Genomic DNA, 1080941 nt, shown 5'->3' on the forward strand with positions numbered 1-1080941 from the left:
TGGTCAGTTTGGCAAATCAATGGCAGTTGGAATTTAACATGATAAATATGATGTGATGTAGTTGAGAAGAAATAACCAGACAGAGGAGTACTGAATGAATTGTAGCACAGTAAGTAACTTAGAGGTGTTTCTGAACAAATCCCTGAATGCAATGGGATTGGAAGTAGACAAGTTATGAAGGTTTAGGGGATGTTAGATACAGCATTTATTCTTCGAGGCTTTGTCAATAAGAGCTATATAGGACTTTGGTTAAGCCAAGATGGAATACTGTTCACGGTTTTGTGTGCTACGTGACAGGAAGGATGTGATTGCTCTGGAGGGGGTGCAGAGGAGATTCACCAGGATGTTTCCTTGGATGGAGCATACTAGCTATTAGGGGAGCTGGACAAACTCGGGTTGCTTGCTGATGGGGACATGATTCTAACTGTAATGTTACGATGGGGGCAAGGACAGAGTGGATAGAAAGCAGCTGTTTATTGTAGTCCAGAACAAGGTTACAGGCTTTTAAAGTGAATAATTTGAACTTCAGAGTGGATTAAAGAATTGGTTTTCAGTCAGAGGTTATTGGGATGTGGATTGCACTTCCCGAAAGGGTAGCTGTGTCACGTAACCGCACAACTGTTAAAAAGGACATGTGTGAGCCATTGAAGTGCAATAACATTCTTGTCTCTGGGCCCTCGTGTTGGAAAGTTGGACTAATGTGGACCATGCCGTATTTCTGACAGTGCAGAATCTAGACTTCTGTGATTGTATAGTTTTGGAAATATAATCAGTGAGAAGCTTAAGATATGAATTGAAAGCTTTTTGAAGGGTACATTAAAAACGGATATAAGAGTAAACTGTAACAGCTTCTAAAGGTATTTCAGTGAGAAAAGTAAACGAAAACAAGTACAGCTTCCTTACATCTGAAAGCAGAGAATGGAAAACAAGGAAAGGCAAACGTATGAAGCAAGTCCTTCAGTTTTATCTTCAGAGAGGAAAACACAACGAACCAAAAATCGTTCTAGCAATATGAGGAGTCCTAAATCTGGTGAGGAAAAGGGAATAGAATGAAATTAGTAAATAAGCAGATTGGGAAAAAAGTATTGTTTGGGGCTGCAAGCAATGGGCTTCGACAAAATGAACATGGATTCATGAAATGGGAAACATACTTGAGAAAACGGTTGGTTGATAAATTATGGACTAGCATTAGATACAAATCATTTGGATTTTCAGAAAGACTTTTGACGAAGTCCCAGCCCTATTATGCGATGTCAAATTTTATGGGATTAGGGGACATATATGGATATGGTTTAAGGATGGCATAACTGAAACGAAACTGTGAGTAAGAGTAAAACAGTGATTTTTTTTCTTGGCAATGGAGATTCATCGGGTACTGCCGGGAACGTTACTTGTGCTCCAGTTGTCACAATACATGTCAAACATTCTGTTGAAGAATTCAAATGCAATATTCCCAAATCTGCTGATGGAACTAAACGATGTACGCATGTGATTGGTGCGGAGGATGTAAAAAAAGCTCCAAGGTGATTCAGACAAATGGAGTGAATGGGTAAATAATTAGCAGATGAAGAGCAGTGTGGATAGATGCGACGTTGTGCACTTTGCTAAGAAAAATAGAATGGCAGGCGACCATTTGAAAAGACGTTTGTTCACAAAAGTTGATCTATAATATGACCAAATTTCCTTTTCGTTTTCTTCTCCTGTGCAGAGCTCCGTGGTCCCTGCAGGGCCGCGGGTTCTGAAACCAGATGTCAATACTGGCGATGGGATTGATACACTGATCAATGTACATAGACGTACCAAGTGGGTAGCTTTAACATTGAGAAGGATCTGGATCTCCGTATACACCAGTCACTGAAAGCAATATTGCAGGAGCAGAAAATAGTTAGGAAGATTAATGTTGTGTTGACTTTCACTTCAGGGGGATTTGAGTACTGCTATAATGACGTCTTACTGTAGTTGTACAAGGCTTTGGTAAGACCTCATTTCCAACATTGTCCAGTATTGAGTGAAGTTTTGGTCTCCTTCCAAAATAAAGGACAAACCTGACATTGAGCGAGTGTAATTACGGATGACCAGACAGATGTCTGGCATGACAGGCTTTTTTTTCTTGGACTACAGTTTGATTCAACTGGACCTGTATTCCACGAGGTTCAGGAAAAGCAGTAGATATCTCAGTGATTTTTATAAAACTCTGAAAAGGCAAGACAGATTGAAAGGACGGATGGTAATTTCACTGGATGGGACGTCTATAACAAAGAGCCACAATATTAGGTAAAGTCAGGTCACAGCATATTGAGATGGGAATAAATGTCTGCACTCTGAAATGGTGAAACATGGGGAATTCTCTACCACATATTGTTGTGGAAGCCAAGGCATTGAATATATATAAATATTTACGGGCATTAAAAGTTAAGGTTGAGGGTAGCAGTCAGGTGTGGAGATAAAAGGTTTGCCATAATTATATTGAATGGGGGAACAAAATCGATGGATCAAAAGTACAAGTGCAGTTAATATTTTAACATTTTACCAATTGTTAATCACATTAAGGGATGCATGCATTTTGGGTGCAATGCATTGAGGAGATTTTCGACGATGAACCAGAAAGGGTGGATGTTTTTTCCGTTGAATGGCTGTGTCTTTTCCTGATGCTCCTGTGCAGCCTGTTGGAATGCTAAGTAAATGTTGCCAGAATGTCTCAATTGTTAAGAAGGGTGCCTCTGCGTGGTTGACAGTGCTATGTTTCCCTTTTCCATTTCTGGTTTCCGAGGCTGGTGCCAGAGGTTCTGTCCGGTTGTATCCTTTACAATTGTGTGTCTTGTTTGGCCGCTTTGGAGATCATTGAAAGGTTTGTCACATGTCTGTTTGCCTGGACTCACTTTTAGGTCAGAATAAGAAAGCGCAGGATATTTGCTTCTTGGAAGGACATTGAAGAAGGAAATTGGTGTCTACAATTGATAAGGCCACTACTACTGACACCAGATTTTGGATCTTGATGTTTTGTTAACTATTGTTAACTTCCTCCAGCTACCAGAACATTAGCTTGGTCTAAATGAGTAATTCAGTGATATTTCCACAGTATTTCCACATAGTAACCTATCGGAAACTACAGTGAGCAGATTATTTCTGTGCTGGTTGGGAGCTCTTTCAAAAAGAACTTACAAAAATTTGACATTCATATTGAGACTGAGGATGTGGCAAGCGGTCAGATTGCAATTATACTCATTGCATTGGAATGAAGAGTGTTGACCTATTTTCCACAATGGCACGTAGGTAACAAAGCTCGAGCTGAAGTGAAATACTATCCCCGGGGCACAGCTTGTTGTTCAGCATAAGTCTGCAGTCCAATTCCAGAAATAGTGTTAGGGCCCATTGTCTTTGTCGTATCTACTGCGTTCAGCTGTTTCTTGATTTCACGCACAGCGAATCGAATTGGTTGAAAACTGGCATCTATGATTCTGGGAACATCATGACGATGCTGAGGCGGATCAACTCAATACTTCTGCTGAGGATGGTGCAGTTATTGCATCCTTGTGTTTTACACTGATTTGCAGGGCTGTTCCATTATATAGGATAGGGATATTTTTGGAATCCTGTGAGGTTTTAATAGTCCAACATTATTTGTGACTGGATGTGACAGGACTGCCGAGCTTGGATCTGATCAGTTGCCCTTGGGAACATTTTGCTCTCAGGGTCAGATGTTACTTCGGCTGTTTGGAATGGAAGCAATAATGTGCTTTAGCTTTAACGGGTTGTCATCAGTTTTAGTTTTACATGGTTTGTTCACTCTCACTGGTCACTGAATCATAGGTAGGTTGAAAGGTTATAGTTGAATGTAAAGTGAAAGGTTATAGTTGAATGTAATCTTGCCTCCACTACTGTCGTGGTCGACAGCACGAAATCAATGTCACGAATTTTCATTTCAAGAGTGTTTGGACTGCTACATCACAGACAGTATTTAAAGAAGAATTTTGATCTGAAAATGATTTGAGAGCTAAAATAATTGGTCACGGAAGGGGATTGACAGTTATAGAGTCTTAGAGTCACACAGTTTTGCAACAAACCTTTTGAGCCATGCCAAACAGGTTTGTTGAACTGATCTATTCCCATGTGGTCAAGTTTGATCCATTTCCTACTTAATGTTTCCTCGTCCTGTACCTGTCCAAATGTCTTTTAACTATTGTAATTGTGCTCGCTTCCTCCGACAGCTTGTTCCATATACACACCAGCTTCTGTTTGAAAGAGTTGCTGCTCAGATCTGTTTGAAGTATTTCCCTTTTCATCTTTATCCTATGAACTCTAGTGTTAGACTCTTCTACCCTACGGAAAAGACCTTGGCTCTTCACCATGTCCAAGCCCCTCATGATTTTATTAATCTCTATAAAGTCACACCTCGACCTCCAATTCAAGCGGGAAAGAAGTCTCAGCCTAGCCTTATAACGCAAAGTCTTCTGTTTTGGTAGTATCAGTTTCAATATATTTTGCACCATTTCCAGTGTAATAATCTAATCCTTCTCATAGCAGGGAGATAGAATCGCACACAATACTTCAAAATGTCACATTATCATTGTACAGCAGTAACACAGATGTTTTTGCTAATGCTGCTGGGGAGAGTTTACATTAACGTGGTGGAGAAATGGGAATCAAATGAGAAGGTTACTGGACAGTAATGAGCTAGTAACTGAAGCTTATAAGGAACTAGATGATAATGTCAGCCTGACTAAGTTGAATAGATAGTATGCAGGGAGCAGATGATGAACACAAAGGAACTGATGGTCTGAGGTGCATTTGTTTAAATGTAAGAAGTGTAATAGGTAAGGCAGATGAATTTAGGGCTTGGATTAGTACCTGGGAATATGATGTTATTGCTTTTACTGAGACTTGGTTGAGGGAAGGGCATGATTCGCAAATAAGTATCCGAGGGAATCGATGCTTAAGGCGGGATAGAGAGGAAAGTAAAGGGGGCGGAGGAGTTGCACTCCTGGTCAAAGAAGAATGACACAGCTGTGCTGAAGGAGGGTATTATGGAGGACTTGAGCAGTGAGGCAATACGGGCAGATCTCAGAAATAACTGGAAAAACGCAGCAGGTCAGGCAGCATCCAAGGAGCAGGAGAATCGACGTTTCGGGCATAAGCCCTTCTTCAGGAATGAGGACTCTTTCCTCATTCGTGAAGAAGGGCTCATGCCCGAAACGTCAATTCTCCTGCTCCTTGGATGCTGCCTGAACTTCTGCGCTTTTCCAGCAACACATTTTCAGCTCGGATCTCCAGCATCTGCAGTCCTCACTTTCTCCTAGATCTCAGAAATAGGAAAGGTGTGGTAAAAATATTGGGGCTGTACTACAAGCCTCCAAACAGTGAGTGAGAGGCGGAGGTGCAAATATGTCAACAGATTTTCGAAAGATGTAGGAGCAACATGTTCGTGGTGATATCAGATTTCAATTTTGCGAACATTGAATTGGATTCACGTAGTATTAGGGGTCTAGATGGAGGAGAATTTGTAAGGGACATTCAGAAGTGTTCTAGAGCAGTATGTGAATAGTCCAACTCGGGAAGGGGCCATACTTGATCTGGTGTTAGGGAATGAGCTCGGCCAGGTAGTTGAAGATTCAGTGATCATAATTCCGTAAGTTTTAGAATACTCATGGATAAAGATGAGAATGGTCTTAAAGGAAGAGTTTTAAATTGGGGAAAGGCCAACTATACCAAAATTCGGCAGGAGCTGAGGAATGTAGATTTGGAGCAGCCGTTTGAAGGGAAATCCACATTTGATGTTTGGGAGGCTTTCAAAGAAGACTGATTAGAGTGCAAGGCTGTAATATTCCTCTGAAAATGACAGATAGAAATGGCAAGATTAGGGAACCATGGATGATTGCTGAATTTGTGAGACTAGCTAAGAGGAAAAAGGATGAGGCTACTGAAGAAAGATGAAGCTTTGGACGAATATTGGGAATGCTGGTCAAGCTGAAATGAGGAATTACGAGGGCAAAAAGGATTCATGATGTATTTTTAGCAAGCAGGGCCAAGGGAAGTCCTAAAGCCTTTTACACTATGTAAGAACATTCATATCAGGCATTCTAAAAGGCATTAAAATGGACAAGTACCCCCAGTCCGATAGGGTAATTTCAGGTAACTGACTGAAGGGAGAGAGGAAACACCCGTTGCTTAACAGATATTTTTTGCAGCATTCTTGAACACAGATGAGGTCCCGCAGGACTGGAGAATTGTTAATGTGTCCCGTTGTTTAAGGAGATTAGTAGGCATAGTCCAGATAATTGTGGACTGGACAGCGTGACAGCGGTGGTAGGGAAGCTGCTGGAAAAGATGCTGTGGGATAGGAGCTATTCCTATTTGGACGAAAATCGGCTTATCAGTAATAGGTAACATAGTTTTCTGCTGGGAAGATCATGCCTTATCAACTTAATAGAATTCTTTGAAGAAGTGACAAAGTTGATTGATGAGGGAAAGGCTGTAAATGTCATATACATGGACTTCAGTAAGGCATTTGATAAGGTTCCCGATGGTAGACTGATGGGGAAGGCGATGTCGAATGGGGTCCAGCGTGTGCTAGCTACATGATAAATAACTGGCTGGGAGACACGAGATAGAGAGTAGTAGTGGAGGACAGTTTTTCAAAATGGAGACCTGTGACCAATGGTTTTTCACAGGAATGAGTGCGAGGACCACTGTTGTTTGTGACACACATAAATGATTTAGAGGAAGGTATAGTTGATCTGATTAGCAACTTTGCATATGGCATCAAAATTGGTGGAGCAGCAGATAGAAAAGTCGACAGTCTGATAATGCAGAAAAATATAGAGCAATTGAAGAGTTGGACAGAGAAATGGCAAAATAAGTTCAATCCTGGCAAATGTGAGGTGATGCGTTTTGTAAGATCCAGTTCAAGAGCAAAGGATACAGTGAAAAGAAAACGTTCTGAGGAACATTGATGTCCAGAGAACTCTGTGTGTTCAGGTCGCTTGTTCCCTCAAGATGGCAACAAAGATCAATAGATTCATCAAAAAGGCATATGGCATGCTTTCCGGCATTGGACGGGGTATTGAGTACAACATTTGGCAGGTCATGTTATGGTTGTAAAAGACTTTGTTTAGGCCACATTTGGAATACTGCATGCGGTTATGATGGCCGCATTGTCTAAAGAATATGGATGCTTTGGAAAGGGTGCAGAGAAGGTTCCTCAGATGTTGCTTGGTATACAGAGGGCGAGCTGTGAAGAGAGGTTAAGTAGAGTAGGATTATTCTCATTAGAAAAACGGAGGTTGATGGGGGACTTGATTGAGGTCTGCAAAATTATAATGTATAGGCAGGGTGGACAGTGCCGGACTCATTTATTAGGCGTCATGAGTTCATAGTGAGAGGGGAAAATTTAGGGGAGATATGCGTGGAAAATAATTTACACAGAAGTAGGTGGGTGCTTGGAACGCATTGTCAGCGGAGGTGGTAGAGGTGGGCACGATAGTGTCATTTAAGCTGTATCTAGACAGGTATTTGAATGGACAGGGAGCAAAAGGGTACGGATTCTTAGAAAATAGGCGATAAGTTTAGATAGAAGATCTGTATCATCTCTGACTTGGAAGGCCGAAGGGCCTGTTCCAGTGATGTAATTCTCGTTGCTTTTTTTTATTCTCAATGCACGTACTAATTGCTCTGACCGATAAAGGCAACCATGAGAAACAACTTCTTCACCGGTCTGTTCACCTGTGACTCCATTTTCAAGGAACTATCAATCTGCACTCCCGGGTCACTCTGTTCAGCAACACATCCCAGTTCTCTATCATTAATGATGCCCTAATTTGCCTAACAAAATGAATCTCTTCACATTTATCTGCATTAAACTCATTATTCTATTCCTCTGCCCACTTGCCAAGTTTGACAATATTTGGTTGTACTCTTAGATAACCTTCCTCACTGTCAAAAATTCAACAAATGTTGGTATTATCTAGCTTTCAATTCTTCCTATATTTTCGTCCAAATCATTTCTATCAATAACAAACAACAGTGGATCGAACACCATACCTTGTGGCATACTGTTGGCCACAGATCTCCAGTTGGAACAACAAACCTCTAACATCAGCTACTTTTTGGACCATCAAGCCAAGTATGTATCCAATTGATTAGTTATTCCTGATCCCATGTGGCCTACTCTTACTAACTAGTCTACCATGCAGAACATTGTCGAATGCCTTGCTAAAGTACATGCATACAACATCTACCAGTCTGCCTTCATCTATCTCTGGGTCTCGTCCTCAAAAACTCATATCCGGATTGTGAAAAATGATTTCCCGTGCACAAAGCATGCTGACTATTCAAATTTAGTCTTTGCCATTACAAACGCATTGAAATATTATCTCTCAGAATTAAATGTTTACCAACTGCTGACATCAGGCTCATTGGTCTTTAGTTCTCTGACCTTCCCTTGCATTCTTTCTTTAATACGTCTTCCAGCACATCACCATGCCTGTCGACGATGCAGATATTTCTGTCAAAGGGCACACACAACCCCCTGAAATACACTTGATCAGGTCCACGGGACTTATCTAACTTTATGTATTTTAAGACCTCCAGCACCTACTCTCCTGTAATGTGGAAACTTTTCAGAGCACCACTATGTATTTTCCCGAGGTTCCCGAGTTTCCATGTCGTTCTTCACAGTAAATACCGACGTAAGATATTAAGTTATGGTCTTATCATCGCCTCTGATTGGAGACCATAACTGGAAACGGTGCTTATTCTCTCCCTAGTTACTCTTTTGCCCGTGATATCCTTGTGGAATCTCTTTGAATTCTCCTTTAAACATCTGCCAATTTATCCCGTGTTCTATCTTTGCCTCCCTCATTTCCCTCTTAAGTGTATCACCATACCCACTGACCTCGTCAAGGAATTTATCGAGCCCGCTCTATAATATGCCTTCTTATCTTTTCGTGACCTTACCCTCAATGTCTCTTGTCATCCAGTGTTCCCTACTCCTTCGCGCCTTGCCTTTCAAACTAACGGGAACATGCCAGCCCTCAACTCTCAATATCTCGTTGTTGAAAAGCTTCCCATTTGCCAGATCTGCCTTCCCTTGCAAACCACCTGTCCTAACCAACTTTTGAAAGTTTCAGCTTAATACTATCAAAATTGTCCTTTCCATAATTTCGAACTTTAGTTTGTGTTTTCCAATACAATATTTAAAGTCGCAACATTACCATAACTGGACCCAAAGTACTCTTACGCAGGAAGGAGGATTGTACACTAACTACCCTTGTCTCTAACCCATAGTAGACTCTCTATATCTGCTTGGCACCTTATTGAATGACTATCTGGCTGGATGGTCTAAAGGAACTCCAATCGATTCTATGCCCTCTTCCAAAGCATTAACATAGATTTTAATCATTGATGATCTCATACTGATCCCTCAGGGTACAGTGTTACAATCTGAAAATAAACAGTTGACATATTGTTAGGTTCAGCAAAACGAGTCGAAGACTCTGCTGACCCCACACTCAGTGAGAAAGCTGCAGAGCAAATGCTCATCCAAAACTCTCCATCAAACGAATAGTCACCAAAGTCCCATTCAGCCACCATTCCTGCAAATATTGGTTCATGTTGCCGAATGCAAATGGAAAGTCGTCATTTCAGCATTCTGAAACCGGGGAACACATCCTTGCATGACATTGTCTCTTAATCTCCCCCTCTCTGACTCTATCACAAACCATTCCACTTTTTCGTGCTTAGTCATTCCCCACCATTTCTCCATTGCCATGGCACAGTGGAGATGTGGAGCTGTGGAAGAATGGAGCTGCATATCCTATCACTTGCAGTATGGTCTGCAGGTTTCTCCACGGATGGCAGCGAGCTAAAACAGGGTGACTGAGTAAAGCACTGGTATAGTGTACACAGCTTCCAGTGCTTGACAGGTATCTCGCTCGGTTTGATGTGGTCTGCACAATGTTCCATTCTGGACAGATTGTCAGGTTGCATTAAGGAGTACAGTGGACTAGCCTGTAGAGTGTTCCATACTAAACAGATACCTCATCTGGGTTTTTGGTGTTCAGACTGGGTCGGTGAGGTGGATTGAGCATGTGATATAACTAACCAGTTCCGCTGATCTTGCAATGTCTTTATTTATTGTTCTCATTCTTGTGATAAAATCTTCTGAATCTCACTCCATTAATGATGTTGTGTACCATGCACTGCACATCATAGAACACAGAACAGAACATCAGAGGACATGCATTCTGGCTCACGGTGTTGTGCCGAGTATTTATCTTAATCTAAGATCAACTTAACCTACATGCCCCTCCATTAACTACCGTTCCTATGCTTGCCCAGAAGTTGCTTAAATGTCCCTAATATTTCAGACTCTACTATCATCGCTGGCAGAGCATTCCACGCACTTACCACTCTCTGCATAAATAACCTGCTGCCGAATTCTTTCTTATACTTTCCTCCAACCACCTTAAAATTATATTCCCTCGCAACAGCCATTTCTACCCTGGGGAAAAGTCTCTATCTATTCTATCTATGCCTCTCATGGCCTTGTCCAACTCTCTCAAACTGATCAGATGTACCCTAGAACTCTGGGCCTCTTGTTGAGATGTCGGTGCAGACTGGTTGGGTCAAAGGGCCTGTTTTCACACTGTAGGGAATCTAATCTAATCTAATCTAATTTAGATAAATGCGAGGTGTTGCACTTTTGGAAAGCAAATCTTAGCAGCACTTATACACTTAATGGTAAGGTCCCAGACAGTGTTGCTGAACAAAGACAGCTTGAATTGCAGGTTTGTAGCTCCTTGAAAATGGAATCGCAGGTAGAGAGGACAGTTAAGAAGGCGTTCAGAATGCTTTATTGGTCAGAGTATTGAGTACAGGAGTTGGGAGGTCATGTTGCGTCTGGACAGGACATTGGTTAGGCCACTCTTGGAATATTGTGTGCAATTTTGGTTTCCTTCCCATTGGAGGGTTGTTGTGAAACTTGAAAGGGTTCAGAGGAGATTTGCAAGGTAGTTGTCAGGTTGCAGGATTTGGGCTATAGGGAGAGGTTGAATAGGCTGGGACAATTTTCTCTGGAGCATCGGAGTCTGATGGGTGACCTCATAGAGGTTTATAAAGTCATGAAGTGCATGCATAGGACAAATAGACAAAGTATTTTCCCTTGGTTGTGGGAGTTGCGAACTAGAAGGCATAGTTTTATGGTGAGAGGTGAAATATATAAAACAGACATAAGGGGCAACGTTTTCATGCAGATTGTGGTACACGCATGGAATGAGCTGCCCGAGGAAGTAGTGGAGGCTGGTACAATTGAATTATTTAAAAGGCGTCACGATGGACATTTGCATAGGAAGGGTTTTAAAGGATATGTGCCAGGTGTATATCTGGTCGGAATGGGCGAGTTTGACAGAATTGTCTGTTTCTGTGCTGTATATCTCAGTGACTGTATAACGTTAAGTCAACATTCTCCCTTCTTCTCACAAGCGTGAAAATCCCTTGCTCACTCAACCTATCTTCGTAGGACAAGCCCTACAATCGAGGAAGCATTCTGGTAAGTCTCTTCTGCACACTCTTTAAAACATCTACATCCTTCCTATAATGAGGCAATCAGAACTGAACGCAATATTCCAAGTTTCGTCTGAACTGCGTTCTATAGAACTGCAGCAAAATCTCGCGACTCTTCAACTGAACCCCACTTGTTAAATAGAGCCAAAGCACCATATGCCTTCTTAACAACTCTCCCAACTTAGGTGGCAACTTTGAGGGATCTATGTACATGGACCACAAGATCTCAGTTTTCCTCTATTCCTCCAATTTCCTGTCTGTAGCACTGTATGCAACATTCAAATTCGAACTTCCAAAATTAAAAACTTCCAATTTAAAAAGATTGATTTCCATCTGCCACTTCTCGGCCCAGCTCTGCATCCTGTCAATGTATTGTTGTAATTTGCAACACCCCTCAACACTATTTAAAACATCACTGACTTCTGTGTCATCGGAAAACTTATTAACCCAAATTTCCACTTCTTAATCCAAGTCATTTTTAGAAAATAAAAAGAGAGAGGCCCAAACATAGATCACTGCAGGACATCACTGGTCACTGACCTCCAGGAAGAATACTTTCCACCAACTACCAACACGCTGTCTTCTTTCGGTAAGCCAATTCTGTATCCGATTGGACAAATTTCTTTGTATCCCATACCTCCTAATTTTCTGAATGGGACTACCGTGGGGAAGCTAATCAAATGCCTTACTGAAATCCATATACGCCACAACCACTACTGGACATTCATCATCTTGTCTCCTGGCATCTTGAAAGAACTCAATAAGGTTTGTGAGGCATGACCTGATGCTCACAAAGACGTGTTGGCAATCTTCAATCAAACTATGTCTTTCCAAATAGTCATAATGCTGTCTGTCAGAATACTTTCCAGTACCTTGCTTACCATTGCCGTAAGACTGACTAGTAATTCCCAGGGATTTCCTTTCCATGCTAGCCTGTAATCTTTTAAAACTGTGCAGAGTCTTATTTCCTCAACTTTCAGTAAGCTTCCTTCATCCTCTTGACGAGAAGCTCCTCTTCTCTTGTCATCCAATGCTCTTTCAACTTGCCATTCCTTGTCTGTCTCAGTGGGATAAAGTTATCCAACACTCATAACAAGTGCTTCTTGTACAGGTCTCCACATTTCTGCGATGCATTTCCCGTGAACCATTTTTTCCCCAATTTATACTCCACAGCTCCTGTCTAACAGCAGTATAATTTACCCTACTTCAATCATATACCCTTCCCAGTCTTTCAAATCTGGGGACTCTTCATCAGAGCAGTTTGGTTTTAGGTCTCCAACATTTGTAGCTCTCTGTTTCATTTACACAAATACGTATTTTGCATGTGACAGTATTAATGGATGATGATCTGTGAAGAAGAGGAAGGGATGAGAGCTAAAGTGCAGACGTTGCTTCAGTTACAACTGAAAGCCCTGTCTGTCGGATATGTGGGGTGGATTGGGTGGGTGGGTAGAAGATTTGAATCTGTGGACGAGGGAAAATGAGTTCATGTCAGACGTAACCCATTGGAATTCAACTTCTTCTGAACATATGTTAATGTTCCTGAGAAAGTAGAAGAATGTAATTTCTCGAATGGGAGATGTAGAATGTAGGGAAACATTTGGTTACATCTTGAAAAGTACCCATATTGCAGAGGAGGAAGTGCTGGATGTCTTGAAATGCATAAAAGAGGATAAATCCCCAGGATCTGATCAGGTCTACCCGAGAACTCTGTGGGCGGCTAGGAAAATTATTGTTGGACCTCTTACTGAGATATGCATTTGTACAGGACATTGGTTATGTCACTGTTGGAATATTGCGTGCAATTCTGGTCTCCTTCCTATCGGAAAGATGTTGTGAAACTTGAAAGGGTTCAGAAAAGATTTACAAGAGGTTGCCAGTATTGGAGGATCTGAGCTACAGGGAGAGGCTGAACAGGCCTGTTTTCCCTGGAGCGTCGGAGGCTGAGGGGTAACGTTATAGAGGTTTACAAAATTATGAGGGGCATGGATAGGATAAATAGACAAAGTCTTTTCACTGGGGTCGGGGAGTCCAGAACCAGAGGGCAGAGGTTTAGGGTGAGAGGGGAAAGATATGTAAGGTTTATAAAGGTTTGTAGCTCAGTTGAGGTTTAGGGTGTAGGTTTGCTCGCTGAGCTGTAAGTTTGATCTCCAGACGTTTCATTACCTGGCGAGGTAAAATCATCAGTGGCGACCTCCAAGTGAAGCATTATATTTATATCTTTCTCCTGGATGGGGTTTCCTGGGGTTTGTGGTGATGTCATTTCCTGTTCGTTTTTTGAGGTGTTAATAGATGGCATCTCGATCTATGTGTCTGTTTATGGCGTTGTGGTTGGAGTGCCAGGCCTCTAGGAATTCTCTGGCATGTCTTTGCTTAGCCTGTGCCAGGATAGATGTGTTGTCCCAGTCGAAATGATGGTTTTTCTCATCCGTGTGTAGGGCTAAGCGGGAGAGAGGGTCGTGTCTTTTTGTGGCTAGCTGGTGTTCGTGTATCCTGGTGTCTCACTTTCTTCCTGTTTGTCCTACGTAGTGTTTGTGGCAGTCCTTGCGTGGAATTTTGTAGATTACGTTGGTTTTGTCCATGGGTTGTACTGGGTCTTTTAAGTTTGTTAGTTTTTGTTTGAGAATGTTGGTGGGTTTGTGTGCTACTAGGATTCCGAGGGGTCTTAGTAGTCTGGCTGTCATTTCTGAAACTTCTTTGATGTATGGTAAGGTGGTTAGGGTTTCTGGCTGTGATTGGTCTGCTTGTCGTGGTTTGTTCTTGAGGAATCTGTGCACTGTATTTTTTTTGAGTATCTGTTCTTCTTGTATAGGTGGTTCTCCTCTGTTTTCCGAAGTTCGTCGGTGCTGCAGTGGGTGGTGGCTCGTTGGAATAGTGTTCTGATACAGCTTTGTTTGTGTGTGTTGGGATGGTTGCTGGTGTAGTTAAGTATTTAGTCAGTGTTTGTTGGTTTTCTGTATACGCGGGTTTATAGGTCTCCGTTGTCCATTCTTTCGACTGTGATGTCCAGGAATGCGAGTTTGTTCCTCCTTGGTGAATTTTACGCCTGTGAGGGTGTTATTGATGATGTTAAATGTCTCTTCTATCTTGTTTCATTTTGTGATGACAAAGGTGTCATCTACGTAGCGGACCCAATTTTTTGGTTTGATGGTTGGTAGGGCTGTTTGTTCTAGTCTTTGCATTGCTGCTTCTGCTACGAATCCTGATAGCGAGATCCCATGGGTGTGCCGTTGGTTTGTTTGTAGATTATGTTGTTGAAAGTGAAATGGGTGGTGAGGCACAGCTTCATGATGTTTTCATTGGTAATGTGATTGATGGTGGTTGGTGTGTGTGTGATGGTCTCTTCTAAAAGTGTGGTAAGTGTTTCGTTTGACAGGTCGATGTTGATGGAGGTGAACAGTGCTGTTACATCGAATGAGATCATTGCTTCGTCTTCCTCTGTTTTGGTGTTTTTGATGATTTCTAGGAATTCCTGGGTGGAGTGGATGGAGTGCTGTGACTCTTCTACTAGGTATTTCAGTCTTGCGTATAGTTCTTTGGCCAGTCTGTAAGTTGGTGTTCCGGGTAGTGAGACTATAGGTCTGAGGAGGGGCTCCTGGTTTATGGATTTTTGGTAGTCCATAGAATCGTGGGGTGTTGCTCTCATCGGTTTTCAGTTTCTGGAATTCTGTCTTGTTTAATTGCCCGGAATTGTGTAATTTTCTTAGGAGATATGTAATTTTGTTTCCGAGTTGTGGGGTCGGGTCTAGCGCCACCTGTTGGTAGGTGTTAGTGTCTGCGAGTAGTGCATTGGCTTTCTCTCTGTAGTCCCTTCTGTTCAGGATGACTGTGAGACGACCTTTTTTGTCTTTTTTGACGATGTTTTTGTCTTTTTGAGGTTTTCTAGGACTTTCTTTTCTTGCTTGTTCAGTTTGTTTCCTTCCCTCTTTCGGCTCAGAGTAGGTGCAACTGTCTGTATGATCGTTTGTTGTGTTTCTTCCTTGAGATTGTTGTCCTTCAATGTGGTTTCTAATGCCGCTAGGAAATCCTTCTTGTCAGCGTCTCGTAATTGAAATTTAATCCTTTTACTAGTACCGAATTTTCTGTGTCTGATAGGGTCCGGTTGATAAGTTCTTTATCCATGCCCCTGTGTTATCGGTTTTGTCTTGTTTTTGTGAGTTTGTCAAGTTTTTTTTCAGGTCCCGATTTTTCTTTATCTGTGTTTGTCGTTATTTGATGTTTATGGCTCGTCTACCACGTCTGTCCATTCTTGATTTGTTGCTTGTTTGAATAACGGTCTTTGGCGCGCAATTTCCCCGTTGTATCATCAACAACGCCCTCACAGGTATAAGGTTCACCAAGGAGGAAGAAACCGACAACAAACTCGCATTCCTGGACGTCACAGTCAAACGAAAGGACAACGGAGAACTACAAACCTGCGTATCCAGAAAACCAACAAACACTGACTAAATATTTAACTACACCAGCAACTATCCCAACACACACAAACGAAGGCTGTATCAGAACACTATTCCAACGAGACACCACATACTGCAGCACCGACGAACTTCGGAAAACAGAGGAGAACCACCTATACAATGAATTCAAGAAGAACGGATACTCAAAAAAAATATAGAGCGCAGATTCCTCAAGAACAAACCACGTCAAGCAAACCAAACACAGCCAGAAACCCTAACCACCTTACCATACATCAAAGAAGTTTCAGAAATGACAGCCAGATTACTAAGACCTCTCGGAATCCTAGTAGCACACAAACCCACCAACACTCTCAAACAAAAACTAACAAACTTAAAAGACCCAATACAACCCATGGATAAAACCAACGTAATCTACAAAATTCCACGCAAGGACTGCCATAAACACTACGTAGGACAAACAGGAAGAAAGGTAGCCACCAGGATAGACGAACACCAGCTAGCCACAAAAAGACACGACCCTCTCTCCTTTGTAGACCTACACACGAAAAAACACCATTTCGACTGGGACAACACATCTATCCTGGCACAGGCTAAGCAAAGACATGCCAGAGAATACCTAGATGCCTGGCACTCCAACCACAACGCCATAAACAAACACATAGATCGAGATGCCATCTATCAATCCCTCAAAAAACGAACAGGAAATGACATCACCACAAACCCCAGGAAACCCCATCCAGGAGAAAGATATAAATAGAAAGCAGGAGGCAGCAGCTTCGCTTCACTTGGAGGTCGCCACTGATGATTTTACCTCGCCAGGTAATGAAACGTCTGGATATCAAACCTACAACTCAGCGAGCAAACCTACACCCTAAAAGGGGAAAGATATAAAAGAGACCAAAGCGGCAACTTTTTCCTGCAGAGGGTGGTACGTGTATGGAATGAACTGCCAAAGGATGTGATGGAGGCTGGTACAATTGCAACATTTAGGAGGCATTTGGATGGGTGTATGAATAGGAAGAGTTTGGAGGTTGGGTGCTGGCAGGTGGGACTAGATTGGGTTGGGATATCTGGTCGGCTTGGATGGATTAGACCGAAGGGTCTGTTTCCATGCTGAACATCTCTATGACTCTATGACTCTAACTGAGGTGCCAGAAGACTGGAGGTTGGCTAACGTGGCGCCACTGTTTAAAACCGGTGGTAAGGACAAGCCAGTTAATTATAGAACAGTGAAGCTGACGTTGGTGGTGGGCAAGTTGTTGGAGGGAATTCTGAGGTAAAGAATGTACATTTATTTGGAAAGGCAAAGGGTTTAGGGATAGTCAATATGGCTTTGCGAAATCATGTCTCACCAACTTGATTGAGTTTTTTTTTAATAGTAACAAAGAGGAATGATGAGGGCAGAGTGGTAGGTGTGATCTATATGGACTTCAGTAAGGCATTCGACAAGGTTGCCCATGGGAGACTGATTAGCAAGGTTAGATCTCACGGAATACAGGGAAAACTAGCCATTTGGGAACAGAACAGGCTCAAAGGTAGAAGAAAGAGGGTAGTGGTGCTGGGCTGTTTTTCAGAGTGGAGGCCTACGACCAGTGGAGCGCCAGAAGGTTTGGGGCTGGGTCCACTATGTTTCGTCATTTATATAAATGATTTGGATGTGAGCACAAACGGTATAGTAAGTAAGTTTGCAGATGACAACAAAATTAGAAGTGTCGTGGACAGCGAAGAGGGTTACCTCAGATAACACTGGGATCTTGATCAGATGGCCCAATGGGCTGAGCATTGCCAGGTGGAGTTTAATTTAGATAAATGTGAGGTGTTGCATTTTGGGAAAGCAAATCCTAGCAGGACTTATACACTTAATGGTAAGGTCCTAAGGAGTGTTGTTGAACAAACAGACCTTGGAGTTCAGGCCATAGCTCCTTGAAAGTGAAGTCGCAGGTTAAAAGGATAGTGAAGAAGGCGATTGATATGCTTTCCTTTATTGGTCAGAGTATTGAGTATAAGAGTTGGGAGATCATGTTGCCGTTGTACAGGACATGGGTTAGACCGCTGTTGGAATATTGTGTGCAATTCTGATCTCCTTCCTATCGGAAACATGTGAAACTTGAAAGTGTTCAGAAAAGATTAACGAGGATGTTGCCTGAGTTCGAGGATTTGAGATATAGGGAGAGGTCGAATTTGCTCGGGTTGTTTTCCCTGAAGCGTCGGAGACTGAGGGGTGACCTTATAGAGATTTATAAAATCATGAAGGGCACGGAGAGGATAAATAGACAAAGTATTTTCCCTCGGCTGGGGAGTCCAGAACTAGAGGTCATTGGTTTATGGTGAGAGGGAAAAGATAAAAAAGTGATCTAAGCGGCAATGTTTTCACACAGACGGTGGTACGTTTATGGAATGTACTGCCAGAGTAAGTGGCGGAGGCTAGTGTAATCGCAATATTTAAAAGGCATCTGATGAGTATATGAATAGGAAGGGTTTGCAGGGATATGTGTCGGCTGCTGGCAGGTGGAACTCGATTGAGTTGGCATGTCCGGTCGACATGGACAAGTTGGACTGAAGAGTCTGTTTCCGTGCTGTACATCTTTATGACTCTATGACTCTACAGTCACTGATGCAACACGTCACTGGTTTCGATTGAACCGGGTTCAATTTCACCCTTGGGCTGTTGACTATCTGGAGTTTGCACATGCACCCCCTTTGTGCGTGTGCTTAATCCTGATGCTTTGGTTTTCTCCTGCAGTCCCAAGGTATGAAACTTAGTTGGATTGACTATGCTAAATTATCCATAGTGTGCAGAGATGTGCAGACTAGGTGGATTAGCCAAGGGAAATGCTGTGTTACAGGGATAAGGTAGGATTATGTCTGGTGGGACTGGCTTCGGAGAGTCAGTGTGGAATCATAGAGTCATAGAAACATAGATTTGTATAGCCTGGCAATAGGTTCTATGGCCCAAACTTTTCCATGACGACTAAACTCCATTTCCCATACTCAGCCCATATCCTTCTAAACCTTTCCTATCCGTTATTTGACCAAGTGCCTTTTAATGTTTGTTAATATACTCGCCTCAATCACTTCTTCGCCCACTGTCGATGGAACAATTGGCCTGTTTCCATACTGCTGGGGTTCCATATTTTCTATGAGGTTCTCTGTGTTTGGTAACACTTCTTAGGACCATACCGATATTTCTTGCCTTGATTTGCCCTATCAAAATGGAACATTGCACATTTTTTCTGAATAAACTCCTTTTGCTATTCCTTGTTTCATCCGATCAAAGTCCTCTGAGATACCATTATTCATTGTCAACTGCATAACCAATGTTGATGTTATCTGCAAACTGACGAAACATTCCCTCTATATTCAAATCCAATCGTTTGCATAAATGACAAAAGTCACTGAGACAAGTATTATCCTTGTGGCATACTGCTGTTCATAAGCCTCCAGTTGAAAAACCACAAGCCTCTTTCTCCTACCTTCAAGCCAATTTTTGTATGCAAATGGCTTGCTCTGTCTGGATTCCATGTAACCTGACCTCGACCAGTCCACTGCGTGGAAACTTATTGAACGCCTTAGTTAAGTTATAAAGATCTGCCCTCATCAATCCACTTCGTACCCTCATCAATACCTCGTAGAAACCCTCAATCAAGTTAGTGAGGCATGATAATTTAATTACACAGCCATGCTGACAGTCCCTATTCAGTGCTTACCTTTTCAAATACATATAAATCCTAGCCCTCAGAATACCCTCCAGAAACTCCGTCACCAGTGTCATCAGGTTGTGGCATGTCCTCATTCCTGACTTTTCCTTAGCACTTTCTCAAATAATGGCACCAGATGAGCTAACCTCTAGTCTTCTGTCACTTCATCTGTGGCTGTTGATGATACAAATATCTTAGTAACGAGTCCAGCAATCACTTCCCTAGCTTCCAACAGAGTTCGAGTGAAAATTTGACCAGAACGCAGAAGTTTATCTATCTTCAAGCGTCTTAAAAATTCCACCATCTCGTCCCCTGCAATATGGACATTTTTTTTAGGATATCGTTATTTGTTGTGGTTCTTTTCGCCGAGCTGGGAATTTGTGTTGCAGACGTTTCGTCCCCTGTCTAGGTGACATCCTCAGTGCTTGGGATCCTCCTGTGAAGCGCTTCTGTGATGTTTCCTCCGGCATTTATAGTGATTTGTATCTGCCGCTTCCGGTTGTCAGTTCCAGCTGTCCACTGCAGTGGTCGGTATTTTGGGTCCAGATCGATGTGCTTATTGATTGAATCAGTAGATGAGTGCCATGCCTCTAGGAATTCCCCGGATGTTCTCTGTTTGGCTTGTCCTATAATAGTAGTGTTGTCCCAGTCGAACTCATGTTGCTTGTCATCTGAGTGTGCAGCTACTAAGGATAGCTGGTCGTGTCGTTTTGTGGCGAGTTGGTGTTCATGGATGCGGACCGTTAGCTGTCTTCCTGTTTGTCCTATGTAGTGTTTTGTGCAGTCCTTGCATGGGATTTTGTACACTACTTGGTTTTGCTCATGATGGGTATCGGGTCCTTCGTCCTGGAGAGTTGTTGTCTGAGAGTGACTGTTGGTTTGTGTGCTGTTATGAGTCCTAGTGGTCGCCGTAGTCTGGCAGTCAGTTCAGAAATGTTTTTGATGTATGGTAGTCTGGCTCGTCCTTTGGGTTGTGGCATGTCCTCATTCCGTTGTCTTTCCCGGATCATCAACGCCACACTCACAGGAATCCGATTCAATAGAGAGGAAGAAAAGGACAACAACTCCCATTCCTAGACGTGATGGTACAGAGAACACCGAACGAGAATTCACCACAAAGGTATACAGGAAAGCCACGCACACAGACCAAGTCTTAAACTACGAAAGCAACCACCCCAACACACACAAAAGAAGTTGCATCAAGACACTGTTCAAAAGGGCCACAACACACTGCAGTACACCAGAACTGCAAAAATAGGAAGAAGAACACCTCTACAATGTATTCGCCAAAAACGGATACCCCCGCAATTTCATTAACAGATGCCTAAGGGAAAAACAACGGAAGGAGGACACGCCACAACCCAAAGGACTAGCCACACTACCATATATCAAAAACATTTCTGAACTGACAGCCAGACTACTGAGACCATTAGGACTCATAACAGCACACAAACCAACAGCCACTCTCAGACAACAACTCACCAAGATGAAGGACATGATACCCAGCATGAGCAAACCAATGTAGTGTACAAAATACCATGCAAGGACTGCACAAAACACTACATAGGATAAACAGGAAGACAGCTAACGTTTCGCATCCATGAACACCAACTCGCCACAAAACAACATGACCAGCTATCCTTAGTAGCTGCACACTCAGATGACAAGCAACATGAGTTCAACTGGGACAACACTACTATTATAGGACAAGCCAAAGAGAGTACAGCCAGGGAATTCCTAGAGGCATGGCACTCATCACTGATTCAATCAATGAGCACATCGACCTGGACTCAAAATACCGACCACTTCAGCGGACAGCTGGAACTGACAACCGGAAGCGGCAGGTACAAATCACTATAAATACCGAAGGAAACATCACAGAAGGGCTTCACAGGAGTCTCCCAAGCACTGAGGATGTCACCTAGACAGGGGACGAAACGTCTGCAACACAAATTCCCAGCTCGGCGAACAGAACCACAACAACGAGCACCCGAGCTGCAAATCCTCTCCCAAACTTTGAATATCATTATTTGTTTCTCTGCGTTTTCTTGCTTCCATATCGTTCTGCACGATAAATACTGACCTGAAATACTCATTTAGTATCTCATTAGTCTCCTATGTTTCCACACCTGGACGGCTTTCTTAATCTTTAATGGGCCTTATTTTCTTCCTTGTTATGCTGTGTTCTTAATGTACAGTAGAGACTCTTGGGTTTCTCATTAACCCTATTTGCTAAAGCTGTCTTATGTCATTATTTTTTCCTCCTAATTTCCCTGTTAAGTTTACTTTTTTCGACGGGTATACTATGTTGGCGATTCCCTGACATATGCTTCCTTCCTTTTCTTGACGAGTGCATCAATTTCGAAAGTCAATCAGCATTCTCTATAAATGTCAGCCTTGGTCTTGACCCGAACAGGAATATAATTTTCTGGACTCTTGTTATCTCTTTTTTTGAAAGCTTCTCATTTTCTAACATTTCCTTTACGTACGAATAATCTCTCCCAGTCATCTTCTCAAAGTGTCTGCCAACTGTATTTAAAATTGATCTTACTGAAATTTAGTAAGTTAACATTTGCATCAGGTCTATCCTTCTTTCATAACTATTTACAAGAAACAAGTCTGATATTGTCAAACAGACTTGAGAGCCTCAATGACCTCCTCACCTTTACCTCTAATAGACCTGAGTGGCTGAATGGCCTGCCCCGCTCCAGTTTCACATGCTCGAGAGATTGAATGGCTTCCTCCTATCCCTCTGTAAGACTCAAAAGGTTGGTTGACCTCCTTCTTTCCTAATTTAACCGTCTCCAGAGGCTGGATAACCTCTACATATTCCTTCAGAACAGGCTCGAGCGACTGAATGGCTTACTTTTGTCCCCCTGTAACAGGCTGAAGAGGTTGAATGACCTCCTTCAGTTTTACACTCAGAGAGATGTACAGCAGAGAAACAGTCACTTCGATCCAACTCGCTCATTCTGAACAGGTAGCTTATAAATATAAACCAATTTGCCAGCATTTGGCCCATAATCCCTCTAAACTATTCACATTTGTTCAAACACCCAGATGCCTTTTTAAATGTTGTAATTGTACCAGCTTCTACCACTTCCTCTGGCAGCTCAATCCATACATGTATCACCCTTTGTGTCAAATCATTGCTCATTATGTCCTTTTAAATCTTCCACAACACCTCCCCCACCACGCCCCATCTTCAAGCTATGCCCTCTAATTTTAGACTCGCCTACCCGAAGGAAAGCAGCTTGACTATTACCATTACCCTCACGACTCTATAAACTTCAGAAAGATCACCCCCAGCTGCCGATACCCTTTTAAAAATAGACACAGCATATTCAGTCTCTCCCTATGGCTAAAAGCCCTCCAAAGTTTGTGATAGGCTTGAGAGGCTAAATGATCTCCACCTGTTCCCTGTAAGAGGCACAAGAGTCTGAATAGACTCCTCATTTTCCCCTGCAACAGATAGAGAGGCTGAATTGCCTACTTCTGCCCTGGTGTAATAGGCTTGAGAGGATGAATGGCTCCTCCTGTTCCGGTTTTACAGAATCAAGCAGCTGAATGGCCTCCTCGCTCCCTCTGTAACAGTTTCAATAGCCTGAATGGCCTCCTTCTGTCCTTTTGTAATTGGCTCCGGAGGTTGGATAGTTCATCATGTCTCTGTAACAGACACAAGAGGCCTATTGGCCTTCTCCTCCCCCCAGTTAAAGGCCCGAGAGGTTGAATAGCCTCCTCCTATTCCTGTGTAACAGGGTCGGGAGCTTGAATAGCCTCCTCCAGTCCCTCTGTAACAGGCTCAATAGCCTGAATGGCCTCCTGTTTCCCTTTGTAATAGGCTCGAGATATGACATGACTCAGCAACCCGTGGATTATGAGCAGCTGTTAAGCTGTATCTTTTGGAGGTCTCCCCCCCCCCCCTCCCCTTCTCAATTACAGAAATGCAAACAGCACAACGTACTCCAGGTGTCCTCTCAATAACACATAGTACAACTGCAATATCAAATTTCTATGATTCAAATAATGCCTTTTGCAAAATGTCTCAATATTTCGCTTTCCACTTCTTTTAGTGGTAATAGGCTAGCCGAATGGCCAACTGCTATTTCTCTGTAACAGGCACAGGAGAACAGAATTGTTTCCCTCTTGTCTTTAGCAACAGTGTCAACGCTCTGAATGATGCCTCTAGTTAACAATTTGATAACAGGACACTTAGCAATTTTAACAACATTAACTAAAGTTAATGAGCAAAAAATCTTATTACCCTGGCGTATGGCCTCTGGGAATATTCCACCAGGCATTTTATGCAGCTGGTCTGTTCATATATTCCAGTGTCCTTTTTTAACCAGGGTCAAACATACACAAACATGCGATGTTCTGGCACTACTCCCATATTTAAGGAAGAAACACTAAAGAGATTTTACGATCCATTCCATCTAGACGGAAGAGCTGTTCTCTTTTATTGTGATATGAAATGCGATGCAACGAAATGGTTAGCTGAATCTATTTTTCAGTCATGGAGATTAATGTCAGTCTCTGTAGATTCTAGATATTAGTGGAGGCTTTCTACTTTTTAATGATAAATGGGCTCCATCAAGGTGTCATTCCATAGTATGAACACTAACAGAGGTCAGCAGCAGCTCCGAGGCGGATCTGGAGGGGGGGGGGGGGTGTGGGGTGGGGGGGAGGGGGAAGGTGGGGGAGGGCAAGAGCTCAGAATCTCAGATGATTACACTGCAATGTTTCAACAATGGATCGGAGGTTACAATGGGATTTTTGGTCTGTTTCAATGTATTACCCTCAATTATCATTATCATTGCAGATCAAATATGCATGTTACGTTATTCAATATTTTTATTATCCTAACCTGGTTGTCGTTGGTGTTCCTGGTAAGTCTCTCTGTCCAGTTATCATTTCTATAAACCATGTATAACTAACATATTGTTCTTTTCATTTATGCTGAACTCTTTGCTGCACGTATTGTTCCTGTTGAGACTCTGACTCCAGATAATGACTCTCCAAATCACTACTAATTGAATCAGTGAATTTGTTCATTCACGCTTTCCCTCTTTGCTTCTGGCAGTGTTTTGTGGAGGACGTGCAGTTATCCATCTTCACGGCTTTCGGTCTTTGGGTCAGGAACATGAGGATCAATTTGCAGAGGGTGGAGCTGAAACGTAGGTCATGGAGTTTTGAAAGCGTTAATGGTGTTAAGGGAGGAATTGTATTCGATGAGCAGGAGCCTCTTTCAGCGTCCTTATTGTCTAGGTATTCCATGGATGATAGAACATAGAATATAGAACATAAAACATTTCAGCGCAGTACATAAGATGGTCCCTTCATAACAGGCAACATTCTGGTTAATCATCTCAGCACCTTTTCCAATGCTTATGTAATCTGCCTATAATGCTTTCGAATAGCCAGTGTTGGACTGGGGCGGAGAAAGTTAAAAAACACACAACACCGTGTTATAATCCAACAATTTTATTTGGAGGCACCAGCTTTCGAAGCGCTGCTTCTCTGTCAGGTGATTGTGGAGCAGAATCATACGACACAAAATTTATAACAACAGGATTGCAGTGTGAAGGAATGAAATACTAAACACATTTTGCTTGAGCCTTTCATCTGTTAGAATTACCATGTTCGTTTCGGTTCCTTGATATGCAAATCCCAAAACTTTTTTAAAGTAACATTCTTGAGATATATTTAACAGTAAGTGCCATCTCAGTTTAGATAATGCATTGAAGATGTGAGGATAAAGTCTGTCTGCATCCCAATTTTAGGTCAGAATTATTCTATATCGAAAGTGCGATTTAAAGAATTTTAAACGGCTTTATGCATTTTTGAGCAAGATAAAATGTAATTCTGCAAGTACATATTGACAAACATATATGTGTCTGTGTGCAGGGGAGACCGAATGAGTGTGTGCATTTGAGAGAGCGTGTAGGGGAGTGAGCGTCTGTGAAAGAGTGTTTGTAAGTGTGGTAGATCCCATTACATTGAAGCACATTGCACACACTTTCTCAAAGACAGCCCCCCACCCCCCACGCACACACACACACACACACTCCAAAACTCATTCAGTCTCCCCTGCACAGAAACATACGTTTGTGGGGTGAACTTGGAGTTGCAGAATATTTTGCTCAAAAGCTGCATAAATCCATGTAAAATTCTGTGACTCCCACTTTCGAAATGGAATCAGTCTGACTTTAACTCCACACCTTTGCATAATCTGAGATGAGATGGCACCTATTGTTAAGGGTATCTTGCGAATGTAACTTGTAAAAAAAGTGTTCTGAGATTTACATATGAAGGAACCAAAATTAACGTGATCATTCTAAAAGATGAAAGACTCATTCTAAATTTGTATAATATTACGTACCATGACTCTGATAATCCTGTTGCTATAAATTCTGTGTCTTATGAGTCTGCTCCACAACCACTTGCTGAAGACACAGCGCTTCGTAATCAGTGCCTCCGAATCAACCTGTTGGACGATAAAATGGTGTTATGTGATTTTTAACCTTCAATAATGCGGCGACCAGAACTGCATGTAATACTCCACATGCAGCCACAGTAGAGTTTTGTACAGCTGCAACATTACCTCAAAGCTGCGAAACTCAATCTCTCTAAAATTATAAGATAACACACCGTAAGCCTTCTGAGCAACCCTATCATTGGTAACATTGAGGGATCTACGTACATGGACACCGAGATCTCTCTGCTCATCCACACTATCAAAAAGCGTACTGTTCAGCCAGTACTCTGTATTCTTGTTACTCCTTCCAAAGTGAATCACTTAACATTTAACGCATTAAACTCCAATTGCCACGTCTCCGCCCAGCCATAGAATCTATGTATGTCACTCTGTCACTTGCGACATCCAACCTCACTGTCCACAAATCCATTGACATTAGTGTCATCTGCAAATTTACTAACCCATCCTTCTACGCCCTCATCCAGCTCATTTTTAAAAATGGCAAATAGCAGGCCCCAAAACAGATCATTGCGGTATACCACTCATAACTGAACTCCAGAATAAGCCGTTTCCATCAATCACCACCCTCTGTCTTCTTTCAGCTAGCCAATGTCTGATCCAAACCGCTAAAATCACCCTTAATACCATGTCTCCGTATTGTTTGCAATAGCCTACCATGGGAAACCTTATCAAAGGCTTTACTGAAATCTATATACACCACATTAACCACTTTCCCCTCATCCAGCTGTTTGGCCACCCTCTCAAAACTTCAATGAGGTTTGTAAGGCACGACAGAACCATCACAAAATCGCGTTGACTATTCCTAAACAAATTATTCTTTTTTGATTAATATAAATCCTTTCATTTACAGTTATATCCAACACTTTACTCATAACTGAAGTAAGGCTCACTGATGTAAAATTACCAAGGTTATGTCTAATCCCCTTCTTGAACAAGGGAAACAACATTTGGTAACTTCCTGTCTTCTGGTATTATTGCTGAAGATAATGATGACGTAAACATCAAAGCCAAAGGCTCTGCAATCTCTTCCCCAGCTTCCCAGAGAAACCAGGATAAATCCCATCTGTCCCAGGGGACTTACCTATTTTCACACTTGCCAGAATTCCTAACACCTCGCTTTTATGAACCTCAATTCCAACTAATCTAACAATCTGTATCCACCTGATGAAGAAGCAGCAATCCGAAACCTAGTGCGTCCAAATAAACCTGTTGAGTTATTTTTAATTTTGGAGAAAGTTTAACTTTGAATGAAGGGCTCCAGACCGAAACGTCGGTTCTCCTGCTCCTCGGATGCTGCCTGACCTGCTGTACATTTCCAGCAACATACTCTCGACTCTGATTTTTAACTTTGTATACCCTAGTCCAACACCTGCACTTCCAAATCAGTCTGTGTCTCAGTATTCTCCTCGACAACATTGTCTTCTTCCTGTGTGGAGACAAATGAAAAATATTCATTTGGCACCTTTCCTATCTCTTTTGACTCCATTCACAACTTTCCCCTAATGTCCTTGTCTAGCCCTAAAATCACACTCTTCATTCTTTTATTCCTGATGTCCCTTTCAAAAGCTTTAAGGTTTTCCTTGATCCTACCTGCCAAAGACTTATCATGTCGCATCCTGACTATTCTTGGGTCTCACTTTAGCGCCTTCCTCTAATTGTTAATTACACGAAGTGAGCCTGCACATCTCATCTATTCATATGCCTCCTTCTTCCTCTTTACAAGAGACTCAATATCTTTCGTAACCGAAGGTTCCTGCGTTCGACTACTTCTTCCCTGCCTGACAGGTACGTACTTATCAAGGACATCAAGGATTGTTCCTTGAACAATCTCCACATTTCAATTGTGCCCGTCCCCTGCAGTTTCCTTCCCCATTATCTGAATCCTAAATCTTGCCCAATCGCATCAGAATTGCCTTTCACACAGTTATAACACTTTCCCTGCAATATATACCTATCCCTTTCCATTGTTTATGTAAATATAAACAAATTGTGGTCACTATCACCAAAGTGCTCACCTACATCGAAATCTAATATCATTGTCCAATACCAAATGCAATGTGGCCTTGCCTCTTGGCCGATCTACATATTGTGTGAGGAAAGTCTCCTGCCTACATTGTACAAAAACTGGCCCTTCTAAAGTACTCGAACTATAGAGTTCCCAGTCAATATTTGGCAAGTTTAAGTCTTCCATAACAAATTCGCTGTTGCTTTCGATCCAATACAGAATCACCTTTGGAATCCTTTCTTCTACATCTCGGGAACTGTTCGGAGGCCTAGAGGAAACTCCAAACAGGGTTACTCCTACTTTCCTGTTACTAACCCCTGTCCATACTACCTCAGTAGACTAGTCTTCATAAAATGCCCTTTCTGCCACCGTAATTCTGTCCTTCACCAAATATGCCAAACCTCCCATTCATTTATCAATTTCCCTGTTCTTACTGAAAAATCTAAACTTCGGAACTTGCAACATCCATTCCTGCCCCTGCTCTATCCATGTCTCTGGAATGGACACAACATCAAAGTCCCATGTACCAACCCGTGCTGCAACTTCATGCACCTTAATGCAGATGCTCCTGGCGTTGAAATAGTCGCACTTCAAACCACCTTCCTACCAGCCCTAACACTCCCTTGACTTTGAAATCTTATTCATAACCTCACTACTCTCAACCTCCTGTAAACAGGAGCTAAAATTCAAGTTCCCATCGCCCTGTGGAATTAATTCAAAAACTCCCAAAGAGCATTTGCACATTTCCCTCCGATGATATTAGCACACCTCTGGTTCAGGTGTAGACCATTCTCTCTGTACAGGTCCCACCTACCCCAGAATGAGCCCCAAATATGCAGGTATCTGAATCCCTTCCTCCTGCACCATCTCTTTAACCAAATGTTCAACTGCTCTGTCGCCCTATTCCTCACCTCGCTAGCTCATAGAAATAAGAACTCCGTTTATTTCAGCTCTGCGATTCCACCCTAGCTGCCTGAATTTCTGCCTTACCTCTCCATCCCTTTTCCTACCTATGTCGTTGGCATCTATGTAGAACACAACTTGGGGCTGCTCACCCTCTCTCTTAAGGATCCAAAAAAACATGATCAGAAGCATCACAGTTCCTGGCAGCTGTTGGGCAACACACCAATAGCAAGTCTATCTCGTTCCCACAGAATCTCCTACCTGTTACCCTAACTATGGAGTCCCTAGTGACTAATGCTCCATTCCTCCCCCTCTTCCCTTCTGAGCAACAGGGCCAGACTCTGTGCTAGAGACATGTACACCATGGCTTAACCTGGTAAGTCATTCTCCCTCTAACAGTATCCAAAACTGTATACTTGTTATTAAGTGGAACTGCCACATGGGATCCCTTCACTCTCTGCTTGTTCCCTTCCTTCCCCCGACTGTAACCCATCCAGCTTCTTTTTCCTGTACCTGTGGTGTGGCGACATCCCTGTAACTCTTCTTAATTATCCCCTCAGCCTCCAGAATGATGATGTGATCTGTAACAAAGGGAAGCCTCTCGAATATTATTGTAAAGTTTAGGGCATCTAACTTGTAGCTGTGGGGCTTTTGATTGACTTCTCTTATTTAAAAGTTAGTGCAGGTGCTGGTGGTAGTTGAATAACAGTTTAATCTTTTACTATGATTTGGACATGCCAGTGTTGGACTGGCGTCGACAAAGTTAAAAATCACGAAACACCAGGTTATAGACCAATAACTTTGTTTGGAAGCACTAGCTTTAGAAGCACCTCTCGAAGCACAATGAATGCAGCGTCATATGATATTGCCCAACTAACTACCTGATGATGGAACAGCGCTCCGCAGGCTTATACCTCCAAATAACCCTGTTGGACTATAACCTGGTTTGTGTGATTTTTAACAATATAGGTATATCCCTCCAAGGTGCAAACACAAAACTGGACATGGGACTCCAGGATGATTAACAAAAGAAGTTAAATAATACATTAAATAAAAGCAAGTAGCTCAGAGAAATTCCATATATTGTGTTAAGCCATTGACTCAGAGACTTTTAGGATTCTTCAAATGAGGAACAAGAAACTGACCAACAAAAAAATACAAAAAAGGCAAACTCACAAGAAGCACGTAGACTGCCAGAAGTCTTCTATCAATACTTGAAAGAAAACATGAAAGCAAGGCAAAATGAGGAGCACTGAAAATGCGAACAGGATAATTCATCGTCAAAAACAACTGAAAACTGAGATCATCCATATCAATAAATAAACCCCAGTATTTGAAAACATAGCTGGATTGGGCATTGATATGTCTGACGGAGCTCATAAAGTTCATAGTAAAAATTCAGTGAAAGCAGCGGTAGGTATATTGACTGCGTTGGGGATGACTGTGTTACTTTCCTATGCATTCTGCAAAGGCAGGAAGCCATTCTGGATAACTAGAAAGTTATAAATGAAATCCAAGTGTTTAAGAAGGGAATAAGAGAGAGAACAGTTTGGCAATTAATTGTCATCCACATTAGGGAATCTGTTGAAATCCATTATATAGGATGTGAGATTGGATATTTAAGAATAGCAAAACTGGAGAGCATAATAACGAATACATCAAAGGAAAATCATAAATAAAAACGATAGTTTTCAATCTGTTTGAAGCTGTTTCTTGTAAATATAAACAATGGTGAAACAACGGATGTGTTATAGTTGGATATTCAGATGGATTCTTTCAAGAACTCATACAGCACTTTAGTAAATCAAATTAAAGTGAAGGACGTTGGGAGGAACATATGCAAATGCTGAGTTATAGTCAGGTTTACCTTCATTTAAAGGAAATCGGAATATTGAAGTAAAAACGTAATGCAGCAGTTGCATATATTGTCAATGAGAAAGTCCTCCCAGTATTGTGTGCAGTTTTGGATTCCCAATCTAAAAAACAAAATACTGGCCGCACAGGAAGTGCAACAGACATTCTCGAAATGAATCCCTCAGATGGCAAGATTACCTAATGAGGAAATCGGACCGTGGTCTCTTCAGGTTCAAATAATGAGAAGCGATCGCAGTGAAATTTGGAAAATTTACACAAAGGGGCTGACTAACACAGAGGCATGGAGAAGTGCTGGCAGGTAAGGTTGGGCAGAATCACAAGTAATTATACAGGTACAGCAAGCGGAACAGAAAAACCAGGGAACTACTGGGGCTCAAATGAAACCAAGGGGTCAATCTGTACGTGAAGCTGGAGAACACAGACAGATGGTTACCTCGCATCTGTTTTATTTGGGCAGAGGAAGATTCAAGTACAGAACTGGAGAAGACGGAATGCGAAGTTCTTGGTCAGATTGATATAAGATGCGAGCAGGAATTTATGGTTTTGGTTGGAATAAATTTGGACTGATCACCAGGTCTGGATAAGTTGTATCTCCAACTGCTGTGGGATGCATATGATTAAGTAGAATCTGACCATAGGAGTGATGCCAATGGATTGGAGAACAGTTAATGTGGTTACACTTTACAGGAAGAGTTGTGGAGATAGAACAGGGAACTATAGACCAGCGGGAATGATATATGTGTTAGAGAAAGTATTGGAGTAAATAAGGAAGGAGAAACTTGATCTCTATTTGGAGACGTAAAGTTTCATCAGGGATAACCATCATGACGTTATCAGAGGGAAGTCATGCCTAACGAAATTTATTGATTTATTCTCGAAAAGTTCGTTTATACACTTTTTCTTTGACGCTTTTGACAAAGTCCCACGTGATAAACTGATAAAGGTAGTAAAATGTCATGGTATCAAGGATAACTTGGCAAGCTCTATCCAAAATGTTTTCAGTGGCATGAGACAAAGGATGGTAGTTAAAGGCAGTTTATTTATTGAGAGAACAGTTTACCGCTGGCATGTCACATGCATTGGTGTTCTATAAGCTATTATTTATAGTATTCATAAATAATGTAGACATGAATATGGAGCGGGGGAGGTGGTCAGGGGGAAGTGTTAAGTACGTTTGTGATTGACACAGGGATTGGCCGGGTGGTTGGCAGTGAGAAGGATGGCATTCTGTCACAGAAAATATAAGTGGAATGTTCAGATAGGCACATCTGTGGCAGATGGAAAGTGGAAGCACACAGGGGAGCACTCAATGAATGGCAGACACTAGGAAGCTCGGAGGGGGCTTCTCCATGGATACCTGCAGTGACTAGACATCAAAGGAATAATGTGATTACACTGGAGGGATGCAGTGGAGATTCATCAGGATGTTCCCTGCGATGAAGCATATGAACTATGGAGGTAAATTCAGGGTTTTGATTGCTTCGGGGAAGATAAGCCTGAGGCGGATATATGTCAGAAATGTAAGATTAAAAAGGACACGTAGATAGATAGAGGCTGTTCTTTTCAGTGAAAGGGAAAACGTTTTTCAATGAACGGTTTGAGCTTAAGAGAGAATTTAAGGACTGTTTTTCATCCAGATGGTGTTGAGATCTAGATTGCAGTTTGTGAGAGTGGGAGTTGTCACGGAAAACCTCATAGCTATTAAACGGTACTTGGACGAACACTTGACGAATCATAACATTCATAGAACAGGGCCTTGTGCAGGAATGTGGGACTAATGTCGAGCGTGCTGGATTTCTGCCGGTACAGAGTCAATGTTTCCGTGATTGAATGGTTGTGGAAGGGTAATCATTATGTCAGGAATTGACGTTTTCTGATGAGTATATTAACAAGGTAATAAGAGTGAACTGCAACCACTTCAAAGCAATGCCAATGGGAAGGGTTAGAGAACACAAGGCAGCTCTCTTACAGTCTGAAACCAAAGAATGGATAACAGGAAAATAGAAAGTTATAAAGCAATTATTTCCGTTCTGTTTATACCGAAGAAATAAAAACAATCCAAAAAAAGTCTTCTCAACAACTCTTGGAAATATTAGTCTTGTGATAAAAATGGAATAGAATGAAACTAGTAAAGAAACGGTTTTGGAGAATTTTTTTTGGAATAAATAATGGACATAGACAACGTAAATATAGATTTATGAAACGGGAATCGTATTTGGGAAAACGACTGGTAAATGCATTATGGAGAAGCAAGGATACAATGTATTTGGATTTCTGGAAAGATAATTGTTAATGTCCCAAGCCTCGTGTGCAAAATCAAATTACATAGATTTGGGGTTAATATATGCACACGGTTTTAGAATGGGATACCTGATAAGAAACACAGTGAGTACAAATGAAACAATGTTTTTTTTTGGAGACAAAGGGGCGTATAGTATCCTATGGATCGGTGCTTGGGGTCCAGCTATTCAAAATACATGTCAAACATTTCGTTGAGGGAATCAAATGTAACGTTTCGAAGTCAGCTGACAGCACAAAACTATGTCGATTGCGAGATGGGAGGAGCATGTTAAAAAGCTCTTATTTGATTGAGGGAACTGGAGTGAATGGACAAAGTCATGGTGGCAGATGAAGAATAATGTGGATCGATTATGACACAGTGCATTTTAATGGGAACATTGGAATAGCAACCTACCAGTTGAAAAGGGATTGGTTGAAAATGCTGCTCATTAAAGGGATTTATGCTTCATTTCATTCTCTTCTTCTGCATAGGCCTCGAAAGATGAACATACTAATCTCTGGGATGACAGGCTAGTTGTGGGAGCAGCGTTTGGGTCGACCGGGCCTGTATTCCATGAGGTTTAGGCAAATGAGTGGAGATCGCAGTGAAATATTTAAAATTCTGACAGGGCGAGATAAATTAGAAGCAGGGATGATAATTCATCAGATTGGGATGTCCAAAACAAAGTGACACACTATTAGGTACAGACAGGTCACTCTGCACTGAGGTGATTACAAACGTCTGCACTCAGAGACTGGGAAATCCTCTACCACGTAATCCTGTGGAAGCCAAGTCACTTAATACAAATAAGGATTAAAGTGAGGGAGAGGGAGTATGATGTTGAATTTGAAAATTAACTACTATTATGTTAAGCGGGGGAGCAAAATCGATTGGCTGAACGGACTACTGCAGTTCGTATTTCATTTTTTTCGATAGTAATTACATTAAGGGATTTGTACTTTGTTTGGGAAAGGTACATTGAGGAGATGTTTGGCCATGTACTAGAAAATTCAGAGGCTCAATATATTGAATGGTCTATTCCTTTCCCGATATTTCTGTGTAATCTGTCGAAAAGCTTTGAAAATGATGTGACAAGCTTTCAGATATTAGGAAGTAGATTAGATTAGATTACATTATATTACATTACAGTGTGGAAACAGGCCCTTCGGCCCAAAAAGTCCACACCGACCCGCCGAAGCGAAACCCACCCATACCCCTACATTTACTTCTTACCTAACACTACGGGCAATTTAGCATGGCCAATTCACCTGACCCTGCACATCTTTTGGATTGTGGGAGGAAACCGGAGCACCCGGAGGAAACCCACGCAGACACGGGGAGAACGTGCAAACTCCACACAGTCAGTCGCCTGAGGCGGGAAATGAACCCGGGTCTCAGGCGCTGTGAGGCAGCAGTGCTAACCACTGTGCCACCGTGCCGCCCACTAAGTAGTCCTCTTCAGGGTCGACAGGACTGCATCTATAGTTCATTTTTCCGATATGAGAGTGGATTCAGGTGTTCTGTCCAGTTTTATCCTTTTGGACCTCAGAGCAGATTCATAGAACTAAGTGTCTTCCTTGGCCATTTCGGAGACCATTGAAGAATTTACATTATGTCTGTGTGTCTGGAGTCACTTTTAGGCCAGACCAGGAAAGCACGATAGATTTGCTTCCTGAAAATACACGAGGAGAAAGTGAGGACTGCAGATGCTGGAGATCAGAGCTTAAAAATGTGTTGCTGGAAAAGCGCAGCAGGTCAGGCAGCATCCAAGGAGAAGGAGAATCGACGTTTCGGGCATAAGCCCTTCTTCAGGAATGAGCCTGCTTGGCACACCCTCCTCATTCCTGAAGAAGGGCTTATGCCTGAAACGTCGATTCTCCTTCTCCTTGGATGCTGCCTGACCTGCTGCGCTTTTCCTGAAAATACACGAGATGCTAGATGCTTGTAGAATTACAAAATTTATAAGGCATATGGATAGGTATGTGAATACGAAGGCTTTAGAGGGGTATAGTGCAAGTGCTGGCAAATGAGACGAAATGAATTTAGGATAGCTGGTCAGCATGGACGAGTTGGACCGAAGGGTTTGTTTCCATACTGTACATCTCTGCATTGGTGAAATAAATTGGTGTTCACAATCGACATGAGCTTCAAGGTCACTATTATTAACATCAGATGTTAGATCTAGATATTTTATTGATTATTTTTAACTTTCCCCAGCTGCCACAACATTAGAATGACCTAGAGGAGTAATAAATGACAGTTGCACAACAGCACCTTCTCACATGTGGACCTATCGGAAACCACATTAAGCAGATTATTCCTTTGCTGCTTGATAGTTCTGTCAAAACGGACTTCCAGCAAGTTGACTATCATGATGAGACTGAGGGCGTGGCAAGTTCCCACCTTGTAAATTGTCTCCTCTAAAGTAACTGGACATAGTTGAGCTCTTTGGTTGTAAGTTTGCTCGCTGAAATGGTGCATTTGTTCTTAGATGTTTCGCAAACATGCTAGTTAACATCATCCGTGAGCCTCCATTGAAGCAATGGTGTTCTGTCCCACTTTCTCGTTATGGGTTTTGGTCCGTTAAGGTTGGTTATGCCATTTTCGGTTGTTTCTTTCTCAGGGCTTGATAAATCAGGTACAAATCGATGAGTTTATTGTTCGAGCTTCAGCTTGAATACCAGGCCTGTAGGAGTTCCTGTATGTGTCATTGTTTTGTCTGTCCTGGGATGGAATGTAGGTCTGGTCGAAGTGGTGTCCTTCTTCGTCTGTGTATAAGGATACAAATGATAGTTGGTCATGTATTTTGGTGGCTAGCTGGTATTCGTGTTTGCTCGTGGCTAGTTTCTTGACTGTCTGTCCGATATAGTGTTTGCTGCAGTCCTGACCGGATATTTTGTATATGAGATTGGTTTTGCTGATTGTTGGTACAGGGTACTTCAGCTTCATGAACATCTTTTTCAGTGTGTTGGTAGGTTTGTGGGCTACCATGATACGAAAAGGTCGGGGTAGTCTGGTCTTTATCTCGTTGACGTCATTGAGGTATGGTAGTGTGGCGAGAGTCTCTGGGCATGTTGGGTCTTAATGTTTCGGTTTGTGGTTTAAGAATTGGCGAACTGTGCAGTTCTATTTGTGAGTGTTTGGATCATTGCTCCTGCAGTTGATTATCTGAACTCTGTGTATTGCATTGCTGTAGACGTTGGTCTGCAGTTCGCCATTGAATGTTCTTACGACTGTAACAAGTAGGAGTGTGTGCGTGCGTCTGTGGGAGTGTCTGCCGGCGTTGGGGGTGGGAGGGGGGGGGGAGCGGGGATAGTCGCTGGCTTGTGTACCTGTTGTTGTTCTCTTCCTCTTTGTTGAGAAATGAACTACAGCTACAGAGACACATACAAAAAGGACTTCCGAGCAACACGAGAACCAACCCTGAAAGACAACGGATTTATGGAAGTAACCTAACTGGCCATCGGTTAGAGAGTAGCACCAATACTCGGCAGCAAGAAAGAAGGGAACACCCTCAACACACAGGAAAGGCAAGCCCTATAAAGACTTAGAAAAGACAGAAATACTTCAATCCTACCGTCAGACAAAGGGCATATGAACGTCATCCTAAACAAAACACAGTACATTGAAAAGGCGAATTCATTAATCACAGAAACTGACACCTACCAACAGGTGACGTAGGACTCGACTGGACAGCTGGTAACTGTATCATAGCATTCGGAAGAAGATCCACAAGACAGACGGAATTAACAAGAGTAAAATCTCCAAAGAATGAAACCTGATTGATCCAACATACTCCTTTTCCACAGATTACCAAAGGTACACAAGTCAACGAATACCCCTGCCACCCACCCCCAACCGCCGGCAGATACTCCCACAGACGCGCGCACACACTGCTACAGACACACACACTCCCACACTCTCTCATGCACCTTCTCACAAACCGAGACCTCTTGACACTGACATACTCACGTACTCTCTCTCACAGACACTCGCACACACACCCCCAACACACACACCCACATGCAAACATGCACATATAAGTTTGTGGAATGAATTTATACTTGCAGAGTTACATTGTACTTTGTTCAAAAACTGCATGAATCCATGTAAAATTCTGTTAATTCATTTTTTAGATTAGAATCAGTCTAAACATTATGGCTCAGAAAGCAGCACATAGGGGGCTAACACCTTCAATACATTATCTGGGCTGTAATCAATTGTTAAGATTCACTTGAGAATGTATTTTTTAAAAAAAGTTTTGCAATTTACATATGAAAGAAGTGAAACTAACGCGATCATTCTAACAGATGAGAGACTTAACAAACAATCAAGAGATTTTACAATATATAATTTCAGCTGCATCACACTGTAAACATTTGCTGTAAATTCTGTGTCTTACAATCGTGTGCTCCACAACCACTGGATGAAGAAGCAGCACTCCGAAAACTAGTGATTTCAACTAAACCTGTTATACTATAGCCTAGTGTTGTGTGATTTTTAACATTGTACATCCCAATCCAACATTTGGGATTTGGCATCTCCAAATCATCCTTTCTTCAATAATTGCACAACATGAGCCACTCACCAGCCTTCCAGTACATCACTTGTGGCTGTGGACGATGCAAATACCTCTGTTAGGGGTCTTCCCTAGCTGTCCACAATGTCCTAAGATACACTTAATCAGGTTCCTGGCATTAATCCTCCTGTATGCATTTTAAAACATCCAGCACCTCCTCTTCTGTAATGTAGATTCTTTTCAAAACATGGAGTTGGATGAACTTCGGATCATTCGGGAGGCAGAGGGGGTCATAGATCAGAGTTATAGGGAAGTAGTAACTCCAAAGATGGCAGATAGATGGGTGACAGTGAGGGGGACTGGGAGGAAGCAGCCAGTGCAGGGACCCCCTGCGGCCGTTCCCCTCAAGAACAAGTATACCGTTTTGGATACTTGTGGGGGGATGACTTACCAGGGGTAAGTAACGGGGCTCAGGTCTCTGGCACGGAGCCTGTCCCCGTTACTCAGAAGGGAAGGGTGAAGAAGAGCAGAGCAGTAGTAATTGGGGACTCGATAGTTCGGGGCACAGATAGGCGGTTTTGTGGGAACGAGAGAGACTCACGTTTGGTATGTTGCCTCTCAGGTGCAAGGGTACGTGATGTCTCTGATCGTGTTTTCCGGGTCCTGGAGGGGGAGGGGGAGCAGCCCGAAGTCGTGGTCCATATTGGCACCAACGACATAGGTAGGAGGAGTGCCGAGGATGTTAGACAGGCTTTCAGGGAGCTAGGTTGGAAGCTCAGAGTTAGAACGAACAGAGTTGTTGTCTCTGGTTTGTTACCCCTGCCACGCGATAGAGATTCGAGGAATAGGGAAAGAGAACAGTTAAATGCGTGGCTACAGGGATGATGCAGGAGGGAGGGATTCCGGTTTTTGGATAACTGGGGTTCTTTCTGGGGACGGTGGGACCTCTATAAACAGGATGGTCTACACCTGAAGCTGAGGGGCACCAGTATCCTTGGGGGGAGGTTTGCAAGTGCTCTTGAGGGGGGTTTAATCTAACTCTGCAGGGGCATGGGAACCCAGATTGTAGCTTCAGGGTGCAGGGCCTGGAGTGTAGGTAGGTTAGGAACATGGCATCAATTTCAAAGGAGGGTGCCTGTAAACAGGAAAGTGGCTTGAAGTGTGTATACTTCAATGCAAGAAGTATACGAAATAAGGTAGGTGAACTTGCAGCGTGGGTTGGTACCTGGGACTTCGATGTTGTGGCTATTACGGAGACATGGCTAGAACAGGGACAGGATTGGCTGTTGCAGGTTCCAGGATTTAAATGTTTTAGTAGGGTCAGAGGTGGGGGTAAAAGAGGGGGAGGTGTGGCATTGCTTGTCAAAGATAGTATTACAGTGGTGGAAAGGACGATGGATGAGGACTTGCCATCTGAGGTAGTTTGGGCTGAGGTTAGGAATAGGAAAGGTGAGGTCACCCTGTTAGGAGTCTTTTACAGGCCTCCTAATAGTCCTAGAATCATTGAAGAAAGGATAGGGAAGGTGATTCAGGAGATGAGTGACAGTAATAGGGTGGTTGTTATGGGGGACTTTAACTATCCTGATATTGATTGGGAAAGCTATAGCTCAAGTTCGTTAGATGGGTCAGTGTTTGTTCAATGTGTGCAGGAGAGTTTCCTGACACAATATGTAGACAGGCCAACAAGAGGTGAGGCCATACTGGATTTGGTTCTGGGTAACGAACCAGGCCAGGTGTTAGAATTAGAGGTAGGTGAGCACTTTGGGGATAGTGACCATAATTCGGTGATTTTTACTCTCGTGATGGAGAGGGATAAGTGTGTACTACAGGGCAAGAGTTATAGCTGGGGTCAGGGAAATTATGATGCGGTGAGGCATGACTAAGGATGTGTGGCTTGGAAAAGTAGACTCCAAGGCAAGAGTGTAAATGATATGTGGAGCTTGTTCAAGGAGCAACTATTGAGTGTCCTTGATAATTATGTACCTGTCAGGCAGGGAGGAAAGGGTCGTGCGAGGGAGCCGTGGTTTAATAAGGAATTGGAATCCCTTGTTAAATGGAAGAGGGCGGCCTATCTCAAGATGAGACGTGAAGGTTCAATTGGGGCGATTGAGAGTTATAGGGTAGCCAGGAAGGACCTGAAGAGAGAGCTAAGAGCAGCAAGGAGGGGACATGAAAGGTCCTTAGTCGGTAGGATTAGGGAAAACCCTAAGGCTTTCTATAGGTATGTTTGGAATAAAAGAATGACTAGGGTAGGAATAGGTCCAGTCAAGGATCGTAGTGGGAAGTTGTGTGTGGAGGCGGAAGAGATTGGGGAGACACTGAATGAATACTTTTCTTCAGTATTTACTCAGGAACAGGGCATTGTCATCGATGTGAATACTGAGTCACAAATAAGTAGAATGGATGGCTTTGAGGTATGTAGAGAAGAGGTGTTGGAAATCCTGGAAAAGGTGAAAATAGATAAGTCCCCTGGGCCTGATGGCATTTATCCTAGGATTCTCTGGGAAGCAAGGGAGGAGATTGCAGAGCCATTGGCCTTGATTTTTATGTCCTCTTTGTCTACAGGAGTAGTGCCAGAAGACTGGAGGATAGCAAATGTGGTTCCCTTTTTCAAAAAGGGGAGTAGGGATAACCCTAGTAACTATAGGCCGGTGAGTCTCACTTCTGTTGTGGGCAAAGTCTTAGAGAGAATTGTAAGGGATAGGATTTATGCACATCTGGATCGGAATAATGTGACAAAGGATAGTCAGCATGGTTTTGTGAAGGGCAGGTCGTGCCTCACAAACCTTATTGAATTCTTTGAAAAGGTGACGAAGGAGGTTGATGAGGGGAAAGCGGTAGATGTGGTATATATGGATTTTAGTAAGGCGTTTGATAAGGTTCCCCATGGTAGGCTACTTCAGAAAATACGGAGGTATGCCATTGAGGGTGAGTTGGAGGTTTGGATTAGGAATTGGCTGGATGGAAGAAGACAGAGGGTAGTAGTTGATGGCAACGTTTCTTCATGGAGTGCCGTCACTAGCGGTGTTCCGCAAGGATCTGTTTTGGGACCATTGCTGTTTGTCATTTTTATAAATGACCTGGAAGAGGGGTTAGAAGGTTGGGTGAGCAAGTTTGCGGATGATACGAAAGTCGGAGGAGTTGTTGACAGTGAGGAAGGATGTGGCAGGTTTCAGCAGGATATAGAGAAGCTGCAGAGCTGGGCAGAAAGGTGGCAAATGGAATTCAATGTAGCTAAGTGTGAGGTGATTCACTTTGGGAAGAATAACAAAAAGATGGGGTACTGGGCTAATGGTCGGATACTTGGTAGTGTGGATGAGCAGAGGGATCTTGGTGTCCATGTACACAGATCTCTGAAAGTTGCCACCCAGGTAAATAGTGCGGTGAGGAAAGCATATGGCGTACTGGCTTTTATTGGTAGAGGAATTGAGTTCCGGAGTCCTGAGGTCATGAGGCAGTTGTATAAGACTCTGGTGCGGCCGCATCTGGAATATTGTGTGCAGTTTTGGTCGCCATACTATAGGAAGGATGTGGAGGCACTGGAACGGGTGCAGAGGAGGTTTACCAGGATGTTGCCTGGTATGGAAGGAAGATCGTATGAGGAAAGACTGAGACACTTGGGGCTGTTTTCATTAGAGAAAAGAAGGTTTGGGGTAACTTGATTGAGGTGTACAAGATGATTAGGGGGTTAGATAGGGTTGACAGTGTGAACCTTTTCCCGCGTATGGAGTCAGGTATTACAAGGGGGCATAGCTTTAAATTAAGGTGGGGGGGTAGATATAGGACTGAAGTTAGGGTAGGTTCTTCACTCAGCGAGTCGTAAGTTCATGGAATGCCCTGCCAGTAGCAGTGGTGGACTCTCCCTCTTTATGGGCATTTAAGCGGGCATTGGATAGGTATATGGAGGATAGTGGGTAAGTATAGGTTAGGTGGGCTTGGATCGGCGCAACATCGAGGGCCAAAGGGCCTGTACTGCGCTGTATTCTTCTATGTTCTATGTTCTATGTTCTATCTTTACCTATATTCATGATATTCCAGAGCTTCCATGTCTTTCTTCACTGTAAATAATCTCTTGAAACATTCGTTTCTAGAAACATATAAAATTCTGAAGATATAAGTAAAGAAGATGTTTCCACTTCTGGGTGAAACTAAGACAAGAAGGCACAGCCTCAAAATTTTAGGGAGCAGACTTAAGATTGAATTTAGAAGGAACTTCACCAGCCGGATGGTTGTGAACCTATGGAACTCCCTGTCTTTGAAGTAAATACGTGATTGACTCTCGCTCAATAAATGCTTTTAAAGCTGAGATAGATTGCATTAAGGGTTATGGTAAGAGGACGGGTAAATGGAGCTGCAGTCTGCAAAATATCAGTCATGACCTGACTGAATACTGGAGCAGTCTCGAATCTTATGTTCTTCTGTATTTAATATCTCACCATCGCCTCTATTTCCACACAAAGCGGCTCTATTATCTTCCTAGTCACAGATTAGAACCTGGGTAGGCAATGGCCTAGTAGTATTGTGGTTGGACTGCTCATGTTCTTGGTATCTGTGTTTGAATCCCGTGACAGCATTTAGTGGAACTTCAATTCAAAAAACAAATTTGTATTCTAATGACGACCATATAATTGTTTCCGATTGTGAAAACACCGATCTGGTTCAGTTATGTCCGTTAAGGAAGGAAACTGCCATCTTTCATGGTCTGGTTTTCATGTGACTTCAGATACACAGCAATGTGGTTGAATCCTAACTGCCTTCTGGGAAATTAGAGTTGAGCAATAAATGTTGGTCCAGCCAGTGATGTCCTTGTCCATGAGTGACTTCATTGTTAAAAAAATTACTTGTTGACGCTCTTTGGATTCTACTTTAACTCATCTGCAAAGCTAACTCACGTGCCCTTTTTGACATCCTCATTTTCCTCTTAAGTATATTGCTACAGCCCCTATACTCCTTAAGCCTCACATCTCTGGTCATCCAGTGTTCTCTATTCCTGCCAGTCTTGCCCTTTACCTTAACAGTATGATGACAGTACTGAGCTCTCATTATCTCGCTTTTGAAAATCTCCCACTTGCCAGATCTCCATTCTCCTGCAAACCACCTCCCCCAATCAACTTTTTGAAGGTTCCTGTCTAATAAGATCGAAATTGGCTTTGTCGCAATTTCGAAATTTAATTTGTGGAAAGGGCGTAACCTTTCCCATAACTATTGTAAAACTAACAGCATTATGATAACTAATCCCAAAGTACTTCCCTGCTCACACGTAAACAAATTGCAGTGCCTTATTTCCAAAGAGGAATTAGTGTTAAGGCTTAGATCAGCACAGCCATTATCTTATGCAAGGACAAGGTCGGCTCCAGGGGCCGAATGACCTACTCCTACATCTCATGTTCTCATTTATTTTTTGGATATTTAGTGGATGTTATTTTCCGGAAAGTTACGTTATTAAATGTTGCATTCCGAAAGGCCAAAGGGATTTTGTAAGCCGTCACTCTGTGAGTTACAGGTGTTTAATTCATAGAGTATCTAGGCCTGTAACATGATGAACAAATGAATTACAAGTTGCATAGAGGGGAAATTATGTAAAGAGAAAAGCGATGGCTTTTTCATATCCCCCGGCAGTTCTAATCACACTTTCCAAATAAGCATCACATTATTCTTTATTTTGTCTGTTTAAGGAAAAATCTGACATCGTCAGACATCTTATTATTAGAACTTATTTCGAACATTTCTCGTCCAGTACAAGAGGAAGCGTTCATCAGCTATGCTCCTGAAAGATTCTCCCGAAGATCACATATGGATCAACAAGAACATTTCTCATTCGCAGGTCAAATGTGTTAATCCTTCATAATCCTTTATGTTAGGAACAAGTAAAATGATCGAAAGTCTTCAAAAACAATGGGATCCATCATTTTTCAGTTTAGGGGAACAAAACTGCAGACAATAGATCAGGGGTGGTCTCAGTAATGCCCTGTATAGATGCAATAAAATGTTCCTATGATTAAATCTGATAAGCTTTTCCAAAAATATACCCTTTCTGTATACCCTCTCAGACATTTGCTGCAAATGCAGATTAACTTTATGTGAACCGTGTGCCCAGACATTCAAATCCCTTCTATATCGAGTTCTGAACGCTCTCTCCATTCTACTTTTGTCATTCCATCTAAGCGTAAACTTCCCAGAACCCATATTATACTGTTTCTGAAGAAGGCTTGCTTACTAACCTCCCCTGTCTATATCCCATTGCAGAATCTCTAAATCTGCTTGACAACGTATTGAATGACTATTTTGGTGGATGGGCTAAATGGGCTCCAATCACTTCAGAACCTCTTCCACAGTGTTAAAATAAGTTTAAATTATTGATGACCTCACACTGATACCAGAGACAATCCACTAGTTCCATCTTTACGACCTGAAAATAAACATTAATCTCTTCTCCTTATTTCCCGTTAGCTAACCAGAGCTCCCCGTTCCTGTGTAGAAGCCAAAAAGGTAAATGGGCACATCCTGTTTTTCACAAAGGACTGAATGACTTCATTCTCTTCCTGCGTAACTTTGTGGAGGGGCAGGATGGCCTCCTCCTATCTCACTGTAGCGATCTAAAGTGACTGAATGGGAGCTTCCTTTGTAACCATCTTGAGGGGTTGACTGAGGGAACACATGTGTCGGGAGCATGAGTTTGGCTATTTGGCCTCTCGAGTCCGCTGCACCACTGAGATTGCTCATGGCTGGTCTGATCTCCGGGTGAATGTCGTTTTCATGTTTATTCCCAATAACGATTGACTCGGTTGCCCAACAAAGGTCAGTCGATGTCAGCCTTGAATATCTTTAATGATGCAATCTTCACAACGCTGTAAAGCAGCACTTGCTCAGCAACAACCTGCTCAGGGACGCCCAGTTTGGATTTCGCCAAGGTCACTCAGCTTCTGATCTCAAAACAGCCGTCGTTCAAACATGGACAAATTCCAGAGTTGATGTCAGTGTAACAGCTCTCATATCAAGGCCGCACTTGATGTAATATGGCTTCAAGGACCTCTGGCAAAACTGGAATCAATGGGTATTCGGTGCAAACAGTCCGCTGGTGAGACTGAGACGTGGCAGAAGGAAAGATGGTTGTGGTTTTGAGGGTCAGTCATTTCAGCTCCAGGACATCTTTGCAGCAGTCCCTCAGGGTAGTGTCCTGGCCCAACAACCTTCAGCTGCTTCTTAAATGACCTTCCCACTGTCATAAGATCAGAAAAGTGAATTTTCGCCATTGATCTCACTGGATTAGACACCATTTGCGACTCTTCGGCTACTGCAGCAGTCCGTGCTCAAATGCAACAGGGTTTGGACAATATCCAGCCTGGGCTGACAAGTGACAAGTAACATTCGCGCCACACAAGTGCCAGGCAATAACCATCATCAATAAGATACACATCACGCCTTGACATTCAACTGTATTACCATCACTGAATCCCCCACCATCAACATCATTGGCTTACCATTGACCAGAAACTCAACTGAACTTACCACATAAACACAGTAACAAAAGAGCAGGTCAGAGACTAGGCATACTGCGGCGAGTATCTCACCACCTGGCACGCCAAACTCTATCCAGCATCTACATGGCACAAGCCAGGAGTTTGATGGAATACTCCCCACTTGCCATGATGAGTGCAGCTCCAACAACTCTCAAGGAGTTTTACATTATCAAGGACTAAGCAATCCTCTTGATTGTTACCACATCTACATTCAATCCCTCCACCACTGGCGCTCAGCAGTAGCAGCAGCAGTGTGTACTATCTACAAGATGCATTGCAGAAATTCACCAAAACTCCTCACACAGCACCTTCCAAGTCCACGAACATGTCCTTTCAGAAGGACAAGGGCAACACATACTTGGGAACACCACCACCTGCAAGTTCTCTTCCAAGCCACTCACCACCCTGACATGGAAATATACCACCGTTCTTTCACAGTCTCTGGTTAAAAATCTTAAAATTCCCTCCCTACCGGCATTGTGGGTCAACCCACAGCAAATGGACTGCAGCTATTCAAGAAGGTACCTTCTCAAGGGAAAATAGTGATAGGCTATCAATTCTGGGAGCCAGCGACGCCCAAGTCCCACAAATGAATAAAAAAAGTACACCACAGTTAACACAGTCTGAAGAAGGAGAGGATATCCTTATCGCAATTGGTGAGCCCTTATTTTTACAGGGTGTTTACGTCACACCAAATTACCACTTCGACTGAGACACAAAGACAACAAATAGGAGTAGGTAGAGACCACTCAGGCACTCAAACTTGTTCCATTGACACTTCACTCAAATATTTAGCAACCTTACCCTGCACGGGATTCTCAGGCCACATTTCAGAGCACCTTAACATCATAACTGTGTTAGAAAATTTGATCAGAATCCAGTCATTTGGCCCTCCAAAACTGTTTGGCTGTTCGATTATGGCTGATATATTTCCCAAGACCGTTCTCCTGTCTTCTCACCATAACACCTGATCCCGATGTAAATCAACAACTTATGAATCTCTGTCCTAAAGACAATACTGTCTCTGTGTTACTGCAAGTGTGTGTGTACACGTGTCCATGTGTGTTATGATTGTGTGTACGTGTATCGTTATCTCTCTGTATTCTTCTGCCTCTGTGTGCCTGCATATGTCTACGTCTCTGTGTGCCTCTATGTGTATGTGTGTCTATCTGTCTGTATCTTTTCTGTTTTAGTGTATCAACGTATGTAACTCTACGCCTGCATCTCTGCGTAATTGCGTCTCTCTTGTTTTGGATCAAATGTATTGAAACGGGGATCAATTGGTCTGTCCCCTTTTGTATTTGAAGCAATGCAATGCCACCATCTACTGGCCATCGCACGCTATTGCAATAGCAGCAGTACGTATTCATAAAATTTCGAAATGAAATGACAACTTCTTCGCTTGACGAAGGAGCAGCGCTCAGAAAGCTTGTGATTTCGATTTCATCTGTTGGACTAGGACTGGGGTGGACAATTTCAAAAGGCACACGACATCAGTTCAAACACTGGCAATTCGAAATCATTATTTTCTTTTAAGGAGAAGTCATTAAAGACTGTGAATCTCTCACATTCCATGTTTTTTATTTCCTTCTTCAAAGAATCTCTTTGGAGATTCCGAGCCGTTTTTTAACGATTCCCTGCAATGCTGTATTGGCAGGAGAATATTAACATGCCCATTGCTGGCCCGCATGCCACCATCAGGTTTGTTTCAGGACGTTTGAATCTTTTCTCACTATAATTTTGTAGACCATATTAAAACCTTTTCTAAGTTAGAGAAAGTTCAATAAAATTCATCCCAGCGTCTTCTAAAATATTTCACTGGATAAGCCGTGTCTCGTGCAGATGATCCAACTGTCACACTCAAAGAAAATAATGCTGAGACAACTGATTTGAAGACACTGCTGACCCCACTCCTCGTTACAAAGCTTCAGAATACATACTCATTCGAAACTCCCTATCATCTGAATTTACACCAGTATCCCGTTCACCCATCGATATCTGGAAATATTGGCCCGTGTTGCAAGACACTATCGAAATGTCTTCATTTTAGCATTTTGAAACCTGTGAACACATCCTTCCACGACACTGTCGCTGAACCTCTCCCTCACAGTCTATTCCCAAACACGTCCGATTGTTTGATATTCATGCTGAGTTTCACACACACACAGCCCCACTTCTCATGTCACAATGGGGATATGGAGCTTTAAATGAATGGGAGCTGCACATCCAGTCACTCCCAGCACGGCTGCAAGTTTTCCCACGTGGTCAGCGATCGAACAGTATTACTGAGTAATGCCTGAAATGATGCACACAGATCTACATGCAAGATAGACAGCAGGTCCATGTTTCTAGATGGATGCAATGGTGTGGTTTGCACAATGTTCCACTCTGGTGTGATGGCCGATATGTATTGAGCAGTGCACTATCCTGGTTTGCGGTGCTCCAGTGCTGAACAGATATGTCATTCGGGTTTATTGTGTCAGGGCTGGTTCTGTGGGTTAGGTTCAAAATGTGATACAATAATCATTTCAGCTGATCTCGCAAAGCCTTTACTTCATATTCTCATTCTTATGATTGGAACTTCCCCAAACTCTATCTCCATCTGTCGCAGTGGAACCAGGCACCGCACATCATGTTGGTGAATACCTACTGTCCTGGCTGGAGCCACAGCCTCTTCATTCAGCAGCAGTCAGTCATTGTCATTGTGGTCAGGCCTGAACGTTGAAAGAAAGGATGGCCACTTGGATAAAGGCCATCCCATTGCTATACGTCTCAAAACACCCTCTCCCTCATCATTCCACACCGCTAAACAAACACAATGCGTGCTGAGAGCAATTGAGCTACGGAAGCCTCAGGGAGCGTTCAATCATGGAGATGGAGAAACACCTCCGATGTCTGAACTAGTCAGAGTGAACCGTCCAGTGCAAAATGTACCACGAATGCCTGTAGTCTCCCTCAATTTCAGTAATTTGCTGCTACCCATTCTTTCTGAAAAGAAAACTATGACACATTCACAGTTACCTTCGTTAATATGCAGCTGCCAAATTGCTGACAATTGCTTATCCTTTTATGGACTCTTGACCGTCCCTTGAAAACTTCCTTCACCACCTATGTTACTGTTAACTGCAAATTTCGTTAAAATGCATTTGTTCCATTTATTGAAACCGTTGATATAGTTTGAAATAAGTTGAAGATCCAGCTATGGTTACTGTCACTTCAAGTTCAGACTGGAGGGCCTGTGACGAGTGGAATTTCACAAGGATGGGTGCTGGGTCCACTACCTTTCGTCATTTATATAAATGATTTGGATACGAACATAGGAGGTATAGTTAGTAAGTTTGCAGATGACACAAAAAGTTCGACATTTGATAAGGTTCCCTCTGGTAGGCTCATTCAGAAGGTCAGGAGGAATGGGATTCAGGGGACCATAGCTGTCTGGATACAGAATTGGCTGGCCAACAGAAGACAGCGAGTAGAAGTAGAAGGAAAATATTCTGCCTGGAAGTCTGTGCTGAGTGGTGTTCCACAGGGCTCTGTCCTTGGGCCTCTATTGTTTGTAATATTTATTAATGACTTGGATGAGGCAATTGAAGGATTGGTCAGCAAGTTTGCAGATGACACAAAGGTTGGAGGTGTCGTTGACCGTACAGAGGGCTGTTGTAGGCTGCAGCGGGACATTGACAGGATGCAGAGAGGGGCTGAGAGGTGGCAGATAGAGTTCAACCTGGATAAATGCGAGGTGATGCAGTTTGGAAGGTCGAATTTGAAAGCTGAGTACAGGATTAAGATAGGATTCTTGGCAGTGTGGAGGAACAGAGGGATCTTGGGGTGCAGGTATATAGATCCCTTCATTGGCCACCCAAGTGGACAGGGTTGTTAAGAAAGCATATGGTGTTTTGGCTTTCATTAACAGGCGTATTGAGTTTAAGAGTCATGAGATCTTGTTGCAGCTCTATAAAACTTTGGTTAGACCGCACTTGGAATACTGCGTCCAGTTCTGGTCGCCCTATTATAAGAAAGATGTGGATGCTTTGGAGAGGGTTCAGAGGAGGTTTACCAGGATGCTGCCTGGACTGGACGGCTTATCTTATGAGGAGAGGTTGACTGAGCTCGGACTTTTTTCATTGGAGAAAAGGAGGAGAAGAGGGGACCGAATTGCGGTATACAAGATAATGAGAGGCATAGATAGAGTCGATAGCCAGAGACTATTTCCCAGGGCAGAAATGACTAACACGAGGGGTCATAGTTTTAAGCTGGTTGGAGGAAAGTATAGAGGGGATGTCAGAGGCGGGTTCTTTACACAGAGAGTTGTGAGAGCATGGAATGCGTTGCCAGCAGCAGTTGTGGAGGCAGGGTCATTGGGGACATTTAAGAGACACCGGGGCATGCGTATGGTCACAGAAATTTAAGGGTGCAGACGTGAGGATCAGTGGTCGGCACAACATCGTGGGCTGAAGGACCTGTTCTGTGCTGTACTGTTCTATGTTCTATGTTCTATTTAATGGACAGTGAAGAAGGGCTTTTGCCCGAAACGTCGATTTTGCTGCTCCTCGGATGCTGCCTGAACTGCTGTGCTCTTCCAGCACCACTAATCCAAAATCTGGTTTCCAGCATCTGCAGTCATTGTTTTTACCGAGCGAAGAAAGTTACCTCAGATTACTACGGGATCTTGATCAGATGGACCAATGGGCTGAGGAGTGGCAGATGGAGTTTAATTTAGGTAAACGTGAGGTGTTACATTTTGGGAAAGCAAATCTTATCAGGACTAATACAGTTAATGGTACGTTCCTATGGAGTGCCATTAAACAAAAAGAACTTGGAATGCAGAATCATCGCTACTTGAGTCGCATGTAGATAGGATAGTGAAGAAGGTGTTTGGTATGCTTTCCTTTATTGATTCCTTTATTAATCAGAGCAATCAGTATAGGAGTTGGGATGTCATATTACGGCTGAATAGAACGTTGGTAGGCCACATTTGGAATATTGAATGAATTCTGGTCTCCTTTTTATTCGAAGTATATTGTGATACAGGAAAGCGTTCAGAAAGGATTCACAAGGATGTTTCCAGGGTTAGAAGATTTGAGCTATAGGGAGAGGCTGAATAGACTGGGGCTCTATTGTGTGGAGCATCAAAGGCTGCTGGGTGACCTCATAGAGGTATATAAAAGCATGGATAGGATACACAGACAAAGTCTTTTCCCCTGGGGTGGAGGAATCCAGAACTAGGGTGCATAGGTTTACGGTGAAAGGGGAAGATATAAAAGGGGCCTCTGAAAGGCAACTTCTTTCACACAGAGGGTGCGGTGTGCATGGAATGAGCTGCCAGAGGAAGTCGTGGAGGCAGGTACAATTGCAACATTTAAGAGGCATCTGGATGGGTATTTGAATAGCAACGGTTTAGCGGGATATGGGCCAAGTACTGACAAATGGGACTAGATTAGATTGGGATAGCTGTTTGGCATGAACAAGTTGGACTGAAGGGTCTGTTTCCGTGCTGAACATCTCTATAACTCTATGACTCTAATCATTGTTTTCTGTTAAAAATATAAATAATAATTTATTCCTAATTCAGGATCATTAACCAATCCTCTCCGTATTTCTATGTAACAGGTTTGAAATGGTGAATATTCCTTTGCATTTCCTGATTAAAAAGCATAAGAGCCGAAAAGATCTGCCCCAATTGCAAGTAACAGGCTAGAATAGCTAAAAGGCCTCATTTATCTTTGAAAGTTGCCACCCAGGTAAATAGTGCGGTGAAGAAGGCATATGGCGTACTGGCTTTTATTGGTAGAGGAATTGAGTTCCGGAGTACTGAGGTCATGTTGCAGTTGTATAAGACTCTGGTGCGGCTGCATCTGGAGTATTGTGTGCAGTTTTGGTCGCCATATTATAGGAAGGATGTGGAGGCACTGGAACGGATGCAGAGGAGGTTTGCCAGGATGTTGCCTGGTATGGTAGAAAGATCGTATGAGGAAAGGCTGAGGCACTTGGAGTTGTTTTCATTGGAGAAAAGAAGGTTTAGGGGTGACTTGATAGAGGTGTGCAAGATGATTGGGGTTTTAGATAGGGTCGACAGTGAGAATCTTTTTCCACGTATGGAGTCAGCTATTACAAGGGGGCATAGCTTTAAATTAATGGGGGGTAGGTATAGGACAGATGTTAGGGGTAGGTTCTTTACTCAGCGAGTCGTGAGTTCATGGAATGCCCTGCCAGTAGCAGTGGTGGACTCTCCCTCATTATGGGCATTTAAGCGGGCATTGGATAGGCATATGGAGGATAGTGGGCTAGTGTAGGTTAGGTGGGCTTGGATCGGCGCAACATCGAGGGCCGAAGGGCCCGTACTGCGCTGTATTCTTCTATGTTCTATGTTCTTCCTGTTGAAAACTCTCAATGGGCTGAATAGACTGTTTCAATACAGGTATAATTGTGAATGTTGATGAACATTTTGGAATCATCAGTGGACAACCTATTTCTGAGCTTTGATGAAGAAATGCCCATTGATGTGACAGCTGCTGACGGCCTACGGCGTCTCATGGATGCTTAGTTTCCATTTGCTTGGTCCTTTAGAAGTATGAGAAAGTGAGGACTGCAGATGCTGGAGTACCAGAGTTGAAAAATGTGGTGCTGGAAAAACACAGCGGGCCAGGCAACATCCGAGGAGCAGGAGAATCGATGTTTCGGGCATAAGCCCTTCTCTACAAGTATGGCCTACTTTGCAGGAGGTGAGCCGCATAACACAGTGGGTTGTATCTTCAATATGAGGCTGAGACTATTCCTCCACAAGAACTGTGTGATGGGTGCTCCTTTCGATACTGTTAGGAACTGGTACATCTGTGACAAGTATGTTGGTGAGAATGTTCTCCTCTTGTCTTTTCATCCATCACTTCCTACAGTCTCACTGCTGTGTATTTGAGGTCTCGCCCTGCTCAGTCAGGGGTGGTTGTGCAGAGACACTCTTGGGGCAACATAAGCAATTTTCCAAACCTCCAGGACCACACCGTGTTCAAGGATGCTGCAAAGATATCCTTTATGACTCCAGCTATTTCCTCTCTTGCTTCCCTCAGAAATCTCCTAGGATAGATTCCATCCGGACCTGGGGACTTGTCCAGCTTAATGCATTTTAGAATATCCAGCACTTCCTCCCTCTTTATGCCAACTTGACCTAGAGATGATCTGTAATCTCAACATCCCTGATGTCCTTGATTGAGTCAACCTTTTCTCTATTTACCTTCTTGCTCCTTATATATAAATAAAAGCATTTGGGATTATCCTTAATCCTGTATGCTGAAGATATTTCATGAACAATTTTAGTCATCTTAATTCCTCATTTCCAATTGGTCCTCTTTTCCCAATACTCTTCCAAACTTTTGTCTGTTTTCAGTCACCTCGACCTGATGTATGCCTCCTTTTTCCTCTTAGCTAATTGCAATTTCACAAGTTATCCATCATTCCCAAATCTTGCCATTTCTATCCCACATTTTCACAGGGATATGTCTGTTCTTTACACCCATCAACCTATCTTTACAGACTCCCAAATAACAAATGTGAATTTACCTCCAAAAAGCTGTTCCTAATTCAATTTCAGTAATTCAGAATTTCTCACTCCTTATTTCACCTCCAATTATTTCATTAAATCTTTGAATACAGTGACACATATGACAATCTCACTTGGTGCTCAATGATACTGGTAGTTTTGCCTCCAGGCTGATGTATAATTTGTTTGTTTTTCTTCCTCGCAGTTAATGTAGCGACAATTTATGTGCTGCTTTATAGAGACTGTGGATTGTCTCCATGTGTCAGACGTTACCTGGCGGCCATGGCAGTGGCGGATCTCCTGGTCATTATTTTCGACCTGATATTGAGACACATTCCCATTGTTTTTCAGGAACAGTTTTATTTCGTGTTCTCCATCCAAGTGTGTAATATCCACGCTGCCCTGCTTTATGCAGCCACTGACTGCTCTGTCTGGTTCACCGTCACTTTCACCTTTGATCGATTTGTGGCCATTTGTTGCCAGAAGCTAAAACGTAAATATTGCAGTGACAAAATGGCGGCTGTGGTTCTAGGAACAGTGACTGTGCTGAGCTGTTCAAAGAACATTTTCTGGTATTTTATGTTCCAAGGTCAGTATGGACTGTCGAACTCCCCTTGGTTTTGTGATGACGCAGGCGGTGGTTATTACTTTCTTGAATGGCTCATAATCGAATTCTTCTATCACATTCTAACACCAGGTCTCCCATTTCTGTTGATTCTTCTGCTCAATGTTTTCACCGTTAGGCACATTTTAGTGACCAGCAGAGCCCGCAGAAGACTCCGGGCTCAGACAAATGGAGAAGGTCAATGTGACACAGAAATACAAAATCGTAAAAAATCCATCATTTTACTGTTTGTGATCTCGGCCAATTTCATCCTGCTATGGTCAACGTTGATGCTGTATTCTATATGGGACCGGATGTATATGTTTGGGTATACCTCTGGGAATCTAGGTGCCTTTGTCCGGGAATTGGGCTTCATGCTGCAACTCCTCAGTTGCTCAAGTAACACAGCAATTTATGCCGTGACTCAGACTAAGTTCAGACAGCAGCTGAAGAATGCACTGAAATGTCCTTTCACCCATATTCATCATTTAATCAAATTCACTCATTAATCAATCCATCTGGAGTTTTCTAATTCTAGTTCCGTGTTTCAGCAATGAAGCCCACCCTGTCGCTTTGGTAACAAATTAAGGGTAATGCTGGTTTGTCCTACCTTATACCTGAGGAGGTTGTAGGGAAACATTTCAATATTTCTCGCAACTCAGGGGCCTTGAGAAAGGCAGCATTTCACTAACTGTATCTAAAATGTCAATTTGTTTAAAAATAAATACGATTATTATACAGTGCCAGACAGCAGAGTGAACTATATTGTTGTTTGTCTTTGTGTTGAAGAAGCTGAGCTGGACATAGACAGACTCAGCCCTATGCTCTGGCTTTCGGGGAAGGGGAGAGGACTGGACCTGAGCTCAGGAGTTGCGTTTAAGTCACTCTGTCCTTGCTTTCACCTCCAGGTCACCCACTCCGACCTGGTCTCCTCAGAATTCATCTCTCTCTGTTCGTCTCTCTCCCCCGATATCTCCCTCCCACTCTCACAAATTCCAACTGTCTCTCCTCTTCCCATTTACATATTTTATTTCACTGTCCCTGAATTCCCCATTTCCCTTCACTCTCTACCTCCAAATCTCCCTCTCTCCGATCTTCGATTTCCATTACTAGGGGAACAAAGGAGGTTATGGAGCTTCAAGCCATTGCTAGGGTAAAGGCATGGGGTTGGGCCAAATACCATTGCTCGAGATGCAGCCCGTTACTACGGAGTAAATGTGGGAGCATCACCAGAGATTGTGGTTAGAGCAAAAGTGTGGAAGGTGGGACAAAAATGGGCTATTACACAGAGAATGTATTATGTGCAACAACTGTCTGTTGCTCGGGGAAATGAGTAGCGATTGGTTAAAAGTCAATTTCGAGGGAATTAACTGGGGATGGGTTCACAGGTCAGTGCTCAGGGTAGAAATTAGCGTGGGGGGAGAGCATGCCAGCGGGGAGGTGCACGGGTGTGTGCCTGACATTGGAAAGTTTGTTGGGGAGTGAGCATATGACATGTAAAGATTGATGATGTGACAGTGAAGGAGTGACAATGAGGGTTTGTGAGAGACAGTGAAGGAGTGAGGCAGACTGAGGGAGTCAGTTTTTGGGAGTGAGAGAAAGACAGCGGGTCAGGGTGAGTGACAGTGAGGGAGTGAGTGTGAGGGACTGACTGTGATTGTGAAGTAGGCAGCATAAGACGGGGGACTGAGATTGAGGGAGTGAGTGTGGCAGTGAGTGAGTGAGTGAGAGGGAATCAACATAACTTTGGGGATAAGATTTTCAGGGAGTGAGGAGAGGGAGAGGGAGTGGGCAAGACCGAGGGTGTGATGAACACAGTGAGTGAGACAATGCGTGGTAGGGAGGGAGTGAGCAAGGCCACAAGAGGGAGTGAGGGAGTGAGCGACTCCGAGATAGGTATGGAGGGAGTGAGCAACACTAAGAAGGAGGCAGAGAGTGAGAGAAATGGACAGGGAGAGAGGGAGTGGCGAGACCAAGAGAGAATCAGTGAGGAAGCGAGATTGAGAGGAAGGGAGGGAGTGAAGGAGATCGCGAGATGGAGGGAGCAAGAGGATGATAGAAGGAGCGTGACAACAAGGCAGGGAGTGTTATCATGAAGGAGGGAGCATGACGATGAGGGAGTGATAATGAGTGAGTGTGTCAGTGAGGGAAGGCATCAGACTGAAAGCGAGGGTATGAGGGCGATGGTAGGAGAGGGAAAGTGACCCTTGGAGAGGGAGGATGAAAAACGGGGAGAGAAAGAATACAATGGGGGAGAGAGTGTAACAGTGTGGTGAGTGAGAGAGACGTTGAGGGGAAGGCGAAAATCGGAGGGGAAGCAAGGCAGACATAGAGGGGAGTGGAAGAAATGCTGGGGAAGGAATGGAGACGGTGGGAGAGTCAGGGTAACTGTGGTGTCACGAAATTGGTCTGTGCAAATTGGGGGAAAACATTGTGACATCTAAGTTAAAAAGTAAAGTCCTTTTCAGGCTCAGAGTTAAACAGAGAAGGGAATTGTGAGCAGATGGGAATGGTATAGAGAGTTCTCAAGTTGAAACATGTAACAATTCGCATTGTTAATGGATACCTTCAGTTGGTTTTGATGATAAGTTTGAATTTGGCGAATTAACTTAAAGCAAACATTCAGGAATTTAAAACATATTTAATTTAGAAACTGATGTTCTGTACTAGGTGACATTCATCATAATAGGACAATGTGTTGCTTCTTCAGAAGTGTTTGAAGAAGTGATATTGGTAACTCGGGAGGAAGCCCATCCTGCCATCTGAACCCGAGGCTCTTGGATCTGAACACAGTGCCCCCTGCCGTCGGAACAGAGAGCGCACCCAGCCATTTGAACATCAATGTTAATGCCATCTGAATCGGGAACCAAACATAAGTTGCAGCGAAACCAAGTCTACCATCTCAGAGACAGGCTTGGTTTTCACGCAAAATTGGGAGAAGGAGAGGACTGCAGTTGCTAGAGATCAGAATCAAAACCTGAGGCACCAGAAAAGCACAGCAGGTCAGGCAGCATCCGAACAGCAGGAGAGTCGATGTTTCGAGCATAAGCCCTGTCACACAAAATTGTAACATTCTTCAACAAGACCCATCAAAGATCCGATCAAAGCAGTATTTCTGGCTCAAAATACTCACACTACATTCGTTGGAAGTATGGTGTTTGTCACGTGAGATCAACTGAATAAAGACTGAAGGAAAAGTAGAGAAGACATAGTCTGTGTAAATTTGAGAGTTTTTAAAATTGATGCTTTCTTATTAATTGGATGTACAGTATATAAGTGGAACTTGTGTTACTGGAACTGCATACATCTTAGAATTAATTCAGTAAGAGAAATAATCAGAAATTGAAAGAAATTTATTATGTTTGTTAGGTATTCTGTTGGAGTTAGATAAATAAATTGTCACTTATTATTATGGTGTGGAGAGAGGATTCCATTTCACCTAACTACTCCATTATTCAAGCTTGACAATTAAAGGTCGGTTATACCCCTTGTCAGGAGAAAGTGAGGACTGCAGATGATGGAAATCACAGTCGAAAATTTAGGTGCTGAAAAAGCACAGCCGGTCAGGCGGTATCCAATGAGCAAATGAATCGACGTTTCAAGGAAAGGGTCATCATCAGGAATGAGGCTTGTGGCCCAAGGGGGCAGAGAGATAAATGGTAGGGGGCAGGGCTGGCGTGAAGGAAACTGGGAGTGGCATAGCTAGATGAAGGTGGGGGTGATGTTTGGAGAGGAGGGTGGAGTGAATATGTGGAAAGGAATAAGGGCAGGTGGGACAGTTCAAGAGGGCGATGCCAATTTAGAAGATTGGATCTGAAATTACGTGCGGGGAGGGGAATGAGGAAAGTGGTGAAATCCACATTGATCCCATGTGGTTTGAACGTCCCATGGTGCAAGTTGAGGCATTCCTCTTCCATGCATTGGGTGGTTAGACTTTGGTGGTGGGAGGATGTCGAGGACTTAGAGTCATAGAGTCATAGAGATGTACAGCATGGAATCAAACCCTTCGGTCCAACCCGTCCATGCCGACCAGATATCCCAACCCAATCTAGTCCCACCTGTCAGCAGCCGAACAATATCGCTCCAAACCCTTCCTATTCATATACCCATCCAAATGCCTTTTAAATGTTGCAATTGTACTAGCCTCCACCACTTCTTCTGGCAGCTCATTCCATACATGTACCACACTCTGTGTGAAAAAGTTGGCCCATGGTCTCTTTTATATCTTTCCCCTCTCATCCTAAACCTATGCCCTCTAGTTCAGAACTCCTCGACCCCAGGGAAAATACTTTGTCTATTTATTCTATCCATGTCCCTCATAATTTTGTAAACCTCTATAAGGTCACCTCTCAGCCTCCAATACTGCAGGGAATATAGCCCCATCCTGTTCAGCCTTTCCCTATAGCTCAAATCCTCCAGCCCTGGCAACATCCTTGTAAATCTTTTCTGAACCCTTTCAAGTTTCACAACATCTTTCCGAAAGGAAGGAGACCAGAATTGCACGCAATACTCCAGCAGTGGCCTAAACAATGTCCTGTATAGCCGCAACATGACTTCCCAAATCCTGTATTCAATACTCTGACCAATGAAGGAAAGCATACCAAACGCCTTCTTCACTATCCTATCTATCTGCCACTCTACTTTCAAGCAGCTAGGAACCTGCACTCGAAGGTCTCTTTGTTCAGCAACACTCCCTACGACCTTTTCGCAGCAGAGCGCGGCGGGAGCTGGGCGGAAGTTCAGGCGGAGGGCAAAGCCGGTCGGGAAGGTAAGTGATTGTTATGTAAAGAACTTACCTTGACGCCAACGGTCTTTTCGCAGCAGAGAGCGGCGGGAGCTGGGCGGAAGTTCAGGCGGAACGCAAAGCCGGTCGGGAAGGTAAGTGATTGCTATTAGAGTGGGTGTGTTCTAAACCCCACGTCCTACAAAGTAGGGTCTCCCTCCCTCCCTCCTCCTCTAACCTAAATTAAGAGTCCACAGACTTGCCACAAAAAGAGGGTCTAAGGAAGTTTGGATCGAAGAGTGAGGCTTCAGCTCAGGAGTCTTTGACAAGGAGGTTGAGTGAAGTGATTACGCCACAGTTGAAGAGGGTGAAGACATGATTACCCAGCTGGTTCAGTGTGGGAGGTCAACGACTCTGGTGTGTCTGGCTCGTATATGTGTGGAAAGTGTGTGCACATTCAGCTATTGACTGAGCATATTGCAGTGCTGATGAAAGAACTCGAGGACCATAGGCTCATCCGAGAGAACGAGATCTTTCTGGACAAGACCTTCAGCGAGGTTATTACACCAATCATGCCAGAAGAGAGCAGACGATGAGGAAGGCAGAGAGGAGACACGTGCAAGAGACCCCGGGAGAAGTACCTGTCAGGAACAAGTTGAAGCTTTTGGAAACAGTAGAGACTGATGACACTGCCATTTCGCAAGGCGGCCAGGTCTGTCAATCAAAAGTTGGCGCAGAGGCAGAGCGGAAGAGTCGGACATCGCACAGAGCCGTGGTAATAGGGGCCTCCATCGTGAGAGGAACTGACCGGGGTTTTTGTGGCAGCAGACGGGATATAAGGATGGTGTGTTGCCTTCCTGGTGCCAGGGTGAAAGACATCGCAGACAGAGTGCAGGAAATCCTCAAGGACGAGGGTGAAGAGCCAGAGGTGGTGATACATGTCGGCACAAATGATGTCGGGAAGAAGAGGAGGAACATACTACAGCGGGACTTCGAAGAACTAGGGAGAAGGCTGAAAAGCAGAACGCCCAAGGTGGTTATCTCCGGTTTGCTTCCAGTTCCTCAGGCTGGTGTGGCCAGAAACAGGGAGATAATGGACTTGAACGTGTGGCTGGGGAACTTTTGCAGGAAGCAAGGATTTCAATTCTTGGATCACTGTGGTAAGCATAAATTCTACAAGAGAGATGGTTTACACCTTAATAGGTTAGGGACCAGCATTCTGGCAGGTAACATCGCTACATTTAAACTAAGTAGTGGGGGGGGGGGGGGGGGGGGGGGGGGAGGGGACAAACTGGATGTTTAAAAAGGAAATTGAAGGGAAAGTTAGAACAAGAGAAGTCAAGAAAGATAACTGTCTCAATGACGCAGAAAACTCGGAAAGGGAGCATGCTGTAAGGTTGAGTGAAATAGGGATTGATGGGAAGAGTGAGAGCAGTAACAAATTAAAAATACTATACATGAATGCACGAAGCATTAGACATAAGATGGATGAGTTTGAGGCTCTTTTGGAAAGTGGCAGATACGATATTGTGGGGATAACTCAGACGTGTCTTCAAGTGGATAGGACCTGGGAAATGAATATTCAAGGCTACATGTGCTATCGTAAGGACAGACAGACGGCAGAGGGGGTGGGGTGGCCTTGTTGTTACTGGAGGATATTCAGTCCCTTGCGCAGGGGGACCTAGAGTCAGGGGATGTAGAGTCAGTGTGGATAGAGCTCGAAATACTAACGGTAAAAAGACCCTCTTGGGAGTCATCTAGAGGCCCCCAAACAGTAGTCTGGATGTCGGATGTAAGTTGAATCAGGAGCTGAAATTGGCCTGTCGCAAAGATGTTACTACAGTTGTTATGGGGGATTTTAACATGAAGGTAGACTGGGAGAATCAGGATGGTATTGGACCTCAAGAAAGAGACTTTGTGGAGTGCCTCAGAGATGGATTCCTAGAGCAGCTGGTGCTGCAGCCGACCAGGGAAATGCAATTCTGGATCTGGTATTGTGCAACGAACCAGAATTGGTCAGAGACCTCGAAGTTGAGGAGCCATTGGGAAGTAGTGACCATAATACAATAAGCTTCAATCTGCAATTTGAGAGGGAGAGGGTACAGTCGGAAGTGACAGTACTTCTGTTGAATAAAGGGAACTATGGAGCTATGAGGGAGGAGCTGGCCAAAGTTCAATGGTGCAATACCTTAGCAGGGATGACTGTGGAGGAACAATGACGGATATTTCTGTGTATAATGCAGAAGTTGCAGGATCAGTTCATTCCTAAAAGGAAGAAAGATCCCAGGAGGAGGCATGGGCAGCCGTGGCTGACGAGGGAAGTTAAGAAACATATAAAGTTAAAAGAGAAAAGATATAACAAAGCAAAGATAAGTGGGAAAACTGAGGACTGGGAAGCTTTTAAAGAGCAACAGAGGATTACTAAGAAGGAAATACGCAGAGGAAAAATAAGGTATGAAGGTAAACTGGTCAATAATATAAAGGAGGATAGTAAAAGCATTTTTAGGTATGTGCAGGGCAAAAAAATGGTTAGGAATAAAATTGGGCCCTTGAAGACAGAAACAGGGGAATATATTACGGTGAACAAAGAAATGGCAGAAGAATTAAATGGGTACTTCAGATCTGTGTTCACTGGGGAAGACACAAGCAATCTCCCTGAGGTAACAGTGGCTGAAGGACCTGAACTTAAGGGAATTTATATTTGCCAGGATTTGGTGTTGGAGAGACTGTTAGGTCTGAAGGTTGATAAGTCTCCGGGGCCTGATGGTCTACATCCCAGGGTACTGAAGGAGGTGGCTCGAGAAATCGTGGATGTGTTGGTGATTATTTTCCAGAGTTCGATAGATATGATGAGGATGTTAGGAGATTACAGGGTGACCTGGACAAGTTAGGTGAGTGGGCAGATGCATGGCAGATGCAGTTTAACGTGGATAAATGTATGGTTATCCACTTTGGTGGCAAGAACAGGAAGGCAGATTACTACCTCAATGGAATCAATTTAGGTAAAGGGGCAGTACAGAGAGATCTTGGTGTTCTTGTACACCAGTCAATGAAGGCAAGCATGCAGGTACAGCAGGTAGTGAAGAAGGCTAATAGCATGCTGGCCTTCAGAACAAGAGGAATTGAGTATAGAAGCAAAGAGGTGCTTCTGCAGCTGTACAGGTCCCTGGTAAGACCACACCTGGAGTACTGTGTGCAGTTCTGGTCTCCAAATTTGAGGAAAGACATTCTGGCTATTGAGGGAATGCAGTGTAGGTTCACGAGGTCAATTCCTGGAATGGCGGGATTACCTTTAGATTAGATTAGATTACTTACAGTGTGGAAACAGGCCCTTCGGCCCAACAAGTCCACACCGACCCGCCGAAGCGTATACCACCCAGACCCATACTCCTACATTTACCTCTTCACCTAACACTACGGACAATTTAGCATGGTCAATTCACCTAAACTGCACATTTTTGGATTGTGGGAGGAAACCGGAGCACCCGGAGGAAACCCACGCAGACACGGGGAGAATGTGCAAACTCCACACAGAGAGTCGCCTGAGGCGGGAATTGATCCCGGGTCTCTGGCGCTGTGAGGCAGCAGTGCTAACCACTGAGCCACCGTGCCGCCCACCTTACACTGAAAGACTGAAGCAACTGGGCTTGTATACCCTTGAGTTTAGAAGACTGAAAGGGGATCTGATTGAGACATGTAAGATTATGAAAGGATTGGATACTCTGGCAGCAGGAAACATGTTTCAGCTGATGGGTGAGTGCCGAACCAGAGGACACAGCTTAAAAATATGGGGTAGACCATTTATGACAGAGATGAGGAGAAACTTCTTCACCCAGAGAGTGGTGGGTGTGTGGAATGCTCTGCCCCAGAGGGCAGTGGAGGCCCAGTCTCTGGATTCATTTAAGAAAGAGTTGGATAGAGCTCTCAAAGATAGTGGAATCAAGGGTTATGGAGATAAGGCAGGAAGAGGATACTGATTAGGAATGATCAGCCATGATCATATTGAATTGCGGTGCAGACTCAAAGGGCTGAATGGCCTCCTCCTGCACCTATTGTCTATTATTTATTGTCCATTGTCTATTGTCTATTAAGTGAATACGTCCTGCAAAAATTTGATTTCCCAAAATGCAGCACCTCGCATTTATCTGAATTAAACTCCATCTGCCACTTCTCTGCCCACTGGCCCATCTGTTCAGGATCTTGTTGTAGTCTGAGGTAACCCTCTTCGCTGTCCACTACACCTCCAATTTTGGTGCCATCTGCAAACTTACTAACTGTACCTCTTATACTCACATCCAAATCATTTATGTAAATGACAAAACGTAGAGGGCCCAGCACCGATCTTTGTGGCACTCCACTGGTCACACGCCTCCAGTCTGAAAAGCAACCTTCCACCACCACCCTCTGTCTTCTACCTTTGAGCCAGTTCTGTATCAAAATGGCTAGTCCTCCCTGTATTCCGTGAGATCTAACCTTGCTAATCAGTCTCCCAGGGGAACGTTGCCAAACCCCTTACTGAAGTCCATATAGATAACATCTACGGCTCTTTCCTCATCAATCCTCTTTGTTACTTGCTCAAGAAATTTAATAAAGATTGTGAGGCATGATTTCCCAAGCACAAAGCCATGTTTACTATCCCTAATCAGTCCTTGGATGGCCTTCGCAGAGTGGGAGGGGAGTTAAAGTGTTCGGCCACAGAGCAATGGGGTTGTTTAGTGTGTGTGTCCCAGAAATGTTCTCTGAAACGTTCTGCAAGTTGGTGCCCTGTCTCTCCCAATGTAACGGAGACCACTTGGAGAGCAAAGGACTCTCTCGGTGACGTGTGTGGAAGTACAGGTAAATATCTGTTGAATGTGGAAGGATCATTAGTGACCTTCGATGGAGGTGAGAGGAAAGGTTTTGCACTTCTTATGGTAGCAGGGGAAGGTGCCAGGAGTGGAGGTTGGGTTGGTACAAGGTGTACACATTGGTCTTCCTGGGAGCAGATGTGGCAGAGGTGGAGAAACTGGAAATAAGCAATAGCGTTTTTACAGGAGGCAAGGTGGGAGGAGGCGTAATCCAGGTAGCTGTGGAAGTCTGTGGATTTGTAGTAAATGCTTATACTGCGTCGATCAAGATAAATTGAGATGGAGAGGTCCAAGAGGGGGAATAAGGTGCCTGAGATGATCCAAGTGAACTTGAAGTCTGGTGGAAAGCGTTTGTGAAATTCATAAACTGTTCAACTACATTGAGGGAGCACGATGTAGCGCCAATGCTGTAGCGGAGGGATTGGTGGGGAATGGTGCTGAAGTATCTGCTGAAGATGGGCTGCTTCACATAGACGATGAAGAGACAGGTATAGCTCGGTCCCATGTGGGTGCCCATGGCGATTTGTTTGGACTGGAGTAAGCGGGAGGATTCAAAGAAGAATTTTTTGAGGAAGAGGACCAATTCAGACAACTGAATGAGAGTGTCAGTGCAAGTGTAGTTTTTGGGTCGGCAGGAGAGTAAGAATTGGAGGGCATGGAAGCCGTCGTCGTGGCGGATAGATGTGTACAGATACTGGATGTCCAGGATGAAAATGAGGCATTAGAGACTGTGGAAATGAAAGTCGTGGAGGACTGGGTGGTGTTTCGAACATGGGTGGGGAATCCCTGGTCTAAGGGGGATAGGATGGTGTCAAAGAGTGCAGATATGAGTTCAGTGGAGCAGGAGCAGGCTGAGATGATGGGTCATTGAGGGCAGTAAGGTTTGTGAATTATGGGTAGAAGGTACAACTGGGAAGTGCGGGGTTCCCAGTCTATGATGTTGGAGGTTGTGAGTGGAGATCTCCTGCGGTGATAAGGTAGAGGATGGTCTGGGAGGTGATGCTTTGCTAATGGGAGGTGAGATCGTGGTCGAGGGGGCAGTTGAAGGAGGTGTCCACAAATTGGCGCCAAGCTTCAGCGGTGCTGATGTTCCTACACCAAAGAACCACAGTGCCCCCCGCTCCCCCCCACCCTCCCCGCGATCCCCCAATCTGCTGATTTAAAGGTGATGTTCGGGTTAGAACATAGGAAGTGGAGGGCTACGTGTTGCGAGGGTGAGCGTGTAGAGTGTGTTGAGGGGTTGGACAGGTTAAGGTGGTCAGCATCCTGGCGGCATTTGGAGGTGAAGACATTGAGGGTGGATAACAGACAAGGACGTGGTTTCCAGGAGGATGTGGTGCGTTGCAGATGGGAAAATGGTCCTTGGAGGGTGGGCAGGATTCGTGGTGGAAAACGTAAGCCTGGATGTGGAGGTGGGAGAAGAAATGTTCAATGTCACAATGTATGTCGATCTCGTGGATCTTTGGAGGGTTGTGGCATGAGGGTGAGGCCTTTGTTGAGGACTGATCGTTAATCCTCAGTGAGGAGACTGTTAAAAACATCTCAGGACTGGAAACCAGAACTTGATTTAGGGCTGGAGCGGGAGTGCGGCAGAGACAATCACGGGAAAGGATGTGATTATATGACCGAGAGTGACGTCACCAACGATAGTGACGCTGGCCAACAAGGTGACAATTTCCACAGCTACCTGGACTACTTCTCCTGCCACCTGTCTCTTGTAAAAGCACTGTCCCCTATTCCCAATTTCTCTACCTTGACTGCATATGCTTCCAGGAGGATAAATTCCACCATAGAACATCCGAGATGGCATTCTTCTTCAAAGACCACAATTTTACCCCCCAACATGGTTGATGATGCCCTCCTGTGCATCCCCTCGACTTCCCACACCTCCGCCTTTGAACCTCACCCCTCCAATCACAATAAGTATAGAATCCCCCGAGTCTCACCTACCAGGCACAGTCAGACCACATCACCAGGGATGAATTTCCCACCACTACCCTATCTACCTTCCAGAAAGACCATTCCATCTGCAGCTCCGAGATCAAGTCCACACCCCTCACCTCCCAGCTCCTTACCTTGCCATTGCGAGAAGAGCAAAACCTGCACCCACAAATACCCCCTCAACTCTATCCAAGTCTGTAAAGGAGCCTTCCAAATCCTGCTGATAATTACTTGCAGTTGCAAACATGTTTTCCACTATATGTGTTTCACCCGATGTAGTCTCCTGGACATTGCACAGACAGGACACCAACTTGCGGGTCATTTCAGAGAACATCTCTGGGACACATGCACAAAACAATGCCACCCTGTGGTCGAACACTTTAACTCCTGCCCTCCAACCTCACCATCGCCACCTCCACCAAAGACATGCATGTCCTGGGCCTCCTCCATCGCCAAACTCTTACCACCCGACGCCTGGAGGAAGAACACCTCATCTTTAGCCCTGGGACGCTGCAACCACTTGGGATCAATGTGGATTTCACCAGTCACTTCATTTCCCTCACCTTAGCCCAGTCCCAAACCTCCAATTTGGCACTGCAATCTTGAACAGTCCTAACTGTCCATCTTCCTTCCAACCTATCCCCTCCACAGCCCCCTCCGACCTATCAACATCAATCACCTGCTGTATCTACCTATGACATTCTCAGCTATCTTCCCCTCAGCCCCACCACAGTTCCATTGATGTCCCAGACCCACTGACCCACAGGCCTCATTCATGATATAAGCCTTATGCCCGAAACCACGATTCTCCTGCTCCTAGGATACTGCCTGACTGACTGTGCTTTTCCAGTACCACACTCTTCGACTGTGTACAAATGAGGCCAAACTCACTGTGAGAATGTTTACAGTGATGTTATATTGACTGGGAGGTGAGTAAAAGAGGCCAGGCTCACTGTGAGACTGTTTGCTGTGACATAATACTGACTGGGCATGTGTAAATTACACTTTGCTCACTGTGAGACTGTTTGCTGTAATATTATACTGACTGGGCGTGTGTAAATGACACTTGGCTCACTGTGAGACTGTTTGCTGTGACGTTATACTGAATGGGATGTATGCAATTGATGCCAGGGTCACAGTGAGACTGTTTCCATTGACGTTACACTGACTGGCAGATGTGTGAATGAGGTTCCCCTCACTGTGATACTGGTTGCAGTGATGTTATGCTGACTCGGGTGTGTGAGAAGGATGGCACGTTCGCTGTGAGACTGTTTATGGTAACATTATAATGAATGGGAAGTCTGTAATTGAGCCCAGGCTCAGCGTGAGACTGTTTTCAGTCACCGTGTACTGACCAGTGTGTGTGAGTAAATACATGCTCAGTGTGATTCTGTTTACAGTGACATTATACTGACTTAGAGGTGTGTAAATGAGGCCAGGCTCAGTGTGAGACTGTCCATAATGGCATTACCCTAATTGGGAGGTGTGTGAGATAGCTGAGAATGTGAGAACGTTTGCAGTGACAATATACTGACTGGAGGATGTGTAAATGAGGCCAGGCTCAGTGTGAGACTGGGCAAAAGGGATAACTGCAGAGATAAGAGTCGAATGTATGGTGCTGGGAAAGCACAGCATGTCAAGCAGCATCCAAGGTGCAGGAGAATCGGCAGTTCGGGCAAAAATCTTTCATCAGTGTAAGACTGTCTGTAATGTGATTATACTGACTGGGAGGTGCATAAGTGGGGCTAGGTTCAGTGTGAAACTGTTCACAGTAATACTATACTGACTGGGAGGGGTGTAATCGAGGCTGGGGTCACTGTGAGAGTGTTTTTATTGACATTATACTGACTTGGAGGTCTGTAAATGAGGCCACGTTTATTGTGAGACTGATTGCTGTGACATTATACTGACTGGGAGATGTGCAAATGAGGCCTTGGCCATTTGTAAGACTTATTACAGTGACGTAATACTGACTGGAAGTTGTGCAACTGAGGCCTGGGTCATCTGTGAAACTGATTACGGTGACGTTATACTGACTGGGAGGTTTGAGTAAATGAGACCATGATCACTGTGAGATTGTTAAAATTGACAGTGTAATGACTGAGAGGTAGGTAATTGAGGCCAGGTTCACTGTGGGACTGATTACTGTCACATACTGACTAGGGTGTGTGTAAATGAGGCCACGACAGTCTGAGACTGTTTAAAGTGACATTACACTGACTGGGAGTTGTATAAACGAGGCCACTTTCTCTGTAAGACTGTTGAGTATTACCTTGTGTGGATAGTTTCCAGAACAATCCGACTGTATTTCCATTGTAGATTCAAGGAATACGAGGTGCCCATATTGAACGTCCCAGGATTCAATAGGGGTGAGAATGGGCCAATGCTGAGAGACTGTTACCCTAGTGGGAGAATCCAAAACCAGGGGACACACTTTCCGAGTCAGGAGTCTCCTCGAACGTTAGGAAGAGGGAAATTCTTTCCCTTACAGGGTCATTAGGCTGTGTAAATCACTTCCTAAGGGATCGGGAGAGATTAGGTCATTGAAGGGTTTGCTGCTTGATTTTGACAATTTCTGATAGACCATGGAGTCAGTGGTTATGCAGCTTTCGGGAAGTGACGTTAGGGCTACAATGAAGTGTCCCAAATGTGTTTTTGAAAAATATAGATGATAAAAATGTGACCTGTATTGGGCTGAACATTGCCCTAAAGGAGTGTATCTTTAACTGAAGACCACAATCGGGGCGGAACCTTGCCTGGCGGGAATCCATGTGATTTTGTTCCCAGGCTCGGTCTCCTGCAGCAAGGAGACCGAGTTTCTGTGTAAACCCGTAATCCGAGGAAGGACAGATGGTTTATCTTTTGCAGCCTTTGGTCTGAGACAATACTGTATGTTTCCGGGGAAACTGAACATTCTCCCTTCGAAGAGAGAATCCCAGCAGCTCACCTACAGCATGCAGATTGGGATTTATGGAAGTGAATAATTCAGTAGAAAAGAATGTTCAGATCTGCTCACTTTCGAGGTGGGAGTTTAAGTATTTGTCTTTTTTTAAAGAAAGTGTTTTATCTTGTCCTTTCTTGATCTTCCTACACAATTACATGCACTGTACATTCGAGGCACATTTGCTGCACCTATGCTGCTGATTTTTTTAAAAAAAGAATGTCTATAGTATTGGAACGTGGTGGTTGAACACCTCTGATAATGAAACCAATAATCCAGGAATGCTTGCCACACCTCATAATCTCTGAAATATGAGTGACCAAGAACACCCAAATTCCACTATTTAAGGAAAAATTACAGTTTATTTTCTTAGCTCGAACAGTGAGCACTAAGATTATGAAGTTGAAGGCATGTAATGTACCTTTACAAGAGAGTGAATGCTGATCTGAACTGAGAGATTACAAGCACCTGTGTATATGACGAGATGGCTGTCCCAGTGTGTCATTGAAAATTGAAAATACATAATATTTCACTGTGAAATCGATACCTGAGTTGGTTGCTGGATTGACAACAATTCGTATTTAACCAATCAATTTAAATTATGCCCCAGGTTACTAAAACCCAATCGATTTGAATGTATTGCTTTGCCAAGCTCAAACCAATGAGATAATCCAATTTTGGGGGTATAATCATGTTGACATTTTGAAAATTGGAAAGATCAACTGCCATCGAGGAAGACCCGAGAAATTAGGAAACACTGTCTGTCAAAGGTGCCTTTTCAAATGAAGCATGTTCGCAGCATAAAGAAGGAAGTCGACCCAGGGAGATCTTCAGTTGGAAGAAGACAGACACTGAAGAAGGCAGATGCTGTGTGGTTTTGAAATTTAGTTGATGTAATTTTAATAAGTTCCTTAATAGAACAGTATATTATTACAGTGTTGAATGCAGGAAGTAAGCAGTTAAGAGAAAAGGGGGCTTAGATTTGAGAATATTTGTTATTTAATGTTCACTTTTAGAATTAAAAAATAAATTGATATTAGTTTCTCTGAATAGTGGAATTTAGGAGTTCACTTTCACTCATATTTTAAGATTATGGAGCGAGGTGAGCTTTTCTGGGTGTTTATATTAATTAGCAAAAGAGTTCACTGCCATGTCATAACACTAAACAGCAAATTCACAAATGAAAATTGTGAATTCACAAATCGACGTCACCCTTTTTCTTAACCACTTACTACCTGACCAGAACTTCTTAAAAAAATGTTCCAAAATAATTATAAAACATTGCATTAACCTAATCTCAAAACCAGACAGCCATTGTATTCTCTGTCGTCTTCAATCTTCTGCCTGCTGATCTCACTGTGTCGTCTTTTACTGATTATGTTTTACATGAAAATGTACATTTGATAGAGTCTGTTTTCTAATTTCTTTAAGGGCAAGACGTTAGATGGCCAGTTCGCTCTCCAGCTCTTATAATAGTTGCTTGCTGTTTGGTAGCAGTTTTTCTTCCTCTAATTTTCCAAACACTGTGTTTGTAAACCTCCCATGGCACCTAAATTCTTAAAATTTGAATGGATTCCAGGTATAAAAAGAAATAAACTTCAAAGTCCATTCGCTTCTGGCAGCGTGGTCATAATTTAAACTACTTAGTTAAATTTGAGTTGTTGTCAAAACACCAACCAAAACTCAGGTATCCATTTATCAGCCAATTGTTACGTTTGGAACAGCCCAACATTGAGATGACAGTTGTGGCTGCACTTTAAATTCAGAAAACCCCTTTCTGACTTAAAGTGACCATCAATGTTTTTGATTTTGTAAAACCTTCCCCCTGAAGAAAGAATAAGAACCAATTTAATGAAAAGATGGCTTCACTTTATTTTCCTCTAATCCTTACTACCATTGCTATGAAATACTTATGTCATCAACTTAAGTTATATTTTTCATACTAATACTGCGCACAAGTAACACTTGAATCAGTCAAATGTTATCTACACTTTTTCCTTCAAATCTACGATAAGACATCTGTGATCACATTCTTATTACCTGCAACATGTACAATTTGCAAATTAAATGATTGTAATGTAAGATTCCAATCAAATTGTCTCAAATTTTTGTCTTTAAATATTTCCAAAAATTTGAAAGGATTCTAGCATGTGTACATAACTGTCTCTGAGGTAATGTTCATCACATAAGCATTAAAATGTTGTAAGGCCAGTTCGAAACTCAATAATTCTTTTCCAGTGTTGGAATGCTTTCTTTCAAAACCAACCATTGGCCATTCAATTCTATCCTCATCTTTGTGCATCAATCCAGCTCCAGTTCATCATCGATTGCAACTTCGAAGGATTTCGGAATATTTGTTGCAGCTAAAGCTGTTGCTATGGTTATTACGGTTTTTAAGTTCTTGAATGCTTCGTGGCATTGTCCTATCCACTGAAATGTAAATTTCTTCTTTAGTAAATCTTTTAGCAATGCCACCATGCTGCTAACGTTTGGAATGAATTGATGGTAGAATCCGCTCAGTCCCAAAAATTTCCTGTATTGCTCTTAAGACAAAGCTTTTCACTGTGCCTCGGTACATGTGGCAATAAATTCAGTTCAATTTCCTTCAATTCAGTTCCTGGCAGTGATCATTCCATGCCTGATGTTAAGTCCTAAGAACGCTCTCTCTGCCTTTGTGAATTCTGTTTTCTTTAAGTTTATTATCAATTTTGCTTTTTGTAATTGACAAGTCTATTCTGTGATTGTTGTCAACTCTCTATTTTGTGCTCAGCAGCAGAAAGAGCGGGATAGTCGACCAGGGGGCTGCTGGGAAAGTGAATCACTGATTTGAAATCTTACCTCATGAATCGGTGGAGCGCACACTGACCAGGAGCAGGCACGGGACTGCTGAGTAAGTGAAGTAATATGTTTGGGTGGTTGTGTTAACTAAAACAATATATAGGTCGTGTCTCCCCCCCATTCTCCACCAACAAAACAAAGAGTTCTGTCCATCGGTTTGGTAAGGTAATGCTTTATTTTTCAATTGGATTGTTGGGAATTTAGAATAGTGGGAACGGAGGTTGGGCAGTTGAATGTTCCTCCTGCTGAATGTGGGAGATAAGGGTAACCACTAGTGTCCCTGCTGACTGCATCTGTGGGAAGTGTTCCATGCTCCATGAAAAATGCGTTAAGGAACTGGAGCTGTAGCTGGATTGACTTCGGATCATTTGGGAGTGGGCTATTGAGATGAGTTACTGGGAGGTAGTCACCTCCTGTAGAAGGAAAAGGCAGATGGTTACAGACAAGGGGCGGAAAGGAAGCTTTCAGACAGTGCAGGGGTCCCCTGTGGCCGTTCCCCTCAATAACAAGGAAACAACAATGTGGTTCAAAATTGAAGACTGAGATGAGGAGGAATTTCTTCTCGCAGAGGGTTGAGAGTCTTTGGAACTCCTTGACACAGACAGCTGTGTTGGGGGTGGGGTGCGCAGGGATCAGGTTTAATGCAGGGGTAGATAGATTCTTGATCAGTCAGGGAATTGACGTTTACGTGTTAAGTGCAGGAAAGTGAAGGTGAGGAATGCTATTGAATGTCTGAGCAGGCTCGATGGGCCAAATGGCCTTCTCCTGTTCCTGTCTGTGATGGTCCTTAATGGAACAAAATCTGCCCTCCTTACCCAGTCTGCTCTGCACGTGACATCCTAAATCTTTGCAAATTCGTCACTGCCTACTGGCTGTGCAAGTCGTTCGGTTCAAGGACATTTCGGAATTCCATCCACTTCCCATCTTGGCAGAGATGGCCACATCCTGTTCAGAGTACAGAGAAATACCATTTTCATGGTCAATTTTAAGCTTCTTTCAATCAAGTGTTTTGCCAAGATAAGTTGGTCTGTACAATGACCCCAGATATTCACTGCTCCTCCTGTACACTCTGATTGTGTTACAGGCAAAGTTTGTTGTTCTCATCCGTTTTCATGGAGTCATACAGCACGAAAGCAGGCCCTTCGGCTCACCTCGCCCATGCCAACCAGGTTTCCCAAACTCAACCAGCCCATTTGTCTGCATTTGGCCCATATCGCTCTAAACCTTTCTTATCCATGTACCTTTCCGAATGTTTCTTAAATGTTGCAATTGCACCTGCCTCTACCATTTCCTCTAGCTTTGGACTCCCCCCCCCCCCCCGCCCCCAAACACACGCACACCCCTGGAAAAAGACCATAGCTATTTAACTTATCTATGTCCCTCGTGATTTCATAAACCTCTATAAGGTTACCCCTCAGCCTCCGACGTTCCAGGGGAGAAAAACTCACAGCTTATGCAGCTTCTCCTTATAACTCCAACCTTCCAGTCTTGGTAACACCTTTGTAAATCTTTGCTGTACCCTTTCTAGCTTAAGAACATCCTTTCTACAGCAGGCTCAATTCACTCAGCAAGACGTCAGTTCCAAAGGTGGACTTGTCTTAAGAAACCATCTGAACAATTGTCCATCCCACAATACTCACTTGGTCTATTTATCCCGCTGTAGCGCGATCTAACTGTTGATGGCAGATATTTGAGATTTTGCACTTTCCATTGTTAACCTGCATATCCATCCAATCTCCTCGTTGATGGTCAAGGCAGATGAGCCAGTGAATTGAATGTACTCTAGTGTTTTAAGTTATGGTGATCTGGAAATAATTCAAGACAGGATCATTGTCCAGCTCTATCTTCATCGCCTTCATACTTCATTACTTTCCATAAATATCCACCTCTCTTTTTATCCCTCATATTGTCGTCCCGTTCCCGCCTCAGTAGAAGCAAATGCTCAGAGGCACATTATGGTTCTATCTCCGTTTATTCCGGGCCCTAGAGAGAGAGAGAGAACGATCCCCCATTTGCACAGCAACATGAGTTCTCGGTCTTCTCTTGAACACCAGATTCTTAATGAACTAAAGAGTTGCTTACAGGTAGCAGCGTCCAAATAAGGCAACATCTACATTGATTGCGTGACCGTTACAATCAGCGAGTATCAACAGTAAAGACTGAGCCATCTGGTATTATACACTGAATATTCTTAAACTTATTAACTGGCTTCATATAATGAATGTTTCTCACCTTGTTAACTGGCTTTACACAATAAATGTTTTATCACCCTCGTTAACCCACTACCGTTGCCTCCAGCACCTCATCATTTACTGGAAGTGCTTCCCTAATCCAAGTCATGCTAGCTGAGCCTTTGTCTCACACAACCCAAACCTTGACTCTTTCACTCATACCTCATACACATTTTCAATCCCTCCTTTTATCATTTCATGATAATCGATGGCATAGCGGCAGACCTCAAAGTTGTTGTCACTTGAATCCTCAACAGCCAGGTATCAGGTCGCCAAATCCTGTCCCTTTGGAAATATTCCCTGCTTAGAGTCTATCATTTGATGTAAGATGTATTTCAGAACTGCTATTTCCAGGAAGATTCCTATTATAATCACGGTAAATAGCCATGTTGACCAGTCAGTCCTTCCATCCTCTGAGCCCACAGTCTCTCCATCCGGCGCATCCCTTGTCCTCCTTTATAGACCTAATCATACATCTCTCTTGTGGGCATAATGCGTGACATTAGCTGTGATGTTGTCTAGACCCATTATACATTTGTCCAGTACTATAGGGCAAAAGCCACCCTGACAGACGAGGAAGTAATCCAATATGTAGCAATTTTGAATGGAGAAAAGTTTGAGTTGGGTCAGGTTCTGTGTGATGACCTTGAGCACTCCATGGGTAGCATTGCCCAGCATAGTAAGTCTGCATGCAAGATAGTCATGATTATGGGTGGCTACGTTGGCCCCAGAATCCCCAAGGGAGAAAAGGCCTGCTGCACTGTAACCAGCTGCCTGTCCGCCAGTAAGTTTGGGCAGGTCTTTATAGGCAGCGCAAAACTCCTAGGAGACATCATGCTTCTGACAGCCACGAAGTTTTCCCCAGTGGCCTGGGCAGGGTACTGTCCTGGGAAGTAGGGTTCCAAGGGCCACCGAGTGAGGGTAAGAGATCAGTAGAAAGTTTGTGGCCATACTGTTAAAGAAGAAAACTTCGACCGAGTCTGTAAAAAGGGTTTCTGAACAGCCTTTATCGTGAGAGTAAGCATGATTAATCTAGGCAAATGTGGCACCAGTGGGACACAATGCTTCCTTAACTCCTTCTCTATTTTGAGGAAGGACAAATACATAGTCATCCACTATGAGGTGGGTACGGTTGACTTTACCACATAGGAGCAGTTCCCCTCTTTTGAAGGGAACACAATCGCATCTCTCACAATGGCAATTAACACCTCGCATGTCCTCAGTATATCTGCACTTGTGACGGTGGCAGGTAAGGACAAGTGGTTTTTTCATCACAAATGAACACTTCCAAACATCTTCACCCATGACTTATGAAGCGTCTTTCATATCCCAGGTGATTACTGGGGAGTTTCCCGCTTTTGCCCTCCTTCAGCCAATGGTCTGTCCATGTGATCAGAGACTGGGGAAGATACAGGCAGTCTGCCAAGGGGGGTTATGCAGTTTCATACTGAAGAATTATTCTAGGCCCCGTGGCAAACTATTACTGGCCAGAGCACACTGGTAATGTAGGCTGTGGTCCGGCTGAGAGAAATCAGGGAGAAAGAATGTCTCCCCTGCACAAATGATGCAACTGGCTATATCTGCACAATCCTGACCCTCCCTTTGGTAGTCTGGTCGGAGAGAAGTATCCCTGCTAAGCCTATAACAATGCTAATCTCCCTTGACAACCACATCGTGTCACCTTATCAGAGGCAAGTGTCGAGATACGCAGTGTGTCAATAGCAAAGCCAGCAATACAGACATACAGATTAAAGGTTTTTTTAAAACAATCAGCCCTTCTTAGTACTTTTCTACCTCCTTCTCTTGATCCATCATCCACCGTTTACAGTCGCTCAGGTGAATCCAGCGATCCTTTCCTTTAACTTCCACTGTGGTGGGTGTTTGGAGCAACATCTGGAATGGCCCTTCCCAGCAGGGTCCCAGCGTCGGCCTTTCTCAGTCTCTGAATAGGACACACACGTCAGTTCCAACTCTTTCCTGTCACATTCACGAGCGGGGTGGGTGGTTTGGTGATTTCCCTTACCTGTGAATGGAGATACTTTACAGACATCGTAGGTTGTTTGAAATAACGCTGCATTTCATCTCCCATGACTTGCAGATCAACCTGGGATGGTGAAGCCTGGTTGCCGTCTGTTGGCGTTCATCCAGGGCGACCATATATTATTTCAGCTGCTGTGAGAATGGTACTGGTTGGGGCGGGGGGGGGTTAATGCGCATGTGGTAGAAGGCGAGGGGCAGGACCGTTAACCAATTCAGTCCTGTTTCTCGACTGAGTTGAACAAGTTTGACCTTCAGAATTCCATTCACATGTTCCAGTGTTCCCGTTGCCTTAGCATGATATGCAGAATGGAACAGTTGGTCAATGTTGAGGATAATACACAGTTCTTCGTTAATCTTTCCAATAAAATGTTGTCCATTATCTGATGATAGTCTTTGAGGTATGTCAAAGCAGGGTATTGTTGCTTTCAGCAGAATTTGGGTCACTGTAGATGCTTTGTTATTGGTTTATCGGCATGCCTCTATCCATTTGCTGAAGGTTTCTATGAAAACAAGACAATATTTATAGTATTGTACTCGTAATTCTATGAAGGCCAGTTGTAAAGCGTTGAAGGAATCACTTGGAATTGGAGTTCATCCTTGAATTGATTTCCTTGGGTTAACCTTCTGGCATATAAGACAATGCCTGACCCTTTGTTTAGCTGCCTTATTTAGGTGTACGCTACACCTTGTTCGTAATAAGAATGCACACAATCCCTCCTTTTCCAAGTGAATGTCTGTGTGAGATTGTCAGCAACTAAAGGTAGAAGGGTCTCTGAGATGCATGTTTGTCTGCCAGAGAACTCTGACATACAATAATGCTTCTGCCACATATCCACTTCTGAAGCAGGGGCAGCCTCCCGCCGTGGTGGATATGTCTGGTCATTCGTTTGCATGGACAACTGGCATAGCATATGCACCCGTGTCTACTACCCAGGATTGCGAGGCTGTGGTCTGCTTGGCTGCCAAGTCTGCCCTTGGGTTCCCATTGGTACCGGTACTACCGTTGTGAAGGTGAACAACACATTTGATGATGGCTAGCTTTTTGGGGAGAAGGTTTGCTCATAAAAGGTTTTCAATACGTTGAGGGTGGGAGTGCCTGCAGAAGTGCAGCCCACAGCGTCCCTTTGGCAACCAAATGCATGACAAGAGTCAGTGTAGCGATTGGCAGCTTTGTCCATAGCCAAAATGCAGGCGTGCATAAGGGCAACAAGTTCCACTTTCAGTGCAGAGAAAATAGGACACAATGCCGCTGACTTTATAATGTCAGCATCAGAGGCAACAGCATAACCAGAGAGGCATCTGCCATCAGTAGAAACTGAAGCAGAGCCATCAACATAAAGCATAAGATCGAGGGTTGTCAGGGGCACATCAGTTAAGTCTTGACGAGGGCTGGTCAAGAATGATTTCGTTTTGGACATGAATGAAGAGTTTCAGAGAGTTCTTTGGGAGGATGAGTAATGAAAGTAGCAGGATTAATGGTCGTAAAGTAGGCAAAGGTCAAAAGAGGGTTGTGGAGTAAGGCTACCTCATATTTGCTAAGATAAGCCTGTGTCAGATGCTCTGTCTGGTGAGTTGTCAGAATGGCTGTGATCATATGTGAAGAATTCTGGAGGTTCAGGTTTGCTGCAGCGGTGACCATAAGGTTAATGATGGGCAGAATCTGGTTACGAGTGGGGAGTGGGGGGGGGGGGGGGGGGGGGGGGGGGCGGGGGCGAGGGTTCCCGATAGCGATTGGATGGAATTTGGCCGAAAAATAAGCCATGGATCGCTTGCTGCCGCCATGGTTCTATGCAGGACAACGGATGTGTAGCCATCAACAATGGACACAGAAATAAAAGGGTTGTTCATATAAAGGCTGTCCTAGCGCTGGTTTGGAAGAAAGGACGGTCTTTCAGGACTCAAATGCATTAGCTATTCAGAATTCAACCTGAAATGTGAGAACTGTTGTGGGAGGCCAGTGGGCTCAGGAATTTTGTAAGGCAAGCGGCATTTGGGATCCATTGTCTGTAGAAATTAATTAAACCAAGAAATTTCCACATCTGTTTGGGTGTACCCGGGGTAGGGGTAAGGGTGACAGGACGCACTCTATTCAGGGTGAGAAATCTGTTCTGGGCACTCAGCGGAATACCGAAAAACTTGTCTTCTGATTGACTGTGTTTCAACAGACTGGATAACTTGACATACCCTTGGGAATGAAACACGTTCAGAAGGAAGTTTGTGTCAACGTTATTGGCTTCATCGGAATTACTTGTTAAAAGCAAGTTATCGATGTATTGGACCATGGCAGAACCCAGAGGGATTTCCAAGTCTCGGAGTTGACCACAGAGAGTATGAGAGAAAATGATAGAGGAGTGGATGAAACCTTGTGGTAAACGGGTCCACATATACTGTCTGTCTTCAAATGCAAAGACAAAGAGATGCTTTGACTTTTCATGTAGAGGGATAGAACAAAAGGCATGCTGTAAATCAATGATTTGAAACAACTGGTCGTAGCTGGAACCTGCCCCAAGGTGGTGGCAGGGTTGGGGAGTGTGACATGGAGGTGTGCAATAATGTCATTCATGGGCCAAAGGTCCTGAACTAGATGCCAATCAGATCTCCCCAGCTTGGTAATGCCGAGGATCAGGCTGTTACAATGTAAAAGGCAAGGGACAAGCACACCCTGTTGCAAGAGGGACTTAATCAGGGAGTGGAGACAGTCTTTTTAAGGGACACTGCGAGACTCATGGTGGCGTGACATTTTCCTCTACATGGATAATGACAGGATCGATGTAGGTTAACCCAACGTCTGTCATGGATATAGCTCAGACCTCAGATGGTACGGTGGAGGTGGGGTCAGTGAAAGGCTGACGGTGATGGATATTTCCATGGCATGAGCTTAACGAGGAGAAGTAGAAAATAATACTCCCGCCTTCCAAATCGTTGTGGACTACCGCAGAGAGCAGGGTCAGTATTAACCAGGGCATTAAAAATCATGGGCCCCATTTCACTGGCCAGCACAAGCAGTGTAATGTGAGGGTTGACGCCTGGTGACTGATGCCAAAGGAAACAAAGCACTTTAACAGTAAATGCAGACCAAACATTGCCACTAACAACGTTGTAGATTGTAATGGGGAAATTCCGTCCCAAGTAGGGGGCAAACAAGGCCTTTAGAACATCCAGAAGGATCATATGCAGCAGTAACAGGAGGTTTGAATTTTCCACTGGGTGGAGGATCATCAGGATGCAGGGAAAAGTTGTAGATGTCCAATGACTACCATTGGGATGGTCTGTGTCCAAACGGTGTGATAGCCAACAACACAGGAAATATTAATTCCTGATCCGCACAAGTAACTGATAGATTCAAATGGCAGAGAATGTATCGACCAGCAAGTTTGAGGCGCAGAGTATGGGCGACCACAAATTGAAAAAGTGAACTCTGTTTCCCGTAACAGAGTGAGTTTAGAGCTCAGTTGGGATTTCTGGATCTGGGAGTGAAGGCCCGAGAGCAGCAGTTTTTCATCAGACAATAGGTGCCGGAGTAGGCCATTCTGCCCTTCCAGCCAGTACCACCATTCATAATAATCATGGCTGATCATCCTCAATCAGCATCCTGTTCCTGCCTTATCCCCATAACCCTTGATTCCACTATCCTTAAGAGCTCTGTCCAACACTTTCTTGAAATTATCCAGAGACTTGGCCTCCACAGCCTTCTGGGGCAGAGCATTCCATACACCTACCACTCTCTGGGTGAAGAAGTTTCTCTTCAACTCTGTTCTATGTGGCCGACCCCTTATTTTTAAACTGTGTCCTCTGGTTCGGCACTCACTCATCAGCAGAAACATGCTTTCTGCCTCCAGAGTGTCCAATCCTTTAATAATCATATACATCTCGATCAGATCCCCTCTCAGCCTTCTAAACTCAAGTGTATGCAAGCCCAGTCACTCCAATCTTTCAGCGTAAGGTAGTCCCGCCATTCAGTTAAGGGGAATTCATACATTGAGTGGACATCAGCTTCGAGTATAGTGAATATAGCGCCAGTGTCTTAGAGAAAGAGTTAGTGGGCAGACTCAAACCAAAGTTAAAGTATGTGAAAACTTTTGCATTCTGGAAGGGCCCCTTGTCTGCCGAGTGCCAGTCAGTGAGAGAACGGGTGGTGGGCAGAGAAAACGGCACTGCGGTCAGGGTTCTGCCTGGGCCTGTCATTGTGGGGGAGTGGACAATATCTGATAGGCCTTTCAAAGGACTGTCTATGAGGTCAATCGCACCTCCAGTGGCCAGAGGAACCATGCGTGGAACAACTTGTCTGGGGCTGGGGGCGGTCGTTGAAGTGCCTGACCCCGGTCTCGAAAGTCCTGTGTGTTCTGGCCAGGGCGAGGAGAGACACCCAGAGTATAGGGACAAGCCATAGGACCATTAGGGTATGTGGCATACCTGTTACTGTATGTGCCTCCCCGCCCTGGAATACAGGATAGTGGTTCCACTTGATAACAGACAGTATCACATGGGGCCATATCGTTGACAGGTCTCTGAACCATTTCATACTTAACAGACACCGGCAGGCTGGATTTATTAAAACTCCAGAAGTGGGTGATCAGTAGTTTCATCTGAAACCTTTTTTCTGGTCAATTTAGGGCATGATTACGGATGGATTTACTTTACCATGTTAAACCACTACCCTTGCCTCCAACACCTTATTGATTACTACAAGTTCTTATCTGATTCAAGTCACCCTAGTTGAGCCGTTGTCTCACATAACCCAAAACTTACATATTTCCCTACTTGCTCATACCTTATACATACTCTCAACCCACTTTCTGTTAACTGCTCATTAACTGTTCCAACTGTATAACAATATGCTGTTCCAATAAGATCCATATTGAAATTACATTAACTTAATTTCAAAACCAGACAGCTGCTGTTGTCTTCAGTGTTTGTCTTCTTCTGGCTGAAGATATTCCTGGGCCATCTTCTTTCTTCTAACTGCGAATATATTTCAAATGAAAAGATACCTTTGACAGAGAGTGTTTCCGAATTTCTTGAGTCTCTGTCAACAGCAGTGGCTCTGACTCCAATGTTCAAAATGCCTGCATTTTTATATCCCCAACATCGATCTTCTCATTGGCTTAATGTTGACAAAACAATAAATTCAAACTCGATTGGAATTTAGCATCCTGGGACAAAATATAAACTGATTGGTTGAATTTGAATTGTTGTCAAAACAGCAACCAACTTAGGTATCCAGTTCACAGACAAATGTTACATATTTTCAACTTTCCAGTACACGCTGGCACTGCCATCTAGGAATATCACAGGTGCTTGTGAGCTCAGTTCAGAACAGCATTCATTCTCTATTAAAGGTACAGTATGCACCTTCAACTTTATAACAAAGGAAAACTTTTCCTTATGGTGTTCTGCTTGGTTCATTGTTGGGACATCTGCTGTTTGTTTTTTTACGATAATGATTTGGACTTAAATGTGGGAGACACATTGGGAAATTTGCAGATGACACAAAAGTTCGCTGTGTAGTAGATAGTGTAGAGGATGGCTATAAACTCCAAAACTGTATAGATGGTTTAGTGGAGGGGCAGAAACGTGGCAACTCTGCTTAGTGAGAGGAAATGCATTTTTGGATCTCATACAGTAAATGAGAATAGACAATAATGAATGGGAATATACTGAGTGGGGCAGATGAATTGAGAGATCTTTGTGTGCAAGTGCACAGGTCCCTAAAAGTAGTTGGGGTTGTAAAGAAAACACATGGAATGATTTCCTTCATTGGCAGAGGGATGGAATACAAAGGTAGAGATATAAGAATGAAACTGTTTAAGGCACTGATGAGGCTACAACAGGAGTATTGTGTGCAGGCTGGTCACCATATTACAGGAAGGACGTCATTTTTCTGGAGAGAGCAGAGGACGTTTACGAGAGTGTTGCAAGGGCTGCAGAATTGTACCCATCAGGAGAGATTGGAGAAGTTGGAATTGTATTCCTTGGAACAGAGAAGGCTGAGGGGTGTCATCATTAACCAATACTGAATAGTGAGATGCGGAGATGCCAGCATTGGATTGTGTGGGGAAAATTAAAAATCACACAACAACAACAGCTAAAAATGCAAAAGGTTTATTTCGAAGTCTCAGCTTTCGGAGCACTGCTGTTTCATCTGGTGTAGAGTGATTTTTAACTAAATAGTGAGAGAGTGAGATTAGACTAAACAGGAGGAACCTGTTTTCTTTAGCAGATATTTCAAACGTCAGGGATCATAATTTCAAGCTAAGTGGCTGAAGGATTAGATGACATTGCTGATTGGGGTGGTTCAATGGTTAGCACTCTACCTCACAGTGCCAGGGTCCCGTGTATGATTCCTGCCTCAGGTAACTGTGTGAAGTTTGTACGTTCTCCCAGTATCTGCTTGGGTGTTCTCCCACAATCGAGCAATGTGCATGTTTGGTGAATTGGCCAAGCTAAATTGCCTATATTCAGGTATAACTGTAGGGGAATGGATCTGGGTGGGTTACTCTTCTGAGGGTCAGTGTGGACTCGTTGGACAAAAGGCCTGTTCTCATACTATAGGTAATCTAATGAAATATGCGAGGATTTTTTTCTTTTTATGTAGCAAGTGGTGGGTATCAGAAATTGCTGCCTGATTTGGTGGTGCAGGCAGAGACCAGAAATTCTTTTCAAGAAACGTTCACTGGAACTGTGCCTCAAGTGCTGTAAATTGCAAGGCGAATGGCTGTGGCAGGAAAATGGGATGAGAAAGGGCATCTAGGTGTCTTTGGGTTGGCATGTACAAGGTGGGCTGAATGATCCCCTCTGTCCTGTAGTATTTTTATGATTCTCTAGTTATCAATCAGACACTACCATATACCGAACGGTACAGTTTGATAACTAGGCTCACACATTCACCAAGCAGGAACTGACAGGTATAGATCAATAACTAAATTCACGTATCCACATACCCACTTGCATCAGGTAGTCCCATTCATGGAGCTGAATGGGTGTTGTTTAGTTCCTGGATCTCACTCCACAGGTATTAGAATTTTAAGAAAAAAAACAGACAAGGAATAGCTTAAGGCAGGAGTGGAATCAGACCCGTGGTTTGGTTTAAGTTGCAGGCTTTAAATAAAAAATCCTAATAATGATTAACTGAATGTTACATTGATGTTGCCAATCACAACTTATGTTGATTTACAGAATGTTTCTCTTCTATTTTCCTGCATAAAAAATACCTAAAGGACCAAGACAATGTAATATTCCCTCAGTACAAAGCTCAAGTGTGATCCTGCTTCTAAAAAAAAATCAGCAGGTATGTTACTGCTATAAGAGCAGAGAACATCCTTTCCACAGTCACAGAGTGGATTGAGTCAGACACACATCGAGCTCCATTTCCCGACAGATACGTTCAAACCAAGAGTCTGGCATCACCTGAGAAAACACAAATTTATTTTTTTAACTCTATTCTCAACGCATGCCATCCAGTCCAAAACAAATGAATGAATCGTCATCCAAAATATGCACTGAATTAAATCTGAACATAGAACATACAACTGCATAGCACAGGAACGGGCCCGACAGTCCATGATGTTGTGCCAAACATGACTCCAAATTAAATGAATCCCTTCTGATTGTCCTTGGTCCATATCCCTCTATTTCTAGCAGAGTCATAAGCTTATTTTAAAAGTCCTTTCAATACCTTTATCGTATGTGTCTCCATCACCACCCCAAAAAGTACATTGAAGACTCTGACCACTCTTTGTAAAATAAAACTTGCCATGCATCTCCTTTGAATTTTCCCTCCTCTCACCTTAAATGCATATCTCTTAGTCTTAGACATTTCAACTCTGGGAAATAGATTTCTTTGGTCGATCCTATCCACACATCTCATAATTTTATTGACTTCTATCAAATATCCCCTCAGCCTATGCTGCTCAGGAGAAAACAACCCAAGTTCTTCCAGCCTCTCTTTATAGCCCATACTCTCTAATCCAGGCAGCATTCTGGTAAATATCTTCTGCACCCTCTCCAAAGCTTCCACATCCTTCCTGAAATGTGCCGACTAGAATTGAATGCAATACTCTAGTATGGGCTAACCAAAGTCTTAAAAAGCTGCAATATGACATCCTGACTCTTGTACTCAGTTCCCTGATCAATCAAGGCGAGCATGCCATACGTCTTCTTTTAGTTGCGTGCCCATTTTCTGCGAGCTATGCACTTGAACCCCAAGGTCCTTCTGAGCATCAATGATCACAGTTCTGCCCTTAACTGTGTATTTTCTTCGCATTTAATCTCTCAAAGTCCAGCACCATACCATTTACAGGATTAAACTCCACCTGCCATTTCTTCATCTGTATCTGTAACTGATCTATATGCCGCCATATCCTTTGACAACCTTCTACACTACCCACAACTCCACCAAACATTTCATTGTAACATTACAAGTGTCTTTACTAAATGCAGACAATCAAGGTGAACAAATACATGATGAAGTTAGTTTGTACAACCACATGTAAAGCAGATAGTGAGTACAGATATTGAACGAAACATTTCAGTTATCAGTAACTGAGAAGGACAGAACGAATCTTTTATATAGAACATAGAACAATGCAGCGCACAAGAGGCCCTTCAGCTATAGATGTTGGGCCGAGCTGTGAACTAATCTAAGCCCATCACCCTGCACTGTCTCATCATTATCCATATGTTTATCCAAGGACTGTTTAAATGCTCCTAATATGGCGGAGTTAACTATATTGACAGGCAGGGCATTCCACGCCCTTACCACTCTCTGAGTAAAGATCATGCCTCTGACATCTGTCTTAAATCTATGAAACCCTCAAGTTGCAGCTGTGTCCTCTCATACAAGCAGATGTCCTCGTGTACGAAGAAGACTTTCACTGTCCACCCTATCTAATCCTCTGATCATCTTACATATCTCTATTAAATCCCCTCTTTGCCTTCCTTTCCCAGAACAGACCCAAGTGCCTCAGCCTTTCCTCATAAGACCTTTGCTCCAGACCCAGGAATATCCTGGTAAATCTCCTCTTTACCTTTTCCAATGCTTCCACATCCTTCCTGTAATGGGGCGACCAGAACTGCACACAATACTCCAAGTGAGGCCACACACTAATGTCATGTACAGCTGCAGCATGACATCACGGCTCCGGAACTCAATCCCTCTACCAATGAAGCCTAGCACACCGTATGCCTTCTAAATAGCACTATCCACCTGGGCGGCAACTTTCAGAGATCTATGTACATGGACACCAAGATCCTTCTGCACATCCACACTTCCAAGTATCATTCCATTGACGCAGTATTCTGCCTTCCTGTTATCCTTCCCAAAGTGTGCCACATCACATGTATCTGCATTGAACTCCATTTGTCACCTTTCAGCCCAATTCTGCAGTTTAAACAAGTCTCCCTGCAAAATTCTTCCACATTGTCCACCACTCCACCAACTTTCATGTCATCTACAAACTTACTAATCCATCCACCTATGCCTGCGTCCAAGCCGTTTATAAAAATGACAAATAGCAATGGTCTTAGAACAGATGCCTGTGGTACATCACGAGTAACCGGACTCCAGGCTGAATATTTTCCATCAATCAACACTCGTTGCCTTCTTAAATGATGCCAGTTTCTAATCCAAACAGCTAAATCAAATTCAATCACATGTCTCCGCATTTTCTCCAATAGCCTACCATGTGGAACCTTATCAAAAGTTTTACTGAAGTCCATGTACACCACATCAACTGCCCTTCATCCACGTGCTTGGTCACCTTCTCAAAAAACTCAATGAGATTTGTGAGACAAAACCTGCCCTTGACGAATCCATGTTGACTACCTCTAATCCAATTGTTGCTTGCTAGACGATTAAAGATTCTATCTCTTATAATCCTTTCCAAACCTTTTTCTACAACAGACGTAAGGTTCATGGATCTATAATTACTTCGATCATCGTTACTGCCCTTCTTGAGCAAGAACACAACATGTGCAATCCTCCAGCCTTCTGGTAATAAACCTGCAGACAATGATGACTCAGAGATCAAGGCCAAAGGCTCGGCCATCACCTCCCAAACTCCACAGACAATTCTCGGAAAAAATCTCATACGGCCGACGGAATTTATCTACTTTCACACTTCGTTATACCAACTCCTCCTTACTAACCTCAATCCTTTCGAGTCTAATAGCCTGTATCTCAGTCTTCTCTTCTGCAATATTCTCCTTTTCCTGAGTGAAAAAAGATAAGAAATATTTGTTTAGCGCCTCTCCAATCTCCAAAGGGTCTGGACGCAATTTCACATTCCTGTCTTTGACTGGCCCTATTCCTACCGTAGTCATCCTTTTTTTCCTCATATATCTATACAAAGCTTTAGGGTTCTCCTTCATTCTATTTGGTTAAAAACTGCTTTTGGCCCGTCCTAGCTCTTCTTTACTCCCTCTTTAAATCCTTCCTCACTACTCTGTAACTCTATCGCTTCATCTGAACCATCTTGCCTCAACATCATATGAGCTTCCCTCTTCCACTTAGCAAGAGATACAATCTCTTTCATAAACCACGTTCCCTTACCATCTCACTTCCTCCCTGCCTGACAGGGACATACCTATCAAAGACACGCAATACCTGTTCCTTAAACCTGCTCCACATTTTGATTGTCTCCATTCCCTGCATTTTTTGCCCCTTTATATGCCTCCTAAGTTTTGCCTAAAAGCATTATAATTGCCTTCCCCCATCAATAACTCTTGTTCTGTGTCATGTACTTCGCCCTTTCCATTGGTGCACTAAATGTAACTGAATTATGGTCACTCTCTCCAAAGTGCTCACCAACTACTAAATCGAACATCTGGCCTGGGTGATTAACAAGTACCAGATCTAATGTGGCCTCCCCTCTTGTCGGCCCTTTGACATACTGTATCAGGAAACCCTCCTACACACATATTACAAAAACGGATCCATCTGATGTACGAGAGCAAGTTAAATTCCCCCATAATGACCACCCTGTTCCATTCACTCCTACCCAAAATCAATTGTCAATCCTTTCCTCCAGATCCCTGGAACTTTACGAAGGCCGATAAAAAAGCTCCCAGCAGTGTGAAATCTCCTCTCCTGTTTCTAACCACAGCTCCTACCATCTCAGTAGAGGAGTCCTCGTCAAATGTTCTTTCACCTGCCGTTATACCATCAGTGACTAACAAAGCCACACCTCCCTCTCTTTTACCAACTTCCCTGATCTTAATGAAAAATCTAAACTCTGGAACCTGCAAGGTCCATTCCTGATTTGCTCTACCCATGTCTCAGAAATAACCATAACACTTCAAACCAGATTGCTGTCTGCCAGCACACTCCTGTGACTGTGAAATCTTGTCCACGTCCTCCCTACTCTCATCCTCCTGTGCACTGGCACTAAACCTGTTTCCCATCCCCCTGCTGAGCTAGTTTAAACCCACCCAAAAAGCACAAGAAAATTTCCGACCCAGGATATTGGTGCCCCTGTGATTCAAGTGAAGTCCGTCCTGATTGTAGAGGCCCCACCTTCTCAAGAATGAGCCCCAGTTATCCATAAACCTGAAATCCTTCCGCCTGCACCATCCCTGCAGCCATATTTCTGTTTGCTCATATCTCTCCCTATTTAGCCTCACTACCACGTGGCACGAGTAATACTCCAGAGAAAACAACTCTGTTTGTTCTTGCTGTCAGCTTCCACTCTAGCTCCCTGAAATCCTGCCTTATATCCCTATTCCTCTTTCTACCTATATCGTTGGTACCTATGTGGACCATGACTTGGGGCTGGTCACCCTCTCCCTTCAGGACCCCTAAGACATGATCCTGGGAGGCAAGACACCAACCGTGAGCCACTTTCATTCCCAACAAACCTTCTGTCTGACCCTCTAACTATAGAGTCCCCCATTACTAACACTCTCCTCCTTTCCCCCTTCCCATCTATGCAACAGGGACAGACTCTGTACCAGAGACCTGCACCCCAGTGCTTGCCCCTGGTAAGTCGGCCCCACACCCCAATGGTATGCAAAATGGTATACTTGTTTTTCAGGAGAACGACCACAGCAGATTCCTGCCCTAACTATTTTTCCCCCTTCTAAAAGTTACTCAGCTGTCTACGTGCCTAGAAGTAACAAATTTCCTGTAACTCTTCCCTATCACAGACTCTGCCTTCCAAATGATCCGAAGTTCATTCAGCTCCCGCTCCAGTTCCCTAACACGGTCTTGGAGAAGCAAGAGTTGGTGCACTTCCTGAGATGTACTTAAATAGGAAACTACTATTGTTTTTTTTTCTCTTCACAGAAAGAGCGGGAGCAGCAGGGGGAAGTGACGAAGACGAGAGGGGCAGCCGGGAAGGAAAGCAGTGAGTACAAATACTCACCCTTTGACGCCAACGTTCATTTTGAGTGCGAGCAGCAACAGAGTGTAAAGGAACCCAGAAGGCTACAGCTAAGGTGAGACAGTTTGTTTTAAAATTACTTACCGGTAGTGGGCAGCGGTGTTTTTTTTTCTCTTCACAGAAAGAGCGGGAGCAGCAGGGGGAAGTGACGAAGACCAGAGGGGCAGGCGGGTAGGTTATTTCCCTATAAAAAAAGCGTGCAGTAGAAGAACCTGAGGCACTACAGAGGTCGTGCCTCCCACCCGCCCTCCTCCTCTAACCTAATAATAAGACCCATTGTGGTAAGTAGGTAAGTGCTGCATTTTGCTTGTTCTATTCTTTAGACCCAGTTTTTTTTTTAAAAAAGGTTACTTTTAGAGGGATGGCAGTGAAGGCAGTGCAATGTTCCTCTTGCAACATGTTTGAGGTGAGGGATGCCATGGACGTCCCTGCTGATTACACTTGCAGGAAGTGCACCCATCTCCAGCTCCTCCAAGACCGTGTTAGGGAACTGGAGCTGGAGTTGGATGAACTTAGGATCATTCGGGAGGCAGAGGGGGTCATAGATCGGAGCTTTAGGGAAGTAGTTACTCCAAAGATTGCAGACAGATGGGTGACAGTGAGGGGGACTGGGAGGAAGCAGCCAGTGCAGGGACCCCCTGCGGCCGTTCCCCTCAAGAACAAGTATACCGTTTTAGATACTTGTTGGGGGGGGGACTTACCAGGGGTAAGTAATGGGGCTCAGGCCTCTGGCACGGAGCCTGTCCCCATTGCTCAGAAGGGAAGGGTGGAGAAGAGCAGAGCAATAGTAATTGGGGATTCGATAGTTCGGGGCACAGATAGGGGGTTTTGTGGGGGCGAGAGAGACTCACGTTTGGTATGTTGCCTCCCAGGTGCAAGGGTACGTGATGTCTCTGATCGTGTTTTCCGGGTCCTTAAGGGGGAGGGGGAGCAGCCCGAAGTCGTGGTCCACATTGGCACCAATGACATTGGTAGGAGGAGGGCTGAGGATGCTGAGGATGTTAGGCAGGCTTTTAGGGAGCTAGGTTGGAAGCTCAGAGTTAGAACGAACAGAGTTGTTGTCTCTGGTTTGTTACCCCTGCCACGTGATAGAGAGTCGAGGAATAGGGAGAGAGAACAGTTAAATGCGTGGCTACAGGGATGGTGCAGGAGGGAGGGATTCCGGTATTTGGATAACTGGGGTTCTTTCTGGGGAAGGTGGGACCTCTATGAACAGGATGGTCTACACCTGAACCTGAGGGACACCAGTATCCTTGGCAGGAGGTTTGCTAGTGCTCTTGGTGGGGGGTTTAAACTAACTCTGCAGGGGCATGGGAACCTCGACTGTAGCTTTAGGGTGCAGGACCTGGAGTGTAGGGAGGTTAGGAACATGGCATCAATCTCAAAGGAGGGTGCCTGTAAACAGGAAAGTGGCTTGAAGTGTGTATACTTCAATGCAAGAAGTATACGAAATAAGGTAGGTGAACTTGCAGTGTGGGTTGGTACCTGGGACTTCGATGTTGTGGCTATTACGGAGACATGGGTAGAGCAGGGACAGGATTGGCTGTTGCAGGTTCCAGAGTTTAAATGTTTTAGTAGGGTCAGAGGTGGGGGTAAAAGAGGGGGAGGTGTGGCATTGCTTGTCAAAGATCGTATTACAGCGGTGGAAAGGACGATTAGATTACTTACAGTGTGGAAACAGGCCCTTCGGCCCAACAAGTCCACGCCGACCCGCCGAAGCACAACCCACCCATACCCCTACATTTACCCCTTTGACCTACCACTACGGGCAATTTAGCATGGCCAATTCACCTGCCCCGCACATCTTTGGACTGCGGGAGGAAACCGGAGCACCCGGAGGAAACCCACGCAGACACGGGGAGAATGTGCAAACTCCACACAATCAGTCGCCTGAGTCGGGAATTGAACCCGGGTCTCTGGCGTTGTGAGGCAGCAGTGCTAACCACTGTGCCACCGTGCCACCCACGATGGATGAAGACTCGCCCTCTGATGTAGTTTGGGCTGAGATTAGGAATAGGAAAGGTGAGGTCATCCTGTTAGGAGTTTTTTACAGGCCTCATAATAGTCCTAGAAACGTAGAAGAAAGGATTGCGAGGATGATTCAGGAGAAGAGTGAAAGTAATAGGGTGGTTGTTATGGGGGACTTTAACTTTCCTGATATTGATTGGGAAAGCTATAGCTCTAGTTCGTTAGATGGGTCGGTGTTTGTCCAATGTGTGCAGGAGGGTTTCCTGACACAATATGTAGATAGGCCAACAAGAGGTGAGACCATACTGGATTTGGTTCTGGGTAACGAACCAGGCCAGTTGTTAGAATTAGAGGTAGGTGAACACTTTGGGGACAGTGACCACAATTCGGTGACTTTTACTCTAGTGATGGAGAGGGATAAGTGTGCACTGCAGAGCAAGAGTTATAGCTGAGGGCAGGGAAATTATGATGCGGTGAGGCATGACTTAGGATGCGTGGCTTGGAAAAGTAGGCTTCAAGGCAAGGGCATAATTGATATGTGAAGCTTGTTCAAGGAGCAACTATTGAGTGTCCTTGATAAGTATGTACCTGTCAAGCAGGGAGGAAAGGGTTGTGTGAGGGAGCCGTGGTTTAATAAGGAATTGGAATCCCTTGTTAAATGGAAGAGGGCGGCCTATGTAAAGATGAGGCGTGAAGGTTCAATTGGGGCGATTGAGAGTTATAAGGTAGCCAGGAAGGACCTGGAGAGAGAGCTAAGAGCACAAGGAGGGGACATGAAAGGTCCTTAGTTGGTAGGATTAGGGAAAACCCTAAGGCTTTCTATAGGTATGTCAGGAATAAAAGAATGACTAGGGTAGGAATAGGTCCAGTCAAGGATAGTAGTGGGAAGTTGCGTGTGGAGGCTGAAGAGATTGGGGAGACACTGAATGAATACTTTTCGTCAGTATTCACTCAGGAACAGGACATTGATGCCGATGTGAATACTGAGTCACAATTAAGTAGAATGAATGGCTTTGAGGTATGTAGGGAAGAGGTGTTGGAAATTCTGGAAAGGGTGAAAATAGATAAGTCCCCTGGGCCTGATGGCATTTATCCTAGGATTCTCTGGGAAGCAAGGGAGGAGATTGCAGAGCCATTGGCTTTGATTTTTATGTTCTTGTTGTCTACAGGAGTAGTGCCAGAAGACTGGAGGCTAGCAAATGTGGTGCCCTTGTTCAAAAAGGGGAGTAGGGATTACCCTAGTAACTATAGGCCAGTGAGTCTCACTTCTGTTGTGGGCAAAGTCTTAGAGAGAATTGTAAAGGATAGGATTTATGAACATCTGGATAGGAATAATGTGATCAAGGATAGTCAGCATGGTTTTGTGAAGGGCAGGTCGTGCCTCACAAACCTTATTGAATTCTTTGAGAAGGTGACTAAGGAGGTGGACGAGGGGAAAGCGGTAGATGTGGTGTATATGGATTTTAGTAAGGCATTTGATAAGGTTCCCCATGGTAGGCTACTTCAAAAAATACGGAGGTATGGCATTGAGGGTGAGTTGGAGGTTTGGATTAGGAATTGGCTGGCTGGAAGAAGACAGAGGGTAGTAATTGATGGTAAAGGTTCATCTTGGAGTGCAGTTACTAGCGGTGTACCGCAAGGATCTGTTTTGGGACCATTGCTGTTTGTCATTTTTATAAATGACCTGGAGGAGTGGCTAGAAGGTTGGGTGAGCAAGTTTGCGGATGATATGAAAGTCGGAGGAGTTGTTGACAGTGAGGAAGGATGTGGCAGGTTACAGCAGGATATAGATAAGCTGCAGAACTGGGCAGAAAGGTGGCAAATGGAGTTCAATGTAGCTAAGTGTGAGGTGATTCACTTTGGTAAGAGTAACAAAAAGATGGGGTACTGGGCTAATGGTCGGATACTTGGTAGTGTCGATGAGCAGAGGGATCTTGGTGTCCATGTAAACAGATCTTTGAAAGTTGCCACCCAGGTAAATAGTGCAGTGAAGAAGGCAGATGGCGTACTGGCTTTTATTGGTAGAGGAATTGAGTTCTGGAGTCCTGAGATCATGTTGCAGTTGTATAAGACTCTGGTGCGGCCGCACCTGGAGTATTGTGTGCAGTTTTGGTCGCCATACTATAGGAAGGATGTGGAGGCACTGGAACGGGTGCAGAGGAGGTTTACCAGGATGTTGCCTGGTATGGTAGGAAGATCGTATGAGGAAAGGCTGAGGCACTTGGGGTTGTTTTCATTGTAGAAAAGAAGGTTTAGGGGTGACTTGATAGAGGTGTACAAGATGATTAGGGGTTTAGATAGGGTTGACCGTGAGAACCTTTTTCCACATATGGAGTCAGCTATTACGAGGGGGCATAGCTTTAAATTAAGGCGGGGTAGGTATAGGACAGATGTTAAGGGTAGGTTCTTTACTCAGCGAGTCGTGAGTTCATGGAATGCCCTGCCAGTAGCAGTGGTGGACTCTCCCTCTTTATGGGCATTTAAGCGGGCATTGGATAGGCATATGGAGGATAGTGGGCTAGTGTAGGTTAGGTGGGCTTGGATCGGCGCAACATCGAGGGCCAAAGGGCCTGTACTGCGCTGTATTCTTCTATGTTCTATGTTCTATGTTCTATGTACTGGCATCCCTCACCTTAAATATCATGCAGGAGGAACATTGCTCTCTCTGCACTGTCATCCCTGCTAGTCCCAGCATCAGAAATTATAAAAAAGCAGAGAAGCTTACCTGCTGTGTCCCCAGCGTATAAGGTCGGAGGAGGTAGATGGGTGGGATGTCCTACAAGAGTAGGGTCTTGGGTTAAAAAGCACTCTCTTATATAACTGAGGAGGAGCAATGTCCCTCCTGTCCCAGAAACCTCTGCTCTCCAAGGTGTTGCTGCTGCCAACGCTCGAGGTAAGCTTTTAAAGTTTTAAATCAGTGACTCTCCTTTCCCAACAAGCCGTTAGTCCAAGACCCCGCTCTTCCTTCTGCTGGCAACAGATATGGCAGCACATTTTGTCACATATTGACACAGCCATTAAATAATGTGAATCCCAAAGGTATGTTCTCTGTCAAAACCTGACATAGATAGAATGATTAATATATGTATATGTACACACACCCCAACTCTCTTTCTCTCTCTCTCTGTCTTTCAATGATTTTCAACAACACACACCATCCTGACACACATTACAATTTCTAACAGTCAAGCAGTTCCATTGACGTTGCAAGTAACACAGAATATTACAGTCAGAATGATTTCGACTCACAGATCCCTTGTCAGAGATGTCTACAGCACAAAATAAAGCCCTTCAAAATGTCTGTGTCTGCACCGATCAGAAACAAATATTTAACCATTTTCATGCCGATCAGCCACCATCCATTTGCATAAATGTATCTTGGAGCAGAGGAGTTGCCATCCCATCTTTATCACAACATCTTTATCACAGTTGCCATAGACTTAGTTTTGTCTGTTGCAGTCCAACAAGAAACTTTTTAAAAATATAATTAGCTGCTACTTTCAAAATTAGTTTCTATTTTCTACAAAAAAGCCCTGCATTCCTCCTCCCCCTCCCTAAGATGTATTACTGAAAAAGCGTGAAATCTGGCTGCAAAGTTCACAATGCATGAATGGAATCTATTAACCACCCTTCAAAGCAGTGGAAAAAGGGGAAACAAAAGCCAGAATTGGTCGATTTGTAAAACTGCTCATTTGGTTTTCAAGCAGAGTTGAACAGTTGATTGTTCAATAAATTGAATTTGACAGTTTAAATATTCTGCACTGCGTGACAGAAAGTAAGTGTCCTTGTTGCTTTCCTCCCCCCTAATATAGAACAACACAAGAGTGCTGCTAATGGTGTATCATTATATCACAGAGCAGGGTAATGATCTGTCTACATCAGAAAATAGAAGCCAATTAGCAAATTGTTTTTTTTTCTATACAAGGAACATTATGATCAGTCAGCTCCAATGCAGTTGAATTGTTCATCACCCTTTCACATGGTTGCTAATGGATTCAGTTTAGACTGATTGTTACTTCAGCAGTGTTCAGAAAAACACATCACTATGCACTGAAACAAAAACTGATGGCACAGACAGGGACTATTGCTAGCGAACACTTTAATACACAAGAGTAGAAACTGTACAGGCTGATAACTGCACACTCATTCATGTTGCAGAAACAGACAAACAAATGATGATGACACAGTTACTGCGATGCAAATGTCTGTCTCCATCAGTAGGTTTATATGTCACATATTCACATTGCAGTATCTCTCTGGGACCGATTAATAACTACAGTCTCATTCACAAAGCTAAAACTGACAGGAACAGAACGATAACTACACTCCGAGTTTTACACAGCATAAACTGACAAATACACTCTGACAACGACACTCTCATATTCACATAGCAAAATCTCACAGGTACATATTGGTACCTGCACTGTTCACATTCACCAAACAGGAACTGACAGGTAGAAATCCATAAGCAAATTCGCATATTGACAAGGCTGGGATTGAGAGGCATAGATTGGTAACTGCATTCACATACTGACACGAGAAACTGACAAATACAGATTAATATTACAGTCTCAATTCACAGAGCAGGAACAGGCTGGTAAATACACTCACACATTCACATAGAAGAAAATGACAGGCGCATATAGATAACTATATTTGCACATTCACACAGCCGAAACTGACAGGTAGGGATTGATAAGGTAAAAACAATGACTGCAGATGCTGGAAACCAGATTCTGGATCAGTGGTGCTGGAAGAGCACAGCAATTCAGGCAGCATCCGAGGACAGGCAAAATCGACGTTTCGGGCAAAAGCCCTTCATCAGGAATAAAGGCAGAGAGCCTGAAGCGTGGAGAGATAAGCTAGAGGAGGGTGGGGGTGGGGAGAGAGTGGCATAGAGTACAATAGGTCAGTGGGGAAGGAGATGAAGGTGATAGGTCAGGGAGGAGAGGGTGGATTGGATAGGTGGAAAAGGAGCTGGGCAGGTCGGACAAGTCCGGACAGGTCAAGGGGACAGTGCGGAGCTGCAAGTTTGAAACTAGGATGAGGTGGGGGAAGGGGAAATGAGGAAACTGTTGAAATCCACATTGATGCCCTGGGGTTGAAGTGTTCCGAGGCGGAAGATGAGGCGTTCTTCCTCCAGGCGTCTGGTGGTGAGGGAGCGGCGGTGGAGGAGGCCCAGCACCTCCATATCCTCGGCAGAGTGGGAGGGGGAGTTGACATGTTGAGCCACTGGGCGATTTGGTTGATTGGTGCGGGTGTCTCGGAGATGTTCCCTAAAGCGCTCTGCTAGGAGGCTCCCAGTCTCCCCAATGTAGAGGAGACCGCATCGGGAGCAACGGATACAATAGATGATATTAGTGGATGTGCAGGTAAAACTTTTATGGATGTGGAAAGCTCCTTTGGGGCCTTGGATAGAGGTGAGGGAGGAGGTGTGGGCGCAGGTTTTACAGTTCCTGCGGTGGCAGGGGAAAGTGCCAGGATGGGAGGGTGGGTCGTAGGGGGGCGTGGACCTGACCAGGTAGTCACGGAGGGAACGGTCTTTGCGGAAGGTGGAGAGGGGTGGGGAGGGAAATATATCCCTGGTGGTGGGGTCTGTTTGGAGTTGGCGGAAATGTCGGCGGATGATTTGGTTTATGCGAAGGTTGGAAGGATGGAAGGTGAGCACCAGGGGCGTTCTGTCCTTGTTGCGGTTGGAGGGGTTGGGTCTGAGAGCGGAGGTGCGGGATGTGGATGAGATGCGTTGGAGGGCATCTTTAACCACGTGGGAAGGGAAATTGCGGTCTCTAAAGAAGGAGGCCATCTGGTGTGTTCTATGGTGGAACCGCTCCTCCTGGGAGCAGATACGGCGGAGGCAGAGGAATTGGGAATACGGGATGGCATTTTTGCAAGAGGTAGGGTGGGAAGAGGTGTAATCCAGGTAGCTGTGGGAGTCGGTGGGTTTGTAGAAGATGTCAGTGTCAAGTCGGTCGTCACTGATGGAGATGGAGAGGTCCAGGAAGGGGAGGGAGGTGTCAGAGATGGTCCAGGTAAATTTAAGGTCAGGGTGGAATGTGTTGGTGAAGTTGATGAATTGCTCAACCTCCTCGCGGGAGCACGAGGTGGCGCCAATGCAGTCATCAATGTAGCGGAGGAAGAGGTGGGGAGTGGTGCCGGTGTAATTACGGAAGATCAACTGCTCTACGTAGCCAACAAAGAGACAGGCATAGCTGGGGCCCATACGTGTGCCCATGGCTACCCCTTTGGTCTGGAGGAAGTGGGAGGTTTCAAAGGAGAAATTGTTAAGGGTGAGGACCAGTTCGGCCAAACGAATGAGAGTGTCGGTGGAGGGGTACTGTTGGGAACGTCTGGAGAGGAAAAAACGGAGGGCTTGGAGGCCCTGGTCATGGCGGATGGAGGTGTAGAGGGATTGGATATCCATGGTGAAGATGAGGCGTTGGGGGCCGGGGAAACGGAAGTCTTGGAGGAGGTGGAGGGCGTGGGTGGTGTCTCGAACGTATGTGGGGAATTCCTGGACTAGGGGGGATAGGACAGTGTCGAGGTAGTTGGAGATGAGTTCAGTGGGGCAGGAGCATGCTGAGACAATGGGTCGGCCATGGTGGTCAGGTTTGTGGATCTTGGGAAGGAGGTAGAACCGGGCAGTGCGGGGTTCCCGTACTATGAGGTTGGAAGCTGTGGGTGGGAGATCTCCTGAGGTGATGAGGTTCTGTATGGTCTGGGAGATGATGGTTTGGTGATGGGGGGTGGGGTCATGGTCAAGGGGGCGGTAGGAAGAGGTGTCCTCGAGTTGGCGTTTGGCTTCAGCGATGTAGAGGTCAGTGCGCCAGACTACCACTGCACCCCCTTTATCTGCTAGCTTGATGGTGAGGTCAGGATTGGAGCAGAGGGATTGGAGGGCTGCGCATTGTGAGGGTGAGAGGTTGGAGTGGGGTCGACAGGTTGAGGCAGTTAATGTCCCGGCGGCAGTTGGAAATGAAGAGGTCAAGGGCAGGTAATAGGCCAGCGCGGGGTGTCCAGGTGGATGCAGTGTGTTGGAGGTGGGCGAAGGGGTCCTCGGAAGGTGGGCGGGAGTCCTGATTGTGAAAGTAAGCTCGGAGGCGGAGGCGATGGAAGAAGTGTTCGATGTCACGGCGTGTATTAAATTCATTGATGCATGGACGGAGGGGGATGAAGGTGAGTCCTTTGCTGAGGACTGATCGTTCGTCCTCAGTGAGAGGGAGGTCTGGGGGGATGGTGAAAACTTGGCAGGGCTGGGAGCTGGGAGCTGGTGTGGCTGTAGAGCTGGGAGTGGGGTCGGAGCCAGTACCTGGAGTGGGTGTGATGGTGGGGGGAATGGGGGTAGAGTCATGAGCAGGGGTAGTGTTCCCCTCGGGGTTCTGGGGGGTGGGGATAGTGACAGTGGGGTCTGTGGGGGGCGTGTCAGCAGAATGCAGGTGAGTGGCGCTGGTGGGGTCGGAAGTGGTGGCAGACACGGCAGTAGGGGTGGCGGAAGTCACTGAGCGTGTGGCATCGGCAATGATGTGAGGGCCGGAAGTGGCTGTGGGAGTGGCCATGGTGGGGGCGGAAGTGACATCATCAATCAGTGTGGGGGTGGTAGCTGCATCAGCCGCATGGCTAATGGCGTTTCCGAGGCCAGGGGAATCTTCTGGAATGTTCAAGGAGCGCTGGTTATGGAGCTGGGTAGATAAAAGTTTGTTGTACTTACAGTTTTTGATGTTTGAGATGGAATTGAAATACTGTTTGTTGAGAGTATGAATTCTCCTGAGGATGTAGTACAGAGTGGGTCCTTTGCAATTCTGAGAGAGTGTGGCCCTCAGCTGAGGTAGGGATTGATAATTGCATCCACATGGAAGAAACTGACAAGTACACATTGATAACTACATTGGTTATATAAATGATTAGGAATTGGGTATAGAGGATGTAATCTGTAAATTTGTCGTTGATACTAACCCAGGGAGAGGAGTGAATTGTGAGGTTGATGCTGAGTGACTTTACAGGGAGATTGACAAGTTGGCCAAATGAGCAGAAAACCGGCAGATGAATTCCAAAGCAGAAAAATGTGAGGTAATGCATTTTTCTATGACAGAAACATAAAGCAACACTGTACATTTTTGAGCGGAGCACTGGGGCAGAGGGACCTAGGGGTTCACGTGTATCATTCTCTGAATGTGGGCAGGCAAGCTGAAGCCATTGTGAAGGCGGCTTATGGGATCCGTGCGGTTATAAATAGAGGCATTGAGTGTAAAACAGAGGAAGTGATGCTACACCTCCACAAATCATTGGTCAGATCACATTTGTGTTCAATTCTGGGCACTCTATTTTAGGAATGATGTTCAAGTTTTGGAGAGGGTTCATTAGAGATTTACGAGAAGGATAGCACAAATGAATGATTTTACATACAAGGAAGGATTAGTGACATCAGGCTTCTTCTCCTTGGAGCAGAAAAGACTAAAAGGCGAACGTTATTGAGGTGTTCAAAATTATTAAGAATTTTGCCAGTGGAAAGAAGAATATTTTGTCACCACTAGTTGGTATGTCAGTAACTAGGAGTCACAATTTCAAGATTGCCAGCAAGAGAGCTAAGTGTGAACTGAGGCAAATGTATTTACTCAGAGTTGTTAGGATTTGGATTGTGAAACCTGGGATAGTCGTGGAGGTAGATTGCATATGAGCTAAGAAAAGAGAGCTGAATATGTTTTGAAAGTGATTAAGTTTGAGGGCAATGAAGATAGGGATAGAATGATCCTGTCTTGAATTATTTCCAGCTCACCATAATTTTTTAAAAAGTGATCTACAGTACATTCAATTCACTAGCTCATCTGCCTTGATCCATTGACCAGGAGATTAAATGGATATGCAAGTTAGAAATGGAGTGCAAAATCTCAAATCTCTACCATCAAAAGTTAGATCGTGCTGCAGCGGGATAAATTGACCCACTGTGGGAGAGACAATTACTCAGGTGGTTCTTCAAGTCCATCTTTGGAACAAAGACAAGGCCTACCCTAGTCACTGAAGCGTGACATTGGCATGCCTTCACTTCAATGTCCTCCTCATTTGTTGGAAGGTAGGATTTTGATCGATCTGAAGCTTCACAAGCTTTCTTCTGTGCTGTCTCACGATGTCGGTGGAAGGCTGGCATAAACTTTTCACTCTGTGTCTTGACCTGGTTGCTCATCCCCTCCTGTATCTGTGTGCCTCAGGGTGGTGTGTGTGATGCAGTGTGGTTGCTGCTCCGCTTGGTCAGCCTGAAAACAGGTCAACACAGAAACGCAGTGGACAGGAGCAGGTCCAAAATTGGTGGCGTTGTGGACAGAGAAGGTGATCTAAGAGCACAATGTAAACTTGATCAACTGGGCCATTGAGTCAATGACTGGCAAAAGAAATTTAATTTAGACAAATGTGCATTTTGTTAAGGCAAACCAGGGCAGGATTTATACAATTAGTAGTAAAAGTCTGGGGATTTTTGCCAAAGAGATCTTGGGGTGCAGATAGACAGTTTATTGAATATGGTGTCAGAGCCAGACACGGTGGTGAAGATGGCTTTTGGCATGATTGCCTTCATGCTGTAAATGCTGCGGAGTGCCACCACTCTCCTAAGACTTCATGTGGAATCTCATCAAAAATCACTGTACAATGCAGCTCAGCCAAGAGTGGCTCAGCCAAAGGCAGTAAAGCTAAATCATTTTTCCTGATTTTTCCCAAGTTTCCCAAATATAACCATCTATGTTGCCTTTCCAATATACATTGGCTTTCCCAGCTTCCTGCAACAGCAACTGAGAATTCACTCTACCTACAATAAATCCCTTCTGTGTCCATTCCAATTTTGATTCTAATTTCAATAAAGCGTCCCTACCCAGCACATTAATTGGTGTCCCCTTAGAGACTAGTAAAGGCAAAATGACTATTTTACTATCCATTTGTAAACTTACTGGAGTTGTAAACCTAGTCAACTGCGGTTAACCTGAGAACCCGACAGTCTTAGTAAATATACTTAGGAAGGGAAGGTGAGAGGCATACTGTGGTTGGATGCAAGTATACATAGCTCTAGTATCTATCATCATAGGCATCGACTGCCCTGCAACACTAACCTGTAAAATAGGTTCTTGTTCAGCCTCCTGCATCATAGGGTAGATCCCCTTCCCAGTTGGGTTCTCTGGGCACATCTACCACATGGTGTACAGATTTACGGACCTGGAGGGATTTGTGGTGGATGGCCGGATATTCCTGATGCATAGGTCTACCCTGGGTCTGGGAGGGATAGGGCCAGTATGGGCAATATACCTCTCTTCAAATGGCCCGGTTAATAACACCCCAACACACTATTCCTGATCCTCTCTGAATCTGACTTCTCACCATGCCCTGTGGTCCCCCACATATTTGTCCCAATCATTGAAGACTCCAGTTCTGTCTAGGCTGTTAGATGGTATCTGTGGAAAAGTTCTTTCAAAAATAGTTCTCATCAGCAAGGGGTTGTCTGGCCCTTGCCAGGTGGCAGTAGAGGGTTTTCCCTGGACTGGTATGTCATGCATTTCAATAGTGCCAATCAATCCAGTAGTCAGTGCCAATAGCATCTTAGTTTTCGCTTTCTCTGTCTTTTTTGGTTCCCAGAGCTGCATTTGTGGCATCTGTCTTTGTACCTCCTCCTACAGTTCACCAGCTTCTTTTTGTCTTTCCAGTATCTTTCAATTGCATGGACTACATGACCTCTGAATTCCTGGATAGCTTTGGATGTTAGATCCACTACCTCTCGTGCTTAGATTTGACTTGAAGGGCATTGTTTCAACAGTCGCCGTCCGGCATATTGCGGTTAACAGTTGACTACCTTCCATAACTTGTTTTGTTTCAAGCCTCCACCTTTTCAACTGATTTTCCCAATAGGCTGCTGGGTTTTCGGTATCTGTCAATGCATCCCCTCTCAAGGCTTTGGGATCAACCTTAAGTGGGTAACAGTCTAAGGGCCTGTCATACGCTTTGTCTTACTCGACCAAACCCAGCACCATCAATCATCAGATTATCCACAACATTCATCAGGCAGGCTCAGTCCATTATCACTCTTAATTTCCGAAGGCCCACCACCTGTATTAGCACCATGGCATTCAAATCCCCCATAGCCAACAACTGTCCTGTGGTTTCGTCTTCAAAGGCTCTAATCCACTTTCCTACTCCATCATGTAAACTGGGCAACACATTTCTCAGCCTTTCCAGATCCTGGGTTCCCCAAGGAATGTATTGTGGCTGTCTCCCCCTTTCTATAAACAATGGCAGGATCTTCCCCTGTGTGAGCTTCTTTCCCTTATTAAAATTGCTAGATGTGAGGTGATGCATTTTGGGAAAAATAACAGTATGGCAGAGTACTTGGTCAATGGAAAGATTCTTGGTAGTGTGGATGTGCAGAGGGATCTTGGAGTCCACGTGCATAGATCCCTGAAAGTTGCCACCCAGGTGGATAGTGCTGTTAAGAAGGCATACAGTGTGTTAGGTTTCATTGGTAGAGGGATTGAGTTCTAGAACTGCAATATTATGCTGCAACTATATAAAATGCTGGTGTGGCCACACTTGGAATATTGTGGAGGGAAGGTCTTACGAGGAAAGGCTCAGAGACTTGGGTCTGTTCTCATTGGAAAGAAGAAGACTAAGGGAGGATTTGATAGAGACATACAAGATGATCAGAGGATTAGATAGGGTAGACAGAGAGAGAATTTTTCCTCGGATGATTATGTCAGCTTGTATGAGAGGGCATAACTACAAATTGAGGGGTGATAGATTTAAGACAGGTGTCAGAAGCAAGTTCTTTATGCAGAGAATGGTAAGGTAGTCAACTCTGCCGCATTAAGGAGATTTAAACAATCCTTAGATAAGCACATGGATGATTTTGGGATAATGTAGGGGGGCGAGCTGAGAATAGTTCACAGGCCAGCGCAACATCAAGGGCCCAAGGGCCTGTTCGGTGCTGTATTGTTCTATGTTATATGTGATTCCTCATCGGATTCCAATTCCAACCTAACTTGTATTTCCTCCCATCTTCCTGTCTGTGCTACTGCCTCCTCTGCTCTCCTCCCCCCATCACTTTCTGCCTGTCTCTACACAATATTCTTGGAATAACTTAGATGTGCCTCAAAGTCTCTTTATTCTCTTAACATGTATAGCATCTGAATTTCACCTCATAACCTCTCTTTTTCCAATTGTAAAGCTTCTAATTCTGTCTGCCTCATCGCCTATCCTGCCACTCATTTTATTTTTAACACATTCTGCTCTAGGTCAGATACTTTCCAATCAATTCTCCTCTATCACGACTGTCCCCCTTATTACAGGGCAGTGTGTGATATTCTCTTCACCCGAATTGGGAGAGGGGGAGGCTTTTGCAATATCGAAATCTGAGTTTCATAAGTGTTTTACCTTGCTGAGCCTTCATACCCAAAGACTGTTTGTTCTGCTCTAAACATGTGGAGATTTTCTCTTCCAAAATCTTCGTTTCCAAAAGCTGCTCGTTCTGTTCTCTGACACCCCCGGTCCTAACTGGTGCCTGAAAAGTTTTTCTCAATCTTCCCCTACAATTCCAAACAGCTGTACAATTTCTACCACCTGTTCCCTCTTCACTATTGTCTTTTATGATTTATCCTTAGGTCTGTAATTCTTAATTAACTCTTCCATTTCATCGCATGTATTAAATCAAAAGTACCCTCTTTCGGCCATTTCTTTAATAAATCCTTAGTTCTTCTTTCCTATTTTTTTCTGAAATTATTACAAAATCGTGTCTTACTACTGAAAATGCCTTAACCAAAATTCCAACTGCAGTCCCTTTATTCATCGTGGCATGTATTTCAGTCCAGCTAATTTATTACCTCTGGTCTCATAAATAAGTCTGGTAGTGCCTATTATAAATATTCCCTAACTCCACAACATGCAATCATCCCTTACCAATCTAATAGTCCCTTAGCGTCCTTTGTTTTTGTTAATTAGTAGAAACTATCTATTCTCATTCCTTCTGCTTAAACCATTCTAAGGCTGCATCTGCAGAATGCACTAATCACTGATGCTTCCTTGAAAAACCTGTTGTTATTAAAAAAAACTATCTTAAATTCTTACAGAGCAAAATAAAATCGAAACAACCCAGAACTCCAGCACAGGGGAACAAAACACAAACATTTAACCACCAACAAATAATTATGCATACAAACCAGATTGCAATGTTTAAACCATAGAGTCTCTCCCTCTCACACACACAAACACAGACACACACAGAAACATTTTGCAAGCCAGAGCTTCTCTCTTTCTCTCACAGTCTTGCCTAAATAGAGCCTTTGTTTATTTCTGAAAGTACAGTTTAATTATCATACAGGCCTTGTATCATCCAAAATCACTAACACTACACAGCCGTGCCCTAGCAGACCATCACACAATTGGCAAAACCCCCACGCAACTTGTGACATGGTAACCACAGGGACTTACTAACACCACGCGGAACTTTGTCTCAATCTCTTCATTCTATACTACTCACCACTCCCCATTCCCCGCACAGTTTTCCTGAACAGTGCTTTGCGTCTCTTTAGTTTGTCAGCCAACTTCTGGTTCTTTGGATCGGAGAAACCAACCAGCAGCTTTCTTTGCACTTCTGCATTCCCGAGACTCTCCCTTATTTGACAGAATATAGTCCAAATTAGCAGCAAATTGCTTACCCTTACGTTTGTGGTTGGCTAACCCTTTTATTCTGTCTGCCTCAGGCGAGCTCTCGGTTCAACTGGAAAGTGCCCTGCAGCTGAAACCTCTTTTCAAATGAAAAAGGTCTCTTCCCAGTCCCAGCTGGGCCGCTAAGTTTGCTGTGGAAGAATCACTCAATGTTCTGTAAAAAAAATACTAGGAGACACAGAAAATCCTTCATGAAATTAAACTTTAATCTTGCAAAATCAATGCTGGGGAAGCCAGCAAAATGGTTTCCCTGACTCCCTACAAGCTCTTTGTTCTTCTCCAGCTTTGGGCTCATGCCCGAAACGTCGATTCTCCTGCTCCTTGGATGCTGCCTGACCTGCTGCGCTTTTCCAGCAACACATTTTCAGCTCTGATCTCCAGCATCTGCAGTCCTCACTTTCTCCTTCTCCAGCTTATACAATTTGTTGGTCCCGCGCTTATTGTTTTTAGTGCTCTAACTGAGGCTCCTGGTTATATTTCGTTTTTTTTTCTGACCGCCTAACTGCAGTATCATTTCTATTTTCTCCAGCACCCATGTTGTGTGTGCAGGTGTGAGACTCAGTGAAAGACAACAAATGTACAACTCTTGATGCATTTTCTACCACCAGCAAGAAAGGAGACACCCAATTGGCCAGTGACAAGCAGTGCCCTTCTCAGAGGGCAATGCTGCGTGATCAAACAGTGAGGGGGAGGGCAGGGATTAAATCAAAATAGTGTTGGACGGATGCGCACTTTTCCCTGAGGGTGTTGGTGAACACTGTGTACTCTTTCTCCAGGGACACCCGGGCTCCAACATACCCACAGAAGAGGGGCAGATAATCGGCCATAATAACCACCTCCACAGCCCGCTGCCTGAACCTGCTTATGGCCCGTTTGGCAAAGCTCAGTAGCAGAGGAGGTCCTCTGACCTACCCTCCCCTCTACCCACCCTCCGCACCAGGTGCCAAAATTCAGGTGCATGGGACTGAAGTGCGACCAAAAACAGAGGAGAAGGTTTTTAAGTAAATCAAAAAGGCCCACACCCCAAATATGTGGTCCACGGACTCCACAGCATCACAGAACAAGCAGTTAGGTTGGGAGTCCTTGAACCACCGCAATCTGTGGTTGCAGGGGACCGATATTGCAGAACTCTCCACCCAGATCCCTGAGAGAAAGGGGGAGGACTCCCGCGCAAAAAACCCTCCACTGGGGGGAGGGGGGGGGGGGGGGGGGGGGTGGCGCTTATTGATAACATTAGCATACACAATCATGCTGACTTGTTTTGTCTTTCTAAACTAATCATCATCTGTCATACTGGTTTCCTCCATCACACTTAACCTATCACATTACAACACCATCATGTTCAGCATAAGCTCATCTCCCAGTTATTTAACTAACCTATCACAATGCACTACCATTATCTGTTATTGGAGCCCTGTAACATGACCCTGGGCAATCATTGCAACCCTAAGATAAATACATAACTGCCAGAATAACTTCCAGAATAACCACCTAATGTTACAGTGTTTACGACAGCACAGGAACTGCATAACGGTGTAATAGAAAGGAAACTGACTAGGAAGTAGCTGCCACAAATCCTGTTTAATATCACGCAGGAAAAATGACAAGACAATCCGATACTGCGTGACATATCTAGGGAGATCGCATCTTTAGGACAGAACCGCAGTGGCCACTATGTTAGCTGTAACATACACACAGAGTGAAAAGAGTGAGCATACAGAAAGAAAGGGAAAATGTACCCGTGGACTTTGTTGGGGATTGGTGTGATGGGGAGGGGAGGTCAGGAGATCTGTTGGTTGGGACAACAAATAAAAACCTACCTATCCAAAAAGACAGTTGAAGATTTACAAATTTCACATAGTTTTCTTAAGATCAATCTCCAACACTCATTTGAAAACTATCACTTTTCTAGCCTGTGCAGTTTCTTTGTTGACAATATGCATGCTCATTAATCATTGACATGGCAATGACATGGAACTTAATAAGAATGATGAATATACCGTATTTTTTTGTTGAAATGAACCTAAGAAAAGACTTGAATTCCTTTTCCTTGCAACCTGCAAAGGAGCTGGAACACCTTGCTTCCAGTCCAGAAGACAAAATTACGAACTTACTAATATATGGCAATGAATGTGTTTTTAAGATGTCTTCTGAGGTTAAAATAAACTGCAGATGTTGGGATGCAAAGTAGACAAGCAGGAGGCGGGAAGAACACTGCAGGCCATACAGCATCAGGTGGTGGAGAAGTCGACGTTCGGTTGAAACCCTTCCTCTGAACCATCCTGAAGAAGGATTACATCCGACACGTTGACTTCTCCATCCGCAAATGTGTTCAAACAAAGGAGAACGGGTGTTAACTTTATCTGAATTTTCGCTGTCACGATTGTTAAATTTCCATGATTATTCGTGGAGGATAATTGGGAAGTCACGTACTCGGTGCAGAGCTGAACCACAGGAGCTGGCCGAATTTGAGGTCTGAATTGTAGAAGGCAATTTCCTCATCTACTGACTAGCAGCTACTAAGCATGATAATGTCGCTTTAAAAATATTATACTTTAAGTTTCATGGAGCAACATATGAATTCAACCATTTCAAATAGGGAGATACTTTCAAAACAGACGTTGACATAAATAATAGTGGATCTTCACTTTCATGTTAATACCGTGTGACAAATCCCTCATTCTAAATGGACAATAAACAATAAAACAATATAAAAGATATGCTGGCAATTCATAAGCAAAAATGCAATTTGTGGAATTCAATGCGACTAGACAAGAGCAGATGATACCATTAATGTGAATAACTTAGTTATGCGAAGAAACCGTGTACAGAAAAGTTGACATCATTCTGTAAAGGGGAGAACATATAACGCAAACAATAAAAAAAACCTGGAAACCTATACATTTAAAGCAGTAAAAAACTGATACATTTGGATGGGTATATGAATAGGAAGTGTTTGTAGGGATATGGGCCGGGTGCTGGCAGGTGGGACTAGATTGGGTTGGGATATCTGGTCGGCATGGACGGGATGGACCGAAGGGTCTGTTTCCATGCTGTATATCTCTACGATTCTATGACTCTATGTCAACTCAAAGACGGGTACGTGACTGTTTTTCTTTTAAAAGATAAGCTGTCGCTTCAAAATGGAACAAACATATGCGGCAGCGAGTCAGCAAAATTGTGATTGCCTCAGTGACCAACTGCTTTGATTTACGTGGAACTTCAATCGCTGCAAGGATAGGATAGTAAATAGCAGACACAAAGTCATTTAGCATTCCATGCATTTCTTTAGAAATGTGAACTCTGCAGTCCATGGAAATATTGCAACATATATAGTTAATGTCAAACACAAGGGAGATTTTTTAAACATGAATAATTCTAATTGAAACAAACATATTTATGAAGTTGCTGCCAATACCTTGTTTTTTTTGTTTTGAAAAATTGCATTTGGCTTTTAATTGGTCGCACATGCTTTTACGACGGAGGCCTATAGACCATCCCATGACATTGGATATGCTTCATTAATGTTTATAATATAAGGACAACAACTTAAGTAGCTCCATTGGTTCGACTGGCATTTGTTCAGGAGAAAACGATTGACATAAGGACCTTCCTGCTGAGTTAAGTGGTTTGAGCATAATCCATAACTGACCAGCGATGTCTGCTTCCTCAATGAAAGGCAGTCTTTGTTGACATCCGAAACACTGCATGCGCATTCATTCAGGGATGTCCATGAACAGAGCTCCATTCTCCCTACGTCACGTGAAACTTCGATGGAGGCAAACAGAAGTGGCACTACACAGCTGCTGAGAAGATGTGATGTAATTGAGCAAGTAATCCAAAATCTTCACTTGATGATACTGTACTGGCATGTGTCGATACGCCATCATGAGAAGTAGTGAATTCAGTAAAAATCCAAAGTCGAAAGCCAACAGAATGCTGACTTTTATTGTAAAAAAAACTGATTCACTCATGTATTTCCAGGACCGAATATTTTTTTTGTTCTGACCATTGATTTTTACATGCAATAAATGAAATAGAGGTTTGCATGCATAACTCCCAGTGGTTTGTCGACCATCCAAATGAAATGTTAATTCACGACCTATGCTTCTTGTTCGCCTCCAAGGAAAAGTCCGTCAGGTACAATATTGATACTGATCCCTCAATTAACAGCGGAAAATCAGATTATCCAATCAACAACATGGTATTTGTCTTCTTTGTATGCAAACTGATTGTCACGGTTTCCAGCATTATAACATGCATATAATTTCAAAATTGGCTTATTCATAGCAAAGGTCTATGCAACAACGACAGCTGTGAAAGGTACAGTATCTTCGCGGATACTTCTCGTTCTTTCTTCCTCGATTATCATTGCTTACAAAATAATAGTGTAATACCAGTTTATCAGCGAGTGGTACACTCTTCCCTGCCACAATCTCCCCCAATATTCAAATCATTCATTCCACAAATTCTGATCGAATAACTACGCAATTCTTTCTAAAAAATATTTGGAGAGCAGATACTTGCATAACATTGCACTGCGTTAATTTCAAGTACTTTAGACAAAGCGTGTCGTTGACTTGGCAGGAAATAATGATGGGCTTTGAGTTTCATTGCATCCAAGGAAACACCTTTTGGGAGGCAATAAAAAATCCAGAATCCGCACGCTGCCGTCAGTACGTTTTGGCACTGACAGTAAGAATGAATTCAGATTATTAAACCAGTTATTCTATTCATTCAGTTATTGTTTGTATTCCCCCCTCCCCCATTGTTTAAATAAGTTGTGGGTTCTCGGTTTAATTACTGATCAAGACGTCACAAGGCCCAATTGTAAATTGTTGCAGAAATACTCAGTTGGAATAGAAGCCTGTTCAATAAATGGCATGAGCCATATCACTCACCCAACTTATCGATCAGGCCAGAACCCGTCAAAACATTTCAAGAAAGGAGTCTGGACCCTAACTTCGCTAGTTTATTTAAGCAGGTGTAGAGTGGATAATCCAGGAGTGATGCAGCTGACCCGACTACTTAGTTTTAAACAAATCGGAATTTATTTGCATATTTACTGAACGAAACACAGACACAAGAGAACAGAATATAGAATAACTCAACTACATAAAGACCAAACATCAGGTTATAGTCCAACAGGTTTAATTGGAAGCACACTAGCTTTCGGAGCGATGCTCCTTCATCAGGTGATTGCCTGATGAAGGAACATCGCTCCGAAAGCTAGTGTGCTTCCAATTAAACCTGTTGGATTATAACCTGGTGTCGTGTGATTTTTAACTTTGTACACCCCAGTCCAACACCGGCATCTCCAAATCATGACTTAAAGACCCAACCGACTCTCTAAATTTAATGATGTTGTTCCAAATTCCTGCAACAATCCCCATAAGAATCCCTTGGCAAGAAAGGTTAAACCAAACACAGGTTATTACAGGAGAATGAGATGTCAGAGCGATTCAGTATGTAACACTGTCACAGTTTCTTTTGGATTCAAAGCTAACAATTGACCAGCAGTTCTGAACAGTCAGATTGCTGAAAAAAAATCAAAATAATCCCAACCAGAGAGAAGCCGAGCTGGGAGAACTGGCGACTTACCTTCCATTATCCAAGTGTTTATTTAAAAACTTAAAAGCTTCTTCAAGTAGACAAACCCAAATATTTCAGAATTATGCATTTACGACTCCGCTGGAAAAAAAACAACCTAGAATTGTTAACAAAGCAGCACAGTCAGCCTTTGAACACACAACACAGAACATGTACGAGATAAATGAGTGATTCTTTTTTCCAACTAGTCTTCAATGCAGAGCAACAAAAAAAAACACCTTCCCAGAAAAAGACTTCATTCTAAAGAATTCACAAAACGAAGTGTAAGGAAGAATGGAACAAAAGTTTAAAATAATGGATTTTATGGCTAATGCCTGTTCCAATTAATGAATTGTTCTATGTGACAAAAGAATGGCTATGTGTGCTCCTCGTAGAATAGGGCGGCACAGACGATTCGGTGTTATCAAACGGTTTCCAGGGAAAATAAAAGTTCATTTGGGACGAGGAAGTGCACATGACCGATCAAGAAAGAGGGAAAAACAACTGTGTACATTAGGATAACTTTTAGATGTGGAGTCTGTAAGAAAGACAAAAAAAAGGATCAGTTGCCATTTCATTTCACGCGATGAGGTGGCCTGTTGTCATCTCACTGTAACTCGTTATAAGGATTTCCCTGCTACCAATGTACAAATAATCAAATTGTACTATAGTAGACATGAGGAATTACACTCAAGTAATAAAATTTGTTGTTCCCCTCTGAAATACGAAAAAAAGCTATCACCGATTACTGTAAACCATAAATCAGGCTCATGAGTGCTCTAAAATCAAGTCAACCTGCCATTCTTATGTCTTCTGTGTAGAAGTGATTGCTGACCAAAGTCAATTTAATTGAAGGTAAATATCCACATGAAAAAGCTTAGGAAGGCATGAGTCAATGGGCAATTAGACATGGGAAATAAGCCTAACTTTAACAGCGACACCGACATACCAGGAAGAAATGAGGAAAAGAAATCAGAGGGAAAGTTAAGAAAATGTCAATTGTCACAGAAATAAGCACAGCAGTTTTGTGCTTTATTTTAATCAGAAACAACCAATTCAGAGATAGTGAGCATAAATTATTTAACAGCAGGTTGAATGCTTGATTAGTTGTGGATTCGAAACAATAAATGTAAAATATCCGACTAATATCTGCTAAGGATACTAAGTTTGTTGAGTTTTCAGAAGCAATTAGTCCTTTCCATGATGACATTCCTGCGAATCCAATTAACATCATTTTACGTCCCACGCCAATGAGGTTACATAACGCGCAATTACCTTGTCCACGTTTTTTCCATATCCATTTAAGGAGTTCGTTTGTTGGAAATGGGTAACAGAAACCGCCTTTAACACTTCCTAATAAAGACCGTGCGGTCGTTACGCTTTCTAACCTAAGGACAAGATTGTATATTGTGTTGAAAATCTGGAGTGAGAATAAAGGAATATGTCCTCGTGTGTTTTTTCTCTCTGAAAGAGAATGATAGGATCGGAGACAGTGACTTTGTCTTGGATTGCATCGGTGTGATGGAACATTGGTTTTAATTATGGCGGGAGAGAGAGTGTGTTGATCAGCAGTGGACTGCTTTTGTCTCCAACAGACCATTATAAAACAAACTGTTAATTTGTGGGATTTGGGCATAGCTGGTCTGCAGTCCTCACTTTCAAGTCAACGTCTAATAGTTATTGGATGTCAATCCATCGGGACTGCAACGATTTTCGGCAATGATTCTGTAAGAAGGAGCAAAGCACTCAGAACGTTTTCAGCCTTCGTAGGACTGGGTGAGAAAATCTACTGTTGCAGCGCCCTGAGTGTGGAGGCTGGAACAGTCATACGGCCTGGAAAGAGGAGTTCGGGGCGGGGCGAGCATGTATACGCGTCTGTGTGCAGCTGAAGTTTCAGCCATGGAGAAACCTGAGAAATCCCGTCCTGTGGAGAAATCATGGCAGTGTGGTAACTGCAAGAAAGGCTTCCGTGTCCCGACTGCCCTGGAGTTGTTATTGGAGCATTTACACGAGGGAGAGGCAGTTCTGCTGCATCAGTGCTGGAAGGGTTTTACCCAAGCCTCCCATCTGCTGTCCGACCAGTAGGCCCATTCCAGAGACTGGCCGTCGACCTGTCCCGTGAGCGAGAAAGACTTCACTTGCTCCTCCTACCTGCTGTCCCACAGGCAGGTCCATACTGAGACTGGCGGTCCATGTGCCCCATGTGCAGAAAGGACTTTACCTAAGCACTCCCAACAATCAGATTCCACCGGTGTTGCTGTTGTGGTCACTCCCAGGCCTGAACCTCCTGCCCATTCTGACAGTGCGGTGCAGTGCGAGAGTTGGTGGGCATTTTTTGTTTGGTTTTCTGTGGGACCCCACGGTGCTAGGGATGGCACAGTGACTCAGTGGTTGGCGCCGCTGTTTCACAGCGCCAGGGACGTGGGCTCGATTCCACCATCGGGCCAAATGTCTTTGTAGAATTTGTATGTGCCACCTCTGTGCCGATATGCAGGTCTCGGGCCTCCTCCATCGCTACTCCTTGACCACCCGATGTCTGGAGGAAGAACGCATTATCTTCTGCCTCGGAACCCTTCAACCCCAGGGCAGTAGTGTGGACTTCACCAGTTTCCTCATTTCCCCTCCCCCCACCTTATCCCAGTTCCAACTTCCAGCTCAGCACCGCACTCATGACATGCCCCACCTGTCAATTTTCCTTCCCACCTATCCGCTCCACCCCCCTCTCCGACCTATCATCTTTACCTCTCACCTCCATCTACCTATTGCGCTCTCAGCTACCTTCTCCCCAGGTCCACAATGGGACTGGTGGTCCACCTGCCCCGTGTACAGGAAAGGCTTTACCCATGCCTCCCACCTGCTAGCCCATTGGCAGGTCCACAATGGTGAGCAGCCGTTCACCCACTCCATATGCGGCAATAGCCTCAACCACTCCTTCCACCTCACTAGCAGGTCCACACGGTGAGCAGCCATTCTTCTGCTCTCTGTCCAGGAAGAGGTTCACTCGGACCTCGCACCTCCAGATGCACTGGTAGGTCCACAAGGGGGAGAGGCCATTCTCCTGCTCCAGATGCAGGAAGGGCTTCACCCAGGACTCCCACCTCCAGAAGCACAGGTGGATCCTCAAGGGGGAGAGGCTATTCTTGTACCCAGAGTGCGGGAGGGGCTCCACTCTCTCTTCCCACTTACTGATCCACCGGTGGTTCCACATCGGGGAGAGGTCCTTCAGCTGACCCGAGTATAGGAAGGGCTTCACTCACTCCTAACAACTGCTGGCCCACTGGCGGGTCCATGCTGGAAAGAGGCTGTTCGCCTCCCCAGGGTACGGACACAAATTAACATTGCCCTGCAACTTGCAGAGGCCTCAACAGGGGCACCAGCACTCCCAACAATCAGATTCCACCGGTGTTGCTGTTGTGGTCACTCCCAGGCCTGAACCTCCTGCCCATTCTGACAGTGCGGTGCAGTGTGAGAGTTGGTGGGCATTTTTTGTTTGGTTTTCTGTGGGACCCCACGGTGCTCAGGGATGGCACAGTGACTCAGTGGTTGGCGCCGCTGTTTCACAGCGCCAGGGACGTGGGCTCGATTCCACCATCGGGCCAAATGTCTGTGTAGAATTTGTATGTGCCCCCTCTATGCCGATATGCAGGTCTCGGGCCTCCTCCATCGCCACTCCTTGACCACCCGATGTCTGGAGGAAGAACGCATTATCTTCTGCCTCGGAACCCTTCAACCCCAGGGCAGTAGTGTGGACTTCACCAATTTCCTCATTTCCCCTCCCCCCACCTTATCCCAGTTCCAACTTCCAGCTCAGCACCGCACTCATGACATGCCCCACCTGTCAATTTTCCTTCCCATCTATCCGCTCCACCCCCCTCTCCGACCTATCACCTTTACCTCCCACCTCCATCTACCTATTGCGCTCTCAGCTACCTTCTCCCCAGCTCCACCCCCTCCCATTTATCTCGACACCCCCGAGGCTCCCAGTCTCATTCCGGATGAAAGGCACTGGCCCGAAATGTCGAATTTCCTGCTCCTCGGATGCTGCCTGACCTGCTGTCCTTTCGAGCAGCATACTCTCAACTCTGATCTCCAGCATCTACAGACGTCATTGTCTCCCAATGCATTAAAGGTGTTAGGTTTGAGTCTGTCTGTATCCCAATCTTGAGTCACGAGAGGAATTTATAAAATGTTACATAGATTGGCTACTTGCAGATTTTGTGCCTTTTGAGCAAAATAGAATGTATGTGCAAATACAACTCAGTAAATACAAATTCACTCCATCGACTTATATGTGCGTGTGTCTGCGCATGCTTGGTAAAGTGTGTGTGTGTGTGTGATGGAGTATAAGCCTGTGTGAGGGTGCAGGTCTGAGTGAGAGCATGTGTATGAACGAGGTCTGGGAAGTAAAGTGTATTGAGGTCACCTGTGATTCTCTACCACATGGAAATAGGTCCTTCAGCCCAACAAGTCCACACCGACCCTCCGAATAGTAACCACCCAGACTAATTTCCCAGCATCTAGTGCTGTGGGCAATTTAGCATGGCCAATTCACTTGACCTGCACATCTTTTGGGATGTGGGGGGAAACCGGGCCATCAGGTGGAAACCCATGCAGACACGGGGAGCACATGCAAACTCCACACAGATGGTCACCCGAGGCTGGAATCGAACCCAGATCCCTAGCTCTGTAAGACAACGGTGCTAACCACTGAGCCACCGTGCCACCCCATGATGTGACACTAGCCCAAAGTCATGGTTGAAGCCATCCTCATGGTTCTGAATTTGACTATCAGCCTCTGCTTGGCCATTAAAAATGACTAAGCAGTGAGACAACACGTATTGGAGAGGGCAGGGTGGGACGTTTCTTTCAATTTGCAGATGGTGGGAGGCTCTGGATGCTGTGATCCAGGGCAAACACATGCTGGAGGACCTTCGGCTCAGAGAGATGGAGCTGGAAGCCAGGCTGCAGACAGGTTGGGGGAAAATGGGTAAAGTTAACTGGATGCTTTATTCCGGGAGATGGTCATTCCCCTCCAGACAGAGCCTTTTGATTGTGTCAGTGGACAGTATCAGGAGGGTGTGAGTGTGAGTCAGGCAGGTAAAAGGGATCTGAGAGAGAATTGCAGGGTGGAAGAGCTAACTGGCTGGATGATGGGAGTAAAAAGAATGTTGGGCAGGCGGAGATGGTGGTAAGGGACAGAATACTGACAGGGTTTGCCTCCATTCTCTGCAGTTGGAATCAGGAGGCTAGAACGCATCAGTATCTGGCGCAAAATTTGGGAACCAACGTGCTCAGGGCTTCAAAAGTGGAAAAGAGATGTTGCTGTGGTGTGGTCCAACAATGTCAGGAGGAGGGAGCCTCTGCTGAGGGTGCATGAAAAGATAGCAGCTACAAAGACAAAGCAGAGCCTCAAAGCTCTGAGCGGCACGATGGCTCACCAGTTAGCATCGCTGCCAGACAGGGCCAGGGACCCGAGTATTATTCCACCCTGAGGCGCCAGTCTGTGTGGACTTTGGCACTTTGTGTCTGCATGGGTTACCTTTGTGTGCTCCCACAGTTTCTTCCCACAGTTCAAAGATTTGCAGTTCAGTATGTTTTGGCTGTGCTAAAGTGCCCAGGCATGATCAGGTTAGGGTGGATTAGTCATTGGCAACTGCAGGGCTATTGGGTAAGCGGTGGGTCTGCGGAAGGTCGGTGTGAATTTGATGGGCCAAAAGGCCTGCATGGACTATATGATTCTATATTGAGAAATGATTACCCCAAATCTGCTGTGACAGGAGTGGATTCCAGTTCATGGGACACTGACACCAGTCCTGGAGAAGGTGGGATTTGTGCTGTCTCTCCCCCCACTCTCTGCCCACCCCATCTTTTCTGTCTCTCCTCACACTCTGCACACCCCATTCTCTCAAATCCCCAACCTTCTGCCCCCATTCTCTCTCTCTGCTTCACCATTCTCTTCCCCCTACCATCTGTCCCCCCAGTATTTCTCTTTGCCCCCATCCTCTGTTCTCCTGTCCATTCTCTCTCTTTCCCCCCAGCCTCTGCACTACCCCATTCTGTCTCCTCACACTCTGCATTCCATTCTCTCCTTCCCAAAGGCCTCTGCCTGCCATTCTCCCTCCCCCTCATTCTCTGCCCCCATTCTCTTATCCACCACCATCTGTCCCCCAAGCCTTTCTCTACCCCCATCCTCTGTCCACATGGCCACTTTTCTCTCTCTCCCACCAGCCTCTGACTCTGTCCATCCTCTCTCCCTTCTCCCGCACACGCTACCCCGCTGTCCTTTTTCATGCCTCAAGCCCTCATTGATCACCGTATCAAGCCCTTCTAAGAAGAGAAAGAAAATGGAATGGTGATGACACTACCTGGGAGACAGGGATGCATGAGAAATGGCTAATATTTAAAATTGAGAATACCAAAAATGTATTCAGAAGCATCATTAAAGTCTGAAAGCATGTTCAATTCCTTTATAAAGCTGCAGACATCTTTCTGAAACTTGCATTAAAATATGCACAGTTAGGCCACAATTGAGGGGTGAATGGTCTACCCCTAGTCTTGTGAAATTGGTTCTGACTATGTAGGAATAGTGTCATAGGGTTGAGAAGAATGAAAACAAACATTTCAGTCCGTGCCAATCAGATATCCTAAATTAATCTAGTCCCATTTGCCGAAATTTGGTCCATTTCCTTCTAAACCCTCTTATTCAGATATGCATCCTGACACCTTATAAATGTTGGAATTGTACCAGCGTCTACCACTTCCTCTGGCAGCTCATTCCAAACACCCACCACCCTCTGTGTGAAAAAGTTACCCCTTAGGTTCCTTTTAAAATTTTCCCCTTTCTTTCTCAACCTATGACCCTCCAGTTTTAGACTTTCTCTACATTGGGGAAAAGACCTAGAAAAGGTGAGCAGGAGACAAAGTGCAAAAGGAATAAAACGCTGACCCACGAGGAAACTAATTCTGGGTCCAACCATTCTTCTTCTGCTATTGGCATTTGGACACTTAAGATCTGTCAATAACACCAGCATCGTCACATCACATATTGCGCATGCTCCTCGGTGTCAGGAAACCTGCGCATGTTCACCGATGTCAGCAAAATAGTACGCATTCTCCTCGCTCTCCGCTGAAACGTCCCGATACCTTTTTTCCATGGACCAATGGGAAGACTTGGACGACCGGAAGGCGTCTGGTCCTCCTGCCAATCAGAGACACCCCGTAGTGCATGAATGCGGAAGTTCGCCATGAGCTTGGGAAGTTGCTGCCCCTCAGAATGAAGATTGAGTTTCACCCCAGATTGCAGCTTCCTTCCTCTGTCTAAACATCTGTGAGTACAGCACTCTCTTTTCGATTTATTTCTTTTCATTCTGGGGTTCAGTTGTTAACTTGCAGCAACTGAAAGGAAAGGGAGTGAATCCAGGGAGGGAACAGATTGGAAACGTTGGTCTAGGTCTGTGTCTCAACTGGCAAACACATGGCAATTGAAGTACCACAATATGCACTTATTGCCTTTGCTGTGCAAAATAAAGGCAGAAAGGAGGTGTATTGTTTAAATGGTGATACATTGGGATGTAGAGAAAGTGAAGACGGCAAATCAGAGTCAAAAAGTGCGCTTCCGGAAAAGTGCAGCATGTCAGGTAGCATCTGTGGAGTAGGCGAGTCGACGATTCAGGCATGAGCATTTCATCAGGAATGATGTGTGGGCGTACAAATGCACCTCAGCGTCCTGCTACTCCGGTCAATGTCAGTTCTCAGACAGATGGAGCAAGCAACGAGCGAGGCAAGTCGTATATTACTAAGAGGAATTGAGTTCAGAAGTGGGGATGTCTTCCTGCAGTTAGGGGGTCATCGGATGTATTCAAGGCTGAGTTCATCAGATTTTTGAACAATAACGAAGTGGATGATTCGAGGGGAAGGCAAGAAAATGGTTTTAAGACCCGTAGAGAACAGTTATAGTCATACAGTTACAGAAACAGATCATTTGGTCCAACTAGTCCGTGCTGACTATGTTCTCAGGCTAATCTAGTCCAATTTACCAGTGTTTCACCCATATTCCTCTGAGCTGTTCCTATTCATGTACTTATCTAATGTATTTTAAATGTTGTAATTGTATCTGCATCCACCACTTCCTCTGGACATTCATTCCACACACAAACCACTTTCTCTGTAAAAGGAAAGAATGGTGCTTAAAATCTTTCTCCTCTCGCCTTCAAAATTTGCTCCCTAATCTTGAAATCCCCACCTTAGGGAAAGGACAACCACTGTTCAACTCACCTATAACCCTCATAATTTTATAGACCTCTGCAAGGTCAATCTCTACCTCGTATGCTCCAGTGAAAAGAGTCCCAGTGTATTCACCTAAATGTAGGTATATTCATATCCAATTATGATGTGTTCAATGCTGGTGAAGGCTCGGAAGACCAAATGGCCTGTTCCTATTTCCCATTTCTCATACTGTGACCAGGACAGCAAGAGACCATAAGACATAGGAGCAGAAATTAGGCCATTCAGCCCATTACATCTGCTCCACCATTCAATCATAGCTGATAAGTTTCTCAACCCCATTCTCCCGCTTTCTCCCCATAACCCTCGATCCCCTTGACACTCAAGAACCTTGAGTCTCAGTCTTAAATATACTCAGTGACTGCCCTCCATAGCCTTTTGTGGGAAAGAATTCCATAGATTCACCACTCTCTGGCTGAAGAAGATTCTCCTTGTCTCTGTTCTAAAAGGTCTTCACTTTACTCTAAGACTGTGCTTTTGGATCCTAGTCTCTCCTACCAAAGGAAACATTTTCCCAATGTCCAAACTGTTGAGGCTATTCAGTATTCAGTAACTTTCAATTAGATCCCTTCTGAGAGTGGGCCTGTTAATCAGCATGAAGCAGAAGCTTCAGGATGAGATACAGCAGGGATTAGGTTCAGCAAAGTGAGAATGGAGGCAGTGTGTGGAGGATGGAGATTTTCAGCTTTTAGGGAATGATAGAGGAAAGAAAGTTCAATTATAAATTACAATTGATAAGATGGGCTGAGGAATGGTAGATTAGTTTAGTTTAGATAAATATGAGGTGTTGTATTTTGGTAAGGCAAATCAGAGCAGGACTTACACAGTTAATGGGGAATGTTGCAGAACAAAGACACCTTGCAGTGCAGCTTCATAGTTCCTTGAAAGTGGAGTTGCAGCTAGACCGGATAGTGAAGAAGGTGTTTGGTATCCTTGCCGTTATTGGTCAGTGCATTCAGTACAGGGGTTGGGAGGTCATATTGTGGCTGTACAGGACATTGAGTACATAGAACATAGAACATAGAAGAATACAGCGCAGTACAGGCCCTAGGGCCCTCGATGTTGCGCCGATCCAAGCCCACCTAAACTACACTAACCCACTATCCTCCATATACCTATCCAATGCCCTCTTAAATGCCCATAAAGAGGGAGAGTCCACCACTGTTACTGGCAGGGCATTCCATGAACTAACGACTCGCTGAGTGAAGAACCTACCCCTAACATCAGTCCTATATCTACCCCCCCTTAATTTAAAGCTATGCCCCCTTGTAATACCCGACTCAATACGCGGGAAAAGGTTCATACTGTCGACCCTATCTAACCCCCTAATCATCTTGTACACCTCAATCAAGTCACCCCTAAACCTTCTTTTCTCTAGTGAAAACAGCCCCAAGTGCCTCAGTCTTTCCTCATACGATTTTCCTTTCATACCAGGCAACATCCTGGTAAACCTCCTCTGCACCCGTTCCAATGCCTCCACATCCTTCCTATAGTATGGCGACCAAAACTGCACACAATACTCCAGATGCGGCCGTACCAGAGTCCTATACAACTGCATCATGACCTCAGGACTCCGGAACTCAATTCCTCTACCAATAAAAGCCAGTACGCCATATGCCTTCCTCACCGCACTATTTACCTGGGTGGCAACTTTCAGAGATCTGTGTACATGGACACCAAGATCCCTCTGCTCATCCACACTACCAAGTATCCGACCATTAGCCCAGTACCCCATCTTTTTGTTATTCTTCCCAAAGTGAATCACCTCGCACTTAGCTACATTGAATTCCATCTGCCACCTTTCTGCCCAGCTCTGCAGCTTCTCTATATCCTGCTGTAACCTGCCACATGCTTCCTCACTGTCAACAACTCCTCCGACTTTCGTGTCATCCGCAAACTTGCTCACCCAACCTTCTAACCCCTCTTCCAGGTCATTTATAAAAATGACAAACAGCAATGGTCCCAAAACAGATCCTTGCGGAACACCGCTAGTGACGGCACTCCATGAAGAAACTTTGCCATCAACTACTACCCTCTGTCTTCTTCCATCCAGCCAATTCCTAATCCAAACCTCCAACTCACCCTCAATGCCATATCTCCGTATTTTCTGCAGTAGCCTACCATGGGGAACCTTATCAAACGCCTTACTAAAATCCATATATACCACATCTACCGCTTTCCCCTCATCAACCTCCTTCGTCACCTTTTCAAAGAATTCAATAAGGTTTGTGAGGCACGACTTGCCCTTCACAAAACCATGCTGACTATCCTTGATCACATTATTCCTATCTAGATGTGCATAAATCCTATCCCTTACAATTCTCTCTAAGACTTTGCCCACAACAGAAGTGAGACTCACCGGCCTATAGTTACTAGGGCTATCCCTACTCCCCTTTTTGAACAAGGGAACCACATTTGCTATCCTCCAGTCTTCTGGCACTACTCCTGTAGACAAAGAGGACATAAAAATCAAGGCCAATGGCTCTGCAATCTCCTCCCTTGCTTCCCAGAGAATCCTAGGATAAATGCCATCAGGCCCAGGGGACTTATCTATTTTCACCTTTTCCAGGATTTCCAACACCTCTTCTCTACATACCTCAAAGCCATCCATTCTACTTATTTGTGCCTCAGTATTCTCATCGACAACAATGCCCTGTTTGGCCATGTAGGCCATGTTTGGAATACTGCATTCAGTTCGAGTCTCCCTGATGCAGGAAGGATGTTGCAAAACTTTGAAAGGATTCAGAAAAGATGAACAAGGCTGTTGCCAGCATTGGAAGCTTTAAGGAGAGGCTGAGTAGGTTGGTACTGCTCTCCCTGGAGTATCAGAGACTGAGGGGTGAGCTTATTGAAGTTCATAAGGGGCCACCTTATTGAAGTCATTAGTGGCAGGGATAGGGTGAGTAGCCATGATCTTTTCCCCAGGGTAGGGGAGTCCAAAACTAGAGGGCATAGGTTTGAGGTGAGAGGGGAAAGATTTAAAAGGAATCTGAGGGGCAACTCTTTCACGCAGAGGTGGTGCATGTATGGAACGAGTGCCAGAGGAAGTGGTGGAGGCTGGTACAATTACAACATTGTAAAGGACATCTGGATGAGTACATGAACAGGAAGGGTTTAGAGGGATATGGGCCAAATGCTGGCAAATGGGACTGGACTAATTTCGGACATCTAGTTGTCACTGACAAGTTGGACCAAAAGGTCTGTTTCTGTGTTGTCTGACTCAAATTGTCTTCGGTGATAGAAGTGTCATTGTGAAGACTGGACTTTCAGAGCAGTTTTCAAAAATGTTTTGTCCTTCCTGGGAGCAGAAAAGGTTACAGTAAAATCTTTCGTTTGCGAGACAGCAACTGAGTGAGTGAGTAGATCTGGGATTTTCGTGAAAAGTAGGAATTCATTGCACTGTAGGGATGAAGTGCTTTCAGGTTTAGTGGCAGTAAGTGAAGTGTTTGGTGGGCTTTTGTTTCAAACTGCTAATTTCTTTCAGCCTCCAACATTGTATTTCCAATATCGTGCATCAGAAGAAGCGGTGAATCAGTAACTGGTATTGTTCGAAGCGTTATGATTTTCAATGCTGCAGGTATTGCATTGTTTCATCAGTATTTTAACGTTTACTGGCAGTAGTAAGATTTGTGGGCTGTATTCACTAGAAACGATTAAGCAGTTAGGTAACACAAAAATGAGAGGGCAGGCTGGGATTGTCTTTTGATTTGCAGATGGTGCGAGGTTCTGGGTGTTGTGATCAGAGCAAACACAACTGCGGTAAATCATAGAAGCCCAACAGTGTGGAATCAGGCCATTCGGCCCATCTAGTCCACACTGATCCCTACAAAGATAATGCCAACCCCACCGTCTCCTACCCTATCCAGTTGTTTCTGCTGGTGGGTGAGACTGAACCAGGGGACATGGCCTCAAGGTTAGGTGGAACAGATTTAGGATAGAGATGGGGAGGAGCTGCTTTTCGCAGACAGCAGTGCCCAAGGAAGCAGTAGAGGCAGCTTTATTAAGTATATTCAAGACACAGTTGGATGGGTTTTTGCATGGTAGAGGAATCAAGGGTAGTCAGGATAATGCCGGTAGGAGGAGTTGAGACTATGGATAGATCAGCCATGATCTTAATGAATGGCCGAGCAGGCTCGACAGGCCAAACGGCCTACTCCTGATTCGATTCCTATGAAACCATAACCCTGCATTTCCCATGGCTAACCCACCTAACCTGCACATCCCTGGACAGTATGGGCAATTTAGCATGGCCAATCCAAATCAAGGCAGGTGAGTAAGTAGTGATGTGGAAAATAAACGTCAGAGAAAGATAGACAGGGACAAGGAGAATAAATGTACCAGGAATCAAAACTGGATTCAAAAGACTACAAAAATTGAAATTAAAAGCTGTGGTGTCTGAGCGTGTGCTGCATTGTAACGAAAGTGAGTGAACTGACTGTACACGTTAAAGAAAATAGTTATGATCTGAGACTCCTTATAGAGACATGGCTTCAGGATGACAAGGATTGGATCCTGAATATCGAGTGGGTATGTGGCATTCAGGTCAACTGAGAAGCTCAGTTAGGGTAGAGGATTGCCACTGCGAATCAAAACACTGATAACATGGTAGTCGCAGGTCGGCTCAGATTTCAGGTCCTGTTTTCTCTTCTTCTGATCTGCCTGTTCCCACAAAGTTATTTGGTGTCTGTTCTCAGCTCTACTGGATTTCTGCTGAAGCTTTGACCCCCTTTTATACCTTCTGATTCAATAAAACAGTAAATCAGTCGATCAAGGACCAACCCACAATCTCCCAGACTGTCAACCATCCAGACATAGAAAGTCATAGCAGGGAATAAAACAAGAAAAGTGAGAAAACATAAATGCACAGTTGGTGCTTGTAGTTAATGTTTGTTCATTAGAAAGTAAACCAGAAATAGGGGTCACCCAAGATTCTTATAGTGCCCTTGTTGAGGAATTCTCTCTCCCTTTCATCTAAATATTAGTACCTTGCTCTAATTTATAATAATACTTAGGTCAACTAAAATAAAGCATCTGTTATCAAATAGACATAGAGATGTACAGCACAGAGAAAAAAAAAACTTCTCGATCCAACACAGCCATGCTGACAAGATATCCAATGCAAATCTAGTTCCATTTGCCAGCATTTGGCCCATAAAGCTCCAACCCCTTCCTGTTCATATAACCATCCAGATACCTTTTAAATGTTGTAATTGTATCAGCCTCCATCACTTTCTCTGGGAGCTCACTCCATACATGCACCACCCACTGCGTGACCCTTAGGTCCCTTTTAAATCTTCCCTTTTCACCCTAAACCTTTTGCACCCCCACCGTGGGGAAAATGACTTTCCCATTTTCCCTACCGTGCCCCTCATGATTTTAAAAGCCTCTATGAGGTCACCCCTCAGCCTCTACTCCAGGGAAAACAGCACCAGCGTATTCAGCCTCTCCCTGTAGCTCAAATCCTCTAACCATGGCAACATCCTTGTAAATCTTTTCTGAACACTTTCAAGTTTTACAACATCTTTCCTATCCTCTAGCAGAGAAACAAGAATTGAATGCATTGATCAATAGGGGCAAGCATACCAATACCACCTTCACTACCCTGTCTACCTCTGACTCTATTTTCATGGAACTATGAACCTGTCATAGAGTTAAGGGGCATAGAAATAGACCTTTAGTGCAACCAGTCCATGCTGACCATAATCCCAAATTTGGGACCATAATCCCAAATAGTCTGTCCTGTCTGCTCCTGGCCTGTATCCCTCCAAACCTTTCCTATTCATGTAATTATCCAAATGTTTTAATTGTACTTGCATCCAAAACTTCCTCAGGAAGTTCATTTCACACATGAACCACCCTCCGTGGAAAATTAGTATTTCAATGGCAAGGATGTGGTTGAATTGAAATGATTCATAAAATAAACTGTTTCTCCCAAACCCCCTACAGCAGGTATGGTAGCAACTCCAACTCTAGAGTCTCTTAGATCATTATTTCCATGGAGTGGAAGGGGAAGGGGGCGGGGGGAATAAAATGTTGGATTCACAGAGAAGGAGGTTTTCTGTGAGTGTGAAACTAAAATTAAACCCCATGCTTTACTTGAACTCAAACCACATTGATTTGGAGGAGAGCGGAGGGAGTTTGCAAGATGTCCTCCCCTCCCCACATGCCTCAGCTGCAAGGTCGCGTAGGCGCAGTTCGGCCCCACTCTGTGTCCTGCCCCCCCCCCCCCCCCCCAGTTGAGGACGTCACGACGCAGAAGTAGCCTTGTCAGTTTCAAAGTGTAACTCCCTCCCTTTGGACAACATCTGGGAGCAAAACAATGCCTTCCCCTTTCCATTCCTCATCCTGGGAGGGACAGACAGAGGGGGAGACACTGTTCACTTGTAGCAACTGGAGTGAATCCAGGGAGGAAGCAGGCTCTGTAAAGGTACTCAGTGCCCTCTGTCCCACTTAAAGGTATTTTCATTGTGTATCTTCTTGATTTGGCACTAGAAAAGGATTGCTTCTTTCCTCATGTTTGCAAGTAAAAAGATAGTATCTCATCAAACTGAGCAGCATTTAAGGATTTAGCACATTGGTACGAAATTTAGATGTATAATGCTTCATATGGTATAAAGCTGATATTATTGGCTGTTGTCAAAGCTATTTTGCAATTATTCTTCACCCTCGAATGGAGTTACGTCCTGTATTTCTTGTTGTCTTTTTAATGTAATAGGACAGCAGGAAGTCATTCAGCAAATTTACTGGCTTTCTTTTCTCAAGCAGCCTTGACCTTTCATTTTCATATCCTTGATTCAGCTCCATCTCCAGCAACTTTGTAGGCAGGTTGCTCCAGGTCCTAGTCACCTAAATGAAGTTTTCCTCTACGCACACTTAAGGCTTTCTGACTACGTAAGAGTTTTCAGGTTTTTGTGTCCTGGATAATATGTGATCAGCAGGCACCTAGCAATCTACCAGAATTGCCACCTATGTTATGTTTATTTAACTGTACTAACTGGTCAATCATTTTGTGAATTTATTTTTGCAGGAAGACATGCGGAAAGAAGTCTGAAAGCATATGATACATCAACTTCTGACAGACCCACTTGATTCATTGGGACTTGAATATCAGCAGCTATTCAAATTGAGAAGAAATGTTTCCTTTTGTCTGCTTGAGAGGTTTTGGACACTGGTATGGCAGGAAGAATATGGAGACATCCGAGTGAGGGAGATTCAGTGCGCTGTCTGTGAAATGTGCTTCAAACCATTTACTCAGCTTGGAGGATCAAACTGACACCATCACGGTGGGGAGAAACTGCGTACACATTCTGTTTGTAATTTCAAACTCAGAGCGACACAAGGAAAGCTCCCCCAATGGGGAAACCGTGGAAATGTGAGGACTGTGGGAAAGGATTTCCTTCCCCATCAGTGTTGGAAACCCACAGACGCATTCACACTGGGGAGAGACCGTTCACTTGCTCAGTATGTAGGCAGGCATTCAGTCAGATGGGTCATCTGCAGAAGCACCAGCGGATCCACACGGGAGAGAAGCTGTTCACTTGCCCCATGTGCGGGAAGGGATTTGCTCACTCATCTGCACTGCTGATCCACAACAGTGTCCACACCAGGGAGAAGCCGTTCACTTGCTCTCAGTGTGGGAAGGGGTTTGTGAATTCTTCCAACCTGCGGACTCACCAGCGGGTCCACACCGGAGAGAGGCCATTCACGTGCTTGGTGTGTGGGAAGGGGTTCGCTTATTCATCTACGCTGCTGATCCACAAGCGGATCCACACAGGGGAGAGGCCTTTCATCTGCTCTCAGTGCGGGAAGGGGTTCATTGATTCTTCTGGCCTGCTGACCCACCAGCGGGTCCACACCGGGGAGAAGCCGTTCATCTGCTCAGTGTGTGGGAAGGGATTCATTGATTCTTCCAGCCTACGGACCCACCAGCGGATCCACACCGGGGAGAGGCCATTCACCTGCTCAGAGTGTGGGAAGGGATTCAGTCATGTGGGCCATCTGCAGACACACCAGCGGGTCCACACGGGAGAGAAGCCGTTCATATGCCCAGTGTGTGGGAGGGGGTTCACTGAGTCATCTAAACTCCTGATCCACCAGCGGGTCCACACCGGAGAGAAGCCTTTCATCTGCTCAGTGTGCGGGAAGAGATTCAGTCAGATGGGACATCTGCAGAGGCACCAGCGGGTTCACACAGGAGAAAAGCCGTTCACCTGCCCCGTGTGCAGGAGGGGGTTCACTGAGTCATCTACACTCCTGACCCACCAGCGGGTCCACACACGAGAAAAGCCTTTCACCTGCTCAGAGTGCAGGAAGGGATTCAGTCGGTTGGGTAACCTGCAGACGCACCAGCGGGTCCACACCGGGGAGCGGCCATTCACCTGTCCTGAATGCAGGAAGGCATTCCGTCACGTGAGCAACTTGCGGACACACCAGCGGGTCCACACGGGAGAGAAGCCATTCACCTGCCAGAGTGCGGGAAGGGATTAATCGATTCCTCCGGCCTGCAACTGAATGAGCGGCTCCACACTGGGGACAGCCCGCTCACCATCTGAGACGGTGGGTGGGTAGTGTGTACGCTTTGACCTTGAGCCGTTTGAAAAAACAGCTTACATTTTGTACACCTTTTTGCTGGGGAAATCTGAAGAAGTAACAAAGCTGGGTCACAATAAAGCTTACTTGAACTTCCCATCGTACTCTGACCTTGATATCTATGCAATCTAACAGGCATTTGTTTCAAAGCTGCTCATTTTTTTCAGTCTCCAGCACTAAGTTACCACTGTCAAGTATCAGAAGAAGCAGTGAATGAGTAGTTAGTATCATCAGAAATTGTAATTTTTTCAGGAGTGCAGGTAATCCATTGCTTCATTGGCATTGTAAAATTTACTGGCAGCACCAGGGGAGGTGTGAGCTGTGTTCACTGGAAATTATGTGGAAGAGCCCGTGTTGGACTGAGGTGGACAATGTTAAAAATCACACAACACCAGGTTATATTCCAACAGGTTTATTTGGAAGTACTAGGTCTCGGATCACTGCTCCTTCATCGGTTAGCTATGGAGCAGGATCACAAGAAACAGAATTTATAGCAAAAGATTACTGTCATGCAACTGATAGCATATACTGAACAAACCTAGAATGCTGTTAAGTCTTTCATCTTTTAGAATGAGTTGCAGGTTTTGGTTCATTTAGTATGTTAATCCCAGAGCTTCTTTCAAGTAATATTCTTAACATACCTCGTTTTTTAAAACCTGAATCTTAGCTCAGAAAATGTATGAGGTTAGAGTCTGTCTGTATCCAAATCTTGAGTGAGACTGGTTCTATTTCCAAAGTAGAAATTTATTAAATATTATATGGATTGACTGCCTGCAGATTTTGCTCAAAAAGTGCACAATAGAATGTATCTGCAAATGTAATTTCGCAAATGAAAATTCACCTCAAAAACTTGTATGTATTTGTGCGTCCATCAGAGACAGTTTGCGCGTGCACAAGTGTGTGTTTATGTGTGTGCATGCTTGGTAAAATGTGTGATGCAGTATAAGCCTTTGCGAGGGTGGGTGTGTGTGGGAGAGTATGTCTGTGTATCTGGGAGAGAACAAGTGTATGAGAGTGAGCGTCTGCATGAGTATGTGTATATGTGCTTATGTGAGAGTGTACAGAATAATGGATGTAAACCCAAGATCCCGCTTGAGGTTATCTTCATGGGTACTGAACTTGGCTGTCAGCCTCTAATCGGCCACTAGAAACAATTAAGCAGTTACACAACACACATTGGAGAAGGTCGGGTGGGACTTGTCTTTCACTTTGCTGAAATTTGCTGGGAGGATCTGGATGCTGTGTTCCAGGGCAAACACATGTTGGAGGACCTTTGGCTCAGAGAGACGGAACTGTTGGGAGGAAATGGGTAAAGTTAACCAGACAGTTTATTCTGGGAGATGGTCTTCCCCTCCAGCTGGCCTTCTAATTGGGTCAGTGTACAGGGTCAGGAGGGTGTGAGTGCGAGTCAGGCACTGAGATCTGAGATAGGGCTGCAGGCCGGGGGAGCAAACTGGATGGGTGGTGCGTGGTGAGAGTAATGACAACATTGGGGAGTGGGAAGTGGTGGTAAGGGACAGAATAGTGACAGGCATTGTCTCTATTCGCTACAACGAGCAGGAGGCCAGATGGCATCGGTATCTGGCAGGAGGATTCAGGAACAGATGTGATCAGGGCTGAAGAGATGGGAAAGGGAGGTTGCAGCAGGTATGATTCAACAATGTCAGGAGGAGAGATCCTCTGCTGCAGGCTCATGAGAAGTTAGAAGCTACAAAGAAAAAGCAGAACCTCAAAGCTCTGGGTGGCATGGCTCAGTGGTTAACACCACTGGCTCATGACCCTAGGAACCCGGGTTCGATTCCACCCTCAGGTGAATGTCTGTGTGGACTTTGGCATGTTTTCCACCTTGTGTCTGTAAGTTACCTCTGGGTGCTCAGGATTCCTCCCACAATTCAAAAAATTGCAGTTTAGGGTGGATTGACTATGCTAAAGTGTCTAGAGATGTGCAGGTTAGGGTGTATTAGCAATGGAGAGCTGTAGGGTACGTGGGTGGGTCTAGGTTGGATGCTGTTCAGAAACTCGTCTGCTGTGGGAGGAATGGGTTCCAGTTCGTAGGACACTTGACAGCGGTCCTGGTGAAGATGGGATTTGTGCTGTCTCTCCCTCCACCCTCTGCCCCCCTGTCCATTCTCTCTGCTCTCATTTCCCCCCCCCCCACCCATTCTCTCTCTCTCCCCACACTCTGCATCACCCCTCCATTCTGTCTCACTCCAACCCTCTGCTCCCGTTCTCTCTTTCCCTCACCCCCAATTCTCTTACGCACCCCCCTCCATCCCCCCAGTCTCTTTTCCCCCCACACTGTTGCCCCCAATTTCTCTTCAGCACCACCCTCCCCCCCCTCTCCATTTTATCTGTCTCCCCACACCCTCTGCACCTCCATCTATTCTCACTCCATTCCCACCCTAATCCTTTCTCATGCGTCAAGCCCTTTTTGATTGCTGTATCAAGTCCTTCAAGAACACAGGGAGAATGGATGGTGATGCTCTACCTGGGAGATGGGAGTGCATGAGAAATGGCTGGCCTTTAAAACTAATAGCTAAAATGATATCTTTAGAAACATCATAAAAGTCTGAAAGCATGTTCAATTTTTTTTAAAAAAAAGCTTCAGAATTCTTTGACAAAATTGCTTTAAATATGCGCAGTTAGGCCACAGCTGAGGACAGGCTGTAAGGGGCGAATGGTCTATTCCAAGTCTTGTGCAATTGGTTCCAACAATGTAGAAATCGAGCCATAAAGTTGTGGAGTATGGAAATAAACCTTTTGATCGACACTGATAAGATATCTTAAATTAATATAGTGACCTATTTGCCAACATTTGGCCCATATCCCACTAAACCCTTCCTATTCATATACCCATCCAGATGCATGTTAAATGTTATCATTGTAGCAGCCTCTACCAGTTCCTCTGGCAGCTCATTCAATTCATGCACCACCATTTGCATGAAAAAGTTACTCCTCAGGTCCCTTTTAAATCTTCACCCTCTCACCCAAAAGCTGTGCCCCTCTAGATTTGGACAGCATTCTACCCTAGGGGAAACACATACAAAAGTTGAGCAGCCAGACAAAATGTAAACAGAATAAAATATTGAAAATGGGGAAAGAAAATTGTGACTGCAGCCTTTTTTTAAATGATTGGCAGTTAGATACTTTTAAATTTAGTCAGTAACACCAGCATCTTCACATTGCATACTGCGCATGCTCCTCTGTGGCAGCAAGGACTGCGAATGTTCACCGGTGTCAGCAAAATAATGTGCATGCTCCTCGCTCACCACAGAAATGGCCTGCGACATTTTTTTGGACCAACGAGGAGTCCTGGACAACCGGAAGGAGTGTGGTCCTCCTGCCAGTCACAACCCTCCTTTTGCCTGAATGTGGACATTGGACCATGAACTTTGGAAGTTGCTGCTCCTCTCTCTGAATGAAGATTGGGTTTCACCCCAGAGTGCAACTTCCTTCCTCTGTCCAACATCTGTGTTTACAGCACTCTCCTTTCTCACCCCGTTTTCCATTTCTTTGTTTCATCCTGGGATTCAATTTGTTGACTTACAGGACCTGAAAGGAAAGGGAGTGAATCTAGGGAGGGGACAGACTCTGGAAAAGTCGTCCAGGTCTGGGTATCAATTGGCAAACACATGGCAAATGCGGGACCACAATATGAAGTTATAGCCTTTGCTGCAGAAAAAAGCAGCAAAGAGATGTATGGTTTAAATGGTGATTCATTGGGATGTGGAGAAAGTGAGGACTGCAGATGCTGGAGATCAGTCAGAAAGTTTGGCGCTGGAAAAGCACAGTAGGTCAAGCAACATCTAAGGAGCAGGAGAAAGGATGTATCAGGCTTGAGCCTTCATCAGGAATGATGTGTGGACGTACAAAGGTGCCTCTGTGTCCTTCTACACCAGTCAATGTCAGTTGTCAAGCAGGTGCAGCAAGCAATGAGATTGGCAAGTGATATATTAGCAAGAGGAATGGAGTTCAGAAGTGGGGATGTCTTCCTGCAGTTAGGTGGTCATTGAATATATTCAAGGTTGAGTATTTCTGATTTTTGAACAACAAAATGGATGGTTCTGGGGAAAGGCAAGAAAATAGTTCTATGACCAGTACAGAACAGTTAGAGTCATACAGCCCAGAAACAGTTCCAGCAATCCATCTCGTCCATGCTGACTATGTTCTCAAATTAAACTAGTCCCACTTGCGAGTATTTGGCCTATATCCCACTGAACCTTTCTGATTCATGAACTTATGCAAATGTATTTTAAACGTTGTCACTGTACCTGTATCCACCACTTCCTCTAGACATTCATTCCACATAGAAACTCCTTTCTTAAAAGTGATACTCGTTTTTTGAAAAAATCTTTCTCCTCTCACCTTCAACATTTGCTCCCTAATCATGAAACCCCACCCGAGGGAAAAGACACTTGCTGTTTACCCCATCTATACCCCTCATGATTTTATAGTCCTCTACAAGGTCACCACTCAACCTCCAGTGAAAAACGTCCCAGCCCATCTGCCGAGATATTTGTATACTTCTATCCAAATGAGAGAGGAAAGAAAATATGATATAAACTAGAATTGATTGAATGTACTGATGGTCTGAGGCTTGGCAGATGGATAATTTAAATAAACGCGAGCTGTTGCAAAGAGATCTTGGAGTGCAGATTTATAGTTTCTTGCAAGTGCAGAGACCGATAGATAGGATAGTGAAGGTGTTTGATATGCTTTCCTTTATTGGTCAGAGCACAGAGTATAGGAGTTGGGAAGTCATGTTGCAACTGTGCAGGACATTGGTAAGGCCACTTTTGGAATACTGTATTCAGTTCTGGACTCCCTGCTATAGGAAAGACGTTATGAAATGTTTGAAAGGGATTGGAAAAGATGGATGAGGCTATTCCCAGATCTGGAGGGTTTGAGCTTTAGGGATAGACTGAATAGGCTGGGGCTGTTTTCCCTGGAGCATTGGAGGCTGAGGGGTGACCTTACAGAAGTGTATAAGGGGCAGGGATAGGGTGAATAGCCAAGATCTTTATCCCAGGGTATAGGAGCCCAAAACAAGGGAGAGAGAAAGAAACCTACACTGCTAACTGATACAGCAGTGAATCTGCAGTTACTGGACATCAGAGTGAGTCTAGAAAAAAATAACAAACAGCAAAATTCATAGCTATCTTTGGAGGAACCTATGTGGGAGAGATTGCTGCACAGGAACAGATAAGTGCATAGTTTTTAATGTGTAACCTTGCTGTATGTCTGCAGTAGTGTATAGAGTGGGTTCTTTCTTGATTATGTTTTATTGAAATCTGTCTCTTGATTAAATGTAAAAAATGTAAATCATAAGTACTAAGTTAGCCTGGAGCACTAGTTTTTACAGCAAAATAATGGTGCTATTGTCTGGTTCTGTAGATTGTGAAGGAGGAAATATGGCCTTTCATAGAGTAATATGCTCTTTCTGTCGGATATGGAGTTTAGGGAGAGTTTCATTGTTACTGTTGATTACGACTGCAGTAAATGTGTTTGGTTGTGAATCCTTTTGGATCACTTGGATCAGCTGGAGGAATGAAGAATTTACAAGAGGAATATTACAATGAGGAATGCATCCAGGGAAGTTATTTGAGTGCAACTGAGAAATAAGAAAGAGATAATCATCTTATTGTGATTGTATTATAGATCACTGAATAGTCAATTGGAAATAGAGAAACAAATTTGTAAGGAGATTTCAGTTATTTGTAAGAATAATAGGTGGTTATGGTTAGGGATTTTAACTTTCCAAACACAGAGTAGGGGGTGTGACGGATGACAGTTATTAGAAGGGAGAAAAAATGCAAATACCAGTCAGGTAGATGGGTTAACTCCAGTAAAAGGTAGGAGGGATAGAAAGGTAGTGCAGGAATCCTCTGTGGTTATCCCCATTTCAAACAAGTATGCTGTTTGGAAAATGTAGGGGGTGATGGACTGTCAGTGCAATGTAGCACAAACAGCCACATTACTGGTATCTAGGCAGGTTCTAATGCAATGAGAGTTTATGTTGGGATCCAAACGATCGATTGTGATGGGGACTCTCCAGTCAGAGGCACAAACAAGTTTCCGTGGTCAGCAGCAAAACATAACAATGGTGTGTTAACTCCCTGGTACCAGGATCAAGGATGTCTCAGAGATGGTGCAGAATGTTCTAAAAGGGGAGAGGGACCATCAGGACGTCATTGTATACATTGGAACCAATGGCAGAGGAAGGGAAAAGGATGAGATTCTGAAGGGAAAATATGGCAAGTTAGGCAGGAATTTAAAAAGGTGGACCTTGAAGGTAGGTCATATCTGGATTACTCCCAGTGCTATGAGCCAGTGAGGATAGGAATAGGAGATAGAGCAGATGAATATGGGCTGAGGAACTGGTGCATGGGAGAAGGGATCTTTGGAAATCTTCTGGGGTGGAAGTAACTTGTACCGGAAGGATGGGTTGCACCTGAATTGAAAGGGGACTAATATTCTGGCAGGGAGATTTGCTAGAGCTGCTCAGGAGGGTTTAAACTAAATAATGTGGGAAATAGTGAAGAGAGAGATCAATCTGAGACTGGTACAGTTGGGAAATGGTACAAGTGAAACAATCAGGACAGGAAGGAACAAAGCAGAGAACAAGGTCAGACTGATAAATTAAACTGCATTTACCTCAACGCAAGAGGCCTAACAAGGAAGGCAGATGTCCTCAGGTCATGGTTACAGACATGGTACTGGGATATCATAGCAATTACAGAAATGTGGCTCAGGGATGGACAGGACTGGCATCTTATCCACCAGGATATAAATGCGATAGCAAGAATAGAAAAGAGGGCGAGAGGGGATTGGGAGTCATGTTTTTGATATGGGATGGTATTACTGCTGCACTTAGGGAGGATATTCCTGGGAATACAACCAGGGAAGTTATTTGGGTGGAACTGGGAAATAAAAAAGGGATAATCACCTTATTGGGATTGTATTATAGACCACCAAATAGTCAGCCAGAAATTGAGTAACAAATTTGTAAGGAGCTTTCAGTTATCTGTGAGAATAATAGGGTGGTTTTGGTAGGGAATTGTAACTTTCCAAACATAGACTGGGACTGCCATAGTGTTAAGGATTTGAGTACTGCAGATGCTGGAGATTAGAGCAGAGAGCTTGGTGCTGGAAAAGCACAGCTTATCAGGCAGCATCCGAGGAGCAGGAAAATCGATGAAGGGCTTTTGCCGGAAATGTTGATTTTCCTGGTTCTCGGATGCCGCCTGACCTGCCATGCTTTTCCAGCACCAAACTCTTGGATCTAAAAGTTGAAGTTCAAATTGGAGGAAGGCTAATTTTGACGATATTAGGCTAGAACTTTTAAAAGCTGACGTTCACAGGTAAAGCAATGGCTGGAAAATGTGAAGCCTTCAAAAATTAGATAATGAGAATCCAGAGACAGTACATTCTGTTCGGGTGAAAGTAAAGGCTGGTAGGTAAAAGGAATGCAGGGTGACTAGAAAAATTGAGGTTTTGGTTTAAAAAAAAAGACAGAAGCATACGATAGGGATAGACAGAAGAGATTGAGTGAATCTCTCTAGTATAAAGGTAGTAGGAGTCTATACTTAAGAGGGAAATCAGGAAGGCAAAAAGGGAACAGGACATTTCTTTGGTAAATAGGGTTAAGGAGGATCTGAAGGGTTTTTATAAATACATTAAAGGACAAAAGGGTAACTGGGGAGAGAATAGAGCCCTTCAAAAGAATAGCAAGGCAGTCTACGTATGGAACTGCAGGAGATGGGGGAGATACTAAACGAGTATTTTGCATCAGTGCTTACTTTGGAGAAGGGCATGGAAGTTCTAAAATGTAGGGAAATAGATGGTGAAATCTTGAAAAATGTCCATATTAGAGAGGTGGTGCTGCTGGATGTCTTCAAACGCACAGAAGTAGATAAATCACCAGGACCTGATCAGTGTACCTCAGAACTCTGTGGGAAGCAAGCGAAGTGATTGCTGGGCCCCTTGCTGAGATATTTCTATCATTGATAGGCACAGGCGAGGTGTTGAAAGACTGGAGGTTAGCTACCGTGGCACCACTAAGAAATGTGGTAAGGAAAAGCCAAGGGAACTATAGATCAGTGAGCCTGACTATGATAGGTAGGTTAGAGGGAATCCCAAGGGATAGGATTTGTATGTATTTGGAAAGGCAATGACTGATTCCAGATAGTCAGCATCTCTTTATGCATGGGAAATCATGTCTCACGAATTTGATTGAGTTTTTTTGAAGAATTAACAAGGAGGATTGATGAGGGAAGAGCGGTGGACGTGATTTATATGGACTTCAGTAAGGGGTTCAATAAGGTTCCTCACGGTAGACTGGCTAGCCAGGTCAGCAAATTGCAGATCATTTCAGAGAATATCTCTGGGATACCCCCACCCAGCAACCCCATTGTCATGTGGCTGAACACTAACTCCCCAGCAAGGACATGTTGGTCCTGGGCCTCGTCCCTCACCGAACCTTAACTGAGAAAATCTATAGCCTTCAACTGGTTTTTAAACATTTCAACTACAATGTAATGTTGAATTATAGAACACGTTCACTGCACTAGAAAATAGACAGGCAGGAAGGCTCAGAAAAGGTGGAGGGGGGTGGGGGAAAGAATCTCAAGGAATGCAGCAGATAGGGACCTCTGGTCTTACCAAGTGATAACAGGATGCTGTAAGGCAATTAAAAACATTTGCCGTAGCATCGGTGAATCCGTGTGAACAGGACACCAAGTGATCACATTCACAGCCATTCCCTTAAGAAATTAATGACAGTGTTTTGATTCTGACCCTGAAACGAAACTCGGTACTATCAAAAGCTTTGTAATTAATGATTAGATACTGCCAATTATAATGGATTCTTACTAACCCTTCCAAACGGGGCAGACAGAGAAAAAAAATCTTTGCTGACATCAGGTTTCAAAAGGACACTAGGGGGAAGAGACCATTTTAGCGCTGAGGGTATTGGAGCCTGTAGAAAATTAACTCAGTGCTTATCTGCTATGCAATGAATTTAACTGAATTTTGGGATTTTATGATGATATTGAGTACCATTACCAGGTAATAATGAAGCTTTAACTTATTTGCTGTTCTTGCAGATCACTCTACAGACCTTACAGACTGTCAGTTCTAATTAGTCAGATCTTATAACTCATTTGAATTTGAATCACAAACTTGAAAAGAAGGCATGTTTAATTTGAGACTAATTAATCATTTTAAATACAACCATGCAGTAAAATTTCAGCCTCAGGTACAGAATGATTCTGTGCTTATGATAAAAAGCAGGAATCTGCTCCCAGCTTAAAATTATTCTAAACCTAACATTGAAGTGATTCTGATACAATCTGTCCGGAAGCCATGTTATGGTCAAAAGTTTCCCCTCCTTGCTAAGAAACCATTTCATAAAACTACACCTCAGCAGTTACAGGAGATGGTAGAGCTTGTGGGCCCACGGGCTGTCAGTTTGGTTGGGGGGCAACGATAACCGCTCCTCAGGCCTGGGTATTCTGTTGCGAGGAGGTAACTTCACCATCTCAGAGGTTATGTTGGTGGTGGGCGGGCATCTCCTCATCGTGGATGTTACATACCGAAACGCTCCCATGAGACTAATCAATGTGTACGCCCCAGCCGATAAGAGTGAACGGTTGGCAGTCCTGCAATAGCTTCCACGGTTGCTGGCTCCGTCCAGGCTGGTCATTCTGGCCGGAGACTTCAACTGTAACATTGATGCATTTGGACGATCCGGCAGGGGGGACAGTAAACTGGACGCCATGTCCAGAGCCCTGACGGAAACGGTCAAAGATGCCAAGCTGCACGACGTCTTCTGCACCCCTGCAGACGGAGCGCAGCGTAGATACACCTGGTCACGCGCAGATGGGTCTATCCGCTCAGATTACTTGTTTGTGTCCCGAACGTTCTCGGTCAGAACCACCGACGTCAAACTGGTGTTCTTCTCTGACCACTGCCTCTTGCTGGCCGACTGTCACCTACAGGATGAGCAGTGGGATGTAAGGGAATGTGGAAACTGAACACTAAGCTGTTGACCCCAGGAAACATCGAGGAGCTCAAGCGTGATTACGCAGATTGGAGAACCACGAAGCCCCCGAGACTCCAGCGGACTGGTGGGAAACAGTAAAAAGGGAACATCAAGAGGTTCTTCATCCTCAAAGGTGTTCAGGAGGCGAGAGAGAGGCGGGGAAAACTGTCCCAGCTCCAGGAAAGTATGCAGAACCTGCTCCTGCTGCAGATGTTGGGGGTCGATGTCACGGAGGACCTCCAGGAGGTGAAGGGCCAGCAAGCCTCGCTCTTTGCCTCGGAGGCTTCCAAGATAATCTTCCGGTCCAGAGTCCGCTCCCTGGAGCAGGACGAGACATGCTCACGTTTCTTCTTCCAGAAGGTGCACAAAGAGCTCTGTGCTCAGCAGCCTGAAGGAAGATGATGGCTCGGTAACATCATCTCAGGCTGACATAATGAGGATCAGCAAATCCTTCTATGCCAGTCTGTATGACTCGAAGCCAACCAACAGCATAGCCTCCCAGTCGTTCCTGTCCTCTATGACGGAGGTCCTAGACGATGGAACACGAGAGAGGCTGGACCAGCCGCTATCTCTGGATGAGTTGACCAAGGCCCTCGAGTCCTTCGAAAAGAACAAAACTCCCGGAAGCGACGGCTTACCGGTCGAGATCTATTCCGCTCTTTGGGACTTGATTGGCCAGGACCTGCTGGAGATGTATATCAGTATGCTTCAGGCAGGTACCATGAGTGAATCCATGAGGAAAGGCATCATCACCCTCATCTACAAGCAGAAGGGGGAGAGGGAGTAAATTAGAAATTGGAGACCAATCTCACTGTTAAACACAGCCTACAAAATCTTGTCAAAGGTCATAGCCAACCGGGTCAGGTCTGCTCTCGGATCGGTGATCCACCCTGACCAAACCTGTGCTGTACCGGGTAGGAAGATCGCCGAGAGTCTCATACTCCTCAGAGATACGATTGCCTACGTGCAGGACAGGGGGGTGGACACCTGCCTCATCAGCCTGGACCAGGAGAAAGCTTTTGACAGGATATATGAAGGATGTCGTCTCCAAAATGGGCTTTGGGGAGGGAATCGGTAATTGGATCAGACTGCTCTACACCAACATTGTCAGTGCAGTCTCAATCAATGGGTAGGAATCAGATAGCTTTCCTGTAAGATCTGGAGTCAGGCAGGGCTGCCCTCTCTCTCCTGCCTTGTTTGTGTGTTGCATCGAGCCATTTGCCGAATCCATCAGGAAGGATGAGAGACTGAGAGGGGTGACTATTCCTGGCAGTGGGGGCCTGCAGGTTAAGGCCTCCCTATACATGGATGACATCGCTGTTTTCTGCTTGGATCCGCTGTCCATGTACAGACTCACGTGCATCTGTGACCAGTTCGAGCAGGCCTCGGGGGCCAAGATAAACCGAGGCAAGAGCGAGGCCATGCTCTTCTGGAACTGGGCCGACCAATCCTCTATCCCCTTCACGGTCAGGACCGACCACCTGAACGTGTTGGGTATTTGGTTCGGGGGGGCTGGGGCGTGCGCCAAGACCTGGGAGGAACGGATCAGGAAGATGAGACAGAAACTAGGCAGATGGGAGCAACAGTCGCTCTCCATCGCCAGAAAAAACTTGGTCATCAGGTGTGAGGTACTCTCAGTGTTGGTATACGTGGCACAGGTCTGGCCTATCCCCAGAACCTGTGCCGCCGCAGTCACCCGGGCCATCTTCCACTTCATGTGGAGAGCAAAGATGGACCGGGTCCGAAGAGACACAATGTACAAAGACCTGTGCAATGAGGGAAAAAACACGCCCAATGCTACCCTCACCCTGATGGCCACCTTTGTGTGTGGCTGCATCAAGCTGTGCGTGGATCCCCGGTACGCAAACATCAAGTGTCACTACGTACTGAGGTTCTACCTGTCCCTGGTGTTGCGAAGGATGGGCCTGGCCTTGCTGCTGCGGAATGCTCCGAGTAGCTGGACCATTCCATACCACCTGTCTTCATGGAGAAATTTATGTAGAAAAACACCTTTGACCACAAGTCCATCAGGAAGTGGTCAGCACATAGTGTCTTTGAGAGCCTTCGGGAAAAGGAAAGGGTGGATCCTGTCGAGCAGTTCCCTGAGCAGACTGTCAAAGCCATTTGGCAGAATTCCTCATCACCAGAACTTTCCACAAGCACCAAAACATGGCTTGGCTGGTGGTGAGAAGGGCTCTGCCTGTGAGATCCTTCATGCACGCCCAGACTCTCTGCCGCACCGCACGCTGCCCTCGAAGCGGCTGCCGTGGGAACAAGACTGTCACACACCTTCTTCTGTAATGTGCCTATGCAGAGGAAGTCTGGAGAGGAATGCAGTGGCGTTTGTCGAGGTTCATCCCGAGCAGCGCTATGACGTGGGACTCCGTGCCCTATGGCCTGTTCCCCAGGGCGCACACTGAGACGAACATCAACTGCGCCTGGAGGATCATCAACTCGGTGAAGGACGCTCTCTGGGTGGTCCGAAACCTGTTGATCTTCCAGCTGAAGGAGTTGACCCCAAGTGAGTGTTGCAGACTGGCACATTCCAAGGTCCAGGACTACGTGTTGAGGGACGCGCTGGAGCTTGGGGCAGCTGCTGCCAAGGCGCGGTGGGGAAAGACCACCGTGTAACATGTGCCTGCCTAAAGAAGAACAGGGGGCCCACGCAGTCATTTGGGCTCTGCTGACGCCTCAGCTAAAAATGTAATCGCATAGACCTGTAAATAGGAATGATTACTCTGTTTCGGTATGCAAACAAATGGAATGTTTACATATGTATGGCATGTCCAGTTGTACAGATCAAAGTGTTTTATGAATGAAGTACATTTTTGAAATAAAAAAATCATATCAGACATGTGAGCTGTGCAAGGTTACCTTATGACATCTCCCACTTAATTTAGACTGGTACTTCTTTATGGGAACTTATCTCGTGAGCAGATGCTTCACTCAGCTGGGTATGTTTTTCCTACTTGATGGATAGCTCAAGTCCTATAGGAGCGATCAGTCAAGTGCACACAGATCCGTCAGTTAACTTTTTTTCCTTACGAATTATTGTCTTTCACTGGAAAGATGTTGTGAAACTTGAAAGGGTTCAGAAAAGATTTACAAGGATGTTGCCAGGGTTGAAGGATCTGAGCTACAGGGAGAGGCTGAACAGGTTGAGGCTGTGTTCCCTGGAGTGTCGGAGGCTGAGGGGTGACCTTATAGAGGTTTAAAAAATTGAGGGGCATGGATAGGATAAATAGGCAAAGTCTTTTCCCTGGGGTCGGAGAGTCCAGAACTAGAGGGCATAGGTTTAGGGTGAGAGGGGAAAGATATAAAAGAGACCTAAGGGCAACTTTTTCACGCAGAGGGTGGTACGTGTATGAATGAGCTGCCAGAGGATGTGGTGGAGGCTGGTACAATTGCAACATTTAAGAGGCGTTTGGATGGGTATATGACTAGGAAGGGTTTGGAGGGATATGGGCCGGGTGCTGGCAGATGGGACTAGATTGGGTTGGGATATCTGGTCGGCACGGACAGGTTGGACTGAAGGGTCTGTTTCTATGCTGTACATCTCTATGACTCTACGACTATGACTTATCTATCTAATTAAGAACATGCAATGCTTTTGTAAATTTTTGTATCAAGGAAGCCACTTTGCAACAGTACATCGGAGTAGCCAGCTGGTACTCGACTCTCCTAGTTAAACCTAGTTAGTTTAGTTTAGTTCATAGGTATCAGTGTTATGTTGTAAGTGATGCTATTAGTGAAAAAAGGGGCTGATTAAAATTAAACTAAACTGTCTAAGAGGTTTTTATTCCAGACTTCCAAAGAGGACAATCTCCGGGATGAGCCAAGGGAGAGGCTTTACAGGTCTGAGTCCACAAGGGATTCCCTGGGCTGTCTCAAATCTGTATGTTAACAATTTGACGCTGCGAGCAGGGTTCCAACAAGGGCTACATTTGAGTGAAACTGGAAAAGACGAGCTTCACCTAAGGGTTAGATCAGAGACCAAGGGGCCCACAAGGTAAGATTATACCTCGGTTGCTCTAGGTCTGTATCATCATGTGTGAATTCCCCCGTTTCACTCTCATAGTACCCTGATGGAACTCTAAATAAGTACTAAAAACAGAAACTGTCAAGTTTTAGAATGTCGAGAATGCTTTGCAGAAATAATTAGACTTCATTGTTCGTTGTTGGGTTGTATCTTCTAAAATATTTGTGTGCGCTTGTATGCGCACGCGAGAGAGAAAGCAAGAAAGGCACACAGAGACTTAGTGCTAACTCTCTGCAGCTTGCAGAAAGTTTAACCCTTTGAGATTCAGTTTAGATACACATTTATTTGTTGGTGAGTGAACGTTTGTGTTTTGTATCTGTGCTCTGTCGTGATTGGGGTTGGTGTCCCTGTACATCAGTAGTTTTGCAAAGATTTAAAGTAGGTAGGATAAATATGGGTGTAACTCTAGATAAGATGAAAGACAAACATCCCCTAACGGAAATAATAAGTCTATATCCTAATTATGAGAAACAATTTACCTCTAAACGTACTGCATTCAGAATCCACTTCTCTCCTTAAATACTGCTCTCACATTAACCCCGTTACATTCCTACAGGAAGAACGTCTTGAACTGCCTGATCCTCCCCATGGTTGTGTTCTCATAAATTAACTTGTTAGTAAACCACGTCCTGATCTTACCGATCAGGCTCTAGTTAACCCAGACCTTACACTTTATGTCGATGGTTCTTCTTCTATCTCTCCAGATGGCAAATGTATGTCAGGATACGCGACTGTCACTTTTTCCCAGACACTAGAAGCTTATTCTGTCGACCCACCCTGTTCCATCCAGCAAGTTGAACTCCTTGCTCTCACCCATGCCTGTATACTTGCTAAAGGAAAGTCAGCTAATATCTATACTGATTCCCATTACGCCTTTAGATGAGCCCATAATTTTGTTCAACTTTGGCAGCAGCGCGGCTTCCTTAGCTCATCAGGAATCCCTACCCTCAATGCTGCCTGTGATGCTAATCTCCTCATTGCTATTCAATTTCCCTCTCAATTGGCAATTATTAAACATTCTGCTCACTCCTCTGATACTTCCGATGTCATTGAAAACAACAATTCTGCTGACGCAGCTGCTAAGAAAGCAGCTCTTGAGCAAAACGACATGGTCACTCAAATGACAAACAGGAAACCAAAGAGAGACTCTCCTATTTCCTCTTCTGATACCACGACCATGCCTGACCGAGAGCAAATACGGTCCCATTGGGGGATGCCTCTGATGAGGAAAGACAAAGATAGATGAACCATGGTTGTTATGTATGTAGTTATAATAAGCTTTGGGTTACGCCGGTAAGACAGACACGTCTACCTGACTTGCTTTTGCCTATTCTAGTTGATTATGTTCATACGTATATGCATGTAGGTATGGAGGGAATGGTGGACAGAATTCTCCAAACTTGGTGGAATTCCCACCTGCAAGAAAAAGCAAAACAAGTAGCTGCAAATTGCCTAATTCGTCAAAAGTATAATTCCGGGAAAGGAATAAAGTGCCCACCAGGTGAAACTCCCTTGCCAAGTGCACCTTTTGATACTATCCAGTTAGATTTTATAGTTACCTAGAAGACGTGGTTATAAGTATAGCTTAGTGATAATCGATGTATTCAGTAATGGATTGAAGCTTATCCTTGTACTGACTGCACAGCAACAACTACTTGTAAAATTCTGTTAAGGGAAATCATACCCAGATTTGGAATACCAGTAACGGTCTCTTCTGATAATGGCCCCCACTTCTGTGTGGAGCTAAACAAGGAAATATGTAAGAGCTTGAATATGAATCAAAAATTCCATTGTGCCAACCATCCCCAAGCAGCAGCAATTGTAGAAAGAGCCAATGGTACCCTAAAAGGTCAGCTAAGCAAATTGGTAGAAGAAGCAGGCCTTAATTGGCTGCAAGTACTTCCAATCGCCCTTTTTAATATGAGGCCCATGACACAGACAAAGACAGGATTCTCGGCGGCTGAACTAATATATGGAAGCCCCTGAGGACTCTCTGGTCTGCAACATTAACTGCCCAACACATCGTTGATGTGCATTTCGTGGCAGAGGTGCACAGGTACCTGATTAAGCTAACCAAAGCACTGCAGTCTTATCATCAACAGGTCAAATAAGCTTATCGAATACCAGGGAAGGAAGAAGAAAGAGTTCCAATATTTAAAGACATTAACCCTGGTGACTACATACTGTTGAAAGACTTTAATTGTGGAAAATTGGGACCCCCTGGAAAAGTCCTTATCAAGTTCTTCTGACAACTGAAACTGCAGTAAAGCTAGAAGGATGCTCAACATGGGTCTACAAAGGACATTGCAAGCTTGTAGCCCCCTCACAGTTCTAGTGTTAGTACTGATACAGGCATCTGATGAAAGCCCAATCCAAGTACATGTGCACAAATATAACCAAGGTTGAAACTTTATTGCTGGAACAGCACAGCAGGTCAGGCAGCATCCAGGGAACAGGAGATTCGACGTTTCGGGCACAGGCCCTTCTTCAGGAATGAGCAGAGAGTGTTCAGCAGGAGAAGATAAAAGGTAGGGAGGAGGGACTTGGAGGAGGGGCGTTGGAAATGTGATAGGTGGAAAGAGGTCATGGTGAGGGTGATAGGTCGGAGTAGGATGGAGGCGGAGAGGTCAAGAAGAAGACTGCAGGTCAGGAAGGCGGTGCCGGGCTGGAGGGATTCGGCTGAGACAAGGTGGGGGAAGGGGGGATGAAGTCACTGGTGAAGTCCAAGTTCATCCCCTGCGGTTGGAGGGTTCCCAGTCGGAAGATAAGACGCTCCTCCTCCGACCGTCGCGTTGTTGTGGTTTGGCGGTGGATGAGTCCAATGACCTGCATATCCTCGGTGGAGTGGGAGGGGGAGTTGAAATGCTGTGCTACAGGGTGGTTGGGTTGGTTCATCCGGGTGGCCCAGAGGTGCTCTCTGGGCCACCCGGACGAACCAACCCAACCACCCTGTAGCACAGCATTTCAACTCCCCCTCCCACTCCACCGAGGATATGCAGGTCATTGGACTCATCCACCGCCAAACCACAACAACGCGACGGTCGGAGGAGGAGCGTCTTATCTTCCGACTGGGAACCCTCCAACCGCAGGGGATGAACTTGGACTTCACCAGTTTCTTCATCCCCCCTCCCCCCACTTTGTCTCAGCCGAATCCCTCCAGCCCGGCACCGCCTTCCTGACCTGCAGTCTTCTTCTTGACCTCTCCGCCTCCATCCTACTCCGACCTATCACCCTCACCTTGACCTCTTTCCACCTATCACATTTCCAACGCCCCTCCTCCAAGTCCCTCCTCCCTACCTTTTATCTTCTCCTGCTGAACACTCTCTGCTCATTCCTGAAGAAGGGCCTGTGCCCGAAACGTCGAATCTCCTGTTCCCTGGATGCTGCCTGACCTGCTGTGCTGTTCCAGCAATAAAGTTTCAACTTTGATCTCCAGCATCTGCAGACCTCACTTTCTCCACAAATATAACCAACCCTTCTGTGATAACCTAGACCAGCTAAAACTCCAATGTGACTGTATGTATGATACCTGTACTAATACCATTGGAAGTTATGAATGCAGCTGCCCAGCTGAAGCTCATTTAAACTACTCGCATTGCATATCCAAACATCACTCTCGACCTTATTGTCATCCTTACAACACTTCTATGCCAGTCATCGTGAGATAGCACAATTCCATAACCTTGTCCATTCCATCACCTGAAAATTGCTACCTTGAGATGCTTGTCTGTTCCCTTTTCAAAATGAACCATGCAGATTGCAGTATTGAGCACATCGTACAGAAATCACCAAACCTTAAGGCACCTATTGCCATGAGACTGACCACTTATACCTTCTTGACGAATCCTATTCTATCCAATCTACTGCCACTGACAGAAATATCTTTACACGTTTCCTGTATTCAGTAGCTACAGTAATTAACAAGACAAGCTGGAAAAGATGATGAACGACCAAAAATACTATGCACTCCCAATCCTCTTCCTGTTATTAATGGTTTCTTTGTTCAAGCTAAGCCCCCTGACCCATGTATTATCTGCTCACTCTTCCACCATTCTAATACTCTTTCCACTTTCCACTCCCTCACCATGAGATGCCTGAAGTAGATGATGAATGGAACACCCACCAGCAGGTGAATCAGTATGAAGCAACAAGTAGAGGAAAAACAAAATGGGACTTGCACAACTTCTTCCACCAACAAACCTGGTGGTCCAGGTTGCTGGCTGGGGTATTGATAATTGACCTTGCGTATGAGATCAAAACATCTGCCAACTTGACTTCCCATGCTTTGAAACTGGTGAACAAAGAGTTACAGGATACTCAGATGATGATGCTTCAGAGTCGACGAGTGCTAGATTTCCTCCTAAAGAAGGAGACGCCTGTTCAGTCATTGGCCCGCAATGTTGCACCAACATCAATGATTTCTTGAAAGACATTTTGGACGATACAGATGTTATCAACAAAACAGGTCAAGACGCAGGGAAGGTACCTGCCCCACAGTCATCTGACTCACATGGATGGAGTTTTACTTGCTGGCTACGGTCGCTGTACGGATGGAGCCTGTGTGGGACGTACTGATAATCCTTGGTCTCATCCTAGGAATATACATTGCCGTCTGCTTATGCATGAAATGGACCGTACATCGCTTTTCATCTAAGCCAAAGAGGAATCTGATTAATCGACCCATGTCTCCCCCTCTATCTCCATGCCCGAACTTCCATGCTGAAATCCAGTATTTTTCAGATTCTGCTCCTCCGGACGATGACTCGTCAGAGGAGGCACGTGACTTATTAAGAATACAAATTGACTGAATAGACTAAGTATACTTGTATAAGCCAAATAGTTGTCATGAAATGACAAAACAAGGGAATGAGAAAGTCTATAGCCTTAAAACCTGTCTTTAAACATTTAGACTAAAATATAATGCAGAATTATAGAACACATTTACTGGACTAGAAAATAGACAGGCAGGAAGGCTCAGAAAAAGGGGAGATCTCAGGGAATGCAGAAGATAGGGACATCTGGGCTCACCAAATGATAACAGGATGCTGTAAGGCAATTAAGAACATTTGCCTTAGCATCGGTGAATCTGTGTGAACAGGACACCAAGTGATAACATTCACAGCCGTTCCCTTGTGAAATTAAGAGTGTTTGATTCTGACTCTGAAACGAAACTCGGTACTATCAAAAGATTTGTAATTAACAGCAGGATGCTGCCAATTATAATGGATTCTTATTAACCCTTGCAAGCGGGGCAGACAGAGAGAGAGAAAAAAATCTTTGCTGACTTGAGAGTTCAAAATGACACTAGAGGGAGAGACCACTTTAGTGGTGAGGCTATTGGAGCCTGTAGAAAATTAACACTTAGTGCTTATCTGCTATGGATTGGAATTTAACTGCATTTTGGGTCTCTATTATGCTATTGAGTAGCCATTACCAGTTATTAAATACATACTCTGCAACAGGTAATATTAATGAAGCTTTAACTTACTTGCTGTTCTTGCAGACCACTTTACCGACCTTACAGACTGCCCCACAGTCAACTCTAACTAGTCAGATCTTATGTCTTATTTGAATTTGAATCACAATGTTGAAAACAGTGTTTAATTCGAGACTAATTAATCATTTTAGATACAACCTTGCAGTAACATTTCAGCATCAAGTACAGAATGATTCTGTGCTTAAGATAAAAAGCAGGAATCTGCTCCCAGCTTAAAATTATTCTAAACCTAGCATTGAAGAGATTCTAACACAATCTGTCAGGAAGCCATTTTATGGTCACAGATTTGACGCCTTTGCTAAGAAGCCATTTTGTAAAACAATGATATCAGACATGCGAGCTGTTCAAGGTTACCTTATGACATCTCCCACTTAATTTAGACTGGTACTCCTTTATAGGAACTTATCTCACGAGCAGATGCTTAACTCAGCTAGGTATGTTTTTCCTACCTGATGGATAGCTCAAGGCCTGTGGGAGTGATCAGTCAAGCACACACACACACATATCTGTCAATTAACTTTTCTTCCTTAGAATTATTCTCTTTCACTTATCTGTCTAATTAAGAACATGCAATGTTTTTGTAAACTTTTGTATAAAAGAAGCCACTTTGTAGCAGTACATCGGAGTAGCCTGCTGGGGCACTTGAAGAGATGGTACCTCACTGTCTTACGTTATTAGAACTCGTTAGTTTAGCTTATAGGTATCAGTGTTATGGTGTAAGAGTGATACTATTAGTGAATAAAAGGGATGACTAAAATTAAACTAAACTGTCTGCAAGAGGGTTTTATTGCAGACTTCCAAAGAGTCCGATCTCCAGGATGAACCAAGAGACAGGCTTTACAGGTCTGAGTCCACAAGGGATTCCCTGGGTTGTCTCAAATTTGTACATTAACATAACCACCCGAAGCCTTGAAGAAGAACACTTGATGCTACAGAGATATCTGTCAGGGCCCCAGCTATTTCCTCTCTCGCCTCCCATAGCAATTTGGGATAAATCCCATCTGGTCCTGGGGATGCGTCTACCTTAATAACCTCTAGCCTACCCAACACATCTTCCTACTTGTTTCAACATGATCCAGAGTAATCAAGCTTCTACCTCTAATCTCAATAGTCATCATGTTCCTCTCCTCCATGACCACTGATGCAAAGTTGAGATTCAGAATCTCCCCCATTTTCTCAGGTTTGATACACTGCCTTCCTTCCTTATCCTTTAGTGGACCAATCCTTTCTCTAGTTACCCACTTGCTTCTTATGTAAGAATAAAAGGCTTTGGGATTCTCCATAATTGTGCTAGCTGAAGCAATGTCATGACCCTTTTTAGCCCGCTTGATTCCTCGCTTAAGACTGGTCCTACTCTCCCAATATTCTTCCAGGGCCCATTCTGTTCTTACCTGCCTGGACCTTATGTATGCTTCCCTTTTCCTCTTGGCTAGTCGTACAATTTCTCCTGACATCGATGGTTCACGGTTCTTGTCTTCCCTATCCCTTGCTTTCAACAGGACATGCCTATCCTTCCCTATCTTTGACCTACCTTTGAAAGCCTCCCACATATCAAATGTGGGCTTCCCTTCAAATAGCTGTGTCCAATCCCCATTTCACAGCTCCTGCTTATTTTTGATACAATTGGCCTTGGCCCAGTTTAGTACACTTCTCGTAGGACCACTCTCATCTTTGTCTAACAGTATATTAAAACTTACAAAATTGTGGTCACTGTTCCCAAAGGAATCTCCACCACAACTTTACCACCTAGCCTGGCTCATTCTCCAACACCAGGTTCAATATGGCCCCTTTCCTCGTCAGACTATTGACATACTGCTCTAGAAAACTGTCCTGGACGCTTCTTACAAATTCTGCCCCATCCAGATTTCTGGCAGTAAGTGTCAATGTTGGGAAAGTTAAACACAGGTGAGGTGCAAGAGGACTACAGGGTTTCTCATGTTGTCCCTCTGTACAAGAAGGGTAGTAGGGATATTCTGGATAACTACATACCAGTGAGCCTGATGTCAGTGGTGGGAAAGTTGCTGAAGAAGGTACTGAAGGATAAAATCTATTTATATTTGGAAAAGAATGGACTGATCGGTGGTAAGCAACATGGTTTTGTGCAGGGGAGATTGTGCCATACCAACTTAATAGACTTCTTTGAGGAAGTGACCAAGTTGTTAGATGAAGGAAAAGCTGCACAGGTCATACACATGGACTTTAGTAAGGTGTTTGATAAGGTTCCCCATAGTAAACTAATGGAGAAAGTGAAGTCACGTGATGTGCAGGGTGTTCTAGCCAGGTCATAGAGTCATAGAGATGTATAACATGGAAACAGACCCTTCGGTCCAACACATCCACGTCGACCAGATATCCCAACCAACAAATCTAGTCCCACCTGCTAGCACCTGGCCCATATCCCTCCAAACCCTTCCTATTCATATACCCATCCAAATGCCTCTTAAATGTTGCAATTGTACCAGCCTCTGCCACAACCTCTGGCAGCTCATTCCATACATGTATCACCTTCTGAGTGAAAACGTTGCCCCTTAGGTCTCTTTTATATCTTTCCCCTCTCACTCTAAACCTATGCCTCTAGTTCTGGACTCCCTCATCCAAGGAAAAAGACTTTGCCTATTTATCCTATCCATGCCCCTCATAATATTGTAAACCTCTATAAGGTCACCCCTCAGCCTCCGACGCTCCAGGGAAAACAGCCCCAGTCTGTTCAGCCTCTCCCTGTAGCTCAGATCCTCCAACCTGGCAACATCCTTGTAAATCTTTTCTGAACCCTTTCAAGTTGCACAACATATTTCCGATAGGAAGGAGACCAGAATTGCACACAATATTCCAACAGTGGCCTAACCAATGTCCTGTACAGCCGCAACACGACCTCCCAATTCCTGTACTCAATACTCTGACCAATAAAGGAAAGCATACCAAACGCCTTCTTCACTATCCACTTTCAAGGAGATATGAACCTGCACTCCAAGGTCTCTTTGTTCAGCAACACTCCCTAGGACCTTACCATTAAGTGTATAAGTCCTGCTAAGATTTGATTTCCCAAAATGTAGCACCTCGCATTTATCTGAATTCAACTCCATCTGCCACTTCTCAGCCCATTGGCCCATCTGGTCCAGATCCTGTTTTAATCTGAGGTAACCCTCTTCGCTGTCCACTACACCTCCAATTTTGGTGTCATCTGCAAACTTACTAACTGTACCTCTTATGCTCACATCCAAATCATTTATGTAAATGACAAAAAGTAGAGGGCCCAGCACCAATCCTTTTGTGGCACTCCACTGGTCACAGGCCTCCAGTCTGAAAAACAACATTCCACCACCACCCTCTGTCTTCTACCTTTGAGCCAGTTCTGTATCCAAATGGCTAGTTCTCCCTGTATTCCATGAGATCTAAGCTTGCTAATCAGTCTCCCATGGGGAACCTTGTCGAACGCCTTACTGAAGTCCATATAGATCACATCCACTGCTCTGCCCTCATCAATCTTCTTTGTTAATTCTTCAAAATACTTAATCAAGTTTGTGAAACATGATTTCCCACGCACAAAGCCATGTTGACTATCCCAAATCAGTCCCTGCCTTTACAAATGCATGTACATCCTGTCCCTCAGGATTCCCTCCAACAACTTGCCCACCACAGAGGTCAGGCTCACTGGTCTATAGTTCCCTGGCTTGTCTTTACCGCCCTTCTTGAACAGAGCCACCACGTTTGCCAACCTCCTGTCTTCCAGCACGTCTGGATAAAGAACTGGTTGAGCAACAGGAGACAGAGTAGTAGTTGAAGGGAGTTTCTTGAAAAGGAGAAAAGGTGACCAGTGGTGTTCCACAGGGATCAGTGCCAGAGCCAATGTTCGTATGATCAGCAAGTTTGCAGATGACACGAAGATTGGTGGAGTAGCAGAAAGCATAGGGGACTGTCAAAGAATACAGGAGAATCTCAATAGACTGTAGAGTTGGGTGGAAAAGTGGCAGATGGAGTTCAATCCAGGCAAATGTGAGGTGATGCATTTTGGGAAGTCTAATTCTAGAGCGAATTATACAGTAAATGGAAGAGCCTTGGGAAAAGTTGATGAGCAGAGAGATCTGGGAGTTCAGGTTCATTGTACCCTGAAGGTTGCTGCACAGGTGGGTAGAGTGGTCAAGAAGGCATACGGTATGTTTGCCTTCATCGGATTGGATATTGAGTATAAGAGCTGGCAGGTCATGTTAAAATTCTACAAGACATTGGTTCGGCGCATTTAGAATACGGTGTCCAGTTCTGGTCGCTACATTACCAAAAGGATGTGGTCGCTTTGGATAGGGTGCAGAGAAAGTTTACGAGGATTTTGCCTGGTATAGAAGGTATAGCTATGAAGAGAAGCTGAGTCGGTTAGGATTGTTTTCATTAGAAAGTAGGAGATTGAGGGGGGACCTGATTGAGGTCTACAAAATCATGAAGGGTATAGACAGGGTAGATAGAGAGAAGCTTTTTCCCAGGGTGACATGTTCAAGGTGAGAGGTGAAAAGTTTAAGGGCGATGTACGCAACAATTACTCCAAACAGAGGGTGGTAGGTGCCTAAAATGCATTACCAGCAGAGGTAGTAGAGGCAGGCAGGTAGATTCATTTAAGATGGCTCTGGACAGATGCATGAATAGGTGGGGAGCAGAGTGTGGGATATAGGTAAAACAGTGTTACTTCTGCAAGTATAATTGTGGATAATTGGGTACTAACTTTAGTGCATAATTATTCTAGCAAATAATTTCTTTCATCATGATAGTTTAAATAATTTACAGTCTCAGCAAAATAGCTGAGATAGCTGAAACGCATAAACTAGGCAAGAAAAGTCACATTGTTAAAATGTATATTCAGGAATGGAATGTACCTATGAACAATGGAAGATGTTACAAGCAAACAGATAAAGTGAAAAGAACATAAAGATCTAAGGGTAGCAAATTCTCCCTTATGTCAGTACTTACAGAGGGGAGGGTCACCAACTTGAAGAGGAGGGGGAAGTAATAAGGGCAGACCGCAGCTGGGTAGTGATAGAACACAATATGGGAGATTGATAGGTATGAAGACCTATGAGGTAAATGGGGAGAACCAAAACTTAATACTGTATAAGTTGTAAAGCAATCCCTGAATGTGCGTGCCCACTGGTCACCCCTTCTTGTAAGAAGGTTTCAATAAAATTTGCTGCTTCAGATTTTGACTCAGACTGAAATTTATTATACTGTGAGTTTTATTTCTCACAATTTGGGGGCTTTGTCTGGGATGTCCTTCATGACTGGCAGGGTAAAGCACCGTCGACGACTGGGAAGACGCGTCCCATTCCTTTTAGAACAGTCCCGTGTTCCTCGGCGGTGGGTTCCCCCTTCTGGTTGACTGATCGAGATCCGATGAGAGTCTATCTGAATCAGGCGACAGGGAGCCAGGCAACTCTGTGCACAGACCAAGGTAAGAAAATTGACTTTTAAGTACTGCCTTGGTGGTTGGGATTGAGTTCTAGTAGTTAACAAGGGATTAATGAAGGAACTCAATATGGGCTGTGCCAAGGGAAAGGAAAAAGCCTCCAGGAAAAAGAAAATGGAATTGGAGGTGGGGTCCCTGACAATATACCTCCAGAAAGTCCGTTGGGCAGGATGTTGTGGAATTGGAAAAATAATACTTGTACAAGGGGAAAAGATAGGAAAATGATGATTAAATATTGTTGCTTTGTATGTACTGAGGAATCCATTCTTCGTCCCGCCGTCTTCTGGCCAAAGTACAGGTCGGACGAAGACTGCGTTTGTAAATATTTGAATTTATGTCAATGAAAAACAGCCTTACAGTCAGGAGGAATCAGATTATACTTCATGTTAGAAGGGCTAGTAGCTGAAGGGCTACTGAGGGTACACTTCATAACTAAATCATGGACAGACATCCAGAAAAAGATTCAAAAGATAGAGGAGTCGTTGCGGGAAGCTCAAAGCGTCTGTGAGATTGTGCGTATGTGTGAGAGTGTGAGAGAGAGAGAAAAAAGAGCTGTACAGCTAACAGAAAGTTTAACCCTTTGTGATTCGGTTTGAATGCACATTTGTTTGTTGATGATTGAATGTTTGTGCTTTGTTCCCTGGAGCTTGAGATCCGGGACTGTTTTGAATCTGATTTCTATTATGGAAATTTTAACATGATTTCTTTTGAGGTTAAGGATTTTACAGATTATGAAATAAAATGTTAACTCCTGTTCTTTTTACAGGTCATGACTGCCTTACTATCAGTTTCTAACTAATCTCTTTTATCCTAACATAAAAGCGATTTATGGAGGACAGTTGAAGTCTCAGTTCAACATTAGATTGTAATAAATCAAAACAAAATCCTATGGTTAATATCGGTGACCTTGGATTCGGCCATTATTCATGCATTAGAAGTTTTTTTTAAACTTGAATAGACAAATCCTTTTAAGGCAGCTCTGGTTATTTCACGACCTATAGCATTGTAATTGAGCAATCACTGGTCAGCACAACTTAAAAGCTAATTTTGGATTTAAATCAAGGGACTAAAACGGGGTAATTATAGTGGATTTCAAAGTTGGGAACTGTATGCATTTTACATTTTAAATATTAAATACTGAACAAGTAAGATTCCAAAAGTTATAGTTAGGAACAGGCTTTAAAGTTAGACAAGCATAAATTGTATTTGAAGTTACAGGGTAAAGTTACAGGGAGCAGAGGCTCCTGGTACTTGAGGTTACAGGGAGCAAGAAATATTGCAATATTTCTTAAAATAAAATCAAGGTCTAAACAAAACATTGGGTGATGAGGAATGGCCATTAGGTGGCCCTAAAGCTGTTCAATTGGTTAAATTGGCTCAGCAATTGATCTGGCAACGTAACATGAGAAGCAGAAACAGAAGGCAAAAATAATGATAGCCACGGTTGAAGAGGTAATAAAGAAAAGGACAAACCTAAAAGGAGAAGGAAACTGGAATGGTGGCGGGCAGCATGTTGAAAATAAAGGGAGGAGAAGAGATTGGGGAGGAAATGTTAAGGGGTCTGGTAAACAGGACCAACAGGGATGTTATTACTGTGGAAAGACAGGTCACTTTAAGAGAGAGTGTCCAGATCTGAAAAAGGAAGCAAAGGCAGTGCCGTTTATGAACCTTGATGACGAATAGGGGTGTCAGGGGTTCCTGCCCCTGGGGACCCACCAGGAACATTTGATAAATTTAAAAGGTGAGACTTTATAAAGAGGACGTAGTTTTCCTAGTCGATACGGGGGCGGTAAGATCAACCATAAATTTAAAGCCCAAGGCAGCAGGAAAGAAAGAGTTAATTGGATTATGGCGACAGTTTTGTGATGAGGGGTACGAAGAATCAGTTTTGCGCTCATGACAAGATACTGCCACCAAATTGGGGATTGAATTAACTGCAAATGGTGCTATGAAATCTGTTGAGGTTCTTAAAAATGAATGTGCTCGAGCAAAACAATTACAGAAACAGAATGAGAAGTCACAAGTGACTGGTAAACAATCAGAACTGCGCGATTACAGTTTTTAAAATGTTTGTCACTTTTTGTGTTTTCACCCTGAATTACATAATATATAATTAATATTTATAATAAATCAATTGTGTTAGCCTGGATTAATATTAATTGGGAGGACTCCTTCATGCATTCACAGTGACCTGTCATATTGATTCATGGTTAATTTAAAACATAACTGCATTAATTCATTTTAAATTAAAGAACGGAAAGCTACATTACTGGCCAGAGTGTGTGCAGGCAGTGGCAGCAACAGCCTTATTGGTAGAGGAGAGTCAGAAACTTACTTTTGGAGGAGCCTTAATAGTCAGCACCCCACATCAGGTACGGACCATATTAAATCAAAAAGCAGGACGATGGCTCACAGACTCTAGGATCTTGAAATATGAGACAATCTTAATACAGCAGAATGACCTTGTGTTAGTCGCAGACAGTTGCTTGAATCCAGCTGCGTTTCTGTGGCAAGGGAGAGGGAGTGGCCCTTGGCAATCCAGAACACGACTGCCTTGATATTATTGAATATCAGACTAAAGATGGACTTAAGGGACATCCCGCTGCATGCGGGAGCTCGGTTGTCTATCGATGGGTCCTCCCGGGTGATTGAGGGTAAAAGGCACAATGGATATGCTATAGTAGATGGGATAGAGGGAAGCATTATCGAGGCTGAAAGACTGCCTAACGGCTGGTCAGCCCAAACTTGTGAACTCTATGCCCTAGAAAGAGCCCTCAGAGCCTTAGAAAACAAAGAAGGAATGATATATACAGACTCCAAATATGCATTTGGAGTGGTACATACCTTCGGAAAAATTTGGCGAGAAAGAGGACTGATAAATAGCAGAGGAAAAGACCAAGCACATGAGGAATTGATAAAAGAAGTGCTGGAATCTCTGTTACTCCTGAGAGAAATAGTGGTGGTTCATATAAATGGACATCAGAAGGGGAATGACCTGGAAGTAAGGGGAAATAAACTGGCCGACGAGGGAGCTAAAGAAGCAAACCTGAATCCACAGGGAGCAGTGATATACTCCCTAATACCTGCAATTCCAGGTCTTCAGGGTGCCCCGTTGTTTACTGCAAAGGAGGAAAAGGAACTAAAAGATTTAGGAGCTGCAAAGACAGTGGATGGGCGCTGGATGTTACCCAATGGGAGGGAAATGTTGAATAAAATGATGATGCAAGAGATTATGGCTGTCCTACATCAGGGGAGAATGAGGACCTCACCACCAGGGATATATTTCCCTCCCCACCCCTATCAGCGTTCCAGAGAGACCACTCCCTCCTCGACTCTCTTGTCAGGTCCACACCCCCCACCAACCCAACCTCCACTCCTGGCACCTTCCCCTGCAACCGCAAGAAGTGCAAAACTTGCGCCCACATCTTCCCCCCCCAAAGGCCCCAATGGATCCTTCCATATCTGTCACAAATTCACCTGCACCTCCACACACATCATTTACTGTATCCGCTGCACCCGATGTGGTCTCCTCTACATTGGGGAGACAGGCCACCTACTTGCGGAACGTTTCAGGGAACACCTCTGGGACACCCGCACCAACCAATCCAACCACCCCGTGGTTGAACACTTTAGCTCCCCCTCCCACTCCGCCAAGGACATGCAGGTCCTTGGCCTCCTCCATCGCCAGACCCTGGCCACATGACGCCTGGAGGAAGAGCGCCTCATCTTCCGTCTAGGAACCCTCCAACCACATGGCTTGAATGTAGATTTCTCCAGCTTCCTCATTTCCCCTCTCCCCACCTTATCTCAGTCCCAACCCCTGGATTCAGCACCACCCTCTTGACCTGCAATCTTCTTCCTGACCTCTCCGCCCCCATCCCCTCTCCAGCCTATCACCCTCACCCTCACCTCCTTCCACCTATCGTATTCCCAGCGCCCCTCCCCCAAATTCCCTCCCCCCTATCTTTTATCTTAGCCCGCTTGGCACACCAGCCTCATTCCTGAAGAAGGGCTTATGCCCAAAATGTCGATTCTCCTGGTCCTCGGATGCTGCCTGGCCTGCTGTGTTTTTCCAGCACCACACTTTTCAACTACATCAGGGGAGTCACTGGGGAGTGTAAGCAATGTGTGATTTAGTTTAAAGAAAATGTGGATGCAAAGGGATATATAAGATAGCCAAACAGATATGCGAGGGATGTATAACATGTAAAAAAAATCAAGAAGCTAAGACCATTTCAGAGCATTTCAGTAGATTATACCGAATTACCCCGAGTGGGAAGACTGAGGTATATGCTGGTAATGGCTGATCACCTATCTAGATGGGTGGAAGCATGCCCTTTAGCCACTGCCACAGCAAGTGGGGTGTCCAAGATAATACTCGAACAATTAATCCCTAGATACGGTATAGTGGAATGCATAGATTCAGATCAGGGAACTCATTACCTCTAGGGTACTCCAGGTGGTAATGGAGGTATTAGGAATCTCCTGAGAGTTCCACACTCCTTGGCACTTCGTCAGGAAAGGTTGACAGAATGAACCAGACACTCAAGAAGCAGTTATCTAAATTAGTAGTAGAAACCAGACTCCCTTGGACTAAGCGTTTACCTATAGCCCTTTTGTGAGTGTGAACGGCCCCAAGGAAAGATATGAGGCTGTCCCCTTATAAGATATTGTTTGGCCTGCCCTATCTGGGAACAAAAGGGGAACTGCTGACCCTGGAGACGAAAGATCTGTTCTTGTAGTAGTATATACTGGGCTTGTCCTCCTCTTTGTCTTTCCTCAGAAAACAGAGTTCGCTGGCACAGACTCAACCCCCTGAATTTGCTGTCCATCCCATCCAACTGGGGGATTGGGTCCTAGTCAAATCGTGGACAGACCAAATCGCAACCAGACTGGGAGGGGCCATACCAAGCACTCTTGACCACTGAAACAGCAATAAGAACAGCAGAGAAAGGCTGGACTCACTACACTCGGATCGAAGGGCCAGTGGAATCTCCAGTTGAGACAGAAATCTGGACAACTGAATCGACAAAAGAGCCACTTAAACTTAAGTTGAAAAGACTTTAAATAACTGATTATACAGTAGCAGCGCGAGCATGGGATAGTTTCTGTAGTATTGTATGCTAAGTATCTCGGTGCTTTAATACCACTGTAAAATGGGAAGAATGTTTAGGTGCACTATATTAGCTTTACTAGTCTTAGGATTCTGTCAGGCCATGGTGTGGTCGTCTTACTTAGTGATAACAGTTCCACAAAGTACAAATCCACGAGTCATAGAAACAGATGCCTGCAGCCTGGTGGATTGTGGAGATGTAAAAAAAAAACTCAAAGGCAATACAGTAACTCAGAGATACATCTTAGGTTCTATGAAAAAGGTCCCAAAAGGGGGTGGGGCATGGGATAAGACTAACGGGATGAAAGTATCCCAGAGAGAGAAGTGTAAGGGATATCTTTGGGATAAAGAATGGCGGAGGCAGGAAGACCTCAGAGGTGATCTCTTGATTAATCCACTCGTTACAGTACACTGAGGCCTCTTCCAGCCAGCTCTTGACTGTCCCAATAAAAAGTGTAACCCAATATATTTAACAATAAACAAAACCTCATGGTATGAAGCAGTTTTAGAGGTGAAATCTATCAAGTCCAATTAGACCAAATATTTGGGATAGAGATGAAAGCAGACGGGAAGAATTTCCTGGGATGTTGTTTTAAAATACAGGTGAAAGATAGAACCCTAGTAGGAGAAAGGACTAGTAAAGTCCCTTACTCTGACCCTAAGGTGATAAAAACTGTAGAGGTAAAGGACTTAAAGCAGACCACTGAAGTAGAAACAGGATATGGGGATACAAATGTCTGGGCTGAATGGGTAAAGTACACTGTGAAAAGTTTGAATAAAAGCAATTGTTATGCATGTGCCTCTGGGAGACCAATGGCCCAAGTAGTCCCCTTTCCGCTCGGATGGAAGCGAAACAGGAGGGGCATGACATGCATGATAGCCCTGTATCAGGATGAGACTACATGGAGTAATAAAGATTGTATGCCCCTTCTATTAATGTTCCCTCTCTTAAAGAACGAAGGTTTAAAGACACCCCCCCCCCCCACCCCATGTTTTCTGATGTTGTCAGAAATCACACATCATGTGTAAACAGGTGAGGAACAGATCGGTCCAGATATTTGGGGGAAGCTGAAATCATGTACTGAGATTGAGTACGTGATGGAAAAGGGAGGGAACTACTCAGCATTAAGGATTCCCGAGCGGATCTGTGGTGATACTACAGAGGGAAAATATTGAGAACCACCCTACCTCCAGATTGGAAGGGCATGTGTGCAATTGTACAATTGGCAGTTCTGTTCACCTTGGCATTTGAAAAGAAAGAGATAGTAAAGAAAGGGGGACGAAGTAAGAGGACACTATTGGGTACTTTGTTTGATGATCAGATATATCTGGACTCTATAGGAATCCCAAGAGGGTTACCTGATGAATTTAAGGCTCATAACCAGATCACAGCAGGCTTTGAATCAGCTCTGTTTTGGTGGGTAGCAGTTAACAAAAATGTGGATTGGATAAATTATATTTTCTATAATAAGCAAAGGTTTATCAATCACACTTGAGACGCAATTAAAGGAATAGCCGAACAACTTGATGCAACCAGCCGAAGGGCATGGGAGAATAGAATGGCCCTTGATACGATCCTAGCAGAAAAAGAGGGAGTATGTGTGATGTTCAGAGGGAGCAGTTGTACCTTTATTCCAAATAACACTGCTCCAGATGGGTCTATTACTTAAGCCCTACAAGGTCCAACAACACTAGCCAAAGAATTAGCTGAAAATTCAGGAGTCAGCACATCATTCACCGGGTGGCTAGAATTATGGTTTGGGAAGTGGAAGGGTGTGGTGGTTTCAATCCTTACCTCCTTGATCGTAGTGGTGGGAGTATAATCGCAATACGATGCTGTATCTTGCCTTGCGCACGGGCGTTAATCCAAAGGTTGATTGAAACAGCTTTGGCCGCACAAATGCCTCTAAAGAACAATCCCGGGGGGGGGGGGAGAAGGGTTCTATCTGTTAAACAATGAGGGAATAAGTGACCTCGGGAAGATTCCAAAAAAAAGAAAGTTTGGAAAAGATGTTGGTCAATTTGGAAGCGACATATATTTAAAAAATGCAGAAGATAACAAATGATAATTCAAGAAAAAGGGGGAAATTGTGGGATATAGGTAAAACAGTGTTACTTCTGCAAGTATAATTGTGTACTAACTTTAGTGCATAATTATTTTCCATCGTGATAGTTTAAATAATTTACAGTCTCAGCAAAATAGCTGAGATAGCTGAAACGCATTAAACTAGGCAAGAAAAGGCACATTGTTGAAATGTATATTCAGGAATGGAATGTACCGATGAACAATGGAAGATGTTACAAGCAAACAGATAAAAGTGAAAAGAGCATAAAGATCCAAGTTTAGCAAATCCCTTATGTCAGCACTTACAGAGGGGAGGGTCGCCAATTTGGAAAGGAGAGGAGAGAGGAGAAGGGCAGGGGAAGTAATAAGGGCAGAGTGCAGCTGGGTAGTGGTAGAACACAATAAGGGAGATTGATAGGTATGAAGGCCAAGGAGGTAAACAGGGAGTACCAAAAATTAATACTGTATAAGTTGTAAAGCAATCCCTGAATGTGTGTGCCCACTAGTCACCCCTTCTTGTAAGAAGGTTTCAATAAAATTCGCTGCTTCAGATTTTGACTCAGATTTTATACTGTGAGTTTTATTTCTCACAAGAGGGATACAGATGCTTAGGAATTGGGCGGCAGGTTTAGACAGTGGATTTGGATCCTCTCAGGCCTGGAGGGCTAAAGGGCCTGTTCCTGGGCTATAAATTTTCTTTGTTCTTTATTACATTTGCCTTCCTAACTGCCAACTGAACCTGCCTGTTAACCTGAAGAGAATCCTGAACTCGGACTCACCCCCGAGGACCTTGTTTGTGCTTCAGGCCTGGCAGCATCTGTCCAGAGACAGAGAGAGAGAAAACGGAGTCAACGTTTCGAGTCCGGGGCAGCCGTCCTTCGGGAGAGTGGCCTTTGGTCTTGATGTGCCGCCGCACGATTTCTTGTTCACTCCCACCTCTCTGTCTGTGTGTGTATTTGTCATTATTATTGAGTTTGGCGAGTCCCGGAGCCGGCCCTGTTGTTTCTCTCTCCTGAAAGGGTTGTCCCTTTAAAGAGTCTTTCCCCTGAAGCAGCTGCTAACGGTCACTTGGGGCACGAGGCGGCCGTTAACCGCCATCTCGCGCGGGGCCTGAAGCTAAAATGGCGCCGGGGCCACGCGGGAAGGAAAAGCGCCGAGGGAGAGCGGACTGTGTCAACATGTCCCGTTCCCGAGGGTCAGGATGGTGGTTATTGGGGGGTGGAGGGGGACAGGAGAGATTCCCCCTCCCAGTGAGGCATCTTGTACAAACCGCGAGGTCTCTCTCCGTCTCCCTGTCTCTGTACATCTATCTCTGTAACTGACTGTCCATGATTTGCTTTAACTCTCTGATTATGTCGATTGATCTTGAACAAACCGCGAGGTCTCTATCTCTCTATGTTTGACTTGCTTTAACTCTTGTCGATTAATCTCGATGACGCTGTGATTTTGTGCCTCTTTCTGACTCTGTTTGACTGTGTTTCTTTCAAACTCTGTGTCCCTGTGTGTGTCTATGTCTCTCTCTGTTTCTCCCTGCCTCTCTGTGACCCTCCGTCTCTCTCTGACTCTCAGTGACTCTGTAACTCTGACTTTATGGTGGGAGTACTGTCTGTTGCTGAACACAACAACAACTCCTGCCTTAAAAAAGTGCCTAACAGTTTGCTTTAATCACAGGCATCCCTGTGTCAGTCCTAGAGCTGACTGCCCGCTCTGGAAATGAGGTAATGGAGGGAGACAGCACTTCGTTAAACTACTCTGTTTGACCCCAGTTGAATATATTTTCTGTAAGGATGGTGAGAGGTTTAGTGAGAATACTCCAACGACTACAGAACCCTACACACAATCAACATCAGCAAAAGTCAAGAGGGCAATTAGCATTGTGCTGTTTCTAACCAGCAGGCAGAGTCTCTCCTGAACTGCAAATGTATTGCCATTTCAATGAATTTTTAAGCATCTCTATACAAATCGACATTACCAGAGCAATGTGATAGCACTGGGGAAGCACACAGAGGGAGATTTACCAGGATGTTGCCTTGGGGGCTGGAGAGTTTCAGTGATGGAGAGAGATTGGACAGACTGGCGTTGTTTTCCTTAGAGCAGAACAGATTGAGAGTATGGGGACATGATTGAGATGTATAAAATGATGAGGGGTGTAGACAGGAAGAAACCTCCACCACCCCCTTGAAGGATGGGATCAATGACTGGGGGAGGGGCATAGATTGAAGGTAAGGAACAGGAGGTTCAGAGGGGGATGTGAGGGAAAACATTTTCACTCAAAGGGTGGTAGGGAATTTGGAACTCACTGCCTGTAAGAGTGGGAGAGGCAGAAATCCTCATCACATCGAAGAACGATTTATATGTGCACTTCCAATCCAAGGCTAGAGTCAGATTAAGTGGTTCTTGATGTTTCATATGTATATTGTTGCAGAAATAGGGGCTTGGATAAGGTGAGTAGCCAAGGTCTTTTTTCCCCAGGGCAGGGAGTCCAAAACTAGAGGGCAGTGGTTTAGGTGAGAGGGGAAAGATTTTTAAAAAGTGACCTGAGAGTTAACTTTTTCACACAGAGGGTGGTGCATATTTGGAATGAGCTGCAAGAGGAAGTGGTAGAAGTGGGTACAGTAATAACCTTTCAGAGACATTTGGAAAGATACATGGATAGGAAAGGTTTTGACAGATATGGGCCAAACACAAGCAAATGGACTAGTTCCATTTGGGGACCTGGTCAGCATAGATGTGTTGGGCTGAAGGGCCTATTTCTGTTCTGTGACCTTACGACTGGGAGTATGGTATTAGAAAACAAAGATGTGGTTGCTTTTGACTGGCATGGATGATGATCAAAGTGGGGTGTGGGATGGGGACAGTGATGGCAACCCCCAGGATGTTGACAGTGTGGTGGGGTGGACTGTGATAGTAACCCGCAGGATGTTGACAGTGGGGTTGGGGTGGGGACAGTGACGGTAACCCCCAGGATGTTGTTACTGTGGGGTGTGGGGACAGTGACAGTAACAGTAACTCCCAGGATTTTGAATGTGGTTTGGGGGTGGGGACAGTGACAGTAACCCCCAGGCTGTTGAATGTGGGGTGGGGGAGCGGACAGTGACAGTAACCCGCAGATGTCGATACTGCGGGGAGTGGGAACAGTGTCAGTAACCACCAAGATTTGACATTGCAGGGGTTGGGGACTGCATTGGTAATACCATTGAACATCAGGAGGCAATGGTTGGATGATGTTCCATTTGACCATCCATAGTTAACACAAATCTTTCAAAGTGTAGATTTTACAACAGATGGAGACTTTGCAACGATGTGAAATCTCAATTGTTTTATTTCTCCTGTCAGTTATTATTCTGTCATAGAAGATAACATCTGTGAAAAAAAGACAATTTCAACATCCAATCTTTTATTTCCTCTTTGTCTTGTTTTGTTCCAGTTCCTGTTGCTGGGGTTTTCCTCACCCTCAGAGTCAATAAAATGGAGGATCCACTTGGGAATCGTCTTGTTCCAGAGTGTGTGTTTTGTGTCGACGTACAGGACTGTACTTTCAATGGTATTTACAAAGATAAGCCTTAAACAATGCCAGCGGGAATTACAACTTTAGCTCAGACAGGAGAGAGCTGGCCATTGAGTCCTTCCAGTCCCAGCACCAAGGCAGATACCAGTGCGTCGCAATCAACAGGGGTTGGAACGATATTTAATGTGACCAGGAATTCCATCAACCTCACAGAGCCAGGTTCATCTTTGATCTGTGCATGTTCTTCACTGGAGTCGAGCTGAAGTCTTGACATGAACACTAAAAAATTGCTTCAGAAACTCAGCAGGTCAGCAGCATCTGTGGGGGGGTGGGGAGAGGAGGGAGGGAGAAAGAGAGAGTGAGAAAGAGAGAGTAATATCCTTTCTCAGATAAGGGAGGCCTTCATAGCAAGAGGATTCAAGTCCAAGTGAAGCAATGTCTCGCTACAATTGGACACGGTGAGACCACACCCTGGGGAACTGAGAGCAGTTTGAAGTTTCCTTATTTGAGGAAGGATATTGTGCCTATGGAGGGGGTGCAGCGAAGGTTTCCCAGAATGATTCCTGGGATGATAGGACTGACAGATGGAGAGAGACTGAATGATTAGGGTGACACTCACTGGAGTTTAGAAGAATTAAGGGGGAATCTCCCAGAAACCTATAAGCTTGAACAAGGATGAAACAGAATAAACATGGGGAGGGTGTTCCCAGTGACCGGGCGGAGAGTCCAGAACCAGGGGGGCACAGTCAAAAGGAAATGGAGTGGGACTGAGATGGGGAGAAATGTCTTTACCCAGAGAGTGGGGAGCCTGTGGAATTCTCTGTCTCAGAAAGCAGTCAGGGCCAGAATACTGAATGTTGTTCAGGAAGGAGTTGGATTGAGTTATTTGGGGCTAAAGGGAGAATGCGGGGAGACAAGGGACTGTGTTGGGTGAAAGTGAGGTCTGCAGATGCAGACTGTGTTGGGTGATCAGCCATGATCCCTTTGAATGGGTGGAGCAGACTAGAGGGGGGCGAATGGCGAATGTTTCTCTGTGAATGGCCCAGTTGCCGCCGACTGGTGGAGGACAAGTTTTGCCTCGATATATGCAGGCCGTGAAAATGAGAGACAGTAATTTCTAGTTGACAATTTAGAGAGAGTTGGTACAGAGCGATCTTTTGAATTTAGCATCGAATAGTTTAGGTTGAATTGGTGGGATATTGTTAATGAGACAGGCTGCACAGAAACAATGATGCTACTGCAACGGTGAGGGTTTGGAGGAAATTTTCAGACACGAGGGTTTCCCTCCAAACGAACTAGTGTTCGCAGGGGGTCAGTGCGACAGGGAACACTGGGCTTGGTGTTTGCTGAAGGGATGATGTTATTGACAGGAAATCCCTCTCTGAATCCAGCACAGGCACGCAGCACTGAGATGGCAGTACTCATTGTCCCACTGTTTCTGATCCTTTCTCTCCTCACATTGCTTCCTATTAAACTCGGGGATTGGAAACAAGGTGAGTGAGACACTCCAGCAGGTAATCCCGGTGATCGTTCTCCAGTTGGCACTCGATGTACGTTTCAAACTGATGTTGCTCACATAGTGTGCGTATGAGAGAGTATGTGTGTGAGTACGTTTGAGTGAGAGTATGAAAGTGTACATGTCTGTGTGTGAGAGAGAGAGAGAGACACATTTTCATTGACACTTACGCATAGTTTCACGTGCGCAAACACACACTGCTCAGTCATGTCTGCAGTGCACATTGTAGACCACACTTGAGAATCCGAACACCATCCAGAGACAAAGCAGCCCCTGCTTGGTTGGCACCACATCCACCACCCGTGTTCAGTAGCAGCTACGAGATGCCCTGCAGAAATTCACCAAAGCTCCTCAGGCAGCATCTTCCAAACCCACAACCAGGTCCGTGGCCAAGATCTGGCGATGGAGGAGACCAAGGACCTACATGTCATTGGTGGAGTGGGAGGGGGAGCTAAAGTGGCCACCAGGACCAGCGCCTTTTCTGCAATAGAAACAGCCTGACTCAGGACTAGGATACAGACAGTCTCTAACCTCACACCTTTAAAACATTGTCTGAGTTGAGATGTCACCCTTTTTTAAATGAAGTCTGAAGTCATCTTTGGAATGTGACTTAAAAGGAGTTCTGGGATGTATTTATTAATGAACTGAAACTTGCAACCCATTCTAAAAGATGAAACACTGAACAGCAATCTAGGTTTCTTTAAAATATCATTTCAGTTGCATGTCACTATAATCTTTTGCGATAAATTCTGTGTCTCATGATCCTGTTTCATGGCTACCTGATGAAGGAGCAGCGCTCTGAAAAATAGTACGTCCAAATGTACCTGCTGGACTATAATCTGGTGTTGCGTGATTTTTCAATTGTGGTCAGCACATTACCGGAAGGACATGGAGGATTTAGAGAGGGTGCAGGGAGGTTTGCCAGAATGTTGTCAAGAGGGAATGAGCTATAAAGAGAAGCTAGAAAAACACAAATAGTTTTCTTCTGAGCAGCAGAGACTGAGGGCAGACTTAACAGAAGTCTGTAAAATTTGAAGAGTTATAGCTCAGGTTGAGGTTCTTGATCTAGGTTTTCTCACTGACCTGGATGTTTTGTCACCATACTAGGTACCATTATCAGTGAGCCCCTGGATGAAGCACTGGCGGTATGGCCCGCTTTTTATTTATGTGTCCACTACATTGGACAAACAGGCAGAAACCTAGCCACCAGGAGACATGAACATCAACTCGCCACAAAAAAAGACATGATCCACTCTCACTAGTATCCTTACATACAGATGAGAAAGGACAGCACTTCGACTGGGCCAACACATCCCTCTTAGGACAAGTCAAACCAAGACATACACAAGAATTCCAAGAAGCATGGTGTTCCAACCGGAACTCCATCAACAAACAGATTGACTTGGATCCCATTTACCACCCCCGAGAAAATGACCACTAAATGACATCACCACAGGAAACAACACTACACAGGAAATGACATCACCAACCCAAGGAAACCTAAACCTATAAACAGAAAGTGGGCTTCATCTGGAGGCTCACTGATGTTACCTACAAAACATCTAAAGCAAAACTTCCATCTCAGTGAGCAAACCAACATCCAGAAAGCTATAAAATTATGAGATGCATGTTTAAGGTTGATGGTCAGAATCTTTTTCCAAGAGTTGAAATGTCTAAAACTAAGAGGCATGCAGATAAGGTGAGACGGGGAAAGTTCAAAGGAGACCTAAGGACCTCTTTTAATGTAGAGAGTGGTAGGAGTGGAACACATTGCCAAGGGTGGTGATGGAGGCAGATACGATAAAAGATATTGAAAGGACTTTAAAATAAGCAAATTAACATGCAAGAAATGGAGGGATATGGACCATGGGCAGGCAGAAGGGTTTAAATTTCATTCGGCACAACATCGTGGGCTGAAGGACCCTGTGCTGTACCGTTCCATGTTCAGATTTAATGCAGTGTATATTTCGGATGAGGATTCATTCAAATTGATTGGAACTGGGTAGCATGCATTGCGAATGTAGATAAAAAATATAAACTTCCATTTCCTCGGAGGTGTTTGACTCTTGGTTTGAATATATCTCTCTGGAATGGAGCTCAATGTGAGTCTGACTCAATTCACGCTGTGACTGTGGAAAGGATGTTCTTCGATCTGACAGGGCCATTTTGATTATAGCTAACGGGTAATGCCTCAGGCAAAAGGCTTCCACATTTTTAAAAAGAACACTTGTACAACGAAAGGGGAGTGTCCCAGTTTTCCCAGCTCAGCTTTTCTCTGGTTACAAGTGTGTTTTTTGGCTGTCTGGCTATTGCCTGAAAGCAGTCAGGCAGTTGAAAAAGCTGCGGAACCCAAAGAAGAAGGTCCATGATTGTACTCTCTGTCTGATATCTCTCCTGTGAGACCCTGTGTTTGATTTTTCCTTTTGTGCCAGGGGCTATTTATGGGCATTGTTGCAAATGTTGGGAACACCATCATTAAGTTGGTGTAACCGGTTGGGCTTTCAGATTTTTAAGTTATTTAGTAAACTGTTCTCTTTTGTTTGTGTATCTTTCGATAAATTTGTAAATCAAACTGTTTGGTTTAAAACTACATGGTTTGACCAGCTGCATTTCTCCTGGAATATTTTCGTTACACCCGCTTAAAACAACTAGCAAAGTTACAACTAACAGAGTTACAGCAAAAAGATGAAAATTTAAAGCAAGTGTATCAAAAGGCATACACAAAATGAATCCAAATATATCCCTGATTGTTATTATCTTAAAAATTATGTCTTAATGAGGAAATGGAGAACATCACATTCAGGCAAATGAGAAATGGGCAGAAGTTTATCAAGTTGTATTGTTAGTGGGTTATAGAAAGGACATGTTGCAAGTATAGCACATGAGCTACCTGTATAAATTGTCTATTTGAAATTCACATTATTTAATTGTCATCTCGGTAAGTGACAACTATTCAGTCAAGGATTAAAATTCTGTCCTTCTCAGTCACACATAAACTTCATGTAAATATGCTTCATCCCGGTTAGAGAATTTGAGCTGTAGGCAGAGGCTGAACAGGCTGGAACTGTTTTCCCTGGAGAGTGACCTTATAGAAGTTTATAAAATCATAAGGCGCATAGAGAAGTGGTGGAGTCCGGTACAATTATAACATTTAAAAGGCATCTGAGTGAGTATAATTAGTAAGCCTTAAAACTGGTCCTTAAATACTTAGACTAAATGTAATGTTGAATTATAGAACACAAGAAAATAAACAGGGCAGGCAGGGAGGCATCAGGCCACAAAAAGGGGAACCTAGGATGTGCAGAAGATAAAAAAACATCTGTTCTCACCAAGTGATAACAGGATGCTCTAAAGCAATTAAGAACATTTGCCTCAACATCAATGAATCTGTGTAAAAAAGACACAGTGGTAACATTCACAGTTGTTAACGTATTAATTTAATGACAGTGTTTGATTGTGATCTCGGAAACTTTGTATCATCTCAGAAGCATGTCAAAAGCCTTGTAATAAACGGTCAGGTGCTAACAATTATAATGGATTCTTATTACCCGTGTGTGTGCGCGCGTGTAAGAGAGAAAGATGCATATTTTGAATTTATTTGCATTTTGGGTCTTTATGATGATTTTGAGTAGCCATCGCTGATTATGAAATGCCAACTCTAAAATGTAATATTGATGAAGCTTTAACTTACTTGGTGTTCCTACACACCACGAATGCCCCACTGTCAGTTCTAACTTGTCAGATCTTCTGTCTTCTTTGAATCACAACCCTAGAAAGAATGTTTAATTTGAGACTAATAAACCATTTAAAATTTAACATTTCTGCCTCAGATACAGAATGATTTTGTGTTTAAGGTAAAAAACAGGAGTCTGCTCCTAGTTTAAAAATTATTCTAAACCTAACATTGAAGAGATTCTGACACAATCTGTCAGGAAACCATTTTATGGTCAAAGTTTGCCCTCCTCACTAAGATGCCATTTTGTAAAACAATGATATCCGAGATGCAAGCTGTGCAAGGTTACCTTATGACTTCTTACACTTAGTTTAGACTGATACCTCTTTATGACAGGGACCTACCTCACCAACAGGCACTGACTGGGCTGGATGTGTTTTTCCCACCTGATGGATGGCTAAGGGCCTACAGGAGTGACCAGTTAAGCGCACACAGACCTATTTATTAACTTATCTTCCTTACGAATTGTTGCCTTTCCACTGGAGGACACAATTGTAAGGCACACAATTTATAGCAACATTTTACAGTGTGTTGTAAATTGGCATATACAGAGAATACAGGGGGCTAACACCTTCAACATACTGTCCAGTTATCACCCATTGTTACAGCAAACCTGAGAATGCAAATTTTAAAAACGGTTGTGTGATTTACACATGAAAGAAGTGAAACTGTCATGGTATTCGAACAAATAAAAGACTCAGACAATCAAGGTATTTTTCAATGTATAATTTCAGTTTCATCACACTAAATTTTTGCTATAAATTCTGTGCTTTACAATTGTGTCCTCCACAACCACCTGATGAAGGAGCAGCGCTCTGAAAGCTTGTGTGCTTCCAATTAAACCTGTTCGACTATAACCTGATGTTGAGATTTTTAATTTGAGAAAAAAGGTTCAGTCCCAGATACAGTTGGGGCTGGAGTGAGCTGGAGGCGGAGCTAGATGATCAAATCCATTTCCCTGCTCTGTCTGTCACTCAGTTTCCTCTCCGGACCCGCCTCTCACTCAGCTCTCTCAGTCAGGTCGGGCCGGGCTGTATAAAAAAAGGGGAGGCTGGTTATTTCACATTTATCGCGACTTTAAAATTATTTGAATTGCAAAAAATGTACTAATGCCGTGTTCTGCAGAGAGTATTCACAGTGGATCCGCTTTGTTGCTGTTTACGTTAGCATGTATTCCTAGAGTGTCGATTCCTGAAGAAGGGCCTGTGCCCGAAACGTCGAATCTCCTGTTCCCTGGATGCTGCCTGACCTGCTGTGCTGTTCCAGCAATAAAGTTTCAACTTTGATCTCCAGCATCTGCAGACCTCACTTTCTCCTAGAGTGTCGATTTGGTCAACCGAGACTGTACTGTAATCTGGTTATTCCATGTAAAGAATCGCTTCGTCACTTTTGAGATGCAGAAACATTTGGCCATTCTGCCCATCCAGTTTATTCTGCCATTCGATCCTGGTCGATGTTTCTCAAACTTATTCTTGTGCCTGCAGCAAGTTTTACAGAGGAGAATAAATGAGCACGTACACGTTGATTGCTTTTTCGATTACGAAATTAAAGTTCAGACAATTTCACTTCACCCCATTCACGCCTTTACAGCTGAAAATGCCTCACTGGTGTTCAATCTGTTTTCTCTCTCTCTCCCCAGAGGCAGGGGATAAAAGACTGAATATGAACCGAGAGAGAATAAAGCGCAGAGTCAGGGATTGTTTCTTACTGTATCCTGCAGCGACTGACCCGTTACTGCACTGGGTCAACCCAGCTCTTCCTACTGCACTTAAAAGAAATGTGAATCTAATGTGAGGTCAAACCCGATCGCGGACGTTCGTGCCGCCAGTCTATAACTGAATGGTCACTCAGGCAGTGACCATTCAATAAGAAATCCTGTAGTTCAGGACACTCAAAATGCAATTGTATGATAAATTCTTCCTGATAACCGACAGCAACAGTATCCAGTTAAATGGAGCGTGGAATTCATTGATGTCCGGTACAAAGGTTCTCCACATTAAAAGGGAAATAATCAATCCGACAGAGTTTAGCTCCTTTCACAGATGTTGTGAGTGGCCCTTAAAAGAGCCTTTGGGTTGTCAGATTCAAGAACACTATCTTCACTTTTTAGCAGATCCCGCAGCAGCGGATTTCTTGGGCAGCAGCACGGCCTGGATATTAGGCAGCACCCCGCCCTGAGCGATGGTCACCCCTCCCAGCAGCTTGTTGAGCTCCTCGTCGTTGCGCACGGCCAGCTGCAGGTGCCTGGGGATGATGCGGGTCTTCTTGTTGTCCCGGGCCGCGTTGCCGGCCAGCTCCAGGATTTCAGCCGTCAGATACTCCAGCACCGCAGCCAGATAGACCGGCGCTCCGGCACCCACACGCTCAGCATAGTTACCCTTTCTCAGGAGCCTGTGAACACGGCCCACCGGGAACTGCAGGCCAGCCCGGGACGACCGAGACTTCGCCTTGGTGCGAGCTTTTCCACCGCCCTTTCCTCTTCCAGACATTGTCACAATCTCTCAAACACTTTGACAGAGAATGCTGCACTCCGCCCACATCGCGGTCTCTTATACCTTCGGGAGGAATGGTGGGGCGGCCGTTTCTGATTGGTCCCATTGTCCAGCCTCTCCTAATGTTCCAATTCCCAATCAGATATCTGCCTCATTCCCCAATCCGGAGAGGGCCCGGGGAGGAGGGCGGAAAGTCCCGGCGCCAAATCATCAACCGCCTTCTTTCCAATTTGAAAAGCCCGCCAGTTTCCAAACAAAGCAGTATGTTTTACACTGAAAAAAAGTAAAAAAACTGAAATTAAAAAAATACTCGTTAATTTACTTTTAGTGTACAAACGTACACGTCACACGATCTTACTTTCCCTCATTTCTCCCCCCCCCCCCCCTGTATCTGTCCCTTTTTGATCGAGTGTAGGTTATTTTCTAACCCTTAAGAGGCTGAAACAAAACTGGCCAAACACTGCAGTTTGATAAAGCAGCACACAACATTCTTCCGGCTCAGTATCAATGGCGAACACAGTGTTTAGACGATATTTTAAAGTTGGTCTCCCTTATCGGTCTCGATCAGATTCAGCAAAAATCACATTTCAGCCCGGCAGCTGTTTTGGTTTTCTCTCGGTTCACTTTCTGCTGTCGGTGAGAGGCTGTCAAAGTGCATTCTGAAAAGTCGGATTAAAAACCGCGCATTGTCAATGTAAAAAAAGACGAAAACACATCAATCCGTGGGACTGAAGGCGGTGGGCATTTCCATTTGGTCTGCCAGGATGAAAATAAGTTTTCACATTCCACCAAGACTTTTAACAACTTGAACAAGTACGATGAAAAGACTCATTTTTTTTCATCTGCTCTCTCTCTACAGACAGGGAAGGGCTTGGTCATGTAGTCGTTCCCCTCGCCTCGTCAATTTGCAACGCATTTATAAAATTAAATATAGTATGTGACTAAAAATACCTGGCCAACAATCACATGCAGACCAGAACAAATCAATCTTTAAAATGACTTACCGGTGCTTAATCTGCTGTCTCTCCACTGACATAGAAAGGGGCAGTTTGTGATGTATTCTTACCTCACCCCTTCATTCCGTTATCTCTCAAAATTGCAAACCAATTATAAAAGCGAATGTAGTACGAAAAGCTAAAATACCTTATCAACAGGCAAACTAAAACAAAATTCTTAAAATGGTTCAGCTGTCTCAAGGTGGTTGTGGGTGGCTCTTATAAGAGCCTTTGGGTTGTGGATGTGTGTTTCAGTGTAATGCAGTCCTTCACTTGGAGCTGGTGTACTTGGTCACCGCCTTTGTACCCTCCGACACGGCGTGCTTGGCCAGCTCCCCGGGCAGCAGCAGCCGCACGGCGGTCTGGATCTCCCGGGAGCTGATGGTGCTGCGCTTGTTGTAATGGGCCAGGCGGGAAGCCTCCCCCGCGATGCGCTCGAAAATATCGCTGACGAACGAGTTCATGATGCTCATGGCCTTGGAGGAGATGCCGGTGTCGGGGTGAACCTGCTTCATCACTTTGTAGATGTAGATGTAGAAACTTTCTTTCCTGGTCCGCTTCCTCTTCTTACCGCCCTTCGCTGGTGCCTTCTTGATGATTTTCTTCGCGCCCTTCTTGGAAGTTTGCTGGGCTTTCTTCTCATCAGCCATAGCGCCGCTCACTCTCAGACACAGAATAAGGGAAAACGGGCTCGGAGCTCCCATTTTATAGACCGACGGCGTCATCAATGCTAATAAAGGATGGGGTAAAGCCTGGTTCCTGATTGGGTAGTTTACACGGAACCATTCCCAAACACTCCGTCTCTGTGCTTGGTTAGAGTGGAACGCAATGTGATTGTCAGAATCTGCAATGAAATGTGAAGTGGATGGTGATTCTGTTCCTGTCAGTCTGACTGAGGGAGATTTATTTTGTGCCTGTCACACAAAGTGACTGTGGTATTGGCTCTGTTTCCTTTTGCTCGTTGTTGTGATGATGTGAGAGTGGAAGGGTGTGTTTCTAGCTCCGCATGTCTGTTTCTGGTCCTCCCTCTGGGCTGGAATTAACACTGAGCTTGCCACTTTTCTCAGTGGTTCGCACTGCTGCCTCACAGCGCCAGGGACCCTGCTTCGATTCCAGTTTCGGGCGACTGTCTGTGGGGACTTTGCACATTCTCCCCTTGTCTGAGCGGGTTTCCTCCGGGTGCTCAGTTTCCCTCTCTCAATTCAAAGACATACAGGAAGGTGAATTGGCCATGCTGACTGCCCATAATGTTCTGGGATGTGTAGGTTAGCTGCATTAATCAGGGGTAAATGCAGAATAATGGGGAATGGGTCTGGGTGGATTACTCTTCGGAGGGTCGGTGCTTTGGGCCAAAGTGCCTAATTCTACACTGTAGGGATTCTAAGACTGTGAGTGTTTTCTAGGTTTGGGGTTGATGGAACTCGTTTTCAACTGCACGGAGTTGGAGAGAGATGAAAAAAAGTCCCTGTATAAAACGTTTTTTTTTGAGTCACGGGTTGAAAATCTCTGTCTTGACATGGGATTGATATATTTCTGAGAACTTGATTGCTAACTGTGGGCCCGGAGACCGTTCTTTAACTATGTGCTTTGCAAGTAACTGCAGTGCATCAGAACCACGTTGCTGCAGTTTTTATTTAGGAGCATTGAACTTTCACGCAGGGATTTAGAGCATTTCTCAGTCTCATACGAATGGCTGTTATCCAGCAACCGTTAGCATGTTATATATGTGTCACTTTAACTTTGTAGCTATCGAGTCCTTATTTAGACATTTGGCATGAATTCAACACCTGTCCATTGAGACTCTGGTCCTCTGTGTAATCGTCAATTAGTGTTACTTCAAAACAGGTTTTATTCTGTATCCACCAAACACTGATGGAAGCTGTAAAACTTTACACCATTTGCCTGCCACTTGGAAATGTTCCTCCAATCTGTGTCTATCCATTTCTGGGAGGTAAAGCATTTTTGTTTACTCTATTTCACAGTCTTTACAGGTCAAACCTTCTGAAGTGTAACTTGTTTTTACGCTGGAGGTGTCAGTCATTAACATAAGAATGTTCCTCATTTAGTACCTACAATTCTGAGTATGACCAAACTCCACTTTGGACAGTCTCAGGCAGGACTCCCTCCCCTCCAAATCATATCCTTTGAATATCAGCTTCTGCGCATTGACAGTAAGTTTGTATTTATAACTGCAGCATTTGGTAAGGAACAATATGTTGTACAATGCAGAAATTGGCAATAACAATGTTACTGCTGATGTTACACTGTTCATGTCAGTTTCTCACCAGTGAATAGTTGCATTGTATCCTAACAATTCATTGTTTTGCAGCTGACTCCATATTTCATTCTGTAACTGCCAGTTTGTTGTTTCTAATCTTGTTTTTACTCAGTTTCTGTCAATCACTGGCATGTGAGAGAGCAACTATTTCAACATTTCTAACTTTCAGATGAAATGAATTTTTTTAGTCCATCCCTGTTATGTTACGGTGACTTGTAATTGAATCTGTCAGTATGTGATCTGTGAGCACACACAGTAAGTTAGAGATAAAGTGAAAGGTGAATGATGCCTCTCATTTCTATCATGCAATTGCAGGGTATATACACTACAGTTATTAATTTCTTTCAGACTTGTGTCAGTTTAAATGTCTCAAAATAAGGCAATAAGAAAAATGAGAAGCCAGTGACACTTTTATCTGCCTGTGTGTACTCAGCTCTGAGAATGTGTGTTATCAAAATGTACCTGTCAGTTTTTTTAAATGCATGAGAACTTTGTCTTAAATCTATACCTGTCAGTTTCTCCAATATGAATATTTGAGTGCAGTTTTCAATCCATACCTGACAGTTTCAACTACATGAATGGATGAGTGCATTTGTAAGTATCTGTACCTTTCAGTGTGTGCTCTGTGAATAAGTGAGTGTACTTATAATATTTGGCTCTGTTTAAGATGACACTTTCCAGAAACTGCAGGAGCTCTTTTTACTTCAAGTCTCTGTTGCTCAACATGAATAAGATTTTATCTATTGCCATCCATGTCAGGGTAGCATCATGGCACACTGGTGCCAGGGACCCAATTTCAATTCCAGCCTTGGCTCATTGTGTGCAAATTGCACACAGACATGTTCCCCATGTCTGCATTGGTTTTGTTACGACATGGGGTAAACCTCTTTATTAATTTAAAACCAGCAACACACAAAATATTTATCTCATGCAGTAATCTGTGAAAATTTGATAGGCCTAGAACTAGTTGAAGAAATAAAGCTGTTAATCTTTACTTTAAGTATAACAGAGAGTGATTAACTAACAACTGGGTGGGATGTGCTTTGGCGAGTTGTTGGAGGCTGATGGGCCGAATTACCTCTATGTGCACTGGAGAAATTCTATGTACTCGAAATGAAAGTGAGACTTTTTAGACCATTGTCAGTCTCTGACACTCTAAAGCAGTTTGGATAATTTCCACAACGTTTATTCGATGGTAAGTTTATGTTTGTAAGGTATTTTCTGGATTGGTCAGTCTCTGGTCTGAATGTGTACTTTGAATTTATTGTTCACACTTATAACAAGACCAGTAATGAGAGTTATTTCATTCTGTGTCCAATAATCTCTCGGTATCTGTTTAAATGTGTACCTTTTCATGTCAACGTTCGATTTCCTTTTGCACCGTTTCAAATCAAAGTATGTATTCAGTCATTTTGTCTGAGATTTGTTCTGTTTCCTCCTTGTGGAAATAAATTAAATTACTATATTTGCTTCAATCTGGCACTTGGCCTGCTATTTAATTCCTCCAGTTTGGACAGAAAGAATTGATACACGAACTACATACAGTCAGGGAGTCAGACAGCATGTTTAAGCCATGGTGAGATAATCGAATGAATAATTAGTCTGGATTTTTATTTACTTCTTTCCCTCTTAAGTGGAATACATTGTGAACATGCAATAGGTTCAGTATTTTCTAATAAACAAGTAGAATTTACTTTTTGACCAAGTTGATAACATGCATTTAAAATCTATAGGAAGTTCACTTGTACACAGGGGCTGACACATTCTCACACTGTCCTGGACTACTTGTTTAATGAAATGCTCGCTCTCCCAACTGCGATACCTTTGAGGTCGTGACTTTTCCATTTTTGCCAATAGACCTATTAACCTGACAGTATTTCTGTACTTTGCAAGTTATTCTGTACCCACTGTGTATTGGCATCATCTCACTCTTTGTTATGTCCAGAAATTATAATTTTCCTTCAAGTCCTTCCTTACATGAATAAGGTCAATAACTGGTGCAGTCTGCAACTGTTTGTTCTTCTGAGAGCTCAGAACTCATCTTGTTTCTTCCATTCACTTACACGGTTTGTGGACTTGGGAAGTACTCTCTACCCGTCAGTCTGTGCTATTCAATGGGACTGTTGATACAGTTTATTGACCTTCAAAACCCTGCTCAGATGTGACAGACTATGATCAGATTAGAGCCATGTTGCCTAGTGAAAAACTTGGAAACTAAAATTTAATGTTGACGACTTGGGCTGTTGTGTACATGCACTGATTTTATGTATAAAAAAGATTTTTGAAAGAAACAGTTGTTATGATACAGGAAGGATGCCCACACTTGATTGATCTTGCTTCAATTTTCCTGTATTGTGGTACTGAGCAGTTTAAATGCTTGCTGTTAAGTGGACAGCCAGCTATCAAAGGACAGAGTTTTCAGTTCATGTTTCCTAAAGTGAATAAGAAGGATCTTATTTTCTTTGACTGTTTGCGCCTGTAGAATTCACAGGCAAGTGAAACCCCAACACATTGTCACAGAACGGATCTGTGCTGTTCTTCAGAGTCAAGGAGGTAAAGGCAATTGACCATTGCAACTCTGATAGTGCAGAGTCTAACTGGGAGTAGTGATATCAAGGTCTGGCCTTCAGAGAGTCACACAGTTATACAGCACTGAAACAGATCCTTTGGTCCAAGCTGTTAGTGCTGACCAAGCTGTTAGAATCTGACCTCATTCCATTTAAGTTAAAAATCTCTCAACACTAGGTTGTAGTACAACAGGTTTATGTGGAAGCACTAGTTTTCAGAGCGATGAAGGAGCAGTGCACTGAAAGCTGGTGCTTCCAAATAAATCTGCTGTACAAGAAACTGGTGTTGTGTGATTCTTAACTTTGTCCACCCCAGTCCAACACCAGCACCTCCACATCATGGCTCGTCACATTTGCCAGCATTTGGCACATATCCCTCTAAACTGTTCCTATTCTTGTATATATCCAAGGTGCCTATAAAAGTTTGTAATTGTACCCACCACCTCCACTTCCTCTGGTAGCTCATTCCATACAAGCACCACCCTCTGTGATAAAGTAACCCCACAGTGTCTTTTAAAATCTTTTTTCCACAATTCAAACCTGTGCTGTCTATTTTTGCACTCACCCGCATTCAGAAAAAAGACCTTGGCTATTCACCCTAATAACTTTTCTCAACCTGTACAAAGGTCACACCTCATTCTCCGACAGTCCAGGGAACAAAGCAACAGCCTGTTCAGCCTCACCCCTATCTGAAAACCTCCAGTCCTAGCAACAAAACATCCTGATGAGAGTAGTGCAGTTGACGAGGTATACATGGACTTCTGTAAGGCCTTTGTTGGAGCATAACCCCCGACTGGGGATGAAAGACTCAGCAGGCAGGCAGGATTCAGGCAAATGGTTGGTATTTATTCAATCAGAAACTAGTTAATGCAGGGAGAGGCCCAAATGATCTTCCCCTGAGACTGGCCTCAGAATAGAGGTCCATGACGCACTCTGATTTTACAATAAAAAGCAGTACTTTTATAAACTTTCTGTTAGTAATCACATTGTATGTAATTGTCATGATCCTCCCCCTTACTTTGGTTAGGTGTCTCATAGAATAGAGTATACAATGATTGGCACTTCTATGGACAGCCCCAGGATTCACTGATCTCTTAGAGTTTAGTGGACATTGTAATCTCTTGGCAAAAGTGAGGACTGCAGTTGCTGGAAACCAGAGTTTAGATTAGTGTGGTGCTGGAAAAGCACAGCCGGTCAGGCAGCATCCGAGGAGCAGGAAAATCGACGTTTCGGGCAAAAGCCCTTCATCAGGAATAGAGGCAGGAAGCCTCCAGGGTGGAGAGATAAATGGGAATAAATGAAGATAAATGTAATCTCTAGGCCTTGTGATCTTTCTGTGCATCCTAATCATTCACATTCCAAAGTTATTTGCCGAACACCTTCTGGTTTCTCTGAGGCTAGCTTGTCTCTAGGGACAGCTTGAATGCTGTTAGTCACTGTATTCCATGTTATCAAATTCAATTGCTCCTCTTATATTCCCAACTTCCCGAATTATATCTGAAGAAATAAACAAAGGACAGCCTGTTTTGACTTAATTGCTATCAACTTGTAATTTTAATTTCTGTTATAAAATCTTAGTTACAAAACTAAGATTTGCCCCCAACTGTTAGCACTTTGTGATTAATGGGCTGTGAGCAATCTATTTTGTTCTGGGTGTAAAAGAAGGTGTTACCTAAAGCTAACTTTAGGTGTTACCTAAAGTTACCTATACCTAAACCTTCACTTCCAGGTATAAAATGCTTCTTTTCCCCTTTATGCTTTGGTATTATGCACCTATTTGTTATGTTGAAAACTACTCTTTATGACAATCTTTTTCTTAATATTCTAACATATTTCAAGAAACTGAGTACTATAAGATAACTTTAGCTGTTGCACCGTCAGCTGTTTAGAGCATTAATGGGCTGTAACTAGCACCTGGTGTCTGTTCAGTAACTGGGACAATTACCCTTTCATTTAATGTGGCTGGAGTTACTCATTTACCGGAACTTCGGTCTTCTTGTCCTTTTTACAGTCCTTGCAGTGGCTTGTTCAATGGTATCATTATGCCCCACTGCATGTAAGTAGGCTGTTTAGCTTAGTTTCTGCCCACCATTCTGTTTCACATCCTGCTGTTTAATTCTACTTTCCACTTACACACCAGTTTGTGTTAACAGACATGGGCCACTTTATTCTGGCCAGATACAGGCCACCACGACAGCCACCGGGATCAGTGCTGGGATCCTTGCTGTTTGTTATGTACATTAATGACTTGGATGTGAATGTAGAACATATGATTAGTCAGCCTGCAGATGAGATTTTCATGTGGAAGCGCAAAATGTTTCAGTGCAGGTTTGGAGGGTGATGGGCCTGTTCCTATGCTGTACTGTTCTTTGTTCTGTGATATGAAAATGAGGGGTGTGATTGGCAGTAACGGGGATGGTCTCAGGCTACAGTATGAGTACATTGGGCAGAGCAATGGCAGATGGAATTTAATCCTGGTAAGTATGAGGTAATGCATTTTGGGAGGTCTAATACGGGAAAGAATTACACAATGAAGGGCTGGTCCCTAGGGAACACTGAGAAAGAAGGGGACCATGGTGTACAAGTCTATAGATCACAGAAGGTGTCAGCACAGGCAGACAGGCTGCTGAAGGAGGCATACAGAATTACCAGAGCGGTACAATATAACAGCAAGAAAGTCTTCTGATAAATTTACAAAATATTGGCTCGGCAACAGATAGAATACTGAAGTGTGCACTTTTGGTTACCACCCTATCAGAAGGTGTGATTGTACTGGAGAGGGTGCAGTAGGTTGGAAAGTCTCCATCGTGAGGAGAGACTGGATAGGCCAGGTTTGGTTTCATTGGAGCCGAGGAGGTGGAGGGAGGATCTGACTGAAGTATGTCAAATTATGAGAGATACAGACAGAGTAGATCGTGAGGATCTTTCTCCCCATGGCTGATGTGTCTAAGACCAAAGGTTACAAGTTGAAGGTGCGGAGAATGCAGTTTAGAAGATACCAGAGAAAAATATTTTGATCTAGAGAGTGGGCAAAGTTTGGAACATGCTGCCTGAGAGGGTGGTGGAGTACTCTCACAGCATTTAAGCAGCACCTGGATATGCCTTTAAAAAAAACCAGGGTATAGTAGGCTATGGGCCAAGTGCAGGTAGATTGCAGTTTGGTGTTTGTTGGACATCATGCACATGGTGAGGGCCCGTTTCTATGCCGTATGACTCTATATCACTATAACATCCTTGTAAATCTTTTCTGCAGCATCTAAAGTTTAACAACATCCTTCCTGGAGAAGGGTGATGAGCATTGTACTCCATCTCCTAAAAGTGGCCTCACCAATGTCCTGGACAGCCACCACATGACATCCCAACTCCTACACTCAATGTTCTGACCAATGAAGACAAGCATGCCAAATGCCTTCTTCACTGCCCAGTCTACCTGTGACTATTTTCAAGGAAATATGCAGCTGCACTCAGGGGTCTCTTTGTTCAGCAACACTCGCCAAGGCCCCACCACTAAGTGTACCATTCCTGCCCTGCTTTGCGTTATCAAAATGTAAAACCTCACGTGTATCTGAAGTAAACTCCATCTGCCACTCCTCAGCTCATTGTCCCTCCTAATCAAGGTCATAACCAGGAAGTGTTCTCAGTGCACAGTGATATAACTATTTGAACAGCGTTGAAGTAAAGGTAGGTGTTCATTAACCTGCTCTGTATTGTGAGAGGGTCACCATCATTGGGACATTGTGTGGCTCTATCAGGGGAGGAGGAAGGCAGAAGGACTTTGATTTTCTCTTGTGCAGTGGAGGAAATTGGAACAGTCAAAGTAAATTTATTGAAGAATGAAACTCTTGAACTCCTGTTGCAAAAAGAAAATTGAGCGGCTTTACCTATCTCACTAAATCTTTCCTACTCCACTGTTTCAAAATATGATTGTGATCACATTGAGTATTTGAGAAAATGGAACCAAATTTTCTTGTGTTTTACATCAGACTTCAGAACGAGGGTCAAGAGGAGGGCAGGGTTATATGTAGAAAATTTAATTCCATTTGAAACAAAGGCACGAGATGTGTTTTTGATGAAGGTAGAGTTAAAAAGAAAATCTGTTCCTGCAAGTTGGAGAAATGGAGAATGACGCTGTGATAAAGGTGGGAATGGCAGCTCCTCTGCCACCATGATACATTGATGGAAATGGGACGCTGTCTGAATGGGAGTAAAATTGTTAGCTGGATGTTTCTGACTGCTGCAGACCACAATGACTCCATGTGAGAGTGGTATTCATCTCGACTGTATCATTTTCCGTTGCCTGCAGTTTATATGGAAATCCATAACTGTTAGTCATTGTCTGTACTTAAGATATTAGTATTTTAAACTAATTCAGAATTTGGCAGTTGCTCTGTGTGTGTGTGCGCGCCTGTAGTAATTATTCTCCATTTGTCAGGAACAAAGACAGAAATTCCTGGAGAATCTCAGTTCTGAACAACAATCACTGGTCACAAAGCTTTAACTCTGCTTTCTCTCGACAGATGTTGCCAGACGTGCTGAGTTTTTCCAGCAATTATTACTTTTGTTTCTGGTTTCTGTCATTTGCAGTTTTATTTGTCAGGCTTTGGCACAGAATGTGTGTTTGGAATTCACATTATTTAATTGTCATGTGTCTGTACGTGACAGCTGTTCAAAGGATTAATTCTGTCCTGCCCAATCACTAATAAACTTCATAACGGTGTTTCATTCTATAAATTGGTGACTTTTGTTTAGTTTCCTTCTACGTCTGCATTAAACATCTATGTTATGTATGTTTTTTGAAATTATGTTACAGCCTGATTTTTTCCCCACCTTGCTTTTAACTTTAAAAAATGTCATATTAAATATAGATTCAAGAATCCAAAGGAATTCTAGAAATACATTAAGGGCAAAAGGATAACTAGGATGAAAATAGGGCCCCTCAAAGATTTGCAAGGTGCATTTTGGACAAGAATTCAGAGTAACACTCTTTGAAAATGGTGTCAATGTCAATGGGCTTGACAGTATTAGGCAAGAACTTTCAAATGTTGATTGTGGGGGGGGTGTGGAGAAATGTTCACAGGTAAAGGGTTGACTGGAAAATGAGAAGCTTTCAAAAATGAGTTAACGAGAATTCAGAGAGTATATGCCTTTTAGGGTGAAAGGAAAGCCTAGTAGGCGAAGGCAATGCTGGATGATGAGAGAAGTTGAAGTTTTGGTCATGAAAATGAAGGGAGCACATGTCAGGTATAGACAGCAAAGATAGAGTGAATCCTTAGAAAAGTATAAAGGCAGCTGGCGTATCCTTAAGAGGGAAATCAAGAAGGCAAAAAGGGGTCATGAGATATCTTTGGCAAATAGGGATAAGAAGAATCCAAAGGAATTCTAGAAATACATTAAGGGCAAAAGGATAACTAGGATGAAAATAGGGCCCCTCAAAGATTTGCAAGATAGCCTTTCTGTGGAACCACAGAAGATGAGAAAGATACAAGATGACTATCTTACATCAGTGTTTATTGTGGAGAAGCACATGGAGAATACAGAATGTGGGGAAATGGATGGTGACATCTTGAGAAATGTCCATATTACTGAGGTGTTGGTGTGGGATATCTTAAAAGGCAAGCGTGGTAACTCCCCAGGACCTGTTGAGGTGCATCCGAGAATTCTGTGGAAAGCTAGAGAAGTGATTGCTGGGCCCCTTGCTGAGATATTTGTATCATGGATAGTAACAGGTGAGGTGCTGGAAGACTGGAGGGTGGCTAAGGGGCAACCTTTTCACATGTAAGCTGGTGTGTGTATGGAATGAGCTGCCAGCGGAAGTGGTGGAGGCTGGGTTAATTACAAAATTTAAAAGGCATCTAGATGGGCATTTGAATAGGATGGGTTAGAGGGATATGGGCCAAGTGCTGGCAAATGGGACCAGGTTAGTTTAGGATATCTGGTTGGCATAGATAATTCGGACTGAAGGGTCTGTTTCTGTGTTGAACATCTGTGACTCTGGCTGTGAATGATAAAATTTATTGGAATTGGGGTGATGTGCATTGAGAATAGAGAGAGAGATTTAAAAAAATTGTAATTGCTTGGTAGTTTTAGATTAGATTAGATTACTTACAGTGTGGAAACAGCCCCGCCGAAGCCCTCCCACCCAGACCTACTCCCCTACGTTTACCCCTGCACCTAACACTACGGGCAATTTAGCATGGCCAATTCACCTAACCTGCACATTTTTGGACTGTGGGAGGAAACCAGAGCACCCGGAGGAAACCCACGCAGACATGGGAGAATGTGCAAACTCCGCACAGTCAGTCGCCTGAGGTAGCAATTGAACCCGGGTCTCTGGCGCTGTGAGGCAGCAGTGCTAACCACTGTGCCACCGTGGTAGTATTTGATTCTTGGTTTGAAAATTCCTCTCTGGAAAATGAGCTCAATTCAATCTGCTCTGTGACTACGGAAAGGCTACTCTTCAGTTGGAGAATGGTAACTTACCTGCTGTTTGTCAGAAGGAACTGATCACACTTGGCTTCATACCGAGATAATATTACACTCTCTTGGTCCTTCAAGTACTTGTCTGAAGGAAGAGAGAAGAGATATCTCCTATAACTCAACATTACCTGAGTTTGACAGTATCAAACCTTTCAATGTAATATTTATTTAATAATCATTAGGCTGTTTTTCTTTCAAGCCAGTAATTCCAACAGAACCACAGAGCTGATTCTATACTTGGCCTCAGCTGCTCTTTGCCTGGTCATTGTAACAAAAAACAGAACCCAATTCACTGAGACCCTGATCCTAACCAATACCTCTACAGTGCCACAAATGGGACTACATGATGCAAGTGCATGTCTGGATTTGAGAGTTTACTTATCTATCTATACCTGTCAGTTCCGGCTGTCTGACTATAAAAATGCAATCATTATTTGAAACCTTCAGTTCCTTCTATGTGAATGTATATATTGACTGTACCTGTCAGTTTTAGCTATATCAATATCAGAGTGCAAATACCAAACACTGCTGCCAGGTTTTGCTGATCATGATACTCTGGTATCAAATAATCTGTTTCTATTGTTATGAAGTTGAAGTACTGTACCTTTAAGAGAGACTGAAAGCTGGCAAGTACCTACCATATGACTGACTAGCAGTCAGAGTGTGCTGGAATATTGAAAGATGTAACATTTGGCTGTTACCAAGATACCTTAGTTGTTTCCATAACAGTTCGTATTTAACCAATCCACTTAAATTATGCCTCAAGCTACTAAAATCGAATTGAATTTGTATTTTACTGTTTTGACATCATCAAAATGCTTCAGGTATTAGAAAAAAAATCAGGCATTTTGGACAATTGGCCAAAAAAAAATGAACTGCCTTTGAAAGACTGCTCTTCACAACATCCTCGATCAAAGGTACCATTTTCATATGAAACATCTTTGCAGCAGAAGACCGAAGTTGCCCCAGGGAGATCTACAAATAGAGGAAGATCGATACTGGGGATGACAGCCACTGTCTGGTTTTGAAAATTAAGTTGCTGTAAATTTAATAGGGACTTTATTGGATCAGCATATTGTTAAAGAGTGGGAGGTAGATAACAAATCTTCAAGCAAAAGGAGGCTTAGAGTTGCAAATAATTGTTGTTAATGTTCACTTTCGGTGTTAAATAGTGGAATTTGGGTAGTTTTCTGTCACTAATATTTTAACAGATTATTAGGCGAGGTGAGCTTTTCCGTGTGTTTGGTTTAATTAGCAGAGAGATTTACCACCATGTCGTAATACTAATATGTTAATATGAGAGTGCAGGTATGAATCTGACCCTGTCAGTATGCAAATACAGTTAATAATCAGTACACATCAGATTATGCTCTGTGAATATGGGTGTATCAATCAAACTGTATCCATCAGTTTCAGCGATGTGAATGTGGGAGTACAGTTATTATTCTCTACCTGTCGGTTCCTGCCTTGTCAAAGAAAGAGTGTAATTGTCAATCTGTACCTTTCAGACTAAATATAGTTACCAATCTGTAGCTGTCAGTTTCTGCTCGCCGAATAGTTTTGTGTAATTGTCAATCTATCCCTGCAATGTGGATGTGTGAGCTAAGTTCTCATCTGTCACTATCAGTTTCAGTCTTGTGAATGTGAGAGCTCAGTTATCAATCTTTCCTTGTCAGGCTCTGTAATGTCAGTGTTTGAGTGTATTTATTCATCTTTTCCTGTCAGTTTGTGTGACTGTAGTTATCAACTCTCAGATTCTGCTTTATGAATGAGGCTGTAGTTATCTATTTGACTTGATCTGATTTGTTATTGTCACATGCACGAGTTGTAATGAAAAGTATGTTCTGTGCGCTTTACAGGCAGATCATATCATACAAAGTGCATCAGGGTAATAGAACAGAATTCGGAATACAGTGTTAATGCTGCAGAAAGAGAGACATGAACATTCAAATTTGAGTGGTCCATTCAAAAGTCTGATGACAGGTGGGAAGCTGTTCTTGAACCAGTTGGATGGTGTATTCAAACTTCTCCCTGACAGAAGAGGGTGGAGGAGAATATAACCGGGGTCGGATGGGTTTTTGATTATGTCGGCTGCTTTTCCAAGATGGGGGAAGGTGTAAATGTGGTCATTGGATGGTTGATTTCTGTGATGGACAGAGCTGTGTTCAAACTCTCTGTAGTTCCTTGCAGTCTTGGGCAGCACAGTAGCCATACCATGCTGTGATACATCCAGATATGATGCTTTCTGTGGTGCATCTATAAAAAGTTGGAAGTGTCTTTGTGGACATGCTGAATTTCCTTAGCCTCCTGAAGAAATCTGCTTGGTGAATGTGTTTAGGTAATTGTCAATCTAAACCTGCCAGTTTCTGCTATGTGAAAGTGAGAATTTAGTTCCTAACAGTCCCTGTCAGATTTTGCTTTGTGAAGGTTTAGTTAAGTTTAGTTAAGAATCCTTCCCAGTTAGGCTCTGTAATGTAAATCTGAGTGTATTTATCAATGTTTGCATGACAGAATTTCTTTTGTGAGCATGTGAATGTGGTTACTAATTATCCCTGGCAGTTTCTGCTCTGTGAATATGATAATATAGTTATTGATCTCTAAATAAAAATCAAAAGAACTGCAAGTGCTGTAAGTCAAATACAAAAATAAATTGCTGGAAAAGCTTAGCAGGTCTGACAGAGTCTGTGGAGTTTGATCAGAGTTAAAATTTCCAGTCCAATAACCCTTCCTGAGGACTGATGGTAGCCAGGAAATTATTTGTTTTCTGCAGAAGATAGTGTGTGTTGAAGGGTAAGGAGTAAATGACAAATGGAGATAGAATCCAAAGAGAGGGAAGAACAGTTGTACAGACAAACGAGTGGGTCACGGTCAGATGAGGAGGATGAATAGCTGTTAATAGAGATTGTCAATGACTGTTGGTGTATAGTAGCATACTAAGTGATAACAAGGGCTGGTGTGTGAGCTTTCAGGTAATGACACGGGAGAGCTGTTGCCCTAAAGTTGTAGAACACAATATTGAGTCCAGAAGGCTGTCAAGTTCCCAAGCAGAAAATGAGGTGCTGTTCTTCCAGCTTGCACTGAGCTTCACTGGAGCACTGCAGCAAGCCTGAGGCAGAGATGTTGGCCAGGGAACAGGGTGGTGTGTTGAAGTGGCAGGCAACTGGAAGCTCAGGTACTTTTTTTCTGGACAGAGTGTAAGTTTACGGCAAAGTGGACACCCAATCTACACTCAGTTTCCTCAGAATAGAGAAGACCACATAGCAGCTAGGAAAATGCACACAATCAGTTCTGAGGAAGGGTCACCAGACCTCAAATGTAACTGTGATTTCTCTTGTTATTAATCTCTACCTGTCAGTTTCTCCTGTGAATGTGTGTCATTTTCAAGCTGTACATGTCAATTTAAGTGATTTGAAACAGTGAATTTTATCAATTTGTTCCTGTCAGTTTCTGCTTGTGAATGAGAATGTAGTTATCAGTTTTCCTCTGAAATGTCCTGTCATGTGCACGAGTGTGATTAACCAATCTGTCCCTGTTATATTCTGCTCTGTATATCTCAGGATGTAGTTATGAATCTGTATATGTCAGCGTCTGGTTTACAATTGTGCAAATGCATTTATCAGACTGTACCTGCCAGTGTTTGAGGTGTGTATGTGTATGTGTATGTGTGTGTGTGTGTCCGTGTGTGGGGTGTAAGTTTAAGTATCATGTTCTCCCTTTCAGCTTCTGCAGAGTGAATATGCGAGAGCAACTATCAATCTATGCCTGTCAGTTTCTGTTGTGTCCACTTGAGAGTTCAAGAATTGATCTAACCTTGTCAGTTTCTGCTGTGTGACTGCTCTCAATCAGTACCAGTCACTTTCGACTCTTATGTATCAAAGTTGCGTAATTCGCTGGCAACCAATAATATTCTTAGAGTTGAATAATGACAACGAATCTATTGTTGTTTGTCGAAAACCCCAACTGGTTCACTAATGTCCTTTAAGGAAGGAAACTATCATCCTTAACTGGTCTGGCCTACGTGTATCTCCAGATCCACAACAATGTGGCTGACACATAACTACCCCCTGGGCAGTTAGGAATGGGCAATAAATGCTAGCCTAGCCAGTGATGCCGTCATCCCGTGAATAAATTTCGAAAGAAGAATTCTCTGTGACTGTGATTGATTCTGCGATAGTAGATTTTCGGATGTGGTGATTGGGCCTGAATGTCTTCTGCATTTTGTGATTTATGAGAGTCACAGAATTGGCTATTCAGCCCATTGTGTCCACACTGGGACATTCTGTTCTTCACCTGTTCTCCATACTAGTTTCCACTAACTGTTGGGATTCTGAACTTTATCCACTCACTGCCAGTATCTCTACGTAAATGCTAATCTGAGATTATTTCTGCTGTTATCTGTCTTTGAATAACTATAGAGTCAGTTTTGTTCTGTGGGCAACAGTGTCAGATAGAGTATGTGGATCTCATTCTCTTTCCATGTTCAGCTGTATTTGTTTGGTCTGAGTGTAGGATAAACTCGATCAATATTCACTAACCATTTGTGATTGAGGGAAGAATGTTGGTTCAATAGTTATCCTTGCCATGAATCTGAATTTTATTGCGTTCAGACTGTTTTTTAACGTTTTGTGTACACAATAGTCTTTATCAGTTGCTGCTGGACACTGTAAGATATAACATCTCACACTAACTGAAGCAATTAATGGTTTGGTGAGTCAATTTATAGTTGTCCATATTTGGAAATACCTGGGCCTAAATTTCATTTTCTTTCCTGTCACCACTAACTGCTGTTGTGCTGCCAATCTGTATCACTTGAAAGGAGTGGCACTGATCTATATCACACTGACATATTCTGTATGTCTCCTTGTGTTTCCAATTTTGCATGTCATGATCTGATACACATTAGGAGGTGAATTTAACGCCTTATAAATCAGTGTTTTATACATTAAAAAAATACAGAAATGCTTCTGCATTACTCAGGCCTTCAACCAGAAAGTGAGTGTGGAGAAAGTGTGTGTTCATCAGCACCAGGCTCAGTGTGGGAATGGGATTCATTCGCTCTCTGATACTAGATATCAATGAGCTCCTTATTCTTGGTTATTGTGTTTCACAGTTCTTCGGTGCCATCTAAATTGAAACATGTCACTTTTAGTAACTGCAAGTATAATTCATTGTTCAAACTTCTGCTATTTGACATGAATGAGGTATTATCCATTGCCACTGGAGTCAGCTCCTGTCAGTGAAAGTGGATGTGTTTGTATATCTGTTAATCTCTGGGACTGCACATGTAGTTCGATAATGTCCACAGCCAATGTTCTTTAATTTTAGTGCCTATAGGATCCATGGAAAAGTGAAAATGCAACGCATTGCAGCAGAAAAGAAACTGTGCTTTTCTTCAGAATCAAAGGGAGAAAAGCAATGGACATCAACTAGCCACGAAACGACACGACCAACTATCCCTAGTAGCCACACACGCAGACGACAAGCAACATAAATTTGACTGGGACAACACTACCATTATAGGGCAAGTGAAACAAAGAACAGCCAGGGAATTCCTAGAAGCTTGGCACTCATCCACAAACTCCATCAACAAACACAGAGACCTGGACCCAATATACCGGCCACTACAGCGGACAGCTGAAACTGACAACCGGAAGCGGCAGGGACAGGTCACTATAAATGCCGGAGGAAACAACACAGAAGCGCTTCACAGGAGGCTCCCAAGCACTGAGGTTGTCACCTAGACAGGGGACGAAACGTTTGCAACAAAAACTTCCAGCTCGGCGAACAGAACCACAGCAACAAGCACCCGAGCTACAAATCTTCTCACAAACTTTGAGGACCTTTGTAACTCTTATAGTGTGGAGTGTAACTGGGAATAGTGATATCAAGGTTTGGTTTTCAGGATGCTATCAATTTTTGCACAGTGACATATTTTACCAATGAAGTAATGGTCAATATTAACCGAACCCATTTGCAAATAAGTGAACACTGCAACTGCATTGCAGCTGACCGACCAGTGTTCCTTGTACAGGAAAGAGAATTGGCCAATTCTATTTTATTTACCAATCTGGACAGGATCTAGTGCAGTACTGAAGTGCTGCTCAACGGTAGGGAATAGGAAAGCAAAAGGACTTTTCTTTTCCACCATTCAGTGAAGAATATTTGAACTGTCAATTGAGCAGCTTGACAAACCTACCAATTTTGGCTTTTTCTTTCTTTCTGCACTGCTTTAAATAGTAACGATTCAATTCCATGGACTCCTTGACAAAACTATATACTGATTCCTTGCTTTTTTCTAACATACCGAGGGAAGGGTCAAGAGGAATGCAGGGCTTTTCATAAAAAATCAGAACAAATTTTGAAATACAAATGGGATAATAGAAAAATACTTTCTTGCTGGACAGAAAAATAAAATACCTACAAAATGATGAAATAGAGAATGATCTTCCGATACAGATGGGTATGATAGCTTCTCTGCTGCCTTGATATTTGCATGGAAATGGAATGCTAGTTAAAAGGATCAGTCAACTGTTATGTTGTTACAGACTGTGTTTTTGATCAGTGCAGACTTAATAATTTGAAGAAACTTATTCTGTGCTGTAGATCTTTGATTTGACATCTGTGAGTAGAAATCAATTTGATGTAATGTTTTCTGATAGTTGCAGTGTATATGGATCTTCATTACAGTTAAATGCTGTAATGTGTATTCCAGGATGGTGTATATATTTGCAACTATTGTAAATCAGTCAGTAACCGCGTGAGAGAATGGTGTGTGCGTGCATATGCATGCAAGTACAGACGAGGGTGGGGGTGGAGATGGTGGGGGTTTTGTGCATGTGTATGCACATGCAGTAAGCATTCTCTCAACGTCAGGCTTTGGCTCAGAGGTTCATTTGGAATTTAAACAGTTTAATTATTGTGCCTTTGCATAGGATTTCTATTTATCAAAAGATTAATTTTGTCCTTCTCAGTTACTCAGAATGCCAAAGTTTCCTTCTATATCTGCATTCAATACCTCCTTCATAAATCCTTGCTGTATTAATGTGATAGTTGCAGTGTATATGGATCTTCATTACAGTTAAATGCTGTAATGTGTATTCCAGGATGGTGTATATATTTGCAACTATTGTAAATCAGTCAGAGCATGATTTGTTTGTTCATGTTGATTGTAACTTTAAAATTGCCTTTACTACATGTGGAATTAATGCAGTTCCTGAATGTATATTTCACATGAGGATACAATCTATCCCTCTTCTGATGTTGCAAATGATAACTGACTATGCATAATGGCATTTATTGGAACCGAGCTGTTATGCATTGAATATAGGGAGAAATTTTTTAAAACGTTTCATCGGTTGTGTTTGGCTCTTTGAGCTCAGTTTCCAGAAGTCCATGTGAGTCTCACTCAATCCACTCTTGACTGGAAAGAATGTTCTCCAATCTGACAACAGTAACACAGCTGCTATCTGTTAGAAGGAGTTGGTCACACTTGTTTTTGTACTGAGGAAGTCTAACATTATCTTGGTCCATCAGGCATTTGCCTGGAGGAAGACAAGAGCGATATCTCCTGTAAAGCACCATCAGCTGAATAGAAAGACATCAACTGACCAATGCAACATTCAGGTCATGATCATGATGATTCTTTGTTTTTAAACAGGGCAAGGTGAACAGGGCAAGGTCTGGTTATATTGTAGCCCTGAACTCTCCCAGACTTTATCTGCTAAAAATTCTTTAAGAATTACAAACATGCAAAAGCTAACCAACATCAGCACAGCTCCACAAATGGAATGGTTACACAGTTCAATGTCCAGTTCGCAGCACACTAACTATTGAAGGAAGAACAACGGGCACTATTATCATATTTAGATAACCGCCCTTTATTTTCCAACAATTAAATGTCTATTCAGAACAAGCAGCGTGAAACAGAAGGCAAACAATGAACTCCCACCAGTGTTTCGGGATTGCAAACCACAAGAATGTCCCACAGCAGCTTCTTCCCGCTCTGTCTCCCTCAGCAGGCCCACACACAGCCCGAGAAAGGCCTCTCTCTTCCCCCCCAGCCCGCTCACTCCAAGTTCCGGGCCCAGTTCCTGCTCCACTCGGCCTCTTACAAACAGCCCCCAGTTCTCCCTGAACTCACCCCGAACCAATCCCGGTCTCGGAGCCCCCTCTGTGTCCCAGGCTCCCATCCCGTTGTGCTGCTGGAAGGAGCCTGCTGTTCCCTCGTTTCCCTGGGCGCTGATCTCTCCATTGTGGTCTGTTTCAAACAAACCTCTTGTACTCACTGAGTAAATGAATTGAATTAAATGGGTACTTCAGATCTGTGTTCACTGGGGAAGACACAAGCTATCTCCCTGAGGTAACAGTGGCTGAAGGACCTGAACTTAAGGGAATTTATATTTGCCAGGATTTGGTGTTGGAGAGACTGTTAGGTCTGAAGGTTGATAAGTCTCCGGGGCCTGATGGTCTGCATCCCAGGGTACTGAAGGAGGTGGTTTGGGAAATCATGGATGCGTTGGTGATTATTTTCCAGAGTTCAATAGATTCGGGGTCGGTTCCTGAGGATTGGAGGGTGGCTAATGTTATACCACTTTTTAAGAAAGGTGGGCGAGAGAAAGCAGGAAATTATAGACCAGTTAGTCTGACCTCAGTGGTGGGAAAGATGAGTCTATTATAAAGGATGAAATTACTGCACATCTGGATAGTAGTAACAGGATAGGACAGAGTCAGCATGGATTTATGAAGGGGAAATCATGCTTGACTAATCTTCTTGAATTGTTTGAGGATGTAACTCTGAAGTTGGACGAGGGAGATCCATTGGATGTAGTGTACCTGGACTTTCAGAAAGCTTTTGATAAAGTCCCACACAGGAGGTTAGTGAGTAAAATTAGGGTGCATGGTATTGGGGGCAAAGTACTAGATTGGATTGAAAATTGGTTGGCTAATAGGAAACAAAGGGTAGTGATAAACGGCTCTATTTCAGAATGGCAGGCAGTGACCAGTGGGGTACCGCAAGGATCCGTGCTGGGACTGCAGCTTTTTACAATATATGTTAATGATATAGAAGATGGTATCAGCAATAACATTAGCAAATTTGCTGATGATACAAAGCTGGGTGGCAGGGTGAAATGTGATGAGGATGTTAGGAGATTACAGGGTGACCTGGACAAGTTAAGTGAGTGGGCAGATGCATGGCAGATGCAGTTTAATGTGGATAAATGTATGGTTATCCACTTTGGTGGCAAGAACAGGAAGGCAGACTACTACCTCAATGGAATCAATTTATGTAAAGGGGCAGTACAGAGAGATCTGGGTGTTCTTATACACCAGTCAATGAAGGCATGCATGCAAGTACAGCAGGTAGTGAAGTAGGCTAATAGCATGCTGGCCTTCATAACAAGAGGAATTGAGTATAGAAGCAAAGAGGTTCGTCTGCAGCTGTACAGGGCCCTGGTGAGACCACACCTGGAGTACTGCGTGCAGTTCTGGTCTCCAAATTTGAGAAAAGACATTCTGGCTATTGAGGGAGTGCAGCATAGGATCACGAGGTCAATTCCTGGAATGGCAGGATTACCTTACACTGAAAGACTGAAGCGACTGGGCTTGGAAACCCTTGAGTTTCGAAGACTGAGAGGGGATCTGATTGAGACGTATAAGATTATGAAAGGATTGGACACTCTGGCAGTAGGAAACATATTTCCACTGATGGGTGAGTGCCGAACCAGAGGACACAGCTTAAAAATACGGGTTAGACCATTTAGGACAGAGCTCAGGAGAAACTTCTTCACCCAGAGAGTGGTGGCTGTGTGGAATGCTCTGCCCCAGAGGGCAGTGGAGGCCCACTTTCTGGATTCATTTAAGAAAGAGCTCTCAAAGATAGTGGAATCAAGGGTTATGGAGATAAGGCAGGAACAGGATACTGATTAGGAATGATCAGCCATGATTATATTGAATGGCGGTGCAGGCTCAAAGGGCTGAATAGCCTACTCCTGCACCTGTTGTCTATTGTCTAAATGCTCCTCAATGGCAGCGCTGGGGGAGGGCCTCACGCATGCGCTCCTCTGGTCAGGAACAATCAGTGTTAGGGGAGGGGCAGCATCGCGCATGCGCCGCTTGTCCCAACGATTCCCAGAAATAAACATCAATTGGTCATTTCCCCAATTCCCTTTTCTCCCAGTTTGACCAAAGGAACTGGGGCTGTCGGGGAAAGGGTAGAGAAGGTTTCAAGCTGGGACATTGTCCCTTTAGGAAGCTCCAATGGAGCTCATTCCCGGGTCACGTTAATAACTCCTCCCTCCGGCTCTCTCACAATCTGATCAGGGAGCGGGGAAGCTGGAGGCCACTCGGCCCATCCCCTGTGCTTCACCTCTTCAATAACATCAGGTCTGAGTATTCAGATCCTCCCAGCCATTAGTATTACAGCCAATGACATCACCACAAGCTCCAGGAACCCCATCCATGACAAACTTATAAATATTAGTATTAACGCTTTGTCGAAATAAACATGCAGAGAGTTGGAATTAATGGGACATGCAACTATTGGAGGGATTCTGGCGAAGCAGTGGTGGTGTCCCTATCTCTGGTCAGGGGGCCGGGCTAAAGTGGTATCTGCAACTGGATGCAAATACCAGTTTATAGTAAATGAATGATTTTACTCTCAGTCATGTGGCAGGTTAAAAACCTTGTGGTGACTGGGGAATCGCAATGATATTCCCAAGCTGTTTTTGTTTATTCAATCCTGGGATAAGAACGCCGCTGACTGGGTCCAGCATTTATTGTCTGTCTCCTGTTGCCCCCTTGAGAAGGTCATGGTGAGCCAACTTCTGGAACAGCTGTAGGCCATGTGCTGCCCATAATGCCGTTAAAATCTTGGTTATATGTTTTATTGAGCTATGTCTCTTGTTTAACCTTAAAATATAAGCCATAAGTATTAATTTAACCTGGAGCAGTGTTTTGTAGAAGAATAAGACAGTGCTATTTTCTTGGGGCTGTAGATTGAAAGAAGCAAAAATGGCCCTTAGTGGAGTGATATGTTCTTCTTGTTGGATGTGGGAGTTTAGGGAGAGTTTACGAGTTACTGAGAATTGTATCTGCAATAAATGCCATTGGTTGCGAATCCTATCATATTGAATGGTTGGAGAGGCAGTGAGGGGCAATGAGGAAATTACAAGAGCAAAGGGTTGCGATGGATGGCAGTTATAGGAAGGAGGGAAAGTCTCAGATACAGTCACATAGATTGGTTAACTCCAGGAAAGGTAGTGCAGGACTCTTCTGTGGCTATCCCCATTTCAAACAAGTATGCTGTTTTGGAAAACGTAAGGGGTGATGGATTCTCAGGGGAATGTAGCATGAACAGCACATTTCAGGTATTTAGACTGGCTCGAATGTAATGAGAAGTACGTCAGGTTCCAAGCGATAGATTGTATTAAGGGACTCTCTAGTCTGAGTCATAGATAGATGTTTTTGTGGCCAGCAGCGAAAAATCAGAATGGCGTGTTGCTTCCCATCAAGGGTGTCTCAGAGAGGGGACAGAAAGTTCTCAAGAGGGAGAGGGGCCAGCAGGAGGTCATTGTACACATTGGAACTAATGATATAGGAAGGGAAAAGGATGAGATTCTGAAGGATAATTACAGAGAGTTCGGCAGGAATTTAAAAAGGAGGTCCTTGAGAGTAGTAAATCTAGATTACTCCCAGTGCTACGTGCTAGTGAGGGCAGGAATAGGGGGATAGAGCAGATGAATGCATGACTGAGGAGCTGGTATATAGGAGAGGATTCACATTTTTGGATCATTGGAAGCTATTTTGGGGTAGAAGTGACCTGTATAAGAAGGACGGATTGCACCTAAATTGGAAGGGGATTAATACACTGGCAGGGAGATTTGTTAGAACTGTTTGGGAGGATATAAACTAGTAAGGTTGGGGTGTAGAACCCAGGGAGATAGTGAGGAAATATTTCAATCCGAGACTGGTACAGTTGAGAACAAAGGCGAGTCAAAGAGTCAGGGCAGGCAGGGACAAAGCAGAGAACAAGGTAGGATTGATAAATTAAACTGCATTTACTTCAATGCAAGAGGCCTAACAAGGAATGCAGATGAACTCAGGTCATGTTTAGGAACATGGAACTGGGATATCATAGCAATTACAGAAACATGGCTCAGGGATGGACAGGACTGGCAGCTTAACGTTCCAGGATACGAACACTACATGAAGAATAGAAAGGAAGGAAGTGGGGTGGCGTTTTTGATAAGGGATAGCATTACAGCGGTACGGAGGGAAGATATTCCCGGAAATACATCCAGGGAAGTTACTTGGGTGCAGCTGAGAAATAAGAAAGGGATGATCACCTTATTGGGATTGTATAATCGACCCCCTAATAATCAGAGGGAAATTGAGAAACAATTTGTAAGGAGATCTCAGTTATCTGTAAGAATAACAGGTTGGTTACAGAGGGGCCAAATGGCCTCCTCCTGATGATATTTTCAATATTTCTCTGTGAATGGCCCAATTGCCGCTGACAGGTGGAGGACAGAGGGAAGTTTTTGCCTCGATATATACTGTCCCCCATGAAAATGAGGGACAGTAATTTCTAGAGAGTGGGTGCAGAGTGATCTTTTGAGTTTAGCATCAAATAGTCTGGATTGGATTGGTGGGATGTTGTTAATGGGCATGGCTGCACAGAACCAGTGATGTCGGGTTGGGAGTGAATTTCATAGATACAAGGGTTTCCATCCAAATAGACGAGTGTTGGCAAGGGGTAAGGGCAACAGGGAACAGGAAACACTGGGGTTGGTGTTTGCTGAAGGGATACTGTTATTGACAGGAAATCCCTCTCTGAATCCAACACAGGAATACAGCGCTGAGATGGCAGCACTCATTATCCCACAGTTTCTGGCCCTTTCTCTCATCACATTGCTTCCCATTCAACTCTGGAACAGGAAACAAGGTGGGTGAGACACTCCAGCAGGTAATGCTGGTAATCCGTTTGATCAGTGAAGGAGGCATAATAAGAGGAGATCAGTTAATAAAACACACAGCATCCTCAGCTTTATTAATAGGGGCATAGAGATTGAGAACAAGGAAGTGATGTTGAAAATGTAAAAGACACTGGTGGAACTCAGCTGGAGTGTCAGAGAGAGAGGGAGCGAGAGAAAGAGGGGAAGAGACTGATGACTGATAGGTGGTCCTTTAACCTGAGGGTTACCATGCCACACACAAGGGGAGAGATGGAGAAGGTGAATCCTTCATGGTAACCTCAGCCAGTGAGAGATTGAAACCCACGCGTCAATCTTACTCCATATTTCAAAGCAGCCATCCAGCCAAATGAGCTAAACCAACACCCAACACAAAGCAGAGGGCAGAAAAGAAATTAACTCCGGTGACAGCACAGGTATTGAATGGAGAATAGTAGATCATATTGGAGATAAGCCTTTGATCTGTTGGGTATTTCTTTGTAAGTGTATAACCCCTTACCGTCACAGGCAACAGAAGCTGAATTTAGAAATACATTTGACAAAGGGAGTTGGCACTCTGTTACCCAGGCTGGTTTTGTTCTGTTCTGGACACCTTATTTAAGGAAGGCTGTTCAAACTTTGGAGACAGTGTGAAGGAGATGTATGAGAATGATACCAACGATGAGGGATTTTTAGATGAAGTGGTGACCTGATTGAGGTGTTGAAAATTTGAACAATTCTGACACGAAAGCAAGTTATTGTATCCCACTCATTGGTTTATTAGTAACTGGCTAGCTAGAATTTTAAGATTGTCAGTGAGAGAGTGAGATGAGGAGAAACTTATTGGGTTGTTGAGTTTGGAATGTGCTCCTTGGGAGGCGGATTCCATAGGAGGTTCGAAAAGAGAGCTACAGAGAGAGCTGAAAGGGATGACGTTAGATGGCTATAGAGACAGGGCTGGAGAGTGGGACTAGCTGGGTAGCTCTTTCCGGAACTGGTATAGACACAAATGGCCTCCTTCTGTACAGTAAAATTCTATGATTCTATGAACATAGAAGTTCTGAACCAGATTCCGGACAATTCCAGGAGGTCATTCCTTGGGACCTTGGCTCAGTGACCTTGTTGCCAGGGATTTTTACTCGCGAACAGCAACAAATAGTTGTCATGAGTGGGATTGGGACTTGGTTGGGTAATGGTCTGGAACTATTTCATTCCAAGGGAGATGATGGGAAATCGAGCTGAGGGCATGAGTGAGGACAGACCAGCAAAAAATTTCGAATATGCAGCAATCGTGTCAAGTCTATTGAATGGTGAGTGTGAATCTGTGAGCTGCTGATCCTACATCATCACGTATTGGTCAGCGTTCATGCTGGTATTTGTCTGATTGGGAAGATCAACAAAAACAAATCTCTGGAAGCGTTGGAAGGAAGTTTGGGTTATTTCCTGAACAACAGAGAAGGTTGATGGTGGAGGGGTCATGATAGAGGTCTGTAAGATCGGTAGTGTTGTACAGCAGAGAGACCTAAGGGTTCAGGTACATAATTCTTTGGGGTTTGTGTCACAGGTAGACAGGGTGTTTGAGAAGGTGTTTAGAACACTTGCCTTCATTGCTCAGACCATTGAGTATTGGGGTTCGGACACCATGTTGTGGTTGTACAGGACACTGGTGAAGCCTGTTCTGGTGTATTGTGTCCAGTTCTGGTTGCCCTGTTAGAGAAAGGACATTATTAAGCTGGAGAGGGTTCAGAAAAGATATATCAGTATGTTGTTGGGAATGGAGCATTTGAGTTATAAGGACAGGCTGGATGGGCTGGGACTATTATCACTGGAGAGTAGAAGTTTGAGGGGTATAGAGTTTTATGAAATCATGGTGGGCATAGATGAGGTGAATGTCTTTTCACTAGGGTGGGGGGCATCAAGACGAGGGGACATATTTTTCAGGTGAGAGGAGAAACATTTTTAAAAATTACATGATGGATAACTTTTTTTTATGGCTAGTGGTTCACATGTGGATTTAACTTCCAGATGAAGTGGCGGATACAAGGACAGTTACAATGTTTAAAAGACATTTAGATAAGTACAACAATAGGAAAGGTTTGGAGAGATATGGGCCAAGTGTAAACAAGTGGGACTAGTTTCGGATGAGATTATGAATGGCATGGACTAGTTGGACTGAAGGGTTGTTTCCTTGCTGTATGACTCTACGATGCTATTATGAGGGACATAAACAGGGGGGGTGGGGGCAGGAAGCAGCTGTTTCCCTTAGTCGAAGGGTCAGTAACAAGGGGGGACATCATTTTAAAGTGAAGGGTAAGAGGTTGAGAGAGGGATTTGAGGACTGTTTCACCCAGAGGATGGTGGGAATCTGGAACATGTGAAAATAAAATATTTGAACTTTCAGTTTCTGTTTGAAATCACTAATTGCTCCGGTGTGTGGAAATGCCACTTTATAACTGCCGGGGATTCCATGATTTATTTAGCTGGAATATTCGTATAAAGGAGCAGGAGGAAGCCATTCAGCCCCTTGATACTGTTCCACCATTCAATGGCAGATCTGTGACCTGACTCAATAAACCTGCCTCTGGCCCCTATCCCCTTGAACAACTTTGCTGAACAACAAAAAAAAATCTGTCAGATTTAAAACTAACAACTGATCCAGCAATGCTGCTGTTTGTGGAAGAGAGTCCCAAACCTCTCCCAGCCTTTGTGGGTAGTAGTACTTCCTAACATCTCTCCTGAACAGTCTGGCCCTAATTCTCCAGCTATGCCCTCCCTCGTTAAAGGATCCCCAACCAGTAGAAACGCTTTCAATTTCTATACCCTGTCTTCCCTGTGGGAGGAAACCGGAGCACCCGGAGAAAACCCATGCAGGGAAGGGGAGAATGTGCAAACTCCCAATAAACAGTCACCCGTGGCAGGAATTGTTCCTGGGTCCCTGGTGCTGTGAGGCAGCAATGCTAACCACTGAGCCACTGTGCCACCCAATGTTTTTGCCACTGGCCATGCCGGGGTTGGTTAGCTCAGTTGCTTCTATAGTACAAAGTTAAAAATCACACAACACCAGGTTATAGTCCAACAGGTTTAATTGGAAGCACACTAGCTTTCGGATCGACACTCCTTCATCAGGTGATTGTGGAGGGCTCGATCGTAACACAGAATTTATAGCAAAAATTTACAGTGTGATGTAACTGAAATTATACATTGAAGAATTGATTGTCTGTTAAGCCTTTCATCTGTTAGAATACAGTGATAGTTTCACTTCTTTCATGTGTAAATCACTAAACCCTTTTTTTTAAAGTTGCATTCTTGGGTTAGCTGTTAACAATGGTGATAGCTAGAAATTATGTTGAAGGTCCGAATCATGATTCTATAGTAGGCTTACAATGTACAGTCACATTGACAGCATGCATTCAATTGCTGCTCTGGTTGAGATTGCTGTGAATGATCATTCCCTGTCTTCGATGTGTTGCCCCTCAGGTTAAACCATAAAACAGCTGTTTGCTTTTTCTCCCCCACACCCCTTTCTCCCTCTCTCTAATGACACAATGGTGACTTTACATTAACCGTCTGCTAAAAACATAACTTTGTTGATTAAAAATTAACTGCCCTCTTTTTCACTGCAAAATAACTTGTATGTTTCCTCCCTGATGCACTACTGGAGTGAGCTATAAGTAAAAGAAAAGACACTTTACCAATGGTACATATCTAAATGAAGTGGGAGAGGGTGCACAGGGAGATTTACCAGCATATTGCCTTGGGGCTGGAGAGTTTCAGTGATTGAGAGAGGTTGGACAGACTGGGTTTGTTGTCCCTACAGCCGGGTAGATTGAAAGAGAGGAATGTATAAAATGATGAGGGATGAAGATAGGGGAGGCAGGAAGAAACTTTCCCCGCTTAACAGAGGTGGGGGGGAGGGGGTATAGATTGAAGGTAAGGGCCAGGAGGTTTTGAAGGGATGTGAGGAAAACCTTGTTCACCCAGAGGGTGGTGTGCAATCTGCAAGTCACTGCCTATAAGGATGGGAGTCGCAGAAACTCTCATCACATTGAAGGAGGATTTCATTGTGCACTCGTGACGCCAAGGCTATGGAGCCAAGTGCTGGGGAAATGGGATAAGAGAATATCGAGGTGGTTGTTTCTGACCAGCACAGACTCGGGCCATTTTCTGGGCTGCAGACTTCTCAGAAATTATGACAAATTCACTTTGAGATGTGAATTGAGATGGTAGATACCATCTAGTATGATTTTGTACATTTCATGTTCAGAGATGGGGTGTTTGTCATTGAAAGAGAGATTCAGCAGTTAAGGCCAATATGCTCTGGAGTTTAGAGGAATAAGGGAGATCCAACTGAGGGATATAGGGTGGTAAACGATGTGGGATTGACAAAAGAGACATGGAGGATGTTTCCTCAGGTGTGACAATTTCGAACGAGGGTCATTGTTTCAGGAGAGGGGGGTGGAACAGATTGAAATGAGAGATGTTGAGAAATGGCTTCTCTCCAAGGCAGAGGGGGTGGGAATCTCTGGGAATTCATCCCCCAGTATGTGGGTGTATGTCGGGACACTGAATAAATTGAAGGAGGGGGCACACAGATTGTTAATCAGTGAGGGGTTAAAGGGAGGGGGGCAGGAAACTGCAGTGAGGCTGGGATGAGATCAGCCGCAGCTGTATAGAATGGGGGAAGCAGGTTCCCGTGGGCTCCTAGCCTTTATGTTGTGTTGACCGTCCAGCTGCCTGAACACATTTTAGTGTGGCTGGCTCATAGCACATGCTCAGAAAGCTCTGAATCTGAGGGCCTAAACTGTGTGATACATCACAGTCTATGAATGGGCGGAATGGTGGTTAGCACTGCTGCCTCACAGTGCCAGAAGACCTGGGTTCCATTCCCACCTCAGGCAACAGTCTGTGTGAAGTTTGTACATTCTCCCCGTGTCTGCGTGGGTTTCCTCCGGGTGCTCCAGTTTCCTCCCACAGTCCAAAAATGTGCAGGTTAGATGAATTGGCCATGCTAAATTGCCCATAGTGTTAGGTGAAGGGTAAATGTAAGGGAATGGATCTGGGTGGGTTGCTCTTCGAGGGTCAGTGTGGACTTGTTGGGTCGAAGAGCCTGTTTCCACACTAAGTAATCTAATCTAGTCTCTTAGTAACCAAGACCATAAGATATAGCAGCCATTCGGCCCATCAAGTCTGCTCCACCATTCTGTCATGGCTGGTATGTTTGTTAACCCCATTTTCCTGCCTTCTCTCCATAACAATTGATCCTCCTACTGATCAAGAACCTATCTCTGTCTTAACGACATAATGACAGCTGTCTGCAGTAATGAATTCCACAGATTCCCCACTGTCTGGCTGAAGAAATTCCTCCTCATCTCTGTCCTAAAGAGAGCTCCCTTCACTCTGAGGTTGTGCCTTTGGGTCTTAGTCTCTCTTTCTCGTGGAAACATCTTCTCTATGTCTACTCTATCCGGGCCTCTCAGTATTCTCCAAGTTTCAACCAGATGCACCCTCATCCTTCTAAACGAATCCAGACTCATATTCCTCAACCTCTCCTCATATGTCAAGCTCTTCATCCCTGGGATTTTTCTAGTAAATTCTTCTGCAGCCTAACGCCTTCCTCAATACTACCTGTCCTTCCACCGATCGTTGTGTTATCAAAGAAACACTCAGGGCAATGAAATGAAACACTCCTCATGTGAATGATGCTAGACCCAGAGCAAATGCCTCCTTGCCCCCAAAGACTAAGGCCAGAAGGGACCATTCTCAAACAATAAGCTGTTGTACTGGGGCAATCTACAGACTTCAGGCCCTGGGACATCAATGTAGGGAATCCCTGAAAACAAGATGCAAGGTAAAGCAATTAGCCATCAGTGTAACGTTTTCTCTTCGAATCCACATTTCCCTGTTGTTAATTTAGTTGACATAGATAGAACATCTCTATGATTTAGATGATTGCAAACACTATCGATGATTAACAAATTCAAATGTAAAAAGATTTAAAAAGCTTGGGCAGACCTTTGCTCCATGCTATCAGCAAGAGAAAGACTAGCGATGTTTCAAAGTGGCTGGGTTTTATAGGGTTAAGATAAACCAGAGAAAATCTCCACTTTCACTGAACCAGAAATGTTATAAAGTGTATATATATTATATTCTTTACCAGCCTTTCTTGGTTTTGAGATGGTGAAAACTGAGTACACCAAACTACTATCTGTTTCGGAGTCATCTATAATCAAAAAACAATAAGCAAAATGGACCAAAAGATTAAAGATCAGAATGTTAAAATAACAGCAAACTATGCCTCAAAGTTAAATACGGACTGATAATTAAGGTCACAGCTCCAACCCAACAGTAATATAAACCTAATCTCTTGGCCATATAGCAACATTTTCAAAGCAGTTCACGAACCAGGTGACTCAATAACATCGAATGTGTATTTTACATCAACATTCACTACAAAGTTTGCGCCTACCCTCCCAGAACAAGCTCACACAGGGAAGGTGGAGGCCCTGGGGTAATTTACAATTTTTTTATTATTAATCACTCATGGCACATGGGCATCACCCACTGGACCCTGCATTTATTGCCCAACTTATCCCTAGGTGCCTACTTGAGAAGGTAGGGATAAGCTGCTTTCTTGAACTGCTGCAGTCCATGTGCTGTGGATAGAAGCGCATTGCCCTGAGGGAGGGAATTCCAGGATTTTAACCCAATGAAGGAATAGTGTTATATTTTGAAGTCAGAACACTGAGTGGCCCAAAGGGAAACTTGTAGACAGTGGGTGTTCCCATGTATCTGCTGCACTTGTCCTTCTGGATGGAAGTGGTCATGGGTTTTGAAGGTGTTGCCTGAGGATCTCTGGTGTATTTTCGCAGTACATCTTAGTACTGCTGCTAGTGACCATTGGTAGTAGAGGGAGTGGATGCTTGTGGATGTGGTTCCAATTAAGTGGGGACTGCTTTTTGCCTCGATGATGTTGAGCTTTTCGAATATTGTTGGAGCTGCAACCATCCAGGCAAGTGGGGAGCATTCCATCACACTCCTGACTTGAGTTTGAGATACTTGGAATGGCTCAATCAGGGAAGACTCTGACCATATATATAAAAATCCATCTAAGCAATAAAATCATGAAGAATCAATATTGTTCTATCTTTCTCAGATGGATCCCAAGGTCTACCCTACAAATTTGAAGTTCAGTCACATCCATCACACACAGCCTCCCTCAGATAAACGGAAAGCCTTTGCATTTCTGCCATTTAGTAATAATTCTCAAAGTACACCCCTTGTTCGAGAATCTCAAGGTTTGTAAACAAAATGATTAGTTGCCATCCTGTATCCCTGTGTTCTTCACTGAAGAGTACATGGCTCCAGCACAGCTCAAAACTAACAGCAGTCAGACGGTCCCCAAGTGGCAAATAACATCTGTCCCTGCTGAGTTTCTCCAACCATTTCTGTATTTCTTTTCATTTCTGACATTCATTGCTTGAAGAAAGCTAATGGAAGGCTAGTCTTTATATCGAGAGGACTGGAGTACAGGGATGCAGAAGGGATGCTGAAGTTATACAAAACCTTGGTTAGACACCACTTGGAGCAGATCCACAATTTCTTCAGCCAGACTGTGGGGAATCTGTGGAACTCATTACTGCAGACAGCTGTCATTACGTTTTTAAGACAGAGATAGGTTCTTGATCAGGAGGAGGATCAACTGTTACAGAGAGAAGACAGGAAAATGGGGTTAACAAACATATCAGCCATGATGGAATGGTGGAACAGACTTGATGGGCCGAATGCCTGCTATATCTTATGGTCTTGGTTACTAAGAGACCAATAGACTGTGATGCACCACACAGTTTAGGTCCTCCGATTCAGAGCTTTCTGAGCATGTTCTATGAGCCAGCCACACTAAAATGTGTTCAGGCAGCTGGACGGTCAACACAACATAAAGGCTAGGAGCCCACGGGACCCTGCTTCCCCCATTCTATACAGCTGCAGCTGATCTCATCCCAGCCTCACTGCAGTTTCCTGCCCCCCTCCCTTTAACCCCTCACTGATTAACAATCTGTGTGCCCCCTCCTTCAATTTATTCAGTGTCCTGACATGCACGCACATACTGGGAAGTGATTTCCCAGAGATTCCCATCCCCCCCTTCCTTGGGGAGAAGCCATTTCTTAACATCTCTCATTTCAATCTGTCCCATCCCCTTCTCCTGAAACAATGACCCTCTCGTTCGAAATTGTCACAACTGAGGAAACATCCTCTCTGTCTCCTTTGTCAATCCCACCTCCTTTACCACCCTATATCCCTCAGTTGGATCTCCCTTATTTCTCTAAACTCCAGAGCATATTGGCCTTAACTGCTGAATCTCTCTTTCGATGACAAGCCCCTCATCTCAGAACATGAAATGTACAAAATCACGCTAGATGGTATCTTGGATGTAGTTTACACATCTCAAAGTGAGTTAGTCATAATTTCTGAGAAGTCTGCAGCCCTGAAAATGGCCCGAGTCTGTGCTGGTCAGAAACAACCACCTTGATATTCTCTTATCCCATTTCCCCAGCACTTGGCTCCATAGCCTTGGCGTCATGAGTGCACATTTAAATCCTCCTTCAATGTGATGAGAGTTTCTGCGTCTCCCACCCTTACAGGCAGTGACTTCCAGATTGCACACCACCCTCTGGGTGAACAAGATTTTCCTCACATCCCTTCAAAACCTCCTGACCCTTACCTTCAATCTATACCCCTCCCCCACCTCCATCAAGCGAGGAAAGTTTCTTCCTGCCTCCCCTGTCTTCATCCCTCATCATTTTATACATCCCTCTTTCAATCTACCCGGCTGTAGGGACAACAATCCCAGCCTGTCCAACCTCTCTCAATCACTGAAACTCTCCAGCCCCAAGGCAATATACTGGTAATTCTCCCCGTGCACCCTCTCCCACTTCATTTAGATATGTACCGTTGGTAAAGTGTCTTTTCTTTTATTTACAGCTCACTCCAATAGTGCATCAGGGAGGAAACATACAAGTTATTTTGCAGTGAAAAAGAGGGCAGTTAATTTTTAATCAGCAAAGTTATGTTTTTAGCAGGCGGTTAATGTAAAGTCACCATTGTCTCATTAGAGAGAGGGAGAAAGAGGTGTGGAGGAGAAAAAGCAAACAGCTGTTTTATGGTTTAACCTGAGGGACACCACATCTAAAGCACAGGGAATGATCACTCACAGCAATCTCAACCAGAGCAGCAATTGAACGCATGCTGTCAATGTGACTGTACATTGTAAGCCTACTATAGAATCAACTGAGCTAACCAACCCCGGCATGGCCAGTGGCAAAAACATTGGGTGGCACAGTGGCTCAGTGGTTAGCATTGCTGCCTCACAGCGCCAGGAATCCAGGAACAATTCCAGTCACGGGTGACTGTTTATTGGGAGTTTGCACATTCTCCCCTTCTCTGCATGGGTGCTCCAGTTTCCTCCCACAGTCGAAAGATGTGCAGTTCAGATGGATTGGCCTTGCTAAGTTGCCCAGTGTGTGACAGTTATGCACGCTGGGAGGTTTAGTGATGGGAAATGCAGGGTTACAGGGATTGGAGAGGTGGTGGGTCTGGGCCAGAGGATCAATATATGGATGTGATAGGCCAAAAGGCCTGCTTCCACGCTGTAGGATACAATGATGTGCAGGTTAGGGGGATAGGCCATGGGTAATGCAGGGTTACAGAGGGTAGGGTCAGGACTGGGTGGGATTATCTTCACTGGCTTGGGACAGACTGGATGGGCTGAATGGTCTCTTTCCACACTGTATGGATTCTGTCGACATCAATGTTTAGCTCAATGGTGGGGCAATTTATTCTGGTCTCAATTTTGATGAGATTCACTTTCAGTTTCTGAAATAATGGGGAAACAAAATCCTATGTTTTCAGCTCCCCAGGGTTTGCCCTGCAGATGTGAATGTGAATCTTGCTGTGGCAGGTGGTGGATTTGAAGTGCGATTTTAAACAGAAACAGATCTGGAGTTGGTGACTGTTGTCAGGAACAAACAATCATCTGGTTCAAAATTGAAGATTGAGGTGAGGAGGAATTTCTTCTCTCAGAGGGTTGAGTGTCCTTGGAATTCCTTGCCACAGAGAGCTGTGTGTGGGGACAGGAGCAGGTTTAAGGCTGAAATAGATACATAGATTCTTGATCAGTCAGGGAATTGAGGGTTACATGTTACGTGCAGGAAAGTGAGCATGAGGAATGGTGCATTAGCCACGATGCTATTGAATGGATGAGAAGGCTTGAGAGGCCGAATGGCCTTCTCCTGTTCCTGCCTGCGATGGTCCTTAAAGGAGTGAAATCTGACCCCCTTATCCACTCTGCACGTGATTCCTAACCCTTTGCAAACTCTTCAGTGCTGACCCAGTTCAGACTGACCCAGAGAGAGATTCAGCGCAGAGTTCTCAACATGAGCGACAGTGCAGCCGCCGAAACGGCTCCTCCAGCCTCCGCTCCCATCAAAGCCAAGGCTCCCAAGAAGAAGGCGGCGGCTCCCAGGAAAAAAAACACCCGGTCCTGGATTGGGAGAGCTGATTCTGAAGGTTGTCGGAGATATCAAGGATCGCAAAGGGGCGTCTCTGTCCGCTGTAAAGAAGGGGCTGGAGAGAAGCGGGATCGATGTGGGAAAGCGAAAGGCACAGATCAAGATGAGTATCAGGAGGTGCCTGGCGAACGGCTCCCTTGTTCTGGTCAAGGGCCAGGGCGTCTCCGGCTCCTTCAAACTCCCTAAGAATCCAGTCAAGGCAAAAGCGGGAAAGAAGGCGGGAACATCCGCCAAGAAACCGGCCGTGAAGAAATCACCGGCCAAGAAGGTGACAGCGAAGAAATCTAAGGCCAAGAAAGCGACAGTCAAGAAATCTCCAGCCAAGAAAGCGACAGTCAAGAAATCCCCAGCCAAGAAAGCGAGCGGTAAGAAGCCGGCACCGCCAAAGAAAGCGGCGAGCAAAGCAGCGCCAAAGAAACGGACTCCCGTGAAGAACGTGAAAAAGACCAAGGGTCCTAAAGCCCCCAAACCCCTCAGCAAACCGGCTAAAGGCAAGGCCAAGCCCAAAGCGAAAGTGACCAAGACAGCAACAAAGAAATGAACCAGTCGATGTAACATGTAACCATCTGAACCCAAAGGCTCTTATCAGAGCCACCCACAACTCTCAGGAAAGAGCTGAGCCCGGATCCAATGTTTCCCGGCGCCGAGCGCAGACCTACCTTAGATATTAATTGATCTGAATAACTCGAATACACACTCATGCCATGGTTTACGAAAGTGGAGACCTGTGAATGGGGAAGGTATCACACAGGGAGGGTTTATTGATCTCCATCTTGTTATTTCACTTCGCGACTTATAACCCTACCAAGTCAAGAATGTGACATATTGTAGTGTTTGTATTTCATTGACCAGTTCAGGAATGTTACTTTGTTCCGTTTTGATTCTGGGACGCTGCGCATGTTTTCATAGCGTGTTCCTTCCATCTGCCTGTTAGAGACAGTTCAGGCAGCAATTCCACATTGTCTTCGGGCTAATTACAATCTGGGGGTAATAAAAAATAACAGATAAAGTGAGATTCTGTCCTTTTATCGGTGTACACTGCATTAGTTTTTAAGGTGTTTAAATTGGCGGGGTTGTTTAGATTGATTCACGGTCGGTACAAGTTCGGTTGTTCAGTTTGTCTGGGCTGTTTTAACCCCGCCTTTCCTCCTGCCTGTTACAGACAGATCAGGCAATGATCCCACCTCCTGTCCGCGCTGACAGCTAACTCGGTTTTAAATAGTTACTATAAAATATTAAATTTTATTTTAGTTGTAGACGGATGGTGTTTTGCGTTTGAATGTTTAATTTAAACTCAGGGTTTGTCAGAGTGAGTTCGGCGGGCATTTTCAAACTGACCAACTGTCATTTCACGTTACCCAATCAGCCTCCAACAATTCTTTTCCTGCCTTTTCTGTTTCCCTGTGGGCTGAGGGACAGGGCTGTATCCAATCCCAGCTCTAGGGCGGGCTCTCCATTCCCTTAAACAGGCAGCACCGCAGCAGCCTCAGCATTGACAGCAGCAGCCTGTGTGTGTTACAGCGAGTTGAAGAGAATGGCCCGAACCAAGCAGACAGCGCGCAAATCCACCGGAGGGAAAGCTCCCCGCAAGCAGCTGGCGACCAAAGCGGCCCGCAAGAGCGCTCCGGCCACGGGCGGAGTGAAGAAACCTCATCGCTACAGGCCCGGCACGGTGGCTCTGCGGGAGATCCGCCGCTACCAGAAATCCACCGAGCTGCTGATCCGCAAACTGCCCTTCCAGCGCCTGGTGCGAGAGATCGCTCAGGACTTCAAGACCGACCTGCGCTTCCAGAGCTCGGCGGTGATGGCCCTGCAGGAGGCCAGCGAGGCTTACCTGGTGGGGCTGTTTGAGGACACCAACCTGTGCGCCATCCACGCCAAGCGGGTCACCATCATGCCCAAAGACATCCAGCTGGCCCGCCGGATCCGCGGGGAGCGCGCCTAAATGGGGCCTGGCCGGCCCTGCACATTCACCCCGAGAAAGAGAAACACAACGGCTCTTTTCAGAGCCACTAAACCATCCAGAGAGAGAGCGGGAATCGATAGTGGACCTGAGAACATAACAGTAATTTGCTCTTGCCGAACTAAGTCAATTCTGTTGTTATTTAAATATACTTTGAATCTAACCTAGCCGGGGGAGGTAGTTGGAAAACACACGGCTTTCAGCGGCAGTGATTAGAACATTGCGATGTAATTTTTACACAATATATTAGGTAGGGAAGTGTTAGTTCCAGATGAAATCTCCTTTCTCCTCATTGTCTCCCTTGGTGTTCCCACTAGCTGTAACAAGATGATCATTGCTGAGAAAACAGGCGGGAAAAAATGGCGCCAAGTCATCAACCGTTTTCTTTCAAATTTGAAAATCCCGCCACGATGTAGATCAGAGAGGGTCGTTTTACAGAAAACACCGCATTCGTACTTACTCATTAATTTGCTTTTCGTTTTTAAAAATACAATTCACACGATCTTTCTTTCTGGTAATGAGTCCAGAAGCTTTTTAAAGGATTTGAGATTCTCTTCGGAGGGAAGGTTCAGACGCGATGGGCCGAATGACCTCATTCAGTCTTGTCAAGATTTCATGACCGTTTTTGGCCGTGAGCACATTACTAACGAACACCACCTTTAGATATTATTTTAATATCGTGCTCCCTTATCGCAAAAGCTCCACATGAACAATTCCAGTCCGCCAAGTGTTCTGGTTTGATCTCGGTTCATTTTGAAAGCTTCTAGCCGACAGCAGAAAACCTCATTTACATCATTCAATCATCATTCCCACCCGACAGAACCCGCACGGAGTTTTGGAAATTGGAAAAAAAATCAGTGTAATGTATCTACCCCGTGGGTCTGTAAGAAAAGGGGCACTTCTTTTGTTTCCCAGTGGTGACACTCAGGGCTAACATCCCAACCGGGACTTGCAGCTCCTGGAATAATCAAATATTAGAGAGTAACTTGAGCAAATAGCAGCAAACAGAGAGAAAAAAAATCACCGGTGGTTAATATGCTCCCAAGAGGCAGGGAGTAGAGAGGGCACGTTCCCTTCTCTTGCAGCCAGCGCCAATCATCAACAACTTTCCCATTTGAAAAGCCCGCCGATTTGCAAGCAACAGAGTATGTTTTGCATTGAAAAAGAGGACGTTGTTCAGAGGAGGATCCATCGGTACTTGTTAATTCAGGAGAGGCTGAATAGGATGGGACTTTTTTCCCTTGAGCATCGGAAGCTGAGGGGTGATTTTTCCAGCTGCTTGTGAAATCCTGAGGGGCGTTGATGGGATGAAAAGCCATGGTCTTTTTCCTTGGGTGGGGGAACATAGAGGGCATAGGTTTAAGGTGAGGGGGCAACGATTTAAAAAATAACCCGAGGAACAACTTTTTCATGCACAGGGTGATGTGCATATGGAATGAGCTTCCAGACGAAGTGATGAAGGTGGGAACAATTATAACATTTAAAAGGAGCCCGGAGCAGTAAATGAACAGGAAGGATTTGTGCCAAATTTAGAATCCAGAGAAGGTACATTCCTGTTAGGGTGAAAGGAAAGGCTGGTAGGTATAGGGAATGCTGGATGACTACAGATATTAAAGGTTTGGTTAAGAAAAAGAAGGAAGCATATGTAAGGTATAGACAGGCTCGATCGAGTGAATCCTTAGAAGAGTATAAAGGCAGTAGGGGTATACTGAAGAGGGACATCAGGAGGGCACAAAGGGGACATGAGAAAGCTTTGGCAAATAGAATTAAGGAGAATCAAAAGGGTTTTACAAATACATTAAAGACAAAAGCGTAACTAGGGAGAGAATAGGGGCCCCTCAAAGATCAGCAAGGCGGCCTTTGTGTGGAGCTGCCAAAAATGGTGGAGATACTAATCAAGTATTTTGCATTAATATTTACTGTGGAAAAGGACACAGAAGATATAGATTGTAGGGAAATAGATGGTGACATCTTGAAAAATACCCATATTACAGAGGAGGAAGTGCTGGATGTCTTGAAACGCATAAAGGTGGATAAATCCCCAGGAACTGATCAGGTGCACCGTAGAACTCTATGGGAAACTAGGGAATTGATTGCTGGATGTCTTGTTGAGATATTTGTGTCATCGATAGTCACAGGTGAGGTGCTGGAAGACTGGAGTTTGGCTAACATGGTGCCACTGTTTAAGAAGGGTGAGCCTGAGGTGGGCAAGTTACTGAAGGTAATCCTGAGGGGCTGGATTTACATGTATTTGGAAAGGAAGGATGGATAGTCAACGTGGCTTTGTGTGTGGGAAATGATGTCTCACAAACTTGATTGAGTTTTTTGAAGGCAGAATGAAGTCTGATCTATATATGATCTATATGGACTTCAGTAAGGCGTTTGACAAGGTTCCCCATGGAAGACTGGTTACCAAGGTTAGATCTCTTGGAATACAGGGAGAACTAGCCATTTGGATATAGAACTGGCTCAAAGGTAGAAGACAGGGTGGTGGTGGAGGGTTGTTTTTCAGACTGGAGGCCTGTGACCAGTGGCGTGCCACAAGCATTAGTGCTGGGTCCTCTACATTTTGTCATTTACATAAATGATTTGGATGTGAGCATAAGAGATACAGTTGGTAAGTTTGCAGACGACACCAAAATTGGAGCTGTAGTGGACAGCGAAGAAGGTTACCTCAGATTACAGCTGGATCTTGACCAGATGGGCTGAGAAGTGGCGTTTAATTCAGATAAATGCGAGGTGCTGCATTTTGGGAAAGCAAATCTTAGCAGGACTTATACACTTAATGGTAAGGTCTTCAGGAGTTTTGCTGAACAAAGACCTTGGAGTGTAGGTTCATAGCTCCTTGAAAGTGGAGTCGCAGGTAGATAGGATAGTAAAGAAGGTTTTTGGTATGCTTACCTTTATTGGTCAGAGTATTGAGTACAGGAGTTGGGAGGGCATTTTGTGGCTGTACAGGACATTGATCAGGTCGCTGTTGGAATATTGTGTACAACTCTGGTCTCCTTCCTATCGGAAAGATGTTGTGAAACTTGAAAGGGTTCAGAAAAGATTTACAAGGGTGTTGCCAGGGTTGGAGGATTTGAGCTATAGGGTGAGGCTGAACAAGCTGTTGCTGTTTTCCCTGGAGCGTCAGAGGTTGAGGGTTGACCTTATAGAGGTTTATAAAATCATAAGGGGCATGGAGCATCAGGGAGTCCAGAACTAGAGGGCACAGGTTTAGGGTAAGAGGAGAAAGACGTAAAAGAGACTTAAGGGGCAACTTTTTCACACAAAGGGTGGTAGGTGTATGGAATGAGCCACCAGAGGAAGTGGTGGAGGCTGGTATTGCAACATTCAAAAGCTATTTGGATGGGTACATGAATAGGAAAGGTTTGGAGGGATTTGGGCCGGGTGCTGGCAGGTGGGACTAGATTGGGTTGGGATATCTGGCCTGCATGGATGGGTTGTACTGAAGAGTCTGTTTCCATGCTATACATCTCTATTACTCCATTCTAGCAAATGAGATTTGACTAGTTTAGGGTATCTGTCAGTATGGACTAGTTGGATCAAAGGCTGTATGACTCTACAACCTGAAAGTTACAGGTTGATAACTAGACTCTCATATATAAACAGCAAAAACTTGACAGATGGCATATGATAAATGCAATTAAATAGTCATAAATCAGAGGCTGACAGGTACAAATTAATAACAGCACCCTGTGATACACAGAGCAAAAGCTGACATGGATATACTCATACAGCACAGAAAAGCCCTTCAGGCATCGTGTCTGCAACCAAAATAAGATTTGCTGATTTCCTGCACTTGTCCCATATCCTTAAATAGTATGACATTTCAAGTGCTCATCCAAATACTTTTTCCAGGTCAAGGTTACTGACCTCCACTGTCTTCCCAGGCAGTATGTTCCAGATTTTCACCTCTTGCTGAGTGAGTAAGATTATTTCTGAAATTCCCTCAATATATTTACCCCTTACTCTACACCATAGTGAGAGTCCCTTACTATATCCTAACCCAAACACCACTTGTGATTGATCACTCAAACAAGTGAAGCAGCTTCTGTTTATTCACTGTTCCATATGCCTCATAATCTTTTACACCACAAACATGTGGCCCCACTTCAGTTATCTCTGCTCTAGAGAAAACACTCCAAGCTTATTTAATCTCTCCCTTTATGGAAGTAATATTTCTGCTTTGATCCTAATTTCCCCATACTGGGCCTGAGTTTAGCGCTGCTGCTGTCACTGTCAGTTTAATGTGAATTATTTATTCCTGCATTCTAAAGCAGCGCTGACTGTCCCTGCCCAGAGGAGCGCATGCGTGAGGCCCTCCCCCCGCGGTACCATTGAGGAGCATTTACTCAGTGAGTGCAAGAGGTTTGTTTGAAACAGACCGTAATGGAGAGATCAGCGCCCAGGGAAGCGAGGGAACAGCAGGCTCCTTCCAGCAGCACATCGGGATGGGAGCCTGGGACACAGAGGGGGCTCCGAGACCGGGATTGATTCGGGGTGAGTTCAGGGAGAACCGGGGGCTGTTTGTAAGAGGCCGAGCGGAGCAGGAACTGGTCCCGGAACTTGGAGTGAGCGGGCTGGGGGGAAGAGAGAGGCCTTTCTCGGGCTGTGTGTGGGCCTGCTGAGGGAGGCAGAGCGGGAAGAAGCTGCTGTGGGACATTCTTGTGGTTTGCAATCCCCTAAACACTGATGGGAATTCATTGTTTGGCTTCTGTTTCACGCTGTTTGTTGATATTGGGCGGTGAATAATGGAAGCACAGACCACAATTTTGTGACAGTCCTATAAAGGACACGTATTAGAGTGAACAGATTTGAAGTTTCGAGGAAAGCATTAGACATAGCGTCCCTTGTTCTTTCCTTCAACATTTACTGCATTCTCAGCTTGCTGTTGATGCATTGCAGCTGCTTCAGGAATTCCCATTCATGGAGGTGAACAGATATTAGTTCTGGATCTCACCCAATTGTCACAAAGTTGCAAATAAAAGAAACGGAGACCAGGAGCAACTGAGGGAAAGAGTGGAATCGAAACCTGGTTCTGTTCGAATTGCTAGGTTTGAAAATACCTTAATGATTATTAACTGACTGCCGCACTGATCAGTTTAATCTTGCCTAACTTTAGGCTTTTGTTGATTTACAGCTGAAAAATCTTCTGCCAAGCAAATATTTGAATGATGAAGACAATGTCATATTTCCACAGTACAATGCCAAGTGTGACCAGCTGCTTCGAACAAACAGCAGGTTTGTTACCCCTGTCTAAGCAGAGAACATCCTTTCCACAGGCACAGAGCAGATTGGATCAGACTTAGTTTGAGCTCAATTTCCAGAGATCTATCCAAATAAGCAAACAGTCAGACTCAACTGCGGAAAGACCAGTTTCTTTTTTTCTCATCATTCTCCATCGACATCTTCCCAGTTTCAATTAATATGATTCACAGGCCATGAACATTCACAGCATGTTTAAAGCTGACTGGTTGCCTAAAGTAGGCAGTTAGTGTCCAAGTCAAGTTTACATTTTAAAAGGGCATTTTAAATGTCACAAACCAGATAAACAACGACATCATGCTTTTACATAGTTTCAACAGCCATATGTGACCAAAAGTGAATCATTACTGAGCACACATACACAAAGGTCCTGACTGATTCAGACTGAGTCCCCAATACACTCACCATATCAACACACAAGATACAAAGACTAACAGTGATGTACACACATTTACACTGTAGGAAACAGAAATGAATATATACAAAATGTTTACACGAAAACAAACAACTAAATCCCATTCAGCCAGCATTCTATTTCAATGAGTGTGTCATGGCAGCAGAGGAGCTGCCAAGCCCACCTTGATCTCAACATCATTCTCAACATATTCACCTTGCAGGGATAGAAATTAAATTTTCACACTACCCAGTATTAATTTATTTTTATTAAAACATGTGTAACTTGGTCTCCAAATTCACTTGAATCTTCTACAAAGAATCCCAAATGTCCCACCCTTTGAAATATCACAAAAAAGCAAGAAAATAGTGTCATATCATCAATTTCATAATATAATCAAATAATCACCCTTTAATTCAACAAAGGAATTTAGCCAAATCTTGTAATTTGAAAATTCTCATTCTTTTTGCAGGAAGAGTTCAACCATGTTCAATAAATTTGCCTGAATGATTTAAATCTTCTCCACTGTATGACAAATATACAAGTCTTTTCACTTTCCTCATTGGCACCATAGAGCATCAGGAGATGCTAATGGCTTGCACCGTCACACCACAGAGCAGGATTATGTAACACTCACAATAGAATAATGAAGTGAACTAGTCAATTCTCTTTCCTGTAGCAGGAACATTGTGGTCAGTCGGCTACAATACACTTTATTTGTTCGTTCCCCTTTCTTTCAACACTAACAAAGGAATGTAACACCTATCCATTTCGCAGCATTATTCACAAAAGTATCTAGCTATGCGCTGAGGAAAAATTGATGGCATCCTGAAGAACAGCCCATAGTATCATTCTTCCCAGTTCGAGTCTGCACTACAGGAATTGGAAAACCCTTTAATTTTCCAATACACAATCCATGACACAAAGCAAATGCACTAAGCAGAAACTGACAGGTACAGATCGATAAGTGCACTCACACATTCACATGGCTGAAATTGACAGGCATAGATTAATACCTAAATTCAGAGTCACAAAGCAGAAGCTGGCATGTACAGTTTGATGACTGTACTTCTACATTTACAGAGCAGTCAGATTGGTAACTATATTCTGATGTTCACATTGCAGAAAAGTGCATGTATAGATTGCTAACTGCATGCTGTAACTCATATAGCAGAAATTGACAAGGAGAAATTGAGGACAATATTTACATATCAGAACTGGCAGGTACAAAAGTACTTTCACATATTCACAATACAAAAGCTGATAGGGTAAGATTGATAAATGCACTCACATTCACATGGCAGACACTAACAGTTACAGATTAATAACAGCACACTTAAATACACAGAGCTGAAACTGATCGGAACAAATTAGTAAATACACCCTGCCGTTCACATTGTAGTTACTGACAAAGTTTGATACCAAATGTATCATATCCATGAAGCAGAAACTGACAGGAACAGATTGAGAATAACACTCACTTGTTAGTTTATGCAATATGAAACTAACTTTTGATAACGAATCTCCCAGTTTCACACAGCAGAATCTGACAAGTATAGATCAATAACAATACTCAGTTTGACAAGCAAAAACTGACAACTACACTCTCACATTCAATGCATATTCACATGGCAGAAACAGTTACAACTTGATATCTACTCTCACCCATTCACATTGCAGTAACTGACTGGGACAGATTGATGATGACACTCACATATTCATATGACAGAAACTAACAGAGGTTCAGCTTGATAACTAAAATCACATATAGGTGTTGGAGAAGCTGACAGCGAGAGACTGATAATTATACTGTCAATCACATTGCAGAAACTGAGATTGATAACTGCACCCATATATTCACACAGAAACTGACAGGTACAGATTTGATAACCACAGTCACACATTCATATTGCAATAATTGATAGGGATAGAATGACCTGCCCTATGAGATATTCTAAAAAAAGTAAGAAAACAATATCATTTATTCAAATTATCAATACAGCTTCCTACACTATCATGGGATATACTTGATCAGGTCCGAGAGTTTGATACACCATTATGTTTTTTATACCATCTCTAGGACCCCGTCTGTTGGTGTGTGGGCTGTTTTCAAGATGTCAACATTTATTTCCCCAAGTTTCCTAGCCTCCACACCTATGTCTCCAGGCATAGAACAATAACTGTACTCACACATTCATATTACAAAGAATGGCAGATTCAGATTGATAAATGCATTCATACATTGTCAGCTCAGAAACTGATGGGGAGAGATTAATAACTAATCTATTTACATTTAATAACTCATCTAGCAGAAACTTTCAGGAAGAGTCTTTTGGTTAGAATTAGAAGCCATACAGTTTTGAAACAGGACCTTCAGCCCAGCAAGTCCACACCAATCCTCAGAAGATTATCTCAACCAGAACCACTCCCTTATCACTCTACATTTACCCCTGATTAATGCACCTAACCCACACATCCCTGAACACGATGGGCAATTTAGCATGGCCAATTCACCTAACCACTTCTTTGGACTGTGGGAGGAAACCGGGGCACTCAGAGGAAACCCACACAGACACAGGTAGAATGTGCAAACTCCACATAGACAGTCGCCCGAGGCTGAAATCGACTCCAGGTCCCTGGTGCTGTGAGGCAACTGAGCCAACCACTGAGCCACTGTGCCGTATAATGTGCCACATTATACAAGAATATTCACACCGCAGAAACTGACTGGTGCAAATTGATCACAACTTGTATATTCACAGAACAGAACATGACAGTTACAGATTGATAACTACATTTTCATATTCACATTACAGAAAATGACAGGTATGATTTAATGAATATATTTGCATTTTTACAAGCAGAAACATTCATATTAATTACTGCATTCATATATTCACATATCTGAAACTGACAGGTACAGATCAAAAATTAAACTCGCTAATTGGCATAGCAGAAACTGAGACCCACAGTTTGATACTTGCACTCATACATTCAGATAACAGACACTGACAGGCACAGATGGATAACTACACTCACATACCGGAAACTGACAAGATCTTTCCCATACCATAACCAAACAGGTAAAGATTTATAACTACAATTTCATGTTCACAGAGGGGAAAACACATTGTCATGTACAGTTTGATAACGATACTCAAAAATATCTGATTAGAATCTCACAGGTACGTATTGGGAACTACTCTCTCTCATTCACCTAGCAGAAATTGACAGATGCAGACTGATAACTGCACTGACACATTCACAGCACAAACTGACAGGAACAGGTTGACAACTATCCTCATTTATCCATGTAGCAGAAACTAATAGGTACAGATGATAACCACCACTTAAATATTCACAGAGCAGAATGTTGCAGTCATAAATTGATAACTGGACACACACATTTACATTACAGAAACTGATATACATTTTGATAAAGGCATTTGGACATTACCAAACCAGAAACTTACAGCTAAATGTTCATATCAGCACTCTCACATACAGACAGCAGAAACTCACAGGGATAGGTTGGAAAATACACATACACATTCACATAGTGGAAACTGACAAGTCCATATTGATGACTATATTTGGATGTTCATAAAGCAAAGACAGATCAATAACTGCACTATATCCACAGAAGAGAATCTGACAGGTAGAGATTAATAACAATATTTCCATATGCACATAGTTGAAACTGACAGGTTTACAAATTGATAACCTCATTCACATAGTCACAACACAGATATTGACAAAGAATGATTGATATACGCACTCACATATTCACCAAAAAGAAACTGACTGGTACAGATTGAGAACTAAACTCATGTGTTGAAATAACAGGAACTGAAAGGTACAGATTGATAGCAACACTCTCATTCTCATAGCTTGTACTGCCAGATATTGGTTGATATGTACACTCTCATTCACATAGCAAAAACTGGCAGGAATAGTTTAATTACTTCCTCGGATATATGGAGGAGACACTGACAGGGACAGATTACACTCTTCTAGTCACATAACAGAAAATCACGGTTACAATTTGATACAACACTTTCACTTAACATAAACTCTCAGATACAGTTTGAAAAGTACACTCTATTTCACACAGAATCTGTCAGGTAGAGATTGAAAACTCTATCTCAATATGACTCATATTGACTTGGCAGAAACAGATAGGCATAGATTCAAACCTATGCTCACATATTCACATTGATGAAACTGACTGTTAAATTTCCGTATATGCAGAGAAAATTTTCTGACAGGTATAATTTGATAAAGACGCTCAAATATTCATAGGGCATAATATATTGATCCCAACACTGTCTCACCGAGCAGAAACTGACAGGGAAATATTGATAAATCCACTCATATTCACATTGCAGAGACTGACAGGAAGAGCTGCTTCCGAATTGCTCATATTCACACAGCAGAATTGGTCAGGTATAGACTGACAATTTCACACACCTATTCAGCCAGAAAAACTGACAGGTATGGATTGGTAACTACATTTACAGATACACATACATTTTGACAGGGATATATCAAAACTAAACCCTCAGGAAGACTCAAAGTAGAATATGACAGATACAGAATGATTAATGCATTTACACATTCACAAATCCAAAGGTGACAGTCACAGATTAATAACTAAACACTCTGATTCAGAGAATAGAAACTAATAAGGAAAGGTTGATCAATTCACTTTCACATTGCAAAGACAGACAACAATAGATTGATAAATAAGCCACAGATACAGAGCAGAAACTGAACGGTGCAGATTGATAACTACACACATGCATGGACAAAGCAGAAAGTGACATGGCCAGATTGATAACTACAGTCACACATTCTCATTGCAACAACTGACAGAAACAAATTGATTGACAATCACTTGCTCATTTCACAAAACTGACAGGTAGAGACTGAAAATGACGGTCATATTCACACAGCAGAATCGGATAGGCACAGATTGATAACACACATGGACTGAAACTGACAGGTATATGTTGATAAATGCATTCACAACCACAACCTCACAGGGACAGGTTATTACTGACATTCTCGGAATAACAAAGCAAAAACCGACAGGGATAGGATGGTCAATAAACTCACACATTCACATTGTGGAGAGTGACAAATATATATTAATAGCTGTACTTTGATATTTACAAGTAGAGATGGATAACTCCATTCAAATATTCATACAGAAGAAATTGACCAGTACAAATTGATAAATACATTTACATATCTACGAAACAGAGGCTGACATGAACAAATTGAGAAATACATTCAGGTTTCCCAAATGGACAGTGCTCTCAGCTGCAGGGTTATGGGCTGGGTGCAGGAAGGTGGAATTAGAATGGCCATCTGGTGTCTTTGGGTTGGAATGGACAATATGTGCAATGTCATTTCAATGAATCTATAGTTCTATGTTAATCTGTCCCTGTGAGTCACTGCTATGTGAATACACAAGTAATTTCAGAAAGGCTTAGAAGGGCAAAATGTGAGAGTGTGGTTGTCATTGACAAAGTAGGAATTGACGTGAATAGGTCAAAAATGAAACTGATTCCCAGCCCTGCTTGCATTGGATAGCCCCATTCATGGAGCTGTACAGTTATTGGTTAGTTTCTGGACCTCACTCAATTGGTATTGAGTTAACAAAAAGAAAAATCACCAGACATGGAGCAAGGGTAGAATCAGACATGTTGTTCTGTTTGGATTCCTGTCTTTAAAAACAATATCCTAATGATTATTAACAGCTAAAGATGGTCAAACTTGGCTGATGGTGATTTACAGGAGATTTCTGTTCTGTCTTCCTCCAGGCAAATACTGGAAGGGTCAAGACAATGTAATATTCCCTCTGTACAAAGCCAAGTATGACCAGCTGCTTCTAACAAACAGCAGGTATGTTACCGTTGTCAGAGCGACGAACATCCTTTCCACAGTCAGAGCAGATTGGATTGAGCTCAATTTGAGAGAGAGAGAGAGATGTTCAAACAACAGAGAAAATATGTTTTTTTTTTCTCTCACAAATGCACATGTGTCCATTTGAACAAATGTCACCATTCACAGCTCAATTTTGCACAATTTGTGCAATTGTGCACAATTTGCACAATTTTCAAACTGGAAAGTCTGAACTCTTGTCCAAAATATACACTCAAGAACTGAAACAAATTTGCCTCAAATTGTTAAAGTACAGATTTGAGATGGGCCAGGGAATCCCTTGTGGACTCAGACCTATAAAGCCTCTTCTCTTTTGGTTTGTCCTGGAGATCGTACTCTTTGGAAGTCGGGAATAAAAACTTCTTACAGACAGATTAGTTTAATTTTAGTCATCCCCTTTATTCACTAATAGCATCACTGTTACAACATAACCCTGATACCTATAAGCTAAACTAACTAGGTTCGAATAACCTAGGAGAGTAGAGTACCAGCTCTTCAAATGCCCCAGCAGGCTACTCCGATGTACTGATACAAAGTGGCCTCCTTTATACAAAAGTTTACAAAAACATTGCATGAGCTTAATTAGACAGATAAGTGAAAGACAATAATTTGTAAGGAAGAAAAGTTAATTGACAGGTCTGTGTACGCTTGACTAATCACTCTTATAGGCCTTAAGCCATTCATCAGGTGGGAAAAACATACCCAGCCTGCTAGCGAGATAAGCTCCTATCATAAAAATATACCAGTCCGAGTAATTGGAGAGTCCATAAGGTAACCTTGCACAGCTCACATATCTGATACAATTGTTTTATGAAGTGGCTTCTTAGAAAGGAGGGCAAACTCTTGATCATAAAATGGCTTCCTGACATATTGTGTCAGAGTCTCTTCAATGTTAGGTTTAAAACAATTTTAAGCTGGGAGCAGATTCCTGCTTTTTATCTTAAGCACAGAACCATTCTGTACCTCAGGCTGAAATGTTACTGCAAGGTTGTATCTAAAATGATTAATTAATCTCAAGTTAAACATGCCTTCTTTGCAAGTTTGTGATTCAAATTCAAATAAGACATAAGATCTGACTAGTTAGAATTGACAGTGGGGCAGTCTGTAAGGTCTGTAGAGTGGTCTGCAAGAATAGCAAGTAAGTTAGGGCTTCATCAATATTACCTTTTACAGAGTTTGTATTTAGTAACTGGTATTGGCTACTCAATATCATCATAAAGTCCCAAAGTGCAATTAAAATCAATCCATTGCAGATAAGCACAAAGAGTTAATTTTCTACAGTCTCCCGTAGCCTCAATACTAAAATCGTGTTCTTTTGAACTCTCAAGTCAGCAAAGTTTTTTTTTCTCTGTGTCTGTCCTGCTTGCAAGGAGGTAAGAAGAATCCATTAAAGTTGGCAGCATCTAATCGTTAATTACAAAGCTTTTGATCATACTGAGTTTCGTTTCAGGGTCAGAATCAAACACTGTCATTAATTTCACAAGGGAACGGTTGTGAATGTTATCACTTGGTGTCCTGTTCACACAGATTCACCGATGCTAAGGCAAATGTTCTTAATTGCCTTACAGCATCCTGTTATCACTTGGTGAGCTCAGGTTTCTCTATCTTTAAGTTCCCCCCTTTTTCTGAGCTTTCCTGCCTGTCTATTTTCTAGTGCAGTAAATGTGTTCTATAACTCAGCATTACATTTTAGTCTAAATGTTTAACGTCAAGTTTGAAGGCTATGCACTTTCTCAAAATCACCCTCGTAACAAGTATCCCATAACGAATCACATCTTCACAGAGAATATTAGTAGCTGCCAGAGAGTTACGTCCCTTTGACAAACAGAAACTGACAAGCAAACATTGATACGTTTGTTCACTCGTTGGCATTGCAGAGACAGGCAAAATGACATTGATGACAACACACAATTGACAGGGCAGCTACCTACACAAACAAAAACACACACATCTCCTCCACCTTGCGGGCAGTGACATGGATAGATTCATGACACTCCGATGTTCACTCCGAAAGTGACACACAGGCTCTTATTTTCATTGCACATACCAATAGGAATGGTTTGACAACTATACTTCCATATTCAGATATCAGAAAGTATCAGACACAGATGCATAATTGTGTTCAAATTTTCATTCAGTTAGAAACTGATATTTCAGATCAATAATCAAACTCAACTACTGTCAGGTAGAGACCGAAGTTGACACTTTCATTCGCAGAGATAAAAGAAAATCTGACAAGTACATAACGATCACTAAAATTACATTCAGATGTCAGAAATTGACACTGACAGATTGGTAAACACACATTCACTTTTACACAATAGGAACTGTCCTAGAAAGATTAATAAGTGCACTGTCATGTTCGCAATGAAGAAACTGACAGGAACAAATTAGAGTCATAGAGGTGTACAGCATGGAAACAGACCCTTCGGTCAGACCCCGTCCATGCCGACCAGATATCCCAACCCACCTGCCAGCACCCGGCCAATATCCCTCCAAACCCTTCCTATTTATATACCCATCCAAATGCCTTTTAAATGTTGCAATTGTATCAGCCTCCACCGCTTCCTCTGGCAGCTCATTCCATACATGTGTGAAAATGTCGCCCCTTAGGTCTCTCTTATATCTTTACCCACTCGCCCTAAACCTATGCCCTCTGGTTCTGGACTCCCGGCCCCAGGGAAAAGATTTTATCTATATATCGTATCCATGCCCCTCATGATTTTGTAAACCTCTATAAGGTCACTCCTCAACCTCTGACGTTCCAGGGAAAACATCCCCAGCCTGTTCAGCCTCTCCCTATAGCTTAAATTCTCCAACCCTGGCAACATTCTTGTAAATCTTTTCTGAACCCTTTCAAGTTTCAAAACATTTTTCCGATAGGAAGGAGACCACAATTGCACGCAATATTCTAGGAATGGCCTAACCAATGTCCTGTGCAGCTGCAACATGACCTCCCAACTCCTGTACTCAATACTCTGACCAATAAAAGAGAGCATACCAAACACCTTCTTCACTATCCTATCTACCTGCGACTCCACTTTCAAGGAGCTATGAACCGGCGCTCCAAGGTCTCTTGGTTCAGCAACACTCCCTTGGACCTTACCACTAAGTGTATAAGATTTGCTTTCCCAAAATGCAGTACCTCCCATTTATCTGAATTATACACCACCTGCCACTTCTCAGCCCATTGGCCCATCTGGTCAAGGTCCTGTTGTTATCTGAGGTAACCTTCTTCACTGTCCACTACACCTCCAATTTTGGTGTCATCTGCAAGCTTACTAACTGTACCTCTTATGCTGAAATCCAAATCATTTATGTAAATGACAAAAAGTAGTGGACCCAGCATCGATCCTTGTGGCACTCCGCTGGTCACAGGCCTCCAGTCTGAAAAACAACTCTCTACCAACACCCTCTATCTTCTACCTTTTGAGCCAGTTCTGTATCCACACAGCTAGTTCTCCCTGTATTCCATGAGATCTAACCTTGCTAACCAATCTCCCATGGGGAACCTTGTTGAATGCTTTACTGAAGTCCATATCTACCACTCTGCCCTCATCAGGCCTCTTTGTTACTTCTTCAAAAAACTCAATCAAGTTTGTGAGACATGATTTCCCACACACAAAGCCATGCTGAGTATCCTTAATCAGTCCTTGTCTCTCCAAATACATATACCTCTGTCCCTCAGGATTCCCTTCAACAACTTGCCCACCACCAACGTCAGGCTCACTGGTCTATAGTTCCCTGACTTGTCCTTACCACCCTTCTTAACAGTGGCACCACGTTTGCCAACCTCTTGTCTTCCGGCACCAAACTTGTGACTATGGATGATACAAATATCTCAGCAAGAGGCCCAGCAATCATTTCTCTAGCTTCCCACAGAGTTCTAGGGTACACCTGATCAGGTCCTGGGGATTTATCCACTTTTATGCGTTTCAAGATACCCAGCACTTCCTCCTCTGTAATGTGGACATTTTTCAAGATATCACCATCTATTTCCCTACATTTTATATCTTCCATGTCCTTTTCCACAGTAAATACTGATGCAAAATACAAATTTTGTATCTCCCCCATTTTCTGCGTCTCCACACAAAAGCCGCCTTGCAGATCTTTGAGGGACCCTATTCTCTCCCTAGTTACCCTTTTGTCCTTAATGTATTTGTAAAAACCCTTTGGATTCTCCTTACTCCTACTTCCTAAAGCTATCTCATGTCCCCTTTTTGCCCTCCTGATTTCCCTCATAAGTATACTCCTACTGCCTTTATACTGTTCTAAGGATTCACTTGATCTATCCTGTGTTAGCTTACATATGCTTCCTTCTTTTTCTTAACCAAACCCTCAATTTCTTTCGTCATCCAGCATCCCCTATACCTACCAGCCTTTCCTTTCACCTTAACAGGAATATACTTTCTCTGGACTCTTGTTATCTCATTCTGAAGGCTTCCCATTTTCCAGCTCTCCCTTTACCTGCAAACATCTGCGCCCAATCAGCTTTTGAAAGTTCTTGCCTGATACAATCAAAATTGGTGTTTCTTCAATTTAGAACTTCAACTTTTAGATCTGGTCTATCCTCTTCCATCACTATTTTAAATCTATTGGAATTATGGTCGCTGGCCCCAAATTGCTCTCTAACTGACACCTCAGTCACCTGCCCTGCCTTATTTCCCAAGAGTAGGTCAAGCTTTGCACCTTCTCTAGTAGGTACATCCACATACTGAATCAGAAAATTGTCTTGTACACTCTTCACAAATTCCTCTCCATCTCAATCCTTAAACTATGGCAGTCCCAGTCTATGTTCGGAAAGTTAAAATCCCCTACCATAATCACTCTATTATTCTTACAGATAGTTGAGATCTCCTTACAAGTTTGTTTCTCAATTTCCCTCTGACTATTAGGTGGTCTATAATACAATCCCAATAAGGTGATCATCCCTTTCTTATTTCTCAGTTCCACCCAAATAACTTACCTGGATGTATTTCCAGAAATATCCTCCCTCAGCACGGCTGAAATGCTATCCCTTATCAAAAATACCACTCCCCCTCCTCTCTTGCCTCCCTTTCTGTCCTTCCTTTGATAACACTCACATTTCACAGAACATGAACTGACAGGTACACTTTGATAACTATTCACAGAACAAAATCTGACAGCCATATATTGACACACACACTTTTTACACCTAGCAGAAACTGACAGATACAGATTGATAACTAAACTCACATTCACACAGCAGAAACTGAGGGGGTAGATTTATAATGACAGTCACACGCTTGAATTGCAATAACTGACAAGGACAATTAATGACAACATTTACATGTTCATTTGGCCAGAATGGACAGGTACAGGTCGATAAATTAATTTTCATATTCACAATACAGGAAGTGAGAGATGGACACTGTGTGGTGAGATAATGGCTTGAAGAGGTTTATTTTGTCCTTTTGTTCTTGAAGAGCAATTTTAAGGCAGAGACTACTAGAGCAAACAGTTTGAGGCCTATTGGGTATCTTTACAGAAAACCGAAGACTCATCAACAGAAATACTTCATGTTTGAGAAGAAAACCTTGCATTTATTGTTTTTGGAGAAATTTAAGAACAAAAATTACAGACTGTTTCGATGAAGCTTATTATTACTCTCTCACAATCTATCACCGGTGGGTCGGTGTGGACTTGTTGGGCCAAAGTGGGATTGAGTGATAATTGTATGAACGTAATCACTGACAGATACAGACTGATTACTACACTCACACGTTGAGATAGCAGAAACTGACAGGGATAGATTGTGAGAGAGTAATAATCATTCTCCTCCTGAAAGCTCACATGGGAGATCAAAAACCGCACAGCCACTAACGAGCGGTAAACTAACCCTTAACCAACCTGAAATTCTGAAGAACACAATATCATTCACAGTGTAATCAGAGAATCACAGTGATAAAACAAATAACATGAGATTGTCACAATTAAAATTCACACAAGTACCATGTTCAAAACAATCCTTAAATAACAGTGACCAGTTCAGAATGAGTACAAATGACTTGTAACCAAATAAAATTCAGAGAAAATCCACATAGCAAAGTTTATAATGAAAAAAAATCCTGCTAGAAACTGAAATGCACCAAATAATATGTATTCTAATGTAGTGCAAAGTAAGATTTCAGGAACTGAAATATTGGCAGGACACTGCTGACACTGATTGAGGAGCTGAACAGACAGAGAGTAAAATTCATTTTGTCAGCAGAAAGCAAAAGGCACATCAGTTCCCTTTAGTCGTTGAGGTAATCAGATTGGAATTGACAGCTATTCTGAGTAACGTATGGATACTTTGGCTGATACTCATTGGAGATTTGAAGAAGAATCGGCGAATAGATAACTGAAGGGAGTTTATAGAGTAGATGATGGTAGGATGTCCTTCATTTTCAGAGAGTGTAGAGCAAGAAACAAGCAAAAGAGAACATTCTTTAACTCCCATTTTCCTCCATCACGATGCAATTGTCGATTAGTTCCATCATTTCCAGGAGTAAAACACACTCCCTGTCGGATTGCAGTGCATTTTCTCACTTGACAACAAATATGATGCCATTTTAAAATGGAAGAGAAAAGAAAACCATTATCAAAAGATGCAGAATACATTACAATTAGAATCTCACACTTTAGAATGAGCTCGGAATTTGATCCCTTCATAAACTTTCGGTTTGTGTTTCCGATGGTATTGCAGATCCTGACAGATCCACATTGAGTCCCAAACTAACCAATCAGAGTGATGTTACCATGCCTACAAAGTAGCCAATCAGGAGGCAGGCTTTCCCCATCCCTCATTAGCATTGATGACGCCGTCAGTCTATAAAGAGCGAGCTCCGAGCCCGCTTTCCCTTATTCTGTGTCTGAGAGTGAGCGGCACTATGGCTGAGGAAAAGAAGGGTCAAGTTGCTAAGAAGGGCGCTAAGAAAGCGGTGAAGAGGGCGCCAGCGAAGGGCGGTAAGAAGAGGAGGCGGTCCAGGAAAGAAAGTTACGCCATCTACATCTACAAAGTGATGAAGCAGGTTCACCCCGACACCGGCATCTCCTCCAAGGCCATGAGCATCATGAACTCGTTCGTCAAGGATATTTTCGAGCGCATCGCGGGGGAGGCTTCCCGCCTGGCCCATTACAACAAGCGCAGCACCATCAGCTCCCGGGAGATCCAGACCGCCGTGCGGCTGCTGCTGCCCGGGGAGCTGGCCAAGCACGCCGTGTCGGAGGGCACAAAGGCGGTGACCAAGTACACCAGCTCCAAGTGAAGGACCGCATTGCACTGAAACACACCCACAACCCAAAGGCTCTTTTAAGAGCCACCTACAACTTCCCTGAAACAGCTGAATCGTTATGTTTATGTATTTTAAATAAATATATCTACGAGACTTGTGTTTAATAAACGTTCTGTCAAGTATTGTGTGATCGCTGACCCCGTCCGCGCCTTATTCTCTGATACGTTAATGTGTATCCTGTAGTCCCTGCCTGCGGAGAGAGATCATGTTAAACGCCACTGTGTCATTTTTCAGCTGATTGTATGTCCTTGTTGCTCTTGGTTATTCGATCAGTTCAGGAGCTATGAGCCCTGAGTTTCATCCCCATCAAACCAAATGTCCCCAGCACCCGCCGGCAAGCAAACAAGAAAAGGTTTCCCTCTGAGTCCGATTTTACTTTATTTATTTTTAATTGCCAAATCTACGCACGGGTATTGTCCGGATGCAGAGTCATGCCAAATGCACCTAAATAAAACTGGAACAGCTGCAGAAGTGGCAGAGTAAATGTGGAGTTTTTATCGATCTATGATCGTGTGCAATAGGGAGGGTAACTTCACAATATTCTCGAAGGATCGTCTTCACTATTAATGCGCTTTCTTGGGAGAACGTAATCTCATGTTGTATCAGTATATCGGGGTGCTGTTGAATGTGAAATAAATAATCAGTTGCAGAGTGCAGTGTTTGGCGCCTTATTTTTTGTTTAACCTTTGGAAAATCCCAATTAAAGATCAGAAATGGGCAGGTTCCAGTAGGCTAGGGAACGAGGTAGACAGTTAATGTAAAGAGCACACTTTCAATGGAGAAGTAAATTATCTCGAGTATTCGTGCATTCTTCTGTGTTTAAACTGCCTACTTTTCGGTAGACATTGGCGGGCTTTTCAAATTGTAAAAAAAGCGGTTGATGATTTGGCGCCGGTGTTTTCCGCCCTTCTCCCCGTGCCCTCTCCGGATTGGGGAATGAGGCAGATATCTGATTGGGAATTGAAACAACATTAGGCGGGGCTGGACAATGGGACCAATCAGAAACGGCCGCCCCACCATTCCGCCCGAATGTATAAGAGACCGCAATGTGGGCGGAGTGTAGCATTCTCTGTAAAAGTGCTTGTGAGATTGTGACTATGTCTGGAAGAGGAAAGGGCGGTGGGAAAGGTCGCGCCAAGGCGAAGTCTCGGTCGTCCCGGGCTGGCCTGCAGTTCCCGGTGGGTCGTGTTCACAGGCTCCTGAGAAAGGGTAACTATGCTGAGCGTGTGGGTGCCGGAGCGCCGGTCTATCTGGCTGCGGTGCTGGAGTATCTGACGGCTGAAATCCTGGAGCTGGCCGGCAACGCGGCCCGGGACAACAAGAAGACCCGCATCATCCCCAGGCACCTGCAGCTGGCCGTGCGCAACGACGAGGAACTCAACAAGCTGCTGGGAGGGGTGACCATCGCTCAGGGCGGGGTGCTGCCTAATATACAGGCCGTGCTGCTGCCCAAGAAAACCGGCTCTGCGGCAGCCGCTAAAAAGTGAAGAGAGTGTTCTTGAAACTGACAACCCAAAGGCTCTTTTAAGAGCCACTCACAGCATCTGTGAAAGGAGCTGAACACTCCCGTCTGTCTGATTGAATTACCTTCCTTTAATTGATATCGGTGTCAGTCCCTGCCTTATTCGATACTGTACTGTTACTGTGTGTGTGATCTAATATGAAACCGTTTGAGCCGTAGCACAAGGAGCGTAAAAGGTTTATCATGCAACATTGATACAACGCAATCTTAAGTGCTCGGAGTACATTATTTTTATTGCTTGTAGATGTCTGTGGTCCCGTGTCTTTAATTATCGTCTTATAAATGAATCACTCAGTCCCTGTACTTCCCACCCACAGGTAGTTTCACGTTATCTTGAACTGCATTTAGGAAGAGCTGAATTGCCCACTGCCGCGAGTAAGTTTATAATGAGCGGTCGCTGACCCTCCGTGTTTTATTCCCGAATGAGTTCCTGTGTAGGGTCCTTTCCCTGGCCGTAGACTGGGATGATAATGGAGGCAACAGTCATTTTTCAGCTGCTTCGAGTTGGTCAAGCTGTTGTTTATTACTGGACCAGTTCGGGAGCTACCTGGGGTATGACCCTGATTTTGATCTCTGGCAAACAGAAGTGAGTCAACATTAACAGGTACATAGGATAGTGAAGAAGGCGTTTGGTATGCTTTCCTTTATTGGTCAGAGTATTGAGTACAGGAGTTGGGAGGTCGTGTTGCGGCTGTACAGGACATTGGTTAGGCCACTGTTGGAATATTGTCTACAATTCTGGTCTCCTTCCTATCGGAAAGATGATGTGAAACTTGAAAGGGGTTCAGAAAAGATTTACAAGGATGTTGCCAGGGTTGGAGGATCTGAGCTACAGGGAGAGGCTGAACAGGCTGGGGCTGTTTTCCCTGGAGCGTCGGAGGCTGAGGGGTGACCTTCTAGAGGTTTACAAAATTGAGGGGCATGGATAAGATAAATAGGCAAAGTCTTTTCCCTGGGGTCGGGGAGTCCAGAACTCGAGGGTGAGAGGGGAAAGATATAAAAGAGACCTAAAGAGCAACTTTTTCACGCAGAGGGTGGTACGTGTATGGAATGAGCTGCCAGAGGATGTGGTGGAGGCTGGTACAATTGCAATATTTAAGAGGCATTTAGATGGGTATATGAATGGGAAGGGTTTGGAGGAATATGGGCCGGGTGCTGGCAGGTGGGACTAGATTGGGTTGGGATATCTGGTTGGCATAGATGGGTTGGACCGAAGGGTCTGTTTCCATGCTATACATCTCTATGACTCTATTAGGGTGGTGCTGGAAAAGCGCAGCAGGAAAGGCTTTTGCCCGAAACATCAATTTTCCTGCTTCTCAGATGCTGCCTGAACTGCTTTGCTTTTCAAGCACCACTCTAATCTCCAGCATCCGCAATACCCACCTCTGCCAAACAGAATTGCCCTATCTTTGAATTCCATGGATAGATTCATTTTACAGTTAAATTTTCGTACACTGAGGATGTTGTCTGATTGCACAGTGCTCTGAATGAGACTTTCTGCTGTCATTTAGAAGCTTTCAAAATGAACTGAGATCAAACCAGAACAGTTGCCTCACGGCAAGGGTCAGTCAAATAGCACAGAAACAGATTCTTCTGTCCAACCAGTATTTACCCAATATAATCTCCAACTAGACAAGTCCCACCTGCCTGTTCTTAGCTCATAACCCTCCAAAATCTTAACAATGATATACTTACCCAAATGTCTTTTCAACATTGTGACTGTGTCCATATGCATCACCCCCTTTCGAAGTTAATTCCACACAATCTGTACTGTTCTTTTTAAAAAAAAAACTTACTTTTAAAATCTTTTTCCTTTTACCTTAAAAATGTGTCTCATCATCTTGCAGTCTCTTACCATAGAAAACGATCCCTACCATGCCCCTTACCTTTAGCCCTCATGATTTTCAAAACTCTATCACCCATCAAGATCTTCGGCTCCAGAGAACAGAAGTCCCAGCCTATTCTTGTAATGGAATCTTTCATTCCCATCAACATCCTAGTAAATCTTTTCTGAACCCTTTCCAGCTCAACAGTATACTTTTGATAACAGGGTGACCAGAACTTGATACGATAATCCAGAAGAGGACTCATCAACATCCTATACAACCTCAATATGACCTTTCAACTCCTGTACTCAAAGGTCTGAGCAATGAAGGCAAGCACGCTAGATGTTTTCTTCACATTGTATACATGTGAAGCAAACTTCAAAAATATGCAGCTGGCCAACTAGGTCTCTCTGTTCAGCAGCACGACCCAAGGCCCTGCTTGTAATTGTATAAGGCCTACCCTTGTTTGTTTTGTAAATATGCAATGCCTCAATAACTCCATCTGCCATTCCTCACGCCTTTGACTGATTTAATCAAACTTTGCTTCTAATCTGAGATAGCTTTCACAGTCCACTATACCACCAATTTTGATGACATCTGCAAAATTACTAACCATGTCTTTTGTATTTTCATCAAAATCATTTACATAAAAAACAAACAAGTGGACCCAGCACTGATTGGGGTGGAACATCATTGGTAACTTGCATCCAGTCTAATAAGCAACTGTCCACCTCCTCTCTATCTCCTGCTGTTATGCCAATTTTATATTCAATTGGCACGCTCAACCTGAATCCCATGTAATCTAACCTTGCTATTTACTCTACCATGCAGAAACTTGTAAAAGGCTTTACCAAACTTCAAGTCAATAATGTTTACCTATGTGCCCTCAATCTTCTTGGATACCCCCTCAACAATCTCAATCAACTTTGGGAAATATAATTTCCTTCTCCTCCCCAAACCATACATTTGAATCCTATCTTTCAGAATCACCTCAAACAATGTACCCATCACACAAGTTAGACTTACAGGTCTATACTTCCCAGGTTTCTCCTTACATCCCTTCTTAAAATAATGGCAAAATATTACCCAATAACCGATCATCCAGCACCTCACCATAGTTACAGATGATACAAATATCCTCCTTAACTTCCCACAGTGTCCTGGGATACACTAGATCAGGTCTCGGAGATTATTCAACTTTGTTTTCAAAGACCTCCAGCATTTCCTCTTCTGTAATGTGAACTTTTTTCAAAACATCAATATTCATTTTAATGAGTTTGCCTGCTTCCCAGTAAAAACTGATGTTAAAATTCATTTTCTGCCTCTCGCATCTTCTGAAATTTAAACAGAACTGCAGAGGTGAACTGGAGCTGCTGGTAACAAAATGGCCCATGTCTGCTCCTACAAAATGGCTGACAAATGTCTGCCCTTAGTACATTGTCATTAATGGCTGAGTAATCTGTTTTGTCCAGGGCAAATGAAGGTACTTCTGAAAACTTACTAACTTTCACACATAGGCATAAATGTTTTGGTTCCATGTATCTCTGCTGGAAGTCTTTCAAAACAGACCTAAACCTAACTAACCAGAACAGAAAGCATTCTTACAAATCTTATAGCAACTAGTTAAAACTAAATGTAGTTGGTATTTTTAACACACATAATTAGGACAATGGGAAATATAAGAGGAAAAACAGAATTTCATAAAGAAAGCACATGAGATACAATGAATAACAGAATTCAAACTGACTCAGATAAAGTCAGTCTGAGAGGCCTGAAGGAGTCTAGCATTGAACTTTGGAATGTGAATGAAGAGGATGCATAGAAAGATGCCACAAATTCACCTGCATCTCCACGCACATCATTTACTGCACCCGATGTGGCCTCCTCTATATTGGGGAGACAGGCCGCCTACTTGCGGAACGTTTCAGAGAACACCTCTGGGACACCCGGACCAACCAACCCAACCACCCTGTGGCTCAAAACTTCAATTCCCCCTCCCACTCCACCAAGGACATGCAGGTCCTTGGACTCCTCCATCGCCAGACCATAACAACACGACGGTTGGAGGAAGAGCACCTCATCGTCCGCCTAGGAACCCTCCAACCACAAGGGATGAACTCAGATTTCTCCAGTTTCCTCATTTCCCCTCCCCCCACCGTGTCTCAGTCAAATCCCTCGAACTCAGCCCCGCCTTCCTAACCTGCAATCTTCTTCCTGACCTCTCTGCCCCCACCCCCACTCCGGCCTATCACCCTCACCTTGACCTCCTTCCACCTATTGCATTTCCAACGCCCCTCCCCCAAGTCCCTCCTCCCTACCTTTTATCTTAGCCTGCTGGACACACTTTCCTCATTCCTGAAGAAGGGCTCATGCCCAAAACGTCGATTCTCCTGCTCCTTGGATGCTGCCTGACCTGCTGCGCTTTTCCAGCAACACATTTTCAGCTCTGATCTCCAGCATCTGCAATCCTCACTTTCTCCTGCATAGAAAGATGGCAAAGATGAGTGATTATAGTGTCTGTTCAATGCCATGAGGTCATGGGAAGCCGAGGCCTGTTAAAGGAATGCCTGCCATTGATTCGGTGTCTTATAGGATTGGGTTTATGAAGTATGAGGGAGGATCAAAGTGATCAAGTTGTATGTGATTGTTATCAGCAAATTTATAAAAATACTGCTTTATGTTATAAATTTAGTGTGTGTCATGATCTCCCTTTCAGGGCTGGTCTCTGGAGAGGATCCTTTGTCCCTGCTTTAACTGGGATTTGCATGAATAAACCTCCACTTGCCTGAGTTCTGCCTGCCTGCTGAGTTTGCATTCCCTTTCAGGGGGAAAAGTCTCTGACAACAACAACTACCTCTTTGATCTTTAAGGTGCCCTACTCTCTTTCTCTCTCTCATTGTTAACTTGCTTTGAACGATCTAGTAGAATCTCGTTGAATTATGCTTAACCTTATCTGCCAAGACTATCTGGTATCCCGCTCTTTGATTTCCTAATCTCCCTCTCAAGAATGCCCTTACTATTTGCATAATGTTCGAGATGCTTTTCACCCCAGTTGTCTATGTCTAATATATGATTTATTTCTATTTGCTAATAAAACATTGACTTTGCTGCTCCTCTGATGCTGCGCTTTTCCAGTTTCATTTTTATCAACTCTGACTGTCCTTACTAAAAACCATACGTTTATCCACAATATATTGCTTTTGCCCATTGACTTCTCCTCAACACAATCCCAATGCATCTTGTTTCACAACTCACCATAGAGTGGCATGGTGGCTCGGTGGTTAGCACTGGTGCCTCACAGCACCAGGGTCCCAGGTTCAATTCCAGCCTTGGGCAACTGTCTGTGCTCTGGTTTCCTCCCACATTTCAAAGACCTGCAGGCCAGGTGAATTGGCCACAGTAAATTACCCATAGTGTTAGATGCATTAATCAGAGGGAAATGGGTCGGTGTGGACTAGTTGAGCTGAAAGGCCTGTTTCCATGTTGTAGGGAGTCTAATCTAAAAAACCCAGTTTTATGTCTTCTGTCAATCTGGAGATATTATATTTAGTTTCCTCTTCTAAATCATTGTGACTATATTGTGAAGAGTAGGATTCTAATCATGATTCTTGCCATGACTCCTAGTCATTGCCTGCCATCGAAAAAATGATCCATTTATTCCCTCTGTGTTTTCTTTCAGCCAACCAGTTTTTTAAAATCCATCTCAACACCATGTTCTTTATTTTGTTTTTTTGTGGAATTTTGTCAAAGGAAACATACAAATGACACCATCTGCTTATCACCTCTACTCCAGCAGATTTGCCAAGCTGAGAACATAGAACATTATGACACAGGAACAGGCATTTCGAATCCATGCTGACTTTGTTTGGTCTCAATCTTTTTTTTCCTGCAGACACTCTGCAAGTATTTTTTTTCCTGCAGGCGGAGTGGCCTATAATTCCCAGATTATGTCTAACTTGCTTTTCAAATAGATTGGTCACATTAGCTAACTCACAATCTGTGGAAAATATTGCAATGTCTATGGAATCTTGGAACATGACCATTCTCTATTTCTGTGACCACTATGTTAAGTACTCTGGGATGTGGATGACCAGGCCCTGCTGTTTCCCAGCTTCAATCCTATCCATTGTCCCAACACAATTTTGCAAACAATACTGATTTGTTTCAGTTTTTTCCTCTCACTGAACTTTGTGTTCTCCAACATTCCTGGTGCATCATTTGTGTCGTCCTTTGTGATCAAAGAACAACAGTTACATATTTGGATTGATAGTCATTTTTCTTCCCTAATATGGACTGCCTCTTTTTGATCGTAAGAGACCTATCTTTGTGTTCACCAACCCATGTTTTTTTTTTCATTTCCCCTTTACACATTTATCAGTACTTTAATAGTTAGTTTCTTTTTCAAAACATCTGCAAGCTTACTCCAGTCCTCATTTTCTCTTTCTTAAGCCCTTTATCTCATCGTTTGCTGAATTCTAAATTGTGGCGAAAGTGAGGACTGCAGATGTTGGAAATCAGAGTCAAGATTAGAGTGGTGCTGGAAAAGCGCAGCAGGTCAGGCAGCATCCGAGTCGCAGGAAAATTGATGTTTCAGGCAAAAGCTTTTCGTCAGGAATGAGGCTGGGAGCCTCCAGGATGGAGAGATAAATGGGAGCGGGGTGGGGCTGGGGAGAAGGTAGCTAGGAGTGTAATAGATGGTTGGACGTGGGGATGAAGGTGATGGGTCAGAGAGGAGGGTGGAGCGAATAGATGTGAAGGAAGATTGGCAGGTAGGACAGGTCATGAGGATGCTGCTGAGCTGGCAGGTTGGAACTGGTGTAAGGTGGGGGGAGGGGAAACAAGGAAACTGGTGAAGTCCATGAAGTTGATTCGAAACTTACTGCGAATTGTCTTGTAAGGATGCTACCTTGAAGAAGTTCTCCCCATCTCTCTACAAAGATCTCAGTGAGTTTCTCTCTCACTGCAACCCCCAGGTCATCTCCTCTGCCCTGAATTCTAAATTGTTCCCAGGCTTTATGTTTGTCTGTTTATTTTCTTCCCAATTTTTGGGATCAAATATTATCTCACAGATTTGTTAAGTTTACAAAAGTAATACTAAAGCTTTGTAAAATTGTAAAACTTTCCAAATTCAGGGCTACCTCCATCAGAAAAGTTAAATGCAGTTGATATAGGGAGACATCAGCTTGATAGAGGGCAAGTTTCTCTCTAAGCCGCACACCATAATCACTTGGAAATATATGCCCTTTCCTTCACTGTCGCTTGATCAAGACCTTGGAATTCCCTGCTCATGGCATTGTGGGCAGCACATGGACAACAGCTGTTCCAGAAGATGGCTCACCACTGCCTTCTCAAAGGGGAATAAAGGCGAAACTCAGCCAGCGACGTCCACGTTCCTAGAGTGAATAAACAAAAATACCTGGGGTCTCTCGTTGTGGCATACATCACAAGGTTTCTGTCTGCAGCATACCTAACACTAACATCTGTTGTCCACTATACACTAAATCGAGGCCCAGAGACGTTATTGCACACCCCTGCTCCATGTTTGATTTTTGCACACGCCTCCTGAACCAGAAACAGGGACTAACACTGTGATGCAAGACTCGCTCCAACAGTTACATTCTGCCTTAGTAAGAGTGTTCCACTTATTTCATATGTGCTACTATTTTCCACTTATGTTACTTTCTTAAAGGAATTAATATTTGTGGATGAGGGGTCAGCAGGATTACATACCACAGTTAACATTCGATCAGACGAGATGTTATTGAATGGTGGGCACAGGGGATGGGCCGAGTGGCCGCCAGCTTCCCCGCCCCCTGATCAGATTGTGAGAGAGCCGGAGGGAGGAGTTATTAACGTGACCCGGGAATGAGCACCATTGGAGCTTCATAAAGGGGCAATGTCCCAGCTTGAAACCTTCTCTGCCCTTTCCCCCACAGCCCCAGTTCCTTTGGTCAAACTGGGAGAAAAGGGAATTGGGAGAAATGACCAATTGATGTTTGTTTCTGGGAATTTTTGGGAAAACATCGCATGCGCGATGCCTCATCGCACGCTCGCCTCCCCCAAAGCTGATTGTTCCTGTCCAGAGGAGCGCATGCGTGAGGCCCTCCCCCAGCGCTGCCATTGAGGAGCATTTACTCAGTGAGTGCAAGAGGTTTGTTTGAAACAGACCGCGATGGAGAGATCAGCGCCCAGGGAAGCGAGGGAACAGCAGGCTCCTTCCAGCAGCACATCGGGATGGGAGCCTGGGACACAGAGGGGGCTCCGAGACCGGGATTGATTCGGGGTGAGTTCAGGGAGAACCGGGGGCTGTTTGTAAGAGGCCGAGCGGAGCAGGAACTGGTCCCGGAACTTGGAGTGAGCGGGCTGGGGGGAAGAGAGAGGCCTTTCTCGGGCTGTGTGTGGGCCTGCTGAGGGAGGCAGAGCGGGAAGAAGCTGCTGTGGGACATTCTTGTGGTTTGCAATCCCCTAAACACTGGTCGGAATTCATTGTTTGGCTTCTGTTTCCCGCTGTTTGTTGCGAATAGACTTTGAATTATTGGGAAATAAAGGGCAGTGTATCTAAATGTGATAGTGACAGCTGTTCTTCCTTCAACAGTTCGTGGTTTTTTTTGGGAGCTGAACATTGAACTGTGTAATCATTCTAGTTTTGGAGCTGTGCATATGTTGGTTAGTTTTCTTTCATCTGAGTAAACTGTTTCAGTATTTCGCAAACAGCAAAAGATTGGGAGGAGATCAGTATTGCTTTGGAACCAGACTTTGCTCTGTTTAAAAACAGAAGTATCATGATCATGACCTGAATGTTGCGTTGATCAGTTGATGTCTTTCTACTCAGAAATGATGATATCCCTCTTTTCTTCCTCTAGGCAAATGTTTGATGGACCAAGATGATGTAATATTTCCTCAGTACAAAGCTAAGTATGATCATCTGCTTCTACCAACCAGCAGGTATGTTACAGTTGTCAGATTGGAGAACATCCTTTCCACAGTCAGAGTGGATTGAGTCAGATACACATTGAGCTCAATTTCCAGAAGTATGCATTCAATCCAAGAGTCAGGCACAACTAATGAAATATTTTTAAAAATTTCTCTTTATACTCAATGCACAACAGCTCAGTTTCAATAAATTCCATTATGCATAGCCAGATATCATTTGCAACATCAGAAGAGGGATAGACTGTAACCTCATATGAAATATACTTTCAGGAATTACATTAATCCACATGTAGTAAAGGCAATTTTAAAGTTACAATCAAGGTGAACAAACAAGTCATGCTGTTACATTGTTACAACAAGGATATATGAAGAAGATATTGAGTGCAGATGCAGAAAGAAACTTTGATATTTTCAGTAACTGAGAAAGTCAAAATTACATTTTTGATAAATCATTGTCCTGGAAAAGACACAACAATTAAACTATGTAAATTCCGAATGAACCTGTGGGCCAAAGCCTGATGTCGAGAGAGTGCCCACAACCACCATCTCCATCCCACCCCCATATGTGTGCTTGCGCGTGCGCACAGCATTCTATCTCCCACAGAGCTACTGACTGATTAACAATAGTTGCAAATTCATACACCATCCTGAAATACACATTACAACATCTAACAGTGATGAAGATCCATATACACCACAACTAGCAGAAAACATTTTATTAAACTGATTTCTCCTCAGATCTCTAGCCAAAGAGATCTACAGCACAGAATACGTCTATTCAAATTATTAAGTCTGCACTGATCAAAAACAGTCTATAACAACATAGCTGATTGAAAGGGATTAGAATTGTTAACTCAATGAGTATTCCATTTCCATAGATTTTTCATGGGAGCAGAGAAGTTGTCATCCCCATCTGTGTCATAACGCCATTCTCCATTTCATCGTTTTGTAGGATTTTTTTTCAGTCCAGAAAGAAAGTTTTTATTATTATTGTGTCTTTCAAAATTTGTTTCAAGAAATCTTTGAAGAATCCCTCTTGACTGTCTCTTCATTAACCTACAAAAAACATCAAGAATCAGGATATAGTTTTATCAAGGGATCAATGGAATCAGATTATTACTATTTAAAGCAGTGCAGAAAGAAAGAAAAAGCTAAAATTAATAGGTTTGTCAAGCTGCTCCTTTATTTTAACCACCAAGAGTTGATTGTTCAATAAATTGAATTTGACTGTTTAAATATTCTTCACCGATAGTGGAAGATAAAAGACCTTTTGTTTTCCCCTGCCCTACCAGAGAGCAACAAGAATACTGCTAATGGCTTGCACCAGATCCTGTCCAGATTATTAAATAAAATAGAATTGGCCAATTCTCTTCTCGGCACAAGGAACGTTGTCTTAAGTCAGCTGCAATGCAGTTGAAGTGTTCACTTAGTTGCAAATTGATTCAGTTAATACTGATCATTAATTTATTGGTAAAGGATGTCACAATGCAAAAATTGATAGCATCCTGTAAACCAGACCTTGATATCCCCACTGTTCCTGGTTAGACTCTGCACTATAGGAATTACAAAAGTCTATTGCTTTTCTCCCCTTGATTCTGAAGAAAAGCACAGATGCTTTGCTGCTGTAATATGTTGCATGTTCACCTGCCTATAGGATCCATGGACTCTAAAACTAAAGAACATAGACTCTGGACATTATCCAACTACGTGTGGAATGAGCTGCCAAAGGAAGTGGTGGAGGCTGGTACAATTGCAACATTTAAGAGGCATTTGGATGGGTATATGAATAGGAAGGGTTTGGAGGGATATGGGCTGGGTGCTGGCAGGTGGGACTAGATAGGGTTGGGATATCTGGTCGGCATGGACAGGTTGGACTGAAGGGTCTGCTTCCATGTTGTACATCTCTATGACTCTATGTACGAGGCCAAATATTAGCAGATATAGAAACACATCCACTTTCACTGATGGGAGCTGACTCCAGTGGCAATGGATAAAACCTCATTCATGTCAGGTAGCAGAAATTTAAACCATTAATTGTGCTTGCAGTTACTAAAAGTGACATGTTTCAATTTAGACGACACTGAACCACTGTGAAATACAATAACCAAGAATAAGGACCACATTGTTATCAAGGATCAGAGATTGATCGATTGAATTCAGTTCTCACACTCAGCCTGGTGCAAAGACACTTTATCCAACTCCCAATTCTGGTTGAGGGCCTGAGTAATACAGAAGCATTTCCATACATCTTAATGGATGAAACACTGATTTATAAGGCATTAAACCTACGTCCGTGTATCAGATCATGACATGCAGAACTGGAAACGTAAGGAGATAGACAGACAGAAAATGTCAGTGTGGTATAGACCGATACCGCTCCTTTCAAGTGATACAGATTGGAAGCACAACAGGAAACTCACTCACACTCAGCCAGATAATGGTGAAAGGGGAAAAAAGAATGAAATTTAGGCCCAGGTATTTCCAAATATGGACAGTTATAAATTGACTCACCAAACCATTAATTACTTCAGTTAGTGTTAGATGTTACATTTTACAGTGTCCAGCAGCAACTGGTAAAGGCTCCTGCATACACAAAATGTTAAAAAGTCAGAAAACAATAACATTCAGATTCGTGGCAAAAGGTAAACATAGAACCAACATTAATCCTTCACACACACTGTTAGTGAATATTGATCGAGTTTATCCAACACTCAGACCAAACAAATACAACTCAACGTGTAAAGAGAATGAGATTCTCAAACTCCACCTGATGCTGTTGCATACAAAACCAAACTGACACTATAGTTATTCAATGGCAGAATACTGCAGAACTAATCTCACGTTAGCATTTACCTTGAGATACTGGTAGTGAGTGGATGAAGTTCAGATGCCCAACAGTTAGTGGAAATTAGTATGGAGAACAGATGAACAACAGAGTGTTCCAGTGCAGACACAATGGGCTGAATGGCTGTATCAATTCTGTGGCTCTGTCATAAATCACAAAATGCAGACGAGTTTAAGGCCCAATAACAAAACCCTTAAAATCTACTATCACAGAATGAATCTCAGTCACAGAGGATTCTTTTTCCTAAATTCATTCATGGGATGAGGGCATCACTGGCTAAGCCAGTATTTATTGCCCATCCCTAACTGTTCAGGGGGTAGTTTTGAGTCAACCACATTGCTGCGGATCTGGAGACACAAGGATGGCAGTTTCTTGACAGGACATTCGTGAACCAGATGGGTTTTCCTGACAATCAACCATAATTTCCTGGTGATGATTGGACTCTTAGAATATTATTGGCTGCTAGAGAATTAAGCAACTTTCATACATAAAAGAGTTGAAAATAGTTGGCACTGATTGAGTACTTGATTCTCACAGTCACACAGCAGAAACTGACAAGTATAGATCAATTCCAAAACTCTTATATTACACAGAGCAGAATATAACACGGACAGATTGGTCAATCATACACATGTGCACATGGCAAGACATTTCAGAGGAAGATTGATAGCTCCATTCGCATCATCAAAATTTATTGGAACAGATTAATAACACTCCCTGTTTCAAATTGCATAAATTGACATTACAGTTTGATAATGACACTCATGTTTGCAGCACAGAAACTGACAGGTAGAAATTAATAACAAAAATTGCCCGAAAAATCCACAGGTTTGGCAGCATTTATGGAGGGAAATCCGACTTAACATTTGAGGTCTAGTGACCCCTCCTCAGAACTGATAATGTGCATTTTCCTAGCTACCATTTGGTCTTCTCTATGCTGGGGAAACTGAGTGTAGATTGGGTGTCCACTGTGCAGAACACCTACATTCTGTCCAGAAAAAAAATGTCCCTGAGCTTCTAGCTGCATGCCACTTCAACACACCACCCTGTACCCTGGCTAACATCTCTGTCTCAGGTTTGCTGCAGTGCTCCAGCAAAGTTCACTACAAGCTGGAAGAACAGCACCTCATTTTCTACTTGGGAACTCGACAGCCTTCTGGACTCAATATTGAATTCTACAACTTTAGAGCTAGAGCTCTCCCGTATCATTACCCAAAACCCCTCTCACCACACAGTGTTATCATAGGGTCTTCTATTGTACACCAAAACTCACTAACAGTCTCTATTAATAGCTATTACCATCCTCGTCTGACTGTGATCCACTAGTTTATCTGTTCAACTGTTCTTTCCGCTCTTTGGATTCTATATCCATCCACCATTTACTCCCTTACCCTTCAACACACCCTATCTTCTGCAGAAAATCTAATATTTTCCTGGCTACCATCTCTTCACAGGAAGGGTTACTAGACTGGAAATTTTAACTCTAATTTCTGTCCACAGACTCTGTCAGACCTGCTGAGATCTTCCAGCAATTTGTTTTAGTTTCTGATTTCCAGCATCTGCAGTTCTTTTGGTTTTCATTTAGAGATTAATAACTACATTTTCATATTCACAGAGCAGAAACTACCAGGGAAAATTGATAACCACATTCACGTGTTCACAAAAGAAATTCTGTCAGGCAAACATTGATAAATGCTCTCATGTTTACATTACAGAGCCTGACCGGGAAGGGTTCTTAACTAAACAAAACATTCATGAAGCAAAAACTAACAAACTGTTAAAAAGTAAATTCTCATATTCACAGAGCAGAACCTGGCAGACTGAGATTGACAATTACCCAAACACATTCAGTATTGAGTACAGTTGTTGGAAGGTCACCTTGCAGCTGTACAGGACATTGGTTAGGCCACTGTTGGAATATTGCATGCAATTCTGGTCTCCTTCCTATAGGAATGATATTGTGAATCTTAAAAGGGTTCAGAAACAATTTACAAGGATGTTGCCAGGTTTGGAGGATTTGAGCTATCAGGAGAGGTTGAATTGGCTTGAGGTTGAATTTTCCCTGGAGCATTGGAGGCTGAGGGGTGACATTATATACGTTTATAAAATCATGAGGGGCATGGATAGGATAAATAGACAAAGTCTTTTCCCTGGGGTGGGGGAGTCTAGAACTAGAGGGCATAGGTTTAGGGTGAGAGGGGAACGATATAAAAGAGACCTAAGGGGCACGTTTTCATGCAGAGGGTGGTACTTGTATGGAATGACCTGCTAGGAGGAAGTGGTGGAGGCTGGTACAATTGCAGCATTTAAAAGGCATCGAGATGGGTATATGAATAGGAAGTATTTGGAGAGATATGGGCTGGGTGCTGGCAGGTGGGACTGGATTGGGTTGGGATATCTAGTTGCCATGGACAAGTTGGACCGAAGGGTCTGTTTCCGTGCTGTACATCTCTATGACTATGACTCTGTGACATTCACTAAGCAGATTTCCTCAGATGGCTAAGGGAATTCAGCATGTCCATAAAGACTCTTGCAAACTTTTATAGATGCGCCACAGAAAGCATCCTATTTGGATGTGTCACAGTGTAGTATGGCTCCTGTTCTGCCCAAGACCACAAGAAACTACCAGAGAGTTGTGACTCAGCCCAGTCCATCACTGAAAGCAGCCTTCCATCCAAAGGCTTCATTTCTACTTCCCCCTGTCTCGGGAAAGCAACCAACAACATGAAAGACCCATCCGACCCCAGTTATACGCTCCTCCACCCTGGTCTGTCAGGTAGAAAATACAGAAGTTTGAATACACCATCCAACAGATTCAACAACTGCTTCTCCGCTACTATTAGACTTTTGAATGGACCTTACATTTTGATGCTAATCTCTGCAGCTTCTCTGCAGCTTTAACACTGTATTCTGGATTCTGTTCTATTACCTTGATGGACCTTGGATGAGATGATCTCCCTGTAAGGTGCACAAAACAATACTTTTCAATTTATCTCAGGACATGTGGTAACAATGATCAAATTAAATGAATAACTGCAGTCTTATGTTCATATAGCAGAATCTGAGGGGTACAGGCTGAAAACTACAGTCACACAAACTGACAGGAAAAGATGAGTAAATACACTCAAAACACTGGAATTACAGAGCCTGACAGGGAAAGATTGATCACTCAACTCTCACGTTCACAAAGCAGAAGTTGATAGCAACAGATGAAAATTCAGCTCTCACATTCACATAGCAGGGATAGATTGACAATTACTTAAACGTATTCGCCAAGCAGAAACTGACAGCTGCAGATTGATAACTATATTTATGTATTCACGCAGCAGAGTCTGAAAGGTACAGATTGAATTACACTCACTTTGACAAAGAAGAAATTGACAGGTAGAGAATGATAACTGTACTCCCACATTCACATCGCTGAAACTGACAGCTACAGTTTGATTAATACACCCATATTCATAGAGCAGAAGTTGATGAGGACTGATCAAGAACTGTATTCACATATTGACAGGGAAGAAACTGACAGGGACAGGTTGGTATCGACTCTCTCAAATTGAAGTAGGAGAAACAGATTGATAAAGACACTCTGGTGTCAAATAGCAAAATCTGACAGGTACTGTTTGATAATTGTATTCACACATTGGTATAGCTAAAGCAGACAAGTAGAGATCAATATCTACATTCTCACAGAAGAAACTGATGGGCACACTTTGATGACTGCATTTAATATTCATACAGCAAAAACTGACCGGTAGATACTGATAATGACACATGCGTTCTCAAAGCTGAAACTGACCATGTAGTTATCAACCTGAACCTATCAGATGCACAGGACAGATTGGTATGTAAACTCTCATATTCACAGGGCAGAAACTGACAGGTACATATTGATGACTAAACCCTCACATCCCCATCAGTGAAACACATAGGGACTGATTTTATTTATTTAAAATATATTTAACAACCAGTCCCTGCAAGTTTATTCTGTGTGGATATGAGTTTAGTTATCAATCTATACCTGTCAGTTAATGCTGTGTAAATGTGTGAGTGTAGTTATTAATCTGTCCCTGTCAGTCTCTGCAATGCCAAAATGTAAATATATTTACCAGAGTGTGACAGGGACAGATTGATAACTACATTCACTCACACATTTGCACAGCTTATACTGACAGGGACAGGTTGACAGTTGTACTCCCACATTCACCTCGCAGGAACTGACAGGATAAGGAAACTCTCAGATCCAGATACGCACTTGTATTGGGTAGCCCTATTGTGGAGCTGTGGAGGTGTTGGTTTGTATCTGGTTCTCAGTGAATTGGTATAGATATTTTTATTACAATCACCAGACAATGAGCAGCTCAAGCCAAGAATAGAATCAGACCTGTAGTTCTGTTGGACTTGCCGGTTTGAAAGAAAAACAGCCCAATGATTATGAAATGAATGTTACATTCAAAAGGTTTGATACTGTCAAACTTAATGTTGATTTACAGGAGATAACTCTTCTGTCTTCCTCCAAACAAATACTTGAAGGACCAAGACATATTCCTTCGGGGCAAAGTCAAGTGTGATCCGTTCCTTCTAACAAACAGCTGGTATGTTACTGTTGTCAGACTAAAGAATGTCCTTTCCACGGTCACAGAGCAGTTTGAATTAGACGCACATTCAGCTCAATTTCAAACAGAGTCAAATACCACAAGGAATTACAATTTCTTAATCTCTCTCCATTCTCCATGCACATCACCCCATTTCCAATAAATGTTATTATTCATAGCCATACAGTCATGGGTTTATACAGCACAGAAACAGACACTCCATGCCAACCAGATATCCTGAACTAATCCAGTCTCGTTTGCCAGCACATGGCCCATATCCCTCTAAACCCTTCCTGTTCTTGTATCTATCCAGGTGCCTTTTAAATGGTGTAATTGTACCAGTCTCCACCAATTTCTCTGGCAGCTCATTCTATACACACACTACGTCACATTGAAAAAATTGCCCTCCAGATCCCTTTTAAATCTTCCCCTCTAACCCTAAACCTATGCCCTCTCACTCTGGACTCCCCTACCCCAGGGAATAAATGTTGTCTATTTATCCTATCCATAGCTCTCATGATTTTATAAACCTCTATTAGATTACCCATCTGAAAACAGTCTTAAGCCTACTCAACCTCTTCCGATACCTCAAATACTCCAACCCTGGCAACATTCCTGTAAATCTTTTCTGAACCCCTTCAAGTTTCACAATATCTTTCCAATAGGTAGGAGACTAGAATTTCATGCAATATTCCAACAGTGGCCTAACCAATATCCTGTACAGCCGCAACATGATCTCCCAACTCCTGTAATCAATTCACTGGCCAATAAAGGAAAGCATACCAAACGCCGCCTTCACTATCCTATCAACCTGCAACTCCACTTTCAAGGAGCTATGCACTCCACGGTCTTTGTTCAGCAACACTCCCTGGGACATTATCATTAAGTGTATAAGTCTTGCTAAGATTTGCTTTCCCAAAATGCAGCACCTCACACTTATCTAAATTAAACTCCATTTGCCACTTCTCAGCCCATTTGCCCATCTGATCAAGATCCTGTTGTAATCCGAGGTAATCTTCTTTGCTGTCCATTACACCTCCAATTGTGGTGTCGTCTGCATACTTATTAACTATACCTCTTCTCAGGTGGGTCAGTGGGCTGAGGAGTGGCAGATGTAGTTTAGTTTACATACATTTTGAGAAGGCAAACCAAGGCACGAATTCCACACTTAACGGTAGGGCATTGGGGAGTATTGCTGAACTAAGAAACCTCAGTTTGCCGGTGAAGATTTCCTTGAATGTACTCCAACAGGTTTATTTGGAAGCACTAGCTTTCAAAGCACTGTTCCTCCTTCAACCACCTGATGAAAGCTCGTGTTTCCAAATAAACCTGTTGGACGAAAGCCTGGTGTTGTTATTTTTCACTTTGTCCACCCAAGTCCAACACTGGCACCTCCAAGTCCATGAAAGTAGTTGCAGATAGACAGGGCGGTGAAGAAGGCATTTGGCGTGCTTGTCTTCATTGTTCAGAATACTGAGTGTAGGAGTTGGGAGGTCATCTGGTGGCTGTGCAGGATATTGGTGAATCCACTTTTAGGAGATTGTGTATAATTCTCATCAACCTGCTACAGAAAGGATGTTTTTAAACTTGACGTGGTACAGCCAAGATTTACAAGGTCATTATTGAGATATAGAGTCGTACAGTGTAGAAACAGGCCCTTTGGCCTACCATGTCCATGATGTTCAACAAACACCAAACTGCATTCGTCCCATTTACCTGCACTTGGCCCATAGTTGACTATACCCTGGCTTATTAAAGGCACGTCCAGATGCTGCTTAAATGCTGTGCGAGTACCCAAGCACCCTCTCAGGCAGAACGTTCCAAACTTTACCCACCCTCTGGGTCAAAATATTTTTCTCACATTTCCTCTAAGCTGTTTTCTCCTCAATTTAAATTTGTGCCCTCTGGACTTAGACACATTGGTCACGGGGAGAAAGATTTTCTCAATCTACTCTGCCTACATTTCTGGTAATCTGGTATTCTTCAGACAGATCCTCCCTTAGCCTCCACTGCTCCAAGAAAATAAAACTCAGCGTATCCAGTCTTGCCTCATAACGGTGACTTTCCAACACACTGCACCCTCTCCAGTACAGTCACATCCTTCTGATAGGGTGGCAGCCAGACCTGCGCACAGTATTCCATCTGTGGCCTAATCAATATTCTATAAAGTTGTTGTAAGAGTGCCTTGCTTTTAAATTGTACAGCTCAGGTAATAAAGGCCAGCATTCTGTATGCCTTCTTCAGCAGCCTGTCTGCCTGTGCTGTTTCCTTCTGGGATCTATAGACTTGTATACCAAGGTCCCTTTGTTCCTCAGTACTCCCTAGGGACTTACCCTTCATTATGTAATTCTTTCCCTTATTAGACCTCCTAAAATACATTATCTTACACTTACAGGAATATCAGAGCCATTGTTGTGCCGGTAGTACTCATGAGACCATCCCCCTCACTATCAACAGGGCTGTCAATTTTCATGTCGAAGAAGAAAGAACAGTACAGCACAGTCACATGCCCTTTGCCCTCCAAGCCTGCACCAACACATTTTGCACTTCCACACTAAAATCTCATCTATAAATATAGTAATTATACATTCTACATTCACATCCAAGTCGTTAATGTACATAATGAACAGCAAGTGTCCCAGCACTGATCCCTGTGGGACACTGCTGGTCACAGGCTTCCAATCACAAACACAACCCATCACCATCACACTTTGCATCCTGTCTGCAAGCTAATTTCAGATCCAGTTTGCTTAAGACTCCAAGAGCCAATCTTAGACCAGTCTTTTATATGCGACTTTGTCAAAGGCTGTCAGGATGGCCTGTACCTGCCAGAATAGAGTGGCCCACATCTGTTAACACAAACTGGCCGATAAGTGGAAAGTAGAATTAAACAGCAGGACGTGAAACACAATGACCGAAACTAAGCACATCAGCCTGTTCACACACACTGAGGCATAATGATACCATTGAACAAGCCACTCATGAGGACAGTAAAAAGGACCCAGCCTGTTCCCATTTGAAACAGTTCTGACCAGCAGACCTAAGGTCTGATAAACGAGTAACTCCAGCCACATTAAATGAAAGGGAATTGTGCCAGTAAATGAACAGGCACCAGATGTTAGATATAAACCATTAATCCCCTAAAACAACTGAGGGGGCAACAGCTAAAGTTATCTTATACTACTCAGTTTTGTAACTGTGTGACTTTACACATTTTAACTAACTTTATAACAGAAGTGGGCGGCACGGTGGCACAGTGGTTAGCACTGCTACAGCGCCTGAGACCCGGGTTCAATTCCCGCCTCAGGCGACTGACTGTGTGGTGTTTGCACGTTCTCCCCGTGTCTGCGTGGGTTTCCTCCGGGTGCTCCGGTTTCCTCCCACAGTCCAAAAAGATGTGCAGGGTCAGGTGAATTGGCCATGCTAAATTGCCCGTAGTGTTAGGTAAGGGGTAAATGTAGGGGTATGGGTGGGTTTCGCTTCGGCGGGTCGGTGTGGACTTGTTGGGCCGAAGGGCCTGTTTCCACACTGTAATGTAATCTAATCTAATCTAATCTAAAAAAAAATTAAAATTACAAATTTTTAGCAAATAATGCAAAATTAACTGTTTTCTGTTTTTTCTTCATATATAATAAGGACTTTGGGACATGCAAGAGGAGCAATACAATTTGATTAAAATTAAATACAATGAATAATAGCATTCAGGATGTCCCTCAAGATAAGCTAGCTTGACAGAAACCTGAAGGAGTATAGCAAGTAACTCTGGAATGTGAACAAATAGAATGTGTAGAAAGATCCCAAGGCCGAGCGATTACAGTATCTGCTCATCACCTTGAGATCATGTGAACTGGAGCTGTCCAATGGATGCCCATTATTGATTAGGTGTCTCATAGAATAGGGTATGCAAAGTAAGAGGGAAGAACATATTAATCACGTTGTTTGTGATTGTTCACAGAACGTGTACAATAAATACTGCTTTTTTTATTGTAAAATCAGTGTGTACCATGGATCTCTCTTCTGAGGCCAGTCTCAGGGGAAGATCCTTTGGCCCTCTCCCTGCATTAACTGGTTTCTGCTTGAATAAACACCTACCACTTGCCTGAATCCTGCCTGCCTCCTGAGTCTTTTATCTCTGGTCGGGGATTATGCTCCTACAGAGGCTTTACTGTAGTCCATGTAAACTACATCAACTGCACTACTCCCATCAGTATATTTCGTTGCCAGGACTAGAGGATTTGAGTTATGGGGAGAGGCCAAATAGGCAGTTTTCTTTTCTCCATGGACTGCCTGAGGCTGAGGTATGACCTTATTGAGGTTAACAAAATCATGAGTGACATTGAGAGGGTGAATACGTAAGGTCTTTTTTCTAATGTTGGGGAGTCCAAAAATAGAGGGCATAGGTTTAAGGTGAGAGGGAAAAGATTTAAAAAGCACGTGTGGGGTTACTTTATCATTGCAAAGGGTGGTGCTTGTATGGAATGAGCGACCAGAGGAAGTGGAGGTGGTGGGTACAGTTACAATCTTATGCAGGCGCCTGGATCAGTACATGAATAGGAAGAGTTTAGAGGGAGACAGACCAAATGCTGGCAAATGGGACTTGGTCAGATTAGGATCTCTGGTCAGCACTAACAACTTGGACCAAAGGACCTGTTTCTGTGCTGTACAACTGTATGACTCTCTGAAGGCCAGACCTTGATATCACTACTCCCAGTTAGATTCCACCCTGTCAGAATTGTAAAAGTCCATTGCTTTTCCTACTTTGACTTTTAAGAACAGCACAGACTCGTTTCTGTGGCAATGTGTTATAGTTTTACTTGTCTGTGAATCCTGATGGAAAATAAGATCTTTCCCATTCACTTCAGGAAACATGAACTGAGAACTCTCTCCCGTCCCACTTTGCTAACTGGCTGTCCATTTTACAGCAAACATTTAAACTGCTCAGTGACACAACGCAGGAAGACTGAAGCAGGGTCAAGTGAGTATGGGCATCCTCCCTGTGTCATAACTGTTCCTTTCAAAAATCTTTTTTATATATAAAATCTGTGTGTTTACACAATGGAGAACAGCCTGAGTAGTAAACATTAAAGTTTAATGTCTAAGTTCTTCACTGGACAACGTGGCTCTACTCTGTGGCAGCCTGTCACATCTGAGCAGAGTTTTGAAGGACCAGTCCCATTGAATAGCACAGACTGACAGGTAGATAGTAATTCCCAAGTACTCAAGCCGTACAAGTAAATGGAAGAGCAGAGCAAATAGTTGCTGACTGCGCCAGTTATTGTCCTTATTCATGTAATGAAGGGTGTGAAGGAAACTGATTTCTGGACGCAACAAAGAATGAGATTGTGCTAATACACAGTGGGTATAGAATAACTTGCAAAGCACATAAATACTGTCAGGTTAATAGGTCCACAGGTAAAAATAGAAAAATCATGCCTGCAAGGGTCACATGGTTAGCATTTCATTAATGAAGTTAAACAGGACAGGGTAAGAGTGAAATATGTCAGTCCCAGTGTACAAGTGCACTTCTAATCAAATTTAAATGCATGGCATCACATTGGTCAAAAAGTAAACTCCACTTGTTTATTCAGAAATACTGAACCCCCTTTTGCATGGTCACAATATATTCCAGTTAAGTAGGGAAAGAAGTAAATAAACATTCAGATTAAGTATTCATCCAGTTATCTCACCATGGTTTAAACTTGCTGTCTGACTGACTGTATGTAATTCATGTATCAATTCTGTTTGTCCAGACTGGGGGAATTAGATAGCAGGCCAAGTGTCAGATTGAAACAAATATTCCAATTTAATTTGTTTCCACAAAGTGAAAGCAGAACACATCTCTTACAAAATGACTGAATAAATACTTTGTTTTCAAGTGGGCCAAAGGGAAATGAAATATTGACATGAAAAGGTACACATTTAGACAGATCCACAGAGACTATTGGACACTTAATGAAAAAGCTCTCATAAAGTGTTCTTGTTATAAACATGTGAACAATAAATTCAAAATGCACATTCAGAATATAACTTACAATCATTAACTGTACCATAGAATAAAAGTTGTGGAAATTGTCCAAACTGCTCTATACTGTCAGAGACTGACACTGGTATTAAAACGTCTCACTTTCATTTACAGTATATAGAATTTCTCCAGTACAGATAGAAGTCATTTGGCCCATTCCCCAACAACAACTCTCTAAAGCGGATCCCACCCTGATGTAGATCCCACCCTATCCACATAACTCCACATTTGCCACGGTTAACCCACTGACACTGCACATCCTTGAAGACTACAGGACAATTTACCATGGCTAATCCAGCAAACCTGCACATGTTTGGACCATGCAGAAAAACAACAGCATCCAGAGGAAACCCATGCAGACACGGGCAGAACGTGCAAACTGCACAGAGATAATGAAGCATAGTTGGAATTGAATCTGTGTCCCTGGCACCACTGTGCCACCATGCCATCCGGATATGGATGGAAAATCGATGAAATCTTATTCATGTTGAGCAACAGAGATTTGAAGTAAATAGAGCTCCTACAGTTTCTGCAAGTGTCATGTTAAACAGAGACAAATGTATAAGTACAATCACTTATTCACAGAACACACACTGACAGGTAAAGCTACTTTCAGGTACAAATGCACTCATCCATTCATATAGTTGAAGCTGTCAGGGATAGACTGATGATTGCACAAACACATTCACATTGCAGAAACATACAGGTACATTTTGATAATACACTCACATATTCCCAGAGGAAAGTCTGACAGGTATATATTGATAACTAAATTCTTACATTCACATAGAACCTAATGAGGCAGATTGATAACTAACATCGCATTGACATAGTAAAAGCTGACAGGTAGAGACTGATAATGACACTCCTATTCACACAGCAGACTCTGACATGGGCAGATAGATAATTGGACCGTCATCTTCACATCACAGAAACTGACAGGGAGAGATAGATAACTAGACAGTCATATTCAAATTGGAGAGAATAATGGACAGATCAATAACCACACTTCCATATTCACAGATCAGAAACTGACAGGTACAGATGGATACGCGAAAGTGAGGACTGCAGATGCTGGAGATTAGAGTCAGGAGTGTGGTGCTGGAAAAGCACAGCAGGTCAGGAAGCATCCAAGGAACAGAAGAATTGCGGTTTTGGCTAAAAGCCCTTCATCAATACAGATGGATAACTAAACCATACATTTACATAGCAGAAACTGACAGGGAAAGATTGACAACCACACTCATGCATTCATGCCGCAGAAAGCAAAAGGTACATTTCAATACAGACCCCCACATGTTCACTTGGCAGAAGACGGCAGGTATATATTGATAACAATGTTCAAATTTTAACAATGCTGAAACCGACATGGACAGATTGATAATTAAACAATCACATTCACAGAGCAAAAACTGTCATATTTACATCGCAGAAACCAACAGGTATGAGGTGATAACTTCACTCAAGTATGCATATACGAAAATCTTATTGGGAGAGAGTAATACCTCTACTCGTATATTCAGTGAGTGGAAACCCACAGGTACAGGCAGATAACTTCACTCAAGTATGCACATCGCAGAAACTGACAGGGAGAGAGTGATAACTGTACTCACATATTCACGTTGCAAAATCTGAGTTGCAGATTGACATATAGGCTCTCATTGTAGTATAAAATGGCTGGGCATATTCTCACTGGAGATCCCACCCCTGCTATTGGGGTAACACAGTTGCTCAGTGGTTAGCACTGCAGCCTCACAGCAACAGGGTCCCAGGTTCGATTCTAGCCTTGGGTGGCTGTCTGTGTGCAGAAGCTGATATTCATAGGGTATAGGAGTGGAGGGTAGTGAGTCCTACCTGTGTCTGTCCAAAGTGGTATCTGGTACATTCAAAGTTGTAGACACTACATGAAACACATTCTTATGTCAATGGATGACAATTACAGAGTAAAACAAGTTACACTTAAAAAGGTTTGAGTTATAGTCCAGTAACATACTGACATGTAAAGACTGTGAAATAGGGTTTACAAAAATGCTTTACATCCCAGAAACAGATGGGCACAGATTGGTGTCGAGAGTGTGGTGCTGGAAAAGCACAGCAGGTCAGCCAGCATCCGGGAAGCAGGAGAATCAATGTATCAGGCATAAGCCCTTCATTTCGATGTTTCAGGCATAAACCCTCTCATCCTCAGCATCTGTAGTCCTCACTTCTCCTAGGGACACAGATTGCAGGAATATTTCTAAGTGGCTGGCAAATAGCGTAACATATTACTGCTTACATCAGTGCTTGATGGATACAGAATAAAACCTCTCTTGAAGTAACGCTAATTGACTGTTACACAGAGGAGCAGAGTCTGAATGGACAGATGTTGAGTGAATGCAAAATGTGCAAATAAGGACATGACAGATACAAAGTTAAAGTGACACATATATAGCATGCTAACAGTTGCTGGTTAACAGGTATTCGCGTAACACTGAGAAATGCTATAAATCCCTACATAGAGTCATAGAGATGGAAACAGAACCTTCGGTCCAACCTGTCCATACCGACCAGATATCCCAACCCAATCTAGTCCCACCTGCCAGCACCCGGCCCATATCCCTCCAAACCCTTCCTATTCATATACCCATCCAAATGTCTCTTAAATGTTGCAATTGTACTACCTTCCACCACTTCCTCTGGCAGCTTATTCCATACACGTACCACCCTCTGTGTGAAAAAGTTGCCCCTTTGGCCTCTTTTATATCTTTCCCCTCTCAACCTAAACCTATGCCCTCTAGTTCTGGACTCCCCGGCCCCAGGGAAAAGACTTTGTCTATTTACCCTATCCATGCCCCTCATAATTTTGCAAACCTCTATAAGGTCACCCCTCAGCCTCTGACACTCCAGGGAAAACAGCACATCGACCTGGACCCAATATACTGACCACTGCACCAGACAGCTGGAACTGACAACTGGAAGCAGCAGATTCAAACCACTACAAATGCCAGAACAAAGATCACAGAAGCACTTCACAGGAGGTTCCCAAGCACTGAGGATGTCACCTAGACAGGGGACGAAACGTCTGCAACACAAATTCCCAGCTCGGCGAACAAAACCACAACAACGAGCACCCGAGCTACAAATCTTCTCACAAACTTCAAACCAGAGAAAAACTGAGCTGGGAAAACTGGGCCACTCCCCTTGTGTTCTTTTTAAAAATGTGGAAGCCTTTTGCCTGAGGCATTATCTGTTAGCTATAATTAAAATGTCCCTAAAACCCATCAAGTCAGACTTTTCGGAGCCTGTGTTTTTTACAGGCTTGTTAAAGGAGCATCATCATCACTGCAGACTCGTTCAAAAAGTAAAAGCTGTGGGATACAGGGTAGTGTGGTGAATTGGATGCAAAGTTGGCTTCGTAACAGGAAACAAATGGTAATGGTTGATTGCTGCTCTTGTGAATGGAAAGTTGTTTCAAGTGGTGCTCTGCATGGCTCAGTGTTGGGACCTCTGCTCTTTGTTTTATACATTAAGGATTTGGACTTGAATGTGGTGGGCAGATTTGTGAAATTTGCAGATGACCCAAAAATTGGCCATTTAATGGATAGTGTAGAGGATAGCTGTCAGCTTGAAAAGTATTATAGATGGTTTGGTGGAGTGGGCAGGAAAGTGGCAGATGGAGTTCAGCTCTGAGAAGTGTGAGGGAATGCATTTTGGGAAATCAATCAGTAAATGGCAATAGACAATAAATGGGAATATACTGAGGGGGCAGGGTAAGTGAGAGATCTTGGTGTGCAAGTGCATGGGTCCCTAAAGGTAGATGGGGTTGTAAAGAAGGCACGTGGAATGCTCTCCTTCATGGGTAGAGGGATGGAATTCAAAAGTAGGGATATAACAATGAAACTGTATAAGGCACTGGTGAGGCTATAACTGGAGTATTGCGTGCAGTCAGGTCACCACATCACAGGAAGGACGTCATTGCTCTGGATAGAGAGTGCAGAGGAGATTTACTGGAATGTTGCCAGGGCTGGTGAATTGTAGCTATCGGGAGAGATTGGAGAGGTTGGGGTTATATTCTTTGGAACAGAGGTGCCATGATTAAGGAATATTAAATAGTGGATATTAAATAGTGAGCTACTAATGAAGGAGCAGAACTCCGAAAGCTTGTGCTTCCAAATATACCTGTTGAACTATAACCTGGTGTTGTGTGATTTTTCACGAAATAGTGAGAGGGAGTGATTAGAGTATACAGGAGGAACCTGTTTCCTTTGGCAGAGAGTTCAAACACCAGGGATCATTGATTCAAACGAAGTGGTGTAGGATTACATGATATGTGAGGAAAATGTTTTTTATGCATCTGGGTATCTGGAATTCGCTGCCTGATTTGGTGGTACAGGCAAAGACCATAAACTCTTTTAAACAAAAATCCCTTGAACTGCACCTCAAGTTCCGTTAAATGCAAAGCTATGGGCTGTGGCAAGAAGATGGGATGAGAAAGGGCATCTGGGGGTCTTTGGGTTGGCATGGACAAGATGGGCTGAATAGCCCCCTCTGTGTTGTATTATTTTTATGATTCAACAGTTATCAATTGGACACTGCCAGTCTTTGCAGTGTGAATATGTAAATATATTGACCATATAATGAATGTTACAGTTTGATAACTACACTCACACATTCAAGCAGGAACTGACAAGTATAGATCAATAACTAAACTCACATATCCACATACCCACTTGCATCAGGTAGGCCCCATTTATGGAGCTGTATGGGTGTTGTTTCGTTTCTGGATCTCATTCCTTTGGGCTTAAAATTTTAAGAAAAAATGGACAAGAAACAGCTCAGGGCAGGAGTAGAATCAGACCCGTGGTTCTGTTTAAATTGCTGGCTTTAAATAAAAAAAACCTTAATGATGAGGATCTGAATGTTACATTGATGTTGCCAATCACAGCTGATGTTGATTTACAGGAGGTATCTCTTCTATCTTTCTCCAGGCAAGTACTCAAAGGACCAAGACAATGTAATATTCCCTCAGTACAGAGCCAAGTGTGACCAGCTGCTTCGAACAAACAGCAGGTATGTTACTGCTGTCACAGCGAAGAACATGCTTTCCACAGTCACAGAGTGGATTGAGTCAGACTCACATTGAGCTCCATTCCCAGAGAGATATGTTCAAAACAAGAATCAAACACCACTGAGGAAACGGAAGTTTATATTTTTTAATCTATACTCTAAATGCATCCTACCCAGTTTCAATCAACTTGAATGAATTCTCTTCCAAAATATACACTGTATTAAAGTCTGAACATCGAACGGTACAGGACAGGAATGGGTCCTTCAGCCCACCATGTTGTGCCGAACATGCCGCCAAAATGCAATTAATCCCTTCTGCCTGGCCTTAGTCCATAACCCTCCATTTCTGACATATTCAATTGCTTACCTAAAAGTCCTTTCAATACCCTTATTTTATCTTCCTCCATCTCCACCCCTGGCAGTGTGTTCCACTTCCACCACTCTCTTTGTTTAAAAATAAAACTCCCCATATGTCTCATTGAGTCATAGAGATGTACAACATGGAAACAGACCCTTTGCTCCAACCAGTCCATGCCGACCAGATATCCCAACCCAATCTAGTCCCACTGCCAGCACCCTGCCCATATTTCTCCAAACCCTTCTTATTCATATACCCGTCCAAACGCCTCTTAAATGTTGCAATTGTACCAGCCTCCACCACTTCCTCTGGCAGCTCATTCCATACCCGTACCACCCTCTGTGTGAAAAAGTTGTCCCTTAGGTCTCTTTCCCTCTTAAGTAGTCTCCTACTTCCTTTATACTCTTCTCAGGATTCACTCGATCTATCCTGTCTATACCTGACATATGCTTCCTTCTTTTTCTTAATCAAACCCTCAATTTCTTTAGTCATTCAGCATTCCCTATACCTACCAGCCTTTCCTTTCACCCTGACAGGAATATACTTTCTCTGGATTCTTGTTATCTCATTTCTGAAGGCTTCCCAATTTCCAGCCATCCCTTTACCTGTGAACATCTGCCTCCAATCAGCTTTCGAAAGTTCTTGCCAAATACCGTCAAAATTGGCCTTTCTCCAATTTAGAACTTCAACTTTTAGATCTGGTCTATCCTTTTCCATCACTATTTTAAATCTAATAGAATTATGGTCGCTGCTCCCCCACTGACACCTCAGTCACCTGCCCTGCCTTATTTCCCAAGAATACGTCAAGTTTTGCACTTTCTCTAGTAGATACATCCACATACTGAATCAGAAAATTGTCTTGTATGTACTCAACAAATTGCTCTCCATCTAAACCCTTAACACTATGGCAGTCCCAGTCTATGTTTGTAAAGTTAAAAACCCCTACCATAACCACCCTGTTATTCTTACAGATAGCTGAGATCTCCTTACAAGTTTGATTCTCAATTTCCCTCTGACTATTCGGGGGTCTATAATACAATCCCAATAAGATGATTATCCCTTTCTTATTTCTCAGTTCCACCCAAATAACTTCCCTAGATGTATTTCCAGGAATATCCTCCCTCAGCACAGCTGTAATACTATCCCTTATCATAATTGCCACTACACCTCCTCTCTTGCCTCCCTTTCTATCCTTCCTGTAGCATTTGTATCCTGGAACATGAAGCTGCCAGTCTTGCCCATCCCTGAGCAATGTTTCTGTAATTGCTATGATATCCCAGTCCCATGTTCCTAACCATGCCCTGAGTTCATCTGCTTTCCCTGTTAATCCCCTTGCTTTGAAGTAAATGCAGTTTAATTTATTAGTCCTACTTTGTCCCTGCTTGCCCTGACTGTTTGACTCGCTTCTGTTCTCAACTGTACCAGTCTCAGACTGATCGCTTTCTTCACTACTTCCATCGTTCCCACCTTACTAGTTTAAATCCTCCTGAGCAGATCTAGGAAATTGCCTTGCCAGTATATTAGTCCCCTTCCAATTTAGGTGCAATCCGTCCTTCTTGTACAGGTCACCTTTACCCCAAAAGAGATTCCAATGATCCAAAAATGTGAATCCTTCCCCATATACCAGTTCCTCAGCCATGCATTCATCTGCTCTATCCACCTATTCCTGCCCTCACTAGCTTGTAACACTGGGAGTAAACTTTTTAAATTTCTGCCTAACTCTTTGTAATCTCCCTTCAGAATCTCAACCTTTTCCCTTCCTATGTTGTTGGTTCCAATGTGGACAATGACCTCTTGCTGTCCCCTCTTCCCCCATGAGAACATTCTGCACCATCACTGAGACATCCTTGATCCTGGCACCAGGGAACCAACACACCATTCTGCTTTATCGCTACTGGCCACAGAAACGTCTGTCTGTACCTCGGACTACAGAATCCCCTCACACAATTGATCTCTTGGAAGCCGATGTACCCCTCGTTGCATTAGAGCCAGACTCAGTACCAGAAACTTTGATTCTCAGGGGAACGTAGCATGAACAGCCATAACAATAAATTCAAAATGCACATTCAGAATATAACTTTACAATCAAAAACTGTACCATTGAATAAAAGTTGTGGAAATTATCCAAAGTGCTTTACACTGTGGAGACTGACAATGATAGAAAAAGTCTTACTTTCATTTACAGTACATAGAATTTCTCCAGTACAGAGAGAGGTCATTTGGCCCATCCCCCAGCAGCAACTCTCTAAAGCGGATCCCACCCAGATGTAGACCCCACCCTATCCCCATAACTCCACGTTTGCCACAGTTAACCCACTGACACTGCACATCCTTGAATAATACAGGACAATTTACCGTGGCTAATCCAGCAAACCTGCACATGTTTGGACCATGCAACTACAGCACTCAGAGGAAACTCATGGCAGAATGTGCAAACTGTACACAGATAATGAACCAAGGCTGGAATTGAATCTGTGTCCCTGGCACCACTGTGCCACCATGCCGCCCTGATATGGATGGCAATAGATAAAATCTTATTCATGTTGAGCAACAGAGATTTGAAGTAAATAGAGCTCCTGTAGTTTCTGTCATGTTAAAAAGAGACAAATGTGTAAGTACACTCACTTATTCACAGAACACAAACTGACAGGTACAGATACTTTCAGGTACAGATGCACTCATCCATTCATATAGTTGAAGCTGTCAGAAATAGACTGATGATTGCACAAACACATTCGCATTGCAAAAACTGACAGGTACAGATTGAAATCTGCACTCAAACATTCACATTGCAGAAACTGACAAGTACATTTTGATAACACCCACATTCCCAGAGCAGAATCTCACAGGTATATATCGATAACTACATTTTTACATTCACCTAGAACCTAATGAGGCAGATTGATAACTAAAATCACATTGACATAGCAAAAGCTGACAGGTATAGACTGGTAATGACATTCTCATATTCACAGCAGAATCTGACAGGGAGAGATAGATAATTGGACTGTCATCTTTACATCACAGAAACTGACTGGGAGAGATAGATAACTAGACAGTCATATTCAAATTACAGAAACTGATGGACACATCAATAACTACACTTCCATATTCACAGATCAGAAACTGACAGGTACAAACGGATAGACAAAGGTGAGGACTGCAGATGCTGGAGATTAGAGTCGGGAGTGTGGTGCTGGAAAAGCACAGCAGGTCAGGAAGCACCCAAGGAGCAGGAGAATTGATGTTTTGTTTAAAAGCCCTTCATCAGTACAGATGGATAACTAAATCAATACATTCACATAGAAGAAACTCACAGTAAAAGATTGATAACTAAACTCATGCATTCCTGTCGCTGAAAGCAACAGGTACATTTCAATATGGACTCCCACATGTTCACTTCGCAGAAGATGGCAGGTTGACATTGTTAACTATGTTCACATTTTAACAATACAGAAATTGACATGGCCGATTGATTTAAACTATCCCATTTACAGACTAGAAACTGTCATATTCACACAGTACAAACCAACAAGTATAGGGTGATAACTTCACTCAAGTATGCACATAGCAGAATCTTATTGAGAGAGGGTGATACCTGTACTCTCATATTCAAATAGCAGAAACTTTGGGCGGCACGGTGGCACAGTGGTTAGCACTGCTGCCTCACAGCGCCGGAGACCCGGGTTCAATTCCCGCCTCAGGCGACTGACTGTGTGAAGTTTGCACGTTCTCCCTGTGTCTGCGTGGGTTTCCTCCCACAGTCCAAAGATGTTCAATTCAGGTGAATTGGCCATGCTAAATTACCCACAGTGTTAGGTAAGGGGTAAATGTAGGGGTATGGGTGGGTTGCGCTTCGGCGGTTCGGTGTGAACTTTTGTTGGGCCGAAGGGCCTGTTTCCACACTGTAATGTAATTAATCTAGAGCTGCCGATTGATACATACGCTCTCATTGTATGTATAAAATGGGTGGGTATATTCTCATTGGAGTTTTGAAGAACAATGTATGACTTTTAGAGGAAAACAAAAGTGATTTGAAGGGAGTTGACAGAGTTGATGCTGGGAGTATGTCAATGCTCATGAGAGAATCCTGAGTAAGGGACACAGTTGTGAACAGGAAGCCTTCTGTCTAAGAAAGCAATGCAGAACATTCTCCCCTTCTTCTGATCCACAGAGATCAGTTAGGGTTGAGTTATCAGCTTAATTTATGCTAATGTAGCCATTTATCTTTATTGATAGACAAGGGAGTCTTTGGTTATGGGCACTAAACATCAAAATGAGATGAAGACCATAACTAAAGCCTTTGTGATCTGTTCTCATGACAGAGTACACACAGGCAGATAGAATTGTCACAGAATTCTCATACTTCTTATGGTCGTCTGCTCTGAGATAGTTCAAGTGACACAAGATTGAAAGAAATTAATAACTACAGCATATACACTGTATCTGCAGCATCATTCACCATACACTTTATCTGTAACTTACTGATATGTGTGTGCTCACAGATCATATACTGATCGATTCAGTTATAAGTTACCCTGATGTATCAAGGATGGAGTGAAATAAAAGATTAACCATCCATTTCATCAGAAACTTTGAGATGTTGATATATTTGCTCTGTCATGCCAGTGATTGACTGAAACTGAGTAAATACAAGATTAGAAACAATAAACTGACAGTTACAGAATGAAATACTGAGTCACTGCAAAGCAATAAATTGTTCGGGTATAATACAACTATTGATTTGCTAGAAACTGGCATAAACAATGCAACATCCGCAGTGACATTGCAGATATTGTCAGTAACAATGTACAAAGTATTATCCTTTATCAAAATGCTGCAGTTATAAATACAAACCCAACTTCAATTTGCAGAGGCTGATATTCATAGGGTTTGGGAGTGGAGGGTAGTGAGTCCTACCTGTGTCTGTCCAAAGTGGTATCCGGTACTTTCAAAATTGACACTGACAGAGTAAAGCAATAAGGTACACTTCAGAAGGTTTGAGTTACAGTCCAATAACGTACTGACACGCTAAGACTGTGAAATAGAGTTTACAAAAATACATCCCAGAAACAGACGGGCACAGATTGGAATCGAGAGTGTGGTGCTGGAAAAGCACAGCAGGTCAGGCAGCGTCCGAGGAGCAGGAGAATCGATGTTTTAAGCATAAACCCTTCATCTCGACGTTTTGGGCATAAGCCTCTGATCCCCAGCATCTGCAGTTCTCACTTTCTCCTGGGGGCACAGATTGGAGGAATATTTCCAAGTGGCTGGCAAATAGTGGAACGTTTTACCGCTCAGATCAGTGTTTGATGGTAACAGAATAAAACTTGTCTTGAAATAATACTGACTATTAGATGGAGGACCAGAGCCTCATTGGACAAATGTTGAGTTAATGCAAAATGTGTAAATTAGGACACGACAGATATAAAGTTAAAGTGACGCATATATATATATATATAGAATGCTAACAGTTGCTGGTTAACAGGCGTTCGCGTAAGACTGAGAAATGTTATAAATCCCTGCATGAAACTGCAAGCCGCTTAATTGAAAAGTGCAGCAACGTGGTTCAGTTACACTGCACGTATTTTCAAAGCCCACAGTTATCGATACGTCTCTGGGCCCACAGTTATCAGTCAAGATCTCAGAAATAATTCATCCCGCAGTCAAGCTCGTGACTCAAGAAAAGTATTACATAGAAACATCTTATTTTCATTTCTCTTCAACTCCGTGCAATTGAGAACGAGTTGCATCAACCCCAAGTATAGAAAACATTCAGTCAGGTTCCAGTGGTTTGCGTAACTTGACAACAAATGTAATCGCAATTTCGAATGGATGAGAGCTTTTTTTTCACACAGTGACAAGTTCTGTGTTAATTCCAGCCTATACAGAGGAACAGAAACAGACATGCGGAGCTAGAAACGCATCAGCACAACAACCGAGCCAATACCACAGTCACTTTCTGTATCACAGACACAAAACAATTCTCCCTCAGTCAGACTGACAAGAACAGAATCGCTATCCATTTCACATTTCATTGCAGATCCACATTGGATCTCACTAACCAATCAGAGAGACTCAATGTTTGGGCATGACTCTGTGTAAACTACCCAATCAAGAACCAGGCTTTCCACTAACCAATCAGAGAGACTCAATGTTTGGGCATGACTCTGTGTAAACTACCCATTCAGGAACCAGGCTTTCCTCTACCCCTCATTAGCATTGCTGACGCCGTCAGTCTATAATGAGGGAACTCCGAGCCCGCTTTCCCTTTTTCTGTGTCCGAAAGTGAGAGGCGGTATGGTTGATGCAGCTGCCGCCAAGGCGCGGTGGGGAAAGACCACCGTGTAGCATCTATATGCCTAAGCACAGGGGTCCGACGTAGTAAGGGGGCGCTGCTGATCACCCTGCTAAATATGTGGATAGTAATCGTAAAGGAGAAAGTGAGGACTGCAGATGCTTGAGATCGGAGCTGAAAATGTGTTGCTGGAAAAGCGCAGCAGGTCAGCCAGCATCCAAGGAGCAGGATTCCTGAAGAAGAGCTCATGCCCGAAACGTCGATTCTCCTGCTCCTTGGATGCTGCCTGACCTGCTGCGCTTTTCCAGCAACACATTTTCAGCAGTTGTAATCATACAGACTTGTATATATGAATGATTATTCTGTCTTTGTATGCCAAGAAATGGAATGTTTTCGTATGTATGGCATGACCAATTGTACAGATTATCAAAATATTTTATGAATAAAGTATATTTTTGAAATTTAAAAAAAATGAGAAGAAAGTACAGCACGCCTCCAAGAAGGGCACGAAGAAAATTATCAAGAAGGTGCGAGTGAAGGATGATAAGAAGAGGAGTCGGTCCAGGAAAGAAAGTTACTCCATCTACATCTACAAAGTGATGAAGCAGGTTCACCCCGACACCGGCATCTCCTCTAAGGCCATGAGCATCATGAACTCGTTCGTCAACGATATTTTCGAGCGCATCGCGGGGGAGGCTTCCCGCCTGGCCCATTACAACAAGCGCAGCACCATCAGCTCCCGGGAGATCCAGACCGCCGTGCGGCTGCTGCTGCCCGGGGAGCTGGCCAAGCACGCCGTGTCGGAGGGCACAAAGGCGGTGACTAAGTACACCAGCTCCAAGTGAAGGACCGCATTGTACTGAGACACACACCCACAACCCAAAGGCTCTTTTAAGAGCTACCGAAAACATCCCTGAGACAGCTGAACCATTTCTTTAAGAGTTCTTTGTTTTAGTTTCCATGTGATTCTTGATCAGGCGTTTCAACTTCTCGTGCTATATGTTTTTGTGTTAATAAGTGCTTTGCAAATTATTCGGGAGTGGGGTGGAGAGAGCAGATCAAGCGCCAGTGAGTCATTTTTCATCTTGCTTGTTCACCCCTGGCGGACAAATGCCCACGTCTTTCCGTTCCACGATTGATGCATTTACTTATGATTTACTTTACATTTCCAATGCGCGGATTTGATCCGATTTTTCGCAATGCAAAATAAAGCATCCTGCAAAATAAAGCAACCGAACCGAGAGAACACCAACACAGCTACCGGGCTGAAACGTGGAGTTTTTGCTGAATCCGATCGAGAGCGATGAGGGACGACAGCTTTAAAATATCGTCTTTAAAAACGTGTTCGCCCTCGATGCTGAGCCGGAAGAATGTTGTGTGCTGGTTTATGAGCATATCGGGGTGGTATTGAAATGTGAAAAGAAAAGACAGGTTGCAGACTGCAGTGTTTGGCCTGTTTTGTTTCAGCTTCTCAAGGTTTAGAAAATAACCCACTCTCAAGATCAGAAATGGACAGATGCAGATTGGCAAATGAGGGACAGTAAGACCGTGTGAAGTACACATTTGTAAACTAAAAGTAAATTATCATGTATATTAATGTTTTTTGAACTTCCTCAGTTTTTGCACTTCAGGTTTCAGGGAAAACATACTCCTTTGTTTGGAGATTGGCGGGCTTTTCAGATTGGAAAGAAAGCGGTTGATGATTTGGCGCCTGTCGATTCCGCCCTCCTCCCCGGGCCCTCACTCGATTGGGGGAAAGAGGCAGATTTCTGATTGGGAGCTGACCAATCAGAAATGGTCGCCCCACCATTCCTCCCGAAGGTATAAGAGACCGCAATGTGGGCGGAGTGTAGCATTCTCTCTGAAAGCGCTTGTGATAATGTCTGGAAGAGGAAAGGGCGGTGGGAAAGCTCGCGCCAAGGCGAAGTCTCGGTCGTCCCGGGCTGGCCTGCAGTTCCCGGTGGGCCGTGTTCACAGGCTCCTGAGAAAGGGTAACTATGCTGAGCGTGTGGGTGCCGGAGCGCCGGTCTATCTGGCTGCGGTGCTGGAGTATCTGACGGCTGAAATCCTGGAGCTGGCCGGCAACGCGGCCCGGGACAACAAGAAGACCCGCATCATCCCCAGGCACCTGCAGCTGGCCGTGCGCAATGACGAGGAGCTCAACAAGCTGCTGGGAGGGGTGACCATCGCTCAGGGCGGGGTGCTGCCTAATATCCAGGCCGTGCTGCTGCCCAAGAAAACCACCGCTGCTGGATCTGCTAAAAAATGAAGAGATCGTTCTTGAATCTGACAACCCAAAGGCTCTTTTAAGAGCCACTCACAGCATCTGTGAAAGGAGGTGAACTCTGTCGGATTGAATTAATTTCCTTTTAATGTGTAGAGCCCTGGCCGTTATGCCTAACAAAGCTACATTTCTGTCTCATTTTTTATCGGATACTGTTACTGTCTGGCAGCAGAGGAAGATTATATAGAATACGATTGTAAGGGTGTCTGGAGCTACATTATTTCTCATTGCACGGTCACTGCCTGAGTGATCTTTGTTTGATCAATGTTCTGAGTTTGGAATAGTGTCACGGATGTTCCCGATCGAGTTTGGCCTCACATTTCCTTTAACTGCATCAGTAAGAGCTGAATCCTCCCACTGTCGCTGCAGCATATACCTCTGCATTTTATTCTCTGCTCGGTTCATACCCACTCTTATTTTCGCTCGCCTCTGGAGAGAGCGCGTGTTCAACAGCAGTCAGTCATTTTTCAGCTGTAAAAGGAGGGAATGCGGTAAAGTGAGATTGTGTAAAGTTTGGTTTCATAATTGAAAAACCAGTCAACGTGTACATGCATTCTCTGTATAACCTCCTGCTCTTTTATACGTGATGGCGGGCATTTTCAAATTTGAAAATAAGCTGTTGATCTCTTGGCGCCATTTATTCCCTTTCCCTCCTGCCTCCACCTCACCACAAGCCATGTTATCGCAAAGGGAGTCAATGAGGAGATGGGTTTTTTTCGAGAAATATCTAACCCAACACAAAAATTTGATGTGAAAATCACTCTTCTAATTACTATATTTCCGCAATCCCTGAATGAAGATCTCATTAGTCGCAAAATCACCCCTGCTGCCTTCCGTTTGTTTTTAACTAACTTCCGATAGAAATATGTCCCCTATCGCTTCCTGCTCTCTCTGGATGAGCAACCGAACCTGTACCCGCCGTGAATCATTCGAAAAACCGCCGATTGAAACATTTTAAAAGTTAAAACAGTGTACACCGATAAAATTACAGAACCACACTTTATCGGTCATTTTTATTTCATCCAAATTATTACTTGTCCGAAGACAATTTGTAATCGCTGCCTGAACGGGCAGATGGAAAGAACGCGCCCCATAACACATCCGCAGTCTCCCAGAGTGTTATGCCTGGGAAATGTAAATACTGTAATATGTAACATAAATGTCTGGATTCCACAATAAATAAAATCAAACTATTACTCATGGAATGGACAGCCAGGTACACATTGATATCATTACTGAGATGGACAGGTATTCACGAAAAAAGAGGATCGAAGGGTACGGGAAGTTTGAATGGCAGAAGAAGCTGGATGGGCAGAATGGTCTAATGCTGCGGCTATATCTTACAATTACAAGTCATGATGCGATTCTTTATATGGAATAATCAGGTTGCACGACAGTAGTCTCGATTGGCCGAATAGCTCTTATCTACAGGGTAGGAATACTTGCAATTATAAATTCACCGGGAATACTTGCAATGTTAAAATCATTCGCCACTGTAAACAGCAACAAAGTGAACCGTCCACTCCGACTGTTCTCTGCCGTACCTCAGAACACGGCATTAGTACAATTATTTCAGTTTCGAAAATGTAAGTCGCGAGAAACGCGAAATAACCGGCTACAGTAACAATCCCATCAATGTGTACTGCCTTCCCCGTCCTCAGGTCTCCGCTCTCTGTCGGAGGGTTTGGGTGGCTCTGAAAAGAGCCTTTGGGTTCGTTCGAAAAGGGTCGCTTTATTGTACTCAGCCGCCGAATCCATAGAGAGTGCGGCCCTGGCGTTTCAGAGCGTACACCACATCCATGGCGGTGACCGTCTTGCGCTTGGCGTGCTCAGTGTAGGTGACCGCATCCCTGATCACATTCTCCAGGAAAACCTTCAGCACCCCGCGGGTCTCCTCGTAGATCAAGCCCGAGATGCGCTTGACCCCGCCACGGCGAGCCAGGCGCCGGATGGCTGGTTTGGTGATGCCCTGGATGTTATCACGGAGCACTTTGCGGTGCCGCTTCGCTCCGCCTTTTCCCAGGCCTTTACCTCCTTTGCCTCTTCCAGACATCACGCTTCTTCACTCCAATCGCTGCCGAATGAGAGCCGAGCTGCCGCCCCTTCCTTTTTTATACAGGCCGACCGGACCTGACTGAGAAAGGGCTGACACAGACAGGCGGGTCCGGAGAGGAAACTGAGTGACAGACAGAGCAGGGAAATGACTTTGATCATCCAGCTCCGCCTCCAGCTCACTCCCGCCCCAACTGTATCTGGGACTGAACCTTTTCTCCCCAACATTGTCAGACAAGGCGACAAAACTACACCACGTACATGCACGCCAAGAACAAAAACTGGAGAAACTTGGCATCCTCACGAGTAATTGCAAAGCCCACCCTGGAACCACAGTAGACAACATTATCACTGCAGGGAAGTCTATTGTCAACTTATACCCTTCGACCACACCCTTCGACCAGAAGAGATTGAAGTCCTGAGTAGGGGTCTCAACTTCTGCCCCACCACCAAAATGGACCCGTTGGTTCTTGCAGCAGGCACGGAGGCGTTCATCAGACAAATGAGACTCTGGGAATTGTTTCAAGGTGCCAGCAGTGATCCCAATGAGACCACTGATGAACACGAACAGTCGTCATGGCGATCTGTAGAGGAGAGACCAAAGAAGGTGACAACTTCGACCCCACCAGAGGGCCACTGCCCTGGGCTTGACATGTATGCTCAAACCATCAGGAAATATATAAATGCCAGATTCATCACCCGTTCACAACACAATGTCATCCAGGCTCTCAAAACCAATCACAACACTGTCATCAAACCAGTAGATAAAGGAGGAGCCATTGTCATTCAGAATAGAACAGATTACTGTAAGGAAGTGTAACGACAACTGAACAACCAGGAACACTACAGGCAATACCAGCTGATCCGACTAAAGAATACACCCGTGAATAAAACACACTGATCAGAACTTTGGATCCAGTCCTTCAGAGGTCCCTACGCGCCCTCATCCCACGTACTTCTCGTGTAGGCGGCTTCTACTGCCTTCCAAAGGTACACAAAGCCAACACACCGGGACGTCCCATCGTGTCGGGCAATGGGACCCTCTCCGGCTGTGTGGAAGGCATCTTGAAACCTATTATACAGGGGATCCCCAGCTTCTGTCGCGACACTACTGATTTCTTACAGAAACTCAGCACCCACGGACCAGTCGAACCAGGAACATTCCTCGTCACAACATTTCTGCACTCTACACCAGCATCCCTCGGAATGATGGCATCGCGGCAACAGCCTCAGTACTCAGCACCAACAACTGCTAATCTCCAAACACCATTCTACAACTTATCCGCTTTATGCTCGATCACAACATCTTCATCTTTGACAACCAATTCTTCACCCAGACACATGGAACAGCCATGGGGACCAAATTTGCATCCCAATATGACAACATTTTTATGCACAGGTTCGAACAAGACTTCTTCTCTATGCAGGATCTCCAACCAACATTGTACACCAGGTAGACTGACAACATTTTCTTCCTCTGAACCCATGGCGAGGAGTCACAGATAAAATTACACAGTGACATCAACAAGTTTCATCCCACCATCAAACTCACCATGGACTACTCTCAACTATCTGTCTCATTACTAGACACATGCATTTCCATCAAAGATGGACACCTCAGCACCACACTCTACCGCAAACCCACATACAACCTCACAATGCTACATTTCTCCAGCTTCCACCCAAAACATATTAAAACAGCCATCCCCTATGGACAAGCCCTGCGCGTACACCGGATGTGCTCAGATGAGGAGCAACGTGACAGACACCTGGAAGTACTCAGGGATGCCCTCACAAGAACGGAGTAAGATTCCCAACTCATCGACCGCCAGTTCCGACGTACCACAGCAAGGAAATGTAATGACCTCCTCAGGAGACAGACACATGCTGCAACCGACAGGGTATCCTTTGTTGTTCAGTATTTCTCAGGAGCTGAAAAACTAGGCCATGTTCTTCATGACCTACATTATCAATGAGGATGAGCACCTCACCAAGACCTTCCCCACACCTCCACTACTTGCCTTTAAACAACCGCCAAATCTCAAACAGATTGTTATTCGTAGCAAACTGCCCGGCTCTCAGGACAACTCCATACAACCCTGTCATGGTAGGCGCTGCAAGACGTGTCAGAGTGTGGACATTGATACTACTATTACGCGTGGGGACACCTCCCACCTTGTACATGGCAGGTACTCATGTGACTCAGCCAACGTTGTCTATCTTATACGTTGCAGGCAAGGATGCCCAGAGGCATGGTACATTGGGGAAACTGAGAAAGGCTACGACAACGGATGAATGGGCATCGCACAAGTACAGAGATGGAAGGAAACTGTGCTCACTGACAGGGCAAGAGTTACCGAAGAGTCGCCGAGTCATAGAGAAGTATAGCGTGGAAACAGGCCCTTCGGTCCAACTTGTCCATGCCGACCAGATATCCTAACCTAATCTAGTCCCATTTGCCAGCACTAAGCCCATCTCTCTATAAACCCTTTCTGATCATATTGTTAAAGTACAGATTTGAGACAGCCCAGGGAATCCCTTGTGGACTCAGATCTATAAGCCTCTCTTGGTTTGTCCTGGAGATCGTACACTTTGGTAGTCTGGAATAAAAACCTCTTGCAAAGAGTTTAGTTTAATTTTAGCCTTCCCCGTTATTTATCAATAGTATCACCGTTACAATGTAACATTGACACCTATAAACCAGGCTAGCAGAGGTTCTAAAACCCTAGAAAAGTAGGATACTAGCTCTTCCTTTAAGAGCCCTCGCAGACTACTCCACTCTTCTGTCTCAAACAGGCTTCCTTTTTACAAAACTTGACAAAAACACTGCATGTTCTTAATTAGACAGTGGAAAGGCAATAATTCGTAAGGAAGAGAAGTTAATGAACAGGTCTGTGTGCGCTTAACTGATCACTCCTGTAGACCCGTAGCCATCCATCAGGTGGGAAAAAACGATCCAGCCGAGTCAGTGCCTGTGGGTGAGGTAAGTCCCTATCATAAAGAGGTATCAGTCTAAACTAAGTGGGAGAGATCATAAGGTAACTTTGAAAGTTTGCATGTCAGATATCATTGTTTTACAAAATGGCATTTTAGTGAGGAGGGCAAACTTTGACCATAAAATGGTTTCCTGACAGATCAGAATCTCTTCAGAATCTCTTCAATGTTAGGTTTAGAATAGTTTTTAAGCTCAGAGCAGACTCCTGCTTTTTATCTTAAGCACAAAATTATTCTGTAACTGAGGCTGAAAGGTTAAATTTTAAATGATTCATTAGTCTCAAATTAAACATGCTTTCTTTTCAGGGTTGTGATTCAAATTCAAAGAAGACGTGACGAGTTAGAATTGACAGTGGGGCAGTCGTGGTGTGTAGGAACACCAAGTAAGTTAAAGATTAGATTAGATTAAATTACTTAGTGTGGAAACAGGCCCTTCGGCCCAACAAGTGCTTCATCAATATTACATTTTAGAGTTGTTTTTCATAATCAGTGATGGCTACTCAAAATCATCATTACGTCCCAAAATGCAAATAATCTCACTCACACTCACACAGACAGAGACAGACAGACACACACACACACACACACACACACAAAGAATCCATTATAATTGATAGGACCTGACCATTTATTACAAGGCTTTTGACATGCTTCTGAGATAATACAAAGTTTCCGAGATCACAATCATCATTAAATTCATAAGTTAACAACTGTGAATGTTACCACTGTGCCTTTTTTACACAGATTCATTGATGTTAGGGCAAATGTTCTTAATTGCTTTAGAGCATCCTGCTGTCACTTGGTGAGAACAGATGTTTTTTTATCTTCTGCACATCCTAGGTTCCCCCTTTTGTGGCCTGATGCCTCCCTGCCTGCCCAGTTTATTTTCTTGTGTTCTACAATTCAACATTACATTTAGTCTAAGTATTTAAGGGCAAGTTTTAAGGCTTTCTCATTATACTCACTCACATGCCTTTTAAATGTTATAATTGTACCAGGCTCTACCACTTCTCCATGCGCCTTATGATTTTATAAACTTCTATAAGGTCACTCTCCAGGGAAAACAGTTCCAGCCTATTCAGCCTCTGCCTACAGCTCAAATTCTCCACCCAGGATAAAGCATATTTACATGGAGTTTATGTGTAACTGAGAAGGACAGAATTAATCCTTGACTGAATAATTATCACATACCAAGATGACAATTAAATAATGTGAATTTCAAACAGACAATTTATACAGGTAGCTCATGTGCTATACTTGCAACACGTCCTTTCTATAACCCACTAACAATACAACTTGATAAACTTCTGCCCATTTCTCATCTGCCTGAATGTGATGTTCTCCATTTCCTCATTAAGACATCATTTTTAAGATATTAACAATCATGGATACATTTGGATTCGTTTTGTATATGCCTTTTGATACAATTGCTTTAAATTTTCATCTTTTTGCTGTAACTCAGTTAATTTACCTGAGCTAAAGATGTCTGATTTGTTATTTCTGTTCCTGGTTTGTCTCAACTATCTGATTTAACAGGGTCTCTGCTAATTTCCCTTCAACTTTCTTATCTGTACTCTTTGATCTTTCCTGTTTCAACTGGTGACTTTGTGACCTCGTTACCACACAGTCAGGAAACATCCCAGGATATATATCCTGCAATAGTTCAGTTGCCTGAATTTGCATTGACTTTTCAACCACAATCGGCACTCCCACCAGTGAATCAGCAACATCATTAGCAAGGACAAATTGTATTCCAGTACTCCTACTATGACTTCTCCCCTCTTCACTAGACACTCTAACCTCACTTCTTACAGTTAAGCATTTCTTATTTCAGTGTGAATTCCAGTTACTCATACCTTTTCTGGCAATAGTCCTTGAGAAGTACATATATCCTCATCTTTTAGCATCACAGATTGAGAGTATCCTTATAACTCTGAATATTGCTACCTCTTTACCTGCTGCTCCTGGCCTATGCGAGTAAACTTCACCTTCACGGTGTATGGTTTAAGAAGATCTGGCACTTCCTCCATAAACAACCTCCCCCCCGACCAGCTTGTACATTCTGGTGCAGCTTTCTAGTCTCCACAGTGCTCTCTGTTACCACTCCCACAAAATTCACTGGCTTATCCTATTTTCCTACATCTGGCTTCTCAATGCTTTTCCTAACCTGCTAATACTGATTCCATGTGGCCGACTTTATTGAAAACACCAGAGTTTTTCATTTGTCTTTCCCCTTCAAGGAGCTGTTTATCATTACTCTTGGTTTCCTGTCAGCCAACCAATTTTCAAACCATGTCAGTATTTTGCCCCTAATGCCTTGTGCCCTAATTTTGCTCACTAACCTCCAGTGTGGGACTTTATCAAAGGCGTTCTGAAAGTCCAGGTATACTACATCCACTGGATCTCTCTTGTCCATCTTCAGAGTTACATCCTCAAAAATTCCAGAAGATTAGTCAAGCAAGATTTCCCCTTCATAAATCCATGCTGACTCTGACCTATCCTGTAACTGCTATCCAGATGTCGTAATTCCGTCCTTTATAATTGACTCCAGCATTTTTCCCACTACTGAGGTCAGACTAACTGGTCTATAATTCTCTGTTTTCTCTCTCCCTCCTTTCTTAAAAAGTGGGACAACATTAGCCACCCTCCAATCCGCAGGAACTGATCCTGAATCAATAGAACATTAGAAAATGATCACCAATGCCTCCATGATTTTCAGAGCCACCTCCTTCAGTACCCTGGGACCTTCAGACCTAACAGTCTCTCCAACACCATTTCCTGCCTAATATAAATTCCCTTCAGTTCAGGTCCTTCAGCCACTATTACATCTGGGAAATTGCTTGTGTCTTCCCCAGTGAAGACAGATCTAAAGTACCAATTCAACTCTTCTGCCATTTCTTTGTTCCCTGTAATAAATTCACCCATTTCTGTCTTCAAGGGCCCAATTTTAGTCTTAACCATTTTTTCTCTTTTCACATACCTAAAAAAGCCTTTACTATCCTCCTTTATATTTTTGGCCAGTTTGCCTTTGTACCTTATTTTTTCTTTGCGTATCACCTTTTTAGTTATCCTCTGTTGTTCTTTAAAAGTTGCCCAGTCCTCCGATTTCCCACTCATCTTTGCTATGTTATACTTTTTCCCTTTGGTCTTTATATGGTCCTTAACTTCCCTCATCAGCCACGGCCACCCCAGCCTCCACTTAGAATCTTTCTTCCTTTTTGGAATGAACTGATCCTGCATCTTCTGCATTATACCCAGAAATACCTGCCATTGTTGTTCCACTGCCATCCCTGCTAGAGTATTGCACCATTAAACTTTGGCCAGCGCCTCCTTCATAGCTCCATAGTTCCCCTTATTCAACTGAAATATTGTCACTTCCGATTCGACTCTCTCCCTTTCAAACTGCAGATGAAAGCTTATTGTTTTGTGGTCACTACCTCCTAATGGCTCCCTTACTTCGAGGTCCCTGATCAAATCCGGTTCGTTGCACAATACCAGATCCAGAATTGCTTTCTCCCCGGTAGACTCCAGCACAAGCTGTTCTAAGAATCCATCTCGGAGGCACTCCACAAACTCCCTATCTTGGGGTCCAGTACCATCCTGATTCTCCCAGTCTACCTGCATGTTGAAATCCCCCATAACAACTGTAGTAATATCTTTGCGACAGGCTAATTTCAGCTCCTTATTCAACTTACACACTACATCCAGGCTACTGTTTGGGGGCCTGTAGATAACTCCCATTTGGGTCTTTCTACCCTTCGAATTTCTCAGCTCTATCCATACGGACTCTACATCCCCTGATTCTAGGTCCCCCCGCGCAAGGGACTGAATATCATTCCTTACCAACAGGGCCACACCACCCCCTCTGACAGTCAGTCTCTCCTTACGATAGCACGTATAGCCTTGAATATTCATTTCCCAGGCCCTGTCCACTTGAAGCCATGTCTCAGTTATCCCCATAACATCGTAACTGCCAATTTCCAAATGAGCCTCAAGCTCATCCACCTTATTTCTAATGCATCGTGGCATTCATATATAATTTAAATTTGTTACTCCCCTCACCCTTCCTATCAATCCCTATTTCACTTGACCTTACGGCATGATCCTTTTTTGAGTTTTCTGCTCCATTGATTCCGTTGTCTTTCTTGACTTCTCTTGTTCTAACTTTCCCTTTAACTTCCTTCTTAAACTTCCAGTTTGTCCCCTCCCCCCTGCTATTTAGTTTAAATGCAGCTGTGTTGCAGTGGCAAACCTACCTGCCAGAATGCTGGTCCCCCACCTATTAAGGTGCAACCCGTCCCTCTTGTATAATTTATCCTTACTGCTAAACATACCCCAGTGATCCAAGAATTTAAATCCTTGCTCCCTGCACCAGTTCCCCAACCACACATTCAAGTCCATTATCTCCCTGTTCCTGTCCTCTCCAGCCCGAGGAACTGGAAGCAAACCAGAGATAACTAACCGGGATATCCTGCTTTTCAGCCACCTTCCAAGTTCTCCGAAGTCCCACTGTAGAATGTCTCTCCTCTTCTTTCCACAGTCACCGAGTGGATTGAGTCAGGTTCATACTGAGCTCCATTTCCAGAGAGATATGTTCAAACCAAGAGTCAAACACCACCAACGAAATAGAAGTTTATATTTTTTAATCTATATTCTCAATGCATGCTATGCAGTTCCAATCAATTTGAATGAATCCTTATCCAAAATATACATTGCATTAAATCTGCACATAGAACGGTACAGCACAGGAATGGGTCCTTCAGCCCACGATGTTGTGCCGAACGTGGTGCCGAATGAAATTTAATCCCTTCTGCCTGCCCATGGTCCATATCCCACCATTTCTTGCATATTAATTTGCGTTTTAAAAGTCCCTTCAATACCTTTATCATAACAGAGTCCATCACCACCCCGGCAATGCGTGCCACTCCTACCACTCACTACATTTTAAAAAAACTACATCTTAGGTCTCCTTTGAACTTTTCCCATCTCACCTTATATGCATGCCTCTTAGTTTTAGACATTTCAAACTCTTGGAAAAAGATTCTGACCATCAGCTTTAACCATGCATCTTATAATTTTATAGACTTCTGGATGTAGGTTTGCTCGCTGAGCTGGAAGGTTTGTTTTCAGACATTTTGTCACCATACTAGGTAACATCATCAGTGAGCCTCAGGATGAAGCACTGGTGGTATTTCTGTGTTTAGGTTTCCTTGGGTTGGTGATGTCATTTTCTGTGGTGATGTCATTTAGTGTTCATTTTCTCTGAGGTGGTAAATGGAATTCAAGACAATGTGTTTGTTTTTAAGAGTTCCATTTTAATACCATGCTTCTTGGCATTCTTGTGCACGTCTCTGGCCTTTCCTAGGATGGATGTGTTATCCCAGTCGAAGTGGTGTCCTTCCTCATCTGTATGTAAGAATACTAGTGAGAATGGGTCATGTCTTTTTGTGGCTAGTTGATGTTCATGTATCCCAGTGGCTAGTTTTCTGCCTGTTTGTCCAATGTAGTGGACTCTCAAATAGAAAGTGGGCCATAGCACCAGTGGTTCATTTGGAGGCTCACTGATGATGGTACCTAGTATGGTGACAAAACATCTGAAAAGGAACATTCCAGCTCAGCGAGCAAAGCTAGATTCAGAACCTCAACCTGAGCTACAAATAGCTCTTCTCAAAATTTTATAGACTTCTATTAAGTCTGCCCTCAGTCTCTGCTCAGAAGAAAACTATTTGGGATTTTCTAGCTTCTCTTTATAGCTCATACCCACTAGACAACATTCTGGCAAACCTCTTCAGCACCCTCTCTAAATCCTCCATGTCCTTCCTGTAATGTGGCAACCACAATTGAAAAATCACGCAACACCAGATTATAGTCCAGCAGGTTCATTTGGAAGTACTAGCTTTCAGAGCGCTGCTCCTTCATCAGGTAGTTGTGAAACAGGATCATGAGACACAGAATCTATCATAAAAGATTATAGTGTCATGCAACTGAAATGATATTTTGAAGAAACCAAGATTGCTGTTCAGTGTTTCATCTTTTAGAATGGGTTGCAGGTTTCAGTTCATTAATATATACATCCCAGAACTTCTTTTAAGCCACATTCCAAACATGACTTCAGACTTTATTTAAAAAAGGGTGACATCTCAACTCAGACAATGTATTAAAGGTGTGAGGTTAGAGTCTGTCTGTATCCCAATCATGAGTCAGACTGGTTCTATTGCCAAAGTAGGAAATTATAAAATATTACATGGATTGACAGCCTGCAGATTGTGCTCTTTTTGAGCAAAATAGAATGTATCTGCAAATGCAAATTCACCCCAGAGACTTACGTGTGTGTGTGTGTGTGTGTGTGTGTGTGTGTGAGAGAGAGAGAGAAGTATGCTTGGTAAAGTGTGTGTATGAGTATGATAGAGTATAAGCCTGTGAGAGGGTGTGAGTGTGGGGGGGTGCATGTATGTGTGTATGAGGGAAAGCGTGTGGATGAGAGAGGGTCTGCATGAGTGAGTGTGTGGTGTGACAGGAACCCAAGGTCCCGATTGAGGTTGTCCTCACAGGTCAGGATACTTTTAAGGTGACAATCGAGGTGAATAAATAGACAATGCTGTTAGTTTGTAGTTATATGTGAGGTAGATAGTGAGCACATTGAAGGAAACATTTCAGCTATCAGTAACTCAGAAGGACAGTATTAATCTTTTGTCACTAAACTCTAATTATGGCCCATGGAAAGTCAACCAATAAGGCAACCACGCCATATGCCGCCTTCTAGTTACCACCCTATCTATTTGCATGGCCACTTTCAGGGAGCTATAGACTTGAACCCCAATGTTGTTCAGAGTCCAGCCATTAACTGTATATCTTTCCATAACAATTGATCCCCCAAAGTCCAGCATCTTACACCTTGCCGGATTAAACTCAATTTGTCATTTCTCCACCCATATCTGAAAGTGATCTATGTCCTGCTGTATCCTTTGACAAACTTCTACACTCCCCACAAGTTCACCAATCTTTATATTGTCTGCATTTAGTAACAATAATTTTAATGTTACAATCAAGGTGAACAAATAGCTGATGCAGTTACTTTAAGCAACCATATGGAAAGTACATATTGAGTCCAAATTGAATTGAAGGATACATTTCAGCAATCAGTCCCGATTGAGGTTGTCCTCACAGGTCAGGATACTTTTAATGTGACAATCGAGGTGAACAAATAGACAATGCTGTTAGTTTGTAGTTATATGTGAGGTAGATAGTGAGCACATTGAAGGAAACATTTCAGCTATCAGTAACTGTGAAGGACAATTAATCTTTTGTCACATACATAGACACAGCAATCAAATAATATGAATTCCAAATGCACAATCTGTGTCAAAGCCTTACATTAGATTGATTGATGTGTAGGTACGTAACCAAATGACACACACACTCTCTCACACACACTCTCTCACACACACTCTCACACACACACTCTCACACACACACTCTCACACTCGCTCTCTGCACCATCCTGACACACATTACAATATCTAACAGCCATGCAGTTCCATTGACATTGCAAGTAACAGAAAATGTTACATTCAAAATTATTTATACCCACAGATCCTTTGTCAGAGAGAGAGAGGCCGACAACACAGAATCAGGCCCATCAAAACTTTTGAGTCTGCACTGATCAGAAACAACCAGCTAACAATTTTCATCCTGATCAGCCAGCATCCATTTGCATAAATGGATCATGGTAGCAGAGGAGCTTATCATCCCCATCTTTATCACAACATCATTCTGCATTTCTTCATATTGCAGTAGAAGACTTTGTTTTGTCTGTTTCAGTCCATCAAGAAATTCTTTTTTTTTTTAGATATTTATGTACTTCTTTCAAAATTGTTGCAATTTTCTACAAAGAGCTCTGCACTCCTCCTCCCCCTCCCTGGGATGTATCACCAAAAAAACATGAAATCTGGTTGCAATTTTCACAATATATCAGTGGAATCTAATAACCACCCTTCCAAGCAGTGGAGAAAAGGGGGAAAAAATGCCAAATTTGTTAGGCTTGTAGAATTGTGCATTTTATTTTCAAGCAGAGTTAAACAGTGTTGATTATTCCATGAATTGAATTTGACAGTTTACATATTCTGCACTGCATGACAAAAAAAACAAGTCCTTTTCTTTTCTCCTTCCTACTATAGAGCAACATAAGACTACTGCTAATGGTGCATCATCACACTACAGAGCAGGGTAATGTTCTGTCTACATCAGAAAATTGAAGTGAATTAGCCAATTGTCTTTTCCGTACAAGGTCAGTCAGCTCCAATGCAGTTGAATTGTTTGTCACTTAGTTGCAAATGAATTCAGTTTACACTGATTTTTACTTCACCAGTATTCATAAAAGAACATCACTATGCACTGAAACAAAAGCTGATGGCATTCTGGAGACCAACATTTTATATCATTACTCCCTATTAGATTCCGCACTATACAAGATACAAAAGGTCCATTGTGTTTCCTACCTTGACTCTGAAGAACAGCACAGAATCCTTTCTGTTGCAGTGTGTTACATTTTCACTTGCTCGTGATTCCTACAGGCACTAACAATTAAAGAACTTCGGCTGTTTCCCATTCACTACAGGAGACATGAACTGGGATACAGACTGGCAGCACAAAAGCAAACTCACTCTCACTCAGCCACTGGCTGCTGAAAGGAAAAGAATAAAATTTGGCCTCAATTATTTCCAGATATGAATTGACTCTCACTATCACTTATCACAGCTGAGGATAGACAGTGCCCAGCAGCACCTGATAAAGTCTACTATACATGCACTCTCACACAATGTAAAAATAAACAGACTAAAATGCAATACAAGAAAGCATGATTAAAAGAGTTTATTTAGAGTCTGTGCTACACTCAGACAAAACCACAACTGAACATAGGTGAATGAGATCCAGTAAATCTCCAATGACCCCACTCCAGAGCTTGAGGATCATTCCTTAAATAAGTTGCCCAGAACTGAACACAAATGCGATCTGACCAACCAAGGACTACAGTTATTAAAAGTCTGATGTCTGCAGAACTCATGTCAAATTGTCCTTTCCATATAGACACTGACAATGTATGGATGAAGTTCACATTCCCAACAATTACTGCAGAACTGATGCATAAGAGAATGTGCCAGTACAGGCACAGTAGGCTGAATGGTCTGCTTCTGTGCTGTACCATATCAGTGATTTTGATTTTGGTGAGAAAGGAGATGACGTGCTGTTGTGTTGCATATTGGTATAAAAAATATCATTCACATATTGACATATGCATTCACATATTGACATAGGAAAAAATGACAAATACAGATTAATATCAACATTCTCAAATCACAGAAGGGACAGACCAGTAAATACACTCACACATTCATATAGGAAACGGACAAATACAAGTCAACATTGACGGTCTCAATTCACAGAGCAGGAACAGACTGGTAAATATATATTCACATCGGGGAAACGGACAGGTAGAATTGATAGTTACCTGCACATAGAAGAAACTGACACGTACACATTGATAACTACATGGTTCTATAAATGATTTGGAATTGGGTGTTGAGGACATAATCTCTAAATTCACAGTTGACACTAACCCAGGGAGAGGAGTGAATTGTGAGGATGATGTTGAGTGACATCACAGGGAGATTGACAAGTTGGCCAAATGGGCAGAAATCTGGCACATGAATTCCCACGCAGACAAATGTAATGAAATACATTTTGCGAACAGAAACACATGGCAACAATGCAGGGTCAATGGTACATCTTTGAGGGGAGCACTGGAGCAAAGGGACCTCCGGGTTCACGTGTATGAACGGTGGCCAGGCAAGCTGAAACTGTTGTGAAGAACGTTTATAGGATCCTTACAGTTATAAATAAAGGCATTGATTATAAAACGAGGAAGTGATGCTATACCTTAACAAATCATCGGTCAGACCACATTTGTGTTCAGTTCTATTTAAGGAAGGATCTTCAAGCTCTGGAGATTTACTAGAATGATAGCAGGAATGAAGGATTTTACATACAAGGAAGGATTAGTGACACCAGGCTTCTTTTCCTTAGAGCAGAGAAGATTAAGAGGGGGAATTTATGGAGGTATTCAAAAATATGAAGAATTTTGACAGTGGAAAGAAGAATATTTTGTTACCATTACTTGGTATGTTAGTAACTAAGGGTCACAATTTCAACATTGTCAGCAAGAGAGCTAAGTGTGAGATGAAGAGAAATGTCTTTACTCAGAGTTGTTAGGATTTGGATTGTGCAGCCTGGGATAGTGGTGGAGGTAGATTCCATATGAGCTATGAAAATAAAGCTGGATGTGCATTTTAAGTGATGAAGTTTGAGGGCAACGAAGATAGGGCTGGTGAATGATCCTGTCTTGAATTATTTCCAGTTCATCACAGTTTAAATAAATGATGCGCAGAGTACATTCAATTCATTGTCTCGTCTGCCTCGACCCATTCCCCACGAAATCAATTGGATGCTCAAGTTAGGAAAGGACACCATAAAATCTCAAATCTCTGCCATCAACAGATAGATCATGCTACAGCGGTATAAATTGACCCACCGAGAGTTCTGGGAGAGACTATATTTCAGATGGCTTCTCAAAACAAGTCCATCTTTCGAACTGATATCTTGCTGAGTGAATTGAGACAAAGCTTAGCCGAGTCGCAGAAACGTGACAGTGCTATGCCTTCTCTTCCTTGTCCTCCTTATTTGCTGGAAGATAGATTTGCTGTTGATCGATTTGTGAAGCTTCACAGGCTTTCTTCTGCACTGTTTCACAATGTCCATGGAAGGCTAACATGAACGTTTCCCTCTTAGTCTTGACCTGGTTCCTCATCCTCTCCTGTATCTGTGTGCCTCAGGGTGACTTATGTGATGCAGGGTGGTTGCTGTTCCGCTTGGTCAGCCTGAAAACGGATCAACAAGAAACGTAGTAGGAGCAGGACCAAAATTGGTGGCATTTTGGACAGAGGAGAAGGTTATCTAAGAGGACAATGGAAGTTTGATCAACTGGGCCAGTGGATTAGGGAATGGCAGATGAAGTTTAATTTAGATAAATGCGAGATGTTGCATTTTGGTAAGGCAAACCAGGGCAGGACCTATACTGTTAATAGTACAAGTCTGGGGAGTGTTTCCGAACAAACAGACCTAGGGGTGCAGGAAGACAGTTCCTTAAATGTGGCATTGTAGCAAGACACAGTGGTGAAGGTGGCATTTGGCATGCTTCCCTTCACTGGTCAGAGCATTGATGACAGGAGTTGGGGCATCATGTTACAGCTGTACAGGATATTGGTGAGGCCACTTTTAGAATACTGTGTACAGTTCTGGTCAACCTGTTGTGGAAAGGATGTTGTTAAGCTAGAAAGGTTACAAAGATGTCATCAAAATTGCAGGATTTATGTTATAAGGGGAAGCTTCATAAGCTGGAAGCTTTTCTCCCCTGAAGCGCTAGAGGCTGAGGGGTGACCTTACAGAGGCTATAAAATCACGAGGGGCACAGAAAAGGTAAATGGGAATGGTCTTTTACCCAGGGTCGGGGTGTCCAAAACTAGTGAGCATAGGATTAAGGTGAGAAGGGAAAGATTAAAACAGGACCTGAGAGACAAATTTGTCATACAGAAGGCAGTGAGTATATGGAATGAGCAGCCAGAGGAAGTGGTACAATTACAACATTTCAAAGACATTTGGAAAGGTACATGGATAAGAAAAGTTGAGAGAGATATGGGCCAAATGCAGACAAATAGGACCGGTTGAGTTTGGGAAACCTGGTCGGCATGGGCGAGTTGGGCTGAAGGGCCTGTTTGCGTACTGTATGACTCTGTGAAAACGGATGAGAATAACAAACTTTGCCTGAAAGACAATCAGAATATACAGGAGGAGCTGTGAATGTCTGGGGTCATTATACAGACCAATTTCTCTTGGCAAAGCACATGACTGGAACAAGCCTAAAACTGACCCTGACAAATGTTATTTCTCTGTACTCTAAACAGGATGTGGTCATCTCTGTCAAGGTGGGAAGTGGATGCGATTCTGAAATGTCCTTCAACCAATCGACTTATTCAGCCAGAAGGCAGTGAAGAGTTTGCAAAGTGTTAGGAATCAAGTGCAGAGCAGAGACGGTAAGGAGGGCAGGTTTCATTCCCTTAAGGACCATCACAGTCAGGAACAGGAGAAGACCATTCGGCCCTTCAAGCCTGTTCAGCTATTCAATCGCATAGTGGCTGATGCCCCATTCCTCACGCTCACTTTCCTGCACTTAACATGTAACCCTCAATTCCCCGACTGATCAGGAAACTACCTACCCCAGCCTTAAACATGGTCGCTGACCCCACATACAGCTCTCTGTGGCAAGGAGTTCTAACGACTCTCAACCCTCAGAGAAGAAACTCCTCCTCACCTCAGTCTTCAATTTTGAACCAGATGGTTGTTTGTTCCTGACAACAGTCATCATTAGAGTCTTAACTCCAGATCTGTTTTGTTTAAAATCGAATTCCAAATCCGCGACCTGCCACAGCAAGATTCACATTCACATCTGCGGGACATACCCTGGGGAGCTGAAAACATAGGATTTTGCTTTCCCATTATTTCAGAAACTGAAAGTGAATCTCATCAAAATTGAGATCAGAATAAATTGCCCCACACCATTGAGCTAAACATTGATGTCCCCAGAATCCATATAGTGTGGAAAGAGACCATTCAGTCTGTCCCAAGCCAGTGAAGAGGATCCCATCCAGACCCCGACCCTACCCCTATAACCCTGCATTAACCATGGCCAATCCCCCGAACCTGCACATCATAGAATCCTACAGCGTGGAAGCAGACCTTTCAGTCCATCGGGTCCACATACTGATCCCCTGATAGCATCCAACCCCAGCCCAACACCCTCTCTAATCCCTGTAACCCTGCATTTCCCATGGCTAATCCTCCCAGCCTGCATAACTCTCACACTATGGGCAACTTAGTATAACCAATCCATCTAAACTCCACATCTTTGGACTGTGGGGGGAAACTGGAGCACCCGGAGAAAACCCACGCAGAGAAGGAGAGAATATGCAAACTCCCAATAGACAGTCACCCGAGGCTGGAATTATTCCTGGGTTCCTGGCGCTGTGAGGCAGCAATGCTAACCACTGAGCCACTGTGCCACCCAATGTTTCTGCCACTGGCCATGCAGGGGTTGGTTAGCTCAGTTGATTCTATAGTAGGCTTACAATGTATAGTCACGGTGACAGCATGCAGTTCAATTGTTGCTCTGGTTGAGATTGCCGTGTGTGATCATTCTCTGTGTTTTAGATGTGGTGACCCTCAGGTTAAACCATAAAACAGTTGTTGCTTTTTCTCTCTTTTTCTCCCCCACACCTCTTTCTCCCTCTCCCTAATGAGACAATGGTGACTTTACATTAACCGCCTGCTAAAAACATAACTTTGCTGATTAAAAATTAACTGCCCTCTTTTTCACTGCAAAATAACTTGCGTGTTTCCTTCCTGCTGCACCATTAGAGTGACCTGTAAGTGAAAGAAAAGACATTTTACCAATGGTATGTATAGAACATAGAAAAGTATAGCACAGAACACGATGTTTGCCGAGATTTAAACCTAATGTAAAATATAGTAACTGAACCTATGCACCCCTTAACTCACTGCTATCCATGTGCATGTCCAGTAGTTAATTAAATGTCCCTAATGACTCTGCTTCCACCACCACAGCTGGCAACGCATTCCATGCATTCACAACTCTGCGTAAAGACCCTACCTCTGACATCTCCTTTATACCTTCCTCCTAATATCTTCAAACTATGACTTCTCATTCCAGTCAATCCTGCGAGAAAAGTCTCTGGCTATTGACTCTATCTATTCCTCACATTATTTTGTGCACCTCGATCAGGTCTCCTCTCTTCCTCCTTCTCTCCAGAGAGAAAAGTCCAAGCTTATTCAACCTTTCTTCAGAAGACAAGCGGTTCAGTCCAGGCAGCATCCTGGTAAACCTTCTTTGCACCCTCTCCAAAGTCTCTGCATCTTTCTGATAGTAGTGTGACCAGAACTGGACACAATATTTCAAGTGTGGTCTCACCAGGGACTTGTGGAGCTGCAGCAAAACCTTGCGTCTCTTAAACTCGATCCCTCTGTTAATGAAAGCCAAAACACCATATGCTTTCTTGACAACCCTATCCATTGGGTGACAACTTTGAGGGGTCTATGCACTTGCACACCCAGATCCCTCTGTTCCTCCACACTGCCAAAATCCTGTCTTTAATCCTATATTCAGCATTCAAGATTGATCTTCCAAAATGCATCACTTTGCATTTATCCAGTTGAACTCCATCTGCCATTTCTCAGCCCAGCTCTGCATTCCTGTCTATGTCGCGCTGCAGCCTACAGTAGCCCTCTATACTATCGACGACACCTCCAACCTTTGTGTCATCTGCAAATTTACTAACCAACCCCTCAACCTCCTCATCCAAGTCATTTACAAAAACTACAAAGAGCAGAGGCCCATGAACAGAGCCCTGAGGGACTCCACTCACCCCTGACCTCCAGGCAGAATACTTTCCATCTACAACCACTCTCTGCCTTCTGTCAGCCAGCCAATTCTGAATCCAGATAGCCAAATCTCTCTGTTCCCAAACTTCCTGACTTTATGAATGAGCCTATCATGGGGAACCCTTATCAAATGCCTTGCTAAAGTCCACATACACCACATCCACTGCTCGACCGTCGTCGACTTGTCTTGACACCTCCTCAAAGAACTCAGTAAGATTTGTGAGGCATGACCTCACAAATACTGACTGTCTTTAATCACACTATGCTTTGCCAAATAGTTATACATCCTATCCCTCAGAATTCTTTCCACAACTTTGCTGACCACAGACATAAGACTGACTGCTCTGTAATTGCCAGCGATTTCCCTATTGCCCTTCTTGAAAAGAGGAACAACAGTCGTCTCCTTCCAATCCTCCAGTACGACTCCCATGGAGAGGGAGGAGGCAAATATCCTCGCCAGCAGCTTAGCACCCTCCTTTCTCGCTTCCCGGAGCAGCCTAGGGTAAATCTGGTCTGGCCCTGGGACTTATCAATCTTAATGTTTTCCAAAGTTTCTAGCATATCAACTTCATCAATCTTAATTGGGTCAAGACTGTATCCCCGCTCCTCTAAGTTTTCATTTACAACAAGTTCCCTTTCCTTCGTGAAAACCAAAGCAAAAAACTCATTTAGGGCTTCCCCTATCTGCCCAGGCGCCACGCACAGGTTCCCCCCGCTATCCCTGATCGGCCCTACCTTCTCCCTGATCATTCTCTTATTCATCACGTGTGAGTAAAATGCCTTTGGGTTCTCCCTAATCCTTCTTGCCAAGCCTTTTTCGTGCCCCCTCCTGGCTCTCCTCAGTCCATTTCTGAGCTCCTTTCTAGCAAGCCTATAATCCTCTAAAGGTGTGCTAGATCCTTGCTTCCTTCACCTCACTTAAGCTGTCTTCTTCCTTTTGACAAGACGTTCCTCTGTTCTCATCATCCAAGGTTCCTTAATCTTACCCCTTCTTACCAGTCTCAGAGGAACAAATTTGTGCATCACTTGCAACAACTGCTCTTTAAATAGTATCCATATGTCTGCTGTGCCCTTTCTGTGAAACAATTGTTCCCAGTCTGTACTTCCCAACTCCTGTCTGATAGCGTCATAATTTCCTTTTCCCCAAGTTAAATATCTTCCCTCGGTAACTACTCCTTTCACTCTCCAAGGCTATGCTAAATGTGAGGCAGTTGTGATCACTTTCACCAAAGTGCTCTCCCAACAAGAGGTCTGACACCTGTCCTGGCTCATTGCCGAGCACCAAATCTAAAATGGCGCCTCCCCTCGTTGGTCTGTCTACATACTGAGTAAGGAAATCCTCCTGAACACACCTGACAAAAACGGCTCCATCCAAACCATCTGCACTTAGGAAGTTCCAGTCGATATTGGGAAAGTTGAAATCACCCATAACAGCTACCCTGCTACTTTTGCATTTTTCCAGAATCTGCCCACCTCTGAGATCTTCAATCTCTCTACTGCTATTAGGTGGTCTGTAGAAAGTCCCCAATGCGGTGGCTGTTCCCTTGCTATTCCTAACTTCCACCCATGCAGACTCAGTAGACAAACCTTCCTCAACAACCTTTCTTTCTGTAGCTGTGATGCACACTCTGATTAGCAATGCTGCACCCCCTCCTCTTTTTCCACTCTCCCTGGTCTTTTTAAATGTTGTAAACCCTGGAACATCAAGCAACCATTCCTGCCCCTTTGAAACTGACATCCCCGTTATGGCCACAACATCATAGTCCCCAAGTACTGATCCATGCTCCAAGTTCATCACTCTTATTTCAGATACTCATTGCATTAAAGAAGACACACTTTAACCGATCCCTTTATTTCATCGCGTAAGAAATCTTCCCGATAGATTCAATATATCCTGTCACTGTCCCGTCTGCAACTGATCCCCTCTCAGACATGTGGCTCTGATTCCCACCCCACTGCCAAACTAGTTTAAACCCTGCCGAATCACATGAGCAAATCTCCCACCCAGGACATTTCTGCCCCTCCAGTTCAGGTGCAACCCGTCCTTCATATACAGGTCCCACCTTCTCCCCAGAAGGTATCCCAATGGTCTAGGTACCTGAAGCCCTCCCTCCTGCACCAGCCTCAAAGCCATGTGTTAAGCTGCATTTGCTGACTGTTCCTCATCTCACTATCTCGTGGAATCTAAATGAATTGTGAGGGGATGAACAGGGACATTTACCAGCATATTGCCTTGGGGGCAGGAGAGTTTCAATGATTGAGAGAGGTTGGACAGACTGGGGTTGTTGTCTTTACAGCAGAGTGGATTGAAAGAGAGGGATGATTAAAATGATGAGGGGTGAAGATAGGGGAGGCAGGAAGAAACTTCCCCCCCCTTGATGGAGGTGGGAGAGGGGTATAGATTGAAGGTAAGGGCCATTTCGAGGGGATGTGAGGAAAATCTTGTTCACACAGAGGGTGGTGGGGAATCTGGAAGTCATTGCTTGTAAGGGTGGGAGAGGCAAAAACCGTCATCAGGTGGATTTGGATGTGCACTCGTGACGCCAAGGCTATGGGGCCAAGTACTGAGGAAAAGGGATTAGAGAATAGTGAAGTGGTTGTTTCTGACCAGCACAGACTCGATTGGCCTTTTTTCTGGGCTGCAGACCTCTCGGAAACTATGGCTAACTCACTTTGAGATTTGAGATTCTACATCCGCGATACCATCTAACGTGATTTTGTACATTTCATGTTCAGAGAGGAGGGGTTTGTCTTCAAAAGAGAGATTGAGCAGTTAAGGCCAATATGCTCTGGAGTTTACAGGAATGAGGGGAGTTCCAACTGAGGGACATAGGGTGGTAAAGGGGGTGGGATTGACATAGGAGACAGAAAGAGGTTGTTTCCTCATGTGTGACAATGGAAGATGATAGAGTCATCGTTTCATGAGAAGGGGGTGGGACAGACTGAAAAGTGAGATGTTGAAAAATGGTTTCTCTCTAAGGGAGAGGGGGTGGGAATATCTGGGAATTCTTGTCAGTGTGTATGTGTATATGGAGGGGGCGCCACATCGGGACACTGAATAAATTGAAGGAAGGGATGGACAGACATTGTCAATCAGTGAGAGGTTAAAGGGAGTGGGAGCAGGAAATTGGAGTTGAGGCTGGGATGAGATCAGTCATAGCCATAAAGAACGAGGGAAGCTGGCTCCCGAGGGCTCTGAGCTCGTATGTTCTATTGGTCGTCCAGCTGCCTGCACACTTTTTAGTGTGGGTGCCTCATAGCACACGCTCAGAAAGCTCTGAATCTGAGGGCCTAAACTGTGTGATGCGTCACAGGCCAATAGTCACTAAGTAGCCAAGACCATAAGATAGAGCAGCCATTTGGCCCATCAAGTCTGCCCTGCCATTCTGTCATGGCTGATATGTTTGTTAACACCATTCTCCTGCCTTCTCTCTGTAACGGTTGATCCTCCTACTGATCAAGAACCTATCTATCTCTGTCTTAAAGACATAATGACAGCTGTCTGCAGTAATGAGTTCCACTGTCTGGCTGAAGAAATTCCTCCTCATTTCCGTTCTAAAGGGAGTTCCCTTCATTCTGAGGCTGTGCCTTCGGGTCTTAGTCTCTCCGACTCATGGAAACATCTTCTCCATGTCCACTCTGTCCGGGCCTCTCAGTATTCTCCAAGTTTCAACTAGGTTCTCCCTCACCCTTCTATACTCCATCGAGTCCAGACTCAGAGACCTCAACCTCTCCTCATATGATAAGTTCTTCATCCCTGGGATCTTTCTTGCAAACCCCCTCTGGACTCCTTCCAAGTTCAGCACATCCTTCTTTAGATAGGGGGCCCAAAACTGCTCTCAATGTTCCGAATGTGGTCTGACCAGATCCTTATACAGCCTTAGCAGTACAGCCCTGTTCTTGTATTCTACACCTCCCAAAATGAATGCTGACATTACATTTGCCTTCCTAACTGCCAACTGAACCTGCCTGTTAACCTGAAGAGAATCCTGAACCCGGACTCCCAAGTCCCTTTGTGCTTCAGATTTCCGAAACCTTTCCCCATTTAGAAAACAGTCTCTGTCTCTGTTCTTCCTACTAAAGTACGTAACTTCCCACTTTCCCACATTGTATTCCATCTACCATTTCATTGCCCACTCCACACTTCCTCAACACTGCCTGTCCTTCCACCTATCTTTGTGTCATCAAAGAAACACTCAGGGCAATGAAATAGCAATGCTCTTCTTGTGAATGATATTCGATCCAGAGCGAATGGCTCATTGTCCCAAAGACGAAGGCCAGAAGGGGCCACTCTCAGACATTAAGCTCTTGTACTGGTCTATTTATCCTATCCATGCCCTTCATGATTTTATAAACCTCTAAGATCACCCCTAAGCCTCCGATGCTCCAGAGAAAACAGCCCAACCCAATCAACCTCTCCCTATAGCTCAAATCCTCCAACCATGGCAGCATCCTTGAAAAATCTTTTCTGAACCCTTTCAAGTTTACAACATCTTTCCAATAGGAAAGAGATCAGAATTGTACGCAATATTCCAAAAGTGGCCTGTACAACCGCAACATGACATCCCAACTCCTGTACTCAATACTCTGACCAATAAAGGAAAGCATACCAAACGCCTTCTTCACTATCCTATCTACCTGCGACTGCACTTTCAAGGAACTATGAACCTGCACTCCAAGGTCTCTTTGTTCAGCAACACTCCCTAGGACCTTACCATTAAGTATACAAGTCCTGCTAAGATTTGTTTCCCAAATGCAACACCTCACATTTTTCTTTCTCAGCCCATTGGTCCATCTGATTAAGATCCCATTGTAATCAAAGGTAACCTTCTTCACTGTCCACCTTCATTTCCTTTGTATAAATGATGAAAAACCGTGGACCTAGCACCGATCCTTGTGGCACTCCAGTAGTCACCGGCCTCCAGTCTGAAAAACAACCCTCCACCACCACCCTATGTTTTCCACCTTTGAGCCCGGTGTGTATCCAAATGGCTAGTTCTCCCTGCATTCCATTGCTAACCAGTCTCCCATGGGGAACCTTGTTGAATGCCTAACTGAAGTCCATATAGATCACATCTACTGCTCTGCCCTCATCAATCCTCTTTGTCACTTCTTCAAAAAACTCAATCAAGTTTGTGAGACATGATTTCCCATGCACAAAACCATGTTGACTATCCCTAATCAGTCCTTGCCTTTCCAAATACATATACAACCTGTCCCTCAGGATTCCCTCCAACAACTTGCCCACCATCGCTGTCAGGCTCTCTGGTCTATTATTATCTCGTTTGTCCTTTCTTAAAATGGCACCACCTTCGCCAACCTCCAGTCTTCCGGCACCTTATCTGTGACTATCAATGATCAAATATTTCAGCAAGAGGCCCAGCAATCACTTCTCTAGCTTCCCACAGAGTTCTCGGGTACACCTGATCAGGTCCTGGGGATTTATCCACTTTTATGCGTTTCAAGACATCCAGCACTTCCTCCTCTGTAATATGGACATTTTTCAAGATGTCACGATCTGTTTCCCTACATTCAATACCTACCATGTCCTTTTCCATTGTAAATACTGATGCAAAATCCTCGTTTAGTATCTCCCCCATCTCCTGCGACTCCACACAAAGGCCACCTTGCTGATCTTTGAGGGGCCCTATTCTCTCCCGAGTTACCCTTTTGACCTTAATGTATTTGTAAAAACCCTTTGGATTCTCCTTAACGCTATTTGCCAAAGCTATCTCATGTCCCCTTTTTGCCCTCCTGATTTCTCTCTTAAGTATATTCCTACCCCCTTTATACTCCCCGAAGGATTCACTCGATCTATCCTGTCTATACCTGACATATGTTTCCTTCTTTTTCTTAAGCGAAATCTTAATTTCTTTAGTCATCCAGCTGCACCTACCAGCCTTTCCTTTCACCCTAACAAAGGAGTATACTTTCTCTGGACTCTCGTTATCTCATTTCTGAAGGCTTTCCATTTTCCAGCCATCCCTTTACCTGCGAACATCAGCGCCCAGTCACCTTTTGAAAGTTCTTGCCTAATACCGTCAAAATTGGCCTTTCTCACTCGCGATGTTTAAAAATGGCTAGGTTTTAGAGGGTTAAGATAAACTAGAGAAAATCTCCACTTTCACTGAACCAAAAATGTTAGGAAAGTATATATATATATACACTGTATCTTTTACCAACGTTTCTCATTTTTGAGATGGTGAAAACTGAGTACACCAAACTGCTATCTGTTTTGGAGTCATCTATAATCAAGAAACAATAATGCAAAATGAACCGAAAGGTTAGAGATCAGAATGAGCAAACAATGCCTCAAACTGATAATTAAGGTCCCAGTCCCAACCTAGCAGGAATATAAACCAAAGCTCTTGGCGATATATCGACCTTTTCAAAACAGTTCACAAACCAGGTGACTCAATAACATCGAATGTGTATTTTGCATCAACGTTCACTACAAAGTTTGTGCCTACCCTCCCAGAACAGGCTCACATCGGAAGGTAGAGGCCCTGGGGTCATTTACAATTTTTTTTGTTATATTATTTGTTCATGGCACATGGACATCACCCGCTGGACCCAGCACTTATTGCCCAACTCATCCCTAGTTGTCCCCTTGAGAAGGTAGGCACGAGCTGCTTTCTTGAACTGCTGCTGTCTATGTTCCGTAGATAGGCACACATTGCCCTCAAGGAGGAAATTCCAGGATTTTGACACAATGACACTGAAGAAACAGTGTTATATTTCCATGTCAAGACACTGAGTGGCCGGAAGGGGAACTTATAGAGGGTGGGTGTTCCCATGTATCTGCTGTACTTGTCCTTCTAGGTGAAAGTGGTTGTGAGTTTTGAAGGTGCTGCCTGAGGATCTTTGGTGTATTTCTGCAGTACATCTTGTAGATGGTACACACTGCTGCTACTGAGCATGGGTAGTAGAAGGAGTGGATGCTTGTGGATGTACTTCCAATCAAGCGGGGCTGCTTTGTCCCGCGATGATGTCAAGCTTCTCGAGTGCTGTTGGAGCTGCAACCATTCAGGCAAGGAGGAGCATTCCATCACACTCCTGACTTGAGACTGAGGTAGTTGGAATGGCTCAATCAGGGAAGATTCTAACCATGTATATCCCTCGAAGGAATAAATGAATGAAATCATGACGAATCAATATTGTTCTGTCTTCCTCAGATGGACCCCAGGATCTACCCTACAAATTCCAAATTGAGTTATACCCATCGCACACAGCCTCCCTCAGATATACGGAAAGCCTTTGATTTTCCGCCATTTAATATTAATTCTCAGAGTACACCCCCTTGTTCGAGAATCTCGAGGTTTGTAAACAAAATGAATAGTTGCCATTGGGGTGCCTGTGTTCTTTATTGAACATTACACGGCTCCAGCAAAAATAAAGGATCAAAAGGAAAGTTGAAAAGTTGTCTTGCAGTAAACAGTCAGTCCCCAGGTGGCAAATAATATCTGTCCCTGCTGAGTTTCTCCAACAATTTCTGTATTTTCTTTTATTTCTATCATTCATTGCCTGAAGAAAGCTAATTGAATGCTGGCCTTTATATTGAGAGATCTGGTGTAAAGGATGCAGAAGGGATGCTGTAGTTATACAAAACCCTGGTTCGACCCCACTTGGAGCAGATCTGGGCACCACACCTGAGGAAGGATAGATTGGCCTGGGAGGAAGCACAGCGAGACTTTACAAGAATGTTACCTGGGCTTCAGGAGTTAAGTTATGAGGAGAGATTACACAAATTAAGCCTGTACTGTCCAGAATTTACAGGGTTCATGGATGATCTGATCAAAGATATTAACAGGAAAAGACAGGGTACGGAAATTGGAAGTGTTTCCACTGGTCGGAGATGCTAGAAATAGGGAAGGCATAGCCAGAGAATTAGGGCCAGACTGTTAAGGAGAAAGGTTCGGAAGTACTACTAAGCACAAAGACTGGGAGAGGTTTGGAACTCTCTTCCACAAACAGCAGCATTGCTGGATCAGTTAGTTTTAAATCTTGAGAGATAATGTTTTTGTTCAGCAAAGTTATTAAAGGGGATAGGATCAAAGGCAGGTCGATGGAGTCAGGTTACACATCAGCCATTGAATGGTGGAACATACTGAATGGGTTGAATGGTCTCCTCCTGCTCCTTTATATGAATATTCCACATCAATATATCCTGTTGCCAAGTGGTATTTCCAACACTGGAGCAATTAGTGCTTTCAAATAGAAACTGAAAGTCCAAATATTTTATTTTCACACATTCCAGATCCCCACCATCCTCTGGGTGAAACAATCCTCAAATCCATCTCTAAACCTCTTACCCTTGAGTTTAAAAACTATGAAGGCAAATGTTTTAAACACCTTCTCAAACACCCTGTCTACATGTGACACAACCTTCAAAGATTTATGCACCTGAAACCCTCGGGCTCTCTGCTTTACAACACTACCAATCTTACACTCTGCTAACAAGTACCCCTCACCCATCAACCTTCTCACCCAACAACCCAAACTTCCCTCCCCAACACTTCCAGGAAGAGATTTGTTTTTGTGGATCTTTCCAATCAGACGAATACCAGCATGAACGCTGACCAATACATGACCTTGTAGGATCAGCAGCTCTCAGATTCATACTCACCGTTCAATCGACTTGACCCGATCTCTGCGTGGTCGAAATTTCTTGCAGGTCTGTCCTCACTCGGGCCCTCAGCTCGATTTCCCATCGCCTCCCCTGGAATGAAATATTTCCAGATCATTACCCAACCGAGTTCCAATCCGGATCGTGACAACAATTTGCTGCTGTGCGTGTACAAAAACTCCTGGCAACAAGGTCACTGAGCCAAGGTCCCACGGAATGACCTCCTGGAATTATCCAGAATGTGGCTGAGAACTTCTACGTTCATAGAATCATATACTTTTACTGTACGGAAGGAGGCCATTTGTGTCTGTACCAGCTCCTGAATGAGCTACCCAGGTAGTCCCACTCTCCAGCCCTATCTCTGTAGCCCTCTAACATCATCCCTTTCAAATTTATATCCAGCTCTCTTTTCAAACTTCCACCACTCCCTAAAGCAGCACATTCAAATTCCAGCAATCCAAATAAGTTTCTCCTCATCTCACTCTTTCACTGACAATCTTGAAATTCTACCAGCCAGTTACTAATAGACCAATGAGTGGGAAACAATAACTTGCTTTCCCGTCAAAATTGTTCAAACTTTCAACACCTCAATAAGGTCACCACTTCATCTTCTCTGCTTGAAGGAGAATAAGCTCAGTCTCCTGAACTTTTCCCTGCATCTAAAATCCCTCATCATTGGTATTATTCTCGTAAATCTCCCTCACATTGTGTCCAGGGTTTGAACATCCTTCCTTTAGTAAGGTGTCCAGAACAGAACAAAACCAGCCTGGGTAATAAAAGGCCAACTCCCTTTGTCAAATGTATTTCTAAATTCAGCTTCTGTTGCCTGTGAAGGTAAGGTGTTACACACAAAGAAATATCCAACAGATCAAAGGTACATCTCCAACATGATCTAATATTCTCCATTCAATACTTGTGCTGTTACCGGAACTAATTTCTTTTCTGCCCTCTGCTTTGTGTTGGGTTAGCTCAGTTGGCTGGATGGCTGGTTTGAAATATGGAGTAACATTGACCGCGTGGGTTTGAATCTCTCACTGGTTGAGGTTACCATGAAGGACTGTCCTTCTCCATCTCTCCCCTTGTGGAGGCATGGTAACCCTCAGGTTAAACTACCACCTACCAGTTATCACCCTCTCCCTCTCTCTCTCTCTGACACTCCAGCTGAGGTCCACCAGTGTCTTTTATAACTTCAATATCAGCTCCTTGTTCTCGGACTCTATGCCCTTATTAATAAAACGAAGAATGCTGTGTATTTTATTAATTGCTCTCTCCCTGTTATGCTGCCTTCACTGATCTGTGGACATATACCCCCAGCTCCCTCTGCTCCAAACCAGCTCTAGTTTTTTTACCCACCTAAATATATTGTCTTTCCATTTCTTTCAACCAACGCCCTTCACCAAATTTGTGTTGAATTATGTTTGTCTTTATTTTCGAATGTTCACGAATTAAAACCTATTTTGTTAAATCAAACTTCATTTTCTCCCTCCTAGCAGTTTTGCTATTAACTAACAATATAACTCCACAAGAACATCCAGGCTGGCATCAGGTCGAGTCCACCTGGCCCCTCAGGAACCTGCTCTGCTATTCCATACGATCGCAGCTGATCCCATCTCAGCCTCAACTTCACTTTCCTGCAAACACACCCTTTGACCCATCATTGATTAACAATCTGTCTGTCTCCTCTTCCACTTTATGCAGTGGTGGGGGGGTTGGGCGGGGGGGTGATGTTCCCACAATTGTACAACCCCCTCCTCATTTGAGAGAATTCATTGCTCCTTACCTCTGTTTTCAGTCTGCCCAGCCCCTTATCATGAAATGATAGCCTTTTATTCTAGATTCTCCCATGTGAGCAAACATCCTCTCTCCAACTCCTTTGTCAATACCCCCTTTAGCATTTTATAACCTTCAGTTAGATCTCCTCTCTTCCAAACTCCAGAAATACTGCTTAATCTCTCATCTAAGACAAACCCTTCATCTCTGGAAATGATTGAGTGAATCTCCTCTGAACTACCTCCAGTATAAACTGCATCTGTTCTCAAGTAAAGAGATCAAAATTGTACCAGTCTCTTCTCATAAGACTAAACTTTCATCTGGGCAATCAATTCAGTGAGTTTCTTTGAACTCCCTCCAATTCAACTACATCTCTCCTCAAGTAAAGGGACCAAAACTGTCTGCAGTACTCCGGATGTGGAAACCCAAATCCCTTGTACAGTTGCAGTAACAATTACCTACTTCCATACTCCATTTCTTTCGCAATAAATGTCTTCCTTGTGACCTGCTGTAGCCTTTGCACTGACATTTTGAACTTTCTCTCCCATTCAGATGATAAGTTGCCTTTTTCAATTCTTCCAACTGAAATGGATAACCTCACCACTAATGGGACTGACCAAAGCTCAGTTCACAGTCTAACGGAAATTGAGAGTGTGTCCTCGATTTGAACTGTTGTGCTTTAGATTTGCAAACGAGTCAGACACAACGGTTCATTTGCTCCAATTTGTCTAACTGATGTAAAATTGCTGGGTTTGCACCCTAGAGTGATTTTCAGACCATTTGGACAGCGCTTGAATGTTGTTCGAAGTTGCTAACCACCTCACTTACTTCTGTTCGACCGGGAACATGCCGGAAGAAACAGCGGGAGAAAATAAGAGAGGAAGAACATAGGAAAGTTTTAGTGTAAATATTCAGCTTCTCCTGCTAGTAAATGAATCTGGATTCTTTGATGCGCAAGCAACAGTTATTCCAATTTTAACCTTTAGTTTATATCTGTGCTGACCATTCCTCTGAACACAGTACATTTCTTTGTATGTCTCCCAAGTAATTTCGTCTGCCACTTGTTCAGCCTGCCCACATCCTCATAAAGAACGTTCCCAAATAGTGCTTTATTTCTTTTTTAATTCACTGGTGGGTTGCGAAAATCACTGGCTGGGCCGAGAATTTATTATCCATCCCTAGTTGGCCCCTTGAGAAGGAGGTAATGAGCTGTCTTCTTGAACCACTGCAATCCCTGTGCTGTAGGTAGATCCACGATACCATTAGAGAAGGAACTACAGGATTTTGACCCAGCAACACTAAACGAATGGTGATATATTTCCAAGTTGGGATGGTGAGTGGCTCAGAGGGAAAGTTGCAGGAGGTGGTATTCTCATGTATCTGCTGTGCTTGTCCTTCTAGATGGACGTGGTTGTGGGTTTGGAAGGTGCTGCCTGAGGATCTTTGGTGAATTTCTGAAGGTCATCTCGTAGCTGCGACTGAGTGCAGGTGGTAGAGGGAATGGATGTTGTGTTCCTGGATGGTGCTCGGCTTCTCAGGTGTGGTCTACAAGGTGCACTGCAGAAGTGACTGAGTGAGTGTGTGTTTGCGCACGTGAAAGTATATAAGTGTCAATGAGAATGTGTGTGTGTCTCTCTCTCTCTCTCTCTCTCTCTCTCTCACACGGACATTTACACTTTCATACTCACTCAAACGCACTACACACATACTCTCTCATACGCACACCCTCATATAAACACCATCCCCAGTGTTTCCTGTTCCCAGTTGCCCTGACCCTCTGCCAACACTCGTGTCTGTAAAATTCCCTCCAAAACCTCACCATTGCATTAAATAATTGTTACTGTGCAGCCTGTCTCATTAACAATATCCCACCAATCCAACCCAAACTATTCGATGTTAAACTCAAAAGATCGCTCTGCACCAACTCTCTCTAAATTGTCGACTAGAAATTACTGTCCCTCATTTTCACGGCCTGCATATATCGAGGCACCTGTCAGCGGCAACTGGGCGATTCACAGAGAAACATCGAAAATATCATCAGGGGGAGGCCTATCGGCCCCTCTAGCCTGCTCCATTCAAAGGGATCATGGCCAATCACCCAACACAGTCCCCTGTCTCCCCGCACCCTCCCTTTACCCTCTAAGAACTCAATCCAACTCCTTCCTGAACAACATTCAGTATTCTGGCCCTGACTGCTTTCTGTGACACAGACTTCCACAGGCTTCCCACTCTCTGGGTAAAGACATTTCTCCCCATCTCAGTCCCACTCCATTTCGTTTTGACTGTGACCCCCTGGTTCTGGACTCTCCGCCTGGTCACCGGGAACACCCTCCCCGCATTTACTCTGTTTCGTCCTTGTTCAAATTTATAGGTTTCTATCAGAGTCCCTCTTAATTCTTCTAAACTCCAGTGAGCGTCACCCTAATAATTCCAGTCTCTCTCCATCTGTCAGTCCCACCATCCCAGGAATCATTCTGGGAAACCTTCTCTGCACCCCCTCCATAGGCACAATATCCTTCCTCAAATAAGGAAACCCCAAACTGCGTACACAGTTCTCCAGGGTGTGGTCTCACCCTGTCCAATTGTAGCGAGACATCCCTGCACTTGGATTTGGATCTTCTTGCTATGAAGGCCTCCCTTATCTGAGAAAGGATATTACTCTTTCTCTCCCTTCCCCCCACAGATGCTGCTGAGCTGCTGAGTTTCTGAAGTAAGTTTTTAAGACTGTTCCTGTCAAGACTTCAGCTGGACCCCAGTGAAGAGCGAGCACAGATCAAAGATGAAGAATGAATTACCTGGCTCTGTGAAGTTGATGAAATTCCTGGTCACATTAAATATTGTTGATCGCAACAAGGTATCTGCCTTGGTGCAGGGACTGGAAGGATTCAATGTCCGGCTCTCTCCTGTCTGAGCTCAAGTTGTAATTCCCGCTGGCATTGTTTAAGGCTTATCTTTTAAAGTACCATTGAAAGTACGGTCCTGTACCACGACACAATATACACGCTCTGAAACAAGACGATTCCCAATTAGAACCTCCATTATATTGACTCTGGGGGTGAGGAAAACCCCAGCAACAGGAACTGTAACTAAACAAGACAAAGAGGAAATAAAAAATGTTATCTTCTATGACAGAATAATAACTGACAGGAGAAATAAAACAACTGAGATTTCACATCGTTGCAAAGTTTCCATCTGTTGTAAAATCTACACTTCGAAAGATTTGTGTTAACTATGGATGGTCAAATGGTACACCATCCAACCATTGCCCTCTCGATGTTCAATGGCATTACCATCACTGTCCCCAACCCCTGCAGTATCAAATCCTGGGGGTTACCATCACTGTCCCCACCTCCCACAGAATCAACATCCCGGGAGTTACTGTCACTGTCACTGTCCCCGTCCCCACCCCACATTCAACATTCTGGGGGTTACTGTCACTGTCCCCGTCCCCACCCCACATTCAACATTCTGGGGTTTACTGTCACTGTCCCCACCCCCAAACCATATTCAACATCCTGGGAGTTACTGTCACTGTCCCAACCCCCACCCCACTGTCAATCCTGAGGGTTTTGCACAGTCCCCCACCCCACACCCACACTGTCAACATCCTAGGAGTTACCGTCACTGTCCCCACCCCCACCTCCTGTCAACATCCTGGGGTTGCCGTCACTGTCCCCATCCCGCACCCCACTTTGAACATCTTCCATGCCAGTTAAAAGCAACCATCTCTCTGTTCTCCAATACCAGACTCCCAGTTGTAAGGTCACAGAACGGAAACAGGCCCTTTGGCCCAACTCGTCCGTGCTAACAAAGTCTCCAAACAGAACTAGCTGCATTTGCTTGTGTTTGGCCCATATCCGTCAAAACCTTTCCTATCCATGTATCTTTCCAAATGTCTCTTAAAGGTACTTATTGTACCCACTACCTCTGGCAGCTCATTCCAAAAAACGCACCATCTTCTGTGTGATAAAGTTATCTCTTTTAAATCTTTCCCCTCTCACCTTAAACTAATGTCCTCTAATTTTGGACTCCCTGCCCTGAGGAAAAGACCTTGACTATTCACCTTATCAAAACCCCTATTTCTGCAGCAATATATATATGAAACATCAAAGACCACTTAATGTGAGTCTAGCCTTGGATTGGAAGTGTACATCTAAATCGTTCTTCAATGTGATGAGGATTTCTGCCTCTCACACCCTTACAGGCAGTGAGTTCCAGATTCCCACCACCCTTTGAGTGAAAATGATTTCCCTCACATCCCCCTCTGAACCTCCTGCCCCTTACCTTCAATCTATGCCCTTCCCCCAGTCATTGATCCCTCATTCAAAGGGGTGGGGGAGGTTTCTTGCTGTCTACCCTATCTACGCCCCTCATCATTTTATACATCTCAATCATGTCCCACACTCTCAATCTTCTCTGCTCGAAAAGAAAACAATCCCAGACTGTCCAAACTCTCTCCATCACTGAAACTCTTCAGCCCCCAAGACAATATCCTGGTAAATCTCCCTCTGTGTGCTTCCCCCAGTGCTATCACATTGCTCTGATAATGTTGATTTGTATAGAGTTGCTTAAAAACTCACTGAAATGGCGATAAATTTGCTGTTCAGGAGAGATTCTGCCTCCTGCTTAGAAACAGCACAGTGCTAATTGCCCTCTTGACGTTTGCTGATGTTGATGACTGTGTGCACGGTTCTGCTGTGGTTGGAGTACTCCCAGTGAGAGAGAAAAAAAATTCAGGTTGTCAGGAGTATGTTGAGTTTAATGAATATAGAGGGTCTTTTAAGCTAAGAAATTACTTTGAGTGTTGTAGCTGACCACAAAAGAAAAAAAGAAGTAGGAGGGGCATTTCACAATAAGCTCATAGTTTGTAGGTCCACTTTTTGGACTATCAAGATAGTAAAGGATGATCTCAGAGGTCAGAAGGTTAAATAAGAAAAGAGGAACTGGACAAAATAACAGGAAGGCTGTAACGAACAAGGACAGCCAAATAAGGCAGATTTAAAGAAAAACAAGTGAGGTAATTAATAATAGGCTTAGGCTTGGGTGCAGGAATTACCAAATGAAGGAATAACGGGTGCAAGTAATAATCAAATAAGGGGATAGAATGAAATAGACATTTATGATAGGTTTATTGCTCAATGTAGATTGTCGGGAGACCCCTCAAAAAAGTATAAAAAGCTCTGTATTTTACTGTCGGGTGTGTCTCTCCTCGTACAGCCACCCATCTTTAAAGATTTTTGAATAAATGTGCTGCTTTGGAACTCTTTGACTCAGACTGAAAATTATTGATTAAGTGGGGTTCATTTCTCACAACTGGGGGCTCGTCCGGGATGAACTTCAGCTCCTGAAAAGGCTCCCACCGTCGATAACTGAGAAGGCATGCCTGTTTCCTTTAGAATGATCTCATGTTTTTCGGCGGTGGGTGGCTTGAGGGATTGCCTGAATTGAATCCTTTAAGAGTCATTCCGAACCCGTTGGTAGTGAGTGTGTGTACCTTGAGTTGGACTCAAGGGGACCTTGGGTGGGACCCAAGGGGGAAGGCACAACCGGAATACATCTAATAGCCAGGTAACTCTGTGCACTGACCAAGGTAAGAAAACTGACTTTTGAGTACTGCCTTGGTGGCTGGGGCTTGGGTTTTAGTAGTTATGAGGGACTAACGAAAGTAACCTGGGGGTTCGGGAGTACCAAACTCCAACCTCGAGTTGGACTCGAGGTTTCTGGTTCATAGGGGTGGGACCCCTAACTCAATTGCCTTTTCGCGATTTACAAGGACACCAGAATCACCTGACAGGGGTCAGGCTAACCCCTAAAAAGTGCCCTACCTTGAGGTGGACTCAAGGATTGTCTGGGGGAAAGAATCCTCAGATTCTGTAGGGATTGGATCCCTATTGGGAGAGGTGATTGAGGCCACTGGGTGGTGAACCAGGGTGAAATGGGTTGAGCAACAAGTAGTAAAGGAAAATCCTCCATTGAGAAGGGAGGCGTCCCTGGCAACATTCCTCCAGAAAGTCCGTTGGGTGGGATGCTGGGAAATTGGAAACAAAATGAACACACACACACACGACAAAAAGATAGAAAGAAGATAATTAAGTATTGTTGTTTTGTATGGATTTAGGAACTTATTCTTTGTCCTGCAGTCTTCTGGCCAAAGTACGGATCGGACAAAGACTGGGTTTGTCAATATTTAAATTTATATGTTAATGAAAAAGAACCCTTCAGTCAGGAGGAGTCTGATTATGCCTCCTGTTGGAAGGGTGTATTTAAAATACGGATATGCACTGTAAAAATAGATGAAAAGAAAATCCCTAGTGCACCACCTCTATCCCCATGGGAGGTATTAGATAATTTAACCCCACCATATGGAAGTATCCAACAGCCCGTGGCAGTTTCTGGTACAAGTCAGAGGCAGGCAGTGGGACTGGGGCAGGGGGATGAAGGTCCCACCACGTCTGAGACAGAACAAGGAATAGATAAAAGTCAGGTCCCGATTGCAAAACGTACCAGAAGCCAAATGGAAAGATTAGAAGAAAGTGAAGGGGAGGCAGAAGAAATGTTGGTCCAAAACATGCTTCCATTAAGAGAGGTCCCAATCGGGGAAAGAGAAATTGGATTTGTTAATGCCCCTTTAACTAGTGGGGAAGTATGGTCCTTTAAAAAAGAAATGAAAATACTTATAGAAGACCCGGTAGGTTTGTCAGAACAGATTGATCAAATACTGGGTCCGCATGTATATACTTGGACAGAATTGATATCCATACTAAATATTTTATTTACTGGAGAAGAAAGAGGATTGATAAGGAAAGCAGCATTTGGGGCCTGGGACAGGGAACACCCCATGGGAACTGAAGGGGCAGGTCAGGCAGAGGATAAGTTCCCCATAAGAGACCCCAATTGGGATCATCAAAAACAAGAAGATAGGGAAAAGATGAAAATTATGAAAAAAATTATTAATAAGGGCAATTGGAGAAGCCGTCACAAAGTTGCAGAATTTAACGAAGGCATTTGAGGTATGTCAAGGAAAGGAAGAGAATCCCTCAGAGTGTTCACAAAAACTGAAGGACTCTATGCGCAAATATTCTGGGATGGATTTAGAGGGGCCAGTGGGGGAAGGATTGTTGAAAATACACTTTATGACTAAGTCTTGGCCAGATATTCAGAAGAAAATACAGAAAATAGAGGGATGGAGTAAGAAACCATTAGATGAATTGCTGAGGGAGGCTCAGGGAGTATTTGTAAGGAGAGAGGACGAAAAGCAGAAACAAAAGGCAAAAATGATGGTAGCTACGGTTGATGAGGTACTTAAGAAAAGGACTGAAACAAAGGAAATAGATAACCGAAGGAATATGTGGCAGAATGAGAAAAAACAAGGGTATGGTAGAGGAAGGGGGATACCTTAGAAGTAAGGGGGAATAGATTGGCGGATGAGGCAGCTAGGGAGGCGGCCATGAGTCCACCAGAAGCAGTAATATGTCCCCTGATACCTTCGCTCCCTGATCGTCCGAGTACTCCGTTATTTAATACTAAGGAGGAGGAGGAACTGAAAGACATAGGTGCAGTTAAAACAGGAGAGGGGCGTTGGCTGCTACCTGATAGAAGGGAGATGCTTAATAAAATGATGATGCGAGAAATTATGACCATTTTACATCAGAGAAGTCATTGGGGGTGCAGGCAATGTGCGACTTAGTCCTGCGAAAATATGGATGTAAAGGAGTATATACCGTTGCCAAACAGATATGTGAAGGATGCATAACATGTAAAAAGATAAACAAAAAGGTTTTGAGGAGACAGGTCCAGGGAGGACGACCACCTAGGCTACGACCATTTCAGAGTATCCAGGTAGATTATACAGAGTTACCCTGGGTGGGAAGGTTGAAGTACCTGTTGGTGATCGTTGACTATTTGTCTGGATGGGCCGAAGCATACCCCTTGGCTACAGCCACTGCAAATGGGGTATCCAAGGTGATTCTTGAACAGATAGTTCCCAGGTATGGGGTAGTAGAACATATAGATCAAGGTACACATTTTACTTCTAAAGTATTACAGGAGACAATGAAGAGTTTAGGAATCTCCTGGGAATTTCACACCCCTTGGCACCTATCCTCATCAGGAAAGGTTGAAAGAATGAATCAGACGCTGAAAAAGCAACTATCTAAATTAGTACTTGAGACCAAACTCCCGTGGACAAAGTGTCTACCCTTGGCCCTCCTACGGGTGCGAACAACGTCTAGAAAGGACTTGGGATTGTCCCCTTATGAAATATTGTTCGGCTTACCTTATTTGGGCACAAATGGGGAGGTTCCAATTGTGGAAATTAGTGAACAGAAGTTAAAGAAGTATATACTGTCTGGTTCTCTATCTTTTCTTCGAACTCAGGGTCTGCTTGCCCAGACACCACCCCTTGACTTTGCAGTGCATCCGCTCAGACCGGGCGATTGGGTCCTAATCAAATCGTGGTCGGAGACGAAACTTCAGCCAGACTGGAAGGTCCGTATCAAGCCCTCCTCATGACAGAGATATCAATAAGGATGGCGGAGAAAGGCTAGACTCACTACACTCGGATCAAAGGGCCAGTGGAATCTTCAGTTGAGGAAGAAGTCTGGACAGCCGAATCAACGCAAGAACCGCTGAAACTCAGGCTAAAGAGACTTTGAGTAACTGATTATACAGTGGTGACGCGAGTGCGGGATTATTTCTTAGGATTGTATATTAAGTCTTTTTGTGCTTCAGCACGATTTTTAGAATGCTGAGGATGCTTAGAGTTATGATACTAGCCCTCATAGTATTGGGATTTTGTCAAATATCATTTTCATATGTGTTATTAACAGTTCTTGAGTCTGATAATCCACAAGTAATAGACGCTGATGTATGCAGCTTAGTAAATTGTGGGGATGTAGATAATCAGAGACAGTACTGCAGCTCAGAGATACATCTTAAGTCCTATGGGGATGGCCTTGGGGATGGTACTTGGTATAATGGTCTCGTCACAGTACACCGGGCCCCCTTCCGACCAGCCCTCGATTGTCCTGATAAAAAGTGTAACCCAATATACCTAACAATAAAGGAAACCACATGGCACAAAGCAATTATGGGGTGGGGAGGTGGGGGGCACCCCTCCTTATGACTTTAAATTTGATAAAAATTAAAGAGGTAAAAGACTTAAAACAGACCATTGAAATTGAAACTGGATATGAGGATACAAATGCTTGAGTTGAATGGGTGAAATACACTGGGAAAAGTCTGAATAAAAGCAATTGCTATGCATGTGCCTCAGGTAGACCCCTGAGGTCGCGTGGTCCCCTTTCCGCTCGGGTGGAAGCGAGACAGGGCTGGTATAATATGCATGATAGCCCTGTCTCAGGATGAGACGGCGTGGGGCAACCCAGGCTGTCGGTCTTTGCTGTTGTTGTTCTCTCCCCTGAAGAAGGAGGAATTAATACTTCCCTCTTCATTTTCGGACGTGGTCCGGAATCACACCTCCTGTGTATGAAGGCAGGGGTCAGAGCAGTCCCGATTTCTAGGAGACTTAAAGTCATGCTCGGAAATTGAGACAGAGTTGGAAGGAAACTATTCAGCTTTAAAGATACCGCGAACGGATTTGTGGTAGTACTGTGGCGGAAAGATTCTAAGACCTACTATGCCCTCTGACTGTCGAGGCACTTGTGCAATTGTACAATTGGCTATTCCATTTGAAAGAGGTGAGATTCCTGAAATAAAGGAGCGGGGCACGGTCAGTCTTTGCTACCTCCTTTGATGATGATATTTATTTGGACTTGATAGGGATTCCCAGAGGGGTGCCTGAAGAATTTAAGGCTCGTAACCAGATAGCAGCTGGATTTGAGTCTCTCTTCTGGTGATTTTATTACGATTAATAAAAATGTCGATTGGATTAATTACATCTTTTACAACCAACAAAGATTTATAAATTACACCAGAAACGCTGTTAAAGGAATAGCTGAACAGTTAGATGCCACAAGCAGGATGGCCTGGGAAAATAGGATGGCCTTAGATATGATGTTGGCAGAAAAAGGGGGAGTTTGTGTTACGATAGGGGGAAGTTGCTGTACCTTTATTCCGAATAACACGGCCCCAGACGGCTCGATTACTCGAGCCTTACAAGGATTGACGACCCTCTCACGTGAATTGGCTGAAATTTCTGGGGTGGACACTTCAATAACGGGGTGGTTGGAGTCTTGGTTCAGCAAATGGAAAGGAGTTGTGGTTTCTATTCTAACCTCCTTGACAGTGGTCGTTGGGATTCTGGCAGCACTGGGCTATTGTATTATTCCTTATATTCAGGGTCTCGCTCAGAGAATGATCGAGACTGCCTTGACCAAACAGATGCCCCTGAAGGGTCTGCAGGGGGACGGCCTTTACTTGTTAACAACTTATGATGTTGAAAATACCCCCAAAGGCATTTCCAAAGTCGATGAACTTTCAAGTCTGATGCTCTCTAACCTGGAGGCCTCATTGTCTCAGAATCAATAAGATCAACATACACTGACCAATAGAAAAGGAGGGATTGAGAGAAAAATTTCATGTTGTCAGGTGTATGTTGGTTTTAACAAATATAGAGGGTCTTTTAAGAAATAGTTTTAAGGTAAGAAATTACTTTTGAGTGTTGTAGCTGACCACAAAAGAAAAAAAAGAAGCAGGAGGGGCATTTCACAATAAGCTCATAGTTTGTAGGTCCACTTTTTGGACTATCAAGATAGTAAAGGATGATCTCAGAAGTCAGAAGGTTAAATAAGACGAACTGGACAAAATAACAGGAAGGCTGTAACGATCAAGGACAGCCAAATAAGGCAGATTTAAAGAAAAACAAGTGAGGTAATTAATAAGTATAATAGGCTTAGGCTTGAGTGCATGGAATTACCAAATGAAGGAATAACGGGTGCAAGTAATAATCAAATAAGGGCATAGAATGAAATAGACATTTATGATAGGTTTATTGCTCAGTGTAGGGGTGTCAAGAGACCCCTCAAAAAAGTATAAAAAACTCTGTATTTTATTGTCGGGTGTGTCTCTTCTTGTCGGGCCACCCATTTTTAAAGATGTTCGAATAAATGTGCTGCTTCGGAACTCTGACTCGGACTGAAAATTATGAATTAAGTGGGGTTCGTTTCTCACACTAGTAAATCTCGTCACCATTCTTGTAGAAAATATATTGAATTGGGGTCGGAACGAGTGGTTTAACGAGGTGCTGTCTCCCTCCACTACCTTATTTCCAGAGCCGGCAGTCAGCTCTAGGAGTGACACAGGGATGCCTGTGATTAAAGCAAACTGTTAGGCACTTTTCTAAGGCAGGAGTTGTTGTTGTGTTCAGCAACAAACAGTACTCCCACCATACAGTCAGAGAGAGGGTCATAGAGAGGCAGAGAAAAACAGAGAGACATAGACATAGAGGCATATAGAGTTATATAGAAACATAGTCATAGTCAGAAAGAGGCACAAAATCACAGCGTCATCGAGATTAATCGACAGAGTTAAAGCAAGTCATAGACAGTCAAACAGAGAGAGATAGAGACCTCGCGGTTTGTACAAGATGCCTCACTGGGAGGGGTATCTCTCCTGTCCCCCTCCACCCCCCAATAACCACCATCCTGACCCTCGGGAACGGGACATGTTGACACAGTCCGCTCTCCCTCGGCGCTTTTCCTTCCCGCGTGGCCCCGGCGCCATTTTAGCTTCAGGCCCCGCGCGAGATGGCGGTTAACGGCCGCCTCGTGCCCCAAGTGACCGTTAGCAGCTGCTTCAGGGGAAAGGCTCTTTAAAGGGACAACCCTTTCAGGAGAGAGAAACAACAGGGCCGGCTCCGGGACTCGCCAAACTCAATAATAATGACAAACACACACACAGACAGAGAGGTGGGAGTGAACAAGAAATTGTGCGGCGGCTCAACAAGACCAAAGGCCACTCTCCCGAAGGACGGCTGCCCCGGACTCGAAACGTTGACTCCGCTTTCTCTCTGTCTGTCTCTGGACAGATGCTGCCAGGCCTGAAGCACAAACAAGGTCCTCGGGGGTGAGTCCGAGTTCAGGATCCTGTTAAGGTTCGGTTGGCAGATGGATGACAGTGTGGGAGGGTGTGCAATGGGATTAGAAGAATAGAGGCGGAGACTGTTTCCTAAAATGGGGAAAGGTTTCGGAAATCTGAAGCACAAAGGGACTTGGGAGTCCGAGTTCAGGATTCTCTTCAGGTTAACAGGCAGGTTCAGTTGGTGGTTAGGAAGGCAAATGTAATGTTAGCATTCATTTCGGGAGGGTTAGAATACAAGAGCAGGGATGTATTGCTGAGGCTGTATAAGGCTCTGGTCAGACCACATTTGGGACATTGTGAGCAGTTTTGGGCCCCCTATCTCAGGAAGGATGGGCTGAATTTGGAGGGGGTCCAGAGGGGGTTTACAAGAAAGATCCCAGGGATTAAGCACTTGTCATATGAGGAGGCTGAGGACTCTGGTTGGAGTTTAGAAAGATGAGAGAGAACCTGATTGAAACTTACAGAATATTGAGAGGCCCATTCATGCATCTGTCCAGATACATCTTTATTGATGCTATCGTCTGGGGAGTGTTTCCGATCAAACAGACCTAGGGGATGCAGGAAGACAGTTCCTTAAATGTGGCATTGCGGCTTGACACTGTGGTGAAGTAAGCGTTTGGCATGCTTGCCTTCACTGGTCAGAGCACTGATGACAGGAGTTGGGGCATCACGTTATAGCTGCACAGGATGTTAGTGAGACCATTTTTTGGAATACTGTGTACAGTCTTGGCCAATCTGCTGTAGAAAGGATGTTGTTAAGCTCAAAAGGTTATAGAAAAGATTTACAAAGATGTTACCAAGGTTGCAGGGTTTGAGTTATAAGGAGAAGCTTCATAAGCTGGGAGCTTTTCTCCCCTGGTGCGTTGGAGGCTGAGGGGTGACCTTACAGAGGTTATAAAATCACGAGGGGCACAGAAAAGGTAAATAGGTATAGTCTTTTCCCCAGTGTAGGGGTGTCCAAAACTAGTGGGCATAGGTTTAAGGTGAGAGGGGAAAGATTAAAAAGGGACCTGAGAGGCAAATTTATCACACTGAAGGCAGTGAGTATATGCAATGAGCGGCCAGAGAAAGTGGTAGAGGCAGGTACAATTACATGTAAGAGACATTTGTAAAGGTACATGGATAAGAAAGGTGCAGAGAAATATGCACCAAATGCAGATAAATGGGATTAGTTGAGTTTGGACAACCTTGTCAGCATGGGCGAGTTGGGCTGAAGGGCCTGTTTCCGTGCTGCATGACTCTATGAAAATGGATGAGAAAAACAAACTTTGCCTGAAAGACAATCAGAGTGTACAGGAGGAGCTGTGAATATTTGGGGTCATTATACAGACCAATTTATCTTGGCAAAGCACGCGATTGGAACAAATCAAAAACTGATTCTGACAAATGTTATTTCTCTGTACTCTGAACAGAATGTGGTCATCTCTGCCAAGATGGGAAGTGGATGCAATTCTGAAATGTCCTTGAACCAATCGACTTCCTCAGCCACAAGGCAGTGAAGAGTTTGCAAAGCGTTAGGAATCACGTGCAGAGCAGAGTGGGTAAGGAGGTCAGATTTCATTCCCTGAAGGACCATCACAGACAGGAACAGGAGAATGCCAGTCGGCCCCTTGAGCCTGCTCATCCATTCAATAGCATTGTAGCTGATGCCCCATTCTTCATGCTCACTTTCCTGCACTTAACATGTAACCCTCAATTCCCCGACTGATCAAAAATCTACCTATCCCACCCTTAAAACTACTCCCTGTCCCCACACACAGCTCCCTGTGGCAAGGAGTTCCAACAACACGTAACCCTGAGAAGAAACTCCTCCTCACCTCCGTGTTCAATTTTGAACCAGATGATTGTTTGTTCCTGACAACAGTCACCAACTCCAGATTTGTTTTTGTTTAAAATCACATTCCAAATCCACCACCTACCACACCAAGATTCAAGTTCACATCTGCAGAGCAGACCCTGGGGAGCTGAAAACATAGGACTTTGCTTCCCCATTATTTCAGAAACTGAAAGTGAATCTCATCAAAATTGAGACCGGAATAAAAAATGCCCCACACCATTGAGCTAAACATTGATGTCGACAGAATCCATACAGTGTGGAAAGAGACCATTCAGCCCATCCAGTCTGTTCCAAGCCAGTGAAGAGGATCCCACTCAGTCCTGATCCTACCCCCCCCCCCCCCCCCCCCGTAACCCTGCATTAACCATGGCCAATCCCCCTAACCTGCACATCATAGTATCCTACAGTGTGGAAGCAGGCCTTTTGGCCCATCGGCTCCACATATTGACCCTCTGAATAGCAACCAACCCAGTGCCACCACCTTTCCAATCCCTGTAACACTGCATTTCCCATGACTGATCCTCCTAGTGTGCATAACTCTCACACTATGGGCAACTTAGCAAGGCCACTCCATCTGAACTGCACATCTTTGGACTGTGGGAGGAAACCCATGCAGAGAAGGGGAGGATGTGCAAACTCTCAATAAACAGTCACCTGTGGCTGGAATTGTTCCTGAGTCCTGGCGCGGTGAGGCAGCAATGCTAACCACTGTGACACCCAATGTTTTTGCCACTCGCCATGCCAGTGGTTAGCTCAGTTGATTCTATAGTAGGCTTACAATGTACAGTCACGTTGACAGCATGCGTTCAATTGCTGCTCTGGTTGAGATTGCTGTGAGTGATCATTCCCTGTGCTTTAGATGTGGTGTCCTTCAGCTTAAACCATAAAACAGCTGTTTGCTTTTTCTCCCCCACACCTCTTTCTCCCTCTCTCTAATGAGACAATGGTGACTTTACATTAACCGTCTGCTAAAAACATAACTTTGCTGATTAAAAATTAACTGCCCTCTTTTTCACTGCAAAATAACTTGCGTGTTTCCTCCCTGATGCACTATTGGAGTGAGCTATAAATAAAAGAAAAGACACTTTACCAACGATACATATCTAAATTAAGTGGGAGAGGGTGCACAGGGAGAATTACCAGTATATTGCCTTGGGGCTGGAGAGTTTCAGTGATTGAGAGAGGTTGGACAGACTGGGTTTGTTGTCCCTACAGCAGAGTAGATTGAAAGAGAGGAATGTATAAAATGATGAGGGATGAAGATAGGGGAGGCAGGAAGAAACTTTCCCCGCTTGATGGAGGTGGGGGAGGGGTTATAGTTTGAAGGTAAGGGCCAGGAGGTTTTGAAGGGATGTGAGGAAAATCTTGTTCACCCAGAGGGTGGTGTGCAATCTGGAAGTCACTGCTCATAAGGATGGGAGACACAGAAATTCTCATCACATTGAAGGAGGATTTAAATGTGCACTCGTGACGCCAAGGCTATGGAGCCAAATGCTGGGGAAATGGGATAAGAGAATATCGAGGTGGTTGTTTCTGACCAGCACAGACTCGGGCCTTTCTCGGAAATTATGACGAACTCACTTTGAGATGTGTAAACTACATCCAAGATACCATCTAGCATGATTTTGTACATTTCATGTTCAGAGATGAGGGGTTTGTCGTTGAAATAGAGATTCAGCAGTTAAGGCCAACATGCTCTGGAGTTTAGAGGAATAAGGGAGATCCAACTGAGGGATATAGGGTGGTAAAGGGGGTGGGATTGACAAAGAAGACAGAGAGGATGTTTCCTCAGGTGTGACAATTTAGGACGAGAGGGTCATTGTTTCAGGAGAAGGGGTGGAACAGATTGAAATGAGAGATGTTGAGAAATGGCTTCTCTCCAAGGCAGAGGGGGTGAGAATCTCTGGGACTTCACTTCCCAGTGTGCGGGTGCATGTCGGGACACTGAATAAATTGAAGGAGGGGGCAGACAAATTGTTAATCAGTGAGGGGTTAAAGGGAGGAGGGCAGGAAACTGCAGTGAGGCTGGGATGAGATCAGCCGCAGCTGTATAGAATGGGGGAAGCAGGGTCCCGAGGGCTCCTAGTCCGTGTTGATCGTCCAGTTGCCTGAACACTTTTTAGTGTGGCTGGCTCATAGCACATGCTCAGAAAGCTCTGAATCTGAGAGCCTAAACTGTGTGATGCATCACAGTCTATTATTCTCTTAATAACCAAGGCTATAAGATATAGCAGGCATTTGGCCCATCAAGTCTGCTCCGCCATTCTGTCATGGCTGATATGTTTGTTTCCCCCATTTTCCTGCCTTCTCTCTGTAACAGTTAATCCTCCTACTGATCAAGAACCTATCTCCGTCTTAAAGACATAATAACAGCCCTCTGCAGTAATGAGTTCCACAGATTCCCCACTGTCTGGCTGAAGAAATTCCTCCTCATCTCCGTTCTAAAGGGACTTCCCTTCACTCTGAGGCTGTGCCTTCGGGTCTTAGTCTCTTCTACTCGTGGAAACATCTTCTCTAAGTCCACTCTATCCGGGTTTCTCAGTATTCTCCAAGTTTCAACCAGATTCACCCTCGCCCTTCTAACCGAGTCCAGACTCCTATTCCTCAACCTCTCCTCAAATGACAAGCTCTTCATCCCTGGCATTTTTCTTGTAAATCCTTCTGCAACCTTACCCCTTCCTCAATACTACCGGTGCTTCCACCTATCGTTGTGTCATCAAAGAAACATTCAGGGCAATGAAATGAAACACTCTTCATGTGAATGATGCTAGACCCAGAGCGAATGGCTCCTTGCTCCCAAAGACCAAGGCCAGAAGGGACAATTCTCAAACAATAAGCTGTTGTACTGGGGCAATCAACAGATTGATGTCCCAGGGCCTAAAATGTAGGAATTCCCTGAAAATAAGGTAAAGCAATTAGCCATCAGTGTAACGTTCCCTCTTCCAATTCACATTGCCCTGTTGTTAATTTAGTTGACATAGGTGGAACATCTCTATGATTTAGATGATTGCAAACACTATCGATGATTAATAAATTCAAATGTAAAAAGATTCAAAAAGCTTGGGCAGACCTTTGCTCCATGCTATAAGCAAGAGAAACACTAGCGATGTTTGAAAGTGGCTAGGTTTTTGAGGGTTAAGATAAACCAAAGAAAATCTCCACTTTCACTGAACCAGAAATGTTATAAAGTGTATATCTATTATATTCTTTACCAGCCTTTCTTGGTTTTGAGATGGTGAAAACTGAGTACACCAAAGGGCTATCTGTTTCGGAGTCATCTATAATCAAAAAACAATAAGCAAAGTGACCAAAAGATTAGAGAATCAGAATGTTAAAAAAACAGCAAATGATGCCTCAAAGTTAAATACGGACTGATAATTAAGGTCACAGCTCCAACCCAACAGTAATATAAACCTAATCTCTTGGCCATATAGCAACATTTTCAAAGCAGTTCACGAACCAGGTGACTCAATAACATTGAATGTATATTTTGCATCAACATTCACTACAAAGTCTGTGCCTACCCTCCCAGAACAAGCTCACATATGGAAGGTGAAGGCCCCGGGGTAATTTACAACCTTTTTTTATTATTAATCACTCATGACAATGGGCAACACCCACTGAACCCTGTGTTTATTGCCCAACTCATCCTTAGTTCCCTACTTGAGAAGGTGCTTTCCTGAACTGCTGCAGTCCATGCACTGTAGGTAGACACGCACTGCCTTGAGGGAGGGAATTCCAGGATTTTGACCCAATGACACCAGAGGAACAGTGACATATATCCAAGTCAGGACACTGAGTGGCCCAAAGGGGAACTTGTGGAGGGTGTGTTCCCAAATATCTGCTGCACTTGTCCTTCTAGATGGAAGTGGTCATGGGTTTTGATGATGTTGCCTGAGGATCTTTGGTGTATTTTTGCAGTACATCTTAGTATTGCTGCTACTGAGCATAGGTAGTAGAGGGAGTAGATGCTTGTGGTTGTGGTTCCAATTAAGTGGGGACTGCTTTTTCCCTCGATGTTGAGCTTTTCGAATATTGTTGGAGCTGCAACCATCCAGGCAAGTAGGGAGCATTCCATCACACTCCTGACTTGAGACTGAGATACTTGGAATGGCTCAATCAGGGAAGACTCTGACCATACATATCCCTGTAAGGAATAAAGGAATAAAATCATGAAGAATCAATATTGTTCTATCTTCCTCAGATGGATCCCAGGGTGTACCCGACGAATTCCAAGTTCCTTCACACCCATCGCACACAGCCTCCCTCAGATATACGGAAAGCCTTTGATTTTCTGCCGTTTAGTAATAATTCTCAAAGTACCCCCCCCCCCGTTCGATAATCTCAAGGTTTTTAAACAAAATGAATAGTTGCCATCCTGTATCCCTGTGTTCTTCACTGAAGAGTACATGGCTCCAGCACAGCTCAAAACTAAAGGGTCAAAAGAAAAGATGGAAAGTTGTTTTCAACGTAGTCAGACAGTCCCCAGGTGACAAATAATATCTGTCCCTGCTGAGTTTCTCCAACAATTTCTGCATTTCTTTTCATCTCTGACATTAATTGCCTGAAGAAAGGTAATGGAATGCTGGCCTTTATATTGAGAGGACTGGAGTACAGGGATGCAGAAGGGATGCTGCAGTTATACAAAACCCTGGTTAGATGCGACTTGGAGCAGATCTGGGCACCACACCTGAGGAAGGATAGATTGGCCTGGGAGTACAGCGTGAGTTTACAAGATTGATACCTGGGCTTCAGGGGTTAAGTTATGAGGTGAGATTACACAAATTAAGCCTGTTGTGTCCAGAATTTACAGGGTTTAGGGATGATCTGATCGAAGATATTAACAGGAGAAGACAGGGTATAGAAATTGAAAGCGTTTCCACTGGTTGGGGATCCTTTAACTAGGGAGGGCCTGGCTGGAGAATTAGGGCCAGACTGTTCAGGAGAGATGTTAGGAAGTATTGCTACGCACAAAGGCTGGGAGAGGTTTGGAACTCTCTTCCACAAACAGCAGGCATTACTGCATCAGTTGGTTTTAAATCTGAGAGAGAATTTTTTTTTTGTTGTTCAGCAAAGTTATTAAAGGGGATAGAGTCCACAGGCAGGTCTATGGAGTCAGGTCACAGATCTGCCATTGAATGGTGGAACAGGATCAAGGGGCTGAATGGCTTCCTCCAGCTCCTTTATATGAATATTCCACATTAATAAATCATGGAATCCCCTGCAGTTACCAAGTGGCATTTCCACACACCGGAGCAATTAGTGATTTCAAATAGAAACTGAAAGTCCAAATATTTTATTTTCACACATTTAGGATCCCCACCATTCTGTGGGTGAAACAATCCTCAAATCGCTCTCAAATCCTCTTTCCATTCACTTTAAAATGATGTCCCTCCTTGTTACTGACCCTTTGACTAAGGGGAACAGCTGCTTCCTGTCCCCCTGCTAATGTCCCTCATTATAGCATCGTAGAGTCATACAGCAAGTAAACAGACCCTTCAGTCCAACTAGTCCAAGCCGTCCATAATCTCAACCTAAACTAGTCCCACTTGTTTGCACTTGTCCCATATCTTTCCAAACCTTTCCTATTCTTGTACTTCTCTAAATGTCTTTTAAACATGGTAACTGTCCTTGTATCCGCCACTTCATCTGGAAGTTAAATCCCCATTTGAACCACTAGCCATAAAAAAAAGTTGCCCATCATTTCGTTTTTAAAAATGGTTTTCCTCTCACCTGAAAAAATGTCCACTGATCTTGAAGTCCCCCACCTTTGGGAAAAGATACCTGCCATTCACCTCATCTATGCCCATCATGATTTCATAAACCTCCATACCCCTCAAACTTCTATGGTCCGGTTAAAATAGTCCCAACACATCCAGCCTCTCTTTATAACTCAGTCACTCCATTCCTAATGACATACTGATATATCTTTTCTGAACCCTCTCCAGCTTAATAATTTCCTTCCCTTAACAGGGCAACCAGAACTTGACACAATACACCAGAACAGGCTTCACCAGTATCCTGTACAACCACAACATGGTGTCCGAACTCCAACACTCAATGGGCTGAGCAATGAAGGCAAGTGTTCTAAACACTTTCTGAAACACCTTGTCTACTTGTGACACGAACCCCAAATAATTATGTACCTGAACCCGTAGGACTCTCTGCTGTACAATACTACCGATCTTACAGACCTCTATCGTGACCCCTCCACCACCAAACTTCTCTGTTGTTGAGGAAACAACCCAAACTTCCTTCCAACGCTTCCAGAGGTTTGTTTTTGTTGATCTTCCCAATCAGATGAATACCAGCATGAACGCTGACCAATATGTGATGATGTAGGATCAGCAGCTCACAGATTCACAGTCACCATTCAATAGACTTGACCCGATCTCTGCATATTCGAAATTTCTTGCAGGTCTGTCCTCATTCATGCCCTCAGCTCGATTTCCAATCCCGCTTGTGACAACAATTTGCTGCTGTTCATGTGCAAAAATCCCTGGCAACAAGATCACTGAGCCAAGGTTCCAAGGAATGACCACCTGGAATTGTCCAGAATCTGGTTCAGAACTTTTATGTTCATAGAATCACAAACTTTTACTGTATGGAAGGAGGCCACTCTTGTCTGTACCAGCTCCTGAAAGAGCTACCCAGCTAGTCCCACTCTCTAGCCCTATCTCTGTAGCCCTCTAACATCATCCCTTTCAAATTTATATCCAGCTCTCTTTTCGAATCTCCTATGGAATTTGCCTCCCAAGCAGCACGTTCTGAACTCAACAACCCAATAAGCTTCTCCTCATCTCACACTCTCACTGACAATCTTGAAATTCTTTCTAGCCAGTTACAGATAAACCAATGAATGGGAAACAATAACTTGCTTTCCCGTCAGAATTGTTCAAATTTTCAACACCTCAATAAAGTCACCACTTCATCTTCTCTGCTCGAAAGAGAATAAGCTCAATCTCCTGAACCTTTCTCTGTATCTAAAATCCCTCATCGTTGGTATAATTTCCATACATCTCCTTCACACTGTCTGAAGGATCTGAACAGCCTTCCTTAAATAAGGTGTCCAGAACAGAACAAAACCAGCCTGGGTAATAGAGTGCTAACTCCCTTTGTCAAATGTATTTCTAAATTCAGCTTCTGTTGCCGGTGATGGTAAGGTGTTATACACTTACAAAGAAAAACCCAACAGATCAAAGGTTTATCTCCAATATGATCGACTATTCTCCATTCAATACTTGTGCTGTCACCAGAATTAATTGCTTTTCTGCCCTTTGCTTTGTGTTGGGTTAGCTTATTTGGCTGGATGGCTGGTTTGAAATGTGGAGAAAGATTGGCAGCGTGGGTTTGAATCTCTCACTGGTTGAGGTTACCATGAAGGACTCTCCTTCTCCATCTCTTCTCCTTGTGTGAGGCATGGTAACCCTCAGGTTAGACCACCACCTATCAGTCATTTCTCTCTCCTCTCACTCTCTGACACTCCAGCTGAAGTCCACCAGTGTCTTCTACAACTTCAACATCACCTCCTTGTTCTTGGTCTCTATGCCCCTATTAATAAAGCCGAGGGTGCTGTGTGTTTTATTAACTGCTCTCCTCCGGTTATGCCGCCTTCACTGATCTGTGGACATATACCCCCAGGCTCCCTCTGCTCCTGCACCCGCTTTAATTTTTTTTACCCCCCAAATGTATTGTCTTTCCGTTTTTTAAACCAATGTCATTCACCAAATTTGTGTTGAATCAATTTTGTCTTTATTTTTGAATGTTCATGAATTAAAACCTATTTTGTTACATCAAACTTCATTTTCTCCATCCTACTTGATATGCTACTAACAATATAACTCCACAAGAACATACAGTCGAGGATCAGGTTGAGTCCATTTAACCTGTCAGGAACCTGCTCTGCTATCCCATCTCAGCCTCAACTCCACTTTCCTGCACACTCCCTTTGACCCATCACTGATTAACAATCTGTCTGTCTCCTCCTCCAATTTATGCAGTGTGGGGGGAGTGATCCCACAGATTTACAACCCCTTCCTCATTTGAGAGAATTCATTCCTCCTTATCTCTATTTTCAATCTGTCCAGCTCCTTATCCTGAACCGATAACCTCTCATTCTAGATTCTCCTACAAGAGCAAACATCCTCTCTTCTTCTCCTTTGTCAATATCCCCTTTGTCACCTTATAGCCCTCAGTTAGTTTTCCTCTCTTCCAAACTCCAGAGAAACCGCTCAATCTCTCATCTAAGGCAAACTCTTCATCGCTGGAAATGATTGGGTGAATCTCTTCTGAACTGCCTCTGTCCTTGAGAGATCAAAATTGTACCAGTCTCTTCTCATATGAATAACCTTTTCATCTTGGCAATCAATTCAGTGATCTCCTTTGAACTCCCTCCAACTCAACTACATCCCTCCTCAAGGAATGGGACCAAAACTGTCTGCAGTACTCTGGATGTGGAAACCCCAATCCCTTGTACAGTTGCAGCAACAATTACCTACTTCCCGACTCAATTCCTTTCGCAATAAGTGTCTTCCTTGTGACCTGCTGTAGCCTTTGCACTGACATTTTGAACTTTCTCTCCTATTCAAACGATAACTTGCCTTTTTCAATTCTTCCAACTTCCTATTACTCCACTTTGACAGAACTGTGAACTTGAACTCCAAGTTCCCTCTGTTCCACTATACTCCTTATACTTTATGATTCACCATGAAACTCCTACCTTGATTTGTCTTTCCAAAATACAAGACCTCACACACTCACAAATCTATGCTGACCATTCCATATCAAACCTGATCTTTCCAATTGCATGTAAATCATATCTCTCAGAACCTTCAAGTAATTTACCTAAGACAGATTAAGGCTTAATGGTCTGTAGTTCCCAGGTTTTTCTTTGCAACATTCTTGAATAATGATACCTTTGCCACCCTCCACTCTTCTGTGACCTCACCTGTGGCTATCAGCCAGGTCCCCCGCCATATCTTCTCCAGCCTGTTGCAGTGAGGACCTAGAAATTGGACAAACTAACAGATATAAGGGTAGAAAAGTCTCCTGGCCCTAACGGATTGCATCCGAGAGGACTAAAAGAGATGGCGCTCTTGGTAATTTTCTAAACTTAGCTGGAGTTTGGGTCAGTTTTGAAGATTGGAAAACAGCAAATGTGATGCCACTGTTTAAGAAGGGAGGTAGAGAAAACAAATGGGGAATTATAGGCCAGTTAGCTTAACATATGTAGTGGCAAGATGCTCGAGTCTATTATCAAGGAAGAAATAGCAAGGCATCTCAATAGAAATTGTCCCAATCGCCAGGCACAGCAGGTCATGCTTAATTAATCTTCTAGAATACTATGAAGACTTTATAAGTACGCTGAACAATGTGGACCAAGTGATGTGATACATCTCGATTTCCAAAAGGCATTCCACAAGGTGCTGTGCAAAAGGCTGCTGCATAAGATAAAGGTGCACGGCATTACAGGCAATCGATTAGCATGGACAGAGGGTTGGTTAACTAACAGGAGTGGGGAAATTTGGATGCTTTTCTGGTTGGCAATCAATGACTAGTGGTGTGAATCAGGGATCAGTGTTAGGACCACAATTGTTTACAATTTACACAGATGGTGTGGAGTTGGGGACCACATGTGTGTTAAAGTTAGCAGATGACAAACGTTTCGAGGCATATGAACAAGTGTGTGGGTGAAGATCTGGCAGATGGAGTACAATGTTGGTAAATGTGAAGACATCCATTTTAGTAGCAATAATAGTAAAACGGTCTATTATTTGAACAGTAAAAATTTGCAGTAAGCTACTGTGCAATGGGACTTGGGTTTCCTTGAGCATAAATCGCAGAAGGCTGGTCTGCGGATGCAGCAGGTAAATACTAAGACCAATGGAATATTGTCCTTTATTGGTGGAGGGATTGAGTTTAAAACCGGGGAGGATATGTTGTGGCTATATAGGGTGTTGGTGAGGTTACATCTAGAGTACTGTGTGCAGTTTTGGTCTCCTTACTTGAGAAAGGAGGTACTGGCACTAAACGGGGTGCAGAGGAGGCTCACTAGGTTCTTGAGTTGAGGGGGTTGCTTTAAGAGGAGAGACTGAGTAGGCTGGGATTATAATCATTGGAATTTAGAAGGTTGGTGGGGAATGAATCTTACAGAAACATATAAAATTATGAATGGAATAGATGAGATTGAAGCAGGAAGAAAGTTGCCACTGGTGGGTGAACCTCGAACAAGAGGGCATTGACTCAAAATTAGGGGGAGTAGATTTAGGACTGAATTGGGTGAAGAAGTTCCTTCTCAGAGGGTTGTGAATTTGTAGAATTCCCTGCCCAGTGAAGCAGTTGAGGTTTCTTCATTGAATGTTTTTAAAGCTAAGATAATGTTTGGAAGAGTAAAGGAATTCAGGGTTATGGTGAGAGGCTGGGAAAGTAGAGCTGAAGCTGGGGAAAGCAGAGCAGAGGCTGGGAAAAGATCAGCCATGATCTTCTTGAATGGCAGAGCAGGCTCAAAGGGCCAGATGGCCAACTCTTACTCCAGATTCTTATGTTTGTAATTCTTAGTGGTCAATCATCCCAAACCGAGAACACCACTGCAGGAGTTTCTCAAGTTAGTATCTTTGGCCCAATCGCTCTGAGCTGCCTCAATGACTTTACGATTGAATGAAAGTCCGAGTTTGTACTCTGATTACACAATACGTAGCATCATTTCAGACTCCTCAGACACACAAGCAATCTCTGGCCTCACACTATAAAAGAAGATCAGTCACATGGAACATGTTTTATGGAAGAGAACATCTCAACATCCTTCAGGAGAGTCTGCAAAATAAACATTGGGCACCGACACATTGAATGGTATTTCCTTGAATGACGAAAATTTTGATTGCAGGGCAAGTTTTGAACAAATATTAACAAGGAGAGAGGCAGACTGGTTGAGGGATGGAATATCAGAACGTCCTGCTCAGGCAAGGCTATAATGGAGCAATGACAATCAGAGATGCTAAAGTGGGCAGAATGAGTGGAATGCAGCTATCTCAGTGAGGAAGTGCAGGTAACAGGGGCAGGGCGAAACACAGCCCAATGTGCGGATATCACAGAGTTATGGACTAGATATTACAGTGATCAAGAGGGATTTTGCAATTTTTAACTGGAGCAAATTTCTGCTCATGGAAGCAGTAGCTTGGTGGATTATCGGGAGACTATTAAACTAGGGATCCAGGTAATGTTTGGGGGATCTGGTTTTGATGTCCACTATGACAGATGATGGAATTTGAATTCAATGAAAATCTGGAATTAAAAGACTAATGATGACCTGGTTGATTGTTGGATAATCCCACTTAGTACACTAAAGTCCTTGAAAGGAAGGAAATCCTGTCCATACCCAGTCTGCTGTACATGATTCTAGATCCACAGCAATGTGGTTGGCTCTTAAGTGCCCTGGATGAGTGAGTGATGCCCACATCCTGTGACTCAACAAATCAATAAAACATCCAGTGCTGTGGAATACACTCTCTGATAATTTAGCAGCAGTGGAATAATGGAGACATTGGGTTGTCTGATGAGGTAGAATTGGGTAATGTCAGCAGATGTGTGAAAACTAATGCCATGCCTTTGGGTGAGCTCACCTCATGGTGTCGTGTGGTTGAGAATAGCAGGAGCCAGGGCTAGGCTCCTCCCTTGGGGGTTACCAAGTTCTAGTTTTTTGGAAAGGAAAGGGAGTTTGGAAACGAGGCCATGTTTGTTTTCACTGGATGGACGATAATGGTGGAATTCAAATGACAGGGACCTTACCTGACGAGAGCAAGAACTGTTACCAATATCAGTGAATGGGAGGAGGTTGGATGCTCGACAATTGAGTGGGAAAATTGAGAGACAAGAAGTTAGTTCTCATGAACACGAGGAGCTCACAAGGTAGGAGAGGAGCTGGAGAAAGTTGAGTATTCAGGACTCTGACAAAGTGGAACTTCAGAGACAGTTTCAGGGAAAGGAGGGACATGGAAGAGACAGCTGCTCAGATTATCTCAATCTGAATGACAAAGCAGTTGCATGAGCTCCTCACAAGATGGAGGAGAGAGAAAGAGAAACTTTTCAAAAGGAAGTGCGAAGGATATTAGAAAGTGTTAGCAAGTTGGGTGTTCACCACAAATTTGATATAATTGACTTTTTATCCTTTTATTAACACCTGTAACCAGGCTAAAATTTCCACACAGTCAATTGAGAAAGATTACAATGAATCAAATTGGGTGCTGGATGTGATCATCAGTAAATTCCAACTCCTTCAGTTATGGAAGTTACTCTGGCAGTTATGTAGTTATCTTAGTGTTGCAATGCATGCCTGGTATCATATTACAGGGCTCCAGTAACAGATAATGATAGTGTATTGTGATAGGTTAGCCGAATCACTGGTAGATGAGCTAATGCTGAAAACAATGTGGTTGTAATGTGATGGAGGGAACCAGTGTGGCAGACGGTGATTAGTTTAGAAAGATAAAGCAAGCCAGCATCATTGGTTATGCTAATGTTATCCGATAAGTGCGGGAAGAACAACTGTATAAATTGCAGTAGAACAAAGCCTGTGGGGAGCCAGGGAAGACATTTCTCTAGCTCCCACAGCTTTGATTTTGCAAGATTAAAGTTTAATTTTGTGAAGGATTTTCTGTGTCTCCTGGTATTTTTTATAAAACATTGAGTGATTCTTCCATAACACAGTCAGAGGGAGATCACTTCAATGAGCACTTAGAAATTAGAAATAGGTTTGTTACAGTGTGTTTAACACAAAGTGCATTTATTTCACTGTCATCCAGAACAGTCATCCCTTTAACTGAGCTAGAGTTCATTAACTTCAGTAGAAACCTGCCCCAGTGGATATCATTCAGTTATCAATTACAAAACTAATTAAGTTCTTTGACATAGCTCCATATCAGGTGGGAATTGAAACAAAATCTTCTGGCTGAGACTATGAAGCAGGGAGATGTTCACAGTAAAAACCAGGCACTGTCATTTCTCATGAATTCACTGGTGTTTCAGCAGCTTGGATTTCACAATGATTCTCTTCTCACAGTCAGTACAGCAGAACAGCCTCTACCTTCCGAGAGATCGCTGGTGTTTTAACTGGTTGGATTTATGAGAAAATCCTTTCCCATCGTGAGAGCAGGTGAATGGTCTCTCCCCAGTGTGGATCCGCTGGTGTTGAATGAGGTTGGATGATGGCTTGAACCCACACCCACAGTGAGAGCACATGAAGGGTCTTTCGTCACTGTGAAGATCTTGTTGGGATATCATGCCCCAGAGTTTTTAAAACACCTCCCACATTCTGAGCATTTCAAAGGTCTGTCCTCTGTGTGAACTTGCTCGGGTTTCAGCAAGGTGGATGATCGAGTGAATCCTTTCCCACCCTTGGAACAGATGAATGGCCTTTCCCCAGTGTGGCTGTATTTATATCGTGATGGGCAGTGATCTGCTGAAGACTTGTCCACATGTACAACACATGTACGGTTTCTCCCCCACTGTGAGCGGTGCTTTTTTTTTACTTCAAAACCCAATGATATTCAGGCGGCAATAAACTCGGCAGCTTGGGAAGTGGTACCTGGTTTTAAGTCTCCTCATTGCAAATCATCATCTAATTAGCTGTGAAGTTCATTGAAAACAAAAAGCAAAACAAGTGAGAAGCTAAAAAAGAAAATGTTTAAAACCATCAGATGTAAGAGCAGAAGTAGGTAACTCAACCCAGCAAGTCTGCTCTCACCATTCAGTGAGATCAGAACTGATCCAATAATCCTCAGCTCAATTTTCCTGCCTTATGCCCCCACCATTGAATCCCTTCCTAATTAAAAATCTATTTATCTCAGCCTTGGACACACTGAGCAGCACAGCCGCCACTGCAGTATTCTGTACTCTAACAGCAGGAATTCCTCCAGATCCATTTTAAACAGGTGATTCTTTACTCTGAGATTATGTCCTCAACTCTCAAACAAGTAATAACAATCTCCCTGAATCCACAATGTCAAACCCCTCAGAATCTTTCCATAAGGTCTTGTCTCATTCTTCTGAACTCCAATGAGTACAGAAGCAGTCTGCTCAAACTGATTTCCTGAGAAATTTCTCCCATATCCAGGATCAATCTCCTGAATACTCTATGGACTGCCTTTTCCAAAACAAGGGACAAAAGCAACTCAGTATTCCAAGTGTGATCTGACCCATCTCTTGAACAGTTTTACCAAAACTTCCATTTTTTTTCTCCCCATTCCCTTTAAATAAAAGCCAACTGACCATTTCCTTTCCTGGGTACTCACTGAACCCGGATGCTAGTTTTTCATCTTTCAAGCAGAAGGACCCAAAGTTCTCTGCGCTGCAGTATTCCCTCATTAAATAATATTCACCTCTCCTACTCTTCCTGCCGAAACGCATATTAGATTAAATTCCCTACAGTGTGCAAACAGGCCCTTTGGCCCAACCAGTCCACACTGACCCTCTGAAGAGTAACCACCCAGACCCACTTCTCTCTGACTAATGCACCTAACACTACGGGCAATTTACCATGGCCAATTTACCTGGCCTGCACATCTTTGTGACTGTGGGAGGAAGCCGGAGCACCCGGAGGAAATCCATGCAGTTTTGGGGATAATGTGCAACCTCCACACAGACGGTGACCTGAGGCTGGAATCGAACCTGGGATCCTGGTGCTGTGAGGCAGCAGTGCTAACCACTGAGCTACCGTGCCGCCCAATATATTTTCCCACGTTATATTCCACAGTACTAGAAGGAGAATGAGAGGGGTTTTATCGACCAACTGCTCAACCATACCTTGAGCATAACTTCCCAAAACAGCCACTTCCACCACCATGAAGGACCGCAGAGCAGGCATATGTGACAACACTCCCTTGAAGCTCCGTCCAACTCGCACAACGTCCCAACATCCAGTGCTGAATGAATAGAAACTTTCTCCAATTTAATCAAGAACGTGGGAGCAGAGTCTATATGAGAGAGATATGAAGAATGACTTTAATATGAAAAGGATGGAAGAGGGTTGGAAGTCAATCACTAAGTTGTTAGTTTCCAATCTGAGACAGATCAACTTTTGTTTAACAAAGGTATTCAGGGATATGGGCCAAAGGCTGAACTCCACACAGCAGCCAGGAGTTCATTCAATAGTGGAACAGCTGAAAGGCCTACTCCTGATCCTTTGTTTGCTGGCTTCAGTCTCTGTTACAAAACTTCCTAACTCCACCTGTATCACTCCCACTGGTAACTATCTGAACCAGGCTCTTCACAACATTAAGGGAATATCGCATTTGGAGATTAGCTTTAAACCACAGACCCACATCCTCACTGTGATGTTCTATTTCTATTTCAGTAACGTGGCCTGACTCCAACACAATCTCAGTGCCAGGTGCTGAAATCTCATCCAGTCCTTTGTAACCTCAAGACTGAATGACCCTAACACACTCCTGATCCACCTCCCACTTTCAACCTCCCTGTAATCTTCAGTTCATCCAACACCCCGCTGCCTGTGTGCTCACTCACACTGAGTTTTGTTCTCCTCACCCTGAGCTCACAAAAATAAAGAGGTCACAAATTGAGGAAAAGCAACATTTTAACACATTTCACGTCATTCTTTTCAAATCCCTTTATAATAGTGATCATTCCCACCTCTAATCTCTGCCAGCCACACAATCTTTCAAGATATCTGCACTTACTTAATTTTGGCCTCTTGAGCATGGTCAATTAATCTCTCCAACAGCAGTGGATGTTCTTTCAGCGTGAACTGTTTAAAAAATCAAATTAAGCACCAAGTCATTAAAATGGAGGGGCCAGACCAGGCGAGGTGTCTTAACGGCATGTCGTCAGAGCTGGTGGACCCCATTGTGGTCCATAGCTACTACAACCATCACAAGTGTTGGTTGAGGGATTCCAGCTCAGATTGTTGAGCTGAAGTCTGAGCTACAAACATTGCCACACATCAGGGAGGGGCAGGAGTTACCTGGATGCTCTGTTTCAGGAGGCAGTCACACCCCTTGGATTAACTACCTCCAATCAATCAGTGGTCAGGGATAGAAGGGTGTGACCATGAGTGAGGCAGGTAGAGGAAACCAGAGTGTAGTGCTGAATGAGCCTCAGCCCTTCAGCTTGTCAAACATGTTTGAGATTCTTGCTCCCGATGTGGATAAGTGTGGGGGCTGTAGGGAGGATGAGCAAACTGACCACAGCACGGTGGAAGAGGGAGCCATTCAAGAGGAAGGAGAAAAGAGAAATGCAAGTGTAATCGTAAACAGTGTAGTCAGGGGAATAGAGACTCTTCCCTGTTGCCAGAATAGAGAGTCCCGAAGGCAGATTTGCCTGCCTGGTGCCTGGCTTCACGATAGTCATCTGGGTTGCAGAGGAACAATCCAGTTGTCAATATAGACAGATCGAGGGAAGACGTTCTGCTGAAGGAATATGTGCAGCTCAGGGATAAATTTTAAAAAAGAATCAAAAAGGTAATAGTCTCTGGATTACTACCTGAGCCATAAAGTCAGCAAGATTATTACAGTAAGATGTGTGTGGTTGAAAGATTGGTGTGGGACAAACAGGAGGTTTGAATTCACTGGACACTGGAGTCAGTACTGGGGAAGGATGGAACTGTTCCGATGGGACAGGCTACACGTGAATGATGCTGGGATCAGAGTCCTGGAGAATGGCATAACCAGGATCTATATATTGGACTTTAAACTAAAACAGGAGGGTTATTTTTCAGCTGCGTGCAAAATTATGGAAAAGTCAAAATGGGGAAGTGCTCAGCACAGGCTAAAGCTTTCACAACATGTTGCAAGACAGAAAGTATGGAAAGGATCAGGAATCTAACTTCATGCACAGCAGATAAGTGACAAATATGAGAAGAGGGACATTTAACGCAGGGCTGAGGGACTTGTAACTAAATACACACAGTCTACAGAGCAAGGTAAATCAGCTGATATGCACAATGTTGTAGGTATCAGAGAAAAGGCTGCAGGGGGTTCAGGGCTGGTAACTAATTATCCAAGCTATCGAAAGGGCAATGGACAGAGTCAGAGGGGTTGCCTTGTGTGCAAGAAATAAAATTAAATTGACAGCAAGAAGCGAAATAGTGTCAGAAGGTGTAGAATCCGTGAGGGTAGAGATCAGGAACCACAAAGGAAAAATGACCCCGAAGGAACTTGTGTACAAGCCATTAGCCATTGTCAGGATGTGGGGGAGGAAATAAATCAGGAGATTATAAAAGCATCTAAGGAACTGATGCAATAATCACGAGAGACTTCAATATGCAGGTGGACTAGGAAAAACAGGTTCGTAGCGGTTCTTAAGAAAACGTGGAATTATCGGAGAGATTTTTTGGTTGGAGCAGTTTGTGGTAGAGCCCACTCCGGAACAGGCAATTCTGGATTTAGTGATGTGTAACAAGGGAGACTTGATTAGGGAGCTCAATGTTAATGAACTCCTAGGAGGCAGTGGCCATAACATAATAGAGTTCACCCTGCAGCTTGAGAGGGAGAAGATTGAATCAGATGTAACGGGATGACAATTGGGTAAAGGTAACTACAAAGACGTGTGGGTGGAGTTGGACAGAGTTGATTGGAAGGGTGAGCCAACCAGTGAAGACAGTGGAGCAGCGATGGCAGGAGTTTCTGAGTTAATTCAGGAGACATTGCAGAAATTCATCCCAAGGAAGAAGAAAAATACTAAGGGGAGGATGAGACAACCCTGGTTGACAGGGGAAGTCAGGGAGAGCATAAAGGCAACACAAGCAGCATATAGTGTGGTAAAGATTTGTGGAAGCCAGAAGATTGGGAAGTCTTTAAAAAATAGAAATAACTTTTTTAAAAAAGGTGGAGACGGAGAAAAAGTGAAATATGAGAGTAAGCTCGCTACTAATACAGAAGAGAGCTGCAGGCAATTTTCTTGGATATCTAAACGGCTACGAAGAGACAAGAGTGGACATTGGACAGCTTGAAAACAATGCTGGAAAAGTAGTAATGGGGAACTACGGCATGGCAGAGGATCTGAAGAGATACTTTCCATCAGTTTTTAACAGTGGAAGACACCAGCAACCGACCAGAGCTTCAAGGGAAACTTGGGGACGGAAGTGAGTGCATTGGCCATTGGTAAGGGGAGGGTGCTGGGAAGCTGAAGACCGGATGGACTATACTCCAGATAACTGAAGGAGACAGCGGAGTGGATTGGAGAGGCATTGGTGATGATCTTTCAGAAAGCACTGGAGTCAGGCAGGGTCCCAGATGTCTGGAAAATGGCTAATGCAACATGTGTTTAAGAAAGGGAGGCAGGAAACTACAGGCTACATAGGTAGAACGTAGTCATTCCTAAGGCTTGAGAATCCCTTGTTTAGAATGAGGCTGCAGAGTACTTGAAAGTGCATAAATAAATAAAATAGGGCAGAGTCAGCACGACTTTGTTAAGGAGAGATCTTCCCTGACAAATCTGTTCAAATTCTTTGAGGAGGTAACAAGCAAGTTAGACAACACAGAGCCAGTGGATGTAATCAATTTGCATTTCCAGAAGGCCTTTGATAAGGTACCACGCAGCAGGCTGCTAAATAAGGTAAAGGCAGTTAATTGGCTGCCTGGCAGAAGGCAGAGAGTCAGGATAAAAGGGTCATTTACAGAATGGCAGCCAGTGACTCATGGACTTCCATAGGGGTCAGTGTTGTGACCACAACTATTCATGTTATGCCGTAAATGATCTGGACAAAGTAACTAAGGGTATTCTTACCACGTTTGCACATGGGATAGATGTCGGTGGAGGGGCAGGTAGTGCTGAGGAGGTGCGGAGGGTTAGAAGGATTTGGACAGGCTGCAAGAGTGGACGAAGAAGTGACAGATGGAATACAATATGGGAAATTGTGAGGCTTTGCACTCTGGTAGAAGGAATAAATATGTTGATAATTTTTTGAACAGGGAAAGTCTTCAAAAATCTCAAAGACAAGGGACCTTGGGAGTTCTAATTCAGGAATTCTCTCAAGGTTAACTGACAGGTTCAGTTCGCAGTTTGGAAGGCAAATGCCATTTTATCATTTATTTCAAGGAGGCTACAATACAAGAGCAGAGACGTACTGCTGAGGCGCTATCAGCTCTGGTCAGACTGCGTTTGGAATATTGTGAGCAGCTTGGGCCTATTATCTCGGTGTTAGAAATGGGGAAAAGTGTTGTTTTTGCAGATATAGAAAAAGCATACAGAAAAGGGATACAGCGAGAGAACTATTAACTCTGCAGGTATTTAGGGAAGAGTATCTCTACTTTTCAATGTATAATTGTGGTTAATTAAATATTAACTTTGGTGTGTAATTATTATAGCAAATAAGTTCTTTTTAAAAAATTATGTTTTCAGCAAAAAGCGGAGATAACCGAAATGCTTCGGCTATACAAAATGATACAAGTTAATGAAATGTCCGCGGATGGAATGTACTAGCAGAAATGATACAAAATGTTAAACCAGATCTTGATGTCCTGTCGACAAAATAATGTGTGTGTCAGCACTTACAGAGAGGAAGATTGCCAACCTGGGGAAGGGGGAAGTAATAAGGGTGGAGCGCAGCTGGGCAGTAGTATGGTACAGTAAGAGAGATTGGGTAATTAGGAGTCTGGAGAAATGACCTCACTCGGCTCAAAGGGTATAACTGTACACTAACCTGAGTTCTAATTTGCTCAATTCTGCATTTGATGCCCTTTCTTGCAAGATCGTAGAATAAATTGTCTTGTTTCCAGTTTTGGTGGTCTCGTATAAATTTTATTGACTTTGTTTCTAACAGATTTGGGGGCTCGTTCCGGGATCCCAAGCTCCGGTCGCTAGGCATTCTTGGAGAAACGGAGAAGGTGCACCTCGCTGATTTTGGCGATCTCTAGTTTCCCCTTGTTGCCAAGGCGGCTTTGGGTGAGTGTGATCCGGACTGCGAGACCCTGGAAACAAGATGGGCAGATGGGGCAGGTTCGGTCGGGTGACTCTTGTGTGCACAAGACCCGGGTAAGAAAGGTCTTAAAAGATTTGCCGGGCGACCAGGGTAGGCAGCAGTAGTTGCTGCCGTTCGGATATATCCGGGGAACCGGGGTGCTGGCGACTGGAATAGGTGAATCCGGTCAGCCAGGGTAGGTAGCCGTTGATACTGTTGCCAGGTGGATATATCCGGGAGGCCAGCAGCGGCAGTTGCTGCCAGTCAGATACATCCGGGTATACGGGGTTCTGGGCAACCGGGTTAGGCGAACCCGATCAACCAGGGTAGGTAGCGGTTGTTATCATTGCCAGGTGGATGTATCCGGGTGGCTGGCAGTGGTAGTTGCTGCCAGTCGGATATATCTGGGTATCCGGGCAACTGGGTTAGGCGAACCCAATCAACCCGGGTAGGTAGCAGTTGTCACTGTTGCCAGGTGGATATATCCGGGGAATTGCTGTGGAACAGGGCGCACAAACACACGGCGGGAAGTTCGGTCGGATAAGCGACCGGGTTAGGCAATGGTAGTGGTTGCCACGTATTGCCGTGGGATAAGGGCGCACAGATTCGACCAGGTAACTCTTGTGCACAGACCAAGGTAAGAAAAGGGACCTTTAAGTATTGCCTTGGTGGTCGGGTACGTACGAGAAATACGGGACGTACGAGAAGTACGGGAAATTGGCAACTTTTAAAATAACGTGTTTAATTGGCTAAGATTAATTTGATGAGTAAGGTGTCTACCTGATTCGATCACCCAGCCTTAGACCGGTTGTTAAGACGGGAAATCCCCCACGCGAAGGTAGGACCCTGAAGTGGGTGTGAAAGAAGGTGACACCGGACCTCAATAAGGTTAATTAAATTACATAAAGAAATGGCCAAGTATTAAAATGGGAAATAAGAATAGTTGTTTAAGTGTTGAAGGGGACATGTGAGGGACGTCCGAGGACCACATCCCAACGGACAGTCTTTTCGGAAAAATGTTAAGAGATTGGAAGTACAATCCTCGGACGCGAGGAAAGGATAAAAAACAAATGATAAAATGTCAATGAAAAACAACCTTACAATCAGGAGAAATCAGATTATGCTTCGTGTCAGAAGGGCTAGTAGCGGAAGGGCACTTCGTAACTAACTTATGGCCAGACGTCCAGAAAAATATTCAAAAGCTAGAGTCGTCGTTGCGGGAAACTCAAAAGTGTCTGTGAGAGATGGTGTCTGTGTGTGTGTGTGTGAGAGAGAGAAAAAAGAGCTGTGCAGCTAGTAGAAAGTTTAACCCGTTGTGCTTCAGTCTGAATGCACATTTGTTTGTTGGTGATTGAATGTTCCCTGGAGCTTGAGATCCAGGACTGTTTTGAATCTGATTTCTATTATGGAAATTTTAACATGATTTCTTTTAAGGTTAAGGATTCTGCAAGATTATGAAATAAAATGTTCTTTTTACAGGTCATGACTGCCTCACTATCAGTTTCTAACTAATCTCTTTTATCCTTACATAAAAGCGATTTATGGAGGACAGTTGAAGTTTTAACTTGAATAGACAAATCCTTTTAAGGCAGCTCTGGTTATTTCACGACCTATAGCATTGTAATTGAGCAATGACTGGTCAGCAGAAAGTGAGGACTGCAGATGCTGGAGATCAGAACTGAAAATGTGTTGCTGGAAAAGCGCAGATCAGGCAGCATCCAAGGAGCAGGAGAATCGACGTTTTGGGCATGAGCTCTTCTTCAGGAGCCCTTCTCCTGCTCCTTGGATGCTGCCTGACCTGCTGCGCTTTTCCAGCAACACATTTTCAGCAATGACTGGTCAGGACTACTAGGGAGGACTAGTTTTGGATTTGAATCAGGGGACTGGAAACGGGTGATTGTGGTGGATTTCAGAGTTGGGAACTGTGTGCATTTTGCATTTTGAATATTAAACACTGAATAAATGAATTTATAATATATAAATATATATTTACAAGTAAGATTTCAAAATGTATAGTTAGGAACAGGCTTTAAAGAAAAGCAAGCATAAATTGATAAATTGTATTTGAGATTACAGGGAGCAAGAAATATTACAATATTTCTTTAAAGAAATCAAGGTCTAAACAAAACATTGGGTGATGAGGAATGAGGACAAAGTGAAGTCTGCAGATGCTGGAGATCAGAGCTGAAAATGTGTTGCTGGAAAAGCGCGGCAGGTCAGGCAGCATCCAGGGAACAGGAGAATCGACGTTTCGGGCATAAGCCCTTCTTCAGGAATGAGGAAAGTTTGTCCAGCAGGCTAAGATAAAAGGTAGGGAGGAGGGACTTGGGAGAGGGGCGTCGGAAATGTGATAGGTGGAAAGAGGTCAAGGTGAGGGTGATAGTTCAGACTGGGGTGGGGGCGGAGAGGTGGGGAAGAAGATTGCAGGTTAGGAAGGCGGTGCTGAATTCGATGGATTTGACTGAGACAGGGTGTGGGGAGGGGAAATGAGGAAACTGGTGAAATCCGAGTTCATCCCTTGTGGTTGGAGGGTTCCTAGGCGGAAGATGAGGCGTTCTTCCTCCAACCGTCATTTTGTTGTGGTCTGACGATGGAGGAGTCCAAAGACCTGCATATCCTTGGTGGAGTGGGAGGGGGAATTGAAATGTTGAGCCACAGGGTGGTTGGGTTGGTTGGTCCGGGTGTCCCAGAGGTGTTCTCTGAAACGCTCCGCAAGTAGCCGGCCTGTCTCCCCAATATAGAGGAGGCCACATCGGGTGCAGAGGATGCAATAGATGATATGTGTGGAGGTGCAGGTGAATCTGTGGCGGATATGGAAGTTTCCTTTGGGGCCTTGGAGGGAGGTGAGGGGGGAGGTGTGGGCGCAAGTCTTGCACCTCCTGCGGTTGCAGGGGAAGGTGCCGGGAGTGGAGGTTGGGTTGGTGGGGGTGTGTGGATCTGACGAGGGAGTCACGGAGGGAGTGGTCTTTACGGAATGCTGATAGGGGAGGGGAGAGAAATATATCCTTGGTGGTGGGGTCCGTTTGGAGGTGACGGAAATGACGGCGGATGATGCGCTGTACATGGAGATTGGTGGGGTGGTAGGTGAGGACCAGTGGGGTTCTGTCCTGGTGGCGGTTGGAGGGGCGGGGCTCAAGGGCGGAAGAGCGGGAAGTGGAAGAGATGCGATGGAGGGCATCGTCGACCACGTCGGGGGGGAAATTGCGGTCCTTGAAGAAGGAGGCCATCTGGGTTGTGCGTTTTTGGAACTGGCCCTCCTGGGAGCAGATGCGGCGGAGTCGAAGGAATTGGGAGAATGGGATGGCGTTTTTACAGGGGGCAGGATGGGAGGAGGTGTAGTCCAGGTAGCTGTGGGAGTCGGTCGGTTTGTAGAAGATGTCCGTGTTGATTCGGTCGCCTGAGATAGAAATAGAAAGGTCGAGGAAGGGGAGGGAGGAATCTGAGACTGTCCAGGTGAATTTGAGGTCGGGGTGGAAGGTGTTTGTGAAGTGGATGAACTGTTCAACCTCCTCGTGGGAGCATGAGGCGGTGCCGATACAGTCATCGATGTAGCGGAGGAAAAGGTGGGGGGTGGGGCTAGTGTAGTTGCGGAAAATGGATTGTTCCACATATTCTACGAAGAGGCAATGGCCATGAGGCAATGGTGATGAGGAATGGCCATGAGATGGCCCTAAAGCTGTTCAGTTGGTTAAGTCGGCTCAGCAATTGATCTGGCAACGTAACATGAGAAGCAGAAACAGAAGGCAAAAATAATGATAAGCCATGGTTGATGAGGTAATAAAGAAAAGGACAATTCTAAAAGGATAATAAACCGAAATGGTGGCGGGCAGCATGTTGAAAATAAAGTGAGGAGATAGGATCGGGGAGGAGATGTTAAGGAGTCTGGTAGACAGGAACAAGGATCAAAGTGGAAATCTCCACAGGCGGGATGTTATTACTGTGGAAAGACAGGTCACTTTAAGAGAGAGTGTCCAGATCCGAAAAAGGAAGTAATGGCAATGCTGTTTATGAACCTTGATGATAAATAGGGGTGTCAGGAGTTCCTGCCCCGGGGGACCTACCAGGAACCCTTGATAAATTTAAAGGTGGGACCTTACAAAGAGGACGTAGTTTTCCTAGACGATACGGGAGGCAGCAAGGTAATCCTTAAATTTTAAGCCCAAGGGAGTGGGAATGAAAAAAAAAAGTTAATTGGATTATGGCAACAGTTTTGTGATAAGAGGCACGAAGAATCAGTTTTGCGCTCATGACGAGATATTGCCACCAAATTGGGGATTGAATTAACTGCAAAAAGTGCTATGGAATCTGTTGAGGTTCTTCAAAATGAATGTGCTCGAGCAAAACAATTACAGAAACAGAATGAGAAGTCACAAGTGACTGGTAAACAAACAGAACTGCGCGATTACAGTTTTTAAAATGTTTTAATCACTTGTTGTGTTTCCATCCTGAATTATATAATATATAATTAAAAATTAATATTTATAATAATTCAATTGTGTTAGCCTGAATCAATATTAATTGGCAGGATTCCTTCATACATTCTCAGTGACCTGTCATATTGATTCATGGTTAATTTAAAACATGACTGCATTAATTCATTGTTAATTAAAGAATGGAAAGCTACATTACTGGCCAGAGTGTGTGCAGGCAGTGGTAGCAATAGCCTTATTGGTAGAGGAGAGTCGGAAACTTACTTTAAGGAGAGCCTTAGTAGTCAGCACCCCACATCAGGTACGGTCAGGAGAAGAAAGGGGCATGATTAGAAGAGCTGCTCTGATGGAATGGAAAAAAAAGACATCTGGTGGGTGAGGGAGTGATACCAGCTAAAAACAAATTCCCCAATGTGGACCCACGTTGCAAGGGTATGGATGAACACGATAGAGGAAAAATGAGGGACTTTCGAGAAATGGTAATTTTGGGTATTAAAGAAGCAGCACCTAAATCACAGAATTTTTTTAAAGCCTTTGAAGTAAGACAGGAAAAGGAAGAAGCCCCGTCAGCCTTTTTACAGAGATTAAAAGAAGCCACGAGAAAATATTCAGGAATGAATCCCGATGATCCGATAGCAAAGGTCCAATTTGTGACTAAATCATGGCCGGACATACAAAAGAAATTACAGAAATTAGAAGGCTGGAGTGAAAAAACAGATAGAAGATCTGTTCTAGGAGGCACAGAAAGTGTATGTGAAAAGGGAAGTGGAGAAACAAAAACAAAAAGCTAAAATAATGGTTGCAGCAGTTGAAGAAATTACGAGAAAGTTAGAATCAGAGAATAGAGGAGGACAAGAGAGACAGAGAGCAGATGGTAGGGGAAGGAAGCAACTGGCAGGATGTTATTACTGCGGAAAAACAGGACATTTTAAAAGACAATGTCCAAGGTTAGGACGACAAAGAGAAGCGGTATCATTGATGATTTTTGATGAAGATTAGGGGAGTCAGGGGTTCCCTCCTCCTGAGACCCACCGGGAACCTTTGATAAATTTAAAGGTGGGACTTGAAGGAGAGGAAACAGTGTTTTTAGTGGATACGGGAGCAGCACAATCATCCCTAAGCTTTAGACCTAGCGGTGTTAAATTAACTAACAAAGGTCTCAAGGTTTCTGGAGTAAAAGGCAAAGAATTCTTAAATCAGAAAGCAGGACAATGGCTCACAGACCCTCGCATCTTGAAATATGAGACAATCTTAATAGAACAGGATGACCTTGTGTTAGTCACAGACAGTTGCTTGAATCCACCTGCATTTTGGTTGTTTATCGACGGGTCCTCCCGGATGATTGAGAGTAAAAAGCACAATGAATACATTGCAGTGGACGGGATAGAGGGAAGCATTATTGAGGCTGAAAGAGTGCCTAACAGCTGGTCAGAGTTCAATGATAAGTTTTTAAAGAACTATATTGTGGCGCTCAGCTCTTCTTTGTCTATTCTTAGGAATAAAGGCCTGTTGGTACAGACACCGCCACTCGAGTTTGCAGTACATCGAATGCAACCGGGTGATTGGGTCCTGATCAAGACCTGGAAAGATACCAAACTGCACCCGAGCTTGGAGGGACCATTCCTAACCCTCCTAACTAGTGAAACAACTATTCAGACTGCTGAGAAAAGGTGGAGTCATCACACTCGCGTTAAAGGTCCTGTGAACGCCCCATTGACGGAGTGGCACGCTCATCCTACAGACAACCCTCTGAAAGTTAAGCTGAGAAAGAAAGAATGAACTGAGAAAAAAGACTCTTTTAACGTTTGCTAATATATATATTGTTATTGATTGTAAGGGCTGTGTGGACTCACCTCTCCCTGGCGCCTAAAAGATTAAGACAGATAGGCAGGACTGTAGACAGGGGTTAGAGATGGGCAGGTACTAGTATAGTATTGTAACGTTAGTAGTACTAACTATTCAAGAGACAGGAAAAATCACTTTACTACACTATGCCAAAATTATGCTGAACAAGAGGGACTTACCAACTGTTGGGTCTGTGCAGAGATCCCACACCATGGCAAACCTGGGATCCCCACCTCGGTAATACCGCTCACCAAAAAGGAAGTGTACGATGTACAACAATTTGACTCGGGCTCAAATGATACAAAGTGGAAATCTGACAGGGGCAAATATAACTTTGCGGTATGGTTCCCTAGACGAGCCCTGAAAAACCCAGGGAATTGTCAGTGGCCTTATAATTTCCCCACTGAAAGGAACAGTAAATACTACCTGTTTTTGTAATCAGAATGGCGCCGCACCCTTCAAATTAGGAAAATCATATTGTGTCTACACCAGCCAAGCCACTGCCACGACCGTTCCCTGAATATTGAACGGAACATATTGGGTATGCGGCCGGAAGGCCTATCCATTTATTCCCGGGGAAAAATACGTTCGAGTGACCGAATGTATAGGAATAAATGCATGTTTTGATGTTGATGAATCACTGCCTCAAAGCCAGAAAGGCTGGAGTGGCTGCTATTACCTCGCTTATATAGTCGCTCACCTCCGATTAGAAAAACATGAACACAACCCGAGAAAGGAAGGGGGACTAAGACGTAAGGCCCGAGAGGTATCTGACCGTCTGTTGTGGACACTATTCCCTCACTACGGCACTGCAAGGGCAGGGGTAGAGATACATAAACTGGCGGCTGCCCTTGAGAAATTAATTAATACTACCGCCGACATAACGGGAGAAACCCAGTCCCAAATATTGGCCATAGCCACCGAAATGATTGCCACAAGACTAACAGCCTAACAGAATCGAATGGCTCTAGACTATCTCTTGGCTGAAAAAGGGGGAACCTGTGCACTGATTGGAAAGGAATGCTGCACCTTCATCCCAGACGCATCTTCCCTAGTGGAAGATAAGGCAGAAATAAGAAAGAAAAAGATAAAGAATATAAAAGAAATTGAGGATAAACTTCGAAAAGATGAGAAATGGGGACTGACCGGTTGGGGAAAATGGTTAGCTAATTTAGGCATTCATGTATAACTGATAATAGTAGGTTTAATAATAGGATTTAACGTGTTAAAGTGGATAATGAGTAAGTTGATAATGTCCTGAGGAGGACAACAATCAATGATGGTCATGACAAAAGTAAGCGCACAAGAAAGAGAGAGTAATAGATTACTCCTAAAGTTTGAAAACAAAGACTTAGGAGAGCAGAAATGGCAAGATTGTGAACCTCTACACCTTGGGGTGAAAAGAGGGCAGAAAATAGAAATTGCAAAAACAACAAATGGTAAAAGAAAAGAAATGGGGGAGTTGTTAGAAATGGGGAAAAGTGTTGTTTTTGCAGATCTAGAAAAAGCATACAGAAAAGGGGTACAGCAAGAGAACTATTAACTCTGCAGGTATTTAGGGAACAGTATCTCTACTTTTCAGTGTATAATTGTGGTTAATTAAATACTAACGTTGGTGTGTAATTATTATAGCAAATAAGTACTTTTTAAAAATAATGTTTTCAGTAAAAAGCTGAGATAACCGAAATGCTTGGGTTATACAAGTTAATGAAATGTCCGAGTTTGGAATGTACGAGCAGAAATGATACAAAATGTTAAACCAGATCTTGATGTACTGTCGACAAAATAATGTGTCAGCACTTACAGAGAGGAAGGTTGCCAACCTGGGGAAGGGGGAAGTAATAAGGGTGGAGCGCAGCTGGGCAGTGGTATGGTACAGTAAGAGAGATTGGGTAATTAGGAGTCTGGAGAGATGACCTCACTCAGCTCAAAGGGTATAACTGTACACTAACCTGAGTTCCAATTTGCTCAATTGCTTCTGCATTTGATGCCCTTTCTTGCAAGATCGTAGAATAAATTGTCTTGTTTCCAGTTTTGGCGGTCTCGTATAAATTTTATTGATTTTGTTTCTAACATCGGGAAGGATGTGCTTGTGTTGGAGGGAGCCCAGAGTACATTTACAAGAATGACCTGTCAGAAAAACAGCAATTGAGGATAACTCTGGGTCTGTATTCAATAGATTATAGAAGTAGGAAGGGGATATAGGAAGGATAGAAAGGCAGGTAAAAGAGAAGGCAGAGTGGTGTTTTTGATTAAAGAAAACATTGCTGCTCTAACTAGAGAAAATATTTCTGAAAAAGATCATCCACTGAAAATATCTGGGTTAAAATAAGAAAGGGATAATCGCAATGATGGGACTGTACGATAGGTCCCCCCAACAGTCAGAAGGAAACTGAGAAACAAATATACACAAATTTCAGATATATGTAAGAATATAAAGGCTGTAATAGTAGGTTTTTACAAACATTGTCTGGAAGTACCATTGTGTTAAAGGCTTGGATGGAGAAGAGACTTTTAAAATTCGAAGAAAATTTCTTAAATGTTCCGAGAGAAGGAGCATCATGTTCCAGGATACAAATGCTACAGGAAGCTTAGAAAGTGGGGGCAAGAGAGGAGGGGAGTGGCAGTTTTGATGAGGGATAGCATTAATACTGTACTTAGGGACGATATTCCTGGGAATATATCCAGGAGGTTATTTGGATGATACTGAGAAATAAGAACGGGATGGTCATCTTATTGGGATGGTATTATAGACTCCCTGATAATCAGCAAGAAATTCAGAAACAAATTTGTAAGGAGATTTCAGTTCTCTGTAAGAATAATACAGTGGATACGGTAGGGGATTTTAACATTACAAATGTAGACAGGGACTGCCGTAGTGTTAAGGGTTTAAAAGGAGAGGAATTTGTTAAGTGTGTGCAAGGAAAGTTTCTGATTTAGTATGTGGATGTTCCTGCTAGAGAAGATGCAAAATTTGACCTAGTCCTGGGAAATAAGGCAGGGCAGGTGACTGAGGTGTCAGTGGGGGAGCAGTTTGGAGCCAGCAACCATAAATCTGTTTGTTTTTAAATAGTGATGGAAAAGGATAGACTGGATCTAAAAGCTGAACTTTGAAATTGGAGAAAGGCTAATTTTGACAGCATTAGGCAAGAACTTTCAAAAGCTGACTGGGGGCAGATGTTTGGAGGTAAAGTGACGGTTGGGAAATGGGAAACCTTCAAAACGCGATAACAAGGGCCCAGTGTTAGTATATTCCTGTTTGGGTGAAAGGAAAGGCTGGTAGCTGGCGGGAATGTGGGATGACGAGAGAAATTGAGGTTTTGGTTAAGAAAAAATGAAGCATATGTCAGGTATAGACAGAAGAAATTGAGTGAATCCTTAGAGTATAAAGGTCGTAGGAGTATCCTTAAGAGAGAAATCCTGAGGGCAAAAAGGGGACATGAGATAGCTTTGGCCAATAGAAGGAAGGAGAATGCAAAGAGTTTTTAGAAATCGATTGAGGACAAAACAGTAACTAGGGAGAGAATAGGGCCTCTCAAAGATCAGCAAGGCACCTGCTGCGTGGAGCCATGGGAGATGGGGAAAATACTAAATGAGTAATTTGCATCAGTGTTCACTGTGAAGGAGGACATGGAAGAGAATAGAATGTGCGAAAATACATATGGACATTTTTCAAGATGTCGCTATTACACAGGAGAAAGTGCTGGATGTCTTGAAATGCATAAAAGTGGATAAATCCCCAAGACCTGATCAGGTGCACCCTCGGACTCTGTGGGAAGGTAGGGAAGTGATTGTTGGGCACCTTACTGAGATATTTTTATCATTGATAGTCGCAGGTGAGGTGCTGGATGACTGGAAGATTGTTAATGTGGTGCCACTATTTAAGAAAGGTGGTAAGGAAAAGCCAGAGAACTATAGACCTGTGAGTCTGATGTCGGTGGTGGGCAAGATGTTGGAGGGAATCCTGAAAGACAGGATTTACATGCATTTGGTAAGGCAAGGACTGATTAGGGATAGTCAGCATGACTTTGTGCGTGGGAAAAAGTGTGTCATGAACTTGAATGAGTTGTTTTGAAGTAACAAAGAGGATTGATGAGGTCAGAGTGGTGGATGTGATCTATATGGCCTTCAGAAAGGCGTTTAACGAGGTTCTTCATGGGAGATTAGTTAGAAAGGTTAGATCTCATGGAATACAGGGAAGGTAGCCAACTGGATGCAGAACTTGCTCGATGGTAGAAGACGGGAGTGGTGGTGGAGGAGAGATGCTTTCCAGACTGGAGACCTGTGACCAGTGGTGTGCCACCATATCAGTGTTGGATCCACTGCTTTTCATCATTTATGTGAATGATTTGGATTTGAACACAGCAGGTATAGTTAATAGGTTTGCAGATGACACCAAAATTGGACAACAAAGAAGGTTCCTTCAAAGTACAACAGGGTCTTGATCAGATGGGCCAATGGGCTGAGGAGTGGTAGATGGAGTTTTATTCAGATAAATCTGGGGTGCTACATTTTGGAAAGGCAAATCAGGGCAGGACTGGTACACTTACCAGGACTGGTAAGATCATGGTGTTCCTAAACAAAGAGACCGTGGAATGCAGGTTCACAGCTCCTTGAAAGTGGAGTCGCAAGTAGATAGGACAGTGAAGAAGGCGTTTGGTATATTTTCTTCATTGGTCAGTGCATTGAGTATAGGAGTTGGGAGGTCATGTTGTGGCTGTGCAGGTCATTGGTGAGGCCAGTTTTGGAATAGTGCATGCAATACTGGTCTCCTTCATATTGGAAGGATATTGTGAAATATTGAAGGGTTCAGAAAAGATTTACAAGGAATTTGTCAGGGTTGGAGGATTTGAGCTATAGAGAAAGGCTGAACAGGCCGTGGCTGACCACACAGAGGTATATAAAATCATGAGGGACAATGTCTCTTCCCTGAGTGGGGTGGGGAGTACAAAACTAGAGGCATGGGTTTAAGGTAAACAGGGAAAAATTTTAAATGTACCTAAGCAGCAACTTTTTCACGCATAAGATGGTATGAGTAAGGAATGAGCTGCCAGAGGAAGTGGAGGAGGCTGGTACAATTACAACATTTAAAAGGCATTTGGATGGGTCCATGAATAGGAAGGGTTCAAAGGGATATGGGTCAAATGCTGGCAAATGGGACTAGATTAGTTTCTAACATCTGGTTGGCATGGATGAGTAGGACCAAAGAGTCTGCTTCAGTGCTGTACATCTCGATGACTCAATGGCTGTGAATGATAACATTTATTGGAAATCAGGAAATGTGAATTGAGAATGGAGAGGGACAAAAAAGTTATAATTGCTTGGTGGTATTTGACTATTCTTGTAAAAACTTCTCTCTAGAAATTGAGCTCCATTGTGTCTAATAAAACTGCTCTGTGACTGTGAAAAGTCTGTCTTTCAGTCTGACAGTGATAACATACCTGCTGTATGTTAGAAAGAACTGATCACACTTGCCTTCGTACTGAGAGAATGTTGCATTGTCTTGCTCCTTCATGTAATTGTCTGGAGGAAGAGAAAAGAGACATCCCCGTAAATCAACATTGAGTTTGACAGTATTAAACCATTCAATGTAATATTCATTTTATAATCATGAGGCTGTGTTTCTTTCAAGCCGGCATTTCAAACAGAACTACCAGTCTGACTCCATTCTTGGCCTGAGTTTCTCTTTGTCTGGTGATTGTAACAAAAGAAATCTATACCAATTCACTGAAAACCAGATACTAACCAACACCTCTACAGCTCCACAATGGGGCTACCCAATACACGTTTGTATTTTGCAAAGTTTGTGAAGGTTTGTAGCTCAGGTTGAGGTTTAGGGTGTAGGTTTGCTCGCTGAGCTGTAGGTTTGATATCCAGACGTTTCATTACCTGGCCAGGTAACATCATCAGTGGCGATGTCCAAGTGAAGTGAAGCAGAGACATTGATAAATACATTTTAAATAAATAGGATCAGTCCCTATGTGCTTCATTGATGGGAATGTGAGATTTCAGTTATCAATGTATACCTGTCAGTTTCTCCCGTTGTGAATGTGTGAATTTACTTAACAATCTTTCCCTAACAATTTCTGCTGTGTATCTGACTGTAGTTATCAACCTGAACCTGTCAGTTTCAGCATTGAGAACGGGTGTGTCATTCTCAGTATCTCCCTGCCAGTTTCTGCTGTATGAATATTAAATGCAGTCATCAATTTGTACCTGTCAGTATCTTCTGTGTGAATGTAGATATTGATCTCTACCTGTCAGTTTTAGCTATAATCAATTTCTCAGTGCAATTATCCATCAATACCTGTCAGGTTTTGTGATTTGACACCAGAGTGTCATTGTCAATCTGTTTCTACTACTCAATTTGAGCGAGTCAATACCAATCTGTCCCTGTCAGATTCTTCCCTGTCAATGTGAACAGTAGTTATAATTCTCGATCTGTCAATTTCTTCTTTGTCAAAGTGAAAGTGTAATTGTCAATCTGTACCTTTCGGACTCTGCTGTGTGAATACAAAAATATAGTTATCAATCTATAGCTGTCAGTTTCTGTTTGGTGAATATGTTTGTGTAATTGTCAATCCCTGCCAGTTTATGCTATGTGAATGTGTGAGCTGAGCTTTCATCTGTCACTATCAATTTCTGCTTTGTGAATAAGAGAGTTGAGTTATCAATCCTTCCTGTCAGGTGCTGTAATGTCAGGGTTTGAATGTATTTATTCATCTTTTCCTGTCAGGTTGTGTGACTGTAGCTATCAACCTGTACCTCTCAAATTCTGCAACATGTGAGTGTAGTTATCCACTTGATTTGATCTGATTTAGTATTGTCACATGTACAGAAAATCAATGAAAAGTATTGTTTTGAGTGCCTTACAGGCAGATCATATCAAAGTGCATTCGGGCAATAGAACAGAATCTGGAATATAGTGTTAATGGTGCAGAGAGAGAGAATAACATTAAAATTTGAGACGTCCATTCAAAAGTCTAACAACAGCACAGAATCAGTTCTTGAATCTGCTGGACGGTATATTCAAACTTCTGCATTTTCTCCCTGACAGACTAGGGTGAAGGAGCGTAGAACCAGGGTCAGATGGGTCTTTGATTATGTTGGTTGCTTTTCCAACACAGGAGGAAGTATAAATGGAGCCTTTGGATGGAAGGCTGCTTTCAGTGATGGATTGGACTGTGTTCACAACTGACTGTAATTTCTTGTGATCTTGGGCAGAACAGTAGCCATACCACTGTGACACATTCAGATAGGTGGTGTGCATCGATAAAAATTTGCAGGAGTCTTTATAGACACGGTGAATTTCCTTAGCCTCCTGAGGATATCTGCTTGGTGAATATGTTTGAGTAATTGTCAATCTCAGCCTGCCAGTTTCTGCTATGTGAATAGGAGAAGTTAAAAACTAACAGTCCCTGTCAGGTTTTGCTTTGTGAAGGTTTAGTTAAGAATCCTTCCCAATCAGGGTCCGAATTGTAAATGTGAGTGTATTTATCAATGTTTGCCTGACAAATTTTCTTTTGTGAACATGTGAATGTAGTTATCAATTTTCCCTGGTGGTTTCTGTTCTGTGAATATGAAAATGTAGTTATTAATCTCGAAATGAAAACCAAAAGAACAGCAGATGCTGGAAATCAGAAACAAAATCAAATTGCTGGAAAAGCTCAGCAGGTCGGACAGAGTCTGTGGACAGAAATCAGAGTTAAAAATTCCAGTCCAGTAACCCTTCCTGAGAACTGATGGTAGCCAGGAAATGATTAGTTTTTCTGCAGAAGGTAGGGTATGTTGAAGGGTCAGGAGTAAATGCTAGATGGATATAGAATCCAAAGATCACGATCAGACGAGGAAGGTGAATCACCATTAACCAGGACTGATAGTGACTGTTGATGTCTAATAGCAGACCTTGTGATAACAAGGCCTGGTGTGAGAGGTTCTGGGTAATGACATGTGAGAGCTCTAGCCCTAGTTGTAGAACTCAATATTGGGTCCAGAAGGCTGTTGTGTTCCCAACCAGAAAATGAGGTACTGTTCTTCCAGCTTGCTCTGAGTTTTAGCTGGAGCACTGCAGCAGGCCTGAGGCAGAGATGTTCATCAGGGAACTGGGTGGTGTGTTGAAGTGGCAGGCAAGTGGAAGCTCAGGGTCTTGTTTTCTGGACAGAATGTCGGTGTTTGGCAAAGTGGACACCAAATCTACACTCAGTTTCCCCAGAATAGAGAAGACCACGTGGCAGCTAGGAAAATGCACACACTCAGTTCTGAGAAAGGGTCACTAGACCTCAAATGTAACACTGATTTCTTGTGTTATCAATCTCTACCTGTCAGTTTCTCCTGTGAATATGAGAGTGTCATTATCAAACCATACATGTCAATTTAAGTAATTTGAAACAGAGTGTTATCAATCTGTTCCAATAAGTTTCTGCTTTGTGAATGAGAATGTCTTCCTCTGAAATGTCCTGCATTTGAGTGTGATTGACCAATTTGTCCCTGTTATATTCTGCTCTGTGTAACTCAGGATGTAGCTGTGAATCTCAATTTGTCAACGTCTAGTTAACAGATGTGCAAGTGCATTCATCAGACTGTACCTGCCAGTGTTTTTGAAGTGTGTGTGGGGGATTGGTGGTGGGGGGGGGGGGGGGGGGTTGTTGTTTAAGTATCATGCTCTCCCTTTCAGTTTCTGCAGAGTGAATGTGTGACAGCAGCCATCAATCTCCGCCTTTCAGTTTTTGTTCTGTCCACATGAGAGTTCAGGAATTGAGCAAACCTTGTCAGTTTGTGCTGTGTGACTGAAAATCAAGTCCTCAATCAGTACCAGTCACTTTCAACTCTCATGCATCAAAAGTTGCTTAATTCGCTGACAGCCAATAATATTTTATGAGTCCAACGATGACAAGAAATCTTTTCTTGTTTGCCATCTGGTTCACTAATGTCCTTTAAGGAAGGAAGCTCCCAACCTTACCTGGTCTGACCTACATGTGTCTCCACACCCACAGCAATGTGACTGACACATAACTACCCCCTGGGCAGTTAGGGATTGGCAATAAATAACCTCGCCAGTGATTCTCTCATCCCATGAATGAATTTAGGAAAAAGAATTCTCTGTGACTGTGATTGATTCTGAGACAGTAGATTTTAGGGTGTTGTGATTGGGCCTTAATCTCTAATGCATTATGTCATTTATGGTAGAGTCACAGAATTGGCCCAACCAATTTGTGTCCAGACTGGACATTCTGTTCTTCATCTGTTCTCCATACTAGTTTCCATTAACTATTGGGATTCTGAACTTTATCCACTCACTGCCAGTATCTCTATCTAAACGCTAATATGAGATTATTTCTGCAGTTACCTATCTTTGATAACTATAGTGCCAGTTTTATTCTGTGGGCCACAGCACCAGGTAGAGTATGTGGATCTCATTCTCTTTCCATGTTCAGTTGTGCTTTTTTGGTCTGAGTGTAGGATAAACTTGATCAATATTCACTAACCTTTTGTGATTGAGGGATTAATGTTATCTTTGCCATGAACCTGAATTTTATTGCATTCAGACTTTTTTTTATTTTTTGTGTATGCAGTAATCTTTATCAGTTGCTGCTGGACACTAAGATATAACATCTGACACTAACTGAAACGGTTAATGGTTTGGTGAATCAATTTATAACTGTCCATATTTGGAAATACCTGGGCCTAAATTTCTTTTTTTTCCCTTTCAGCATTAAGTGGCTGTGTGTGAGTGAGTTTTCTGTTGTGCTGCCAATCTGTATCACTTTAAAGGAGTGGCACTGGTCTATATCACACTGACACTTTTTTTGTCGCCTTGTGTTTCCCGTTCTGCATGTCATGATCTGGTACACTTTATGAGGTGGGTTTAATGCCTTATAAGTCAGTGTTGCCTATATTTAAAAAAAAGTATGGAAATGCTTCTGCATTACTCAGGCCCTCAACCAGAATGTGAGTGTGGAGAAAGTGTGTGTTCATCAGCACCAGGCTCAGTGTGAGAATGAGATTAATTCACTCTCTGATACTAGATATCAATGTGCTCCTTATTCTTGGTTATTGTGTTTCACAGTGCTTCAGTGTCATCCAAATTGAAACATGTCACTTTTAGTAACTGCTACTGTACTTCAGTGTTCAAACTTCTGCTACTTGACATGAATCCATTGCCACTGGACTCAGCTCCTGTCTGTGAAAGTGGATGTGTTTGTATATCTGTTAATCTCTGGCACTGCACGTGTAGTTTGATAATCTGGATTAGTGGTGCTGGAAGGGCACAGCAGTTCAGGCAGCATCCGAGGAGTAGTAAAATCGATGTTTCGGGCAAAAGCCCTTCATCAGGAATACAAGCAGAGAGCCTGAAGGGTGGAGAGATAAGTGAGAGGAGGGTGGGGGTGGGGAGAAGGTAGAGAGGGACTCCCTGAGATTCTTGTAGAGAGAGGAGGAAAACTTCTTCAAGGCAGGCATCCTTGCAAGAGGATTCACAGTAGGGTTACTTCAACTGCATTGCAGCTGACTGACCACAGTGTTCCTTGAACAGGAAAGAGAATTGGCCAATTCTATTTTATTTACTCATGTGGACAGGATCTGGTGCAAGCCACTAGCAGACTCTTATTTTGCTCTATGGTAGGGAGGGGAAAATCAAAAGGACTTTTATTTTCCACCATTCTGTGACGAATAGTTCAATAAATTGAATTTAACAATTTAAATATCAACTCCTGTTGGAAAAAACAATTAGCAGATTGACAATCCTACCAATTTTGGCTTTCTCTTTCATTCTATAATGATTTAAATAGTAATGATCCGATTCCAATGACTCCTTCAGAAAACTATATCCTGATTCCTTGCTTTTTTTTGTACTATAATGAAGGGAGGGTCAAGAGGAATGCAGGGCTCTTCATAGAAAATCAAAACGAATTTTGAAATACATATAGAATAATTTTAAAAAAAACTTACTTGCTGGAGAGAAAAATAAAATAACTACAAAATGATGAAATGGAGAATGAAGTTACGATACAGATGGAGATGACAGCTTCTCTGCTGCCATGATAGTTTTACGAAAATGGAATGCTGGTTGAAAGGAATTAGAATTGTTAGCTCAGTCAACTGTTATTTGACCATAAGACACAGGAGTGGAAGTAAGGCCATTCGGCCCATCGAGTCCACTCCACCATTCAATCATGGCTGATGCGCATTTCAGCTCCACTTACCAGCGTTCTCCCCGTAGCCCTTAATTCCTCTAGACAACAAGAATCTATCAATCTCGGCCTTGAAGACATTTAACGTCCCAGCTTCCACTGCACTCCATGGCAATGAATTCCACAGGCCCACCACTCTCTGGCTGAAGAAATGTCTCCGCATTTCTGTTCTGAAATGACCCCCTCTAATTCTAAGGCTGTGTCCACGGGTCCTAGTCTCCTCGTCTAACGGAAACAATTTCCTAGCATCCACCTTTTCCAAGCCATGTATTATTTTGTACGTCTCTATTAAGTCTCCCCTTAATCTTCTAAACTCCAACAAATACAATCCCAGTATCCTCAGCCGTTCCTCATATGTTAGACCTGTCATTCCAGGGATCATCCGTGTGAATCTCCGCTGGACACGTTCCAGTGCCAGTATGTCCTTCCTGAGGTGTGGGGACCAAAACTGGACACAGTACTCCAAATGGGGCCTAACCAGAGCTTTATAAAGTCTTAGTACTACATCTCTGCTTTTATATTCCAACCCTCTTGAGATAAGAGACAACATTGCATTCGCTTTCTTAATCACGGACTCAACCTGCATGTTTACCTTTAGAGAATCCTCGACTAGCACTCCCAGATCCCTTTGTGCTGTGGCTTTATTAATTTTCTCACCATTTAGAAAGTAGTCTATGCTTTTATTCTTTTTGCCAAAGTGCAAGACCTCGCACTTGCTCACGTTAAATTCCATCAGCCATTTCCTGGACCACTCTCCCAACCTGTCTAGATCCTTCTGTAGCCTCCCCACTTCCTCAGTACTACCTGCCTGTCCACCTAACTTCGTATCATCGGCAAACTTCGCTAGAATGCCCCCGGTTCCCTCATCCAAATCATTAATATATAATGCGAACAGCTGTGGCCCCAGCACCGAACCCTGCAGGACACTGCTCGTCACCGGCTGCCATTCTGAAAAAGAACCTTTTATCCCAACTCTCTGCCTTCTGTTAGACAGCCAATCCTCAATCCATCCCAGCAGCTCACCTCGAACACCATGGGCCCTCACCTTGCTCAGCAGCCTCCCGTGTGGCACCTTATCAAAGGCCTTTTGAAAGTCTAGATAGACCACATCCACTGGGTTTCCCTGGTCTAACCTACTTGTTTCCTCTTCAAAAAATTCCAACAGGTTTGTCAGGCATGACCTCCCTTTACTAAATCCATGTTGACTTGTTCTAATCAGACTCTGCTCTTCCAAGAATTTAGAAACCTCATCCTTAATGATGGATTCTAGAATTTTACCAACAACCGAGGTTAAGCTGATTGGCCTATAATTTTCCATCTTTTGCCTTGATCCTTTCTTGAACAAGGGGGTTACAACAGCCATCTTCCAATCATCCGGGACCTTTCCTGACTCCAGTGACTCTTGAAAGATCTCAACCAATGCCTCTGCTATTTCCTCAGCCACCTCTCTCAGAACTCTAGGGTGTATCCCATCGGGGCCAGGAGATTTATCAATTTGAAGACTTTTTAACTTTTGTAGCACTATCTCTTTCGTAATGGCAACCATACTCAACTCAGCCCCGTGACACCCTTTAATTTTTGGGATATTACTCATGTCTTCCACTGTGAAAACTGACGCAAAGTACTTGTTAAGTTCTCCTGCTATTTCCTTATCTCCCATCACTAGGCTTCCTGCATCAGTTTGAAGTGGCCCAATGTCTACTTTTGCCTGTCGTTTGTTTCTTATGTACTGAAATAAACTTTTACTATTATTTCTAATATTACTGGCTAGCCTACCTTCATATTTGATCCTCTCATTTCTTATTACACTCTTTGTTATCCTCTGTTTGCTTTTGTATCCTTCCCAATCTTCTGATTTCCCACTGTTCTTAGCCACTTTATAGGATCTCTCTTTTTCTTTAATACATTTCCTGACTTCCTTTGTCAGCCAAGGTTGTCTAATCCCTCCCCGGTTAATCTTTCTTTTCTTGGGAATGAACCTCTGTACAGTGTCCTCAATTGTACCTACAAACTCCTGCCATTTTTGCTCTACTGTCTTCCCGGTTAGCCTCTGCTTCCAGTCTATTTTAGTCAGTTCCTCTCTCATGCCCTCATAATTACCTTTATTCAACTGTAACACCATTACATCCGATTTTGCCTTCTCCCTTTCAAACTCCAGACTGAACTCTACCATATTATGGTCGCTACTTCCTAAGGGTTCCCTTACTTTAAGATCTTTTATAGAGTCTGGTTCATTGCAAAGCACTAGGTCCAGAATAGCCTGCTCTCTTGTGGGCTCCATGACAAGCTGTTCCAAAAAGCCATCCTGTAAGCATTCCATGAATTCCCTTTCTTTAGATCCACTAGCAACATTATTTACCCAGTCCACCTGCATATTGAAGTCTCCCATGATCAATGTAACCTTGCCTTTCTGACATGCCTTCTCTGTTTCCCGGTACATGTTGCGTCCCTGGTCCTGACCACTGTTAGGAGGTCTATACACAACTCCAATTATGTTTTTTTTGCCTTTGTGGTTCCTCAATTCCACCCACACAGACTCCACATCATCCAACGCTATGTCATTCAATACCATAGATTTAATTTTGTTCTTAACTAACAAGGCAACCCCACCCCCTCTGCCCACCTCTCTGTCTTTTCGATAAGTTGAAAAACCATGGAGGTTTAACTGCCAGTCCTGACCCCCCTGTAACCAAGTCTCTGTGATGCCTACTACATCATAATCATTCACTATTATCTGTGCCATTAGTTCATCGGCTTTGTTATGAATGCTACGAGCATTCAGGTAAAATGCCTTAATGCTAACTTCCTTATCATTAGAGATGTTGGAAGTCATATGTCCTAAATTATCCTTGCTTTTTACTGTATTCTCAGTCTGCCTCAATTTTAAATCCGCCTGGAAACATGCTATCCTGCTGCTTATCTTGCCATTTACCTCCATACTCCCTGTCGCTTTCACTTTCCCTTCCCCCCAACTCAGAAGTTTAAAGTCCTACGGACCACCCTATTTATCCTCTTCGCTAGAACATTGGTACCTGATCGGTTCAGGTGGAGACCATCCCAACGGTACAGATCCCCCCTGTTCCAAAACTGATGCCAATGCCCCATGAAGTGGAATCCCTCTTTCCCACACCAATTCCTTAGCCACGTGTTTACTTGCCTGGGGCATTGGCATCAGTTTTGGAACAGGGGGGATCTGCACCGTTGGGACGGTCTCCACCTGAACCGATCAGGTACCAATGTTGTTATAGACTGTCTTTGATCAGTCAGACTTAATAATTTGAAGAGACTTATTCTGTGCTGTAAATTTCTTTGATTGACATGAGAGTAGAAATCAGTTTGATGAAATGTTTTCTGCTAGTTGCGGTGTATATGGATTTTCATTACTTTTAGATGTTGGAATGAGTATTTCAGGATGGTGTACAAATTTGCAACAATTGTAAATCAGTCAGTAGCTGTGAGAGAGAGAATGCTGTGTGTGCATATGTATGCAAGCACACATAAGAGGGTGGGTTGGAGATGGCGGTTGTGTGTATGTCAGGCTTTGGCTCAGAGGTTCATTTGGAATTTACCCTGTTTAGTTGTTGTGCCTTTCACATAGGACTTCTATTTATCAAAAGACTAATTTTGTCCCTCACAGTTACTGATAATGCCAAAGTTTCCTTATATATTTTCAGAAATCCTTGCTGTAACAATGTAATAGAATGATCTGTTTGTTCATCTTGACTGTAACTTTAAAATTGCCTTCATTACATGTGGAGTTAATACAGTTCCTGAATGTATATTTCATAAGAGGATACAATCTATCCCTCTTCTGATGTTGCAAATGATAATTGACTAAGCATCATGGCATTTATGGGAACTGAACTGATGTGCATTGAATATAGGGAGAAATCAAAAAATATATTGCATCAGTTGTGTTTGACTCTTGGATTGAATGTGTACTTCTGGAAATTAAGCTCAATGTGTGTCTGACTCAATCCACTCTGACTGTGGAAAGGATGTTCTCCAATCTGACAACAGTAACATACCTGCTGGTTGTTTGAAGCAGCTGGTCACACTTGGCTTTGTACTGAAGAAATATTACATTGTCTTGGTCCATCAATCATTTGCCTGGAGGAAGACAAGAGGGATATTTTCTGTAAGTCAGCTAAGTAGAAAGACATCAACTGATCAATGCAATATTCAGGTCATGACCATGAAAATTCTTTGTTTTTAAACAGGACAAGGTGAACAGAGCAAGGACTAGTTTCACTCTAGCTCTAAGCTCCTCCCAGTCTTTTTTTCTGTTTGCGAAATTCTAAAACAATTTACTATGGTACAAAAACTAACCAATATCTGCAAGTTCAATATTCAGCTCCCAATACATTAACTGTTGACGGAAGAACAACAGGCACTACTCTCACATTTAGATATACTGTCCTTTAATTACCTACTATTCCATGTCTATTCGCAACAAACAACATGAAATAGAAGCCAAACAATGAATTCCCATCAGTGTTTATGGGATTGCAAACCCCAAGAATGTCCCACAGCAGCTTCCTCCCGCTCTGCCTCCCTCAGCAGGCCCACACACAGCCCGAGAAAGGCCTCTCTCTTCCCCCCAGCCCGCTCACTCCAAGTTCCGGGACCAGTTCCTGCTCCGCTCGGCCTCTTACAAACAGCCCCCGGTTCTCCCTGAACTCACCCCGAATCAATCCCGGTCTCGGAGCCCCCTCTGTGTCCCAGGCTCCCATCCCGATGTGCTGCTGGAAGGAGCCTGCTGTTCCCTCGCTTCCCTGGGCGCTGATCTCTCCATTGCGGTCTGTTTCAAACAAACCTCTTGCACTCACTGAGTAAATGCCCCTCAATGGCAGCGCTGGGGGAGGGCCTCCCGCATTGCTCCTCTGCTCCGGAACAGTCAGCTTTGGAGGAAGGGCAGTATCGCGCATGCGCCTAAGGATGCAGGAATAAATTATTCACATTAAACTGACTGTGGCAGCAGCGGTGATAAATCCAGCGCAATATTTGGGATTGGGATTAAAGCACAAGTATTACTTCCAAAAGTTTGAATGTTTTCTCGAAAGTAGAGATGACTGCGGTGGGAACACGTGATTGAAGTATAAACGATTTATGAGGCTTGTGGGACAGGGTGAATAGAGAGAAGCTGTTTCCCTTGTTTGAGCGAGCAATCACAAGTGGTACTTGGGTAATGATATGGTAAGGGTAAGGATTCGCAATTTGGAGATGCCGGTGTTGGACTGGGGTGTACAAAGTTAAAAATCACTCAACATAGTTTCACTTCTTTCATGTGTAAATCACGAAACCCTTTGTTTACATTCATGTCGAATTCTGAGCTCAAAAACTGCATCAATTTATGTAGAACTCTGTTATCTCACTTTTTAGATTAGAATCAATCTAAACATCAGGTCATAGACAGAGAACACAGGGGGCCAACACCTTCAACATATTGTCTAGCTATCACCATTGTTAACAGCTAACCCGAGAATGCAACTTTAAAAAAAATGGTTTTGTGATTTACACATGAAAGAAGTGAAACTATCACTGTATTCTAACAGATGAAAGGCTTAACAGACAATCAATTTTTCAATGTATAATTTCAGTTACATCACACTGCAAATTTTTGCCATAAATTGTGTTACGATCGAGCCCTCCACGATCACCTGATGGAGTGTCTGCCAGTTCTTCAGGTCCAGAGAAGAAGAAAAAAGTAGAAAGATATGGATGCAGTTAGGCAAATGAATGAGCGAGAGAGATTGTCTGGAGTATATATATATAACCTAATTAACAAGTATTGATGAATTCTCCACTGAACAACGTTCTCCTTTTTTATGTACATCATTTTTCTATGTGAAACATACTCCGTTATTTGTGAAATGGCGGGCTTTTCAAATTGGAAGGAAAGGTGTTGATGATTTGGCGCTGGCATCAAGAGTAGAGAATGTGCCCTCTCTTCTCCCTGACTCTCGGGAGCATATTAAACACCAGTGAATCTGTCTTCTTTCCGTTTGCTGCTATTTGCTCAAGTCACTCTCTAATATTTGATTATTCCGGGAGCGACAAGCCCCGGTTGGGGTGTGAGCCCTGAGTGTCACCACTCGGAAACAAAAGTGCTCCTTTTCTTACAGACCCACGGGTAGATACATTACACTTTTATTTTTTTAATTTCCAAAACTCATGGCGGGTTCTGTTGTGTTGCAAAATAATGTAAATGAGGCTTTCTGCTGTCGGTTAGAAGCTTTCAAAACGAACCGAGATCAAATCAGAACAGTTGCCGGACTGGAATTGTTAATGTGGAGCTTTTGCAATAAGGGAGCACGGTATTAAAATAAAACCTAAAGGCGGTGTTCGTTATTAATGCGCTCACGTCGAAGAACGTTCAAGAAATCCTCACAGGGCTGAATGAGGGTATTCATTCCCTCTGAAGACAATCTCGAATCTTTCAAATAGCTTCTAGACTCATTACCCGAAAGAAAACTTGCAAATTAATGACTAAATACGAATGCTCCCTTCTCTGATCTACATTTCGGCAGGATTTTCAAATTTGAAAGAAAACGGTTGATGATTTGGCGCCATGTTTTCCCGCCCGCTTTCTCAGCAATGATCATGTAGTTACAGCTGGTGGGAACACCAAGGGAGGATTTAATCTGGTATTAATACTGCACTACTATAATGAAGCATGTGAAAATTACATAACATTCACAACAGCGTATATTCTAATCACTGCCGTTTGTGCGATCTGTGTCTTCAATTAACTCCCCTGAAATGCATTACTGCCGTGACGTCCGTCCCTCTTTAATGTCATTCAAAGCCATGTTCCAACATCTGCGATCGCTTGACTTTGTTGTTTAACTGACTTCCCATTAATTTTTTACTCAGGCCCTGCGCAGGTCAGTCTTGAAGTCCTGAGCGATCTCTCTGGTAGCGGAGGTTTGCTGCTGTCAGTTAGAAGCTTTCAAAACGAACCGAGATCAAACCAGAACAGTTGCCGGACTGGAATTGTTAATGTGGAGCTTTTGCAATAAGGCAGCACGGTATTAAAATAAAACCTAAAGGCGGCGTTCGTTATTAATGCGCTCACGCCGAAGAACGTTCATGAAATCCTCCGAAGGCAATCTCGAATCCTTGAAATAGCTTCTAGACTCATTAATTTGCAATTTTTCTTTCGGGTAATAACTAAATACGAATGCATTGTTTTCCGTAAAGCTCCCTTCTCTGATCTACATTTCGGCAGGATTTTCAAATTTGAAAGAAAACGGTTGATGATTTGGCGCCATGTTTTCCCGCCCGCTTTCTCAGCAATGATTACATAGTTACAGCTGGTGGGAACACCAAGGGGCACAGAGGGGATTTAATACTGCACTACTATAATGAAGCATGTGAAAATTACATAACTGTGTTTTCAACGAAATCCCCTGAAATGCATTACTGATGTCATGCCCGCACCCCTTTAATATTACACAAAGCCATGTTCCAACGACTGCGATCGCTTCTCGCTCTCTCTGGGTTGTTTATTGGCTCTTAAAAGAGCCGTTGTGTTTCTCTCTCTCTCTCGGGGTGAATGTGCAGGGCCGGCCGGGCTCCGTTTAGGCGCGCTCCCCGCGGATCCGGCGGGCCAGCTGGATGTCTTTGGGCATGATGGTGACCCGCTTGGCGTGGATGGCGCACAGGTTGGTGTCCTCAAACAGTCCCACCAGGTAAGCCTCGCTGGCCTCCTGCAGGGCCATCACCGCCGAGCTCTGGAAGCGCAGGTCGGTCTTGAAGTCCTGAGCGATCTCTCGCACCAGGCGCTGGAAGGGCAGTTTGCGGATCAGCAGCTCGGTGGATTTCTGGTAGCGGCGGATCTCCCGCAGAGCCACCGTGCCGGGCCTGTAGCGATGAGGCTTCTTCACTCCGCCCGTGGCCGGAGCGCTCTTGCGGGCAGCTTTGGTCGCCAGCTGCTTGCGGGGAGCTTTCCCTCCGGTGGATTTGCGCGCTGTCTGCTTGGTTCTGGCCATTCTCTTCAACTCTCTGTAACACACACACAGGCTGCTGCTGTCAATGCTGAGGCTGCTGCGGTGCTGCCTATTTAAGGGAACGGAGAGCCCGCCCTAGAGCTGGGATTGGATACAGCCCTGTCCCTCAGCCCACAGAGAAACAGAAAAGGCAGGAAAAGAATTGTTGGAATCTGATTGGGTAACGTGAAATGACAGTTGGTCAGTTTCAAAATACCCGCCGAATTCACCCTCACAAACCTTGAGATTAAAGTAACCAATAAAACGCAAAACACCATCCGTCTGCAACTAAGATAAAATTTAATATTTTATGGTAACTCTTTAAAACCTAGTTAGCAGTCAGTGCGGACAGGAGGCGGGATCATTGCTTGATCTGTCTGTAACAGGCAGGAGGTAAGGCGGGGTTTAAAACAGCCCAGACAAACTGAACAACCGAACTTGTACCGACCGTGAATAATCCCGCCAATTTTAACAATTTTAAAAGCTAATGCAGTGTAGACCGATAAAAGGACAGGATCTCACTTTATGATTAGATTACCGACAGTGTGGAGACAAGCCCTTCGGCCCAACAAGTCCACCCAGACTCATTCCCCTACATTTGCCCCTGACTAATCCACCTAACATAATGTGGAGGTGCCGGTGCTGGACTGGGTGTGCAAAGTTAAAAATGACACTCCACCAGGTTATAGTCCAACAGATTTATTTGGAAGTACAAGCATCCTAAATCCAGACACCTGATGGAAGGGCAGCACTCCGAACGTTTGTACTTCTAAATAAACCTGTTGGAATATAACCGGGTGTTTTGTCATCTTTTAACTAAAATCATTTATATAAATGATGAAAAGCAGTGGAGTCAGCAGTGATCCTTGTAGCACATCACTTGTCACAGGCCTCCAGTCAGAAAAGCATCCCTCTACCACCACCCTCTGTCTTCTACCTTCAAACAAGTTCTGTATCCAAATGGCTAGTTCTCCCTGTATTCCATGTGATCCAATCTTGCTAATCAATTTCCCATGGGGAACCTTGTCAAACGCCTTACTGAAGGCCATATAGTTCACGTCCACCACTTTGCCCTCATCAGTCCTCTTTCTTACCAATTAAAAAAACCTCAGTTGAGTTAGTGATACATGACTTCCCACGCAGAAAGCCATGTTGACTACCGTAATCAATCCTGGCCTTTCAAAAAATGTAATCCTGTCTCTCACAATCCCCTCAACTGTTTGCCTATTGTTGATTTTACGCTCATTGGTCAATAGTTCCCTGGCTTTTCCTTACCACCTTTCTTAAATAGTGGCACCACATAAGCCAGCCTGCAGTCTTTCTGCACTTCATCTGTGACTATGGATGATACAAATATCTCAGCAAGGGGCCCAACAATCACTTCCCTAGCTTATCACCATGTTCCATGTCCACCTGATCAGGTGCTCGTGCTTTATCCACCATTTCTGTTTAAAATAATCCAGCAGCACCTCCTCTGCATTATGGACATTTTTTAAGATGTCACTATCTGTTTCCCCATGTTCTATATCTTCCATTTCCTTCTCCTCAGTAAGCACTCACTTAGTATCTCCCACTTTTCCTTTTCTTCCACACATAGGCTGCCTTGCTAATCTTTACCCTTTTGACCTTCATGTATTTATAAAATCTATTTGAATTCTCCTTAACACTATTTGCCAAAGCTATGTTATGTCCCTTTTTTGCCCTCCTCATTTCCTTCTTAAGTATTCTTCGAAGGATTCACTCAAGCTCTCCTGTATTTAACTAACATTTGCTTCCATCTTATTTGGACCAAAAACTCAACTTCTTTTCTCATGCAGCACTTCCTACACCTACTAGTCATGCCTTTCACCCGAACAGGAACATACTGTCTCTGTACCCTCATTTTCTCATTTTTGAAGGCTTTCCATTTTTCAGCCATCACTTTGCCTGTGAACATCTGCCGTCAGTCAACTTTTGAAAGTTTTTGCACAATACTCTCAAAATTGGCCTTCCTCCAAATTAGAAATTCAAATTTTAGATCTGGTCTATCCTTTTCCATCAGAGTTTTAAAATTAATTAAATTATGGTCGTTGGTCCCAAAGTGCTCCCCCACTGACACATCATTATGTCACAAGAATAGGTCAAGATTTGCACCTTGTCTAGAAGATACATTCACATACTGAATCAGAAATTTGTCTTGCGCACACTTAAGAAATTCCTTTCTGTCTAAACCATTAACAATATAGCAGCCATAATCTATGTTTGGAATGATAAAATCCCTCACCGAAACCACACCATTATTCCTGCAGATCTAAGATCTCCTGACAAATTTGTTTCTCAATTTCCTGCTGACTGTTAGGGTGTCTACAGTCCAATCCCAATAAGGTGATTAAACCCTTTCTTATTTCTCATTTCCATCCAAATAATTTCCATGGATATAAGCCCAGGAATATCCTCCCTCAGTAAAGGTGTGATCTTATCTCTTACCAAATATGTCACTCCCCATTTTCTCTTGCTGACCCCTCCCCCATCCTTTCTATAACATTTGATTCCTGGAACATTAAGCTGCCAGTTGTGTCATCCACAAACCATGTCTCTGTAATTGCTATGATATCCCAGTTCCAATCCCATTTTCCGAGCCATGTCCTGAGTTCATCCTCCTTCCCTGTTCGGCCTCTTGCATTGAAATAAATGCAGTTTAAGTTATCAATCCAACCACATTCTCTGCTATGTTCCTGTCTGCTCTGTGTGTTTAATTTACCGACTACCAGCCTCAGATTGATATCTTTGTTCACTATCTCCCCGGTTCCCACTGACCTCACCCCACGCCCACACCTTCCTAGTTTAACCCGTCCCCAGTAGCTCAAGGAAATGTCCCTGCCAATATTGTAGATCCCTTCCAATTCAAGTGTATTCCATCCTTTTTCTACAAGTCACGTCTTCCCCAGAAGAGCTTCCAATGATCCAAAAATTTTAACACCTCTCCCCAGCACCAGCTCCTGAGTCGGGCATTCCTCTGCTCTATCATCCTATTCCTACCCTCAGTCGCTCGTAGCAGCGGGAATAATCTAGATATTACTACTGGAGAGGGCCTCCTTTCTAAATTCTTGCCTCTCTTCCTTATTCTTCCTTCGAAATCTCATCCCTTTCCCTTCCTGTGTAGTTAGTTCCAATGAGAGAATATCCTGCATTCTCTCCGAGATATCCTTGATCCTGACACCAGGGAGGCAACACACTATTCTGATTTCACGCTATCGGCCACAGAGACGTCTGTCTGTGCCGTTGACAAAGAGATTCGAGTTTTGTAATTTGTAAAAGGAGGACCTTCTAAATCGCAACTACTTCCATCTAAAAGGATAAAGGCAGCTGATATCAGGGAACACCGCCTTAATGTCAGACAGGTTCCCCTCTAAGGCACTCACCATGCTGACTTGGAAATAAAACTGCTTTCTTTCACTGTCACTGGATCAAGATCCTGGAACTCATGGCATTGTGGGCAGCACATGGACAACAGCTGTTCCAGAAGGTGGCTCACCACCGCCTTCTCAAAGGGATGGAGAATAAATGGTAGGCTCAGCCAGCGACATCCACGTTCCAGGAGTGAATAAACAAAAACAGCTGGGGTCTCTCGTTGTGGCATACATCACAAGGTTTCTGTCTGCAGCATACATGACACTAAAATCTGTCATCCACGACAAACTAAATCGAGTCCCAGAGATGTTATTGCACACCAGGTCTGACTTTTCCACGGGCCTCCTGATCCAGAAATAAGCACAGACACTGTGATTCAAGACTCTCTCCATCAGTTATTTTCTGCCTTCGTAAGAATGGTCCACTTATTCCCTCTCTCTGTATGATACTTTGAGCAAGGAGTTAATATTTGTGGATATGGGGTCAGCAGGAGTAAATACCACGGTTAACATTCGATCAGACGTGATGTTATCGAATAGGAGAGCACGGAGGATGGGCTGGGTGGCCGCCACCTTCCCCGCTGCCTGATCAGATTGTGAGAGAGCCGGAGGGAGTAGTTATTAGCATGACCCGGGAATGAGCTCCATTGGAGCTTCATAAAGGGACAATGTCCCAGCTTGAAACCTTATCTGCCCTTTCCCCCACAGCCCCAGTTCCTTTGGTCAAACTGGGAGAAAAGAGAATTAGGGAAATGACCAATTGATGTTTGTTTCTTGGAATTTTTGGGAAAACATCCCATGCGCAATGCCTCATCGCACGCTCGCCTCCCCCAATGTTGATTGTTCCTGACCAGAAGAGCGCATGTATGAGGCCCTCCCCCAGCGCAGCCCTTGAAGAGCATTTACTCAGTGAGTGCAAGAGGTTTGGTTGAAACAGCAATGGGGAGGTCAGCGCCCAGGGAAGCGAAGGAACAGCAGGCTCCTTCCAGCAGCACATCGGGATGGGAGCCTGGGACACAGAGGGGGCTCCGAGACCGGGATTGATTCGGGGTGAGTTCAGGGAGAACCGGGGGCTGTTTGTAAGAGGCCGAGCGGAGCAGGAGCTGGTCCCGGAACTTGGAGTGAGCGGGCTGGGGGGAAGAGAGAGGCCTTTCTCGGGCTGTGTGTGGGCCTGCTGAGGGAGGCAGAGCGAGAAGAAGCTGCTGTGGGACATTCTTGTGGTTTGCAATCGTATAAACACGGATGGAAATTCATTATTTGGCTTCTGTTTCACGCTGAAACTGTTCTGCTGGAAAAGCGCAGCAGGTGAGGCAGCATCCAAAGAGCAGAAGAATCGACGTTTCAGGCATGAGCCCTTCTGTTTTACGCTGTTTAATGCGAATAGACATTGAAATAAAGGACCGTAGAAACAAATGTGATAATCCTGTGTAGGATAAATGTAGCAGGCACCGGATAAACGTCTCCAAGTATGTGAAATCGTGCCTAGTATTTGTTTTACAACAGTTAATATATTGGGAGCTGGACATTGAACTGTGTAATCATTCCATTTGTGGAGATGTCCATCTGTTGGTGAGTTTATTTTATCTCACTGAAATGTTTTAGAATTTGGGAAACAGAAAAAGACTGGAAGGAGCTCAGGTCTCGAGTGGTACCAGGATCTGCACTGTTCACCTTGCCCTGTTCAAAAACAAAGAATTATAATGATCATGATCTGAATATTGCATTGATCATTTGATGTCTTCCTACTCAGCTGCTAGTGATGTACAGGAGCTCTCTCTTTTGTCTTTCTCCAGGCAAATACTTGATGGATCAATCCAAGTGTGACCAGCTGCTTCTCACACCCAGCAGGTATGTTACCACTGTCGGAGAGGAGAATGTCCTTTCCACTGTCTAAGTGGATTGAGTCAGACACACATTGAGCTCCATTTCCAGAAGTACACATTCAATCCAAGAGTTAAACACAACTGACGATATATAAATGTATATTATTTTGCCCTGTTCTCAGTGTTTACCACCTCAGTGACAGTAAATTCCATTATTCAAAGCCAATTATCATTCATAAGATCAGAAGCAGGTTAGCCTGTATGCTTATCAATACAGATTTATGAGCTGCATTAAATTCATATGTAGATTTGGCATTTTTAAAGTTACAATCAATTTGAACAAACCGATCATGGTGTTACATGGCTATAACAAATATATGAAGTGTATATTTGAGTGCAGATATAGAAGCAATGTTGGACATTTGAGTAATTGAGCAGAACAAAATTGTTCCAGGATTTGAACATCTTTCCTTCAGTAAGGTGTCCAGAACAGAACAAAAACAGCCTGGGTAACAGAAGGCCAACCTCCCTTTGTCAAATGTATTTCTAAATTCAGCGATTGTTGCCTGTAAGGTGTAACACATATACAAAGAAATACCCAACAGAACAAAGATGCATCTCCAACATGATCTAATATTCTCCATTCAATACTTGTGCTGTCACCGGAATTAATTTATTTTCTGCTCTCTGCTTTGTATTGGGTGTTGGGTTAGCTCAGTTGGCTGGATGGCTAGTTTGGAATGTGGAGTAACATCGACAGCGTGGGTTTGAATCTCTCACTGGCTGAGGTTACCATGAAGGCCTGTCCTTCCCCACCTCTCCCCTTGTCTGAGGCATGGTAACTCTTAGGTTAAACCACCACCTATCAGTTGTCACTCTCTCTCCCTCTCTTTCGATCTCTCTCCCTCTCTTTCAATCTCTCTGACACTCCAGGTGTGGTCTAACAAGTGTCTTGTACAGGTTCAACATCACTTCGCTGTTCTCGGACTCTAGGCCCTGATTAATGAAGCCAAGGATGCTGTGTGTTTTATTAATTAACCCCTCTCCCCCTGTTATGCCACCTTCACTGATCTGTGCACATATACCCCCAGCTCCCTCTGTTCCTGCACCACCTTTTAGAATTTTACCCCCCCCCCCCATTTTGTATTGTCTTTCTATTTCTTTCATCCAATGTCCTTCACCAAATTTGTATTAAATCAATTTTTGTCTTTATTTTCCAATGTTAACGAATTAAAACCTATTTTGTAAGTCAAACTTCATTTTCTCCCTCCTAGTCATTTTGTTTCATTTCCTTGCTACTAACTAACAAAATAATTCTGGTCTCCTTCCTATTAGAAAGATATTGTGAAACTTGAAAGGGTTCAGAAAAGATTTATACGGATGTTGCCAGGGTTGGAGGATCTGAGCTACAGGGAGAGGCTGTACAGGCTGGGGCTGTTTTCCCTGGAGCGTCGGAGGCTGAGGGGTGACCTTATAGAGGTTTACAAAATTATGAGGGGCATGGATAGGATAAATAGGCAAAGTCTTTTCCCTGGGGTCGGGGAGTCCAGAACTAGAGGGCATAGGTTTAGGGTGAGAGTGGAAAGATATAAAAGAGACCTAAAGGGCAACTTTTTCATGCAGAGGGTGGTACGTGTATGGAATGAGCTGCCAGAGGATGTAGTGGAGGCTGGTACAATTGTAATATTTAAGAGGCATTTGGATGGGTATATGAATAGGAAGGGTTTGGAGGGATATGGGCCGGGTGATGGCAGGTGGGACTAGATTGGGTTGGGATATCTGGTCGGCATGGACGGGTTGGACTGAAGGGTCTGTTTCCATGCTGTACATCTCCATGACTCTATAACTCCACAAAAACATTCAGGCTAGGATCAGGTTGAGTCCATCTGGTCCCTCAGAAAACTGCTCCCCTATTCCATACGATCGTAGTTGATCCCATCTCAGCCTCAAATCCACCTAGCTGCTCACACTTTCTTTGACCCATCACACGTTCTGTCTGTCTCCTCCTTCAATTTATGCAGTGTGCTGGGTGGTGGTGGCGGGTTCCCACAGATGTACAACCCCCTCCTCATTTGAGAGATTTCATTCCTCCTTATCTCCGTTTTCAGTCTGCCCAGCCCCTTATCCTAAAACAATAACCTCTCATTCTGGATTGTCCCAAATGAGCAAACATCCTTTCTCCATCTCCTTTGTCAATCCCCACTTCAGCATCTTATAACCCTCAGTTAGTTCTCCTATCTTCCAAAATCCAGAGAAACAGCTCAATCGCTCATCTAAGAAACCCTTCATCTCTGAAAATGATTGAGTGAATGTCTTCAGAACTACTTCCAGTATAACTGCATCTGTCCTCAAGAGATCAAAATTGTACAAGACTAACCTTTCATCTTGGCAATTAATTCAGCGAATCTCCTCTGAACTCCCTCCAATTCAACTACATCCCTCCTCAAGTAAGGGGACCAAAACTGTCTGCAGTAGTCTGGATGTGGAAACCCCAATACCTTATCTAGTTGCAGTAACACTTCTCTACTTTCATACTCCATTCCTTTAGCAATAAATGCTTTCCTTATGACCCACTGCAGCTGTATACTACTTTGAGATTCATGCACAAGGACACACTGATCCCTTTGCACCAACACAATTTGAACTTTCTCTCCCATTCAGATGACAACTTGCCTTTTTCAGTTCTTCCAACTACAATGGATAGCCTCACCACTGATGAGACTGACCAACGCTCAGTTCAGTGCCTAACAGAAATTGATAGTGTGTCCTCGATTTGAACTATTGTACTTTAGATTTGCAGTCAGACACAATGGTCCATTTGATCCAAATTGTCTAACAAATGTAAAATTGCTGGGTTTGCACCCCAGAGTGATTTTCAGGCTATTTGGACAGTGTTTGAATGCTGTTCGAAGTTGCTAATTTACCTGTGCCACTGAGAACTGTTGGAAGAATCAGCTGGAGAAAATAAGAGAGAAAGAACATGGGAAAGTTTTACTGTAAATATTCAGCTTCACCTGCTTGCAAATGAATCTGGATTCTTTGACTGATGCGCAAGCAACAAGTATTCCAAAGTTAACCTTTAGTTTATATCTATGCTGTCCATTCCTCAGAACACAGCACATTACTCTTTATGTTTCTCCAAGTAATTTCATCTGCCACTTGTTCAGCCTGTCGACATCCTCACAAAGCACATTCCCACATAGTGTTTGATTATTTGTTTTTAAATTCACTTGTGGGTTGTGGAAATCACTGGCTGGGCCGAGAATTTATTATCCATCCCTCGTTAGCCCCTCGAGAAGTAAGTAGTGAGCTGTCTTATTGAATCACTGCAGTCCCTGTGCTGTAGGTAGACCCATAATACCATTAGAGAGGGAACTTCAGGATGTTGACCCAGCAATACTAAATGAACAGCTAATATATTTCCATGTTGGGATAATGAATGGCTCAGGGAGAAACTTGCAGGAGGTGGTATTCTCATGTATCTGCTGTCCTTGCCCTTCTAAATGGAACTAGTTGTGGGTTTGGAAGGTGCTGCCTGAGGACCTTTGGTTAATTTCTGCAGTGAATCTCATAGATGATACACACTGCTGCTACTGAGCACGGGTAGTGGAGCGTGTGGATGTTTGTGGATACAGTGCCAATCAAACATGCGTTGTGTTGTCTCTGGATGGAGTTCGTCCTCTCAAGTGTTGTCTACAAGGTGCACTGCAGAAGTGAGTGAATGTGCATGTGTGCACGTGAAATGTATGCGTGTCTTTCTCTCTCATACACATGCACACCTTCACACTCTCACTCATACTTTCTCATATACACACCCTCATACACTCTATGTGAGCAACCTTAGTTTGAAATCCACATCAAATCCCGACTGGAGAACGATCACCAGCATTACCTGCCAGAGTGTCTCACCCACCTTGTTTCCTGGTCCAGAGTTTAATGTGAAGCCATGTGACAAGAGAAAGGATCAGAAGCATTGGGACAATGAGTGCTGTCAAATCAGCGCTGTGTTCCTGTGCTGGATTCAGAGAGCGATTTCCTATCAATAACATCATTGCTTCAGCAAACACCAACCTTCGTGTTTCCTGTTCCCTGTTGCTCCTGACCCTCTGCTAACACCCGTCCATTTGGAAGGATAACCTTGTGTCTGTGAAATTTGCTCCAAACCCTCACCATCGCAGTGGCATCACTGTTTCTGTGCAGCCTGTCTCATTAACAACAACCCATCAATCCAACCCAGACTCTTCAATGCTAAACTCAAAAGATCACTCTGTACCCACACTCTCTAAATTGTCAGCTAGAAATTATTGTCCCTCATTCTCACGGCCTATATATAATCGAGGCAAAACCTCCCTTTGTCCTCCACCTGCCAGCGGCAACTGTGCCATTCGTACAGAAACATTTTGGCCCCTCCAGCCTGCTCTGCCCATTCAATGGAGTCATGGTTGATCACCTAACTTGGTCCTGTGTCTCCCCGCACTCTCCCTTTCGCCCCTCAGAACTCTATCCAACTCCTTCCTGAACAACATTGTGTTCTGGTCCTGACTGCTTTCTGTGGCAGAGAATTCCACATTCTCCCCACTCTCTGGGTAAAGACATTTCTCCCCATCTTAATCTTTCACCGTCTTCTTTGGGCTGTGACCCCCTGGTTCTGGACTCTCCGCCCGGTCACCAGAAACACCCTCCCTGTGTTTACTCTGTCTCATCTTTGTTCAAATTCATAGGTTTCTATGAGACTCCCCCTTAATTCTTCTAAACTCCAATGAATATCATTCTAGCTGATCCGATCTCTCTCCATCTGTCAGTCCTGCCATCCCAGGAATCACTCTGGGAAACCTTTGCTGCACTCCCTCCATAGGCACAATATCCTTCCTCAGGTAAGGAGACTCCAAACTGCACATACAGTTCTCCAGAGTGTGGTGTCACCCTGTCCAATTGTAGCAAGCCACTCCTGCCCCGGACTTGAATCCTCACACGATGAAGGTCTCCCTTATCTGAGAAAGGATGTTACTCCCTCTCTCCGCAGACTTGTTGAGTTTCTGAAGCAAGTTTTTTCCGAGTGTTCATGTCAAGTGTTCAGTCAGACCCCAGTGAAGAATGGATGAAGAATGGAAGAATGGATGAAAAATGAATTATCTGGCACTGTGAGGTCGATGGAATTACTGGTCACATTAAATGTCGTTCTGACCCCTGTTGATCACGACACACTGGTATCTGCCTTGGTGCTGGGACTGAAGGATTCAATAACCAGCTCTGTCCTTCTGAGCTAGAATTGGAATTCCTGCTGGCATTCTTTAAGGCTTTCTGTTGAAAGTAGCATTCAAAGTAGGGTGCAGTACCTCACTACACACTCAATACACATTCTAGAATGAGACGACTCTATAACCAGAACCTCTGTTTATTGGCTCTGGAGTGAGGAAATCCCAGCAACAGGAACTGCAACAAAACAAGACAAAGAAGAAATAAAAGATTGGACGCTGAAATTGTCTCTTTTTTCATTGATGTTACCTTCGATGACAGGATAATAATTGATGAAAAGGAGAAATAAAACAAGCGAGATTTCACATCATTGCAAAGTCTTCCTGTGTTGTAAAATCTACATTTTCAAAGATTGTGTTAACTATGGATGGCCAAATGGTACATCATCCAACCATTGCCTCTTGATGTTCAACGATGTGACCATCACTGTCCCCAACCCCTGCAGTATCAACATTCTGGAGGTTATCGTCATGCTCCCCTCCCCCACACCACTACCAACATCCAGGGGGTTACCATCAATGTCACCACTATCAACATCCGGGGCTAACTGTCACTGTTCCCATTCCCACATCACTATCAACATCCAGGGGGTTAGGATCACTGTCCCCACCCCCCTGCACTAACAACATCCTGGGGGTGACTGTCACTGTTCCCATTCCCACCCCACTATCAACATCCTGAGGGTGACCGTCACTGTCCCCATCCGCATATAGCTCTCAACATCCTGGGGGTTATCATCACTATCCCCACCCTCTTCCCACTATCAACATCTTGGGGGGTTAGAGTCACTGTCCCCAACCCCACCTATCAACATCCTGAGGATTACAGTCACTGCCCATCCCCACCATCAATATCCTGAGGGTTACTGTCACTGTCCTCACCCGCACTCAACTATCAACATCCTGAGGGTTACTGTCACTGTCCTCACCCCCACCCCACTATCAACATCCTGAGGGTTACTGTCACTGCCAACCACCTCATCATTATCAACATCCTGAGGGTTACCATCATTGTCCCCAACCTCATCCTACTATGAACATCTTTGGTGTTAACATCTGCCTCCTCCAGCCTGTAATGTCTCAGCTTCTACCTTTCTCTGATGGACGACTTAACCAGGAATCGTAGAATCAGAGGTCTACAGCACAGAAAATGGACCTTCGGCCAACTGAATCCATGCAATTCAAAAGCAACCAATTCTCGAATAGCATTTTCCCAGTTACAGGGGCATATAGCACGGAAATATGCCCATAGGTCCAATGTGTCCATGCCGACTGGATCTCACAAATGAAATGAAACTAGTCCCAGTTACTTGCTTTTGGCCCATATCCATCTAAATTTTTTCCTATCTATGTATCTTTCCAAATCTCTTTTAGAGGTTGTCTCTGTGCCTACTTCCACCACTTCCTCTTGCAGTTCATTCCAAATATGCACCACCATCTGAGTGGAAAAAGTCACCCCTCCAGTCACTTTTAAATCTTTCCCCTCTCACCTTAAACCAATGCCCCCTAGCTTTGGGCACCCCTACCCTGCGGAAAAGACCTTGCCTATTTACCTTACCCAAGCTCGTATTTCTGCAGAAAAATACAAGTTAAACATCATGGACCACTTAATATGACTCTATCCTGGCATCACAAGTGCACATCTAAATCCAGATTCAATGTAATGAGGATTTCTGCCTTTCTTACTAGCAGTGAGTTCCAGATTCCCCACAACCCTCTGGGTGAAAATGTTTTCCCTCACATCCCCCTCGAAACCTCCTGGCCCTCACCTTTAATCTACGCCCCTCCCCCAGTCATTTATCCCTCCATCAAGGGGGAAACGTTTCTTCCTGTCTACCCTATCTACACCCATTATTTTATACCTCTCAATCATGTCACCACACTCAATCTCCTCTGCTCTCAGGAAAATAACCAGTCTTTCCAATCTCTTTCCATCATTGAAACTCTCCAGCCCACAAGGCAATATCCTGGTCAATCTCCCTCCGCACGCTCCCCCAGTGCTACCATATTGCTGTGACAATGTGGATTTGGATATGATTTGGAGATGCCGGTGTTGGACTGGGATGTACAAAGTTAAAAATCACACAACACCATGTTATAGTCCAACAGGTTTAATTGGAAGCACACTAGCTTTCGGAGCGACGCTCCTTCATCAGGTGATTGTGGAGGGCTTGATCATAACACAGAATTTATAGCAAATATTTGCAATTGATTTACACATGAAAGAAGTGAAACTATCACTGTATTCTAACAGATGAAAGGCTTAACAGACAATCAATTTTTCAATGTATAATTTCAGTTACATCTGTTGGACTGTAACCTGGTGTTATATGATTTTTAACTTTGGATTTGGATAGAGTTGCTTAGAAACTCACCGAGCACTGAAACGGCGAGGAATTTGCTGTTTAGGAAGATTCTCCCTCCTGGTTAGAAACAGCAGAGTCGTAATTGCCCTCTTGACTTTTGCTGATGTTGATGATTGTGTGTACGGTTCTGCTGTGGTTGGAGTATTCCCAGTAAAACTCCTCACCATCCTGGTAGAAAATATATTGAATTGGGGTCTAACCAAGCGGTTTAACGAGGTGTTGTCTCCCTCCATTACTTCATTTCCAGGTGGGCACTCAGCTCTAGGCCTGACACAGGGATGCCTGTGATTAAACCAAACTGTTTGGCACTTTTCTAAGGCAGGAGTTGTTGTTGTTGGGCTCAGCAACAAACAGTACTCCCACTATACACTCAGAGAGAGATAGACATTGAGAGAGACAGAGGGTCATAGGCAGGGAGAAACAGAGAGAGACATAGGCACACAGGGACAGAGTCAGAAAGAGGCACAAAATCACAGCGCCATCGAGATTAATCGACAGAGTTAAAGCATGTCATGGACAGTCAGTTATAGAGAGACCGAGAGAGACCTCGCGGTTTGTACAAGATGCCTCACTGGGAGGGGGAATCTCTCCTGTCCCCCTCCACCCCCCAATAACCACCATCCTGACCCTCGGGAACGGGACATGTTGACACAGTCCGCTCTCCCTCGGCGCTTTTCCTTCCCGCGTGGCCCCGGCGCCATTTTAGCTTCAGGCCCCGCGCGAGATGGCGGTTAACGGCCGCCTCGTGCCCCAAGTGACCGTTAGCAGCTGCTTCAGGGGAAAGGCTCTTTAAAGGGACAACCCTTTCAGGAGAGAGAAACAACAGGGCCGGCTCCGGGACTCGCCAAACTCAATAATAATGACAAATACACAGACAGAGAGGTGGGAGTGAACAAGAAATTGTGCGGCGGCTCATCAAGACCAAAGGCCACTCTCCCGAAGGACGGCTGCCCCGGACTCGAAACGTTGACTCCGCTTTCTCTCTGTCTGTCTCTGGACAGATGCTGCCAGGCCTGAAGCACAAACAAGGTCCTCGGGGGTGAGTCCGAGTTCAGGATCCTATTAAGGTTCGGTTGGCAGATGGATGACAGTGTGGGAGGGTATGCAATGGGATTAGAAGAATAGAGGCGGAGACTGTTTCCTAAAATGGGGAAAGGTTTCGGAAATCTGAAGCACAAAGGGAGTTGGGAGTCCGAGTTCAGGATTCTCTTCAGGTTAACAGGCAGGTTCAGTTGGCGGTTAGGAAGGCAAATGTAATGTGTCGGACTTTGGCTCAATCTACCAACTTACTTTCTTCTATGTGTGAGCCAAGTCCTGCGTGTTCTTTCAATGAAGCAATAGGAGAAGATATTCGATCTCACATTTTTAGTTTATTTTAGGAATAAGTGGATAAAGCATACAGAGCTCTGGGTCTAGACCTTTCTGTCCCTGACAAACTATATAGTGTGTCAGTTCAGAAAATCCCACACCCTTCTGTCCCTGACCCAGTCTTTTTATATAATTAAAAAAATGTCATGCAATCACTAATGTGGGATTATCTTCTGATTGGCTGTTGATCTGACTCCATTTTCTGCCTCCTTACATTCCCGGATGTCCGACCCCACGTGACCTTGTTTTGCCCGCGAAACTGAGTACCACGTGACCCTGTTTTGCCCGCGAAACGGAGGACCACGTGACCTTGCACGCCTCCAGCGCGTGAAACAGGGCATCACGTGACCTCCCTGCACACCTCCGGCGCGCGAAACAGGGCATCACATAACCTCCCTGCACGCCTCCGGCGCGTGAAACAGAGCATCACGTGACCCTGCTTTGCAACGGAGCGGAGCACCACGTGACCTTGTTCTGCGTGCGTGCATAACGGAGCACCCCCAAAGGCTTCCGAATGCCGAGTAGATTTCCACTCGCAGCCAGCCATATATTTATAAATAAGTCATATGTTTACAAGTCCCCCTTATGGTCTCATGAAAATGAGACCAACAAACCAGTTTTATACATCACATTCGCTCTCCGATGCATAGTTTTCCCTTCTTGCCAGAGCCATGGTTTCCGTCTCCATCTGATAGGGCAGAGGAGCCTTCCCTTCAATTGCTGTGATGATTACCACCTGCAGTCTGACCGCATGGGATGTCCCCTCCACCACCCTGTAAGGTCCTGTCCACCTTGGCTCCGACCACTTCCGTATGATCACCTTCAACAGGACCCAGTCTGTGGTAGATGGTGTCTGGGTCTGTAGTTCCCTCTTTTCCGATCCAACCTGTTTGGAGAGAGCTGACACCAAAGCTGTTAGTTGATCATAGTAAGATTTGAAGCTTACAGAGGCTCCTCCTCCCTCTAACATCTGTATTCCAGCTCCTGGTCCCGGGAACTGCTGCCCTGTTGTTAGCTCATACGGAGTAAACCCTGTGTTGGAGTTTACTGAACTTCTAATGGACAGTAAAGCTAAGGGTAAGGCCTCCACCCAACTTAACTTTGTTTGGACACATACTTTTCCTATTTTGCCTTTTATGGACTGATTCATTCTTTCCACTTTTCCGTGACTGAGGATGATACACTGTTCCAAATGCATGTTTCAGTCCTAAAGCTGCTTCAACTTCTTGCAGGTCTTTGTTCTTGAAATGTGTACCATTATCTGACCTGACTCTCTTTGGAAACCCATGCATTGAACTGTAATGGTTTATCAAAAATTTGATCACTGTTTTTGCGTCTTCCTTTTTTGCCGGTATCGCTTCTGGCCAACCAGTGTATGCATCCATTGCTCCCAAAAGATACTGGAATCCGTTTACTCTCTCTATCATGTCAGTGTAGTCGATCACTATTTCCTGACCTGGCATTCTTGGAAGAGGGAATTTTCCCTCGTGTGGTTTCACTGTTGGTCTCACATTGTATTCTGTACACATTCTACGTTCTCTGATGTAATTTTCAATCATTGCTGGCAAGAACGGATGCCACCAATGTGTCAGATACCTCTGCATCTGTGTTATTCCACAATGTGTCAACCCATGAGCTTCCTGGAGCATGGAAGCTATCAAACCTGGGGGTAGCACTGGTCTACCGTCCGGTGACCTCCAAATCCCTTCTGACTCGGTGGCCTCTTCTCTCTCCATACTGTCAGTTCATGAGGAGCGGCTTTCTGCTGCTCTTTTACTAACACATTCGCATAACAAGCAGGCAGCAGGTCATACACTGTTCTCTCTGTTTGCATCATTATATACTGTGCTGAAAACCCTGCTGCTTTCTTTGCTGCTGAGTCTGCTTCCTGATTGCCCTTTGCTACTACTGTGTCTGCTTTAACATGTCCTCTACACTTGACCACCGCCACTTCTGCAGGTTTCATTAGGGCCTCCGCTAATCTTTTCATATCTTTTTCATGTTTAATTGGGGTTTTTGTTGCTGTTAAGAATCCTACCCTGATCCATTGACTAAGTTCTACCTGTATAGCCCCTGCCACATATGCAGAGTCGGTGTAGATATTTACTATTTTTTTTCTCTGACCATTGCCTGTAGTTCAGCCAACTGGGCTGATTCTTTGCCTGTCACTTTTCCTGTCAACACTTCCTCAAATCCCTCACTTGTCTGTCGCACCACTGCATAGGCTGCTTTAAGTCCTTCAGTTGGATGTCTGTAACAGCAACCATCTGTGAACAGCACTTCTTCTGGGTCTACTAGTGGAATTGCCTGTAAGTCTGCCCTAACTTTGGTATCTCTCTGTATCCTTTCCTCACACATGTGTGACTCTCCTTCTCCCATGTTATCAGCCATGTTAATTCCTTCATGTGTAAAAATTATATGTGGTGCATTCAAGATTTTCTCTAACCTAGTTTGCCGCAGTGACGTCATTGTAAAGGCTGTTGAGTTCACATAGGCCACTATACTATGTGTTGTCAGTACTGTTAGTGAATGGCCCATGACTATACGTGCTACCTTTTGAAGAATTTTTGCTACCCCTGTTGCATGTCTTGTACATGGCGGGTGTCTGTCCTCTACTGGGTCAAGGGTAACACTTACATTCATCAGCACCTACCTGCCTCCCCCTTTTTTCTGAAAAAGAACACCATTTACTGTGTGTAATTTTTCAGAAATATCGAGGGAAAAATAGCTCTTTGTAATCCGGGACCGCTAAATCAGCAGCCCGCATTAGGGCCTGTTTCAGAAACTTTCGTCTGCATCCGTGGTCCACTGCAAATGGGCCGACAAATTTCTCATGCCTTGCTCATTTACCATGGCCCTGAGAGGGAAAGTGAGCTCCCCATATGATGCAACGAATGGTCTGCTGTATCCTTCCAACCCAAGAAATGAGAGCATGTCTTTTATAGTGACTGGTTTGGTATGATGTAGACTGGAGGATCTATGGGACGCAGAGACACCTGTCCCCTTAGCGGAAATCACTCTACCCAAAAAAGACACCGTTTGTCTGCAGCATTGTAATTTAGCCCATGAGACTTTGAAACCGACTTTATACATGCGAAGCAGCAACGTCTTTGTGGCTGCCAGACAAGAAACATGGTCGGGTGCCGCCAAAAGAATGTCATCCACATACTGGATCAATACCACTCCCTTTGGGAGTGTCAGGTCCTTCAGCTGCTGTTTCAGTACCTGATTAAACACCCCAGGTGACAAAATAAAACCTTGAGGGACCCTTGTATAATGTAGTTGTTGGTCTTTGTAGGTGAATGAAAAAATGTCCCTCAGATGATCAGGGGCAAACAGAAGAACGCGTTGGCCAGATCAATGCACGAGAACCACTTATGGTCAGGGGTCAGCACAGACATCGCAGTGTAAGGGTTTGGAACTGGAACTGTTGGAGTAGAAACGACATTATTGATCCGTCTAAGATCATGCGCCATCCTATATTTACCTGTATTCTGCTTCTCTACAGGTAAGACTGACTGGGAGGGTTCTAGCACCCCTGCTGCTAACAATCCTTCAATTGTGTCGGCAATGCTGGCTTCAGCCTCTGGTTTGTGTGAGTATTGTCTCTGCCAAATTGGAGTGTAGTCAATTAAATCGAATGTGATTGGTGTGATGTGTTTGCAGTGACCAACGTCCGTTGAACTTGCTGACCAGAAGGTATCTGGTAGAGTGTCAAGCATCGCTGCAGCCTGTGGATAGTCTGTTTTTTCCCTGCCGTGAAACCTTTCAATCTGCCTATGTTCCAGCAGTACCTTGTCAGTTGTCCTGTACATAATTCTATAGGCTTCCCCTGATGGTGAATATTGTAAACCGGGTAGCTGAGTCCAAACCCAATCAGTTAGCGCCATCAAACGTTTGGACATAGGTCCCAGACCCTTGGCCTGATATTTAGCATGCACGGCCAGTGTGAGATGAGGTATAGCTTCTTCAGACATCTCATACCATTCCAACTGTTCTGCAGTCAGTTCAACAACACCCGCCACACCTTCTTTCCCTATCAGAATACAAGTAGAGGAAATATCCCATTGAGTCCCTTCTAAGTGCTGATAGAATGCATGCTGATAGATGTCATTATCATCTCCATCATAATACAGGGTAACATGAAGGGGATCTGCAGGAGGAGCATAGGGATGCAGCATCTGAACCCAGGGTCGCCATTGGCTTATAAAGACTGTATACCGTTGTTCTGCCCTTTTTCGGGTTCGAGGAGTCCCCAGTATATATCTGCCCACTGCCCTTCTGCCATTGGTAATGTGTCCGGTGATAGAATCATTTGGGATCCAGAGTGAATCATTGTCATAGAACAGTTGACAGAATAGCCATTTGGAAAGAGAACCGAGACCCCACATCTCACCAGCAAGTGACGGCCCATCAGATTCACAGGGCATGCAGGTGATGAAATATACCGGTGACGAAAGGTCTGTCCGGCCACTGATGTGATCAGTGGCGATGTCAAAGGCAGATTTTCTGGTTTACCCGAGAACCCTACTAACTAGATGCTGGAGGATGACATATTTGACCGAGGTATATCACAAGTGACGGTAGAAAATCTTGCATCTGTGTCAACCAAAAAAAACAGATTCTTGTCCATTACCCTCATTTACATATAGGGGTCTGCCAACCCCACATGCCCCTGGATTCTCGGGCCCCGTCAATATTTGTACCCCTGCCCTTCCGGCATAGTCTGGGGGTACGGTCCTTGCACCGGGGCTGCAGCTGCATTTAGGGCTTGGTAAGGCTGAGCAGCCTGTTGAAAAGAAAGCTGACTTGGGGATACTGTCCTCGGATCAATCCCTAGCCTCCCTTCTAGCCTCATCGAGCTGTAACTTCAGCAACTGCACTTGAGCTGACTCGTTGCTCTGTTTATCTTCATCCTGTTTTGTCCTGTTACGCTTCATGCGGTGCGTCAAATGTTTTTCCCACTGTTCTGTAGAACAACCTGGGATGTTAGGATTACTCTCCATTGCCTCTTTTACTTCCTTAGGCATCCCTGCCATAGGGGCGTTCCTAAATAATGTGGTCTGTAGCTGACCCGACCCTGGATGGCTCCCTGCAGTATCTGTCCACGTGCCCTTACACCTAGCCAAAAAGGCAGGAATATCCTCACCCTCCTTCATTGTGAAGGTGAGGGAGTACATTGCTCCCGGTGGAATCGGAAGTCTATCCCTCATTGCCCTTCCCACACAGGTGGCATGCTGCACAAACGGTTCCGAATCAGGTAGTAAGGTGGTCCCCGCAGACGCTTCAATCTGCTGTATTTCCCACATATTCAATTCCTTGCCCAACAATACTCTCCAATCACCCATAGCTAACTTGTACCCTAGTGTATATTGGCAAAATTTAGTCATCCAAGGCCCACCTCCCTCCATGGGTGGGGGCATTTTATCCAGGATGCAGTTCATGTCAGTAAATGTGAAGGGCTGATAAACATCCCCCAAATAAGAGCCTCTGTAAATTAATGGCATCTGGTGGATGATACTTTATGGGTTGTCGTAATGTGCCTCTGTGATGCAGGATGTAACTTGGTTCAGGTAGGGGCTTCATTGGAGGGCCATGTTCAGTATGCATTGTGAGTGAGCCTTTCAAAGTGACGGGGTAGGTGTGTGGGTCATCGTCTGTCAGGGATTCTTCGTCCTCAATATCTATACTACTTTTAGACTCCTCCCCATCCAATTTCTCTGTTCAGCTTCTAGTGTTAGTTTTTCTACTTTTCTGATACTTTCTTCTACACCTTCCGCCAGTCTCTGTTTTACTACGTTGTACTCTCTTGTTCCTACTTCTGCACATCTGACACCCCTTCTTGAACATACATAAGTGGCATTTGTATTACAGGATATGGGGGCGGTGATTGTACCACAGGCAATTTAGGATATAATGGCGCGGATGGTCCTGCATTTTCTGTCTCCTTTGTCAGTTCTATTGTAGAGGTACCACCTACTCTCTTTTGTAATGTTTCTACTGTCATACAGGCTAACGTCATGTTGTGCAGATAAATCCTCCCCTCCTCTTTCTCCTCGCCTTCTTTTGTCCACTTTCTTCTAACTAATATTGACCCTTTCTTTCCCTTCATGTGCTCTTCAACTTCTAGTTTAGCTTGCTCTTCTGCTTTTCCTAAAAACGGTGACAATTTCTCCCTCTCCTCATCTTTAGGGACTTTGCCCTGTTGTTGTAATTCGTCCTAAATCTTACCATATTTCTCCATCATTGTTTTTTGTTTGTCCTTTGCAAGTCCACTAACTAACTGACTTCGAGCTTTACCACACTGCTGTTTTACGGGCAACATTAAGTCAAAAAAACATCCTCCGTATTCCTCACACTCTTTATCAAATTCCCCTTCCATTTTACGTATTTTGTTTTAATCCTCCCATCTAGCAGGCAATTGGTTTGGATATAATATAACCGAGCAACTAACCCAATCAGAGACAAATCCGGTGGCCAGTCAGTTTGTATGGAGTACACCCGAGCAACTGACCCTTTCAGCGAGATTGATCAGCAGTGTCGTTGTTATCACCATTAGGTTTCCACTGCCAACTCTCTCTCGCTGAGACACCACCGTCCCTGTCTTCAAGACACTACTGGCTTTTCTGCCACCCTCCGTACATTCCCCAATATAAGTTTTAAAACATACAACACAATCATACACCACAATTTGTGAGCGTTGCTTTTATGAGATCCTGCTCAATGGACTTTAAACCTCCTCACATTTACGTGCCTTGTTGCTTTTATGGGGACTCTAACCCCAAGGGACTTTAAACCCGTACGTACCTTGTTGCTTTTATGGGGACTCTAACCCCAAGGGACTTTAAACCTGTACGTATTAAACTTTGTTGCTTTTATGGGGACTCTAACCCCAAGGGACTTTAAACCCGTACGTACCTTGTTGCTTTTATGGGGACTGTAACCTCAAGGGACTTTAAACCTGTACATATTAAACTTTGTTGCTTTTATGGGGACTCTAACCCCAAGGGACTTTAAACCTGTACGTACTATATCAATACTTTATCCACTTACTATTACTAGGACGCTTGCAGTATAATGACAACAATCAATTTAGTATTTCCAATGGCAGAACTTCGATATAAACAGGCATCTGCTCACCTTTTTTTATGCGGCGCCGCTTGTTGTTGTCATCAGACGTCAGTTGTCCATTGTTTCTATTTTTCTCTCTTTTCCGTCACTTCTCCGTCTTCAGCACGTCAGGGTCACCAAATTGTTGGACTTTGGCTCAATCTACCAGCTTACTTTCTTCTATGTGTGAGCCAAGTCCTGCGTGTTCTTTCAATGAAGCAATAGGAGAAGATATTCGGTCTCACATTTTTAGTTTATTTTAGGAATAAGTGGATAAAGCATACAGAGCTCTGGGTCTAGACCTTTCTGTCCTTGCCAAACTATATAGTGTGTCAGTTCAGAAAATCCCACACCCTTCTGTCCCTGAACCAGTCTTGTTATACAATAAAAAATGTCATGCAATCACTGATGTGGGATTATCTTCTGATTGGCTGTTGATCTGACTCCATTCTCCACCTCCTTACGTTCCCGGATGTCCGACCCCACGTGACCCTGTTTTGCCCGCGAAACGGAGTACCACGTGACCCTGTTTTGCCCGCGAAACGGAGGACCACGTGACCTCCTTGCACGCCTCCAGCGCGTGAAACAGGGCATCACGTGACCTCCCTGCACGCCTCTGGCGTGTGAAACAGAGCATCACGTGACCCTATTTTGCAACGGAGCGGAGCACCACGTCACCTTGTTCTGCGCGCGTGCATAACGGAGCACCCCCAAAGGCTTCCGAATGCTGAGTAGATTTACACTCGCAGCCTGCCATATATTTATAAGTAAGTCATATGTTTACAAATGTCAGCATTCATTTTGGGAGGGTTAGAATACAAGAGCAAGGATGTACTCCTGAAGCTGTATAAGGCTCTGGTCAGACCACATTTGGGACATTGTGAGCAGTTTTGGGCCCCCTATCTAAGGATCGAGTCCAGAGGGAGTTTACAAGAAAGATCACAGGGATGAAGAACTTGTCATATGAGGAGAGATTGAGGACTTTGAGTCTGGACTCGATGGAGGTAGAAGGATGTGGGAGAATCTGATTGAAACTTACAGATATTGAGTGGCCAGGTTGGAGTGGACATGGAGATGTTTCCACGAGTGGGAGAGATGAGAATATGAAGGCACAGCCTCAGCGTGAAGGGATATCCCTTTAGAACTGAGATGAGGAGGAATTCCTTCAGCCAGACACAGGGGAATCTGTGGAACTCATTGCTGCAAAAGGCTGTGGAGCCCAAGTCATTGAGTGTGTTTCAGACAGAGATGGATAATTTCTTGTTTTCGAGAGGGGATCAAGGGTTACAGGAGATTGCAGGAGAATTGGGTTGAGATACATGTCAGTCACGATCAAATGGCAGAACAAGTTTTATTGGCTGAATGGCCTAAAATTGGTCCCATATCATAGGCTTATGCTCTGCTGGGTTACAGTATGGAATCTAATGAAGGTGTTTGGGTTTGTTTATATACAGAGTAACTGTACCAGAGAGTGCAATGCAGATGGGAGAATAATTGAGGGGCTTGGGGTGGTTTACATGTAGACACTGGGGAAAGAGTTACAGACTGCAATCTAATTTAAAGGTTCAGCATAGTTTCTGTCGCGATATCCAGGAATAAGATACAAACTGGACTCTAATCACGGATTCGGTGTCGTTTTTACATAGAATAGCAGATATCTGGGACTGAGATACAGATTGGAATCTTAATTGCGGTTCTGGCAGTTTTACTATGGAATAACAGGTCCCTGAGGGTGAATTACAGACTGGAATCTAATTGAGGCATTTGGGGTGATTTATGTTTTGAATAACAGAAGCATGGAATTGAATAACAGATTGGAATCTAATTGAGGGGATTAAGATAGTTTATGTTTTGAAAATTTGATAATGAAGAGTGAGTTACATATAAAATCTTTTTGAGAAATTTGTTGTGGTTAACATATGATTGAATTTCAGATTCAAATCCAATTGAGGTTTTCAGGGTGGTTTATACATGGAATAACATATACTTAAGAGTGAGTTATCATCTGGGATCTTATCAAGTCGATAGAGTGGTCTATATAAAGAATAAAAGTTATTCAGGAGTGAGTCAAATCAAGGATGTTTGGATGTAGAATAACAGATAACTGGGAGTGACGTACAGATTGGAATCTCATTGGCAGGGGTGGGGAGGGGGGGTGGCGGTACAGGTGATTTATATACAGAAACACCAGATAGGAGAGGGGCAAAGACAGGGGACAATGTAGCCACCATGAACCAATCCAAAAATGATGAATGAGGAGGTTTCCAAGTGCTTTTCCAACAGGAGGTTTCCAAGATGGGAGAGAAACGGGCAGATACACTCACAGTCAGGAACAGGCGGAAGAATATTTAGATTTCCAAATGGCATCAGATCAAGACTGTCATCATTTTTAAAATTGATGCAACATGTCTTTGTGCGTGGGAAATCATGTCTCACAAACTTGATTGAGTTTTCGAAGTAACAAATAGGATTGATGAGGACAGAGCAGTAGATGTGATCCATATGGACTTCCGTAAGGCGTTCGACAAAGTTCCCCATGGGAGACTGGTAAGCAAGGTTAGATCTCTCGGAATATAGGGAGAACTAGCCATTTGGATACAGAACTGGCTGAAAGGGGTAGAAGACAGAGGGTGGTGGTGGAGGGTTGTTTTTCAGATTGGAGGCCTGTGACCAATGGAGTGCCACCAGGATCGGTGCTGGGTCCTCTACTTTTTGTCATTTACATAAATGATTTGGATATGAACATAAAGAGGTACAATTAATAAGTTTGCAGATAACACCAAAACTGGTGGTGTAGTGGACAGCGAAGAAGGTTAACTCAGATTACAACAGAATCTTGACCAGATGGGCCAATGGGTGAGAAGTGGCAGATGGAGTTTAATTCAAATTAATGCGAGGTACTGCATTTTGGGAAAGCAAATCTTAGCAGCACTTATACACCTAATGATAAGGTCCGAGGGCATGTTGCTGAACGAAGAGATCTTGGAATGCAGGTTCATAGCTCCTTGAAAGTGGAGTCGCAGGTAGATAGAATAGTGAAGAAGGCATTTGGTATGCTTTCTTTTATTGGTCAGAGTATTGAGTACAGGAGTTGGGAGTTCATGTTGCGGCAGGACATTGGTTAGGCCACTGTTGGCATATTGCATACAATTCTGGTCTCCTTCCTGTCAAAAAGATGTTGTGAAACTTGAAAGTGTTCAGAAAAGATTTACAAGGATATTGCTAGGGTTGGAGGATTTGAGCTATAGTGAGAGGCGGAACAGACGTGGACTGTTTTCCCTGGAGCGTCGGAGGCTGAGGGATGACCTTTTTGAGGTTTACAAAATTATGAGGAACATGGATAGGGAAAATAGAAAAAGTCTTTTCCCTCGGGTCCTGGAGTCCAGACGTGGAGGGCATAGGTTTAGGGTGAGAGGGGAAAGATACAAAAGTGATGTAAGGGGCAACTTTTTCACACGGAGGGTGGTACGTGTATGGAATGAACTGCCAGAGGAAGTGGTGGAGGCTGGTACAATTACAACATTTAAAAGGCATTTGGATGGGTATATGAATAGGAAGGGTTTGGAGGCTGGGGGCTGACAGGTGGTACTAGATTGGGTTGGGATATCTGGTCGGTATGGACGGGTTGGACGAAGTGTCTGTTTCCATGTTGGACATCTCTGTGACTCTATAACTCGGCACAGATAGATCAGAAAGAAAATTGAGAAGACTTCATAAGGTATCTGCAAAACACATAACAAGTAACAGGAAACTAATCTGTTTGATCAACCTGTGCCGGAAAAGCAGAGCTGGTCAGACAGTATCTGAGTAGCAGGAGAATCGACATTTTGGTCTTGACACCTCCACCAGGAATGAGGTTAATGCAGCAGATTATTGTAAATCTGCACTGCAAAATTAAAGTTGACCTGGCATCAATTCCTTTTGCAGTTCCACAACTGGTATGACCATTTAGAAGTCGTTACCCACATTACTTTAGTGACTTTCCATTTGCATACATTGAGCTACATCCCCATTTGCTTTCCCCATTCACTGAAAAATGAATATCGTTTTATAATTTCTGTACCATAATGCTTACAATGCTGCCTATCTGGTACTTTCTCATTTATTTTGAGTCCAGTGTAAATACAATGAAACCAACAAACATATGAAGTTCCATCCAATGGGCGGCACGGTGGCACAGTGGTTAGCACTGCTGCTTCACAGCGCCAGAGACCCGGGTTCAGTTCCCGCCTCAGGCGACTGACTGTGTGGAGTTTGCACGTTCTCCCCGTGTCTGCGTGGGTTTCCTCCGGGTGCTCCGGTTTCCTCCCACAGTCCAAAGATGTGCAGGGTCAGGTGAATTGGCCATACTAAAATTGCCCGTAGTGTTAGGTAAGGGGTAAAAGTAGGGGTATGGGGTGGGTTTCGCTTCGGCAGGTCGGTGTGGACTTGTTGGGCCGAAGGGCCTGTTTCCACACTGTAATCTAATCTAATCTAATCAATAACTTTGTTGATTTGAACACAGCGAGAAATCAGAATGGAGTGTTGCCTTCCTGAGCCAGGATTAAGGGTGTCTCGGTGAGAGTTCAGAATATTCTCAGAGGAGAGAGGGACTAGAAGGAGGTCATTGTGCACATTGGAACCAATGACATAGAAAGATGAGACTGGAGGGAGAATATTGGAAATTTGGCAGGAATTTAAAAAGGAGGTCCTCGAAGTTAGTACGAGCTAGTGAGCTAGTGAAGGTAGGAATAGGAGAATAGATCAGATTAATGTGTGGCTGAGGAGCTAGTGCATGGGAGAAGGGTTCACATTGTTGGGTCTTTGGAATCTCTTCTGGTGTAGAAGTACCTGCATAAGAAGGACAGATTGCACCTGAATTGAAATGTGACTAATACAATGGCAGGGATATTTGCAAGAGCTGCTGGGGAGGATGAAAAGGAGTAAGGTGGGGTGGGACCAAGAAGATAGTGAGGGAAGAGATCAATCTGGGAAAAGGAGCCATTCAAACAGTTAGGGCAGGCAGGAACAAAGCAGTGATTGAGGTAAGACTGATAAATTAAACTGCATTTGTTTCAATGCAAGAGGCCTAACAGGTAAGGCAGCTGAACTCCAGGCATTTTAGGAACATGGGACTTGCATATCATAGCAATTACAAAGATGTGGTTCAGAGATGCACAGGACTGGCAGCTTAATATTCCAGGATACAAATGGTATAGGAGGGATAGAAAGTGGGGCAAGAGAGAAAGGGGGTTTGGCGTTTTTGAGAAGGAATAACACTACAGCAGTACTGAGTGAGGACATTCCTGGGAAGACATTCAGGAAAGTTACATCAAAATAAATTAGTTGGGTGGAAATGAGAAATAAGAAAGAGATGATCACCTAATTGGGATTGTACTATCAGCCCCCCACTCGTCAGTGAGAAATTGAAAAACAAAGTTGTAAGGAGATCACACTTAACTGTAAAAATAATAAGGTGGTATTGGTTGGTGATTTTAACTTTCCAAACATAGACTGGGGCTCCCATCATGCAAAGGGTTTAGATGGAGACGAATTTGCTAATTGAGTGCAAGAAAATTTTCTGATTCTTGTAGGTGGATGTACCTACTAGAGAAGGTGCAAGATTTGACCTACTCTTGGGAAGTAAGTTAAAAATTACACAACACCAGGTTATAGTCCAATTGGAAGCAATGCTCCTTCATCAGGTGATTGTGGAGGGCTCGATCGATACACAGAATTTATCGCAAAAATTTGCAGTGTGATGTAACTGAAATTATACATTGAAAAATTGATTGTCTGTTAAGCTTTTCATCTGTTAGAATACAGTGATAGTTTCACTTCTTTCATGTGTAAATCACAAAACCCTGTTTTTTAAAGTTGAATTCTCGGGTTAGCTGTTAACAATGGTGATAGCTAGACAATATGTTGAAGGTATTAGCTCCCTGTGTTCTCTGTCTATGACCTGATGTTTAGATTGATTCTAATCTAAAAAGTGAGATCAGAGTTCTACATGAATGTATGCCGTTTTTGAGCAAAGTGCAATGTAACTCTGCAAGTATAAATTCACCACACAAAATATATGTGTGCATGTGGGTCTTTGTCTGTGTGTGTGTGTGTGTGTGTGTGTGTCTTTCTGGGGTGGGGGTTCTGAGTGTGAGAAAGTGTGTGTGTGTAGTGAGTGCAGAGTGTCTTAAGTCTGTGAGGGGGTGCATGTGTGAGTGTGGGTGTGTGTGTGTCTATAAGGGTGTGTGTGGGTGCCTGTGTGTGCGTCTGTGTGTAAGAATATCTCTGTGTGTGTGTGTGTAGTGCAATAGTGATCACCTGTAATGTGACATGAACCCAAAGTCCCGGTTGAGGCCCTCCCTATGGGTACCGAACTTAGCTATCAGCCTCTGCTCGGCCACTTTCCTCTGCTGCCTTTCCCAAAGTCCACCTTGGAGGACGGTCACCCGAAGGTCCGAGGCTGAATGTCCTGGACCACTGAAGTGTTCCCCAACTGGGAGGGAACCCTCCTGTCTGTTGATTGTTGTGCGGTGCCCATTCATCCGTTGTCGTAGCCTTTGCTCGGTTTCCCCAATGTACCATGCCTCCGGGCATTCTTGCCTGCAATGTATAAGATAGACAATGTTGGCTGAGTCACATGAGTACTTGCCATGTACAAGGTGGGAGGTGTTCCCATGCATAATAGTGGTATCTATGTCCACAATCTGACACGTCTTGCAGCGTCCACCGTGACAGGGTTGTATGGAGTTGTCCTGAGAGCCGGGCAGTTTGCTACGAACAATGATCTGTTTTAGGTTTGGTGGTTGTTTAAAGGCAAGTAGTGGAGGTGTGGGGAAGGTCTTGGTGAGGTGCTCATCCTCATTGATAATGTGTTGCAGGTCACGAAGAACATGGTGTAATTTTTCAGCCCCTGGGAAATACTGAACAACAAAGGGTACCCTGTCAGTTGCAGCACGTGTCTGTCTCCTGAGGAGGTCATTACGGTTCCTTGCTGTGGCATGTCGGAACTGGCGGTCGATGAGTTGAACATGGTACCCCGTTCTTGTGAGGGCATCCTTGAGTACTTCCAGGTGTCCGTCAGGTTCCTCCTCATCTGAGCAGATCCGGTGTATGCATAGGGCTTGTCTATAGGGAATGGCTGTTTTAATATGTTTTGGGTGGAAGCTGGAGAAGTGTAGCATTGTGAGGTTGTATGTGGGTTTGCGGTAGAGTGTGGTGCTGAGGTATCCGTCTTTGATGGAGACGCACGTGTCCAAGAATGAGACAGACAGTCGAGAGTAGTCCATGGTGAGTTTGATGGTGGGATGAAACTTGTTGATGTCACTGTGTAGTTGTATTAGTGACTCCTCGCCATGGGTCCAGAGGAAGAAAATGTCATCAATGCACCTGGTGTACAATGTCGGTTGGAGATCCTGCATTGAGAAGAAATCTTGTTTGAACCTGTGCATAAAAATGTTGGCATATTGGGGTGCAAATTTGGTCCCCATGGCTGTTCCATGTGTCTGGATGAAGAATTGGTTGTCAAAGGTTATGATCGAGCATAAAGCGGATGAGTTGTAGGATGGTGTTTGGAGACTGGCAGTTGTTGGTGTTGAGTACTGAGGCTGTTGCCGCGATGCCATCCTAGTGGGGGATGCTGGTGTAGAGTGCGGAAACGTCCATTGTGACTAGGAATGTTCCCAGTTCGACTGGTCCGTGGGTGCTGAGTTTCTGTAAGAAATCCGTAGTGTCGCGACAGAAGCTGGAGATCCCCTGTACAATAGGTTTCAAGATGCCTTCCACACAGCCGGAGAGATTCTCACATAGGGTCCCATTGCCCGACACAATGGGACGTCCCGGTGTGTTGGCTTTGTGTACCTTTGGAAGGCAGTAGAAGTCGCCTACATGAGAAGTACGTAGGATGAGGGCGCACAGGGAACTCTGAAGGACTGGATCCAAAGTTCTGATCAGTGTGTTTAATTCTCGGGTGTGATCTTTGGTCGGATCAGCTGGTAGTTGCCTGTAGTGTTCTTGGTTGTTCAGTTGTCGGTACACTTCCTGTTCTATTCTGAATGACAATGGCTCCTCCTTTATCTGTTGGTTTGATGACAATGTTGTGATTGGTTTTGAGAGCCTGGATGGCATTGCGTTGGGAACGGGTGATGTTTTGCTCTATCTTGTGGGTACGGCTGATGAATCTGTCATTTATATATTTCCTGACAGTTTGAGCATACATGTCAAGCCCAGGGCAGCGGCCCTCCGGTGGGGTCCATGCTGACACCTTCTTTGGTCGCTCCTCTACAGATCCCTGTGATGACTGTTCTTGTTCATCAGTGGGCTTAGTGGGATCACTGCCGGCACCTTGAAAGAATTCCCGGAGTCTCATTGGTCTGATGAACTCCTCAGTGTCTGCTGCCAGAACCAACGGGTCCATTTTGGTGGTGGGGCAGAAGTTGAGACCCCTGCTCAGGAAATAAGGCAGGGCAAGTGACTGAAATGTCAGTGGGGGAGAACTTAGGGCCAAGTGACCGGGGATGGCTCAGTGGTTAGCGCTGCTGCCTCACAGCACCATATACCCGGTTCTGAATCCAGCCTCGGGTGACTGTGTGAAGTTTGCATGTTCTCCCTATTTCTGCATTGGTTTCCTCCAGGTGCTCCGGCTTCCTCCCACATTCAAAGATGTGTAGATTAGGTGAAGTGGCCATGCTAAATTGCCTGTCGTGTTCAGGGATGTGTACGTTCAGTGCATTAGTCAGGGAAATGTAGAATAATAGGGCAGGGGAATGGGTCTGTTTGGATACTCTTTGGAGGGTTGGTGTAGATCTCGAACTCTATTTGCATCATTGATAGTCGCCAGTGAGGTTCTGGAAGACTGGAGGTTGGCTAACGTGGTGCCACTATTTGAGAACGGTGGTAAGGAAAAGCCAAGGAAGTAAAGAGCGGTGAGCCTGACATCAGTGGTGGACAAGTAGTTGGAAGGAATCCTGAGGGACAGGATTTATATTTATTTGGAAAGGGAATGACTGATCCAGAGTAGTCAACATGGCTTTGTGCGTGGGAAGTCATGTCTTACTAAATTGATTGAGTTAAAAATCACACAACACCAGGTTATAGTCCAACAGGTTTATTTGGACCATGCTCACAGAATTTATAGCCAAAGGAATCCGGTGTCAGAGAGATGTGGTACAATACACAATTTTAGAATAAAACTTCCATCTTTCATAATGGAATATGCTGGTTTCTGGTTTTGATAATTAAATTCCAGAAATTCTTTTAAATTACATTCTCCAAGATAGCTCAGCTTTTTAAACAACAGCTGTGAAGTCTGTTTGTGTCCCAATGTTATGTCAGACTGACAAACGCTGTCTATAGTTTTGTAGCGTTTTACATAGCTTCATACAGTTTTTGAGCAAAATAAAATGTAGTTCTTCAAAAAACATATTCTCCTGGTTTTGTGTGATTTGTAACTTTGTGCACACCAGTCCAACACTGGCATCTCCAATTCATAACTTGGTTGAGTTTTTTTGGAAGAAGTAACAAAGAGGATTTATGAGAGAAGAGTGACGGACTTGATCTCTATGGACCGCAGTAAGGTGTTCGACAAGTTTCTTTGCGTTGGACTAGTTAGCAAAGATAGATCACACGGAATAGAGGGAGAAGTAGCCATTTGAACACAGAACTGGCTTGAAGGTAGATGGTAGAGAGTCATGGTGGAGGGTTGCTTTTCAGACTGGAGGCCTGTGACCAGTGGTGTGCTGGGTTCTCTGCTTTTCATTGTTTATATAAATGATTTGGATATGAACATAGGATATATGGTTAGTAACTTTGCAGATGATACCAAATTGGAAGTGTAGTGGACAGCGAAGAAGGTTATCTCAGAGTACAAGGGGATCTTGACCAGATGGGTGAATGGGCCGAGGAGTGGCAGATGGAGTTTAATTTAGATAAATAAAGGTGCTGCATTTTGGAAAGGTAAATCAGGGTAGGTCTTATACACTTAGTGGTAAGGTCCTGGGGAGTATTTCTGAACAATGAGACCTTGGAGTGCAGGTTCGTATTTCCTTGCAAGTCTTGCTGAAGGTAGATAGAATAGTGAAGAAGGAGTTTGGTATGCTTTAATTTTTGGTCAAAGCATTGACTGTAGGAGAAAGTGCAGCTGCTGGAGATCACATTCTAAAACTGGGACACTGGAAAATCACAGCAAGTCAGATCATTTGAGGAGCAGGAGAGTTGATGTGATGGGCATAAGCCCTTCATCAGGAATGTCATTCCTGATGAAGGGCTTATGCTTGAAATATTGACTCTCCTGCTCCTCTGTTGCTACCTAACCTGCTGCGCTTTTCTAGCGCCACACATTGAACATAGGAGTTCAGAGATCATGTTGAGGACATTGGTTTGGCCACTTTTGGAATATTGATTGCAATTCTGGTGTCCCCACTCAAGAAGGCTGTGTAGCTTGAGAGGTTTCAGAAAAGATTGACAAAGATGTTGCCATGGTTGAAGGGTTTGAGCTGTAGGGAGAGGCTGGAGCTGTTTTCAGTTGAGCGTCGGAAGAGCAGGGGTGACCTTAGAGGTTTTGTTTTTAAATCATGAGGGGCATGGAAACTGTAAATAAACATGGTCTTCTCCCTGGGATAGGGGAGTCCAGAACTAGAAGGCAGGGGTTTAAGCTGAGCAGAAAAAGATTTTAAAAGCATCTAAGGGAAAATTTTTTCACATAGATGATGGTGTATTTCTGGAATAAGTCACCAGAGGAAGTGGTGGAGGCTGGTATAATTACATTTAAAAGGCATGTAAATTGGTATATGACAGGAAGGGTTTAGAGGGATATGAGCCGAGTGCTAGCAAATTAATTAGATTAATTTAGGATATCTTGTCAATATGGACAAGTTGGACAGAAGAGTCTGTTTCCGTACTGCACTATCTCTATGAATATGACCTAGAAGCCAGTCAATGAGCTATTTCAGTTTTGTATATTTGTGTCTCTCAGATATCAAGCTTGCAAAGTAAAGCAGACATTGCTGAAATGTTACAATGTCTCAGGCCTTTTCTGTAAACAAGTTCTGGGATTTATCTTCTGTATCCCTTCCCTACCTCTGGGAGAAGAATTCACATTTTTTACAATACAGGAATGTATGAATGGAAAAGGTTTTTGTTATATTTGCACCTGTCCTTTCTCTCTCTTTCTCTAGGATCACGTGAAGATGTTAAACAACAGCTTTAAAGAGAAGACCTCCCGCCTTCTAAGCCACTAAGGGTTAGGAATGTGTTCACAGAATTTGGAATCAATCATGCTCTAGAGTGAGAGAGAAACCAGAAACCATTTCTCTGACATGAAGTGTCCATGTTAATTTGGTCCATTCTTTTCTTCAGTTGACGATGACAAATTAAGACAAATCATGCCTGCTACCAGAAAAACTTCTATTCTTCACCAACAAGGGCAGCAGAGTTCTGTGACTAGCACCTCCGAATGTTCTGGTAGACAGATGATCCATTACCTCCCTGCCTTCCAGCACGCACATCTTGGTCCCTTGTCCTTTCAAGGTGCATTAACGACGCATAAGTCACGTGACTGTCAACCTCCCTCTGCAAGGGAACAGACAATGTCTTAATCCAAGGCTCGTTGTATTTTTTTACCATTTCTGTAATTGCACTTCAACAAAGGAGCTGAAGGACAGAGCAAATAGGAGCAGGAGTATGCCACCTGGTCCCTCCAGCCTGCTGCAATGGTATTGCCCAACTCAGACTCCCATTTCCCACTTTCTTCTTTAGCCCCAAGGTACTCTATCCCAATCTTCTTTGAACATTATTTGATGGTCTCACCATGACCGCTTTCTGTGGTAGAGAATTCCACAGGCTCCCCACTTTCTGGGTGAAGACAGTTCTGCCCATCGCAGTCCTACACCGTTTCCTTTCGACTATGACCCATTTGTTTTTAACTCCTCCCCCTTAGCTCTGTTAGTGGGAAATTCCTTCCTACTTTTACCCTGTTAGAATTTATAGGTTTCCTCCACCCCAATTCTTCTAAACTCTAGTAAATATAATCCTAACTAATTCAGTCTCTCATCATCTGTCAGTCCTGCCATCTCAGGAATCAGTCTGAGGTAGTGAAGAAGACAGTTATTTAGTAAAAAGAAAATAGAGCGGGAACGAACCATTTAGCCCAAAGATTACAGGGCCTGGAGTCACATTCATACAGCACTGAAAAAGACCCTTCAGTCCAAACAGTCCACGCTGAACATAATCCAAAACTAAACTGGTTCCAACTGCCTGTCGTTGGTCATGACATTCCAAGTTTTTTTTTGTTAATGATCTTATCTAAACAGCTTTTAAACATTGTGATTGTGTCCGTATCCACCATTTATTCTGAAAGTTCATTCCATACACAAACCACTTTATAAGAAAAATTGCCAGTTATGCCTTTGTAAAATCTTTCGCTTCACCTTAAAATGTCCTGTTTGTGAAAGCCTTCACCCCAGGGAAAAGAAATTTGTCATTAACCCTATCGATACCCCACATTATTTTATAAACCTCTATAAAGTCACCTCCCAACTTCCTGTGCTCCAGTGAAAGAAGTTCCAGCTATCTAGCCTCTCCTTCCAACTCAAATCTTCCATTCCCAACAGCATCCAGGTAAATCTCTTCCAAGCCCTCTCCAACTTAATAATATCCTCTCTAATAACAAGGAGAACTGGACACAGTACTCCAGAACAGGCCTCACCACTGTCCTGTTCAACCTCAATAGGGCATCCCAACTCCTATAATCACAAGTCTGAGCAATAAAGTCAAGCGTGCAAAATGCCTTCTTAACCACCCTATCTGTGATGCAAACTTCAGAAAATTATGTACCCGAACCCTTAGGTTTTTCTGTTCCACAACACGCAGTCTTCCAAGACACTGAAGCTTTCCATGAAGCTACTTAAAGTTCAGGATCATGGACCTTACTGTCAATCTTTAAAAGTGGCAACTTGTCTGTCCAACTGCATCACAATGTGGATCTGAACACCTTAATGATGAGTTAGAGCAGCAATAGAGAAAGAAAAGGAAGCATATCCTGCACCAGATCCCACTACCTATACAGGGAATCTGCCAGTTCAATTGCATATAGAGCAACAGCAAAAATGTATTATCCTGAGTAGATGATATCCTTGCATTGAGGGACAGCTGATGACACTTTGGTGATGATTGGGCCTAGTTGCTACAAATGTCCTGATCTCAGTTGATAACAGAACACTTTGCGACATGGATTGGTCTGCAAAAAGTGTCAGTTGCATAAAGCTTGCAATAGCTGCAAAGATCAAATAGTCACTGTCCACTCTTGTTTATATTTCTCAAGCCATGATCTCAGAGCCCTTATGGCTACTCCTTGCTGTGTGTCCACTCTTGCATTGCAGCCATCCAGTAAGTTTACACATTATGATAGGTATTCTGTTGACAGGTCTTTTGTCTGCAGTGGAACGCAAAGCATTACAGAATATGACTTAGGAAAGCCAGACTGAGTACAGATTTCCTTCAGTCAAGGTCATGATTTTTAAAAAAATATACACTTGTAGGATGCAGGTGTGACTGGCAGGGCTAACATTGATCACCCATCCCTAATTGCCAATAGGGCAGTTAAGAGTCAGCCGCATTGTTGTGTGTCTGGAGTTATATGTACGCCAGACTGGGTAAAGATGACAGATTTTCTTCCCGAAAGGACATTAGTACCCAGACGGTGCTCTCTCCTGTCAATGGTCCTCATTAGACTTTAAATCCAAGACTTTTATTGAACTCAAATTCACCCCTTCGCCATGGCAGGATTTGCACCTAGGTCACTGGAACATCACCTAGGAATCCAGATTTATAGTCTAGCATCAATACCATTCAGCCAGGACCTCCATTTGCTAGATCAGACAGCTAGTTGAGTGTTCATAACATGGTTCATTTGCTCAGATCCACTTTTAATGATTAACTAATGTATGACACAGAACCATATCTATTAAACTGATGTCAATACTTATTATTTAAATGGTGAAAGACTGCAGAAAGCTGTGGACCTAAGGGTTTGGGAGTCCTGGTCCGAGAATCCCAAAACTGAAGCTAGCGGCCAAGTTAAGCAGGTCATGATAGCCTTTATTTCAAAGGGAATGGAATATAAAAGTCAGGAGATTTTGCTTAAACTATACAAGACACTCGATAGACCACATCTGTGATACAGTGATCAGTTTTGGGCCTCCGTATCTAAGGAGAGGTAGATTAGGCATTGGAGGCAGTCCCAAGAAGGTTCACTAAACTGATCCTGGGAATGGAGGGACTGTGTGTTTAGGAAGAGATTGCATAAGTCTAGCCTATCCTCATTTGGTGTTGAGAAGAAAGATGGGCGACCTTATTGAAGATTTTCAGATGACTTGACTTGAGGGGAGGTGCAGAGAGAGTTTGTTTCTCCATGTGTGTAAGAGTCTGGGACCAGAGGGATATCATTTCAGAATATGGCAGTCCGAGGGAGGGGGAAAGGGGGTTTGTCGCCCATTGAAGACAAGAGGCGAGGAGGAATTTCTTCTTTTCAAGGGGAGAGAGTCTGTGGACTTCTTTACTGCAGATGCTGGATGTCTTGGCTCGGTCGTGAAGTATGCAAAAGTGAGGACTGCAGATACTGGAAACCAGAGTTTAAGTCAGAGTGGTGCTGGAAAAGCACAGCAGGCCAGGCAGCATCTGAGGAGCAGGAATATCACCTTTTCAGGCAAAAGCCCTTCAATTCCTGCTGAAGGGGATTTGCCCGAAATGTCGATCTTCCTGCTCCTCAGTCGTGAAGTATATTCAAGGCTGAGATTTTTAATCTGGAAGAGGAATTGAGGGTTATGGGATGAAAGTGAAGTTGAGGATTATTAAATCAGCTGCATTCAGCAGAGCAGACTTTGCTGGTAGAATGGCCTATTACCGCTCCTAAGTGTGATCATTTTATTGGACTTGGATAGGGATAACGTGTCTAAGATGTAGATGCTAAGTTGCAGGATCCCATAAGCACTGAGACCCAGGATGCTAATCCACAGATCCCTGAAGGTGGCAGAACATGCTAATAGTTAAGAAGGCCTTCAGGACACTTGCCTTTATCAGTTGGAACATAGATTATAAGAGCGGGTAGGTGATATCTGAGCTGGACAGGACTTTGGTCGGGCTACAGCTAGATCACTATAGGAAGGATGTGATTGCAGTGGAGGGGGTGCAGAGCTGATTCACGACAATATTGCCTGGGTGTCACATTTCAGTGATGAGGAGAGCTTGGATAAGCTCGGATTGTTCTGTTTGGAGCAGAGAAGGTTGAGGGGTGATCTGATACAGGTGTAGTAGACTGTGACAGTCTCATAGCTGTAAGGCACATTTCCAATGGGTAAAGGAATCCGTAAGCAGGGGTCACAGATTCAAAGGTAAAAAATGGATTTGCGGAGAAAATTGTTCATCCAGTGGATGGTGGGCTACCTGGAACTCTCTGCCTCTGAAAGTGGGAGACGCAGAAACCCTCGTTATTCAAAGAAGTATTTAGATATACAACTGCATTGCTGTTGCCTCCGGGAATAAGGGTGAAAGCGCTGAAAAGTGAGAGTGTTGCTTTCAGATCTTTGCTGATAAGAACCCCTCCTTGTCCTGTAAAGGTCTATGAAATAACAAGAACTTACTGATTCTCTTCTTGCCATGATATGACCTGGAAGAAACAACCAGAAAACAATTTTAGTGCACAGTAGGGCTAGGGATTGCATTTTCCATCTCCCTTGGCATTGTGTGTCAGTTCAGAAGATAGGTGCACGAGCAGAGGGGGCTGGGCAGTATATGTGGGTGGCAAGACAGGTGGAGGGCATGGTTACTAAAACACACAGCATCCAAGAGCAGCAGGTGATGTTGAATTTGTACAAGGTGCTTGCTGGACATCAGCTAGAATATGGCATGCAGTTGTGTTTGCCACATTATAGAAAATATATGAATGCATCTCAGTGAGTGAGAGAGCGCCAAAGCAGTTTTGATTTGATTTATTGTCGTCAGATGCACAGAAACAGTGAAAAGGTTTGTTTTGCATGCTCTACAGGCAGATCATCGCATACAAAGTGCACCAGAACAGACTGCAGAATACAGTGTTAAAGCTGCAAAGAAGGTGCAGAGAGGGGGATAAACATTAATATTTGAGAAGTCCGTTCAAAAGTATGGTAACAGCGGGGAAGAAGATATTCTTTTTCTGTTGGTATGTATATTCAAACACTTCTATCTTCTTCAGAGGTAATAGAGCATAACCAGGTTGGGAGGGCTGTATGAATATGTTGTCCACTTTCCCGATGCAGCAAGAAGTATGAGTGGAGTCAGTCAATGGAAAACTGGCTTGTGTGATAGATTTCCAAGAACCAGGTTCCAGGGAGGAGAAACTCCAACGATGAGGATACTGAAAGAAGTCAGGGACTGTACTCCCTTAGAGTGGAGAAGCAGAGAATGAGGGAGGTTTTCAAAATAGTTAGCAGGGGCAGGACAGAATTAATAGGGAGAAGCTGTTCCTGAACAAAAACGAGAATGGTGGTGGGGGTGTGGTGGTGGTGGCGGCTTGTAGATTTAAACTGATATGGAAACAAAGCAAGTTGGCAAAGAAACGTAAGGAATAAATCTTTTCACCCAGTTAGGGTGTAGAATGCACTGCCTGGAAATGTGTTGGAGGTAGATTCAATGGAGAAGGGTATTTGGACAGAAATGGATTGCACAGGTATCTGGTAGGATTGGCATGAGGGGATACATTTCTGTCAAGCTGTGCAGAAAGAAGTTGGTTTCAGTCAGTGCCAACATACCCACACCATCTGAATTAAACATTTGATTCGAAGTATCCTTGACAAAGCCGTTGTGTTAGGTGGAGATTTTTTTTTAGATTTAGTTACCTACACTGTGTAAACAGGCCCTTCAGCCCAACAAGTTCACAATGACCCTCCGAAGAGCAACCCACCCAGACCCATTCCCCTACACCTAACACTACGGGTAATTTAGCATGGCCAATAACCTGCACATCTTTGGACTGTGGGAGGAAATCGCAGCACCCAGAGTAAACCTACACAGACACGGGAGAATGTGCAAACTCCACACAGACAGTTGCCCAAGGCAGGAATTGAACCTGGGTCCCTGGCGCTGTGAAGCCAACCACTGCTAATCACCATGTTGCCCAATGTCGGGCTATATTATCTCATTGAAAGAATACAGCACAGATTAAGGGAATTGTGAAGTTCAGTGAGGAATCCCATATCACATTGAACAGCAGAGCAGACAAGATGGGCTGAATGACCTATTTCAGCTTCTATGTGCAGCAAACCACCAACAGACTGGACCTACCATTTACTGCTCCCATCCCTAATTGTTCCCGAGGAAAGTTAGGCACCAACCATATCGCTGAGAGTCTGGAGTCACATGCAGGATCAGACTAGGTAAGGAAGGAGATTTCTCTCCCTGAAGGAGACCAGTGAACCAGATGAATTTTCGTTCTGAGATACGTTATCACTGCTTCACACTTTTTTTTAGATTAGATTACTTACAGTGTGGAAACAGGCCATTTGGCCCAAGTCCACACCGACCCACCAAAGCGCAACCCACCCAGACCCATTCCCCTACATTTACCCCTTCACCTAACACTAGGGCAATTTAACATAGCCAATTCACCTAACCTGCACATTTTTAGACTGTGGGAGGAAACCGGAGCATCTGGAGGAAACCCATGCAGACACGGGGAGAATGTGCAAACTCCACAGAGAGTCGCCTGAGGCGGTAATTGAACCCGGTTCTCTGGCGCTGAGAGGCAGCAGTGCTAACCACTGTGCCAACGTGCCTGTTAGTAAGACAAAGTTAAAAATCTCACAGTACCAGGTTATAGTTCAACAGGTTTATTTGGAAATACATGTTTCCCAAGCACTGCTCCTTTGTCAGGTAGCTAGAGGGGAGCTAGCTACCTGATGAAAGAACAGTGCTCCGAAAGACATTACTTTCAAATAAACTGATTGGATTATACTCTGATGTTATGAGATTTTTAACTTTGTCCACTTCAGTCCAACACTAGCATCATGTTAGTAAGATGATCGCTTACTTTGCAGGTGATGCAAAAATAGTTGGCAATGCAAGTTGTGCGTGTGCCACGAAGATAGGGTTAAGTGAATGGGCAAGAAACCTTGAATATAACATGTAGAAATGTAAGGTGATGCAGGAAGAACAGAGGAGTTGAAGATTATTTAAATAGAGAAAGACTGCAGAAAGCTATGAGTCTGAGGGATTTTACAGTCCTCATCCATGAATCTCAAAAAAAACTAGTGTTTGAATTCTGCAGGTGAGACCAGATCATTAGATATAGGAACAGAATTAGTCCCATTGGGTCTCCTCTGCCATTTTGCCATGGATAATATCATTCTCAATCCAATCCTCCTGCTTTGTCCTGATAACCATTGATCCCCTTATTAATCAAAATCTGTCTTAAAGACACTTAATGACTGGGTCTCCACAGCCTTCCGTGACAGTGAGTTTCACAGATTGACCACCTTTTGGCTGAAGAAAGTAGTCCTCATCTCAGTTCTATAGGGTTGTCCCTTCACTTGAGATTGTGCCCTTGGGTCCTTGTTTCTGGAGGATGCCTGAGGACGCTTGCTTCTCTTGATATGTTAATGATATGGATCATGCAGTGCAGGAGTCCAATTCCAAGTTTGCAATTGACATAAAACATGGGAAGAGCATTAACTGTGAAGAGAATGATGTGGAACTCTAAAAAGACATTGACAAGTTGATGGGAGTGGGTAAATTGGTGACAGGTCCAGTTCGATGTAGAGGCAAGTGTGAAGTAATGAAATTTGGTGAGTAGTACATTGAAAGACAGTATAAAACAGGGTACAACTCTGAAGGGGGGTGTATGAGCTGGGGGGGTATATATGTGCACTGATCACTGAAGGCGATAGGTCAGAGGGACAGCAGTTAATAAAGCTCAGTATCCTCAACTTTATTAATTGAGGTGCAGTTTCTCACACCCTCATTTAGGAAAGGTTACCCTAACTCCATGCCCCTAATGCTAAGAAATGGAGTCCGAGGACCACCCACCATCATTACATCAGCGTCTGATTAGGCCCAATTGATCAGGGTGATCAAGTACTGATCGATCAATTTGTCAGCATCAAAGACCCTCCCAAAGGTATAAGAAACATTCAGGTATTATAATCACCGCAACACAACTCTCAGGAGTGGTAGCTCAAGATGAACAACCATGAAAAGAAGATGATCCTTGGACCACCAGAAGGAGACCAAATTGCCACGTGGATGAAGACCAATATCTAGCACAGTGGTATTTGTACATTCAAATTTAAGTTTAAGAGTTCAGATAGTTAATTAGAATTAGAGGGTTAATTATTAGTTTATAATGTATTGATATTATAATATTTAGCTGTGTTGAAATAGATTTAAAAAGTCATTTCTTATTAATGTTTTGAGTCGACCTGCAGTTCTTTGCTGAATATAAGAGTCAAAATACACTGTGTGGCAGACACAAGAAATTGGTGACTTTGGTGGGACTCAATAAGAAGTGACTTTGTTGTTGTAAAATTGAACCCCATGGAACCTAATACTCCCTCAAATTTTGCCTGTGTCCAAATTAAGAAGACAAGTCCCACCTGATGGTCGGGAATCCAAGTAAACTGAAGGAATAGAAAGGTCTACATTGGACTGTTCTTTAAAAGGATAAATCCAGTAGGTATGTGTGTGTGCGCGCGCGCGCGAGAGAGAGAGAGAGATCCATCGTGGGACAGGTAAGGTAAAACAGCGGAAGTTGGTACAGACCCAATGTGATTAAGATTGGAACACAGCGAAAGCTTAGTTTAATTTTGAATGGCAAAGAAATGTACCTGAGAAAACGACTGTCTGATTTGGAAAAAAAGTTAAGACTTGTATATCAGTAAGGAAAGGTGGCCGATATGGGCATGATTTTGCAGTAATGATGAAATGGGACCAGGATCCCTAAGACAACAATATTGAGACAATTGGAGGAAAATTCTCGGAAAGTGGTCTTTCAAGCTTGAAAACCCTACAACAATGATATGCTGTATCAGACAATTGCTAGGAAGTGAGCAGGAATTGAAAAAAGTTTAGAAGTGTGGCAGTGGCAAAGCACAGCCAGTCAGGCAGCATCCGAGGAGCAGGAGCATCAGAAATGAAGAGTTTATGTTCAAAAGGTCAACTCTCCTGCTCAGATGCTGCTGAGTGGCTGTGTTTTTCCAGCGTAACACTTTTAGACTCTGATCTCCAGCATCTGCAAACCTCACTCTCGCCTTGGAATCGAAAAGGTTTCGTAAAGAATCAGAGAATGCAAGGAAAGAAATAGAGTTGCAAAGGAAAGTGGCGACTCAGGACTAAAGAAATCATGGGGCAATTCCAAACCCAATGTGAGAAGGCATACAGGACACCCAGTGAGTTGTTTCAGCTGAAGAAGCCACTGAGAATGAAGTCAGTCAGTTAAAAAGTAAATGTGCAGATCTACAAGCAGCAATAGATGTTAAAGGCGAAGAACAGGAGGTAGACTGAGATGAGTTCAGGCAAGATGTGCAGCAGTATGCCATGTGAACAGAGGATTATGGTTCTCCGCTAACCTTCCCAGAAGACCCAACCTGTTTAGCCTCTACTGCAGTGAACTCGATTACCATGGAAAGACCGGTCAGGGATGCCGATGCCCCAGCGTTAACATACACGAACACACTTAGTCACACAATTGGTGGAATTTGCTAAAACGATTTCAGAATTTGAGCCATCTGCAGATCCATATGTATTGCTTGTAGTCAGACAACAAAAGGATTTGCATTGATTAGATGAGAGAGAGGAGGGAAAAAATTATCAAAATGTCTTTGAGCCAGTCAGCAGAGTCTGCAATCCCAGTCTCTCTGGATGTAGTGGAAGGAACCCAAGCCACCACGGAAGTGGCAATTCTCACATCAATTGGGTACAATAAAGGAGACCCTGTAGATGGGCTAAACTAGTGCAGTCAAATGAAGAGAGAACAGCTGACAGCCTACTAATCGGTTATGTGTGTACTTCTCGTGAGTCTATAAACAGGGGTCTGTTATTGGAAGCTGATTCAATGAAGTGGGCTGGGCTGTAATTTCACGTGCCACTGAAGACAGCCGGAAGACATGTGTGAACTTCAATCCTGCAGAGCCAACCCACAATGAGATGTGTGTTCTGAGGAGACTGTCTCTGATGTGGGAGAAAGAAGTGCATAAACCAGACAAGAATAAAACGGGGAAAGAGAGGAAAATGCTTCCTTTCAGAGTCTCAATCCAGTATTGAGGAATGAAGGAAGAGGAGGTAATTATTATCAAAGGATCCCAGCAACGGGGAGAGATAGAACGTGTGGCAGCCAGCGTGGTGCTACTACTGTGGGCAAACAGGACACTACGCTCGAGAATATTTAGCTGATGTGTGGGAGGCACAATGTTATAATAACTTTAGTTTATTTGTCCTTACAAAAGGTAACACCGGTTGATCAACCTTACTAGCACTGAAAACTCCAACTAACAGTAATACACTTAACTAATTCCTAACAAACCTAACTTGAACTCTGTCCCTTACTGTCACTACTTTATTTTCTACTTACAGGATGTGGTTGCGACTGGCTGTGCCCTGCATTAATCACCCTAGTTTCCAGTTTCCCCCTTGAGAAGATAACAGTGAGCTGCCTTCTTGAACCATTGCAGTCAATGTGCTTCAGGTAGGCCCCCATGACCTTTGGGAGGTAATTTCCAGATGTCGACCCAACAATGCTGAAGGAACAGCTGATATATTTCCAAGTCAGGATGGTGAGTGAATCGGAGGGGAAATTGTAGGGGGTGGCATTCCCACGTATTTCCTGCCCTTGCCCTTCCAGATGGAAGCGATCATGGGTTTGAAAGTTTTTTTATGAGGAACTTTGGTGAATTTTGCAAATGGTACACACTGCTGAGATTGAGCATCGATGGTGGAGGGAGTGGATGTTTGTGGATGTGGTGCCAATCAAGCGGGAGCTATTTTGTCCTGGATGGTGTTGAGCTTCTCTAGTGTTCTTGGAGCTGCACCAGGCAAGTGGGGAATATTCCATCACATTTCTGACTTGTGCCTTGTCGATGGTAGACAGGATTTTGGGGGTGTGGCTGAGGGTGGAGGGGGTATTTCTGGAGATGCGTTACTCGCTGCAGTATTCCTAGCCTCTGGCCTGCTCTTGTAGCTACAGTATTGATATGGCAAGTCCAGTTCAGTTTCTGGTCAATGGGAATTCTGGTTCTGGGGAGACTAATAGTAATATCAAATTGTCAAGGAGCTGATGGTTAGATTCTCTCTCAATTGTTACCCCCAGAATGTTGATGGTGAGGGGATTCAGCGATGGTAACACTATTGAACATCAAGAGGCGATACTTGGAATCTTTCTTATTAGAGATATGTGTGGTGCAAATGTTACTTGTCACTTGTCAGCACAAGCCTAGGTATTATCAAGACCTTGCTACATTTTGACGCAGACTGCTTCAGTATCTGAGGCATGGGGAATGGAACTGAAGAGTAGAGTCATAGAAATGAACAGCATGGAAACAGACCCTTCAGTCCAACTCAACTATGCCGACCAGATGCCCTAAATGAATCTGATCCTATTTGGCAGCATTTGGATCATATCCCTGCAAACCTTTCCTGTTCATGTACCGATCCAGGTGCTTTCTAAATGTTGTAAATTAACCTGTCCCTACAACTCCCCTCTGACAGATCATTCCGTACACACACCATCCTCTGTGTGAAAAAGACATGCCACTTAGGTCCCTTTTAAATCTGTCTTGTCTCACCTAAAATCTATTCCCTCCAGTTTTGGACTTGCCTACCGTGGGAGGAAATACCTTGGTCATTCACCCTAATTCACCCTATCCATGCCCCTCAAGTTTTTATAAACTTCCACATTTTACTCACCTTTAATCTTAATCGATCCAGGGAAAATAGCCCCAGCCTATTCAGCATTTCCCTATTCCTCAAACCCTCCAACCCTGGCAACATCCTTGTAAATCTTTTCCAAAACCTTTCAAACTTAAACAGTATCTCTCCTAATAGCAAGGACACCAGAATTTCATCCAGTATTCCAAAAAAAGGACATAACTAATATGCTGTACAGTGAGAACATTACATCCCAATTCTTATACTCAGTGCACTAACCAATGAAGGTCAGTGTACCAAATGCCTTCTGGTTCGCTATCCTGTCCACCTGCAACTCGCTTTCAAGGAACTATGAACCTGCACCCCTCGGTCTCATTGTTGCGCAATATTCCCCTGAATGCTACCACGAAGTGTATAAATCCTACCCTGATTTGCCTTACCAAAATTCAACACCTCACTTTATCTAATATTTATCCAATGTGAAATACATTGAACACTTCTGGGTCCCCATATCTGAGAATATATAGTCTGGGCAGCGAGACAGTGCAGAGAAAATTCACACAGCTGATCCCGGATATGGAGGGACTGTCTGACGAGGAAGAGGTTGGGTAGGAGTAGGTCGGGTCTGTCCTGGTTGGAGTTCAGAAGAATGAGAGGTGACCTTATTGAAGATTCTTAGAGGGACCTGAAAAGGGAGGAGAGAGAGATTGTTTCCTCTTGTGTAGGAGAGTTTAGGACCAGAGGGGCATTGTCTCAGAATAAAGGAGGTTACCCATTGGAGATGGAAATGGGAAGGAATTTATTTTCTCTGAGGGACTAATCGGTGGAATTCTTTACCGCACAGGGGTGTTGAGCCTGGCTCACTGATTATATTCAAGCCGAGATAAAGAGATTTTTAATGAGGAAGGGGAATTCATGGTGGATGTTTTGTGGCAGTAAGAGCGTTTGAGTGGGATGGAGGGGAGGGGGGGGGGTGTAATGACACAAATGTAGAGTTGAGGGTGATTAGATCAGAAGTGTTCCCATTTAACATCAGAGCAAATTCTCTAGGCTGAATACCACAGTCCCACACCAACATCTTTTGGTCTTCGCATTCTGAAAACAGTTAAGTTACATGAACAGTGCAGATATAAAACCATTGCACAGAGTTGAGCCAAATTTCACAGTAAAAGGTCTCTCAAAGGCAAATGATCTCCAGTTAGAAACTCATCTCGGGATCAGAGCAGAGGAGAAAGTTGGTGATCTACCAATTACAGAACACTCCTCCTGAAATTAACCCTCATCCCCAGCAGCTAAATCTGGAGTAAAAGTGGGACTATTCCAACAGCAATAAAAGATGATGTGAAGATGTCGGTCAACCTGAGAGACCTATTATGACAAATTGTCATTGACTGGTATACATTCAGTATGGCAACCGGAGAGCCAATACATCCCACATCTTCCATTGCCAATGTCAATTTGCTCCACCTAGAGTTGGAACTCTTGTAAAGTGTCCTGATCAGTTTCAAGACCAGAAACGAAATACACCATTTCCATTTAGCCAGATCAGCATTCGTGAACCATGGTTTCCATCCCGTGTTAGCTTCCCCTCGCACCTCCCACTGCACTGCGGCCACTTGGTTCACTCACTCTGGACAGTGATTTCCACCTGGAGGGACATGAACGTTGAAAGGTTCTGGAAAACCATGCAGCGGTACCATCCTGAATCTATTAAGGTCACTCGGTGGATGTGATAGATGTTGTGAGACACAGAATCAGAGCTCGCGAGGATTTTGTTTCTGTAGAAGGAAGTTTGTCCTCTCCCACACACGTGATCCTGGGTGCAGTGACAATTCAATGTGATGGATTCACCGACTCTCTGCAGTCTGGGATCCGCCTGCAATATCACCGGACTTTCTGAAATTGACAGAGTAGCTAAAATGTTTTGTGATGTAAACCATAGGATTTTGATTAATCATTTTCAATGTCTGTTGCTTGGGTATCTGCTTCACAATTGGAGTGAGTGTGATGATGTCAGCTGGGTGGAACACAGAGTATGAATTCCCCCTGATTGGACCAGGTTAACAGCCCCAATCAGAGAGTCCTGGCCAAAAGGTGTAAACGGGAGTGTCAGGGGTTCTGCTCAATTTTGGAGTCAGCTCTGAGCTAGCTGAGTTAGTGACATGTACCATACACATGTAATTAAAGTGGGACTTGGCTGAATACCGGCCTCTGTGGAGTTACTTCAGATTTTCATCTCTGCATCTGATGTTAACTATGAGCAGGTATTTCTGACACCATTCCATCTAAAACCAGTTGGGAAGTCTGGATATAGACTGCATAGCTTTATATATTTAGATTACGTTTTGTTGGAAGGATTTATATTGCAGTTGTGAGAGACCACTTGGGATGAAAATTCATACCATGACAAAATTTTTCATTTGGTTGGAGAGTGAGATTCTGAGACTAGGTTGCTGAATGTTAATAAGATAAACTATGATAGTATGAGGCGTGGGTAGGCCATGATAGATCGTGAAATGTTAGTGAAAAGAATGAGAGTGGGCAGGCAGTGGCGAACATTCAAAGAGCGCATGGGTCAACTACCAAACTTATTTACTCCAATCTGATTTAAGTGAAACGAGAACAGTAGCCAAATTATGGCTTACAGGGGAAGTTTCAGATAGCATTGGATGAAAAAAAGGCTTTCAAATTAGCAAGAAAAGAAACAATAGCCTTAAGGATGAGGAACAGTTCAGAAGTCACCAAAGGAGGACCAAAAGATTGTGTTAGAATAGGAAACTAGAGTATTAGTATAGGCTTGCTGGGAACATAAGAACTGACTGTAAAATTTCTGCAAATATGTAAAAAGAAACTTATTGCTGTAAACTAATCTAAGTCCCTTGCAGTCAGATCCAAGGGAATTTACAATGAGGAACAAAGAAACAGCTGATGAACTGAATTTATACTTCACTTCTGTCTTCATACAGTAAAAGATGAAAAATGTGCCGGAAATGATGGGGACGCAAAAGTTGTTGAGCGGGAGGAAATAAAGGAATATTGCTAGGGACATTGATGGGATTGAAGGGAGATCGATCCTCAGGGTCTGACAATCTACATCCCAGAGTGGCCATAGAATTTATGGTTGCGTTGGTGACAGTGTTCAAGGATCCAACAGACTGTGGGACAGTTCATGTAGATTGGATGTTTGCTGATGAAACCTTACTATTTAAAAAAGGGAAGTAGAGTCATAGAGTAATACAGCATGGAAATAGGTCCTCTGGCCCATTGAAACCCTCTCAATTAAAAACATACACCTAGAATAACTCACCTCAGCTCGTAGTCTATTAAAGTGTGAGTGTGTGACAGGGAACTCCTAACTTCTACAATTAAGGAAAAATAACAACTTATTTTCCTAACTCTAATAGTGAACACTAAACAACAACTATTTACAAACTACTTATTATTTGACTCCAATGCAATAAAGATGTTTTGTTCCATTAACACTTATGAAACATTTTATTAGCTAAATCTCAAGACCACATGGTCTCTGCTGTCTTCAGTTTTCCTGTTGCTGATTTCGCTGGGTCATCTTTTTTTTCACTGCGAATAAACGTTACATGAAAAGGTACCTTTTGATAGGGGAAAAAATACTAATTTCTTTAATAGCACGTTGTTGGAAAGGCAGTTAATTTTCTGGTATTTTATCCCACTATGGCAGTTGCTCTCTGACTAATTTTCAAAATGTCTTCATTCTTATATCACCCAACATTGGATTGTCTCATTTGGTCAATGTTGGAAAAACAATAAGTTCAAACTCAATTTGCTTTTAGTATCCCATGGCATTTTAGGGCAGCACGGTGGCACAGTGGTTAGCACTGCTGCCTCACAGCGCCAGAGACCCAGGTTCAACTCCCGCCTCAGGCAACTGTCTGTGTGGAGTTTGCACATTCTCCCCGTGTCTGCGTGGGTTTCCTCCCACAGTCCAAAAGGTGAATTGGCCATGCTAAATTGCCCGTAGTGTTAGGTGAAGGGCTAAATGTAGGGGAATGGGTCTGGGTGGGTTGCTCTTCAGAGGGTCGGTGTGGACTTGTTGGGCTGAAGGGCCTGTTTCCACACTGTAAGTAATCTAATCTGATTAGTTAACCTAGAATTGTTCTCAAAACAACAAACAAAACTCTGGTATCCATTTCACAGCTAAATGTTATACATTTTCAATTTTCCAGTATACTCTGGGAGGGCCATCTAGTCAGATACAGGGGCTTGTAATCTCTCAGTTCAGAACAACATTCTCTGTCTTAAAGATACAATACATTTCTTCAAACTTCATAACACAGGAGGGTGTTGAAACTGTACTGGAAATGCTGGGGAACACAGAGGTTGGTGAGAGAGAGCTGGGGAAATTGATGGGTAAAAATGGAGATCGATCCTCAGGGCCTGACAATCTACACTACAGAATGGTTAAGGAAATAGTTTTAGAATTGATATATTGGTGACCATATTCCAGGATTCTACAGATGCTGGGATAGTGCCTGCATATTAGACGGTTGATGATGCAACCCTACTATTTAAAAAGGGAAGTAGGGTCATCGAGTAATACAGCAGGGAAAGAGGCCCTTCGGCCCAAACTGCTCCATGCCAACTATGGTTCCCACTAAGCTAGTTACAATTGCCCTCATTTGGTCTACATCCCTCTAAACCCTTCCCATCCATGTACCTATCCAAATGTCATTTCAAAATGTTACTATTGTACCTGCCTCAAACATTTTCTCTTCCAGTCCATTCCATCTTCACACCATAGTCTGAGCGGAAAATGTTGTCCCTCAGGTCCTCCTTAAATCTTTCCCCTCTCACTTTAAATCTGTGCCCTCTAGTTAGCCTTTTTCCCAGGGATGGGGAAATGATATCTGCATTCATCCTCTCCATGCCCCTGATTATCTTATACACCTCAATAAGGTCACCACTCATTCTCCCATGTTCCAAGGAATAAAGTCCTATCCTGGCCAATCTCTCCCTTCAACTCAGACCTACTCGTCCGGGCAACATCCTTATAAATCTTCTTTGCACTTTTTCCAGTTTAATTATGTTTTCTTATAACAGGGTTATCAAACCTATACACAATACAACAATTGTGGCCTCACCGATGACTTATACAACTGTAACGTAAAGTGCCAACTCCTACGTTCAATGCCTCGACTGATGAAGGCCAGCATGCTAAATGCCTTCATAACCACCTCGCCACCTATTGCGCTGCCTTCAACAAACGATGTAGTTATACTCCTAGACTCCTCTCTTCCACCAACATCTCTGGACCTTTAAACTTCCTAGCTTGGTTTGACTTTATAAAGTGTGACACCTCACACTTACCTGTATTGAATTGCATTTGCAAATCCTCAGCCGACTTCCCCACCTGATCAAGATCCCTCTGTATTTGTTGATCACCTCTTCCTTGCTATCATCAATACTTTCCAATTGTGTATCATCCACCAACTTACTAATCATGCCTTGTACATTCACATCCAGATCATTTATTTGAATAACAAATAATAAAGGTCCTAGCGCCGACTCCTGAGACTTTCCACTAGTCACAGATTTCCAGTCTGAGAGAAAAAAACCTTCAACCATCGCTCTGCTTCCTAGAATTGAGCCAATATTGAATGCAATTAGTTAGGTTTCCATGGATCCCATGCGTCCTAACCTTTGTTACTAATCTGCCATGCAGGGCCTTGTCAAAATCCATGTAGACAACATCCATTGGGCATTATAGACCAGTCAGCTTGCCATCGGAATTGAGAATATCAGGGACATTTTGAGGATTCAACATTGGCCAATTTCATGTCAACATAGGGACAGTTTAACCTGAGTGATGGATAAAACCATAAGCATTATAGCCAGAAATTGATATCAGAGCCACACCGTGCTGTGATCAGCTAAAAATAACCGCTCAAATTATTAATCCCCTAATAATGCCAATCACTCAGTGTCATCTTTTCAGCTGCTGAAATGCATTTCTCTTGAGATTTCATGGGAATTAAATCAATCAAATCATGTGATGCACGTCTGAAATAATATTCACATCAAATTCAGGGAATAACATTAGTTTAGATGGCGGATTGGCTAGCCAACAGACAACAGAGTCAGGATAAATGGACCTTTTCTTTCTGTTTTAGTGGGATATAATGAGTGGGAGCCCACAAGGTTAAGCCTTTGTCTCCAACTATTTATAATCTGCATTCATGATTTGGGTGCAGTGATAAAAAGGTACTCTAAGCAAATGTGCAGCTGACACTAAAATAATTGGGAAACCATAAGCTACAAGGTAGAAATAAGGTACTTACAAATGGAACCAAATAGGTTAGGTGATGGCGATAATATTTGACGTTTGATGCAGGTAGGTGTGAGGTTGACCACTGTGGTTAAAGGAATAGAAAAGCAACTTATTATTCAAGTAGGCGAGAAACTTCAGAGTGAGACAGTGCAGAGGGATCCGGGTGTCCTTGTGCATGAACCTAAGAAAGTTGGCACGCAAGGACAGCAGGTAATAAGGAAGGCAATTGGCAATTGCTGAAAGAATGGTGTAAATGAGTAGGGAAATGTTGCTGCAACTACACAGTGCATTAGGGTTTCCTCATCTGGAGTGCTGCATGGTGGTTTGGTCCACTTACTTGAGGAAGGATATAATTGCATTGGAGGCAGTTCAGCAGAGATTCACTCAATCGATTACAGGAGTTTGTCTTATGTGGAGAGATTAAACGGTTTTGGCATATACTCTCTGTAGTTTAGAAAAATGAGAGGAGATCCAATTGTGGGATATAAGATGTGAAAGGGTGAGGTGGGGTTGACAAAAAAGATGGAGAGAGGATGTTTCCTCCTGTGGGATAATCTCAAATGACAGGTCATTAGTTCAGGATAAGGGGCTGAGCAGACTGAAAACAGAGATAAGGAGGAATGGCTTTTCTGAAAGTGAGTGGGGCAAGGGAGGTGTGAATCTGTAGAAATTCTCCCATCCTCCCTCCCCAGAGTTTGTGCGGGGAACGCCAGAACACTGAATAACTTTGAGGAGGAGACAACAGGATTTTTGACTTTGCCAATCCACAGCACACTTCCCCATCTGATCAAGATTCCTCTATAATGTTTGGTAAACTTTCATGCTGTCAACCATATTTATATCCTAATTTTGTGTCATCCACCAACTTATTAAGCATGCCTTGTACATTCACATCCAGATCACTTATGTAAATGACAAATAATAAAGGTCCCAGCACCGAATCCTGTGGTGCACCACACATCACAGGCCTCCAGTCTGAGAATCAACCTTCAAACATCACTCCCTGCTTCCTCGAAGTGAGCCAATTTTGATTCCAATAAGGCTTTGTGACTAGCCTGCCATGAAGGAACTTGTCATAGGCCTCACTAAAGTCCATATAGACAGCATCCATTTGGAATTATAGACCAGTCAGTCTGACATCGGAATTGGGAGTATCTGGGGCACGTTAAGTGTTCATCATTGGCCATCGTTTCAAGTCAATATGAAGGGTTAAAGGGAGCGGGGGTGGGGAAGTGGATATGGGGTTGAGATATGATCAACCACAGTCGTACGGAATGGCGGAAGCAGGTTTTGGAGGGACTGATTGGTCTCGTTCTGCTTCTAACCCTTATATTCTAAAGTGAAACGTACTTCGCACATCCATATGTTTGTAAGCTGAAGTGTATACAGGGCCATCAGGATGATTAACAAACTGCATTTGGCATTGATACCGTCCTGTATCCTCAGACGTAACCCGTTCCTTTTCAAAAGAAACAGTTTTATTTCTTGTCCGGATCTCAGCCACAACAGAGCCTTCCCAATAAAGCGTGTAACTGAATTCATCTTGCACACGGAATGCAAATTGACAATGCAACTTCAGTGTCTGTTCATACCACAGAGGTTCTGGCTCAGATTCAATAATTGAATCAGGAGCTGTCAAGAAAGAAATGACTTGAGTTAATAACGGGGCATAAGAACTAACCATACCAAACAGCTACACTTTGCCAGCAAAATCTCCACTTCTACACAACCCCTGTCTCCACCTCATCATCCAACGTGACTTTCCCTCATGCTTCAGCAAGCAGTTGTGTAATCAACCCTTTCACTGTTGATTATAAAACAAATTTCGAAAAGGGACACCGAGTCTTGTTATCGCAGTGTCTTTTCCCCATTTCAGTCCACCATCCAAAATACAGAAAAGATCATCTATAATTCTCAGGAGCAGTGCATCTCATTGACAGGAACGATACAAGAGCGGGGTATTGTTTGAATGGAGAAAGACTGCGGAAAGCTATGGATCAGAGAGATTTGAGGAGTCCTTGTCTGTGAATCACAAAAAAAGCTAGCATGCAAATTCAGTGGGTGACAGGGAACACAAATTGTTTTTATTTCAAAGGAAATGGGCCATAAAAGGTGGGAAGTTTTGCTAAAGCTATACAGCCAACACACTAGTCAGACTACAGCTAGGATCCAAAGAACAAGTTGGGCCCCAAATCTGAGGAAGGTTAGACCAGCTTTGGAGGCAGCCCACAGAAGGTTTACTCAGCTGAACCGGGTATGGAGGGACTGTCTAATGAGGGTGATCTTGAGTAGTTGTGCCTGTCTTCATTGGGGTTTACAAGAAGGGGAGGCGACCTTATGGAATATTCTTCAAGGCTTTTACAGCATTGATGCAGAAGAGGTTGTTTCCCCTTGTGTGGGAGAGCCTGGGCCCAGAGTGGCATCGTCTCAGAATAATGGGGTGTGGTGGGCACCCAGTGAAATTGGAGATGAGAAGGAATTCCTTCTGTCTGTGGGTAGTGAGTCTGTGGAATTCTTTACCGCACAGAGCTGTTGAAGCTGGATCATTGAGTGTATCCACGGCTGAAATTTTTAATTGGGAAGAGGAGTCGAGTGTCACTGGGGAGAGTAAAGTTGTGGATAGTCAGACTGGTCGCGATATCATGTATCACTGAAGCAGATGCAATGGGCTGAATAGCCTAATTCTGATCTCACATCTCAAGAATTTGAGAACGCAAGTGTCACAAGTCACTGCTCTGCTAATATAGCAGTTAGTGTCTGCTATGAACAGAACAGATACTGCTGAGATCAACTATTCTTTCTGTGCTGTTAATGTTTGGAAAGGGGAACCATTTCCTAATGCCCTGCATTGACTGTGGAAGAGAAACTGCCAACTGGGGGGGGTTTACAAAAGGATTAAAAGAATGCATCAGACTCAGCGTCATTGAGTCTTCAAGGCATAGGTTCACACAACGCAGAAGTAGACACTTCGGTCTAACAAGTCCATGACAATCATAACCCCAAACTAAACTAGCCCCATCCGCCTGCACTTGGACCATATCGCTGCATTTTAAAAAATTCATGTACTTAGCCAAATGTTTTTTAAACTTTACAACTGTACCCATATCCATCACTTCCTCTGGAAGTTCATTCCACACTCGAACCATTCTCTGTGTAAAATCAATTGTTCTTCGTGTCCTTCTTAAATCTTCCTCCACTCATTTAAAAATATGCCCACTGGTCTTGAAATCCCCCATGCGAGGGAACAAAAGACACCTACCATCCCCTCATGATTTTATTAATCTCTATAAGGTCACCCCTCAACATCGTGCACTCCAGCCTGTCCAACATCTTTTTATAACTCAAACCCTCCATTTCCAGCAATATCGTGGTAAGTTTTTTCTGAACCCCCTTCTCCATAATAATAACCTTCCTTTAAATGGATAGCCAGAAGTGGACACAGTACTCCAGAAGAGGCCTCATCAACATACTATACAACCTCAACATGACATCCAATCCCCTATATTCAAAGGTCTGAGCAATGAAGGCAAGCACGTTAAATGCAATCTTAACCATCCTGTCTTCCTGTAATGTAAACTTGAAAGAATTGTGCTCCTGAATCAGAAGTCTCTCTGTTGAACTACACTACCTAAGGCCCTTTCAATTGTAGAAGCTCTGCCTTTGTTTGTTTTACCAGAATGCAACACATCACATTTATCCAAATTAAACTCCTTCTCCCACTCCTCAGCCCACTGACCCGATCACCTTTTAGGGCCAGAAGGAGGTTTGTAGTTGAAGTAGTGGCTCTTTTTCCCGATATGTATAATTAATGATCTGGATCTTGTTGTGCAGGGGGAGCATTTCCAAGTTTGCAGATTGCATAAAAACCTGGGAGAATTATAAACTCTAAGGAGAAATGGTGTGGAAATCCAATAGGACATTGACAAGTTGGTGGCATGGGTAGAGCGGCGGCAAATGCAATTCAATGTAAAGAGAAGTGTGAGGTGCAGCACTTTGGTGGGAAGAGCATTGAACGACAATTCAAAGTAGGGGGATACAATTCTACAGAGGGGTGTAGGAGCAGAGGGAGCTGGGGTACATGTCCACAAATCAGTGAAGGTGGAACGACAAGGGGAGAGCAGTTAATAAAACACACAATGCCTTTGGCTTTATTAATATAGTTATAGAGTCCGACAGCAGGGCGGTGATTTTGTATATGTACAAGACACCAGTTAGACCTCAGCTGGAGTAGTGTGTATACTTGTTGGCACCATGTTATAACAACGTAATGGGAATTGGGGCAGGGTTTGAGGGAGCACAGAAGCAGTTTAGAGGCAAGATTCAATGGATGAGAAACTTCAGCGCTCGGGCTTTAATGGAGTATGATCCTTTTCAGTCCATAACAGACACAGTATTTACATTAAACCACGAGCTTTGTTTTGATTTAAATTGGGAAATAACCAGGAATTTGGTAGATAAAGGGAGCTGATTTTCTCTTAGCAAGAGATTGTTTCAGTTCAGATCATTTTCCCTCTGGGAGTGCACCAGCAGGATGTTTTCTTCTTGTTTCTCTTTTTAATTTGTGAAGCCTCCAAGTCAGGACAGTTTGAAATAGAAACTTAAAATTCTCAGAGATATAAATATATGAATATAAAAAAAACTTATGCCCTCAAAATCCTGCGTGTCACACAAACAGACTCGTGGATGCAACATGACACTGAAAGACAAAAATGGAAAGAAGGAGCCAGTTAAGTAGAAGGCTGAAGAGTTGGGTGACGATGATAGAAATATCGAAAATAGGAGTAGGGGTAGGCCATTCGGCCCTTCTAGAGAGCTCTGTCATTCAATGGGTTAGTCCCACTCAGTCCCCTGTTCCCCCTTTTAACGGCTTTAGTAACGAACTATATCTGAACTTAATGGGCGGGATCATATGTACTGGTCATATCACAGATTAGCAATCGAGTGGACCAGGGTGACAATCCACAGGGTGAGTACGAATCCCCCCACTTTCCTACGAGAGCCGCTGGGTAACAGCAATCCAGGCTCAGTGAGATCTGCACATGAGATGGTGTCATCGAAACCATGCCACCCACCCACTTCCCATCATCAGAAGAGCCCTTCTTGGAGACCGTTGCCTGTTCTTAGCTCTTCCCTTTCTCTTTCCAGATCCAATTGCCACCAACTTTCGAGTGGGCAAGCTGCCCAGTCCAAGGGCATGTGGCTCACAATGTGGCAGCAATGCCTGAGAAAGTTTGGGGGTGGGGGTTGGAAGGCACCGTCAATCGATTCAGTGAAGACCCATAAACCTTTGCGCATCACAGCTGCACCGGTGCTATCCCACGAGAAGACCAATATCCCAACTATTCCCACCCCTGTCTATCTTTGGGAATTATTAAAACACACCCCAACAAAGAGGTTGGTTTATCTAACAGCAACATGACTCACAGGATACTCTCACAAGAATGCTGTTACTGTAGGGTGTTTTATGTGCCGATGTGGAAGATTGGCATCTGTACTCCCCATCATCCTCCTTTCCAGCAGCCTCAATGATGTAAGTCTTCTCCCTGAACTCTTTGGTAGTTTTGTTTACGATCCAGTTATAGGTTGTCGAATGAAGCTCACGACCGGCATTGCAGCTAAGAGTGATCCGGTCGCCCGTTAAGAATCTGTCCCACATTGGCTCCATCGTTAGTAGAGGTACTCCAGTCTTCACTGAGGAACCTAATCCATAGAAAAACATACACAGCCACAAGGGGAAGCACTGAAATTTGCTTGCTGCAGTAGCTTACCTCTCAGACAACTAAAGCTGGCTTAGGCTGATGAGTGGTAAGTAACATTCCCATCTCACAAATTCCAGGCAACGACTATCTCCAATAAGAGAGAATTGAACCATCACCCCTTGACGTTCAATGGTGTTACCATCTCTGAATCGCCTCAATATCAATATCTAGAGGTTACCAGTGAGAGAGAATTTCACCAACCCCTTCACTTTCAAAGATATTACCATGACTGAATCCATTAGACTATCAGTATTGGGAGTGGGGGAGGGGGAGGTTTACAATTGAGAGAGAATTGAACTATCTCCCTTTGGTGTTCTATTGTGTTATTATCACTAAAGTCCCCACTATCAACATGCTGGGGTTACTATTGAGGGATAACTTAACCATCATCCCCTTCATTTTCCCCATTATCAACATTCTGGAGGCGATGTTGGGTTGCTATCATTAAAAGCAAATCTAATCATCGCCCCCTCAATGGTGTTAGCATCATTGAATCACCCATTATCAACATCGTGGGGATGACTGTCAAGAGAGAATCTAACCAACGGCCCTTGACTTTCAATATTAAGATCATCACTGAATCCTCCCACGATTAATATCCTAGGGTTGCCATTGACCAGAAGCTGGATTGGACTCACCATGTAAACACAATAGCTACAAGAGCAGGTCAGAGGCTGGGAAGCCTGCAGTGAGTAACTCACCTTTGGACTCCCCACAGCCTGTCCACTATCAACAAGGTACAGTGACAGGCAGCATGGTTTTGTATGGGGAAAATTGTATCTCAATATCTTGATTGAATTTTTGGAGGAGAGAAAAAAAGATTGATAAAGGCAGAGAGTGGTGGATGTTGTCTATCTGGACTTCAGCAAGGTGTTTGACAAGGTTCTGCATGGTAGACTGTTGAGCAAGGTTAGATCACCTGGAATATAGGGAGAGCTAGCCATTGAACACACAATTGGCAGGAAGGTAGAAGACAGAAGGTGGTGGGTTGCTTTTCAGAGAGAAGGCTTGGGATCAGCAGGGTGCCACAAGGCTCAGTGCTGCATCCACTGCTTTTCCTTATTTAAATAATTTGGATGTGAATATAAGAGGTATAGTTTATAAAATTGCAGACAACAACACAATTGATGGCAAAGTGGACAGTGAAGGAAGTTGTCTCAGAGTACAACGGGACCTTGATCAGATAGGCTGAAGAGTGGCAGATGGAGTTAAATTTAGATAAATGTGAGGTGTTCCTTTTTCATAACACAAATTAGGGCAGGACTTACACATTTGTGAAAATAGATAAACCTCTGGGCCAGATGGGATTTATCCTAGGATTCTCTGGGAAGCCAGGGAGGAGATTGTAGAGCCTTTAATTTGATCTTTATGTCGTCATTGTGTACAGGAATAGTGCCAGAAGACGGGAAGATAGCAAATATTGTCCCCTTGTTCAAGAAGGGGAGTAGAGATCACCCTGGTAATTGTAGATCAGTGAGCCTTTCTTTGATTGTGGGTAAAGTGTTGGAAAAGGCTAGAAGAGACAGGGTTTATAATCATCTCGATCGGAACAAGTTGTTTGGGAATAGTCAATATAGTTTTGTGAAGGGTAGGTCATGCCTCACAAACCTTATTGAGTTTTTTAAGAAGGAGACCAAACAGGCGGATGAGGGTAAAGCAGTTGATGCAATGTATGTGGATTTCAGTAAGGTGTTTGATTAGGTGTTTTTATTAAGGTTCCCAAAGGTAGGATACTGCACAAAACATGGAGGCATGGGATTGAGGGTGATTTAGCGGTTTCGCTCAGAGATTGGCTAGCTGAAAGAAGACAGAGGATGGTGGATGATGGGAAATGTTCATCGTGGAGTCAGTTACCATGGTGTATCGCAAGGATCTGTTTAGGGTGAGGGTGTAGAAGGATCGGTTTGTAAATTTGTAGATGACACTAAGGTCAGTGGAGTTGTGGACAGTGCTGAAGGATGTTGCAGGTTATAGGGGGACATAGATAAGCTGCAGAGCTAGGCTGAGAGGTGGCAAATGGAGTTTAATGTGGAAAAGTGTGAGATTATTCACTTTTGAAGGAGCAATAGGAATAAAGAGTACGGGGCTAATGGTAAGGTTCTTGGCAGTGCAGACGAGCAGAAAGATCTCTGTGTACATGTACATAGATCCCTGAAAGTTGCCACCCAGGTTGATAGGGTTGTTAAGAAGGCATACAATGTGTTAGCTTTTATTGGGAGAGGGATTGAGGTCATGGGATTGGACCCATGAGGTCATGCTGCAGCTCTACAAAACTCTGGTGTGGCTGCACTTTCTTCCACTTCTAGTCACCACATCACAGGAAGGATGTGGAAGCTTTGGAAAGCGTTCAGAGGTGATTTACTGGAATGTTGCCTGGTCTGGAGGGAATGTCTTATGAGGAAAGGCTGAGAGACATGAGGCTTAATTAGAGAGAAGAAGGTGGAGAGGTGGCTTCATAGAGATACATAAAATAATCAGAGGGTTAGATAGTGTGGGCAGTGAGAGCCTTGTTCCTCCGATGGTGATGGCTAGCAAGAGAGGACAGCACCTGAAATTGAGGGGTGATAAATATAAAACAAATGTCAGAGTAGTTTCTTTATCTCAGAGTAGTAGAGGTGTGGAATGTCCTGACTGCAACTGTAGTAGACTCGCCAACATTATGGGCATTTAAATGGTCATTGGATAAACATATGGATGAAAATGGAATAGTATACTGTGCTGTCATGTTCTGTGTTCTATTATCTCACTAAATCTTTCATACTCCACTGTTTCAAATTATGATTATGTGATCGCATTGAGTATTTGTAAAAATGGTAGAGTTTTCTTGTGTTTAATATCAGACTTTATAGGAACGCAGGGCTATTTGTAGAACAGGAAAGCTAATTTGAAACAGTGGCACAAGAAGCATTTTTGGTGAAGATGGAGTCATAAAGAATCTGTGCTAATGGTGGGGATGGCAGCTCTTCTGCCACCATAATACATTGATGGAAATGGGATGCTGTCTGAATGGGAGTAGAGTTGTTAGCTGGATGTCTCTGACTGCTGCAGACCACAATGACTCCATGAGAGAGTGATATTCATCTTGATTGGATCATTTCCTGTTGGCTGCAGTATATATGGAACTCCATAACTATTAGTCCTGCTCTGCAGTTACAGTGTTTATATTTTGAACTAATTCTCAATTAGTCAGTTGCTGTGTGTGTCTGCAGTAATTATTTTCCACTGTCAGGAACAACATTAGAAATTCCTGGAGAAACTCAGTTCGAATAACAGTCACTGGCCTCAATACATTAACTCTGCTTTCTATCAATGGATGCTGCCAGACGTGCTGAGTTTTTCCAGCAATTTCTACATTTATTTCCAGCCTCTAGCATCTGCAGTTTTATTTGTCAGGCTTTGGCAGAGAATGGGTGTTTGGAATTCACATTGTCACATGACAATTAAACAACTATTCATTAAAGCGTTAACTCTGTCCTGCCCAATCACTAATAAACTTAATAACACTGTTTCATCCTGAAATTGGTTTTGTCTGGTTTCCTTCTATCTCTGTATTTAACATCTGTGTTATATATGGTTTTTGAAATGATGTTACAGTCTGATTTCCTTTTCCATCTTGATTTTAACTTTATAAATATCATATTAAATGTAGATTTAATGCCTTTCCTGTGCATCTATTTCAGATAACAATTCAGTCTAAACACCTTAAAAAATGGTGTAAAATATCTATGGGCTTGACAATATTAGGCAAGAACTTTCAAAAGCTGAATGGCAGCAGGTGTTTGCAGGTGAAGGAACAACAGGAAAATGGGAAACCTTCAAAAATGAGATAACGAGAGTCCAGAGACAGTCTGTTCCTGTTAGGGGGAACAGCAAGTCTGGAAAGTGTAGGGAATGCTGGATGATGGAGAAATTGATGTTTCCTTCTTTCTCTGGACCAAAACCTATGTCAGGTATAGACAGCAGAGATCGAGTGAATCCTTAGAAGAGGAAAAGGCAGAAGGAGTATACTTAAGAGGGAAATCAGGAGGGCAAAAAGGGGACATGAGATAGCTTTGGAAAGTAGGGTTAAGGAGATTCCCAAGGGATGTTATTAAGGACAAAAAAGGTAACTAGGGAGAAATTAGGGCCCCTCAAAGATCAGCAAGGTGGCCTTGTGTGTAGCCACAGAAAATGGGGGAGATACTAAAAGAGTATTTTGCATCACTGTTTACTGTGGAGAAGGACATGGAAGATATAGAATGTGGGAAAATAGATGGTGATATCTTGAAAGATGTCCATATTACAGAGGAAGTAGTACTGGATGTCTTGAAACGCATAAAGGTGGATAAATCCCCAGGACATGATCAGGCATACCATAGAACTCTTAGGGAAGTTATGGAAATGTTTGGTGTGTCCATTGCCGAGATATTTTTAACATCGATAGTCACAGGTGAGGTCCCAGAAGACGAAAGGTTGGCTAACGTGGTGCTACTATTTAAGAAAGGTGATAAGGAAAAGCCAGGAAACTTTAGGCTGGTGAGTCTGCCATCGGTGTTGGGCAAGATGTTGGAGGGAATCCTGAGGGACAGAACTTGCACGTATTTCGACAGTCAAGGACTGATGCGGGACAGTGAACATGGTTTTGTGCATGGGAAACCATGACACACAAATTAAATTGAGATTTTTGAATAAGTAACAAAGAGGATTTCCCCATGGGAGACTGGTTAGCAAAGTTAGATCTCATGGAATACAGGGAGAACTTGCCATTTGGATACGGAACTGACTCAAAGATAGAAGACAGAGGGTGGTAATGGAGGATTGTTTTTAAGACTGGAGGCCTGTGACCAGTGGAGTGCTGGATCCACTACTTTTTGTCATTTATATAAATGATTTGGATGTGAGCATAGGAAGTATAGTAAGTAAATTTGCAGATGACATCAAAATTAGAGTGTCGTGGACAGCGAAGAAGGTTACCTCAGATTACAAAAGGATCTTGATCAGATGGGCCAATGGCTGAGAAGTGGCAGATGGAGTTTAATTCAGATAAATGCAAGGTGCTGCATTTTGGGAAAGCAAATCTTAGCAGGACTTAATGTTAAGCTAATAGGGAGTGTTGCTGAACAAAGAGACTTTGGAGTGCAGGTGCATAGTTCCCTGAAAGTGGAGTTGCATGTAGATAAGATAGTGAAGAAGGCATTTGGTATGCTTTTCTTTATTGGTCAGAGTTTTAAGTACATGTTGCGGCTGTACAGGACATTGGTTAGGCCACTGTTGCAATATTGCATACAGTTCTGGTCTCCTTCCTATCAGAAAGATGCTGTGAAACTTGAGAGGGTTCAGAAAAGATTAACAAGAATGTTGTTAGGGTTGGAGGATTTAGGGTAGGAGAGGTTGAATAGGCTGGGGCTGTTGTCCCTGGAGCATCGTAGGCTGAGGAGTGACCTTACAAAGGTTTATAAAATCAAGAGTGACATGGAAAAGTTATGTTCCCTGGGATGGGGAAGTCCAGAACTAAAGGGAATAGGTTTAGGGAAAAATGGAAAAGATATAAAAGAGATCTAAGTGGAAAGGTTTTCATGCAGAGGGTGGTACATGCTTGGAATGAAATGCCAGATGAAGTGGTGGAGGTTAGAACAATTGCAACTTTTAAAAAGCATCTGAATGGCAACACGACGCCTGGAGGAAGTGCGCCTCATCTTCTGCCTAGGAACTCTCCCACCACTAGGGATGAATGCAGATTTCTCCAGCTTCCTCATTTCCCCTCCCCCACCTTATCTCAGTCCCAACCCTCGGACTCAGCACCGTCTTCTTGACCTGCAATCTTCTTCCCGACCTCTCCACCCCCACCCCCTCTCCGGCCTATCACCCTCACCTTAACCTCCTTCCACCTATCACCTTCCCAGCGCCCCACCCCAAAGTTCCTCCTCCCTACCTTTTATCTTAGCCTGCTTGGCACACCTTCCTCATTCCTGAAGAAGGGCTTATGCCCGAAACGTTGATTCTCCAGCTCCTTGGATGCTGCCTGACCTGCTGCGCTTTTCCAGCAACACATTTTTCAGCTCTGAATAGGAAGAGTTTGGAGGGATATAGGCTGGGTGTTGGCACGTGGGACTAGATTGGGTTGGGGTAGCTGATTGGCATGGAAAGTTGGACCGAAGGGTCTGTTTCCGTGCTGTACATCTCTTTGACTCGATGATTGATGAAAGTGGAGCGGTGGACGGGATCTATATGGACTTCAGTAAGATGTTTAACAAGTTTACTCATTGCAGACTGGTTAGCAAAGTTAGATCACATAAAAATCGGGGAGAACTAGCAATTTGGACACAGAGTTGACTTGAACATGGAAGACAGAGGGTGGTTGTGGAGGGTTATATTTCAGACTGGACACCGGTGATCTGTGGTATACCACAAGGATCGGTGCAGGGTACACTGCTTTTCATCATTTATAAGAATGATTTGAATGTGAACATAAAAGGTTTGCAGATGACACCAAAATTGGGGGTGTAGTGGACAGCAAAGAAGATTCCCTCAGAGTACTACAGGATCTTGATCAGATGGGCCACTGGGCTGAGCAGTGGCAGATTGTATTTAATTCAGATAAATTTGAGGTGCAGCATTTCGGAAAGGCAAATCAACACAGGAGTTATACACTTAACGGTAAGGTCCTGGGGAGTATTGCTGAACAAAGAGACCTTGGAGTGCAGGTTCATTGTTCCTTGAAAGTGGAGTCGCCGGTCGATAGGATAATGAAGAAAGCATTTAGTATGCTGTTCTTTATTGGTCCGAGCATAGAGTATAGGGGTTCAATTGTCATATTGAGGCTGTACAAGTAATTGTAATATTGTGTGCAATTCTGATCTCCTTCCTATAAGAAGGATGTTGTGAAACTTGAAACATTCAGAAAAGATTTATAAGATTGATACCAGGGTTGGAGTGTTCGAGTGAAAGGGACAGGCTGAAGAGGCTGGACCTGTTTTCCCTGGAGTGTTGGAGGCTGAGGGGGTGACCTTATAGAGATTATAAAATCAGGAGGGTCATGGAGAGGCTAAATAGACAAGGTATTTTCCCTGGGGTGGGGGAGTCCAGAACTAGAGGGCATGGGTTTCAGGTGAGAGGGGCAAGATTTAAAAAGGACCTAAGGGGAAACTTTTTTATGCAGGTGGTCGTGCGTGTATGGAATGAGCTGCCAGAGGAAGTGGTGGAGGCTGGAACAATTCCAACATTTTAAAGACATCTGGATGCATACATGAATAAGAACGGTTTAGAGGGATATGGACCAAGTGCTGGCAAACAGCACGAGTGTTGGCAAATGTGACATGATTCGTTTTGGATATCTGATTGGCATGGATGAGTCAGACTGAATGGTCTGTTTCTGTGCTGTACATCTCTATAACTCTGTGGCTGTGAACTATAAAAATTATTCGAAATGGGGTAGCGTACATAAAGAATGGTGAGAGAGAAAAAAATTGTAATTCCTCCATAATATTTGACTCTTGATTTGAAAATTTCTCTCTGGAAATTGAGTCAATGTGTGTCTAATTCAACCTGCTCTATAACTATGGAAAAGAACGTTCTTCAGTCTGACAGCAGTAACATACCTGCTGTTTGTTAGAAGGAACTGAACACACTTGGCTTTGTACTGAGGACATATTACACTGTCTTGGTCCTTCAAGTAATTGTCTGGAGGAAGACAGAAGAGACATCATCTGTAAATCAACATTAAGTCAATGAAATAATTTAATCATCATTAGGCTGTGTTTCCTTCAAGACAGCAATTCCAACAGGACCATAGAGCTAATTCTATTCTTGGCCTGAGCTGCTCTTTGGTGACTGTATCAAAATAATCTGTACCAATTCACTGAGAACCAGATACTAACCAATACCTCTACAAATGGGATAATCTAATGCAAGTGCATGTCTGGATATGAAAGTTTCCTTATCTATCCATAGTTGTCAGTTTCTGCTCAGTGAATGTGTGGGGACAATTATCAAGATGTACCTGTTAAATGCTGCTCTGTGAATATCTGAGTGCAATTATCAAATTGCAATTATCAGTCAGCAAAATCTGTACAAATGTGCAAGTGAATGCAGTTATCAATCTGTCCCTGTCACACTCTGGTAAATATATTTACATTTTCAAATCACAGAGACAAATAGGGATAGACTGATAACTACACTCATTCATTCACATAGCATAAACCAACAGGTGCAGGTTGATAACTGAACTCATGTATCCACATAGAGGAAACTGTCAGGGACTAGTTGATAAATACATTTCATACATTTTAAATAAATTGGATCAGTCTCTATGTGTTTCTCCGATGTGGATATGCGAGGTTAGTTATCTATATATACCTGTTGGTTTCTGCCCTGTGAATGTGTTTGTTTGCTTACCAATCTGTCCTGAACAGTTTCTGCGGTGTGTCTGAGAGTGTATTTATCAACCTGAACCTGTCAGTTTCAGCTATGAGAATGCGAGTTTCCATATTAGTCTCTACCTGTCAGTTTCTGCTGTATGAATATTAAATGCAGTCATCAATTTATATCCATCAGTTATTCTGTGAGAATGTAGATATTGATCTCTACCTGCAAGTTTAAGCTATATCAATACGGGAGAGCAATTATCAAACAGTATCTGTCAGGTTTTGCTATTTACCCTAGAGTGTCATTGTCAATCTGTTTCTACTATGTCAATATGACAGTGTAGATACCAATCTGTCCTTGTCAGTTTCTTCTTTGTCAATATGTGAATACAGTTATTGATCAGTACCCATCAGCTTCTGCTCTGTGAATGTGGATGTATTAGTCAAACTGTAGCTGTTGGTTTCAGTGATGTGAATGTGGGAGTATAGTTACCATTCTCTACCTGTCATTTTCTTCTTTGTCAAAGTGAGTGTAACTGTCAATCTGTACCTTTCAGACTCTGCTCTGTGAATACATAAATATAGTTGTCAATCTGTAGCTGTCAGTTTCTGCCTGGTGAATATGTTTGTGTAATTGTCAATCCTTCCAGTTTCTACTATGTGAACATGTGAGCTGAGTTTTCACCTGTCGCTATCAGTTTCTGCTTTGTGAATGTGAGAGTTTAGATATCAATCTGTGTGTGTCAGGGTCTGTAATGTCAGTGTTTGAGTGTATTTAATCATCTTTTCCTGTCAGTTTGTGTGACTGTTGTTCTCAACCTGTACCTCTCAGATTGAGAGTGTCATTATCAATTTGATTTGATCTGATTTTTTATTGTTACACGCACTGAGATACAATGGAAAGTATTGTTTTGTGTACTTTACAGGCAGATAATATCATACAAAATGCTTCAGGGTAATAGAACAGAATCCGCAATACAGTATTAAAACTTCAAAGAGACAGACATTAATACTAAAAATTGAGCAAGATTAGAGTGGTGCTGGAAAAGCACAGCAGGTCAAGCAGCATCCGAGGAGCAGGAAAATTGACGTTTTGGGCAAAAGCCTTTCATCAGGAATGTCTGAAACGTCGATTTTCCTCCTCCTCGGATACTGCCTGACCTACTGTGCTTTTCCAGCACCACTCTAATCTTGACTCTAATCTCCAGCATCTGCAGGACCCACTTTCGCCTTAAAATTTGAGCAGTCCATTCAAAGGTCTGATAACAGCAGAGAAGCTGTTCTTGGGTTTGTTGGGTGGTGTATTCAAACTTCTGTATTTTCTGGTGGTAGCTAGGAAAATATTAATTTTTTCCAGAAGATAGGGTGATGAGTAAAAGACAGATGGAGAGAGAGTCCAAAGAAAGAAGAACAATAGGACTTACAAAGGAGCGGATAACTGTCAGACTAAGTGGGTGAATAGTCTATTAATAGGGCCTGTTAGTGGCTCACAATTGGAGGTGTATAATAGCAGACTCTTTGTTAACAAAGCTGGACATGTGGGGTTTTGGGTAATGACATAGGAGAGCTCAAATCCTGTAGTTGTTGAACTCAATATCGAGTCCAGAAGGCTGTTCAGATCCCAAGCAGAAAATGAGGTGCTGTTCTTCCAGCTTGCACTGAGCTTCACTGGAGCACTGCAGCGAGTCTGAGACAGCGAACAGGGTGGTGTGTTGAAGTGGCAGGCAACTAGAAGCTCAGGGTCTTTTTGTCTGGATAGAATGTAGGTGTTCTGCACAGTGGACACCCAATCTACACTCAGTTTCCCCAACATAGAGGAGACCACATTGTGTGCAATATCTTTGCCACCATCAGTTCTGAAGACAGGTCACTGGACCTGAAATGTTTGTTTTGTTATCAATCTCTGCCTGTCAGTTTCTTCTCAGTGAATATGCAAGTGTCGCTATCAAAGTGTACACGTCAATGTATGCGATTTGAAATTGGGAGCATAATCAATCTATTCCAGTCAGTTTCTGCTTTATGAATATGAGAGTGTAGTTACCAATCTTTCTCTGAAATTTACTGCCATCTGCATGTGTGAGTTATTAACCAACCTGATCCTGTCAGATTCTGCTCTGTGCATCTGAGAGTGCAGTTATTAATCTGTATCTATCAGCTTCTTGTTTATAAATGTGCAAATTCATTTATCATACTGTACCTGTCACGTTTTACTATGCAAATGTGTTAGTCTAGTTATCAAACTGTACCTGTCATATGTGTTTGTGCATAATTATTGTTCTCTCCCTTTCAGTTGCTGCAAGGTGAGAGCAGATATTGATTGATGCCCGTCAGATTTGGCTGTGTCCATACAAGAGTTTAGGATTTGATGTATACATGCCAGTTTCTGCTGTGTGACTGTGAGAGCGAAGTTCTCAATGAGTTCCAGTCACTTTCAGCTCTAATATATCAAAGTTGCTCAATTCTCTGGCAGCCAATAATATACTAAGAGTCTACTGGTGTCCATGGATCTATTGTTGATTGCCAGAAAAACTCATCTGGTTCAGTCATGTCCTTGAATGAAGGAAACTGCCATCCTTCCCTTGTCTGGCCTACATGTGACTCCAGACCCACATCAATGTGGCTGCATGGGTAGTTAGGGATGGGCAATAAATGCTGGCCGAGTCAGTGATGCCCCATCCCATGAATGAATGAGAAAATAAAATTCAGTGACTGAGATTCAATCTGGTAATAGTGTTTAGGGTGTTGAGATCGGGCCTTAATCTCCTATGCATTTTGTGACTTATGACTCAATCACAGAATTGGTACAGCCATTCAGCCTGTTGTGTCTGCACTGTGACATTCTATTCCTTATCTGTTCTCCATACTAGTTTCCATTAATTGTTGGGATTCTAATCTTCATTCACTCACTCACTGCCAGTGTCTCGATGTAAGTGCCAATTTAAGATTAGTTCTGCAGTTATCGGCCTTTGAATAGTGCCAGTTTTGACAAGTCAAGGAAAGGATGTTATTCTCTTTCTATGTTCAGTGATTTTTTTTTCCAGTCAGGGTGTTAGGATAAACCCATTCACTATTCGATAGACCTGAGTGATTGAGGGATCAGTGTTGGTTCATTACTTATCTTTGCAAAGAATCTGAATTTTATTGTATTCAATCTCAGTTTTCTTTTTACATTTTGTGTGTGCAGTAGTGTTTGGCAGTTGCTGCTGGGCACTGCAATAATGTAACATCTAATACTAACATCTTCTGAAGCGATTAATAATGTGGTCAGTCAATTTATGACTGTCCATATCTGGAAGCAGTTGTGGGCCTTAATTACACTTTTTTCACCTTTTACCGGCTGAGTGAGAGAGAGTTTTTGGTTGTGTTGCCAATCTGTACCACTTTAAAGAATTGAGATCACACAAACATTGTCTGTATGTCTCTGTGTGATTCCAGTTCTGATACACTTTATGAGGTGGTTTTAAGGTCTTATCAATCAGTGTTTCATACATTAAAAAAGTATGGAAATGCTTCTGCATTACTGAGGCCCTCAACCAGAATGGGAGCGTGCATGAAGTGTGTTTTCATCAACACTAGGCTGAGAGTGAGAATGAGAGAGACAGAGACAGACACAAATGCGTATGTACGTATGTGAATGAGCATTAAGCATCCTCTCTAAAAGCATCCTCTGTAGATAAGGCTTGACCAAGAGGTTCATTTGAAATTTACATTGTTGTCTTTGTACAGGACAACTGTTTATCAAAAGAATAATTTTGGCCTGCTCAATTACTCATAAGTGTCCAACATTGCTTCTATATCTGCACTCAAATATACACTTCATATTTATATTTGTTATAACCATGTAACACCATAATTGGTTTGTTCAAATTGATTGTAACTTTAAAAATGCTAAATCTACATATGAATTTAATGCAGCTCATAAATGTGTATTTATAAGCATACAGGCTAACCTGCTTCTAATCTTGTGAACCTTCACAAACCTTGCAATCTGATGAATGATAATTGGCTTTGAATAATGGAATTTACTGTCACTGAGGTGGTAAACACTGAGAACAGGGCAAAATAATATCGATTTATATACCGTCAGTTGTGTTTAACTCTTGGATTGAATGCGTACTTCTGGAAATGGAGCTCAATGTGTGTCTGACTCAATCCACTCAGACAGTAGAAAGGACATTCTCCTCTCTGACAGTGGTAACATACTTGCTGGGTGTGAGAAGCAGTTGGTCACTCTTGGATTGATCCATCAAATATTTGCCTGGAGAAAGACAAAAGAGAGAGCTCCTGTACATCACTAGCAGCTGAGTAGGAAGACATCAAATGATCAATGCAATATTCAGGTCATGATCATTATAATTCTCTTTGTTTTTGAACAGGGCAAGGTGAACAGTTCCACTCAAGCTCCTTGCAGTCTTTTTCTGTTTCCCAAATTCTAAAACATTTCATTTAGATAAAATAAAATCACCACAAATGATTAGATTAGTTACAGAGTGGAAACAGGCCCTTCGGCCCAACAAGTCCACACCGACCCGCCGAAGCGCAAACCACCCAGACCCATTCCCCTACATTTACCCCTTCGCCTAACACTACGGGCAATTTAGCATGGCCAATTCACCCAACCTGCACATTTTTGGACTGTGGGAGGAAACCCGAACAGACACGGGGAGAATGTACAAACTCCACTGAGGCGGGAATTGAACCCGGGTCTCTGGGGCTGAGGCAGCAGTGCTAACCATTGTGCCACCGTGCCGCCCACTATGGAATGATTACACAGTTCAATGTCCAGCTCCCAATATATTAACTGTTGAAAAACAAATACTGGGAACGATTTCACATACCTGGAGACGTTTATCCGGTGCCTGCTATATTTATCCTACACAGGATTATCACATTTGTTTTTACTGTCCTTTATTTCAACGTCTATTCGCAACAAACAGCGTGAACCAGAAGCCAAAAAATAATTTCCCATCAGTGTTTAGGGGATTGCAAACCACAAGAATGTCCGACAGCAGCTTCTTCCCGCTCTGCCTCCCTCAGCAGGCCCACACACAGCCCGAGAAAGGCCTCTCTCTTCCCACCAGCCCGCTCACTCCAAGTTCCGGGACCAGTTCCTGCTCCGCTCGGCCTCTTACAAACAGCCCCCGGTTCTCCCTGAACTCACCCCGAATCAATCCCGGTCTCGGAGCCCCCTCTGTGTCCCAGGCTCCCATCCCGATGTGCTGCTGGAAGGAGCCTGCTGTACCCTCGCTTCCCTGGGCGCTGATCTCTCCATTGCGGTCTGTTTCAAACAAACCTCTTGCACTCACTGAGTAAATGCTCCTCAATGGCAGCGATGGGGGAGGGCCTCACGCATGCGCTCCTTTACTCAGGAACAGTCAGCTTTGGGAAAGGGGCAGAAACGGGCTTGCGCTGTTTTCCCAATGATTTCCAGAAACAAACATCAATTGGTCATTTCCCCATTTCCCTTTTCTCCCAGGTTGACCAAAGGAACTGGGGCTGTGAGGGAAAGGGCAGACAACGTTTCAAGCTGGGACATTGTCCCTTTATGAAGCTCCAATGCAGCTCATTCCCGGGTCATGTTAATAACTCCTCCCTCCGGCTCTCTCACAATCTGATCAGGGAGCGGGGAAACTGGCGGCCACTTGGCCCATCCCCTATGCTCCCCCATTCGATAACATCACGTCTGATCGAATGTTAACTGTGGTATTTAATCCTGCTGACCCCATATCCACAAATATTAACTCATTGCCCAAAGTATCATACCGAGAGATGGAATAAGTAGACCAGTCTTACGAAGGCAGAAAATAACTGATGGAGAGAATCTCGCGTCACAGTGTCAGTGCTTATTTCTGGGTCAGGAGACCCGTGGAAAAGTCAGACCTGGTGTGCAATAACATCTCTGGGACTCGATTTAGTTTGTCGTGGATGACAGATTTTAGTGTCATGTATGCTGCAGACAGAAACCTTGTGATGTATTGTATGCCACAACGAGAGACCCCAGCTGTTTTTGTTTATTCACTCCTGGAACGTGGATGTCGCTGGCTGAGCCTACCATTTATTCTCCATCCCTTTGAGAAGGCGGTGGTGAGCCACCTTCTGGAACAGCTGTTGTCCATGTGCTGCCCACAATGCCATGAGTTCCAGGGTCTTGATCCAGTGACAGTGAACGAAAGCGGTTTTATTTCCAAGTCAGCATGGTTCCCCTTGGAGGGGAACTTGTCCGACATCAAGGCCGTGTTCCCTGACATCAGCTGTCTTTATCGTTTTCGATGGAAGTAGTTGCGATTTGGAAGGTCGTCCTTTTACAAATTACAAAACTCGAATCTCTTTGTCAACGGCACAGACAGAAGTCTCTCTGGCCGATAGTGTGAAATCAGAATAGTGTGTTGTCTCCCTGGTGTCAGGATCAAGGATATCTCAGAGAGAATGCAGGATATTCACAAAGGGGCGTACACATTGGAACTAACTACACAGGAAGGGAAAGGGATGATATTCCGAAGGAAGAATAAGGAAGAGAGGCAAGATCTTGGAAAGGAGGTCCTCTCCAGTTGTAATATCTAGATTACTCCCGCTTTAGGGTGTAGGTTCCTGGGGTTTGTGGTGATGTCATTTCCTGGAACCCCATCCAGGAGAAAGATATAAATAGAAAGCAGGAGACAACAGCATCGCTTCGCTCGCCTCTGATGATGTTACCTAGCCAGATAGTGAAACGTCTGGATATCAAACCTACAGCTCAGCGAGCAAACCTACACCTCAACCTGAGCTAAAAACCTTCACAAATCTTGGAATTACGCCCGCTGCTACGAGCGACTGAGGGTCGGAATTGGATGAGAGAGCAGAGGAATGCCCAGCTCAGGAACTGGTGCAGAAGAGAGGTGTTCAATTTTTGGATCATTGGAATCTCTTCTGGGGAAGGCGTGACTTGTAGAAAAAGGATGGAATACACCTGAATTGGAAGGGATCTACTATATTGGGACATTTCCTTGAGCTACTGGGGAGGGGTTAAACTAGCAAGGTGTAGGCGTGGGGTGAGGTCAGTGGGAACCGGGGAGATAGTGAACAAAGATATCAATCTGAGGCTGGTAGTCGGTAAATCAAACACCCAGGGCAGACAGGAACATAGCAGAGAATGTGGTTGGATTGATAACTTAAACTGCATTTATTTCAATGCAAGAAGGAGGGTGAACTCAGGACATGGTTAGGAAAATGGGATTGGAATTGGGATATCATAACAATTACAGAGACAAGATTTGGGGATGACACAACTGGCAGCTTAATGTTCCAGGAATCAAATGTTACAGGAAGGATGGGGGGAGGGGTCAGCAAGAGAAAATGGGGAGTGACATATTTGGTAAGAGATAAGCTCACACCTTTACTGAGGCTTATATCCATGGAAATTTTTTGGATGGAAATGAGAAATAAGAAAGGGTTTAATCACTTTATTGGGATTGGACTGTAGACACCCTAACAGTCAGCAGGAAATTGAGAAACAAATTTGTCAGGAGATCTTAGATCTGCAGGAATAATGGTGTGGTTTCGGTGAGGGATTTTATCATTCCAAACATAGATTATGGCTGCTATATTGTTAATGGTTTAGACAGAAAGGAATTTCTTAAGTGTGCACAAGAAAAGTTTCTGATTCAGTATGTGAATGCATCTTCTAGACAAGGTGCAAATCTTGACCTACTCTTGTGACATAATGATGTGTCAGTGAGGGAGCACTTTGGGACCAACGACCATAATTTAATTAGTTTTAAAACTCTGATGGAAAAGGATAGACCAGATCTAAAATTTGAATTTCTAATTTGGAGGAAGGCCAATTTTGAGAGTATTGTGCAAAAACTTTCAAAAGTTGACTGACGGCAGATGTTCACAGACAAAGTGATGGCTGAAAAATGGAAAGCCTTCGAAAATGAGGGTACAGAGACAGAATGTTCCTGTTCGGGTGAAAGGCATGACTGGTAGATGTAGGAAGTGCTGCATGAGAAAATAAGTTGAGGTTTTGGTCCAAATAAGATGGAAACATATGTTAGTTAAATACAGGAGAAGTTGAGTGAATCCTTCGAAGAGTATAAAGGCAGTAGGGATATACTTAAGAAGGAAATGAGGAGGGCAAAAAAGGGACATAACATACCTTTGGTAAATAGTGTTAAGGAGAATTCAAATAGATTTTATAAATACATGAAGGTCAAAAGGGTAACCAGGGAAAGAAGAGGGCCCCAAGGCAGCCGATGTGTAGAAGAAAAGGAAAAGAGGAAGATACTAAGCGAGTGCTTACTGAGGAGAGGGAAATGGAAGATATAGAACATGGGGAAACAGATAGTGATCTTTAAAAATGTCTATAATGCAGAGGATGTACTGCTGGGTGATTTTATACAGAAAAGGTGGATAAAGCACGAGCACCCGATCAGGGGGACCTGGAATATGGTGATAAGCTAGGGAAGTGATTTTTGGGCCCCTTGCTGAGATATTTGTATCATCCATAGTCACAGGTGAAGTGCAAATAGACTGGAGGCTGGCTAATGTTGTGCCACTATTTAAGAAAGGTGGTAAGGAAAAGCCAGGGAACTATTGAACAGTGAGCGTAACATCAACGGTAGGCAAACAGTTGAGGGGATTGTGAGAGACAGGATTACATCTTTTTGAAAGGCCAGGATTGATTAGGGGTATTCAATATGACTTTCTGTGTGGGAAGTACAAACTTTTGGAGTGCTGCTCCTCCATCAGGTGTCTGGATTTAGAAAGCTTGTACTTCCAAATAAACCTGTTGGACTATAACCTGGTGGAGTGTCATTTTTAACTTTGCACTCCCCAGTCCAGTACCTGCACCTCCACGTTATGGTGAATGATTTGGATGTGAGGTTGCAGGTATTGTAAGTAAGTTTGCAGATTACACAAACAATGTAGGTGTAGTAAACAGCAAAGAAGGCTACCTCAGAATACAGCAGGATCTCAATCAGATGGGCCACTGGACCCAGGAGTGACATATTGAGTTCAATTTAAATCAATATGAGGTGCTGCAATTGGAAAGGCAAATCAGGGCAGGACTTACACACTTAATATAAATGTCCTGTGGAGTGTTGCTGAGCAAAGAGACGTTGGAATGCAGGTTCATTGTTACTTGAACGTGGAGTTATAGTTAGAAAGGATAGCAAAGAAGGCATTTGATATGTTTTCGTTTACTGGTCAGAGCTCTTATAGGTTATGTTATAGGTTTACAGAACATTGGTAATGCCACTTTTGGAATGTTATAGGTTTACAGAACATTGGTAATGCCACTTTTGGAATATTATGTGCAATTCTGGTCTCTCTCCTATAAAAAGAATGTTGTGAAACTTGAAATGACTACTTAAGATAGTTTTTGGTCCAAAGAAAAGGCCTACAATTTGGGAAGAAATATAGCGAGACAGGAAGGCTGCAAACTGATCCAAATTCAGCAAATGACTGCGAAAAGGGATTTAACTAACAAAGAACAAATGAAGAAGAGAGTAATGTTGTGAAAACCATTTTTTATAAAACTGCTAAAACACTAATAAATGTGTAAAGAGAGAAATGAACATTAATAGGTTGGCAAAGAGGACCACATGCCATTTTAAAAAAAAACTGCTAAAACACTAATAAATGTGTAAAGAGAGAAATGAACATAAATAGGTTGGCAAAGAGGATCACATGCCATTTAAAAAAACTGCTAAAACACCAATAAATGTGTAAAGAGAGAAATGAACATAAATAGGTTGGCAAAGAGGACCACATGCCACTTACAACATTAAAGAGGGAAGTTCAAAATGGGGAACGAAAATGTCTCAAAAAACGCTAACATATTATTGTTCTCTGTTCACAAATGTTCACACAACTAGCACAGTAGTGATATTGGTGAGTTTAGTGAGAGGGAAGAACTGAACCAAATCAGTATATTTGAGAAATGATGTTGGGACAGTGGACAGGATTGAAGGTTGGGAAACACCAGTCCTTGATCATCTATGTCCCAGAGTATTTAATGTAGTGGGCTGAGTAATACTGGATGCAGTGATGGTCATGTTCCAAGATTCGAAACGCTCTGACATAATTTACACAGATTGGGGGCGAGGTAGTGTAAGCAATCCAATGGAAAAGGGAGGTAGGTATAAAATTGTGAACTATAGACCAGTCAGCCTGCAGGGAAAAAATCAAAATGAAAGCTTCAATTGCGAAGCATTTGACAAAACAGTATTCAGGATCTGCTGGAGTCAGCATGAACATGAAGGGCCTGTTCCAGTGCACACTGTTCTGTCTTCTAAGCTTGACAAACCGACTGGCCATCATTGAGGGTGTAAACAGTAGAGCTGATGAGAGTGTAACAGTAACTGAGGAGAAAAAACTACAACTAACTCCCTGGGCACCGCTGCAAAGGCTGAAAGGATGAGACATTCTATCCTGCCACACTTACATTTGGTGATATTTCTGGCGTATGACTGTGTGAATGTGAATATTGTGTCAGAGAGGCTGTCGGAAAAGGGCGGACGGTTAGTCGAACGTAACTGTGTTTGTGTGTCCGTGAATATTATGGTATTTCTGGGTCTCTCTTGCGAAAATCAAAAACATTTTCAATTCAACTTATTCCCCGGCTCCCCCACTAGACCCCAAAGGTAAAATTTAAGACGATGTATTCGTTGATTTCAAGATTGCAGTCTAAAAGTACCGACAATGTCAGCGCTCAGCTCAAAGAGCTCGATCTGTGCGGCAGCAAAACGCGTTTAACTCGACAGCGGAGCCATCTTTTCGGGTGAAAACACTTCAGTCGCAACCCTTCCCTTGTCTGGATCAGGAGCGATCGAGCCTGGCTCTCTGGAGATGCGGAATTTCAGAGGAATCGGAGAGTTTAGGCCGTTAGAGAAACACAGAAAGGCAGCAGGAACAGGGAGCTGACAGCAGGTTGTCCCTGCGCCGTCCGCTCGCTGCCTTGAAGTTGCTCAGTGCCGCCCCCAGCAGCTTCATTGCTGACCCAGTTCAGACTGACTCAGAGAGAGATTCAGCGCAGAGTTCTCAACATGAGCGACAGTGCAGCCGCCGAAACGGCTCCTCCAGCCTCCGCTCCCATCAAAGCCAAGGCTCCCAAGAAGAAGGCGGCGGCTCCCAGGAAAAAAACACCCGGTCCCGGATTGGGAGAGCTGATTCTGAAGGTTGTCGGGGACATCAAGGATCGCAAAGGGGCGTCTCTGTCCGCTGTAAAGAAGGGGCTGGAGAGAAGCGGGATCGATGTGGGAACGCGAAAGACACAGATCAAGATGAGTATCAGGAGGTGCCTGACGAACGGCTCCCTTGTTCTGGTCAAGGGCCATGGCGTCTCCGGCTCCTTCAAACTCCCAAAGAATCCAGTCAAGGCAAAAGCGGGAAAGAAGGCGGGAACATCAGCGGCCGCCAAGAAACCAGCCGTGAAGAAATCCCCGGCCAAGAAGGTGACAGCGAAGAAATCCCAGGCCAAGAAAGCGACAGTCAAGAAATCTCCAGCCAAGAAAGCGAGAGTCAAGAAATCCCCAGCCAAGAAAGCCAGCGGTAAGAAGCCGGCACCGTCAAAGAAAGCGGTGAGCAAAGCAGCGCCAAAGAAACGCACTCCCGTGAAGAAGGTGAAAAAGACCAAGGGTCCTAAAGCCCCCAAACCCCTCAGCAAACCGGCTAAAGGCAAGGCCAAGCCCAAAGCGAAAGTGACCAAGACAGCAGCAAAGAAATGAACTAGTCGGTGTAACATGTAACCATCTGAACCCAAAGGCTCTTATCAGAGCCACCCACATCTCTCAGGAAAGAGCTGAGCCCGGATCCAATGTTCCCCGTCCCGGCGCCAAACACAAACCTGCCTTAGATGTTAATTGATCTGAATAACTCAAATACACACTCATGCCATGGTTTACAAGAGCGGAGACCTGTGAATGGGGAATGGGAGAGAGTTTATTGATCTCCATCTGGTTATTTCACTTCGCGACTTATAACTCTATCGAGTCACGAATGTGACATATTGTAGTGTTTGTATTTCACTGACCCGTTCAGGAATGTTACTTTGTTCAATTTTGATTCTGAGACCCTGCGGATGTTTTCATGGCGCGTTCCTTCCATCTGCCTGTTACAGACAGTTCATGCAGCAATTCCACATTGTCTTCGGGCGAATTACAATCTGGGCGAAATACACAAAAAAACAGGGGCGGCACGGTAGTTCAATGGTTCGCACTGACGCCTCACAGCGCCAGGGACGTCAGTGTGGAGTTTGCACATTCTCCCCGTGTCTGCGTGGGTTTCCTCTGGGTGCTCCGGTTTCCACCCACAGTCCAAAGATGTGCATGTTAGGTGAATTGGCTGTGCTAAATTGCACATAATGCTAGATGGATTAGTCAGGAGAAAATGTAGGGGAAAGGGTCTGGGTGGGGTTGCTCTTCGGAGGGTCGGTGTGGACTTGTTGGGCCGAAGGGCCTGTCTCCACACTGGGTAATCTAATCATAAAATGAGATTCTGTCCTTTTATCGGTGTACACTGCATTAGCTTTTAAGATGTTTAAATTGGCGGGATTGTTTCGATTGATTCACGGCGGGTAAACGTTCGGTTGTTCAGTTTGTCTGGGCTGTTTTAAACCCCGCCTTTCCTCCTGCCTGTTACAGACAGATCAGACAATGATCCCGCCTCCTGTCTGCGCTGACAGCTGACTAGGTTTTGAAGAGTTACTATAAAATATTAAATTTTATCTTAGTTGCACACCGATAGTGTTTTGCGTTTTATTGGTTAATTTAATCTCAAAGTTTGTGAGGATGAATTCGGCGGGTATTTTGAAGTTGACCAACTGTCATTTCACGTTACCCAATCAGCCTCCAACAATTCTTTTCCTGCCTTTTCTGTATCTTCCGGAGCTGTTTCTCTGTGGGCTGAGGGTCAGGGCTGCATCCAATCCCAGCTCTAGGGCGGGCTCTCCATTCCCTTAAACAGGCTGCACCGCAGCAGCCTGTGTGTATTGTAGACAGTGGAAGAGAATGGCCTGAACCAAGCAGACAGCGCGCAAATCCACCGGAGGGAAAGCTCCCTGCAAACAGTTAGCGACCAAAGCTGCCCGCAAGAGCGCTCTGGCACGGTGGCTCTGCGGGAGATCCGCCGCTACCAGATATCCACCGAGCTGCTGATCCGCAAACTGCCCTTCCAGCGCCTGGTGCGAGAGATCGCTCAGAACTTCAAGACCGACCTGCGCAGGGCCTGAGTAAAAAATTAATGGGAAGTCAGTTAAACAATAAAGTCAATAAACAATAAAACACCAGTCAAGCGATCGCAGATGTTGGAACATGGCTTTGAATAATATTAAAGGGGGACGGGCGTCACGGCAGTAATGCATTTTAGGGGAGTTAATTGAAGACACAGATCGCACAAACGGCAGTGATTAGAATATACGCTGCTGTGAATGTTATGTAATTTTCACATGCTTCATTATAGTAGTGCAGTATTAATACCAGATTAAATCCTCCCTTGGTGTTCGCACCAGCTGTAACTACATGATCATTGCTGAGAAAGCGGGCGGGAAAACATGGCGCCAAATCATCAACCGTTTTCTTTCAAATTTGAAAATCCTGCGGAAATGTAGATCAGAGAAGGGAGCATTCGTATTTAGTCATTAATTTGCTATTTTTCTTTCGGGTAACGAGACTAGAAGCTATTTGAAAGATTCGAGATTGTCTTCAGAGGGAATGAATACCCTCATTCAGCCCTGTGAGGATTTCTTGAACGTTCTTCGGCGTGAGCGCATTAATAACGAACGCCGCCTTTAGGTTTTATTTTAATACCGTGCTCCCTTATTGCAAAAGCTCCACATTAACAATTCCAGTCCGGCAACTGTTCTGGTTTGATCTCGGTTCGTTTTGAAAGCTTCTAACCGACAGCAGAAAGCCTTATATACACTATTCTGCAACACAACAGAACCCGCCGTGAGTTTTGGAAATTAAAAAAAAGTGTAATGTATCCACCCGTGGGTCTGTAAGAAAAGGAGCACTTCTTTTGTTTCCCAGTGGTGACACTCAGGGCTCACACCCCAACCGGGGCTTGTCGCTCCCAGAATAATCAAATATTAGAGAGCGACTTGAGCAAATAGCAGCAAACGGAAAGAAGACAGATTCACTGGTGTTTAATATGCTCCCGAGAGTCAGGGAGAAGAGAGGGCACATTCTCTACTCTTGATGCGAGCGCCAAATCATCAACCCCTTTCCTTCCAATTTGAAAAGCCCGTCGTTCCACAAATAACGGAGTATGTTTTACATAGAAAAATAATGGAGAACGTTGTTCAGAGGGGAATTAATCAATACTTGTTAATTAGGTTATATATATATACTTCAGACAATCTCTCACTCGCTCATTCATTTGCCTAACTGCATCTATCTCTTTCTACTTTTTTTTCTTCTCTGGACCTGAAGAATTGGCAGAAACAAAAACACGCGCCAAGAACTGCAATCTGCAATTAATCTCTTCATTTCACACTTCGAAAGCACTCCGATATACTGATTAAACATTACAAAACGCTCTTCCGGCTGAGCTCATTAATCGTCTTTAGACAATATTTTAATGTCGCCCAGCCTTTTTGCACTCGCCCTGACATCAGCAAAAACTCCACATTTGCCATCCCAGTCCTGCAGTTGCTCTGGTTTGATCTCGCTTCATTTTGATAATCTCAAACCGACATCAGAAAACCTCATTTACTGTAATCTGATATCGGAGAAAACAACGCCAGAGACCCAGGTTCGAGTCTACTAGACATAGAACTAAAGGCATGGACCGCCAATCGTGAGGTGTATCTGCTCCTAGTACTCAAAGACGGAGACACGTTTCTTTTTGGTTTGCCTGGGGAGATATTCACCGTTCATATCCCACCGTGAATGGTGGGCTCCGGAACTGACATTTGAAGTGCTCATCCAAATACTTTTCAAAGGTTAAATTTTCTGGCCTCCACTACCTTCGCATGCAGTGTCTTCCAGATTTCCACCACTTGCTGAGTGAGAAGATTTTTCTGAAATTCCCTCAATATCTTTACATCTAACCCTTCACCACAGCGAGAATCCTTACCCTTACCATATTATTACCCAAGCATCACTTGTGATTGCTCGCTCAAACAAGGGAAACAGCTTCTCTCTATTCACCCTGTCCCACACGCCTCATAAATCGTTTATACTTCAATCATGTGTTCCCACCGCAGTCATCTCTGCTCTAGAGAAAACATTCCTTTTTTTGGAAGTAATATTTGTGCTTTAATCCCAATCCCCAATATTGCGCTGGATTTATCACTGCTGCTGTCACAGTCAGTTTAATGTGAATAATTTATTCCTGCATCCTTAGGGGCATGCGCAATGCTGCCCCTTCCTCCAAAGCTGACTGTCCCTGAGCAGAGGAGCGCATGCGTGAGGCCCTCCCCCAGCGCTGCCATTGAGGAGCATTTACTCAGTGAGTGCAAGAGGTTTGTTTGAAACAGACCGCAATGGAGAGATCAGCGCCCAGGGAAGCGAGGGAACAGCAGGCTCCTTCCAGTAGCACGTCGGGATGGGAGCCTGGGACACAGAGGGGGCTCCGAGACCGGGATTGATTCGGGGTGAGTTCAGGGAGAACCGGGGGCTGTTTGTAAGAGGCCGAGCGGAGCAGGAACTGGTTCCGGAACTTGGAGTGAGCGGGCTGGGGGGAAGAGAGAGGCCTTTCTCGGGCTGAGTGTGGGCCTGCTGAGGGAGGCAGAGCGGGAAGAAGCTGCTGTGGGACATTCTTGGGGTTTTTAATCCCCTAAACACTGATGGGAATTAATTGTTTGTTGAAACTTTATTGCTGGAACAGCACAGCAGGTCAGGCAGCATCCAGGGAACAGGAGATTCGACGTTTCGGGCACAGGCCCTTCTTCAGGAATGAGCAGAGAGTGTTCAGCAGGAGAAGATAAAAGGTAGGGAGGAGGGAATTGGAGGAGGGGCGTTGGAAATGTGATAGGTGGAAAGAGGTCAAGGTGAGGGTGATAGGTCGGAGTAGGATGGAGGCGGAGAGGTCAAGAAGAAGACTGCAGGTCAGGAAGGCGGTGCCGGGCTGGAGGGATTCGGCTGAGACAAGGTGGGGGGAGGGGGGATGAAGAAACTGGTGAAGTCCAAGTTCATCCCCTGTGGTTGGAGGGTTCCCAGTCGGAAGATAAGACGCTCCTCCTCCGACCGTCGCGTTGTTGTGGTTTGGCGGTGGATGAGTCCAATGACCTGCATATCCTCGGTGGAGTGGGAGGGGGAGTTGAAATGCTGTGCTACAGGGTGGTTGGGTTGGTTCGTCCGGGTGGTCCAGAGGTGCTCTCTGAATCGCTCTGCAAGTAGGCGGCCTGTCTCCCCAATATAATGGAGGCCACACCGGCTGCAGCGGATGCAGTAGATGATGTGGGTGGAGGTGCAGGTGAATCTGTGGCGGATATGGAAGTTTCCTTTGGGGCCTTGGAGAGAAGTGAGGGGGGAGGTGTGGGCGCAAGTGTTGCACCTCCTGCGGTTGCAAGGGAAGGTGCCGGGAGTGGAGGTTGGGTCGGTGGGGGGTGTGGATCTGACAAGGGAGTCGCGGAGGGAGTGGTCTCTACGGAAAGCTGATAGGGGAGGGGAGGGGAGGGAAATATATCCTTGGTGCTGGGGTCTGTTTGGAGGTGGCGGAAGTGACGGCGGATGATGCGCTGTACATGGAGATTGGTGGGGTGGTAGGTGAGGACCAGTGGGGTTCTGTCCTGGTGGCGGTTGGAGGGGCGGGGCTCAAGGGCGGAGGAGCGGGAAGTGGAGGAGATGCGGTGGAGGGCACCGTCGACCACGTCGGGGGGGAAATTGCGGTCCTTGAAGAAGGAGGCCATCTGTGTTGTACGTATTTTGAACTGGTCCTCCTGGGAGCAGATGCGGCGGAGACGAAGGAATTGGAAGAATGGGATGGCGTTTTTACAGGGGGCAGGATGGGAGGAGGTGTAGTCCAGGTAGCTGTGGGAGTCGGTTGGTTTGTAGTAGATGTCCGTGTTGATTCGGTCGCCTGAGATAGAAACAGAAAGGTCTAGGAAGGGGAGGGAGGAGTCCGAGACTGTCCAGGTGAATTTGAGGTCGGGGTGGAAGGTGTTAGTGTAGTGGATGAACTGTTCAACCTCCTCGTGGGAGCACGAGGTAGCGCCGATACAGTCATCAATGTAGCGAAGGAAAAGATGGGGGGTGGGGCCAGTGTAGTTGCGGAAGATGGATTGTTCCACATACCCTACGAAGAGGCAGGCATAGCTCTGGCCCATGCGGGTGCCCATGGCTACTCCTTGTGTTTGGAGAAAGTGGGAGGATTGGAAAGAAAAGTTGATCAGGGTGAGGACCAGTTCGGTCAGTCGAAGGAGGGTGTCGGTGGAAGGGTACTGGGTGGTACGGCGGGAAAGGAAGAAGCGGAGTGCTTTGAGTCCTTCGTGATGGGGGATGGAGGTGTACTGGGACTGGATGTCCATGGTGAAGATGAGGCGTTGGGGACCGGGGAAGCGGAAATCCTGGAGGAGGTGGAGGGCTTCTGTTTGGTTTCTGTTTCACGCTGTTTGTTGCGAATAGACATTGAATAGTAGGTAATTAAAGGACAGTATATCTAAATGTGAGAGTAGTGCCTGTTCTTCCTTCAATGTATTGGGAGCTGAATATTGAACTTGCAGATGTTGGTTAGTTTTTGTACCTTAGTAAATTGTTTTATAATTTCGCAAACAGAAAAAAAGACTGGGAAGAGCTCAGAGAGAGAGTGTAACCAGTCCTTGTTCTGTTCACCTTGTCCTATTTGAAAACAAAGAATTATCATGGTCATGACCTGAATATTGCATTGATCAGTTAATGTATTTCTATTTAGCTGTTGGTGATTTACAGGAAATATCCCTCTTGTCTTCCTCCAGGCAAATGACTGATGGACCAAGACAATGTAATATTTCCTCAGTACAAAGCCAAGTGTGACCAGCTGCTTCTACCAACCAGCAGGTATGTTACTGTTATCAGATTGGAGAACATCCTTTCCACAGTCAGAGTGGATTGAGTCAGACACACATTGAGCTTAATTTCCAGAAGTATACATTCAATCCAAGAGTCAAACACAACTGATGCAATATATTTTTTTATTTCTCCCTATACTCGATGTATAACAGCTCAGTTCCAATAAATGCCATAATGCTTAGTCAATTATCATTTGCAATATCAGAAGAGGGATAGATTGTATCCTGTTATGAAATATACATTCAGGAGCTGTATTAACTCCACATGTAATGAAGGCAATTTTAAAGTTACAGTCAAGGTGAACAAACAGATCATTCTGTTACATTGTTACAGCAAGGATTTCTGAAGATATAGAAGGAAACTTTGGCATTATCAGTAACTGAGAAGGACAAAATTAATCTTTTGATAAATAGAAGTCCTATGTGAAAGGCACAACAACTAAACAGGGTAAATTCCAAATGAACCTCAGAGCCAAAGCCATATGTATGCAACCACCATCTCCAACCCACCCTCTTATGTGTGCTTGCATGCATATGCACACACACCATTCTCTCACACACAGCTACTGACTGATTTACAATTGTTGCAAATTTGTACACCATCCTGAAATACTCATTCCAACATCTAAAAGTAATGAAAATCCATATATCCAACTAGCAGAAAACATTTCATCAAACTGATTTCTACTCTCATGTCAAGTCAAAGAAATTTACAGCACAGAATAAGTCTCTTCAAATTATTAAGTCTGACTGATCAAAGACAGTCTATAACAACATAACAGTTGACTGAGCTAACAATTCTAATTCCTTTCAACCAGCATTCCATTTTTGTAAAACTATCATGGCAGCAGAGAAGCTGTCATCTCCATCTGTATCGTAACCTCATTCTCTATTTCATCATTTTGTAGTTATTTTATTTTTCAGTCCAGCAAGAATTTTTTAAAAAATTATTCTATATGTATTTCAAAATTCGTTTTGATTTTCTATGAAGAGCCCTGCATTCCTCTTGACCCTCCCTTCATTATAGTACAAAAAAAAAGCAAGGAATCAGGATATAGTTTTCTGAAGGAGATATTGGAATCAGATCATTACTATTTAAATCATTGTAGAATGAAAGAGAAAGCCACAATTGGTCCGTTTGTCAAGCTGCTCATTTTTTTTTCCAACAGGAGTTGATATTTAAATTGTTAAATTCAATTTATTGAACTATTCTTCACAGAACGGTGGAAAATAAAAGTCCTTTTGATTTTCCCCTCCCTACCATAGAGCAACACAAGAGTCTGCTAGTGGCTTGCACCAGATCCTGTCCACATTGGTAAATAAAATAGAATTGGCCAATTCTCTTTCCTGTACAAGGAACACTGTGGTCAGTCAGCTGGAATGCAGTTGAAGTGTTCACTTCGTTGCAAATGGGTTCGGTGAATACTGATCATTAATTCATTGGATAAAACATGTCACAATGCAAACATTGATAGCATTCTGAAAACCAGACCTTGATATCCCTATTGTTCCCGGTTAGACTCTGCACTATAGGAGTTACAAAAGTCCATTGCTTTTCTCCCCTTGATTCTATAAAAAGCACAGATGCTTTTCTGCTGCAATGTGTTGCATGTTCAGTTGTCCATGGATCCTACAGGCGAAAGCGAAAGAACATTGGCTGTGGACATTATCGAACTACATGTGCAGTGCTAGAGATTAACAGATATACAAACACATCCACTTTCACGGACAGGAGCTGAGTCCAGTGGCAATGGATAGTACCTCATTTATGTCAAGTAGCAGAAGTTTGAACACTGAAGTACAGTAGCAGTTACGAAAAGTGACATGTTTCAATTTGGATGACACTGAAGCACTGTGAAACACAATAACCAAGTATAAGGAGCACATTGATATCTAGTATCAGAGAGTAAATGAATCTCATTCTCACACTGGGCCTGGTGCTGATGAACACACACTTTCTCCACACTGGACCTGAGTAATGCAGAAGCATTTCCATACATTTTAATATATGAAACACTGATTTATAAGGCATTAAACCCACCTCATAAAGTGTATCAGATCATGACATGCAGAACGGGAAACACAAGGCGACATAAAAAAAGTGTCAGTGTGATATAGACCAGTGTCACTCCTTTAAAGTGATACAGATTGGCAGCACAACAGAAAACTCACTCACACACAGCCAGTTAATGCTGAAAGGGAAAAAAAAAGAAATTTAGGCCCAGGTATTTCCAAATATGGACAGTTATAAATTGATTCACCAAACCATTAATCATTTCAGTTAGTGTCAGATATTATATCTTAGTGTCCAGCAGCAACTGATAAAGATTACTGAATACATAAAATATATTTAAAAAGTCTGAATGCAATAAAATTCAGATTCATGGCAAAGTTAACATTAATCCCTCAATCACAAAAGGTTAGTGAATATTGATCAAGTTTATCCAACACTCAGACCAAAAAAACACAACTGAGTGTGGAAAGAAAATGAGATCCACATACTCTACCTGATGCCAATGCCCAATGAACAAAACTGACACTATAGTTATCAAAGACAGGTAACTGCAGAAATAATCTCAAATTAGCATTTAGATAGAGATACTGGCAGTGAGTGGATAAAGTTCAGAATCCCAACAGTTAATGGAAACTAGAATGGACAACAGGTGAAGAACAGAATGTCCAGTTTGGACACAAATGGGCTGAATGGCTGGACCAATTCTGTGACTCTACCATAAATGACATAATGCATTCGAGATTAAGGCCCATTCACAACATCCTAAAATCTACTATCACAGAATCAATCACAGTCACAGAGAATTCTTTTTCCTAAATTCATTCATGGGATGAGAGAATCACTGGCGAGGTTATTTATTGCCAATCCCTAACTGCCCAGGGGGTAGTTATGTGTCAGTCACATTGCTGTGGGTCTGGAGACACATGTAGGCCAGACCAGGTAAGGATGGCAACTTCCTTCCTTAAAGGACATTAGTGAACCAGATGGCAAACAAAAATAGATTCCTTGTCACCGTTGGACTCTTAGAATATTATTGCCTGTCAGCGAATTAAGCAACTTTTGATGCATGAGAGTTGAAAATGATTGGTACTGATTGAGCACTTGATGTTCAGTCACACAGCACAAACTGACAAGGTTTGCTCAATTCCTGAACTCTCACATGGACACAACAAAAACTGACAGGCGGAGATTGATGGCTGCTGTCACATATTCACTGCAGAAACTGAAAGGGAGAGCATGATACCTAAACACACATCCCCAAACCCCCACATGCACTTCAAAAACACTGGCAGGTACAATCTGATGAATGTATTTGCACATTTATAAACTAGATGTTGACAAATACAGATTCACAGCTACATCCTGAGTTACACAGAGCAGAATATAACAGGGACAGATTGGTCAATCACACTTTAAATGCACGTGGCAGGACATTTCAAAGGAAGATATTCTCATTCACAAAGCAGAAACTTATTGGAACAGATTGATAACACTGTTTCAAATTACTTAAATTGGCATGTATGGTTTGATAATGACACTCTCATAGTCACAGGAGAAACTGACAGGTAGAGATTGATAACACAAGAAATCAGAGTTACATTTGAGGTCTAGTGACCCTTTCTCAGAACTGAGTGTGTGCATTTTCCTAACTGCCACATAGTCTTCTCTATTCTGGGGAAACTTAGTGTAGATTGGGTGTCCACTTTGCCAAACACCTACATTCTGTCCAGAAAACAAGACCCTGAGCTTCCACTTGCCTGCCACTTCAACACACCACCCAGTTCCCTGATGAACATCTCTGCCTCAGGCCTGCTGCAGTGCTCCAGCTAAAACTCAGAGCAAGCTGGAAGAACAGTACCTCATTTTCTGGTTGGGAACACAACAGCCTTCTGGACCCAATATTGAGTTCTACAACTAGGGCTAGAGCTCTCACATGTCATTACCCAGAACCTCTCACACCAGGCCTTGTTATCACAAGGTCTGCTTTTAGACACCAAGTCACTAACAGTCCCGGTTAATAGTGATTCACCTTCCTCATCTGACCTTATTCTTTGGATTCTATATCCATCTACCATTTACTCCTGACCCTTCAACATACCCTACCTTCTGCAGAAAAACTAATCATTTCCTGGCTACCATCAGTTCTCAGGAAGGGTTACTGGACTGGAATTTTTAACTCTGATTTCTGTCCACAGACTCTGTCCGACCTGCTGAGCTTTTCCAGCAATTTGATTTTGTTTCTGATTTCCAGCATCTGCTGTTCTTTTGGTTTTCATTTAGAGATTAATAACTACATTTTCATATTCACAGAGCAGAAACCACCAGGGAAAATTGATAACTACATTCACATGTTCACAAAAGAAAATTTGTCAGGCAAACATTGATAAATACACTCACATTTACAATTAGGACCCTGATTGGGAAGGATTCTTAACTAAACCTTCACAAAGCAAAACCTGACAGGGACTGTTAGTTTTTAACTTCTCCTATTCACATAGCAGAAACTGGCAGGCTGAGATTGACAATTACTCAAACATATTCACCAAGCAGATATCCTCAGGAGGCTAAGGAAATTCACCATGTCTATAAAGACTCCTGCAAATTTTTATCGATGCACACCACCTATCTGGATGTGTCACAGTGTGGTATGGCTACTGTTCTGCCCAAGACCACAAGAAATTACAGTCAGTTGTGAACACAGTCCAATCCATCACTGAAAGCAGCCTTCCATCCAAAGGCTCCATTGATACTTCCTCCTGTGTTGGAAAAGCAACCAACATAATCAAAGACCCATCTGACCCTGGTTCTACGCTCCTCCACCCTAGTCTGTCAGGGAGAAAATACAGAAGTTTGAATATACCGTCCAGCAGATTCAAGAACTGATTCTGTGCTGTTATTAGACTTTTGAATGGACCTCTCAAATTTTAATGTTATTCTCTCTCTCTACACCATTAACACTGTATTCCAGATTCTGTTCTATTGCCCGAATGCACTTTGATATGATCTGCCTGAAAGGCACTCGAAACAATACTTTTCGTTGTATCTCTGTACATGTGACAATAATAAATCAGATCAAATCAAGTGGATAACTACACTCACATGTCACAGAATCTGAGAGGTACAGGTTGATAGCTACAGTCACACAACCTGACAGGAAAAGATGAATAAATACATTCAAACGCTGACATTACAGCACCTGACAGAAAGGACTGATAACTAAACTCTTATTCACAAAGCAGAAATTGTTAGTGACCAATGAAACTGAAAATGTGTTGCTGGAACAGCACAGCAGGTCAGGCAGCATCCAGGGGACAGGAGAATCGACGTTTTGGACTTAAGCCCTTCTTCAGGAATCCTGAAGAAGGGCTTGTGCCCGAAACGTCGATTCTCCTGTCCCCTGGATGCTGCCTGACCTGCTGCGCTGTTCCAGCAACACATTTTCAGCTCTGATCTGCAGACCTCACTTTCTCCTCAGTGACCAATGAAAGCTCAGCTCACACATTCACATAGCATAAACTGGCAGGAATTGACAATTACACAAACCTATTCACCAAGTAGAAACTGACAGCTGTAGATTGATAACTATATTTAAGTATTCACACAGCAGAGTCTGAAAGGTACAGATTGACAATTACACAGGTAGAAATTGACAGGTAGTGAATGATAACTGTACTATTCACATATTGACAGGGAAGAATCTGACAGGGACAGATTGGTATTGATTCTCCCAAATTGACGTAATAGAAACAGATTGAGAATGACATTCTGGTATCAAATAGCAAAACCTGACAGGTACTGTTTGATAATTGCACTGAGAAATTGATTATAGCTAAAACTGACAGGTAGAGATCAATATCTACATTCACACAGAAGATACTGACAGGTACAAATTGATGACTGCATTTAATATTCATACAGCAGAAACTGGCAGGGAGATACTGAGAATGACACACCCGTTCTCAAAGCTGAAACTGACAGGTTCAGGTTGATAACTACACTGCCAGATACACAGCAGAAACTGTTAGGGAAAGATTGTTCACACATTCACAACGGCAGAAACTGACAGGTATATATTGATAACTAAACTCACACATCCCCATCAGTGAAGCACACAGGGACTGATCCTATTTATTTAAAATATATTTATCAATCAGTTTCTGCCAGTTTCTACTATGTGGATATGAGTTCAGTTATCAATCTATACCTGTCAGTTTATACTACATGAATGTGTGAATGTAGTTATCAATCTGTCCCTGTCACTCTCTAGTAAATACATTTTGGATATTGCGGAGAGTGACAGGGACAGATTGATAACTATATTAACTCTCACATTTGCACGGCCTATACTGACAGGTACAGGTTGACAGCTGTACTCCCACATTCACCTCGCAGGAATTGACAGGTATGGATTGATAAGGAAACTCTCAGATCCTGATACAAACTTGTATTGGGTAGCCCCATTGTAGAGCTGTAGAGGTGTTGGTTAGTATCTGATTCTTAGTGAATTGGCATAGATTTGTTTTGTTACAATCACCAGACAAAGAGCAACTCAGGCCAAGAATGGAGTCAGATCGCTAGTTCTGTTTGAAATGCTGGCTTGAAAGAAACACAGCCTCATGATTATAAAGTGAATGTTACATTGAGAGGTTTGATACTGTCAAACTCACTTAATGTTGAATTACAGGGGATGTCTTTTCTCTCTTCCTCCAGACAATTACATGAAGGAGCAAGACAATGTAACATTCTCTTGGTACAAAACCAAGTGTGATCAGTTCCTTCTAACATACAGCAGGTATGTTATCGCTGTCAGACTGAAAAACATACTTTCTACAGTCACAGAGCAGTTGAATTAGACACACATGGAGCTCAATTTCTATAGAGAAGTTTTCACAAGAATAGTCAAATACCACCAAGCAATTATAACTTTTTTTATCCCTCTCCATTCTCAATTCACATCACCCGATTTCCAATAAATGTTATCATTCACAGCTGTTGAGTCATCGAGATGTACAGCACTGAAGCAGACTCTTTGGTCCTACTCATCCATGCCAACCAGATGTCAGAAACTAATCTAGTCCCATTTGCCAGCATTTGACCCATATCCCTTTGAACCCTTCCTATTCATGGACCCATCCAGATGCCTTTTAAATGTTGTAATTGTACCAGCCTCCTCCACTTCCTCTGGCAGCTCATTCCTTACTCGTATCATCTTATGCGTGAAAAAATTGCTGCTGAGGTCCATTTAAAATTTTTCCCCATTTACCTTAAACCTATGCTTCTAGGTTTGTACTTCCCCACCTCAGGGAAGAGACATTGTCCCTCATGACTTTATAAACCTCTATGTGGTCAGCCCTAGCCTGTTCAGCCTCTCTCTTTAGCTCAAATCCTCCAACCTTGACAAATTCCTTGTAAAATTTCTGTACCCTTCAGCATTTATCAATATCCTTCCAATACGAAGGAGACCAGTATTGCATGCACTATTCCAAAACTGGCCTCACCAATGACCTGCACAGCCACAACATAACCTCCCAACTCCTCTACTCAATGCACTGACCAATGAAGACAACATCCTATCTACTTGCGCCTCCACTTTCAAGGAGCTATGAACCTGCATTCCAAGGTCTCTTTGTTCAGCAACACTCCCCATGATCTTACCATTAAGTGTACAAGTCCTGCCCTGATTTGCCTTTCCAAAATGTAGCACCCCAGATTTATCTGAATAAAACTCCAACTGCCACTATTCAGCCCATTGGCCCATGTGATCAAGACCCTGTTGTACTTTGAAGGAACCTTCTTTGCTGTCCAAATTATGGTGTCATCTGCAAACTTATTAACTATACCTGCTGTGTTCAAATCCAAATTATTCACATAAATGATGAAAAGCAGTGGATCCAACACTGATACTGGTGGCACACCACTGGTCACAGGCCTCCAGTCTGAAAAGCATCTCTCCATCACCACCACCCCTGTCTTCTACTATCGAGCAAGTTCTGCATCCAATTGGCTACCTTCCCTGTATTCCATGAGATCTAACCTTGCTAACCAATCTCCCATGAAGAACCTCGTTAAACGCTTTACTGAAGGCCATATAGATCACATCCACCACTCTGACCTCATCAATCCTCTTTGTTACTTCTTCAAAGCAACTCATTCAAGTTCACGACACATGCTTTCCCACACACAAAGCCATGCTGACTATCCCTAATCAGCCCTTGCCTTACCAATGCTGTCTCTCAGGATTCCCTCCAACATCTTGCCCACCACTGACGTCAGACTTGCCGGTCTATAGTTCCCTGGCTTTTCCTTACCACCTTTCTTAAATAGTGGCACCATGTTCACAATCTTCCAGTCATCCAGCACCTCACCTGCGACTATCAATGATAAAAAATATCTTAGCAAGGTGCCCAGCAATCACTTCCCGACCTTCCCACAGTGTTCGAGGGTGCACCTGATCAGGTCTTGGGGATTTATCACTTTTATGCATTTCAAGACATCCAGCACATTCTCCTCTGTAATATGGACATTTTTCAAGATGTCACTATCTATTTTCCCACATTCTATTATCTTCACAGTGAACACTGATGCAAAATACTCATTTAGTATCTTCCCCATCTCCCACGGCTCCACGCATCAAGTGCTTTGCTGATCTTTGAGAGGCCCTATTCTCTCCCTAGTTACTGTTTTGTCCTTAATCTATTTCTAAAAACTCTTTGCATTCTCCTTCTATTTGCCAAAGCTATCTCATATCCCCTTTTTGTCCTCAGGATTTCTTTCTGAAGGATACTCCTATGATCTTTATACTCTAAGGATTCACTCAATTTCTTCTGTCTATAACCTAACATATGCTTAATTTTTTCTGAACCAAAACCTCAATTTCTCTCGTCATCCCACATGCCCGCCACCTACCAGCCTTTCCTTTCACCCAAACGGGAATATACTAACTCCGGACTCTTGTTATTGCATTTTGAAGGCTTCCCATTTCCCAGCCTTCACTTTACCTCCAAACATCTGCCCCCAATCAGCTTTTGAAAGTTCTTGCCTAATGCTGTCAAAATTAGCCTTCCTCCAATTTCGAATCTCAGCTTTGAGATCTGGTCTATCCTTTTCCATCACTATTTAAAAACAAACAGATTTATGGTTGCTGGCTCCAAACTGCTCCCCGACTGACACCTCAGTCACCTACCCTGCCTTATTTCCCAGGACAAGGTCAAATTTTGCATCTTCTCAAGCAGGAACATCCACATACTAAACCAGAAACTTTCCTTGCACACACTTAACAAATTCCTCTCCTTTTAAACCCTTAACACTACGGCAGTCCCTGTCTACATTTGTAATGTTAAAATCCCCTACTGTATCCACTGTATTATTCTTACAGAGAACTGAAATCTTACAAATTTGTTTCTGAATTTCTTGCTGACTAGCAGGGAGTCTATAATACTATCCCAATAAGATGACCATCCCGTTCTTATTTCTCAGTACCATCCAAATAACTTCCTGGATATATTCCCAGGAATATCGTCCCTAAGTACAGTAGTGATGCTATCCCTCATCAAAACTGCCACTCCCCTCCTTTCTTGCCCCCACTTTCTAAGCTTCCTGTAGCATTTGTATCCTGGAACATGAAGCTCCTTCTCTCAGAACATTTACATGTTGATTAAGAAATTTTCTTCGAATTTTAAAAGTCTCTTCTCCATCCAAGCCTTTAACACAATGATACTTCCAGACAATGTTTGTAAGAACCTACTATACAGCCTTTATATTCTCACATATATCTGAAATCTGTGTATATTTGTTCCTCAGTTTCCTTCTGACTGTTGGGGGGCCTATAGTACAGTCCCATCATGGTGATTATCCCTTTCTTATTTTCACCCAGATATTTTCACTGAATGATCTTTTTCAGAAATATTTTCTCTAGTTAGAGCAGCAATGTTTTCCTTAATCAAAAACACCAATCCGCCTTCTCTTTTACCTGCCTTTCTATTCTTCCTATATCTTCCTCATACTTCTATAATCTATTGAATACAGACCCAGAGTTATCCTCCGTTGCTGTTTTTCTGACAAGTCCTTCATCCTTGAGTCATTCTTGTAAATGTACTCTGGGCTCCCTCCAACACAAGCACATCCTTCCCGAGATAATGGGCCCAAAGCTGCTCACAATATTCCAAATGCAGTGTGACCAGAGCTAATAGAGCCTCAGCAGTACATCTCTACTCTTGTATTGTAGCCTCCTTGAAATAAATGTTAAAATGGCATTTGCCTTCCAAACTGCGAACTGAACCTGCCAGTTAACCTTAAGAGGATTCCTGAACTAAGACTCCCAAGGTCCCTGGCCTTTGAGATTTCTGAAGACTTTCCCTATTCAGAAAATTATCAACATCTTTATTCCTTCTACCAGAGTGCATAACCTCACAATTTCCCACATCGTATTCCATCTGTCACTTCTTCGTCCACTCTTGCAGCCTGTCCAAATCCTTCTACACCCTCCTCAGCACTACCTGCCCCTCCACCGACATCTATCCCATAAGCAAATGTGGTAAGAATACCCTTAGTTCCTTTGTCCAGATCATTTAAGGCGTAACATGAATAGTTGTGGTCCCAACACTGACCCCTGTGGAAGTCCATGAGTCACCGGCTGCCATTCTGTAAAAGACCCTTTTATCCTGACTCTCTGCCTTCTGCCAAGCAGCCAATCCTCTGCCTTTACCTTGTTTAGCAGCCTGCTGTGTGGTATCTTATCAAAGGCCTTCTGGAAATGCAAATCAGTTTACATCCACCGGCTCTGTGTTGTCTAACTTGCTTGTTACTTCCTCAAAGAATTTGAACAGATTTGTCAGGGAAGACCTGTCCTTTACAAAGCTGTGCTGACTCTGCCCTATTTTACCAAACACTTTCAAGTACTCTGTAGCCTCATTCTAAACAAGAGATTCTCAAGCCTTAGGAATGACTGCGTTCTAGCGACATAGCCTATAGTTTCCTGCCTCTGCCTCTGCCTCTGCATTAGCCATTTTCCAGTCATCTGGGACCCTGCCTGACTCCAGTGCTTTCTGAAAGATCATCACCAATGCCTCTCCAATCCACTCTGCTGTCTCCTTCAGTTATCTGGAGTATAGTCCATCCGGTCTTGGTGATTTACCCGCATTCAGCTTCACCGCACCTTCCCCTTACCAATGGCCAATCCACTCACTTCTGTTCCCAAGTTTCCCTTGAAGTTCTAGTCAGTTGCTGGTGTCTTCCACTGTTAAAAACTGATGGAAAGTACCTCTTCAGATCCTCTGCCATGCCGTGGTTCCCCATTACTACTTTTCCAGCATTGTTTTCAAGCTGTCCAATGTCCACTCTTGTCTCTTTGTAACTGTTTAGATATCCAAGAAAATTCCCTGCAGTCCTCTTCTGTATTAGTAGCGCGCTTACTCTCATATTTCACTTCTTTCACCACCTCTTTTTTAGTTATTTCTATTTTTTAAAGACTTCTCAATCTTCTGGCTTCCATTAATCTTTACCACACTATATGCTGCTTGTGTTGCCTTTATGCTCCCCATGACTTCCCCTGTTAACCAGGCTTGTCTCATCCTCCCCTTAGTATTTTTTTTTTAGATTTAGATTACATTACAGTGTGGAAACAGGCCCTTCGGCCCAACAAGTCCACACCGACCCGCCGAAGCGCAACCCACCCATACCCCTAACCTAACACTACGGGCAATTTAGCATGGCCAATTCACCTGACCTGCACATCTTTGGACTGTGGGAGGAAACAGGAGCACCCGGAGGAAACCCACGCAGACACGGGGAGAATGTGCAAACTCCACACAGTCAGTCACCTGAGGCGGGAATTGAACCCCGGACTCTGGCGCTGTGAGGCAGCAGTGCTAACCACTGGGCCACTGTGCCGCCCATTCCTTGGGATGAATTTCTGCAATGTCTCCAGAATTAACCCAGAAACTCCTGCCATTGCTGCTCCACTGTCTTCGCTGGTCGGCTCTCCCTTCCAGGAGAAAGTGAGGGTTGGAGATCAGAGCTGAAAATGTGTTGCTGGAAAAGTGCAGCAGGTCAGGCAGCATCCAAGGAACAGGAGAATCGACGTTTCGGACATAAGCCCTTCTTCAGGCCCGAAACGTCGATTCTCCTGTTCCTTGGATGCTGCCTGACCTGCTGCGCTTTTCCAGCAACACATTTTCGGCTCTCCCTGCCAATCAACTCTGTCCAGCTCCACCCACATGTCTTTGTAGTTACCTTTACCCAAATGTCATCCCGTTACATCTGATTCAATCTACTCCCTCTCAAGCTGCAGGGTGAACTCTATTATGTTATGGACACTGTCTCCTTGGAGTTCCTTCACTTTGAGCTCCCTAATCAAGTCTCCCTCGTTACACATCACTAAATCCAGAATTGCCTGTTCCGGAGTGGGCTCTACCACAAACTGCTCCAAACAAAATATCTCTCCGATAATTCCACGTTTTCTTGTGAACCGCTACAAACCTGTTTTTCCCAGTCCACCTGCATATTGAAGTCCCCAGTGATTATTGCATCAGTTCCTTAGATGCTTTTATAATCTCCTGATTTATTTCCTCCCCCACATCCTGACAATGGCTAATGGTTTGTACACAAGTTCCTTCGGGGTCATTTTTCCTTTGTGGTTCCTGATCTCTACCCTCACGGATTCTACACCTTCTGACACAATTTCGCTTCTTGCTGTCAATTTAATTTTATTTCTTGCAAGCAAGGCAACCCCTCTGACTCTGCCCATTGCCTTTTCGATAGCTTGGATAATTAGTTACCAGCCCTGAACCCCCTGCAGCCTTTTCGCTGATACCTACAACATTGTGAATGCCAAGTTTACTCTGGCGTACCAGCTGATTGGCCTTGTTCTATAGACCGTGTGTATTTAGTTACAAGTCCCTCAGACCTGCGTTAAATGTCCCTCTTCTCATATTTGTCCCCTTATCTGCTGTGCCTGAAATTAGATTCCTGATCCTTTCCATACTTTCTGTCTTGCAACATGTTGTGAAAGCTTTAGCCTGTGCTGAGCACATTCCCATTTTGACTTTTCCATAATTTTGCACGCAGCTGAAAAACAACCCCCCATGTTTTAGTTTAAAGTCCAATATATAGGCCCTGGTTATGCCATTCTCCAGGACTCTGATCCCAGCATCATTCACGTGTAGCCTGTCCCATCGTAACAGTTCCATCCTTCCCCAGTACTGACTCCAGTGTCCAATGAAGTCAAACCTCCTGTTTGTCCCACACCAATCTTGCCACCACACACATCTTACTGTTATAATCTTGCTGACTTTATGGCTCAGGTAGTAATCCAGAGACTATTACCTTTTTTGATTCTTTTTTAAAAATTTATCCCTGAGCTGCACATATTCCTTCAGCAGAACTTCTTCCCTCGATCTGTCTATATCGACAACTGGATCATTCCTCTGCAACCCTGATGACTATCGTGAAGCCAGGCACCAGACAGGCAAATCTGCCTTCGGGACTCTTGATTCTGGCAACAGGGAAGAGTCCCTATTCCCCTGACTGCACTGTTTCCGATTACACTTGCATTTCTCTTTTCTCCTCCCTCTTGAATGGCTGTCTCTCCCACAGTGATGTCGTCAGTTTGCTCATTCTCCCTACAGCCCCCACACTCACCCACACAGGGAGCAAGAATCTCAAACCTGTTTGACAAGCTGAAGGGCTGAGGCTCATTCAGCACTACACTCTGGTTTCCTTTACCTGCCTCACTAAAGTCACACCCTTCTATCCCTGACCACTGATCGATTTGAGGTAGTTAATCCAAGGGGTGTGACTGCCACCTGAAACAGAGCATCCAGGTAACTCCTGTGCCTCCCTGATGTGTGGCCATGTTCAGACCTCAGATTTCAGCTCAACAATCTGAGCTGGAATCCCTCAACCAACACTTGTTATGGTGGTCGTAGCTATGAACCACAATGGGGTCCACCAGCTTTGAAGACATGCAGTTAAGACACCCCTCCATTTTTAATGACTTGGTACTTAATTTGATTTTTTAAACATTTCATGCTGAAAGAACATCCACTGTTGTTGGGGAGATTAATTAACCAGGCTCAAGAGGCCAAAATTAAGTAAGTGCAGATATCTTGAAAGATTGTGTGACTGGCAGAGATTAGAGGTGGGAATGATCAGTATCATAGAGGGATTTGAAAAGAACGACGAGAAATTTGTTAAAATGTTGCTTTTCCTCAATTGGTGACCTCTTTAGGTTAGTGAGCTCAGGGTGAGGAGAACAAAACTCAGTGTGAGTGAGCACATGGGCAGCGCGGTGTTGGATGAGCTGAAGATTACAGGGAGGTTGAAAGTGGGAGGTGGATCAGGAGTGTGTTAGGGTCATTCAGTCTCGAGGTTACAAAGGACTGGATGAGATTTCAGCACCTGGAGCTGAGACTTTGTTGGAGTCAGGCCACATTACTGAAATGGTAATAGAACATCACAGTGAAGATGTGGGTCTGTGGTTTAAAGCTAATCTCCAAATGTGATATTCCCTTCATGTTGTGAAGAGCCTGGTTCAGACAGTTACCAGTGGGAGCGATACAGGTGGAGTCAGGAAGTTTTGTAACAGGGACTGAAGCCAGCAAACAAAGGATCAGGCCTTTCAGCTGTTCCACTATTGAATGAACTCATGGCTACTGTGTGGAGTTCAGCCTTTGTCCCATATCCCTGAATACATTTGTAGAAGAAAAGTATATGTGTCTCAGATTGGAAACTAACAACTTAGTTGATTGATTTCCAAACCTCTTCTACCCTTTTCATATCGAAGTCATTCCTCACATCTTTCTCGAACAGACTCTGCTCCCACGTTCTTGATTAAATTGGAGAAAGTTTCCATTCATTCAGCACTGAATGTTGGGATGTTGTGTGAGTTGGAGGGAGCTTCAAGGGAGTGTTGGTCACATACGCCTGCTCTGCGGTCCTTCATGGTGGTGGAAGTGGCTGTTTTGGGAGGTTATGCTCAAGATATGGTTGAGCAGTACGTTGATAAAACCCCTCTCATTCTCCTTCCAGCACTGTGGAATATAACGTGGGAAAATATATCAGGCGGCACGGTAGCTCAGTGGTTCGCACTGTTGCCTCACAGCACCAGGGTCCCAGGTTCGATTCCAGCCTCAGGTCACTGTCTGTGTGGAGTTTGCACATTGTCCCCAAAACTGCATGGATTTCCTCCGGGTGCTCCGGTTACCTCCCACAGTCCAGAGAGGTGCAGGTCAGATGAATTGGCGATGGTAAATTGCCTGTAGTGTTAGATGCATTAGTCAGAGAGAAATGGGTCTGGGTGGTTACTCTTCAGAGGGTCAGTGTGGACTGGTTGGGCCAAAGGGCCTGTTTGCACACTGTAGGGAATTTAATCTAATATGCATTTCGGCAGGAAGACTAGGAGAGGTGAATATTATTTAACGAGGGAAAACTGCAGTGCAGAGAATTTTGGGTCCTTCTGCTTGAAAGACGAAAAACTAGCATCCAGGTTCAGTGGGTATCCAGGAAAGGAACTGGTCAGTTGGCTTTTATTCAAAGGGAATGGGGAGAAAAAAAATGGAAGTTTTGGTAAAACTGTTCAACAGATGAGTCAGATCACACTTGGAATACTGTGAGTTGCTTTTGTCCATTGTTTTGGGAAAGGCATTCCATTATCTACCAGTGATTCGGCTAACCTATCACAATGCACTATCATTATCTGTTACTGGAGCCCTGTAATATGATACCAGACATGCATTACAACACTAAGATAACTACATAACTGCCAGAGTAACTTCCATAACTGAAGGAGTTGGAATTTGCTGTTGATCACATTCGGCATCCAATTTGAATCATTGGAGTCTTTCTCAATTGACTGTGTGGAAATTCTAGCTAGGTTACACGTGTTAGTAAAAGGATAAAAAGTCAATTATATCAAATTTGTGCTAACACTTTCTAACGCCCTTTGCACTTCCTTTTGAAAAGTTTCCCTTTCTCTCTCTTCCATCTTGTGAGGAGCTCATGCAACTGCTTTATTATTTCAGATTGAGATAATCTGAGCAGCTGTCTCTTCCATGTCCCTCCTTTCCCTGAAACTGTCTCTGAAGTTCCACTTTGTCAGAGTCCTGAATACTCAACTTCCTCCAACTCCCTCCTACCTTGGGAGCTTCTCGTGTCCACGAGAACCAACTTCTCGTCTCTTGACCATTTTCCCCACTCAACCTCCTCCCATTCACTGATATTGGTGACAGGTCTTGCTCTCGTCAGGTAAGGTCCCTGTCACTTTAATTCCACCATTATTGTCCATCCAGTGAAAACCAACGTGGCCTCAGTTCCAAACTCCCTTTCCTTTCCAAAAACCTAGAACTTGGTAAAAACCTATCCCTGGCTCCTGCTATTCTCAACCACACAACACCATGAGGTGAGCTCATCCAAAGGCATGGCATTAGTTTTCACACATCTGCTGTCATTACCCAATTCTACCTCATCAGACAACCCAATGTCTCCATTATTCCACTGTTGCTAAATTATCAGACAGTGTATGCTACAGCACTGGATGTTTTATTGATTTATTGAGTCACAGGATGTGGACATCACTCACTCATCCAGGGCAGTTAAGAAACAACCACATTGCTGTGGATCTAGAATGGGTATGGACAGGATTTCCTTCCTTTAAAGGACTTCAGTGTACTAAGTGGGATATTCCAACAATCAACCAGGTCATCATTAGTCTTTTAATTCCAGATTGTCATTGAATTCAAATTCCATCATCTATCATAATGGACATCAAAACCAGATCCCCCAAACGTTACCTGGATCCCTAGTTTAATAGTCTGCCGATAATCCACTAAGCTACTGCTTCCATGAACAGAAATTTGCTCCAGTTAAAAATTGCAAAAATCCCTCTTGATCACTGTAATATCTCGTCCATAACTCTGTAATATTTGCATATTGGGCTGTGTTGCTCCCTGCCTCTGTTACCTGCACTTCGTAGCTGCATTCCACTCATTCTGCCCACTTTAGCATCTCTAATTGTCATGACTCCATTATAGCCTTGCCTGAGCAGGATGTTCTGATATTCCATCCCTCAAGCAGTCTGCCCCTCTCCTTGTTAATATTTATTCAAAACTTGCCCTGCAATTAAAATTTTCGTCATTCAAGGGAATACCATTCAATGTGTCGGTACCCAATGTTTATTTTGCAAACTCTCCTGAAGGATGTTGAGATGATCTGTTACATAAAATGTGTTCCATATGACTGATCTTCTTTTACAGTGTTAGGCCAGAGATTGCTTGTGTGCCTGAGGAATCTCAAATGGTGCTACATATTGTGTAAGCAGAGTACCAACTTGGACTTTCATCAAACGTGATGCCATTGAGGCAGCTCAGAGCGATTGGGCCGAAGATACTAACCTGAGAAACTCCTGCAGTGATGTTCTAGGTTTGGGATGATTGACCACTAAGAATTACAAACATAAGAATCTGGAGTAAGTGTTGGCCATCTGGCCCTTTGAGCCTGCTCTGCCATTCAATAAGATCTTTTCCCAGCCTCAGCTCTACTTTCCCAGCCTCTCACCATAACCCTGAATTCCTTTACTCTTCAAAACATTATCTTAGCTTGAAAAACATTCAATGAGGAAACCTCAAGTGCTTCACTGGGCAGGGAATTCTACAAATTCACAATCCTCTGGGTGAAGAAATTCCTTCTCCATTCAGTCCTAAATCTACTCCCGCTAATTTTGAGTCAATGCCCTTTTGTTCTAGGTTCACCCACCAGTGGCAACTTTCTTCCTGCTTCAATCTCATCTATTCCCTTCATAATTTTATATGTCTCTGTAAGATTCGTCCCCCCACCAACCTTCTAAATTCCAATGATTATAATCCCAGCCTACTCAGTTTCTCCTCTTAAAGCAACCCCCTCAACTCAAGAACCTAGTGAGCCTCCTCTGCACCCCCTTTAGTGCCAGTACCTCCTTTCTCAAGTAAGGAGACCAAAACTGCACGCAGTACTCTAGATGTGACCTCACCAGCACCCTATACAGCCATAACATATCCTCCCCGCTTTTAAACTCAATCCCTTCACCAATAAAGGACAATATTCCATTTGCCTTAGTATTTACCTGTTGCATCCGCAGACCAGTCTTCTGCGAATTATGCTCAAGGAAACCCAAGTCCCACTGCACAGTAGATTACTGCAATTTTTTACTGTTCAAATAATAGTTCTTTTTACTATTATTGCTACTAAAATGGATGAGTTCACATTTACCAACATTGTACTCCATCTGCCAGACCTTCATCCACACACTTGAATATATGCCTCTAAACGTTTGTCATCTGCAAACTTTAACACACTACATGAGGTCCCCAACTCCACACCATCTGTATAAATTGTAAACAATTGCGATTCTAACACTGATCCCTGATGCACACCACTAGTCATTTATTGCCAACCAGAAAAGCATCCATTTTTCCCCACTCCTGTCAGTTAACCAACCCTCTGTCCATGCTAATCGATTGCCTGTAACGCCGTGCACCTTCATCTTATGCAGCAGCCTTTTGCACGGCACCTTGTCGAATGCCTTTTGGAAATCTGGACATATCACATCACTTGGTCCACATTGTTCAGCGTACTTATAAAGTCTTCATAGTATTCTAGAAGATTAATTAATCATGACCTGCTGTGCCCGGCGATTGGGACAATTTCTATTGAGATGCCTTGCTATTTCTTCCTTGATAATAGACTCTAGCATCTTGCCACTACATATGTTAAGCTAACTGGCCTATAATTCCCCATTTGTTTTCTCTACCTCCCTTCTTAAACAGTGGCATCACATTTGCTGTTTTCCAATCTGCAAAACTGACCCAGACTCCAGCTAACTTTAGAAAATTACCAAGAGCGCCATCTCTTTTAGTCCTCTCGGATGCAATCCGTTAGGGCCAGGAGACTTTTCTACCCTTATATCCGTTAGTTTGCCCAATTTCTGGGTCCTCACTGCAACAGGCTGGAGAAGAAATTGCGGGGGAACTGGCTGATATTTAGCCACAGGTGAGGTCACAGAAGAGTAGAGGGTGGCAAAGGTATTATTATTCAAGAATGGTTGCAAAGAAAAACCTGGGAACTACAGACCATTAAGCGTTAAACTATCTGAGGTAAATTACTTGAAGATTCTGAGAGATATGATTTACATGCAATTGGAAAGATCGGGTTTGATATGGAATGGTGAGCATAGCTTTGTGAGTGTGTGAGGTCTTGTATTTTGGAAAGACAAATCAAGGTAGGAGTTTCATGTTGAATCATAAAGCCTTAAGGAGTGTAGTGGAACAGAGGGAACTTGGAGTTCAAGTTCACAGTTCTGTCAAAGTGGAGTAATAGGAAGTTGGAAGAATTGAAAAAGGCAAGTTATCGTTTGAATAGGAGAGAAAGTTCAAAATGTCAGTGCAAAGGTTACAGCAGGTCACAAGGAAGACATTTATTGCAAAAGGAATTGAGTAGGGAAGTTGGACCTTGTTGCTGCAACTGTACAAGTCGATTCCACATCCGGAGCACTGCGGACAGTTTTGGTCCCATTCCTTGAGGACGGATGTAGTTAAGTTGGAGGGAGTTCAAAGGAGATCACTGAATTGATTGCCAAGATGAAAAGGTTAGTCTTATGGGAAGAGACTGGTACAATTTCGATCTCTTGAGGACAGAGGCAGTTCAGAAGAGATTCACCCAATCATTTCCAGCGATGAAGAGTTTGCCTTAGATGAGAGATTGAGTGGTTTCTCTGGAGTTTAGAAGAGAGGAAAACTAACAGGGCTATAAGATGATAAACGGGGTATTGACAAAGGAGATGAAGAGAGGATGTTTGCTCTTGTGGGAGAATCTAGAACGAGAGGTTATTGGTTCAGGATAAGGAGCTGGGCCGATTTGAAAACAGAGATAAGGAGGAATGAATTCTCTCAAATGAGGAAGGGGTTGTAAATCTGTGGGATCACTCCCCTACCACCCAGGACACTGCATACGTTGGAGGAGGAGACAGACATATTGTTAATCAGTGATGGGTCAAAGGGAGTGTTTCCAGGAAAGTGGAGTTGAGGCAGAGATGGGGTAGCGAAGCAGGTTCCTGACGGGTTAAATGGACTCAACCTGATCCTAGACTGTATGTTCTTGTGGAGGTATATTGTTAGTAGCAAAACAACGAGGATGGAGAAAATGAAGTTTGATTTAACAAAATAGGTTTTAATTCATGAACATTTAAAAATAAAGACAAAATTGATTCAACACAAATTTGGCGAATGACGTTGGTTGAAAGAAAGGGAAAGACAATACATTTAGGGGGGTAAAATAACTAAAACGGGTGCAGGAGCAGAGGGAGCCTGGGGGTATATGTCCACAGATCAGTGAAGGCGGCATAACCGGAGGAGAGCAGTTAATAAAACACACAGCATCCTCGGCTTTATTAATAGGGGCAGAGACCAAGAACAAGGAGGTGATGTTGAAGTTGTAGAAGACACTGGTGGACCTCAGGTGGAGTGTCTGAGAGAGAGTGATGACTGATCGGTGGTGGTTTAACCTGAGGGTTACCATGCCTCACACAAGGAGAACAGATGGAGAAGGAGAGTCCTTCATGGTAACCTCAGCCAGTGAGAGATTCAAACCCGCGCTGTCAATCTTTCTCCACATTTCAAACCAGCCATCCAGCCACATGAGCTAACCCAACACCCAACAAAAGCAGAGAGCAGAAAAGAAATTAACTCCGGTGACAGCACAAATATTGGAGAATAGTAGATTATATTGGACATAAACCTTTGATCTGTTGGGTATTTCTTTGTAAGTGTATAACCCCTTACCGTCACAGGCAACAGAAGCTGAATTTAGAAATACATTTGACAAAGGGAGTTAGCACTCTATTACCCAGGCTGGTTTTATTCTGTTCTGGACACCTTATTTAAGGAAGGCTGTTCAGATCCTTCAGACAGTGTGAAGGAGATGTATGGGAATTATACCAATGATAAGGGATTTGAGATACAGGGAAAGGTTCAGGAGATTGAGCTTATTCTCTTTCGAGCAGAGAAGATGAAGTGGTGACCTTATTGAAGTGTTGAAAATTTGAACAATTCTGACGGGAAAGCAAGTTATTCTTTCCAATTCATTGGTTTATTAGTAACTGGCTAGAAAGATCTTCAAGATTGTCAGTGAGAGAGAGAGATGAGGAGAAACTTATTGGGTTGTTGAGTTTGGAATGTGCTGCTTGGGAGGCAGATTCCATAGGAGGTTCGAAAAGAGAGCTGGATATAAATTTGAAAGGGATGATGTTAGAGGACTACGGAGATATGGCTGGAGAGTGGGACTAGCTGGGTAGTTCTTTCAGGAGCTGGTACAGACACGAGTGGCCTCATTCCGTACAGTAAAAGTTTGTGATTCTATGAACATAGAAGTTCTGAATCAGCTTCCGGACAATTTCAGGAGGTCAGTCCTTGGGACCTTGGCTCAGTGACCTTGTTGCCAGGAATCTTTACTCACGAACAGCAACAAACTGTTGTCACAAGCGGGATTGGAACTTGGTTGGGTAATGGTCTGGAAATATTTCACTCCAAGGGAGGCGATGGGAAATCGAGCTGAGGGCATGAGTGAGGACATACCTGTGAGAAATTTCAAATATGCAGAGATCGGGTCAAGTCTATTGAATGGTGAGTGTGAATCTGTGAGCTGTTGATCCTACATCATCACGTATTGGTCAGCGTTCATGCTGGTATTCGTCTGATTGAGAAGATCAACGAAAACAAATCTCTGGAAGCGTTGGAAGGGATTTTGGGTTGTTTCCTCAACAAAGAGAAGGTTGGTGGTGGAGGGGACATGATAGAGGTCTGTAAGATCAGTAGTGTTGTACAGCAGAGAGACCTAAGGGTTCAGGTACATACTTCCTTGGGGTTTGTGTCACAGGTAGACAGGGTGTTTGAGAAAATGTTTAGAACACTTGCCTTCATTGCTCAGACCATTGAGTGTTGGAGTTCGGACACCATGTTGTGGTTGTACAGGACACTGGTGAAGCCTGTTCTGGTGTATTGTGTCCAGTTCTGGTTGCCCTGTTATCGGAAGGACATTATTAAGCTGGAGAGGGTTCAGAAAAGATATATCATTGTTGGGAATGGAGCATTTGAGTTATAAAGAGAGGCTGGATGGGCTGGAACTATTTTAACTGGACCATAGAAGTTTGAGGGGTATGGAGGTTTATGAAATCGTGGTGGGCATAGATGAGGTGAATGGCAGGTATCTTTTCCCTCGGGGATCAGGGAAAAGACCAAGGGCCATATTTTTCAGTTGAGAGGAGAAATGTTTTTAAAATCAAAATGATGGGCAACGTTTATTTATGGCTAGTGGTTCAAGTGTGGATTTAACTTCCAGATGAAGTGGCGGATACAAGGACAGTTACAATGTTTAAAAGATATTTTAGAGAAATACAAGAATAGGAAAGGTTTGGAGAGATATGGGCCAAGTGCAAACAAGTGGCACTAGTTTAGGTTGAGATTATGGACGGCATGGAATAGTTGGACTGAAGGGTCTGTTTCCTTGCTGTATGACTCTATGATGCTATTATGAGGGACAAAAACAGGGGGACAGCTGTTTCCCTGAATCAAAGGGTCACTAACAAGGGTGGAGGACATCATTTTAAAGTGAAGGGTAAGAGGTTGAGAGAGGGATTTGAGGACTGTTTCACCCAGAGAATGGTGGGAATCTGGAACATGTGAAAATAAAATATTTGGACTTTCAGTTTCTATTTGAAACCACTAATTGCTCCGGTGTGTGGAAATGCCACTTTGTAACTGCAGGGGATTCCATGATTTATTAATGTGGAATATTTGTATAAAGGAGCAGGAGGAAGCCATTCAGCCCCTTGATACTGTTCCACCATTCACTGGCAGATCTGTGACCTGACTCCATAGACTTGCCTGTGGCCTCTATCCCCTTTAATAACTTTGCTCAACAACAAATAAAAATCTGTCAGATTTAAAACTAACAACTGATCCAGCAATGCTGCTGTTTGTGGAAGAGAGTCCCAAACCTCTCCCAGCCTTTGTGGGTAGTAGTACTTCCGAACATCTCTCCTGGCCCTAATTCTCCAGCTATGCCCTCCCTCGTTAAAGGATCCCCAACCAGTAGAAACGCTTTCAATTTCTATACCCTGTCTTCTCCTGTTAATATCTTCGAAACCCTTTAAATTCTGGACAGAACAGGCTTAATTTGTGTAATCTCTCCTCATAACTTAACCCCTGAAGCCCAGGTATCAATCTTGTAAACTCATGCTGTACTCCCAGGTCAATCTATCCTTCCTCGGGTGTGGTGCCTAGATCTGCTCCAAGTGGCGTCTAACCAGGGTTTTGTACAACTGCAGTGTGCCTTCTGCATCCCTGTACTCCAGTCCTCTCAATATAAAGGCCAGCATTCCATTAGCTTTCTTCAGCCAATGAATGTCAGAAATGAAAAGAAGTACAGGAATTGTTGGAGAATACAGGGACAGATATTATTTGTCACCTGGGGACTGTCTGACTGCTGTTGAAGACAACTTTCCATCTTTTCTTTTGACCCTTTAGTTTTGAGCTGTGCTGGAACCATGTACTCTTCAGTGAAGAACACTGGGATACAGGATGGCAACTAATCATTTTGCTTAAAAACCTCAAGATTCTCGAACAAGGGGGGGGTACTTTGAGAATTATTACTAAACGGCAGAAAATCGAACGCTTTCCGTATATCTGAGGGAGGCTGTGCACGATGGTGTGATTGAACTTGGAATTTGTAGGGTACACCCTGGGATCCATCTGAGGAAGATAGAACAATATTGATTCTTCATGATTTTATTCCTTTATTCCTTAGATAGATATATATATGGTCAGTGTCTTTCCTGATTGAACCATTCCAAGTATCTCAGTCTCAAGTCAGGAGTGTGATGGACTACTACCTACTTGCCTGGATGGTTGCAGCTCCAACAATATTCGAAAAACTCAACATCATCGAGGGAAAAAGCAGTCCCCACTTAATTGGAACCACATCCACAAGCATCTACTCCCTCTACAACCTAAGCTCAGTAGCAGTAATACCAAGATGTATTGCGAAAATACACCAAAGATCCTCAGGCAACACCTTCAAAACCCATGACCACTTCCATCTAGAAGGACAAGTGTAGCAGATACGTGGGAACACCCACCCTCTACAAGTTCCTCTTTGGGCCACTGTGTCCTGACTTGGAAATATAACACTGTTCCTCTGGTGTCATTGGGTCAAAATCCTGAAATTCCCTCCCTCAGGGCAATGCGTGTCCTGCAGCAGTTCAAGAAACCAGCTTATCCCTACCATCTCAAGTAGGGAACTAAGGGTGAGTTGGGCAATAAACATCGGGTCCAGTGGGCGATGCCCATGTGTCATGAGTGATTAATAATAAAAATGGTTGCAAATTACCCCGGGGCCTCCACCTTCCCTATGTGAGCTTGATCTGGGAGGGTAGGCGCAAACTTTGTAGTGAATGTTGATGCAAAATACACATTCGATGTTATTGAGTCACCTGGTTCATGAACTGCTTTGAAAATGTTGCTATATAGCCAAGAGATTAGGTTTATATTACTGTTGGGTTGGGGCTTTGACCTTAATTATCAGTCCGTATTTAACTTTGAGGCATAGTTTGCTGTTATTTTAACATTCTGATCTTTAATCTTATGGTTCACTTTGCTTATTGTTTTTTGATTATAGATGACTCCGAAACAGATAGTAGTTTGGTGTACTCAGTTTTCACCATCTCAAAACCAAGAAAAGCTGGTAAAGAATATAATATATATACACTTTATAACATTTCTGGTTCAGTGAAAGTGGAGATTTTCTCTGGTTTATCTTAACCCTCAAAAACCCAGCCACTTTCAAACATCGCTAGTGTTTCTCTTGCTTATAGCATGGAGCAAAGGTCTGCCCAAGCTTTTTGAATCTTTTTACATTTGAATTTGTTAATCATCGATAGTGTTTGCAATCATCTAAATCATAGAGATGTTCCATCTATGTCAACTAAATTAACAACAGGGCAATGTGAATTGGAAGAGGGAACGTTACACCGATGGCTAATTGCTTTACCCTGCATCTTGTTTTCAGGGATTCCTACATTTTAGGCCCTGGGACATCAATCTGTAGATTGCCCCAGTACAACAGCTTATTGTTTGAGAATGGTCCCTTCTGGCCTTGGTCTTTGGGGGCAAGGAGGCATTTGCTCTGGGTCTAGCATCATTCACATGAAGAGTGTTTCATTTCATTGCCCTGAGTGTTTCTTTGATGACACAACGATAGGTGGAAGCGCAGGTAGTATTGAGGAAGGGTAAGGCTGCAGAAGGATTTACAAGAAAAATCCCAGTGATGACATATGAGAAGAGGTTGAGGAATAAGAGTCTGGACTCGTTTAGAAGGGTGAGGGTGCATCTGGTTGAAACTTGGAGAATACTGAGAGGCCAGGATAGAGTGGACATAGAGAAGATGTTTCCACGAGTAGAAGAGACTAAGACCCGAAGGCACAGCCTCAGAGTGAAGGGAACTCCCTTTAGAACGGAGATGAGGAGGAATTTCTTCAGCTAGACAGTGGGGAATCTGTGGAACTCATTACTGGAGAGGGCTGTCATTATGTCTTTAAGACAGAGATAGGTTCTTGATCAGTAGGAGGATCAACTGTTACAGAGAGAAGGCAGGAAAATGGGGTTAACAAACATATCAGCCATGACGGAATGGTGGAGCAGACTTGATGGGCCGAATGCCTGCTATATCTTATGGTCTTGGTTACTAAGAGACTAGATTAGATTACTTACAGTGTGGAAACAGCCCCTTCGGCCCAACAAGTCCACACTGACCCTCGAAGAGCAACCCACCCAGACCCATTCCCTTACATTTACCCTTCACCTTACACTATAGGCAATTTAGCATGGCCAATTCATCTAACCTGCACATTTTTGGACTGTGGGAGGAATCTGGAGCACCCGGAGGAAACCCACGCAGACACGGGGAGAATGTACAAACTCCACACAGACTGTTGCCTGAGGTGGGAATTGAACCCAAGTCTTCTGGTGCTGTGAGGCAGCAGTGCTAACCACCATGCCGCCCACTCATATTCTGTGATGTATCACACAGTTTAGGCCCTCAGATTCAGAGCTTTCTGAGCATGTGCTATGAGCCAGCCACACTAAAATGTGTTCAGGCAGCTGGACGATCAACACAACATATAGGCTAGGAGCCCACGGGAACCTGCTTTCCCCATTCTATACAGCTGCGGCTGATCTCATCCCAGCCTCACTGCAGTTTCCTGCCCCCCTCCCTTTGACCCCTCACTGATTAACAATCTGTCTGCCCCCTCCTTCAATTTATTCAGTGTCCCGACATACACCCACATACTGGGGATGAATTCCCAGAGATTCTCGACCCCTCTGCCTTGGAGAAAAGCCATTTCTCAACATCTCTCATTTCAATCTGTTCCACCCCCTTCTCCTGAAACAATGACCCTCGTTCGAAATTGTCACACCTAAGGAAACATCCTCTCTGTCTCCTTTGTCAATCCCACCTCCTTTACCACCCTATATCCCTCAGTTGGATCTCCCTAATTCCTCTAAACTCCAGAGCATATTGGCCTTAACTGCTGAATCTCTCTTTCAATGACAAACACCCCATCTCTGAACATGAAATGTACAAAATCACGCTAGATGGTATCTTGGATGTAGTTTACACATCTCAAAGTGAATTTGTCATAATTTCTGAGAAGTCTGCAGCCCAGAAAATGACCCAAGTCTGTGCTGGTCAGAAACAACCACTTCGATATTCTCTTATCCCATTTCCCCAGCACTTGGCTCCATAGCCTTGGCGTCACGAGTGCACATTTAAATCCTCCTTCAATGTGATGAGAATTTCTGTGTCTCCCACCCTTACAGGCAGTGACTTCCAGATTGCACACCACCCTCTGGGTGAACAAGATTTTCCTCACATCCCTTCAAAACCTCCTGGCCCTTACCTTCAAACTATACCCCTCCCCCATCTCCATCAAGCGGGGAAAGTTTCTTCCTGCCTCCCCTATCTTCATCCCTCATCATTTTATACATCCCTCTCTTTCAATCTACTCTGCTGTAGGGACAACAACCCCAGTCTGTCCAACCTCTCTCAATCACTGAAACTCTCCAGCTCCCAAGGCAATATGCTGGTAATTCTCCCTGTGCACCCTCTCCCACTTCATTTAGATATGTATCGTTGGTAAAGTGTCTTTTCTTTTACTTACAGCTCACTCCAATAGTGCATCAGGGAGGAAACATACAAGTTATTTTGCATTGAAAAAGAGGGCAGTTAATTTTTAATCAGCAAAGTTATGTTTTTAGCAGACGGTTAATATGAAGTCACCGTTGTCTCATTAGAGAGAGGGAGAAAGAGGTGTGGGGGAGAAAAAGCAAACAGCTGTTTTATGGTTTAACCTGAGGGACACCACATCTAAAGCACAGGGAATGATCACTCACAGCAATCTCAACCAGAGCAGCAATTGAACGCATGCTGTCACCGTGACTATACATTGTAAGCCGACTATAGAATCAACTGAGCTAACCACTGGCATGGCCAGTGGCAAAAACATTGGGTGGCACAGTGGCTCAGTGGTTAGCATTGCTGCCTCACAGCGCCAGGGACCCAGGAACAATTCCAGCGACGGGTGACTGTTTATTGGGAGTTTGCATGTCCTCCCCTTCTCTGCATGGGTTTTCTCCAGGTGCTCCGGTTTCCTCCCACAGTCCAAAGATGAGCAGTTCAGATGGATTGGCCTTGCTAAGTTGCCCATAGTGTGAGAGTTATGCACGCTAGGAGGATTAGTCATGGGAAATGCGGTGTTACAGGAATTAGAGAGGTGGTGGGTCAGGGTTGGTTGCTATTCAGAGGGTCAACATATGGAGCCGATGGGCCAAAAGGCCTGCTTCCACACTGTAGGATACTATGATGTGCAGGTTAGGGGGATTGGCCATGGTTAATGCAGGGTTACGGGGGGGGGGGGGGGGGGAGTAGGGTCAGGACTGGGTGGGATCCTCTTCACTGGCTTAGGACAGACTGGATGGGCTGAATGGTCTCTTTCCACATTGTATGGATTCTGTCGACATCAATGTTTAGCTCAATGGTGTGGGGCAATTTATTCCGGTCTCAATTTTGATGAGATTCACTGTCAGTTTCTGAAATAATGGGGAACCAAAATCCTATGTTTTCAGCTCCCCAGGGTTTGCCCTGCAGATGTGAATGTGAATCTTGCTGTGGCAGGTGGTGGATTTGGAATGGGATTTTAAACAAAAACAGATCTGGAGTTGATGACTGTTGTCAGGAACAAACAATCATCTGGTTCAAAATTGAAGATTGAGGTGAGGAGGAGTTTCTTCTCTCAGAGGGTTGCGTGTCGTTGGAATTCCTTGCCACAGAAAGCTGTGTGTGGGGACAGGAGCAGGTTTCAGGCTGGAATAGATACATAGATTCTTGATCAGTCGGGGAATTGAGGGTAACATGTTACATGCAGAAAAGTGAGCGTGAGGAATGGTACATCAGCCACGAATGGACAAGCAGGCTCGAGCAGCTGAATGGCCTTCTCCTGTTCCTGTCTTTGATGGTCCTTAAGGGAATGAAATCTGACCTCCTTACCCGCTCTGCTCTGCACGTGATTCCTAACCCTTTGCAAACTCTTCACTGCCTTCTGGCTGAGCAAGTCGATTGGTTCAAGGACATTTTGGAATTACATCCACTTCCCACCTTGGGAGAGATGACCACATCCTGTTCAGAGTACAGAGAAATAACATTTGTCAGAGTCAGTTTTTGACTTGTTCCAATCATGTGCTTTGCCAAGAGACATTGGTCTGTATAATGACCCCACATATTCACAGCTCCTCCTGTACACTCTGATTGTCTTTCAGGCAAAGTTTGTTATTCTCATCCATTTTCATAGAGTCATGCAGCACGGAAACAGGCCCTTCAGCCCAACTCGCCCATGCTGACAAGGTTGCCCAAATTCAACTAGTCCCATTTATCTGCATTTGGCGCATATTTCTCTGTCCCTTTCTTATCCATGTAGCTTTACAAATGTCTCTTATATGTAATTGTACCTGCCTCTACCACTTCTTCAGGCAGCTCATTCCATATACTCGCTGCCTTCAGTGCGATAGATTTGCCTCTCAGGTCCCTTTTTAATCTTTCCCCTCTCACCTTAAACCTATGCCTACTAGTTTTGGACACCCCTACATTGGGGAAAAGACTATATCTATTTACCTTTTCTGTGCCCCTCGTGATTTTATAACCTCTATAAGGTCAACCCTCAGCCTCCAACACTCCAGGGGAGAAAAGCTCCCAGCTTATGTAGCTTCTGCTTATAACTCAAACCTTTCAACCTTGGTAACATCTTTGTAAATCTTTTCTATAACCTTTCAAGCTTAATGACATCCTTTCTACAGCAGGACTGTACACAGTATTCTAAAAATGGTCTCACCAACATCCTGTACAGCTGTAACATGATGCCCAACCCCTGTCGTCCGTGCTCTGACCAGTGAAGGCAAGCATGCCAAACGCTAACTTCACCACAGTGCCAAGCCGCAATGCCACATTTAAGGAACTGTCTTCCTGCATCCCCTAGGTCTGTTTGTTCGGAAACACTCCCCAGACGATAACATCAATAAAGATGTATCTAGACAGATGCATGAATGGGCCTCTCAATATTCTGTAAGTTTCAATCAGGTTCTCTCTCATCTTTCTAAACTCCATTGAGTTAAGAACCAGAGTCCTCAACCTCTCCTCATATGAGAGGTGCTTTATCCCTGGGATTTTTCTTGTAAACCCCTCTGGACCCCCTCCAAGTTCAGCACATCCTTCCTTAGATAGGGAGCCCAAAACTGCTCACAATGTTCCAAATGTGGTCTGACCAGAGCCTTATACAGCCTCAGCAATACATCCCTGCTCTTGTATTCTCACTCTCCTGAAATGAATGCGGTCATTAGATTTGCCTTCCTAACTGCCATAGGAACCTGCCTGTTAACCTGAAGAGAATCCTGAACTCGGACTCCCAAGTCCCTTTGTGCTTCAGATTTCCGAAAACTTTCCCCATTTTAAGAAACAATCTCCGCCTCTATTCTTCTAATCCCATTGCATAACCTGTTAGAAATGGGGAAAAGTGTTGTTTTTGCAGATCTAGAAAAAGCATACAGAAAAGGGGTACAGCAAGAGAACTATTAACTCTGCAGGTATTTAGGGAAGAATATCTCTACTTTTCAGTGTATAATTGTGGTTAATTAAATACTAACGTTGGTGTGTAATTATTATAGCAAATAAGTTATTTTTTAAAATTATGTTTTCAGCAAAAAGCTGAGATAATCGAAATGCTTGGGCTATACAAAATGATACAAGTTAATGAAATGTCCGAGGATGGAAAGTACCAGCAGGAAAGATACAAAATGTTAAACTAGATCTTGATGTACTGTCGACAAAATAATGTGTGTGTCAGCACTTACAGAGAGGGAGGTTGCCAACCTGGGGAAGGGGGAAGTAATAAGGGTGGAGCGCAGCTGGGCAGTGGTATGGTACAGTAAGAGAGATTGGGTAATTAGGAGTCTGGAGAGATGACCTCACTCAGCTCATAGGGTATAACTGTACACTAACCTGAGTTCCAATTTGCTCAATTGCTTATGCATTTGAAGCCCTTACTTGCAAGTTCGTAATAAATTGTCTTATTTCCAGTTTTGGTGATCTCGTCTAAATTTTATTAAGTTTGTTTCTAACACCTCCCACACAGTCATCCATCTGCCAACCGAACCTTAATAGGATCCTGAACTCGGACTCACCCCCGAGGACCTTGTTTGTGCTTCAGGCCTGGCAGCATCTGTCCAGAGACAGACAGAGAGAAAGCGGAGTCAACGTTTCGAGTCCGGGGCAGCCGTCCTTCGGGAGAGTGGCCTTTGGTCTTGATGTGCCGCCGCACAATTTCTTGTTCACTCCCACCTCTCTGTCTGTGAGTGTATTTGTCATTATTATTGAGTTTGGCGAGTCCCGGAGCCGGCCCTGTTGTTTCTCTCTCCTGAAAGGGTTGTCCCTTTAAAGAGCCTTTCCCCTGAAGCAGCTGCTAACGGTCACTTGGGGCACGAGGCGGCCGTTAACCGCCATCTCGCGCGGGGCCTGAAGCTAAAATGGCGCCGGGGCCACGCGGGAAGGAAAAGCGCCGAGGGAGAGCGGACTGTGTCAACATGTCCCGTTCCCGAGGGTCAGGATGGTGGTTATTGGGGGGTGGAGGGGGACAGGAGAGATTCCCCCTCCCAGTGAGGCACCTTGTACAAACCGCGAGGCCTCTCTATACATCTATCTGTCTGTGTGTTTGACTGTCCATGACTTGCTTTAACCCTTTGACGATGTGGATTAATCTCGATGACTGTGTGATTTTGTGTTTCTCTGTGTCTCTCTATGACCATGTTTCTTTATGACTCTGCCCCTCTGTATATCTATGTCTCTTTGTTTCTCCCTGCGTCTCTATGATTTTGCCGAGAGTTGCGAGGGAGGAGCGAAGGACTTTTGGGAAGGTTTTCAGTGGGAAATGCACCAAACTCCAGCTCCTCGAAAACCGAGTTAGGGAACTGGGGCTGGGTGGACTACGGATCATCCGGGAGGCTGAGGGGGAAATTGAGAGGATGTACAGGGAGGTGGTCACTCCCCAGACACTGTATAAGGACAGCTGAAAATGTGTTGCTGGAAAAGCGTAGCAGGTCAGGCAGCATCCAAAGAGCAGGAGAATCGATGTTTCGGGCATGAGCCCTTCTTCAGGAAACTGGATGCTGCCTGACCTGCTGCGCTTTTCCAACAACACATTTTCAGCTCTGATCTCCAGCATCTGCAGTCCTCACTTTCTCCCACAGTATAAGGATAGCTGGGTTACTGTCAGCGGGAGGAAAGAGCAGGGGTCCCCTGTGGCTGTTTCCTTCAGCAATAAGTATACCGTTTTGGATACTGCTGGTGGGGATAGCCTACCAGGGGAAAACCATAGTTGTCAGGTCTCTGGCACTGTGGCTCAGAAGGGAAGGGGGGAAAATAGAAAAACACTAGTGGTAGGGGACTCAATAGTTAGATGGATTGACAGGAGATTTTGTGGTCAGGAATGGGACTCCCAGCAGGTGTGTTGCCTCCCCGGTGCCAGGGTCCGGGATGTCGCCGATCAAGTTTCCAAGATTCTGAAGAGGGAGGGTGAGCAGCCAGAAAGCGTGGTACATATTGGCTCCAATGATATAGCCAGGAAAGGGATTGAGGATCTGAAAAGTGACTACAGAGAGTTAGGTTGGAAGCTGAAGAGCAGGACGAATAGAGTAGTGATCTCAGGTTTGCTACCATGCCACAAGATTAATGGGCGGCACAGTGGCACAGTGATTCGAACTGCTGCCTCACAGCGCCAGCAACCCGGGTTCAATTCCTGCCTCGGGCAATTGTCTGTGTGGAGTTTGCACATTCTCCCCATGTTTGCGTGGGTTTCCTCCGGGTGCTCCGGTTTCCTCCCACAGTCCAAAGATGTGCAGGTTAGGTGAATTCTAAATTGCTCGTAGTGTTCGGTGCAGGGGTAAATGCAGGGGAATGGGTCTGGGTGGGTTGCTCTTTGGAGGGTCGGTGTGGACTGGTTGGGCCGAAGGGCCTGTTTCCCCACTGTAAGTAATCTAATCTAATCATAGTGAGATGAGGAACAGTCAGCAAATGCAGCTTAACACGTGTCTGCGAGGCTGGTGCAGGAGAGAGGGCTACAGATACCTAGACCATTGGGCCACCTTCTTGGGAAGGTGCGACCTGTATATGAAGGACGGGTTGCACCTGAACTGGAGGAGCACAAATGTTCTGGGTGGGAAATTCGCTCGTGTGATTCTAGTTTGGCATGGTGGTGGGAATCAGAGCCACATGTCTGAGAGGGGGCAGTGACAGGATGTATTGAATCTATCAGGAAGATTTCTCATGCGATAAAACAAAGGGATTGGTTAAAGTGTGTCTGCTTTAATGCAAGGAATGTCCAAAATAAGTGTGACCCACTTAGAGCATGGATCAGTACTTGGGGCTACGATGTTGTGGTCATAACGGAGATGTGGGTTGCACAGGGGCAGGAATGGTTGCTTGATGTTCCAGGGTTTAGAACGTTTAAAAAGAACAGGGAGGGTGGAAAAAGAGGAGGGGGTGTAGCATTGCTAATGAGAGAGTCCGTCACAGCTACAGAAACAAAGGTTGTTGATGAAGGTTTGTCTGCAGAGTCAGTATGGGTGGAAGTTAAGAACAACAAGGGAACAACCACCACATTGGGGGTTTTCTACAGACCACCTAATTGCAGTAGAGAGATTGAAGGTCTCATAGGTGGGCAGATCCTGGAAAATGCAAAAGTAGCAGGGTTGCTGTTATGGGTGATTTAAACTTTCCCAATATCGACTGGAACTTCCGAAGTGCAGATGGTTTGGATGGAGCCGTTTTTGTCAGGTGTGTTCAGGAGGGTTTCCTTACTCAGTATGTGGACAGGATGCTGAGGGGGGAGGCCATTTTAGATTTGGTGCTCGGCAACAAGCCAGGACAGGTGTCAGACCTCGCGGTGGGAGAGCACTTTGGTGAAAATGATCACAACTGCCTCACATTTAGCATAGCCTTGGAGTGGAAAAGGAGCATTTACCGAGGGAAGATATTTAATTTGGGAAAAGGAAATTATGACACTATCTGACAGGATTTGGGAAGTACAGACTGGGAGCAATTGTTCCACAGACAGGGCATAGCAGACATGTGGAGACTATTTAAGGAGCAGTTGTTGTGAGTGATGCACGAATTTGTTCCTTTGAGACAGGTAAGAAGGGGTAAGATTAAGGAACCTTGGATGATGAGAACAGAGGAACTTCTCATCAAAAGGAAGAAGGCAGCTTACGTAAGATGGAGGAAGCAAAGATCGAGCACAGCTTTAGATGATTACAGGCTTGCTAGAAAGGAGCTGAGGAGAGTCAGGAGGGGCACAAAAAGGCTTGGCAAGAAGGATTAGAGAGAACCCAAAGGCATTTTACTCATACATGAGGAATAAGAGAATGATCAGGGAGAAGGTAGGGCCAATCAGGGATAGCGGAGGGAACTTGTGCGTGGAGTCTGAGCAGATAGGGGAAGCCCTAAATGAGTTTTTAGCTTTGGTTTTCACCAAGGAAAGGGACCTTATTGTAAACGAAAACTTAGAGGAGCGGAGATACAGTCTTGACCAGATCAAGATTGATGAAGTTGATGTGCTCGAAACTTTGGAAAACATTAAGATTGATAAGTCCCCAGGGCCAGACCAGATTTACCCTAGGCTGCTCCGGGAAGCGAGAAAGGAGGTTGCTAAGCTGCTGGCGAGGATGTGTCTCCTCCCTCTCCACAGGAGTTGTACCGGAGGATTGGAAGGAGGCGAATGTTGTTCCTCTTTTCAAGAAGCGTAGTAGGGAAATCCCTGGCAATTACAGACCAGTCAGTCTTACGTCTGTGGTCAGCAAAGGTTTGGAAAGAATTCTAAGGAATAGGTTTTATGACTATTTGACAAAGTATAGTGTGACTAAAGGCAGTCAGTATGGCTTTGTGAGGGGCAGGTCATGCCTCGCAAATTTTATTGAGTTCTTTGAGGAAGCGTCAAGACAGGTCGATGATGGTCGAGCAGTGGATATGGTTTATATGGACTTCAGCAAGGCATTTGATAAGGTTCCCCATGGTAGGCTCGTTCATAAAGTCAGGAAGTATGAGATACAGGGTGATTTGCCTAACTGGATTCAGAATTGACTAGCTGACAGAAGGCAGAGAGTGACTGTAGATGGAAAGTATTCTGCCTGGAGGTCAGTGTTGAGTGGGGTCCCGCAGGGCTCTGTTCTAGGGCCTCTGCTCTTTGTACTTTTTGTAAATGACTTGGATGACGAGGTTGAGGGGTGGGTTAGTAAATTTGCAGATGACACAAAGGTTGGAGGTGTCATCGATAGTATAGAGGGCTACTGTAGGCTGCAGCGCGACATAGACAGGATGCAGAGCTGGGCTGAGAAATGGCAGATGGAGTTCAACCTGGATAAATGCGAAGTGATGCATTTTGGAAGGTTGACCGCGAATGCTGAATATAGGATTAAAGACAGGATTCTTGGCAGTGTGGAGGAAGAGAGGGATCTGGGCTTGCAAGTACATAGATCTCTCAAAGTTGCCACCCAAGTGGGTAGGGTTGTTAAGAAAACACATGGTGTTTTGGCTTTCATTAACAGGGGGATCGAGTTTAACAGCCGTGAGGTTTTGCTGTAGCTGTCCAATTCCTTGGTGAGACCACACTTGGAATATTGGTCGCCCTACTATAGGAAAGATACAGAGGCTTTGGAGAGGGTGCAAAGAAGGTTTACCAGGATGCTGCCTGGACTGGAGGGCTTGCCTTATGAAGAAAGGTTGAATAAGCTTGGACTTTTCTCTCTGGGGAGAAGGAGGAAGAAAGGAGACCTGATCGAGGTATACAAAATAATGAGAGGGATAGATAGAGTCAATAGCCAGAGACCTTTTCCCAGGGCACGATTGACTGGTATGAGGAGTCATTGTTTGAAGGTATTAGGAGGAAGGTTCTTTACACAGAGAGTTGTGAATACATGGAATGCGTTGCCAGCTGTGGTAGTGGAAACAGAGTCATTAGGGACATTTAAGCGACTGCTAGTCATGCACAGGGATAGCAGTGAGTTGAAGGGTGAGTAGGTTAAGTTACTATATTTTACATTCGGATTAAACCTCGGCACAACATCGTGGGCCAACCGCCCTTTTTTGTGCTATACATTTCTATGCTCTATGACCCTCTGACTCTCTGTGACCCTGTAACTCTCTCCTGAGTGTATGGTGGGAGTACTGTTTGTTGCTAAGCACAACAATTCGTGCCTTAGAAAAGTGCCTAACAGTTTGGTTTAATCACAGGTATTCCTGTGTCAGTCGTAGAGCTGAGTGCCCACCTGGAAACGTGGTAGTGGAGGGAGACAGCACCCTTTAAACCGCTTGTTTTGACCCCAATTCAATATATTTCCCAGAAGGATGGTGAGGAGATTTACTGGGAATACTCCAACCACAACAGAACCGTACACACAATCATCAACATCAGCAAACACCAAGAGGACAATTATCACTGTGCTGTTTCTAACCAGCAAGCAGAGTCTCTCCTGGACAGCAAATTCCTCGCCGTTTCAGTGATCAGTAAGTTTGTAAACGACTATACAAATCCACATTATCTGAGCAAGGTGATAGAACTGGGTGAGCGTGCAGATGGAGATTTACCAGGATTTTACTTTGGGGGCTGGAGAGTTTCAGTGATCGAAAGAGATTGGATAGACTGTGGTTGTTTTCCTGAGAGCAGAGGAGATTGAGTGTGGCGACATGATTGAGATGTATAAAATAATGGGTGTAGATAGTGTAGACAGGAAGAAACGTTTCCCTCCTTGATGGAGGGATCAATGACTGGGGGAGGGGCATAGATTGAAAGTAAGGGGTAGGAGGTTTAGGGAGGGATGTGGGGCAAAACATTTTCACCCAGAGGGTAGTGGGGAATCTGGAACTCACTGCCTGTAAGAGTGAGGGAGGCAGAAATCCTCATCACGTTGAAGAAGGATTTAGATATTCACTTGCGATGCCAAAGCTCGAGTCTGACTAAGTGGTCCTTGACGTTTCACTTGTATTTTCTTGCAGAAATATGAGCTTGGGTAAGGTGAATAGCCAAGGACTTTTCCCCAGGGCAGGGGAGTCCAAAACTAGAGGGCCTTGGTTTAAGGTGAGAGGGGAAAGATTTAAAAGTGACCAGAGGGGTAACTTCACACAAATGGTGGTGCATATTTGGAATGAGCTGCCAGAGGAAGTGGTAGAAGTGGGTACAATAACAACCTCTAAAAGAGATTGTTATTGGATAGGAAAGGTTTAGATGGATATGGGCCAAACGCAAACAAATGGGACTAGTTTCGTTTGTGAGACCTGGTCGGCATGGACTTATTGGGCCAACTGGTCTATTTCCGTACTGTATGACCCTATGACTGGGAAAATTATATTAGAGAATAAAGTTGGTTGCTTTTGACTGGCATGGATTCAGTTGGCTGAAAATCCTGTTTCTGTGCTGTCTCTGACTCTACAATTCCTTGTTAAGCAATCCATCCGAGAAAGGTAGAAGCTTAGACAAGCTGGGGGAGGCTGATGTTAACACCAAAGATGTTCGTAGTAGGGTGGGATTGGGGACAGTGACAGTAACCCCCAGGATATTGACAGTGGGGTAGAGGTGGGGACAATGACAGTAACCCCCAGGATGTTGATAGTGGGGATGGGCACAGTGATGGTAACTGTTGAAGAAAACTCTCGAGACTCAGACCTTGAGAACTGATTAGTTTATTCTGCGATATATCATGGGGAATTCACAATCCTAATTGTGGCTCTGTGCTATTCTGAAGTACATCAGGATACTACAGGATTATATAGAGAAAGTAGATAGGGGCTGATCGTTGATATGCCTCCAAGTTGGTACTAAATTAGAGGTTAGTCATTAGGGTCAAACCTAAGCACCATTATGCATTCCACAAGTATTTACACAGATTGCTAACACTAAACAGAGATGTCCCTAATTAGCTGAATGACCGTGAAGTGGCAATAACTCGTAAAGGAAGTGGGAAGTGGAGAGCATCGTCAACCACGTCTGAGGGGAAATTGCGGTCTTTGAAGAAGGAGGCCATCTGGGTTGTTCGGTTTACAGCTACCTAGATTACACCTCTTCTCACTCTGCCCCCTGTAAAAACGCCATCCCATATTCTCAATTCCTTCACCTTTGCCACATCAGCTCCCAGGAGGACCAATTCCAATACCGAATAACCCAGATGGCCTCCTTCTTCAAAGACCGCAATTTCCCCTCAGACGTGGTTGACGATGCTCTCCACCGCATCTCCTCCACTTCCGGCTCCTCCGTCCTTGAACCCCGCCCCTCCAATCGTCACCAGGACAGAACCCCACTAGTCCTCACCTACCACCCCACCAACCTCCAGATACATCGGATCATCCTTCGTCATTTCCGCCACCTCCAAACGGACCCCACCATCAAGGATATATTTCCCTCCCCACCCCTATCAGCGTTCCGGAAACACTACTCCCTCCGCGACACCCTTGTCAGATCCACACCCCCCACCAACCCAACATCCACTCCCGGCACCTTCCCCTGCAACCGCAAAAAATTCAAAACTTGCCCCCAAACCTCCCCCTCACTTCCCTCCAAGGCCCCAAGGGATCCTTCAGTATCCATCAGAAATTCACCTGCACCTCCACACACATCATTTACTGCACCCGATGTGGCCTCCTATACATTGGGGAGACAGGCCGCCTACTTGCGGAACGTTTCAGAGAACACCTCTGGGACACCCGCACCAACCAACCCAACCACCCCGCGGCTGAACACTTTAATTCCCCTCCCACTCTGCCAAGGACATGCAGGTCCTTGGCCTCCTCCATCGCCAGACCATGGCGACTCATCTTCCGCCTAGGAACCCTCCAACCACAAGGGATGAACGCAGATTTCTCCAGCTTCCTCATTTCCCCTCCCCCCACCTTTTCTCAGTCCCAACCCTCAGACTCAGCACCGCCTTCTTGACCTGCAATCTTCTTCCCGACCTCTCCACCCCCACCCCCTCACCAGCCTATCACCCTCACCTTAACCTCCTTCCACCTATCGCATTCTCAACGCCCCTCCCCCAAGTCCCTCCTCCCTACCTTTTATCTTAGCCTGCTTGGTGCACCCTCCTCATTCCTGAAGAAGGGCTTATGCTCGAAACGTCAATTGTCCTTCTCCTTTGATGCTGCCTTACCTGCTGCGCTTTTCCAGCAACACATTTTTAACCTTAGGAAGATAAGGCCTACCTTTAATGTTACCTAATAGTAAGGAATGCACAGCCAGCAAAATTCTGGGGACACAAAATGGTTTCTCAGCCGGATTAGGAAAATGGCTTCCAGTAAAATCACGTCAACTTTCCCAACAATAACCCTCAGGATGTTGATAGTGGAGTGGAGGTGGGGACAGTGATGGTAACCCCTTGGATGTTGATTGTGGCAAGAGGGTGAGGACCGTGACAGTAACCCCCAGGATGTTGATAGTGCAGTGGGGTAGGGACAGTGATGGTAACACCATTGAACATCGAGAGGCCATGGTTAGATGATGTACCATTTGGCCATCCATAGTTGACACACATCTTTCGAAGTGTAGATTTTACAACATAGGGAGACTTTGCGATTATGTGAAATCTCGCTTGTTTTATTTCTCCTTTCCATCAATTATTATCCTGTCATCGAAGGTAACATCTGTGACAAAAAAGACAGTTTCAGCATCCAATCTGTTATTTCCTGTTTGTCTTGTTTTGTTCCAGTTCCTGTTGCTGGGGTTTCCACACCCCCCAGAGCCACTAAAATGGAGGTTCTGATTGGGAGCCAAGGTACTGGACCCTACTTTCAATGGTACTTTCAACTGAAAGCCTTAAACAATGCCAGTGGGAATTACAACTCTAGCTCAGACAGGACAGAGCTGGCCATTGAATCCTTCCAATCCAAATGCCAAGGCCGGTACCAGTGTCTCATGATCAACAGGGGTCCCAGTGGAATGATATCCAATGTGACCAGTAATTCCATCTGCCTCACGGTGCCAGGTAATCCATTTTTCATCCATGATCCGTGCTCGTTCTTCACTGGGGTGCAGCTGAAGACTTGACATGAACACTCTATAAAAATTCCCTCAGACACTCAGCAGGTCTGGCAGCATCTGTGGAGAGAGGGGGAGAGAGAATCAGAGTTCATGTTGCAGGTTATAAACACAGAAACTGCTGGAAAAACTCAGCAGGTCGGACAGCAGCTGTGTGGGGAGAGAGAGAGAGTGTGTAACATCCTTGCTCAGATAAGGGAGACCTTTACAGAGAGACGTTTCAAGTCCTGGAGCAGGGATAGCTTGCCACAATTGGACAGGATGAGATCAGTTTGTGTGTGCAGTTTGGCGTTTCCTTATCTGAGAAAGGACATTGTGCCTATGGAGTTGGTGCAGCAAAGGTTTCCCAGAGTGATTCCTGGGATAGCAGGACTGACTGGTGGAGAGAGACTGGATTGGTTAGGACGATATTCACTGGAGTTGAGAAGAATTCAGGGGGAATCCCGTAGAAATCCATTAAATTTGAACAAGGACAAGACAGAGAAAATACAGGGAGGGTGTTCCTGGTGCCAGGCGGAGAGTTAAGAACCAGGGGGGGTCACTGTCTAAAGGAGACGTGACAAGATTGAGATGAGGAGAAATGTCTTTACTCAGAGAGTGGGGAGCCTGTGGAATTCTCTGCCATAGAAAGCAGTCAGGGCTAGAACACTGAATGTTGTTCAGGAAGGAGTTGAATAGAGTTCTTAGGGGCGAAAGGGAGGGCGCGAGGGCGAAGTTGAGTGATCAGCCATGATCCCGTTGAATTGGTGGAGCAGGCTGGAGGGGCTGAATGGCCTCCTCCCGATCATATTTTTGATGCCTCTCTGTGAATGGCCCAGTTGCCGTTGAATTCTGTTCAGAAGCTTGTTGTTTGCTGTGGGAGGAATGGGTTCCAGTTCATAGGACACTTGACATCAGTCCTGGTGAAAATGGGATTCGTTTTGTCTCTCCCTCCACCTTCTGCCCCCCCGTCCATTCTCTCCACTCCCTCTCTGCCCACACTCTGCATCTCTACCCCCATTCGGTCTCACTCCAAGCCTCTGCTCCCCTTCTCTCTCCCCCATTCTCTTATGCACCCCCATCCTCCCAAACAACAGCATATGAAATTGCTGCTCCTGCAATTCGAGGAAATCACCTCCAGCATCTAAAATACCTCAAAAAAGGAGCAGCTGTTACAGGCAGAAATTTTTCCCATAATCTTGGATTACACAGAATCCTCCTCGCACTACTCTAAACACCAGAGATTATTTGCCTAAAGTGCCCAATCTCTCGTTTGAAGACAACCCCCCCCCCCCCCCCCCCCCGAACTTGAAATGCACGAAATCACGTTGCAGTTGGTTGGTATCTTGGATGTAGAATACACATCACAAAGTGAGTTAGTCATAGCTTCTGAGAGCTCTGCAGCCCAGAAAAAGGCCCATCGAGCCTGTGCTGGTCAGAAACAACCACGCCACTATTTTCTAATCCCATTTCCCGAGCACCTTGCCCCATAGCCTTGGTGTCACGAGTTTACATCTAAATCCTCCTTCAATGTGATGAGGGCTTCATCTTCTCCCACCCTTACAGGCAGTGAGTTCCAGATTCCCCACCGCCCTCTGGGTGAACAAGATTTTCCTCACATCCCCTCGAAACCTCTGGCCCTTACCTCCAATCTGTGCCCCATCTCCACCTCTGCCAAGGGGTCAAAGTTTCTTCCTATCTTCATCCCTCATTGATTTATACATCCCTCTCTTTCAATCTACTCTGCTGTAAGGTCAACAACCCCAGTCTGTCCGATCTCCCTCAATCACTGAAACTCAGGGTTTGTTTGGGATGCTCTTCACTGGCTTGGGGCAGACTGGATGGGCTGAATGGTCTCTTTCCACACTGTATGGATTCTGGCGACATCAAGGTTTAGTGCAAAGATGTGGTGAAATTTATTCTGAAATTAATTTTGATGAGATTCATTTTCAGTTTCTGAAATAATGGGGAAGCAAAATCCTATGTTTTCAGTTCCCCAGGGTGTGCCCTGCAGATGTGAATTTGAATCTTGCTGTGGCAGGTGGTGGATTTGGAATTCGATTTGGGACAAAAACAGGTTGACCCTAATGATGACTGTTGTCAGGAACAAACAACCATCTGGTTCAAAATTGAAGACTGAGGTGAGGAGGAATTTCTTCTCTCAGAAGGTTGAGAGTGTTTGGAACTCCTTGCCACAGAGAGCTGTGTGTGGGAACAGAGAGCAGGTTTATAGCTGGAGTAGATAGATTCTTGATCAGTTGGGGAATTGAGTGTTACATGTTAAGTGCAGGAAAGTGAGCGTGAGGAATGGTGCATCAGCCATGTTGCTATTGAATGGCTGAGCAGGCTCGAGAGGCCAAATAGCCTTCTCCTGTTCCTGTCTGTAATGGTCCTTCAGGGAATGAAATCTGTCCTCCTCACCCAGTCTGCTCTGCACATGACTCCCAATCCTTTCCAAATTCCTCACCACCTTCTGGCTGAGCAAGTTGATTGGTTCAAGGACATTTTGGAATTGCATCCACTTCCCACCTTTCCGAAAGCTAGTGTGCTTCCAATTAAACCTGTTGGACTATAACCTGGTGTTGTGTGATTTTTAACTTTGTACTTCCCACCTTGGCAGAGATGGCCACATCCTTTTCAGAGTACAGAGAAATAACATTTGTCAGGGTCAGTTTTAGGTTTGTTCCAATCACATTCTTTGTCAAGAGAAATTGGTCTGGATAATGACCCCAGATATTCACAGCTCCTCCTGTACACTCTGTCTTTCAGACAAAGTTTATTATTCTCATCCAAATTTAGAGTTATATAGCATGGAAACAGGCCCTTTGGCCCAACTTGCCCAAGCTTAACAGGATTCCCAAACTCAACTAGTCCCATTTGTCTGCATTTGGCCCATATCGCTCTAAACCTTTCTTATCCATGTACCTTTCCAAATGTCTTTGAAATGTTGTAATTGTACCTGCCTCTACCACTTCCTCTGGCAGCTCATTCCATATACTCTGTAATAAATTTGCCTCTCTGATCCCTTTTTAATCTTTCCCCTCTCGCCTTTAACCTATACCCACTAGTTTTGGACACCTCTACCCTGGGGAAAAGACCATAGCTGTTTACCTTATCTATGCCCCTCGTGATTTTATAACCTCTCAGGTCACCCCTCAGCCTCCGAAAAACAGGGAGAAAAGCTCGCAGATTATGCCCCTTCTTCTTATAACTCAAATCTACAGTTGTGGTAACATCTTTGTAAATCTTTTCTGTACCCTTTCCAACTTGAGAACATCCTTTCCACAGCAGGTTGACCAGAACTGTAGACAGTGTTCTAAAAGTGGCCTCACCAACGTCCCGTACAGCTGTAACATGACGCCCCAACTCTTGCCGTCAGTGCTCTGACCAGTGAAGGGAAGCATGGCAAATGCTGCCTTCACCACAGTGTCTAGCTGTGACACCACATTCAAGGAAATGTCTTCCTGCACCCCAAGGTCTGTTTGTTCAGAAACACTCCCCAGACTTGTACAGGTTTGCCTTACCAAAATGCAACACCTCACGTTTACCGAAATTAAACTTCATCCGTCATTCCTTGACCCACTGGTCCAGTGGATCAAATTTCCATTGTACTCTTAGAAAACCTTCCTGTGTCCAAAATGCCACCAATTTTGGCCCTACTCCTATCTACTATATTTCTGTGTTGTCCTGTTTTCAGGCTGACCAAGCAGAGCAGCAAGCACCCTGCATCACGTACACCACGCTGAGGTACACAGGTACAGGAGGGGACGAGGAACAAGGTCAAGATGAAGAGGGAAACATTTATGTTCCCCTCTTAATCTTCTCTGCTCCAAGGAGCAGGAGCCTGATATCACTAATCCTTCCTTGCATGTAAAATCCTCCATTCCTGCTGTCATTCTAGTAAATCTTCAATGAACACTCTCCAGAGCTTAAAGTTTCTTAAATAAACTGCCCAGAACTGAACACAAATGTAGTCTGACCAATGATTTGTGGAGGTGGAGCATCGTCTCCTCAGCTTTATACTCAATGCCTCTATTTATAACGGCAAGGATCCTATCAGCCTTCTTCACAAAGGTTTCAGCTTGCCTGGCCACCTTCAGAGAATGATAAACGTGAACCCAGAGGTCCCTCTGCTCCAGTAATCCCTTCAAAGATGTACCATTGACCCTGCATTGTTGCCGTGTGTTTCTGTTAGCAAAATGCATTACCTCATATTTCTCTGCATTGGAATTCATCTGCCAGATTTCAGCCCATTTGGTAAACTTGTCAATCTTCCTGTGAAGTCACTCAGCATCATCTTCACAATTCACTCTTCTCCCTGGGTTAGTATCACTTGCAATTTAGAGATAATATAATCTCAATACCAAACTCCTAATCATTTATATAACCAATGTAGTTATCAATGTGTACTTGTCAGTTTCTTCCATGTGTGCATAACTATCAATTCTACCTGTCCATTTCCCCTATGTGAATGAGAGTGTAGTTACCAGTCTGTACCTGCTTTGTGAATTGGAACTGTCAATATTAATCTGTACTTGTCAGTTTCTCCTATATCAGGATGTAAATGCAGTTACAATCTATGCTCCTCAATCTCTGCATTGTCAATACGTGAATTTATTTATTGACTTCTACCTGTCAGATCCTGTTTGGTGAATGTGACCAATATGTACCTGTGAGAATCTGCTCTGAATATGAGACTGTCATTATCAGACTGTACTTGTCAGTTTATGCTGTGTGAAACTGGGAGTGTAGTTATCATTCTGTTCCTGTCAGTTTTAGCTTTGTGAATGAGAGTGTGGTTATTAATCTGTCCCTGACAGTCACTGTAATGTGAATGTGTGACGAAAGTTAACTGAAACTGACCGATGGAGACTGTTAGTCACACATTTGGATCGCAGTAACAGGGTCGTCATCGTTTGTTTGTTTCTGCAACATGAATGAGTGTGTAATTATCAGCCTGTACTTGTCAGTGTCTACTCTTGTGTATTAAAGTGGATGCTAGCAATATTCTGTGTCTGTGTGATACATTCTGTGATAGTTGTTATTAGGGTGTTGAGACTGGATCTTAATCTTTTCTGTATTTTGTGATTTTTGAGTTGACTGTCAGTCTGTGGGGGTGAGTGGGGAAGAAAGAAGATAAGGTGATGGCAGAAGGGAAATTGCTTTATTCTGAGAACCATTCTGAATTATGGTCACACATTTCTTGTTTGGGCAGAGAGTCTGGGATCTGTGGTATCACTGAGACATTTAGTTTGAAATTTTGTACCCAGACATTGTTGGTGTTTTTGTTTGTGAAAATGAGTTTTATTCTGCATGTCAGTCCATTTTTGTATGATATTTTTATACCAATATGACAACACAACAGCATGTCATCTCCTTTCTCACCAAAATTAGAATCACTGATATGGCACAGCTCAGAAGCAGACCATTCAGCTCATTGTATCTGTACTGGGACATTCTCTTATGCATCAATTCTGCAGTAATTGTTGGGAATGAGAACTTCATCCACTCATTGTCAGTGTCTGTATGGAAAGGACAATTTGACATCAATTCTGCAGACATCTAACTTTTAATAACTATAGTGCTGGTTTTGATATGTTTTCCACAATCTCAATCACATAACATTGGTCAGATCACATTTGTGTTCAGTTCTGGGCACTTTATTTCAGGAAGGATCCTCAAGCTGTGGAGAGGGTTCATCGGAGATTTACTGGGTCTCATTCACCTATGTTCAGTTGTGTTTTTTTTGTCTGAGTGTCGCATAAACTCTGTAAATAAACTCTTTTCAATGATGCTTAATTTTATTGCATTTCAGTCTCAATTTATTTTTACATTGTATGTATGTGCATGTGTGGTAGACTTTATCAGGTGCTGCATATCCTCAGCTGTGATAAGTGATGTTGAGAGTCAATTCATATCTGGAAATAATTGAGGCCAAATTTTATTATTTTCCATTCAGCATCCAGTGGCTGAGTTAGAGTGAGTTTACTCTTGAACTGAGTTACAGACTGACAACACATGTCTCCTGTAGTGAATGGAAAACAGCTGAAGTTCTTTAATTGTTAGTGCCTGTAGGAATCGTGTAAGTGAAAACATAACACACTGCAACAGAAAGGATTCGGTGCTGCTCTTCACAGTCAAGGTAGGAAACACAATGGACCTTTTGTATCTTGGATAGTGCGGAATCTAACAGAGTCATGATATAAAATGTTGGTCTTCAGAATGCCATCATTTTTTGTTTCAGTGCATAGAGATGTACTTTTCTGAACACTGCTGAAGTAACAATCAATGTAAACTGAATCCATTTGCAACTAAGAGAAACAGTGGTGAACAATTCAGCTGCATTGGAGCTGACTGACCACAATGTTCCTTGTACAGAAAAGACAATTGGCTAATTCACTTCTATTTTCTGATGTAGACAGAACATTCCCCTGCTCCGTAGTGTGATGATGCACCATTAGCAGTGCCTTTGCGTTGCTCTAGAGGTAGGGAGGAGGAAAGGACAAGGACTTTTATTTTTTTGTCATGCAGTGCGGAATATGTAAACTGCTAAATTCAATGTATTGAACAAAAGCAGTGTTCAACTCTGCTTGAAGATAAAATGTGCACTTCTACAAACCTACCAATTTTGGCATTTTTGTCCCTTTTCTCCACTGCTTTGAAGAATGGTTATTAGATTTCACTGATACATTATGAAAATTACAGCCAGATTTCACACTTTTTTGTGTTGCATCCGGGGGAGGGGGAGGAGGAATGCAGAGCTCTTCTTTCAAAATTGTTGCAATTTTTTACAAAGTACATAATTATCTGAAAAAAAAAAGAGTTTCTGGTTGGATTGAAACAGACAAAACAAATCTTCTACTGCAATATGAAGAAATGCAGAATTATGTTGATGATAAGCTCCTCTGCTACAATGATCCATTTATGCAATTGGATGCTGGCTGATCAGGATGAAAATTGTTAGCGGATTGTTTCTGATCAGTGCAAATTCAAAAGTTTCAAACGGCCTGACTCTGTGCTATTGGACTCTCTGACAAAGGATCTGTGGATAGAAAGCATTTTGAACCTAACATTTTGTGTTACTTGTAATGTCAATGTAACTGCATGGCTGTTAGACATTGTAATGTGTGTCAGGGTGGTGTATGTTTTTGAAACTCATCGTAAGTCAGAGAGCGAACGAGAGAGAGAGAGAGAGAGTGTGTGTGTGTGTGTGTGTGTGAGAGAGAAAGAGAAGAGAGAGAGAGAGATGGGGCTTGGGGGAAACATTTAGTTACATAGTTAATGGGCGGCATGGTGGCTAGCACTGCTGCCTCACAGCGCCAGAGACTGGGGTTCAATTCCCGCCTCAGGCGACTGACTGTATGGAGTTTGCATGTTCTCCCGTGTCTGCGTGGGTTTCCTCCGGGTGCTCCGGTTTCCTCCCACAGTCCAAAGATGTGCAGGTCAGGTGAATTGGCCATGCTAAATTGCCCGTAGTGTTAGGTAAGGGGTAAATGTAGGGGTATGGGTATGGGTGGGTTACGCTTCGGCGGGTCGGTGTGGACTTGTTGGGCCGTAGGGCCTGTTTCCACACTGTAATGTAATCTAATCTAATCTAAAAGCTACACATTAATCATTCTGTGTAAGGCTTTGAGACAGATTGTGCATTTGCAATTCATATTATTTGATTGCTGTGTCTATGTAAGTGACAAAAGAATAATTGTCATTCTCAGTTACTGATAGCTGAAATAAGACCATAAGACATAGGAGCGGAAATAAGGCCATTCGGCCTATCGAGTCCACTCCGCCATTCAATCAGGGCTGCTGCGCATTTCAACTCTACTTACCCGCATTCTCCCCGTAGCCCTTAATTCCTTGTGACATCAAGAATCTATCAATCTCTGCCTTGAAGACATTTAGCGTCACAGCCTCCACTGCACTCTGCGGCAATGAATTCCACAGGCCCTCCACTTTCTGGCTGAAGGAATGTCTCCGCATTTCTGATCTGAATTTACCCCCTCTAATTCTAAGGCTGTGTCCACGGGTCCTAGTCTCCTCGCCTAACGGAAACAATTTCCGAGCATCCATCCTCTCCAAGCCATGTATTATCTTGTAAGTTTCTATTAGATCTCCCCTTAATCTTCTAAACTCCAATGAATACAATACCAGGATCCTCAGCCGTTCCTCATATGTTAGACCTACCATTCCAGGGATCATCTGTGTGAATCTCCGCTGGACACGCTCCAGTGCCAGTATGTCCTTCCTGAGGTGTGGGGACCAAAATTGGACACAGTACTCCAAATGGGGCCTAACCAGAGCTTTATAAAGTCTCAGTAGTGCAACGGTGCTTTTATATTCCAACCCTCTTGAGATAAATGACAACATTGCATTCGCTTTCTTAATCACGGACTCTAGCACTCCCAGATCCCTTTGTACTTTGGCTTTACGAATTTTCTCACCGTTTAGAAAGTAGTCCATGCTTGTATTCTTTTGTCCAACGTGCAAGACCTCACAATGTATCCTTCAATGTGCTCACTATCTACCTCATGTTTGGTTATTCAAACTAACAGCATCGTCTATTTGTTCACCTGGCTTGCAACATTAAAATTATCCTGACTAAAGTTCAGAACCTGAGGACAACCTCAATCGGGACCTTGGGTTCCTGTCACACCACACACTCTCTCACTCACACACACACTCATGCAGACGCTCTCTCATCCACACACTTTCCCTCATCCACACATATAAATAACCCTCCACACTCACATCCATGCACACACCTTCTCACAGGCTTTATACTCTATCGCACTCATACACACTTTACCAAGCATACACACACACACACATTTGCATATGTACTCACACTCCAATGCTTTCTCTCTCTCTCACACACACACACACACACACACACACACACGCACGCACATGCAAATCTCTGGGGTGAATGTGCATTTGCAGGATTATATTTGCAGATGCATTCTATTTTGCTCAAAAAGAGCACAACCTGCAGGCAGTCAATCCATATAATACTTTATATGTTCCTACTTTGGCAATAGAACCAGTCTGACTCAAGATTGGGATACAGACAGACTTTACACGTTTAATACATTGTCTGAGCTGAGATGTCACCCTCTTTTGAATAAAGTCTGAAGTCATCTTTGGAATGTGACTTAAAAGTAGTTCTGGGATGTATATATTAATGAACTGAAACCTGCAACCCATTCTAAAAGATGAAACACTGAACAGCAATCTTGGTTTCTTTAAAATATCATTTCAGTTGCATGACACTATAATCTTTTGCGATAGATTCTGTGTCTCGTGTTCCTGTTTCATGGCTACCTGATGAAGGAGCAGCGCTCTGAAAAATAGTACTTCCAAATGAACCTGCTGGACCATAATCTGGTGTTGTGAGATTTTTCAATTGTGGTCGGCATATTACAGGAAGGACGTGGAGAATTTAGAGAGGGTGCAGAAGAGGTTTGCCAGAATGTTGTCTAGAGGGTATGAGCTATAAAGAGAAGCTAGAAAAACACAAGTAGTTTTCTTCTGAGCAGCAGAGGCTGAGGGCAGACTTAATAGAAGTCTGTAAAAATTTGAGAAGAGTTGCTGCACAGGTTGAGGTTCTGGATCTACGTTTTCTCACTAAGCTGGAAGGTCCAGTTTCAGATGTTTTGTCACCATATTAGGTACCATTATCAGTGAGCCAATGGATGAAGCACTGGTGGTATGGCCTGCTTTCTATTTAGGTGTCCACCTACATTGGACAAACAGGCAGAAAACTAGCCACTGGGATATATGAACATCAACTAGCCACAAAAAGACATGACCCACTCTCACTAGTATCCTTACATACAGGTGAGGAAGGACACCACTTCAACTGTGACAACACATCCATTCTAGGACAAGTCAAACCGAGACATGCAATGGTATTCCAAGAAGTGTGGTATTCCAACCGGAAATCCATCAACAAACAGATTGACTTGGATCCCATTTACCACCCCGGAGAAAATTAACACGAAGCGACACAACCACAGGAAATGACATCACAAACCCAAGGAAACCGAATAAACAGAAAGCGGGCCATACCACCAGTGCTTCATCCAGAGGCTCACTGATGATTAATTATAAAACGTCTGAAAGCAAACCTTCCATCTCAGTGAGCAAACCTACATCCAGAACTCCCATAATATTATGAGATACATGCTTAAGGTTGATGGTCAGAATCTATTTCCAAGAGTTGAAATGTCTAAAACTAAGAGGCATGCATATAAGGTGAGACGGGGAAAGTTCAAAAGGGACCCATGGTGCAGTTTCTTTTAATGTAGAGAGGGATAGGAGTGGAACGCACTGCCAGGGGTGGTGATGGAGGCAGATACGATAAAGGTATTGAAGGGACTTAAAAATAAGCAAATTAACATGCAAGAAATGGTGGGATATGGACCAAGGGCAGGCAGAAGGGATTCATTTCATTTGGCGTCAAGTTCAGCACAACATTGTGGGCTGAAGGACCCGTTCCTGTGCTGTACCATACTATGTTCAGATTTAATGCAATGTATATTTCGGATGAGGATTCATTCAAGTTGATAGGAAATGGGTAGCATGCATTGAGAATGTAGATAAAAAATATATACTTCTATTTCCTTGGTGTTGTTTGACTCTTGGTTTGAACATAATCTCTCTGGAAATGGAACTCAATGTGAACATGACTCAATCCACTCTGTGACTGTGGAAAGGATGTTCTTCGCTCTGACAGCAGTAACGTACCTGCTGGTTGTTCGAAGCAGCTGGTCACACTTGGCTCTGTACCGTGGGAATATTACATTGTCTTGGTCCTTTGAGTACTTGCCTGAAGGAAGACAGAAGAGATACCTCCTGTAAATCAACCTCAGTTGTGATTGGCAACATCAATGTAACATTCAATTAATGATCATTAGGGTTTGTTGTTTAAAGCCTGCAATTTAAACAGAACCACCAGTCTGATTCCACTCCTGCTCAGAGCTGCTCCTTGTCCATTTTTTTTCTTAAAATTCTAATACCAGTTGAGTGAGATTTGGAAACTAAACAACACCCATACAGCTCCATGAATGGGGCCACCTAATGCAAGTGGGTATGTGAGTTCAGTTATTGATCTATACCTGTCAGTTCCTGCTTGGTGAATGTGTGGGTGTAATTATCAAACTGTAACTTTTGCTATATGGTAAATATATTTACATATTCACACAGCATTGACTGGTCTGGTCTCATCGATAACTAGAGAATCATAAAAATAATACAGCTTCGGGGGGGGGGTGGTGGCATTCAGCCCATCTTGTCCATGCCAACGCCACCACAGCCAGTAACCTTGCAGTTTACAACACTTGAGATGCTGTTCCATAGAATTTTTGTTTGAAAAAAAAGTAAGGTCTCTGCCTGCACCTCCAAATCAAGCAGTGAATTCCAGATACCAAGCACTCTCTGCATAAAAAAAATTGCTCATATCATCTAATCCTACAACCACTGAGCTTAAATCAGTGATCCCTGGTTTTTGAACTCTCTGCCAAAGGAAATGGGTTCCTCCTGTCTAATTGCTCCCTCTCACTAATTAGTTAAAAATCACACAACATCAGGTTATAGTTCAACAGGTTTATATGGAAGTGCACGCTTTCAGAGTGCTGGTCCTTCATCGGGTAGTTCACTATTTAGTACTATATCCACCACGGCTACGGCGGGTCTATGTTCCAGGACCTATAGTGGAAACGCAAAACTACAGATAGGTGCAAAACCATTAATTTAAATGGGAAATATGCCTTCCCGGCATACTCCTGGTCCCTGGTTCTGGAACATTCCCTTTTATATACTCAGACCACGGTAAACCACGATAACCGGACCCACGAATGTGGGGTTGCCCTGTATTCCTTAATCATGGCACCTCGGCTCCAAGGAATACAACCCCAACCTCTCCAAATAGCTACAATTCACCAGCACTGGCAACATTCGAGTAAATCTCCTCTGCACTCTCTCCACAGCAATGACGTCCTTCCTGTAACGTGGTGACCCGACTGCACACACATCTTCTGTTGTAGCCGCCAGTGCTTCATACAGTTTCTTTGTGATTTCCCTATTTTTGTAGGCACCCATCTGCCAATGAGGGAGAGCATTCCATGTGCCTTCTTTACAACCCTATCTATCTTTAGGAACCTGTGCATTTGCACACTAAGATCTGTCACTTCACCTGCCCCTCTCAATATATTCCCATTTACTGTCTATTTCCATTCATTGTCCGACTTCCCAAAATGCATTCCCTGACACTTTTCACAGCTGAACTCTGCCACTTTCCTACCCACTCCACCAAACCATCCATATAGCTTTGGAGCTTACAGCTATCCTCCACACTATCCACTACACGGCCAATTTTTGTGTCGTCTGCAAATTTCACAAATTTGCCCACCATATTCAACTCCAAATCATTAATATATTAAACAAACAGCTCAGGTTTGAGCCATGCAGAGCACCACTTAAACCAGCTTTCTATTCACAATGGCCACCATTGACCATTATCCTTTCTTTCCTGTGACTGAACCAACTTTGGATCCAATTCAGCACATGACCCTGTATCCCGTGGGCTTTTACTTCTTCACCCAGTCTGCTGTGATGCTGCTGCTCCTTTAACAACCTTGTAAAAGACACTGAAAAGTCAGAGTTGATGGGTTTTAGGGCCATTTTGATTATAGCTAACGGGTAATGCCCCAGGCAAAAGGCTTCCACATTTTTAATTAGAACACTTGTACAATGAAAAGGGAGTGTCCCAGTTTTACCAGCTCAGCTTTTCTGTGGTTTGATTTGGTTTTTGGCTGTCTGGCTATTGACTGAAAGCAGTCAGGCAGTTGAAAAAGCTGCTGAACCCAAAGAAGCAGGTCCATGCTGGTACACTCTCTCTTACATCTCTCCTGTAAGACCCGGTTGTTTGATTTTACCTTTTGTGCCAAAGGGGTGTTTATGGGGATTGTTGTAAATGTTGAGCCCACCATCATTAAATTGGTATAATCTGTTGGGTTTTCAGATTTTTAAGTTATTTAGTATTCTGTACTCTTTTGTTTGTGTATCATTCGGTAAATTCGTAAATCAAACTGTTTTGTTTAAAACTACTAGTTTGACCAGCTGCATCCCCCCCTGGAATATCTTCGTTATACCTGCTTAAAACATCTAGCAAAGTTAGGGTCTGGGTTACTTTGTTGAAATGTTTGGAGGGGGTCTGGCCTTTTCCATAACAGGTTGGGGGCTGTTTGCAGAATTTATTCTGTAGTTCTGATTTGGGATTCGGGTTGTTGGACTCAAAGACAGCAAGTGGTACGTCTGAGCGTCTTTTGTTCCGGGTGTTGAATTCAATTAGTTTAAACAGCGCTTGGAGAAAGTGAGGACGGCAGATGCTGGAGATCAGAGACGAGAGTGTAGCACTGGAAAAGCAAGGTCAGGCAGCATCTGAGAAGGAGAATCAATGTTTCAGGCATCAGCCTTTCATTAGGAAACAGCGCTTGGGATACCAATTGCTCTGAGTCAAGAGTTTTCTGGGGGTGGAAGAAGTGGCTTCAGATTTTTGCAAAAAGTGATTAATGTCAAGCTGCTGGAATTAGCAGACCGGCTGAAGCTTGACCTGCCTCCACCCACGAGGAAATGGGCGCTAACTACAGCAATAGCTCAACATTTAAATTTGCTGGAAACGCCATCTTCAGAGATGGCTAACATGCAATTGAAAATGAAACAACTCAAGTTAGAGGCAAAAATCAAGGGCAACAGAAACGAAACAGTTTGAATTACGATTAAAAACAGAACAGAGGGAGAAAAGAGAGAAAAGAAGAGTGAGGAAAGGAAGAAAAAGGGAGTTTGAACTTTGGTAATTGACACTTAGACAGGAGTTCAAAAATTCACTTCCTGAAGTAATGAGAACTCATGTGTAAGAGCAGAGAGTTAAAACATCAAGACTGGCATCAGAAATGGCTGATGATTGAGTTGATCAATAAATCAAAATTGGGCTGCCAAAATCAATTTCAATCCACGAGGGATAATAATTGTGGATAAGAGAAATTCTCACATGGAAAGTAAAAAGTAGATCTCTGTGAAGATCATAAGGATAATTTACCACAGGGTGAAAAGGAAAGCCTCGAAGGGGAAAGACAAGTGAAAAAGCTCCGGTGTTTTCAATAAAGTAGGCCACATGGAATCAGTATTAGTGGGTTAGGAAAAGCTCTTAGAAGCCAGATGTACGAAAACCGGATAAGCCAGTGAATTTTGTTTGAGTGGTAACAGAGAGCACTGTGGAGACTAGAAAGCTGCACCAGAATGTACAAGCTGGTCTGAGGTTGTTTATGGAGGAAGTGCCAGATCTTCTTAAACCATACACCGTGAAGGTGAAGTTTACTCGCATAGGCCAGGAGCAGCAGGTAAAGAGGTAGCAATATTCAGAGATACAAGGATCCTCTCAATCTGTGATGCTAAAAGATGAGGATATATGTACCTCCGAAGGACTATTGACAGAAAAGGTACGAGTAATGGGAATTCACATTGAAATAAGAAATGCTCAATTGTAAGAAGTGAGGTTAGAGTGTCCAGTGAAGAGGGGAGAAGTCATAGTAGGAGGACTGGAATACAATTTGTCCTTGCTAATGATGTTGCTGATTCACTGGTGGGAGTGCCGATTGTGGTTGCAAAGCCAATGCAAATTCAGGCAACTGAACTATTGCAGGACACATATCCTGGGATGTTTCCTGATTGTGTGGTAACGAGGTCACAAAGTCACCAGTTGAAACAGGAAAGATCAAAGAGTACAGATAAGAAAGTTGAAGGGAAATTAGCAGAGACCCTGTTTGATCAGATAGAACCAGGAACAGAGATGACAAAGCCGACATCTTTAGCTCAGGTAAATTAACTGAGTTACAGCAAAAAGATAAAAATTTAAAGCAAGTGTATCAAAAGGCATACACAAAACGAATCCAAATGTATCTCTGATTGTTATGATCTTAAAAATGATGTCTTAATGAGGAAATGGAGAACATCATATTCAGGCAGATGAGAAATGGGCAGAAGTTTATCAAGTTGCATTGCCAGTGGGTTATAGAAAGGATGTGTTGTGAGTAGCACATGAGCTACCTGCATAGATTGTCTGTTTGAAATTCACATTATTTAGTCATCATCTCTGGATGTGACAACTATTCAGTAAAGGATTAATTCTGTCCTTCTCAGTCACACATAAACTCCATGTAAATATGCTTCATCCCGGTTGGAGGATTTGAGCTATAGGCAGAGGCTGAATAGACTGGAGCTGCCCCTCTGTCAATTCTAACTTGTCAGATCTTCTTTGAATTTGAATCACAACCCTGAAAAGAAAGCATGTTTAATTTGAGACTAATGAATCATTTCAAATTTAACCTTTCAGCCTCTGGTACAGAATGATTTTGTGTTTAAGATAAAAAGCAGGAGTCTGCTCCCAGCTTAAAAATCATTCTAAACCTAACATTGAAGAGATTCTGACACAATCTGTGAGGAGGCCATTTTATGGTCAAAGCTTGCCCTCCTCGCTGAGAAGCCATTTTGTAAAACAATGATATCAGACATGCAAGCTGTGCAAGGTTACCTTATGATCTCTCCCACTTAGTTTAGACTGATACCTCTTTATGATGGGGTTTAACCTCACCAACAGGCACTGACTGGGCTGGATCTATTTTTCCCACCTGATGGATGGCTAAGGGCCTACAGGAGTGATCAGCTAAGCGCACACAGACCTGTTAATTAACTTCTCTTCCTTACGCATTATTGCCTTTCCACTGTCTGTCTAATTAAGAACATGCAGTGTTTTTTGTAAAAGTTTGTAAAACGGAAGCCTGTTTGTGACAGAAGAGTGGAGTAGCCTGCGAAGGCTCTTAAAGGAAGTTCTGGTATCCTACATTTCTAAGGTTTTAGAATCTCAGATAGCCTGGATTTTAGGTGTTAATATTGCATTGTAACAGTGATGCTATTGGTAAATAAAGGGGAAGGCTAAAATTAAACTAAACTGTTTGTACGAGGTTTTTACACCAGACTACCAAAGAGTACAATCTCCAGGACAAACCAGGAGAGGCTTATAGGTCTGAGTCCACTAGGAATTCCCTGGGCTGTCTCAAATCTGTACTTTAACAATATCAACAGGAAGGGTTTAGAGAGAGATGGGTGAAGTGCTGGCAAATGGAACTAGATTAGGTTAGAATATCTGGTCAGCATGGACAAGTTGGATTCAAGGGCCTGTTTCCATGCTATACGTCTCTACGACTGGACGACTCTTCGGTAACTCTTGCCCTGTCGATGAGCACAGTTTCCTTCCATCTCTGTGCTTAACCCCCTCCTTCACGGATGGTTGTTGAAACAATGCAATAATGTGGCCTATTTGTCTATCTTCATTGTAACTTTGAAACTGCCCTTAATAACTGCAGATTTTAATGCAGTTCCTGAATGTCTATTTTGGATGAGGATTCAGTTTATCTATCTCCAACACTGGTGTGTAAACGTCAATGGGCTACGTACCTTCCATTTGTTAGAGGCAGCTGATCACTTTTTGCTTTAAACTGAGGAAGTATTACAGCATCTTAGTCCCTCAGGTGTTTTTCTGGAGGAAGACAGAGAGACACCACCTGTAAATCAACATAAGGCTAGTCTGGCAATATTGAACTGATCATTGTCACATTCATTGCATATTCATTAGGATGTGTGTTTTGTTTTTCTTTAAAGCCAACAACTTAACCAGAATCACGGATCTGATTCCATTGTTTCCCTGAGCTGCTCCTTGTCTGGGGATTGTGTTTGTTTTTCATGTGATTCGATACCAGTTGGTTTGGAGATGTTGGTGTTGGACTGGGGTGCACAACGTTACACATCAAGTGCTTCCAAAAAAAACCGTTGAACTATAACCTGGTGTTGTGCGATTTTTAACTTGATATCAGTTGAGTGAGATCCAAGAACTGAGCAACAACTGCCCAGCACCATGAATGGGAATACTCAACCACCAGGATGCTTACACAGCTCAATATCCAACTCCCCAACTACCAGTTGGAAATAGGAAAAACGGCGCTATTTCTAATGTTTTTATCAGGACCCCAGTGTATGTCCTTTTACAAGAGTATCACATTCCTACAGTTGGTCCACACAACCTCAAGGAACAGCGGGAAACAGATTGAAATTAAAACTGGGTTCAGAGATTGCAAACCACAAGAATGTCCCACAGCAGCTTCTTCCCGCTCTGCCTCCCTCAGCAGGCCCACACACAGCCCGAGAAAGGCCTCTCTCTTCCCCCCAGCCCGCTCACTCCAAGTTCCGGGACCAGTTCCTGCTCCGCTCGGCCTCTTACAAACAGCCCCCGGTTCTCCCTGAACTCACCCCCGAATCAATCCCGGTCTCGGAGCCCCCTCTGTGTCCCAGGCTCCCATCCCGATGTGCTGCTGGAAGGAGCCTGCTGTTCCCTCGCTTCCCTGGGCGCTGATCTCTCCATTGCGGCCTGTTTCAAACAAACCTCTTGCACTCACTGAGTAAATGCTCCTCAATGGCAGCGCTGGGGGAGGGCCTCACGCATGCGCTCCTCTGCTCAGGGACAGTCAGTGTTGGGGAGAAAAGGTTCAGTCCCAGATATAGCTGGGGCTAGAGTGAGCTGGATTTTTTTTTCAAAAATATACTTTATTCATAAAATATTTTGATGATCTGTACAACTGGACATGCCATACATATGTAAACATTCCATTTGTTTGCATACCGAAAACAGAGTAATCATTCCTATTTACAGGTCTGTACAATTACATTTTTAGCTGAGGCGTCAGCAGAGCACAAATGACTGCGTGGGCCCCCTGTGCTTAGGCATGCAGATGTTACACGGTGGTCTTTCCCCACCGTGCCTTGGCAGCAGCTGCCCCAAGCTCCATCGCGTCCCTCAACACGTAGTCCTGGACCTTGGAATGTGCCAGTCTGCATCACTCAGTCAGGGTCAACTCCTTCAGCTGGAAGATCAACAGGTTTCAGACTGCCCAGAGAGCGTCCTTCACCGAGTTGATGATCCTCCAGGCACAGTTGATGTTCGTCACGGTGTGCGTCCCGGGGAACAGGCCGTAGAGCACGGAGTCCCGCGTCACGGCACTGCTCGGGATGAACCTCGACAAACACCACTGCATTCCTCTCCAGACTTCTTCTGCGTAGGCACATTCTAGAAGGAGGTGTGTGACAGTCTCGTTCCCCCCCCGCAGCCGCTTCGAGGGCAGCATGCGGTGCGGCTGAGAGTCCGAGCGTGCATAAAGGATCTCACAGGCAGAGTCCTTCTCACCACCAGCCAAGCCATGTCTTGGTGCTTGTTGGAAAGTTCTGGCGATGAGGCATTCTGCCAAATGGCTTTGACAGTCTGCTCAGGGAACCGCTCAATAGGATCCACCCTCTCCTTTTCCCGAAGGGTCTCAAGGACACTACTTGTTGACCACTTCCTGATGGACTTGTGGTCAAAGGTGTTTTTCTTCATAAACTTCTCCACGAAGGACAGGTGATATGGAACGGTCCAACTACTCGGAGCGTTCCGCGGCAGTGAGGCCAGGCCCATCCTTCGCAACACCAGGGACATGTAGAACCTCAGTACGTAGTGACACTTGGTGTTTGCGTACCGGGGATCCACGCACAGCTTGATGCAGCCACACACAAAGGTGGCCATCAGGGTGAGGGTGGCATTGGGTGTATTTTTTACCCCGTTGCCCAGATCTTTGTACAGTGAGTCCCTTCAGACCCGGTCCATCTTTGACCTCCATATAAACTGGATGATGGCCCGGGTGACTGCAGGGTCACAGGTTCTGGGATTAGGCAGACCTGTGCCACGTATAATAGCAATGACAGTGCCTCACAGCTGATGACCAGGTTTTTTCCCGCGATGGAGAGCGACCGTAGCTTCCTTCTGCCCAGTTTCTGCCTCACTTTGCTGATACACTTCTCCCAAGACTTGGCGCACGCCCCAGCCCCACGGAACCAAATACCCAGCACCTTCAGGTGGTCGGTCCTGACGGTGAAGGGAATCGAGGATTGGTCGGCCCAGTTCCCAAAGAGCATAGCCTTGCTCTTGCCTCAGTTTACCTTGGCCCCCGAGGCCCATTCAAACTGGTCACATATGCACATGAGTCTGCGCACAGACAGCAGATCCGAGCAGAAAATGGCAACGTCATCCAAGTACAGGGAAGCCTTAATCTGCATGCCCCCTCCGCCAGGAATAGTCACCCCTCTCAGGCTCGCATCCTTCCTGATGGACTCGGCAAATGGCTCTATGCAGCACACAAACAAGGCAGGAGAGAGAGGGCAGCCCTGCCTGACTCCAGATCTGACTGGGAAGCTATCTGATTCCCACCCATTGATTGAGACTGCACTGACAATGTTGGTAAAAACAATGACTGCAGATGCTGGAAACCAGATTCTGGATCAGTGGTGCTGGAAGAGCACAGCAATTCAGGCAGCATCCGAGGACAGGCAAAATCGATGTTTCGGGCAAAAGCCCTTCATCAGGAATAAAGGCAGAGAGCCTGAAGCATGGAGAGATAAGCTAGAGGAGGGTGGGGGTGGGAGAGAGTGGCATAGAGTACAATAGGTCAGTGGGGAAGGAGATGAAGGTGATAGGTCAGGGAGGAGAGGGTGGAGTGGATAGGTGGAAAAGGAGCTGGGCAGGTCGGACAAGTCCGGACAGGTCAGGGGATCGAGTTTCTGGAGGTTAGAAGCTAGGATGAGGTGGGGGAAGGGGAAATGAGGAAACTGTTAAAATCCACATTGATGCCCTGGGGTTGAAGTGTTCCGAGGCGGAAGATGAGGCGTTCTTCCTCCAGGCGTCTGGTGGTGAGGGAGCGGCGGTGGAGGAGGCCCAGCACCTCCATATCCTCGGCAGAGTGGGAGGGGGAGTTGAAATGTTGAGCCACTGGGCGATGTGGTTGATTGGTGCGGGTGTCTCGGTGATGTTCCCTAAAGCGCTCTGCTAGGAGGCGTCCAGTCTCCCCAATGTAGAGGAGACCGCATCGGGAGCAACGGATACAATAGATGATATTAGTGGATGTGCAGGTAAAACCCCAGGGCATCAATGTGGATTTTAACAGTTTCCTCATTTCCCCTTCCCCCACCTCATCCTAGCTTCTAACCTCCAGAAACTCGATCCCCTGACCTGTCCGGACTTGTCCGACCTGCCCAGCTCCTTTTCCACCTATCCACTCCACCCTCTCCTCCCTGACCTATCACCTTCATCTCCTTCCCCACTGACCTATTGTACTCTATGCCACTCTCTCCCACCCCCACCCTCCTCTAGCTTATCTCTCCATGCTTCAGGCTCTCTGCCTTTATTCCTGATGAAGGGCTTTTGCCCGAAACGTCGATTTTGCCTGTCCTCGGATGCTGCCTGAATTGCTGTGCTCTTCCAGCACCACTGATCCAGAATCTGACAATGTTGGTGTAGAGCAATCTGATCCAATTGCAGATTCCCTCCCCAAAGCCCATTTTGGAGAGAACATCTCTCATATACCTGTGTGATATCCTGTCAAAGGCTTTCTCCTGGTCCAGGCTGATCAGGCAGGTGTCCAACCCTCTGTCCTGCACGTAGGTGATCACATCTCTGAGGAGTGCGAGACTCTCAGCGATCTTCCTGCCCGGCACAGCACAGGTTTGGTCAGGGTGAATCACCGACCCTAGAGCAGACCTGACCCGGTTGGCGATTACCTTTGACAGAATTTTGTAATCCGCATTCAACAGTGAGATTGGTCTCCAATTTTTGAGTTCCTCCCTCTCCCCCTTCCATTTGTAGATGAGGGTGATGATGCCTTTCCTCATGGATTCACTCATGGTACCTGCCCGAAGCATACTGACATACACCTCCAACAGGTCCTGGCCAATCAAGTCCCACAGAGCGGAATAGAGCTCGACCAGTAAGCCGTCGCTTCCGGGAGTTTTATTCTTTTCGAAGGACTAGAGGGCCTTGGTCAGCTCGTCCAGAGATAGCGGCAGGTCCAGCCTCTCCCGTGTTCTGTTGTCTAAGACCTCCGTGATCGACGACAGGAACGACTGGGAGGCCGCGCTGTCGGTCGGCTTCGCGTCATACAGTCTGGCATAGAAGGATTTACTGATCCTCATGACGTCAGCCTGAGATGACGTTATCAAGCCATCTTCTTTCTTCAGGCTGCTGAGCACGGAGCTCTCTTTGTGCACCTTCTGGAAGAAGAAACGTGAGCACATCTCGTCCTGCTCCACCGAGCGGACCCTGGACCGGAAGATTATCTTGGAGGCCTCCGAGGCAAAGAGCGAGGCTTGCTGGCCCTTCACCTCCTTGAGGTCCTCTGTGACATCGACCCCCATCATCTGCAGCAGGAGCAGGTTCTGCATACTTTCCTGGAGCTGGGACAGTTTTCCCCACCTCTCTCTCGCCTCCTGAACACCTTTGAGGATGAAGAACCTCTTGATGTTCCCTTTTACTGTTTCCCACCAGTCCGCTGGGGACTCAAAGAGGGGCTTCACGGTTCTCCAACCTGCGTAGTCCCTCTTGAGCTCCTCAATGTTTCCCGGGGTCAACAGCTTTGTGTTCAGCTTCCACGTTCCCTTACCAGCCCGCTGCTCGTCCTGTAGGTGACAGTCGACCAGCAGGAGGCAGTGGTCAGAGAAGAACACCGGCTTGACGTCGGTGGATCTGACCGAGAGCGTTCGGGACACAAACAGGTAATCTATCCTTGAGCGGATAGACCCGTCTGCCCGTGACCAGGTGTATCTACGCTGCGCTCCGTCTGCAGGGGTACTGAAGACGTCGTGCAGCTTGGCATCTTTTACCGTGTCCATCAGGGCTCTGGACATTCCTGTACATGACGTCGGCGACGAGGACGCGCCCACCCACCACCCCCTTCACCTCGGAGATGGTGGAGGCGGAGCTGGATGATCAAAGCCATTTCCCTGCTCAATGTGTCACTCAGTTTCCTCTCCGGACCCGCCCCTCACTCTCTGTCAGCTCTTTCTCAGTCAGGTCCGGCCGGGCTGTATAAAAAAGGAAGGGGAGGCAGCTCGGCTCTCATTCGGCAGCGATTGGAGTGAAGAAGCGTGATGTCTGGAAGAGGCAAAGGAGGTAAAGGCCTGGGAAAAGGCGGAGCGAAGCGGCACCGGAAAGTGCTCCGTGATAACATCCAGGGCATCACCAAACCAGCCATCCGGCGCCTGGCTCGCCGTGGCGGGGTCAAGCGCATCTCGGGCTTGATCTACGAGGAGACCCGCGGGGTGCTGAAGGTTTTCCTGGAGAATGTGATCAGGGATGCGGTCACCTACACTGAGCACGCCAAGCGCAAGACGGTCACCGCCATGGATGTGGTGTACGCTCTGAAACGCCAGGGCCGCACTCTCTATGGATTCGGCGGCTGAGTTTAATAAAGCGACCCTTTTCCAGCGAACCCAAAGGCTCTTTTCAGAGCCACCCAAACCCTCCGACAGAGAGCGGAGACCTGAGGGGAATTTCACTAGCCGGTTATTTCACGTTTATCGCGGCTTTTAAAATTATTTCAGTTCTGAAAATATGCTAATACTGTGTTCCGCAGTACGGCAGAGCATTCGGTGTGGACGGTTCACTTTGTTGCTGTTTACCGTGCCCGGTGAATTTATAATTGCAAGTATGCCTACCATGTACATAAGAGGCTATTCGGCCGATCGAGACTCTACTGTTGTGCAACCTGGTTAGCCCATGTAAAGATTCGCATCGTGACTTGTAACTGTAAATGTAGCAGCAGCATTAGGCCATTCTGCCCATCCACCTTGTTCTGCCATTCGATCATGGCTGAGATTTCTTAAACCTATTCTTGTGCCTGCTCCCCGTAACCGTCGATCGTCTTTTTTCGTGAATACCTGTCCATCTCAGTAATGATATCAATGTGTACCTGGCTGTCCATGCCATGAATAATATTTTTTTTGTGGAATCCGGTCATTAATGTTACCTATTACAGTATTTATATTTCCCAGGCATAACACTCTGTGGATGTGTTTATGTGGCGCGTTCTTTCCATTTGCCCGATCAGGCAGGGATTACAAATTGTCTTCGGGCAAGTAATAGTGTGGATGAAATAAAAGTTATTGATAAAGTGTGGTTCTGTAATTTTATCGGTGTGCACTGTTTTAGCTTTTAAGATGTTTAAATCGGCGGTTTTCGATTGATTCACGGCGGATACAAGTTCGGTTGCTCCTCCAGAGAGAGTAGGAAGGCGATAAGGGGATACTAGTACTGTATTTTTCTTGGAATTTAGTTTAAACAAAACGGAAGCCAGCGGCAGTGAATTTGCAACTAATGAGATCTTCATTCAGGGATTGCGGAAATATAGTAATTAGATGAGTGATTTTTCACATCAAATTTTGGTATTGGGTCAGATATTTCTGGGAAAACCCCATCTCCTCATTGACTCCCTTTGCGATAACATGGCTTGGTGAGGTGGAGGCAGGAGGGAAAGGGAAAAAATGACGCCAAGACGCATTTTCAAACTTGAAAATGCCCGCCATCATGCTTTGATTGGTTTTTCGATTATGAAACTAAACTTCACACAATCTCACTTTACCGCATTCCCTTTTACAGCTGAAAAATGACTGACTCCTGTTGAATACGCGCTCTCTCCAAAGGCTGGCGAAAATATGAGTAGATATGAACCGAGCTGAAAATGTGTTGCTGGAAAAACGCAGGTCAGGCAGCATCCAAGGCGCAGGAGAATCGACGTTTCGGGCATGAGCCCTTCCTTCAGGAATCCTGCTGTCTGACCTGCTGCGCTTTTCCAGCAACACATTTTCAGCTCTGATCTCCAGCATCTGCAGTCCTCACTTTCTCCTGTAGTTCCAGACACCCTTACAATCGTATTGTATGATATAATCTTCCTCTGCTGCCCCAGACAGTAACAGTATCCAATAAAAAGGAGTTAGAAATGTAGCGATGATAGGTATAACGGCCAGGGCTCTACACATTAAAAGGAAAGTAATTCAATCCGACAGAGTTCAGCTACTTTCATAGATGCTGTGAGTGGCTCTTAAAAGAGCCTTTGGGTTGTCAGATTGAAGAATAGTCTCTTCACTTTTTAGCAGATCCCGCAGCGGAGGTTTTCTTGGGCAGCAGCACGGCCTGGATATTAGGCAGCACCCCGCCCTGAGCGATGGTCACCCCTCCCAGCAGCTTGTTGAGCTCCTCGTCGTTGCGCACGGCCAGCTGCAGGTGCCTGGGGATGATGCGGGTCTTCTTGTTGTCCCGGGCCGCGTTGCCGGCCAGCTCCAGGATTTCAGCCGTCAGATACTCCAGCACCGCAGCCAGATAGACCGGCGCTCCGGCACCCACACGCTCAGCATAGTTACCCTTTCTCAGGAGCCTGTGAACACGGCCCACCGGGAACTGCAGGCCAGCCCGGGACGACCGAGACTTCGCCTTGGCGCGAGCTTTCCCACCGCCCTTTCCTCTTCCAGACATTATCACAAGCGCTTTCAGAGAGAATGTTACACTCCGCCCACATTGCGGCCTCTTATACCTTCGGGAGGAATGGTGGGGCGACCATTTCTGATTGGTCAGCTCCCAATCAGAAATCTGCCTCTTTCCCCCAATCGGGTGAGGGCCCGGGGAGGAGGGCGGAATCGACAGGCGCCAAATCATCAACCGCCTTCTTTCCAATCTGAAAAGCCCGCCAATTTCCAAACAAAGGAGTATGTTTTCCCTGAAACCTGAAGTGCAAAAACTGAGGAAGTTCAAAAAACATTAATATACATGATAATTTACTTTTAGTTTACAAATGTGTACTTCAAACGGTCTTACTCTCCCTCATTTGCCGATCTGTATCTGTCCATTTCTGATCTTGAGAGTGGGTTATTTTCTAAACCTTGAGAAGAAGCTGAAACTAAACCACGTTGCTGCACTTTTCATTTAGGCGTCTTGCAGTTTCATTTCGGGATTTATAACATTTCTTAGTCTTACGCGAATGTCTGTTAACCAGCAACTGTTAACATACTATATATATATGCGTCACTTTAACTTTATATCTGTCGAGTCCTAATTTACACATTTTGCATTAACTCAACATCTGTCCAATGAGGCTCTGGTCCTCCATCTATTAGTCAGTGTTGTTTCAAGACAAGTTTTATTCTGTTACTATCAAACACTGATGTGAGCGGTAAAACGTTACACTATTTGACAACCACTTAGAAATATTCCTCCAATCTGTGCCCCCAGGAGAAAGTGAGAACTGTCGATGCTGGGGACCAGAGGCTGATGCCTAAAATGTCCAGATGAGGGGCTGACGCTTGAAACATCGATTCTCCTGCTGCTCCGATGCTGCCTGACCTGTGCGTTTCCAGCACCACACTCTCGACTCCAATCTGTGCCCGTCTGTTTCTGGAATGTATTTTTGTAAACTCTATTTCACAGTCTTAACATGTCAGTACGTTATTGGACTGTAACTCAAACCTTCTGAAGTGTACCTTATTGCTTTACTCTGTCAGTGTCAATTTTGAAAGTACCGGATACCACTTTGGACAGACTCAGGTAGGACTCACTACCCTCCACTCCCAAACCCTATGAATATCAGCTTCTGCAAATTGAAGTTGGGTTTGTATTTATAACTGCAGCATTTTGATAAAGGATAATACTTTGTACATTGTTACTGACAATATCTGCAATGTCACTGCTGATGTTACATTGTTTATGCCAGTTTCTAGCTAATCAACAGTTGTATTATACCCGAACAATTTATTGCTTTGCAGTGACTCAGTATTTAATTCTGTAATCTTGTATTTACTCAGTTTCAGTCAATCACTGGCATGACAGAGAACAAATATCTCAACATCTCAAAGTTTCTGATGAAATGGATGGTTAATCTTTTTTTTCCACTCCATCCCTGATACGTCAGGGTAACTTATAACTGAATCGATCAGTATGTGATCTGTGAGCACACACATATCAGTAAGTTACAGATAGAGTGTATGGTGAATGATGCCTCCCAATCCTGTCATGCAGATACAGTGTATATGCTGTAGTTATTAACTTCTTTCAATCTTGTGTCACTTTAAATATCTCAAAGCAGAAGACCATAAGAAGCATGAGAATTCTGTGACATTTCTATCTGTCTGTGTGTACTCTGTCATGAGAACAGATCACAAAGGCTTTAACTATGGTCTTCATCTCATTTTGATGTTTAGCGCCCATAGCCAAAGACTCCCTTATGTATCAAAAAAAGATATATGGCTACATTAGCATAAATTAAACTGATAACCCAACCCTAACTGCTCTCTGTGGAACAGAACAAGGGGAGAATGTTCTGCATTGCTTTCTTCGACAGAAGGCTTTCTGTTCAAAACTGTGTCCCTTACTCTGGATTCTCACAGGAGCAGTGACCTACTCCCAGCATCAACTCTGTCAACTCCCTTCAGATCATTTTATTTTTGCTCTAAAGATCATATATTGTTCTTCAAAACTCCAATGATAATATACCAAACCAGTTCATACTTACAATGAGAGCCGGTGTATCAATCTGCAGCTCTAAGCTTCTGCTATGTGAATATGAGAGTACAGGTATCACCCTATACCTGTTGGTTTCTACTGTGTGAATATGACGGTTTCTGGTCTGTAAATGTGATAGTTTAATCAATTGTACATGTTAGTTTCTGCATTGTTAAAATGTGAACGCAGTTATCAATGTCTACCTGCCATCTTCTGCTAAGTGAACATGTCGGAGTCCATATTGAAATGTACCTGTTGCTCTCAGCGACAGGAACGCATGAGTGTAGTTATCAATCTATCCCTGTCAGTTTCTTCAATGTAACTGTATTGGTATAGTTATCCATCTGTACTGATGAAGGGGTTTTAAACAAAGCGTCGATTCTACTACTCGTCGGATGCTGCCTGACCTGCTGTGCTTTTCCAGCACCACACTCCCGACTCTAATCTCCAGCATCTGCAGTTGTCACTTTTGACCATCCACCTGTACCTGTCAGTTTCTGATCTGTGAATATGGAAGTGTAGTTACTGATCTGTCCATCCGTTTCTCCAATTTGAATATGACTGTCTTGTTATCTATCTCTCCCTGTCAGTTTCTGTGATGTGAAGATGACAGTCCAATTATCTATCTGCCCCTATCAGATTCTGCTGTGTGAATATGAGAGTGGTCTCTACCTGTCAGCCTTTGCTATGTCAATGCAATTTTAGTTATCTATCTGCCCCATTAGGTTCTAGTTGAATGTAAAAATATAGTAATCAATATATACTTGTGAGATTTCGCTCTGGGAATGTGGGTGTGTTATCAAAATGTACTTGTCAGTTTCTGAAATGTGAATGCTTGAGTGCAGATTTCAGTCTGTACCTGACAGTTTCTGCAATGCGAATATGTTTGTGCAATCATCAGTCTATCCCTGACAGCTTCAACTATATGAATGGATGAGTGCATCTGTACCTGAAAGTATCTGTACCTGTCAGTGTGTGCTCTGTGAATAAGTGAGTGAACTTATACATTTGTCTCTGTTTAACATGACACTTGCAGAAACTGCAGGAGCTCTTTTTACTTCAAATCTCTGTTGCTCAACATGAATAAGATTTTATCTATTGCCATCCATGTCAGGGTGGCACGGTGGCACAGTGGTGCCAGGGACACAGATTCAATTCCAGCCTTGGTTCATTATCTGTGTGCAGTTTGCACATCCTGCGCATGTCTGCATGAGTTTCCTCTGAGTGCTCTAGTTTCTTTGCAGGGTCCAAACATGTGCAGGTTTGCTGGATTAGCCACGGTAAATTGTCCTGTATTATTCAAGGATGTGCAGTGTCAGTGCGTTAACTGTGGTAAACGTGGAGTTATGGGGATAGGGTGGTGTCTACATCTGGGTGGGATCCACTTTGGAGAGTTGTTGTAGGGGGATGGGCCAAATGACCACTGTCTGCACTGCAGAAATTCTATGTACTGTAAATGAAAGTGAGACTTTTTCTATCATTGTCAGTCACTGACAGTATAGAGCAGTTTTGATAATTTCCACAACTTTTATTCAATGGTACAGTTTATGATTGTAAGTTATATTCTGCATCTGTATTTTGAATTTGTTGTTCACATGTTTGTAATCAGATCACTTTATGAGAGCTTTCTCACTCTGTGTCCAATAACCTCTGGGGATCTGTCTGAATGTGTACCTTTTCATGTCAATATTTGATTTCCCTTTGGACAGCAATGCTGTTTTGGAAAGTGTAGGGGGGTGATGGCTGTTCATGCTACGTCCCCCCTGAGAATCCAAGTTTCAGGTATTGAGACTGGCTCTAATGCAGTATGTCAGAGGGGTATGTCGGCTTCCAAGAGATCAATTGTGTTAGGGGATTCTGTAGTCCGAGGTACAGTCAGACGTTTCTGTGGCCAGCAGCGATAAAGCAGAATGGTGTGTTGGTTCCCTGGTGCCAGGATCAAGGATGTCTCAGAGAGGGTACAGAATGTTCTCATGGGGGAAGAGGGGCCAGCAAGAGGTCATTGTCCACAACAACATAGGAAGGGAAAAAGTTGAGATTCTGAAGGGAGATTACAGAGAGTTAGGCAGAAATTTAAAAAGGAGGTTACTGTTGTGGTTGTGTTCGCCGAGCTGGGAATTTGTGTTGCAGACGTTTCGTCCCCTGTCTAGGTGACATCCTCAGTGCTTGGGAGCCTCCTGTGAAGCGCTTCTGTGATGTTTCCTCCAGCATTTATAGTGATTTGTACCTGCCGCTTCCGGTTGTCCGTTCCAGCTGTCCGCGGACACTGCAGCGGACAGCTGGAACTGACATCCGGAAGCGGCAGGTACAAATCACTATAAATGCCGGAGGAAACATCACAAAAGCGCTTCACAGGAGGTTCCCAAGCACTGAGGATGTCACCTAGACAGGGACGAAACGTCTGCAACACAAATTCCCAGCTCGGCGAACACAACCACAACAAGGAGGTTACTCCCAGTGCTACAAGCTAGTGAGGGCAGGAATAGGAGGATAGAGCAGATGAATGCATGGCTGAGGAGCTGGTGTATGGGGGAAGGATTCACATTTTTGGATCATTGGAATCTCTTTGGAGTTAGAAGTGACCTGGACAAGAAGGACAAATTGCACCTAAATCAGAAGGGGACTAATATACTGGCAGGGAAATTTGCTCGAGCTGCTCGGGAGGATTTAAACTAGTAAGGGTGGGGGGTTGGGGGGGGCATGGGGTGGGACCCACGGAAATAGTGAGGAAAGAGATGAGTCTGAGACTGGTACAGTTGAGAACAGAAGTGAGTCAAACAGTCAGGGCAAGCAGGGACAAGGTAGGATTAATAAATTGAACTGCATTTATTTCAATGCAAGGGGCCTAACAGGGAAGGCAGATGAACTCAGGGCATGGTTTGGAATATGGGACAGGGATATCATAGCAATTACAGAAACATGGCTCAGGGATGGGCAGACTGGCAGCTTAATGTTCCACGATATAAATGCTACAGGAAGGATAGAAAGGGAGGCAAGACAGGAGGGGGAGTTGCATCTTTGATAAGGTATAGCATGTGCTGAGGCAGGATATTCCTGGAAATACATCCAGGGAAGTTAATAGTCAGAGGGAAATTGAGAAACAAACTCGTAAGGCGATCTCAGCTATCTGTTAGAATAGTAGGGTGGTTATGGTAGGGGATTTTAACTTTCCAAACTGGGACTGCCATAGTTTAAGGATTTAGATGGAGAGGAATTTGTTCAGTGCGTACAAGACAATTTTCTGATTCAGTATGTGAATGTACCTACTAGAGAAGTTGCAAAAGTTGACCTATGCTTGGGAAGTAAGGCAGGGCAGGTGACTGAGGTGTTAGTGGGGGAGCACTTTGGGGCCAACGACCATAATTCTATTAGATTTAAAATAGCGATGGAAAAGGATAGACCAGATATAAAAGTTGAAGTTCTAAATTGGAGAAAGGCCAACTTTGATGGTATTAGGCAAGAACTTTCGAAAGCTGATTGGGGGCAGATGTTCGCAAGTAAAGAGATGGCTGGAAATTGGGAAGCCTTCAGATATGAGATGACGAGAATCCAGAAAAAAGTATATTCCTGGCATGGTGAAAGGAAAGGCTGATAGGTGATGGATGACTAAAGAAATTGTGGGTTTGGTTAAGAAAAAGAAGGAAGAATATGTAAAGTATAGACTGGATAGATCGGTGAATCCTTGGAAGAGTATAAAGGAAATAGGAGTATAATTAAGAGGGACATCAGGAGGGCATAAAGGGGACCTGAGATAGCTTTGGCAAATAGAATTAAGGAGAATCCAAAGGGTTTTTACAAATACATTAAGGACAAAAGGGTAACTAGGGAGAGAATACGGCCCCTCAAAGATCAGCAAGGTGGCCTTTGTGTGGAGCCACAGAAAATGGCGGAAGATACCAAATGAGTACTTTGCATCAGTATTTATTGTGGAAAAGGATATGGAAGATATAGACTGTAGGGAAATAGATGATGACATCTTGCAAAATGTCCCGATTACACAGGAGGAAGTGCTGGATGTCTTGAAATGGATAAAGATGGATAATTCCCCAGGACCTGATCAGGTGTACCCGAGAGCTCTGTGGGAAGTGAGAGAAGTGTTTGCTGGGCCTTTGCTGAGATAGTCACAGGTGAGGTGCCTGGAAGACTGGAGGTTGGCAAACATGGTGCCACTGTTTAAGAAGGGTAGTAAAGACAAGCCAGGGCACTGTGGATCAGTGAGTCTGACCACGGTGGTGGGCAGGTTGGTGGAGGGAATCCTGAGGGACAGGATGTACATGTATTTGGAAAGGCAAGGATTGATTAGGGATAGTTAACTTGGGAAATCATGTCTCTCAAACTTGATTAAGTTTTTTGAAGAAGTAACAAAGAGGATTGATGAGGGCAGAGCGTAGATGTGATCCATATGGACTTCAGTAAGGCGTTTGACAAAGTTCCCCATGGGAGGCTGATGAGCAAGGTTAGTTCTCATGGAATATAGGGAGAACTAGCCATTTGGATACAGAACTGGCTCAGACATAGAAGACAGAGGGTGGTGGTGGAGGGTTGTTTTTCAGACTGGAGGCCTATGACCAGTGGAATGCCACAAGGCTCGGTGCTGGGTCCTCTACTTTTTGTCATTTACATAAACGATTGGGATGCGAGCATAAGAGGTACAGTTAGTAAGTTTGCAGATGACACCAAAGTTGGAGGTGTAGTAGATAGCGAAGAGGGTTACCTCAGATTACAACAGAATCTTGACCAGGTGGACCAATGGACTGAAGTGGCAGATGGAGTTTAATTCAGATAAATGCGAGGTACTGCATTTTGGGAAAGCAAATCTTAGCAGGATTTATACACCTAATGGTAAGGTCCTAGGGAGTGTTGTGGAACAAAGAGACCTTGGAGTGCAGGTTCATAGCTCCTTGAAAGTGGGGTCACCGGTAGATAGGATAGTGAAGGCGGCGTTTGGTCCGCTTTCCTTTATTGGTCAGAGTGTTGAGTACAGGAGTTGGGAGGTCATGTTGCGGCTGTACAGGACATTGGTTAGGCCACTGTTGGAATATCGCGTGCAATTCTGGTCTCCTTCCTATCGGAAAAATGTTTTGAAACTTGAAAGGGTTCAAAAAAGATTTAGAAGGATGTTGCCAGGGTTGGAGGATTTGAGCTATAGGGAGACGCTCAACAGGCTGGGGCTGTTTTCCCTGCAGCCCAGAGGTTGAGGGGTGACCTTATAGAGGTTTACAAAATATGAGGGGCATGGATAGGGTAAATAGGCAAAGTCTTTTCCCTGGTGTTGGGGAGTCCAGAACTAGAGGGCATAGGTTTAGAGTGAGAGGGAAAGATTTAAAAGGGATCTAAGGGACAACTTGTTCACACAGAGGGTGGTACGTGTATGGAAATGAGCTGCCAGAGGAAGTGGTGCAGGCTGGTACAATTACAACATTTAAGAGGCATTTGGATGGGCACATGAATAGGAAGGGTTTGGAGGGATATGGGCCGGGTGCTGGCAGGTGGGACTAGATTGGGTGGGGATATCTGGACGGGTTTGACCAAAGGGTCTGTTTCCATGCTGTACATCTCTATGATTCCATGAGACATATGGGGCAGTTTTATTTTTAAACAAAGAGAGTGGTAGCAGTGGAACACACTGCCAGGGGTGGAGATGGAGGCAGATACGATAAGGACATCTGGGTAAGCAAATGAATATGCAAGAAATGGAGGGTTATGGACCAAGGGAAGGCAGAAGAGATTAATTGCATTTTGGTGGCATGTTCGGCACAACATCGTGGGTTGAAGGAGCCGTTCCTATCCAGATTTTAATACAGTGTATACTTTGGATGAGGATTCATTCAAGTTGATTGAAACTGGGTAGGGTGCATTGTGAATATAGATTAAAAAATATAAACACCACCGATGAAATGGAAGTTTGACTCTTGGTTTGAACATATCTCTCTGGAAATGGAGGTCAATGCGAGTCTGACTCAATCCACTCTGTGACTGTGGAAAGGATGTTCTTCGCTCTGACAGCAGTAACATACCTGCTGTTTGTTCGAAGCAGCTGGTCACACTTGGCTCAGTACCGAGGGAATATTACATTGTCTTGGTCCTTTGAGTACTTGCCTGGAGGAAGTCAGAAGAGATACCTCCTGTAATTCAACATCAGCTGTGATTGGCAACATCAATATAACATTCAGATCCTCATCATTCAGGTTTTTCTTTTATTTAAAGCCAGCAATTTAAACAGAACCACGGGTCTGATTCCACTCCTGCCCTGAGCTGTTCGTTGTCCAATTTTTCTTAAAATTCTAAGCCCAAAGGAATGAGATCCAGAAACGAAACAACACCCATACAGCTCCATAAATGGGGCCTACATGATGCAAGTGGGTATGTGGATATGTGAGTTTAGTATTGATGTATACCTGTCAGTTCCTGCTTGGAGAATGTGTGAGTGTAGTTATCAAACTGTAACATTCATTATATGATCAATATATTTACATATTCAAACTGCAAAGACTGGCAGTGTCCAATTGATAACTGTCGAATCATAAAAATAATACAACACAGAGGGGGCTATTCAGCCCATCTTGTCCATGCCAACCCAAAGACCCCAGATGCCCTTCCTCATCCCATCTTCTTGCCACAGCCTGTAGCCTTGCATTTAACGGAACTTGAGGTGCAGTTCCAGGGATTTTTGTTTAAAAGAGTTTAGGGTCTCTGCCTGCGCCACCAAATCAGGCAGCAAATTCCAGATACCCACTACTTTATGCATAAAAAACATTTTCCTCGCATATCATGTAATCCTACATCACTTTTGAATCAATGATCCCTGGTGTTTGAACTCTCTGCCAAAGGAAACAGGTTCCTCCTGTGTACTCTAACCTCTCCCCCTCACTATTTCGTGAAAAATCACACAACACTAGGTTATGGTTCAACAGGTTTATTTGGAAGCACAAGCTTTCAGAGTTCTGCTCATTCATTAGTAGCTCACTATTTAGTATTCACTATTTAATATTCCTTAATCATGGCACCTCTGTTCCAAAGAATATAACCCCAACCTCTCCAATCCCTCCTGATAGCTACAATTCACCAGCCCTGGCAACATTCCAGTAAATCTCCTCTGCACTCTCTCCAGAGCAATGACGTCCTTCCTGTGATGTGGTGACCCGACTGCACACAATACTCCAGTTGTAGCCTCACCAGTGTCTTATACAGTTTCTTGTTATATCCCTACTTTTGAATTCCATCCCTCTGCCCATGAAGGAGAGCATTCCACGTGCCTTCTGTACAACCCCATGCACTTACACACCAAGATCTCTCACTTACCCTGCCCCCTCAGTATATTCCCATTTATTGTTTATTGCCTTTTACTGATTGATTTCCCAAAATGCATTCCCTCACACTTATCAGAGCTGAACTCCATCTGCCACTTTCCTGCCCACTCCACCAAACCATCTATAATAATTTTGGAGCTGACAGCTATCTTCGACACTATCCACTAAATGGCCAATTTTTGGGTCATCTGCAAATTTCACAAATCTGCCCACCACATTCAAGTCCAAATTCTTAATGTATAAAACAAAGAGCAGAGGTCCCAACACTGAGCCATGCAGAGCAGCCATCAACCATTACTATTTGTTACAGTTTATTACTACATGTTGTTGTGGTTCTGTTCGCCGAGCTGGGAATTTGTGTTGCAGACGTTTCGTCCCCTGTCTAGGTGACATCCTCAGTGCTTGGGAGCCTCCTGTGAAGCATTTCTGTGATCTTTCCTCCGGCATTTGTAGTGGTTTATTATTACAGTTGTTATGGGGGATTTCAACATGCAAGTAGACTGGGAGAATCATGATGGTATTGCACCTCAAGAAAGAGACTTTGTGGAGTGCCTCCGAGATGGATTCTTAGAACAGCTGGTGCTGGAGCCTACCAGGGAGAAGGCAATTCTGGATCTGGTATTGTGCAACGAACCAGAATTGATCAGGGAGCTCGAAGTGAAGGAGCCATTGGGAAGTAGTGAACATAATACAATAAGCTTCAATCTGCAATTTGAAAGGGAGAGGGTACAATCGGAATTGACAATATTTCAATTGAATAAAGGGAACCATGGAGCTATGAGGGAGGAGCTGGCCAAAGTTCAATGGTGCAATACCTTAGCAGGGATGACAGTGGAGGAACAATGGCGGATATTTCTGTGTATAATGCAGAAGATGCAGGATCATTTCATTCCAAAAAGGAAGAAAGATCCTAGGAGGAGGGATGGGTGGCCGTGGCTGACGAGGGAAGTTAAGAAACATATAAAGTTAAAAGAGAAAAAGTATAACATAGCAAAGATAAGTGGGAAAACTGAGGACTGGGAAGCTTTTAAAGAACAACAGAGGATTACTAAGAAGGAAATACGCAGAGAAAAATGAGGTACAAAGGTAAACTGGCAAAAAATATAAAGGAGGATATTAAAAGCTTTTTTTAGGTATGTGAAAGACAAAAAAATGGTTAAGACTAAAATTGGGCCCTTGAAGCCAGAAACAGGGGAATATATTATGGGGAACAAAGAAATGGGAGAAGAATTGAATTGGTACTTCAGATCTGTGTTCACTGGGGAAGACACAAGCAATCTCCCTGAGGTAACAGTGGCTGAAGGACCTGAACTGAAGGGAATTTATATTTGCCAGGAATTGGTGTTGGAGAGACTGTTAGGTCTGAAGGTTGATAAGTCCCTGGGGCCTGATGGTCTACATCCCAGGTGGCTCGAGAAATCGTGGATGCATTGGTGATTATTTTCCAGAGTTTGATAGATTTGGGAGCAGTTCCTGCGGATTGGAGGGTGGCTAAGTTTGTATCACTTTTTAAGAAAGGTGGGAGAGAGAAAGCAGGAAATTATAGACCAGTTAGTTTGACCTCAGTGGGGGAAAGATGCTGGAGTCTATTATAAAGGATGAAATTACGACACATCTGGATAGTAGTAACAGGATAGGTCAGAGTCAACATGGATTTATGAAGGGGAAATCATGCTTGACTAATCTTCTGGAATTCTTTGAGGATGTAACTCTGAAGATGGACAAGGGAGATCCACTAGATGTAGTGTACCTGGACTTTCAGAAAGCTTTTGATAAAGTCCCACACAGGAGGTTATTGAGCAAAATTAGGGCACATGGTATTGGGGGTAAAGTACTAACTTAGATTGAAAGTTGGTTGGCTGACAGGAAACAAAGAGTAGTGATAAACGGCTCCAGTTCGGAATGGGAGGCAGTGACCAGTGGAGTACCGCAGGGATCAGTGCTGGGACCGCAGCTTTTTACAATATATATTAATGATATAGAAGATGGTATTAGTAATAACATTAGCAAATTTGCTGATGATACTAAGCTGGGTGGCAGGGTCAAATGTGAGGAGGATGTTAGATTACAGGTTGACCTGGACAGGTTAGGTGAGTGGTCAGATGCATGGCAGATGCAGTTTAATGTGGATAAATGTATGGTGATCCACTTTGGTGGCAAGAGCAGGAAGGCAGATTACTACCTAAATGGAATCAATTTAGGTAAAGGGGCAGTACAAAGAGATCTGGGTGTTCTTGTACACCAGTCAATGAAGGTAAGCATGCAGGTACAACAGATAGTGAAGAAGGCTAATAGCATGCTGGTCTTCATAACAAGAGGAATTGAGTATAGAAGCAAAGAGGTTCTTCTGCAGCTGTACAGGGCCCTGGCGAGACCACACCTGGAGTATTGTGTGCAGTTCTGGTCTCCAAATTTGAGGAAAGACATTCTGGCTATTGAGGAAGTGCAGCGTAAATTCACGAGGTCAATTCCTGGAATAGCGGGATTACCTTACGGTGATAGATTGAAGCGACTGGGTTTTTATACCCTTGAGTTTAGAAGACTGAGAGGGGATCTGATTGAGACATATAAGATTATTAAAGGATTGGACACTCTGGAGGCAGGAAACATGTTTCCACTGATGGGTGAGTGCCGAACCAGAGGACACAGCTTAAAAATATGGGGTAGACCATTTAGGACAGAGATGAGGAGAAACATCTTCACCCAGAGAGTGGTGGCTGTGTGGAATGCTCTGCCCCAGAGGGCAGTGGAGACCCAGTCTCTGGATTCATTTAAGAAAGAGTTGGATAGAGCTCTCAAGGATAGTGGAATCGAGGGTTATGGAGATAAGGCAGGAACAGGATACTGATTAAGGACGATCAGCCATGATCATATTGAATGGTGGTGCAGGCTCGAAGGCCAGAATGGCCTACTCCTGCACCTATTGTTTCCTGTTACTAAGCCAACTTTGCATCCAATTCACCATACTACCCTGTATCCCACAGCTTTTACTTTTTGAACCAGTCTGCTGTGATGATGCTGCTCCTTTAACAAGCCTGTAAAAGACACAGGCTCCGAAAAGACTGACTTGATGGGTTTTAGGGGCATTTTAATTATAGCTAACAAATAATGCCTGCAAAAAGCTTCCACATTTTTAAAAAGAACGCTTGTATAATGAAAGGGGAATGTCCCAGTTTTCCCAGCTCAGCTTTTCTCTGGTTTGATTTGGTTTTTGGCTGTCTGGCTATTGACTGAAAGTAGTCAGGCAGTTGTAAAAGCTATTGAACCCAAAGAAGCCGGTCCATGCTGGTACTCTCTCTGACATCTCTCCTGTAAAACCCTGTGTTTGATTTTATCTTTTTGTGCCAAGGGGTGTTTGCGGGGATTATTGCAAGTATTGGGAATAGCATCATTAAGTTAGTATAATCTGTCGGGTTTTCGGACAGGTTAAGTTATTTAGTATTCTGTTCTCTTTTAAGGCATAGGAGCATTTGTTTGTGTTTCGTTTGACAATCTTGTAAATCAATTATGTTTTGTTTAAAACTATGTGGTTTGACCAGCTACATCAATCCTGGAATATCCGAGTTACACCTGCTTAAAACAACTAGCAAAGTTAGGGTCCGGGCTACTTGAAATGTTTTGAGGGGGTCTGGCCTGGTCCATACCAGTTAGGGGGCTCTTTGCAGGATTTATTCTGTAGTTCTGATTTGGGATTAGGGTTGTTGGACTTGAAGGAAGTGAGTGGTAGGTGTTAGTGTCTTTTGTTCTGGGTTTTGAATTTAGTTGGTTTAAACAGTGTTTGGGACAGCAATGACTCTTTCAGTCAACAAGAGTTTTCTGCAGGTGGAAGAAGTAATTTTGGGCCTTTTACAAAAGGTGATTAAGGGTAAGCTGCTGGAAATAGCAGTCAAGCTGGGATTGAGTCTGTGTCCTTCCATGAGGAAAGGAGAGATAATTACAGCAGTAGGTCAGCATTTACATTTGTTGGAAACACCATCAGAATCTTCAGAGATGGCTAACATTCAATGAAAAATGCAGCAACTTGACTTAGAGGCAAAAGGGCAACAGAAATGAAATCTTTTGAATTATGATTAAATGCAGAAGAGAGAGCGAGGAGAGAGAGAAAAGGGGAGAAAGGAAAAGGAAGAAAGAGAGGGAGTTTGAACTTTGGAAATTGGCATTTAGACAGGAGTTCAAAAATTCACTTCCTGCAGTAGTGAAACCCATGTAGAAGAGCAGAGAGTTAGAACGGCAAGATTGGCAGCTGAAACGGCTGATGGTTATGGGTTGATCAAAGTTTGGCTTCTAAAACAAATTCAATCAATGAGAGATAGAAGTTGAGGATAAGAGAAATCCTCACATGGAAAGGAAATGATAGATCTCAGTGAAGGTCGTAAGGATGACTTATCACAAGTTAAAAAGGAAACCCTTGAAGGGGAAAGAGAAGTTAACAAGCTCTGGTGTTTTCCCTGCAATAAAGTAGGCTATGCAAAATCTCAGTGTTGGTGGGTTAGGAAAAACACTGGGAAATCAGATGTAGGAAACAGGATAAGCCAGTGAATTTTGTTGGGGTGGTAACAGAAAGCACAATGGAGGCTCGAAAGCTGCACCAGAATGTACAAGCTGGTCGGAGTTGCCAGATCTTCTTAAACCATCCACCTCTGAAGGTAGCGTTTACTCACATAAGGATCAGGTAAAGTGGTTCCAATATTAAGAGATACAAAGATCCTCTCAATCTGTGATGCTGAAAGATGAGGAGATATGTATCTCTGAAGGACTATTGCCAGAAAAGTTACTAGTAACGGGAATTCATGTTGACACAAGAAACGCTGAATTGTGAGTAGTGAGGTTAGAGTGTCCAGTGAAGAGTGGAGAAGTTGTGGTAGGAGTATTGGATAAACTGTCAGCTCCGGGAATACAATGTGTCCTTGCTAATGATATTGTTGATTCAACGGTAGGAGTGCTGCCTACTGTTGTTGAAAAGCCAGTGAAAACTCAGGAAACTGAATTATTGCTGGACATATACCCTGGGATTTTTCCTGACTGTGTGGTGACAAAGTCACCAGTTGAAACAGGAGAGATCAAATAGTACAGATAAGAAAGTTGAAGTGAAATTAGCAGAGACCATGTTTGATCAGATGGTTGAAACAAATTGGGAAGACATAGCTGAGATAAATTAAGCAAGTTACAGCAGAAAGATGAAAATTGAAAGCAATTGTATATAAAGGCCAACACAGAAAAATAATCTGAATATATCCCTCCATATTATTATCTTAAAAATGATGTCTTAATGAGGAAATGGAGACCATCACATATTCAGGCTGATGAGAAATGGGTAGAAGTGTATCAAGTTGTATTGCCAGTGGGTTATTGAGGGAGGTGTTGTGAGTAGCGCATGAGCTACCACTAGAAGGTCTTTTAGGAGTGAGACTTTGTTTGGAAATCACATTATTTAATTGTCATCTCTGTCAGTGATGACTATTCAGTAAAAGATTAATGCTGTCCTTCTCAGTCACAGATAAACTCCATGTAGATGTGCTTCATCTGGGTTGGAGGATTTGAGTTAGCGGTAGAAGCTGAATAGGCTGGAGCTGTTTTCCCTGGAGAGGGACCTTTATAGAGGTTCATAAAATCATGAGAAGCATGGTTAAGTGGTGGAGGCTGGTACAACTACAATATTTAAAAGGCACCTGAATCGGTATGTGAACAGGAAGGGTTTAGAGGGATATGGGCCATGTGCTGGGAAATGGGACGAGATTGGGTTAGGATATCTGACCGTCATGGACGAATTGGACTGAAGGCCCACACACAGCTCGAGAAAGGCCTCTCTCTTCCCCCCAGCCCGCTCACTCCAAGTTCCGGGACCAGTTCCTGCTCCGCTCGGCCTCTTACAAACAGCCCCCAGTTCTTCCTGAACTCACCCCGAATCAATCCCGGTCTCGGAGCCCCCTCTGTGTCCCAGGCTCCCATCCCGATGTGCTGCTGGAAGGAGCCTGCTGTTCCCTCGCTTTCCTGGGCGCTGATCTCTCCATTGCGGTCTGTTTCAAACAAACCTCTTGCACTCACTGAGTAAATGCTCCTCAATGGCAGCGCTGGGGGAGGGTCTCACTCATGCGCTCCTCTGGACAGGAACAGTCAGCTTTGGGGAGAAAAGGTTCAGTCCCAGATACAGTTGGGGCTGGAGTGAGCTGGAGGCAGAGCTGGATGTTCAAAGTCATTGCCCTGCTCTGTCTGTCACTCCGTTTCCTTTGAATTAACACAGAATTTATCACTGTTAAAAAAAAACTCATCCATTTGAAATTGTGATTACATTTGTTGTCAAGTTACACAATCCGCTGGAACCTGACCGTGAGTGTTTTCTACGCTTGGGGCTGATGCAACTCATTCTCAATTGCACAGTTAAAGAGAAATGAAAAGAAAAAGTTTCTATGTCATACTTTTCCTGAGTCGAGAGTTGAGTCATGTCTTGAGTGTGGGATTAATATATTTCTGAGAATTTGATTGATAACTGTGGGCCCAGAGACCTATCGATAACTGCTTAGGCATCATGCAGCTTCATATAGGGATTTATAGCATTTCTCAGTGTTATGCGAATGCCTGTTAACCATCAACTGTTAGCATGCTATATATGTATCACTTTAACTCTGTATCTGTCGTGTCCATATTTGCACATTTTGCATTAACTCAACATCTGTCCATTCAGACTCTGCTCCTTTGTGTAATAGTCAATTAGTGTTACTTCAAGAGAGGTTTTATTCTGTATCCATCAAACACTGATGTAAGCAGTAAAACGTTACGCTATTCGCCAGCCACTTAGAAATATTCCTGCAATCTGTGTCCCTAGGAGAGGTGAGTTCTGTAGGTGCTGAGGATCAGAGGGCTTAAGCCTCAAACGTCGAGATAAAGGGCTTATGCCCGATACATTGATTCTCCTGCTCCTCGGATGCTACCTGACCTGCTGTGCTTTTCCAGCACCACACTCTCGACACCAATCTGTGCCCGTCTGTTTCTGGGATGTAAAGCATTTTTGTAAAGCCTATTTCACAGTCTTTACATGTCAGTATGTTACTGAACTGTAACTCGAACCTTTTTAAGTGTAACTTGTTTTACTCTGTAGGTGCAATCCATTGACATAAGAATGTGTTTCATGTAGTATCTACAATTTTGAATGTACCAGATACCACTTTGGACAGACTCAGGTAGGACTCACTACCCTTCACTCCTATACCCTATGAACATCAGCTTCTGCACACAGCCACCCAAGGCTGGAATCGAACCTGGGACCCTGTTGCTGTGAGGCAGCAGTACTAACCAGAGCCACCGTGCCACCCCAATAGCAGGGGTGGGATCTCCAGTGAGAATATGCCCAACCATTTTATACTTACAATGAGAGCCTATATATCAATCTGCAACTTGCAGATTCTGCCACGTGAATATGTGAGTACAGCTGTCACTCTCTCCCTGTCAGTTTCTGCGCTGTGCATACTTGAGTGAAGTTATCTGCCTGTACATGTTGGTTCCCACTCTCTGAATATGCGAGTAGAGGATTATTCTCTCCCAATAAGATTTTCGTATATGCATACTTGAGTGAAGTTATCACCCCATACCTGTTGGTTTCTGCGATGTAAATATGACAGTTTTTGCTCTGTGAATGTGATTGTTTAATTATCAATCTGTCCATGTCAGTTTCAGCATTGTTAAAATTTGAACATTGTTATCAATATCTATCTGCCATCTTCTGCCAAGTGAACATGTGGGGATCTGTATTGAAATGTACCTTTTGCTTTCTGCGGCATGAATGCATGAGTGTGGTTGTCAATCTTTCCCTGTCAGTTTCTGCTATGTCAATGTATGGTTTAGTTATCCATCTGTATTGATGAAGGGCTTTTCGCCAAAGCCGCAATTCTTCTGCTCCTTGGATGCTTCCTGACCTGCTGTGCTTTTCCAGCACCGCACTCCTGACTCTAATCTCCAGCATCTGCAGTCCTCACTTTCACCTATCCATCTGTACCTGTCAGTTTCTGATCTGTGAATATGGAAGTGTAGTTATTGATCTGACCATCAGTTTCTCCAATTTGAATATGACTGTCTAGTTATCTATCTCTCCCTGTCAGTTTCTGTGATGTAAAGATGACGGTCCAATTATCTATCTGCCCATCTCCCCAGAATATGAGTGTCATTATTAATCTCTACCTGTCAGCTTTTGCTATGTCAATGCGATGTTAGTTATAAGCTGCCTCATTAGGTTCGAGGTGAATGTAGTTACCAATATATGCCTGTCAGATTTTTCTCTGGGAATATGTGAGTATATTACCAAAATGTACCTGTCTGTTTCTGCAATGTGAATGTGTTTGTGCAATCATCAGTCTATCCCTGACAGCTTCAACTATATGAATGGATGAGTGCATCTGTACCTGAAAGTAGCTTTACCTGTCAGTTTGTGCTCTGTGAATAAGTGAGTGTAATTATATATTTGTCTCTGTTTAACAAGACACTTGCAGAAACTGCAGGAGCTCTTTTTACTTCAAATCTCTGTTACTCAACATGAATAAGATTTCATTGATTGCCATTCATAGCAGGATGGCATGGTGGCACAGTGGTACCAGGGACACAGATTCAATACCTTCATTAGGTGTGCGCAGTTTGCACGTTCTGCCCGTGTCTGCATGGGTTTCCTCTGGGTGCTCTTGTTTTTCTGCATGGTCCAAACATGTGCAGGTTTGCTGGATTAGCCATGGTAAATTGTCCTGTAGCCTTCAAGGATGTGCAGTGTCAGTGGGTTAACTATAAATGTGGAGTTATGGGGATAGGGTGGGGTCCATATCTGGGTGGGATCCGCTTTAGAGAGTTGTTGCAGGGGGATGGGCCAAATGATCTCTATCTGCACTAGAGAAATTCTATGTACTGTAAATGAAAGTGAGACTGTTTAATACCATTGTCAGTCTCTGACAATATGGAGCGGTTTGGACAATTTCCACAACTTTTATTTTATGGTATGGTTTATGATTGTAAGTTATATTCTGAAATTATTGTTCACACGTTTATAGCAAGACCACTTTATGAGAACTTTTTCATTCTGTGTCCAATAGTCTCTGGGGATCTGTCTGAATGTGTACCCTTTCATGTCAATATTTCATTTCCCTTTGGCCCACTTGAAAACAAAGTATTTATTCAGTCATTTTTGTAAGAGATGTGTTCTGTTTTCACTTTGTGGAAACAAATTAAATTGGAATATTTGTTTCAATCTGACACTTGGCCTGCTATCTAATTCCTCCAGTCTGGACAAACAGAATTGATACATGAATTACATACAGTCAGAGTCAGACAGCAAGTTTAAACCATGGTGAGATAATTGGATGAATACTTAATCTGAATGTTTATTTACTTCTTTCCCTACTTAACTGGAATATATTGTGACCATGCAAAAGGGGGTTCAGTATTTCTGAATAAACAAGTGGAGTTTACTTTTTGACCAATGTGATACCATGCATGTAAATTTGATTAGAAGTGCAGTTGTACACTGGGACTGACATATTTCACTCTTACGCTGTCCTGTTTAACTTCATTAATAAATGCTAGCTCTCCCAACCATGTGACCCTTGTGGGCATGATTTTTCTATTTTTGCTGGTGGACCTACTAACCTGACAGTATTTATGTGCTTTGCAAGTTATTCTATACCCACTGTGTATCGGCACTATCTCATTTTTTGATGCGTCCAGAAATCAGTTTCCTTCACACCCTTCATTACATGAATAAGGGCAACACCTGGCGCAGTCAGCAACTATTTGCTCTGCTCTTCCATTCACTTGTACGGCTTGTATACTTGGGAATTACTATCTACCTGTCAGTCTAGGCTATTCAATGGGACTGGTCCTTCAAAACTCTGCTCAGATGAGACAGGCTGCCACAGAATAGAGCCACGTTGTCTAGTGAAGAACTTAGAAACTAAACTTTAATGTTGACTACTCAGGCCGTTCTCCATTGTGTATACACACAGATTTTATATATAAAAACTATTTTTTATACATTACAGTTATTACACAGGGAGGATGCCCATATCACTTGACCCTGCTTCAGTCTTCCTGTGTTGTGTTACTGAGCAGTTTAAATGTTTGCTTAAAGTGGACAGCCAGTTAGCAGAGTGGGACAGGAGAGAGTTCTCAGTTCATGTTTTCTGAAGTGAATGGGAAAGATCTTATTTTCTGTAATTGTTTGTATCTGTAGGATTCACAGACAAGTAAAACTGTAACACATTGCCACAGAAACGAGTCTGTGCTGTTCTTAAAAGTCAAGGTGGGAAAAGCAATGGACTTTTGCAAATCTGATAGCGTGTAATCTAACTGGGTGTCGTGGTATCAAGGTCTGGCCTTCAGAGTGTCATACAGTTGTCCAGCACAGAAACAGGTCCTTTGGTCCAAGCTGTTAGTGCTGACCAGAGATCCTCATCTGACCAAGTCCCATTTGCCAGCATTTGGTCTGTCTCCCTCTAAACTCTTCCTATTTATGTACCGATCCAGGTGCCTACATAAGGTTGTAATTGTACCCACCACCTCCACTTCCTCTGGTAGCTCATTCCATACAAGCACCACCCTCTGCAATGATAAAGTAACCCCACCAGTGATTTTTAAATCTTTTCCCTCTCACCTTAAACCTATGCCCTCTATTTTTGAACTCAACAATATTAGAAAAAAGACCTTGCATATTCACCCTCTCAATGTCACTCATGATTTTATTAACCTCAATAAGGTCATACCTCAGCCTCAGGCAGTCCAGGGAGAAAAAAAGCAACAGCCTATTTGGCCTCTCCCCATAACTCAAATCCTCTAGTCCTGGCAACAAAATATACTGATGGGAGTAGTGCAGTTGATGTAGTTTACATGGACTACAGTAAAGCCTCTTTAGGAACATAATCCCCGACCAGAGATGAAAGACTCAGGAGGCAGGTAGGATTCAGGCAAGTGGTAGGTGTTTATTCAAGCAGAAACCAGTTAATGCAGGGAGAGGGCCAAAGGATCTTCCCCTGAGACTGGCCTCGGAGGAGAGATCTATGGTACACACTGATTTTACAATAAAAAAAGCAGTATCTTTTGTACACATTCTGTAAACAATCACACACAACATGATTAATATGTTCCTCCCTCTTACTTTGCATACCGTATCCTATGAGACACCTAATCAATGATAGACATCCATTGGACAGCTCCAGGTTTACATTATCTCAAGGTGATTAGCAGATACTGTAATCACTCGGCCTTGGGATTTTTCTATGTCTCCTATTTGTTCATATTCCAGAGTTACTTGCTATACTCCTTCAGGTTTCTGTCAATCTAGCTTATCTTGAGGGACACCCTGAATGCTGTTATTCATTGTATTTAATTTTAATCAAATTCTATTGCTCCTTTTACATGCCCCTTATTATATATGGAGAAAAAAACCCAAAAACAGTTAATTTTGCATTACTTGCTATAAATTTGTAATTTTAATTTCTGTTATAAAGTTAGTTAAAATGTGTAAAGTCACACAGTTAAGAAACTGAGTAGTATAAGATAACTTTAGCTGTTGCCCCCTCAGTTGTTTTAGGGGATTAATGGGCTGTATCTAACATCTGGTGCCTGTTCATTTACTGGCACAATTCCCTTTCATTTAATGTGGCTGCAGTTACTCGTTCATCAGACCTTAGGTCTGCTGGTCAGAACTGTTTCGAATGGGAACAGGCTTTTTACTGTCCTCTGAGTGGCTTGTTCAATGGTATCATTATGCCTCAGTGTGTGTGAACAGGCTGATGTGCTTAGTTTCGGTCATTGTGTTTCATGTCCTGCTATTTAATTCTACTTTCCACTTATCAGCCAGTTTGTGTTAACAGATATGGGCCACTCTATTCTGGCAGGTACAGGCCACCCCGACAGCCTTTGACAAAGTCGCATATAAAAGACTGGTCTAAGATTGGCTCTTGGAGTCTTAAGCAAACTGGATTTGAAATTAGCTTGCAGACAGGATGCAAAGTGTGAAGGTGATGGGTTGTGTTTGTGATTGGAAGCCTGTGACCAGCAGTGTCCCACAGGGATCAGTGCCGGGACACTTGCTGTTCATTACGTACATTAACGCCTTGGATGTGAATGTAGAATGTATAATTACTATATTTATAGATGAGATTTTAGTGTGGAAGTGCAAAATGTGTTGGTGCAGGCTTGGAGGGCAAAGGGCATGTGACTGTGCTGTACTGTTCGTTCTTCTTCGACATGAAAATTGGCAGCACTTGTTGATAGTGAGGGGGATGGTCTCAGGCTACAGTATGAGTACCACCGGCAGAACAATGGCTCTGATATTCCTGATAAGTGTGAGATAATGTATTTTAGGAGGTCTAATAAGGGAAAGAATTACATAATGATGGGTAAGTCCCTAGGGAGTACTGAGGAACATAGGGACCTTGGTATACAAGTCTATAGATCCCAGAAGGAAACAGCACAGGCAGACAGGCTGCTGAAGAAGGCATACAGAATGCTGGCCTTTATTACCTGAGCTGTACAATTTAAAAGCAAGGCACTCTTACAACAACTTTATAGAACATTGATTAGGCCAAAGATGGAATATTGTGCGCAGGTCTGACTGCCACCCTATTAGAAGGATGTGACTGTACTGGAGAGGGTGCAGTGGGTTGGAAAGTCACCGTTATGAGGGAAGACTGGATAGGCTGAGTTTTGTTTCCTTGGAGCAGAGGAGGCTGAGGGAGGATCTAACTGAAGAATACCAGATTATCAGAAATGTAGGCAGAGTAAATTGAGAGAATCTTTCTCCCCGTGACCGATATGTCTAAATCCAGAGGGCACATGTTGAAGTTTAAGAGAAAACAGCTTAGAGGAAATATGAGAAAAATATTTTGACCCAGAGGGTGGGTAAAGTTTGGAACGTTCTGCCTGAGAGGATGGTTGGGTACTCGCACAGCATTTAAGCAGCATCTGGACGTGCCTTTAATAAGCCAGGGTAGAGTCAGCTATGGGCCAAGTGCCCATGGGATGAATGCAGTTTGGTGTTTGTTGAACATCATGGACATGGTGGGCCAAAGGGCCTGTTTCTACACTGTACGACTCTATATCTCAATAATGTCCTTGTAAATCTTTACTGTACCACCTCAAGTTTAACAACATCCTTTCTGTAGCAGGTTGATGAGAATTATACACAATCTCCTAAAAGTGGCTTCACCAATATCCTGCACTGCCACCTGATGACTTCCCAACTCCTACACTCAATATTCTGAACAATGAAGGCAAGCATGCCAAAGGCCTTCTTCACCGCCCTGTCAATCTGCAATTACTTTCATGGACTGGGAGGTGCCAGTGTTGGACTCGGGTGGACAAAGTGAAAAATGACACAACACCAGGTTTTCGTCCAACAGGTTTATTTGGAAACACTAGCTTTTGAAGCACTGCACCGTCATTGGGTGGTTGAAGGAGGAACAGTGCTTTGAAAGCTAGTGCTTCCAAATAAACTTGTTGGAGTACATTCAAGGAAATCTTCACCGGCACACTGAGGTTTCTTCGTTCAGCAACACTCCCCAGTGTCCTACCATTAAGTGTGGAATTCATGCCTTGGTTTGCTTTATCAAAATGTATGTAAACTAAACTACAACTGCCACTGCTCAGCCCACTGACCCACCTGACAAGAGGGATACTTAGTAAGTATGCAGATGACACCAAAATTGGAGGTGTAATGGACAATGAAGAAGACTACCTCGGATTACAACAGGATTTTGATCAGATGGGCAAATGGGCTGAGAAGTGGCAGATGGAATTTAATTTAGATAAATGTGAGGTGCTGCATTTTGGGAAAGCAAATCTTATCATTAAGTGTATAAGTCTTGCTAAGGTCCTAGACAGTGTTGCTGAACAAAGAGACTTGGAGTGCAGGTTCATAGCTCCTTGAAAGTGGAGTTGCAGGTTGATAGGAGAGTGAAGGCAGCGTTTGGTATGCTTTCCTTTATTGGTCAGTGAATTGATTACAGGAGTTGGGAGATCGTGTTGCGGCTGTACAGGACATTGGTTAGGCCACTGTTGGAATATTGCATGCAATTCTAGTCTCCTACCTATTGGAAAGATATTGTGAAACTTGAAGGGGTTCAGAAAAGATTTACAGGAATGTTGCCAGGGTTGGAGTATTTGAGGTATCGGGAGAGGTTGAGTAGGCTTAAGGCTGTTTTCAGAGGGGCAACCTAATAGAAGTTTATAAAATCATGAGAGCTATGGATAGGATAAATAGACTACATTTATTCCCTGGGGTAGGGGAGTTCAGAGCAAGAGGGCATAGGCTTAGAGTTAGAGGGGAAGATTTAAAAGGGATCTGGAGGGCAATTCTTTCAATGTGACGTAGTGTGTGTATAGAATGAGCTGCCAGAGAAATTGGTGGAGACTGATACAATTACACCATTTAAAAGGCACCTGGATGGATACAGAACAGGAAGGGTTTAGAGGGATATGGGTCATGTGCTGGCAAACGAGACTGGATTAGTTCAGGATATCTGGCTGCCATGGATGAGTCCAGCCGAAGTATCTGTTTCTGTGCTGTATAAATCTATGACTGTATGGCTGTGAATAATAACATTTATTGGAAATGAGGCGATGTGCATGGAGAATGGAGAGAGATTAAAAAATTGTAATTCCTTGGTGGTATTTGACTCTGTTTGAAATTGAGATGAATGTGCATCTAATTCAAACTGCTCTGTGACTGTGGAAAGGAAGTTCTTTAGTCTGACAACGGTAACATACCAGCTGTTTGTCCGTAGGAACTGATCACACCCCGAGGGATATATGTCTTGGTCCTTCAAGTATTTGTCTGGAGGCAGACACAAGAGACATCTCCTGTAAATCAACATTAAGTTTGGCAGTATCAAACCTTTGAATGTAACATTCATTTAATAATCATTAGGCTGTTTTTCTTTCAAACCGGCAAGTCCAACAGAACCACAGGTCTGATTCTATTCTTGGCCTGAGCTGCTCTTATTCTGGTGATTGTAATAAAAATATCTATACCAATTCACTGAGAACCAGATACTAACCAACACCTCCACAGCTCCACAATAGGGCTACCCAATACAAGTGCGTATCTGGATCTGAGTGTTTCCTTATCAATCCATACCTGTCAGTTCCTGCGAGGTGAATGTGGAAGTACTGCTGTTAACCTGTACCTGTCAGTATAAGCTGTGCAAATGTGTGAGTGAATGTAGTTATCAATCTGTCCCTGTCACACTCTGGTAAATAGATTTACATTTTGGCATTGCAGAGACTGACAGGGACAGATTAATAACTACACTCACACATTCACATAGCATAAAATGACAGGTATAGATTGATAACTAAACTCATATATCCACACTGAATAAACTTGCAGGGACTGGTTGTTAAATACATTTTATATAAATAGAATCAGTCCCTATGTGTTTCACTGATGGGGATGAGAGAGTTTGGTCATCAATATGTACCTGTCAGTTACTGCCCTGTGAATGTGTGAGTTTACATACCAATCTGTCCTGAACAGTTTCTACTTTGTGTCTGAGAGTGTAATTATCAACCTTGACCTGTCAGTTTCAGCTATGAGAACACGTGTGTTATTATCAGTATCTACCTGTCAGTTTCTGCTGTATGAATCTTAAATGCAGTCACCAAATTGTACCCATCAGTTTCTTCTGTGTGAATGTAGATATTGATCTCTATTTGTTTGCTTTAGCTATACCAATGTGTGAATGCAATTATCAAACAGTACCTGTCAGGTTTTGCTATTTGACACCAGAGTGTCTTTGTCAATCTGTTTCTACCACGTCAATTTGAGAGTTGATACCAACCTGTCCCTGTCAGTTTATTTCCTGTCAATATGTGAAAACAGTTACTGATCAGTACCCATCAGATTCTGCTGCGAATATGGGTGTATTAATCAAACCGTAGTGGTCAGTTTCAGCGATGTGAATGTGGGAGTACAGTTATTATTTTCTACCTGTCAATTTCTTCTTTGTCAGAGTGAGTGTAACTCAATCTGTACCTTTCAGACTCTGCTGTGTGAATAGATAAATAGAGTTATCAATCTGCAGCTCTCAGTTTCTGCTTGGCTCATATGTTTGTAATTGTCAATCTATCCCTGCTATGTGAATGTGAGCGCTGAGTTTTCATCTGTTGCTATCAGCTTCTGCTTTGTGAACGTGAGAGTTTAGTTATCAATATTACCCTGTCAGACTCTGTAATTCCAGTGTTTTGAGTGTATTTACTCATCTTTTCTTGTCAGTTTGTGTGACTGTAGTTTTCAGCCAGTGCCCCTCAGATTCTGCTATATGAACATGAGACTGCAGTTATTCATTTAATTTGATCATTTTTATCACATGTCCTGAGATAAATTGAAAAGTATTATTTTGTGCACCTTACAGGTAGATCATCTCATCCAAAGTCCACCCAGAATACAGTGTTAAAGCTGCAGAAAAGGTGCAGACAGAGATTAGCATCAAAATTTAGAGGTCCGTTCAAAAGTCTAATAATAGCGGAGAAGCATTTGCTGAATCTGTTGGATGGTGTATGCAAACTTCTGTATTTTCTACCTGACAGACCAGGGTGAATGATATAACTGAGGTCAGATGGGTCTTTCATGGTGTTTGCTTTCCCGAGACAGGGGGAAGTGGAAATGTAGCCTCTGGATGGAAGGCTGCTTTCAGTGATGGACTGGGCTGAGTCACAACTCTCTGTAGTTTCTTGTGGTCTTGGGCAGAACAGAAGCCATACTACGCTGTGACACATCCAAATAGGATGCTTTCTGTGGTGCATCTGTAAAAATTTGCAAGAGTCTTTATGAACATGCTGAATTCCCTTAGCCATCTGAGGAAATCAGCTTGGTGAACGTCATCAAGTCATCGTCATTGAGGTGTACAGCACAGTAACAGACCCTTCAGTCCAACTTTTCCCTGCCAACTAGATATCCCAACCCAATCTAGTCCCACCTGGCAGCACCCAGCCCATATCTCTCCAAATACTTCCTATTCATACACCCATCTCGATGCCTTTTAAATGCTGCAATTGTACTAGCCTCCACCACTTCCTCCTGGCATGTCATTCCATACAAGTACCACCCTCTGCATGAAAACGTGCCCCTTAGGTCTCTTTTATATCTTTCTCCTCTCACCCTAAACCTATGCCCTCTAGTTCTAGACTCTCCCACCCCAGGGAAAAGATTTTGTCTATTTATCCTATCCATGCCCCTCATGATTTTATAAAGCTCTATAATGTCACCCCTCAGCCTCTGATGCTCCAGGGAATACAGCCCCAGCCTGTTCAGCCTCTCCCTATAGCTCAAATCCTGGCAACATCCTTGTAAATCTTTTCTGAACCCTTTCAAGATTCACAATATCATTCCTATAGGAAGGAGACCAGAATTGCATGCAATATTCCAACAGTGACCTAACCAATGTCCTGTACAGCTGCAAGGTGACCTTCCAACAACTGTACTCAATACTGAATGTGTTTGGGTAATTGTCAATCTAAGTCTGCCAGGTTCTGCTATGTGAATATGAGAATTTACTTTTTAATAGTCCCTTTCAGTTTTTGCTTCATGAATGTTTTGTTTAGTTAAGAACCCTTCCCGGTCAGGCTCTGTAATGTAAACGTGAGTACATTTGCATGACAGATTTTTTTTTTGAACATGTGAATGTGGTTATCAATTTTCCCTGGTGGTTTCTGCTCTGTGAATATGAAAATGTAGTTATTAATCTCTAAATGAAAACTAAAAGAACTGCAGATGCTGGAAATCAAAAACTAAAACAAATTGCTGGAAAAGCTCAGCAGGTCTGACAGAGTCTGTGGACAGAAATCAGAGTTAAAATTTCCAGTCTAGTAACCCTTCCTGTGAAGTGTTATTAATCTGTTCCAGTAAGTTTTGATGATGAGAATGTAGTTATCAGTCTTCCTCTGAAATTTCCTGCTATGTGCACATGTGTATGATTGACCAATCTGTCCCTGTTATATTCTGCTTTGGTATCTCAGGATGGAGTTATGAATCTGTATCTGTCAGCATCTTATTTATAAATGTGCAAATGCATTAAGCAGATTGTAGTTGTGTGTGTGTGTGTACGCACGCACACACACACATCTATATTTATGTATCATTCTCTCCCTTTCAGTTTCTGCAGAGTGAATATGTGAAAGCAGCTATCAATCTACACCTGTCAGATTCTGTTATGTCCACATGAGTGTTTTGGAATTGATCCATACTTGTCAGTTTCTGCTGTGTGACTGAGAGAGTCAAGTACACAATCAGTACCAACTACTTTCAACTCTTTTATGTATGAAAGTTGCTTAATTCTCTGGCAGCCAATAATATTCTAAGATTCGATTCCAGCCCCAGGCGACTGTCTGCGTGGAGTTTACATATTCTCCCCGTGTCTGTGTGGGTTCCCTCTGGGTGCCCCGGTTTCCTCCCATAGTCCAAAGAACAGGTTAGGTGAATTGGCCATGCTAAATTGCCCATAGTGTTCAAGGATGTTTGGGTTGGGTGCATTAGTCAGGGGTAAATGTAGAGTGATAAGGGAATGGCCCTGGTTGAGATAATCTTCAGAGGGTCGGTGTAGACTTGCCAGGCTGAACATTCTGTTTTGAAACCTTATGGATTCTAATTCTAACTAAAAGACTATACCTGAAAGTTTCTGCTAGATGAACTATTAAATAGAAATTGATTAGTTATTAACCTCTCCCCATTAGTTTCTGATTTGATAACGTATGAATGCATTTATCAATCTGAATCTGCTATTTTTTGTAATATGAATATGGGAGTACAGTTACTGTTCTATGCCTGGAGACATAGGAGTGGAGGCTAGGAAACTTCGGGAAATATATATTGACATCTTGAAAAATATTTGATATCAGTCCACATGCCAAAATAGGAGGTGTTAGAGATATTAAAGAAGACATAAAGGTGTATCAAACTCTCAGACCTGATCAAGTATATCCCATGATGTTGTAGGAAGATGTATTGGTAATTTGAATAAATAATATTGTTTTCTAACTTTTTTTAGAATATCTCATAGGGAGGGTCAATCTATCCCTATCAGTTGTTGCAATATGAATGTGTGACTGTGGTTATAAATCTGTACCTGTCCATTTCTATGTGAATATGTGGGTGCAGTTTCTGCAATGTGAATGAGAGTATAGTTATCAGTCTCTAGCTGTCAGCTTCTCCAACATCTATATGTGATGTTAGTTATGGAGCTGATAATTTCTGTCATATGAATGAGTGAGTGAGTGTCATCATCAATCTGTCCCAGTTACTGCAATGTGAATGGGTGAGAGTAGATATCAAGCTGTAACTGTTTCTGCCATGTGAATATGAGTTGAATGTGAGAGTGTAGTTGTCAGGCTTTGTTTGTCAAACTGAATATGTTATCGATCTACACTTGTCAGATTCTGCTGTGCTTTATGCAATATGAAACTGAGTGTTATTGCTACTCTGTTCCTGTCAGTTTCTGCTTTGTGGATATGATACATTTGTTATCAAGCTTTCTCCGTCAATAACTACCTCTGTCAGTCACTACAATGTGAATGTCAGGGTGCATTTACTAATTTGTTCCTATCAGTTTCAGCTCTGTGTATTTAAGTGTGCTGTTATTAATCTGTAACTCTCAGCGTCTGCCATGTGAATGTGTGAGTGCATTTATCCTATCAGCTTCTGTGTTGTGAATATGTGAATGTGCTTACCAATTTGTACCTGCTAGTTCTGATATGTAAATATCGTTCTCAATTTCTCCTTGTCCATTTCTCCTATTTGTGTTACAATGTGCAGTTAGCAATCTGTACATGAATGTTTCTGCAATGTGAACATCAGAATATAGTTACCAATCTGACTGCTCTGTAAATGTATAAGTACAGTCACCAAACTGTGCATGCCAGTTTCTGCTTTGTGACTCTGAATTTAGATATTAATCTTTGCCTGTCAATTTCAGCTATGTGAATGTGTGAGTGCATTTATCAATATGTACCTGTTAGTTTCTGCTCAGTGCATTTGATTTGAGTTATAGATTGTGTAATGGAAAATTAAAGGGTTTTCCAACTTCTGTAGTGCAGACTCGAACTGGCAGGAATGATACCATGGGCTACTCTTCAGGATATCATCAGTTTTTCCTCAATGCATAGCTACTTTTGTGAATAATGTTGAGAAATGGATAAGTGTTACATTCCTTTGGTAGTGTCAAAAGGAAAAGGGAACAAACAAATAAATTGTATTGTAGCCGACTGACCACAATGTTCCTGCTACAGGAAAGAGAATTGGCTAGTTCTATTGTGAGTGTTACATAATCCTGCTTTGTGGTATGATGGTGCAAGCCATTAGCAGTCCTCTCCTGGTGCTCTATGGATCAATGAGAAAAGCGTATGACTTGTATTTTTGTCATACAGGGAGAAGATTTAAATCATTCAGGCAAATTTATTGAATGTGGTTGAACTCTTCTTGCAAAAAAAAAGAGAATTTACAAATTCCAAGACTGGCTAAATTTCTTTGTTTAATTAAAGGGTGATGACTTGATTATATTGTTAAATTGACAATATGACATTCGATTTTCTTGCTTTTTTGTGATATTTCATAGGTGGGGTATTTGGGATTCTTTGTAGAAGATTAAAGTGAATTTGGAGACCAAGTTACACATTTTTAAGAAAAAAATTAATACAGGGCAGTGTGAAAATGTAATTTCTATCCCTGCAAGGTGAATATGTTGAGAATGATGTTGAGATCAAGGTGGGGTTGGCAGCTCCTCTGCTGCCATAACACACTTATTGAAATGGAATGCTGCCTGAATGGGATTTAGTTGCTTGTTTTTGTGAAAACATTTTGTATATATTCTTTTCCGTTTCCTACAGTGTAAATGTATGTACATCGCTGTTAGTCTCTGTATCTTGTGTGTTGATATGGTGGTTCAATCTGAATCAATCAGTACCTTTGTGTAGGTGTGCATGGTCTCAGTAATGATTCACTACTCGTCACATATGGCTGTTGAAACTATGTAAAAGCATGATGTCATTGTTTATCCAGTTTGTGACATTTAAAATGCCCTTTTAAAATGTAAACTTGATTTAGTACACCAATTGTCTACTTTAAACAACCAGTCATTTTCTAACATGCTGTGAATGTTCATGGCCTGTGAATCATATTAATTGAAACCAGCAAGATGTCTATGGAGAATGCAGTTGAGTCTGACTGTTTGCTTGTTTGGATATATCTCTAGAAATTGAGGTCAAACTAAGTCTGATCCAATCTGCTCTGTGCCTGGGGAAAGGATGTTCCCTGCTTTGACATACCTGATGCTTGTTCGAAGCAGCTGATCACACTTGGCATTGTACTGAGGAAATATGACATTGTCTTCATCATTCAAATATTTGCTTGGAGGAAAACAGAAGATTTTTCAGCTGTAAAGCAACATAAGTTAGGCAAGATTAAACTGATCAGTCTGGCAGTCAGTTAATAATCATTAGGGTATTATCAAACCTAGCAATTCAAACAGAACCAGGTTTCGATTTCACTATTTCCCTCAGTGGCTCCTGGTCTCCGTTTCTTTTATTTGCAACTTTGTGACAATTGGGTGAGATCCTGAACTAACATCTGCACGCCTCCATGAACGGGAATTCCTGAAGCAGCTGCAATGCATCAATAGCAAGCTGAGAATGCAGTAAATGTTGAAGGAAAGGACAAGGGACGCTATGTCTCATGCTTTACTCGAAACTTCAAATCTGTTCACTCTAATACATGTCCTTTATAGGATTGTCACAAAAGGTCTGTGCTTCCATTATTCACCGCCCAATATCAACAAACAGCTTGAAACAGAAGCCAAACAGAATTCCCATCAGTGTTTAGGGGATTGCAAACCACAAGAATGTCCCACAGCAGCTTCTTCCCGCTCTGCCTCCCTCAGCAGGCCCACACACAGCCCGAGAAAGGCCTCTCTCTTCCCCCCAGCCCGCTCACTCCAAGTTCCGGGACCAGTTCCTGCTCCGCTCGGCCTCTTACAAACAGCCCCCGGTTCTCCCTGAACTCACCCCGAATCAATCCCGGTCTCGGAGCCCCCTCTGTGTCCCAGGCTCCCATCCCGATGTGCTGCTGGAAGGAGCCTGCTGTTCCCTCGCTTCCCTGGGCGCTGATCTCTCCATTGCGGTCTGTTTCAAACAAACCTCTTGCACTCACTGAGTAAATGCTCCTCAATGGCAGCGCTGGGGGAGGGCCTCACGCATGCGCTCCTCTGGTCAGGAACAATCAGCTTTGGGGTTGCAAGAATAAATCATTGACAATAAACTGACAGTGACAGCAGCAGTGCTAACCCCAGACCCAGTATTGGGGATCAGGGTCAAAGCACAAATATTAGGACCAAAAAAAGGAGAAACTAAATGCGCATGGATTTTTTTTAGAGCAGAGGTGACTGAGGTGGGGGCACATGATTGTGGTGTGAAAGATTATGAGGCGTATGGAGATGGTGAATGTAGAGAAGCTGTTTCCCTTGTTTGAGCGATTACTCACAATTTGTGCTTGGGTTAGGGTATGGTAAAGCATAAGCATTCTCACTATGGTGTAGCTTAGGGGGTACATATATTGAGGGAAGTTCAGAAAAATCTTTTTCACCCAGCAACTGGTGGAAATCTGGAAGATACTATTTGGATGAACACTTGAAATTTCATACCATCTAAGGATATGGGACAAGTGCAGGAAATTAGCAAACCTTTGGTGGTAGCTATTGTGGGTGCAGACACGATGCCTGAAGGGCTTTTCTGTGTTGTATGTCAGCGTTTGCTCTGTGTATCTCAAGAGTGCAGTTATTAATCTGTACGTCACTCTCTGATTTATGACTATGTAATGGCATTTATCATGACATCTATCAGGTGTTTGCTGTGGTATATATGAGAGTCTAGTTATCAACCTGTAACTTTCAGGTTGTAGAGTCATACAGCCTTTGATCCAACTAGTCCACACTGACCAGATACCCTAAACTAAACAAATCTCATTTACTAGCAAAGAATCATATAGCATATAGAGTCATATAGCAAGAATCATATAGAGTCATATAGCATGGAAACAGAGCCTTCGGTCCAACCCATCCATGCCGACTAGATAGCCCAACCCAATCCAGTCTCACCTGCAAGCACCCAACTCATGTCCCTCCAAACCCTTCCTATTCATATACCCATCCAAATGCCTTTTAAATGTTGCAATTGTACCAGCCTCCACCACTTCCTCTGGCAGCTCATTCCATACACGTACCACCCTCTGTGTGTAAAAGTTGCCCTAAGGTCTCTTTTATATCCTTCCCCTCTCACCCTAAACCTATGCCCTCTAGTTCTGGACTCCCCAACCCCAGGGAAAAGACTTTGCCTATTTACCCTATCCATGCCCCTCATAATTTTGTAAATCTCTATAAGGTCATCCCTCAGCCTCTGATGCTCCAGGGAAAACAGCCCCAGCCTGTTCAGCCTCTCCCTATAGCTCAAATCCTCCAACTCTGGCAACATCCTTGTAAATCTTTTCTGAACCATTCCAAGTTTCACAACATCTTTCCAATAGGAAGGAGACCAGAATTGCAAACAACATTCCAACAGTGGCCTAACCAATGTGCTGTACAACAGCAACATGACCTCCTAACTCCTGCACTCACTCTGACCAATAAAAGAAAGCGTACCAAACACCATCTTCACTATCTATCTACCTGTGACTCCACTTTCAAGGAGCTATGAACCTGCATTCCAAGGTCTCTTTGTTCAGCAACATTCCCTAGGACCAGACCATTAAGTGTATAAATCCTGCTAAGATTTGCTTTCCCAAAATGCAGCACCTCGCATTTATCTGAATTCAACTTCATCTGCCACTTTTCAGCCCATTGGCTCATCTGGTCCAGATTCTGGTGTAATCTGAGGTAACCCTCTTCGCTGTCCACTACACCTCGAATTTTGGTGTCATCTGCAAACTTACTAATTGCACCTCTTATGCTCACATCCAAATCATTTATGTAGAGGGCCCAGTACCGATCCTTGTGGCGCTCCACTGGTCACAGGCCTCCAGTCTGAAAAACAACACTCCACCACCACCCCCTGTCTTCTAACTTTGAGTCAGTTATGTATCCAAATGGCTAGTTCTCCCTGTATTCCGTGAGATGTAACCTTAGTAACCAGTTTTCCATGGGGAACCTTGTTGAACGCCTTACTGAAGTCCATATAGATCACATCTACACTCTGCCCATATCATATCCTCTTTGTTCCTTCTTCAAAAAACTCAATCAAGTTTGTGAGACATGATTTCCCACGCACAAAACCATGTTGACTATAACTAATCAGCCCTTGCCTTTCCAAATACATGTAAATCCTGTCCCTCAGGATTTCCTCCAGCAACTTGCCCACCACCGACATCAGGCTCACTAGTCGATAGTTCCCTGGCTTGTCCTTACCACCATTCTTAAACAGTGGCACCATGTTAGCTAACCTCCAGTATTCCGGCACCTCACCTGTGACTATCAATGAAACAAATATCTCAGCAAGAGATCCAGCAATCACTTCTCTAGCTTCCCACAGAGTTCTAGGGTACACCTGGTACTGGGGATTTATCCACCTTTAAGCATTTCAAGACATCCAGCTCTACCTCTTCTGTAATATGGACATTTTTCAAAGATGCCGCCATCTATTTCCCTACATTCTATATCTTCCATGTGTTTTTCCATAGTAAATACTGATGCACAATGCTGGTTTAGTATCTCCTGTATTTTCTGTGGCTCCACACAAAGGCCGCCTTGCTGATCTGTAAGGGGCCCTATTTTCTCCCTAGTTACCCTTCTGTCCTTAATATATTTGTAAAAACTCTTTGGATTCTCCTTAATTCTATTTGCCAAAGCTATCTTATGTCCCTTTTTTGCCCTCCTGATTTCCCTCTTAAGTATACTCCTACTGCCTTTATACTCTTCTAAGTATTCACTCGATGATGGAAATGTGTTGCTGGAAAAGCGCAGCAGGTCAGGCAGCATCTAGGGAACAGGAGAATCGACGTTTCGGGCATTAGCCCTTCTTCAGGAAGAAGGGCTAATGCCCGAAACGTCGATTCTCCTGTTCCCTAGATGCTGCCTGACCTGCTGCGCTTTTCCAGCAACACATTTCCATCTCTGATCTCCAGCATCTGCAGACCTCACTTTCTCCTCTAAGTATTCACTCGATCTAGCCTGTCTATACCTTAACCAAACCTTCAATTTCTTTAGTAATCCAGCATTCCCTATGCATACCAGCCTTTCCTTTCACCCTAACAGGAATATACCTCCTCTGGATTATAAATTTGGCATATATCCCTTCAAATTCTTCCGGATCATTTACCCATCTCTGCTCCTTTTAAATGTTGGCTGAAAATGTGTTGCTCTTCAGGAGGGCTTCATTCCTGAAGAAGGGCTCATGCCCGAAACGTCGATTCTCCTGCTCCTTGGATGCTGCCTGACCTGTTGCGCTTTTCCAGCAACACATTTTCAGCTCTGATCTTCAGCATCTGCAGTCCTCACTTTCTCCTTTTAAATGTTGTAATTATTCCCACCTTCATCACTTCCTTTGGAAGCTCATTCCATATGCACATCACTCTCTGCCTAAAAAGTTTGTTCCTCAGGTTATTTTTTAAATCTTTGCCCTCTCACCTTAAACCTATGCCCTGTATGCTCCCCCACCCAAGGAAAAAGACCTTGGCTTTTCATCCTATCGATGCCCTCATGATTTTTTAAGCACCTGTAAAAATCACCCCTCAGCTTCCGAGGCTCCAGGGAAAATAGCCCCAGCTTATTCAGCCTCTCCCGATAATTCAAACCCTCTAATCCTGGTAACAACTCTGTCAATTTTTTGCACCCTCTTAAGATTAACAACTTCCTTCCTATAGCAGTGTGACCAGAATTGTACACATTGCTCTAAAAGTGTCCTAACCCATGTCCAGTGCAGCCCTAACATGATGTCCCAGCTACTAAACTCAGTGCACTTACCAAAGGAGACAAGCATGCCAAACACCTTTTTTACAACCTTATCTAATCGCCACTCGGAAAAAGACTTTCACTGTCTACCCTATCTAATCCTCTGATCATCTTGAATGTCTCTATCAAATCCCCTCTTAGCCTTCCTCTTGCCAATGAGAACAGGTTCAAGTCTCTCAACCTTTCGTCATAAGACCTTCCCTCCAGACTAGGCAACATCATGGTAAATCTCCTCTACACCTTTTCCAATGACTCCACGTCCTTCCCAAAATATGGGAACCAGAACTGTACACAACATTCCAAGTGTGACCGCATCTGCGTTTTGTATAGTTGCAGCATGATATTGCAGTTCTGGAACTCAATCCCTCTACGAATGAAACCTGACACATCGAATGCCTTCTCAACAGCATTATCCACCTGGGTGGCAACTTTCAGGGATCTATGTACATGGACTCCAAGATCCCTCTGCACATCCACCCTACCAAGAATCTTTCCATCGACCCAGTACTCTGCTTTCCTGTTATTCTTCCCAAAGTGCATCACCTCACATTTAGCTGCATTGAACTCCATTTGCCCACCTCTCAGCCCAATTCTGTAGTTTATCCAAGTCCTCCTGCAACCTGTAACATTCTTCCATACTATCTACTACTCCACCGACTTTAGTGTCATCTACAAATTTACTAATCCGTCCACCTATGCCTGCGTCTAAGTCATTTATAAAAATGACAATCAGCAGTGGTCCCAAAACAGATCCTTGTGGCACACCACTAGTAAACGGACTCCAGGCTGAATATTTTCCAACCACCACTTCTTTCAGAAAGCCAGTTTCTAATCCAAACTGCTAAATCACTCTCAATTCCATGCCTCTGCATTTTCTCCAACAGCCTACCATGTGGAACCTTATCAAAGGCTTTACTGAAGTCCATGTATACCACATCAACTGCCCTACCCTCATCTACATGCTTGGTCACCTTCTCAAAAAGCTCAACGAGGTTTGTGAGACATGACCTGCCCTTGACGAAATCATGTTGACGATCTGAAATCAAATTGTTGCTTGCTAGATTATTATAAATCTTGTCTCTTATAAACCTTTACAAAACTTTTCCTACAACAGATGTAAGGCTCACTGGTCTATAATTACCTGGGTCATCTCTACTGCCCTTCTTGAACAAGGGCACAACATTTGCAATCCTCCAGTCCTCTGGAACCAAATCTGTAGACAATGACGACTCAAATATCAAAGCCAAAGGCTCTGCTACCTCCTCCCTAGTTTCCCAGGGAATCCTCTGATAAATCCCATCCGGCCCAAGGGACTTGTGTACTTTCACTCCTTCTAGAATTGATAACACCTGTTTGTAACTAACCTCGATCCTTTCTAGTCTAATATCTTGTACCTCATTCTTCTCCTCTACAATATTCTCTTTTTCCTGAGTGAAACTGATGAGAAATATTCATTTAGCACCTCTCTGATCTTCACAGGGTCCACACTCAACTTCCCACTTCTGTCGTTGATTGGCCATATTCCTACCCTAATCATCCTTTTATTCCTCACATACCTATAGAAAGCTTTAGGGTTCTCCTTTATTCTATTTGCTAAAGACTGTTCGTGTACTCTCTTTGCTCTTCTTAATTCTCTCTTTAAATCCTTACTAGCTGACCTGTAACTCTTCATCGCCTCATCTGAACCATCTTGCCTCATCAACACATAAGCCTCCTTCTTCTTCGTAACAAGAGATGCAATTTCTGTTGTAAACCACAGTTCCCTTACCTTATCACTTCCTTCATGCCTGACAGAGACATATCTTTCAAGGACACACAATATATGTGTTCCTTAAACCAGCTCCATATTTCCATTGTCTTCATCCCCTGCATTTTGCTACCCCATTCTAAGCATCCTAATTGCCCTGCATTATAATTGCCCTTGCCCCATCAATAACTCTTGACCTGTGGCATGTACCTATCACTATCCATCACTAAAGTAAACGTAACTGAATTATAGTCACTCTCTCCAAAGTGCTCACTTACAACTAAATCAAACACCTGGCCTGGTTCAATACCAAGCACCAGATCCAGTGTGGCCTCCCCTCTTGCTGGCCCTTCGACATACTGTGTCAGGAAACCCTCCTGTTGACATTGGACGAAGACTGATCCATCCGACGTACAGGAGTTATAGCATTTCCAATCAATGTTGAGGAAGTTAAAGTCCCCCATAATAACCATCCTGTTCCTTTCACTCCTACCTAGAATAATTTTGCTAATCCTCTCTTCCACCTCCCTGGAACTCTGCGGAGGCCTATAAAAAACACCAAGCAGTGTGACCTCTCCTGTTTCTAACCTCAGTCCACACTACCTAAGTAGACAAGACCTCATCAAAAATTCTCTCAGCTACCATTATACTATCCTTGACTCCCTCTCTTTTACCGCCTTGCCTGTTCTTAATGAAAGATCTAAACCCTGGAACCTGCAACATGCATTCCTCACCCTGCTCTATCCATGTCTCCGAAATGGCCACAACATCAAAGTCCCAGGTACCTATCCATGCTGCAAGCTCACCTACCGTATTTTGGATACTTCTGGCGTTGAAGTAGATTAGATTAGATTAGATTAGATTAGATTACTTACAGTGTGGAAACAGGCCCTTCGGCCCAACAAGTCCACACCGACCCGCCGAAGCGCAACCCACCCATACCCCTACATTTACCCCTTATTACCTAACACTAAGGGCAATTTAGCATGGCCAATTCATCTAACCTGCACATCTTTGGACTGTGGGAGGAAACCGGAGCACCCGGAGGAAACCCACGCAGACACGGGGAGAACGTGCAAACTCCACACAGTCAGTCGCCTGAGTCGGGAATTGAACCCGGGTCTCTGGCGCTGTGAGGCAGCAGTGCTAACCACTGTGCCACCGTGCCGCCCACACTTCAAATCACTTCGCTGTCTGCCAGCACATTCCTGTGACCCTGAAATCCTGTCCCTCCTACTCTCATCCTCCTGTGCAATGCAACTACACCTCCGATTCCCATTGCCCTGTTGAGCTAGTTTAAACCCACCCGAATAGCACCAGCAAATTTCCCACCCAGGATATTACCCCTCTGGTTCAAGTGAAGACCATCCTGTTTGTACAAGTCCCATCTTCCCCAGAATGAGCCCCAATTATCCAAGAATCTGAAACCCTCCTCCCTGCACCATCCTTGCAGCAACGTGTTCAGCTGATATCTCTACCTATTCTTTGTCTTGCTATCACGTGGCACGTGTAACAAACCAGAGATAACAACTCTGTTTGTTCTAGCTCTCAGCTTCCACCCTAGCTCCCTCAAATCCTGCCTTACATCCCTATCCCTCTTTCCACCTATGTCGTTGTTACCTACATGGACAACAACTTGGGGCTGGTCACCCTCTCCCTTCAGGACCCCGAAGATATGATCCGAGGCATCACGGACTCTGACACCTGGGAGGCAACACACCAACTGTGAGTCTCTCTCGCTCCCAACAAACCTTCTATCTGAGCCTCTGACTATTGAGTCCCCAATGACGAACACGCTCCTCCTTCCCTTCTGTGCAACAGGGACAGGCTCTGTACCAGAGACCTGGGCCCCCTGAACACCCCTGGTAAGTCGCCCCCCTTAACAGTATCCAATACGGTATACATTCTTTTCAGGGAACGACCACAGGGGATCCGTCACTGACTGCTTTTCTCCCCTTCCACCAGTCACCCAGCTTTCTTCGTGCCTAATGAGTCATTTTTCAGCTGTTTCTATTTCTTAAGTTATACTTTAACACTTGATCAGTCCGGAGCCACCATTCAGGGTGGGATATGAAAGGTGAATATCACCCCAGGCAAACGAAATAGAAACATGCCCCCGTCTTTGAGTACGGGGAGCAGGTGCATCTTACGATTGGCGGTTGCGTCTTTAGTTCTGTGCCTGGTCGACTCGAACCTGGGACCCTGACGCTGTTTTGTCCGATTGCAGATAAGGCTTTCTGCTGCCGGCGAGAGATTTTCAAAATGAAGCGAGATCAAACCAGAGCAGCTGCAGGACTGGGATGGCAAATGTGGAGCGTTTGCTGATGTCAGAACTAGTGCACAAAGGCTGGGCGACATTAAAATATTGTCTAAAGACGATTAATATGCTCACCCGGAAGAACATTCTATGATGTTTAATCAGCATACCGGAGTGTTTTTGAAATGTGAAATGAAGAGATTAATTGCATACTGCAGTTCTTAGCGCTTTCTTTGTGTTTCTATCAGTTCTTCAGGTCCAGAAAAGAAAAAGTAGAAAGAGACAGATGCGGTTGGGCAAATGGATGAGCGAGAGAGACTGTCTGAAGTAGGATTTGGAGATGCCGGTCTTGGACTGGGGTGTACAAAGTTAAAAATCACACAACACCAGGTTATAGTCCAACAGGTTTTATTGGAAGCACACGAGCTTTCAGAGACAATCACCTGATGAAGGAGCGGCGCTCCGAAAGCTAGTGTGCTTCCAATGAAACCTGTTGGACTATAACCTGGTGTTGAGTGATTTTTAACTTTGTCTGAAGTATATATTTGTAATCGAATTAACAAGTATTGATGGATTCTCCTCTGAACAACGTCCTCTTTTTCAATGCAAAACATACTCCGTTGCTTGCAAATCGGCGGGCTCTTCGAATGGGAGATAAAGTTGATGACTTGGCGCTGGCTGCAAGAGAAGATAACGTGCCCTCTCTACTCCCTGCCTCTTGGGAGCATATTAAACACCGGTGATTTTTTTTCTCTCTCTGTTTGCTGCTATTTGCTCAAGTTACTCTCTAATATGTGATTATTCCAGGAGCTGCAAGCCCCGATTGGGATGTTAGCCCTGAGTATCACCCCTGGAAACAAAAGAAATGCCCCTTTTCTTACAGACCCACGGGGAAGATACATGACACACTGACTTTTTTTTCCAATTTCCAAAACTCCGCGCGGGTTCTGTTGGGTGGAAATGATGATTGAAAGATGTAAATGAGGCTTTCTGCTGTCGGTTAGAAGCTTTCAAAATGAACGAGATCAAACAGAACCAGAACAGTGGAGCTTCTGCAATAAGGGAGCACGATATTAAAATAATATCTAAGGGCGGTGTTCGTTATCAATGCGCTCCCGGCAAAAAACGTTCATGAAATCCTGACAGGGCTGATTGAGGGCATTCGGCCAATCGAGTCTGAACCTTCCCTCCGAAGACAATCTCGAATCCTTTAAATAGCTCCTGGACTCATTACCCTAAAGAAAGATTGTGTGAATTGTACTTTTATCATCGAAAAGCAAATTAACGACGAAGTACGAATGCATTGCTTTTTGTAAAACGACCCTCTCTGATCTACATCGTGGCGGGATTTTCAAATTTGAAAGAAAACGGTTGATGATTTGGCGCCTTTTTCCCCGCCTGTTTTCTCAGCAATGATCATCTTGTTACAGCTGGTGGGAAGACCAAGGGAGACAATGAGGAGAAAGGAGATTTCATCTGGAACTAACACTTCCAGATGAAATTACATCGATGTAAAAATTACATCGCAATGTTCTGATCACTGCCGCTGAAAGCCGTGTGTTTGCCAACTACCGCCCCCGGCTAGGTTAGATTCAAAGTATATTTAATAACAACTGTATTGACTTAGTGCGGCAAGATCAAATTACTGTCATGCTCTCAGGTCCCCTATCGCTTCCCGCTCTCTCTGGATGGTTTAGTGGCTCTGAAAAGAGCCGTTGTGTTTCTCTCTCTCGGGGTGAATGTGCAGGGCCGGCCAGGCTCCGTTTAGGCGCGCTCCCCGCGGATCCGGCGGGCCAGCTGGATGTCTTTGGGCATGATGGTGACCCGCTTGGCGTGGATGGCGCACAGGTTGGTGTCCTCAAACAGTCCCACCAGGTAAGCCTCGCTGGCCTCCTGCAGGGCCATCACCGCCGAGCTCTGGAAGCGCAGGTCGGTCTTGAAGTCCTGAGCGATCTCTCGCACCAGGCGCTGGAAGGGCAGTTTGCGGATCAGCAGCTCGGTGGATTTCTGGTAGCGGCGGATTTCCCGCAGAGCTACCGTGCCGGGCCTGTAGCGATGAGGCTTCTTCACTCCGCCCGTGGCCGGAGCGCTCTTGCGGGCAGCTTTGGTCGCCAGCTGCTTGCGGGGAGCTTTCCCTCCGGTGGATTTGCGCGCTGTCTGCTTGGTTCTGGCCATTCTCTCCAACTCTCTGTAACACACACACAGGCTGCTGCTGTCAATGCTGAGGCTGCTGCGGTGCTGCCTGTTTAAGGGAACGGAGAGCCCGCCCTAGAGCTGGGATTGGATACAGCCCTGTCCCTCAGCCCACAGAGAAACAGAAAAGGCAGGAAAAGAATTGTTGGAGGCTGATTGGGTAACGTGAAATGACAGTTGGTCAGTTTGAAAATGCCCGCCGAACTCACTCTGACAAACCCTGAGATTAAATTAAACATTCAAACGCAAAACACCATCCGTCTACAACTAAGATAAAATTTAATATTTTATAGTAATTATTTAAAACCGAGTTAGCTGTCAGCGCGGACAGGAGGTGGGATCATTGCCTGATCTGTCTGTAACAGGCGGGAGGAAAGGCGGGGTTTAAAACAGCCCAGACAAACTGAACAACCGAACATGTACCGACCGTGAATCAATCTAAACAACCCCGCCAATTTAAACATCTTAAAATCAGTGTACACCGATTAAAGGACAGAATCTCACTTTATCTGTTATTTTTTAAATTTCGCCCGAAGACAATGTGGAATTGCTGCGTGAACTGTCTGTAACAGGCAGATGGAAGGAACGCGCCATGAAAACATCCGCAGGGTCTCAGAATCAAAATTGAGCAAAGTAACATTCCTGAACTGGTCAATGAAATACAAACACTACAATGTGTCACATGCGTGACTCGGTAGAGTTATAAGTCGCGAAGTGAAGTAACAAGATGGAGATCAATAAACCTTCCCTGTGTGATACCTTCCCCATTCACAGGTCTCCACTTTAGTAAACCATGGCATGAGTGTGTATTCGAGTTATTCAGATCAATTAATATCTAAGGTAGGTCTGCGTTCGGCGCCGGGAAACATTGGATCCGGGCTCAGCTCTTTCCTGAGAGTTGTGGGTGGCTCTGATAAGAGCCTTTGGGTTCAGATGGTTACATGTTACACCGACTGGTTCATTTCTTTGTTGCTGTCTTGGTCACTTTCGCTTTGGGCTTGGCCTTGCCTTTAGCCGGTTTGCTGAGGGGTTTGGGGGCTTTAGGACCCTTGGTCTTTTTCACGTTCTTCACGGGAGTCCGTTTCTTTGGCGCTGCTTTGCTCACCGCTTTCTTTGGCGGTGCCGGCTTCTTACCGCTCGCTTTCTTGTCTGGGGATTTCTTGCCGCTCGCTTTCTTGGCTGGGGATTTCTTGACTTTCGCTTTCTTGGCTGGAGATTTCTTGACTGTCGCTTTCTTGGCCTGGGATTTCTTCGCTGTCACCTTCTTGGCCGGGGATTTCTTCACGGCCGGTTTCTTGGCGGCCGCTGATGTTCCCGCCTTCTTTCCCGCTTTTGCCTTGACCGGATTCTTTGGGAGTTTGAAGGAGCCGGAGACGCCATGGCCCTTGACCAGAACAAGGGAGCCGTTCGCCAGGCACCTCCTGATACTCATCTTGATCTGTGCGTTTCGCTTTCCCACATCGATCCCGCTTCTCTCCAGCCCCTTCTTTACAGCGGACAGAGACGCCCCTTTGCGATCCTTGATATCCCCGACAACCTTCAGAATCAGCTCTCCCAATCCGGGACCGGGTGTTTTTTTCCTGGGAGCCGCTGCCTTCTTCTTGGGAGCCTTGGCTTTGGTGGGAGCGGAGGCTGGAGGAGCCGTTTCGGCGGCTGCACTATCGCTCATGTTGAGAACTCTGCGCTGAATCTCTTTCTGGATCAGTCTGAACTGGGTCAGCAATGAAGCTGCTGGTGGCGGCACTGAGCAACTTCAAGGCAGCGAGCGGACGGCGCAGGGACAACCCGCCGTCAGCTCCCTGTTCCTGCTGCCTTTCTGTGTTTCTCTAACGGCCTAAACTCTCCGATTCCTCTGAAATTCCGCATCTCCAGAGAGTCAGGCTCGATCGCTCCTCACCCTGACACTGCAAGCTTTACGGCCGAAAATTTTTCACTCGAATAGACGGCTCCATTGTCGAGTTAAACGCATTTTGCTGCTGCACTGATGGCGCTCTCTGAGCTGAGCGGTGACATTGTCGCTACTTTTAGACCGAAATCTTGAAACTAACAAATATATTGCCTTCAAACTTACCTTTGGGGTTTAGAAGGGGAGCAGGACGATAACTTGAATTGTAACCATTTTTGAGTTAAATAAGAGAAACTTGGAAATATCATAATATTAGCGGACACACAAACACAGTTACGTTAGACGAACCGTCCGCCCTTTTCCTACAGTCTCTCTGAGACAATAAGTGTGGAAGGATAGAATTTCTCCTTCTTTCAGTTTTTGCTGCGTTGTCCAGGGAGTTACTTACAGTTATTTTCTCCTCAGTAACTGTTACATTCTCATCAGCTCTACTGTTTCCATCCTCAAAAACGGCCAGTCAGTTTGTCAAGCTTAGAAGACAGAACAGGATGCACTGGAACAGGCCCTTCATGTCCATGCTGAGTCTAGCAGATCCTGAATACTGTTTTGTCAAATGCTTCGCAATTGAAGCTTTCATTTTGATTTTTTCCCTGCAGGCTGACTGGTCTATAGTTCCCAGTTTTATACCTCCCTTTTCCATTGGATTGCTTACACTCGCTAGCCTCTAATCTGTGTAAATTATTGCAGAGCCTATAGAATCTTGGAACATGACGACCACTGCATCCACTATTACTCAGCCCATTACATTAAATAGTCTGGGACGCAGATGGTCAATGTCTGGTGTTTCACAACCTTCAACCCAATCCATTGTCCCAACATCATTTCCCAAATAATATTGATTTGGTTCAGTTTTTCCCTCTCACTAAACTCCCCAATATTACTACTGTATTAGTTGTGTTAATATTTGTGAACAGAAAACAACAGTATGTTTGTGATTTTTGAGATGTTTTCATTCCCCATTTTGAACCTCCCACTTTAATGTTGTAAGTGACATGTGGTCCTCTTTACCAACCTATTTCTGTTCATTTCTCTCTTTACACATGTATTAGTGTTTTAGCAGTTTTTTTTTTAAAATGGCTTCTGCAACATTACTCTTTTCTTCATTTGTTCTTTGTTAGTTAAATCCCTTTTCGCTGTCATTTGCTAAATTTTGATCTGTTTGCAGCCTTCCTGTCTCGCTATATTTCTTCCCAAATTGTAGGCCTTTTCTTTGGACCAAAAATGATCTTGAATAGCCGTTTCAAGTTTCACAACATCCTTTTCATAGGAGAGAGACCAGAAGTGCACATAATATTCCAAAAGTGACATAACCAATATTCTGTACACCCACAACATGTTCTCTTAAGTCACATACTCAAAGTTCTAATCAGTAAAGGAAAACTTTCAAATGCCTTCTTTGCTATTCTATCTATCTATAACTGCACTTTCAAGGAACAATGAACCTGCATTCCAAGGTTTCTTTTTTCAGCAACATTCCACAGGACCTTAATATTAAGTGTGTAGGTCCTGCCCTGATTTTCCTTTCCAAATTGCAGCACATCATATTGATTTAACTTGAACTCAGTATGCCACTCCTGGGTCCAGTAGCCCATCTGATCGAGATCCTGTTGTGTTCTGAGGTAGCCTTCTTTGCAATCCACTACACCTCCATTTTTTGTGTAATCTGCAAACTTACTCACTACCTTACCTGCAAACTCACATCCAAATCATTCATAATAATGTCGAGGTGCTGGTGTTGGATTGGTGTGTGCAAAATTTAAAATGACACAACACCAGGTTATACTCCAACAGGTTTATTTGGAAGTACAAGCATTCAGAGCATAGACAACTGATGGAGGAGCAGCACTCCAAAAGTTTGTACTTCCAAATAAAACTGTCGGACTATAACCTGGTGTTGTGTCATTTTTAAAACTAAAATTATTTATATAAATGATGAAAAGCAGAGGACCCAGCAGTGATCCTTGTAGCACATCACTTGTGCTGAAAAATGTGTTGCTGGAAAAGCGCAGCAGGTCAGGCAGCATCCAAGGAGCTGCTTCAGAAGGGCTTATGCCCGAAACGTCGATTCTCCTGCTCCTTGGATGCTGCCTGACCTGCTGCACTTTTCCAGCAACACATTTTTCAGCTCTGACCTCCAGCATCTGCAGTCCTCACTTTCTCCTAGCACATCATTTGTCACAGGCTTCCAGTCTGAAAAGCATCCCTCCACACCACCCTCTGTTTTCTGCTTTCGAACAAGTTCTGTTTCCAATTGGCGAGTTCTTCCTGTATTCCATATAATGTAATCTTGCTAACGGGGAACACAATCAAACCCCTTACTGAAGACCATGTAAATCACATCCACCACTTTGCCCTCATCAGTCCTCTTCCTTGCCAAATCAAAAAAAAACTCAGTCGAGTTAGTGATACATGACTTCCCATGCAGAAAGCCATGTTGACTACTCCAATCAATCCTGGCCTTTCAAAAAGATATAAATCCTGCCTCTCAGAATCCCCTCAACTGTTTGACTACTGTTGATGTTACACTCACTGTTCAATAGTTCCCTGGCTTTTCCTTATCACCTTTCTTAAATATTGGCATTACGAAGGCCAACCTCCAGTCTTTTTGCACTTCACCTGTGACTACCGATGGTACAGGTATCTCAGCAAGGGGCCCAACAATTACTTCCCTAGTTTATCACCGTGTTCCAGGGTACACCTGATCAGGTGCTCGTACTTCATCCACCGTTTCTGCTTAGAAATATCCAGCAGCACCTCCTCTGTATTATGAGCATTTTTCAAGATGTCACCATTTATTTCCCCACATTCTATATCTTACATTTCCTTCTCCTCAGTAAGCACTCGCTTAGTATCTCCCACATTTCCTGTTGTTCCACACATAGGCTGCCTTGCTAATCTTTGCTGTGCCCTAATCTTTCCCTGGTTACCCTTTTGTCCTTTATATATTTATAAAATACATTTGAATTCTCATTAATAATATTTGTCAAAGCTATCTTATGTCCATTTTTTGCTCTCCTGATTTCCTTCTTAAGTGTATCCCTAATGCCTTTATACTCTTTGAAGGATTCACTCAATCTCTGCTGTACATACCTAGCACATGCTTCCTTCTTATTCGGACTAAAACTTCTTTTCTCATCCAGCATTTCCTCGATCATGCCTTTCACTCTAACAGGAACACACTGTCTCTGGACCCTCCTTTTCTCATTTTTGAAGGCTTCCCATTTTCCGGCCATCCCTTTGCCTGTAAACATCTGCCCTCAGTCAACTTTTGAAAGTTCTTGCGTAATACTCTCAAAAATTTAACTTTGATATCTGTTATATCCTTTTGCATAACAGTTTTAAAACTAATTGAATTAAGGTCGCTGGCCAAAAAATGGTCCCCAACTGATACATCATTATATCCCAAGAGTAAATCAAGTTTTGCACCTTGTCTAGAAGATATATTCACTACTGAATCAGAATTTTTTTTGTACACACTTAAGAAAGTCCTCTCTGTCGAAACCATTAACAATATGGCAGCCCCAATTTGTGTTTGGAATGTTAAAATCCCTCACCATAACCACACCAGTATTCCTGCAGATCTAAAATCTCCTTACAAATTTGTTTCTCAATTTCCTGATGACTGTTGGGGTGTCTACAGTCCAATCCCAATAAGGTGATCAAACCCTTTCTTTCTTATTTCTCAGTTCCACCCAAATAATTTCCACGGATGTAATCCCAGGAAAATCCTCCTTAAGTACAGCTGAAATGTTATCTCTTACCAAACACGTCACTCCCCATTTTCTCTTGCTGCCCCCCTCCCCCCATCCGTTGATTCCTGGAACATTAAGCTGCAGCTGTGTCATCCCCAAACCATGTCTCTGTAATTGCTATGATATCCCAACACCAATCCCATTCTCTTATCCATGTCCTGAGTTCATCCTCCTTCCCTTGTTAGGCCAGGGAGACAACACACTATTCTGATTTCTTGCTGTCGGCCGGAGAGACGTCTGTCGAAGCTGCTGACAAAGAGATTCGAGTTTTGTTATTTGTAAAAGGAGGACCTTCCAGGACGATTAAGGCAGCTGATGGAGGGAAATATCACCTTGATATAGGACAAGCTCCCGTCCAAGGCACTCACGATCCTGACTTGGAAATAAGACCATTTTCTTTCACTGTCACTGGATCAAGACCCTGGAACTCCATGTTCATGGCATTGTAGGCAGCACATGAACAACAGCTGTTCCAGAAGGTGGCTCACCACCACCTTCTCAAAGGGATGGAGAATAAATGCTCGGCTCAGCCAGCGACATCCACGTTCCAGGAGTGAATAAACATAAACAGCTGGGGTCTCTCGTTGTGGCATACAATATGTCACAATTTTCTATCTGCGGCATACCTAACACTAAAATCTGTCATCCACTACAAACTAAATCGAGTCCCAGAGATGTTATTGCACACCTGGTCTGACTATTGCACATGCCTCCAGACCCAGAAATAAGCTCTGACACTGTGATTCAAGACTCTCTCCAGCAGGAATTTTCTACCTTCGTAAGAATGTTCCACTTATTCCATCTCTCTGTATGTTACTTTGGGCAAGGAGTTAATATTTGTGGATGAGGGGTCAGTAAGATTAAATACCACAGTTAACATTCGATCAGACGTGATGTTATCGAATAGGGTGTCACAGGGGATGGGCCGAGTGGCCTCCAGCTTCCCCGCCCCCTGATCAGATTGTGAGAGAGCCGGAGGGAGGAGTTATTAACATGACCCGGGAATGAGCTGCATTGGAGCTTCATAAAGGGACAATGTCCCAGCTTGAAACGTTCTCTGCCCTTTCCCCCACAGCCCCAGTTCCTTTGGTCAAACTGGAAGAAAAGGGAATTGGGGAAATGACCAATTGATGTTTGTTTCTGGGAATCATTGGGAAAAACGGCGCATGCGCGATGCTGCCCCCCCACTCTTCCTGAGCAGAGGAGCGCATGCGTGCTGCCCTCCCCCAGCGCTGCCATTGAGGAGCATTTACTCAGTGAGTGCAAGAGGTTTGTTTGAAACAGACCGCAATGGAGAGATCAGCGCCCAGGGAAGTGAGGGAACAGCAGGCTCCTTCCAGCAGCACATCGGGATGGGAGCCTGGGACACAGAGGGGGCTCCGAGACCGGGATTGATTCGGGGGTGAGTTCAGGGAGAACCGGGGGCTGTTTGTAAGAGGCCGAGCGGAGCAGGAACTGGTCCCGGAACTTGGAGTGAGCGGGCTGGGGGGAAGAGAGAGGCCTTTCTCGGGCTGTGTGTGGGCCTGCTGAGGGAGGCAGAGCGGGAAGAAGCTGCTGTGGGACATTCTTGTGGTTTGCAATCCCATAAACACTGATGGGAATTCATTGTTTGGCTTCTGTTTCACGCTTTTTGTTGCGAATAGACATTGAAGTAAAGGACAGTAGAAACAAATGTAATAACCCTGTGAAGGGTAAATATAGCAGGCACCGGGAAACGTCTCAAAGTGTGTGAAATCGTGCCCAGTGTTCGTCTTTCAACAGGTGGTGTATTGGGAGTTGGATTGAAACAGTGTAATCATTACATTTGTGGAGCTGTGCATATGTTGGTTAGTTTATTTTATCTTAGTAAAATGTTTTTGAATTTCGAAAATAGAAAAAGACTGGAAGGTGCTCAGGGCTCGAGTGGAACCAGGATCTGCACTGTTTACCTTTAACTTATTCAAAAAGAAAGAATTATAATGATCATGACCTGAATATTGCATTGATCATTTGATGTCTTCCTACTCAGCTGCTAGTGATGTACAGGAGCTCTCTCTTTTGTCTTTCTCCAGGCAAATATTTGATGGATCAATCCAAGGGTGACCAGCTGCTTCTCACACCCAGCAGGTATGTTACCACTGTCAGAGAGGAGAATATCCTTTCCTCTGTCTGAGTGGATTGAGTCAGACACACTTTGAGCTCAATTTCCAGAAGTACACATTCAATCAGATTTAAACACAGCTGATGATATATAAATCTATATTATTTCACCCTGTTCTCAATGCATCCCACCTCAGTGATGGTAGATTCCATTATTCAAAGCCAATTATCAATCATAAGATTAGAAGCAGGTTAGACTGTATGCTTGTAATAAATATACATTTGAGCTGCATTAAATCCATATGTAGAATAGGCATTTTTAAAGTAATAATCAATCATGCTGTTACATTGTTATAACAAGTATATATGAAGTGATATTGAGTGCAGATACAGAAGCAAAATTGGACATTGAGTAACTGAGCAGGAAAAATTTATTCTTTTGATAAATAGTTGTCCTGGATAAAGATAATAATCAAACAATGTAAATTCCAGATGAACCTCTAATCGACAGAGGATGCTTCTGGAGAGGATGCTTAAAGCTCATTCACACACATGCATACACATCTGTCTCTGTCTGTCAGCCTGGTATTGATGAAAATACACTTTATACACACTCCCACACTTTTTAATGTATGAAACACTGATTGATAAGACATTAAAAAGGGCGGCATCGTGGCTCAGTGGTTAGTACTGCTGCCTCACAGCACCAGGATCCCAGGTTCGATTCCAGCCTCGGGCGACTGTCTGTGTGGAGTTTGCACATTCTCTGTGTCTGCGTGGGTTTCCTCCCACAGTCCAAAGATGTGCAGGTCAGGTGAATTGGCCGTGCTAGTATTAGGTGCATTAGTCAGAGGGAAATGGACCTGGGTAGGTTACTCTTTGGACAGTCGGTGTCTACTTGTTGGGCCGAAGGGCCTGTTTCCACACTGTAGGGAATCTAATCTAATCTAAACCTACCTCATAAAGTGGATCAGATCAGGACTGGAAACACAAGGAGACATACAGATAATGTCAGTGTGATATAGACCAGTACCATTCTTCAAAGTGACACAGATTGGCAGCACAACAGAAAATTCACTCACATTCAGCCAGTTAATGGTTAAAGTGCAATTTAAGCCCACAACTACTTCCAGATATGGACAGTCATAAATTGACTGACGAAATTATTAAATGCTTCAGAAGATGTTACCCAGCAGCAACTACCAAAGACTCCTGCACACACAAAATGTAAAAATAAAACAGATTGAATACAGTAAAATTTTAATTCTTGGCAAAGATAAGTATTGAACCAACATTAATCCCTCAATCACCAGGTTTAGCGAACATTGAACTGGTTTTTCCTACACCCTGACTGAAAAAACACAACTGAACACAGAAAGAGAATGGTATCCAAATGTTCGACTCGTCACTGCACACAGAGCAAAACAAGCATTATAGGTATTCAAAGGCTGATAACTGCAGAATTAATCTCAAATTGGCATTTACACCGAGACACTGGCAGTGAGTGGATGAAGTTCAGAATCCCAAACAGTTATTGGAAACTAGTATGGAGAACAGATAAAGAGTAGAATGTCCCAGCACAGACACAACACGCTGAATGGCTGTATTAATTCTGTGATTGAGTCATAAATCACAAAATGCATAAGAGTCTAAGGCCCAATCACAACACCCTAAGAACTGCTATCACAGTTTGAATCACAGTCACAGAGATCTTTTTTTTTCCTAATTCAGTCATGGGATGGGGGCATCAGTGGCTAGACCAGCATTTATTGCCCATCCCTAACTACCCATGCCGTACTTAGGAGTCAACCACATTGATGTGTGTCTGCAGTCACATGTAGGCCAGACAAGGTAAGGAGGGCAGTTTCATTCCTTCAAACACATTAGTGAACCAGATGAATTTTTCTGGCAATCAGCAATAGATTCTAGAATATTATTGGTTGCCAGAGAATTGAGCAACTTTGATATAAAAGAGTTGAAAGTGACTGGAACTCATTGGGAACTTCACTCCCATAGTCACACAGCAGAAACTGGCATGTTATAGATCAATTCCTAAATTCACACATGGACACAACTGAAACTGACATACATCGATTGATATCTGCTCTCACATATTCACATTGCAGAAACTGAAAGGGAGAGAACAATAATCATGCACACACACACACACACATATGACAGGTACAGGTTGATAACTAGACTTAACAGATTTGCATAGCAAATCCTGACAGGTACAGTATGATAAATTAATTTGCATATTTTTAAATAAGAAGCTGATACATACAGGTTAATAACTGCACTCTCAGATGCACAGAGCAGAATCTGACAGGGACAGGTTGGTAAATAACTCACATGCAGGTGGCAGTAAATTTCAGAGAAAGATTAATAACTACACTCTTATATTCACAAAGCAGAAACTGACAGGAATAGATTGATTATGCTCCCAATTTCAAATCACAAGGTTTTTTTTAGATTACATTACATTACTTACCATGTGGTAACAAGTCCACACCGACCTGAGGGCACAACCCTCCCAGACCCATTCCCCTACCTTTACCCCTGCCCCTAACACTACGGGCAATTTAGCATTGCCAGTTCACCTAACTTGCACATTTTTGGACTGTGGGAGGAAACCGGAGGCAAACCCACGCGGACATGGGGAGAATGTACAAACTCCACACAGTTAGTCGCCTGAGGCGGGAATTAAACCCGGGTCTCTGACACTGTGAGGCAGCAGTGCTAACCACAGTGCTACCATGCCACCTACCAAGTTGATGTGTACACTTTGATAACAACACTCGCATATTCACAGAGAAGAAACTCCCAGCGACAGATTGATAACAAAACAAAAATTGGTGGAAAATTCACAGGTCTGGCAGCATTTCAGGTCTAGGTGACTAGTCCTCAGAACTGACAGTGGCAAGGAAAATGCACACAATGTGGTCTTCTCTATGTTGGAGAAACTGAACGCAGAACGGGTGTCCACTGTGCAGAACGCCTAAATTCTATCCAGACAAAAAGACCCTGAGCTTCCAGTTGCATGTCACTACAACACACCACCCTGTACCCTGGCCAACATCTTGGTCTCAGGCTTGCTGCAGTGCTCTAGTGAAGCTCAGTGCACGCTTGAAGAACAGCGCCTCATTTTCTGCTTGGGAACTCTACAGCCTTCTGGACTCAGTATTGAGTCTACAAATGTAGGGCTTGAGCTCTCCCATGTCATTACTCAAAACCCCACACCCCTTGCTGTACACCACCATTTGTGAGCCACTAACAGACCTTATTAATCGGCTATCCACCCTCTTAGTCTGACAGTTATCCTACTGTTCTTCTCTTTTTTTTGTACTCTATCTCCATCTGTCTGTTACTCGACACTCTTCCACCCACCCTATCTTTTGTATAAAAACTAATATTTTCCTAGCTACCACCAGAAAATACAGAAGTTTGAATACACCACCCAACAAACTCAAGAGCAGCTTCTCTGCTGTTATCAGACTTTTGAATGTACTGCTCAAATTTTAAGGTGAAAGTGGGTACTGCAGATGCTGGAGCTTAAAGTCAAGATTAGAGTGGTGCTGGAAAAGCACAGCAGGTCAAGCAGCATCCGAGGAGCAGGAAAATTGACGTTTCGGCATTCCTAATGAAAGGCTTTTGCTCGAAATGTCGATTTTCCTGCACATCGGATGGTGCCTGACCTGCTGTGCTTTTCCAGCACCACTCTAATCTCACTCAAATTTTAACATTAATCTCTCTCTCTTTGCAGCTTTAATACTGTATTACAGATTCTGTTCTATTACCCTGATGCATTTTATCTGATATTATTTGCCTGTAAAGCACACGAAACCACACTTTTCATTGTATCACAGTGCGTGTGAGAATAATAAATCAGATCAAATCAAATGGATAACTACATTTACATATTCATATAGCAGAATCTGAGAGGTACTAGTTGATAACTACAGTCACACAAACTGACAGGAAAAGATGAGTAAATACACTCAAATCACTGATATTACAGAACCTGACAGGGAAAGATTGAGAACTAAACTCTCACATTCACAAAGCAGAAACTGATTTGGAGCAGGTGAAAACTCCGCTCACACATTCATATAGCAGAAACTGGAAGGATTTGCAATTACACAAACATATTCACCAAACAGAAACTGACAGCTACAGATTGACAACTATATTTATGTATTCACACAGCAGAGTCTGAAAGATACAGATTGACAGTTACACTCACTTTAACAAAGAAGAAAATGACAGATAGAGAATGATAACTGTATTCCCACATTCTCATCACGGAAACCGACAGCTACAGTTTGATTAATACACCCACATTCACAGAGCAGAAGCTGATGAGTACTGATCAATAAATGTATTCACATATCGACAAGGAAGAAACTGACAGGGACAGATTGGTATCTACACTGTCATATTGACATAGTAGAAACAGATTTACAATGACACTCTGGGGTCAAATAGCAAAACCTGACAGATACTGTTTGATAATTGCTCTCTCATATTGATATAGCTTAAACTTACAGGTAGTGATCAATATCTACGTTCTCACAGAATAAACTGATGGGTACAAATTGATGACTGCATTTAATATTCATAAAGCAGAAACTGACAGGTAGAGACTAATATCGAAACTTGATTCTCATAACTGAAACTGACAGGTTCAGGTTGATAACTACACTCTCAGACACATAGCAGAAACTGTTAGGGACAGATTGGTAAAGCAAACACACACATTCGCAGGGCAGAAACTGACAGGTATATATATTGATAACTAAACTTGCATATCCATATCAGAGAAACACTAGCGAATGTATGAAATGTATTTATCAACCAGTCCCTGCAGTTTCCTCTATGTGGATACATGAGTTCAGTTATCAATCTGCACCTGTATGTTTATGCTGTGTGAATGTATAAGTCACCTCTCAACCTTCTTCTCTCTAATGAAGCCTGAAGTCCCTCAGCCTTTCCACATAAGGCATTCCCTCCAGACCAGGCAACAGCCCAGTAAATCACTTATGAACCCTTTCCAAAGCTTCCACGTCCTTACTGTGATGCGGGGACGAGAACTGGATGCAATTTTCCAAGTGCGGCCACGCCAGAGTTTTGTAGAGCTGCAGCATGACCTCATGGTTCCAAAACTCAACCCCTCTCCCAATAAAAGCTAACCACCATATGCCTTCTTAACAACCCTATCAACCTGGGTGGCAGCTTTCAAGGATCAATGTACATGTTTCTGCTCATCGACACTACCAAGAACCTTACCATTAGACCAGTACTCCTTCCAAAGTGGATCATCTCCCACTTTTCCACATTAAACTCCATTTGCCACCTCTCAGCCCAACTCTGCAGCTTATCTATGTATCTGTGTAACCTGCAACATCCTTCAGCACTGTCCGCAACTCCACTGACCTTAGTATCATCCGCAAATTTGCAAACCCATCCTTCTATGCCCTCACCCAAAACAGATCCTTGTGGTACACCACTAGTAACTGACACCAGGATGAACATTTCCCATCAACCACCATCCTCTGGCTAGCTGAAAGAAGACAATCTCTGAGCCAAACCGCTAAATCACCCTCAATCCCATGCCTCCATATTTTGTGCAATAGCCTACAGTTGGGAACCTTACTGAAAACACCTAACTAAACACTTTTCTGAAATCCATATACATCGCATCAACTGCTTTACCCTTATCCACTGTTTGGTCACCTTGTCAAAGAACTCATTACGGTTAGTGAAGCACGACCTACCCTTCACAAAACCATATTGGCTATTCGTGATCAACTTACTCTGATCGAGATGATTATAAATCCTGTCTATTCTAGCCTTTTCCAACATTTTACCCGCAAACGAAGAAAGGCTCACTGATCTGTAATTACCAGGGTGGACTCTATTCCCCTTCTTGAACAAATGGACAACATTTGCTATCTTCCGGTCTTGTGGCACTATTCCTGAAGACTATGACGACATAAAGATCAAAGCCCAAGGCTCTGCAATCTCCTCCCTGGCTTCCCAGAGAATCCTAGGATAAATCCCATCTGGCCCAGCGGGTTATCCATTTTCACACTTCCCAGAATTGCTAACACCTCCACCTTGTGAACCTAAATCCCATCTAGTCTAGTAGCCTGTAACTCCGTATTCTTGTCGACAACATTGTCTTTTTCCAGTGTGAATACCGATGAAATATATTCATTTAGCACTTCTCCTATCTCCTTGGACTCCACGCACAACTTCCCAAACCTGTCCTTGATTGACCCAAATCTAATTCTACTCATTCTTTTGTTCCTGATCGAGCTATAGAAAGCTTTAGGTTTTTCCTTAATCCTGTCTTTCAAAGACTTCTCTTGTCCCCTCCTGGCTCCTCTTAGGTCTCTCTTTCGGTCTTTCCTGGTTAGCTTATAACTCTCAAGCGCCCTAACTGTGCCTTCACGTCTCATCATAATGTAAGCCATCTTCCTCTTGACAAGCGATCAACTTCCTTAGTAAACCACGGCTCCCTCACTCATCCACTTCTTCCCTGCCTGACAGGTACATACTAATCAAGGACATGCAGTAGCTGTTCCTTGAATAAGCTCCACATTTTAATTGTGCCTGCAGTTTCCTTTCCCATCCTATGCATCATAAATCTCACCTAATTGCATCATAACTGTCTTTTCCCCCAGTTATAAATCTTGCCCTGCAGTAAATACCTATTCCTTTCCTTCACTAAAGTAAACATAAAGTAAAGTAGGGGAGAGGCCATTCTAGACTTAGTGCTCGGAAACGAGCCGGGGCAGGTATCAGATCTTGTGGTGGGAGAGCATTTTGGTGATAGTGACCACAACTGCCTCACATTCTACATAGCTATGGAGAAGGAGAGGATTAGGCAAAATGGGAGGATATTTAATTGGGGAAGAGGAAACTATGATGCGATTAGACATGAGTTAGGAAGCATGGATTGGGAGCAATTGTTCCATGGTAAAGGCACTATAGACATGTGGAAGAACAGTTTAAGGAACAGTTGTTGCAAGTGATGAATAAATATGTCGCTCTGAGACAGACAATAAGTGGTAAGATAAAGGAACCATGGATGAGGAGAGCGGTGGAGCTTCTCGTCAAAAGGAAGAAGGTAGCTTACATAAGGTGGAGGAAGCTCGGGTCAAGCTCAGCTTTAGAGGATTACAGGCAGGCGAGGAGGGAGCTAAAAAATGGTCTGAGGAGAGCCAGGAGAGGACACGAGAAAGGCTTGGCAGAACAGATTAGGGAGAACACAAAGGCATTTTACACTTATGTGAGGAATAAGAGAATGGTCAAAGAAAGAGTATGGCCGATCAGGGATAGCATAGGGAATCTGTGTGTGGAGTCTGAGGAGGTAGGGGAAGCCCTAAATGAGTTTTTTGCTTCTGTCTATACGAAAGAAACAAACTTTGTAGTGAATGAAACCTTTGAAGAGCAGGTGTGCATGCTGAAATGGATAGAGATAGAGGAAGCTGATGTGCTGAAAATTTTGTCAAACGTTAAGATTGACAAGTTGCCAGGCCCGGACCAGATTTGTCCTCTGCTGCTTTGGGAAACGAGAAATGCAATGGCTTTGCCACTTGCGAAGATTTTTTCATCCTCGCTCTCCACTGGAGTCGTACCTGAGGACTGGAGAGAGGCAAATGTAATTCCTCTCTTCAAGAAAGGAAATAGGGAAATCCCAGGCAATTACAGACCAGTAAGTTTCACGTCTGTCGTCTGCAAGGTGTTAGAAAGGTTTCTGAGGGATAGGATTTATGACCATCTGGAAATGCAGTCAACACGGCTTCGTGAGGGGCAGGTCATGCCTTACAAACCTTAGAGTTCTTTGAGGATGTGACTAGAAACGTTGATGAGGGTCGAGCGGTGGATGTGGTGTATATGGACTTCAGCAAGGTATTTGATAAGGTTCCCCATGGTAGGCTTATTCAGAAGGTCAGGAGGAATGGGATTCAGGGGAACATAGCTGTCTGGATACAGAATTGGCTGGCCAACAAAAGACAGCGAGTGGCAGTAGAAGGAAAATATTCTGCCTGGAAGTCTGTGGCGAGTGGTGTTCCACAGGGCTCTGTCCTTGGCCCTCTATTGTTTGTAATTTTTATTAATGACTTGGATGAGGGGATTGAAGGATAGGTCAGCAAGTTTGCAGATGACACAAAGGTTGGAGGTGTCGTTGACAGTATAGAGGGCTGTTGTAGGCTGCAGCGGGACATTGACAGGATGCAGAGTTGGGCTGAGAGGTGGCAGATGGAGTTCAACCTGGATAAATGCGAGGTGATGCATTTTGGAAGGTCAAATTTGAAAGCTGAGTACAGGACAACTACTCCTGTCCCTGCTCGATCCATGTCTCCGAAATGGCACAACCTGAAAGTCCCAGGTACAAACCCTTCCTTCAAGTTCACCCACGTTATTCCGGATGCTCCTGACGTTGAAGTAGACACACTTCAAACCACCTTCCTGCTTGCTAGTGCACACTTTCGACGTTGAAACCATATTTCTGACCTGACTATGCTCAACCTCTGGACACGGTAACCACAATTTAGGTTCCTGAACCCCTACTGAATTTGTTTAATCCCTCCCGAAGAGCATTAGCAAACTTTCCCGAGGATATTGGTACTACTTTGCTTCAGGTATAGACCACCATGTTTGTCGAAGTCTCACCTACCCCAATTATCCAGGTATCTGAAACACTCCCTTTCACACTATCCCCTTCATCACTTGTTCAACTCCTCTCTCTCCCTAGCCCTTGCCTCGCTAGCACATGGCACGGGCAACAAGCCAGAGATAACAATTCTGCTTGTTCCAGCTCCAAGCTTCCACCCTAGCTCCCTGACTTTCTGTCTTAAATCCCCATCCCTTTTCCTACCTCCCCCTCAAGATCTGAGACATCTTGAACCCTTGTACCTGGGGGGCAAAACACCAACCACGAGTCTCTCTCATTCCCACAGAACTTCCTAGATGTCCCTTCAACCAAGGAGAACCCAATGACGAATGCACTCTTCCTCTCCTCTCTTCCTTCCCCCCCCCCCCCCCCCACACCCCGAGGTGTGACTATGTCTTGGTAACTCCCCACAAGATAACATAGATTTCGAAAGCTGCTCATTTTTCTTTTTACAAGAAGAATTCAAAAGTTTCATTTTTCAAAAAGTTTAGTTTGGCTGTTCCAATTTGCACCACTGCATGAGAGAAAATCATTGCTTCCTCCTGTCCTTTGTAGAGCCACACAAGTGCCCCAATGATGGTGAGCACCATCACAATACAGTGCAGGGTAATTAACACCTACCTTTACTTCAACAGTCTTCAAGTGCACTAAAAAAAATTACTAATTATGACCTTTGTCACGTGGGCCAAGAGGTGACAGATTCAGTTTCATTTAGATACGTGTGAGGTGTTAGATTTTGATTAAGACAAACCAGGGCAGGACTTATACACTTAATGGTGGGGCCTTTGCAAGTGTTGCTGAGCAAAGAGACTGAGGGGTGCAGCTGCATATTTTCTTGAAAGTAGAGTCACAGGTAGACAGGGCAGTGAAGACAACATTTGGCATGCTTTCCTTCATTGGTCAGAACATTGAGTGTAGGAGTCGGTATGTCATCTGGTGGCTGTACAGGACATTAGTGATGCCACTTTTATGGGATTGCGTACAATGCTCATCACCCTTCTCCAGGAAGGATGTTGCTAAACTTTAGATGCTGCAGAAAAGATTTACAAGGATGTTATAGCGATATAGAGTCATAGAAACAGATCCTTCAGCCCAACATGTCTATGATGTCCAACAAACACCAAACTGCATTCATCCTAGTTATCTGCACTTGGTCAATAGCTGACTGTGCCCTGGTTTCTTAAGGGCATATCCAGATACTGCTTAAATGCTGTGAGAGTATTCCAACACACACTCAGGCAGCATATTACAAACTTTACCCACCATCTAGGTCAAAATATTTTTCTCAGATATCCTCTAAACTTTTTTCCCTACAACTTCAACTTTTGCCCTCTGGTCTCAAGCACATCTGCCAAGGGGAGAAAGACTCTCACAATCTACTCTGTCTGCATCTTTCACAATTTAGTATATCTCAGTCAGATCCTCCCTCAACCTCCTCAGCTCCAAGGAAACCAAACCCAGCTCATACGGTCTCCCCTTTTAACGGAGACTTTCCAACCCACTGCATCCTCTCCAGCCAACCCCACCCTTCTAATTGTGTGGCAATCAGAACAGCATACAGTATTTGATCTGTTTTATAAAGCTGGAATCAGACTTCCTTCCTCTTATATTCAACAGCTCCGGAAAGCATTCTTTATGCTGCCTTCATCATACAGCCTACAGCTTACTCACTCAGTAAGGCAGAATGATACCATTGAACAAGCCACTCCAAGGACCCAGTCTGTTCTCATTCGAAACAGTTCTGACAAGCACACCGAAGGTCCGGTAAATGAGTAACTCCAGCCACATTAAATGAAAGGGTAATTGTCCCAGTTACTGAACAGACACCAGGTGCTAGCTACAGCCCATTAATGCCCTAAAACAGCTGACGGTGCAACAGCTAAAGTTATCTTATAGTACTCAGTTTCTTGAAATAAGTTTGAATATTAAGAAAAAGGTTCTTGTAAAGAGTCTTACCATCATCACCATAGTTTTCAGCATAAAAAATAGGTGCATAATACCAAAGCATGAAGAGGAAAAGAAGCATTTAAACCTGGAAGTGAAGGTTAGCTAGCTTTAGGTAATGCCTTCTCTTATGCCTAGTACAAAATAGATTGCTCACGGCCTATTAATCAGAGTGCTAACAATTGGGGCAAATAAATTTACACTTTGTAGCTAACTTTTTAAAACAAAAGTTAAAATTACAAGTCAATGGCAAGTAAGTCAAAACAAACTGTCCTTTGTTTTTTCTTCATATATTCCCCATTGCCCTAATTATATCAGAGAAGCAATTGAACTTGATAAAATGGAATACAATGAATAACAATATTCAAGCTGTCCTGAGAGACAAGCTAGCCTGAGAGATGTGGGCGGCACGGTGGTACAGTGGTTAGCACTGCTGCCTCACAACGGCAGAGACCCGGGTTCAATTGCCGACTCAGGCGACTGACTGTGTGGAGTTTGCACATTCTCCCCGTGTCTGCGTGGGTTTCCTCCGGGTGCTCCGGTTTCCTCCCACAGTCCAAAGATGTGCAGGTGAGGTGAATTGGCCATGCTAAATTGCCCCTAGTGTTAGGTAAGGGGTAAATGTAGGGGTATGGGTGGGTTGCACTTCGGCGGGTCAGTGTGGACTTGTTGGGTCGAAGGGCCTGTTTCCACACTAATCTAATCTAATCTGATCATAATCTAATCTAAAACCCAAAGATGTATCACAAATAACTTTGGGATGTGAATTAATAGGATGAAAAGAAAGATTGCAAGACCTGGAGATTAGTTTCCGTGAAACAGAGGTCAGGGGTTCTGGGGTTGTGCAAAGAAATGCCCACCATTGATTAGGTGTCTCATGGAAGAGAGTATGCAAAGTAAGATCATTGTAATCAAGTTTCTGATTGTTATCATAAAATTTATAAAAATATTGCTTTTTATTGTAAAATCAGTGTGTGTCATGGACCTCTCTTCTGAGGCCAGTCTCTGAGGACGATGCTTTGGTCTTCTGGTTGAATAAACACCTACCACTTGCCTGAATGCTGCCTGCCTACCTGCTGAGTCTTTCATCCCCAGTCGGAGGTTATGCTCTGACAAAGGCCATACAGAAGTCCATGTAAACCACATCAACTGCACTACTGTCATCAGTATGTTTCATTGCCAGGATTGGAGGGTTTCAGTTATAGAGTAACAGAGATGTACAGTGTGGAAACAGACCCTTCGGTCCAACCAGTCCATGCCAACCAGATAACCCAACCCAATCTTGTCCCACCTGCCAGCACCCAGCCCATATCCCTCCAAACCCTTCTTATTCATATACCCATACAAATGCTTCTTAAATGTTGCAATTATACCAGCCTCCACCACTTCCTCTGGCAGCTCAATCCATACCAATACCACCCTCTGTTGAAAAAGTTGCCCCTTAGATATCTCTCATATCTTTTCCCTCTCACCTAAACCTATGTCCTCTAGTTCTGGACTCCCCAACCCCAGGGAAAAGACTTTGCCTCTTTACCCTATCCATGCCCCTCATAATTTTGTAAACCTCTGTAAGGTCACCCCTCAGCCTCCGATGCTCCAGGGAAAACAGTCCCAGCCTGTTCAGCCTCTCCCTATATCTCAAATCCTCCAACCCTGGCAACATCTTTGTAAATCCTTTCTGAACCCTTTCAAGTTTCACAACATCAGAATGCAGAGACCAGAATTGCGCACAATATTTCAACAGTGGTCTAACCAATGTCCTGAACAGCCACAACATGATCTCCCAACTCCTGTACTCAGTACTCTGACCAATAAACGAAAGCATACCAAATGCCTTCATCACTATCCCAACTACTTGCAAATCCACTTTCAAGGAGCTATGAACCTGCACTCCAAGGTCTCTTTGTTCAGCAACACTCCCTTGGACCTTACCATTAAGTGTATAAATCCTGCTAAGATTTGCTTTCCCAAAATGCAGCACCTTGCATTTATCTGAATTAAACTCCATCTGCCACTTCTCAGTCCATTGAGTTATAGGGAGAGGCTGAACAGGTTGTTGCTGTGTTGCTTGGACTGTCTGAGAATGAGGTATGGCCTTTGTACTGGTTGAAAAAATCATGAGGGGCATGATAGGGTGATAGCCAAGGTATTTTCCCGAAAGTGGGTGCGTGCAAAAATAGAAGGCACAGATTTAAACTGTGGAAGTAAGATTTTAAAATGACCTGAGGGGTTACTTTATCAAATAGAGGGTGGTGCTTGTATGGAATGAGCTACCAGAGGAAGTGGAGATGATGGGTACAATTACAACATTTTATAGGCACCTGGATATGTACAAGAATAGGAACAGTTTAGAGGGATATGTGCCAAATGCTGATAAGTGGGAGTAGCCATGATGTGGAGGTGCTGGCGTTGGACTGGGGTGAACAAAGTTAAGAATCACACAACACCAGTTTATCGTGCAGCAGGTTTATATGGAAGCACTAGCTTTCAGTGCACTGCTCCTCCATCACCCTGAAAGCTAGTGCTTTTACATAAACCTGTCGTAGAATGACCTGGTGTTGAGATTTTTAACTTAAATGGGACTAGGTCGGATTAGGATCTCTGCTCAGCACTAACAACTTGGACCAAAGGATCTGTTTCTGTACTGTACAACTTTATGACACTCTGAAGGCCACACCTTGATATCATTACTCCCAGTTAGACACTGCACTATCGGAGTTGCAAAGGTCCATTGCTTTTAGCTCTTTGACTCTGAAGAACAGCACAGATCCTTTCTGTGACAATGCGTTGGGGTTTCACTTACCTGTGAATCTTACAGACACAAACAGTCAAAGAAAATAAGGTCTTTCCCATTCACTTCAGGAAACATGAACTGAAAACTCTCTTTTGATAACTGGCTGTCCACTTAACAGCAAGCATTTAAACTGCTCAGTAACACAATGCAGGAAGATTGAAGCAGGATCAATCGAGTGTGGGCAACCTTCCTGTATCATAACAACTGTTTCTTTCAAAAATGTATTTTCTACATAAAATCAGTGCATGTACACAACAGCCTGAGTAGTCAGCATTAAATTTTCGTTTCTAAGTTTTTCACTAGACAACATGGCTCTAATCTGTTGACAGTCTGTCACATCTGAGCTGAGTTTTGAAGGACAATAAGCCAAATCCATAGTCCCATTGAATAGCACAGACTGACAGGTCGATAATAATTCCTAAGTACACAAACTGTACAAGTGAATGGAAGAAACAAGATGAGTTCTGCACTCACAGAAGAACAAACAGTTGCAGACTGCACCAGTTATTGTCCCACACAGGTATAGATTCCACCCTACCCCCCCCCCCCCCCCCCCCCCGCCCCCATACCCACCTCGTCTGAACATTGCTGAATATTACAGTGCAATTTACCATCACTAATCCAGCTAACCTGTACATGTTTCAACTGTGGAAAGAAACTACAGCACCCAGAGGAAACTGTTTTGAAGATGTGGGTGTACTGTACATTTAAGAAAGTTATCAGCCAGTCGAACTACCGGACATCACCAAGTGTTCCGAACAAAAGTAACATTTGGCCGAACAACCCAAGTAGCTGTTTGCCTGAAGACAAAAACATTTGAATTCAAACAGTCATTTTAAATTATATCTGAAAAATATCAAATACCAATCCAGTTCGAATTGAGTACATTGACAGTCTTAAAAGCCAATGACACAGTCCGATGCTCTGGAGGTATAAGACTAGGGAAAATTGAACAGTTGGGAGGAGAATTGTGAAGCCAACAGCATGTAACAAGACTGCCTGAAAAATAGCTCTCTTAAAGGTATCCTTATCGATCAGTAACCTGTGAAGCACAATCCCCAAGAACATCAAAAGACAGGAATACAGAAAAGAACCGAAAGCTACCTGGTTTTGAGAAAAGTGTTGTTTTGTAAATCTTAATCAGGAGTTCTATCGGACTAGTATTATAGAAGATAAGTTAGAGGAAGGAGTTGTCAATAGTTTTTAGTTAATCACTGTCTGCTATACTTTAAAAAATAAAGCTGTTAAGCTTTACTTTAACTCGTTCTTGGCCTATCAAATTTTCAGATTACTGCATGAGATAGATCTCTTCTCAGTTGCTACTTTTAAATTAGCAAAGGGGTTTACCCCGTGCCATAACAAAACCAATGCAGACATGGGGAGCATGTCTGAGTGCAGTTTGCACAATGAGCCAAGGCTAGTATTGAAACTGGGTGCCTGGCACTAGTGTGCCACCATGCTACCTGGACATGGATGGCAATAGATAAAATCTTATTCACATTGAGCAACAGAGATTTGAAGTAAAAAGAGCTCCTGCAGTTTCTGGGAAGTGTCATCATAAACAGAGCCAAATATTATAAGTACACACTTATTCAACAAAGCACACACTGAAAGGTACAGATACTTTCAAATGCACTCATCCATTCATGTAGTTGGAACTGTCAGGTACAGATTGAAAACTGTGCTCATTCACATTGCAGAAACTGACAGGAGTAGATTTAAAACAATGTTCTCATATTCATTAAAAAAAACTGACAGGTACATTTTGATAACACTCTCATTCTCAAAGCTGAGGACACACAAGCAGATAAAAATTTCTCATTTTTCTTATTGTCTTCAGCTTTGAGACATTTACACTGACACAACCCTGAAAGAAATTAATAACTGTAGTGTATACCCTGCATGACAGAAATGAGAGGCATCATTCACCTTTCACTTTATCTCTAACTTACTGTGTGCTCACAGATCACATACTGACAGATTCAATTACAAGTCACCGTAACATAACAGAAATGGAGTAAAAAAAACATTCATTTCATCTGAAAGTTAGTAATGTTGGGATATTTGCTCTCTCACATGCCAGTGGTTGACAGAAACTGAGTAAAAACAAGATTAGAAACAACAAACTGGCAGTTACAGAATGAAATACGGAGTCAGTTGCAAAACAATGGATTGTCAGGATACAATGCAGCTATCCACTGGTGAGAAACTGACATAAACAGTGTGACATCAGCAGTAACATTGTTATTGCCAGTTTCTGCAATGTACAATATATTGCCCCTTACCAAATGCTGCAATTATAAATATAAACTTACTGTCAATGCGCAGAAGCTGATATTCAAAAGATATGGTGGGGAGGGGAGGGAGTCATGCCTGAGACTGTCCAAAGTGGTGTTTGGTCACACTCAGAATTGTAGATACTAAATGAGAAACATTCTTATGTTAATGACAGACACCTCAAGAGTAAAAACAAGTTACACTTCAGGTTTGAGTTACGGTCCAGTAACATACTGACATGTTAAGACTGTCAAATAGAGGAAACAAAAATGCTTTACCTCCCAGAAATGGATAAGCACAGATTGGAGGAACATTTCTAAGTGGCAGGCAAATGGTGTAAAGTTTTACCGCTTACATCAGTGTTTGGTGGATACAGAATAAAACCTGTCTTGAAGTAACACGAATTGACTATTACACAGAGGACCAGAGCCTCAATGGACAGGTTTGAATTCATGCCAAATGTCTAAATAAGGACTCTACAGATACAAAGTTAAAGTGACACACATATAGCATGCTAACGGTTGCTGGTTAACAGGTATTCGTATGAGACTGAGAAATGCTCTAAATCCCTGCATGAAAGTTCAATGCTCCTAAATTAAAAAGAGCGGCAACGTGGTTCAGATCCACTGTAGTTATTTGCAAAACACACAGTTACAGATCGGTCTCTGGGCCCACAGTTAGCAATCAAGTTCTCAGAAATATACTAATCCCACTGTCAAGACAGACATTCTCAACCCGTGACTCAAGAAAAGTTTTAAACAGATACTTTTCTTCATCTCTCTCCAACTCCGTGCAGTTGAGAACGAGTTCCATCAACCCCAAACCTAGAAAACACACAGTCTTAGAATCCCTACAGTGTAGAATTAAGCACTTCGGCCCAACAAGTCCACACCGACCCTCTGAAGAGTAATCCACCCAGACGCATTCCTCATTTTTCTGCATTTACCCCAAATTAATGCACCTAACCTACACATCCCAGAACATTATGGGCAGTCAGCATGGCCAATTCACCATCCTGTATGTCTGAATTGAGAGGGGAAAACTAAGCACCCGGAGGAAACACACTCAAACACGGGGACAATGTGCAAATTCCATGCAGACAGTTGTCCAAAACTGGAATCGAAACAGGGTCCCTGGCGCGGAGAGGCAGCAGGGCTAATTACTAATAAAATTGGCAAGCTCAGTGTTAATTCCAGCCCAGAGAGAGGACCAGAAACAGACATGCGGAACTAGAAACACACCCTTCCACTCCCACATCATCACAACAACGAGCAAAAGGAAACCGAGCCAATACCACAGTCGCTTTGTGTGACAGACACAAAACAAATCTCCCTCAGTCAGACTGACAGGAACAGAATCACCATCCACTTCACATTTCGTTGCAGATTCTGACGGATCCACATTGCGTCCCACACAAACCAATCACAGAGACTGAGTGTTTGGGAATGACTCTGTGTAAACTATGCAATCAGGAACCAGGCTTTCCCCCATCCCTCATTAGCATTGATGACATCGTCAGTCTATAAAAAGGGAGCTCCCTCCCCTCCCTTTCACTGTTTTGATCACACAGCACTGCCCTTTGATGTGAAGGGCAGTGCTTGTCACTGGCCACCCGGGTGTTTTCCTATCTTCCTGGTGGTGGAAATTAAATAAAGATTCGTGCACTTTGTGTCTTCCACTGTGTCTCACACCTGCACACACACACCTTGGGTGCTGGGGATAAAATAAGCACTACCGCAGTTAGGTGGTAGTGTGGGGGTTAAAAAAAAGAAGAAAAAAAGAAAGGAAAAAAAAACAAACAACAAAAATTAACAGGAGATTAAAATAAACACTACCGCACTTAGGTGGTAGTGTGGGGGGAAAAAAGAAAAAAAGGGGACTAAGGTAGTTGTCAGGGAATAAGGAAAAAAAAATATTAACAGGAGATTAAAATAAACACTATCGCACTTAGGTGGTAGTGTGGGGGTTTAAAAAAAAGAAAAAAAAATAAACAGGAGTGGAGTGCATCATTTCTCCCTTCAACTCTATTTTGAAAAAAAAATAAAAAGGGAGCTCCCTCCCCTCCCTTTCACTGTTTTGATCACACAGCACTGCCCTTTGATGTGAAGGGCAGTGTTTGTCATTGGCCACCCGGGTGTTTTCCTGTCTTCCTGGTGGTGGAAATTGAAAAAAATAAAAAGGGAGCTCCCTCCCCTCCCTTTCACTGTTTTGATCACACAGCACTGTCCTTTGATGTGAAGGGCAGTGCTTGCACTGGCCACCCGGGTGTTTTCCTATCTTCCTGGTGGTGGAATTTGAATAAAGATTCGTGCACTTTATGTCTTTCACTGTGTCTCACACCTACACACACACCATGGGTGCTAGGGGAAAAAATAAGCACTACCGCACTTAGGTGGTAGTGTGGGCGTTAAATTAAAAAAAAACAGAATTGAAAGAAAAAAAAATTAAAAGGGAACTCCGAGCCCGCTTTCCCTTATTCTGTGTCTGGAAGTGAGCGGCGCTATGGCTGATGAGAAGAAAGCCCAGCAAGCCTCCAAGAAGGGCGCGAAGAAAATCATCAAGAAGGCGCCAGCGAAGGGCGGTAAGAAGAGGAAAAGGACTAGGAAAGAAAGTTTCTACATCTACAAAGTGATGAGCAGGTTCACCCCGACACCGGCATCTCCTCCAAGGCCATGAGCATCATGAACTCGTTCGTCAACGATATTTTCGAGCGCATCGTGGGGGAGGCTTCCCGCCTGGCCCATTACAACAAGCGCAGTACCATCAGCTCCCGGGAGATCCAGACCGCCGTGCGGCTACTGCTGCCTGGGGAGCTGGCCAAGCACGCCGTGTCGGAGGGCACAAAGGCGGTGACCAAGTACACCAGCTCCAAGTGAAGGACCGCATCGCACTGAAACATACACATCCACAACCCAAAGGCTCTTTTAAGAGCCACCCACAACCTCCTTGAGACAGCTGAACCATTTTAAGAATTTTGTTTTAGTTTGCCTGTTGATAAGGTATTTTAGCTTTTCGTACTACATTCGCTTTTATAATTGGTTTGCAATTTTGAGAGATAACGGAATGAAGGGGTGAGGTAAGAATACATCACAAACTGCCCCTTTCTATGTCAGTGGAGAGACAGCAGATTAAGCACCGGTAAGTCATTTTAAAGATTGATTTGTTCTGGTCTGCATGTGATTGTTGGCCAGGTATTTTTAGTCACATACTATATTTAATTTTATAAATGCGTTGCAAATTGACGAGGCGAGGGGAGCGACTACATGACCAAGCCCTTCCCTGTCTGTAGAGAGAGAGAGAGAGAGAGCAGATGAAAAAAATGAGTCTTTTCATCGTACTTGTTCAAGTTGTTAAAAGTCTTGGTGGAATGTGAAAGCGTATTTTCATCCTGGCAGACCAAATGGAAATGCCCACAGCCTTCAGTCCCACGGATTGATGTGTTTTAGTCTTTTTTTACATTGACAATGCGCAGTTTTTAATCCGACTCTTCAGAATGCACTTTGACAGCCTCTCACCAATAGCAGAAAGTGAACCGAGAGAAAACCAAAACAGCTGCCGGGCTGAAATGTGATTTTTGCTGAATCTGATCGAGACCGATAAGGGAGACCAACTTTAAAATATCGTCTAAACACTGTGTTCGCCATTGATACTGAGCCGGAAGAATGTTGTGTGCTGCTTTATCAAACTGCAGTGTTTGGCCAGTTTTGTTTCAGCCTCTTCTCAAGGTTTAGAAAATAACCCACACTCAAGATCAGAAATGGACAGATACGGGAGGGGGGGGGCGAGAATGAGGGAAAGTAAGACCGTGTGAAGTATACATTTGTACACTAAAAGTAAATTAACATGAGTATTAATTTATTTTAAACTTATTCAGTTTTTTTGTACTTTTTTCAGTGTAAAACATACTCCTTTGTTTGGAAATTGGCGGGCTTTTCAAATTGGAAAGAAGGCGGTTGATGATTTGGCGCCGGGACTTTCCGCCCTCCTCCCCGGGCCCTCTCCGGATTGGGGAATGAGGCAGATATCTGATTGGGAATTGAAACAACATTAGGAGGGGCTGAACAGTGGGACCAATCAGTAACGGCCGCCCCACCATTCCTCCCGAAGGTATAAGAGGCCGCAATGTGGGCAGAGTGCACCATTCTCTGTCAAAGTGTTTGTGAACATGTCTGGGAGAGGAAAGGGCGGTGGGAAAGGTCGCGCCAAGGCGAAGTCTCGGTCGTCCCGGGCTGGCCTGCAGTTCCCGGTGGGCCGTGTTCACAGGCTCCTGAGAAAGGGTAACTATGCTGAGCGTGTGGGTGCCGGAGCGCCGGTCTATCTGGCTGCGGTGCTGGAGTATCTGACGGCTGAAATCCTGGAGCTGGCCGGCAACGCGGCCCGGGACAACAAGAAGACCCGCATCATTCCCAGGCACCTGCAGCTGGCCGTGCGCAACGACGAGGAGCTCAACAAGCTGCTGGGAGGGGTGACCATCGCTCAGGGCGGGGTGCTACCTAATATCCAGGCCGTGCTGCTGCCCAAGAAAACCACCGCTGCGGGAGCCACTAAAAAGTGAAGAGACCATTCTTGAATCTGACAATCCAAAGGCTCTTTTAAGAGCCACTCACAGCGTCTGTGAAAAGGGCTAAACGCTGTCGGATTGATTATTTTCCCTTTAATGTGGAGAACCCTCGCCTTTGTACCGGACATCAATGAATTCCACACTCCATTTAATTGGATACTGTTGCTGTCCGTTATCAGAGGACGAATTTATCATCAAATGTCATTTTGAGTGTCCTGAAATTATAGGATTTTCTTATTGAATGGTCACTGCCTGAGTGATCTCTGTCTTCAGTTATAGACTGGCGACACGAACGTCCGCGATCTGGTTTGACCTCACATTAGATTCACATTTCCTTTAAGTGCAGTAGGAAGAGCTGGGTTGACCCAGTGCAGTAACGGGTCAGTCGCTGCAGAATACAGTAAGGACCCTCTGCGCTTTATTCTCTGCTCGGTTCATATTCAGTCTTTTATCCCCTGTCTCTGGAGAGGGAGAGAGCAGATTGAACAGCAGTGAGACATTTTCAGCTTTAAGGGCGGGAATGGGATGAAGTGAAATTGTCTGAACTTTAATTTCGTAATCGAAAAAGCAATCCAGGTGTACGTGCTCATTTATTCTCCTCTGTAAAACTTGCTGCCCTTTTATATGTGATGGCGGGCATTTTCAACTTTGAAAATAAGCTGTTAGTCTCTTGACGCCATTTATTCCTTTTCCCTCCTGCCTCCACCTCACCACAAGCCATGTTAACGCAAAGGGAGTCAATGAGGAGGTAGGGTTTTTCCAGAAATATCTAACCCAATACCAAAATTTGATAGATAAAATAAATTCTGCAATTTGTGATTACAGGGACCACACTTTATCAATACATTTTTATTTCATCCAGGTTATTACTTGCCCGAAGACAATTTGTAACCGCTGTCTGAACGGGCAGATGGAAAGAACGCGCCATTAAAACATCCGTCGGCTCCCAGAAACAGAACTGAGCCGAGAATGATGCCTCGGAAATAGGAATACTGCAATACGTAACATTAATGTCTGGATTCTACAATAAATAAAACTATTCATGGCATGGACAACAAAGTATGCATTGATATTACTAGATAGACAGTTACTCACGAGAAAGAGGATCGAAGGTTACGGGGAGCAGGCACAAGAATAAGTTTGAGAAACATTGACAGGACCGAATGGCCAAATGTTGTTTCTGCATTTTAAAAGTCATGATGCAATTCTTTACATGGAATAACTAGATTACAGTAGTCTTGAATTGCCGAATAGCTTATTATCTACACTGTAGGAATACTTGCAATTATGAAATCATTGGCTACCGTAAACAGCAATAAAGCGGATCCACGGTGAATGCTCTCGGAAATTTGAATACTGCAAATTGAAACATTGCCGTAACCAGCTGCCTCTAACAAACGGAAGGTATGTAGCCCATTGACGTTTACACACCAGTGTTGAAGATAGATAAACTGAATCCTCATCCAAAATAGACATTCAGGAACAACATTAAAATCTGCAATTATTAAGAGCATTTTCAAAATTACAATGAAGATAGACAAATAGGCCACATTGTCGCATTGTTTCAACAACCGTCCGTGAAGGAGGGGTTAAGTACAGAGATGGAGGGAAACTGCTCACTGACAGGGCAAGAGTTACCGAAGAGTCGGCGAGTCATAGAGACGTGTAGCGTGGAAACAGACCCTTCGGTCCAACTTGTCCATGCTGACCAGATATTCTAACCTAATCTAGTCCCATTTGCCAGCACTTAGCCCATCTCTCTCTAAACCCTTCCTGTTCATATTGTTAAAGTACAGATTTGAGGAATCCCCTGTGGACTCAGATCTGTATGCCTCTTGGTTTGTCCTGGAGATAAAAACTTCTTACAAACAGTTTTGTTTAATTTTAGCCTTCCCCTTTATTTACCAATAGTTTCACTGTTACAACATAACATTGACACCAAAAAGCCAGGCACGCAGAGGTTCTAAAACCCTAGAAAAGTAGGATACCAGCTCTTCCTTGAAGAGCCCTCAGACCATTCCACTCTTCTGTCTCAAACAGGCTTCCTTTTTACAAAAAACACTGCACGTTCTTAATTAGACAGACAGTGGAAAGGCAACAATTCCTAAGGAAGAGAAGTTAATTAACAGGTCTGTGTGTGCTTAACTGATCACTCCTGTCGGCCCTTAGCCATCCATCAGGTGGGAAAAACACATCCAGCCCAGTCAGTGCCTGTTGGTGAGGTAGGTCCCTGTCATAAAGAGGTATCAGTCTAAAATAAGTGTAAGAGGTCATAAGGTAACCTTGCACAGCTTGCATGTCAGATATCATTGTTTTACAAAATGGCATCCTAGTGAGGAGGGCAAACATTGACCATAAAATGGCTTCCTGATAGATTGTGTCAGAATCTCTTCAATGTTAGGTTTAGAATAACTTTTAAGCTAGGAGCAGACTCCTGTTTTTTTTTTAATCTTAAATACAACATCATTCTGTATCTGAGGCTGAAACATTAAATTTTAAACAATTTATTAGTCTCAAATTAAAATTGCTTTCTTTTCAGGGTTGTGATTCAAATTTAAAGACGACAGAAGATCTGCCGAGTTAGAATTGACAGTGGGGCATTCGTGGTGTGTAGGAACACCAAGTAAGTTAAAGCTTCATCAATATTACATTTTAGAGTTTGCATTTCATAATCAGCGATGGCTACTCAAAATCATCATAAAGACCCAAAATGCAAATACATTCAAAACATTCTTGTCTCTCTCTCACGTGCACACACTGGTAATAAGAATCCATTATAATTGATAGGACCTGACCGTTTATTACAAGGCTTTTGACATGCTTCTGAGATGATACAAAGTTTCCGAGATCACAATCAAACACTGTCATTAAATTAATACGTTAACAACTGTGAATGTTATCACTGTCTTTTTTACACCGATTCATTGATGTTAAGGCAAATGTTCTTAATTGCTTTAGAGCATCCTGTTATCACTTGGTGAGAACAAATGCTTTTTTTATCTTCTGCACATCCTAGGTTCCCCCTTTTGTGGCCTGATGCCTCTCTGCCTGCCCTGTATATTTTCTTGTGTTCTATAATTCAACATTACATTTAGTCTAAGTATTTAAGGACAAATTTTAAGGCTTTCTCATTATACTCATTCAGATGCCTTTTAAATGTTATAATTGTACCAGGCCCCACCACTTCTCTATGCGACTTATGATTTTATAAACTTCTATAAGGTCATTCACCAGGGAAAACAGTTCCAGCTTGTTCAGCCTCTGCCTACAGCTCAAATTCTCCAACCGGGATGAAGCATATTTACATGAAGTTTGTGTGTGACTGAGAAGGACAGAATTAATCCTTGACTGAATAGTTGTCACCTACTGAGATAACAATGAAATAATGTGAATTTCAAACAGACAATCTATACAGGTAGCTCATGTGCTATACTCGCAACGCGTCCTTTCTATAACCCACTAACAATACAACTTGATAAACTTCTGCCCATTTCTCATCTGCCTGAATGTGATGTTCTCCATTTCCTCATTAAAACATCATTTTTAAGATAATAACAATTAGGGACTCATTTGGATTCGTTTTGTGTATGCCTTTTGATACACTTGCTTTAAATTTTCATCTGTAACTCAGTTAATTTACCTGAGCTAAAGATGTCTGCTTTGTCATCTGTTCCTGGTTTGTCTCAACTATCTGATCAAACAGGGTCTCTGCTAATTTCCCTTCAACTTTCTTATCTGTACTCTTTGAACTTTCCTGTTTCAAGTGGTGACTTTGTGACCTCGTTACCACACAGTCAGAAACATCCCAGGATATGTGTCCTGCAATGGTTCAGTTGCCTGAATTTCCATTGGCTTTTCAACCACAATCGGCACTCCCACCAGTGAATCAGCAACATCATTAGCAAGGACAAATTGTATTCCCAGAGCTGAAAGTTTGTCCAGTCCTCCTACTATGACTTCTCCCCACTTCACTCGACACTAACCTCACTTCTTACAATTGAGCATTTATTATGTCAATATGAATTCCAGTTACTCATACCTTTTCTGGCAATAGCTCTTCAGAGGTACATATATCCTCATCTTTTAGCATCACAGATTGAGAGGATTATTGTATCTCTGAATATTGCTACCTCTTTATCTGCTGCTCCTGGCCTATGCGAGTAAACTTCAACTTCACGGTGTATGGTTTAAGAAGATCTGGCACTTCCTCCATAAACAACCTCCAACCAGCTTGTACACATTGCTCTCTGTTACCACTCCAAAATTCACTGGCTTGTCCTGTTTTCCTACATCTGGCTTCTCAGTGTTTTTCTTAACCCACTAATACTGATTCCATGTGGCCTACTTTATTGAAAACATCAGAGCTTTTTCACTTCTCTTTCCCCTTCAAGGGTTTCCTTTTTACCCTGTGGTAAATTATCCTTATGATCTTCACAGAGATCTACTTTTTCCTTTCCATGTGAGAATTTCTCTTACCCACAATTATTATCCCTCGTGGATTGAAATTGATTTTGGCAGCCCTATTTTGATTTATTGACCAACTCAATCATCAGCCATTTCTGATGTCAGTCTTGCTGTTTTAACTCTCTGCTCTTACACGAGTTCTCATTACTTCAGGAAGTGAATTTTTGAACTCCTGTCTAAGTGCCAACTTCTAAAGTCCAAACTCCCTCCTTTCTTCCTTACCCCTCTCTCCTTTTCTCTTCTCCCTCTCTTCTGCTTTTAATTGTAATTCAAACTGTTTTGTTTCTGTTGCCCTTTCCTTGACTTTTGCCTCTACTCAAGTTGTTTCACTTTCAATTGAATGTTAGCCATCTCTAAAGTTTCTGATGGCGTTTCCAGCAAGTTTAAATGTTGAGTTATTAATGTAATTATCGCCTTTTTCCACGTGGAAGGAGGCAGGTCAAGCTCCAGTTTGTCTGCTAATTCCAGAAGCTTGGCCTTAATCACTTTTTGCAAAAATCTGAAGTCACTTCTTCCATCCCCAGAAAACTCTTGATGACTCAGAGACTTTGCTATTCCTAGCACTGTTTCCTAATGAAGGGCTGATGCCCAAAACATTGATTCTCTTACTCCTCAGATGCTGCCTGACCTGCTGTGCTTTTCCAGCACCACACTTTTGTCTCTGATCTCCAGCATCTGCCATCCTCACTTTCTCCAAGCGCTGTTTAAACCAATTGAATTCAACACTCAGAAGAAAAGACACTAATACTTACCACTCGCTGCCTTTGAGTCCAACAACCCAAATCAGAGCTACAGTATAAGTTCTGCAAACAACCCCCAATCTGTTATGGAAAAGGCCTCCAAACATTTCAATAAAGTAACCCCGACCCTAACTTTACTAGTTGTTTTAAGCGGGTGTAACGAAAATATTCCAGGAGAAATGCAGCTGGTCAAACCATGTAGTTTTAAACCAAACAGTTTGACTTACAAATTTACTGAATGATACACAAACAAAAGAGAACAGAATACTACATAACTTAAAAATCTGAAAACCCAACAGATTATACCAACTTAATGATGGTGTTCCCAACATTTACAACAATCCCCATAAATACCCCTTGGCACAAAAGGTAAAATCAAACACAGGGTCTTACAGGAAAGATGTCAGACAGAGAGTACAATCATGGACCTGCTTCTTTGGGTTCAGCAGCTTTTTCAACTCCCTGACTGCTTTCAGTCAATAGCCAAGCAGCCAAAAACCACATTTGAAACCAGAGAAAAGCTGAGCTGGGAAAACTGAGACACATCCCTTTCGTTGTACAAGTGTTCTTTTTAAAAATGTGGAAGCCTTTTGCCTGAGGCATTACCCATTAGCTATAATTAAAATGCCACTAAAACCCATCAACTCAGACTTTTCGGAGCCTGTGTCTTTTACAAGCTTGTTAAAGGAGCAGCAGCATCACAGCAGACTGGTCAAAGAAGTAAAAGTCCATGGGATACAGGGTAATGTGTTGAATTGGTCCCAAATTTGGCCAGTCACAGGAAAGATAGGATAATGGTCAATGGTGGCCATTGTGAATGGAAAGTTGTTTCAAGTGGTGCTCTGCATGGCTCAGTGTTGGGACCTGAGCTGTTTATTTTATACATTAATGAGTTGCAGTGGAATATGGTGGGAAAATTTGTGAAATTTGCAGACGACACAAAAATTGGCCGTGTAGTGGATAGTGTGGTGGAGAGCTGTAAGCTCCAAAGCTATATAGATGGTTTGGTGGAGTGGGCAGGAAAGTGGCAGATGGAGTTCAGCTCTGATAAGTATGAGGGAGCGCATTTTGGGAAGTCAGACAATAAATGGGAATATACTGAGAGGGGCAAGTGAAGTGAGAGATCTTAGTGTGAAAGTGCACAGGTCCCGAAAGATAGATGGGGTTGTAAAGAAGGCACATGGAATGTTCTTCCTCATTGGCAGAGGGGTGAATGAAAAAATAGGGAAATAACAATGAAACTATATGAGGCACTGGTCGCTACAACAGGAGTATTGAGTGCAGTTGGGTCACCACATTACAGGAAGGATGTCATTGCTGTGGAGAGACTGCAGAGGAGATTTACTAGAATGTTGCCAGAATTGTCACGATCAGGAGAGATGGGAGAAGTTAGGGTTCTATTCCTTGGAACAGAGGTGCCATGATTAAGGAATACAGGGCGACCATGTATTCGCGAGTCCGGTTATCGCGGTTTACCATGGTCCAAGTACATAAAAGGGAATGTTCCTGAACCAGGAGATTGCCAAGAAGGTATATTTCCCATTTAAATTAATGGTTTTGTACCTATCTGCAGTTTTGCGTTTCCTCTGTTGGTCCTGGAACATATCCCCACGGGTACGGGGGAGAGGGGGGTCTACAGTACTAAATAGTGAGCTACCTGATGAAGGAGTAGCACTCTGAAAATCTGCACTTCCAAATAAACCTGTTGAATTATAATCTGATGTTGTGTGATTTTTAACTAACTAGTGAGAGGGAGACATTAGGCAGGAGGAACCTGTTTACTTTGGCAGAGGATTCAAAAACTAGGGATCACTGATTCAAGCTCAGTGGTTGTAGGATTAGATGATATTAGGGAAAAATGTTATTTTTACGTGGAGAGTGATGGGTATCTGGAATTTGCTGCCTGATTTGGTGCTGCAGGCAGAGACCTTACTTTTTTTTTAAAACAAACATTCCCTGGAACTGCACCTCAGGTGTTGTAAACTGCAAGGTTACAGGCTGTGCCAGGATGGTGGGATGAGAAAGGGCACCTGGGTGTGTTGGCGTTGGCATGGACAAGATGGACTGAACTTTACATTGGCAACATCAATCACAACTGATGTTGATTTACAGGAGGTATCTCTTCTGTCTTTCTCAAGGCAAGTACTCAAAGGACCAAGACAATGTAATATTCCCTCAGTACAGAGCCAAGTGTGACCAGCTGCTTCAAACAAACAGCAGTGTATGGCGTGCCTGCCTTATTGGTTGACTTTGCTTGGGCCATACTGCTCCTCCCCCTCTCTGGGACGTATCACAAAAAAAACGTGAAATCTGGCTGCAATTTTCATAATCAGTGGAATCTTATAACCACCTTTCAAAGCAGTGGAGAAAAGGGACAAAAAAAGCCAAAATTGGTAGGTTTGTAGAATTGCACATTTTATCTTCAAGCAGAGTTGAACACTGCTTTTATTCAATAAATTGAATTTGGCAGTTTCCATATTCCGCACTGCATGACAATAAATAAAAGTCCTTTTCCTTTCCTCCTCCTTACCTCAAGAGCAAAGGTACTGCTAATGATGCATGCTCACATTACAAAGCAGTGGAATGTTCTGTCTACATCAGAAAATAGAAGTGAATTAGCCAATTATCTTTTCTGTACAAGGAACATTGTGGTCAGTCAGCTACAATGCAGCTGAATTGTTCACCACCATTTCATTTAGTTGCAAATGAATTCAGTTTACACTGATTGTTACTTCAGCAGTGTTCAGAAAAGTACATCACTATGCACTGAAACAAAATTGATAGCATTCTGAAGACCAACATTTTATATCATTACTCTGTTAGATTCCGCACTATCCAAGATACAAAAGGTCCATTGTGTTTCCTACCTTGACTGTGAAGAGCAGCACTGAATCCTTTCTGTTGCAGTGTGTTATGTTTTCACTTACACGATTCCTACAGGCACTAACAATTAAAGAACTTCAGCTGTTTTCCATTCACTACAGGAGACATGTGCTGTCAGTCTGTAACTCAGTTCAAGAGTAAACTCACTCTCACTCAGCCACTCGATGCTAAAAGGAAAATAATAAAATTTGGCCTCAATTATTTCCAGATATGAATTGACTCTCAACATCACTTATCACAGCTGAGGATATGCAGCACCTGATAAAGTCTACCACACGTGCACATACACGCAATGTAAAAATAAATTGAGACTGAAATGCAATAAAATTAAGCATCATTGAAAAGAGTTTATTTACAGAGTTTATGCTACACTCAGACAAAAAAAAGAACACAACTGAACATAGGTGAATGAGACCCAGTAAATCTCTGATTAACCCTCTCCACAGCTTGAGGATCCTTCCTGAAATAAAGTGCGCAGAACTGAACACAAATGTGATCTGACCAATGATGTGTGATTGAGATTGTGGGAAACATATCAAAGCTCGCACTATAGTTATTAAAAGTCAGATGTCAAATTGTCCTTTCCATGTAGACACTGTCAATGAGTGGATGAAGTTCACATTCCCAACAATTACTGCAGAACTGATGCATAAGAGAATGTCCCAGAAGAGACAAAATGAGCTGAATGTTCTGCTTCTGAGCTGTGCCATATCAGCAATTCTAATTTTGGTGAGAAAGGAGATGACATGCTGTTGTGTTGCATATTGGTATAAAAATATCATACAAAAATGGACTGGCATGCAGAACAAAACTCATTTTCACAAACAAAAACACCAACAATGTCTGGGTACAAATTAAAACTAAATGTCTCAGTGATACCACAGATCCCAGACTCTCTCCCCAAACAAGAAATGTGTGACCATAATTCAGAATGGTTCTCAGAATAAAGCAGTTTCCCTTCTGCCATCACCTTATCTCCTTTCTCCCCCACTCACCCCCACAGACTGACAGTCAACTTAGAAATCACAACATGCGGAAAAGATTAAGATCCAGTCTCAACACCCTAATAATAACTATCACAGACACAGAATATTGATAGCGTCCACTTTAATACACAAGAGTAGACACTGACAAGTACAGACTGATAATTACACACTCATTCATGTTGCAGAAACAAACAAACGATGACGACCCTGTTACTGCGATGCAAATGTGTGACTAAGTCTCCATCGGTCAGTTTCAGTTAACTTTTGTCTCACAATCGCATTGCAGTAACTGTCGGGGACAAATTAATAACTACACTCTCATTCACAAAGCTAAAACTGATAGGAACAGAATGATAACTACACTCCCAGTTTCACACAGCATAAACTGACAAGTACAGTCTGATAATGACAGTCTCATATTCAGAGCAGATTCTCACAGGTACATATTGGTACCTGCACTGTTCACATTCACAAAACAGGATCTGACAAGTAGAAGTCGATAAGTAAATTCACATATTGACAATGCAGAGATTAAGGAGCATAGATTGGTAACTGCATTTACATCCTGAAAAAGGAGAAACTGACAAGTACAGATTAATATTGACAGTCCCAATTCGCAGACCAGGAACAGACTGGTAAATAACTCACACATTCACATAGGGAAAACGGACAAGTAGAATACTTACGTGCACATAGAAGAAGCTGACAAGTACACATTGGTTATATAAATGATTAGGAGTTTGGTGTTGAGATTATATTATCTCTAAATTGCAGTTAATACTAACCCAGGGAGAAGAGTGAATTGTGAAGATGATGCTGAGTGACTTCACAGGAAGATTGACAAGTTTACCAAATGGGCAGAAATCTGGAGATGAATTCCAATGCAGAGAAATGTGAGGTAATGCATTTTGCTAACAGAAACACATGGCAACAATGCAGGGTCAATGGTATGTCTTTGAAGGGATCACATGAGCAGAGGGACCTCTGGGTTCACGTGTATCATTCTCTGAAGGTGGCCAGGCAAGCTGAAACCTTTGTGAAGAAGGCTGATAGGATCCTTGCCGTTATAAATAGAGGCATTGAGTATAAAGCTGAGGAGACGATGCTCCACCTCCACAAATCATTGGTCAGACCACATTTGTGTTCAGTTCTGGGCAGTTTATTTAAGAAACTTTAAGCTCTGGAGAGGGTTCATTGAAGATTTACTGGAATGGTAGCAGGAATAGAGGATTTTACATACAAGGAAGGATTAGTGATATCAGGCTCCTGCTCCTTGGAGCAGAGAAGATTAAGAGGGGGACTTTATGGAGGTGTTCAAAATTATGAAGAATTTTGACAGGGGAAAGACAAATATTTTGTTACCACTAGTAGGTATGTCAGGAACTAGAGATCACAATTTCAAGATTGTCAGCAAGACAGCGAGGAATGAGATGAGGAGAAATATCTTTACTCACAGTTGTTAGGATTTGGATTGTGCAGCCTGAGATCGTGGTGGAAGTATGCTTCCATATGAGGTATGAAATGAGAGCTGGATATGTACTGGAAGTGATGAAATTAGAGGGCAATAAAGATCGGGCTAGAAAACAATCCTGCCTTGAATTGTTTCCAGCTCACCACAATTTAAACAAAACATGGAGAGTACATTTAATTCATTGGCTCATCTGCCTGGACTCATTTGCCAGGAGATGAAATGGATATCCAAGTTAGGAATGATCAGCATAAAATCTCAAATCTTGGCCACCAACAGTGAGATTGTGCTACAGTGGGAATAGACTGACACACTGAAGGTTGTGGAAGAGACAATTATGCAGATGGTTTCTCAAGACAAGTCCATCTTTGGAACTGACATCTTGCTGACTGAATTGAGACAAAGCCTAGCCTAGTCGCAGTAACGTGACATTGCAATGCCTTCTCTTCCTTGTCCTCCTCATTTGCTGCAAGATAGGATTGCTATTGATCGATTTGTGAACCTTCACAGGCTTTCTTGTACGCTGTCTCACGATGTCTGTGGAAGGTTGACAAAAACGTTTCTCTCTTCATCTTGACCTGGTTCCTCATCCCCTCCTGTATCTGTGTGCCTCAGAGTGGTGTATGTGATGCAGGGTCATTGCTGCTCTGCTTGGGCAGCCTGAAAACAGGACAACACAGAAACATAGTAGATAGGAGCAGGACCAAAAGTAGCGTCATTGTGGACAGAGGTGGTTGTTATCTAAGAGTACAATGGAAGTTTGATCCAGATGAAGTTTAATTTAGATAAATGTGAGGTGTTGCACTTTGGTAAGACAAACCAGGGCAGGACTAATACTGTTAATAGTACAAGTCTGGGGAGTGTTTCTGAACAAACAGACCGAGGGGTGCAGGAAGACAGTTCCTTGAATGTGGTGTCACAGCTAGACACAGTGGTGAAGGCGGCATTTGCCATGCTTCCCTTCACTGGTCAGAGCACTGACGGCAGGAGTTGGGGCATCATGTTACAGCTGTACAGGACGTTGGTGAGGCCACTTTTAGAATACTGTCTACAATGCTGGTCAACCTGCTGTGGAAAGGATGTTCTCAAGTTGGAAAGGGTACAGAAAAGATTTACAAAGATGTTACCACGACTGTAAATTTGAGTTATAACAAGAAGCTGGATAATCTGGGAGCTTTTCTCCCAGTTTTTCAGAGGCAGAGGGATGACCTGAGAGGTTATAAAATCACAAGGGGCAGAGATAAGGTAAACAGCTATGGTCTTTTCCAGCTAGGGTAGGGGTGTCCAAAACTAGTGGGCATAGGTTTAAGGTGAGAGCAGAAAGATTAAAAAGGGATCCGAGAGGCAAATTTATCACACAGAGGGCAGAGTATATGGAATGAGCCGCCAGAGGAAATGGTAGAGAACATTTCAAAGACTTTTGGAAAGGTACATGGATAAGAAAGGCTGAGAGCGATATGGGTAAAATGCAGACAAATGGCACAAGTTGAGTTTGGGAAACCTGTTAAGCATGGGTGAGTTGGGCCAAAGAGCCTGTTTCCATGCTGTATAACTCGAAATTTGGATGAGAATAATGAACTTTGCCTGAAAGACAGTGTACAGGAGGAGCTGTGAATATCTGGGGTCATTATCCAGACCAATTTCTCTTGACAAAGCATGTGATCTCAACAAACCAAAAACTGACCCTGACAAATGTTATTTCTCTGTACTTTGAACAGGATGCAGTTATCTCTGCCAAAGTGGGAAGTGGATGCAATTCCGAAATGTCCTTGCACCAATCGACTTGCTCAGCCAGAATTTGGAAAGGATTAGGAGTCATGTGCAGAGCAGACTGGGCGAGGAGGGCAGATTTCATTTCCTGAAGGACCATCACAGACAGGAACAGAAGGCTATTTTGCCTCTCAAGCCTGCTCAGCCATTCAATAGCATCATGGCTGACGCACCATTCCTCACGCTCACTTTCCTGCACTTAACATGTAACCCTCAATTCCCCGACTGATCAAGAATCTACCTTCCCCAATTATAAACTTGCTCCCTGTCCCCACACACAGCTCTTTGTGGCAAGGAGTTCCAAACACTGAACTTCTGAGAGAAGAAATTCCTCCTCACCTCAGTCTTCAATTTTGAACCAGATAGTTGTTTGTTCCTGACAATGGGCGGCACGGTGGCACAGTGGTTAGCACTGCTGCCTCACAGTGCCAGAGACCCGGGTTCAATTCCCGCATCAGGCGACTGACTGTTGGAGTTTGCACATTCTCCCAGGTCTGCGTGGGTTTCCTCCGGGTGCTCCGGTTTTCTCCCACAGTCCAAAGATGTGCAGGTAAGGTGAATTGGCCATGCTAAATTGCCCGTAGTGTTAAGATGCAGGGGTAAATGTAGGGGAATGGGTATGGGTGGGTTGCGCTTCGGCGGGTCGGTGTGGACTTGTTGGGCCAAAGGGCCTGTTTACACACTAAGTAATCTAATCTAAACAGTCATTATTAGAGTCTTAACTCCAGATCTGTTTGTTTCAAATCAAATTCCAAGTCCACCACCTGCCACAGCAAGATTCAAATTCACACCTCCAGGACATACATTGGGGAGGTGTAAACATAGGATTTTGCTTCCCCATTATTTCAGAAACTGAAAATGAATATCAAAATTAATTTCAGAATAAATTTCGTCACATCTTTGTGCTAAACATTAATGTCGCCATAATCCACATAGTGTAGACAGAGACCATTCAGCCCATCCAGTCTGCCCAAGCCAGTGAAGAGCATCCCAAACAAACCCTGACCCTATCCCCGTAACCCTGCATTAACCATGGCCAATCCCCCGAACCTGCACATCATAGAATCCTACAGTGTGGAAGCAGGCCTTTCAGCCCATCGAGTCCATACTGATCCTCTGAATAGCATCCCACCCAGATATACTGCCCTACCCTATCCCTGTAAAACTGCATTTGCATTGGCTAATCCTCCTCGCCTGCCTCTCCCTCACACTATGGGCAACTTAGCATGGCCAATCCATCTAAACTCCACATCTTTGGACTTTGGGAGGAAACCAGAACACCTGGAGAAAACCCAAGCAGAGAAGGGGACAAGGTGCAAACTCCACACAGACAGTCACCAAAGGCTGGAATTGTTCCTGGGTGCTGTGAGACAGCAATGCTAACCACCCGGCCACTGAGCCACCCAATGTTTTTGCCATTGGTCATATAGGGGTTGGTTTGCTCAGTTGATTCTGTAGTTGGCTTACAATGTATAGTCACGTTGACAGCTTGTAGTTCAATTGCTTCTCTGGTTGAGATTGCTGTGAATGATCATTCCCTGTGCCTTAGATGTGGCGACCCTCAGGTTAAACCATAAACAGTTGTTGCTTTTTCTCTCTCTTTCTCTCCCACACCTCTCTCCCTCTCTCTAATGAGACAATGGTGACTTTACATTAACTGCCTGCTAAAAACATAACTTTGCTGATTAAAAATTAACGGTCCTCTTTTTCACTACAAAATAATCTATGTGTTTCTTTCCTGATGCACCAGTGGAGTGAGCTATAAATAAAATACATTTTACTAACGGGACATATCTGAATGAACTGTGAGAGGATGCACAGGGAGATTTACCAGCAGGTTGCCTTGGGGGCTGGACAGTCTCAGTGATTGAGGGAGATTGGACAGACTGGGGTTGTTGACCTTACAGCAGAGTGGATTGAAAGAGAGGGATGTATAAAACAATGAGGGGTGAAGATAGGAAGGAACTTTCACCCCTTGACAGAGGTGGAGGAGGGGAATAGATTGGAGGTAAGGGCCAGGAGGTTGAGGGGATGTGAGGAAAATCTTGTTCACCCAGAGGGTGGTGGGAATCTGGAACTCACTGCCTGGAAGGTTGGGAGGAGATGAAACACTCATCACATTGAAGGAGGATTTAGATGTGCATTCGTGACGCCAGGGCTATGGGGCCAGGTGCTGAGGAAATGGGATTAGAGAATAGTGAGGTGGTTGTTTCTGACCAGCACAGACTTGATGGGCCTTTTCCTTGGCTGTAGATCTCTCAGAAGTTATGACTAACGCACTTTGTCATGTGTATTCTCCATCCAAGATACCAACCAACTGCAACGTGATTTTGTACATTTCATGTTCAGAGAGGAGGGGTTTGTCTTCAAAAGAGAGATTGAGTAGTCAAGGCCAATACTCTCTGGAGTTTAGAGGAATGAGAGGAGATCCAACTGAGGGATATAGGACGCTAAAGGGGGTGGGATTGACAAAGGAGACAGAGAGGATGTTTCCTCATGTTGGACAATTTAGAACGAGAGGGTCATTGTTTCAGGAGAAGAGGGTGGGACAGATTAAAAACAGATGCTGAGAAATGGCTTCTCTCCAAGGGAGAGAGGGTGGGAATCTCTGGGACTTCCCCCCCCAGTAATTGGGGGCATGTCAGGACACTAAATAAATTGAAGGAGGGGACTGACAGATTGTTAATCAGTGAGGAGTTAAAGGGAGTGGGGGCAGGAAATTGGGGCTGAGACTGGGATGAGATGAGTCACAGCCATACAGAATGGGGATAGCAGGCTCCTGAGATCTCTTCGCCCGTGTGTTGTGTTGGTCGTCCAGCTTGAACACTTCTTTTAGTGTGGGTGACTCATAGCACATGATCAGAAAGCTCTGAATCTGAGGGACTAAACTGTGCGATGCATCACAATATATTAGTCACTTAGTCCCAAGACCATAAGATATAGCAGCCATTCAACCCATCAAGTCTGCTCCAACATTCCATCATGGCTAATATGCCTGTTAATCCCATTCTCCTACCTTCTCTCTGTAACTGTTGATCCTTCTACTGATAAAGAACCTATCTATCTCTGTCTTAAAGACATCATGACAGCTGTCTGCAGTAATGTTTTCCATTTAGAAAACAGTCTCTATCTCTGTTCTTCCTACTAAAGTACATAACTTCCCACTTTCCCACATTGTATTCCATCTGCCATTTCATTGCCCGGTCTCTTCGCCTGTCCAAATCCTTCTGCAGCCTCCCTGCTTCCTCAACACTACCGGTCCTTCCACCTATCTTTGTATCATCAAAGAAACACTCAGGACAATGAAATAGCAATGCTCCTCATGTGAATGATGCTAGACCTAAAATGAATGACTCCTTGCCCCAAAGACCATGGCCACTCTCCGACATTAAGCTGTTGTACTGGGGCAAACAACAGATTGATGTCCCAGAGCCTAAAATTTAGGCATCCCCTCAAAATAAGATGTCAGATAAAGCAATTAGCCATCAGTGTAACATTTCCTCTTCCAATTCACATTGCCCTGTTATTAATTTAGTTGACATAGATGAAACATGTCTATGATTTAGATGATTGCAAACACTATCGATTATTAATAAATTCAAATGATGTAAAAAGATTCATGGACCTTCACTCCATGCCATGAGCAAGAGAAACATCAGCGATGTTTAAAAGTGACTGGGTTTTTCAGGGTTAAGATAAGTGGAGATTTTCTCCAGTTTTCACTGAACCAGAAAAGTATATATATTGTATCCTGTACCAGCGTTTCTTCGTTTGGAGACGACAAAAACTGAGTACACCAAACTGCTGTCTATTTCGGAGTCATCTGCAATCAAGAAACAATAAGCAAAGTGAACTGAAAGGTTAGAGATCAGAATGTTAAAGCAACAGCAAACGATGCCTCAAAATTAAATATGGACTGATAATTAAGGTCACAGCCCCAACCCAGCAGGAATACAAACGTAAGCTCTTGGCAATATATCAACCTTTTCAAAGCAGTTCATAAACCAGGTCACTCAATAACATCAAATGGGTATTTTGCATCAACATTCACTACAAAGTTGGCATCTCCCCTCCCAGAACAAGCTCACAAAGGGAAGATGGAGGCCCTGGGGTAAATTACATTTTTTTATTATTCACTCATGGCACATGGGTATCACCCACTGGACCCAGCATTTATTGCCCAACTCATCCCTACTTGTTCCCTTGAGAAGGTAGAGATGAGCTGCTTCTTACACTGCTGCAATCCATGTGCTGTAGATATACACACATCGGATGGCAAGTTGTCTTCAACAGTAAACAGTCAGTCTCCAGGTGGCAAACAATCTGTCCCTGCTGAGTTTTTCCAACAATTTCTGTGTTTCTTTTTATTTCTGACACTCAGTGCCTGAAGAAAGCTAATGAAATACTGGCCTTTGTATCGAGAGGACTGGAGTACAAGGATGCAGAAGGGATGCTGCAGTTATACAAACCCCTTGTTAGACCCCATTTGGAGCAGATCTGGGCACCACACCTGAGGAAGGATAGATTGGCCTGGGAGGAAGTACAGCGTGAGTTTACAAGAATGATACCTGGGCTTCAGGGGTTAAGTTATGTGGAGAGATTACACAAATTAAGCATGTTCTGTCCAGAATTTACACGGTTCAGGGATGATCTGATTGAAGATATTAACAGGAAAAGACAGGGTGGATTAGATTGAAAGTGTTTCCACTGTTTGGGGATCCTAGAAATTGGGAGGGCATAGCCGGACAACTCGGACCAGACTGTTCAGGAGAGATGTTCGGAAGGACTAAGACGCACGGAGGCTGGGGGAGGTTTGGAACTCTCTTCCACAACAGAAGGCATTGCTGGATCAGTTGTTAGTTTTAAATCTGAGAGGTAAGTTTTTTTGTTCAGAAAAGTTTTTAAGGGAATAAGGACCAAAGGCAGGTCTATGGAGTCAGGTCACAGATTAGGCATTGAATGGTGGAACAGGCTCAAGGGCCTCCTCCATGGCCGCCTCCTGCTCCTTTATACAAATATTCCACATTAATAAACCATGCAACCACTTGCAGTTACAAAGTGGCATTCCCAACGGAGCAATTAGTGATTTCAAATAGAAATTGAAAGTCCAAATATTTTATTTTCACACATTCCAGATCCCCACCATCCTATGGGTGAAACAATCCTCAAATCATTCTCAAAACCTCTTCCCCTTCACTTTAAAATGATGTCCCCCCCTTGTTACTGACCCTTCGACTAAAGGAAACAGCTGCTTCCTGTCCATGTCCCTCATAATAGAATCATAGAGTCACTCAGCAAGGAATCAGACCCTTCGGTCCAACTAGTTCATGCCATTCATAATCTCAAACTAAACTATTCCAACTTGTTTGAATCTCTCCAACCTTTCTATTCTTGTACTAATCTTTTAAATATTGTAACTGACCCTGTATCCATCACTTCCTCTGAAAGTTCAATCCACACGTGAACCACTCTCCGTCAAAAAATGTTACCCGTCATGTCATTTTCAAAAATGTTTCTCTTCTCAACTGAAAAATATGTCCCCTGGTCTTGAAGTCCCCCACCCTAGGGAAAAGACACCTGCCATTCACCTCATCTATGCCCATCATGATTTCATAAAACTCTATACCTCTCAAACTTCTACTCTCCAGTGAAAGTAGTCCCAGTCCATCCAGCCTCTCTGTATAACTCAAACTCTCCATTCCCAACAACATTCTGGTATATCTTTTCTGAACCCTCTCCAGCTTAGTAATGTCCTTCCTCTAATGGGGCAACCAGAACTGGACACAATACACCAGAACAGGCTTCACCAATGTCCTGTACAACCACAACATGGTGTCTGAACTCCAAAACTCAATGGTCTGAGCAATGAAGGCAAGTGTTCTCAACACCTTCTCAAACACCCAGTCTACCTGTGACACAAACTCCAAAGAATTATGGACCTGAACCCCTCGGGTGCTCTGCTCAACAACACTACCAATCTTACACACCTCTGTCCTGTCCCCTCCCCCATCAACCTTCTCTGTTGTAAAGGAAACAACCCAAACTTCCCTCCAACACTTCCAGGAAGAGATTTGTTTTTGCGGATTTTCCCAATCAGATCAATTCCAACATGAACACTGACCAATACGTGACGGTGTAGGATCAGCACCTCACAGAATCACACTCACCATTTAATCGGCTTAGCCCAATCTGTGCATTTGAAACTTCTTGCAGGTCTGTCCTCATTCGTGCCCTCAGCTTGATCTTCAATCGCCTCCGTTGAAATGAAATATTTCCAGATCATTACCCAACCAAGTTCCAATCCCACTCGTGACAACAATTTGCTGCTGTTTGCATACAAAAACCCCTGGCAATGAGGTCACTGAGCCAAGGTCCCAAGGAATGACCTCCTGGAATTGTCCGGAATGTGGCTCAGAACTTGTACGTTCATAGAATCATAAAAGTTTCCTGTGCGGAAGGAGACCATTCGTGTCTGTACCAGCTCCTGATCGAGCTACCCAGCTCGTCCCAGTATCCAGCCCTATACAATCATCCCTTTCAAATTTATATTCAGCTCTCTTTTCAAACCTCCTATGCAATCCGCCTCCACCACTCTCCCAAGCAGCACATTCCAAACCCAACAACCTAAATTAGTTTCTCATCTCACTCTCTCTGACAATCTTGAAATTCTGACCAGCCAGTTACCAACAGACCAATGAGTGGGAAACAATAACTTGCTTTCCTGTCAGAATTGTTCAAACTTTCAATGTCTCAATAAGGTCAACATTTCGTCTTCTCTGCTCAAAAGTGAATAAGCTCAATCTCTTGAGCCTTTCCCTGAATCTAAAATCCCTCATCGTTGTGATCATTCTCGTAAATCTCCTTCACACTGTCTCCAGGGTTTGAACATCTTTCCTTAAGAAAAGTGTCCAGAACAGAAGAAAGCCAGCCTGGGTAATAGAAGGTCAACTCCCTTTATCAAATGTATTTCTAAATTCAGCTACTGTTGCCTGTGAAGGTAAGGTGTTACACACATACAAAGAAATACCCAACAGATCAAAGATGTATCTCCATTATAATCTAATATTCTCCATTCAAGACTTGTGCTGTCACCGGAATTGATTTCTGCTCTCTGCTTTGTGTTGGGTGTCAGGTTAGCTCATTTGGCTGGATGGCTGGTTTGGAATGTGGAGTAACATCGACAGCGTGGGTTTGAATCTCTCACTGACTGAGGTTACCATGAAGGACTGTCCTCCTCCACTCCTTCCCTTGTGTGTAACCCTCAGGTTGAACCACTACCTACCAGTTATCACTCTCTCCCTCTCTCTGACACTCCAGCTGAGGTCCACCAGTGTCTTCTACAATTTCAACATCACCTCCTTGTTCTCGGACTCTATGCCCCTATTAATAAAGCTGAGGATGCTGTGCATTTCATTAACTGCTCACCCCGTTAAGGCACCTTCACTGATCTGTGGATATATAACCCCAACTCCCCCTGCTCCTGCACCCCCTTTAGAACTTTACCCCCTACTTTGTATTGTCTTTTCGTTTCTTTCAACCAACATCCTTCACCAAATTTGTGTAGAATCACTTTTGTCTTTATTTTCCAAAGTTGACGAATTAAAACCTATTTTGTTAAATCAAACTTAATTTTCACCCTCCTAGTAGTTTTGCTACTAACTAATAATATAACTCCACAAGAACATACAGGCTAGAATCAGGTTGAGTCCATTTGGCCCATCGGGAACCTGCTCCACTATTCCATACGATCGCAGCTCATCCCATCTCAGCCTCAACCCCACTTTCCAGCAAACACTCCCTTTGACCCATCACTGATTAACAATCTGTCTGTCTCCTCCTCCAATTGATGCAGTGTCCTGAGTGGTGGGGGTTGGGAGGGGTGATCCCACAGATTTACAACCCTCTCCACATTTGAGAATTCATTCCTCCTTCCCTCTGTTTTCAGGCTGCCCTTATCCTGAAATGATAGCCTCTTGTTCTAGATTCTCCCACATGAGCAAACATCCTCTCTCCAACTCCTTTGTCAATACCCCCTTTAGCATTTTATAACCTTCAGTTAGATCTCCTCTTACAAACTCCAGAGAAACTGCTCAATCTCTCATCCAAGACAAACCCTTCATCTCTGAAAATGATTGAGTGAATCTCCTCTGAACTACCTCCTGTATGAACTGCATCTGTCCTCAAGTAAAGAGATCAAAATTGTACCAGTCTTTTCTCATAAGACTAAACTTTCATCTGGACAATCAATTCAGTGATCTCCTTTGAACTCCTTCCAATTCAACTCCATCCCTCCTCAAGTAAAGGGACCAAAACTGTCTGCAGTACTCCGGATGTGGAAACCCCAATCCCTTGTACAGTTGCAGTAACAATTACCTACTTCCATACTCCACTCCTTTTGCAATAAATGTCTTCCTTGTGACCTGCTATAGCCTTTACACTGACATTTTGAACTTTCTCTCCTATTCAGATGATAAGTTCCCTTTTTCAATTCTTCCAACTGCAATGGATGACCTTACCGCGAATGGGACTGACCAACGCTCAGTTCATTGCCTAATGGAAATTGTGAGTGTGCCGTCAATTTGAACTGTTGTGCTTTAGATTTGCAAACGAGTTAGACACAACAGTTCATTTGCTCCAATTTGTCTAACAAATATAAAATTGCTGGGTTTGCATCCCAGAGTGATTTACAGCCCATTCAGACAGTGTTTGAATGCTGTTTGAAGTTGCTAACCACCTCACTTAACTACCTGTGCCACCGGGAACTGCTCAAAGAATCAGCTGGACAAAATAAGAGAGAAAGAACATTGGAAAGTTTTACTGCAAATATTCATCTTCTCCTGCGACCAAATGAATCTGGATTCTTTGACTGATGCGCAAGCAACAGTTATTCCAATTTTAATCTTTAGTTTATATCTGTGCTGACCATTCCTCTGAACACAGCACATTACTTTGTATGTCTCCCCAAGTCATTTCATCTGCCACTTGTTCAGCCTGCCCACATCCTCATAAAGCATGTTCCCAAATAGTGCTTTATTTCTTTTTTAATTCACTTGTAGAATGGGAAAATCACTGGCTAGGCCGAGAATTTATTATCCATCCCTTGTTGGCACCTTGAGGAGGAGGTAGTGAGCTGCCTTCTTGAACCACTGCAGTCCCTGTGCTGTCGGTCGATCCACAATACCATTAGATAGGGAACTACAGGATTTTGACCCAGCGACACTAAATGAATGGCTGATATATTTCCAAGTTGGGATGGTGAGTGGATCAAAAGGAAACTTGCAGGGGGTGGTATTCTCATGTATCTGCTGTGTTTATCCTTCTAGATGGACATGGTTGTGGGTTTGGAAGATGCTGCCTGGGGAGCTTTGGTGAATTTCTGCAGGGCATCTCGTAGCTGCTACTGAGCACGGGTGGTGGATGGAGTGGATGTGGTGCCAATCAAGCAGGGGCTGTGTTGTCCCTGGACGGTGTTCAGCTTCTCAAGTGTGGTCTACAATGTGCACTGCAGACATTACTGAGCAGTGTGTGTGTGCGCACGTGAAACTATGCGTAAGTGTAATGAAAATGTGTGTGTGTGTGTCTCTCTCTCTCACTCACACACAGAGGTACACTTTCATACTCTCCCTCAAACATACTCACACACAGTCTCTCATACGCACACTATGAGGGCAACATCAGTTTAAAACCTACATCAAGTGCCAACTGGAGAACGATCACCGGAATTACCTGGAGTGTCTCACTCACCTGGTTTCCAATCCCCGAGTTTAATAGGAAGCAATGTGAGGAGAGAAAGGATCAGAAACAGTGGGACAATGAGTACTGCCATCTCAGTGCTGTGTGCCTGTGCTGGATTCAGAGAGGGATTTCCTGTCAATAACATCATCCTTTCAGCAAACACCAACCCCAGTGTTCCCTGTCGCACTGACCCCCTGCGAACACTAGTTCGTTTGGAGGGAAACCCTCGAGTCTGAAAATTCCCTCCAAACCCTCACCGTTGCAGTAGCATCATTGTTTCTGTGCAGCCTGTCTCATTAACAATATCCCACCAATCCAACCCAAACTATTTGATGCTAAACTCAAAAGATCGCTCTGCACCAACTCTCTCTAAATTGTCAACTAGAAATTACTGTCCCTCATTTTCACGGCCTGCATATATCGAGGCAAAACTTGCCTTGTCCTCCACCAGTTGGCGGCAACTGGGCCATTCACAGAGAAACATCAAAACTATCATCAGGAGGAGGCCATTCGGCCCCTCTAGTCTGCTCTGCCCATTCAAAGGGATCATGGCTGATTACCCAACACAGTCCCTTGTCTCCCCACACTCTCCCTTTAGCCCCAAAGAACTCAATCCAACTCCTTCCTGAACAACATTCAGTATTCTGGTCCTGACTGCTTTCTGAGACAGAGAATTCCACAGGCTCCCCATTCTCTGGGTAAAGACATTTCTCCCCATCTCAGTCCCACTCCATTTCCTTCTGACTGTGCCCCCCTGGTTCTGGACTCTCCCCCCGGTCACTGGGAACACCCTCCCCATGTTTATTCTGTTTCATCCTTGTTCAAGCTTATAGTTTTTCTGGGAGATTCCCCCTTAATTCTTCTAAACTCCAGTGAGTGTCACCCTAATCATTCAGTCTCTCTCTCCATCTGTCAGTCCTGCCATCCCAGGAATCATTCTGGGAAACCTTCGCTGCACCCCCTCCATAGGCACAATATCCTTCCTCAAATAAGGAAACCCCAAACTGCTCTCAGTTCCCCAGGGTGTGGTCTCATCATGTCCAATTGTATCGAGACATTGCTTCACTTGGACTTGAATCCTCTTGCTATGAAGGCCTCCCTTATAAGAGAAAGGATATTACTCTCTCTCTCTCTATCTTTCTCCCTCCATCCTCCCCCCTACAGATGCTGCCGACCTGCTGAGTTTCTGAAGCAATTTTTTCGTGTTCATGTCAAGACTTCAGCTGGACTCCAGTGAAGAACGTGCACAGATCAAAGATGAAGAATAAATTACCTGGTTCAGTGAGGTTGATGGAATTCCTGGTCACATTAAATATCGTTCCAACCCCTGTTGATTGCGACGCACTGGTACCTGCCTTGGTGCTGGGACTGGAAGGACTCAATGGCCAGCTCTCTCCTGTCTGAGCTAAAGTTGTAATTCCCGCTGGCATTGTTCAAGGCTTATCTTTGTAAGTACCATTGAAAGTACGGTCCTGTACATCGACACAAAACACACACTCTGGAACAAGACGATTCCCAAGTGGATCCTCCATTTTATTGATTCTGGGGGTGAGGAAAACCCCAGCAACAGGAACTGGAACAAAACAAGACAAAGAGGAAATAAAAGATTGGATGTTGAAATGTCTTGTTTTCCCACAGATGTTAACTTCTATGACAGGATAATAACTAACAGAAAGGAGAAATAAAACAACTGAGATTTCACATCGTTGCAAAGTCTCCATCTGTTGTAAAATCTACACTTCGAAAGATTTGTGTTAACTATGGATGGTCAAATGGAACATCATCCAACCATTGCCTCCTGATGTTCAATGGTATTACCAACACAGTCCCCAACCCCTGCAATGTCAAATCTTGGGGGTTACTGTCACTGTCTCCACCCCCCACAGAAAGAACATCCTGGGGGTTACCGTCACTGTCCCCACCCACACCGTCAACATCCTGAGGATTACTATAACAGTCCACCCCACCACACTGTCAACATCCTGGGGGTTGGCATCACTGTCCCCATCCCACACCCCACTTTGATCATCATCAATGCCAGTCAAAAGCAACCACATCTTTGTTTTCTAATACCATACTCCCAGTCGTAAGGTCACAGAACAGAAATAGGCCCTTCAGCCCAACACATCTCTGCTGACCAGGTCCCCAAACGGAACTAGTCCATTTGCTTGTGTTTGGCCCATATCCGTCAAAACCTTTCCTATCCATGTATCTTTCCAAATGCCTCTGAAAGGTTGTTACTGTACCCACTTCTACCACTTCCTCTTGCAGCTCATTGCAAATACGCACCATCCTCTATGTGAAAAAGTTAACCCTCAGGTCACTTTTTAAAAATCTTTCCCCTTTCACCCTAAACCACTGCCCTCTAGTTTTGGACTCCCTGCCCTGGGGAAAAAAGACCTTGGCTACTCACCTTATCCAAGCCCCTATTTCTGCAACAATATACATATGAAACATCAAGGATCACTTAATCTGACTCTAGCCTTGGATTGGAAGTGCACATCTAAATCGTTCTTCGATGTGATGAGGATTTCTGCCTCTCCCACCCTTACAGGCAGTGAGCTCCAGATTCCCTACCACCCTTTGAGTAAAAATGTTTTCCCTCACATCCCCCTCTGAACCTCCTGCCCCTTACCTTCAATCTATGCCCCTCCCCCAGTCATTGATCCCATCCTTCAAGGGGGTGGGGGAGGTTTCTTCCTCTCTACGCCCATCATTTTATACATCTCAATCATGTCCCCACACTCAATCTGCTCTGCTCTAAGGAAAACAACCCCAGTCTGTCCAATCTCTCTCCATCACTGAAACTCTCCAGCCCCCAAGCAACATCCTGGTAAATCTCACTCTGCATGCTCCCCCAGTGCTATCACATTGCTCTGATGATGTCGATTTGTATAGAGTTGCTTAAAAACTCACTGAAATGGCGATAAATTTGCTGTTCAGGAGAGACTCTGCCTGCTGGTTAGAAACAGCAGTGCTAATTGCCCTCTTGACTTTTGCTGATGGTGATGATTGTGTGTACGGTTCTGTAGTAGTTGGAGTATTCCCACTAAATCTCTTCACCATTGTGAGATATAAATGAATTAATGTTATTTCTGCAACTATAAATTCTGATACAGAACAGGAATGAGAAAATATATATTCAGCAAAAAGAAAGGATATGTTAGCATGAGACATGATTACATAACAATGGTGGATGTATGGGCAAACAGGAAGACATCTGTTTCCCCACTTGCACGGAGACACAGGAACAAACCCTAATCAAAGAGGTCAAAGTGGCCTCTGGATAGAAATAGATGCTGATAGAAGAAAAGATATGCCTAATCAATAACCTACGGTAGACTGACGTCAAACACCCTTGTGGGAGTCAGAGATAAGAGTTTGTCACGGACAAGACAGGATAAACAGAAGTTGTGGGATAAGTCTTAAGGAAATGAGTGACGTAAGTGAAGCAGAGACAAATAGTGGAATGAGACGAATTTAAAATGTATAAATTGCAGAGTTGATTGGGGTTTGGTGTGTATTTGTCAATGCCTTTCTAGGCGTCAGACATTACACCCACCTGCAGATGTACAAATAAAACGACGCTGCTGTTTCAGATATTTGGTCTCGGACTGAAATTATTGATGTGAGTGGGCTTTGTTTCTCACAATTGGGGGCTCGTGTCCGGGATTTTCTTCCATCACCGGGGGGAGTGGCTGGCCTTGGACACTGGGAAGACGCGTCCCGTTCCCCATTGAGGAGCAATCTCGTGTCCCGGTTTGGTCTGCTCCCTTGGATGACTGATGTGAATCCTATAAGAGAGACATCTGAATCAGACAGTGATAGGAGCTCGATAGAAGATACGGTGACAAAAGGGGCCAGGCAACTCTGTGCACAGACCAAGGTAAGAAATTTTAAGTATTGCCTTGGTGGCCGGGATTGAGTTTTAGTAGTTAATAAGGGACTAACGAAGGAACTCAATATGGATTGCGCTGTGGGTAAGGAAAAAGCCTCCGGGGAAACAAAGTAAGGAAACGGCAATGGAAATGGAGGCGGGGTCCCTTACAACATTCCTCCGGAAAGTCCTTTGGGCAGGATGTTATGGAAATTGGCAAAATAATACTTGTACAAGGGAGAAAGATGATTAAATATTGTTGCTTTGTATGGACTAACGAATCTTTTCTTCGTCCCGCTGTCTTCTGGCCAAAGTACAGATCGGACGAAGACTGGGTTTGTGAATATCTGAATTTATATGTCAATGTGCGAGAGAGAGAAAGAGAGAGAGTGTAAAGAACTGTACAGCTGGTAGGAAGTTTAACCCTTTCTGATTTCGTTTGAGTGAACATTTGTTTGTTGGTGATTGAATGTTTGTGTTTTATTCCCTGGAGCTTGAGTTCCAGGACTGTTTTGAATCTGATTTTTGTTATGGAAACTTAACATGATTTCTTTTCAGGTTAAGGATTCTATCGAGATTATGAAGAAAAAAAATGATAACTCCTGTTCTTTTTACAGATCATGACTGCCTTACTATCAGTTTCTAACTAATCTCTTTTTACATAAAAGCGATTTATGGAGGACAGTTGAAGTTTCAGTTCAACATTAGATTGTAGTAAAAGCAAAATTCTATTGTTAATATCTGTGACCTTGGATTCAGCCATTGTTCATGCATTAGAAGTTTTTTTTTAAAAAAAAACTTGAGTAGACAAATTCTTTTAAGGCAAGCTCTGATTATTTTACGACCTATAGTATTGTAATTGAGCAATGATTGGTCAGGACTATTTAAGAAAACTAATTTTGGATCTAAATTAAAGGACTAAAACTGGGTAATTACAGTGAATTACAAAATTGGGAACTGTGTGCATTTTGCATTTTAATTATTAAATACTGAAGAAATGAACGTAAATATATATAAATATATTTATAAGTTAGGAACAGGCTTTAAAGGTTAGTCAAGCATGAATTGATGAATTAGTGTTTGAAGTTATGGGGAGCTAGAAATATTGCAATATTTCTTTAAAAAAAGAAAAAGGGGAAGAACATAACGACTTATCCCCTTTGGGAGGTACCCATAGGGGACAAAGAGATTGGGTTTGTAAGTGCCCCCCCCTCACCAGCGGGGAGGTCAGAACATTTAAAAAGGAAATAAAGGTCCTGGTTGAGGATCCGGTGGGATTGTCTGAACAAATTGATCAATTTTTGGGGCCCAGTCTGTATACCTGGGCTGAATTAATGTCAATTTTGAATATACTATTTACTGGGGAGGAAAGGGGACTTATACGAGGAGCTGCCATTAAGATATGGGACAGGGAACACCCGATTGGAGATGGGGATGCTGGACAGGGAGAGGTGAAGTTTCCCCTCAGAGACCCCCAGTGGGAAAACCAAAACCCGGAGCATAGAGAAGAAATGAGGGAATTGAAAGACTTGATTCTAAAAGGAATAAGAGAGGCAGTTCCGAAGTCACAGAAGTTGATTAAGCCTTTGAAATTAGACAGGAGAAAGATGAGACTCCCTCAGCTTTCTTGCAAAGATTAAGGGACTCAATGCGGAAATATTCTGGAATGAACCGTGAGGACCCAGTGGCACAGGGTCTGTTGAAAGTACATTTTGTGACAAGAGCATGGCCAGACATACAGAGAAAGATACAGAAGATAGGACGGAGCGAAAAACCATTAGATGAATTGTTGAGAGAGACACAGAAAGTGTTTGTAAAAAGGGAGGATGAGAGACGAAAACAAAAGGCGAAAATGATGGTAGCTACAGTAGATGAGGTAATTAAGGGGAGAATGGAACCAATAGTGAGCAACCGGAGTGGCGGGTGGCAGTATGTAGGACAGAGAGGAAAGGGGAGAGGGAGAGGACAAGGGGGAACATTTGATAGAGGGTTTGAGTGACAAGGACAGAGATGAAAGTCTCCACGGGCAGGATGCTATTATTGTGGAAAGATAGGGCATTTTAAGCGGGAGTGTTCTGATCTACAAAGGGAAGAAAGGGCAATTCCGCTTATGAATTATGATGAAGAATGGGGGTGTCGGGGGTTCCTGCCCTCGGGGGCCCACCAGGAACCCTTGATAAACTTGAAGGTGGGACCCTGTAGGGAAGAGGCAGTCTTCCTAGTAGATACGGGGGCAGCACGGTCATTGCTGAATTTTAAAACAAAGAAGGTAGAAATGTCGACACGGTCAATTATTGTTTCTTTGTTTCAGGGGTAAAAGGGGAAGGATTTACTGTTCCAGTATTTGAACCTATGATGATAGAAGGTCCGAAGGATAGGGTCACAGGGGAACTACTGTATATCCCTGATATAGGAAGCAACTTACTAGGGAGAGACTTAATTATCCTTTTAGGACTGGAGATTGGAATTCAGGAAAAAGAATTAGTTGTACAACTGGCGATGTTGACAGAGGATGCAGAGAGAAAGATAGAACCTATTGTATGAGCTAGAGAAGGGAATCGTGGAAAACTACAGATCCCTCCCCTTTTAATAAATTTAAAACGGAAAGGAGACGTTATCTGTGAACGACAATACCCTGTTTCCATAGAAGGTAAATGAGGACTGCAGCCAGTAATTGAGGGACTGATTAGAGATGGACTGTTGGAGCCATGTATGTCTCCTTATAATACCCCAATTCTACCAGTGTGGAAATCTGATGGAACTTATCGTTTGGTGCAGGATTTGAGAACATTAAATCGAATAGTACAGATCAGGCACCCAGTGGCGCCAAACCCCTACACGTTATTAAGTAAGATCCCTCATGATTACAGATGGTTTAATGTGATAGATTAATGTGATTAATGTGATGCCTTTTGGGCTTGTCCCTTGGCGGAGGAAAGATTTGGGACTATCCCCCTATGAAATCTTATTTGGATTACCTTATCTGGGAACGCAGGGAGAATTGCCAATTCCCGAAACTAAAGATTTGTTTTTAAAGTATATACTGGGCTTGTCCTCCTCTTTATCTTTCCTCAGAAAACAGGGTCTATTGGCACAGACTCCGCCTCTTGAATTTGCTGTTCATCCCATCCGGCCAGGAGATTGGGTCTTAATAAAATCATGGACAGAGACTAAGCTGCAGCCAGACTGGGAAGGGCCGTATCAGGCTCTTTTGACTACCGAAACGGCAATAAGGACGGCGGTAAAAGGCTGGACTCATTATACTCGGATCAAAGGGCCAGTGGACCCTCCAGTTGAGGAAGAAGTCTGGACAGCCGAATCAACGCAAGACCCGCTGAAACTCAGACTAAAGAGACTTTGAGTAACTGACTATACAGTGGCGACACGAGCGCGGGATTATTTCTGTAAGATTGTATATTAAGCCTTTTTGTGTTTTAGCATAGTGATTAGAATACTGGGAATGCTTAGAGTTATGATGCTAGCCCTCTCGGTATTAGGATTTTGTCAAATATCATTTTCATATGTATTATTAATGGTTCCGGAGTCTGATAATCCACCAGTAATAGACACTGATGTATGTAGCTTAGTAAATTGTGGGAATGTAGCTAATCAGAGACAATACCACAACTCAGAGATACATCTTAAGTCCTATGGGGATGGCCTCGGGGATGGTACCTGGTATAATGGTCTTGTCACAATACACCGGACCCCCTTCCGACCAGCATGCGATTGTCCCGATAAATATATGGGGTTACACTTTTTAACGATAAGGAAAACCACATGGCACGAAGCAGTTTTGGGGGGTGGCACTTATGAGATACAATTAAATGAAACATTTGGGATTGAAATGAAAGCAAATGGGAAGGAGTTTGTGGGCTGTTGTTTTCGAATTAGCGTAGGACAGGGAAAACGGGTAGAATTACTGGGTAATGAGATACAACCTTTCACCCCTCCTGATGATCCTAAAGTAGTAAAAATTATAGAGGTAAAGGATTTGAAACAGACCATCGAGATAGAGACTGGGTACAGGGATGCAAATGCCTGGGTTGAATGGGTAAAGTATACTGTAAAAAGTCTGAACAAAAGCAATTGCTATGGATGTGCCTCCGGTAGGCCAGTGGCCCAGGTGGTTCCCTTTCCGCTCGGGTGGAAGCAAGACAGGAAGGGCATGAAATGTATGATAGCCCTGAGCCAGGATGAGACTGCATGGAATGATGGGAATTGTACCTCCCTATCTCTGATGTTCCCTCCCTTGGAGAAGAAAGATGTAAAAGTTCCCCCCACATTTTCCGCCGCAGTTGGAAATCACACGTCGTGTGTGCACAGGCGAGGTACGAGTCGGTCGAGAGATTTGGGGGAGCTGAAATTATGTACAGAGATTAAAAATGTTACCGAAACGGAGAAGGGAGGGAACTACTCAGCACTAAAGGTTCCCCGAGCGGATCTCTGGTGGTACTGTGGAGGAAAAATATTGAGACCCACCCTACCTCCGGATTGGAGAGGGATATGTGCAATTGTACAATTGGCAATTCCATTTACCTTGGCATTTGAGAAGGAAAAGATAGTAGGGAAAAAGGGAAGGGGTAAGAGATTACTGTTAGATACTTCTTTGACGGGATTTATCTCGACTCGGTAGGAGTCCCTAGGGGAGTACCTGATGAATTCAAGGCTCGTAACCAGATTGCAGCAGGCTTTGAGTCAGCTCTCTTTTGGTGGGCAACAATTAATAAAAATGTAGATTGGATAAATTACATTTTCTATAATCAATAGCGGTTTATAAATTATACAAGAGATGCGGTTAAAGGAATATCAGAACAGCTTGATGCGACAAGTAGGATGGCATGGGAAAACCTTGATATGATTTTAGCAGAAAAAGGGGGTGGTGGTTTCTATCCTTACTTCCCTGATAGTAGTAGTCGGGGTATTGGTGGCCATTGGCTGTTGTATCATACCCTGTATACGAGGGCTCACCCAGAGGCTGATTGAAACAGCCTTGATGAAACGAATGCCCCTGAGGGGAAATTTGACAGAGGAACTTTATCAACTAAATAATAAGGAGATGAGTGAGACTAAGATGGATGAAATCTCTGAAATGATGCTTGCGAATTTTGGGAACAATGTTTTAAAAAAAGAGACAAAAATGCAGAAGATAGTAATGAAAAGAAAAAGGGGAAATTGTGGGATATAAATGAATTAATGTTATTTCTGCAACTATAAATTCTGATACAGAACAGAAATGAGAAAATATATATTCAGCAAAAAGAAAGGATATGTTAGCATGAGATGTGATTACAGAACAATGGTGGATGTATGGGCAAACAGGAAGACATCGGTTTCCCCACTTGCACGGAGACACAGGAACAAACCCTAATCAAAGAGGTCAAAGTGGCCTCTGGATAGAAATAGATGCTGATAGAAGAAAAGATATGCCTAATCAATAACCTACGGTAGACTGACGTCAAACACCCTTATGGGAGTCAGAGATAAGAGTTTGTCACGGACAAGACAGGATAAACAGAAGTTGTGGGACAAGTCTTAAGGAAATGAGTGACGTAAGTGAAGCAGAGACAAATAGTGGAATGAGACAAAAATATGGGAATTTAAAATGTATAAATTGCAGAGTTGATTCGGATTTGGTGTGTATTTGTCAATGCCTTCCCAGGCGTCAGACATTACACCCACCTGTAGGTGTACAAATAAAACGACGCTGCTGTTTCAGATATTTGGTCTCGGACTGAAATTATTGATGTGAGTGGGCTTTGTTTCTCACACCATCCTTACAGAAAATATATTCAACTGGGGTCAAACAGAGTAGTTTAACGAAGTGCTGTCTCCCTCCATTACCTCATTTCCAGAGCGGGCAGTCAGCTCTAGGACTGACACAGGGATGCCTGTGATTAAAGCAAACTGTTAGGCACTTTTCTAAGGCAGGAGTTGTTGTTGTGTTCAGCAACAGACAGTACTCCCACCATAAAGTCAGAGTTACAGAGTCACTGAGAGTCAGAGAGAGACAGAGGGTCACAGAGAGGCAGGGAGAAACAGAGAAAGACATAGACACACACAGGGACACAGAGTTTTAAAGAAACACAGTCAAACAGAGTCAGAAAGAGGCACAAAATCACAGCGTCATCGAGATTAATCGACAGAGTTAAAGCAAGTCATAGACAGTCAAACAGAGAATGATAGAGACCTCGCGGTTTGTACAAGATGCCTCACTGGGAGGGGGAATCTCTCCTGTCCCCCTCAACCCCCCAATAACCACCATCCTGACCCTCGGGAACGGGACATGTTGACACAGTCCGCTCTCCCTCGGCGCTTTTCCTTCCCGCGTGGCCCCGGCGCCATTTTAGCTTCAGGCCCCGCGCGAGATGGCGGTTAACGGCCGCCTCGTGCCCCAAGTGACCGTTAGCAGCTGCTTCAGGGGAAAGGCTCTTTAAAGGGACAACCCTTTCAGGAGAGAGAAACAACAGGGCCGGCTCCGGGACTCGCCAAACTCAATAATAATGACAAATACACACACAGACAGAGAGGTGGGAGTGAAGAAGAAATTGTGCGGCGGCACATCAAGACCAAAGGCCACTCTCCCGAAGGACGGCTGCCCCCGGACTCGAAACGTTGACTCCGCTTTCTCTCTGTCTGTCTCTGGACAGATGCTGCCAGGCCTGAAGCACAAACAAGGTCCTCGGGGGTGAGTCCGAGTTCAGGATTCTCTTCAGGTTAACAGGCAGGTTCAGTTGGTGGTTAGGAAGGCAAATGTAATAAAGAACAAAGAAAATTTATAGCCCAGGAACAGGCCCTTTAGCCCTCCAGGCCTGAGAGGATCCAAATCCACTGTCTAAACCTGCCGCCCAATTCCTAAGCCTCTGTATCCCTCTGATCCCCACCTACTCATGCATCTGTCCAGAGGCATCTACCTGGGCTGCCTCTACTGGCAAAGCATTTTGGGCACCGACCACCCTCTGTGTTGAGTAATTGTCGCGTATATCCCCCTTAAGCGTTTCCCCTCTCACCTTGAACGCGTCACCCTGGGAAGAACTTATGAGAAATAAAACTCACATATTAATAAATTTCAGTCACTGTCAAATTCTGAAGCAGCGAATTTTACTGATACGTCTTTGCAAGAACGGGTGCCTAATGAGTAAGCACCCCGATCTGAGGGTTACATTCTGATTTATGCTGTCCAGCTGCATCTCTCGGTCCTCCCCTTTCACCCCATAGGCTACGCGCTACAGCAAAAGTATCCTATCACAAGCTCTAGCTTCACTTCACCTTTGTCTACTTCTCTCCGCCTCTGTTTACTTCTCCCATGACGCTAAGCCTGTCGCCCCTTACTCTTATCTATCTCATTCCTTATATGTGACTATCCTGGCATAGTTTGCTGTCTTCGTGCGATCATCCTGCCAAACTAAATTCCATCCGTTGGCCACATCCCTCCTGCGACTGGCACACTATTCTCCTGTTACTGGTACATTCCGCTACACGGTCACTCTGCCCTATTAGTCATAGATCATTTGGCCTGCTTTCGCTTCTCCTATGCCTGGCACATCCTGCTCCACGATTGCTCTGCCTTAGAATTATCTATGACTAATATCTGTTTTCACTTCTCACTGTTTATTATTTGCATGCGCAGCCTAATTTTATAATGTTCGCTTATTCTGCACAATTTTAACCCTATACCTTACAATCTCCCCTTTTCCTTCTTGGCTACTAAATGTTGTCTTCTGCATTTGTCTCATATGTTGCCTTCGAGTTTGCTAGCATTATCCCTGAGACTTCATTTATCGTGGCTAATTCCTTCAGGTCACCCATCCCCTCATTGTTCAGGAGGTCGAGTCCCTCTGCCTGATTACCTTTTCGAGGCATTTGTTTTGCCAAGGCCGACTCAATTAGCTGCTGGGTTAACCCCGTACACAAGGTATGATACAACAGCCAATTGCTGTCAGTAGCCCTGCTACCACTATCAGGGAGGCGAGGATGGAGACAACCACTCCCTTCCATTTCCCAAACCATGATTCCAGCCATCCCGTGAGTGATGTGTCCACTCCTGAATTCTCAGCCAATTCTTCCGCCAAGGTGGTCAATCCTCGCAAGGCACGAGAGATTGACCCATCATGTGCTGTATTGTTTGGAATAAAGGTACAACAGCTACCTCCTAACATCACACATACACCCCCTTTGTCAGTTAGGATCATATCTAAGGCCAGTCTGTTTTCCCAGGCCATTCTGCTGGTTGCATCAAGTTGCTCAGAAATACCCTTGACTGCATCTCTAGTGTAATTGATGAATCTTTGCTGGTTGTAAAAAATATAGTTTATCCAGTCCACATTCTTGTTGACCGTTACCCACCAAAATAGGGCCGATTCAAAACTTGCTGCAATCTGGTTGCGGGCCTTGAACTGATCGGGGACCCCTCTAGGAACTCCTATAGAGTCGAGATAAATCCTATCATCAAAGGAAGAATCTAATAATGACCTTTTACCCCTCACATTCTTTGTTACCACCATCTTCTCCTTCTCAAGTGCCAAGGTGAATGGGATTGCCAATTGCACATATCCCTCTCCAGTCAGGAGGTAGGTCGTAATATTCTGCCTCCACAGTACCACCAGAGATCCACCCGGAGAACCCATCGACCTCTATTACTTGCGGATATTCAGACTCAGGGACCGTTAATAACAAATATGGAGATGACAGCATCATTTGACAACATCCCAATACTAAGGCAGCTAATATGGTAACCCTAAGCGTCCCCAGAATTCTACATTAGTATTGAAGGACCGAAAGATTTAACATGCAATACAGTATATAGATATCAAAAAGAAACTATCCCGCGTCCGCATAAAAATCAGTTACTTAAAGTCTTTTGAGTTTGACTTTCAGTGGTTCTTCTGTTGATTCGGCTGTCCAGACTTCTTTCTTAACCGGGGATTCCACCGGTCCTTTAATCCTGGTGTAGTGAGTCCAGCCTTTCTCCGCCGTGTGTATCGCCGTTTCAGTAGTCAAAAGAGCCTGGTACTGTCCCTCCCAATCTGGTTGCAATTTAGTTTCTGTCCATGACTTAATTAGGACCAAATCTCCCAGCCGGATGGGATGAACGGCGAATCCAAGGGGCGGAGTCTGTGCCAGTAATCCTTGTTTCCTAAGAAAAGACAGAGGAGGACAAGCCCAATATATACTTCTTTAAGAACAGATCTTTCGTCTCCAGGGTTGGCAGTTCCCATTCCGTTCCCAGGTGGGGAAGGCCAAGCAATATCTCATAAGGGGACAGCCCCAAATCTTTCCTTTGGGCCGTTTGTACCCGCAAAAGGGCTATAGGTAAACACTTAGTCCAAGGGAGTCTGGCTTCTAGTAATAATTTAGATAACTTCTTGATTGTTCGGTTCATTCTCTCAACCTTTCCTGATTAAGGTGGGTGCCAAGGGGTGTGGAACTCCCAGGAGACTCCTAACCCCTTCATCACTCCCTGGAGTACCCTGGAAGTAAAATGAGTTCCCTGATCCGAATCTATACATTCCATTATCCCGTATCTGGGAATTAAGTGTTCAAGTATTACCTTGGACACCCCACTTGCAGGATACGCCTCCACCCATCCAGATCGATGATCAACCATTACCAGTATATACCTCAGTCTTCCCACTCGGGGTAATTCGGTATAGTCTACCTGAATGCTCTGCTCTGAAATGGTCGGAGCCCAGGTTCTCTCCCTCCTGGGACTTGTTTCCTCAATACCTTCTTGTTGACTTTCTTGCATGTTATACATCCCTCACATGTCTGTTTGGCTATTGTATAGATTCCTTTGCATCCATATTTCCTTAAGACCAAATCACACATTGCTTGCACTCCCCAGTGACTCCCCTATTGTAAGACAGCCATAATTTCTCGCATCATCATCTTATTTAGCATCTCCCGGCCATCGGGTAGCATCCAGCGCCCCTCTGTCTGCGTAGCTCCCAGTTCTTCTAACTCTCTCTCTTCCTTTGCGCGAGCTGGGGGTTCAGAGCTGCCTCCTTAGCGACTTCATCCACCAATCTATTTCCCTTTGCTTTGGGATCATTTCCCTGAAGTTCATTTATGTGGACTATTGCTATTTCCTTTGGCAACAAAAGGGATTCTAATACTTGCTTTACCAATTCATGAGCTAGTTCTTGACCCCTACTGCTTATGGCAGACTTAGAATCTGTGTATACAGTTACTTCTTTGCCTTCCAAGGTCTTAAGGGCCCTTTCTAGTGCATAAAGTTCTCAAGTCTGTGCCGACCAATCATTGGGTAGTCAATTAGCCTCAATAACACTCTCCTCTATTCCATCCACTACTGCATATCCATTGTGTCTTTTACCTTCAATCACTCTGGAGGACACATCAATGAACAGCCTCGCCCTTGCATGTAGAGGGATGTCTGGGGTACTGGGCTAATGGTCGGATACTTGGTAGTGTGGATGAGCAGAAGGATCTTGGTGTCCATGTACACAGATCTTTGAAAGTTGCCACCCAGGTAAATAGTGCGGTGCAGAAGACGTATGGCGGACTGGCTTTTATTGGTAGAGGAATTGAGTTCCGGAGTACTAAGGTCATGTTGCAGTTGTATAAGACTCTGGTGCGGCCGCATCTGGAGTATTGTGTGCAGTTTTTGGTCACCATACTATAGGAAGGATGTGGAGGCACTGGAACGGGTGCAGAGGAGGTTTACCAGGATGTTGCCTGGTATGGTAGAAAGATCGTATGAGGAAAGGCTGAGGCACTTGGGGTTGTTTTCATTGGAGAAACGAAGGTTTAGGGGTGACTTGATAGAGGTGTACAAGATGATTAGGGGTTTAGATAGGGTCGACAGTGAGAATCTTTTTCCACGTATGGAGTCAGCTATTACAAGGGGGCATAGCTTTAAATTAAGGGGGGGTAGATATAGGACAGATGTTAGGGATAGGTTCTTTACTCAGCGAGTCGTGAGTTCATGGAATGCCCTGCCAGTAGCAGTGGTGGACTCTCCCTCATTATGGGCATTCAAGTGGGCATTGGATAGGCATATGGAGGATAGTGGGCTAGTGTAGGTTAGGTGGGCTTGGATCGGCGCAACATCGAGGGCCGAAGGGCCTGTACTGCGCTGTATTCTTCTATGTTCCATGTCTCTCAGGTCATTCTTACTTTAGTCTGATATTCTATAATGTCAAGGCAGTCATGTTCTGGGTCTGAGGGAGCTTCATCCTCTCCTTTCCAGAGAAAGGTAGCTGGATTCAGACAATTGTCTATGATCAATGTAAGGCCATCTCTCTCTATTAGAATTGCTTCGTGTTTTAGAATTCTAGAGTCCGTAAGCCACCGCCCTGCTTTCTGATTTAATATGGTCCATACCTGATGACTATTAAGGCTCCCCCAAAAGTAAGTGTCCGACTCTCCTCTACCAATAAGGCTGTTGCTGCCACTGTCTGCACACACTCTGGCCAGTAATGTAGTTTTCCATTCTTTAATTAACAATGAATTAATGCTGTCATGTTTTAAATTAGCTATGAATCAATATGACAGGTCACTGAGAATGTGTGAAGGGATCCTGCCAATTAATATTGAGTCAGGCTAATACAATTGATTTATTATAAATATTAATTATTAAAGATTATTTTATTTATATAATATAATTATCTGTAATTCAGGATGGAAACGCAACAAGTGACTAAAACATTTTTAAAACTGTAATTGCGCAGTTTACCAGTCACTTGTGACTTCTCATTCTGTTTCTGTAATTGTTTTGCTCGAGCATGTTCATTTTTAAGAACCTCAACAGATTCCATCGCACCATTTGCAGTTAATTCAATCCCCAATTTGGTGGCAGTATCTTGTCATGAGCGCAAAACTGATTCTTCATGCCTCTCATCACAAAACTATCGCCATGGTCCAATTAACTCTTTTGTTCCCGCTCCCATGTTACGTTGCCAATTTAACCAATTGAACAGCTTTAGGACCACCTAATGACCATTCTTCAACACCGAATGTTTTGTTTAAAACTTGATTTTTTAAAAGAAATATTGCAATGTTTCTTGTTCCCTATCGCTTCAAATACCAATTTATCAATTTATGCTTGTCTAACTTTAAAGCCTGTTCCTAACTATACATTTTGGAATCTTATTTGTAAATATATATTTATATATTATAAATTCATTTATTCAGTATTAATATTAAAATGTAAAATGCATACAGTTCCCAACTTTGAAATCCACTATTATTACCCGGTTTTAGTCCCTTAATTTAAATCCAAAATTAGTTTTCTTAAGTAGTCCTGACCAGTCATTGCTCAATTACATTGCTATAGGTCATGAAATAACCAGAGATGTCTTAAAAGGATTTGTCTATTCAAGTTAAAAAAAAACTTCTAATGCATGAATAATGGCCGAATCCAAGGTCACAGATATTAACCATAGGATTGATTTATTACAATCTAATGTTGAACTGAAACTTCAACTGTCTTTGAGGGAGGGAATTTTCTGAATAAAGCTACGGCTTAAAATTAAGTGAAAACAAATAAGTCTGAAACACAAAAAAAGGTTATCATGTTGTTTTCCTCTGTATTAAGTGGATTTGAAATAGCTTTTATGTAAGGATAAAAGAGATTAATTAGAAACTGATAGTAAGACAGTCATGACCTGTAAAAAGAACAGGAGCTAACATTTTATTTCATAATCACTGTAAAATCCTTAACCTTAAAAGAAATCATGTTAAATTTCCATAATAGAAATCAGATTCAACACAGTCCTGGATCTCAAGCTCCAGGGAACAAAGCACAAACATTCAATCACAAACAAACAAATGTGCATACAAACCAAATCACAAAGGGTTAAACTTTCTACTAGCTTTACAGCTCTTTTCTCTCTCTCACACACACACACAATATCTCACAGACACTTTTTGAGCTTCCCGCAACAACAACTCTAGAGGCTTCTCGCTCCACCCCTCTATCTTTTGAAATTTTTTTTTGGATGTAACACCCTGCTTGTTGGGGTCTCCACCTCTGTCCTTGTCCCTGTTGACTGGACCCTATGAAAGGTCCTCCTCGTCCTCTACCCCTTCCTCTATGTTCTACATGCTGCCACCTCCACTCCGGTTGCTAGTCACTGATTCGATTCTTTTCTTGACTACTTCGTCAACTATGGCTACCATCATTTTTGCCTTCTGCTTTTGCTTCTCATCCTCTCTCTTTACAAACACTTTCTGTGCATCTCTTAACAATTCATCAAGTGATTTCTCACTCCACCCATCTATTTTCTGAAATTTATTTTTGATGTTTGGCCATGATTTAGTTACAAATTGTACCCTCAGTAGCCCTTCAGTTACTAGCCCTTTCAACACTAAGCATAATCTGATCCCTCCTGACTGAAAGACTGTTTTTCTGTTGACATATAAATTCAAATATTTACAAACAGAACTTCATTCAACCCATACTTTGGCCAGAAGACGGCAGGACGAAGAATGGATTCCTTAGTCCATATTAACAATATTTAATCATCGTTTTGCTATCTCTTCCCCTTATGCAAGTATTATTTTTTCCAATTCCACAACATCCTGCCCAACGGACTTTCTGGAGGTATGTTGTCAAGGACCCCGCCTCAATTTCCATTTTTCTTTCGGAGGCTTATACTTAACCCTCGGCACAGCCCATATTGAGTTCTTTCATTAGACACTTATTAACCACTAGAACTCAATCCCAGCCACCAAAGCAGTACTTAAAAGTCAATTTCCCTACCTTGGTCCATGCACAGAGTTGCCTGGCTCCTTGTGCCTACTTACTTTCGCCTGGTTCAGATTGAGATCCGATGAGAGTCTATCAGTCAACCAGAAGGGGAAACCCACCGCCAAGGAACACAGGACCGTTCTAAAAGGAAGGGGACACGTCTTCCCAGCCATCGACGATGTCTACCCCACTGGTGATGATAGATATCCAGGACACGAGCCCCCAAATCTGAGAGAAATAAAGCTCACATATTAATAAATTTCAGTCAGAGTCAAATTCTGAAGCAGCGAATTTTATTGATACGTACTTGCAAGAAAGGGTGCCTAATGAGTAAGCACCCCGATCTGAGGGTTACATTCTGATTTATGCTGATCAGCTGCATCTCTCGGTCCTCCCCTTTCACCCCATTGGTTACTTTTACTGTAGCGTGTAGCCTATCACAAGCTCTAGCTTCGCTCCACCTTTGTCTAGCTTCTCTCCGCCTCTGTTTACTTCTCCCATTACTCTAAGCCTGTCGCCCCTTACTCTTATTTATTTCATTCCTTATACGTGACTATCCTGGCATAGTTTGCTGTCTTCGTGCGATCATCCTACCAAACTAAATTCCATCCATTGGCCACATCGCTCCTGCGACTGGCACACTATTCTCCTGTTACTGGTACATCCCGCTACACGGTCACTCTGCCCTATTAGTCAGAGATAATTTGGCCTGTTTTCGCTTCTCCTATTCTTGGTACATCCTGCTCCACAATTGCTCTGCCCTATTAGTCAGAGATAATTCTACCTGTTTTTGCTTCTTTCTGTTTTCCTACGCCTGGTACGTCCCGCTCCACAATGGCTCTGCCTTATTAGTCATAGACAATTCTATCTGTTTTCACTTCTCACTGTTTATTATTTGCATGCGCAGCCTAATTTTATAATGTAAGCTTTTGCAGAAACAACACCTGTTCCCTTATTCTGCACAATTTTAACCCTATACCTTACACTTATCTCTATCTATACCCTTCATGATTTTGTAGACCTCAATCAGGTCCCCCCTCAACCTTCTAGTTTCTAATGAAAACAATCCTAATCTACTCAGCTTCTTGTCATAGCTAGCACCTTCCATATCAGGCAACATCCTCAAATGTTCTCTGCACCATATCCAATGTATCCACATCCTTTTGGTAATATGGCGACCAGAACTGGACACAGTATTCTAAATGCGGCCAAACCAACGTCTTATAGAATTTTAACATGACCTGCCAGCTCTTATACTCAATACCCCATCTGATGAAGGCAAACATACCGCATGCCTTCTTGAGCACTCTACCCACCTGTGCAGCAACCTTCAGGGTACAATGAACCTGAACTCCCAGATCTCTCTGCTCAATAACTTTTCCCAAGTCTCTTCCATTTACTGTATAATTCTCTCTAGAATTAGACTTCCCAAAATGCATCACCTCACATTTGCCTGGATTGAACTCCATCTGCCCTTTGCCACCCAACTGTTCAGTCGATCTATATTCTCCTGTATTCTTTGACAGTCCCCTATGCTTTCTGCTACTCCACCAATCTTCGTGTCATCTGCAAGCTTGCTGATCAGTGGCTTCGGCACTGATCCCTGTGGAACACCACTGGTCACCTTTCTCCTTTTCAAGAAACTCCCTTCCAGTACTACTGTCTTCTGTTGCTCAACCAGTTCTTCATCCACCTGGCTAGAACACCCTGCACACCACGTGACTTCACTTTCTCCATTAGTTTACCATGGGGAACCTTATCAAACGCCTTACTAAAGTCCATGTGTATGACATGTATAGCTTTTCCTTCATCTAACAACTTGGTCACTTCCTCAAAGAACTCTATTAAGTTGGTATGGCACGACCTCCCCTGCACAAAATCATGTTGCCTATCACCGATCATTCTTTTCCAAATATAAATATATTTTATCCTTCAGTACTTTCTTCAGCAACTTTCCCACCACTGACATCAGGCTCACTGGTCTGTAGTTACCCGGAATATCCCGACTACCTTTCTTATACAGGGGGACAACATGAGCAACCCTGCAGTCCTCTGGCACCTCACCTGTGTTTAATTTTCCCAACATTGATACTCAGTGCCAGAGGTCTGGATGGGGCAGAATTTGCAAGAAGCATCCAGGACAGTTTTCTAGAGCAGTGTGTCAATAGTCCGATAAGGGAAGGGGCCATATTGAATCTGGTGTTGGGGAATAAGCCAGACTAGGTGGTAGAAGTTGCGGTGAGGATTCCTTTGGGAACAGTGACCATAATTCTTTCAGTTTTAGTATACTCTTAGACAAAGATGAGAGTGGTCCTAAGGGAAGTGTACTAAACGGGGCCAAGGCCAATTATATCAAAATTAGGCAGGAGCTGTGAAATGGGGATTGAAGTGAAGTCCAGATTTGATATGTGGGAGGCTTTCAAAGATAGTGCAGGATAGACATCCTGTTGAAAGCAAGGGATAGGGAAAACCAGAATCGTGAACCATGGATGACAGGAGAAATTGTACAACGAGCCAAGAGGAAAAGGGAAGCAAAAATAAGGTCCAGGCAGGTAAGAACAGAACAGGCCCTGGAGGAATATCGGGAGAGTTGGACCAGTCTTAAATGAGGAATCAAGCGGGCTAAAAAGAGTCATGACATTGCTTCAGTGAGCAGAATTATGCAGAATCCCAAAGTCTTCTAATCTTATATAAGCAGGTGGGTAACGAGAGAAAGGATTGGTCCACTAAATGATAAGGAAGGAAGGCAGTGTATCAAACCTGAGAAAATGGGGGAGATTCTGAATCTCAACTTTGCATCAGTGGTCACGGAGGAGAGGAACATGATGACTATTGAGATTAGAGGTAGAAGCTTGATTACTCTGGATCATGTTGAAATAAGTAGGAAGATGTGTTGGGTAGGCTAGAGGTTATTAAGGTGGAAAATACCCAGGACCGGATAGGATTTATCCCAGGTTGCTAGGGGAAGCGAGAGAGGAAAGAGCTTGGGGCCCTGACAGATATCTCTGTAGCATCAAGTGTTCTTCCTCAAGGCTTCGGGTGGTTATGTTAATGTACAGATTTGAGACAGCCCAGGGAATCCCTTGTGGACTCAGACCTGTAAAGCCTGTCTCTTGGTTCACCCTGGAGATCGTACTCTTTGGAAGTCTGCAATAAAAACCTTTTGCAGACAGTTTAATTTAATTTTAGTCATCCCCTTTATTCACTAATAGTATCAGTGTTATGTTGTAACAGTGATGCCTATAAGCTAAACTAACGAGTTCTAATAACCCAGGAAAGTGGGGTACCATCTCTTCAAGTGCCCCAGCAGGCTACTCTGATGTACTGTCACAAAGTGTGACAAAAGTATACTAAAGTTTACAAAAACATTGCATGTTCTTAATTAGACAGATAACAGTGAAAGACAATAATTCGTAAGGAAGAAAAGTTAACTGACTGATCTGTGTGCGCTTGACTGATCACTCCCACAGGCCTTGAACTATCCATCAGGTAGGAAAAACATACCTAGCTGAGTTAAGCATCTGCTCGTGAGATAAGTTCCTATAAAGGAGTACCAGTCTAAATTAAGTGAGAGATGTCATAAGGTAACCTTGCACAGCTCGCATGTCTGATATCATTGTTTTACGAAATGGCGGCAAATCTTTGACCATAAAATGGCTTCCTGACAGATTGTGTCAGAATCTCTTCAATGTTAGGTTTAGAATAATTTTAAGCTGGGAGCAGATTCCTGCTTTTTATCTTAAGCATAGATTCATTCTGTACCTCAGGCTGAAATGTTACTGCAAGTTTTCATTTAAGATGAATAATTAGTCTCAAATTAAACACACTTTGCAAGATTGTGATTCAAATAAGACATAAGATCGGACAATTGGGGCAGTCTGTAGGGTCTGTAGAGTGGTCTGCAAGAACAGCAAGTTAGTTAAAGCTTCATTCATATTACCTCTTGCAGAGTTTGTATTTAATAACTGGTAATGGATACTCAATAGCATCATAGAGACCCAAAATGCAGTTAAATTCAATCCATAGCAGATAAGCACTAAGTGTTAATTTTCTACAGGCTCCAATAGCCTCACCACTAAAATGGTCTCTCCCTCTAGTGTCCTTTTGAGCTCTCAAGTCAGCAAAGATTTTTTTTCTCTCTGTCTGCCCCGCTTGCAAGGGTTAATAAGAATCCATTATAATTGGCAACATCCTGCCGTTAATTACAAATCTTTTGATAGTATCGAGTTCCATTTCAGGGTCAGAATCAAACACTCTCATTAATTTCACAAGGGAACGGCTGTGAATGTTATCACTTGGTGTCCTGTTCACACAGATTCACCGATGCTAAGGCAAATGTTCTTAATTGCCTTACAGCATCCTCTTATCATTTGGTGAGCCCAGATGTTCCTATCTTCTGCATTCCCTGAGATCTCCCCTTTTTCTGAGCCTTCCTGCCTTGTTTTGTCATTTCATGATAACTACTTGACTTATACAAGTATACTTAGTCTATTCAGTCTATTTGTATTCTTAATAAATCAAGTGCCTCCTCTGGCGAGTCATCGTACGGAGGAGCAGAGTCTGAAAAATACTGGATTCCAGCATGGAAGTTCGGGCATGTCGGTAGAGGGGGGGGACATGGGTCGATTAATCAGATTCCTCTTTGGCTCAGGTGAAAAGCAATGTACGGTCCATTTCATGCATAAGTGGGCGACAATGTATATTCCTAGGATGAGACCAAGGATTATCAGTACGTCCCACATGGGATCCATCCGTACAGCGACCATAGCCAGCAAGTAAAACTCCATCCATGTGAATCGGATGACTGTGGGGCAGGTACCTTCCCTGCGTCTTGACCCGTTTTGATGATAACATCTGTATCGTCCAAAATGTCTTTCAAGAAATCATCGATGTAGGCACAACATTGCGGGCCAATGACTGAACAAGTGGCTCCTCCTTTAGCAAGGAGGAAATCTAGCACTAGTCGATTCTGAAGCATCATCACCTGAGTCTCCTGTAACTCTTTGTTCACCAGTTTTAAAGCATGGGCAGTCGAGTTGGCAGGTTTTTTGATATCATAGGCAAGGTCACTTATCTGATCTAGGGCCATCTCAATACCCCAGCCAGGAATAAGGCCTCCCAGCAACCTGGACCACCAGGTTTGTTGATGGAAGACGTTGTGTAAGTCCCATTTTGTTTTTCCTCTACTTGTTGCTTCATACTGATTCACCTGCTGGTGGGTGTTCCATTCATCATCTACTTCCGGCATCTCACAGTGGGGGGGGGGGGGTGAAAAGTGGAAAGGGCATTAGAATGATGGAAGAGTGAGCAGATAACACATGGGTCAGGGGGCTTAGCTTGAATAAAGAAACCATTAGTAACAGGAGGAGGATTGGGAGTGCATAGTATTTTTGGTCTTTCTTCATCTTTCCAGCTTGTCTTGTTAATTACTGTAGCTACTGAATACAGGAAACGTGTAAAGGTATTTCTGTCAGTGGCAGTAGGTTGGATAGGATAGGCTTCCGTCAAGAAGGTATAAGTGGTCAGTCTCATGGCAATAGGTGCCTTAGGGTTTGGTGATTTCTGTACTATGTTCTCAATAGAACATAGAACAGTACAGCACAGAACAGGCCCTTCAGCCCACAATGTTGTGCCGACCACTGATCCTCATGTATGCACCATTAAATTTCTGTGACCATATGCATGTCCAGGAATCTCTTAAATGTCCCCAGTGACCCTGCCTCCACAACTGCTGCTGGCAACGCATTCCATGCTCTCACAACTCTCTGTGTAAAGAACCTGCCTCTGACATCCCCTCTATACTTTCCTCCAACCAGCTTAAAACTGTGACACCTCGTGTTCGTCATTTCTGCCCTGGGAAATAGTCTCTGGCTATCGAATCTATCTGCTGGGGGCAGGGAAATTATGATGCGGTGAGGCATGACATAGGATGTGTGGCTTGGAAAAGTAAGCTTCAAGGCAAGGGCGTAATTGATATGTGGAGCTTGTTCAAGGAGCAACTATTGAGTGTCCTTGATAAGTATGTACCCGTCAGGCAGGGAGGAAAGGGTCATGTGAGGGAGCCATCGTTTAATAAGGAATTGGAATTCCTTGTTAAATGGAAGAGGGCGGCCTATGTAAAGATTGAGAGTTATAAGGTAGCCAGGAAGGACCTGAAGAGAGACCTAAGAGCAGCAAGGAGGGGACATGAAAGGTCCTTAGTTGGTAGGATTAGGGAAAACCCTAAGGCTTTCTGTAGGTATGTCAGGAATAAAAGAATGACTAGGGTAGGAATAGGTCCAGTCAAGGATAGTCGTAGGAAGTTGCGTGTGGAGGCTGAAGAGATTGGGGAGACATTGAATACTGACGAAAAGTATTCATTCAATCGGGAACAGGACATTGTTGTCAATGTGAGTACTGAGTCACAATTAAGTAGAATGGATGGCTTTGAGGTATGTAGAGAAGAGGTGTTGGAAATTCTGGAAAGGGTGAAAATAGATAAGTCCCCTGGGCCTGATGGCATTTATCCTAGGATTCTCTGGGAAGCAAGGGAGGAGATTGCAGAGCCATTGGCCTTGATTTTTATGTCCTCGTTGTCTACAGGAGTATTGCCAGAAGATTGGAGGCTAGCAAATGTGGTTCCCTTGTTCAAGAAGGGGAGTAGGGATAACCCTAGTAACTATAGGCCGGTGAGTCTCACTTCTGTTGTGGGCAATTAGAGAGAATTGTAAGGGATAGGATTTATGAACATCTGGATAGGAATAATGTGATCAAGGATAGTTAGCATGGTTTTGTGAAGGGCAGGTCGTGCCTCACAAACCTTATTGAATTCTTTGAGAAGGTGACTAAGGAGGTGGACGAGGGGAAAGCGGTAGATGTGGTGTATATGGATTTTAGTAAGGCGTTTGATAAGGTTCCCCATGGTAGACTACTGCAAAAAATACGGAGGTATGGCATTAAGGGTGAGTTGGAGGTTTGGATTAGGAGTTGGCTGGCTGTAAGAAGACAGAGGGTTGTAGTTGATGGCAAAGGTTCATCTTGGAGTGCCGTCACTAGCGGTGTTCCGCAAGGATCTGTTTTGGGACCATTGCTGTTTGTCATTTTTATAAATGACCTGGAGGAGGGGTTAGAATGTTGGGTGAGCAAATTTGCGGATGATACGAAAGTCGGAGGAGTTGTAGACAGTGAGGAAGGATGTGGCAGGTTACAGCGGGATATAGATAAGCTGCAGAACTCGGCAGAAAGGTGGCAAATGGAGTTCAATGTAGCTAAGTGTGAGGTGATTCACTTTGGTAAGAGTAATTAAAAGATGGGGTACTGGGCTAATGGATGGATACTTGGTAGTGTGGATGAGCAGAGGGATCTTGGTGTCCATGTACACAGATCTTTGAAAGTTGCCACCCAGGTAAATAGTGCGGTGAAGGCGGCATATGGCGTACTGGCTTTTATTGGTAGAGGAATTGAGTTCCGGAGTACTGAGGTCATGTTGCAGTTGTATAAGACTCTGGTGCGGCCGCATCTGGAGTATTGTGTGCAGTTTTGGTCGCCATATTATAGGAAGGATGTGGAGGCACTGGAACGGGTGCAGAGGAGGTTTACCAGGATGTTGCCTGGTATGGTAGAAAGATCGTATGAGGAAAGGCTGAGGCACTTGGGGTTGTTTTCATTGGAGAAAAGAAGGTTTAGGGGTGACTTGATAGAGGTGTACAAGATGATTAGGGGTTTAGATAGGGTCGACAGTGAGAATCTTTTTCCACATATGGAGTCAGCTATTACAAGGGGGCATAGCTTTAAATTAAGGGGGGGTAGGTATAGGACAGATGTTAGGGGTAGGTTCTTTACTCAGCGAGTCGTGAGTTCATGGAATGCCCTGCCAGTAGCAGTGGTGGACTCTCCCTCATTATGGGCATTTAAGCGGGCATTGGATAGGCATTTGGAGGATAGTGGGCTAATGTAGGTTAGGTGGGCTTGGATCGGCGCAACATCGAGGGCCGAAGGGCCTGTACTGCGCTGTATTCTTCTCTGTTCTATGTTCTATATGCTTCTCATTATCTTGCATACCTCAATTAGGTCCCCTCTTCTCCTCCTTTTCTCTAATAAAAAAAAGTCTGAGCTCAGTCAACCTCTCCTCATAAGATAAGCCCTCCAGTCCAGGCAGCCTCCTGGTAAACCTTCTCTGAACCCTCTCCAAAGCATCCACATCTTTCTTATAATAAGGCGACCAGAACTGGACGCAGTATTCCAAATGCGGTCTAACCAAAGTTTTATAGAGCTGCAACAAGATCTCACGAATCTTAAACTCAATACCCCTGTTAATGAAAGCCAAAACACCATATGCTTCTGCAATTTGCATGGTTCGTTTTGAAAAGGGAACTGACAAGCATCTCAAGGTAGCAATTTTCAGTTGACGGAATGGACAAGGTTATGGAATTGTGCCATCTCACGATGACTGGCATAGAAGTGTTGTAAGGATGACAATAAGGTAGAGAGTGATGTTTGGATACGCAATGCGAGTAGTTTAAATGAGCTTCAGCTGGGCAGCTGCATTCATAACTTCCAATGGTATTAGTACAGGTATCATACATACAGTCACATTGGAGTTTTAGCTGGTCTAAGTTATCACAGAAGGGTTGGTTATATTTGTGCACATGTACTTGGGTTGGGCTTTCATCAGATGCCTGTATCAGTACTAACACTAGAACTGTGAGGGGGCTACAAGCTTGCAATGTCCTTTGTAGACCCATGTTGAGCATCCTTCTACCTTTACTGCAGTTTCAGTTGTCAGAAGAACTTGATAAGGACTTTTCCAGGGGGGTCCCAATTTTCCACAATTAAAGTCTTTCAATAGTATGTAGTCACCAGAGTTAATGTCTTTAAATATTGGAGCTCTTTCTTCTTCCTTCCCTGGTATCCGATAAGCTTATTTGACCTGTTGATGATAAGACTGCAGTGCTTTGGTTAGCTTAATCAGGTACCTGTGCACCTCTTCTGCCATGAAACGCACATCAACAATGTGTTGGGCAGTTAATGGTGCAGACCAGAGAGTCTTCAGGGGCTTTCCATATATTAGTTCAGCCGCCGAGAATCCTGTCTTTGTCTGTGTCATGGGTCTCATATTAAAAATGGCGATTGGAAGTACTTGCAGCCAATTAAGCCCTGCATCTTCTACCAATTTGCTTAGCTGACCTTTTAGGGTACCATTGGCTCTTTCTACAATTGCCGCTGCTTGGGGATGGTTGGCACAATGGAATTTTTGATTCATATTCAAGCTCTTACATATTTCCTTGTTTAGCTCCACACAGAAGTGGGGGCCATTATCAGAAGAGACCATTACTGGTATTCCAAATCTGGGTATGATTTCCCTTAACAGAATTTTACAAGTAGTTTTGCTGTGCAGTCAGTACAGGGATAAGCTTCAATCCATTACTGAATACATCGATTATCACTAAGCTATACTTATAACCGCGTCTTCGAGGTAACTATAAAATCTAACTGGATAGTATCAAAAGGTACACTTGCAAGTGAGTTTCACCTGGTGGACACTTTATTCCTTTCCCGGAATTATACTTTTGACGAATTAGGCAATTTGCAGCTCCTTGTTTTGCTTTTTCTTGCAGGTGGGAATTCCACCAAGTTTGGAGAATTCTGTCCACCATTCCCTCCATACCTACATGCATATGCGTATGAACATAATCAACTAGAATAGGCAAAAGCAAGTCAGGCAGACGTGTCTGTCTTACCGGCGTAACCCAAAGCTTATTATAACTACTTACATAACAACCATGGTTCACCTATCTTTGTCTCTCCTCATCAGAGGCGTCTCCCTGATGGGTCCGTATTTGCTCTCGGTCAGGCATGGTCAGGGTGTCAGAAGAGGAAATAGGAGAGTCTCTCTTTGGTTTCCAACTCGTCATTTGAGTGACCATGTCTTTTTGCTCAAGTGCTGCTTTCTTAGCAGCTGCGTCAGCAGAATTGTTGTTTTCAATGACATTGGAAGTATCAGAGGAGTGAGCAGAACGTTTGATAATTGCCAATTGAGGGGGAAATTGAATAGCAATGAGGAGATTAGCATCACAGGCAGCATTGAGGGTAGGGATTCCTGATGAGCTAAGGAAGCCGTGCTGCTGCGAACGTTGAACAAAATTGTGAGCGCATCTAAAGGCATAATAGACATCAGAATAGATATTTGCTGACTTTCTTTTAGCAAGTATACAGGCACAGGTGAGAGTAAGGAGTTCAGCTTGCTGGATGGAACAGGGTGGGTCGACAGACTAAGCTTCTAGTGTCTGGGGAAAAAAATGACAATCGCATATCCTGACCTAAGTTTGCCCTCTGGAGAGATAGAAGAACCACCAACATAAAGTGTAAGGTCTGGGTTAACTAGAGCCTGATCGGTAAGATCAGCATGTGGTTTACTAACAAGTTAATTTATGAGAACACAATCATGGGGAGGATCAGGTAGTTCAAGACGTTCTTCCTGTAGGACTGTAACGGGGTTAATGTGAGAGCAGTATTTAAGGAGAGAAGCAGATTCTGAGTGCAGTATGTTTAGAAGTAAGCGAGGATATTGCAGAATGGGAGGTACAGACTTCTACATTTTGATGCAAAGTTATATTTGAGGTAGCCAATCCCACCGTATGGATGGCTGGGAGAATCTGGGTGCAGTTTTAAAATAATCATGTAGAAGCCATGTATACTTCCATCTTGAATGAATTAAATGTGGTGCCAGTAGAATTCCACAGGCTGTCTGTAAATACTAATTAGGGACAGAGTTGTAATTGTCAATCTGTACAGTGGCCTAATCTTTCCAAGTGGAATTTTAAATTTTATTAGCTTGAATTTGACTTGCACTTCTGGTTGTTTTAAAGTTGAACTGAAATACCTTTTTTTTGGAAAAACTTGCAATGTTTGGTTCTTTCAGAAGTGCATCACTTTCTTTGACCGTCTGGTTAAAGAGTACAAACTGATTTTAAAAGCAGCAGTTAGACTGATTTTGATCAGTGGTCTTAAGTTCACTCATCTGTGCAATTGTAAAACTCCTAACACACGGTGACAAATGATTCGTTGGGGGAAGGGCATGGGTCTCAGCAGATTGGTCCTCAGAGTAGGGAGGGGGGTTCAGGCGACTTCGTTTTGTGAAGCGTGTTCCCTTTGACCGTACTGTGGGTGAGTCTTGAGGAGGTCGGCTGACAGGAGGTGAGACATAAAATATTTCCTTCTCCAAATCAGAATCCCATTCTTCATCCATTCTTTATTGATCTTTGGGAGAGGAGAGGATGGGGTAGAAGGAACAGTCTTTGTCATTTGTCCAGTCCCGCGTAGCTGCAGCCTGTTCTTATTCTTATTTCCTTTTCATTGGGGCTCCTGACATTTCAGCTTAAATTCTAAATCTTTGCTTTCCTTTTCTTTTCGAGCCAATTCCAAATCTGCTTCTAAATCATATGCTTCACATTTGCGTTTTAGTTCTATCCAATCTAATTCAGAACCTTCCTCAGTTCATGGACTAACTCCCTGTTTAATACAGTTTTGTCTCCATGATGATTGCATTGATTTTTCCCTAACTACCTTTTTCCACACTCATGTGGCTTCTTTCTGCTTACTTTCTCAAATCCCTTGTTCAATTTATAATGAGTAGAGTTAAATCATATGTGCCTCCTGGAGACCAATCCTTATTTTGTTGAGCAGCTGCAGCCAATATTTCCCTTAATTGTTTCTTATAATTAGGATACAGACTTATTATTTCCGTTAGGGGACGTTTGTCTTTCATCTTATCTAGAGTTACACCCATATTTATCCTACTTACTTTAAATCTTTGCAAAACTACTGATGTACAGGGACACCAACCCCAATCACGACAGAGCACAGACACAAAACACAAACATTCACTCACCAACAAATGTGCATCCAAACTGAATCACAAAGGGTTAAACTTTCTGCAAGCTGCAGAGAGTTAGCACTAAGTCTCTCTCTGGCACAGGCGGGTTCAATTCTCACCTCGGCGACTGTCTGCGTGGTGATTGCACATTCTCCCAGTGTCTGTGTGGGTTTCCTCCGGGTGCTCCGGTTTCCTCCCACAGTCCAAAAATGTGCAGGTTAGATGAATTGGCCATGCTAAATTGCCTGTAGTGTTGTGTTAGGGAAATGGGTCTGGGTGGGTTGTGCTTTGGTGGTTCGGTGTGGACTTGTTGGGCCGAAGGGCCTGTTTCCATACTGCAAGTAATCTAATCTCTCTCGTGCATGCACACACACACACACAAATATTTTAGACGATAACAACCCGACAATGACAGGGTACTGAGAGAGTGAAATGGGGGAAGTCACACATGACGATACAGAACAAGAGCAATCAAGGTATAATCTTACCTTGTGGGCCCATTCGTCTCAGGTCTAACCCTTAGATGAAGCTCCTCTTTTCCAGTTTCACTCAAACTTAGCCCTTATTGGAACCCTGCTCACAGCGTCAAATTGTTAAAGTACAGATTTGAGACAGCTCAGGGAATCCCTTGTGGACTCAGACCTGTAAAGCCTCTGTCTTGGTTCATCCCGGAGATTGTACTCTTTGGAACTCTGGAATAAAAACCTCTTACAGACAGTTTAGTTTAATTTTGGTCAGCCCCTTTACTCACTAATAGCAACACTGTTACAACATAACACTGATAGCTATAAATTAAACGAACTAGGTTCTAACTAGGAGAGTAGAGTACTAGCTGGCTACTCTGATGTACTGTTCCTTGATACAAAAGTTTACAAAAACATTGCATGTTCTTAATTAGACAGATAAAAGTGAAAGACAATAATTCATAAAGAAGAAAAGTTAACTGACTGATCTGGGTGCGCTTGACTGATCACTCCTACAGGCCTTGAACTATCCATCAGGTAGGAAAAACAGACCTAGCTGAGTTAAGCATCTGCTCATGAGATAAGTTCCTATAAAGAAGTACCAGTCCAAATTAAGTGGGAGATATCATAAAGTAACCTTGCACAGCTCACGTGTCTGATATCATTATTTTACAAAATGGCTTCTTAGCAAGGAGGACAAACTTTTGACCATGAAATGGCTTCCCGACAGATTGTGTCATAATCTCTTCAATGTTGGGTTTAGAATAATTTTAAGCTGGGAGCAGATTCCTGCTTTTTATCTTAAGCACAGAATCATTCTGTACCTGAGGCTGAAATGTTACTGCACGCTTGTATTTAAAATGATTAATTAGTCTCGAATTAAACATGCCTTCTTTTCAAGTTTGTGATTCAAATTCAAATAAGACATAAGATCTGACTAGTTAGAATTGACAGTTAGGGCGGTCTGCAAGAACAGCAAGTGAAAGCATCATTATTATTACCTGGTAATGGCTACTCAATATCATAATAAAGTCCCAAAATTCAGTTAAATTCAGTGCATAGCAGATAAGCACTAAGTTAATTTTCTACAGGCTCCAATAGCCTCAGCACTAAAATGGTCTCTTCCCCCTAGTGTCTTTTTGAACTCTCAAGTCAGCAAAGATTTTTTTTCTCTGTCTCTGCCCCGCTTGCAAGGGGTAATAAGAATCCATTATAATTGGCAGCATCTGACCATTAGCTTTTGATAGTACCGAGTTTCGTTTCAGGGTCAAAATCAAACATTGTCATTAATTTCACAAGGGAACGGCTGTGAATGTTATCACTTGGTGTCCTGTTCACACAGATTCACCGATGCTACAGCAAATGTACTTAATTGCCTTACAGCATCCTGTTATCACTTGGTAAGATCAGATGTCCCTATCTTCTGCATTCCTTGAGATTCCCCCCCCCCCCCCACCTTTTTCTGAGCCTTCCTGCCTGTCTGTTTTCTAGTGCAGAAAATGTGTTCTATAATTCAACATTACGTTTTAGTCTAAATGTTTAAAGACAAGTTTGAAGGCTATAGATTTTCTCAGTTAAGGTTCAGTGATGGAGGAGGCCCAGGACCTACATGTCCTTGCTGGTATGGGAGGGGAATTAAAGTGTTCAGCCACATGACAATGGGGTTGCTGGGTGCAGGTATCCCAGAGATATTCTCTGAAGTGATCCACAAGTTGCTAACCTTGCCAGCCAGTCTCCCATGAGGAACCTTATCGAACCCCTCACTGAAGTCCATATAGATCACGGCCACTACTCTTCTCTCATCAATCGTCCTTGTTAATTCTTCAAAAATCTCAATCAAATTCATGAGAATGATTTCCATAAAGCTATGCTGACTATCTGGAATCAGTCATTGCCTTTCCAAATACATGCAAATCCTGTCCCTTGGGATTCTTTACAACTTACCCATCCGTCATCAGGCTTACCGATCGATAGTTCCCAGTCTTTTCCTGACCACATTTCTTTAACAGTGGCACCACGGTAGCTAACTTCCAGTCTTCCAACACCTCACCTGTGCCTATCAGTGATGGAAATATCTCAGCAAGGGGCCCAGCAATCACTTCCCTAACTTCCCACAGAGTTCTAAGGTACACCTGATCAGGTCCTGATGATTTATCTACTTCTATGTGTTTGAAGACATCCAGCACCACCACCTCTCTAATATGGACAGTTTTCAAATGTCACCATCTATTTCACCACATTTTATAAATTCCATGCCCTTCTCCAAAGTAAGCACTGATGTAACATATTTGTTTAGTATCTCCCCCATCTCCTGCAGTTCTATACATAGGCTGCCTTGCTATTGAGGGGCCGTATTCTCTCCCTAGTTACCCTTTTGTCCTTAATGTATTTATAAAAACCCTTCAGATACTCCTTAGCCCTATTTACCAAAGCTACGTCCTGTCCCCTTTTTGCCTTCCTGATTTCCCTCTTAAGTATAGACTCCGACCAACTTTATACTAGAGGGATTCACTTGATCTCTTCTGTCTACCCCTGTCATATGTTTCTGTCTTTTGTTTTTAACCAAAACCTCAATTTTTCTAGTCACCCAGCATTCCTTTTACCTACCAGCCTTTACTTTCACCCGAACAGAAATGTACTATCTCTGGACTCTCGTTATCTAATTTTTGAAGACTTCACATTTTCCTGCCATTGCTTGACCTGCGAACATCTGTCATCAATGAGCTTTTGAAAGTTCCAGCCTAATACCATCAAAATTAGCCTTGCTCCAATTTAGAACTTCAACTTTTAGATCTGAGAGTTTGGTGCTGGAAAAGTATGGCAGGTCAGGCAGCATCTGAGCAGGAAAATCAACGTTTCCGGCAAAAGCCCTTCATCGATTTTTCCTGCTCCTCGGATGCTGCCTGACATGCTATGCTTTTCCAGCATCATGCTCTCTACTCTAATCTCCAGCATCTACAGTACTCAAACCCTTAAACTACGGCAGTCCCAGTCTATGTTTGGAAAGTTACAATTCCCTACCATAACCACCCTATTATTCTTACAAATAACTGATAGTTCCTTACAGATTTGTTTCTCAATTTCCGGCTGACTATTTGGTGGTCTATAATACAATCCCAACAAGGTGATCATCCTTTTTTTTATTTCTCAGTTCCACCCAAATAACTTCCCTGGTTGTATTCCCAGGAATATCCTACCGAAGTGCAGCAGTAAAACCATCCCTTATCAAAAACATCACTCCCAATCGTCTCTTGCCCCCTTTTCTATCCTTGCTATAGCATTTATATCCTGGAGGATAAGATGCCAGTCCTGTCCATCTCTGAGCTACATTTCTGTAATTGCTATGATATCCCAGTACCATGTCTCTAACCATGACCTGAGGACATTGCTTTTCTTATTAAGCCTCTCACATTGAAGGAAATGCAGTTTAATTTATCAGTCCCATCTTGTTCTCTGCTTTATTCCTGACTGTTTGACTTGTTCCCTTTCCCAACTGTACCAGTCTCAGATTGATTTCTGTCTTCACTATTTCCCACATTATTAGTTAAAACCCTCCTGAGCAGCTCGAGCAAAGCTCCCTGCCAGAATATTGGTCCCCTTTCAACTCAGATGCAATTCATCCTTTCTGTACATGTCACTTCTACCCCAGAAGATTTCCAAAGATCCAAAAATATCAACCCTTCTTCCATGCACCAGTTCCTCAGCCACACATTAATCTGCTCTATCCTCCTATTCCTATACTCACTAGCTCACAGCACTAGGAGTCATCCAGATTTGACTACCTTCAAGGTCCACCTTTTTAAAATTCCTGCCTAACTTTCTATATTTTCCCTTCAGAATCTCATCCTTTTCCCTTCCTCTGCCATTGGTTCTAATATATACAATGATGTCCTGCTGGTCCCTCTCCCCTTTGAGAACATTCTGCACCATCTCGGAGACATTCTTGATCCTGGCACCAGGGAGGTAACACACCATTCTTATTTTTTGCTGCTGACCACAGAAACTTGTTTGTGCCTCTGACTGGAGAGTCCTCTTCACAATCGATCGCTTGGATCTCAACATAACCCTCATTGCATTAGAACATGCCTGGGTACCAGTAAGTGGCTGTTTGTGCTACATTCCATCACCCCCTACATTTTCAAATCAGCATACTTGTTTGAAATGGGGATAACCACAGAAGACTCCTGGACTACCTGCCTACCCCTCCTACCTTCCCTGGAGCTAACCCATCCACCTGACTGTATTTGCGGTTTTTCCCCCTTCTGATAACTGCCATCCGTCACACCCCCTACTCGGTGTTTGGAAAGTTAAAATCCCTCACCATAACCACCCTATTATTCTTACAGATAACTGAAATCTCTTTACAAATTTGTTTCTCTATTTTCAATTGACTATTCAGTGATCTGTAATACAATCGCAATAAGTGATTATCTCTATTTCTCAATTCCACCCAAATAACTTTCCTGGATGTATTCCTCATTGTAATATTCCTCTTGTAAATTCCTCATTCCTCGAACTGTCGCTCCAGCTGATCCATGTGATTCACAACCAAACACACTTACTGCAGACATAATCAACAGTAACATTGAAACTCTCCCTAAATTCCCACATCAGACAGGAAGAGTATATTACTCTAAGAAAGGCCATATGTCCTCCACAATCTACAGAACCAGACAATAGCACCATTGTTTTGCACTGAAAACCAGTGCTCCAGACTAACCTAGTACTTACAGTTTATATTTAATCAAGAGACAGATTTCAATAAAATATATAATCAAGAAAGAACCCACTCTGTACACTAGTGTAGACATACAGCAAGGTTACACGTTAAAAGCTATTCACTTATCTGTTCCTGTGCTGTGAGCTCTCTCACACAGGTTCCTCCAAAGGTAACTGTGAATTTTGTTGTTTGTTAATTTTTCCTACACTCGCTCTGATATCCTGTAACTGCAGATTTACTGCTGTGTCAGTTATCAGTGTAGGTTTCTTTCTCTCCCCTTTGTTTTGGGCTCCTATACCCTGGGGCAAAGATCTTGGCTATTCACCCTATCCCTGCCCCTTAAACACTTCTGTAAGTGTCTAAATTCCAATCGTTTAAAAAAAAAAAGGCTGCAGTCACAATTTTCTTTCCCTACTGTGGCTCGATATTTTATTTTATTCCTGTTTACATTTTGTGCGGGTGCTCAACTTTTGTATGCGTTTTCTCCAGGGTGGAATGCTGTCCAAATCTAGAGGGGCATAGCTTTAGGGTGAGAGGATGAAGATTTAAAAGGGACCTGAGGGGTAATCTTTTTATGCAAAGGGTGGTGCGTGAAGTGAATGAGCTGCCAGAGGAACTGGTAGAGGCTGCTACAAAGATAACATTTAAAAGGCATCTGGATGGGTATATGAATGGGAAGGGTTTAGTGGGATATTGATTAAATGCTGGCAAATAGGTCACTATATTAATTTGGCATAGCTTGTCGGTGTGGATCAAAAAGTTTGTTTCCATACTTCATAAATCTCTGGCTCGATTTCTACATAGTCGGAACCAATTGCACAAGACTTGGCATAGACCATCCACCCCTTACAGCCTGTCCTTAGCTGTGGCCTAACTGCACATATTTCAAGCAACTTTGTCAAAGAATTCTGAAGGTATTTTCAAAATGTTGAACAGGCTTTGAGACTTTTATGATGTTTCTGAAGATAATAATTTGAGCTAGTAATTTTAAAGGTCAGCCATTTCTCATGCACTCCCATCTCGCAGGTAGAGACATCTACATGGATTCTCCGTGTTCTTGAAGGGCTTGAGGAGTGAGAGAGAGTGAGAGAGAGAGCAACTGGGTGGGGGTAAGAGACTGGGGGGGAATGAGGGTGCATAAGAGAATGGGGGAGAGAGGAAGAGAGAAAGGCAGCAGAGGGTTGGTGTGAGACAGAATGGGTGGGTATGAGTGTGGGAGAGAGAGAGACTGGTTTTGGGGAGGGGGGTGGGGAAAGAGGTGGGAGTGGAGAGAATGGACAGAGGGCAGAGGGAGAGACAACACAAATCCCAAATCCCATCTTCGCCAGGACTGATGTCAAGTGTCCTACGAACTGGAACCCATTCCTCCACAGCAGACTAGCTTCTGAACAGCACCAAATCCAGACCAACCCACTTACCCTACAGCCCTGCATTTCCCCATTGCTAATACACCCTAACCTGCACATGTCTGGACACTTTAGCATGGCCAATCCACCCTGAACTGCAAATTTTTGAATTGTGGGAGGAAACCTGAGCATCCAGAGGTAACTCACACAGACACAAGGTGGAGAACGTGCCATAGAGCACAGACAGTCCCCTAAGAGTGGAATCGAACCTGGGTCCCTGGGGTCATGAGGGAGTGAGGAGAAAGTGAGGTCTGCAGATGCTGGAGATCAGAGATGGAAATGTGTTGCTGGAAAAGCGCAGCAGGTCAGGCAGCATCTAGGGAACAGGAGAATCGACGTTTCGGGCATTAGCCCTTCCTGAAGAAGGGCTAATGCCCGAAACGTCGATTCTCCTGTTCCCTAGATGCTGCCTGACCTGTTGCGCTTTTCCAGCAACACATTTCCATGTCATGAGGGAGTGGTCTAACCGCTGAGCCATGCCACCCAGAGCTTTGAGGTTCTGCTTTGTCTTTGTAACTTCTAGTGAGCCTGCAACAGAGGATCTCTCCTCCCGACATTGTTGAATCATACCCGCTGCAACCTCCCTTTCCCACTTCTGTTTCTGAGTCCTCCTGCCAGACAGACACAGATGCCATCTGGCCTCCTGCTGCCAGTTGCAGAGAACAGAGACAATGCCTGTCACTATTCTGTCCATTACCACCACCCCCCACTCCCCAGCATTGTCATTACTGTCACCACCCACCACCCAGCTTCTCCAGCCTGCAGCCCTCTCTCAGATCTCCTTTACCTGTCTGACTCGCACTCTCCTGACCCTGTCCACTGACCCAATTAGAAGGCTATCTGGAGAGGAAGACCTTCCCCCGGAATAAAGTGTCCGGTTAACTTTACTCATTTCCTCCCAACATGTCTGGAGCCTGGCTTCCAGCTCCATCTCTCTGAGCCGAAGGTCCTCCAACATGTGTTTGCCCTGGAAGACAGCATCCAGATCCTCCCAGCAAATTGAAAGACAAGTCCCACCCGGCCTTCTCCAGTGTGTGTTGCGTAACTGCTTAATTATTTCTAGTGGACGAGCAGAGACTGATAGCCAAGTTCGGTATCCATGAGGATAGCCTCAACTGGGACCTTGAGTTTACATCCACCGTACTGTATACTCTCACACAAACACACATTCATGCAGATGCTCTTTCTCATACACTTGTTCTCTCCCAGATACACAGACATACTCTCCCCACACACACCCACCCTCGCAAAGGCTCCATCACACATTTTACCAAGCATGCACACACACACTCACATGCACGTGCAAACCGTCTCTGATAGACACACAAATACATACAGTCTTTGGGGTGAATTTTCATTTGTGAAATTACATTTACAGATACATGCTATTGTGCACTTTTTGAGCAAAATCTGCAGGCAGTCAATCCATATAATATTTTATAACTTCCTACTTTAGAAATTAGAACCAGTCTTATTCAAGATTGGGACAGACTCTAACTTCAACTTGCATGCATTTTCTGAGCCGAGATGTTACCTCATTTTTTCAAACCTGAAGTTATGTCAAGAATATTACTTGAAGGAAACTCTGGGATTAACATATTAAATGAACCAAAACCTGCAACTCATTCTAAGATAAAAGACTTAACAGCATTCTAGGTTTGTTCATTATATGGTATCAGTTGCATGACACTAATCTTTTGCTATAAATTCTGTTTCTTGTGATCCTGCTCCGATGAAGGAGCAGTGATCCGAGAGATGGTGCTTCCAAATAAACCTATTGGAAATATAACCTGGTGTTGTGTGATTTTTAACTTTGCCCACCCCAGTCCAACACGGGCTCTTGCACATAATTTCCAGTGAACACAGCTCACACGTCCCCTGGTGCTGCCAGTAAACTTTACAATGCCAATGAAGCAATGGAGTACCTGCACTCCTGAAAAAAATTACAAGTGCTGGAGGCTGAAAGAAACTAGCAGCTTTGAAACGAAAGCCTGTTAGATTGCATAGATTTCAAGGTCAGAGTTAGACAGGAAGTTCAAGTAACCTTTATTGCGACCCAGATTTGTTACTGCTTCAGATCTCTCCAACAAAAAGGTGTACAAAATGTAGCTGTTTATTTTAAAACGGCTCAAGGTCAAACCGCACACACTACCCACCCAACATCTGAGTTGGTGAGCGGGATGTCCCCAGTGTGGACCCGCTCGTTCATCCGCAAGCCGGAGGAATCGATTAATCCCTTCCCGCGCTCGGGCAGGTGAATGGCTTCTCTCCCGTGTGGACCTGCTGGTGTGTCCACAAGTTGCTGCCGTGACGGAATACCTTCCTGCATTCGGGACTGGTGAATAGCCCCTCCCCGGTGTGGACCCGCTGGTGCGTCTGCAGGTTACCCAACCGACTGAATCCCTTCCCGCACTCTGAGCAGGTGAAAGGATCCGCTGGTGGGTCAACAGGGTAGATGACTCAGTGAACCCCCTCCCGCACATGGGGCACGTGAACGGCTTTTCTCCTGTCCGAACCCGCTGGTACCTTTGCAGATGTCCCGTCTGACTGAATCTCATCCCGCACACTGAGCAGATGAAGGCTTATCCCCGGTGTGGACCCTCTCCCACACACTGGGCACATGAACGGCTTCTCTCCCGTGTGGACCTGCTGGTAGGTCCGTAGGCAGGAAGAATCAGTGAATCCCTTCCCACACACTGAGCAGGTGAATGGCCTCTTCCCGGTGTAGACCGGCTGGTGGGTCAGCAGTGCAGATGAATAACCGAACCCTTTCCTACACACCAAGCACGTGAATGGCTTCTCTCCGCTGTGGAGTTTGCAGGTTGGAAGAATTCACAAACCCCTTCCCGCACTGAGAGCAGGTGAACGGCTTCTCCCTGGTGTGGACACTGTTGTGGATCACCAGTGCAGATGATTGAGCAAATCCCTTCCCGCACATGGGGCAAGTGAACAGCTTCTCTCCCGTGTGGATCTGCTGGTGCTTCTGCAGATGACCCATCTGACTGAATGCCTGCCCATACACAGAGCAAGTGAACGGTCTCTCCCCAGTGTGAATGCGTCTGTGGGTTTCCAGCACTGATGGGGAAGGGAATCATTTCCCACAGTCCCCACATTTCCACAGTTTCCCCATTGGGGGAACTTTCCTTGTGTCGCTCTGAGTTTGAAATTACAAACAATGTGTAAGCAGTTTCTCCCCACAGTGAGTGGTGTCAGTTTGTTCCCCTAAGCTGAGTAAACGGTTTGAAGCACATTTTACAGACAGCGCACTGAATCTCCCTCACTCGGATGTCTCCATATTCTTCCTGCCATACCAGTGTCCAAAACCTCTCAAGCAGACAAAAGCAAACATTTCTTCTCGATTTGAATAGCTGCTGATATTCAAGTCCCAATGAATCAAGTGGTTCTGTCAGAAGTTGATGTATCATGTGCTTTCAGATTTCTTTCCTCATGTCTTCCTGCAAAAATAAATTCACAAAATGATTGATCACTGTCAGTACAGTTAAATAAACATAACATAGGTGGCAATTCTGGTAGATTGTCAGATGCCTGCTGATCACATATTATCAAGGACACACAAACCTGAAGGCCCTTATGTAGCCAGATAGCCTTAAGTGTGTATGGAGAAAAACTTCATTTAGGTGACTAGGACCTGGAACAACCTGCCTACAAAGGTGCTGGAGATGGAGCTGAATCAAGGATATGAAAATTAAAAGGAGAAAGTGAGGACTGCAGATGCTGGAGATCAGAGCTGGAAATGTGTTGCTGGAAAAGCGCAGCAGGTCAGGCAGCATCCAAGGAACAGGAGAATCGACGTTTCGGGCATAAGCCCTTCCTGAAAAAGGACTTATGCCCGAAACGTCGATTCTCCTGTTCCTTGGATGCTGCCTGACCTGCTGCGCTGTTCCAGCAACATATTTTCAGCTATGAAAATTAAAGGTCAAGGCTGTTTGAGAAAAGAAAGCCAGTCCATTTGCTGAATAACTTCCTGCTGTCCTATTAAATTAAAAAGATAACAAGAAATACAGGACGTAACTCCATTCGAGGGTGAATTTCGTACCAATGCGCCAAATCCTTAAATCCTGCTCAGTTTGATGAGAAACTATCCTTTTAATTGCAAACATGATTAGATTACTAACAGCGTGGAAACAGGCCCTTAGGCCCAACAAGTCCACACCGTGGGCGGCACGGTGGCACAGTGGTTAGCACTGCTGCCTCACAGCACCTGAGACCCGGGTTCAATTCCCGCCTCAGGCGACTGACTGTGTGGAGTTTGCACATTCTCCCCGTGTCTGCGTGGGTTTCCTCCGGGTGCTCTGGTTTCCTCCCACAGTCCAAAAGATGTGCAGGGTTAGGTGAATTGGCCAAGCTAAATTGCCCGTAGTGTTATGTAAGGGGTAAATGTAGGGGTATGGGTGGGTTTCGCTTCGGCGGGTCGGTGTGGACTTGTTGGGCCGAAGGGCCTGTTTCTACACTGTAATGTAATCTAATCTAATCTAACCCGCCGAAACCTAACCCACCCAGACCCATTCCCCTATATTTACCCCTTCACCTAACACTACGGGTAATTTAGCCTATTCACCTAACCATTTTTAGGTTGTGGGAGGAAACCGGAGCACCCGGAGGAAACCCACGCAGACACGGGGAGAATGTGCAAACTCCACACAGAGTCGCCTGAGGTGGGAATTGGTGATTTGAGGCAGCAGTGCTTACCACTGTGCCACCGTGCCGCAAGAAGCAATCCTTTTCTAGTGCCAAACCAAGGGGATACACAATGAAAAGTGGGACAGAGGGCACTGAGCACCTTTGCAGAGCCTGCTTCCTCCCTCGATTCACTCCAGTTGCTACAAGCGAACAGTGTCTCCCCCTCTCTTTGTCCCTCCCAGGATGAGGAATGGAAAGGGGGAGGCATTGTTTTGCTCCTGGATGTTGCCCAAAGAGAGGGAGTTTCACTCAAACTGACAAGGCTACTTCTGCGTCGTGACGTCCTCAACGGGGGGCAGGGCGCAGAGTGGGGCCGAACTGCGCCTACGCTGCGTTGCAGCTGAGGCCTGTGGGGAGGGGAGGGCACCTTGCAAACTCCCTCCGCACTCCTCCAAATCAACGTGGTTTGAGTTCAAGTAAAGCATGGGGTTTAATTTTAGTTTCACACTCACAGAAAACCTCCTCCTCTGTGAATCCAACACTTTATTTCCCCCTCCCCCTCCATGGAAATAATGATCTAAGAGACTCTAGAGTTGGAGTTGCTACCATACCTGCTGTAGGGGATTTGGGAGAAACAGTTTATTTTATGAACCATTTCAATTCAACCACATCCTTGCCATTGAAATACTAATTTTCCACAGAGGGTAGTTCATGTGTGAAACGAACTTCCTGAGGAAGTTTTGGATGCAAGTACAATTAAAACATATGGATAATTACATGAATAGGAAAGGTTTGGAGGGATACAGGCCAGGAGCAGGCAGGACAGACTATTTGGGATTATGGTCAGCATGGACTGGTTTGCACTGAAGGTCTGTTTCCATGCAGTTTAACTCTATGACAGGTTCATAGTTCCATGAAAATGGGAGTCAGAGGTAGACAGGGTAGTGAAGGTGGTGTTTGGTATGCTTGCCTTATTGGTCAGTGCATTCAATTCTTGTCTCCCTGCTTTAGGACAGGAAATATGTTGTAAAACTTGAAAGTGTTCAGAAAAGATTTACAAGGATGTTGCCATGGTTAGAGGATTTGACCTACAGGGAGAGGCTGAATATGCTGGTGCTGTTTTCCCTGGAGTGGAGGCTGACGGGTGACCTCAGAGGTTTTTAAAATCATGAGGGGCATGGTAGGGAAAATGGGAAAGTCATTTTCCCAGGGTGGGGGTGCAAAAGGCTTAGAGTGAGAGGAGAAAAGGGACCTAGGGGTCACGCAGTGGGTGGTGCATGTATGTTGTGAGCTCCAGAGAAAGTGGTGGAGGCTGATTCAATTACAACATTTAAAAGGAATCTAGATGGGTATATGAATAGGAAGTCTTTTTTATTCCGTGCTGTACATCTCGATGTCTATTTGATAACAGATGCTTTATTTCAGTTGACGTGAGTATTGTTACAAATCAGTGCAAGGTACTAATATTTAGATGTAAGGGAGAGAGAATTCCTCCAGAAGGGTACTATAAGAATTCTGGGAGACCCCTACTTCTGGTTTACTTTCTAATGAACAAACATTAACGACAAGCACCAACTGTGCATTTATTTTTTCTCACTTTTCTTGTTTTACTCCCTGCTATGATGACATTCTGTGTCTGGATGGTTTGACAGGCTGGGAGATAGTGGATTGGGCCTTGATCGACTGATTTACTGTTTTATTGAATCAGAAGGTGTAAAAGGGGGTCAAAGCTGAGCTGAGAACTGACACCATCTTACTTTGTGGGAACAGGCAGATCAACAGAGGACAGAGAAAACAGCACCTGAAATCTGAGCCAACAGCAGACCACCATGTTATCAGTGCTTTGATTATTAGTGCCAATCCTCTACCTTAACTGAGCTTCTCATTCGACCTGAATGCCAGATACCCACTAAATATTCAGGAGGGCTTCATTCCTGAAGAAGGGCGTATGCCCGAAACATCAATTCTCCTGTTTCTTGGATGCTGCCTGACCTGCTGCACTTTTCCAGCAACACATTTTCAGCTCTTCCTCTACCATGCAAAAACCCATCCAACTGTGTCTTGAATATACTTAATGAAGCTGCCTCTATTGCTTCCTTGGGCAGAGAATTCCATAGATTCACTGGGAAAAGCAGTTCCTCCCCATCTCTATCCTAAATCTGTTTCCCCTTACCTTGAGGCTGTGTGTCTTGGAACGGTTTCGCCCACTAGCAGAAACAACTGGATAGAGTAGGAGACAGTGGGCTGGCATTTTCTTTTTAGGGGTCAGTATGGACTTGATGTGCCAAATGGCCTGATTCCACACTGTAGGGCTTCTATAATTTACTGCAGTTGTGTTTGCTCTGAATCACAGCACCCAGAACCTCCCACCGTCTGCAAATCAAAAGACAAGTCCCACCCTGCCCTCATTTTTGTGTTACCTAACTGCTTAATCGTTTCTAGTGAATACAGCCCACACCTCCCGCTGTTGCCAGTAAACTTTACAATGCTGATGAAACAATGCAATACCTGCAGTATTGAAACTCATAACACATTTAATACCAGTTATTGATTCACCGCTCCTTCTGCTGCATAGCATTGGAAATACAATGCTTTGGTCCAACTTGTCAGTGACAAAACGATATCCTAAATTCATCCAGTCCCATTTGCCAGCAATTGGCCCTCTAAACCCTTCCTGTTCACATACCCAGATGTCTTTTAAAATGTTATAATTGTACCAGCCTCCACCACTTCCCCTGGCAGCTCATTCCATACATGCACCACCCTCTGCATAAAACAATTGCCCCTCAGGTTCCTTTTAAATCATTTCCCTCTCACCTCAAACCTATGCCCTCTAGTTTTGGACTCCCCTACCCTGGCGATAAGATCTTGGCTACTCACCCCATCCCTGCCCGTTATGAACTTCAATAAGCTCACCCCTCAGCCTCTGACACTCCAGGGAGAGCAGTCTCAGCTTATTCAGCCTCTCCCTACAGCTTAAAGCTTCCAATGCTGGCAACAGCCTTGTACATCTTTCTGAATCCTTTCACTGTTTTGCAACATCCTTCCTGCATCAGAAAGACCAGAACTGAAAGCAGTATTCCAAAAGTGGCCGAATCAATGTCCTTTACAATCGTAACATGACTTCCCAACCCCTGTACTGAATGCACTAACCAATAAAGGCAAGCATACCAAACGCCTTGTTCACTATCCTGTCTAACAGTGCCTCCACTTTCGAGGAGCTAGGAAGCTGCATTGCGAGGTCTCTTTGTTCTGCAACATTCCCCATTAACTGGAAAATCCTGCCCTGATTTGCCTTACCAAAATGCAATACCTCATTTATCTAAACTAAACTCATCTGCCGTTCCTCAGCCCATCTGATCAATTCTAATATATAATCAAACATTCTTTCCTCTATCATTCCCTAAATGCTGAAAATCTCCATCCCACACACACACTGCCTCCATTCTCAACTTGCTGAACCTAATCCCTGCTGTATCTCATCCTGAAAGTTCTCGTTCATGCTCATTAACAGGCCCACTCTCAGGAGGGATCAAATTGAAACTGACTGAATACTGAACGGCCTCGACAGAATGGACATTGGGAAAATATTTCCATTGGTAGGAGAGACTAGGACCCAAGAGCACAGTCTTAGAGTAAAGTGAAGACCTTTTAGAACAGAGACAAGGAGAATCTTCTTCAGCCAGAGAGTGGTGAATCTATGGAATTTGTTGCTACAAAAGGCTATGGAGGCCAGTTACTGAGTATATTTAAGATTGAGACAGGTTCTTGAGTGTCAAGGGGATCGAGGGTTATAGGGAAAAATCGAGAGAACGGGATTGAGAAACTTATCAGCTATGATTGAATGGTGGAGCAGACGTAATGGGCTGAATGGCCTAATTTCTGCTCCTATGTCTTATGGTCTCTTGCTGTCCTGGTCACAGTATTAGAAATGGGAAATGGGAACAGGCCATTTGGTCTTTCGAGCCTTCACCAGCATCGAACACATCATAATTGGATATCAATATACCTACATTTAGGTGAATACACTGAGACTCCTTTCACTGGAGCATAGGAGGTTGAGAGGTGACCTTGCAGAGGTCTATAAAATTATGAGGGTTATAGGTGAGTTGAACAGTGGGTGTCCTTTCCCTGAGGTTGGGGTTTCAAGATTAGGCAGCAAATTTTGAAGGTGAGGAGAAAGATTTTAAGCACCAGTCCTTTTCTTTTTACAGAGAAAGTGGTTTGTGTGTGGAATGAATGTCCAGAGGAAGTGGTGGATGCAGATACAGTTACAACATTTAAAAGGCATTGGATAAGTACATGAATAGGAACAGCTCAGAGGGATATGGGTCAAGCACTGGTAAGTCGGACGAGATTAGCCTGAGAACATAGTTAGCACGGACTAGTTGCACCAAATTGTCTGTTTCTGTGATGTATGACTGTGTAACTGTTCTGTACGGGTCTTAAAATCATTGTCTTGCCTTCCCCTAGAACCATCCACTTCGTTATTGTTCAAAAATCTGATTAACTCAGCCTTGAATACATTCAATAACCCCATAACTGCAGGAAGACATCCCCACTTCTGAACTCAATTCCTCTTGGTAATAGACGACTTGCCTCGCTCATTGCTTGCTCCACCTGTCTGACAACTGACATTGACTGGAGTAGCAGGACGCTGAGGCACCTTTGTACACCCACACATCATTCCTGATTAAATGCTCATGCCCAAAACATCGACTCACCTGCTCCTCAGATGTTGCCTGATATGCTGCGCTTTTCCAGAACCACACTTTTTGGCTCTGATCTGCCGTCCTCACTTTCCCCACATCCCAATGTATCACCATTTAAACAATACACCTCCTTTCTACTTTTTTTTTTCTGCAGCAAAGGCAATAAGTTCACACTGTGGAACTTCAATTGCCATGTGTTTGCCAATTGAGACACAGACCTGGACCAACTTTTCCAATCTCTCTTTTTCCCTCCCTCTCTTTCCTTTCAGTTGCTGCAAGTTAACAACCGAAACCCAGAATGAAAAGAAATAAATTGAAAAGAGAGTGCTGTACTCACAGATGTTTAGACAGAGGAAGGAAGCTATAATCTGGTGAAACTCAATCTTCATTCAGAGACAGGAGCAGCAACTTTCCAAGCTTATGGCGAACTTCCGCATTCATGTACTATGGGGTGTCTCTGAATTGTCAGGAAGATCAGACTCCTTCCGGTCGTCCAAATCTTCCCATTGGTCCATGGAAAGAAGGTCTCGGGACTTTTCAGCTGAGAGCGAGTGTGCGTACTATTTTGCTGACACCGGTGAACTTGCGCAGTACTTCCTGACACCGAGGAGCATGCGCAATAAGTGATGTGACGAAAAGAGAAAATACTGGAAAGTTTCAGCAGGTCTGGCAGTATCTGTAAGGAGAGAAAAGAGCTGACGTTTCGAGTCTAACTGACCCTTTGTCAAAGCGAAAGAAAGGGTGATGTGACGATGCTAGTGTTCCTGACAGATTTTAAGTGTCCAAATGCCAATAGCAGAAAAAGAATGGTTGGACCCACAATTAGTTTCCCCCCTGTGAGTCGACATTTTATTCATTTTGCACTTTGTCTTTTGCTCAACTTTTGTAGCTCTTTTCCCCAAGGTAGAGGAAGTCTAAAACTGGAGAGGCATAGGTTGAGAAAGAAAGGGGAAAACTTTAAAAAGAACCTAAGGGGTAACTTTTTCACACAGAGGATGGCAGGTGTTTGGAATGAGCTGCCAGAGGAAGTGGTGGAGGCTGGTACAATTCCAACATTTAAAAGGCTCAGGATGCATATCTGAATAAGAAGGATTTAGAGGGATATGGACCAAATTTAGGCAAATGGGAGTAGATTAATTTAGGATATCTGATTGGAAAAAACTAAATGTTTGTTTCTATTCTTCTCAACCCAACGACACTATTCCTACATAGTAGGAACCAATTTCACAAGACTAGGAATAGACCATTCACCCCTTACAGCCTGTCCTTAATTGTGGCCTAACTGTGCATATTTCAATGCAAGTTTCAGAAAGATGCCTGCAGCTTTTTTAAAGGAATTGAACATGTTTTCAGACTTTAACGATGCTTCTGAATACATTTTAAGTATTCTCAATTTTAAATATCAGCCATTTCTCATGCACCCCTGTCTCCCAGGTAGAGTCACCAGTCCATTCTCTCTCTCTTAGAAGGGCTTGATACAGTAATCAACGAGGGCTTGAGGAATGAAAAAGGACAGTGGGGTGGTGTGTGCAGGAGAAGGGAGAGAGAATGGACAGAGTCAGAGGCTGGTGGGAGAGAGAGAAAGAGGAAATAGACAGACAGGTGGACAGAGAGTGGATGTAGAGAGACACTGGGGGGACAGATGGTGGTGGGTAAGAGAATTGGGGGCAAAGAATGAGTGGGAGGCAGAGAGTTAAGGAGAGAGAGAATGGGGGTGCAGAGTGTGAGGAGAGAGAATGGGGTAGTGCAGAGGGTGGGGCAAAGAGAGAAAATGGACAGGGAAACAGAGGACGAGGGCAAAGAGAAATATTGGGGGGGTCCGATGGTGGGGGAAGAAATGGTGGAGCAGAGAGAATGCAGTGTGCAGAATGTGAGGAGAGACAGAATAGGTGGGGGGTGAACAGAGGGTGGGGGGGAAGAGACAGCACAAATCCCACCTTCTTCAGAACTGGTGTCGGTGTCCCATGAACTGGAATCCACTCCTGTCACAGCAGACTTAGGGCAATCATTTCTCAAGAGAGAATCATATCGTCCATGCAGGCCTTTTGGCCCATCAAATTCACACCGATCTTCTGAACAGCATCCCACTAAGACCCACCGGCTTAACCAACAGCCCTGCAGTTCCCCATGACTAATCCACCCTAACCTGCACATGCCTGGGCACTTTAGCACAGCCGAAACACCCTAAACTGCACGCAGAGCTAACCTCACGCAGACGCCATGTGCCAAAGTCCACACAGACTATCGCCTCAGGGTGGAATCAAACTCGGGTCCCTGGCGCTGTCGGGCAGCGATGCTCACCTGTGAGCCACCATGCTGCTCAGAGCTTTGAGGCTCTGCTTTGTCTTTGTAGGTTCTAACTTCTCATGTGCTCTCAAGAAAGACTCCCTCGTCCTGACATTGTTGGACCACACCACAGCAACCTCCCTTTTCCACTTTCTAGACCTGAGTACATTGGTTCCCAAATCTTGTGCCAGACAGACACCAAAGCCATCTGGCCTCCTGATGCCAACTGCAGAGAACAGAGACAATCCCTGTCACTATTCTGTCCCTTACCACCATCTCCCCTGCCCAACATTCTTTTTACTCTCGTAACCAGCCAGTTAGCTCTTCCATCCTGCAATTCTCTCTCAGATCCCTCTTACCTGCCTGACTCGCACTCACACCCTCCTGATACTGTCCACTGACCCAACCAAAGGCTCTGTCTGGAGGGGAATAACCATCTTTCGGAATAAAGCGTCAAGTTAACTTTACCCATTTTGCCCCAACGTGTCTGCAGCCTGGCTTCCAGCTCCATCTCTCTGAGCTGAATGTCCTCCAGCATGCGTTTGCACTGGATTACAGCATCCAGAGCCTCCCACCTTCTCCAAATTGAAACACACGTCCCACCCTGCCCTCCAATATGGGTTGTGTGACTACTTAATCATTTTTATTGGCCGAGCAGAGGCTATTAGCCAAGTTCAGAACCCATGAGGATGGCTTCAACCGACTCCTTGGGTTCATGTCACATCATTGGGCGGGGGGGGGGGGGGGGGGGCACGGTGGCTCAGTTAGCACCAGCGACCCAAGTTTGATTCCAGCCTCGGCTGACTGTCTGTGTGAAGTCTACATGTTTGCATGTTCTCTCCATGTCTGCGTGGGTTTCCACCAGGTGCTGCAGTTTCCTCCCACATTCCAAAAGATGTGCAGGTCAGGTAATAGACAATAGGTGCAGGAGTAGGCCATTCAGCCCTTCGAGCCTGCACCACCATTCAATATGATCATGGCTGATCATTCCTAATCAGTATCCTGTTCCTGCGTTATCTCCATAACCCTTGATTCCACTATCCTTGAGAGCTCTATCCAACTCTTTCTTAAATGAATCCAGAGACTGGGCCTCCACTGCCCTCTAGGGCAGAGCATTCCACACAGCCACCAATCTCTGGGTGAAGAAGTTTCTCCTCATCTCTGTCTTAAATGGTCTACCCCATATTTTTAAGCCGTGTCCTCTGGTTCGGCACTCACCCATCAGCGGAAACATGTTTTCTGCTGCCAGAGTGTCCAGTCCTTTCATAATCTTATATATCTCAATCAGATCCCCTCTCAGTCTTCTAAACTCAAGAGTATACAAGCCCAGTCGCTTCAGTCTTTCAGTGTAAGGTAATCCTGCCATTCCAGGAATTGACCTCGTGAACCTACGCTGCACTCCCTCAATAGCCAGAATGTCTTTCCTCAAATTTGGAGACCAGAACTGCACGCAGTACTCCAGGTGTGGTTTCACCAGGGCCCTGTACAGCTGCAGAAGCACCTCTTTGTTTCTATACTCAATTCCTCTTGTTATGAAGGCCAGCATGCTATTAGCCTTCTTCACTACCTGCTATACTTGCATGCTTGCCTTCATTGACTGGTGTACAAGAACACCCAGATCTCTCTGTACTGCCCCTTTACATAAATTGATTCCATTGAGATAGTAATCTGCCTTCCTGTTCTTGCCACCAAAGTGGATAACCATACATTTATCCACATTAAGCTGCATCTGCCATGCATCTGCCCACTCACCTAACTTGTCCAGGTCACCCTGTAATCTCCTAACATCCTCATCACATTTCACCCTGCCACCCAGCTTTGTATCATCAGCAAATTTGCTAATGTTATTGCTGATACCATCTTCTATATCATTAACATATATTGTCAAAAGCTGCGGTCCCAGCACGGATCCCTGCGATACCCCACTGGTCACTGCCTGCCATTCCGAAATGGAGCCGTTTGTCACTACCGTTTCCTATCAGCCAACCAATTTTCAATCCAATCTAGTACTTTGCCCCCAATACCATGCGCCCTAATTTTACTCACTAACCTCCTGTGTGGGACTTTATCAAAAGCTTTCTGAAAGTCCAGGTATACTACATCTACTGGATCTCCCTCGTCCATTATCAGAGTTACATCCTCAAAAAATTCAAGAAGATTAGTCAAGCATGATTTCCCCTTCATAAATCCATGCTGACTCAGTCCTATCCTGTTACTACTATCCAGATGTGCCATAATTTCATCCTTTATAATAGACTCCAGCATCTTTCCCACCACTGAGGTCAGACTAACTGGTCTATAATTTCCTGCTTTCTCTCTCCCACCTTTCTTAAAAAGTGATACAAACTTAGCCACCCTCCAATCCTCAGGAACCGACCCAGAATCTATTGAACTCTGGAAAATAATCATCAACGCATCCACGATTTCTCGAGCCACCTCCTTCAGTACCCTGGGACGCAGACCATCAGGCCACGGAGACTTATCAACCTTCAGACCTAACAGCTTCTCCAACACCAAATCCTGGCAAATATTAATTCCCTTAAGTTCAGGTCCTTCAGACACTGTTACCTCAGGGAGATTGCTTGTGTCTTCCCCAGTGAACACAGATCTGAAGTACCCATTTAATTCCTCTGCCATTTCTTTGTTCCCCGTAATATATTCCCCTGTTTCTGTCTTCAAGGGCCCAATTTTAGTCCTAACAATTTTTTTGCCTTGCACATAACTAAAAAAGCTTTTACTATCCTCCTTTATATTATTGGCCAATTTACCTTCGTACCTCATTTTTCCTCTGCGTATTTCCTTCTTAGTAATCCTTTGTTGCTCTTTAAAAGCTTCCCAGTCCTCAGTTTTCCCACTTATCTTTGCTATATTATACTTTTTCTCTTTTAACTTTATATGTTTCTTAACTTCCCTCGTCAGCCACAGCTGCCCATGCCTCCTCCTGGGATCTTTCTTCCTTTTAGGAATGAACCTATCCTGCAACTTCTGCATTATACACAGAAATATCCGCCATTGTTCCTCCACGGTCATCCCTGCTAAGGTATTGCACCATTTAACTTTGGCCAGCTCCTCCCTCATAGCTCCAAAGTTACCTTTATTCAACAGAAGCACTGTCACTTCCGACTGTACCCTCTCCCTCTCAAATTGCAGATTGAAGCTTAATGTATTATGGTCACTACTTGACCATGCTAAAATGCCCATAATGCTGGGTGCATTAATCATGGGTAAATGCTGGAAATTAGTCTGGGTGGGTTACTCTTTGGAGGGTCGATGTGGACTTGTTGGGCTGAAGGGCCTGTTTCCACGCTGCAGGGAATCACTGGAGACCTCAATACACTTTACACTCACTCACAATCACACACACACAAGCACATATCCATACGCAGACTTCACTCATACACATGCTCTCTCTCAAACACACACATACTCCAACACGCACACACTTTACCAAGCATGCACTAGACGCAAGCACACACATATAATTCGATGTGGTGAATTTGCATTTATTGAGTTGTATTAGCAGATACATTCTACTTTGCTCAAATGCGCAACATCTGCAGCAGTCAATCTATGTAATATTTTATATATTTCAACAGTGGAAGTAGAACCGGTCTGATTCAAGATTGGGATACAGACATACTCAAACCTGACAACTTTAATGCATTAGGAGACAATGAGGTCTGCAGATGCTGGAGACCAGAGTTGAAAGTGTGTTGCTGGAAAAGCACAGCAGGTCAGGCAGTATCCGAGGAGCAGGAAAATTGATGTTTCGGGCAAAACCCTTCATCAGGAATGAGGCTGGGAGCCTAGGGGGTGTTGAGATAAATGGGAGGAAGTAGAGCTGGGGAGAAGGTGGCTGAGAGTGCAATAGGTGGATGGAGGTGGGGGAGTAAAGGTTTTAGGTCGGAGAGGAGTGGAGCGGATAGGTGGGAAAGAAGATTGACAGGTCATGAGCTGGAAGGTTGGAACTGGGCTGAGGTGCGAAATGAGGAAACTGGTGAAGTTCACATTGATGTCCTGGGGTTGAAGGGTTCCGAGGTGGAAGATAATGGGTTCTTCCTCTAGGCGTTGGGTGGTGAGGTAGTGGTGATGGAGGAGGCCCAGGACCTGCATGTCCTCTCAGCTACCTTCTCCCAGCCCCACCCTCTCCCATTTATCTCTCCATCCCTCAGGCTCCCAGCCTCATTCCTAAAGAAGGGCTCCAGCCTAAAACGCCAATTCTCTTGCTCCTTGGATGCTGCCTGACCTGCTATGCTTTTCCAGCAACACACTGTCAAACCTTTAAAGCGTTGTCTGAGCTGAGATGTCACTTCTTTAAAAAATAAAACCTTAAGTTATATTGAGAATGTGACTTGAAGGAAGTTCTGGGAATTACATATTAATGAACTGAAACCTGCACCACATTCTAAAAGATGAAAGACTTAACAGCAATCTAGGTTTGTTCAATATATCATTTCAGTTGCTTGAAACTATAATCCTTTGCTATAAATTCTGCGTCTTATTATCCTTCTCCACAGCTACCCGATGAAGGAGCAGCGCTCTGAAAGGCAGTGCTCCCAAGTAAACCTGTTGGACTATAACCTGGTGTTGTGTGATTTTTAACTTTATCCATCCCAGTCCAACACGAGTTCCTCCATATCATTTCTAGTGAACACAGCCCACACTGCTAGGAAACTTTACAATGCTGATGAAACGATGCAGTATGTGCACTCCTGAAAAATTTACAATTTCTAACGATACTAACTACCCAATCGCTGCTCCTTCTGATACACGACATTGGAAACTCAGCACTGGAGGCTGAAAGAAATTAGCAGCTTTAAAGGAAATATCTGATAGATCTCAGAGATTTCAATGTTTGAGTACTGCGGGAAGTTCAGGTAACCTTTATTGTGACCCAACTTTGTTACTGCTTCAGATCTCCCCAGCAAAAAGGTGTACAGAAAGTAGCTTTACTTTTTAAACAGGTCAAGGTCAAAGTGCACATACTCCCCACCCCACTTGCTTTACTATTGGTCAGCTCAGCAATTTCAACCTATACATTGTATCCAAGTAAGTTTCTCCCCTCCCTCATTTTCTTGGGGTGGCGGGAAGGCAGGGTGCAGTCAAAAGTCAACCACTCTGCAGTGGATCTGGAGTGACACGTAGGCCAGACTGGGTAAAGGATGCGGCTGGGATGACTGAGTGAATCCATTCTGCCATGGCAGTTTCCTTCCCTAAAAAGGGCATGAGTGAATTAGACCTTTTTTCTTCCCCAAAATTGTTTTCATCATTAGATTCTGAACTGCAGATTTGTGACCGAATTCCAATTCTGCCATCCTCCGCTGCAGGATTCAAACCTGGAAGTCCCCAGAGCTGGGTCGATTGTCCAGCCGATAATGGCATGAGGCCGTAGCTCCTTCAATCCCCCTGCAATAGCACATGAACTCACTCGTGCCTCCGTAGGTGGGAGGTGTTGATAAAGCCCAGAGCAGGTGAGCGAGCTGTCCCTGGTGTGGACCGATTGGCACATCCACAGGCCGGTAGAATCAATGAATCCCTTCCCACACTCGGGCAGCTGCATGGTCTCTCCTTGGTGTGGACCCGCTGGTAGGTCAGTAAGCCGGAACAATCGATTAATCCCTTTCTGCACTCGGGCAGGTGAATGGCCTTGCCTCGGTGTGGACCCGCTGGTGCGACCGCAGGTTGCCCACCTGACTGAATCCTTTCCCACATACGGAGCAGGTGAATGGCCTTTCTCCGGTGTGGACCCGCTGGTGGGTCTTCAGAGTGGAAGAATCGAGGAATCCCTTCCCACACTGAGAGCATGCGAATGGTCTCTCCCCGGTGTGGACCCGCTGGTGTGTCCGCAGGTTGCCCACCTGACTGAATCCCTTCCCGCACACGGAGCAGGTGAATGGCCTTTCTCCGGTGTGGACCCGCTGGTGGGTCAGCAGGGTGGAAGAATCGAGGAATCCCTTCCCGCATTGAGAGCAGGCGAACGGCCTCTCCCCGGTATGAACCCGCTGATGGGTCATCAGCTTAGCCGAGCAAGTGAACCCCTTCCCGCATTCACGGCACCTGAAGGGCCTCTCCCCTGTGTGGACCCACTCGTGCCTCTGCAGATTGCCCAGCTGACTGAATCCCTTCCCACACACTGAGCAGGTGTATGGCCTCTCCCCTGTGTGGACCCGCTGGTGCGCCAACAGGCCGGAGGAATTGCTGAAGGTCTTCCCACACTCGGGACAGCTGAAGGGCTTCTCCCCGGAGTGGACTGACTGGTGGGCCAGCAGGCTGGAGGAGCGGTTAAAGCTCTTACCGCACTCTGCGCAGGAGAATGGCCTCTCCCTGGTGTGGAGCTCCTGGTGCCTCATCAGGTTGGAGTAGCGGGTAAAGTCCTTCCCGCACTTGGGGCAGGAGAATGGCCTCTCCCCGGTGTGGACCCGCTGATGCTTCAGCAGGGCGGAGGAATCGGTGAAGGCCTTCCCGCATTCTGGACAGCTAAAGGGCCTCTCCCCGGTGTGGACCCGCCAGTGGGGCAGCAGGTGGGAGGAGCGGGTAAATCCCTTCCCACACTCAGGGCAAGAGAATGGCCTTTCTCCGTTGTGGACCCGTCGGTGGGCCCAGAGGGTAGATGCATGTGTAAAGCCCTTCCCACACTCGGGGCAGGAGAACGGCCTCTCCCCGGTGTGACTGCGTCGATGACTTTCCAGGGCAGATGGGACACGAAAGCCTTTCCCGCAGTCGCCACACTTCCATGGTTTCCCCATGGGCTGGGATTCCTCAGGTTTCTCCATGGCTGAAGCTTCAGCTATACACAAACGCATGTAGAGCCCCTTGCCACCATGAACTCCTCTTTCCAGGCTGTATAAATGTTTCAGGTTCCACACTCAGTGTGCTGCAACACTGAGCTCTCTCACCCAGTCCCACTGATGCTGAAAACGTACTGAAACAGGAACCACAATACTTTGCTCCATCTCACAGGATCATTGTCTAAAATCGATGCAGTCCCGATGGATTGGAGTGACTTGCAGACATTGAAGTGAAAGTGAGAACTGCAGACACTGGAGAGTCAGAGTCGAAAAGTGCGTTGCTGGAAAAGCACAGCAGTTCAGGCAGCATCCACAGAGGAGGGGGAGTCAGGCATAAGCATTTCATCTGTTCATTTTGAAATGTTCACCTTTCGATCTTCAAATATTCTGTAAGAAGAGACTACAAAACTCATCACTATCAGTTCAAAGTAGAAATTCAGAAAAAGCAATTCCAATTTCTATCTGACATTCTTTTCTTTTGTTATTCTGAAACATTTCTCCCGTTCTGTTCTCACTCCGCTCTCACTAATTCTCCTGAAGGTGCTGATTCAGGATCTTACAGGGGCAGAAAAGCAAAAACAGCAAGACTGGTATCTCTTTGAATTTAAATAACTCCACCTGAAAAGTTAATATCTTTCACAACATTGGGATACTGCTGAGATTGAGCAGGCCTGATTTTGGGAGGCAAAAAAGTGTGTAAATTCAGGATGAATCTGCAATGCAGATTCTTGAGAAACAACTGTACACAAAATAGTTAACATCTCCGGGAAGGGGGTTGGGTGGGTGAATAAGACATCAATGCATTGACACTGACACAAGAGAGAAACTGAACATACAAACGTGCCAAACGTTAGTGGCAAGCCAAAGTCGCAGAGATATCCTACATCCCTCTAAACCATTCCTTTTTATATACCTATCCAGATGCATTTAAAATGTCATAATTGTACCAGCATCCACGACTTCCTCTGGCAGCTGATTCTTCACATAGACCACCCTCTAAATGAAAATGTTGCCCCTGAGGTCACTTTTAAAACTCCCACCCCTGCCATCACTCTAAACCTATTACCCTCTACTTCTGGACTCCACCACCAAGATGGAGAATTTGAGCTACAGGGAGAGCTGGAGCTGTTTTCCCTGGAAAGTTGAAGGCTGAGGGGTGACCTCATAGGCGTTTATAAAATCATGAGGGGCATGGATAGGATAAGTAGACAAAGTCTTTTTCCCCGAGGTGTGGGAGTCCAGAACTAGAGAGCATAGATTTGCGGTGAGCAGGGAATGATATAAAAGGGACCTAAGGGTCAACATTTTCACACAGAGAGTGATGAATGTATGGAATGAGCTACCAGAGGAAGTGCTGGAGGCTGGTACAATTGCAACATTTAAAAGGCATCTGAATGGGTATATGAATCGGAAAGGTTTAGAGGGATTTGGGCCAAGTGCTGGCAAATGGGACTAGATTAGGTTGGGATAACTGTTCAGCATGGACTAGTTGGACCGAAGGGCCTGTTTACATCTCAATGACTCTAAATGTCTCTCGGGTCACCCCTCAGCTTCCGGTGCAATACACTTAGTATGTATTTTGAGCAGCGGCTAAACCTGAGATACTACACGTGTAGTATCTCCCTCCCGCACCACCCCTCCTCCGCTAACCAGAAGAAAACGACTCTGAAAGGTAAGGTTTTATTTTCTCCTTCTTTTCTTTCATATATTTAAGTGCATTGTTTGGTTTTAGTTAGTTGATTTAAAGCTAAGGCTTACAATGGCAGGGGACCTCAGACTCGTGGCATGTGCCTCTTGCTTGATGTGGGATCTCAGGCAAGTGGCTGATGTTCTTGACTCTTGCAAGAAGTGTGTCCAGCTGTAGCCTTTATTTGACCGCATGATGGCTCTGAAGCTGCGGATGGACTCAATGTGGAGCATCCACAATACTGAGGAGATCGTGGATAGCACGTTTAGTGAACTGGTCACACGGCAGGTTAGAATTGCTGAGGGATACAGTGATTGGGTGACCAAAAGGCAGAAAAAGAGTAGGAAGGCAGTGCAGGTGTACCCTGCGGTCATCTCCCTCCAAAACAGGTATACCATTTTGGATACTGTTGAGGGAGATGGCTCAGCAGGGGAGGGCAGCAGTTGCCAAGATCATGGCACGTGGCGAGAAAAAGACTCGTAAGGCCATTGTATTAGGGGATGCAATTGTAAGGGGAGTGGATAGGCGGTTCTGTGCCAAACATGGGACTCCTGGATGGTATGTTGCCTTCCAGGTGCTCAGGTCAGGGATGTCACCGATTTAGCATTCTAAAAGGGGAGGGTGAACAGCCAGTTGTCTTGGTGCATATAGGCACCAACAATCTAAGTAAAAAAACGAGATGAGGTCCTGAAAGCAGAATTCAGGGAGCTAGTAGAGAATTTAAAAAGGAGGACCGCGAAGGTAGTGATCTCGGGATTGCTACCAGTGTCACTATTAGCCAGCGTAGAAATGAAAGAATAAGCAAGATGAACACATGGCTTGAGGGATGGTGTAGGAGGGAGGGGTTTGATTTATTGGACATTGGGACCAGTTCTGGGGAAGGTGGGACTATTACAAATTGGACAGTCGACATCTGAACCAGACTGGAACTAATGTCCTTGGGGGAGATTTTGTTACTGCTGTTGGGGAGGTTTTAAACTAATGTGGCAGGGGGCAGGGAACCAGAAGAGAAGACAGCGAGGTAGAAACTGGAGACTGTAAGAATCATGAAGATAGCATTAATAAGGGGAAGAGTAGGCAGGGATCAGATGAACGCAAAAGAACTGGTGGCCTGAAGTGCATATACTTCAATGCAAGGAGTAGTGGGTAAGGCAGATGAACCTAGGGCTTGGATTGGTGCCTGAGAGTATGGTGTTATTGCAATCACAGAGACTTGTTTGAGGGAAGGGCATGAGCGGCAACTAAATGTTCCAGGATATAGATGCTTCAGACAGGACAGGGAGGGAAGGAAAAGGTTGGGGGAGGGGAGGGAGAAGAGGAATTGCATTGCTGGTCAGGGATGATATCATGGCTGTGCTAAAGGAGGACACTATGGAGGGCTCGAGTAGTGAGGCATTATGGGTGGAGCTGAGAAATAATGATGCAGTTACATTGTTGGGGCTGTATTACAGGCCTCCCAACAGTTAGCATGAGATAGAAGAACAAATAGGTAAACAGATTATGGAAGGATGTAAAGGCAACAGGGTGGTGGTGATGGGAGATTTTAACTTTCCCAACATTGACTGGGATACACTTTATGTCAGAGTTCTGGATGGGGCAGAATTTTTAAGAAGCGTCCAGGAGAATTTTCTGGAGCAATATGTCAACAGTCCGACGAGGGAAGGGGCAATATTGGACCTGGTGTTGGGGAATGAGCCAGGCCAGGTGGGAGAAGTTACATTGGGAGGGGGGGGGATTCTTTGGGAATAGTGACCACAATTCTGTTAGTTTTAGAATACTGGTAGACAAAGATGAGAGTGGTCCTAAGGGAAGATTACTAAATGGGGCAAGGCTAATTATATCAAAATTAGGCAGGAGCTGGGAAATGGGGATTGGACACAGCTATTTGAAGAGAAGTCCACATTTGATATGTGGGAGGCTTTCAAAGATAGGTTAAAGATAGTGCAGGATAGGCATGTCCCATTGAAAGCAAAGGATAGGAATGGCAATATTCGTGAACCGTGGATGACAGGAGAAATCGTATGACTAGCCAAGATGAAAAGGAAAGTGTACATAAAGTCCAGGCAGCTATGAACAGAACGGGCCCTGGAGGAATATCGAGAGACTAGGACCAGTCTTAAACAAGGAATCAAGCGGGATAAAAGGGGTCATAAAATAGGTAGAGTGAGCAGAAATAAGGAGAATCCCAAAGCCTTTAATTCATATATAAGAAGCAAGTGGGTAACTAGGGAAAGGATTGGTCCACTAAAGGATCATGAAAGAAGGCTGTGTGTCGAACCTGAGAGAATGGGTGAGATTCTGAATAATTACTTTGCATCACTGTTCACTGATGAGGGGGACATGATGAATGTTGAGATTAGAGACAGAAGTTTGGTTACTCTGGATCACGTTGACATGAATAAGATCTGTTGGGTACGCTAGAGGTTATTAAGGTGAACAAATCCCCAGGACCAGATTGGATCTGTCCCAGGTTGCTGAGGGAGCTGAGAGAGGAAATAGCTGGGGCCCTGACAGCTATCTTTGTAGCATTCTTAAACACAAGTGAGGTGCCGGAGGACTGGAGGGTTGCTCATATTGTCCCCTGTAACTACAGACCAATGAGCCTGACGTCAGTGGTGGGAAAGTTGCTGGAGAAACTACTGAGGGATAAAATTTATTTATATTTGGAAAAGAATGGGCTTATCAGGGCTTATCATGCAACATCGTTCTGTGCGGGGGAGATCGTGCCTTACCAACTTAATAGAGTTCGTTGAGGAAGTGACCAAGTTGATAGATGAAGGAAGGGTTATAGATGTCATATACGTGGACTTTCGTAAGGCGTTTGATGAACGAATAGAAAAAGTGAAGTCACGTAGCGTGCAGGGTGTTATAGCTAGGTGGATAAAGAACTGGTTGAGCAACAGGAAACAGAGAGTAGTAGTTGAAGGGAGTTTCTCGAAATGGAGAAAGGTGACCAGTGGTGTTCCAGAGGCATCAGTGCTGGGGCCACTGTTGTTTGTTATACATAAATGATCTGGAAGTGGGCACTGTTGGTATGATCAGCAGGTTTGCAGATGACATGAAGATTGATGGAGTAGCAGAAAGCATAGGGGACTGTCAACGTATACAGGAGAATATAGATAAACTGGAGAGTTGGGTGGAGAAGTGGCAGATGGAGTTCAATCCAGGTAAATGTGAGGTGATGCATTTTGGGAAGTCTAATTCGAGAGCAAATTATATAGTACTTGGAAGAGCCTTGGGAAACCTTGATGAGCAGAAAGATCTGGAGTTCAGGTCCATTGTACCCTGAATGTTGCTGCACAGGTGGGTAGAGTGGTCAAGAAGCCATATGGTATGCTTGCCTTCATTGGACAGGATATTGAGTATAAGAGCTGGCAGGTCATGTTAAAATTGTGCACGACATTGGTTCGGCTGCATTTAGAATGCTGTGCAGAGTTCTGGTCGCCCCATTACCAAAATGATGTGGACGCTTTGGAGATAGTGCAGAGAAGGTTTGTGAGGATGTTGCTTGGTATGGAAGGTGCAAGCTATGAAGAGAGGCTGATTAGGTTAGGTTTGTTTTCATTAGAAAAAAGGAGATTGAGGGGGGAACCTGATTGAGGTCGACAAAACCATGAAGGGTATAGACAGGGTAGATAGAGATAGCTTTCAAGGTGAGAGGTGAAAAGTTTAAGTGGGATACATGCAGCAAGAACATTACACAGAGGGTGGTAGGTGCCTGGAAAACATTACCAACAGAGGTGGTGGAGGCAGGCACGGAAGATTCATTTATGATGCTTCTGGACAGATGCATGAGTAGTTGGGGAGCAAGGGATGCTTAGGAATTGGGCGACAGGTTTAGACAGTGGATTTGGATCAGCTCAGGCTTGCAGGGCTGAAGGGTATGTTCCTGGGATGTGATTTTTCTTTGTTCTTTATTTTTCCTATGGGGGGGAGGGGGGGCAGACCAGAATTGCACACAATATTCCAAGAGTGATCTTACCAATGTCCTGCACAGCCTCAACATAACCTTCCTTCTCCTATACTCAGAGGATCGGGAAAGTTCTCAAAACCTTGAAAAGACAACCGGGAAAGAATGGAGGGACAAACCGAAAATTTGAGGGTCATATTGGAAGCACCAACGCCTCAGGGCGGGGTTGGGGATGGGGGAAGAAAGCAGAATGTGGGTGGAGACAAGGCGGAGGAAGAACAGAGGATGCAAAACCGTTGCAGCCAGCTTGAAGATGCAATGAGGGACATTGCATGCACTTTTAATTGTTGTATTTAGTTGTGGGGACTATGTGCATTTTAAAAGTAAAAACAGAAAAGATCTCTCCCTCTTCCCAATTTCTGTCCCTCCCCACCCGGGTAATTAACACACATACCTGAGTTCACTCCAGTTGCTCCAAATGAAGAGATTGCCCCCTTCTCTCTCTTTGCCTCCCAGGTCGAGGATTTGCCCAGAGGAGGGAGATTCATTCGGAAACTGACAAAGCCACTTCCGCGTTGTGACGTCAAAATGGGGCGAGGGTCAGGGCGAGGTCGCAGGTGGAACCTGCACTGCGCCTGCTCCGGACGGCTGGTCCGCACTGCGCTTGCGTTGCCCTGCAGTGAACCAGGAGGAGAGTACAGTTTGCAAAATCCCCTTCCTTTCAGAGAAATCCTACAATGTGGAAGCAGGTCACTCGGCCTAACGAGTACACACCGACACTCCGGAGGGTAACCCACCCAGACGCATTCCCCTACCCCTTTGCATTTATCCCTGACTAATGCACCGAACCTACACATCCCTGGACACTATCAGTAATTGAGCATAGCAAACCACAATAACCCACACATGTATTATTTCGCACAACCAATCTATCATAACCAGCACGTCCTTGGGCACTATGGGTAATTTAGCATAGCCAATTCACCCTAACCTGCACATTCTGGTCAGTATTGGTAGTTTCAGAGAGTAGAGTCAATCAAGAAAACGTCTGTTAGAGCATAGAACTTTGTTTCATTGTAGCTGCTTCTCTAAGTCCTCAGCGGTAATATTAAATCAAACTGAAATAAAACCTGAGCTGAGAGAACTGGTCGCTCACCTTTCATTGTACAACTTTTTAAAAAACATAAAGGCTTCCCCTGATTGTTGAGTCAGGCTATGTCTATTCACTCTTTCAGCACCACTGCCTTTACAAACCCTTTTGGAAAACAAAACAAAACAGGGACAACATAACACTGTTACAGGGGCAGAATTGTCCCAATAGCATGCAGTCTGTGTTGTTGAGACAGATGTCTTGAAGTTTATTAACAACACTCAATATTGCAAGACCTCAGGCTGAGACACATGTGGGTTCTGTGCTTATTGATGCATCCCATGGCTATAACATGACATGAGGCTGACTGCATGGTCACATATTGCACTGTGACTACTGAGGTGAAGGAAGAACCTTTGCAGTGGAATGTCACACTGTGTGAGGTGATCCTCCTGCCCAAAATGTGCATGTTCTTTCTGTGAGTCATGCAATGCTACAAGAGACTTCATCATCACATATTCAAAAAGGAAGGAACCAGATCACGAGTTTTAATCTTTCAAAATATCCGAAGTTCTAAAATGGCCACAGCAGGCTGCAGGATATTCCTCTCTTCATGGAAGCAGGGATAAAATAGGCAAGGATATATAGGCTGCTTGGTTTCACATCAGTCACGGGAGAAAATGTTGCAATCAGTCGTGAAGGAAGACAAATGTGACACTTATAAAATCTAGTTATAATCAGGCAGAGTCGACATTGCTTTACGAAAGGGACTCACTTAATGGGAGTTTTATTTTGATAAAAAAAAACGTGGATCATTCAATTTGATTTGCTTTGCTTTATTCTTGTTGTGTACCTCCGTACAGTGAAAGTGCAGGCAGGTTATGTAACACAAAATGCATTAGGGTAATAGAACAGAGTGAAGAATGAATGTTAAGGCTGCAGAGAGGGTGCAGAAAGGGTGAGATCGATATTAAATTTGAAATTTGAAGTGTCCATTCTGAAGTTCAATAGCAGAAGGGAAAAAGCTGTTCTTGAATTTGTTGGTCCATCTGTTTACGCTTCTGTAACTTCTGCCCGATGGAACAGATTATAACCGGAATCGGAGGGGTCTTTGATAATGTTGGCTGCTTTCCTGAGGCAGCAGGAAGTACACATTGAGTCAATGGATGGCAGGTTGGCTTGTGTGATGGACTGGGCTGTGTTTGGAACTCTGTGTAGTTTCTTATGGTCCTCGGCACAGTAGTTGCCATACTAAGCCACGATGCATCTGGATAGAATTCTTTCTTCGGTGCATCTTTTAAATTCGTAAGAGTCTTTACAGATATGCTGAACCTCCTTATCCTCCTGAGCTAGGTCAAGTGAGTGATCGAAGGTCTGACAATTGGAGTACAATGTTAATAAATGTGAAGTCATCCATGTAAGTAGGAATAAGAGTAAAAAGGACTATTACTTGAATGGTTAAAAAGTTGCAGCATGCTGGTGTGTAGAGGGACCTGGGAATCCTTGTGTATGAATCACAGAAGGTTGGTATGCAAGTACGAAAGGTAATTAAGAAGGCAAATAGAATTTTGTTGTTCATTGCTAAAGGGATAAAGTTTAGAAGCAGGGAGGGTATGTTGCAGCTGTATAGGGTGCTAGCTAGGCCACCCCAGAATACTGCGTGCAGTTTTAGTCTCTTTGCTTTAGAAAGCATGTGCTGAAACTGGGGGGTGTGCAGAGGAGGATCACTAGTTGATTCCAGGGTTGAGGTAGTTGGCTGATGAAGACAGTCTGAGTAGACAGTGATTATATTCATTGGAGTTTAGAAGAATGAGGTAGGATCTTATAGGAACATATAAAATTATGAAGGGAATAGATAAGACAGGCATATAGAGGATTTTGCTACTCGTGGGTGAAACTGGGACAAAAGAGCATAGCCTCAAAATTAGGGGTAGCAGGTTTATGACAGAAATGAGAAAGAACTTCTTTGCCCAGAGGGTTGTGAATCTGTGGAATTCCTTGCCCAGTGAAGTGCTTGAGACTTCCTCAGTAAATGTTTTTAAAGCTAAGATAGATACGTTTTAAAACAATGATGGAATTAAGGGTTATGGCGAGAGGGTGCGTAAGTGGAGCTGAGGCCATGAAAGGATCAGCCATGACAATTTGAATGGTGGAATTGGATCAAAGGGCCAGATCGCCCACAACTACTCCTAGTTCTTATGGAATAGAGGAACCCATGGATGCCCTTCTATTCCAGAAGTCTTTCGGCATGGTGCCACATTGATAGTCATCATTTCAAATAAGAACTCATCATGTTCAGGTCATTTAACAATGTTAATGTTGAATTAACATTAACAGCATTATTGAATGAACAGGAAAGAAAGTCGTCAAAACGTTTAGGGTTGTCAAGAGGTGATGAATGGAATACAATGCAAGGGCTTCAGCTTTTTTTAATGTCTGTTCACAGCTTTGATGAAGGAAGCATGTGCAAAAATTTTAAATTTGGTGATGGCCCAAAACTGGGTAGGAAACTCCAGTACAAACAGGGCGTAAGGAGTCTGTCAAGTGTCATTGAGAGGTCAAGCAGGTTGGGAACATGCTAGATACGGGTTTAATGAAGGAAAACCTGTCCAACTTAGGAGGAGCAAATGGAAAAGCAGCACAGAGAGAGGCTGCAAAATCCCAGAATTACAGAAGGATTCAGACACATGATAAAGTTAGCATAAAGGCACCCACAATGGATTAAGGCAGAAAATAAAATACTGTCGTTTGTGGTAAGGGAGTGGAACATAAAGTCAGGATGTTTTCCTCCATTTGACAGTAGTTTTGGGGAGACCACCAGACTTGGTCTCTTCACTTAAGAAAGGATGCAAATACATTCAAAGTGGTTCAGAGCTGATTTACTCAACTTACTCAAGGACAAGGAGATGCCGGGTTGGGCTTGCATCAGTTAGAGCTTAGAAGAATCAAAGATCTGATAGAGGTGTATAACATCCCAAGAGGACTTAACAATGTGAATATATAAATCCCTTTGTGCCAGACACGAGAAATGAGTGGACACAGTTAACAAATAGGTGTCCTCTCATTTAATGTAGGAGAGCTTTGCTTTTCTCTCAGGAGTTCCTGAGTCTTTGGAATTCACTTCTTCAGTGAATAGCATGGGGTGGTGGCACTGTTGTTAGCACTGCTGTCTCACAGCATCAGTGACTTGGGTCTGATTTCAGCCTTGGGCGACTGTCTATGTGGTAGTTGCGCATTCTGTTCCTCTGTGTCTGCATGGGGTTTCTCTGGGGGCTCTGGCTTCCTCTCATATTTCAAAACATATGGGGGTTAGGGTGGATTGGCTGTCGGAGATGTAGGGTTACAGGGATGGGATATTGGAGTGGGCGGTCAGTCAGTGTCAACTCGATGGGCTGAATGCACTGCTTGCACTCTGTAGGGATTCTAGAACTGCCTGGTGTCTGTGACTGACCAGATGACACGTGGCACTTTCTTCTTACACCGCTTTTATTCAAGCTTGCAGGCCATTTCCACAAGATGGCAATAAACTCCCCAAATCATAAAATATACAAGTTTTAAATAAAGTTGTGTGAATTGAAGAGCAGTTTGCATATACCAATCAATGGCATGCACTTGTTTCAAGGTAACCAACATTCAATTACAGTTGATGAATTTGGTTATTTCATTTGTCTTACCTGATCATATTCAACCAACCACAGCGTCTAGACACTTGCCTAATTACAACATTCAATGTCTCCATAGTACTTTTTTATTAACTTGAACACTGACTTGTGGCCTCTTCATTGATGTCAAAGTTCCTTATTTGTCTCACATCGTCAAGGTTTCGTTTGTCACATGTCTTCCTGGCTTTTTGCAGTTAGCACCTTATATTCTGACCTGGTCAACATTTTTCCTTCCAAGTGTGTACTGAGAATTGCATGAGAAACCTCAGCGTGTGGTGAGTGTGTGGAAATCACTACCACAATGAGTGGTCGGGGTGAAAGGCATTACAGCCAAGGGGAAGTAAGCCAACGCGGACAAGTGTCACTGTCATCTGATTCACAACACCGTGAAATTAAAACATACAATATCCTTCAAAATGTCTCAACTGTTCCTAACCAGACTTGATGAAAAACAGATATTGCACACAAAAATTGTAATTTGAATAAAAATTATCAATAATAAATACTGCAAATTTACTAGGGCAAGGTTAAACTAGATAACTGAATTAATAGCAACGGTTTCAGCTTTTTGATCATGGCCCCCATGTCTCAAAGACAGAGAGTCAAGGGGCAAATTAAAAGAGAAAATAAAGACAAATAATTACCCATTCAATGAAACAGATTCCAACAATGGATTGCCAACCCTTTTGGCAATTCTTGGACGATGAGTTATTTACAGGCACATAACTCTATATCAAACTCCAAAGTAATTGCTGAATGTGAATGGATGCCCCTAAGTATTGACCTATTTCTTACAACCTGGGACTCATTCCCAGAAAGAGACAATAATTCTTTAACGGATAGAAAAATACTCGAATCAAACGGCGGTTGCCAGAGCTTCCAAATTCAGCAGCCATCTTTGTTTAAAAAGAGAATTAACAGTCTCTGTGACTGGCTGCTTAAAAACAGTCCTCTCTCGGCTGACTAAGTCAACAAGGTGGAGGTGGGGACTGCAGATGCTGGAGATTGGAGAAAGGCCAATTTTAATGGTATTAGGCAAGAACTTTCGAAAACTGATTGGAGGCAGATGTTCGCAGGTAAGGGGACGGCTGGAAAATGGGAAGCCTTCAGACATGAGATAACAAGAATCCAGAGAAAGTATATTCCTGTCGGGGTGAAAGGGAAGGCTGGTAGGTATGGGGAATGCTGGATGACTAAAGAAATTGAGTGTTTGGTTAAGAAAAATAAGGAAGCATATGTCAGGTATAAACAGGATAGATCGAGTGAATCCTTAGAAGGCTTTAAAAGAAGTAGGAGGACATTAAGAGGGAAATCAGGAGGGCAAAAAGGGGACATGAGATCGCTTTGGCAAATAGAATTAAGGAGAATCCAAAGGGTTTTTACAAATATATTAAGGAAAAAAGGGGTAACTAGCTAGAGAATAGGGCCCCTCAAAGATCATCAAGGAGGCCTTTGTGTGGAGCCACTGAAAATAGGCGAGATACTAAATGAATATATTGCATCAGTATTTATTGTGGAAAAGGATATAGAAGATATAGACTATAGGGAAATAGATGGTGACATCTTGCAAAAATGTCTAGCTTGCAGAGGAGGAAGTACTGGATGTCTTGAAACGGTTAAAGGATGATAAGTCCCCAGGACCTGATCAGGTGTACCCAAGAAGTCTGTGGGAAGCTAGAGAAGTGATTACTGGGCCTCTTGCTGAGATATTTGTATCATCGATAGTCACAGGTGAGGTGGTGGAGGACTAGAGGTTGGCAAACGTGGTGCCACTGTTTAAGAAGGGTGGTAAAGGCAAACCAGGTAACTATAGAACTGGTGAGCCTGACCTCAGTGGTGGGCAAGTTGTTGGAGGGAATCCCGAGGGACAGGATGTACATGTATTTTGAAAGGCAAGGACTGATTCGGGATGGTCAACATGGCTTTGTGCGTGGGAAATCATGTCTCTCAAACTTGATTGAGTTTTTTGAAGAAGTAACAAAGAAGATTGATGAGGGCAGAGCAGTAGATGTGATCTATATGGACTTCAATAAGGTGTTTGACAATTAGCAAGGTTAGATCTCACAAAATACAGGGAGAACTAGCTATTTGGATGCAGAATTTGCTCAAAGGTAGAAGACAGAGGGTGGTGGTGGAGGGTTGTTTTTCAGACTGGAGGCCTGTGACCAGTGGAGTGCCACAAGGATCGGTGGTGGGTCCTCTACTTTTCGTCATTTACATAAATGATTTGGATGCGAGCATAAGAGGTACAGTTAGTAAGTTTGCAGATGACACCAAAATTGGAGGTGTAGTGGACAGCGAAGAGGGTCATCTCAGATTACAACAGGATCTGGACCAGATGGGCCAATGGGCTGGGACGTGACAGATGGAAATTAATTCAGATAAATGCGAGGTGCTGCATTTTGGGAAAGCAAATTTTAGCAGGACTTATACATTTAATGATAAGGTCCTAGGGAGTGTTGCTGAACAAAGAGACCTTGGAGTGCAGGTTCATAGCTCCTTGAAAGTGCAGTCCAGGTAGATAGGATAGTGAAGAAGACGTTTGGTATGCTTTCCATTATTGGTCAGAGTGTTGAGTACAGCAGTTGGGAGGTCATGTTGCGGCTGTACAGGACATTGGTTAGGCCACTGTTGGAATATTGCATGCAATTCTGGTCTCCTTCCTATTGGAAAGATGTTGTGAAACTTGAAAGGATTCAGAAAAGATTTCCAAGGATGTTGCCAGGGTTGGAGGATCTGAACTACAGGGAGAAGCTGAACAGGCTGGGGCTGTTTTCCCTGGAGCGTCGGAGGTTGAGGGGTGACCTTATACAGGCTTACATAATTATGAGGGGCATTGATAGGATAAATAGACCAAGTCTTTTCCCTTGGGTCGGGGAGTCCAGAACTAGAGGGCATAGTTTTAGGGTGAGAGGGGAAAGATATAAAAGAGACATAAGGGGCAACTTTTTCAACAGAGTGTGGTACGTGTATGGAATGAGCTGCCAGAGGTTGTGGTGGAGACTGGTACAATTGCAACATTTAAGAGGCATTTGGATGGGTATATGAATAGGAAGGGTTTGGATGGATATGGGCAGGGTGCTGGCAGGTGGGACAAGATTGGGTTGGGATATCTGGTCGGCATGGATAGGTTGGACCGAAGGGTCTGTTTCTATGCTGTACATCTCCATGACTCTTTGACTAAAGAAACAGAAGGAAGCATTATCAGGTATAGACAGCATAGATCGAGAGAATCCTTAGGAGAGTATAAAGGCAGTAGGAATACACTTGAGAGAGAAATCAGGAGGGCAAAAAGGCGACATGAGATTGCTTCGGCAAATAGAGTTAAGGAGATACCAAAGGGTTTTTAAAAAGACATTAAGGACAAAAGGGGTAACGAGGGAAAGAATAGGGCCCCTCAAAGATCAGCAAGGTAGCCTTTATGTGGAGCCATAGGAGATGGGGGAGATACTAAACGATTAGTTTGCATCATATTTACTGTGGAAAAGGACATGGAAGATATAGAACATCGGGAAATAGATGGTGACACCTTGCAAAATGCCCATATTACAAAGATATTACATACCTAACGAAACTGGGAGAGGATGCACAGGGAGATATACCAGCATATTGCCTTGGGGGCTGGGGAGTTTCAGTGATTGAGAGAGATTGGTCAGCCTGGGGTCGTTATCCTTACAGCAGAGTAGATTGAAAGAGAGGGATGTATAAAATGATGAGAGGTGAAGATAGGGTAGGCAGAAAGAAACTTTCCCCCCTAAATGGAGGTGGGGGGAGGGGCATAGATTGAAGGTAAGGGCCATGAGGTTTCGAAGGGATGTGAGGAAAATCTTCTTCACCCAGAATCATAGAGTCATAGAGATGTACAGCATGGAAACAGACCCTTCGGTCCACTTGCCAATGCCGACCAGATATCTCAATCCAATCTAGTCCCACCTGCCAGCAACCAGCCCATATCCCTCCAAGCCCTTCATATTCATATACCCACCCAAATGCCTCTTAAATATTGCAATTGTACCAGCGTCCACCACTTGCTCTGGCAGCTCTTCCATACCTGTACCACAGTCTGCGTGAAAAAGTTACAGCTTAGATCCCTTTTATATCTTTCCCCCTCACCCTAAACCTATGCCCTCTAGTTCGGAACTCTCCGACCCCAGGGAAAAGACTTTGTATATTTATCCTATCCATGCCCCTCATAATTTTGTAAACCTCTGCAAGGTCACCCCTCAGACTCCGACGCTCCAGGGAAAAGGCCCCACACTGTTCAGCCTCTCCCTGTAGCTCAAATCCTCCAACCCTGGCAACGTCCTTGTAAATCTTTTCTGAATCCTTTCAAGTTTCACAATATCGACCAGAATTGCACGCAATATTCCAACAATGGCCTAACCAGTGCCCTGTACAGCCGCAACATAACCTCCCAAATCCTGTTCTCAATCCTCTGACCAATAAATGAAAGCATACCAAACGCCGTCTTCACTATCCAATCTACCTGCGACTCCACTTTCAAGGAGCTATGGACCTGTACTCCAGGGTCTCTTTATTCAGCAACACTCCCTAGGACCTTACCATGAAGTGTACAAGTCCTGCTAAGATTTGCTTTCCCAAATGCAGCACCTCATGTTTATCAAAATTAAACTCCATCTGCCACTTCTCAGCCCATTGGCCCATCTGATCAAGATCCTGTTGTAATCTGAGGTAACCTTCTTTGCTGTCCACTAAACCTTCAATTTTGGTGTCATCTAAAATCTTACTAACTACACCTCGTATGCTCACATCCAAATCATTTATCTAAATGATGAAAAGTAGAGGACTCAGCACTGATCCTTGTGACACTCCACTGGTCACAGGGCTCCAGTCAGGAAAAGCAACCCTCCACCACCACGCTCTGTCTTCTATCTTTTAGCCAGTTCTGCATCCAAATGGCTAGTTCTCCCTGTATTCAGTGAGATCTAACCTTGCTAATCAGTCTCCCATGCCTTACTCGAATGCCTTACTGAAGTCCATATAGACCACATCTACAGCTCTGCCCTCATTAATCCTCTTTGTTACTTTTTCAAAAAAACTCAATCAGGATTGTGAGACTGTTAAAGTACAGATTTGAGACGGCCCGGGGAATCCCTTGTGGACTCAGACCTGTAAATTCTCTCTCTTGGTTTTTCCCGGAGATCGTACTCTTTGCAAGTCTGGAATAAAAGCCTCTTACAGACAGTTTAGTTTAATTTTAGTCATCCGCTTTATTTGGTAGTAGCATCACTGATACTTACAAGCTAAACTAACTAGGTTCGAATAACCTAGGAGAGTATGGTACCAGCTCTTCAAGTGCCCCAGCAGGCTACTCAGATTTACTGTTACAAAGTGGCTTCCTTCATACAAAAGTTTACAAAAACATTGCATGTTCTTAATTAGACAGATAACAGTGAAAGACAATAATTTGTAAGAAAGAAAAGTTAATTGACAGGTCTGTGTGCACTTGACTGATCACTACTACAGGCCTTGAGCTATCCATCAGGTGGGAAAAAGAAATCCAGCCAAGTTAGTCATCTGCCGCGAGTTAACTGTGGAAAAGGATATGGAAGTATAGAAAGTAGCGAAATCGATGGTGACACCTTGCAAAATGTCCATATTACAGAAGAGGAAGTACTGGATGTCTTGAAATACATAAAAGTGGATAGATCCCCAGGACTTGATTAAGTGTATCTGAGAACTCTGTGGGAAGCTAGGGAAGTGATTGCTGGGCCTCTTGCTGAGATATTTGTATCACTGATAGTCTCAGGTGAGGTGCTGGAAGACTGGAGTTTGGCAAACGTGGTGCCACTTTTTAAGAAGGGTGGTGAGGACAAGCCATGGAACTATCGACGAGTGAGCCTGACGTTGGTGGAGGGCAAGTTGTTGGAGGAATCCTGAGGGACAGGGTGTACATGTGTTCGGAAAGGCAAGGACTGATTAAGGATAGCCAACATGGCTTTGTGCATGGGAAATCATGTCTCACAAACTTGATTGAGTTTTTTGAAGAAAAAAAGAATAAAATGTCTTGTCTTTTATTTATACCAGTCACTACAATGGTGCTGCGGGAATGAAACACTTAAGTTATTTTGCAGTGAAAAGAGGGCAGTTAATTTTTAATCAGTAAAGTTATGTTTATAGCTGGTGGTTAATGTAAAGTCAACATTCTCTCACATTAGAGAGAGGGAGAGAGAGGTGTGGGGGAGAAAGAGAGAGAAAACACAACAACTGTTTTATGGTTTAACCTGAGGGGCAACACATCGAAGGCACAGGGAATGATCATTCACAGCAATCTCAACCAGAGCAGCAATTGAAGTTCAAGCTGTCAACGTGACGATACATTTTAAGCCAACTATAGAATCAACTGAGCTAACCAACCTGCATGGCCAGTGGCAAAAACATTGGGTGGCTCAGTGGCTAGCATTGCTGCCTCACAGCACCAGGGACTCAGGAACAATTCCAGCCTCGGGTGACTGTGTATTGGGAGTTTGCACATTCTCCCCTTCTCTGCATGGGTTTTCTCCAGGTGCTCCGGTTTCCTCCCAAAGTCCAAAGATGTGCAGTTTAGATGGATTGGCCATGCTAAGTTGCCGATGGTGTAAGGGTTATGCAGGTTAGGAAGGTTAGTCATGGGAAATGCAAGGTTATATGGATGGGGTAGGGCAGTATATCTGGGTGGGATTCTATTCAGAGGGTCAGTGTGGAAGATTAGCTTCCACACTGTCGGATACTATGATGTGCAGGTTAAGGGGAATAGCCATGGTTAATGCAAGGTTACTGGGGTAGGGTCAGGGTTTGTTTGGGATGCTCTTCACTGGCTTGGGGCAGACTGGATGGGCTGAATGGTCTCTTTCCACACTGTACAGATTCTGGCAACATCAATACTTAGCTCAATGGTGTGGGCAATTCATTCCAATCTCAATTTAGATGAGATTCACTTTCAGTTTCTGAAATAATGGAGAAGTAAAATCCTATGTTTTCAGCTCCCCAGGGTATGCCCTGCAGATGTGAATGTGAACCTTGCTGTGGCAGGTGGTGGTTTTGGAATTCGATTTTAAACAGAAACAGATCTGGAGTTAAGACTCTAATGATGACTGTTGTCAGGAACAAACAGCCATCTGGTTCAAAATTGAAGACTGGGGTGAGGAGGAATTTCTTCTCTCAGAGGGTTGAGAGTCTTTGGAACTCCTTGCCACAGAGAGCTGTGTGTGGGGACAGGGAGCAGGTTTGATAGATTCTTGATCAGTCGGGGAATTGAGGGTTCCATGTTAAGTGCAGGAAAGTGAGCGTGAGGAATGGTGCATCAGTCATGATGCTATTGAATGGCTGTGCAGGCTCCAGGGGCTGAATGGCCTTCTGTTCCTGTCTGTAATTTTCCTTAAGGGAATTAAATCTGCCCTCCTTAGTCGGCTCTGCACTTGACTCCTAACCCTTTGCAAACACTTCACTGACTTCTGGCTGAATAAGTCGAGTGGTTCAAGGACATTTTGGAAGTGCATCCACTTCCCACCTTAGCAGAGATGACCACATCCTGTTCAGAGTACAGAGAAATAATATCTGTCAGTTTCAGTTTTTGGCTTGTTCCAATCACGTGCTTTGCTTAGAGAAATTGGTCTGGATAATGACCTCAGATATTCACAGCTTGTCCTGTACACTGGTTCTTTCAGTCAGAATTTGTTATTCTCATCCATTTTCTTACAGCAATACAGCACGGAAACAGGCCCATCGGCCCAACCCGTCCATGCCTACCAAGTTTCCCAAACTCACCCAGTCCCATTTGTCTGCATATGGCCCATATCTCTCTAAACCTTTCTTATCCATGTACCTTTCCTTTTAAGTGTTGTAATTGTACCTGCCTCTATCACTTCCTCTCGCAGCTCATTCCATGTACTCACTGCCCTCTGTGTGGTATATTTGCCTATCAGATCGCTTTTGAATCTTTCCCCCTCACCTTCAACCTATGCCCATTAGTTTTGGCATCCCTACCCTGGGGAAAGAACCAGACCTATTTACCTTATCTATGCCACTCGTGATTTTATAACCTCCATAAGGTCACCTCACCAGCCTCTGACGCTCCAAGGGAGTAAAGCTTCCAGCTTATGCAGCTTCTCCTTATAACTCAAACCCAGCAATCTTAGTAACATCTTTGTTAATCTTTTCTATAACCTTTCTGGCTTAAGAACATCCTTTCTACAGCAGGCTGACCAGAACTGTACACAGTATTCTAAAAGTGACCTCACCAACATGATGCCCCAACTCCTGTCGTCAGTGCTCTGACCAGTGAAGGCAAGCATGCCAAATGCTTACTTCACCACAGTGTCAAGCTGCAATGTCACATTCAAGGAACTACCTACCTGCATCCCTAGTCTGTTTGTTTGGAAACATTCCCCAGACTAGTACTATTAACTGTATAAGTCCTGCCGTGATTTGCCTTACCAAAATGCAACACCCTGTGTTTATCTAAATTAAACTTCATCTGCCATTCCTTGACCCACTGGCCCAGTTGATCAAATTTCTATTGTACTCTTAGATAACATTCTTCTCTGTCCACAATGACACTAATTTTGGTCCTGCTCCTATCTACCACGTTTCTGTGTTGTCTTAGTTTCAGGCTGACCAAGTGGAGCAGCAACCATCTTGCATCACATACACAACCCTGCATCACATACACCACCCTAAGGCACACAGATACAGGATGGGATGAGGAACCAGGTCGAGAGGAAGAGGGAAACATTTATGCCATCCTTCCACGGACATCGTAAGACAGCGCAGAAGAAAGCTTGTGAAGCTTCACAAATCGATCAACAGCAAATCTATCTTCCAGCAAATAAGGAGGAAATGGAAGAGAAGGCATAGCAATGACACGTTTGTGTGATTAGGCAAGGCTTTGCCTCAATTCACTCAGCAAGATATCAATTTTAAAGATCGACTTGTCTTGAGAAACCACCTGAATAATGGTCTCTCCTACAACTCTCACTGGGTCAATTTATCCTGCTGTAGCACGATCTAACTGTTGATGGCAGAGATTTGAGAATTTATGATGTCCATTCCTAACTTGAGCATCCATTTAATCTCCTGGCGAATGGGCTGAGGCAGATGAGCCAATGAATTGAATGTACTTTGCATATTTTGTTTAAATTGTGGTGAAAAAGAAATAATTCAAGGCAGGATTGTTTTCCAGCCCTATCTTCATTGCCCTCTAATTTCATCACTTCCAGTACATATCCAGCTCTATTTTTATACCTCATATGGAATCTACCTCCACCACGATCCTAGGCTGCACAATCCAAATCCTAACAACTCTGAGTAAAGATATTTCTCCTCATCTCACTCCTCGCTCTTTTGCTGACAATCTTGAAATTTGACCCCCTAGTTACTAACATACCAAGTAATGGTAATAAAATATTCTTTCCCCTCAAAATTCTTCATAATTTTGAATATCTCTATAAGGACCTCCTCATCTTCATCTTCTCTGCTCCAAGGAGAAGAAGGCTGATGTCACTAATCCTTTCTTGTACGTAAAATCCTTCATTACCGCTGTCATTTTAGTAAATCTCCAATGAACCCTCCTCAAAGCATGAGGATTCTTCCTTAAATAAAGTGCCTACAACCAAACACAAATGTGATCTGACCAATGATTTGTAGAAGTATACATCACTTCCTCAGTTTTATACTTAATGCCTCTATTTATAACGGCTATTTATATCAGCCTTCTTCACAAGGGTTTCAGCTTGCCTAGGAGGAGAAAGTGAGGTCAGCATTTTGCCCCCAACTTGCCTAGCCAACTTCAGAGAATGATAAACATGAACCCCGCGGTCCCTCTGCTCCAGTGCTCCCTTCAAAGAAGTACCATTGACCGTGTGTTTCTGGGGGCAAAATGCATGACCTCACATTTCTCTGCATTGGAATTCATCTGTCAGATTTCTGCCCATTTGGTAAACTTGTCAATCTTCCTGTGAAGTCACTCAGCATCAACTTCACAATTCACTCTTCTCCCTGGGTTAGTATTAACTGCAATTTAGAGATTATATTCTCAACACCCAACTCCTAATCATTTATATAACCAATGTATTTATCAATGTGTACTTGTCAGTTTCTTCCATGTGCGCGTAACTATCAATTCTATTCTGTCTGTTTCACTTATGTGAATGTGTGAGTGTATTTACCAGTCTGTTCCTGCTCTGTGAACTGAGACTGTCAATATTAATCTGTACTGTCAGATTCACCTATATCAGTAGGTCAATGCAATAACCAATCTATGCCTCTCAATCTCTGCCTTGATGAATTTACTTATCGATTTCTACCTCTCAGATCCTGTTTGGTGAATGTGACCAGTGCAGGTACCAGTGTGTATCTGTGAGATTCTGCTCTGTGAAGGAGAATGTCATTATCAGACTATACTTGTCAGTTTATGCTGTGTGAAACTGGGAGTGTGGTTATCATTCTGTTCCTGTCAGTTTTAGCTTTGTCAATAAGTATAGTTATTAATCTATCCCTGACAGTTACTGCAATGCGAATGTGCGACTTAAGTTAACAGAAACTGACTGATGGAGACTGATAGTGACACATATGCATCACAGTAAGGGTGTCATCATCATTTGTTTGTCTGTTTCTGCAACGTGAATGAGTGTGTAGTTATCAGCCTGTACTTGTCAGGTTCTACTGTTGTGTATCAAAGTGGAAGCCAGTAATATTCTGTGTCTGTGTGATACATTCTATGATAGTTGTTTATGAGAATGTTGAGACTGGGTCTTAATCTTTTCTGCATTTTGTGATTTCTGAGTTGACTGTGGGGGTGGGTGAGGGAGAGGGGAGAAAGGGTGATGGCAGAAGGGAAACTGCTTTATTCTGAGAACCATTCTGAATTATGGTCACATATTTCCTGTTTGAGGAGAGAGTCTCGGATCTGTGGTATCACTGAGACATTTAGTTTCAATTTGTACCTCGACATTGTTGGTGTTTTATTTGTGAAAGAGTTTTATTCTGCATGTCAGTCCATTTCTGTCTGATAATTTTCATACCAATATGCAACACAACAGCATGTCATCTCCTTTCTCATCAAAATCAGAATCACTGATATGGTACAGCTCAGAAGCAGACCATTCAGCCTATTGTGTCTGTACTAGGACATTCTCTTATGCATCAGATCTGCAGTAATTGTTGGGAATGTGAACTTCATTGACTCATTGTCAGCGTCTATATGGAAAGGACAAATTGACATCAGTTCTGCTATCATCTTACTTTTAATAACTATAGTGCTAGTTTTGATGTTTCCCACAATCTCAATCACAGATCATTGAGCAGATCACATTTGTGTTCAGTTCTGGGCACTTTTTTTAAGGGAGGATCTTCAAGCTCTGGAGAGGGTTCATTGGAGATTTACTGGATCTCATTCACTTCCATTCAGTTGTAGTTTTGTGTCTGAGTGTAGCATAAACTCTGCAAATAAACTCCTTCAGTCTCAGATTATTGTTACATTGTGTGTACATGTATAGTAGACTTTATCAGGCGCTGAAAATGTGTTGCTGGGAAAGCGCAGCAGGTCAGGCAGCATCCAAGGAGCAGGAGAATCGACGTTTCGGGCATGAGCCCTTCTTCTTCCTGAAGAAGAGCTCGTGCCCGAAACGTCAATTCTCCTGCTCCTTGGATGCTGCCTGACCTGCTGCGCTTTACCAGCAACACATTTTCAGCTCTGTTCTCAAGCATCTGCAGTCCTCACTTTCTCCTAGAAGATTTTATCAGGCGCTGCTGGGCACTGCATATCCTCAGCTGTGATAAGTGATGTTAAGAGTCAATTCATATCTGGAAATAATTGAGGCCAAATTTTATTCTTTTTTTTCCTTTCAGCGTCCAGTGGCTGAGTGAGTGAGTTTACTCTTGTGCTGCCTATCTCAGTTCATGTCTCCTGTAGAGAATAGGAAACAGCTGAGGTTCTTTAATTGTTAGTGCATGGAGGAATTACGTGCAAGTGAAAATGTAACACACTGCAACAGAGAGGATTCTGTGCTGTTCTTCAGAGTCAAGGTAGGAATCTGGTATCGTGCAGAATCTAACAGGCAGTAATGTTGTAAAATGTTTGTCTTCAGGATGCCATTAGTTTTTGTTTCAGTGCATGTTGGTGTACTTTTTTGAACACTGCTGAACTAACAATCAATGTAAGCTGAATCCATTTGCAACTAAGTGACAAACCATTCAACTGCATTGGAGCTGACTGACCATGATGTTCCTGGTACAGAATTGACTATTGGCCAATGCACTTCTATTTTCTGCTGTAGACAGAACATTACCCTGCTCTGTCGAGAGATGATGCACCATTAACTTGAGTTACTCTATTGCAAGGCGGAGGAAAGGAAAAGGATTTTATTTTTTGTCATGCACTGCAGAATATGTAAACTGTCACATTCAATTTATGGAATAATCAACACTCTCCTGCTCTGCTTGAAAATAAAACAAGCAGTTCTACAAACCTACAAATTTTGGCTTTTTCTTCCCCCTTTCTCCACTGCTTTGAAGGGTGGTTATTATATTCTGTTGATGCATTGTGAAAATTGCAACTTGATTTCACTTTTTTTTAGTGATACATCCTCGGGAGGGGGAGGAGGAATGCAGAGCTCTTTGTAGATAATTGCAACTAATTTTGAAAGAAGTACATAATTATCTAAAAAAAAAGTTTCTGGTTGGAGTGAAACAGACAAAACAAAGTCTTCTACTACAACATGAAGAAATGGAGAATTATGTTGTGATAAAGATGGGGATGGCAGCTCCTCTGCTACCATGATACATTTATGCAAATAGATGCTAGCTGATCAGGATGAAAATTGTTAGCTGGTTGTTTCTGATTGGTACAGACTCAAAAGTTTTGATGGGCCTGATTCTGTGCTGTTGGCCACTCCCTCTCTGACAAAGGATCTGTGGGTAGAAATAATTTTGAATGTAACATTTTCTGTTATTTGCAATGTCAATGGAACTGCAAGGCGGTTAGATATTGTAACGGGTGTCAGAATGATGTATGTTTTGAAACTCATCATAAGTCACAGAGAGATGGAGACAGTGTGTGTGTGTGTTGGCGTGGTGGTGGGGGGGGACAATATTTGGTAATGTACCTACACACGAATCATTCTATGTCAAGCTTTGACAGAGAATGTGCATTTGGAATTCATATTATTTGATTGCTGTGTCTACATACATGACAAAAGATTAATTCTGTCGCTCTGAATTCCTGAGAGCTGTAAAGTTTCCTTCAAGATAAATTTGTACTCTATTTATTTTTAATATGGTTGCCCAAAGTAATCATATCAGCTATTTGCCACCTTGATTGTAACATTATAAAGATTGGTGGACTTGTGGGTAGTGCAGAAGCTTGTCAAAGGATACAGCAGGATATGGCCTGAAGAAATATGGCAGATTAAGTTTAATCTGGCAAAGTGTAAGTTGCTGGACTTTGGGAGATCAAATTTTAAGTGAAGGTATACAGTAAATGGCTGGACTGTGAAAGTCACTGGTGTACAGAAGGATCTTGGGGTTCAAGTCTCTAGCTCCCTGAAAGTGGCCATGCAAGTAGATAGGGTGATATCAAGAAGAAGGTAGGAGAAAGTGAGGACTGCAGATGCTGGAGATCAGAGCGGAAAAATGTGTTGCTGGAAAAGCGCAGGTCAGGCAGCATCAAAGGAGCAGTAAAATCGACGTTTTGGACATAAACCCTTCTTCAGGAATGAGGAGGGTGTGCCAAGCAGGCTAAGATAAAAGGTAGGGAGGAGGGACTTGGGGGAGGGGCGTTGAGAATGCCCGAAACATCGATTCTAGAGGAAGGTGTCTGGCATGCCTGCCTTATTGTTTGGGGCGTTGAGTATAAAGGTCAGGATGTCATATTGCAGCTTTATATGACTTTGGTTAGATCATACTTAGAGTATTGTGACAAAAGATTAATTCTGTCCTTCTCAGATACTGATAGCTGAAATGTTTCCTTCAGTATCTGTACGCACTATGTACTTCATATATGGTTGTTCAAACTAACAGCATCGTCTCTTTGTTCACCTCTATTGTAACATGAAAAGTATCCTTACAAAAGTTTAGAATCCATGAGAACAGCCTCAAATCGGGTTCCTGTCGCATGAAACACTCTCTCTCACACACACACGCACACACTCATGCAGACCGTCTCTCATCCACACACCTCCCCTCATACACACAAGCATACACCCCCCACACTCACACCCATACACACATCCAACCTCAAGCTGACACCATCACACTCATACACACACTTTATGAAGCATGCAAATACAAACACACATTCACATATGTACTCACATTCACATGCACACACTCTGTTTCTCTCTCTCTCGCTCTCTCTCTCTCTCTCACACACACACACATACACACACACACACATATACATGTATCTGGGGTGGATTTGCATTTGCAGAATTATATTTGCAGATATTTTGCTCAAAAAGAGCACAATCTGCAGGCAGTCAATCCATGTAATGTTTTATATATTCCTCCTTTGGCAATAGAACCAGTCTGACTCAAGATTCAAATACAGACAGACTCTAACCTCACAACTTTAATACATTGTTTGAGTTGAGATGTCACCCTTTTTTTAAATAAAACCTGATGTCATCTTGAGAATGTGACTTAAAAGTAGTTCTGGGATGTATATATTAATGGACTGAAACCTGCAACCCATTCTAAAAGATGAAAGACTTAACAATCCAGATTTGTTCAATGTATCATTTCAGTTGCATGACACTGTAATCTTTCGCTATAAATTCTGTGTCTCATGATCCTGTTTCACAGCTACCTGAAGGAGCAGTGCTCTAAAAGCTAGTCAGGATGGAGGCAGATACTATGAAGGTATTGAAGGGACTTGAAAATAAGCAAATGAATATGCAAGAAATGGAGGGGTATGGACCAAGGGTAGGCAGAAGGGATTAATTCCATTTGGCATCATATTCGGCACAACATCGTGGGCTGAAGGACTCATTCCTGTGCTGTACTGTTCGATGTTCAGATTTAATGCAGTGTATATTTCGGATGAGGATTCATTCACGTTAATTGGAACTGCGTAGCATGCATTGAGAATATAGATTAAAAAAATATAAACTTTTATTTCTTTGGTGGTGTTTGACTCTTGGTTTGAACATGTCTCGCTGGAAATGGAGCTCAATGTGAACCTGACTCAATCCACTCTGTGACTGTGGAAAGGATGTTCTTCGCTGTGACAGCAGTAACATACCTGCTGTTTGTTTGAAGCAGCTGGTCACACTTGGCTCTGTACCGAGGGAATATTACATTGTCTTGGTCCTTTGAGTACTTGCCTGGAGGAAGTCAGAAGAGATACCTCCTGTAAATCAACATCAGCTGTGATTGGCAACATCAATGTAACATTCAGTTAATGATCATTATGATTTGTTGTTTAAAGCCCGAGATTTAAACAGAACCACAGGTCTGATTCCACTCCTGCTCGGAGCTGCTCTTTGTCCATTTTTTTCTTAAAATTCTAACACCAGTTGAGTGAGATTCAGAAACTAAACAATACCCATACAGCTCCATGAATGGGGCCATCTGATGCAAGTGGGTATGTGGATATGTGAGTTTAGTTATTGATCTATACCTGTCAGTTCCTGCTTGGTGAATGTGTGGGTGTAGTTATCAAACTGCAACTTTCAGTATATGGTAAATATATTTACATATTCACACAGCAGGGACTGGTCTGGTCTCATTGATAGCTGAAGAATCATAAAAATAGTACAGCATCGGTGGGGCTGGGCATTCAGCCCATCTTGTCCATGCCAATGCCAACACACCCAGGTGCCCTTTCTCATCCCACTTTCCTGCCACAGCCCGTAACCTTGCAGTTTACAACACTTGAGATGCAGTTCCAGGGAATTTTTGTTTTAAAAAAATGTAAGGTCTCTGCCTGCACCTCCAAATCAGGCAGTGAATTCCAGATACCCACCACTCTCTACATAAAAAACACATTTTTGAACTCACTGTCAAAGGAAACAGGTTCCTCCTGTCTAATGTCTCCCTCCCACTAGTTAGTTAAAAATCACTCAACACCAGGTTATAGTTCAACAGGTTTATTTGGAAGTGCACACTTTGAGTGCTGCTCCTTCAGGTAGCTCACTCAATAGTACTGTAGACACCCCCACCCCCATGGGGGTGACGTTCCAGGACCGATGGCGGAAGCTCAAAACTGTAGATAGATACGAACCCATTAATTTAAATGGGAAATATTCCTTCCCAGCAGCCTCCTGGATGCTGGCTCTGGAACATTCCCTTTCATATGTTCAGATCACGGTAAACCGTGGTTAAGTGAAACCACGACAACAGGACCCACGGGTACGGGGGTCACGTTGTATTCCCTAATCATGGCACCTCTGTTCCAAGGAATACAACCCAAACCTCTCCAATGTCTCCTGATAGCTACAATTCACCAGCCCTGGCAACATTCTAGTAAATCTCCTCTGCACTCTCCCCAGCGCAATGACAATATTCCTGTTGTAGCCACCAGTGCCTCATACAGTTTCATTATTATTTCCCTATTTTTGTATTCACCCCTCTGCCAATGAGGGAGAGCATTACATGTGCCTTCTTTACAGTCCTTTCTATCTTAAGGGACCTGTGCATTTGCATGCTGAAGATCAGAGACGAGAGTTCGGGGCTGAAAAAGCACTACAGGTCAGGCAGCATCTGAGGAGGAGGAGAATCAACGTTTTGGGCATCAGCCCTTCATCAGGAAACAGTGCTTGGGATAGCAATGGCCCTTTGAGTCATCAAGAGTTTTCAGGGGGTGGAAGACGTGACTTCAGACTTTTGCAAAAAAGTGATTAAAAGTGCCTCCTTCCACGAGGAAAAGGGCGATAATTACAGTAATTGCTCAATGCTTAAATTTGCTGGAAATGCCATCAGAATCTTTAGGGATTGCTAACATTCAATTGAAAATGAAACAACTCGAGTTAGAAGCAAAAGTCAAGGAAAGGGCAACCGAAACAAAACAGTTTGAATTACGATTAAAAGCAGAAGAGAGAAAGAAGAGAGAGAAAAGGAAGGAGAGGAAATGAAGAAAGACGGAGCTTGAACTTTGGAAATTGGCACTTAGACAGGAGTTCAAAAATTCACTTCCTGAAGTAATGAGAACTCGTGTAAGAGCAGAGAGTTAAAACATCAAGACTGGCATCAGAAATGGCTGATGATTGAGTTGATCAATAAATCAAAATTGGGCTGCCAAAATCAATTTCAATCCACGAGGGATAATAATTGTGGGTAAGAGAAATTCTCACATGGAAAGGAAAAAGTTGATCTCCGTAAAGATCATAAGGATGATTTACTACAGGGTGAAAAGGAAACCCTTGAAGGGGAAAGAGAAGTGAAACAGCTCTGGTGTTTTCAATAAAGTAGGCCACATGAAATCATTGTTGATGGGTGAAGAAAAGCAGCGAGAAGCCAGAAGTCAGGATAAATCAGTGAATTTTGTTGGAGTGGTAACAGAGAGCACTGTGGAGACAAGAAAACTGCACCAGAATGTACAAGCTGGTCGGAGGTTGTTTATGGAGGAAGTGCCAGATCTTCTTAAACCATACACCGTGAATGTGAAGTTTACTCGCATAGGCCTGGAGCATCAGGTAAAGAGGTAACAATATTCAGAGACACGAGGATCCTCTCAATCTGTGATGCTAAAAGATTAGGATATATGTACCTCTGAAGGACTATTGCCAGAAAAGGTATGAGTAATGGGAATTCACATTGACATAAGAAATGCTCAATTGTAAGAAGTGAGGTTAGAGTGTCTAGTGAAGAGGGGAGAAGTCATAGTAGGAGTACTGGAATACAATTTGTCCTTGTTAATGATGTTGCTGATTCACTGGTGGGAGTGCCGATTGTGGTTGCAAAGTCAATGGAAATTCAGGCAACTGAACTATTGCAGGACACATATCCTGGGATGTTTCCTGACTGTGTGGTAACGAGGTCACAAAGTCACCAGTTGAAACAGGAAAGATCAAAGAGTACAGATAAGAAAGTTGAAGGGAAATTAGCAGAGACCCTGTTTGATCAGATGGCTGAGACAAACCAGGAACAGATAGATGACAAAGCGGACATCTTTAGCTCAGGTAAATTAACTGAGTTACAGCAGAAAGTTGAAAATTTAAAGCAATTGTATCAAAAGGCAAACACAAAACAAATCCAAATGTATCCCTGATTGTTATCTTAAAAATGATGTCTTAATGAGGAAATAGAGACCATAAAAAATCAGGCAGATGAGAAATGGGCAGATGTTTATCAAGTTGTATTGCCAGTGGGTTATAGAAAGGACGTGTTGCGAGTAGCACATGAGCTACCTGTATAGATTGTCTGTTTGGAATTCACATTATTTAATTGTCATCTCTATATGTGACAACTATTCATTAAAGGATTAATTCTGTCCTTATCAGTCACACACAAACTCCATGTAAATATGCTTCATCCCGGTTGGAGAATTTGAGCTGTAGGCAGAGGCTGAACAGGCTGGAACTGTTTTCCCTGGAGAGTGAACTTATAGAAGTTTATAAAATCATAAAGCACATGGAGAAGTGGTGGAGCCTGGTAAAATTACAACATTTCAAAGGCATCTGAGTGGATATAATGAGAAAGCCTTAAAGCTTGTCCTTAAATATTTAGACTAAATGTAATGTTGAATTATAGAACACAAGAAAATAAACAGGGCAGGCAGAGAGGCATCAGGCCTCAAAAAGGGGAACCTAGGATGTGCAGAAGATAAAAAACATCTGTTCTCACCAAGTGATAACAGGATGCTCAAAAGCAATTAAGAACATTTGCCCTAACGTCAATGAATCTGTGTAAAAAAGGACACAGTGATAACATTCACAGTTGTTAACGTAATAAATTAATGACAGTGTTTGATTGTGATCTCGGAAACTTTGTATCATCTCAGAAGCATGTCAAAGGCCTTGTAATAAACGGTCAGGTGCTATCAATTATAATGGATTCTTATTGTGTGTGAGTGTGAGTGTGAGTGTGAGTGAGAGAGAGAGAGAGAGAGACACATGGATGTTTTGAATGTATTTGCATTTTGGGACTTTATGATGATTTTGAGTAGCCATTGTTGATTATGAAATGCAAACTCTAAAATGTAATATTGATGAAGTTTTAACTTACTTGGTGTTTTTACACGCCATGACTGCCCACTGTCAATTCTAACTCGTCAGATCTTCTGTCTTTGAATTTGAATCACAATCCTGAAAAGAAAGCGTATTTAATTTGAGACTAATGAATCATTTAAAATTTAAACTTTCAGACTCAGGCACAGAATTATTTTGTGTTTAAGATAAAAAGCAGGAGGCTGCTCCGACATTGAAGAGATTCTGACACAATCCATCAGGAAGCCATTTTATGGTCAAAGCTTACCCTCCTCAATAAGATGCCATTTTATAAAACAGTGATATCTGACATGCAAGCTGTGCAAGGTTACCTTATGACCGCTCCCATTTAGTTTAGACTGATACCTCTTTATGACAGGGACTTACCTCACCAACAGGCACTGACTCAGTTGAATCTGTTTTTCCCACCTGATGGATGGCTGAGGGCCTACAGGAGCGATCAGTTAAGTGCACACAGACCTGTTAATTAACTTCTCTTCCTTATGAATTATTGCCTTTCCACTGTCTGTCTAATTAAGAACATGCAGTGTTTGTTGTAAAAGTTTGGAAAAAGGAAGCCTGTTTGAGGCAGAATAGTGGAGTCACCTGTGAGGGCTTTTAAAGGAAGATCCTACTTTTCTAAGGTTTTAGAACCTCTGCTAGCCTGGCTTATAGGTGTCAATGTTACGTTCTAACAGTGATGCTATTGGTAAATAAAGGGGAAGGCTAAAATTAAACTAAACTGTTTGTAAGAGGTTTTTATTCCAGACTACCAAAGTGTATGGTCTCGAGGAAGAACCAAGAGAGGCATATAGATCGGAGTCCACAAGGGATTCCCTGGGCTGTCTCAAATCTATACTTTAACAATATGAACAGGAAGGGTTTAGAGAGAGATGGGCTAAGTGCTGCCAAATGGAAATAGATTAGGTTAGGATATCTGGTTGGCATGGACAAGTTGGACTGAAGGGTCTGTTTCCATGTGATACGTTTGTATGACTCAATGACTCTTCGGTAACTCTTGCCCTGTCGGTAAGCACATTTTCCTTCCATCTCAGTACTTAACCCCTCCTTTATGGATGGTTGTTGAAATGATGCAACAATGTGACCTAATTGTCTATCTTCATTGTAATGTTGAAAATGCTCTGAATAACTGCAGATTTTAATGCAGTTCCTGAATGTCTATTTTGGATGAGGATTCAATTTATCTATCTTCAACACCGGTGCGTAAACGTCAATGGGCTACATACCTTCCATTTGTTGTAGTTCTGTTCGCCGAGCTGGCAGTTTTTGTTGCTCCCTGGCTAGGCTCCCAAGCACTGATGATGTCGCCTAGCCAGGGGACGAAACGTTTGTAACAAAAACTTCCAGCTCGGCGAACAGAACCACAACAACAAGCACCCGAGCTACAAATCTTCACACAAACTTTGAATACCTTCCATTTGTTTGAGGCAGCTGGTCACTCTGCTTTGAACTAAGTATTACAGCGTCTTAGTCCCTCAGGTGTTTTTCTGGAGGAAGACACAGGGACACCACCTGTAAGTCAACATGAGGCTAGTCTGGCAATTTTGAACTGATCAATGTCACATTCATTCCTGGGCTGCTCCTTGTCTGGGGTTTGTGTTTGTTTTTCACGTGATTCGATACCAATTGATTTGGAGATGCCGGTGTTGGACTGGGGTGGACAATGTTAAAATCACACAACATGAAGTGCTTCGAAATAAACCTGTTGGACTATAATCTGGTATTGTGCTATTGTTAACTTGATACCAATTGAGTGGGATCCAGAAACTGAGTAACAACCGCCCAGCACCATGAATGGGAATACTCAGTCACCAGGATGTTCAATATCCAACTCCCCAAATACCTGTTGGAAAGAGGAAAAACGGCGCTATTTCTAATGTTTTTACCAAGACTCCAGTGTATGTCCTTTTACAAGAGTATCACATTCCTACAGTTGGTCCACACAACCTCAAGGAACAGCGGGAAAACAGAATTAAATTAAAACAGGGTTCAGAGGATTGCAAACCACAAAAATATCCCATAGCAGCTTCTTTCGCTCCGCCTCCCTCAGCAGGCCCACACACAGCCCGAGAAAGGCCTCTCTCTTCCCCCCCAGCCCGCTCACTCCAAGTTCCGGGACCAGTTCCTGCTCCGCTCGGCCTCTTACAAACAGCCCCCGGTTCTCCCTGAACTCACCCCGAATCAATCCCGGTCTCGGAGCCCCCTCTGTGTCCCAGGCTCCCATCCCGATGTGCTGCTGGAAGGAGCCTGCTGTTCCCTCGCTTCCCTGGGCGCTGATCTCTCCATTGCGGTCTGTTTCAAACAAACCTCTTGCACTCACTGAGTAAATGCTCCTCAATGGCAGCGCTGGGGGAGGGCCTCTCGTTAGGAACAGTCAGCTTTGGGGAGAAAAGGTTCAGTCCCAGATACAGTTGGGGCTGGAGTGAGCTTTTCCAGCATCACTCTAATCCAGAAGTACGCTCTGAAACGCCAGGGCCGCACTCTCTATGGATTCGGCGGCTGAGGATAAAGCGACCCTTTTCCAGCGAACCCAAAGGCCACCCAAACCCTCCGACAGAGAGCGGAGACCTGAGGATGGGAAGGTTGCGCATACGGAGAGCAGAGTGTAATGTTGCCAGTTATTTCACATATATCGCGATTTTAAAATCATTTCGATTCCAAAAATGTACTAATACCGTGTTTTGAGGTACGGCAGAGAACATTCAGAGTGGTCGGTTCACTTTGTTGCTGTTTACCGTGGCCAATGATTTTAAAATTGCAAGTATTCCTACACTATAGATAAGCAGCTATTCGGCCAATCGAGACTCTACTGTTCTGCAACTTGGTCAGCCCATGTAAAGAATCGCGTCGTCATTTGTAATTGTAACATGTCGCAACAGTATTAGGTCATTCTGCCCATCCAGTTTGTTCTGCCATTCGATCATTGCTGACATTTCTCAAACTTACTCTTCTGTCTGTTCCCCGTAACCTTCGTTCCTCTTTCTCGTGAATACCTGTCTAGCTCAGTAATAATACCAATGCGTACTTGGCTGTCCATGTCATGAGTAGTAATTAGTAAAAACTTATTTTGGAATCCAGACATTAATGTTACATATTGCAGTATCCATAATTCCGAGACATGATCTTCGGCTCAGTTTTGTTTCTGGGAGCCTGCGGATATGTTGTAATGCTCGTTCTTTCCATCTGCCTGTTCGGGGAGTGATTACAAATAGTCTTCGGGCAAGTAATAACCTGGATGAAATAAAAACGTGGTTCTGTAATTTGATCCGTGTACACTGTATTAACTTTTAAGGTGTTTCAATCGGCGGGCTTTCGATTGATTCACGGCGGATACGAGTCCGTTTGCTCATCCAGAGAGACATTAGTATTTCTATCGGAAGTTAGCGTTTCTATTGGCAGTGAATTTGCAACTTATGAATCTTCATTCAGGGATTGCGGTATGTATGAAAATATAGTAATAAGAAGTGTGATTTTATCATCAACTCTTAATATTGCGTTAGTTATTTCTGGAAAAACCCCATCTCCTCATTGACTACCTTTGTGCTGAGGTGGAGGCAGGAGAGAAAGGGAAAAAAATAGCGCCAAGAGATCAACGGTTCATTTTCAAATTTGAAAATGCCCGCCATCACGTATAAAAGAGCAGAACGTTTCACAGAGGAGAATGCATGAGCACGTACACGTTGATTGCTTTTTCGATTACGAAATTAAAGTTCAGACAATTCACTTCACCCCATTCCCGCCTTTACAGCTGAGAAATGCGTCACTGGTGTTCAATCTGTTCTCTCTCTCTCCAGAGGCAGGGGATAAAAGACTGAATATGAACCGAGCAGAGAATAAAGCGCACAGGCTGAGGGACCGTTCCTTACTGTATTCTGCAGCGACTGGCTCGTTACTGCACTGGGTCAGACCAGCTCTGAAAGGCATTGTGAATGTAATGTGAGGTCAAACCCGATCGGGTTTGATGTCCGTACCGCCATTCTAAACTCACAGGATATGGTAACTAAAAACAGAGCTCATTCAGGCAATAAGAAATCCTGTAGTTCAGGACATTCGTACTATTGCATTTTATAATAAACTCTTCCTCTGCTCCCAGACTGTAACAGTATCCAAATAAATGGAGCGTGGAATTCACTGATGTCCGGATCAAAGGCGAAAGCTCTCCCCATTAAGAGGAAAATAATCAATCTGACAGCGAGTTTAGCCCCTTTCACAGATGCTGTGAGTGGCTCTTAAAAGAGCCTTTGGGTTGTCAAATTTAAGGCGAGGGTTCTCCACATTAAAGGGAAAATAATCAATCCGACAGAGTTTAGCCCTTTTCACAGACGCTGTGAGTGGCTCTTAAAAGAGCCTTTGGATTGTCAGATTCAAGAATGGTCTCTTCACTTTTTAGCGGCGCCCCCAGCGGTGGTTTTCTTGGGCAGCAGCACGGCCTGGATATTAGGCAGCACCCCGCCCTGAGCGATGGTCACCCCTCCCAGCAGCTTGTTGAGCTCCTCGTCGTTGCGCACGGCCAGCTGCAGGTGCCTGGGGATGATGCGGGTCTTCTTGTTGTCCCGGGCCGCGTTGCCGGCCAGCTCCAGGATTTCAGCCGTCAGATACTCCAGCACCGCAGCCAGATAGACCGGCGCTCCGGCACCCACACGCTCAGCATAGTTACCCTTTCTCAGGAGCCTGTGAACACGGCCCACCGGGAACTGCAGGCCAGCCCGGGACGATCGAGACTTCGCCTTGGCGCGACCTTTCCCACCGCCCTTTCCTCTTCCAGACATTGTCACAAGCGCTTTCACAGAGAATGCTACACTCCGCCCACATCGCGGCCTCTTATACCTTCGGGAGGAATGGTGGGTCGGCCGTTTCTGATTGGTCCCATTGTCCAGCCTCACCTAATGTTCCAATTCCCAATCAGATATCTGCCTCATTCCCCAATCCGGAGAGGGCCCGGGGAGGAGGGCGGAAAGTACCGGCGCCAAATCATCAACCGCTATCTTTCAAATTTGAAAAGCCCGCCAATTTCCAAACAAAGGAGTATGTCTTACACTAAGAAATAAGTACAAAAAACTGAATAAGTTTAAAAAACATTAATTCTCATGTTAATTTAGTTTTAGTTTACAAATGTGTACTTCACACGGTCTTACTCTCCCAAATTTGCCGACCTGTATCTGTCCATTTCTGATCTGGAGAGTGGGTTGTTTTTTTTTTAAATCTTAGAGGCTGAAACAAAACGGGCCAAACATTGCAGTCTGCAAGCTGTCTTTTCACTTCACATTTCAGTAACACCCCGGCATGTTTATAAAGCAGCACACAACATTCTTCCAGCTCAGTATCGATGGCGAACACGGTGTTCAGACGATGTTTTAAAGATGTCCTCCCTTATCGGTTTCGATCAGATTCAGCAAAAATCTCCACATCTCAGTCCGTCAGCTGTTTGGGTGTACTCTCTGTTCACTTTGAAAACTTCTTACAGACAGCAGGAAGTGTATCCTGTAAAAGCGGAATAAATCCGCGCAATTTTTTTTTAGAAAACAGGATAAAATACATCAATTCGTGGACTGTGAAGCACTTCCGTTTGGTTTGCCAGGGTTAAAATAAGCGTTATCATTCCACCAAGGCCTTTCGCAACTTGAACAATTAAGGTGAAAAATGATTCCATATCGTTTCATCTGCTCTCTCGCTAGCGTTTATCCCCCCCATCGTCGATTCGCACTTATAAAAGTCACACACCGGCGCTTAATCTACTGCCTCTCTACTGACAGGGGAATACCTATGCAAACTAAATCTTAGAGGCTGAAACAAACAGTTCTTTAGAAATGGTTCAGGTCACTCTGGGAAGTTGTAGGTGGCTCTTATAAGAGCCTTTGGGTTTTGGATGTGTTTGTCTCAGTATAATGCAGTCCTTCACTTGGAGCTGGTGTACTTGGTCACCGCCTTTGTGCCCTCCGACACGGCGTGCTTGGCCAGCTCCCCGGGCAGCAGCAGCCGCACAGCGGTCTGGATCTCCCGGGAGCTGATGGTGCTGCGCTTGTTGTAATGGGCCAGGCGGGAAGCCTCCCCCGCGATGCGCTCGAAAATATCGTTGACGAACGAATTCATGATGCTCATGGCCTTGGAGGAGATGCCGGTGTCGGGGTGAACCTGCTTCATCACTTTGTAGATGTAGATGGCGTAACTTTCCTTCCTGGACCTTTTCCGTTTCTTGCCGCCCTTCGCTGGCGCCTTCTTGATGATTTTCTTCGCGCCTTTCTTGGAGGCTTGCTGTGCTTTCTTCTCATCAGCCATAACGCCGCTCACTTTCAGACACAGAATAAGGGAAAGCGGGCTCGGAGCTCCCTTTTATAGCCTGACGACGTCAGCAATGCTAATGAGGGATGTGGTAAATCCGTTTCCCGATTGGGTAGTTTACACTGATATATTTAACAAAATCTCAGTTTCTATGATTGGTTTATGCGGTATCCAATGTGGATCAGTCAGAATCTGCAACGAAATGTGAAGTGGACGGTGATTTTGTTCCTGTCAGTCTGACTGAAGGAGATTTGTTTTGTGTCTGTGATACAGAAAGTGACTGTGGTATTGGCTCGGTTTCCTTTTGCTCGTTGTTGTGATGATGTGGGAGTGGAAGGGTGTGTTTGCAGCTCTGCATGTCTGTTTCTGGTCCTCTGTATGGGCTGGAATTAACGCAGAACTTGTCACTTTGTGAAAAAAAACTTCCATCCATTTGAAATTGTGATTACATTTGTTGTCAAGTTACACAGTCAACTGGAACCTGACCGTGAGTGTTTTCTACCCTTGGGGTTGATGTAACTCGTTCTCAATTGCACGGAGTTGAAGACAAATTAAAAGAAAAAGTTTCTATGTCATATTTTTCTTGAGTCACGACTTGACTGTGGGATGAATATATTTCTGAGACCTTGACTGATACTGTGTGCTTTGCAAGTACCTGCAGTGTAACTGAACCACGTTGCTGCACTTTCCATTTAGGCGTCATGCACTCTCATGTAGGGATTTATAGAATTTCTCAGTCTTATGCGAATACCTGTTAACCAGCAACTGTTAGCATGCTATGTATATATGTTACTTTAACTTTGTATCTGTCGTGTCCTCATTTACACATTTGGCATTAACTCAACACCTGTCCACCGAGGTTCTGGTCCTCTGTGTAATAGGGCAGAGTTTCGGGCATAAGCCCTTCTTCTCCTGAAGAAGGGCTTATGCCCGAAACGTCGATTCTCCTGTTCCCTGGATGCTGCCTGACCTGCTGCGCTTTTCCAGCAACACATTTTCAGCTCCTCTGTGTAATAGTCAATTAGTGTTACTTCAAGAGAAGTTTTATTCAGTAACCATCAAACACTGATGTAAGCGGTAAAACATTACACGATTTGCCAGCCACTTAGAAATATTTCTCCAATCTGTGCCCCTAGGAGAAAGTGAGGATTGCAGATGTTGGGGATTGGAGGGCTTATGCCCAAAACTACGAGATGAAGGACCTATGCTTGAAACATCGATTCTCCTGCTCCTCAGATGCAGCCTGACCTGCTGTGCTTTTCTAGCACCACACTCTCGACACCAATCTGTGCCCAGATGTATTTTTGTAAACTCGATTTCACAGTCTTTACATGACAGTATGTTACTGGACTGTAACTCAAACCTTCTTAAGTGTAACTGTAGGTGTCATCTATTGACATAATGTCGTACCTACAATTTTGAATGCACCAGATACCATTTTGGACAGACTCGGGTAGGACTCACTACCCTCCAGTCCCTTACTCTATGAAAATCAACTTCTGCAAATTGAAGTTGAGTTTGGTAATTCTAATTCCAGCATTTCAATAAGGAATAACTCTTTGTACATTGTTACTGACAATATCTGCAATGTCACTACTGATGTGACATTGTTTATGCCAGTTTCTAGCTAATCAATAGTTGTACTATATCCTAACAATTTATTACTTTGCAAGTGACTCAGTATTTCATGCTGTAACTGCCAGTTTGTTGTTTCTAATCTTGTGTTTACTCAGTTTCAGTCAACCACTGGCATGTCAGAAAGCAAATATCTCAACATCTCAAAGTTTCTGATGAAATGGATGGTTAATCTTTTTTCACTCCATCCCTGATATGCCTCGGTAACTTATAACTGAATCGATTAGTATGTGATCTGTGAGCACACACATATCAGTAAGTTACAGATAAAGTGTATGGTGAATGATGCCTCCCATTCCTGTCATGCAGATACAGTGTCTTTGCTGTAGTTATTAATTTCTTTCAGGCTTGTGTCACTTTAAATATCTCAGAGCAGAAGCATGAGAAGTCTGTGGCATTTTCATCTGCCTGTGTATACTCTGTCATGAGATCACAAAGGCTTTAATTATGATCGTCATCTCATTTTGATGTTTAGTGCCCATAACCAAAGACTCCCTTATGTATCAAAAAAAGATATATGGCTACATTAGCATAAATTAAGCTGATAACCCAACCCCACCTGCTCTCTTTGGAACAGATCAAGGGGAGAATGTTCTACATTTCTTTCTGAGACAGAAGGCTTCCTGTTCAAACCTGTGTCCCTTACTCTGGATTCTCTCATGAGCAGTAACATACTCCCAGCATCAACTCTGTCAACTCCCTTCAGATCATTTTCTTTTGTCCTGAAGATGATAAATTGTTCTTCAAATCTCCAGTGAGAAAATGCCCAACCATTTTATGCTTGCAATGAGAGCCTATATATCAATCTACAGCTCTAAGTTTCTGCAATGTGAATATGAGAGTGCAGGTATCACTCTGTCCCAGTAAGATTCTGCTATGTGCATACTTGAGTGAAGTTATTACCCTATACCTGTTGGTTCCTACTGTGTGAATATGTCAGTTTCTGCTCTGTGAATGTGATAGTTTAATTACCAATCTGTCCATGTCAGTTTCTGCATTATTGAAACATGAACATAGTTATCAATGTCTACCTGCCATCTTCTGCTAAGTGAACATGTGGGGATCCGTATTGAAATGTACTTGTCACTTTCAGTGATATGAAATTCATGAGTGTAGTTATCAATCTTTCCCTGTCAGTTTCTGCTTTGTGAATGTATTGATGTAGTTAGACATCTGTACTGATGAAGGGGCTTTTAACCAAAATGTCAATTCTCCTGCTTCTTGGATGCTTCCTGACCTGCTGTGCTTTTCCAGCATCACACTCTCAAGTCTAATCTCCATCATCTACAGTCCTGACTTTTGCCCATCCAACGGCAGTTTCTGATCTGTGAATATGGAAGTATAGTTATTGATCTGTCCATCAGTTTCTCCAATTTTAATATGACAACCTATTTATCTATCTCTCCCGGTCAGTTTCTGTGATGTGAAGATGACAATCCAATTATCTATCTGCCCCTGTCAGACTCTGCTGTGTGAATATGAGTGTTTCATTATCAGTCCTTTCCTGTCAACTTTTGCAACGTCAATATGATTTTAGTTATCAATCTGCCTCATTAGTATCGAGGTGAATATAAGAATGTAGTTATCATATACCTGTGAGATTCTGCTCTGGGAATATGTGAGTGTATTATCAAAATGTACCTGTCAGTTTCTGCAATGTGAATGTGTTTGTGCAATCATCAGTCTGCCCCTAACTGCTTCAGCTATATGAATGGATGACCACATCTGTACCTGAAAGTATCTTTACCTGTCAGTTTGTCTTCTGTGAATAAGTGAGTGTACTTACACATTTGTCTCTGTTTAACATGACACTTGCAGAAACTGCAGGAGCTCTTTTTACTTCAAATCTCTGTTGCTCAACATGAATAAGATTTTATCTATTGCCATCACCAGCGTGGCATGGTGGCACAGTGGTGCCAGGGATGCAGATTCAATTCCAGCCTTGGTTCATTACCTGTGCGCAGTTTGCATGTTCTGCCCATGTCTGCATGGGTTTCCTCTGGATGCTCCAGTTTCTTTGCATGGTCCAAACATGTTTAGGTTAGCTGGATTAGCCTAAGTTGTCCAGTAGTATTCAAGGATGTGCAGTGTCAGTGGGTTAACTATGGTAAATGTGGAGTTATGGGGATAGGATGAGGTCTACATCTGGCTGGGATCCACTTTGGTGAGTTGTTGCAGGGGGATGGGCCAAATGAACTCTATCTGCACCAGAGAAATTCTATGTACTGTAATTGAACGTAAGACTTTATTAATACCATTTTCAGTCTCTGACAGCGTAAAGCAGTTTGGATAATTTCCACAACTTTTATTCTATGGTACAGGTTATGATTGTAAGTTATATTCTGAATGTGCATTTTGAACTTATTGTTCACATGTTTATAACAAGACCACTTTATGAGGGCTTTTGCATTCTGTATCCAATAATCTTTGGGGATCTGTTTAAATGTGTACCTTTTCACATTAATATTTAATTTCCCTTTGGACCACTTGAAAACAAAGTATTCATTCAGTCATTTTGTATGAGATGTGTTCTGTTTTCACTTTGTTGAAACAAATTAAATTGCAATATTTGTTTCAATCTGGCACTTGGCATGCTAGCTAATTCCTTCAGTTTGGACAAACAGAATTGATACATGAATTACATATAGTCATAGAGTCAGATAGCAAGTTTAAACCATGATGAGATAATTGAAGGAATAATTAACCTGAATCTTTCCCTTTTTTTACGTGAAATACATTGTTAGCATGCAATAGGTTCAGTATTTCCAAATAAACAAGTGGAGTTTACTTTTTGACCAACGTTATACTATGCATTAAAATTCTATAGGAAGTTCTCTTATACACTGGGACTGACATACTTCACTCTCACCTTTCCTGTTTAATTTAAGGAAACGGTAGCTCTCCCAACCATGTGATCCTAGTAGGCTTGAGTTTTCTATTTTTGCCTACGGACCTATTAACCTGACAGTATTTCTGTGTTTTGCAAATTATTCTGTACCCACTGTGTATGGCACCATCTCACTCTTTGTTGTGTCCAGAAACCATCAGTTTCCTTTAAGTCCTTCATTATGTAAATAAGGACAATAACTGGTGCAGTCTGCAACTATTTGTTCTTCTCTGTGAATGCAGAACTAATCTTGTTTCTTCCACTCACTTGTACGGTTTGTGTACTTGGGAAGTACTCTCTACCCGTCAGTCTGTGCTATTTAATAGGACTGTGATATGGTTTATTGTCCTTCAAAACTCTACTCAGATGTGACAGACTGTCAACAGATTAGAGCCATGTTGTCTATTGAAAAACTTGGAAACTAAATTTAATGCTGACTACTCGGGCTGTTGTGTACACGCACTGATTTTATGTATAAAAACAATTTTTGAAAGGAACAGTTGTTATGATACAGGGAAGATGCCCACACTCGATTGATCCTGCTTCAATCTTCCTGCATTGTGCTACTGAGCAGTTTAAATGTTTGCTATTAAATGGACAGCCAGTTAGCAAAAGGAGAGAGTTTTCAGTTCATGTTTCCTGAAGTGAATGGGCAAGATCTTATTTTCTTTGACTGTATCTGTAGGATTCACAGACAAGTGAAACCACAGCACATTGTCACAGAAAGGATCTGTGCTGTTCTTCAGAGTCAAGGAGCTAAAAGCAATGGACCTTTGCACCTCCGATAGTGCAGAGTCTAACTGGGAGTAGTGATATCAAGGTGTGGCCTTCAGAGAGCCACACAGTTATACAGCACAGAAACAGATCCTTTGGTCCAAGCTGTTCATTCTGACCAGACATCCTAATCTGACCTCGTCCCATTTAAGTTAAAAATCTCAACATCAGGTTATAGTACAACAGGTTTACGTGGAAGCACTAGCTTTCAGAGTGATGAAGGAGCAGTGCACTGAAAGCTGGTGCTTCCAAATAAACCTGGTGTACGACAAATTGGAGTTGTGTGATTCTTAACTTTGTTCACCCCAGTCCAACACTGACACCTCCACTTACCAGCATTTGGCGAATATCCATCAAAACTGTTCCTATTCTTGTATATATCCAGGTAACTATAAAAGGTTGTAATTGTACCCACCACCTCCACTTCCTCTTGTAACACATTCCATACAAGAACCACCCTCTATGTGATAGAGTAACCCCACAGGGCCTTTTAAGATCTTTTTTCCACAATTCAAACCTGTGCCCTCTATTTTTGCATTCACCCACATTCGGAAAACAACCAGGGCTATTCATCCTATCATGCCCCTCATGATTTTCTCAACCTGTACAAAGGTCACACCTCATTCTCCGACAGTCCATGGAACAAAGCAACAGCCTGTTCAGCCTCTCCCCCTAACTCAAAACCTCCAGTCCTGGCAATGGAACATCCTAATAAGAGTAGTGCAGTTGACGTGGTTTATATGGACTGCTGTAAGGTCTTTGTCGAAGCATAACCCCGGACCGGGGAGGAAATACTCAGCAGGCAGGCAGGCAGCATTCAGGCAAGTGGTAGGTGCTTATTCAAGTAGAAGCGGGTTAGTGCAGGGAGAGGGCCAAATGATCTTCCCCAGGGACTGGCCTCAGAAGAAAGGTCCATGACACAATTTCTTTTTACAATAAAAAGCAATATTGTTTATAAGCTTTCTGATAACAATCACATACAACTTGATTATGATGTTCCCCCCTCTTACTTTGCATACGCCATTTAATGAGACACCTAATCAATGATGGGCATTTCTATGGACAGCTCCAGGATCCCTTGACCTCTCAGAGTTTAGAGGACACTGTAATCTCTAGGCCTTGCAATCTTTCTATGCATCCTATTCATTCACATTCCAAAGTTATTTTCTATACACCCTTGTGTTTCTCTCAGTCTAGCTTATCTCTCTCAGGACAGCTTGAATGCGGTTATTCATTGTATTCCATTTTATCAAGATCAATTGCTCCTCTGATATAATTCGGACAGTGGGGAATATATGAAGAAAAAACAAAGGACAGTTTGTTTTGACTTACTTGCCACAGACATGTCATTTTAATTTCTGTTATTAAAAACTCAGTTACAAATGTAAAGTAATTCAGATATCCCAACTATTAGCATTTTGTGATTAATGGGCTGTGAGCAATCTATTGTGTTCTGGGTGTAAGAGAAGTCATTACTTAAAGCTAATTAACCTTCACTTCCAGGTTTATATGCTTCTTTCCCCTTTATGCTTTAGTATTATGCATCTATTTTTTATGCTGGAAACTACGGTGATGATGCTATGTCTCCTTACGAGAACCTAATTCTGAATATTCTAACTTATTTCAAGAAACTGAGTACTATGAGATAACTTTACCTGTTGCACCCTCAGCTGTTTTAGGGGATTAATGGGCTTTAACTAGCATTTGGTATCTGTTCATTAACTGGGACAATTACCCTTTCATTTAATGTGGCTGGACTTACTCATTTATTGGATCTTCGGTCTGTTTGTCAGAACTGTTTCGAATGGGAACAGGCTGGGTCCTTTTTACTGTCCTCAGAGTGGCTTGTTCAATGGTATCGTTCTGCCTTACTGTGCAAGTAGGCTGCTTGGTGTAGTTTCTGCCTGCCATTGCATTTCACATCCTGCTATTTAATTCTTAAAGGTCAGTTTGTGTTAACAGACATGGGCCACTCTATTCTGGCCAGGTACAGGCCACCCTTACAGCCTTTGACAAAGTCCCATATAAAAGACTGGTCCAAACTCGGCTCTTGGAGTCTCAAGCAAATTGGATCTGAAATTAGCTTGCAGCCAGGATGCAAACTATAATGGTGGAGGGTTGTGTTTGTGATTGGTAGCCTGTGACCAGGGATCAGTGCTGCTTGTTACGTACATATTAACAATTGGATATGAATGTTGAACGTATAATTAGTAAGCCTGCAGATGAATTTTTTGTGCAGAAATGTTATATGTGTCAGTGCAGCCTTGGAGTGCAATGGGCCTGTTCCTGTGCTGTATTGTTCTTTGATCTATGACATGAAAGTCAGTGGCATTGTTGACAGTGAGGAGGATGGTCTCAGGCTACAGTATATGAACATTGGGCACTGCAATGGCAGATGGAATTTAATCCTGATAAATGTGAGGTAATGCATTTTGGAAGGTCTAATAAGGCAAAGAATTACACAATGACGGATTGGTCCCTCGCCAGTACTGAGGACAAAAGGGGACTTGGTATACAAGTCTATAGACCAGAGAAGGTGGAATGGGACAATTTGGCACCGCCCTTTTGGCACCGATCATTTGGCCCTGCCATTTTGGCTCTAAACTGTTTTGGCGCTCATTACTTTGGCGCTGAGCTGTTTTGGCATCAATTCAGAATAAAAAAAAGTCTTGTAGAGTCCGTAAGAAATTCGTTTTTATTGCATTGTAAGAAAGAAATCTAATTCTTTTTTATTCATTATTTTAACCTATTCATTATAAAAAGGAATTTCTACATTTTGCTACATTTATCAAACACGTATAGATAACCATCGTGTGAAAATTTTGGTTTGTCTTTTTTGCTTAGAATGTTTTCAGCCATTTCTGGTATGGGCTCTCCAAGAAAATAGAAAGAAAATTGTATTACAGCTTTCCAATGTGAAGACAGAAGGGCTTAAGTATCATCAAGGCAGTAGATGACTATGAACATTTGTTAAATGAGAAAATGATTACAAAACGAGATTTAAATCTACAGCGGATCATTACAGCTTTGACTATCAACTCATGCTAGTTGAGAAAATTACATTGGGTCGTTAGTCATCCTCTCTTCTTTCACCAAACAAGACTTTTATTTTTATTCTGAATTGGCACCAGAACAGCTCAGCGCCAAAGTAATGAGTGCCAAAACAGTTTAGAGCCAAAACGGCAGGGCCAAATGATCGGTGCCAAAAGGGCAGCACCAAAACGTACCCGACCCCACAGAAGGTGTCAGTACAGGCAGACAGGCTGCTGAAGAAGGCATACAGAATGCTTTCTTTCAGCACCTGAGCTGTTGAATATAAGAGCAAGGAAGTCTTATTCCACCTTTATAAAACAGATCAAATACTGAGTGCAGTTCTGATTACCACACAATTAGAAGGATGGGATTGGCTGGAGAGGATGGAAAGTCTCCGTCAAAAGGGGAGACTGTATGAGCTGGGTTTGGTTTCCTCTGAGCAGAGGTGGTTGAGAGAGGATCTGACTGAGATGTACAAAATTGTGAAAGATGCAGACAGAGTAGATTGTGAGAATCTTTCTCCCCATGGCAGATGAGTCTGAGACCAGAGAATACAAGTTGAAGGTGCAGAGAAAGCAGTTTAGGGAATATCTAAGAAAAATATTTTGATCTGGAGGGTGGGTAAAGTTTGGATCATGCTGCCCGAGTGTGTGGTGGAATACTCTCACAGCATAGAAAGCAGCATCTGGACATGCCCATAAGAAACCAGGACATAGTCAGCTATGGGCCAAGTGCAGGTAAATGGGATGAATGTACTTTGCTGTTTGTTGGACATCATGGACATGGTGGGCTGAAGGATCTCTTTTTATGCTGTATGACTCCATATCTCTATAATATGCTTGTAAATCTTTTCTGCACCATCTCAAGTTTAACAACATCCTTCCTGGAGAAGGGAGATGAGCATTGCACACAATCTCCTAAAAGTGGCATCACTAATGTCCTGTACAGCCCAAGTCCTACACTCAATGTTCTGACCAATGAAGGAAAGCATGCCAAATGTTTTCTTCACTGCCCTGTCTACCTGTGACTCTACTTTCAAGGAAATATGTAGCTGCATCCCTCAGTCTCTTTGTTCAACAACACTCGCCAAAGCCCCACCATTAAGTGTATAAGTCCTGCCCTTGTTTGTTTTACCAAAATCTAACACCTCACATGTGTCTAAACGAAACTGAATCTGTCACTTCTTGGCCCACTGACCCACCTGATCAAGGTCATAATTTGTTCATTTTTTCAGTGCACAGTGATATAATTATTTGAAGACTGTTGAAGTAGTGGCACGGTGGCTCAGTGGTTACCACTGCTGCCTCACAGAAGCAGGATCCCAGGTTTGATTCCAGCTTCGGGCAACTATGTGTGGAGTTTGCACATTCTCCCTGTGTCTGCGTGCATTTCCTCCGGGTGCTCCGGTTTCCTCCCACAGTCCAAAGGTCAGGTGAATTGGCCACGCTAGATTGCCCATATTGTTAGATGCATTAGTCAGAGGGAAATGGGTCTGGGTGGTTCCTCTTCGGAGGGTTGGTGTGGACTGTTTGGGCCAAAGGGCCAGTTTCCACACTGTAGGGAATCTAATCTAATCAAAAGGTATGTATTAATTACCCTCCACTGTATTGTAATGATGCTCACCATCATTTGGACACTTGTGTAGCTCAATGGAGAGGAGGAGGAAGGCAGAAGGACTCTGATTTTCTCTCATGCAGTGGTGGAAATTGGAACAGCCAAACTAAATTTTTTTGAAGAATGAAACGTTTGAACTCTTCTCGTAAAAAGATAAATGAGCAGCTTTAGGAATCTATGTTATCTTGTGAGGAGTTACTGAGAGATAGTCACTCGTCAGGTAGAAGAAGAAAGGCCAATGGGTTACAGTCAGGGGGCTGAAAGGGAACCAGCAGACAGTGCAGGGATCCACTGTGGCCATTCTGTCCCTGTTGCTGAGAAGCGAAGGGGGGAGAGGAAGAGTGCATTCGTCATTGGGCTCTCCATAGTTAAAGGGACATATAGGAGGTTCTGTGGGAGTGAGACAGACTCATGGTTGGTGTGTTGCCTCCTAGATGCCAGAGTTCATGATTTCTCACATTGTGTTTTCAGGATCCTTGAAGGGGAGGGGGAGCTGCCCCAAGTTGTGGTTTACATACGCACTAACATTATAGGTAGGAAAAGGGATGGAGATTTAAGGCAGAAAGTCAGGGAGCTAGGGTGGAAGCTTGGAGCTAGAACAAACAGAGTTGTTATCTCTGATTTGTTGCCCATGCCACATGATAGCGAGAGGAGAGAGAGGAGTTGAACACATGACTAAAGGGATGGTGTGGGAGGGAGCGTTTTGGATACCTTGATAATTAGGGTAGGTGGGACTTCTACAAAAATGATGGTCTAAACCTGAAGCAAAGTGATACCAATATCCTGGGGGATGTTTGCTAATGCTCTTCGGGAGGGTTTAAACAAATTCAGTAGGGGTATGGGAATCTAAATTGTAGTTCCCGTGTCCAGAGGTTGAGCGTAGTTAGGTCAGAAATATGGTTTCAATGTCACAAGTGTGCACCAGCAAGCAGGAAGGTGGTTTGAAGTGTGTCCACCTCAACACCAGGAGCATCCAGAATAAGTGGGCGAACTTGGGATCTTGCTATTGCAGTCATTTCAGTGACATGGATCGAGCAGGGACAGGAATGGCTGTCATAGATTCCAGGATTTTGATGTTTCAGTAAGAACAGAGAAGATGGTAAAAAAGAGGGGGAGGTGTGGCATTGTTAGTCAAGGACAGTATTACGGTGGCAGAAAGGATGTTTGAGGACTTTTCTAATGAGGTAGCATGGACTCAGGTTAGAAACAGGAAAGGAGAGGTCGCCCTGTTGGGAGTTTTCTATAGGCCTCAGAATAGTTCCAGAGATGTAGAGGAAAGGATTGTAAAGATGATTCTGGATAGGAGCAGAGTAACAGGGTAGTTCTTATGGGGACTTTAACTTTCAAAGTATTGATTGGAAATACTATATGTTGAGAACTTCACATGGGTCAGTTTATGTCCAATGTATGCAGAAGGGTTTCCTGAAACAGTGTGTACACAGACCAACCAGGGTCCGGGCCATAACGGATTTGGTACTGGGTAATGAACCCGGCCAGGTGTTAGATTTGGAGGTAGGTGAGTACTTTGGTGAGAGTGACCACAATTCAGTTATGTTTACTTTATGAAGGAAAGGGGGATCTGTTTATACTGCAGGGCAAGATTTATGATGCATAGGATTGGGAAGGAAACTGCAGGGGATAGGCACAATTGAAATGTGGAGCTTATTCAAGGAACAGCTAGTGCGTGTCCTTGATTGGCATGTACCTGTCAGGCAGGGAGGAAGGGGGTGACTGAGGGAGCCACGGTTTACTAAGAAAGTTGATCTCTTGTCAAGAGGAAGGCAGAGGCTTATGTTAGGATGAGACGTGAAGGCTCAGTTAGGGCGCTTGAGAGCAACAAGCTAGCCAGGAAAGACCTAAAGAGAGAATTAAGAAGAGCCAGGAGGGGACAAGAGAAGTCTTCGGCAGAAAGGATCAAGGAAAACCATAAAACTTGAAAAAGACAATGTTGTCGAGGATAATATTGAGATACAGGCTACTAGACTAGATGGGATATGGGTTCACAAGGAGGAGGAGTTAGCAATTCTGGAAAACGTGAATATAAATAATCTCCTGGACTAGATGTGATTTATCCTAGGATTCTCTGGGAAGCCAGGGAGGAGATTGCAGAGCCTTTGTCTTTGACCATTAGGTTATCATTGTCTACAAGCATAGTGCCAGAAGATTGGAAGGTAACAAATGTTCCCCTTGTTCATGAGGGAAGTAGAGATCACCCTGGTAATTATAGTCCAGTGAGCCTTATTTTGGTTGTGGGTAACATGTTGGAAAAGGCTAGAAGAGACCAGATTTATAATCATCTCGATAGGAATAAGGTGGTTAGGAACAGTCAATATGGCTTTGTGAAGGATAGGTCATGCCTCACAAATCTTATTGAGTTCCTTGAGAAGGTGACCAAACAGGTTAATGAGGGGAAAGCAGTTGATGCAGTGTATATGGATTTCAGTAAAGTATTAGATAAGGTGTTTTCAGTAATTTTTCCAATGGTAGGCTACTGCACAAAATATGGAGGCATGGGATTGAGGGTCATTTAGCAGTTTGGTTCAGAAATTGGCTAGCTGAAAAAAAACACAGGGTGGTGATTGATGGGAAATATTCATCCTGGAGTTCAGTTACTAGTGGTGTACAGCAAGAATCTGTTTTGGGTCCACTGCTGTTTATCATTTTTTATAAATGACCTGGATGAGGGTATAGAAGGATGGGTGAGTAAATTTGCGGATGACACGGAGGTTGGTGGAGTTGTGGACAGTGCCGAAGGATATTGCAATGCTATTCCTTATCAAAAATGATGCTCACCTTCCTCTCTTGCCTCCCTTTCTGTCCTGTAGCATTTACATCCTGGAACATTAAGCTGCCAGTCCTGTCCATCCCTGAGCCATGTTTCTGTAATTGCTATGATATCGCAGTCCTATGTTCCTAACCATGCCCTGAATTCAGCTGCCTTCCCTGTTAGGCCTCTTGCATTGAAATTAATGCAGTTTAATTTATCAATCCTGCCTTGTTCTCGGCTTTGTCCCTGCCTGCCTTAACTGTTTGACTGGCCTTTGTTCTCAACTGTACCAGCACGGTCCCTCACAGCGCCAGGGACCTGGGTTCAATTCCAGCCTTGGGCGACTGTCTGTGTGGAGTTTGCACATTCTCCCCGTGTCTGCGTGGGTTTCCTCCGGGTGCTCCGGTTTCCTCCCACAGTCCAAAGATGTGCAGGTTAGGTGAATTGGTCATGCTAAATTGCCTGTAGAGTTAGGTGCATTAGTCAGAGGGAATAGGTCTGGGTGGGGTTACTCTTCGGAGGGTCGGTGTGGACCAACTGGGCAGAAGGCCCTGTTTCCACACTGTAGGGAATCTAATCTAATCTAAGCTAATCTTATCTCATCTCTTTCCTCACCATCTCCCTGGGTCCCACCCCCACCTTACTAGTTTAAATCCTCCCGAGCAGTTCTAGCAAATCTCCCAGCCAGTATATTAGCCCCCTTCCAATTTAGGTGCAATCCGTCTTTCTTGCACAGCTCTTTTCTTTACTTAGAGTAATTGAGGCGTGGAATATTCTGCCTGCAACTGTAGTAGACTTGCCAACTTTAAGGGCTTTTAAATGGTCATTGCATAAACATATGGATGAAAATGCAATAGTGTACTGCGCTGTCATGTTCTAAGTTCTATTATCTCACTAAATCTTTTCTACTCTTGTTTCAAATTACGATTATGTGATCGCATTGAGTATTTGAGAGAATGGTATTGAGTTTTCTTGCATTTTATATCAGATTTCATAGGAATGCAGGGCTATTTGGAGAGGATGAAAGCTAATTTGAAACAATGGCACAAGAAGCCTTTTTGATGAAGATAAGAGTCATTAAAAAACCTGTTCCTGCAAGTTGGAGAAATTGAGAATGATGTTGTGCTAAAGGTGGGGATGGCAACTCCTCTGCCACCATGATACATTGATGGAAATGGAACGCTGTCTGAATGGGAGTAGAATTGTTAGCTGGATGTTTCTGACTGCTGCAGACCACAGTGACTTCATGGAAGAGTGATATTCATTTTGATTTTCTGTTGCCTGCAGTGTATATGGAACTGTTAATCCAGCTCTGCAGTTATGATGTTTGTATTTTGAACTAATTCTCAATTAGTCAGTTGCTGTGTGTGTGTCTGCGTGTCTGTGCCTACAGTAATTATTCCCTATTGTCAGGAGTAAAAACAGAAATTCCTGGAGAAACTCAGTTCTAAATAACAATTACTGGCCCCAATACATTAACTCTGTTTTCTCTCCACACATGCTGCTAGACATGCTGAGTTTTTTTTCAGCACTTTCTCCTTTTGTTTGCAGCCTCCAGCATCTGCAGTTTTATTTGTCAGGTTTTGGCACAGAATGGGTGTTTGGAATTCACATTATTTAATTGTCATGTGACTATATATGACAACTATTCATTAAAGGATTAACTCTGTCCTGCCTAAACACTAATAAATTAATAACACTGCTTCATCCTGTAAATTGGTGACTTTTTTCTGGTTTCCTTCTATCTCTGTATTTAACACCTGTGTTATATATGGTTTTTGAAATGATGTTACAGTCTGATTTTCTTTTCCATCTTGATTTTAACTTTAAAAATGTCATGTTAAATGTAGATTTAATGCCTTTGCTGGGCATCTATTTCAGATAAGAATTCTGAAAAATGGTGTAAATATCAATGGACTTGACAATATTAGGAAGAACTTTCAAACTTTGATTGGCAGCAGATGCTCGCAGGTAAAGGAACAGCTGGAAAATGGGAAACCTTTAAAAATGAGATAACAAGAGTCCAGAGACAGTCTGTTCCTGTGAGGGTGAACGGCAAGTCTGGAAAGTGTAGAGAATGCTGGTTGATGGAGAAATTGAGGTTTTGGTCCAGAGAAAGAAGGAAACATATGTCAAGTGTAGACAGCAGAGATCAAGTGAATCCTAAGAAGAGGAAAAGGCAGTAGGAGTATAATTAAGAGGGAAATCAGGAGGGCAAAAAGGGGGCATGAGATAACTTTGGCAAACAGGGTTAAGGAAAATGCCAAGGGATTTTATGAATACATTAAGGACAAAAGGTAACTAGCGAGAGATTAGCGCCCCTCAAAGATCAGCAAGGTGGCCTTTGTGTGTAGCCACAGAAGATGGGGGAGATACTAAAAGAGTATTTTGCATCACTGTTTACTGTGGAGAAGGACATGGAAGATATAGAATGTGGGGAAATAGATGGTGATATCTTGAAAGATGTCCTTATTACAGAGGAAGAAGTACTGGATGTCTTGAAATGCATAAAGGTAGATAAATCCCCAGGACCTGATCAGGCATATCCTAGAACTCTGTGGGAAGTTACCAAAGTGATTGCTGTGTCCCTTGCCGGGATATTTTTATCAGGATAGTTACAGATGAGGCGTAATAAGACTAGAGGTTGGCTAACGTGGTACTACTGTTTAAGAAAGGTGGTAAGGAAAAGCCAGGGAACTTTAGGCTGGTAAGCCTGCCATTGGTGTTGAGCAAGATGTTGGAGGGAATCCTGACGGACAGAATTTATACGTATGTTGAAAGGCAAGAACTGATTCGGGACAGTGAACATGACTTTGTGCGTGGGAAACCATGACTCACAAACTCAATTGAGTGTTCTGAAGAAGTAACAAAGAGGATTTCCTCATGGGAGACTAGTTAGCAAGGTCAGATCTCACTGAATACAGGGAGAACCCGCCATTTGGATATAGAACTGGCTCAAAAGGTAGAAGACAGAGGGTGGTAGCGGAGGGTTGTTTTTCAGACTGGAGGCCCGTGACCAGTGGAGTGCTATAAGGATAGGTGCTGTATCTACTACTTTTCATTATTTATAGAAATGATTTGGATGTGAGCATAGGAGGTACAGTTAGTAAGTTTGCAGGTAACACTAAAATTGGAAGTGTAGTGGACAGCGAAGAAGGTTACCTCAGATTACAATGGGATCTTGATCAGATGGGCCAATGGGCTGAGGAATGGCAGGTGGAGATTTTTTCAGATAAATGCAAAATGCTGCATTTTGGGAAAACAGACTTATACGCTTAATGGTAAGGTCCTAGCGAGTGTTGCTGAACAAAGAGACCTTGGAGTGCAGGTGCATAGTTCCTTGAAAGTGGAGTCGCAGGTAGATAGGATAGTGAAGAAGGCGTTTTGTATGCTTTCCTTTATTGGTCAGAACATTGAGTACATTTTGCAGCTCTTCGGGACATTGGTTCAGCCACTTTTGGAATATTGCACACAGTTCTGGTCTTCTCCCTATCAGAAGGATGCTGTTCAGAAAATATTTACAAGGATGCTGTCAGGGTTGAAGGATTTGAGCTAGAAGGAAAAGTTGAATAGACTGGGGCAGTTTTCCCTGGAGCATTGGAGGCTGACGAGTGACCTTATAGAGGTTTATAAAATCATGAGGGGCATGGATAGGAGAAATAGACAAGGTATGTTCCCTGGGATGGGGGAGTCCAGAACAAGTGGGCATACGTTTAGGGTGAGATGGAAATGATATGAAAGAGACCTAAGTGGCAAGATTTTCATGCAGAGGGTGGTAGATGCATGGAATGAAATGCCAGAGGAAGTGGTGGGGGCTAGTACAATGCAAATTTAAAAAGCATCTGAATTCATATATGAATAGGAATAGTTTGGAGGGATATGGACTGGATGCTGGCACGTGGACTAGATTGGGTTGGAATAGCTGGTTGGCATAGACAAGTTGGACCGAAGGGTCTGTTTCCATGCTGTACGTCTCTGACTCAATGATTGATGAGAGTAGAGCGGTGGACATGATCTATGTGGACTCCAGTAAGACGTTTAACAAGTTTCCACATTGTAGACTGGTTGGCAAGGTCAGATCACATGAAAATCAGGGAGAACTAGCAATTTGGACACGGAATTCACTTGAATGTGGAAGACAGAGGGTGGTGGTGGAGGGTTACCTTGCAGACTGGAGACCTGTGATCTGTCATGAGCACAAGGATCAGTGCTGGGTTCACTGCTTTTCATCAATTATATGAATGATTTGAATATGAACATGAAAGGTTTGCAGATGGCATGAAAATTGACATAGTAGTGGACAGCAAAGAAGGTTCCCTCAGAGTACAACAGGATCATGATCAGATGGGCCACTGGGTGTGAGCAGTGGCAGATGAAGTTTCATTCAGATAAATTTGAGGTGCTTCATTTTGGAAAGGCAAATCAAGGCAGGAGTTATACACTTAATGCTAAGGTCCTGGAGAGTATTGCTGAACAAAAAGACCATGGAGTGCAGATTCATAGTTCCTTGAAAGTAAAATCGCTGGTCAATAAGATCATGCAGAAGGCATTTAGTATGCTCTTCTTTATTGGTCCGAACATAGAATATAGGGGTTCTGGATTAGTAGTGCTGGAAGAGCACAGCAGTTCAGGCTGCTTCCGAGGGGCAGTAAAATCAATGTTTCGGGCAAAAGCCCTTCATCAGGATTCCTGATGAAGGGCTTTTGCCCGAAACGTCGATTTTACTGCTCCTCAGATGCTGCCTGAATTGATGTGCTCTTCCAGCACCACTAATCCAGAATCTGGTTTCCAGCATAAAACCAGTCATTGTTTTTATCTATTGAATATAGGAGTTCAGACGTCATGTTGTGGGTATACAGTTAATTGGTTTGGCCGCTATTGGAATATTGTGTCCAATTCTGGTCTTCTTCCTATCGGAAGGAGGTTGTGAAACATGAAACATTCAGAAAAGATTTACAAGCTTGTTACCAGGGTTGGAGTATTTGAGCAAAAAGGAAGGCTGAAGAAGTTGGGCCTGTTTTCCCTGGAGTGTTGGAGGCTGAGGGGTGACCTGACAGAATTTTATAACCTTTATAAAATTCTGACCTTTATAAAATCAGGAGGGTCTTGGATAGGCAAAATAGACAAGGTATTTTCCTTGAGGTGGAGGAGTCCAGAACGAGAGGGCACAGGTTTCAGGTGAGAGGGAAAAGACTTAAAAGAGACCTAAGGGGCAACGTTTTTATGCAGGTGGTGGTGTGTATATGGAATGAGCTGCCAGAGGAAGTGGTGGAGGCTGGAACAATTCCAAAATTTGAAAGGCATCTGGACACTTACATGAACGCTGCAAAACGTGTTAGATTGTGGACATGGATACCGCTATTAGGCATGGGAACACCTCCCACCGTGTACATGGCAGGTACTCATGTGACTCAGCCAACATTGTCTATCTTATACGTTGCAGGCAGGGATGCCTGGAGGCAAGGTACATTGGGGAAACCGAGCAAAGGCTATGACAACGGATGAATGGGCACCGCACAACAATCAACAGACAGGAGGGTTCCCTCCCAGTTGGGGAACACTTCAGTGGTCCAGGACATTCAGCCTCGGACCTTCGGGTAACCATCCTCCAAGGTGGACTTCGGGACAGGCAACAGAGGAAAGTGGCCGAGCAGAGGCTGATAGCTAAGTTCGGTACCCATAGGGAGGGCCTCAACCGGGACCTTGGGTTCATGTCACATTACAGGTGATCACCATTGCACTACACACACACACACAGATATTCCTACACACACACACACACTCTCATATGCACACGGACACAGATACACACAGACGCGCACATAGACATCCACACACACCCTTATAGACACACAGACTCCCACACATACACCCCCTCACAGACTTAAGACACTCTGCACTCACTACACACACACACACACACTTTCTCACACTCACAACCCCCACCCCAGGCAGACACACACACACACAGACAGACAAAGACCCACATGCACACATATATATTGTGTGTGGTGAATTGTTTTGGTCCAAAGTTACATTGCACTTTGCTCAAAAACCACATAGATTCATGTCGAACTCTGAGCTCAAAAACTGCATGAATTTATGTAAAACTCTGTTATTTCACTTTTTAGATTGGAATCAATCTAAACATCAGGTCATAGACAGAGAACACAGGGGGCTAACACCTTCAACACATTGTCTAGCTATCACCATTGTTAACAGCTAACCCGAGAATACAACTTTTTTAAAAAAAAGGGTTTTGTGATTTACACATGAAAGAAGTGAAACTATCACTGTATTCTAACAGATGAAAGGCTTAACAGACAATCAATTCTTCAATGTATAATTTCAGTTACATCACACTGCAAATTTTTGCTATAAATTCTGTGTTACGATCGAGCCCTTCACAATCACCTGATGAAGGAGCGTCGATCCGAAAGCTAGTGTGCTTCCAATTAAACCTGTTGGACTATAACCTGGTGTTGTGTGATTTTTAACTTTGTACACCCCAGTTCAACACCGGCATCTCCGAGTCATGAATAGGAATGGTTTAGAGGGATATGGGCCAAGTGCTGGCAAACTGCACTAGTGCTGCCAAATGGGACAAGAGTGGTTTTGGATATTTGGTTGGCATGGATGGGTCAGACCGAATGGTCTGCTTATGTGCTGTACATCTTTATAATTCTATGGCTGTGAATTATAACTATTGTTGGCAAATGGGGTAATGTACATAAAGAATGGTGAGGGAGAAAAAGAATTGTAATTCTTCTGTGATATAATTCCTCTTGATTTGACAATTTCTCTCTGGAAATTGAGTCAATGTGTGTTTAATTCAATCTGCTCTGTAACTACGGAAAGGATGTTCTTCAGTCTGACTGCAGTAACATACCTGCTGTTTGTTAGAAGGAAATGATCATATTTGGCTTTGTACTGAGGATATTACACTATCTTGGTCCTTCAAGTAATTGTATAGAGGAAGACAGAAGAGATATCATTTGTAAATCAACATTAAGTCAATGTAATAATTTAATAACCATTAGGCTGTTTTTCCTTCAAGACAGCAATTCCAACAGGACCACAGGGCTGATTCTATTCTTGGCCTGAGCTGCTCTTTGGTGATTGTATAAAAAAAAAACTGTACCAATTCACTGAGGACCAATACTAACCAACAAATGGGATAATGCAAGTGCATGTCTGGATATGAAAGATTCCTTATCTATCCATAGCTGTCAGTTCCTGCTCAGTGAATGTGTGAGGACAATTATCAAGATGTACCTGTTAAATGCTGCTCTGTGAATATGAGTGTAATTATCAAACTGTAATTATCAATCCATATAATCTGTGCAAACATGTGAGTGAATGCATTTATCAATTTGACCCTGTCACTCTATGGTAAATATATTTACATTTTCTCATCACAAAGACAAATAGGGACAGACTGATAACTACACTCATACATTCACATAGCATAAACCGACAGGTGCAGGTTGATAACTGAACTCATGTATCCACATAGAGGAAACTGCCAGAGACTGGTTGTTATATACATTTCATACATTTCAAATAAATAGGATCAGTCCCTATGTGTTTCTCTGATGTGAATATGCGAGTTTAGTTATCTATATATACCTGTCAGTTTTTGCCCTGCGAATGTGTGTGTTTGCTTACCAATCTGTCTCTAACAGTTTCTGCTGTGTGTCTGAGAGTGCAGTTATCAACCTGAACCTGTCAGTTTCAGCTATGATAATGTGAGTTTCGCTATTAGGCTCTACCTGTCAGACTCTGCTTTATGAATATTAAATGCAGTCATCAATTTGTACCCATCACTTTCTTCTATGTGAATGTAGATATTGATCTCTACCTGTAAGTTTAAGCTGTACCAATATGTGAGTGCAATTATCAAACCGGTCAGGTTTCGCTATTTGACACCAGAGTATCATTTTTAATCTGTTTCAACGATGTAAATATGAGAGTTTAGAGAACAATCTGTCCCTGTCGGTTTCTTCCCTGTCAATGTAAATACAGTTATTGATCACATTCTGCTGTGTGAATGTGGATGTATTAATCAAACTGTAGCTGTCAGTTTCAGTGATGTGAATGTGGGAGTACAGTTATCATTCTCTACCTGTCAATTTCTTCTTTGTCAAAGTGAGTGTAACTGTCAATCTGTACCTTTCAGACTCTGCCGTGTGAATACATAAATATAGTTGTCAATCTGTAGCTGTCAGTTTCTGCTTGGTGAATATGTTTATGTAATTGTCAATCCTTCCAATTTCTACTATGTGAATGTGAGAGCTGAGATTTCACCTATCGCTCTCAGTTTCTGCTTTGCGAATGTTAGAGTTTAGTTATCAATCTTTCCCTGTCGGGCTTTGTAATGTCAGTATTCGAGTGTATTTATTAATCTTTTCCTGTCAGTTTGTGTGACTGTAGTTATCAACCTGTACCTCTCAGATTCTGCTCTCTGAGAGTGTACTTATCCATTTGATTTGATCTGATTTATTATTCTCACACGCACTGAGATACAATGGAAAGTATTGTTTTGTGTGCTTTACAGGCAGATAATATCATACAAAATGCATCACAGTAATAGAACAGAATCCGCAACACAGTATTAAAGCTGCAAAGAGAAAGAGCTTAACATTAAAAATTGAGCAAGAATGGAAAAGCATAGCAGGTCAGGCAGCATCCGAGGAGCAGGAAAATCGACGTTTCAGGCAAAAGCCTTTCATCAGGAATGTCAGAAACGTCAGTCCTGCTGTGCTTTTCCAGCACTATTCTAATCTTGACTCGAATCTCCAGCATCTGCAGTACCAACTTTCACCTTTAAAATTTGAGTAGTTCATTCAAAAGTCTGATAACAACAGGGAAGCTGTTCTTGAGTTTGTTGGGTGGTGTCTTCAAACTTCTGTATTTTCTGGTGGTAGCTAGGAAAATATTAGTTTTTATACGGAAGATAGGGTGGGTGGAAGGGTGATGAGTAAAAGACAGATGGAGATAGAGTCCAAAGAAAGAAGAACAGTAGGACAGAGAAAGGAGTGGCTAACTGTCAGAGCTCAAGCCCTGTAGTTGTTGAACTCAATATTGAGTCCAGAAGGCTGTCGAGATCCCAAGCAGAAAATGAGATGTCATTCTTCCAGCTTGCACTGAGCTTTGCTGGAGCAATACAGCAAGCCTGAGACAGAGAACTTGGCCAGGGAATAGGGTGGTGTGTTTAAATGGCAGGCAACTGGAAGCTCAGGGTCTCTTTGTCTGGACAGAATGTTGGCGTCCTGCACAGTGGACACCCAGTCTACATTCTGTTTCCCCAACAAAGAGGAGACTGTATTGTGTGCATTCTTTGCCACCCTCAGTTCCGAGGACTAGTCACTAGACCTGAAACTGTGAATTTTCCACTAATTTTTGTTTTGTTATCAATCTCTCCCTGTCAGTTTCTTCTCTGTGAATATGAGTGTCATTATCAAAGTATACATGTCAATTAATGTGATTAAAAATTGGGAGCATAATCAATCTATTCCTATCAGTTTCTGCTTTATGAATATGAGAGTGTAGTTATCAATCTTTCTCCGAACTTTACTGCCAACTGCATGTGAGTTATTTACCAACCTGTCCCTGTCAGATTCTACTCTGTGCATCTGAGAGTGCAATTATTAATCTGAATCTATCAGCTTCTTGTTTATAAATGTGCAAATTCATTGATCATAACGTACCTGTCAGGTTTTGCTATGCGAATGTGTTAGTCTAGTTATCAACCTGTACCTGTCGTATGTGTATGTGTATGATTATTTTTCTCTCCCTTTTAGTTGCCGCAATGTGAAAATGTGAGAGCAGATATCAATTGATACCTGTCAGTTTGGGTTTTGTCTATACGAGAATTTAGGATTTGATGTATACATGCCACTTTCTGCTGTCCATGTATGAATTTAGGAATTGATCTATACATGCCAGTTTCTGCTGTGTGACTGTGAGAGTGAAGTTCTCAATGAGTTCCAGTCACTTTCAACTCTTATATATCAAAGTTGTTTAATTCTCTGGCAGCCAATAATATTCCAAGAGTCTACAGATGTCCATGAATCTATTGTTGATTGCCAGAAAAACTCATCTGATTCAGTCATGTCCTTGAATGAAAGAAACTGCCATCCTTCCCTTGTCTGGCCTGCATGTGACTCCAGACCCACATCAATGTGGCTGCATGGGTAGTTAGGGATGGGCAATAAATGCTGGCTGAGTCAGTGATGCCCCCATCCCATGAATGAATTAGAAAAAAATTCTGTGACTGTGATTCAATCTGTGATAATAGTGTTTAGGGTGTTGAGATTGGGCCTTAATGTCTTATGCATTTTGTGACTTATGACTCAATCACAGAATTGGTACAGCCATTCAGCCTGTTGTGTCTGAACTGGGACAATCTATTCTTATTCTGTTCTCCATACTAGTTTCCACTAATTGTTGGGATTCTAATCTTCTTTCACTCACTGCCAGTGTCTCGGTGTAAATGCCAATTTGAGATTAGTTCTGCAGTTATCGGCCTTTGAATACCTATTGTGCCAGTTTTGCTCTGTGTGCAACAGTGACAAGTTGAGTATATGGATGCCATTCTCTTTCTATGTTCAGTTGTGTTTTTTCAGCAGGGTGTAGGATAAACCCATTCAATATTTGATAAACCTGTGTGATTGAGGGACTAATGTTGGTTCAGTACTTATCTTTGCCAAGAAATACTACGAAGTATTAAATTTTATCTTAGTTGCAGACGGATGACGTTCTACGTTTGAATGTTTAATTTAATTTCAGTGTTTGTGAGGGTGAATTCGGCGGGCATTTTCAAACTGACCAACTGTCATTTCACGTTACCCAATCAGCCTCCAACAATTCTTTTCCTGCCTTTTCTGTGCCTCCCGGAGCTGTTTCTCTGTGGGCTGAGGGACAGGGCTGTATCCAATCCCAGCTCTAGGGCGGGCTCTCCATTCCCTTAAATAGGCAGCACCGCAGCAGCCTCAGCATTGACAGCAGCAGCCTGTGTGTGTTACAGAGAGTTGAAGAGAATGGCCAGAACCAAGCAGACAGCGCGCAAATCCACCGGAGGGAAAGCTCCCCGCAAACAGCTGGCGACCAAAGCGGCCCGCAAGAGCGCTCCGGCCACGGGCGGAGTGAAGAAGCCTCATCGCTACAGGCCTGGCACGGTGGCTCTGCGGGAGATCCGCCGCTACCAGAAATCCACCGAGCTGCTGATCCGCAAACTGCCCTTCCAGCGCCTGGTGCGAGAGATCGCTCAGGACTTCAAGACCGACCTGCGCTTCCAGAGCTCGGCGGTGATGGCCCTGCAGGAGGCCAGCGAGGCTTACCTGGTGGGGCTGTTTGAGGACACCAACCTGTGCGCCATCCACGCCAAGCGGGTCACCATCATGCCCAAAGACATCCAGCTGGCCCGCCGGATCCGCGGGGAGCGCGCCTAAACGGAGCCTGGCCGGCCCTGCACATTCACCCCGAGAGAGAGAGAGAGAAACACAACGGCTCTTTTCAGAGCTACTAAACCATCCAGAGAGAGCGAGAATCGATGTGGCACATTAATATTGTAATTATAAAACTATGAAGTAAATAGGGATTGAGTAAAGTATTGATTTGGAGTCAGTCAGCGACAATGAAGATACAGCGTCCGAGGTCTTCGGTAATCGCGGAATTTATTATAATACGATATTAGAGATTTGTAATTTTACTACATAATTAGGAATTCCCTCAACAAAAGCCCTCTCTCATTGTTTATCGTGATGTTAACATGGCTTGTTGTGCAGAAGGCGCGGGAGAAGATTTGGCGCCAAGAGATCAACCGTTTTTATTTCGAATTGAAAATCCCGCCAAAATGCCAGAGGCGAATGTGTGAATTCTTATTCGGTGATTTGTTTTTGCCATTACAAAAATAAAGTTCAAACAATCATGCCTTACTCCCTTTCCTAATTTGCATCTGAAAAAAATGACTCACCAAGTGAGTCAATTTTTCGAGACAGTCTTTTAATTCCGAGAGAGAAAGCGAGCATGTTAAACACCAGTGAGTAATGCATTGCTGGGGAGTTATTCCCATTCAGCGGCAGTGAAAAGAATACATACTGCAATGAAATTTGTACATCATATATGAAGGTAGTGGAGTATTACCCCCAGCCCTGCCATTGAGGGGCATTTACTCAGTGAGTGCAAGAGGTTTGTTTGAAACAGACCGCAATGGAGAGATCAGCGACCACACTGATCAGTTTAATCTTGCCTAACGTGGTTTATGTTGATTTACGGCCCCACCCAAGAAAATACAATGTCATATCCTCAATTTAGCAATATAAACAAATAATCACCTTTTAAAATTCAACAAAATAATTTAGCCGAATCTGGTAATTCGTAAATTCTCACTTTTTTTGCAAGAAGAGATCAACCATATTCAATAAATTGCCTGAGTGATTTAAATCTTCTCCACTGAATGACAACAATACAAGTCTTTTCACTTTCCTCATTCCCACCATAGAGCATCAACCTAATGGCTTGCACCATCACACCACAGAGCAGGATTATGTAATACTCACAATCGAATGTTGAAGTGAACTAGCCAATTCTCTTTCCCATAGCAGGAACATCGTGGTCAGTTGGCTCAAATACAATTTATTTGTTCGTTCCCCTTTCCTTTCGACACTAACAAAGGAATGTAACACCTATTAATTTCTCAGCATTATTCACACAAGTATGTAGTTCTGCTCTGAGAAAATCTGATGGCATCCTGAAGAACCGTCCATGATATTATTCCTCCCACTCAGAGCCTGCACTATAGGATTTGAAAAACCCTTTGATTTTCTATTACACAATCCATGACACAAAACAAATGCACTGAGCAGAAACTGACAGGTACAGATTGTATTCCCACAGTAGAAATTGACAGGCTTGGATTGATAACTAAATTCACAGAGTCACAAAGGAGAAGCTGGCATGTACAGATTAATGACTGTACTTATACATTCACAGAGCAGGCAGATCGGTAGCTATATTCTGATATTCATGTTGCAGTAAAGTGTATGTGCAGATTGCTAATTGCACGCTCTAACACATATAGCAGAAATCGACAGGGAGAAATTCAGAACTATATTTACATACCAGAACTGGCAGCTACAAATTGCTAAGCATGTTCACAACACAGAAGCTGATAGGGAAAGATTGATAAATGCACTCACACATTCACATGGCAGACACTGACAGTTCCAGATTAATAACTGCACACGCAGATACACAGAGCTGAAACTGACAGGGGCAATTGGTAAATACACTCAGACATTCACATTGTAGTTACTGACAGAGAAAGTTTGATAACAAATCTATCATATCGACAAAGAAGAAGCTGACAGGAACAGATTAATAATAACACTCTCAGTTTCATATTGCATGAACTGGCAAATATAGTTTGATAACTGATCTCATAGTTTTCACAGAGCAGAATCTGACAAGTACAGATTGAAATCAGTATTCAGTTTGACAAGCAAAAAATGACAGATGTAGAATGACAATGACCCTCGCACATTCAACATTAGAACCTGAAGGTATAGATGCATATCTATACTCATATTCACATGGCAGAAACAGTTACAGCTTGATAACTACAGTTGTCTATTCACGTTGCAGTAACTGACTGGGATAGATTGATGATGATACTTACACATTCATATGACAGAAACTGACAGAGGTACAGATCGATAACTAAAATCACATAAGGATGCAAGAGAAGCTGACAGGTGCAGACTGATAATTATACTCTCTTTCATATTGCAGAAACTGAGATTGAGAACTGCACCCACATATTCACATAGAAACTGACAGATACAGATTTGATAACCACAGCCACTCATACATATTGCAAGAAATGACAGGGACTGGTTGGCCCTCCCTATGATATATTACAGAAAAAGTGAACAGTCAATGTCATTTATTCAAATTATTAATACAGCTTCCCAACATCCTGGGATATACTTGATGTGGTCCCAGAGTTTGAGACACCTTTCTGTTTTTTTTTAACACCTCTCGCACCTCCTCTTTTGGCATGTGGACTGTTTTCAAGATATCAATATTTATTTCCCCAAGTTTCCTAGTCTTCACAGGGACAGAATGATAAGCAAACTCATATACACAACTAGGGGGAAACTAGCAGGGAGAGAATGGTAATTACACATATTCACAAACCAGAAACTGACAAGTGCAGATTAATAGCTGCTCTGTCAGATTTACAGAACAGAAACCGATGGGGACAGCAATGTAACTGCTTTCCCATATTCACTGAGTAGAATCTGATAGTTACATATTCATAACAAATCTCACATATTCACTTTGCAGAAACTGATACGTATAGATTAACAACTATACTCGCAGATTCAGAAAGCAGAAACTGAAGGAACAATTTGCTAACCATAGTCACTTAGCAGAAACTGACAGGTACAGATTTACTCTCCCATATTGACATTGATTGATTGATTGGCACAGACTAATAACTGCAGTCATATTGGCATTGCAGAAATTGACAGGTATGGACTGATAAATTTACTCCCATTCACAAAGCAGAAACTGGCAGGGACAGATTGATAACTGTATTCCCACATGTTTTTTTTTCTCATTCCTGAGATGTGTGCATCGCTGAGTCTCCCTAATTGTCTGGAGGCAGTTAAGTGCCAGCCACATTGCTGTGGATTTGGAATTACATGTAGGCCAGACCAGGTAAGGATGGCAGCTTTTATTCCCTGAAGGATGTCATTGAATCAGAATTTTATTTCCTGAGAATTGGCATTAAATTCTTATTTTTAGATTATTATTGAATTAAAATGCCACCATCTCCAATGATGGGATTTGAACCTGGGTCCACAGAATATTACCTGGCTCTCTGGACTAATAGTCTAGTGATAATACGATGAGGTGGTTGCCTTACCTATGCACATTCACTTAGTTGAACCTGCCAGGTATAAACTGATAAATACACTCTCAAATTGATGGAGTTGAAAGTGACAGGCATAGAATGATAACTGCGCTCACATATTCATATTGCAAAAACTGGCAGATTCAGATTGAAAAATGCATTTATACATTAGCAAATAAGAAACCGATGGGGAGAGATTAATAACTAATACATTTATATTTAATAACACATATAGCAGATACTTTCTGGTCTCGTCTTTTTAGTTAGAATTAGAATCCATACATTGTGAAACAGCCCAGCAAGTCCACACCAACCCTCCGAAGAGTATCCCACCCAAAGCCATTTCCTTATCACTCTACATTTACCTGTGATGAATGCACCTAACCTACACATCCCTGAACACTATGGGCAATTTAGCATGGCCAATTCACCTAACCTGTACATCATTGAACTGTGGGAGGAAACTCACACAGACACGGGGAGAATGTGCCAACTCCACAAAGTCGCCCAAGGCAGGAATCAAATCTGGGTCCCTGGCGCTGTGAGGCAACAGTGCCAACCACTGAGCCACTGTGTCACATAATGTGCTGCATTATACAATAACATTCACATCCCAGAAACTGACCAGTACAGATGGATTATAACACTCATATGTTCACAGAACAAAAACTGTTAGTTACAGATTGATAACCACATTTTCATATTTACATTGCAGAAAATGATGGGTTTGATTTAATGAATATATTTGCATTTTTACAAGCAGAAACATTCAGGGATATATTAATAATTGCATTCATACATTCACACATCTGAAACTGACAGATACAAATCAAAAACTAAACTCCTTTTTTGTCACAGAAACTGAGACACATAGATTGATACTTGCACCATACATTCAGATAGCAGAAACTGACAGGCACAGATGGATAACTGCACTTACTTAGTGGAAACTGACAAGCACTTTCCCATAGCGTATCCTAACAGGTAAAGATTTATAACTACACTTTCAAATTCAGAGGAAAAAACACACTGTCATGTACAGTTTGATAACAATACTTAAAAATAACAGAGCAGAATCTCACAGGAACATATTGGTAACTACGCTCTCTCATTGACCTAGCAGAAATCGACAGATGCAGACTGATAACTACACTGACACATTCACAGCACAAACTGACAGGAACAGGTTGACAACTATCCTCATTCATTCACGTAGCAGAAACAAACAGGTACAGATGATAACCACTCCTTACATATTCACAGAACAGAATGTTACAGTCATAAATTGATAACTGGACTCATAACATTTACATTATGGAAACTGACATACCCTTTTGATAAAGGCATTCAGACATTACCAAACCAGAAACTTACAGCTACATGTTCATATCAACACACATACACACACACACACACGAAACTCTCAGGGATAGGTTGGGAAATACACATACATATTCACATAGTGGAAACTGACATGTCCATATTGATGACTGTATTTGGATGTTCAAATAGAGATTAATAACAATATTTCCATATGCACATTGTTGAAACTGACAGGTTCACAAATTCATAACCTCATTTACATATTCACAACACAGATACTAACAAGGAATGATTGTTATATGCACTCACATATTCACCAAGCAGAAACTGACTGGTACAGATTGATAACTAAACTCACATGTTGAAATAACAGGAACTGAAATGTACAGACTGATAGCAACACTCTTATTCTCATAGCTCATACTGCCAGATATTGGTTGATATGTACGCTCTCATTCATATAGCAAAAACTGGCAGGTATAATTTAATTACTTCCTCGGATATATGGAGGAGACACTGACAGGGATAGATTACACTCTTTTTTTAGATTACTTTACAGTGTGGAAACAGGCCCTTCGACCCAACAAGTCCACACCGACCCACCGAAGCGCAAACCACCCATACCCCTATATTTACCCCTTACCTAACACTACGGACAATTTAGCATGGCCAATTCACCTGACCTGTACATCTTTGGACTGTGGGAGGAAACCAGAGCACCCGGAGGAAACCCACGCAGACAGGGGGAGAATGTGCAAACTCCACACAGTCAGTCGCCTGAGGCGGGAATTGAACCCGGGTCTCTGGCGCTGTGAGGCAGCAGTACTAACCACTGTGCCACCGTGCCGCCCACTCTTCTCGTCACATAACAGAAAACCACAGGTACAAACTGATAACAACACTTCGACTTTCACATAACATAAACTCGCCAATACAGTTTGATAAGCACACTCATTTTCACACAGAATCTGACAGGTAGAGATTGAAAACTGCACTCTCATATTGACTTGGCAGAAACAGATAGGCATAGATTCAAACCCGTGCTCACATATTCACATTGACGAAACTGACTGCTAAACGTCGGTATATGAAGAGAATATTTTCTGACAAGTATAACTTGATAAAGACACTCAAATATTCATAGGGCAGAATATATTGATCACAACACAGTCTCACTGAGCAGAAACTGACAGGGAAATATTGATAAATACACTCACATATTCACATTGCAGAGACTGACAGGAAGAGTTGCTTCCGAATTGCTCATATTCACAAAGCAGAATTGGTCAGGTATAGACTGACAATTTCACACAAGTATTCAGCCAGAAAAACTGACAGGTATGGATTGGTAACTACATTTACAGATTCACATACATTCTGACAGGGACAGATCAAAACTAAACTCTCTGGAAAACTCAAAGCAAAATATGACAGATACAGAATGATTAATGCATTTACACATTCACAAATCCAAAAGTGACAGTTACAGATTAGTAACTAAACACTCTGATTCAGAGAACAGAAACTAATGAGGAAAGGTTGATCAATTCACTTTCACATTGCAAAAACAGACAGCAATAGATTGATAAATAAGCCACAGATACAGAGCAGAAACTGAACAGTGCAGATTGATAACTACACACATGCATGGACATAGCAGAAAGTGACATGACAGATTGATAACTATAGTCACAAATTCTCATTGCAACAACTGACAGAAACACATTGATTGACAATCACTTGCTCATTTCACAAAACTGACAGGTAGAGACTGAAAATGACAGTCACATTCACACAGCAGAATCTGACAGGCACAGCTGGATAACAGCACTCTCACATTCACATTGATTGAAACTGACAGGTATATGCTGATAAATGCAGTTACCTATTAACAAACCACAACCTCACAGGGGCAGGTTATTACTGACATTCTCAGATTAACAGAGCAAAAACTGACAGGGATAGGTTGGTCAATGAACTCACACATTCACATTGTGGAGACTGACAATTACATATTAATAGCTGTACTTTTATACTTACAAGTAGAGATGGATAAATCCATTCAAATATCATTCAGAAGCAATTGACAAATGCAAATTGATAAATACATTTACATATCTATGAAACAGAGACTGACAGGAACAAATTGAGAAATACATTCAGATTGCAGAAATGGGCAGTGCTCTCAGCTGCAGGACTATGGGCTGGTTGCAGGAAGGTGGAATTAGAATGGCCATCTGGTGTCTTTGGACATGATAGGACAAATGGACCTCTTATGTGTAATGTCATTTTAATGGATCTGTAGTTCAATGTTAATTTGTCCCTGTGAGTCACTGCTATGTGAAGACATAAGTAATTTCAGAAAGGCTTAGATGGACAGAATGTGAGAGTGTTGTTGTCATTCACAAAGTAGGAATTGACGTGAATAGTTCAAAAACGAAACTAATTCCCAGCCCCGCTTGCATTGGAGAGCCCCATTCATGGAGCTGTACAGTTGTTGGTTAGTTTCTGGACCTCACTCAATTGGTATCGAATTAACAAAAAGAAAAATCACCAGACATGGAGCAAGGGTAGAATCAGACAGTTTGAATTCCTGGCTTTAAATACAATATCCTCATGATTATGAACAGAATGTTGCATTGATCAGTTAAAGATGGTCCAACTTGTCTGATTGGGTGATTTACAGGAGATTTCTGTTCTGTCTTCTTCCAGGCAAATACTTGAAGGACCAAGACAATATAATATTCCCTCGGTACGAAGCCAAGTGTGACCAGCTGCTTTGAACAAACAGCAGGTATGTTACCATTGTCAGAGCAAAGAACATACTTTGCACAGTCAAAGCAGATTGGGTTAGCTACTCTATGAAACAGAGACTGACAGGAACAAATTGAGAAATACATTCAGATTGCAGAAATGGGCAGTGCTCTCAGCTGCAGGGTTATGGGCTGGTTGCACGAAGGTGGAATTAGAATGGCCATTTGGTGTCTTTGGACATGATAGGACAAATGGACCTCTTATGTGCAATGTCATTTTAATGGATCTGTAGTTCTATGTTAATCATTGTAGCAGAGGTGCTTTTTTGTGTTGCAGTGTCTGTTACATAATGAATCACACCCTCGCAGAGAATATTCGTGGCTGCCAGAGAATTACGTCCCTTTGACAATTAGAAACTGACAAGCATGCATTGATACCTTTGATCACTCGTTCAATTGGCAGAAACAGGCAAAAATACATTGATGATGACACACACATTGACAGGGAATTTACTTACACACACACACACACTCTCTCTCTCGTTCGCTCTCTGACTTACGATGAGTTTCAAAAACATACACCACCCTGACACATATTACAATGTCTAACAGCCATGCAGTTACATTGACATTACAAGTAACACAAAATGTTAGGTTCAAAATGCTTTCTATCCACAGATCCTTTGTCAGAGAGTCCTATAGCACAGTCAGGTCGTTTGAAACTTTTGAATTTGCACTGATCAGAAACAATCAGCTAACAATTTTCATCCTGATCAGCCAGCATCCAATTGCATAAATGGATCATTGTAGCAGAGGAGCTTACCATCAACATAATTCTGCATTTCTTCATATTGCAGTAGAAGATTTTGTTTTGTCAGATTCAATCCAACCAGAAACTCTCTTTTTTTTTCAGATAATTATGTACTTTGTAAAAAATTGCAACAATTTTGAAAGAAGAGCTCTGCATTCCTCCTCCCCCGGATGCAACACAAAAAAGGGGGGAATCTGGCTGCAATTTTCTTAATGTATCAATGAAATCTAATAACCACTCTTCAATGCAGAGGAGAAAAGGGACAAAAAAGCCAAAATTGGTAGGTTTGTAGAAGTGCACATTTTATCTTCAAGCAGAGTTGAACACTGCTTTTGTTCAATAAATTGAATTTAGTAGTTTACATATTCCGCACTTCATGACAAAAAAAATAAAAGTCCTTGTCCTTTCCTCCTCCCTACCTCTAGAGCAACGCAAAAGTACTGCTAATGGTGCATCATCACACTACAGAGCAGGGGAATGTTCTGTCTACATCAGAAAATAGAAGTGAATTAGCCAATTGTCTTTTCTGTACAAGGAACATTGTGGTCAGTCAGCTCCAATGCAGCTGAATTGTTCACCACCGTTTCTCTACGGTGGTGAACAGTTTACGATTCAGTTTACATTGATTGTTACTTCAGCAGTGTTCAGAAAAGTACATCTCTATGCACTGAAACAAAAATTGATGGCATTCTGAAGACCAACATTTTATATCATGACTCTGTTAGATTCTGCACTATCCAAGATACAAAAGGTTCATTGTGTTTCCTACCTTGACGGTGAAGAGCAGCACAGAATCCTTTCTGTTGCAGTGTGTTATGTTTTCGCTTGCACATGATTCCTACAGGCACTAACAATTAAAGAACTTCGGCTGTTTCCTATCCACTACAGGAGACACACACACACACACCTCTTCCGGGAACTATCATGGATAGATTCATGACACTCAGATGTTCATATGATAGAAAGTGACACACACTCTCATATTTTCATTGCACATACCAACAGGAACGGTTTGACAACTACACTTCCATATTCAGATATCAGAAAGTATCAGACACAGATGAATAATTGTACTCAAATGTTCATCCAATCAGAAACTGGTATTTCAGATCAATACTCAAACTCAATTACTGTCAGGTAGAGACTGAAGGTCGCAGTGATTTAAAAAAACTGACAGGTATGTTATGATAACTAAAATTACATTCATATTTGGAAAGTGGCACGGACAGATTGGTATATACACTCACATTTTTACACAATAGTAACTGTCCGAGAAAGATTAAAAAGTGCACTCCCATATTCACAATGCAGAAACTGACAGGAACAAGTTGATAATATTCCCATTTCACAGAACATGAACTGAAAGGTACAGTTTGATAACCATTCACAGAACAAAGTCTCACAGCCAAATATTGACACTCACACTTTTACACCTAGCAGAAATTGACAGACACAGATTGATAACTAAACTCACATTCACACAGCAGAAACTGAGAGGGTAGATTTATAACAACAGTCACCCACTTGAATTGCAATAACTGACAGGAACACATTAATTACAACGTTTACATGATCATGTGACAAGAATGGATCAGTCGATAAATGAATTTTCGTATTCACAATGCCGGAAATAAGAGATGGAGACTCTGTGATGGTACTGTGGATTTAAGAGGTTTATTTTGTCCTTTTGTTCTTGATGAGCAAATTTAAGCCAGAGAATCCGAGCCATGAGAGCAAACAATTTGAGGCCTATTGGGTATCTTTACAGAAAGCTGAAGACTCATCAACAGAAATACTTCATGTTTGAGAAGGAGACCTTGAGTGTGTTATTTCTGGAGAAATTTAACAACCAAAATTACAGACCGTTTAGATGAAGCTTATTTATCGCAGTCATTCAATTTGCAAATTAAATACAAGGCAGGACGAGAGAACCTGTTTACCAAGGTGTTGTCGTGACTTTGATGAAATAAGATGGAAGCGTTTCACAGCAGGATATATTGGACTGTCATAGTGAGTATTTGCATGCTTAGAGTCAACAAAATGTATATGTATTGTGTACTAATAGTGTACGGCTAAACAATTTTTAAAAATTAGGCCATCCCTATATATTGATGGGTTCTTTTTAAGAGGGGTGGATGGTTTGATGATATTGTGGCTTTAAGATATTTCTTTTGTCCTTTCTTTCTTGTTGAGGAGAGATTTTATTGCAGACGTGTGGAGAAGTCTACCAGAGACACTAGAGTAAACAGTTTGAGACTCTTTTTAAAGTTGGAACAACAGAAGCAACCTGAATGGGTGTGGTCAAGCTTTCACAGAATGACATTTTTAGTTTTGGCTTTCAGCAAAACGGTTGGTGTCTTGAAGACAGGAAAGCTAGTTTTCCCCTCTCAGTTACAGTCAGAAGCTGCAGATTCTCTTTCTGCTACTGGAGTCAGATGTGAGACTATCTATTTTATTGAATTTGCCTTTTGCCAAAGATGTTTATGGGAATATTACTGTATTGGAACAGTTAAATAGGAAGAGTTACTGTATACATTATTCTGTTAGGTATTCCAATAGAGTTCAGTTGTTCCAATTCCTTCTTTATCGTGTTGTATGGTAACTATTGTGGACATGACAAAATACACCTTTTAAAACAACACTATCACTCTCAATGATTGCTACACTCATATTCACATAACAGAAACGGACTAGTACAGATAGATAACTACAGTGCCATATTTGCACAACATTAGTGCTAGACTGGGCTGTAATGTAATGAGGGGTACGTCAGGTTCCAAGCAATCAATTGTAATAGGGGTCTCTCTACTCAGAGGCACAGACAGACATTTCTGCAGCCAGCAGCGAAAAATCAGAATGGTGTATTGTCTCCAATGGTGCCAGAATAAAGGATATCGCAAGGAGGGTGCAGAATATTCTAAAAGGGAAGAGGGACCAGCAGGAAGTGAGTGCACACATCAGAACTAATAACATAGGAAGGGAAAGGATGAGATTCTGAAGGGATAATATAGAAAGTTAGGCAGGAATTTAAGATGGAGGTCCTCGAGGGTATCTGGATAACTTCCATTGCTCTGAGCTAGTGAGAGTAGGGATTGGTTGATAGAGCAGATGAATGTGTGATTGAGGAGCTGGTATAAAGGAGATGGATTCACATTTTAGGATCATTGGAATCTCTTGTAGGATAGAAGTGACCTGTACAAGAAGGACAGATTTCACCTGAATTGGAAATGAACTAATATAATGGTAGGGAGATTTGCTAGAGCTGCTTGGAAGGATTTAAACTAGTAAGGTGGGGGACCCGGGGAAAAAGTGAGGAAAGAGATCAATGTGAGACTGGTATAGCTGGGAAAAGGAGTGAGTCAAACAGTCAGGGCAGGCAGGAACAAGACAGAGAATAAGGTAGGACTGAAGTGTTCCCCAACTGTGACTCGGCCAACATTGTCTATCTCATACGCTGCAGGCAAGGATACCCCGAGGATAGGTATATTGGTGAGACTGAGCAGACAATACGACAATGGATGACGGACACTGCACAACAGGGCAAGGGTGTTCCCTTCCAGTCGGGGAACACTTCATCTGTCCAAGATATTCGGCCTAGGCCTTTCGGGTGACTATCCTCCAAGGCGGACTTCGGGACAACCAACAATGCAAAATGGCCGAGCAGAGGCTGATAGCCCAGTTTGGTAGCCATGAGGATGGACTTAAGTGGGACCTTGGGTTCATGTCACGCTACAGGTGACCCCAATGAGCTATACAGTCTGTCACAGACACAGACACACACACACACACACTCCTACATATTCTCACACTAACATAGACCCTCTCTCATCTACAAGCTCAATCTCAAATGTACACACATACATCTCCCACACTCACCCACGCATGCACCCTCTCACAGGGTTATATCCCATCACACCTACACACTACTTTACTAAGCTTACACACACTCTTTCTCTTTGTCTGTCTGTCTGTCTCTCTCTTTCTTTCTTTATTTCTGCCTGTCTGTCTCTCATTCTCTGTCTCTCGTTCTCTGTCTCTCGTTCCTTGTCTCTTGTTCTCTGTCTCCCCCTCCCTCTGTCTCCGTCTCCCTCTGTGTCTGTCTCTCTGTCTGCCAAGTACACACATATAAGTTTATGCGGTGAATCTGTATTTGCAGAATTTTATTTTGTTCAAAAATGCATAACCTACAGTCAATCCATGTAAGATTCTGTAAATCCCACTTTACAAATAGAACCAGTCTGACTCCGGATCAGGACACAAACAAACTTTAACCTCACACCTTGAAAGCATTGCCTGGGTTGAGATGACACATTTTCTTAGAACACCTGAAGTTATCTTGAGAATGTGACTATGACTTAAAAGGAATTCTGAGGTTTACATATTAAACAGCCAAAACTAGAAAGCCATTTTAAAAGATGAAACACTTAATCTCAGATTGTTTAATATATATCAGCCGCACGATGCTGTAATCTTTTGCTATAAATTCTGTATTTTATGGTTTTGCGTCACAACCACCTGGTGAAGAAGCGGCACTATGAAAGCTAGTCCTGGTCGCTTACTCGACCAAACCTCCCGCTGCATGTCAGCGTGCCGTCCTGCAGTATATCCAACTGGCAGCAATTGCTATGTCACACACCTCCTTCTGGAATGTGCCTATGCAGAGGAAGTCTGGAGAGGAATGCAGTGGTGTTTGTCAAGGTTCGTCCCGAGCAGCGCCGTGACGCGGGACTCCGTGCTCTACGGCCTGTTCCCCGGGACGTACACCGAGACGAACATCAACTGTGCCTGGAGGATCATCAACTCGGTGAAGGACGCTCTCTGGGCGGTCCGAAACCTGTTGATCTTCCAGCTGAAGGAGTTGACCCCGACTGAGTGTTGCAGACTGGCACATTCCAAGGTCCAGGACTACGTGTTGAGGGACGCGCTGAAGCTTGGGGCAGTTGCCGCCAAGGCGCGGTGGGGAAAGACCACCGTCTAACATCTGCCTGCCTAAGAAGAACAGGGGGCCCACGCAGTCATTTGGGCTCCACTGGCGCCTCAGCTCAATGTAATTGCACCAACCTGTGAATAGGAATGATTACCCTGTTTCGATACGCAAAGAAATGGAATGTTTACAGAATGATGACATGTCCCATTGTATAGATTAAATATATATGAATAAAGTATATTTTTGAAATAAAAGAAAACTGGCAGCAATTACTGTTGCCTACCCTGATCGACCGGATTCGCCTAACCCGGTCGCCCAGAAACCCGGTTCCCCGCATATACCGCAGCACGTCCTGTCCTGCAGCGATTCCCCGGATATATCCAACTGGCAGGAATTACTGTTGCCTACCGGATTCGCCTACCCTGGTAGCCCAGAACCTCGGTTCCCCGGACATATCCGACTGGCAGCAGTAATTACCGCTGCCTACCCTGGTCAACCGGATTCACCTAACTCAGTCGCCCAGAACCCCGGTTCCCCGGATATATCCGACTGGCAGCAAATATCGCTGCCTACCCCTTTCTTACCCAGGTCTTGTGCACACAAGAGTCGCCCGACCGAACCCGCCCCGTGTGCCCATCTTGTTTCCAGGGTCTCTCAGTCCGGATCAAGCTCGCCCGAGCCGCTGCGGCAAGGAGGGAAACTAGAGACCGCCGAAATCAACGAGGTGCATCTTCTCCGTTTTCCCAAAAATGCCGAGCGACTGGAGCTTGGGATCCTGGATCCTGGAACGAACCCCCAAATTTGTTAGAAATAAATTTAATAAAATTTAGACGAGACCACCAAAACTGGAAACAAGACAATTTATTCTACGATCTTGCAAGAAAGGGCATCAAATGCAGAAGCAATTGAGCAATGAACATTCAAACTAGTACACAGTTATACTTTTGAGTTGCGTGAGGTCACCTCTCCTGACTCTTACATTACCCAATCCTTCTTATTATATTCTACCACTACCCAGCTGCGCTCCACCCTTATTGTCCCCTTTTCTCCAAGTTGGCAATCTTTTCCTCTGTAAGTGCTGACATAAGGCTAAACTTGATGTTCTTTTACTTTGTTTGTAACATCTTCCATTGTTCATAGGTACATTCCATTCTTGAACATAGGTTTTAACAATGTATCTTTTCATGCTTGGTTTATGCGTTTCAGCTGTCTTAGCTATTTTGCTGAGACTATTATTTAAAAGAATTATTTGCTTTAATAATTCTGCACTAAAGTTAATATTTAATTATCCACAATTATTCATTAAAGATAAAGATACATTTCCCTAATGCTTGCCTAGCTGATATTTTTCCTTGTACCCCTTTTCTGCACATACACACTCTTGCTTTTCTATATCTGCAAAACAACACACTTCCCCATTTCTTACATTCCAAATAAACCTGTTGGACTAAAACCTGGTGTTGTGTGAGTTTTAATTCTGAAGATTCACATTGAGTCCCTACCTAACCATTCACAGTGAGGTTAACATTCCTGCAAACTACCCAATCAGGAGCCAGGCTTTCCCCCATCCTTTATTAGCATTGTGACGCCTTCACTGTATCAAAACCGAGCTACGAGCCCACTTTCCCTTATTCTGTTTCTGACATTGAGCGGGATGATGGCAGAGGAAAAGAAAGCGCAGCAACCTTCCAAGAAGGGCGCTAAGAAAGCGGTGAAGAGGGCGCCAGCGAAGGGCGGCAAGAAGAGGAGGCGGTCCAGGAAAGAAAGTTACTCCATCTACATCTACAAAGTGATGAAGCAGGTCCACCCCGACACCGGCATCTCCTCCAAGGCCATGAGCATCATGAACTCTTTCGTCAACGATATTTTCGAGCGCATCGCGGGGGAGGCTTCCCGCCTGGCCCATTACAACAAGCGCAGTACCATCAGCTCCCGGGAGATCCAGACCGCCGTGCGGCTGCTGCTGCCCGGGGAGCTGGCCAAGCACGCCGTGTCGGAGGGTACGAAGGCGGTGACCAAGTACACCAGCTCCAAGTGAATGTGCACTGAAACATGTCCATTGCACTGAAACAAACACATCCACAACCCAAAGGCTCTTTTAAGAGCCACCTACAACTTCCCTGAAACGGCTGAACCATTATGTTTCTGGGTATGTACAATTAATGTCTGCGACAGTTGTGTTTATAAATGTTCTGTAAGTTGAGTGATCGCTGATCCTGTGCGCGCCTTATTCTCTGACGCAGTCGTGTATATCCTGTACCCACTGCCTGGGGACAGAGATCACGTTAAATGCCGCTGAGTCATTTTTCAGTTGATTGTATGTGCCCGTGTTACTCGATCAGGTCGGGAACTGTAAGCTCTGGTGGTGGGTTGGGGGACGGTCGCATGATCTTTGAGTTTCAACCCTAGCAACAAAAGTGCCCCAGTACCCGCCGGCAATCAAAATAAACGTTTCCCTTCGAGTTCTATTTTACTTTATTTTTCATTTCCAAATCCACGCACAAATATTGTCCGGATGCTGATTGTGGTAAATGAGGCTTTTTGCTGTTGGTGAGAGATATTCAAAATGAGCCGAAATAAAACTAGAACGCCTACAGAAGTGGCACAGTAAATGTGGAACTTTTACTGATCTATTAACGTGTGCTGTAGGGAATGCAACGTTAAAATATTCTCGAAAGACTGCGTTCGCTCTTGATCCGCTCATTCGGGAGAACGTAATCTCATGTTTTATCAGTAATTCGGGGTGCTGTTGCAATGTGAAATAAATTATTAGTTCCCGAGTGCAGGGTTTCGCGCCTTTTCTGTTTAATGTACAGAAAATTCCATTCGCGATCAGAAATGGGCAGATTCAAGTAGGCTTGGGTATGAGGTAAAGGGAGATAATGTTAAGTGTACACGTTTATTGTTGAAGTAAATTAACTCGAGTGTTTGTGCATTCCTCAGTACAAAACTACCTCCTTGTCCGTACATATTGGCGGGCTTTTCAAATTGAAAATAAGTAGTTGATGATTTGGCGCCGGTACTTTCCGGCCTCCTCCCCGTGCCCCCTCTGGATTGGGGAATGAGGCAGATATCTGATTGGGAATTGAAACAACATTAGGAGGGGCTGAACAATGGGACCAATCAGAAACGGCCGCCCCACCATTCCGCCCGAAGGTATAAGAGGCCGCGATGGGTGGGGGAGGGAATTATAGTATTCTCTGAAAGTGCTTATGACTGCGTCTGGAAGAGGAAAGGTCACTGCAAGGCGAAGTCTCGGTCGTCCCGGGCTGGCCTGCAGTTCCCGGTGGGCCGTGTTCACAGGCTCCTGAGAAAGGGTAACTATGCTGAGCGTGTGGGTGCCGGAGCGCCGGTCTATCTGGCTGCGGTGCTGGAGTATCTAACGGCTGAAATCCTGGAGCTGGCCGGCAACGCGGCCTGGGACAACAAGAAGACCCGCATCATCCCCAGACACCTGCAGCTGGCCGTGCGCAACGACGAGGAGCTCAACAAGCTGCTGGGAGGGGTGACCATCGCTCAGGGCGGGGTGCTGCCTAATATCCAGGCCGTGTTGCTGCCCAAGAAAACCACCGCTGCGGGAGCCACTAAAAAGTGAAGCGACCATTCTTGAATCAAACAACCCAAAGGCTCTTTTAAGAGTTACTCACAGCATCTGTGGAAGGAGCCCTCCCTTCCATCGGATTGAATTACCTTCCTGTGGTCACTTGTCTTGAATGATCGTCCTATAGATGCATTACTCAGTCCATGTACTCGCTCGCATGATGAAGGGCTTTTGCCTGAACTGCTGTGCTCTTTCCAGCACCACTAATCCGAAATCTGGTTTCCTGCATCTGCAGTCATTGTTTTTACCTGTATTTAGGAAGAGCTGAATTGCCCCCGTGCTCCCTCGCTGACCGTCTGTATTTTATTCTCTGATGTGTTCGTGTGTAAGATCCTTTGCCTGGCCGTAGAGAGGGAGCATAATAGAAGCCACAGTCATTTTCAGCTTCTTCCAGTTGTTTCAGTTCTTTAATAGTCAACCAGTTCTGTAGCAACACGCCCCCATGAGGTATGAGCCCGAGTTTGATCTCCGGCAAACAGAACAAGTGCCCTATCTTTGAATTCCATGGATAGATACATTATACGCTTTTTAAATTTCAGAATACCGATGGTGTTGTCTCATTGCAGAAGGCTCTGAAAGAGGAGTTCTGCTGTCAAAGCTTTCAAAATGGAGAGATCAAACCAGAGTCAGTCAAGCAGCATAGATACAGTCCAACCAGTCCATACTCACTATAATCTCAAACTAGACTAGTTCCAATTGCCTGTTCTTGTCCCATAACCCTTTGAAACTTTCCTTATCATGTACTTATCCAAATGTCTTTTAAATATTGTGACTGTATCGACGTCTATCACCTGCTTTGGAAGTTAATTCCACACAAACCACATCAGCATTTCACCGTAGTGACAGATGATACAAATATTTCTGAAACCGGCACCTCAATTTCCTGCTTAACTTCGCACAATGTCCTGGGATGTGCTAGATCAGATCTGAGATTTATCCAATTCTGTCTTTGAAGACCTCCAGCATTCCTCTGTAATGTGAACTGTTTTCAAAACATCAATATTTATTTCCCTAAGTTTACTAGCTTCCCAGTTTTAAAAAACTGATGTAACTTATTCATTTTGAGCTTGTCCCATCTTCTGAGATTCAATAGAACGGCAGGGGTGAACTCGATCTACTTATTACCAAATGGCCCATGTCTCCTCACAAAAAATAGCTGACAAACAAAAAAAGGCAACCTGCCTTAGAATTAAAACACAAGAATGGCTGAAAGGAGATAATTGAGATTAACAGTCTGTCCCAACCTTAAAGTAAAGAAAATGATACCTTTGAACAAATCTACGCCAAAACCAGTTGCCTTGTGTAGCAACCATCCTAGATTAGAACATGTCCACAAGCCAAACAAGGGAACATTCTCAGCTTACTAATGAAAGAGTGACTATGCAACCCGAGGAATAAATACCAGATGCAAAACATAACCTACTGAATTCCCTAAATAGCTACCAGATCAACAATTAGCTATTGCATGATAAACAGTTTCTTCATTCAATTGCAATATTAAGCAACAATTTCTAGTTAGAGATTTATGTAACCAAAATGTTTATGCCTATGTGTGAAGGTTAGTAAGTTTTCAGAAGTACCCTCATTCATCCTGGACAAAATAGATTATTCACAGCCATTAATTACAGTGTACTAAGGGTAGAAATAGCTGTCCCTAAACTTAACGAACCAGAACAAAAAGCGTCATTACAAATCTTACAGCAACTGGTTAAAACTAAATGCCTTTGGCATTTTTATACACATAATTAGGACAATGGTAAATATAAGAGGAAAAACTGAATTTGATAAAGACAGCACGTGGGATATGATAAATAATGGAATTCAAACTCTCCGTATAAAACCAGCCCGAGAGGCCTGAAGGAATCTAGTAATTAAGTTTGGAATGTGAATGACTAGGATGCATAGAATGATCCCAAGGATTAGCGATTATAGTGTGTTCAACACCATGAGATCATGGGAAGCCTAGGCCTGCTAAAGAAATGCCCATCATTAATTATGTGTCTTATAAGATTGGGTTTATAAAGTAAGAGGGAGGAACCTAGTGATCATGGTGCATGTCATTGTTGACAGTGCATAAAATACTGTTTTTTATTATAAATTCAGAGTGTGTCATTGGTCTCTCTTCCAAGGCTGGCCTCTGGGGAGGGTCCTTTGGCCCTCTCCCTGCTTTAACTGAGTTTTGCATGAATAAACGTCAACTTTCCTGCCTCCTGAGTTTACATTCCCTTTTCAGGGGAAAAGGCTCCCACAACAACTACCTCTTGGATCTTTAATGTGTCCTACTCTCTCTAGTCACTAATTTGCTTTGAATGAACTTGTAGAATCCCTTTGAATTATGTTTAACCATATCTGCCAAGGCTATCTCATAACACCACCACCCCCCCCTCCCCACCCCCTTGTCCTTCCTGATCTCCCTCTTAAGAATGCCCCTACATTTTTCATGCTGATCAGAGATTCATTTGAACCCAGTTGTCCATATCTAAGATATGCTTTACTTGAAGTCTCAAATAAAACATCAATTTTGCTGCTCCTCCAATGCTGCCTGACCTGCTGTGCCTTTCCAGCTTCACTTCTTATCAACTCTGACTTCCAGCTTCTGCTGTGCTTTTTAAAAACCTTACATTTATCCACATTATATTGCATCTGACTTGCATTTGCCCATTGACTACACCTCATCACAAACACATCTCACCACTCAAAGCAGTTTTATGTCATCTGTCAATCTGGAGATATTACATTTATTTCCCTCATCTAAATCATGGTGAATATATAGTGAAGAGTTGGATTCCAGCACTAAGATTTTCCATGTCCCCGAGGCACTGATTGTCATTGGGAAAATGATCCACTTATTCCCTTTGTGTTTTCTCTCAGCCAACCAGTTTTTTTTTTAAAAAATCCATCTCAAAACCATGCTCTTTAGTTATTCTCAGGTGGGAACTTGCCAAAATCTTCTGAATGACCTCCATCTGTTTTTCCAGCAGAGAACAAGGAACATTATAAACACAGAAACAGACCCTTAAAATCCATGCTGACTCTGTTTGATTCTGATTTTGTTTTAACCCCAGACACTCTGCAATCTTTTTTCCCCGCAGGCTGAGTGGCCTATAATTCCCAGTTTATCTCTACCTTCCTTTTCAAATAGTTTATCTGGTTATTTCCTCTTTACACATTTATAAATACTTTAACAGTTGTTCCTTTTTCACAATAATTGCAAGCTTACTCTTGTCATCATTTTCTCTTTCTACCTCAACATGCTCATCTTCTCGTTTGCTGAAATCTAAACTGTTCCCAGCCTTTAGGTCTGTCTATTTATTTTCTTCTCAATTAAAACGCCTGTTCTTGGAATCATATACAGAACCCTAAACTTTCATAAAGTTTACAAAAAGTAATACTGAAGTTTTGTGAAATCTAAAATGAATAGCGTCCAAAGTCAGAGCAACTTCTATCTCAAAAGTTGAATGCAGCTGATGTAGGGGTACATCAGCTTGATCGAGGGTAATTTTCTCTCGAAGCCACACACCATAATAACTTGGAAATGCAATATATCATTCACTGTCGCTGGACCAAGACCCTTGAAATCTGTTCATGGCATTGTGGGCAGCACATGGACAATAGCTGTTCCAGAAGGTGGCTCACCACTGCATTCCCTAAGGGAAGGATAATAAATGTCGCTCAGGCAGCGACATGCATGTTCCAGGAGTGAATCAGTAAAAATAGCTGGGGTCTCTCATCGTGGCATGAGACTTTAACAACTGTTAAAGTATTTATAAATGTGTAAAGAGGAAACAACCAGAACATAGCACAAGGTTTCTGTCTGCAGCATACCTGACACTAAAATTTGTCATCTACTATAAACTAAAACGAGTCCCAGTGATCCTATTGCACATCTCTCTGGTCCAGGTTTGATTTCTTCGGGCCTCCTGACTCAGAAATAGGGAATGACACTATGATGCAAGACTCTGCGAACAGTTACATTCTGTCTTCGTAAAAAAGTTCCACTTATTCTATCTGTCTGTCTTTCAACCAGGTGTTAGTATATGTGGATGAGGGTCAACAGGACCCTCACACTTAACATAAGATCAGACCTGATGTTATTGAATGGTGCGCACAGATGCGCCGAGTGGCAGCCAATTCCTTCGCTCCCTGATCAGATTGAGAGAGAACTGGAGGAAGGAGTTATTAACATGACCCGGGAATGAGCTCCATTGGAGCTTCATAAAGGGATGATGTCCCAGCTTGAAACCTTCTCTACCCTTCCTCCCACGGTCCCAGTTCTTTTGGTCAAACTGGGAGAACAGAAAATTGGGAAAATGACCAATTGATATTTGCCTCTGGGAATCAATGGGAAAACGTAGCGCTTGCGCAATGCCGCCCCAGCCGCAATGCAATCAGTACCTGACCATATGAGCGCATACGTGAGCCCCCACTCAGCGCTGCCATTGAGGAGCATTTACTCAGTGAGTGCAAGAGGTTTGTTTGAAACAGACCGCAATGGAGAGATCAGCGCCCAGGGAAGCGAGAGAACAGCAGGCTCCTTCCAGCAGCACATCGGGATGGGAGCCTGGGACACAGAGGGGGCTCCGAGACCGGGATTGATTCGGGGTGAGTTCAGGGAGAACCGGGGGCTGTTTGTAAGAGGCCGAGCGGAGCAGGAACTGGTCCCGGAACTTGGAGTGAGCGGGCTGGGGGGAAGAGAGAGGCCTTTCTCGGGCTGCTGAGGGAGGCAGAGCGGGAGGAAGCTGCTGTGGGACATTCTTGTGGTTTTTAATTCCCTAAATACGGATGGAAATTCATTGTTTGGCTTCTGTTTCCCGCTATTTGTTGCGAATAGACACTGAATTGTTGGGAAAAAAAGGAGTTATCTAAATGTGACAATAGTGCCCTTTGTTCTTCCTTCTACAATTAGTGTATTGGGAGCTGAATATTGAACTGGGTTATCATTCTACTTATGAAACTATGCAGATGTTGGTACCATAGTAAATTGTTTTAGAATTTTGTAAACAGAAAAACACTGGGAGGAGCTCAGTGCTAGAGCTTAGCCAGGCCTTGGTCTGTTCACCTTGCCCTGTTTCAAAACAAAGAATTATCATGATCATTACCTGAATGTGGCATTGATCAGTTGATGTCTTTCCCCTCAGCTGATGGTGATTTACAGGAGATATCTCTCTTGTCTTCCTCCAGGCAAATGATTGATGGACCAAGATAATGCACATTCCCTCAGTACAAAGACAAGTGTGACCAGCTGCTTCTAACAACTATCAGGTATGTTACTGTTGTCAGATTGGAGAACGTCCTTTCCTCTGTCTGAATGGATTGAGTCAGACACACATTGAGCTCCTTTTTCCAGAAGTACACTTTCAAGCCAAGAGTCAAACACAACTGATGAAATATAATTTTTTTTGATTTCTTCCTGTACTAAATGCACAACAGATCAGTTTCAATTAGTGCCATTATGCATAGTCAATTATCATTTGCAATATCAGAAGAGGGATAGACTGTATCCTCTTATGACATATACATTCAGGAACTGCATTAACTTCACATGTAGTAAAAGCAATTTTAAAGTTACAATCAAGGTGAACAAGGATTTCTGAAGGAGATATTGAATGCAGATATAGAAAGAAATTTTGGCATTATCAGTAACTGAGAAGGACATTTTTTTTTGATAAAAACAAGTCCTATGCAAAAGGTACAACAATTAAACTGTGTAAATTCCAGATGAATCTCTGAGCCAAAACCTGATGTAGAGAGAATGCTGACTACATGTATATACACATATAGACAACCACCATCTCCAACCTGCCCTTCATATCTGTGCTTGCATGCATATGCACACACACCATTCTCTTTCAGCTACTGATTGATTTACAGTAGCTGCAAATTTGTACACCATCCTGAACTACACATTCCAACATCTAACAGTAATGAAAATCCATATACACCGCAACTAGCAGAAAACATTACATCAAACTGATTTCTACTCTCATGTCAAGTCAAAGAAATTTACAGCACAGAATAAGTCTCTTCAAATTATTAAATGTGACTAATCAAAGACAGTGCATAACAACATAACAGTTGACTGAGCTAACAATTCTAATCCGTTTCAACCAGCATTCCCTTTCTATAAAAATATCATGGCAGCAGAGAAGTTGTCATCCCCATGTGTATCGGAACGTGATTCTCCATTTCATTATTTTGTAGTTATTTTCTTTTTCTGTCCAGCAAGAGCATTTTTTAAAAATTATTCGATATGTATTTCAAAATTCGTTTTGACTTTCTATGAAGAACCCTTCATTATAGTACAAAAAAAGCAAGGAAGCAGGATATAGTTTTGTGGAGGAGTTATTGGAATTGGATCATTACCATTTAAAGCATTGCAGAATGAAAGAAAAAGCCAAAATTGGTCGGTTGGCAAGCTGCTCACTTTTTTTTCCAACAAGAGTTGATATTTAAATTGTCAAATTCAAATTATTAAACTATTTAAGTATTCTTCACAGAATGGTGGAAAATAAAAGTCCTTTTCATTTCCCCCTCCCTAGCATAGAGCAACACAAGAGTCTGCTAATGGCTTGCACCAGCTCCTGTTCACATGGGTAAACAAAATAGAATTAGCCAATTTTCTTTCCTGTACAAGGAACACTGTGGTCAGTCAGCTGCAATGCAGTTGAAGTGTTCCCTTAGTTGCAAGTGGGTTCAGTTAATTCTGATTATTAATTCATTGGTTAAAATATGTCACTATGCAAAAATTAATAGCATCCTGAAAACCAGACTTTGCTATCCCCATTGTTCCCGTTAGACTTTGCACTATAGGAGTTACAAAAGCCCATTGCTTTCTACCATTGCTTCTGAAGAAAAGCCAGATGCTTTTCTGCTGCAATGTGATGCATGCTCACCTGTCCATGGATCCTCTCGGCACTAAAGATAATGAAAATTGGCTGTGGACATTATCAAACTAAATGTGCAGTGCCAGAGATTAACAGATATACAAACACAGCCACTTTCACTGACAGGAGTTGACTCCAGTGACAGTAGATAGTACCTCCTTCATGTTAAGTAGCAGAAGTTTAAACAATGAAGTACTCTTTGCAGTTCCTAAAAGGGACATATTTCAATTTGAATGACACTGAAGCACTGTGAAACACAATAACCAAGTATAAGGAGCTCATTGATATCTAGTATCAGAGAGTGAATGAAACCCATTCTCACACTGAGCCTGGTGCTGATGAACACACACTTTCTCCACACTCACATTCTGGTTGAGGGACTGAGTAATGCAGAAGCATTTCCATACATTTTAATATATGAAACACTGATTTATAAGGCATTAAACCCACCTCATAAAATGTATCAGATCATGACATGCAGAATGGGAAACAAGGCAATATTCAAAAAGTGTCAGTGTGATATAGACCAGTGCCACTCCTTTAAATTGATACAGATTGGCAAAAGCCCTTCATCTGTTTAAGAAGGGCGGTAAGGACCAGCCAGGGAACTATAGACCATTGAGCCTGACCTCAGTGGTGGGCAAGTTGTTGGAGGGAATCCTGAGGGACAGGCTGTACATGTAGTTGGAAAGGCAAAAACTGATTCGGGATAGCCAACACGCTTCATGCATGGGAAATTATGTCTCCCAAACTTGATTGAGTTTTTGAGCAAGTAACAAAGAGGATTGATGAGGGCAGAGCAGTGGATGTGATCTATATGAACTTCAGTAAGGCTTTCGACAAGGTTCCCCATGGGAGACTGATTAGCAAGGTTAGATCTCATGGAATACAGGGAGAACTAGCCATTTGGATACAGAACTGGCTCAAAAGTAGAAGACAGAGAATGGTGGTGGAGGGTTGTTTCTCAGACTGGAGGCCTGTGACCAGTGGAGTGCCACAATATTGGTGCTGGGTCCTCTACTTTTTGTCATTTACATAAATGATTTGGATGTGAGCATAACAGGTACAGTTAGTAAGTTTGCAGGTGACACCAAAATTGGAGGTGTAGTGGACAGCGAAGACGGTTACCTCAGATTACAACAGGATCTTGACCAGATGGGCCAATGAGCTGAGAAGTGGCAGATGGAGTTTAATTCAGGTAAATGCGAGGTGCTGCATTTTGGGAAAGCAAATCTTAGCAGGACTTGTAGACTTAATGGCAAGGTCCTAGGGAGTATTGCTGAACAAAGTGAACTTGGAGTGCAGGTCATAGCTCCTTGAAAATGGAATTGCAGGTAGATAGGATAGTGAGGAAGGCATTTGGTATGCTTTCCTTTATTAGTCAGAGAATTGAGTACAGGAGTTAGGAGGTCATGTTGCGGCTGTACAGGACATTGGTTAGGCCACTGTTGGAATATTGTGTGCAATTCTGGTCTCCTTTCTATTGGAAAGATGTTGTGAAACTTGAAAGGTTCAGAAAAGATTTACAAAGATGTTGCCAGGGTTGGAGAATTTGAGCTATAGGGAGAGGCTGAACAGGCTGGGGCTGTTTTCCCTGGTGTGTTGGAGGATGAGGGGTGGCCTTACAGAGGTTTACAAATTATGAGAGGCATGGATAGGGTAAATAGGCGAAGTCTTTTCCCTGGGGTGGGGTGTCTGTTCCCATGCTGTATATCTCTATGACTCTAAGTACAGAATAATAACCGTACTCCCACATTCACATTGCTGAAACTGATGGATACAGTTTGATTAATACATCCATATTCACAGAACATAATCTGATGTGTACTGATCAATAACTGTATTTACATACTGACAGGGTCGGATTCGTACCTGTACTCTCATATTGACCTATTAGTGTTACGACACAGTGGTAATTCCCTCTACTAATTAAACCAAACACACAGAAAAGCTCACCTCACCTAATAATCTGTTAAAATATGAGTGTCAGACAACAACCCAAATTCCAGTTTTTAACAAGAGCATCAATTATATTCTTTAATGCTGAAAGTGAACATTAACAACAATTATTTACAACTCTAAGCCTCCTTTTGCTTGAAGATTTGTTATTTACCTCCCACTCTTTAACAATATGCTGATTCAATAAACCCCCTATTAAATTTACAGCAACTTAATTTTCAAAACCAGACAGTGGCTGTCATCCCCAGTGTCGATCTTCCTCTGTAGATCTCCCAGGGTCATCTTCGGTCTTCGGCTGCAAAGATGTTTCATATGAAAATGGTACCTTTGATCGAGAGTGTTGTGAATAACAGTCTTTCAATGGAAGTATGTTCTTTTTTCTGGCCAATTGTCCAAAAGGTCTCCTTTTGTGTTAATACCCCAAACATCGGATCATCTCCTTAGTTTGATAATGTCAAAACAGTAAAATACAAATTCAATTGGATTTTAGCAGCTTGAGGCATAATTTAAATGGATTGGTTAAATGTGAAATACGAACTAAGGTATCTAGGTAACAGCCAAATGTTACATCTTTCAATTTTCCACCACACTCTGTGACTGCTAGTCATCACAAGACAGGTGTTTGCCAACTTTCAGCTTTCACTCTCTCTTAAAGGTACAGTACATACCTTCAACTTCATAACAATAGAAACAGATTGATCATGATGCTCAGGTGTCAAATAGCAAAATCTGACAGCAGTGTTTGGTATTTGCATTCCGATATTGATACAGCTAAAACTGACAGGTAGAGATCAATATGTACAAATCATATGGAAGAAACTGAAGGGCACAAATTGATGTGTGCATGTTTATAGTCAGGTAGCCAGAACTGACAGTTATAGATAAGTAAGCTCTCATATCCAGACATGCACTTGCATCAGGTAGTCCCATTTGTGGCGCTGCAGAGGTATTGGTTAGGATCTGGCTCTCGGTGAATTGGTATAGATTTTGTTTTTTGTTACAATGACCAGACAAAGAGCAGCTGAGGCCAAGAATAGAATCTGTTGGAATTACTGGCTTGAAAGAAAAACAGCCTAATGATTATTAAATAAATATGACATTGAAAGTTTGATACTGTCAAACTCATGTAATGTTGAGTTATAGGAGATGTCTCCTCTCTCTTCCTTCAGATAAGTACTTGAAGGTCCAAAAGAATGTAATATTATCTCAGTATGGAGTCAAGTGTGATCAGTTCCTTCTGACAAACAGCAGGTAAGTTACCATTCTCCGACTGAAGAGCAGCCTTTCCGTAGTCACAGAGCAGTTTGAATTGAGCTCAATTTCCAGAGAGGAATTTTCAAACCAGGAATCAAATATTACCAAGCAATTACAATTTATTTTTTACCTCTCTCCATTCTCCATGCACATCACCCCAATTCCTATAAATTTTAACATTCACAGCCATAGAGTCACAGAGATGAACAACACCGAAACAGACCCTTTGGTCCGAATTATCTATGCCAACCAAATATCCTAGTCCCATTTGCCAGCACTTGGCCTATATCCCTCTAAACCCTCCTATTCATATACCCATCCAGATGTCTTTTAAATTTTGTAATTAACCCAGCATTCAACACTTACTCTGGCAGCTCATTCCATACACACACCACCTTAAACGTGAAGAGGTTGCCCCTTAGGTTCCTTTTAAATTTTTTCCCTTTCACATTACACCTATGCTCTCTAGTTTTGTACTCACCCACCCCAGGAAAAGACATTGTCTATTAATCCTATCCATGCCCCTCATGGTTTTATAAACCACTAGAAGGTCACCCTGCAGCCTCCATCGCTCTTGGGAAACAGCCTCTTTATTCAGCCTCTCCCTATATCTGAAATCCTCCAACCCTGGCAAGATCTTTGTAAATCTTTTCTGAACCCTTTCAAGTTTCACAGTATAAGAGGGAGACCAGAATTGCACGCAGTATTCCAAAAATGGCCTAACCAATGACCTGTACAGCTGCAACATGGCCTCTCAACTTCTACACTCAATGCTCTGACCAATAAAGGAAAGCATACCAAATGTTTCTTCACTATCCTATCTACCTGCGACTCCACTTTCATGGAACTATCAACCTGTATTCCAAGGTTTATTTCTTCAGCAACATTCCCCACAACCTTGCCATGAAGTTTATAAGTCTTCCTCTGATTTGCTTTTCCTAAATGCAGCACCTCACATTGATTTGAATTAAACTCTATCTGCCAGTCTTCAGCCCATTGGTCCATCTGATCCAGATCCTGTTGTACTCTGAAGTAACCTTCTTTGCTGTCCATTACACCTCCAATTTTGGTGCAATCTGCAAACCTACTAACTATACCTCCTGTGTTCACATCCAAATCATTTACATAAATGATGAAAAGCTGTGGACTCAGCACTGATCCTTGTAACACACCACTGGTCACAGGTCTCCGGTCTGAAAAGCAACCCTCCACCACCATCCGCTGTCTTCTACTCTTCAAGCCAGTTCTGTTTCCAAATGGCTAGTTCTTCTTGTATTCCATATGATCCAACCTTGCTAACCAGTCTACCATGAGGAACTTTGTCAAATGCCTTACTGAAGCTCATAAAGATCAAGTCTACTGGTCTGCCCTCATGAATCCTCTTTGTTACTCCTTCAAAAAACTCAATCAAATGAGTGAGATATGATTTGCCACACACACAACCATGTTGCCTGTCCCTAAACAGTCTTTGCCTTTCCAAATACACATAAATTCTGTCCCTCAGGATTCCCTGCAACAGCTTGCCCACCATCAATGTCAGGCTAACCAGCCTATAGTTCCCTGGCTTGACCTTGCCACCTTTCTTAAATCGTGGAACCACGTTAGCCACCTTCCAGTCTTCCAGCACCCCACCTGTGACTATCGATGATACAAATATCTCAGTAAGGGGCCCAGCAATCACTTCCCTAGTTTCCAACCGAGTTCTCGGATGCACCTGATCAGTTCCTGGGGAGTTACCATGTTTGCATTTTAAGTCATCCAACACCACCTCCTCAGTGATATGGACATTTTTCAAGATGTCACTATCCATTTCCCCACATTCTGTATTCTCCATGTGCTTCTCCACAATAAATACTGATGCAAATAGTCATTTCTTATCTCTCCCATCTCCTGCGGTTCCACACATAGGCTGCCTTGCAAATCTTTGAGGGGCCTCATTTTCACCCTAGTTATCCTTTTTTCCTGAATGTATTTCTAGAATTCCTTAGGATTCTCCTTAGCCCTATTTGCCAAAGATATCTCATGACCCCTTTTTACCTTCTTGATTTCCCTCTTAAGGATATGCCACTGCCTTTATACTTTTCTAAGGCTTCACTCTATCTTTGCTGTCTATACCTGACATATGCTCCCTTCATTTTCTTGACCAAAACTTGACCATCATCCAGCATTGCCTACACCTACCAGGCTTTCCTTTCACCCTCTCTGGATTCTTGTTCTCTCATTTTTGAAAGCTGCTTATTTTCCAGCTGTCCTTTTACCTGCGAATATCCGCCCCCAATGAACATTTGAAAGTTCTTGCATAATACTGTCAAGCCCATTGACATTGACACCATTTTCCAAGAGTGTTATTCTGAATGCTTGTCTGAAATGCACACTCGGGAATGACATTGAATCTACAGTTAATGACATTTTTTAAAATTAAAAGCAAGATGGGGAAAAAAGTCAGTCTGTAACATAATTTCAAAAACCATACATAACATCCATGTTAAATGTAGACATACGAGACATAAACAAAAGTCACCAATTTAAGGATGAAACACAGTTATTGAATTTATTAGTGATTGGGCAGGACAGAATTAATCCTTTGAACAGCTGTCACATTAAAAAATGTGAATTCCAAACACATTCTATGCCAAAGCCTGACAAATAAAACTGCAAATGACAGAAACCAGAAACAAAGTAATAATTGCTGGAAAAACTCAGCACATCTGGCAACATCTGTTGAGAGAAAGCAGAGTAAAAGCTTTGTGACCAGTGATTGTTGTTCAGAACTGAGTTTCTCCAGGAATTTCTGTCTTTGTGGTGGGGCCTTGGCGAGTGTTGCTGAACAGAGACCGAGGGGTGCAGCTGCATATTTCCTTGAAAGTAGAGTCACAAGGAGGCATTTGGCATGCTTGCCTTCATTGGTCAGAACATTGAGTGTAGAAGTTGGGATGTCATGTGGTGGATGTACAGGACATTGGTGAGGCCACTTTTGGAGTTTGTACAGTTCTCATCAACCTGCTACAGGAAGGATGTTGTTAAACCTGAGATGGTGCAGAAAAGATTTACAAGGATATTATAGAGATATAGAGTCGTACAGCAGAGAATCAGGCTCTTCAGCCCACCATGTCCAGCAAGGAGGGGACATGAAAGGTCCTTAGTTGGTAGGATTAGGGAAAACCCTAAGGCTTTCTATAGGTATGTCAGGAATAAAAGAATGACTAGGGTAGGAATAGGTCCAGTCAAGGATAGTAGTGGGAAGTTGCGTGTGGAGGCTGAAGAGATTGGGGAGACACTGAATGAATACTTTTCATCAGTATTCACTCAGGAACAGGACATTGTTGTCAATGTGAGTACTGAGTCACAATTAAGTAGAATGGATAACTTTTGAGGTATGTAGAGAAGAGGTGTTGGAAATTCTGGAAAGGGTGAAAATAGATAAGTCCCCTGGGCCTGATGGCATTTATCCTAGGATTCTCTGGGAAGCAAGGGAGGAGATTGCAGAGCCATTGGCCTTGATTTTTATGTCCTCGTTGTCTACAGGAGTAGTGCCAGAAGATTGGAGGCTAGCAAATGTGGTTCCCTTGTTCAAGAAGGGGAGTAGGGATAACCCTAGTAACTATAGGCCGGTGAGTCTCACTTCTGTTGTGGGCAAAATCTTAGAGAGAATTGTAAGGGATAGGATTTATGAACATCTGGATAGGAATAATGTGATCAAGGATAGTCAGCATGGTTTTGTGAAGGGCAGGTCATGCCTCACAAACCTTATTGAATTCTTTGAGAAGGTGACTAAGGAGGTGGACGAGGGGAAAGCGGTAGATGTGGTGTATATGGATTTTAGTAAGGCGTTTGATAAGGTTCCCCATGGTAGACTACTGCAAAAAATACGGAGGTATGGCATTGAGGGTGAGTTGGAGGTTTGGATTAGGAGTTGGCTGGCTGGAAGAAGACAGAGGGTAGTAGTTGGTGGCAAAGGTTCATCTTGGAGTGCCGTCACTAGCAGTGTTCCACAAGGATCTGTTTTGGGACCATTGCTGTTTGTCATTTTTATAAATGACCTGGAGGAGGGATTAGAAGGTTGGGTGAGCAAGTTTGCGGATGATACGAAAGCCGGAGGAGTTGTAGACAGTGAGGAAGGATGTGGCAGGTTACAGCAGGATATAGATAAGCTGCAGAACTGGGCAGAAAGGTGGAAAATGGAGTTCAATGTAGCTAAGTGTGAGGTGATTCATTTTGGTAAGAGTAATAAAAAGATGGGGTACTGGGCTAACGGTCGGATACTTGGTAGTGTGGATGAGCAGAGGGATCTTGGTGTCCATGTACACAAATCTTTGAAAGTTGCCACCCAGGTAAATAGTGCGGTGAAGAAGGCATATGGCGTACTGGCTTTTATTGGTAGAGGAATTGAGTTCCGGAGTATTGAGGTCATGTTGCAGTTGTATAAGACTCTGGTGCGGCCGCGTCTGGAGTATTGTGTGCAGTTTTGGTCGCCATACTATAGGAAGGATGTGGAGGCACTGGAACGGGTGCAGAGGAGGTTTACCAGGATGTTGCCTGGTATGGTAGAAAGATCGTATGAGGAAAGGCTGAGGCACTTGGGGTTGTTTTCATTGGAGAAAAGAAGGTTTAGGGGTGACTTGATTGAGGTGTATAAGATGATTAGGGGTTTAGATAGGGTCAACAGTGAGAATCTTTTTCCACGTATGGAGTCAGCTATTACAAGGGTGCATAGCTTTAAATTAAGGGGGGGTAGGTATAGGACAGATGTTAGGGGTAGGTTCTTTACTCAGCGAGTCGTGAGTTCATGGAATGCCCTGCCAGTAGCAGTGGTGGACTCTCCCTCATTATGGGCATTTAAGCGGGCATTGGATAGGCATATGGAGGATAGTGGGCTAATGTAGGTTAGGTGGGCTTGGATCGGCGCAACATCGAGGGCCGAAGGGCCTGTACTGCGCTGTATTCTTCTATGTTCTAAACACCGAACTGTGATCGACCTGCACTTGTCCCATAGCCTACTATACCCTGGCTTTTTAAAGGCATATCCAGATGCTGCTTAAGTGTTGTGTGTGTACTCCACCACCCTCTCAGGCAGCATGTTCCAAACTTTCCCACACTCTAGATCAAAATACTTTTCTCTGGTATCTTCTAAACTGCATTCTCCGCACCTTCAACTTGTAACCTTTGGTCTTAGACACATCAGCCATGGGGAGAAAGATTCTCATGATCTGCTCTGTCTGCATCTCTCATAATTTGACATACTTCAGTCAGATCCTCCCTCCACCTCCTCTGCTCCAACGAAACTAAACCTGGCCTATCCAGTCTCTCCTCACGATGGAAACTTTCCAACCAACTGCACCCTCTCCAGTACAATCACATCTTCTGATAGGGTGGTAACCAAAACTGGACATTCCAGTATTCTATCTGTGGCAGAGCCAATATTTTGTAAATTTGTCAGAAGACTTCCTTGCTGTTATATTGTACAGCTCAGATATGCCTCCTTCAGCAGCCTGTCTGCCTGTGCTGACACCTTCTGGGATCTATAGACTTGTACACCATGGTCCCCTTCTTTCTTAGTATTCCCTAGGGACCAGCCTTCATTGTGTAATTCTTTCCCGTATTAGACCTTCCAAAAGACATTACATCATACTTACCAGGATTAAATTCCATCAGCTATTGCACTGCTCAATGTACTCATACTGTAGCCTGAGACCATCCCCGTTACTGCCAATCACACCCCTCATTTTCATATCACAGAACAAAGAACAGTACAGCATAGGAACAGGCCCATCACCCTCCAAACCTGCACTGAAACATTTTGCACTTCTGTATGAAAAGCTCATCTACAGGTGATTAATTATACATTCTATATTCACATCCAAGTCATTAATGTACATAACAAACAGCAAGGATTCCAGCACTGATCCCGGTGGCTGTCGTGGTGGCCTGTATCTGGCCAGAATAGAGTGGCCCATGTCTGTTAACACAAACTGGTTTGTAAGTGGAAAGTAGAATGAAACAGCAGGATGTGAAACAGAATGGTGGGCAGAAACTAAGCTAAGCTAAACAGCCTACTTACACTCACTGGGGCGTAATGATACCATTGAACAAGTCACACCTGAGATCCAATAAATGAGTAACTCCAGCCACATTAAATAAAAGGGTAATTGTCCCAGTTAATGAACAATCACCAGGTGCTAGTTACAGCCCATTAATCCCCTAAACAGCTGAGGATGTAACAGCTAAAGTTATCTTATAGTACTCAGTTTAAGAAAAAAAAAGTACTCAGTTTCTTGAAATATGTTAGAATATTATGACAAAGATTATCACAAAGAGTAGTTTTCAGCATATAAAATAGGTGCATAATACCAAAGCATAAAGAGGAAAAGAAGCGTTTAAACCTGGAAGTGAAGGTTAGTTAGCTTTAGGTAACGCCTTCTTTTACACCCAGAACAAAATAGATTGTTCACAGCCCATTAATCACAAAGTGCTAACAGTTGGGGCAAAAACATAACATTACACTTTGTTACTAAGTTTTTATAACAAATTAAAATTACAAGTTGATAGCAATTAAGTCAAAACAGACTGTCGTTTGTTTTTTTCTTCATATATAATTAAGACCGTTGGGAATATAAGAAGAGCAATTGAATTTGATAAAATGGAATACAATGAATAACAGCATTCAAGCTGTCCCGAGAGACAAGCTAGCCTCTGAGAAACCCAAAGGTGTTCAGCAAATAACTTTGGAATGTGAATGAATAGGATGCACAGAAAGATCGCAAGGCCTAGAGATTCCATTTATCCCCATTTATCTCTCCACTCTGGAAGCTTCCTGCCTCCATTCCTGATGAAGGGCTTTTGCCAGAAAAGTCAATTTTCCTGCTCCTCGGATGCTGCCTGACCTGCTGTGCTTTTCCAGCACCACCCTGATCTAAACTCTGGTTTCCAGCAACTGCAGTCCTCACTTTTGCCAAGAGATTACAGTGTCCGCTAAATTCTGAGAGGTCAGGAAATCCTGGGGCTGTCCATAGAAATACCAATCATTGGTTGGGTCTCATAGAATAGAGTATGCAAAGGGGGAGGAACATTACAATTACATACAATGTGATTACAAACAAAGTTTACAAAAAGTACTGCTTTTTATTGTAAAATCAGTGTGTCATGAACCTTTCTTCTGAGGCCAGTCTCAGAGGAAGGTCATTTGGCCCTCTCCCTGCACTAACTAGTTTCTGCTTGAATAAATACCAACCACTTGCCTGAATCCTGCCTGCCTGCCGAATCTTTCATCCCCGGTCGTGGATTATGTTCCGACAAAGGCCATACAAAAGTACATGTATACTACATCAACTGCACTACTCTCATCAGGATGTTTTGTTGCTAGGACCGGAGGTTTTGAGTTAGAGGGAGAGGCTGAACAGGCTGTTGCTTTGTTCCATGGACTGTCGGAGAATGAGGTGTGACCTTTGTACAGGTTGAGAAAATCATGAGGGGCATGATAGGGTGAATAGCCACTGTCTTTTTCTGAATGTGGGTGAGTGCAAAAATAGAGGGCACAGGTTTGAATTGTGGAAAAAAGATTTTAAAAGGCCCTGTGGGGTTACTTTATCACCTAGAGGGTGGTGCTTGTATGGAATGAGCTACCAGAGGAAGTGGAGGTGGTGGGTACAATTACAACCTTTTATAGGCACCTGGATATATACAAGAATAGGAACAGTTTAGAGGGATATGTGCCAAATGCTCGCAAATGTGACTAGCCATGATGTGGAGGTGCTGGTGTTGGACTGGGGTGGACAAAGTTAAGAATCATACAACACCAGTTTCTTGTACAGCAGGTTTATTTGGAAGCACTAGCTTTCAGTGCACTGCTCCTTCATCGCTCTGAAAGCTGGTGCTTCCAAATAAACCTGCTGTACAAGAAACTGGTGTTGTGAGATTTTTAACTTAAATGGGACAAAGTCAGATTAGGATGTCTGGTCAGCACTAACTGCTTGTACCAAAGGATCTGTTTCCGTGCTGTATAACTGTATGACTCTCTGAAGGCCGGACCTTGATATCATTACTCCCAGTTAGACTCTGCACCATCAGAGTTGCCATGGTCAATTGCCTTTACCTCCTTGACTCTGAAGAACAGCACAGATCTGTTCTTTGACCATGTGTTGGGATTTCATTTGCCTGTGAATTCTCCAGATTCAAACAGTCAAAGAAAATAAGGCCTTTCCCATTCACTTTAGGTAACATGAACTGAAACCTCTCTCCTTTGCTACTGGCTGTCCACTTAATAGCAAGCATTTAAACTGCTCAATAACACAATGCAGGAAGATTGAAGCAGGATCAATCGAGTGTGAGCATCCTTCCTGTATCATAACGGTATCTTTCAAAAATCTTTTTATACATAAAATCAGTGCATGTACATAACAGCCCAAGTAGTCAACATTAAATTTAGTTTCCAAGTCTTTCACGAGGCAACATTGCTCTAATCTGTTCAGTCTGTCACATCTGCGCAGAGTTTTGAACGACAATAAACCGTATTATCAGTCCCATTGAATAGCACAGACTGACAGGTAGATAGTAATTCCCAAGTACGCAAACCATGTAAGTGAATAGAAGAAACAAGATGAGTTCTGCGCTCTCAGAAGAACAAACAGTTGCAGACTGCACCAGTTATTGTCCTTATTCATGGAAGGAAGGACTTGAAGGAAACTGATAATTTCTGGACATACCAAGGAATGAGATGGTGTCAATACACAGTGGGTATAGAATGTCTTGCAATGTACATAAATACTCTCAGGTTAGTAGGTCTATTGACAAAAATGGAAAAGTCATGACCTCAAAGATCTCACAGTTGGGAGAACTAGCATTTCATTAAACGAGTTTCCAGGACAGTGTGAGAGTGTGTCAGCCTCTGTGTACAAGTGAACTTCCTATAGATTTTAAATGCATAGTATCACCTTGGTCAAAAAGTAAATTCTACTTGTTTATTAGAAAATACTGAACCTACTGCATGTTCACAATGTATTCCACTTAAGTAGGGAAAGAAGTAACTAAAAATCCAGACTAATTATTCATCCAGTTATCTCACCATAGCTTAAACATACTGTCTGACTCTGACTGTATGTAATTCATGTATCAATTCTTGTTGTCCAAACTGGAGGAATTAAATAGCAGGCCAAGTGCCAGATTGAAACAAATATTGCAATTTAATTTGTTTCCATAAGATGAAAACAGAACACTTCTCAGACGAAATGACTAAATAAATACTTTGTTTTCAAAAGTCCAAAGGAAAATCAAACATTGACATGAAAAGGTACACGTTTAAACAGATACCCAGAGATTATTGGACACAATGAAAAAACTCTCATACTGGTCTTGTTATAAACATGTGAACAATAAATTCAAAGTATACATTCAGACCAGAGACTGACCAATCCAGAAAATACCTTACAATCATAAACTTACCATCGAATAAAAGTTGTGGAAATTATCCAGACCCATTCCCCATTATTCTGCATTTACCCTAATTGATGCACCTAACCTAGACATCCTAGAACATTATGGGCAATTAGCATGGCCAATTGTGAGAGAAAAACTGAGCACCCGGACGAAACCCACTCAAGACAAGGGGAGAATGTGCAAAGTCCCCACAGAGAGTCACCCGAACTGGAATCGAATCAGAGTCCCTGGCGTGGTGAGGCAGCAGTGCAAACCACTAATAAAATTGGCAAGCTCAGTGTGAATTCCAGCCCAGAAATAGACATGCGGAACTAGAAACACACCCTTCCACTCCCACATCATCACAACAACGAACAGAAGGAAAACGAGCCATTACCACAGTCACTTTCTGTGTAACAGACACAAAACAAATCTCCCTCAGTCAGTGTGATAGTAACAGAATCACCATCCGCTTTACATTTCGTTGTAGATTCTGACAGATCCACATTGAATCCCACAAAACCAATCACAGAGACTGACTGTTTGGGAATGATTCCATGTAAACTACCCAATCAGGAACGAGGCTTTCCCCCATCCTTCATTAGCATTGATGACGTCGTCAGGCTATAAAAAGGGAGCTCCGAGCCCGCTTTCTCTTATTCTGTGCCTGAAAGTGAGCGGCGCTATGGCGGATGAGAAGAAAGCACAGCAAGCCTCCAAGAAGGGCGCGAAGAAAATCATCAAGAAGGCGCCAGCGAAGGGCGGCAAGAAACGGAAAAGGTCCAGGAAAGAAAGTTATTCCATCTACATCTACAAAGTGATGAAGCAGGTTCACCCCGACACCGGCATCTCCTCCAAGGCCATGAGCATCATGAACTCGTTCGTCAACGATATTTTCGAGCGCATCGCGGGGGAGGCTTCCCGCCTGGCCCATTACAACAAGCGCAGCACCATCAGCTCCCGGGAGATCCAGACCGCCGTGCGGCTGCTGCTGCCCGGGGAACTGGCCAAGCACGCCGTGTCGGAGGGCACAAAGGCGGTGACCAAGTACACCAGCTCCAAGTGAAGGACCGCATCGCACTGAAACAAACACATGCACAACCCAAAGGCTCTTATAAGAGCCACCCACAACTTCCCAGTGTGAGCTGAATCGTTTTATTTTAAAGATTGTTTTGTTTTAGTTTACATATGATTCTTCACAAAATAATTTGTTCATATAAGACCGTTGCAAATTAATGAGGTACGGTGCGGGGAAGATTGCATAAACAGCCTCTCCCCTGTGTTTAGAGTGGGCAGATTAAACGTCAGTGAGTCACTTTTCCATCTTGTTTATTTAACGTTGGTAAAAACCCTGGTAGAATTTTAATACTTATTTTCACACCTTGCAAACAACCACCTAGTGCTTCCAAATCAGCCTCTTGGACTATAACCTGGTGACTGACTGTAGAGTTTGCACATTCTCCCCGTGGTGCTCCGGTTTCCTCCCACAGTCCAAAAATGTGCAGGTTAGGTGAATTGGCCATGCTAAATTGTCCGTAGTGTCAGGTGAAGGGGGAAATGTAGGGGAATGGGTCTGGGTGGGTTGCGCTTCGGCGGGGCGGTGTGGACTTGTTGAGCCAAAGGGCCAGTTACACACTAGGTAATGTAATCTAATCACACTTGTCCATATCTTTCATCTGATTTTTAAAAAGATATTTGCAATGCGCTGGTATAATCCGATTTTTCAGAATGCAAAAACCTAAGCACTTTCTGCTGTCGGTAAGAAGCTTTCAAAGGGAATCGAGAGAACGCCCAAGAAAGCTGCCGGATTGAAATGTGATGATTTTGCTGAATCTGAGACCGAGAGCAATAAGGGAGGACAGCTTCAAAATATCGTCTAAACAACATGATTTGGAGATGCTGGTGATGGACTGGGGTGTACAAAGTTGAAAATCACACAATACCAGATTATAGTCCAACGGGTTTAATTGGAAGCACACTAGCTTTCGGAGCGTCGCTCCTTCATCAGGTGGTAGTGGAGGGCTCAGTCCTAACAGAATTCATAGCAACAATTTACAGTGTGATTTAACTAAAATTATGCATTGAAAAATTGATTGTCTGTTAAGCTTTTCATCTGTTAGAATACCGTGATACTTTCACTTCTTTCATGTGTAAATCACAAAACATTTTTTAAAAAAGTTGCATTCTCAAGTTAACAATGGTGATAGCTAGGCAATATGTTGTCTAAACATCGTGTTCGCCATCGATACTGAGCCGAAAGAATGTTGTGTGTTGCTTTATCAGGATGCCCGGGGTGCTACTGCAATGTGAAGTGAGAAGTCAAGTGCAGACTGCAGTGTTTCAGCTTCTTAAGCGGGTTCATTTCAGCTTCTTAAGGGTGGGGTGCTGCCTAATATCCAGGCCGTGCTGCTGCCCAAGAAAACCTCCGCTGCTGGATCTGCTAAAAAGTGAAGAAAGTATTCTTAAATCTGACAAACCAAAGGCTCTTTTAAGAGCCACTCAGATCTATGAAAGGAGCTCTTCCTTCCGTCGGATTGATTATTTTCCCTTTAATTATTTATCGGTTTTAGTCGCTTCCATATACGATACGATTGGGTATGTGTGAAACCCTTCTTGATGGTTTAAATCTGACAACCCAAAGGCTCTTTTAAGGGCACTCACCGGATTTGTTTTATTTTTAATGTGGAGAAGCTTGAACTTTGTACCTGAGCTCTGTCAATTACTATCGCCTTGTTATTGAATAATTGTGTTGAGGAGATGTTGCTGATGTTGCACTGGGGTGTACAAAGTTAAAAAATCACGCAACACCAGCTTATGGTCCAACAGGTTTATCTGTATGCACTAGCTTTCGGAACATCCATCACGTGCTTGAACAACTGGTGTCATGTTGGCCCAGATAATGCCTTTAAGGTGCAAGCTGCCCTGTGAGACTGTCTGCCACAATGGTCAGACTGATTATAATCTAAAGAAAATGGATTTACAGATTCTTACGTGGATTCATATAGCTTTTGAGCAAAGTACACACAGACACTCACGGAGACCCTCTCTCATACACTCACACATAATCTTATATGTCCCAATCAGATTTCCTCTCAGTCTTCTAAACTCAAGGGTATGCAAGCCCAGTCGCTCCAGTCTTTCAGCGTAAGGTAGTCCCGACATTCCAGGAATTGACCTCGTGAACCTACGCTGCACTCCCTCCATAGCCAGAATGTCTTCCCTCAAATTTGGAGAACAGAACTGCACACAGTACTCGAGGTGTTGTCTCACCAGAGCCCTGTACAGCTACAGTCGATGTAGCAAATACTCCTAAGCGGCCCCTATCCCTCAGCGGTTTGTTCACTAGTGTGTTCATAGACAGACTTTCTTCGCTGCCCCCAGAGAGAACATATTAAATACCCGTGAGTGATTTTTCTTTTTCAGCTGTAAAGGAGGGAAGGGGGTAAAGTGAACTGCACTTCTGTAATCGATAGACAAATCAACGCCTAAGTACCTGCGCATTCTCACCTGTAAAACTTTGCGCTCTTTTCTACATGTTAGTGGACTTTTCAAGTTTGAAAATGAGCCGTTGATCTCTTGGCGCCAAATGTTTCCCATCCCCCAACGACAAGCCATATGAATACCGAGACAGAGAGGGAGATTCCGGGAATTTATAATACACTACCAATGTCATGTTAAAATTATATTTCACAATCTGTCACAATAAATTCTGCGAAGACGGGAGATATGACTTCACGGTCCATGGCAATATCGCTTATAACTCATTCCGTTTTACTTCCTTGATTTATAATTACAAATATTAATGTACCACATCGTTTCCTGCTCTCTATGGATAGTTTAGTGGCTCTGAAAAGAGCCGTTGTGTTTCTCTTTCTCTCTCTCGGGGTGAATGTGTAGGGCCGGCCAGGCTCCGTTTAGGCGCGCTCCCCGCGGATCCGGCGGGCCAGCTGGATGTCCTTGGGCATGATGGTGACCCGCTTGGCGTGGATGGCGCACAGGTTGGTGTCCTCAAACAGCCCCACCAGGTAAGCCTCGCTGGCCTCCTGCAGGGCCATCACCGCCGAACTCTGGAAGCGCAGGTCGGTCTTGAAGTCCTGAGCGATCTCTCGCACGAGGCGCTGGAAGGGAAGTTTGCGGATCAGCAGCTCGGTGGATTTCTGGTAGCGGCGGATCTCCCGCAGAGCCACCGTGCCGGGCCTGTAGCGATGAGGCTTCTTCACTCCGCCCGTGGCCGGAGCGCTCTTGCGGGCCGCTTTGGTCGCCAGCTGTTTGCGGGGAGCTTTCCCTCCGGTGGATTTGCGCGCTGTCTGCTTGGTTCGGGCCATTCTCTTCAACTCTCTGTAATACACACAGGCTGCTGCTGTCAATGCTGAGGCTGCTGCGGTGCTGCCTGTTAAAGGGAATGTAGAGCCCGCCCGAGAGCTGGGATTGGATACAACCCTGTCCCTCAGCCCACAGAGAAACAGCTCCGGAAGGCACAGAAAAGGCAGGAAAAGAATTGTTGGAAGCTGATTGGGTAACGTGAAATGACAGTTGGTCAGTTTGAAAATTCCCGCCGAATTCACTCTGATAAACACTGAGATGAACGTTCAAACGCAAACATCCGTCTGCAACTAAGTTAAAATTTAATATTTTATAGTAATTATTAAAAACCTAGTTAACTGTCAGCGAAGAGAGGAGGCGGGATCATTGCCTGATCTGTCTGTAACAGGCAGGAGGAAAGGCGGGGTTTAAAATAGCCCAGACCAACTGAACAGCCGAACTTGATCAATCGAAACAACCCGCCATCTTAAAAGCAAATGCAGTGTACACCGATAAAAGGACAGAATCTCACTTTATCTGTTTTTTTTATTACCCTAAGATTGTAATTAGGCCGAACACAATGGGGAATTGCTGCCTGAACTATCTGTACCTATCTGTAACAGCCACATAGAAGGAACGCGCCATGAAAACATGCGCAGCGTCCCAGAATCAAAACTGAACAAAATTCCTGAACGGGTCAGTGAAATACAAATACTACAATTTGTCACATTCGTGACTCGGTAGGGTTATAAGTTGCGAAGTGAAATAACCACATGTGGATCAATAAACCGGCCCTTCCCTATTTGATGCCTTCCCCATTCAACAGGTTGCGCTCTCGTAAACCATGGCATGAGTGTTTATTTGATTTATTCAGATCGATTAATAACTGAGGTAGGTCTGCGCGCGGCGCCGGGACAAGGAACATTGGATCCGGGCTCAGCTTTTACCTGCGAGATGTGGGTGGCCCTGATAAGAGCCTTTGGGTTCAAATGGTTATATGTTACGCCGACTTTGCTGCTGTCTTGGTCACTTTCGCTTTGGGCTTGGCCTTGCTTTTAGCCGGTTTGCTGAGGGGTTTGGGGGCTTTAGGACCCTTGGCCTTTTTCACCTTCTTCACGAAAGTCCGTTTCTTTGGCGCTGCTTTGCTCACCGCTTTCTTTCGCGGTGCCGTCCTCTTGCCGATCGCGTTCTTGGCTGGGGATTTCTTGACTGTCGCTTTCTTGGCCTGGGACTTCTTGGCTGTCGCTTTCTTGGCCTGGGATTTCTTTGCTGTCACCTTCTTGGCCGGTGATTTCTTCACGGCCAGTTTATTGGCGGCCGCTGATGTTCCCGCCTTCTTTCCCGCTTTTGCCATGACTGGATTCTTTGGGAGTTTGAAGGAGCCGGAGACGCCCTGGCCCTTGACCAGAACAAGGGAGCCGTTCGTCAGGCACCTCCTGATACTCATCTTGATCTGTGCCTTTCGCTTTCCCACATCGATCCCGCTTCTCTCCAGCGCCTTCTTTACAGCGGACAGAGACGCCCCTTTGAGATCCTTGAAATCCCCGACAACCTTCAGAATCAGCTCTCCCAACCCGGGACCGGGTGTTTTTTTTTTCCCTGGGAGCCGCCGCCTTCTTCTTGGGAGCCTTGGCTTTGATGGGAGCGGAGGCTGGAGGAGCCGTTTCGGCGGCTGCACTGTCGCTCATGTTGAGAACTCTGCGCTGAATCTCTCTCTGGGTCAGTCTGAACTGGGTAAGCAATGAAGTTGCTGGGGGCGGCACTGAGCAACTTGAAAGTTAAAAATCATACAACACCAGGTTATAGTCCAACTATCACCTGATGAAGGAGCGTCGCTCCGAAAGCTAGTGTGCTTCCAATTAAACCTGTTGGACTATAACCTGGTGTTGCATGATTTTTAACTTTGTACACCCCAATCCAACACCGGCGTCTCCAAATCAGAGCAACTTCAAGGCAGCGTGCTGAGGTCGCAGGGATAATCTGCCGTCAGCTCCCTGCTCCCTCCCTGTGTATCTCTAAAGGCCTAAACTCTCCGATTCCTCTGAAATTCCGCATTTCCAGAGAGCCAGGCTCGATCGCTCCTCACACTGACATGGGAAGCTTTACGGCTGAAAAGTTTTCACTCCAATTGACGGCTCCGTTGTTCAGTTAAACGCATTTTGCTGCTGCACTGATGGCGCTCTCTGAGCTGAACGGTGACATTGTCGCTACTTTTAGACCGAAATCTTGAAACTAACAAATATATTGCCTTCAAATCTACCTTTGGGGTTTAGAAGGGAAGCAGGGAGATAATTTGAATTGTAAATATTTTTGAGTTACATAAGAGAGACTTGGAAATATCATAATGTTAGCGGACACACAAACACAGTTACGTCAGACTAACCGTCCGTCCTTTTCCTACAGTCTCTCTGACACAATATTCACATTCACATACAGTCACACGCCAGAAAGTGTGGAAGGATAGAATTTCTCCTACTTTCAGCCTTTGCTGCGGTGTCCAGGGAGTTATTTGCAGTTCTTCTCCTCAGTAACTGTTACACTCTCATCAGCTCTACTGTTTACACCCTCAAAGATGGCCAGTCGGTTTGTCAAGCTTAGAAGACAGAACAGTGTGCACTGGAACAGGCCCTTCATGTTTATGCTGACTCCAGCAGATCCTGAATACTGTTTTGTCAAATGCTTCACAATTGAAGCTTTCATTTGATATTTCCCTGCAGGCTGACTGGTCTGTAGTTCCCAATTTTGTGCCTACCTGCCTTTTCCATTGGATTGCTTACACTAGCTAACCCCCAATCTGAGTAAATTATTGCAGAGTTTATGGAATCTTGGAACATGACCACCACTGCATCCACTATTACTCTGTCCACTACATTAAATACTCTGGGACGTAGATGATCAAGACATGGTGTTTCACAACCTTCAATCCTATCCACTATCCCAACGTCATTTCCCAAATAATACTGATTTGGTTCAGTTTTTCGCTCTCACTAAACTCCCAACATTACTACTGTGTTAGTTATGTGAACATCTCTGAACAGAAAACAACAGTATGTTAGCGATTTTTGAAGATGTTTTTGTTCCCCATTTTGAACTCCCCTCTTTTATGTTGTAAGTGACATATGGTCCTCTTTACCAACCTATTTCTCTCTTTACACATTTATTAGTGCTTCAACATTTTTTTTTCTTTAATGGTTTCCACAAAGTTACGGTTTTCTTCATTTGCTCTTTGTTAATCAAATCCATTTTCGCTGTCATTTGCTGAATTTGGATGTTTGCAGCCTTCACGTCTTTTGCTAAATTTCTTCCCAAATTGTAGGCCTTTTCGTTTCACCAAAAACTATCTTGAATAGCCGTTTCAAGTTTCACAACATCCTTTCTTTGGAGATAGACCAGAATTGCACATAATATTCCAAAAATGGCATAAACGATGTTCTGTACACCCACAACATATTCTCCTGAGTCATATACTCAAAGCTCTGAACAGAAAAGAAAAAAATATCAAATGCCTTCTTTGCTATCCTATCTAACTATAACTCCACTTTCAAGGAACAATGAACCTGCATTCCAAGGTCTCTTTGTTCAGCAACACTCCACAGAACCTTACTATTAAGTGTGTAAGTCCTGCCCTGATTTGCCTTTTCAAATTGAAGCAGCTCATACTGATTTAAATTGAACTCAATATGCCACTCCTGGGTCCAATGGCCCATCTGATCAAGATCCTGCTGTATTCTGAGGTAGTCTACTTTGCTGTATACGACACCCCCAATTTTTGTGTAATCTGCAAACTTATTCACATTACGTGCAACTTCACAACCAAATCATTCATAATAATGTGGAGGTGCGGGTGTTGGACTGGGATGTGCAAAGTTAAAAATCACACACCACCGGGTTATAGTCCAACCGGTTTCTTTGGAAGTACAAGCTTTCAGAACATAGACACCTGACGGAGGAGCAGCACTCCGAAAGTTTGTATGTCCAAATAAACCTGTTGGACTATAACCTGGTGTTCTGTCATTTTTTAACTAAAATCGTTTATATAAATGATGAAAAGCAGTGGACCATGCAGTAATCCTTGCAGCACATCACTTGTCACAGGCCTCCAGTCTGAAAAGCATCCCACCACCTGTCTTCTACCTTCGAACAAGTTCTGTATCCAAATGGTTGGTTCTCCCTGTATTCCATGAGATCTAATCTTGCTAACCAATTTCCCATGGGGAACCCTGTCAAACGCCTTACTTGAAGGCCACATAGATCACATCCACCACTTTTCCCTCATCAGTCCTCTTCTTCACCAATTCAAAAAAACTCAGTTGAGTCAGAGATACATGACTTCCCACTCAGAAAGCCATGTTGACTCCCCATAATCAATCCTGGCCTTTCAAAAATATGTAAATCCTATCTCTCAGAATCTCTTCAACTGTTTGCCTACTATTGATGTGGCTCAAAGGTAGAAGACAGAGGGTGGTGGTGGAGGGTTGTTTTTCAGACTGGAGGCCTGTGACCAGTGGAGTGCCACAAGGATCGGTGCTGGGTTCTCTACTTTTATCATTTACATAAATGATTTGGATGTGCGCATAAGAGGTACAGTTAGTGAGTTTGCAGATGACACCAAAATTGGAGGTGTAATGGACAGTGAAGAGGATTATGTCAGATTAAAACAGGATCTTTACCAGATGGGTCAATGGGCTGAAAAGTGGCAGATGGAGTTTAATTTGCATAAATGCGAGGTACTGCATTTTGGGAAAGCAAATCTTAGCAGGACTTAATGGCAAGGTCCTAGGGACCTACAGGGCAACTTTTTCACACAAAGGGTGGTACGTATATGGAATGAGCTACCAGAGGAAGTGGTGAAGGCTGGTACATTTGCAACATTTAAGAGGTATTTGGATGGGTATATGAATAGGAAGGGTTTGGAGGGATATGGGCTGGGCGCTGGCAAATGGGACTAGATTTGGTTGGGATATCTGGTCAGCATAGACGGGTTGGACCGAAAGGTTTGTTTCCATGCTGTACATCTCTGTTCACTGTTCAATAGTTCCCTGGCTTTTCTTTACCACCTTTCTTAAATTGTGGCATCACGTTAGCCAGCCTCCAGTCTTTTTACACTTCACCTGTGACTATTGATGATACAAATACCTCAGCAATCACTCCCCTAGCTTATCACAGTGTACCAGGATACACCTGATCGGGTGTGTTTTATCCACCTTTTCCATTTAAAAATATCCAGCAGCACCTCCTCTGTATTATGGACATTTTTCAAGCTGTCACCATCTGTTTCCCCACATTCTCTCTCTTCCAGTTCCTTCTCCTCAGCAAGCACTTGCTAAGTATCTCCCACTTTTCCTGTTGTTCCACACATAGGCTGCCTTGCTAATCTTTGCTAGGCCCTATTCTTTCCCTGGTTACGCTTTTGACCTTCATGTATTTATAAAATCTATTTGAATTTTCCTTAACACTATTTGCCAAAGCTATGTTATGTCCATTTTTTGCCCTCTTGATTTCCTTCTTAAGTATATATACTCTTTATACTCTTTGAAGGATTCACTCAACCTCTGCTGTACTTAACTAAAATATGCTTCCTTCTTATTTGGACCAAAACCTCAACTTCTTTTCTCATCCAGCATTTCCTACACCTGCCAGTCATGCCTTTCACCCTAACAGGAACATACTGTCTCTGGTTCCTTGTTTTCTCATTTTTGAAGGCTTCCCATTTTCCAGCCACCCCTTTGCCAGCGAACATCTGCCCTCAGTCAACTTTTGACAGTTCTTGCATAATACTCACAAAATTGGCCTTCCTCCAAATTAGAAATTTAACTTTTAGATCTCGACTATTCTTTTCCATCACAGTTTTAAAACTATTAAAATTATGGTCGCTGGTCCCAAAGTGCTTCCCCACTGAAACATCATTATATCCCAAGAGTAGATCAAGTTTTGCACCTTGTCTCGAAGGTATATTCACATACTGAATCAGAAAATGTTCTTGTACACACTTAAGAAATTCCTCTCTGTCTAAACTATTAACAATATGGCAATCTATGTTTGGAATGTTAAAATCCCTCGCCATAGCCACACCATTATTCCTGCAGATGTAATATCTCCTGACAAATTTGTTTCTCAATTTCCTGCTGACTGTTGGGGCATCTACAATCCAATCCCAATAATGTGATCAAACCCTTTCTTATTTCTCAGTTCCACCCAAATAATTTCCATGGATATAAACCCAGGAATATCATCCCTAAGTAAAGGTGTGACCTTATCTCTGACCAAACATGTCACTCCCCATTTTCTCTTGCTGGCCCCTCCCCCCATCCTTCCGAAAACATTTGATTCCTGGAACATTAAGCTGCCGATTGTGTCATCCCCAAACCATGTCCCTGTAATTGCTATGATATCCCAATTCCAATCCCATTTTCTAACCATGTCCTGAGTTCATCCTCCTTCCCTGTTAGGCCTCTTGCACTGAAATAAATGCAATTTAAATTATCAATCCTATCTCAGTCTCTGCTATGTTCCTGTCGGCCATGGGTGTTTGACTTACTGATTACCAGTCTCAGATTGATCTCTTTTTTTCACTATCTCCCTGGTTCCCACTGACCTCCCCCCACCCCCACACCTTACCAGTTTAACCCCTCCCCAGCAGCTCAAGGAAATGTCCCTACCAGTATATTAGATCCCTTCCAATTCAGGTGCAATGCTTCCTTTTTATACCTGTCATTTCTTCCCCAGAAGATATTCCAATGATCCAAAAATGGGAACACCTCCCCCCAGCAACAGCTCCTGAGTTGGGCATTCCTCTGCTCTATCATTTTATTCCTTCCCTCACTTGCTCGTAGCAGCGGGAGTAATCTAGATATTATTACCGGAGAGGACCTCCTTTCTAAATTCTTGCCTCTCTTCCTTATTGTTCCTTCGAAATCTCATCCCTTTCCCTTCCCATGTAGTTATTTCCAATCTGTACTCCCCTTTATGAATATCCTGCACTCTCTCCAAGATATCCTTGATTCTGGCACCAGGGAGGCAACACACTGTTCTAATTTCTCACTATCGGCCGGGGAGACGTCTGTCTGTGCCGCTGACAAAGAGATTTTAGTTTTGTAATTTGTAAAAGGAAGACCTTCCAAATCGCGACTACTTCCATCTAAAAGGATAAAGGCAGCTGATGTCAGGGAACACCACCTTGAAATCGGACAAGTTCCCCTCCCAAGACACTCACCATGCTGACTTGGAAATAAAATCACTTTCTTTCACTGTCACTGGATCAAGACCCTGGAACTCCCTGTTCATGACATTGTGGGCAGCACATGGACAACAGCTGTTCCTGGAGATCGCTGACCACCCCCTTCTCAAAGGGATGGAGAATAAATGTTTGGCTCAGCCAGCGACATCCACATTCCAGGAGTGAATAAACAAAAACAGCTGGCGTACAATACATCACAAGGTTTCTGTCTGCAGCATACCTGACACTAAAATCTGTCATAAACGACAAACTAAATTGAGTCCCAGAGGTGTTGTTGCACACCTGGTCTGACTTTTCCACGGGCATCCTGACCCAGAAAGAAGCACTGACACTGTGATGGAAGACTCTCTCCATCAGTTATTTTCTGCCTTTGTAAGAATATTCCACTTATTCCATCTGTATGTTACTTTGGGCAAAGAGTTAATATTTGTCAACAGGATTAAATACCACAGTTAACATTCGATCTGACCATACGTTATCGAATAGGGGAACATAGGGGACGGGCCAAGTGGCCTCCAGTTTCTCCGTTCCCTGATCAGATTGTGAGAGAGCCGGAGGGAGGAGTTATCAACATGACCCAGGAATGAGATGCACTGGAGCTTCATAAAGGGACAATGTCCCAGTTTGAAACGTTCCTTGCCGTTTCCCCCAAACCCCAGCTTCTTTCGTCAAACTGGGTGAAAGGGGAATTGGGGAAATGACCAAATGCTCATTGGATGCTGCCTGACATGCTGCGCTTTTTCCAGCAATACATTTTCAGAAATGACCAATTGATGTTTGTTTCTGAGAGGCATTAGGAGAGTAGCGCATGCGCAATGCTGCTCCACTCCCCCTGCTTATTGTTCCAGAGGAGCGCATGCGTGAGGCCCTCCCCCAGCGCTGCCATTGAGGGGCATCTACTCAGTGAGTGCAAGAGGTTTGTTTGAAACAGACCGCAATGGAGAGATCAGCGCCCAGGGAAGCGAGGGTACAGCAGGCTCCTTCCAGCAGCACATCGGGATGGGAGCCTGGGACACAGAGGGGGCTCCGAGACCGGGACTGATTCGGGGTGAGTTCAGGGAGAACCGGGGGCTGTTTGTAAGAGGCCGAGCGGAGCAGGAACTGGTCCCGGAACTTGGAGTGAGCGGGCTGGGGGGAAGAGAGAGACCTTTCTCGGGCTGTGTGTGGGCCTGCTGAGGGAGGCAGAGCGGGAAGAAGCTGCTGTGGGTCATTCTTGTGGGTTTTAATCCCCTAAACGCTGATGGAAATTCATTGTTTGGCTTCTATTTCCCGCTGTTTGTTGCGAATAGACATTGAAATAAAGGACAGCAGAAACAAATGTAATAACCCTGTGAAGGATAAATATAGCAGGCACCGGGAATCGTCTCAAAGTGTGTGAAATCGTGCCCAGTGTTCGTCTTTCAACAGTTGGTGTATTGGGAGTTGGATATTGAACTGTGTAATCATTCCATTTGTGGAGCCGTGCATTTCTTGGTAAGTTTATTTTTATCTTAGTAAAATGTTTTTGAATTTCGAAAATAGAAAAAGACTGGAAGGAGCTCAGGTCTCGAGTGGAACCAGGATCTGCACTGTTCACCTTACCTTGTTCAAAAACAAAGAATTATAATGATCATGACCTGAATATTGCATTGATCATTTGATGTCTTCCTACTCAGCTGCTAGTGATGTACAGGAGGTCTCTCTTTTGTCTTTCTCCAGGCAAATATTTGATGGATTAATCCAAGTGTGACCAGCTGCTTCTCACAATCAGCAGGTATGTTACCACTGTCGGAGAGGAGAATATCCTTTCCTCTGAGTGGATTGAGTCAGACACACATTGAGCTCAATTTCCAGAAGTACACATTCAATCCAAGAGTTAAACACAACTGATGATATATAAATCTATATTATTTCACCCTGTTCTCAATGCATACCACCTCAGTGACAGTAAATTCCATTATTCAAAGCCAATTATCATTCATAAGATTAGAGCAGGTTAGACTATATGCTTGTAATAGATATACATTTAAGCTGCATTAACTCCATGTGTAGAATAGGCATTTTTAAATTTATAATCAATAATCAATCATGGTGAGAACAAGTATATATGAAGTTGATATTGAGTGCAGATATAGAAGCAAAGTTGGACATTGAGTAACTGAGCAGGACAAATTTATTCTTTTGGTAAATAGTTGTCCTGTGCAAAGACAATAATCAAACGATGTAAATTCCAAATGCACCTCTTGGTCAAGCCTTATCAATAGAGGATACTTTGAGAGAAGATGCTTAAAGCCCATTCACACATGTGCTTACACATCTGTCTCTGTCTGTTTCTCAGCCTGGTGTTGATGAAAATACACTTTATCCACACTCCCGTTCTGGTTGAAGGCCTGAGTAATGCAGAAGCATTTCCACACTTTTTAATGTATGAAACACTGATTGATAAGACATTAAACCCACCTCATAAATTGCATAGGTTATGACATGCAGGACTGGAAACACAAAGAGACATACAATGTCGGTGTGATATTGACCAGTACCACTCTTCAAAGTGATACAGATTGGCAACACAACAGAAAACTCACTCACATTTAGCCAGTTAATGTTTAAAGGGAGAAATATGCAAATTAGGCCAACAAGTACTTCCAGATATGGACAGTCATAAATTGACTGACCAAATTATTAATCACTTCTGAAGATGTTAGTGTTAGATATTACATTATTGCAGTGCCAAGCAGCAACTGCACACACAAAATGTAAAATTAAACCTGATATTTAATACGGTAAAATTCAAATTCTTTGCAAAAGTAAGTATTGAACCAACATTAATCCCTCAATCACACAGGTTTAGCGAACATTGAACTGGTTTATCCTACATGCTGCCTGAAAAAACACAACTGAACGTAGAAAGAGAATGGCATCCATATACTCGACTCGTCACTGTTGCACACAGAGCAAAAGTGGTACTATAGGTATTCAAAGGCCGATAACTGCAGAACTAATCTCAAATTGGCATTTACACTGAGACACTGGCAGTGAGTGGATGAAGTTCAGAATGCCAAACAGTTAGTACAAACTAGTATGAAGAACAGATAAAAAATCGATTGTCCCAGCACAGACACAACAGGCTGAATGTCCATACCAATTCTGTGATTGAGTTATAAATCACAAAATGCATATGAGTTTAAGGCCCAATCACAACACCCTAAGAACTGCTGTCACAGATATACATCAAGTCCTAAACTCTGGTATGGACACAACTGAAACTGACAGACATCGATTGATTTCTGCTTTCTCATATTCACATTGCAGAAACTGAAAGGGAGAGAACAATAATCATGCACATACACATACGACATGTACAGGTTGATAACTAGACTAACACATTCGCATAGCAAAACCTGACAGGTACAGTATGATAAATGAATATGCATATTTATAAACAAGAAGCTGGTAGATACAAATTAGTAACTGCACTCTCAGGTGCACAAAGCAGAATCTGACGGGGACAGGTTGGTTAATAACTCACACATGCAGGTGGTAGTAAATTTCGGAAAAAGATTGATAACTACACTCTCATATTCATAAAGCAGAAACTGACATGAATAGATTGATTATGCTCCCAATTTCAAATCACCTAAATTGACGTGTAAACTTTGATAACGACACTCACATATTCACAGAGGAGAAACTGACAGAGATTGATAACAAAACAGAAATTAGTGGAAAATTCACAGGTGTGGCAGCATTTCAGGTCTAGTGACTGGTCCTCAGAACTGACGGTGGAAAGGAAAATGCACACAATGTGGTCTCCTCTATGTTGGGGAAACTGAATGTAGATTTGGTGTCCACCTTGCAGAACACCTACATTCTATCCATAATGCACCTCGGATGCTGTCTGACCTGCTGTGCCTTTCCAGCACCACTCTAATCTCGCTCAAATTTTAACATTAATCTCTCTCTTTGCAGCTTTAATACTGTATTGCAGATTCTGTTCTATTACCCTGATGCATTTTGTATGATATTATCTGCCTGTAAAGTGCACAAAACAATACTTTCCATTGTATCTCAGTGCATGTAACAATAATCAGATCAAATCAAATGGATAACTATACTTATATATTCATAAAGTAGAATCTGAGAGGTACAAGTTGATAACTACAGTCACACAAACTGACAGGGAAAGATTAATAAATACACTCAAACACTGACACTACAGAGCCTGACAGGGAAAGATTGATAACTGATCTCTCACAGTCACAAAGCAGAAACTGATTGCGACAGATGAAATCTCAGCTCACACATTCATATAGTAGAAACTGGAAGAATTGGCAATTACACAAACATATTCACCAAGCAGAAACTGACAGCTACAGATTGATAACTATATTTATGTCTTCAAACAGCAGAGTCTGAAAGATACAGATTGACAGTTACACTCATTTTGACAAAGAAGAAATTGACAGGTCGAGAGTGATAACTGTATTCCCACATTCACATTTCTGAAACTGACAGCTAGTCTAATTAATACAGCCACATTCACAGAGCAGAAGCTGATGGGTACTGATCAATCCCTGTATTCACATATTAACAGGAAAGAAACTGACAGGGACAGATTGGTATCTACATTGTCACATTGACATAGTAGAAACAGATCGACAATGATACTCTGGGGTCAAATAGCAAAACCTGACAGACACTGATAATTGCACTCACATATTGATATAGCTTAAGGTAACAGGTAGAGATCAATATCTACATTCTCACAGAATAAACTGGGAACAAATTGATGACTACATTTAATATTCATACAGCAGAAACTGACAGGTCAAGACTAATATCGAAACTCACATTATCATAGCTGAAACTGACAGGTTCAGGTTGACAACTGCACTCCGACACACAGCAGAAACTGTTAGGGACAGATTGGTATGTATATTCGCTGGGCAGAAACTGACAGGTATATATTGATAATTAAACTCTCATATCCACATCAGAGAAACACATAGGGACTGATTCTATTTATTGAAAATGAATGAAATCTATTTATCAACCAGTCCCTGGCAGTTTCCTCTATGTGGATACATGAGTTCAGTTATCAATCTGCACCTGTCGGTTTATGTTCTGTGAATGTATGAGTGTAGTTATCAGTCTGTCCCTATTTGTCTTTTTGATGAGAAAATGTAAATATATTTACCAGAGAGTGACAGGGACAGATTCATAGCTGCATTCACTCACATGTATGCACAGATTATACTGATTGTAATTATCACTCAGATATTCACAGAGCAGCATTTAACAGGTACATCTTGATAATTGTTCTCACACATTCATTGAGGAGGAACTGACAGGTATGGCTAGATAAGGAAACTGTCATATCCAGACACACACTGGCATCAGATTATCCCATTTGTAGAGGTGTTGGTTAGTATTGGTTCTCAGTGAATTGGTACAAAATATTTTGATACAATCACTAAAGAGCAGATCAGGCCAAGAATAGAATCAGCCCTGTGGTCCTGTTGGAATTGCTGTCTTGAAGGAAAAACAGCCTAATGATTATTAAATTATTTCATTGACTTAATGTTGATTTACAGATGATGTCTCTTCTGTCTTCCTCCAGACAATTACTTGAAGGACCAAGATAGTGTAATATGTCCTTGGTACAAAGCTAAGTGTGATCAGTTCCTTCTAAAAAACAACAGGTATGTTACTGCAGTCAGACTGAAGAACATCCTTTCCACAGTTACAGAGCAGATTGAATTAGACACACGTTGACTCAGTTTCTAGAGAAAAATTTTCAAATCAAGAGTCAACTACCTCGGAGGAATTACATTTTTTTTTCTCTCTCTCCATTCTTTATGTACATCACCCCATTTGCCAATAATTGTTATAATTCACAGCCATAGAGTTATAGAGATGCACAGCACAGAAACAGACCATTCGGTCTGACTCATCCATGCCAATCAGATATTCAAAAATAATCACCTCCCATTTGGCAGCACTAGTGCCGTTCGCCAGCACTTGGCCCATCTCCCTCTAAACCGTTCCTATTCATGCACGCTTACAGATGCCTTTAAATGTTGGAATTGTTCCAGCCTCCACCACTTCCTCTGGCAGCTCATTCCATACACACACCACCACCTGCATAAAAATGTTTCCCCTTAGGGGCAAGATTTAAAAGGCACCTCTCACCCGAAACCTATGCCCTCCAGTTCTGGACTCCCCACCCCAGGGAAAATACCTTGTTTATTTAACCTATCCATGCCCCTCTTGATTTTATAAACCTCTATAAGGTCACTCCTCAGCCTCTGACGCTCCAGGGAAAACAGCCCCAGCCTGTTCAGCCTCTCCTTCTAACTTAAATTCTCCAACCCTGGCAACATCCTTGTTAATCTTTTCTGAACCCTTTCAAGTTTCACAGCATCCTTCTGATAGGAAGGAGACCAGAACTTTATGCAATATTCCAACAGTGGCCTAACCAATGTCCTGTACAGCCGCAACATGTACTCAAAACTCTGACCAATAATGGAAAGCATACCAAATGCCTTCTTCAATATCCTATCTACCTGCGACTCTACATTCAAGGAACTATGCACCTGCACTCCAAAGTCTCTTTGTTCAGCAATACTCCCTAGGAGCTTCACATTAAAAACATAAGTCCTGCTAAAATTTGCTTTCCCAAAATATACCACCTCTCATTTATCTGATTTAAACTCCATCTGCCACTCCTCAGCCCATTGGCCCATCTGATCAAGATCCTATTCTAATCTGAGGTAACTTTTTTCGCTGTCCACTACACTGCAATTTTGGTGTCATCTGCAAATTTACTTACTATACATCCTATGTTTACATCCAAAGCATTTATATAAACAACAAAAAATAGTGGACCCAGCACCGATCCTTGTAGCACTTCACTGGTCGCAGGCCTCCAGTCTTAAAAACAACCCTCCTTTACCATCCTCTGTCTTCTATCTTTGAGCCAGGTCTGTATCGAAATGGTGAGCTCTCCCTGTATTCCATGAGATCTAACCTTGCTAACCAGTCTCCATGGGGAAATTCTCTTCTTTACTTATTCAAAAACCTCAAATTAGTTTGAGTATCATGGTTTCCCATGCACAAAACCATCTTCACTGTCCCGAATCGGTCCTTGAATGTCGAAATACGTGTAAGTTCTCTCCCTCAGGATTCCCTCCAACATCTTGCCAACACTGATGGCAGGCTCACCAGCCTAAAGTTCCCTGGATTTTCCTTACCACTTTCCATAAATTCTAGCACCATGTTAGCCAACCTCTAGTCTTCTGGCACCTCACCAGATGTGCAGGTTAGGTGAATTGACCATGCTAAATTGCCCCTAGTGTTAGGTAAGGGGTAAATGTAGGGGTCTGGGTGGGTTGCGCTTCGGCGGGGCGGTGTGGACGTGTTGGGCCGAAGGGCCTGTTTCCACACTGTAAGTAATCTAATCTAATCAAATCTAACCTGTGACTATCGATTATAAAAAATAATCTCAGCAATCACTTCCGTAACTTCCCACAGAATTCTAGAGTATGTCTGATCAGGCCCTGGGGAGTTTTCCACCTTGATGCATTTCAATACATATACAATACTACTTCATCTGTAATATGGACATTTTACGAAATGTCACCATCTATTTCCCCACATTGCATATCTTCCATGTCCTTCTCCACAGTAAACAGTGATGGAAAATACTCATTTAGAATCTTCTCCCAACTTCTGCAGCTCCACACAAAGGCTGCCTTGCTGATCTTTGAGAGGCCCTAATCTCTCCCTCCTTACCCTTTTGTCCTTAATGTATTCATAAAATCCCTTGGGAATCTCCTTAAAATTATTGGCCAGAACTATCTCATGTCCCCTTTTTGCCCTCCTGATTTCCCTCTTAAGTACTCCCGCTGTCTTTTCTTCTTCTAAGGATTCACTCAATCTCTGCTGTCTATACCTGACATATGTTTCCTTCTTTCTCTTAACCAAAACCTCAATTTCTCCGTCATCAAGTATTCCCTCCACTTTCCAGCTTGCCGTTCACCCTAACAGGAACAGACTGTCCCTGGACTCTTGTTATTTCATTTTTGAAGGTTTCCCATTTCAAGCCATCCATTTAACTGCGAACATCTGTCAATCAGCTTTTGATAGTTCTTGCCTAATATTGTCAAGCCCATCGATATGTACAGCATTTTTCAAGGGGTTTAGACTGAATTCTTATCTGAAATAGATGCCTGGGAAAGGCATTGAATCTCCATTTAATGTGACATTTTTAAAGTTAAAATCAAGATGGAAAAGAAAATCAGACTGTAACATTATTTCAAAACCATATATAACATAGATGTTAAATACAGAAATAGAAGGAAATCAGACAAAAGTCACCAATTTACAGGATGAAACAGTGTTATTAATTTATTAGTTTTTGGGCAGGACAGAGTTAACCCTTTAATGAATAGTTGTCACATCCAGTCACATGAATTCCAAACACCCATTCTCTGTCAAAGCCTGACAAATAAAACTGCAGATGCTAGAGGCTAGAAACAAAAGCTGAAATTGCTGAAAGAAAATCCAGCATGTCTGGCAGCATCTGTTGACAGAAAGCAGAGTTAATGTTTTGGGGCCAGTGACTGTTATTCAGAACGGATTTTCTCCAGGAATTTGTTTTTTTTTCCTGATAATAGAGAATCATTACTGTCGGCATGCACACAGCAACTGCCTCATTCAAAATTAGTTCAAAATACAAACATCATAACTGCAGAGTCGGACTAACAGTTATGGAGTTTCCATATACACTGCAGGCAACAGAAAATGATACAATCAAAATGAAGTATCACTCTCACATGAAGTCACTGTGGTCTACAGCAGTCAGAAACATCCAGCTAACAATTCTACTCCCATTCAGACAGCATCCCATTTCCATCAATGTATAATGGTTGCAGAGGAGTTGCCATCCCCACCTTTAGCACAACATCATTCTCCATTTCTCCAACTTGTAGGAACAGATTTATTATGACTCTATCTTCATCAAAAAGACTTCTTGTGCCATTGTATCAAAGTAACTTTCATGTTCTACAAATAGCCCTGCATTCCTATGAAGTCTGTTATAAAATACAAGAAAACTCATCACCTCAGGAGATCTCCCACCCACAGCTTCCAACCTCATAGTCCGGGCACCCCGCACTGCCCGGTTCTACCTCCTTCCCAAGATCCACAAGCCTGGCCACCCTGACTGACCCATTGTCTCAGCATGCTCCTGCCCCACTGAACTCATTTCTACCTACCTCGACACTGTCCTATCCCCCCCGAGTCCAGGAGCTCCCCACATAAGTTCGAGACACTACCCATGTCCTTCACCTCCTCCAAGACTTCCATTTCTCTGGCCCCCAACGCCTCATCTTCACCATGGATATCCAGTCCCTCTACACCTCCATCCGCCATGACCAGGGCCTCTAAGCCCTCTGTTTCTTCCTCTCCCGACGTCCCCAACAGTACCCTTCCACCGACACTCTCATTCGTTTGGCCGAACTGGTCCTCACCCTTAACAATTTCTCCTTCGAATCCTCCCACTTCCTCCAGACCAAAGGGGTAGCCATGGGCGCACGTATGGGCCCCAGCTATGCCTGTCTCTTTTTTGGCTACGTAGAACAGTCCATCTTCTGTAATTACACCGGCACCACTCCCCACCTCTTCCTCCGCTAAATTGATGACTGCATTGGCGCGACCTCATGCTCCCGTGAGGAGGTTGAGCAATTCATCAACTTCACCAACACATTCCACCCTCACCTTAAATTTATCTGGACCATCTCTGACACCTCCCTCCCCTTCCTGGACCTCTCCATTTCCATTAATGACGACCGACTTGACACCGACATTTTTTACAAACCCACCGACTCCCACAGCTTACACCTCTTCCCACCCTACCTCCTGCAAAAATGCCATCCCATATTCCCAATTTCTCCCAGGACAACCAGTTCCACTACAGAACACCCCAGATGGCCTCCTTCTTTAGAAACCACAATTTCCCTTCCCACGTGGTTAAAGATGCCCTCCAAAGCACCTCGTCCACATCCCGCACCTCCGCCTCAGACCACCCCTCCAACCGTAACAAGGACAGAACTCCCTCCCTCCGCCCCCCCCCCCGGTGCTCACCTTCCACCCTACCAACCTTCACATAAACCAAATCATCCGCCGACATTTCCGCCACCTCCAAACGGACCCATCACCAGGGATATATTTCCCTCCCTACCCCTTTCCACCTTCCGCAAAGACCACTCCTTCCGTGACTACCTTGTCAGGTCCACGCCTCCCTACAACCCACCCTCCCATCCTGGCACCTTCCCCTGCCACAGCAGGAATTGCAAAACCTGCACCCACACCTCTCTCACCTCCATGCAAGGTCCTAAAGGAGTCTTTCACATCCATCAAAGTTTTACCTGCACATCCACCAATATCATTTGTTGTGTCCGTTGCTCACGATGCGGTCTCCTCTACACTGGGGAGACTGGACGCCTCCTAGCAGAGCGCTTTAGGGAACATCTCTGGGACACCCGCTCCAATCAGCCACACCGCCCTGTGGCCCAACATTTCAACTCTCCCTCCCACTCTGCCGAGGTCATGGAGGTCCTGGGCCTCCTTCACCGCCGCTCCCTCACCACCCGACGCCTGGAGGAAGAACGCCTCATCTTCTGCCTCGGAACACTTCAACCCCAGGGTATCAATGTGGACTTAAACAGTTTCCTATTTCCCCTTCCCTCATCTCACCCCAGTTCCAAACTTCCAGCTCAGCACTGTCCCTATGATTTGTCCTACCTGCCTATCTTCTTTTCCAACTATCCACTTCACCCTCCTCCCTGACCTATCACCTTCATCCCCACCCCCACTCACCTATTGTACTCTATGCTACTTTCTCCCCACCCCCACCCTCCTCTCATTTATCTCTCCACCCTTCAGGCACTCTGCCTGTATTCCTGATGAAGGGCTTTTGCCCGAAACGTCAATTTTACTGCTCCTCAGATGCTGCCTGAACTGCTGTGCTTTTCCAGCACCACTCATCCAGAATCTGGTTTCCAGCATCTGCAGTAATTTCTTTTACCTAAGAAAACTCAATACCATTTTCTTAAATACTCAATGCGATCATGTAATTGTATTTTGAAACAACGGAGTAGGAAAGGTTTAGTGAGATAATAGAACATGTCAGCGCAGTATTCTATTGCATTTTCATCAATATGTTTATCCAAAATCCATTTAAATGCCCTTAAATTTGGCAAGTTTACGATAGTTGCAGGCAGAACAATCCATGCCCCTACTACTCTGAGGAAAGAAACTACTCTGACATTTGTCTTATATTTATCACCCCTCAATTTAAAGCGATGTCCCCTCGTGCCAGCCATCACCATCGGAGGAATAAGGCTCTCACTGCCCACACTATCTAACCCTCTGATTATTTTATTTGTCTATATTAAGTTACCTCTCAACCTTCTTCACTCTAATGAAGCCTCAAATTCCTCAGCCTTTCCTCATGAAACATTCTCTCCAGACCAGGCAACATCGCCTCTTAAACCTTTCCAAAGCTTCCACATCCTTCCTGTGATGTGGTGACTAGCAGTGGTCGCAATTTTCGAAGTGTGGCCACGTCAGAGTTTTGTAGAGCTGCAGGATTACCTCATGGTTCCAAAACTCAATCCCTCTACCAATAAAAGCTCACCATCGTATGCCTTCTTAACAACCCTATCAACCTGGGTGGCAACTTTCAGGGATCTATGCACATTTACACAGACGTCTCTCTGCTCATCTACACTGCCAAGAACCTTACCATTAGCTCAATACTCTTTATTCCTATTGCTCCTTCCAAAGTGAATCATCTCACACTTTTCCACATTAAACTCGATTTGCCAGCTCTCAGCCCAACTCTGCAGCTGATCGGTGTCCCTCTGTAACTTGCAACATCCTTCGACACTGTCCACAACTCCACTGTAGTGTCAACCACAAATTTACTAACCCATCCTTGTGCGCCCTCACCCAGGTCATCAGTGGGCCCAAAACAAAATCCTTGTGGTACACCACTAGTAACTGAACTACAGGATGAACATTTCCCATCAACTACCATCCTCCGTCTTCTTTCAGCTAGCCAATTTCTGAACCAAACCGCTAAATCACCCTCAATCCCACGCCTCCATATTTTGTGCAATAACCTACAGCAGGTTCACCCCGACACTGGCATTTCTTCCAAAGCCATGAGCATCATGAACTCGTTCATCAACGATATTTTCGAGCGCATCGCGGGGGAGGCTTCCCGCCTGGCCCATTCCAACAAGCGCAGCACCATCAGCTCCCGGGAGATCCAGACCGCCGTGCGGCTGCTGCTGCTCGGGGTGCTGGCCAAGCACGCCGTGTCGGAGGGTACAAAGGCGGTGACCAAGTACACCAGCTCCAAGTGAAGGACCGCATTGCACTGAGACAAAACACATCCACGACCCAAAGGCTCTTTTAAGAGCCACCTACAACCTCCCTGAGACAGCTGAACCGTTTCTTTAAGGGTTGTTTGTTTTAGTTTGCGTGTGATTCTTGATAAGGCATTTTAATTTCTTGTACTATATGTTTTTGTGCTAATAAGTGCTTTGCAAATTATTCGGGAGTGGGGTGGAGAGAGCAGATCAAGCGCCAGTGAGTCATTTTACATCTTGTTTGTTCATCCCTGGCAGACAATTGCCCACGTCTTTCCGTCTCATGGTTGATTCATTTTACCTTCTGATTTACTTTACATTTCCATGATGCGGGTCGTCTTAAATATCGACTTAAAAAAACGTGTCGATGCTGAGCCGGTGAATGTTGTGTCCTGGTTTATGAGCATATCGGGGTGGTATTGAAATGTGAAAAGAAAACAGGTTGCAGACTGCAGTCTTTGGCCTGTTTTGTTTCAGATTCTTCTCAAGGTTTAGAAAATAACCCAATCTCAAGATCAGAAATGGACAGATACAGATCGGCAAATGAGGGAGAGTGAGACCGTGTGAAGTACACATTTTTAAACTAAACCTAAATTAACATGCGAATTCATGTTTTTTAAACTTATTCAGTTTTTTTGTACTTATTTCTTAGTGTAAGACATACTCCTTTGTTTGGAAATTGGCGGGCTTTTCAAATTTGATAGAAAGCGGTTGATGATTTGGCGCCGGTACTTTCCGCCCTCCTCGGATTGGGGAATGAGGCAGATATCTGATTGGTCCCATTGTCCAGCCCCTCCTAATGTTGTTCCAATTCCCAATCAGAAACGGCCGCCCCCACCATTCCTCCCGAAGGTATAAGAGGCCGCAATGTGGGCGGAGTGTAGCATTCTCTGTGAAAGCGCTTGTGACAATGTCTGGAAGAGGAAAGGGCGGTGGGAAAGGTCGCGCCAAGGCGAAGTCTCGGTCGTCCCGGGCTGGCCTGCAGTTCCCGGTGGGCCGTGTTCACAGGCTCCTGAGAAAGGGTAACTATGCTGAGCGTGTGGGTGCCGGAGCGCCGGTCTATCTGGCTGCGGTGCTGGAGTATCTGACGGCTGAAATCCTGGAGCTGGCCGGCAACGCGGCCCGGGACAACAAGAAGACCCGCATCATCCCCAGGCACCTACAGCTGGCCGTGCGCAACGACGAGGAGCTCAACAAGCTGCTGGGAGGGGTGACCATCGCTCAGGGCGGGGTGCTGCCTAATATCCAGGCCGTGCTGCTGCCCAAGAAATCCGCTGCTGCTGGATCTGCTAAAAAGTGAAGAGACCATCCTTGAATTTGACAACCAAAGGCTCTTTTAAGAGCCACTCACAGCATCTGTGAAATGAGCGAGTCCGTCATCTCTGTCAGATTTATTTTCCTTTTAAGGTGGAGAAGCTTGACTTTTATATCGGAGATCAGTCAATCAATATCGCCTTGGATTTGAATACTTGTGGTTTGGACATGCTGATTTTGGACTGGGGTGTACAAAATCACGCAACACCAACTTATAGCCCAACAGGTTTATCTGTATGCACTAGCTTTCGCAGCTTTCATCACATAGAATATAAGAGCGTAAGACAGAATTTTTCGCAAAAAAGTGTTCAGTGTGATGTAACTGAAACCATATATTCAAAAAAAGACCTGGATTGTTTCTTAATCTCTAATCTTTTACAATGACCATGTTTTTACAAATATAAATCGCAGAACATCTAAATGTTACGTTGTCAAGTGAACTTGAACAACTGATAATGCCACAATGGCCAGACTGATTCGAATCTAAAGAAAATGGATTCAGATTCTTACAGCTTTTGAGCGTAGCACACACACTCGTACACGCACAGGCACTCACGGAGACCTTCTTTCATACGCTCACACAAACTGTCCCTCACTCATGCATGCACGCACCCTCTCAGTCGTACGCGTATATCCCTTTGCACTCGCGCGCATACACTCGTACCACCCCCACCCCGCCACATGGTGAATTTGTACTTAGAGAATGACAAATGTACCCGATCGGGTTTGACTTTGGTTTCACATTCCCTTTAACTGCATCAGGAAGAGCTGAATTGAGCGGCCAATTTCCCTCTGCGCTATGTTCACTAGTGTGTTCATAGACAGGCTTTCTTCTCAGAGAGAGAGAGAGAGAGAACATATTAAATACCCACGAGTGTTTTGTTTTCCAGCTGTAAAGGAGGGAAGGGGGCAAAGTGAGATTGTATGAACTACAATTCTGTAATCGATAGATAAATCAACGTGTTCTCATCTGTAAAACTTCGCGCTCTTTTCTACATGTTAGTGGGATTTTCAAATTTGAAAATGAGCCGTTGATCTTTTGGCGCCAATTCTATGTCATCCCCCATTCGTTTAAATCCTAGAATCTATAACAACAAAATCTGCGATCACCAGAGATCTTAGTAGTTGGAACTTGGTTGCCACTATCTGTGACTTTCTTGTTTAACTGACTCATCATTAATGCTATACTCAGCTCCTATGCACTTCCGAAAATACCAATGTCTGCAAGTAGCAAGTCGATCTCTTGGCGCCAAATCTTTCCCTTCTTCCAATAATAAGCCATATGAATACCAAGACAGAGAGGGAGATTCGCGAGAATTTATAATCCACTACCACAATATCATGTTAAAATTATATTCCACAATTTTATAATACATTCTGCGAACACGGGAGATCTCATTAGTTATGACTTCACTGCCCATGTCAATATCGCTTATATTGCCTATTTACTTCCTGGTTTTATAATTACAATAGCAATGCAACCCATCGTTTCCTGCTCTCTCTGGGTTGTTTATTGGCTCTTAAAAGAGCCGTTGTGTTTCTCTCTCTCTCGGGATGAATGTGCCGGGCCGGCCAGGCTCCGCTTAGGCGCGCTCCCCGCGGATCCGGCGGGCCAGCTGGATGTCTTTGGGCATGATGGTGACCCGCTTGGCGTGGATGGCGCACAGGTTGGTGTCCTCAAACAGCCCCACCAGGTAAGCCTCGCTGGCCTCCTGCAGGGCCATCACCGCCGAGCTCTGGAAGCGCAGGTCGGTCTTGAAGTCCTGAGCGATCTCTCGCACCAGGCGCTGGAAGGGCAGTTTGCGGATCAGCAGCTCGGTGGATTTCTGGTAGCGGCGGATCTCCCGCAGAGCCACCGTGCCGGGCCTGTAGCGATGAGGCTTCTTCACTCCGCCAGTGGCCGGAGCGCTCTTGCGGGCAGCTTTGGTCGCCAGCTGCTTGCGGGGAGCTTTCCCTCCGGTGGATTTGCGCGCTGTCTGCTTGGTTCGGGCCATTCCCTCCAACTCTCTGTAACACACACACAGGCTGCTGCTGTCAATGCTGAGGCTGCTGCGGTGCTGCCTGTTTAAGGGAACGGAGAGCCCGCCCTAGAGCTGGGATTGGATACAACCCTGTCCCTCAGCCCACAGAGAAACAGCGTCGGAAGGAACAGAAAAGGTAGGAAAAGAATTGTTGGAAGCTGATTGGGTAACGTGAAATGACAGTTGGTCAGTTTGAAAATGCCCGCCGAATTCATCCTCTCAAACCCTGAAATCAAATAACATATTAAGATTTATTACGCCACTCGTCCACAACTCAGGTACTTTACAGCAATCGATTAAAGCCCAGTTAGCTCTCAGCGCAGATAGGAGGCGGGATGATTGCATAATCTGTCTGTAACAGGCAGGAGGAACGGCTGGTTTCCAGCATCTGCAGTCATTGTTTTTACCTCGTTGATTTTAACCCTACTGCGAATCCTCTTGCAAGGATGCCTGCCTTGAAGAAGTTTTCCTCCTCTCTCTACAAGAATCTCAGGGAGTCTCTCTCTCACTGCAACTCCCAGGTTATTTCCACGCTTCAGGCTCTCTGCCTTTATTCCTGATGAAGGGCTTTTGCCCGAAACGTCGATTTTGCCTGTCCTCGGATGCTGCCTGAATTGCTGTGCTCTTCCAGCACCACTAATCCAGAATCTGGTTTCCAGCATCTGCAGTCATTGTTTTTACCTCGTTGATTTTAACCCGACTGCGAATCCTCTTGCAAGGATGCCTGCCTTGAAGAAGTTTTCCTCCTCTCTCTACAAGAATCTCAGGGAGTCTCTCTCTCACTGCAACTCCCAGGTCATTTCCACGCTTCAGGCTCTCTGCCTTTATTCCTGATGAAGGGCTTTTGCCCGAAACGTCGATTTTGCCTGTCCTCGGATGCTGCCTGAATTGCTGTGCTCTTCCAGCACCACTAATCCAGAATCTGGTTTCCAGCATCTGCAGTCATTGTTTTTACCTCGTTGATTTTAACCCTACTGCGAATCCTCTTGCAAGGATGCCTGCCTTGAAGAAGTTTTCCTCCTCTCTCTACAAGAATCTCAGGGAGTTTAAAACAGCCCAGACAAACTGAACAGCCCAATGTCTACCTGCCGCGAATCAATCTAAATAACCCCGCCGATTTAAACCTCTTGAAATTGTACCACGATTAAATTACGGAAGCTAGCTGAATCGATATTTTATTTCAACCAGTTCATAATCAGCCGAAACACAGGCACATGGAAAGAGCAGGCTATGAAAACATCTGCTGTGTCCCAGCATTTAAGTATCGTTTCTGAAAGGGTCATGTCTGGGCAAAATGACAAATGACACGTTATAGAACCGTTACACTATCCCCTCCCAATTTGCTGCCTTCCCCGTCCTCAGGTCTCCGCTCTCTGTCGGAGGGTCTGGGTGGCTCTGAAAAGAGCCTTTGGCTTCGCTGGAAAATGTTCGCTTTATCCTCAGCCGCCGAATCCATAGAGAGTGCGGCCCTGGCGTTTCAGAGCGTACACCACATCCATGGCGGTGACCGTCTTGCGCTTGGCGTGCTCAGTGTAGGTGACCGCATCCCTGATCACATTCTCCAGGAAAACCTTCAGCACCCCGCGGGTCTCCTCGTAGATCAAGCCCGAGATGCGCTTGACCCCGCCACGGCGAGCCAGGCGCCGGATGGCTGGTTTGGTGATGCCCTGGATGTTATCACGGAGCACTTTGCGGTGCCGCTTCGCTCCGCCTTTTCCCAGGCCCTTGCCTCCTTTCCCTCTTCCAGACATCACGCTTCTTCACTCCAATCGCTGCCGAATGAGAGGCGAGCTGCTTCCCCTTCCTTTTTTATACAGCCCGGCCCGACCTGACTGAGAAAGTGCTGAGAGAGAGTGAGGGGCGGGTCCGGAGAGGAAACTGAGTGACAGACAGAGCAGGGAAATGACTTTGATCATCCAGCTCCGCCTCCAGCTCACTCCCGCCCCAAGTGTATCTGGGACTGAACCTTTTCTCCCCAAAGCTGACTTGAGCAGAGGAGCGCATGCGTGAGGCCCTCCCCCAGCGCTGCCGTTGAGGAGCATTTACTCAGTGAGTGCAAGAGGTTTGTTTGAAACAGACCGCAATGGAGAGATCAGCGCCCAGGGAAGCGAGGGAACAGCAGGCTCCTTCCAGCAGCACATCGGGATGGGAGCCTGGGACACAGAGGGGGCTCCGAGACCGGGATTGATTCGGGGTGAGTTCAGGGAGAACCGGGGACTGTTTGTAATTCCTGAAGAAGGGCTTATGCCCGAAACGTCGATTCTCCCGTACCCTGGATGCTGCCTGACCTGCTGCGCTTTTCCAGCAATACATTTCCAGGGCTGTTTGTAAGGGCCGAGCGGAGCAGGAACTGGTCCCGGAACTTGGAGTGAGCGGGCTGGGGGGGAAGAGAGAGGCCTTTCTCGGACTGTGTGTGGGCCTGCTGAGGGATGCAGAGCGGGAAGAAGCTGCTGTGGGACCCTGTTGAAATTTCATTCTGTTTCCCATTGTTTGTTGAAAGTGTGCAATCAATAGTGGAATCGCAGACCGACTGGGATACCCCTCTAAAAGGACAAACATATGGTCTTGGTAAAAACATTAGATATCGCGCCGTTTTTCCTCTCTCCAACAGGTAGTATATTGGGAGTTGGATATTGAACTGTGTTAGCATCCCGGTGGTGAGTAGTCCCATTCACGGAGCTGTGCAGTTGTTGCTCAGTTTCTAGATCTCACTCAATTGGTACCGAATCATATGAAAAACAAACACAATCTCCCGACAAGGTGCAGCGCGGCACAACTCATGCTGGTGAGAACAAGGAATCATTGAGTCATAGAGATGTACAGCATAGAAACAGATCTTGTGGTCCAACTCGTCCATGCTGATCAGGTATCCTAACCAAATCTCATCCCATTTGCCAGCACTTGGCCCATGTCCATCTAAACCCTTCCTATTCATATACATATCCTGATGCCTTTTAAATGTTGTAATTGTACCAGCCTCCACCACTTCTCCATGCCCCTTGTGATTTTATGAACCTCAATAAAAGGTCCATCTCCAGGCAAAACAGATCCAACCTATTCAGCCTCTCCCTACAGCTCAAATCCTCCAACCTGGATGAAGCACATTTATGTGGAGTTTATTTGTGACTGAGAAGGACAGAATTAATCCTTTACTGAATAGTTCTCAGATACAGAGATGACAATTAAATGTGAATTCCAAACAATTTCTGCAAAAGTCTGAGTTTTTCTCACTCCTAAATGACCTCCTCCTGGTAGCACATACGCTATTCGACACCTCCCTCTATAACCCACTGGCAATACAACTCGATAAACTTCTGCATATTTCTCATCAGCCTGAATATATGATGGTCTCCATTTTCTCATTAAGACATAATTTTTGACGATGCAGGGATAGATTCACATTCTTCTGTGTATACCTTTTGATACAATTGCTTTAAATTTGCTCAAGATTTAAGCTAAACATGTCTGCTTTATCATCTGTGTGTTCCCGGTTTGTCTCAACCATCTGATCCAAGAGGGTCTCTGCTAATTTCACTTCAACTTTCTTATCTGTACTCTTTGATCTCTTCTGTTTCAACTGGTGACAGTGCAGTGACAAAGTTACAGTCAGGAATAATCCCAGGCTATATATCCAGCAATAATTCAGTTGCCTGAGTTTCCATTGGCTGTTCAACAACAGTAGCCAGCACTCCTACAGGTGAATCAACAATATCATTATCAAGGATAAATTGTATTCCTGGAGCTGAGAGTTTGTTGATTACTCTAATCACAACTTCTCCACTCTTCACTGGACACTAACCTAACTTCTCACAATTCAGCGTTTCTTGTCTCAATATGAATTCCCGTTACTAGAACCTTTTTCTGGCAATAGTCCTTCAGAGGTGCATATCTCCTCATCTTTTAGCATCACAGATTTAAAGGATCGTTGTATCTCTTAATGTTGTAACCACTTTACCTGCTCCTCCTGGCATATGCAAGTAAACTTTACCTTCAGAGGTGGATGGTTTAAGAAGATCTGGTACCTCCAACCAGCTTGTACATTCTGGTGCAGATTTCGAACCTCCATTTTGCTTTCTGTTACCTCTCCAATAAAATTCACTGGCTTATCCTGTTTCCTACATCTGGCTTCCCAGTGTTTTTCCTAACCACCAACACTGATTTATGTAGCCTACTGTATTGCAGCAAAAACACCAGAGCTTTTTAACTTCTCTTTCCCCTTCAAGGGTTTACTTTTTACCCTGTGGTAAGTCATTATTATGATCTTCACTAAGATCTATTCCTTTCCATGTGAGGATTTTTCTTGTCCTCAATTTCTATCCCTCATGGATTGAAATAGGTTTTGGAAGCCAAAGTTTGACTTATGGACCAACTCATAACCATCAGCCATTTCAGCTGCCAATCTTGCCATTATAGCTCTCTGCTCTTCCACATGAGTTTTCACTAATTCAGGAAGTGCCAATTTCCAAAGGCCAAACTCCGTCTCTTTCTTCCTTTCCCTTCTCTCCTTTTCTCTCTCTCCTCAGTCTCTCTTCTGTATTTAATCATAACTCAAAAGATTTCATTTCTGTCCAACTTTCCTTCTGTTTTGCCTCTAACTCAAGTTGCTGAATTTTCCATTGAATGTTAGCCATCTCTAAAGATTCTGATGGTGTTTCCAACAAATGTAAATGCTGAGTTACTGCTGTAATTATCTCTCCTTTCCTCATGGAAGGTCACAGCCTCAATCCCAGATTGTCTGCTATTTCCAGCAGTTTACCCTTAATCACCTTTTGTAAAAGCCCCAAAATCGCTTCTTTCACCCACACAGAAAACTCTTGTTGACTAAAAGAGTCATTGCTCTAAGTCGCTGCCTTAGAGTCCAGCAACCCTAATCCCAAATCAGAATTATAGAACAAATCCTGCAAAGAGCCCCCAAACTGGTACAGACTATGCCAGATCCCCTCAAAATATTTCAAGTAGCCTGGACCCTAATTTTGCTAGTTGTTTTAAACAGGTGTAATGCGGATATTCCAGAAGTGATGTAGCTGGTCAAACCATATGGTTTTAAACAAAGCAGAATTTATTTACAAGATATATCAAATGAAACACAAACAAATGCTATGTCTTATAAGGGAACAGAATGCTAAATAAATTAACCTATCCGAAAACCCAACAGATTATACGAATTTAATGATATTGTTCCCAATACTTGCAACAATCCCCACAAACACCCTTTGGCACAAAAAGGTAAAACCAACACAGGGTCTTACAGGAGAGATGTCAGAGAGAGAGTACCAGCATGGACCTGCTTCTTTGGGTTCAACAGCTTTTTCAACTGCCTGATTGCTTTCAGTCAACAGCCAGACAGCCAAAAACCTAATCAAACCAGAGAAAAGCTGAGCTGGGAAAACTGTGCCACTCCCCTTTCATTGTTCAAATGTTCTTTTTAAACATTTGGAAGCCTTTTGCCTGAAGTATTACCTGTTAGCTATAATCAAAATGGCCCTAAAACCCATCAAGTCAGACTTTTCAGAGCCTGTGTCTTTTACAAGATTGTTAAAGGAGCATCATCATCACAGCAAACTTGTCCAAAAAGTAAAAGCTGTGGGATACATGGTAATGTGTTGAATTGGATGCAAAGTTGGCTTAGTAACAGAAAACAAATGGTAATGGTTGATTGCTGCTCTTGTGAATGGAAAGTTGTTTCAAGTGGTGCTCTGCATGGCTCAGTGTTGGGACCTCTGCTGTTTGTTTTATACATTAATGATTTGGATTTGAATGTGGTGGACGAATTTGTGAAATTTGCAGGTGACACAAAAATTGGCCATGTAGTGGATAGTGTAGAGGATAGCTGTAAGCTCCAAATCTATCATAGATGGTTTGGTGGATTGGGCAGAAAAGTGGCAGATGGAGTTCAGCTCTGATAAGTGTGAGGGAATGCATTTTGGGAAGTCAAACAGTAAATGGGAATATAGTGAGAGATCTTGGTGTGCAAGATAGATCGGGTTGTAAAGAAGGCACATGGAATGCTCTTCTTCATGGGAAGAGGGATGGAATACAAAAGTAGGGATATAATAATGAAACTGTATAAGGCACTGGTGGCTACAACTGGAGTATTGTGTGCAGTCGGGTCCCCACATCACAGGAAGGACGTCATTGCTCTGGAGATAGTGCAGAGATTTACTGGAATGTTGCGAGGGCTGGTGAATTGTAGCTATCGGGACAGATTGAAGAGGTTGGGGTTACATTTCTTGGAACAGAGGTGCCATGATAACGGAATACTAAATAGTGAGCTACTAATGAAGGAGCAGGACGCTGGAAGCTAGTGCTTCCAAATAAACCTGTTGAACTATAATCTGATGTTGTGTGATTTTTCACGAAATAGTGAGAGGGAGAAATGAGAGGAACCTGTTTCCTCTGGCAGAGAGTTCAAACACCAGGGATCATTGATTCAAACCAAGCGGCTGTAGAATTAGATGATATGAGAGGAAAAATGTGCTTTATGCAGAGTGGTGGGTATTAGATTAGATTACATTACAGTGTGGAAACAGGCCCTTCGGCCCAACAAGTCCACACCGACCCGCCGAAGCGCAACCCACCCATACCCTTACATTTACCCCTTACCTAACACTACGGGCAATTTAGCATGGCCAATTCACCTGACCTGCACATCTTTGGATTGTGGGAGGAAACCGGAGCACCCGGAGGAAACCCACGCAGACACGGGGAGAATGTGCAAACTCCACACAGTCAGTCGCCTGAGGCGGGAATTGAACCCGGGTCTCCGGCGCTGTGAGGCAGCAGTGCTGGTATCTGGGTATCTGGAATTCGCTGCCTGATCTGGTGGTCATGATTCTTAAAGCGAGACTTAACAAACAATTCGGGTCTTTTTCAATATATAATTTCAGTTACATCACACTGGAAACTTTTGCTATCAATTCTGTGTCTTACACTCCACAAGCACCTGTGGAGTGCTCCGAACACTAGTGCTTCCAAGTAAACCTGTTGGACTATAACCTGGTGTTGTGTGATTTTTAATTTTGATTTGGTGTTTAGTATTTAAACAAAAATCCATGGACCTGCACATTGAGTTCTGTAAACTGCAATGCTATTGATTGTGACAGGAAGGTGGGATGAGAAAGGGCATCTGGGTGTCTTTGGGTTGGCATGGACAAGATGGGCTGTATTATTTTTATGATTCGATACTTATCAATTGGACCCTGCCAGTCTTTGCAGTGTGAATATGTAAACATATTGACCATGTAATGAATGTTACAGTTTGATAACTACACTCTCACATTCACCAAGCTGGAACTGGCAGGTATAGATCAATAACTGAACTCACATATCCACTTGCATCAGGTAGTCCCATTCATGGATGTTATTTCGTTTCTGGACCTCACTCTATTAGTCTTAGAATTTTAAGAAAAAATGGATAAAGAGCAGATCAGGGCAGAAGTGGAATCAGACCCATGGTTCTGTTTAATTTGCTGGCTTTAAATAAAAATCATAATGATCATTAACTGAATGTTACATTGATGTTGCCAATCACAGCTGATGTTGATTTACAGGAGGTATGTCCTTTGCCTTCCTCAAGGCAAGTACTCAAAGGACCAAGACAATGTAATATTCCCTCAGTACAGAGCCAAGTGTGACCAGCTGCTTTGAACAAACAGCAGGTATGTTACTGCTGTCAGAGCGAAGAACATCCTTTCCACAGTCACAGAGTGGACACATTGAGCACCATTTCCAAATATGTTCAAAGTCAAACACCACCGATGAAATGGAAGTTTCTATCTATTCAGTCTATATTCTAAATGCATTCTACCCAGTTTCAATCAATTTGAATGAATCCTCATCCGAAATATACACTGCATTAAATCTGAACATGGAACGGTACAGCAAACGAACGTGTCCTTCAGCCCATGATGTTGTGCGGAACATGCCGCCAAATGAAATTAATCCCTTCTGCCTACCATCCATTTCTTGCATATTAATTTACTTAGCTAAAAGTCCTTTCAATACCCATTTCGTATCTGCCTCCATCTCCACCCCTGGCAGTGCGTTCCACTCCTACCACTCTCTATGTTTAAAAGAAACTGCCCCGTATGTCTCCTTTGAACTTTCCCCCTCTCACCTTATATGCATGCCTCTTAGCTTTAAACATTTCAATTCCTGGAAAAAGATTCTGAGCATCTACCTTAACCATGCATCTCAATTATAGAGACTTGTGGATATGAGTCCACCACACTGGACAAACAAGCAGAAAACTAGCCACCAGGATACATGTACATCAACTAGCCACAAAATTACATGACTCACTCTCACTAGTATCCTTACGTACAGTTGAGGAAGGACACCACTTTGACTGCGACAACACATCCATCCTAGGACAAGCCAAACACAGATATGAATGAGAATTCCTAGAATCATGGCATTCCAACCGGAACTCCACCAACAAACACATTGACTTGGATTCCATTTACCACCCCATGAGAAAAAGAACAGGAAATGACATCACCACAGGAAACTACAGAAACGTTTCTCAGGAATGGACAGGACTGGCAGTTTAATGTTCCAGGATACAAATGCTACAAGAAGGACATAAAGGGAGGCGAGAGAGGAGGGGGAGTGGCATTTTTGATAAGGGATAGCATTACAGCTGTACTTAGGGAGGATATTCCCGGAAATACATCCGGGGAAGCTATTTGGGTGGAACTGAGAAATAAGAAAGGGTTGATCACCTTATTGGAATTGTATAAAAGACCCCCTAATAGTCAGAGGGAAATTGAGAAACAAACTTGTAAGGAGACCTCAGCTATCTGTAAGAATAATAGGGTGGATATGGTAGGGGTTTTTAACTTTCCAAACATAGACTGGGACTGCCATAGTGTTAAGGCTTTAGATGGAGAAGAATTTAAGTGTGCGCAAGAAACATTTCTGATTCAGTATGTGGATGTACCTACTAGAGCCGTTAAAAAGTGAAGACCGTTCTTGAATCTGACAACTCAAAGGCTCTTTTAAGAGCCACTCAGAGTCTGTGAGAAGAGCCGAGTTCTGTCAGATTGCTTATTTTCTTTTTAATGTGGTGAGCACTGGCCTTTGTATCTGACATCGAGGAATTCCTGTCTCCTTTTTATTGGATACTGTTACTGTCTGTAGGAGCAGAGGAAGAATATAACATAAAATATGATTTTACAAGTATTTGAGGCAACCTCTTCCTTGAGGTTGTGTGGACCAACTGTAGGAATGTGATACTGTCGTAAAAGAACATACAACTGGGGTTTTGTAAAAACATAAGAAATAGCGCCGGATTCCTCTTTCCAACAGGTAGTTGGGGAGTTGGATATTGAACTGTGTAAGCATCCTGGTGGTTGAGCACTCCCATTCATGGTGCTGGTCAGTTGTTGCTCAGTTTCTGGATCTCACTCAATTGTTATCAAGTTAAAAATCACACAACATCAGGTTATAGTCCAACGGTTTTTTTAGAAGCTCCTGATGTGTGATGTTTAACATTGTGCACCCCAGTCCAACACCAGCATCTCCAAATCAATTGGTATCGAATCACATGAAAAACAAACACAATCCCCAGACAAGGAGCAGCTCAGGGCAACAATGGAATCAGATCCGTGATTCTGGTTAAGTTGTTGGCTTTAAAGAAAAAGACAAAACACATCCTAATGAAGGGGCAATGAATGTGACAATGATCAGTTCAATATTGCCAGACGAGCCTAGTGTTGATTTATAGGTGGTGTCTCTCTGTCTTCCTCCAGAAAAACATCTGAGGGACTAAGAGGCTGTAATACTTACTCAGTTCAAAGCAAAGAGTGACCAGCTGCCTCTAACAAATGGAAGGTATGTAGCTATTGACGTTTACACACCAGTGTTGAAGATAGATAAGCTGAATCCTCATCCAAAGTAGACATTCAGGAGCAGCATTAAAATCTGCAGTTATTAAGGGCATTTTCAAAGTTACAATGAAGATAGGCTAATAGGCCACATTGTTGCAACGTTTCAAAAACCATCCATGAAGGAGGGGTTAAGTACAGAGATGGAAGGAAACTGTGCTCACTGACAGGGCAAGAGTTAGCGAAGAGTCGTCGAGTCATAGAGACGTATAGCGTGGAAACAGACCCTTCGGTCCAACTTGTCCATGCCGACCAGATATCCTAACCTAATCTGGTCCCATTTGCCAGCACTTAGCCCACCTCTCTCTAAACCCTTCCTATTCATATTGTTAAAGTACAGATTTGAGATGGCCCAGGGAATCAGACCTATAAGCCTCTCTTGGTTAGTCCTGGAGATCATACTCTTTGGTATCTGGAATAAAAACCTCTTACAAACAGTTTAATGTAATTTTAGCCTTCCCCTTTATTTACCAATAGTATCACTGCTACAACGTAACATTGACACCTATAAGCCAGGCTAGCTGAGGTTCTAAAACCTTAGAAAAGTAGGATACCAGCTCTTTCTTTAAGAGCCCCCGAAGGCTTCTGTCTCAAACAGGCTTCCTTTTTACAAAGTTTTACAAAAAACACTGCATATTCTTAATTAGACAGACAGTGGAAAGGCAATAATTTGTAACGAAGAGAAGTTAATTAACAGGTCTGTGTGCACTTAACTGATCACTCCTGTAGGCCCTTAGCCATCCATCAGGTGGGAAAAATAGACCCAGCCAAGTCAGGCGCCTGTTGGTGAGGTAAGTCACTATCATAAAGAGGTACCAATCTAAACAAAGTGGGAGAGGTCATAAGGGAACCTTGCACAACTTGCATGTCAGATATCATTGTTTTACAAAATGGCATCTTAGTGAGGAGGGCAAGCTTTGACCACAAAATGTCTTCATGACAGATTGTGTCAGAATCTCTTCAATGTTAGGTTTAGAATAATTTTTAAGCGAGGAGCAGACTCCTGCTTTTTATCTTAAACACAGAATCACTCTGTACCTGAGGCTGAAAGGTTAAATTTTAAATGATTCATTAACCTTGAATTAATGTGCTTTCTTTGCAGGGTTGTGATTCAAATTCAAAGAAGACATAAGATCTGACGAGTTGGAATTGACAGAGGGGCAGTCGTGGTGTGTAGGAACACCAAGTAAATTAAAGCTTCATCAATATTACATTATAGAGTTTGTATTTCATAATCAGCGATGGCTACTCAAAATCATCATAAAATCCCAAAATGCAAATAAATTCAAAACATTCATCTCACACACACATGGGTAATAAGAATCCATTATAATTGATAGGACCTGACCGTTTATTACAAGGCTTTTGATACGTTTCTGAGATGATACAAAGTTTCCGAGATCACAATCAAACACTGTCATTAATTTCACAAGTTAACAACTGTGAATGTTATCACTCTGTCCTTTTTACACAGATTCTTTGATTTTAAGGCAAATGTTCTTAATTGCTTTAGAGCATCCTGTTATCACGGATGTTCTTTATCTTCTGCATATCTGAGGTCCCCCCTTTTGTGGCCTTATACCCCCATGCTTGCCCTGTTTATTTTTTTGTGTTCTATAATTCAACATTACATTTCGACCAAGTATTTAAGGACCAGTTTTAAGGCTTTCTCATTGTACCCACCCAGATGCCTTTTAAATGTTGTAATTGTACCAGGCTCCACCACTTCTTCATGCGCCTCATGATTTTATAAACTTCTATAAAGGTCAATCTCCAGGGAAAACAGTTCCAGCCTTTTCAGCCTCTGCCTATAGCTTAAATTCTCCAACCGAAATGAAGCATATTTACATGGAGTTTATCTGTGACTGAGAAGGAGAGGATTCATCCTTTACTGAATAGTTGTCACATACAGAGATGACAATTAAATAATGTGAATTTCAAACACACAATCTATGCAGGTAGCTCATGTGCTACTCGCAACACGTCCTTTCTATAACCCAATGGCAATACAACTTGATAAACTTCTGTCCATTTCTCATCTGCCTGAATATGTGATGTTCTCCATTTCCTCATTAAGACATCATTTTTAAGATAATAACAATCAGGCATACATATGGATTTGTTTTGTGTATGTCTTTTGACACAATTGCTTTAAATTTTCATCTTTCTGCTGTAACTCAGTTAATTTACCTGAGCTAAAGCTTTGTCGTCTATCTGTTCCTGGTTTGTCTCAACTATCTGATCAAACAGGGTCTCTGCTAATTTCCCTACAACTTTCTTATCTGTACTCTTTGATCTTTTCTGTTTCAACTGGTGACTTTGTGACCTCGTTACCACACAGTCAGGAAACATTCCAGGATATGTGTCCTACAATAGTTCAGTTGCCTCACTTTCCATTGGCTTTTCAACCACATTCAGCAGCACTCCGACCAGTGAATTAGCAACATCATTAGCAACGACCAATTGTATTCCTGGAGCTGAAAGTTTGTCCAGTACTCCTACTCGGACTTCTCCCCTCTTCTTTAGACACTCCAACCTCACTTCTGACAATTGAGCATTTCTTGTCTCAATGTGAATTCCCGTTACTCATACCTTTTCTGGCAATAGTCCTTCAGAGGTACATATATCCTCATCTTTTAGCATCACAGATTGAGAGGATCCTTATATGTGTGAATATTGTCACCTCTTTACCAGCTGCTCCTGGCCTATGTGAGTAAACTTTACCTTCACGGTGTATGGTTTAAGAAGATCTGGCTCTTCCTCGAAAAACAACCTCAGACCAGCTTGTACATTCTGGTGCAGCTTTCTAGTCTCCACAGTGCTTTCTGTTACCACTCAAACAAAATTCACTGGCTTACCCTATTTTCCTACATCTGGCTTCTCAATGCTTTTCCTAACCTGCTAATACTAATTCCATGTGGCCTACTTTATTGAAAACATCAGAGCTTTTTCACTTCTCTTTCCCCTTCAAGGGTTTCCTTTTTACCCTCTGGCAAATCATCCTTAAGATCTTCACCGAGATCTCCATTTTACTTTCCACGTGAGAATTTATCTTACCCACAATTATTATCCCTCGTGGATTGAAATTGATTTTGGCAGCCCAATTTTGATTTATTAATCAACTCAATCATCAGCCATTTCTGATGCCAGTCTTGCTGTTTTAACTCTCTGCTCTTCCACATGAGTTCTCATTAATTCAGGAAGTAAATTTTTGAACTCGTGTCTAAGTGTCAATTTCTAAAGTTCAAACTCTCTCTTTCTTCCTTTCCTCTCTCTCCTTTGCTCTCTTTTCTCTCTCTCTTTTGCTTTTAATCGTAATTCAAACTGTTTTGTTTCTGTTGCCCTTTCCTTGACTTTTGCCTCTAACTCGAGTTTCTTCATTTTCAATTGAATGTTAGCCATCTCTAAAGATTCTGATGGCATTTCCAGCAAATTTAAACGTTGAGCTATTACTCTCATTATCGTCCATTTCCTCGTGGATGGCGGCAGTGGAGCTCCAGCTGGTCTGCTAATTCCAGCAACTTTGCCTTAATCACTTTTTGCAAAAATCTGAAGTCACTTCTTCCAACCCCAGAAAACTCTTGATGACTCAAAGAGCCATTGCTATCCCAAACACTATTTCCTGATGAAGGGCTGATGTCCAAAACATTGATTCTCCTACTCCTCATATGCTGCCTGACCTGCTGTGCTTTTCCAGCATCACATTCTCGTCTCTGATCTCCAGTATCTGTAGTCCTCACTTTCTCCAAGCACTGTCTAAACCAATTAAATTCAACACTCGGAATAAAAGACACTTATACTTTCCACCTGCTGCCTTTGAGTCCAACAAACCAAATCCCAAATCAGAACTACAGAATAAATTCTGCAAACAGCCCCCAGTCTGTTATGGAAAAGGCCAGATGCCCTCCAAAGATTTCAAGAAAGTAGCCCGGACACTAACTTTGCTAGTTGTTTTTAAACGGGTCTAACGAAGATATCCTTGGAGGGATGCAGCTGGACAAACCAGTAATTTTAAACGAACAGTGTGATTTACAAAATTGCTGAATGATACACAAACAAAAGAGAACAGAATACTACATAACTTAAAAATCTGGAAACACAACAGGTTATACCAAGTTAATGATGGTGTTTCCAACATTTACAACAATCCCCATAAATACGCTTTGGCACAAAAGGTAAAATCAAACACAGGGTCTTACAGGAGAGATGTGAGAGAGAGAGTACCAGCATGGACTGACTTCTTTGGGTTCAGCAGCTTTTTTAGCTGTCTGACTGCTTTCAGTCAATAGCCAGAAGCCAAAAACCAAATCAAACCAGAGAAAAATCTGGATTAGTGGTGCTGGAAGAGCACAGCAGTTCAGGCAGCATCCAAGGAGCAACAAAATCGACGTTTCGGGCAAAAGCCCTTCATCAGGAAGGGCTTTTGCTGCAATGTCGATTTCGCTGCTCCTTGGATGCTGCCTGAACTGCTGTGCTCTTCCAGCACCACTAAACCAGAATCTGGTTTCCAGCATCTGCAGTCATTGTTTTTACCAAACCAGAGAAAAGCTGAGCTGGGAAAACTGAGCCACTCCCCTTTCGTTATACAAGTGTTCTTTTTAAAAATGTGGAAGATTTTTGCCAGAGGCATTACCTGTTAGCTATAATCAAAATGGGCCCTCAAACCCATCAACTTCGAATTCTCAGAGCCTGTGTCTTTTACAAGCTTGTTAAAGGAGCAGCAGCATCATATCAGACTGGTTGAAGAAGTAAAAGCCCATTGGATACTGGGTAATGTGTTGAATTGGCTAGTCACAGGAAAGAAAGGATAATGGTCAACGGTGGCCATTGTGAATGGAAAGTTGATTCAAGTGGTGCTCTGCATGGCTCAGTGTTGGGACCTCAGCTGTTTGTTTTATACATTAATGATTTGGAGTTGAATATGGTGGGCAGATTTGTGAAATTTGTGGACGACACAAAAATTAACAGTATAGAGGATAGCTGTAAGCTCCAAAACTATATAGATGGTTTGGTGGAGTGGGCAGGAAAGTGGCAGATGGAGTTCAGCTCTGATAAGTGTCAGGGAATGCATTTTGGGAAGTCAGATAATAAATGGAAATAGACAATAAATGGGAATATACTGAGGGGGGCAGATGAAGTGAGAGATCTTAGTGTTCAAATGCACAGGTCCCTAAAGATAGATGGGGTTGTAAAGAAGGCACATGGAATGCTCTCCTTCTTTGGCGGAGTTTAATACAAAAATAAGGAAATAACAATGAAACTGTATGAGGCATAGGTGGCGACAACAGCAGTATTGTGTGCCGTCGGCTCACCACATGACAGGAAGGACGTCATTGCTGTGGAGAGAGTGCAGAGGAGATTTACTAGAATGTTGCCAGGGCTGGTGAATTGTAGCTATCAGGAGAGATTGGAGAGTTTGGGGTTGTATTCCTTGGAACAGAGGTGCCATGATTAAGGAATACAAGGCGACCCCGTATCCACGGGTCCGATAATTGCAGTTTTACTTACCCACAGTTAACCGTGGTCCAAGGATATAAAAGGGAATGTTCCAGAACCAGGGACCAGGAGGCTGCCAGGAAGGTATATTTCCCATTTAAATTAATGGTTTTGCAACTATCTGCGGTTTTGCGTTTCTGCTGTAGGTCGTGGAACATGTACCCCAAGGGTACTGGGGTCTACAGTACTAAATAGTGAGCTTCCTGATGAAGGAGCAGCAGTCCAAAATCGTGAACTTCCGTATAAACCTGTTGAACTATAACCTGGTGTTGTGTGATTTTTTTTTAAAAAACTAACTAGTGAGAGGGAGACATTAGACAGGAGGAACCTGTTTACTTTGGCAGAGAGTTCAAAAACCAGCGATCATGGATTCAAGCTCAGTGGTTATAGAATTAGATAATATGAGGAAAAATTTTTTTTTAAATGGAGAGAGTGGTGGGTATCTGGAATTCGCTGCCTGATTTGGTGGTGCAGGCAGAGACCTTACATTTTCTTTTAAACAAAATTTCCCTGGAACTGCACCTCAAGTGTTGTAAACTGCAAGGTTACAAGCTGTGGCAGGAAGGTGGGATGAGAAAGGGCACCTGGGTGTGTTGGCATTGGCATGGACAGAATGCCACACCCCCACCCCACTGATGCTGTATTATTTTTATAATTGTCTAGTTATCAATGAGACCAGACCAGTCAATGTTGTGAGAATACATAAATATATTTACCATATACTGAAAGTTACAGTTTTATAACTACACTCTCATATTCACCGAGCAGGAACTGACAGGCATAGATCAATAACTAAACTCACATATCCACATACCCACTTGCATCACGTGGCCCCATTCATGGAGCCGTATGGGTATTGTTTAGTTTCTGAATCTCACTCAACTGGTATGAAAATTATAAGAAGAAATCGACAAGGAGCAGCTTAGAGCAGGAGTGGAATCAGACCTGTGGTTCTGTTTAAATTTCTGGCTTTAAACAAAAAAATCCTAATGTTCATTAACTGAATGTTACATTGATGTTGCCAATCACAACTGATATTGATTTACAGGAAGTATCTCTTTTGTCTTCCTCCAGGCAAGTACTCAAAGGACCAAGACAATGTAATATTCCCTCGGTACAGAGCCAAGTGTGACCAGCTGCTTCGAACAAACAGCAGGTATGTTACTGCTGTCAGAGTGAAGAACATCCTTTCCACAGTCACAGAGTGGATTGAGTCAGGTTCACATTGAGCTCCATTTCCAGAGAGATATATTAAAACCAAGAGTCAAACACCACCAAGGAAACAGAATTTTATATTTTAATCTACATTATCAATGCATGCTACCCATTTCCTATCAATTTGAATGAATCCTCATCCAAAATATACACTGCATTAAATCTGAACTCGAACAGTACAGCACAGGAATGGATCCTTCAGCGTATGATGTTGTGCCAAACTTGACACCAAATGAAGTTAGTCCCTTCTGCCTGCCCTTGATCCATATCCCTCCATTTCTTGCATGTTAATTTGCTTATGTTTCAGTCCCTTCAATACCTTTATTGTATCTGCCTCCATCACCCACCCCTGGCAGTGCGTTCCACTCCTAACACTCGTTAGGTTAAAAGAAACTGCACCTTAGGTCTCCTTTGAACTTTCACCTTATATGCATGCCCCTTAGTTTTAGACATTTCAATTTTTGCAAAAAGATTCTGACCATCAACCTTAACCATGCATCTCAATTTTATAGACTTCTGGATATAGGTTTGCTGGCTGAACTGGAAGGTTTATTTTCACATGTTTCATCACCACACGAGATAACATCATCAGTGAGCCTCCGGATGAATCACTGGTGGTATTCCAATCGAAAATCCATCAACAAATACATTGCCTTGGATCCAATTTACCACCCCCAGAGAAAATGAACAGGAAATGACATCACCAACCCAAAGAAACCTAAACACATAAATAGAAAGCGGGCCGTACCACCAGTGATTCATCCGGAGGCTCACTGATGATGTTATCTCCTGGGATGGATGTGTTGTCCCAGTCGAAGTGGTGTCCTTCCTCATCTTTATGAGAAGATACTTGTGAGAGTGGATCATGTCTTTTTGTGGCGAGTTATGGCTAGTTTTCTGCCTGTTTGTCCAATATAGTGGACACATAAATAGAAAGCAGGCCATACCACCAGTGCTTCATCTGGAGGCTCATTGATATTGGGACCTAGTATGGTGACAAAACATCTGAAAACTGACCTCCCAGCTCAGTGAGAAAACCTGGATCCAGAACATCAACTTGAGCTACAACGCTTCTCAAAATGTTACAGTCTTCTATTGAGTCAACCTTCAGCCTCTGCTACTCAGAAGAAACCTACCCAGGTTTTTTCAGCTTCTCTTTATAGCTCATACCCTCCAGACAACATTCTGACAAACCTCTTCTGCACCCTCTCTGAATCTTCCACGTCCTTCTTGTAATGTGGCAACCACAACTGAAAAGTCACGCAACACCAGATTATAGTCCAGCAGGTTAATTTGGAAGTACTAGCTTTCAGAGCACTGCTCCTTCATCAGGTAGCTGTGAAACACGATCATGAGGCACAGAATTTATAGCAAAAGATTACAATGTCATGCAACTGAAATGATATATTGAACAAATCGGGATTGTTATGTCTTTCATCTTTTAGAATGGGTTGTGGGTTTCAGTTCATTAATATATACATCCTAGAACTTCTTTTAAGTCACATTCTCAAGATGATTTCAGGTTTTATTTTAAAAAGGGTGACATCTCAGCTCATATTGTATTAAAGGTGTGAGGTTAGAGTCTATCTGTATCCCAATCTTGAGTCAGACTGATTCTATTGCCAAAATAGGAATTTATAAAACATTACATGGATTGACTGCCTGTAGATTGTGCTCTTTTTGAGCAAAATAGAATGTATCTGCAAATATAATTCTGCAAATGCAAATTCACCCCATAGATGTGTGTGAGAGTGTGAGAGTGTGAGAACACATGCGAACGTGTGTGTGATGGTGTCAGCCTGTGAGAGGGTGTGCGCATAGGTGTGAGTGTGGGGGGTGTATGTATGTATGAGGGGAAGTGTGAGGATGAGAGAAGATCTGCATTAGTGTGTACGTGTGTGAGAGTAAGAAGTGTATAGTGGGACAGGAACCCAAGATCCCGATTTGAGGCTGTCCTCATGGGTTCTGAACTTTACTAAGGATACTTTTCACAATTAATAGAGGTTAACAAATAGACGATGCTGTTAGTTTGAACAACCATATATGAAGTAGATAGAGAGTGCAGATATTGAAGGAATCATTTCAGATATCAGTATCTGAGAAGGACAAAATTAATCTTTTGTCACAATACTCTAAGTATGATCTCACCAAAGTCATAGAAAGCTGCAATATGACACCCTGACCTTTGTACTCAATGTCCCAACCAATAAGGCAGGCATGCCAGACATCTTCTTCTAGATACCACCCTATCTACTTGCATGGCCACTTTCAGGGAGCTAGAGACTTGAACCCCAAGATCCTTCTGTACATCAGTGACCTTCGAAGTCCAGCCATTTACTGTATAATCTTCACTTAAAATTTGATCTCCCAAAGTCCAGCATCTTACACTTTACCAGATTAAACTCAATCTGCCATATTTCTTCAGGCCCTCTCCTGCTGTATCCTTTGACAAGCTTCTACACTACCCACAAGTCCACCAATCCTTATATCATCTGCATTTGGCAACGATAATTTTAATTTTACAGTCAATGGCCGATATGATTACTTTGGGCAACCGTATGTAAAAATAAATAGAGTACAAATTTATATTGGAAGAAACATTACAGCTCTCAGGAATTCAGAGCAACAGAATTAATCTTTTGTCATGTATATAGACACAGCAATCAAATAATATGAATTCCAAATGCACATTCTCTGTCAAAGCCTGACATAGAATGATCAGTGTGTAGGTACGTAACCAAATGTTGCACCCCCCCCCCCAATACACACACTCACAATCTCTATCTCTCTCTCTGGCTTACGAGGAGTTTTAAAACATACACCATCCTGACACCTGTTACAATATCTAACCGCCTTGCAGTTCCATTGATATTGCAAGTAACAGAAAATGTTACATTCAAATTATTTCAACCCACAGAACCTTTGTTACAATCAAGGCAAACAAAAAGCTGATACGATTAATTTGAACAACTATAAGTAGATGTTGAGTACAGATGTTGAAAGAAACATTTCAGCTATCAGTAACTGAGAATGACAATTAAACTTTTGTCACATACATAGACACAGCAATCAAATAATATGACTTCCAAAGGCATATTCTGTGTCAAAGCTTGACAGAGAGAATGATTAATGTGTAGGTACGTAACCACACATCCATTCCCCACCCCACACACACACTCACACCCTTTCTCTGACTTACGATGCGTTTCAAAAACATACACTATCCTGACACACGTTACAATGTCGAACAGTTCCATGCAGTTCCATTGACATTGGGAGTAACAGAAAATGTTACAAACAAAATGATTTATCCCCACAGATCTCTTGTCAGAGAGGCCTACAACACAGAATCAGGCCCTTCAAAACCTTTGAGTCTGCACTTATCAGAAACAACCAGCTAACAATTTTCATCCTGATCAGCTAGCATCCAGTTGCATAAATGTATCATGGTAGCAGAGGAGCTGCCATCCCCATCTTTATCACAACATCATTCTCCATTTCTTCAAATTGGAGCAGAGGAGTAGAAGACTTTGTTTTGTCTGTTTCAATCCAACCAGAAACAATTTTTTTAGATAATTATGTACTTCTTTGAAAATTAGTTGCAATTATCTACAAAGAGCTCTTCATTCCTCCTCCCCTCCCAAGGATATATCACAAAAAAAGCATGAAATCTGGCTGCAATTTTCACAATGCATCAATGGAATCTAATAACCACCCTTCAAAGCAGTGGAGAAAGGGGCAGAAAAAAGCCAAAATTGGTAGGTTTGTAGAACTGCTTGTTTTATTTTCAAGCAGAGCAAGAGAGTATTGATTATTTCATAAATTGCATTTGACAGTTTACATATTCTGCAGGGCATGACAAAAAATAAAATTCATTTCCTTTCCCCCGCCCTACTACAGAGTAACACAAGAGTACTTTTAAAGGTGCATCATCACACTACAGGGCAGGGTAATGTTCTGTCGACATCAGAAAAAAAGTTAATTAGCCAATAGTCTTTTCTGTACAAGGAACATTCTTGCCAGACAGTTCCAATGCAGTTGAATGTTTTGTCACTTAGTTGCAAATGGATTCAGTTTACATTGATTGTTAGTTCAGCAATGTTCAGAAAAGTACACCAACATGCACTGAAACAAAAACTAATGGCATTCTGAAAAGACAAACATTTTATATCATTACTGCTTGTTAGATTCTGCATATACAAGATTCCTACCTTGACTCTGAAGAACAGCACAGAATCCGCTCTGTTGCGGTGTGTTACATTTTCACTTGCACGTAATTCCTCCATGCACTAACAATTAAAGAACCTCAGCTGTTTCCCATTCACTACAGGAGACATGAATTCAGATACAGACTGGCAGCACCAGAGTAAACTCACTCTCACTCAGCCACTGGATGCTGAAAGGTAAAAAGAATAAAATTTGGCCTCAATTATTTCCAGATATGAATTGACTCTCAACATCACTGATCACAGCTGAGGATATGCAGTGCCCAGCAGCGCCTGATAAAGTCTACTATACCTGCACACACAATGTAACAATAATCTGAGACTGAAATGCAAAACAATTAAGCATCATTGAAAAGAGTTTATTTACAGAGTTTATGCAACACTCAGACACAAAACTACAACTGAACGTAAGTGAATGAGATCCAGTAAATTTCCAATTAACCCTCTCCAGAGCTTGAAGATCCTCCCTTAAAAAAAGTGCCCAGCACTGAACACAAATATGACCTGACCAATGATCTGTGATTGAGATTGTGGGAAACATCAAAACTAGCACTATAGTTACTAAAAGTAAGATGACAGCAGAACTGATGTCAATTTGTCCTTTCCATATAGACCCTGACAATGAGTCGATGAAGTTCACATTCCCAACAATTACTGCAGATCTGATGCATAAGAGAATGTCCTAGTACAGACACAATGGGCTGAATGTCTGCTTCTGAGCTGTACCATATCAGTGATTCTGATTTTGATGAGAAAGGAGATGACATGCTGTTTGTGTTGCATATTGGTATGAAAATTATCCGACAGAAATGGACTAACATGCAGAATAAAACTCTTTCACAAAAAAAACCAACAATGTCTAGGTACAAATTGAAACTAAATGTCTCAGTGATACCACAGATCCGAGACTCTCTCCTCAAACAGGAAATATGTGACCATAATTCAGAATGGTTCTCAGAATAAAGCAGTTTCCCTTCTGCCATCACCCTTTCTCCCCTCTCCCTCACCCATCCCCACAGTCAACTCAGAAATCACAAAATGCAGAAAAGATAAACAACTATCACAGAATGTATCACACAGACACAGAATATTACTGGCTTTCACTTTGATACACAAGAGTAGAACCTGACAAGTGCAGGCTGATAACTACACACTCATTCACGTTGCAGAAACAGACAAACAAATGATGATGACACCCTTACTGTGATGCATATGTGTCACTATCAGTCTCCATCAGTCAGTTTCTGTTAACTTAAGTCACATATTCACATTGCAGTAACTGTCAGGGACAGATTAATAACTACACTTATTGACAAACCTAAAACTGACAGGAACAGAACGATAACCACACTCCCAGTTTCACACAGTATAAACTGACAAGTATAGTCTGATAATGACATTCTCCTTCACAGAGCAGAATCTCACAGATACATACTGGTACCTGCACTGGTCACATTCACCAAACAGGATCTGGGAGGTAGAAATCGATAAATTCACATATTGACAAGGCAGAGATTGAGAGGCATAGATTGGTAACTGCATTCACATACTGATATAGGTGAAACGGACAGTACAGATTAATATTGACAGTCTCAATTCACAGAGTAGGAACAGACTTGTAAATACACTCACACATTCACATAATTGAAACGGACAGGTAGAATTGATAGTTACATGCACATAGAAGAAACTGACAAGTACACATTGATAAATACATTGGTTATATAAATGATTAGGAGTTGGGTGTTTAGGATATAATCTCTAAATTGCAGTTGATACTAACTTAGGGAGAAGAGTGAATTGTGAGGATGATGCTGAGTGACTTCACAGGGAGATTGACAAATTGGCCAAATAGGCAGAAATCTGGCAGATTAATTCCAATACAGACAGATGTTACATAATACATTTTGCTACCAGAAACACAAAGCAACAATGCAGGTTCAATGGTACATCTTTGAAGGAAGCACTGGAGCAGAGAGACCTCGGGGTTCACGTGTATCAATCTCTGAAGTTGGCTAGGCAAGCTGAAACCGTTGTGAAGACGGCTTCTAGGATCCTTGCCGATATAAATAGAGGAATTGAGTATAAATCTGAGGAAGTGATGTATACCCCTACAAATCATTGGTCAGATCACGTGTTTGGTTCTAGGCACTTTATTTAAGAAAGGATCTTCAAGCTTTGAAGAGGGTTCATTGGAGATTTACTAAAATGATAGCAGTAATGAAGGATTTTATGTACCAAGGAAGGATTAGTGACATCAGGCTTCTTCTCCTTGGAGCAGAGAAGGTTAAGCAGGGGACGGTACGGAGGTGTTCAAAATTATGAAGAATTTTGACAAATATTTTGTTACCACTAGTTGGTATGTCAACAACTAGGGGTCACAATTTCATGATTGTCAGCAAAAGAGCGAGGAGTGAGATGAGGAGAAATATCTTTACTCAGAGTTGTTAGGATTTGGATTGTGCAACCTGGGATCGTGGTGGAGGTAGATTCCATATGAGGTATAAAAATAGAGCTGGATATGTACTGGAAGTGATGAAATTAGAGGGCAATGAAGATAGGGCTGGAAAACAATCCTGCCTTGAATTATTTCCAGCTCACCACAATTTAAACAAAACATGCAAAGTACATTTAATTAATTGGCTCCTCTGCCTCAAGCCATTCGCAAGGAGATTAAATGGATATCATAAATTCTCAAATCTCTGCCATCAACAGTTAGATCGCGCTACAGCAGGATAAATTGACCCAGTGAGAGTTGTGGGAGAGACCATTATTCAGATGGTTTCTCAAGACAAGTCGATCTTTCAAATTGATATCTTGCTAGTGAATTGAGGCAAAGCCTCGCCTCGTCACACAAACGTGTCATTGCTATGTCTTCTCTTCCATTTCCTCCTTATTTGCTGGAAGATAGATTTGCTGTTGATCGATTTGTGAAGCTTCACAAGCTTTCTTCTGCGCTGTCTCACGATGTCCGTGGAAGGATGGCATAAGTGTTTCCCTCTTCCTCTCGACCTGGTTCCTCATCCCCTCCTGTATCTGTGTGCCTCAGGGTGGCGTATATGATGCAGGGTTGTGTATGTGATGCAAGATGGTTGCTGCTCCGCTTGGTCAGACTGAAACTAGGACAGCACAGAAATGTATTAAATAGGAGCAGGACCAAAATTAGTGTCATTGTGGACAGAGAATAATGGTACCTAAGAGAACAATGGAAATTTTATCAACTGGGCCAGTGGGTCAAGAAATGGCAGATGAAGTTTAACTTAGATAAACACGAGGTGTTGCATTTTGATAAGGCAAACCAGGGCAGGACTTATACAGTTAATAGTACAAGTCTGGGGAGTGTTTCCAAACAAACAGACTAGGGATGCAGGTAGATTGTTCCTTGTGTGTGGCATTGCAGTGAGACACAGTGGTGAAGGCGGCATTTGGCATGCTTGCCTTCATTGGTCAGAGCCACTGACAACAGGAGTTGGGGCATCATGTTGCAGTTGTACAGGATGTTGGTGAGGTCACTTTTAGAATACTGTGTACAGTTCTGGTCAGCCTGCTGTAGAAGGGATGTTCTTAAGCTGGAAAGGTTACAGAAAAGATTTACAAAGATGTTACTAAGATTGCTGGGTTTGAGTTATAAGGAGAAGCTGCATAAGCTGGAAGCTTTTCTCCGCTGGAGCATCAGAGGCTGGTGAGGTGACATGATGGAGGTTATAAAATCATGAGTGGCATAGATAAGGTAAATAGGTATTTGTGTCCAAAACTAATAGGCATAGGTTGAAGGTGAGGGGGAAAGATTCAAAAGCGATCTGAGAGGCAGATTTATCACACAGAGGGCAGTGAGTACATGGAATGAGCTGCGAGAGGAAGTGATAGAGGCAGGTACAATTACAACATTTAAAAGCAAAGGTACAGGGCCAAATGCAGACAAATGGGACTGGGTGAGTTTGGGAAACTTGGTAGGCATGGACGGGTTGGGCCGATGGGCCTGTTTCCATGCTGTATTGCTGTATGAAAATGGATGAGAATAACAAACTTTGACTGAAAGAACCAGTGTACAGGACGAGCTGTGAATATCTGAGGTCATTATCCAGACCAATTTCTCTCAGCAAAGCACATTATTGGAACAAGCTAAAACAAACTGACAAATGTTATTTCTCTGTACTCTGAACAGGATGTGGTCATTTCTGCCAAGGTGGGAAGTGGATGCACTTCCAAAATGTCCTTGAACCACTGACTTCTGGCTGAATAAGTCGAGTGAAGTGTTTGCAAAGGGTTAGGAGTCAAGTGCAGAGCCGACTAAGGAGGGCAGATTTCATTCCCTTAAGGAAAATCACAGACAGGAACAGGAGAAGGCCATTCGGCCTCTGGAGCCTGCTCAGCCATTCAATAGCATCATGACTGATGCCCCATTCCTCACGCTCACTTTCCTGCACTTAACATGAAACCCTCAATTCTCTGACTGATCAAGAATCTATCAATCCCAGCCTTAAACCTGCTCCCTGTCCCCACACACAGCTCTCTGTGGCAAGGAGTTCCAAAGACTCTCAACCCTCTGAGAGAAGAAATTCCTCCTCACCTCAGTCTTCAATTTTGAACCAGATGGTTGTTTGTTCCTGACAACAGTCATCATTAGAGTCTTAACTCCAGATCTGTTTCTGTTTAAAATCGAATTCCAAATCCACCACCTGCCACAGCAAGATTCACATTCACATCTGCAGGGCATCCTCTGGGGAGCTGAAAACATAGGATTTTACTTCCCCATTATTTCAGAAACTGAAAGTGAATCTCATCTAAATTGAGATTGGAATGAATTGCCCACACCATTGAGCTAAGTATTGATGTTGCCAGAATCTGTACAGTGTGGAAAGAGACCATTCAGCCCATCCAGTCTGTCCCAAGCCAGTGAAGAGCATCCCAAACAAACCCTGCTCCTACCCCCGTAACCTTGCATTAATTATGGCTATTCCCCTTAACCTGCACATCATAGAATCCTACAGTGTGGAAGCTAATCTTCCACACTGACCCTCTGAATAGAATCCCACCCAGATATACTGCCCTACCCCATCCATATAACCTTGCATTTCCCATGACTAACCTTCCTAGCCTGCATAACCCTTACACTATGGGCAACTTAGCATGGCCAATCCATCTAAACTGCACATCTTTGGACTTTGGGAGGAAACCGGAGCACCTGGAGAAAACCCATGCAGAGAAGGGGAGAATGTGCAAACTCCCAATAGACAGTCACCCAAGGCTGGAATTGTTCCTGAGTCCCTGGTACTGTGAGGCAGCAATGCTAGCCACTGTGCCACCCAATGTCTTTGCCACTGGCCATGCAGGTTGGTTAACTCAGTTGATTCTATAGTTGGCTTACAATGTATCGTCACACTGACAGCATGCAGTTCAACTGCTGCTCTGGTTGAGATTGCTGTGAATGATCATTCCCTGTGCCTTCGATGTGTTGCCCCTCAGGTTAAACCATAAAACAGTTGTTGCTTTTTCTTGCTGTTTATCACCCACACCTCTCTCTCCCTCTCTCTAATGTGAGAGAATGTTGACTTTACATTAACCACCAGCTATAAATATAACTTTGCTGATTAAAAATTAACTGCCCTCTTTTCACTGCAAAATAACTTGTGTTTCATTCCTGCAGCACAATTAGAGTGGCCGGTATAAATAAAAGACAAGATATTTTATTCTTTTTTTCTTCAAAAAACTCAATCAAGTTTGTGAGACATGATTTCCCACGCACAAAGCCATGTTGACTATCCTTACACAGTCCTTGCCTGTCCCTCAGGATTCCCTCCAACAACTTGTCTTCCACCGACGTCAGGCTCACTGGTCTATAGTTCTATGGCTTGTCCTCACCACCCTTCTTAAACAGTGGCACCACGTTAGCCAACCTCCAGTCTTCCGTCACCTCACCTGAGACTATCAATGATACAAATATCTCAGCAAGAGGCCCAGCAATCACTTCCCTAGCTTTCCACAGAGTTCTCGGATATACTTGGTCAGGTCCTGGGGATTTATCCACTTTTATGTATTTCAAGACATCCAGCACTACTTCTTCTGTAATATGGACATTTTGCAAGGTGTCACCATCTATTTCGCTACTTTCTATACATTCCATATCTTTTTCCACAGTTAACTCGTGGCAGATGACTAACTTGGCTGGATTTCTTTTTCCCACCTGATGGATAGCTCAAGGCCTGTAGGAGTGATCAGTCAAGTGCACACAGACCTGTCAATTAACTTTTCTTTCTTACGAATTATTGTCTTTCACTGTTATCTGTTTAATTAAGAACATGCAATGTTTTTGTAAACTTTTGTAGAAAGGAAGCCACTTTGTATCAGTAAATCGGAATAGCCTGGTGAGGCACTTGAAGAGCTGGTACCCTACTCTCCTAGGTTATTAGAACCTAGTTAGTTTAGCTTGTAAGTATCAGTGTTATGTCGTAACAGTGATGCTACTAATGATTAAAGAGGATGACTAAAATTAAACTAAACTGTCTGTAAGAGGCTTTTATTCCAGACTTCCAAAGAGTACAATCTCCGGGACGAACAAAGAGAGAGGATTTACAGGTCTGAGTCCACAAGGGATTCCCTGTGCCGTCTCAAATCTGTACTTTAACAGTCTCACAATCTTGATTGAGTTTTTTGAAAAAGTAACAAAGAGGATTGATGAGGGCAGAGCTGTAGATGTGGTCTATATGGAATTCAGTAAGGCATTCGAGTAAGGCATGGGAGACTGATTAGCAAGGTTAGATCTCACTGAATACAGGAAGAACTGAACATTTGGATACAGAACTGGCTCAAATGTAGAAGACAGAGGGTGGTGGTGGAGGGTTGATTTTCCTGACTGGAGTGCCACAAGGATCAGTGCTGGGTCCACTTTTCATCATTTAGATAAATGATTTGGATGTGAGCATAGTAGTTACATTGGATGTAGTTAGTAAGTTTGCAGATGACACCAAAATTGGAGGTGTAGTGGACAGCAAAGAAGGTTACCACAGATTACAAAAGGATCTTGATCAGATGGGCCAATGGGCTGAGAAGTGGCAGATGGAGTTTAATTTAGATAAATGTGAGGTGCTGCATTTGGGAAAGCAAATCTTAACAGGACTTGTACACTTAATGGTAAGGTCCTAGGGAGTGTAACTGAGTAAAGAGGCCTTGGAGTACAGGTCCATAGCTCCTTGAAAGTGGAGTCACAGGTAGATTGGATAGTGAAGAAGGCAATTGGTATGCTTTCTTTCATTGATCAGAGTAGTGAGTACTCTGGCAGCTCATTCTATACATGTACAATCCTCTGCATGAAAACGTTGCCCCTTAGCTCTCTTTTATATCTTTCCCCTCTCACCCTAAACCTATGCCCTCGAGTTCTGGACTCCCCGACCCCAGGGAAAAGACTTTGTCTATTTATCCTATCCATGCCCCTCATAATTTTGTAAACTTCTATAAGGTCACCCCTCAGCCTCCGACGGTCCAAGGAAAACAACCCCAACATGTTCAGCCTCTCCTTATAGCTCATATCCTCCAACCCTGGCAACATCCTTGTAAATCTTTTCTGAACCCTTTCAAGTTTCACAATATCTTTCCGATAGGAAGGAGACCAGAATTGCACACAATATTCCAACAGTGGCCTAACCAATGTCCTGTACAGCCGCAACATGATCTCCCAATTCCTGTACTCAATGCTCTGACCAATAATGGAAAACATACCAAACACCTTCTTCACTATCCTATCTCCCTGCAACTGCACTTTCAAGGAGCTATGAACTTGCACTCCAAGGTCTCTTTGTTCAGCGACACTCCCTAGGACCTTAACATGAAATGTATAAGTCCTGCTAAAATTTGCTTTCCCAAAATGCAGCACCTTGCATTTACCTGAATTAATCTCCATCTGCCACTTCCCAGCCCATTGGCCCATCTGGTTCAGATCCTGTTGTAATCTGAGATAATCCTCTTCGCTGTCCACTGCACCTCCAATTTTGGTGTCATCTGCAAACTTACTAACTGTACCCCTTATGCTCGCATCCAAATCATTTATGTAAATGACAAAAAGTAGAGGACCCAGCACCGACCCTTGTGGCACTCCACTGGTCACAGGCCTCCAAGTCTGAAAAACAACCCTCTTCTACCTTTGAGCCAGTTCTGTATCCAAATGGCTAGTTCCCCCTGTATTCCATGAGATCTAACCTTGCTAATTAGTCTCCCATGGGGAACCTTGTCAAACACCTTACTGAAGTCCATATAGATCACAACAACTGCTTTGCCTTCATCAATCTTCTTTGTTACTTCTTCAAAAAACTCAATCAAGTTTGAGAGACATGATTTCCCATGCACAAAGCCATTTTGACAATCCCGAATCAGTCCTTACCTTTCAAAATACATGTACATTCTTGTCCCTCAGGATTCCCTCCAACAACTTGCCCACCACTGAGGTCAGGCTCACCACTATACTCACCTGGCTTGCCTTGACTGCCCTTCTTAAACAGTGGCACCACGTTTGCCAACCTCCAGTCTTCCAGCACCTCCCCTGTGACTATCGATGAAACAAATATCTCAGTAAGAGGCCCACCCATCACTTCTCTAGCTTCCCACAGAGTTCTCGGGTACACCTGATCAGATCCTGGGGATTTATCCACCTATAACCATTTCAAGACATCCAGCACTTCCTCCTCTGTAATCTAGACATTTTGCAAGATGTCACCGTCTATTTCCCTACAGTCTATATCTTCCATATCCTTTTCCACAGTAAATACTGATGCAAAATATTCATTTAGTATCTTCCCCACTTTCAGTGGCTCCACACAAAGGCCGCCTTGCTGATCTTTGAGGGGCTCTATTCTCTCCCTAGTTACCCCTTTTGTCCTTAATATATTTGTAAAAACCCTTTGGATTCTCCTTAATTCTATTTGCCAAAGCTATCTCATGTCCCCTTTTTGCCCTCCTGATTTCCCTCCTAAGTATACTCCTACTTCCTTTAAAGTCTTCTAAGGATTCACTCGATCTATCCTGCCTATACCTGACATTTGCTTCCTTCTTTTTCTTAATCAAACCCTCAATTTCTTTAGTCATCCAGCATTCCCTATACCTACCAGCCTTCCCTTTCACCCTGACAGGAATATACTTTCTCTGGATTCTTGTTATCTCATTTCTGAAGGCTTCCCATTTGCCAGCCGTCCTCTTACCTGCGAACATCTGTCTCCAATCAGCTTTCGAAAGTTCTTGCCTATTACCGTCAAAATTGGCCTTTCTCCAATTTAGAACTTCAACTTTTAGATCTGATCTATCCTTTTCCATCACTATTTTAAAACAAATAAAATTATGGTCGCTGGCCCCAAAGTGCTCCCCCACTGACACCTCAGTCACCTGCCCTGCCTTACTTCCCAAGAGTAGGTCAAGGTTTGCACCTTCTCTAGTAGGTACATCCACATACTGAATCAGAAAATTGTCTTGTATGCACTTAAGGAATTCCTCTCCATCTAAACCCTTAACACTATGGCAGTCCCAGTCGATGTTTAGAAAGTTAAAATCCCCTACCATAACTTCCCTATTATTCTTACAGATAGCTGAGATCTCCTTACAAGTTTGTTTCTCAATTTCCCTCTGACTATTACGGGGGTCTATAATATTCTCAGTTCATCCAGCATTCCCTATACCTACCAGCCTTTCCTTTCACCCTAACAGGAATATACTTTCTCTGCACTCTCGTTATCTCATTTCTGAAGTCTTCCCATTTTCCAGCCATCCCTTTACCTGTGAACGTCTGCTCCCAGTCAACTTTTGAAAGTTCTTGCCTAATACCATCAAAATTGGCCTTCCTTTAATTTAGAACTTCAACTTTTAAATCTGGCCTGAACTCTTCCATCACTATTTCAAAACTAATAGAATTATGGTTGCTGGCCCCAAAGTGTTCCCCTACTGACACCTCAGTCACCTGCCCTTCCTTATTTCCCAAGAGTAGGTCAAGGTTTGTAACTTCTCTAGTCGGTACATCCATATACTGATTCAGAAAATTTTCTTGTACACACTTAACAAATTCCTCTCCATCTAAACCTTTAACACTATGGCAGTCCCAATCCAGGTCTGGAAAGTTGAAATCCCCTACCATAGACACCCTATTATTCTTACAGATAACTGAGATCTCCTGACAAGTTTGTTTCTTAATTTCCCTCTGACTATTAGGGGGGGTCTATAATTCAATCCCAATAAGGTGATCATCCCTTTCTTATTTCTCAGTTCCACCCAAATAACTTCCCTGGATGTATTTCTGGGCATATTCTCCCTCAGTACAGCTGTAATGCTATCCCTTATCAAAAACACCACTCCCCCTCCTCTCTCGCCTACCTTTCTGTCCTTCCTGTGGAATTTGTTTGCTGGAACATTAAGCTGCCAGTCCTGTCCATCCCTGAGCCATTTTTTGTAATTGCTTTGATATGCCTGTCCCATGTTCCTAACCATACCCTGAGTTCATCTGCCTTCCCTGTTGGACCGCTTGCATTGAAATAAATGCAGTTTAATTGATCAGTCTTACCTTGTTCTCTGCTTTGTCCCTGCCTGCCCTGACTGTTTAAATTGCTTCTGTTCTCAACTGAACCAGTCTCAGATTGATCTCTTTCCTCACTATCTCCCTGGGTCCCAACCCCCTACCTTACTAGTTTAAATCCTCCTGAGCATTTCTAGCAAATCTCCCTGCCAGTATATTAATCCCCTTCCAATTTAGGTGCAAACTGTCCTTCTTGTACTGGTCATGTCTACCCAAAAGAGTTTCCAATGGTCCACAAATGTGAATTCTTCTCCAACACACCAGCTCCTCAGCCTTGCATTCATCTATTCCTGCGCTCACTAGCTCATAGCATTGGGAGCAATCCAGATATTATTACTCTCAAGGACCTTTTTAAATTCCTGCCGAACTCTCGGTAATCTCCCTTCAGAGTCTCAACATTTTCCCTTCCTATCTCCCCCTTGAGAACATTGTGCACCATCTCAGAGACATCCTTGATCCTGGCACCAGGAAAGCAACACATCATTCTGATTTTTTGCTGCTTCCCACAGAAATATCTGTCTGTACCTCAGACCAGAAAGTCCCCTAACACAATCGATCTCTTGGAATCCGACATACCCCTCATTGCATTAGAGCCAGTCTTGATACCAGAAGTTTGGCTGTTCCCCTGAGAATCCATCACTCCCTACATTTTCCAAAACACCACACTTGTTTGAAATGGGGATAGCCACAGAAGACTCCTGCACTAACTGCCTACCACTCTTACCTTTCCTGGAGTTAATCCATCTCTGTGACTCTATCTGCGACATTTTCCTCTTCTTATAACTGCCATCCATCACATCTCCTTGCTCTTGTTCATTCCTCATTGCCTCTAACTGTCTCTCCAACCAATCCATTCAATCTGATAGGATTCGCAACCAACAGCATTTATTGCAGATATAATCCTCAGTAGCCCGTAAACTTTCCCTAAACACCCACATCCGACAAGAAGAGCATATCACTCTACAAAAGGGCATGTTTACTTCAATCAATAGACCCAGAAAATAGCAGTGCCATATTCCTCTACAAAACACTGTTCCAGGTTACATTAAATTTAAAATATAAGCCATAAGTATTAATCAAGAGACATATTTCAATAAAATATTGAATCAAGAAAGAATGGACTCTACTCGCTACTAAAGACTTACTGCAAGGCCACGCTTAAAATATCCACTTAGCTGTTTCTGTGCTGTGTACTCTCCCAAACAGGTTCCTCCAAGGTTAGTTGTGAATTTCAGTATTTGTTAATTTTCCCAGATGCACTCCGATGGCCAGCAATACATGAAGGGTGGTGGGGAATCTGGAACTCACAGCCTGTAAGGGTGGGGAGAAGCAGAAACACTCATCACATCAAAGGAAGATTTAGATGTGCACTCGGGATGCCAAGGCTATGGGCCATATACTGGGGAAATGGGATTAGAGAATAGTGGTTTCTGACCAGCACAGACTTGATGGGCCAATGGTCCTTTTTCAGCGCTGTAGACCTCTCGAAAACTATGACTAACTCACTTTGAGATTTGTAGTCTACATCCAAGATATCATCTAAAAGTAATGTACTTTTGTACATTTCATGTTCAGAGATGAGGGGTTTCTCATCGAAAGAGAGATACAGCAGTTTCGGCCAATACTCTCTGGAGTAGGAATGAGTAGAGATCTAACTGAGGGATGTAGGAGGCTAAAGGGGGTGGGATTGACAAAGGTGATGGAGAGAGGATATTTCCTCATGTGGGACAATTTAGAACGAGAGGGTGATTGTTTCAGGAGAAGGGGACGGGACAGATTGAAAACAGTGATGGTGAGGAATGGCTTCTCTCCAAGGGAGAGGGGGTGGGAATCTATGGGAATTCACCCTCAAGTGTGTGGGGACATGTCGACACACTGAATAAATTGAAGGAGGGGCCAGACAGTTTGTTCATCAGTGAGAGGTTAAAGGGAGTGGTGGCAGGAAATTGGAGTCAAGGCTGGGATGAGATCAGCCACATCCATATAGAATGAGGGAAGCAGGCTCCCGAGGGCTCCTATGTTGTGTTGGTCGTCCAGTTGCCTGAACACGTTTTAGTACGAGTGGCTCATAGCACATGCTCAGAAAGTTCTGAATCTGAGAGCATAAATTGTGCGATGCATCACATTCTATTATTCACTTAATAACCAACACCATAAGATATAGCAGCCATTTGGCCCATCAAGATTGCTCCGCCATTCTGTCATAGCTGATATGTTTCTTAACCCCATTCTCCTGCATTTTTTCTGTCACGGTCGATCCTCCTACTGATCAAGGACCCATCTATTAATGACAGCCGTCTGCAGTAATGAGTTCCATAGATTCCCCACTGTCTGGCTGAAGAAATTCCTCCTCACCTCAGTTCGAAAGGGAGTTCGCTTCACTCTGAGGCTGTGCCTTTGGGTCCTAGTCTCTCCTACTCATGGAAGCATCTTCTACATGTCCACTCTGTCTGGGCCGCTCAGTATTCTCCAACTTTCAATCAGATTCTCCCTCACTCTTCTAAACTCCATCAAGTTGAGAATCAAGAATCCTCAACCTCTCCTCACGCAACAAGTTCTTCATCTTGTAAACCCCCTCTGGACGCCCTTGAAGTTCAGCCAATCCTTCCCAAGATAGGGGCCCAAAACTGCTCCCAATGTTTCAAATGTGGAGTCTTACACAGCCTCAACAGTACATCCCCGCTCTTGTATTCTAACCATCTCAAAATTAATGCTAAATTACATTTGCCTTCCTAACTGCGAACTGAACCTGCCTGTTAACCTGAAGAGAATCCTGAGCTTGGACTCTCAAGTCCCTTTGTGCTTCAGATTTCTGAAAATTTTCTGAAACCAGTCTTGCTCTCTATTCTTCCTACTAAAGTACATAACTTCCCACTTTCCCACATTGTATTTTAGCTGCCATTTCATTGCACACTCTCCTACCTGGTCCAAACCCTTCTGCAGCCTCTCCACTTTCTTAACACTACCTGTCCTTCCACCTATCTTTGTATCATCAAAGAAACACTCATGACAATGAAATGGTAATGCTCCTCATGTGCATAATGCTAGACCCAAAGCAAATGGCTCCTTGCCCCAAAGACCAAGGCCAGAAGGGGCCACTCTCAGACATTAAGCTGTTGTACTGGGGCAAACAACAGATTGATGTCCATGAGCCTAAAATTTAGGCATCCCCTCAAAACAAGATGAAAGATAAAGCAATTAGCCATCAATATAACTTTCCCTCTTCCAATTCACATTACCCTGTTGGTAATTTAGTTGACAAAGATGGAACATATCTGTGATTTAGATGATTGCAAACACTACTGATTATTAATAAATTCAAATGATGTAAAAAGATTCAAAAAGCTTGGCAGGCCTTCGCTTTATGCAATAAGCAAGGGAAACACTAGCGATGTTTAAAAGTGGCTGCGTTTTTTGAGAGTCAAGGTAAACTAAAGAAAATCTCCACTTTCACTGAACCAGAAATGTTATAAAAGTATATATGCTGTATCCTTTCTTAGTTTTGAGATGGTTAAAACATGGTATGCCAAACTGCTATCTGGTTTGGAGTCATCTATAATCAAAAAACAAAAATCAAAGTGTACCGAAAGGTTAGAGATCAGAATGTTAGAACAACAACAAACGATAACTCAAAATTAAATATAGAGTGATGTATAAGATCAAAGCCCCAACCCAGCTGGAATACAAACCTAAGCTCTTGGCTATATATCGACCTTTTCCAAGCAGTTCACAAACCAGGTGACTCAATAACATCGAATGTGTATTTTGCATCAACATTCACTACAAAGTTGGCACCTACCCTCCCAGAAAAAGCTCACATTGGGAAAGTGAAGGCCCCTGGGGTAATTTACAATTTTTTGTATTATTAATCACTCATGGCACATGGGCATCACCCACTGGACCCAGTGTTTATTGCCCAACTCATCCCTAGTTGCCCCCTTGAGAAGGTAGGGATGAGCTGCTTTCTTGTACTGCTGCAGTCCATGTGTTGTAGACAGGCACGAATTCACTCCCTCAGGGCAATGCGAGGATTTTAACCCAATGACACTGAAGGAACAGTGGTATGTTTCCAAGTCATGACACTGAGTGGCCCAGAGGGGAACCTGTAGAGGGTGGGTGTGCCCATGTACCTGTCGCACTTGTCCTTCTAAATAGAAGTGGTTGTGGGTTTTGAAGGTGTTGCCCGAGGATCTTTAGTGTATTTCTGCAGTACATCTTGTTGATGGTACACACTGCTGCTACTGAGCATGGGAAGTCGAGGGAGTGGATGCTTGTGGATGTGGTTCTAATCGAGCTGCTCGAGTGTTGTTGAGACTGCAATCATCCAGGCAAGTGGGGAGCATTCCATCACACTCCTGACTTGAGACTGAGATACTTGGAATGGCTTAATCAGGGAATATTCTGACCATATATATCCCTCTAAGGAAAAACGGAATGAAATCATGAAAAATTAATATAGTTCTGTCTTCCTCAGATGGATCCCAGGGTCTACCCTACAAATTACAAATTGAGTTATACCAATCGCACAAAGCCTCCCTCAGATATATGGAAAGCCTTTGATTTTCAGCCATTTAATAATAATTCTCAGAGTACGCCCCCTTATTCAAGCATCTCAAGGTTTGTAAACGAAATGAATAGTTGCCATTGTGTGCCCGTGTTCTTTACTGAATAGTATACGGCTCCAGCACAGCTCAAAGCTAAAATATCAAAAGAAAAAATGGAAAGTTGTCTTCAACAGTAAACAGTCAGTCCCCAGGTGGCAAATAATATCAGTCCCTGCTGAGTTTCTCCAACAACTACTGTGTTTCTTTTTATTTCTGTCATTCATTGCCTAAAGAAAGCCAATTGAATGCTGGCCTTTATATTGAACGATCTGGCGTACAAGGATGCAGAAAGGATGTTGCAGTTATACAAAACCCTGGTTAGACCCCACTTGGAGCAGATCTTAGCACCACTCCTGAAGAAGGATAGATTGGCCTCGGTTAGGGTAACCTAACCCCTGAAGCCCTGGTATGGGAGTTGACAACACTAATTAAGATTAGATTAGATTACTTACAGTGTGGAAACAGGTCCTTCGGCCCAACAAGTCCACACCGCCCCGCCGAAGCGCAACCCACCCATACCCCTACATTTACCCCTTACCTAACACTACGGGCAATTTAGCATGGCCATCTTTGGACTGTGGGAGGAAACCGGAGCACCCAGAGGAAACCCACGCAGACACGGGGAGAACGTGCAAACTCCACACAGTCAGTCGCCTGAGGCGGGAATTGAACCTGGGTCTCTGGCGCTGTGAGGCAGCAGTGCTAACCACTGTGCCACTGTGCCGCCCAATTAAGTCTGTTGTGTCCAGAATTTACAGGGTTTATGGATGATCTGATCAAAGATATTAACAGAAAAGGACAGGGTGGAAAAATTGAAAGTGTTTCCACTGGTTGGGGTTCCTAGAACTAGGGAGGGCATTACCAGAGAATTTGGGCCAGACTGTTCAGGAGAGATGCTAGGAAGTATTACTACACACAAAAAGGCTGGGAGAGATTTGGAACTCTCTTCCACAAACAGCAGGCATTGCTAGATCAGTTGTTAGTTTTAAATCTGACAGATTTTTTTTTTGTTGTTCAGCGAAGTTATTAAGTGGAATAGGGCCCAAAGGCAGGTCTATAGAGTCAGGTCACAGATCAGCCATTGAATGGTGGAACCGGCTCAAGGGGCTGAATGGCCTCCTCCTGCTCCTTGATATCAATATTCCACATTAATAAATGATGGAACACACACCCCACCCCCATCCCCTGCAGTTACAAAGTGGCATTTCCACAAACCGGAGCAATTAGTGATTTCAAACAGGAACTGAAAGTCCAATTTTTATTTTATTTTCACACATTCCAGATCCCCACCATCCTCTAGGTGAAACAATCCTCAAATCTCTCTCTAAACATCTTACCCTTCACTTTGAAATGATGCAACACCCCACCCCGCCTTGCTTACCCTTTGACTAAGGGAAACAGCTGCTTCCTGTCCACCTCCTTCATAATAGAGTAATAGAATCACACAGCAAGGAAACAGCCCCTTCGGTCCAACTAGTCCATGCCATCCATAATTGAAACTTTATTGCTGGAACAGCACAGCAGGTCAGGCAGCATCCAGGGAACAGGAGATTCGACGTTTCGGGCACAGGCCCTTCTTCAGGAATCCTCCTGCTCCTTGATATCAATATTCCACATTAATAAATGATGGAACACACACCCCACCCCCATCCCCTGCAGTTACAACTGATTCCTGAAGAAGGGCCTGTGCCCGAAACGTCGAATCTCCTGTTCCCTGGATGCTGCCTGACCTGCTGTGCTGTTCCAGCAATAAAGTTTCAACTTTGATCTCCAGCATCTGCAGACCTCACTTTCTCCATGCCATCCATAATCTCAAACTAAACTAGTCCCACGTGTTTGCCTTCTAGAATGACATTAAAAATCACATAGCACCTGGTTTATAGTCTAACAGGTATATTTGGAGGTACAAACTGTGATGTGTTGTGATTTTTTTAAACAACTTTTTTGTCTACCGCAGTCCAACACTGTCACCTCCACTTCTTGAATGAATTCAGTCCTTGAGGTAAGGGTAAACCCACAATACTATTCGGGAGAACCAGAATTTTGATCCGCCAATTCTTTGAAATGTAGTTCCATGTCCAATTCTCTCCATCACTGAAACTCTCCAGCCCCCAAAGCAACATCCTGTTAAATCTCCCTTTGCACACTCCCCCAGTACTATCATATTGCTCCGATAATGTGGTTTGAATAGAGTTACTTTGAAACTCACCAATCACTGACACGGCGAGGAATTTGCTGTTCAGGAGAGATACTCCCTCCTGGTTAGAAACAGCACAGTCCTAATTGCCCTCTTAACTATTGCTGATGTTGATGATTGTGTGTACGGTTTGACTGTGGTTCGAGTATTCACAGTAAATCTTCTCACCATCCTTGTCGGAAATATTTTGAATTGGGGTCGAACCAAGCAGTGCAAGGGAGGTGCTGTCTCCCTCCACTACCTCGTTTCCAGAGTGGGCAGTCAGCTCTCGGACTGACTAAACCAAACTGTTAGGCACTTTTCTAAGGCAGGAATTGTTGTTGTGTTCAGCACAAACAATACTCCCACTATACACGCAGAGGGAGTTATAGAGACACTTGGGGAGAGACAGAGAGGTTGGAAGAAACAAAGAGATATAGACATACAGAGGGACATAGGTTAGAAAGAAACATTGTCATAAAGAGACACAAGATCACAGAGTCATCGAGATTAGTCGACCTCGTCAGAGAGTTAAAGCAAGTCATGGACAGTCAAACAGTTACAGAGAGAGAGAGAGACCTCGCGGTTTGTACAAGATGCCTCACTGGGAGGGGAATCTCTCCTGTCCCCCTCCACCCCCCAATAACCACCATCCTGACCCTCGGGAACGGGACATGTTGACACAGTCCGCTGTCCCTCGGCGCTTTTCCTTCCCGCGTGGCCCCGGCGCCATTTTAGCTTCAGGCCCCGCGCGAGATGGCGGTTAACGGCCGCCTCGTGCCCCAAGTGACCGTTAGCAGCTGCTTCAGGGGAAAGGCTCTTTAAAGGGACAACCCTTTCAGGAGAGAGAAACAACAGGGTCGGCTCCGGGACTCGCCAAACTCAATAATAATGACAAATACACTCACAGACAGAGAGGTGGGAGTGAACAAGAAATTGTGCGGCGGCACATCAAGACCAAAGGCCACTCTCCCGAAGGACGGCTGCCCCGGACTCGAAACGTTGACTCCGCTTTCTCTCTGTCTGTCTCTGGACAGATGCTGCCAGGCCTGAAGCACAAACAAGGTCCTCGGGGGTGAGTCCGAGTTCAGGATCTTATTAAGGTTCGGTTGGTAGATGGATGACAGTGTGGAGGGTATGCAATGGGATTAGAAGAATAGAGGCGGAGACTGTTTCCTAAAATGGGGAAAGGTTTCGGAAATCTGAAGCACAAAGGGAGTTGGGAGTCCGAGTTCAGGATTCTCTTCAGGTTAACAGGCAGGTTCAGTTGGCAGTTAGGAAGGCAAATGTAATGTTAGCATTCATTTCGGGAGGGTTAGAATACAAGAGCAGGGATGTACTGCTGAGGCTGTATAAGGCTCTGGTCAGACCACATTTGGGACATTGTGAGTAGTTTTGGGCCCCCTATCTTAGGAAGGATGTGCTGAACTTGGAGGGGATCCAGAGGGAGTTTACAAGAAAGATCCCAGGGATTAAGCACTTGTCATTAGAGGAAAGGTTGAGGACTCTTGAGTCTGGACTCGATGGAGTATAGAAGTATATGGGAGAATCTGATTGAAACTTCGAGAACGCTGAAAGGCCCAGATGGAGTGGACATGGAAATGTTTCCATGAGTAGGAGAGGTGAGAATGCAAAGGTACAGCCTCAGCGTGAAGGGACGTCCCTTTAGAACTGAGATGAGAAGGATTTTCTTCTGCTAGACACAAGGGAATCTGTGGAACTCATTGCTGCAAAAGGCTGTGGAACCCAAGTCATTGAGTGTGTTTAAGACAGAGATGGATAATTTCTTGTTTTGTATGGGGATCAAGAATTACAGGAGATTGCACAAGAATGGGGTTGAGAAACATGTCAGTTACGATCAAATGGCAGAACAAGTTTTATTGGCTGATTGCTCTAAAATTGGTCCTATATCATAGTCTTCTGCTCTGCTGGATTACAGTCTGGAATCTAATGGAGGTGTTTGGGGTAGTTTATATACAGAATAACTGTACCAGAAAGTGCAATACAGATGGGAGAATGCTTGAAGGACTTGGGGTAGTTTACATATAGACGCTTGGGAGAAAGTTACGGACTGGAATCAAATTGAAGGTTCCAGCATAGTTTATACAGAGATATTCAGGAATAAGATACAAACTGGAATCTAATCACGTGTGGTTTTTATATGGAATAGCAGATATTTGGGACTGAGATACAGATTGGAATATTAATTGGGCTTCCAGATGTTTTAGAATGGAATAACAAATCCCCAAGGGTGAATTACAGACTAGAATCTAATTGAGTCATTCGGGGTGATTTATGTTTACAATAACAGAAGCAAGGAATTGACTTAGAGATTGGAATCTAATTGAGGTGCTCAAGATGGTTTACGTTTCGAAAAATCGATACTAAGGAGTGAGTTACATACAATTTTTTTTTTTGAGTAATTCAGTGTGGTGAACATATGATTGAATGTCAGATTTAAATCCGATCGAGGCTTTCAGGATGGTTTATACATGGAATAACATATACTTAGGAGTGAGTTATCATTTGGGATCTTATCAACTCGACACAGTGGTCTCTATAAAGAAGAAGAGATATTCAGGAGTGAGTCAAGTCAAGGGGATCGGGAGGTTTGCGTGTAGAATAACAGATAACTGGGAGTGACTTACAGACTGAAATCTCATTGGCATGGTTGGGGAGAGGGGTGGGTGCAGGTGATTTATATACAGAAAAAACAAGCAGAAGATGGGCAAAAATAGGGCACAATGTAGCTACCATGAACCAACCCAAAAATGATGAATGAGAAGATTTCAAAGTGCTCTGAAAGATGGGAGAGAAACAGGCAGACACTCACACAGTCAGGAACGGACAGAAGAATATTTAGATTTCCAAATGGCATCAGATCAAGACTGTCATCATTTTTAAAATTGACCCAGCACAGACGGCTCAGAAAGAAAATTGAGAAGATGTCATAAGGTGACTGCAAAAAACAGAACAAATAACAGGAAACTAATCTGTTTGTTCAACCTGTGGTGGAAAAGCACAGCTGGTCAGGCAGCATCCGAGGAGCAGGAGAGTCGACATTTTTGGCATAAGCCCTCCATTAGGAATGAGGTTAAAGCATCAGATTATTGTAAGTCTGCACTACAAAGCTAAAATTGACCTGGGATCAATTCCTTTTGCAGTTCCAAAACTGGTATGACCCTTTAGAAGTCATTACCCACATTATATTAGTGACTTTTCACATGCATACATTGAGCTACATCCCCATTTGCTTTCCCTATTCACTGAAAAATGAATGTTATTTTATAATTTCAGTCCCATCATGGTTATGATGCTGCCTATCTGGTACTTTCTCATTTATCTTGAGTCCAGTGTAAATACAATGAAACCAACAAACATGCTAAGTTCGATCCAATAACTTTGTTGATTTGAACACATTGTTTTATTTTATTGTCAGACAACAAACATTTTGAAATCACAGCGGGTCAGTGTGGTATTTTGCTAAACTCTTGATTTTGGAACAAGCCTGCCCACACAGGATTCAAATTCTGCGACAGATCCTGAACAAGATGGCACACCTAGAAAATAGAGGGGGTGATGGACTCTCAGGGGAAATGTAGCACAGACAGCTAAGTTTTGTATATTAAGACTGGCTGTAATGTGGCAAGGGGTCAGTAAGGTTCTGAGCGATCGATATGATGGGGGACTCTCTCGTGAGAGGCCCACACAGACGTTTCCCTGGCTGACAGCGAGAAATCAGAATGGAGTGTTGCCTCCCTGAGCCAGGATTAGGAGTATCATGGTGAGAGTGTAGAATATTCTCAAAGCGAAGTTGGACTAGAAGGAGGTCATTGTACACATTAGAACTAATGAAATAGGAATGGAAAAGGATGAGACTGAAAGGAGACTATAGGAAATTAGGTAGGAATTTAAAAAAGAAGGTCCTGAAGGTTCGTATGAGCTAGTGATGATAGGAATAGGAGATTAGAGGAGATGAACATGTGGCTGAGGAGCTGGTGCAGGGGAGAAGGGTTCACATGTTTGGTCATTGAAATCTCTTCTGGTGTAGAAGTACCTGTATAAGAAGGACAGATTGCACCAGAATTGGAAAGTGACTAATACAATGGCAGGGATATTTGCAAGAGCTGCTGGGGAGGATGAAAAGAAGTAGGGTGGGGGGGGTGGGAGGTGGGACCCAGGGAGATAGTGAGGGAAGGAATCAATCTGAGACTGGTACAGTTGGGAAAAGGAGCCATTCAAACAGTCAGGGCAGGCAGGAACAAAGCAGAGATTGAGGTAAGACTGATAAATTAAACTGCATTTGTTTCGGTGCAAGAGGCCTAATAGGTAAGGTAGATGAACTCCAGGCATTTTAGGAACATGTGACTTGTATAAAACTTCCATCTTTCATAATGGAATATGCTGATTTCTGTTTTTGATATGTAAATTCCAGAAATTCTTTTAAATTACATTCTCAAGATAGCTCAGATTTTTATACAACAGGTGTGTAGTCTGTCTGTGTCCCAATGCTATGTCAGACTTACAAACGCTGTCCATAATTTTGCAGCATTTTACATGGCTTCATGCAGTTTTTGACAAACCGTTGGTACAGTTTTGCAGAGTTTTACATCGCTTCATGCAGTTTCTCAGCAAAATAAAATGTAATTCTTCAAAAAGAATGTTCTCCTGGTTTTGTAACTTTGTGCACACTAGTCCAACACGGGCACCTCCAAGTCATAACTTGATTGAGTTTTTTGGACGAAGTAACAAAAAGGAATGCAGATGCTGGGAAGCACAGCAGGTCAGGCAGCATTTGACGAACAGGAGAGTCAACATTGTGGGCATAAACCCTTCAACGGGAATGTAGTTCCTGATGAAGTGCTTATGCTTGAAACATGGACTCTCGTGCTCATCTGTTGCTGCCTAACCTGCTGCACTTTTCCAGCTGTAGACTGAGTATTGGAGTTGGGATATCATGCTGAGTCTGTACAGGACATTGGTTCAGCTATTTCTAGAATATTGATTGCAATTCTGTTGTCCCCACGAGGAAAAGTGTTGTGTAGCTTGAAAGGGCTGAGAAAAGATTTACAAAGATGTTGCCAGGGTTGGAGGGTTTGAGCTATAGGGAGAGGCTGAATAGGCTGTGGCTGTTTTCATTGAAGCGTCGGAGACACGGGTGAAATTAGAGGATTATTTTTAAAAATCACGAGGGGCATTGAAACTGGACATGGTGTTTTCCCTGGGGTGGGAGCAAGGCGTAGATTTAGGGTGAGAAGGGAAAGATTTATAAGGGACCCATTTTCCTCAGACTAATGCACCTAACACTGTGGGAAATTTAGCATGGCCAATACACCTGACCTATACATCTTTGGACTGTGGGAGTAAACCGGAGCACCTGGAGGAAACCCTCTGCACGGGGAGAATGTGCAAACTCCACACAGTCGCCCAAGTCTGGAATCGAATCTGGGATCCTGGTGCTGTGAGGCAGCAGTGCTAACCACTGAGTCACTTGGATAGAAGGCCTCCTGTCTTCTAAACTCCTAAAGTTTAGGGATTTGTTTACAGAATTTGGAATCAATCGTGCTCCAGAGTTAGAGAGAAACCCAAAACCCTTCCTTCTACGTGCAGTTTCCTGTGTTAATTTGGTCTGTTCTTTCTTCAGTTGAAAATGACAAATGAAGACAAGTCATGCCTGCCACCAGAAGGAACTTCTATCTTTCACCAGCAGGGTCAGCAGAGTTCTGTGACTCACTCCTCCGAATATTCTGGTAGATGGACGAGCCATTATTTTCCTGCTTTCTGGCACCGGCATCTTGGTACTTTGTCCTTTCAAGGTGTATTAACGATGTGTAAGTCACATGACTCTCAGCCTCCCTCTACAAGGGAAAAGACAATGTCTTAATCCAAGGCTCATTGCATTTTCAGACCATTTCTGCGATTGTCCTTAAACAAAGGGGCTGAAGGACAGGAAATTGAAGCAGGAGTATTGGCCATGTGGCCCTTCCATCCTCCTCCAGTGGGGATTGCACAAATCAGTCTCCTATTTCCCACTTTCTCCCTTTAGCCTCCAAGTACTCTACCCAAACCATCCTTGAACAACATTGTGTTCTGGCCCTGATCACTTTCTGTGGTAGAGAATTCCACAGTCTCCCCATTCTCTGGGTGAAGACATTTCTCCTCATTTCAGCTCCACAACCTGTCTCCTTTAGACTATGACCCCTTGGTTTGGAACTCCTCCCCTTTACTTCTGTTAGGGGGAACATGCTTCCTGTTTATACCCTGTTGGAATTGGATAGGTTTCCTTCCACCCCCATTCTTCCAAACTCTAGTAAGTATAATCCTAACTAATTCAATCCTTCCTCATTTGTCAGTCCTGCCATCTCAGGAATCAGTCTGAGGCACTGAAGAAGGCAGTCGTTTAATAAAAATCATTAGAACTGATTAAAGGTTACTTTCCCACTTCGAGACCTTACCACCCCACTGTGAGCCTGGAGTTACTTCGAGTCAAAGTCAAATAGCTCCAAAACAGGCCCTTCAATCCAATAGTCCATTCTGAACATATTCCCAAACTTCATTTGTTCCGTGTGCCTGCGGTTGTCCTATATCCTTTCAAAAATCTCTTAATCATGTACTTATCAAAATGGCTTTTAAATATTGCAATTGTGTCTGTATCCATCACTTATTCTGCAAGTTCATTCCACACACAAATCACTATAAGAAAAATTGCCAATTATGTCTCTATAAAATCTCTCTCAACTTAAAAATATGCCCTCTAAATTTGAAAGCCCCCACAACTGCTATTTGCCTTATCTATGCCCCTCATTATTTTATAAACATCTATAAGTCACCTCTTAACCTCCCATGCTCCAGTGAAAAATGTCCCAGTATATCCAACCTCTCCTTTATAACTCAAACCTTCAATTTCCTACAACATCCAAGTAAACTTCTTCTGAACCCTCTCCAGCTCAATAATTTCATTCCTATAATAAGGAGACCAGAACTGGATACAATACTCCAGAACAGGCCTCACCACCATCCTGTTCAACCTCAATAGGATATCCCAAATTCTATACTCAAAAGTCTGAGCAATAAAACCAAGCGTGCTAAACCTTCTTAACCTCCGTCTCTATATATGAAGCAAACTTCAGAAATCCCCCAGGTGTGTCGGTTCGTCAACACAACCAATGGCTCTACTTTTAATTGTATAGGTCCTGTCTTCTTTGTTTTACCAAAATGCATTACTTCACATTTATTCAAATTCGACACCATCTGCTACTTTCAGCCCATTGACCAATTAATTTATGATATTAGATAACCTTCTTCATTATCCACTATATTACTAACCCTGGTGTCATCTGCAAACTTACTAACTATGCTTTCTATATTCTCTTCAAAATCATTTATATAAATGAGAAACAAAAATGGACCCAGTCTTCCTGGACACTAAAGCTCTCCATGATGCTTCTTGAAATTCAAGATCGTAGACCTTAAATGATAGGTGAAGCTTACTACCAGTCTTTAAAAGCAGCAACTTGTCCATCCAGCTGCATCTGGGTCATTACAATTTGGGTCTGACCACTTTAGTGATGAGTCAGAGCAGTAGTAGAGAAAGAAAAGAAAGCATATGCTTCACCAGATCTCACTAACTGTTCAAAGAATCTGCCAGTTCAGTTGCATAAAGAGCAACAGCAAAAATGTATTATCCTGAGTAGATGACATCCTTGCATTGAGGGACAGCTGCTGACACTTTGGTGTCCAGTTGCTACAAATATCCTTGATCTCAGCTGTCCACAGAACACTTGGTGGCATGCATTGTTCTGCAGAAAATGTTAGTTGCATAAAGCTTACAGTAGCTGCCAAGATCAAATAGTCACTGTCGGCTCGTGTTTATATTTATCAAGCCAAAATTTCTGAACCGTTAGCGCTATTCCTTGCTATGTGTCCATCTTGTGTTGCAGCCATCCAGTAGATTAACATATTATGATAGGTATTCTATTGACAGGTCGTTTGTCTCTAGTGGTACACCAGGCATTACAGAATAGATAACACAGGAAAGCCAGACTGGGTACAGATTTCCTTCGGTCAAGGACATCATTTTTTTTTTAAATAATATACAGTCATAGGATTTGTGTGTGACTGGCTGGGCCAACATTTATTGCTCATCCCTAACTGCCAATAGCGCAGTTAAGAGTCAGCCACATTGTTGTGTTGTCTGGAGTTATATGTTGGCCAGACTGGGTAAACATGACAGATTTTCTTCCAAAGAGGACTTTAGTAATTCAGATGGGACTCTGTCCTGTCAATGGTCTTCATTAGGGTGTAGGTTTGCTCGCTGAGCTGTAGGTTTGATATCCAGACGTTTCATTACCTGGCTAGGTAACATCATTAATGGTGACCTCCAAGTGAAGCGAAGCTGTTGTCTCCTGCTTTCTATTTATATCTTTCTCCTGGATGGGGTTCCTGGGGTTTGTGGTGATGTCATTTCCTGTTTGTTTTCTGAGGGGTTGATAGATGGCATCTAGATCTGTGTGTTTGTTTATAGCGTTGTGGTTGGAGTGCCAGGCCTCGAGGAATTCATGGCATGTCTTTGCTTAGCCTGTCCCAGGATAGATGTGTTGTCCCAGTCGAAATGGTGGTTTTTTTCATCTGTGTGTTTTCATTAGATTCTAAATGCAAGACTTTTATTGAATTCAAATTCACCCCCTTGCCATGGCAGGATTTGCACCTGGGTCACTGGAACATCACCTGGGAGTCTGTGTAAATAGGCTAGCATTAATACCATTCAGTCCTGACCTTAACTTACTAGATCAGAGAGCTAGTTGGGAGTTTGTAACATGGTTCATTTGATCACATCCACTTTTAATGATTAATAGATGTGGTTCTATGTCATGCATTAGTTAAATTTAAGTCAATACTTACTATTTAATTGCAGAAAGCTGCACACCTAAGGGTTTGGGAGTCCTCGTCCGAGAATCCCAAAACAAAAGCTGTCGTCCAAGTTAGGCAGGTCATAATAGCCTTTATTTCAAAGGGAATGGAATATAAAAGTCGGGAGATTTTGCTTAAACTATACAAGGTACTAGATATACCACATCTGTGATACAGTGATCAGTCTTGGGCCTTCATATTTAAGGAGAGAGAGACTGGGCATTGGAGGTAGTCCAGAGAAGGTTCACTCAGTTGATCCGGGTATAGAGGGACTGTGTGTTGAGGAAGAGTTTGGGTAGGTCTAGCCTGTCCTCATCTGGTGTTTAGAAGAAAGAAAGGCGACCTTTTTGAAGATTCTCAAATGACTTGAGGAGAGATGCAGATCGAGGTTGTTTCCCCCCATGTGGAATAGTCTGGGACCAGACGGGTATCAAATCAGAATGTGGCAGGCCGAGGGAGGGGAAAGGGGGTTTGTCGCCCATTGAAGACTGAGATGAGGAATTTCTTCTTTTCAAGGGGAAACAGTCTGTTGAATTCTTCACTGCAGAGGGCGGTCAAGGTTAGGTCGTGAAGTCTCTTCAAGGCTGAGATTTTTAATCAGGAAGAGGAATTGAAGGTTATGTGATGAAAGTGAAGTTGAGGATTATCAAATCAGCTGCATTGAGTGGAGCAGACATTAAGGGCTGAATGGCCTGTTGCCACTCCTACGTCTGATAATTTTAATGGACTTGGGGAAGAATAATGCATCTCAGACATAGATGATGTGCAGGATCCTATAAGCACTGAAAATCCCACAATCCTGGCAGGACAGGTTAATAGTTAAGAAGGCATTCAGGACACTTGCCTTTATCAGTCGCGGTATAGATTATAAGAGTGGGTAGGTGATATCAGAACTGGACAGGATTTCAATGGGGCCACCGCTAGATAACTATAGGAAAGGATGTGATTGCAGTGGAGGGGGTGCAGAGCAGATTCACGGCGATGTTGACTTGGATGTGTCACATTTCAGCAATGAGGAGAGGTTGGATAAGCTCTGATTGTTCTGTTTGGAGCAGAGAAGACTGAGGGGTGACCTGATAGAGGTGTATGAGACTGTGAGAGACACATAGCTGTAAGGCACGTTTCCAATGGGTAAAGGAATCAGTAAGCAGAGGTCATGGATTTAGAGCTAACAGGGGATTTGCGGAGAATATTATTTGTCCAGAGGATGGTGGCATATCTGGAACTGACTGCCTCGAAAAGTGGGAGATACAGAAACCCTCGTTACATCAAAGAAATATTTAGGTGTACAACTGCATTGCTGTTGCCCCCAGAGGATAAGGGTGAAAGAGCAGAAAAGTGAGAGTTTTGCTTTCAGACCTTTGCTGATAAGAACTGCTTCTTGTCCTGTAAAGGTCTATGAAATAATGAGAACTTACTGATTCTCTTCTTGCCCTGATGTAACCTGGAGAAACAACCAGAAAAAAAAAAAGATTTTAGTGCACAGTATGGTGAGGGATTGCATTTTCCGTCTCCTTTGGCATTGTGTGTCAGTTAAGAAAACGGGGTACACGAGCAGAGGCGGCTGGGTGGTATATGTGCACAGATGACTGAAGGTGGCAGGACAGGGAGAGAGCGTGGTTACTGAAGCACACAGCATCCAAGAGCAGGAGGTGATGTTGAATTTGTACAAGGTGCTTGCTGCACATCAGCTAGAGTATAGGGCGCAGCTGTGTTTACCAAATTATAGAAAAGATATGAATGCATCTCAGTGAGTGAGAGAGCGCCAAAGCGGTTTTGATTTTATTTATTGTTGTTGCACGCACAGAAACTCAGTGAAAACTTTTGTTTTGCTTGCTCCACAGGCAGATCATAAAATACAAAATGCATCAGGGCAACAGAACAGACTGCAGACTACAGTGTTAAAGCTGTCAGGAAGGTGCAGTCAACATTAAAATTTGAGAGGTCAGTTCAAAACTAGGATAACAGCGGAGAAGAAGGTATTCTTTTTCTGTTGGTATCTATATTCAAATTTCTTTAGAGGTAATAGAGTATAACCAGGTTGGGAGGACTCTATGTGAATGTTGGCTGCTTTCCTGAGGCAGTGGGAAATGTCGGTGGAATCAGTGGATGGAAAGTTAGCTTGTGTGATAGACGTACAAGAACCAGGTACCAGGGACAATAAACTCCAAAGATGACAATACTGAAAGCCGACCGGGACTATGTTCCCTTGGAGAAGCAGAGAGAGAGAGGAATGTGTTCAAAATCGCGAGCAGGTGTTGGACAGAGTCAATAGGGAGAAACTGTTCCTGCTGACAAAAGGAACAAAAATGAGAGTGAGTGGGTGGGGGACTCGTAGATTTATGGATTCAAAGCAATTTGGGGAAGAAACATGAAGAATAAACCTTTTCACCCAGCAAGTAGTTTGGGTGTAGAGTACACTGCCTGGAAATGTGTTGGAGGTAGGTTCAATGGGGAAGGGGAGTTGGACAGAAATAGGCTGCACAAGGGTTTGGGAAAAAAGGCACAAGGGGCTACATTTATGTCAAGCTGTGAAGAAAGAAGTTGGTTTCAGTCAGTCCCAACATAACCTATCTGACTGATACATTCAATTCCAGATATCCCTGGAGGAGTAGAGGTATGCTTGACAAAGCCTTTTTGTGAGGTGGAGATGTGTTGGACTACGTTATAGTAGTCCAACTGAAATAATGCAGCACAGTTTAAGGAAATGGTGAAGTTCGGTAAGGAATCTCATATCACTTTGAACAGCACTGCAGACCAATGACCGGATTCTGTATCTATGTGCAATAAAACAACAATGGATTGGACCCACCATTTACTGCTTCCATCCCTAATTGTTTCCGAGGAAAGTTCGGTGTCAACCACATTGTTGAGGGTCTGGAGTCACGTGCAGGGCCAGACTAAGTAGGGAAGGAGATTTCTCTCTCTCAAGGACAGCAGTGAACCAGATGGGTTTTTGTTCTGATTTTTGATATCACAATTTCACGCTCACTGTTAGTAAGACAAAGTTAAAAATCTTTGGGACACTAGCTACCTGATGAAGGAGCAGCACTCTGAAAGATGTTACTTTCAAATAAACCTGTTGGATTCTGCACTGGTATTATGAGACTTTTAACTTTGTCCATCCCAGTCCAATACTGGCACCTCCACATCATGTTAATAAGGTGATCGCTTGGTTTGCGGGTGATGCAAAATTAGATGGGACTGCAAGTGGTGAGTATGCCATGAAAATGGGGTTAAGTGAATGGGCAAAAAACATTGAATCTAACATGCAGAAATATAAGGTGATGCAGTACGAACAGAGGGGTTGAAGATTATTTAAATAGAGAAAGACTGCAGAAAGCTATGAGTCTGAGGGATTTGACAGTCCTCATCCGTGAATTACAAAAAGCTGGTGTTTAAATTCAGCAGGTTAGACCAGATCATACGATTAAGGAGCAGAATTAGGCCCATCGGGTCTCCTCTGCCATTCGATCATGGATATCTTTCTCAATCCAATCTTCCTGCCATCTACCCATAACCATTGATCCGCTTATTAATCAGAATCTATCCATCTCTATCGTAAAGACAGTTCATGACTTGATCTCCACAGTCCTCTGTCGCAGTGGGTTTCACAGACTGACTACCTTCTGGCTAAAATAATTCCTCCTCATATCTGTTCTAAAGGGTTGTCCGTTCAATTCAGACTGTTCCTACTCGTGGAAACATCTCCATGTGCATGCTATCCAGGCCTCTCAGTATTCTGTAAGTTAATTGATCACCCCACATCCTTCTAAATTTCATCAAGTACAGACCCAGAATCCTCAACTACACCTTATTTGACAAGTCCTTCATCTCTGGGATCATTCTTGGAAACCTCCTCTGATCCTCCTATAAGGCCAGTACATTCCTTCGATACAGGGCCTAAAACTGCTCATAATATGCTGTGGTTCTGTTCGCCGAGCTGGAAGTTTTTGTTGCAAACGTTTCGTCCCCTGTCTAGGTGACATCCTCAGTCCTTGGGAGCACTACAGCTGTCCGCTGTAGTGGCCGGTCAGTGGCTGAAACTGACAACCGGAAGCGGCAGGGACAGGCCACTATAAATGCCGGAGGAAACACCACAGGAGGCTCCCAAGCACTGAGGATGTCACCTATACAGGGGACGAAACGTTTGCAACAAAAACTTCCAGCTCAGCGAACAGAACCACAGCAACGAGCACCCGAGCTACAAATCTTCTCACAAACTTTGCTCATAATATTTCAACTGCGGACTGACCAGATCCTTATACAGCATCGGTAGTAGATCCATGCACTTGTATTCTAGCCCTCTTGAAATGAATGCTAGCATTGCATTTGACTTCCTAACTGCCAACTGAAACTGCCTATTAACCTGCAAAGAATCTTGAACTTGCACTCCCAAGCCACTTTATGCTTCAGATTTCCCTAGTCTTTCCCGAAAATCGTCTGCCTCTCCTCACCAATGTGTGTAGGGAAGGTAAATGGAATGTGACCTTTATTTTGCAACTGTCCAAGTCACTAGTCATTAGTCAGACCATACCTGTGATAAAGTTTTGGAGGTCCGTATCTGAGGAATGATAAGCTGGGTATTGGAGGCAGTTCAGAGAAGGTATGATCCCAGCTGCAGAGAGACTGTCTACTGAGGAACTAGTTTGGACCTGTCCGATGAAGGTGTAGGTTGTGATTGTCCTGATTGAAGTTTAGAAGAAGAGGCAACCTTATTGAAGATACTTCGAGGGACTTGACAGGAGAGATTCAGAGAGAGGTTGTGTCCCCTTGTAAGGGTGAATCTGGGATCAGAAGGGCATTGTCTCAGAACAAAGGGGTAACCCATTGACTTCGGAGATGAGGAGGAATTTCTTCATGCCAAGGAGAACGAATCTATGGAATTCTTTACATCGGAGGACAGTCGAGGCTGGATCATGAAATATATTCAAGACTGAGATCCTTAACCAGAAAGGAACATTGAGGACTATGGGGAGAAAATAAGAGTTGAAGATAATTAGATCAGCCACAATCTTGTTGAACAGTGGAACAGACTTGATGGGCTGAATGGCCTAGTTCTGTTCCTATAGTCGTATGGACCCCATTCCGAGGTGATATAATCTTGTGTTTCCTTTCTGACAGAGCAATGTAAAGGTATTTTGGAACATTTTACCTTCTTCTTTCCTCTTTACTTGAACAATAGAGTACACAATATCACCAGAAGTGGAGCCACTGACATCTGAAACAAAGAACACAATTTTTAAGTTTCAAGAAATAATTAGTGCAGGATTCTGGAGATCTGAGACCAATACAGGGCAGTGGAGAAACTCAGAGAGAGAGAGAGAGAACCAATGTTAATTTTTCAGACCCAGTGTGAAAGTCCATCAGAACTAAGGAGGGAGAGGTGGAAAGGTACTGGAATCAATGTTCTGACCGATGAAAGCAAACATGCCAAACACTTTGTTAACCACCCTGTCTGCTTGTGATGTTACTTTCATAAAACTATGTAACTAAACCCCTAGGTCTCTCTGCTGATTAAGACTACCCAAGCCCCTACTATTATGTGTATAAGTCTTGCCCTTCTGTGTTTTACCAAAATACTTGAACTTGCATTTACTTTCCACTGCTCAATCCATTGACCAAATTGATTGAGGTTTCTGAGTAATCTTGCATAATCTTCCTCACTGCTGACTCCACCACTAATTTTGGTGCCATCTGCAAATGTACAGACCATGCTTCCCAAATTGTTTTCATATATATGACAGACAATATCAGACCAAGCACTGATCCCTACTTTTACCAGCAGCTGTACAAGGAAACGTATCCTTTGTCTCTCTCACGTGCTCTGTCACAAACTGACCTCTGCTGGGTTGGGAATTGGAGATGTCCTGAAGTTGTTCTTTCTTATGGAGTTTGCAAACAGCAAACAGAAGCAGGAAAGCGATGAGGAGAACAGCAGCAACAGCAGAACCTCCGACCAGCAAAGTAAAAATCCCAGGAGGATCTGGAACACAGAAATGAAATGAAAGATCACTCTGGCTGTCGCAAAGTCACTAAATTTAACATGCTCGGTGACAAAGTAGGGAACCGATTCTATTCAAAAAGCAGAGCATGCTGGGAGGGCCAGAAGGATAGTATAATGGTGGCCAAAAGAACTTTTCACGAGGACTCGTCTACTGAGGTAGTGTGAGCTGAGGTTAGAAACAGGAGACGAAAGGTCAGACTGCTTTGAGTTTTTTTATCGGCCTCTGCAGAGTTCCAGGGAGGTGGAAGAGAGGATTAGCAAAATTTATTCTGGAGAGGAGTGAAAGGAACAAAGTGGTCATTATTGGGGACTTTAACTTCCCCAATGTTGACTGGAAATGCTATAACTCTATTATGTCGGATGGATCAGTTTTTGTCAATGTGTACAGGAGGGTTTCCTGACACAGTATGTCGAAGGGCCGACAAGAGGGTAGGCCACACTGGATCTGGGGCTTGGTAATGAGCCAGGCCAGGTGTTTGGTTTAGTTGTAGGTGAGCATTTTGGAGAGAGTGACCATAATTCAGTTACGTTTAGTTTAGCGATGGAAAGGGATAGGTACATGCCACAGGTTCGGAGTTATCGATGGGGTAAGGGCAATTATAATGCGAGTAGGCAAGAATTAGGATGCATAGAATGGGATAGCAAAATGCAGGGGATGCAGACAATGAAATGTGGAGCTGGTTTAAGGAACAGATATTGTGTGTCCTTGACAGGTATGTCCCTGTCAGGCAGGGAAGAAGTGATAAGGTAAGGGAACTGTGGTTTACTACAGAAATTGCATTTCTTGTTAAGCAGAAGAAGGAGGTTGATGTGTTGATGAGGCAGGATGGTTCAGGTGAAGTGATGGGGAGTTACAGATCAGCTAGGAAGGATTTAAAGAGAGTTAAGAAGAGCAAAGAGAGGACATGAGCAGTCTTTCGCAAATAGAATAAAGGAGAACCCTAAAGCTTTCTACAGGTATATGAGGAATAAAAGGTGACTCGCGTAGGAATAAGGCCAGTCAAAGACAGAAGTGGGAAGTTGAGTGTGGAATCCTGTGGAGATCGGAGAGGTGCTAAACGAGCATTTCTCATTGGTGTTCACTCAGGAAAAGGAGAATATTGTAGAGGACAAGAATGAGGTACGAGATATTAGACTAGAAAGGATCAAGGTTCGTTATGAACAGGTGTTAGCAATTCTAGAAGGAGTGAAAGTAGATAATTCCCCTGGCCTGGATGGGATTTATCCAAGGATTCTCTGGGAAGCTCGGGAGGAGATAGCAGAGCCTTTGACTTTGATATTTGAGTCATCATTGTCTACAGTTTTAGTACCAGAGAACTGGAGGATTGCAAATGTTGTGCCCTTGTTCAAGAAGGGCATTAGAGGTGACCCAGGTAATTATAGACCAATGACCCTTGCATCTGTTGTCGGAAAGGTTTTGGTAGGATTATAAGAGATAGGATTTATAATCATTTAGCAAGGAACAATCTGATTTCAGATAGTCAACATGGTTTCATCACAAACCTCATTGTTTTTTTTTAGGTGACCAAGCATGTAGATGAGGGTGGGGCAGTGATCTTGTATACATGGACTTCAGTAAAACCTTTGATAAGGTTCCACATGGTAGGCTATTGGAGAAAATGCAGAGGAACGGGATTGAGGGCAATTTAGCAGTTTGGATTAGAAACTGGCTTTCTGAAAGAAGACAGCGAGTGGTAGTTGATGGAAAATATTCAGCCTGGAGTCCGGTTACTAGTGGTGTGCCACAAGGATCTGTTTTGGGACCACTGCTGTCTGTGATTTTTTTTTTATGAATGACTTAGATGCAGGCATAGGTGGATGGATTAGTAAATTTGCAGATGGCACTAAAGTCGGTGGAGTAGTGGACAGTTTGGAAGAATGTTACAGATTGCAGGTGGACTTGGATAAACTGCAGAATTGGGCTGAGAGGTGGCAAATGGATTTCAGTGCAACTAAATGTGAGGTGATTCACTTTGGGAAGAAAAACAGGAAGGCAGACTACTGGGTCAATATAAATATTCTTGGTAGTGTGGATGTACAGAGGGATCTTGGATCTTGGAGTCCATGTACATAGATCCCTGAAAGTTGTCACCCAGGTTGAAAGTGCTGTTAAGAAGACACACAGCATGTTAGACTTCAGTGGTAGAGGGATTGAGTTCCAGAGCTGCAATATCATGTTGCAACCATACAAAATGCTAATGCGACCATACTTGGAATATTGTGTACAGTTCTGGTCACTATATTTCGGGAAGGATGTGGAAACATTGGGAAAGGTGCAGAGGAGATTTACCAGGATGCTGCCTGGTCTGGAGGGAAGGTCTTATGAGGAACAGCTGAGACTCTTGGGTCTGTTCTCATTGGCAAGAAGAAAGCTAAGAGGGGCTTTGATAGAGACACACCAAATGATCAGAGGATTAGATAAGGTAGACAGTGAAAGTCTTTTTCCAAGGATGATGATGTCAGCTTGTATGAGGGGGCATAACTACAAATTTAAGGGTGATCGATTTAAGACAGATGTCAGAGAGTGGTAAGGGTGTGGAATGCCCTACCTGCTGATGTAGTCAACTCAGCCAATGTAACTAAGCCACATTAGGGAGATTTAAACAATCCTTGGATAAGCACGTGTATGATAATGGAATAGTGTAGGGGGTCGAGCTGAGAATAGTTCACAGGTCAATGCAACATTGAGGGCCGAAGAGCCTGTTCTGCACAGTATTGTTCTCTGTTCTTTCTCGGGCCCAATTTAGGATGTGGCCCAGTGTGACATCTAGCCTAGTTTAGAATGAGGCCCAACTAAGGATGAAGTCCAGTTTATGTGAGGCAGATTTACTAAGGGGCCCACTTTACATTTGGGCCAAGTTTACAATCTGAACAAAATGTGTGGGAGGCTTCCCTTACAGTGAGGCCCAGTTTAGGGTGCAACCCTGTTTGGGATGTGGCCCAGTTTAGATTGAGGCCCAATTTTAGATGTTTTACAGTTTCGGGTGAGGCCCAGTTTGGGATGTGGCACACTTTAGAATGAGACCCACTTTGGGATGTGGCCAATTGTTAGTGTGTGGCCCAATTTGGGAAGTTGCCCAGTTTAGGTTGAGGCACAGTTTGTGATGTGCCTCTGTTTAGGGTGAGGAGCAGTTTGGGAGGTGACTCAGTTTATGCTGAGGACCAGTTTGGGATGTGGCCCAGGTTAGGATAAGGCCTCATTTGGGATGTGGCCCAATTTAGGCTGAGTCCCAGTTCAGGATGAGGCCCAGTTTAAGATGAGGTTCAGTTTAATATGAGGCCTGATTTGGGATGAGACACACTTTTGGACGAGGCCCACTTTAAGTTGTGGCACGGTTTATAGTGAGTCCCAATTTAGGATGGGCCCAGTCTCCGATGAGGCTCAATTTTGGATGGTACCCAGCTTCGTATGCAGTGCAGTTTAGGATGAGGCCCAGTGTAATATCTGGCCCAATTTAGGATGAAGCCAAATGTGACATCTGGCCCTGTTTAGAATGAGGCACAGTGTAGGATGAGGTCCGATTTAGGATGAGGTCAATTTACGAATGGGTGCACTTCACATTTGGGCCAAAATTACGATCTGAAAAAGAAATTTCTGTGAGGGTCACTTTCCAGTCAAGCCCAGGTTGGGATGTGGCCCAGTTTAAGGTGAGATCCAGTTTGAGCTGTGGCCCAATTTAGGGTGAGGACCAGTTTGGAATGCAGCCCAGTTTAGGGTGAGGCCCCATTTTGGGATGTGGCCCAATTTAGGTTGAGCTGAAAATGTGTTGCTGGAAAAGCGCAGCAGGTCAGGCAGCATCCAGGGAACAGGAGAATCGACGTTTCAGGCATAAGCTCTTCTTCAGGAAAGAAGGGCTTATGCCCGAAACGTCGATTCTCCTGTTCCCTGGATGCTGCCTGACCTGCTGCGCTTTTCCAGCAACACATTTTCAGCTCTGATCTCCAGCATCTGCAGACCTCACTTTCTCCTCAATTTAGGTTGAGGCCCAGTTTGGAATATGGCCCAGTTTAGGGTGAGGCCAACTTTGGGATGTGGACTAGTTTAGTGTGAGGCCCAGTCTCTGATGTGGGCCAGTTTAGATTGAGTCCCAGTTTGGGATGTGGCTCAGTTTAGAGTGAGATCCAGTTTGGGATGTGGCTCAGTTTAGAGTGAGATCCAGTTTGGGATGTGACCCAGCTTAAGCTGCTGCCAAATTTGGGATGTGGCCTAGTTTAGTGTGAAGCCTAGTCTCGGATGTGGTCCAGTTTAGGGTGAGGCCCAGTTTCGTGTGTGGCCCAGTCTATAATGAAGCTCAGTTTGTGATGTGGCCCAGTTTAGGGTAAGACCCAGATTGAATGTGGCCCAGTTTAGGATAAGGCCTCATTTGGGATATGGCCCAGTTTAGGGTGAGTCTAGATTTCGTGTTGCTGGAAAAGCACAGCAGGTCAGACAGCATCTGTGGAGCACGATGATGAAAGCCCTTCACCATCATTCCTGTTGAAGGGCTTTTACCCAACCATCGATTTTCCCGCTCCTCGGATGATGCCTGGCCTGCTGTGCTTTTCCAGCAACACTATTCTAGATTCTAATTTTCAGCATCTGCAGTCCTCAATTTCACCCAGTTTAGGGTGCGGCCCAGTTTGGGATGTGGCCCATTTTAGGCTGAGGCCCAGTTTAGGGTGAGGTGCAATTTGGATGTGGCCCAGTTTAGGGTGAGGCCTAGTTTGGGATTTGGCCCAGTTTAGGTTGAAGCCCAGTTTTGTATGTGGTACATTTTAGGGTGAAGCTCAGGTTGGGATGTGGCCCAGTTTAGGGTGAGGCCCACTTTGGGATGTGGCCCAGTTTAGGGTGAGGCCCACTTTGGGATGTGGCCTACGGTAGTGTTATATCCAATTTGGGATGAAGCTCGGTTTAGTTTGAGGCATAGTTTGTCATGTAGCTAAGCTGAGGGTGAGGCCTAGTTTAGTGTGAGGCCCAATTTGTGATGAGGTCCAGTTTCGGGTGAGGACCAGCTTAGTATGAGGCTTGGTTTGTGATGAGGCCCACTTTTGGACGAGGCCCAGGTTAAGTTGTGGCAAGGTTTATAGTGAGTCCCAATTTAGGATGGGCCCAGTCTCCGATGTAGCTCAATTTAGGTTGATACCCAGTGTAGAATGAGGCGCGGTTTAGGATGAGGCCCAGTGTAATATCCGGCCCAATTTAGGGTGAGGCCCAGTGTGACATCTAGTCTAGTTTTAGAAGGAGGCCACGTTTAATATGAGGTCCAGTTTAGATTAGATTAGGTTCCCTAGTGTGGAATCAGGCCCTTCGACCCAACAAGTCCACACCGACTCTTAAGCGTAACCCATCCAGACCAATTCCCTCTGACTAATGTACCTAACAGCCTAAATGGGATATAGCCCATTTTAGGCTGAGTCCCAGTTCAGGATGAGGCTCAGTTTTAGATGAGTTCCAGTTTAGTATGAGGCTTGGTTTGGGAAGAGACTCACTTTTGGATAAGGCCCAGGTTAAGCTGTGGCAAGTTTTATCGTGATTCCCAATTTAGGATGGACCAGTCTCCGATGAGGCTCAATTTAGATTGACACCCAATGTAGAATGAGGCACGGTTTAGGATGAGGCCCAGTGTAATATCCGGCCCAATTTAGGATGAGGCTCAGTGTAACATCTGACCTAGTTTTAGAAGGAGGCCATGTTTAGGATGCGGTCCATTTTACGAAGGGACCCATTTTACATTTGGGCCAAGTTTACGATCTGAAAAACATTTTTTTTTTAGATTTAGATTAGATTACAGTGTGGAAACAGGCCCTTTGGCCCAACAAGTCCACACCGACCCGCCGAAGCGCAACCCACCCAGACCCATTCCCCTACATTTACCTCTTCACCTAACACTACGGGCAATTTAGCATGGCCAATTCACCTGACCTGCACATCTTTTGGACTGTGGGAGGAAACCGGAGCACCCGGAGGAAACCCACGCAGACACGGGGAGAATGTGCAAACTCCACACAGTCAGTCGCCTGAGGCGGGAATTGAACCCGGGTCTCTGGTGCTGTGAGGCAGCAGTGCTAACCACTGTGCCACCGTGCCGCCCGTGGGAGGCTCATCTTACAGTAAGGCCCAGTTTGGGATGTGGCCCAGTTCATGTTGAGGCACAGTTTGGGATGTGGCCCAGTTTTGAGTGAGATTCAGTTTGGGATATGTCTCAGTTTAGTTTGAGGCCAACTTTGGGCTATGGCCGAGTTTAGGGTGAGGCTCACTTTGGGATGGGGGCCAGTTTCGGATGAGGCCCTGTTTGGAATACAGCCCAGTTTAAGGCGAGGCCCAGTTTAGGATGACACCCTGTTTTTGATGTGGCCCAGTCAAGGGTGAGGCCCAGTTTGGTAAGTGGCCCAATTCAGGATGAGGCCTAGTTTAGTGTGAAACCCCAATTTGGGATTAGGCCCAGTTTAGGGTGAGGACCAGCTTGGGATGTGGCTCGGTGTCGGGTGAGGCCCAGTTTGGGATGTGGCACAGTTTCGGCTGTGGCCCAGTTTCGGCTGAGTCCCAGTTCAGGATGCAGCCCAGTTTAAAATGAGGTCGAGTTTAGTATTCAGCCTGTTTTGGGATATGACCTACTTTTGGATGTGGCCTGTTTAAGTTGTGGCACGGTTTGTACTCCGTCCCAATTTACGATGGGCCCAATCCTAATACGATGAGGTGCAATTTTGGATGGCACGCAGCTTCGTATGAGGTGCAGTTTAGGATGAGGCTCAGTAATATCTGGCACAATTTAGCATGAGGCCAAGTGTGACATCTGGCCTAGTTTAAAATGAAGCACAATGAGGTCCAGTTTAGGATGAGTTCCAGTCAGGATGGGACAATTCGCCGCCGCTACCGATTAGCCACTGCCCTTTCAACGTCGAGAACACTTCGCCACCACCCTTTGGCCGCTGAGGATGATTCACCACCGCAAGTGTTTGTAACTCATTTTTATGTATAAACCAATAAAATTATATTTATTTCACCTTTTTTATCAATATGTACTATGTTGTTGTATAAATAAAGGGGACTGAGAAGTATGAAAGAACAGGCGGGAGGGAAAACAATCACCACATATATATTTCCAGTGGCGAATACTCTCCAGAGGTCAAATGATCCCTGTGGACAAACACTGGTGGCGAACCAACAGTGGCTAATCGGCAGCGGCGAATGTGCCACAGCGAATCGTCACCAACCCAGGTCCAGTTTAGGATGAGGTCAAGTTTACGAATGGGTGCACTTTACATTTGGGCCAAATTTATGATCTGAAAAAAAAAAATGTGTGGCTCACCTGACAATGAGCTCCAGGTTGGGATGTTGCCCAGTTTAGGGTGTAGCCTATTTCAGGGTGAGGCCCAGTTTGCAATGAGGCCCAGTTTAGGGTGATGCCCAGTTTGGAATGCAGCCGAGTTTGGGGTGACACCCAGTTTGAGATGTGGCCCGGTTCAGGGTGAGGCCCCATTTGTGATGTGGCCCAGGTTAGTTTGAGATCCTTTTTCAAAATTGGCCCAGTTTAGTTTTGGCAAAGTTGGGATGTTGCCCAGTTTAGGTTGAGGCCCATTTTGGAATGTGGCCCAGATTAGGGTGAGGCCCAGTTTTGGTTGACAACCACTTTGGGCTGTGGTCTAGTTTAGTGTGAGGCCCAGTTCCAGATGTAGCCCAGTTTAGGTTGAGGCCCAGTTTGGAATGTGGCACAGTTTAGAGTGAGTTCCAGTTTGTGATGTGGCCCAGTTTAGGGTGAGGCCCTGTTTGGAAAGTGGCCCAGGTAATGGTGAGGACAAGTTTGGGATGAGGCTTCATTTAGGGAGACGCCCGGTTTGGGATGTGGCCCAGTTTAGAGTGAATCTTGATTAGAGTAGTGCTAGAAAAGCACAGCATGTCAGGCAGCATCCAAGTAGCAGGAAAATCGATGTTTTGGGCAAATGCCCTTCATCATCAATTCCTCATGAAGGGCTTTTGCCCAAAACGTCAATTTTCCTGCTCCTCGGATGTGGACTGACCTGCCGTGCTTTTCCAGCAACACTCCAATCTAGACTCTGATCTCCAGCATCTGCAGTCCTCACTTTCACCCAGTTTAGGATGAGTCCCAGTTTAGGATAATGCCCAGTTTAGGGTGAGGCACAATTAGTATGGCGCAGTTGAGTCCCACTTTTGGATTTATTGCACAGGTTTGGCTTTTTGAATATCCACCTGAATCTGCATCGCTTCCCATTATTAGAATGAGGGTCTGTCTGCCCTCTTGAGTGGATGTAGAAGATCCCACTACCACTATCTGGGGAAGAGTGGGTGCAGTAGGGGAGTTGTCCCAGGGTCCTGTAACAAGACCTTTCCTCAGCTCATGGCCTTGGATACACACACATCCAATCCACAGCATTGTCACCTTCCTACGTGTGGGAGCTTGCTGTGCGCTAATTGGCTGCAGTGGTTCCCACGTGACAAACCATCAATAAAGTTGTGGCAAAGTCTAAACTGCTTTGGGACATTCCAGAATTCCCAATACCCACGCAGTATAAGGTTTGATCAGGGGACGAAGTTTTTCCGTTACAGGACCCTGACTCCAAAGGGATATAAACTGTCCCCGGTTGGATGGATGGTCAGTTTGAGACTGTTCAGAGATGGGTTTATTCTCAAAGCATTCAGCTCAAAGGCACTTAGGGAGAGTTTGAAGATTGGTCACTGGACTCGAACCATTAACACTGTTTCTCTCTCCACAGGTGCTGTCAGACCCGCTGAATTTCATCAATTTGTGGTTTTGCTTGGTTCAGACAGCATCCACATTCTTTTGTTTTGTTTTATCGAAGGAGAGCATCTTGCTCTCTGGACTGGCCCAGGCAAGAGCTGTACTCGCCCCAGCTGGAGGCTCAGTCTTCATCAGTTCAAGGGGGATGTGGAACTGTGTAAATCAGCTAGATTTTAACTGAGTGTTCTTCTGTCTTGACATAATATATAAGAACACATCAGAGAATAAGATACACATAGGGTCAGCGACCACTCATTAATTTAAAGAACATTTATAAAACACAAATATTGTAGAGACATTAATTGTATATACCCAGAAACATAATGGTTTCGGGGGAAATACGGGTGGGTCTGAAAAGAGCCTTTGGGTTGCGGGTGTATTTGTTTCAGTTCAATGCAGACATTCACTTTGAGCTGGTGTTCTTGGTCACCGCCTTTGTGCTCTCCGACACGGCGTGCTTGGCCAGCTCCCCAGGCAGCAGCAGCCACATGGCGGTCTGGATCTCCCGGGAGCTGATGGTGCTGCGCTTGTTGTAATGGGCCAGGCGGGAAGCCTTCCCCGCGATGCGCTCAAGAATATCGTTGACGAATGAGTTCATGATGCTCATGGCCTTGGAGGAGATGCCGGTATCAGGGTGAACCTGCTTTATCACTTTGTGGATGTACTTGGACTAACTTTCTTTCCTGGCCCTTTTCCTCCTCTTGCCGCCCTTTACACTGCTTTCTTAGCGCCCTTCTTGGAAGGTTGCTGCGCTTTCTTTTCCTCTGCCATCGTCCCGCTCAATGTCAGAAACAGAATAAGGGAAAGTGGACTGGTAGCTCGCTTTTGATACAGTGAAGGCGTCACAATGCTCATGAAGGATCGGGGGAAGTCTGGTTCCTGATTGGAAAGGGTCAGTTAGACTCAATGTCAGCTCTTTTCTCTCCTTACAGATGCTGCCAGACCTGCTGAGATTTTCCAACATTTTCTCTTTTGGTTTCAGATTCCAGCATCCACAGTAATTTACTTTTATCCTGATTGGGTAGTTTGCAGGAATGCCTCACTGTGATTGGTTAGGTAGAGACTCAATGTGAATCTTCAGAGTTAAAACTCATACATCAACAGGTTGTAGTCCAACAGGTTTATTTGGAAGCACTGGATTTCTATGTGCGGGTTCTTCATCAGGTGGTTGTGAAGCAGGACCATAAAACACAGAATTTATAGCAAAAGGTTACAGTATCATGCAGCTAAAATATATTTAAAAACTTAGATTAAGTGTTTCATCTTTTAAAAGGGCTTTTCTAGTTTTGGTTACTTAATATGTAAATCCCAGAATTCCTTTTAAGTCATGGTCACATTCTCAAGATAACTTCAGGTGTTCGAAGAAAATGTGTCATCTCTGCTCAGGCATTGCTTTCAAGGTGTGAGGTTAAAGTTTGTCTGTGTCCCAATCTGGATTCAGACTGGTTCCGTTTGTAAAGTGGGATTTACAGAATCTTACATGGATTGACTGTAGGTTATGCATTTTGTTGGAACAAAATAAAATTCGACAAATACAGATTCACCACATAAATTGTGGGATATAGGTAAAGCAGTGTTACCTCTGCAACCATAATTGCTTATTAACATCAGTATATAATTGTTTCAGCCAAATTAATAATTGCTTATTAACACCAGTATCAGCCAAAAGCTGAATTAATGATTGCTTATGTAAGGTAAAATGAACTAACACCAAGAATGGAAACTATGTCAAAGAAATACATAGTTGCTTTTCATTAGCTGAAATGTGCATACAGAAATGAAATGTGCCTGCAAACAATGGAAGATGTTACAGACAAACAGATAAGGTGAAAAGAACATCAAGTTATGCCAAACTCGGCACGTTACCCTCATGTCAGCACTGAAACGAGCCAAGCCACTTACAAATAAGGGACAAGGTAAATAAGAGTGAGGGTCGCCCGGCTTGGAGTAGGGGGAGCAGTAAACAAGGGCAAAGCACAGCTAGGCAGGGGCAGAATACAATTACGAATATTGGTAGGTTTGAAGGCCAATGAAGTAAACGGGGAAGGACCGAGAGAGACTCAATTGAACTCTATAAATTGTGGAATAATCTTTGGATCGGAGTGCCTACTTGTTAGACACCCGTCTTGCAAGAACGTTTCAATAAAATTCGCTGCTTCAGAATTTGACTCGGACTGAAATTTATTATATGGTGAGATCTGTTTCTCACATAAACTTATATGTGTGTGCTTGCGAGAGAGAGAGAGAGAAAGAGTGTGTGTGTGTGTGTGTAAGCTTGGTAAATTAGTGTGTAAGTGTGATGGGGTATAACCCTGTGAGAGGGTGCATGCATGGATGAGTGGGGGGATATATGTTTGTGCATATAAGATTGAGCTTGTAGATGAGAGAGGGTCTGTGTTAGTGTGAGAGTATGTAGGAGTGTGTGTGTTTGTGGGGGGGGGGAGGTGTGCATGTGTGTGACAGAATGCATTGGGGTCACCTGTAGTGTGTCAAGAACCCAAGGTCCCGGTTGAAGCCATCCCTGAACTGGGTTTATCAGCCTCTTCTCTGCCATATATCCTGGACTTCTGAAGTGTTCCCCGACTGGAAGGGAACACCCTTGCCTGTTGATTGTTGTGCAGTGTCCATTCATCCATTGTCATACTGTCTGCTCAGTTTTGCCAAAGTACCAAGCCTCAGAGCATCCTTGCCTGAAGCGTTTGAGATAGACAATGTTGGCTGAGTCACAGTCGGGAAATATGTCAGTCCTACCTTATTCTCTGCTTTGTTCCTGCCTGCCCTGACTGTTTGACTTGCTCCTTTTCCCATCTATAACAGTCTCACATTGATCTTTTTCCTCACTATTTCCCTGGGTCCTCCACCTTACTAGTTTAAACCTTCAAAGCAGCTGTAGCAAATCTCTCTGCCATTATGTTAGTCCCTTTCCAATTCAGGTGAAATCAGTCTTCTTGTACAGGTCACTTCTATCCCACAAGAGATTCCAAAGATCCTAAAATGTGAAACCATCACCTTTGTACCAGCTCCTCAATCATACATTCTTCTGCTATATCCTCCAATTCCTACCCTCACTAGCTCAGAGCACCAGAACTTATCGAGATATTAGTACCTTTGAGGACCTCCTTCTTAAATTCCTGCCCAACTTTCTATATTCTCCTTTCCGAATCTCATCCTTTTCCCTTCCTATGTTGTTAGTTTCAATGTGTACAATGACTTCCTGCTGGTCCCTTTTCCAGTTGAAAATATTCTGCATCCTGCTTGAAATATCCTTTATCCTGGCACCAATGGAGGCAATTCACCATTCTGATTTTTCGCTGCTGGCTGCAGAAATGTCTGTCTGTGTCTCTGAGTAGAGAGTCCGCCAACACAATTGATTACTTGGAACTTGGTGTACCCCTCATTACATGAGAGCCAGTTTCGCTCTAATGTGGTGCGAATATGGCAGTGTAGTTGTTTATCTGTATCAGTCTGTTTCTGTTATGTGAATATAGACCATAGAACAGTACAGCACAGAACAGGCCCTTCAGCCCACGATGTTGTGCCGACCATTGATCTTCATGTAAAGTAAACCTAATGCACGAACCCTCAAATTTCTGTGACCATATGCATGTCCAGCAATCTCTTAAATATCCCCAGTGACCTCGCTTCCACAACTGCTGCTGGCAATGCATTCCATGCTCTCACAACTCTCTGCATAAAGAACCCGCCTCTGACATCCCCTCTATACTATCCGCCAAACAGCTTAAAACTATGACCCCTCATGTTAACAATTTCTGCCCTGGGAAAAAGTCTCTGGCTTTCAACTCTGTCTATGTCTCTCATTATCTTGTACACCTCAATTAGGTCCCCTCTCTTCCTTGTTTTTTCCAATGAAAAAAGTCTGAGCTCAGTCAACCTCTCTTCGTAAGATATGAGTGTAGAAATCATTGAGAGTGATAGTGTTGTTTTAAAAGGTGTATTTTGTCATGTCAATAGACAATAGGTGCAGGAGTAGGCCATTCTGCCCTTCGAACCAGCGCCACCATTCATTATGATCATGGCTGATCATCCTCAATCAGTATCCTGTTCCTGCCTTATCCCCATAACCCTTGATTCCCCTATCCTTAAGAGCTCTATCCAACTCTTTCTTGAAAGTATCCAGAGACTTGGCCTCCACAGCCTTCTGGGGCAGAGCATTCCACACACCCACCACTCTCTGGGTGAAGAATTTTCTCCTCAACTCTGTTCTAAATGGCCTACCCCTTAGTTTTAAACTGCATCCTCTGGTTTGGGACTCAGTCATCAGCAGAAACATGCTTCCTGCCTCCAGAGTGTCCAATCCTTTAATAATCTTATACATCTCAATCAGATCCCCTCTCAGCCTTCTAAACTCAAGGATATACAAGCCCAGTTGCTCCAACATATTCAACATATTTTGTCGTGTCCACAATAGTTAACATACAACACAATAAAGAAGAAATTGGAATAACTTAACTCTATTGGAATACTTAACAGAATAATGGATACAGTAACTCTTCCTAATTAACTGTTCCAATACAGTAACATCCTATAAACATCCTTAGCAAAAGACAAATTCAATAAAATAGGTAGTCTCACAACCAACTCCAGTAGCAGAAAGATAATCTGCAGCTTCTGACTGTAACTGAGAGGGGAAAGCTAGCTTTCCCATCTTCAGGGTGCCAACAGTTTTGCTGAAAGCCAAAACTAAAAATGTCATTCTGTGAAAGCTTGACCATACCAATTCAGGCTCCTTCTGCTGTTCCAACTTTAAAAAGAGCCTCAATATGTTTACTCTAGTGGCTCTGGTGGACTTCTCCACACGTCTGCAATAAAATCTCTCTTCAACAAGAAAGAAAGGACAAAATGAACATCTTAAAGCCACAATATCATCAAACCTTCCACCCCTCTTAAAAAGAACCCATCAATATACAGGGTCGGACTAATTTTTAAAAATGTTTTAGCCTTATACTATTAGTACACAATAAACATACATTTCATTGACTCTAAGCATGCAAACACTGACTACGACAGTCCACCTTTTCCTGCTATGAAATGCTTCCATCTTTTCTCATCAAAGTCACGACAACACCTTGGCAATTAGGTTCTGACATTCTGCCTTGTATGTAATTTGCAAATTGAATGACTGTGATAATAAGCTTTATCTAAAGAGTTTGTAATTTTTGTTCATAAATTTTTCCAAAAAACAAAAAATTAAAGGTGTCCTTCTCAAACATGAAGTATTTCTGTTGATGAGTCTTCAGTTTTCTGTAAAGATACCCAATAGGCCTCAAATTGTTTGCTCTTGTGGCTCTGATTCTCTGCCTTAAATTTGCAATCAAGAACAAAAGGACAAAACAAATTCTTAAATCCACAGCCTCATCACACAGTCTCCATTTCTCACTTCCTGCATTGGGAATATGAAAATTCATTTATTGACCTGTACCTGTCCATTTTGTCACATGAACATGTAAATGTTATCATTCATGCGTCCCTGTCAGTTATTGCAATTCAAGCGTGTGACTGTTGTTATAAATCTTCCCTCTCAGTTTCTACAGTGTGAATGTGAGTTGAGTTCTCAATCTGTATCTGTCAATTTCTGCTTGGTGTAAAAGTGTGATTGTCAATATATGGCTGTCAGATCTTGTTCTGTGAATAGTTAGTAAACTGTACCTGTCAGGTCATATTCTGTGAAATGGGAGTGTTATCAACCAGTTCCTGTCAGTTTCTGCATTGTGAATATGGGAGTGCACTTTCTCGGACAGTTACTGTTGTGCAAAATCTGTCCGTGCTATTTTCCAATGTATGAATGTAATTTTAGTTATCGTAACGTACCTTTCAGCTTTTCTTTACCTCTGCGAATGAGACTGCCACCTTCAATCTCTACCTGACAGCAGTTGAGTTTGATTGTTGATCTGAAGTATCAGTTTCCAATTAAGTGGACATTTGAGCACAACTTTTCATCTCTGTTTGATACTTTCTGATATCTGAATATGGAAGTACAGTTGTCAACCCGTTCTTGTTGCTATGTGCAATGAAAATAAGAAAGTGTGCGTCACTTTCTGTCATGTGAACATCTGAGTGTTATGAATCTATCCATGACAGTGCCTGCAAGGTAGAGGGTGTGTGTGTAACCAGCTGCCCTGTCAATATGTGTGTCATCATCAATGTCATTTTGCCTGTTTCTGCACAGTGAATGAGTGAACAAAGGTATCAATGCGTGCTTGTCAGTTTCTATCTGGCAAAGGGACATAACTCTCTGGCAGACACTAATAATCTCTGTGAGGGTGTGATTCATTATGTGATACTTGTTAGGAGGGTGATTTGAGGCAGATTTGTTTCAGTTCTTGAGTGTATATTTTGGATAAGAGTTAAAACTTAGCAGTTTCAAAATTGTGCAAATGTCAATGAGCTGTGAATGGTGACATTTGTTCAAACTGGACACATGTGCATTATCAATAGTGAGACAAAAAAAACAAACTGATACTTTCTCAGTTGTTTAAACATCTCTCTCTCAAACTGAGCTCAACGTGTAGCTGACCTAATCGACTCTGACAGTGGAAATGATATTCTTCACTCTGACAGCAGTAACATACCTATTGTTTGTTAGAAACAGCTGGTCACACTTGGCTTCATACTGAGGTAATATTACATTGTCTTGGTTCTTCAAGTATTTGCCTGGAGGAAGACAGAAGAAAAATCTCCTGTAAATCACCATCAGCCAAGTTTGACAATCTCTAACTGATCAATGCAACATTCTGTTAATAATAATTAGGATTTTTTTAAAAGCCAGGAATTCAAACAGAACGGCATGTCTGATTCTACTCTAGCTCCATGTCTGGTGATTTTTCTTTTTGTTAATCCAATACCAATTGACTGAGGTCCAGAAATTAATCAATAACTGTACAGCTCCGCGAATGGGACTATCCAAGGCAAGTGGGGCTGTGAATATGAGTTTAGTTATTGAACTATTCCTGTCAATTCCAACTATGTGAATAACAACCACTCTCTCACATTCTGTACTTCTAAGCTTTGCTTAAATTACTTACGTATTCAAATAGCAGTGACTCACAGCGACAAATTGATATAGAACTATAGATCCATTAAAATGACATTGCACATAAGAGGGCCATTTGGCCTATCTTGTCCATTCCAACCTAAAGACACCAGATGGCCATTCTAATCCCAACTTTCAGCACGAACTCATAACCTGCAGCTTAGAGCACTGTCCATTTCTGCAATCTGAATGTATTTCTCAATTTGTTTATGTCCATCTCGGTTTCGTGGATGTGTAAATGCAGCTATGAATTTGTACCTTTCAATCACTTCTGCATGAATATTTGAATGGAGTTATCCACCTCTACTTGTAAATATCAAAATACAGTTATAAATATGTATTTGTCAGTCTTTACAATGTGAACGTGTGAGTTTATTGAGCAGCCTATTCCTGTCAGTTTCTGCTCTGTTAATCTGAGAGTGTCAATAATAAACTGTACCTGTCAGTTTCTGGTTTGTTAATAGGTGAATGCATTTTTCAACTTATACCTGTCAGTTTCTGTCAATATGCATGTGAGAGTGCTGTTATCAATCTTTGCTTGTCAGATGCTGCTATGTGAATGTGACTGTCATTTTCAGTCTCTACCTGACAATTTTGTCATGTGAACAAGAGACTGTCAATAAATGTGATGCTGTCAGATGCTACAATGAGAATGTGTGACTGTAGTTATCAATCTGTTCATGTCACTTTCTGCGATGTGCATACATGTGTGTAGTTATCAATCTGTACCTATCAGTTTCTGCTCTGTGTCTATTGCTGTCAGTCTTTGCAATGTTGTCTGACCAGAGCCTTATACAACCGCAGCAGTACACCCCTGCTCTTGCAGGTAAAAACCAGGACTGCAGATGCTGGAAACCAGATTCTAGATTAGAGTGGTGCTGGAAAAGCACAGCAGTTCAGGGAGCATCCGAGGAGCAGGAAAATCGACGTTTCGGGCAAAAGCCCCTCATCACCTCTATTCCTGATGAAAGACTTTTGCCCGAAACGTCGATTTTCCGCTCCTCGGATGCTGCCTGAACTGCTGTGCTCTCTAATCTCTAATTCCTGCTCTTGTATTCGAACCCTCCCGAAATGAATGCTGACATTACATTTGCCTTCCTAACTGCCAACTGAACCTGCCTGTTAACCTGAAGAGAATCCTGAACTCGGATTCCCAAGTCCCTTTGTGCTTCAGATTTCCGAAACCTTTCCCCATTTTAGGAAACAGTCTCCGCCTCTATTCTTCTAATCCCATTGCATACCCTCCCACACTGTCATCCATCTGCCAACCGAACCTTAATAGGATCCTGAACTCGGACTCACCCCCGAGGACCTTGTTTGTGCTTCAGGCCTGGCAGCATCTGTCCAGAGACAGACAGTGAGAAAGCGGAGTCAACGTTTCAAGTCCGGGGCAGCCGTCCTTCGGGAGAGTGGCCTTTGGTCTTGATGTGCCGCCGCACAATTTCTTGTTCACTCCCACCTCTGTGTCTGTGTGTGTATTTGTGTTAGAAACGAAAATCGCTTCTCAATAATCGCTCTAGACAAATTCAGGAAAACAAAGTTTTATTAACAAGTCAAGTCTGCAGAGTTGGGCACCCTTGAAGAAAAGGCGCGCTGAGGCTTACAAAGTCTCCCATTATATACAGTACAAGTCTCTCCTCTCCTTGGCTCTAACAAGCCATGAGATTCACATTCTTAAAAACATCATTATTCTTATCACAAAGTCTGCAACAAATGTGTCCAGAGTCTCTAAAGTTGTTGTTTTTCTCACCCTGTAGTCTTATCAGTCAAAGACTTATTCTTCTCTGTCTGTGCAATCTGTAGCAGATATCTCTCGAGTCGTTTCCCTATCCTGGAGTCTTATCAGTCAAGGACTCATCCTTCCCTGCCTGTGTTAATGGTTTCATCAATCAAGGGCCTGTTTGTTTTTACTCTGCTCACAAATTGTCACCATTCTGCACAATTTAAACTAGCCTGTTTGTTTTTACTCTGCTCACAAATTGTCAGCATTCTGCACAATTTAAACTATTCTACTTTTGAGTATATAAAATGTTCTAGAAAAGAAACAAAAGTTTTATCTTTTATTATAGATCAGTCTGTGGTCCAGGCACATCTTAAAGTTTAAACCGAAATTACCTCTCACAATTTGTCATTATTATTGAGTTTGGCGAGTCCCTTAATAGGATCCTGCCCTGTTGTTTCTCTCTCCTGAAAGGGTTGTCCCTTTAAAGAGCCTTTCCCCTGAAGCAGCTGCTAACGGTCACTTGGGGCACGAGGCGGCCGTTAACCGCCATCTCGCGCGGGGCCTGAAGCTAAAATGGCGCCGGGGCCACGCGGGAAGGAAAAGCGCCGAGGGAGAGCGGACTGTGTCAACATGTCCCGTTCCCGAGGGTCAGGATGGTGGTTATTGGGGGGTGGAGGGGGACAGGAGAGATACCCCTCCCAGTGAGGTATCCCCCTCCCAGTGAGGTATCTTGTACACACCGCGAGGTCTCTCTCTATACATCTATCTCTCTCTCTGTAACTGTTTGACTGTCCATGACTTGCTTTAACTCTCTGACGAGGTCGACTAATCTCGATGACTCTGTGATCTTGTGTCTCTTTATGACAATGTTTCTTTCTAACCTATGTCCCTCTGTATGTCTATATCTCTTTGTTTCTTCCAACCTCTCTGTCTCTCCCCAAGTGTCTCTATAACTCCCTCTGCGTGTATAGTGGGAGTATTGTTTGTGCTGAACACAACAACAATTCCTGCCTTAGAAAAGTGCCTAACAGTTTGGTTTAGTCAGTCCGAGAGCTGACTGCCCACTCTGGTAATAAGGAGGGAGACAGCACCTCGTTAAACCACTCGGTTTGACCCCACGTCAATGTGTTTTCCACAAAGATTGTGAGATTTACTGTGAATACTCCAACCACAGCAGAACCGTACACACAATCATCAACACCAGCAAAAGTCAAAAGGGCAACTATCACTCTGCTGTTTCTAACCAGGAGGGAGAATCTCTCCTGATCACAAATTTCTCGCAGTTTCAGTGATCGGAGAGTTTCAAAACAACTCTATTCAAATCCACATTATCGGAGCAATGTGATAGCACTGGGGGAGCGTGCAGAGGGAGAGTTACGAGGCTGGAGAGTTTCAGTGATGGAGAGAGATTGGACAGACTACAGTTGTTTACCTGAGAGCAGAGCAGATTGAGTGTGGCGACATGATTGAGATGTATAAATTGACGAGGGGGAATGAAATATTTCATTCCAAGGTCGGCGATGAGAAATCGGGCGGATGTCGCAAGTGAGGACAAACCTGCAAGAAATTTCGAACACGCAGAGATCAGGTAAGATTGAACGGTGAGTATGGTATTCGTCTGATTGGAAAGATCCGCAAAAGCAAGCCTCTTTGGAAGCGTTGGAGAGAAGTTTTATAACAGTCAAGGTTGATGGGGGAGGGAGACATGGATGGGCTGGGACTATTTTCACTGGAGCGTACAAGTGTGAAGGGGATAGAGGTTTATGAAATCATGGTGAGCACAGGTGAGGGGAATGGTAGGTGTCTTTTCACTTGTGGAAGGGGGACTACAAGACCAGGTGACATATTTTTAAGGTGTGACGAGAAACATTATTAAAAATGACATGGGGGATACTTTTTTATGGAGAGTGGTTCACGTGTGGATTGAACTTTCAGAGGAATCGGCGGATAGGGAGATAGTTACAATATTTAAAAGACATTAGGTAAGTACACGAACAGGGAAGGTTTGGAGAGATATGGGCCAAGTGCAAACAAGTGGGACTAGTTTAATTTATGGACGGCATGATCTAGTTGGACAGAAGGGTCTTTTTCCTTGCTGTGTGACTCTATTATGAAGGACGTGGACAGGAAGCAGCTGTTTCGCTTAGTCGAAGGGTCAGTAACAGGGTGGGGAACATCATTTTAAAGTGAAGGGTACGAGGTTTAGAGAGGGATTTGAGGATTGTTTCACCCAGAGCATGGTGGGGATTTGGAATGTGTGAAAATAAAATATTTCGCCTGCTGTTTATGGAAGAGAGTTACAAACCTCTCCCAGCCTTTGCTTGTGGTAGTACTTCCAAACATCTCTCCTGAACAGTCTGGCACTAATTCTCCGGCTATGCCCTCCCTAGTTCTAGGATCCCTGACCAGTGGAAACACTTTCAATTTATCCATCCTGTCTTTTCCTGTTAATATCTTCGATCAGATCATCCTTAAACTCTGTATATTCTGTACAGAACAGGCTTAATTTGTGTAATCTTGCCTCATAACATAACGCCATGAAGCCCAGGTATCATTCTTGTAAACTCATGCTGTCCGCCAATCTATCCTTCCTCGGGTGTGGTGCCCAGATCTGCTCCAAGTGGGGTCTAACCAGGGTTTTGTATAACTGCCGCATCCCTTCTGCATGCTTGTAACTCCAGTCCTCTCGATATAAAGGCCAGTATTCTATTAGCTTTCTTCAGGCAATGAATATCAGAAATAAAAAAAGAAACACAAATTGTTGGAGAAACTCAGCAGGGACAAATATTATTTGCCACCTGGGGACTGACTGTTTACTGTTAAAGACAACTTTCCATCTTTTCTTTTGATCCTTTAGTTTTGCTGGAGCTATGTACTGTTCAGAAAAGAACACAGGGACACACGATGGCAACTATTCATTTTGTTTACAAACCTTGAGATTCTCGAGCAAGGGGGTGTACTCTGAGAATTATTATTAAAGGACAGGACATCAAAGGCTTTCCGTATATCTGAGGGAGGCTGTGTGTGATGGGTATGACTCAACTTGGAATTTGTAGGGTAGACCCTGGGATCCATCTGAGGAAGACAGAACAATATTGATTCTTCATGATTTTATTCCTTAGAGGGATACATATGGTCAGAATCTTCCCTGATTGAGCCATTCCAACTATCTCACTCTCAAGTCAGAAGTGTGATGGAATGCTCCCCACTTGTCTGGATGGTTGCAGCTCCAACAACACTCGAGGAGCTTGACAATATCGAGGGACAATGCAGCCCCACTTGATTGGAACCACATCCACAAGCATCCACTCCCTCTACTAATCATGCTCAGTAGCAGCAGTGTGTACCGTCTACAAGATGTACTGCGGAAATACACCAAATACAGGCAGCACCTTCAAAACACAACCACTTCCATCGAGAAGGACAAGTGCAGCAGATACATGTGAATACTCACCCTTAACAAGTTCCCCTTCTGGCCACTCAGTGTCCTGACATGGAAATATAACACTGTTCCTTCCCTCTGGGCAATGCATGTCTATCTGCAGCAATTCAAGAAAGCAGCTCATCCCCACCTTCTCAAGGGGGCAACTAGGGATGAGTTCGGCAATAAACGCTGGGCCTAACGGGTGATGTCAATGTGCCATGAGTCAATAGTAAAAACAATTGTAAATTACCCCAGGGCCTCCACCTTCCCTCTGAGAGCTTGTTCTGGGAGGGTAGGCACAAACTTTGTCGTGAATGTTGATGCAAAATCCTCATTCGATGTTATTGAGTCACCTGGTTCGTGAACTGATTTGAAAAGGTCAATATATAGCCAAGAGATTAGGTTTATAATCCTGCTGGATTGGGGCTGTGACCTTAATTATCACTTCATTTCTACTTTTGATGCATTGTTTGCTGTTGGTTTAACATTCTGATCTCTAACCTTTCAGTTCACTTTGCTTATTGTTTTTTTGATTATAGTTGATTCCAAAACGGTAGCAGTTTGTGTACTCAGTTTTCACCATCTCAAAACCAAGAAACGCTGGTAGAGGATATAGTATATGTACTTTTATAACATTTCTGGTTCAGTGAAAGTGGAAATTGTCACTAGTTTATCTTAACCTTCAAAAACCCAGCCACTTTTAAACATTGCTAGTGTTACCCTTGCTTATAGCGTGGAATGAATGTCTGCCCACGCTTTTTGAATCTTTTTATATCATTTGAATTTATTAATAATCAACAATAATGTTTGCAATCATCTGAATCATAGATGGAACATGTCCATGTCAACTAAATTAGCAACAGAATTGGAAGAGGAAATGTTGCACTGATGGATAATTGCTTTATCTTTCATCTTGTTTTGAGGGAATGTCTAAATTTTAGGCCCTGGGACAATGCTCAGTTGATTGCCCAGCTAAATGTCTGAAAGTGGTCCTTTCTGGCCTTGGGCTTTGTGGCAAGGAGCCATTCACTCTGGGTCTAACATCACTCACATGAGGAGCATTGCCATTTCATTGTCCTGAGTGTTTCTTTGATGACACAAAGATAGGTGGAAGGACAGGTAGTGTTGAGGAAGTGGGGAGGCTGTAGAAGAATTTGGACAGACTTGGAGAGTGGGCTGCGAAATGGCAGATGGTATGCAATGTGGGAAAGTGGGAAGTTATGTACTTTAGTGGGAAGAATAGAGACAGAAACTGTTTTCTAAGTGGGAAAAGGTTTAGGAAATCTGATGCAAAAAGGGACTTGGGAGTCCGAGTTCAGGATTCTTTTCAGGTTAACGGGCAGGTTCAGCTGGCAGTTGGGAGGTCAAATGCAATGTTAGCATTCATTTGAAGAGGTGTAGGATACAAAAACAGGGATATTCTGCTGAGGCTGTACAAGACTCTGGTCAGACCACATTTGGAACATTGTGAGCAGTTTTGGGCCCCCTATCTAAGGAAGGATGTGCTGAACATGGAGGGGGTTCAGAGGGAGTTTACAAGAAAAATCCCAGGGATGAAGAACTTGTTATGTAAGGAGAGGTTGAGGATTCTGAGTCTGGACTCGATGGAGTTTAGAAGGGGGAGGGAGAATCTGATTGAAACTGGGAGAATTCTGCAAGTCCCGGATAGAGTGGACATGGAGAAGATGTTTCCACGAGGAGGAGAGACTAGGACCCGAAGGCACAGCCTCAGAGTGAAGGGAACTACCTTTAGAATTGAGATGAGGAGGAATTTCATCAGTCAGACAGTGGTGAGTCTGTGGAACTCATTACTGCAGACGGATGTTATTATGTCTTTAAGACAGAGATAGATAGATTCTTGATCAGTAAGAGGATCAACCATTAAAAAGAGAAGGCAGGAGAATGGAGTTAAGAAACATATCAGCCATGATAGAATAGTGGAGCAGACTTGATGGGCTGAATGGTTGCTATATCTTATGGTCTTGGTTACTAAGAGACTACTAGACTGTGATGCAATAGACAGTTTATGGCCTCAGATTCAGAGCTTTCTGAGCATGTGCTATGAGTCAGCCACACTAAAAAGTGTTCGGGCAGCTGTACAAACAATACAACATACGGGCTAGGAACCCTCTGGATTCTGCTTCTCCCATTCTTTAAGGCTGTGGCTGGTCTCATCGCAGTCTCAGCTCCAATGTCCTGCCCCTGCTCCCTTTAACCCCTCACTGGTGGACAATCTGTCTGTTCCCTCCTTCAATTTATTTAGTGTCCCGACATGCCCCCACACACTGGAGGGTAAATTCCCAGAAATTTCCACCCCCTCTCCCTTGGAGAGGAAGCCATTCGTCACCATCTTTGTGTTCAATCTGTCCGGCCCCCTTCTCCTGAAATAAGGATCCTGTCGTTCTAAATTGCCCCACATGAGGAAACATCCTCTCTCCGTGTCCTTTGTCAATCCCACCCCCTTTAGCATCCTATATCCCTCAGTTGGATCTCCCCTAATTCCTCTAAACTCCAGAGAGTATTGGCCTAAATTGTTCAATCTCTCTTTCGACAACAAACCCCTCATCTCTGAACATGAAATATTCAAAGTCACGTTACAGTTACTTGGCATCTTGGATGTAGAATACACATCCCAAAGTGAGTTAGTCATAGTTTCCGAGATGTCCACAGCGCAGGAAAAATGGCCCATTGGCCGATCGAGTCTGTGCCAGTCAGAAAAAAATCACCTCGCCATTCTCTAATACCACTTCCCCAGTACTTGACCCATAACATTAGCGTTACGAGTGCACATCTTAATCCTCCTTCAATGTGATTACGGTTTCTGCCTCTCCCACCCTTACAGGCAGTGGGTTCCAGATTCCCCACCACCGTCTGGGTGAACAAGTTTTTCCTCACATGCCCGCAAAACCTCCTGGCCCTTACCTTTAATATATGCCCCTCCCCCCACCTCACTTTCAATCCACGCTGCTGTAAGGACTACAACCCCAGTCTGTCCAATTTCTCTTCCTCACTGAAACTCTCCAGCCCCCAATTCAATATGCTGGTAAATCTCCCTGTGCATCCTCTCACAGTTCATTGAGATATATACTGTTGGTAAAATGTCTTGTCTTTTATTTACAACTTACTCAAATCATGCACCAGGAAGGAAACACCAGTTATTTTGCAGTGAAAAAGAGGGCAGTTAATTTTTAATCAGCAGAGTTATGTTTTTAGCAGGTGGTTAATGTAAAGTGACCATTGTCTCATTAGAAAGAGAGAGAAAGAGGTGTGGGGGAGAAAAAGAGAGAAAAAGCAACAACTGTTTTACGGTTTAACCTGAGGGGCAACACATCTAAGGCACAGGGGATGATCATTCACAGCAATCTCAACCAGAGCAGCAATTGAACCACATGCTGTCAGCGTGACTATACATTGTAAGCCAACTATAGAATCAACTGAGCTAACCAGAGGCAATAACATTGGGTTGCATAGTGGCTCAGTGGTTAGCATTACTGTCTCACACCACCAGGGACCCGGGAACAATTCCAGACTGTCTTTTGGGAGTGTGCACATTCTCCCCTTCTCTGCGTGGGTTTTGTTCAGACACTCTGGTTTCCTCCCACAATCCAAATATGTGCAATTTAGATGAATTGGCCGTGCTAAATTGCCCATAGTGTGAGAGTTATGCAGGCTAGGAGGGTTAGCCAATGCAAATACGGGGTTGCAGGGATTAGGGTAGAGCGGTGTGTCTGGGTGGAATGCTATTCAGAGGGTCAGTATGGACTCAGTGGGCTGAAAGGCCTACTTCCACACTGTAGGATTCTATGATGTGCAGGTTAGGGGATTGGCCATGGTTAATACAGGGTTACAGGGATAGGGTCAGGGTCTGTTTGGGATGTTCTTCACTGGCTTGGGGCAGACCGAATGGGCTGAATGTTCTCTTTCCACACTGTATGGATTGTGGTGACATCAATGCTTAGCTCAATGGTGTGGGGCAATTTATTCTGATCTCAATTTTGATGAGATTCACTTTCAGTTTCTGAAATAGTGGGGAAGCAAAATTCTGTGTTTTCAGCTCCCCAGGGTATGTCCTGGAGATTTGAATTTGAATCTTGCTGTAGCAGGTGGTGAATTTGGAATTTGATTTTAAACAAAAACAGATCTGGAATTAAGACTCTAATGATGACTGTTGTCAGGAACAAACAACCATCTGGTTCAAAATTGAAGACAGAGGTGAGGAGGAATTTCTTCTCTCAGAGGATTGTGAGTCTTTGGAACTCCTGACCACAGAGAGCTGTGTGTGGGGAGCAGGTTTATAGCTGGGGTAGATATAACCTTGATCAGTCAGGGAATTGAGGGTTACATGTTAAGTGCAGGAAAGTGAGCATGAGAAATCAGGCATCAGTCATGATGCTATTGAATGGCTGAGCAGGCTCGAGGGGGTGAATAGCCTTCTCCTGTTCTTGTCTGTGATGAAATCTGCCCTCCTTAACCGATCTAGTCTGCACATGATTCCTAACCCTTTCCAAACGCTTCACTGCCTTCTGGCTGAGCAAATTGTTTGGTTCAAGGACATTTCGGAATTGTATCCACTTCCCACTTTGGCAGAGATGGCCACATCCTGTTCAGAGTACAGAGAAATAACATTTGTCAGGGTCACATGCTTTGCCAAGAGAAATTGGTCTGTATAATGACCCCAGATATTCACAGCTCCTCCTGTACACTCTGATCGTCTTTCAGGCAAATTTGTTGTTCTCATCCATTTTCATAGAGTCATACAGCATGGAAACAGGCCCTTCAGCCCAACTCGCCCGTGCCGATCAGGTTTCCCAAACTCAACTAGTCCCATTTGTTTGCATTTGGCCCATATCTCTCTAACCTTTCTTATCCATGTACCTTGCCAACTGTCTTTGTAATGTTGTTATTGTACCTGCCTCTACCACTTCCTCTGGCAGCTCATTCCATATACACACTGCCCTCTGTGTGATAAGTTTACCTCTCAGGTCCCATTTTAATCTTTCTCCTCTCACCTTAAACTAATACCCACTAGTTTTGTACACCCCTACCTTGGGGAAAAGACCATACCTATTTACCTTATCTATGCCCCTTGTGATATTATAACCTCTGTAAGTTCACCCCTCAGCCTCCAACGCTCCAGAGGATAATAGCTCCCAGCTTATGCATCTTCTCCTTATAATTCAAACTCTGTACTTGTAGTCACATCTTTGTAAATCTTTTCTGTACCCTTTCTAGCTTAACCACATCATTTCCACAGCAGGTTGACCAGAATTGTACACAGGATGCTAAAAATGGCCTCACCAACATCCTGTACAGCTGTAACATTATGCTCCAACTCCTGCCGTCAATGCTCTGACCAGTGAAGGCAAGCATGCCAAACTCCGCCTTCACCACCATATCTCACTGCAATGCCACATTCAAGGAACTATTCATCTGCACCCCAAGTTCTGTTTGTTCGTAAAAACACTCCCCAGACTTGTTCTATTTAGAGCTAAGAGCAGCAAGGTCCTTAGTTGGTAGGATTAGGGAAAACCCTAAGGCTTTCTATAGGTATGTCAGGAATAAAAGAATGACTAGGGTAGGAATAGGTCCAGTCAAGGATAGTAGTGGGAAGTTGCGTGTGGAGGCTGAAGAGATTGGGGAGAGACTGAATGAATACTTTTCGTCAGTATTCAATCAGGAACAGGACATTGTTGTCAATGTGAGTACTGAGTCACAATTAAGTAGAATGGATGGCTTTGAGGTATGTAGAGAAGAGGTGTTGGAAATTCTGGAAAGGGTGAAAATAGATAAGTCTCCTGGGCCTGATGGCATTTATCCTAGGATTCTCTGGGAAGCAAGGGAGGAGATTGCAGAGCCATTGGCCTTGATTTTTATGTCCTCGTTGTCTACAGGAGTAGTGCCAGAAGATTGGAGGCTAGCAAATGTGGTTCCCTTGTTCAAGAAGGGGAGTAGGGATAACCCTAGTAACTATAGGCCGGTGAGTCTCACTTCTGTTGTGGGCAAAATCTTAGAGAGAATTGTAAGGGATAGGATTTATGAACATCTGGATAGGAATAATGTGATCAAGGATAGTCAGCATGGTTTTGTGAAGGACAGGTCATGCCTCACAAACCTTATTGAATTCTTTGAGAAGGTGACTAAGGAGGTGGACAAGGGGAAAGCAGTAGATGTGGTGTATATGGATTTTAGTAAGGCATTTGATAAGGTTCCCCATGGTAGACTACTGCAAAAAATACGGAGGTATGGCATTGAGGGTGAGTTGGAGGTTTGGATTAGGAGTTGGCTGGCTGGAAGAAGACAGAGGGTTGTAGTTGATGGCAAAGGTTCATCTTGGAGTGCTGTCACGAGCGGTGTTCCGCAAGGATCTGTTTTGGGACCATTGTTGTTTGTCATTTTTATAAATGACCTGGAGGAGGGGTTAGAAGGTTGGGTGAGTAAGTTTGCGGATGATACGAAAGTCGGAGGAGTTGTAGACAGTGAGGAAGGATGTGGCAGGTTACAGCGGGATATAGCTAAGCTGCAGAACTGGGCAGAAAGGTGTCAAATGGAGTTCAATGGAGCTAAGTGTGAGGTGATTCACTTTGGTAAGGGTAATAAAAAGATGGGGTACTGGGCTAACGGTCGGATACTTGGTAGTGTGGATGAGCAGAGGGATCTTGGTGTCCATGTACACAAATCTTTGAAAGTTGCCACCCAGGTAAATAGTGCGGTGAAGAAGGCATATGGCATACTGGCTTTTATTGGTAGAGGAATTGAGTTCCGGAGTACTGAGGTCATGTTGCAGTTGTATAAGACTCTGGTGCGGCCACATCTGGAGTATTGTGTGCAGTTTTGGTCGCCATACTATAGGAAGGATGTGGAGGCACTGGAACGGGTGCAGAGGAGGTTTACCAGGATGTTGCCTGGTATGGTAGAAAGATCGTATGAGGAAAGGCTGAGGCACTTGGGGTTGTTTTCATTGGAGAAAAGAAGGTTTAGGGGTGACTTGATAGAGGTGTATAATATGTTCTATGTGGGCGGCACGGTGGCACAGTGGTTAGCACTGCTGCCTCACAGCGCCTGAGACCCGGGTTCAATTCCCGCCTCAGGCGACTGACTGTGTGGAGTTTGCACATTCTCCCCGTGTCTGCGTGGGTTTCCTCCGGGTGCTCCGGTCTCCTCCCACAGTCCAAAGATGTGCAGGTCAGGTGAATTGGCCATGGTAAATTGCCCGTAGTGTTAGGTAAGGGGTAAATGTAGGGGTATGGGTGGGTTGCGCTTCGGCGGGTCGGTGTGGACATGTTGGGCCGAAGGGCCTGTTTCCACACTGTAATGTAATCTAATCTAATAAGATGATTAGGGGTTTAGATAGGGTCGACAGTGAGAATCTTTTTCCACGTATGGAGTCAGCTATTACAAGGGGGCATAGCTTTAAATTAAGGGGGGGTAGGTATAGGACAGATGTTAGGGGTAGGTTCTTCACTCAGCGAGTCGTGAGTTCATGGAATGCCCTGCCCGTAGCAGTGATGGACTCTCCCTCATTATGGGCATTTAAGCGGGCATTGGATAGGCATATGGAGGATAGTGGGCTAGTGTAGGTTAGGTGGGCTTGGATCGGCGCAACATCGAGGGCCGAAGGGCCTGTACTGCGCTGTATTCTTCTGTGTTCTATGTTCTATGTTCTAAATCCTGCCCTGGTTTGCCTTACAAAAATGCAACACCTTGCATTTATTCTAGTTAAACCTCATCTGCCATTCTTTGACACACTGGCCCAGTTGATCAAATATCCCTTGTACTCTTAGATAACCTTCTCTGTCCACAATGACACCAACTTTGGTCCTGCTCCTGTTTCTCTTCTGACCTGTTTTCAGGCTGACCAAGCAAAGCAGCAACCACCCTGCATCACATACACCACTCTGACGCACACAGATACAGGTGCGGATGAGGAACCAGATCAAGAAGAAGAGGGAAACGTTTATGCCAACTTTCCACATTGACAAATTGATCAATAGCAATCCTACCTTTCAGCAAATAAGGAGGACAAGGAAGAGAAGGCATAGCAATGTCACATTTCTGTGACTAGGCTAGGCTTTGTCTCAATTCAGTCAGCAAGATGTCAGTTCCAAAGATGGACTTGTCCTGAAAAACCATTTACGTAATTGTCTCTCCCACAACCTTCAGTGTGTCAGTTTATCTCACTGTAGCACAATCTAACTGTTGATGGCAGAGATTTGAGATTTTATGCTGTTCCTTCCTAACTTGAGCCTTCATTTGATCTCCTGGTGAATGGGTTGAGGCAGACGTGCCAATGAATTGAACATACTCTACACATTTTGTGTAAATTGTGGTGAGCTGGAAATAATTCAAGGCAGGATTGTTTTCCAGCCCGATCTTCATTGCCCTCTAACTTCATCACTGTCAATACACATCCAACTCTCTTTTCATACCTCATATGGAATCGACCTCCACCACGATCCCAGGCTGCACAATCCAAAATCCTAATAACTCTGAGTAAAGACATTTCTCCTCATCTTACTCCTCTCTCTCTTGCTGACAATCTTGGAATTGTGACCTCTAGTTACTGACATACGAACTAGTGATAACAAAATATTCCTCTTATCCCTGGTAAAATTCTTCATAATTTTGAACATCTCCATAAAGTCCCCCTCTTAATCTTCTCTGCTCCAAGGAGAAGGAGCCTGATATCATTAATCCTTCCTTGTATGTAAAATCCTTCGTTCATGCTATCATTCTAAAAAAAATCTTCAATGAATGTTCTCCAGAGCTAAAATTCCTTCCTTAAATAAAGTGCCCATTACTGAACACAAATGTGATGTGACCAATGATTTGTGGAGGTGGAGCATCACTTCCTCTGTTTTATACTCAATGCCTCTATTTATAATGGCAAGGATCCTATCAGCCTTCTTCACAACGGTTTCAGCTTGCCTGGCCAACTTCAGAGAATGATAAACATGAACCCCGAGGTCCCTCTACTCCAGTGGTACCTTCAAAGATGTACCATTGACCCTGCATTGTTGCTCTGTGTTTCTGGTAGCAAAATGCATTACCTCACATTTCTCTGCATTGTAATTCATCTGCCAGACATCTGTTCATTTGGCCAACTTGTCAATCTCCCTGTGAAGTCACTCAGCATCATCCTCCCAATCACTCATCTCCCTGTTAGTATCAACTGCAAATTTAGAAAATATATCATCAACACCAACTCCTAATTATTTATATAATCAACGTAGTTATCATTGTGTACTTGTCAGTTACTTCTATGTACATGTAATTATCAATCTCTACCTGTCCATTACCCCTATGTGAATGTATGAGTGTGTTTACCAGTCTGTTCCTGCTCTGTGAATTGAGACTGTCAATATTAACCTGTATTTGTCAACTTCTCCTATATCAATATGTGAATGCAGTTACCAATCTAATGCCCTCAATCTCTGCCTTGTCAATATGTGAATTTAAATATAGATTTCTACCTGACAGGTCCTCTTTGATGAATGTGAACAGTGGAGGTACTAATATGTACCTGTGAGATTCTGCACTGTGAATATGTGTGTCATTATCGGAGCATGCTTGTCAGCTTATGCTGTGTGTAACTTGGAGTGTAGTTATCATTCTGTTCCTGTCAGTTTTAGCTTCGTGAATGAGAGTGTAGTTATTAATCTGTCCCTGACAGCTACTGCAATGAGAATGTGTGACTTAAGTTAACAGAAACAGACTAACAGATGGAAACTGTTTGTCACACATTTGCATCACAGTAAGTGTGTCATCATCATTTGTTTGTCTGTTTCTGCAACATGAATGAGTGTGTAGTTATCAGCCTGTACTTGTCAGTTTCTACTCTTGTGTATCAAAGTGGAAGCTAGTAATATTCTCTGTGTCCATGTGATACATTCTGTGATATTTGTTATCAGTGTGTTGAGACTGGATCTTAATCTTTTCTGCATTTTGTGATTTTTTTTCAGTTGACTGTCAGTCTGTCGGGGTGGGTGGGGGAGAGAGGAGATAAGGTGATGGCAGAAGGGAAACTGCTTTATTCTGAGAACCAAATTTATTCTTGTGCTGCCGGTCTGTACCTCAGTTCATGTCTCCTGTAATGAATGGGAAACAGCCAACTTTCTTTAATTGTTAGTGCCTGTAGGAATCACGTGCATGTGAAAACATAACACATTGCAACAGAATGGATTTTGTGCTGTTCTTCAGAGTCAAGGTAGGAAACACAATCGACCTTTTGTATCTTGTATAGTGCAGAATCTAACAGGCAGTAATGATATAAAATGTCTTTCTTCAGAATGCCATTAGTTTTTGTTTTAGTGCATATTGATGTTCTTTTCTGAAAACTGCTGAACTAACAATCAATGTAAACTGAATCCATTTGCAACAAAGTGAAAGGGTGACAAACCATTCAATTGCATTGGAGCTGATTGACCATAATGTTTGTTGCACAGAAAAGACAATTGACTAATTCACTTCTATTTTCTGATGTAGACAGAACATTACCCTGCTCTGTTGTGTGATGATTAGCCATTAACAGTACTCTTTGGTTACTCTAAAGTACATAGAACATAGAAGAATACAGCGCAGTACAGGCCCTTTGGCCCTCGATGTTGCGCCGATCCAAGCCCACCTAACCTATACTAACCCACTATCCTCCATATACCTATCCAATGCCCGCTTAAATGCCCATAAAGAGGGAGAGTCCACCACTGCTACTGGCAGGGCATTCCATGAACTTACGACTCGCTGAGTGAAGAACCTACCCCTAACTTCAGTCCTATATCTACCCCCCCTTAATTTAAAGCTATGCCCCCTTGTAATACCCGACTCCATACGCGGGAAAAGGTTCACACTGTCAACCCTATCTAACCCCCTAATCATCTTGTACACCTCAATCAAGTCACCCCTAAACCTTCTTTTCTCTAATGAAAACAGCCCCAAGTGTCTCAGTCTTTCCTCATACGATCTTCCTTCCATACCAGGCAACATCCTGGTAAACCTCCTCTGCACCCGTTCCAGTGCCTCCACATCCTTCCTATAGTATGGCGACCAAAACTGCACACAATATTCCAGGAGGAAGGAGGAAGGGAAAAAGAGTTTTTTTTTTGTTATGCAGTGCACAATATGTAAACTACCACATTCAGTTTATTGAACAATCAACACTGTTCAACTCTGATTGAAAATAAAATGAGCAGTTCTGCAAACCTACTAATTTTGGCCTTTTCTTTCCCTTTCTCCACTGCTTTGAAGGGTGGTTATTAGATTCCACTGATACATTTTGTAAATTGCAGATAGATGTCTGAGATACCTTCCAGGGAGGGGGAAGAGGAATGCAAAGTTCTTTGTTGAAAATTGCAACCAATTTTGAAAGAAGTACATAATTATCTAAAAACAAAAAGAGTTTCTGGTTGGACTGAACCAGACAAAAAAAAGTCTTCTACTGCAATTTGAAGAAATGGAGAATAATGATGTGATAAAAATGGGAATGGCGGCTCCTCTGCTACCATGATACATTTATGCAATTGAATGCTGCATGATCAGGATGAAAATTGTTAACTGGTTGTTTCTGATCGTGCAGACTCAAAAGTTTTCTAGGGCCTGATTCTGTGCTTTAGGCGACTCTGACAAGGAATTTGTGGGTAGAAATCATTTTGAATGTAACATTTTTCAATGCCAATGGAACAGTATGGCTGTTAGACATTGTAACATGTGTCAGGATGGTGTATGTTTTTGAGAGTCATTGTAAGTCTGAGAAAGAGACAGACTGACAGACACTGACACACTGTGTGTGTGTGTGTGTGTGTGTGTGTATGTATGTATTATGTTTGGAGAGGGGGTGAGGGGAAACTGCTTGGTTACATACCTACACATTAATCTTTTTTGTCGGGCTTTGACATAGAATGTGCACTTGGAATTCATATTATTTGATTGCTGTGTCTATATATGTGACAAAAGATTACTTGTCATTCTCAGTTACTGATAGCAGAAATGTTTCCTTCAATATCTGTACTCACTATCTACTTCGTATATGGTTGTTCAAACGAACAGCATCGTCTATTTGTTCCCCTCTATTGTAACTTGAAAAGTGTACTTACTAAAGTTCAGAACCCATGAGGACAGCCCCAGACGGGACCTTGAGTTCCTGTCACTCTACACACTCTCTCACTCACACACATACACACACTCAGGCAGACGCTCTCTCATCCATATGCTTTCTCTCATACACGCACACATACACCCATGCACACACCCTCTCACAGACTTATACCCCATCACACTCATATATACACACACACACAAAATACACATTCACATATGTACTCACACTCACATACTTTCTTTCTCTCTCTCTCACTCACTCACTCACTCACTCACTCACTCACTCACACGTCTATGGGGGTGAATGTGCATTTGCAGATACATTCTATTTTGTTCAAAAAAAAGCACAATCTACAGGCAGTCAATCCATGTAATGTTTTATATATTCCTACTTTGGCAATAGAACCAGTCTGACTCAAGATTGGGATACAGACAGACTCTAACCTTACACCTTTAATACATTGTCTGAGCTGAGATGTCATTCTTCTTAAAATAAAACCTGAAGTCATCTTGAGAATGTGACTTAAAAGAAGTTCTTGGATCTATATGTTAATGGACTGAAACCTGCAACCCATTCTGAAACTTGAAATACTGGAATAGCAGTCTAGGTTTGTTCAATATATCCTTTCAGTTGCATAACACTGTAGCCTTTTGCTATAAATTCTGTGTCTCATGATCCTGTTTCACAGCTACCTGATGAAGGAGTGGCGCTCTGAAAGCTAGTACTTCCAAATTAACCTGCTGGATTATAATCTGGTGTTATGATTTTTCAGTTGTGGTTACCACATTACAGGAAGGATGTGGAGGATTTAGAGAGGGTGCGCAAGAGGTTTGCCAGAATGTTGTCTAGATTAGAGGGTATGAGCTATAAAAAGAAGCTAGAAAAACCCGGGTAGTTTTTTTCTGGGCAGCAAAGGCTGAGGAAGGACACCACTTTGACTGGGATAACACATCCATTCTATGAAAGGCTAAACTGAAAGATGCATGAGAATTCCTAGATGCATGGTATTCCAACTGGAACTCCATCAACAAACACATTGACTTGGATCCCGTTTACCATGCTAGGAGAAAATGAACAGGAAATGACATCAGCAACCCAAGGAAACCTAACCACATAAATAGAAAGCGGGCCATACCACCAGTGCTTCATCTGGAGGCTCACTGATGATGTGACGCAGTATGGTGACAAAACGTCTGAAAAAAAACCTTCCACTTCAGCAAACAAAACTATATCCAGAAGTCTCTAAAATTATGAGATGCATGGCTAAGGTTAATGGTCAGAATCTTTTTCCAAGAGTTGAGATGTTGAACACTATGAGGCATGTGTACAAGGTAAGAGGAGGAAAGTTCAAAGGAGGCCTAAGGTGCAGTTTGTTTCAATGTAGAGTGGTAGGAGTAGAACGCATTGCCGGGGTGGTGATGGAGGCAGATGCGATACAGGTGTTGAAGGGACTTTAAAATAAGCAAATTAATATGCAAGAAATGGAGGCAGAAGGGATTAATTTCATTTGGCGTCATGTTCGGCACAACTTTGTGGACTGAAGGACCCATTCCTGTGCTGCACCATTCGATGTTCAGATTTAATGCTGTGTATATTTCAGATGAGGATTCATTCAAGTTGATTGGAAGTGGGTAGCATGCATTGTGAATATAGATAAAAAATATAAACTTCTATTTCCTTGGTGGTGTTTAACTCTTGGTTTGAACATATCTTTCTGAAATGGTGCTCAATGTGAACCTCACTCAGTCCACTCTGTGACAGTGGAAAGGATGTCCTTCGCTCTGATGGCAGTAACTTATCAGCTGGTCACACTTGGCTCGGTACCAAGGAAATATTACATTGTCTTCATCCTTTGAGTATTTGTCTGGAGGAAGACAGAACAAATACCCCCTGTAAATCAACATCAGCTGTGATTGACAACATCAATGTAACATTCAGTTAATAATCATTAGGATTTTTTGTTCAATGCCAGCAATTTAAACAGAACTACCAGTCTGATTCCACTCCTGCTCTGAGCTGCTCCTTGTCCATTTTTTTTCTTAAAATTCTAATACCAGTTGAGTGAGATTTGGAAACTAAACAACACCCATACAGCTCCATGAATGGGGCCACCTGATGCAAGTGGGTATGTGGATATGTGAGTTTATACCTGTCAGTTCCTGCTTGGTGAATGTGTGAGTGTAGTTATCAAACTGTAAATTTCAGTATGTGGTAAACATATTTACATATTCACACAGCAGAGACTGGTAGAGTCTGATTGATAACTAGAGAATCATAGAAATAATACAGCATTGCGGGGATTCAGCCCATGTTGTCTATGCCAACGCAGACACACCCAGATGCCCCTTCTCATCCCACTTTCCTGCCACAGCCTGTAACCTTGCAGTTTACAACAGTTGATGTGCAGTTCCAGGGAATTTTTGTTTTAAAAAAAATTAGGCAGCGAATTCCGGATACCCACCACTCTCTGCATAACAAACATATTTCCTCATATCATCTAATCCTACAGCCACTTAGCTTGAATCTGTGATCCCTATTTTTTGAACTCTCTGCTAAAGGAAACTACTCTACTGTCTACTCTAATGTCTCCCTCTCACTAGTTAGTTAAAAAAAATCACTCAACACCATGTTATAGTTCAACAGTTTGACATGGAAGTGCACACTTTCGGAGTGCTGCTGATTCATCAGGTGGCCCACTATTTAGTACTGTAGACAACACCCCCCCGCCTCCTGTATCTGTGAGGGTTACATTCCAGGACCTATGGTGGAAGCCCAAAACCGCAGATAGGTGTGAATCCATTAATTTAAATGGGAAATATACTCTCTCAGCAGCCTCCTGGTTCTGGTACATTCCCTTTTATATACTCAGAATACGGTAAACCACAGGTAAGTGAAACCACGACAGCCAGACCCGCAGATAAAGGTGTCGCCTCTGTAATCCTTAATCCCCAACAGGTGTCGCCCCTGTAATCCCCAACCTCTCCTGATAGCAACAATTCACCAGCCCTGGCATTCTAGTAAATCTCCTCGGCACTCTCTCCAGAGCAATGACGCCCTTCCTGTAATGTGGTGATCCGATTGCACACAATACTCCTGTTGCAGCCACCAATGCCTCATACAGTTTCATTGTTATTTCCCTACTTTTGTGTTCCATTCCTCTGCCAATGAAGGAGAGCATTCCATGCGCCTTCTTTACAACCCCATCCATCTTTAGGGACCTGTGCATTTGCACATTAAGATCTCTCACTTAACCTGCCCCTTCAGTATATTCCCATTTACTGGCTATTCCCATTTATTGTCTGACTTCCCAAAATGCATTCCCTCACACTTATCAGAGCTGAACTCCATCTGCCACTTTCCTGCCCACTCCAACAAACCATCTACATAGTTATGGAGCTTACAGCTATCCTCCACACTATGGCCAAATTTTTGTGTCGTCTGCAAATTTCACAAATTTGCCCACCATATTCAACTCCAAATCATTAATGAATAAAACAAACAGCAGAGGTCCCAACAATGAGCCATGCAGAGCACTACTCAAAACAGCTTTCCATTCACAAGAGCAGCATTCGACCATTACCCTTTCTTTCCTGTGACTGAGCCAACTTTGGATCCAATTCAACATATTAACCTGTATCCCATGGGATTTTACTTTTTGGACCAATCTGCTGTGATGATGCTGCTCGTTTAACAAGCTTGTAAAAGACACAGGCTCCGAAAAGTTTGATTTTTAAGGCCATATTGATTATAACTTAACAGATAATGCCTTCGCCAAAGGCTTCATATTTTTAAAAAGAACACTTGTACAATGAAAGGGGAGTGGCCCAATTTTCCCAGCTCAGCCTTTCTCTGGTTTGATTTGGTTTTTGACTGTCTGGCTATTGACTGAAAGCAGTCAGGCAGTTGAAAAAAGCTGCTGAACCCATAGAAGCAGGTCCATGATGGTACTCTCTCTCTCTGACATCTCTCCTGTAAGATCCTGTGTTTGATTTTACATTTTGTGCCAAAGGGTGTTATGGCTCTTTTCAGAGCCATCCAAACCTTCCGATAGAGAGCAGAGACCTGAGGACGGTGAAGGCAACACATACGGAGAGCATAGTGTAGTGTTGCCGGTAATTTAACGTGTCATTTGTCATTTAATTTGTTACGTTATAATTTGTCATTTTTCCCAGACACTGATGTTACATATTGCAGTAGTTGTATTTCGTTGACCCTTCCAGAAATGATACATTCATGAGATTTGATGCTGGGACCCAGCGGAATTTTTCATCGCCTGCTCTTTCCATGTACCTGTTACAGCCAATAAGTTCTGTTCCGGCTGATTCTCTTCTAAGTGAAATAAAATATATCGATATAGTAAGGTGCTGTAATTTTATCACGGATCACTTTCAAGAGGTTTAAATTGGCGGGGCTGTTTAGATTGATTCACGGAGGGTACCCGTTCGGTTATTCAGTTTGTCTGGGCTGTTTTAACCCCGGGTTTTCCTCCTGCCTATTACAGACAGATCAGGCAATGATACCGCCTCCTGTCCACGCTGACAGCTAACTAGGTTTTAAGTAATTGCTATAAAGGATAACATTTTATCTTAGTTACAGAAGGATGGTGACTTGTGTTTCAATGTTTAATTTAATCTCCGTGTTTGTGAGGGTAAATTCGGCGGGCATTTTGAAACTGACCAACTGTCATTTCACGTTACCCAATCAGATTCCAACAATTCTTTTCCTGCCTTTTCCGTGCCTTCCGGAGCTGTTTCTCTGTGGGCTGAGGGACAGGGTTGTATCCAATCCCAGCTCTAGGGCGGGCTCTCCAGTCCCTTAAACAGGCAGCACCGCAGCAGCCTCAGCATTGACAGCAGCAGCCTGTGTGTGTTACAGAGAGTTGAAGAGAATGGCCCGAACCAAGCAGACAGCGCGCAAATCCACCGGAGGGAAAGCTCCCCGCAAGCAGCTGGCGACCAAAGCTGCCCGCAAGAGCGCTCCGGCCACGGGCGGAGTGAAGAAGCCTCATCGCTACAGGCCCGGCACGGTGGCTCTGCGGGAGATCCGCCGCTACCAGAAATCCACCGAGCTGCTGATCCGCAAACTGCCCTTCCAGCGCCTGGTGCGAGAGATCGCTCAGGACTTCAAGACCGACCTGCGCTTCCAGAGCTCGGCGGTGATGGCCCTGCAGGAGGCCAGCGAGGCTTACCTGGTGGGGCTGTTTGAGGACACCAACCTGTGCGCCATCCACGCCAAGCGGGTCACCATCATGCCCAAAGACATCCAGCTGGCCCGCCGGATCCGCGGGGAGCGCGCCTAAACGGAGCCTGGCCGGCCCTGCACATTCACCCCGAGAGAGAGAGAGAGAAACACAACGGCTCTTTTCAGAGCCACTAAACTAGCCAGAGAGAGCCGAAATCCACCATTGGATACGGCCCATTGAGTCTGAACCGAGCCTCCCAAGAGAGTGTGAACTAAAAACAAACCCACTATTAATTACACATACATTCTTCTCATTCAAACTGCCTCCTACTTTCTACATCTTGACTGCATTTTCAAATCTGAAAGAAACCGGTTGATGTTTTGGTGCCAATTTCCACCCCACCCTCCTCAGCCACGTTCAGTTACAGCTGAGGGACAATGAGCGGAAAGACATTTCATCAAGAAGTTCTAATCTCCGACAGTAGTCATGATTTGGAGATGGCGGTATGAACATTCTTCCCGATGAGCGCATTAAATGACCGAGTGCACTTTAATGTATTCTCTCTTTACGGGTAGGGACCCCATGACCGCACTGGACAATCAGCACAGGCGGTGAGCGAACAGACTGTTTATAAACTCGTGGGTTTCCGATTAGTTGGGTCATTTTCAGCTATTCCTAATGCGGTTAGAGCCATGCGAAACTGGCTGCGATGCATTTATAGAAAGATAATTGATGACAGACTACACAGGCAGCTAAAGTGCAGGAACAAAATGTTTTCCGAAGAGTGGTGAAATTTCATTGTTTGGCTTTTGTTTTTCGCTGTTGACATTATGCTGTCAATACAGGAAACACGGACTGTGGAAACATGATAGCGTTGTAAAGGAGCACTTTAAACGTCTCCAGTGAAATAGGGCCCATTGTTCTTCTCTTTAACTGTTAGCGTCGTGGGTGCCGGGGGATGGCGATAAGTAATATTGGCGCCAAGACATCAACGGCTTATCTTCAAATTTGAAAATGCCTGCCAACGTGTACAAGAGCAGGATGTTTTAGAGGAGAATGTATGCGTTGATTGTGTTTTTCATTGCAAAATTGGAGTTCAGACAGTCTCAGTTTACCCCATCCCCTCCTTTTCAGCTGAAAAATGCCTCGCTGGTGTTCAATCTGCTCTCTCTCTCTCCAGAGGATGGGGATAAAAGACTGTATATGAACCGAGCAGAGAGTAAAGCGCAGAGGGTCAGGGACGACTCCTTCAGCGACTGACGAGTTACTGCTCTGGTTCAACCCAACCAGTCCCAACTTCAACGAACTGTGAAACTAATGGAAGGTCAAACGCGATCTGGGACGTTCGTAACACCAGTCTAAACTCATTGGACATTACCTAAAGCCAGATCCCTCAGGCAGTGAGAAATAGCGTAGTTCCAGACACTGTTGCAATCGTATTTTATGATATATTCTTCCTCTGCTCCCACAGACAGTAACAGTATCCAATGAAAAGGAGATAGGATTTCCTCGATGTCAGGTACAAAGCCCAGGGCTCTGAAATACGTAATTAGACAGAGATCAACTCCTTTCACAGATGCTGTGAGTGGCTCTTAAAAGAAGCTTTGGGTTGGTAGATTCAAGAATACTCTCTTCACTTTTTAGCGGCTGCCGCAGAGCCGGTTTTCTTGGGCAGCAGCACGGCCTGGATATTAGGCAGCACCCCGCCCTGAGCGATGGTCACCCCTCCCAGCAGCTTGTTGAGCTCCTCGTCGTTGCGCACGGCCAGCTGCAGGTGCCTGGGGATGATGCGGGTCTTCTTGTTGTCCCGGGCCGCGTTGCCGGCCAGCTCCAGGATTTCAGCCGTCAGATACTCCAGCACCGCAGCCAGATAGACCGGCGCTCCGGCACCCACACGCTCAGCATAGTTACCCTTTCTCAGGAGCCTGTGAACACGGCCCACCGGGAACTGCAGGCCAGCCCGGGACGACCGAGACTTCGCCTTGGCGCGACCTTTCCCACCGACCTTTCCGCCTCTTCCAGACATTATCACAAGCGCTTTCAGAGAGAATGCTGCACTCCGCCCACATTGCGGTCTCTTATACCATCGGGAGGAATGGTGCGTCGGCCATGTCTGATTGGTCCCATTGTTCAGCATCTACTAATATTGCTTAAATTCCCAATCAGATATCTGCCTCATTCCCCAGTCCGGAGAGGACACGGAGAGGAGGGCGGAAAGTCCCGGCGCCAAACCATCAACCGCCTTTGTTACAACATGAAAAGCCCGCCAACTTACAAACAAAGGAATATATTTTACATTGAAAAACGAAGTACTAAAAAAACTGAGGAGGTTTTTAAAACACTTACTACTCGTATGTCAAGTTACTTTTACTTTACAAATGTATCCTTCTCACGGTCTTACTCTCCCTCATTTGCCCACCACTATCTGTCCATCTCTGATCTTGAGAATGGGTAATTTTCTAAAACTTAAGCTTAAACAAAACAGGCCAAACACTGCAGTCTACAACACATTTCAATAACACCCCAACATGTTAATAAAGCAGCACACAACATTCTTCCGGCTCAGTATCGATGGCGATGTTTAGACGATATTTTAAAGTCGTCCTCCCTTATCGCTCTCGATCAGATTCAGCATAATCACCACGTTTCAGTCCGGCAGCTGTTTTGGTGTTCTCTCAGTTTAAGCCTCTCACCGACAGCCAGAAAGGGCTTTGCATTTGCATTCTGAAAAATCGGATTAAAGCCGCGCAATGGAAATGTTTTTTTAAAGAGTAAAATGCGTAAATCCGTGCGACTTGAAGCTGTTGGCACTTCCATTTGGTTTGTTTGGGTGAAAATAATTGTTAACATTCCACCAGGGCTTTTAGCAACTTGAACAAATAAGATGAATGATGACTCCCTCGTGTTTAATCTGTTCTCTCTCTGATGAAGTCGCTCTCCCCACCTCGTCAATTTGCAAAGCACTTATAATATCAAAAAGTTCTCGAAGAAAGATACCGGGTCAAAACACACTAAAACAAATCAATCTTAAAAAATGACTCACTGGTGCTTAATCTGCTGTCTCCCTATAGAGAGGGGAAGGGGCTGTTTTTGATGTATTCACCCCCCCCCCCCCCCCCCCCCTCTTTCCCCTTCCCCTTCATTCACGCATCTCATCAAGTTGCAAAGCAATTATAAAAGTGAATGCAGTGCCAAATCTTAAAATACCTTATCAAGAATCACATGCAGACTAAAACAAACAAGTCTTAAAGAAATGGTTCAGCTGTGCCAGGAAGGTTGTGTGTGGCTCTCATAAGAGCCTTTGGTTTTTGGGTGTGTTTATCTCCGTGCAATGCAGTTCTTCACTTGGAGCTGGTGTACTTGGTCACCGCCTTTGTGCCCTCCGACACGGCGTGCTTGGCCAGCTCCTCGGGCAGCAGCAGCCGCACGGCGGTCTGGATCTCCCGGGAGCTGATGGTGCTGCGCTTGTTGTAATGGGCCAGGCGGGAAGCCTCCCCCGCGATGCGCTCGAAAATATCGCTGACGAACGAGTTCATGATGCTCATGGCCTTGGAGGAGACGCCGGTGTCAGGGTGAACCTGCTTCATTACTTTGTAGATGTAGATGGAGTAAATTTCTTTCCTGGACCGCCTCCTTTTCTTGCCGCCCTTCGCTGGCGCCTTCTTCACCGCTTTCTTAGCGCCCTTCTTGGACGCTTGCTGTGCTTTCTTCTCATTTTTTTTATATTTCAAAAATACACTTTATTCAGAAAATAATTTGATGGTCTGTACAGTTGGTCATGCCATACATACGTAAACATTTACATACAGAGATCAGAATTTACCATTTTTTTAGATACAGGTCTGTACGTTTATCAATCATATGTCCATATATTTAGCTGTGATTGGTTAGGGTGGGACCCAACGTGGATCTGTCAACGAAATGTGAAGTGGATGGTGATTCTGTTCCTGTCAGTCTGACTGAGGGAGATTTGTTTTATATCTGTTTCTGGTCCTCTCTCTGGGCTGGAATTAACACTGAGCTTGCCACTTTTCTAAGTGGTTACACTGCTGCCTCACAGCGCCAGGGACCCTGGTTCGATTCCGGTTTTGGGCGACTGTCTGTGTGGAATTTGCACATTGTCCCCGTGTCGGGTGCTCAGTTTTCCTCTCACAATTCAGACGTGCAGGGAGGTGAATTGGCCATGTTTACTGCCCATAATGTTCCGGGGTGTGTAGGTTAGGTGCATTAATCAGGGGTAAATGCAGAATGGGTCTGGGTGGTTACTCTTCGGAGGGTCGGTGTTGACTTGTTCGACCGAAGTGCCTAACTCTACATTGTAGGGATTCTAAGACTGAGAGTGTTTTCTAGGTTTGGGGTTGATGGAGTTCCTTCTCAACTGCACGGAGTTGGAGAGAGATGACAAAAAGCTCCCATTTAAAACTTTTCTTGAGTCACGGGTTGAAAATGCCCGTCTTGACTGTGGGATTGTATATTTCTGAGAACTTGATTGCTAACTGTGGGCCCAGAGACCGATCTGTAACTGTGTGCTTTGCAAGTAACGACAGTTTATCAGAACCACGTTGCTGCAGTTTTTATTTCGGAGTATTGAACTTTCATGCAGGGATTGAGAACATTTCTCAGTTTCATACGAATGCCTGTTAACCAGCAACCGTTAGCATGTTATATATGTATCACTTTAACTTTGTATCTATCGAATCCTTATTTAGACATTTGGCATGAATTCAACACCTGTCCATTGACCTCTGTGTAACAGTCAATTAGTGTTACTTCAAGACATGTTTTATTCTGTGATGTAAGCGGTAAAACTTCACACCATTTGCCTGCCACTTGGAAATGTTCCTCCGATCTGTGCCTAACCATCTCTGGGAGGTAAAGCATTTTTGTTTACTCTCTTTCACAGTCTTTACAAGCCAGTATGTTACTGGACTGTAACTCAAACTTTCTGAAATGTAACTTGTTGTTTTTACTCTCGAGGTGTCAGTCATTAACATAAGAATGTGTCTCATTTAGTATCGACAATTTTGAGTGTGACCAAACACCACTTTGGGATGTCTCAAAGCAGAAGGCAATAAGAAAAATGAGAAGTCAGTGACATTTTTATCTGCCTGTGTGTACTAAAGTTCTGAGAATGTGTGTTATCAAAATGTTTGAGAGAAAGTGAGGGCTGCAGATGCTGGAGATCAGAGCTGAAAATGTGTTGCTGGAAAAGCGCAGCAGGTCAGGCAGCAACCAAGGAACAGGAGAATCGACGTTTCGGGCATAAGCCCTTCTTCAGGAATGAGAAAGTGTGTCCAGCAGGCTAAGATAAAAGGTAGGGAGGAGGGACTTGGGGGAGGGGCTTTGGAAATGCGATAGGTGGAGGGAGGTCAAGGTGAAGGTGAAAGTGTGTCCAGCAGGCTAAGATAAAAGGTAGGGAGGAGGGACTTGGGGGAGGGGCTTTGGAAATGCGATAGGTGGAGGGATGTCAAGGTGAGGGTTATGCCCGAAACGTCGATTCTCCTGTTCCTTGGATGCTGCCTGACCTGCTGCGCTTTTCCAGCAACACATTTTCAACTGTTATCAAAATGTACCTGCCAGTTTTTTTTAATGAATATGAGAACTTTGTTTTAAATCTATACCCGTCAGTTTCTCCAATGTGAATGTTTGAGTGCAGTTTTCAATCTTTACCTGACAGTTTCAACTAAATCAATGGATGAGTGCATTTGAAAGTATCTTTCAATGTGTGCACTGTGAATAAATGAGTGTACTTATAATATTTGGTTCTGTTTAACATGACACTTGCCAGAAACTGCAGGAGCACTTTTTTTACTTCAAGTCTCTGTTGATCAACATGAATAAGATTTTATTTATTGCCATCCATGTCAGGGTAGCATGGTGGCACACTGGTGCCAGGGACCCAGTTTCAATTCCAGACTTGGTTCATTGTGCAAATTGCACACAGACATGTTCCCCGTGTCTGCATTGGTTTTGATACGACATGGGGTAAACCCCTTTGCTAATTTAAAACCAGCAACACAGAAAAGATTTATCCCATGCAGTAATCTGTGAAAATTTGATAGGCCAAGAACTAGTTAAAGTAAAGATTGACAGTTTTATATATTAAAGTATAACAGAGTGATTAACTAACAAGTATTTACAACTCCTTCTTCTAACCTATCTTCTATAATACTAGTCTGATAGAACTCATGATTAAGATTTACAAAACAAAACTGCTTATCTCAAACCAGCAGCTTTTGGTTCTTTTCTGTATTCGGGTTGTCTTTTGTTCTTCTTGGGGATTGTGCTTCACAGGTCACTGATCGATAAAGTATCTTTAAGAGAGCTAATTTTCAGGCAGGTTTTTTACATGCTGGTGGCTTGGCAATTCTCCTCCCAACTGTTCAATTTTCCCCGGTCTTATACCTCCAGAGCTTCGGATGTCTCATTGACTTTTAAGATTGTTAAAATACACAATTCAAACTGGAATGGAATTTGATATTTTCGGGATATAATTTCAACCAAGTGGTTGAATTTAAATGTTTTTGTCTCCAGGCAAACAGCTACTTGGGTTGTTTGACTAAATGTTATTTTGTCTTTTTTCGGAACACTTAGAGATGTCCAGTAGTTCTACTGGCTGATAACTTTCTTAAAGGTACAGTACACCCACATCTTCATAACAGTTCCCTCTTGGTGCTCTAGTTTCCTTTCACAGTCCAAACATGTGCAAGTTAGCTGGATTAGCCATTGTAAATTGCCCTGCAATATTCAGCAATGCTCAGACTAGGTGGGTTAACTATGGTAAAAATGTGGTTACGGGGGAAGGGTGGGGTCTATATCTGGGTGGGATGTGCTTTGGCGAGTTGTTGCAAGCTGATGGGCCGAATGACCACTATCTGCACTGGATAAATTTTATGTACTGTAAATGAAAGTGAGACTTTTTATACCACTGTCAGTCTCTGACACTCTAAGCAGTTTGGATAATTTCCACAGTTTATTTGATGGTAAGTTTATGTTTGTAAGATATTTTCTGGATTGGTCAGTCTCTGGTCTGAATGTGTACTTTGAATTTATTGTTAACATGTTTATAAAAAGACCAGTATGAGAGTTTTTCATTGTGTCCAATAATCTCTGGGTATCTGTTTAAATGTGTACCTTTCATGTCAATTTTTGATTTCCCTTTGAACCATTTGAAAACAAAGTATGTATTCAGTCATTTCATCTGAGATGTATTCTGTTTTCTCCTGGTGGAAACAAATTAAATTGCAATATTTGTTTCAATCTGGCACTTGGCCTGCTATTTAATTCCTCCAGTTTGGACAAAAAGAATTGATACATGAATTACATACAGTCAGAGAGTCAGACAGCATGTTTAAGCCATGGTGAAATAATTGGATGAATAATTAGTCTGGATTTTTATTTACTTCTTTCCCTCTTAAGTGGAATACATTGTGAGCATGCAATAGGTTCAGTATTTTCTAATAAACAAGTAGAATGTACTTTTTGACCAAGTTGATAACATGCATTTAAAATCTATAGGAAGTTCACTTGTACACTGGGGCTGACACACACTCACACTGTCCTGGATAACTTGGTTAATAAAATGCTAATTCTCCCAACTGAGACCTCTTTGAGTTCATGTTTTTTCTATTTTTTCCCCAAAAGACCTATTGACCTAACAGTATTTCTGTACTTTGCAAGTTATTCTGTATCCACTGTGTATTGGCACCATCTCACTCTTTGTTCTGTCCAGAAATTATCATTTTCCTTCAAGTCCTTCATTACACAAACAGTCTGCAACTGTTTGTTCTTCTTTGAGTGCAGAACTCATTTTGTTTCTTCCATTCACTGGTAAGATTTTGTTCTTGGGAAGTACTTTGTACCTGTCAGTCTGTGCTACTCAAAGGGACTGTGGATATAGCTTATTGTCCTTCAAAACTCTGCTCAGATGGGACAGACTGTGCACAGATTAGAGCAATATTGACTTGTGAAAAACTTGGAAACTAAAATTTAATGTTGACTACATATGCTGTTGTGTACATGCATTGATTTTTAGATTAGATTAGATTTCCTACAGTGTGGAAACAGGTCCTTCAGCCCAACAGGTCCACACTGACCCTCCAAAGAGTAACCCACCCAAACACCTTTTCCCTCTGAATTATGCACCAAATTGACAATTTAAGCATGGCCAATTCTCCTGACCTGCACATCTTTGGACTGTGGGAGGAAACCGGAGTACCCGGAGGAAACCCACACAGACACAGGGAGAATGTGCAAACTCCACACAGTCACCCGAAGTTGCATTCGAACCCGGGACTCTGATGCTGTGAGGCAACAGTGCTAACCACTGAGCCACTGTGCCAAAAGAATTTTGAAAGGAACAGTTGTTATGGTACAGGAAGGATGCCCACACTTGATTAATCCTGCTTCAATCTTCCTGCACTGTGTTACTGAGCAGTTTAAATGTTTGCTGTTAAGTGGACAGCCAGTTAGCAAAGGAGAGAGTTTTCAGTTCATGTTTCGTGAAGTGAATGGGAAAGATCTTAATTTCTTTGACTGTATCTGTAGGATTCACAGACAAGTGAAACCAGAACACAATGTCACAGAAAGGATCTGTGCTGTTCTTCAGAGTCAAGGAGGTAAATGCAATGGACTTTTGCAACTCCGATAGTACGGAGTCTAACTGGGGATAATGATATCAAGGTGTGGCCTTTAGAGAGTCACACAGCTTTACAGCACAGAAACAGATCCTTTGGTCCAAGCTGTTATTGCTGTCCAGAGATCCTGATCTGACCTAGTCCCATTTAAATTAAGATCTCATGACACCAGGTTATAGTACAACAGCTTTTATGTGGGAGAACTATGGCGGAGCAGTGCACTGAAAGCTAGTGCTTTCAAATAAACCTGTTGTCTGAGAAACTGGTGTTGTATGATCCTTAACATTGTCCACCCCAGTGCAATGCTGGCACCTCAACATCATGGCTAGTCTCATTTGCCAGCATTTGGCGCATATCCCTCTAAACTGTTCCTATTCTTGTACATATCCAGGTGCCTATAAAAGGTTGTAATTGTACCCACCACCTCCACTTCCTCTGGTAGCTCATTCCACACAAGCACCACCCTCTATGTGATAAAGTAACCCTTCAGGTCCTTTTTAAATCCTTTCTACACAATTTAAACCTGTGCCCTCTATTTTTGCACGCATCCATACTCAGAAAAAGACCTTGGCTATCACCCTATCATGCCCCTTGTGATTTTCACAACCTGTACAAAGGTCACACCTCATTCTCCGACAGTCCAGGGAACAAAGCAACAGCCTGTTCAGCCTTTCGCTATAATTCAAAACCCCCAGTCCTGGCAATGAAGCATACTGATGAGAGTAGAGCAGATGATTTGGTTTACATGTACTTCAGTCAGGCCGTTGTCGAGGCATAACCCCCGACCAGGGATGAAAGACTCAGCAGGCAGGCAGTATTCAGGCAAGTGGTAGGTGTTTATTCAACCAGAAACCGGTTAGTGCAGGTAGACGGCCTCTGAGAGGACAAAAGATAGTCCTCCGAGACTGGCCTCAGAACAGAGGTCTATGACACAGTCTGATTTTACAATAAAAAGCAATATTTTTAATAAACTTTCTGATAACAATCACATACAACTTTATTATGATGTTCCTCTCTCCTACTTTGCATATCCTAATCAATGATGGGCATTTCTATGGACTGCCCCAGGATCCCCTGACATCTCAGAGTTTAGCGGAAATTGTAATCACTTGGCCTTGTGATCTTTCTATGCATCCTATTCATTTTTATTCCAAAGTTATTTACGATACACCTTCAGGTTTCTCTCAGGCTAGCTTGTCCCGCAGGACAGTTAAATGTTGTTATACATTGTATTCCATTTTATCAAGTTCAATTGCTCCTCTGATATAATTAGGACAGTGGGGAATATATGAAGAAAAAACAAAGGACAGCTTGTTTTGTCTTACTTGCCATAGACTTGTAATTTTAATTTTTATTATAAAAAGTTAGTTACAAAGTGTGAAGTAACTTATTTGCCCCAACTGTTAACACTTTGTGATTAATGGATTGTGAGCAATCTATTTTGTTCTGGGAATAAGAGAAGGTGTTACCTAAAGCTAACTAACCTTCACTTCCAGGTTTAAATGCTTCTTTTCCTATTTATACTTTGGTATTATGCACCTATTTTTTATGCTGAAAACTACTGTGATGATGCTAAGACTCTCAATGAGAATTTTTCGTAATATTCAAACTTACTTAAAGAAACGGATAACTTTAAGATAACTTTAGCTATTACACCTTCAGCTGTTTTAGGGCATTAATGGGCTGTAACTAGCACCTGGTGATTGTTCAGTAACTGGGACAATTACCCTTTCATTTAATGTGGCTGGAGTTACTCATTTAGTGGACCTTCGGTCTGCTTGTCAGAACTGTTTCGAATTGGAACAGGCTGGGTCCTTGGAGTGGCTTGTTCAATGGTATCATTTTAACTTATTGTGTGAGTGGGCTGTTTAGCTTAGATTCTGCCTGCCATTCTGTTTCACAACCTGCTGTTTAATTCTACTTTACACTTATACACCAGTTTGTGTCAACAGACATGGGCTACTCTATCTGGCCTGGTACAGGCCACCCCGACAGCCTTTGACAAAGTCCCATATAAAAGACTGGTCCAAGATTGGCTCTTGGAGTCTTAAGCAAACTGGATCTGAAATGAGCTTGCAGACAGGATGCAAACTATGATGGTGGAGGGTTGTGTTTGTGATTGGAAGCCTGTGACCAGTGATGTATCACAGGGATCAGTGCTGAGACCCTTGCTGCTTGTTGTGGACATATTAACAATTGGATGTGAATGTAGCATGTATAATTAGTAAGCCTGCAGATGAAGTTTTCGTGTGGATGTATTAAATGTTTCAGTGTAGCCTTGGAGTGCAAAGGGCCTGTCCCTATGCTGTATTGTTCTTTGCTCTATGACATGAAAGTTGGCGGTGTTGTTGACAGTGAGGGGGATGGTCTCAGGCTACAGTATGAGGACATTGGGTACTGCAATGACAGATGGAATTTAATCCTGATAAATGTGAGGTAATGCATTTTGGGTGGTCTAATAAGGGAAAGAATTATACAATGAAGGATTGGTCCCTAGGGAGTACTGAGGAACAAAGGGACCTTGGTGTACAAGTCTACATATCCCAGAAGGTGTCAGCACCAGCAGACAAGTTGCTGAAAAAGGTATACAGAATGCTTTCCTTCAGTACCGGAGCTGTTGAATATAAGAGCGAGGAAGTCTTATTCCACCTTTATAAAACAGATCAAATACTGTGTGCAGTTCTGATTTGTCACAATTCTAAAGGATGGGATTGACTGCAGCCGATGTAGTGGGTTGGAAAGTTTCCGTCAAAAGGGGAGGTCGTATGAGCTGGGTTTGGTTTCCTTGGAGCTGAGGAGGTTGAGGGAGGATCTGACTGAGATATACTAAATTGTGGAAGATGTAGACAGAGTAGATTGTGAGAATCTTTCTCTCTTTGGCTGATGTGTCTGAGACCAGAGGGCACAAGTTGAAGTTGTGGGGAAAGCAGTTTAGCAGATATCTAAGAAAAATATTTTGATGTAGATGGTGGGTAAAGTTTGTAATATGCTGCCTGAGAGTGTGATGGAATACTCTCACAGCATTGAAGCAGCATCTGGATGTGCCATTAAAGAAACCAGGGCATAGTTGGCTGTGGGCCAAGTGCAGGTCAATGGGATGAATGCAGTTTGGTGATTGTTGGACATCATGGACATGGTGGACTGAAGGGTCTGTTTCTATGCTGTATGACTCTATAACTATAAAATCCTTTTAAATGTTTTCTGCACCATCTCAAGTTTAACAACATCCTTCCTGGTGAAGGGTGATATGCACTGTATGACATCCTGACAGCCCAACTCCTGCACTCAATGTTCTAACCAATAAAGACAAGTATGCCCAATGCCTTCTTCACCGCCCTGTCCACTGGTGACTCTATTTTCAAGAAAATATGCACCTGCACTCCTCGGTCTCATTGTTCAGCAACGATCCCCAAGACCCCACTATCAAGTGTACAAGTCCTGCCCTGGTTTGTCTTATCAAAATCTAACACCTCACATGTATCCAAACTAAACTATCTGCCACTTCTTGGGCCCACTGACCCACCCGATCAAGGTCAGAATTAGTATTTCTTTCTCAGTGCACAGTGATATAATTATTTGAAGACTGTTGAAGTAAAGGTAGGTGTTAATTATCCTGGTCTGTATTGTGATGATGCTCACCATCATTGGGACACAATATGTGGCTCTACGGAGAGGAGGAGTAAGGGAGAAGGACTTTGATTTTCTCTCAAGCAGTGGAGGAAAGTGCAACAGTCAAACTAAGATCTTTGAAGAATGAAACTGTTGAATTCTTCTCGCAAAAAGATAAAATGAGCACCTCCAGTAAGCTCCCTTATCCTGTGAGAAGTTACAGGGAGATAGTCACACCTTGGGGACAAGAAAATGGCCAATGGGTCACAGTCAGGGGACTGAAAGGGAACTAGCAGACAGCACAGGGATCCCCTGTTGCCATTCTCCTTAACAACAAGATACCGTTTCAAATAGTATTGGTTTGGGGCAGACTTACCAGTAAGTCTCTGGCACACAGTCTGTCCCTGTTGCTTAGATGTGAAGTGGGGAGAGGAACAGCGCATTAGTCATTGGGTTCTCCATAGTTAAAGGGACAGATATGATGTTCTGTGGGAAAGAGAGAGATTCACGGTCGGAGTATTGCCTCCCAGGTGCCAGGGTTCATGATGTCACAGATCGTGTTTTTGGGATCCTTGAGGAGGAGCGGGAGCTGCCCAAGTCATGGTCCACAAAGGCACTAACAACATAAGTAGGACAACGGATGCGGATTTAAGGCAGAAAGTCAGGGAGCTAGGGTAGAAGCTTGGAGCTAGAACAAGCAGAGTTGTTAACTCTGGCTAGTGCCCATGCCACATGCTAGCAAGGCGAAGAATCGGGAGAGAGGATTTCAACATGTACCTAAAGGGATGGGGTGGGAGGGAGAGTTTTGGATCCCTGAGGAAAAAGGGACCTTTGGGTAGGTGGGACTTCTACAAACATGATGGTCTACACCTGAAGCAGAGAGGTACCAATATCCTGGGGGAAGTTTGCTAATGCTCTTCAGGGGGGTTTAAACAAATTCAATAGGGGGATGGGAACCTAAATTGTAGTTCCTGTGTCCAAAGGTTGAGCGTAGTGAGATCAGAAATATGGTTTCAATGTTACAGGAGTGCACCAGCAAACAGGAAGGTGGTTTGAAGTGTGTCTACTTCAATGCCAGGAGCATGCAGAATAAACTGGGTGAACTTGCAGCATGGGTTGCTATCTGGGACTTTGAGGTTGTCGCCATTTCGGACACATGGATCAAGCAGGGACAGGAATGGTTGTCATAGGTTCTGGGATTTAGATGTTTCTGTATGGACAGAGAAGATGGCAAAAGAAGGGGAGGTAGGGCATTGTTAGTTAAGGACAGTATTACGGCGGCAGAAAGGATGCATGAGGACTTGTCTAATGAGGTAATATTGGCTGAGGTGAGAAACAGGAAAGGAGAGGTCACTCTGTTGGGAGTTTTCTATAAGCCTCAGAATAGTTCCAGAGATGTAGAGGAAAGGATTGTAAAGATGATTCTGGAATAAGAGTCAATGTAACAGGGTAGTTGTTCTGGGAGACTTTAAATTTTCAAAATATTGACTGAAAATGGGTCAGTTTTTGTCCAATGTGTGCAGAAGGGTTTCCTGACACAGTGTGTAGACAGGCCAACCAGGTGCGAGGCAACAATGGATTTGGGACTGGGTAATGAACCCGGCCAGATGTTCGATTTGGAGGCAGGTGAGCATTTTGGTGAGCGTGACAATTTAGTTATGTTTACTTTAGCGAAGGAAAGGGATAGGTATATACCACAGGGCAAGATTCATAACTGGGGGAAAAAGCCATTATGGTGCGAGTGGGCAAGATTTATGATGCATAGGATGGGAAAGGAAACCGCAGGGGATGGCACAATTGAAATGTGGAGCTTATTCAAGGAACAGCTACAGTGTGTCCTTGATTAGCGTGAATCTGTCAGGCAGGGAGGACGTGGACGAGTGAGGCAGCCTTCGTTTACTAAGGAAGTTGATCTCTTGTCAAGAGGAAGAAGAAGGCTATGTTACGATGAGACGTGAAGGCACAGCAAAGGTGCTTGAGAGTTACAAGATAGCCAGGAAAGACCGAAAGAGAAACTAAGAAGAGCCAGGAGGGGACAAGAGAAGTCTTTGGCAGATAGAATTAAGGAAAATGCTAAAGCTTTCGATAGCAATATCAGGAACAAAAGAATAACTAGAATAAGATTCGGGCCAATCAAGGACAGGGGTGGAAAGTTGTGTGTGGTGCCTGAGGAGGTAGGCAAAGCGCTAAATGAACATTTTCGATCGGTATCCACACTGGCAAAAGACGATGTTTTTGAGGACAATACTGAGTGACAGGCTATTAGACTAGATGGGATAAAGTTTCACGAGGAGGATGTGTTAGCAATTCTGCAAATTGTGAAAATAGATAAACCTCTGGGCCAGATGGGATTTATCCTAGGATTCTCTGGGAAGCCAGGGAGGAGATTGCAGAGCCTTTGGCTTTGATCTTTATGTCGTCATTGTGTACAGGAATAGTGTCAGAAGACTGGAAGAAAGCAAATGTTGTCCCCTTGTTCAAGAAGGGGAGTAGGGACCACCCTGGTGATTATAGATCAGTGAGCCTTTCTTTGGTTGTGGGTAAATTGTTGGAAAAGGCTAGAAGAGACAGGATTTATAATCATCTCGATCAGAACAAGTGGTTTGGGAATAGTCAATATAGTTTTGTGAAGGGTAGGTCATGCCTCACAAACCTTCTTGAGTTCTTTAAGAAGGCGACCAAGTAGGTGGATGAGGATAAAGCAGTTGATGCAATGTATGTGGATTTCAGTAAGGTGTTTGATTAGGTGTTTTCATTAAGGTTCCCAAAGGTAGGCTACTGCCCAAAACATGGAGGCACGGAATTGAGGGTGATTGAGCAGCTTCGCTCAGAGATTGGCTAGCTGAAAGAAGACAGAGGGTGGTGGATGATGGGAAATGTTCATTCTGCAGTCAGTTACTAGTGGTGTATCGCAAGGATCTGTTTTGGGTGAGGGTGTAGGAGGATCAGTTTGTAAATTTGCGGATGACACTAAGGTTAGTGGAGTTGTGGACAGTGCTGAAGGATGTTGCAGGTTACAGGGGAACATAGATAAGCTGCAGAGCTGGGCTGAGAGGTGACAAATGGAGTTTAATAAGGAAAAGTGTGAGATTATTCACTTTTAAGGGAGCAATAGGAATAAAGAGTACGGGGCTAATGGTAAGGTTCTTGGCAGTGCAGACGAGCAGAAAGACCTCTGTGTACATGTACATAGATCCCTGAAAGTTGCCACCCAGGTTGATAGGGTTGTTAAGAAGGCATAGGATGTGTTAGCTTTTATTGGGAGAGGGATTGAGGTTTGGACCCATGAGGTCATGCTGCAGCTCTACAAAACTCTGGTGTGGCCACACTTGGAAAATTGCATCCACTTCTAGTCACCGCATCACAGGAAGGATGTGGATGCTTTGGAAAAGGTTCAGAGGTGATTTACTGGAATGTTGCCTGGTCTGGAGGGAATGTCTTATGAGGAAAGGCTGAGGGAGTTCAGGCTTCATTAGAGAGAAGAAGGTTGAGAGGTAACTTAATAGAGACACATAAAATAATCAGAGGGATAGATAGTGTGGGCAGTGAGAGCCTTATTTCTCCAATGGTGATGGCTAACACCAGTGGACATCGCTTTAAATTGAGGGATGATAAATATAAGACAGATGTCAGAGGTAGTTTCTTTACTCAGTAGGAGGGGCATGGAATGTTCTGCCTGCGACTATAGTAGACTCGCCAACTTTAAGGGCAGTTAAATGGTCATTGGATAAACATATGGATGAAAATGGAATAGTGTACTGTGCTGTCATGTTCTGTGTTCTATTATCTCACTAAATCTTTCATACTCCACTGTTTCAAATTATGATTATGTGATCGCATTGAGTATTTGTGAAAATGGTAGAGTTTTCTTGTGTTTTATATCAGATTTTATAGGAACGCAGGGCTATTTGTAGAACAGGAAAGCTAATTTGAAACAATGGCACAAGAAGCATTTTTGGTGAAGATGGAGTCATAAAAAATCTGTGCTAATGGTGGGGATGGCAGCTCCTCTGCCACCATAATACATTGATGGAAATGGGATGCTGTCTGAATGGGAGTAGAATTGTTAGCTGGATGTCTCTGACTGCTGCAGACCACAATAACTCCATGTGAGAGTGATATTCATCTCGATTGGATCATTTCCTATTGGCTGCAGTCTATATGGAACTCCATAACTATTAGTCCTGCTCTGCAGTTACAGTGTTTGCATTTTGAACTAATTCTCAATTAGTCAGTTGCTGTGTGTGTCTGCAGTAATTATTTTCCACTGTCAGGAACAACATTAGAAATTCCTGGAGAAATTCAGTTCTGAATAACAGTTACTGGCCCCAATACATTAACTCTGCTTTCTATCAATGGATGCTGCCAGAAGTGCTGAGTTTTTCCACCAATTTCTACATTTGTTTCCAGCCTCTAGCATCTGCAGTTTTACTTGTCAGGCTTTGACAGAGAATGGGTGTTTGGAATTCACATTGTTTAATCACGTGACTACATGTGACAACTATTCATTAAAGCGTTAACTCTGTCCTGCCCAATCACTAATAAATTAATAACACTGCTTCATCCTGGAAATTGGTGACTTTTGTCTGGTTTCCTTCTATCTCTGTATTAAACATCTATGTTATATCTGCTTTTTGAAATGATGTTACAGTCTGATTTTATTTTCCATCTTGATTTTAACTTTATAAATGTCATATTAAATGTAGATTTAATGTCTTTCCTGTGCATCTATTTCAGATAACAATTCAGTCTAAACACCTTGAAAAATGGTGTAAAATAACAATGGGCTTGACAATATTAGGCAAGAACTTGCAAAAGCTGAATGGCAGCAGATGTTCGCAGGTAAAGGAACATCTGGAAATTGGGAAACCTTCAAAAATAAGATAACGAGAGTCCAGAGACAGTCTGTTCCTGTTAGGGGGAACAGCAAGTCTGGAACGTGTAGGGAATGCTGGATGACGGAGAAATTGAGGTTTTGGTCCAGAGAAAGAAGGAAACATATATCAAGTATAGACAGCAGAGATCGAGTGAATCCTTAGAAGAGGAAAAGGCAGTAGGAGTATATGTAGAGGGAAATCAGGAGGGCAAAAAGGGGACATGAGATAGCTTTGGAAATTAAGGTTAAGGAGAATCCGAAGGGATTTTATGAATACATTAAGGACAAAAAGGGTAACGAGGGAGAGATTAGGGCCCCTCAATGATCAGCAAGGTGGCCTTTGTGTGTAGCCACAGAAGATGGGGGAGATACTAAAAGAGTATTTTGCATCACTGTTTACTCTGGAGAAGGACATGGAAGATATAGAATGTGGGGAAATAGATGGTGATATCTTGAAAGATATTCGTATAACAGAGAAAGAAGTAGTGGATGTCTTGAAATGCATGAAGGTGATTAAATCCCCAGGACCTGATCAGGCATATCATAGAACTCTTTGGGAAGTTACGGAAGTGTTTGGTGTGTCCCTTGCCGAGATATTTTTAACATCGATAGTCACAGGTGAGGTGCCAGAAGACTAGAGGTTGGCTAACGTGGTGCTACTATTTAAGAAAGGTGATAAGGAAAAGCCAGGGAACTTTAGGCTGGTGAGCCTGCCATCAGTGTTGGCAAGATGTTGGAGGGACAGAACTTACACGTATTTCGACAGTCAAGGACTGACTCAGGACAGTGAACATGGTTTTGTGCATGGGAAACCATGACACACAAACTAAATTGAGATTTTTTGAATAAGTAACGAAGAGGATTTCCCCATGGGAGACTGGTTAACAAAGATCGATCTCATGGAATACAGGGAGAACTTGCCATTTGTATACAGAACTGGCTCAAAGATAGAAGATAGAGGGTGGTAATGGAGGATTGTTTTTAAGATTGGAGGCCAGTGACCAGTAGAGTGCTGGGTCCAATATTTTTTGTCATTTATATAAATGATTTGGATGTGAGCATAGGAGGTATAGTAAGTAAATTTGCAGATGACATCAAAATTAGAGTGTCGTGGACAGCGAAGAAGGTTACCTCAGATTACAAAAGGATCTTGATCAGATGGGCCAATGGCTGAGAAGTGGCAGATGGAGTTTAATTCAGATAAATGCAAGGTGCTGCATTTTGGGAAAGCAAATCTTAGCAGGACTTAATGTTAAACTCCTAGGGAGTGTTGCTGAACAAAGAGACTTTGGAGTGCAGGTGCATAGTTCCCTGAAAGTAGAGTCGCAGGTAAATAAGATAGTGAAGAAGGTATTTGGTATGATGTTCTTTATTGGTCAGACTTTTGAGTACATTTTGCGGCTGTACAGGACATTGGTTAGGCCACTGTTGGAATATTGCATACAGTTCTGGTCTCCTTCCTATCAGAAGGATGCTGTCAAACTTGAAAGGGTTCAGAAAAGATTAACAAGGATGTTGCCGGGGTTGGAGGATTTAGGCTAGGAGAGGTTGAATAGGCTGGGGCTGTTGTCCCTGGAGCATTGTAGGCTGAGGAGTGACCTTACAGTGGTTTATAAAATAATGAGTGACATGGAAAAGTTATGTTCCCTGGGATGGGGAAGTCCAGAACTAGAGGGAATAGGTTTAGGGAAAAATGGAAAAGATATAAAAGAGATCTAAGTGGAAAGGTTTTCATGCAGAGGGTGGTACATGCATGGAATGAGTTGCCAGAGGAAGTGGTGGAGGCGAGTACAATTGCAACTTTTAAAAAGCATCTGAATGGGTTTATGAATAGGAAGAGTTTGGAGGGATATGGGCTGAGTGTTGGCAGGTGGGTAGCTGGTCGGCATGGAAAGTTGGACCGAAGTGTCTGTTTCCATGCTGTACATCTCTTTGACTCGATGATTGATGAGAGTAGAGCGGTGGACGAGATCTATATGGACTTCAGTAAGATGTTTAACAAGTTTCCTCATTGTAGTCTGGTTAACAAAGTTAGATCACAAAATCGGGGAGAACTAGCAATTTGGACACAGAGTTGATTTGAACGTGGAAGACAGAGGGTGGTTGTGGAGGGTTATATTTCAGACTGGACACCGGTGATCAGTGGTATACCACAAGGATCGGTGCAGGGTACACTGCTTTTTATCATTTATAAGAATGATTTGAATGTGAACATAACACGTTTGCAGATGACACCAAAATTGGCAGTGTAGTGGACAGCAAAGAAGGTTCCCTCAGAGTACACAGGATCTTGATCAGGTGGGGCTCTGGGCTGAGCAGTGGCAGATTGTATTTAATTCAGATAAATTTGAGGTGCTGCATTTTGGAAAGGCAAACCAACGTAGGAGTTACACACTTAACGGTAAGGTCCTGGGGCGTATTGCTGAACAAAGAGACCTTGGAGTGCAGGTTCATCGTTCCTTGAAAATGGAGTTGCCGGTCGATAGGATAATGAAGAAAGCATTTAGTATGCTGTTCTTTATTGGTCTGAGCATAGAGTATAGGGGTTTGGACGTCATGTTGAGGCTGGTAATTGGTTCAGCCGCTTTTGTAATATTGTGTGCAATTCTGATCTCCTTCCTATTGGAAGGATGTTATGAAACTTGAAACATTCAGAAAAGATTTATAAGATTGTTACCAGGGTTGGAGTGTTTGAGTGAAAGGGACAGGCTGAAGAGGCTGGGCCTGTTTTCCCTGGAGTGTTGGAGGCTGAGGGGGTGACCTTATAGAGATTATCAAATCAGGAGGATCATGGATAGGCTAAATAGACAAGGTATTTTCCCTGGGGTGGGGGAGTCGAGAACTAGAGAGCATAGGTTTCAGGTGAGAGTGGCAAGATTTAAAAAGGACCTAAGGGGAAACTTTTCTGTGCAGGTGATGGTGTGTGTATGGAATGAGCTCCCAGAGGAAGTGCTGGAAGCTGGAACAATTCCAACATTTAAAAGGCATCTGGATGCATACATGAATAAGAACGGTTTAGAGGGATATGGGCCAAGTGCTGGCAAACGGCACGAGTGTTGGCAAATGGGACGTGATTCGTTTCGGATATCTAGTTGGCATGGATGAGTCAGACCGAATGGTCTGTTTCTGTGCTGTACATCTCTATAACTCTATGGCTGTGAACTATAACAATTATTCGAAATGGGGTAGTGTACATAAAGAATGGTGAGAAAGAAAAAAATTATAAATCCTCCATGATATCTGACTCATGATTTGAAAATTTCTCTCTGGAAATTGAGTTAATGTGTGTCTAATTCAACCTGCTCTATAACTATGGAAAGGATGCTCTTCAGTCTGACAGCAGTAACATACCTGTTGTTTGTTAGAATGAAATGATCACACTTGGCTTTGTACTGAGGACATATTACACTGTCTTGGTCCTTCAAGTAATTGTCTGGAGGAAGACAGAAGAGACATCGTCTTAAATCAACATTAAGTCAATGAAATAATTTAATAATCCTTAGGCTGTTCTTCCTTCAAGACAGCAATTCCAACAGGACCATAGGTCTGATTCTATTCTTGGCCTGAGCTGCTTTTTGGTGACTGTATCAAAATAATCTGTACCAATTCACTGAGAACCAGATACTAACCAACACCCCTACAAATGGGATAATCTAATGCAAGTGTGTGTCTGGATATGAAAGTTTCCTTATCTATCTATAGTGGTAAGTTCTTGCTCAGTGAATGTGTGGAGACAATTATCAAGATGTACCTGTTAAATGCTGCTCTGTGAATATCGGAGTGTAATTATCAAACTGTAATTATCAATCAGCAAAATCTGTACAAATATGCGAGTGAATGCAGTTATCAATCTGTCGCTGTTACTCTCTGGTAAATATATTTGCATTTTCTCATCAAAGAGACAAATAGGGATAGACTGATAACTGCACTCATACATTCACATCGCATAAACCTACAGGTGAAGATTGATAACTGAACTCGTGTATCCACATAGAGGCAACTGCCAGGGACTAGTTGATAAATACATTTCATACATTTTAAATAAACAGAATCAGTCCCTATGTGTTTCTCAGATGTGGATATGCGAGTTTAATTATCTATATATACCTGTCAGTTTCTGCCCTGCGAATGTGTTTGTTTGCTTACCAATCTGTCCTGAACAGTTTCTGCTGTGTGTCTGAGAGTGTAGTTATCAACCTGAACCTGTCAATTTCAGTTATGAGAATCCAAGTTTCGATATTAGTCTCTACCTGTCAGTTTCTGCTGTATGAATATTAAATGCAGTCATCAATTTGTATCCATCTGTTATTTTGTGAGAATGTCGATATTGATCGCTGTCTGCAAGTTTAAGCTATATCAATATGGGAGAGCAATTATCAAACAGTATCTGTCAGGTTTTGCTATTTGACACTAGAGTGTCATTGTCAATCTGTTTCTACTATGTCAATATGACAGTGTAGATATCAATCTGTCCTTGTCAGTTTTTTTCCTGTCAATATGCAAATACAGTTATTGATCAGTACCCATCAGCTTCTGCTCTGGTGAATGTGGGTGTATTAATCAAACTGTAGTTGTCACTGTCAGCGATGTGAATGTGGGAGTACAGTTACCATTCTCTACCTGTCATTTTCTTCTTTGTCAAAGTGAGTGTAACTGTCAATCTGTACCTTTCAGACTCTGCTGTGTGAATACATAAATATAGTTGTCAATCTGTAGCTGTCAGTTTCTGCTTGAATATGTTTGTGTAATTGTCAATCCTTCCAGTTTCGACTATGTGAACGTGTGAGCTGAGTTTTCACCTGTCGCTATCAGTTTCTGCTTTGTGAATGTGAGAGTTTAGTTATCAATCTTTGTGTGTCAGGGTCTGTAATGTCAGTGTTTGAGTGTATTTATTCATCTTTTCCTGTCAGTTTGTGTGACTGTAGTTATCAACTTGTACCTCTCAGATTGAGAGTGTAGTTATCAATTTGATTTGATCTGATTTATTATTTTAGTCGCACTGAGATACAATGGAAAGTATTGTTTTGTGTACTTTACAGGCAGATAATATTTAACAAAATGCATCAAGGTAATAGAACAGAATCCGCAATACAAACCTTCAAAGAGACAGAGATTAACGTTAAAAATTGAGCAAGATTAGAGTGGTGCTGGAATAGCACAGCAGGTCAGGCAGCATCCGAGGAGCAGGAAAATCGACGTTTTGGGCAAAAGCCTTTCATTAGGAATGTTTGAAACGTCGATATTCCTACTCCTCGGATACTGCCTGATCTGCTGTGCTTTTCCAGCACCACTCTAATCTTAACTCTAATCTCCAGCATCTGCAGTACCCACTTTTGCCTTAAAATTTGAGCAGTACATTCAAAAGTCTGATAACAGCAGAGAAGCTGTTCTTGAGTTTGTTGGGTGGTGTATTCAAACTTCTGTATTTTCTGGTGGTAGCTAGGAAAATATTAGTTTTTATACAGAAGATAGGGTGAGTGGAAGGGTGACGAGTAAAAGACAGATAGAGATAGAGTCCAAAGAAAGAGAAGAACAGTAGGACAGATAAAGGAGTGGATAACTGTCAGACTAAGTGGGTGAATAGCCTATTAATAGGGCCTGTTAGTGGCTAACAATTGGTGGTGTATAATAGCAGACTATATGTTAACATGTGGGGTTTTGGGTAATGACATGGGAGAGCTCAAGCCCTGTAGTTGTTGAACTCAATATTGAGTCCACAAGGCTGTCGAGGTCCCAAACAGAAAATGGGGTGCCGTTCTTCTAGCTTGCACTGAGCTTCACTGGAGCAATACAGCAAGCCTGAGACAGGGAACAGGGTGGTGTGTTGAAGTGGCATGCAACTGGAAGCACAAGGTCTTTTTGTCTGGACAAAATGTAGGTGTTCTGCACAGTGGACATCCAATCTACACTCAGTTTCCCCAACATAGAGGAGACCACATTGTGTGTAATATCTTTGCCACCATCAGTTCTGAAGACTGGTCACTCGACCTGAAATGCTGCCAGACCTGTGTAATGTTTGTTTTGTTATCAATCTCTGCCTGTCAGTTTCTTCTCTGTGATTATGTGAGTGTCATTATCAAAGTGTACACGTCAATTTATGTGATTTGAAATTGGAAGCATAATCAATCTATTCCAGTCAATTTCTGCTTTATGAATATGTGTAGTTATCAATCTTTCTCTGAAATTTACTGCCACCTGCATGTGTGAGTTATTAACCAACTTGTCCCTGTCAGATTCTGCTTTGTGCATCTGAGAGTGCAGTTATTAATTTGTATATATCAACTTCTTGTTTATAAATGTGCAAATTCATTTATCTTACTGTACCTGTCAGGTTTTGCTATGCAAATGTGTTAGTCTAGTTATCAACCTTACCTGTCATAGGTGTGTCCATGATTATTGTTCTCTCCCGTACAGTTGCTGCAATGTGAATATGTGAGAGCAGATATCAATCTAAGACTGTCAGTTTTGGTTGTGCCCATACGAGAGTTTAGGACTTAAGACCATTACACCATAAGACATAGGAGCGGAAGTAAGGCCATTCGGCCCATCGAGTCCACTCCACCATTCAATCATGGCTGATGGGCATTTCAACTCTACTTACCCGCATTCTCCCCATAACCCTTAATTCCTTGTGACATCAAGAATTTATCAATTTCTGCCTTGAAAACATTTAGCGCCCCAGTCTCCACTGCACTCTGCGGCAATGAATTCCACAGGCCCACCACTCTCTGGCTGAAGTAATGTCTCCACATTTCTGTTCTGAATTTACCCCCTCTAATTCTAAGGCTGTGTCCACGGGTCCTAGTCTCCTTGCCTAATGGAAACAATTTCCTAGCATCCACCCTCTCCAAGCCATGTATTATCTTGTAAGTTTCCATTAGATCTCTCCTTAATCTTCTAAACTCCAATGAATACAATCCCAGGATCCTCAGCCATTCCTCATATGTTAGACCTACCATTACAGGGATCATCCGTGTGAATCTCCGCTGGACACGCTCCAGTGCCAGTATGTCCTTCCTGAGGTGTGGGGACTAAAACTGGACACACTACTCCAAATGGGGCCTAACCAGAGCTTTATAAAGTCTCAGTAGCACAACGGTGCTTTTATATTCCAACCCTCTTGAGATAATTGACAACATTGCATTCGCTTTCTTAATCACGGACTCAACCTGCATGTTTACCTTTAGAGAATCCTCAACTAGCACTCCCAGATCCCTCTGTACTTTGGCTTTAAGAATTTTCTCACCGTTTAGAAAGTAGTCCATGTTTGTATTCTTTTTTCCAAAGTGCAAGACCTCGCATTTGCTCACATTGAATTTCATCAGCCATTTCCTGGACCACTCTTCCAAACTGTCTAGATCCTTCTGCAGCCTCCCCACTTCCTCAGTACTACCTGCCTGTCCACCTAACTTTGTATCATCGGCAAACTTCGCTAGAATGCCCCCAGTCCCTTCATCCAGATCATTAATATATAATGTGAACAGCTGTGGCCTCAAAACTGAACCCTGCGGGACACCGCTTGTCACCGGCTGCCATTCCGAAAAAGAACCTTTTATCCCAACTCTCTGCCTTCTGTCAGACAGCCTATCCTCAATCCATACCAGTAGCTCACCTCGAACACCATGGGCCCTCACCTTGCTCAGCAGCCTCCCATGTGGCACCTTATCAAAGGCCTTTTGGAAGTCTAGGTAGACTACATCCACTGGGTTTCCCCGGTCTAACCTACTTGTCACCTCTTCAAAGAACTCCAACAGGTTTGTCAGGCACGACCTCCCCTTACTAAATGCATGTTGACTTGTTCTAATCCGACCCTGCTCTTCCAAGAATTTAGAAACCTCATCCTTAATGATGGATTCTAGAATTTTACCAACAACCGAGGTTAAGCTTATTGGCCTATAATTTTCCAACTTTTGTCTTGATCCTTTCTTGAACAAGGGGGTTACAACAGCGATCTTCCAATCATCCGGGACTTTCCCTGACTCCAGTGACTTTTGAAAGATCTCAACCAACGCCTCTGCTATTTCCTCAGCCACCTCTCTCAGAACTCAAGGATTAGCCCATCGGGGCCAGGAGATTTATCAATTTTAAGACCTTTTAGCTTTTCTAGAACTTTCTCTTTTGTAATGGCAACCATACTCAACTCAGCCCCCTGACTCCCTTTAATTGTTGGGATATTACTCATGTCTTCCACTGTGAAGACTGATGCAAAGTACTTATTAAGTTCTCCTGCTATTTCCTTATCTCCCATCACTAGACTTCCAGTATCAGTTTGAAGTGGCCCAATGTCTACTTTTGCCTGTCGTTTGTTTCTTATGTATTGAAAGAAACTTTTACTATCATTTCTAATATTACTGGCTAGGCTACCTTCATATTTGATCCTCTCCTTCCTTATTTCTCTCTTTGTTATCCTCTGTTTGTTTTTGTCGCCTTCCCAATCTTCTGATTTCCCAGTGCTCTTGGCCACTTTATAGGATCTCTCTTTTTCTTTGATAGATTTCCTGACTTCCTTTGTCAGCCATGGCTGTCTCATCCCTCCCCAGATAATCTTTCTCTTCTTGGGGATGAACCTCTGTACAGTGTCCTCAATTTTACCCACAAACCCCTGCCATTTTTGCTCTACTGTCTTCCCTGCTAGGCTCTGCTTCCAGTCTATTTTTGTCAGTTCCTCTCTCATGCCCTCATAATTACCTTTATTTAACTGTAACACCATTACATCCGATTTTGCCTTCTCTCTTTCAAACTGCAGACTGAACTCTACCATATTATGATCGCTGCTTCCTAAGTGTTCCCTTACTTTAAGATTTTTCATAAAGTCTGGTTCATTACATAGCACTAGGTCCGGAATAGCATGCTCCCTTGTGGGCTCAATGACAAGCTGTTCCAAAAAGCCATCCTGTAAGCATTCCATGAATTCCCTTTCTTTGGATCCACTGGCAACATTATTTACCCAGTCCACCTGCATATTGAAGTTTCCCATGATCACCGTGACCTTGCCTTTCTGACATGCCTTCTCTATTTCCCGGTGCATGTTGCGCCCCTGGTCCTGACCACTGTTAGGAGGTCTGTACATAACTCCCACTATGGATTTTTTGCCTTTGTGGTTCCTCAATTCCACCCACACAGACTCCACATCATCCGACGCTATGTCATTCAGTGCCATAGATTTAATTTTGTTCTTAACTAACAAGGCAACCCAGCCCCCTCTGCCCACCTCCCTGTCTTTTCGATAAGTTGAAAACCCTTGGATGTTTAACTGCCAGTCCTGACCCCCCCCCCCCCCCCCGTAACCACGTCTTTGTAATGCCTACCACATCATAATCATTCACGATGATCTGTGCCATTAGTTCATCTGCTTTGATGTATACATGTCAATTTCTGCTGTCCATGTGTGAATTTAGGAATTCATCTATACATGCCAGTTTCTGCTGTGTGACTGAGAGTGAAGTTCTCAATGAGTTCCCATCACTTTCAACTCTTATATATCAAAGTTGCTCAATTCTCTGGCAGCCAATAATATTCTAAGAGTCTAATGATGTCCATGAATCTATTGTTGATTGCCAGAAAAACACATCTGGTTCAGTAATGTCCTTGAATGAAGGAAACTGACATCCTTCCCTTGTCAGACCCACATCAATGTGGCTGCAAGGGTAGTTAGGGATGGACAATAAATGCTGGCCGAGTCAGTGATGCCCCCATCCCATGAATGAGTTAGAAAATAAAATTCTGTGACTGTGATTCAATCTAATAATAGTGTTTAGGGTGTTGAGATTGGGCCTTAATCTCTTATGCATTTTGTGATTTATGACTCAGTCACAGAATTGATACAGCCATTCAGCCTGTTGTGTCTGCACTGGAACGTTCTATTCTTATTCTGTTCTCCATACTAGTTTCCACTAATTGTTGGGATTCTAATCTTCATTCACTCACTGTCAGTGTCTCGGTGTAAGTGTCAGTGTCTCGGTGTAAATGCAAATTTGAGATTAGTTCTGCAGTTATTGGCCTTTGAATACCTAGAGTGCCAGTTTTGCTCTGTGTGCAACAGTGACAAGTCGAGTATATGGATGCTATTCTCTATGTTCAGTTGTATTTTTTCAGCAGAGTGTAAGATAAACCCGTTCAATATTTGATATACCTGTGTGATTGAGGAGTTAATGTTGGTTTAATACTTATCTTTGCCAAGAATCTGAATTTTATTGTATTCAATCTCAGTTTTCTTTTTATATTTTGTGTGTGCAGTCGTCTTTGGCAGTTGCTGCTGGGCACCGCAATAATGTAACATCTAATACTAACATATTCTGAAGCGATTAATAATGTGGTCAGTCAATTTATGACTACATATCTGGAAGTAGTTGTGGATCTAAATTGCATTTTGTTTTCCCTTTTACCATTAACTGGCTGAATGAGAATGAGTTTTCTGTTGTGCTGCCAATCTGTATCACTTTAAAGATTGGTACTGGTTGAGATCACACCAACATTGTCTGTATGTCTCTGTGTGATTCCAATTCTGATACACTTTATGAGGTGGTTCTAAGGACTTATCAATCAGTGTTTCATACATTAAAAAAGTATGGAAATGCTTCTGCATTACTGAGGCCCTCAACCAGAATGGGAGCGTGCATGAAGTGTGTTTTCATCAACACTAGGCTGAGAGTGAGAATGAGAGAGACAGAGACAGACACAGATGTGTATGTACATATACGAATGAGCATTAAGCATCCTCTCTCGAAGCATCCTCTGTCGATAAGGCTTGACCAAGAAGTTCATTTGAAATTTACATTGTTTGATTATTGTCTTTGTAGAGGACAACTGTTTATCAAAAGAATAATTTTGTCCTGCTCAATTACTCATAAATGTCCAACATTGCTTCTATATCTGCACTTAATATCTACTTCATATATATATATATATATATATATAAAAATGTAACGCCATGATCGGTTTGTTCAAATTGATTGTAACTTTAAAAATGCCAAATGTACATATGAATTTAATGCAGCTCATAAATATATATTTATTATAAGCATACAGTCTAACCTGCTTCTAATCTTATGAATGATAATTGGCTTTGAATGATGGAATTTACTGTCACTGAGGTGGTAAGCACTGAGAACAGGGTAAAATAACATAGATTTATGTATTGTCAGTTGTGTTTAACTCTTGGGTTGAATGTGTACTTCTGGAAATGGAGCTCAATGTGTGTGACTCAATCCACTCAGATAGAGGAAAGGACCTTCTCCTCTCCGACAGTGGTAACATACCTGCTGGGTGTGAGAAGCAGCTGGTCACCCTTGGATTGGTCCATCAAATATTTGCCTGGACAAAGACAACAGAGAGAGCTCCAGTAAATCACTAGCAGCTGAGTAGGAAGACATCAAATGATCAATGCAATATTCAGGTCATGATCATTATAATTATTTGTTTTTGAACAGGGAAAGGTGGAGGCAGAGAGGTCAGGAAGAAGATTGCAGGTTAGGAAGGTGGTGCTGAGTTCGAGGGATTTGACTGAGACAAGGTGGGGGAAGGGGAAATGAGGAAACTGGAGAAGTCTGAGTTCATCCCCTATGGTTGGAGGGTTCCTAGGCAAAAGATGAGGCGCTCTTCCTCCAACCGTCGTGTTGCTATGGTCTGGTGATGGAGGAGCCCAAGGACCTGCATGTCCTTGGTGGAGTGGGAGGGGGAGTTGAAGTGTTGAGCCACGGGGTGGTTGGGTTGGTTGGTCCGGGTGTCCTCTGAAACGTTCCGCAAGTAGGCGGCCTGTCTCCCCAATATAGAGGAGGCCACATCGGGTGCAGCGGATGCAATAAATGATGTGTGTGGCGGTGCAGGTGAATTTGTGGCGGATATGGAAGTATCCCTTGGAGCCTTGGAGGGAAGTAAGGGGGGAGGTGTGGGCGCAAGTTTTGCATTTCTTGCGGTTGCAGGGGAAGGTGCCGGGAGTGGAGGTTGGGTTGGTGGGGGGGTGTGGACCTGACAAGGGAGTCACAGAAGGAGTGGTCTTTTCGGAACGCTCCTGGGAGCAGATGCGGCGGAGACGAAGGAATTGGGAATATGGGATGGCCTTTTTACAGGGGCCAGGGTGGGAGGAACCCAGGAGGACCAGTTCCAATACCGTTCAACCCCCATGGCCTCCTTCTTCAAAGACCGCAATTTCCCCCCCGACATGATCAACGATGCCCTCCACCGCATCTCCTCCACCGCATCTCCTCCACTTCCCACTCCTCCGCACTTGAGCCCCACCCCTCTAACCGCCACCAAGACAGAACCCCACTGGTCCTCACCTACCACCCCACCAACCTCCATATACAGCGTATCATCCGCCGTCATTTCCGCCACCTCCAAACGGACCCCACCACCAGGGATATATTTCCCTCCCCTTCCCAATCAGCGTTCCGAAAAGACCACTCCCTCCGTGACTCCCTCGTCAGGTCCACACCCCCCACCAACCCAACCTCCACTCCCGGCACCTTCCCCTGCAACCACAAGAAATGCAAAACTTGCACCCACACCTCCCCCCTTATTTTCCTCCAAGGCCCCAAGGGATACTTCCATATCCACCACCAATTCACCTGCACCTCCACACACATCATCTATTGCATCCGCTGCACCCGATGTGGCCTCCTCTATATTGGGGAGACAGGCCGCCTACTTGCAGAACGTTTCAGAGAACACCTCTGGGACACCCGGACCAACCAACCCAACCACCCCATGGCTCAACAGTTCAACTCCCCTTCCCACTCCACCAAGGACATGCAGGTCCTTGGGCTCCTCCATCGCCAGACCATAGCAACACGATGGTTGGAGGAAGAGCGCCTCATCTTCCGCCTCGGAACTCTCCAACCACAGGGGATGAACTCAGACTTCTCCAGTTTCCTCATTTCCCCTCCCCCCACCTTGTCAATCAAATCCCTCGAACTCAGCACCACCTTCCTAACCTGCAATCTTCTTCCTGACCTCTCCGCCCCCACCCCACTCCGGCCTATCACCCTCACCTTGACCTCCTTCCACCTATCTCATCTCCAGCGCCCCTCCCCCAGGTTCCTCCTCCCTACCTTTAATCTTAGCCTGCTGGACATACTTTCCTCATTCCTGAAGAAGGGCTTATGTCTGAAACTCGATTCTCCTGTTCCTTGGATGCTGCCTGACCTGCTGCGCTTTTCCAGCAACACGTTTTCTGCTCTGATCTCCAGCATCTGCAGTCCTCACTTTCTCCGCTTACAAACAGCCCCCGGTTCTCCCTGAACTCACCCCGAATCAATCCCGGTCTCGGAGCCCCCTCTGTGTCCCAGGCTCCATCCCGATGTGCTGCTGGAAGGAGCCTGCTGTTCCCTCGCTTCCCTGGGCGCTGATCTCTCCATTGCGGTCTGTTTCAAACAAACCTCTTGCACTCACTGAGTAAAAATGCTCCTCAATCGCAGCGCTGGGGGAGGGCCTCACGCATGCGCTCCTCTGGGTCAGGAACAATCAGCATTGGGGGAGGCGAGCGTGCGATGAGGCATTGCGCATGCGATGTTTTCCCAAAAATTCCCAGAAACAAATATCAATTGGTCATTTCCCCAATTCCCTTCTCTCCCAGTTTGACCAAAGGAACTGGGGCTGTGGGGAAAAGGGCAGAGAAGGTTTCAAGCTGGGACATTGTTCCTTTATAAAGCTCCAATGGTGCTCATTCCCGGGTCATGTTAATAACTCCTCCCTCCGGCTCTCTCACAATCTGATCAGGGGGCGAAGAAACTGGAGGCTACTCGGCCCATTCTCTGTGCTCTCCCTTTCGATAACATCACATCTGATCGAATGTTAACTGTGGTATTTAATCCTGCTGACCCCATATCCACAAATATTAACTCCTTGCCCATTTATCATACCGAGAGATGGAATAAGTGGATCATTCTTACGAAGGCAGAAAATAACTGATGGATAGAGTCTTGAATCACAGCGTCAGAGCTTATTTCTGGATCAGGAGGCCCGTGGAAAAGTCAGACTAGGTGTGCAACAACATCTCTGGGACTCGATTTAGTTTGTCGTGGATGACAGATGTTAGTGTCAGATATGCTGCAGACAGAAACCTTGTAATGTGTTGTATGCCACAATGAGAGACCCCAGCTGTTTTTGTATATTCACTCCTGGAACGTGGATGTCGCTGGCTGAACCTACCATTTATTCTCCATCCCTTTGAGAAGGCAGTGGTGAGCCACCATCTGGAACAGCTGTTGTCCATGTGCTGCCCACAATGCCATGAATACGCAGTTCCAGGGTCTTGATCCACTGACAGTGAAAGAAAGCGGTTTTATTTCCAAGTCAGCATGGTGAGTGCCTTAGAGGGGAACTTGTCCGACATCAAGGTGGTGTTCCCTGACATCAGCTGCCTTTATCGTTTTCGATGGAGGTCGTCGCGATTTTGAAGGTCCTCCTTTTACAAATTACAAAACTCGAATATCTTTGTCAGCGGCACAGACAGACCTTTCTCTGGCCGATAGCGTGAAATCAGAATAGTGTGTTGTCTCCCTGGTGTCAGGATCAAGGATATCTCGGAGAGTGCAGGATATTCACAAAGGGGCGTACACATTGGAACTAACTACACAGGAAGGGAAAGGGATGAGATTTCGAAGGAAGAATAAGGAAGGGAGGCAAGAATTTAGAAAGAAGGTCCTCTCCAGCAGTAATATATAGATTACTCCTGCTGCTACGTGCGACTGGTGGTAGGAATAGGATGATCGAGCAGAGGAATGCCCAACTCAGGAGCTGGTGCAGGGGAGAGGTGTTCAATTTTTTGGATCATTGGACTCTCTTCTGGGGAAGACGTGACTTTTAGAAAAAGGATGGAATACGCTTGAATTGGAAGGGAGCTACTGGGGACGGGTTAAACTAGGAAGGTGTGGGCGTGGGGTGAGGTCAGTGGGAACCGGGGAGATAGTGAACAAAGATATCAATCTGAGGCTGGTAGTCGGTAAATCAAACACCCAGGGCAGACAGGAACACAGCAGAGAATGTGGTTGGATTGATAACTTAAACTGCATTTATTTCAATGCAAGACGCCTAACAGGGAAGGAGGATGAACTCAGGACATGGTTCGGAAACTGGGATTGGAATTGGGATATCATAGCAATTACAGAGACATGATTTGGGGATGACACAACAGACAGCTTAATGTTCCAGGAATCAAATGTTATAGGAAGGATGGGGAGAGGGGTCAGCAAGAGAAAATGGGGAGTGACATGTTTGGTAAGAGAGAAGATCACACCTTTACGGAGGGAGGATATTCCTGGACTTATATCCATGGAAATTATTTGGATGAAACTGAGAAATAAGAAAGGGTTTGATCACCTTATTGGGATTGGACTGTAGACACCCTAACAGTCGGCAAGAAATCGAGAAACAAATTTGTCAGGATTTCTTAGACCTGCAGGAATAATGGTATGGTTATGGTGAGGGATTTTAACATTCCAAACATAGATTATGGCTGCCATATTGTTAATGTTTTAGACAGAATGGAATTTCCTAAACGTGTACAAGACAAATTTCTGATTCAGTATATAAATGTATGTTCTAGACAAGGTGCAAATCTTGACCTACTCTTGTGATATAATGATGTATCAGTGGGAGAGCACTTTGAGACCAATGACCATAATTCTATTAGTTTTAAAACTCTGATGAAAAAGGATAGACCAGATCTAAAAGTTAAATTTCTAATTTGGAGGAAGACCAATTTTGAGAGTATTGTGCAAAAATTTCAAAAGTTGACTGAGGGCAGATGTTCACAGGCAAAGTGATGGCTGAAAAATGAGAAAATGAGGGTACAGAGACAGTATGTTCCTGTTCGGGTGAAAGGCATGACTGGTTTGTGTAGGAAATGCTGGATGAGAAAAGAAGTTGAGGTTTTGGTCCAAATAAGAAGGAAGCAAATGTTAGTTATATACAGCAGAGATTGAGTGAATCCTTCCAAGAGTATAAAGGCAGTAGGGATATATTTGAGAAGGAAATGAGGAGTGCAAAAAAGGGACATAACATAGCTTTGGCAAACAGTGTTAATGAGAATTCAAATAGATTTTACAAATACATGAAGGTCAATAGGGTAACCAGGGAAAGAAGAGGGCCCAGCAAAGATTAGCAAGGCAGCCTACGTGTGGAACAACAGGAAATGTGGGAGATACGAAGCAAGTGCTCACTGAGGAGAAGGAAATGGAAGATATAGAACATGGGGAAACAGATAGTGACATCTTAAAAAATGTCCATAATACAGAGGAGGTGCTGCTGGATGATTTTAAACAGAAAAGGTGGATAAAGCATGAGCACCTGATCAGGTGGACCTGGAACATGGTGATAAGCTAGGGAAGTGATTGTTGGGCCCCTTGCTGAGATATTTGTATCATCAATAGTCACAGGTGAAGTGCAAAAAGACTGGAGGCTGGCTACCATGGTACCACTATTTAGGAAAGGTGGTAAGGAAAAGCCAGAGAACTATTGAACAGTGAGCATAACATCAACAGTAGGCAAACAGTTGAGGGGATTGTGAGAGACAGGATTACATCTTTTTGAAAGGCCAGGATTGATTAGGGGTAGTCAACATGGCTTTCTGCTTGGGAAGTCATGTATCACTAACTTGACTGATTTTTTTTTTTAATTGGTATGGAAGAGGACTGATGAGGGCAAAGTGGTGGATGTGATCTGTATGGCCTTCAGTAAGGCGTTTGACAAGGTTCCCCATGGGAAATTGGTTAGCAAGATTGGATCACATGGAATGCAAAGAATACTAGCCATTTGGATACAGAACTTGTTCGAAGGTAGAAGACAGAGGGTGGTGGTGGAGGAGGGATGCTTTTCAGACTGGAGGCCTGTGACAAGTGATGTGCTACAAGGATCACTGCTGAGTCCACTGCTTTTCATCATTTATATAAATTACTTTAGTTAAAAAATGACAGAACACAAACAGGTTTCTTCCAAAAGGTTTATTTAGAAGTACAAACTTTCGGAGTGCTGCTCCTCCATCAGGTGTCAGTATTTAGAAAGCTTGTCCTTCCAAATAAACCTGTTGGAGTATAACCTGGGTGTTGCGTCATTTTTAACTTTGCACACCCTAGTACAGCACCTGCACCTCCACATTATTATGAATGATTTGGATGTGAGGTTGCAGTTATTGTTAGTAAGTTTGCAGATTACACAAAAATTATAGGTGTACTAATCTGCAAAGAAGGCTACTTCAGAATACAGCAGGATCTCGATCAGATGGGCCACTGGATCCAGGGGTGGCATATTGAGTTCAATTTAAATCGATATGAGGTGCTGCAATTTGGAAAGGCAAATCAGGGCAGGACTTACACACTTAATATTAAGGTCCTGTGGAGTGTTGCTGAACAAACAGACGTTGGAATGCAGGTTCGTTTTTGCTTGAACGTCGAGTTATAGTTAGATAGGATAGCAAAGAAGGCATTTGATATGTTTTACTGGTCAGAGCTCTGCTTATGTGACTTAGGAGAACATGTTATGGGTGTACAGAACATTGGTAATGCCACTTTTGGAATATTATGTGCAATTCTGGTCTCTCTACTATAAAAAGAATGTTGTGAAACTTGAAATGACTATTTAAGATAGTTTTTGGTCCGAAGACAAGGCCTACAATTTGGGAAGAAATATAGCAAGACAGGAAAGCTGCAAACAGATCCAAATTCAGCAAATGACAGCGAAAAGGGATTTAACTAACAAAGAACAAATGAAAAAAAAAGAGTAATGTTGTGGAAACCATTCGAAAAAACTGCTAAAACACTAATAAATGTGTAAAGAGAGAAATGAACATTAATAGGTTGGCAAAGAGGACCATATGCCACTTACAACATTAAAGAAGGGAGTTCAAAATGGGTAACAAAAATGTCTCAAAAATCATTAACATACTATTGTTCTCTGTCCACAAATGTTAACGCAACTAACAAAGTAGTGATATTGAAGAGTTTAGTGAGAGGGAAGAACTGAACTAAATCAGTATTATTTGGGAAATGATGTTGGGACATTGGACAGGATTGAAGGTTGTGAAAAACCAGTCCTTGATCATCTACATCCCAGAGTATTTAATGTAGTGGGCTGAGTAATAGTGGGTTCAGTGATGGTCATGTTCCAAGATTCTATAAGCTCTGCAATAATTTACACAGATTGGGGGCTAGGTAGTGTAAGCAATCCAATGGAAAAGGGAGTTAGATATAAAATTGTGAACTATAGACCAGTCAGCCTGCAGGGAAAAAATCAAAATGAAAGCTTCAATTGCGAAGCATTTGACAAAACAGTATTCAGGATCTGCTAGAATCAGCATGGACATGAAGGGCCTGTTCCAGTGCACACTGTTCTGTCTTCTAAGCTTGACAAACTGACTGACCATCTTTGAGGATGTAAACAGTAGAGCTGATGAGAGTATAACAGTTACTGAGGAGAAAAAACTACAACTAACTCCCTGGACACCGCAGCAAAGGCTGAAAGGAGGAGACATTCTATCCCTCCACACTTACATTTGGTGATATTTCTGGCGTGTGACTGTGTGAATGTGAATATTGTGTCAGAGAGGCTGTCAGAAAAGGGCGGACGGTTAGTCGAACGTAACTGTGTTTGTGTGTCCGCGAATATTATGATATTTCTGGGTCTCTCTGGTGAAAATCAAAAACATTTTCAATTCAACCTATTCCCCGGCTCCCCCACTCGACCCCAAAGGTAGAATTTAAGACAATATATTTGTTGATTTCAAGATTTCAGTCTAAAAGTACCGACAATGTCAGCGCTCAGCTCAAAGAGCTCGATCTATGCGGCAGCAAAATGCGTTTAACTCGACAGCGGAGCCATCTATTCGAGTGAAAACATTTCAGTCGCAACCCTTCCCTTGTCTGGATCAGGAGCGATCGAGCCTGGTTCACTGGAGATGCGGAATTTCAGAGGAATCGGAGAGTTTAGGCCGTTAGAGAAACACAGAAAGGCAGCAGGAGCAGGGAGCTGACGGCGGGTTGTCCCTGCGCCGTCCGCTCGCTGCCTTGAAGTTGCTCAGTGCCGCCACCAACAGCTTCATTGCTGACCCAGTTCAGACTGATCCAGAAAGAGATTCAGCGCAGAGTTCTCAACATGAGCGACAGTGCAGCCGCCGAAACGGCTCCTCCAGCCTCCGCTCCCACCAAAGTCAAGGCTCCCAAGAAGAAGGCGGCGGCTCCCAGGAAAAAAACACCCGGTCCCGGGTTGGGAGAGCTGATTCTGAAGGTTGTCGGGGATATCAAGGATCGCAAAGGGGCGTCACTGTCCGCTGTAAAGAAGGGGCTGGAGAGAAGCGGGATCGATGTGGGAAAACGAAACGCACAGATCAAGATGAGTATCAGGAGGTGCCTGACGAACGGCTCCCTTGTTCTGGTCAAGGGCCATGGCGTCTCCGGCTCCTTCAAACTCCCAAAGAATCCAGTCAAGGCAAAAGCGGGAAAGAAGGCGGGAACATCAGCGGCCGCCAAGAAACCGGCCGTGAAGAAATCACCGGCCAAGAAGGTGACAGCAAAGAAATCCCAGGCCAAGAAAGCGACAGTCAAGAAATCCCCAGCCAAGAAAGCGACAGCCAAGAAATCCCCAGCCAAGAAAGCGAGCGGCAAGAAGCCGGCACCGCCAAAGAAAGCGGTGAGCAAAGCAGCGCCAAAGAAACGCACTCCCGTGAAGAAGGTGAAAAAGACCAAAGGCCCTAAAGCCCCCAAACCCCTCAGCAAACCGACTAAAGGCAAGGCCAAGCCCAAAGCGAAAGTGACCAAGACAGCAGCAAAGAAATGAACCAGTCGGTGTAACATGTAACCATCTGAACCCAAAGGCTCTTATCAGAGCCACCCACATCTCTCGGGAAAGAGCTGAGCCCGGTTCCAGTGTTACCCGTCCTGCCATCGAGCGCAAATCTTCCTTAGATATTAATTGATCTGATTAACTCAAATACACTCATGTCATGTTTTACGAGAGCGGAGACCTGTGAATGGGGAGGTATCATATAGGGAGGGTTTATTGATCTCCATCTGGTTATTTCACTTCGCGACTTAGAACTGTACCCAGTCACGAATGTGACATATTGTAGTATTTGTATTTCACTGACCCGTTCAGGAATGTTACTTTGTTCAGTTTTGATTCTGAGACCCTGCGGATGTTTTCATGGCGCGTTCCTTCCATCTGCCTGTTAACAGACAGTTCAGGCAACAATTCCACATTGTCTTCGGGCTAATTACAATCTCGGGGTAATTTAAAAGATCCAGGGGCACCACGTTGGTTCAGTGCTTTGCACTGCTGCCTCACAGCGCCAGGGACGTCTGTGTGGAGTTTGCACATTCTCCCCGTGTCTGCGTGCGTTTCCTCTGGATGCTCCGATTTCCTCCCACAGTCCAAAGATGTGCATGTCAGGTGAATTGGCTATGGCTAAATTGCCCATAGTGTTAGGTGGATTAGTCAGGAGTAAATGTAAGGAAAGGGTCTGGGTGGGGTTGCTCTTTGGAGGGTCGGTGTGGACTTGTTGGACCGAAGGGCCTGTCTCCACACTGTGGGTAATATAATCATAAAGTGAAATTCTGTCCTTTTATCGGTGTACACTGCATTAGCTTTTAACATGTTTAAATTGGCGGGATTGTTTCGATTGATTCACGGCGGGTAAACGTTCGGCTGTTCAGTTTGTCTGGGCTGTTTTAAACCCCGCCTTTCCTCCCGCCTATTACAGACAGATCAGGCAATGATCCGCCACCTTCAGAATCAGAGAGAGAGACAGACATACTTTTCAGAGCCACTAAGCCATCCGGGGAAAGCGGGAAGCGATCGCAGTTTTTGGAACATGGCTTTGAATAATATTAAAGGGGGACGGGCGTGACATTAGTAATGCATTTCAGGGGAGTTAATTGAAGACACAGATCGCACAAACGGCAGTGATTAGAATATACGCTGTTGTGAATGTTATGTAATTTTCACATGCTTCATTATAGTAGTGCAGTATTAATACCAGATTAAATCCTCCCTTGGTGTTCGCACCAGATCTTACTATACGATCATTGCTGAGAAAGCGGGCGGGAAAACATGGCGCCAAATCATCAACCGTTTTCTTCCAGATTTGAAAATCCTGCCAAAATGTAGATCAGAGAAGGGAGCTTTACGGAAAACAATGCAAACGTATTTAGTCATTAATTTGCTATTTTTCTTTCGGGGAACGAGACTAGAAGCTAGTTGAAGGATTCAAGATTGTCTTCGGAGGGAATGAATACCCTCATTCAGCCCTGTGAGCATTTCATGAACGTTCTTCGGCGTGAGCGCATTAATAACGAACACCGCCTTTAGGTTTTATTTTAATACCGTGCTCCCTTATTGCAAAAGCTCCACATTAATTCCAGTCCGGCAACTGTTCTGGTTTGATCTCGGTTCGTTTTGAAAGCTTCTAACCGACAGCAGAAAGCCTCATTTACACTATTCTGCAACACAACAGAACCCGCGTGGAGTTTTGGAAATTAAAAAAATAAATGTGTAATTTATCCACCCGTGGGTCTTTAAGAAAAGGAGCACTTCGTTTGTTTCCCAGTGGTGACACTCACGGCTCAGACCTCAACCGGGGCTTGTCGCTCCCAGAATAATCAAATATTAGAGAGTGACTTGAGCAAATAGAAAGAAAACAGATTCACTGGTGTTTAATATGCTCCCGAGAGTCAGGGAGAAGAGAGGGCACATTCTCTTCTCTTGATGCCAGCGCCAAATCATCAATACCTTTCCTTCCAATTTGAAAAGCCCGCCATTCCACAAATAACGGAGTATGTATTACATAGAAAAATGATGTAATAAAAAGGAGAACGTTGTTCAGAGGGGAATTCATCAATACTTGTTAATTAGGTTATATATATACTTCATTCTGGATCAGTGGTGCTGGAAGAGCACAGCAATTCAGGCAGCATCCGAGGAGCTTCAAAATCATTTCGAAGCTCCTTGGATGCTGCCTGAATTGCTGTGCTCTTCCAGCACCACTGATCCAGAATCTGGTTTCCAGCATCTGCAGTCATTGTTTTTACCTTATATATACACTTCAGACAATCTCTCTCGCTTATTCATTTGCCGAACTGCATCTATCTCTTTCTACTTTTTTTTCCCTTTTTTGGACCTAAAGAACTGGCAGAAACAAAAACAAGCGCCAAGAACTGCAATTAATCTCTTCATTTCACATTTTGAAAGCACTCCGATATGTTGATAAAACATTACAGACCGTTCTTCCGACTGAGCTCATTAATCGTCTTTAGACAATATTTTAATGTCGCCCAGCCTTTTTGCACTAGTTCTGACATCAGCAAAAACTCCACATTTGTCATCCCAGTCCTGCAGTTGCTCTGGTTTGATCTCGGTCCATTTTGATAATCTCTCACCGACAGCAGAAAGCCTCATTTACTGTAATCTGATATCGGAGAAAACAACGCCAGAGACCCAGGTTCGAGTCTACGAGGCATAGAACTAAAGGCATGGACCGCCAATCGTGAGATGTATCTGCTCCTCGTAGATTGCTCAAAGACGGAGACACGTTTCTTTTTGGTTTGCCTGGGGAGATATTCACCGTTCATATCCCACCGTGAATGGTGGCTCCGGAACTGACATTTGAAGTGCTCATCCAAATACTTTTTAAAGGTTAAGGTTTCTGGCCTCCACTACCTTCGCATGCAGTGTCTTCCAGATTTCCACCACTTGCTGAGTGAGAAGATTTTTCTGAAATTTCCTCAATATCTTTATATCTAACCCTTCACCACAGCGAGAATCCTTACCCTGACCATATCATTACCCAAGCATCACTTGTGATTGCTCGCTCAAACAAGGGAAACAGCTTCTCTCTATTCACCCTGTCCCACACGCCTCATAAATCGTTTATACTTCAATCATGTGTTCCCACCGCAGTCATCTCTGCTCTAGAGAAAACATTCCTTTTTTTGGAAGTAATATTTGTGCTTTAATCCCAATCCCCAATATTGCGCTGGATTTATCACTGCTGCTGTCACAGTCAGTTTAATGTGTATAATATATTCCTGCATCCTTAGGGGCATGCGCAATGCTGCCCTTCCTCCAAAGCTGACTGTTCCTGAGTAGAGGAGCGCATGCGTGAGGCCCTCCCCCAGCGCTGCCATTGAGGGGCATTTACTCAGTGAGTGCAAGAGGTTTGTTTGTAACAGACCGCAATGGAGAGATCAGCGCCCAGGGAAGCGAGGGAACAGCAGGATCCTTCCAGCAGCACATCGGGATGGGAGCCTGGGACACAGAGGGGGCTCCGAGACCGGGATTGATTCGGGGTGAGTTCAGGGAGAACCGGGGGCTGTTTGTAAGAGGCCGAGCGGAGCAGGAACTGGTCCCGGAACTTGGAGTGAGCGGGCTGGGGGGAAGAGAGAGGCCTTTCTCGGGCTGAGTGTGGGCCTGCTGAGGGAGGCAGAGCGGGAAGAAGCTGCTGTGGGACATTCTTGTGGTTTTTAATCCCCTAAACTCTGATGGGAATTCATTGTTTGGCTTCTATTTCATGCTGTTTGTTGCGAATAGACATGGAATAGTAGGTAATTAAAGGACAGTATATCTAAATATGATAGTAAAGCCTGTTGTTCTTCCTTCAACAGTTAATGTATTGGGAACTGAATATTGAACTTGCAGATGTTGGTTAGTTTTTATACCATAGTAAATTTTTTAGAATTTCGCAAACAGAAAAAAAGACTGGGAGGAGCTCAGAGCGAGAGTGTAACCAGTCCTTGCTCTGTTCACATTGCCCTGATTAAAAACAAAGAATTACTTAGCTGATGGTGATTTACAAGAAATATCCCTCTTGTCTTCCTCCAGGCAAATGATTGATGACCAAGACAACGTAATATTTCCTCAGTACAAAGCCAAGTGTGACCAGCTGCTTCTAACAACCAGCAGGTATGTTACTGTTGTCAGATTGGAGAACATCCTTTCCACAGTCAGAGTGGATTGAGTCAGACACACATTGAGCTTAATTTCCAGAAATACACGTTCAATCCAAGCGTCAAACACAATTGATGCAATATATTTTTTGATTATGCCCGAAACGTCGATTCTCCTGTTCCCTGGATGCTGCCTGACCTGCTGCGCTTTTCCAGCAACACATTTTCAGCTCTGATCTCCAGCATCTGCAGACCTCACTTTCTCCTCAAAGATTTCTCCCTATACTCAATGCACAACAGCTCAGTTCCAATAAATGCCATGATGCTTAGTCAATTATCATTTGCAACATCAGAAAAGGGATAGATTGTATCCTCTTATGAAATTTCCATTCAGGAACTGTATTAACTCCACATGTAATGAAGGCAATTTTAAAGTTACAGTCAAGGTGAACAAACAGATCATTCTATTACATTGTTACAGCAAGGATTTCTGAAGATATAGAAGGAAACTTTGGCATTATCAGTAACTGAGAAGGACAAAATTAATCTTTTGATAAATAGAAGTCCTATGTGAAAGGCACAACAACTAAACAGTGTAAATTCCCAATGAACCTCTGAGCCAAAGCCTGACGTACACACAACCACCATCTCCAACCCACCCTCTTATGTGTGCTTGCATACATATGCACACACACCATTTTCTCACACACAACTACTGACTGATTTACAACTGTTGCAAATTTGTACGCCATCCTGAAATACTCATTCCAACATCTAAAAGTAATGAAAATCCATATACACCACAACTAGCAGAAAACATTTCATCAAACTGATTTCGACTCTCAGATCTCAAGTCAAAGAAACTTACAGCACAGAATCAGTCTCTTCAAATTATTAAGTCTGACTGATCAAAGACAATCTATAACAACATAACAGTTGACTGAGCTAACAATTCTAATTCCTTTCAACCAGCATTCCATTTTCGTAAAACTATTATGGCAGCAGAGAAGCTGTCAACTCCATCTGTATCATAACCTCATTCTCCATTTCATCATTTTGTAGTTATTTTATTTTTCTGTACAGCAAGAAAGTTTTTTTTTAAATTATTCTGTATGTATTTCGAAATTCCTTTTGATTTTCTATGAAGAGCCCTGCATTCCTCTTGACCCTCCCTTCATTATAGTACAAAAAAAAGCAAGTCATTAGAATTGGATCATTACTATTTAAAGCATTTCAGAATGAAAGAGAGAGCCAAAATTGGTCGGTTTGTTAAGCTGCTCAATTTTTTTTTCAACATGAGTTGACATTTAAATTTTCAAATTCAATTTATTGAACTATTCTTCACAGAATGGTGGAAAATAAAAGTCCTTTTCATTTTCCCCCTCCCTACCGTAGAGCAACACAAGAGTCTGCTAGTGGCTTGCACCAGATCCTGTCCACATTGGTAAATAAAATAGAATTGGCCAATTCTCTTTCCTGTACAAGGAACACTCGTCAGTCAGCTGCAATGCAGTTGAAGTGTTCACTTCGTTGCAAATGGGTTCAGTTAATACTGATTCATTGGTTAAAATATGTCACAATGCAAAAATTGATAGCATTCTGAAAACCAGACCTTGATATCCCTATTGTTCCCGGTTAGTCTCTGCACTATAGGAGTTACAAAAGTCCATTGCTTTTCTCCCCTTAATTCTGAAGAAAAGCAAAGATGTTTTTCTGCTGCAATGTGTTGCATGTTCAGTTGTCCATGGATCCTACAGGCTAAAGCTAAAGAACATTGGCTGTGGACATTATTGAACGACATGTGCAGTGCTAGAGATTAACAGATATACAAACACATCCACTTTCACGGACAGGAGCTGAGTCCAGTGGCAATGGATAGTACCTTATTCGTGTCAAGTAGCACAAGTTTGAACACTGAAGTACAGTAGCAGTTACTAAAAGTGACATGTTTCAATTTGGATGACACTGAAGCACTGTGAAACACAATAACCAAGAATAAGGAGCACATTGATATCTCGTATCAAAGAGTGAATGAATCTCATTCTCACACTGGGCCTGGTGCTGATGAACACACACTTTCTCCACACTCCACATTGTGTTTGAGGGCCTGAGTAATGCAGAAGCATTTCCATACTTTTTTAATATAGGAAACACTGATTTATAAGGCATTAAACCCACCTCATAAAGTGTATCAGATCATGACATGCAGAACGGGAAACACAAAGCAACTTAAAAAAAGTGTCAGTGTGATATAGACCAGTGCCACTCCTTTAAAGTGATATAGATTGGCAGCACAACAGAAAACTCACTCACACACAGCCAGTTAATGCTGAAAGGGAAAAAAAAAAGAAATTTAGGCCCAGGTATTTCCAAATATGGACAGTTATAAATTGATTCACCAAACCACTAATCGTTTCAGTTAGTGTCAGATGTTATATCTTAGTGTCCAGCAGCAACTGATAAAGATTACTGCATACACAAAATATTTTAAAAAGTCTGAATGCAATAAAATTCAGATTCATGGCAAAGATAACATCAATCCCTCAATCACAAAAGGTTCGTGAATATTGATCAAATTTATCCTACACTCAGACCAAAAAAAACACAACTGAACATGGAAAGAGAATGAAATACACATACTCTACCTGATGCTGTTGCCCACAGAACAAAACTGGTACTATAGTTATCAAAGGGCAGCAGGTCAGGCAGCATCAAAGGAGCATGAGAATCAACGTTTCGGACATAAGCCCTTCTTCCGGAATCCTGAAGAAGGGCTTATGCCCGAAACGTCGATTCTCCTGTTCCTTGGATGCTGCCTGACCTGCTGCGCTTTTCCAGCAACACATTTTCAGCTCTGATCTCCAGCATCTGCAGTCCTCACTTTCTCCTATAATTGTCAAAGACAGGTAACTGCAGAAATAATCTCAAATTATCATTTAGATAGAGATACTGGCAGTGAGTGGATAAAGTTCAGAATCCCAACAGTTTCTGGAAACTAGTATGGAGAATAGGTGAAGAACAGAATGTCCCAGTCTGGACACAAATGGGCTGAATGGCTGTACCAATTCTGTGACTCTACCATAAATTTCATAATGCAGAAGAGATTAAGGCCCATTCACAACACCCTAAAATCTAATATCACAGAATCAATCACAGTCACAGAGAATTCTTTTTCCTAAATTCATTCATGGGATGAGAGAATCACTGGTGAGGCCAGCATTTATTGCCCATCCCTAACTGCCCAGGGGGTAGTTATGTGTCAGACACCTTGCTGTGGGTCTGGAGACACATGTAGGCCAGACCAGGTAAGGATGGCAGCTTCCTTCCTTAAAGGGCATTAGTGAACCAGATGGCAAACAAGAATAGATTCCTTGTCACCATTGGACTCATAGAATATTATTGGCTGTCAGCGAATTAAGCAACTTTTGATGCATGAGAGTTGAAAGTGACTGGTACTGATTGAGCACTTGACGTTCAGTCACACAGCACAAACTGACAAGGTTAGCTCAATTCCTGAACTCTCTCGTGGACACAACAAAAACTGACAGACGGAGATTGATGGCTGCTGTCACACATTCACTCTGTAGAAACTGAAAGGGAGAGCATGATACTTAAGCACACAACCCCAAACCCCCACACACACTTCAAAAACACTGGCAGGTACAATCTGATAAATGCATTTGAAAATTTATAAACTAGACATTGACAAATACAGATTCACAGCTACATCTTGAGTTACACAGAGCAGAATATAACAGGGACAGATTGGTCAATCACACTCAAATGCACATGGCAGGACATTTCCGAGGAAGACATTCTCATTCACAAAGCAGAAAATTATTGGAACAGATTGATAACACTCTGTTTCAAATTATTTAAATTGACGTGTATGGTTTGATAATGACACTCTGATATTCACAGGAGAAACTGACAGGTAGAGATTGATAACAGAAGAAATCAGTGTTACATTTGAGGTCTAGTGACCCTTTCTCAGAACTGAGTGTGTGCATTTTCCTAGCTGCCACGTGGTCTTCTCTATTCTTGGAAAACTGAGTGTAGATTGGATGTCCACTTGCCAAACACCGACATTCCGTCCAGAAAACAAGACCCTGAGCTTCCGCTTGCTGCAGTGCTCCAGCTCAAACTCAGAGCAAGCTGGAAGAACAGCACCTCATTTTCTGGTTGGGAACACAACAGCCTTCTGGACCCAATATTGAGTTCTACAACTAGGACGAGAGCTCTCCCATGTCATTACCCAGAACCTCTCACACCAGGCCTTGTTATCACAAGGTCTGCTATTATACACCAAGTCACTAACAGTCGCTGTTAATAGTGAGTCACCTTCCTTGTCTGACCATGATCTTTGGATTCTACATCTATCTACCACTTACTCCTGACCCTTCAACATACCTTACCTTCTGCAGAAAAACTAATAATTTCCTGACTACCATCAGTTCTCAGGAATGGTTACTGGACTGGAAATTTTAACTCTGATTTCTGTCCACAGACTCTGTCAGACCTGCTGAGCTTTTCCAGCAATTTGATTTTGTTTCTGATTTCCAGCATCTGCAGTTCTTTAGTTTTTATTTAGAGATTAATAACTACATTTTCATATTCACAGAGCAGAAACTACCAGGGAAAATTGATAACTACATTCACATGTTCCCAAAAGAAAATCTGTCAGGCAAACATTGATAAATACACTCACATTTACAATTCGGACCCTGATTGGGAAGGATTCTTAACTAAACCTTCACAAAGCAAAACCTGACAGGGACTGTTAGTTTTTAACTTCTCCTATTCACATAGCAGAAACTGGCAGGCTTAGATTGACAATTACTCAAACATATTCACCAAGCAGATATCCTCAGGAGGCTAAGGAAATTCACCGTGTCTATAAAGACTCCTGCAAATTTTTATCGATGCACCACCTATTGATGTGTCACAGTGTGGTATGGCTACTGTTCTGCCCAAGACCACCACGGTCAGTTGTGAACAAAGCCCACTGAAAGCAGCCTTCCATCCAAAGGCTCCATTTATACTTCCTCCTGTGTTGGGAAAGCAACCAGCATAAGCAAAGACCCATCTTACTCCGGTTCTACACTCCTCCACCCTGGTCTGTCAGGTAGAAAATACAGAAGTTTGAATATACCGTCCAACAGATTCAAGAACTGACTCTGTGCTGTTATTAGACTTTTGAATGGACCTCTCAAATTTTAATGTTATTCTCTCTCTCTCTCTGCACCATTAACACTGTATTCCAGATTCTGTTCTATTGCCCTAATGCACTTTTAATGATATGATCTGCCTGAAAGGCACTCAAAATAATACTTTTCATTGTATCTCTGTGCATGTGACAATAATAAATCAGATCAAATCAAGTGGATAACTACACTCGCATGTCGCAGAATCTGAGAGGTACAGATTGATATCTACAGTCACACAACCTGACAGGAAAAGATGAATAAATACATTCAAACCCTGACACTACAGCACCTGACGGGAAGGATTGATAACTAAACTCTCTTATTCAAAAGCAGAAATTGATAGTGACAGATGAAAGCTCAGCTCACACATTCACATAGCATAAACTGGCAGGAATTGACAATTACACAGACATATTCACCAAGTAGAAACTGACAGCTGTAGATTGATAACTATATTTATGTATTCACATAGCAGAGTCTGAAAGGTCCAGATTGACAATTACACAGGTAGAAATTGACAGGTAGAGAATGACAACTGTACTATTCACATACTGACAGGGAAGAATCTGACGGGGACAGATTGGTATTGACTCTCCCAAATTGACGTAGTAGAAACAGGTTGACAATGACACTCTGGTGTCAAATACCAAAACCTGACAGGTACTGTTTGATAATTGCACTGAGAAATTGATTACAGCTAAAACTGACAGGTGGAGATCAATATCTACATTCACACAGAAGATACTGACAGGTACAAATTGATGACTGCATTTAATATTCATACAGCAGAAACTGGCAGGGAGATACTGAGAATGACACACCCGTTCTCAAAGCTGAAACTGACAGGTTCAGGTTGATAACTACACTGTCAGATACACAGCAGAAACTGTTAGGGAAAGATTGTTAAGTAAATTCACACGTTCACAACGGCAGAAACTGACAGGTATATATTGATAACTAAACTCACACATCCCCTTCAGTGAAGCACATAGGGACTGAATCCTATTTGTTTAAAATGTATTTATCAATCAGTCTCTGCCAGTTTCAACTCTGTGGTTATGAGTTCAGTTATCAATCTATATCTGTCAGTTTATAGTGTGTGAATGTAGTTATCAATCTGTCCCTGTCACTCTCTAGTAAATACATTTTGGATATTGCAGAGAGTGACAGGGACAGATTGATAACTATATTAACTATCACATTTGCATGGCCTATACTGACAGGTACAGGTTGACGGCCGTACTTCCACATTCACCTCACAGGAACTGACAGGTATGGATTGATAAGGAAACTCTCAGATCCGGATACAAACTTGTTTTGGGTAGCCCCATTGTGGAGCTGTAGAAGTGTTGGTTAGTATCTGATTCTTAGTGAATTGGCATAGATTTCTTTTGTTACAATCACCAGACAAAGAGCAACTCATGTCAGACCTGTAGTTCTGTTTGAAATGCTGGCTTGAAAGAAACACAGCCTCATGATTATAAAATGAATATTACATTAAAAGGTTTGATACCGTCAAACTCACTTAATGTTGATTTACAGGGGATGTCTCTTCTCTCATTCTGCAGACAATTACATGAAGGAGCAAGACAGTATAACATTCTCTCGGTACGAAGCCAAGTGTGATCAGTTCCTTCCAATTAACAGCAGGTCAGACTGAAAACATACTTCCACAGTCACAAAGCAGTTGAATTAAGCACACATGGAACTCAATTTCTGGAGAGAAGTTTTCACAAGAATAGTCAAATACCACCAAGCAATTATAACTTTTTTTATCCCTCTCCATTCTCAGTTCACATCACCCGATTTCCAATAGATGTTATCATTCACAGCCATTGAGTCATCGAGACGTACAGCACTGAAGCAGACTCTTTGGTCCTACTCATCCATGCTAACCAGATGTCAGAAGCTAATCTAGTCCCATTTGCCAGTACTTGACCCATATCCCTTTGAACCCTTCCTATTCAATTACCCATCCAGATACCCTTTAAATATTGTAATTGTACCAGCCTCCTCCACTTCCTCTGGCAGCTCATTCCTTACTCATATCATCTTATGCATGAAAAAGTTGCCGCTTCGGTCCATTTTAAATTTTTCCCCGTTTATCTTAAATCTATGCCTCTAGTTTTGGACTCTCCCACCTCAGGGAAGAGACATTGTCCCTCATGATTTTATAAACCTCTATGTGGTCAGCCCTAGCCTGTTCAGCCTCTCTCTATAGCTCAAATCCTTCAACCCTGACAAATTACTTGTAAATCTTTTCTGAACCCTTCAACATTTCACTATCCTTCCAATACGAAGGAAACCAGTATTGCATGCGCTATTCCAAAACTGGCTTCACCAATGACCTGCACAGCCACAACATGACCTCCCAACTCCTGTACTCGATGCACTGACCAATGAAGAAAACATACCAAACGCCGCCTTCACTGTCCTATCTACTTGCAAATCCACTTTCAAGGAGCTGTGAACATGCATTCCAAGGTCTCTTTGTTCAGCAACACTCCCCACGATCTTACCATTAAGTGTACAAGTCCTGCCCTGATTTGCCTTTCCAAAATGCAGCACCCCAGATTTATCTGAAAACTCCATCTGCCACTCCTCAGCCCATTGGCCCATCTGATCAAGACCCTGTTGTACTTTGAAGGAACCTTTTTTGCTGTCCAATTTTGGTGTCATCTGCAAACTTATTAACTATACCTGCTATGTTCAAATCCAAATCATTCACATAAATGATGAAAAGCAGTGGATCCAACACTGATACTGGTGGCACACCACTGGTCACAGGCCTCCAGTCTGAAAAGCATCTCTCCTCCACCACCACCCCCGTCTTCTACCATAGAGCAAGTTCTGCATCCAATTGGCTACCTTCCCTGTATTCCAGGAGATCTAATCTTGCTAACCAATCTCCCATGAAGAACCTCATTGAACGCCTTACTGAAGGCCAGAAAGATCACATCCACCACTCTGACCTCATCAATCCTCTTTGTTACTTCTTCAAAACAACTCATTCAAGTTCATGACACACATTTTCAGACACACAAAGCCATGCTGACTGTCCCTAATCAGTCCTTGCCTTACCAAAAGCATGTCAATCCTGTCTCTCAGGATTCCCTCCAACATCTTGCCAACCACCGATATCAGACTCGCCAGTCTACAGTTCCCTGGCTTTTCCTTACCACCTCTCTTAAATATTGGCACCACGTTAACAATCTTCCAGTCATCCAGCACCTCACCAGTGACTATCAATGATAAAAATATCTCAGCAAGGTGCCCAGCAATCACTTCCCTACCTTCCCACAGAGTTCGAGGGTGCACCTGATCAGGTCTTGGGGATTTATTCACTTTTATGCATTTCAAGACATCCAAACTTTCTCCTCTGTAATATGGACATTTTTCAAGATGTCGCTATCTCTTTTTCCGCATTCTATTATCTTCCATGTCCTTCTTCACAGTGTACACTGATGCAAAATACTCATCCATCCCCATCTCCCACGGCTCCATGCATCGGCTGCCTTGCTGATTTTTGAGAGGGAGAAAGTGAGGACTGCAGATGCTGGAGATCAGAGCTTAAAAATGTGTTGCTGGAAAAGGCCCTATTCTCTCCCTAGTTACTGTTTTATCCTTAATCTATTTCTAAAAACTCTTTGCGTTCTCTTTACTTCTATTTGCCAAAGATATCTCATGTCCCCTTTTTGCCCTCAGGATTTCTTTCCTAAGGGTACTCCTACGACCTTTATACTCTAAGGCTTCACTCAATTTCTTCTGTCTCTTCCTGACATATGCTTCATTTTTTCTTAACCAAAACCTCAATTTCTCTCATCATCCCACACTCCCGCCACCTACCAGCCTTTCCTTTCACCCAAACAGGAATATACTAACATCTGCCCCCAATCAGCTTTTGAAAGTTCTTGCCTATGCTGTCAAAATTAGCCTTCCTCCAATTTCGAACTTCAGCTTTTAGATCCAGTCTATCCTTTTCCATCGCTATTTAAAAACAAACAGATTTATGGTTGCTGGCTCCAAACTACTCCCCCACTGACACTTCAGTCACCTGCCCTGCCTTATTTCCCAGGACTAGGTCAAATTTTGCATCTCCTCTAGCAGGAACATCCACATACTAAACCAGAAACTTTCCTTGTACACAGTTAACAAATTCCTCTTCTTTTAAACCCTTAACACTACAGCAGTCCCTGTCTACATTTGGAATGGTAAAATCCCCTACCATATCCACCGTATTATTCTTACAGAGAACTGAAATCGCCTTACAAATTTGTTTCTGAATTTCTTGCTGATTATCAGGGAGTCTATAATACCATCCCAATAAGATGACCATCCCTTTCTTATTTCTCAGTACCATCCAAATAACTTCCTGGATGTGTTCCCAGGAATATCGTCCCATAGTAATGCTATCCCTTATCAAAACTGCCACTCCCCTCCTCTCTTGCCCCCACTTTCTCAGCTTCCTACAGAATTTGTATCCTGGAACATGAAGCTCCTTCTCTCGGTACATTTACATGTTGATTAAGAAATTTTCTTTGAATTTTAAAAGTCTCTTCTCCATCCAAGCCTTTAGCACAATGGTACATCCAGACAATGTTTGTAAAAACCTACTATTACAGCCTTTATCATCTTACATATATCTGAAATCTGTGTATATTTGTTCCTCAGTTTCCTTCTGACTGTTGGGGGGCCTATCATACAGTCCCATCATGATGATTATCCCTTTGTTATTTTAACCCAGATATTTTCACTGGATGATCCTTTTCAGAAATATTTTCTCTAGTTAGAGCAGCAATGTTTTCCTTAATCAAAAACACCATTCCGCCTTCTCTTTTACCTGCATTTCTATCCTTCCTCATGCTTCTCATACTTCTATAATCTATTGAATACAGACCCAGAGTTATCCTCAATTGCTGTTTTTCTGACAAGTCTTTCATCCTGGGGTCATTCTTGTAAATGTACTCTGGGCTCCCTCCAACACAAGTACATCCTTCCCAAGATAATGGGCCCAAAGCTGCTCACAATATTCCAAATGCAGTGTGACCAGAGCTGATAGAGCCTCAGCAGTACATCTCTGCTTTTGTATTGTAGTCTCCGTGAAATAAATGTTAAAATGGCATTTGCCTTCCAAACTGCTAACTGAACCTGCCAGTTAACCGTAAAAGAATTCCTGAACTAGGACTCCCAAGGTCCCTTGCCTTTGAGATTTCTGAATACTTTCCCTGTTCAGAAAATTATCAACATCTTTATTCATTCTATCAGAGTGCATAACCTCACAATTTCCTACATTGTATTCCATCTGTCACTTCTTTGTCCACTCTTGCAGCCTGTCCAAATCCTTCTACACCCTCCGCACCTCCTCAGCACTACCTGCCCCTCCACCGACATCTATCCCATGTGCAAATGTGGTAAGAATACCCTTAGTTCCTTTGTCCAGATCATTAAGGTATAACATGAATAGTTGTGGTCCCAACATTGACCCCTGTCCAAGTCCATGAGTCACTGGCTGGCAATTCTGTAAAAGACCCTTTTATCCTGACTCTCTGCCTTCTGCCAGGCAGCCAATTCTCTGCCTTTACCTTGTTTAGCAGCCTGCTGTGTGGTACCTTAACAAAGGCCTTCTGGAAATGCAAGTCGATTACATCCACTGACTCTGTGTTGTCTAACTTGCTTGTTACTTCCTCAAAGAATGTGAACAGATTTGTCAGGGAAGACCTCTCCTTAACAAAGCTGTGCTGACTCTGCTCTATTTTACCATGCACTTTCAAGTACTCTGCAGTCTCATTCTAAACAAGGGATTCTCAAGCCTTAGGAATGACTGCGTTCTTGCTATGTAGCCTGTAGTTTCCTGCCTCTGCCTCCCTTTCTTAAACACATGTTGCATTAGCCATTTTCCAGTCATCTGGCACCCTGCCTGACTCCAGTGCTTTCTGAAAGATCATCACCAATGCCTCTCCAATCCACTCCACTGACTCCTTCAGTTATCTGGAGTATAGTCCATCCGGTCAGGCAGCATCCAGGGAACAGGAGAATCGACGTTTCGGGGATAAGCCCTTCTTCAGGATTCCTGAAGGCTTGAGAATCCCTTGTTTAGAATGAGGCTGCAGAGTACTTGAAAGTGCTGACCTGCTGCGCTTTTCCAGCAACACATTTTCAGCTCTGATCTCCAGCATCTGCAGACCTCACTTTCTCCTTATAGTCCATCCGGTCTTGGTGATTTACCCACCTACAGCTTCCCAGCCCCTTCGCCTTACCAATGGCCAATGCACTCACTTCTGTCCCCAGGTTTCCCTTGAAGTTCTGGTCGGTTGCTGGTGTCTTCCACTGTTAAAAATTGATGGAAAGTACCTCTTCAGATCCTCTGCCAAGCCATGGTTCCCCATTACTACTTTTCAAGCATTGTTTTCAAGCTGTCCAATGTCCACTCTTGTCTCTTTGTAACTGTTTAGATATCCAAGAAAATTCCCTGCAGCCCTCTTCTGTATTAGTAGCGCGCTTACTCTCATATTTCACTTCTTTCCCCATCGCCACCTTTTTTTTGAAGTTATTTCTGTTTTTTTAAAGACTTCCCAATCTTCTGGCTTCCACTGATCTTTACATCACTATGGCTTGTGTTGCCTTTATGCTCTCCCTGACTTCCCCTGTCAACCAGGGTTGTCTGATCCTCCCCTTAGTATTTTTCTTCTTCCTTGGGATGAATTTCTGCCATGTCTCCTGAATTAACCCAGAAACTCCTGCCATCGCTGCTCCACTGTCTTCACTGGTCAGCTCACCCTTCCAATCAACTCTGTCCAGCTCCACCCACATGTCTTTGTAGTTACCTTTACCCAAATGTCATCCCGTTTCATCTGATTCAATCTACTCCCTCTCAAGCTGCAGGGTGAACTCTATTATGTTATGGCCACTGCCTCCTAGGAGTTCCTTCACTTTGAGCTCCCTAATCAAGTCTCCCTCGTTACACATCACTAAATCCAGAATTGCCTGTTCCGGAGTGGGCTCTCCCACAAACTGCTCCAAACAAAAAATCTCTCAGATCATTCCACGTTTTCTTGAGAACCACTATGAACCTGTTTTTCCCAGTCCACCTGCATATTGAAGTCCCCAATGATTATTGCAACAGTTCCTTACATGCTTTTATAATTTCCTGATGCATTTTCTCCCCCACATCGTGACAGTGGCTAATGGCTTGTACACAAGTTCCTTCGGCGTCTTTTTCCCTTTGTGGTTCCTGATCTTTACCCTCACGGATTGTACACCTTCTGACTTTATTTCACTTATTGCTATCAATTTAATTTTATTTCTTGCAAACAAGACAACCCCTCTGACTCTGCCCACTGCCTTTTCGATAGCTTGGATAATTAGTTACCAGCCCTGAACCCCCTGCAGCCTTTTCTCTGATACCTACAACATTGTGAATGCCAAGTTTACCTTGTTCTGTAGACCGTGTATTTAGTTACAAGTCCCTCTTCCCTTCTCATATTTGTCCCTTTATCTGCTGTGCCTGAAGTTAGATTCCAGACCCTTACCATACTTTCTGTCTTGCAACATGTTGTGAAAGCTTTAACCTGTGCTGAGCACTTCCCCATCTTGACTTTTCCATAATTTTGCACGCAGCTGAAAAACAACCCCCATATTTTAGTTTAAAGTCCAATATATAGACCCTGGTTATGCCATTCTCCAGGACTCTGATCCCAGCATCATTCACGTGTAGCCTGTCCCATTGGAACAGTTCCATCCTTCCCCAGTACTGACTCCAGTGTCCAGTGAATTCAAACCTCCTGTTTGTCCCACATCAATCTTTCAGCCACACATCTTACTGTTATAATCTTGCTGACTTTATGGCTCAGGTAGTAATCCAGAGATTATTACCTTTTTGATTTTTTTTTTTAAATTTATCCCTGAGCTGCACATATTCCTTCAGCAGAACGTCTTCCCTCGATCTGTCTATATCGACAGGATCGTTCCTGTGCAGCCCAGATGACTATCGTGAAGCCAGGCACCAGACTGGCAAATCTGCCTTCGGGATTCTCGATTCTGGCAACAGGGAAGAGTCTCTATTCCCCTGACTACACTGTTTCCGATTACACTTGCATTTCTCTTTTCTCCTTCCTCTCGATTGGCTCCCTCTCCCACAGTGATGTCGTCAGTTTGCTCATCCTCTCTACAGACCTCACACTCATCCACACAGGGAGCAAGAATCTCAAACCTGGTTGACAACCTGAAGGGCTGAGGCTCATTCAGCACTACACTCTGGTTTCCTCTACCTGCCTCACTCTTAGTCACACCCTTCTATCCCTGACCACTGATTGATTTGAGGTAGTTAATCCAAGGGGTGTGACTGCCTCCAGAAACAGAGCATCCAGGTAACTCCTGTGCCTCCCTGATGTGTGGCTATGTTCGGAAATCAGATTTCAGCTCAACAATCTGAGCTGGAATCCCTCAACCAACACTTGTTATGGTGGTCGTAGCTATGAATCACAATGGGGTCCACCAGCTCTGACGACATGCCGTTAAGACACCTCGTCTGGCCTGGCCCCTCCATTTTAATGACTTGGTACTTAATTTGATTTTTTAAACATTTCATGCTGAAAGAACATCCACAGTTGTTGGGGAGATTAATTGACCATGCTCAAGAGGCCAAAATTAAGTAAGTGCAGATATCTTGAAAGATTGTGTGGCTGGCAGAGATTAGAAGTGAGAATGATCACTATCATAGTGGGATTTGAAAAGAACGACAAGAAATTTGTTAAAATGTTGCTTTTCCTCAATTTGTGACCTCTTCAGGTCAATGAGCTCCAGGTGAGGAGAACAAAACTCAGTGTGAGCACACGGGCAGCGGGGTGTTGGATGAGCTGAAGATTACAGGGAGGTTGAAAGTGGGAGTGTGTTAGGGTCATTCAGTCTCGAGGTTACAAAGGACTGGATGAGATTTCAGCACCTGGAGCTGAGACTGTGTTGGAGTCAGGCCACATTACTGAAATGGAAATAGAACATCATGGTGAGGATGTGGGTCTGTGGTTTAAAGCTAATCTCCAAATGTGATATTCCCTTAATGTTGTGAAGAGCCTGGTTCATATAGTTACCAGTGGGAGTGATACAGGTGGAGTTAGGAAGTTTTGTAACAGGGACTGAAGCCAGCAGTCTTCAATGAACAAAGGATCAGGAGGAGGCCTTTCAGCTGTTCCACTATTGAATGAACTCATGGCTGCTGTGTGGAGTTCAGCCTTTGGCCCATAACTCCTGAATACCTTTGTTGAACAAAAGTTGACCTGTCTCAGATTGGAAACTAACCACTTAGTGATTCAATGCAAGGAGTATCAGAAATAGGGTGGGTGAACTTAAGGCGTGGATCGGTACCTGAGACTACAATGTTGTGGCCATCACGGAAACGTGGATAGAAGAGGGACAGGAATGGTTGTTGGAGGTTCCTGGTTACAGATGTTTCAGTAGATTAGGGAGGGTGGTAAAAAAGGAGGGGGGGTGGAGTTGCTAATTAGAAATGGTATAACGGCTGCAGAAAGGCAGTTCGAGGGGGATCTGCCTTTGGAGGTAGTATGGGCTGAAGTCAGAAATAGGAAAGGTGCAGTCACCTTGTTGGGTGTTTACTATAGGCCCACCAATAGCAGCAGAGATGTGGAGAAACAGATTTTGGAAAGGTGCAGAAGCCACAGGGTCGTAGTCATGGGCGATTTCAACTTCCCAAATATAGATTGGAAGCTCTTTAGATCAAGTAGATTGGATGGGGCGGTGTTTGTGCAGTGTGTCCAGGAAGCTTTTCTAAGTCAGTATGTAGATTGTCCGACCAGAGGGGAGGCCATATTGGATTTGGTACTTGGTAACGAACCGGGACAAGTGATGGGCTTGTTAGTGGGTGAATATTTTGGTGATGGTGACCACAATTCTGTGACTTTCACCTTGGTTATGGAGAGAGATAGGTGCATGCAACAGGGTAGGTTTTACAATTGGGGGAAGGGTAAATACAATGCTGTAAGACAGGATCTGAGGAGCATACGTTGTCAGGGAAGGATGTCGTGGAAATGTGGAACTTTTTCAAGGAACAGATACGACGTGTCCTCGATATGTACGTACTTGTCAGGCAGGAAAGAGATGGTCATGTGAGGGAACCTTGGTTGACGAGGGAGGTTGAATGTCTTGTAAAGAGGAAGAAGGAGGCTTACATAAGGTTGAGGAAACAGGGTTCAGACAGAGCAGTGGAGGGATACAGGATAGCCAGAAGAGACCTGAAGAAAGGGATTAGGAGAGCTAAGAGAGGGCATGAAAAATCTCTGGTGGATAAGATCAAGGATAATCCCAAGGCATTTTATGCGTCTGTGAGAAACATGAGAATGATGAGAACGAGGGTAGGCCCAATCAAGGACAGTAGTGGGAGACTGTGTATTGAGTCGGAAGAGATAGGAGAGGTCTTGAATGAGTACTTTTCTTCAGTATTTACGAACGAGAGGGATCGTATTGTTGAAGAGGAGAGTGTGAATCGGACTGGTAAGCTAGAGAAAATACTTGTTAGGAAGGAAGATGTGTTGGACATTTTGAACAACTTGAGGATAGACAAGTCCCCCAGGCCTGACGGGATATATCCTAGGATTATGTGGGAGCAAGAGAGGAAATTGCAGTACCGTTGGCAATGATCTTTTCTTCTTCACTGTCAACGGGGGTGGTACCAGGGGACTGGAGAGTGGCGAATGTTGTGCCCCTGTTCAAAAAAGGGAATAGGGATAACCCCGGGAATTACAGGCCAGTTAGTCTTACTTCGGTGGTAGCAAAGTAATGGAAAGGGTACTGAGGGATAGGATTTATGAGTATCTGGAAAGACACTGCTTGATTAGGGACAGCCAGCACGGATTTGTGAAGGGTAGGTCTTGCCTTACAAGTCTTATTGAATTCTTTGAGGAGGTGACCAAGCATGTGGATGAGGGTAGAGCAGTGGATGTAGTATACATGGATTTTAGGAAGGCATTTGATAAGGTTCCCCATGGTAGGCTTATGCGGAAAGTCAGGAGGCATGGGATAGAGGAAACTTTTGCCAATTGGATAGAAAACTGGCTAACCGGTCGAAGTCAGAGAGTGGTGATAGATGGTAAATATTCAGCCTGGAGCCCAGTTACAAGTGGAGTTCCGCAGGGATCAGTTCTGGGTCCTCTGCTGTTTGTAATTTTTATTAATGACTTGGATGAGGGATTCGAAGGGTGGGTCAGTAAATTTGCAGATGATACGAAGATTGGTGGAGTTGTGGATAGTGAGGAGGGCTGTTGTCGGCTGCAGAGGGACTTAGATATGATGCAGAGCTGGACTGAGGAGTGGCAGATGGAGTTCAACCCTGCCAAGTGTGAGGTTGTCCAGTTTGGAAAGACAAATAAGAATGCGGAATACAGGGTTAACGGTCGGGTTCTTAGTAAGGTGGAGGAGCAAAGGCATCTTGGGGTCTATGTTCATAGATCTTTGAAAGTTGCCACTCAGATGGATAGAGCTTGTAAGAAGGCCTATGGTGTATTAGCGTTCATTAGCAGAGGGATAGAATTCAAGAGTCGTGAAGTGATGTTGCAGCTGTACAGGACTTTGGTTAGGCCACATTTGGAGTACTGTGTGCAGTTCTGGTCGCCTCACTTTAGGAAAGATGTGGAAGCTTTGGAGAGGATGCAGAGAAGATTTACCAGGATGTTGCCTGGAATGGAGAATAGGTCGTACGAGGATAGGTTGAGAGTACTAGGCCTTTTCTGGTTGGAACGGCGAAGGATGAGGGATGACTTGATAGAGGTTTATAAGATGATCAGAGGAATAGATAGAGTAGACAGTCAGAAACTTTTTCCCCGGGTACAACAGAGTGCTACAAGGGGACATAAATTTAAGGTGAAGGGTGGAAGGTATAGGGGGGATGTCAGGGGTAGGTTCTTTTCCCAGAGAGTGGTGGGGGCATGGAATGCGCTGCCTGTGGGAGTGGCAGAGTCAGAATCATTGGTGACCTTTAAGCGGCAATTGGATAGGTACATGGATGGGTGCTTAAGCTAGGACAAATGTTTGGCACAACAAAGGGCCTGTTCTGTGCTGTATTGTTCTATGTTCTATGATTGATTTCCAAACCTCTTCCACCTTTTTCATATCGAAGTCATTCCTCACATCTCTCCCACGTACTTGATTAAATTGGAGAAAGTTTCTATTCATTCAGCACTGTATATTGTGATGTTGTGAGAGTTGGAGGGAGCTTCAAGGGAATGTTGGTCACATACACCTGCTCTGCAGTCCTTCATGGTGGTGGAAGTGGCTGTTTTGGGAGGTTATGCTGAAGGTATGGTTGAGCAGTTGGTCGATAAACCTCTCTCATTCTCCTTCCAGCACTGTGGAATATGACGTGGGAAAATATATCGGGCGGCATGGTAGCTCAGTGGTTCGCACTGCTGCCTCACAGCAACAGGGTCCCAGGTTCGATTCCAGCCTCGGACCACTGCCTGTGTGGAGTTTGCACATTGTCCCCAAAACTGCATGGATTTCCTCCGGGTGCTCCGATTTCCTCCCACAGTCCAGAGATGTGCAGGTCAGGTGAATTGGCCATGGTAAATTGCCCGTAGTGTTAGGTGCATTAGTCAGAGGGAAATGGGTCTGCGTGGTTACTCTTCAGAGGGTCAGTGTGGACTGGTTGGGCCTAAGGGCCTGTTTGCACACTGTAGGGAATCTAATCTAATATGCATTTCGGCAGGAAGACTAGGAGAGGTGAATATTATTTAACGAGGGAAACCTCTGCAGAAAACTGCAGCACAGAGAATTTTGGGTCCTTCTGCTTGAAAGATGAAAAACTAGCATCCAGGTTCAGTGGATATTCAGGAAAGGAAATGGTTAGTTGGCTTTTATTTAAAAGGAATGGGAAGAAAAAATGGAAGTTTTGCTAAAACTGTTCAAGACATGAGTCAGATCACACTTGGAATACTGTGAGTTGCTTTTGTCCCTTATTTTGGGAAAGGCAATCCATAGAGTATTCAGGAGATTGATCCTGGATATGGGAGGAATTTCTCAGGAAAGGAGTTTGAGCAAACTGCTTCTGCACTCATTGGAGTTCAGAAGAATGAGACAAGAACTTATGGAAAGATTCTGAGGGGCTTGACATTGTAGATTCAGGAAGATTGTTATTACTTGTTTGAGAGTTGAGGACATAATCTCAGAGTAAGGAATCACCTGTTTAAAATGGATCTGGAGGAATTCCTGCTGTTAGAGTACAGAATACTGCAGTGGCCTGTGGAGGCTGTGCTGCTCAGTGTGTCCAAGGCTGAGATAAATAGATTTTTAATTAGGAAGGGATTCAATGGTGGGGCATAAGGCAGGAAAATCGAGCTGAGGATTATTGGATCAGCTCTGATCTCACTGAATGGTGACAGCAGACTTGCTGGGTTGAGTTACCTACTTCTCTTACATCTGATGGTTTTAAACATTTTCTTTTTGGGTTCTCACTTGGTTTGCTTTTTGTTTTCAATGAACTTCACAGGGAATTGGAAGATGATTTGCAATGAGGAGACATAAAACCAAGCATCACTTCCCAATCTGACCAAGCTGCCGAGTTTATTGCCACCTGAATATCATTGGGTTTTGAAGTAAAAAGCACCGCCCACAGTGGGGGAGAAACCGTACGTGTGTTGTACACGTGGACAAGTCTTCAGCAGATCATTGCCTGTCACAATATATAAATACAGCCACACTGGGGAAAGGCCATTCATCTGTTCCAAGGGTGGGAAAGGATTCACTCGATCATCCACTTTGCTGAAACCCGAGCAAGTTCACACAGAGGACAGACCTTTGAAATGCTCAGAATGTGGGAGGTGCTTTAAAAACTCTGGGGCACTGATATCCCAACAACATCCTCACAGTGACGAGAGACCCTTCATGTGCTCTCACTGTGGGTGTGGGTTCAAGCCATCATCCAACCTCATTAAACACCAGCGGATCCACACTGGGGAGAGACCATTCACCTGCTCACACGACGGGAAAGGATTTTCTCATAAATCAAACCTGTTAAAATACCAGCGATCTCTCAGAAGGTAGAGGCTGTTCTGCTTTGACTGTGGGAAGAGATACATTGTGAAATCCAAGCTGCTGAAACACCAGCATATTCATGAGAAATGACAGTGCCTGGTTTTTACTGTGAACATCTCCCTCCTTCATAGTCTCAGCCAGAAGATTTTGTTTCAATTCCCACCTGATATGGAGCTATGTCAAAGAACTTAATTAGTTTTGTAATTGATAACTGAATGATATCCACTGGGGCAGGTTTCTACTGAAGTTAATGAACTCTAGCTCAGTTAAAGGGATGACTGTTCTGGATGACAGTGAAATAAATGCACTGTGTGTTAAACACAGTGTATAAAACCTATTTCTAATTTCTGAGTGCTCATTGAAGTGATCTTCCTCTGATTGTGTTATGGAAGAATCACTCAATGTTTTATAAAAAATTACCAGGAGACACAGAAAATCCTTCATGAAATTAAACTTTAATCTTGCAAAATCAAAGCTGTGGGAGCCAGCGAAATGTCTTCCCTGGCTCTCCACAGGCTCTTTGTTTTCCTGCAATTTATACAGTTGTTCTTCCTGCGCTTATCAGATAACATCAGCATAACCAATCATGCTGGCTTGCTTTATTTTTCTAAACTAATCACCGTCTGCCACACTGCCTCAATCACACTTAACCTGTCACATTACAACTTCATTGTTTTCAGTATTCGCTCATGTACCAGTGATTCAGCTAACCTATCATTATCTGTTACTGGAGCCCTGTAATACGATGCCAAGCATGCATTACAACACCAAGATAACTACATAACTGCCAGAGTAACTTCCATAACTGAAGGAGTTGGAATTTGCTGTTGATCACATCCAGCATCCAATTTGATTCTTTGTAGTCTTTCTCAATTGACTGTGTGGAAATTCTAGCTAGGTTACAAGTATTAATAAAAGGATTAAAAAGTCAATTATATCAAATTTGTGGTGAACACCTAGCTTGCTAACACTTTTTCTAACGTCCTTCGCACTTCCTTTTGAAAAGTTTCTCTTTCTCTCTCCTCCATCTTGTAAGGAGCTCATGCAACTGCTTTGTTATTCAGATTGAGATAATCTGAGCAGCTGTCTCTTCCATGTCCCTCCTTTCCCTGAAACTGTCTCTGAAGTTCCACTTTGTCAGAGTCCTGAATACTCAAATTCTCTCCTACCTTGGGAGCTTCTCGTGTCCACGAGAACCAACTTCTCATCTCTTGACCATTTTCCCACTCAATCTCCTCCCATTCACTGATATTGGTAACAGTTCTTGCTCTCATCTGGTAAGGTCCCTGTCACTTTAATTCCACCATTATTGTCCATCCAGTGAAAACCAATGTGGCCTCAGTTCCAAATTCCCTTTCCTTTCCAAAAACCTAGAACTTGGTAACCCCCAAGGGAGGAGCCTATCCCTGGCTCCTGTTATTCCCAACTACATGACACCATGAGGTGAGCTCATCCTAAGGCATGGCATTAGTTTTCACACATCTGCTGACATTACCCAATTCTACCTCATCAGACAACCCAATGTCTCCATTATTCCACTATTGCTAAATTATCAGACAGTGTATTCTACAGCACTGGATGTTTTATTGATTTATTGAGACACAGGATGTTGGGCATCACTCGCTCATCCAGGGCAGTTAAGAGCCAACCACATTGCTGTGGATCTAGAATCACGTACAGTAGACTGGGTACGGACAGGATTTCCTTCCTTTAAAGGACTTCAGTGTACCAAGTGGGATTTTCCAACAATCAACCAGGTCATCATTAATCTTTTAATTCCAGATTTTTATTGAATTCAAATTCTATCATCTGTCATAGTGGATATTAAAACAGATCCCCCAAACATTACCTGGATCCCTAGTTTAATAGTCTACTGATAATCCACTAAGCTACTGCTTCCATGAGCAGAAATTTGCTCCAGTTAAAAATTGCAGTTAAAAAACTGTAATATCTAGTCTGTAACTCTGTGATATCTGCATATTGGGCTGTGCTGCTCCCTGCCTCTGTTACCTGCATTTCCTCACTAATATAGCTGCATTCCACTCATTCTGCCCACTTTAGCATCTCTGCTTGTCATGACTCCATTATAGCCTTGCCTGAGCAGGATGTTCTGATATTCCATCCCTCAACCAGTCTGCCTCTCTCCTTGTTAATATTTGTTCAAAACTTGTCCTGCAATCAAAATTTTCGTCATTCAAGGGAATACCATTCAATGTGTTGGTGCCCAATGTTTATTTTGCAAACTCTCCTGAAGGATGTTGAGATGATCTGTTACATAAAATGTGTTCCGTATGACTGATCTTCTTTTATAGTGTTAGGCCAGAGATTGCTTGTGTGCCTGAGGAATCTCAAATGGTGCTACATATTGTGTAATCAGAGTACCAACTTGGACTTTCATTCAAACGTAATGCCATTGAGGCAGCTCAGAGCGATTGGGCCGAAGATACTAACCTGAGAAACTCCTGCAGTGATGTTCTCGGTTTGGGATGATTGACCACTAAGAATTACAAACATAAGAATCTGGAGTAAGAGTTGGCCATCTGGCCCTTTGAGCCTGCTCTGCCATTCAATAAGATCGTGGCTGATCTTTTCCCAGCCTCAGCTCTACTTACGCAGCCTCTCACCATAATCCTGAATTCCTTTACTCTTCAAAACATTATCTTAGCTTTACAAACATTCAATGAGAAACCTCAACTGCTTCACTGGGCAGGGAATTCTACAAATTCACAATCCTCTGGGTGAAGAAATTCCTTCTCCATTCAGTCCTAAATCTACTCCCACTAATTTTGAGTCAATGCCCTTTTGTTCTAGGTTCACCCACCAGTGGCAACTTTCTTCCTACTTCAATCTCATTTATTCCCTTCATAAATTTATATGTTTCTGTAAGATTCGTTCCCCCCACCAACCTTCTAAATTCCAATGATTATAATCCCAGCCTACTCAGTCTCTCCTCTTAAAGCAACCCCCTCAACTCAAGAACCTAGTGAGCCTCCTCTGCACCCCCTTTAGTGCCAGTACCTCCTTTCTCAAGTAAGGAGACCAAAACTGCACGCAGTACTCTAGATGTGACCTCACCAGCAACCTATACAGCGACAACATATCCTCCCTGCTTTTAAACTCAAACCCTCCACCAATAAAGGACAATATTCCATTTGCCTGAGTATTTAGGTGTTGCATCCGCAGACCAGTTTTCTGCGAATTATTCTCAAGGAAACCCAAGTCCCACTGCACAGTAGATTACTGCAAATTTTTACTGTTCAAATAATAGTCCTTTTTACTATTGTTGCTACTAAAATGGATGACTTCACATTTTCCAACACTGTACTCCATCTGCCAGACCTTCATCCACACATTTGAACATATCCCTTGAACGTTTGTCATCTGCAAGCTTTAACACACTACATGTGGTCCCCAACTCCACACCATCTGTGTAAATTGTAAACAGTTGTGGTCCTGACACTGATCCCTGATGCACACCACTAGTCATTGATTGCCAAACAGAAAAGCATTCAAATTTCCCCACTCTTTTCTTCCTGTCAGTTAACCAACCCTCTGTCCATGCTAATCGATTGCCTGTAACGCCGTGCACCTTCATTATGCAGCAGCCTTTTGCACGGCACCTTGTCGAATGCCTTTTGGAAATCTAGATATATCACATCACTTGGTCCACATTGTTCAGCGTACTTATAAAGTCTACAGAGTATTCTAGAAGATTAATTAAGCATGACCTGCTGTGCCTGGCGATTGGGACAATTTCTATTGAGATGCCTTGCTATTTCTTCCTTGATAATAGACTCTAGCATCTTGCCACTATATATGTTAAGCTCACTGGCCTATAATTCCCCATTTGTTTTCTCTACCTCCCTTCTTAAACAGTGGCATCACAATTGCTGTTTTCCAATCTGCAAAACTGACCCAGACTCCAGCTAACTTTAGAAAATTACCAAGAGCGCCAACTCTTTTAGTCCTCTCAGATGCAATCTGTTAGGGCCAGGAGACTTTTCTACCCTTATATCCGTTAGTTTGCCCAATTTCTCGGTCCTCACTGCAACAGGCTGGAGAAGAAATTTCGGGGGCACTGGCTGATATTTAGCCACAGGTGAGGTCACAGAAGAGTAGAGGGTGGCAAAAGTATCATTATTTAAGAATGGTTGCAAAGAAAAACCTGGGAACTACAGACCATGAAGCCTTAATCTATTTGAGGTAAATTACTTGAAGATTCTGAGAGATATGATTTACATGCAATTGGAAAGATCGGGTTTGATATGGAATGGTGAGCATAGCTTTGTGAGTATGTGAGGTCTTGTATTTTGGAAAGACAAATCAAGGTAGGAGTTTCATGTTGAATCATAAAGCCTTAAGGAGTGTAGTGGAACAGAGGGAACTTGGAGTTCAAGTTCACAGTTCTGTCAAAGTGGAGTAATAGGAAGTTGGAAGGATTGAAAAAGGCAAGTTATCATTTAAATAGGAGAGAAAGTTCAAAATGTCAGTGCAAAGGCGACAGCAGGTCACAAGGAAGACATTTATTGTGAAAGGAATTGAGTACGCAAGTACATAATTGTTGCTGCACCGGTTTCCACATCCGGTGTACTGTGGACAATTTTGGTCCCTTTCCTTGAGGAGGGATGTAGTTGAGTTGGAGGGAGTTCAAAGCAGATCACTGAATTGATTCCAAGATGAAAAGTTTAGCCTTCTGAGAAGAGTCTGGTTCAATTTTGATCTCTTGAGGACAGAGGCAGTTCAGAAGAGATTCACCCATCATTTTCAGCGATGAAAGGTTTGCCTGAGATGAGAGATTGAGCGGTTTCTCTGGAGTTTAGAAGAGAGGAAAACTAACTGAGGGCTATAAGATGCTAAAGGGGGTATTGACAAAGGAGATGAAGAGAGGATGTTTGCTCTTGTGGGAGAATCTAGAACGAGGGGTTATTGGTTCAGGATAAGGAGCTGGGTAGATTGAAAACAGAGATAAGGAGGAATGAACTATCTCAAATGAGGAAGGGACACATAAATCTGTGGGATCACTCCCCCCACCACCCAGGACACTGCATAAATTGGAGGAGGAGACAGACAGATTGTTAATCAGTGATGGGTCAAAGGGAGTGTTTCCAGGAAAGTGGAGTTGAGGCTGAGATGGGGTAGCGGAGCAGGTTCCTGACGGGTTAAATGGACTCAACCTGATCCGAGACTGTATGTTCTTGTGGAGTTATATTGTTAGGAGCAAAACAACTAGGATGGAGAAAATGAAGTTTGATTTAACAAAACAGGTTTTAATTCATGAACATTCAAAAATAAAGACAAAATTGATTCAACACAAATTTAGCGAATGACGGTTGAAAAAAACAGAAAGACAATACATTTAGGGGGGTAAAATAACTAAAGCAGGTTCAGGAGCAGAGGGAGCCTGGGGGTATATGTTCACAGATCAGTGAAGGCGGCATAACAGGAGGAGAGCAGTTAATAAAACACACAGCATCCTTGGCTTTATTAATAGGGGCAGAGACCAAGAACAAGGAGGTGATGTTGAAGTTGTAGAAGACACTGGTGGACCTCAGCTGGAGTGTCAGAGAGAGCGAGAGGAGAGAGTGATGACTGATAGGTGGTCGTTTAATCTGAGGGTTACCATGCCTCACACAAGGAGAAGAGATGGAGAGTCCTTCATGGTAACCTCAGCAGTGAGAGATTCAAACCCACGCTGTCAATCTTTCTCCACATTTCAAACCAGCCATCCAGCCAAATGAGCTAACCCAACACCCAACAAAAGCAGAGGGCAGAAAAGAAATTAACTCCGGTGACAGCACAAATATTGGAGAATAGTAGATTATATTGGACATAAACCTTTGATCTGTTGGGTATTTCTTTGTAAGTGTATAACACCTTACCGTCACCGGCAACAAAAGCTGAATTTAGAAATACGTTTGACAAAGGGAGTTAGCACTCTATTACCCAGGCTGGTTTTGTTCTGTTCTGGACACCTTATTTAAGGAAGGCTGCTCAGATCCTTCAGACGGTGTGAAGAAGATGTATGGGAATTATACCAACGATGAGGGATTTAGATACAGGGAAAGGTTCAGGAGATTGAGCTTATTCTCTTTCGAGCAGAGAAGATGAAGTGGTGACCTTATTGAAGTGTTGAAAATTTGAACAATTCTGACGGGAAAGCAAGTTATTGTTTCCCATTCATTGGTTTATTAGTAACTGGCTAGAAAGATTTTCAAGATTGTCAGTGAGAGAGTGAGATGAGGAGAAACTTATTGGTTTGTTGGGTTTGGAATGTGCTGCTTGGGAGGCAGATTCCATAGGAGGTTCGAAAAGAGAGCTGGATATAAATTTGAAAGGGATGATGTTAGAGGGCGACAGGGATAGGGCTGGAGAGTGGGACTAGCTGGGTAGCTCTTTCAGGAGCTGGTACAGACAAGAGTAGCCTCCTTCTGTACAGTAAAAGTTTATGATTCTATGAACATAAAAGTTCTGAACCAGATTCTGGACAATCCCAGGAGGTCATTCCTTGGGACCTTGGCTCAGTGATCTTGTTGCCAGGGATTTGTGCATGCGAACAGCAGCAAATTGCTGTCACAAGTGGGATTGGAACTTGGTTGGGTAATGGTCTGAAAATATTTCATTCCAAGGGAGGTGATGGGAAATCGAGCTGAGGGCATGAGTGAGGACAGACCTGCAAGAAATTTCAAATATGCAGAGATCGGGTCAAGTCTATTGAATGGTGAATATGAATCTGTGAGCTGCTGATCCTACATCATCATGTATTGGTCAGCGTTCATGATGGTATTCATCTTATTGGGAAGATCAACAAAAACAAATCTCTGGAAGCATTGGAAGGAAGTTTGGGTTGTTTCCTGAACAACAGAGAAGGTTGATGGTGGAGGGGTCATGATAGAGGTCTGTAAGATTGGTAGTCTTGTATAGCAGAGAGACCTGTGGGTTCAGGTACATAATTATTTGGTGTTTGTGTCACAGGTAGACAGGGTGTTTGAGAAGGTGTTTAGAACACTTGCCTTCATTGCTCAGACCATTGAGTGTTGGGGTTCAGACACCATGTTGTGGTTGTACAGGACACTGGTGAAGCCTGTTCTGGTGTATTGTGTCCAGTTCTGGTTGCCCTGTTATGGGAAGGCAATTGTTAAGCTGGAGAGGGTTCAGAGAAGATATATCAGTATGTTGTTAGGAATGGAACGATTGAGTTATAAAGAGAGGCTGGATGGAATGGGACTATTTTAACCGGACCATAGAAGTTTGAGGAGTATGGAGGTTTATGAAATCATGATGGGCATAGATGAGGTGAATGGCAGGTGTCTTTTCCCAAGGATGGGGGTCTTCAAGATCAGTGAACATATTTTTGAGGTGAGAGGGAAACATTTTCAAAAATGAAATGATGGGCAACTTTTTTTTTAATGGCTAGTGGTTCAAGTGGGGATTTAACTTCCAGATGAAGTGGCGGATACAAGGACAGTTACAATGTTTAAAAGACATTTAGATAAGTACAACAATAGGAAAGATTTGGAGAGATATGGGCCAAGTGCAAACAAGTGGGGCTAGTTTAGGTTGAGATTATGGACGGATGGACGAGTTGGACTGGAGAGTCTGTTTCCTTGCTGTATGACTCTACGATGCTCTTATGAGGGACATGGACAAGGGGACAGGACGCAGCTGTTTCCCTTAGTCAAAGCGTCAGTAACAAAGGGGGAGTCATTTTAAAGTTAAGGGCAAGAGGTTTCGAGAGCGATTTGAGGATTGTTTCACCCACCGGATGGTGGAGATCTGGAATATGTGAAAATAAAATATTTGGACTTTCAGTTTCTATTTGAAATCACTAATTGCTCCGGTGTGTGGAAATGCCAATTGGTAACTCCTGGGGATTCCATGATTTATTAATGTGGAATATTTGTATAAAGGAGCCGGAGGAAGCCATTCAGCCCCTTGATCCTGTTCCACAATTCAATGGCAGATCTGTGACCTGACTCCATAGACCTGCCTGTGGCCCCTATCCCCTTTAATAACTTTGTTGAACAACAAAAAAAAATCTCTCTCAGATTTAAAACTAACTGATCCAGCAATGCCTGCTGTTTGTGGAAGAGAGTTCCAAACCCAGCCTCTGTGCCGGAGTACTTCCTAACATTTCTCCTGAACAGTCTGGCCCTAATTCTTCAGCCAGGCCCTCCCTAGTTCAAGGATCCCCAACCAGTGGAAATGCTTTCAATTTCTATACCCTGTCTTCTCTTGTTAATATCTTCAATCAGATCATCCCTAAACCCTGTAAATTCTGGACACAACAGGCTTAATTTGTATAATCTCTCCTCATAACATAACCCCTGAAGCCCAGGTATCAATCTTGTGAACTCATGCTGTACTCCAGGCCAAACTATCCTTCCTCAGGTGTGGTGCCCAGATCTGCTCCAAGTGGCGTCTAACCAGGGTTTTGTGTAACTGCAACATCTCTTCTGCATCCCTGTACTCCAGTCCTCTCGAAATAAAGGCCAGCGTTCCATTAGCTTTCTTCAGGCAAAGAAATACAGAAATGTTCGGAGAAACTCAGCAGGGACAGATATTATTTGTCACCTGGAGACTGTCCGACTGCTGTTGAAGACAACTTTCCATCTTCTGACCCTTCAGTTTTGAGCTGTGCTGGAGCCATGTACTCTTCAGTGAAGAACACAGGGATACAGTTCAAGAAAGCAGCTTATCCCTACCTTCTCAAGTCGGCAACTAAGGCTGAGTTGGGCAATAATCACAGGGTCCAGTGGGTGATGCCCATGTGTCATGAGTGATTAATAATAAAAAAGTTTGTAAATTACCCAGGGCCTCCACATTCCCTATGTGAGCTTGTTCTGGGAGGGAAAGCACAAACTTTGTCGTGAATGTTGATGCAAAATACACATTCGATGTTATTGAGTCACCTGGTTCATGAACTGCTTTGAAAATGTTGCTATATAGCCAAGAGCTTAGGTTTATATTACTGTTGGGTTGGGTCTTTGACCTTAATTATCAGTCTGTATTTAACTTTGAGGCATCGTTTGCTGTTATTTTAACATTCTGATCTCTAATCTTTTGGTTCACTTTGCTTCCTGTTTTTTGATTATAGATGACTCCAAAACAGATAGCAATTTGGTGTACTCAGTTTTCATCATCTCAAAACCAAGAAAGGCTGGTAAAGAATATAATATATATACACTTTATAACATTTCTGGTTCAGTGAAAGTGGAGATTTTCTTTGGTTTATCTTAACCCTCAAAAACCTAGCCACTTTTAAACATCGCTAGTGTTTCTCTTGCTTACAGCATGGAGCGAAGGTCTGCCCAAGCTTTTTGAATCTTTTTACATTTGAATTTATTAATCATCGATAGTGTTTGCAATCATCTAAAATCATAGAGATGTTCCATCTATGTCAACTAAATTAACAACAGGGCAATGTGAATTGGAAGAGGGAACGTTACACTGATGGCTAATTGCTTTACCTTGCATCTTGTTTTCAGGGAATTCCTACATTTTGGCCCTGGGACATCAATCTGTTGATTGCCCCAGTACAACAGCTTATTGTTTGAGAATGGTCCCTTCTGGCCTTGGTCTTTGTGGGCAAGGAGGCATTTGCTCTGGGTCTAGCATCATTCACATGAGGAGTGTTTCATTTCATTGCCCTGAGTGTTTCTTTGATGACACAATGACAGGTAGTATTGAGGAAGGGGTAAGGCTGCAGAAGGATTTACAAGAAAAGTCCCAGGGATGAAGAACTTGTCAAATAAGGAGGTTGAGGAATATGAGTCTGGACTCGTTTAGAAGGGTGAGGGTGCATCTGGTTGAAAGTTGGAGAATACTGAGAGGCCAGGATAGAGTGGACATAGAGAAGATGTTTCCACGATTAGGAGAGACTAAGATTCGAAGGCACAGCCTCAGAGTGAAGGGAACTCCCTTTAGAACGGAGATGAGGAGGAATTTATTCAGCCAGACAGTGGGGAATCTGTGGAACTCATTACTGCAGAGGGTTGTCATTATGTCTTTAAGACGGAGATAGGTTCTTGATCAACTGTTACAGAGAGAAGGCAGGAAAATGGGGTTAACAAACATATCAGCCATGACAGAATGGCGGAGCAGACTTGATGGGTCAAATGCCTGCTATATCTTATGGTCTTGGTTACTATGAGACTAATAGGCGGCACGGTGGCACAGTGGTTAGCACTGTTACCTCATAGCGCCAGAGACCCAGGTTCAATTCCCGCCTCCACTGTGTGGAGTTTGCACATTTTCCCCGCGTCTGCATGGGTTTCCTCCGGGTGCTCCGGTTTCCTCCCACAGTCCAAAGATGTGCAGGTAAGGTGAATTGGCCATGTTAAATTGTCCGTAGTGTTAGGTAAGGTGTAAATGTAGGGGTATGGGTGGGTTGCGCTTCGGCGGGTCAGTGTGGACTTGTTGGGCCGAAGGGCCTGTTTCCACATTGTAATGTAATCTAATCTAATAGACTGTGATGCATCACACAGTTTAGACCCTCACATTCAGACTTTTCTGAGCATGTGCTATGAGCCAGCCACACTAAAAAGTGTTCAGGCAGCTGGACGGTCAACACAACATACGGGCTAGGAGCCCACGGGACCCTGCTTGCCCCATTCTTTACAGCTGCGGCTGATCTCATCCCAGCCTCACTGCAGTTTCCTGCCCTCGCTCCCTTTAACACCTCACTGATTAACAATCTGTCTGTCCCCTCCTTCAATTTATTCAGTGTCCCGACATACACCCACATACTGGGAAGTGAATTCCCAGAGATTCCCACCCCTTCTGCCTTGGAGAGAAGCTATTTCTCAACATCTCTCATTTCAATCTGGCCCACCCCCTTCTCCTGAAACAATGACCCTCTCGTTCTAAATTGTCACACCTGAGGAAACATCCTCTCTGTCTCCTTTGTCAATCCCACCTCCTTTGCCACCCTATATCCCTCAGTTGGATCTCCGTTATTCCTCTAAATTCCAGAGCATATTGGCCTTAACTGCTGAATCTCTCTTCCAATGACAAGCCCCTCATCTCTGAACATGAAATGTACAAAATCACGCTAGATGGGATCTTGGATGTAGCTTACACATCTCAAAGTGAGTTAGTCATAGTTTCCGAGATGTCTACAGCCCAGAAAAATGCCCGAGTCTGTGCTGGTCAGAAACAATAACCTCAATATTCTCTTATCCCATTTCCCCAGCACTTGGCTCCATAGCCTTGGCATCACGAGTACACATTTAAATCCTCCTTCAATGTGATGAAAGCTTCTGCCTCTCCCACCCTTACGTGCAGTGACTTCGAGGATGCACACCACCCTCTGGGTGAACAAGATTTTCCTCACATCCCTTCAAAACCTCCTGGCCCTTACCTTCAATCCCTCCCCCACCTCCATCAAGCAGGGAAAGTTTCTTCCTGCCTCTCCTATCTTCATCCCTCATCATTTTATACATCCATCTCTTTCAATCTACCCTGCTGTAGGGACAACAATCCCAGTCTGTCCAACCTCTCTCAATCACTGAAACTCTCCAGCCCCAAGGCAATATGCTGGTAATTCTCCCTGTGCACCCTCTCCCACTTCATTTAGATATGTACTGTTGGTAAAGTGCCTTTTCTTTTATTTACAGCTCACTCCAATAGTGCATCAGGGAGGAAACATACAAGTTATTTTGCAGTGAAAAAGAGGGCAGTTAATTTTTAATCAGCAGAGTTATGTTTTTAGTAAGTGGTTAATGTAAAGTCACCATTGTCTAGGGTGTAGGTTTGCTCGCTGAGCTGCAGGTTTGATATCCAGACGTTTCATTACTTGGCTAGGTAACATCATCAGTGGTGACCTCCAAGTGAAGCGAAGCTGTTGTCTCCTGGTGTCTATTTATATGTTTGTCCTGGATGGGGTTCCTGGGGTTTGTGGTGATGTCATTTCCTGTTCGTTTTCTGACGGGTTGATAGATGGTATCTTGATCTGGGTTTGTTTATGGCGTTGTGGTTGGAGTGCCAGGCCTCTAGGAATTCTCTGGCATGTTTTTGCTTAGCCTGTCCCAGGATAGATGTGTTGTCCCAGTCGGATTGGTGTTTTTTTTCATCCGTGTGTAGGGCTACAAGGGAGAGAGGGTCATGTCTTTTTGTGGCTACCTGGTGTTCATGTATCCTGATGGCTAACGTTCTTCCTGTTTGTCCTACGTAGTGTTTGTGGCAGTCCTTGCATGGAATTTTGTAGATAATGTTGGTTTTGTCCATGGATTGTACTGGGTCTTTTAAGTTTATTAGTTTTTGTTTGAGAGTGTTGGTGGGATTGTGTGCTACTAGGGTTCCGAGGGGTTTTAGTAGTCTGGCTGTCATTTCTGAAACTTCTTTGATGTATGGTAAGGTGGTTAGGGTTTCTGGCTGTGTTTGATCTGCTTGTCATGATTTGTTCTTGAGGAATCTGCAGACTGTATTTTTTGAGTATCCGTTCTTCTTGAATACATTGTATAGGTGGTTCTCCTCTGTTTTCCGAAGTTTGTCTGTGCTGCAGTATGTGGTGGCTCATTGGAATAGTGTTCTGATACAGCTTCGTTTGTGTGTGTTGGGATAGTTGCTGGTGCAGTTAAGTATTTGGTCAGTGTTTGTCGGTTTTCTGTATATGCAGGTTTGTAGTTCTCCGTTGTCCATTCTTTCGACTGTGATGTCCAGGAATGCGAGTTTGTTGTCGGTTTCTTCCTCCTTGGTGAACTTTATGCCTGTGAGGGTGCCTCATCTGGAGTTGATGACTGTTGGCGGGAACAAAGAATCATCTGGTCCAAAACTGAAGACTGAGGTGAGGAGGAGTTTCTTCTCAGGGTTGCGTGTTGTTGGAACTCCTTGCCACAGAGAGCTGTGTGTGGGGAGAGGGAGTAGTTTTAAGGGTGGGATAGATAGATTCTTGATCAGTCGGGGAATTGAGGGTTACATGTTAAGTGCAGGAAAGTGAACATGAGGAATGGGGCATCAGTCACAATGCTATTGAATGGATGAGCAGACTCGAGAGGCCGAATGGCCTTCTCCTGTTTCTGTCTGTGATGGTCCTTCAGGGAATGAAATCTGACCTCATTACCCGCTCTGCTCTGCACGTGATTCCTAACCCTTTGCAAACTCTTCACTGCCTTGTGGCTGAGCAAGTTGATTGGTTCAGAATTACATCCACTTCCCACCTTGGCAAAGATGACCACATCCTGTTCAGAGTACAGAGAAATAACATTTGTCAGAGTCAGTTTTTGATTTGTTCCAATCATGTGCTTTGCCAAGACAAATTGGTCTGTATAATGACCCCACATATTCACAGCTCCTCCTGTACACTCTGATTGTCTTTCAGGCAAAGTTTATTATTCTCATCCATTTTCATAGAGTCATGCAGCACGGAAACAGACCCTTCAGCCCAACTCGCCCATGCTGACAAGGTTGCCCAAACTCAACTAGTCCCATTTATCTGAATTTGGTGCATATTTCTCTGCACCTTTCTTATCCATGTACCTTCACAAATGTCTCTTACATGTAATTGTACCTGCCTCTACCACTTCCTCTGCAGCTCATTCCATATACTCGCTGCATTCAGTGTGATAAATTTGCCTCTCAGGCCCCTTTGAAATCTTTCCCCTCTCACCTTAAACCTATGCCTACTAGTTTTGGACACCCCTACATTGGGGAAAAGACTATATCTATTTACCTTCTCTGTGCCTCTCGTGATTTTATAACCTCTATAAGGTCACCCCTCAGCCTCCAATGCTCCAGGGGAGAAAAGCTCCCAGCTTATGAAGCTTCTGCTTATAACTCAAACCTTGCAACCTTGGTAACATCTTTGTTAATCTTTTCTCTAACCTTTCGAGCTCAACAACATCCTTTCTACAGCAGGTTGACCAGGACTGTACACAGTATTCTAAAAATGGTCTCACCAACATCCTGTACAGCTATAACGTGATGCCCCAACTCCTGTCGTCAGTGCTCTGACCAGTGAAGGCAAGCATGCCAAACGCTTACTTCACCACAGTGTCAAGCTGCAATGCCACATTTAAGGAACTGTCTTACTGCACCCCATAGGTCTGTTTGTTTGGAAACACTCCCCAGACGATAGCATCAATAAAGGTGTATCTAGACAGATGCATGAATGGGCCTTTCAATATTCTGTAAGTTTCAATCAGATTCTCTCTCACCTTTCTAAACTCCATCGAGTTAAGAACCAGAGTCCTCAACCTCTCCGCATTTGAGAGGTGCTTTATCCCTGGGATTTTTCTTGTAAACCCCCTCTGGACCCCCTCCAAGTTCAGCACATCCTTCCTCAGATAGGGGGCCCAAAACTATTCACAATGTCCCAAATGTGGTCTGATCAGAGCATTATACAGCCTCAGCAGAACATCCTTGCTCTTGTATTCTAACCCTCTCGAAATGAATGCTAACATTACATTTGCCTTCCTGTAAGGCATACGGTTAAAATTGTGCAGAATAAGCGAACAGGTGTTTCTGCAAAAGCTTACATTATAAAATTAGGCTGCGCATGCAAATACTAAACAGTGAGAACCGAAAACAAATAGAATTATCTATGACTAATAAGGCAGAGCCATTGTGGAGCGGGATGTACCAGGCATAGGAAAACAGAAAGAAGCAAAAACAGGTAGAATTATCTCTGACTAATAGGGCAGAGCAATCGTGGAGCAGGATGTGCCAGGCATAGGAGATTAGGAGAAGCGAAAACAGGCCAAATTATTTATGACTAATAGGGCAGAGTGACTGTGTAGCGGGATGTGCCAGTAACAGGAGAATAGTGTGCCAGTCGCAGGAGGGATGTGGCCAATGGATGGAATTTAGTTTGGTAGGATGATCACATGAAGACAGCAAAATGCCAGGATAGTCACATATAAGGAATGAGATAGATAAGAGTAAGGGGCGACAGGCTTAGAGTAATGGGAGAAGTAAACAGAGGCGGAGAGAAGCTAGATAAAGTTGGAGCGAAGCTAGAGCTTGTGATCGGCTACGCGCTACAGTAAAAGTAACCAATGGGGTGAAAGGGGGGACTGAGAGATGCAGCTGATCAGCATAAATCAGAATGTAACCCTCAGATCGGGGTGCTTACTCATTAGGCACCTGTTCTTGCAAGTACGTATCAGTAAAATTCGCTGCTTCAGAATTTGACTCTGACTGAAATTTATGAATATGCGAGTTTTGTTTCTCACACTCCCTAACTGCCAACTGAACCTGCCTGTTAACCTGAAGAGAATCCTGAACTCGGACTCCCAAGTCCCTTTGTGCTTCAGATTTCCGAAACCTTTCCCCATTTTCGGAAACAGTCTCCGCCTCTATTTTTCTAATCCCATTGCACACCCTCCCACACTGTCATCCATCTGCCAACCGAACCTTAATAGGATCCTGAACTCGGACTCGCCCCCGAGGACCTTGTTTGTGCTTCAGGCCTGGCAGCATCTGTCCAGAGACAGACAGAAAGCGGAGTCAACGTTTCGAGTCCAGGGCAGCCGTCCTTCGGGAGAGTGGCCTTTGGTCTTGATGTGCCGCTGCACAATTTCTTGTTCACTCCCATCTCTCTGTCTGTGTGTGTATTTGTCATTATTATTGAGTTTGGCGAGTCCCGGAGCCGGCCCTGTTGTTTCTCTCTCCTGAAAGGGTTGTCCCTTTAAAGAGTCTTTCCCCTGAAGCAGCTGCTAACGGTCACTTGGGGCACGAGGCGGCCGTTAACCGCCATCTCGCGCGGGGCCTGAAGCTAAAATGGCGCCGGGGCCACGCGGGAAGGAAAAGCGCCGAGGGAGAGCGGACTGTGTCAACATGTCCCGTTCCCGAGGGTCAGGATGGTGGTTATTGGGGGGTGAGGGGGGACAGGAGAGATTCCCCCTCCCAGTGAGGCATCTTGTACAAACCGCGAGGTCTCTCTCCGTCTCCCTGTCTCTGTACATCTCTCTCTCTCTGTAACTGTTTGACTGTCCATGACTTGCTTTAACTCTCTGACCAGGTCGATTAATCTCGATGACTGTGTGATTTTGTGTTTCTCTGTGTGTCTCTATGACTCTGCCCCTCTGTATATCTATGTCTCTCTGTTTCTCCCTGCATCTCTATGATTTTGCTGAGAGGTGCAAGGGAGGAGCGAAGGACTTCTGGGAAGGTTTTAAGTGGGAAGTGCACCCAACTCCAGCTCCTCGAAAACCGCTGGAGCTGGATGGACTACGGATCATCCGGGAGGCTGAGGGGGAAATTGAGAGGATGTACAGGGAGGTGGTCATTCCCCAGACACAGTATAAGGACAGCTGGGTTACTGTCAGGGGGAGGAAAGGGAACCGACGGTCAGGGCAGGGATCCCCTGTGGCCGTTCCCCTCAGCAATAAGTACAGTAGCACCTCGACTTATGAACTTAATCCATTCTGGGACCGGTTTGCGAACCGTAAAGTTCGCGAACTGAATCAATTTTTCCCATTGTTCGGATAGCGTAAGAATGCTTGGACGGCTGTTCACAGTGCACGTGCCAAAGACGAACTGAATGAGATCACGCAGGGCCCGAGAGCTTTTGCGTTCAACAAGCGCATAGCAAAGCAGAACAATGAAACCATATGGTCGCACACGGGAATTTTGCGTTTGTCCCTTCATTTGTACCTTGAATTTTGTACGTACGTTGAAGCAAACCTTTACGTACAATCCTGTTCGTAAACTGATTTGTTCGTGAACGGGGTCGTTCATATGTCGAGGCTCTACTGTACACCATTTTGGATACTGCTGGTGGGGATAGCCTACCAGGGGAAAACCATAGTTGTCAGGTGTCTGGCACTGTGGCTCAGAAGGGAAGAGCGGAAAATAGAAAAGCGCTACTGGTAGGGGACTCAATAGTTAGACGGATTAACAGGAGACTTTGTGGTCAGGAACAAGACTCCCGGAAGATATGTTGCCTCCCCAATGCCAGGGTCCGGGCTGTCGCCGTTTGGGTTTGCAAGATAATGAAGGGGGAGGGTGAGCAGCCAGAAATCGTGATACATATTGGCACCAATGATATAGCCAGGAAAGGGATTGAGGCTCTGAAAAGTGACTCCAGAGAGTTAGGTTGGAAGCTGCAGAGCAGGACGAGTAGATTAGTGATCTCGAGTTTGCTACTGGTGCCACAAGATAGTGAGATGAGGAACAGTCAGCGAATGCAGCTTAACACGTGTCTGCGAGGCTGGTGCAGGAGGGAGGGCTGCAGATACCTAGACCATTGGGATACCTTTTGGGGAAGCTGGGACCTGTACATGAAGGACAGGTTGCACCTGAACGGGCAGGGCAAAAATATCCCGGCTGGGAGATTTGCTTGTGTGATTCGGGAGGATTTAAACTAGTTTGGCAGGGGGGTGAGAATCAGAGCCACACGTCTGAAAGGGGGTCATTTGCAGACAGGACAGTGACAGGATGTATTGAATCTATCAGGAAGGTTTCTCACGCGATGAAACAAAGGGATCAGTTAAAGTGTGTCTGCTTTAATGCAAGGAGTGTCCGAAATAAGAGTGACAAACTTAGAGCATGGAACGGTACTTAGGACTATGATGTTGTGGTCATAATGGAGATGTGGGTTCCACAGGGGCAGGGATGGATGCTGGATGTTCCAGGGTTTAGAACGTTTAAAAGGAACAGGGAGAGTGGAAAAGAGAAGGGGGTGTAGCATTGCTAATCAGAGAGTGCATCACAGCCACAGAAAGGATGGTTGTTGAGGAAGGTTTGTCTGCAGAGTCAGTATGGGTGGAAGTTAGGAACAGCAAGGGTTTTCTACAGACCACCTAATTACAGTGGAGAGATTGAAGATCTCATAGGCGGGCAGATTCTGGAAAAGTGCAGAAGTAGCAGGGTTGTTATTATGGGTGATTTCAGCTTTCCCAATATCAACTGTAACCTCCAAAGTGCAGATGGTTTGGATGGAGCCGTTTTTGACAGGTGTGTTCAGGAGGAGGTCCTTACTCAGTATGTGGACAGGACGATGAGTGGAGATTAGATTACCTACAGTGTGGAAAACAGGCCCTCTGGCACAACAAGTCCACCGACCCTCCGAAGAGCAACCCACCCAGACGCATTCCCCTACATTTACCCCTTCACCTAACACTACAGGCAATTTAGCCCAGTTCACCTAACCTGTACATTTTCGGCCTGTGGGAGGAAACCGGAGCGCCCGGAGGAAACCCACGCAGGCATGGGGAGAATGTGCAAACTCTACATAGACTGTTGCCTGAGGAGGGAATTGAACTCGAGTCTCTGGCACTGTGAGGCAGCAGTGCTAATCACTGTGCCACCGTGCCGCCCATAAAGCCCATTTTCAATTTGGTGCTTGGCGACGAGCCAGGATAGGTGTCAGATCTCTCAGTGGGAGAGCACTTTGGTGAAAGTGGTCACAACTGCCTCACATTTAGCATAGCCTTGGGATGGGAAAGGAGCAATTACCGAGGGAACATACTTAATTGGGGAAAAGGAAATTATGACTCTATCAGACAGGATTTGGGAAGTACAGACTGGGAGCAATTGTTCCACAGAAAGGGCACAGCAGACATGTGGAGACTATTTAAGGAGCAGTTGGTGCGAGTGATGCACGAACTTGTTCCTCTGAGACCGGTGAGAAGGGGTTAGATTAAGGAACCTTAGATGACGAGAACAGAGGAACTTCTCATAAAAAGGAAGAAGGCAGCTTACGTAAAGTGGAGGAAGCAAGGATCTAGCACAGCTTTAGAGGATTACAGGCTTGCTAGAAAGGAGCTGAGAAATGGATTGAGGAGAGCCAGGAGGGGGCACGAGAAAAGCTTGGCAAGAAGGATTAGGGAGAACCCAAAGGCATTTGACTCATACATGAGGAATAAAAGAATGATCAGGGAGAAGGTAGGGCCGATCAGGGATAACTGAGGGAACTTGTGCATGGAGTCTGAGCAGATAGGGGAAGCCCTAAATGAGTTTTTTGCTTTGCTTTTCACCAAGGAAAGGGAACTTGTTGTAAATGAAAAATTAGAGGAGCTCAGAAGCAGTCTTGACCAGATCAAGATTGATGAAGTTGATGTGCTAGAAATTTTGGAAAACATGAAGATTGATAAGTCCCCAGGTCCAGACCAGATTTATCATAGTCTGCTCCAGGAAGTGAGAAAGAAGGTTGCGAAGCCGCTAGTGAGGATATTTGCCTCCTCCCTCTCCACAGGAGTTGTACTGGAGGATTGGAAGGAGGTGAATGTTGTTCCTCTTTTCAGGAAGGATACTAGGGGAATCCCTGGCAATTACAGACCAGTCAGTCTTACATCTGTGGTCAGCAAAGCTTTGGAAAGAATTCTGAGGGAGAGGATTTATGACTATTCGGCAAAGCGTAGTGTGATTAAAGGCAGTCAGTATGGCTTTGTGAAGGGCAGGTCATGACTCACAAATCTTATTGAGTTCTTTGAGGAGGTGTCAAGACAGGTTGATGACGGTCGAGCAGTGGATGTGGTGTATGTGGAGGTCAGCAAGGCATTTGGTAAGGTTCCCCATGGTAGAATCATTCATAAAGTCAGGAAGTATGGGATACAGGGAGATTTGACTATCTGAATTCAGAATTGGTTGGCTGACAGAAGGCAGAGTGTGATTGTGGATGGGAAGTATTCTGCCTGGAGGTCAGTGTTGAGTGGGGTCCCGCAGGGCTCTGTTCTAGGGCCTCTGCTCTTTGTAGTTTTTGTAAATGACTTGGATGAGGAGGTTGAGGCGTGGGTTAGTAAGTTTGCAGATGACACAAAGCTTGGAGGTGTCATTGATAGTATAGAGGGCTACTGTAGGCTGCAGTGCGACATAGACAGGATGCAGAGCAGGGCTGAGAAATGGCAGATGGAGTTCAACCTGGATAAATGCGAAATGATGCATTTTGGAAGGTTGAACTCGAATGCTGAATATAGGATTAAAGACAAGATTCTTGGCAGTGTGGAGGAACAGAGGGATCCAGGTTGTGTAAGTGCATAGATCTCTCAAAGTTAACACTCAAGTAGTTAGCATTTCCTATCGCATTTCCAATGCCCCTCCCCCAAGTCCCTCCTCCCTACCTTTTATCTGAGCCTGCTTGGCATACTTTCCTCATTCCTGAAGAAGGGCTCATGTCTGAATTGTCGATTCTCCTGCTCCTTGGATGCTGGCTGACCTGCTGCGCTTTTCCAGCAACACATTTTCAGCTCTGATCTCCAGCATCTGCAGTCCTCATTTTCTCCACCCAAGTAGATAAGGTTGTTAAGAAAGCATAATGTGTTTTGGCTTTCATTAACAGGGGGATCGAGTTTAAGAGCCACGAGGTTTTGCTGCAGCTCTACAAATCCTTGATGAGACCACATTTGGAATATTGTGTCCAGTTCTGGTCGCCTTAGCATTGGAAAGATACAGAGGCTTTGGAGAGGGTGCAAAGAAGGTTTACGAGGATGCTGCCTGGACTGGAAGGCTTGCCTTATGAAGAAAGGTTGAATAAGCTCGGACTTTTCTCTCTGGAGAGAAGGAGAAAGAGAGGAGACCTGATCGAAGTGTACAAAATAATGAGTGGAATAGATAAGAGTCAATTGTCAGAAACCTTTCCCCAGGGCAGGATTGACTGGTATGAGTAGTCATAGTTTGAAGATTTTAGGAGGAAGGTATAAAGGAGACGTCAGAAGTAGGTTCTTTATGCAGAGAGTTGTGAATGTGTGGAATGCGTTGCCAGCTGTGGTGGTGGAAGCAGAGTCATTAGGGACATTTAAGCAACTGATAGACATGCACATGGATAGCAGTGAGTTGAGGGGTGCATAGGATAATTTATGAAATTTTACATGAGGATTAAACCTCAGTACAACATCGTGGGCCAAAAGCCCTGTTCTGTGCTCTATGACCCTCTGACTCTCTGTGACCCTGTAACTCTCTCTGAGTGTATGGTGGGAGTACTGTTTGTTGCTGAGCACAACAATTGCTGCCTTAGAAAAGTGTCTAACAGTTTTGTTTAATCACAGGCATCACTCTGTCAGTCCTAGAGCTGAGTGCCCACCTGGAAACGTGGTAGTGGAGGGAGACAGCACCCTTTAAACAGCTTGGTTTGACTCCAATTCAGTATATTTTCCAGAAGGATGGTGAGGCAATTTACTGGGAATACTCCAATCACAACAGAACTGTACACACAATAATCAACATCAGCAAACATCAAGAGGACAATTATCACTGTGTTGTTTCTAACCAGCAAGCAGAGTCTCTCCTGGATAGCAAATTCCTCGCCTTTTCAGTGATCAGTAAGTTTGTAAGCGACTCTATACAAATCCACATTATCGGAGCAATGTGATAGTACTGGGGGAGCGTGCAGAGGGAGATTTACCAGGATTTTACTTTGGGGGCTAGAGAGTTTCAGTGATCGAAAGAGATTGGATAGACTGTGGTTGTTTTCCTGAGAGCAGAGGAGATTGAGTGTGGTGACATGATTGAGATGTATAAAATAATGGGTGCAGATAGGGTGGACAGGAAGAAACGTTTCCCTCTTGATGGAATGATCAATGACTAGGGGAGAGGCATAGATTGAAAGTAAGGGATAGGAGGTTTAGAAAGGGATGTGGGGGAAAACATTTTCACCCAGAGGGTGGTGGAGAATCTGGAACTCACTGCCTGTAAGGGTGAGAGAGGCTGAAATCCTCATCACATTGAAGAAGGATTTAGATGTTCACTTGTGATGCCAGGCTAGAGTCAGATTAAGTGGTCCTTGATGTTTCACTTGTACTTTATTACAGAAATATGAGCTTGGGTAAGGTGAATAGCCAAGATCTTTTCCCCAGACAGGGGAGTCCAAAATTAGAAGACATTAGTTTTGGTGAGAGAAGAAAGATTGAAAAGTGACCGAAGGGGTAACTTCTTCACACAGATGGTGGTGCATATTTAGAATGAGCTGCCCGAGTAAGTGTTAGAAGTGGGTACAATAACAAACTCCTAAAGAGATTTGGAAAGATATATGGAGAGGAAAGGTTGAGACAGATATGGGCCAAATGCAAACAAATGGGACTAGTTTCGTTTGTGAGACCTGGTCAGCATGGACACGTTGGGCCGATGGGTCTATTTCCGTACTGTGTGACCCTATGACTGGGAAAATTATATTCAAGAATAAAGTTGGTTGCTTTTGACTGACATGGATTCAGTTGGCTGAAGATCCAGTTTCTGTGCTGTAGACCTCTGACTCGACAATTCCCTGTTAAGCGATCTATCAGAGAAAGGTAGAAAGTTAGACAATACAATCTGGGGGAGGCTGATGGTAACATCAAAGATGTTCATAGTGCGGTGGGATTGGGGACAGTGATGGTAACCCCCAGGATGTTGATATTGGGGATGGGGACAGTGATGGTAACCCCAAGGATATTGATAGTGGGGATGGGGACAGTTATGGCAACCCCCAGGATGTTGGTAGCGAGGATGGGGACAGTTATGGTATCCCCCAGGATGTTGATAGTGGGGATGGGGACAGTAATGGTAACCCCCAGAATGTTGATACTGGGGATAGAGACAGTTATGGTATCCCCCAGGATGTTGATAGTGGGGATGGGGACAGTAATGGTAACCCCCAGAGTGTTGATACTGGGGATGGGACAGTTATGGTATCCCCCAGGATGTTGATAGTGGGGATGGGGACAGTGATGGTAACCTCCAGGATATTGTTAGTGGGGATGGGGACAATGATGGTAACCCCCAGAATGTTGATACTGGGGATGGGGACAGTTATGGTATCCCCCAGGATGTTGATACTGGGGATGGAGACAGTTATGGTATCCCCCAGGATGTTGATAGTGAGCATTGGGACAATGACAGTAACCCCCAGGATGTTGACAGTGGGGTAGGGGTGGGGACATTGACAGTAACCCCCAGGATGTTGATAGTGGGGATGGGGATAGTGATGGTAACTGTTGAAGAAAACTCTCGAGACTGAGACCTTGAGAACTGATTAGTTTATTCTACGATATATCATGTGGAATTCACCATCCTAACTGTGGCTCGATGCTTTTACGATGTACATCAGGATACTACAGAATTATATCGAGAAAGCAGATAGGGGCTGATCGTTGATTACACAGCTTGGTACTAAATTAGAGGTTAACTATTAGGGTCAAACCTAAGCACCGTTATGCATTCCACAAGTATTTACACAGATTGTTAACACTAAGGAGAGATGTCCCTAATTAGCTGAATGACCGTGAAGTGGCAATAACCCGTAAAGGAAGTGGGACTAATTGACAAGTCTGTGTCCGCTTGACTCGTTCTCCAGCCTGCCCTGATCATTCATCAAAGTGGGAAAAACACTAACTTGACACCTTCTGAAGATAAGGCCTACCTTTCACATTACCTAAGAGTAAGGAATGCAAAGCCAGCAAAGTTCTGGGGACGCAAAATGGTTTCTCAGCCAGATTAGGAAAATGCCTTCCAGGCAAACCATGTCAACTTTCCCAACAGTAACCGTCAGGATGTTGATAGTGGGAAGAGTGTGGGGGTAGTGATGGTAACCTTCAGGATGTTGACAGTGAAGTGGAGGTGGGGACTGTGATGGTAACCCCTAGGATGTTGATCGTGGGAAGAGGGTTTGAAGAGGTTGAGGACAGTGACGGTAGCCACCAGGAGGTTGATCATGGGAAGAGGGTGGGGACAGTCATGGTAACATCATTGAACATAGAGAGGCAATGGTTGGATGATTTGGCCATCCATAGTTAACACAAATATTTCGAAGTGTAGATTTTACAACATATAGAGACTTTACGATGATATGAAATCTCGCTTGTTTTATTTCTCCTTTCCATCAATTATTATCCTGTCATCGAAGATAACATCTGTGAAAAAAAGAGACAATTTCAGCGCCCGATCTGTTATTTCCTCTTTGTCTTGTTTCTTCCAGTTCCTGTTGCTGGGGTTTTCCTCACCCCCAGAGCCACTAAAATGGAGGTTCTGATTGGGAGTTGTCTCGTTCCAGAATGTGTATTGAGCCGAGGTACTGGACCCTACTTTCAATGGTACTTTCAACAGAAAGCCTTAAATAATGCCCCCAGGAATTACAACTCTAGCTCAGACAGGACAGAGCCGGCCATTGAATCCTTCCAGTCCAAATGCCAAGGCCGGTACCAGTGTCTCGTGATCAACAGGGGTCGCAGTGGAATAATATCTAATGTGACGAGTAATTCCATCTGTCTCACAGTGCCAGATAATCCATTCTTCATCCATGATCCGTGCTCGTTCTTCACTGGGGTGCAGCTGAAGACTTGACATGAACACTGTAAAAATTGCTTCAGGCACTCAGCAGGTGTGGCAGCATCTGTGGAGAGAGAGAGAGACAGACAGACAGAGTTAATGTTTTAGGCTAGAAACACAGACAGTTCTGGAAAAATGCAGAGAGAGAGAATGTGTAACATCCTTGCTCAGATAAGGGAGACCTTCACAGAGAGACGTTTCAAGTCCTGGAGCAGGGATGGCTTGCCACAATTGGACAGGGTGAGACCACACCCTGAAGACCTGTATGCAGTTTGGTGTAACCTTATCTGAGGAAGGACATTGTGCCTGTGGAGGGAGTGCAGTAAAGGTTTCCCAGAGCGATTCCTGAGATAGCAGGACTGACGGGTGGAGAGACACTGGATCAGTTAGCTCAATATTCACTGGAGTTGAGAAGAATTAAGGGGGAATCCCATAGAAATCTATTAAGTTTGAACAAGGACAAGATAGAGTAAACACAGGGAGGGTGTTCCCGGTGCCAGGAGAGTCGAGAACCAGGGTGTCACTTTCTGAAGGAGATGCGACAAGACTGAGATGGGGAGAAATGTCTTTACCCAGAGAGTGGTGAGCCTGTGGAATTCTCTGCCACAGAAAGCAGTCAGGGCCAGAACACTGAATGTTGTTCAGGAAAAAGTTGGATAGAGTTCTTTGGGATGAAAGGGAGAGCGAGGGGAGGCACAGGACCAAGTTGGGTGATCAGCCATGATCCCATTGAATGGGCGGAGCAGGATGGAGGGGCCAAATGGCCTCCTCACGATGATATTTTCAATGTTTCTCTGTGAATGGCCCAGTTGCCACTGACAGGTGGATGACACAGGAAAGTTTTGCCTCGATATATCTAGGCAGTGAAAACGAGGGACAATAATTTCCAGTCAACAATTTAGAGAGAGTGGATGCAGAATGATCTTTTGAGTTTAGCATCGAATAGTCTGCCTTGGATTGGTGGGATATTGTTATTGAGAGAGGCTGCACAGAAACAGTGATGTCACTGCGATGGTGAGGGTTTGGAGCGAATTTCACAGACACAAGGATTTCCCTCCAAATGGACGGGTTTTGGCAGGGAGTCAGAGCAACAGGGAACACGGGTTGATGTTTGCTGAAGGAATGATGTTATTGACAGGAAATCCCTCTCTGAATACTGCACAGGCACACAGCACTGAGATGGTAGTACTCATTGTCCCAATGTTTCTGATCCTTTCTCTTATCACATTGCTTCCAATTAAACTCCAGAACAAGAAACAAGGTGGGTGAAACACTCTGGCAGCTGACCCTGGCGATCCTGCTCCACTCGGGTTTCAAACTAATGTTGCGCATATAGAGTGTATGAGAGAGTATAAGTGGGAGGGTGTTTGGGTGACAGTATGAAGGTGTGCATGTGTGTGTGAGAGAGAGTTACACATTCTCATTGACACTCACACATACTTTTACGTGCACGCACATACATACACACACTCACTCACGTACTTCTTCAGTGCACCTTGTAAGCAACACTTGAGAAGCCGAACACCATCCAGGGACAACACAGCCCCTGCTTAACTGGCACCACATCCACACCATCCACTCTCTCCACCACCCGTGCTCAGTAGCTGCAGTGTGTACCACTTGAGATTCACTGCAGACATTCACCAAAGGTTCTCAGCACCTTCCAAACCCTCAACCACTTCCATCTCGAAGGGCAAGGACAGCAGTTACAGGAGGATACCACCTCCTGCAAGTTTCCCCCTCAGCCACTCACCATCCCAACTTGAAATATATTAGCTGTTCATTTAGTGTTGCTGGGTCAGCATCCTGGAATTCCCTCTCTAATGGTATTGTGGGTCTACCTACAGCACAGGGACTGCAGTGGTTCAAGAAGGCAGCTCACTACCTCCTTCTCAAGGGGCCAACGAGGGATGGAAAATAAATTCTCGATCCGCAAGTGAATTTAAAAAAACAAATAATAAAACACTATATGGGAATGTGCTTTGTGAGGATGTGGGCAGGCTGAACAAGTGGCAGATGAAATTACTTGGGGAGACATACAAAGTAATATGTTCAGAGGAATGTCAGCACAGATATAAACTAAAGATTAACATTGGAATAATTGTTGCTTGCGCATCAGTCAAAAAATCCAGATTCATTTGCTAGCAGGTGAAGCTGAATATTTACAGAAAACTTTCCCATGTTCTTCCTCTATTATTTTCTCCAGCTGATTCTTCCAGCTGTTTCCGGCAGCACAGGTCAGTTAGTGAAGTGGTTAGCAACTTCGAATGCTGTCCAAATGGGCTGAAAATCACTCTGGGGTGTAAACCCAGCAATTTTACATTTGTTAGACAAATTGGAGCAAATGGACCCATTGTGTCTGACTCGTTTGCAAATCTAAAGCACAACAGTTCAAATCGAGGACACAATCTCAATTTCCGTTAGAACTGAACGTTGTTCAGTCCCATCAGTGGTGAGGTTTCCATTGTAGTCGGAAGAATTGAAAAAGGCAAGTTGTATTCTGAATGGGAGAGAAAATTCAAATTGTTTTGGTGCAAAGGGATGAGGATGTCCTTGTGCATGAATCTCAGAAAGTAGTGTACAGCTAGAGCGGGTCATAAGGAAGGCATTTATTGTGTAAAGGGTGGAGTATGAAAGTAGGGAAGTGTTACTGCAACTGGACAATGTATGGCGGTTTCCACATCCGGACTACTGCAGACAGTTTTGGTCCCCTTACTTGAGGAAGGATGTAGTTGAATCGGGGGGACTTCAGAGGAGATTCACTGAATTGATTGCCAAGATGAAAGGTTCGTCTTATGAGAAGAGACTGGTACAATTTTGATCAATTTACTTGAGGACAGAAGCAGGTCAGAAGAGGTTCACTCAATCATTTCCAGAGATGAAGGGTTTGTCTTAGATGAAAGATTGAGCAGTTTCTCTGGATTTTGGAAGATAGGAGATCTAACTGAGGGTTATAAGATGCTAAAGGGGGTATTGACAAAGGAGTTGAAGAGAGAATGGTTGCTCATGTGGGAGAATCTAGAACAAGAGGTTATCATTTCAGGTTGTGGGGCTGGGCAGATTGAAAACAGAGATGAGGAGGAATGAATTCTCCCAAATGAGGAGGGGTTGTAAATCTGTGGGAACAACCCAACCCACCACCCAGGACATAAATTGGAGGAGGAGACAGACAGACATATTGTTAATCAGTGATGGATCAAAGGGAGTGTTTGCAGGAAAGTGGAGTTGAGGCTGAGATGGGATCAGCTGCGATCGTATGGAATAGTGGAGCAGGCTCCTGATGGGCCAAATAGACTTAACCTGATCCTGATCCTAGCCTGGATGTTCTTGTTAGTTAGTAGCAAAGAAATGAATCAAAACTGCTAGGAGGGAGAAAATGAAGTTTAATTTAATAGAATAGGTTTTAATAAGTGAACATTTAAATAAAAACAAAAATGATTCAACACAAATTTGGTGAAAGATAGTTGAAAGAAATGAAAGACAATACAAAGTAGGGAGGTAAAATTCTAAAGGGAATGCAGGAGCAGAGGGAGCTGGGGTTATATGTTCACAGATCAACGAAGGTGGCATAACAGGGAGAGCAGGTAATAAAAAACACAGCATCCTCGGCATTATTAATAGGGGCATGGAGTCCAAGAACAGGGAGGTGATGTTGAACTTATACAAGACACTGGTAGACCTCTGGCTGGAGTGTCAGAGAGGGAGAGAGTGATAACTGGTAGGTGGTGGTTTAACCTGAGGCTTGCCATGCCTCACATAAGGGGAGAAATGGAAAAGGACAGTCCTTCATGGTAACCTCAGTCAGTGAGAGATTCAAACCCACGCTTGGGAGAGTGGTGGAGGCGGATTCCATAGGAGGTTCGAAAAGAGAGCTGGATATAAATTTGAAAGCGATGATGGTAGAGGGCTACGGAGATAGGGCTGGAGAGTGGAACTAGCTGGGTAGCTCTTTCAGGAGCTGGTACAGACACGAGTACGGTAAAATTTTATGATTCTATGAACGTACACGTTCTGAGCCACGTTCCAGACAATTCCAGGAGGTCATTCCTTGCGACCTTGACTCAATGACCTAGTTGCCAGGGGTTTTCGCACGCAAACAGTAGCAACTTGTTGTCACGAGCGTGGATTGGAACTTGGTTGGGTAATGGTTTATAAATATTTCAGGGGAGACGATGGGAAATCGAGCTGAGGATGCAAGTAAGGGTAGACCTGCAAAAAATTTTGAACATGCAGAGATCGAGTCAAGTTGATTGAACGGTGAGTATGAATCTGAGCTGCTGATCCTACACAGTCATGTATAGGTCAGCATTCATGCTGGTATTCATCTGATTGGGAAGATCCACAAAAGACAAATCTCTTTCTGGAAACGTTGGAAGGAAGTTTTACAACAGAGAAGGTTATTGGGGGAGGGAGACATGGATGGGCTGAGTCTGTTTTCACAGGAGCGTAGAAGTGTGAGGAGTATAGAAGTTTATGAAATCATGATGGGCATAGATGAGGTGAATGGCAGGTGTCTTTTCCCAAGGGTGGGGGACTTCAAGACCAGGGGCATTATTTTTCTGGTGAGAGGAGAAACCTTTTTAAAAATGACATGAGGGGCAACTTTTTTTTAAACGGAGAGTGGTTCACGCATGGTTTGAACTTCCAGAGGAATTGGCGGATATGGGGACAGTTGCATTGTTTAAAAGACATTTCGATAAGTACAAGGTTTGGAGAGATATGGGCCAAGTGCAAACAAGTGGGACTAGTTTAATTCGAGATTATGGACGGCATGAACTAATTGGACCAAAGGGTCTGTTTCCTTGCTGTGTGACTCTATGATTGGAGTATGAGGGATGTGGACAGAGGGACAAGAAGCAGCTGTTTCCCGTAGTCGAAGGGTCAGTAACGGCGGGGGGGTGGGGAGGACTGGTAAGAGGTGAAGGGTAAGGGTGAAGGGTAAGAGTTTTAGAGAGGGATTTGAGGATTGTTTCACCCAGACGATGGTGGGGATCTGGAATGTGTGAAAATAAAATACTTGGACTTTCAGTTTCTATTTGAAATCACTATTTGCTCTGGTGTGTGGAAATGCTACTTTGTACCTGCAGGGGCTTCCGTGATTACTAATGTGGAATATTCGTGTAAAGGAGCAGGAGGAAGCCATTCAGCCCCTTGATCCTGTTCCACTGATCAATGGCTGATCTGTGACCTGACTGCCTTTGGCCCCTATTCCCCTTAATAATTTTGCCAAGCAAAAAACATATCTTTCAGATTTAAAACTAACAACTGATTCAGCAATGCCTGCTGTTTGTGGAAGAGAGTTCCAAACTTCTTCCAGCCTTTGTGCATAGTAGTACTTGCTAGCATCTCTCCTGGCAGTCTGGCCATAATTCTCCGGCTATGTCCTCCCGAGTTCTAGGATCCCCAATCAATGGAAACCCTTTCAATTTCTAGACCTTGTCTTTTCTTGTTAATATCTTCAATCAGATCATCCTTAAACCCTGTAAATTCTGTACAGAACAAGCTTAATTTGTATAATCTTTCCTCATAACTTAACCCCTGAAACCCAGGTGTCAATCTTGTAAACTCACGCTGTACTCCCTCCCAGGCCAATCTATCCTTCCTCAGGTATGGTGCCCAGATCTGCTCCAAGTGGGGTCTAACCAGGGTTTTGTACAACTGCCGCATCCCTTCTGCATCCTTGTACACCAGTCCTCTCGATATAAAGGGCAGCATTCAATGAGCTTTCTTCAGGCAATGAATATCAGGAATAAAAAGAAACACAGACATTGTTGGAGAAACTCAGCAGGGACAGATATTATTTGCCACCTGGGGACTCACTGTTTGTATAACTGCAGCATCACTATGTACTGTGAAGAACACAGAGGCACACAATGGTAACTATTCATTTTGTTTACAAACTTTGAGATTCTCGAACAAGGGGACATACTCAGAATTATTATTAAATGGCGGAAAATCAAAGGCTTTCCGTATATCTGAGGGAGGCTGTGTGTGATGGATATGACTCAACTTGGAATTTGTTGGGTAGGTAGATGCTGGGATTCATCTGAGGAAGACAGAACAATATTGATTCTTCATGATTTTATTCCTTTGTTCCTTAGAGGGATATATATGGTCAGAATCTTCCCTGATTGAGCCATTCCACACATCTCAGTCTCAAGTCAAAAGTGTGGTGGAATGCTCCCCATTTGTCCAGATGGTTGCATTTCCAACAACACTCAAGAAGCTCGACATCATTGAAGCACAAAGCAGCCCCACTTGATTGGAACCACATCCACAAGCATCCACTCTCTCTACTACCCATGCTCAGTAGCAGCAGTATGTACCTTCTACACGATGTACTGCGCAAATACACCAGAGATCCTCAGGCAACACCTTCAAAACCCACAACCACTTCCATTTAGAAGGACAAGTGCAGCAGTCACATGGAAACACCCACCCTCTACAAGTTCCCCTTCCAGCCACTCAGTGTCCTGACATGGAAATATAACTGTTCCTTCAATGTCTTTGGGTCAAAATCCTGGAATTCCCTCCATCAGGGCAATGTGAGCCTATCTACAGAACAGGGACTGCAGCAGTTCAAGAAAACAGCTAATCCCCACCTTCTCAAGGGGGCAACTAGGGATGAGTTGGGAAATAAACGCTGGGTCCAGCGAGTGATGTCTATGTAACATGAGTGAATAATAGTTTTTTTTAAAAATTGTAAATTACCCCAGGGTTGTGGTTCTGTTCGCCGAGCTGGAAATTTTTGTTGCAAACGTTTCGTCCCCTGTCCAGGTGACATGCTCAGTGCTTGGGAGCCTCCTGTGAAGCACTTCTGTGGTGTTTTCTCCGGCATTTATAGTGGCCTGTCCCTGCCGCTTCTGGTTGTCAGTTTCAGCTGTCCGCTGTAGTGGCCAGTATATTGGGTCCAGGTCGATGTGTTTGTTGATGGAGTTTGTGGATGAGTGCCATGCTTCTAGGAATTCCCTGACTGTTCTTTGTTTGGCTTGCCCTATAATAATAGTGTTGTCCCAGTCGAATTCATGTTGCTTGTCATCTGCGTGTGTGGCTACTAAGGATAGATGGTCGTGGCGTTTCGTGGCTAGTTGATGTACATGGATGCGGATCGTTAGCTGTCTTCCTGTTTGTCCTATATAGTGTTTTGTGCAGTCCTTGCATGGGATTTTGTACACTACATTAGCACTGAGGATGTCACCTAGACAGGGGACGAAACGTTTGCAACAAAACTTTCCAGCTCGGCGAACAGAACCACAACAACGAGCACCCGAGCTACAAATCTTCACCCAAACTTTGATTACCCCAGGGCCTCCACCTTCCCTATGTGAGCTTGTTCTGGGAAGGTAGGCACAAAATTTGTAGTGAATGTTGATGCAAAATACACATTCAATGTTATTGTGAACTGCTTTGAAAGGGTGGGATTCTGGGTAATCCAAGATGGAGGACTGGAAAAATTTCTGGCTGAAACAGCTGCTCCTTTTTTGAGGTATTTTAGGTTCTGGAGGTGGTTTCCTCAAATTCCAGGAGCAGCAATTACTGTTTCATATGCTGTTGCATTGTTTTGGAACTTTGGGCAAAAAAAGTCAAAACAACTTTAGTTTTAAAAGGGAGGAAGACAGACAAAGGAAGCACATGGTGAAGTCAGTGCTGGCGAGAGAGAGAAAGAAAGAAACTGACACCAGAGTGAACCTGCACAGTACTGCCTTTGCTGTTTGAATTAATGTATTGCTGGATATTGGAGTGCGTCTGAGAAAATGAACCAACAGTGAAATTCACAACTGATTTTGGAGGAACTGTTTGGGCGAAGTTCACAGCACAGAATCAGATAAGTTAATTGTTTTAAGTAGCCTAAAGGAAGTCTGCAGTAGTGAGTAGAGAGGGTTCTTTCTTGATTACATGTTTATTGAGATATGTCTCTTGATTAAACTTAAAATATAAGCTGTAATTATTAATCTAACCTAGGGCAGTGTTTTGTAGAAGAATATTTATTTTCTGGGTCTGTAGATTGTTAAGGAGCAAAAATGGCCTTTAGTAGAGGGAGATAGTGGCAAAAGATATCAATCTATAACTGGTACAGTTGGGAACAGAAGAGAGTCAAATAGTCAGGGCAGGCAGGGACAAGGTAGGACTAATAAATTAAACTGCATTTATTTCAATGCACGGGGCCTAACGGGGAAGGCAGATGAACTCAGGGCATGGTTAGGAACATAGGACTAGGATATCATCGCAATTTCAGAAACATAGCTCAGGGATGGGCAGAACTGGCAGCTTAATGTTCCAGGATACAAATGCTACAGGAAGGATAGAAAGGGAGGCAAGAGAGGAGGGGGAGTGGCATTTTTGATGAGGGATAGCATTACAGCTATGCTGAGGGAGGATATTCCTGGAAATACATCCAGAGAAATTATTTGGGTGGAACTGAGAAATAAGAAAGGGATGATCACCTTATTGGGATTGTATTATAGACCCCCCAGTAGTCAGACGGATATTGAGAAACAAACTTGTAAGGAGATCTCAGCTATCTGCAAGAATAATAGGGTGGTTATGGTAGGGGATTTTAACTTTCCAAACATAGACTGGGACTGCCTTAGTGTTAAGGGTTTAGATGGAGAGGAATATGTTAAGCGTGTGCGAAAACATTTTCTGATTCAGTATGTGGATGTACCTACTGTTGGGAAATAAGGTGGGGCAGGTGACTGTGGTGTCAGTGGGGGAGCACTTTGGGGCCAGCGTGCATAGTGGTGGAAAACAATTGACCAGATCTAAAAGTTGAGGTTCTATGTTGTAGAAAGGCAAATTTTTAAGGTATTAGACAAAAACTTTCAAAAGCTGATTGGGGGCAGATGTTCGCAGGTAAAGGGGCAGCTGGAAAATGGGAAGCCTTCAGAAATGAGAGAATCCAGAGAAAGTATATTCCTGTTAGGGTGAAAGGAAAGGCTGGTAGGTATAGAGAATGCTGGATGACTAAAGAAATTGACAGTTTGGTTAAGAAAAAGAAGGAAGCATGTGTAAGGTATAGACAGGATAGATAAAGAGAATCCTAAGGAGAGTACAAAGGTAGTAGGAGTATACTTAAGAGAGAAATCAGGAGGGCAAAAAGGGTGCATGAAGTGGCTTTGGCAAATAGTGTTAAGGTGAATTCAAAGGGTTTTTACAAATACATTAAAGACAAAAGGGTAACTAGGGAGAGAATAGGGCCCCTCAAAGATCAGCAAGGCGACCTTTGTGTGAAGCAGCAGAATATGGGGGAGATACTAAACCAGTATTTAGCATCAGTATTTACTGTGGAAAAGGATATGGAAGATACAGAATGTAGGGAAATAGATGGTGACTCCTTGCAAAATGTCCATATTACAGAGGAGGAAGTGCTGGATGTCTTGAAACGCATAAAGGTGGATAAACCCCCAGGACATGATCAGGTATACCATAGGTTATACCTGATCATTTGAGCTATAGGGAGAGGTTGAATAGGCTGGGGCTGTTTTCGCTGGAGCGTCAGAGGCTGAGGGGTGATGTTATAGAGGTTTACAAAATCATGAGAGGCATGGATAGGATAAATAGACAAAGTCTTTTCCCTGCGGTGGAGGAGTCCAGAACAGGAGGGTATAGGTTTATGGTGAGAAGGGAAAGACATAAAATAGACATAAGGGGCAACGTTTTCATGCAGAGGGTGGTTTGGAGGGATATGGGGCAGGTTCTGGCAGGTGGGACTAGCTTGGGTTTGGGATATCTGGTTGGCATGGACGGGTTGGATCTAAGGGTCTGCTTCAGAGCTGTACCTCTCTATGACTCTAGTGTTTCCTTTGCTTATAGCATGGAACGATGATCTACCCAAGCTTTTAAAATCTTTTTACATAATTTGAATTTGTTAATAAGTGATAGTGTTTGCAATCAATTAAATCATAGACATGTTCCATCTATGTCAACAAAATTAACAACAAGGCAATGTGAATTGGAAGAGGGAACGTTACACTGATGGCTAATTGCTTTTCCTTTCATCTTGTTTTGATGGGATGCCTAAATTTTAGGCCCTGGGACATTAATCTGTTGATTGCACCAGTACAACAGCTTAATGTCTAAGAGTGGTCCCTTCTGCCCTTGGTCTTTGGGGCAAGAAGCCCTCCGCTCTGGGTCTAGCATCATTCACATCAGGAGCATTGCTATTGCATTGCCCTGAGTGTTTCTTTGGTGATACAAAGATAGGTGAAAGGACAGGTAGTATCGAGGAAGTGGGGAGGCTGCAGAAGGATTTGGACAGGCCCGGAGAGTGGGCAATGAAATGGCAGATGGAATACAATGTGGGAAAGTGGGAAGTTATGTACTTTAGTTGGAAGAACAGAGACAGAGACTGTTTCCTAAATGGGGAAAGGTTTTGGAAATCTGAAGCACAAAGGGTCTTGGGAGTCAGAGTTCAGGATTCTCTTCAGGTTAACAGGCAGGTTCGGTTGGCAGTTAGGAAGGCAAATGTAACGTTAGCATTCATTTTGGGAGGTGTAGAATACAAGAGCAGGGATGTACTGCTGAGGCTGTATAAGGCTCTGGTCCGACTACGTTTGGAACATTGTGAGCAGTTTTGGGTCCCCTATCTAAGGAAAGATGTGCTGAACTTGGAAGGAGTCCAGAAGGGGTTTACAAGAAAAATCCCAGGGATGAAGGATTTGTCATATGAAGAGAGGTTGAGGACTCTGAGCCTGGACTCTTTTGCGTTTAGAAGGATGAGGGAGAACCTGGTTGAAATTGGAGAATACTGAGAGGCTCGGATAGAGTGGACATGGAGATGTTGTTTCCACGAGTAGGAGAGACTAGGACCCGAAGGCACAGCCTCAGAGTGAAGGGAACTCACGTTCGAACTGAGATGAGGAGGAATTTCTTCAGCCAGACAGTGGGGAATCTGTGGAACTCATTATTGCAGACGGTTGTCATTATGTCTTTAAGACAGAGATAGATAGGTTCTTGATCAGTAGGAGGATCAACCGTTACAGAGAGAAGGTAGGAGAATGAGGTTAAGAAAAATATCAGCCGTGCCAGAATGGCAGAGCAGGCTTGATGGGCCGAATGGCTGCTATATCTTATGGTCTTGGCTATTCAGTGACTAATGGCCTGTGATGTGTCACACAGTTTAGTCCCTCAGAATCAGAGCTTTCTGAGCATGTGCTATTAGCCACCCACACTAAAAAGTGTGCAGGCAGCTGGATGACCAATAGAACATACGGGCTAGGGGCCCTCTGGAGCCTGCATCCCTTATTCCTTATGGCTGTGACTGATCTCATCCCAGCCTCACTGCAGTTTCCTGCCCCCCTCCCTTTAACCCCTCACTGATTAACAATCTGTCTGTCCCCTCCTTCAGCTTATTCAGTGTCCTGACATGCACCCACATACTGGGAAGTGAATTCCCAGAGATTCTCACCCCCTCTGCCTTAGAGAGAAGCCATTTCTCAACATCTCTCGTTTCAATCTGTTCCACCCCCTTCTCCTGAAACAATGACCCTCTCGTTCTAAATTGTCACACCTGAGGAAACATCCTCTCTGTCTCCTTTGTCAATATCACCTCCTTTACCACCCAACATTCATCAGTTGGATCTCCCTTAATCCTTTAAACTCCAGAGCATATTGGCCTTAACTGCTCAATCTATCTTTTGAAGACAAACCCCTCATCTTTGAACATGAAATATGTAAAATCACGTTAGATGGTATCTTGGGTATTCTACACATCTCAAAGTGAGTTAGTCATAATTTCCAAAAGGTCTACAGCCCAGGAAAAGGCCCATTGAGTCTGTGCTGGTCAAAAACAACCACCTCACTATTCTCTAGTCCCATTTCCTTAGTACTTGGTCCCATAGCCTTGGTATCCGGAGTGCTCATCTAAATCCTCCTTCAATGTGATGATAGTTTCTGCCTCTCCCACCCTTACAGGCAGTGACTTCCAGATTTTCCCCACATACCTTTGAAACCTCCTGGCCCTTATCTTCAATCTATACCCCTCCCCCCACCTCTGTCAAGGGGAGAAGGTTTCTTCCTGCCTACCCTATCTTCACCCCTCATCGTTTTCTATGTCCCTCTCTTTCAATCTACTCTGCTGTAAGGCCAACAACCCCAGTCTGTCCAATCTCTCTCAATCACTGAAACTCTCCAGCCCCCCAGGGAATATGCTGGTAAATCTCCCTTTGCATCCTCTCTCAATTCATTTAGATATGTACCGTTCTTACATTTACAGCTCACTCTAATGGTGCAGCAGGAAGGAAACAACGTGAGTTTTTTTGCAGTGAAAAAGAGGGCAGTTAATTTTTAATCAGCAGAGTTATGTTTTTAGCAGGCAGTTAATGTAAAGTCACCATTCTCTCATTAGAGAGAGAGAGAGGTTTGGGGGAGACAAAGAGAGAAAAAGGAACAACTGTTTTATGGTTTAATCTGGGGGTCACCACATCGAAGGCACAGGGAATGATCATTCACAGCAATCTCAACCACAGCAGCAATTGAACCACATGCTGTCAGCCTGATTATACATTGTAAACCAACTGAGCAAACCAACCCCTACATGGCCAGTGGCAAAAACATTGGGTGGCACAGTGGCTCAGTGGTTAGCGTTGCTTCCTCACAGCACCAGGGACCTAGGAACAATTCCAGCCTCAAGTGATTGTCTATTGGGAGTTTGCACATCCTCCCCTTCTCTGCATGGGTTTTCTGCGGGTGTTCCGGTTTTCTCCCACAGTCCAAACATGTGCAGTTTAGATGGATTAGCCTTGCTAAGTTGACCATAGTGTGAGAGTTACGCAGGCTAGAAGGGATAGTCATGGGAAATGCAGAGTTACAGGGATTGGAGAGGTGATGGGCCTGGGTCGGATGCTATTCAGAGGGTCAGGGTATGGACCCAACGGGCTGAAAGGCCTGCTTCTGCGCTGCAGGATTCTATGATGTGCAGGTTCGAGGGAATGTCCATGGTTAATGCAGGGTTATGGGGATAGGGTCAGGATCTGGGTGGGATCCTCTTCGCTGGCTTGGGACAGATTGGATGGGCTGAATGCTCTCTTTGCACACTGTATGGATTCTGGGGGCATTAATGTTTAGCTCAATCGTGGGGCAATTTATTCCGGTCTCAATTTTGATGAGATTCACTTTCAGTTTCTGAAACAATGGGGAAGCAAAATCCTATGTTTACACCTCCCCAGGGTATGCTCTGCAGATGTGAATTTGAATCTTGCTGTGGGAGGTGATGGATTTGGAATTCAATTTTAAACAAAAACAGATCCGGAGTTAAGACTCTAATGATGACTGTTGTCAGGAACAAACAACCATCTGGTTCAAAATTGAAGACTGAGGTGAGGAGGAATTTCTTCTCTCAGAGAGTTGAGTGTCCTTGGAATTCCTTGCCACAGAGAGCTGTGTGTAGAGACAGGAGCAGGTTGAAGACTGGGATGGATAGATTCTTGATCAGTCGGGAATTATGTCTGAAACGTCGATTCTCCTGCTCCTTTGATGCTGCCTGACCTGCTGTGCTTTTCCAGCAACACATTTTTAAGCGGGGAATTGAGGATGACATCTTAACTGCGGGAAAATGAGCGAGGAATGGTGCATCAGCCACGATGCTATTGAATGGCTGAGCAGGCTCGAGGGGCTGAATGGCCTTCTCCTGTTCCTGTTTGTGATTGTCCTTTAGGGAATGAAATCTGCCCTCCTTACCCACTCTGCTCTGTGTGTGACTCCTATCCCTGTGCAAACTCTTTATGGCCTTCTGCCTGAGCAGTTCGATTGGTTCAAGGACATTTTGGAATTGCATCCACTTCCCACCTTGGCAGAGATGGCCACATTCTGTTCAGAGTACAGAGAAATAACATTTGTCAGGGTCAGTTTTAGGCTTGCTCCAAACACATGCCTTGCTAAGAGAAATTAGTCTGGAAAATGAACCCAAATAGTCACAGCTCCTGCTGTACACTGGTTGTCTTTCAGGCAAAGTTTGTTTTTCTCATCCATTTTCATAGAGTCATACAGCACGGATACAGGCCCTTTGGCCCAACTCGCCCATGCTGACAAGGTTGCCCAAACTCAACTAGTCCCATTTGTTTGCATTTGGCCCATATCTCTCTAAACCTTTCTTACCCATGTACCTTTCCAAATGTCTTTTAAATGTTGTAATTGTACCTGCCTCTACCACTTCTTCTGGCAGCTCATTCCATATACGCACTGCCCTCTGTGTGAGAAATTTGCCTGTCAGGTCCCTTTTTAATCTTTCCCCTCTAACCTTAAACCTATGCCCACTAGTTTTGGACACCCCTACCTTTGGGAAAAGACCATACCTATTTACCTCTCGTGATTTTATAACATCCGTAAGGCCACCCCTCAGCCTCCAAAGCTCCAGGGGAGAAAAGCTCCCAGCTCCTGCAGCTTCTCCTTATAATTGAAACCCTGCAATCTTGGTAACATCTTTGTCAATCTTTTCTGTGCCCTTTCTAGCTGAAGAAACTTCTACAGCAGGCTGACCAGAATTGCACACAGTATTCCAAAAGTGGCCTCACCAACATCCTGTACAGCTGTAACATGATGCCCCAACTGCTGTCATCAGAGCTCTATTCAGTGAAGGCAAGCATGCCAAACATCTTCACCACCGTGTCTAGCTGCAATGCCACATTCAAGGAACAATCAACCTTCACACCAAGGTCTCTTTGTTTGGAAACAGTCCCCAGACTTGTACTATGAACAGTATATGTCCTGCCCTGGTTTGCCTTACCAAAATGCAACACCTCGCATTTACCTAAATTAAACTTCATCTGTTATTCCTCGACCCACTGGCCTAGCTGATCTAATGTCCATTATACTCTTAGATAACCTTCTTCTCTGTCTAAAATGCCACCAATGTTGGTCCTGCTCCTATCTACTACGTTTCTTGTTGACCTGTTTTCAGGCTGACCAAGCGGAACAGCAACCACCCTGCATCACTTACGCCAGCCTGTGGAACACAGATACAAGAGGGGATGAGGAACCAGGTCAAGACAAAGAGGGAAACGTTTATGCCATCCTTCCACAGATGTTGTGAGACAGCACAGAAGAAAGCCTGTGAAACTTCACAAATCAATCAACAGCAAATCTATCTTCTCGCAAATAAGGAGGAAATGGAAGAGAAGGCAGAGCACTGTCATGTTTCTGTGACTTGGTTAGGCTTTGTCTCAGTTCACACAGCAAGATGTCAGTTCAAAAGATGGACTTGTCTTGAGAAACCATCTGGATAATGGTCTCTCCCACAACTCTCGGTGGGTCAATTTATACGGCTGTAGCACGATCTAATTGTTGATGGCAGAGATTTAAGATTTTATGGTGTCCTTTCCTAACTTGAGCATCCATTTGATTTCCTGGTGAATGGGTCAAGGCAGACTAGACAATGAATTGTACATACTCTACATCTTTTATTTAAATTGTGGTGAGCTGGAAATAATTCAAGACAATAATTCCCTAGCCCTATCTTCATTGTCCTCCAACTTCATCACATAAAATATACTTCCAGATCTCTTTTCATACCTCATACGGAATCTACCTCCACCACAATCCCAGGCTGCACAATCCAAATCCTAACAACTTTGAGAAAAGACATATCTCCTCATGTGACTCCTAGCTGTCTTGCCAGCAATCTTGAAATTGTGACCCCTAGTTACTGGCATACCAACTTGTGGTAAAAAAAATTCTTCTTTCCCCTGTCAAAATTCTTCATAATTTTGAACACCTCCATAAGGTCCCTCTCTAAATCTTCTCTGCTTCAAGGAGAAGGAGCCTGATGTCACTAATTATTCCTTGTAGGTAAAATCCTTCATTTCTTCTATCATTCTAGTAAAACTCCCATGAACCCTCTCCAGAGCTTGAAGTTCCTTCCTTAAATAAAGTGCCCAGAACTGAACACAAATGTTACCTGACTAATGATTTATAGAGGTATAGCATCACTTTCTCAGTTTTATACTCAATGCTTCTATTTATAACTGCAAGAATCCTATAAACCTTCTTCACAACTGTTTCAGCTTGCCTGGCGACCTTGAGAGAATGATGTGCATGAACCCCAAGGTTCCTCTGCTCTAGTGCTCCCTACAAAAATGTACCATTGACCCTACATTGTTGCCATGTGTTTCTGGTAGCAAAATGCATTTCATTTCATTCCTCTGCATTGGAATTCTTTTGCCAGATTTCTACCCATTTGGCCAATTTGTCAATCTCCCTGTGAAGTCACTCAGCATCATCCTCACAATTCACTCTTCTCCCTGGGTTAGTATCAACTGTGAATTAGAGATTATAATCTCAACACCAAACTCCTAATCATTTTATATAACAATGTAGTTATTAATGAGTACGTGTCAGATTCTTCTATGTGCATGTAACTATTAATCTCTACCTGTTCGTTACCCATATGTGAATGGGATTTACCTGTCTGTTCCTGCTCTGTGAATTGAGACAGTTAATATTGACCTGTATTTGCCCGTTTCCCCTATGTGAATGTGAGAGTGTATTTACCATTCTGTCCCTGCTGTGTTTTGAGATTGTCAATATTAATCTGTGCCTGTCACTTTCTCCTATGTTACTATGTGAATGTAATCACCAATATTTGCCTTTCAATCTCTGCCTTGAGAATATGTGAATTTACTTATCATTTGTACCTGTCAGTTCCTGTTTGGTGAATGTGAACACTGCAGGTACCAATATGTACCCGTGAGAATCTGCTCTGTGAATATGAGACTGTCATTGTCACAATGTACTTGTCAGTTTATGCTGTGTGAAACTGGGCGTGTAGTTATCATTCTGTTCCTGTCTTTGTGAATGAGAGTATAGTTATTAATCTGTCCCTGACAGATACTGAAATGCTAATGTGTCACTTAGAAACCGACCAATGGAGATTAATAGTCACACATTTGCATTGCGGTAACTGTGTTGTCATCATTTGTTTGTCTGTTTCTGCAAAATGAAAGTGTGTGTGTAGTTATCAGCCTGTACTTATCAATTTCTACTCTTTCGTATCTAAGTGGAAGCCAGTAATATTCTGTGTCTGTGTGATACGTTCTGTGATAGTTGTTATGAGGGTGTTGAGACTGGGTCTTAATCTTTTCTGCATTTTGTGATTTCTGTGTTGACTGTCAGGTCTGTCTTGGGGAGAGAGGAGCTAGGGTGATAGCGGAAGGGAAACTGCTTTATTCTGAGAACCATTCTGAATCATGGTCACACATTTCCTGTTTGGGTAGAGAGTCTGGGATCCGTGGTATCACTGAGACATTTAGTTTCAATTTGTACCTAGACATTGGTGTTTTTTCATGAAAGTGTATTTTATTCTGCATGTCAGTTCATTTCTGTATGATATTTTTTATACCAATATGCAACACCACAGCATGTCATCAGTTTTCTCACCAAAATCAGAATCACTGATATGGTACAGATCAGAAGCAGACCATTCATCCCCTTGTATATATACTGGGACATTCTCTAATGCATCAATTCTACAGTATTTGTTGGGAATGTGAACTTCATCCCCTCATTGTCAGTGTCTATGTGGAAAGGACAATTTGACATCAGTTCTGTAGACATCTGACTTTTAATAACTGTTGTCCTTGGTCGGACAGATCACGGTTGTTTTCAGTTCTGGGCACATTATTTAGGGAAGGATCCTCAAGTTCTTGAGAGGGTTCATTGGAGATTTACTGGATTTCAATCACCTATGTTCAATTGTGGTTTGTGTCTGAGTGTAGCATAAACTCTGTAAATAAACTCTTTTCAATGATGCGTAACTGTATTGCATTTCAATCTGTTTATTTTTACATTGTGTGTGTGTGTGTGTATACATATATAGTAGACTTTATCAGGCACTGCTGGGCACTGTATATCCTCAGCTGTGATACGTGATGTTGAGAGTCAATTCACATCTGGAAATAGAGGCCAAACTTTATTCTTTTCCTTTCAGCATCCAGTGGCTGAGTGAGAGTGAGTTTGCTCTTGTGCTGCCACTCTGTCTGTATCTCAGTTCATGTCTCCTGTAGTGAATGGGAAACAGCTGAAGTTCTTTAATTGTTAGTGCCTGTAGGAATCACGTGCAAGTGAAAATGTAACACACTGCAACAGAAAAGATTCTGTGCTGTTCCTCAGTGTCAAGGTAGGAAAAGGAATGGACCTTTTGTATCTTGTATGGTGTGGAATCTAATAGAGAGTAATGATATAAAATGTTGGTCTTCAGAAAGCCATCAGTTTTTGTTTCAGTGCATAGTGATGTTCTTTTATGCATTTGGTGAAGTAAAAATCAATGTAAACTGAATCCATTTGCAACTAAATGAAAGGGTGACAAACAATTCAACTGCATTGGAGCTGACTGACCATAATGTTCCTTGTACAGAAAAGACAATTCTATTTTCTGATGTCGACAGAACATTACCCTGCTCTGTCGTATGATGATGCACCATTAGCTGTACTGTTGCGTTGCTCTATAGTAGGGAGGAGGAAAGGAAAAGGACTTTTTTGTTTGTCTTGCAGTGCAGAATATGTAAACTGCCAAATTCCATTTATGGATTAATCAACACTGTTCTGCTCTGCCTGAAAATAAAATGAGCAGTTTTACAAACCTACCAATTTTGGCTTTCGTTTCCCCCCACCCCCCCCCCTTTCTCCACTGCTTTGAAGGATGGTTACCAGTCGATGTGCTTATTGATTGAATCTGTGGATGAGTGCCATGCCTCTAGGAATTCCCTGGCTGTTCTCTGTTTGGCTTGTCCTATAATAGTAGTGTTGTCTATAAAGTTTCTGGTTGGACTGAAACACACAAAGGTGAAAGTGAGTACTGCAGATGCTGCAAACTCACCGACTCCCACAGCTACCTGGAGTATACCTCTGTCCACCCAGCCTCCTGCAAAAATGTCCCTTATCCCAATTCTTCCACCACCACCGCCGTATCTGCTCCCAAGAGGATCAGTTCCACCACAGAATACGCCAGATTGGCCTCCCTCTTTCAAGACTGCAATTTCCCCTCCCAAGTAGGGGTTGATGTCCTCCAGTGCATCTCGTCCACTTCCCGCCCCTCAGCCCTCGAACCACACCCCTCCAACCACAACAAGGATAGAACGCACCCCCCCACCTACCTCTGTATACATCGCATCATGCTTTGCCATCAACAGACCCCATCACCAGAGATATATTTCCTTCCCCACCTCTATCCGCTTTCCGTCAAGACCGTTCACTCCGCAACAACCTCATCAGGTCCACACCTCCAAACAACCCACCCTCCCCTGCCACAGCAGGAATTGCAAAACCTGCGCCCACACCTCCCCCACCACTTCCATCCAAGGACCCAAAGGAGCCTTCCACATCCATCAAAGTTTCACCTGCACTTCCACACGTCATTTACTGTATCCGCTGCTCCCGATGCAATCTTCTTGACATTGGGGAGATAAGATGCCAACTCGCAGAGCGCTTCAGAGAACATCTCTGAGACACTACACTACCAACCACACCACACCGCACCATGGCCCAACACTTCAACTGTCCCTCCCACTGCTCAGAAATGCAGGTCCTGGGCCGCCTCCGTCACCATTCCCTTACCACCCGATGCCTGGAGGAAGAACACCTCATCTTCCACCTCAGGACCCTCCAACCCCATGGCATTGATGTGGACTTCACCAGTTTCCTCATTTCCCGTTCCCCACCTTACCCCAGTTCCAAACTTCCAGCTCAGCATTGTCCTCATGACCTGTCACATCTGTCCGTCTTCCTTCCCACCTATCTGCACCACCCTCCACCCTGACCTATCACCTTTACCCCCACCTTCATCCACCTGTTGCACTCTCATCTAAATTCCCATCGACCCCAATTCCCTCCAATTTATCTCTCCACCTCCAAGACTCCCAGCCTCATTCCTGATGAAGGGCTTTGATTTTCCTGCCTGCCCTTCTCTGCTTTTCCAGCACCACACTCTTGAAACAGACAAAACAAAGTTTTCTACTACAACATGAAGAAATGGAGAATGATGTTGTGATAAAGATGGGGATGGCAGCCTCTCTGCTACCATGATACATTTAAGCAAATAGATGCTGGCTGATCAGGATGAAAATTGTTAGCTGGTTGTTTCTGATCAGTGCAGACTCAAAGGTTTTGAACATCTTATGGTTGTTCAAAGTAATTGCATCAGCTGAGCTGGAAGTTTGGAACTGGGGTAAGGTGGGGAACGGGAAATGAGGAAACTGATGAAGTCCACATCAATGCCATGGGGTTGGAGGGTTCTGAGGTGGAAGATGAGGTGTTCTTCCTCCAGGCATCGGGTGGTAAGGGAATGGTGACGGAGGAGGCCCAGGACCTGCATTCCTCAGCAGTGGGAGGGGCAGTTGAAGTGTTGGGCCATGGTGCGGTGTGGTTAGTAGTGTAGTGTCTCTGTGTTGTAGGCCTCTCTGACAAGGGATCTGTGGGAAGAAATCATTTTGTTTGTAACATTTTCTGTCGCTCCCAATGTCAATGGAACTGTTAGACATTGTAACGTGTGTCAGGATAGTGTATGTTTTTGAAACGCATTGTAAGTCAGAGAAAGGGTGAGAGTGTGTGCGTGGGGTGGGGAATGGATGTGTGGTTACGTACCGACACATTAATCATTCTCTCTGTCAGGCTTTGACACAGAATGTGCCTTTGGAAGTCATATTATTTGATTGCTGTGTCTATGTATGTGACAAAAGATTAATTGTCATTCTCAGTTACTGATAGCTGAAATGTTTCTTTCAACATCTGTACTCAACATCCACTTATGGTTGTTCAAAGTAATCGCATCAGCTTTTTGTTTGCCTTGATTGTAACATTAAGATTATTGTTACTAAACGCAGACGACATAAAAATGGGTAGGAGATGTAGGGAGTACAAAAGCTTGTATGTGGTGGGTGGCACTGCAGTCTCACAGTGCCAGGGACCTGGGTTCGATTCCAGCTTCAGGCGACTGTGTGTGGAGTTTGCATGTTCTCCCCATGTCTGCGTGAGTTTCCTCCGGGTGCTCCAGATTCCTCTCTCAATCCAAAAGATGTGCAGGTCAGGTGGAATGGCCAAGCTAAATTGCCCCATAGTGTCAGGTGCATTAGTCAGAGAGAAATGGGTCTGGGTAGGTTACACTTCGGAGGGTCTGTGTGGACTGGTGGGGCCGAATGGCCTGTTACCACATTGTAGGCAATCTAATATAATCGTGTTAAAGGATACAGTGGGATATAGACCAGTTGCAGACATGGGTGGAGAAATGTCAGATTGAGTTTAATCTGGCACAGTGTAAGATGCTGGACGTTGGGAGATCAAATGTTACGGAAAGGTATGCAGTAAATGATTGTACTCTGAACACCTTTGACATACAGAAGGATCTTGGGGTTCAAGTCTATAGCTCCCTGAACATGGCCACACAAGTAGACAGGATGGTATCGAGAGGAAGGCGTATGGCATGCTTGCCTTATTGGTCGGGGAATTGAATACAAGAGTCAGGATGTCATTGCAGCTTTATAAGACTTTGGTTAGGCCGTACTTAAGAGTATTGTGACAAAAGGTTAACTCTGTCCTTCTCAGTTACTGATAGCTGAAATGTTTCCTTCAATATCTGTACTCACTATCTATTTCAGATATGGTTGTTCAAGCTACCAGCATTGTTTCTTTGTTCACCTTGATTGTAATGTTAAAAGTATCCTCCCTGGAATGGAATTAGCTGCCAGAACCCATGAGGACGGCCTCAATTGGACATCCCCAATACACTGTACACTCTCTCTCCTCCACACGCTTCCTCTCATACATACATACACACTCACACTTTACCAAGCATGCACATACACACATTCTCAGATGCACTCACATTCACATGCTCACACACTCTCACATGTACTCACACATAAGTGACTGGGGTGAATTTGCATTTGCAGACTTATATTTGCAGATACATTCTATTTTGCTCAATCTGCAGACAGTCAATCCATGTAATATTTTATAAATTCCTACTTTGGAAATAGAACCAGTCTTACTCAAGATTGGGAGAAAGGGAGGACTGCAGATGCTGGAGATCAGAGCTGAAAAATGTGTTGCTGGAAAAGCACAGCAGGTCAGGCAGCATCCAAGGACCAGGAGAATCGACATTCAGGATTCCTGAAGAAGGGCTTATGCCCGAAACGTCGATTCTCCTGCTCCTTGGATGCTTCCTGACCTGCTGCGCTTTTCCAGCAACACATTTTTGAGCTCGCTCAAGATTGGGATACAGTCAGACTCTAACCTCTCATCTTTAATATGTTGTCTGAGCTGAGATGTCACCCTTTTTAAAATAAAACCTGAAGTCATCTTGACAATGTGACTTTAAAGAAGTTCTAGGATGCATATATTAATTAACTGCAACCCGTTCTAAAAAGATGAATCACTGAACAATAATCTAGGTTTGTTCAATATATAATTTCATTTGCATGACACTGTAATCTTTAGCTATAAATTCTGTGTCTTGTTATCCTGTTTCACAGCTACCTGTGTAAGCTCATACTTCCGAATGAACCTGTTGGATTATAATCTGGTGTTGTGAGATTCTTAACTGAAGAGTATTGCATTCATTTGTGGTCGGCACATTACAGGAAAGATGTGGAGGATTTAGGGAGGGTGCAGAAGAGGTTTGCCAGAATATTGTCCAGATTAGAGGGTATGAACAATAAAGAGAAGCTAGAAACACCCGAGTAGTTTTCTTCTGAGCAGCAGCGACCGAGGGGAAATGTAATGGAAGTGTAGAAAGTTTTGAGAAGATTTGTAGCTCAGGTTGAGGTTCTGGATCTAGCTTTGCTCATTGAGCTGGAAGGTTTGTTTTCAGACGTTTTGTCACCATACTTGGTAACATCATCAGTGAGCCTCCGGATGTAGCACCGGAGATATGGCCCGCTTTCTATTTATAAGTCCACTACATTGGACAATCAGGCAAAAAACTAGCCACCAGGATACATGTACATCACCTACCACAAAATGAAATGATCCACTCTCACTAGTATCCTTGCATACAGATGAGGAAGGACAGCACTTTGACTGCAACAGCACAGCCATCCTAGGACAAGCCAAATAGGGACATGAACGAGAATTCCCAGAAGCATAGCATTCCAACCGGAATTCCACCAACAAACATTTTGACTTGGATCCCATTTACCACCCCCTGAGAAAAAGAACAGGAAGTGACATCACCACAGGAAACTACAGAAACGTGACACAGGAATGGACGTGACTGACAATTTAATGTTCCAGGATATAAATGCTATAGGAAGGACAGAAAGGGAGGCAAGAGAGGAGGGGGAGTGGCATTTTTGATAAGGGATAGCATTACAGCTGTACTTAGGGAGGATATTCCTGGAAATACATCCAGGGAAGTTATTTGGGTGGAACTGAGAAACAAGGGATGATCACCTTATTGGGATTGTATTTATAGACCCCCTAATAGTCAGAGGGAAAGTAGGAAACAAATTTGTAAGGAGATCTCAGTTGCCTGTAACAATAATAGGGTGATTATTGTAGGGGATTTTAACTTTACAAACATTGAATGGGACTGCCATAGTGTTAAGGGTTTATATGGAGAGGAATTTGTTAAGTGTGTGCAAAACACTTTTCTGATTCAGTATGTGGGTGTACCTACGAGAGAAGGTGCAAAACCTGACCTGCTCTTGGGACAAGAGGGAGGGCAGGTGACTGAGGTGTCAATGGGGTAGGACTTTGGGGCCAGTGACCATACCACTATTAGTTATAAAATAGTGATTGGAAAGGATAGACCAAATCTAAAAGTTGAAATTCTAAATTGGAGGAAGGCCAATTTTGATGGTATTAGGCAAGAACTTTCAAAAGCTGATTGGGGGCAAATGTTTGCAGGTAAAGGGCTGGCTGGAAAATGGGAAGTCTTCAGAAATAAGACAACAGGAGTCCAGAGAAAGCATATTCCTGTGAGGGTGAAAGGAAAGGCTCATAGGTATAGGGAATGCTGGATATCTTGAAACGCATAAAAGTAGATAAATCCCCAGGACTGATCAGGTGTACCCGAGAACTCTGTGGGAAGCTAGGAAAGTGATTGCTGGGGCCACTTGCTGAGATATTGTATCATCGATAGTCACAGGTAAGGTGCCGGAAGAATGGAGGTTGGCTAACGTGGTGCCACTGTTTAAGAAAGGTGGTAAGGATAAGCCAGGCACCTATAGACCAGTGGGCCTGAAGTGAGTGGTGGGCAAGTTGTTGGAGGGAATCCTGAGGGACAGGATGTACGTGTATTAGGGAATGCAAGGACTAATTAGGGATAGTCAACATGGCTTTGCGCATGTGAAATCATATCTCACAAACTTGATTGATGTTTTTGAAGAAGCAACAAAGTGGATTGATGAGGGCAGAGCGGTAGATGTTATCGATATAGACTTTAGTAAGGCATTTGACAAGGTTCCCCATGGGAGACTGGTGAGCAAGGTTAGATCTCATGGAATACAGGGATAACTAGCCACTTGGATACAGAACTGGCACAAAGGTAGAAGACAGAGGGTGGTGGTGGGGGGTTGTTTTTCAGCCTGAAGGTCTGTGACCAGTGGAGTGCCACAAGGATCGGTGCTGGGTCCACTACTTTTCGTCATGTATATAAATGATTTGGATAAGAGGTATAGATAGTAAATTTACTGATGACACCTGGTGTGGGGAAGTCCAGAACTAGAGGACATAAGTTAGGATGAGAGGGAAAAGATATAAAAGAGACCTATCTGGTCGGCATGGACGAGTGGACCACAGAATCCGTTTCAATGTTGTACATCTCTATTACTCAATGTTACCATAGGAAATGATGTCACCTTCCCAAGGAAACCTAAACACACAAATATAAAGTGGGCCATACCATCAGTGCTTCATCCGGAGGCTCACTGATGGTACCTAGTGTGGTGATGAACTGTCTGAAAACAAATCTTACAGCTCAGCAAGCAAACCTATATCCAGAAGTCTCTAAAATTGAGATGCATGGTTAAGGTTGATGATCAGAATCTTTTTCCAAAAATTGAAATGTTTATAACTAACAGGCATGCATATAACGGGAGAGGGGGAAAGTTCAAAGGAGACATATGGGGCAGTTTATTTTAAACATAGAGAGTGGTAGGAGTGGAATGCACTGCCAGGGGTGGAGGTGGAGGCAGATACGATAAGGGTATTGAAAGGACTTTTAGGTAAACAAATGAATATGCAAGAACTGGAGGGTTATGGATCAAGGGCAGGCACAAGGGATTCATTTCATTTGGCGGCATGTTCCACACTATATCGTGGGCTGAAGGACCCATTCCTGTGCTGTACTGTTCGATGTTCAGATTTAATGCAGTGTATAATTTCGGATGAGGATTCATTCAAGTTGATTGAAACTGGGTAACATGCATATAGAAGAGAGATTAAATAGATAGAAACTTCCATTTCATTGGTGGTGTTTGACTTTGAACATATCTGGAAATGGAGCTCAATGTGAGTCTGACTCAATCCACTCTGACTGTGGAAAGGATGTTCTTCGCTCTGATCGCAGTAACATACCTGCTGTTTGTTCGAAGCAGCTGGTCACACTTGGCTCTGTACCGAGGGAATATTACATTGTCTTGGTCCTTTGAGTACTTGCCTGGAGGAAGACCGAAGAGATACCTCCTGTAAACCAACATCAACTGTGATTGGCAACATCAATGTAACATTCAGTTCCTCATTCTTAAGATTTTTTTATTTAAAGCCAGCAAATTAAACAGAACCACAGGTCTGATTCCACTCCTGTCCTGAGCTGCTCCTTGTCCATTTTTTCTTAAAATTGTAAGACCAATTGAGTAAGATCCAGAAACTAAACAACAGCTCCATGAATGGGGCCACGTGATGCAAGTGAGTATGTGGATATGTGAGTTCAGTTATTGATCTTTACCTGTCAGTTCTGGCTTGGTGAATGTGAGGGTCCAATTGATAACTATCAAATCATAAAAATAATACAGCACAGAGGGGGCTATTCAGCCCATCTTGTATATACCAAACCAAAGATGCCCTTTCTCATCCCACCTTCATGCCACAGCCCATAGCCTTGTAGTTTACAGAACTTGAGGTGCAGTTCTATGGATTTTTGTTTAAGAGTTTAGGGTCTCTGCATGCACCACCAAATCAAAGTTAAAAATCACTCAACACAAGATTATAGACCAACAGGTTTATTTGGAAGTACTAGGTTTCGGTGTTCTGCTCCTTCATTAGTAGCTCACTATTTAGTATTCGCTATTTAGTATTCCTTAATCATGTCACCTCTGTGCCAAGGAATATAACCCCAACCTCTCCAATAGGTACAATTCACCAGCACTGGCAACGTTCTAGTAAATCTCCTTTGTACTCTCTCCAGAACAATGACGTCCTTCTCGTGATGTGGGAACCCAACTGCACAGTGCCTTATACGGTTTCATAGTTATATCCCTACTTTTGTATTCCATCCCTCTGCCCATGAAGGAGAGCATTCCACTTGTCTTCTTTACAACCCCATCTACCTTTAGGGACCTGTGAACTTGTACACCAAGGTCTCTCCTATATTCTCATTTATCGTCTATTCCCATTTACTGTTTGATGTCCCAAAATGCATTCACTCACACTTCTCAGAGCTGAACTCCATCTGCCACATTTCTGCCCACTCCTCCAAATGATCAATGATAGTTATGGAGCTTACAGCTATCCTCCACACTATCCACTACATGGCCAATTTGTGTGTCACCTGTAAATTTCACAAATTTGTCCACCACATTCAAGTCCAAATCCTTAACGTATAAAACAAACATCAGAGGGTCCAACATTGAGCCATGCAGACCACTGCTTGACAACTTTCCATTCACAAGAGCAGCCATCAACCATTACCATTTGTTTCCTGTTATTAAGCCAACTTTGCATCCAATTTACCACATTACCCTGTATCCCATGGCTTTTACAACCAGTCTGCTGTGATGATGCTGCTCCTTTAATAAGCTTGTAAAAGACACAGACTCCAAAAAGTCTGACTTGATGGGTTTTAGGGCCATTTTGATTATAACTAACAGATAATGCCTCAGGCAAAAGGCTTCCACATTTTAAAAAAAACCCTTGTACAATGAAAGGGAAGTGTCCCAGTTCAGCTTTTCTCTGGTTTGATTTGGTTTTTGGCTGTCTGGCTATTGACTGAAAGCAGTCAGGCAATTGAAAAAGCTGCTGAACCCAAAGAAGCTGGTCCATGATGGTACTCTCTCTGACATTCCTCCTGTAAGACCCTGTGTTTGATTTTACCTTTTTGTGCCAAAGTGTGTTTGTGGGGACTGTTGCAAGTATTGGGAACAACATTGTTAAGTTGGTATAATCTGTTGGGTTTTTGGATAGGTTAAGTAATTTAGTATCCTATTCTCTTTGTTGGTTTCATTCGGTAATCTTGTAAATCAATTCTGTTTTGTTTAAAACTATGTGATATGACCAGCTACATCATTCCTGGGATATCAGAGTTACACCTGCTTAAAACAACTAGCAAAGTTAGGGTCCGGGCTACTTTCTTGAAATGTTTTGAGGGAGTCTGGCCTGGTCCATACCAGTTTGGGGGCTCTTTGCAGGATTTCTTCTATAGTTTCGATTTGGGATTAGGGTTGTTGGACTCGAAGGCAGCGAGAGGTAGGTGTTAGTGTCTTTTGTTCTGGGTTTTGAATTCAGTTGGTTTAAACAGTGCTTGGGATAGCAATGTCTCTTTCAGTCACCAGGAGTATTGTGGGGTGGAAGAAGTGATTTTGGGGCTTTTACAAAAGGTGATTAAGGCCAAGCTGCTGGAAATAGCAGTCAAGCTGGGGTTAAGGCTGCGTCCTTCCATGAGGAAAGGAGAGATAATTACAGCAGTAGCTCAGCATTTAAATTTGTTGGAAACACCATCAGAATCTTCAGAGATGGCTAAAATTCAATGGAAAATGAAGCAACTTGAGTTAGAGGCAAAAGACAAGCAAAGGGCAACAGAAATGAAACCGTTTGAATTATGATTAAATGGAGAAGAGAGAGAAAAGAAAGGCAGAGAGGTGGTTTGAACATTGGAAATTGGCACTTAGACGGGAGTTCAAAGATCCACTTCCTGTAGTAGTGAAAACTCGTAGAAGAGCAGAGAGCTAAAACAACAAGATTGGCAGCTGAAATGGCTGATGGTTAGCGGTTGGTCAATAAATCAAAGTTTGGCTTCCAAAACCAATTACAATCCATGAGGGATAGAAATTGAGGATAAGAGAAATCCTCACATGCGAAGGAAATGATAGATCTCGGTGAAGATCGTAAGGATGACTTACCACAGGATAAAAAGGAAACCCTTGAAGGGGAAAGAAGTTTTTAAACTAACTTCCGATAGAAATACTAATGAGATATTCAATCAGGGATTGCGGAATTTATGAAAAAAATATAGTAACAAGTGTGATTTTAACATCAAATTTCGGTATTGTTAGATATTTGTGGAAAAACCCAATCTCCTCATTGACTCCGTTTGCGTTAACATGGCTTGTGGTGAGGCGGAGGCAGGAGAGACTGGGGGGAAAAATAGCGCCAAGAGATCAACGGCTTATTTTCAAATTTAAAATTGCCCGCCATCACGGAGAAAAGAGCAGCAAGTTTTACAGAGAATACATGAGCACGTACACGCTGATTGCTTTTTTTCGATTACGAAATTAAAGATCAGACCATCTCACTTTACTCCATTCCCGCCTTTACAGTTGAAAAATATGCTTCACTGGTGTTCAATCTGCTCTCTCTCTCCAGAGGCAGGGGATAAAAGATTGGATATGAACCGAGCCGAAAATAAAGCGCAGAGGGTCAGGGACTGTTCCTTACTGTATTCTGCAGCGATTGACTCATTACTGCACTGGGTCAAACCAGCTCTTCCTACTGCACTTAAAGAAAATGTGAATCTAATCGGCGACATTCTAAAGTCATAAGACATTCCAACAAAACAGATCACTCAAGCAGTGACCGTTCAATAAAAAATCCTGTCGTTCAGAGCACTCTTACAATGGCATTTTATGACAAATTCTTCCTCTGCTTCTGAAGATGGTGACATTATCCAAATAAATGGAGCGTGGAATTTATTGATGTCCGATACAAAGGCGAGGAAAATAATCAATCCGACAGAAAGTTTAGCTCCTTTCACAGATGCTGTGAGTGGCTCTTAAAAGAGCCTTTGGATTGTCAAATTCAAGAATAGTCTCTTCACTTTTTAGCAGATCCAGCAGCGGTGGTTTTCTTGGGCAGCAGCACGGCCTGGATATTAGGCAGCACCCCGCCCTGAGCGATGGTCACCCCTCCCAGCAGCTTGTTGAGCTCCTCGTCGTTGCGCACGGCCAGCTGCAGGTGCCTGGGGATGATGCGGGTCTTCTTGTTGTCCCGGGCCGCGTTGCCGGCCAGCTCCAGGATTTCAGCCGTCAGATACTCCAGCACCGCAGCCAGATAGACCGGCGCTCCGGCACCCACACGCTCAGCATAGTTACCCTTTCTCAGGAGTCTGTGAACACGGCCCACCGGGAACTGCAGGCCAGCCCGGGACGACCGAGACTTCGCCTTGGCGCGACCTTTCCCACTGCCCTTTCCTCTTCCAGACATAGTCAAGCACTGAGAAGCAATTTCAGAGAAAATACTACACTCCGCCCACATTGCGGCCTCTTATACCTTCGGGAGGAATGGTTGGGGGGGGGCGGGGTGGCATTGCTGATTGGTCCCATTGTCCAGCCCCTCCTAATGTTGTTCCAATTCCCAATCAGATATCTGCCTCATTCCCCAATCCGGAGAGGGCACGGGGAGGAGGGCGGAAAGTACGAGCGCCAAATCATAACCGCTTTTTTACAATTTGAAAAGCCCGCCAATTTACAAACAAAGGAATAGGTTTTAGATTGAAAAATGAAATACAAAAAAACTGAGGACGTTTAAAGACACTTACTACTCGTATGTTAATTTACTTTCATTTACGAATGTATCCTTGACACGATCTGTTTCTCTGCTGAAAATGTGTTGCTGGAAAAGCGCAGCAGGTCAGGCAGCATCCAAGGAGCAGGAAAATCGACGTTTCGGGCATGAGCCCTGAAGGAGGCTCATGCCCGAACCTGCTACGCTTTTCCAGCAACACAGTTTTAGCTCTGATCTCCAGTATCTGCAGTCCTCACTTTCTCCTGAACGATCTGTTTCTCCCTCATTTGCCCACCTCTGTCCATTTCGGATCTTGAGAATGAGCAATTTTCTAAACCCTGTGACGAAGCTGAAACAAAACAGGCTAAACACTGTCTTTTCACATTTCAGTCGCACCCCGGCACGTTGATAACGCAGCACACAACCTCCAGCTCAGTATCAATGGCGAACACGGTGTTTAGTCGATATTTTAAAGTCGTCCTCCCTTGTCGCTCTCGATCAGATTCAGCAAAAATCACCAAATTTCACATTTCAGAGCGGTAGCTGTTTTGGTGTTCTCCCGGTTCACTTTGAAAGCCTCTCCCCGACAGCAGAAAATGCTTTGCATTTTGTATTCTGAAAAATCGGATTAAACCCGCACTTTGGCAATGTAAAAGAAGGGTAAAATACATCAACCCGTGTGACTGAAAGCTGTGGGCACTTTCGTTTGGTTTGCCAGGGTGAAAACAACTGTTAACATTCCACCAGGGCTTTTAGCAAGTTGAAGAAATGCCATGAAAAATGATTCCCTGACGTGTAATCTGCTCTCTCTCTACAGACAGGGAAGAGACTGTTTATGAACTCTCTCCCCTCACCTCGTCAGTTTGCAAAGCACTGATAAAATCAAATGACTAAAATACCTCGTCAAGAATCTCAAATTCCAAAGCAATCATAAAAGCGAATGCAGTACGAAAATTTAAAACATAGAACATAGAACAATACAGCACAGAACAGGCCCTTCGGCCCACGATGTTGTGCCGAACTTCTAACCTAGATTAAGTACCCATCCATGTACCTATCCAAATGCCGCTTAAAGATCGCCAATGATTCCGACTCTACCACTCCCACGGGCAGCGCATTCCATGCCCCCACCACTCTCTGGGTAAAGAACCCACCCCTGACATCTCCCCTATACCTTCCACCCTTCACCTTAAATTTATGTCCCCTTGTAACACTGTTGTACCCGGGGAAAAAGTTTGACTGTCTACTCTATCTATTCCTCTGATCATCTTATAAACCTCTATCAAGTCACCCCTCATCCTTCGCCGTTCCAACGAGAAAAGGCCGAGAACTCTCAACCTATCCTCGTACGACTTCCTCTCCATTCCAGGCAACATCCTGGTAAATCTTCTCTGCACCCTCTCCAAAGCTTCCACATCTTTCCTAAAGTGAGGCGACCAGAACTGCACACAGTACTCCAACTGTGGCCTAACCAAAGTCCTGTACATCTTATGAATCACATGCAAACTAAAACAAACAACCCTTAAAGAAATGGTTCCGCTGTCTCAGGAAAGTTGTGGGTGGCTCTGAAAAGAGCCTTTGGGTTGTGGATGTTTGTTTCAGTACAGTGCGGTCCTTCACTTGGAGCTGGTGTACTTGGTCACCGCCTTTGTGCCCTCCGACACGGCGTGCTTGGCCAGTTCCCCGGGCAGCAGCAGCCGCACGGCGGTCTGGATCTCCCGGGAGCTGATGGTGCTGCGCTTGTTGTAATGGGCCAGGCGGGAAGCCTCCCCCGCGATGCGCTCGAAAATATCGTTGACGAACGAGTTCATGATGCTCATGGCCTTGGAGGAGATGCCGGTGTCGGGGTGAACCTGCTTCATCACTTTGTAGATGTAGATGGAGTAACTTTCTTTCCTAGTTCGCCTCCTTTTCTTGCCGCCCTTCGCTGGCGCCTTCTTGATGATTTTCTTCGCGCCCTTCTTGGAGGCTTGCTGTGCTTTCTTCTCATCAGCCATAGCGCCGCTCACTTTCAGACACAGAATAAGGGAAAGCGGGCTCGGAGCTCCCTTTTATAGCCTGACGACGTCATCAATGCTAATGAGGGATGGAGGAAAGCCTGGTTTCTGATTGGGTATCTTACAAGGAATCATTCCCAAACACTCCAGTCTCTGTGATTGGGTAAAGTGGGATCCAATCTGTCAGAATCTGCAACGAATTGTGAAGTGGGTGGTGATTCTGTTACTGTCAGACTGACTGAGGGAGATTTGTTTTATGTCTGTCACACAGAAAGTGACTGTGGTATTGACTCGATTTCCTTTTGCTCTTTGAGGAGAAAATGAGGTCTGCAGATGCTGGAGATCAGAGCTGAAAATGTGTTGCTGGAAAAGCGCAGGTCAGGCAGCATCCAGGGAACAGGAGAATCGACGTTTCGGGCATAAGCCCTTCTTCAGGAAACCCTTCTTCCTTTTGCTCTTTGTTGTGATGATGTGGGAGTGGAAGGGTGTGTTTCCAGCTCCGCATGTCTATTTCTGGTCCTCTCTATGGATCCCTTCTCAGTGGTTAGCACTGCTGCCTCAACGCGCCAGGGACCCTGGTTCGATTCCAGTTTCGGGCGACTGTCTGTGTGGATTTTGAACATTCTCCCCGTGTCTGAATGGGTTTCTTCCGAATGCTGTTTTCCTCTCACAATGCAAAGGCGTGCAGGGAGGTGAATTGGCCATGCTAACTGCCCATAATGTTCAGGCATGGGTAGGTTAGGTGCATTAATCAGGGGTAAATGCAGAATAATGGGGAATGGATCTGGGTGGATTACTCTTCGGGGGGTCGGTGTTATTGGGCCGAAGTGCCTAATTCTACACTGTAGGGATTCTAAGACTGTGAGTGGTTTCTAGGTTTGGGGTTGATGGAACTCGTTCTCAACTGCACAGAGTTGGAGAGAGATGAAAAAAAGTCCTCATTTAAAACTTCTATTGAGTCACGGGTTGAAAATGTCTGTCTTGTCTGTGGGATTAATATATTTCTGAGAACTTGATTGCTAACCGTGGGCCCAGAGACCGACGTGTAACTATGTGCTTTGCAAGTAACTGCAGTGTATCAGAACCACGTTGCTGCAGTTTTTATTTCGGAGTATTGAACTTTCACGCAGGGATTTAGAGCATTTCGCAGTCTCATACGAATGCCTGTGAACCAGTAACCGTTAGCATGCTATATATGTCTCACTTGAACTTTGTATCTATCGAGTCCTTATTTAGACATTTTGCATGAATTCAACACCTGTCCATCGAGGCTGTGGTCCTCTGTGTAATAGTCAATTAGTGTTACTGCAAGACAGGTTTTATTCTGTATCCACCAAACACTGATGGAAGCTGTAAAACTTTACACCATTTGCCTGCCACTTGGAAATGTTCCTCCAATCTGTGCCTGGGAGGTAAAGCATTTTTGTTTATTCTATTTCACAGTCCTTACATGTCAATATGTTACTGGACTGTAACTCAAACCTTCTGAAGTGTAATCTGTTGTTTTTTTTATTCTGTAGGTGTCAGTCATTAACATAAGAATGTGTCACATTTAGTATCTACAATTTTGAGTGTGACCAAACACCACTTTAGACAGTCTCAGCTAGGACTAATTCCCCTCCACAGCAAATCCTTACAATCAACTTCTGCGATTTGACAGTAAGTTTGTATTTATAACTGTAGCATTTGGCAAGAGGCAATATCTTGTACCTTGCGGAATTTGCAATAACAATGTTAATGCAGATGTCACACTGTTCATGTCAGTTTCTCACCAGTGAATAGTTGCATTGTATCCTAACAATTCATTGTTTTGCAACTGACTCCGTATTTCATTCTGTAACTGCCAGTTTGTTGTTTCTAATCTTGTTTTCACTCAGTTTCTGTCAATACACTGGCATGTGAGAGAGCAAATATTTCAACATTTCTAACTTTCAGATGAAATGAATGTTTTTTTTTAACTCCATCCCTGTTATGTCACAGGGACTTGTAATTGAATCTGTCAGTATGTGATCTGTGAGCACACAGTAAGTTAGAGATAAAATGCAAGGTGAATGATGCTTCTCATTTCTGTCATGCAATTGAAGGGTATATATACTACAGTTATTAATTTCTTTCAGATTTGTGTCAGTTTAAATGTCTCAAAGTAGAAGACAAAAAGAAAAATGAGAATTCTGTGACATTTTTATCTGCCTGTGTGTACTGAGCTCTGAGAATATGAGTGCTATCAAAATGTACCTGTCAGTTTTATTTTAATGAATATGACAACATTGTTTCAAATCTCTACCTGTCGGTTTCGGCACTGTGAACGTTTGAGCGCAGTTTTCATTCTGAACCTGAGTTTCAACTACATGAATGAATAAGTGCATTTGAAAGTATCGGTACCTTTCAGTGTGTGCTCTGTGAATAAATGAGTGTACTTACAACATTAGTCTCTGTTTAACATGACACTTGCCACAAACTGCAGGAGCTCTTTTTACTTCAAATCTCTGTTGTTCAACATACAAAAGATTTTATCATTTGCCATCCATGTCAGGGTAGCATGGTGGCACACTGGTGCCAGGGACCCAGTTTCAATTCCAGCCTTGGCTCATTGTGCAAACTGCACACAAATCTGCTCCCCATGTCTGCATTGGTTTTGTCCAACAAACCTCTTTACTAATTTAAAACCAGCAACACAGAAAAGATTTATCCCATGCAGTAATCTGTGAAAATTCAATAGGCCAAGAACTAGTTAAAGTAAAGATTAACAGCTTTATTTATTAAAGTATAACAAAGAGTGATTAACTAACAACTATTTACAACTCCTTCCTCAAACCTATCTTCTATAATACTAGTCCAATAGACCTCCTGATTAACAGTTACAAAACAAAACTTCATACCTCAAAACCAGGAGCTTTCGGTTCTTTTCTGTATTCCTGTCTTTTGTTCTTCTTGGGGATTTTGCTTCACAGGTCACTGATCGATAAAGGTACCTTTAAGAGAGCTATTTTTCAGGCAGTCTTTTTACATGATGGTGGCTTGGCAATTCTCCCAACTGTTCATTTTTTTCCCAGTCTTGTACCTGCAGAGCATAGGACTGTATTATTGGCTTATAAGATTGTCAATATACTCAATTCAAACTGGATTGGAATTTGGTATTTTCGGGATATAATTTAAACTGATTGGTCAAATTCAATTTTGTTTTAGTCTCCAGTCAAGCAGCTACTTGAGTTGTTTGACCAAATGCTACTTTTTTTTTCAGAACACTTGGTGTTATCCAGTTCAACTGGCTTAAAGGTACGAACGTCTGTGTAACAGTTTCCTCTGGGTATTCCACTATCCTTCCACAGTCCAAACAAGCAGGTAAGCTGGACGAGCCATGGTAAATTGCCCTGTAATATTCAGCAATGTTCAGACTAGGTGGGTTAACTATGTTAAAGATGTGGTTATGGGGGTAGGGGGTCTATATCTGGGTGGGATGTGCTTTGGTAAATTGTTGCAGGCCTGTGGGCTGAATGACCTCTACCTGGACTGGAGGACCTCTGTACTGAAAATTAAAGTGACACTTTTTATATCATTGTCAGTCTCTGGCACTCTAAAGCAGGTTGGATAATTTCCACAACTTTTATTCAAAGGTATTGTTTATGATTGTAAGTTATTTTCTGGATTGATCAGTCTCTGGTCTGAATGTGTACTTTGAATTTATTGTTCACATATTTATAACAAGACCAGTATGAGAGTTTCTTCATTCTGTGCCCAATAATCTCTGGGTATCTGTCTGAATGTGTACCTTTTCATGTAAATGTTTGATTTTCCTTTGGACTACTTGAAAACAAAGTATTTAGTCAGTCATTTTGTCTGAGATTTGTTCTACTTTCTTTTTGTGGAAACAAATTAACTTGCAATATTTGTTTCAATCTGATGCTTAGCTGCTATTTAATTCCTCCAGTCTGGATAAAAAGAATTGATACATGAATTACATGCAGTCAGAGAGCCAGACAGCAAGTTTAAGTCTTAAGCAAGTTTAAGAGATAATTGGATGAATAATTAGTTGGAATTTTTATGTACTTCTTTCCCTACTTAAGTGGAATACATTGTGAACATGTAATAGGTTCAGTATTTTCTAATAAACAAGTAGAATTTACTTTTTAACCAAGGTGATACCACGCATTTAAAAGCTATAGGAAGTTCACTTCGAAATGGGACTGACATACTTCACTCTCACACTGTCCTGGATAACTTGTTTAATGAAATGCTAGTTCTCCCAACTGTGACATCTTTGAGGTCATGACTTTTCTATTTTTGCCTATAGACCTACTAACCTGACAGTATCTCTACGTTGCAAGTTATTCTGCACCCGCTGTGTATTGGCACCATCTCACTCCTTGTTATGTCCAGAAATTATCAGTTTCCTTCAAGTCCTTCCTTACACAAATAAGGACAATAACTGGTGCAATCTGCAACTGTTTGTTCTTCTGTGAGTACAGAACTAATCTTGTTTCTTCCATTCACTTGTACGGTTTGTGCACTCAGAAAGTACTTTCTACCTGTCAGTCTGTGCTATTCAATGGAACTTTGGATATGGTTCATTGTCCTTCGAAACTCTGCTCAGATGTGACAGGCAGTCAACAGATTAGAGCCATGTTGTCCAGTGAAAAACTTGGAAACTAAAATTTAATGTTGACTGCTCAGGCTATTGTGTACACGCACTGATTTTATGTATAAAAAACATTTTTGAACGGAATAACTGTTATGATACAGGAAGGATGCCGACACTCACTTGATCCTGCTTCAATCCTCCTGCGTTGTGTTACTAAGCAGTTTAAATGTTTGCTGTAAAGTGGACAGCCAATTAGCAAAGGAGAGAGTTTTCAGTTCATGTTCCCTGAAGTGAATGGTAAAGACCTTATTTTCTTTGACTGTTTGTGTCTGTAAGATTCACAGGCAAGTGAAACTGGAACACATGGTCACAGAAAGGTCCTGTGCTGTTCTTCAGAGTCAAGGAGGTAAAAGCAATGGACCTTTGCAACTCCAATAGTGCAGAGTCTAAATGGGAGTAATGATATCAAGGTGTGGCCTTCAGACTGTCATACAGTTATATAGCACAGAAATAGATCCGTTGGTCCGAGTTGTTAGTGCTGAGCAGAGATCCTAATCCAACCTAGTCCTATTTAAGTTAAAAATCTCAACACAAGCTCATTCTATGACAGGTTTACGTGGATGCACTAGTTTTCAGAGCAATAAAGGAGCAGTGCACTGAAAGCTAGTGCTTCCAAATAAATCTGCTGTACAAGAAACTGGTCTTGTGTGATTCTTAACATTGTCCACCCCAGTCCAACACTAGCACCTCCATATCATGGCTAGTCCCACTTGCCAGCATTTAGCACATATCCCTCTAAACTGGTCCTATTCTTGTATATATCCAGGTCTCTATAAAAGTTTGTAATTGTACCCATCACCTCCACTTCCTCTGGTAGCTCATTCCATACAAGCACCACCCTCTATGTGAAAAGTAACCCCTCTTGTCCTTTTTAAATATTTTTTCCACAATTTAAACCTGTGCCCTCTATTTTTGCACGCACTCACATTTGAAAAAAGACCTTGGCTATCACCCTATCATGCCCCTCATGATTTTTTCAACCAATACAAAGGCCACACCTCATTCTCCGACAGTCCAGGCAACAAAGCAACAACCTGTTCAACCTCTCCCTATAACTCAAAGAACTGAGAAGTGGAAGGTGGAGTTTAATTCAGATAAATGCAAGGTGCCGCATTTTGGGAAAGCAAATCTTAGCAGGACTTATACACTTAATGGTAAGATCATAGGTGTGTTGCTGAACAAAGAAACCTTGGAGTGCAGGTTCATAGCTTCTTGAAAGTGGATTCGCAGGTAGATAGGATAGTGAAGAAGGCGTTTGGTATGCTTTCTTTTATTGGTCAGAGTACTGAGTACAGGAGTTGGGAGGTCATGTTGTGGCTGTATAGGACATTGGTTAGCCCACTGTTGGAATATTGTGTGCAATTCTGGTCTCTGCATTCTGATGTTGTGAAACTTGAAAGAGTTCAGAAAAGACTTACAAGGATGTTGCCAGGCTTGGAGGATTTGAGCCAAAGGAAGAGACTGAACAGGCTGGGGCTATTTTCCCTGGAGCGTCGGAGGCTGAGGGGTGACCTCACAGAAGTTTACAAAATTATGAGGGGCATGGATAGGATAAATAGGCAAAGTATCTTCCCTGGGGTTGGGGAGTCCAGAACTAGAGGGCATAGGTTTAGGGTGAGAGGGAAAAGATATAAGAGAGACCTAAGGGGCAACTTTTTCACACGCAGGATGGCACAGGTATGGAATGAGCTGCCAGAGGAAGTGGTGGAGGCTGGAACAATTGCAACATTTAAGAGGCATTTGTATGGGTATATGAATAAGAAGGGTTTGGAGGGATATGGGCTGGGTGCTGGCAGGTGGGACAAGATTGGGTTGGGTTATCTGGTTGGCATGGACTGGTTGGACCGAAGGGTCTGTTTCCACGCTATACATCTCTATTACTCTATAACTCAAACCCTCTAATCCTGGCAATGAAACATACTGATGAGAATAGTGCAGTTGAAGTGATTTATATGGACTTCTGTAAGGCCTTTGTCGGAGCATAACCTCCGACTGGGGATGAAAGACTCAGCAGGCAGGCAGGCAGCATTCAGGCAAGTGGTAGGTGTTTATTCAATCAGAAACCGGTTAGCGCAGGCAGAGGGCTAAAGGATCGTCCTCAGAGACAGGCCTCAGAACAGAGGTCCATGACACACTCTGATTTTACAATAAAAAGCAATATTTTATATAAATTTTATGATAACAATCAGAAACTTGATTACAATAATCTTACTCTTCATACCCTATTCGATGAAACACCTAATCAATGGTGGGTATTTCTTTGGACAATCCCAGGATCCTTGACGTCTCAGTTTCACGGAAACTAATCTCGAGGTCTTGCGATCTTTCTATTTATCCTATTCATTTACATTCCAAAGTTATTTGCGATACACCTTTGGGTTTCTCTCAGGCTAGCTTCTCTCTCAGGACAGCTTGAATATTGTTATTCATTGTATTCCATTTTATCAAGTTCAATTGCTGCTCTGATATAATGGGCGGCACGGTGGCACAGTGGTTAGCACTGCTGCCTCACAGCGCCAGAGACCTGGGTTCAATTCCCGCCTCAGGCGACTGACTGTGTGGAGTTTGCACGTTCTCCCCGTGTCTGCGTGGGTTTCCTCTGGGTGCTCCGGTTTCCTCCCGCAGTCCAAAGATGTGCAGGTCAGGTGAATTGGCCATGCTAAATTGCCCATAGTGTTAGGTAAAGGGTAAATGTAGGGATATGGGTGGGTTGCGCTTCGGCGGGTCGGTGTAGTCTTGTTGGGCTGAAGGGCCTGTTTCCACACTGTAATGTAATCTAATCTAATCTAATCTAAATAATTAGGGCAATGGGGAATATATGAAGAAAAATCAATGGGCAGTTTGTTTTGACTTACTTGCCATTGACTTGTAATTTTAACTTTTGTTATAAAAAGTTAGCTACAAAGTGTAAATTTATTTGCCCCAATTGTTAGCACTCTGATTAATAGGCCGTGAGCAATCTATTTTGTACTAGGCATAAGAGAAGGCATTACCTAAAGCTAGCTAACCTTCACTTCCAGGTTTAAATGCTTCTTTTCCTCTTTATGCTTTGGTATTATGCACCTATTTTTTATGCTGAAAACTACAGTGATGATGGTAAGACTCTTTATGAGAACCTTTTCCTTAATATTCAAACTTATTTCAAGAAACTGAGTACTATAAGATAACTTTAGCTGTTGCACCCTCAGCTGTTTTAGGGCATTAATGGGCTGTAACTAGCCCCTGGTGATTGTTCAGTAACTGGGACAATTACCCTTTTATTTAATGTGGCTGGAGTTACTCATTTACGGGACCTTCTGTCTGCTTGTCAGAACTGTTTCAAATTGGAACAGGCTGGGTCCTTGGAGTGGCTTGTTCAATGGTATCATTCTGCCTTACTGAGTGAGTAGGCTGTACGCCTTAGTTTCTGCCTGCCATTCTGTTTCACATCCTGCTGTTTAATTCTACTTTCCACTTCTCAGCCAGTTTGTGTTAACAGACATGAGCCACTCACTTCTGGCCAGGTACAGGCCACCCCAATAGTCTTTGACAAGGCCAAAGTCCCATATAAAAGACCAGTCCAAGCTTGGGCCTTGGAGTCTTAAGTGCACTGGAGCTGAAATTAGCTTGCAGACAGGATGCAAACTATAATGGTGGAGGGTTGCGTTTGTGATTGGAAGCCTGTGACCAGCAGTGAACCACAGGGATCAGTGCTGGGACCCTTGCTACTTGTTAAGTATATATTAACAATTGGATGTGAATATAGAAAATATAATTATTAAGCCTGCTGATGAAGTTTTCATGTGGAAGTGTTAAATATTTTAGGGCAGTCTTGGTGTGCAAAGGACCTGTTCCTGTGCTGTATTGTTCTTTGTTCTGTGATATGAAAGTTGGTGGCGTTATTGACAGTGAGGGGGATGGTCTCAGGCTACAGTATGAGTACATTGGGCAGAGCAATGGCAGATGGAATTTAATCCTGATAAATGTGAGGTAATGCATTTTGGGAGGTCTAATAAGGGAAAGAATTACACAATGAAGGATTGGTCCCGAGGTAATACTGAGGAACAAAGGTACCTTGGTGTACAAGTCTATAGATCCCAGAAGGTGTCAGCACCAGCAGACAGGCTGCTGAAGGCGGCATACAGAATGCTTTTCAGAGTTGTCGAATATAAGAGCAAGGAAGTCTTATTCCAGCTTTATAAAACAGATCAAATACTGTGTGCAGTTCTGATTGCCACACAATTAGAAGGATGGGATTGGCTGGAGAGGATGCAGTGGGTTGGAAAGTCTCTGTCAAAAGGGGAGACCATATGAGCTGGTTTTGCTTTCCTTGGAGCAGAGGAGGTTGAGGGAGGATCTGACTGAAATATACAAAATTGTGAATGATGCAGCAGAGTAGATTGTGAGAATCTTTCTCCCCTTGGCAGATGTGTCTGAGACCAGAGGGCACAAGTTGATGTTGTGGGGAAACCAGTTTAGAGGATATCTGAGAAAAAAAATTTGATGTAGATGGTGGGTAAAGTTTGAACTGTGCTGCCTGAATGTGAGATGGAATACTCTCACAGCATTTAAGCAGCATTTGGATATGCCCTTATGGAACCAGGACATAGTTAACTGTGGGCCAAGTGCAGATAAATAGGATAAATGCAGTTTGGTGTTTGTTGGACATCATGGACATGTTGGGCTGAGGGATCTGTTTCTATGCTGTATGACTCTATATCGCTATAATATCCTTGTAAATCTTTTCTGCAGCATCTAAAGTTTAACAACATCCTTCCTGGAGAAGGGTGATGACTGTTGTACACAATCTCATAAAGGTGGCATCACTAATGTCCTGTACATCCACCACATGACATCCCAACTCCTACAATCAATGTTCTGACCAATGAAGGCAAGCATGCCAAATGCTTTCTTCACTGTCCTGTCTACCTGTGACTCTACTTTCAAGGAATTATGCAGCTGTACCCCGAGGTTTCTTTGTTCAGCAACACTTACCAAGGCCCCACTATTAGTTGTATAAGCCCTGCCTTGTTTTTTCTTAAACAAAATCTAACACCTCACATGTTTCTAAATGAAACTGAATCTGTCACTTCTTGGCCCACCTTACAAAGGTCATAATTAGTATCTTTTTTTTCAGTGCACAGTGATATAATTACTTGAAGACTGTTGAAGTAAAGGTAGGTGTTAATTACCCTGCACTGTATTGTGATGGTACTCACCATCATTGGAAGCAATGATTTTCTCTCATGCAGTGGTGGAAATTGGAATAGACAAACTAAACTATTTGAAGAATGAAACTTGTGAATTTTTCTCGTAAAAAGAAAAATTATCAGTTTTAGTAATCTACGTTATCTTGTGGGGAGTTACCAAGACGTAGTCACACCTCAGGTACAAGAAAAATGGCCAATGGGTTACAGTCAGGGGACTGAAAGCGAACCAGCAGACAGTGCAGGGATGTTTGAGGACTCATCTAATGAGGGAGTCTGGGCTGAGGTTAGAAACAGGAAAGGAGAGGTGTTAGGTGTTTTCTATAGGCCACAGAATAGTTCCAGAGATGTAGAGGAAAGGCTTGTAAAGATGATTCTGGATAGGAGCGAGTTGTTATGGAGGAATTTAACTTTCAATTTCTTGACTGGAAATACAAAAATTTGAGTACTTCAGATGGATCAGTTTTTTGTCTAATGTGTGCAGAAGGGTTTCCTGACACAGTATGTAGACAGGCCAACCAGGGGCGAGACCACAATGGATTTAGATTAGATTACATTACAATGTGGAGACAGGCCCTTCGGCCCAACAAGTCCACACCGACCCGCCGAAGCGCAACCCACCCATACCCCTACATTTACCCCTTACCCAACACTACAGGCAATTTAGTATGGCCAATTCACCTCACCTGCACATCTTTGTGACTGTGGGAGGAAACCGGAGCACCCGGAGGAAACCCACGCAGACACGGGGAGAACGTGCAAACTCCACACAGTCAGTCGCCTGAGGTGGGAATTGAACCCGGGTCTCTGGCACTGTAAGGCAGCAGTGCTAACCACTGGGCCACCGTGCCGCCCACAATTTGGTATTGGGTAATGAACCTAGCCAGGTGTTAGATTTGGAGGTAGGTGAGCACTTTGTTGAGAGTGACCACAATTCGGTTATGTTTACTTTAACGAAGGAAAGGGATAGGTATGTACTGCAGGGCAAGAGCTATAACTGGGGGAAAAGACAATTATGATGAAATTAGGTGAGATTTATGATGCGTAAGATGGGAAAGGAAACTGCAGGGAATGGGCACAATTGAAATGTGGAGCTTATTCAAGGAACAGCTACTGCGTGCCCTTGATTGGCATATACCTGTCAGGCAGGAAGGAAGTGGACGAGTGAGGGAGCCTTCGTTTACTAAGGAAGTTGATCTCTTGTCAAGAGGAAGGCGGCTTACAGTACGATGAGACATGAAGGCACAGTTAGGGCACTTGAGAGTTATATGCTAGCCAGGAGAGACCTAAAGAGAGACTTGAGAGGAGCCAGGAGGAGACAAGAGAAGTCTTTGGCAAACAGGATCAATAAAAATCCTAAAGCTTTCTATAGCTATATCAGGAACAAAAGAATAATTAGAATTAGATTCGGGTCAATCAAGGACAGGAGTGGGAAGTTGTGCGTGGAAACCGAGTAGATAGGAGAAGTGCTAAATGAATATATTTCATTGTCTTTTTCCGGTGTGAATACCAATGTTGTCGACAAGAATACTGAGTTACAGGCTACTAAACTAGATGGAATAAAGTATCACAAGGGAGAGGTGTTAGCAATTCTGGAAAGTGTGAAAATAGATAATCCCCTGGGCCAGATGGTATTTATCCTCGGATTCTCTGGGAAGCCAGGGAGGAGATTGCAGAGCCTTGGGCTTTGATCTTTGATCTTTATGTCATCATAGTCTACTGGAATAGTGCCAGAAGACCGGAATATAGCAAATGTTGTCCCTTTGAAGGGGAATAGAGACTACCCAGGTAATTATAGATCAGTGAGCCTTTCTTCGGTTGTGGGTAAAATATTGGAAAAGGCTAGAATAGACAGGATTTATAATCATCTCGATCAGAGTAAGTTGATTAGGAATAGCCAATATGGTTTTGTGAAGGGTAGGTCGTACCTCACAAACCTTATTGAGTTCTTTGAGAAGGTGACCAAACAGGTGGATGAGTGGTAAGCACTTGATGCGATGTATATGGATTTCAGTAAAGTGTTTGATTAAGTGTTTTCAGTAAGGTTCCCAACTGTAGGCTATTGCACAAAATATGGAGGCATGGGATTGAGGGTGATTTAGCAGTTTGGCTCAGAAATTGGCTAGCTGAAAGAAGACAGAGGATGGTGGTTGATGAGGAATGTTCATCCTGGAGTTCAGTTATTAGTGGTGTACCACAAGGATCTGTTTTGAGTCAGGGCGTAGAAGGATGGGTTTGCAAATAATTTTCTGATGATACTAAAGGTCAGTGGAGTTGCGGACAGTGCTGAAGGATATTTCAGGTTACACAGGTACATAGATAAGCTGCAGAGTTGGGCTGAGAGGTGGCAAATGGAGTTTAACGTGTAAAAATGTGAGATAATTCACTTTGGAAGGAGTACTGGTCTAATGGTAAGGTTCTTGGTAGTGTAGATGAGCAGAGAGATCTCTATGTACATGTACATTGATCCCTGAAAGTTGCCACTCAGGTTGATAGGGTTGTTAAGAAGCTTTTATTGAGAGAGGGATTGAGTTTTGGATTGGTCATGCTGCAGCTCTACAAAACTCTGGTGTGGCCGCACTTGGAAAATTGCACCCAGTTCTAGTCCCCGCATCACAGTGAGGATGTGGAAGCTTTGGAAAGGGTTCATAGGTGATTTACTGGGCTGTTGCCTGGTCTGGAGGAAAGGCTGAGGGAGTTCAGGCTTCATTAGAGAGAAGAAGGTTGAGAGGTAACTTAATAGAGGCACATAAAATAATCAGAGGGTTAGATAGTGTGGGCAGTGAGAGCCTTATTTCTCCAATGGTGATGGCTAACACCAGTGGACATTGCTTTAAATTGAGGGATGATAAATATAAGACAGATGTCAGAGGTAGTTTCTTTACTCAGTAGTAGGGGCATGGAATGTTCTGCCTGCGACTATAGTAGACTCGCCAACTTTAAGGGCAGTTAAATGGTCATTGGATAAACATATGGATGAAAATGCAATAGTATACTGCGCTGTCATGTTCTGTGTTCTATTATCTCACTAAATCTTTCATCCTCCATTGTTTCAAATTATGATTATGTGATCACAGAGTATTTGAGAAAATGGTATTGAGGTTTCTTGCGTCTTATATCAGACTTCATAGGAATGCAGGGCTACCTGTAGAAGATGAACGTTACTTTGAAACAATGGAGTAGGAAAGATTTAGTGAGATAATAGAACATAGAACATGTCAGCGCAGTATACTATTGCATTTTCATCCATATGTTTATCCAATGACCATTTAAATGCCCTTAAAGTTGGCGAGTCTACTATAGTTGCCTTTTTGATGAAGATAGAGTCATAAAAAAACTGTTCCTGCAAGTTGGAGAAATGGAGAATGATGTGCTAAAGGTGGGGATGGCAGCTCCTCTGCCACCATGATACATTTATGGAAATGGAATGCTGTCTGAGTGGGAGTAGAATTGTTAGCTGGATGTCTCTGACTGCTGCAGACCACAATGACTCCATGTGAGTGTGATATTCATCTCATTTGTATCATTTTCTGTTGGCTGCAGTTTATATGGAACTCCATAACTGTTAGTCCTGCTCTGCAGTTATGGTGTTTGTATTTTGAACTAATTCTGAATTAAGTCAATTGCTGTGTGTGTGCGTGTGTATGTGTCTGATGTGTGTGCCTGCAGTAATTATTCTATATTGTCAGGAATAAAAACAGAAATTCCTGGAGAAACGCAGTTCTGAATAACAGTTACTGGTCCCAAAACATTAACTCTGCTTTCTCTCCACACATGCTGCCAGACACACTGAGTTTTTTTCAAGCAACTTCCCCTTTTGTTTCCAGCCTCGAGCATCCCTCTTGAGATAATTGACAACATTGCATTCGCTTTCTTAATCACGGACTCAACCTGCATGTTTACCTTGACTATCCTCGACTAGCACTCCCAGATCCTTCTGTACTTTGGTTTTATGAATTTTCTCACCGTTTAGAAAGTGCAAGACCTCGCATTTTCTCACATTGAACTTCATCAGCCATTTCCTGGACGACTCTCCCAAACTGTCTAGATCCTTCTGCAGCCTCCCCACATCGTCAGTACTACCTGCCTGTCCACCTAACTTCGTATCGTCGGCAAACTTCGCTAGAATGCCCCCAGTCCCTTTCATCCAGATCATTACTATATAACGTGAACAGCTGCGGCCCCAACACTGAACCCTGCAGGACACCGCTTGTCACCGGCTGCCATTCCGAAAAAGAACCTCTTATCCCAACTCTCTGCCTTCTGTCAGACAGCCAATCCTCAATCCATACCAGTAGCTCACCTCGAACACCATGGGCCCTCACCTTACTCAGGTGCAATTAATTATGCAATTAATCTCTTCATTTCACATTTTAAAAGCACTCTGGTATGTTGAATGAACATCACAGAACGTTATTCCGGGTGAGCATAGTAATCGTCTTTAGACAATATTTTAATGTTTTCCATCCTTTGTGCACTAGTTCTGACATCAGCAAAAGCTCCACATTTGCCATCCCAGTCCTGCAGCTGCTCTGGTTAGATCTCGCTTCATTTTGAAAATCTCTCACCGACAGCAGAAAGCCTCATTTACTGCAATCTGATATCGGACAAAACAGCGCTAGAGACCCAGGTTCGAGTCGACCAGGCATGGAACTAAAGACCTAGACCTCTAATCGTAAGATGCATCTGCTCCTCGTACACAAAGACAGGGGCACGTTTCTTTTTCGTTTTCCTGGGGTAATATTCACTGTTCATATCCCACCGTGAATGGTGGCTCCAGACTGATCAAGTGTTAAAGTGTAACTTCAAGAAATAGAAACAGCCGAAAAATGACTCACTAGTGCTCAAATACTCGACAGCGAGGGAAAACGGGACTGAAGACACAATAATTAAATAATGTGCAACAATAAAAAAAAACATGCAGGATGAATAGACAAATGCAGAATAAATCTCACTTTCAAACAAAAGAAGCTTCAATACTGTCTACGTTCAAGTCGAAACCAAATGTCTCAGTGATAACACAAAACCCTAAGCAAGGAAACATCCTACACTGATTGACAGGATCAGTTTTTGTTTTAATAAGCTGATCTGTCCATTGCTACATGATATTTTTATACTGATACTCTGTACAATAGGATGTGATTGCCTTTTATTCATCTGAATCACAGTTTTGGTACAGCACAGACGCAGGCCATTTATCCCATTCTATTCTTTCACTGTTGTGCATACAAATTTTCAGTAATTGTTGGGATTCTGAACTATATACCTATCTCCTCTCCTCTTCTTTACCTCACAGACTAAGTAAAGACTCAGAATTCACAAAATGTTTAGAGTTTAAGATAAAGACCCCGTTTCAACATCCTCATAACTTCTCCAATGGAATAAATCACAGTCACAGAAAATATTAGAGGCTGCCAGGGAACTTGATTGAGTTTTGTGAAGAAGTACCAAAGAGGATTGATGAGGGCAGCGTGGTAGATGTGATCTATATGGACTTCAGTAAGGCTAGCCATTTGGATGCAGAACTGGCTCAAAGGTAGAAGACAGAGGGTGGTGGTGGAGGGTTGTTTTTCAGACTGGAGGCCTGTGACCAGTGGAGTGCCACAAGGATTGGTGCTGGTCCTCTACGTTTTGTCATTTACGTAAATTATTTGGATGTGAGCATGAGAGGTACAGTTAATAAGTTTGCAGGTGACACAAAAATTGGAGGAAATTCTTGGCAGTGTGGAGGAACAGAGGTATCTGGATATGCAAGTATATAGATCAAAGTTGCCAGATAGGCATGTGGTGTTTGGCTTTCATTAACAGGGGTATCAATGTTAAGAGCTCTACAAGTCCCGAGTGAGACCACATTTGGAATATTGTGTCAGTTCTGGTCGCCCTACTACAGGAAAGATACAGAGGCTTTGAAGAGGATGCTGCCTGGACTGGAGGGCTTGCCTTAGGAAGAAAGGTTGAATAAACTCAGACTTTTCTCTTGGGACAGAAGGAGGAAGAGAGGAGATCTGATCAAGGTGTACAAAATAATGAGAGGAATAGACAGAGACTTTTCCCCAGGGCAGGAATGACTGGTACGATAAGTTATAGTTTGAAGTTATGAGGAGCAAGGTATAAAGGAGACATCGAGGTAGGTTCTTTATGCAGAGAGTTGTGAATGCATGGAATGCATTGCCAGCTGAGATGGTGGAAGCGAAGTCATTGGGGACATTTAAGTGACTGCTGGACATGCACATAAATAGCAGTGAGTTGAGGGGTGCGTAGGTTAAGTTACTATATTTTACATTAGGATTAAGTCTCGGCACAACATCATGGGCCTAAGGCCTGTTCTATGCTGTACTTTCCTATGTTTTATGTAGTGGACAGCGAAGAAGGTTAACTCAGATTACAACAGGACCGTGACCATATGGGCCAATGGGCTGAGAATTGGCACATGGAGTTTAATTCAGATAAATGCGAGGTGCTACATTTTGGGAAAGCCAATCTTAGCAGGACTTATACACTTAATGGTAAGGTCCTAAGGAGTGTTGCTGAACAAAGAGACCTTGGAATGCAGGTTCATAGCTCCTTGAAAGTGGAGTTGCAGGTAGATAGGATAGTGAAGAAGACTTTTGGTATGCTTTCTTTTATTGGTCAGAGTATTAAGTACAGGAGTTAGGAGGTCATTTTGCGACTTTGCAGGACATTGGTTAGGCTGCTGTTGGAATATTGTGTGCAATTCTGGTCTCCTTCCTATTGGAAAAATGTTGTGAAACTTGAAAGGGTTCAGAAAAGACTTACAAGGATGTTGCCAGAGTTGGAGGATTTGAGCTACAGGGAGAGGCTGAACAGGCTGTGGCTGTTTTCCTTGGAGTGTCAGAGGTTGAGGGGTGACCTTATAGAGGTTCATAAAGCCAGAAGGGGCATGGATAGGATAAATAGACAAAGTCTTTTCCCTGCGTTTAGGTTTAGGGAGAGAGGGGAAAGATGTAAACGAGGCCTACGCTTTGCCAGAGGAAGTGGTGAAGGCTGGTATAATTGCAACATTTAAGAGGCATTTGGATGGGTATATGAATAGGAAGTGTTTGGAGGGATATGGGCCGGGTGCTGGCAGGCGGGACTAGATTGGGTTGGGATATTTGGTCAGCATGGGCGAGTTGGACCGAAGGGTCTGTTTCCATGCTATACATCTCTATGACTCCATGCTAGCAAATGAGATTTGATTACTTTAGGGTATCTGGTCAATGTGGACTAGTTGGATCAAAGGCTGTATGACTCTACAACCTGAAAGTTACAGGTTGATAACTAGACTCTCACATATACTTGGTAAAAGCAATGACTGCAGATGCTGGAAACCAGATTCTGGATTACTGGGTCTTATCTCTCCACCCCTCAGGCTCTCTGCCTGTATTCTTGATGAAGGGCTTTTGCCCGAAATGTCGATTTTACTGCTCCTCGGATGCTGCCTGAACTGCTGTGCCCATCCAGCACCACTAATCCAGAATCTCACATATACTTGACAGGTGCCATATGATAAATGCAATTACATAGTCAGAAATCAAAGATTGACAGGTACAAATTAATAACTGCACCCTGAGATACACATAGCAAAAGCTGACATGCATATACTCATACATCACAGAACAGCCCTTCAGGCACCATGTCTGCACCCACAATAATTACCACTGATAGTTTGCTAATTTCCTGCACTTGTCCTATATCCTTAAATGGTATGACATTTCAACTGCTCATCCAAATACTAAGGTTAAGGTTTCTGGGCTCCACTGCCTTCCCATGCAGTATCTTCAAGATTTCCGCCACATGCTGAGTGAAAGAGATTTTCCCTCAATATATTTAACCCTTACCCTACACCATAGAGAGAATCCTTAACCTTTACCATATTCTAACCCAATCACCACTTGTGATTGATCGTTCAAACAAGGGAAACAGCTTCTCTCCATACGCCTCATAATCTTTCACACCACAATCATGTGCCACCACCTCAGTCATCTCTGCTCTAGAAAAGAACAGTCCAAGCTCATAGAGTCTCTCCTTTTTTTGGAAGTAATATTTGTGCTTTGATCCTGTTCCCCCATACTGGGTTTCTGTTTAGCACTGCTGCTGTCACTGTCAAAAATCACACAACACCAGGTTATAGTCCAACAGGTTTAATTGGAAGCACACTAGCTTTCGGAGCGACACTCCTTCATCAGGTGATTGTGGAGGGCTCAATCGTAACACAGAATTTATAGCAAAAATTTGCAGTGTGATGTAACTGAAATTATACATTGAAAAATTGATTGTCTGTTAAGCCTTTCATCTGTTAGAATACAGTGATAGTTTCACTTCTTTCATGTGTAAATCACAAAACCCTTTTTTTTAAAAGTTGCATTCTCGGGTTAGCTGTTAACAATGGTGATAGCTAGACAATATGTTGAAGGTGTTAGCCCCCTGTGTTCTCTGTCTATGACCTGATGTTTAGATTGATTCTAATCTAAAAAGTGAGATAACAGAGTTTTACATAAATTCATGCACTTTTTGAGCTCCGAGTTCTACATGAATGTATGCAGTTTTTGAGCAAAGTGCAATGTATCTCTGCAAGTACAAATTCACCACACAAATTATATGTGTGCATGTGGGTCTTTGTCTGTCTGTGTGTGTGTCTGTCTGTCTGGGGTGGGAGTTGTGAGTGTGAGAAAGTGTGTGTGTGTGTTTGTAATGAGTGCAGAGTGTCTTAAGTCTGTGAGGGGGTGCATGTTTGAGTGTGGGAGTGTGTGTATCTATAAGGGTGTGTGTGGGCGTCTGTGTGCGCGTCTGTGTGTACCTGTGTCCGTGTGTATGTGACACCCGTACACGGACACAGATACACACAGACTGCACACAGACACCCACACACACACACACTTATGGACACGCACACTCCCACACTCACACATGCACCCCCTCACAGACTTAAGACACTCTGCATTCACGACACACACACACTTTCTCACACTCACAACCCCCATCCCAGACAGACACACACACACAGACAGACACACATGCACACATATAATTTGTGTGGTGAATTTGTACTTGCAGAATTACATTGCACTTTGCTCAAAAACTGCATGCATTCATGTAGAACTCTGTTATCTCACTTTTTAGATTAGAATCAATCTAAACTTCAGGTCATAGACAGAGAACACAGGGAGCTAACACCTTCAACATATTGTCTCGCTATCACCATTGTTAACAGCTAACCCGAGAATGCAACTTTAAAAAAAAGGGTTTTGTGATTTACACATGAAAGAAGTGAAACTATCACTGTATTCTAACAGATGAAAGGCTTAACAGACAATCAATTTTTCAATGTATAATTTCAGTTACATCACACTGCAAATTTTTGCTATAAATTCTGTGTTACGATCGAGCCCTCCACAATCACCTGATGGAGTGTCGCTCCGAAAGCTAGTGAGCTTCCAATTAAACCTGTTGGACTATAACCTGGTGTTGTGTGATTTTTAACTGTTGTGAATGATTTATTCTAACAACCTGAAGCAGCTCATGCGCGATGCTACCCCTTCCTCAAAGCTGACCGGGGGTCCTGTCCAGAGGAGCGCATGCGTCAGGCCCTCCCCCAGCGCTGCCATTGAGGAGCATTTACTCAGTGAGTGCAAGAGGTTTGTTTGAAACAGACCGCAATGGAGAGATCAGCGCCCAGGGAAGCGAGGGAACAGCAGGCTCCTTCCAGCAGCACATCGGGATGGGAGCCTGGGACACAGAGGGGGCTCCGAGACCGGGATTGATTCGGGGTGAGTTCAGGGAGAACCGGGGGCTGTTTGTAAGAGGCCGAGCGGAGCAGGAACTGGTCCCGGAACTTGGAGTGAGCGGGCTGGGGGGAAGAGAGAGGCCTTTCTCGGGCTGTGTGTGGGCCTGCTGAGGGAGGCAGAGCGGGAAGAAGCTGCTGAGGGATATTCTTGTGGTTTGCAATCCCTTAAACACTGGTGGGAGTTCTGTTTGTCTTCTGTTTCACGCTGTTTGTTGATGTTGGGCGGTGAATAATGGAAGCACAGACCATAATTTTGTGACAATCCTATAAAGGACACGTATTAGAGTGAACAGATTTGAAGTTTCGAGTAAAGCATTTAGACATAGCGTTCCTCGTTCTTTCCTTCAACATTTAGTGCATTCTCAGCTTGCTATTGATGTATGTCATCATTGCAGCTGCTTCAGGAATTCCCGTTCATGGAGGTGTGCAGATGTTAGTTCTGGATCTCACCCAATTGTCACAAAGTTGCAAATAAAAGAAACGGAGACCAGGAGCAACTGAGGGAAAGAGTGGAATCGAAACCTGGTTCTGTTTGAATTGCTAGGTTTGAAAATACCCTCGTGATTATTAACTGACTGCCACACTGATCAGTTTAATCTTCCCTTACTTGGCTTTTGTTGATTTACAGCTGAAAAATCTTCTGTCTTCTGCCAAGCAAATATTTGAATGACGAAGACAATGTCATATTTCCTCAGTACAAAGCGAAGTGTGACCATCTGCTTCTAACAAACAGCAGGTATGTTACCCCTGTCAAATCAGAGAACATCCTTTCCACAGGCACAGAGCAGATTGGTTCAGGCTTAGTTTGACTTCAATTTCCAGAGATATATCCAAACAAACAAACAAACAGTCAGACACAACTGCAGTAAGGCAAGTTTCTTTTTTTTCTCTGCATTCTCCATAGACATCTTCCTGGTTTCATGAATATGATTCATAGGCCCTGAACATTCACAGCATGTTTGTAGCTGACTGGTTGTTTTAAGTAGGCAACTGGTGTACTAAATCAAGTTTACATTTAATAAGGGCATTTTAAATGTCACAAACCGGATAAACAATGACATCATACTTTTACATAGTTTCAACAGCGATATGTGACAAGTAGTGAATCATTACTGAGAACATGCACACCTACACAAAGGTACTGATTGATTCAGATTGAACCACCATATCAACACACAAGATACAGAGACTAACAGCGATGTACATACATTTACACTGTAGGAAACGGAAAAGAATATATACAAAATGTTTTCACAAAAACAAGCAACTAAATCCCATTCAGGCAGCATTCCATTTCAATAAGTGTGTTATGGCAGCAGAGGAGCTGCCAATCCCACCTTGATCTCAACATCATTCTCAACATATTCACCTTGCAGGGATAGAAATTACATTTTCACACTGCCCTGTATTAATTTTTTTCTTAAAAATGTGTAACTTGGTCTCCAAATTCACTTTAATCTTCTACAAAGAATCCCAAATACCCCACCTATGAAATATCACAAAAAAGCAAGAAAATCAAATGTCATTTTGTCAATTTAACAATATAATCAAGTAATCACCCTTTAATTCAATAAAGAAATTTAGCCAGTCTTGTAATTTGTAAATTCTTTTTTTTTTTGCAAGAGATCAACCACATTCAATAAATTTGCCTGCATGATTTAAATCTTCTCCACTGTATGACAAAAAACAAATCTTTTCACTTACCTCATTGGCACCATAGAGCATCAGGAGAGTACTGCTAATGGCTTGCACCATCACACCACAGAGCAGGATTATGTAACACTCACAATAGAATAATGAAGTGAACTAGTCAATTCTCTTTCCTGTAGCAGGAACGTTGTGGTCAGTCGGCTACAATACAATTTATTAGTTTGTTCCCCTTTCCTTTTGATACTACCAAAGGAATGTAACACCTCTCCATTTCTCAACATTATTCACAAAAGTATGTAGCTATGCATTGAGGAAAAACTGATGACATCCTGAAGAACAGCCCATGGTATCATTCCTGCCAGTTCGAGTCTGCACTACAGGAGTTGGAAAACCCTTTAATTTTCCATTACACAATCCATGACACAAAACAAGTGCACTGAGCAGAAACTAACAGGTACATATTGATAAGTGCACTCACACATTCACATAGCTGAAATTGACAGGCAAAGATTAATATCTATATTCAGAGACACAAAGCAGAAGCTGGCACGTACAGTTTGATGACTATACTTATACATTTACAGAGCAGTCAGATTGGTAACTATATTCTGATGTTCACATTGCAGAAAAGTTCATGTACAGATTGCTAACTGCACACTGTAACACGTATAGGAGAAATCGACAAGGAGAAATTGAGGACGATATTTACATATCAGAACTAGCAGGTACAAATTGGTAAGCGCATTCACATATTCACAACACAGAAGCTGATAGGATAAATGCACTCGCACATTTACATGGCAGACACTGAGAGTTATAGATTGATAACTGCACACTCAAATACACAGAGCTAAAACTGATAGGAACAAATTAGTAAATGCACCCTGACATTCACATTGTAGTGACTGACAGAGGTAGTTAATGATAGAGAAACATTTTTTATCAAACTATCATATCCACAAAGCAGAAACTGTCAGGAACAGATTAGCAATAACACTCAGTTTCATATTGCTTAAAGCACAGCAGAATCTGACAAGTATAGATCGATAACAATACTCAGTTTGCCAAACAAAGCCTGACAACTACACTCTCATATTCAACTCATATTCACATGGCAGAAACAGTTACAGCTTGATATCTACTCTCACCCATTCACATTGCAGTAATTGGGACAGATTGATGATGACACTCACTCATTCGTATGACAGAAATTATCAGCTCCATAACTAACATCACATATAGGTGTTGGAGAAGCTGACAGCTAGAGACTGATAATTATACTCTCATTCACATTGCAGAAACTGCACTCACATATTCACATAGAAACTGACAGGTACAGATTTATAACCACAGCTACACATTCATATTGCAATAACTGATAGGGATAGATTGACCCTACCTTTGAGATATTCTAAAAAAAAGTAAGAAAACAATTTCATTTATTCAAATTACCAATACAGCTTCCTACAACATCAAGTGATATACTTGATCAGGTCAGAGTTTGATACACCTTTGTCTTTTTTAACATCTCTAACACCTCCTCTTTTGGCATGTGCACTGATATCAAATATTTTTCAAGATATCAATATATATTTCCCCAAGTTTCCTAGCCTCCACTCCTATGTCTCCAGGCATAGAACATATTCATATTACAAAAAATAGCAGATTCAGATTGATAAATGCATTCATACATTATCAAATCAGAAACTGATGGGGAGTGATTAATAACTAATCATTTTATATTTAATAATTCATCTTTAAAGATTGGGAGAAGATTTGTAGCTCGGGTGCTCGTTGTTGTGGTTCTGTTCGCTGAGCTGGGAATCTGTGTTGCAGACGTTTTGTCCCCTGTCTAGGTGACATCCTCAGTGCTTGGGAGCCTCCTGTGAAGCGCTTCTGTGATCTTTCCTCCGGCAATAATTCATCTAGCAGAAACTTTCAGGGAGAGTCTTTTAGTTAGAATTAGAATCCATACAGTTTCAAAACAGAATGTTCAGCCTGGCAAGTCTACACCGACCCTCTGAAGATTATCTCAACCAGAGCCATTCCCTTATCACTCTACATTTACCCCTGACTAATGCACCCAACCCACAGATCTCTGAACACGATGGGCAATTTAGCATGGCCAATTCACCTAACTTGTTCTTTGGACTGTGGGATGAAACCAGGGCACCCAGAGGGAATCCACACAGACACGGGGAGTATGTGCAAACTCCACGCAGACACTCGCCCGAGGCTGGAATCAAATCCAAGTCCCTGGCGCTGTGAGGCAACAGAGCCAACCATTGAGCCACTGTGCCGCACTATACAAGAGTATTCATACTGCAGAAACTGACTGGTACAGATTGATTACAACACTTGTATGTTCACAGAACGGGAACTGGCAGTTACAGATTGATAACTACATTTTCATATTCACTTTGCAGAAAATGACAGGTATGATTTAATGAATATATTTGCATTTTTACAAGCAGAAACATTCAGTGATATATTAATAACTGCACTCATACATTCACATATCTGAAATTGACTGTTACAGATCAAAAATTTGACTTGCTTATTGTTGTAGCAGAAACTGAGACACACAGATTGATACTTGCACTCACATTCAGATAGCAGAAACTGACAGGCACAGATGGATAACTACACTCACTTGGAGGAAACTGACAAGAATTTTCCCACAGCATAACTTAACAGGTAAAAATTTATTACTACACTTCCAAGTTCACAGAGGGATAAACACACTGTCATGTACAATTTGATAATGATACTCAAACATAACAGATCAGAATCTCACAGGTACATATTAGGAACTACACTCTCTCATTCACCTCGCAGAAATTGAAAGATGCAGACTGATAACTACACCGGCACATTCATAGCACAAACTGATAGGAACAGGTGGACAACTACCCTCATTCATTTATGAAGCAGAAACTAACAGGTACAGATGATAACCACCACTTACATATTCACAGGACAGAAAGTTACTGTCATAAATTCATAACTGGACTAACACATTCACATTACAGAAACTGACGTACATTTTGATAAAGGCATTCGAACGTTACCAAACCAGAAATTTACAGCTACATATTCATGTCAACGCTGTCATAGACAGACAGCAGAAACTCACAGGGGTAGGTTAGGAAATACATATACGCATTCACATAGTGGAAATTGACATGTCCATATTAATGACTATATTTGGATGTTCACAAAGCAAAGACAGATTGATAACTGCACCATATTCACAGAGCAAAATCTGACAGGTATATTTCTGTATGTACATGTCAGAAACTGACAGGTTTACAAATTGATAACCTTATTCACATATTCACAACACCAATACTGACAAGGAATGATTGATATATGCATTCACAGATTCACCAAGCAGAAACTGACTGGTACAAATAAACAACTAAACTCACATGTTGAAATAGCAGAAACTGAAAGGTACAGACTGATAGCAACACTCTCTCATTCTCATAACTCATACTGCCAGATATTGGTTGAGATGTACACTCTCAGTCACATAGCAAAAACTACCAGGTATAATTTAATTACTTCCTCGGATATATGGAGGAGACAATGACAGGGACAGATTGGAAATTACACTCTTCTAGTCACATAACAGAAAATCACAGGTACAGTTTGATAACAACACTTCCACTTTCACTTAACATAAACTCGCCAATTAAGTTTGATAAGTACACTCAATTTCACACAGAATCTGATAGGTCGAGATTGAAAACTGCACTCTCATATTGACTTGGCAGAAACAGATAGGCATAGATTCAAACCTGTGCCCACATATTCACGTTGACGAAACTGACTGCTAAACTTCTGTAATATGCAGCGAAAATTTTCTGACAAGTATAATTTGAAAAACACACTCAAATATTCATAGGGCAGAATGTATTGATCATAACACTGTCTCACCGAGCATAAACTGACAGGGAAATATTGATAAATACACTCACATATTCACATTGCAGAGACTGACAGGAAGCATTGCTTCCGAATTTCTCATATTTACACAGTGGAATTGGTCAGGCATAGACTGACATTTTCACACACATTTTCAGCCAGAAAAACTGACAGGTATGGATTGGTAACTACATTTACAGATTCTGACAGGGACAGATTAAACTAAACTCTTAGAAAAACTCAAAGCAGAGTTTGATAGGTACAGAATGATAAATGCATTTACACATTCACAAAGCCAAAAACTGACAGTTACTCATTGATAATTAAACACTCTTATTTAGAGAACAGAAACTAATGAGGAAAGATTGAGCAATTTACTTTCACATTGCAACCACTGACTGCAATAGATTGATAAATACACCCACAGACACTGAGCAGAAACTGTTAGGTACAGATTGATAACTGCACGCCTGTATGCATATAGCAGAAAGTGACATGGAAAAATTGATAACTACATTCACACATTCTCATTGCAGCATCTGACAGCAACACATTGATTGACAATCTCTTGTTCACATGTCAGAATTGACAGAGACTGAAAATGACAGTCACATTCACACAGCAAAATCTGACAGGTACAGATGGATAACAGCACTCTCACATGCACACTGACTGAAACTGGCAGGCATATGTTGATAACTGCATTCATCTATTAACAAACCAGAAACTGAACAGGTACAGGTTATTACTGACACTCTCCGATTAACAGAGCAGAAACTGACAGGGATAGGCTGCTCAATAAACTCACACATTCACATTGTAGAGACTGACCAATATGTATTTATAACTGTATTTTGACATTTACAAGTAGAGATGGATAACTCCATTCAAATATTCCTACAGGAAAAATTGACGGGTCCAAAATGATAGCTATATTTACATATCCATGAAACAGAAACTGGCAGGAACAAATTGAAAAATAAATTCAGATTGCAGAAATAGGATTATGGGCTGGGTTATGTGCTGTTAGCAGGAAGATGGGATTAAATGGCCATTTGGTGTCTTTGGGTTGGAATGGACAAGATAGGCCAAATGGCCCTCTTATGTGCAATGTTATTTCAATGGATCTATAGTTCTATATCAATCTGTCGCTGTGAGTCACTGCTAGTTGAATACATAAGTAATTTAAGCAAGGCTTAGAAGGACAGAATGTGAGAGTGTGGTTGTTATTCACAAAGTAGGAATTGACATGAATAGTTCAATAACTAAACTCATATTCACAGACCCACTTGCCTTGGATAGTCCCATTCATGGAGCTGTACAGTTATTGGTTAGTTTCTGGACCTCAGTCAATTGGTATTGAATTAACAAAAAGAAACATCACTAGACATGGAGCAAGAGTAGAATCAGACATGTTGTTCTGTTTGAATTCCTGGCTTTAAAAACAATATCCTCATGATTATTAACAGAATGTTGTGTTGATCAGCTAAAGATGGTCAAACTTGGCTGATGGTGATTTACAGGAGATTTCACTTCTGTCTTCCTCCAGGCAAATACTTGAAGGATCAAGACAATGTAATATTCCCTCGGTACAGAGCCAAGTGTAACTAGCTGCTTCTAACAAACAGCAGTTATTTTACTGCTATCAGAGCTAAGAGCATTTTTTCCACTGTCAGAGTGAATTGAGTCAGCTACACATTGAGCTCAGTTTGAGAGAGAGATGTTCAAACAATTGACAAAATATCATTTTGTTTCTTTCTCACAGTTCACAATGCACATGTGTCCAGTTTGAACACATTCACCATTCACAGCTCATTGATATTTGCACAATTTTGAAACTGGAATGTCTGAATTCTTGTCCAAAATATGCACTCACGAACTGAAACAGATCTGCCTACAATCACCCACATAACAAGTATCACATAACGAATCACACCCTCACAGAGAATATTAGTGGCTGCCAGAGGGATACATCCCTTTACCAAATAGAAACTGACAAGCATGCATTGATACCTTTGTTCACTCGTTCACTTTGCAGAAACAAGCAAAAACGCATTAATGATGACACATGAATTAACAAGGTAGTTACTTACACACGCACACACACATTACCTTTTGCAGGCACTGTCATGGATAGATTCATAACACTCAGATGTTCGCATGACAGAAAGTGACACACATTCTCTTATTTTCATTGCACATACCAACAGGAATGGGTTGACAACTACACTTTCATATTCAGATATCAGAAAGTATCACGTACAGACGAATAACTGTGCTCAGTGTTCACCTATCAGCAAGTGGCATTACAGATCAATAACCAAACTCAACTGCTGTCAGGTAGAAACTGAAGGTGATACTCTCATTCCCAAAGATAAAAGAAAAACTGACAGGTGCGTTAGGATAGCGAAAATTACATTCAGATGTCGGAAACTGACACGGACAGATAGGTAAGTGCACTCACACTTTTACACAATAGTAACTGTCCTAGAAAGATTAATAAGTGCACTCCCATATTCACAATGCAGAAACTGACAGGTACAAGTTGATAACACTCCCATTTCACAGAACATGAACTGACAGGTACAGTTTGATAACTAAACTCACATTCACACAGCAGAAACTGAGAGGGCAGATTTATAACAACAGTCACATACTTGAATTGTAATAACTGACAGGGACACATTAATAACAACATTTACATGTTCATGTGACAAGAATGGACAGGTACAGGTCGATAAATGAATTTGCATATCCACAATGCAGGAAATGAGAGAGTGAGACTGTGGCTTTAACAGGTTTTTGTCTTTTTGTTCTTGAAGAGCAAATTTAAGGCAGAGACATCGAGCCACGAGAGCAAACAGTTTCATGCCAAATGGGCATCTTTACAGAAAGCTGAAGACTCATCAACAGAAATACTTCGTGTTTCAGTAGGAGACCTTGAGTTTATTGTTTTTGGAGAAATTTAAGAACAAAAATTACAGACTGTTTAGATGAAGCTTACTATCGCAGCCATTCAATTTGCAAATTACATACATGGCAGGGCGAGAGAACCTAATTGCCAAGGTGTTGTTGCGACTTTGATGAAAAAAGATGGAAGCGTTACATAGCAGGAAAAAGTGGGCTGTTGTAGTGAGTGTTTGCATGCTTACAGTCAATGAAATGTGTACGTATTGTTTACTAATCGTGTAAGGCTAAGCAATTTTTAAAAATTGGGCCATCTCTGTATATTGATCAGTTCATTTTAAGAGGGGTGGAAGGTTTGATGATATTGTGGCTTGAAGATATTTATTTTGTTCTTTCTTTCTTGTTGAAGAGAGGTTTTATGGCAGAAGTGTCAAGAAGTCTGCACTAGAGTAAACAGTTTGAGGCTCCTTTTAAAGTTGGAACAACAGAAGCAGCCTGAATGGGTGTGGTCAAGCTCTCACAGGATGACATTTTTAGTTTTGGCTTTCAGCAAAATTGTTGGTCTCTTGAAGACAGGAAAGCTATTTTTTTCCCTCTCAGTTACAGTCAGAAGCTGCAGATTCTCTTTCTGCTACTGGAGTCGGATGTGAGACTATATATTTTATCGAATTTGTCTTTTGCCAAGGATGTTTATGGGATATTACTGTATTGGAACAGTTAATTAGGAAGTGATACTGTATCCATTATTCTGTTAAGTATTCCAGTAGAGTTAAGTTATTCAAATTTCTTCTTTATTGCGTTGTATGTTAACTAATGTGGACAGGATAAAATGCACCTTTTAAAGCTACACAATCATTCTAACTGATAACTGCCCTCATTCACATAACAGACTGATAGATAACTACACTGCCATATGAACACCAGAGAAACATTCATGAACATATTAAGCCAAATTTAGATATTCATAAAGCAGAACATGTCAGGTAAAGATTGATGACCATGTTTATAACACAGAAACTGACAAGGTGAGATTGATAAAAGCATTCACACAGACTTGTAGTAGAGACTGATTGGGATATACTGTTCATTACACAGGCATATTCACTGAGCAGAAACTGACAGGTACAGATTGATAATGCCAGTCAAACATTCACATAACAGAAATGAACATAAAGACATGGATAGCAAAACCCTGATTTACATAGCAGAAACTGTCAGGGACCAATTAGTAAATACACTGTCACATTCGCAGAGCAAACGCTGACAGGGACAGATTGATAACTACAATTACACATTCTCACAGCAGAGACCTTAAGGATAGACTGATAATTACACAAACATAATGACTGTGGAAGAACAGACAAGTACAGATTGATGACTGGACTGCCATATTCGCGCATCACAACCTGTGTGGAAAAGTTTAACTAAACTGAGATACTCACAAAACAGAAGCTGACAGGTACATGTTGATAACCACGTTGACATATTCCCAACAGAGAAATGGATAAGGTAATATTGATAAAAGCACTCCCACATTCACATAGCAGAGACTGATACTGGGAGACTGAAAATTACACAGACAAATTCATTGAGCAGAAAGGAACGGGTACAGATTGATAAAGCCAGTCAAACAGTCTCATAGCAAAGACTGATAGGCACTGCAATAGTCAATACCCTTACATATTCTCACATCAGAGCCATTCTGGGATTGTGATAATTATACTAATGTAATCACTGTGGAAGAATGGACAGGTACAGACTGATGACTACAATCACACATCCAGATGGCAGAAACTGACAGGGACAGATTGTGGGAGAGTAATAATCATTCACCTCCCGAAAGCTCACATGGGCAGATGAAAAACCACACTCACGTTTTACACAGCCAATAACGAGAGGTAAACTCACCCTTAACCAACCTGAAATTCTGAACAACACTATCTCACAGTGTAAGCAGGGAATCACAGTGATAAAACAAATAACACAAGATTGTCACAATTAAAATTCGCTCAAGTATCCTGTTCAAAATAATCCTTAAATAATAGTGACCAAATAAAGTTCAGAGAAAATCCACATAGGAAAGTTCATAATTTTAAAAATTCTGCTAGAAACTGAAATGCACCAAATAATATCGATTCTAATGTCGTGCAAAGTAAGATTTCAGGAACTGAAATATTGGCAGGAGGCTGCTGACACTGATTGAGGAGTTGAACAGTCAGGGAGTAAAATTCATGTTGTCAGCAGAAAGCAAAAGGCACAAGTCACAGAACATCAGTTTCCTTTAGTCATTGAAGTAATCAGAGTAGAACTGACAATGATACACACACTGGCAGCTATTCTGAGTAATGTATGAATACTTTGGCTGATACTCATTGGAGATTTGAAGAAGAATAAGGGAAAGGATAACTGAAGGGAGTTTTAGATTAGATTACATTAGTTACAGTGTGGAAACAGGCCCTTCGGCCCAACAAGACCACACCGACCCGCCAAAGCGCAAACCACCCAGACCCATTCCCCTACATTTACCCCTTCACCTAACACTACAGGCAATTTAGTATGGCCAATTCATCTAACCTGCACATAAGCACCCGGAGGAAACCCACGCAGACACGGGGAGTATGTGCAAACTCCACACAGTCAGCTAACCACCGTGCCGCCCACTTAACAAGATTTCCATGCTGCACTATGCTCACCTGTCACCTCAGAGTTGTGTGCTATTGTTGCAGTGTGGATAAAAGTACTATTGTAGTAAAGCAGAATTTATAGGAAAAAATTCATTTTCTCTTCCAGCCAAAGAAAAATACACGAACGAAATAGTAGGTGTTCCGAGAATGGTCTGGTCAGTAAAAATCACTGCTTAAAGTGGTGGTGAAGTAAAAGGCACAAATACAATTACTGACCTGTGCTGAATTAGCTGATCTTGATCAGAGTTTGCAGAATAGATGATGGTAAATTTTTCCTTCATCTTCAGAGAGTGTAGAACATGAAACACAAGCAAAAGAGAACATTCTTTAACTCCCATTTTCCTCCATCATCATTTTCCGCCCACTAAGTTAGCACTGCTGCCTCACAGCGCCCGAGACCCGGGTTCAATTCCCGCCTCAGGCGACTGACTGTGTGGTGTTTGCACGTTCTCCCCGTGTCTGCGTGGGTTTCCTCCGGGTGCTCCGGTTTCCTCCCACAGTCCAAAGATGTGCAGGTCAGGTGAATTGGCAATGCTAAGTTGCCCATAGCGTTAGGTAAAGGGTAAATGTAGGGGTATGGGTGGGTTATGCTTCGGCGGGTCGGTGTGGACTTGTTGGGCCGAAGGGCCTGTTTCCACACTGTAATGTAATCTAGCCTAATCTAATTTGTCAAGTAGTTCCATCATTTCCAGGAGTAAAACACACTCCCTGTCGGATTGCAGTGCATTTTCTCACTTGACAACAAATATGATGCCATTTTAAAATGGAAGAGAAAAGAAAACCATTATCAAAAGATGCAGAATACATTACAATTAGAATCTCACACTTTAGAATGAGCTCGGAATTTGATCCCTTCATAAACTTTCGGTTTGTGTTTCCGATGGTATTGCAGATCCTGACAAATCCACATTGAGTCCCACACTAACCAATCAGAGTGATGTTACCGTGCTTAGAATCTAGCCAATCAGGAACTAGACTTTCCCCATCCCTCATTAGCATTGCTGACGTCGTCAGTCTATAAAAGGGAGCTCCGAGCCCGCTTTCCCTTATTCTGTGTCTGAGAGTGAGCGGCGCTATGGCTGATGAGAAGAAAGCACAGCAAGCTTCCAAGAAGGGCGCGAAGAAAATCATCAAGAAGGCGCCAGCGAAGGGCGGCAGGAAGAGGAAGCGTTCCAGGAAAGAAAGTTACGCCATCTACATCTACAAAGTGATGAAGCAAGTTCACCCCGACACCGGCATCTCCTCCAAGGCCATGAGCATCATGAACTCGTTCGTCAAAGATATTTTCGAGCGCATCGCGGGGGAGGCTTCCCGCCTGGCCCATTACAACAAGCGCAGCACCATCAGCTCCCGGGAGATCCAGACCGCCGTGCGGCTGCTGCTGCCTGGGGAGCTGGCCAAGCACGCCGTGTCGGAGGGCACAAAGGCGGTGACCAAGTACACCAGCTCCAAGTGAAGGACCGCATTGCGCTGAAACACACACCCACAACCCAAAGGCTCTTTTAAGAGCCACCTACAACTTCCCTGAAATAGCGAGACCATTATGTTTCTGGGTATGTACCATTAATGTCTCTGCGAGGACTTAAGAGAGGTAGTTACAGAAAAAGACTGTTAGGGGACAGAAATGGAACCGGCAGGCAGTGCAGGGATCCCCTGTGGCCATTCCCCTCAGTAAGTATGCCGTTTTGGATAATGTTGGGGGGGGTGGGGGAATGACTTACCAGGGGAAGGCAGTGGGGCACCTGCTGCTCAGAAGGGAAGGGGGAAGAGGAGCAGAGCAGTAGTCATTGGGGACTCGATAATTAGAGGGACAGATAGGAGGTTCTATGGGGACGAGAGAGACTTACGGTTGGTGTGTTGCCTCCCGGGTGTCAGGGTCCGTGATGTCTCTGATCGTGTTTTTGGGATGCTTTGGGGGGAGGGAGAGCAGCCCCATGTCGTGGTCCACATTGGCACCAATGACATAGGTTGGAAGAGAGATGGGGACTTGAGGCAGCAATTCAGGGAGCTAGGATGGAAGTTTAGAGCTAGGACAGAGTTGTTTTCTCCGGTTTGCTGCCCGTGCCACGTGCGAGTGAGGTGAGGAATAGGGAGAGAAAGGAGTTGAACACGTGGCTACAGGGATGGCGCAGGAGTGAGGGTTTTGGGTTTTTGGATAATTGGAGCTCTTTTTGGGGTAGGTGGGACCTCTACAAGCAGGATGGTCTTCATCTAAACCAGAGGGGTACAAATATCTTGGGTGGGAAATTCGCTAAAGCTATTAAGGTGGATTTAAATTAATACAGCAGGGGAATGGGAACCAAAATTGTAGGACAGGTACAGAAGAGGATGAATAAGGAGTTCCAAAATCAAGTATCTGACACTGGCAAGCGAGAACCTGGTTTGAAGTGCATGTACTTCAAGGCGAGGAGCATCCGAAATAAAGTGGGTGAACTGGCAGTGTGGTTTGGTACCTGCGACTTCGATGTAGTGGCCATTACGGAGACATGGATAGAGCAGGGACAGGAATGGCTGTTGCAGGTTCCGGGATTCAGATGTTTCAGTAAGAACAGAGAAGATGGTAAAAGACGGGGAGGTGTGGCATTGTGATCAGGGACAATATTACAGTTGCAGAAAGGATGTTTGGGGACTCGTTAACTGAGGTAGTATGGGCTGAGGTTAGAAACAGGAACGGAGAAGTCACCATGCGTGGAGTTTTCTATAGGCCTCCGAATAGTCCCAGAGATGTAGAGGAAAGGATAGCAAAGATGATTCTCGGTAGGAGTGAGAGAGACAGGGTAGTTGTCATGGGGGACTTCAACTATCTAAATATTGACTGGGATCACTACAGTACGAGTACTATAGATGGGTCAGTTTTTGTCCAGTGTGTGCAGGAGGGCTTCCTGACACAGCATGTAGACAGTCCTACAAGGGGCGAAGCCACTTTAGATTTAGTACTGGGTAACGAGCCTGGCCAGGTGTTACATTTGGAAGTAGGTGAGCACTTTGGAGACAGTGATCACAATTCTGTTAGGTTTACTTTAGTGATGGAAAGGGATAGGTGTACTCCACCGAGCAGGAGTTACAGCTGGGGGAAGGGAAATTATGATGCAATTAGGAAAGATTTAGGAAGCATAGAATGGGGAAGGAAACTGCAGGGGATGAGCACATTAAAAATGTGGAGCCATTTCAAGGAAAAGCTCCTGTGTGTCCTAGATAAGTATGTACCTGTCAGGCAGGGAAGAAGATATAGAACGCGTGAGCTGTGGTTTACTAGGGAAGTGGAATCCCTGGTCAAGAAGAAGGCTTACGTTAGGACAAAATGTGAAAACTCAGTTAGGGCATTTGAGGGTTACAAGGAAGTCAGGAAAGACCTAAAAAGAGAGCTCAGAAGAGCCAGGAGGAGACATGAGAAGTTGTTGGCAGATTGGATCAGGGTTAACCCTAAGGCTTTCCATAGGTATGTCAGGAATAAAAGAATAATGAGAGTTAAATTAGGGCTAATCAAGGATAATAGTGGGAAGTTGGTGTGTGGAGTCAGAGGAAGCACTAAATAAGTATTTTTCGACAGTGTTCACTATAGAAAATGAAAATGTTGTCGAGGAAGATACAGAGATACTTTCATCTAGACGAGAAGAGATTGAAATTCACAAGGAAGAGGTATTAGAAATACTGCAGAGTGTGAAAATAGACATATCCCCTGGGCCGATGGGATCTATCCTAGCAACCTCTGGGAAGCAAGGGAAGAGATTGCTGACCTTTGGCATTGATCTTCAAATCATCATTGTCCACAGGAATAGTGCCTGAGGACTGGAGGATAGCAAATGTGGTTCCCTTGTTCAAAAAGGGTAGTAGAGACAACCCTGGTAATTACAGACCAGTGAGTCTCACTTCAGTTGTTGGAAAAGGTTATAAGAGATAGGATTTATAACCATCTAGAAAATAATAATCTGATCAGGGACAGTCAGCACGGCTTTGTGAAGGGTAGGTCATGCCTAATGAATCTTATTGACTTTTTTGACAAAGTGACTAAACAAGTAGATGAGAGTAAACCAGTTGGTGTGGTGTATATGGATTTCAGCAAGGCATTCGATAAGGTTCCTCACAGTAGGCTATTATACAAAATGTGGAGGAATGGAGACATAGCAGTTTGGAACAGTAATTGGCTTGCTGAAAGAAAACAGAGGGTTGTAGTTGATGGAAGATGTTCATCTTGGTGTCCAGTTACTAGCGGTGTACCACAAGGGTTGGTGTTGGGTCCACTGCTGTTCGTCATTTTTAAAAATGACCTGGATTAGGGCTTAGAAGGGTGGGTTAGTAAATATCCAGACAACACTAAGATCGGTGGAGTTGTGGATAGTGACGAAGGATGTAGTAGGTTGCAGAGAGACATAGATAGGATGCAGAGCTGGGCTGAGGTGTGGTAAATGGAGTTTAATGTGGACACTTTGGGCGGAGTAATTGGAATGCAAAGTACTGGGCTAATGCTAAGATTCTTGGGAGTGCAGATGAGCAGAGAGATCTCGGTGTCCATGTACACAGATCCCTGAAAGTTGCCATTCACATTGACAGGGTTGTTCAGAAGGCATACAGTGTTTTGGCCTTTATTAATAGAGGGATTGAGTTCTGGAACCAGGATGTTATGCTGCACTGTACAAAGCTCTGGTATGGCCACACTTGGAGTATTGTGTACAGTTCTGGTCACCGCATTATAAAGAAGGATGTGGAAGCTTTGGAAAGGGTGCAGAGGAGATTTACTACGATGTTGCCTGGTATGGAAGGAATGTCTTACGATGAAGGGCTGAGGCCTTGAGGCTGTTCTCGTTAGAGAGAAGAAGAAGGTTGAGACTTAAGAGCCATACAAGATAATCAGAGGGTTAGATAGGCTCTCCCTGTCCACCCTTTTTCCAAGTATGGGAACGGCAAACAGGAGGGGACACAACTTGAAAGTGAGGGGAGATAGGTACAAGACAGATGTCAGAGGTAGTTTCTTTATTCAGAGAGTAGTAAGGGTATGGAATGCATTGCCTGCAACGGTAGTAGATTCGCCGAGTTTAAGTGCATTTAAGTCGTCATTGGACAGGCATATAGACGTACATGGAATAGTGTAGGTGGGATGGGCTTCAGGTTGGTCTGACAGGGCGGCGCAACATCGAGGGCCGAAGGGTCTGTACTGCGCTGTAATGTTCTATGTTTGTGTGTTATGAATGTTATATAAAGCAATGAGTGATAGCTGACCCGGTCCGCGCCTTATTCTCTGTTGTATGTATTCTCATGTATATCCTGTGGTCCCAGCCTGGTGAGAGAGATCATGAGTCATTTTTCAGCTGCTTGTATGTGTCCGCGTTACTCTTTGTTATTCGATCAGTTCAGGAGTTACAAGCCCCGATGGGGCACGAACCTTGAGTTTCACCCCCGGAAAACAAAGTGCCCCCAGTACCAGCCGGCAGGCAAAGTAAACAGTTTCCCTCGCAGTGCGGTTTAACTTTGTTTATTTTACATTTCTAAATTTCTGCACGGGTATTGTCCGGATGCAAAATACACCGAAATAAAACAGCTGCAGAAGTGGCAGAGTAAATGTGGAGTTTTTTTTATCGATCTATGATCGTGTGCAAAAGGGAGGGTAACTTTAAAATATGCTTGAACGATCGTGTTCACTATTAATGCACTAACTCGGGAGAATGTAATCATGTTTTATCAGTATATCGGGGTGCTGTTGAAATGTGAAAGAAATGATTAGTTGCAGAGTGCAGGGTTTGGCGCCTTTTTTGTTTCCGTTTGTGTTTAATGGTCAGAAGGTTCCATTCAGGATCAAAAATGGGCAGGTTCCAGGAGGCGAGGTAAAGGGTTTTAACGTAGAAGTAAATTAGATCGAGTATTCGTGCATTCTTCTGTGTTTAAACTCTCTACTTTTCGGTACATATTGGCGGGCTTTTCAAATTGGAAAGAAGGCGGTTGATGGTTTGGAGCCGGGACTTTCCGCCTTCCTCCCCGTGTCCTCCCCGGATTGGGGAATTGGAACAACATTAGGAGGGGCTGGACAATGGGACCAATCAGAAACGGCCGCCCCCACCATTCCTCCCGAAGGTATAAGAGACCGCGATGTGGGCGGAGTGTAGCATTCTCTCTGAAAGTGTTTGAGAGATTGTGATCATGACTGGAAGAGGAGGAAAGGGCAGCGGGAAAGCTCGCTCCAAGGCGAAGTCTCGGTCGTCCCGGGCTGGCCTGCAGTTCCCGGTGGGCCGTGTTCACAGGCTCCTGAGAAAGGGTAACTATGCTGAGCGTGTGGGTGCCGGAGCGCCGGTCTATCTGGCTGCGGTGCTGGAGTATCTGACGGCTGAAATCCTGGAGCTGGCCGGCAACGCGGCCCGGGACAACAAGAAGACCCGCATCATCCCCAGGCACCTGCAGCTGGCCGTGCGCAACGACGAGGAGCTCAACAAGCTGCTGGGAGGGGTGACCATCGCTCAGGGCGGGGTGCTGCCTAATATCCAGGCCGTGCTGCTGCCCAAGAAATCCGCTGCTGCGGGATCTGCTAAAAAGTGAAGAGACCATTCTTGAATTTGACAACCCAAAGGCTCTTTTAAGAGCCACTCACAGCATCTGTGAAAGGAGCTGAACACTCCCGTCTGTCTGATTGAATTACCTTCCTTTAATTGATATCGGTGTCAGTCCCTGCCTTATTCGATACTGTACTGTTACTGTGTGTGTGATCTAATATGAAACCTTTTCTCATTGCCGTTCATCGTTTGAGCCGTAGCACAAGGAGCGTGAAAAGTTTATCATGCAACATTGATACAATGCAATCTTTAGTGCTCGGAGTACATTATTTTTATTGCTTGTAGATGTCTGTGGTCCCGTGTCTTTAATTATCGTCTTATAAATGAATCACTCAGTCCCTGTACTTCCCACCCACAGGTGGTTTCACGTTATCTTGAACTACTTCTAGGAAGAGCTGAATTGCCCACTGCCGCGAGTAAGTTTATAATGAGTGGTCGCTGACCCTCCGTGTTTTATTCCCGAATGAGTTCCTGTGTAGGGTCCTTTCCCTGGCCGTAGACAGGGAGCATAATGGAGGCAACAGTCATTTTTCAGCTTCTTCGAGTTGGTCAAGTTGCTGTTTAATACGGGGCCAGTTCTGGAGCTACCAGCCCCTGTGGGGCAAGACCCTGATTTTGATCTCTGGCAAACAAAAGAAGTGAGTCAACATTAGAGTGGTGCTGGAAAAGCACAGCAGGTCAGGCAGCATCCGAGGAGCAGGAAAATCGAAGTTTTGAGCAAAAGGAAAGGCTTTTCAAGCTCCCCTCTAATCTCCAGCATCTGCAATACCCACCACTGCCAAACAGAATTGCCCTATCTTTGCATTCCACGGATAGATTCATTTTACAGTTAAATTTCCATATACTGAGGATGTTGTTTGATTGCACAGTGCTCTGAATGAGACTTTCTGCTGTCGTTTCGAAGGTTTCAAAATGAACGGATATCAAACCAGAACATCTGTCTCACTGCAAGGGTCAGTCAAATAGCGCAGAAACAGATCCTCCAAAATCTTAACAATGATATACTTATCTAAATGTCTTTTCAACATTGTGACTGTCCATATGCATCACCCCCTTTCGAAGTTAATTCCACACAATCTATGCTGTTTTTAAAAAAACTTACTTTTAAAATCTTTTTACCTTAAAAAGTATCTCATAGCCTTGCAGTCTCTTACCATAGAAAAAGACACTATTCTCCTTACCTTTCACCCTCATGATTGTCAAAACTCTATCACCCATCAAGATCTTAGGCTCCAGAGAACAGAAGTCCCAGCCTAATATGATGGAATCTTCCATTCCCATCAACATCCTAGTAAACCTTTTCTGAACTCTTTCCAGCTCAACACTATACTTTTCTGATCATCCTGTTATCAACTTAATGCAGTAATTCAGAAGAGGACTCATCAACATCCTATGCAACCTCAATATGACCTTTCAACTCCTGTACTCAAAAGTCTGAGCAATGAAGGCAAGCACGCTAGATGTTTTCTTCACCACATTGTCTACATGTGAAGCAAACTTCAAAAATATGCAGCTGGCCAACTGGGTCTCTCTGTTCAACAGCATTACCCAAGGCCCTGCTTGTAATTGTATAAGGCCTACCCTTGTTTGTTTTGTAAATATGCAATGTCTCTGTAACTCCATCTGCCATTCCTCACACCATTGACTGATTTAATCAAGATTTGTTTCTAATCTGAGATAGCTTTCACAGTCCACTATACCACCAATTTTGATGACATCTGCAAAATTACTAACCATGCCTTCTGTATTTTCATCTAAATCATTTTCAGAAAAAACAAACAAGCGGACCCAGCACTGATTGGGGTGGAACATCATTGGTACCTTGCATTCAGTCTAATAAACAACTGTCCACCTCCTCTCTATCTCCTGCTGTTGTGCCAATTGAATATAAAATTGGCACGCTCAACCTGAATCCCATGTAATCTAACCTTGCTATTTAGTCTACCATGCAGAAACTTGTAAAAGGCTTCACCAAACTTCAAGTCAATAATGTTTACCAATGTGCCCTCAATCTTCTTGGATACTCCCTCAACAATCTCAATCAACTTTGGGAAATATAATTTCCTTCTACAAAACAATCCTGACAATTCATAATTATTCCTTGCCCTCTCCTATCACTCCTCCCGAAACTGTACATTTGAATCCTATCTTTCAGAATCACCTCCAACAATGCACCCATCACACAAGTCAGACTCGCAGGTCTATACTTCCCAGGCTTCTGACATCCGATCTTAAAATAATGGCAAAATATTACCCGATAACTGATCATCCAGCACATCACCGTAGTTACAGATGATACAAATATTTCTGCAAGGGGCACCACAATATCCTTCTTAATTCACACAATGTCCTGGGATACACTAGATCAGGAATCTGAGGTTATCCAACTTTGTTTTCAAAGACCTCCAGCATTTCCTCTTGTGTACTGTGAACTCTTTTCAAAACATCAATATTCATTTTACTGCGTTTGCCTGCTTCCCAGTAAAAAATGATGTGAAATTTCATTTTCTGCCTCTCACATCTTCTGAAATTCAAACAGAACTGCAGAGGTGAACTGGATCTGCTGGTAACAAAATGGCCCATGTCTGCTCCTACAAAATGGCTGACAAATGTCTGCCCTTAGTACATTGTCATTAATGGCTGTGAGTAATCTATTTTGACCAGGGCACTTCTGAAAACTTACTAACTTTCACACACAGGCATAAATGTTTTGGTTCCATGTATCTCTGCTGGAAGTCTTTGAAAACAGATCTAAGACTAACTAACCAGAACAGAAAGCATTCTTACAAATCTTATAGCAACTAGTCAAAACTAAATGTCTTTGGTATTTTTAACACACATAATTAGGACAATGGGAAATATAAGAGGAAAATCAGAATTTCATAAAGAAAGCACATGAGATGCAATGAATAACAGAATTCAAACTGACTCACAGATAAAGCCAGCCTAAGAGGCCTGAAGCAATTAACTTTGGAATATGAATGAAGAGGATGCATAGAAAGATGGCAAGGATGAGTGATTATAATGTCTGTTCAATACCATGAGGTCATGGGAAGCTGAGGCCTGTTAAAGGAATGCCTGTCATTGATTCGATGTCTTATAGGTTTGAGTTTACGAAGTATGAAGGTGGATCAAAGTGATCAGGTTGTATGCGATTGTTATCAGCAAATTTATAAAATACTGCTTTACGTTATAAATTCAGAGTGTGTCATGATCTCCCTTTCAGGGCTGGTCTCTGGAGAGGATCCTTTGTCCCTGCTTTAACTGGGTTTTGCATGAATAAACCTCCACTTGCCTGAGTTCTGCCTGCCTGCTGAGTTTGCATTCCCTTTCAGGGGAAAAGGCTCCAACAACAACAACAACTACCTCTTTGATCTTTAAGGTACCCTACTCTCTTTCTCTCCCTCATTGTTAACTTGCTTTGAATGATCTTGTAGAATCTCATTGAATTATGCTTAACCTTATCTGCCAAGACTATCTGGTTCTCCCTCTTTGATTTCCTAATCTCCCTTTCAAGAATGCCCTTTCTATTTGCATAATGTTCAAGAGATGCTTTTCACCCCAGTTGTCTATGTCTAATTTATGATTTATTTGTACTTGCAAATAAAACATTGACTTTGCTGCTCCTCTGATGTTGTGCTTTTCCAGTTTCATTTTTATCAACTCTGACTGTCCTTACTAAAAACCTTACATTTATCCACATTACATTGCTTTTGCTCAATGACTTCTCCTCAACACAGTCACAATGCATTTTCTTTCACAGCTCACCATCCGACCTAGTTTTACGTCATCTGTCAATCTGGAAATATTACATTTAGTTTCCTCTTCTAAATCATTGTTACTATATTGTGAAGAGTAGGATTCTAATCATGATTCTTGCCATGACTCCTAGTCATTGCCTGCCATCAAAAAAATGATCTATTTATTCCCTCTACGTGTTTTCTTTCAGTCAAGCAGTTTTTTAAATCCATCTCAACACCATGTTCGTAATTTTGTTCTTTGTGAGATTTTGTCAAAAGGAACATCCGAATGATGCCATCTGCTTATCACCTCTACTCCAGCAGATTTGCCAAGCTGAGAACATAGAACATTATGACACAGGAACAGGCATTTCGAATCCATGCTGACTTTGTTTGGTCCCAATCTTTTTTTTCCTGCAGACACTCTGCAAGTATTTTTTTCCTGCAGGCGGAGTGGCCTATAATTCCCAGATTATGTCTAACTTGCTTTTCAAATAGATTGGTCACATTAGCTAACTCACAATCTGTGGAAAATATTGCAATGTCAATGGAATCTTGGAACATGACCATTCTCTATTTCTGTGACCACTATGTTAAGTACTCTGGGATGTGGATGACCAGGCCCTGCTGTTTCCCAGCTTGAATCTTATCCATTGTCCCAACACAATTTTCCAAACAATACTGATTTGTTTCAGTTTTTCCCTCTCACTGAACTCTGTGTTCCCCAACATTCCTGGTGCATCATTTGTGTCATTCTTTGTGATCAGCGAACAACAGTTACATATTTGAATAGTATCCATTTTTGCTCCCTAATATGGACTGCCTCTTTTTGATCGTAAGAGACCTATCTTTGTGGTCACCAACCCATGTTTTTTTCCATTTCCCCTTTACATTTTTATCAGTACTTTAACAGTTAGTTTATTTTTCAAAATATCTGCAAGCTTACTCCAGTCCTCATTTTCTCTTTCTTAATCAATGTCTTTTATCTTATTGTTTGCTGAATTCTAAATTGTGGCGAAAGTGAGAACTGCAGATGTTGGAGATCAAAGTCAAGATTAGAGTGGTGCTGGAAAAGCGCAGCAGGTCAGGCAGCATCCGAGGAGCAGGAAAATCAACGTTTCGGGCAAAAGCCTTTAATCAGGAATGAGACTGGGAGCCTCCAGGGTGGAGAGATAAATGGGAGCGGGGTGGGGCTGGGGAGAAGGTAGTTAAGAGTTTAATAGATGGTTGGACGTGGGATGAAGGTGATGGGTCAGAGAGGAGGGTGGAGTGGATAGATGTGAAGGGAGATTGGCAGGTAGGACAGGTCATGAGGATGCTGCTGAGCTGGCAGGTTGGAACCGGTGTAAGGTGAGGGGAGGGGAAATGTGGAAACTGGTGAAGTCCACGAAGTTGATTCTAAGCTTACTGTGAATCCTCTTGGAAAGATGCTACCTTGAAGAAGTTCTCCCCCTCTCTCTACAAAGATCTCAGTGAGTTTCTCTCTCACTGCAACCCCCAGGTCATCTCCTCTGCCCTGAATTCTAAATTGTTCCCAGGCTTTATGTTTGTCTGTTTATTTTCTTCCCAATTTGTATGCCTATTGTTGGGATGAAATATTATCTCACAGAACCCTAAAGTTTTGTTAAGTTTACAAAAGTAATAATTTGTAAATTGTAAAACTTTCCAAACTCAGGGCAACCTCCATCAGAAAAGTTAAATGCAGTTGATGTAGGGAGACATCACCTTGATAGAGGGCAAGTTTCTCTCTAAGCCACACACCATAATCACTTGAAAATATATCCCATTTCCTTCACTGTCGCTCGATCAAGACCCTGGAATTCCCTGCTCATGGCATTGTGGGCACCGTGCCACCTAACAGTTCTTCCTTCAACAGTTAGTGTTTTATTTTGGAAGCTGAATATTGAACTGTGTAATCATTCTATATTTGGAGCTGTGCATATGTTGGTTAGTTATCTTTCATCTAAGTAAATTGTTTCAGAATTTCGCAAACAGAAAAAGATTGGGAGGAGATCAGTGTTGCTTTGTAATCAGTCCTTGCTTTGTTTAAAAACAGAAGTATCATGATCATGACCTGAATGTTGTGTTGATCAGTTGATGTCTTTCTACTCAGAAATGATATCTCTTTTCTTCCTCCAGGCAAATGTTTGATGGACCAAGGTGGTGTAATATTTCCTCAGTACAAAGCCAAGTATGACCATCTGCTTCTACCAAACAGCAGCTATGTTACAGTTGTCAGGCTGATGAACATCCTTTTCACAGTCAGAGTGGATTGAGTCAGACACGCATTGAGTTCAATTTCCAGAAGTATGCATTCAATCCAAGAATCAGACACAACTGATGAAATATTTTTAAAAATTTCTCTTTATACTCAATACTCAAAAGCTCAGTTCCAATAAATTCCATTATGCATAGCTAATTATCATTTGCAACATCAGAAGAGGGATAGGTTGTATCCTCATATGAAATATACATTCAGGAATTACTTTAGTCCACATATAGTAAAGGCAATTTAAAGTTACAATCAAGGTGAACAAACAAGTCATGCTGTTACATTGTTACAACAGGAATAGATGAAGAAGATATTGAGTGCAGATGCAGAAGGAAACTTTGATATTTTCAGTAACTGAGAAAGTCAAAATTACATTTTTGATAAATCATTAGATTAGATTACTTCCAATGTGGAAACAGGCCCTTCGGCCCAACAAGTCCACACCGACCTGCCGAAGCGCACCCACCCAGACCCATTCCCCTACACCTAACACTACGGGCAATTTAGCATGGCCAATTCACCTAACCTGCACATTTTTTTTGGTCTGTGGGAGGAAACTGGAGCACCCGGAGGAAACCCACAGAGACACGGGAAGAATGTGCAAACTCCACACAGCCTGAGGCGAGAATTGAACCCGGGTCTCTGGCGCTGTGCGGCAGCAGTGCTAACCACTGTGCCATCGTGCCACCCATAACCACTGTGTCACCGTGCCGCCCACAACCACTGTGCCACCGTGCTGCCCACCTGGAAAAGACACAATTAAACTATGTAAATTCCAAATGAATCTCTGGGCCAAAGCCTGATGTCGAGAAAGTGCTCATCACGTGTGTACACAACCACCATCTCCATCCCACCCCCATATGTGTGCTTGCACGCGCACACACACCATTCTATCTCACACAGAGCTACTGACTGATTTACAATAGTTGCAAATTCGTACACCATCCTGAAATCCAAATTACTACATCTAACAGTGATGAAGATCCATATACACCAGAACAACAGAAAACGTTTCATCAAACTGCTTTCTACTCTCAGATCTCAAGTCAAAGAGATTGACAGGACAGAATACGTCTATTCCAATGATTAAGTCTGCACTGATCAAAAACAGTCTATAACAACACAGTTGATTGAAAGGGATTAGAATTGTTAACTCAATGAGTATTCCATTTCCATAGATCTTTCATGGGAGCAGAGAAGTTGACATCCCCATCTGTGTCATAACGCCATTTCATCATTTTGTAGGAGTTTTATTTCAGTCCAGGAAGAAAGTTTTTCTTGTTTTGTGTGTCTTTCAAAATTTGTTTCAAGAAATCTATGAAGAACCCTGCATTCATCTTGACTATCTCTTCCTTAAACTACAAAAAAAAAATCAAGGAATCAGGATATGGTTTTGTCAATGAGTCAATGGAATCAGATCGTTACTATTTAAAACAGTGCAGAAGGAAAGAAAAAGCTAGAATTGATAGGTTTGTCAAGCTGCTCCTTTATTTTAATCACCAAAAGTTGCTTGTTCAGTAAATTGAATTTGACTGTTTAAATATTCTTCACCGATAGTGGAAAATAAAAGATCTTTTGTTTTCCCTCACCCTACCAGAGAGCAACAAGAATACTGCTAATGGTTTGCACCAGATCCTGTCCAGATTGGTAAATAAAATAGAATTGGCCAATTCTCTTTTCTGCACAAGGAGCATTGTCTTCAGTCAGCTGCAATGCAGTTGAAATGTTCACTTAGTTGCAAATTGATTTGGTTAATACTGATCATTAATTCATTGGTAAAATATGCCACAATGCAAAATTGATAGCATCCTGAAAACCAGACCTTGATGTCCCCAGTTTTCCTGGTTAGACTCTGCACTATAGGAATTACAAAAGTCTATTGCTTTTCTCCCCTTGATTCTGAAGAAAAGCACGGATGTTTTTCTGCTGTAATGTGTTGCATGTTCACCTGTCCATGAATCCTATAGGCTCTAACACTAAAGAATATAGGCTGTAGACATTATCCAACTACATGTACAAGGGTAAATATTAGCAGATATAGAAACACATCCACTTTCACTGACGGGAGCTGACTCGAGGAAATGGATAAAACCTCATTTGTGTCAAATAGCAGAAGTTTAAACAATTTTTAAAAAGTGACATGTTTCAATTTAGACGACACTGAACCACTGTGAAATACAATAACCAAGAATAAGCACCATATTGGTATCAAGGATCAGAGACTGATCAATTGAATTCAGTTCTCACTCTTGGCCTGGTGCTGATGCAAACACATTTTATCCACACTCACATTCAAAGGGAAAAAAGAATGAAATTGAGGCCCAGGTATGTCCAAATATGGACAGTTATAAATTGACTCACCAAGCCATTAATCGCTTCAGTTAGCGTTAGATGTTACATTTTACAGTGTCCAGCAGCAACTAATAAAGACTCCTGCATACACAAAATGTTAAAAAGTCTGAAAACAATAACATTCAGATTCATGGCAAAAGGTAAACATTGAACCAACATTAATCCCTCAAACACAAACAAAACATTAATGAAGCAAAAATTGACAGGGACTGTTAAAAAGTAAATTTTCATATTCACATAGCAGAATCTGGCAAACTTAGATTGACAATTACCCAAACACATTCAGTATTGAGTACAGTTGTTGGGAGGTGACCTTGTAGCTGTACATGACATTGGTTAGGCCACTGTTGGAATATTGCATGCAATTCTGCTCTCCTTCCTATAGGAATGATATTGTGAATCTTGAAAGGGTTCAGAAAAGATTTACAAGGATGTTGCCAGTTTTGGAGGGTTTGAGCTATTGGGAGAGGTTGAATAGGCTAGGGCTATTTTCCCTGGAGCATCAGAGGCTGAGGGGTGACATTATAGAGGTTTATAACATCATGAGGGGCATGGATCAGATAAATAGACAAAGTCTTTTCCCTGGGGTGGGGGAGTCTAGAACTAGAGGGCATAGGTTTAGGGTGAGAGGGAAAAAAATATAGAAGAGACCTAAGGGGCACGTTTTCATGCAGAGGGTGGTACTTGTATGGAATGACCTGCCAGGAGGAAGTGGTGGAGGCTAGTACAATTGCAGCATTTAAAAGGCATCGAGATGGGTGTATGAATAGGAAGTATTTGGAGGGATATGGGCTGGGTGCTGCCAGGTGGGACTAGATTTGGTTGGCATATCTAGTTGGCATGGATAAGTTGGACCAAAGGGTCTGTTTCAGTGCTGTACATCTCTATGACATTCACCAAGCAGATTTCCTCGGATGGCTAAGGGAATTCAGCATGTCCATAAAGACTCTTGCAAACTTTTACAGATGCACCACAGAAAGCATCCTATTTGGATGTGTCACAGCGTAGTATGGCTTCTGTTCTGCCAAAGACCACAAGAAACTACAGAGAGTTGCGACTCAGCCCAGTCCATCACTGAAAGCAGCCTTCCATCCAAAGGTTCCAATTCCAATTCCCCCTGTCTCGGGAAAGCAACCAACAACATGGAAGACACATTCAACCCCAGTTAAACGCTCCTCCACCCTGGTCTGTCAGGTAGAAAATACTGAAGTTTGAATACACCATCCAACAGATTCAACAACTGCTTCTCCGCTACTATTAGACTTTTGAATGGATCTCTAAATTTTGATGCTATTCTCTGTCAGCACCTTTTCTGCAGCTTTAACACTGTATTCTGGATTCTGTTCTGTTACCTTGGTGGACTTTGGATGAGATAATCTGTAAGGTGCACAAAACAATACTTTTCAATTTATCTTAGGATACCCCATCCTATGAGACACCTAATCAATGATGGGCATCCATTGGACAGCTCCAGGTTTACATAATCTCAAGATGATTAGCAGATACTGTAATCGCTCGGCCTTGGGATCTTTCTATGTATCCTATTTGTTCACATTCCAGAGTTACTTGCTATACTGCTTCGGGTTTCTGTCAGTCTAGCTTATCTTGAGGGACATCCTGAATGCTATTATTCATTGTATTTAATTTTAATCAAATTCTATCACACTTACACGTGATAGATGCCCCAAAGTCCTTATTATATATGAAAAAAAAACAGAAAACAGTAATTGTGCATTACTTATTATAAATTTGTAATTTTAATTTCTCTTATAAAGTTAGTTAAAATGTGTAAAGTCACACAGTTAAGAAACTGAGTAGTATAAGATAACTTTAGCTGTTGCCCCCTCAGTTGTTTTAGGGGATTAATGGGCTGTATCTAACATCTGGTGCCTGTTCATTTACTGGCACAATTCCCTTACATTTAATGTGGCTGGAGTTACTCGTTTATCAGACCTTAGGTCTGCTGGTCAGAACTGTTTCGAATGGGAACAGGATGGGTCCTTTTTACTGTCCTCTGCGTGGCTTGTTCAATGGTATCATCATGTCTTACTGTTTGTGAACAGGTTGATGTGCTTAGTTTCTGCCATTGTCTCTCATGTCCTGCTGTTTAATTCTACTTTCCATTTATCAGCCAATTTGTGTTAACAGATATGGGCCACTCTATTCTGGGAGATTACAGTCCACCCTGACAGCCTTTGACAAAGTCGCATATAAAAGACTGGTCTAAGATTGGCTCTTGGAGTCTTAAGCAAACTGGATTTGAAATTAGCTTGCAGACAGGATGCAAAGTGTGATGGTGATGGGTTGTGTTTGTGATGGGAAGCCTGTGACCAGCGGTGTCCCACAGAGATCAGTGCCGGTACACTTGCTGTTCATTACCTACATTAACGACTTTGATGGGAATGTAGAATGTATAATTATTATATTTATAGATGAGATTTTAGTGTGGAAGTGCAAAATGTGTTGGTGCAGGCTTGGAGGGCAAAGGGCATGTGACTGTGCTGTACTGTTCTTTCTTCTTCGACATGAAAATTGACAGCCCTGTTGACAGTGAGGGGGATGGTCTCAGGCTACAGTATGAGTACCACCGGCAGAACAATGGCTCTGATATTCCTGATAAGTGTGAGATAATGCATTTTAGGAGGTCTAACAGGGGAAAGAATTACACAATGAAGGGTAAGTCCCTAGGGAGTACTGAGGAACAAAGGGACCTTGGTATACAAGTCTATAGAGAAATTGGTGGAGACTGGTACAATTACACCATTTAAAAGGCACCTGGATGGATACAAGAACAGGAAGAGTTTAGAGGGATATGGGCCATGTGCTGGCAAACGAGACTGGATTAGTTCAGGATATCTGGTTGGCATGGATGAGTCCAGCCAAAGTATCTGTTTCTGTGCTGTATAAACCTATGACTGTATGGCTGTGAATAATAACATTTATTGGAAATGGGGTGATGTGCATGGAGAATGGAGAGAGATTAAAAAATTGTAATTCCTTGATGGTATTTGACTCTTTGTTTGAAACGTTTCTTCTGGAAATTGAGCTCAATGTCCATCTAATTCAAACTGCTCTGTGACTGTGGAAAGAACGTTCTTTAGTCTGACAATAGTAACCTACCTGCTGTTTGTTAGATGGAACGGATCACACTTGACTTTGCCCCGAGGGAATATGTCGTGGTCCTTTCAAAAATCTTTTTTATATATCAAATCAGTGTGTATACACAATGGAGAACAGCCTGAGTAGTCAACATTAAATTATAGTTTCTAAGGTCTTCACTAGATGCTGCATGAACTGCTGTGCTCTTCCAGCACCACGAATCCAGAATCTAGTTTCCAGCATCTGCAGTCATTGTTTTTACCGGGAAGAAGCTGCTGTCGGACATTCTTGTGGTTTACAATCCTCTAAACTTGTTGAGATGTCATTGTTTCCACTGTTTGTTGAGATTGTGCAGTCAATAGCGGAATCGCAGACCGACTGTAGGAATGGGATACTCCTGTAAAAGGAGTGTGTCTTGGGAAAAAAAAAGATATAGCACCTTTCTTTCTCTCTCCAACATGTTGTATATTGGGAGTTGGATATTGAACTGTGTCAGCATTCCGGTGGTGAGTAGTCCCATTCATGGAGCTGTGCAGTTTTTGCTCAGTTTCTCCATCTCACTCAATTGGTATCGAATCAGATGAAAAACAAACACAATCTCCAGACAAAGAGCAGCTCAGTGCAGCAATGGAATCCGATCCGTGGTTCTGTTTTAATTTGCTGGCTTATCCTAACGAATATGCAATGAATGTGACATTGATCAATATTGCCAGACTCGCTTCACATTGATTAACAGGTGGTGTCTCTCTATCTCCCTCCAGACAAATACCTGAGGGACTAAGACACTGTAATACTTCCTCGGTTCAAAGGGAAGTGTGACCAGCTGCCTCGAGCAAACAGCAGGATGTAGCCCATTGACATTTACACCAGTTTTGAAGATAAATAAACTGAATCCTCGTCCAAAATAGACACACAGGAACAGCATTAAAATCTGCATTTAATAAGAACATTTTCAAAGTTACAATGAAGATAAACAAATAGATTATACTGTTACATGGTTTCAACAACCATCCGTGAGGTAGATGCTAAGTACAGAGATGGAGGGAAACTGTGTTCATCAGCAGTTTCTCTCTTTCCATTCTCAGTGCAAATCAGCCCCATTTCCAATAAGTGTTATTATTCACAGCCATCGCGTCATAGAGATGTACAGCATGGAAACAGACCCTTCGGTCCAATTCGTCCATGCCGTTCAGATATACTAACCCAATCTAGTCCCATTTCCCAGCACATGGCCCGTATCCCTCAAAACCCTTCCTATTCACATACCCATTCAGGTGCCTTTTAAATATTGTAGTTGTACCAGCCTCCACCACTTATCCATGCTGCTCATGATTTTATGAACCTCTATAAAGGTCCCTCTCCAGGGAAAACAGCTCCAGCCTATTCAGCTTAGATTAGTTTAGTTACAGTGTGGAAACAGGTCCTTCAGCCCAACAAGTCCACACTGACCCGCCGAAGCGCAACCCACTCAGACCCATTCTGCTACATTTATCCCTTCACCTAACACTACAGGCAATTTTAGTTTGGCCAATTCACCTAACCTGCACATTTTTGGACTGTGGGAGGAAACCGGAGCACCCAGAGGAAACCCACGCAGGCACAGGGAGAATGTGCAAACTCCACACAGTCAGTCGCCTGAGGCGGGAATTGAACCCAGGTCTCTGGCACTGTGAGGCAGCAGCGCGAGCCACCATTCTCCTGCTAACTCAAATCGTCCAGCACATTTACATGGAGTTTATCTGTGACTGAGAAGGACAGCATCAATCTTTTACTGAATCGTCATCACTGACAGAGATGACAATTAAATAATGTGATTTCCAAACAAAGTCTCACTCCTAAAAGACCTCCTAGTGGTAGCTCATGCGCTACTCACAACACCTCCCTCTATAACCCACTGGCAATACAACTTCATAAACTTCTGCCCATTTCTCATCAGCCTGAATATGTGATGGTCTCCATTTCCTCATTAAGACATCATTTTTAAGATAATAATACGCAGGGATATATTCAGATTCTTTTTCTGTGTTGGCCTTTTGGTACAATTGCTTTAAATGTTCATCTTTCTGCTGTAACGTGCTTAATTTATCTCAGTTTTGTCTTCCCAGTTTGTTTCAACCATCTGATCAAACACGGTCTCTGCTAATTTCACTTCAACTTTTTTATCTGTACTCTTTGATCTCTCCTGTTTCAAAAACTGGTGACTTTGTCACCACACAGTCAGGAAAAATCCCAGGATATATGTCCAGCAATAATTCAGTTGCCAGAGTTTTCACTGGCTGTTGTGGTTCTGTTCGCCGAGCTGGGAAATTGTGTTGCAGACGTTTCATCCCCTGTCCAGGTGACATCCTCCGTGCTTGGGAGCCTCCTGTGAAGTGCTTCTGTGATCTTTTCTCTGGCATTTATAGTGGTTTGAATCTGCCGCTTCCGGTTGTCAGTTCCAGCTGTCCGCTGCAGTGACCGGTATATTGGCTCCAGGTTGATGTGCTTGATGACTCTCGACTCCAATCTGTGTCCGTCTGTTTCTGGGATTTATTTTTGTAAACTGTATTTCACAGTCTTAACATGTCAGTATGCTACTGGTCTGCAACTCAAACCTTCTGAAGTGTACCTTGTTGCTTTACTCTGTTGGTGTCAATTTTGAAAGTACCAGGTAGCACTTTGGACAGACTCAGGTAGGCCTCACTATCCTCCACTCCCATACCCTATGAATATCAGCTTCTGCAAATTGAAGCTGAGTTTGTATTTATAACTGCAGCATTTTGATAACGGATAATACTTTGTACATTGCAGATATTGTCAGTAACAATGTCACTGCTGATGTGCCATTGTTTATGCCAGTTTCTAGCTAATCAATAGTTGCATTATATTCAAAGTTTGGGAGAAGATTTGTAGCTTGGGTGCTCATTGTTGTGGTTCTGTTCGCCTCGGCGAACAGAACCACAACAACGAGCACTCGAGCTACAAATCTTCTCCCAAACTTTGATCACCTACGGGCGAGAGATGCTAAGACAAGCCAGGAAATGGGAATCCTGTGTCAACCGCCTAAGCGCCACAAACGAACTCGGCGAACAGAACCACAACAGTTGCATTATATCTTTACAATTTATTGCTTTGCAAGTGACTCAGTATTTCATTCTGTAACTGCCAGTTTGTGGTTTCTAATCTTATATTTACTCAGTTTCAGTCAATCACTGGCATGATAGAGAGCAAATATCTCAACATCTCTGTGAATATGCCAGTTTCTGGTCTGTAAATGTGATTGATTAAACTATCACATTTACAGACCAGAAACTGTCATATTCACACAGTAGAAACCAACAGGTATAGGGTGATAACTTCATTCAAGTATGTACATAGCAGAATCTTACTGGGAGAGGATGATACCTGTACTCACATATTCACATAGCAGAAGCTTAGAGCTGCAAATTGATACATAGGCTCTCATTGTAAGTGTGAAATGATTGGGTAAATTCTCATTGGAGTTTTGAAGAACAATGTATGACCTTTAGAGCAAAAAAAAACGATCTGACGGGAGTTGACAGAGTTGATGCTGGGAGGATGGCACTGCTCATGAGAGAATCTAGAGTAAGGGATACAGTTTTGAACAGGAAGCCTTCTATTCCACAGTTAGGGTTGGGTTATCAGCTTAATATATGCTAATGCACCCATATATCTATTTTTGATACATAAGGGAGTCTTTGATTAGATTAGATTAGATTACTTACAGTGTGGAAACAGGCCCTTCGGCCCAACAAGTCCACACCGACCCGCCGAAGCGCAACCCACCCATACCCCTATATTTACCCCTTTAACCTAACACTACGGGCAATTTGGCATGGCCAATTCACCTGACCTGCACATCTTTGGACTGTGGGAGGAAACCGGAGCACCCGGAGGAAACCCACGCAGACACGGGGAGAATGTGCAAACTCCACACAGTCAGTCGCCTGAGTCAGGAATTGAACCCGGGTCTCTGGCGCTGTGAGGATTATTGGCACTAAACATCAAAATGAGATGAAGGCCCTAGCTAAAGCCTTTGTGATCTGTTCTCCTAACAGAGTACACACAGGCAGATAGAAATGTCACAGAGTTCTCATGCTGCTTATGGTGTTCTGCTTTGAGATATTTAAAGTGACCCAAGATAGAAAGAAATTAACGAGGAGAAAGTGAGGTCTGCAGATGCTGGAGATCAGAGCTGGAAATGTGTTGCTGGAAAAGCACAGCAGGTCAGGCAGCATCCAGGGAACAGGAGAATCGACGTTTCGGGCATAAGCCCTTCCCCGAAACGTCGATTCTCCTGTTCCTGAATGCTGCCTGACCTGCTGCGCTTTTCCAGGAACACATTTCCAGAAAGAAATTAACAACTACAGCATATACACTGTATCTGCATGACAGGATTTGGAGGCAGCACTCATCATACACTTTATTTGTAACTTAGTGAAAAAAAAATTAACCATCCATTTCATCAGAAACTTTGAAATGTTGAGATATTTGCTCTCTGACATGCCAGTGATTGACTGAAACTGAGTAAATATAAGATTAGAAACAACAAACTGGCAGTTACAGAATGAAATACGATGTGCTGGAAAAGCACAGCATGTCAGGCAGCATCCGAGGAGCAGGAGAATCGATGTTTCAAGCATAAACCCTTCATCTCAACGTTTTAGGTATAAGCCCAGCATCTGCAATCCTCACTTTCTCATGGGGGCACAGATTGGAGGAATATTTCTAAGCGGCTGGCAAATAGTGTAACGTTTTACCACATACAACAGTGTTTGATGGTTACAGAATAAAAGCTGTCTTGAAGTAACACTAATTGACTATTACACAGAGGACCAGAGCCTCAGTGGACAGATGTTGAGTTAATGCCAAATGTGTAAATTAGGACTCGACAAAGTTAAAGTGACACATATATATATAGTATGTTAACAGTTGCTAGTTAACTGATTCGCATATGACTGAGAAATGTTATAACTCCCGACATGAAACTGCAAGACGTCTAAATGGAAAGTGCAGCAACGTGGTTCAGTTACACTGCAGGTACTTGCAAAGCACACAGTTATCGATAGGTCTCTGGACCCACAGTTATCCGTCAAGGTCTCAGAAATATATTGCATCAACCCCAAGTGTAGAAAACACTCACAGTCAGGTTCCAGTGGTTTGTGAAACTTGACAACAAATGTAATCACAATTTCAAATGGATAAGAGTTTTTTTTCACACAGTGACAAGTTCTGTGTTAATTTCAGCCTACACAGAGGAACAGAAACAGACATGTGGAACTAGAAACACATCATCACAACAACGAGCAAAAGGAAACCGAGCCAATTTTTTTATTTATTTCAAAAATATACTTTATTCATAAAATAATTTGATGGTCTGTACAGTTGGTCATGCCATACATATGTAAACATGTACATACAGAGATCAGAATTTATCATTTTTATACAGGTCTGTACATTTTTCAATCATATGCCCATATGATTAGCTGAGGCGTCAGCAGAGCCCAAATGACTGCCCCCTGTTCTTCGTTAGGCAGGCAGATGTTACACAGTGGTCTTTCCCCACCGCGCCTTGGCGGCAGCTGCCCCAAGCTTCAGCGCGTCCCTCAACACGTAGTCCTGGACCATGGAATGTGCCAGTCTGCAGCACTCAGTTGGGGTCAACTCCTTCAGCTGGAGGATCAGCAGGTTTCCGACCACCCAGAGAGCATCCTTCACCGAGTTGATGATCCTCCAGGCACAGTTGATGTTCGTCTCGGTGTGCGTCCCGGGGAACAGACCGTAGAGCACGGAGTCCCGCGTCACGGCGCTGCTCGGGACGAACCTCGACGAACACCACTGCATTCCTCTCCAGACTTCCTCTGCATAGGCACATTCCAGAAGGAGGTGTGTGACAGTCTCGTCCCCCCGGCAGCTGCTTCGAGGGCAGCGGCGGTGCGGCTGAGAGCACCTTCAGGTGGTCGGTCCTGACGGTGAAAGGGATCGAGGATTGGTCGGCCCAGTTCCCGAAGAGCATGGCCTCGCTCTTGCCTTGGTTTACCTTGGCCCCCGAGGCCCGCTCGAACTGGTCACAAATGCACATGAGTCTGCACACGGACAGCGGATCCAAGCAGAAAACGGCAACATCATCCATTAACAGGGAGGCCTTAACCTGCAGGCCCACGCTGCCAGGAATAGTCACCCCTCTCAGACTCACATCCTTCCTGATGGAGTCGGCAAATGGCTCTATGCAGCACACAAACAAGGCAGGAGAGAGGGGGCAGCCCTGCCTGACTCCAGATCTGACTGGGAAGCTATCTGATTCCCACCCGTTGATTGAGACTGCACTGACAATGTTGGTGTAGAGCAGTCTGATCCAATTGCAGATTCCCTCCCCAAAGCCCATTTTGGAGAGAACATCTCTCATATACCTGTGTGATATCCTGTCAAAGGCTTTCTCCTGGTCCAGGCTGATCAGGTAGGTGTCCAATACTCTGTCCTGCACGTAGGCGATCGTGTCCCTGAGGAGTGCGAGACTCTCAGCGATCTTCCTGCCCGGCACAGCACAGTGAAAAGTTCTGTGTTAATTCCAGCCTATACAGAGGAACAGAACAGACATGCGGAGCTAGAAACACATCATCACAACAACAAGCAAAAGGAAACCGAGCCAATACTACAGTCACTTTCTGTGTCACAGACACAAAACAAATTTCCCTCAGTCAGACTGACAGGAACAGAATCACCATCCACTTCACATTTCATTGTAGTTTATGACAGATCCACATTGGATCCCACACTAACCAATCAGAGATACTCAATGTTGGGGAATGATTCTGTGTAAACTACCCAATCAGAAACCAGGCTTTCCCCCATCCCTCATTAGCATTGATGACGTTTTCATGCTATAAAAAGGGAGCTCCGAGCCCGCTTTCCCTTATTCTGTGTCTAAGAGTGAGCGGCGCTATGGCTGATGAGAAGAAAGCACAGCAAGCCTCCAAGAAGGGCGCGAAGAAAATCATCAAGAAGGCGCCAGCGAAGGGCGGTAAGAAGAGGAGGCGGTCCAGGAAAGAAAGTTACGCCATCTACATCTACTAAGTGATGAAGCAGGTTCACCCCGACACCGGCATCTCCTCCAAGGCCATGAGCATCATGAACTCGTTCGTCAACGATATTTTCGAGCGCATCGCGGGGGAGGCTTCCCGCCTGGCCCATTACAACAAGCGCAGCACCATCAGCTCCCGGGAGATCCAGACCGCCGTGCGGCTGCTGCTGCCCGGGGAGCTGGCCAAGCACGCCGTGTCGGAGGGCACAAAGGCGGTGACTAAATACACCAGCTCCAAGTGAAGGACCGCATTGTACTGAGACACACACATCCACAATCCAAAGGCTCTTATAAGAGCCACCCACAATTTCCTTGAGACAGCTGAACCATTTCTTTGAGTTTGTTTTAGTTTGCGTGTGATTCTTGATCAGGCATTTTAACTTGTGCCACATGTTTTTATGTTAATAAGTGCTTTGCAAATTATTCGGGAGTGTGGTGGAGAGAGCAGATCAGGCGCCAGTGAGTCATTTTTCATCTTGCTGCTTCACCCCTGGCAGACAAATGCCCACGTCTTTCCGTCCCACGATTGATGCATTTACTTATGATTTACTTTACATTTCCAATGCGCGGGTTTGATCCGATTTTTCGCAATGCAAAATAAAGCTTCCTGCTGTTGGTGAGAGACTTTCAAACCGAACCGAGAGAACACCAACACAGCTACCAGGCTGAAACGTGGAGTTTTTGCTGAATCCGATCGAGAGCGATGAGGGAGGACAGGTTTAAAATATTGTCTTAAAAAACAATGTTCGCAATCGATGTTGAGCCGGAAGAATGATGTATGCTGCTTCATCAGCATATCGGGGTGGTATTAAAATGTGCAAAGAAAAGACAGGTTGCAGACTGCAGTGTTTGGCCTGTTTTGTTTCAGTTTCTCAAGGTTTAGAAAATAACCCATTCTCAAGATCAGAAATGGACAGATGCAGATTGGCAAATGAGGGACAGTAAGACCGTGTGAAGTACACATTTGTAAACTAAAAGTAAATTATCATGTATATTAATGTTTTTTGAACTTTACTCCGTTTTTGTACTTCAGGTTTCAGGGAAAACATACTCCTTTGCTTGGAATTTGGCGGGATTTTCAAATTGGAAAGAAAGCGGTTGATGATTTGCCGCCTGTCGTTGCCGCCCTCCTCTCCGGATTGGGGAATGAAGCAGATTTGATTCAGGATTGTAACAACATTAGGAGACGCTGACCAATCAGAAATGGTCGCCCCACCATTCCTCCCGAAGGTATAAGAGACCGCAATGTGGGCGGAGTGTAGCATTCTCTCTGAAAGCGCTTGTGACAATGTCTGGAAGAGGAAAGGGCGGTGGGAAAGGTCGCGCCAAGGCGAAGTCTCGGTCGTCCCGGGCTGGCCTGCAGTTCCCGGTGGGCCGTGTTCACAGGCTCCTGAGAAAGGGTAACTATGCTGAGCGTGTGGGTGCCGGAGCGCCGGTCTATCTGGCTGCGGTGCTGGAGTATCTGACGGCTGAAATCCTGGAGCTGGCCGGCAACGCGGCCCGGGACAACAAGAAGACCCGCATCATCCCCAGGCACCTGCAGCTGGCCGTGCGCAACGACGAGGAGCTCAACAAGCTGCTGGGAGGGGTGACCATCGCTCAGGGCGGGGTGCTGCCTAATATCCAGGCCGTGCTGCTGCCCAAGAAAACCTCCGCTGCGGGATCTGCTAAAAAGTGAAGAGACTATTCTTCAATCTGACAACCCAAAGGCTCTTTTAAGAGCCACTCACAGCATCTGTGAAAGGAGCTGAAATTCCTGTCGGGTTGAATTACTTTCCTTTTCATTTGTAGAGCTCTGGCCGTTGTACCTGACATCGCTAAATTTCTATTTCCTTTTTATTGGATACTGTTACTGTCTGTGGGAGGAGAGGAAGATTATATCATGGGGAGAAAGTGAGGTCTGCAGATGCTGGAGATCTTCGCTGAAAATGTGTTGCTGGAAAAGCGCAGCAGGTCAGGCAGCATCCAGGGAACAGGAGAATCGACGTTTCGGGCAGAAGGGCTTATGCCCGAAACGTCGATTCTCCTGTTCCCTGGATGCTGCCTGACCTGCTGCGCTTTTCCAGCAACACATTTTCAGCGAAGATTACAACATACAATACGATTGTAAGGGTGTCTGGAACTACATTATTTCTCATTGCACGGTCACTGCCTGAGTGATCTTTATGTTTGATCAATGTTCTGAGTTTAGAATAGTGTCACGGATGTTCGCGATCGGGTTTGGCTTCACATTTGCTTTAACTGCATCAATAAACTGAATTCTCCCACTGTCTCTGCAGCATTCACCTCTGCAATTTATTGTCTGCTCGTTTCATCCCTACTCTTATTTTCGTTAGCCTCTGGAGAGAGAGAGAGCGCGTGTTCAATAGCAGTCATTTTTCAGCTGTAAAAGGAGGGAATGCGGTAAAGTGAGATTGTGTGAAGTTTAGTTTCATAATCGAAAAACTAATCATTCTCCACTGTATAACCTCCTGCTCTTTTATACGTGATGGCGGGCATTTTCAAATTTGAAAATAAGCTGTTGATCTCTTGGCGCCATTTCCCTCCTGCCTCCATCTCACCATAAGCCATGTTATCGCAAAGGAAATCAATGAGGAGATGGTTTTTTTTCCAGAAATATCTAACCCAACACCAAAATTTGATGTGAAAAACTCTTCTAATCACTATATTTCCGCAATCCCTGAATGAAGATCTCATTAGTTGTAAATTAACTACTGCTGCAGCCTTCCGTTTTTGTTTTTAACTAACTTCCGATCGAAATACAGTACTAATGTCTCCTATCGCTTCCTGCTCTCTCTGGATGAGCAACCGAACCTGTACCCGCCGTGAATCAATCGAAAAACCGCCGATTGAAACATCTTAAAAGCTAAAACAGTGTACACCGATAAAATTACAGAACCACACTTTATCGGTAATTTTTATTTCACCCAGACTATTACTTGCCCGAAGACAATTTGTAATCGCTGCCTAAACGGGCAGATGGAAAGAACGCGCCACATAAACACATCCGCAGGCTCCCAGAGTGTTATGCCTGGGAAATATAAATACTGTAATAAGTAACATTAACGTCTGGGTTCCACAATAAATAAAATCAAATTATTACTCATGGCATGGACAGCCAAGTACACATTGATATCATTACTGAGATGGACATGTAGTCATGAAAAAAAAGAGGATCGAAGGGTACGGGAAGTTTGAGAAAGATCAGCCATGTTCGAAAGGGATAACAAGCTGGATGGGCAGAATGGCCTAATGCTGCTGCTATATCTTACAATTACAAGTTACGATGCGATTCTTTATATGGAATAATCAGGTTGCACAAGTAGAGACTCGTTTGGCCGAATAGCCTCTTATCTACCCTGTAGGAATACTTGCAATGTTAAAATCATTCGCCACGGTAAACAGCAACAAAGTGAACCGTCCACTCCTAATGTTCTCTGCCGTACCTCAGAACACGGCATTAGTACATTTTCGAAACTGAAATAATTGCAAGTCGCGAGAAACGCGAAATAACCGGCGAGAGTTACAATCCCCTCATTGTGTACTGCCTTTCCCGTCCTCAGGCCTCCGCTCTCTATCGGAGGATTTGGGTGGCTCTGAAAAGAGCCTTTGGGTTCGTTCGAAAAGGGTCGCTTTATGCTCAGCCCCCGAATCCATAGAGAGTACGGCCCTGGCGTTTCAGAGCGTACACCACATCCATGGCGGTGACCGTCTTGCGCTTGGCGTGCTCAGTGTAGGTGACCGCATCCCTGATCACATTCTCCAGGAAAACCTTCAGCACCCCGCGGGTCTCCTCGTAGATCAAGCCCGAGATGCGCTTGACCCCGCCACGGCGAGCCAGGCGCCGGATGGCTGGTTTGGTGATGCCCTGGATGTTATCACGGAGCACTTTGCGGTGCCGCTTCGCTCCGCCTTTTCCCAGGCCTTTACCTCCTTTGCCTCTTCCAGACATCACGCTTCTTCACTCCAATCGCTGCCGAATGAGAGCCGAGCTGCCTCCCCTTCCTTTTTTATAAAGCCCGGCCGGACCTGACTGAGAAAGAGCTGACAGAGAGAGGCGGGTCCGGAGAGGAAACTGAGTGACAGACAGAGCAGGGAAATGGCTTTGATCATCCAGCTCCGCCTCCAGCTCACTCCCGCCCCAACTGTGTCTGGGACAGAACCTTTTCTCCCCAAAGCTGATTGTTCCTGACCCGAGGAGCGCATGCGTGAGGCCCTCCCCCAGCGCTGCCGTTGAGGAGCATTTACTCAGTGAGTGCAAGAGGTTTGTTTGAAACAGACCGCAATGGAGAGATCAGCGCCCAGGGAAGCGAGGGAACAGCAGGCTCCTTCCAGCAGCACATCGGGATGGGAGCCTGGGACACAGAGGGGGCTCCGAGACCGGGATTGATTCGGGGGTGAGTTCAGGGAGAACCGGGGGCTGTTTGTAAGAAGCCGAGCGGAGCAGGAACTGGTCCCGGAACTTGGAGTGAGCGGGCTGGGGGGAAGAGAGAGGCCTTTCTCGGGCTGTGTGGGCCTGCTGAGGGAGGCAGAGCGGGAAGAAGTTGCTGTGGGACATTCTTGTGGTTTGCAATCTCTGAACCCAGTTTTAATTTCAATCTGTTTCCTGCTCTTTCTTGAGGTTGGGTGGACCAACTGTAGGAATATGATACTTTTGTAAAAGGACATACAGCTAGGGTCTTGGTAAAAACATTAGAAATAGCACCGTTTTTCCTCTTTCCAGCAGTAGTTGGGGAGTTGGATATTGAACTGTGTAAGCATCCTGCTGGTTGAGTACACCTATTCATGGTGCTGGGCAGTTGTTGCTCAGTTTCTGGATATCACCCAACTGATATCAAGTTAAAAATCGCACAACACCAGGTTTTAGGCCAACAGTTTTTTTTTGGAAGCACTTGATGTGTAACTTTCTGCACCTCAGTCCCACACCAACATCTCCAAATCAACTGGTATTGAATCACATGAAAAACAAACACAATCCCCAGACAAGGAGCAGCTCAGAGTAACAATGGAATCAGATCAGTGGTTCTGGTTAAGTTGTTGGCTTTAAATTAAAAAAAAACACACACGTTCTAATTAATATGTAACGAATGTGACAGACTAGCCTCATGTTGATTTACAAGTGGTGTCCCTGTGTCTTCCTCCAGAAAAGCACCTGAGGAACTAAGATACTGTAATACCTCCTCAGTTCAAAGTAAAGAGTGACCAGCTGTCTTGAATAAATGGAAGGTATGTAGCCCATTGACGTTTACACACCAGTGTTGAAGATAAACTGAATCCTCATTCAGGAATACCATTAAAATCTGCAGTTATTAACAGAATTTTCAAAGTTACAATGAAGATAGACAAATAGGCTACATCGTTGAAACGATGCAACAACTATCAGTGATGTAAGGGTTAAGTACAGAGATGGAAGGAAACTGTGCTCACCGACAGGGCAAGATTGACTGAAGAGTCATCGAGACAGAGAGCATAGAAACAGACCCTTTGGTCCAACTTGTCCATGCCGATCAGATATCGTAACCTAATCTGGACCCATTTGCCAGCACTTAGCTCATCTCTCTCTAAACCTTTCCTGTTCATATTGTTAAAGTATAGATTAAAGATGGCCCAGGGAATCCCTTGTGGACTCGGACCTATCAGCCTCTCTTGGTTCGTCCTGGAGATCGTACTCTTTGGTAGTCTGGAATAAAAACCTCTTGCAAACAGTTTAGTTCATTGTTAGCCTTCCCCTATATTTACCAATAGCACTGTTACAACGTAACATTGACATCTAAAACCTTTAAAAAGTAGGATACCAGCTCTTCCTTTCAGAGCCCTCGCAGGCTACTCCACTCTTCTGTCCCCAATAGGCTTCCTTTTTACAAAACTTTACAAAAAACACTGCATGTTCTTAATTAGACAGACAGTGGAAAGGCAATAATTTGTAAGGAAGAGAAGTTAATGAACAGGTCTGTGTGCGCTTAGCTGATCACTCCTGTAGGCCCTTAGCCATCCATCAGGTGGGAAAAAGATCCAGCCGAGTCAGGCGCCTGTTGGTGAGGTAAGTCCCTATCATAAAGAGGTATCAGTCCAAACTATGTGGGAGAGGTCATAACGTAACCTTGCACAGCTTGCATGTCAGATATCATTGTTTTACAAAATAGCATCTTAGTGAAGAGGGCAAGCTTTGACCATAAAATAGCTTCCTGACAGATTGTGTCAGAATCTCTCCAATGATCGGTTTAGAATAATTTTTAAGCTAGGAGCAGACTCCTGCTTTTTATCTTAAACACAAAATCATTCTGTACCTGAGGCTGAAAGGTTACATTTTAAATGATTCACTAGTTTCAAATTAAACATGCTTTCTTTTCAAGGTTGTAATTCAAATTCAAAGAAGACAGAAGATCTGACGAGTTAGGATTGACAGTGGGGCAGTCATGGAGTGTAAGAACACCAAGTAAGTTAAAGCTGCATCAATATTACATTTTAGAGTTTGCATTTCATAAATCAGTGAACGGCTACGCACAATCATCATAACGTCCCAAAATGCACATACAAGGCAAACACCACACATACACACACCCTGACCATTTATTACAAGGCTTTTGACATGCTTCTGAGATGACACAGAGTTTCCGAGATCACGATCAAACATTAATTTCATAAGTTAACATCTGTGAATGTTATCAGTCTGTGTCCTTTTTACACAGATTCAGTGATGTTAAGGCAAATGTTCTTAATTGCTTTAGAGCATCCTGTTATCACTTCGTGAGAACAGATTTTTTTTAAAGTCTTCTGTACATCCTAGGTTCCCCCTTTTGTAGCCTGATGCCTCCCTGCCTGTCCTGTTTATTTTCTTGTGCTCTATAATTCAATATTACATTTAGTCTAAGTATTTAAGGGCAAGTTTGAAGGCTTTCTCATTATACCCACTCAGATGCCTTTTAAATGTTGTAATTTTACCAGGCTCCACCACATCTCCATGCGCCTTATGATTTTATAAACTTTTATAAGGTTACTGTTCAGGGAAAACAGTTCCAGCCTATTCAGCCTCTGCCTACAGCTCAAACTCTCCAACCGGGATGAAGTGTATTACATGGAGTTTATCTGTCTAAATTAGAGTGGTGCTGGAAAAGCACAGCAGTTCAGGCAGCATCTGAGGAGCAGTCACATACAGAGATGACAATTAAATAATGTGAATTTCAAACAGACAATCTAAGCAGGTAGCTCATGCGCTACTCGCAGCATGTCCTTACTATAACCCACTGGCAATAGGACTTCATAAACATCTGCCCATTTCTCATCTGCCTGAATGTGATATTCTCCATTTCCTCATTAAGACATCATTTTTAAGATAATAACAATCAGTGATACATTTGGATTCATTTTGTATATGCCTTTTGATAGAATTGCTTTAAATTTTCATCTTTTTGCTGTAACTCAGTTAATTTACCTGAGCTAAAGATGTCTGCTTTGTTATCTATCTGTTCCTGGTTTGTCTCAACTATCTGATCAAACAGGGTCTCTGCTAATTTCCCTTCAACTTCCTTATCTGTACTCTTTGGTCTTTCCTGTTTCAACTGGTGACTTTGTGACCTCGTTACCACACAGTCTGGAAACATCCCAAGATATATGTCCTGCAATAGTTCAGTTGCCTCAATTTGCATTGACTTTTCAACCACAGTCAGCAGCACCAGTGAATCAGCAACATCATTAGCAAGGACAAATTGTATTCCGAGAGCTGAAAGTTTGTCCATTACTCCTTACATGACTTCTCCCCTCTTCACGAGACACTCTAACCTCACTTCTTACAACTGAGCATTTCTTCTTTCAATGTGAATTCCCATTACTCGTACCTTTTCTGGCAATAGTCCTTCAGAGATACATATATCCTCATCTTTTAGCATCACAGATTGAGAGGATTATTGTATCTCTGAATATTGTTACCTCTTTACCTGCTGCTCCTGGCCTATGCGAGTAAACTTCACCTTCACGGTGTATGGTTTAAGAAGATCTGGTACTTCCTCCATAAACAACCTCAGACCAGCTTGTACATTCTGGTGCAGTTTTCTTGTCTCCACAGTGCTCTCTGTTACCACTCCAACAAAATTCACTGGCTTATCCTGTTTTCCTACATCTGGCTTCTCAGTGCTTTTCCTAACCCGCTAATACTGATTCCATGTGGCCTACTTTATTGAAAACACCGGAGCTTTTTCACTTCTCTTTCCTCTTCAAGGGTTTCCTTTTCACCCTGTGGTAAATTATCCTTATGATCTTCACTGAAATCTACTTTTTACTTTCCATGTGAGAATTTCTCTTATCCACAATTATTATCCCTCGTGGATTGAAATTGATTTTGGCAGCGCAATTTTGATTTATTGATCAACTCAATCATCAGCCATTTCTGATGCCAGTCTTGATGTTTTAACTCTCTGCTCTTACACATGAGTTCTCATTACTTCTGGAAGTGAATCTTTGTACTCCTGTCTAAGTGCTAATTTCCAAAGTTCAACTCCCTCTTTCTTCCTTTCCTCTCTCTCCTTATCTCTCTCTTCTCCCTTTTCTGCTTTTAATCGTAATTCAAACTGTTTTGTTTCTGTTGCCCTTTCCTTGACTTTTGCTTCTAACTCAAATTGTTTCATTATCAATTGAATGTTAGCCATCTCTAAAGTTTATGATGGCATTTCCGGCAAATTTAAGTGTTGAGCTATTACTGTAATTATCGCTCTTTTCCTCGTGGGTGGAGGCAGGTCAAGCTCCAGTTTGTCTGCTAATTCCAGCAGCTTGGCATTAATCACTTTTTGCAAAAATCTGAAGTTACTTCTTCCACCCCCAGAAAACACTTGATGACTCAAAGAGCCGTTGCTATCCCAAGTACTGTTTCCTGATGAAGGGCTGATGGCCAAAACATTGATTCTCTTACTCCTCAGGTGCTGCCTGACCTGCTGTGCTTTTCCAGTACCACATTTTCATCTCTGATCTCCAGCATCTGCAGTCTTCACTTTCTCCAAGCGCTGTTTAAACCAATTGAATTCAACACTCGGAACAAAAGACGCTAATACTTACCACTCACTGCCTTGAGTCCAACAACCCGAATCCCAAATCAGAATTACAGAATAAGTTCTGCAAACAGTTCCCAATCTGTATTGGAAAAGGCCAGACCCCCTCCAAATATTTCACGAAAGTAACCCGGACCCTAACTTTGCTAGTTGTTTTAAGCGGATGTAACAAAGATATTCCAGGAGGGATGCAGCTGGTCAAACTAGTAGTTTTAAAGAAAACAGTTTGATTTACAAATTTACCGAATGATACACAAACAAAAGAGAACAGAATACTAAATAATTTAAAAATCTGAAAACCCAACAGATTATACCAACTTAATGATGGTGTTCCCAACATTTACAACAATCCCCATAAATACCCCTTGGCACAAAAGATAAAATCAAACACAGGGTCTTACAGCAGAGATGTCAGAGAGAGAGTACTATCATGGATCTGCTTCTTTGGGTTCAGAAGCTTTTTCAACTGCCTGACTGCTTTCAGTCAATAGCCAGACAGCAAATCTAACCAGAGATAACCTGAGCTGGGAAAACTGGGACACTCCCCTTTCATAGTACAAGTGTTCTTTTTAAAAATGTGGGAGCCTTTTGCCTGAGGCATTACCTGTTAGCTATAATCAAAATGGCCCTCAAACCCATCAACTTCGACTTTTTGGAGCCTGTGCCATTTACAAGCTTGTTAAAGGAGCAGCAGCATCACAGCAGACTGGTTGAAGAAGTAAAAGCCCATGGGATACAGGGTAATGTGTTGAATTGGATCCAAAGTTGGCTAGTCACAGGAAAGAAAAGGATAATGGTCAATGGTGGCCATTGTGAATGGAAAGCTGTTTGAAGTGGAGCTCTGCATGACTCAGTGTTGGGACCTGAGCTGTTTGTTTTATCCATTAATGATTTGGAGTTGAATATGGTGGCAAATTTGTGACATTTGCAGACGACACAAAAATTGGCCGTGTAGTGGATTGTGTGGAGGATAGCTGTAAGCTCCAAAACTATATAGATGGTTTGGTGGAGTGGGCAGGAAAGTGGCAGATGGAGTTCAGCTCTGATCAGTGTCAGGGAATGCATTTTGGGAAGTCAGACAATAAATGGAAATAGACAATAAATGGGAATATACTGAGAGGGGCAGGTGAAGTAAGTGTGTAAATGAACCAACCATTTACTGTATACCTTTCCTTAACATTTGATCTCCCAAAGTCCAACATCTTACACTTCACCAGATTAAACTCAATCTGCTATCTTTCCAGCCATATCCTGCTGTATCCTTTGACAAGCTTCTACACAAGTCCACCAATCTTAATATCATCTGCATTTAGTAACGATAATTTAAAGTTACAATCAAGGCAAACAAATGGCTGATGTGATTACTTTCAGCAACCATATGTAAAGTAGTAATCCAAGATGGAGGACGGGAAAAATTTCTGGCTGTAACAGCTATTCCTTTATTGAGGTATTGGAGGTGATTTCCTCGAATTCCAGGAGCAGCAGTTACTGTTTTATATGCTGTTGCATTGTTTTGGAACTTTGGAAAAAAAAATGTCAAAACAACAGCAGTTTTAAAAGGGAGAAGAACAGACAAAGGAAGCACATGGTGAGGATGGTGCAGGAGAGAGAGAGAGAGAACCTGCACAGTTTTGAATTCATGTATCGCTGGACATCGGAGTGCGTCTGGGAAAACTAACAAACAGTGAATTTCACAAGTAATCTTGGAGGAACCTTGTTGGGCAAAGTTCACATCACAGAATCAGATAAGTTAATCGTTGTTTTAAGTGTGTCCAACAGAAAGGCTGCAGTAGTGATTAGAGTGGGTTATTTCTTGATTATATGTTTTTGGAGACATGTCTCTGGATTAAATTTAAAATATAAGCCATAACTATTAATTTAACCTGGGCCAATGTTTTTTAGAGGAATAAGTCGGTGTTATTTTCTGGGTCTGTAGATTGTGAGGGAGCAAAAGTGGCCTTTAGTCCAGTGATATGTACTTCTTGTCAGATGTGGGAGTTTAAAGAGAGTTTAAGGGTTACTGCGGATTATATCTGGCATAAATGCTGTTGGATGTGAATCTTATCAGATCGAATGGATCAGTTGGAGAGAAAGTTAGAAGCGATGAGGAATTTGCAACAACAACAGTATGTGATGGATGGCAGTTATAGGAAGGGGGGGGGGATGTCTCAGATACAGTCACATAGATGGGTTAACTCCAGGATAGGTAAGAGAGGGAAGCACCTAGTGCAGGAGTTTTTTGAAACAGCATTTCAAACAGGTATGCTGTTTTGGAAAATATAGGGGGTGATGGATTCTCAGAGGAACGTAGCACGAACAGCCAAGTTTCTGATATTGAGGCTGGCTCTAATGCAATGAGGGGTACGTCGGCTTCCAAGAGGTCAATTGTGTGAGGGGATTTTGTAGTCCGAGGTACAGACAGATGTTTTTGTGGCCAGCAGTGAAAATGAATAATGGTGTGTTGCTTCCCTGGTGCCAGGATCAAGGATGTCTCAGAGAGGGTACAGAATGTTCTCATGGGGGAATGGGGCCAGCAAGAGGTCATTGTCCACATTGGAACCAACGACATAGGAAGGGAAAAGGTTAAGATTCTGAAGGGAGATTACAGAGAGTTAGGCAGGAATTTTAAAAAGGAGGACCTCGAGAGTAATAATATCTGGATTACTCCCAGTGCTATAAGCTAGTGAGAGCAGGAATAGGAGGATAGAGCAGATGAATGCATGGCTGAAGAGCTGGTGTATGGGAGAAGGGTTCACATTTTTGGATCATTTGAATCTCTTTTGGGGTAGAAGTGACCTGTACAAGAAGGACGAATTTCACCTAAATTGGAAGGGTACTAATATATAGGCAGGGAGATTTGCTGGAGCTGCTCGGGAGAATTTAAACTAGTAAGGTGGGACCCAGGGAGATAGTGAGAAAAGAGCTCAATCTGATACTGGTACAGTTGAGAACAGAAACGAGTCAAACAGTCAGGGCAGGCAGGGACAAGGTAGGACTAATAAATTAAACTGCATTTATTTCAATGCAAGGGTCCTTACAGGGAAGGCAGATGAACTCAGGGCATGGTTAGGAACCTGGGACCGGGATATCATAGCAATTACAGAAACATGGCTCAGGGATGGGCAGGACTGGCAGCTTAATGTTCCAGGATATAAATGCTACAGGAAGGACAGAAAGGGAGGCGAGAGAGGAGGGGGAGTGGCGTTTCTGATAAGGATAGCATTACAGCTGTGCTGAGAGAGGATGTTCCTGGAAATACATCCAGGCAACTTATTTGGGTGGAACTGAGAAATAAGAAAGGGATGATCACCTTATTGGGATTGTATTATAGACCCCCTAATAGTCAGAGGGAAATTGAGAAACAAACTTGTAAGGAGATCTCAGCTATCTGTAAGAATAATAGGGTGGTTATGGTAGGGGTTTTTAACTTTCCAAACATAGACTGGGACTGCCATAGCATTAAGGGTTTAGATGGGGAGGAATTTGTGAAGAGTGTACAAGACAATTTTCTGAATCAGTATGTGGATATACCTACTAGAGAAGGTGCAAAACTTGACCTACTCTTGGGAAATAAGGCAGGTCAGGTGACTGAGGTGTCAGTGGAGGAGCACATTGGTGCCAGCGACTATAATTCTATTTGATTTAAAATTAGCGATGGAAAAGGATAGACCAGATCTAAACGCTGAAGTTCTAAATTGGAGAAAGGCCAATGTTGACGGTATTAGACAAGAACTTTCAAAAGCTGATTGGGGGCAGATGTTCACAGATAAAAGAACGGCTGGAAAATGGGAAGCCTTCAGAAATGAGATAACGAGAATCCAAAGAAAGTATATTCCTACTAAGGTGAAAGGAAAGGCTGGTTGGTATAGGGAATGCTGGATGACTAAAGAAATTGAGGGTTTTGTTCAGAAAAAGAAGGAAGCATATGTAAAGGTATAGACAGGATAGATCGAGTGAATCCTTAGAGTATAAAGGAAGTAGGAATATACTTTAGAGGGAAATGAGGAGGGCAAAAAGGGGACATGAGATAGCTTTGGCAAATAGAATTAAGGAGAATCCAAAGGGTTTTTACAAATACGTTAAGGATAAAAGGGAGAGCATATGGCTCCTCAAAAATCAGCATGGAGGCCTTTGTGTGGACCCGCAGAAAATGGGGGAGATACTAAATGAGTATTTTGCATCAGTATTTAATGTGGAAAAGGATATGGAAGATATAGACTGTAGGGAAATAGATGGTGACATCTTGCAAAATGTTCAGATTACAGAGGAGGAAGTGCTGGATGTCTTGAAACGCATGAAAGTGGATAAATCCCCAGGACCTGATCAGGTGTACCTGAGAACTCTTAGAGAAGTGATTGCTGGGCCTCTTGCTGAGATATTTGTATAAACGATAGTCACAGGTGAGGTGCCGGGAGACTGGAGGTTAGCTACCATGGTGCCACTGTTTGAGAAGGATGGTAAGGACAAGCCAGGGAACTATGGACCAGTGAACCTGACCTCGGTGGTGGGCATATTGGAGGGAATCCTGAGGGACAGGATGTATATGTATTTGGAAAGGCAAGGACTGATTAGGGATAGTCAGCATGGCTTTGTGCGTGGGAAATCATGTCTCACAAACTTGATTGAGTTTTTTGAGGAAGTAGCAAAGAGGATTGATGATGGCAGAGCATTAGATGTGATCTATATGGACTTCAGTAAGGCGTTCGACAAGGTTCCCCATGGGAGAATGATTATAAAGGTTAGATCTCATGGAATTCAGGCATAACTCGCCATTTGGATACAGAACTGCTCAAAGGTAGAAGACAGAGGGTGGTGGTGGAGGGTTGTTTTTCAGACTGGAGTCCTGTGACCAGTGGAGTGCCACAAGGATCGGTGCTGGGTCCTCTACTTTTTGTCATTTACATAAATGATTTTGATGCGAGCATAAGAGGTACAGTCAGTAATTTTGCAGCTGACACCAAAATCTGAGGTGTAGTGGACAGTGAAGTGGGTTAGATCAGATTACAACAGGATCTTGACCAGATAGGCCAATGGGCTGAGAAGTGGCAGATGGAGTTTAACTTAGACACTTAATGGTAAGGCCCTAGGGAGTATTGCTGAACAAAGAGACTTTGGAGTGCAGGTTCATGGCTCCTTGGAAGTAGAGTCACAGGTAGATAGAATATTGAAGGCAGCATTTCTTTTATTGGTCAGAGTATTGAGTACAAGAGTTACGAGGTCATTTTGCTGCTGTTCAGGACATTGGTTAGGCCATTGTTAGAATACTGCATGCAATTCTGGTCTCCTTCCTATCATAAATATGTTGTGAAACTTTAAAGTGTTCAGAAAAGATTAGATTAGATTAGATTACATTACATTACAGTGTGGAAACAGGCCCTTCGGCCCAACAAGTCCACACCCACCCACCGAAGCGAAACCCACCCATACCCCTACATTTACCCCTTACCTAACACTACGGGCAATTTAGTATGGCCAATTCACCTGACCCTGAACATCTTTGGATGGTGGGAGGAAACCGGAGCACCCGGAGGAAACCCACGCAGACACGGGGAGAACGTGCAAACTCCACACAGTCAGTCGCCTGAGGCGGGAATTGAACCCGGATCTCTGGCGCTGTGAAGCAGCAGTGCTAACCACTGTGCCACCGTGCCGCCCACGGTCTACAAGGCTGTTGCCAGGGTTGGACCATTTGAGCTATAGGGAGAGGCTGAACTGGCTGGGGCTGTTTTCCCTGGAGCGTCGGGGGCTGAGGGGTGAAATTATGATGGGCATGGACAGGATAAATAGGCAAAGTCTTCTCCCTGGGATTGGGGAGTCCAGAACTAGAGGGACAAGGTTTAGGGTGAGAGGGGAAAGATATAAAAGAGACCTAAGGAGCAACTTTTTCACACAGAGCGTGATACGGGTATGGAATGAGCTGGCAGAGGAAGTGCTGGAGGCTAGTACAATTGCAACATTTAAGAGGCATTTGGATGGGTATATGAATAGGAAGGGTTTGGAGGAATGTGGGCCGGGTGCTGGCAGGTGGGACCAGATTGGGTTGGGATATCTGATCAGCATGGATGGGTTGGACCGAAGGGTCTGTTTCCATGCTGTACATCTATGACTCTAGATATTGAGTACAAATTTATATTGAAGGGAACATTTCAGCTCAGGAATTGAGAGTGACAGAATTAATCTTTTGTCATGTATATGGACACAGCAATCAAATAATATGAATTCCAAATGCACATTCTCTGTCAAAGCCTGACATAGAATGATTACTGTGTAGGTATGTAACCAAACATTGCTCCCCAACACACACAATCTCTATCTCTCTGTCTCTCTCTCTCTCTCTCTCTCTCTCTCACTTACACCATCCTGACACATATTACAAAGTCTAAGCACCTTGCAGTTCCATTACCATTGCAAGTAACAGAAAATGTTACATTCAAAATGATTTCTACCCACAAATCCTTTGTCAGAGAGTGAGAGGCTGACAGCACAGAATCAGGCCCTTTGAAACTTTAGAGTCTGCACTGATCAGAAACAACCAGCTAACAATTTTCATCCTGATCAGCCAGCATCTATTTGCATAAATGTATCACTGTAGCATAGAAGCTGCCATCCCCATGTTATCACATCATTATTCTCCATTTCTTCATATTGTAATAGAAGACTTTGTTTTGTCTGTTTCAGTCCAACCAGAAACCTTTTTTAAGATAATTATGTACTTCTTTCAAAATTAGTTGCAATTATCTACAACGAGCTCTGCATTCCTCTTCCCCCTCCCTCGGATGTATCACAAAAAAGCGTGAAATATGGCTGCAATTTTCACAATGCATCAATGGAATCTAATAACCACCCTTCAAAGCAGTGGAGAAAGGGGGAAAAAAAAGCCAAAATCGGTAGGTTTGTAGAACTACTTGTTTTATTTTCAAGCAGAGTTGAACAGTGTTGATTATTCCATAAATCGAATTTGACAGTTTACATATTTTTTGTCATGCAATGCAGAATAAGAGTCCTTTTCCTTTCCTCCTCCCTACTTTTGAGTAACACAAGAGTACTGTTAATGGTGCATCATTAGACAGTCAGAAACTTTTTCCCCAGGTACAACAGAGTGCTACAAGGGGACATAAATTTAAGGTGAAGGGTGGAAGGTATAGGGGGGGATGTCAGGGGTAGGTTCTTTACCCAGAGAGTGGTGGGGGCATGGAATGCGCTGCCTGTGGGAGTGGCAGAGTCAGAATCATTGGCGACCTTTAAGCGGCAATTGGATAGGAACATGGATGGGTGCTTAAGCTAGGACAAATGTTCAGCACAACATCGTGGGCCGAAGGGCCTGTTCTGTGCTGTATTGTTCTATGTTCTATCACACTAAAGGGCAGGGTAATGCTCTGTCTACATCAGAAAATAGAAGTGAATTAGCCAATTGTCTTTTCTGTACCAGGAATATTATGGTCAGTCAGTTCCAATGCAGTTGAATGGTTTGTCACCCTTTCACTTAGTTGCAAATGGATTAGTTTACACTGATTGTTAGCTCAGCAGTGTTCAGAAAAGTACATCAATATGCACTGAAACAAAAACTAATGGCACTCTGAATACACACATTTTATATCTCATTACTGCTTGTTAGATTCTGCACTATACAAGATACAAAAAGTTCATTGTATTTCCTACCTTGACTCTGAAGAGCAGCACAGAATCCTTTCTGTCGCAGTGTGTTATGTTTACACTTGCATGTGATTCCCTCAGGCACTAACAATTAAATAACTTCAGCTGTTTCCAATCCACTACAGGAGACGTGAACTGAGATAAATGAACGAAATAAATAGATTCTACCTGAGACTGTGGGAAACATCAAAACTAGCATTATAGTTATTAAAAGTCAAATGACAGCAGAACTGATGTCAAGTTGTCCTTTTCATATAAACGCTCACAATGAGTCGATGAAGTTCACTTTCCCCAACATTTACTGCAGATCTGATGCATAAGAGAATGTTCTAGTACAGACACAATGGGCTGAATGGTCTGCTTCCGAGCTGTACCATACCAGTGATTCTGATTTTGATGAGAAAGGAGATGACATGCTGTTGTGTTGCATATTGGTCTAAAAAACATCATACAGAAATGAACTGACATGCAGAATAAAACTCTTTTACAAAAAAATACTAACAATGTCTGGGTAGAAATTAAAACTAAATGTCTCAGTGATACCACAGATCCCAGACTCTCTACCCAAACAGGAAACGTGTGACCATAAGTCAGAATGGTTCGCAGAATAAAGCAGTTTCCTTTCTGCCATTGCCCTTTCTCCTCTCTCCCCCACTCACCCTAACCAACTGACAGTCAACTAAAAAAAAAATCACAAAATGCAGAAAAGATTAAGATCCAGTCTCAACACCCTCATAACAAATATCACAATATATCACAGACACAGAGAATATGACGAGCTTCCACTTTGATACACAACAGTAGAACCTGACAAGTACAGGCTGATAACTACACACTCATTCATGTTGCTTAAACAGACAAACAAATAATGACGACAGTTACTGTGATGCAAATGTGTGACTATCAGTGTCCATCGGTCAGTTTCTGTTAACAAGTCACACATTCGCATTTCAGCATCTGTCAGGGACAGATTAATAACTACACTCTCATTCACAAAGCTAAAAGTGACAGGAACAGAATTATAACTACACTCCCAGTTTCACACAGCATAATCTGACAAGTAAACTCTGACGATGACACTCATATTCACAGAGCAGAATCTTGCAGGTACATATTAGTACCTGCAGTGTTCAGATTCATCAAACGGGGTCTGACAGGTAGAAATTGATATTTAAATTCACATTGACAAGGCAGAGATTGAGGGGCATGGATTGGTAACTGCATTCACATGTTGATATCGGAGAAATTGACAAGTACAGATTAATGTTGACTGTCTCAATTCACAGAGCATGAACAGACTGGTAAACACACACACATTCACATCGGGAAAACGGACATGTAGAGATTGATAGTTACATAGAAGAAACTGACAAGATCACATTGATAACTACATTGGTTATATAAATGATTAGGAGTTGGGTGTTGAGGATATGATTTCTAAATTTGCAGTTGATACTAACCCACGGAGATGAGTGATTGGGAGGATGATGCTGAGTGACTTCACAGGAAGATTGACAAGTTGGCCAAATGAGCAGAAATCTGGCGGATGAATTCCAATGCACAGAAATGTTAGGTAATGCATTTTGCTACCAGAAACACAGAGCAACAATGCAGGGTCAATGGTGCGTCTTTGAAGGGAGCTCTGGAGCAGAGGGACCGCGGGGTTCATGTTTATCATTCTCTGAAGTTGACCAGGCAAGCTGAAACCTTTGTGAAGAAGGCGGATAGGATCCTTGCCGTTATAAATAGAGGCATTGAGTATAAAGCTGAGGAAGTGATGCTACACCTCCACAAATCATTGGTCAGATCACAGCTGTGTTCAGTTCTGGGCACTTTATTTAAGGAAGGAACTTCAAGCTCTGGAGAGCATTCATTGAAGATTTACTAGAATGATAACAGGAATGAAGAATTTTACATATAAGGAAGGATTAGTGGCATCAACCTCCTTTTCCTTGAAGTAGAGAAGATTAAGAGGGGAACCTTATGGAAGTGATCAAAATTATGAAAACGTTTGCCTGGGGAAAGAGGAATATTTTGTTACCACTAGTTGGTATGTCAGTACCTAGGGGTCGCAATTTCAAAATTATCAGCAAGAGAACGAGGAGTGAGATGAGGAGAAATGTCTTTCCTCAGAATTATTAGGATTTTGGATTGTGCAGCCTGGGATCATAGATCCAGCCTAAAGCTAGATGGCAGATTCCATATGAAGTATAAGAGAGCTGGATATGTATTGACAGTGATGAAGAGGGCAATGAAGATAGGGCTGGAAAACAATCCCACCTTGAATTATTTCCAGCTCACCACAATTTAAATAAAACATGGAGAGTACATTCAATTCATTGGCATGTCTGCCTGGACCCATTCGCCAGGAGATCAACTGGATGCTCAAGTTCGGAAGGAACAGCATAAAATCTCAAATCTCTGCCATCAACAGTTAGATTGTGCCAGTGAGATAAACTGACACACCGAGGGTTGTGGGAGAGACAATTAACAGATGGTTTCTCAAATCAAGTCCATCTTTGGAACTAACATCTTGCTGAGTGAATTGAGACAAAGCCTAGCCTAGTCACAGAAATGTGACATTGCTCTGCCTTCTCTTCCTTGTCCTTCTTATTTGCTGGAAGGTAGGATTGCTACTGATCGATTTGTGAACGTGGAAGGTTGGCATTAATGTTTCCCTCTTCTTCTTGACCTGGTTCCTCATTCCCTCCTGTATCTGTGTGCCTCAGGGTGGCGTATGTGATGCAGGGTGGTTACTGCACTGCTTGGTCAGCCTGAAAACAGGTCAACACAGAAATGTAGTAGATAGGAGCAGGACCAACATTGGTGTCATTGTGGACAGAGAAGCTTATCTAAGAGTACAATGGAAATTTGATCCAGTGGGTCAGGGAATGGCAGATTAAGTTTAATTAGAATAAAGGCAAGGTGTTACATTTTGGTAAGGCAAAGTCTGGGAAGTGTTTTTATGAACAAACAGAGCTCGGAGTGCAGGTGGATAGTTCCTTGAATGTGGCATTGCAGCGAGACACGGTGGTGAAGGCAGCATTTGGTATGCTTGCCTTCATTAGTCAGAACAGGAGTTGGGGCATCATGTTACAGCTATAGATTACTTAGTGTGGAAACAGGCCCTTCAGCCCAACAAGTCCACACCGGCCTGCCGAAGTGTAACCCACCCAGACCCATTCCCCTACATTAACCCCTTCATCTAACACTACGGGCAATTTAGCATGGCAAATTCACCTAACCTGCACATTTTTGGACTGTGAGAGAAAACCGGAGCACCCGGAGGAAACCCACACAGGGAGAATGTGCAAACTCCACACAGTCAGTTGCCTGAGGCGGGAATTGAACCCGGGTCTCTGGCGCTGTGAGGCAGCAGTGCTGTACAGGGTTTAGTGAGGCCACTTTTAGAATACTGTGTACACTTCTGGTCAACCTGCTGTAGAAAAGATGTTCTGAAGCTAGAAACGGTACAGAAAATATTTACAAATATATGACCACAAATAGAGTTTGAATTATAATGAAACGTTGCATAAGCGGGGAGCTTTTCTCCCCTGGAGCATTGGAGGCATGGGGGGGGACCTTATAGAGGTTATAAAATCATAAGGGGTATAGATAAGGTAAATAGTTATGATCTTTTCTCCAGGATAGGGGTGTCCAAAACATGTGAGCACAGGTTTAATGTGAGAGGGGACAAATTCAAAAGTGATCTGAAAGGCAAATTTATCAAACAGAGGGCAGTGCGTATACGGAATGAGCTGCCAAAAGAAGTGGTGGAGGCAGGTACAATTACAACATTTCAAAGACATTTGGAAAGGTACATGGATAAGAAAGATTCAGAGAAATATGCACCAAATGCAGACAAAGGGGCCCAGTTGAGTTTGGGAAACCTGGTCAGCTTGGGTGAGTTGAGCTGAAGGGCCTGTTTCATGCTGTACGACTCTATGAAAATGCATGAGAATAACAATCTTTGCCTGAAAGACAATCAGAATGTACTGGAGGAGCTGTGAATATCGGGTCATTATACAGACCAATGTCTCTTGGCAAAGCATGTGATTGGAATAAGCCTAAAACTGACCCTGATAAATGTTATTTCTCTGTACTCTGAACAGGATGTGGCCATCTCTCCCAAGGTGGGAAGTGGATACAATTCCAAGATGTCCTTGAACCAATCGACTTGCTCAGCCAAAAGGAGGTGAGGAGTTTGGAAAGGATTAGGAGTCATGTGCAGAGCAGACTGGGTGAGGAGGACAGATTTCATTCCCTGAAGGACCATCACAGACAGGAACAGGAGAAGGCTATTTGGCCTCTCGAGCCTGCTCAGCCATTCAATAGCAACATGCTGATGCACCATTCCTCACGCTCACTTTCCTGCACTTAACATGTAACACTCAATTCCCCAACTGATCAAGAATCTATCTATCTCAGCTTTAAACCTGCTCCTTGTCCCCACACACAGCTCTATGTGGCAAGGAGTTCCAAGCACTCTCAACCCTCTGAGAGAAGAAAATTCTCATCACCTCAGTCATCAATTTTGAACTAGATGGATGTTTGTTCCTGACAACAGTCATCATTAGAGTCTTAACTCCAGATCTGTTTTTGTTTAAAATTGCATTCCAAATCCACCACCTGCCACAGAAAGATTCAACTTCACATCTGCAGGTCATACCCTGGAGAGCTGAAAACATAGGATTTTGCTTCCCCATTATTTCAGAAACTGAAAATGAATCTCATCAAAATTAATTTCAGAATAAATTTCATCACATCTTTGTGCTAAACATTGATGTCGCCAGAATCCATACAGTGTGGATTCAGTCCATCCAGTCTGCCCCAAGCCAGTGAAGAGCATTCCAAACAAACCCTGACCCTATCCCCATAACCCTGCATTAACCATGTCCAATCCCCCTAACCTGCATATCATAGAATCCTACAGTGTGGAAGTCGGCCTTTCAGGCCATCGAGTCCACGCTGACCCTCTGATTAGCATCCCACCCAGACACACTGCCCTACCCTATCCCTGTAAAACTGCATTTGCATTGGCTAACCCTCCTCACCCGCATATCCCTCACACTATGGGCAACTTAGCATGGCCAATCTATCTAAACTGCACATCTTTGGACTTTGGGAGGAAACCGGAGCACCCGGAGAAAACCCGTGGAGAGAAGGAGACAATGTGCAAACTCCACACAGACAGTCACCCCGAGACTGGAATTGTTCCTGGGTCCCTGGCGTTGTGAGACAGCAATGCTAACCACTCAGCCACTGAGCCACCCAATGTTTTTGCCATTGTCATGTAGGGGCTGGTTTCCTCAGCTGATTCTATAGTTGGCTTACAATGTATAGTCACGTTGACAGCTTGAACTTCAATTGCTTCTCTGGTTGAGATTGCTGTGAATGATCATTCCCTGTGCCTTAGATGTGGCGACCCTCAGGTTAAACCATAAACAGTTGTTGCTTTTTCTCTCTCTTTCTCTCCCACACCTCTCTCCCTCTCTCTAATGAGACAATGGTGACTTTACATTAACTGCCTGCAAAAAACAAAACTTTGCTGATTAAAAATTAACAGCCTTCTTTTTCACTACAAAATAACCTATGTGTTTCTTTCCTGATGCACCAGTGGAGTGAGCTATAAATAAAAGAAAACACATTTTACCAACGGGACATATCTAAATGAACTGTGAGAGGATGCACAGGGAGATTTACCAGCAGGTTGCCTTGGGGGCTGGAGAGTTTCAGTGATTGAGAGAGATTGGACAGACTGGGGTTGTTGACCTTACAGCAGAGTGGATTGAAAGAGAGGGATGTATAAATCAATGAGGGGTGAAGATAGGAAGGAACTTTCACCCCTTGACAGAGGTGGAGGAGGGGCACAGATTGAAGGTAAGGGCCAGGAGGTTTCGAGGGGATGTGAGGAAAATCTTGTTTACCCAGAGGGTGGTGGGAATCTGGAACTCACTGCCTGTAAGGGTGGGAGAAGATGAAACACTCATCACATTGAAGGAGAATTTAGATGTGCATTCGTGACGCCAGGGCTATAGGGCCAAGTGCTGAGGAAATATGATTAGAGAATAGTGAGGTGGTTATTTCTGACCGGCACAGACTTGATGGTCCTTTTCCAGGGCTGTAGATCTCTCAGAAGTTTTGACTAACGCACTTTGTGATGTGTATTCTACATCCAAGATACCAACCAACTGCAATGTGATTTTGTACATTTCATGTTCTGAGAGGAGGGGTTTGTCTTCAAAAGAGAGATTGAGTAGTTAAGGCCAATACTCTCTGGAGTTTAGAGGAATGAGAGGAGATCCAACTGCGGGATATAGGACGCTAAAGGGGGTGGAATTGACAAAGGAGACAGGGAGGGTGTTTCCTCATGTGGGACAATTTAGAACGATTGGGTCATCGTTTCAGGAGAAGATTGAAAATAGCAATGCTGAGAAATGGCTTCTCTCCAAGGGAGAGGGGGATGGGAATCTCTGGGACTTCACCTCTCTTTCTCTTTCCCCCCCCCCCCCCAGGAAGTGGTGGCATGTCGGGACACTAAATAAATTGAAGGAGGGGACTGACAGATTGTTATTCAGTGAGGGATTAAAGGGAGTGGGGGGAGAAAATTGGGGCTGAGACTGGGATGAAGTGAGTCACAGCTGTATAGAATGGGGGGAGCAGGCTCCAAAGGGTTCCTAGCCCATATGTTGTGTTGGTCATCCAGCTGCCTGAACACTTTTTAGTGTGGGTGACTCATAGCATATACTCAGAAAGCTCTGAATCTCAGGGACTAAACTATGTGATGCATCACAATCTATTAGTCACTTCGTGCAAATACCATAAAATATAGCAGCCATTCGGCCCAACAAGTCTGCTCCAACATTCCATCATGGCTAATATGTTTGCTAATCTCATTCTCCTGCCTTCTCTCTGTACTGATCCGCCTACTGATCAAGAACCTATCTATCTCTGTCTTAAAGACATAATGACAGCTGTCTGCAATAATGTTTTCCACAGATTCCCCACTATCTGACTGAAGAAATTCCTCCTCATCTCAGTTCTGAAGGGAGCTCCCTTCACTCTGAGGCTGTGCCTTCGGGTCCTAGTCTCTCCTACTCGTGGAAACATCTTCTCCATGTCCACTCTATTCGGGACTTGCAGTATTCTCCAAATTTCAATCAGATTCTCCCTCACCCTTCTAAACTCCACTGAGTCCAGACTCAGAGTCCTTAACCTCTCCTCATATGACAAGTTCTTCATCCCTGAAATCTTTCTTGCAAACCCCCTCCAAGTTAAGCACATCCTCCCCTAAACAGGGGGCCGAAAACTGCTCACAATGTTCCAAATGCGGTCTGACCAGAGCCTTTTTCAGCCTCAGCAGTACATCCCTGCTCTTGTATTCTGACCGTCTTGAAATGAATGCCAACGTTACATTTGCCTTCCTAACTGCCAACTGAACCTGTTAACCTGAAGCAAATCCTGAACTCTGACACCCAAGCCCCTTTGTGCTTCAGATTTCCAAAACTTTTCCCCATTTTGAAAACAGTCTCTGTCTCTGTTCTTCCTACTAAAGTACATAACTTTCCACTTTCCCACATTGCATTCCATCAGCCATTTCATTGCCCATTCTCTTCGCCTGTCCAAATCCCTCTGCAGCATCCCTGCTTCCTCAACACTACCTGTCCTTCCACCTATGTTTGTATCATCAAAGAAACACTCAGGAAAATGAAATGGCAATGCTCCTCATGTGAATGATGCTGGACCTCCTTGCCCCAAAGACCCAGGCCAGAAGGGGCCACTCTCAGACATTAAGCTATTGAACTGGGGCATCCCCTCAAAGCAATTAGCCAACAGTGTAACGTTTCCTCTTCCAATTAACATTGCCCTGTTGATAATTTAGTTGACGTAGATGGAACATCTCTATGATTTAGATGATCGCAAACATTATTGATTATTAATAAATTCAAATGATGTAAAAAGATTCATGGACCTTCACTCCATGCCATGAGCAAGAGAAACACCAATGATGTTTAAAAGTGGCTGGGTTTTCAAGGTTAAGATAAACTAGAGAAAGTCACCACTTTCACTGAACCAGAAATATTATAAAAGTATATATATTGTATCCTGTACCAGCGTTTCTTGGTTTGGAGATGATGAAAACTGAGTACACCAAACTGCTGTCTATTTCGGAGTCATCTACAATCAAGAAACAATAAGCAAAGTGAACCGAAAGGCTAGAGATCAGAACGTTAAAGCAACAGCAAACGATGTCTTTTAAACATTGTAACTGACCCTGTATCCATCACTTCCTCTGAAAGTTCAATCCACATGTGAACCACTCTCCGTCAAAAAATGTTACCCGTCATGTCATTTTCAAAAATGTTTCTCTGCTCAACTGAAAAATATGTCCCCTGGTCTGAAGTCCCCCAGTCTTGAAGTCCCCCACCCTAGGGAAAAGACACCTGCCATTCACCTCATCTTTGCCCATCACGATTTCATAAACCTCAACACCTCTCAAAGTGAAAATAGTCCCAGTCCATCCAGCCTCTCCTTATAACTCAAACTCTCCATTCCCAACAACATTCTGGTATATCTTTTCTGAACCCTCTCCAGCTGAATAATGTCCTTCCTCTAACAGAGCAACCAGAACTGGACACAATACACCAGAACAGGCTTCACCAGTGTACAACCACAACATGGTGTCTGAACTCCAACACTCAATGGGCTGAGCAATGAAGGCAAGTGTTCTAAACACCTTCTCAAACACCCTGTCTACTTGTGACACAAACTCCAAAGAATTATGGACCTGAACCCCTCGGGTGTTCTGCTCGACAACACTACCAATCTTACACACCTCTGTCATGTCCCCTCCCCCATCAACCTTCTCTGTTGTAAAGGAAACAATCCAAACTTCCCTCCAACACTTCCAGGAAGAGATTTGTTTTTGCGGATCTTCCCAATCAGATAAATACCAGCATGAACGCTGACCAATACGTGACAGTGTAGGATCAGCACCTCACAGAATCATTCATCATTTAATCGGCTTGACCCGATCTGTGCATTCGAAACTTCTTGCAGGTCTGTCCTCATTCGTGCCCTCAGCTTGATCTTCAATCGCCTCCCTTGAAATGAAATATTTCCAGATCATTACCCAACCAAGTTCCAATCCCGCTCGTGACAACAATTTGCTGCTGTTTGCGTACAAAAACCCCTGGCAACGAGGTCACTGAGCCAAGGTCCCAAGGAATGACCTCCTGGAAATGTCTGGAATGTGGCTCAGAACTTGTACGTTCATAGAATCATAAAATTTTACTGTACGGAAGGAGACCATTTGTGTCTGTACCAGCCCCTGAACGAGCTACCCAGCTAGTCCCAGTCTCCAGCCCTATCTACATAGCCCTCTACCATCATCCCTTTCAAATTCATATTCAGCTCTCTTTTCAAACCTCCGATGCAATCCGCCTCCATCACTCTCCCAAGTAGCACATTCCAAATCCAACAACCTAAATAAGTTTCTCCTCATCTCACTCTCTCACTGACAATCTTGAAATTCTGACCAGCCAGTTCTAATACTCTAATGAGTGGGAAACAATAACTTGTTTTCCCGTCAGAATTGTTCAAACTTTCAACATCTCAATAAGGTCAACATTTCATCTTCTCTGCTCGAAAGAGAATAAGCTGAATCTCTTGAAACTTTCCCTGAATCTAAAATCCCTCATCATTGTGATCATTCTCGTAAATCTCCTTCACACTGTCTCCAGGGTTTGAACCTCCTTCCTTAAGTAAGGTGTCCAGAACAGAAGAAAACCAGCTTGGGTAATAGAAGGCCAACTCCCTTTATCAAATATATTTCTAAATTCAGCTACTGGTGCCTGTGAAGGTAAGGTGTTACACACATACAAAGAAATACCCAACAGATCAAAGATGTAGCTCCAATATAATCTAATATTCTCCGTTCAAGACTTGTGCTGTCACCGGAATTGATTTCTTTTCTGCTCTCTGCTTTGTGTTGAGTGTCAAGTTAGCTCAGTTGGCTGGATGGCTGGTTTGGAATGTGGAGTAACATCGACAGCGTGGGTTTGAATCTCTCACTGACTGAGGTTTCCATGAAGGACTGTCCTCCTCCACTCCTTCCCTTGTGAGAAGCATGGTAACCCTCATTTCCCCTTCCCCCACCTCACCACAGTTCCAAACTTCCAGCTCTGCACTGTCCCATGACTTGTCCTACCTGCCTATCTTCTTTTCCACCTATCCACTCCCCCTAACCCTCCCCCACTCATGTACTGTATTCTATGCTACTTTCTCCCCACCCTCACCCTCCTCTCACTTATCTCTCTACCCTTCAGGCTCACTGCCTATATTCCTGATGAAGGGCTTTTGCCAGAAACATCGATTTTACTGCTCCTCGGATGCTGCCTGAACTGCTGTGCTTTTCCAGCACCACTCTAATCTAGACTATGGTAGCCCTCAGGTTGAACCACCACCTACCAGCTATCACTCTCTTCCTCTCTCTGACACTCCAGCCGAGGTCCACCAGTGTCTTTTACAACTTCAACATCACCTCCTTGTTCTCGGACTCTATGCCCCTATTAATAAAGCTGAGGATGCTGTGCGTTTCATTAACTGCTCTCCCCCATGTTATGCTGCCTTTACTGATCTGAGGATATATACCCCCAACTCCTTCTGCTCCTACACCTCCTTTAGAATTTTACCCCCTACTTTGTATTGTCTTTTCGTTTCTTTCAACCAACGTCCTTCACCAAATTTGTGTAGAATCACTTTTGCCTTTATTTTCCAATGTTCAAAAATTAAAACCTATTTTGTTAAATCAAACTTAATTTTCACCCTCCTAGTAGTTTTGCTACTAACTAATAATATAACTCCACAAGAACATACAGGCTAGGATCAGGTTGAGTCCATTTGGCCCATCAGGAACCTGCTCCACTAATCCATACGATCGCAGCTGATCCCATATCAGCCTCAACTCCACTTTCCAGCAAACACTCCCTTTGACCCATCACTGATTAACAATCTGTCTGTCTCCACCTCCAAACGATGCAGTGTCCCGAGTGGTGGGGGTTGGGAGGGGTGATCCCACAGATTTACAACCTTCTCCACATTTGAGAATTCATTCCTCCTTCCCTCTGTTTTCAGGCTGCCCTTATCCTGAAATGATAGCCTCTTGTTCTAGATTCTCCTACATGGGCAAACATCCTCTCTCCAACTCCTTTGTCAATACCCCCTTTAGCATTTTATAACCTTCAGTTAGATCTCCTCTCTTACAAACTCCAGAGAAACTGCTCAATCTCTCACCCAAAACAAACCCTTCATCTCTGAAAATGATTGAGTGAATCTTCTCTGAACTACCTCCTGTATGAACTGCATCTGTCCTCAAGTAAAGAGATCAAAATTGTACCAGTCTCTTCTCATAAGACTAAACTTTCATCTGGGCAATCAATTCAGTGATCTCCTTTGAACTCCCTCCAATTCAACTACATCCCTCCTCAAGTAAAGGGACCAAAACTGTCTGCAGTACTCCGGATGTGGAAACCCCAATCCCTTATACAGTTGCAGTAACAATTACCTACTTCCATACTCAATTCCTTTCGCAATAAATGTCTTCCTTGTGACCTGCTATAGCCTTTACATTGACATTTTGAACTTTCTCTCCTATTCAGATGATAAGTTCCCTTTTTCAATTCTTCCAACTGCAATGGATAACCTCATCATTAATGGGACTGACCAAAGCTCAGTTCACTGTCTAACGGAAATTGTGAGTGTGTCGTCAATTTGAACTGTTGTGCTTTAGATTTGCAAGCGAGTCAGACACAACAGTTCATTTGCTCCAATTTGTCTAACAAATATAAAATTGCTGGGTTTGCATCCCAGAGTGATTTACAGCCCATTCAGACAGTGTTTGAATGCTGTTTGAAGTTGCTAACCACCTCACTAAATTACCTGTGTCACTGGGAACGGCTCGAAGAATCAGCTGGACAAAATAAGAGAGAAAGAACATTGGAAAGTTTTACTGCAAATATTCAGCTTCTCCTGCGACCAAATGAATCTGGATTCTTTGACTGATGCACAAACAATTATTCCAATTTTAATCTTTAGTTTATATCTGTGCTGACCATTCCTCTGAACACAGCACATTACTTTGTATGTTTCCCCAAGTAATTTCGTCTGCCACTTGTTCAGCCTGCCGACATCCTCACAAAGCATGTTCCCAAATAGTGCTTTATTTCTTTTTTAATTCACTTGTAGAATGGGAAAATCACTGGCTAGGCCGAGAATTTATTATCCATCGCTAGTTGGCCCCTGGAGAAGGAGGTTGCCTTCTTGAACCACTGCAGTTCTTGTGCTGTAGGTCGACCCACGATACCATTAAAGAGGGAACTACAGGATTTTGACCCAGCGACACTAAATGAATGGCTGATACATTTCCAAGTTGGGATGGTGAGTGGCTCAGAGGGAAATTTGCAGGAGGTGGTATTCTCATGTTTCTGCTGTGCTTGTCCTTCTAGATGGACATGTTGTGGGTTTGGAAGGTTCCTCCTGAGGATCTTTGGTGAATTTCTGCAGAGTATCTCGTAGCTGCTACTGAGCACGGGTGGTGGATGGAGTGGATGTGGTGCCAATCAAGCAGGGGCTGCATTGTCTCTGGATGGTGTTTGGATTCTCAAGTGTGGTCTACAATGTGCACTGCAGAGATGACTGAGTGAGTGTGTGTGCGCACGTGAAAGTATGTGTAAGTGTCAATGAGAACGTGTGTGTGTGTGTGTGTGTCTCTCTCTCTCACACAGACATGTACACTTTCATATTCTCACTCAAACACACTCACACACATACTCTCTCATACGCACACCCTCATACACTATGCGAGCAACGTCAGTTTGAAACCTATGTAGAGTGCCAACTGGAGAACGATTGCCGGGGTTACCTGCTCACCTTGTTTCCAATCCCGGAGTTTAATGGGAAGCAATGTGAGGACAGAAAGTATCAGAAACAGTGGGACAATGAGTACTGCCATCTCAGTGCTTTGTGTCTGTGCTGGTTTCAGAGAATGATTTCCTGTCAATAACATCATCCCTACAGCAAACACCAACCCCAGTGTTCCCTGTCGCCTGACCCCCTACCAACACTCGTTCCTTTGGAAGGAAACCTTTGTGTCTGTAAAATTTCCTCCAAACCCTCACCATTGCATTAACATCATTGTTTCTGTGCAGCCTGTCTCATTAACAATATCCCAACAATCCAACCCAAACTATTCGATGCTAAACTCAAAAGATCGCTCTGCACCAACTCTCTCTAAATTGTCAACTAGAAATTACTGTCCCTCATTTTCACGGCCTGCATATATTGAGGCAAAACTTGCCTTGTCCTCCACCAGTCAGCGGCTAGTGGGCCAATCACAGAGAAACATCGAAAATATCATCAGGAGGAGGCCATTCGGCCCTTCTAGTCTGCTCTGCCCATTCAAAGGGATCATGGCTGATCACCCAACACAGTCCCTTGTCTCCCCACACTCTCCCTTTAGCCCCAAAGAACTCAATCCAACTCCTTCCTGAACAACATTCAGTATTCTGGCCCTGACTGCATTCTGTGACACAGAATTCCACAGGCTCCCCACTCTCTGGGTAAAGACATTTCTCCCATCTCAGTCCCACTCCATTTCCTTTTGACTGTGACCCCCTGGTTCTGGACTCTCCGCCCAGTCACTGGGAACACCCTCCCCAAGTTTATTCTGTTTCGTCCTTGTTCAAATTTATAGGTTTCTGTGAGATTCCCCCTTAATTCTTTTAAACTCCAGTGAGTGTCACCCTAATCATTCCAGTCTCTCTCCATCTGTCAGTCCTGCCATCCCAGGAATCATTCTGGGAAACCGTTGCTGCACTCCCCCCATAGGCACAATATCCTTCCTCAAATAAGGAGGCCCCAAACTGCTCACACAATTCCCCAGGGTGTGGTCTCACCGTGTCCAATTGTAGCGAGACATGCCTTCACTTGGACTTGAATCCTCTTGCTATGAAGGCCTCCCTTATCTGAGAAAGGATATTTCTCTCTCTCTCTCCCCCCTCCCCCTCCCCCCCCACAGATGCTGCCGACCTGCTGAGTTTCTGAAGCAATTTTTAGTGTTCATGTCAAGACTTCAGCTGGACCCCAGTGAAGAACGTGCACAGATCAAAGATGAAGAATGAATTACCTGGCTCTGTGAGGTTGATGGAATTCCTGGTCACATTAAATATCGTTCCAACCCCTATTGATCACGACGCACTGGTATCTGCCTTGGTGCTGGGACTGGAAGGACTCAATGGCCAGCTCTCTCCTGTCCAAGCTAAAGTTGTAATTCCTGCTGGCATTGTTTAAGGCTTACCTTTGAAAATACCACTGACAGTACGGTCCTGTACCTCGACGAAATACACACTCTCGAACAAGACGATTCCCAATTGGAACCTCCATTTTATTGACACTGGGGGTGAAGAACACCCCAGCAACAGGAACTGGAACAAAACAAGACAAAGAGGAAATAAAAGATTGGATGTTGAAATTGTCTTTTTTTTCACAGATGTTAACTTCTATGACAGGATAATAACTGACAGAAAGGAGAAATAAATCAACTGAGATTTCACATCATTGCAAAGTTTCCATCTGTTGTAAAATCTACACTTCGAAAGATTTGTGTTAACTATGAATGGTCAAATGGTACATCATCCAACCATTGCCCTCCCGATGTTCAATGGTATTAGCAATGCAGTCCCCAACCCCTGCAGTGTCAAATCTTGGTGGTTACCGTCACTGTTCCCACCCCCCGCAGTATCAACATCTGGGGGTTACTGTCACTGTCTCCACCCCCCCCAGAAAGAACATCCTGGGGGTTGCCATCACTGTCCCCATCCCGTATCCGACTTTGATAATCATCGATGCCAGTCAAAAGCAACCACCTCTTTGTTTTCTAATACCATACTCCCAGTCGTAAGGTCACAGAACAGAAATAGGCCCTTCAGCCCAACACATCTATGCTGACCAGGTCTCCAAACGGAACTAGTCCATTTGCTTGTGTTTGGTCCATATCCGTCAAAACCTTTCCTATCCATGTATCTTTCCAAATGTCTCTGAAAGGTTATTACTGTACCCACTTCTACCACTTCCTCTTGCAGCTCATTGCAAATACGCACCACCCTCTATGTGACTTTTATGTCACTTTTAAATCTTTCCTCTCTCACCCTAAACCACTGCCCTCCAGTTTTGGACTCCCTGCCCTGGGGATAAAGACCTTGGCTACTCATCTTATCCAAGCCTCTATTTCTGCAACAATATACATATGAAACATCAAGGATCACTTAATCTGACTCTAGCCTTGGATTGGAAGTGCACATCTAAATCGTTCTTCGATGTGATGAGGATTTCTGCCTCTCCCACCCTTACAGGGAGGGAGTTCCAGATTCCCTACCACCCTTTGAGTAAAAATGTTTTCCCTCACATCCCCCTCTGAACCTCCCCCAGCCATTGATCCCTCCTTCAAGGGGGTGGGGGAGGTTTCTTCCTGTTTACACCCCTCATCATTTTATCCATCTCAATCATGTCCCCACACACTCAATCTGCTCTGTTCTAAGGAAAACAACCTCAGTCTGTCCAATCTCTCTCCATCACTGAAACTCTCCAGCCGGGGAGAAAGTGAGGTCTGCAGATGCTGGAGATCAAAGTTGAAACTTTATTGCTGGAACAGCACAGCAGGTCAGGCAGCATCCAGGGAACAGGAGATTCGACGTTTCGGGCACAGGCCCTTCTTCAGGAATCCTGAAGAAGGGCCTGTGCCCGAAACGTCGAATCTCCTGTTCCCTGGATGCTGCCTGACCTGCTGTGCTGTTCCAGCAATAAAGTTTCAACCTCGAAACTCTCCAGCCCCCAAGGCAACATCCTGGTAAATCTTCATCCGCATGCTTCCCCAGTGCCATCAAATTGCTCTGATAATGTCGATTTGTATAGAGGTGCTTAAAAACTCACTGAAATGACGATACATTTGCTGTTCAGGAGAGACTCTGCCTGCTGGTTAGAAACAGCACAATGCTAACTGCCCTCTTGACTTTTGCTGATGGTGATGATTGTGTGTACGGTTCTGTAGTAGTTGGAGTATTCCCACTAAATCTCTTCACCATCCTTACAGAAAATATATTCAATTGGGGTCGAACAGAGTAGTTTAATGCGGTGCTGTCTCCCTCCATTACCTCATTTCCAGAGCGGGCAGTCAGCTCTAGGACTGACACAGGGATGCCTGAGATTAAAGCAAACTGTTAGGCACTTTTCTAAGGCAGGAGTTGTTGTTGTGTTCAGCAACAGACAGTACTCCGACCATACAGTCAGAGAGAGTTACAGAGTCACTGATAGTCAGAGAGAGACAGAGGGTCACAGAGAGGCAGGGAGAAACAGAGAGAGACATAGACACAACAGGGACACAGAGTTTTAAAGAAACACAGTCAGAGTCAGAAAGAGGCACAAAATCACGGTGTCATCGAGATTAATCGACAGTTAAAGCAAGTCATAGACAGTCAAACAGAGAGAGATAGAGACCTCGCGGTTTGTACAAGATGCCTCACTGGGGGGTATCTCTCCTGTCCCCCTCCACCCCCCAATAACCACCATCCTGACCCTCGGGAACGGGACATGTTGACACAGTCCGCTCTCCCTCGGCGCTTTTCCTTCCCGCGTGGCCCCGGCGCCATTTTAGCTTCAGGCCCCGCGCGAGATGGCGGTTAACGGCCGCCTCGTGCCCCAAGTGACCGTTAGCCGCTGCTTCAGGGTGTGAGAATCAGAACTCACTTATAAATCAGCCGGAGACAAAGCCATGGAAACAAGGTAAATCTATTACAAACTTGCAAGTTTGGATACTTCGATGGTCCGAAAGAAGTGCGAGAGTAACAGAGCATGTAATCTTTCTTTGTCTGGTTTGTGAGTTGCTGAATCACACCTCTGTTGTTTTTCAATTTCCTTATCTTAGTACCAGACCGTCCTTGGATGTCTGCATCCCTGTACTTGTTATTACCGCTTGTTCCGTTACTATAAGCTTTATTGTGAAAACGCCATTACTTCTTCTTTTGTGGTCAGCTACAACACTCCATAGTTATTCCCTAGCTTAAAACTATTTTCTTTAAAACTACTTCTTTAAAAGACCCTCTATATTCATTAAAGTCTCTAGCCTTAAGTGTACTACATGCTACAAGAATTCCACAACTGTTTGTATAATGTCCCACCCCTCCCCCCATCTACAGAAATTACATTCCACTTGCACTTACAACTACATTTCTTATTTCCCACAATGCCCCCCTTTTTTCTGTAGTTTCTGCAATTACTAAGTCTCCTTTAATTCATTTTCTTATTTTCTGCCCTCTTACGCTTTCTTGGCTATGAGGTTCACAATCTTATATCTTGCAAGAAAGAGCTTCAGATGCATTGAGCAGGTGAGCAATGAGCATTGGAACATGGTTATACCTTTGCGCCGCATGAGGTCACCTCTCCCCGCTACGTGACTTCCCTTTATCTAAATTAAACTCCCTTTCTATTTTCTTGACTATACACTAGGGTTCCTGGTTTTCACTCAGGCAGCCCGGGTTCGACTCCCAGTATGAGGACCATCTGCCCTTTTCACACCCTAAAGTGATGAGGTTCACAATCTTATTTGTTTCTCGAATTCATGGAGTAACCTTTGGCTCTCCCTTCGCTGTTCGTTCTCTGCACCCTCATTTATTATGTCCAGTTCCTTAAGGGGACCCATTCCCTTGTTCAGGAGATGGAGTCCCTCAGCTTGATTACCCTGCAGGGTCACTTGTTTCTCTAAGGCTGTTTCAATTACTCATTGGGTTAATCCTCGTACACAAAGTATTTGTGGGCGGCACGGTGGCACAGTGGTTAGCACTGCTGCCTCACAGTGCCTGAGACCTGGGTTCAATTCCCGTGGAGTTTGCACGTTCTCCCTGTGTCTGCGTGGGTTTCCTCCGGGTGCTCTGGTTTCCTCCCACAGTCCAAAGATGTGCTAAATTGCCCGTAGTGTTAGATAAGGGGTAAATGTAGGGGCATGGGTGGGTTGCGCTTCGGCAGGGCGGTGTGGACTTGTTGGGCCGAAGGGCGTGTTTCCACGCTGTAATGTAATGTAATCTAATCTAAATACAACAACCAACTGCTGCTAGTATCCCGGCCACTATTATCAAGGATGTGAGAACAGAGACTGAGAATAGAGACCATCACTCCTTTCCACTTCCCAAACCATGATTCTAGCCATCCCGTTAGTGTCCACTCCTGAATTCTTAGCCAATCCGATAGGGTGGTCAATCCTTGCAATGCATCAGTGATTGACCCATCAGATGCTGTGTTATTCGGAATAAAGATACAGCAGCTTCCCCCTAACATCACACATACGCCACCTTTTTCGGCTAGAATCATATCTAGGGCTAGTCTGTTCTCCCAAGCCATTCTGCTGGTAGCATCAAGCTGTTCAGCAATTCCCTTGACTGCATCTCTAGTGTAGATAATAAATCTTTGTTGGTTATAAAAAATGTAGTTTATCCAATCTACATTTTTGTTAATTGTTACCCACCAAAATAAGGGTGATTCAAAACCTGCTGCAATCTGGTTGCGGGCCTTAAACTCGTCAGGCACCCCTCTGGGAACCCCTGTGGAGTTAAGATAGATCCTTTCGTCAAAGGAAATACCTAATATTGATTTCTTACTTCGCTCATCCTTCTTTACTACCATCCCCTCTTTCTCAAATGCCAAGGCAAATTGAATTGCCAACTGTACAATTGCACAAGTGCCTCGCCAGTTAGTGGGCATAGTGGGTCTTAAAATCTTTCCGCCACAGTACCACCAAAAATTCGCTCAGGGTATCTTTAAGGCTGAATAATTCCCTCCCCACTCTGTCTCGGAAACTGATTCAACTTCTGAACATAGCTTTAAGTCTCCTAGAAATCGGGACTGGTCCGTTCCATTCCTTTGTACACAGGAGGTATGGTTCCCAACCACATTCGCAAATATAGGGGGAGTTTTTAGTTCTCCCCTCTTTAGGGAAGGAAATATCAATAGTAATGTCCGGCAACTAGTGTTTCCCCACGCCGTCTCATCCTGGTATAGGGTTATCATGCATAGTATATCAGCCCTGTCTCGCTTCCACCCAAGCGGAAAGGGAACCACACAAGCCACCGGTCAACCTGAGGCTCATGCATAGCAATTGCTTTTATTTGGGCTTTTTACCGTATATTTCACCCATTCAACCCAGGCATTTGCATCCCTGTATCCAGTTTCTATTTCGAAGGTTTGTCTTAAGTCTTTGACCTCTATAACTTTTACCATTTTCGGGTCACCATCAGGGATATAAGGTTCTTGTTCTTTTTGTTTTCACTTTTCTCCCATTATTTGGAAACAGCAGCCAACAAAACACTTCCCAGGATACCTCCCAGTCATCGCACCCCTACATATTTTCAGGGGGTTCCCAGGGGCTTCCATTAAGATCATAAGGTTGCTACCAAGGGGTCGACTTCCATTTTCACGGGGACTGAGAAAGCGAGCAGGAAAGGATTCTTCAGAGGAGGTATTTTTAATAGGAGGTATATCAGGTTACATTTCTCATCAGTACATTCCAGGGACGGACGGAAGGGATCTCGAAGAATAGTGATGCCGGGTGGCGATCCTTGTACACCAAATTCTCCCTGCATCTGCGTCTGGAGACTGATTGCAAAAGAACTATATTCTCTCTGATCCTTTACATCTCCGCAGTCTACTAATCTGCAAACATCGCTCTTTATTACTTGCGGGACGTTAGATTCAGAGACTTTTAATAGTTTTGAACATGCCAACCTTATTTCGTAAAGCCGTAACACTAAGAGGATGAAGCTGGTAACTCTATTCATGGTACCTATTTTATAATATTATCTCTGTACTCCCCCACCCCTTCCTCCTGTGTCTGGGAAAAGTGAGTCCACACAGCACTTACAATCAATAACAGTGATTTTCTTTAAATCTATGGCAGTAATTTTAAAAGTCTCTTATTTCAGTTCAGTCTTTCTGCTCAGCTTAATTTTCAGAGGGTCCTTTGTAGGATTAACTTGTCACTCTGCCAAGGAAGAAGGAGCGCCTAACGGACCCTTAACGCAAGTGTGATGGCTCCACCCTTTTTCTGCAGTCCATACTGCCATTTCAGTAGTCAGGAGAGTGAGTAACGGTCCTTCCCAGTTTGGGTGCAGTTTAGTATCTTTCCAGGTCTTTATCAGAACCCAATCTCCCAGTTTTATCTGGTGTGTCGCGAACTCTAAAGGTGGTGTCTGCGCCAGTAGACCCGTATTCCTAAGAAAAAACAATGAAGAGCGAAGGGCCAAAATATAATTTTTCAGAAACTTATCAGTAAATTCAGCCGTAGGTATTTCCCCTCTCCCTCCCAGGAAGGGAAATCCAAACATCATTTCATAAGGTGAGAGACCTACAACACACCTGGACGCAGTCCGAATATGTAGCAATGCTATTGGCAGACATTTTGTCCATGGTAATCGAGTCTCTAAAATTAGTTTAGACAACTGTTTTTTTTTAATGTTTGGTTCATTCGTTCCACCTGTCCTGAAGAAGGAGGGTGTCAAGGAATGTGAAATTCCCATGAAATCTCCAATGCTGCCATTACATTCTGTAATATTTTGGATGTGAAATTAGTACCTTGGTCGGAATCTATGTTTTCTACTACTCAGTATCGTGGGATTATATGTTCAAGGAGGACCTTTACCACTCCTTTGTAGGTGGCTGAGGACATCGGGAAGGCTTCCACCCACCCAGTCAAGTGGACTACTATGACCAATAAGTACGTCTGCTTCCCACAGGAGGTAATTCTGTGTAATCTACCTGTATGCTTTGAAAAGGTCTCACCCCAGGACTTCTTCCACCAATTGCTCCCCTTCTTGTCACTTTCTTATTAATCTTTTGACAAGTTGGACATTCCACACATACCTGTTTGGCTAATGTGTAGACTCCCTTACATCCATACTTTCTTAACACTATGTCACACATAGCTTGGGAGCCCCAATGACTACCTTGGTGCAGGGTATTCAGGATGTTCCTCATTGCTGGTTTATTCAGCATTTCTCACCCATCCGGGAGGATCCATCTTCCCTCACTCGTCTTAGTGGCTCCTGTTTCTTGAAATTCTTTCTCCTCTTCTTCTGTGTACACAGGGTTCGTGGAAGAAGAGTTTATTAGGGGTGTAAGAACTTATATCTTTGTCACTGTAAGGTTCATACCTGCCTCTTTGGCTGCTTCGTCTGCTAGTCTATTTCCTCTTGCTTCTAGAGTGTTCCCCTTTTGGTGCCCCCGTACATGAACAATTGCTATTTCTCTCAGTAATTTCAAACTTTCTAATACTTGTCCTATTAATTCTTTGTGTACTAATTCCTTTCCTCGGCTGTTGATTAGCCCACGTTCTTGCCATATTTTACCGAAGGTATGGACCACCCCATAGGCATACTTAGAGTCAGTGTAAATTGTCCCATCCCGATTTTCTAATCGCTTTAAGGACTGATTTAAAGCATACAATTCGCAAGTTTGGGCTGACCACGTATTAGGTAACCGGTCAGCCTCAACTGTGCGGTTTTTACTACCGTCTACTACTGCATATCCATTATGACTTCTTCTTTGTACTACTCTTGACGACCCATCTATAAACAGCCTACCTCCTTCATGTAGGGGAATATCCTTTAAGTCTGTTCTTGTTCTGGTCTGATACTCGATAATATCTAAACAGTCATGTTCTATTTCTTGCGTGTCTCAGGGTTCTCCCTTCCACATGAGGGTGGCCGGGTTCAAACCAGGTCGTCTCTCTCCATAAGGATAGCTTCATATTTTAGAATTCTTGAGTCCGTCAACCATCTTCCTGCCTTTTGATTTAACACTGTTCTGACTTGATGGGAGTGCTAACAACTAGCGCTCCCCTGAAGTTTAGTTTGCGGCTCTCCTCTACTAGAATGGCAGTGACCGCGACCGCCTGTATGCACTCAGGCCAACCTCTCGAGACAGGGTCTAAAATTTTGGACAGGAAGGCTATGGGTTGTTTCTTTCTTCCTGTTTTCTGGGTTAACACTCCTACTGCTACTCCATTATTTACTGTCACAGAAAGGTGGAAGGGTTTCTCAAGGGAAGGGAGGGCTAACACGGGAGCTTGTATCAAGCTTCGTTTTAATTCTTGTAATCTCTCCTTTTCTTCTTCTGTCCATTGTAGTTTTTCATGTTCAGATTCTGTCAATTTGTAATATAACCCCTTCGTTTTCTGGGCGTACGCTTCTATCCATAATCTACAATAGCCCACTCGCCCCAAGAACTTCCGTAACACTCTTTTGGTGGTCAGTAGGGGTAGTTCTGTTATTCCTTTAATCCTTTCGGGGTTAATACGCCTAGTGCCTTCACTGATGAAGTGTCCTAAGTATTTTACCTCTTTTTCTACATATTGTAACTTATTCTACATATTGTAACTTTAGACCCTGTTTCCCTAGGAAATCTAACAGTCTATTGGTAGCCTCGCTCACCTCATTTCTCTTTAGTCCAGATACAAGTAGATCATCCACACATTGTAACAGTATCATCCCATTGGGCATTGTAAATTGTTCAAGGATTTGCTCCAATACTTGCCCAAACAAATTAGGTGATTCCGTGAATCCCTGGGGAAGTACCGTCCAGCGGAACTGCTGTTTTCTACCCGTGTATGGATCCTCCCATTCGAAAGCAAGCATGTCACGGCTTTCTGTGGCTAGAGGACAAGCCCAGAATGCATCTTTTAAATCTATCACACTAAACCAGTGATGGTCACATGGTATTTTACCTAGCAAAGTATATGGATTGGGTACCACCGGGTGCCGTGTTCGAACCAATTGATTTACCGCTCTAAGATCCTGCACCAGTCGATGGGTTCCGTCTGGTTTGCGGACAGGCAATATCGGAGTATTAAAGGGTGACATGCATGGTTCCAATAACCCAGTTTTTATCAAGGAAGCTATAACTGGTCGTAGACCTCTGCGGCTGTTTAGGGATATCGGGTATTGTTTTACACAAACTATCTTATTTTCTTGTTTTAGCGTAATCCTTATCGGATCAATATTTAACCGACCTGGATTACCATCTTTTGCCCATACATCAGGATGGATTTGTTTCTCATCACTCTGTGTTAACATGGCCATTTTTACAGTCATATTACGATTTTCTACTTCTATTTTTAGGCCTAACTTAATAATCAAATCTCTACCCAGTAAATTGCTCCCGAGGTCAGGGATATATAAGAACTGTCCTGTGATTTCTTCACTACTTCCCTTAATTAAGTTAAAAATCACATAACACCAGGTTATAGTCCAACAGGTATAATTGGAAGCATACTAGCTTTCGGAGCGACGCTCCTTCATCAGGTGATTGTGGAGGGCTCAATCGTAACACAGAATTTATAGCAAAAATTTGCAGTGTGATGTAACTGAAATTATACATTGAAGAATCACAGTGTGAAGTTACATCACACTGCAAATTTTTGCTATAAATTCTGTGTTACGATCGAGCACTCCACAATCACCTGATGAAGGAGCGTCGCTCCGAAAGCTAGTGTGCTTCCAATTAAACCTGTTGGACTATAACCTGGTGTTGTGTGATTTTTAACTTTGTACACCCCAGTCCAACACCGGCATCTCCGAATCATGACTACTATTGACACCACTAACTGCCGGCTTAAAGTGGAGAGGATCTCCAAGAAGATTGCACATATCGACACAGACATCAAGTTTCTACAGGAATACAGGCAAGCAGGAAAGATCCCGAAAGGATTATGGATCACGAACCCACTTAGGTCGACCTACAACACAGACTACGCAGAGAGACTTTGCCACCGCACCTCTCGTAAACTTCTCAATCATCTCGTGCACCAACTCTACAGCAGGCACCACAACCTTGAAATTCAGATGGAATCCACACTCACAGCCTGCACACAGGATACATCAGTACAATTACGTGACATCGCCAAACAGACAAGGCGACAAAACTACACCACGTACATGCACGCCAAGAACAAAAAAACTGGAGAAGCTTGGCATTCTTACCAGTAATAGCAAAGCCCGCCCTGGAACCACAGTAGACAACATTATCACTGCGGGGAAGTCTATTGTCAATTTATCGGACCACACACTTCAACCGGAAGAGATTGAAGTCCTGAGTAGGGGTCTCAACTTCTGCCCCACCACCAAAATGGACCCGTTGGTTCTGGCAGCAGTCACAGAGGAGTTCATCAGACGAATGAGACTCCGGGAATTCTTTCAAGGTGCTGGCAGTGATCCCACTGAGCCCACTGATGAACTAGAACAGTCATCACAGGGATCTGTAGAGGAGCGACCAAAGAAGGTGTCAACATGGACCCCACTGGAGGGCCGCTGCCCTGGGCTTGACATGTATGCTCAAACTGTCAGGAAATATATAAATGCCAGATTCATCAGCCGTACCCATAAGGTAGAGCAAAACATCACCCGTTCCCAACGCAATGCCATCCAGACTCTCAAAACCAATCACAACATTGTCATCAAACCAACAGATAAAGGAGGAGCTGTTGTCATTCAGAATAGAACAGATTACTGCAAGGAAGTGTACCGACAACTGAACAACCAGGAACACTACAGGCAACTACCAACTGATCCGACCAAAGAACACACCCGTGAATTAAACACACTGATCAGAACTTTGGATCCAGTCCTTCAGAGCTCCCTACGCGCCCTCATCCCACGTACTTCTCGTGTAGGCAACTTCTACTGCCTTCCAAAGGTACACAAAGCCAACACACCGGGACGTCGCATCGTGTCGGGAAATAGGACCCTATGTGAGAATCTCTCTGGCTATGTGGAAGGCATCTTGAAACCTATTGTACAGAGGATCCCCAGCTTCTGTTGCGACACTACGGATTTCTTACAGAAACTCAGCACCCATGGACCAGTTGAACCAGGAATATTCCTCGTCACAATGGACGTTTCCGCACTCTACACCAGCATCCCCCACAAGTATGGCATCGTAGCAACAGCCTCAGTACTCAACACCAATAACTGCCAGTCTCCAAACACCATCCTACAACTCATCCACTTTATCCTCGATCATAACGTCTTCACCTTTGACAACCAATTCTTCATCCAGACACACGGAACAGCCATGGGGACCAAATTTGCACCCCAATATGCCAACATTTTTATGCACAGGTTCGAACAAGATTTCTTCTCTATGCAGGATCTCCAACCAACATTGTACACCAGGTACATTGATGACATTTTCTTCCTCTGGACCCATGGTGAGGAGTCACTAATACAACTACACAGTGACATCAACAAGTTTCATCCCACCATCAAACTCACCATGGACTACTCGCGACTGTCTGTCTCATTCTTGGACACGTGTGTCTCCATCAAGGACGGACACCTCAGCACCACACTCTACCGCAAACCCACAGACAACCTCACAATGCTACACATCTCCAGCTTCCACCCAAAACATATTAAAACAGCCATTCCCTATGGACAAGCCCTACGCATACACCGGATCTGCTCACATGAGGAGGAACATGATGGACACCTGGAAGTACTGAAGGATGCCCTCACAAGAACGGGGTACGATGTTCAACTCATCGACCGCCAGTTCCGACGTGCCACAGCAAGGAACCGTAATGACCTCCTCAGGAGACAGACACGGGCTGCAACTGACAGGCTACCCTTCGTTGTTCAGTACTTCCCAGGGGCTGAAACATTACACCATGTTCTTCGTGACCTGCAACACATTATCAATGAGGATGAGCACCTCACCAAGACCTTCCCCACACCTCCACTACTTGCCTTTAAACAACCGCCAAACCTCAAACTGATCATTGTTCGTAGCAAACTGCCCGGCTCTCAGGACAACTCCATACAACCCTGTCACGGTGAACGCTGCAAAATGTGTCAGATTGTGGACATAGATACCACTATTTGGCGTGGGAACACCTCCCACCGTGTACATGGCAGATACACATGTGACTCAGCCAACATTGTCTATCTTATACGTTGCAGACAGGGATGCCCGGAGGCAAGGTACATTGGGGAAACCGAGCAAAGGGTACGACAACGGATGAATGGGCACCGCACAACAATCAACAGACAGGAGGGTTCCCTCCCAGTTGGGGAACACTTCAGTGGTCCAGGACATTCAGCCTCAAACCTTCGGGTGACCATCCTCCAAGGTGGACTTCGGGACAGACAGCAGAGGAAAGTGGCCGAGCAGAGGCTGATGGCTAAGTTCGGTACCCATAGGGAGGGCCTCAACCGGGACCTTGGGTTCATGTCACATTACAGGTGATCACCATTGCACTACACACACACACACACACACACACACACACACACAGATATTCCTACACACACACACTCTCACATACACACGGACACAGATACACACAGATGCGCACACAGACACCCACACACACCCTTATAGACACACAGACTCCCACACATGCACCCCCTCACAAACTTAAGATACTCTGCACTCACTACACACACACACACACACACACACACACACACTTTCTCACACTCACAACCCCCACCCCAGGCAGACACACACACACTTTCTCACACTCACAACCCCCACCCCAGGCAGACACACACACACTTTCTCACACTCACAACCCCCACCCCAGGCAGACACACACACACAGACAGACAAATACCCACATGCGCACACATATTTTGTGTGGTGAATTTTTTTGGTACTTTCAGAGTTACATTGCACTTTGCTCAAAAAACTACATACATTCATGTAGAACTCTGAGCTCAAACACTGCATGAATTTATGTAAAACTCTGTTATCTCACTTTTTACATTGGAATCAATCTAAACATCAGGTCATAGACAGAGAACACAGGGGGCTAACACCTTCAACATATTGTCTAGCTATCACCATTGTTAACAGCTAACCCGAGAATGCAACTTTAAAAAAAAGGGTTTTGTGATTTATACATGAAAGAAGTGAAACTATCACTGTATTCTAACAGATGAAAGGCTTAACAGACAATCAATTTTTCAATGTATAATTTCAGTTACATCACACTGCAAATTTTTGCTATAAATTCTGTGTTACGATCGAGCCCTCCACAATCACCTGATGAAGGAGCATCGCTCCGAAAGCTAGTGTGCTTCCAATTAAACCTGTTGGACTATAACCTGGTGTTGTGTGATTTTTAACTTTGTACACCCCAGTCCAACACCGGCATCTCCGAATCATCCCTTAATTAAAGTTGGCTCAAAAATGGGTACTAAAAATTCTTCATTTTTTTTTTACTCCAAAAACCCTGATTCTTTGGTTACTTAATTTAACGGCAGTAGGTCTAAAACCTAGGGATGACCGGTCCGCATCTGTATCTACCAAAAATACTGTCTCCTCCCTTTTCGGTCCCACCTTTAGATTTACCAAGGGTTCCTGGTGGGTCTCAGGAGGAAGGAACCCCTGACCCTCTGATTCGTCCTCAAAAGTCATCAGGGAAACTGTTTCTTTTTCCCTTTGGAGATTAGATTAGATTAGATTAGATTACTTACAGTGTGGAAGCAGGCCCTTCGGCCCAACAAGTCCACACCGCCCCGCCGAAGTGCAACCCACCCATACCCCTACATTTACCCCTTACCTAACACTACGGGCAATTTAGCATGGCCAATTCACCTGACCTGCACATCTTTGGACTGTGGGAGGAAACTGGAGCACCCGGAGGAAACCCACGCAGACACGGGGAGAACGTGCAAACTCCACAGTCAGTCGCCTGAGGCGGGAATTGAACCCGGGTCTCTAGCGCTGTGAGGCAGCAGTGCTAACCACTGTGCCACCGTGCCGCCCACAATCTCGTCTGGAATGTCCCACTTTGCCGCAATAATAACATCCTGCCTCTTGTCTCCTTTCCCTAATGTTTGGCTTTTGTTTTTCATATTTCCCCCTTTTCTTCCTGTCATCCTCATATTCCTGCTGTCGTTTTGTTCTACTGCAGCCACCATCATTCTGGCTGTCTGTTTCTGCTTCTCGTCTTCCCTTTTTACATACACTTTCTGTGCCTCACGTAGCAGTACTTCTATTGGTTTTTTTCACTCCATCCCTCTAATTTCTCTGGTTTCTTTTGTATGTCTGGCCATGATTTGGTTACAAACTGGACCTTTAAGAGTCCCTGTGCAACCTGATTATCAGGATCCATTCCCGAATACTTCCTTGTGGCCTCCTTGAGCCTCTGAAGAAACGCAGAAGGAGTTTCGTCCTTCTCTTGTCGTACTTCAAAGGCCTTAACAAAGTTTTGTGATCTAGATACTGCCTCTTTAATTCCTAATATTACCATTTCTCGTAGATCCCGCATTGACTCCCTATCGTCTCTGTCATTATTTTTTCAATGAGGGTCAACATTTGGGAATTTCTGTTCTGCAGGGGCCCCTTCTTCCCCAACTGGGTGTTTCTTTTCTCATTCCTGTAAAGCTGCTCTCCTAATCATTCCTCATTCTTCCCCTGAAAATAATGTTTCTGGAATTGCCATCAGTTCTCCCCAGGTATATAAATTAGGCCCTAGGAATTGATCTAATTGTTCGGCTAGTCCAACCGGATCCTCTATTAAACTTTTCATTTCCTTTTTAAAGGCCCTGACTTCACCACTAGTCAGTGGAGCATTTACATATCCAATTTGTTAATCCCCCATAGGGACTTCTCTTAAGGGAAGCATTGCGGTGGTAGTCCCTTCTGTATCTTTTTCTCTCTGTTTTACCATTGATCTCATCTCTATCTGACTTACTTCGGGGTCCTCCTTCGAACCCTCTTCATTTCTCTCATTAGGGGGTGTGACAGAGGGAGCTGTGGGTTTGGATGACCTGCCAGTGTTCTTAGTATAAGGAGGGGGAGGTAAATTGGACAAAGGATCCCAACTGGAGGGTTTAGGATCCTTTTCAGTTTCCTCCTCCTCCTCCTTTTTCAGGACAAAGATTTGTGAACTACTCCCCAACAGGCCGCGTAATCAGACTCTCCCGGTCCCCGATTTTGTTTTCTATTAACATATATATTTAAGTCCTGACACAGCCAATCTTCATCGGACCCATATTTGGGCCAAAATACATTTGGTGACTTTATATTCGCGAGTCCAAACAAAACAACAATAGTTTATCATTACAGTTTTACCTTTTCCCCACGTCCGGGGATTATTTTCCCAAGTTATCAACATTCTCCCCAAGGGAGTGTCTGTTGCTATATACCCGAGCTTGTTGCTATTTACAGATCGATCCTTAGTCAGGCAACTTCCTTTGCCTCCCACTATTGCAAATTTTAATTAGTCTCAACGAGGTCCGGTGTCACCTTCTTCCACACTCCCTTCAGGGTCCTGACTAGACACCGTACTCGTCCGATTAATCTGACCAATTATATGCTTTTTGAGACTTCAACTGTTAACATTCAATCACCAACAAACAAATGTGCATTCAAACCGGATCACAAAGGGTTTCTATTAGCTGTACAGCTCCACACACACACACATATCAATTTTCTTACCTTGGTCTGTGCACAGAGTTACCTGGTCGCAGCCGGCTCCTAACCTGCGCGGCAATACCTGCAGCTCTTATGGTCACTGCAAAACCCCGCCTTGTTTCCAGGGTCTCCCAGTCTGGATCGTACTCGCCCAAACTGCAAACAAGGGAGTAGGAGATCGGCGAGGTGCACCTCCCCCGTCGTCCCAAGAGTGTTGAGCGGTCAGAGTTTTGGATCCCGGACGAGGTCCCCAAATTGTGAGAATCAGAACTCACTTATAAATCAGCCGGAGACAAAGCCATGGAAACAAAGTAAATTTATTACAAACTTGCAAGTTTGGACACTTCGATGGTCCAAAAGAAGTGCGAGTATAACAGAGCATGCAATCTTTCTTTGTCTGTTTTGTGAGTTGCTGAATCACACCTCTGTTTTCCCATTCGTCCTATCATAAGTCGGTTGCCTCACTTGCTTTTCAATTTCCTTATCTTAGTACCAGACCGTCCTTGGATGTCTGCATCCCTGTACTTGATGTTACCGCTTGTTCCGTTACTATAAGCTTTATTGTGAAAACGCCATTACTTCTTCTTTTGTGGTCAGCTACAACACTCCATAGTTATTCCCTAGCTTAAAACTATTTCCTTTAAAACTACTTCTTTAAAAGACCCTCGATATTCATTAAAGTCTTTAGCCTTAAGTGTACTACATGCTACAAGAATTCCACAACTGTTTGTATAATGTCCCACCCCTCCCCCCATCTACAGAAATTACATTCCACTAGCACTTACAACTACATTTCTATATTGCCTGCAGAAAACTACATTGCTTATTTCCCACAAGGGGAAAGAGTCTTTAAAGAGACAACCCTTTCAGGAGAGAGAGAAACAACAGGGCCGGCTCCGGGACTCGCCAAACTCAATAATAATGACAAATACACACACAGACAGAGAGGTGGGAGTGAACAAGAAATTGTGTGGCGGCACATCAAGACCAAAGGCCACTCTCCCGAAGGATGGCTGCCCCGGACTTAACGTTGACTCCGCTTTCTCTCTCTCTCTGGACAGATGCTGCCAGGCCTGAAGCACAAACAAGGTCTACGGAGGTGAGTCCGAGTTCAGGATCCTATTAAGGTTCGGTTGGTAGATGGATGACAGTGTGGGAGCGTATGCAGTGGGATTAGAAGAATAGAGGCAGAGACTGTTTCCTAAAATGGGGAAAGGTTTTGGAAATCTGAATCTGAGTCCGAGTTCAGGATTCTCTTCAGGTTAACAGGCAGGTTTAGTTGGCGGTTAGGAAGGCAAATGTCATAAAGAACAAAGAAAATTTATAGCCCAGGAATAGGCCCTTTGACCCTCTAGGCCTGACCTGATCCAAATCCACTGTCTAAACCTGCCGCCCAATTCCTAAGCATCTGTATCCTTCTGCTCCCCACCTACTCATGCATCTGTCCAGAGGCATCTTAAATGAATCTACCTGCCTGCCTCTACCACCTCTGCTGGCAATGCATTTCAAGCACCTACCACACTGTGTAGAGTAATTGTCGCGTATATCCCCTTTAAACTTTTCACCTCTCACCTTGAACGCGTCACCCTGGGAAAAACTTATCTCTATCTTCCCTGTCTATACCCTTCATGATTTTGTAGACCTCAATCAGGTCCCCCCCTCAATCTTCTAGTTTCTAATGAAAACAATCGTAACCTTCTCTTCATAGCTAGCACCTTCCATACCAGGCAACGTCCTCGTAAACTTTCTCTGCCCCCTATCCAAAGCGTCCACATCCTTTTGGTAATGTGGCGACCAGAACTGGACACAGTATTCTAAATGCGGCCGAACCAATGTCTTGTAGAATTTTAACATGACCGGCCAGCTCTTATACTCAATACCCCGTCCGATGAAGGTAAGCATATCATATGTTTTCTTGACCACTCTACCTCACCTGTGCAGCAACCTTCAGGGTACAATGGACCTGAACTCCCAGATCTCTCTGCTCATCAACTTTTCCCTAGGCTCTTCCATTTAGTGTATAATTCACTCTAGAATTAGACTTCCCAAAAAGCATCACCGCACATTTGCCTGGATTGAACTCCATCTGCCACTTCTCCACCCATCTCTCCAGTCTACCTACATTCTCCTGTATTCTTTAACAGTCCCCTATGCTTTCTGCTACTCCACCAATCTTCGTGTCATCTGCAAACTTGCTGATCATACCAACAATGGCCCCAGCACTGATTCCTGTGGAACATCACTGGTCAACTTTCTCCTTTTCGAGAAACACCCTTCAACTACTACTGTTTCCTGGTGCTCAACCAGTTCTTTATCCACCTAGCTAGAACACCCTGCATACCACATGACTTCACTTTCTCCATTAGTTTACCATGGGGAACCTTATCAAACGCCTTGCTAAAGTCCATGTGT

The 1080941-nt window shown here is 43.5% G+C and overlaps 42 protein-coding genes, 11 long non-coding RNA genes and 3 pseudogenes across 96 annotated transcripts; 28 read left to right on the forward strand and 28 right to left on the reverse strand.

Moving 5' to 3' along the window:
- Positions 1 to 115798: 115798 nt before the first annotated feature.
- Positions 115799 to 125565, forward strand: LOC122544521 (uncharacterized). Its single transcript, XM_087984496.1, has 2 exons — positions 115799 to 115923; positions 123907 to 125565. The coding sequence occupies exon 2, from the start codon at positions 124233 to 124235 to the stop codon at positions 125364 to 125366; it is 1134 nt and encodes a 377-aa protein (XP_087840622.1). The 5' UTR covers positions 115799 to 115923; positions 123907 to 124232; the 3' UTR covers positions 125367 to 125565.
- Positions 125566 to 167050: 41485 nt separating this feature from the next.
- LOC122544578 (histone H2A-like) lies at positions 167051 to 168919 on the reverse strand. Its single transcript, XM_043683895.2, has one exon. The coding sequence runs from the start codon at positions 168917 to 168919 to the stop codon at positions 168530 to 168532; it is 390 nt and encodes a 129-aa protein (XP_043539830.2). The 3' UTR covers positions 167051 to 168529.
- Positions 168920 to 170027: 1108 nt separating this feature from the next.
- LOC122544586 (histone H2B 1/2-like) lies at positions 170028 to 170657 on the reverse strand. The gene has a single exon (XM_043683905.2). It carries the CDS (start codon positions 170640 to 170642, stop codon positions 170187 to 170189), a length of 456 nt encoding a protein of 151 aa, XP_043539840.2. The 5' UTR covers positions 170643 to 170657; the 3' UTR covers positions 170028 to 170186.
- Positions 170658 to 206288: 35631 nt separating this feature from the next.
- Positions 206289 to 206725, forward strand: LOC122544501 (histone H3). Its single transcript, XM_043683736.2, has one exon. It carries the CDS (start codon positions 206289 to 206291, stop codon positions 206697 to 206699), a length of 411 nt encoding a protein of 136 aa, XP_043539671.2. The 3' UTR covers positions 206700 to 206725.
- A 17489-nt stretch (positions 206726 to 224214) lies between these two features.
- Positions 224215 to 226271, forward strand: LOC148135376 (histone H2B-like). The gene has a single exon (XM_087984860.1). The coding sequence runs from the start codon at positions 225150 to 225152 to the stop codon at positions 225600 to 225602; it is 453 nt and encodes a 150-aa protein (XP_087840986.1). The 5' UTR covers positions 224215 to 225149; the 3' UTR covers positions 225603 to 226271.
- Positions 226272 to 226711: 440 nt separating this feature from the next.
- Positions 226712 to 227270, forward strand: LOC148135377 (histone H2A-like). Its single transcript, XM_087984910.1, has one exon. The coding sequence runs from the start codon at positions 226727 to 226729 to the stop codon at positions 227114 to 227116; it is 390 nt and encodes a 129-aa protein (XP_087841036.1). The 5' UTR covers positions 226712 to 226726; the 3' UTR covers positions 227117 to 227270.
- Positions 227271 to 235107: 7837 nt separating this feature from the next.
- Positions 235108 to 298629, forward strand: LOC122544500 (uncharacterized). 8 transcript variants are annotated; one of them, XR_015755110.1, is made up of 7 exons: positions 235108 to 235260; positions 235841 to 235922; positions 243249 to 243350; positions 254340 to 254421; positions 276582 to 276691; positions 280422 to 280550; positions 296052 to 298629. XR_015755110.1 is itself a non-coding variant. In XM_087984709.1 (6 exons), exons 1-5 carry the CDS (start codon positions 235212 to 235214, stop codon positions 280525 to 280527), a joined length of 432 nt encoding a protein of 143 aa, XP_087840835.1. In that variant the 5' UTR covers positions 235108 to 235211; the 3' UTR covers positions 280528 to 280550; positions 296052 to 298629. The 8 variants fall into 8 exon arrangements, 2 of the variants coding, with proteins under 2 accessions (XP_087840835.1, XP_087840836.1); XR_015755109.1 differs by lacking the exon at positions 243249 to 243350 and adding an exon at positions 248213 to 248325; XR_015755112.1 differs by lacking the exon at positions 243249 to 243350.
- Positions 236069 to 277010, reverse strand: LOC148135378 (uncharacterized). The gene is made up of 4 exons (XR_015755165.1): positions 276903 to 277010; positions 263735 to 263829; positions 238422 to 238493; positions 236069 to 236966 (listed from the first exon to the last, which is right to left on the reverse strand). It is a non-coding gene; the product is annotated as an uncharacterized LOC148135378 (long non-coding RNA).
- LOC148135379 (histone H2B 7) lies at positions 261670 to 261921 on the forward strand. The gene has a single exon (XM_087984534.1). It carries the CDS (start codon positions 261674 to 261676, stop codon positions 261917 to 261919), a length of 246 nt encoding a protein of 81 aa, XP_087840660.1. The 5' UTR covers positions 261670 to 261673; the 3' UTR covers positions 261920 to 261921.
- On the forward strand, positions 262954 to 264921 carry LOC122544583 (histone H2A-like). Its single transcript, XM_043683901.2, has one exon. It carries the CDS (start codon positions 262954 to 262956, stop codon positions 263341 to 263343), a length of 390 nt encoding a protein of 129 aa, XP_043539836.2. The 3' UTR covers positions 263344 to 264921.
- On the reverse strand, positions 264950 to 265419 carry LOC148135380 (histone H4). The gene has a single exon (XM_087984746.1). It carries the CDS (start codon positions 265409 to 265411, stop codon positions 265100 to 265102), a length of 312 nt encoding a protein of 103 aa, XP_087840872.1. The 5' UTR covers positions 265412 to 265419; the 3' UTR covers positions 264950 to 265099.
- Positions 277258 to 305339, reverse strand: LOC122544670 (uncharacterized). The gene is made up of 4 exons (XR_006310432.2): positions 305226 to 305339; positions 296164 to 296448; positions 291599 to 291691; positions 277258 to 281937 (listed from the first exon to the last, which is right to left on the reverse strand). It is a non-coding gene; the product is annotated as an uncharacterized LOC122544670 (long non-coding RNA).
- Positions 305340 to 306816: 1477 nt separating this feature from the next.
- Positions 306817 to 600383, forward strand: LOC148135381 (uncharacterized). 6 transcript variants are annotated; one of them, XR_015755082.1, is made up of 3 exons: positions 306817 to 306948; positions 327016 to 327227; positions 333080 to 335448. XR_015755082.1 is itself a non-coding variant. In XM_087984648.1 (3 exons), exon 3 carries the CDS (start codon positions 598144 to 598146, stop codon positions 599317 to 599319), a length of 1176 nt encoding a protein of 391 aa, XP_087840774.1. In that variant the 5' UTR covers positions 306817 to 306948; positions 327016 to 327227; positions 597759 to 598143; the 3' UTR covers positions 599320 to 600383. The 6 variants fall into 6 exon arrangements, 3 of the variants coding, with proteins under 3 accessions (XP_087840774.1, XP_087840775.1, XP_087840776.1); XM_087984648.1 differs by lacking the exon at positions 333080 to 335448 and adding an exon at positions 597759 to 600383; XR_015755083.1 differs by lacking the exon at positions 327016 to 327227 and having other exon boundaries at positions 333080 to 335518.
- On the reverse strand, positions 310569 to 349506 carry LOC122544642 (uncharacterized). Of its 2 annotated transcripts, none has more exons than XR_015755144.1 (6): positions 349302 to 349506; positions 348646 to 348727; positions 338904 to 338951; positions 322934 to 323001; positions 322041 to 322210; positions 310569 to 311391 (listed from the first exon to the last, which is right to left on the reverse strand). It is a non-coding gene; the product is annotated as an uncharacterized LOC122544642 (long non-coding RNA). The 2 variants fall into 2 exon arrangements; XR_015755143.1 differs by lacking the exon at positions 310569 to 311391 and adding an exon at positions 319394 to 320864.
- Positions 350103 to 352612, reverse strand: LOC148135382 (histone H3). The gene has a single exon (XM_087984904.1). The coding sequence runs from the start codon at positions 352609 to 352611 to the stop codon at positions 352201 to 352203; it is 411 nt and encodes a 136-aa protein (XP_087841030.1). The 5' UTR covers position 352612; the 3' UTR covers positions 350103 to 352200.
- LOC148135383 (high affinity immunoglobulin epsilon receptor subunit alpha-like) lies at positions 382989 to 514682 on the reverse strand. Of its 18 annotated transcripts, XM_087984678.1 has the most exons (6): positions 422349 to 422690; positions 421391 to 421445; positions 416423 to 416504; positions 403097 to 403168; positions 389534 to 389559; positions 385438 to 385466 (listed from the first exon to the last, which is right to left on the reverse strand). In XM_087984678.1, exons 1-6 carry the CDS (start codon positions 422395 to 422397, stop codon positions 385445 to 385447), a joined length of 306 nt encoding a protein of 101 aa, XP_087840804.1. In that variant the 5' UTR covers positions 422398 to 422690; the 3' UTR covers positions 385438 to 385444. The 18 variants fall into 18 exon arrangements, 12 of the variants coding, with proteins under 12 accessions (XP_087840799.1, XP_087840801.1, XP_087840798.1 ...); XM_087984673.1 differs by lacking the exons at positions 389534 to 389559; positions 422349 to 422690 and adding an exon at positions 514513 to 514682 and having other exon boundaries at positions 382989 to 385466; XM_087984675.1 differs by lacking the exons at positions 389534 to 389559; positions 422349 to 422690 and adding an exon at positions 492206 to 492382 and having other exon boundaries at positions 382989 to 385466.
- LOC148135384 (histone H1-like) lies at positions 428171 to 429372 on the forward strand. Its single transcript, XM_087984668.1, has one exon. The coding sequence runs from the start codon at positions 428215 to 428217 to the stop codon at positions 428893 to 428895; it is 681 nt and encodes a 226-aa protein (XP_087840794.1). The 5' UTR covers positions 428171 to 428214; the 3' UTR covers positions 428896 to 429372.
- On the forward strand, positions 432561 to 480646 carry LOC122546999 (uncharacterized). Of its 2 annotated transcripts, XM_087984684.1 has the most exons (7): positions 432561 to 432764; positions 435066 to 435147; positions 441883 to 441964; positions 459871 to 459936; positions 471189 to 471351; positions 474540 to 474815; positions 478545 to 480646. In XM_087984684.1, exons 4-7 carry the CDS (start codon positions 459871 to 459873, stop codon positions 478547 to 478549), a joined length of 510 nt encoding a protein of 169 aa, XP_087840810.1. In that variant the 5' UTR covers positions 432561 to 432764; positions 435066 to 435147; positions 441883 to 441964; the 3' UTR covers positions 478550 to 480646. The 2 variants fall into 2 exon arrangements, with proteins under 2 accessions (XP_087840810.1, XP_087840809.1); XM_087984683.1 differs by having other exon boundaries at positions 474540 to 480646.
- LOC148135385 (uncharacterized) lies at positions 474792 to 491441 on the reverse strand. The gene is made up of 3 exons (XR_015755153.1): positions 491357 to 491441; positions 485591 to 485672; positions 474792 to 474928 (listed from the first exon to the last, which is right to left on the reverse strand). It is a non-coding gene; the product is annotated as an uncharacterized LOC148135385 (long non-coding RNA).
- On the forward strand, positions 496874 to 497907 carry LOC122544609 (histone H4). Its single transcript, XM_043683928.2, has one exon. It carries the CDS (start codon positions 496904 to 496906, stop codon positions 497213 to 497215), a length of 312 nt encoding a protein of 103 aa, XP_043539863.1. The 5' UTR covers positions 496874 to 496903; the 3' UTR covers positions 497216 to 497907.
- Positions 498656 to 499283, reverse strand: LOC122544503 (histone H2A-like). Its single transcript, XM_043683739.2, has one exon. It carries the CDS (start codon positions 499281 to 499283, stop codon positions 498894 to 498896), a length of 390 nt encoding a protein of 129 aa, XP_043539674.2. The 3' UTR covers positions 498656 to 498893.
- LOC148135386 (uncharacterized) lies at positions 514726 to 530986 on the reverse strand. 4 transcript variants are annotated; one of them, XR_015755158.1, is made up of 4 exons: positions 530636 to 530986; positions 529901 to 530008; positions 523352 to 523444; positions 514726 to 514837 (listed from the first exon to the last, which is right to left on the reverse strand). It is a non-coding gene; the product is annotated as an uncharacterized LOC148135386 (long non-coding RNA). The 4 variants fall into 4 exon arrangements; XR_015755159.1 differs by lacking the exon at positions 514726 to 514837 and adding an exon at positions 519542 to 520920; XR_015755160.1 differs by lacking the exon at positions 514726 to 514837 and having other exon boundaries at positions 520931 to 523418.
- On the reverse strand, positions 540336 to 540761 carry LOC148135387 (histone H3). Its single transcript, XM_087984724.1, has one exon. The coding sequence runs from the start codon at positions 540744 to 540746 to the stop codon at positions 540336 to 540338; it is 411 nt and encodes a 136-aa protein (XP_087840850.1). The 5' UTR covers positions 540747 to 540761.
- LOC148135388 (histone H1-like) lies at positions 541001 to 542448 on the reverse strand. The gene has a single exon (XM_087984657.1). The coding sequence runs from the start codon at positions 542431 to 542433 to the stop codon at positions 541723 to 541725; it is 711 nt and encodes a 236-aa protein (XP_087840783.1). The 5' UTR covers positions 542434 to 542448; the 3' UTR covers positions 541001 to 541722.
- LOC122544647 (uncharacterized) lies at positions 547621 to 759217 on the forward strand. The gene is made up of 3 exons (XR_015755156.1): positions 547621 to 547824; positions 548474 to 548528; positions 758751 to 759217. It is a non-coding gene; the product is annotated as an uncharacterized LOC122544647 (long non-coding RNA).
- LOC122544560 (histone H2A-like) lies at positions 568129 to 568754 on the forward strand. The gene has a single exon (XM_043683877.2). It carries the CDS (start codon positions 568365 to 568367, stop codon positions 568752 to 568754), a length of 390 nt encoding a protein of 129 aa, XP_043539812.2. The 5' UTR covers positions 568129 to 568364.
- Positions 577183 to 608836, reverse strand: LOC148135389 (uncharacterized). 6 transcript variants are annotated; one of them, XM_087984730.1, is made up of 8 exons: positions 608702 to 608836; positions 608407 to 608622; positions 603534 to 603819; positions 594369 to 594600; positions 592080 to 592379; positions 590816 to 590917; positions 584829 to 584894; positions 577183 to 579961 (listed from the first exon to the last, which is right to left on the reverse strand). In XM_087984730.1, exons 5-8 carry the CDS (start codon positions 592234 to 592236, stop codon positions 579888 to 579890), a joined length of 399 nt encoding a protein of 132 aa, XP_087840856.1. In that variant the 5' UTR covers positions 592237 to 592379; positions 594369 to 594600; positions 603534 to 603819; positions 608407 to 608622; positions 608702 to 608836; the 3' UTR covers positions 577183 to 579887. The 6 variants fall into 6 exon arrangements, 4 of the variants coding, with proteins under 4 accessions (XP_087840856.1, XP_087840860.1, XP_087840858.1 ...); XR_015755122.1 differs by lacking the exon at positions 594369 to 594600; XR_015755121.1 differs by lacking the exon at positions 594369 to 594600 and having other exon boundaries at positions 601740 to 603819.
- Positions 643944 to 678280, reverse strand: LOC122544522 (uncharacterized). The gene is made up of 5 exons (XM_087984647.1): positions 676953 to 678280; positions 674776 to 674855; positions 670853 to 670934; positions 651317 to 651536; positions 643944 to 645665 (listed from the first exon to the last, which is right to left on the reverse strand). The coding sequence occupies exon 5, from the start codon at positions 645278 to 645280 to the stop codon at positions 644090 to 644092; it is 1191 nt and encodes a 396-aa protein (XP_087840773.1). The 5' UTR covers positions 645281 to 645665; positions 651317 to 651536; positions 670853 to 670934; positions 674776 to 674855; positions 676953 to 678280; the 3' UTR covers positions 643944 to 644089.
- Positions 678502 to 679546, reverse strand: LOC122544504 (histone H2A-like). The gene has a single exon (XM_087984736.1). The coding sequence runs from the start codon at positions 679544 to 679546 to the stop codon at positions 679157 to 679159; it is 390 nt and encodes a 129-aa protein (XP_087840862.1). The 3' UTR covers positions 678502 to 679156.
- On the reverse strand, positions 679818 to 681068 carry LOC122544598 (histone H2B type 1-O-like). Its single transcript, XM_043683917.2, has one exon. It carries the CDS (start codon positions 681051 to 681053, stop codon positions 680673 to 680675), a length of 381 nt encoding a protein of 126 aa, XP_043539852.1. The 5' UTR covers positions 681054 to 681068; the 3' UTR covers positions 679818 to 680672.
- Positions 704809 to 705679, forward strand: LOC122544626 (histone H3). Its single transcript, XM_087984720.1, has one exon. It carries the CDS (start codon positions 704809 to 704811, stop codon positions 705217 to 705219), a length of 411 nt encoding a protein of 136 aa, XP_087840846.1. The 3' UTR covers positions 705220 to 705679.
- LOC122544599 (histone H2B-like) lies at positions 720164 to 720544 on the forward strand. The gene has a single exon (XM_043683918.2). It carries the CDS (start codon positions 720164 to 720166, stop codon positions 720542 to 720544), a length of 381 nt encoding a protein of 126 aa, XP_043539853.2.
- Positions 741919 to 743074, forward strand: LOC122544544 (histone H2B type 1-O-like). Its single transcript, XM_043683858.2, has one exon. It carries the CDS (start codon positions 742223 to 742225, stop codon positions 742676 to 742678), a length of 456 nt encoding a protein of 151 aa, XP_043539793.2. The 5' UTR covers positions 741919 to 742222; the 3' UTR covers positions 742679 to 743074.
- On the reverse strand, positions 745484 to 745937 carry LOC122544569 (histone H3). Its single transcript, XM_043683884.2, has one exon. It carries the CDS (start codon positions 745935 to 745937, stop codon positions 745527 to 745529), a length of 411 nt encoding a protein of 136 aa, XP_043539819.1. The 3' UTR covers positions 745484 to 745526.
- A 7238-nt stretch (positions 759218 to 766455) lies between the features above and the next one.
- Positions 766456 to 767422, forward strand: LOC148135390 (histone H2A-like). Its single transcript, XM_087984751.1, has one exon. The coding sequence runs from the start codon at positions 766481 to 766483 to the stop codon at positions 766868 to 766870; it is 390 nt and encodes a 129-aa protein (XP_087840877.1). The 5' UTR covers positions 766456 to 766480; the 3' UTR covers positions 766871 to 767422.
- Positions 767423 to 768141: 719 nt separating this feature from the next.
- On the reverse strand, positions 768142 to 768878 carry LOC148135391 (histone H3). The gene has a single exon (XM_087984721.1). It carries the CDS (start codon positions 768876 to 768878, stop codon positions 768468 to 768470), a length of 411 nt encoding a protein of 136 aa, XP_087840847.1. The 3' UTR covers positions 768142 to 768467.
- A 1194-nt stretch (positions 768879 to 770072) lies between these two features.
- LOC122544622 (histone H4) lies at positions 770073 to 770656 on the reverse strand. The gene has a single exon (XM_043683943.2). It carries the CDS (start codon positions 770654 to 770656, stop codon positions 770345 to 770347), a length of 312 nt encoding a protein of 103 aa, XP_043539878.1. The 3' UTR covers positions 770073 to 770344.
- Positions 770657 to 770936: 280 nt separating this feature from the next.
- LOC122547891 (uncharacterized) lies at positions 770937 to 780688 on the forward strand. Its single transcript, XR_006311113.2, has 3 exons — positions 770937 to 771099; positions 778658 to 778739; positions 779895 to 780688. It is a non-coding gene; the product is annotated as an uncharacterized LOC122547891 (long non-coding RNA).
- A 3461-nt stretch (positions 780689 to 784149) lies between these two features.
- On the forward strand, positions 784150 to 796213 carry LOC148135392 (uncharacterized). The gene is made up of 3 exons (XR_015755166.1): positions 784150 to 784372; positions 785363 to 785444; positions 795868 to 796213. It is a non-coding gene; the product is annotated as an uncharacterized LOC148135392 (long non-coding RNA).
- LOC148135393 (uncharacterized) lies at positions 789173 to 808125 on the reverse strand. Its single transcript, XR_015755163.1, has 4 exons — positions 807964 to 808125; positions 801421 to 801586; positions 794300 to 794457; positions 789173 to 792848 (listed from the first exon to the last, which is right to left on the reverse strand). It is a non-coding gene; the product is annotated as an uncharacterized LOC148135393 (long non-coding RNA).
- Positions 808126 to 830942: 22817 nt separating this feature from the next.
- On the reverse strand, positions 830943 to 831969 carry LOC148135394 (histone H2B 1/2-like; annotated as a pseudogene).
- A 27918-nt stretch (positions 831970 to 859887) lies between these two features.
- LOC148135395 (histone H3) lies at positions 859888 to 860644 on the forward strand. The gene has a single exon (XM_087984934.1). The coding sequence runs from the start codon at positions 859888 to 859890 to the stop codon at positions 860296 to 860298; it is 411 nt and encodes a 136-aa protein (XP_087841060.1). The 3' UTR covers positions 860299 to 860644.
- Positions 860645 to 861798: 1154 nt separating this feature from the next.
- On the reverse strand, positions 861799 to 862207 carry LOC122544547 (histone H2A-like). The gene has a single exon (XM_043683862.2). It carries the CDS (start codon positions 862205 to 862207, stop codon positions 861815 to 861817), a length of 393 nt encoding a protein of 130 aa, XP_043539797.2. The 3' UTR covers positions 861799 to 861814.
- A 1315-nt stretch (positions 862208 to 863522) lies between these two features.
- On the reverse strand, positions 863523 to 865886 carry LOC122544508 (histone H2B-like). Its single transcript, XM_087984595.1, has 2 exons — positions 865852 to 865886; positions 863523 to 863919 (listed from the first exon to the last, which is right to left on the reverse strand). Exons 1-2 carry the CDS (start codon positions 865884 to 865886, stop codon positions 863523 to 863525), a joined length of 432 nt encoding a protein of 143 aa, XP_087840721.1.
- A 2961-nt stretch (positions 865887 to 868847) lies between these two features.
- Positions 868848 to 888684, reverse strand: LOC122544681 (uncharacterized). Its single transcript, XR_015754976.1, has 4 exons — positions 888561 to 888684; positions 880654 to 880735; positions 872803 to 872912; positions 868848 to 871431 (listed from the first exon to the last, which is right to left on the reverse strand). It is a non-coding gene; the product is annotated as an uncharacterized LOC122544681 (long non-coding RNA).
- A 7584-nt stretch (positions 888685 to 896268) lies between these two features.
- LOC148135396 (histone H1-like) lies at positions 896269 to 899051 on the forward strand. Its single transcript, XM_087984669.1, has one exon. It carries the CDS (start codon positions 896389 to 896391, stop codon positions 897067 to 897069), a length of 681 nt encoding a protein of 226 aa, XP_087840795.1. The 5' UTR covers positions 896269 to 896388; the 3' UTR covers positions 897070 to 899051.
- Positions 899052 to 900375: 1324 nt separating this feature from the next.
- Positions 900376 to 959632, forward strand: LOC122544534 (uncharacterized). The gene is made up of 7 exons (XM_087984698.1): positions 900376 to 900575; positions 901108 to 901188; positions 907948 to 907987; positions 929511 to 929576; positions 941451 to 941613; positions 944244 to 944336; positions 959042 to 959632. The coding sequence occupies exons 2-7, from the start codon at positions 901112 to 901114 to the stop codon at positions 959065 to 959067; spliced, it is 465 nt and encodes a 154-aa protein (XP_087840824.1). The 5' UTR covers positions 900376 to 900575; positions 901108 to 901111; the 3' UTR covers positions 959068 to 959632.
- Positions 959633 to 973323: 13691 nt separating this feature from the next.
- Positions 973324 to 974155, reverse strand: LOC122544548 (histone H2A-like; annotated as a pseudogene).
- Positions 974156 to 976043: 1888 nt separating this feature from the next.
- Positions 976044 to 976488, reverse strand: LOC122544591 (histone H2B type 1-O-like). Its single transcript, XM_043683909.2, has one exon. It carries the CDS (start codon positions 976450 to 976452, stop codon positions 976072 to 976074), a length of 381 nt encoding a protein of 126 aa, XP_043539844.1. The 5' UTR covers positions 976453 to 976488; the 3' UTR covers positions 976044 to 976071.
- A 31324-nt stretch (positions 976489 to 1007812) lies between these two features.
- LOC122544588 (histone H2B type 1-O-like) lies at positions 1007813 to 1008719 on the forward strand. The gene has a single exon (XM_043683907.2). The coding sequence runs from the start codon at positions 1008311 to 1008313 to the stop codon at positions 1008689 to 1008691; it is 381 nt and encodes a 126-aa protein (XP_043539842.2). The 5' UTR covers positions 1007813 to 1008310; the 3' UTR covers positions 1008692 to 1008719.
- Positions 1008720 to 1013367: 4648 nt separating this feature from the next.
- LOC148135397 (histone H2A-like) lies at positions 1013368 to 1013796 on the forward strand. The gene has a single exon (XM_087984507.1). The coding sequence runs from the start codon at positions 1013368 to 1013370 to the stop codon at positions 1013758 to 1013760; it is 393 nt and encodes a 130-aa protein (XP_087840633.1). The 3' UTR covers positions 1013761 to 1013796.
- Positions 1013797 to 1032146: 18350 nt separating this feature from the next.
- On the forward strand, positions 1032147 to 1033360 carry LOC148135398 (histone H2B 7). Its single transcript, XM_087984700.1, has one exon. It carries the CDS (start codon positions 1032315 to 1032317, stop codon positions 1032558 to 1032560), a length of 246 nt encoding a protein of 81 aa, XP_087840826.1. The 5' UTR covers positions 1032147 to 1032314; the 3' UTR covers positions 1032561 to 1033360.
- LOC122547653 (histone H2A-like) lies at positions 1032663 to 1034252 on the forward strand (annotated as a pseudogene). The gene is made up of 2 exons (XR_015755107.1): positions 1032663 to 1032777; positions 1033352 to 1034252. The product of XR_015755107.1 is annotated as a histone H2A-like (transcript).
- A 976-nt stretch (positions 1034253 to 1035228) lies between these two features.
- On the reverse strand, positions 1035229 to 1036278 carry LOC122545361 (histone H4). The gene has a single exon (XM_043684412.2). It carries the CDS (start codon positions 1036268 to 1036270, stop codon positions 1035959 to 1035961), a length of 312 nt encoding a protein of 103 aa, XP_043540347.2. The 5' UTR covers positions 1036271 to 1036278; the 3' UTR covers positions 1035229 to 1035958.
- A 279-nt stretch (positions 1036279 to 1036557) lies between these two features.
- On the forward strand, positions 1036558 to 1063625 carry LOC148135399 (uncharacterized). Of its 4 annotated transcripts, XR_015755149.1 has the most exons (7): positions 1036558 to 1036715; positions 1037463 to 1037544; positions 1038672 to 1038758; positions 1048085 to 1048243; positions 1053122 to 1053204; positions 1057630 to 1061447; positions 1063087 to 1063625. It is a non-coding gene; the product is annotated as an uncharacterized LOC148135399 (long non-coding RNA). The 4 variants fall into 4 exon arrangements; XR_015755150.1 differs by lacking the exon at positions 1057630 to 1061447; XR_015755148.1 differs by lacking the exons at positions 1057630 to 1061447; positions 1063087 to 1063625 and having other exon boundaries at positions 1053122 to 1057623.
- Positions 1063626 to 1065471: 1846 nt separating this feature from the next.
- Positions 1065472 to 1075584, forward strand: LOC148135400 (uncharacterized). Its single transcript, XM_087984624.1, is given in 3 exon segments — positions 1065472 to 1065845; positions 1072665 to 1073056; positions 1073058 to 1075584. Coding segments are annotated over 2 exon segments (2661 nt in total). The 5' UTR covers positions 1065472 to 1065845; positions 1072665 to 1072687; the 3' UTR covers positions 1075350 to 1075584.
- The last annotated feature ends 5357 nt before the right edge of the window (positions 1075585 to 1080941 follow it).

The sequence above is a fragment of the Chiloscyllium plagiosum genome, unplaced genomic scaffold (genome assembly GCF_037043375.1).
Source record: "Chiloscyllium plagiosum isolate Xiang-an unplaced genomic scaffold, Cpla_swu_hap1 HiC_scaffold_49, whole genome shotgun sequence".
Classification (NCBI taxonomy): Eukaryota; Metazoa; Chordata; class Chondrichthyes; order Orectolobiformes; family Hemiscylliidae; genus Chiloscyllium; species Chiloscyllium plagiosum.

What these genes read in the sequence shown, in the direction of transcription:
- LOC122544588 (XM_043683907.2), top strand. Translation starts at nt 1,008,311, where the DNA reads ATGGCTGATGAGAAGAAAGCACAGCAAGCTTCCAAGAAGGGCGCGAAG.
- LOC122544583 (XM_043683901.2), top strand. Translation starts at nt 262,954, where the DNA reads ATGTCTGGAAGAGGAAAGGGCGGTGGGAAAGCTCGCGCCAAGGCGAAG.
- LOC148135389 (XM_087984734.1), bottom strand. Translation starts at nt 592,236, where the DNA reads ATGCCAGCGGGAATTACAACTTTAGCTCAGACAGGAGAGAGCTGGCCA. An exon ending in CATCAACCTCACTGAACCAG is followed by an intron (nt 590,918 to 592,079) that starts GTAATTTATTCT and finishes CTCTGAATCCAG; the next exon opens with CACAGGCACACAGCACTGAG. An exon ending in CTCCAAACGAAGAAACGCTG is followed by an intron (nt 579,962 to 584,828) that starts GTACAGGATACA and finishes TCCTGTTTTCAG; the next exon opens with GCTGCCCAAGCAGAGCAGCA.
- LOC148135384 (XM_087984668.1), top strand. Translation starts at nt 428,215, where the DNA reads ATGAGCGACAGTGCAGCCGCCGAAACGGCTCCTCCAGCCTCCGCTCCC.
- LOC122544544 (XM_043683858.2), top strand. Translation starts at nt 742,223, where the DNA reads ATGACGTCGTCAGGCTATAAAAAGGGAGCTCCGAGCCCGCTTTCTCTT.
- LOC122544547 (XM_043683862.2), bottom strand. Translation starts at nt 862,207, where the DNA reads ATGTCTGGAAGAGGCGGAAAGGTCGGTGGGAAAGGTCGCGCCAAGGCG.
- LOC148135377 (XM_087984910.1), top strand. Translation starts at nt 226,727, where the DNA reads ATGTCTGGAAGAGGAAAGGGCGGTGGGAAAGGTCGCGCCAAGGCGAAG.
- LOC148135382 (XM_087984904.1), bottom strand. Translation starts at nt 352,611, where the DNA reads ATGGCCAGAACCAAGCAGACAGCGCGCAAATCCACCGGAGGGAAAGCT.
- LOC148135387 (XM_087984724.1), bottom strand. Translation starts at nt 540,746, where the DNA reads ATGGCCAGAACCAAGCAGACAGCGCGCAAATCCACCGGAGGGAAAGCT.
- LOC148135395 (XM_087984934.1), top strand. Translation starts at nt 859,888, where the DNA reads ATGGCCCGAACCAAGCAGACAGCGCGCAAATCCACCGGAGGGAAAGCT.
- LOC122544560 (XM_043683877.2), top strand. Translation starts at nt 568,365, where the DNA reads ATGTCTGGGAGAGGAAAGGGCGGTGGGAAAGGTCGCGCCAAGGCGAAG.
- LOC122544503 (XM_043683739.2), bottom strand. Translation starts at nt 499,283, where the DNA reads ATGTCTGGAAGAGGAAAGGGCGGTGGGAAAGCTCGCGCCAAGGCGAAG.
- LOC148135396 (XM_087984669.1), top strand. Translation starts at nt 896,389, where the DNA reads ATGAGCGACAGTGCAGCCGCCGAAACGGCTCCTCCAGCCTCCGCTCCC.
- LOC122544508 (XM_087984595.1), bottom strand. Translation starts at nt 865,886, where the DNA reads ATGCACTCATCCATTGATTTAGTTGAAACTGTCAG. An exon ending in GATTTAGTTGAAACTGTCAG is followed by an intron (nt 863,920 to 865,851) that starts GTAAAGATTGAA and finishes TTCTGAATAAAG; the next exon opens with TGTATTTTTGAAATATAAAA.
- LOC122544504 (XM_087984736.1), bottom strand. Translation starts at nt 679,546, where the DNA reads ATGTCTGGAAGAGGAAAGGGCGGTGGGAAAGGTCGCGCCAAGGCGAAG.
- LOC122544501 (XM_043683736.2), top strand. Translation starts at nt 206,289, where the DNA reads ATGGCCCGAACCAAGCAGACAGCGCGCAAATCCACCGGAGGGAAAGCT.
- LOC122544534 (XM_087984698.1), top strand. Translation starts at nt 901,112, where the DNA reads ATGATTGATGACCAAGACAACGTAATATTTCCTCAGTACAAAGCCAAG. An exon ending in CTGCTTCTAACAACCAGCAG is followed by an intron (nt 901,189 to 907,947) that starts GTATGTTACTGT and finishes CTCATTCTGCAG; the next exon opens with ACAATTACATGAAGGAGCAA. An exon ending in CCTCGCCTTTTCAGTGATCA is followed by an intron (nt 941,614 to 944,243) that starts GTAAGTTTGTAA and finishes TGTTTCTTCCAG; the next exon opens with TTCCTGTTGCTGGGGTTTTC.
- LOC148135376 (XM_087984860.1), top strand. Translation starts at nt 225,150, where the DNA reads ATGACGCCGTCAGTCTATAAAGAGCGAGCTCCGAGCCCGCTTTCCCTT.
- LOC122544500 (XM_087984709.1), top strand. Translation starts at nt 235,212, where the DNA reads ATGGGAGCCTGGGACACAGAGGGGGCTCCGAGACCGGGATTGATTCGG. An exon ending in CTGCTTCTACCAACCAGCAG is followed by an intron (nt 235,923 to 248,212) that starts GTATGTTACAGT and finishes CATTCACTTCAG; the next exon opens with GAAACATGAACTGAGAACTC. An exon ending in GAAGACTGAAGCAGGGTCAA is followed by an intron (nt 248,326 to 254,339) that starts GTGAGTATGGGC and finishes ATCTTTCTCCAG; the next exon opens with GCAAGTACTCAAAGGACCAA.
- LOC122544622 (XM_043683943.2), bottom strand. Translation starts at nt 770,656, where the DNA reads ATGTCTGGAAGAGGGAAAGGAGGCAAGGGCCTGGGAAAAGGCGGAGCG.
- LOC122545361 (XM_043684412.2), bottom strand. Translation starts at nt 1,036,270, where the DNA reads ATGTCTGGAAGAGGCAAAGGAGGTAAAGGCCTGGGAAAAGGCGGAGCG.
- LOC148135383 (XM_087984670.1), bottom strand. Translation starts at nt 408,805, where the DNA reads ATGTTTTTCTATGGATTAGGTTCCTCAGTGAAGACTGGAGTACCTCTA. An exon ending in CATTCTTGTGAGAGTATCCT is followed by an intron (nt 404,719 to 408,510) that starts GTGAGTCATGTT and finishes CTTTCTTGACAG; the next exon opens with CTCCTGATTCAATTATTGAA.
- LOC148135397 (XM_087984507.1), top strand. Translation starts at nt 1,013,368, where the DNA reads ATGACTGGAAGAGGAGGAAAGGGCAGCGGGAAAGCTCGCTCCAAGGCG.
- LOC148135380 (XM_087984746.1), bottom strand. Translation starts at nt 265,411, where the DNA reads ATGTCTGGAAGAGGCAAAGGAGGTAAAGGCCTGGGAAAAGGCGGAGCG.
- LOC122544578 (XM_043683895.2), bottom strand. Translation starts at nt 168,919, where the DNA reads ATGTCTGGAAGAGGAAAGGGCGGTGGAAAAGCTCGCACCAAGGCGAAG.
- LOC148135388 (XM_087984657.1), bottom strand. Translation starts at nt 542,433, where the DNA reads ATGAGCGATAGTGCAGCCGCCGAAACGGCTCCTCCAGCCTCCGCTCCC.
- LOC122544609 (XM_043683928.2), top strand. Translation starts at nt 496,904, where the DNA reads ATGTCTGGAAGAGGCAAAGGAGGTAAAGGCCTGGGAAAAGGCGGAGCG.
- LOC122546999 (XM_087984683.1), top strand. Translation starts at nt 459,871, where the DNA reads ATGACTCCGAAACAGATAGTAGTTTGGTGTACTCAGTTTTCACCATCT. An exon ending in CTCAAAACCAAGAAAAGCTG is followed by an intron (nt 459,937 to 471,188) that starts GTAAAGAATATA and finishes TATATTTCCCAG; the next exon opens with AAGGATGGTGAGGAGATTTA. An exon ending in CCTCGCCGTTTCAGTGATCA is followed by an intron (nt 471,352 to 474,539) that starts GTAAGTTTGTAA and finishes GTTTTGTTCCAG; the next exon opens with TTCCTGTTGCTGGGGTTTCC.
- LOC122544598 (XM_043683917.2), bottom strand. Translation starts at nt 681,053, where the DNA reads ATGGCTGATGAGAAGAAAGCACAGCAAGCCTCCAAGAAAGGCGCGAAG.
- LOC122544521 (XM_087984496.1), top strand. Translation starts at nt 124,233, where the DNA reads ATGGGGAAACCGTGGAAATGTGAGGACTGTGGGAAAGGATTTCCTTCC.
- LOC122544599 (XM_043683918.2), top strand. Translation starts at nt 720,164, where the DNA reads ATGGCAGAGGAAAAGAAAGCGCAGCAACCTTCCAAGAAGGGCGCTAAG.
- LOC122544591 (XM_043683909.2), bottom strand. Translation starts at nt 976,452, where the DNA reads ATGGCTGATGAGAAGAAAGCACAGCAAGCCTCCAAGAAGGGCGCGAAG.
- LOC122544626 (XM_087984720.1), top strand. Translation starts at nt 704,809, where the DNA reads ATGGCCAGAACCAAGCAGACAGCGCGCAAATCCACCGGAGGGAAAGCT.
- LOC122544522 (XM_087984647.1), bottom strand. Translation starts at nt 645,280, where the DNA reads ATGCGTTTGTGTATAGCTGAAGCTTCAGCCATGGAGAAACCTGAGGAA.
- LOC148135390 (XM_087984751.1), top strand. Translation starts at nt 766,481, where the DNA reads ATGTCTGGAAGAGGAAAGGGCGGTGGGAAAGGTCGCGCCAAGGCGAAG.
- LOC122544586 (XM_043683905.2), bottom strand. Translation starts at nt 170,642, where the DNA reads ATGACGCCGTCGGTCTATAAAATGGGAGCTCCGAGCCCGTTTTCCCTT.
- LOC148135391 (XM_087984721.1), bottom strand. Translation starts at nt 768,878, where the DNA reads ATGGCCCGAACCAAGCAGACAGCGCGCAAATCCACCGGAGGGAAAGCT.
- LOC148135381 (XM_087984648.1), top strand. Translation starts at nt 598,144, where the DNA reads ATGCTTAGAGTTATGATGCTAGCCCTCTCGGTATTAGGATTTTGTCAA.
- LOC122544569 (XM_043683884.2), bottom strand. Translation starts at nt 745,937, where the DNA reads ATGGCCCGAACCAAGCAGACAGCGCGCAAATCCACCGGAGGGAAAGCT.
- LOC148135379 (XM_087984534.1), top strand. Translation starts at nt 261,674, where the DNA reads ATGAAGCAGGTTCACCCCGACACCGGCATCTCCTCTAAGGCCATGAGC.
- LOC148135398 (XM_087984700.1), top strand. Translation starts at nt 1,032,315, where the DNA reads ATGAAGCAGGTTCACCCCGACACCGGCATCTCCTCCAAGGCCATGAGC.